The 930,000-nt window shown below is 38.1% G+C and overlaps 2 protein-coding genes and 1 pseudogene across 4 annotated transcripts; all 3 read right to left on the bottom strand.

Annotated features, from left to right (window-relative positions):
* Window positions 1-20,788: 20,788 nt before the first annotated feature.
* Window positions 20,789-649,208, bottom strand: Arhgap15 (Rho GTPase activating protein 15). 2 transcript variants are annotated; one of them, XM_052182437.1, is made up of 15 exons: window positions 649,098-649,157; window positions 648,278-648,401; window positions 617,497-617,674; window positions 569,841-569,909; window positions 557,238-557,299; window positions 545,779-545,866; window positions 508,939-509,028; window positions 329,808-329,906; window positions 328,559-328,682; window positions 274,586-274,708; window positions 245,110-245,208; window positions 216,137-216,214; window positions 148,218-148,352; window positions 74,845-74,950; window positions 20,789-21,215 (listed from the first exon to the last, which is right to left on the bottom strand). In XM_052182437.1, exons 2-15 carry the CDS (start codon window positions 648,295-648,297, stop codon window positions 21,032-21,034), a joined length of 1,455 nt encoding a protein of 484 aa, XP_052038397.1. In that variant the 5' UTR covers window positions 648,298-648,401; window positions 649,098-649,157; the 3' UTR covers window positions 20,789-21,031. The 2 variants fall into 2 exon arrangements, with proteins under 2 accessions (XP_052038397.1, XP_052038396.1); XM_052182436.1 differs by lacking the exon at window positions 648,278-648,401 and having other exon boundaries at window positions 649,098-649,208.
* Window positions 649,209-714,051: 64,843 nt separating this feature from the next.
* Kynu (kynureninase) lies at window positions 714,052-855,198 on the bottom strand. Of its 2 annotated transcripts, XM_052182434.1 has the most exons (14): window positions 855,072-855,198; window positions 846,247-846,428; window positions 823,793-823,913; window positions 812,667-812,749; window positions 801,287-801,348; window positions 800,198-800,269; window positions 799,015-799,089; window positions 797,076-797,222; window positions 769,492-769,590; window positions 768,343-768,416; window positions 727,666-727,718; window positions 725,800-725,885; window positions 718,488-718,718; window positions 714,052-717,095 (listed from the first exon to the last, which is right to left on the bottom strand). In XM_052182434.1, exons 2-14 carry the CDS (start codon window positions 846,413-846,415, stop codon window positions 716,973-716,975), a joined length of 1,395 nt encoding a protein of 464 aa, XP_052038394.1. In that variant the 5' UTR covers window positions 846,416-846,428; window positions 855,072-855,198; the 3' UTR covers window positions 714,052-716,972. The 2 variants fall into 2 exon arrangements, with proteins under 2 accessions (XP_052038394.1, XP_052038395.1); XM_052182435.1 differs by lacking the exon at window positions 846,247-846,428.
* Window positions 855,199-860,403: 5,205 nt separating this feature from the next.
* On the bottom strand, window positions 860,404-860,933 carry LOC127684064 (60S ribosomal protein L21-like; annotated as a pseudogene).
* Window positions 860,934-930,000: the final 69,067 nt, after the last annotated feature.

Genomic DNA, 930,000 nt, shown 5'->3' with positions numbered 1-930,000 from the left:
AACAGCTAGAAGCTCTTAAAGAGGAAACACAAACATCCCTTTAAAAAATTACAGGAAAACACAACCAAACAGGTGAAGGAATTGAGCAGAACCATCCAGGATCTAAAACTGGAAATAGAACCAATAAAGAAATCATAAAGGGAGACAACCCTGGAGATAGAAAACCTAGGACAGAGATCAGGAGCCATAGGTGCAAGAATCACCAACAGAATACAAGAGATGGAAGAGAGAATCTCAGGTGCAGAAGATACCATAGAAAACATTGACACAACAATCAATGAAAATGCAAAATGGAAAAAGCCCCGAACTTAAAACATACAGGAAATGCAGGACAACATGAGAAGACCAAACCTAAGAATAATAGACATAGAAGAGAGCAAAGATTCCCAACTTAAGGGCCAGCAAATATTTTCAACAAAATTATAGAAGAAAACTTCCCTAACCTAAAGAAAGATATGTTCATGAACATAAGAGAAGCCTACAGAACTCTAAATAGATTGGACCAGAAAAGAAATTCCTCCTGTCACATTACAGTCAAAACACCAAATGCACAAAACAAAGAAAGAATATTAAAAGCAGTAAGGGAAAAAAAGTCAAGTAGCATATAAAGGCAGACCTATCAGAATTACACCAGACTTCTCACCAGAGGCCATGAAAGCTAGAAGATCCTGGGCAGATCTCATACAGACCCTAAGAGAACTCAAATGTCATCCTGTGCCACTTTACCCAGCAAAACTCCCAATTACCATAGATGGAGAAACCAAGATATTCCATGAAAAAAAACCAAATTTACATAATATCTTTCCACAAATCCAGCCCTACAAAAGATAATAGATGGAAATCTCCAATACAAGGAGGGAAACTATATCCTAGAAAAAGCAAGAAAGTAATCTTTCAACAAATCCAAAAGAAGATAGACACATAAACATAATTCCATCTCTAAAAACAAAAATAACAGGAAGCAACACTCACTATTCCTTATATATCTTAACATCAATGAACTCAATTCCCCAATAAAAAGCCATAGACTAACAAACTGTATATGTAAACAGGACCCAAAATTTTGCTCCATACAGGAAATGCACCTCAGTATCAAAGACAGATACTACCTCAGAGTAAAGGGCTGGAAAACAATTTTCCAAGCAAATGGTCTCAAGAAAAAAGCTAGAGTAGCCATTCTAATATCGAATAAAATCGACTTTCAACCAAAAGTTATCAAAAAAAGTATCCAAGATACAATCTGCAGACCACATGAAGCTCAAGAAGAAGGAAGGCCAAAACAGGATTGCTTTGGTCCTTCTTAGAAGGGGGGAAAATACTCAAGGGATGAAATACAGAGAAAAAGTGCAGAGCAGAGGCTGAAGGAAAGGCCATCCAGAGATTGCCCCACCTGGGGATCCATCCCATATACAGACACACCAAACCTGAAAGCTATTGCAGATGCTGGGAAATGCTTGCTGACAGGAGCCAGTCTCCTGAAAGTCTCTGCAAGAGCCTGACAAATACAGAGGCTGATGCTCTGAGGCCACCATTGGACTGAGCATTGGGTCCTAGATGGAGGAGTTGGAGAAGGAGCTGAGGGAGTTTGCAGCCCCAAGAAGGGAGCAAGAGAAACAACCAGCCAGACCTCCGATCCCCGAGCTCCTGGGGACTAGACCACCAACCAAATAGTACACAATGAGGGACCCATGACTCCAGCTGCATATGTGGTAGAGGATGGCCTTGTTGGATATCAGTGGGAGGAATGGCCCTTGGGCCTGAGGGGGTTTGGTGCCCCATTGTAGGGGAATGCCAGGACTGGAAGTCAGGAGTGGGTAGATGGGCAGAGGAGCACCCTCATAGAGGCAGGAGGAGGGAGGATGGGACAGGGGGTTTCTGGAGGGGAGATATGGGTAGGGAATAACATTTGAAGTGAAAAGAAAGAAAATATACAATAAAAAGAAAATAAAAAATAAAGGTTCAATGTAGCCCTTTTCTGCTAAAAAAGCAAAGCAAAACAAAACAACAAAAAACCAAGCAGATTAGTCTTTCTATATATACCTTGGCCTCTTTTTAGTCCTTGGATATTTCTTCTAATAATTATTTTCTTACCTAATTTTAATCTAGCTCTATTTTTTGCTTATCCCTTCTTTTCCCCTTCAACCCCATTTGATGTATTTGCTATACAAATATATGCTTTTTCCTTTTTTCTTTAGATATAAAAATTCATTGACAAAAGAAATCACTCTTCTACTTTATCGTATCCTGTCCAGTATCAATTGAACACAAAAATCTATTACTACGAGAGATAGCTCAACAGTTAAGAGCGTGAACTTCTTTTGTAGGGAACCTCAGTTCAGTTCCCACCACGTGTGTCTGGCAGCAAGACACTGCCTTCTGTGTCTCCAGCTTCAGGGGAACTAATACCTCTTGCTCCACGGACACTTGCAATTACATGCTCTCTCTCTCTCTCTCTCTCTCTCTCTCTCTCTCTCTCTCTCTCTCTCTCACACACACACACACACACACACACACACAGATACACCACTAAAAATAAGATAAATCTTAAAAAGCATCCATTGTCTACTTACCTTCTTTGAGCATAACTGCTCCTCATTTCCTCTAAGTTGGTGCAACAAATTAACCCTTCTGTAATATAATGCCCACTTTCTCTGCTCTTTATTTATTCATCTGATCCTAGAACACATTTTTAAAATATGGAATGCACACTTTGCTCAGAGCCAGAGAGACCAGGAAACAAATGAAATGAAGTTTTATGCAGCGTGCACTCAATTAAGACTTCCTCCAGAGACTTCCTTACAACCTGTAAAAATATTTTCCTTTATTTATTCTTACTTAGAATATCCTATCCTCCCCCAATGCTTCATTGTTGGCTGGTGACCCTACCAACCACTGGAAAAAAGAGAGCTGAGCAGAGGTCTTTCCATATCTTCCTGCTACTTGTCCTCTGACCCAGCTAGATCTATCTGTCTCATGTTCTTTGCATATTTTTCCCCCGCTTATGCTAGGTTCATGGGGACTTAAATTTTACTGTGTCTCTCTGAGTGTCATTATCTTTCTCTTTTAGTCTAGGTCTAATTGACACAAAGAATGCTGATGCATCTTTCAAAGTTGATTCCATGCTTCTTTCCTGTATTTCATGTCTCTCCTCTCCTTCAAAGATAGTTCATTAACATTTCTTTTCCTGTCTCTACTTCCTACTTATTTTTGTCTTACTTACTATCCTAGATCTGACCTAGACTCTTTCCATTGCAAGAGTACTTGCCATGACATAGACACATGAGATTTCCTGAGGGCTCTGCCAACCTTTCTGGTTATTTTCTAGGAATTTGCAATAGTCCCTCCTTCTTTTTTCCTCATTGAAATGTTGGCATGATTACCGTACTAGTCCTAGACCACATTTTCTTGTTTTGACATACACATTGTTTTCAAGATTTTCCCCTTGCTCTTTCTTCCATATTTTCCTCCGGACTCTCCTGAAATTCATGGACTCATTTTTTTTTAATCAATTGTTATTGCATACAAATATCAATGTATTTGCATATATATGTATTCCCTAAATATAACCTGTGGGTCCACATGTTACTTCTATATCTTCTCATGGTTGATTGGCAATGGAAGCCAATGGCCATGCTCTTGGCCCGGCAAGACTACCTCTCCTGTTCTCCACTTTGCTCACTTGTTGTAGTTCTCTGGTTAAGGTTGAAGCCTGGTAGCTTTGGCATGTTCATTGATCTGTATCATTTCCCCTGCTTCTTCCTCCTGCTCCACAAACTAACTGGGTCCCATGAATTTATGTCATAGCTATGTGCTTATATTTTTCTCTCTGTTTTGACTTCTCCCATGAGGCACATATGTACTGCTTACTCAGTGCACATTGTTTTCAACATTTTCCCCTTGCTCTTTCTTCCATATTTTCCTCCGGACTCTCCTGAAATTCATGGACTCATTTTTTTTTAATCAATTGTTATTGCATACAAATATCAATGTATTTGCATATATATGTATTCCCTAAATATAACCTGTGGGTCCACATGTTACTTCTATATCTTCTCATGGTTGATTGGCAATGGAAGCCAATGGCCATGCTCTTGGCCCGGCAAGACTACCTCTCCTGTTCTCCACTTTGCTCACTTGTTGTAGTTCTCTGGTTAAGGTTGAAGCCTGGTAGCTTTGGCATGTTCATTGATCTGTATCATTTCCCCTGCTTCTTCCTCCTGCTCCACAAACTAACTGGGTCCCATGAATTTATGTCATAGCTATGTGCTTATATTTTTCTCTCTGTTTTGACTTCTCCCATGAGGCACATATGTACTGCTTACTCAGTGCCCTGTAGGGGATGTGTTAAACATCAAATCGACTCCAAGTTAAAGTGTTTACAACAGTAGGACACCATCATTTTCTGCCTCCATAAGCCATCTTCTCTTTCAATTTCTTCCATATCACTAAATGCCACTACCATCTGACATCTTAGACCAAGAAGCTGAAGGAGCACCTTGATTTATACCCCATCATTGACCCAGATCAACCAAGGCGTTGTTTCACTCTTCTCCATTTATTTCCATCCCCATTGCTTTCCTTCTTGCTCTTGCCACCGTTATCTCTGACTTTCATGGTGTCTTGACCGAGAGTGAGTGAGTCCTCTTTGCTCTTTGGGTTGCCTTTGCATGAAAGGCTCACTCCCAGCAGTGTCACATTGCCCCTTTCACGATTGTTGCGAGAATTCCCATTCGAAAGCACATACTCCCTAGAGAGGTCCCCTGACTACCCTTCCTGAAGCAGTTGTCAAATCACCACAATTCTTGCTATCATGAAGTGATGTCTTCATTTTGTTAGGGAATAACATACACTGAAACTATCTTGTTTATTTGTTCAATAATTTATCCACCCAAGTAGGTTCTGAGATGTTTGAAGGCAGTGATCTTTTCTGACTTAATCTTGTCTGTATCCTCACTTTGCAAAAACACTGCAGTATGCAATTAAGGCTCACAGTAGATATAGGTTGACCAACTGGCTGACTGACTGGCTACCTGATTGACACAATGAATGGATTATAATAAGGCCACTGAGGATGTGATAGGTACAAGGAAAGTCCCTTAGAGAGTTCAAGAAACAGAAGTAATTCTAGATTGGTGTATGCATGTCTAGAGAAGTCTGCTGAAAAGTATTACCCTAATGTTGTTCCTGTTTAAATTAGACTTTGCTTAAATTTAATTAGAAAATTGGATTTAAGGAGAGCAAACAGCAGGCTGGAATAAAAAAAAACCCAAAAAACAAAAGCAAAATATAAGTTTCAGAATCACACATAGAATATCTATGAACAAAGGCAGAAAATTATTCTAGCATGTGTACTAGTTATGTGAGCTACTCATATTGTAAAAACCTGAAACATATATTTTCGGAATTATCCATGCCATGTTCACCATTGTCCTTACTTCTGAGGTATGAAGGGAAAGAAGATGAGGCAAAGAACAAAGGACACTTGCTTTCTATCTGCAAAGTTTCACTTTTTGTTCAAGAGTCTAAAATAGATCTGACAGAGTGCCAACACTTTACAGTCTGGTGGATTGATCTATGTTCAATATATTTTTAAATGATTTCTGTACTTTAAACATTAAAAATCTAAAGTAAAGACTACTATGTGGTCTTAGTACACTTTAAGGTCTTGATTCATAAAATAGGATGTCTTTATATTGAAATCAGGAGTTAACTAATTCAATTTGGCATCTGTCTTTGTGTTTCTTGGGTGGGCTTCCTTCTGCCTGACGTCTGTTTTTTAGGGTCAGACTTCAGTGGTGTGGAATGTGGAAACTGGAAGGAAAACATCTGTGTATAAACTTCAATGTCTCTCCACTGTTCTTCTAGGGTTGCTCTCTGCCCCTATCCCTACATAAATGTGACAAAAAATGTCATTTATTGAGGAACATGCCACATGTGTACCTGTTTGCTACTTGGTTTGCTACTGAAGTCATCACTAACTCTTTAAGGTGGCTTTTACAATCCCCAAGTTATAGGTGAGAACATTCAGATTTGGAAGTGAACTATACTTGATTACACAGCTTGTGAATGCCAGCAGCAGTTGTCAAAGCTATGTTTATTTAACCCCAGTGCTGGAAGATCTTGTATTATATGACTTTATCTATTATACTTTGACTTCAAAGTGCATCTTTAACCTCTAGATTTCTCATTTCAGCCTTTTGATTTCTAAGAGGCTTCCCTTTCACCCAAATATTTTGTTAGTAAAAGCCATATTTAAGTCAAGATAATTTCAATTATAAGAACCTCATAGTCAGAGGCTTTGATGTTTAGCACTGTTCTGAAGGTCTGATGAGTACAAAGTAGTTGATTACTATTATTATTGATTATTTTTGTGTGTAATTTCTTTAAAACAGATTTATTTTTAGTTGCATGTATTTGTATGTTTATGAGCACATGAGTGTAAGTATGCAGAGTTTAGAGGCATTAGATCTCCCTAGGGCTGTAGTTAGTTGATATGCAAAAGAAAGATTCGCGAAATATTTTCAAGGGGGGATTATCTCATTGTGTGTTTAAAAAGACAATATGGGGCTGCCTTTTCTTTTTCTAGAATTCCAATATCAAATAGCATAGTCATTAGTCATAGAAATTGCTTGTCTTAATAACAGTTTCAGGCTTGGTAGTGATATATAGAGCAATAGTTAATAATGGGTAGCCTTCCCCCACAAAACAAAAACCTTAATACATTCTCTCATCTCAGTTGGACCATTTTGCAATTCTGTTCAGATATTCTTGTCCCCACTTTACAAATTAACACAATGAGCCTTAGAACATAGGGATACTCCTTTAAGGATCTGGAAGTCTCACAGGGCATTCTCTGGACCCAAATCTGGTGCTATTTAACAGTGGTTCAAAATTTCTCTATTGCTCAAAACACCAGAGTTTTAAAGAAACTTGATATGTCACCAAGGGTGACTTTGATCCTCTTGCTTCTATCTCTGAAATGCTGGGACTACAAGCATATGCCATCACATTGTAAGGCATAGCTTCCTTTACCTTTTCTCCTTCCATTCTCTTTGATCCTTTATACTTCTCTTCTTTTCCCTTTTCTTTCCTTCCTTCTTCTCTTTTCTTTCCTTTTTCTCTTCCCTTATGCCCCCACCACACAGCATTGGATCCCTGTGTTGTTAGAGTTCAACCAGGGGCTTTGTGTGCATATTAAGCAAGCAAGGGCTCTACCACCATGCTACTTCTCCATTCCAAGGCCTCATTTTTTTCCTTCAAAGGTTTCATCACAGAAAAAAAAAGATATATATCTATATCTATATCTTTTTTTTCTATGTAAGAAACCTGTAAGAAGATACATGTAGCTGTTTCTCTTTTAGTCTTCCTACCTGGTGTTGCCAGAATAACTTTGCTGAAATGTTTTGGCTCCCATTACCCCCCTGCCTAAAACTTCAGAGGTCCCCCACTGCCTACAGGATCAAGTCCAACTCTCTTGCTTGGCATTTAGGGCTTCCAAAATTTGGCCCTTACCTACCTTTTCATGTGTGAAATTCTACTGTGAAGTTGGCATGCAAACTGGGTGTCTAAGCCAAAGTATATGTCTGGTGCTCTGTGCTTTTGCTAGCTAGAAAATTTGTCACATTAAGGGCATTCTTGTTTTTCTCAGTTCCACCATTTAAAAGATGATCCCTAAAAGATGCATAGTGATTGGACTTTTGGACTCGTCATGACCAAGCTGGTCCTACTTCCCAAGCATACCTTGACATTCATGTCTTTGCTCCTTCATAGCCTGGAAATTCGTAGGCCCTTGCTCTTGTCTCGCCCTGTGTCTGTGCCTTCCGTTCTTATTGTTGGCTTTGCTTCAACACACCCTTGTGTCTTGGAGCCTCTCCTGGCTTCTCTATGCCCCTGTTTAACATGATCTCATTTGAAATTCTTTAGAGTGTCTTGTCTGTATCAATTACCATATATAGTCTTAAATTATCACTTACATATTTTTTAAAATTATACTTGTATTTTTTTCTAATTATGAAAGTAACAAATGGTAAAAGCAAAAACTTGGGGATATGCCAGGAACAATGGGAGAAAATTAATTACCAATAATCTCACAACCCAAGGATAACCACTGATAATATTTTTGTTCTGTGTATACATACATATTGCAGTATATAAACAATAATGGCATAATATTGTACCTATAATTTTATAACCTGGTTTTCCTCTTAGCAGATTCTTCTTGTTGATGAGACTGTATATAACAGGTCCCCTAAATCCTCTGTAATATTTCATCACTGGCTTTATTATCAAACCTCTATCACTAAGAGATTTGCTACTTTCCCATTTAAACAATGTTTCAGCAAGTATACTTTAGATAACTTTTCAATTTTGAAGGGCTAGAAATATTAAAAGGTACATATAAAAAAAAACAAAAAAAAACCAAAAAAACCAAAACAACAACAACAAAAAAAAAACCTGTTTCCTAGCTCTTTTTCCTTGGAAAATGATGTAGTCTTCCAAAGATGACAGTACCTCATCTTCCAAATAAAACCTCATGTCAGAGTATCACTGCAAAATGGCAACAAAGTAGCTGGAAGCAGATGTAAAGTCTTGTGGTTTTTGCTTTTATGCCCAATATTGCTTCACCCAGGACTAGATTGTAAGTTCTTATGTAAAGCACTTCGCCTGATGGAGTTCCTGTTTGCATTGCGTGGTTGTCCTCATTTGTCATAAAGAAGCAACTGTTAACAGATATTTATCAATAATTTTCCCAGTGATGCCCAATTTTCACTGCACATTGCTGTATGAGACATAACTCTTGCCAACATGCCTATGCAAATCTCAAGCTTTTCTTGCAATATTGTTTTAAGACTTTTTCTTGTGCAAGAACACTTTTGGTGTTCATCTGCATTTGCTGTTATTCCAGCCCTAATCTTAGTCCCATTTCTTTGGTCTTTACATTCACCTATGTTGACTGACACTTTGTGTTTGTTTGTGTGTCTATCTATCTATCTATCTATCTATCTATCTATCTATCTATCTATCTATTTATTTAAATTGTAAGGGATTGGGCTATGGTCTACACTAACTTTAGGTCATGTTATGTGATGCCACTTCTAGGACAGTAATTAGTGGCACCACAGAACATATCTCTGGCTCTGTTAGCCAGTTTAGAAGCCAGCTTCACAGTGGAATTTCACACATGCAAATGAGCCGTTGTGGCTCCTGTCATGAAAATTCATGGAATAGTGACTAGTTCAATGTGGATGACCTGTCAATTTGGCAGCCAATCATTTAGTTAAACATTCAAATTACTGGCCAGTGACTCAGTCAAAAACCTAGTCTTCCTGCTTCTTTTTGGGTTCCATGTAATCCTATTAAAAGCAGTGCCATTGCTTTTGATGTGTGGCAGCTAATAGCTTAAAAGTACCATGCAGGACTGGGCCACATAAACTGGGCCACTGTTTACATGTGGGCATTGTGAGAATGGCCGATGTGCATATCTATTGGTTTTGTTCTTGAGATACTCAATGTCTTTGTTGAATAACGTTCAAAATGTCTTAATTTCATAGGCACCTCTGTGTCTTAGTCTAAATGGTCATTTCTCTCAGGGTGAGTTCTCATTTCCTTACATGAGCTAATTGATTTTGTTAGATCTACCTTTTAATCCCTTGGGTACACCTGTGCTATCCAGAAGTGGGACAGAAACCTTTTTAGACTACTAAGGGCTTGGTAAAAACGAGGATGGTATTGAGAGTGAATGGTCTGAGATGTAAATTGGGCATAAGATAGTAGTTTAGGTAAGTGTAGATGCACGTCTAGACCTCTGATTACTAACGGCACACTTCTCTGGAAACACTGAATGTAGCATATGGGTTCTGAAAGTCTTGGTGCCTCCCAAAATGCAGTGGGACAGAGGGCCGCCATGATCTCTAGGGAATCGGTCGGCTCTGCGTGTGAGGGCAAGGCAGGGGTGGAAACTCAGACACAGAAGAGGTACTGAGTGGGAGAAAGAGCAAGAATAAAGGCTTGCAACCCCAGGGCTGGGGCAGAGCCTGAGACACAAAGTCAGTATGGGTGTAGATCTTCAGGGTCTTATAATCATCTAATACTACTCACAGGGTGGTTTTATGGAATACTTAAGTATGCTCAAAATTCTGAGTCCTGCTAACAAAATAAAACTCAGCTTGTTAGAGACAGTCTATCTCTATACCTTCAGCATATACCTGAAGGATCTACACACAAGATTTGGAGAGTATATAAGAATAAATATTTCATCTTAAAGGCAAGAAAACTAATTTTTGAAAGATATAGTATGTAAAGAAATGGCCCATAAATACATGGACCTTTATACATATAGGAAAAATTGATAGAATACTTGTGGTAAAGACTTCTTAAAGGTAACATTATGTCCTTTGCTTTCCAAGATGCCTCTGTGTGGTCACCAGTGTTCATTCTCATAACTGCTATACTCCTTTCATTGGATAGGACAGAAACTGTCCTATGTAGTGCAAACCTGAAAACTTGAGACACATATATTGAGAGTTACCTGAAATCAGGAAAACACAGCAAAACAATGAGGCCTGGAAACTCAACTTTCCAGCTTTGATCGTCTGGTGAATCCATTGGACACTTGGATCCATATAGCCTAACACATTACAAATATAGTATTTTTCTATTCCCTAAAGTGAAATGTATCATTGAAAACAGTTATCATGAAATAGAATAAAATAACGCAATCATGAAGATTTAGAAGTATAGGGGAATGTGCAGATGAGCACTAGTCCTGCTTATGTTAAGGATAAAGGCCTGACCTAGAGAACCTACCATTCCAGTCTTCCCCATCCCGAAACTGTGGAAATGCATGACACAACCTAACAAGTAATTTCCTCCCAGTGCCTTGGTTTTTAAAACTTTTTCTAACAAAGGGAAATGCAGTATTGAACAAAATGTCTAGTCTATAATATGTATAATTTAGGTAGAATGGATTGCTATTAGCAACCATGAGTTTAGCACATTCTCTTCTCAAAGTATGTTTCAAAAGTTTAGAATTACAAATAATATTTGCCAGAAGGCACTTCTATAAGGCAATGCTAAGTTTTCTAGTTGCTGATGGCCAGAGAAACCTGCTTTGAAGAAATATGGCAGATGGACTGCCCTGCTTCCTGGACCATTGTAAAGAACCCAAGGTAAGAGTAGGCTATGTGTGCATCAGAAAGGGTATGTACACATTCATCTACAAGTGATTTATACATGTGTACATATTTATACATATATGCATATATGTATGTATAACCAATATATTTATTTAATCATGAAACACTTATAAAATGAATTAGGTCTTTGGCATATTTAAACATTTCTCATTTACAATTTGCTTTTTTAAAAAAATTATTTAGTCATGTGAGATTTCAGCATATTCAGTATTTTTTTTAATAATAAACATGTCTAGTCAAAGAAGGCATTAATGAAGCAATTCCCCAAATAAAACAGCCCATGATATCTGAGTTACAGCAGAGAGAGTGTGGTCTTTGTAGTTTAATCAAGATCACAAGACTTGTTTTGAGCGTCTGTCATCTTTAATTTTACGGCACTTCATTTCAGAGTAGGACTGCCAGGGTCACATGCAATTAAAACACAGGCAAGATTTGTCTTGTGAAATCTTAACATAAAAAGTAATGTGTTACTCCATTTTAACTTTTCCACTGAACTCTGTGAACTCACTAATTACTTTTCCCCCCTCTTGTCACCTTTTTGATATGACATGTATTTTATAGAGGAGATAGAAGTTTGGATTTTTTTCATATCGTGCATATGATTGAGGATAACAAAATTAAACCAGAGGGAAAAAAGGAGTGTGTTTCTCAGAAATACATTTTTTAGTAATATCTGAGTACTCCAGCTTCAATTACAAAGAACCTCATGATCAAATTCTAGGAAATAACTGTTAATCTGCTTAACTAGGGCAGGTAGGAGTGTAATAACAGACCAGCGATTTTATAGAGGCCAGGATCCTGAACTGGGGCGTCCTCTCTCTGGAGTGCCAGCAAAGACTCTTTTATGTGATTGGCTGTGGAAGGCATTAACAGGCAGCAGCAGCATGGAGATTGGGAGTGCGAGGAGGCTGTTGCTTTACAGTGATCAGTAAATTGCATAGACCCTTATTAACCTTATTGATAAGGAGCTTAGGGAAGTCCCATTCAGGCCTCGGTACAGTGTTTTTTGTTCTCTTGTCTGTCTCTGTGTGCAATCTCAGCCACTTTGTAGGAAAGCCTTTCTGGGCACCACAAAATTCAGTGTGAGTAGCTGAGCCTCTAAGAGCAAGAAATAGCACCGGAGCAGGAGACTCGGGCCTATTTAACTGGGCAAGGACACCTGGAGAATGTTTGAAAAATTTGTGCTTAAAGAGTCTTTTATATTGCTCCTCTTTCAATGCAGCTGGAGACTGCGGGGATCAGGGGATTATTTTTGATACCTGTCGAAAAGAGTTATGTCTACACTGATTTTCCATCCCTCACCACTAATTAACCTCATTGTATACAGGAAGCAGTCTATTTAATACCTGCATTCTTTCTGTAATGCCAAGTAAAATGAAATCCAGTGTGAAATCTGGTTAGCGTTTGCCTTTTTGAAGTCATTTTAGAGTTTCCAGTTTTAGTGACTGTGACCTTAGAACTGATAGCTAGGAAAATGGTGAGTGCAAACCAATTTTGGTTTCCGTAGTGTCCTGAGCCTCCGGGGCTTGAAAGCTGCCTTCACCTGGCAGCCTGAAGGGCGGGGGCGTCTGCACCCCGGGTCCCTGTCCTGTGGCTTCTTCTGGGGCTCAGTCCTTTCGGGCCACTCAGTTCCACTAGTGCTCTATCCTCTGCAGCTGAACATAGCTGTCCTTTTCCTTTCTTCGGAATGCTTGAATTTAACAGATGGACACTTCCTAGTAAACTTCACAGCAGCCAAGCAGAGATGCTGAAGGGCAGGAAGGGTAGGATGGATGCTCTATGAAATTTTGTTGGTGGAGTGTTTAAAGGGAGAGTCGGGAGGCAGGGTCTAGAAAGAAAGAGCAGAAATTAAACTGTGTAAAATGTCACCAAATGATGTGGAAAAATCCACACGTCTGCAAGCATGCCGCACAATATGGACTTAGAACGCATTTGCTGGTGATGTGAGAACGGATGGGACAGTGGTTACATCCCTGCTCTGAAACTTGTATGTCAAGGAAACTTGTCAGCTCGAACAGCGCCAGAGGAAAGGGAGGATTTCCAGGTCAAGGCTCCATGTTTCGCAGTGAGCCTGGATATTTGATAGGTTGGTTGGAAAGCCCTCACTCTCTAGTATTCAGATAATGTGGGAGTCAGTTGTGTGAAAGTTCAGGGAAGTGGTGGAAGATGTCGCTAGGTGTCATAGATCCCGGGATGCTTCCTGAATGCGAGCATCTGCTGTCAGACTTGTAGGAATCAGGCTGGCAAGGAGTCTGCTGCCTCCACTGTACGGAAGAAGCATTTCTTGGGGACTCAGACTTCAAGAGACATAGATGAAGGGGATTTTCTTTGACGGTCCTTTTTTATTTAGGGCTAGGAATCAACATAAATACCAGTGATTTGGCTGCACCAAAGACATCAGACACTACATTTATCTTGATAGGAAACACGATGGTGGATTATGCTCATCTGCTTATGTTCTTGGTGTTCGCCTTGGTTCATTTATCTAACAAGTGTGCACTTAGCACACACCATGGGCATGGCGTTGACTGTCTCCCTGGCTGCTTTATATACACTCTCCACACTGAATAAGGAGTGTTCTGCAGAAAGAAGCTTAAGAATTTTGTGGACACTGTTGCCTTAAGTACAAACTAGCAAAAACCCAAAAATCCAAAACAAAACAAAACAAAACCCAAAAACCAGATGCCCGTTTATAAGAGGTGTGTGGTTTATAAGAGGTGTGTGTGTGTGTGTGTGTGTGTGTATGTGTGTGTGCATGTGTGTGTGTGTGTGTGCATGTGTGTGTGTGTGTGTGTGTGTGTCTTACCTTCTGTTAGGTCTCTGATCAGAATACAAGACATTTTCATTGTGACAACACCGCTATAGCAAATTGTCATCTCCCTATTCAAAAGGTTCCCTGTATTTTCACCACTCGGATGCTTCTGGATCACTGTACAGCAGCGTGTCCTGATGCCTGCCTCTTTTTCCATTATATTTAAGAGGAAGACTGCTGGGGAACCATTTTTTTCATCTTCCACCAGCTCCTATAGAGTTAGATCTAATTTCAGTACAATGTTGCATAGCATGGTATGATGCATGACAGCTGGCCACTGACAGATACAATCCACCCAGGTTAATAAAGTGTCACATAGGGTCAGAGCCACCTGAACCATGTGCTGTGTAAAGCCACGGGTAAAGAGTTGTTCTTAAAAAAAAAAAAGAGTTGTTCTTACCTGTTTATCTCACAGTGAAGTGAATAGGTAAAAGAAGTATTACCTGGCTACTAAAACCCTAAGAGCCAAATCTTTAAGGAGGTTTAGTCACCTATTTACAGCAGTGGGAACATTCTACCTTCTTTGGGAAACAAACATAATGTTCTCTCTGTTCTTTTATGAAAGTTAAGATGGAAGTAAAGCTTTCATGTGTGTTTGCAAGAGAGCAAGAAGCACCCCCTCCCCATACCAAAATTTAATATAAATACTTGGGGGTGTTTATGAGCTTACACTGTTTTTCAATGACAGCCCCTGAATTACCTTGTGGTATGCTTGTGCATTAGTCACCTTTCAAATTGCTGTGAAACAATGCCTGATAAAGCGACTTGTGGGAGGACAGGTATAAGCCTTTCCTCCATAAGTCCCATACGAGCTCACAGTTAGAGAGTACGGGGCTTCGTGGTAAGGAAAGCAGGTAAACCATCATCACATCTGAGTGCGTCAGGCCACAGAAACTGGTGCTCAGTTCAGGTACTCTCCTTCCTGTTTTTATTCAGTCCAAGATCCCAGCCCAGACAGTCCACACCCCAGATTCAACCCTCCCATTGAGGGATTAGCCATCCCAAGTAGTGCAGGGTCCCTCGGAGCCATACTATTTGGATATGAATAATGCCCTGGCAAGTTACTAATTACATTAACTTGGTAACACGGTTGTTTTTTTCTTTTTCTGCTTATGTTTCTTTAAGAATGAACTGGGGACAGCAAATGTGTTTGCATAAAGACATTTGTGAAGAGTCAATAAAGCAACATATGCAAAGATCATCTTTGATAAAGAACTTGTGTTTTGTATACGTTAGTCAGCCGGGCCAGTCTTTCTAGGTCTGTTTTCCTTCGTCGTCCTGCATGGAGCAAGAGAAGCAATATTGGCTCAAGAGAGAAGAGTGATATGTGCTGATGTGGTGGGCTGCAAATGACCATGCGACCTTCGGGGGTCATTCTGCTAGCACACACGGTCTTCTAGTCCTTGGCCATACCTTGGTTCAAACACATTAAAGCAATGACTGTTAGATGACAAATTATTGGCAGGACATTAGAATTAACGATGGCCCCAGCCCAGCAAGTCATCCAGAAATGGACCTGCTTATAGAAATTTGGTCCAAGCAGAACTGGTGCTTTTCACTTAGCAATGGTAGCAAAGGCATGTGGGTAAAGTCTCCACAAGGGCAGCCAGTGGAGCTCTGGACCAACTTCTCTGCTGGTGTGAATCCAGATTGCACTAATAGTGCTATGGCAACAATCTTCCGACCGCAGTTTCTCCCTGCATCAAGTTCTACTTCCTTTCATCACAACTCTATACAGTTGCCTTCTTGAGGAAAGATCAAGGGTATACGCATTTTTCATTAGAGCTGTGATAGGCCCTTCAAGGCTTTTTAAAGTTTAGTCCCCAACCTTCTTTCCATCGTCTTCAGATTATAAAGTTATTTACCATTAAATTATGGGCCTGCCATCTACATCCTTAAATGACAATCAGTGATATGTGCATTACCCTCTTTAGCTTTTACCACATCATGCCATTACATAATAAGATGTTTATATATATATATATATATATATATATATATATATATATATTGCATTTAATAGATCACAAAACAGAATTCCAAACGGACTAAGTAATCTGCTCAGAAATGGAACAGTAAGTTCAGTGTATTTTACTGTTTGTGTCCTTTCTTCTTGCTTTGGCTCTCCCTTGTCTCTAAAACTTACTCTAAAGACTGCCATTTTCTGGGGAGCAAGCTTCACAACTTGGAAGGCTTAACACTGAGGCCACAAAAGAGACTTGATCATCGGGCAGAGTCTGCTCAGATGTGTTTTATTTGGTCGCTTATATCGTGTCTTTAAAAAAAAATCAGATTTCATAGAAGATTCTCAATTCTTGCTTGCTCTGTAAGATCTGAAGGTCTGGAAGCACTGCTCACATTCCCACATAAGCAATGTCAGCTCCAGCTGACTGGACGCCTGCCTGCCTTTTGGCCAGGCAGGGAGCTTGAGTTCTCCCCAGCTGTTACCACTTCACAGTGCTGGCTGTCTGCTTCTCTTTACTCCTGGCCCCACTCAGCCCTTGGCTTAAAGGAACACACACACACACACACACACACACGCACGCACACGCACACGCACATGCACGCACGCATACACACATGCATGCATACACACATGCACATATGCACGCATACACACATACATGCACACACATGCACACACACATGCTCGCATGCACACACATGCATGCACACACACATGAACACACACAAATGACACTCACAAATACACACACACATACACACACACACACACACACACACAGAGAGAGAGAGAGAGAGAGAGAGGGGAACTTATCTACTGCTAACGATAAGATGAAGCATTTTAAAGTTATTTTTTAAAAATTATAATAGAATTACAGCATTTCTTCTTCTTCCCTGACTCACCCACAAACTCCCTCAGGTACCCCTCCTAGTTCTTTTTAAAGTACATGGTGAAAAATTTTTTATTAATCTTGATATATATATATATATATATATATATATATATATATATATATACATATACATATACACACATATCTAAATACAACCTGTTTAGTTTGTATAGTCTTACTTGAATATATATATTTTTCAGAGCTGACCAGATGACGCATTCTAATTGAAGAAACAAAATTTGAAGAATGTCTTTCTTTTTTTTATATGCAGATTTGAATTCCCTAGGAGAGAGTTGATATTACTTTGGAATTTTTTTTCTCATTTTTGACAACAGAGCAATTTGACCCAGAACTTTTAGTGACGGTCCTTTTGGATGAAAAATTTTTGCAGGGCCTTTTAATTAGGAATTGACAAGGTGATTAACTTATAATTCACAAAAATAAATGTGGGAGAGAGAAGTGCAGGTCAATTTCTAGCTGTGTTAAGCTGTAAGGACAGCACTGTTGGCAAGTGACTGCTTCTTTCTAACAGCTTTTCTAATTTTTCTTAATTGGATCCTTTGTTTTCTAATTGGATAGGGTGAACCATCATAAGGCTTTCAATTACGAGCTGTGGCATGATGATCCTGTCATATGGTACATGCTAAGCAAAGCCAGACTCTGAACATGTCAAACGGAATACCCATCTTTCCCATGAAGAGGGGGGGATCTCTTACGAGCTGGGTGGATAAAGCCAGATGAAATGGGTATTCTAACTGGTTTGCTTTTCCCAGGGAGGCAGCTTTGGACTTGCATTCCTACTTGGTTGATGATAATGTCTTATCATTGTATTAAAGTGCCTCTGAGAATGCAAGATTATTATTGCAGTGGTAGGAAATGTTAAAAAAATAATATAGACACATGATCCATGTATACGCAGAGCCCTAGCCCCTGTAAGAGAACAGGAGTCTTCTCAAAGGGGTTTTTATCTCTTGACCACTAGGATGTTTAGAGATTCTTTGCCCAAGTTGTTCTGTGGATCTCTTATTTACTAACTCACAGTGGACTGCCTTTTTCTACAAGAAAAGATCTGAATGTTTTGGCCCATATCTAACCTCAACGGCTTTCTGTAGTTCTGTCTTCCAAAATCAACAGGCAGATAGATATACTTCCATCTCTAATTACTGATTTTCTCAATATTCTCTGGGGGGCATTAGGTCTTCCCCAATCCTGGTGCAGGTCATTCCTCATTCCTGCTGGGTGTACCTCCTGTATTTTTTCCTGGTTTAGTAAATCCCATTGATTAGTTAAGATTCGATAGAACTTCTCAAGGTTATCTCAACAGTGCAGCCCAATCTGACTTCCCCAGGCACAGATTGTTTCTTATGCTTTGTTAGCATTTCTGTAACTGGCTCTGCTGATCTCTTTGAGCATTTCTATGTGCAGGTGTTGAATCCTGTGGTGATCATGATTATCTGTTGGCAAATGTTTGTGATCTTGTACTGGATAGTAATTAATCCTTGGGCATTTGTCTTCCTTTCCTACAAAGGGAAGTAATACATAATATGTGCTTTATATGACAACCACATCAATTAGTCCCTAGAACATGGCCTAGCTCTGACCAGGTGGGTAAGAAGCCCTCACTACCTGTCCTGGTATGTATGTATGTATGTATGTATGTATGTATGTACGTATGTACGTATGTATGTATGTATGTTTGTATTTGTCGTTGTTTTAATGGAGAATATTGCCAAGTTTTGTAAAATCTCCTAGTGCTTTAATGCAGAAATGGCTTTGACACTCAGGACAGTGATTCTAGACATTATGCCTTTCTGAAATGCTGTAACCTTTCTACGCTTTTAGAGTGAGCAAGTGAGATCCTGTGATGGACATGTTGGCTCGGTACCTTGGAAAGGTCTCTCTCTAGAGAGGAAACACATTCTCTGATGCAGTGCCCTTAGTAGGAAGGAACAGGACACAGCTGGGGTCTGGATCAGGCTAAATCCCATCTGATTGGAAATCAAGAAGCTGGTGCATTTGAAGATTATGAATCTGGAAAGCAGCAGAGAGAAGGGGATGCGGGTCTTTGCTCAAAGCAGGTAGTGCCATTTCTCTTTGGCTTTCTCTCTGGCTGAAGCTTCCAGAATATGGATTCTTTAAAGATGGATTCATGAAGACACAGTGTTTTAATACTGGAAGTTCTAACCCTGTTTTTCTCATTTCAAAAGGAGAAATAATTAACATCTTGGAAAGGGTTTCACTGAGACTGCTATAGCATTAAGGAAGCCTAAAAATGAACACCAGAAACCCATGTTTCATGTATCTATGTGTTTATTGAAAGACAGAAGTTTTGCATGTAAGAAGCTTTTCCAGTTTAGCCATTCTGCTTCCCTCTTACTGATGACTTTAGATCATGGTATTCTGTTTCTTGTGACTTCCCTTGTCTTTGTGTTATGCAAAACATCCCACTTGGTGAAACCACATTGGACAATCCACTGTGGCTGCTTCAAAGTTCTTGGCTATGAGCTCATGTATAGGTACTTTTACTAAGATAAATACATTCAAGAGGAACAAGCACAATGGGTCCTTTCTCGGGCAAGCATCCCCAGGCATCGCTATGGATACTGGGACTTCATGAGCATCTGGCTATCTCTTAAGTAGACTTTCTTATCTCTGAATGCCCCACCCATGCTACAGCCTGTGCCTATGAGCTCATCACTGTTCTGAGTATCTCCTCCTGAATCCATGCTTTGCACCACATTATTTACATGCTTTTTTAAAAATTTTATGGACAAAGTCATAACTAGACTTACTTATCACACTAGATTAGTTTTATTCATTCCGCATGAGTTTATTAAAAAGTTCCCAAACAAAATTTTACATTTTAACAGTAGAACTCTTTTATAAAATGGCATGAGATGTGGTCAGCTAGTACATACTTTTCAAAAGACAGCAATATTTGATATATTCTAGACAGCTATTCCTTTGTTCATCCAACACAATTGAAGGTAACCTTCGAATGGATAAAACAATATGAGTCTAGTAAAGAAATCCTTAGGCCATACTGATACAAGCATTTAAAAATAGCTCTTTCTAGATGGAGCTAGTGTAACTCATCAATAAAACATCCTTAAAAACATAATAAAAATCCCACATAAAATGACATTTTTTTGGAAAGATACATGGTTTGTTGAAGAACCAAAATGGAATATAAATGTAATCCCTGTATAAAATAAAGATTAATCCATTTAATTTATAAAATGGTATGTTTGTGGAACCAAATAATATTTTTTCTCTCTCTCTCTCTCTCTCTCTCTCTCTCTCTCTCTCTCTCTCTCTCACACACACACACACACACAGAATGGCCTAACAACAAATTTCTTCTATCCTTTTGTTCTTCAGAAAAGTTGCCACTCAATGTGTTGTATTTGCCAAGTTCACCTGTCATGGAGGATCATTGGATTGCACTTTTGAAAGGTGAAACAACTCTATTTTGATTGAGAGCATAGATACCTTCTTCTGCTTGCGCTCTCTCCGTGGACGCTTGGGCATGTGGGACCTCGTTGGTGAGTTGCTGCATATGGATCTTGAGATGGCACATGTGTGTGCTCTCACTCATCCTTACCCACAATTTCTCTACACACTCACACAGCTGCACCTTCGCCACAATATAACTGGCAAGGAGCACTAGAAGAGCTGTCTTTTCTTTTCTTTTTTGGGGGGTGGGGTGGGGCTTGAGACAGGGTTTCTCTGTATAGCCCTGGCTGTCCTGGAACTCAGTCTGTAGACCAGGCTGGCCTTGCACTCAGAAATTCGTCTGCCTCTGCCTCTCAAGTGCTGGGATTAAAGGCGTGCGCCACCACTGACCAGCGAAGAGCTATGTCTTAATGCTACCTTGTGTACATTATTTAAGAATGTGAGACACTTATGATGTATTTATAGAATGCTAAAAAAAAAAAAAAAAACCAAACAACTCCCAAGGGGTTAATGTAGAACACATATAGGAAAATATTGTCATTTATTTTATTCGAATGTTTGGAATTTAAATACAAAATCTTCACTAAGTTTTCACAAAATGAAGCATCTGTCGCTTGGAAGGAAAAAATATTTCAGAAATATGTTTACAGAAATGTAAAAATATTAGGCATCAAGACAGATGTGAACACACTCAGTAGCTCGTCTTGCTGTCAGTCTTCCTCTGAGCTGAAGATCTTATCATACTCAGTCAGCATGAACTCTGCTATCTGGTTTTGGTATACCATGTGTACTGCTACATTCCCCGACTCATTTTCCGCTCTCAGAAGGGTGGGTCCGAATACAATCCCCAAGCTTTGTGTGGACATGAGGTTCTGGGAGGCTTTGGCCACTATCCTAGGGAGAAGGAAAAGAAACAAAGAAAAGATGCCATTAGTGTTTAATGTGAAACTGTGGCAAGCTCTAGTTCCAGGAAAAAGAGAAAAAACAAAGAACTGTTGTCACATTGTTCCCAAGCCCTTCATGAATTTCTGAATGGAAGCAGGCTGTGTCCACCTGAAAACACTATTGTGTCCCCCCTGAAATCCTCATTACAAATGCCTATCGTGCATATTTCATAAATAGGAATATGTATATGTTAAACAGCAAAATTCTTGTGGAATCAACACGATGTAGCCTTGGTGTGCTTATGATCAACAGACTATATAGGTGACATGTTCACGGGCTATCTTAGGATCCAAAATAATAATAGAATGTGTATGTGTGATTAGTAATGGAAGACAGACATCAGGACTGGGAACAAGTGAGATTTTACTGAGTAGAGTAAGGGGGGTACTCCTGGCAGAAGCTAGCTGGATATGTCTTGTAGAGGAGGTAGGCTCTGTGACATTTAGGTATACGTCAAAATTCTGTTTCTCTGTTCAGTTAGATGGGTGATTTTTCTCATGTTTTAATAAAATGAAGAATCAGGTAGCCTTTCTACACAGAAAGACTTCTTATGAGGTTTGAGAGATACCTACTCACGTGAGGATTATATAAAAAGCTGGATTACTTTTTGTATATAAAAATGTTGTATTAAAGGAATGCCTTACAGGGCCCAAAAGAACTTTTCAAACAAAACTAAACTTTCTTGACACTTAACATGGTTGATACTTTCTAGTTTCAAAATTCTGGAGTACCAAGTTTCAAAAATGGTAAGGAAATAAGGCAGCACATGAAAGGCAGGTGCTAAGAAATGGTGTTGTAGACTTCCCAACAACCTGACCCAAGAGCAGTGTGAGTGAAGCTATTTGTTGGCCTCAGTGCTCAGTGTGGGATTTTGTTGAGCTGTTTAGACCTTGGCGGCTGTCTTGTTTGTCCAGTGCTTGGCGACACAGTTCAATGTCAGAGGAGGCACAAGACTATTTACTTTCGTTACTTTTCAGATGGAATTTTTGAAGCCCCATGCTCTGGCTTGAATCTGAGCACAGCCCAGGTAAATGAAGTGTTGTCAGCAGACCATACATGACTTACATTGTCCAAACAACAATGATCAGTTATTATTTTAAATGAATCTTAATGGCTATTTAATCCTCATAATAACCCGACAAAGCTGATTCTGCTGTTAGCTCTGTTGGGCAGCTGAAATGGCTAAGGCCCTATGTGCATAGGGACGGAGGCTGGTATGCCGGTTGTGTGGTCCTCACTCTTAAGGAGACACAATCTGTGAGTATCTGTTAACACCCTTCTACCAACCTATCACTCCTGTGCCCCTTATGTGATTATTGAATCTGCTGCAAGAAGCTCTGAATTTCCAACTTTCACTGTATAATGGCGATTGTCAGTTTGGTTATAGCGCATTTATTGTGGGCAAAATGACTGCAATTTTGAGAGAAGAATCCAAGACATCCTGCTTTACATTTTTCTTTTTCTCCTGCTTTAAGTGGAGAACATTTGTACCTGTGAGTATTGTTGGCATGGCTACATTTCTGGAAGGGAGTCTCATATTTTTAGAGTATCAGTGAGTTACCAGAGATGTCAAATTTAAGGTTTCCTTTGAAAATAAAAAGGGCTATGTCGCTTTGATGCTTCACTTTTCAAAAGGCTGTGTAGTGATATGAGCCTCCTCTCCCCACATCTGGCAAGTGAGCCAGGCCTTAGTTCCCTGCGGCACGGCAGCTTACCTCAGTTTGATATGTGTCTGAACCTCTTCTTGGCAAGCGTGCTAGAAAAGTCATTAGTAAGACTTATTTTAAGGTAAAAAGGGTTTTATCTTTTGCTTTTAAATGGGTTCCTTTATGATACCAACTCTAATGACTCCAAGACAAGAGAAGTTGCCAAAGACAAAAATGGAAAAAAACAAAACATCATAAGTAATTGAGTGTTCAGCAGGCAAAAGCTGCTGTAACTTTACCCATCGACAGTAAGTGTCTCAGCTGCAAAGGTTTACCCAGAAGAGACCAGTGCTCTTTGGTCATAGGCTATGGGGAAGGCAGACTGCCTGTGATGGTAAATGGCCTGGTAATGGCATCTGGGTATTGCAGGATCACTAGGGATTGTGATCCTGAAAGAATCTGAAAGAGGAGTGTCCTGATGTATACATGGGCCGAGGGATGAAGCTACAGTTTCCAGTCTACACTCTCCTCATTGCTGCTGGACAAAAATAATGGACAGGAGAGTTGAGATTAGTTGGGAGCTCAAACTGAGTTGACACCCTTAAAAAGTAAGGCCAGAAGTCAAGGCATATCCAAGGTTTGGGAAGTGCAGGGGATAATCATGATTTCCAGGAAGTGATGGGTTAACTTATCCATTGTCAGAGAAGCACAGCCTTCATCCACAAAACACTGCTAGGGGGATGTAGCCCTAAGGAGAAAAGGCTGGACTGGTGCTAGAGACTTGTTGGTACCCCAAGCGTCATAGGCTATTTATTTATTTATTTATTTATTTATCAGATCTCAGGACAATACGAAATCCAGGGGTACTCACTGAGTTTACATAGACTGGAGAGTATAAGATAGGGAAGCAGGTCCAGGTCTTTCCACCTCAGCTGCTGGGGTCCAGTGGCTCCCCTAATGGATTACTTCTAGTACACAGGCTCCTACCCTAGTGTTCTAATGCTCAGCTTTTGCCTTTATGCATATATGAATGCAAAACATTCATCTCATCCCAAACCTGTATTCTTCAGGCCTATTCTCCACAAATTTCCTGTCTGATTTTGATAATGCTAACTGACGAGAGCTTTAAAGTGATCTGGTTCAGTGGAAACCCTTGAGAATAAGACAGCTTTATATTTTTATCATGTCTGGATTAGTGCAGATTACATTTTGATAGCTGTGCCTTAAATTAAGAAAATCAAGTCACTTGCTATGCCTTCTAGAAAAACAAGATGTAGTTAAGAGATAAGAAAATATGGATGGGTATTATATGGAAAATGCACTAATTAGCTTATTTACCATTATTAAATGCACACTGTCTAAGTGTGAGATGTGTACAGTGTTTATTTTATGAATATCAATGAAGCAGTAGTTGATATGTTGAAAACCCAATCTTAGAAATAATGCTGGGGCTGAACACCAATATGTGCTGACAAATTAATCAAATGATTCATGCTAACAGACAAATACAGGCTCACACTAAATTTTAAATTAGATTGCACCCCGTTTCGTAGACTGTAGGGGCAGACACTTCTAGCAAAAAAGGCTTGGACATTAGGGGCGCTTAGTGTGATTGTAAACTTTGCTATTCAAATGTAAACCCAGTCATCTCTTCCTTGCTAGACTCCTGAACAGTCACGCACACAGAAAATCAGTCACCATTTCCAAAATGTACAGAAAAAATATCTATATCATGTCATAATAGCATTTCTTCTAGTCTCCTGGGTAACCAGATGGACATTACAGCTCAGAGCCTGTCTAGTGAAGCCCATGTAAGAATAGAGCCCCCCCCCACACACACACACAATAACAAGTCTGTATGTACTCGGTGTAACCTAGTCTACACAGAGGAAAACCATAAAGGCGGTAAGAGGTTCTTCCACTGGAACGCAGGCCATAGTTGGCAATACCTTCCAGGAAGCTCTGACTGAAGTGAGTTCTGTGAAACATCATTTCTTTCCCAGGTTTCATAGAAATGGTGCCCCAGATACATTTTGAAGAGGATTGTGGTTTGTAAAATTTAATACATGGAACTGTTATGAAGATTCTGAAAAGACGGCTGAGAAAATGGCCTCGCTTATGCTCAGCTTGTGTCCTTTCTAACTTCAATGATGTGCCTGGATTTATTACCTCTGTTGCATTGATATATACAGACAGGGAAACTCTGCCCTAGTGTGCTCTGCTAAGGGCCTTGTCTGCAATTCTGAAAATGTACTGGGTTTTACCAGCCTGTGTTTTCTCTGGGTTCACAGCCTCTGCTGCCAGCCTAGAGGGAGGTGAGACATGGCTGTTTCTGGGCAGTTTCTCTCCTTAGGTGGACATAGTCATCATCCTTAAAGACTCCACTGGCAGTGTTGCAAAGTTTGAGCTGTAATTTAACCTGTTTACAGAAAAAAAATGATGGAAGACACTCATCCTTTATTACAAGACAAAAACAAAATTGCAGAGAAGAAATAAGAAACATGAGAAGATATATGAATAGAAAACATCAGAACAAAGACATGGCTTAGAGATTAATGTATGCTCAACATTAGTGATTAGGTGGGTAATTAGGAAGGTATAGAAAACATTTAGCTCTTCTATCATATTTTGGAATTCCCCTGATTATTATTAATATTTTGATATTTGGATATTCCAAATATCCAATAGGTGTCTATTTGCTATTAATTTATTCCCAAGAAATCCTAACACCAAAGCTAAAGCAGCATGAAGAGTTCAAAATTAACCTGATGATCAGCTCTTCTTCAGAAAGACTGAATAGACACTGCTTTGTCCAATGTAGCCTAATAAAGATGCACTTATGATTTTATTACTGGGTTCTGAGATAGAAATTAATATGTATTCATTGTAGGAACAACATTTATAACACTGAATTAAAGAAAAAGTTAATAAAATCGTGGAATGGGTCAGAATTATTGTTTTAGAGGAGCAGAGAAGCAGCAGCTCATAGCACGATAGGAAAAAAAAATGGGACTGCCATTCCTACTCCTTGTTGGGTGCAGAAGGAAGGAACCATGACCCATCCATTGGTAGATTATTAAAGAAGCAATCTGTGCCACAATGCTACAGACATTAGACCCCAAGACAGCAAAACAAAATAAAGCAACAAAAACAAAACAAAACACAAAACCCACCAATCACCCAAGAAGCCAACCAAACCCAGAAGCTCACAGGAAAGCCTTATATTTGATAGGCTTTAAAAAAAGATGAGCAGAATCTGAGCTAACTGAATGACATGTCTTGGTTGCATACAACTGTAGCCAATTGACTCAAGATAAAAGCGGGACTTGGTAGAAGACTAAAAGTTACTATGGAATTAAGAAAAGCAACATGCTTAATAGTAGCACAGATTCTAGCAGATAGCCGGCTGGTGGGCCTAAACTTTAAAAAAATTTATGTTATCATGTATGTATGCATGCATGCATGCATGCATGCATGTATGTATGTATGTTGTGTGTGTGTGTGTGAGTGTGTGTGTTTGAGTGAGAAAACAACCTGCAGAAGTTGCTTTCTTTTACTTCAAACATATCAGTCTTGAGGATCAAACTCAGGTCATCAGGCTTGGCCACTTACCGTCCTGAAAATTTTGTTTTAAGTTTGTGTTTTGCTGTTACCATGGTGATGTGTGAAGGCCACAGAAAGCCACATAACTTCCCATTGGACAAGTTTCCAGTTCTGGAGGTGTACTGTTGTGCGCTCCTCTTCCTGTCTGAGGAACTTCCAGAGGGTGTTACTGGATTAGGGGAGAGGGTGGTGATGAACGGATCCCTGCCGTCAAGTCACACACCTGGTTTGCTAAATACGTCTCAGCCACTGCGTGTGAAATGTTAGTTGTAATTTTGATCACTTAGTGAAGAGAGGCTGTTAGAAATAGAATCAGTCTTCAATATGCTCAACTTATGTTTCTTATGTGTTGTGACTATTTTGAGGGGATGCATGCTGACCATATGCTTGCCTTCCCTCAGTTTGCACAAGCTATTTTGCTGCCTCCCTTGGCCTTTTATAAGACTGGGGAATTTGCAAAGCTCCCACCTTCTCTCTTAAAGTCATAGAGCATGTCAGAAGAATGCTCAAATGTTATGAGGGCCGGAGCATCAGTGTGTTCTAGAGTGATGATTCACAACTGATCCAGCCATGGCCATATGTCAATCTGGAAATCAATTGGCTTAAACTAATTGTAGTCTTCAATTTTATATCTAGATACTATATCATTATTAGTTTCCAAAAATCAGCTCATGACTAGCATCTCAAGTGGGAATTATTGCTATATTCTGACATTTTTTTGCTTTTAAATAATCTTTAAAGCCATGCATGTATAATTTTTTTCAAAGCACATTATAGGAAAAAACCCAATATGGCAATTGCCTATTGATAGGTAACATAGCCTGCTTTTTTTTTCATTTATTGAGCTACTTTGCATTAATTTCAATTCAGAAGATTGAAACACTTTCAATTATTCACTTGCCTCATAGTTTTATTGATCAGACATTACAGAGATAGTCTAAAGCACCTTTAAAATAATATTCAAATTGTCTAATAGGATGTCAGGAAAGCAAATTTAAAAGTGAATAGCCATGAGCTTCAATTAACGGCATATTTCTAGTTATGTATTTTGAAAGATATCAACAATGATAAATAAAACAGGCTGTCGGAGCCACAGCCCTGCCGCTCTAAGTGGCAGAAGGGAATACCGGCGATGCTGTCGCTGAACGCCTTCTCCGTGCTAATCACAATGCCTCAAGTATGCCAGGTATTTCAAAGCATATTTAAAAAGAAGCATTAATTTTTTCTTTAATTATATAGGAATGCATTCTATTAGAGAAAATGTGAAAATTTTATGATTACAATTCTTTGTGCGTATGCATATGTGCTTGCAATGTGTGCACGTGTGTGACTACAGTTATGTGTGTGCTACAGTGTGCATGTGGAAGTTGGTCCTCATCCTTCCCTGTATTTGAGAAAGGGAAGCTGGCTATTTGCCTTTTTGAATTTAAAGCTGGCTGCCCTGGGGGCATCTGGGCAATCTGTCTCTGTTTCCCAGCTCACCACAGGAGCATTTGAGTTCTAGATACCCACACTGTAACACCTGGGTTTACATGGGCACTGGGGATTTGAACTTAGGACCTTATATTTGTGCAGCAAATACTTCACCTATTGAGCTGTCTCACTCACCCATAACCTTAATTTAAAAAAAAATATAAAAAATTAAAATATTTTAATAGTCAAAAAGCAGGTGTATTTCTTAATAACCTATTATGTACTGGGTACTATTCTGAATGTTGAAATAGTTGTGGTGAGTAAAACCCAGTAGGAGCTCACACAACCAGTCCTCCATATCCACAGATTTTGTATCTGGTGATCTAGCCATTCTCAGATGGAAAACATTTATGTTTGGGTTGAAAGCATATAGAGTTTTTCCTGTACATCGACCATAAACAATGTGCTGTAATGACTATTTCCATAGCATACAAATTACATTTGGTATAAAAACAATATAAAATAATTTGAAGTATATGGGAGGATGTGCATAGGTTGTGTGCAAATATTGGACTATTTTGTAAGACCTCAACATCCACAGACTCTGGTGGTATACCAAAACTAATCCTCTATGAAAACTGAATGGTGAGTAGAATCTTGAGGTGGGGGGAGGGGCAAGAGACAGCCTAGTGCACATTACTCAATAGATAATGTGATTTCAATCATGAAATGCTTTACAAGAAAACCAAGAAAGGAAGAGGGATAGTCCTTGAACTGACCCTTAGCGCTTGCAAAATCTCAGTGACCTAAAAATCTATCCTCAGAGATTCATTCTTCCATCCCACGGGCAGGAACTGGTGGCTGCCATTTTCAAACACTACTCAGATCATTTCAAGTAGCAGCGAGTGGGGAGACATGTTTTCTTTAGCAGACAGGGTGCTGTCCTGTGGGAGGGAAAGAAGATTCCAGGAACGCCATAGCACGTTCAGTGCTGCAGGAGGAAGCCGTGTTGGCAGTTTGGGAGTAGAGAAATGTACAGTGGGGCTAATGGGCTGGAGAGCCAGGCTGTGGAGGCAGGAGGTACTCCAGAGGGACTTGGAGAGTGTTAGTAATGGTAAAGATTTTAGTTCGAAGGGTAATAGGGAGTCTGTTCTTAGGTTTTGAAAAAAAGAGAGGCATTGTCAGTACTTAGAGAATACACATGAGTATATATGTAATTGTTGCATGTATTTGAAGAAAGACTCTTTCTATCGTTCTGAATTCAGCATTTCTCATGCCTAACATGAACAATTGCTATGCCTTAGATGTGTAATGCATATTGTTTCATCATTACCTCATATGGTTAAAAATGGGTGTACACTAAGGATTGAGTACATGTAAAATTAGTAAATAACAACACAATCTTACCATGTACTCTTTCTTAAAATTTTGGAGTTATTTCCACAGGAAGTGGCTTTCATTTTGAGCAGGTGAACTCACCTCACCCCCACCAGCTTGCCACCCAATGCACTGGAGCTGTCTGCAGAAAGTTGCATGACTGGGCGAAGCGGGGAAAGCAAAGGTGCAGGCAGCCCCTATGCACACAGAACAGCCCCCTATCACACCTTAAGATCTCAGTGCGATTAAGATCGCAGTGCGCTGCTGGTGGGAACCCTACCCTCGATAGGAGGGTTCCAGGGATCTCCCTTACTGCTCATGAGGGCAACTTCGAAAGGCATATGAACCACAGAACACCAAGATCTACTCCTAAAAATCTGAGGCAAGAAGTTTGGGGCGACCCTTGACAAACAAATGTCTCAAACAAGTTCTCAGGTGGTACACGTCCACGCCAGGAGAGAAAGCATTCATCTCATGGTGACCGGTGAGAGGGCCTTGCTAAGTCATCATTACCTGGTATATTATTTAAAATGTAATCACTGTAGCTGAAAAATTGGCTGCTATTTTCTGTTCCCTCAACTTTAGATCCTTTAGTGTGAGCAGTGGCAAAGGAATCAACAAATGTGAATGACCTTGTGCATTTTCTCCTCTGTGACTATTTCTTGCCGTCTTTTTTATTGGCACAGCATAATTTTAGATTTGTTTATTTAGTCCATTTCATTTATTTGTATTAAAATTAGTGTATAACCCTTAAAATGTGCTAACAAAAAGCAACTAGGAATAACAAGTAAAGCCTTCCTCTGTTTTCTAATGAAACACCTTCGTTGTAGCTATGATTAACCCATGGGTGTAGCTTCTGGGTAGGTAGTCTTCTAATGACCCACGATTTACCTACCATTATATATGACAGTATTTATATATGGTACTTGTAAAAATAATGAAATAGTAAGATTCAAACGTTCTAGAATTTCCTTCCCCCCCTTTACTCTATATCACAGGCACCTTTCTAATTCAGAACCCATAAAAATTCTACATTCTTTTTATAAAAAAAAGTAATTTCATTTCAGAGCATGGAAATTCAGGTTGTTTTATTGTTTTCGATCATAGACAAAGCTGCAACATTGAGCCTTTTCCATGCAGATTTCTGAGATCTTATGTATTGAGAAGATATATTTTTTATCATTTTTGTTACACATATAGTTCCTGACTTTTTGTTTATTGATTTTGTTTTCTTTGATGTTTCTGTGGTCACACATGGAGGTATCTCTTCAGCAGTTTCTACCATTGTTATTATAAAATTCAGCCATATAAAGAGATGAGATACAGATCATCAGCCTTGTCTTAAGTTTTTAAAAATTATGTCACTTTATTTTAGCATGCTCCCTAATTTATCTTGATCTAGTTTAGTTTGGAAATGTGACGACAATATAAATTTATCCTTCGGGAAAAGGATGCCAGATAATTATTGAATAATCCATTCGCTACCAAATGATTTGTGACACTTTTTTTTGTGTTTATTTTTCGTACTCACAGCAGCACATACCTGTGTATAGAGCTCTATTGTGATCTATCTAGATATTTTGAACCATTACTTGGCTATTTAAACCACTGTCATGTTATTAGCTGTGCCCCTCCTCTCAATCTTCTTTTCTTCCTAACTGAAAGCAAGCTTCTAGGTGAACTTTCAGATGAGGGAACTAAGCTCAGGGAAGACTGAATACTTCGATCAAAGGCACGGAGGAAAAGTGGTAGAACTGATGGTAAGATGCAGGTCTCTACTACTCTGGAATATAGACACTTCCTGTACAAATGACTAAGGGCCCGTCTTTTTGAGATACGAGATCTTTTGAACAATGAGGCCTGAGGAACCCTTGAAGGAGGGTAGCAGACAGTTGAAATGAGTAAGCAATTCAGAAGGTTGTCCTGGGTGACATGTTTTCAATTTTTCAGACTCTCCTAATTTACATTCAAGGGCATAACTACCCAAAGGAGAAGGGCAGGAAGATGGAAGAAAGATGAAACTCGTATGAACAGCCTTCTCTCCTGAGTCAGAGATTTTTAAACTTCGAATAGCCGCCATCTCTCACTTCACCTGGAAGTGTAATGACAGCATGTCCGCTCTGCTTTCCTTAAGACACCTTCCCTCAAACTTCAGGATGATTTCAGTCATCTTTACTCGAGCCTCCCTGGAGGAACAGAAGCTTGCCCCACTGCCAGTGACTGATAATTCCAAGATCCCACTTTAGAGTTAGAGGAAACATCTAGAAAATGTATCATACATTTGGAATATTTTCAGGAAGCAAATGTTCATAAGAGTGCCATTATTCTCTACATGAGTGTCTCAGTTAGGGTTTCTATTGTGGTGAGGAAATACCACAACCCAAAAGAAAGTTGGGGAGAAAAAGGCTTATTCTGCCTTTTCTTCCATATTGCTGTTCATCACCTAAGGAAGTCTGGATACAAACTCAAACAGGACAGGATCCTGGAGGCAGGAGCAGATGAAGAGGCCATGTAGGGGTACTGCTTGCTGGCTTGCTTCTCCTGGCTTGCTTGGCCTGTTTTCTTATAGAACCTAAGACCACCAGCAGAGGGACAGAGAATACCACCCACATTCGGCTGCCTCCCCACCCACCCCCCAATCACTAATTGGGAAAATGCCTTACGGCTGGATCTCACGGAAGCAGTTCCATAACTGAGGTTCCTTCCTCTCTGATGACTTTAGCTTGTGTCAAGTCGACACAGAAATTAGTGAGCACAGAGTTTTTCAAACGAACCTGTTGAAATGCTTGTATGTGCTAGTCACATTTTATATGGACACGGATCAGCATTAATTAAGCCCACAGAATAATGCACCTCATTTAAAAGACATTAGTGGAAAACACGGGTTTTAAATATTTACTCTGCGATGTTTGAAAAGCCTAGGAGGAATGTTGCCAGTGTGTAGTAAGAATTTGTTAACCTCACGTTTTTTCCTTATTGTGTAAGTGAGGGAGCTACTTCCCTTCCCACTAAGGGCACCTACACAAGATCTTAGCAGTCTATGTTTGGCACAGGTATCTCCTTGTTTCAGAGTTCCTTTGAGTAGTTGATAATCAGTTGCAATTTGAGTATTATCATTCTTCATTCCATATTTTAGTATTTTCTAAGTGAAAATAATGTTTAATCCTTTCTATGGTGACTGGACTTTAATAGGAACCTGTAAGTTATTGGGTATCAGGATGTCATCAAAATAATACACTCCTGAAAAATAAGGTCATAGGACCTAAACTATGGTTTGAAACACAGAACATGAAAGGAAGCCATGATGGTAAGAAAGCAAGCAGCCAGGATATGGGGAAAAGAGGGTGTGGCCTTTCCTTTGTATGAAGAATTTGTGATGTGAAAATGAAATGGCTGGTTCAAAACAGTCATGGATTCTTATCAATATGCATATAGTGCAATCAAGTAGAAATAAAAATCACAAAATTCTAACCCCTTAGAATTTTATGTCTTTTATGATCTAATATAGACTTCCCTGATAAATCCAGGAAAGGTATCAGGAGCACCCATCAAGTTATTAAATATTTCATGCATAAAAGGCCCACATTCCCCATCAAAAGAAATGTTTAGCAGGATGTTTGAGATTTCTGTACTAGATGACAGATTTAGTGACCTTTGAAGAATGGTTTGTGCTCCTGAATTAATGTCCAAAGAATAGACATTCTTGAGAAGTTGGAGTATTACTTGAGATGAGGAAGGGTAATATAGACTAAGATTTTTGCCCAGCATGCCTTGCACTTCTTGCTATTCTCTAGGATTTAGCAGAATCCATGGAGTCCATGGAGGTTGATACACTGGAAAACCAGAGAAAATGCTTTTGATTTCAGCAATCCTGGTATATGACTAGCAAAGAACAGTGCCTATGAGTAGCATAATTGATAGGCAGAGAGATGAGCCAGGCTACACTCTTCTACTAGGTCCTCAGATGGATTTTCTGAGCAGGGAAGGGAGAGCTGAGACATCAGTGAGGTCTAGGATAGTAACAGTCCTGACTTCTTCATAGCTTTCTTGCCTGGGTATTAAGGGTGCTAGAAGTATTGGAGATAAGACACAGTCACATTCCATTCTTTCAGAAATACCCAGTGATTATAGCATGATTCTATTCTATCTGATGTCTGGTATATCAGGCATAGCTACATTGAAATTGCTATGTAATATATCTAGGTAAATGTGGCCCAAGACAGTTTCACACTCTACTGCATTGCATTAAATCTGGAATTGGAAGTTGGGGATGGTACTTGAATACTGCTGAGGTTAAAAAGCTAGATACTTTCTTCCTTGCTAACCTGCCTTGTTGGAATAATGTAGAGATCTTAAACACCAGGATGACCTATTTTGCCATAGACCAAGATTTGTGTTTGAATTAGAGTAATAGGTACTCAATAAATATTTGTTTAAATATTATATAAATAATATGAACAGATGCTCTCCTTGGGTACCCAAATGCACACATCCACTCAGAATAGAAACAAATCCAGAAAAATCTAGAAGGCAGTCATCATTCATTTGGAAGAATGGGATCTGAAGTAAAAATTACATTTAGTTATAGTATACAAGGTATATTCTTTTTTTTTTGAAGATTTATTTATTTATTCTATGTAAGTACACTGTAGCTGTCTTCAGACACCCCAGAAGAGGGCATCAAATCTCATTACAGATGGTTGTGAGCCACCATGTGGTTGCTGGGAATTGAACTCAGGACCTCTGGAAGAGCAGTCAGTGCTCTTAACTGCTGAGCCATCTCTCCAGCCCCTACAAGGTATATTCTTGAACAACCAAATTTTATACCTATCATACATACTGAAAAAATAAGAACATGGAAGTAGAAACAGAGACTGCTATTTTTTTAAAAAAAACTTAGGCATTCATATTTTTATTATGTGTGAGCCTGCATGTATGTACATCTCATGCGTGCTTGGTGCTTGTGGAGGCCAGAAGAGGGTATTGGATTCTTGTAAATGGAGTTATAGGCAGTTCTCAGCCACCATGTTGGTGCTCAGATCTGAGCAACTACAAGAGCAGCAAGCACTCTTCACCACCAAGCCATCTCTCTCTCGGGCCTCAAGGGCTAGAATATCTTTTGACCATGACAAGAGGTTGAAATTATGCTGGGTGGGACTTTGTAGTCTGAGAGTCAGCCCATCTTCCTTCTGTGACTAATCCTGTTGTCATATCCTTCCTTCCTCAGCAAATAGATGACAACTATACCTTGCACATTATACTCTCTATTACATACTCCCTCTGGGTAACATAGCTTGTGATTGCTAGCTCCAGGTGTAGTCTAAGAAGGCTAATAATACAAGCTAACTCTAACCCTAACCCTAACCCTAACCCTAACCCTAACCCTAACCCTAACCCTAACCCTAACCCTAACCCTAACCCTAACCCTAACCCTAACCCTAACCCTAGCTCTAACCCTAACCCTAACCCTAACCCTAACCCTAACCCTAACCCTAACCCTACCCTAATAGGCACTAACCTGCTGTTTAGGTATAGTTCTGACTGTTAATGGCTGGGGTAGAAATTCTAGTCTGGTCAATAGGATTTTGGACTTGTCATGAATGAGGGAGTGGGTCACAACACTGGGGAAATCACCATGTTCAAAAGGAGGCAATGGATGAGGGATAAAAGGACCCTAGGGGGCATGGCGGAGGGGTGAGATGGTGGGGGAGCGCAGGCTAGGCTTCAGCTGTTCAGTCTGTGGCCCATCCTTCTAAAGCTTCCATTTCCAAGGTTTCCTTAGTAAGAGGCTCTGGTCATCCCGAGGGAGATGTTTATCAAATATACATAATGGATTGGCATAGAGCAAATGGTGAACTGAGCGTGGCCTGTGATGAGCTGCTGTCTGTTCATACCTACTCTGAGAAGTAGGTTTGTCTCCAAGAAGTGGTTCTCAACATTTTTACCACTACAACCCTTAATATAGTTCCTCATGTTGCCTTGACCCCCAACCACAAAATTATCTTATTGCTACTTTATACCTAGACTTTTGCCACTATTATTGCAAATAGTAATGTTAATATCTGATATGCAGGATATGATATGTGCAAGGGCCATTTGACTCCCGAAGGGGTTGTGATCCGCAGGTTGAGAACCTCTGGTCTTCAAGGAAAGCTCTCTATACTCAGTCAGTAGATCAGCTGTATAGTGATTTCAGCCCAAAGATTCTTAGAAGTAGCCTTTGAAAAGTGCATGGATGCAATGAATATATAAAGGACAAACTGTTTTGGATATAGGAAGGACTGTGGTAGCCAGGGGTTCCAGAGCCTCTATAGGTTGTCTGGGCTTTGTTGAGCCCAAGTCACAGTTTGAATTTTATCTCTTTCCTACTCTGTTCTACTCTTTTTCCATTGGCAGTAATAGATAGATATTGGCATGTTTAATAGCCCTTGTGATGATCACCATGAGCTCTCTAGGGAATCAGAGATATTCCAATATAAAGGAAACTTGTGAAAGAAAAGACATGAACATTCAAATCCACTTCCACACTGTATTCTTATTTTATAATGAGTAAAAGCGACACAAGCATGGTATTGCTATAAAGAGATTTGTAGTTTGCAAACATGTTCAGGTCACTATAGAGAACACATTCTCAATCCAGTTTGTCTGTTAGCGTAGTCTACGGGCCATTCAAAAGCATGTTAGTGTCTGGGGCTCATCCCTAGCAATTCTGTTGCAAGTGGTCTGTCGTGAGCCTGATGCTTTTTAAAAGCTCTTAGTATGACTGTCATGTGCCTGGGGCTCGGGGGTGGGCAGAGTCATTGCTGAGGGAAAAGCAATAATATAATCTGGATGCAGAATCCACACCGCTCGTTCTCCAAGTGCTAAGCATGTGAGAGAAACATTTTAGCAGTTTTCGGAGCCTCAGACTCCACTTCAAAAGGGAAGGTAACGGCAAACATGACACCATGAAAAATGTTTGCAGGTTAAAATTTAAACCTTCGTGGAATTCCTCGGAAATGGCTAGAAATGTTGCTCCCGTCTTGCATTTGCTTCTGTGGACTGTTCTGTAACAAGGAAAAGGAGACCGGGTCTCCCGAGGAGAGCTTTGACACAGGATCAAGATCTAGATACAGGCCTCTGAATGTCTGAAAATTCTCCCAGAAAAGGTTATGTGTAGCCCCCTTGGATCACGGGCTTTTTGGTTAAATGATATACCCGAGAGTGACACAGCTAATGAAAGAAAACCCAGATATAACTCCTACCATCCCTTCTGCTTTAAGAACTATTATTCATGCTGTTTTCATTTGTGTGCATAGTTCTTATCTCAGTCTTGTCCATTAGTTGTAAAATATAATAGGGATAAAATGGATTTTGAATTTTAAAACACGTTGTAATTATAATGTTGCTACGATTATTAAACGTTAAAATAATGACTCTAGTCCCATTAGAGCTAAGTCATTTGATTTGTGCTCTTTCAGTAAGGGTGAAACTCTGTAGGTAACATAAGCTACTTTTAAGATGACATGATCTGAGCATAAATTAAACAATGTGACATGAAGGCTGGAACAAACTGAGCGAGCTCCAAGGGAACCGTGCTTGTGAATTTGGAACAGCATAGTGCACTGTTGCCTTCTGCTGCTCTGTCTTGAGTATACTGTCTTAGTGTGGCATCATAATGGAGACTAGAGTGGAGAGATGGAAGGAGAAATAAAACCATGGAGATCAGCATCATGGGATTGCAAGCAGTCATTCATAAGTTTTCTTACGGCCTGGCAAGAATTTCATACTTATTGGATGATAGGACCTTTAAGTGTTCCTTGCTTGCCAAGAGACAAATATTCTAGAAGCTGAGTATTTACAGGAAGAGGTATCTGTTCTTTAGATTGGAGGCTAAGGGAGTGTGTGCACTGCCCTTGTGCAAGTATGCTTTTGACTTCCCATTTCCAGACTTTTGGGTAAGCTCTCTTGACAGCTTTCTGATTTCTTTAACACAGAAAATCTTTAATCAGCCTAGATATGTTAAAATGTGATTTTTTTTTTTTACAGTGCATTGACCTGAGTGGTGTACTTGAGTTGAAATGTGTATTTTTTCCCCCTCAAACGCTGACTTGTAGGGAAGAAAAAAAATCAGATATTCTATGATATACTTTGCCTTAGTGACAAGATGTTTTGGAGGAAATCACCCAAGCTTGAAATAAAATCTTTATTGAAAGTAATTCTACATTCATGCCAGTCAGATACATTGTCGGATTAGAGCAGATCTCCCAGGGGGAAAACAACAGTATAGGCACCAGGCAGAGTTGGTTATTTGGATCTCCTGTCATTTCTGAACTTTCTGACAATGGCTGGAGCATTCACAACCACTAAAACTCTGTTTTCATCTTTATTTTGAGGGAAAGTTAATATGCTTTACCTTAACTATGCCAAATGTACTGGAAAATAACCCAGAAATAAGATCTACCCCGCCTACTGAATAGTATGTATGTGGAGGGAACATTTAGCTGTGTATTTTAAGGAAACAAACACAAGCAGAAAATGACTGAAAGATGTTGGGATTATTTTTGGGCTTGAACTTTGAGATCTCCTTGGCGAAGCTTCCCGCGTGCGGCTCTCTAGCTACCTTGTGCACAGAACCAGAGGCCACAAGTGGCTGTCACTGAGAGCGGCCTCCAAATGGCAGAACAGCCTTTATTTTTCCAATTAGAATAAGTCAGATATAAATATTATTTGGTGTCCAAAAAACGGCACAGGTGTGCCAGGTAACATTTATTTCTACATAGAAATGAGTAACAGCTTATATGTCTCTTTTGAAAAGGTTACAGAATTGCACATTTTTATTGGATAGAATTGATACCCAAAGCCAGAAAATACACATGATTTAAAATTATAATTATATTCTGATTTGTTTCAAAGCTAATACCTTGTTGTGGTTGCAGAAGGAAGGAAAAGGCACACCTCCAGTGGGTGGTGGAGAATAAGCACGTTGATTTGAAAATTTGCATCTTAATTTAATAGCTCTCCTTGCTTGTGTGTATAAAACTGGCTTCTTTCATGTCACCAGTGAACAGATAAAAGGGAGGGAATTTGGTTTCAAATTAACTCAAGTTTAAGGATGTAAAAGATAAGTTTACATTGTGTGGTGGCAAGTCACAGCATAGCCCATTGGATGAGATCTTGTCACAGACCAAATAACATGATCTGAGATCATAATTCACACCTTTGAAATTCATTGATTACTTTACATTTGAAAGCTTTGTTTTTAAGTTAACAAAGATCACAGATATCCTCTAATAGGTGAGCAGATGAAAAATATAATATATTTATGCAATAGAATATAAGTCAGTGGCAAGAAGAAATGAGTTCTGGAAGCTCATAAACCCTTGGGGAATTTGTGATGCTTCTGCCAAGTGAAAGAGGCAATGATCTCAGTATGAGATTGTATTAGTTTGTTTTCTATTGCTAAGATAAATGCTAGGACTACAAAGATGCTCGAGGAGGAAAGGGTTTATTTGGTTTACATAACCCAGGTCACACTCCATCACTGAGGGAAGGTAGGGCAAGAACTCAGGGCAGGGACTGTAGCAAAGAACATGGCAGACTGACTGTTCACCATGACTTGCTCAGCCCACTTTCTTATACACTCCAGGAGCACCTGCCCAGATGTGGCACCACACCCATTGACTTGAGATTTCCCACATCAACTATTAGTTAAGAAAATGACCAACCATCTTGCTTGTCCCCAGGCCAATTTGATGGAGGTATTTTCTCAATTGAGGTTACCTCTTTGCATATGACTCTAGTTTTGTGAGTCTGAGAAAAAGCCAACCAGAATGCTGATGCTCTGTAAAATCCAAAATTATGGAGGAAGAAAAGATGAATAATCAACTAGAACTTCAGTTAAAGGAGAGAATAGTTGGGAAATCAGGATGTTCTAAGGGAAGTGAAAGTATTCTGTATGAAACTAGGGTGGAGCTTATATGCCATTATCCATTTGCCAAACTCCATAGACAGAGTGAATTCTGAAGTGAATTATGGACTGTAGTTGACATTGGTCCAATGTTTGCCCCAGCAGCTATAATATGATGCCCATAATGGGAACAGGAGAAACTATTCCAGTGTGTGACCCAGACAGAATGTGAGTGTATGGGGACACTCTATACTAAATGCTCAATTTCTTCACAAAACTAAATCTGTTCAGAAAAATAAAATGTTATCTTTTAGAAAGAAAAAAAGAAGATGGTCTTGAAATCAAATTACATCCATCTGGGTTCAGAAGGTGCTTGCCTGCTTGCCTAACTTTATGTCACACTTGAGCCATTTAACCCTACCTCACTGCGGTGTCTGTGGCCACACCTATGCTCGGCTCCATGTCCCAAACCATGTTTAAGCATGCCTCTAGGAGGGAGTATTTAGAAATTGTATTCTGAACATTTTGTTATTTGCTTTCTTGGCATTTAAACATTCAGATTGTATTACATTGTTGTTGACATGTTTTATTTTTATCTCCATTCCATGCACATATGTTTTATCTTTCTTGATGAGCTTATTTATGTGCCGTGTTACCTTCAGCTTCCTGCCTAGATTCGGGTGCAGGAAAAAGTTGGGGCACTCCATACCTTATTGCTGTTAGAGCGTTTGCTTTATGTGTGCAGGGGGAGGTTTTTCTCCAGCTCTGTGCTACCTTGGCTCAAGCAGAAATGAACTGGAACGAACCAAATATCTTTTTCTATGTAGAAGAACAAAGCCAGCCACAAATAAGCTTTTTATATTTCTCTCGTTTGCTGAGAAAGACAAGTCCAGTGAGGTGAGCTGTTGGGTTCTTGTCATGCTATTCACTTTTGTCTGCCTCTTTTTGTCTTCTATTTTTCAGTCTTTCTGAAAACACAGTACTGTGCATAACTGGAGAATATGCTTTGGATGTGCAACAATATAACATAACATTTAGGGAAATTTTTTGAGGGAAAAGGGAACTTGGTAAGTGTAAAATATCACCCTTGGATACCTCATTCTCAAAATTTTTATGAGTAAGTATAAAATTACTTTAAGGTTCAAGTGTCATTTATAGAATGTAGGTTTGTTTCCAAATGACTTGGTTTCTTATCGAAGGTGTTAAAATAGTATAAAAGAGGACTGTCTAGGTTCAAAAGGTGAATGGTTACACATCAAATGAGAACGCACCAAAGAGAGTCTCAAATGATCCATTTCAGACCTATGGGTCTGAGCAGCGATTCCGGAGAGCAGCTAACCCAGAACGTGGAAAAACACAGGGAGGAAGCGAGGCTTAGACTCATCAGCGTGGGCCGCTGAAGTGGGAGACCTGCTTCACAAGAACACAGAAAGCTTGGGATTTTTTTCTCTCCTGTCTTCATGTTTTGTTACCAGAATGGCCATGGGCATTCATTTGACCGCCTCAGCCGCAGCTTCCTATTTTGCAATATAAGTCAGCTGGCTTAGGAGACTTCTTATTTCTTTGTGCTAGAAATTTGGTTTTCAACAAATCAAAACAGCGTTTTTTTTTTTTTTTTCCCTCTCCAAACTTGAAAGTAGTTTGTAAGGAAGCCAGACAAGCTTAGAAACACACTGTAGGCATAACTATCTATTGCAAAAGAAGTTAAACTTGCAAAAGTTTCTTGCATACACGTGTACAATATAAATGTTTATTTATGCATAATTCACTATATGGAGTAAAATATGTACTCATTTTTTAAAATAAAGAATGAAATAGTAAACCAGAGACTGGGGATTACAAGAGAATAACAGACAGGAACCTCCTGTTGTCTTGGAAACAGCTTATTCTTTAGAGTGCTTAGCAATGAATGACTTTGGCTGAACTGGCCTGCTCCAGCAGAGGTTGACCCCTGGGTGTGTACCATCTGCCTCAGGGTGACTGCTTGATCTCTGGGCAAGGACTCTGAGGTTGAAACCACCGAGTGTAAAGGAGAAATGATCAACCAACAATGTCTAATATGGGCTTGAAAGTGGGAAAAGGTGGTCTATGCACTAGAGCCATGCTATTTACTGCAAAAGCAATTTTGAAATGAAATGATACATCTACAGGAGCAAATTATATCTCACAGGTGGTCAGGAATCTTGGAACTTGAGAGGCAACCTACTGGGGCTGGTGGGGTATTGACTCATGTTAACCTAAACGGACCGTTACCTTTCCACGAAGAAGGAAAAATTATCGACGGATAGAAGTACCAAAGTAGGCAAATATTTAGGCATTCCTAAACATATTCATGAAATATGAGGAGCAGTTCATGTTCATAAATATTTGAAGTAGAATTTTAGGATATTTACAAACATGGTGTATCTCATGGATCCTTTCAGATTAGCCCTGGCTTCTTTTGACAAAACTGTGACATCTTTGAAACGTGTAATTTTGAAGCCCTGTTTCCAGGAGATGAACGTTTCCTCCCAATGTATTTTTTTTTCACTTTTTATTTATCACGCCTCTTTCTGGTCCTACATGCATATGGGGGAACACACTGTTGAAAGGACAAATGGTCTTTCTGTGGTTAAAACAAAGTGCTGGGGCTTTGTGCATAAAGTACTTGCCACACAAGCATGACGACCAAAGTTTGCCTCTCCAGAACCACATAAAGCCAATGTGGTCCTGTGGAGCTGTAAAACCAGCAAGCCTAAGGGAGATGGGAGATGGAGAGAGAAGAACCACTAGACAGGCTCTGGCCAGCTAATCTGGCATAGACTGTGATGAGTAACAGATTCTGCCTCAAAACAGGACAGAAAGGACTGACTTCTAAAGTTCTCCTCTTCTTCATGTACACTATGGTGCATACACCCGTAGGCACACATGCACGCATGCCCACACGCATGCACGCACAGAGACTTGATCCTCTAATATCAGCTACTAAGTGATGATTTTACTACAATTTGATTACAGATAGAGGAGAGATGTGGTCAGTAGGGTCTCTATTTTGTGCTTACACTTTATCTTGTGTGGAGCCTCGCTGCAGTGCCTGACGTGGAAGGATTACTAATATCACAACACTCCTGATTTATAGCAGCTCAATTAGGTTAAACAGCTTGACTCATTTCAGTTGGATAAGAAAAACCCGTGTTGAATCTGAATCCTCGCTATGCAGTGAACACAAACTCATGCTCATTATTACTTATGGGACTTTTCTTTATGGATGAAGTGTTTCTCAGCCAAGTAGCAGTAGTCACCCAGCTGATGACCATAAGGAAAGGCAAACACTGTCAGTAGAATAACATCCTTAGCCAAGTGTTTATGTTGGATACATATACAATACAGAACTGTTCCTAACTAATGAAACAGAGTGGCCTCCCTAAGTCTCTCCCTTTGTATTATTTCTTGCCACCCATGTGTTGAGTGAAATTTTCTCAGGACCCAAGCCCCATACAACTGGCAAGTTCTGCTTCATTGCAAGCTGGATTTATTCTTTCTGTGTCCAAGTGAACATCATACATCAAGTATCTGTGAGGTAGCTCCGAGTACAATTGTGACACAACTGTTAATGGATCGCTTCCAGGGATGATTAACTCATGTAGAGAATATTTTAAACAACGAAACGATCAGGATTAGTAAATATTTTAAAACATTATTCATAGTTTTTTTGGGGGGGTGGTTATATCCACCCAAATCTATGGGTTCATTGTATTCCTAAAAAACACTTTTTTATTTCATAAATCATCTCCCACTATAGGCAATGACACACCTAATTTTTTCTACTGAGCACTTTACTTTCTTTTATCTCTACTCCATCTTGGGTTGGTTTAGCTTTTCTTTAACCTGCAATCTGGAATTTCCTTCTCTGGTGGCTGAAAGAATGTTGTTAGACCTTTTAAGTGTGTTCTTGATTCATTCAATACCAAGCTAAAGAAAAAATTCTGTTCAGACACTGGGACAGGGGACTGGGTCTAGAAGCCAAATTCTTTTACCTGTGCTCAAAGCCTACTTGCAGTCTCTTCTTGCTATTCTTTCCTTCTTCGTCTCTTCGTTTCAAGCCATATACCCCTTGTCTCTGTACCCTGAGCTCCAAGTCAGTCTGTCCCTCTCCTTTTCCCAGTCTCAGCTCACTTAACCCCTGCCTGGGTCAGAGCCCCAGGCCCCTGGCTTTCCTGGCAGGAGAATAAAGGCAACTGGCAGTGGGAAAGTCTGTGGAGGAGAATAGGAGCATCGCAGTGGTTCTGGCTCTGCTGCCTGAGAACTGCCTCTGTCAGGGACCAGCATGGGCTTCCCACACTTGCTACATGGACAGATGTTTTCAATTATTTTCCCTGACAAGCCTTCAGGCCAGGTTCCTTTCTGATTGGCTGTCTCTGGACTCAGAGGAGAATAAAGGAAACTGAGGCTAGGACACCAAACCCCTCCGTCATCACTGTAATCATGTTTCCCCGCGGCAACCGGTTGAGTTGGACACTTCTCCCAGCACTGGAACCTTTTTGTAAACAGAGACTCGATTTCCTTTGAAACCTTTCTTTCATTCTGGTTTTAAGTTTTCTGCCAATAGTTCTTCTGTCATTACAAGGGAGCGAGACATTTGTCATTTCTTAACCAATTCTTCCCTTTTGTTGTTCTTCCAGAATGTTGAGTACACATACCAGAAGACAGCAGGATGTGTAACTTAGAGGAATGGAACTTGAAAGTATTGGACTCCTAGACTTGTCTGTACATAATCTGCAAAAACAACCTACGTATGATCTGGGAAGGAGCCCATTGGCCAATGTTTCCACTCACTGAAACAGCGAGATTCCCTCCCTGAAGTCAGCAACCACTTTCCAGATCAGATTTGCATGAATCGTTTTGCCAGGGCCACATGAGACACTGCTCTGGCACTGCTGGAAGGCTTTGCCATCTATTTCCACAGTAGCATACACAAGTACAATAATGGTTGTACTAGCCATGATTCCCTTTTGTATTGTTGACTTTGATGTGGCTATGACCAAAGTACATGAACGAACAACTTAATGAAAGAGGGGTTAATTCTGATTCACGATTGCAGAGGGTTCAGTCTATGGTCATTTGGCTGACTCCATGATCTATGGGAGAATATCACAGTGGTGGGTGTCTATGGATGAGGAGATAAACAGGAGGTGGTGATGAGGAGATTACACCAGGGAAGAGGCTAAGTATAATATGTAGGAACACTTCTCCCCAACAAAGTTGGGCCCCAGCCCCCAAAGTTTCCTCTTGAAATTACTTCTTGATATTGGGATGGAAATCAAGCATTTGACACACAGGGCTCATTCTATAGAAGAGCCAGAACATCCTAATTGCCTTCCTTTCTCTATATTGCTTTCCTTCCTTTCATAAGGAGGTCCTGCGATCAATTTTTCTTTCCCCGACAATGCCATGACAACATTTGCAATAGGGAGGGCCTGAGATGTGACTTTCAGAGAGACCTCACATAGGTCTTTCCTCTACACTTTCTTACTCAGTGGGTGCTTTGCTATGTTTGGTACCATTTGGCCTTACTTCTACTGCCTCTCTGAAACGTCCTAAGTTCATTTTTACTTCCCATTTTTGAAAAAAATGTCATATATCTGGTTAGAAAGAAATGTTTTCAAGATGCTCCAATGTTTCTACACATTATATACTTTGATGTTCTGAAATTTATTTTGTGTGTGATCCTTGCTCTTGTACCCAAACTGCCTTGTTTCAGCTGCCATTTTAAAAACAACAGCAGCAGACATGCAAGGCTCTGTGAGACAGATTAAAATGTATAGCATTAGTTACTAAAGACCCACGTCTCCATCTTATTTCGAAAAAATGTGTCCTTGACTTTCAATCTTAATTCTTTATTTTAAGCCTACTGATAGAATATTATAGATGTTAATTCATCCTTTTCAAAAAAGGCACATGAGGGTTAAAACATATGTTTCCTTCTTCACTCTGAAAAAAAAGAATCATTCCAATCTTTTTGGGGGATCACATATAGCTCGCTGAAGCTAAAAAGCATCAGAGTTGGCATGACTTCAGTTATCACCGAGTCGTGAAGATCAAGCCAAATTTTGGAAGTAAATGGTTGAACACTTTAAAAATAAAAGACATTAAAATGCTCTTTCTGAATGTACTCAGTAAGAGGCTTTAAAATATTTTCTTTAGGTCAGTTTTATTTTGCTTGCTTCTTGGTAAAAATTTTAACAAAATCTAATTGTTCTTACTGACAATGTCTGCTGATGCCCCAGCCAGGGCCCAAGTGTTTATTAGCAGCCAGAGAGGTTTGCACTGTATTTGTCCAGGGGCTACTACTCCTGGTCAAGGCTCATGATTTGCTTTGGTCCTTTTATAATTTTGTTATTGTTTGGTTTAAGAATTTGGGATGGGACAAATATGGAGAAGGGGATGAGTGAGAAGATGTTGAAACACTATCTCAGGAATGCGGTACGTTGATTGTAGCTGCTAAATCCTTGCCTGTCCTTTTTCTTCTATTAAATCATTTATAACCATGATATTTTGAAAACTGAGAAGGATTATTTTAGTATCGGAGAAGCAACAAGCAGTTGAAGTCAGTGTTCAAATACAAAACTACAGCCCTCAAACAGAAAGCTGAGTGGCTTCTGCCCCTTATCATTTCCTGACCGGTTTCCTTTTACAGCATTAAATAGCTTTGCATTACTGACAGGCTGGGGCCCCCATTTATCTTGTAACAAGACAGGAACTGCCGGTGTGACTTGGGACTAGATCAATTGACAGACCTGGCAGATAGTTGACCTCGTGCTTGTTATCACCACAACACTGTTTCAAGATGTAAATTTCTGAAATGGTATCAATGGCCTGGTGGGAAAATTGCTTCTTACTCTACAGTTCTTTCACGAGTCTGGACGATGCAATTTCAGGACCCCGAGTTCCCAGTGAAATCCTCCAGTCGAATATTTCAGCTGAGGACTATTGTACATGTACAGAACTCAAAGGGAGTTGCTTCTCTGCTGAGATTCCATCCAATTTGCCACCGGATGTCAGGAGGTAGATTTTGACCTATCTGTGCTTACTAATGTGTAGTCAAACTGTGGTACTCAGGTGGAGGCACACACACAGGAATAGGTCAGTAAGACTATCAGTAGATAGGTTTAGGTGTATTAATCTGATGTAAAATTATGCTCAAGTTATAGATAAAAGGGTAGCAAGATTCTTTCCAGCTTCTGGCTATTACAAATAGGGCTGCTATGAACATAGTGGAGCATGTGTCCTTATTGCATGCTGAAGAATCCTCTGGATATATGCCCAGTAGTGGTATAACAGGGTCCTCAGGAAGTGACATGCCCAGTTTTCTGAGGAACCGCCAGACTGATTTCCAAAGTGGTTGCACCATCTTGCAATCCCACCAGCAGTGGAGGAGTGTTCCTCTTTCTCCACATCCTCACCAACACCTGCTGTCTCCTGAGTTTTTGACCTTAGCCATTCTGACTGGTGTGAGGTGAAATCTCAGGGTTGTTTTGATTTGCATTTCCCTAATGATTAATGATGTTGAACATTTCTTAAGGCGTTTCTCAGCTCTCCAAAGTTCTTCATGTGAAAATTCTTTGTTTAGCTCTGTACCCCACTTTTTAATGGGGTTATTTGGATCTCTGGGTTCTACTTTCTTCAGTTCTTTGTATATATTAGATATTAGCCCTCTGTTGGATTTAGGGTTGGTGAAGATTCTTTCCCAGTCTGTTGGTTGACGTTTTGTCCTTTTGACGGTGTCCTTTGCCTTACAGAAACTTTGTAGTTTTATGAGGTCCCATTTGTTAATTCTTGATCTTAGAGCATAAGCTATTGGTGTTCTATTCAGAACCTAGATGTCCTTCAACGGAGGAATGGATACAAAAAATGTGGTATATTTACACAATGGAGTACTATTCAGCCATTAGAAACAATGAATTCATGAAATTCTTAGACAAATGGATGGAGCTGGAGAACATCATACTAAGTGAGGTAACCCAGTCTCAAAAGATCAATCATGGTATGCACTCACTGATAAGTGGATATTAGCCTAGAAACTTTGAATACCCAGGACATAATCCACACATTAAATGATGTCCAAAAAGAATGGAGGAGTGGCCCCTGGTTCTGGAAAGACTCAGTGCAAGAGTATAGGGGAATTCCAGAACAGGGAAGTGGGAAGGGGTAGATGGAAGAATAGGGGGACAGAAGAGGGCTTATGGGACTTGTGGGGAGTGGGGACCCAAAAAAGGGGAAATCATTTGCAATGTAAATAAAAAATATAAATAAATAAAAATAAAAATGAAAAAAAAGGGTAACAAGAAAAATGTTATTTTAATAGCTGACAGCAAGATTCCATTTAGGGGGTGAGAGTTATCTCCTTTTCTTTCTTGCTCAGCAAAACATTTTGATTGACATTTTGGTTGCGAAAAGATAATCGTTAGAACAGAGAGACGAGAACCAACATTTCTATATAAAATAGACCTCTGATGGCTGTGTGCTAAGAGATTATAATCTGAGATTAGAATACAGGCTGAGTGTCACGGTGACTTTAGAGGCCGAGTGGAAATGCTACTGTAATCCCGAGAGGAGGAAGAAGGAAAGGGGACTCTCAGCACCAGACATGCCTACTGTGCCCCTCCACAGTGGAAATTATCTTCTGGACTGGATGCTGGGTCAGCTTCCCATGCATGTGATGTTTTGGTAAAGTTCCGGCAGCGCTTTGGCCAGGAACGAAATACTGGAAAACAAGGCAGAGGAACTGGGATGCTCCTGTACGAAGGCATGGGTAGTTGGCAGCCAAGCAGCTCCAGGAATGGCTATGGGAAACCATTGACCATTACCTCAGAGATGCTGAATGCCTGATTGCGAAAGAGTAGAAGGATAGTCAAATTTACTTTATTTTTAAGGGAATGATGACATAGATTGATAGAAAGACAGCTCCCAGGGTTTTCAGTGCTGCATCTTGTCAGCCTCGGGTATGCTTGGGGAGGAATCCTGTTAGGCCACTGATCCCAAGATGCAGCGAATGTGATCTCTCTGTACTCTGTGCACATGAGTGGAGCTTCTGCCACGACTTTGCCTTCCCTTTCTCCATCAGGATCAGAATCTAGCCTTGGGTACCAGTTGGATTGCTGGAGAGCTTGAGTCACACAGGAAAGTTTTGCTAGCTCCTTTTCAGAAGTGATGGTCTTTTTCTGTCCTTTCAAGTATTCTGAAGAGGCTCTCGCTGCCCATCCCCCCACACAGAGCACACAGAGCCTTCTGAGATTCGGAACGCTTACAGGTGGGTTTGCTTACCTTCATGTGTGTCAATCTATCCATTTCTTTCTGAGTTTACAAGGTGAAATCCTAGTTCCTTAAAACAACATGCATTCTTCTTCACCTGACAGCAGACTTACTTTCTGGTAACATTGATTTAGTATTCTCCATGATCATTAGACAAAACATTCCGTTTACTCCCATTGAGTAGACCTGGCCACAATCTTCTATAGATCTTATTTTGGGGTACATGTGGTGGGGTGAATGGATTTGAACTAAAGAATGGGCCTGACGACCCTCTTTATCGGCACTTAATCTTCAGAATTAAGAATATTGTTGAATAGAAGAGGTTTCTTCAGTGGGAATGAAGGGTAGATAAAAGAGCATAATGGGGTAAATATGATAAAAAATGCAATATATAAAAATACCTTATTAGAAATTGTCAAAGAATAAACAAAAACATATCGATACAGATATGAAAAATCAGAATAAAACTGAATTTACGTTCTTCACAAAGCAAAACATGTGATTTGCATTGAGTTAGCAATTTAGATCACGAATTAAAAAGGCATAAAACCAAAGCACATTGCTGAGTTTACTCAGAAATCATTTTTTTTCATCATCCAAAGTAATTCTTAAAGGGTTGTAACCATAAAAATTTGACTTTCCAAAGCAAACAGTAAGTGATATCCAATACCTTCCTCGATGACAGCACTCTGCTCATCTGTAAGAACTTTAGATTTTGGCTGCTAGTGAGTACTATGTGGCCAAAGCAACACAGAACCTTGAGCTAAGAGGATATCATGTGGACAATGTTGTTTATTTTTCAGGATTCTGGTTCTGAAAACAGTAGTGTAGTAACATGTATATTGCAAAGAAAGACAAGTCATGAGAGCAGAGACTATTGCCCCTTTCACACAGTTGTCTAGTCAGAAGACTGCAGGTCATTAAACAACCACTCTGAAGGTCCTTTCAGATTCTCACTGATTCACAGTGTAATTTAGAACTGCCAAGCAAATTTCTCTTATGTTCTTCTTAGAAACGCACATACAGCCTGCTACTTAAGACTGATGACGGGTTTAGGACATCACCAAGCATGCATCCTCCATGTTCTACCATTTTCATTTCATGTTGCTTTCTTCCCAGTGAACAGCAGTGACTTTACAGTCACAAGGTCACAACTCTGGTTCTGGAGTTTTGAAAATATCCGTTATGAAGACTTGTTTAAGAAATCTAAGTAAAGATATCAAATTTGTGGTTGAATACTAAGAGCTAGGGAAAGCCAAGTAGAAAGAGAGTGCAGAGAGGCTCCTGACAGGTGGCAGAGGCCCTTTCGGCTGATTGCACTTACCCAGCTCTCTGTTTCCCTTGTAAAATAGCTGACCAATGCCCACAACACAGTCGATGTTCCCAGCTAGTTAATGACTCTCAACTGTGCACATCTGTTCCCACTAGAGGGAGGTCCCAGGAGAGAGTCCCAAACAAGTTTATGCCATTTGTACTTATTATTGTAATTATGTAATTTAATTATCTATTATGTAAGTCGGTGGAATATGGGAGTCAGAAAGGCAGAAAGCTGCTTCAGAAACACTTTCTTTGGAGAGAAGATAAATTCTGTTTTATTTGAACTACTAAGGATTTTCTCTGTGGATCGAGTTAGGTATGGCTGAACTTGCAAAGGTCTTTTTGTCTCCCTCCAAACCCATCACGGTTGATATTACTTGATCTTTTCCGTCTTCCTATCCACGTGCCCTTTGTTCCATTTCGTGTCAGTAGCATCTAGTTATCATCTCCTAAGGACTTCCCAGTGCAAGGCACACTGTAAAATGATTGCTTGTATTATTTCATTTGAAATACATGATAATAACTATCAAGTTTTGAAATTTTACATTATGTGCTTGGTACTATGCTGAGCACATTATGGATATATTTTCCAGTCAGTCCTCACAATACACCTATTTTTATGTAAAAATGCAAGGGGTAGAAGGAATGAGAGCTTGGTGTATCCTCATAACTAAGAAGTAAAACTTCTGACATTTGGAGCTGCACTACTTTATTCTGAAGCCTTATCTCCTATTACTGAACTACGCTGTATCCAGCAATGTTTATGGACTGTCCACAGTAGTTTTGTGTCTCAGCAGAGTTCAATGTGGGTTTTACTACAAGTGTTCTTTCCTGCCATATGTGTGTAAGAGCACATAATTAGATGGATATTACAGTTTTCTTTTTTTTGATAAAACAGTGTCAGCTTGCTAGAATATTGAAGATATAGGCAACTTTCCCTAACTATACATACCAGTGCTCCTTAATGAGAATTAGCCTCTACTTACCACTATTGATTGGACAATTATTTCCATCAAAGAGAGACAAATTGTTGGGGGCGGGAATCATAGCAATGTTTCATAATAGTATGCTGGTAGGGTTTTTTTCCTTGACATCTAGTCATTATCCTTCTTCCTTATAATGAGATCTTGTTTGGGAGAAATCATGTCCTTCCCACTCCCAGTCTTGAGTGAAGTTAACCCAGGGTGGGCCTGTGTTCCAAACACAGCTAAGGAGAGCTGTGCTTTCTTTTGCTATAGGGAATGGATCAATAGCAAACAAGACATGAACAAGGAACACAAGCCAGGCCAAGGAGAATGATTCCTGGAAGTTTCTTTTCCTACAGTAAAAAAGCAGTTAATGTGCCCCCAAGGATATGAAGCTGACAGTATACAATCCTGGCACAGCATGTTGTTGCCATGAAAAGAAAAGATTTCTAGGTCAAAAAAGCAAGTTAACCCAGTGGTGAAGAGAGCCAAGCGATGGAAAGAGAAGTCTTGTCCATACCCTTCCTCATTGGCTCTATTGCTCAGAGTTCTATCTCATCATGAAACTTTCATTTCTATAGCTTAGTAGATTTTTCTCTTTTGCCTAAACAGCTTGATTTGGACTCTTGGTCATTTGGAGCCAGTCTCATATATGGAAGTCTAGATATGATTTCATATGGTACGTAATGTAACTGAATATTGATCTAGAACGGTAGCCTGTAATTATGTAGAGAAGGAAAGAAAACCACATCTAAGAAAAGCAAAGAAAAGTTGTGCACAGCAGCCTCTGTATCTCAGTACTAGTGGATATTTTGGCTTCAGTGCTTCATAGCTTTACATTGTTCTTTATGTTAAAAAAAAAGATTCCCTAATCTGCTAAATAAAAGGACTTGATTAAAAGAGAGGACACGTAGCATTTAACATTTCAGGATCTGTGTTCCTTAGGAGTCTTCAGATAAAGTCAGAACATTCAGAGGGAATGCCACCCACGATGTTTTTTAAATGAATTTTAAAAATCAAGACTTCTTCAAGGAATATTTCTTCCTGTTCTTTTGCAAAACACACACTCTTGTATACAGACATTCACACAAGAAGAGAAATTCATTCAGGTACAATCTAACTTGCCATCAAGAACTACTCAAATAGGACCTTTATCATCTGCACAGCACATCCCAAAATCTCTTTGTAAAATAAATCAAATTACATGAGTTAATTGGTTCCAGGCAGCATCGGCAACTGCAGGTGGAGATGGAATAACAGGGTGTTTATTAATGAAGAAACTATTAATCAAAATTGACAATACCAATTTCTGTTTGTTGTGTTCGAAATATTCTTGCAGTGGTTGTAGATACATTTATTGAAATTTTAAATATAGCTTTGAAAAGAGGCTGTGTTAGCACATGGGAATTTTAACTGAGGATTTGGGCCACTGATGTTGTAATGGTGAAAAGATACTCCTAAATGCAATTTGACAAGCAATGCCAAAGATGCCAGTGGTAATTAATTAGTACTTAATTGAGACCACAGAACAACAGGACAGAGGAATCAGTACTCAGTGCCATTTTCCCCTCAGGCCCCAACTCATGAGGGTCAGCAGTGTGGTTGCAAGCTGAAGGCCAGTCAGTAGATTGGAAGAACACATTGACACAGGACATTTCGTGATGGATTTCCCTCCCTTTGCTGCTGCCTGTGGCTATCACTGATGAGAAGAGGACTGTGATTGTCTGAGGGAAATTTATTGCTCAGGCACATCTAAACTGAGGCAGGCACTACCCTCACATCCGGGACTACAAGGGAAACTTCAGGAAGATTCAAGCTCAAATGTTAGTGAGCACAAAGGTCAACTGACATAAATGCACATGGATTGAAAATGGAGAAAATTTTACATTTTTCTGTCTTTGTATGGCTAAATTTGAAGGTTTTTTTTTTTTAAAGTAAATTCCTATATAAATCAACAAATTTCTATAGACTTTCTGGTAAAAAAAATGTAGGTGAGTATGAATTTGTTAAGGTACCTTTCTCTCTGAAAAAGCAGATCATAGATATTATAATAGTAGTTTGGACTTAAATACATGAGAGACTTCTCCGTGTTCAATCTTAAATGTCTTCCTTGCTCCCCAGGTCTTCCCCAAGGCAAAGCTCTCCACTTTGTCTTCAGAGGTGTGACCACACAGTCTCCACAGGGGAAGCTCCTGCTCATCAGCTGAGAAAATGAAGACATTGAAGTGATTTCCTCTAATACCGGAGCGAATTAACAGACAGTTTCTGACTGAAAGTCATGGTGGCTTGTCTGGCAAATGTGACTTAGAGAACAGTTCTGTTAAAACTGTCTCTTGCAAAAAAATGAATTGTGGCAGTTTTAATTTTTTTTTAAAGCTTAGATTTGAAGTCAGAAACTGAAAGCTAAGCTCACTGACATAACTGGGGATTGGAATCTCAATTCCTGAGTACTGAGTACTGAGTACTGAGCCTTATATCACTTTGAGGGGCCCCCACTCTCCAAAATCGGCTCAGATAAGTTCCAGGTGCTACATAGACATCTGGAGAAAGCCTCTTCAGGGTTCTGCTTTATGTGGTCCCACAGTTAGCAAAGCAGATACGGAACCTGTCTGCATTCCTAGAAAGTGCTCCGCTCTGACCCTTCCGAGGTCCTTGAAAGCCTATCTCCGACAATGGCGTTTGCCGTGGAGCTGCAGCAATCCGGGACCATCCATAAAATGTCCTCATTCCCTGTTCCTAACTCACCTACTTCCCCTAGCTCATTTGATGAGTTAAGTCTGTTCCCAGGAGTCGACAGTCTCCTCAACCTCATTTCTCCTTTACAACTAGAAGACTGCCAGATAAAAGCTTGCTTTATTACGGTTGGTATCCTTGTGGTATGCCCCAAGGAATCAGCGGGCCCTTCCATTGGGAAGCATGGTTGAGCCCGGTGAAAGCAACAAGCAGACACACCACATGAGGAGCTCAGAATCAGGAAAGCAACAACAACAACAACAACCAAGGTTGGGAGAGCTTGTCCTCATTGTCTTGATATTAAGTTAGGAAGAAAATAAGGTCTTTCACTATCAGTCATTTGTCATCTCTTTGCAACCCCACTGCTGTTTGACATGAAGTCATTTCCAAACTAAGATATTTGCATTGTTTTCTGAGCAGTTTCCCCCTTTCTTTCATGCCATTGAAAGCTCATGTCTTTGTGAGCTGACCTAAGCATTCCCCAGATTTTAACAGTGATCACCTGTATTGTTGATTCAGATCTTTCCAAGCCCCCCAACTTAACAAGCATAGTCCTTTGATTGATGAGAGTTATATGTGAAGCTGTGAGCTATTTAATACGCAAATGCATAGCATTCAGTGCATATCTACTGTCTATAAACTCAGCAAACCTATCTGAATAAACCTAAGATCCACATGGATTTTTAAATTTATTTATTAATTTGATTTATGCTTCTACATTATTAAGTAAAAGAATTAATTTTTTATTTTTGAGACAGGGTTTCTCTGTGTAGCCCTGGTTGTCCTGGAACCCACTCTGTAGAGCAGGCTGGCCTCGAACTCAGAAATCTGCCTGCCTCTGCCTCCCAAGTGCTAAGATTAAAGGCGTGTGCCACCACTGCCTGGCAAAGGAATGAATTATATTTAAAATATATTCATTGTACAAGCATTAAAATATATTTAAAGCAGGAAAGAAAACAAGAGTGAGGGAAACCAGGGTTGAAGAGCCAAATGGATGTCATAAAGATCCTTGTATAGAATTTACGGAGTCCCAAGTAGAGCTATGGCCATCAAATCTAACTATGTTGTAGAAAGGGGATCCAGGGAAGAAATTACTTTTGCTGGAAACCAAAGACATAAAAAAAAAAAAAAACCAAAAAAAAACCTTCCAAACAAACAAACAAACAAACAAACCTTTAACTGTATTTAATGACCTCGAGTGATCAGTCAGCTAGAATTGAAATGGTTTCCTACTTGTCTACTTTCATTTACTTCCCATAGCTGTTGTGACCTCAGAGGGTCTGCAGCATTGTTAGATGACACGGGGAAGTCCTAGGTTTATTCATCTCTGAAATCAGAAGATTAGACAGCTTCCGTTCTACCGGGGAAAACCTAGACCCCATTTCTGACCCAAAATGAGAATAGAGTTCAGTTGTGGCTCCCATGGTGACTTTACCCCTGCTTGCCTATTATGGATGTCTCTCCACTCCCAGATGTCTGCAAGAATCTTAGCACATGGCACTGGTTTTTAAAAGAGGCGTTCTCTTCCTCCCTCTTCCTCTGGCCTAGGTGTTGATTGGACCGAAATTCCTCAGAACCAAAACCAAAACCAAGTTCTTCCCAAGCTCCTCAGATGAAAGTCTTTCCAGACGCGCCTGTGACGCCGTCCTACTAATTCCTGATTTTTTAAACTCGACAGTTAACATTTTTAAAAATAGATACCATACTTTGGTGTAGTAACGTGCAAAATGTAAATGCAAATTATAATAGATTAGCATTAGGTTAAGTCAGGCAATGGGAACGTCTCTTTTTAGTTTAGGGCAGGAAGTCACATCTGTATTTTGAAGTTCATTTCTCCCACACTGCTCTTTCGTGGCGACTTTCACGATGATGCCAGCGGTTCTCTCGAGGTTTGATTACTCATTCTCAGAAGACACTCCTTGATCTGCTTGGCCGTGTTATCTTCTTGGAGACTCAGGACAGTCAGTTTGAAATGCTGAAGACAAGGGACTAGCACGTATCTGTTTCTAAGCACAGTGCATTTCCTTTCATAATTCTTCCCATGCACACTGTGAAAGACATGCAGCTATTGATAGATCCTGAGCCCTTTTAAACCCAGAGCTCTAGGGACAGCAAAGAACTACAGAAGGAGTGACTTGAACCAAACAGGGGAAAGATGAAACAGATTCCTCACCTTGGACACACTAGGTTAATGCTGTTCTAAACTTTGGGTACAGTGCCAATCACGTTGCCAACAATATGGCTTTCTGTCTTAAGGGAGCTCTCTGTTACCAGGTAGCCTTTGGCTTCTTTGGACAGCCCGCGTTATCTCTGGGCTGACTTCTCCACTCATTTGCTTATCCTCTTCTTCTGGAACTCATGTGTTAACTGCATGTTTCTTTTTGGGTTACACCCACATTCAAAACACATACCCATTTTCGGTCCTTCTTGCTGTCACAGAACTTCCTACACTTAAACTTTTTCCATGGAAATCTTCCATGGCTAGCCAAGAGAGTGTGGCCATTTTGATTTAAAGCCATTTCTAAGTCATTATTCCATCTGGTTTTTAATTAGCATCTGCAAGAGCTGTGCTTTGTGGTGACCTGTCTTAGTTTATAACTTTATTGGGGGGAAGGGGGACGAGACATGTCCCATTCACTTCGAGATTGCCTTGTGGAGTTCTCTGAAAATTTCATTCAGCTCAACATTTATTGATAGTCTACTGTGTCACGGTGTTGGACCATAGTTTGGCATTCAAGGGATATGCAATGCGCACTTAGACCATAAAAGTCATGGAAAACAAGTTGTTTCGAGCAACATGGGTGCAATATCCAGTGACGAAAAGCTTGGGAAAAAGAGTAGGGTGGGTCAGCAATAGTGTGAAGGCGAGCGTAGCCAGCCAGTGAAAGTTTCTCTAAGCCCTTTCCACTTGATGAAAGTCAAAGTCAAGCGAAGCTGACCCAGGAAATAATGACCAAGGATCATCAAGGAGGGTGTGGTTGATTTCTGCTTCCTGTACTGCTTAATAATCTTCCTAAAAGCATTCTCAGGAACGAATGACCTTGGTTAGGGTGATTCATTTCCACTTTCTGAACTCTAGCGTCTAAAACCTCTGTTTGTTTTCCTGCTGTTTTTCTTGGGTAGGCTGTAGTTTAGCAGAGCAACAGTAATGAACAACCCTTCTCTAAAGTTATTTTTGTTTGGGTGTGTGAACAGCAGGGCATCTCATGTGTAAGAATCCATTCCACCCTTTCTCCACTGACACATGCATGCATGTATTCAGGTTTTTACTGGCACATCAAGGAAAAAAACTTGAGTGTAGGTTAAAGTCTGTGTAACTAAGATCATAGTTCTGTGGCTTTGACTGCACTTCCCAGTGCCAGGATTCCACAAATAAATAATAAAAAAAAATTAATGATTTTTAAAGCATTTGGAAACTCTTGAGTTGAAAGGTGGGGTGTAAGTGCAGTGCCTTATTATGAAAGTGATAGCTCTTACATTACGTGCTACTAATGGAGGTGCAGTAATGGAGAGGGAGCACTTAGGGCTAGAGACCTGCTCCCTGAAGGCGGGTGGGGCTCACGCAGGCCTGTGGTAATGTTTACTGTACGTGGAGAACTTCCTTCCAGGCTGGCAGGTGTGAGAAAGGTTATACCGATGCTTATTTCCCTAAACCTTGGACGACATCACTGTTTTTACTGATGGACTGAGTATAACTGAAAATTTAATAACACTGAAGACTTAGAAACAGAAATTTGGTTCTGGGCTCAAATAAGCACACATGTGGCACAGAGCATGTCAGGAACCTGGAGAAGCAGATCCCCTATGTACCCACAGGTCCCCTCTGTGTACCTGATAAAGGCCCAACTCCCAGTATCTCAGACTACAGCTGCAAGTGGGTTAGGGCAGTAAAATGTTAAAATGAGGCTGCTAAGTGTGGCTCTAACTATAAGACTATGTCTTTACCTGAGCACACAGAGAGATAATAGGGACACACAGACACAAAAGACAGACCACAAGATCATCAGGAAGCTAGAAAAAGGTTGTCTGTAAGCCATGGAGAGTTGCCATAGAAGAAAGTCTGTTGTAAGCTGTACTGCCTGTGGTGTCTGTTGTGGCAGGGCTGTGGGATACAGTCTATTTGGACCTTGAACTCAATACTGAACCCAAGAGTACACTGTAGAACACAATACTTTTCATTCTGTGTGATCTAAGTGCTTTCTCAACTAAGCTCATAACTTTAATTATAAAGTGAATATAACCTGTATCAAATTATGAATGCGTTTACATATTGAATGGAGACAAGAAAAATAAGCACCAGATTCAGACTGCATAGGCACTTGAAGGTAGAGTAAAAAAATCTGGTTTCCTTGACCACATTGTCATAATATGCATACATAACAGTTTATTGAATCCAGGCTGTGTAGACAACCAGAAGAGGTCTGGCTCCACACTGTCACAATGCATGCCCACAACAAAGACTCAGGGAGAACAGTCCCTTTCATTCGATCTCTCCAAGTATTACGAACATGAGAGCTGAAAATCTTACGTCTTTCTGAAGTTTATCTATGTATCCATGCATAAGTTATTAACTGGGCTCCCTGGGCTCTGCTGATGAAAATATTAATATATTCAAATCTCATTCCGGCTACTGCAAAACACGGTACATCAGATAAATGCATTAATATCATCCGTAGACAAAAGACTCCAGTATTATTTTTCAAGGTTTTCTCTTGTTCCTGGGACTCCTGCTGAAGCCTTGGTGATATATAGCCTAATAAGGTAAAATGGCCATCAGGTGCCGAAGTACTGGGTTGACTGTATCTATAAAACTCTGTTTATTGTACTTGAAATACAACACTCTTTTATGTGAATTACGTGCCGAGTACTGGTCAGAGTGTTCAAGGCAGAAATGGTTTCTTTTGAGTTTCTTAGACATTTTACCTGGTGAGAATGAGCTGCCCTGAATCCAGATAGTATTACCCAGTGGCAGATGTTGGTCCTGGAGAAGGCCTTACCTGCATGAGCGGCCTCTTCAGGCACAGTGAAGCCTCCATTGAATTGGGAATCAGAGCTTTGCGGAGCCCTGTGGAATGGCTGGAGGAGTTCGGTGGCGAGAGGGCTTATACTGGGTACTTAACCCTTGAGATCGCCACTCTACAATTCTAGAGGCAACTTGGCTATTTATAATGACCAGGATCTACCCTATACAGCTTTGCCTTTTTGCTATTGGCTGCATTTAAGGTCTTTTTTATCAATGACAACAAGCTAAGTGGGTGGTCTTCTACCTCTTTTCTAGCTGTAGGAAGAAAAATAGTGACATAATTTTTCACAGCCTGAAATAATTGTGGACGTACAGATACTGGTTGGGCTGGCTATGAATTATTAGTGGAAAAGTGGGTCTCAGAAGTACGTTACATGTGAAATATTTTTCGTCACTTGAACATGTGCCGTCCAGAGCTGGCCCTGTTCTAGCCGTCACAGGGAACAAACATTTCACATTCCCAGATGCTCCCAATTTGGTGCGGTTTGGAGTGTAATTTAGATCAAACGTCTCCATGTAAATGAGTCAGGGTTTCTTAATTAGGTGCCTCTAAAGCAAAACCTTGGACCACATCAGTAGGTGTGGGTGTGGTGCCCACAATACTGGAATCTTTCCTGTATCATTCGAATAGAGGCTCCCCCCACCCTTGGTTGTTTTTTTCAGGCAAAGTAATAAATCTGCAGATGGCACAGACAGAGAGACGCGGCTTCAGAAGAGCTGTCTGAAAACACCGCTTCTTTGGCAAATGCCTTAAAGTAGGTCATTCTGCTGTGATTTAGCTTTTTCTTTAGATTTGATTGCCAGCTTTTTGTTCCCATTACAAGTAGGGTGCTTTCCAGTCCGCAGACTTGTTCTTACTTTTCCAACTGGTGTTTGTTTACTAGCATTTTCAGATCTTCATAGAAAATGGCCAATATCCTGTCACAGGGCTAATCATGCACTTGACCACAGAGCGAAATGTATCCTGGTGATAATCTGGGGATGCTGAAATATTAAATGCCTCAAACGCCCAGTCTTCCCACAGCAAAACTGCCTTGATTTATATGGGTAGGTTTGCTGAAATAATTGCCCCATCTTTTATACATGTGGAAAGAAGGGGTGACAGGGTGTAAATGGGAAACTTTCACAGGCTATAGAGTTGTTTGTATAGATATTCAGGTTATATGCTTCTGTACTTGTCATTGTTTGTGTTTTTTATAGGGGGGGAAATCACCAGGTCCCATTTCCCTATCAAGGCTTTGGGATTTACATGCAGAGCTCCTGGTGGCATTAATGAGTTACCTGCATAAATTCCCTGGCAATCGATGGCCACATAGACCTTTTTTGGTTCCTATTAATTATTCTTCACAAAACCTTGACACCGACATTAAATGAAGCCTTAAAAAATCTTGATGAAGGTCTTAAGGTATCTTTTACTGTTCAGATATTAGCATTGCAAACCCATGTCTAGAGCATTATTCATTTCGTGGTACCACAGGGAGGGAGGGGTTGAGATGAGTTGCCAAGAGCATAGGGCGTGCAGAGAGAACCTTCTGCCTTTAACCCTTCATTGCTTGAGGTCTAGTTTTGCCAGAACCAAGTTATGGTGCTCAAAGTGTGACAATTAGGAAAATAACAGTTAAAATCCAATTAAATAAATGAAATATGTTGTTTTCTCCAGATTGCTGTTGAATATGGTGTCTTCTCCAAGGCCAAGCTTTGTCTTGGCAAATTGTTGATGTTTTCAGGTGAATTCCAAAATGTCAATTAAAAAAGACACAAAGTGGGTGTTGGAGAGGAGGTACATTTTATATTCTTGGCTAGGTATGTTGCAAGAGTGGCTTTTAAGTGTGCATGTAAGGGACAGCCTAAGAAAAATGGCTCAACATACCACATTCGCTCATTTCCTGTAACTTTTCTTCGCTTAGATGGAACATAGAAAGTTCTGATTAAGCAAATGTTCTGGTTAAAAACACTTATCATCATATGCGGATTAGCAGTAATCAAATAGCACAATTAATACTAAAATTACAAGGACACAGAATTAGCATCCTTTGATAATTCACAAGGAACTTTTGCATCTTCAAGCTCTCATTAAGCGCTGGAGTTATCTCTGTGGCGAGAGTGTGGTTATTAGATAAACGGATGACTATTAGAAGTTTCTGACTGGTGAAATGGCCGCTAATTGAAATGTGTTTGGATCCTTTCGGGCTAGAGTTATTTATTGAATAATGCTATTGGATGATGCTCCTCAAGTCTGGGTAAGGCTGCTCATTCTGATTTTGCTGTGTACTTTCTCATTTGCCTGTTTGCTCCTTAGTGGACCTTGCTGTGCTTGATCCTAGGTTGCACTGAATTCGTTCCTTCTTGGCTGATTCCGAAGGTTCTTGAGGGAGGCATTCACCTTTGTGCTTTGAAACACTTACTCCAAAACATGTTTATCTCGGTTTGTCAAGCCTCCCTTTACCTACCTGGCTAGAATGTTTTATCAAATCACTTTATGGCCCTGTCCTCTGACAGTTACACAGGATATACAACTGTGAAGAAAAGATTCCCACTCTTGAGGAGCAAAGATGTCTTATACCAGGCAGAGTAGAGCTGTCTATGTTTTCGAGAGGATCCCAGAGCAAGTATGTGTGCAAAGTCCAACGCAAATTGTTCATGCTTCTGAGGTTTTTTTTTAATTGTTATTTGTTTTGTTTGTTTGCTTGTTTTGGTTTTTGGGGGAGACATTCATATCTACTTCTAATTTTCATAGAGGTAGTTTTAGTTATAGATATTGTAATATCTTTTACTATAGAAAGGAAACCAATGCTACAAGGAGATATACTGTCCAAAGTGACAGGGTAGGAGAAACTGGATGAAAACTCAGGTGTTCCTGACCTCAGTCCAGTCCTTTGTCTTTTCAAAGGCCCTGGAGTCAGTTCTTGTTGCTTTTCTTAAACCCTTACCCCGTTAGATTGGTAGCTATGCAAAAGTGCATCCCTAGATCTATAAGTTTATGATACTTTATCTTCTCTGCTCTCTTTATCTGATGATGAACCACAAAATAGATGCTTTGTAACACAGATTCATTGAGAATATTGCATTGTTTGTATAGGCACCTATCACACTAGCTTTAGATAGCTGATATTTTAAATGATTTATATATAACATCCATTATCATATATGTAACTGACAAGTGATAGCATTTCATAGCTATAAGGATAAAGCAAATGTGAGGATATATGGATATTTAAAATTTATCTTTCCTAGTTTACAGCAGTTTGCAGTGTGTCTAAATGGAGTGAATCACATTCTTCCCTTTATGTATCTGTGTTTCTTCTCAAATATCAGTAGCTTCTATCATTAAAAAGTCACAAAATATGCAGATATTACTTAAAAAACCACTTAGGAAATAACTAAAGAACACAATTGTCAATCCCATCAACAATTAGGATCCTTAATAGCACATCTATGCTTGGTCATAAAAGCCTCTTAGGCTGTGTTTGCCTCCAATAAGCTTAAAAAAAATGGCCTGTTCACTTACTGTTACTTAGCAACTCTGGAATCTTTCCCCTTCCTTAACTGACCACAGGTTGATCAAGCTTTGAGGATCTGTGATCCTGTAGCCTGTCTTCCTTTGCTTCATTCGAAAGCCCCACAGTGCTGGTCCTTAGGTATCGTAACATGCCTATCGCTGGCTCCCCTTGTGGTATGACCAGTGCCTGAGGAACGTAAACATTGTTCTGGTCAGGTATGTGTCTCTCACTTGTGAAATAGATTCAGAGGCCAAATTCATCCTTCTCTTCCCTAGCTATCAAACCATTGTGGAGTGAAGTTTAGATCACATTTCAAATTTGGATTTTCCAAGTTTTTGCTTCACTCAGTTCCAAGGACAAAATGAAGCAAATTGTATAGCTCTGGATGTCAAACTGTGCTTTAAAGATCACACTCTCCTTGCCAAACTCTCCTTTGCTACAGAGAATTTCTTTTCCTTCCTGCAGAACTTGGTTTCTGAAAGTTTGGTCACCGGTCTAGCAACACGTTCCCCTAGAAAGCTACTTATAGAGATTTCTCAGGCTCCATGCTAGACCCGCTGAACCAGAATCCATAGTTTTCAAATCAAATCCTTCAGGTGACTTACTTTACAACAACTTACTTTAAAGATGCTCGTGGCAGAAGTTCAGGCCACAGGAGCCTTCTGGTTTCTACCTAGCATCTTTGGCATATTCTCTATCCTCAACCATCTCAATCCAGTCTTTCTGCTCTCTACTCTAGTCCTTCAAAGCCTGTTTGCTGAGTCTTGTGAGTTAGTTGCAGGGCACTACTGCCGAGCCAATAGAGGGCACTCTTCAAACCAATTAGTCATCACCATTAAGCCCATCTGATGGATCCTGGGCTGAGAGGTGAGCTCTTTGGACAGGATGCAGGATGGCGGCCCCTCAACACTTGTGGTCTTTAAGGTTCCTGTGGTGCCCTTTGTGGAAGGAGAGATTGTTAACCTCGGTGTCCTGGCTGACTTCCAATCTGTGTAATTGCATACGGCCTACCTAAGTCAGCTCTGTAGTTTCAATTAGGTAAAGCATTGTTCACTTCTTGTATTAAACTGATGCGCTGTGTGGCTGCAGACTGCTAATTAGTTTTGTTTTTCAAGTGGCTGAGTGATGAACAGGATACCCCCCTCTGGTCATCTCTTTCCCCATTCCGTTTTCTCTACGAGTGCATGCATCTTCTGTACTAATGCTTTTGGGGTTAAAGTGCATTGGGATCAGAAATTACTAGATATGACAAGAATTACTACTTTAGTTTCCTTTGGCAGCCTTCTGCCCATAGCTTATTACAGGGTGAGAATTCCTATGCAAAAATATGCTAAGGGATGGAGAAGATAGGCCTATGGGAAAAAGGGCAACTGAAGGATAAACTCCCTTGAAGATCTGGACCAAGATCCTATGATTGCCAGGGAAGTACCAATTGCCTTAGGGACTTGATGCTCTAGGAGTTGCCTATTTTCACTATGATGGCCACAGAAGATGAGGTTAGAGAGATCAGAATATGCACTTTATTTCTTCTTTTCTCCCAGTTAGAAAAACTTCTCAAGTCATGAAGTAAAACGCCTCACTATTTTCTTGGGAACTGCTTGACCCTAACCAGGAGGGACAGAGAATGGGAGCCCTCTTTGATGGCCGGAGGCTCAGCATTAGGGAAATACGTCTCCACATCAGAGAAGGAAAGTGGAGGACGGTGGATACACTGGAAGTCAACAGGGCCGGCGTGTGTTCTCATGAGAGAAAAGATGCCTCAGAGAGGAAAATGGCTTCTCTGACACTTGTGTGTGTGTGTGTGTGTGTGTGTGTCCGTCCAAATGAAAGCACTTCACATTTAGCTAAGGTATTCCCCTTTTCATCTCTTTTCACTACGTGAACAAATTGATTGTAATTTGATACCCAAGAACAGAGCGCACATTTTAAAATGTCCTTTAGGGCAGCTTCTTTTATTTTTTCATATCTCAACACTATGAGAAACGAATGAAAATCAATGAATGAAATAAACAAATGAGTGAACAAAACTGATAAACGGACGGTGTGGCAAGGTTGCATGGCTAGCAGTTCAGGAAGAGCAGTACATGAGAAGGTGTTTAGTTAGTGCCTGGCTACCAGCATGCTTTGCTCTCTCTGCAGAGGTTCTTGTTGTACCTCAGTGTTTTACCTGTGTTAATAACACTGAGAGAAAATGTAAAAAGCCAGGACTTAGTCATTGTGATGGACAGAACGACCGAATGCCTGCTAAAGTTCAACTGCAAATTGCAGTCAGAAGAGAGGAGCCAGAACATAGTATCTAAGAATGTCATTCTGGGATGAGAACATTTCCAGACATGGGCAGGGACATCAGTACCACAGACGAACAAAGGTCCTTACATGCAAGACACTTACTGCTTTCCTCATGAAACTGTTTCCAGCCCAGCACTGACACTTGTTTAGCATATACACTTGATACCAAATGCATGTTTGTTTCGTGAATACATGGGCAGATGAATAACGTGGGCAATAGTTCTTAGACATGGAAGAGTGCTTCTATAGTGAAGGACAAGGGGAAGAATTTGAGGCTAATGTTAATGATACAAGCGGGGGAGACGGTAAAAGAAAGGCATGTTGGGAAAAACAACTCAGTTACAAAGAGTGTAGGCAGACTTAGGAGAGGACAAGAAATCACGAGAAGAGAGATCTGAAAGTCTCTGCAGATCTTGTGAGCTATGCTTCTGAATTTCCTTTGCATGTTAGCAAAAGGATCTGGATAAATATTACAGACCTCCCAAATATCATTGAGCTGAAGAGAAAATAGTCTTTAAAATTCATTTTACTCTTTTGAGAAGCTAGGAATAGAACCTAGACTCTTGCACGCTAGCAAGTTATGTCCTCTAACCCCCAAATTCCAATCCAAAATTGGAGTTTACTGCCAGGCAGAGGATTCCAAAACCATTTTCCCAGTGGCCTGACCTGGGCCTTTGTCCCCAGAGGCTCTCATTCAGCTTAAGTCCACAAAGTCTTAGTTGTAAAGTGCTTCAAAACCAAGCATGGGTCCAGCCTGCTACTGGACATAGGCCAGCTCTTATTTATGGCTGAGATTTCCTCCTGTCTAGTGCTACACTCTAGTTACTTTTCAGCCTAGACTTTATAGCCCTGAGATCTGAAATCTCATATACAGAATCTGTACTTTTTTCTTGCATGAAAATAAGGAGTGGGGGAGGAGGGGGAAGAAGGGAAGGAGGGGAAGGAAGGGGGGAGAAGGGGAGGAGGAGAGGGAGGGAAGGGGAGGGGGAGGGGGGAAGAGGGGAAGGAGGGGAAAGAGGGGAGGGGAAGGGGGGAATGGAAGGGGAGGGGGAAGGAGGAGGAAGAGAAGGAGAAGAAGAGGAGGAGGAAGAGGAGGAGGAGGAAGAGGAGGAGGAGGAAAACAACAGCATGGAAATTAGCAGTTACCCCATCTTAACTATTCCTGGATGTCCCCCTGCAGCTCTAACTTCTTCTTTCCCCTCTGCATTCTGGGTACTGCTACTGGACTTGTCAGCACCTGGTCAGTGCTTCCTGTTGAGTGGGCTACCAGTGGACTCTATGTTCCTCACAATTATCCACAAGCCCCACAAATGCTTCACAATTAAAAAATAGATATTAACAGGTATATATTAGCAGAAAAGGAAGCTACTTCAAAAATTTTAGTTTCCCAATGTGTGTGTGTGTGGGGGGGGGGGGGGTAAAGGACTCCTGTCCTTATGAATGGTTTTGCTGCTTTTCATCTTCTGGTCCTGGGCTATTCTTTTTTTCATGCTGTAACATGGATCAAGAATGTGTGGGAGCCGATATGATTTAATGAAACAATATACAAATGTCAAGAATACTTTCATGTCTTGTGTACAGACCATAATAAATTACTTGGAAGAAATGTTTTGCTTTTCCTCTCAGGCAACAACCCCACAGTTTACGGTGAGCTTCACCGATAAGAAGTAGCTACAGAATATGTTAAAAAGCAACCCACTTTAATTTGGAATTAAATGGCTGAGGATGTCATCCAAATTCAAAAGATAGAAACCTGAAGAAGACATGATCGCACAGAAGGCAGTGAGGTACTAGAGTTGTCTTGGGATTCTTATGGGCAAAGGGGGGAAAAACAAATTCAGTAAGAATGAAAATGAATTAAAGGTGAACCAAAGAAATTGGCAGCTGTCTGGACTTGCCAGCCAGGGAGGCCATGGTGTCAGATACACGTGACAGTTCCAGAGACAAGGCAACACTCCCCAAACAGCTCTCTGGAAGGGCTTGCCAGGAAGCCAGATGCCACTTCTGGAAGACTGTCTTCTGTGGCTGGGCATCTGGGTTCAGTGCTTTCCATTTAAAGTGTAGAAAGGTGGCAGCAAGTAGCAGCCCTGTCACTGCCCCTTCCAAAAAGTGCTATTTGTAAGTGTGAGAAAAGCGCAGAAGCATCAGTGGGTTTTGACACTTGTTTTCAAAGACACCGTTGAAGGATGCAGCGCTTCCCTGATTTTTAGATAGAAACGGCATATTAAAGAGAAAGGGGGGAGGACTAGTAGGAAGATTATCACGGTCCTGCAGAGGCTCCTGTAACCATCCAGGGCTTCTTATGCCTTAGGATGCATTAGGAGGAGTTTATTTGAGTGACTGGGATGATGTGTGGTGTGCAGTCAGGGGAACTGACTGAAGAGCATTGTCTCTCCAGGTTATTTCTCTGGCACACTCTCTTCTATGTTGCCTTCTTCCCTGGAAACACAGTTGAGTATTGGTGTTGGCAGGAGAGCATGACATGCTCCAGCATTTTGGGAACCAGGTGACTTGATTTCTGGCTGATTTCTTTCTCCACTTTGTAGTATGCTGTCTCTGATCCACAGAGCAGACAATCCCATCTCTTTATCCTCAAAAAGGGAAAGGAGCTTTGCGACCACACGTTGTCATTCTTTCATTCAGGCCTTTGCTTTTATTCTTATTCTATCTCCTCTAAATCCCTCTCCCCTCTCTTCTTCCTCCTATTCCTCTGTCTCCCTCTCCTTTCTCTACCTGATACTTAATATTTGAAGAGAGCATGGAGTTGCTTGGAACTGAAATAAATATTGGACAGAGAAGTTGATTGATCTGACAGGAGTTGGGATTGATAAAAGTTCTCTCTCTCTCTCTCTCTCTCTCTCTCTCGAGAGAGAGAGAGAGAGAGAGAGAGAGAGACGTTGGAACCCTGAGTGCTAAGAGAGATGCCTCTGGCAAGTCCCTCCATTCAGGGCTCCAGGAACTTTGTGGAAGAAGAGGTAGAAAGAATAGAGGAGCCAGAGGAAGACACCGAGTCCTTCTAGACACAATAGGACTGGCACACATAAGAACATTCAGAGACAGACAGGCAGCGTGCACAAGACCTGCCTGGGTCTGTGACAGGTGGGGTCCTGGAGCTGAAAGGAGACATGGACACAAGTCCCCATCCATAGCAATTGATAAACACAAATGAAAATTTGGTTTACTCCAAGCGAGTCTTGCTGGGAAGCAATCCACTCAAGGATAGGCCACATGCCCAGAAATAGACACAGAACAAACTCAACAGCATCTTTGGAGAGTCTCATGTGGCTGAAGTATTAATATTGTCTTCTCTGTGGTTAGAAGAGGGCTGCTCTTCATTATGATAGGGATAGTAAGACACTTGACAAGAACAACTTACTTTAACGTGAGTCATTCCTTAACCTTAGTATCCTGTCTTAGATACCTAATTCCTCTTAGACTTCGGTACTGATCCAGTTCTCGGTTTAGTCCTGCCTATGCAGTCCTTATGCTTTCCCTCCATTCTGTGAGCCTGTCCACAACTGTCTGGAAATTCAAACTCCTTAACAATACTAGGGTTTTCGTGACAGTTTGTATTGTCTACAACATTCTGAGTTCATATTCTTTCATTGGTATTTATGATCCTTAACTTTCTTTATTCTGGAGGACATTTTGCTTCACACTGTTGTTCTCCATACCCTGCTTACATAGGGTGTATAGATATACAGTTTGTCACTTGTGCTCATGAGCTCTGTATTGGAGGTATCAAATATCTTCTAATTAAAAGAGTTTAATTTTTTTTTTACATCTGTACTGAACATGTACAGAATATCCTACTTTCCATTATTTCTTAAATAGTAGTAAATAGCAATTACCTTCATATTGTTGCATTAGTTGTTATGAATAATCCAGAGATGATTTAAACCCCTATATAGAAGGGTACCATAAGTTATGTACCAATACTATCCAATTTTTTGCAAGAAACTTGACAATCATTAGCTTTTACATGTTGTCTATTAAATGGATACACTTAAAGCTAGCCTGTGTTGTATAGCCTAAAGGTACTCTTTGGGGGTCTCTAAGCTAACTTTTTTCTTGGTGTTTCATGCCTTGAACCTTGAATTCAGTGGTCAAATGCATTTTCTTCTGTAACAAATTAGGTATTAAGTACTCGAATGTTGTTCAACTTGTGACTATTTAGTTCTTGCTATTGTAGAATACATTTCCAGGAAATATATAAATAGGTATGTGTTTCAATAAAATCTTACTGGCAAAAACAGGAAGCAGGCTAGATTTGTTCTAAGCTTGAGAATTTGTTAATCCACTATTTCCTGTAAGTCATGGAATTAAACATATACTCATTTAAACTTTTATACAGGAGGTAGAAGATAGGGTTTTTCAATTAATAAACAACTAATAGTTTCTTTAACACATTTTAAACATGATTAAAAGGAGCATTCAAGGTATTGTTTTCTTCTCAATGTTCTATGCTTCTAAGGGCTGAGATTGGGACTGTAACTTTCCTTCTAATCTAAGTTCCAAATACCTAGTTCTTTCCATTAGGATAAAGCCAAGAATCTTGATGAAGAAGAAAATGGCTAAAAACATCTATGTCTCAGAGGCAAATATTCCCATGGTGTGAACCTTGATCAACAGCAGAAGACAAGATGTATAGGAGAGTAACCATTGTAGTTTACTGCTCTGCTTTCTCTTTATTCAGACATAAATCTAAAGATCAACAGTCATTATTTTACTCTTGCCTCTAATATTTATCTTCAAAGCCTTCTCCTAGAATAAGGGCACAACACAGGAAGGATCCCTGTACCGTGGTCCCCAGTTCACAATCTTATAAATGCTGTGCCAAGATGTCTCCTACGTAGATGACATTTTATAATCCCTATGGGGAGACAGAAATCATTGCTTCACCTCACAATCCAAGTAATTATTCTTAACTACCAGGCCAGCTTCTCCATCAGGAGTCCAGTGGAGGAGCTTTTGGCCCAGTGAAGTACATTAGCTCTTCCAAGTAAGTAAAGAGTAACATTTCACCCATGCAGGCAAAGAAAGCATTACGCTTCCAGCCTATTCCAAACAACTTGCTACCTTTGTCCCTGAAGAAAAGAAGAGAAAGAGAGAAAGAGAGAAAGAGAGAGAGAGAGAGAGAGAGAGAGAGAGAGAGAGAGAGAGAGAGAGAGAGAGAGAGAGAGAGAGAGATGGAGGGAGGGAGGGAGGGAGGGATGAAGGAGGAAGGAAGGGAGAGAGGGAAAGGGAGAGAATAACAATTTGTACGCATTTGTCATTTTCCAGTAAAAATATCCATAGCCTGCAAATCTTTGGGTATCAGGTGTTGTGGTTGGGTGGAGGACCAAAGCGTACAGAACAAGAGTGCAGTGCCAGAAGGGAGCATAGAAAAACACACCGTGCTCCAAAGCACAGCAGATCTGAGCAGCCCAAGGCCTGGATGGGCACAAAGGAGGCACTACTGTTCACTCCCGAGGAACAGAGGGAGGACAGAAGGAGCTCTCCTGCGTTTTGAAGTTCATGGTTGACCATATCTAACCCCCTGTATATCCGAAATGCCCATGGTGCCATTTTAAAGACGGTGGACACAGTGCTTCCTCGCCATGGTTTCTGTACACAACCTTTCCTGTTCTAGGCCATCGTTTAAGTCGGCTCAGACGTGCTTTTGCAGAATATTTTATTTAATATCCATGAAGACCACAGAGGCTTTAAATATCAGCCCACTCTCATAAAGTAGCCGCAGCTCAACAGGCTCTCCTTTTCACACGGCGTTCAACTGGCGTGCTTCCACAAGATCTGCCCGTTCACTCAGAACATTTTTTTTTCACCTTGAAATTCCATGAACAGCTGAGCAATTTTCTTAGAGTAGGTGCAAAGGGGAAGATCTTTTTAAACTCCAGTTTTATCTCTTTTATAATGTACAATTTTATAGTGTTCACTTGCACCTAAAAGTCACCAGCAAGTATATTCTGGTAGGATATTTTCAAACATGCTTGAATTCACTCTTTCTTTCTTTCTTTCTTTCTTCCTTCCTTCCTTCCTTCCTTCCTTCCTTCCTTCCTTCCTTCCTTCCTTCCTTCCTTCCTTCCTTCCTCTCTTTCTTTCTTTCTTTCTTTCTTTCTTTCTTTCTTTCTTTCTTTCTTTCTTTCTTTCTTTCTTTCTTTTCTTTCTTTCTTTCTTTCTTTCTTTCCTCTCTCCCTCTTCCCTCCCTCCCTTCCTCTCTCTCTCTCTCTCTCTCTCTCTCTCTCTCTCTCTGGCTTGATATTGAACCCAGAGCTTTATGTCTGAGCCTCTAATTCTGCAAGTTATTGTTAAAGGCTACCCATTTCTAAGAGATTTTTACTTTCCCTGAATAATTTATCTATAAGTGGGAATTAAATATTCTTTTGCACTCTCCCCCAAAAGTTTCTGAGATGTTTTTGTTTGTCTAAGTGTAAGCCACAAATTAAATCTGGCTGTTTTTAATATTTTCTGACCCTGAAGCCTGTTTTCTTTGTTCTCCTAAGATTTGGTCCAATTCCTTCCAGTCCTGAACTCCAACTACAGCCATTAATATGGCTTCATGAACTTCTTTCCTCTTATCGCTGCCAGCTGAGACTCAGTTGTTAGATGACTCTTCTACACAACGACCTTCATGGGTTGCATACACATTAGTGATTGCACGTCTTTTTTTCACTTCCTTTAATTGGCCCATGTCTGCCAACAACTACTTACTAGACAATAGGCCATTTTTTTTATACCCTTTTCCCCATTAGCTTTATCTTTAGTCATCTGTGATATATTTTACAGAGAGCACTTGGGCCTTACATGGTGATTCAGAAGGTATCACAGGACCTTCCTGACCCAAGCTCGGTAATGTTAATTCACGGAAGTAGCCATTAGTAAATGTTTAGACTCATAGTATTTTTTAGATGACTGTCTATTCTGAGTGCTCTCTCCCCATCTCTGATGATAGGAATTGGCCCCAATTTTAAGATCTTTAGATGAAGAATCCACATATATTTTGCTTCTCTCATCTTTGTATCCTAGAAGTATGTGGTTCTCCACAGGCAGAAGCCTGAGGCTGTAGCAGCATACTGTGAAAGCTGTTTCTGATATTGTTTAGGAAGCCATCCTTCCCTCTATTTTGAGAGGAGAGGAGAGAGAGAGAGAGAGAGAGAGAGAGAGAGAGAGAGAGAGAGAGAGAGAGAGAGAGAGAGAGAGAGAGAGATTTGACCTTGAGTCAATTCAGAATGAGGACTTTAGCCCCTGATGTTCTATAGCCTAAATAGTCATTAAATAAGAACATGCTTAGTATAATTGCATCCCTGTAAAGGTTCTGGCTTTTATGGGATGATTTCCCTCCACCCTGTGGTCCAGCTGTGTTGAGGCAAACTTTTGCAGTTGGAAGCTTCTCTGCTTTGAGGGCAGAGTTCAATTCACAGCTCTGGAAACTCTAGTTTTTCTATGTTGACTGTAGAAGTATGGGCTTTAAGTGAAATTTGGAAAATCATATTTTATCCCTCTCACTAAACTTTGATACACACACGTATTTTATAATAAACACTGCCCATGAAGAACTACCAAATGTACCCAGAATAAGGAAAAGTCTAAGGATTCTTTCAAACATGGCTATATTAAAATTCTAGTTAAACAAACTTTCTATTTAGTCCTCTCAAGCCTTGATGACATGCCACAACTGGCTGTTCATCAAAAACATAGAAAATACTTAATAAGATATGATTGTATATTAACATTTATGCATAATTGAGCTTAGTTTATAAATTGGTGCTGGATGGGATATGGCCACACCACCCAAGAAAGGTTGGTGGCTGATAAATAACACATTTTTTTCTCATCCAAAATGAAAAAAATCGCAAAATGTGAATGCTTTGAAGTAACACAATAATCTTATCTAAAATTCTTAAAAGTTTAAAATTTCTATTTCCAGCTTTATTGAACTAAAAAGCTCCAACTATGTTAGAAAGCCCATTTAGATATCAGAAATATGCTTATTTATATAGGAACTGCATGCCTGTCCATAAAGAATCCTGATCCTAGCTACATAGATTCTGTGTTTCTGAAGGACATTAGTCAATTCCTAGTATCTTTATTTTATTCATTTTTTTAAAATTTCAACTCTTCATTTTCTTCTTTTTCTTTCAGTTGAAAAAAGAGAGAGAAATAATCGAGATCAAGTAATAGATATTTCTCAAGAGCTCTAAGACCCGGTATGGTATTTCTTAGTATTAAACAATGTAATTTTTGATTTGTCTTTTGACTTTTTTCCACTCAGAATTAGTAGGAACAATAGCTTTAAACTGCAACTTGAAAACCCCTTTTCTGTTGGGTAAAAATCTTGAGAGGAAAATAACATATCAGAAATAATTAGTCTTGCATTAGACATTCCATGTATGTTTATGATACATTCTATATATCATTTAATTCTCATAACTACCAGGTATGGTATATTATTTAATCTAGCTGTTGATGTCTGAGGCCATACGTGAAACAGTGTATAAACCGAGGATTTGTCTCTAAGCCTTTCTTTTCTGTTCATTTAGAGATCTCCCATTGTATTCTGCATTCTAACACTAAAGGATGCTCGGAACTTTGAGAGAACAATGGACACGATGCATTAGGCCCTTCTGTGTTCTCTAATGCAGTGACTACTTTGGGGATCTATGTCCTAACTACCCTTGGAGAGTATCATTGAAGTGGTAAAATGGATCTGTTCAGTAAAGAAGAGGGCAATGCATGGGTTGTAAATAGATGCAGAATAATATGTTCAGGGCTATGTGCTATAGTACTAGACGCAACGTACACATACGTTTGCATGTGCTTAGAAACAGGTCTGAAAGGCTCCATAAAAGAGCATTAACTACTGCTCAGCAAGCTAAGAATGAGTGGGAGGTGCCTTTCACTCCTTAATGTATATTCATCACTGCTCCTTACGCATGTATTTTGTGTGCAGTTGAATGTCTTACATTCACAATTAAATATAATCAAATGGATTAGTTGAATATTTTTTTTTTTATTCATCCTAAATAGTGACACGGGCGATTAAGCAACTTTAATCTCACACAGCAAAGCCTGCCGCTTTGGTTCACTGTTCTGTGAGCAGGACACTGATGCGATGATGCATGTGGAGTGAGGACTCAGATGTCTCTGAGTGTGTCATACCATGCCGTGTTAAAGGTGTCAACAGAAAGCAACAACTGTTATTTTCAGATGCAACAAGGCCAGCCGGAATGGGGCGCTCAAACTTCTACTGTGCTTCTACTGTTCTCCTACCACCTTTGCCCATCTGTGTATGCGACACTTTCATTTCTCACCTTGCCTAAGAAGAAACTCAAAGTGGCACGCCTGGTTTCTCCTTCCTTTCCACATCATATGACAAACACCAGCCCACCCAACCTGACCCGTTTGTATGATTTCTAGACTCATTTCTCTCTAACGTGGTAGTTCTCAAACTTCCCGATGCTGCGCACTCTTTAATCCACTTCCTCATATCCTGGTGACCCCCCCCCCCCCCACACACACACACCATACAATTATTTTCATCACTACTCCATAACTAACTCTGCTACTGTTATGGATTGTAATGTCAATATCTGTGTTTTCCAATGGGCTTGGTTGATCCCTGTGAAAGGGTCATTTGTCTTTACACTCCCCCCCAGGGGTCGAGACCTAGGAGCTGAGAACCACCCCTCTAAAGTCGTCTTCAGGGTGCCAAACTACTCAGATTCTAGCAAGCAGCATGTCTGCCTTTGCATTTGTAGTTTCTTCTCCATTCAGGAAATCATAGCAATCTTTTTTTTTTTTTAATTATTCCGTTCGTTTACATCTCAAATGATATCCTACTTCCCCGGTTACCACCTCCACTCCCCCATCCCATGATATCCCTCTTCCCAGTTACCCCTCCACCAACCCCCATCTCACATCGGCCCTCCCCCTCCCTTTTGCCCGTATGAGAGTGCTCCCCCACCCACCCACACTCTCCCGCCCCACCACTCCAGCATCCTTTAACCTCAGTTTAGCCTCTTCGGTGGCTCCTCCTTGTATTTGCGATAGAATGTAGAACTTTTTCAACCCACAAGGACCTATGGGATAGGATTTCAGTTCCCGGGCACACCTTCCTTACTCAGTCAATGCTAGCCTTTTTTGTCTGATTTCTGCTTTTCATGAATATCAAGATAATTTGGGCCTCTGGATGTTTATTTTGCCATTTTCCTGGGATTCTCCTCCCCAGCTGATATCATGAATACTGCCTTATCAAAGTGAAATTCAGAGATGTATGTCATGTCTGTTTGGTCTTTGGATTCGGTATATGGTGGAACTGCGGTTTAACACCTGTCTGAATCATTTCATGCTTATACCATGATTTTAGATAGCAATGTTGACATGGCCCATAATGGGCCCTGGTAATACTTCTAAAAGTCAGTTAGCAAACATTTTCACGTTAAAAATTGGAGAACCTTTGTCTCAGAAACATAAATGGTCTTCATTTAGGTAACATTTATAATGCAACATACTCAAAAACTCATATCACTTACTTGGTTAGATGTCCGAAGAGGATTTTCATGGTGTCATGATTTGGTGGAGGGAGACTTTTTACCAGAGACTTCATAGTTTCAATTTTTGCATTGCTGTCTTGTTTTTCTGAAACAAAATTGAAAAGAAAGATTAGAAAAGGCAGAGATTTCACAGGCAGAAGAGAAGGTTTCTGAGGAGAATTTTTCAACTGTAACCTAACAACTAATGTTACTGATCGTTAGTTCCTATCTTACTTGTGGAGGGCATTTGTTTTGACTCTAGATTAGACCATGATCACATCAAAAGAGCAACAGTGTGACTGTTGCAATCTTTTTGTTGAGATTAGATATTAATTTGCCTTTCGTATATTTCCTTTTGCAAGGCATGAGGGTGAATAATGCCTTCCAAGATTCCCATGTCTTTTAATTCTTGAAAAGAAAGTCATTGAAGGTGTGCTCAAGTTAGGAACCGACTCTCTGGCGGACTGTGTAATCTCTGGTCCACAGGTGGTTCTGGAGGATGAGAGTTAGGTAAATGACAGTGAGACAGGGACAGGCTATCTGAGGTGGGAGAAGCTTCTCAAGCAGTTTCCCAAGGCTGGAGAAGACAAGGACACAGCCCTTGAAGGAAACGGAGACCTCAATACCTCATGTTTAGTGGGGCTGATGACAGATTTCTAACCTTCATAATCATAAGAGAGCAAGTTCATGCTCTTTGATATCACATGTTGGCAGAGGGACATACAGTGTGATAATTATAAATGCCCTGTAGTTATTGTAGCTATTCCATGGTTGTTTTGATTCTCTGGCAAATATTTTTAAAGGAGCAAAAAATATATATTTTTAATATTTTTCTATGCTTTTTACCCTCCTATATTTTGTTTCTACCAATACCACAAGGGCATTCCAAATCCATCAAAAGTCAGGAAGCATAATGCCAGCTAACTTACTTTTAAAGTAGTTTTAAAGTAGGTAGTTGTTTAAAACTGCATATCCCATAGACTGCTTCATTAATGCTCTTCCTGTGGTGCATGGACAACGAATTTAGCCCCTTGGTACAAGTGGATGCACTTTGAGCAGATGGTCCTTCCCCTATAAAGGAGTGGATATCTATCTACCCCTCTTCATCACTTCCTTCAGGCTGAGTTTGGCATCTCCCTTGCCACTACATTCTCTTTCACTTCCAACATCATCTCCTTGGAATGCCACAGAATTCTTAGCTTGATGGGAAAGTGGTACATGAGATGGACATCACACTGTGCTCATTTTTCTTCTCCCTTAGTATGATAATACCACTGTGACCAGGAAGGTAATTTGGTTGGTCAAAGGGGTCCTCCTTGCAAACCTCCTCCGCAGCAGGGATGGCCACATGAACAAGTCTGGCCAATGAGAGCTCAAGTTATGTAGCTCAGCGAGATTATGTGGTGGTTTCATTTTGAGGCCTTTTAGCCTCTCCTCTTTCCACTTCTTAGAATGCAGATTGGAGGTTGTACTAGGAGAGAGCTGGAGACTGAGGCTGTCAACGTGGACCATGCGTTTGAAGCAGTGGTTCGGTAGAGCAGCGAGACTTGGGTTTCTTTGACTTAAGAAAATAATCCCTTGTGTCCTAACGTCTTTGCAGATGGGTCACTGATACTAAGGCCAAACAGTTCCTATTAAGATGTCCTTTCAAAAGCCTAATACATAATCTCCTGTTAATAGATACACGGATTTTATATAGTAGGCTAGGAAAGAGCTGGTTTAGAAGCTGGCAGGTTTCTTAATGCAATGTTGCAAAAGAAGCATTTTATAAGGCATTATAAGAGAATGTCCTGCTGAAGACAGTATTTGGCTAAAGTGGAGTGAAGGCAGTCTTCCCAGTAGTACTCGGCTTGGAACCTCTACTTTTCCCTCTTAAAACCACAAAGGTCTATAAATAATGCCTCCCACAGTCAAAGCTTTCAGAACTGCAATTCTTAGAAGAGTTCCAACAGAATACTGCTTGGACCACACTGCACATACAGAAACAAAGGGGAAAAGAAAGAGAAAAAACCCAGTCCCCACATCTCTTGCTGGAGGGAACCCTCTGCCAATTGGAGTTGTAGGAAACAGGTGGTTCACAGAGCCCCGTGTGGATATGAAATTTCACACAATTGAACTCAAGAAAGATGGCGAAGAAGTTGGTCCTAGATGCCTAGACAAAACTAGCTAGGCCTCTGGATGCCTTGGAGTTTGTATTGTATCGTCACATGCAATGATGCATAAGGTATGCCCATTGCACTAATGCCTTTCAACTTCTGCATCCACTTGCATTTTCCATTGATGCAGAGTGACTTCTATACTGGCAAGTAATAGATTAAATGAAGGAGAAATGAATTAGTGAGTGAAAGATGTGCATGGGTTAGAATGCATGGGTGTTACGTTTAAATTCTGTAAAAGATTCTTAGTAGCTGTCCTGGCTAGTTCTGGGTCAACTTGAGACAAGCTAGAGTCAACAGAGAGGAGGGAGTGTCCATTGAGAGAACACCTTCATAGGATTACCTATGGGCAAGCCTGTAATTCGTTTTCTTTATTAGTGATTGATGGATGAGGGCCCAGCCCATTGTGAATGATACCATCCCTGGGCTGGTGGCCCTGAGTTCTATGAGAACACAAGCTACACAAGCCATGAGGAACAAGCCAGTAAGCAGAATCCCCTCGGGGCCTCTACATCAGCTCCTGCCTCCAGGTTCCTGTCTGGTTTCAGTTCCTGCTCTGACTTTCCTGGATGATTAACTGTGATGTCATAAGTCAAGTGAACATTTTCTTCTCCATTTGGCTTTCACCATTGTGTTTCATTACAGCCAAACTAACCTTCACTAGGATGTTATCTATGGCCATGGATACATTTCCTTTTCACTTTGACTAGCATCTTAAAGGGGGGTTTATGGAATAAAACATGGTATTCAACATACTTTTCCTAAAGACTAGTGAAATGATGTTCTCTATAAATGCTTACCTTCCACTGAAATACTTCTGAGGCCCATTCAGGGTTCAGTTCACCCACTTAGAGCACATAGCAACTATCTGCTTTTAGTAACCATTAAAATGTAGTTACTATTTTTAAGTATGAGTTTGTATGTGTGTGTGTCTCTCTGTGTGTGTGCGCACACACAAACTGGAGGAGTCACAAACTTGGATAGTTACATAGATATTTGTGGCTAAGTTATGCTGGATACAGAAGACTGAATGAATGGCACCATACCCTGAACAAAAATCTTTCAAAGGGTTGCAAAAGAGCAATGCTTTCCCATTTAAATCAACAGTACATAAACCTTTCATGAAATGTAAATAAGGTAAACATGTCTAAGTGGGGAAGCGTCTACAAACACAAGTGATACACTAAAATCAAAAGCACCTCTTTTATGTCTGATTTAGGGTGTGTCACATAAGGATCTGGGAGTACCATCCACAGGCCTGGAGTGGTTCCTGTGCTAAGACCATAACTCAGCTTATTAAGAGAGCCAGAGGGCTCAAGACACCACAAGAAGACCTACAGAGTCAACTAACCAGCGTCCTTGGGGGCTCACAGACACTGAACCTCCAACCAAAGAGCATGCAGGGTCCTGATCTAGACCCCTGTACACATCTGAAGCAGATGCGCAGCTTGGTCGTCATGTGGGTCTCCTAACAATTGGAGTGGGCACTGTCTCTGACTCTGACTCCTGCCACTGAGGTCCCTTCCCCTAAATGGACTGCCTGGTAAGGCCACAGTGGGAGAGGATGTGTTTTGTCGTGGTGGGACCAGATTTCCCAGGGCAGATGTGCTTCCCTTTCCCTGGAGAGAAGGGGAGGAGTCAATGGGAGGAGGGATCTGTAAGGGTGGGACTGGGCAGAGAGAAGGAAATGGGCCTGTGTTAGGGATGTAAAGTAAATAAAACATAAATTTTGAAAAATTGAGGAGACTGGTTGGTGTCATGGATTTTTTTCTTTTTTCTTTTTTTTTTCATTGTGCATAAAAAGGAGTTTTATTCTATGAACTTCCATTTGACAGAAAATCAACAATCATTCCAGTCTGTATACAGCAGACTAGAATGGATAATTATAGACTCCAGAAAATCTTCCAACCAAAAAAAGCACAGAACCAGATGGTTTCAGTGCAGAATTCTATCAGACCTTCAAAGAAGACCTAACACCAATACTCTTCAAACTATTCCACAAAATAGAAACAGAAGGAACACTACCCAACTTCTTCTACGAAGCCACAATTACGCTGATACCAAAACCACACAAAGATTCAACAAAGAAAGAGAACTTCAGACCAATTTCCCTTATGAACATCAATACAAAAATACTCAATAAAACTCTTGCCAACCGAATCCAAGAACACATCAAAACGATCATTCACCATGATCAAGTAGGCTTCATCCCAGGGATGCAGGGATGGTTCAATGTACGGAAATCCATCAATGCAATCCACTACATAAACAAACTCAAAGGAAAAAACCACATAGTCATTTCATTGGATGCTGAAAAAGCATTTGACAAAATTCAGCATCCTTTCATGCTTAAAGTCTTGGAAAGAACAGGAATTTGAGGCCCATACCTAAACATAGTAAAAGCAACATACAGCAAACTGGTAGCCAGCATCAAACTAAATGGAGAGAAACTTGAAGCAATCCCACTAAAATCAGGGACTAGACAGGGCTGCCCCCTTTCTCCTTATCTTTTCAATATTGTACTTGAGGTACTAGCTCAGGCAATTCGACAACATAAGGAGGTCAAAGGGATACAAATTGGAAAGGAAGAAGTCAAACTATCACTATTTGCAGATGATATGATAGTATACTTAAGTGACCCAAAAAACTCCACCAGAGAACTCCTACAGCTGATAAACAACTTCAGCAAAGTGGCAGGTTATAAAATCAACTCAAGCAAATCAGTAGCCTTCCCTATACTCAAAGGATAAGCAGGTTGAGAAAGAAATTAGGGAAATGACCCCCTTCACAATAGCCACAAACAATGTAAAGTATCTTGGTGTGACTCTGACCAAACAAGTGAAAGATCTGTATGACAAGAACTTCAAGACTCTGATGAAGGAAATGGAAGACCTCAGAAAATGGAAAAATCTGCCATGCTCGAGGATTGGCAGGATTAATATAGTTAAAATGGCCATCTTGCCAAAAGCAATATACGGACTTTTTCTTTTAACGTTAAGATCAGAGAAAGTAAAGAAACATTTCCTTCAGGGAGAGCTGAAGTCCACTTAGCTGCACTGTAGACTAAGAGTACAAACTCTTTTCGGAGATAACGAGCTGTACTTTTCTCCTTCACCTGCACTGAATTCTGCTTTCATTCTAGTGCCACTGAGTTTTAGACCTACTCTGTGTTCCTAATCATCATGATTTAAGTCCCTCCTATTCAGCTAGTGCTTCTAGTCTCCCAACTTCGAACCTTCTTCCACTGCACACAAGACATTTCTGCACTAGTTTTTGCCATCCAACACAGATTCTAAACAATTTTCATCTCTTGACCCACTGTCCCCCTTCTTCTTAAACCCCAACAAGCTAGAGTTGTAAACCAGCTTCTTCAAATACAATTCTATGCTACTCGGAGAAGTAATACCTCTTTTATGATGTGAAATAGACTTTAATGTTATGATAAGAACGTAGCTTTATGTTCACCCTGGTAGTGGTTCTTAGGGCACATTTTTTTTTCAAAATGTGGTTTATCTTGCATTTATCTTCAAGAACTGTCACTACTAAAACACATTTACAACCAAATTCTTTATAGAAAAGAGATAAGATAAGGTTATATGATGATGGAAAGAGTTTGGCACAGTGAAGAATCATGGGTGGGCTGACCTCCAGTCACTTTTCTGGCCTTATCATCCCTGGTTTTATTTTTCTTAACTTATTTATAAGTGTGTATTAAGTCACATTTCAAAATACATTCTGTTATGTTATCTAGGTCGGTGGATAGAAAAGTCTTGATTCTTCCCGTACACAATGCACAGAAGCCTTATTTATCTGATTGTCTATAATTCTTAAAAGATAGCTGTGTCGCTGTATGTTAAAGAGGCCACAGCTGTTCTTCTGACATGTACTCTGGAACGTTAACATATTTCGTACGAAAGCAAGGTAGCCACTGTACGTCAGGCTGTCCTTACAATATACATAACGGTTTTAGTTATGTTATGCTTTTTATGTAGTGGCCATGTTAGAATGTGGTAAGAGGCTGTCCTTGTTTGTAGTAATGGGTATCATTGAGGAACATCCCTTCTGTATCAGAGCATCCTATTTGTGGATACTCTGTATCCTATTGTAAATAATACAGACATTTACATTTACAATCCATTTTTCACCCATGAAGTTAAGGTGAAGATGGGAAATTACCCGAGCTGTAACAATTGCTTGTTTGATATTTAAAATAACATACATTTACATGAGAAAGAGACACGTGAGGGGGCGTTTCAAAGCTCACAGACTTCAAACTCACCCTATAAATAAGAAGAGTGGTTTGTCCCTGAGGATACTGACAGAAGTGCTTAGAATTTCTCCTTTGTTTTAGGGTGATAGGTAAATTGCTTAAACTGGAAGCTACTTAGTATTTACTTTAAGACATAGCAAAAATGAATAGACCGTGGGACTTCTATTGAAGCAAGTGTTCTACATGTTCACATATACTGATTGCTCACTGAGTTATCTTCATGTGGACAAGTGTTTTTAGATTGTTATCAGCTATGACACAGAGGTGCTTATCCATTAGTATTGTTTCTAAAAATTATTTTTCCTTATATGCTATCCTTTAATAATTTCTTAAAAAGCAGAAACAAGTCACAGAATATGATAGTTCTGGTCTTATGTAACAGGTCAGCTGTCAAAGCTTCTTTGTTTAAAATTTGTAAATAGAGTTTGTATAGGCAGAAGCACCATTGCATCAGAAACAAGGCATGATCAGGGTCCTGAAGTTGATCTGCAGCTGAAAAATTTCGCTTTAGTGAGATTCTATGTTCCTTACAGAGTCCTCTAGAACCCAGAAAAGTAGTGTCTTATAGTCAATTCAAAGGGAGGCACATTCTCAATGTCTGTAGATGCCTGGCAAGTTTAGTTTTAAGTACCAAGAAGCTGTGTTAAACAATTCAACTCAAACGGAATCCATGTTACATGTGGGATTGGTTCCTTCTTTAGTGGGGGGGGGGAGGCTCCTAAAACTAGATTTGGTCATCTGATTTCTACAGATCACACAGATGTCCTTTTACAGTTTCACCTAAGAAATGTCAGTGCTTTATCCATTTTTTAAAATTTAAACAATGCCAACAATTCTCTCTTCATAGTTAGTCAGTGTTAATATGGAGAATACTCTAGCCAGTGCGTTGCCAAGAGCCCATGGATTCTTCACATGGGAAAAGCCGCTTGGTGGTTGTTTTCTAGAGGCTGTGTCTGCTCCAGATGCAGGAGGAGGTAATTAATTAGAGCAATATCAAGCAAAACTGACCAGGTAAAAGTTGTGACATTGAAAACACAACTTTTCCCTTACTTAAGTATAAAAGATTGCATTTCTATGGTCTATGGGGTGCTTCAGTGATCACCAAATATCACAGTAGTGGAAATCAGCATGCTATTAAAACATTACAAAGAAGCATCTTAACTTCTTCATCTGCCCCTTTATTTCCTCTCTTCAGCAGTCCAGAGTCAGAAATTGTTAAGTAAATTTATCATTTAAATAATTTATGGTTGATTAAGCATATATGTATACATACAAATAAAGGAAGCAGTACTTAGCAGGGTGAGTGTGTGGCCCATAGATAATACAAATCTACTCTGTCTTTGTTAATTTTTGATCTAGAGATCCAGCAAAGCATAAAACATGTCATGACAGAGTTTAAATATAAGACATATTATAACACAGGCACCAATGAAGTCTATATCTTTCTTCTTACTCAAGGGATTATCCAAGACACTAGAAATAAAAAAAAAAAATTTTTTTTTGAGGTGTTGATTTGCTTGGCAAAAAAATTCAAAGTAATTCAGAACTTCACAAACCAATGAGATGAAATTCCATTTATTTTATTTTGGAAGGTCTTCAGAATTACCATGATTAATTACTTTTATGTATCCTTGCATACATTCATGGAAAGTACAAATATTGTCTTTTCTTGTTACTGCAATTGTATTTGTTTTTTCTGGGAGTTCTGGTATCCTGACCTCACATGGGGAGGAAGTCTGGAAAACACTGACTTTTAAGACTGTAACTTTTAAAGAGAGTTATTACTTGGGGGGCAACCTATTTTAGGATGATTATGATTTCTAAAATTCAGCAACCTAAAACTGACACACACGTGTGCTTGTGTGCATACATGCATGCATGAGAAGGCCAGAAGACACTATCTGGAATCATTGGGGTGCCGGTAACTGTTTTGAGAGGAGGTCTCTCCCTGACCTGGGGCTTGCGGGTGTGGGTAGGCAGGCTGATCAGTGGACCCCAGATCTCCATCATCTCCATCTCTGCCTCTGTGGTGTTTGAAGTGTGCCCTAGCAGGCTTGGCTTTTCACTTTGTGTGCTGAGCATTGGACTCAGGTCCTTGTAGTTCACTGAGTAAGCGGGATCTTAACCCAAACTTGCTTTCCTCATTTTGCAGCAATGCCTCCGTTTATCTGGATCGGAGGGGTGGGGGCAGGGTTGCTGTCTGACATGCCATTAGCAGGTTTTATAGGCAGAGCAGAATTCTACTGTCCTTTCTTTGTCTTCAAAGTTATTTGGGAGTAGCATGGTAGTCAAATACATTTCCATAACTTACAAACGACACAAATTTATTCTTCGGTGTTAATCTGTCCTGAGGGGGGGGAAAACCCAGCTCACTAGCTTATTTCTTTGGAATTGAGTTCTATGAAATTTTTCTTTAAATTGTGTTTATTTATGCATATCTGGTTTTATAAGTATTTTTAGAAGTCTTACCATTGTGAGTCATTTGACATGTTTCTCATTGTAAGCCAGTAATAGATACCAAATACTTCAGCAGCTGTTTATATTAATTCTTTTTGTACATTTTCATGAGAGTAGAAATACTCCTTTGTGAGGTTTGAGTGTTTCACACAAGTCTCCTAACGTTCTGGTTCTAGCTGTCAGTAGACATCAAATTTACACAAGGCTTAAAATCTCACACGAGAACAATGGCTTGCATCTGACAATTAAAGAAACCGTAATCTAAGAAAACACTTTTCTCCATTTGGATCTTAAAGATGATTTTTGGGAAAGGGACATTACATTTTATCTAGAGCCCTTGTGAGACACAAAAGGCCTCTGAAGTCGAGAGAACGTTTCTTCTGGAAGCTCCCGTGTCAGTTTGTTTGACCTGGACAAAATAGCAACACATAGAGCAGGGGAAGAGTCCTCAATGAAACAGACAGCAAAATCCTTTAAGAAATGGGTTACAAACTCAGTTTATCATCCAGCTTCCTACTCCCTCCAAATTGGACAATCAGGAAATAGGAAAAACAGGCAACACGTGGCAACTTTAGTCAGCATTTCTGAGCCAGAGATGATAAACACCTCTGCCTGGCCCCAGCATTTATCAGGCCTGAGATATTATTACCACATAGAGTCACAGCATGGTTACTGTTATCATCAGAAAAAAAGCGCCAGCTAATCTTAATGGTTTGTAAAGCCGTTACCTGCACTGGTCTGACATTTATCATGATCATTTTACCACATGGGTCCTACATAGCAAAGGTCCTTTATCTGGAAGGGACATCACTATGAATTATTATTTGCAGCTAGGTAGAAAATTGTATGTTGTAGATACCTTTTTTCATTATAAATCACACAGTCACAGCCCACCATTTCACCCAGAAAGCTGCTGAGCCCAGGGTTTTCACCATAGTTTGCTTTTCTTTCCTCTTCTCTCTCTTTATAGTTTCTCAAAAAAAAAAAAAAACCCACACAAAAAAAACAAAAAACAAACAAACAAACAAAAAACAAACAAACAAAAAAAACCAATAAAAAACCGAAAACAACAACAAAACCATGACCCTCTCTTTTTATTAAAATCTTAAACATCATGTTTATGGTAACATTGTGTAGTAACCATATATCTAGATTCAATTAATGATCACAGGCATTTCTGGAACATTATGTAAATAAAAACTACACAGACATTTTGTGTGTGTAGTACTTCACTGTGACAGGTAGTCGAGTGCCTGCTTGCTTTGCATGGTCCTTCTCTCTTGGAACTGCCAGATAAGCCTCTGTCCTAAACCTTATCAATAGAACTCTTGTTGGTAGATCACACAAAACTTCATAGGCCCTATCTGAAATAACTACTTATGGCATTTCTTACCCCAAATTCTTTGATTGAAAAAAATGGGTTCTCACAGGGAGTAAAATAGTTTGGAACCTTGAAAGACTCTGTCTGGTTTAGTAGGTTAGAATGCAGTTGAAGATTCTTCTAAACATTTTGTGGAGAAAGATGCTTAGATTCCATCTCAAACTACCAATGTCCTAATGAAATGCATGGACACAGAATGTGGAAGAAATTAGACATAAAAGGTCTGATGCTTTTGAACCGCAGGACTGAATCAGTAAAGTAATGACATTAATCTAACAATGGAAAACTTCAGTGCACAGCCCAAGTTGTTTACCATGGGGAAAAACAAACAAACCCTCTCTTTTAAAAAGATTGAGGCAACTAATCTTCTGAAAGAGATATTTATATATTTCCTTCTTTCTCAAGTGTCCCATTAGGAATAAACAAGCCAGAAATTCTGTACTTTTATAATGAAGAGGGAGGAGCCTTCTTTGCCATTTTGCATTTAGGAAGAAATGTGCAAGAAGAATGTGACAATTTAAGCAAATCAAGATTGTTTCAAATGGATCACAAACGGGACTTGCTGGGGTATTTTATACCAGCCTGTGAAGCAAGCAGTAAATTTGAAAGGAGGATTTTCTCAATGGCCTAGTTCTATGTGCTTCCCCATTTCTTTGTGTGTTTAAAAGAGGGTTGGATATGGTGTTTAATATTGCGATGGCTCTTTTGTAAATGAGTTCTGGAGAGAGATTCACACATGAAGGAGAGCTGGTGTGCTGTGCTGGCAGCAGCTGGTGGGTACAAATGAACCACCCAGATTCAGAGTCTGGATTGAGAAAAAAAAAATCATCCCAATGGGTCGAAAACTGTCATTCTCCTTATATTATTTTTATTTATTAGTTATTCTAAATGTGTGTAGTCATCAATAGTAGAGCCTGCTCCCTTTGAAGAAGCCGAATCTTCACTTTTAAAGGCTGAAACAATAGCGACTTCACTGGAGGGCATCATTTTTAGGAACCTGCATCACTTTGCCTGTACTGTCACACGGGTCCCTCCCTGGTCCTAGAATCAAATAGATATTATTTCAGATTTCCTCCAGAGTAATCTGTTTCCGTTTCTGAGACCAGCTGAGAGATATACTTTGCTGAATTTGAGGTCCAGGAGAGGCAGCCAACTTGTGAAGCCAGCCTGTACTCCGGTTGCTCACAATCAGCTGCCCATAGTTTGGTTCAATCTTCTAAAATTTCATTGTAAAATGGTGGCCTAATACTCCACAACATATTGCTTTGCAACTTAATGAAAGACTAGGAAGCAACCAACACTCTCCCCTTTATTCCTTTATATGTCAGGATGGTGCTTTTGTTTGAATTTACCACCATCTTGCAGTTGGAGCACACATATACCCCCACAACCCCTGCAACCTGGGAGCGTTTACAATAATTAGTGAGGGGCTTTGCTGCTTGGAATCTCCCCCCTTTCTGGGGAGCTGGGTGGATTGTTGAGTGCTAATGAAAGTCAGAGACTTCTAGCAGTGGAGGAGCCAGGCACCGCTCTGCAGACTGTGAGCTTCCCACTGTGCGGCAGTGCACGCTTCCCGCTGTTATGTTTACCATAGTTTTAATGTCTGTAAAAAAAATTCCTGATGCAACCGAATTATGCTGTGCCCTTTTGTTTATACAAAGCTGCCCTTCCTGGCCACTCGCTGCCCCTGTTTTAACAGATTCGGGTTGTGGCTGCCCCTATCTGGAACAGAAATTGCCCTCCTCAGTTTTGTGGTCATCTTACCACTTCAGTTCTCACAAGAGCCCAGTTGATTTGTAGCCTGCCTTGCAAAGTCTATACAGAAGTTTTGGAGGAACACACACACACACACACACACACACACACACACACACACAGTCTGCTTTTGAGGCACCTAGTACAGCCATCCTCCTCTTCCGCTGTGCTGAAATTTTATCCTAGGTAGTGCTAATGCATCAAACTAAGTCATCTGGTGTTGGCAACTGTAGTTTAAGATGCAAATGGTTCTGGTGAAATGCTCTGTGTCTTTAAAGAATCCTCTCAAAAGCACCCAAACTCACTGCAAACTAAGTGATGTGCTTTAAGCTGAAAAAATTAGAGACCACTGGAGTTGTCCTTGCCTTAAAAAAAGGTTATCTCAAAGACGGTCATTCCCTTATATTGTAAATCGAATTCACCAAGTGTGATGTACAAGGAAGTTTTTTAATGAGGATCCATATAACTTTTTTAATCTGTTCTTTCCCAAGACTCAAAAGGAGGATGCACCCCTTTGCATTAGATGGTGAGGATGTGGGATTCATGGCAAAATAACAGCACTGGAGAAAGTTTAACTTTAATGTATCAAACTCCAGGTGCCAGAGTTTGAGGGAAATAACCAATAATAGCCATTTTTAACATATTTGATGGGACTGATTATGCAATGTGCAACTCTAAATGGCTTATAGCACACTGTAGCATGGTTCCATCCCATTGGCTACAGTGGGGTGCAGGCAGATGGATGACAGTGACAGGGAGTGAAGTGCTTTTGCTTAGCCGTGCGTTAAGATGCCATCCAGAAGCTCTGTGCACTGCAGACACTTCATTAGGATGCCAGGATAATGGTAAACTACCACTCAGAGTGACACCCCATTTCCCGCTTACTGAGCGCTCCAACCTCGGCAGATGTCAACAATCTCGCAGCGCTGCGGAGCAGACCTAACTTTCCAGCCACTTTGACTCCAATTTTTCCCTTCTAACAGGGCCATACATTATGTGCAATATGTAACGGCAAACACCTCACCGACAACAAAACCTGTCCAGCTCATTAGAGCTGAATGCTGTCCTGAGTGGTCTTCACTCTCGAAGAGGAGGGGTTGGGAACTGGGGCGAGCATTCGTCCGTTTGCCGCCTCACCTCTAGAATTCTTGCAGTAATCCAATTTGCTGCTGATGAGCTCAGTGCTAACTGTGTGGTGAGCTCTGATTATAAAGGGTTACATTTTCCGATCAGGAGAGAGGTGACTATTTCTTTTAATTAGTCCCCATTCCAATGGAGTGTGGTTTTAGAATTCTTTTGTTAAAAATTTAGACCCACTTTCAGTTTGGTTCTTACTTGTCTGCCAAGAAAAGGCGGAGTGAAGCATCTGGGTGGTATTTCCTCTGCAATGTATAACTTGAGGCCATTCACACAGCTCCTTTCCAGGGATGCAAGCCAAGAGGAACTTTTTTTTATGATGTAAATCCCACTTTTTTTTTTAATAAAGAACTAAGGTGTGTTTTAGATGAGTGAAAGGAAAAAAATAACTTCCAAATGGAAAAATAAAAGTCTGAAAGCCATCATTATAATTAAGTAACAGATTCACATTTTGTGATCCAAAGTATCCTCTTAGAAGCTCAAAGGGGCTAAAATGGCTACAGTGTAGCATGCTTGCCCTCAAGGGCATCAGCCGTTCTAGGTAAAGGAACATTGTGAAGGAGAAGCTGCAGCACAGGCCGCAGCTGAGAATTTGAATGTCAACGTTCCCCCCTCGGTAAGGAACTGACACAAAGGGTGACTTTTGGTTTGAAATGGCACCTGGCTGGCACACCTAAACCTCCTCCTGGGACTTGCCACTCATGATGCTCAGAAACAAACTTGGCCTCTCGAAGTAAGTCAAACAGAGACTGCCAGTCAGTACAGTAATAGAACTTAAGACCAGTTTATGGGAAGACCTTCGAGATCTGGGAAGTGTTGGTGTTGGGACGCCACTGACTGGTTCAGTAAAGAGCCCACCCTCCAGAATGCAGGCAGAAGCTTCCCAACCCCCTTCAACTGTCTTATCATATAGACCTAAAGCTTCAGAAGTATGCTAATCAGAAGGAATATTTATGTAATCTCTTCTTCATTCAGGTAACAGTATTTGTTGTTATATTTTTTTCTCTCATCCCTTCCACATCTACTGTTTTCCCTTTGAACTACAGAGAGGTTTTTGGTTTACCTGGGGTAATTCAGAGACAGCAATATCCATGAAATACTCATGAGACTGTAGGAGGTAGATGGAGAGCTTACAGCTTGTTAATAGCACACATCACCACAGATATTGTCCTTCATAAGATGCATAGGGTGAAAACTGGGTGGAGACTCACAAATTATCAGTTTTGTTATCAATTTTTGGAATTCAAAGGATGCAAGCGCTTCACCTTTTAGAGTGCCAGACCATGGAGGGCTTAGTGGGATCCTTTGAGAATTGTGAGAACCAGGACTACGACTCTATCGTTTGAGTTACCAGGACAAAGGCATAGACTGGTATGGAAGCAGAAGGTTAAAGGGTTAAAGGAAGCATACATAAAGTGCTGGATCCATTTCTGCCTTTTGAGATGAACAGAAAGTCTTCATCACATTTGAAAAAAACAAACAAACAGTAGTTCAGGTAAAAGGAGAGTGTCCAGAGACGTCTAGAAGTTTCATAACGACCACAAGACCATTAGGCAATTCAGTATCCATTGGATTTTATGAATGTGATGCATTACTCACAGATATAAGAGAGGAATGAATGTGGTATAACAAAAGATACTGGAAGCTGAGGAAGGACCCAGAGTCAAGTAAAATTCAATTCCATTGAAGGCCACATTGTTACTATAGAAAAATTAAGTCAGTGATGTGGACCTCAAAGTGGAGGTTTCCCTAGAACGTGGAAACAAACAGCAATGAAGAAGACATGTTGGATATCAGATAGCTATAGATTTATATGTATACAAATGCTCTGGAAACATTATAACATTTGAAAGATTAATAGAAATCTAAGTGTCATGATCAAAGATGAATTAAAGACAATGCCCATGAATAAGGGGGAAAATAACACCCTTTGTCAGTATTTGTCAGTATTTGTCAGAAAGATTCCTACATAGTATAACTTCATGATAACTTCATAGATAAACTATTGAGAAAATATTTTGGTAAAACTTTTAAATGATGAGTGTAAAGTGTTTTCTTACAAGCATTGAACTCAAAACTAAGTAAATAAATTCATAGGCTTTCCTAAGACTTTTCTCACCAAATCCAACAAAACAAAACAAAATGAAACACCAATAAAAACATCATAAGAAACCAAAGCAATATCTAATGAGTTCAGAAGAGAAATTTTGTATATTCCGAATTATCTACTACGTACTCCAAGTTATCATTTGTTAGCTAAGTCATTAGAAGGACATTCTCATCTATGCAAGATGGATAATAGCACATCTCTCTTGAAAGTGAACTTGAAACTTATTTGTCTGCCCACGGGAGGGTCTGAATTTATATCTCAAGAATAGACACCTTACAGTGAAAACTGAGCATCTACTTAGTTTGGATCCCAAACCCAGGATACCCTTTGCATTGCTGCTCTTTGGCTTCTGTTTTGTTCATGGTTCCAGGAATGCTTGGCAGTTTCCACAAAATAACTGAGGTGAAGGTGCTGAAGATGGACAGCACTCTTTCAAAACAACGACCAGTGATGTTCATTCTGGAGTTTAGTAGCAAACTTCTACTGAGACATCGTGCTGCAAAGAGTATGCATCTGCTTTCTCTTCCTGTGGTAAGGCAGAACTGCACAGAGAGCAGCTTGCTGACATCTAATGCTAAGAATTCCTAGTAAGCGTGCATTCCTATAACAATTGTTTTGAAGAAATATAGTGAAAGAGAAGTTAAAGTAAGAAAGGGGAAAAGATGACGAAACAGAAGGCATTATATAGAATTTTGTATATCACATAGAATTTAAAATTATGAATGTTTATCCCTAACTCAAGTATAGTGTGAATAGGTCAGAAGGAAATATCTCTAAATCAGCATAACATTTGGAGTCATTTTTCTACTCTTTGTGTTTTAAGTAGACTTTAAGTTAATTTTAATTGCTTTTTAGAATCTGTAAAAAAAATCAATTGAATATGTGTTTGTGAAATAGTTTAGCTACAATACAATTATAGCTCGTCCAAACAAATAAGTAGAAAGCTTGGTAAGAAAAACACCCATATACTAGTTGGGATAAATAATAAGTATTTTTAAATTTTCAAAGTATTTCCTTATTTTTGTGCCAGTATGGGTTTATGACAATAAAATTAAGGCAATATGAGAATTTTTGAGTATTTCATTTTGTAGAAAAGTAAACTCCTTACTCAGCTCAAATTAGTGTTAGAAAAATCACATGGCTTTTTTCTAAGGCATTCCTTTAGGTATTGGTGGTGCTGCTGATGTTTTGGTGACTGTGTTCTAGAATCAAGTAGAATGTGCCTCCCCCCCCCCTCCTGGTTGAATATAATGGATGAAGAGACTTTTGTCAGGCAAGTGCAGAAAGCAGGAAACCCAGAGGACTGTATGTTTGCCATCTGAAGGAGTAAGGACCCTGCACTATGTTGTGCAAACATACATTCTAGTTTTATATTCTAATTCCCAGTTCTTCCTGCATCATCTCGGTTTTCAGGGTGGTCTATTGTCTCCTGGACTGTACCTTAGAATAGGGAAATATGAAACACACAAGCCCTGTACACACAACACCACTGAACAGAAGCAAAGCTGTTGGTATATTGCCAAGTTGAAAGAAAATAGGCAGCTGCTTTCTCGTTTGCAAGCACACAATTCACCACAATCCACCCTTGATTTCTCTTCTCTTTGGAAAACATACCTATTAAGGTTCTTTTTTACTTGAAAAATTAAAAATGAGGTAGTTATTCAACTAACGTACATACTTAAACTTCAATTTTCCTCAGTTTTCTGAACACGATAGAGACCCAATTAGTATTCGCTGATCAAATTAGCCAGGTAATTAATTCATGTCGTTGTTTAGTGGATCTCACACACAAGACACGTGTGTGAACAGAGAAATGCTGTAGTAACCAGTAGCCAGCTCTTACACACACTAAGCAGAGATACAAGGATCTGAAAGTCAAATCTTAGAATGTAGAAGTTGCTGGATGGGCAATAAATATTTGATTAAATGTTGGTCAAAATTGATGTTTATTTTGCATGGGGCACAAGTTTTCTGGGCTAGGGCCCCACTATCGCCGAAATGCTTAAGGGAGCCCCCTGTTGGCTAACTGTAGAAATACATTCTGAGTCTTCACTTGATGGCCATGTGGCTAAAAGGGATTTGGAACAGAAGCAGCATGAGCTCTCACATTTGGTGAACGTAAGCTCTTAAGAACTTTTCTGCTTTTCAAAAATAGCTGAAAATTTTATGTGTTAGACGGTGTAAAAAAGACAATACCAATTTCCAACGAGTAGTTGTAAATGTAAGTAATTCCGAAATGTTCTAAGCAGAAGAGAACCAAGTAGTAACTTAGAACATATGACAATGGGATATTTTAAAAAAGAGCAAAGTGATCACTGCGGTGACATTTTGCAAAGGCTCTTCTCCTAAAGCTAATTTTTGGCTGAAGCAAGAAAGAAAATAAAATTATGTTTTTTTCTTTTTTCCTTTTTTTTTTTTTTTTTTTTTTTTTTTTTTTTTTTTAAAGATAATCCAACCACAGCCCTCTTCTCTGCTAGATATATTCCAGGAGTTCAGGGAAAAAAAATGGTAAAGGGATGCAAATGTTTTCCCTTTCCAGCAACATATTTTTCAGAAAAAGTAAACACTGGTTCCTCAGGGAGATTCAACGTGAAGACTGTTTATACCATCATTTGAATAGGACGAGACCTGGCCTTTGACTTGAACCACTACCAAATTTCAGACTGTGAGGAAATTGTTCTACATTTCCTGACAAATTGAGTTAAGCAGACATTAAGTGGGCTTTAAGAAAACAAATGGCCATCTTTATCACAGGTGGACACTGATGGCTTAATGGGGCCTGGGCTGATTGTATCACTTCTAATGGCTTGCCGGGAAGCATTAGGGTTTTTGCATAAAGAACTGGCATTGCGAAGCCGGCTAACACAGACCTGTCAAGCGCTCTGTATCCCTTTGTGCACGGAAGCAGATGTTTGTATGTATACTATGAACTGGCATTAGAGCAAGCGACAGATGCCTGTCTGAATGCCAGGTCTGTGAATCTTTACAGCAGGAGCATGTTCCGAGGAGGTGCAGCCCTGCCCTCCGTCATAGGTAATTCCCAGCGAGACTTGCTAAATCCCGGCTCCGTTTTCATTATTTGGCTTTCCGAGCAACTGGATGAATGTGTCTATCCTGAAAATGCAAGATGAGAGCCCCACTGAATTCTTGCAGATTTGCAAATAGCTCAGCTGTGTTTTGAACTTGGACTTTGCAGGCAGAGCTTTTGCACTGCAATCTCAACCGACTTACTCAGAGGAGCGGGTGGCATTACAGCTCTCTAATTAAAACTTACTTCAGTGTTTCTCTGCCAGGCTCCCCCCCCCCCCACTCCCCCTATATCTCGCTAGATTCCCACCCCAGCTCTCAAGGAAATACGATTTGAGTTCAGAGGTTTTCTGATTCTGTAACGTTCAAAACTTACACTCCGGTTGTCTGTCAACAATAGAAACAGGTAGCATGCCGTCCGCTAAACAAACACCGTGCCCCCTCACTTTTATTTGACATTTTATTTGGCTGTGACAAATGAGCAGCAGTTGGATTATAACATAATTTGTCTTGTCTTTATTACCAGCACAAAGGACACCATTCATTAATTATTCTGCCGTTGCAGCTTAACACTGACTGGAAAGGTCCCTCTTCGGACAGATGGCGGGGCCGATGTTATTTATATCAATCAGCCAAAATCCTCAACAAGGATTACTGTTCCTGGGACTACAATGATTTATTTCTTTTTACCTCACCCTCCCTCAACCCCTTCTGCTTTCAGAAATTTCTCTATAAAAACGAAATTTGATGGGAATCTTAAAGCAAAGCCATATTTAACCTGTTAGCTTGCAAAACAACATGCATGCTACATCAGTTTAACTGCGTGACATTAGCTGCATATTTTTGAAACTGCTCGGGGTTTTTGATCTTTCATTCCACAGTAAAAGATTAAGGGAAGGTCTCAGGGCAGCAAGTTCAGAAGTTTGCCTCTTGTGTGACACTGTATTGCAGTGGCCCACGGGACCCTACAACCCTAATAAGGATATTGAGCTGTCAAGACTTTTTTTTTTTTGTCTCTGTTGAGATGAGTTGATCCACCCCATTTCTGACCATCCAGACTACAGACTTTCTATAAGATCAGCTGAGGTTTTTGGGCCAATATAAAGATAATACCTAAAACAAGCAAAAAAGGCAGAAAAACTGTTATCCTGTTGGAACTGGGGTCAAGCTGAAGAAGGGGAAGGATGTCCTTTGATTTCTCTTCAGTGGACACCTTGGTGTCACCCAGAGGGGGTAGTTGGGGGCAGGAGGGACGGGTTTACCTTGCTTGTTTGGGGTTGATAATTATTCTGCTGAATACGATCACATGTTAATAAGAGGCCGGACTGAATGCAGAGGTGTGGCATTCTTCTACCTATTTTTCTATAGTGTTTCTTAGATGTGAGGGCTTCTGAAAATCTTTTGGGAGGGGCATGTGTGCAGGAGCATAAGGACTGAGGAGGCTGACCCATGGAAAGTTCTTTTCAAAGTTCTTGATGAATATAATAAAGAAAACAATGCCAAAAGTTTATTTTTTTGTCTTCAGAAATTATTGGTATAACCTTGCTCTTTGGATTAGTTTGCAAATATTAAAAGTCCCATCAAGACAAATATCAGCAACATGCAAATACCCTTGCAGGTTGTGATTAAGATTTTAAATGTATCCTTTTGCTTTTAGTTAATGAAAAACAAAGTCTTAGAGGATCTAAGTTGTAATTTATTAAACATGAAAGGCTCCTTGATGAAATATAGAAATGAGATATATTTTGCATTTCAAAGATTTAAGCTGACAACTTACTTGCATGCAAATAAGAGCAAGATTTGTAAAAATATTTGAAAAGAAATTATTCCTGAATGTACTTATTACAATAATGTGGCATGTAGATAAGAGAAACACACGGCATTAAAAGACATTCATTTCTCCAAAGTCTTAAAATTAGCTTCTTCCTGCCATTGTGAATTAATGTTCTTCTTCAGGAATGCGGCATATTAAAGAACTGAACAGAATTAGTAATAAATTTGTTAATTACAAATTTAAGCAACACAACTGTGTTGTTTTCCCAATATGTTTTTTTTCAAAAGCAGAATTGCTAATGCATTTTAATCATTTATGTATAAACATTTGAGGATAAAATATTCTGAAGTTTATCAATTTCAAGAGCTGTTTATTTGCTAGCAAAATAGGCTGTGTTATACAACATATATCTTATCATTTCTGCTCATCAAATCCCCATTTGCTGAATGCAAATTTCCCTGGTCTAAGTGCTCTTGCACCTCAATTTAAATGAATAATAGGATTGACTCTATTAAAATCAGTTTAAGGTTGCCATGGGTGACATATCAGTAGGGTTAAAATGAGAAACAGAGGTCATGGAATCAGTCCTTACAACCTGTTTTTTATCACAACGAACCACGTGTAAAATTAGACGAAGGCTTAAATAACAATATGTCACTTAGGCGGTACTTAGTTTGGAGGTCTTCTTTAAAAAAAAATCTTTAAAAGAAAATCACAGAGTATTTCCAATAAAATAAATGTAAGAAATTACACTGTCATCCATAAACCTAGGAATGTATTCAGTTACCATTGCACTGAAAATGAAGAAGTAAGTTTTTATATTGTTATCCAACACCGACAGATTATAGATTTATAGAAATAATAGAACTTGCCCCAGAAGAAGTAGCTATTATTGCAGCAATCCCCCCTTACAGAGATCCAACTAGGTACTATTATGAAATTGACATAGGATTTTGGAAGGACATTTAAACCCTTTACTTGAGAAAATTGTATGCCCCGCCCCAACTGACAGGGTTTAGGGGATTATTGACAGAGTGATCAGCAAATACCACAATACCAGGATAGAGCTAGGTAGGGATTCAGAGTGGCATATGGATTACAAAAGTTCAGGCCCTGGAGAGAGCGTGAGTAAGTGACTAGGCATGCTAGGATATACAAATGTATGTATGTACATGCATATAAATACATATGCGCATATGTAGGTTCACATGCATATAAGCATGTCCATGGGTATATGTAATTGTGGTTCTGATTCTTGATTATTTATAAAGTCAAGCCCATTTCTTATACTTACAGTCACATTCTTAATGCTGATTTTATATTATTTATAATTCTCATTTGGATTTCACAGAATCACATTTTTGTTACAAGTGTCATATTTCCTATCTTTTTTTAAAACTTGAAGTAAAAAAGGGAAAAAAATCTTATTTGCTAAGGTTACAGTGTTAGTTTAATTTCCATAGAAGCGGTAGAATATTTTGAAGTGAGTAACATTTACCAAGTCATTAGTTTTATGCAAACTAGGAAGGAAGATGAAAGAAAAAATTATCAATTATTTATAGATTGTTAAAATGTATCTTAGTGCACTGCTACTGTATAGAAATGACAATTAGCCAAACTTACCTTCTTTAATTAATAATGCATACATTATGCTCTTTGGGCAGCTAATCACCAGCTCTACAAATTTGTTTGACACTGTTGAAGATACCTATCACATGAGTTAAAAAAGGAACAATGCTTTGCCAGCTGCAGCCAACTCTCAGCCTTCTAGAAAATGCTTAAAATGCTGTAGCAGTTTCAGGGAGCGAAATGGCGGTCCTTCAGCTCCTTGACACAGTGAAGATGGCCCCAACCTACACAGTGCTGTCTGCCATGGCTTCTTCATCAGAGAACACTCACTAGCATTGAATTTGCTTCTAGTGGAAACTCTTATTCTCTATATCCTGTATCTGTTTTCACAATTTTAGGGTGAATAGTTATTTTGGGAAAACTTGTTATTTACTAGATGCATTTACCCCATTTTCTGAACCAAAACAGAAACCTATGATTGGGTACAAGGACAGTTTCTGAATCCTGAACTCTCATGGATAAATTTATGTGAATGGTCACTGTGCTCACCACAAAAAATTCTGATCAAACCTGTGATGGCAGGATTGTGTTGTCATGTGCCTGTCGAAATGTACTTTAAATAAAACAGTAAAATAAAAAGGAAAAAGTGTAAAAGTATAATGTAACAACTGCCAGGATGGTTTGGGGGAAAGGGTACTGATAGTCTAAATTTGACCCACATGGCAGAAGGAGCAGACTTTCTCCTGTAAGTAGTCCTTTAAATCCCACATGTGTGCCATGCTGTAGCAGGCATTCACACACACACACACACACACACATTATCAGAAGAATCTATATTAAGTTTAGAGATGAACAGGAAAAGTCCAGAAGAACTGTAAAAACTGCCTATATTTTCCGTTTTTGAAGATCACAAACCCAGTTTTTCATTCTGTTGATAAATCTGAAGGTGATGGCAGCTACTGGGAATCCTGTAAAAGTTGCATACACACTACTAAATAAATGTGAAGAAAGGGGCATCTTAGTTATCAGAAGCCACTAAAACATAGGGTCATAGTCAGCTGTATTCTTGAGTGGTCAACAGTCCAGCTGACACTGGGGCCAGGTAGCCAGTTGGCTGTCATTGATTTCATATGAGAGTCACACACAACACACACACACACACACACACACACACACACACACACACACACACACACCACCAGCACCACCACCACCACCACCACCATGAGGTAGCAGCTTGTGGCGTTTGGAAGGAGGAATGAGCCTGGTGCTGCTTCCTCCCATATGGTGTCTCACAGGCACCACTTCCCATTTGCTCCCTGAAAAGGTGTGCCTTTTCAGGGGATAATGCCAAGCCTTCTTTGTGCTATGGTGTCTTTGCATTGAAAGGTGATGTGTCTGGCACGTTTGGCAGGCTGCTGCGAAGAGGTTTAGAATTTTCCACTGACTTTGGCTATAATTGAACAGAATAATATCGTACCTGACCAAAACTGGGGATGTGAGTTTAGGATTGGGGTTGGGAAGCAAAGAGGGAAATTTTTTTTTATTGATATCACTCATTACTGTACTTTGCAAAAAAAAAAATATTTATTTTGTTGCTTTAAAAAATTTTATACTGACAAGAAAATCTGGCACCTATGCAGGCTTATCACTGTGAGTAAATTCTGAATGAGAGCTTTGACATGTGGGTTTAGTAAAAGTAGAACATATCTTTCTCTTCAACCCCTCCTCTCTTTAAATGAAATGCAAAATAAGAGGCAGAGTAAGTGGGAGGGGCGGAGGAGGCTGAGAGAAGAGGCAGTTCTGCTCGAGAACGGAAGGAAAAGCTACGTTTGCCTCATGAATGTGGGGTGGGGGTGGGGGGCTCTCCCACCCACCCTTTAGGAAGCTCGGATTCTGTTAGTCTTTTGTGAAAGATTGCTCTCGTTTATCCAACTCTTGCCACATGGCTTAGTATCATAACCACCAGAGTTCCTAGAGATTGCAGAATCCGCTTTGTGTCTATGGAAATAGCAAGCTGGAATTCAGGCTATAATTACTGTGACTTTTCCACATTATCGTATAAAAGTGCTGTGCTTACTGATGTTGGTCATCCTTCAACTCTGTTTCGCCTTGCTTACTTGTTAAGATGTAGGATGTATCCTGGTTATTTGGTCCCACCTAGATATGTGTGTGGATTTCCCATGTTTTGTTATATAAGCAATAATTTATTTGCAATAATTTATGGAAATTCTTGGAATTATAAATATTAAGTCAATGCAAAAAGATTTAACTACCCCTCCATGGCAAATTGTCTTTAAACACTAGCATTTTCTTTCTTTCTTTCTTTCTTTCTTTCTTTCTTTCTTTCGCTTTTTTCTTTTTAATCATTTACTTGTAGACCAGAAACACTTGCATGCTCTTGCCCCTGGCCTTCTGTGAGAATGTTAGTTAGCAATGCTCATAAAAACTCAATTCATCAATGTGAACATAATTTGCTATGAACAGAAAGCTCACAAAAGGGTGAATTTGTCAGATAGACAGGTGGCCTGAGATCTCTCCCTGATACTGAATGATATGAATAATAGATTCTGGTAAATGTATGCCAAGACTTGAGCTGTAAACACAGCTGCCTCCGTTCCCTTCCAGAAAAACAGCTTCGAGGACGAAAGCGCAGGAACCGTGCTCCCACCTGAGGACCAAAGCTTGCACACACACACACACACACACACACACACACACACACACACACATACACACACGCACACACACACACACACACCACAGAGGCACACATACACATACAGTAATTCAAGAAATTAAAAAACCCTCCATTTTAAAAAAAGATACAGAGTAATCTTCATGCTTTTCTCTTCTATGATAAAGATTTTAAAAGCAGAGGAAAACAGAAGAAAACAGAAAGAAAATAGATGTTCTTAGTGGTTCATTATTCAACGAGTCCCACATTATTCAAGAGTCTCATTTTATAAAACACACAAATCAATGGTGCTAATAAACTTTGCAATATTGTAACTCCTATTTTATAATGACCAAAACCAAGAGCCCAGGTTGACTCCACAGAAGCACCGTGCTTAAAACCACTCTTGTGATTCATGGCTATTTGTCTTATGGGTTATTAAGTATTTATCAAGGTTCAAATGTAATGTAGTCTTTTCTCCAATTTACTCTAAACTTTAAAAATCTGTTTTGCAAATTGTTTTCCAGGTAATGCACAAATCTATTCAGGAGTGGATGATCAGGATACTAGAAAATTCTAGTTGAGTGGAACATATGTTTTAAAAATCTTTATAGAAACTAATGTACAAGAGAAAAAATGATGGTTATACATTTATTTTAATACAGTACATAAAAACACAAGTAAAACAAATATTTATGGTTGCAGGCAAACTACAAATTAGGAGAAAGTTAAATATAGCTAAGTATGAAAATAACTTAATATCAGGAAAAATTTTAAGTGTAAGTCATATAATCAAAATTACAAATTGTCAAACAAGCATGTGGATTGTACTGGCTAGTTTTGTGTGTCGACTTAACACAGGCTGGAGTTATCACAGAGAAAGGAGTTTCAGTTGGGGAAGTGCCTCCATGAGATCCAACTGTGAGGCATTTTCTCAATTAGTGATCAAGTGGTGAGGGCCCCTTGTAGGTGGTACCACCTTTGGGCTGGTGTTCTTGGGTTCTATAAGACAGTAGGCTGATCAAGCCAGGGGAAGCAAGCCAGTAAGGAACATCCCTCCATGGCTTCTGCATCAGCTCCTGCTTCCTGTCCTGCTTGAGTTCCAGTCCTGACTTGCTTTAGTGATGAACTGCAATGTGGAAGTGTAAGCTCAATAAACCCTTTCCTCCCCAACTTGCTTCTTGGTCATGATGTTTGTGCAGGAATAGAAACCCTGACTAAGACAATGGAATTTGGGGGAACAACAATCTCTTTGAGCTCACCAGAACAGGCTAGATTACAGCTCGGTGGAGGAGCACTTGCTTCGCATGCGCAGTACCCCACCTTCTCCATTTTTCGAATGGAAAAAAAGCATCAGAATCACAGAGCCACAAAAATGGAATCCTGACATTTTTGGAGTTGGAAGAGATCTTAGAAATCATTGTGTTATATTCTTTAATGTTATGGATGAAAAAGCTGTGACGCAAGGGGTTGAATATAGTCAATGACGGACTACAGCAAAAATGGATTTAGAAACTAGGGTGCCTCAAGGCTAGTGCTGTTTGAAAGGAGGCATCTATGAGGGAGGAAGAGAGGAGGAGGGGAGGAAATTGCTGGAAATCCTAGAGTCACCTACCATTCACTAACACTTGACTTCAGAAGGAGGATGGATACATTCTCTGAGGATAGGTTTTTTTCCCTCCCCCCATTCCCACCCCACTGCAAGAAGATTCCTAAAACTACTCTCTGGAAGTCATTTTTCCTTTCCAAAATGAGCAGGAGCGAAGTTTGGCCCAATAGGAAGGGCGTTGTCCTGTTTGGGAGTGATCATGGAGGCCAACGTATTCTTTGGATTGTTTTGGTTTTCGTGCGTCCACCTTGCCCATCCTTTCCTTTGTCTGGTGACTTTGTGTCTTTTTATTAGGTTTGATCAGTCCTACATTTGTGTTTTTCCTGCAAACCTGGTTCTTTCAATTCATTTCATTTCAATTTAATTCAAATGGTTCTTCAATTTTGCAACAAAAAGCAAAAATCATATCCAAAGCCAAGAATAATGCCATATCCAGTCACTTTGCTATGAAAGGAGAAGGTTCCAAAGGGTTTTCTTTCAGGTAGCTAATAAAACCTTATTTTTATCTGTCTTTGATTATTCTTTATTTCTTTCTTAGCTTAGTGTTTTATACATGGTAATTACTCATCCAGACTGTTCAGCATAAAAAGCCAGAAATGAAGCCAATTCCTTAAGTCTCTTAATATTCCCTGACTTATGGCCCTGGTATCTATAAAGGTTATTCAATATTGTCTAGCCAAATCCAGCCCATCAAATATATAACCCTTCACCAAATTTTTTAATCGAGCATAGAGAATGTTCTGGATATGACACGTGGTGAAAACGGGTAAGCAGGGTTTGTTTGTTTCTTAGATATACCAAGTAGAAGCAGGCGGGTATTGTGACTTGCAGGGTTGGAAGGTAGAGCACAGTAAGGAAGTGCAAATTTCCGTGAACATTTGAGCAAGAAAAACATTGCATATGGCTGGGGGAATCTAGAGCAGTTTTGAGAAAATGAGGCTGGGCCTTCAGGAACACAGGGGTTTGCTTCTTCAGTGAAAGGATATATCAGCCATGGGTTTTAAAACTTAATTTGCACAACACCAGAAACTCTGATGATGATGAGATGTATAAACTCCCTATTTTACCTCGTCCATGATATGCTTAACTAGCTGGTAATCTATGCAAATATTAGGATGACATTCACAAAATGAATGATGTGACTATTGGCTGAATTAGATGTCTGTACATGTGCTACTTTTGTAATCACCCAAAGCACTATGGTGATACTCTCTTAATACAATCTTATTTGAGATATACAAAAAGTTAATTTGTTTTAGTCAATATTTCTTCAATTTTGCAACTAAAAGCAAAATGATCTTCAGTGCCAAGAATGAGGCTACATTGAATCAATTTGCAATGTAAGAAAGGGTTCCAAGGAGTCTTCTTTCAGGTAATTAATAAAGTATGAATACTCAGAAACCAGCAAAATGTGTCCCTAGAAGCAAATCTCCACTGATATAAAAAAAAACTGGAAAGTAGACTCTAACTTCTAACCACTGAGTCAAAGTAAGTTCTCAACAGAATTTTTCAGCACAAAGCTTAAGGCTTCTTCACCACTACATTATAGACAGTGTACACAGCAACATCTAACTTCAAGCCATTCTATATAAATTGTCACTTAGCCTTCTGATATATCATGAACTTAGTATGTTTTCCATGAGTAGAAAGATCTCAAAGAAAATACTGTGTAGAAAGGAAGGCATGTAATGAACACCAGAAGAGTAACTGAGTATTCATAAGATTGCTTTTCCACTAATTTCGCCCAATGAATTCCTTTTGAGCCATAAAAACAACTCTTAGCTGATTCCACATATATATATATGGAATATATGTATATACTGTAATTATATATGTATATATACAGGTAACATGATTATACATATACACATACACATATATTTATCTGTTGACTAAATGGAAGAGGGGGTATTAAGAAACCTTAATATTTAAAGCTAATTTTCTAGGTTCCATCTCTTTATATCATATCATATCTATCTATCTATCTATCTATCTATCTATCTATCTATCTATCTATCTATCTATCTATCTATCCATCCATCCATCCATCTATCTATCTATCTATCTATCTATCTATCTATCTATCTATCTATCTATCTATCTATCTATGTCATTTACCTACCTATCTACCTTCTATCTATCTCTTTACCATCTCTGTCATTTATCTACCATTACATATCTAAATTCTTTCCCTTTTGCTTTAAGAGGTAAGAATCATTCCTGCTTCAAGTGGTCCCTAAATTATGGAAAAAGAGATACTGAGGAGTTTATCAGATATAAGTATAATACAAAATAAAATTCTGTGTGTTTGTACTCTAGACTTGAATTTTACTCTATTCAACACTACCTGCTGAATTTACCAAGACCAGGTCCTGTGCTCTTAAGTCCTTCAGTTACTGAAGGTGGTTGAAGTCATGGAATTTGGGGTAGAGCTGTTGAAGGGGAGCGTAACTGCACTTACAAGGATTTATGATATTGGTATCTCTTGGTTCCACCTCTTGGTTAATTTAGAAGGTCAGATGGCAAAATAGAAGGGACCCTGAAGTGTGATTCCTCAGTCTTGTCAGTCTTCAAATCTAGATGTCATTATCTAGCATGGTCCAATTTTTATACAAAATATGATTTGTGCCATAATTTAAATATCTTCACCCAAAAAGGAGCGCAATTGTATTGGACATACAGAGAAGATGCTGACCTTGCATGAGGATGTGAGGGTTGGGGAGTAGAAAAGTTAGCACCAAACAATGGTGCTGGCAGTAAGGTTAGGGGCAGAAGTAAGGTTTGCTTGAGACTCAGGGAAAAAAAAAACAACTCCCTTTTTCATATGAGCCTGATTCCTAGAATTTTCTTGAATACTTTCTATGGCACCCCATAGACTCACCAGAGGCTCAGTTCTTCCCTGGTGTGCAAAGTCTGACCCAGCCTTCAGGAAAGATGGCTACTTACAGTGCCTTGTGTATGTGAGCTGGGCAGTGTGGCAGGCTTACTGCTCATCTTAACCCCCATTCTCTTTGGTCTTTAGATCTGTGCTCACACTATGACTAGATTATTGTCTCTTTTTCTGTCTATATATATGGGCAATTTCATGTTCTCAAGTTTTCATCTTCATTAAAACAATGGTTTGTCTGGGTTATAAAATGAAGCTGCTGCGAGTTGAGTGTTTGTATCCCCTACAAAACTCTTACATCGAAGTGTACATATTACCAAGGTGAGATGTGATCTCTTGGAGAAAAATTATTTTGAGGTATGGCCTTATCAGCATGATGGGGTTTGAGTTCCTATGTGGGGAAAAATACATCCCAAGAACTGCTTTTTCCTTTCTGCTATATGAGGATGCTGGAAATGTTCCCATCTATGAACTATGGTACCAGTCCTGAATCTATCACTTTGGAGAACAGATATTAAACCTGCTCTTAGTTGTGGAACCTGAAGAATTAAGCTTGCATTGTTTTGTTACAGTAGTCTGACAGTACTAAGACAATAACCAAATTTTGGATTCCTCCTATATTTCTCTTGGGTATATATATCACATTAAGGACAGAAATCCAGTGGTGATAAAGCCCTGTTCAAAAGAACATATGACTTCTGACCATAGAACCAGAGAATTGAATTTCATGCTTAGTTTTCTTAATTGCTAAGGGTCTGACCTTAGACAAACCTCATGACCTCTCCATGTTTTGGTTTTCTTATTTGTAAGGTTGGTTTTGGTGGCTCATACAGTGTTATTTAAAGTCTACTGACCACACAGAAGAAGCCCACGAGAGTAGTTTGAAGTTAGTTTAGTGCTGAATTAGTTATGGCTTTTGCCTTCATAACATTTTCCTATATGGATGTACACATTTCTACACTTATTATTACTTTTTTTTTGGCAATGTGGTAAGTTTAGCTCACTCATTCATTCAGGTGGTCAGCTCTTGTAATTTGGTATGAGTTCCAGATTATGTTCCTCTTATCCAGTTCTGTCCTGGTAGAAGCTGATTTAAGCCCAACTGGGAGCCCAAATACAGACTCCTAAGACAGTAGAGAAATACTATCTCAGTTTTTCTTATTATACTCATGGAAAGAATACTAGGTCCTGCTTCTTAGGGTTGTTCTGAATTTCAGGCTGACACCATCAGTGGGTTTGTTGAATTACAGTTGGCACATCACAAATGCTGAATGCTGCTAGGTGTGTTGAATTGAAATGTCAAGGTCTACATTCAGGTATCTAAGGTGCTTAAACTTTCAACTTGGTTACTAATTCCAAAAGCAAAATTAAAATTCTGATTTTTTAATAGAGGGAAGAATATTGCTTTTACATTATGTTTTATTTGCATATGAACTTCATTATTTCCTCTGTGGAGTGCTACTGGGAACCAAATTTTGTGCTATTAACTTCAAGGATAATGTTTCCTGTATCATTATTTTTATGGGAGAATTCCTATAGCACTTCATTGGCATTGGCTATGTATTCAGATCCAATTGGAAAGTTGGGACATACACAATAGCCTTGCTGGAAGGGTCTTAAAGGGCAGTTATAGCAAAACTCTTAACTTGTTTAAGATAAAAATAACTAACAAAGGAAGAAACAGGTTTGAGATTCAGTGTCAACATTACCATGTGTTCTGCGGGCAAAGGAAGAGTCACCTGCAGGTTAATTGTGTCTGCAAAAAGGACACAGTTTAGGACCTGGGGCTTTAAAAGGAATGCTGGTCTCTCATTTGTCTTTTCAACTGGGTCCATGAACATTAAAGCCACCATCAACAATGTCATCTTGAATAGGAAGGAGTAGAAACTCATACAGGGCTTGCACCAGGGAGACTCTACTTACAGATGAGCAATTCATTAGTCATGCAGAACTGAAAGTGACTGCCAAACGTTGCACTGCATGCTGGGAACAATGAAGTGACAGCAAACAAAAAGAGAATAGAATGGAGGCAGTGGTGAGGCTGCTGTATTGGTTCACTGTCAAGATGTAGTTAAACCTGAATATCTAGTATTTTCCTAGCTATGGCTTTTAAACATATATTTTATTGAGTTTATAAATGGTATTCCCTGTCTTCCATCTGAGAATTGCTAAATCTATGTAACGTGCCTAGAATACTTGCTTTTTTAAAACACATTTTTCTTGTTTGAATCATTTTCATTATTTAGTATAGTAAGTTATGAAAAATGAAATTTCTTCAAGATTAAGTAAGCAAACTTCTGTGAAATATCTTTTTCACAGTGGCTATCATCTGTAAACTTATTTTCTCAATAAGCTTTGCATTTCGCTACTCTTCATTATTTTTTGCTACTCCTCTACACACATCTGACATTCACAAAACATTCATTCATTACTCTGTACAAAACTATACTCTAATTTCCTCCAATTAATATATATGGGAGGCAGGAAAGTAGATTCCTATGGTGCCCTGATTCCCTAGAACCTATAAATGCATCACCTATTTGAAAAGGGTAGATGTTGAAAAGGTAACTAAATGAAAATTTTTTAGATAAAGAAATTGCCTAGGATTATGTGGTTGAGTTCAGTTAAATTACAAGTGTCCTCAAAAGCAGAGCATGTTTCTTTGTTGTGGTCAGTGGAAGAAACGCATATAGGGATATATCAAATGCAGCCTTGATGACTCTAAAAATGAAAGAGAGGGGTTGCGCTGGTTATTTTCATGTCAACTTGACATAAGCTACAATCATTTGTGTGGAGGAATTTTCAAATAAGACAAGGTCTCCACAAGATTAGGCTACAGGCAATCCTAAGGCATTTTCTTACACAATAATTGATGGGGCAGGATCCAGTCCACTATGAATAGGACTATCCCTGGGCTGGTCATTCTGAGTTGTATAAGAAAGCAGACTGAGTAAGTAACGAAGAGCAAGCCAGTAAGCAGTACCCCTCCATAGCCTCTGCATCAGCTCCTACCTTTCTAATTGCCTGTCCTGATTTCCTTTGATGATGAATTGAGATATGGAAGAGTAAGCAAAATAAAACCTTTTGTCTTCAAGTTGCTTTTGGCCATTGTGTTTTATCACAGCAATACAAACCAGAGGTTACAAGCTAAGGAATGGGGGAGCCTCGATTCTTCCTTAGAGCTTTTAGAAGGGAGCACAGCCTCATCAGAACTTGGGTGTTCACCCAGTAAGACTTCTTAGCTGCAGGATCGAAAGACAGGAAGTCAGTAAGCTTGTGGAAATTTTAAAGTGGCAGTATAAACTAATAGAATGTGGCATGAAGTGCAATTCGGGCATAGAACAGTGTCACTTGCTTGCCTTTTACGCAAGCTTCTATTGTGACTTCTATTCCTTGTATAGAGTCAGCAGTTAGGAAGAGAGCTCTGTCAAGAGACATACATGGTGAGGCCAATCTTTTCTTTCTGTGACAATCCAATCCTTGTTTTTGAATTTGTTATATTTTTAGTAAAAGAAAGATAACCCTTGTGGCAGAGCATGGAGATTTGTATAGGTGTATCTAAAGAAGTAATTTAAAAATAGTTTCTCTCAAATATTCACAAGTTGTACATTTTACAGTTGGCTCTAGTTCTGATGATTTCTTACATGGCCATTTTTGCCACCTTTCAATCATTAACCTGATTGAACTAACATTATTAATGTCTCAGTATTTAGATTTATTTTCCGATTCTCAGAAAGCTGCTCAGAAAAACAGAACTTTGACATCTGCTTGAAAGTAATATGATTAAACCCGATGCCTCTCTAGAGTGCCTGGGACTTCAGAGTTAGAGATTTATACTGAGAAAAAAGGAGAAGGAAGGGGAAAATATACTTACATAGATATTTTAAAACAGACACACTATACTTCTGCAGAAAGAAGAAGTTGAAAAGAGCCAACATGGGGACCTTGAGACCCACATTCCAGTCTCTAGACTTTGTCATTGTTGTATAGCATAAGAATACTTGACTGGACTCAGACCTTGTATATCATTTTAATGCAAAGAGCATATACAGACCCACACTTCCACATTAGTGATATTGTGAGGATAAACTCAACATTTCGAGTATTGGCCTGTATTGTCTGTTGCTAGTTAGTGTCCTCCTTCTGTAAGCCTATCCGCCTGTGTCTTCCAAATCTTTCAAGGAAAAGTTTGAGATAAAAATAATTTTCATTTCTCCTTGCAGTCCCCCTCAACCTGTGACAGGCAGGTGAGCTAGCTCCAAGAGTGTGGGAACATGAGAACTGGCCCTCACCTCAGCTGAGCTGGCCCTGATCTCTCTCTCTCTCTCTCTCTCTCTCTCTCTCTCTCTCTCTCTCTCTCTCTCTCTGTGTGTGTGTGTGTGTGTGTGTGTGTGTGAGAGCTGGCCCATTCCTTCATCTTCAGTGTGTTTCTATGACCCTGGAACAGATGTTCCACTTTGCATCTCTGGCAGGCACGTGAGTCGTCCCTGCCCCTTGTCTTCTGTGTGGCGGTGTGTGCACGGGACAGGTGCCCTCTTTTCCCTGCCCCTTGTTGCCTTTGACAGGCAGGAGAGCCGGCCCTAAGTTGTGAGTGGGGAGAGCTTCCCCACATCTCACTGGCTGCAGCACTTGGGAACACAGGCCCTGTACCTAGCCAGAGGAGCACAACAGAGCTGGCCCTGGGTGGCATAGGCATGGGGATGAGAGAGTTGGCCCTGTCCATCATCCTAGCAAAGTAGAAGAGCTGGCCCTCATGGCATGGGTACAGGGGTGTTGGACAGCTGACCAACTGAGCCTCCACTTTGGCCCAGATCTAAGGCTCAGAGTTGGCCCACCCCAATATCTACCCCATCTATGAGTGTCTTGGACATCTGAGAGGAGTCCTGGTGAGGATTCAATATTGATAGTGTAGCAGAAGGCAAAGGTCTTGAGCCAGCCTAAAGATTCATTGCAAGGAGCATTAGCAAATAAAACTATTTGTGCAAAGGGTACACTGTGTGACACACTGGGATGCACTGCAGCTTTCACAAGGAGATTTTGCAGTTGTTGCCTATTTATTTATTTTTACTTTTGTTTTCTTTTGTAGGGGGAGGTTGCAAGGATGAAGGGCAGACATGAAGAGATGGAAGAGATGAGTGTGATGAGGTGCAGAGGTTAAATTTGTAAATCATCACTAAAAAGTTAAAAAATAATTTCACTAAACTGAATGCCAGAGAAATGAGCACATGATAGAAACTAGCTGTGAAGAGATAGAAATTCTAGAATAGGACCACAAAAAGCTCCTGGATTTACTGAAAGTCCCTATCACTGACTATAAACAAATAAATCAGAGATGTTAAAAAATTGAATACTAATTTTATAGTCGCATAAACTCATGTCTGACTACGAAGGACAGATGTTTCCTTTTTGTGTCCTGTGGCCTCTAAAAGTGTGGGTGGGAGGGGACCAGGCTGCATGAGCCTCTATCATGGCTGTCTCTGGGGAACCATAGAAATGATGTTATTCAAGAATCTTTTAGAAATGGAACCAAGAGCTATCTGATGGCCAGGGCACAGGACAGATACGATTTCTACCCATCAGAGTGTTATACCTAGTGTAGGACAAAGCCTAAAACAGGTTTTCTGATATTTGCTTTCCTGAAAGCATTTTTTTAAAAAAATAAAGATTACTCTGATGACTTGTTATGTACCTGTATAGTGCAATGATAAGCAATGTCTTCCTTACTTTCTTATTTCTGTGAAGAAACACTATGACCAAGGCAACTCATAAAATAGTTCAGAGAGGGAGTCCATGACCATCATGGCAGGAGCATGGCAGCAGAAAGGCATGTCCTGGAGCAGAAGCAGGGAGCTTTCTTCTTGAGGCAACCAAGAGGCAGACAGAAGAACAGAACAGAGCCCAGTGTGGCCCTTTGAAACCTCAATGTCCACCCACAGTTACACCCGTCCTCCAGGGCCAGATTTCCTAATCCTTCCAAAACAGTTCCACCAATTGGGATTTACATAGACATCTAAACACGGCCCATTTAAAGGCTGTGAGCCTTTGGGGATCATTCTCATTAAAGCTACCACATCCACAATGAAATTAACCAATAAGCCCATTACAGCTCATATTGTGCCTTAGATCCTCAGTAATAGGAAATCTGATGTTTTCCTTATTTCTGAGGTTTGCTTTGTTTTGGTTTTCCTGATAGCTATCTTGTGCTAAGTGAAGTTACATGATATCCAGGAAAATAAATGAGCACAGACTGGACAGAATCCATCTGGATAAATTGCATATGGCTTGGGAGTAGTGAGAATTTTAAAGGTAAGATGTGAGAGTTTAAAGGGTCCATGTGGACTCTAGGTAGCCAAACAACTGGGCGGGTGACACTGCCAGTTGTCTAGTCTATGTGTATTTTTTTCTTCTACTTTCTAAAGGAAATTCTGGCTTAGTGTTCAGAGGTTAATAGACTTTGAGGCTCGATTTAGAACTTAGGCTTGATTATTCTAAGTATTTTTCTTGGCTATATTAAGAAATGAGCATACAATATAATTTAGGTTAATTTGGCTCTACCTGTCAGCAGATTAGATAAAGGAAAGACAATCCTGTGGTTGTTTCCTACAAGGTGGGTCATCAACACTAGGGGAAGCCGGTAGACAGAGTGGGCACAGGAATCTGGTGTTTACTTTTGGGTTCCTGAATTCTCATACTATCTTTGGATTCCTGGATACTAAGACCAATGAACTCCCTTCCTTCAACCTCTGAACTGATCTCCGTCAAATAGATAAATAGAATCCAATTCATACAGTATTTGATATTGACATAGAGACATTTGCAAGTCACTCAGCAATTTTTAGGAGACAGTAAATAGGGTATCATATGTGGACATAATTCTTAAGCATACAGCATTTTCAGACAAACATATTCCAGAAATTCACTCTATCTATTATTGCTATACATGTTTTATCTGAATCCCAGAGATAAAAACAAACTTTCCTGAAAATTGAGTTGTAACAATTAAATTTGCTGGTATACATTGTAGTGGCTAGTCCTGGTTGTCAACTTGACTATATCTGGAATGAACTACAATCCAGAATTGGAAGCTCACCTGTGATCCTAATCTGGAGGCTGGGAGATACAACTTTCTGGCCTGGATCTCAGCATGGAGATCTTGAGGCATAGTGGCTATGAATTCCAGAAGATTAAGACAAGGAGATCTCTGAGTTCAAGGTCATCAGGGATGAAGCAAGTCCCAGATCCAGGTGTGGTGGCACACACCTTTAATCTGGGCCACACCTTCTGCAGGAGACCTACATAAGGACATTGGAAGAAGGAAGATTCGTTCTCTCCTTCTCCTGCTTGCCTTATGGGACTAAGCAACTGCTAGATCTTTGGACTTCCATTCACAGCTGCTGCTGATCATTGTTGGGGAGTTAGACTACAGACTAACAGCCCATCAACAAATCCCCTTACTATATAGAGACTACCCATATGTTCTGTGACTCTAGAGAACCCTCACTAATACACATATACAAATCCAGGTATGAAGTATATGTTCAATAATACTTACCATTATTTTAACAGCAAGAAGAAAAACTATTTAAGGTCATTAGTGACAATTTCTGGATTGAAGACAATATAAGTATAATTGAGTACTCTAATAATGAACCCTTAAGGCTATAGTTGCAAATGAACCTAATGAAAAGGGAGGGAGTAGGCAATCAGAAGAACTGGTGGGCTATACAGGTTTTCTTTCCAGCAAACATTGGAAAGGAGAAAAGTTAAATCCTTATGATTATGTCAAAAGACCTAATTACTGCAGGTACAGAGACCCATTGCTCTAAGAGATGATTGATAGGAGGAAACAAAAGAGTTTAAAGACTGAATGAAACAAATTGCAGTGTGAACTGCATCACACAGATAGAACAACAGAAGAGTTACCTTTAAAATAAGGTACCCATTGCTAGCTCTATGAAATTTCTAATTATACTTTGAAGTGTTACAGGGAACATTGGCTTGATTGTGACTTTGCTATGAAAAAACATGATAAAATAAAGCATTAGATAAATTAGATTGATATCAGCTTGAATGTCTGATATACTCCTGGGAGAAGCCTTACCATTACATAAAGTCATTCTTTGGCTTGAAATGTTAACCCGTTCTTATCTAAGCAAAATATTTAGTACACCTTGAAAATATCAAACCATGTTTCCTAGTTCAGACAAACAGCTTTAAAAAATCTTTTCTTAACAATTTTTTTTGAAAAAAATTGTTATTAGTGATTTAAGGATGATGTATTCTCCATTCCCCAACACATGAGTGGTCCACACACATGCTCACAGATGAGAGACTGAGAATTAGACTCTAACTTGGACAAAAGCACCTTTGATCTGGGATCTTATGTAAACATCCTCCCATACAAGAAATGAACAGCAACTACAGCCCACATTTTTCTGATTTGTCCAATGTGAAAGTCAGAAAAAGAGGTCTTTATTGCCAAGTTTAAGTTCGGGACTGGCCTAGTTAAGTTTTGTAACTAGGAGAATGGCTCTGATTTAGCCGGCCAGGGGAGACCATAGCTTTGCCACCATGGATGTCTTTGGAAATAATTCACATTCAGGAGAACAGGCTCTTAGAAAGTACTTTCAGTTACCTGCCCCCAGAGTGAAGTTCAAAGAAAAGGATTAAAATGTTCTCAGTCAAGATCTCTGGGCTGTGGTGTTTTCTACCACTGGAGAGTTGCTTGATTTCGAACATTATCACCTACAGGAATGGGAAGCAGTCATTTCCTTACCTAGGCAGTCCTTTAATCTTGGAACAGGAGGCCTAGAAAGCTATTTTCACAGAAGGCTCTCCTTGCTTTTAAAAACGCAATCAAATTGGTTCCAGTGGAGTGGGATATAAGGAAGGACACCTCTTCTACTTCTACAGAAGTAATTGGACCAGCCTAATTAGATTGCCCAAGTGTTTCGATACCATGGTGATGGGCATGTTATAAATACTGTATGTAGCTGAACTGGGCACATCTCTTGCAAGAATAATAGCCATGTAGCTAGCTCTGATAGGGCAGGGGGATGCAAGCCACGTACATTCCTACATTCCATATTTATTGATAGTTATTTATGTTGACACTTTCAGCCATTTGTGGTGTGTTTTTATTCCGGGGCTGTGGGTAGTGTGGTCAAAGAAGACTTCTGCAAAGACATCATCTTGTATGCAAGATGCATCATTGTGGATTCTGCACAATAACTAAGAAAGTTCTTTCAACCTATAAACAACTGCCATCTCGAAATCAAGCAGCACTTAATCAGGTCAGAGTTAGAGTGTGCTTAAACGAGATCTGTAAAACCACACACGGCATAGAGGCTAATGGTCTTTTGATCCTAGAAGACAACCAAAGGATATTCACTAGTTGAAATCAATCCAGAAAATGGCCATCCAGAAGGCTGAGCTTCCCACACCTTTTTTTCTATCTCACTCATCAAGCTGTGGTAACTTTAATGACAATGGCTTGAGTCAAACTGCTCATTTGTAGGAAGCAACTGAGTCATGTTTTCACTGTGCAAACTTAATATTTCTAAACTTCATGGTAAAATAAAAGAAGAATTTGTTGTCTTTCCTACTATCAGAATTACCTAGCATGGTCCTTTAGGGCTACAAATGCTTGCGATGCTTCCGTTAGCTGGATAAGATCCCAACCTTAAAGATGAGAGCACTGAAGAACTCAGATTTTGTCACTTCCCATGAATGTTCACCACTGTGAAACACAGCTCACATTTCAATGTAATTTTATCTGGTTTCAAGGGCTAACCTTTTTCAGTAAATACAGTGTTTACACCTTCATTAAAAACTGTTGCCTTAAGAAAATAGATTAACCATGAGCTTATCAGAATTCACAGTTTGACGTTTGATTGTAATTTGATTTGTTCATTTACATTTGGGAAAGCATGACAGGATATCATCACAGCACACGTGTGGTGGTTAGAGTCCAGATTTAGAATAAAAGATTCTGTGTTTAAGACTGATAGACGGCCTGAAGGAAGATGTATCCACTGGAGCAACAATGCATAGCTGTTATGGATGCAACCAATTGATTTTTAGTTGATTCTAAGGCCTGCTCCATTCGAGGGAGTTCATACCTTGAATATATCGGGTATATTCAAGCCCATGGCTATAGAAACATAGGCCCTATTTGCTAAGTGGTAATGTTGTCAAATTTGCCTTTTAAATATTTATTTCAATACTCTTAGATTAGAATTAATCTCTAACTTGGTTAGAGAAGCTTCTTTTAGCATATGGAAGCAATTAATCCAGAGACTAATAATTGATCAAAGAGCCGAGAACAACTGACTTGAATGTTTTATTCCATACCAATATGGAATAAAAGCCTATATCATAAGGCTTGGTGAATATGGTGGCTGAAAGAACATAGGAACTGAAGGACAGGAATAAGGATGATGAATTGCTGTCTTTTGGATATAACATGGCTGAATATTCATGGCTGCACAGCAACTGTAGCTACCTACACAAGAACTACACAAGATGGAGGCATTGATATTCTATCATAGACTCCAGAGAAGACCTAAGGCCCCAACCCTATACAACGAGCTATAGGTGTTTAAAATCTGCTGGTGGGAGAGAGAGAGAGAGAGAGAGAGAGAGAGAGAGATTTTTCTTTAGTGATGTGTCCAGTGGTAAGTTGCTCATGCTTCAGTAAATAACCCTATGTCCATGCTCATGTGGGGAAATCCTTGCTAAACCTGGTGGATCATAAAGAAAAGACATGAAGTAGAGTGAAGAACTTGTTAAGAAAAGAAAGGGGCTCAGATGGAGTGGGAAGAACATTATACCTAATACTTCATATTAGGGAACACAGATACTTTATATATATATATGAAAATTTCAAAGAATAAATAAAAGCACTTTAAAAGAATAAAAATGTTTCATTAAGAGTTCAAGGCCACCCTGGTCTACAGAGTGACTTTCAGGACAACCAGGGCTACACAGAGAAACCCTGTCTCGAAAAACCAAAAAAAAAAAAAAAAAAAAAAAAAAAATAAGAAAGAAAAGAAAAGAATGACAATGTGAGTTGCAATCTATTGAAACAAGGTGGGTGTTACTATTATAATAATAATATAATTATAATATAAAATATTATAATAATATATTTATAATATAAAATATATAATAGATTATAATAGTATAAAATATTATATATAATAATATAACAATATTATATATAATAATATAACACTATATATTTATTATTCTCAGAGTGGCTGTCAAATAAAGAAAGAGAAATAAAGGCTTGAAAATACCTGATAGGTGTATATATGCTTATTTTATCATAATTTCTATTAAAAAAGGATTTTAAGACTCAATTGATTTTACTTTTAAAGGACTGTTTCACTCATTGGGAAACTCATGAGTATGAATCCATTTTGCCAGTGTGTCTAAACCAGTGCTGGGTCTGGCCACAGAACATTCTGCAGAACCTTCCAGAATCTTTTTGCTTCTCTCAAATCCTTTAAAGTAATGCTTCAAAGTAATGCAATGTTACTGCAGATGACTGTAGGGTTAAAATCATGCATGTACTGATGTACAACGATAATATCTGGACACCTGCTTTTTGAAATATAAAGGGTTTGCCTAACTCGTTAATTTTAATTTACTCAATGATACCAGAATCCAACAGAATCTCCAAGCCATTCTATTTTCCTATTGATGTTTATTTTCCTTTATTCTATACTGTTAACTAAACAGTCAAATTCCACAATTTCTGCTTTCTAAGTGTTCCTTAAATGATGAGTAACTTGTTACCCACCTCTCTAGCCCATTCTTCCTTGTGTAGGCTTCGCATTGCCCAAGTGTACACATTGGACTACAAATGCAATGCCACCCTGAACTTGTTTAAATTCTCATTAGATTTTGATTGCCCTCAGGATAAAAGTCGAATTTGATAGTAAAGCATAGAAAATTAATATCTGGCAAACAGCCATATAAATCTGTTTTCTTTTTATGGGAAGAAAATAATAATCCCTAGAACTATTTCTCATGCCTGATCCTGGCACAATCAGAGGTATCAAAACAGATACTGTATCCATCGGTTTTTCTCAATTTTCTTCTCTCAAAATATCTGACACAGACAACCTATGAACAAAATGGTTTATTTTAGTGCATGGTTTGAGAATAAGCCGTCCATCATGGAAGGGAAGGTCTGGATCGGGAGTGTGAGGCAGCTGGTCACAGAGTATCTGCTGTCAGGAAGCAGAGAGATAGATGCTGGTGTTGAGTCTGTGCTCTTCCTGCTTCCCTTGTTTCATGGCTTTAAAGGTTTATTTTATTTGTGTGTGTGTGTGTGTGTGTGTGTGTGTGTGTGGTGTGGTGTGGTGAAAGTGTGAAGTCAGGAAGGACTGCTGTAAAACCATCTTTTGGACATGACAGGGCCATTGCCCCAATGATCTCATCGTAACTGCAGCTGCCCAGACAGGACCTCACATGCCAAGCAAGTCGACACTTCAGAGTGGAGTCTGTGGGACACATGATGCCCCATTACCAGCTGAAGAGGCGTTGGGAGATGGTGGCAGCTGGTCGGGGGGAGTCATTTCCTCTGCTATGTGGCTCCTGGTAGGATGCCCATGCTCCAGTGGATGCCCTCCTACCCTGGACACTAATTGGTCCCAGTGGGAGTATGTTCAAAAAAAAAAAGGTATAGAGTGGAGAAGGGGAGGCTCTGGAAAGTGTTGGAGTTGGAGAGGGAGGACATCATCAAAACACGCTGTACATAGTTTTGAAACTTTGAGAAAATGCAATATTATAAAAATTGATAAATGTATTCAAGAAAGTGTACCTACTACATAAAGACATGTAAGCTTTCCCAGATGACATAGGAATGTATGCCCACTGTGGCAAAGGCAGCTATGCAACTAGTTAATGTTGAAGATAGTAGGTCAAGCTTTGGGGTTGTTGAAAGTACGGCTTTTATTTGAAACTTATATAATAGGTACATTAGATAGCTTATCTAACTGTTACTGTGGAGATAAGAGAAACGATGCTAAGAATTTGAGTTCATCGCCCATATTACCAAAAACTTTACAAATACACAAGCTATTGTAGTACAGTTGGTGTTTGTCAAGGACCTTAAAGTTTGCTTCCCTCAAAATATTTGCCAGGGCTCCAGGCCTTGACAACACTGATTAGGGCAAGATAAGACAAAAGTCTTGATTCATCAAGGACCTGAAAGGCCTTTTAACGCATTTTACTGTAAAACTGCAGACAGAGCTTTAGTACCTAAAGAGATGGTTACAGGTTTCCTAGTTCAACAATTGCATTTTTAGGTTAGTGAGTGGCAAAATGTGAGGTTTGAGGGGGACACACAGTTCTTGCATGTGGCAGAGCCAACCACAGTACACACACAAATAACAAAGTAAAACGCCGTATGTGATGAAGACACACGAAACCTGCACAGATCTATGCCAGTTTGCCTCTCTGTCAGATTCCTTAACGGAAGAACAGTTTTACAGTTATTCCAGACATAAATTTGTTTCTGATAAAAAATGTCTGCCCACTAGTTTACTGAAGAACTGGAAAGAAGAGAAGAAACCTCTCCAGAAATATAGAGCTAACAGTGAAACACTAGTCTGTAATCTTTGGAGAACTATTAATCATCTGGAGTGACAGTTTTGCCCGAACGATTACTCTCCACTTAACGTGGGCAACGCTCGAAGTGTAATCTCTTAAAAGGTGAGGGTGTCTTGTTGCTGTTATTCATGCTAGTATCAGAATGGGCACAAAACAGTTCCAGTCACCTGAAGCAGGCAGTTCATAGGCCGCCCAATTAGCATTTCACAGAATCAGCATGCTTGCTGTCCCCATTTCCTTAGAGTAAGGACATACATTTTGTTCTGCACCTTATTGGGTGATTGTGGGAAACAGACTACATCTGCCGGAAAGCAAACATTGTTTCTTCTCTCCAGATGTCTGCTTTTTCTCCCAGAAGTTGGAGAGCATTGGACAAGCAATAACAGATGATGAACACATGCGTAACTACAAATGGGCAAGCTGATTGTTTTCAAAATTGGTATAAACATTTGCTCTCGGGTTGAGATTTAGCTCACAGCAAATCCTTACATTTGTGTTATAGACGCCAAACTTTAAAAAAAAAATGTTTATAATGAAAGTGCTGACAATGTGAAAATTCAGTTATGGTCAGGAAAGCAGTTCTGTTTAAAAATGCCATTTTGCACTTCCACATCGACTTCCTAACCACCGACGGAGATGTCAGTTTCTCTCGTCTCCTTTCCCATTCCAAGGGGCCCACCGACAATTGTGTTGAAATGAACAAGCAAACTGAACTTCATCCTTCTGCCCCTTCAATAAGTTACAACTAGAGTTTAGAGCCACGTGCTGGTTTGCTTGACTGGTTTGGTGGGTGGTGATGATGGTGGTAGTGGTAGTTGTGACTGAGACCAGAAGAGGATTAAGTTCATTGCACAATACAAAGAGAATTTGCTTTCATGCAGCCTTTGTTAAAAAGAAAGGGCAGCAATTATTAAGAAATACTTTCCACCCCGTGATCTTGACTATGTCAAAACATAGTGACTACATTGACTAAGGGTATTAAATAAGGTCAGAAGAATCCCTTGACCTATTAATAAATGACTTGGTGGGACAGAAAATGTTGTTTTCACCCTAGTGTTGGCATGACAGTGACCTGAGCAGGCTGACTCAGCTCTTCATATATCTTATGCTAACAGAGCAATGTCTGGTCTCTTACAAGGATGGATTGCAAAGACTGTCTTATTGCTCACTTAAAGAACTATAGCAAGAATAAAAATAAATAAGAGATGACAGTAGAGAAAGATGTGGACAAGGTATTTTATGAGCAAAATATTTACTTTTGGAAACTGGATAGAAATCAAGGAGTTTTATGCAATCATAGACTATCCTGGGAACCTCTGCAGTAGCACTACATCAAATCAACAATTTCAACTTGGAAATTTGAAATAATTTTTTGCAATGTATATTCTCATATATTTACAGGGTAGCTGAACTATTTTTACAATATAGAAGTCTGAAAGAAAAGCACACCACAAATCTATGCCAAAGACACAAAATACATTACACAAAGCATCTCATGCCCAGATATAACATGTGGGCTTCAGGTTCTGACAGGAGAAACTAGATGGGAGACTTTCATGCTTGACATAAAAAAACCTACTAGATCACTTTCAAAGAACCATGAAGTCTCCTGAATGGAGAACTTTTTTTTTTTTTTTTTTCTGAGATGGGGTCTCACTGTGTAGTTCTGACTAGTCTGAGACTTGTCCTGTGTACCTTGTACCAAAAATATCCACCTTCCTCTGCTTCTCAAGGGCTGGCATTTATAGGTATGTTATCACCAAATCCAGCATTTTTGTTAAGTAAATGTAAAAGAAAAATAGGCTTTTCACACATAAGCTTTTCTTAATCCTGCAATTAAACTATTAGGAAATGGCCTTTAAATTTCAACATTTAGATTTTTTTCTGCATGAGTCTATAAATTATTAGGAAACTTTCTGAACTCTACAGATGTTTCACAATAACTCTTAAGTAAGGCATACAAGAAGCTCAAATGAAGAAAGCAAGAGACGGGAAGCCATCTATGGAGTGGGGCAAAATGTAGACTTTTGGTTTTGTCCATTTGTTACAAAGCCTCAGATACTGTAAAAGTCTAGCCTTATGCAGATCTAGAAGACTGTTTAATAATATAAGCAGGGAACCTTGCAGTTTAATTAAATATGCAGGGGACTGTGTAGGTTTTGGAGCACCAACCCTCTGAGTGGAGGGATATTTTGAGGATTAATGCATAGTCTTCTTGGGCTGTAGATTCATGTAACTATTTTGAAAACAGCCACATGCGTGCACGTACACACACACACACACACACACACATACACACAAGTAATCAAGAGGGGTGTGTGCATGAAAATACGGGATCCTGTAAACCTTGGGTGGCTATGCTTGATATTACCAGTTATTTGGCAACTTTATTAAAAGTTAACATGCTAAGATATGATGTTCATTAGCAAACTGAGATAAAAGAGTTCTGACGGACAGAATAAGAGCAGAATTAAAGATGAATTGTTTTCCCCAAATGAGCTCTCTCTGGCTTGTCCTCTTGCAGTTATGGGCTGGAGGGCTGGAAGGCCTTCTTTGTTTATAACTCAGTGATTCACATACAGGCAACACTGCAGCACCACATAAAATAACCATAATAATTTGATGTAATTGGAGAAAAATGTGGGGTTTTTTTTTTGTGTTTGTTTTGATTTTTCAGAAGGAACCTAACAACTGGGACTTTAGTGTGTCCCTCCTGCTACCCCTCAGTCAGCACCCCAATGGGAGAGGGTTGTAAGTATACCATCAGCAGAAGGTCACTGTCTGTCTCTTAAAAACTCTTTGGTGATCTCCTCACTAGCCATGCTCAACGGATTGCTTTAAACGAAGAAGCCAGTTTTCCCATCTAGTCCTGTGGAAGCTAATCTACTCTTTTACACTAAGGCAACGGCACATCTACACGCTCAGGTGTCCACCACATGGATTATATACGCTGTGCATACTCCAGTTATTCGAATCTGGGTGAGTGTGGCTGGTTAGCAAGCTAGCATTGTTTGTTTGTTTGTTTGTTTGACCTTGTGGTTTTTCTCTTAACATTCCTGAAGGTGAATTCAAATACCATGTTTTCTTTTTACAGATTGAATCTGGTTTTGAAATTTTAAGAAGTCGTTCAACAAATTCTGACATCCAAGATACAATGCTTTATTTGGGGGCGCGTGGGGAGTGGAGAGAAGACCAAGAGAGTAGGTGGGAGAAAATGAACTCAGAAGGAGGAAGCTGATTACCTTTTATCTTATGCCAATCTCTTTCCTTTTCCCTTTCTAGTCAAAGTCAAAGGAATCTAATTTGGATTGACCAATAATTGTGTGAATATGAAACTTCAGTGTGTGGCTAGCGTGTCTATTACATTATGCTGCCCTGCAGTAGACACACAGGTTTCAGATTCCCCTGCGATGCAGCGGGTGAATGTCGTCTTCCTCCAGTCTCCCGGACAGACAACACAATGCGTAGTTAGCTGTCATATACAGACCTGAAAAATTGTTCCCAGCGTATATAAATCCCAGACCAGGCATTACACAACTAGAGTTTAAAATGTCACATGTAAATCATCCAGAGTTAAGCTGCTTAGGAAACACAAACCATTCTCTAAGGACATATGAGACCAGAACTTCAGAAGATGCTGTCTCACTGTGGGATGGCAGAAAACAGCGGCTCGCAGACCACCCTGGTGTGTAGTAATCAACAATGCAGTGGCCCACTTTATAAAGGCGTCAGACAGTCTGTAAGCAAAAAGGCACGGCCTCCAACTGAGACTGGCCCTGCTAATAAGTGGCTTCAAGAAAAAAAAGGAAGAAGAAAGCCAGCTTTTAGCATATGCAACAGGTCGTATCATGGGACTTCTTTTTTCCTGTTGCCAACTACCTTCTTTCACACAGAATAACTCCATCAAGAGCCTTGTCCCCAACACAGGGAGCCCTACAGTGTTCTTACCCTGCTTCTCTTATAGCCCATTCCTTTGCTGGGCTATGAAGCCTCTGAGAGCAGCACTGGGGACTGTTTGTCTTGTGTCGCCTTCCCCTTTGATGCTTTCTTAAGAAGTTATTCAAAACAAAGTCAGTACAAGTTGCTGGGTCCCAGCACTGATCTTAGCTCCCTCAGACATGTTGGGCAAATTGTTTTTTCTTCAGTGTCCTCAAGAACAAATGGGAACAGTGGAGCTTTAAACATTTTTGCAACAGTTTAGCATGAGAGACTCGGTATTTGAGAGACCCAATGTCGGGGGTGTAGCTGAATGGTAGAAGATTTGTCTGTCACAATCGAGACTCTGGATTTAGTTCCAAGCACCACAAGGAAGAAGAGACAGAACATGCTTTTCAGAGAGGGTATGCTTGTGCCTATCAGGGGTTTGGGTATTTGTTTCACTAAAAGCTGAGTTTTCTGAAGAATATAATTATTACTTAAAACACAACAGTAGAGTTCAATCTGTTTTACTCTTTCAGACAGATTCTATAGTTTTATGCCAAAATCATTTAAAAGAATTTTGTTTACTTGGATGGCTTATATAATGCAGCCAGAGACGAAATGGACCAAAGCAGTTACTCCAGGAAGTACGAAGACATTTCAGTTTTCTTATACTTTCTGACATTGCATCAGCAAAATTCTTCAGCACAGGCTCTACCTGCTGTGATAAGTACAGAGACTCAAGCACATTTTATCAATAGGGCAACTTGTACAAACTGGGTACATAAACAGAAAATAATAATGTTGAAGGAAGTATAATTAATTAATTCAAGCTTAAGATAAGATCACTGGATCCTGCTGACCCTACATGTTAATCAGTTGATTGATTAATTGCTACAATCATAATAATTATATGGTACACATGTAAGTATACTTAATGATAGTATAGACTTAGAGTTAAAAGTTCTTTTCAATCTGCATATCTTTTTTCTCTTGAATCAAAAGAGTTGGTTGCAGTTTCTGTAACAATGTCTTTTAGCTTATAGAGCTGGAAATGTTATCTCAAAATTGGATACCAATTTCTTTCCTTCATCCTTGGATATTTTCTGTGATTACTTAATATTCTAATAAAAATTAATAACTACACCCCAGTGAAATAAGAATGCTCCATTATATGTACTTGACAAACTACAACAGCCTTCTATAGATACACTCACTGCATGAAGGGTAGCACTTAGCATCTAGCAGAGGTTCTGGCAGCATATTGTTCTCCATCCTGAGTTTTGGATATGTGACTAATAGAGTTGCTATTAAACCACAAGATTAAAGTATGTACTGTAGTAGGATGGCAGTTTATTAATATTTTCATACTCTGGCACTTAAGGACTGAGTCTCACATAGCTTTAATATGAATTGTGATTTACATATGGACAAATTCACTTTTAGGCTTTTCTAACCCCTTGACAAACATACTGCTCTGCTATGAAGCTATAGATAGTACAGCATCCTAAATTTTCCCAAAGACATTGTACTGATAACATTCAGCTTCTGATTACTCAACATCATCATAGTTGCAGTGTCAGCTGTGTGATGTTGGAGTGACTTTGTAGAGCTGAGAAGTATGGCTTAGTGGCTACTCTAGGCTTGGGGCACATCTGAGTTGGTACTTGAGTCTATCGTGTATAGCCTCAGAAGCAAGGAGTTGTCTCTGGCCTTCTCCTGCCTTTTTCCTTCCTCCCTATGCTCATTAACAAAGAAAGTCATACAGTATCCTTTTTCTCATGTTGTGTTTCCCAATGCCGACCACAAAACCTAGAACTAGTCTTCATTTTCTTCCTTCTCTCTTTGAGATCCTGATGTGTTGTCTGTCTTTCTCTGTGTCAGGAGACAGAGAAGGATCTGAACCAGGAGGTCTTATCAGGCTCCCTCCTGCCTGTTAGCTTCTCATTCCAATCTCTATGTGGATATCCGGTTCATATTGAACCTAATCATAAAGGTAAACAATTCTCTCTTGGATTGTGTCTTCATGTCTGAAGGCTTAAATTGGCACATATAATGTTGCTTAAATGTATTTGTTATGCTTTTCACCTGTTAACATGTCTTTTATTTAGGTGTGTTGTAACAGTCATTAAGTAGATGGAGAAAAAGACATGTCATTTGTACTTCTAGCACTGTCTAGATTTTGTTTATCGGAGCAATAAGCGGGGAGGGAAACCTGGCTGACAGATGACTTATGTTTGGTTCTATATAGTCTGATGTTTGGAAAGCATCTCATTTCATAGTTTATAGACTTCTGCAAAGAACATTTCTTTCTTTTTGGTCATCCAGTTTCAAAACCTCACCTAAATTTCTCTTTCATCATGTTTTCCAAATTATGCTAAACCATCATAACTTTTATTTTCTATTATGTTTACATACTTATCTATTTTTGTATTTACTTAATTTTGCATATATATTTAAAACTTTTTATATAGTGTAGTTTTCAAAGTTACGAAAGATTTTAAGGTTTGTGAACAGATTAGCCACCATTTGGAAACAAGAGGATTCTTAAACTTTTGCATGTAGATAATCCAGAGAGCTTGAACTAACACGGATCCCTGAGCTCTGTTTCTACAGACTGTCTTTCTGAAGGTATGACATTAGATGCTAGGATACTTGAGTGTAATAAGATCACAGATAATTCGGATGCTTGCAGTCTTGTATTTTGACTCACATCTGAATATCTTGTTCCAGCATATATTCAGAGAACATAATATACATTTTTCAGTTGCTTTGGGAAGCTGTGTATGTATCCTGTGAAGCAAATGCACAGATAGAACACAGGGCAATAAAGTCACTTATGGTGACGGAATTTAGAATCATCTTGGAAACAAAACTTAGGGCATATCTGTGAAGAACTCTCTAGATTGGGCTATTTGAGGTTGAAATACTCAGTCTGAATGCAGGAGGTACTGTTTCATGGGCTGAGGTCCACATAAGAAGGAAAAGGACAAATAAACACAACGTGTATATCTCTATACCTGACTGCAGATGCAGTGTGACTAGCCTCTTCATGCTCCTAAAGCCAGGATTTTTCCATCATGGTGATCTATACCCATGACTCATGAGCCCAGATAACCCTTTTCTTCTTTAAGCTGCTTTTGTTGGCTATTTTGCCTCAACAGTATGCAAAGTAACGATACTTCAATCATTTCTACATAATAGCCAAGGGGAGTGCTTGTTGGGCTTGCATGTTTCCCTTACCCCATTAAACTATCATGTCAGTTACCATTTAAGCTTATTTTCTTGAAAAGATAGTTTTCAATTTTTGACCACTTTCCTAAAAAATCTATAATAGGATTTTTATTGTGTATTGGATAAGATTTAAACCATCTATACTATTAAAATCTCTGTAACTCATTAGTTAATTTGTTGGTCAGATATTTACTTTTTTCTATGGAGTGACTTCTGTTAGGCAGCAGGACAGAGAATCTAATTAGGTAATTTCAGGGTGTGCCTACTTGGAATTTATAATGCTGGATTAACTGTATCTGTTCTCCCTCATCTCCTACTGTTTATCTCCAAAACTCTTTGCTTCATCCAACCAGATACCACCCTTTCCCTTAAGCTGTATTTGTCTCAGGGTGGGGTCTCATGGTCATTCTCTGGCTGATATCCCAAGTGCCACATACCCTGCTGCCTCCTTTATGAAGCAAGTCCTGATCTAACATGTCTCTTCTGTGGAACATTTATTGTCTTCATTGCCCACTGTCCAGTTGGATCACATTAAGTCATTATTTGTTCAGTGAGGGACTGTATCACTCACTTTTCAGTACTTCCCTCAAAATACACATCCCTTGGCTTGAAGCAAGATGGCATGGCGTCCATCTATCTTAAAAGAAAGAGGTTCACTCTTCCTATGTACCCTCATCAAGAACTAGGAAGAAAACGAATGACTTTCTGAGCTAACGACACAATATAATCACCCAAGGCTTTACTCCTTTTTTAGTAAAAGTATTGGATCTTATTTCAAATGCAATGAACGACAATAAAATCTATCATTTTTAGTTTCATGAATCTGTTTCTATAGAAGTGTTCCAAATCAGACTACTTTGGAAGCTGCTAGAATGACTGCTTATAAGATTACTCCTATCACTGTATACTTTTAAAAAGTATTCTTAATGGTCATTAAGATATTATTCCTCAGAAATGCACAGATCATAATGAAGGAAAAACAGAAGAAAAACCTAAATCTTATATACTTATTCACAGACATATATAAATATATGTATGTGTGTGTCCATATCTATATCTAGTAATGGATTTGTATTTGCTATGGTTTATATATGTACTCCAAAGCTCATGTCTTAGGCACTGAATCCCTGATGAAAGTGTTGAGAGGTAAGACTTTTAGATATATTCTTTAGGTTAGGCCACGAGAGCTCTGCCTTCATGAAAGAATTAATGCCATTATCCTAGCGATGGGATCCATTTTCCCTGCCATATTCTCTCCTTTACTCTTCTTTCTTCTTCATGTCTTCTCTTTTCCTGTCCACTGTTTTCCACCCATGTGTATATTATTATGTCTTTTCACATGCAACCTTAGGTCCTACAGCAGGATGCCCTTGTTGATGAAGGACCTTTGACTTTACAATTCCCAGTCTTCAAGACATACAGTTCTGATTCTTTACATATTACCCAGCCCTAGTTTGCTACAGTAGGACAAAACAGGCTCCCATGGTGCTGTAATGCTACATTAAGCTTATGCTTTCTCTTAATAACTAGTGGTTTTTTGCCTTGTGATGTAATGGTTCAGAAGAATAATTTAACAATTGTATTATATGAATCGGCCATGGTTCAGTCTTCTGTGGGGTTTATTTTTATTGCTTTGTTGTTGTTGTTGTTTTTGCAATGTGAAATATCAAATTCAGGACCTGTGCATGCTAGAAAAGCATTCCATTACTGAACTACCCACAGTCACCTGTTCTAAAGTTCATATGAATTCACTCTATATTTTCATGGTTATAAACAGTATTTCAAGGAGCCTGTTTGTACACATTCTCATGCAGCTCTCAAAATACTTCCTAAGCTGTTTCTAGATATGTGCTTGCTATTACAATAGTGTGTGTGTTTTAAGGCTTTTGGCAGACACACTCAGATGTGCATATCTGCATGTGCATGCTCACAAACTTACGTGCGTGCGTGCACACACACACACACACACACACACAGAGAGAGAGAGAGAGAGAGAGAGAGAGAGAGAGAGAGTTCTCCGAGAATTTCTAAGACCAGTAGTACCAATGATCTGTGAGAATCTGCATTCAGTATACATACTCATGTATATAGATACAATATATGTGGAAATTTTGTCCTTTGTTAAGGATGTTAAATTTACTGGCTATCTTCCTTGAACATTTTCAGACACATTAGAGGCAAGAAGACATTAAAATAATTATTCTCCTGAAGAAACTTTGATTAGATGTATCATAAAAGCTAAGAAAACCTGAGGCAGGAGAACACTATTTTTTGTTGTTTCTTATTTTTAGTATGATACCTTATTCTAGCCATCTGTTGACTAAATCACTGGTTCCAAATAGTGTCATTTAAAATGGATGACAAATTTTTACCAACTCTTAGTTGTGAATATCAGAATGTTGAGGACAGGACTCTCCTGCAGTTCTCTTACAGTAAACGATGTAGCTCAATAGGTGTGCAGGCTCATCTTTTTTTCTTTCTGTCATCTAGTTTGCTGTTTTTCTTTTCTTAGTCTCCCATCCCTCGGCATTCATGATCAGAACACACCTTGCTTAGCAAACATTTAAAACTAGTGCCGTACTCCATTGGGTAGTCCCAACTTCACTGAAAGGATGCTCATGAGTACGGTTGATCAAAGCAAATAGAAGAGGCCTCTGGGCTCCTTTGCAGGAGGGGCTGTTCCTTGGTGGAAACAGAAGGTCCCTGACGGTGCTTTCGGCACCACACCGTGCAAGGATACTTGCTTTGATCTGTCCAGGACACTGAAGGGAGCTATGGGCGTGCACGGACCCAGTGCCATTTGCACAAGGAACATCAACAAGAGAGCAGGGCAGAGGGGATTTGGTGGCAGATGGCGCGGTCTACAGGAAATGTCCATCCAGCTTTGTTCAGTCTATCCTCTGAAACAATTCTAGAATAAACACTTAGGGTCATAATTTATAAGTATATCAGTGCCAGTAAATCAGAATCCTGTAAACAGTCATGTTTATTATATTCTTCTTGCTTAATATTCATGACAGTAATTTATTTTTATGGTACAGTTTCACTGTCCTCTGTACCAGGGCTCTGCATTTAAGCCTGGCAGGTTGAACTAGCAGGAGTTCAGGTAACCCTTTGAAGGCTGCACAAGTTCACTACCCAGCTAAAATGAAAACAAATTGATTGCTTCAATCCACTACACTGACATATAGAAAATGTAGGGTCCATTCTCTATAAGGCCCATTGATAAAACAGAGCTCCTAAAGACAGATGAACATTTGGAGAGAGCTAAGTAGTTAGTTCTTAAATTTATTGTCAACAAAAGCAATGGAATTAAGCAGAGTTTCCACCTCTCCCATGCCCTTGCCCCTAGTTCTTCTGTTTATCCACATGGATACTACAACATTGTTGCTACTAATTACCAGGGTTTGTTCCGGTAGGAATTACATGAATCAACCTCCACAAAGGACTTTTATATTCATCTTGTGTTGTATACTGACTTTTATATTCATCTTGTGTTGGAGTCATGAACAAGAGTGAGTTATGGTTCTTGCCCCAAGAGAATCTTAAGTCAGATTTAGAGATGGAAAACAGGGCTTTGGATCTAAGTCACTGGTGGAGTGTGAAGCCTGGTCCAGTTCACAGAACACAAAGAGAATCAGATTAAAAACTGTACTGCACTGCTCCTTAAGTAGACTTGAGGCAGGTTATACATGGTTTCTCACATAAAATCTCAATAGGAAGCCAGGAGTGGCAATGCATAGCTCTAATCCCAACCAGAACTAGAAAGGCAAAGGCATGAGTTAAATTTCTAGACCAGTCTAGGATACAAAGTAAGATGCCCTCTTAAACAAACAAACAAACAAACAAACAAACACACACACAAACACACACACACACACACACACACACACACACACACACACAAGTAAACCAAACAGAAAGGAAACTAACAAATAGAAAAACAAAAAAATCAATAGAGAAAATTCATAAAACATCATCAGAAGAGAAAGCCATAGACATATAAACCTAGAAAACATTTAAAAAATTTTTTACATGTCTCAATTAAGAATACTGCAATCTGTGTGCTTTTCTGTATTATTTTGTTTTGTATTCACAAATGCTTCAAAATTTAAGAAGTGTATTGTGCCAGCTGGTTTTTATGTCAACTTGATACAGGCTAGAGTCATTGGAGAGGCGGGAGACTTAGTTGAGAAAAATGCCCATAATAAGATTAGGTTGTAGGCAATATAAAGAATTTTGTTTGTTAGTGATAGCTGTGGAAAGGTATGACTTATTATAGGTGGTGACACTCCTGGGCTGATAGTACTGGCTTCTATAAGAAAGCAGACTGAGCAAGCCAGTAATCAGCACCCTTCCTTGCCACTACATCAGCTTCTGCCTCCAAGTTTGTGCCTTGGTAGAGTTTCTGTTCTGACCATATATGTATATGTATATGTGTATGTGTATGTGTATGTGTATGTGTATGTGTATGTGTATATGTATATATATATATATATATATATATATATATATGATGTGTGTGTGTGTGTGTGTGTGTGTATTTGATATGAAGGATAAATGCTGTAGTTTTCTCTTCCTACCAATATATAATGCAAGTTGTCGGAAATACCTTTTTTTATTTCTTATCCACTTTTAGGGTTGTAACGAGGGCATGGTTCCTCATTTTGATTTATACTTTAATCATTTACAATGCAAGGAGGATCTTACTGCTAGCCCGGTTGTTGTTTTCTCCTGATGCATTTTGCACAAAATAGGTGTTCTTAGCCAACATTCCTAAAAGATAAATTAAATGTTCCTTACAAATACATTTGCATGCCCTTCCACCTTCTCCATCTGTTAGGGGTGTTTGAATCTCACTGGTGCTTTATTTTATTTTTAAAAGTTTTCCCAGCAACCTAGGCCCAGGAATGAAAACCTGTAATGTTGCCTTGGAGACCAAAGGCAATAAAAATAATTGTTGAATTTCATTTGAATAGCGAAGACAGAAACAAAGAACAAGGTTCTGAGATTATGTGTGTGATCAAGAAAGTCAGTCATGTTTACGTGATCTCATCTCCTCAGAGTTCTAAATAGTACACTCTTTATCTGGAGCACATTGGATTCTATCTGTTAATGCATTTTACAATGGACAATTCTTATCAGTTTCTTCTATTCTTTGGGTTTTACCTTGTGTGATCTATGAATATTGTTGCTTTTACAAAAAATCTGCATTTTACAATGCAAATTGTGGTTATCATTGTAATGGATTCCCATCTTACCTTGATTAATATACCAAGGGAGAATGATGATTTGGCCCACACAAGCATTGCATTCTTCTCAAATCTAACAAAGCAAATTGTCTGGTACTCTGATGTGCTGTTGGAAGATCCTGGCAGTACACAAGGCCTCTTTATGATTGACCTATTGCAGTCATCAACAGCCTCCCTCTGGGCCTTCGTGCAGAAGAGATCCCCCACTTGGTGAAGATTTTGTACTTGGTGGACCCATAGAGAAATCTGCTTGGAAAGCTGAACATGAGAATCCTCTATGATCAAGTTGAGGCTAAGATCTTCGAAAGAATACTTTGAGAAGGTCATCACAAGGGCTTTTTGTGTCTGATAGGCACCTGCAGCTTCTTGTGTCAGAAGAACAGCCACAGCTGCAATCCTTTTAACACTTTAGTATGACTTTAGAATGAAAACTAATCAGGCTGATATTTATAAATATTGCTTTTGTAAGTTTTACTTTTATAATATCTGCCAAACTGAGCTTCAGTATCTTTACTAAGGACATCTTGATAGGTAGTGAGCCCACCCAACGCCTGGTCCTCCCATCTCATTGCATGTTTACAAAATATAACAGAAGTGATCTTTGCTTTATATTAACTTGAATCTACGTCTACACCGAGGAAGTACAGCACTGAATGCTCTGATCAATTTGACATAAGCTAGAGTGGTTTGGAAAGAGGGATTCTCAATTGAGAAAATGCCAACACAAGATGTGCTTGGAGGTAAGTCTGTAGTGCATCTTATTGATTAATGATTGATATGGAAGACCCTTGATCATTGTGGATAGTGCTACCTTTAGTCTACTGATGCTAGAGTGTATGAGAAAGAAGACTGGAAAAGCCATGAGGAGCAAGACAGTAAGAACAACTTCTCTATGACCTCTGTTTCAGTTTCTACCACCAGATTCTTCCTCTGTTTGAGTTCCTGCCCTGAACATCCCTCAGAGATGTACTTTGATGTGTAACTGTGAGACACACTGTAAACCCTTTCCTCCTCAAGTTGCTTATGGTCATAGTGTTTTATCATAGCAGCAGAAGCACCAAGACTGTGTCTGTGTGTATTCCCTGATACTTGTATAATTGCAAAGAAGCTATCCTGTATCCAGGGATTATATTTTGAAGTTGTTTTCATCTAGTGTTTGCTATCAAATATATTACATAAAATTAATCATTTTAAAATATTTTAATTTTCATGTCAACAGAGCTCCATTGCTAAAAATTCCAAGGAACATTTGAGCTGCTAGTCACAGTCTTTTTGTGGTAGGGGTTTGCTTTGTTGTTGGTAACTGCTGACTATGTTGAATGGTGTCTGCAGAAGACTGCAGTGGCTATGGCGAGTTGTTAAAGAGCAATGGAGTTTCTTGCATCAACTGTATCTATTTTCAATGAAAGACCTATTTGCCTTGTTAGGTCTTGTTTGATATTACTTTATCCATGGCAGAACTTTTAAAATTAGAGTCAGATTTCTAAGACCCTGTTAATGATTTTTAAAAACCCATTTATGTAATAGTCTAAATTATGTATTATCTTCATAATACTGTTTGTGGCATCTTTGACATATTTTATCTCAAGACGGAATATTGGTCACACAAGAGAAGTCACTCCTAGGCCATTGATGCTTACTCATGAAGTCCAGCAATGCAGGCATACCTTGAGGTTCCACCTCTAATCCTCTGTCTCTTGTTATTTTCATTATAGAGCTATTTCAACCAATGCCTGCCTTTCAAAGTCATCATGAGAGTAGAAACTGACTTTTCCCAATCTATAATTGGTATCATTTTCATCATCTCCCCTGAAATGCAAATGTTCTTCATTGCATTTAGCATGATAGATTCTTTCTAAAGGGCTTTCAATGTGCTTTGCCCAATTCCATCAGGATAATCACCATCTGTGAGCACTCTACCCATTATCAAATGTGCTTTTAAAATAATGAGACCTGAAAATCAAGATTATTGCCTCACCCAGTGGCTGGAGGCACTGGGTGTTAGCAGGCAAGAAATCAACCTTACTCTCATTTTCATCTCTAGCGCATTCCTTAGGTGAGTATGAGATAGTTATTGAACAATCACACTAGGAAAGTTTTTTTCCCTGAGTAATAGACCTCAACAATGAAGTTAGAAGACTCTGCAGTTTTTAATGTAAATAGATGTGCTCTTATCCTGGCTTTTATTTTTCTATCCATAGAACAAAAGCCAACTGGACACCATAATTCTCTAAAGTTCTAGGATTTTTAGAATGAGAAATGAGCATCAACTTAAACTTAAAAAAATTACATTAGACTGTGATAAGAGAGTCTGTCCATTGAAGCCAGGAATTGACTTCTCTTTAGCTATGAAAAATGTTAGGCATTTACTTACGTTATAAAGCTGTTTTACCTACACTGAAAATCTTCTGATCAGTATAGATAACTTCATTCACTATTGTAGCTACTACTTCTGGCAAAGTTTCTGGGGTTTTCTATACCTGCATTTCCTTTTTGCTTTGAACTTTATGTCATGAGATGGCATCTTTTCTTAAGTCTCATGAACCAGCCACTCCCAGCTTCAAGCTTTGCCCTCAGCCTTCCCATCTTCTTTAAAATAAAAAATAGACTTGACCTAAGAAATTGTTTTAACTGGCTGATCTCTTATCTAAACTGCAGAAAAGGTTCTCTACACCAGCAGTAAGGCAATTCTGCTGTCTTAGCTTTCTAATTTTTAGTTACATCCACAACTCAGATCACTGTTTGGCACAAAAGCCTTGTTTCTAGCCTGTCAGTGCTTTTACCATGCCTTCCTTACCGAGATTAATCATTTTTAGGTTTTGATTGACAGTCAGAGATTTGAAACTCTTCTTTTTTACTTGAGTTCATAGAGGTCTAATTTCAATGTTTTTATAGCTCAGGAAATAGGGATGTCCAAGGAGGGAGAGCAAGATAGGCAATGGCTATTCACTGTTGCAGACATAGCACAAATGATTCTAATGAAATCCAGCATCTTATGTGGATGTGGTTCATGGTGTCTGCGATGAATTACAATTAAATTGTATGAGATCACTAATGACATGATGTGCCACAAAAGGCTTCATAGCATAAAGACTCAAGTTGAGCACAGGGTAGTGTAAAATCAAGTCAACAACAGACTTTTATGAGACGAGGTTGCCACAAATCTTTGGTTAAAAAGCACAATACCAGCCTCATGTGCTGGCGTGCATCTGCAACCTCAGCTGTAGAATTGGGGAAGGGAGTTCTAGGATCAGTGAGAAACTGTCTCAGAAAACTAATAAACAACAATATACAAAGACACTTTGACATTGATTTCTAGATTCCACATGCACACAGAATCATACAGAAGTGTACATAGCCACACTAGCAGGTATACACAACAACAACAACAACACACACAATCTAATGTGAAAATAAAATTAACTATGCCTGTATTTCTAAATTCTAAAATTACTCCAGAAATTTAGAGTCCTTTATTTTGGTATGCTGGGATCCCTATTTTCCGCAATCATCCTTACTGGAACAGTATTTGAAATTCTTGAAATGTGAATTGTTATCCCTAAAAGCCCCATTCTTCCAAATGCTCGTATAATTTATATCATGCAGTCTTGAAGCTGTCAATAGTGGCAGGGAGGTTGAGCGATATTGTCTAAAGACTTTATAGTTTAGGATATGACTTTGGCTCCAGTTCTAATTGTTAGAAACTCAGGTGAGATTAGTCTTATGTATACACAGAACTTAAGACAAACTCTCCTCTTGGCTTCATTTTTTGGCAGGTCATGCTTAGAAGAAAAAGAAAAAGTTACAGGGTTGGGCAAACATCTCTGCCCGTAAACAATATTAGAAAACACGAGTGCAAGTGACGCCTGGGACTGTACAATTCAATTTCAGAAAACAATAACAGAATTAAGTATATAAATAAAGAACTAATTAAATCTTGTGTTGCAGTAGGAGGAGGCTATTGTCAGAATAAAGGAGGAAACCATCTTATGCTAACAAATTTGCACACCTAAAACATTTTGTTGGAGTAGGATTTCTAGTATAGAGTTAATGCTTGTGTTGTCCTGAACTTGCATTCAAGGACAAGTTTAAGAAGCTCAAGTACTCAGAGGACATCTTTGGAAAAGAAGTCAGGTATAGATAGAGCGATCATGAGCACAGAAGGGGGCAGTCTGTACCAGAGCTCAACAGTGGTGGGGCCCTCATTATGCCTCATTTTGCCCTTCTTAACTCCAAGTCTGTGAGAATTAAAATTTATGTTTTTTTTTTTTACAAGCCTCAGATTCTTATGGAAGCTCCAGCTAAGACTAATTCCAAACTTTGGAAGGTCAGACTTGAAGGAGTGTGATGTTGGTGATGGAAGCTCAGGAAACACTGATTCATGGGAAATTCCTGAAAGAACGGAGGAAAAGTGAGGAGACAAGAGAGCTGTACTTTAGTGGTATTGTTGAGGGTCTTTGGGAGAAAGGCTCTGCTGGGTGCCTGATGTCCAGCAATGTGTGCTTTCTAGTTAGGTTCTAGTTGTCCTCTTTGTCTTTATTCATGCTTTTTGATTAGCTCACACTACTCTATATTTAATGAGGGAATCATATTTCAGAAGTCAGTCCCCAACACCATAGACAACACTTTCTGAGTGCTTTCCTGGTCTGATATCCAATTTCTTTACATTTCTCTGTCTCCTCTGAAAACAGTTGTCACAGTACAACCCAAAGGAATAGAAAAATCCCAATGACTATTTCAGTGAGAAAGTGAACCCTTCATAGGTGTTGCTTAGAAATTCAGAGAATAATGTACGCAAAATGTCAAAGAATAATGTTACCATTGTGTGGAAGAGCCAGGGGTCTGAAGAAAGACCTCGAAAGATCAAGCTTTCATCTGTTGGGTAGATAGTCTCCACCTGCAACTAGCAGGACAGATGGCACTAATTATGTCTGCCCATCCGTTACTTGGCAGAGGAATGGAACTGAGATCTGAAAGGGTGAACCTTTCACATGCTGGACACTCAAGGTGAGAAGCAAAATAGCAAGGGGGCAAGAGCTGATTGTCTGGTTAGACAGTAATCATGAGCTCAGGCCTTGGGCATTTGACCTTTGAGAATTGCAATTTTGAAAAATAAAGGTGTTGCTGAAACCATGATGGTAGAAAAAGGGAGGAGGGAGCCACACATTTAAACTGAAAAATTACAATTAGTGAATGGAAAAATCCACACAGATATACCATACCTGAAAAGTTCTCCTTCCACTTACCAGAGACATTTAGAAACCCAAAACACCTTCTGAGGACACACACAAAGAAAAGAAGATAAATTTTTTACTTGGAGATGAATTGCTTTGGAGTTGTCAGTTTTGGTGCCTAACCATATTGTATACCATGGGCTTGCTAATGTCTAACAGAAGCAAGGCTGAACCCATTAGGAAAAGCTGAGGTAGGCTATGGATTATGAAAAAGCATGTGAGCTCTGCAGTAAAAGAACACATTTTTATTTATCTGTTGGTTCTTCAGAATAAAACACAGACTTATATACCTATAAGCCAAAGAAACTGGAATTCACCAGGTTGTGAGCAAGAAAATGTCTTATATTATCTTAGACATGTCTTGTACTTTGTGAATTCTAGAAACAAAATATTAAAGAAGAATGAAGTTAGTTATATGCATCACTTGATACAGCTGTACCAGAAAAGAGATGAGTAAGTAGACAGGAAGGTCTCCTAAGATTATACTAGCTAAATGGTAGTTTGATTATAGGTTGACATAATAATATTAGCTAATATTGACTGAACACTGTGTGCCAGAAACTGTAAAAAGAGAGGTAATACAATTAGCATTTTACCAATGTATTTGAAAAATCTCCATTAAAAAACCATTTTTTCTGGCCATTTTGCCTAAAGCACTATACAGATTCAATGCAATACCCATCAAAATCCCAACTCAATTCTTCACAGAGTTAGAAAGAGCAATTATCAAATTCATCTGGAACAACAAAAAACCCAGGATAGCTAAAACTATTCTCAGCAACAAAAGAAAATCTGGGGGAATCAGTATCCCTGACCTCAAGCAATACTACAGAGCAATAGTGTTAAAAACTGCATGGTATTGGTACAGTGACAGGCAGGAGGATCAATGGAACAGGATTGAAGATCCAGAAATGAACCCACACACCTATGGCCACTTGATCCTCGACAAAGAGGCTGAAAGCATCCAATGGAAAAAAGATAGCCTTTTCAACAAATGGTGCTGGTTCAACTGGAGGTCAGCATGCAGAAGAATGCGAATTGATCCATCCTTGTCTCCTTGTACTAAGCTCAAATCCAAATGGATCAAGGACCTCCACATAAAGCCAGACACTCTGAAGCTAATAGAAAAGAAACTGGGGAAGACCCTTGAGGACATCGGTACAGGGAGAAAGTTTCTGAACAGAACACCAATAGCGTATGCTCTAAGAGCAAGAATTGACAAATGGGACCTCATAAGGTTACAGAGTTTCTGTAAGGCAAAAGACACCATCAAGAGGACAGATCGGCAACCAACAAATTGGGAAAAGATCTTCACCAATCCTACATCAGATAGAGGGCTAATATCCAATATATATAAAGAACTCAAGAAGTTAGACTCCAGAAAACCGAACAACCGTATTAAAAAATGGGGTACAGAGTTAAACAAAGAATTCTCACCTGAAGAACTTTGGATGGCGGAGAAGCATCTTAAAAAATGCTCAACTTCATTAGTCATTAGGGAAATGCAAATCAAAACAACCCTAAGATTTCATCTTACACCAGTCAGAATGGCTAAGATTAAAAATTCAGGAGACAGCAGGTGTTGGAGAGGGTGCGGAGAAAGAGGAACACTCCTCCACTGCTGGTGGGGTTGCAAATTGGTACAACCACTCTGGAAAGCAGTCTGGCGGTTCCTCCGAAAACTGGGCACCTCACTTCCAAAAGATCCTGCTATACCACTCCTGGGCATATACCCAGAGGATTCCCCACCATGTAATAAGGATACATGCTCTACTATGTTCATAGCAGCCCTATTTATAATTGCCAGATGCTGGAAAGAACCCAGGTATCCCTCAACAGAAGAGTGGATGCAAAAAATGTGGTATATCTACACAATGGAGTACTATTCAGCCATTAGAAACAATGAATTCATGAAATTCTTAGGCAAATGGATGGAGCTAGAGAACATCATACTAAGTGAGGTAACCCAGACTCAAAAGGTGAATCATGGTATGCACTCACTAATAAGTGGTTATTAACCTAGAAAACTGGAATACCCAAAACATAATCCACACATCAAATGAGATACAAGAAGAAAGCAGGAGTGGTCCCTGGTTCTGGAAAGACTCAGTGAAACAGTATTTGGCAAAACCAGAACGAGGAACTGGGAAGGGGTGGGAGGGAGGACAGGGGAAGAGAAGGGGGCTTACGGGACTTTCGGGGAGTGGGGGGAGGCTAGAAAAGGGGAATCATTTGAAATGTAAATAAATTATATCGAATAAAAAAAAAAGAACAGAAAAAAAACACCATTTTTCCATCAGTTTTAATATATGTGAAATCAGAGGCCTGAAGAAATAAGATCTTTTTCAAAGTTTTAAAGCAAGTACAGTTTCCAGCTTAAAGCAAGCACAGTAGTACAATGTGTGTTGCAGTTGAGGCATTTCAAGACTTGGCTGAAAGGGGACACCTGAGCAGCAATGTGGGGCAGTGAGTCTCAGACAATGACGAGTCAAATTCAATGTGCTTTCGATATTTGAAGGAAAGCATTGGCTCAAAGGGCTGTCATGTGATGGAAGAGGCAGAAAAATGTCAACAGACAGCTTATGTGAAAGCAGGACACGGAGGGCTTTGAATCTCTCATGAGGATTTTAGCTTTTCCGCAGAATAAAATGAAAGCAGTTCCAGTAATTTGTCTGTTTTTATAATGGATGGGTTGAGGAAAATGTTGCTGGACAAGTGAGAGAGGGTGTCCTCCTGGTGATGGGAACACACCAGTGTTGGTGGTGGTGGAGGAAGATGTTGTGGAAGGTCTGCGGTGGTGGCTATCATCCAGGGTGAACTGAAGCGTGTGAAATGAGGCTGGATGGAACCAAAGGCCACAGTATCTTCAACTTCATCATGGTCTACTGAGGCCGTGAAAACCAGCCACCTGAGTCCGTCATTAGAGGAATTGGTGAAGTTGGCCATTTTCCACTGAGTACTAAGAAGAAACTCTGGGTCTTATTGTGCATTTTGGTAGCGTGTCTGCCCAGTGAGGGCAGAGATGCTGAGGAGACTTGGTCGTGAAGGCTTCCATGCTGATCGCTCAGCGTGAAAACAATTATTGCTTTGAGAAAGTCACTTCAAGGATGTGGAAGAGGACAAATAAAGATTTTTAAGGAAAAGCAAAAGACAAGCACTACACTTTCTGAGGGAGTTGATGTCTTACTACTCAGCTAATTTCATAGTCAAGGTCTGAATTTAATTCTGAATCACCTTCTAGTTTTACTTATAAAGGACTTCCATTAAGTCAAATTAAGTAGATTGAAGTCTGGCTGTTTATTATCTAGTACTAAACCATTCGTACAAAGAGACACCTGTACAAGCCATTTGGCTCTGGTCAACTATAATTTTTACAATTTAATTATGAATATAATTAGGATGAGTTAAGAGACAGGCCATAAAATTTCCACTGTGCTTATATACAACAGCACATAATAGATAATAGCACATGCACCACACACACACACACACACACACACACACACACACAGAGAGAGAGAGAGAGAGAGAGAGAGAGAGAGAGAGAGAGAGAGAGAGAGGGAACACACCTGAAGCCTATATTTGCTTTCAGTGGAATTTTTCACAGGCATCTGTAAAGTTTATCTTTACTTAATTCAAAACTTTCTTGAAACTCCGTTGACAGAAGATATTTTTATCCTGTATCATTTTCATGTCTTTGATTTCTTTATAGTGACTCTTTAGAACATTCTTCTGCTTTCTCTGGCTCTAAAGTGTTTTGTTACATCATATACTCATGTCTAGCTGCCACTTTAGTCAACTGCTCTCCAAGCTCCGCTTCTTTCTCCCAAGGAATGTAATCACAAAGTTGATGATGCATTAGAAATAGCTTGACCACAGGGCAAGAAAAAGTCAAGAAAGGAAAATATTTGCAAATATACTTGACTGGTTTTTCTCCCCAATTACCTATTCAAAATACACTTTATCAGCAAAATGACATCGTGACCATCCATGGCAAAGCCATGGTTACATGTAATGGGTACTTTCGGCTATAGGATAATGTCTTAAATCATTTTTATGTGAGGATGGTGGCATTGACACGGTTACAGGTATATATATGAATTGTGTTTAAGGAATACACATGGGGTATTCCTTAAGGTATATTCTACCTTTGGTGTTTGATTGACTGGAATCTAACACTGTTTAATCTTATGAGTGACATTTCTTACAGTTCATTTAAAATAACTCGATGGTTAATGTTTACAAATATGAGGCATGAGGGTGCATTGTTGTTGAATGATCATATGAGTGTTGGAGCCTGGATTGTTATGTACCATCATTTCTATCTCATTTTATTGCTGAACTGCCTAACTGATAAGTGACACCTAAATATACATATACTTACATACATATACATTCATGTACAAAAAGAAAGCAATATACCATGATATAAGAAGAAGAATATTTATATGTATGCACATATGATTTACTTAGAAAAACTGAAAATGGAGACAAAGGGATGACCCAGAACTATAGATTTCTTTTTTGCTATTAGTATTTATTTATTTAAACAATCTGGTAGTATTTGGTAATATAGAATGACTTCAAATTTGCCATTCTCCTGCCTCATCTTCCCAAGTTTGGAGTTATAAAAAACACCTCATGCTCAGCAGCATAAGGTCCATTTAATTAAGAGGTTAGCATTGATTTCATTTCATGCTGCAGAATACATCTGGGATATTGATAGGAGTGGGAAAAAAGTTACTAATTTTACATGCAAATGGCAACTTTGAGAAGGTGAAAGCCATCAAATTTACTAGTGCAAACTCATATGACATCATGTAAAAGAGCTGAAATGAAGATGGCCACCAATGGAATGACCAGGTTCAGTCCAGCCCAGTCTCACAAATAGTAGTAGTATACTCTATAGGTAAATGCACGGCTGACCTCTCTTGCTTACTGATAATTGTGTAGTTTTACTTCTATCTCAGTTCTGATTATTCAATTTGTAAAAAGGCAGAGGAAGTATATGGATTAATGAGTTAATGCTAGCATATGCTACTTTTTAAAAATGTAGTAGGAGCTACTTTTATAAATTAAGGGAGGGAAAATATGTTACTGTAAACAGTGACCCCTCAACTATGCCTATGTCTTAATTTAGGGGGCCTTTGAGTATGTTACGTTATATAGCCAAAGGAACTTTGCAGAAATGTGACAGCTGAGCCTCATCTGATCATGAACCTCCTCAGAAGTAGAAGACGGATGCTGGGACATGTTTCAGGGGTCGAACGGGAAGGCTGCCGTGTGCTGGGCTATGGCTTCTCCGTTAGCCACTGTTAGATGGTAAGGTGAGCAAAGGGGGCACTATTCCCAAAGTTGCCTCTTGAGGCTGGAGAAGGCATAGAGATGGATTTCTCGTGGGATTTACAGAAAGGAATACAACACTGCCAACACTTTGATTTTAGTCTAGTGGGAGCTAGCTTAGACTTTTGTCCTGTTGGACATTAAGATGATATATAGTGTAACCTTAAGTTTCTCCATTTGAAAGAACAGGTTATGGCAGAAGGAAGAGACCAGTGTTTGTGTAATGAGGAAGTCAGGGGATTTAGCTTAAAGAGCAGAAAGCAGTTTCCAGAGGAGCACTCACAGAAGTACTGAAAACAGCCATTCCAGTGTGCACCATGATGACAGGAGCCTCTACATGCAAGGGGAGAAAGACTGTGAATAAAGTGTTGCCTCACAAACAGGAAGCATGGTGTTTTGATTCCTAGAATCCATGTTAAGGAGAGAAACAAAAGACATGGTGGCATATATGTACTCCTGGAGGTCGCAGGATGACAGGTGAAGATGAGGGGTCCCTTGAAGTCTCTAGGTTTACAAGGTAAGATCTATGCCCAAGGAGAGACCCTTTTCAGACAAAAGGGGAGGCACCTGAGGTATGGCACCAGAGGTTTTCCTCTAACCTTTACACATGTGTTATATACAAAAAAATACCCACATTCTTGTGAAAGAAATGGAGGAATGGCGGGAGGAAGGACGGAAGGGAAAGATGGAAGGAGGGAGGGAAGAATGAATGAATGAGGGCAAGCATGAATTTTGCAGGCCAGTTGTTAGAACTAGACAAACCATCCTGAGTGAGAAAACCCAGACCCTTGAAAGACATGCATGGTGTGTACAACACACTGATAAGTGAGTGTTCCCCACAAAGTACAGGATAACCATGCCCCAACCCACAGACCCAAAGAAACTAGCTAATAAGGAGAGTCCAAGGGAGGAAGCATGAATCTCACTTAGAAGGAGAAATAAAATAGACTTCACAGGTGAAGGGAGAGAGGGAACTGGGTGGGAGAGGGGTGAGGACAGAAATGTGGATGGGGAGCAGTTGTAGGGAGAGACATTGCAGGAGAGGACTAGGGAGGGAATAGAAATCAGTGGGGGCATCTCTGGGACTTGTCTGACACCTGGGCTAGGGGAGGTTCTGGGGAGTCTATACCTCAGACTCCTACCTGTCTGGGAACATGGAGACTGAAATAGCTACTTCCTGTACCCAGGCAAGACTTACAGTGAAGGGAGGGGACATCAACCCACCCACAAAACCTTCCACCCAATTTTTGTTTTATATACAAAATGGCCAGGGATGAAGACAGAGCAGAGATTGAGGGAACTGCCAACCAATGACTGGCCTAACTCCAGGCCCATTTCATGAGAAAGAGCCAACTGCTGACACTATTAATGACACTCTGCTATGCTTCCAGACAAGAGCTTAGCATAGCTGTCTTCTAAGAGGCTTCATCCAAGGGCAGATGGAACTGGATGCAGAGACCTACAGCCAAACATCAGGCAGAGTTCGGGGAGTCTTGGTGAAGAGTGGAAGATAGGATTGAGTTAGCCAGTTAGTCAAAGACACCACAAGATCTACAGAGTCAAATAACCTGGGCCCTTGGGGGCTCAAAGAGACTGAACCAAACAAAGAGTGTGGGGGCTGGACCTAGGCCCACTGCACATTTGTAACAGATGTGCAGCTTGGTCTTAGTGTGGGTCCCCTAACAAGTGGAGTAGGGACTGTCTCTGAGTCTGTTGCCTTCTGTTCTTTCCCCTTCCCCTACCTGAACTGACTGGTGACTGGCTGGGCTTTAGTGGGAGAGGATGTGCTTTGTCCTTCTGTGACTTGATATTTCAAGTCAGGCAGGTTAAGCAAATGGGATTTCCCCTTCTCTGAAGAGAAAGGGAGAGGGTAATGACAGGATTTCTGAGGGTGGAAATGGGAAAAAGTGGGCGGGCTGCATCCAGGATCTTTTTTTTTTTTTTTTTTTAATTAGTTATCAACTTTCCTAATGCTGTGACCTCTTAATACAGTTCCCTGTGTTGTGTTGAAATCTATTTTCTTTTTTTTTTTTATTTTTTTTATTCGATATAATTTATTTACATTTCAAATGATTTCCCCTTTTCTAGCCCCCCCACTCCCCGAAAGTCTCGTAAGCCCCCTTCTCTTCCCCTGTCCTCCCTCCCACCCAAGATTTACTTATTTATTTTATATATATGAGTACACCTTTGCTCTCTGCAGACACACCAGAAGAGGGCATCAGATCCCATTACAGATGGTTGTGAGCCACCATGTGGTTACTGGGAACTGAAATCAGGACCTCTGGAAGAGCAGTTGGTGATTTTAACTGTTGAGCCATCTCTCCAGCTCGCATCCAGGATCTTATGTGAATAAATAATTAATGAAATGAGAGAGAGAAAGAGAGACAGAGACAGAGACAGAGACACAGAGAGACAGAGAGACAGAGACACAGAGAAACAGACACATAGACACACAGACACACAGACACACACACAGAGAGAGAGAAAGAGAGAGAGAGAGAGAGAGAGAGAGAGAGGAGGGAGCAGGCCAAAGAAATGATTTAAAAATCTTAGTAATTGTTTTCTAAAAAAAGATAGAAAGGGATTCAGATCAGGTGAGAGGGGAGGTGGGAGGATCTCATAGGCGTTGGAAGAAGGTGATACACTGGATGAAAATATCAATCTTCAATAAAAGATTTTAAAATATTAAAAATACAAAATAAAGAACATTGAAAACTCAAATTTCATTGTTTTCCAAGAATAATTACAAACTCCAAGAAAAACTGAAAATACCTACCTAAGAGAACAATTATCTAACGGCATAGAGAGTAAAATATGCCCCTTCATTTAAGCAATTTTGAAGAATAACAATGAGTACTGTATTTTATTAACTGAAGAATTTTCTTTGAAAAGTGAATGAACTGTGAAAGAGAAGGCCAAAGGAGACATCTTAGTACAGCCACCACGAAAGGCAGCTAGCCATGCTCTGAGCACTGAAGTCCTAGTGTAAATATTGCATATTAGTTTTCTAACTGGACAAATCTCTGTGCTTATAGCAGCATATAAAATTTAAAAAAACGCACAATTGCTCCTGAGAAAGACGAGAGATAAAGAAGAACGTACCGACCTTATAAAGGGCAGCTATCAAATTCTGCTCAGTGTTAGTGAAACAATAAATATGTTTTAAGCATACTATTTAAACATGGATATAATGAGAGTAATGTGGAATGAGCCAACGTTTTACAATACACAAGAATAGTATCGTGGTTGATATATTTGTAATATTATAAAGAACTAGGAAAATAACTATTAAAAGATATTTTTAAAAAAACTACTGACAAGGATAATAATTCTTCTCATGAGCAAGCCTCTAGTCATATCTGAACATTTTTTTCCTAGAATAAATGATTCTTTCGGGCTTTTTGATTTTTTTTGTTTGTGCCTGTGTGTTATAATATGATGGAAAAAATGGAAAAGAGAATGCTAATAAAATTAAACTTGAAATAGTGCTCACAAGAAAAAATAAAATGATTTTTAATGTGTTTAAATAAATTCTAAATAAAGATGGACCAGAAATCGGTTGTAGAAATAAGAGAATAAGGTTTTAAAAATATGCCCAGAGAAGATGGTATTTAAAATATTGATAGCTTTACTGCCAAGTAAGAAATATTGAAAGATTGTGTACTCTTAGAAAGTTCTATTTTTATATCTAACTTAAAATTCCAATATTTAAACTTCTGACCTCTCACTTAATTCTGAATCCCCTTAATGTTTGAGACAGGGTTTCCCTATCCTGCCCTTACTGGCCTGAAACTCTCAATGTAGACCAGGCTGGCTTCAAACTCTTCAAATGCTGCCTTCCAATACTGGGATTAAAGACATGCACCATCACAACCAGATGATTCCAAAACCACTTTTAAAAAGCAGAAGAATTAGAATTCTGAAGGATGTTTTAAGAAATACAGATTTTACATAGGCTAATGTAATAAACATACATTTGTTGAGAGCTAGTTTTCTCACAAAACTAGTGTGAAGAATAGTTAGTACACAGGTATTAGAGTTTGGAATTGAGTGCTAAGTCTAGTTTTTAAGCTATGCAAACTCAAGACTCCTGTTATTTTTGTACTGAACACCTAATATGCTTATTGTAAGAAAAATGCTATTTTATTTAGTTCTCTTAGAACCTGTATGAGTTTGAAATTATTTTTCATGTGATTTTTTTCTACTTCATTATTAGGCCCACTGTTAGTCTGCCGATTCGGTGAGAGCATGTCAGAAAGGACAAGGAGTTCATCTCTTCTCCTTTACTTTTGCAAGATTGCTAAGGAAAACCAGACACTAATACAGGGAAAGGGCACTCCATATTGTCTTTTCTCTTTTGGGTCTGTATTTATCAGAATTTAAAGATGACAGTAAAGATAAACAGTGTATTTCCCAGGATTTAGGTCTATTGGAAAGATCCACAACACCCTCTAGCATCTGACACATGATCACACCTCCTCCCCTGAAATTCTATGGTGACATTTGTCTAACAGGGTCACAGTTGCAGGACAAATAGTACCTTTTGTACGAGCTATTTATTTCCAGGAAATCAAGTCTTTGCGGAAGGTGGGTTAAATTTCCGTGAGAAAATGTGCTGCTAATTCAATTATTCTGACCTCAGGTACAGAATTTCTGTCAATAGTTGGGACCTTTAAATTCTGAAATATAAAGCCAAATTCAGGGACTTTTGTTGCCCATTGTATCAGACAGGGGTTCACCATAGCATTTGCAAGTTCTTGTGAAAAGAAATTACATTAAATTGGTCCAAATGAAACTCTTTAAAAATGTAAGTGATTTCTGTTCACTCTTCCCGGAATATGCGAAAATGAATTTAAAACATTTAATGAGAAATAAAAGGACTCAAATAGTGCAAGCAGGCAGGTCAATTGTTTCCACTAGGAATATCATTCCTTGCTCCTTGCAAAGCATTCTGGTAGGATGTAAAATTCCATTTGGTCTATTCACTTTGGGATTTTTCCATGAAAACACATCTCTCAGCTAGGGGCCAAATAAAAATGTTAAGCCTTCACAAACTGGGTTTACTAGTAGTGAAAGAGAAAATAGAAATAGCGTTATGACAACATGAACTGTGGCGTTGATGGGATTGGTGTTTTGTTCATGCGGAGCCAAATAGCAGAAACCATTTTTAAGCATTTCCACTAGCACACAGTAAATAATTTGATGCAAAGAACTGATTAAACAAAAGATGAAAGATCTGAAATCATAGGGAGGGGAATCAGAAATTAGTTCTTCCAGGAAGCCCTTAGCTCCTCCAGAGTGGAAGGGCAAAGACAGGAGGGTCTGAGCCACAAGATGGAAACTGGACTAGAGTGGTCCTGTCTTCCAAAGCACCATGCCCAACAGCACCCCCTGAGGCAGTTAAGTAGGTAGTACCAAGGGACAAAAGACAAACTGTTAAGGGCACTGTACTTTGTCTCCTTCCTTGTTATGGTTTGTGTGTAAAATGCCCTTTGACATCATGTGCTTGAATACATGGTACACATCCATCCATCCATCCATCCATCCATCCATCCATCCATCCATCCGTGTATCTATGTATCTATTTATATATCTATGTATCTAGTATGTATGTATGCATGCATCTATCTATCTATCTATCTATCTATCTATCTATCTATCTATCTATCTATCTATCTATCTATCCATCTATCTATCTATCTTCTATCTAATCTTTCTGTATGTGTCATTATGACTGTGCATGGTAAATGTAAAATCAGACGACAACATGGAGGATTCAGTTGTCTCCTACCACCTTATGGGTTCCAGGGATCAAATGCAAGTCCGTAGGCTTGGTAATAAGCAACTTTACCTTCTGAACTGCCTCACAGTCCCTAGGGCTTCTTTTATCAGGCGTGCTCTGCCTTATGTCTCAGTCACTTTCTAAAGGTCCCACCTCTCAGGAGTTTCAACATACCAATTCAATGAGGGATGCTCTAGCTCTTCATTTTCTGATTGCTTTCTCAACACACATCACCTGGAAAGCTACTGCAAGCGTGTGTACAACACCTTGAAGTTTTAAATGGACTTTATTAAACATTCTCCTCTTCATTTGCCCATTACCTATTTTATAACTGTGTGCAGAAGATCTCTCTAAGCCATCCCCATGAGCCTGCTGCCTGTCTCCTCTTTGCTGTTCAGTTCTAATCATGCCTGTATTGCTGAAACTAGGTCCAGTTCAGGTTTAAGTCTAAAATATCTTAGAAATCATCACATTTGTTGTAGGGATTCAATGGACACATACCCCTATGAGCTCTACGGGCCTGCCTTCCATATGCTTAGCCTATGGGGATGACTCATTAATATCTTTGGAATCATGTGAACTAAAGGAAATAGGAAGCTTCATTGGTGGGTATCTTATATAATGTTCCTCTACTCAGCAGATATGCAAGTATGTTTCTAGATGAGAAAAGTGTCACCTAAAAGTATAGACATCACAATGTGACATGCATATTACTAAGTACATACAATAAAGAAAGGAATCTGCACAGAAGTCTTTACAACTTCCCAGCTTGCTCTCGCAGTGCATCTCTTGCCAGGAGAGGTGTACGCCTATGTGCATGTGTGCACTAAGTCAGAGCATCAGACTGGGCTGAGTGAGAGGCATGCTTACTTACAATTTCTTTACTATTCCTTGTAAGTTGGAGGTTAGAGAACCTGAGAACTATAAATCATTGCTCTCCAGAGGGATAAAAACTCTAGGCTTACCCTCACCCCCAAACAGGAATACTCTTATGTCCTTAAACAATAGCCAGACAAGAAGACAATCTCAAATTGTGAGTAGGCTAAAGGAGAGTCTGGGAGGGAAACCCTTGTCTTCATCCTATCGATTTCATTTCATAAAGCTTTAAAAGAGTGTGAAGATTTTTCCCAGTGAAAAACAAGAATGAAAAGACTTATTGGAGGGCTTTTCTCCAGCATTGGCCCTCAAGTCCTCACTGCTACTACTGGGAACCCTTCACACACAGCATCCAAGATCAGACCTCCTAAGTGGAACGTTTTTCCTTAGAGATTTTTCTTGTCGGGACTTTAATTAAGCTCCTGCCAGGCTTGCAAGGTTTTTAATTTTACCTTTCTTTTTTCTTTCTTTGTCTGTCCTTCTTATATCAGCCTGCTTGCCAGGAGATGTTTCCAAGCTGTCACAATTATACGAAATGCATCCGATGATATTAAATCTAGCGATAATCAAGAGTTTGTTTTCCCGACTCTCTACAGCAAAAGTTTTCTTACAGGAAGCGATTTCGTCCGTCCGTTCGTTAGTTCATTCATTCATTCATTCATTCATTCATTCATTCGTTTGTTCATGCCATGAGAAAATAATACATCAGATACAGAACCTTCACGGAGTTGTGTAACTCCTTCTGTAATGTACCCATTAAGAGAAACCTGCTGACACTTAACCTTATATGCTACTCAGAAGCCAACTGTGGAGAGTTTCTGCTGTTGGTGAGGGAACAAACGAGGGAGCCAAGAGAGATGGGACTGATGATTTAACACATATTTAATGAAACACAATATTTAATATATTTAAGTTCCCTTGCAAGATCTCTTTGTCTGCAAACAGTGCAATTCTGAAAATATAAAGGCAGGGACTGGGAGTACACACGATGACCCTATAAAGCAGATTGCGAGAGAAGCTATTTTCATTTGAGAAAGCTTAAATTTGGTGGCCTTAAATAGATCTCTCTCTCTTTCTCTCTTTTTCTCTCTCTCTCTCTCTTTTTCTGGCCTGAATAATTTTGGTTTTAAAGCTCAGATAATATTGCAGGGCGAGGAATAAAACAAGCCACCCGAATGACAAAATCCTAAGGATGCAGATCCGATCATGGTGCATATTCTGTTCTCTGTGGTCATGATCAGTATTGATGTCATTATTGTTGGTAATTTCACCACACCCGGCTTCTTTATGGGGTATACTTACTGATCGCCTCCACAAAGCGCTCAAAGAAACTGTAAGGGAAGAGCGGTTCAGACAGCTCCCGGAAAAACATCTTCAGTGCTCCGGTGACGACGTGGATGTCCTCCCACTGGCTGTCATCCAAATTCAGCTTCTCTTCTGGGAAAACACGAGGAGAAATGGAACAACTGGTTTTAATGAAACAATTACAAGACACTAATTATTATGTTAATGTTTGCCTACTATCATCAGCAACCGTTAACAGCCTTCTGCACCTAGAGGTTTGGTGCTGTGCGTGGATTTTTTTTCTTTCCGTTTTCTGTAGGAAGGGAACATTTTCAATGGAATACCATCTGTAGGAATGCAGCTCACAAAAAAAAAAAAAAAAAAAAGGGACACAAAGAGACAGTACCATTGACACAGTATGTCAGATGCGGTTATTCCCATAATGCATCAGTATGAAAATTAGCATCACAGCGCAACATGATTCAAAGCTATTTGGTTTTGAGGCCGAGGGGCTAAGAGTTGCCAGCGATGGCTGGCTCAAGGGACCAGCCTGAAGGCCTTGCCGAGCCAACAGGAGACATATGCTAAACATGGCAATAGAAAACAAGTTATTGCTTTACATGTGTTAGCCTTGCTACATACAAGGGAATAATGGCTAACACTTTTATTTTTCTTTCTCTCTCAGTCTCTTTCTCTCTCGGTTTGTCCTTCTCTTTCTCTCTTTTCTCCTGAATGTAAAGTCAGCAAGGAATAGAATATGGAGGAGAAAGGAAATTAATCCCTTCTTACTGCTTCAGAAATATTTTTCTTCAGTTTTCATCTCAGGGAGAAAAATGTGCCCAGCAACAATATTAGACAGACCCCTGTTGGCCTAGGCAGGCTATGCAAAGCTGCCAAAATGATAACATGCTGAAGACAAACCACAAATGCTAACCAACTCTTCGGAAGGAACAAAAACATTTGCTCGGGAAGTCTGAGTGAGTTGCCACAGCGACACAGTAAAGAACTTAGACGCCAGGGAGGATGCTCAGTCGTGAGCGAGTGTGCCAGGTGAGCCTCACCATCCTTCGGCTATCAGTAGGGAAATCTGAGAGCGTTCTCATCCACACAAGGGATGCCTGTTGTCTAGAAGTGACATCTTTACATTTAATTAAGAGGAAGCAAGATACTATGGCATTTCTGCCCATCTATAGGATAAGCTACCTAGACACGATTTTTTTTTTTTTTTGATGCTGGACTTAAAGAAGCACAAAGTTATCGGTTACAATATAGAGTTAGCCGAAAATCCAGGAATCCTTGGAAGAGTTTATAGGTATTTGGCTAACTGGAATTTTTCTCTGTTTTGATGCTGTCTGAGCTCACAGTCACATGACCCACAGTGTGAGCTCTATGAGTGCTAGGAGCATTTTGCACCCAAGTGGGGGTGGGGGGGGAGAAGTAAGAAAAGCTGAGAACTGTCACCATAGGGATTCTCTGCAGGAGCTGTTTTGCTAATAGTGTTCATATCCTTTTAAAAATATTAGCCCACATCACTATCAGATCTGGTTTTATTTTCCTAACAGACTATTATTTTCAGTGTTTGTAAGTTAAGTTCCTGCTCAGTAGTACGTTTGTAAAAGGGGGGGGGGGGGTTGAGGTGGACCTGTTTATGTCACAGGGCTCTCTCTGTCTTCCTTTCAGTCATGACTCGAAACCTCACTCATAACACACTCATATGACTCCCAACAAAATCATCAGCGGAGACCTTCTCCCTGGCCCGCAATCATTTTGATTGATTGTACTTCAACAATTAGTCTTTTCTTTGGCTTCACACTATTGAAATAGGCCGACAGCATCTTAGCAGGCCAGCTTTAAACAGTCAACTGTTAACAATAGCATCAAAAAGGGAGACCTGATGGGGTTTACTGTCACTTTAAAGAACGAGGTTTTCACATTGTTGAAATCTGTCAGATATTTTGAAATGTCCCTCTCCCTATGGCGCCACACCCCCTGCGTGCCCTTATAATAAAATTGGTTTTACTCCTGATTAAATCATTTTCTCCCTACCCACTACCATACTTCTCATAATGGACCTGTGCGCTCTACAGCTGGTGTTCTTCCCATGGTACCAATTCTTACTTTATCTTTTAAGCACTTTGCTGCTAAGATCTCATGCAGAGTGCTTATGTTTTGTTAAGAGCTTCATTCTTAGAGAAATAGTTTAACACATGTTCTAAAAATGTTGTACAACTTATTGCTTAAAACACATTTAGAAAATGTATCAGTACTGTAGCTTTGGCACTGAACTTTAAGCTGAAACCTAAACATACACACGCATGCAGGCAAACACAAACACACAACTCCAAAACTTTATTACAAAAGCAAATGGCACAGTGGTGAGGGTGGTCAGCCGATTAGAGACTGCTAAAGAAAACAGTTCAGAGAGTCAAAAGAAACATTTTCATATTGAGCAAAAAGTCAACAAGAGTAATAACTACTACTCAACCAGAGGAAAATGGCATTAATGTCACTTTTGAATAGTAATTTTAGTGGCTGTGTAAAGGGAGCACAGAGAAGGAAATATATCAGTTGATTATGTCTGCTTAAAAGCTATGCCATTCCTAATTTGTGTCAATGGCACAAAAATTCTTAGCTATTGGTTGTAGTCATCATTTAAAGAAAAAGTAGTTATACATTGTAACCTTTGACAAGTAGCTCAAATAAAGAATATGGCAAGAGTTGACAGTAGTCATCTGAAATATGCGAGCTAATCTTTATATCCAGCATTTCATAATCAACAGGTCCCTTGTAATCCGGAGGATCTCATGGTGGGAATATCAAAGCTGTGTTGATCCATTTAAACATACAATTATGCACAAATAATATGCTCCAAATCATAAAATCACAAAATCAGCCTGTTCTCAAGGAAAAAGAAAATGATGATATCATAACTCAACATTTTCTTTGTGTTGACAGATATCATTCAAATACATTTGAATTATTTTTGGAGTTTCCTAACTGGACTTTTCCATTTTCCAAGAATCCAAAGTTTCTCAAGAGTGGCATACCATGGCATTTGGGGAAAGAGAATCTTCCTTATAGGGATATCCTTTGCACTCTGAGATGCATAGGTAGTATGTCTGTCTGTTACCCAATACCAACTGATACCAGTTATATCTCCTAGGGCTGACTATATAAAACGTTTTCAAACATTTCCAAATAACTTCTGGGGCTGCAAACTCTTTTGTGTTGATAGGACTCTTTGGAGACTGGAGGCTCTAAGAGTCAATAAACACCCTTCTACAAACAATGTTTATGAAAATTAATTTATGTGGAAAGGGATCCAGAAAGGTGTGTGTGTGTGTGTGTGTGTGTGTGTGTGTGTGCAAATGTGAACACATACTATGGCATGTGTTTGGAAGTCAGAAGACCACTTTTGGGAATTGGTTCTTTCCCTCTACTGTATGTCCGGGCAATCAAACTCTGGTCATCAGGATTGTAGGGCAAGCACACACTGAAACATCTTGTCAGCTTTGTAATTCTTAACTACTTACAAGATCAAAACCTTTTATAGAACAAAATTCATAGAACTATATGCAAGGTACTTGTTACAAAAATGGTAACTGAAAATTATGTAGCATGTAACTACAGGACATTGCTCTATGTATTTTGCAATTATATCTAATGTAAATCTCCAGTAAGACAAGGAAGTAGACGTTGTTGTTGGAATGATATCCATATCTAGATAAAAGTGGTGGTAGAAGCTTAAGGAATTTTCTTAAGAGTGACAGGTAGTTAAACTGAGATAAGAACCTAATTCATTTCCACTACATTTAAATCACTATGCTTGCAAGTGTAAAGTGCTAATAGATGGTCATTACTTCAAGAATGGGGATTTACAGGTGGGCAGTGGTGGCACCTTTAGTCTCAGCACTTGGGAGGCAGAGGCAGGTGGATTTCTGAGTTTGAGGGTAGCCTGGTCTACAAAGTGAGTTCCAGGACAGCCAGGGCTACACAGAGAAACCCTGTCTTGAACAAACAAACAAACAAACAAGAATGGGGAAGGAATAGGGATAAAAAGAGTTACTTTTTATCCCTAAGTGTCTTAACTGAGACCACACATTTATCTATAAACTTATTCCAATATTTAGTAATTCCCCATTTATCGAGCAGCTAATTCTTATATGAGCAGATATAAAACAAACGAAAACTGCACTGGGAAACAGGAGAGAAGGAAGAGATTATAAGATGAGGCATCAAAGAAAAATGATAGAATAGGAAAAAATTATATGTAACACCTTTTATTAGGCCTGATTCACCACTGATACATTTTATATCTATTCATTTATTTGTGAGGTGAAGATGATTCTAGGGACAGATGCTGCTATCATTGAAAAAAATGTATACAACATTTGGAAGTTATAAAGAAACAAACTTCCAATATATAGCTATGAAGGTAAAGGTAAACATAGACTTAAAAGACCAAAAACATAATGGATCAAGGCACTGGAAACACAGAGTGAACATTGCTTTTTTTTTTTTTTTTTTTTTTAATTTTTTTTATTCGATATAATTTATTTACATTTCAAATGATTTCCCCTTTTCTAGCCCCCCCCCACTCCCCGAAAGTCCCGTAAGCCCCCTTCTCTTCCCCTGTCCTCCCACCCACCCCTTCCCACTTCCCCGTTCTGGTTTTGCTGAATACTGTTTCACTGAGTCTTTCCAGAACCAGGGGCCACTCCTCCTTTCTTCTTGTACCTCATTTGATGTGTGGATTATGTTTTGGGTATTCCAGTTTTCTAGGTTAATATCCACTTATTAGTGAGTGCATACCATGATTCACCTTTTGAGTCTGGGTTACCTCACTGAGTATGATATTCTCTAGCTCCATCCATTTGCCTAAGAATTTCATGAATTCGTTGTTTCTAATGGCTGAATAGTACTCCATTGTGTAGATATACCACATTTTTTGTATCCACTCTTCTGTTGAGGGATACCTGGGTTCTTTCCAACATCTGGCAATTATAAATAGGGCTGCTATGAACATAGTAGAACATGTATCCTTATTACATGGTGGGGAGTCTTCTGGGTATATGCCCAGGAGTGGTATAGCAGGATCTTCTGGAAGTGAGGTGCCCAGTTTTCGGAGGAACCGCCAGACTGATTTCCAGAGTGGTTGTACCAATTTGCAACCCCACCAGCAGTGGAGGAGTGTTCCTCTTTCTCCACACCCTCTCCAACACCTGCTGTCTCCTGAATTTTTAATCTTAGCCATTCTGACTGGTGTAAGATGAAATCTTAGTGTTGTTTTGATTTGCATTTCCCTAATGACTAATGAAGTTGAGCATTTTTTAAGATGCTTCTCCGCCATCCGAAGTTCTTCAGGTGAGAATTCTTTGTTTAACTCTGTACCCCATTTTTAATAGGGTTGTTTGGTTTTCTGGAGTCTAACTTCTTGAGTTCTTTATATATATTGGATATTAGCCCTCTATCTGATATAGGATTGGTGAAGATCTTTTCCCAATTTGTTGGTTGCCGATCTGTCCTCTTGATGGTGTCCTTTGCCTTACAGAAACTCTGTAACCTTATGAGGTCCCATTTGTCAATTCTTGCTCTTAGAGCATACGCTATTTGTTAACTATACTAACTGGTATAGATAAATTAGTTTAATACTGTGTTCCTTACCAGACAGGGTCAACAATAACTTTTCCCACTGGACTCTATTTCTAGGAAAAAGTCTGGCTGATTCAAGGTACCTCATAATCCTTATACTCAAAAATCTGCCCTGGACTCTTTTGGCCCTCTAATTAAGTTATATTAAATACAGATAGGTCAATGGCTTCAAAGCATTTAGGTGTAATTAAGGTAGATTAGCCCAAAAATCTATGAGACTTTCATTATGTATATATATACACACACACTCTCACACACACAAACACACACACACATACTCACATACACACAAGTATAAATGCACATATATGTAGATATTATAAGTGTAATTAACATAGGTTAAACTAAAAACTATGGGACTTTCTTTACATACACACACACACACACACACAATGTTTTATACAAACAAGGCTATCTTATCTTGAAATATCTTTTGGTGAAGGAGTCTTAGTATATTATATGGTTTTAGAAAAAATTATCTGTGCATGAAAAAATGTATTTGAAAGAGAAAAATCAACCATCATTTGTAAGAAAATTAAGGAGAAGTTTTCTTACAAAGAAGTCTTTGATGGCTACAGAACGGCAATGGTAGCTTTCAAAGAAGCAGGAACATTTAAGTTACCCTGAGAGTTTAATGCCTAGTTTCTTGGTTCATATGTACACACACACACACACACACACACACACACACACACACACACACACACACACACTTCTATAGATAAATGGGAGAAGGTGCTTTTTCAGGTCTGAGTGTAACTAAGTTGTTTTTACCTAATGTTGGTTAAAATGTGGCTGTGGATAACTAGAATTATCCACAGAATAGTATTGATGCAAGTAGAAAGGAACAACTTTTGGATATTTAAAAATCAAATGCTCTCTCTCTTTTTTTTTTTTACCTTTTACTTTTTAATGTTTTCCATGACATTTTCAAAAGCTTGTTCCAACTTTTACTTTACTACTTCAATAGAAAAGGAGGAAAAGACAACCCCAGTTTGGGACAGAATAGCTCTGATTTCATTATTGCAACGACAAGAACAGATCACACTGTGAACTTGCCATCCAGGATGCAGCGTCTGCTCCCAGGGCCGAGGACCATGGCACAGTCACATTGCTCTTGGAAAGGCCTGCTGAGTGCATGGATGTCACATCGTAAATGGCAGAGATGCCAGAGAGGATGAATCACTATATAATCTTTGACTATAAAATAAAACTGAAAGGTTAGATATTAGAGTAGATAAGATGGCACCATTTGTCTATAAATAAATATTTCTCTTTAGGCCATTGTGTCTAAAGGACAGGATCAAAAGGAAGTCAGTTGAGTCACTCATGTGGTTGAGCCTGTCTTGTTATCTCCGTGGAGTGACAGTTCTATCTAAATTATGATGGGTTAGGCAAGGATGGAAGTTCTCATACCTGTGGTAACAAACGCTATGCCAAAGTATTGCCTTCCTATGTTGTCCTAGTAGAAGCCCCTTTATATCACACACACTGGTTATAGCCTGGGGCTTCACTGAGGACATTATCTTAGAAATCTAGGCCAGTTGGCCAGTTAATTTGCTTGTTCACTTAATTTTTATTAAGCAAACAGGGACTGAGCACAGACTGGATAGCAGTCGCTGTGCTATGTGATTTAGAAAGCTGCAGCTGGCAGACTTCCTTATGCTCCTCAAAGGAGAGGGCTTTACCAGGTGCCCAAAAACATGGCTACAGTGTATCCTGACCAAGTTCTCAAAGTTTGCATCTTCTGCCTATCGCCTGCATCAGACTCTGCTGACCTTGACAATCAGTACGAGAAACCCAATCGATAAATGTACATTCACCAAATGAACATGATGCTAACTACTCTCTGATTCTTCAAACATATTCATTTTCATATTTAGGGCTTCATCCTTATATTCTATAATATGACAATTTGGAGATAAGTCTCTTAAAAAAGGTAATTGAAAATATAAGGTCTCATGGACTCCAAACAGTATGACAATCCAACAGGAGTAGTGGCCTTACACTAAGAGACTAAATCTCATGGAGGGGAAGACCAGGAGGCACTTTCTAAGGATGCCAGGATTCCAGAGCAAGTGGATATCTATATACCTATACCTACACCTACAGCTATATCTATATCATCTATATCTATAACTATTATCTATATCTATCATCTATCTATCTATCTATCTATCTATCTATCTATCTATCTATCTATCTATCTATCTATCTATCTCAAACACCAAGGATAGATGCTTTGGAAGACAACAGCTTGGTACTATTCAGAGTTCCCATTTCCAGTGCTTTGAGGTAAATTACTGTGGTTTAAGTCACCTAGCCCATGGAAAATTTGAGGCCAAAGCTAAGCAATGTAACAACTGAAGGTTTTGCATGGTAAAAGACAATGTCATGTTCCTAGATTACATTCTCAAACAAGGGCTATTTTGCATTCGTGTAATGTAGGATAATGCCACTTAGATCATTCCAGATGGATGATCACTTATATTTTAAGAAATACTTTGAATCCATAAATCTAAATTGTTTGCCTATTCTGGCTCAGCCTAACTGCAAATATGGAGGATACACCTTGTGGCTGCAAAGAATAAAGTACAGTCATCATTTTCTTCCTCAGCTGCTTTTCTACAAAATGAATTCAGTAGAGCAGGAGTACATTGCTGTCCCTAAAGGCTGACTGTTCAGTAGTAAAGAACATTTAAAATTATGTGGGAAAATCTACCCAGTCAATCCAATTGTCCATGGCCATGGTGCCTATCAAAAAAGAATAAGGTAGTTTATGAACTTTTGTTTTGCTAACACTCAAAGAGTTATCATTGCAAATTGCTAGACGTTTTATTTTTGAAGGCTGTTGCACCCACAATAGGTGCTTCTGCAACCCAGTGTGCTGAGCCAATTCCATACAGCCTTTCTGAAGTAGGAAAGAAGAAGGAAGGAAGAGGTAATAGGTGCTTCCTAAGATGCTAAAACTTCAAAAAGCAAAGGAGATAGTCCTGCAGTTTCCAGTGGGATATTCTTGCAGGCCATGTTGATTTATTTCTACATACTTTATAATGCTTCGATGCCTTTGAAAGTCGTCTGATACGCCCAAGCCATGCCCCCAATGTCACAGTATAATAAGAACTGTCTTAGATCATCTCTTTGAGGGAGGCAGAGATGTCTTCTGCCACATCATGTGCTGGAAGCAAGCTGATAATATGAACATTTTTTTCTTTCTCTTTGGGTTTCATTTGGATGCAGTAGTAACGCAGCAGATAGGTGCAGACAAAGCTAGGATGCAAGCACCATAGATGGTAGGCATCACAAGTGTGCCACGACTGTGCATTTTCAGTTTATAGTGGGATAGCATAAAACACCCTCCCACCACCATCACTCCATGCATAGTGCCACCATATAAAAAGTGGTGACTGATATCACGCTTCTTTCTAGGCATCTAGATAGACTTCTCTGGGCTTCTGAGAAGTACTTACTGGTCCTACACAGATTCTGACAACACAACCAAAAAATATACTGTTTTTTCTTTAAGCTAAGTCATAAAAACTGATGTAATTTTTTGGAGCCAGTGTGTGCTTCTTGAATGCCTTTATTTAGGGCTTTCAACTCTGCCCTTATTTCCATTCAGTCAAAGGCCTTTTGTACTCTACAGACATTATACACAATGCTTCATTTTATGTGACTGTCTTCTCCAAATAGATCCAAAATTTGCTTGAATTCCATGGATGATTTCACATATTACAGCCTCCAAAGGGTAGAGAACCAGTAGGGTAAGATGTAACAGTCATCTGAAAGAGCTTGCTTCATGTTGGCTTTAAATGACACCACTGCTATTCGTTCTGTCCAGTTCGTGTTGCATTATTTATTATCAGCCTAAGGGGTCAGTTCCTATAAATGGCTATGCACAGATAATCTTTTGTTATGTGTGCACACAGGGATGTTACTTAACATTGAGATTTTGTCTCTTGTCATATGAGAACTCCTAAGTTTATATGAGTTAAGTAAGGCTCTATATGTAATGAACCAGTATAGTTATCAAACAGTTTACTTGTGTATTATTCACTTTGCCAGTGGCAAATGTTTCCAGACTCTAATAAAACTTCTGGCTTTCTTTGTTTTCCTTGCTATAATGTTGGACCGTGTTTGGTGAGAAATGGGAACATGGAATAGAATAGGGTCTTGCTTTAGAAGTTAACTTGTTAATTTAAAAGTTAGTCCAGAAATATTCCTTCAATAAAGTAGAGGAGGTAAACAAAATTGGTAGATTTAAATATTGCCACAATCACTTATTCAAAACATTTATCTCCAGATAAAATGTATGACAGTTATTAAGTAAGGAAAACAATTATTTTTAAATAATACTGATAAGTTCATTTCTTAAGAGTAGTTAAGTGAATTTTCTACTTCATATTACAAGGATGGTAAGAACTCCACAGATACAAAAATATTTGTGAGACTCACAATATTCATGACAACTTGTATATCAGAGAGGGTAGCATGGTTCCTGCATCACTGTTTTTAGAAGCCACAAAATAATAATACTATCATAATAATGTATTAATAGAATAGAATAGTGAAATAGATTCTTTAATGGATGAGAATTCTCTCAAAGAGTAATTGTTTTGGTTATAATAGATAAGACGTTTGAGTGTGTTTGTTTTTTAACCTTTAGTTTGCGTCCTAAATTTGAGAGCTGTTGGTAACCTCACTTTCAAGGATGTGAGCACAACATTGCTCAGTTGCTCTTTTGTAACTTAAAAAAATGGTAACTCAGTCACGTGATTTACAAGGTTATTTTCAAAAGATTAGTGCAAATGAACTAAAAATCTAGTTAAGATTATCAAAGCACTTGATAATGTGGTATTAGAAAATACATAATTTTTAAAAAGAAATTGTGCAATATTGTCATTTAAACTATTATTTTGTTTTGAAATATTTCATGTATTGAAACAGTGTTGATTGATGATATATGTAGGAGTACACACCAGTATCCGGGCTGCTCTTCTCCTAGCTATCTAGTTTACACTCCCAGAGAAAAATTATACTATGAACTTTCTGAGATTCCTTCAAAGACAGTTCCTGCACTCAGGCAGTATTACCTTCTATCTACATTTTAAAAGAAACAAAATGTACATTTTTCTGTACTTTGATTTTTTTTTCACTAGGTATATCTTAGAGATCACTTAAAACTAATAGTAGCTCTCTGTGTATGTCTGTCTGTCGTTCTCTGTGTATTTATCTACACATTCATCCTTTTAGAAATATAATGATTCATTAGCTAGTCACATTTTATCATTATTGTATAAATAAATTGCACTTAGATAATTTATATATGTGCCAGTATATACCCATGTAGGTAGAGCAAACACCTAAATGATAAATTCCTGTTCAAGTTTCTATGTGTGTTTAAATTTTAACAAGTATTTCCCAATTGCTATTGTAGTTGTTGAGCTAATTTGTTTACATCACAATGCTTGAAACCCTGTGGATCATTGGAATATGTGTAATTGCTGCCTATCATTCCTCTGATGTCCATAACAAGGTGTACATGTGAAGAGATAGTTGAAAATGTATAATAACAACTAACTACAACAAAATATCAATGGAGATGTTGAGTAATAAAGCATATAAACCTTCTTAAACATCAGAACAGATAACCATAAGAGTATCTTTTTTAAAATTTTGTGTATAATTTTTATTATTAAGAAACTTGAAAAGAAAAAAATGGACCCTAAAATTAAATAGGCCCAAATCTACATATATCAGTGAACTTCTATACACTTAGATTAATCATTTGAGACAGAAGCTGTGAAGCATCACATGAGATTTTTACAATTTCACTATCAAATAATGTATTTATCTACCACCCAAAACTAAAATCCATGCCAGAATTAGAACAGGAAAACCACTATAATACTATACCCTTTTAATAATTTATGTTCATTACCTATGTGTCTGTATATATGTATATGCATATATATGAAATTTTCAGTTTCATTGTTCAGTCTTCTCTTGTCTGATAATTAGGTTGATTCTAAGTCTTTACTATAGTGAAAACAACTGAAATTGACATGCGTCGGCATAGTTCTATGGTATGATGTGGAGCCTTCTGTGTATATTCCTAGGAATTAAATTGCTGGGTCCTCTGTTCTTTTTAATTTTTTTTTGATAATTCCCCTGATTTCCACAATGGCCATTTAATTGCTACTCCCCACAACAGTAAGGATCCTATTCTATACACAAGTTTTCAAACATTTCTTATCAGATTTGTTGCTTTCTCACTGGGGTAAGGTGATAAATTAAAATCATTCAGCAGCTTGCATATAATTAATAGTCATTTAATATAGAATAGCAATAGTTACAAATTATAGAAACCATTCCCTTAGCAGGAATTTTTCTTTTTTTTGAGAAATAAGAAACAATAAAGAAAGAAGGAAGGAACAAAACATACTTAGTATGTTGGAAGTGAAAACATTATTTTCCATTGTAGATCAATATGTGATTTATTAAGTAATTTAGAAACACCTAGTAAGTGTCAGGTGTCCTACTAAATGCAAGAAATATGTATAATAGAAAATGGAGACTGAAAATCGTAACAATGTATTCCATTATCTCTTGTAGTAACTAGAATTTTCTGATGTCTGTTAGTGTTTCTATTAAAACTCTATAGTGCTGTTTCTGTAAAAAAAAGGTTACTCCTTTAGTTTTATATTTGCTTCATTATTACAAATTTATGCTCTGTTAGTTGCTTAGTAAATATTTTTTTAAAGACCATGATGATGGTGATAACGACTGAGGAAACTCTCAAGTAAAAGGGTCATCCATTGTGTTTGTCTTTGTGTGTGTGTGTGTGTGTGTGTGTTTGTAAAAGCATCAACTGCAATGGTCTCAAGACATCACTTGGCACTAAGACGTCTTTGTAGGCAGCACAGACAGGTTGGCACATATAAACATGTCTTGTTCAAACAGAAGAGCATACTTAACCTAAGTTCACCACCACGCGCTCTGATGCTGCAAAGCCGAGGAAGTCAGAGGAGAAAGCTAATTTCAACACGCACACTGATGGTAGAGAATACCTGGAGTCGGTGGAGGAAGCTAACTTCAGCATGCACCCTCTGATGTAGAAGAACACAGGAAGTCATGCATATGGATGTTAGAGAGCACAGGAGGTCATGGAGGAGACTTTATGTCAAATGCAGGATGGCACAGGCTTTTGTGACTACGAGGAGTTCTAGCTTTTTTTCTCTTTCAGCCTAAACAAATCTGTGCCTGACTGCTTAGCTCTCGTGCTTATAGTTACGAAGCCATTCGTGGTGTACTCTAAGGAAATAGATTCCTTTCTAATTTAGACTTATTTCAGTTTTCATCATAACAGTTTTAATCATAGCATGATAATTCCACCGTTTGCCACAAGTATAACTACTGATATGAACCAAAGGATCTTATCTATGTCTGCCTTTAAAACTTTCTCATTTCTGAAAGAAATTCATTCTGATTAATTTTTCTATCTCTGGAGTTACATGCATTCTTATTATTAGTTTGGAATATATCTTTTTGCCATTGTTCTCCAACCTTAATTTAACCTCATTTGATAGTAATACTATTCCAGTGAAAACAGATGTGTATACTCATTGACCACAATGCATCATCCTTTGCATCAAGTTCACTTTTCATGGCATTTAACCAGTACCAAAGACGCAAGCAGGTCATTCATCCACATATTCATTCTTCAATCAAAATATTGAATTTAATCAGCTAGAAGATGATGGGCAAGCTTCATCTGAGTGATGACCAGAGGAGATTTTGCACAGGAAGTTTTATATTATAATTGTTTCAAAGATGATAATTAGGTGGATGAAGGGGAGGACATGGGCTGGGAGAAAGGACAGGCATTATATATATAATGCTCAAATATATAACAATATATAATGTATAATGTCATATATAATAATATAACAACTACATGTGTTATGCTAATTGTTATGTATAGCAATTATATATGCACATATATGAATGTAATAATGAGTAATAAAAATGAAGCTGAATTTAGAAGAGAAAAGGGGAGAGTAGATGGGAGTGTTTGGAAGGAAGAAAAAGGGGGGAGATGATGTAATTCCATTATATTCTTAAAAAGAAAATTCAAAAGTTCTGAAAAATCCTGGTTGAGCATAGCAAGGGAGGCATGTTTTAACAGGACGTTTAGTGGCAGTGTGGGATGGGGCAGAGAGACCGCATGACGGAAGAGACATAACAGGCAAATGGCGAAGGGGAGAGACTGCTGCGAATAGCAACTGGGGAAAATTAGTGCTTTAGGTTATAAGAGAGGAAAGCACAGGTGTCTTCCTGAAGCTATTAAATATGAGAGGAAAGGTCTGGAAAACTGATGGCTAGCCTGAACAAAGGTCTAAAATTCAGAGACTGTTACTGGATTTAATGTAAGTTCAGGGAAGGAAAAATATTTCCTCTTCTAGAAGTTTATAAAGACCCGCTGGCAGTTTGAAAATGAGAACCCATTTGGATTATCTGACCAATGATAAGACTTCAATGGTGTTTTAGTATCATGGGCTACTTTACTGTCTCGACAAAGGGGAATTACAATTAATTGGATTATGTTGGTTTCCACATGCTGATTGCATGAGCAAAAGTATAAAAGTGGAACTCTTGCTAACAGGTCATATCTACCATCAACTATGGGATTTGCTCTTTTACTTACCAATAAGATTAATTTCTTCCTTACAGTCTTCCAATTTGAAGTCATTTTAATTATAGAGTTTAGAAAATTCAAAGAGAAAAGCAAACCTACTTTCAATGTGTTATTAATGATTGACCTCATTTTTATTTCATTTTTATGATGAAGGGGAAATAAATTGATGGTTTGTTTATTGTTGAGAAGATTTTTACTTACTTAAGATCCTTTTGCAATCTTTTCTCAATCTCAATTTAATTAAAACCATTTCTTACTGGATTTGCATGAAGTGCTGAACCCAGAGCTGCTTCTTTGTATAAAGAGGTGAACGGTCACCAAAATGTTATTTTCTTTTTCCCGTGAACTTATTATGTAGAGAAGGAGTCAGATCCACAAACTGTAAACATCATTATGCCAGAGTGGTGTGTTCCAGTAAAGATATGAACTGTTCTTCTTCAAGCATTTTGGTCCCTGGCACATCCATCATGTTCTGTGCACATGAACTTATAGGAAGCATAGATGTGAATTTGGATTATTAAAACAAAACAGAAAAGAAAGAAAGAAGTTGAGAGGGATGGTGGAGGTCCTGGGAGGAGCTAGGAGAATATGTGATCCAAGCACATTTCATGCACGGATGAAATTCTCAAAAACTAATAGAAATATTATATTGATAAAACAGAGGAATGGATTAAGTTGTCATAATTCATTTAGCCCCTTTTAAAGAATTACGAAAAACTTTAAAGTATTGGTACTTTCAATAAACCAAAACTTTACATGCTTTTCCATCAACAACAAAAAGATGTGAACTTCTCAAAAAGAATAATAATTAGGTACTTCTCAAGAATTATTCCAAGTGTATCTTTATGTTATTAATGTTATACTTATATTCATATATGTTTTATGAATTAAAAGGAAACATAGGTCCAATGATTAAATAACTTGACCAGTTTCATTCAAGCATTCAATAGTAAAAAGTCCAGGCAGCCTGGCTCCTTTTGTGTTATTGCTTTAGCATATCTTTCAAAAATCGTATTTAAATTAAATTGTAATTCTAATATACACTTAAAAAAATAAATTCTTTGAGATACAAGAAAGCCACAAGGGCTTCCCATTTTGGATTGGACATCATGACTAAACATCATGACTAAAACCAATCTGGAGAGCAAATAATTTATTTATGTATTTATTTATTATATGTTTATTTATGTGTTTAGTTATGTATGTATATATATATATATATGTTTTATTTACTGACTTGATTGCTTACTTATTTACACTTCTACATCACTGCTTTTTTTTTTTAAAGATATCAGGGCAGGGACTCAAGCAGAATAGGAATCTGGAGGCAGTAGGTGATGCAGAAGCCATGGAGGGCTTCTGTTTACTGGCTTAGTCCTCATGAGTAACTGCTTTCTTATAGAGTGTGCATCCTGTGCAAGAGTGGTACCCACAATGGCTGAATCCTTCCCCAAATAATCATTAATTAGGAAAATTCCTTATAGGTTGGCCTATCTCAGTTGAGGTTCCCTCCTCTCAGATGACTCTAGCTTGTGTCTAGTTGACATAACTAGTTGACTAGTCAGCACCATGGCATTGTAAAAGAGCACCCTTTCTCCCATTTTGCTTTCTACTTGCCCTTTTGGATTCCATGTGATCATGCAAAATGACCCAGCCAAGGTGGTGGTACCTTGTTGTTTGACTTCCAAACTTTAGTCCTGAGCCAATATATTTCTGCTCATTTGAATCTATCTAGTCTATGGTATTATGTTATAGAAGTACAACACAGAAAAAGACATTTAGACCCTTTACTAGTTTGACCACCAGCAAGCATATTTTTCCTGCTACTGACAGATAAAATGTCCTTTGTTCAAAGACTCTCATGATGTATATGCCTTTGATAGACTGAGATGGGTTAAGAAACATATACTAAACCTGAGTTATTAAGATGTGGTCTGGCATCAATATAGATGTTTCATGTAAGATATTATTTAAATTGAAAATTTTAAAGTTTTTCACCAATTTTACTGAGTCTGGAATCTCTGTGGTGTAATGGTGGGTTCTGGTGCAACAGTCCTCTGGGCAATTTGGATGCACATCACAGTCAGAGAACTACTGATGTCAGATTGTTAAAAATCATGAGGACTTAGCTTGTTGGAGGTCAGTGAAAGCCTCACATATAACCAGTGGCTATAGAGTCTCTTCAGGAATAAGGAGGACCTCAAAACTTTAGAGAAGCAGCACCAATCAGTCTGTATATTATGGAGATAAGTTTATTTGAAATATAAGAACATAGTTGAGAGCAGAGGTCTGAGTCCTTCTGATTTCAAACTGGTGTGGCAAAGGGCAGAAGCTGTCAGGTCAAACTGTGTTGTGTGTAGCCAGAAGAGTGCTGCTGTGCTGACACAGTCATACAAGGTATGTGGGAATGATCACCCACATTTAGTTATTTGCTTTGGGTCTTTGATGCTAGGGATAATGATTTTAGTTCGGAGGCCACAATACAATTTTTTATGTGATGGTTGCAAGTAGACTTAAGACAAGTTAAGTCTGAAGCCCAAGGACTACAATCTGGATAGATGAATCTGAGGATAATCATGGAAGTGATAGCTACACTGGAACAGCAGAGCAGTAATGATGTCAAGGATGCTAACAACCTGAGATCATGAGCATCTAGCCTAGGCCATTGTTGGTGCTTGGCACATTATATTTGAGAGTCCTTAGAAACCAAGAAAAATATTCTTTATTTGAAGAGTTTAAAAGTACAGAGACAATATCTTCTTCATAATACCCAAAGAAGTATAAGAGCTAGTTTTTAACAACGTTCTGTCTCATTTCTAAAGTAGTTTGTAAAACTACCCAAGCCACATTAGGAAACGAGTCATGGAAATGCAGAAAGAAAGAAAGAAAGAAGAGAGAGAGAGAGAGAGAGAGAGAGAGAGAGAGAGAGAGAGAGAGAGAGAGAGAAAGAAAGAAAGAAAGAAAGAAAGAAAGAAAGAAAGAAAGAGAGAAAGAGAGGATATCACTCTCCTTTATGTCCTGTTAATTAGAACATAGTTATTCTATTTTAGGTTTATTTTTTAGTTTTTAAAATTAGCTTACAATGTGACTGCCCAAACATGGACAGGGGCAAAGTGTGCACCAATGTACATGCCATGGGAAAAAGCCCACAAAGCTTCCAATTTGTAAAGTGCTGTAGGCAACTGAGGAAAGCTCGGGGCAGGAATGGTAGTCGTCCCCTGAGAAGAGCACACCATTGTTTGTCTAGTGTTAAGTCATACATACAAGTAACATTATAGAGACTGAATTGGTTGTATTTAGAAATAACAGTTTATATTCATATATGTATGCAAAAATATTAAATGAAAAAGGGCATGAATTTGTAGGAAAGCAGAGAAGAGTATATGAGAAAAGGTTTGGAGGGCAGAAAGGCAAGGAAGAAATATTGTAATTATATTAAAATCTCAAAACTTTAAAAAAGTAAAAAAAATGTAAATACATATATATATATATAAATTCCAAAGTAAATGAATAATATAAATAAAATAAGAAATTGCTTACAGAGTAATATATTTTCAAATGGGATCTCATACATATCTCATTTTGGTTGAATCTCTCCTTCCAAAATTACTCTTTAAAGCTTATAAACAAACTTCAAGAGAGTAAAACATAAAAGGAACAGTAAGCAGTGGGGATTACTGTATTAACAATGCATCTACAAAGCTCAGAGTCTAGACAATTCAGGCTGCTAATCAGGTCAGTGCTGTCTACCGGCCACTGATTCTGTTTCTAACAAAGTGATGCTTGTCTTAACAACAGACTTGTCTGAGATTAGTGCCATTTGTGCTTGAGAACTGCTAACCCAAGCTCTTCAGTGTATAGAAATGAGCCACATTGACTAAGGTCTTAGGAAAAAAAAATCATCTGAAGTTGAAACAAATAGATAGGTGTTTCCTAGGCCCAGTGGTGAGTCTGACAGTGCAGTTCAACAGTAGTTGCTACCAAATTGCAAAACAGTTGGTCAAAGAGAGAAACCTATTAGATCTTTAACCTTCTGCTTTAGCTCAAGAGTTGGAAGAAGGTAGTGCTAAACTATGAGTCTTGGTTAAAGGCATAAAATAATCCTAGAAATAAAATATTTTAATTTTCTGAAAATCTAGGTTACAGTTCTTTTAATGAACAGAGCTATTTTAAGTGGCAGAACAGCCGTACATTAATTTGAATGTGTGATAAGGCACAGTACATATCATTTACAGATTGCATTTACATTCTGAACACACCTTTGCCATATATTTTTAACAATAAGCCCTCCAGACATTCATTTCATGGCCACAACCCAAGTACACAGAGCTTGAGCAATACTCCCTTTAAACCCAATGCTGCATCCAAGCAAAAACTAGCCTAAAATTAGTCTTTGACTCTCAGTCATTCTTGACTATGCTGCCCTATGCTGTCCTAACAATTCATTTTCCTCTTGTTTCACTTTTTGTTTTTGCTTGATACATAATAATTACACTCATGAAGTACTTGGATGTGAGACTATTAACCCCTCAAAACCTAAAGGAAATTTTTACCTTGTCCAAATCCTGTCTATGACCGTTCAGGTTGCTTTCTATAATTCACCCTGATATCTTTTTGGTAAATGGATGCATTCACTGCCTATGGGGGCAACTTTTGAAAATTAAAGCTCAGCAATCAAGCAATCATGACACTCTTAGATTGTCCTTCATTATTTGCTGTCTTTCAGACGCTTCTCATGGACCTAATTGGGAGACTTTCTACAAGAAGGTCTGAATCATGAAACACATTCAATACAAGTACAGTGTCTGGATACAGAACAGGGTAGAGACTGGAGAATGGATGTTGGGTAGTAAGAAGATGGGGTACTCTAAACAATCCAAAATAATGTCAGTTGAAATCTGGAAGCCTAGCGGTGAAGAATGGTATTCTAGATCCTCAAAACAGCATCGTTTGGTTTGGAATCTTGAAGAGCATCTCAGAGTAGGTGGGGTAGGGGGCAAAAATCATTGGGTTGAGTTTATCCTTCGCATCTTTAACCCCAAAAAGAAACACATGCATGTGCATTTATTTCTAATTATTGACATAAGCCCAGCTGCTCTCAATGTTAAAGGAACATTAAACTCACACAACATGGAAATCTCTACTTAGAATGCTTCCTTCTTCCTGAGCATGCCTTGTTGTGCCCAGATGCTGCATGCAGTTATTGCACCATTTAAAAGGTTGATGTACAAAAATAAAGAGGTGATAGGAAAATCAGAGTGAGGATGGAGCCAACAGAGCTGTCCCTCTTCCTAGATTTCATTACACGTTAATCTCCATAATATCTAGGCACAACAAAACAAATTACAGATTAAAGGGAAGATAATTTGACTGTGGATTGCTGGATTTGGCGGTGGGGGGTGTGTGGAGAAGGAAAGCTACACATGTAAAGATACACTAGACAGATACAGCCCAAACAGAATATTGAAATTGTGTAGTTTATGTAAAACTTAAAATAAATAGATTTACACTTCCCTTTAGATCCAGAAATACATGGAAAGTTGCAAAGCCCACAACAAAGCAATTGACAAGAAAGATAGCATCTGCTTTTCTGTCTATTCAAGCTGAAGTTTTTCATTTGGAATGCAAGCATTGCTTCCCAAGTTAACATAATTAACTCATGACAGTCCTGAAGCATCATAATATAAGATGCAGATGGAAATTCAAAGCTGTAGAAATGTCAGTCCCGTGAGTCAGGATTATCACGGTTTTTCTGTTTTGTTTTGTTATGTTTTTTGTTTTTGTTTTTTATAAAAAAGTGAACAAACCATCATGCTAATTAAAACAGGTGTTTTTTTTTATTTCAAACCCCTGTGCATGATATGTAATCACAAGCAGGGTTATTTATTTATTAGTCTGCTGTGAAACGTGCATCTTAGAAAAAAAAAGAGATCTGTGAAAACAACAAAGTAAGAAGATGAAAAGAGCGACACTCAGCATCGCTTTCTGACACAATAGAGGACCAGTCGCTCAATTAGTTAGTAATTTCCATGTGACTACTTGACAGAATCTACTAATTGTTAATCTTCCACTAACTATTGCTTTACATAATTAATTATATTCAAATATAAACAACAAAGACATGTTGGCCAGTTGCCCTTTTGAGATTTTTTTCCCCCTGCAAAGTGCTTCTGCTTACAGACAATATTTCTAGGAAGAAAAGATATTAACCTCACAGGAGTACACACATTAAAAAAAATCAGCAGACTCTGTCCTTTACCTTGCTTATAAAGTAAACCCTGTAACTGTTCCATTCCACGAGGACAGCATAACAACCAAAACAGAAAACCCCCAAGCTACTGTCTGGTCACACAGATCTATTTTTGAAACCTTCCCTAACGGCCCGAGTCCTTTGAGTTGGGTCTTTCATATTAATTGAGAATTGCATAAAGTGCAGAGTAACCCATCTAGAGGTCAAGCACCATTCATCATTAGTTGAAGTGACATTTTCAACCCTTCATTTTGCAGCTGGAGAGAAAGGAGAGGGAAAGGTATTCTTTAAAAGGGGGGGGAAACAGACCAGAGAGCACACAATCCTTGCTCTATCCACCGAGGAGAACACAAGGTGCCTCTCTGTCAGCGCCAGCGTGATAACGTTCTTAAAGCTGGTGATGAAGTCATTCTTTTCTAACCTTGGAGTCACTAAGCACAAGGCAGCTGCATTCCTCCACTTAGGAGTTCTGCTGGAGACCAGCAGTAACCATTTTAGATGTAAATGAAGCCCTTCAGTGGGGTGGAGAACATAGTTCTGTGAGCTGAAATGATGATTTATATCCAAATCCTGTTTTGTTTGCGAGACACTGCAACTTGTTAACAAGGCTCTCCTTGTTCTAGTGGCATCCTCCAGGCAGAAAAGAAATTCTGGGAAGCTGGGTATGGCCACTTTTGAAACTGCAAAACAGCGTTCCAAGAGTGCATGGCAAATTTACTGGTCAAGTTAGGACCTCTGCCTTTCACAATAAAAGATTTATCTCTCTTGTCTCTTGTCTCTTGTCTCTTCTCTTTTTTTCTTCTCCCTTCTCCCTTCCCCCTTTCCCCTTTCCCCTTCTCCCCTTCTCCCTTTCTCTCTCTCTCTCTCTCTCTCTCTCTCTCTCTCTCTCTCTCTCTCTCTCTCTCTCTCTCTCTCCTTTGTGAGACACTTAATTTTCTCTGAAACTCGGGTCACAACAGGAAATGAGAGTAATTAAAATGAAAAAGAAATCTAAAACAAAAGTCCAGATAGTTGGTATTTAAAAGAGCACAGAGCTCTTGATAATTGATGCATAGATGTTTGTGAACTCCTAATATGTGTCTGGATCCCAAGTTATCAGAGGTATTTACTCTAGGAAGGAAAATTTCTTTGGCAAGGGTTCTGAGGTCAAAGATAAGTGTTATAAAATCCACCAGGGATAGAGTAGAGTCTGGCTCTTTCTGCCAAGTAATCCTCACAAGCAGGTTTTTCTTTGAAGTGTCCACTCAGATCCTTTGCTACCTGAGACAGAAGAATTTTGGTGCTTAATTTCTTGGCAAATTAGAACAGTCAAGTCAAATGAATATATGGTAATTATTTCTCATATCTAGAAAATAATTTGGCAGATTTGGCCAAAATCTCAGAAGAAATTCATCTTACATAGTCCTTGAGAAGTAGTTAAGTCACACGTAAATCATGTATATAGTTATACTTTTACAGAGATATTTCAAAACTGAAAACATTTAGTATTTCCATGTATAGTAACTTTATAATGTCATTTAGCCACCATGTTTGGGCAGGATTCTGTCCGTGTGGAGAGGCAGAGAAGGTGTAGAAAGACACATGCCCTAGGTGGGTAAGGTCCTTCAGATTTTCATCTGCGGCAGAGCCTACAGGGAGTGGTCCAAATTTAGGCTTGACCCTGGGAAATGTGTATAGTTTTAACTTGATCAAAATCATATAAGATTTCCAGTATCAAAAATTACTTTGATTAAAGGCAGTGGTGGTGCACGCCTTTAATTCCCGCACTTGTGAGGCAGAGGCAGGCGGATTTCTGAGTTCGAGGCCACCCTGGTCTACACAGTGAGTTCCAGAATTCCAGGACAGCCAAGGCTACACAGAGAAACCCTGTCTGGAAAATGACAACAACAACAAAAATTACTTTACAAAATAGGCTATAAGTTTGTGTATAGATATTTTTACAAATTATATATATATAATATGTATATATATATATATATATATAGGAGTGAGTTCACATGTAGTGGTTCAAAAAGAGATTGTCATAAATTGTTGATGTCCTTTCCACTTCATTTTTAATTACTCCAATATGGGCTGTGTGCACAGAGAGATCAAATGAAGGTGTTGAAGAGATAATTAGCTAGATGTTTTAAAAAATTATTTTTATCAATTACCAAACAAATTGGAGCCAATACAATCATGGAATGTACCAGGGAAAAGGTCAAAGAAAATATAATCATGGCCCATACTGAGGTAGACAGTCACAGATAACACACCCTTACAGTCAGCATCTTACTAAATAGTCTCACCAATCTGGAAAAGTTCATCTTAGTTTCCTCTTCATTTAATAGAACAATAAATAAAGGGTCAAGGCAATAGCTACACCAATATAAACAGGTCAGCCAATATTTAAGCCAGGGTTTTGAATAAAACACTGTTTGGTGTCACTGGTACAGTTCTTGCTACAGCTTTAAATCGGCTTTTCATTATCCTGTGTAAACTTATCTATGTTAAACTGGGAAGAAAAGTATCTAATTACAAAAACACAATAAGGTATTTTCAAAACCAAAACACAGTCACTTGCAGGATTCAGAAAGCACACTTTTCAGAGAGGTCTTAAAATAGACTCCTTATGACTGACCAGCCCCACCCTCTTACCTTGTAAGTCAAATGCCACTTACTAAAACAACCTGGAATTACTTCCAGGTAGTGGACCTTTGCATCGCCATTATCTGAAGAACTACAAGCTTGGGGGTTTTATTGTTGTTGATCTTGTTGTTTGGTTTGTTTGTTTTTCTAAAACTGGCTGATTTCCAACCCTGAGTGTCCACCCTTTATCATGAGGTATGATGAATGCTCCTTGCAGGGAGATCTGTGAGTCTTTACTTCCAGTTATACTTTTAAGTTCTAATTATGTGTTGGTCTCAGGGGAAAAAACCCAGGTGCCTGAATGATATTTCTCACGGATGAGTTCAGCCATAGTGCCACAGTGGACAGAGCAAGAAGAAGCAGAGAGCCAGAACTTTTCTGCCTTCATTGTTAGACTGACTTGCTAGGAAATAGTGGGCATTAGTTAAAGAAAATGTGAGAGGAAGAGCAAGCTGAGAAAAAGTCAAAATATTCCACTATGAAAGAAATAGATTGCTCCAGTGTTTTCTACACTGAAGAGCTGCAAAGCATAGACCACGATGAAGAAAGCTCATGGGCTCCAGGAGCTTGTGGCACATTCCAGAGAGATAAAGCTATCTAGTCATCACTATGTGGTCGCACCAAATTCTACGCAAACTCTGTTGAGTTTTGTAGGGCCTATAACAAACACATTGCAGAATTAAATACTGGAACTTCACCTTCAAGAAGAATTTATCAGGGATTTCTCAATAACTAGCTAGATATAATACTTTTCTCTAAAAGGGCACTCTATAGTTTTTTAAATAGTGAGGATCAAACATTTAAATTTTGCAATGGCACGGTGTCTTATAGAGACAATACAGGTGCATCATAAACTCCAGAATCCTGAGGCAAAAAGACTTCTCTGAAGGGATTTGCAATAAATGGTGGCTTCTCTACTTGAAGAATAACATCCTGAACACATATACAATGGCTTGTTATAAACAACATTTTGAAACTAGGTACTACCAGCATCTTGCAAGAGTCTATGGTGGAGGCTCCAGAAACTTCCAACCCTGCATTCTAAAATAAAAATTTCAAGGAAAGGAACAGAAACAAGGGAAACAAGCAGGCTTCAAGAGTCACCCCAACCCCCATTTCCACCCACCCCTAAAATCACCTCCAGCAGCTAAGCCTGAGTGTGTGGCTGTCCTCAGTCCACCCTTAAATGCTGTCTTAGAACCATGCAGCCACGACTCAGAGATTATTTTGTAGTCTAATGGATCTCATTGTCAGGAAATGGTTTTTGATATTCGGCCAAATTCAAGATTTCCAGAAACAAGTTTTATTTGCGCATTTCCCTCCTTTAATATTTATGGCTAATGCTGATATTTCATTTATGGGCTTCTTTTTTAAAGCTTCAAATGGGCAAATGATAAAAAAAAAAAGTGTTTTTTTTTTTTAACTTAGAATTTCTTTTCTTCTTCTTCTTTTCCCTCCCTAAGTGTAATAAAGTTAACTGTTAATATGGAGGACTACTTTGCCAGTGAGATTATGATACATCTTTACAAGAAGTGCAGATAGGTGGCAACATTTGAGGAGTGGAAGTTCACCAGATAACCCAAGTCTGTATGCAGACTACTTCAACTTCAACAGCTTTAAGATTCTTTGTGTTGTCATCATTCACTGGTAACTGGGGACTTTTTACAGCCTTTCAAACCTTAGAGTCCTTTCACTCATTAGATGCCTAAAAGGGACAGAAGGCCTTAAAATGTGCTTCCGATTTCCCTAGTTGAAAAAGATACATAGACAGAGGGGGGAAAAGTCAAACAACAATACAAAAAAGCATTAATGCAAAGAACAGTGGGGTCTCTCCCTAATTTGACTTTCTCTACAGGTGGCCTGCAGCTGCGTCCAAACAGGTTACCCTGTTGCCTTCCCATGAGCACAACAACAAAGTGCTATCTGTATTCACAAGAATACATTTAGTGCCATAGACTGATTCAGGTCTAAAAATAAGAAAAAAGCGTTTTTTTTCCCTGCATAGCCCGAGGTGACTCCGTGCAGCAGCAGAAGACAGTAGCACTCTTGTCTTCCTGGCTGTGTCTGAGCATAAAGGAATCGAGGCTTACTTCACATGACTCGAGGAGGCCCAGGGCCAGCAAGAGTTGATTCATTCTGTTTACATCCGTGTGGGCGCTCTGACAGCCAACAGCCGCCAAGCAGGCAAAATCAATAAGGAATATTCTGTTTTCAATCGACTTCAAGGTAAAGTGTACAGCTATGTCTCTGAGACTGAGGTGCCTATTTGAACAAGCCTTCTACCATGCTGGGCAACACAAGACAGAAACATACACACACAAAATTAAGAGTACACCTGTTTAGTTACGATTAAAAATAATCAACTGGGCTGACCTCACAAAACTTTTAAGAGATATGTGTCCTGTCTGAGTAGATTTCTTTTTCAAGAGAGATGACAAAGAGAGAGAAAACAAGGGTATGTGAGGTCTTTGTCCTGTTCGGGTAACACTTCCCCCACTCGTCACCCTCTCCTCCTTTCTGTCTCTGTGCAGGCAAGCTCCCAACCTTAAAATTAGTTCCACTTTCCTTCCCACTGCCAGGCAGGTCACCTATGAGGTTAGTTTGAATCTTACCAACCCAAAGACTGGGACTCTCTACTTCTCTTCTAAATCCAGTTCTGATAATTGATTTTAGTTGTCCGATTGACATTCAAACAATCTTCTTTTTAAAACTTTTTTTGATAGCTCTGACTCTTCCTGTCCAGTCAGAAATCTAACCAGTTTTTTTTTGTTCTTTTTTTTTTTTTTTTTTTTTTTTTGGTAACATGGACATGACAACCATTAGCAAAACTTTTCTCTGCATTCAGTACCCAGATGGTTCCAATTTATTTCCTTGTTTCTCTTCAAACCCACACCTATATTGTTTTATGAAGATATATGATTTAAGAATACATAGTAATAGCATACTTTTGCTGATGCATGCCAAAAGGAGAGGCCAGCTGATTTTCCTTTTGAATCCAATAAAGAGGGAAAGAAGAATGGATTTAATAATGTCGAACGAATGCCTCTCTGTTTTATGTTATAGGACAAAACCCCTTGAAATGGATCTCTCACAAGGTAAGGTAAGTATTCAGCGGTCAACATTCATTGATAAGCAGGCACATAACTGGGGCAGGGGCAAGGTTTACAAGTCATTCTCAGAAAAAGGTGTAAAGAATTGATGCTGGGTGGTGGTGGCACATGCCTTTAATCCCAGCACTCTGGGAGGCAGAGGCAGGCAGATTTCTGAGTTCAAGGCCAGCCTGGTCTAGTCTACAGAGTGAGTTCCAGAACAGCCAGGGCTATACAAAGAAACCCGTCTCAAAAAATCCAAAAAACCAAAAAAAAAAAAAAAAAAAAAAAAAGATTTGAACAGTTAAGGAATGGAAACAAATGAAAGTTAAGGTACATAATAATTTTCTTATTTTAGGTGGGACACATAACAGAACACAGTTTGAAGGTTGGCCTTTAATAATTAGAAGAGAAACTAAGTCCATACAGAAGTTAAGCATGAGATAGGCTTTTTTGAAGGTAGTTATATTCTTATGACTGTGTATGTTTCTTTTCATCTACGGTGCTTTGGAGGAGCTCATGGTCCCACACATGAAAGTCAGAGGTCTTTTTCTGAGCTATGTTCTAAGCCTTCATGACTGGACTATAGAGGGTAGATGTTTACTAGTAGAAAAAAGCTTGAAGTCTCTCACCACTCTACCAGGGAAATCATAGTCTCTAGTTCTAGATGCCTGAGTCCTGCGGGTAAGCAGTCTTTCTTTACCTTTCTGAAATTGTCATTTACTTGGTTTTTAAGCAATAATTGTTTTAAAGTCTATAAATATTAACTATCATAGAGAAGTAGAATTTACCAGTTTTATTTATTCTCTCTTACTATGACTACTTGTTATATTTGATGAATTTTAACTCCAAATAAAAGAAAAAAGAGTATCCTAAGCATATGAAACATCTGGCTGTTTATGAAGACCCGTGGAGGCCATATAATGTGAATTCTCTATTAGGAAAACCCTACAGCTTTTGCTTCCATGAAACATATACACACATACATATATAACAATTTTATGAAAATAGATCATATTTTAAATAAGACAAGTAGACCATTCATATAGTTGACATATGTTATAGTTTTACCATATTTCTTTAATTCTAAAAATATCATGTTTTAATAAAAGGGGAATATAATACAATGAAATATAATTATAAATTTATGCTACTAAATCTTTGCTCAAGATCAGCTGTCACTTTATCAACATCATCTAAAATACTACGGTAGTTAGTGCTATTATAGACAAGAACTTTAAAGCCCAGTGTTGATAATTATATTTTATGGGACTACAAGATGCTTCAAGGCAGTGACCAGTTTCATTATGGTAGTTAAACGAGATGAGGTTTATAAAAGCAATTTAAAATACTTAAAGGACTACCTGAAGAGGTAGTCTCACTTCAGTAGTCATTTTAGAAGTAGGTGCTTGACAAACATTGGTTGGATGATTAAGTATTGGCTCTGGCCTGAACATGTAGTGCAAACAGGAAGGCCTACTGCATTCCTGAATACTCCACTGGTTGGGAGATGCCTGGGATTCCATGTGAGAGTTCCACTTGTGGAAGAAAGACAGTGTACGGTTGTGTGACTCAAAGATAATAGAAACCATTGAAGATGGAGATTTTCCACTTGGTCCTGGGCATGGAATCAAGATCTAAGTTTAACATGGTGATATTTAAAAATGCATAACATGCAAAAGTCTGTAATCGTTCTGTTTCTCAGCTAGTGAAAATAGAAGCCTACAGCACGGTACGTGTCAATTGCGGAGATATAGCCAAATCAGGCCGACAAGGGAAATTTTAAGTAAATAACTTCACCCATGTGTTTAGCACCATCCACTTCTCCATGCCAAAACCCTTCATGTTTCTGTCTCCAGCAACTTCTCTTGCAACCTGTGCCTGCCGCACTAACTATCGGAAGCGTTGATGAGGAGGGCATTGGAATTGCTTTCCTGGTGGTGTTTCAGGGGGGCCTTTGGAATCCCACAATATGTGACTGCAACAGTTTCAGTTAGAAATATATGCAAGGAAAAACACCTGAATCCTAAGCAAATAGTTTAGCCATTTAAAATCCACAGAGGCAGATACACAAAATAGCAAAGCAAAGGCTGAACAACACTAATGCGATGGTTCTTGTCACCCAGTTGCCATGGAAAGAGGCTAAGGCCAGTGAGACTGAGCATGGATGATGAATTTCAGCAGCGTGGAGATACAGGATTTTTAAAATTTGGGAGGAAAGTGTCATTTTTCATTGTTATGTTGTGTTTTCCTGAGAGGTATTGTTTTCTGGTTTAGCACTGTAGTTTTCTTACTGTGTCTTTTACCATATATTTCAGAAGGAAGATTTCTTCTATTATAGTTATCACAGAAATAATTTTTCCATTCTGTGAAAAGTTCAGATAAGTAATGTTTCATGTCCTGTCGAGTACTAATAGGAGTCTACAGGTGTATACTCTAGGCTGGAGAAAAGCTCTTTAAGCAGTGGGTTGTCTAGGCACAACAACACTATCCAGATGTTTTTATTTATTGTGGTAGTTTTCAATATCCCAGGAGAAAGTGTATAAAAGTTTGATATTGGGTAAGTGGACAAATAAAATAAATGATCAACTGCATGGGCAACGTTGATTCTAGAAGACAGAATGTACCCTTTTGCCATTAGTGTTCTGTCTTTTAGAACAGACTTATTCTTCTGTTTCTTCCTTCCCTTTCCTTCCTTCCTTCCTTCCTTCCTTCCTTCCTCCCTCCCTCCCTCCCTCCCTCCCTCCCTCCCTCCCTCTCTCTCTCTCTCTCTCTCTCTCTTTCTTTCTTTCTTTCTTTCTTTCTTTCTTTCTTTCTTTCTTTCTTTCTTTCTTTCTCTCTCTCTTTCTTTCTCTCTCCCTCCCTCCCTTCCCCTTCTGTTTCTTTCTTTCTTTCTTTCTTTCTTTCTTTCTTTCTTTCTTTCTTTCTTTCTTTCTTTCTTTCTTTCTTTCTTCCTCTCTCTCTCTCTCTCTCTCTCTCTCTCTCTCTCTCTCTCTCTCTCTCTCTCTTCCTTCTTTCTTTCTGCTTTTTTGAGACAGGGTTTCTCTGTGTAGCCCTGGCTGTCCTAGAACTCACTCTGTAGACCAGGCTGGCTTGAACTCAGAAATCCACCTGCCTCTGCCTCCCAAGTGCTGGGATTACAGGCGTGCGCCACCACTGCTTGACTATCCTTCTGTTCCTTTACTCAGGGTCCCTTCATAATCTTGAGCAATATGTGGCTCCTTGTTGCTTTGAGCATGCTTTTGTTATTGTTTTTGCTGTTGTTTTGGTGTTGTTCCTCCTCTTCTTCCTCCTCCTCCTCCTCCTCTCTTGTCCTCCTTGGCCTTTTCCTTTTTTTCCTTTTCTTTTCATTTCTTTTTTTCTCTTTCTTCTTTTGTCCAAGTAGTCCAGACTGGCCTTGAACTTGTATGCCTTCCCCATCTTCCCGAGTGCCAGGATTACAGATGTGTGCCACCAAAAGTACCAAGTTACTTACATCCTGAAAACCTAAGAATGCTTTCATTTAAAGGGTGGACACTCATTGCTGATTAGGCAGGCTGTGCTATAAAGGACAGACTGTGGCAGGACAAATCCCATAGATGGCCTGCTCAGACTCTCTTCCTAACCTACATGGCCCATCACAGTGGTCTTGTCATTTTAATGGACTTTCAAGGATTGCAATCTAAAGTTTTTCTTCCTCTAAAAGTTACCAGTCTTGAAGATGTTAACTTTAAGCATCGCTCAACCATTTTGTATATTGTTTTTGAGTAATAATTGGTCTTTACCTCGGCGTGTACTTTATGCCCCAGAGATCCATCCCATCCTTTGTTGGTTTAGGGTTTCTTGGACTGGATTTTTCCACTAGTTTAGGTACCCGTTCCTAGGGTTCCCTTTCTGCAGCACTAGTATTCATTTTAGGACAATGTCCTTATCATATCTTCTATGGTCTCAATGTGTCTTCAAAACCTCATATATAAGAAATGTTATCCTCAAGGCTATGGTTCTGAGCAGCAGAATCTCTGGGCATATTTACATCATGAACTCAGCATCCTCATGAGTAGATATGCCCAGAAGAGGCTTGTAAGAACAAGTGAAGGAGAAGCCCATGGAAGTCAGAGAGAAACGAATTTCTAGTGAACTTTGGGAAGGTTCTACCTAGAATTCTTAGGCTGTGTTGTAGATAATGAAGTTCTTAGTGGAGAGTGAGCTCATGATCACTTACAAAGGTTTTAGAGCTATAATATCACACTTACAAGTGGGTAGCTCTAAAGCAATTAAGAATTATTTAAAAAATATTCCTGGAACTTTAGAAATGTTTTCAATAAAGACTTCTGCAAAACAAACAGATAAATATCAAATCATTAGGTTTCAAACATGCATGAATTGTTAATTAGTAGAGACTCCATTGTATGGAGGATAAAACAGACTCTTCTAAAGCATTCAGTTAATGAATCTTAAATGATATTTCTTTTAGGTACAGTCTAAAACAAACACTAGTTTATAGAGAAATACATGTGAATAACTTACCTTCACAGGTTATCATTTTTGTTTTATATAAACAGTAGTTTCAGAAATAGTATTTTTCCAATAAATTGTGAATTTAGAACCAATTTTATGTATCAGTCCCACAGGGATAATACCATCCCTCCAGTAATATTTTAAAAGCAGAAGACAAGGTATGCCTCTTAATAAGTACCACATTTAAAATTGAGGTGTCTCTTCTCAGACTTGTCTGTCTCCATCAATTCTGGTTTTGCTGGATTGTTTGACATTCACTGAAAGCTTTCATATTCTTTGAAAAGTAAAAACTAATAAAGCATCATGCATGCTTCTAGCTTTAGCAGAAAGCTTTGCTTCACACAGTCAGAGATCATAGGGGTTGAGTGGGCTTTGATCTCCTGTTGTAAAGTAGGCCGTTCTCTTCATGCCTGCTGAACCAGAAGGGATTTTTATAGGGCTGTGAGTTCAAACCTGAACAAAGCTGCACTTTCATTCTGTCAGTTCCAGAGAAGCAAAATGGTGCTTTCACCTCTGCAGTACTCCTGTAGAGCCGCCTGGCACAGGCCAGTCAGTAAATCATCTGCCTTGGAAGGATGGGGACTTGAGTTTGATCACAGTCCTGCCCCATGCACACAAAGACAACACAAGAGCTGAGAATGGTAGTGTCTGAGTACAATCCCAGGGCTGGGGAACTAGGTTGGAGTGAGGCAGAAGATCTCTGGGGCTCTGTGATGAGTCAGTCTATCCTGATTAGTGCATTCCAATCCAACAGGAGACACTCAAATGAGATGGATAGTGTGTCTGAGGAGGACATTTGAGGTTGTCCTCCAGCCTCAGCATACATGTGCACACATGCATATCCTGGCACTCATAAAGATGCACATACAAATGTGCACACACACAATACTTCTTTATGTAAAGATAATATCTGGAAGCCTCAAGCTAATTATCAATTTCAGTGACAAAGTGAGGCTCACTACTTCCCATCTTTATTCTTTTCAGTTTCAGATATTCTTTTATGAATCAGCTTTGTGAAGAAGAGAAAGGCATATAGGAAAAAAGCATCCTAGAGGACTTGGGAGAAGACAGTGTCAAAGGAGTAGTATGGGAAAAGTACTAGTAAGCCTAATTTCTCCTTATTCATACCATTGTCTGGTGTTGGCTTAACAGTTGCACAAGCCTTTGCTCATGCAAACATTTGACTAGCTTTCATTCTGCATCCACTGGGTTTCAGGCATTGCTTAGACATCGAAAGTGGAAAATACAGTACAGTATCTATTTTAGGAGTTGGGTTATTTTAAAGAGATAGGAACCAGCCATCACGCACAATAGCAAATGAGCATGAGAAGACTAATTCCTCAGGAGCATTAATTAATTTAGAAAGACAATTTGAGTGGAAACACGTTTCGCAGTTGGCCTTCGATGGTAGAGAAATGAAGATGATACTTGTTTGGTATAAAGCATTTTGGACCCGGTCTACCACTGCTGTCTTGATTTTATAAGCTTTAGGAATAGCTGAAGACCTGGTGCCAGTAAAGCTAAAAAATTTTTTTTTACTATCTGGTCAACTCAGCTGCCCTGACAGCAATTGATTTGCTGAATGTCAAATCTGTCCACTCTGGAATTTAATGGGTTTTAATAAGGTTGGAGATGGGATAAATCTAAATAATGTTTGAGTAAGTATTTACCAATTTACTTTTTATATTTTGCTTGAATGGAAGAAATTTATATCTCCAAACACAGATTTGCATTATGAGCATGAAATAGCAGTGCCATTCATTTTGTAGACTCTAATGTCAGCCCAGGGGATCTGAAGGTAGAGTTGACACACACCATTGTGTGCTAACATAGTTGTGTCTTTCCTACAAACTGAACAACATAGCAGGGGGGTGATTATAGATGTAACTTTGACACTGCTGACATTTGTCACCTTGTGTCATAACCTTAACAAGAGTTAAGTGTATTTATGGACGGCGCCTGTCCTTATCGTTCAAGTCCAACCTAGAAATCTGACATGCGTGGGCTTCTGTAACATTTGCTCCATCAGCAATCAGCCCGTCAGATCTTCCTTGAGAGGTAAATATTATCTGTCATGTTCCATAGGGGAAGACATTAAGTAGTGCTATGACATGGGCTTTGATAATTTCCTCCTTATTTCCCTTTGTTTTAGAGGTTACTTACATCAGAAAGAAAATAGGCTGTGAATTTCTCTTTGTCCTTCATCAATCAAAGCTGATCAATTATAAGACCAGCAAAACTGGATCACAACTCCAAGCTCCATGCTCATATTACACTCATATTATTACTAAAAGCCACATCTATATTCCAAAGCAGGATACTATAACCCCTTTGTCATTTTCCAATAAAAAGACCATACCAAATAGGCCGAGCACACCGTAATTAGCAGCTGGCAGAGAAAGCTGTAAATCTGTATGAGTTCTGAACGATTTGCTTACATTGTTGCTTTGTTGACAAATGATGCTGTACATGTTAATGTTCCTGAAATGTCCCCATTGCACCTGACGTGCCAATAAATGCCAGCCAGCTGTATGAATTATGGAAATAAGATTTTTGTTTATGAAGGTATTCCAGACATTTATTTTATAGCATTCCTCTCGACAGATTTAATGTCTGGAGTTGCATTGAGAAGATATTTGCTACCTGACATAATGGATAATGAAAACTTTAAAGGCCCTGTTTTCTCCTTCTAATGATGAGATGAATAAATCCGTACACACACACACACACACACACATTCATGCATGTGTGCACATGCACCTGCACACACATGCATGTGCACACACACACACACACACACACCATGGGCTTTAACACTTACCTTCTAATTTTATAACTTTCTCCTAATTTGTGAATATCATCTGCAAAATAATTTCTGCCAAAGACTTAAGTAATGCATCCGTTTCCAGTTAAGACTATTAGGAGCTGATGTTTAGAATTATAGCCTCATAATTTTCTCCTTCCAATCATCCTTTAGTGTGTATGTGGATGACATATAAATACCTCCTATGGATTATACTATTGCTCATTTATTCATTTATTACTTTATTGTGGGTCTGAAAGAGCTTTATTGTGGATCTTTCTTTCATGTGAGTTCCAGGAGTTCTTAAGAAGTCATTAATAGTTTTATCTCAATACACTTCAAAATAATACAAGGCTGAGGATCCCCCAGACTGTAACTCATTGCTCAATGCTCCACTCAAAGGCTCTTATGTATAGAGACTTCATTAATTCATATTATTAAAGAGCACTCACAAGAGACAAAACTGATCTGGTTTTACAAATATATAATAATCACTGGTTCTGAATCCTATAAACACAACAATAAAAGAAACTTGGCCATAGTCATACAAAATCTTTCCTTCCTGCACCAGAATGAATTAATAGTTCTTATATGTGAATGACAATCTTCTCATGATTAGTCTTTAAACTGTTTGCGTGAGAGGGTCACTATCACATTTTAGTTTACTCTACCCAAGGTCACAGGTAAGTTAAAAAAAATATGAGAAGGGGTTTAATCTATAGTTTTGAGTTGATATTCATTGCTGAGGAATGTACAGAATCACTGCCTAACCAGCTGATCATGTGGGTACCCGAAGAGCATTTGCATTTGCGAAGCAGCTTGTGTTTTAAGAAAGAAGCCAATAAGTAGAAGAAGCTAACTAGCCCTCTGTGGGTGATTGCTAATGTAATTTTTATCTGAACAAAGTTGTTTAGTTGATTTTCTTCATATAGGTCAATGTGATTTGTAGGTATAAATGTTTGCTATCCTTCCGCACCTCTTAGAGATCACCATGCTCTCTAAACTGTCAAGCAGCAGTGAGGGGAAAGGGGGCCTCTTTTATGGAACTTTGAACAATGGGGCCTATGGGATGATTAACATATAAATAGGGAGGAGAGTCAAATCATCTTTGTGACCAAAGGCAATTCCCTTCAAATGCTTCTTTCCCCACAAAGAATCCAGATGGCAAAAATGATGCTTAAGTAAATGCTGGCTATGGCTCAATTCTTCTCCTTCACATTGGCTGCAACAGAAACAATACTCGCATGTACTTATTAACCATTTCACAGGTTATGTGTGAAAAGTAACTTATCTGTCCATGGCCCTTTTGTGTTCAAAGAGTTAAGTGTCTGGTTCTTGGAACATTGCTTCATTCTGTGTTTGCTTGGAGGATTAAGGGTAAGGTACTGCAGAAGAGAAACTTAGGAAGACCTGGAATCTGTCTTTCTCCCCAATATACCTGCACCACAGGCAACGTGGGCTCCATACTCTCTCCTGCTTCTTCTTCTTCTTTTTTTTTTTCTGTGCATGGAATTCATTGAAGCTAATGGGAAGGAAATTACAGTCGTCTCACAGGTCTCCTAACTATAGGTTTTTGTGTGGGTAAATTTAACTTGTCAAGGTTTCTTACAAAATGGCACTGGAGAAGTCCAACAGTCAACTAAAAATAGCAGAAAAAGCTAAAAGTATTCAGTTCCCCCATTTCAGTTAAATAGAACCAGATACATCCTAGGCAACCATCAGAGTTAGAGATTTTACAAAATGATACCATAAGCTCTTCCTGAGTTGTAAAGTTAAACACAATAAAAGTAATAAATATCTGGGAAAATTAGGATACCTCACTTATGTGAAACTACTTAAAAATGAATTGCTCATAAGCAAAATTTCTTGTGCATTCCACAAGAATGTTCTAGGATTGACAGAAAAAAAGTAAGAAGGGGAACTACTCAGCGACCGAACTCTTTATTTAGATTGTTCATATCTTCTATAAAATATCAAACTTAGTGACATTTGAGAAAGGATTACAAACTATACTTCTCAACTCAGGGAATGTAGCAGAGGAGTTCTTTTAAACAATAGTCCCCTCCAAAATACAACAATAACAAATTTCACAGCAGCAACATTTGCATATGCTAATGATGACAATACCAGCTACCATCTCTGTTTTTTGAGGTACAACGTTAAGAACTGGACATTGCTAACATAACCTTTTAGTAGAGGAAGCAGAGCACCGAGTTGTTTGAATCCATTTAAAGATGAGCTAGCATAGCAGCATAGCCCCTTAAAATGAAACGGTCTGATTGTCACTACCTAATCTGAGACATTAATGAATTTCCTCAGGAGACTTAATTGAGAAACAGAAAGTAAAGTGTAGTGAATTTATGTAATGGGTTTTCTGAGTAGAGGAAGCTGACAGGGAAAGATCAGGAGCAAACAAGCAAATAACAAGACAGCTGGGGACAGGGAATTAGACAGGTGATCACCTAATATGTTCCTTTGGAATTTGTGAGTCTGTGTGTGTGTGTGTGTGTGTGTGTGTGTGTGTGCTTATGTGTATGTGCACATATGTGAGTATGTGTGCATGTACACTCATGTGGAGGACAGAGGACCAATTCTCAATTTTATTCTACCTTGTTTTGATACAGGATCTTCCTAAGAACCTGGATTTCATCAATTCAGCCAGGTTGACCTGACAGAAACACCCAAGATCCTCCAGATTGATTCTTTCTTTCCTTTTTTGAGTGATAGTGTTTGAACTCAAATCTTAATTTTCTGATTGAGCTATCTCTCCAGCCCGAATAATAATTTATAAGTTCCTGCATACACATGACATCTTAAATTCAAATAATTACCATAAGGGAAACAAAGTCCTGGATTAGTTGACTAATTGTTGTGACAAATAGCACCGGCAAGAGCATGCAAAGAATGCGAATGACCAGTCTTCAGATGACACCGTCATGTCTAATGAACACTGAAGCAAGAGAGCAAAGGAAGCAGCAAGCCCAGTGTTTGCCTCTACATGGGTGTGCACAGTTGTACAAACCTGGTGTGTGTATGTTTAAAAAAATTTAAAAGGGCAACCAACATACTCAAGAAGCCTATTCTTGACCCCCAAAGACAGATTGTTTAAGAAAATGAACTGCTGAGTAATAAGAAACACTTCGACTTAATATTCAATTAATCCTGGCTCTGCTATGTACTAGGCGTCTGTCCTCAAATCAAATAACGTTACTAGGATTTCATTTCTTCATTGACACAAAGACATAATACCGTGTATCTGAGGTCACTGAGATGTTTTACTGTACAAAGATGCTTTCTGTGCAAACCTGATGTCTGGAGTTCCACCCTCAGAATCCAGAATTCAGAAGAAGAAAACTGACATCCAAAAGTTGTTCCTTGACCTTTACATGACCTTCACACACACACACACACACACACACACACACACACACACACTCAAACACACATTCACTCACACACAAATAATAAATATAAATATAGATCTAAAACCTCAAAGAAGCTAAAAAATCTTAAGAAACCGTATTTACTCTGTGCTATATCTAAAGAATTCGATAATACATCTGAGACTTACTATATCATTCCTGGTTTAAAAAAAGTCTCCATGATATGATATTTTATGTATCCATGATATATGTATGTCTCCATGATATGATATTTAAGATACATGTGGGACAATGGAAAGGCAGAAGCCAGATGTGACTCTAAACTACTCAGCTTAGAAATATGAGAATACTAAGCTTCTACATTATCTGTAGGCAGCTGAGCGACTGACTGCAAAGAAAGTCATCCCTCTAACTAGAGATCACATTTCCTCCTCATACCAGTGACTGGTGCCCAAGGTGGTTTGTTCATTTACTATTTATTTGGGGTTTCTCTATTTAGGCACCATTTCTTTATTCATTTTGTTCTTTTTTAAAAGGCAATAAATATTAGACTTTAATATGTTTAAAGATGAGAATTAAGGAACAAAAATGCGAATTTAATAATACTTCTTTGGAAGTGAGGAGCAAACTCCGCAAGTTTCTTTTGGGGGTGAGTCGAGAAAGGTCAAAAGCCAAGGTTCTAGGGCAGTCAAGTAATGAAGCTTCAGCGGGAGGCACAGGTGTGGAGAACCAGCAGATGGACATTAAAAGCCCACCATTCTTTTCAGTTTACACATAAAAGAAAATAAAAGGTTGTATCAGATAGTTGGGGAGCATAAAGGATAATACATATACATTAAAGAGCATAGGAGACTTGCCAAAACCCAAAAGCAATGAAAGGAGAGGGGCTAGAACAGTTTGGAGACTCATAGCTTAACACATTACAGATGATGTTTCCTTCTTGCAGGATTTCTGATGGATACACCCGTGATATGCACAAGTCAATTGACCTTCCTTGAAATCTGTACGTTTTCTTTCAGCCTTGAAAGCAAGTCGGGCTGTAGTGCGTGTGTTATTTTTTTTCCCCTGAATGAAATGTTGACTTTAATTTTAGAAAAGAGTAGGTAACTGGAGAGCATCAGAACTTGGAATGGCAACGAAGGCTTCTTGAGAATATGGGAAAGTAGAGAAAGGTGGATGAAGGATGCAGGGATGTTACAATTGGGGCCTCAGGTGTTTGATGCAATGGGCACTAAAACATAACCTGAAGCATCACAAGAGGGAAATTTTACATAATAAAATTTCTCTCAGGTGGAAAATTGGCAAAAGTTCTGTGGTAAGCTTCTCCGAAAGGGGACTGCAGGCAGAAGTCCTCCAGGACAAGCTGAGTTAATAAGCTGCCTCCTGACGAGACCTAGTCCAGTCAGGAGAAAGACTTTGAGGTGCTGGACAGGATCACATAGCTGAGGTGAAGACACGTGGAGGCTTTGCTTCACTAAGCTAGATGGGCTGGAAAGATGGCCCAGCACACTGACTGCTCTTCCAGAGGTCCTGAGTTCAATTCCTAGCAACCACGTGGTGGCTCACAACCATTTGTAATGGGATCTGGTACTCCCTTTTGGTGTGTCAGAAGACAGCTACAGTGCACTCATATACATTAAATAAATCATATTTTAAAAGAAGATAAATATTTATATTCATCCAATTAAGTAGCAAATTACCGGTTTGCTGTTAAGGTCAAATGTCAGGTGTAACTATAGCATAAAGTTTTTCTACTAGTTCCTGTGCCTTTACAGAAGGACTGGCATTTTAGAATTAAATGAAAGGAGAGAGACAAAAGAAAGTTATGCCTTTAGTCTCTGTTTGGAAGGGATATTGTCATCTGATGTGAGAAATATTTGGAAAAGTATGATATGGTTGCTTTCCTTAAATTAATTCACTGTTTTCTTCCACAAACATTAGAATTTGATGCAGACCTTAGAAGTTTCCAAGAACTCAGATCTCATATTGTTTTCTCTGATAAGCTAGCATGTTTGAAGACGAACCCAACACAATAGACACCATGAATAAGGGAACTACAATAATGCAAAACTAAAATGCTTCATTTTCCATAATACAAAAATAATAGACTCCCACCAAAAAGTCATGTGTACTGTAAAATACTATGGAGTGTGCTTTAAAACAAGAGGGAAATCTAGGACCAGAAGTAAAAGACCAGAAACACAAGGTGAAAGTGATTTTCTTGATAGAATTGTAGTTTTCAAAGTGATATCTGATTTAAGTAGAATCCCTGGATCTAGTCATAGCTCTGTGAATGGCGTCCTATAAGCTTTCAGAAACCCCACAGAGGCAATGATAGCAAAAATCACTTTATTTTCTTTCCTCTTGATCTTACTCTAAGAAGATAGTTAAACAGAAAGCTAACTGAATGAGAGAGGGCCAGAAATCATTAAATTCCATTAGTGCTGAAGGGAAGAAGAAAGGCTAAGGGAGGAGAAGAGAGGGAGAAAAAGAGGAAGAGAATGAGAGAGAGGAAAGGGGAAGGAAGAAAAGAAAGAGTGAGAGGAAGAAAGGAGGATTGGAGAGAGGGGAGAGAAGGGAAGAAAGAGGAAATGAGAGAGAGAGAGAGAGAGAGAGAGAGAATACTAGCCTTCAATCAAAGATTAGTACTCATCAAAGGCATAACTAAGCAATTTCAGAATCAGCATGGGATCACTGGTTATACCCCAGTAGAAAGGAAGGTGGGCATATGTCAGAAGATGAATTATCAAGAAGACAGACCACTGTGGTTCAACAGCTAGTATCTGTAGTTTAAAAGATATCATTTTACATATAGTATCAGAAAAGATATTTTGAAAAGAATTGAATGTCTTAAAATTAATGTAAAGTTACTAAACTGTGCTCATAGAGGCTCACAGAGACTGAACTGACAGTGAGGGAGCACGCATGGGACTGACCTAGGCCTTCTGAATATTTGCTACAGTTCTATAGCTTGCTCCTCACGTGGGATTCCAAACACTGGGAGCAGAGGCTGTCTCTTACTCTGTTTCCTGTGTTTGGGACTATCTCCTCCTACTGGGTTGCCTCATTGAGCCTTAAAGGGAGAGGAGGTACCAAGCCTTATTGAAACTTGATATGGAGTGGTTAGTTGCTGTTCATAGGAGGGCTGCTCTTTTATGGTATTTCGAGAGGGAATTGGAGGAGAGGAGGGAGGGAAAACTGCTGTCAGGAGATCGACACACACACACACACACACACACACACACACGTATATATTTAGTGAAAAGTAGGTCAATAGAAAGTAGGAAATGAATGGAATAGAAAACACTCTAACGTAAAAGTAGAGTCAAACTACAAAGTACATGGTTGAAAGCACAGAATGCTATACAAAATACCAGAAAGTATGTGAAAAGATAACCAGAAATTAGAGATAAAAACATATCAGCACAATTAATGTTCATTGGTGATGTTGCCTACAGTATAGAAGGCAAATGGACTGAGTCCTTCTGTAGAAGGAAGAGAGAAGACTGAACAGAAGCAAGAGGAGAGACATGGCCGGAGAAAGGCTATTGGAAATAGGTTAAATCTGTAGTCTAAAGGTGCACATGTGGTTTCAGGACATACTTATGCATATTACCTGCTTTCACACAGATACACTGAAATTTAAGGATAAGGAAAAAGCCAGAGCTTCCAAGGCCAGACAGGTAGATCACTTAAAGGAGGACAAAGAGTGGTCCCAGATACATTACAACATATAGTGCCAGAAGTTATGTGAATATCAGAAAAATTAAATTCTCCCTTTTCCTCACTTTCTCTGTTATTTGTTGATTATGAAACCATGCACACACAATCTGAAACACTGAGAAGTCACTCATGATCTCTGTTCTAATGAAAACATATTGTCTTGAAAAGAAGCTGGTTGGAAATTAACATACAGAAAACTAATGGTAAGCCCCTTTGAATAGAGAAATGTTGACCAAGTTTACTGTACTTGTGATCTGAAAGCAAGCTCAATATTACAATACCAACATTTATTTTAAGGTCAGTGGTTTACGGGGTATATGTTTCTTTGTCTTTTTATAACACAAACAGACATCGGTATAAGGTAGTATTTTCTAAGAAAAAAGTTCCTATATCAAACCCTATTTTATCTTTTTCTAAGTCTGTTATCTGCCTACCACTCTACACAAAGGGCCATCAGGAGTGCAGGGTGCTTGTAAATGTAGAAGTATGTGCTCATCTATAGAATGTTAACATAATATATATTTTCTGTATATATGTTTATATTATTTGTATTTTTATAAGAAGTCTTCAACATTTTTATTAATCATTTTATTTAATTACATTTCAAATGATATCTCTCTTCCCAGTTACCTCTACACAAAGTCTTCAATATTTTAACATAAAAAAATCAAACTATTCTTCTAAGCCATAAATGCAGCTCCATAGTTTTGATGTGTGATATTTTCTATTTATTCAATACATAATTAAAAGAAAACTCTCAGCGAGCTAAGACTAAGCTAAGACCTGATTTTGGTTGTCCAAGAAACTTGGAACTCCCTCTGAGACTTTCTTTGTATTGGTCAAAATTTGAAAAGGACTTTTCAAATCTTGAGAGGATATCTTAATAATCATCTAATACATCTGTTATCTATCAGTATCTTTATCAGCATTGAAAATCGAAGAGTCTCCAACTATTCTCATGACTAAAAGTAAATACTGATACTGGGATATTTATAAGAAATTTCAAAAATTGAACAGAAGGAAATTGGGGCTGCTTAGAATTAAAAACTTCTTCTGCCAGTGACTGTTTTTTTTTTTTTTTATTTTATTTTTTTTTGACTTTCAAATATTTTATTCCACTCTTTTTTCTTTTTTTTATTTAATATAATTTTTTTATTTACATTTCAAATGATTTCCCCTTTTCTAGCCCCCCACTCCCCGAAAGTCCCATAAGCCCCTTTCTCTTCCCCTGTCCTCCCACCCACCCCTTCCCACTTCCCCGTTCTGGTTTTGCCGAATACTGCTTCACTGAGTCTTTCCAGAACCAGGGGCCACTCCTCCTTTCTTCTTGTACCTCATTTGATGTGTGGATTATGTTTTGGGTATTCCAGTTTTCTAGGTTAATATCCACTTATTAGTGAGTGCATACCATGATTCACCTTTTGAGTCTGGGTTACCTCACTTAGTATGATGTTCTCTAGCTCCATCCATTTGCCTAAGAATTTCATGAATTCATTGTTTCTAATGGCTGAATAGTACTCCATTGTGTAAATATACCATATCTGCCAGTGACTTTTGATGTAAGCGTATTTATCCATCGAATTTCTCAGGAATGTAGACTTTTAAGAGTGAAGTGTATGGCATTGTTTATTTGCATTCACACAGAGTGCTTCACCGAACTATTGTTTGAATTTAATCAGCTTCTACAGCTTTGTGGTATGTGTAGCATGATCCAGTTTTCAATCATCTAGTCATCCAGATTATTTTGGAGGAACATTGCTATTATTGTAGAATTTTGTGTTTGCTAGGATGCTCATGTGAACAATTATGCAGTTCTGGGGTTCTAGAGCCAAGGGGGCCTTGACCTCTGCTGACTCTCCGGCCCGCACTGCACATGTGTAGCCAGTTCTACCACGGCTGTTTTGGATTTTCGCCCTTAGGCCTTTTCAGCGTCTTATGTCAACATACTGTGTCTCTCTACTAGATAAAAATACATGGATGATGATTCTTCACTCGTTTTATATTTTTAAAACTCTGTCAGCTAGAGAATATAAATTAAAATATTTAAATTTAAAAATTGTAAAAATTTAAATTTATCTAGAAAACTTTTACTTAATTTGGGGGAAAAAAAAGCCCTAGTTGAAATTGTTGGAAATTATAGGAGAAACTGAGTTTTGTTAAGAAGCAAAATACTTGAAACTAGTAGCATATGTTTAACTGTAAATTAATAAACACTATTTTATGGTAACTAGTTACAATTTATCTGTCTATCCATCTATTATCTATCTGTCTATCTACCAACCTAACCACCTACCTACCTATCACCTAGCTGTCTGTCCATTCATCTACCTACCCTACCTACCCTATCAGCTATCTAGCTCCCACTTTGGAAAACCCCTTATTTATTCAGAACTATTTCTATAAAAGTCTCTCTAGTTAGCCTTTGCCCACAAAAAGTATTCCAGCCTGTTGGAGGTCTTAATTTTTCATTGTTAAGCCATCTTAGACAAAGTGTTCAGCACTTTCCATCAAGCAGATCCACGCTGTATACCTTCTCGACCCCTCCCTTCTATACTAGTCTTCATGATGAATGTAAACATTTTAAGTAAGCTGACTTTCTGTACAAGTAGTAGGTCATAAAAGTGTGCGAAATTACTACTGGGAAGAAACAAATTAAACAAATCAAAATGAGTCTGATGAATAGCTTTGGCCCTCCTCGAGTGGATGAACCAGTGCTTCTGAGGGAGTAATCCATTCCATGGAAAAATTAAGTAATATGAAACATATGGATTTATTTAATTTTTCATTCTTCTTCCAAAAGAAGACAATTAAAGTTATATGATCAACTCTTCGATGTTGGTACGTGATGTTTATGTCACTAGCTACTCATTCCCTGACAGGCTCTGTCAGCATCCCCTTTTCTTGAAATGCCTCTTAGCATTTGAGCCTTGACTTGCTCTTGTGGCCCTGGCAATATCATGAGGATGGTGGAGCTCAAAAGGGAACCATCAAAGTAATGATCTTGCAGTGACAGAACCAGCACAGACTCCATCTTCCTTTCCACAGGAGTGCTCCGCATACCATGAGGAGAGAACTGGGGCTCAAGCCTGTGCGGTTCTCAACGGAATGGGAGGAAAAACACTTTCGAGATTTACCTTTTGCTAAAAGAACTGCCGAGTTGGTATTAAACACGAAAATATTTCACAGTATTGTTCCTTCCTCATTCTCAAGTGAGCTGGCAAGAAATGCACGCTGAATTGTTTTAAAGGAGATATTTGGGCGAAGAGCTGAACCTTAGACACATTGACTTTGCTTTCCACAAAGTATCCAAAATTGCTTGATATATGTAGGAAATAGTTTGTCTCCAAACAAACTGTTTTTCAGTTTGTTTACCTCTCCAACCCACATAAGTGTTTCTGAAGGAGAGAAAAGACTTTCTAAATTGTCCCTTTGGCTAAACTCCTGGGTTGCCACTGTGTGTTGAGACAATGCGTGTATAAAAGTGACAGGGTTTGCTCTGCCCACCTCTTCCTTCTGTTAAGAATCTCTTGCAGAATGTCAGCTGGAGTAGTATTTACCAAAACCCCTCCTCATTGGGCCACTGAGAGAGCAGAGTAATTCCAATAATCAAAAGCACGGAGCCTGCATCTAGTTTGGAAGTGAAACCATGGGCAATTTTCAAAAGCGGTGCCCTCAATTTTTGATGAACTGTCACACAAACAGGAATTACCACAATTCAGAAATCACATCCACTAGTAGACAGAGATCCGCATCTGTGGGTGATTTCTTCCTCCCCAGTCCCGTCAGTTTTCTTCCTACCCTCCTAATGAAAACACACCCTTTTGCCTCATGCTTCCAATTTAGTACGATCATACCTCTTACCGGCGGTTGCCTTGCAGGACACCATCTGTCAAGTGCAGAGACACAAGGTATGGGGGTTTAAAATGTAATGTCTTATAATGGAGCAGACATGTGCGTCTTATATCACTTCCAATATTAAACTCAAAATGCGACTGCTCAGCATGCAGAAGAAAATCTCGTAAACACTTGAAATAAAGGTGAACTAAATGACACGTATCATTTTTCAGTCTTTAGATGTAATGTCTTCAGGAAAAGAAACTGCCCTGTTCCTTCCTTCTCAAATCTCCTCCCACCGATGAACTAAACCAACAGCGAGGAAAGCCCTAATCCTGGGGAGGTTTTCCAGAGCTGTCTTTGGGAAGCTGAAGTTGAGCTCTGCCTGAGATCTAGAATGTGAAGCTGGGAGCCGCTGAGAAAAGAAAGGGGCCAGAGAACACCATTCCTGGAGCCGGCGCGGCTTACTCCAGGAACAGCTTGAATTCTTTTTAATTTGTTCTTTTTATTTATTGTTTTTACAATGGCTCCTGTAAAACCCACATACCTATCACATATCTTCACAAATTCCTTTGCCAGGTTTATCAGAGTCAGAGCTGAGAGGCCATCTTTTTCCCTTAGGGAATTCAGGATTTAAAGAGGGAAAGATGGAGACAGGCAAGTGTAAGCAAATGACTAGATGATGTTAAATTCTTTGACAAGAGCACAGATGGAACCAGGGAGGACTAGAAGAGAAAGCAAGCCGTGATCTGTGTGTGACAGATTCAAGGTTCTCCTTGGAGAGGGGACAGCATTTAAGCCTGATTTGGAAGGCTGAGCAATAACTTTGCAGGTCTTTTCCGGGCTTCGTGTAAAAATAGATCCCAGGAGGACCTGGGGCATGGGCACCTCTACTAATGGGACAGTGTGCACTGGCAGGCAGAACAGTTGCTGGTCTGATACATTCAGACTTCCTCAAGTGAGTTTGAAAAAAATCGTGACTTTCCTAAGGTTCCAGGTTTCGGGGATAGGGATCACTACGCTCCTGTATCCTTTGCTTTTTTGTACAATTTGCTTGAAAAATTGGCTGTATTCAAGAATACCCGTGCTTGGATCTAACTGCTAACTCTGTATTCAGTCAAGTAACTTGCCTCACTGTTCCTAATGCCTTCCCCTGAAGCCAGGATGATGACAGTACCTGCTTGACAAGATGATTTTGATGGTCAATTATACAGTTGATCCAAACTTAGTACTGTTCAGGGCCCACAAGTCTTCAAAAAATATTAGCGATTTTAGCTATATTATTAAATGCGCTTTATGTGACAACTATTGTTTTGTAGTTTCATTGTAACTGTGCACTATCAACAAGTCTTACAGAGGTAGGTAGGACAGGCATATTGATTTCTTCTTATCATACTTATATTTGCTTTAGGTGTGAAGCACTTCATGCCAGCTGTTGACTGAAAATTGTTGGGTGTTGTAAGTTTCTGGAGACTATGGTGATCTCCAGAGAAATTCATCTGCCTTGCCACTAATTTGCAGATAACTTTTAGTTAAGTTTTGCCTTTGTTTATTTTCTCTGTTGAAGCAGGTTGATCTCTGACCAAATTGACTTATTGAACAGTGAATCAAGACAACTTCTTTCACTTCTCTAACTTTAGTCCCTTAATTAAATTAAATTAAATTCATATGAAGTAGAATCAAAACTGATAGTGGGGGCATGGGCAGTGACATAGCGGTAGCAGCAGCAGTAGAGGTGCACACCTTTAATCCCAGCCCTTGGGAGATTATAGGCAGGCAGATCAGTGTGAATTTGGGCCCAGCCTGATCTGGCCTTCAAAGTTAGTTCAAGGGCAACCAGGGCTACATAGAGAAACCTGTCTCCAAAACCAAAACCCAAACTAAATCAAAACAAAACAAAACAAAAATCTCCCAACTAAGCAACCAATCAACCAACCAACCAAAAAAAGCCAACAACAACAACAACAACATCCAACCAAACAGAAACAAGCAAAAACACCCATACATTTCATTTTAAACTCACTTAAAAGTATGTCATCAACATTTTTTATGACAAGGAATGAAATTTTGTCCTTGTAAGCCTTAACATATTAATATTGCCTTCCCTAGCTGAAAATTTGACTAATTTGACTACTTTATTATAGGTGGGATGTCTTTGGAAAATTATTCTGAAAATGGGTGTAAGTTTGAGCACTCCTTTTATTCTTTCTGGTCCAGTTCTCCTTGTATTAAAGGTGTGCCTTTCTGGGAGTGCTGGGTGACGTTAACAGTACAAACTATGCCCATGGGTTGGAGAATCACAGTGACCTATGTACAAACTGGGAATACTCAGCCATCCATCACACACTAAATACTATTGATATTTACTGATGTTTTCTAAAATAAGAAAAACGTTGTGGTCAAATTCCTATAGATTCATATCTGCCAAAATAGTTACCGCAATTTTGAGATAACTATATGTCTCCTCTGACAAACTTGTGTTTGCATTACAGCCCAATACAATAATAAACAGTAATTATAACATATACCTTTTGATTACCCACCTTTGAGAAGCAGAGACACTTAGATGCTTACTCTTGCATTTTAAATGCTCCCCTGAATCTTCAAATATGTAATTATGCCTAATTATGTAATACATTGTATTTGAATACAAAATCATAGTATAGCTTTTCCATCATAGTCACCTTGCACCATTGGTCTTATTATGCTGTGCCATTTTGAGTATTTGTGATTAAACAGTATAAATGGAACAAGTTTTGCACGCTCAGCCTCTTAAAAACTACTTTAAAGAGATTTACTATCAATGTATATTTTCTGTTCAGCTGGAAAAATAAGTTTGTAGTGTGTATTATAAAATGTTAAATATTAATACTATTTAAAGTTAATGGCATGACAAAGAAAATGGCTAATAATATATTATACAATTAAGTGCTTATCATATTAGCTCATCTATTAACAAAATAAAATAGATTCAAACAGGAGGGTTCTGATTTGTAGCTTTTAAGGAAGGGTTGCCCATGTGTAAAAGCTAAATTATTTATTCAATTTTTAAACAGCTGGATACATCAGTTTGCAATTATTTGCACTGTATTTGAATGCTTTGTTATGTGTCTCTGATATAACAAAAAAGAGCAAACACTTATTTTTTATAGAAAAGTTCATTTTTTTCCTAAAAAAAATCTTAGGAAAAACAAACCAAATTACTGACCAAAAGCTGATGTCTCTTTATGTCCATAACATCACAGAGGAGGTTGGACAAGCCAGCACTTATCTGGACTCTACTGTTCAGTTGCTGAATTGTATCTGTCATCTATATTTCAGCTACATAATTTTACCTCATTATTCTGACTCTTCAACATTTATCATCTCTGTCCAAGGTTAAGTCTTTTCTATTTCATGCTCTCTGTTGTAATTCTCTGTATCTTGGTCTATAGATGCACTTATACTATCAAATGCTTTGCATAAATATTGGTTGCCTAAAAGTGTTAACATATCTTTTTTTCTAAAATAACTCAAATATTACATAATAATATAATGTTTAGGACATAGTAAATTCCACACTTGTGTTTCTGACCAAGTTAGCCAATTTAACTAAGACGTAAGTATTCCCTTCCTAAACAAACGGATTATAGTAAGGTATGTGTATATCAAACCCTCAAGCAATTTTACTGCATGTTTAAAATCAAAAGTTCCCAACCCCTTCAGAATTCGTTTACATAGTGACATCTTAGCATTTAAAAAAAACCTGCATGTGAAAGAATTTCTTGAGTGATGCTCCATCCCTCTTCTATTCATTAATCACTACTGTGGTCTCAATATACTGAGAGGCCAGTTGTGGAGAACATCTTCTTGCTGGGATACTGTATTCCTTTGGATAAGCATCACCCTTTCTATCCTTCTTCTGTGCCTAGATAGGTTGGGACCTCAGTCTCTAGGTGTGAGGGCACCTGGTAAAGGCAATCAACTTGGTCAGAGTGGATGTTTCTGGGATTGACTAATGAACCCATTTGGCTAATAAAGTCAAGGGCTGTGGGAAAAGAGATTATGGGTAGAAAAGAAGCAGGGACTTTGATGCAGAGCAGTAGGTGGTGATTTTGTGATCCTGTAAAATTGAGAACAGAGTCAACATGGAGATGAGAGGAGGTGCGAAACAGAAACAGAGCTACCATCCCCTTGGTGCCTTTCGCACTGGAGAGGTTAGTTGTGCTTGAAGTTGATAATTTCCTGACATTTCCAGGCACAGAAACAAAAGCATGCCTTTTGTTGTTGTTGTTTAAGCTGATTTCCTTTGTGTCCCATGCAATATTCCTAAGTCTTCACACAAATATCTCACTTACTTCTTTATCTCTCTAGTAGTGCTGATTTTTTTAGCTATAGAATTCTTTAAATTAAAAGACCCAATACACACATTAAAAAGTCAACATTTCTTTAATATTCTCCACTGAAGTTTAGTATGTCTAGGCGAAGAATATGTTGAACGCCACCGGTTATCAAAGTACATCCGCTTATATCCAAAGCAAGTGAAGATAATATATGAAAAAACTTCTCTAAGACTGTGACTTCATGTGTTTTTCTATCATCGATGATTTTAGAAAATTCTCTATTTAGAAAGTTTAGTTGTAGTGCTAGTTCAAGAACCTTATGGACAGAAAACTGAGACTGGTGGTTAGTACCTAAAATCATTAGGGGGCAAGGGATTTTTTTCCCCTATGGGAAATTATTTTGAAATTTTTATGCCAATGAGAATGAAGTAAATATGTGATTTGCATAATGAATGGGACTCGACCAAAATAGTCTAGTTATACCTAATGCCAAAGATTTCTGTTAGTGGTAGAACAGACTTGGCTCGGGTGCAATGATTAAGTAAGATATGACTTCCTCTTCCAACTACTTGCTAAAATCAGGGCTTTTTGTTTTTCCCTTAAACTTCTCAGTACTTCTGAACTCTTCATTCTTTGCGGTAACACCCTCACCTCTTCTGACTCTTCTAAAATATTTGTTTTGGGTTTTTTTTTTTTTTTTTTTTTTTTTTTTGCACTGTCTTTCCTTGATGGATTACCGATTGGTCTGTGTGCTGTCCTGCCTGATAAGAAGACATATGTTTATGTTTTCACAAGGTACAGGCTGTCCATGGCTTCTGCATTACAGAGTTAGTTTTTAATTGATTCACGATTGTTAAACGGGGGAAAAAACTATATACCATGTACACTGTGACTTGCTAAAACTTGTTTTGGTTCTCTTCGGAGGAAATTAATTCCTGTGTCAAATACCCTAAGTCAATCATTGAACTCTTTTTTACTTAATTATCACAACACTTTAGTACCCTTCTGAACAGTCGCTAAAACACACATCTTTGATAGAAAAGGTGAAAGTGTTTGCCTTTCTTGCTTGAGCCAAATGAACTGGTTCTAATTGTGTCAGGCTCAGTGGAACACTGGTGGGGAATCACGCGGAAGAGGACAGACTCCTTTTAGTGGCTCAAAGCACCCACCTACTCGGCCATCAAATCGGGTTAGTCCACGGCGTATTTTAAATGAAGTTAAATAAGAGATAGAGTCTGGTGTTACCAAACAGTGCTTTTTATAATGTCACTTGAATATGTATATGCTCAGTGACCTAAGTAAGTTTTAATCCCACCTCCTCCAGTTTAAATTATCTATAAAAATAATTCAGGCCATTTCATTGTCGGAATAACACACTCCATCTAGCAAAGGCTAAATCATCTATTTCAGTCTTCGCTTCCCTTTTCTTTCCTCTTGCCCCCCAAATAAAACTATTCATATGGAAAGCAAATCCCAAGCACTAATAGAACAGCATCATCTCTTATTTACTTCACAAAACAGAATACAATATGGGTTGCTGTGAAATACAAATGAACTGTAATCCTCATCAGGTTTGGAAATAATGGATTCAGGCTAACATTTCCAGAAGAAATATGAAGGCAGTATTCTAAATTTCCTATTCTTTCCCAAATGAGTTTGCACAAAATGTGTCGCTAAGAAGAGTAATGTGCCCATCACATAGTGAAATTTCCCACTTGCAAAATGAAAACGAAAAGTCTGCATTTCAGGATGGCATATTTAAACACATGCACCATGCTGCTTGTACAGTAGGGAAAAGAAAGCTCCCCCTACCGGAGCATAAAAAGCATCATCTCCTTCCTGCACCCCGTGGCTCCCTCATATGCAAGAACGCATAGAAACCTATAGTCTCCCCCTTCTCAGCACCCTGCTTCTCTCAGCAAACATTACGTTTTTCTTTATTTCAGTTAATTAGAGGACTGCTGGACACTTCGCTATTGACCAGTCCCAGCTGTGCTTAGTTGAAATGGACATGGTTGTAAAAACCGCAGCTCAATGGAGAAATTTCAAGAAGAAATAAAAGTAATATTTAAAGGATATTTGTACATGTATATCATATGGTTTTCACCATACTAAAGTATATGCACACTCAGGGAGAGAAAAAAGCCAGCATGTGAGGATTTTTGACTAATGAAGTGAAAATCTGTGAGTTACATGTAGAAATGAAGAAAGGGCCCTGTGACTTGTAGATTGGTATTAATGGTTGGATATCCTCATTTATTGGCAACTCTCACAGGCATAATCAATTTCTAAATGCACTTGTTTTATCCAGAAAGCAAGGCATTTATAAAGAAAAGTATTCTAAGAAAACATTCTAAAGAATTTCTAAGCTTTGAGAGTTGAAATGATTACTAGCTACAGAAATAAAAACAACAACAACAACAACACATTTAAAAGACAAGAATTTCTATCAGTTCTAATAAGATGCAGACACAGTCCAGGGCAACATCAGAGATCTTCCCTATATTTTTTTCATACTCTTAGGTTCTTGACATGAAATAAAAAGGTCACTCCTACTCATTATAATAGGGAAGCGGGAGATGGCCATGTGAGCAAGGCTTCCATTACTGTCCACCGTTGTCAAGACAAGTCTCCCACTTGCCCTCCCTTTCTCTTTTGAAAGAATTCCTGGGGATTTGGATACATTTGCAGTTAGGCAGCAACTTAGACATTTCCACGTTTCCTCTTGGTGAGGAAAATGACCAGCTTCTAAGGTGTCATTAGATCCTGACATTTTGAATTTCTTGGTCCATCCCTCTGTCTAAGAGAGCCCAGGAACTGGCTGTGCGTAGTGCTGATTAGCTTCTCAGGAGGATGAGGCTCTTCTGGTATGTGCAACCGCAGAGGTGGGCGCCAGGCACACGCCCTGTACTGCTTTCTTATACCCTTCAATGGGTTTAAATGCAATCACTTTCAGATTCAGGTGTTTTTGTTGCAGCCGTAGTTTAGAAAGCTCCATGGTTAAATTCTCCCATGCTTATAAGCATTTTGAGAGAGTAATATCTAGTATAATCACTTCCTAAAAATAATCTGACTTCCTTATCATCTGAATCTTGATTCTCTTAGACAAAAAAGTATTAGAATGAATTTTTTTTTTGAAATGATTGAAGTGGATTTCAGGATGGGGTGCCGATGATAAGGATTTATCACTTATTTCCAAGAATTAAAACTGGGTTACCTTTTACAAAGAGGGTGTACCTCTAAACCCACTGCACTAGGTATGTTGGAACCCATAAAATTTCCAATTACTGTTTCAGAATTTATTGTGCACATATGGAAAATAATACTTGTTAAACAGAAAGGGGTTTGTGCCTTGTGCTGTCAATACTGTGAAGGATGGGGTGATTATAAAGCAAATTAACAATACTTTTAAATGTGCATTCACTTATCTTTCCAATTAAATCCTTGTTAAACAACCGCACAGACAGTAATGGTGCTTCTGCAAAGCACTGATCAAGACAGTTTTATTGTAATTTTTACTCTGTAACAATTAATCAAGTAGGCATTTTCTTCATTATTAAATTATTTAGTTAATAAATATTCTCAATAGGCTAACATATTTGGAGTTTCATGTTATTTTTGATTTTTCTACAGTGGAACATATTTGGGATACTTCCATTCTCTAACAGAGGGACCATTAGGAAATGTGATTTTATAAATTCCTTTTCCCTAGAAGAATAAACAAAGGAGAAAAGTCCTTGAAACTTTAAGCCACTTAAAAATGCACTTCAACTGTTCTATAAAGGATGGGAACACATTGCTCTTAGCAGATAAGGAAGGAGAAGTTTTGCTTTAAGGCATCTTTCTGTTGGAGTAAGCATGAAAATGAACATTAGCAAATTTTAGTAGCAGCTGTGGCAGACTCTTGTGACAATTGCATTGTGGCCAGCCTTTTGTCATCCAAATGGCAAATATTTGACCATTGTTTCTGCCACAAACACAGGTGATGTAAGTGGAGAAACCTATAAAAAGATAACTAGAAATACCTATATTCTAAATACCCGGCTACATTGTTTGCAGGTGTGAGCTCATATAGACAGGAAAGTCCCACTGCATTTGAAGTGCCCTAAAGGTTCTCTGTGACCTTTTGCCTTTTGGTTATAGTTTGTTGAGTGTCAAGTTTTTAAGATGCAGGGATTTTTAGATTACTAGATTAGCAGTAAGGGTGATGCTAGCAGAAATCACACTCAGAAATAGATTCCAAGTGAGCTGTTTTCATCCAGAAGCAAGAATCAATAGCCACACAAAAAACAGATACAGTTTGAGGTCCAGAAACAAAATTTCAGGAAAGATGACTAGCTGTGATTTGAAGTGAGTTAGTTTTATCTGGCCAAAATAGCTTTTATGACAACCTCAAGTTTTCACCATGGACCTTATTACATGTGGTCCCTGACTATATGCTTCCTAGAAATAGGAGAGGACATGATTTATTTTATTCAGCCAGGAAGAGGATTATTGTTCTAGTTTCAGTCCTGTTGCTGAACAAATACTCTGACAAAAAAGCAGCTTTAGAGCCAAAAGGGTTTTTTTGGCCTACAGTTTCAGGTCACAATCAATCATTGAGGGAAATCAAGGAAGGAATTTAAAGGGTGATCTACTTATTCTTTCATACAGCATTTCCTAATACCAAGAACTCATACTTCATAACCGAAGACATGTGGGAACCACAGAAGGTGTGGCTTACTGGGCAGAAGGCAGCTTGTTCTTCAGAAGCTTTCTCATCCAGTTAGTACCAGTTGCCTAGGGAATGGTGACGCCCACAGTGTTCTGGTCCTCTGACACCAATGACAACTAAGAGAAACATGTATGGTAGGGTCTTGCTCTCAGGCTCATTTGATCTAGGTAATTCCTCAACTAATAGTCTCTTCCCAGAGGATTGTAGGTTGGGTAAAGTTGATTGTTCCAGCCAGGATAATCACCTTGGACATTTTGAACAGACTGTTGTGAATATGGGAGGAATCTGTTTATACTAATATAGTACAGGGGACAAGAACAAAGGAGAAGGAAAGGAAAACTAAAACTGGATATGTGCAGTATGAGGATGGGCAAAGTGAGCTTTTATTTACTGGAACTCCTTAAGTACCTGTCAAAGGGGGTGATAAAACACCCAATTTCAGGGACCCCACTAATTAGTTTTACATAAATCTATTTGTTCTTTTCCCTTAAAGCAGAGGAAGGCTTAGTGACTTGTGCATCACCCCTCCTCCAAGGAGCTCAATGATAGGAGAACATAATAGAGAATGAGCTTTCTCTTAAAATTGTCTGTTGTGTTGTTCAGACCTTAGTTCCTATCCTTTTTGGAGTCCTGTATCTTGCAATTTTGACAAATATTCAGATTATGTATGAAAATCAACACTGATGACAACAACAACGATGATGACAACAACAACAACAACAACAACTACTACTACTACTACTCTGACCCTGCAACTGTTAGTTTTCATTTCTTAAACAGCTTTGGAGAGGAGAGATGTATTTTTTTTCTATAGGACACTTTTGTTAGGAAATGTTACCAAAATAATGGGTACCTAGAAGAGAGATGATGTGTAAATACATGCTCATCTTTAAAGATGTAAGTACTGGCAACAGGATTTTGTGTGTGAAAACAAAAGGAAGATATTCAAAACTCAGGATGCCAGGATTAGTTAACAGGAGCAATCCAACTCAACTCAGTTGCTGCTTAGCCAACTAACTCATCATTCCTAGTATTTGTGGAGGTCATGTGTGTGATGGATATTCCTGGCTGTCAAACTTGACTACAGTTAGATAAACTTCAATCCAGAAATGGAGGACACACTCATGATCCAGATCTTGAGGCTGGAACACACACACACACACACACACACACACACACACACACACACACACACACACTTTTGATTCGGTCATTGAGGCATGGTGGCCATGAAAAGCTTAGGACCAGGCAAGGTAGTATACACTTCTAATCTCAAGAGACAAGAGGCAAGCACATCTCTGAGTTCAAGGCCAGCCTGGGACAGAGCAACTTCCAAGTTAAAGAAAGCTTAGGTCCAGGTGTGGCGGCATACACCTTTAATCTGGGCCACACCTACTGCTGGAGCCCTAAAAATGAACAATGGACAAAGGAAAGGTTGGTTCTTCTTTTCTTGGTTGCATTTACTTGCCAGCACATCTGTTGGAATCTACTTCTTCAGGATTTCAGCTTATACAGAAGACCAGGGACTGAGCAGCTACTAGACTCTTGGACTTCCCATTCATTGCTGCTCATTGTTTGGTTAGTTTGGACTGCAAAGTGTGAGCCATTCCAATAAATTACCTTGAGATATAGAGACATTTCATAAGCCAAGGCTCTACTTCTGATATGTCAATCATTAATCACATGCAGTGTTGATAGATAGTTACTTATCTCTCTTTAAGGTGTTAGGGACATAGAGGATTGAAAGATACAGGGTATATTGCTTTTACTATGTTTAGATATGGTCCATGAATTCCTGTCCTTTCCAAGACTTTTAGCATGAAAGGATACTGAATTTTGTCAAATGCTTTTTCAGCATCTAATTAAATGATCATGTGGTTTTTTCTTTGAGTTTGCTTATGTAGTGGATAGCATTTATGGATTTCCTTATATTGAACCATACCTGCATCCCTGGGATGAAGCCTACTTGGTCATGGTAGATGATCGTTTTGATGTGTTCTTGGATTTGGTGGGCAAGAATTTTATTTAGTATTTTTGCATCGATATTCATAAGGGAAATTGGCCTGAAATTCTCTTTCTTAGTTGGATCTTTGTGTGGTTTTGGTATCAGCGTAACAGTGGCTTCGAAGAAGGAGTTGGGTAGTGTTCCTTCTGGAAAAGTTTGAAGAGTATTGGTGTTAAATCTTCTTTGAAGGTCTGATAGAATTCTGCACTGCAACCATCTGGTCCTGTGCTTTTCTTGGTCGGAAGCCTATTTCTTTAGGGGATTAATATTTCCCTTCTATTTCTTTAGGGGTTATGGGTCTGTTTAGATGGTCTATTTGATCCTGGTTTAATTTTGGTAATTGGTATCTGTCTAAGAAAATGTCCATTTCCTCCAGATTCTCCAGTTGTGTTGAGTACAGGTTTTTGTAGTAGGATCTGATGATTTTTTGAATTTCCTCGGTTTCTGTTGTAATATCTCCATTTTCATTTCTAATTTTGTTAATTTGGATACCGATAGTCAACATCAAACTAAATGGAGAGAAACTTGAAGCAATCCCACTAAAATCAGGGACTAGACAAGGCTGCCCTCTCTCTCCATATCTTTTCAATATAGTTCTTGAAGTCCTAGCTAGAGCAATTAGACAACATAAGGAAGTCAAAGGGATACAAATTGGAAAGGAAGAAGTCAAACTATCACTATTTGCAGATGATATGATAGTATACTTAAGTGACCCTAAAAACTCTACTAGAGAACTCCTACAGCTGATAAACAACTTCAGCAAAGTGGCTGGCTACAAAATCAACACAAGCAAATCAGTAGCCTTTATTTATTTAAAGGACAAGCAGATTGAGAAAGAAATTAGAGAAATTACTCCTTCCACAATAGCTATAAACATCATAAAGTATCTTGGGGTGACTCTAACCAAACAAGTGAAAGACCTATATGACAAGAACTTCAGATCTCTGAAGAAGGAAATCGAAGAAGATCTCAGAAAATGGAAAAATCTTCCATGCTTGTGGATTGGCAGGATTAATATAGTTAAAATGGCCATCTTGCCAAAAGCGATCTACAGATTCAATGCTATCCCCATAAAAATCCCAACCCAATTCTTCATAGAGCTAGAAAGAGCAATTCTCAAATTCATCTGGAATAACAAAAAACCCAGAATAGCTAAAACTATCCTCAACAGTAAAAGAACTTCAGGGGGATTCAGTATCCCAGACTTTAAACTCTACTACAGAGCAATAGTGATAAAAACTGCATGGTATTGGTACAATGTCAGGCAAGCAGATCAATGGAATAGGATTGAAGACCCAGAAATGAACCCACACACCTATGGTCACTTGATCTTTGACAAAGGAGCTGAAAGCATCCAGTGGACAAAAGATAGTCTTTTCAACAAATGGTGCTGGTTCAATTGGAGGTCAGCATGCAGAAGAATGCGAATTGATCCATTCTCATCTCCTTGTACCAAGCTCAACTCCATATGGATCAAGGGCCTCCACATAAAGCCAGACACACTGAAACTAATAGAAAATAAACTGTGGAAGGCCCTTGAGGACATGGGCACAGGGGAAAAGTTCCTGAATAGAACACCAATAGCTTATGCTCTAAGATCTAGAATTGACAAATGGGACCTCATAAAACTACAAAGTGTCTGTAAGGCAAAGGACACTGTCAAAAGAACAAAATGTCAACCAACAGATTGGGAAAGGATCCTCAACAACCCTAAATCCGACAGAGGGCTAATATCTAATATATACAAAGAACTCAAGAAGGTAGAACCCAGAGAACCAAATAACCTTATTAAAAATGGGGTACAGAGCTAAACAAAGAATTTTTACATGAAGAACTTCAGAAGGCTGAGAAACACCTTAAGAAATGTTCAACATCATTAATCATTAGGGAAATGCAAATCAAAACTACCTTGAGATTTCACCTCACACCAGTCAGAATGGCTAGGGTCAAAAACTCAGGAGACAGCAGGTGTTGGCGAGGGTGTGGAGAAAGAGGAACACTCCTCCACTGCTGGTGGGATTGCAAGATGGTGCAACCACTTTGGCAATCAGTCTGGTGGTTCCTCAGAAAACTGGGCATGACACTTCCTGAGGACCCTGTTATTCCACTCCTGGGCATATACCCAGAGGATTCTTCAGCATCCAATAAGGACACATGCTCCACTATGTTCATAGCAGTCCTATTTGTAGTAGCCAGAAGCTGGAAAGAAACCAGGTATCCTTCAATGGAGAAATGGATACAAAAATGTGGTATATTTACACAATAGAGTACTGTTCAGCCATTAGAAACAATGAATTCATGAAATTCTTAGACAAATGGATGGAGCTGGAGAGCATCATACTAAGTGAGGTAACCCAGTCTCAAAAGATCAATCATGGTATGCACTCACTGATAAGTGGATATTAGCCTAGAAACTTTGAGTACCCAAGACATAATCCACATATTAAATGATGTCCAAAAAGAATGGAGGAGTGGGAAGGGGTAGATGGAGGAACAGGGGGAGGGAAGAGGGCTTATGGGACTTGAGGGGAGTGGGGACCCAGCAAAGGGGAAATCATTTGAAATGTAAATAAAAATATATCAATAAAAAAGAAAGATACAGGGTTATTCAATTTTCATTTATATTTTTTTAATTCATGTAATAATTATGTAACTTTAAAGACTCTGGGGGGAAAACAGAAGCAGAAGATACTTTTTTTTTTTTTTGGTGGAGATATCAGAAATGGAACCAGTGAGATCACCTGATAATCATGTGATATAAAGTTTGTTTGAATGCACAAATCATTCTTTTGTAACAAGAACATTTTATTTAGTGAATGCAAAACATGTCTGTGCTTAGGGCATGGATATGCATCAACATTTTACCCCTGATGAACTCACAGGTAGCTAGAGACTGTTTACTGCAACATTTCAAATAGGTTTTTCTCTTATAAAGGATCCTATTAGCTACATACCAGGGAATCACATTATAATGATAAGAAATAGGCTTTGAATGTTTGATGTTCAAAAGAAAAAAATAACTTTGGGTCTATGATATATTGAATATAGCAATGTGTGTTTTACAATAAGTTTTAAATGGTTCATTTGTGGTCCTTGTTGTATATAGACTTTGTAGCCTCAGTAAGGTTCTTTAAGCTTATGACACATAGTTTTCTTGTATGAACAATGAGAATTAGAGGACAATGAGAGTTTGGCTTTCAGAACTGCCATCTAGCATATTCTCAATTAAAGGCTGGCTATCCTTGGCAGTGAACTAATTCTGATAATGTTTTTATTTTTTTATTTTTTAAAAAGATTTATTTATTGTTATATGCAAGTAAACTGTAGCTGTCTTTAGACACACCAGAAGAGGGCGTCAGATCTTGTTACAAATGGTTGTAAGCCACCATGTTGTTGCTGGAATTTGAACTCAGGACCTTCGGGAGGGCATTCAGTTCTCTTAACCACTGACCTATTTCACCAGCCCCTAATAATGTTTTTAAATATCATTCAATCTTGTGTAGTACTAGAGAAGCACAAGGCAAGATATCTTCCCCTTTCATTTATTTCAGAATCTATAATACTGGAAAAGAACTGTAGTAATGAAATCCGTCAGTGATTTTAATCAGTAGCAGCATATACGCTACCTTCATAGCATTTTTAATTTATGCAATAATTCAGTTTATAAGTGATACTGCATCAGCTATCCAAGAGAAAGGTTCTGTGACATGGAAAATGGGTTCACAAAAAATTAGTTGATGATCTAGTTCTGTTTCTCCTACATTTCAAACAGTGTATATCTCATGGCTAGATAAGGTTTGTTTCCCTGGAAAGCTAACGTGAAGTCAGCCAGAGGGTGTGGTGGACTTTCCCAGACATAGTTATGAATGCTACCTTTTCCAAATAGGTATTTATAGTTCCAACCTGAGTTTAAATGGGAGTGTCCACGAGTGACTCCCAAATCTTTATTTTTAGAAAATTCCATCACTTGATTCTTCTAGCAGAAACTCAAAGATACCCCACACACTTATTTTCTTTTCCTGGGGATCATAACTTTTGTGTCTACTCCTCCCAGTTCTGCTGTTTTCTCCTAGCCAAAAGAATGTGAAAAAAGAGATGGAACATGTGCTTTCTGATTACAACACCCAGGCTTCTACTTTCTGTCTTGCTACTAATCTTTTTCTACCATGCTTTTTTGATGACTCAAGATACCATTTTGGGATTGGCCTATTGGTCCACACAGCCTCAGGCCAGAAGCCACTGATAAACTGAGGCCTTCAGTCCAACAAGCCACCAGAAACTCAATCTTGCCAAGGACCATGTGAACCCATCCACAGGCAAGCTGCCAGATGAGAATCTACTCCTGGCTGACACCTTGACTATAGAGCATTCAGTGAAACTGTGCCCAGACTTCTGACCCACAGAAACCAGGAGATAATCAATTTGTATTCGTTTAAGCAGCAGACCTGGCAGTGGTCTTGTCAGCAGTGCATTTCTGCTTGAAGTCAGAATGGAGAGAAGAGTGCTGTGCAGTGTAATGAGAATGGAAGGAAGCTTGGTATGTTTTTTCTAGCAAGCTTTTAAGAACTGTTTATTAATTATCATGGTAGTTTTGGTGTGATGATGATGATAATAATGATGATGATGATGATGATGATGTTGTTGTTTATACATTTCCTAGGGGGTTCTTGAAGGTTGGCAGTTACATAACTCTAATTTAATGTCTGGATGCAGTAGCCAAATATACATGGAAAACCTGAACTGAATTCCATTGTAAAATTTCCACAGACTTCACCTATATCCCTGTAACACAAATTCATTGATAGAAGGAAATTAAATTTCTGTTTTATGCCTAGAGGTTCTGAACCCCACTCATTAGGCTAATAATGAGATAAAACTTCTATATCAAGTATCTCTAAAAGTTTCCTATATTTGTTTTCTCTTTCTAGAAAAGTAATCTATCATCACAGAAAATTGCATCATATAGATGACAGAACCACATTTGATTATTAATATTTATAAAATAGTATTGCTAATGAAACTAGTTTTCATTTTATCTAACTTCTTGTCATCATAATTTAGTAAATAGTAATTATCAGTTGATCGACTCGGTTTTAAATTTGCTCACATTTTTTATTATTATCCCCATTGTGAAAATAAAGAATCTGAGATTCAAAGAGATTAGAAGAGATCCTCAAAGACATACAGAAGAGGTCAGAATTAAGACAAAAAGGAAGATCCTTGGATTATTATCTGGTGTGCCTTTCCCACTTGATTGCTTCTGTCTTTAATTGCTCCAATTATTACTTTAGGTCAGTTTTTATTGTCTGTTTTGTAGTAAATTATATAAGATAGTATAACCCACAGTAGTGATATGATTTTGCTTTAAGTCTAGTGGCCAGAATTTTTATACCTTAAACATGGAAAGGACACCTAAGATTGTGATTGGAATATATATGATAACGTGCAAAAAACTAGAAACTACAGTTTATTGTTTTGGCTTCTGTGTTCAGAAATATGAAGAGTTTATTGTTTTGTCTCTTTCTTGGGAATACATTATGTTGCCAATCCATGTTTTTAAGCAGCAACAAAATGACATGAGTTTCATCATCAATAGCCTTTGAGCTCTCAGACTCAATGTTGCTGAAAAAAAAATCTGGTCTAGGGAAGTTTTTAAAGCCCTGAACGTTGTTAGAGTTTGTTGATTTTGTGATCAAGTGATCCTTCCAGGTTAAGGGAAAATAAATCATTGTTAAAATATAATCTGATCACATAGAGGCCAAAACGGTGCACTTAAAAAAGCTACATCCCCCACACGCACTTCTCCACCCCAATGCCAAAACCCCTACAAAACAACAGAACAAAGAAAGAAACAAACAAACCCACATTACACAAGATTATAAAGCACATATCTCGGTTTGTTTTATTAAACGTTGTGCTTGGCAATGACTATGAAGTAGGTTTAAGGAAATACTCATCTTAAAAATTAGAAGAGATCAATGTAAACTCGCTTAATAGAAAAATGAATGGACGTAACACGAGGACTATTTTATAAGAACAGAACTAGAAGTTTTAAAGTCCTATTTAAAATCCTTTTTTTTTCTTTCATCCAGTTGCTTACTTCCAGATGAAACTGCCAGTTATCTATTTTCTTTCCCACGTTTCCTTTCCTTTATTTGATTTTTATGCTACAAATATCTGTGATGCAGAGGGACAGCTTGGGCATTGCTTTAAGGTGCATGGCTGCAGAAAACTAACTCAGGTATAATTGCTAACGCAAAATTGTTTTTCTAACAGATATTTCCAGTTTGCTTGACCTATTATTAGTCATTTTAAAGTAAGCAAAGCCACCACTTGCCAGCTTCCAATATGTCTTCTTGTGCCAATACAATATTTGTGAGTAAATATAGAAATATAGGGAAAGTACAAGACTACAGCAAAGAAACAAAATGATAAAAGAAAAAAGTCCTCTTCCACTAAAAACAGTAAACACCCATGTGCATGTGCTTGTGGATTTATGTAATGCATATATTTTATTCATCTGTAGTGAAAATGTGAACATGGTGTCTCTTAATGTGCATTTCTAACTGTGGAAATCAATTCTAAAATCCTGGTAAGAAGTTTTTCCCTCCAATTTATGGTCAACACTTCAGGGGAAATATTTTACTATATCAAGAAGCACTGGTCCTGAAAATGCCATCATTTCTCTATGGCTGAGAGATGAGTTAGCCCATTTGCTCAGGGATTTGGGAAGCTTCATATATGGTATTATCCAGAAAGGGTGGTGAACTCTCTTTTTTCTTACATAAAGAGTGAACCCAGAAGACATATAAGTAATACAATGAAAGTCACAGCTAGGCTGGATTTTGGGAAATACATCTAGACAGCAGTTGAAACAGAGGGCTGATGTGTGGATGTCTGGTGGGATTTCCAAGACCCACTGTCAGAAGTCCTTAAGACAGTCACAGAGCATCCTCTGTGCTGAAGCCTGCTTTCTGCATATGTGCACCCATGCTGGAAAGCCATCAGGAGGTCACAGATCATGCAGAAGAATCAACACAATGACACAGGCTGATGACAGGTTGACATCTAAGGTCATGCACCAGTTTTCTTTGGGGATGCCTATATAGACCAGAAGAGTTGCATCAGCAAAAATGTCACTGAAAGCTGTCACCAAATTCAACAAACAAGGCAGAACACTCCTCACTAATGCACCAATAGCCGAGTAAGTCAAGAATCTGTGATGCCTCTCTGCAAGGTTGCAAAGTGCTTCTTGATCTAGGCATAGAATCATAAACCCTATAGAGATTGGAGATGTTGGGAATCTTCATTCCTGTCTTGTTTTCTCAAATATCCCCACTCCTAAATAGGTTTAGCCAAACTGAATAGCAGTACAAATAACCAATGTTGAGAAAGAGAATAAAAACCGGGATGTACAAATGTCTGCACAGCACGAAAAGACACTTCTGGTTTTCAAGGAAGGGTACAATAGTCAGTGCATAGGGAATGTAGTTTCTTGACAGTGTTTAACAGCATAGACTCAAGTCAGAGACATCTGAGATCTAGTCTTAGCTCCTTAGCTTTGGTATTCTTAGGGAATTTTTTTTAAAACAACTGAGTTTCAGGTTCTTCACTGAAAATAACAAGCTTGATAATTGTACCTATATGCACTATGAGGTTCAAGAAAAGATTAAATTAAATTATATATGCAGGGAATTCAGTGGATCGCCTGACATATTAAATCGTGAAAATAGCAGCTACCTATACAATAAAATTATTATCAGCATTACTAATTTTAATAAGGAAATGTTTTCCAAAAGTGATCACTCTGAATTTAACTTGTGTGTCATCTGATCTGGAAGTATAATAAGGGTATCTAATTCTTTCTGGTTTAGTGAGTCAAACAGAAAACCAAAACAAATTGAATCATTCAACTGGTGTATTTAGAATTGCTGATGATTAGAGCATTCAAGAAAGTCAGCGAAACACAGAAATTGCAATTCAACTGTTCTTGAAAATCTCCAAAATCAGTTTTCATTTGTGTAGTCTAATAGTGGGTAAGGCTTATTCATTTTTTTAAAAAAATGTATATTTAGAACCTTTTAAAAAAGAAGCATAATGTTAGTTGAACACAGAGGAGATGAAAGATGCTAATAGAAGGAGGGTGCACCAAATTCATTTATGTCTCATATTAAATTACAAAATGAATGTATGATGTTTACATAGCTCTGCATAATTCTCATGGAAACTTCATGCTGTTGGTATTTTATTTCATCACACATTCACATGCACAAAAGAGAACATGCAAGTGCCACTCCCCAAGTCGCATGCACCAATTCTTTTCTCTGTTAGTAGCACTGTTAGAAGAACCCTGGCTAGGATGATGAATTAGATATGGTGTTAGTGTCGAGATTGTTGGACTAATTTAGAGAATTAATTCAAATAATACTCTCATCATCGAATTTTGAATAGGGGGTAGGGGTATATATATATATACATATATATATGTATATACATATACATAATACATATTTACACACACATATATACATATATACATTTGCCTCCATTTATTGTGTGTGTGACCTAGTATCACATAAGAGGGTGCTGGATCCCCTTGATAGTTTTGTGCCATAGTCGCTAGAGATTGAGTATAGAGTCTCTTCAAGAGCAACAAGCACTTTTAACCAGTGAGCGTCTCTCTGGGTTCTCATCATATAAGGCAAAACACTCTAGAAGACAAGTTGGCAGAGTCAACAGTATCAAAGGTCCCAGTGTAGCCTCATTTGTGCTGACTGTTGAATCCTTACCATGCTGTAAAACAGGAAAGCTGTTTGCTGACAATTTATACCACCAGATATCAACTCAGGCCTCTGCCCAGCTTTACACTGTCAACATTCAGGGAAACAGGAGCACTTACAGAATCTCGGAGGAAGCTAAAGTTTGGATTGTAAAAGATGAGATGGATAGATTTCATATTTTCATTGCAGATTGTTTTTTTTTCCTTTTTCAAACTGCTGAGCATATTTTTTTAAGGCAGGAAATGCAGCTAGTGTTTGTTTCTAACATGGCTTCTGTTTTGAGATTTCTTCTTTGTAGGAGAAATGTGTTGCCCAGCTGTCTAGAATCCCAAGAAGGATATGGTTCCAGCATGAGCTATCTTACAAGAATTACTTTAGCTGCTTATAAACAGAATAAAAATGAGGCTGGGATGTTTCATCTAATTTTTACCCACAGAAGGGACACTGTTGCTTAGACCAATGGGACCAATATGAAGAAATGATGGAAGTGATGTAGAATTTAGTTCTCTACTTTGCCTAGTTAAATTAGTCAATAGGCAGAGCCCTTAAAGATTCTCTGAAACAAACATTATGGGGCAGTAGCCAAAAGAACTAGTTGATACATAAAAGAGTTTTTTCACCTGAACTTATAGAGAAACAGTTTAATGCTTACCAGTTTTAGTATGTCTAACTTGCAGCATTCAGACATGTGCATACACCATTCTCTCTCTCTCTCTCTCTCTCACTCTCTCTCTGTTTCACACACACACACACACACACACACACACACACACACACACACACACACGCATGCACACACATAGAAAAAGGTATACACTGGCATGCAGAGAGAGAGAAACAAAAATATATACATACATGAATACCTATAATTCGTGCTTATTTCACAGTTATTAATATAGAGAGGCCTCAAGATGAGCACTAATTCATGAAAAGAGCAACAACTAAATAGGCTAAAAATTGGCCCAGATCTGAGTCCAGTGTAGTGAATGGCTCAAGCTCCAATAAGATCCAATGCCTTGGTTTCAGTGGGCACAAGCACGCACATCTACACACCCACACCTCAGCTCACAATTAGGAACAATAGATTTATCATTTTTACAAAAGTAAGAAAGATTTGAATCCAACCTTGCATAGAGATTTGTGGAAAAAGAGGTGCTTCAATCCCTTCATCCTATTTTTTGAGACTGGATTTTTCAGGTTTTCATGTTTCTTGGTATAAAATATCTGTCTCTCACTTGATTACATTCTCTTTAAAAACAGGATTAAATCAGTGGGATCATATATGGGATTTTTGATGGTAAATGATGCATCTGAATATACTATTGCAAATTCAACTTTTGAGGATGAGGAGAACACAGAGGACAAGACAGAAGGCTTCCCACAGGAAGATACTTATAATATGGGCCTTGAAAAATAAGAAAATAACAATGGCCATTTCCCAGGAGACTTGGATGTACAGAATGAGAATAAGACAGGAAGACATTGAAAGTAAAAAGAAAACATATAAACCCTGAAAACCAGCAGCATGCGAATGTGCGCGGACAGCCTAAGAATGCATTGGGGACTGGGGTGTGTAGTCAGTAGTGCTCCAGCACATGTGAACATGTGGGAGCCAGAGTCCAATGTCTAGCACAGTAGAAGCAAAAGACACAATTGCAAACAAAAGCAGCATAAGGGAGAACCAGAGGACCTGGTACTAGCTGGAAGCAAGCTATGAAACCGACATCACGAGGAATTGTAAGTTTTTCTGAAGACACCACTAACTATTTTTAATTTCGAGGAAAAACTAAAAGAATATCACATATGTCGTCTAATTTTATTCTTTAAAATATTTTTAATTCTTATTTTTGTATCTTATACGTGTGTGGGTGTTCAACTCTTAGTATGTGCACCATGTGTGTGTTGGTCCCCAGGAATGCTAAAGAAGAGTGTTGGATTCCTGGAAACCCGGTTACAAGCAGTTGCGAATCTCCTAATGTGGATGTTGGAAACTGAATCTGGGTCCTCAGGAAGTGAGTGTAACTGTTAACTTGTCTCACCAGCCCCATTTGATTCCATTCTGTTCTCACAAAGTTTTCCAAAGCACTCCACTCCATCCCACTACTTTTGAAAAGAAGGATAGAAACAGAGAGAAAAAGAAAGATGCGTAAGCATATACTTATAAAGTATAAGAATCTACTTTAAATAAGACGTCAAGGACAGAACGTCTGAAGGATGGCTGGCCTATGCCACTTTTTGTCTGTTTTTTTAAACGTTATCCTAAGATATTTAGGTGCCTCACTTTTGCCTTTTTTATTTTCTTATTTTTATTTCTCCACTAATACACTTTCTAAGTGTAGCTTCATGCTTTTAGAAAAGTTGAGCAGTAAGTACAGTTACCGTGAACTGCCGTGTGAAGTAACATCGGCACAACTGTTGAGCCAGTGTTGATATATTATTTTTGAGTGCCGTTCATTGTTTGTGTTAGCCTTCACTCTGGGCATTGCATTTTTATTTTTTGGTTTTGGCAATATCTAATAATATGTATGTGCAACGCTTCTGATACACAAATTAAACTGCTTTTAAATTCTGTGCTTACTCATATCTTCTTTCTCCATTTTTTTTTTTTGTTATCACCAATCTTTCATTGTCTGTATAGTTTTCCTGGAGTACTGTATAGTTTTCTGTATGGTTTTTTTGGGGGATGGGGCTCATTTATTCAGCATTGTGCATTTAAAGCCCCCCTGATTGTATTCATGGCTTAATAGGTGGTTTCTGTTTATCACAGTAATATTCCATTACGTAGATTCACCACATTTTAAATTCATTCACCTAATGAGCGATAATGCATTGCCCTCAAGTTTTTATCCATCTCGCTTTGGGGCTAGAACCCAGGGTACACTGTGCATGCTAGGTACATTGTACATTTCTCTGACATCCAATCCTCAAGTTACATCCCAACCTTATCTTCAAATTTCACCAATTATGAATAAAGTGGTAAGTATTTGTGTGCAGAGATTTGTATGGGAATAAGAGGCAGTGCGGGAGGCTGTATCAGAGGGTAAGAACCCATTCATTTATATAAAAGTATACCACCATGTCTTCCAAAATGAAGTGCCATTATATTTTACTAAACGGGTTATCTCATTTTTAGATTTATATTTCTCCAATAACATACACATCTTTCAGGTTTCTAAAAATCTCTTAGGGTTTTCATCATTTGTTTATTGTTTCCTTCATTAATACATATCAAGTACCCATTATATGCTAGTTACAGGTTTTCAAAGCTGGGCTATTTTTCTTTATTTTATCCTTCTCTTTTTAATTTTTTACTTTGTTTATTCTACTCATATTTTATTTAATACAGGCTATTAGGTCTACTATATATTCTACGTATCTCCAGGAAAACTGATAATTATTTTTATCTAATGAAAACTTTGTAATTTCTTAATTTCTGCACTTTTTTATTCCTGCCCCCAAATCATTTACTGCTGTCTGATCATGGCAGACAGCAGAATCTGTGCACTGCTAAAGATAGTCCTCCTGAAAAAAAAATGTCTGAAGAAAAGAAATCACTTACCTTGATTGACGATAAATCTTAACTTCTGTATTGTTGCAAGATTGCCGCTAACTCGATAAATTCCATCAACATCTAGGCCTAAAACCAAAATAGCATATTTTACATTAGCACATTGTAGAACTCAGAAGGGAAACAATCAGGGAGTGAATACCACATGACTGCTGAATACCCCATCTCCACAGAGAAGACGTTTCTATAACCTCAAATAAAGTAGTGTTCAAAAGTTTGATCCTCAATTTTTAATCATAGGTTGCTGAGACAATGGCATCAAATATGTTTCATTAAAGCAATAACAATAATAAACCCCTTGGCATCACATGGCCTATTACCATTATTCCCAAGACAAGCAAGAAATAGAGTAGAAAGGAAATGAACTCATGTGCGCGGGCATGTGCGTGCGTGTGTGTGTGTGTGTGTGTGTGTGTGTGTGCGCGCGTGTGCGTGTGTGTGTGTGTGTGTGTGTGTGTATGTGTGTCTCTGTGTGCGTGTGCATATGCGTGTGCATGTGCGTGTATGTACGCATGCGTGCGTGTGTGTGTGCATGTGCATGTGCGTGTGTGTGTGTGTGTGTGTGTGTGTGTGTGAGACTGCCCTTGTTTGGAGAGATAAAATAATTAGGCATTTGAAAATTGTTTTCTTCTTTTGTTCTCCTTTTGGTGATCTCTTCTATGCCCCACCCTTCTCCTCTCTTCATTCCTAATGGTGGCCCATCCTCTGTTGTGATCATGGGCACGTGCATGTGTTAACCTCATATTTGACCTACAGAGTAAAATGTTATTGTACATATGGCTAGTTTTTAGCACCTTCACATAAGTTATTGCATCACAAAAGAAAAATACAGGAAAACCTGGCCTATTGGTATGTTAGTTTCAGATAGTTTTGGAACCAGTTATCAAAATAACTTATCTTGGCCAGGAACTTGGATAATACTCATTTGGCTTTTGACACATTTGCTTATCATGTCTAATTACTTTTATGACCAAGTCTGAAGGATAATCAAGAAATGAGAAATATAAAGACATACTTATTAATGTACTATTATTATCTCCAATAAACGTTGATGTTATAATTTTTGTGTTAGGAGTCCATGTACTTTCCTGTCTCTAGGTTTTCAGAAAAGGTGAGGTGAGATTTCTGGCCAAGGGCATGGACCATTTTCCTAGCACCTTCTCCCGGGAGGTGGTGTTAAATCATTGTTAATCATTGTGATTCATGATAATAAATGTTAAATAAATTGGAGAAAATTCATGCTACTTTGTAATAAGGACTTTGCAAAGATCTTTAATGGCACGAAATGAGTTCTTTCTCTACTTTGTCGTTTCTATACTTTACACATTTTAAATTAGGACATTTGTGTTGTGTAATACATTTCTTCAGTAGATTACAAGAGAGTGGCTTAATTTATGCTACTAGTATTGGTGACACACTGCAGAGAAAACATTGCCTATAGTCTGAACCCTTCTATGTGATGAACTACAGAAACTAGCGGCAACAGCAATAGTGTAAAAATGTTATTTATCAAATGCATTAATTGTTTTGAGTTTTGAGCTCCAGAGTAAGCTAATGAGCAGTACATTACTGAGACACTTTCCCTTCCAGAGTACATTTTTATAAATATCCAAGAGTTTTTTTTTTTTTTTCAATGTATAAACTGCCTCTGTTGATGTAAGGGGAACCTATTGTCTTTGTACAGAGTACAATACATTTCTGACATATTCAATGTGACAATCATTACAGTTAAAACCTTTCTAATATTTGATTTCTGCTTTTACTACAGGATCCAATTGTCCTCATAATTATGCTTTTAAGCTCAGAATGTTAAAAGCTTGATTTAGAATGATTTATTGACCAAATTCAACTAAATTTTCCAATTGTTTAATTAAACAGTTCTTGGCATTTTGTATTAATCTGAAAACCTTTAAATAATTTGATATGTTCTTAAAATTATTAAAATTTGTTTTTAAAAAGTAATAAAATTTGTACATTGTAGTATATTCTTTTCAAAAATTTTCTTTTCTGAACATATAAACAACTGCAGTTACTAGTTTTGAATTATCTGAAGTCATTATCAGTGGTCCCATAGTGTCTATAGAACAAAGTTCAGGATAACAATTTGGGGGGTGTTTAAAAATGGTTGGGATTTAGATGTAGCCAAATATCATTCATAACTAAGGGTTATGAGTAATCTTACCTGTCTACCAATATAAAATTTGACTGAAGAGTGTCCTAGCTTTTCTATAAATTATACATTTTTTTAAAGAAATTCAGAGGAAAATATTTTTCAGAAAAGAGAAACATCAGTGAACTATGTGGACTTGTGTTCTCCAAATGAGAGGTTTCAGTGTACATTAAAAGAATCATAATCATATTAGTTGAAAGAATTATTGAAGATAAAAATCTAGTAGAAATAAATACATTCATTTGGTATTTATTTGCTTTGCTAATAACCTAATGTCAGAGATGTCAAAGATAAATGAAAACAAATTCCAACAAAATTTTATATGAGTTATGACTTTCCTTAAGCCTCATTTTTAATATGAATATCTTTAAAATACAACATAAAATGAAATACATTTTACCTATTGTCTAAGATTCATAATATTACATCTTAGATGTGTTTGAAGTGTATGTTGTCTTGGGCTGCAGAGTAAATTTCAACCTCTGAAACTCTTCAGAGTCCCAAGCTTTTGAAAGTTGAAGTGGCAGCCTTGGTATTTTGGAAATTTCTGCAGAAATGTTTCTTTTAATTTTTTAATTATTATATATTACATAGGAACAATTGAAATGCACTGTAGTGCTTAAAGAAAGCAGCCTTATCCTAAATGAATGATCCATTTTCTCTTGGGATCAAAGCAGGGTGTGTTGGTGATAGAGATGGAGAGGGTAACTCAGACCTGTGCCACTTCTGCGGTTGGGTGACTGAGTCACAGCTGAGAAACTGTTTGTGGCTTCAGCAAGAAACCAGAGAGTGAGGGGGAGTGAAGGGAAACGTATTCGATGTAGTATGAATGTAATGACACAGTTCTGAGCCCCTGAGATTAAGAGATATGAATGTCATCTATCTTGCAAATAATAACAATCTCTGACCTCAGTGGCTCCTCCTTTGAATGGGTTCTACCCCATTGCTATTATACTTTTAAAGTTTTGTAAGTAGAGAGAAAAATGACAAAGTGCATATTAGAAAGCAGATCATTTCATTAAAAATAATCTGGAATCTATCAGTGAAGTTCAGTAATTATAAATTATCTAGGCACAGACGATGTTGATTACCTCTCTCTCGAATGGCTCACAGAAAGGCAACCTTGAAATCCTGGGAGCATTATCTGAATTGGAGTTATTCACGTGTCAGTCCCTTTTTACTCTAAGAACTTTGAAAGTTTTGCCAAACCAAACCAATGTAAATTGGTGGCTTTGGACATCCTTTTCATGACCGCATTATCCTTGCTGGACTGGGAACTACTCATTTTGGAAATAAAGTTAGACTTGGTCTGAGTTTTAAATGAGTGGTGTCTTCAAGGGGCCCACACCGTGCTTTGGTGAAGTTTGAGACAAATTACTCTCAGAGTGAGCTCTTTTCAGTCAATACCAGGAGTGGGTGCTGCCAGAGGGTTTTGTGTGCTGTGCTAGGAATACATTGGGAACACGATGAGACCAAGTCATTGTTGCACTTTTGTTTAAAACAAGCCAGACTGGAATGAAGAGGATTACAAAGATTTCTCAGAAGAGAATCACATTCTCTGAAGTATCCTTTGCTTACTCAACAGCTGACATTTTATGTTTCAGAACAGTGCTTATTACTATTGGTGGAAGTCACCGGCTGTTGCTGGAGGGGATTTAAAAATGTTGTTCCCTCATTTTTCTCCCGAAGAAGCCTAATCCTGGGTAGACTTAGTTCAGCCACAGTGCTGGCAAGGTCCTGAGAAGGAAGGGCTGAATTTCCTTTAGTCTTACGTAAGAGCCATGTGTGGCAAGGTCGACCACACAGCAAGGACAGAGGAGCAACGCTCATCCCCATTGTTACTCTTGCTAGGCTTTGCGTTTAAGAATGGTTTTTGATTCATGAATGTTTCTGAATGGTACCTTGTAAAAATTATCTCATCACAATGGCTGTTGTTTTGCTTCATAACTGATGACATGAATGCTTGTTTCAGTTTCATAACGCTTTTTACTTTCTCTGAGATCAAGTGGATGATTTTGCAGAAACTGCCTTCCCCTCTCAAGGATTTATTTTAAATTATCATTGAATTGAGCACCATAATCTCTCTAAGAAACGCACTACACCTGGGCCTTTCTAACTAATGTCGTTTTGTTCTATTGCTTAGGGCCTGTGTTTATCTACTCTCTCTTTCCACTGCTTCCTTATTACACTAAGGATTAAACCCAGATCAAACCATTGCACATGGTAGACCAGAACTCTGTGGCTAAACCATGCCCTTAGCTCCTCGTACTCTGTACATAGAGTTTCTTAATGATGGCTGTTATTCAAGCATCTGGCTGGTCCTGTGATTAAAAACAGAATTAACTAAACAGTGGGCATGTGCACTGTTGTACAGGGTGTACATCTATCTGAAAATCTGGAATCTGGAATGCACCAAAACCAGAAATTCAACTTTGAGTTTCAGATGAATCCATAGGTGGAGTTCCATACCACATATGCATCCACCCTCAGACCACAAGTATAGGGAAATGCAGATCAAAACAACCCTGAGATTTCACCGTACACCAGTCAGAATGGCTAAGGTCAAAAACTCAGGAGACAGCAGGTATTGGCGAGGATGTGGAGAAAGAGGAACACTCCTCCACTGCTGGTGGGGCTGTAAGATGGTACAACCACTGTGGAAATCAGTCTGGAGGTTCCTCAGAAAACTGGACATGAGACTTCCAGAGGACCCTGCTATATCTCTCCTGGGCATATACCCAAAGGATTCCCCGGCATGCAATAAAGACACATGCTCCATTATGTTCATAGCAGCCTTATTTATAATATCTAGAAGCTGGAAAGAACCCAGATGCCCCTCAAAGGAGGAATGGATACTGTGGTATATTTACACAATGGAATACTACTCAGCAATTAGAAACAATGAATTCACAAAATTTTTAGGCAAATGGTTTGATCTGGAAAATATCATCCTAAGTGAGGTAACCCAATCACAAAAGAATACACATGGAATGCAATCTCTGATAAGTGGATATTAATTAGCCCAGAAGTTCTGAATACCCAAGGCACAAATTGTATAACAAATGACTCCCATGAAGAAGTATGAAGAGGGTCCTGATCCTGGAAAGGATTGATCTAGCATGAGAAGGGAATATAAAGACAGAGAAAAAGGAGGGAGGTGATTGGAAAAGGGATGGAGAGAAGAAGGTTTATGGGACATATGGGGAGGGGGATCCAGGAAAGGGGAAATCATTTGTAATGTAAACAAAGAATATAGAAAATAAAAATATTAAAAAAAAACATAACTATGTTCCAAGTGCAGAGTTGGGTCCCTTCCTCATGATATCTATCGACTATGGGATCACTTCTCAAGCTTTCCATTAGCACTACCCATTACTAAACTGTCCCTGCAACCCAGTACTAGGAAATACAAACATTTAATATGCATCCAAAAATATTTGTTTATTAATCTTCATCATATTTGCTGTCATGCACATTGCTGACTCCGAATGAGCACTATCCTATTGCGGCAGCTGAGAAGACAGGTGCTAGCTAACCTTGTGCCAGAGTTAAAATATGTTAAAAAAGAAAGAAAGAAAAGGACAAAATCCACAGCGGTAAGCATGTTATACTTTGGGTTTGTTACCAATGTGGCACTGTACCACTTAAGTCTTAACTTGTCTGTATGGTATACAAACATCAAAGGGTAAGAGGTAAGAGGGATCATGGTTACTTATCTAGTTTTAATATTATCAGGTATTTTGTATGGGGATAAAAGATTTTTTAAAAATCTATTGTATCACACATTGCTTTCCACATTCTTTATATATGTGGGGTATTGGGAATTTTACAAGTAGAAGAGAAACTTGTAACTTTCTATGAAAAATAGAAGCCATCCTCCTTCACATGTGAGAAGCTACTGTCATCTACTGTGAGACAGTGTCTCCTATGTTTGTTTTTGATTCTTGCCAAATACCTCACCAATTTCTCATAATGAAAGACACTTATCCACGATGCTGAACTTCAGCATCGTAGATAGCAGTGCAACAAGCTCCAGTCTTGACATCCATTTCCTGTGCTACATAATAGATCGTGATTGCTTTTGCATATAACCTCCACAATGCAGCTCATGTTCCAACTTTGACTACTGGGCCAACTTCCTTTAAAATCATCCCTTTTAACTTAGGGATTACTAAATGGTAGGTGAATCGGGGAAAAGATGATGGAAAATGTTCCAATCTGACCAATGTGGTGTAGATTGAAGCCATTTGTATGCCATATTTAATATCTGGGTGAAATGAAATGATAGCCAAAGGATGATATCCCACGTGTACTACTCGTATTTTATATGCTTGCTTGTATATATCTTTCTAACTCAGCAAAGCATTTGAGGTTGTAGGATAGTATTCGTGACTATAATTTACAGAATTATACCAATCAGGAAGCCATTCCAATATATCTCTCAAGGTAAAATATTTCAGGAAGATCCTGAGTTTGACCATGAAATATCAGGCAGAATGTTGTGATCAGAATAAAGTTGACAGACTGAAATGATTTCTGGAGAACAAAAAAACATGGCCTATCGTCTAACCAATCATCTTTGGTCAGTTTTAGTATATTTCTTGCTTTCAGACCCGTCTCAGTCTTGGAGGTAAGCATTGGCCACCGACTCTGGTTATCATTAAGGGAGCATTGTTATCTTCAAGGAAACTTTCACATAGCTGGAAGATGCTGACACTGGAGGTTGCATTCAGTTCAGCTCATGCTATTTTCTACATTGCCTCCTGTCTTTCCCAGCTCTTCTGTAGAGTTTTATTTATTTATTTATTACTGTGATCATGCTAAAATTAATACATCATTCTTTTGGTATTGGGACTTGCTTAATGAGTTGCATTAAAATAAATAGGAAAAGCAGAAGCAACGGGCCTATTTGGGTCTGCTGCTGTTATCTGGTAGTTTGCTGGCACATACACTAGGGAAACCTGAGGTTTAGAGGCAGTAGGCTGTCCCAGTAGAGTCAAGAGAGAAACAAAGTTTCACGTGGACACCATTATTAAGGAAACCTAAAGTCTGGAAAGAAGTAATCTGTACTCTTTCTTTGAACAGTTTTTCCTTTAATATTTTAGCAACAGACTCTTTCATAAATTAAAGACATACAATAAAAGGCTGACCAAGACAAACATGAAGAAAACCCTAAAAATGGCTCCTTTTGTGATGAAGTCATGACACTTATATAAAGTCTAGTCTCTGGTCCCATCATGCTCGAAATAGATATTGATGTAAAATTCATATATTTGTTGTCATTCTTTCAATCCCTCCACTCCTATTTTCCTTTAAACATCTAAACAAAGTGACCTCATTGTTTTCCATTGGGCTTCTTTTTTAAAACATTGGCAGGGATGATTGAGATTCAGGAATGTGGGAAAATGGATTCCCAAACCACGTCCCTCCCCTTTCATTCTGAACTGTAATTTTTGGCTTGGCTTGACTCACAGTCATCACATTTCAGCCTGAATCTCTCCGTAAAGTGATCTTTCTTAAACATTTCTCTCACTCATCAAGGGATCAGAAGCAAAGCCATGCTAGCCTTTCAGCAAAACACTTATGGGGGGCTCTTATGGAGAAGTCACAAGAGCTAAATTTCATCCAAAATTGTTTGAAAAAGCGCACGTATTCAGTGCCTTGCGGTCCTCTGTGAATCTTGTCATCTGTATGGCGTGAGGTCCTGCAGCTATTTTAATCTGTTTTTGTTTGCAATCCATTTGGTGTCCACCCAAGGAAATGCAGGTGATTCTAATTAACTTACTGCTAAAGATGTTGGGGAAAAAAAACAAAACAAACAAACAAAAAAAAACCTTAGTCCTGTTGCACAGAATTATACACTTAAAACCTGTCTTCAATTATTTATAGTACATTATTAATGAAGATGACTGTATGCATATATTTACTACCTGATTCACTGCTGTTCACTTTTTTTTTGTTAAAAACAAAAAACAAAACAAAGCAAAGCCAATGAGGTTTATGAAACAAGAAAAAGCCACACACGTACACAAACACACAGACACAATACAGACCCTAGGAATGTTTGCCAACTTTTATTTAACAAGAGTAGCAACTTAAAAATAACATTATTTTTACTTTGTGCAACATAGTTTAATATCTGAAATAACCCTGTTCCAATAAAAACCTATTGAAATACTCTCAGGCCTAACTTTGCCCTGAAGGTAAAAGTGATTAATTGAAAGATTTTGGCAGATCTCCGCTCACCACCAGGGCAGTTTAATTTAGAACACATTCAACCATTTCTCAGTGTCTCTGTGCTGGTGGGGCATGACTTTTGATCTTCTCTGGGGAGGCGCCTGTAACTCAGAGCTTTAGGCTAGCCACTTCCTGGAGGGTTTTCATGGTCACTACTGCAGAGCATTCAGGTGAGAGATGGCTCTGCTGTGCTAGAATCTCTTCCCTAGAGTAGTAAAGAGCATTCTAGGAACAAAAGGACATTCCTACAAATCTGATGGGGTACATCAACCATCAACTCAAGCACGCTGACATCACAGGCAAGATGATTCTTTTCAGTCTGATGCTCTTGGACTTCTGAGACTTTCAAGCACCGTTAGACACTTCCCCAGTGAAGATAAAGCTCCTGCCCACAGTAGTGGCCTTTGGTCCTTTGAGTCTTGGAAGACAGAAGCATGATTACTTTTTTTGAGACTACAGGAGAATCTACACTTTCTATTTTGTAAGTATTTCGGCTAAACAGAAAAAAGAGATTTGGATACATTCCTCTGTTTTGGCCCAGTGGAACAATGTGAGCTGTGGTTGCATGGAAGGATTGACAAGCCAAAATATATAGGAAAGGATACCCTTGAGTTGGTGAACTCCAGTTCTCTATGGAATGTGACAAATATTGATTAAGCACTCACTGCATAGAAATAGATATTAGAGATTTGGTACAGAACACAGTATACACAAGGTGTGTGTGTGTGTGTGTGTACATTTTTCCAAACTGTAGCCTGAGCCTGAGTCTCATAGTGTTGAGCTTTATGTAAGCATTCCTTCCTTCATTCATTTTCAGTACTAGGGTTTGAAACTAAGGCCATGTGAATGCTAGGCAAGCCTATCTCCAAATGACATCAGCTTTTAATTTTTTTTCCTTTACTGTATACTCTGAGACAGGGTCGCATTAGACTGTCCAGATTGGTCTTGAACTCACTACAACTGAGGTAGAACTTACAGTTCTGGGTACCTGGGACTGCAAGTGTGTGCCATATAGCATGTTTCTTTGAAATCCTCTATATGTGTTTGAGAGGTGGCTAATCATTTAAGAGTAATTGCTGCTTTCCTAGAGGACAGGAGTTTAGTTCTTAGCACTCCCATCAGGTAACCCACAACCACCTGTAACTCTAACTTTGGGGGAATCTGACACCTTCTTCTGGCCTCTGTAGATGCTCATACAACCATAGCGCACAGTCATAGAGACACACATGCATACATAAGTGAAAACGGAAATTAGTATAAAAATACATCATGCATAAACAAATATTTTAATATATATAGGTATATATACACATTTCTTTCTGAACAAATCATAATTTATTACTTTAAGACTATTGCATCCTTTGTATTTTACTTTTATAAATATTGTGAGTTGGTTTTTTTTAAATATATAAGTTTGATTTTTTGTGCAAGTTATATATATACCATATATGTGTGTCTAGTGTCTTCAGAGGCCAGTAGAAAATATCACCTGGGGATCCATCCCATAAACAGTTACCAAAACCAGGCGCTATTGTGGATGCCAACAAGTGCTTGTTGACAGGGGCCTGATATAGCTGTCTCCTGAGAGGGTCTGATAGAGCCTGACAAATACAGAGGTGGATACTCGCAGCCAAACATTGGACTGAGCACAGGGTCCCCAATGGAGGAGCTAGAGAAAGGACCCAAGGAGCAGAAGGGATTTGCAGCCCCATAGGGGCACAATAATATGAACCAACCAGTACCCCAGAGCTCCCAGGGACTAAACCACCAACCAAAGAATACACATGGAAGGACCCATGGCTCCAGCTGCATATGTAGCAGAGGATGGCCTAGTTGGACGTCAATGAGAGGAGAGGCCCTTGGTCCTGTGAACGCTCGATGATTCCCAAGTGTAGGGGAATACAGGACAGGGAAGTGGGATTAGGCAGGTTGGTGAGCAGGGGAAGGGGAGACAGGATAGGGGGTTTTCTGAGGGGAAACAAGGGAAGGGGATAACATTTGAAATGTAAATAAAGAAAATATCTAATGAAAAAGGGAAATAAAAGAGAGAGAAAGCATCAGATCCCCTGTAACTAGAGATACAAGCCACATGGGTGCTGGAACTCTAACCCAAGTTCTCTGAAGAGCAGTCAGTGCTCTTAACCATCAAGCCTCCTCTCCAGTTCCAGTCCCATGTATTATAAGCTTTGATTTCTGCAGATCTATATAAAAATCTTTGTACCATCAATATGCCAATTGCCTTTGTGCTCTGTTGTGTATCTCTAACTTAGCTGAGATATGTCATAAACCCAGGAAGTCAGATTAAAATCCTTAATAGGACACACATCAGGAATCCAAAATTTTAACTTATTGATTAACTATTCAACCATTAGGTTCATTATGGAAAGGCTTAAAAATACAAATACAACATATCTGGGACAGAGATAAAAAAGACAGAATTTTTTTCCTTAACCTAGAAACTCTTAACTCTCCATGAGTGATCAATATCATTCACGTTCATGATTGTAGAAGTCCAATAAAAAGCACTGGTTTGCTTTATTAATTGCTAAAATCAGAAAAAACTTCTTTCAATGATCTAGCAGAGAGACTTTTAGTTTCATTCCTGAGTGCATAAGGGTTGTTAATAATGTAGCAAAGAATCGCACACCCTCTGGCTACTCAGAGCACATACATACATGTGCTTAGAAAAAGAACATGCTAAAACCAATTGTTCCCTTGTACAAACTCACAGAATGCTAGTGAGATGTGAACCAGATTTCCTGTTTCTGAGAGACTTTTCATCACATAGGTGAACATCGAAATGCATGTGTATACGTGCATTCTCAAATACATTCAAAGAAGGTATGCAAAGTATAATGTTTTAGATATATTTATACTCATTAACACAAGATTTACGGAGTGCTTAATCATATATGTAATTTTCAGTGGTGGGAAACAAAATTTCACATATATTTCATGAAAGTTTAAAAAATAGTATAATTTCCCCATTTCCTGAAGGACTGACATACTCTGAGGCGATATCTGAAAGTAGAAACTAAAGACCACAATTTTGAAAACTTAAATTATATATACTAAGCCCCCACAGTAAGTCTTAAGATCAATTATGGAGGACTTGCTTATATTTTCAGAATTATGAGGAATCAATTCTTTCTTAAAATATGTATTTCAGAAAGGAATTCTTATGTGTAAAATTCTGCAATAAGAAATAATGTTCTCTTGTGTTGAAATCATCCTTCTGTGAGAAAACTCTGAGTGACGGGCAGAAAAACAGAGTAAGAGTGGTTAACTGGTGTGATATGAGAGATGACAGTAGACAGTAAGAGATGAGGGTAATAAACTGAGGCTGAAACGGCAAGAATATTGGTGGGCCATAGTGACTTTAAAATAATAAAATAGAATGATTTTGACTTTACAAATATATCTTTATATGGGTTCCTTACTATTTTCTTATAAAGAAGTAAGTGTTCTTAATATATGTATAAATTTGGGGAGAGAAGCATATTTTTGGGATGACTAAATGCAGTTAATTTTTAATCATAATTTGTTGTTATCATCATTTTTTTTTTGTTCCAGAATGAATTGTAAAAGGATCATCTACTGCTCTGCAGGCACAACTTGCACAGTGCTAGATCTCTGACCCAGAGTGAATGGTCTACACTGAGTCCTAAATCCTCCTTGGCATACACAGGGCCTCTACACATTTACGTGTGGCTAAGTAATGCCTCATTCTCTTGGCATCAATAGAACCTGAAATCAAGGCCTCTCTTCCTTCTCTCTTGGACAGCACAGAATACAGTTGACAACTCTCATTGTGGTATGCTCTTGAACCTTACCCACATGTAAAGCTGTCTACATAGGGATCACTGGCTATACCTGATTCCTCTCTTCTTCCTATGGGCCTATAGTCTTTGTGAGGTATTGTGAAAACAATACCTCAACCTAAATGCAGACATAACTGCCTTGAACAAGGGCTGACTCATGAAGTCAGAGAGAATTCCAACCTGTTTTTCACTTTTCAAACAAATCTTAGTCAAGGCTCTTGGGCCATAAACCAAATGAATTTCCATTAAATCACTGGCCAGAGTATCAAAAGGAAGGATTGACCTTTCTTCAACCGACTTCAGAGCAAAGCGCTCTGCAAGCAGAACTCCTTGGAAGGAGGAGAGTTCTAAGCTTGGGAACACCATATGCTTTAGAAGTATCTGTGTGTCTCTCTCTTTCCTCTTTGACTTATCAAAACAAACAACAAACTTTCCTTTTTGGTGCTTGAAATATTGTAAGAGGAGAAAAGAATGTTTCTCTTTAAAAAAAAAAGACTGAAAGCTTTTAAAAACATCTGTGCTCAAGGTAATAATGGTATCTGTACCTTCTGTATACATGTTATTCTTGAGGTTGGTTTGCAAGAATATTAGAGGTCAATGAAGAACACAAGGGGACATCACAGAGTCAAGGGTCCACCCAGCAAAGAGAAAGGAGGAAGGAGCCAAATGCACTCTTCTATTTTGGGTCCCCTATTCTGCTCTTGTGATAAGTCTCACTGATACGTGCATAGCATAGTTATCTGCTCATGGTTTCAGGGCGTTTTAAACTCTACCACCTGCCAGTGTTCATTCTAAAATCTTGTTCTTAAAACTGAACTGAAGCCATATTATTCAACCAGTGAAGTATCATCCTCATCCTGTCAACAAGAACCATGATACTGCAGGATTGTATTCTGAAAAGGCCAGTTGTCATTCTATGTGACAGGTGACTTCTCGACACCTACTTCTTGTCAAAGACTTTGAAAATAAGCTAATAGTTCTGTGTGGCCTCTAATAATATTTTCTGAGTAGAAACAGTGTGACTGTTTTGCTTTTCTTTCAATTTTTGGTAATGGAGTATGTGAGAGTTGATTTAAAATTATGGAATTTAAATGATTCTTTTACTGACCTCTCTATATAAAAATTGCTGATTTATCCTCAAACTTTAAATGTAATATCTGTTAAATATTCATATTCAACATATTTAGGTCTGTAAAAACAGGAGAAATATGGTTCATGTCTTTTATATTAATCTGTGTGCCTATTTCAGAGTTTCTCCTCATTGTTTATAAACACAGTGCTCAATTTGATTTTGCTGGCTCTTCAGGAGCTTACAGTTGACCTGAAGAGCTCTGTTCTCTGAAGTGTAGTTGATGCTTAGTATTAGTTTACCTTCTTTTCTGCTTTCTTTTTCATATATAAACTCAACTGGTTTACCTGGGAAAACAAACCATTTTATCTGCTGCCTCCTACAAAAAGGCAGCAGAATAAAAGCTGTACTGGTGGGAAAAGAATTTGAATGGAAAATATGGACATACATGTATCAGTCCAGGGATTAAACGATAAATATTATATGTAAGGAAATACTATAAGACGGTTTTACTGTGCTAGCTTTTTCTAAAACTTTATTCCAAATCAGTCTTGGATTATGTGTGAAAAGTAAGAGCCTTCTACTATAACAGGTGCTGGCAGGAAACTCCCATTAAAGCTATTGAAGTTATGCCTGTAAAGTCTTGGCATCTAAAAACATTCTCTCATAAGAATGCATTATGCATCAGACTTTTCTCACTAGAAAAACAATGTGAGACTGTGACTACTTAACAATATTCCCAGTCACTATTTTGTTAACACTATCCTCTGGTGATGACATCTTTGCTGGCCTTGTGTTATATATGAAGCGTGTATCAGCTTTCATTTCAACACTGTGAACATCCATTGTCTTCTGTGTAGACAATAGAGACATTGGTCTACCATCTGTTTGTCCTATTTAGAGTATAAACGTGAAAATATTTTTTCCATTGCCATCTATGGTTTACATGAATGTATCCGCATTCTGAAGATTGACTCTTTGCATGAAACCTAAAAGATATTTACAAAATTTTTAGTGTATAGGTGAAAACAGAGTCTATTAAGTACTTGGCAATAATCAATGTAAGCTTGGCTCACACACACCTTGGAAAGCACCAATGTCATATCTGATACATTTTTCTTTATAAATATTCTATGTTCATATGACCATTTCTTTAAAGTCTAATGATGTGATTCTTTCAACGTAAACACCATTACCTTAACCAAGTAAGGCTTCTTTCTCTGTTCCATCTCAAGTTACCAGATTACTAAATACACAACCCATATATTCTTTTGCATGTTGAACATAAGTAAAGAAAATTTCCTACTTTATCTTATAAATTAATTATTTATAAATAATTTTACTTAAATACAAGAGTTAACCTGGATTCAATAAATTAAGTGCTAAATAATATGTCACAGTAAATGCTAGAAAAAGGAAAAACCCACTGAATGGAATTAAGAGCCTGTGTGACCCAAATGCACTGCATAGAGCTACCTTTTCATTTACCTTACAATGTTAAATGTGATCAAATATTTCTACTTGTATTTTATTATATAAATAATTTTATTTCTTTTACAGTTGAGTAGATGGCTTTATACTAATCTTTAACCATGCTTTTAAGCTAAGTTGTACATATGGTTTTTTTTATATATTCATAAGTATATATTTAGCAACAAGTCCTCATTGAGGGTAATAAAGCTACTTATAAGGCAGAGAACTCATATGCATGTATGATCATGTGCACTACCACCAGCTCAGGTAATGTGTCCAAGCCTGAGAAAGCCTTTGTTTCAGGGCAACAACAAAGCAGTACAGCTCTCTGCTGCCTTGTCTACTCTTCACTGCACGGCTCTTTGCTGTATCCTTAGCTTCCCCTCCTACAGTGAGGAAACATTGCTTTGGACTATTTTACTGCCAACACATTTTTACTTTGTATGAAGAAATGAAGCAAGGGACTGGTTTCATTAGAAGGAGAGGTAAACAGAACATTAATTAAATTTGCTGATGATACTAAATTGGGAGGAACTGTGGACATCTGTGAGGACAAAGGAATCATACAAATGGACTTAAGGAGTTTAGAAATACGAGCAGGAAATAATAAAATGAGATTCGGTCTTAAATAATGCAGGCTAATACATTTGGGAAAAGATAATCAGAAACATGGCTATTCCGTGGATGGTAGAGGCCTGGAAAGTGGCAATGGTGAGAGAGACCTAGTGGGTGATAATAGGAAAAATTATGCACAAACTTACAGGGAAGTAGTGACTATGCCTGGGGGTTTATGTATAAAAAGGCATAGTCCCCTTCTTAGGACACTGGTATGTTCACAAGCATTAAACATCAAATTTGCCTTAGTTGTTGAATCCCTCAAGACTGTGGGAGAATTTAACACCCATTACTGCAAGGATTGCTTTTTTATAGTAAAAATGACAAAAGTTTGCTTTGTGGAAGACCTGTATTAGACATCAGAGTTTTTGTTTTATGTCTGTGTTTTTCTACTATGGACTATTGCTACTATAGGACTATGTACGTAGTGACAGTCTTGACACTGTAGAAAACATAAATCCTTTATTTCACTCTAGAAGTAGCTTCATTACCTCTGGTTAGTATGACTTCACACAGTGTTCTGAGTCACTGTGTCTTGTAACAGTCAGTGAATCGTTAGTTTACAGGGAATGATTCTCTAAGGGTGGATGTTGAGAGAGAAATTTTGGATAGTATCCAACTCTTCATCCAGTTATTCATCCATTATGAAATGAGCCTCCTTCTCCTACTGGATATGGAATGCTAAGTACCATTATAAAGTTATAAACACGACAGTGATGCTCAAGACTCATGTTCTAGATGGAAGCATCCAATGAAAGCAGCTTTGGCAATCTCAGGCAATTAGGCCTATGTTAGAAAAAGCAATGCCGTTCTTAGCATGGTGAATGAAAAGTGGTCCTGAAAAGGTTGGAGAATGAGTCAGAACATTTTCTTTGGAAAAGGTCACTCTTGTGTTGTTTATGAGGGAATCAATATGAACATTACAAATGGACAGTTTGGCATACATTTTCTAGGGGGAGAAAACAGCACATGGCAGAAAAAAAGGCTCTTGGAGGCAAGGGTTTTGTTGGTATTCCTAGAACACAGGAAGCAGTTTATGAGAATTTGGAGATGGACAGCAGGCAGGGATCATGTGCTTATGCTTTCAACGGGGACAATCACTGTGGAGTTTTGTTTATCCTGATGAGGAAGAAGAATCATTCAAGAATTCTAAGAAGGGATAGCATAATCTGATCCCTATTTAAGAGGGATTATTTTGACAGCTTTGAGAAGACTGGCCTGAGAGGAAAAGAGAACATAGGCAATCGCCTCATCAGGATATTTGCCTCCAGAGGAATTGCAGAGGCACAATGAAAGGCCAGAGAGCATAGAGTAGAAACACAGTCAAAAGAGAGTAAGAAAAGAGATCACGTGTATGGCAAGAGAAGGAAATGCCAATATCCAGTTTGTTTCTTTTTAGATCAGTAGGGCAAATAAAGTGTGATGCCATTGACAGAGTTAAGGAGTAAAAGGGAGGGGACATGGCTGAAAATGATAACCTTGGGCTGAAAAACTGGAGTTTGTGATGCCAAAGAGAGATTCCAGAAGCACTGCCTCTGGGATGCTGGTCAGAGGGGAAAGCACAGTGTGAAGAGTTACCCACATGTGGGAACCCTGCCACCTGTCCATGATGATGAGAATAAGAGAGATCTCCCACTGAGAGTGAACTGGATGAGCCAACAGCGACAAGTGTCAGAGCTGAAAGGTGAATCCAGAGGAAGTGCACTGTTCTTATGCTAACACGCTCTGTCTAAAACAAGGGATTTTAATATTAGATTATGTCATTTCAAATGCAGGGCCAAATGCTTACCCACAAAATAAAAAAGATCTTACACCATTGATCACAGCGCTGTCTGTTAGGTAGTGTATGGCTTTCCAGGTAACTCAAAAGTTCATTTTCTCCAAAATGCCAAAAATTCAAAACAGAATTAGAAACTAAACATTTTTAGAATACAATAACAGTTCTTAATCATACATTACAATTTCAACTTTAATGACTTTTTTTTTTTTCATCAGCAGAGTTTAGATTTCGTTCTGGATGAAGTAAATTTGAAGAAAATGAAATCCAAATCTATGTCAGAAATTAGGATTTTGACATCCTCTCTTTTTATTTCTGTATTCAGCATATATTTCTTTTTAAAATACTTATTCTTGTTTTGTGCGTATATGTATGTGCCTACATATATGTCTGTATACTACCTGTGTGCATGTACTCTTAGAGTCAACAAGAGTGCTGAACCCCTTGGAGCTAGAGCTATAGGCAGACGTGTGTTGCCTGACTTGGGTACTAGGAAGTATATCTGGGTCCTTGGCAGCAGCAGCAAATGTTTTTAAGTGCTGAGCCTTCTCCATGACACTTGATCAAGCATTGCTAATTTCAAATTTCCAGTCTCTTTTAAGTCAAAAAGTTTCATTAATTCAAAATTTCCTGAGAGGTGTATGAAAACTAGCACTAACTAGGTTAAGAAATACAGAACAGCACTAACATTGCATTCCAACTTGAAATTGAAGAAAAAAAATACTAGGCTCATTTTTCTGTGTGGTTATAGGAACTGAGCCTATGTCTGACTGTCATTAGGCATGATGGTTACACATCATAGTCAATTACCTGAAAAATCAGTAGGCTAGTGATGATGTAACGATGGTACATTATTCAACTAATGGGAATGAGTAAAGAATGGTTGCTGGGTTGTTCACTTAAATAGAATATATCCAAATTGAAGGATCCGAAATCTTTAAGGTAAGCTGTTTTCATTTGCCTAATGTAGCTGGGTCCTGATGGAAAGACAGCACCCCACTGAACCATTGATATGGTCTACAAATTGTCTTACTTAAATATTTCACAAAACAGGATACAACTCACACTATCCTTTTATATATCCTGTAGCTTCCTCCATCCAGCAACTCTTGGCTATACGTTGCTTTCCAATTTGAGCATCACAGGACATTGAGTCTAGCTCATCCCTACCATTTATTGGGAGCTTTTCATCATCAGGAACTGTGTCAGGAGTAGATGTACATGTGAAGGAACACACCATGCACTGACCTAGGTAGATGCAAAGCATCTACACCCAGTCATTCAAATTTTTGTTTTTTTTTCTTTAAACAAAAAAACAGAACAAAGCAAATGTTTTCTGCCTGCACATCTATAGTCTTCAGAAACCTCAAGAGCTCTCCAAACATTATCATTTAAAGAGCTATTTTGGTTTTAGTTTGTTTTCCTTCTCGAAGTGTCTTGCCCTTGATTTTTTTTTTCTTGCTTGATTGTTTTTCTTTTTCTGAACTGAAAATAGGAAGTGGTCTGAAAAGTATAAAATTAGGTGAAAAGATTAAACTAGAAGAGATTATTTTTAACCTAAGAAAAAACTTACTAACTTCATAGTCTGCTAAACTATAAAATAACGTTCCAAAGAATTTAAAGGAATCAAGGAATCATTGAGACATTAATCTTTGGGGGAGACAGGAAAATTATAACAAAGTACAGCATTAAAGGAATTATACAATATCAAAGGAAAGTATCTAATGTTCAATGCTTCAGGCTAGTGCAAAACTGTTACCCAGAATATGTGTATATTATTGCTATATGTGTGTATATTGATGTGTCTGTTGGACATAATTTATTTACAAATTGGAGAGATTATTAATAAATTATTATAAATTATTGCAAATGGGAATCAGAAAGATCATCTTTTCCTACTAATTTTAAAGGGAATATTAGTCACAGGGAAACTCAAAAATTATAAATTTTAGTTTTATTCAATGCTTCCCAAATCAACTTAAGACTTCACAATTTTAATATGTTAAGCCCAAGGATTGTCTAAGTAGAATTTATATATTCTTCTTCTAGCAGAAACAAAAGTTTTTTTTTTCCCAAAGCATAGTGACAGTGTTGTGAGTTTTTATATTTTTTTAATGAGTCAGTTTTCATCATGTAATAAGAATTAAAAACAGAAGACAACAAAAACCCTGTAAGGTCATGTTGTTTTTCTGATTCCCAGGACAACAAATATCTGAAAATTTTTGACTGTCTTATAATAATTATGTTTGTTCCTGATTATTGAAAACCTGAAAGTGTTCCAAACAAATATAATCTCTTTTTCAAATTTTGTAAACATTTGTTTCCAGGCGAAAAAATCCTGCCAGCTCCCAGCTCGACTACTTTTAATGGTTGAACTATTAACTTCAGAATATAGGTCCTTATAATAGAAACTCCCAGACCAAGAATTTACTTTATAAAATGACACCACTATAAGACATTTTAGAGTATTGCATCTTGATATGCTGATTCTATTTAAACCCTCCATCTGTAATAAAAGGCTAATTGTTCAGGGCCTTAATTTTGGCTTCAAACCAAGTGACTCCAGTGGAAAGTATTTTAAAATCCTAAATTCCAGAATGGGGATTAAGAGTTGTGGTAAATGTTAGAAATTAGACCCACGCTTTATCTGGGAAGAGACACTGTTCCTTTGCAGTCTGAACTCAAAGTGTGGGAATATCTGCAGCCGATGGGCTGTGAGCAGAGGCACACTGCTGTGTTCCTTACCAAGCTTCTCTGGTAACTGAACTGCATGTCCACTCTCATGTTAACTTCTGCAATGCTTAAGCTCCTTTTGATAACAAGATGGTTATATGTTGCTAAGTGGAGATAAACTTAATTAAGTGCCACTAATAAGTAGAGCAAATTAATTAATAACAGCGTTGTACGCAGAAATTGTGAAGATCCAAGACATACTGCTTATTGCAAGATGGAACTATCCGTCATTTCAAAGCAAGGACAAATTTCTCTGAGACAGAAAAGCAAGTTTCGGGGAACTTGCTAGGTATGAAAAAACCTTGTGCTCCGCCCTTTCAGAACTCACAGACCTACCACATCCACAAGTTCTTTTGTCTTTGCAAAACCTACCCCCACCCGCAACTGCAACTCCCCCACCTTGCCATCTCTGATTTCTTTCTATTGTCCTTCCTGGTTTCTCTTTTATACTCTTACTGGTTCTTTCCTGTTTACTCTGTTTGGGTTGTCTTCCCTCTTAGCCCTCAGTGTGGCTTTCTTACAGACACAGAGGCCCCAGCCTGACTGCCAGAGAGAGCCAGCTCCAGCTTGGATCTAGCACAACAGTGCTGTCAGGAAGGTGGCTGTCTCTGTGGTTGCATTAAAACAAAAACAAAACACCAAGACGCAAAAAGAAAAAAAGAAAAGAAAAAAAAAAGAAAAAAATTACTGGTCTTAATTTTAACTCAGAAAGAAAAGCTAAGTTAATTTGCAGCATACTCTCATGAGCCTCATTGAGGATCCTGCGCATTGAAGTGCATGCGGACACTCAGCTCTAGACATAAAAGTGAGGAAAAAACCAAACCAAAACAAACAAACAACAAACACCAACATAGCTTACTCCCTTAGGGACATTTTTTTTTTGTCAAGTCCACAAATATTCTCGAGAGACAAAGAAAAACTGCTTATCTTGTTCTCTAGATTTGTTTAAAGCATGTAATTTTTATCAGTTTGTTTTTGTTTTTATTACTGGTTTTTTTCACTCACTGCTTATAAAACTAGGAAGCAGAAGTCTCTCGGGAAGAGGATGGAATCATAAAAGTTTGCAAGACTCTTGTCAGAAACCAAGCAGTACAAATTGCACATTTTTCATAGATGGATCAGCCTTTAGTGCATGTCTGGATCTAGCTATCATAGATTATTTCAAAGTAGAAAAGAATGAGAATAAAGTTAGCAGGGCTGGGAGAAGACTTGTCTAGTTATGGCAATACAATCTGCACTTTAGGGGCCCGGATTTCAAGCAATGGGAAATAACAATGTCAAGTTTTATTTTTTTTACCAAAGTACTCAGTAGGATCTCAGTGGACCGAAGGGTTCACTGAGTAAAGTAGCAGAATATTAACAAGGACAAGCTTCATATAGCTCCGCAGAATATTTAGATCATCATTTCTGTTGCTTATCCAATAATTTTTTGCACATGTGTACCCTAAGTAATATGCACAGCAATATGTTTACGGCAAATTCTCATCTACTTGTCTCTGTTCCACACTGTGAAGTTTTCTAAGTCATATAAGTATCCTCATGTTTCTCATGGTATCCTGGTACTAGCAAATATGAACACATAAAACTTCAAGTTAAAGTGACAGTCTCTCAAATTTCATATAATCACAAGGAATTAAAAAACAGTTAAGGTACAATAATAACTTTACCCATTCTTTTTTTTCAACTTGTTATAGTCTACCCTAAGATAACTAATTGTTCAAAGTAAACATTCCACTCGGACCACAAAAGGAATCCATTATACAAACATATAATTCACAGTCATTTTTAGTGGGTTGTAAACAGTTTGGAATGAGTATAAAATGGGACAAAAATCAAAGTGAGCATTTTGAAATGAAAAAGTGTTTGCTACAAAAGGTCAGTCCCTTTGCTTGGCAAACTATGTAGAAAAGCCTGGGAAAATGCTGATCACACAAGCAATGGGGGGATTTTAGAGCCAACAGCCTCCTTGTTTCTTTAAACAGACATCGGAACCTATAACTGGATCCTGTCAAACAAGTGACAGCAAAAAAAAATATAACAGCTGCCACGAAGTCCAGTTGAGAGATAAAGCTTTTGAGGCTAAAGACCTTCTCAGAAGTGGACTAAAGGTCTTTCTTAAATCTTTAAGCAATGTTATGGATCCCAGGGTATCTTCTGGGCAGTAAGTCAAGTATGCAACTTGTGTTTCATTCCTGTCATAGCATTTTTGTGTTTGAGGGAAAAAATACAGAAAGGGCAACCTTCTTGTTGATTAGCAACTGCTGAAACATTCGGAAAACCAGCTTGTATCTCAAATTATCAAATGTGGGAGATGTGGGAATCACATACACAGGACCCCCCCTACACACACACACACACACACACACACACACACAAACACACATAAACACACATACACACACATACACACACACACACACACACACACACACACACACACACAGTATGGTAGTACTGCTGAGATGGCTCATAGGGTAAGACTGTGTGCTTCCAAGCCTGGGCACTTGAGTTAGACCCCAGGGTAGCACATAAGAGAGGAGAGAACTGATTCTTGCAAGTTGAATTCTCTTTTCTGCACCCATGCTATGCTCTGGCATGCACACTAAGGAATACACAGACATAGGCACACATACACTGAATAAAACAACTTTTTAAAAAAAAAATTGTGGTAAAGAAGCACACAATGTCAAGTAAGTCTTTCAAGCAAAATTTTTTCAGTAGTGTCAAGTATATTCAGATTGTTGTGTTACAGATCTCTTGGTATCCTCTTAGCATGCTGAGCTGTTGGTACCAGAAGTGTAATCTTAAAGGAACAATGAGCTATCACATCATGTTATGAACAGTGAATGCCAATCCTATTATATAATTTTAAAATTCAGTTTTATTCCCTTACACTCAACATCCCTTCACATTAAAAGTTGTGGAAAGATTAGGAATTTCTATCTGAACTTAGTAAAAGCAGTATATAGCAAACAAGTAGCCAGCATCAATCTAAATGGAACGAAACTTGAAACAATCCCACTAAAATCAGGGACTAGACAAAGCTTCCTGGTCTCTGCCTATCTATTCAATATAGTACTTGAAGTTCTACCTAGAGCAATTAGACAACAAAAGGAGATCAAAGGGATACAAATGCGAGAGGAAGAAGTCAAAATATCACTATTTGCAGATGATATGAAAGTACACTTAAGTGACCACAAAATGCAAAGTGGCTGGATATAAAATTAACTCAAACAAATCAGTAGCCTTCTTCTACTCTAAGGATAAATAAACTGATAAAGAAATTAGGGAAATGGTACTCATTACAATAGTCACAAATAATATCACAATGTAATCTCCACCAAAATTCCAACTCAATTCCTCCTAGAGTTAGAGCAATTTGCCAACTTTTGTTATTCATTTGGAATAACAACAACAACAACAAAAAACCAGGATGGTGAAAAGTATTCTCAACAATAAAAGAACTTCTAGGGGAATCCCCATCCCTGACCTCAAGCTACAGAGCAATAGTGATAAAAACTATGTGGTATTGGTACAGAGATTCACAGGAAGAACAATGGAATAGAACTGAAGACCTAGAAATGAACCCACATGTTGTGGTCAGCCATCAAAGCACCCAATTACCTAGTAGAATTAAAACACTTAAAGTTCATAGTTAATCAATCAGAATTATGTATCAATAAAATCACACAATTTACAAGATGCCAATACAATAATTGCAGAGCCAATTGATAATGATACAAGCTTTATCCATTTATTCTAACCTTATGATATCATAACTTTGACTGGTTCAAATGACACTCGTTCATGTCTGCCTCCATTTTTCCTTCTTCTCTTCCTGTCTGAGAAGCTCTCTGTTTCTGCAACTCTTAGTGCAGCCTCGCTTTTCCTTTCCAATCACAGACCTCCTCTGCACTAATGTAATTGGACAGGGAAAATCCTGCAACACCCACACACCTATGGTTACATGATATTTGACAATGAAGTTAAAACCATACAGTGGAAAAAAGACAGCATTTTCAACAAATGGTGCTGGTTCAACTGGTGGTTAGCATGTAGAAGAATGCAAATTGACCCATTTTTATCTCCTTTTACAAAGCTCAAGTCCAAGTGGATCAAGAACCTCCACATAAAACCAGATACACTGAAACTTATAGAAGAGAAAGTAGGAAAGAGCTTTTAATACATAGGCACAGGAAAAATTTTCCTGAACAGAACACCAATGGCTTATGCTCTAAGATCAACAATAAACAAATGGGACCTCATAAAATTGCAAAGCTTCTGTAAGACAAAGGACACTGTCAATAGGACAGAACAGCAACCAACAGATTAGGAAAAGATCTTTACCAATCCTATATCGAATAGAGGGCTAATATCCAATATGTACAAAGAACTCAAGAAGTTAGACTCAAGAATCAAATCCAATTAAAAACGGGGTATAGAGCTAAACAAAGAATTTTCAACTTAGGAATATCGAATGGCCAAGAAGCACCTAAAGAAATGTTCAACATCCCTTAGTCATCAGGGAAATGCAAATCAAAACAACCCTGAGATTCCACCTCACACCAGTCAGAACGGTTAAGATGAAAACTCAGGGGACAGCAGATGCTGATGAGGATGTGGAGAAAGGGGAACACTCCTCCATTGCTGGATTGCAAACTGGTACAATCACTCTGGAAATCAGTTTGGTGGTTCATCAGAAAATTTGACATAGTATTGCCTGAGGACTCAGCTATACAACTCCTGGTATATACAATACCCAAATATTCTACAATGTGTAACCAGGACATATGCTCCACTATGTTCATAGCAGCCTTATTTATAACAGCAGTAAACTAGAAAGAACCCAGATGTCCTTCAAAAGAGAAATGGATACAGAAAATTTGGTACATTTACACAATGGAATACTACACAGCTATTAAAAACAATTCATGAAATTCTTAGGCAAATGGATGGAACTAGAAAATATCATCCTGAGAAAAGTAACCCCAATCACAATAGAATACACATGGTATGTGTTCACTGATAAGTAGATATTAGCCCCAAAGCTCGGAATACCCAAGATACAATTCACAGACCACAAGAAGCTCAAGAAGAAGGAAGACCAAAGTGTGGGTGCTTCAGTCCTTCAGTCCTTCAGTCCTCAATGGAGTTAGAGAAAGGACTGAAGGAGCTGAAGCTTCAACCCCTTAGGAAGAACAAAATATCAACCAGCCAGAGCTCCCAGGGTCTAAGCCACCAACCAAGGAGTGCACATGGAGGGACCCATGGCTCCATCTGTGTATGTAGCAGAGGATGGCCTTGTCAGGCCTCAATGGGAGAAGAGACCCTTGGTCCTGTGATGGCTCCATGCCCAATGTAGGGGAATTTGAGGACAGGGAGGTTGGAGTGTGTGGGTGGGTGGGGACATACCTTCATGGAAGCAGGTGATGTGATAGGGGGGTTTCCTGGAGTGGGTGGGAATCAGTAAAGGGGATAACGTTTGAAATGTAAGTAAATAAATAATGCAAAAATAAAGAAATGTACTTGATATACAAAAACATATTTTGGGTAAAATTATGTTCATCAATTTAGTATATTTTATCTCTCTATAAAAGAAGTCTCTGGTACAGTGTATCTTTTTTTTTTTTTTCTATTTAAGCCTGACTTTCCAGGTATCACCTATGGCTGGCTCATTCTCTTATTATGGTCACACAGTGGGTCAGTGGGTCAGTGGGTCAAGATAATAGCTTTGTGAATAGAAAAAAAATTAAACTTACCTTGGTCCTGTGAGGACATGAAAGCAGACAACCATGTGTTTATGATTCACGGGTTGACAGACCACTATAAAGCATATATCTTTCTTTGTTTTTCTGTTTTTTTTATGGTTTTCTGTCTTGTTATATCATTTCTTTCCTCCCAAAGCACTTAGCACAGTTTGTGCTTTGTCCACATGTTTAGTGTCTATTTCTTCTACAGTATTGGTTACTGTACAATACACTGTACTGAACAATACACATCTAGTGACTGTTTCTTCATTCATCAATATCCAACATATCTCTGTGAGAAGAAACTCAAGTTGAGAAAGTCATTGGTCTGTTAGGGTATCCCACAGAGAGTCTTCAACTATGAAAGTAAGACAGAGAGAGGCAGCTGCAATCTGCAAAAATCAGTGTGATCCTTTGTGCAGAAGTTTATTTAAAGCTTCATAGACAATGTCAAAAATGGTTGAACCTGCCATATTCCAAATGGCTGGGGAGGACAGCATGGTTTAGGGTAACATGGTTTAGGGAATTCAACTGAGACCAATGACTGTACCAAATAAGTCATTTTCCAGTTGGTTTACGAAGTTCTCTTAAAACCATTTTTTCTAAGTTATGTACAAACGTGGGAAATTTAAATGTAACTCATGTCACTTAACTGAAAGTGAATGAAGAATACACTTCTTGCTAGTCACTGGGTAAAACTTTTGGGGAGACCTCAGGTGCCTAAATTTGGTTTGTTGAGATTCAAGCAGCAAGGAAACTGGGAGAAGGAGGCTGAAACAATGCTGAGACTGTTTGCCCTGCTAAGCTTCAGTTCTTATATATATCAAATATGTAAGAAGCATTTAAAAAGCACAACTTGAGTTTTATAGATACCTTAAAGAAAAGAATCACAAAGAGAAAATGAGGAAGGAGCCAAACCCTTTTTATAACAGCCGGTGTGCCCATACCATGAGCACAGAGGCAATTTACCCAGGACTGGGAGAGTGAACACAGCTTTCATTAAAAGGGTCTTTCCTAGAATAAACCCATAGCATTTCCCATGACTGTGCAGTTGAGATTTTTGGCTGGAGGAGCATCTGGCCATTAGAAGGAGCACTTCAGACATGCTGAGCCCCAGCCATGTTGAGATACTTGGCGCTTTCCTTGGCTACTTCCTAGTACCAACTTTGCATCAGATGCCACCAGAAGCCTGCATGAATATTGGATTTAGATTCACATAAATCATTTCTGTCCTGAGGTTCAATATGCCAAAATTTAGTAAAAACTACACTTCAAGTAAACAGAATTGGTGGATAAATGTAAGAATATTAATCCAACAAAACGATCATAAAACATGTAATCAAGAGTACACACTTATAAATCTTGCACTGATGTGAGACCTTTATCTTGTACCTATGATGGTTTATTGAACATATCCATGGAGTTCCTTTAAGTTAGCACTGTTAAAGTGCTTTGAATTGCCAGTTGATTTGCAGAATTATAAAGTGTCTTTGAGTTTCATTAGAATGCTCAGGAATTATTTTAATAATCATATGTGCGATTAGCAGCTGTTTAGTGCTGGATCTACAAATTCATTTTGAGAGTAAACATTGGGACAATAAAATATAATGCTGTCATGATTGCCCCTGTCAGCAGAAACATCGTCTTACTTTATTAAAAATCACCATGAAAATGCCAGGCGCAGATACAATTCCTATTTATAGACACTTTCTATTCTATGATATTATGGTATCTGTGCATTGCAAAGCTACATTTAGCAGGGATTTTCATTTTGCCTTAGGTAGGCTCACAAATCAGGAGACATAAGCTCTTCTTCCTGTGTGCATACATCTTACTATATAACGGCTTCCCCCGATGGCCTATTTGGATTTTTGATCTAATATAATAATGTTCATACCGTTGGTACTCAGTATTTAAAAGTGAATGAAGATTTCTTGGAAATCATGATAGTTTAGCTATTGGAAATGATAACAGTATTCTCACTGATCCGTTTTGGCTCTAAGTATTTATTAAATAATATTTACTCCTAAGATAGGTAACTATAAATTAAATGAAATTGCAACATGCAATAAAAACACATTTCTCTCTAAATTCCAATCAGCTTCATTCCTCCTAGACACTTCTGGTGCTTATTCTACAGCAACTGTTTCCTGCTCTCCGGCCCCTCAGCACTTCTCCTTGTTGTTGATGTGCTTTTCTGACAGTCACTATCTTTATCTGGGTCCCTACCCACCCCTTCCCCTCTTGTTATTCTTTCATTCCCTACTGATACGGGAATAATAGGATCCCAAGGCTGTCCTTACTGTATAATTAAAGTATGAATTTCTAGGAGTTAGAAATTGCATGCCGTTTTTATTATGCTTCTATAATAAAGCCAGGTAACACTGAGAGAATTAAAATGGCCTTTTTGGAGCAGAGCACTTGAATATCCTCCCCCCTCTTTTGGTTGTATTGTTTCAAGAAATAGGTGTTGAAAATAAGAATAGGTTCAGCTATTCCTTTCCTCTGCAAACACCTCTATCTTTCACTTGATATATATTCCCCTAGATCCTGAAAATATGTTGTAAACTTGTAACAGATGGTGATGAAGCTTCACATTTTTTATTTAATACATTTTTTTTTAAGATTCTGCATTTACAGTGTGTATCTTCCAGGAAAAATGACCTTGAATGAATGAAGTCATAGTTCGAAGGAAAAACACTCCACAGATAAACTAGCCTAGAAATGATGAGTCAATTGGGGTTTGTTTTGTTCTCTTCAGTGAGATGAAATAATTTCAGATGAAAAACAGAATGTTGAAACAGAAGAGTCAAAGGTCATCTTAACACTGGAGGTGTATCTGCTAATTGTTCCAGGAAACCCACTTAGCTGTAATCTGTACTGAACAGAACCATGTGGAAGATGGCGTATCGCTATCTGTAAGTAGAAACGCTGTTTACTTCACTTGGGTGATGCTGGGGGCTTACCAAAAAATTGTTCTGGCACGTCTACCAGCATGAATGTGAGAGGGTTCTAACACTGCGAGTGCTGATATTTTATGAATGTTTTACCACTGGCTTGGAAACAAGAAGTTTGCAATTGATTCAACAGTATGTCAGACAGACAAAATATTAAACGAAAAAAAAAACATGGAACATTAGTGAAAATTGCTAATGTCCCCATTGTAAAAACAAACTAAAGTTAATAAGAAACCTGATCCTCCTAACCGATTAACAAAAGTCAAGTTTTAATTGCATGGCTTCCCAGAGAAAGCAAGTGGTTCCCTGAACTTGAGCCCTAGCTGTTCGGAGGACTCAGCAACACTGCACATTCAGTCACCCACCTCTTTTTTCAACAGCTTCAATGCATTGCTTTACAAACCATGGAACTGTGGAATGTTCTCGTTCACACACTGTGTGCAGATGAGAGCCAAAAATTTGATCTGCAAATGAAACAAAGATGAGCTTCATTAAAATCCAAGCCTGCGTTGTTCTTTAATTTGATTCTACTTCCATAGCCAATACTGAGATCTTCATCTTGCAGAGAAATTGACGTTTGCTTTAATATCAAAGTGTCTATGGTGGGTGTATAAAGATTGTGTGTCCCTTCTTTGTGGAATAGATCCTGATCTCTGGGTAAGAAAAATAACATGGTCCTTGATTAGGCGTGGGTAAAGAGTGAATTATAGTCTCTAAGGGACCGAACTCTATTGTCTCTGAAATATTGTGGAGGAGCTGAGGTGGATCCTATGAAATAATTAAGCTTATCACATCTGGAATCCTGCATGGTTTAGAAGTTTATCAGCAGTTATCAAGAAGACAGTTTGTCCAGTATATTTAAGGCATTCATTCTGCAGGAATATTTGATATTAGAATATTGATGGTAGAGAATAGCAATGGAAGTACTATACAGTATTTCTTTAGTGTTTCTCTTGTCTTGAATGCCCACCCTCATGTCAGATTTAAATATCACCTTTTGGCAAGTTCAGCTCAGAACTTTCCTGTGTCACCTTCATTAGACTCCCAGCATAGCAGTTTCTCTGGTTGTTCAACAGATACAGCAGAAAACAAAGCTCATGTTCAAAATGGCCCAGCATCATCAAAGCAAACAAAGTTAAACCGAATTTAAGACATATATTAAAGTGATTTAAAATGTTTTTATTTGTTGGAGCTATGACATACGTGAGTTTCTACAAGAGGGTAGTAGAGATAATAGTCCTCAGACTCATTTTTTGAAGATCCATTTGTTTCAGAGGTCATTTCTATGAACTAATGCTGGACTGGGCTCTGAGATCTCAGCTCTCCCCTTTCATTTAAAATAAGACATGATTTTTTTGAGCAGCATTTTTGCATTTATGATTATGAAGATTGTGGCTTGGATTTAAACTGTCTTCTGAAGATTCACTCATTGAAAGTGCCAGCTGGGGGTAGTACTGAGAGGTGATTGGACCATAAGGGCTCTGAGCTGATCAAAGGATGAATTCATTAACAGATACTTCTTCCCACAGTATTTTCCAGCCACCTCTCAAAGATCAGTGCCACTCAACTCCATTGTCTGTACCAATATCTCTGTTTTATTTGGGGATGGGGCTTATCTCCACTTGACATGTTAGACCTATGTTGATGATGTAGTTTGTTTAACTTGTTTAGAATTCAAATCCAGAAGGGCCAGGGTCATACAGTTACTATGTGTCTCCAAGACTCACACAATGTTTATATATAATGGAAGTTCAACTAAATTGTTTTGAATTGTCAGTAGGGGTATTGTTAAAAAAAGAAATTTACACATACAGATATGAAGAGAAAATATATTATGCCGCTAAGTGACAAGGTATTTTGAAAATAAAGAAACTGAGATCTCAAAGAAGCTGGATTTACATCTATTACCTAGGAAAATGTATTGGGGTGTGCTAGTAAAAACATCATGGAGGGAATCAAGTTAGCCTAATGTACTATTAATAACACACTCTGATGTGGAAACATGTGTTTATATAAGAGACAGGAAGAAGATAAAGTCAAAACCCAGATAGTATAAAGAAATGGCAAACAATTGTATATGCTTTGAACACTTGATGAGGTAGCAAAGATTTGTTCCAAACGGTAAGCATCCCTGTAATAAAGAATGACATAAATATTACCTAAGAAAAATTGCCTGGGACTTCAGATTAAATATTTTACACTGGCTAGAGGTCACAGTGAGGAAACATTACTACAACATATAAACCTATTAGTAGACTTTGTAATTTACGCCCATTGCACAAATGTTGATTGACTTCTATCTGCACAACAACAAAGCAGGCACTTAGGCAGTTTACACTGTAAATATACATACTGGGATTTCTTTAATATTGTAAGGTTGATACAGCAAGTATCGTGAAAGGTGTTGAGTGGTAAGAATGATGCCCTCCAGAATATGTATATGTCTTTTCATACTTGAAAGAGAAAGAAATAGTGGGAGGGGGAGAGACAGAGAGACAGAGAATTACTTTGGATGGAAGTCATTTAAGGAAAGTAGATGCTGTCATGAAGTGGGTGCTAAATTTCTCCTTTCTTTTCTTTTCTTTCTTTTCTTTTCTTTTCCTTTCTTTTCTTTCTTTCCATCCTTCCTTCTTTTCTTTTTCTTTTTCTTTTTCTTTTTCTTTTTCTTTTTCTTTTTCTTTTTCTTTTTCTTTTCCTTTTCCTTTCCTTTCCTTTCCTTTCCTTTCCTTTCCTTTCCTTTCCTTTTCTTTTCTTTTCTTTTCTTTTCTTTTCTTTTCTTTTCTTTTCTTTTCTTTTCTTTTCTTTTCTTTTCTTTTCTTTTCTTTTTTGAGATGAGGTTTCTCTGTATAGCCCTGGCTGTCCTGGAACTCAATCTGTAGACCAAGCTGTCCTCAAACTCAGAAATCTGCCTGCCTCTGCCTTCCAAGTGCTGGGATCGAGTAGAAAGCTAAGAAAGGGAAGCAAGAGGCATTTGGAGAGATGGAGGATAGCATATGCCAACACTTGAGAGAATGACAATCTGACCAGGGTGTTTCATTCAGTAAAAATTCAGAGCTTATTTGAAATCTTGATGAACTAAGATTGTAAAGGAAATGAATATTGTAATATGATGTATCCTATATTTTGTCAACTAGGCTCAGTTATTTGACAGATACTAATGATCTCCTACAAATAAGTGATTCTTTTATTAGTTCCTTTTTTGTTCCTAGAATTTACTCAGGCTGGCCACATAGCCCAAACCTAAGAAAAATTCCTCTGATCCAAATAGTGGAAGTAGAGAAGAACTTCTAGAAAATTTCCTTTGATCTCTACACAGTAAAAGAAACATGCAGACATCTACACACATACATATTTATGTGCACACAAAATCACAGTATTTCAACAGAAATGTTATAGAATTCATAAGATATAACCCAAGATTATTCTTGACTGAAGTCTACATCCTGCACTTTTGGATGATGGGATGGTCTGGACAAGCAACATAGGAAAGTGACTTGGGGTGTGTCCAGAGACTTTCCTTTCCACTCTTATGAAAAGACTGTCAAGAAAGAGATATTTTCTCTTCCTCTTCCCACTTGAAACATCACTTGTGATTGCACTTAGATCAATTTGGACATTCATGTCACTATGAGGCAAGCTATAAAACAATGGCTAACATGCTTTACAAAAGAAGTCAATGGAACATGTTATATACCAACCATGAGATCCTTCTCTAGATTTCTTATACACCAATATTTTAAACAGGATTGTGCACTACTTGCAGGCAAAGGCATCCTAACTAATATGGAATAACATTAGCAGGTTGCTTGACTTTTTTATAGTGAAGTGTGTATTATAACCATAATTGTACTTTATCTATGGTTAGATCATGCTTATACCTATGGCAGGTCTATTTGATAGTTTATAAAGAGCATGGAGGCACAGAGGATGGGTTGAGTAGACACCCATGTCTTGCTAAAGAGGCAATACAGAGTCTAGGAAAGATGTGAATACCAAAGTCAGAATAACGGTGTAGATTTTGTTTCATTCTTGGTTTTCATCTAACTTCTTTTTTTTTGAGTATTTAATATTTTTTTATATTTTATTAATTAATTTTATTTTTTAAATTTTTTTATTCGATATAATTTATTTACATTTCAAATGATTTCCCCTTTTCTAGCCCCCCACTCCCCGAAAGTCCCGTAAGCCCCCTTCTCTCCCCCTGTCCTCCCACCCACCCCTTCCCACTTCCCCAGTTCTGGTTTTGCCGAATACTGCTTCACTGAGTCTTTCCAGAACAAGGGGCCACTCCTCCTTTCTTCTTGTACCTCATTTGATGTGTGGATTATGTTTTGGGTATTCCAGTTTTCTAGGTTAATATCCACTTATTAGTGAGTGCATACCATGATTCACGTTTTGAGTCTGGGTTACCTCACTTAGTATGATGTTCTCTAGCTCCATCCATTTGCCTAAGAATTTCATGAATTCATTGTTTCTAATGGCTGAATAGTACTTCATTGTGTATATATACCACATTTTTTGCATCCACTCTTCTGTTGAGGGATACCTGGGTTCTTTCCAGCATCTGGCAATTATAAATAGGGCTGCTATGAACATAGTAGAGCATGTATCCTTATTACATGGTGGGGAATCCTCTGGGTATATGCCCAGGAGTGGTATGGCAGGATCTTCTGGAAGTGAGGTGCCCAGTTTTCAGAACTTCATCTAACTTCTATTTGAAGTTAGAGTGTGACTTTATATTGCCTACCCTGTGACCATAAAATTCCATTTGTTAGAGTACATGGCAGTTATGTCTCCTCATAGTCCCTGACCCTGGGCTTGGTCTGCAGGCGGCTTGGTGTATGTGATGTGATGCGAACAGGAATCTATCAGTTCCAGATGAAAATCTCAGTGAGTACTGCAATCTTCCATTCAGCTTTTCTTTTCTCTGGTGTTCCTCAAAGGAAATCTTCCCTGGCTAGCTACTGTTCTGTCATCCTCTATTCTAGAATAAACATGTATATCCAGAACTCAACCCAATGTTTAGAAGTTCAACAGGACTGCATATAAAGCAGGCCTGCCCAGCCAGACCTGTTCTAAGTCACACATGATACACCCTCACTGTACACAATTATATTATTTACTGCAAAGTTCTGTTTGTTATTCAGCAATAGCTCACTGATTCAACTTCAACTGGAGTTCAGGTTTATAGTGAAATATGGTTTAACTTGTGCTGTCAGATGAAAAGGACAAGAAGTAGCTTGAGACTAGAGAGAAAAGTATAAAACAAGATATTAGCCACAAATAAGGAAGGATATGCTGAGTTTTAATTCGGTATATGTATAAATCCCAAAGGAAGTTATTTATACCTTAATGTTTATTCTTGTTATACCTTATAAAATACTATGGCCTTTCTTATTCTGTGTTTCTAATTCAATCCAACTCATTTCAGTAAATATCAGTGGACACCTAGCATACACTGAATAGTATAGAGGATGCAAAGTTTCATTCATTCATCACTCATTCATTCATCATTTATTGACTATTACATCCCAGATAGTAGAGAGCCTGGAAGTGGAAGTGTCTATAGCTTAATGCACACTTCCTACAAGACTTTCACAGTAGTCCCACTAAAATATACAATTACAATATTAAAATATACAATTAAAATATTAGAATAAACAATCATGGTGTTTAAATATATGAGCCAATGGGAGGTGAGATCCTCATTCAATTCATCATAACATGTAATAATAACAATTTGAAAGAGATCTTGAACTTGGGGGGGTGTTGGACAGGGAGAAGGGAAGAATGATAGCGAGGCAAACGTATGAAGTTCCAAAAAAAATAATAATACTATTAAGAGAGAAGATATCTTATGTTAACGTGGGTTTTTTGAACTGCCAGACACCAGAACTTGCCAACGTAGTTCTTTCTGGAGTTCCATTTGCTTTTCTGCTCATGTGTTAACTGTGGTCCATGGCTCTAGGTTGCTGCCCCGCACTGTAGTAGCTCCCACTGACTATAAGTTGCTTTTCCCTATTGAAAAGTTGAAAAATATAAGGTGAAATGTTATGACTTGGGCCCATCTGCATATTCTACATTTTTAACTTGCTAATCAAACTTCATTGCATTGATGGGGATGCTATTAGGATACTAATTTTACTGAAAGACAAAAAAAAAATGAAGTCATAGATACTAAATTGTTGTTCTTGGTCACAAAGATTAAGCTATGAGCAACAAAAGATGAAAATGAACCAGAAGTTAAGAGACTCCTGACCCACTGAGTATGGGAAGCAGATATAGTTGCATCCTGTTGGATGTAACAAAATTCAACAGGAAATGGCAACCTCCCCCTTTCCCAGTTTTTGTTGTTGTTGTTGTTGTTGTTGTTGTTCAGAAAGCCTGAGAAGTGGGAAAGCAGATAGGAACTTGAAAGTGATGGAGACAAACATGAGAAGCTGTCTTTGGCTTCTGACAACTTTTAAGATATGGGTGATTGTAAAGAAATGTCATCTTAGGATAGTCATAACAATGGAAATCGAATGGTATGGTGAAGTCTTGGGAAGAAGATGAAGAAGAGATGAGTTAGATAGACAAGGATGTAGGACATGGTGTTTGGCTTGGGGTAGATAGCAAAATCAACTCCAGGGTATTTTTGATTGCTGAGTGGCTCAGGATGTACACTACTAGGTAGACATATGAGAGTGGAGGAAGTGTACTATTGCCACTTACAGAGGCATCCAGAAAAATGGGTATCCCATAAAAAAATCTATGCTTCTTCCTATAATGCCCTAGGCCATAAAACAAAACAAAGCAAAATGACCTCCCCAGACCTAAATATTTTAAATTTCAGTAGAAAGTGTTTGAGTTCAGTAGTTATTAGATCAATTAATGTTTTTCATATTACTTGTGTCCTTCTTAAAATTTATGGTCTTTGCTCATGAATGCATTGCTCTGGAGTGAAGGATCTCAGATCCCACATGATCCATCAGGGTCTAAGGCTGTCTTATGAATCAAAATGGGGCCTTCTTCAAGAAATTTAAAATGCAGATATAGAGAGATTGATAATAGTAACATCTTTATAGATTTGAACTATGAAGTTGCCTAGAGTTAAATGCTGAGGTTTTCACAGCCTCTTATGAGCTGGCTGTATGGGATGAATATGTGAATGGAGCAATTCTACTTGTGTAAGAAATTGGCAAAATGGAACATATGCACAAAAGCTATCCACAGCAACTATACCTTTCCCATGGCACTGAGACTTCCCAAGTCCTAAATTACAAAGGTTCCCCTCTACTCATCTTGATAGCATTTCTTCAAGTTGTTTTCTGTATGCTACTATTGTGATTGTGACTAAAGCACGGGCATAGCACTTCCCAGGAGATTGCAAAAAGAACACACAATTACAACATAAAGGTCCAAGATCAGCAAAATGGCTCCGTGGGATCTCTACCTCTCCAGAGGGTACAGGTCAGGAAGCAGATTGTACACATCAAATCTCTCTGAAAGGATATATAGAAGAATTAGGGCAAAAGTGAAGAGCAGCGTGGAATGAGAACTATGAAACTATGCAAGAGTTCATGTTCCTAGGTTCAGTCACACCCCACAAAATCCATATCCCTGAATTAGGCAGTTAAGTAATCAGAATATTTTCATAATCTTACATATTTGGGCTGTCCAATATCTATGAATTTGCAACTGAATATAATCTTCAGCAGGGCATTGGACTTCAACATAAGTTATGAATCAGTCATCTCAGAGGACTCGGAAATCTTATCAAAGAAAGAATATCATATAGATTGATGAAAAATAATATTATCAAAGCTAAGAATAAATTTAGAATTACCTCCCATCTGCAGATCTGCCCAAGTCCAGAGTTCAACATTCCAAGGAGAACCTTTACATTACAGAAAAGTGTTTGACTTTCTGCCTTAAAATAGTGTAGACAAGGGAGAGGGAAAGAGGAGAAATCTTCTTTTCTTGGCAAGCTTACATGACCAGCTTTGCCCCTAAACTCCGTGCTCGTTGCCTGGCACACCATTAAGGATCATTTCTGCTTTCCTCCTCCTTATGGATATTCAAAAATGGGAGCCTTCCCAGAACCCCGAGTTCCTAACTCCCCACCTACATCCCCATCTGTGGGCTCACTGCTAATCTTTTCTTCCTGTCTTAACAACTTTTGTTTTGTATTTAGAAAAGGCCTCTTGCCTGAGGTGTCAATATTTTTGGAATCCTCTGCAAACGTCTCTGGCCTTGGCAAGTGTGATCATTATATCTCCAGCCTACTGCTGTAGCGTTTATACCAAGGGTGGCAGGCAACACATTGTTTGGAGAAAATCCATTTTCTGTGATTTTTCATTGAAAGCATCTTTTGGTGAGAAAAATAAATAGAACTTCCACATGACTGCATTTATAAATCATGTTGTTTACATAATGAATTAGAGTTAAACTTGAGAATGGTGGGTTTTAATCTTTAAGCTCTCAAATTTTTGACCGATTTAGTTAGTTCATCATCATAACCAGGTTAAGTCCCCCAGTCTACAAATTAGCTTCATTCTCCCTCCCTTCTGCTGTATATTTTTTGACAAATTATGGGAAGAACACCCAGTAATGGGTTCTTTGTCAGCTAGATTCCAAATGAATCAAAACTACGAGGGAGAACTACTCAATACATGCAGTTAAATGTTCAAATAATGTGACAGTGTTACCATCATTTACCTAGAAGACAGTCTGCGCACACTTTTCAAAATGATGTTCTGTTTTCAGGAGGGCAAGCCACTAAAACACAGAGGATGACACATTGTGAAGAGTGGAGAGGGAGGCAGAAAGTAGGAACTACAGGCTGGACTGCCTAGCTCAGAAGCTAAGCAGACGATGATCATTGAACTGGAGTGTATTTATTGAGGTGATCAGTTCCCCACATTTGAGAAACCTACAACACCGTGTTTATATTAGGAAAGCAGATGCTTATCCAAGAAACTGAGGAGTAGAGATGGAAGGAACACAACGAATATAGTCTAAGGGATTAGACTTAGAGGTGCTTTGAGATCAAATGCTCAAGGCATCATGAACCATGAAACTAGAGAAATACCATGTTTATACACAAGCAGCAATGATAACCCTAGTGTAGAAATGCCAAATTTCAATTACATTAGCTTCAGTGAAGGATGCTTCAGTGACTGAGATCATGCAATACAATATATACAAGGAGAGAAAGCATGTAGCCCTCTTTGCTTTCAAAGAAGGTCACATTCACTTGAATTTTTCTCCAGAATGTTACGCACAAGCAGATATTTTTTTTAATTTATTGATATATTTATTTACATTTCAAATGATATTTTTTAATATACTGTCATAAGAGAGATGAAGGGGATAGTGCAATATACAGATAATATCCTTATCATGTAATCTTAGCAGTTTAAATGAATTCTTTATTTTAATTTCTTTCTATTTTTTATTTTTGAGATTATAATAATATTTAATACATTTTTCTCTTGTCTTTTTTTCCCTTTAAACCCATGTACCCCTTCTGGATACTTTTCAAACCCATGGCCTCTTTCTTTATTAACTGTAATTACATACATAGATGTGTGTGTATACACATACATCTTTCTAAATATAACCTCTGGAGTTGTATAACATTCCTTGTATGTGTGTTTTCTGGGCTAACCACTTGGTATTAGATAACCAGTTGGTATGTTCTTTCCTGGAGAATACTGCTCCCCTCACTCTGAGTCTTCCTCAGTTGCCTGTAGTTCTTCATGTAGTAGGGATCACTGTGGACTTTCCTCTACATACTTTGACATGTCTATGTATCACCATTGTTCAGCTCATGCTTAGGCAGCCACTGTTCACTTTTTTATATTTCTCTTATCACAGTTCTTGCCATTGCTTCATGTTATTCTCTTCAAACACAATATAACAATACACACATCACTCTGAACAGCCTCTAAACTTTACTGAGATGGTATGGAAAGTAGGTGAGCCTGGACTTTATGTCTGTATGGAATACAGATGTCTATCTAGTGCTGAAATATGAGTGTTCTATCGCATATCTCTTTAGTGCTTCAGAAAGTGTTTAACTTTCTTGCAAACTTTATGGCTTTGATTAAAAGTATAAGGAACTGCATTTTGGTCTACAAATAAAAAATATTAAGATGATTTTCTGCTGAACCTCTAGTATATAGTGAACCTCCAATTGTCTTATGACTTTTGGCATGAGAGACAAGTACAAGAAAAAAATGGATGTTTCCAAGTTTTCAGTATTTTAAACTGTAAATAGGCAGGCATTTCCAAAGGCTATGTATATACCTTGCATCTGCTAGTTCAGTCATATTGTTCATTCATGTCCATTTTAGTCTGCTAAACCTCATAGCTCTACAGTCTATGGCAGACAATAACAGTATCCACTGTGGAAGGATTGACCTGTAGATTTGCCTAGACAGTGTGGTGGTCTCCACTCTGGTGTATAGACTGTGAGGATGAAGATTTCATTGAAGATGGACAGATGTTGTGCCCGTAGCATTCTCTGACAGGAGCAGAGCAAGGGTGTATTTTGATGAAAGCTAGCTGCCACACTGATGGAAATGCAGTGTTCTTCCCTGTAGCTTGTACAGTTTTTGCTTTCCCTTTTTAGGCTTCTAGGAGTGTCTACTTCCCACAGATCTGTGGTGAGTGTCCTTGTATGAGGTCTCTGTTCATTTCAGCGTGCATGGAATCACTCCCCAACTGTGCTTTTTTATTATTGGTGAAATGAGATCTTCCAAGAATGTTCAGAAGCCAAAAAGGAATTAGTATCTCCAACTTACCAACCCAATAGGACAGTGAGCATGGAATTCTGTTTTTTTTTTTTTATTTTAACAACAACTTTGACTCATACTCTGTGCTTGTACCAAACTGTTCCCCCTTCACACACATATCCTGAATCACAATAGAAGAGAGAATGATAAAATAATTTTCATATATCATTTCACCCATTCAAAGTATTTATCCAAAATTTTTTCAGTGTCTTTCAGAAACAGTAAAAGGGCTATATAATTAAACAGCACACATACATACATACATACATACATACATACATACATACATGCATACATACATATGTATTATACATATGTGTGTGTTTATAGAAAGGAAAATATAAGCACATTAATACATAATATGACATCAGAAACAGATAAGCAACAGTAGAACTGGTGGTACATCCAAGGGAGACATCTCTGAATGAATGTCTTTTGAGAGAACTGAGCAATGTAAACATACAGGGAAATAGAAAACACACAGGGCTTCTAGGGAAAGCTATGGCTTAGAGGGTTGGCTGGCTGGCATGGGGTGGCTAGGAAGTGGGACAGCACCCAGGAAATTGAAAAGATGGGCCAAACTGCTGGAGGCCATGGTAAGTAGAAACACGTAGGTCATCAGAGGACACTAAACCTAACTTTGAATATGATTTTATACTAAGGAATTGGAGATGGTTGAGTAGGGGGTGAATGGTATTATTTACATCTCTAAATGATTCTTTGGAGCAGTTGCAGTGCAGAGATTAAATTTAAGAGGGTCAAGCAGAGAAGCAGAGAGGCCAGGCAGGGGGCTGGTGAAATATTCCCCCAGGGAAAGGATGGAACTTGGATAAGGATGGTAATAACGGAAGTGACTAAAAGTGGTTTAATTTAGAATATATTTTTAGGCAGGATTTGCTGATGGAAGTGAAAGAGACAAAGTTAGAGTGGAGGGTGACTCCAGCTGGCACATGGCTGTGGTATTTCCTGAAATAGAGAACACGTGGGAGCCAGGGAATCAAGGGTTGCTCTGGATAAATTTGAGATGTCTACCAAGCACCCAGGAAGATGTCAAATAGACATTTGAATATGCAAGTCTGGAGTGTGAGGCTGACGTTTTAAGTTTGGAGAATATCAACTTACCGATCGAATTAGAAGTCACAGGGATGGAATATTTCAGCCCCAGAATATTTAAACAGTATCAAATTGTTGGAGAATAAGAAGAATAGAGAAAAGTTGGTCAAGAAATGATGATGAGGAGAAGAGCAAGACTCTCCAAAGAGATGCCCACTGACCTGAGTTCCTAGTCTCATCCTAGGCAATAGGTACCCAGGATGGACAGAGATGGATAAGATGGTGTCTGAGTTCACAGACCATAGTCTAGAAGGATGATATGAAAACATGACAGAAGTTGGAATTAATGAGAGGGAGGAATTCAAGGGCAGTTACACAGTCTTGGCTACTTTCAGCTGAAAGTGTAAGAGATTCAGTTTAATAAGTAATAGGTAATAGAGACTTTTCATAGTAGGAAAAGATAAGTTCAGCCTCCTCTTCCTCTTGTTCTTATGTTTGCATTACATTATAATACTTAGAATACTTCCAGTCACCAATTGAATGCACTAATGAATGAAAGATAAAAGTGAAAAAGAAAAAATATTTTATAAAAGTAAGTGTTGTAAATCCAAAGGCAGGACAATGTCAGTTGACACTGGGGGAAATAAACCGCAGTTCACTTCATGAGTTTTAGATGATTGATATGAACAGATATTTGTTCAGCAAAGAGTGTTTCCTGGAAGCAGGAATCAACAATATTTTTTACTTTTCATTTGCTCATCTTATCCTTAGAATTATAGATACAGTCAACAATAGAAAGAAAATTATTTATAAAATTCAAGTATGTCAAACTTTGTTATCTTCTCCAATATTTGCTTGACAAATCTTTATACAATTTCAGTAGATATTTCACAGAATTTGCTTGCTCACTTTCAAACCGTAGAATAATTCACCTCCAATTAAAATTATCATCGAGTATCATGCTCTTTAACTAGAAAGGAATGCTTTATTGAGGGTAGAGACTACTGTGAAATAAATAACTTTATTAATAATTATTATACATTGGAAATAAATAAAATTTAAATTTTATTTATAAATTATAAATAATTGCAATTATGAGGAGATAATCTGATACATAAAATTTGGGCAAATTAAGTGAACTTACTCTAAATAATTTATTTTTTCAGGCCAACTATTAGAGACTAAAGATGAAAACATTATCCAGCGATTAAGAATCAAAAGATTTGTTTTGGTTGAGGAAAGCACAGACAGTTTAACTCCAGAATTAAGCAAACTCTAGGTACGAAGGCTGTATTCTCTCTAATATCAGCATAGATTTGTTAGAATCCCAAGTGGTAAAGACTTCAATTTATTTGCATGAATGTAGAGTTCAGTAAGAAAAGACTCAAAATCAGTAGGAGTAAAACTGCTTAATGATTTCAAATATTGCTTGTAATGTATTAATATAACAGGTTTGAATATCTATAATGGAGTCTCTTTCATTTGGGTCTTAAGGGTGTTCTTCAAGCCACTAAGGCTGAACACTGGGCATGTGCTGAAGTACGTAAGAGGAAAGCACTTTAGGTTGAAAGCACTTTCTCTCTCAGCCCCGGGTTAAAAGCTATTTTAGGATTCTGTTAAAGGCATTCTTTAGTCGTCAGCTTTGGCTTAGAAGTGGCTTTGATGAGAAGTGCTTTGAGGCAGGTAAAGGATTTTATAATAAACCATATTAAGAGCCTGAGAGTCATGTGGCTCTTTGGAGCATTGGGTAGCTTGGTGGGGTGAGTGTAAGCTGTGCTTAGAAATTTGCATTCTTAGTAGGATGTTTGAAGCAATGTGGCTCACTAGTTATTCTGTGTAAATAAATAGAAATCCAGTTTCAGCAATGTAATTAAAGAGAAGAGATTATGATTCCAAATTAAAAGGCCAGAATGCACAGATTCTGAAAATAAGTTGTCATTTTTGAGGTTTCTAGTGTAATACTGTTTCCCAATTTTCAGCTCTGACTGCTGAAAGGGTCAATTCAAAGGCATTTCTAAAACACCTAATCTACCCAAAATTTACCCACAAAACATAGTGACTAGGCGTCCTATGGCGAGAGGCCATTTTGTATCTTGCACATTTTCTGGGTCAAGGCTGCTCTTCAGAAACAGGCAACAGGATTTCTTATTGGGATGTGAAAATGCTATAGAAATGGAATGGAGATCTCAGTTGGAAATGTCTATTGAACAGGCAGAGTGATGTCTACAACCCTTTATGTTTTCCCATAAGAGTTGATTTTAGCTGAAGTACTGTTTGTGAACTTGCTGAGGTCAATGAGAGTTCTAAGAGAGGGCAAAGGATACATGTATTACAGCTATATCCAGGGGCTAGGAATGAATTTTGTTAAGGAAACAGCTTCAGACACAAAGGAATGAGCAGTTTTTTCACCTTGTGAGAGTCAAAACCTCAGAGTCATGCTTTAGGTCTTTGAAAACCATCTACACCTGCATAGGCAAAGAGCACAGAACAGTCTTCTCGCATCGTCTGTTGAGTATAGGAGCAGGAAGAGGAACTAAGCATGGTCCCCTGGAAGCTTTTGTAAGCATAGTTGCTCTTGACAGGGAAACAGTACAACTTTCAAGACTGATGTTAGTCCAATTGCAGTGATATGCTTTCTTTGGGCAGTGCATGGAGAACAGTGTCTAAAAGAGAAAACAAAACAAAAACAAAAACGAAAGGCAGGAGAGCTATATCATATGCCCTATTTAGGCACCGTACTCCAGCACTCCTATTAAGAACTGGGGAATTTTGTTTCTACAGGAGACAGCCATTCATACAGTTCTGTTAGGATTTTATAAAAATCAAACACATCTAGAACACATCACTTAATGCAAACAGTTCAACAATGCCTCTTTCCAATGTCTTCCCATCAGCCTTCTAGTGGAGATGATTGTGTTGGCTATGCATATGAAACTGCTGACTTTGGATAATCTCTGTAGCAAGACTGAAGAGGTTGACTTCGCAGAAGGGAGGCACAACTTTCTCATCTTTGTGACCCCAATATTTACATATTGCTTGGTGCATGATAGGTCCTCAGTAAATCTTTTAAAGTGAATACAATGCTTACTCTTAAAATTATTATTAAACTAATAAAATTTATTTTAAAATATATTACTCAGTACTGACATTTTTTAAGTCATTAAAATAATTTATAATAGTTAAACGACTCAAATATATGGGATATCTTCTGAAACTAAAAGTAATATGTGCTCAACCAGTTTTTAAAATCTATTTGGAACATTAAAAATGATAGAAGTAGAAAAAAATCTTTTATAAAGTCCTCTATGAGAGGAAATTGTGACAAGTTTCCGATTAGACAGAAACCATTTCATCTCAAAGGGGGAATATACAGTGTAACTGTGGCTTCATAGAATGAATTGGGTAGTGTTCCTTCTTTTTCTATTTTGTGGAATAGTTTGAATAGCATTAGCATTAGGTCTTCTTTGAAGGTCTGATAGAATTCTGCACTAAAACCATCTGGTCCTGGGTTATTTTTGGTTGGGAGCCTTTTATTGACTGCTTCTATTTCTTTATGGGTTATGGGGCTGTTTAGATGGTTTATCTGATGCCGATTTAATTTTGGTATTTGATATCTGTCTGGAAAATTCTACATTTCATCCAGATTTTCCAGTTGTGTTGAGTGTATAGACTTTTGTAGTAGTATTTCATGATTTTTTTCAATTTCCTCAGTTTCTGTTGTTATGTCTCCATTTTCATTTCTAATTTTGTTAATTTGGATTCTGTCTAGGTTCCCTCTGGTTAGTCTGGCTAAGAGTTTACCTATCTTGTTGATTTTCTCAAAGAACCAGCTCCTGTTTTTTGTTGATTCTTTGTATAGTTCTTTTTGTTTCTACTTGGTTCGTTTCATCCCTGAGTTTGATTATTTTCTGCCTTCTACTTCTCGTGGGTGTATTTGCTTCTTTTTGTTGTAGAGCTTTTAAGTGTGCTGTTGAGCTGCTAGTGTATGCTCTCCAGTTTCTTGTTGGAGGTACTCAGAGCTATGAGTTTTCCCCTTAGCACTGCTTTCATTATGTCCCATAACTTTGAGTATGTTGTGCCTTCATTTTCATTAAATTGTTAAGTCTTTAATTTCTTTCTATAGTTCTTCCTTTACCAAGTTATCATTGAATGGGGCATTTGCAGCTTCCATATGTATATGGGTTTTCTCTTGTTTTTGTTGCTATTGAAGACCAACCTTAGTCCACGGTGGTGGTGTTCTGATAGAACACATGGTATTATTTTAGTCTTTTTGTATCTGTTGAAGCCTGTTTTGTGACCAATTATTTGGCTAACTTTGGTGAAGGTACCTTGAAGTACTGAGTAGAAGGTATATTCTTTTGTTTTAGGATGAAATGTTCTATAGATATCTATTAAATCCATTTGCTCCATAACTTTTGTTAGTTTCATTGTGTCTCTGTTTAGTTTCTGTTCCCATGATCTGCCCATTGATGAGAGTGGGGTGTTGAAGTGACCTACTATCATTGTGTGAGGTACAATGTGAGCTTTGAGCTTTAGTAAAGTTTCTTTTATGAATGTGGGTGCCCTTGCATTTGGAGCATAGATGTTCAGAATTGAGAGTTCTTCTTGGTAGATTTTTCCTTTGATGAGTTTGAAGTGTCCTTCCTTATCCTCTTTCATGACTTTTGGTTGAAAGTTGCTTTTATTCGGTATTAGAATGGCTACTCCAGCTTGTTTCTTGAGATCATTTTCTTGGAAAATTGTTTTCCAGCCCCTTACTCTGAGGTAGTGACTGTCTTTGACACTGAGGTGCATTTCTTGTATGCAGCAAAATGCTGGATCCTGTTTACATATCCAGTCTGTTATTCTATGTCTTTTTATTGGGTAACTGATATTAAGAGAGATTAAGGAAAAGTAATTGTTGCTTCCTGTTATTTTTGTTTTTAGAGGTGGAATTATGTTTGTATGGCTCTCTTCTTTTGCGTTTGTTGAAAGAAGGTTTTTTTCTTGCTTTTTCTAGGGTGTAGTTTCCCTCCTTGTGTTGGTATTTTCCATCTATTATCCTTTGTAGGGCTGGATTTGTGGAAAGATACTGTGTAAATTTGGTTTTGTCATGGAATGTCTTGGTTTCTCCATCTATGTTAGTTGAAAGTTTTTCTGTGTATGCCTGGGCTGGCATTTGTGTTCTCTTAGGGTGTGTATGAAATCTGTCCATGATCTTCTGACTTTTTGAATCTCTGGTGAGAAGTCTGATGTAAATCTGTTAGGTCTGCCTTTATGTGTTTCTTGACATTTTTCCCTTACTGCTTTTAATATTCTTTTTCTTTTGTTTTGTTTTGTGTATTTGTTGTTTTGCTTACTATGTGACAGACAGAGTTTCTTCTCTGGTGAGGTCTATTTGGAGTTCTGTAGGCTTTTTATGTTTGTGGGCAGCTCTTTCTTTAGGTTAGGGAAGGTTTCTTCTGTAATATTGTTGAAGATATTTACTGGTCCTTTAATTTGGGAGTTTTGTTCTCTTCTATTCCTTTTATCCTTAAGTTTGGTCTTCTCATTGTATCCTGGATTTTCTAGATATTTTGTGTTAGGAGATTTTTGCATTTTGAACTTTACATTTTATTTGACTGTTGTAGCAATATTTTCGATGGTTTCTTCTGCATCTGAGATTCTCTTTTCTATCTCTTGTATTCTGCTGGTGATGTTTGCATCTATGTCTCCTGATCTCTTTCCTAGGTTTTCTATCTCCAGGTTTGTCTCCCTTTGTGATTTCTTTATTGTTCTATTTCTATTTTTAGACCCTGGATGGTTTTGTTCAATTTCTTCACCTGTTTGGTTGTGTTTTTCTGTAATTCTTTAAGGGATTTTTGTGTTTCCTTTTTAAGGTTACCTATGTTCTCCTGTATTTCTTTAAGGGAGGTATTTATGTACTTTAAAAAATCTTCTAACATCATCATTAGATGTGATGTTAAATAAGAGTCTTACTTTTCTAGTGTTTTGGGGTATCCAGGGCTCACTAGGCTATAATGATGCCAAGTAGCCTTGGTTTCTGTTGTTTATTCTCATGCCCTTGCCTCTTGCTATCTGGTTATCTCTTGTATTAGCTGGTCTTGCTGTCTCTGACTGTGTCTTGTCCCTCCTGAAAGCCATTGTGTCTGTACTCCTGGGAGACCAGTTCTCCCTGGGAGGTATTTGAATATGAAGAGCTGTGGTACAGGGTCAGCTCCAGGGTTCAGATGGAAACTGGAATGATCCTGTCCCCAGCTGTTCCTTGGTTCCTGTGTCCTGATGGCTCTGGGCAGGTCCCTCTTGGGCCAGGAATTTGAAGAGAAGTGGTGGTCTTACCTGTGCTCACAGGTGAGTCAACACTCCTGGGAGGCCAGTTCTCTCCTGACAGTATTTGGTTATGGAGTTCTGTGGTTGATTATTATTTTTTAATGAATAGAAAAACTTCACAAATACACTTTTCATACAAATTGCTCAGCTTAGAGTGGTCCAAAGATATACAATGAGCCACTGCTGTCTTCAAATCCTCATCATTTTATCCCAATCAATCTCTGTGTCCTCCAGGCTTTCCTGAAATTATGTAGTTTGAATGCCTCCAAAGTACTAATATGTCAACTCAGAGACTCAGCCCAAAAACCATAGAATAAAGGAAGCATTAATCTTGCCCCTATTTTCTGCTTGAAATTTCCCCCAAATTTTTTACCTGAATGATTCTTAAAGTATCTGGCATTTGATATATCACACCTTTTTTTTTTTTGCACATTTTTCTTTCTTGCTCACATTTTGGAACCATGATGGAAGTGTATACCTTCTAGTAATAAAATGTTTCATTGTATATATGTCACTGGACAATAATAAATGACAATCAAAACTCAAACATGCCCATGCATTCCTTGACTGAACATAGAGCTTTGTACATAGATGTTGAAGACACTGACTTAATTAGTCCAGTGTCACAGAGCTTGTACCAAGTTCAATCTATTTTGACAAATGTAGAGTGTTTTCTTTATGATCAGGAGGATGCTATACACTGGTAAGATGAGAGTTAGAAATACAGCACACAATTAGCAATCAGTATTTGTTACCACAATTGCTCTTTAAAAAATGTCAACAATCCTAAGAGATTTTATTAGGAATGTGTGAAGACAGATAATTTCATCACCTTGCCCAAATTTACAAAACATGTAAGCAGTGAAGACAAAACTAGACTTCAAATCTATTTTAAAATTCAGTAGCACCGCAGTTCATAATGCTGTTTTCCTCAATAAATAGAAGAGGATTGTCCTCTGACTAGTAGAGCAAGAGTCTTGGCTAACCTGTATTTCACCATTACCTAGCACCATATCAGTTCTCACACTCAAAAAGAGAAATCCATGTTTAAATATGTAATTATTTCAAGTGTCTCTAATACTGCAAAACTAAGTATAACCTTTGTGAATAAGTATCACTGTCATTCAAGAAAGAATTGAATGTTTTCTTAGATGTTATTTGAGTTGGGTCTCAAGTCTGGTTAGAATGGGGCCAGTAGACTAAGGCCTTTTCCAATGGAGGCTACTTATGGCCTTGAGAGGGGATGCCTGATTAACCAGTAGAGATTCTTAATTTCAAGTCTCAGATGAGTGCCAAAGTTTCATGTCTGTACATGAATTTGAAGGCCAATGGTCATGTCTATAGTAGCTTCCTGGAGACTCACATCTGGGCCACCAATGGAGGCATCATCTGGGATTTTGATAAACTTTACACTGTAGCTACTGATAGTGAGAATTGATAAATGTCTTTGACTATAACATGGAAAGTCTACTTTTGAAACGTTATTTGTCTTGAAAATAGCACTAAATGAGCTCCTGTCAAACCTTTTACATAATATTGAAGTTTATGCTAATTAGTTTCTAAAATACAAAATTGGAACATTCTTAAAGCCTCAGTGCATTTGGAATGTGGACATCCTTAGTATTTTGCTCTTCACAGAACAATGTATGAGGCAGTTCAGGGGTAATGGCTTTTCTGGCATTTAGCTTATTTGGAATTTTAAGATATGAAGATAACTTTGGACATTATTTTCAGACCATCTACTTTGTTATTTCCCAGCCTCTAGTCATGTGATAAATTCCTTCATTGTGAGGTTAACTAAGGCCAGGCCTCTTCCCACTCTATCTTTTCTTTCTCTCCTATGAATTTGAGTTATAAGTTCAAAGGGACATGTTACAACTGATATATTCTGGTTAATGGTCTTCCCATGTGTTTTACTTGGATGACATCTCTAAAATTCCCTTCCTGTCTAATGTGGTTAGATAAGAAAATCATTAAAGTATTGGAGCTCAACAAGCTTTGAAAGTTATTGGAATTTATCTTTTGCTCTGTTTTCAGGGGCATCAATCTCCTATGGAAACAACAGTCCTGGTGGGAGGTTCTTATGAAAGATGACTGTGTACACATGGCACCATAACAAAAGAATAATCCAACAGTTATGTGACTTTCAGAAAGGTGTCAAGCTAGGCAGTTTTAAGATTTTTGTCCCGCTGTAGAGATAATAATTTGGGCAAAATTCAATAAGTAAATAGAATGAAGATTATACTTCTAAATAAAGTTTAAGAATTAAATACATGTCCTATTTTCTCGCACAGATTGACCAAAACATTCACGGTTTATTTTGTTTCCTAAGTTAGAACATAATTTATGTTTGGTTTTCTTGCATGTATAAGCTTATGGATAATTCTCTTCTAATATTATTGCCCAAACTATTTGAAAGTCTTGTTTAAAACTAAGCAAATAACTGCTGCAAAACTGGGAATATGCTAATGAGCACAGTGATTTAGATTTTATCTAAAAATAGTAAAATGAGCTTGCTATATGTTATTCAACTTCTCAGTTCCTCAGCCAACCCAAGTGGTTTCTCAGTTAGCCTATGATGTCCACATAACATTTTAATGGAATATCAAGGCTAAAATAGCAGAGATATTTGAAGATAGAGCATAGTTAATTCAGAAAATTGTGCAAAAAATGCCTGGACTTGGAAAAAGTATAAGTTATAGAAGGCTTGTATTATAAACAGATATTTCTTATAAACTTTTAATATTTCTGAATTCTTTTCTTTACTGGGTTTTCCCCCCAGCTACTATTAAATTGTGAAAATATATCCAGTAGAACTTGCTTTTTTTTTTTAAAGGGATAGTTAATTTTAGGAGGAAGAAAAAGTTTTCTTATTCCTCTTCCACATTATTTTTCTCCTTTTTTGAAAAAAAATATTTAGAATATACTTTTAAATAATGAAAACAATAGTAACATTTCCCAAGGGAATAAGGAAGACAGGATGAGACTATGTTTGAATTATCCGTGATAAGACACTTGGGGGCTCTAGTTTTTATGAGTTGAAAAAACGAGATATACATGGCACTCCAACTCTTCTATTATGACAGTTTATGCTTCCGACACAGGTTATTTAACTCAGTGGCCTGGGAAATTGAGACAATTACCACCTTCTGGAATGCTACTTAACCTAAACATTCCCTATAGACTAGAAACCCACTGTATAAAATATAAGTCAGTTTATGCAGAATTATTTCTTCTTTAGGCTCCTGAATTTTTTTTTTAACTTAGAATTTAGACAAAGATTGTCTAAAAGTAAGTAGAGAAGAACAAGAAAGAAAAAAAAAACATTTCCCACAGTACTGGAGTCTGTTCCTAAGAGTTCATATGTCCTATGCCTGTGTTCATTTTAATCATGCACTCTTTCAGCTGTTATCAATTTAAAACCAATGAAACTCCCACACCGAGTCCATTTGAGCAGTCAATTTTAATATCTCCAGGCATATGTAGTTATTCTGAATGGGCTGCAAAAGCAGAGCTAACAAGTTAAGCTCTAACCATAAGTCGGCACAGGCTGGTAAAGCGTACATCAAGCACAGACAGTTAGTCAATACTCCAGTGTGAAAACCCAGCTAGCATCTTTAAGGAGAGCAATAGATTCATAATATGTTCGGCAGGCTGCTTTGCATTTCTCTCTTGATGGCTTAGAGTTCAGCAGTGTCTGTCATCAGCAGGGTGGCTTTCAAGCACCCACAGAAACACTTTCAAGGGAAAGCTGGTTACTTTTGTGATCATTAGGAAATGTTCTTAAAAATGAGAATAAAGGCTGAAGGAATGTGCCTTTTGTGACTAAAAATCTAGAAAGTGTCTTAAATGGTTGCTTTTTATAGGAAAATAGACATATGTTCTGGGTCTCTGAACACGACCTCTACTTCAAATATTATGTCACTGTCAGGCCATGTGTCTCAATGTTGTGTTTGGAAAACATGGCTGCCAGACATACCTCTGTTCTCTCCCAGGAATGACTGCAAGTCAGGATCTGCCTCCCGCAGACAGAAGAAGACCATGAAGGCGGAGCATTCAAACAAGATCAAGGCAGTCACCACTTCCATCAAACCATTTCTGACTTTTGGGCTATGGAGCCCTGGGGGAGGGAGTGAAGGGTGTTTATGACATTTAGCTGCTTTCCCAGAACTCTTTTATGTACTTTTATCTTCAAAAAGAAAGAACATATTAAAGAGACATAACTGAGGAGGAGCAATACTACATAAAGTTTATGTTTTCCGATCTGTTGCCCCCAGAAAATGCTTTGATAAAACGTACTTGGAACAACACAGATCCTTTCAAAGAAAATCTGAGAGATATACCTCTCCATATTATGGTTTGGCTGGCATGGCGAGATAGCTAATTGTGATTATTCAAATTCTTATCAAACCTATTGCCTTTCTCCCACAAACAAAAGTAAAAATTCAGGGAAGAGGTTTTTCCCTTTTCTTTTCTTTTCTTTTCTTTTTCTTCCTCTTTTTTTCTTTCTTTCTTCCTTCCTTTCTTTCTTTCTTCCTTTCTTTCTTTCTTTCTTTCTTTCTTTCTTTCTTTCTTTCTTTCTTTCTTTCTTTCTTTCTTTCTAATTAATCTGTGATTGGAGATGTTCTCTTAGTGAATGGATTTTATAGGAGCTTGTTGATTTATTTTCTCTTCAAGGCTGGTTAACAACATGTTGCTCAGGCTAGTCTTGAGCTCCTGGGCTGAAATGAGTCTCCCATAAAAGCCTCCCATAACAGCTTCAGAGACCAAGAGCAAACTCCACTACCCCTGGCCTGAGGGTGGTTAATTTTAAATCACTGAAAATGTAGCAATATATATCTATCTTACATATATATCTGATATAAGTTCTTTATTTTTATTTTGGAAATTTATGGGGTATTGGTGATGTATTGTAGATATGGTGATTTATTATAGATATGAATTTGGGGGGGGTGTTTGTAAGCCAAACTGTCAGTGACAGTAAAAGATACTGAGAACACTCCCTTAATCTTAGGATATGTCAAGATGAAATGTTGCCATCAATACTTCTTTGCTTGTAGCAGTCTAGCACATCTGCTGAACATTGTCCCTGATGGGATACTTGCTGTGAGAGCTCTGGTGTGGAGGATTCTTAGAAACACACTCAATATATACATGCTGTAGATTCTTAAATCCTGCTTTCAAAAGGCATAAGGAACAGGTAGATCCCAATTCTTATAAACATGGTAAGTCCATCTGTATATCTTGCTGCATATAAAATCTTTATTTCTAGAGTTGTTCATTATATAGATCAGAATAAGACCATGCTTCAATCTCCTGGAATTATCTATTCCATAGCAAAATAAAATCAGCAATTAACACTTTGTATGAAGAAGAGAATTATAAAGCTGATAGGAGAGAAACTCAGTATCTACAACTGGTTTTGGATATCCCCTTCCCCCCCCCCCCCCCCCGCCCAGGTCCATAGAAGCCATGGGAAGCTAGTAACAGTAATGGTATTCTGAACACTGACTGGCCATATGTTTCAGAGAGGAAAGATTTAGGACATGATGAGAGGCATGAAATATTCATGAACTACCTGTCTGGAGGGCAGCAGCCTTCTGACACCTGCAAGAAATTTCATATCAGCCTAATTTTTGGTCTTCTGAAACTAGTCAAGAACATGCTTTGGACAGTGTTAACCCAGTTGGGTTGTAGAATGATGGGTTGTTCTAATTATGAGCACAAACACATACACACATTCATACATATAACACACAATATATATACACATCACACACATATACACACATACTTTGAGTCAGTGTACAGTGTACACTTAAAACATGACATACATTTACAACATGAACCAAGCATACCACTACCCACTACTGTGTCCTTTTTTGATCATAATTTTCAACTTCTTTTATTTTCAAAATTTATTGCTTTTTATTTTATATGTGGGGGTGTTTTGCCTACACATATGTATGTGTGTCATAAGTATGAAATTCATTTGGAGAATAGAAGAAGGTGCAAGATCACCTGGAACTGCAGTTCCAGATGGCTGTTAGCCACCGTGTAGCTGCTGGGCTGGTTGAACCTGGTTCCTTTAGAGGAACACCCAGAGTCCTTAACTACTGAGACATCTCTTCAGCCTTTCTATTTCTTACTTAGCAGAAATCTGGCACATGGAAGACGCAAATACAATATTTCTAATTGCTACTAGAATTTTATTGACCCTATAGAATATATGTAAAAATTTTAGATATAATACCAATGTGTTCTGTCAGAGCATGAGACTTAGGGATCATTAGCAACGAGCCAGATGCCACTTTTGTCTAATATTTTCCATCCATTTTTGGCAAAACCCATTTATATAGGGTTAGCCCATGGATTTAGAGGGATGATGATGATGATAATATGTGTATTTGTGTGTATAACATGTATATATATTATACGTATATACATATGCTTTTATATATTATATAAATGAATATGTAAAACGATATAATATATATGTCTTTATAACATACGTACACATACTATATAATATTCTCAAATAAAATTACATTCTGAATAATATTTGTAAGAAAGATCTTTTTGCATAAGAAAATAAATGCTTGAAAAAACAACCAAATCAATTTGTTCTACTGGCTTGTCTTTGTTCTCTAACTAGATATTTCCCTTCTGGATCTCATTTTCTTTCATTGTACCAAATTTGATCTGTTTTTAATATCTCATAAGACCTTTATCATTTCCTCCCTGGCTAACAGGCTGTTAAAGACACAGGCTACCCAGGTGCATGGTTTCCAGCATTTCTCCATCTCTCATGGTGATTAGCATTGTATTATTGAACAAGAGCTAGATATGTGGTACTCTATTACCAATACATTTACTCCTAAGAGCCTTTAAATAACAGAAACTGCCCAGGACCTATTAATGCAAAGGGACCAGGAAGCTTGTAGGCCAAGATAAAGAAGCTTAAGGTTGGCTATTAATTTTGGCTAATATTAAATCATGACATAGCTCACATGTAAGGATCACAGTTCAATTATGAGCCATAAAGAAGTTTGACGAAAAGAAGATTTATAAGATATTTTTAAGCACATTAGTGCATATTGTGGAAGCAGTGAGAGTGCTTCATGCCCAAGTAACGACAGACCCACGCCCTAGTGTATAAATCCAAATACAATTATTCTCAGCCTAACAGTGAGACATGGCAAAGCTGAGCATGTCTCTGCTCAAAGCTGTATGGCACGGATGCTCAGATAAATATCTTCTTAAAGTAACAGCATGACAATGAGGTCATTCTGTCATCCATAAGTTCTGAAAAATATATAAAAATACTTTAACTCTCTTCTTCTAGTATTTATAAACACAGTGCAGAAGCATAGGACTGATGCTCCCTATTTACCGTGTGGCCGGTGGATATTTCTTTACTTCTCAATATAAATAACATATTTCACGAAAGTACTATGGTTTTTCAAAGACATTTTCATCTTTGACAGAATCTTAAAAATTATTGTGCTTGGGTAATTACTTAAATATACCTGAAGTTTTCTAACATGATGCAAGTGAATATAGTTGGGAAAGAAACAATCACGTCAACTTATAAATAAAGATTATGAACTAAAGAGAACCAACAGGATTAACCCAGGTCTCAGCACACTTTTCTTGAAGTGTGTTCAGTATTTTTGCCTTCCTAAGAGATTAGTCAGACATTTGAGCAAAGTGATTGATTTGATAGAAATACAATGAATAAATAAACATAGAATGGAATGGATGACCCCAAGAATGAAAGACAATATTTTAAAATTAAAAATCAAAACCCCAAAGCAACAGAAAAAAATTGTGGTTTATGTCTTGGTATAAGTTAAGGGAAAAACATACCCATGTGCATAGTTGTAATCCAGTATACAGGAACAAACTGAGTGCTAGCGCTGCTCCTGTCTAGAGCAGAGTGAGCAGGGAAGTTTTGCTCTTATCATGTGGGACAGAATGAGACATACAGAAAGGAGAGAGACAGAGACAGAGACAGAGACAGAGAACTAGAGAAATAACTATTGCCAAACTTATAAAGGCTGAGGGACAAAGCTGAGAATTCTTTAAGAACAGGAGAAAAATTAAGATTGGAAAAACAATTTATTCCAATCATCTAGTAGGACACAAAAAAGAACTCATAGAGGAGTAGGTCGCACTTGGCGGGAATGTGTCAACATACAAAGGAAAGAGCATTTGAGAATTGAAAGAAACCATTATCCTTGGGATTAAGTGCTGAGCAGCATAAATTAGATGAATGTTGCCACCTGTATACACTATTTTGTTTATAAACCTTCAACACAGAGCATCAACATAGGATTTTATTTTGAGAAAGGTAAAAGCAAAAAGTTATAAAAGTGGAACATTTAATTCTGTCTTATCTAAGCAGTGAAATTTTATACCCAACTGAACTACTGGTACAGCATGTGGGCATCAACTGAAGCATGGCGCTTAGTAATAAAGCTTGCATAGTATGAACAAAGCTCTGCATTTATTCCCAAGCAACACACACACACACACACACACACACACACACACACACACACCACAACCAATCCAAACAAACAAATTCAAAACCTTGCCCTAGTTGGGTTGGTGGAGTTTGAGTTCTTTTCAAAGCAAAGAAGCAATCAAACAAAACCAAATAAGGATAGATGCATTGAAGATGTTTTTTAGACTCTCAAGTTCTCATGTATTCTAAATGAGTTAGTGATCCCTGTTTCATAGTAACAAGAAGGATTAGAATCAGAGGGAGTAGTCATGAGGTTTCCAGGAGAGCAACTACAGCACAGAACACTTAGAGACCATCGAATGGTAATGAGTCTGGAACAAACCATTCCAAGATGAGGATCCTTTATGAATTTACAAGACATATAGAGAAAAGAAAGCAAGGGTGGTAGAATAGAACAGAAAGACAAGTAAGAAAGCATTTAATGAGGTAAGACACAAGATGGCAAGACAAAAAAGCAGAGAACTCTTGTGGGACGTATCTGCACAAAAAATGTCACAATAATATAAGATTGATTATAACTGGTGAAACTTAACCTTGGGAAGGAAGGACATTATCCATTGTGGAACCCATCAGTCATGCACTGTTTAAGAACTTAAGAATGATAAAGACATCGCACCACAGCACTAAAGACACAAAATATAGTGAGAGACTAGCCACTACTGAAGAGTTGAAAGATATTGGCAATATAGTCTGTACTATACTAGTCTCACAACAATGGCAGAGATATGGAGCCCAGCTCCAGAATGCCTGTGCATAGAAACCAGTGTGGTATCCCTTTAAGAGCAAAGTGGTAGCCGAGTTAGAAACACGGCTTAGTAACCCACATTCTGAGTTCCCTCTGCTATCTTTAAATCTTTAAATAGATTCATATACTAATAATTAAACATAGAGGTAGTATGGTATTAATTTCACTTAGATTCTATCCATAGTAAGATGAATAGAACTATTTTCTAAGCACATAGTTCCATTATTTGTATACCAGGATATATTAGTTGTTCCTAAATGAAACAACAAAAGCCTAAACACCAAGCAATTGTTACCTTTTCTAAATGCTGTAAACCCAACTATTTCCTATTCATGGACATCAATACTATTATTTGAAAGAGTACAATAGAGTAGCTTGGGTGGAACTAAGGAGCTATTCAATTCCATAAATGAGTTGCAGTCATGTACAAACACATGCTCTGCCCTAACATGTACCTCTCACTCACAATCTAAGTGTCAAACCGAATCATGTTGTGTGTCCAGTAAGAAAGTCACTGTAGTAAATTCATACCTCTGAAAACGGCTCCTTTTCTCTTAATGTGAATACATTTGGGCAATTTCAAATGTTATCTGGTTGCTTGCCATTTTATATTTGCTCCCAGTATATTTCCTCAAGAACTATGTTATAATATTGTAAAATGCAGCCCCATCAAGTCACCTTCCAGACAGAGATTTTGGCCTATGAACTCAGATCATGGCTCAAAACCATACATTTTGCGTAAAGGGCTTGTGACTATATGTGCTCTGTGGATACCATACTGAGTGCCACAGTCTATAAGGCACTGGCTTTTCCGTCCTCGCACCAAGGGTTGGCTAATTTCAGAGCTCACTCCCCTCCACCTTCGGAAACAAAAAATGTAAGAAAGAAAACACTGAAAAATGGCAAAGGTCCTGAGCAATCTACACCAAGTTTGGAGAACCACAAAAGCATCGTTCACCTAACTCAAGCCTGGAGGCTGCTGTTCACATCTAGAGAGTCAGTATAAAGAACACGATACAAAAAACACTTTTAAATGAACTGCAGCTTCATTTATAAAGATCATTCACACTCCTTCTAAATACTCTTCTCTTTGAAAGAGGTTTTTTTTTAAAAAAAAAAACGTGAAATTAACTTTTTAACTATTCATCATTTATTCTACATAAGTTTTCTCAAGTGATTGAAATCTTTAATTTTACTTTCCTTCCTAACTCTTCACCTAAACTATGATAAGAAATTGTGCTGAAGCACCGAATACTTTTAAACTTTGCTTTAATGACATTTATCCAGATTGAAAAAAAAATAACTAAGTCAAAGTCTCTGGGAAAAATTCATAGATAAAATTGAAACAAGCCAGGAAGTGACTCCATTTGCATAACTTGATCTGTATTTGGGGAAAAAAAGATGCTGCTGAAGAGAACAATGGAAGCTTATCAAATCAGAATTACACATAGATTTTCCATAGCTCTGCTAATGAATACTGACTCATTGGTGAGTTATGGCAAAGATGCAGTTGAACTCTAGATAAGAAAGCAGGCAAGCATCAGTTAGGATGACTGCCTTAGGATTAGCTGCAGCCCTCAACCCGTTCTAGAGGGCGCTGGCGAGGCTAATTGGCTCACCTGATTGGAGTCAGATCTGGTTGATCAGATCATGCCGCTAAACTGAGATGCTTGTTTTACTGCAGTTGCAAAAAAATTTTAAGCTTGTGAAAAGTTGGCATTGTGTGGATTGCTAATGTATATTCTATATATCTTAAGTAGGCTGATAATTTGCATCACCTATAGGTAGAACTGGATGAAGGATACTCAATGAAGTTGATTAGGCAGTGTTCTAAATGCCCTCTCCAGATATGTATAAATATTCTCATTTAACATATGACAAAGATGAGGTTCAGGAAATTTACTACTTCTACAGTATTAATGGAATTAACTGGTAGATACAATGCTCGAATATTTGAAACTGTCTTTCTAGTCTTAGTAGCATAGTTTAGGATTTTTTTTCTCTGTCTGAGATATCTTTGCAGGGTCATCTCTGTATCTTGAGTCATACTAAATTGTCATCCTTAGAGGTCTCTGACTTTCTTCCTAGCATCCTCTAAGACTCTGGTTTCAGTGACTAGACACAAGTATTTAAATTAGGAAACACATGACAGTAAAAGGGGGGGTACTGATATTACTTATGCTAGGACAACAAACATGAGCAGAACAGGCCCATGAGAGCATGCTGTCATTCTCTGAGGCCATCCCCAAGGACCTCACGTCTCCACCCCCGATGCAGAGGCCAAGTCCCCTGAGGCTAACTCTGGATATTTCTTTCCTCTATAATCTCACACCACCATCTTTATTTACTCAAGGGTCATTTTTCTGAACAACTATATTTTCCTCCATTCCAGAACAAGTTTCGAAAACAACAGTATCTGGTACCTTTAATGATTCCCTTTTCTTGCAAAGTTTTCAGAGAAGGTCTTCGGGAGATGAACTTCTTCAGTCTGCTCTTCACACGGTTCTTGTCACTTGTATCAGAAGCACTGTGATGCAGTCGGAACACTGGGGATTCAAAACAAATCAGAGTTTTGTTTTATTTTGTTTGGGGGGTGGTACATTTCTGTTTATGATTACTAATTTGTACAAGAACAAATGGGAGACAGAAGTAGCAGGATGACTGCTGGGATGACTTCCAGGGTCCTGCTGTCTAGGTAGGGCAAAGGAGTAAAATTTCTCTATCCAGAAGCATGGTACTATTATTACCCAATGTGCAAATGGAACACGGCTAGCCACAACTCATTACTATGTCTACTTCCTTATGTTAAACATAGAAAACATTCCTCTAGATAATTCTACTTCCTTGTATCCAGAAGCAAAATTAGAATCAAAGAAAAATAATCCAAACTGGAGGAGTTCTTTAGCTTTGTTAATTTCAGTGAATGTTGATTACATATTATTTCTACGTAAGGTGATATTTTGGAAGTTTTACATGCTCAAATACTTTTGTTACTCTTATTTTTATATTAACTCATATGATTACTTTTTCCCCCAGTCATTTCTTATTCAAATTTGTAAAATTTTCTTTCAGAATTTCCATGTTCTCCTACGCCTCTGCCTTCAGATCTTAGTTCTATTTTCAGTTAAGTGAGTGTCAAATTCAGTCCTGGACAAAAGCCTCTGAACACATTCTGATCATTGCACTCCATACTAAGGACTGTGACTTCAGTAACCAATGTAGCTCATACACTCCGGGCTTTCATTGAGCCTATTTTCCAGCCATATTCCCGGGCTGTTATTATTAATTACTGATGGTAATTTGATGTGACTGTGGGAAAGCTCTGTTACCACTGATTTGACACAATTATATACAGAACTGAGAATAATGTTTGTCATTGAAAAAGATCCTAATACTTAATTGCCTCTGAGTTTTCCATGATCTGTTTTAGGCCAGGTAAGTGCTGCTGTTATGGCTAGGAGAGGTTTTATATACGCTGTGAAGGACATTGAGCTGTTTCCCAATCCCCTACCCAATATTTTGCCAGCACCCCTTCCTCAAAGCATGGTCATCAAAATTACTTCTAGACATAGCCAATGTGCCTTTGGAGCGAAATTGTTACTAACTGACAATCAATTATTACCTAAACCAATTGGGTCCATTATATGTTTATGTGGGACATCTTTGCATTTCCGTTTCTTGTCTCACCCCAAATCCCTGCAAATCCCATGATAGAATGTCAAAAAATTTAAGGCTAGGAAAGGTATTTTTTTTTTTTTTTACCATTGCTGAACTCACAAGCATGATGTGATTAGAAAATTCATTTCAAATCAACACACACACACACACACACAGACACACATACACACATACTCTCACACACACTACAACTGCTGCATTATGAAAATAATTATGTAGTGAGTTATATCCTTTTGGAACCCCCTAGGTATTCCTGAGAGACTATTCTTAATTAGAGAGATATATATGTATATTATATTGTTTTCAATACCACCATCTGGCTCCACATGTGAGAAATGTCTGTAAGGTGTATTGGATTGTAAGGGAAATGGAAACAGGGTTCTAAATGTTTTTATCTTCTTTCCTTCTTACACATCCTAACAGTATCATGGGTAGGATTACACAGTTTTTAACAGAGAAAAACTCCAAAGGTCCTTGTAATGGTGACCTTCCTGAGTGTCTGCTTCCATTTCCTGAAGCAATAAATACTCATCCTTAGACAGCAAGTCAGACTGCAAGGCCGTTACCATCATTGCTTTGCTCATTTTGTTCTGAGGGGAGTTATGAAGACATTGAGTTCAGTCGATGATGGTAATATATGGTATACTTTTTATTAACCAAATAACTTGAAAGAAGGTGCTATAAATACAAAATAAAACTGTAAGAAATGCCTGGCCACGAAGACAGGTCCTTCACTGGACCCTGCAAACAGCAGTAAAAAAGCCTCTGAATATTGTGGCTTACAAATCTGATGTTAACAGCCAAACTTATAAAACAGTTTATGCTTTTCTGTTGTCAAGGGAGAAGAACTTGCCAAATTGTTCATTTTAAGTAAATACAACATAAGCAATTAAGGCAGGCAAAGTTTAAACACATGCCTGTGATAATCAGGACAGCTCGCTTCTGATCTCACTACTGATTCCCCAGAACAGTGTTCCTTTCCTTTTCCCACAGTACCCAGTGACCCCACACATACTTTTAGAAACTTGTAATCACACAGTGCAAATAAAAGGACACTTTACTGGAAAATACACAGTGCGGTACAATAATCCATCATTTATGAAAAATAGAATTCAGCCTTTTCTTTTTCCTCAGAGATTTAACTACTTTTTGAGGGTGAAACTTCCTGCAGTTTGAAGATTTATGTTAAGCCAATGAACAGTTTTTTTTTTCCGTTCCCATTTAAACATTTTATTTGAAAATGAAAAGAGCTGAAAGAGATATGGTTTGAATTCTAAAGCACTTAATCTGATTTACAGATGGGAACAGGAATTTCTCTTAATTCTATGTCGTGTCACCTCCGTGTGCGTTAGTTAGCTTGGTTGTACTAGATCTCCAGGGTTCTGGAATTGATGCACGTTGGCTTTCTGCTTTCCTCCTATTTTTTCCACTGATGGTGACATCTCCTTTGAAGCTCAAATAGAATATTCTTTTTGAAATATCAAGAATCTTAAAGAAAATAAAAACAGTATGTAATATAAGTCTCTGCACATAGAAGCAAATAGCACTACCTTTAAACGTGATTCAGAGCCAGTTCAGAGATTTAATTGGTGCTAAGGCAGAGAGTCTCTAGGATCCTGGGCTTTGGAAGGTGTTGAGAGAGTGGCTTTCTCAAGTGATCTTCACTTAAGAGCATTATGTGTGACAGTAGCCATTAGCTCAATGCATGTCTTCTACCCAGGCCAGGCGTTCGTAAGTTCACTGGTACCTCGTGTACATTTTTTCCCACAGTAGAGTAGGAATAGATAGAAGGGCCACACAGTGTGGATGACGGTCATCTATGACCATTCTATTGAGTGTATGGGAACCACAAAAGAAAACCCCAAATCTTCCAGAATCTAACAGTTTGGATAATATAATCCAGGATCGTGTATCTGCCAGAACTTTGCTTGCTTGGGACTTATTTTGAAATATTTCCTTTTCCTGCCAAACTGCTGTTCTCGCAGTATTCCCATGTCACAATTACATGTTTTCATTGTTATTTTTTTTTATATTTGGAAATTCTAGGAGAGTTAAGGCTTCAGAAATGTCACTAAAAGAGAGAAGAGCTGTAACCCTTCAGAAACTTGGTTTTGAACAGCATTTGATGCTACTCTCTCACATTTTACTAATTTGGTGTAAAGCAATCTCAGGTATGGCTAAAGACTTCTGTTAGCAGCCAGGAGTCCCCTAGCACTTTAGTTTCCATTCAGCAGGACAGGACAACAGGGCAAAATTGGCAGGAGAGCCAAGTGCAGTCAGCTTGGCACCCTCTGATATCCACAGGCAGAGATCCAGAAAAAAATGCTAGAGTAAGGTGAAGCCAAGCCTTTATCCTCAGAGGCCCTGAGGTACTTCCCAAGCCATCCCAAGGGCTGCATGACTAGTGTTGTGTTATCTCAATGGGTTTTCCAACACAACTTCCTTGTATTTGGGATTATTCTGTATTGATATGTTCCTAAACTTCTTAAGAGCACATTACTCAAAACTGATAGAAAAGAAAAAGAAAGCCCATTAAGCTTCTTTTCAGCATTTGCCTGTTTCTGCACAGGGAATACACACTATGTATGTGTATAGGATGGTGCTGGAATGGACACTGTCTTGTCCTCTCCAGCAGGTGGTTTTAGAGCACCCACTGTTGTATGTTATGTATGCTAGAGTGGACAAAAGGAGAAGGTTTAGATTTACTATACCGTTGGTCATGTAATATCTCCTCTTCCCACATATTCAATGTAAATATAATCTATAATTTAAGCCCCCAAAATATAGTCTAAGAAACAGAGTTTTTGAAACTTTAAGTGACTCATTCAAAGTAGAAATAATGATTAAATCTGGAAATAATTAGAGGAGTTAATGCAGGGAGTTTGAACAGCAGTACTTCATTTTAACCACTTAAGTCCCACTTAGACATTGTAAAAATCCAAGACAGGCAATTGATTCATAATGGAAGAGTTTGCATACATCATATATTCAGTGCCCTTTTATAGAGAAGTAAGAATTCATATACTGAAATTGTTTACCTTTAGAATACATTTTCTAGCTAAATAGTCAAGTATGAACCCACTTTTAAAATCTCAGTGTTATTAAAGAGCTAGGACTACTATAATTCAACCATATGTAAATTCCATGGGTACTTTTTCCAGTAATATGCATATCCATGTCTTCCTCCTCTAATGAGTTCATAGTCTGCAAATTACTTAGTGATGCAATATGTAGCCTTCCTTCCATGAGAGATTTATCAAGTTTCTTTTCATGACTTAGAGTGTAAAAGGATATTTGTACCACTGGTTGAATTTATACTTCACTTCCAGAAGAACAAAAAGAAAGAAGAGAAAATACAGTTCAATAGCATCCATCTATTAGATATGTAGAGAAACACAACTTAGTTTTCCCCACAAATAGGATCAGCAGCAGTATAAGATATGGGTCAGCTCATTAAAACATTCTTCTATCAACTAGATATTTTATCTTGACTCCTCATGAACTGACGTGGTGCCAGTAAACTATTCTGAACACAACTTTGATAAATTTGCTAATAGAGTATGTGGTTCCTGAGCTAAAGCAGTGGCTGATTTTGAAATTTCAATCATGGGGAAGATAGAGATAGAGAGAGGAAGGGGGAGGGAGGGTAGGGGAGAGAGAGTGAGAAGGGGGAGGGAGGGAGGGATGGAGAGAGAGAGAGAGAGAGAGAGAGAGAGAGAGAGAGAGAGAGAGAGAGAGAGAGAGAGAGAGAACCCATTAACCCAAACAAAAAGCACCTTGCAGTAGAAACCTGCTTTCTGTGAGCAAAAGTGGTATATTATAGGCAAGAGAGGACTTAAGGGACTTTCGGGGAGTGGGGCGCCAGAAAAGGGGAAATCATTTGAAATGTAAATAAAGAATATATCGAATAAAAAAAAAAAAGAATGGATACTCTCTCCATGATGGAAAACAGGCATTGCCAAATGAAACAAAAAGAGCCTGATAGGTTATGTGAACTTGGCTCCCTAAAGAGTGAATAATCTAGACTATGAACTGAGAGCAGAGAAGAGTTCTAGGAAATTATCATCTAGGCTCTTGTGAGAAAGTAACAAGTGATGCAAAATAAAATAAAATTTGTGATGAAAGTTATTGTTTATTTTAAGGCCAATATGACGCAGACCCCAGCACACTGCTGAATGGGGCGGTATTTAATCTGCTCTCAGCATGCCTATATATGTGAGAGCCAACAGAACTTAGTGTGAGCACACATTAGCTTCCACACTCCTGAAAATGTATAGAGATTGGCTTTTTTAAAACAGGTGTGGGGCAGTGTGACAGGATTATACAGCTTTCCTTTAGTTCTCAGAATTCCTGTCCTTGCAAATGCTACAAACGTCTTTAGAAAAGTTAGAGACACAGATTTTCAAACATGAATTCATTTTTCAAACTCAATTTTATGTTTTTCTCCATTAATTAATGTATTTATTCACTTTACATACCTATTGCAGCACCCCTGTCCATCCAATCTTCCCCTAGCAAAGTACCTTCCCTACCCTTACCCTTTTTCGAGAAGTGTGAGCCCTCCCTGGGTACCAACCCACTGTGGCACATCAAGTCACTATAGGACTGGACACATCTTCCACTGAGGCCATATGAGGCAGCAAGAAGGCAACAGAGTCAAGGGCAGTCCCCCAAAACACACACCAACATACACCAACACACACACACACACACACACACAAAAACTCCAGTTGTGGGAGCCTGACATGAAGACCAAGCTGCACATCTGCCACATGTGTGCAGGTTGGGGGCCTGAGTTCAGCCCATATATGCTCTTTTGTTAGTGGTTCAATCTCTGGGAACCACCAAGGACGCAGGTTAGTTGACTCTGTTGGTTTTCCTGTAGAGTTCTTATCCTCTTCTTTGTTCCCCAATCCTTCACCTAACTCTACCACAAGACTCCCTGAGCTCTGTCTGATTTGGGGTTGTGGGTCTCTGCATGCATTTCAGTCAGCTGTTGGTGGAGCCTCTAAGAGAACTGTTATGTTAGGCTTCTGTTTACAAACATCACAGAGTATCATTAACAGTATCAGGGATTTGTGCTTGCCCATGAGATGGTTCTCAAGTTGGACCTATCCTTGGTTGGCTATTCCCTCATTCTCTGCTCCATCTTTGTTCCTGCACTTCTTGTAAGCAGGACAAATTTTGGGTAAAAGGCTTTGTGGGTGGGTTCGTATCGTTATCCCTCCACTACAAGTCCTACCTGGTTATAGGAGGTGGGTACTTCGGGTTCCATATCTCCCACTGCTAGAAATCTCCGCTAGAGTAACCCTCACAGACTTACTCGAGCCCTCCCAATCCCAGGTCTCTGGCACATCCTAGGGCACACCCCCCCAACTGCACCAGCCGTGGATTTCCATTCGTGATTCAAGCATCCTCCCGTGGGTTCTCCTTGTTATTTAACTTCTTTGAGTCTGTGGATTGTAGTGGACATCCTGTACTTTATGGCTAATATCCACTTATAAGTGAGTACATATCATGCATTTCCTTTTGGTGCCAGTTTACCTCATTCAGGATGATATTTTCTAGTTCTATTAATCTGTCTGCCAATTTCCTTGTTTTTAAATAGATGTCCTTGTTTGTGATACATAAGTAATGCCCTATTGTGTAAATGAACCATATCTTCTTATCTATGTTTTAGTTGAAGGACATCAGAGTTTTTCTAGGTTCTGGCTTTTACAATTAAGATGGCTATTAACATAACAAAGTAAGTGTCCTTGTGGTATGGCAAAGTATCTTTTGGGTATATGCCTAGGAGTGATATAGTGGGTCTTGAGTTAGAACTATTCCCAATTCCCTGAGAGTCTGCCAGATTGGTTTCCAGAGTAGTTGTTCAATTTGCACTCTCACCAGCAATGGAGGAGTGTTCCCTTTGTACCACATCCTCGCCAGCATGAGCTGTCATCAAGTATCTGAGCCAGAACAGAAACACGCGCGCACACACACACACACACCATCACCATCACCATCATCACCACTACCCTGATGTATCACAAGCATGGTGTGAGAAATGTCTTCAAAATAATCATTAGATGAAATACTTTATGTATTTAAATTACACAAAAATTATGGGGCTGATGAGTATGCTTTATGGGTAAGTAGCTTACCACAGAAACATTAACACACGAGTTTGCATCTCTAGTACCACATATTAACAACTATACAAGGCACACCGAAAAGTGAATAAAAGAAAAATGTGTAAGATATGGTAGATAATAATATATATTTATGATACATACATACATATTTAGATGAAGACATAGGTATATGTATTGTTTTATATATAGACATAGACAGACATAGACGTAGACGTAGACGTAGACATAGACATAGACATAGATATAGTATTGAGGCACTTATAACTATCTTAATTTCAAATTTGGGTAGCCATTCTGGTTATCCTAGTATATTTATTGCTAATAATGACCAATGTTTTTGGAGTACCTTTTATATGCCAAGGTATTTTTCTAAGCAAGGTATGTCATATTTAAACATTATAACCTTCCAACGTGGTACATTTTATCCTGTTAATTGTTCATTCTTCTTGTAGAAATCTGAAGTTCTGAGAGTTACAACATGTAACAGGTGAGGAACAGAGCCAGAATATAGAAATGCTTGAGTCATGAAATAGTGCCCTGTCTTCATTTTCCAGCATGTTACTCAATGTCTAAAGGACATAAAAATGTTATTATTTCCCCTTTTGCCTTTATTCAGTACTTTCAATACAACATTTTCAATACTCCACTTTAAAGGAACAGTTAGTTATAGATCCCAGAGCAGGGTGGTGTGTATTCCTGCAGGCCAGTGGATGGCCTTAGGTGAGATGACTCACTCATGGGACAGTAAAGGAACTGATAGATGGCTGATCTCGGCTCTGCCAATATTCACCATCGAGGATGGCACATGGCCGTGTAATCACTCAGACACTGGAAGCAGCATGTTGCAGAAAGGCTCCACACTCACAGGAGAAGCACTTATTATTCTCCCAGCAGCTGTATGGAGCAAGACAATACTGAATACCAAAGAGGAGATGTAGATAAAGACTGGGACTCCTTAAAAGCAAGAGTGGCTAGCAATCTAACCTGATTTCACAGATCTATTCCACATGTTACTCAAGGTTTTCCCAAGACTGGCAAATTTACACACCTAACTTACAATGTCGGGGGGGGGGGAACAGACTCCCCACTACAACCTCTCTATTCTTCTCTAACTCTTGCAGGACATCCCAAATTTCTCTGTGTCCAATCACAGAGATGTGATTTATTTCATTTGTGATTACTTTGCAGGAGGAGTATTTGAGTTAGGGAGTGCACTTAATGGGAAAGACCATAAGAGCTATAATAGTTTCTTCCCAATTGTTGGCATTATTCCTTAAGACAACAACAACAACCGATGGCTGTGACCTCTTCTCTCTCTTTTAAATACTGTAACATTTCAACATGTCACATAACATGGGATGTTATTTAAACCATGCAGGAATTCTTTTGCATCTCTATGTCTTTCTTTGTTAAGTGAGGTTGACAGTATCAGTAACAGACTGCTGTGCAAGGGAAATGTCCTGCTATATGCGAAGTAAAATATCAGGACGAGAAGTGTATGCTAAGCATTCCATCTACGCTGGCTGTTGTTACTCTTAAGGTCTGGGTATGTATTCTAAGCAGTCAGCACTGTGACCATAATCGGCACTAAGCACCACAGGTGTAAACGCCCCTCCTCAATCTGCAGTCAAGCACTGAACATTCTCAGCCTTTCTGAGCATTCACTATCTATCTAATATCATTAGAGCTTACTCTTGGCTGCTACATATCTATGTACACACACACACACACACACACACACACACACACACATATATATGCCCATGTATTTTATGTACATAAATGTTTGTTTGTATACATTTAAAAGGAATTGTTCTTTACCACCCAATTAAAGGAAAATCTTGTATGTAAGTCCCTGAGTTACCTGTGATTAATAACTACCAGGTAGACTGTATTTCAAGACTTCGAGCATGTGTTAAAACGATTGGGTTTTGAAGCACTATCTGTTAAAGACTTTCTGAACTGTGACAGTGAATATTGACAGTGCTTGTCAGACTAAACCACTATTGATTGGCTCACATCATGTGTATAGCAAAACCAATTTCTTTCAAGTGCTTCTTTCTAACCAAAATACATTACTGCAGCCTTCCTCTCTGTTTATTATAACACCCAAGCTCATCGGATGGAGCACATCCAGCTAAAGGCTTTCCCGACAAGCTAGGCAGCAGACACAGCATAGAGAAGTGAATGTTCTTAGCAATCCAAATACTCATGCATTGCAAGTTGCTATTCGTTTTGAAAATATTGATTCCGCGCAGTCTTTGTTTTCATTTTACAATCCTCCTGAATAGGGAACAATCATAGACTAAGAGTGCTTTGCTGTTATTTACTGCCCTGTGGCTCTCAGGGTTTCTCCTACTGAAAGAAACTATTCCAAGCATTGTGTATATGTTAAACTTGTGGGAAAGAACGTGTTTATGTTTGGAAGTCTCTGCTCTGCTGATAAACACACATGACCCTAAACACCCAAATATGAGTATGTGCACAAGTGCATGGGCGCACACACACACACACACACACACACACACACACACACACAGAGAGAGAGAGAGAGAGAGAGAGAGAGAGAGAGAGAGATAGGTATGTATCTTTCCCCAAAGTTTAGGAATTTTTTTTCTTCACTGAGTGAATTAGGCCAACTTTGGGCATGTGCTACATATTGTACAGTTTTACAGTGAACTTGAATTTGCATTGTGCCTCTTCTCCCAGGAGAGAACATTTCTTGTGGAAACAATACTGTGCTGTAGCAAAATGCAGTTCTCATAATACCCATGTGAACGGGAAGAATTCCATCTCTCTTTTTATTTTTTTCCTTTACTAGAAAATAGGATCATTAAAATATCCCCAAATGACCTATCCACAAGCAGGGTCTGATGCCAGCATGTCTTTGTGGAGTATACAAGGAGTGACTCTAACCCAAAGACCTTTCCGTATCAGCTTTACCAGGTAAGCAATGGCTAGCGAAACCAAGCCGGCCGTCCCTAAGTTTCTAGGATAATTCTCAGAATATTCTCCAAATTGCTGTCCCTGTTTGACTTACCTCTGATGATGAAAACAGCATAGACTTTCACTAACCCTGCAAACACTCGATTTAATCTGTTCGTGGCTGCTGACAGCTTTCCCCTAGCCGAATGTGCCTAGAGATTACAGAAAACACACACGCCCCTAGAAGGCCGACACACTCTACTCTAAAATCATCTTTCAAAGCCCCTTCTTGGAAAGCCACCGAGTTCCCAGCCGGGTTTGCACATCCTGGATGGGATCTGGGCTGAGATAAGAATTCTTTATGTCTTGCCTGCAGCTCCAGACCATGCTGTAGGGCAATGGCCGCTCTGCCCTGGTTTCTTCACCCTTCCAGGTGGCCTTCTCACCCCCACATTCCTGAGCGCTGAGGCCGGCGCCTGGCCTGGGCTCGCACTCTTGGCTGGCTCAGTGGGCCTGTGCAGTGACTGTAAGCGTGGCAACCTCCCTTGTCTGCTTGGTGATATCAGGGATGGGAAAATGTCAGGCCAGACACAGCCTCTCAGAAAGAAGTGTTTGGGGGACAGAACCTTCTATTATTTGAAGAATTATTTTGACATAAGCGTCAAGCTATTTGCTCCAAAATGTGCGTGCAAAGCACTGTTGTTCACCCCCACAGGAAGTGTATTGAAAAATGCATGCGAAGGGTGCGCCGAGCATTTCTGAGGACACAGTGTGTAGTCTACGGCTAAGTGATCAGGGATAGCAGCGGAGTTTGTCCTTACAAATGCTGACAGACAGCTGCAGTTTGCAGCTGGCAGGGAGCTTATGCTCGCTGAACAAAGATCTAGCTGGAGCCCGGTGAATACTTGGCTGTAGCGCAGTAATCATAATTCATAACATACATTTCTAAAGGAGAATTCAAAACCTAAGAAAAAAAGCCCAGAAAGACTCCTGTCATTTTGTCGCTTGCTGTGGTCCGGATGTGTGTTGTTTTGGGGATGTTTTGAAACCCCTCAGGGTCCTGCTGAGAGAGCTGGGTCACCAGGCCTGTCATAAGCTAAACTGCTTTCCGCTTCCCTACCAACCTTTCAGATTCTCCAAGCAAAGCGTTACACCAAATACTCTATTCCTTTCCCCAAAAAGATTCAATTGTAATAAAATTTCCTCTCTCTCTCTGTCTCTCTCTCTCTCTGTCTCTCTGTCTCTGTCTCTCTCTCAAACTTCTCTTCTCTCCCTCTCTCCCACCCTCTTTCTTTCTTTGAGTTTTGAAAACATCAGAAAACATTCATTATTTTGGGCACAGTTCAGGTTGGTGTCTCAGAAACATGAAATATTAAATCTGGCAAAAAAATAATAAAAATAAATTTAAAAAAAAGGAAAAGAACAAAGTGTCAGTGTCCCCAGTTTGGGGGATGAGGAAAGACTCAATTGTGAAGTCACTTGCCCAAGGCAACAAAGGAAGAAACAGAGCAAAGCTGGAATCCAAACTTCTTAACCATCATTTCTGGTTTCTTTGTCAGCACCTCCTTTTGCCTCTTTAATCCCAGATTGACTTTATTAGAAAAATTGTTCTTAAATCCAGAAGAATGTTCAACGGAGCCTTTTCGGCTGCTTGAGGCGCCCACTGCTGGCCCAGGGCTTCCAGTGACTAGAATTTCACTCCAAATGCAATAATTGCCATCAATTGTTTTATTCTATGTATTCACAATTGGAGAGTTTTGAATATAATATGGAAATATATTGAAATTTATATGCATAATTATGCATAATAATATAAAAAAATACATGCCCAAGGGGGGGAAATTACAGTAGCCTTCCTTTGACATGCAGCAATGCTAAGTGTTTGGCTGTGATTCTTTTCTCTAACTTTTTGGTAACCTGAAATCTGCAATAGATTATTCTTATTATTTGGGGTTTTCAGCCTTCCCTTTCCCTGGGGGACAGAGAGCTGTGTTGCTGAATGCCAGGACACCCCTCCAGATGCAGATGTCACCGAGCAGAGCTGTGCTGGATATCCTTTCCATGTGTTTCTGTCTAAGCTGGGAGGGAAGAGAGGGGATTGAGCTATGGATGGGGAAACGCGCCGTGCCAAGTTCCAACCCCTCGGAAACTCCAGCTTTTGGACTAGAGCAGGCTGTGGATCGTGGTCCATTACAAGCTTGTTCACTCTTGACAAAATGAAACTTATGGTCTCGAGGAAGAAAAAATCATCTTCTTGAGACATTAAGTGCCTCTTATATAAAATAACGCAGTGATGGCTCAAGACCCGAGGAGTTGGAAATGTGCAGATTGAATGACCTTTAAAATACACATAGGTTTAAAACCAAAGGAAAAGTGCACTTAAGAAGAAAGTATTTTGACTTATTTCTGAAATATGGTTGGAAAGATTAAGCAAACTTAAAACGAGGCTGCACCACATTCTCATCATCTTGACTTAAATATCTACTTTAAATAACAACAGATGTAGTCATCAGTGTTGATCGCAAACTCGGACATTATGAATGGTGACAAGGACAGGGTGAGTCTTGGACAATCGTGAGAACTACTGTTATTGTTAGCCCTTAATCCCTCAAACTCTCAAAGCAGAGGCAAAAGAGTGCAAGAGATATAACCTGGCAGGGTCCCACTCCCCACCCCTGGTTATTGTAGCAGTGAGGAACACCCTTCAAGAAATATCTGCCTCAGTTAGCCAACAAAGAACAAGTTTAGGTGTTTGCACTCTATGTGCAGATGAAAATAAAAAGCCACCTGTGAGAGAATCAGTCCCAATCAGACACACAGGTGCTGCCTCATACCGCTGCAATGAAAGCAGGGGGCAGGGCTGGGCACCATGGGTGGCCCTTGCAAAGGAAAATGAAGTTAATTGCTCTATTATGAGGCAATGGTCAGCTGTGAATTGTTCTAGGTCACCTGGCAGTTTGGCAGAAATGTTTCTTTTGCCAGTTGAAATGATCTGCCACTTGGAATACTTTTGTAGTGGAGGCAGAAGATGGAGAGGGTTTCTCATGCTGCAGTTCAAAGCTTAATGGCTCTACCTCCCATCAAGCCTGGAATATGGTTCATGCTTATTGAAAAAACACCCTGGTCTTGATGTGTAGAAGGGAGCACTTAGCCCTTTGTTTTGAGATCTGACTTTTTATTCTGGTTCTGCTACCAGGGCAGTGCATGGGCCCGTGTCCCTGGATTCCAGTGTTTTCATCAGCATAGTGGGGAGATCTCTATTCTGTGCTTCAATGAATGAATATGCTCCTTCCATGATAACATTGTTTTACAGTGCACATAAGGAGATCAGTGCCATATCCTATTCCTTCGTTCATCATCATCAACATCCAGCTTGCCACGGAAGCTATGCTACAAGACTGAAATGGGAATGGTCTTTGGGTTTCAGAGACTGATAACCAAACATCATCTAAAGTGTCTGAACCAAAAGAGGACATGGGGGAGTTTATGAAATCCAGAATCAGTACATAGAGCTTGAATTAAGCATATCGTTAACAATTATTAGTAAAAGTTGGTGTCTATATTGTATAAAGAGAGCTCTGGGGATGGTTTCTGAGACAGAGCGTATCTTTAATACATTGCATATCCAAATCTCCAACTGCCAATTGAGAATTTCTTGCAACTCTTACATAGAACTAATGTATATCACTGAAGTGGATACTCTAGGTGAATGCATGCCAAACATGAATGCATGCCGTGTCAACTCTTACTTCTGCTAAGAAAAATTTAAAAACACAGAAGGCTTTAAAGTTTATATTTTATAATAAATCTTATGTCTGTTTAGTCAGAAATGGCATGCTACCTGCTCTGATACCTATGGCATCCATGTGACCTTATATAGTGACACATGACATTGACATTATAGTCAAGATACTTTCATGCCTTATAGTTGTCTTAGGGTGCAAAGACTTGCATGCTTTAGTCACAGTAACTAAAACATCTTTTACAATTGAAATACTTTGGGAAAATTTTTTTTAGGGGGAATCACTGGATAAAATGTTTGCCACACAAGCATAAAAACTAGAGTTTGGATCCCCAGAGACAACAGATTCAGTAGCGCACATTTGTGGTACTAGCATGCATTCAGCAAAAAGGGAAGTAGAAGCAGAAAAATGTCTAGGAGCTTATGAGACAGCTGGCCTGGAAAGTGGTGGTGAAGAGAAGAGACCTGCCTCAAACAAGAATGGAAGCAAGGTCTGGCACCTGAGGTTGTCCTCTGGCCTCCACACTATAAGCAGTACAAATATGTCCACAATCACATACCTGTAAACACACACACACACACAGACACACACACACACACACACACACACACACACACACACCATATACATTTAAAAGGAAATGGGGACTAGAGAAATGTCTCTTGGGGATCAGGGGAGAGAGCTACTGTGGCAGAGTACTGAAGTTTGGTTTCCAGCATACTAGTCAGGTGGTTTACAACCACTTGCAAGTACAGCCCCAGGTATCCAAGGCCATTTTCTAGCCTCAGCATGAACTCTCTCTTATGTGTATGTATATGCATTCATATGTAATGAAATAAAATGAATATTTAAAATATAAAAATAAGGTTGAGCTTATTCTTAAAAATGACCCTTAATTCTTGATAAATGCAGATAAACATGAGTTCTGGGGTGCTCTGTAGTTTGGGGGAGCTGGATAGTAGGTAGACTGGGGGATGATGAGCTAGGTTCATGGGTAGAAGAAGACACATTTGCTTTGCAACTGCCTTAAGTGGAGGCATATTCAAAACCTTCCAGCTTGATTAGTTCTGAACAGCAGACTAAAAGGGGCATCTTAAATCCTGTTTCTGTACCCATAGATGGAGTTGGCTAGAGAACTCGCTTCTACATTGAACATATTGACTCTCTTGCTCTTCCCTGAGCATATCCTGCCTGTATGCTCTGTGCCTGCTGCCCACTCTAACCATGTGATCATTCATTAGCCACAGAGCCAGGGCTCACACTCCCTCTGGTCCCAATCCAAGCATCGTTTCTCGTAGGAACCCTCTCTACTTATAACTATGAGTTTCACTCACACTGGCCAGATACTCTTCCTTCCCCTTCTTTTATTTTTCAGTGTTAAATACAATCTAGTCAATATGTATTGTACTTACTAAGATCTCTTTTCCCAAATGCTAAAATTGTAGTTGCACCAAGAGACAGTTTTGTCCATTTTGCATTATTATTTTCTGACTTGCTGGGGATCCAGATCAAGGCCTTGCATGGGCTAAGAAGGTACTCCCTAATTACAGTTTATTTTTTAATTTTATCTTTATTTTATCTTTATTTTTATTTTATTTTATTTTATTTTATTTTATTTTATTTTATTTTATTTTATTTTTTGAGGCAGGGTTTCTTTGTGTAGCTCTGACTGTCCTGGAACTCACTCTGTAGACTAGGTTGTCCTCAGATGCAGAACTCCTCCTATCTCTGCCTCCCAAGTGCTGGTATTAAAGGCATGTGTTACCACTGCCCAGCTACAGTTTCATACTTAGGGAGTATTACTTTAGTGTTACAAAAGATTTGGGCAGATAAGTGGAGAGTGCACAGTGAATGAATTGGAGAATATTCTGAATTCCATTTTTTTTTTTAGAAAAATAAAACCTCTTTATTCATTTTAAAAATACCTTAATATTTATGGATAAAATTATTTTCTAAGAATATAGATGTCACTTGATAGTTCATATGGAGAAAATGATGATTAATAATTATGGCTAGGTGACAGTATGAGTTTATATCCACAAACTGTCTGAGAAAAAGACAAACTCCTCTCAAAACCTTCACTTTAAGTCTGGAACATCTAGAAGTAGTTGTTCTACCCATTCCTTATTTGCATATGCATAGATATGAATACAAAATAATTTTATCTTTTATCTTATGTATAGAATAATAGAATTTAATTCTTAAAAATTAAATTAAATACATAAAGGATGTTTACATCTACAAAGATATCGGTAAATCATTCCAGAAGATAAGAAGTTGAACCGAGATTGATGCAAAAATCATACAGTTTTTTGACAAATGTTTATATGTACAAATATTCTAATGAGTATAAATGGAACTCTCTCTATCATTAATAGGTTAAAGAAGGAGAAATACAGAAGGTAAGAGAGACAGAAATTAATACTTAGAGCAGCTTGGTTTGTGGCAGAAGTTACAGAACCCCAAGACAACCAGTGCCCATAGGAAATATGGTGTGAACCTCATAAATAATTTAAAATGTCCTAGTGGCCACATTAAAAAAGTTTAATAAAAACAGTTGGAATTAATTTTAATATTATATTTTCTTTAATTTGTTCTATTTTCTTGCATAGCCAATTTCAAAATGTTGAGATATTTCACAGTCTTTTTCTCTTGTACTAAAGTTTTAAAGTCAGGAAGGTGTTTTATACCTACTGCATATTTTCGTTTACCCTTGAGCTATATAGCAAGTGCCCAACAGTTATATGGTGGTGGGGGCATAGACAGTGTAGTGTAAAGCCAGGCTGTGGTAGTTAACCTCCTTTCCAGTTTGACTGGATTTGGAAATGCCAAGCAACCACTCCATTGACCTGTGTGTGAGGGTGTTTTGAGTGGTTTAACTGAGGAGATAAGATTCCTCTTGAATGTGGACAATACTATCCTAAAGATGGGAGACATGATTTGAACAAAAAGGAAAAACAAAACAAAAACAAAACAAAAAGCAACAATTTAAAAAAGAGTAGGTAAACTGAGAGTCACTATTTATCTTTTTCTACTCTACGATCATGGGTGCAATGTGACCAGCTGTCTCCTGCTCCTGCCTTACTGCCTTACTGCCATGATTGACTGTAAGCCTTTTTAAACCATGAGCCAAAATAAACCTTGCCTTTTAAAGTTGCTTTTATGAGACATCTTGTCACAGTAATGAGAAAAAAAATAACACACAGTTTCTGGGTGTCATGTCATAAAAAGAACTGGCTCCAGGAACCATGGGGGAGTCGTGCTGCAGAACACGGAAGCCTAAATCAGCTCAGGGGAAGACTTATAAGCCTCAGAATATGTACTCTTCAATTCTAGTTGAACATCCAGTTAGTACAGCAGGCCATACAAGCTGCACTTTACTTTTCTATAATCATCAAGCTCTTGAGTTGAATATGTTTGTTTACAAATATTCTCTCCTATAGCATGCCACCCTTAAACCTTTATAGATGGTCACTCTCTGAAATGGTTATTTGTAATTGCTGATTTGACATAATGTAGAATCATCTGGGAATAATGTCTCAATGAGGGCTTCTTTGGATCAGGTTTAACTATGGACATGTCTATAGGAGATTGTCTTAGTCATGTCAATTGTTGTGGCAAGACCTAGCCTAAAAGTGAATGACACTACTCATATGTTTATGTTAAAGATAGTACAGAAAATGAAAAAGTGAGCTGAACTCAAGAAAGTATGCATTCATTCTCAACCTACTCTTGACACTGGATATGACCAGCTGCTTCAAGATCCTGTTGTCTTGCCTTCTCTGGAGTGAGAGAGTATGTAACCTGAAAATGTAAGCCAAATGAGCACTTCTCTTCCAAGTTGTTTTTAGACAGAGTATTTTATCAAGTAACAGAAATGAGACCAGGATATTATCTACAAATGAGAGAGCAAATGTCCAAACTAAATATTTTTAGGGATTCTGGCAAATATGATCTCTTTGTACCCAGACCACTTTCTGATGTCAAGATGATAATGTTTATTCTACCATCTTTACTATTAAACAACAGTTCATTTATAAGAACCCACAACAAAGTGACAATAGTGTTCATAAAGTATATTGAGATAGTTGGAGCAGAATAGAGAAGAAAGTCTCCAGTCCTGCTTGGCCATGTAATGGACAATGTGATACCATTCCTGGTTCCTACTCCTGACAGAGAACCAAGAGGGCATGGGCCTTCATGAGTGTGGATGGTTGATGTAGGCATAAGGCTTGTTCTTAAATAATGTACATATTTTCATGTTCTTGCTCTCTCTGCCAAGTTTAATGACTCCATGATAATCAGAGACAGCAGGAGTCCAGGAGAAAAGGGTGTGGCTAATGTCTTAGCAAAAATGGTAAATACTGGGACCTTCAGAACAGTCTTTAAGGCTGTGGGAAAGAACTCTGAAAACATGAATTCAAGAATATATAATTTCTCAACTATGCAAAATATAGGAATGCAATATAAATTGTATAAAGAGTTTCACAGACCTAAACAGAGGTAACTGCACTGTGAACCAGCTTGTCAGAAAAATACAAAGGCAGGCAGATACAAAGGCATGCAGATTTCTGAGTTCAAGATCAATCTGGAACCAAACCTAGGTTGGGCCCAGGCATAGTGGAAATGGTAATCTCAGCACTGGATCCCACCCATACATCTTCATTGTCTCTGCTTACAGAAGCAGGCAGATCTCTGAATTCATTTGTAAAGTTAAAAAAAAATGCTTGCTGTGTTTTTCTAAGAATCAAAAGGATGGGATTATGGGATGCTGATTCTTCGGATAATCAAAAGGGAACCTGGGATAATGAACTAATATGTAAATAAAAGACTGGGATTTTGGTCTGTAAGAGATGAGGTACCCAGAGAGTTTTTTAGAATTGCTAGAGAAAGCTGCCTTGATCAAAGGGCTGTCTGAAAACTGTCTTGAGCAGAAGGCTATCAGCTTGTAACCCACAATTTGGCTTTGAGTTGTTCTTTTGCTGCTCCTAGACACCTCTTCATCAGGAGCCCTCCCCAAGATTAGGCTGGTCCTTGGCAAGAAAGAGCATGCATCCTGTTCTGTATTCCCCAAATCCTAACTGTTCTGGGGAGGCACATACTCAGACAGAGTGAATATATTTCCTTGGATTGATTTGGGGGTTAACTTAACTTCTTAATGCTTTTTTCTACTTAACTGACTTGACTTGACTTCAGAATGATTTGTACATACTAGTGACTCTGCTTGAATACCATTTCCCCAATACTCATCTAAACCTAAATCCAGAAATATATACAATTCTCTCTCTGTCTCTCTCTGTCTCTGTCTGTCTGTCTGTCTGTCTGTCTCTCTCTCTCTCTCTCTCTCTCTCTCTTACACACACACACATACACTGAGCTCTTTCTCACACACACAAACCCACGCAGAGCAAGAGAGGCCCATGCCATAGGAGGTGAACTATATTGTATTATAATCCATAAGACTTACTCTTATAAACATTGATAAAACTGAACATAAGCAAGACAGAATTTAGGAATGCCATCTGGTAGTTGAATGCAAATGGCCGTACCTATTTCTCAGAAATTTGTGACACTGTGGGACCAGTTCTCAAAACCAAAGCCAAGCTTTTGTTTACAAAGGAATTTCAGTTTTAGCAATGTTTTCCAAATGATTTGTTTTATATACTTTTTATAAAAAATAATAATCAGAGGCAATTTAAAATATTTATGCTTACATCTCCAAAGAAAAATAATTAATATGGAGTACCACTCTAATTTTAAATATGAACAATTCTTAAATAGAATGAGAAAGACAGAAATTTTGGTAGAGAAATGAAAAATAAAACATGTTCCTATTCCCTTTGAAATGTTCAGTGTGTATATAATTAAAATGTAAACTATGAAGTAGTTGACATGATGAGGTAACACATAAGCAGTCAAAGCAACACAAGGCAGATTGACTACTCCCTTCAATCTCAATTTCCAGCTTTAGAAAGCAAAGGTCTAATCAACATGAACTTGAATCACAACATACACAAAGTATCCTTAAAAAGCAGGTATTTACAATGACAAACTAGGATTTTAATGACAAAGACAGATGAACTGAGCTCATATCTATGCAATACAAGAAGGAAACAATGGTTATACAGTGCAAATAATTTTTCTGTAATATGACAGCATAATGACTTAAGTGCCGAATATCGTCATTATGGTTCTGAACCTCGTGTACATGAGCAATAAAGACTCGGTGCAACTATTGTATAATTCATATCTTCTTTATGAAAATCTTGTTCTTCTTTAAAAATAGTTGCATCTATAGGATCTGTGAGCCTGTAAGATCTGTAAGGCTAATTTAATTATAGTGTCTGAGTTGTCTATAATGCATAAGTACCCTTAGGGAGTTTTCTAACCTGGGGTGTGTTAAGGGAGGACAAAATTCAGGATACTTAGGTATATTTCACCAAATATCAGTCTGGTGAAGATCACTGTGTTGTGATATTGACACTATTTTGTCATATTATTGTACTGACAACCCCCAAGCAGTCATACAAAGAGACAATCACATTACTTTTGTGATCTAATGCATTTTAATTTTTTTTGAAAAAGAACAAACACTTGAAATTCTGACAAGTATTTAAAATATTCACCACATGTATAGTTAGAAGTTTAACATTTTCTTCTACTCATTTTAGACACTGCAGAGAGTCATCACTCCAAGTACATGAAAAAGAAACCACACAGGAGAACTGAACAATTTGACTGGCTTTGTTTCAAGTTTTTGGGTCTGTACTTGGGTTAGAAATCTTCCCTATCTTGTGTTAGACTATGAAGGAAAACAAAACTTGTGAATGCAGTTACCAGTAGATATTTTCAGCCCATTGAACTGTTTACTACTTAGCCCTTTAAGAAGAGAATCTGAGAAACATGAAGAATTAGAACTGTTAGTACCCACCCCCCAATACTTGTAAGGGAGCAGCTGTGCCCGATTCTTAGAGTAATAGCAAAACCACACCAATTTCATTCATTTCTGTGTTTGGAGTGTGATGAGAAGAACATTTTGCCATTACTGATTCTGGAAATGCAACAAATTTAACAGTTGCCTCATCTACCTGCTAAACTGGTCTTCCTTACTCAAAATATGGTCTTGTAGGGCGGCATCAACCATCTGGCATCAGAGAATGCAAGCCTAACAAAGAAACTTCTTGGATGTGGAAAAGAAATGGGACAGACGAGCCCCCTCTAGGGTATCTGCAAGATGAAAATTACTTCCATTTGCAAATGCGAGCACAAAAGAGAAGATGGGAATAGCCAAACAAGGATCCTCTTAGTTACCTGTTTTGCACCTGACTATGTCCAGCATATAAGTATATGGCCAGTATTTAAGGATTAGAAGAATTAAACTAGAAGACTAAGTCTGTCATGTAGAATGCTTGAAACACAAAGTCTGCATGGGTGCCCAAATATATATGCTGGATTTATACAGCTAGCTTTTTTCTTCATAAGCAAGAATTGAAATACACACACACACACACACACACACACACACACACACACACAGGCACATGTGCACACATGAACATACACACAAACAACCCAAGCTGTCTTTTCCATGAATTTTGGGAAATTGCATAGTTTTGACTGAAAAAAAAAATAAAAACCTTGGCTTGATTTTCACATTAAAAAAAAAAAAAGGAGATGGAAAAAATAAGGCTGTGCCCATAAAAGCCAATTGTTTCCAAACCACATTGTATTGTTTGGCCCAAATAATTTATCCTTCTATATGGGAGAAGGGAACTGTAACAGCCCGAAAGCACAATAGCCAATCAAAATAAGAGTTCTGTTCTCAAAAACCTTCTCAGCATGTAAGGATTTGCTGAGCTCCAGCTTTACCCATACCCACACTCCCCAACTAGCAAGACAAAAGCAAGCTACAGAGAAACTAGCAAAACATTTGGAATGAAAAAAAAAAACTAAATTAAATTCTTGGTTTCCATATTAAATCATCACTCTTTAAGGACCTGGTTTATTGACTCACAAACTCTGTGGAATCTGGTAGGTTCCTGAGACAGACCTGAAGTTCCTATCCTTTGAAAGAAGCTGCGGTTTCTTTCTTCTCCATGGGATAAAACTGTAGAAATGGGATTCGAACTTACGAAAATGTCATACAAGTATATATATCTGCTATATACAGATTGAGGAAGAAAGCAAATTTTGAATCTCACTGCAGTTAATAAAACAAAAGGTGGCCTTCTGTTCATTTTTATGGATTGTTACATCAAAAAGAGAAAATTTTTAAAGCTTATAATTTTAACCCTTGATTAGCGTTTAAAAGAGAATTCTATTTTTAAACATTTTATGGTCCAGCAATGTGGCTCAGTGTATAAAGGTGCTTGCTACCTAGCCTAAGGTCTCAAGTTCAAATCCCAGAATTAATATGGCGGAGGGAGAGATAGAACCAATTTCCTGCAAGTTGCTCTCTGACCTTCACATGCACACCATGACATATACAGCCACACACACATAACTAAATGTAAGGTGTGTGTGTGTGTGTGTGTGTGTGTGTGGTGTGTCTTAGTTAGGGTTTTACTGCTATGAACAGACACCATGACCAAGGCAAGTCTTTTTTTTTTTCCTATCCTCTGGTTTCTCTTCATGTCTTATAAAGGAAGATGTTTAATTGGGGCTGGCTTGCAGGTTCAGAGGTTCAGTCTGATATTATCAAGGTAGGAACATGGCAGCATCCAGGCAGGCATGGTACAGGAGGAGCTGAGAGTCCTACACCTTCATTTGAAGGCTGCTAGCTGAATACTGGATTCCAGGCAGCTAGGATGAGGGTCTTAAAGCCCATACCCACAGTGACACACCTAATCCAACAGGGCCATACCTCCAAACAGTGCCTGTCTTTGGGCCAAGCATATACAAACAATCACAATGTGTGTATGGGGGTGGTGGGTTGTAATAGTCTACATGTAACAAACAGCATTTTGATTTTTAAGCTTGGAAAGTATAACACCTTTTTGTCCCCTGCTAGAATAAATACAAATGGGGCTTTGGAAACACTGTAGCAGTCATACCATGAAACCACACATATGCACATTATACATGCTATATACTGTCACAGATTCATGTGTGCATCACTTGAAAGGCAAAAGCCCCCAAATAACCATTCATTCAAGGACTGCAGTATTCTTATTACCCACATTTTTGTTTTGGTGTGATTCACTAGTCTAGGTAAATGTGATAGAGTTTAGTCCACCTCGGGAGTCCCACCTGTAGAAAGCAAAAAACGACTGACACATGCCTCCTTGCTTCCATTCTCCTTGCCCTCCCCACTCTGTCCTTTTCAGCATGCGTATCTAGTTAGTTTTCCATAAGGCTTATTATAAAATACTGAGGCGTATTTTAAAACTATTAAACAGCAAAACACAAAACAAAACAAAACAAAACAAAACAAAACAAAACAGCTGAGGAGATTATGAAGGAAGAAAGTAAGGATGAGGAATGGAAGATAGCAATGGGTAGAAGGCAGACACATTAGTGTAAAACAATTTCATATAACTAAGGGAACAATATCAAGAGAATATTTTTAACACTTAAAATAAAAACCTGTTATAATAAATGTTTTCTTATGAAAGGGGCCTATCACAATATGAGGCAATAAAGTTGATATAGAAATCTCAAGTAGAGCAGTAGATTCCAGTACCCTGACTCGCTGTGAAGAAGACAGAAATAGCGAAGGCACAGCCTATAATAGCAATCTCTGGATATGCCATCACGCTACAACACAAACGTTTTGAGATGTTTTGACTATCAGCAAGTAAAGAGGCAGAACTGGGCTTGGTGACATCATTTCCACTGGAACAGAAGTTGTCTTGACTAGAAATTGTCATAGAAATTTGTCATTTATATTTAGAAATATAAATAACTTGTCTGGCAGGAGTAAGCATAGTTTTTCCAAGATGACATCAATATACAGAGTTGGTTTATTTATTTATGTGTTCTTTTTGAGGCTCTGTTTGCCTTGTTCATAAAATATTCTTTTAGGTTATGCTATTAAATGTCATCAATCATTAATACAATTTGTTCTTGCTCACATTTAGATATCCATAACATCATCGTATTTCATTCTATTCTTTAATTCTATCAAGTTATATCTCCTGAATTATTATTAAAATAAATAAGACCGAACAAATAAATCATCATGGACCTTGATTCTCTTAAATATCAACTTAATAAACTCGGTAGATTGGTTTATTCTGGCAAGAGTAAGCAGGGGCTTTTCTAAGAAAATAGCTCATATTTCCAAAACTCTAGAAGTTCTACTTGGTCTGTCCTCTGTCATAAGCACCACCAAATAAAAAGTACTTTCACAGTCTTGATTAAAGTACAAACACAACTATATTGCCCACAATCAAATTTATAAACATCAAATTACTTTTTAATCTTTTAAAGAGGGTAAGAAATGGCTAATTATTTTACTATTGGAGACATCTTCAAGAAAAGGAGAATGAAGTCTATGAATGTCTGATAGACTTGCTGTGGAGGAGAACAAAACCTCAGTTTCAGCCCAGCCACTTAACAGCTGTCTGATACTAGGCAAGTAGCTATGCTGTGATGGTTTTTTAATGTGTCATCCTAGGTAGGCTAAACTACAGACTCTAGTCATTCAATCAAACATTAATGTAGGTGATGCTGTGAAGGGACTGTTAGAGGAAATAAATGTCTCTAATCAGCTGACTTAAAATTAATCAGCAGAGATTATGTTATGGTCAGCCAGACAAGCTCTTTCAGGAGTTAGCAGTTCTGTGAGCTCAGAGATTCCAGCAATTCTTGCCGCTAAATCCAGGCTGTGGCTGACCTTCCTTTTCTAACAAGGAGATTCAGCCATGGTTTGTGACTTCCTGCTAGCGGCCATCTTCCCTTTCTGACTACCTATACGGTGTTCTGCAGGTATGCTTAGTGAGTCTGAATGGTTGTGTAAACCAATCCCCTTTGACATTATCTGCTGGTCTGCCAGACCTTCTCTCTATTCATCTGCCTCAGTTAGGGCTTCTAGGTTTGTTGTGACAAAATTCCACAAGAAGAAGCAACTTGGAGAAAAGTGTTCACATCATCTTATAACTCCCAGGTCATACTCTGTCACCAAAGAACTCAAAGGCAGGAACCTGGGGCAGGAACTGGAGCAGAAGCCATGGAAGAACATTACAGATAGGCTTGGACTTCATAGCAAGCCCAGTTTGCATTAAAAAATATAATTCAAGACCACCTACCTGGGGTTAGTATGACCTACATTGAGCAGGCCCTACCACATCAATCACCAATCAAGAAAATACCTCACAGGCTTACCCACAGAACAAATCTGGTGGGAGCATTTTCTCAACAGAGGTTCCTTCTTCCCAGAATGCTTTTAGTCAGTACAACATTCCTCTAATATTCTTCTGTTCAACCATTAATCCACTTATTTTCCCAGCCTCTTGCTAAGAGTGATGTGGCTTTTCTATTGAGCCCTCCACATCATCGGAACTAATTTTGCATGTTTTAAAAACATATAAAATAAGAAGTTGTTTATGTATACCTCCTTTACCAGTCCATCTGCAGTGTGTGTGGCTTGGGCTTTAGGGCTAATACTCCTTGGAGTACTGTTTCGGCAAAAATTGCTCATAAGGGTTATTTTCTGTACAGTCAGGAATACAAAACAGTGAAACACACTGGGAATAGGTGATGTCTTAGATATTTGCAAAAGAAATGGTGTATGAAATCTACTTCTTGGCAACTCCCTTAAAAATCCATGAGCTCTTTATGAGAAAGACAAACTTCAATCATAGAAACAAAAAAATTAATAAAAATACAAACAACATAAGATGTTCTTTGCAGAATGGAGCTGACCTGACAATTCCAGTTCATACACTATGCTACAAAGAGCTTTACAAACCACATGTACCACTGACTCCCTCCATTTAAATGGTGACCCTCATCGTAGCTAGTGTTAGAACTTATGTGCTTAAAATAATGTAAAAAGCAAGACACTCCAAAAGGGGTTGTAAATACCATCAGCTTCAGAAGCACAATTAACTAGTATCTTTATTTTGGCAAATAGTTAATTCTTTCATTGTAGGCAAGCTTACTGTGGGTCATGCTGAAGAAAACAAGACTGTGAAAAATACTTGTTTATGAGCCAAATTTTCTAATAAATGTATTATTTTTCTTGTGTGTTTTATTCCTTTAGCTTACTTCTTTTTACTAGCAGGATGAAAGCAGTATTTATCAAACTGTAGCAAAATTAATTTAATCTAGGCTTTATATTATTCTTATAAAATTTAAGCAGTAAAGGGAAAAATTCACACACACACACACACACACACACACATCTGCTCCCTGTAGCTCCGAAGAGATCTTGAATTTGGGATACGATGATTATTAACACTATGGGATGCCTCAAGTGAAAGATACTATTAAAACATTAGCCACACATGAAGAAAATCTTTTCTTGAGATAAAAGGAAGGGAGTCTGAGGGGTCTGTTGTCTGTGAAGCTGACCCAAGTGTGCTGTTACACTGCCCTGAGCATGTCTTCCTTCTCTTCAGCCTGACATGACACTGAGCCACTGGGGCCATTCCTGCTTTGTTCTTCTGACTCCAAACATCTTTAAAAATGGTAATGTTTTGGTTCTCCACCCATTTTCTATTTTATACAAGAAAGATATGCATATAAGTTAAAAAAAGAATTGCATATATCAGATGAAAGTTTAAGGTGAAATCTTTCTAAGAATATTTATCACTTTTGGGATAAAATCCAGCTGAGAGAAAAAATATTGAAGAGAATATTTTTTAGTTTTTTGTTAATGTTATGTTAGCTAAGTTAGCACATGAAGGGAAGCACAATTTGTAGTTCGCATAAGAGATCTGGCTAGTGCAAAATACAGATTCTAATCTAACATTATTTGTATGGTTTGTCTTTCAAGCCTTTGTGTCTTAGACACAAAATTGTTCATTCATCCTTGAATATTTACTTTTAAACATACCATTCATCCTTTTAAACTGCATAAGATGTATGAAATAAGTGAATAGACCTAGTAAAAATATCTATGTTGTAATTATATGTCACAGACTGGGGAAACTCTGGTAAGAAAACTACTGTGAGCTGGATTGGGTTTCAGCTCTCAGGAGAGAACCAAGCAGTCCCTACTAGGGCATAGTGGATCTTTGTGGAGTTATCTTTGTAACAAAACGGTTGTCCATCTTTTGCAACCATGTTATATTTCAGTATTCTTTTGAGTTTGAAGTCAAAGATATCTTATGGAAGTATTAGAAGACAGGATCAATACAAGGTCTTTGAGAACTCTATTAGAGCTGGAACATGTTGAAATTGTTGTTTGGTACATCTCCTTGGCATTTTTCTTTCATAACATTTATCCATTACTTATTTATCATACATTCAAAGAGCCCTAACTTGGTGCAAGGTTTCATATTACCAAGCATACCAGCTCCCACGTCTATAATCTGTGCAAAGCTTGCTTCATTTTCTCTCTTCCCTCCATTACAATATGCCACACTCACTGATATGCAATTTGTCATTTCCTACCCACATATCACAGACCTCTTGGTGTTTGTTTTAAACAAATTGCCACGATAGAAGTTAGATAATTTCAAATTACTCTGTAAAATCAGATTTTATCTCAGACTTTTCCAAATCAATTTCTAAAATTAAAATATAACAAAGTTTGAAGAGTACAACTATCTTAGGGTGCTCAGTCTACAATTCTGTTTCTAAGCAGCTTCATAGAAAGATGCTATCTATAATAGAGATAAATATTAATGTATTATGATACTTGTACCCATGCTTTTTATACACATTATTATGATACAATGAATTATAATCATTGATAAGACTTTGTGAAAAATGTAGTATTTTACATTAAAAATTACTCTCAAATTGACATACCATTAATTATTTCATGCTTATGTTCAGAGAAGTCATTGGGAAGGATAGAGGAAAAACTATATAGTAAGTGATAAATCATAAATATACATTCTTTTTTAAAGCCAGCTCCATTCTTTATCATCTTTCTAATGCATAGATATCTTGAGTCTTGAGCATGGACTGGACGATGGTAGAGGCAAGGCTTTGAACGTGGGGTCATCTCCAAAATTGGCAACAACACAGCAGCCTTCCTCTTGCCAGGGCCTCACTGAGCACTCACTCCAAGGCTTTGCACTGTGCCTTTCTTGAAGTTCTCAAGACTTCATCTGACACCCCTCACTGAGCAAGGAAACAATCTTTAGGACTGTTATAGCCTTCTCTAACCTGGGTCAGTGACAATCTGAGAAACTACTACACATAAAAATATAAATGATGTACCTGAGTACTAAAATCACAACTCTTGCCCTATCAAAAAATAATTGGACACAATGGTTTTCAATAAAATAGTGAATAAATAAATAGAGAAATAAGTGAAGAATGAATGAATAAATACAAATAAGTGAGTGAGTGAGTAAATAAATAAATAAATAAATAAATAAATAAATGTGTGTTTAACCTAACAGGCAAACTTTTACGAGGTCAGGTATACCCAGCTTTACTAATCACCTCTTATCTAAAACTGCTTTCACACAATTGTTCCTCTTTACCAAACTCAGTCACTATGAGATACTAAAGAAACAGCACTATGGCTTCAAAGCACAAGGAAATTAGAGGAAGTCATTAAGGAGAAAGGAATCTATTTCCCTCACTCTGACACTGTTCACGCAACTGATATCTATCTGGTGTTCTTAATCAAGTCCCCAGAACTGCTAACCGGTGGCTCGGGGGATGTACTTTCAACTGTCAGGGCATGCAGACTTCTTTCTGGTCTGCATGATCACTAGGCTTTCCATGGGAACCCGCCCACCCCCTGTGGCTCCCTGGACACATAGTTGGTACTATTCAAATGATCGTGGAGCTGGTCTGGGAACTCTATTCCTTGAGTTGGCGAGGCAGGGTTGAAGCTCTTCTCACAGGTGAATTGAAGCTCACATTCACCAATTATGAGACTTTACTGCAGGTGTAGACAGCACTCTCAGCTGCTGTGTATTTTAGTTCTGCATGTGTTTAAAGATTTTTGTCATGTTATTTGTGTGCTTTGAAATGGTATAAAAATGACCTGTTCTTCAGAAGACTGACGTCATCCACTCATTAATGCATTTTTGTACTTGTAATTATTTGAGGCTTTTTTTTTTTTTTTTTTGGTACATGTTCAGTTATTCTATTCTTTCTGAATTGTTTTGGTTCTTTTCCAAACAATCAGAAAAAGAATACTTTCATAGTTTGGTTGAAATTTGATCTTATTCATATCTAATTTTCACTTAATGGTTTGTTTTATGTTCTTTTAACTTAGATTTTTCAGAGTTGTTTTAATTTAATCCTTAGTGACATTATTTATTGTGCAAGAAAACATTTCTTAATTCAGTGATAAAATTTTTAGCTGAATGTATTTTTTGTTAAATTATCATCCTCACTTAAGAGTTTTGACTTCCTTAATTCTATTTAACCATTTAAAAAGGTATTCCTTTTGTAAGGCTGGAGAGATGGCTCAGCATGTAAGACCCCTTACTACTGCTCTCCCAGGGGATCCAGCACCCACATGGTGTGGGACAGCTGTCTGTAGCTACAGTTCCAGGGGTTCTGACATCTTCTTCTGACCTCTGTGGGCACCAGGCCAGCATGTGGTACAAAGACATACTTACATTCAGGCAAAACAGCCATCACATAAAAAAAGGATAAATTAAACATTTTAAAATTATATATATATATATATATATATATATATATATATATATATATATACACACACACACACACAAACATTTGAGTTAAATACAGCAGTCTTTAACTTTCTTTTTCCATATTAAATTTAACGTGCTATATTTGTGCCTCTGAATATTTATTTAATTGCATACTATTATTCTCACATTTATTTTATAAGTTTGTAATAAAAGAAAATACTTGAAAGAAATCTTATTTTAATGGATAAGTTACCTGGAATACTTTATTTATTTGTTTGTTTGTTTGTTATTTTTTTAAGTTTTACTACATTTGATTCAGGTTTGGATCTAGGATTAAAAATATTGTTAGTTTAATATAGCTGATAATTCCTTATTTTGTAATCTGTGTGATATTTAAAAATAAAATGTAGACTTTATATTAATTATATAAATGTTAATAATATATTAATTGTTAATACACAATTATTGGAAAATTCTTTTTTAATCTTTGAATATTAATCTTAGAGTAAATTTCATATTTTGGTAAAGATATTTATTCACATATAAATTTCAGAATAGGATTTTTTAAATGAAAATTTTTAATTATTTGTGAACCAAAGGTGAGAATTTTCTAAAAATAGTAGTAGCTAAGTAGCAAACTTCTAATAAACTTCTATAAAACATTATCTTACCAATTTCAAAACTCAAATTACATCTTAATTTTTTTGTTTTTACTGTTTTACTCACCATCTGTTAAATCAATAAATGGTAAAGTTTAATTTTGTTATTATATATTTATTTCATAATCAACTTTTCTTGACATTTGTTCTTTTTCCATCTGCCAATATGGCCTTGAAACTTTATTTTTATGTGCTATACGCACACACACGCACACACACACATATGTTTATATATACTCATGGCAGTTATCTCTTTTTTAAAACACACATATAAAATCATTCAACTATATGATTAATTACAAATAACAATGAATAAAACTAGAAGCCAAAAGAAAAGTAAATGTATGAAGTCTAAAGATTAGTGTGTATTTTGAGATAAATTCTTTAATTGAGACTCTAGAACCAAGTATATGACTTCTCTTTTCTGAAAATGAGAATAAATATAGTGTTTGAACAATTGAATGAAGACATATGCTGCATATTTCAAACTACTCACAGTAATATTCTTTTTTCTTTTTTTTCACAGTAATATTCTATATTTTATTTAAATTTTTTTAATATATAAGGTCTGATCAAAATTGCTTACCATATTGGAAGAAAAACTTTTTCTTTATGGATTTTATTTTGCCATATTTTTTGTTACCATGTTGGGTAATGGGTTGTTCTGGTGCTGCTATATGTTTAAGTGTTAAATTTAGTTACCTGAGATCACCAGATCTTGAAGGGGCTTAAGAAGGGGAGAGCCTCAAATATGCCAGCCTTTGTTGTATAAATCTTCACTGTCAAATTATCCCAGATTGGTTAATAAAGATGCCTACAGCTTTGGCTAGACAGAAGAAATGGTGTGGAGGGAAATTCCTGGGTTTGGGCTCTCAGGCAGAGATGAGGAGAGGAAGAGAAGAAGGGGTACTTGGACTGTGAGCATGTGGACATGTGAATCTGCCTGTTGGAATAGAAGAGTCCAGGCAGACTTGGCAAGTGATGTCTCAGGATTATGGATAGAAAGTAGACAAATATCATAGAGTATTGATATCTGCCAAGCTCTAGTGCTTTCAAAGCTTATTATAAATATAAAAGTTTATGTCTTTTATTTGGGAACTAAATGTTCTCAAATGGGGTAGAAACCCCGAAATATTTACCCAAACAATATTGTTTATTGTTTCCAAACTTTGTCAACATATTACAAAATGGAAAAATTAATATATATGTATATATATACACACATATTTAATTTGTAATATTCTTAAACATTTTCTGTAATTTCTAATTAATTTGTCACCATATTGGTTATATTTGTATCATCTTCTTTCTTTAAGATTTTTAAGGCTAACCAATTCTTGCTTTCTGTAATTGTCTCTGTCTGCAACAAAAAGAACAGTCCTTGATGAGGGTAAGAGCTACAAGTATCAGTGGATGTTAGAATATGTAACACAATTGTGGAAAGCACCCTTGGGGACTATACTGCCTTGAGGAAGCTGTAGTAGTGGGTTTTCCTATAGGTCCCATGGCCTCACAGCCACTGCTAATAGTTAAGATTTTTAGCCTCAGGCATGAATCTCTAACTTTTGAAAAAGCCATAAATCAAAATAGATAGCTGTTGCTTGTCACCAGTATCTAAGTACCACGATGGCACTTTTGGGGTTATCTTGTCGTGCTAGACATATAGGCATAGCCTTGCTAGCTTATAGGCATAATAGTTGGATAGGACTATTAATTGCTTTTTCCACCGGATGCTCGTGTGGCACCTTCCAGTGTGCAAGCAAGTCTTCAGGAAGGAGGTTTATGATTCAGATCCAGATTGTATGGCAGTCTTCAGTAATAATCCAGAGAACGACTGTCCTCTAAGTCTCAGGTAATGTCAAACATCATGAAAAAGGGGGGCAAGCAATTATAAGAGTAAGAAGACCAAGAAGTCTGCTGCAGGGTTGTATCTTCTATGTAGGACAGGGAAGTTATACCCATAAGATGTCAACAAGGTTGCTAGAACAATACCACCAGTTGACACGCCAATGAAAGGAAAGCCACATGGTTCCTTATCCTTGTACAAAGAGTGACAAATAATGCCACCCCACCGAGAAAGGAAGAATTAGTCTTCCTCAGTGATGAGCCCTCTAATTGGTTATCTAATACCGAGCAGTTAGTCTTTTTTGTTTGTTTGTTTGTTTGTTTTATTTTAATTTTTTTTATTCGATATATTTTTTATTTACATTTCAAATGATTTCCCCTTTTCTAGACCCCCCACTCCCCGAAAGTCCCATCAGCCCCCTTCCCTCCCACTGTTTTCCCACCCAACCCTTCTCACTTCCCTGTTCTGGTTTTGCCCTATACTGCTTCACTGAGTCTTTCCAGAACAAGGGGCCACTCCTCCATTCTTCTTGTACCTCATTTGATGTGTGGATTATGTTTTGGGTATTCCAGTTTTCCAGGCTAACATCCACTTATTAGTGAGTGCATACCATGATTCATCTTTTGAGTCTGGGTTACCTCACTTAGTATGATGTTCTCCAGCTCCATCCATTTGCCTAAGAATTTCATGAATTCATTGTTTCTAATGGCTGAATAGTACTCCATTGTGTATATATACCACATTTTTTGCATCCACTCTTCTGTTGAGGGATATCTGGATTCTTCCCAGCATGTAATAAGGATACATGTTCCACTATGTTCATAGCAGCCCTATTTATAACTGCAGTTAGTCTTAAAAACCATGTATATAGCAAACAACACAAAGTAGACCCAGCAGGTTGCCGGTCAGGATCCCTTCCAAGCCAAGTAATGCACAAGACAGGTTGATTTAAATATCAGAGACAGATACTATCTGCATAGCTTTCCAAATTTTGCAAAAGTAACAGTATCTGTGTTTCTACGCTGGTTTACTACGCGCTTAGTACAGCTGAATAAAACTGAAGACTAAGTCCTTTCTAGACAATCCAGTTAAAGCACCAGCTGTCTTCTATACTTCTGATTGAAGAGCAGGTATCAATTACTAGCAAATAAGAGTCCTTGAGCTTTTCAATGACAGTGATTACACAGGAAGCCTACTGAGACATCCTTTCCACCTAACTTTGAAAAGATCAATTTGCTTCCTTTTCTTTTCTTTACTCCCCATGAAAATGCTAATAAATAATCCCCTTTAAGCTAAATTCCTGCTGTTTCATAGAACCTTCTAATATTTTATTTCTGGAGCTCAGTACCCAAAATACAGCAACCTACAATGGTGCTAGTGAGCTGGGTTTTCTGCTCCCCCGTGAAAGCTATATATGAAGCATGTACAAAGAGAAGCCAGTTCATCCAGTCAGATTTGTGATTAAGAGCTTTGCTCTAGAAACATGGGATGTGATGTGATCTCCACAGTCTTTCTTCTGATTGGCTAAATTGTTTAAACTTAGTATACTACTACATTTATGGAAAGCACATTTTCAATTGGGAATAAAGACTTTGTAGATGGAAAAAATGAATCAGGGTTGATATATAACACATCTCGAGAAGTTCAGCTTTTAGCAAGGCACTCAATAGACTTCGTTTGAAAAATCCCAAGATCATTTTTGAAAGTATGGGAATTTATGGTTATCTTAGTCATTCATCTTTCTGGTACCTTTTTGTTAAGCTAATAATGAGTTCTTATCAAAATAATTTCACTAATGCTGTTATATTATTAACCTTTATAGTGTCATACCTCCTTAAATTATTTAATCTACTTCATCCTTCTAAAAATCTATGTAATGTAGGCACTATTGACATTTTTTAAAAAAAATAATTATAAAACAGAGACTAAGTGAGATTAAAGGAGTGGATGGGAGAGGTGTTATACTACCTCTGAGGTATTTCCTCAGCCTCGCCCCCCAATGCAGGATGAGGTAGTAGATTTCGTATGTGATGTTCAATGGTATCAAATATGAACCTAGCATCCTTGTATGACGTTGGCACATTAATGTCACTTCAGTGTTTTGGTTATATCTAATCAGTAAAAATGAGGCAATATCATACCTTATATAATAATTAACTGGATTAAAAGAGCAAGTCCTTTAGTGTGAGGATTGTTGCCGAGAGCTGCTCTGGAAGATACGACAACTTTGTTCTAACAATACTGTTCACAATGTGACACAGCCATAATCCATTAATGAGAATCAAAGAATCCTGTTCATGTCACACAGTGAGTCAATGGGAATGGATACAGAAAATGTGGTATATTTACACAATGGAATACTATTCAGCAATTAAAAACAATGAATTCATGAAATTCTTAGGTAAATAGTTGGAACTGGAAAATATCATCGTAAATGAGGTAACCCAATCACAAAAGAACACACATGGTATGCACTCACTGATAAGTGGATATTAGCCCAGAAACTCAGAACACCCAAGACACAATTCACATATCAAATGATGTCCAAGAAGAAGGAGGGAGTGGCCCCTGGTCCTGGAAAGGCTAGATGCAGCATTGTAGGGGAATACCAGGACAGGCAAGTGGGAGGGGGTCAATTGGAGAATAGTGGGAGGGAAGGCTTAAGAGACTTTCAGGAAGGGGGTAACCAGGAAAGGGGAAATAATTTGAAATATAAATAAAGAATATATCTAATAAAAAGAATGAAAATACTTAAGCTTGTCTCACATTCTATCTTAGTGTCCCAGAATTTTCTGATACTAATCATTTACTATTAACTTATAAATTGTATAAAGACACGATAAACAGTTAGAAGTAGAACAATGAAATAAACAGAACTTTATGAGGGTTTCAACTTCCTCATTTGTACAGTTCTCTCCACTCTCTGCCTGATCAGATGAGATCGCACATTTAAAGTTGCTGGAGAATTGAGAAAAATAAATCTGACTGGGACATCATTGGAGACTATTCCTATAAGGGCGCGTGCACCTCATCACACAGCATGGTACAACACATGCATCTTTTACATACTTATCTCTAAACTGTTTATTTGCCACATCGACAGGCAGCTGGTGGAACAAATAGGAAACCGTGGGAAGCACATTCATTTTTAAAGTGTTAATTCACCCAATCCAAGAGACAGTAATGTGCTCCCATCCGTTAAGATCCCCTTGAATGTTTTGGACTGGAGGACCATAATTTAAATGCAATGCGTTATCCAACCTGGAAGGTATTCCACATCCTAAATATTTAATTGATTTCTCCATCAGGGGAAGATGAGCCCACACAATAGGCAGATCCTATCTTTAAGTGTCCGATTAATAGTGTCTCTAATTTAGGGTAATTTAGGAGTTTACAACTTATAAAATGGCTATGTCTTCCGCATTCTCCCCAAAGTACCAGGAGGATTGTGCCTGGATTAATTGCAAACAGCAGACAACCCTCTGTGTATAATGAAAACTCAAGAGTCAGCATCATCAGCCGTGCACTTAAGGTTTGGGATCTTATCTGAATATTTTTCACAACAGGCTTCACTTCCAATGGAAAGTTAAGTAGCGGAGAAGGAAAGTTGTAATTGTCGAATCTGCCTATTTAAAAAAAAAAAGTTTAGCAAGTCAAGTTCATTCCTGCTGAGTTTTATTTAGTTGGGTCTTAGCTAACTGAGTGCGGAAGATAAATCAAGCTACTTGCAGATTTTCCTAATGGTGCAAAGTTTGGCACCCTGAGGACTGGGGAGCCTTCTATTCCTACACTTGTAAAGAAGAAAAGTAGAGCAAGACTGTGGGTGGTGGGTGGCTGTGAATCCATCCATGTGAGTGATTTATTACCTTATATTCCACTCAGTCATTTCCATATAAGTGCAGAAGTACCAGAAGCTTCTGGTCACTCTCTGTTGAAGAAACGATCAGGGAAAACCTTAACCATCTCCCAGAAACCAGTGCCATAGAAATCAGTAGTAGTTGACAAGTTTACTATGAAGTAGTAAAATATGAGTTTATAAATGTAAAAATAACATTCAACTTTACCTACATGTGTTTACTTCTGATTTTGTGAAGTTAGACCAATTTCACCTTTTTTAGAGAAAGAAGAAACAGATGTTTCTACTGCACAGCTTCAGTTTGGGACTTGAAATAAGAAAATAAACTAATAAATAAAACTGGCAGTGTATCAGGTGTATAATGTTTAGTATTGAATGTATCATAGGATATAATTTCTGATGTGTTTTCTGTCGTCCTGAAGAAGTACTTTGAAGACAGCTTAATTTTTGTTCAAATATAAATTAGAATCAATTTTCTGGGGAGAAATAATCAGTATAGCTCCTGTTCTCTACAACAAAGAAATTACATTTGTAGACATATTCTAGAAATCTAAATCCCCCAATACTCCTTTGAGCAAGTCCGAGGAGGTTTGAAGACTGACGGTTTTGTACTTCCTTATTCCCATGGGCGTGTGCGCGATCATCTTTGCTGAGATTTGTCCCCATCCCTGCTGAATTAATATGCATTTTAGTTAACTAATCTTGAAACAACAGGAATAAAGTTTATCCCAGGTCTTTTATACCTCAGAGAACAAAACAAATACTACAAATCTTTAGAGAGAAAGGATATACAAAAGGGCTTGAGGTGAAATTTCAAAGCAAATACTGTTTAAACGATGTGCAAATTACCTCAGAGCTTGGGCATGCTTTATGAAAGGGGATTAGCCCACTGGAATAAAAACCAAGTTTAAACTGATGGGTTTCAAAGTCAAAGATGAGAAGTAGTTACCAGGCAAGGAAGGAGGAAAGCAACAATAATTTAGAGAAGTGATTTGGCTTAATTTTTCCCCTGAATGGATTTGCCTTAGATTGTCACAAATTACTGTTGCTAACTGCAGTATAAAGAATGCATTTATGCTTTAATTTTTCTACAAACTTGGCATTTAATAAATGGGTAACTTCCTGCTTGTCATATTATAAAGATAGCCAGAGACTCTTGAGCAATGAAAACTACCATAGCTGGAAGGGCCAACTTTGAAAAGTTTTGAGAGGGAAAACATTTTCTTTTTAGATTCTAAGTTACCAGCAAACACAGACATTCAAGTGCTCCAGTCTGTTCCTTCAGCGGCAGTTTAATAGCTTCTTCGAAGAATATGAAAATGATGACTTTTAAATCACCACAAACATCATTTTTATAAGGTAGTGTGTGTGGGGGGGTAGTATGAGTATGAATAAGTTATGAGGATCATAACTTAGTATGCGTGAGTTAGCACAAAGGGATGATGGTTTTGGTAATAAAACTTATCTTGACCATGGGACTGGAGCTGAAGATACTTGTGAATGAATGTTTGTTTCAATGTATATCCCACATACAGATAAGTATTCTGAGTGTGATAGGCATGAGCGTGAGAACGCACAACTCCAGAGATGTATGGTATCATCATTGAGAGGCCTATCGTCAAATGGCCCCTAATGTAAATAGTTTGAAGGCATTGCTGAAAATCCTTTGGTGGAGAACTTTGAAGTTCTCATGACTATGTGTCTTTAATTTAAAGACAGATAAAAGAATAACCATCTGATAGCATAACTATAATAAACACCCTTCTTTGAGAAAGGGCTACTTTCAGAGATCTTGAACCCTAGTTACTTGGAAAGACAGGAAAAGAATACTTAAAAAAAAAAGATTATTATATGAGTTTACTGACCTGCCGTTTTAGAAGGCAAAGGAAAATTTCAACGTTTCCACTCATGCATGATTAATATCTAATTCTCATTGACTAACATTTTGGATTTTTCCCAGTGAAAATGAGTTAAATGGAATTCTTTACATTCACAGTCAACTCTTCCCATAGAAATCAGCTACACTCAATTTAAAAATAAGGCATGAGAGCGCAACACACTAGGAAAAAAAAACAATATTAAGTATTCTCTGTATGAGTTGAAGCTAAATATGTGAAGCTATCCAGGCAGTACGGCCTGCCTTCTGACTGCACAGTGAGATTTTAAGAGACTTGATCCTTAGGAATAACTTTTTAGTAAAATTCATTGAGAAAGTATTTGTCATTTTGGTCTCAGTTCCTAGATTTATACACCTGCGATGATGTTTCACTCTGATATGATTTCTATCAGTTTTTCTAGAGACGATATTATTTGCTACTAGAAGGCTGAAGCAGAGACCATTCTAAGTTTGTCCACCATTTATGGGAACTCAAGTATGAGCCTATTTTTGCAACTTTTCCAAACAACTTGAATTAAGTGTAGTCTCTTGGGCCTTGATTGTTTTGGCAGGAATCACTGAAATGCTAATTAGCCAGTTTGAGGTGCGAATACAGCATCTGAACTGTGAGTCATCCCAGATAAGATATCTAACCTGAAAAGTAGACGGGAAGTGAATTACAGTACTCAGAAACAATATAAAAATTAAGTGACATAATCTAAGGAATCAAATGTCATTATTCTTGTCCTTGGAGAAGTGAATTACCTATCAGAATTTGCCTTCTTAGTATAGGGGTCCTGTCAAAGACGAACAGAATTTCAGATACATTCTGCAGGTGGAGTTAGTGGAATATCTGGAAATTAGTAGAATTTTTCACGCAATTGATTATAAGTTTGGTTTATTATTTATTTATTTTGGTGAGTTTAGTTAAGTTTTAGAAATGTATTTGTGTTATTGCTGTTGTCCTGGCCATTTCTGGGTTCTGGATAGCGTGTTGTCTACAATGCAAGCAAATGTGCACAGGAAGTATATAGTTCTTCATCTTACAGCAATTTGTGTGTGATCACAAATTCGAAGAGAGTGATGAGATTAAATGAATATTTGCCGTCCCAAACCATAAACTGTCAGGAAATGACTGACCCAATAACCCTACGGAGGGGAGATTTGACCATGCTTCAAAGTGGTTTTGGCTGTGGTTTTCTGCAAACTGATTTGGGGAGTTATTTTTGTGTGACATAGTAAAGTATTTATAAAACTTTAATATGCATTTAGCTTATATCCTAAAATGCACTATCCTGGGGCTGGTGGATGACTGAGTTTGTGGCTTTTCCTGTGAACGAGAGATTAGTTCCCAGAACCTACATCAGATGACTCACAACTACCTGATAAACCAGCTCCATGGGATCTGATGTCCTTGTCTGGATTTCTAGGGCACCCACATACACATACAGATAATACACATACACATACACACACGTACACAAACAAAAATCATAAAATAACGCTTTTTAAAGAAATGCCATCTCTGCTTATTGAGAGTTTGGGTTAGGTTGGGATTTGTGTATCTAATCTTTCTTATGAACCAGCTCCCAAATGGTATGCTTGCTACTGCTCCCTTGACTATGTTTTATGTAGCAAGACTGTAGTAAATTCTAAAATCCAGTGGTTAGACACAAGCTCTGCTGGACTTTCCATTTATATTTTTGAAGGCACAGAAGAAATGGAATTTTTGGAACTGTCAAGAATCCTTCCAATATGTTTCAGGAAAACTTGCCACTTCAGAAAGCCTTGGAGTCTGTCTCTGTTCCCACTGCTAGCTTGGGCCTGCAGCATCTGTCACGGATCTGCTGTAATATGTTTTTACCCCTACCCTTTCTTTCATTGTTTTCTACTATCTGCATGACCTTAAGCAATGTTAACATATTCTGCCTACATTGTAGCTCACTGTGAAGCTCCCATCTCTTTCTGTAGGAAGTTCACAGTGCAAGCCCTTGGCCAAACAGTTCATACTTCCTTGCCAGTCTGAGTTCTAGTTGTTTGCCCAAAGTTTGTACTCTGTAAGTTCATAAATTTCTAAAGCCCTGGTTTTTGGCTCTTAGATTCATATTCTAATAGGTACTCAAACCATTTTGCCATCATTCTTTCTTGTACATTTAAAAGGCTCCTACAGTTTCACAGCATCATTAAGTTTGAGGACCCTTTGTCTTCCCTTTTCTGACAACCTTCTTTGACTTGCTACTTTTATATAGAGGATGGCTTTCAAATGTTTGTTTTCTGAATATAAACCATTTTCCAGAAATGACTAATAGGAGGACCAAGAGCATTGCTGTGCATCCATAAATGGTACTCTCTTTGGGACGCCTTAGTTATTTGCTCATTCATATATCCACTTTGATGTGAACATGGATGATTCTGTGTTTCAGACTGTTTTCTAAACCAGGATGGGAAGAGGTATGCTTCACAAGGTCATGGTGTATTTCCCCTAGGCACTCACCATCTAGTGGATCAGCATGAGTTAAGTGAATGACCAATCCCTTGGTCAGATAGAATTAATACCTCACTTAGAAAGAATGGTATCTCGGATACAAGGCACATGGTGGCTAACTAGGCATGTTTGTCAGCTCATCAACAGAATCGACTTTTCAAATATAAGGCCTTTAGAGACTTTCACTTTACCCTTTATAAGCTAATAAATGCCCATATGTTTGAATGGCATTGCTCTCTACAGCACATCAAATCCCTTAAGAAAAGAGAAAATAAAATATGTATTATGTCCTAAGCTAACCAAATAATAAAAATGTTAAAATTAAATCCTTGACAGATTTTGTATTTGCTTATCCTGCATTTATTCTAGGGCAAAATGTACAGGGTGATAACTAACACTATGACATTTCAAAAAAAATCATATGGAAACACACCATTGTAGATGCTTCCTAAAATGAACATTTATTAAAAATAATTTAAATGGAAATTATCTATACTAGGGCAACAATGCCTTTACTAAACACTATAGGATAACAAATACATAACCCAGTGCTATGAATTGGTTTCGTGTATTGGAGTTGTTGGCAAGGAGGTTCCATAGACTCCCAAATAGCCTACTGTCTATGCTCTTGGTTATTCTCTAGAACTTGACAGCAAGACCCTATTGCTGAAGATACCACACATATGAAACCAAGCTGGTACTGACCTGGAAACTTTAGGCCCACTACATAAGCCTTCATAGTACTAAAAGATACTAAGCATGCTGCCAGAGGAGAAACAGAATCAATAGTATTAACCAGCTGTGAATTCTACAGCAATGGATGGGCTCGCAAAACATAACCACTTATATGTAATAGTGGCATGAATATCATGAGAATAACCAGCCACTTTCTTTTTAGAGTTAGGGCCCCTCCATAAGTCAAAATCCATATTTAACCATGTTATCAAAGCTAAGAACCTGTGTTATAAATTCCTGGGGGAGAACTTGTAGCTATTACTCTGTTAAATTGACATGACACTATAGTCTTAATGATTAATCATTAGTACCCTTGACCAAAGAAGCTTCTTTGTGCAATATAAAGCAATTAACACAGGGACTCACAACTAGTCAAGGTGCAGATAAACCACCAACCAAAGACTATTCATGGAGGGAACCATGGATCCAGCTGCATATGTAGCAGAAGATGACCTTATCCGGCATCAATGGGAGGGGAGGCTCTTGGTCCTGTGAAGACTCGATGCCCCAGCATAGAGGAATGCTAGGGCAGTGAGGCAGGAGTTGGTGAGCAAGTGAGGGAGCACCCTCATAGGTGCAGAGGGAGGAGGGATGGGATAGGGGATTTCATGGGGGAAATCAGGAAAAGGGATAACTTATAAAATGTAAATAAATAAAATAAAAAATATTAAAAAAGAAAAATTAAGAAGAAAAGAGAAACAATCACTTTAACTAATTAGAAAAAAAGAGAGAGGCCATGGAACATTTAACTCTAAACAACCTCCTCCGAAGGCACCATGGTGATTGTGGAGGAAGGAAAATGTAAGAGCTACAGTTGGTGGGTGATTACAAGGAAATAGTGTTTTCTGGACATTGTAGGGCAGTGGCACATAGGAAGTCACAGCAGTGGAGACAGCATACCTATAACCTGCTGAAGCTCCAGTGTGTCAAATCAAAGTCCAGCATGGCGTGGAGAAGAAGTCTCAAAGTCCTACCCTTTCTTCCTAAGGAACTTTTGGCACCTGAGGGCCAGTGAGAGAAGGAGAGTAAATTTTCTTTAAAAATAAAGCCCCTGGTGGGTTAGCTATTCTCTAGTAAAAACAATAAATCCAAGAATATATGGAAGTGGATATGATCAAAATACATTGCAGGAAATTATCAAAGAGCTAATAAAAACAAGGAAAGTAAGTATATTTTTGTTCTTAGCTCTAAATATAGAAACTGATGGATTTAGAGTCGAGAAAATATGAAGACTTTACTCAAAATTCACTCACAGAAATCATTATATCAAGTATTCATATAATAATATAAAGTTTACAAATACCTTAGATATACTTAATCCCCGATTTTATGAAAATTCCCATCATGCCCAAATTTTCCTTTTATGTTATTTAATAATTACCTCAAACTATTGATTGCATTTAGGTAGCAATTCAATTTTAGTGCATCACATAGTTGTGCATTTTGGGTTCAGAATGGTGCTCAAGTACATAAAGAGGAAAAGCCAATGTATTAGCAACTGTCCCAGTTAGCAATAATTGGCAATTTGACACACCCCAGAGTCATTTGGGAAGGGAGCCATAATTGAAATGCTACTGAGATCAGACTGATCCATAAGCAAGTATGTTGATGTATTTGTTGTTAATTGATGAAGGGTTTCCATCCCACTGTGTGTGCTCCATTCCCTGGTCTAGTAATCTTCACATGTACAAGGAAGCTAGGTAAGCATGAACTGAGAGTGAGCCGTCAAGCAATGGTACTCCAGTTCCTGTTACAAGTTCCTGCTTGAGTCCCTATCCTGATTTTCCTCAATGATGGACTATGACCCAGAAATATAAGCCAAATAAATTCCTTTCACATTTATCAAGCAAAATAGAACAAAACAAAAGTACTCAAAACATTTGACTCTTTTATCAACCTCTTATGCAATCCCATCTAGCTTTTAAAAGAAAGTGATAAGGGCCAGAATTTCTGTAACTCCTATTTCAATTTATGTAAACAAATTGACTTTGCCGAAATTATCTTCTCAGTTTTCAAATTCATTGAAACTATTACCTTTCCTTCATTGGAAAATACATTTTTTAAAAATTTTATTTACTCACATATAATGTTGACAGTTTGAAATCAGTGCACACAAAAAGAGTCTCAAGAATGGGTATGAACCATTGCAAGTCTTTAAAACAAAAAGGATATTAAAATGGAATATTGAGAGATTTGCCCTGAGGTAAGTTGTAAAGGATGTTTTCTCAGTAGGGAGAAGAAAAGGTAGACTTAAGGTGATATCAGCACGCTGAGCTGAGAATCACAGTCATTAGTTCATTTCCCTGGAAAACAAATTGAGCTTCATTGATAGGGTTGGGGGGGCTTTGATAAGACAGAGATAATAAAAGAACTGTTTATAAAGGTACTGTGGAATTGTATCTTTCTATTTGATTAGTTTGGAAATGTTTGAAAATGGATACAGGACATTGGTATAAGAGAAGGAGGAGAGATTTTGCTTTTACTCTTTGATCTTGGTTTGGTGTTTGAGAGAGTGTTATGTCTGATAACAGGATGGTTTTTTGTTTCTGTTTCTTTGTTTGTTTGAACAAACAAGAACCTTGAACATAATATGTAACAGAGAATGGCCTTGGATCCTCTAGCATGCATTTCCTAGGCTAGGATTATAAGTGTGTGTTACCTGTAAGAATACCTAAAACAAATTCTTAATATGCATTTCCTGATAGTCACAACATCTCAGGTTTTGTCTTTGTTTTTAAGTCAATCAATTTTGTATACAAATAGAATATATCTATTTTCAGCAAGAGAGTTAAAAAATGGGAATGTTTCCTTTAGTTATCATTTAAACATTCAAATTATCCATGAACCATTTCTCTAGAAAAATAGAGCTGTTTAATAGTATAGATCACAATTTTTAAAATAAATTTTGAGTGGTACATTTGTTATTTTCAGTTTATCATCATATGGTTAGGTGAGAGTGGTACCTGATTTTCCTTAAAGGATGTGGAATATACTACAAATAACAAGAAAGAAACTTATTTTCTAAAACAAATAAAACCAAAACTAAACAAAACCGCTAAAGATTCTGTGTTTATAATTTATACTTTTCTAAGCATATGGGGGAACACATTTGGATACCTGACAAAATGACTTAAAAAGAAAGGTACATTCTTTTAGGCTTTTAAAGAATTACAGTACAAGCTTCCATGGTCTAGAAACAAAGTGAGTAGGTGGACCGCATGAATCTTGAGTGCTCTAGGAAGAGTAAGTTATCATTTGCATCCAAAACAGTGTTTGCTTGACACAGAAAACAGAATGTAAGAAAGCTTCAAATACCGTGCTTAGAAAGGCCACTTTAAAATTAGTTGACAATAATGAGTGACTATTCTAGGCTTAACGTGGTAATAAACTGTTATCATGTGCCAATTCTCAGTCATAGAGTCAGAAGGATAAAACTTTTAGAAGCATTCAGAGAGGATGAGTTTCTTTTGTTTATAATCACAACAGTGTACTGATGTTGAGGAAATATTGCCAAAGAATAGAGCAAGGAGCCCTCTGGATTGGACCTATTATTGAAAGAAAATTGCCACTTGACCTAATGAAATCAGAAATTGATTAACTGGAGTTCATCTCAGGAGAAATATGGTCACAGTGTTACGGTCAGGGTCAGGAGGAAGATGGGTGATCTAGCAATGGTGTACTTGTAGGGTTACATGGACTTGAGAATAGCTCATGCTTCCAGATGCATGGCCCAGGGTGACTAAAAGCCAGAGGGTAAGATCAGCTCCTCAGATAGGAAAGAAGAGATTAATCAGAACTTGCTTTGCTTGGCTCATAACTAAGTCCATGTATCTAATGATTCATAGGGAACTAAATATTTTGAAGAAATTACAATCTATGGGTCCCACAAAAGTTGAGTCTTTCTGCTAGCTACCCTGAAGACTCATAGAAGAATAGTGAAGGTCACAGAGGTTCCTGGTGTAGTCAAGTATGTATCTAATCTTTTGGTTTCCTCTTTTGAATTTAAACAGTAGCCTTAATAGCATTTTTAATGAACATTTTTGAATCATCTAAATTATTTTCCAGCAAAGAACTTCTTAGTTTATGAAAAATGAACAATGATAAAATAGTCTTTATATAACTGAAGTTATTGATTGTTTAGATTTTTGTTCAACATTTTCCTCCAGTGGTATTGAATAAAAAGGTTGCCAGAAGTGACTGTACTGGCTGGTTTCGTGTGTCAACTTGACACAGGCTGGAGTTATCACAGAGAAAGGAGCTTCAGTTGGGGAAGTGCCTCCATGAGATCCAGCTGTGGGGCATTTTCTCAATTAGTGATCAAGTGGTGAGGACCCCTTGGGGGTGGTTCCACCTTTGGGCTGGTGCTCTTGGGTTCTATAAGAGAGCAGGGTAAACAAGCCAGGGGAAGCAAGCCAGTAATAAACATCCCTCCATGGCCTCTGCCTCAGCTCCTGCTTCCTGATCTGCTGGAGTTCCAGTCCTAACTTCCTATAGTGATGAACTGCAACGTGGAAGTGTAAGCTCAATAAACCCTTTCCACCCCAATTTGCTTCTTGGTCCTGATGTTTGTGCAGGAATAGAAACCCTGACTAAGACAAATTGATACCAGGAGTGAAGTATTCCTGTGACAACCTGACCATGTTTGGGGGAGGACTGTGGAAGGACTTTGGAACTTTGAGCTAGAAAAGCTGTGGAAAGTTCTGTAGGAGCTTGGAAGACAATGTTAAGAACAGTGCAGAAGATGGAGGCCTGGCTTGTGAAATTTCAGAGGGAAGATTAAAGACTCTTACAGTGGGCATGTTTTGATTGTGAAGATTCTGTGGTTTTGGTTAGCTGGGGCTGAAGAATCTGCTGTGATTAACAAGATACCAGAACCACTAAAGCAAACCTTTGTGTTACTGGGACTATTGATGCTGGTTAGCTGGAGCTAAGAAATTAGCAGTGATTAAGAAGAGACCAGCATCACTGAGGTGAAATCTTTTTGGAAGTGTTTTCTGAGAGCACAGAGAGTATGTTCCAGAGATAGTCACAGTTGTATTTTGTGCTGTGGCTGGATTTGGTACTGTGTAAGAGTCACCCAGCTGGTACTGGTTTTGAAGGCATGAAGGGGTCATGAAGAGCAGCTGAGGCTCTTGGCACAGTGAGAGGCCACGGAAGGCCATTGGTGAAGGTGCAGCCTCAGTTGCAATTGATGGCCCAGGACTTGAAGGTGTCATGCATAGGAGCAGAGGCTTGTCACCCTGATGAGAGCCTATGAGAGGCTATTGGTGAAGCCTAATGACAGTGGAAGATACCAGCGTTTTGGAGATGCCAGTACCATGTGATGACCACCAAGAACAGCAGCAGCAGTGGAGTACAGGCAGCTGGAGCCTAGAAGACAAGCTGTGTGCTACAAAGGGCAGAGCTGAAGAAGTGACCCAAGCCCTTGGAGGAGCCCAGAAGATCGTGAGTTGGATCCCAGACATTGAACTATTGGAGTTTGAGTTTTGCTTTTGGTTGTGACTGTGCCCTGATATGTTTCCCTCTTGAAGGAAGAAAGTATTTTAGTGGAGGCCACAGTTGAGAGACTTTGAATTTTTAAAAGACTTTGAATTTTAAAGATATTGGATATTTTAAGGTGATTGAACTTTTAATATGTAAAGACTGTGGGACTTTTAAAGTAATTTAGATCTTGGAGATGAATAAGAAAGTAAGGGTTGAGGCTTAGTAACGATGTGTTTGTGTGTCAAGTTGACAAGGGGTCAATTGTACTGGCTAGTTTCGTGTGTTAACTTGACACAGGCTGGAGTTATCACAGAGAAAGGAGTTTCAGTTGGGGAAGTGTCTCCATGAGAACCAGCTGTGGGGCATTTTCTCAATTTGTGATCAAGTGGTGAGGGCCCCTTGGGGGTGGTACCATCTTTGGGCTGGTGCTCTTGGGTTCTATAAGAGAGCAGGCTAAGCAAGCCAGGGGAAGCAAGCCAGTAAGAAACATCCCTCCATGGCCTCTGCATCAGCTCCTGCTTCCTGACCTGCTTGAGTTCCAGCCCTGACTTCCTTTAGTGATGAACTGCAACATGGAAGTGTAAGCTCAATAAACCCTTTCCACCCCAATTTGCTTCTTGGTCATGATGTTTGTGCAGGAATAGAAACCCTGACTAAGACAGTGACATAATTTCTTTTTCGGGGGGAGATGGGATGCTAAGGTGAACAACCAAAGTACTTTAATAGAAAGGCTTTGTCCTTCCAACCTTCTAATGACTTGATCACCCATAGTTAACTATGCAAATAATGTAAGTTTTCTTTTTTCAGTAAAATATTTTTTGTATTTACTAGATTTGATTTGTCTTCTTAACTAGATCTTCGCAAGTTTAATATCATTTTCTATTTTTTTTTTTTGCAGATGGCTTATTCATCTTATTATTTTTGATCATTGCCAGGGTTACACCGTTTCATATGAAATTCATGATAAGAAATTTTTATGGTATATATTTTATAAAGCTCCAGAATAGGCTTCTTGATATGTTTCAACAACTGTAAATTACATGTTTGTCAGAGAAATTAATATGAGTTTTTAGTTTTGGATTAATAACAAACATAATTTTCTTAAATATATACTTACCAATAAAGGCGATTAGGGTTATTAAGGATAAAAAAATACTGGCTTATGGGCACAAGTATAAAAACAATGAGTTATTAAGATTGTATTTTAAAGGTCTTAATATAAATCAGAAAGGAAATTAGGTCTTTTAAAAAAAAGTTTTCATGTTGCAGTTTGAAAATGTGAACATTCTTTTATTGAATTGCAGAAATACCTAATATTTAACTTTGTTTGTATCACTGTTTAATAGAAAGCATTAAAATACAAACAAAAAGATGAAAAAGATAGTATCATAATCAATTATATATTTAGCACCTAGATCCAGTAAGTTAATTGTTGGGACAATACCAGACTTACTTTACCAGGAATGTGGTGGTTTGATAAGAAGGGCCTACCATAGACTCACGCGCTTGAATGCTCCACCTTAGTGATTGGCACTATTAAGAGGTGTGGCCTTGTTGGAGTAGCTGTGATCCTGTGTGATACATGGTTTTACTCAGCTGCCTTCAGATTAAGATGTAGTAGAACTTTCAGCTTGGTCTCCAGAAACATGTCTGCCTGCACACTGCCACAGCCTGCATGGTGGTAATTAACTAAATCCCTGGAACTATACGCCAGTCCTGATTAAGATCAACTGTTCTTCCTAAGAGTTGCCTTGGTCATGGTATCTCTTCACTGCAAAGGAAACCCTAAGGAAGAAACTCCATTTTCTTGCCTTGCTGGAGTCTCACTTTCTTATTCGCTGCAAAACCTTTCACCCCTCTGTTCCGTACTGGTCATTCTGCTTTAGAGGTGCTGGCTCACATTCCTGCCACTTCAGGGATTGTTCAGGGTTTAAGATGTCTAGCCAGAACCATTCTGAGAACTCCATTGCTTCGTTGGGGTGGTAGGCATGAAGGAGTAGGAAACAAGCTGTATGGAAATATTATTGGGAATTCCCAGTTTTCAAGGCGAGAGGTATGGCAAAGTCAGAATAAACTGTTCTTTAAAAATAACACTCTATGTGGCCATGGAAGGTCCATCGTGCTTTGTGCTTTGTGCATGATTTTCTTAGGAAAATGTTTTAGAATCTAAGCAACCAGTTTATTATGAGGTCATACTTTTAGCTGTTGCTGTTGAGAACTACACTTATTTAGATTATTGCAAAACATCACTGCTTATCTCTCACTCTCGTTTGAACTTGGCAGGAGAATGATTATTGCACAGCACACTAAGGGTTTACAGAATTTCAACTTTTAGCATTGTATTAGGACCTCCTTCAAGATCTCTAGTCTTATCTTCATTCCTATAATCTCATTATGGTGTATGAGTCATCATTCAGGATTTAAAATTGAGAGAAACACATCAAAATAGTTTTAAAAATTTGCCAAAATTTATTTTTTGTAACTTATTAAAATATCTAAGGGGGAAATGCATTTTCTTTTAGTTCTCTTACCATGCGACTTTTAAATTGTGCTATTTTTAAGTGTGTACGTTTATAAGGTTGAAAGTGTTTTCCATAAAAATGTATCCTTCGGACTTGTAGTTTTGTAGTTTAGCATTTTTATAGCCTCAAGAGAGATTACAGCAGAAGGACCACATTTTCTACGGAATTGTCTGTCTTTCTGTCTTTATTTGAAAGCAAAGAGGTGAATTAGAGAATTTTATGTACATTTTAGTGGTATTTGTTAGGAAACAACATTCGTATTCAATGGCTGTGAATAATGGAATAAACCCGAGCTTTGTTTGAAGCGCTTGCTGGATGCTGAAGCTTTCCATTAACCAGGACTTCTTAATGATGTGCTCTTCTGGGCATTAGGTAATCAAGGGCATCTCCTGGCTCCCTTCTACTGGGTCCTGATATGCTGCTCCCAAGAATGCCCTGGCTGCCATTTTCACCTGGTGAGGAGCCAGGGGAAGGACCAGCTGCTCACATTTAGACTTTTGCAGCTATGACTCCCGTCTCCAATTCTGGCTGCTCTCCTGTATTTCCTGTACCCTTAGGGAGGAGGACGCAGACTATGTGTGCCCTGCTCCAGCCTTCCATCAGACACCACCCTTGGCTCATACCCTTCTTGGTGCCATCTGCTTGGAGACATAGAGGATAATAAAAGAGCTCCTATTTATTGAGTGCCTGCTGTGAACTAAGTATTTACATCTCTAATTTCAAATTTTCACATGATCCTAGAAGGATGTTATCGGACCCATTTTTATAGATCTGGAAAGGAACACTTGGAAAAAGTTAAAAAAGCTCTCCAAAGTAATCCGATGCCATGATTATATTTGGGCCTTTCCTCTCTTCCATCAGTGGGAGATACTTTCGCTTTCCTTGGAGAAATCTGTGAGCACTATGTTTGATTGACTCTTCCCTTTCCATAGCAGCCCTCCCTAGAGACCTGACCTCCCACTCTCATCCCAGGCTGCTGTCCTGAATTTCTCACAGTGATTTGGCCCTTGCATTGAATTTTCTGGCTTCTTGTCTGTTAGACTCCACTGATATCTTAAAATATCCGATTAGTGCTTGATAGCCTTGGCAGGTTGGAATCATATTTTTTAAAGGAAAGTATATTTTAACACAACTTTTTGAATTCACTCATTGGGAAAACATATTTTTCCCATGTTAAACGGAAAAAAACTGGACAAAGACATGACCACCTGTTAGCTGCTAATGATGTTCACATGCCTTTTTAAAAAAGTAATTCTGGCTTTATCTGCTTACAATCTTGGCGACAAAACTCGTGGGAACATCAAGGGCACAGGAAGCCAAAGGCAGCAAACAGACAATACAGTTTGTGACTGGACTACTAATAAGGAAGAAGTTACTGCGAATCTGACTCCACATAATTACTTAATCCCCAGACAGTGATGACTTAAAACAATATATGATTTAAGAATCTTAATCTTTGGGCGTTCTAATCTAAGGACTAGTTCAGAAAGGTTTCAAACATGGGAGTTCTTACTTGAAAAAAAGTTTTAAAAAATCAAATATAAATATGCTAGTAACTACTTCAAACCCATGGTCTAATTTAATATTGTGTGGATATGTCTCTCACTATGGCTTCCAAGTGAAATTAATATAAGCGTGCAATTGGATAGAATTTGGCCTAAAGAGTGACTAACTGTGCCCTACCTTGAAAGAAGTCTTACAACTATAGAAAATCAAGAAGATACAGAAAAAGAACATTTTGAAAATTAGGATTAGTATTAAATACTAAACAGCCCTTTCAATAGTAAAAGCTATCTGAAAGTATCTGGATCTCGGTTTAAGTTCACAGATGTGTAGGGATTTTATTTTCACTTCTTAGCAAATGACCACCCAGGTCCAAGTTTGAAGCAGATTAACTTTCATTTGTTCTCTTAACGGCAGCGTATCGTTACAAGAGCAGGCTGTAAAAGCAGATTGCTTGAGTTTGACATGTGTCTCTTAAATGTCATACACACTTTTGATGCTTTGGCTTCCACCGTTAAAATCTAGGGTTAAAAATGGCAGCAATCTCTTTGGATTGATGAGACTACCCAGTCTGTATGAGTACTTGGAACAGTACCTAGGCAACAGTACCTGTAAAATGCTGTCTTAGGCTAGTGCTGTTTTAACTTAAAAGTCATTGTGCAATTAAGGAGATTTTTTGCTTGAATAAATACCTGCCTGCCGTGTTTGCTATCTTTACATAAAAATGACTTTTCGCTCATAGTAAATAATACTCTTTTCCAGGGTACGAAAATTAACTACAGAGAAAGACTGAGTCTTCTTTTCATAGAATTTTTTTTCCTAAGAAACACTCTAACACTTTTAATGTAATTACTGTTCAACGCAGGATCTGTTGGCCTCAGTTTCTCAAACGTGCTTTTGCAATTTTTTCCCCCGACTGCTTCACAGTTTAAAATCATGTCAAGTTCTCTTCCACAGCTGCAATTAAATCTCAGATTTCAGATCCTGTAATCACTGCATCACAAACTCTTTGAGTGTTTACTATAAAATATTTACATAATTAACATTAAGCATAGATTCACAACTGAATCCTAACTCTGTAATGCTATGTTAGATATGTTACTTATACCTTATCCCAGGTTCAACGAAAGGCAGAAACTTAAGAATTAAAGGAAAATATCATTGAACTTAAGTTTACTCCAAGTAATATCCTTTAAAAAGGCACAGATGAGTCTTCACCAACACCCCATGTACTTTGTGGCATAGGCAGTTACAACCATTTTATAAAAAAAGATTTATTATTTATTAAATGTAAGTATACTGTAACTGTCTTCAGACACACCAGAATAAGGAGTTGGATCTCATTAAGGATAGTTGTGACCCACCATGTGGTTGCTGAGATTTGAACATAGAACCTTTGGAAGAGCAGTCAGTGAGTGCTCTTAACCACTGAGCCATCTCACCAGTCCCAATTATAACCTTCTTAAACAGCAGTATTAATCAGAAGATTTGCTGAATCAGTCTCTGGTAGTTGGAGAAATCTATGGCAGAAGTCTCTTGGTGGGATTACAAGATGGTACAACCACTCTGGATATCAATCTGGTGGTTCTTCAAAAAACTGGGCATGACACTTCCAGAGAACCCTGTATACTACTCCTGGGCATATACACAGAGGCTTCCCCGGCATGCAATAAGGACACATGCTCCACTATGTTCATAGCAGCCTTATTTATAATAGCCAGAAGCTGGAAAGAGCCCAGATGTCCCTCAATGGAGGAATGGATACAGAAAATGTGGTATATTTACACAATGGAATACTACTCAGCAATTAAAAACAATGAATTCATGAAATTTTTAGGCAAATGGTTGGAACTGGAAAATATCATCCTAAATGAGGTATCCCAATCACAAAAGAATACACATGGAATGCTCTTACTGATAAGTGGATATTAATTAGTCCAGAAGCTCTGAATACTCAAGACACAACTAGCATATCAAATGATTCCCAAGAAGAAGGAAGGAGAAGGCCCTGGTCCTGGAAAGGCTTAATCCAGCATTGTAGGGGAGTACCAGGACAGAGAAATGGGAGGGGAGTGATTGGGGAATGGGTAGAGAGAAGAGGGCTTATGTGACATATGGAGAGGGGGGAACCAGGAAAGGGGAAAGCATTTGGAATGTAAACAAAGAATATAGAAATTAAAAAAAAAAGATCTCAATTCAGTGTCTCCTGTAGCCTTTAGAATGATGGGTCCTAATCATTCATCTTTGAAAGATATGTTGCCATGCATACACAATGACATCCACATCTTTTCTAACGACCCATATATGTTATAAACAAATATATTCATTTACCGTACATTTTTATTGATACCACATGTATTGGTGTTTCTTTAACTTACTGACTTGTTCTGAAGTTTCAAAAGCAAGGATATAACTATATTCTCATTTAGAACAAAAATGGCTAAAAATACCTAGGTGGGAGGTTCAAGGAAGATTCTATACATTTTAAGACAGAATTAACTGATATGAAATATATCTACATGTCCTTTCAGAAGTCTACTGTTAGGTTTTATTGTGTGGATTACATGTGACATGTTCTAATAACCCTTTTTTGTTGAAAAAGAAGCAGGCTGGCTAAAAAAACGTAAGTTTTGAAGACCTTAATGTAAGCATTATAAGTTATTGTTACTTCTGATCAATTGTTTTGAAAATAGAATTGTAACTCTGATATTCACTGTAACTCTGATAACTGCCTCATTCAGCTCTCAGGTTTCCTATCAACCCTGAAATGTATATTTCTAAATTTCACTGGTATTCTGGAAGTGTGGACCGGTGCGCAGGCTGTTGGCTTAGTTGGGCCAACTGTGGTGGTCACTCTAGTCTTTTAATGTATGAAAATCAAATGGTCAGCATGCCAGGTGCTTGACATTTACCACTCTCAAAATCAATCACCAATCTGAACTCTGTGGCGACTACTCAGAGATTCAGAGGTTTGCTGTAAGCAGAGACCATGACCTTGGAACAATTATTTTCTCAAAAGACATTACCAACAACGATGTGAGCAGAATGCCCAGACTGCCCTCCAGTGCATGAATCCCTAGGTAGGAAATGGCTACGAATCTTCCAGAGTAGCCTGGCTTTGGCTTAAATCTCATTTTAATACATTTATATTTCATAAGCTCTGCATTTAGACAGAGGTAAGAGGGGTAAGTCAAAGAAAACACTCACTGAAGGACTTCCTGTGCTCTGGTTTCTGTTCTTTTCTATCCATGTGGCAGTGACTCAGCAGCTCAGAACTTGATGAACTCTTCAAATTGAACAACTCCAGGGACCTGCAACTTGGATTCTTTGGCTAGAAATAATAGAGAGGACCTTTTACTAGGAGGAAAGAATACGCTAGTTTTATTTTTTTGTTGTTGTTTTTGTTTTTGTCTTATCTTGATGCTAAATTTAACTGAACTTTTGAGTAAGTTAATTGTTTGTGTGTGTGTGTAATGTCCTCTATGCTAAGCACAATATTTATACTGATTCATGCATCCAAATAGTGCTTACCAAATGCTATGAATTATTCAAAGAACTGCACATATATCAACTCAGTTAATCCTCTCAGGAATTCAGCAGTGCCCACACATAGGCAACATTACTAGTACTGAGAAAACAGACAAGGCAAAGACATAGAAGGAGAAAAAAACATCTTTCCCAAACTATGCATCAAGTAAATACAAACGATGTTTAAATAAAGTTTTTCTGGCCTTACATGCTATATTTAAAAGCAATAATACATGTGTTTGTTGTCTATATTTTGGGGATTCTGTTGATAGTATGGAAAGACAATTTTTATTTGTACAGTTTGATCTAATGGAGGGTTTTAAATACATTATTCTGTTTTAGAGCATATTAAAAGCTCTCAAGAATATTTTTTCATTATATATGTATATAAGTGAAATAAAGTTAAGTCAATAAAAAATAGTTTTAATTTGAGCCTTTAAAACATGTACTCTGAATGTATACTTTAAGCTAGTTTCTTAAAGTTCAAGGTATCTAATTTTCATGAGAAGATCATTCTAGCTTAGCTGGAAAATAATATAATTAAGTATAAATGACTTTTACTTGTGGTATTATAACAGTAACTATGGTCATAAATATAAAGATGTTTAATTTTCAGGATAAGATACATTAGATACTACAACAAACAGAAAATGTGGTTTTCAACCTCCTGAGTGTTCTCTACAATCTCCAGACAAAGGGTTCGATGCGTGATTCTAGAGTAAGAACACTGCTTTTTTTCAAAGAGAGAGATGAAATGACATCTACCTCACAAATCTGTCAGGAAGAAAAGTTTTCTATTAAGCTTAAAATAGCTCGTATCTCTCAGCCATAGGATCCATTTACACATGTGAATCTTATATGCCTGAACAGTATGATTTAAATGACTACATTTTAATTAATTAATCTAACAGCCCAAACAAATACATACCAGTCTGTCAATTGCATTTTTGATAGCTTGGAACCAATCCAATATGAGGAAGTCAATATCTGACTGTAGAAGGAACTCATTTCCTGATACTGTTGTGATCTGAGAGGGAAAATTGACAGGTAAGAAGACCATGTTAGATATATTTCTTACATTAATAATATCACTTTCAAGAAGAAGTTTATCACATGGACATATTTTGTTGTATTCCAGTAATTGTCTTTCTGGGAACTAAGAAGACTGTGGTCATTTTGAACTCCTCTCTATAAACTGGGATTTTTTTTCATGCCATATTAAATACATGATTCTTTTAATAATAGAAAGATTAACTCAGAGCAAGGTTAAACCTGAGTTCCTCTAATTTCAAAAGAATGAAGACAGGAAGTTGAAGGGTGCAGGCAATACACACACGTAAGTTAAAAGCCAACAGCAAATGCACTTGGGTACGTTGGAATTCTTTCTGTGCATTCTGTTGGCTCTTTCCTGTTTGTCTTTTTCAAATCTAATAGTATTTCTATATTTGATTTCCTTTTATGGAGGGCTCCAAAACAGATTTTTACCAAAGAGACTAAAGCATACTTTTGCAAAAGGTCATTTGGACGAATAACATTTGGCTGGTTCTGCCTTCCTATAGTAAAGCTCTATAGGAAAGTCATAAAGGACCAATTTCTTCAGAAGGGGAGTTTGTTAGAACAAAGGTCATTTGCATATTTGAACCTTAGCTAGAAAGTATCAAATCAACATCAGTTTCCAGCCTCCCAGGGCTGTTAAGTAGCATAGCTAATCATTTTCATCACAGTGTATCTTTCCCTCAGAAATGAGAGCAGATATGAACATATAGAAATACCGAAAGCAGTACTCTAGATTTCCCACACAAAGGGCTCCTTAGAGGGAAATGTGGTTAGAGTGGGTATGGGTATGCTTTGTGCATGAGGCCATCATTTGGACTGTGAAGATTTTTCCCTTTGTATCATTGTCATTTTTTTCAACAACAGGACAGATGTTTCTCAGCAACTGTCACACATCAAGCCAGACTACAGAATTTTATATATCTGGCGTTTGAAGAAGCTGAGTAGGATCCAGTCACCCAGGCTCCTGCACTCTAATAGATGAATGGTGAAATGTGGGACAAGTTCGGAAACATCACAAATCACACTTCAGGCCGGTTTTATCATTCTGTCAGTCATGGGACAGTGATAACCCCAAATGGCTTTCTCTGCAGGTTCATTTTTATGGCAACATTTAACAACAGTATCTTGAATTTTTTTTAAAGTATAAATAGGTTATAATTTCAATTCATGTAGATGAGTATATTAAATTGTTGTTTGAATATTTAATACGGTACATGTTCATGTGTTGGCTGTTTGGTCTAAAGATTTTGATACTCTTGGATCAGTAACAGTGACAAATAATGAGCAATACAATACATATTAATATTTATCAGGATAATTTCTATGGTTATATTGACTCACTTACTTCAATATGGTAACCCGAAGTATATATAAGATGAAGATGCTTTAGATGTTACAAATGGCCTATATTTTCTAGATTTACTATCAATGCTATCTGAATTCACATAGACTGACATTTTGTTCCAGAAATTTATGATATTGCTCTTGGGATTTTTAAAGAAATCTTTGTTTGCACACATACATTCACATATATGTATTTATTACTTATTTTCAGAAGCCTGTAGAGATACTGGCAATACTACTCAGAACTGCCAAGCCCACATTCTTAGGGGATACGAGTTCCAGTGTCTACTCTAGTTCCTTCTTCAGTAAATAGAAGTGGTCACATTTTAAGAAGGAAAAAGCTAACTAAAGGGTACACATGGAGGGACCCATGGCTCCAGCAGGGGATGGCCTTTTTGGACATCAGTAGAGGAGAGGCCCTTGGCCTTGGGAAGGACTCGATACCCCAGTGTAGAGGAATGTGAGGGTGGGGGAATGTGGGAGTGGGTGGGTGGGTAGTAGAACACCGTCATAGAAGCAGGCAGAGGGAGTATGGGATAGCGGTTTCAGGAGGGGAAACGGAAGGCGATAACATTTGAAATATAAATAAATAAAACATCCAATAAAAAAGATGGGAAAACTTGAGAGTAATAGAATTAATTGCCCACCCTGAACTCTGACAGATTTCTGGAACTAGTTACTCTTTTCTCTCCTTTCGAACTCAAATGGCATGCAAAGTTTGAGATTGCTAAAAATAGCCATTTATCCATGAAAAAAAAAAAGGCCAGCATAATATTTTTCTAATTATCTAAATGCCATTGAAATGCTCCTCACTTATATAAAATCTCAAATATTTACCTTTTAAAGTATTGACTCAGAAGTTACAACCTAAAAACATAAGGTCACTTGTAACTAACACAAGAAATCCAGTAGTGCCCTCAACTCTTACCTTAATTCTAAATTTAAATGTTTTGATTATGAATATTTTATACATATTACAATTTGTTATTATACATAAAAAGAAATAACTTTCTGAAGTACAAAGTACAGCATACTATAATACTTCATGCCAGTATAAATAAAACACTATTAAAATTATAAAGGGAACACCATTTGAAAGGAAGAGAAAAAATATAATTAGATTTACTATATTCTAAAGGTTTACAAAAGAACCAGCATAGTTCAGTTTTTGCCCTAGTAAATTCAAACTGTGGTAAATAGTTTCCACCACTGCCTTGACTGTTTTGATGCTAGTTGCACACTTCAGAATAGGCTTTTTTCTGCTCACATAGCCAAACATAAGCTGTATTTTAAAAGTTTCGTTGTCTAAATATATTACTGCATTAATCATCCATGAACAGTGCTATATAAATTCACTCTGGGAAGCTCGAATCAGGAGACGTGCGAATGCCGCTCCTCCGAATCGCCCTAGCAGAGGCGTCCTGTTCATACCTTCGTCTGTGCCTTCCCAGTAATCTTTGGAGTTCCTAGGCAGCAGCAGTGTGGAGAAGGCTGCTGCTGCTCTCTGCAGTTTAAATGCATCCACTTCTTAATTACAGGCAGTAATGGACTTTGCTCTGTTCTATCCCAGACTCACGCAGAAAAGTACTTTTCGAATCCCCGCCCGGTAAAGTGCATTTAGTTCAGCCTTTCAAGCTACATTTTTGTATTCGTGCCTCTTTAGAATCTCTGATAAGTGGATTGTGAATCATATTTGCTTACTGAGCAACTGAATTTTTAACACGGGCCGTGGTGGTGGCAGCGGAGGACATCGGTAAACATGTTAACTTTTACTAAATCTTTTGATTGAATAAGACATGATGCCAGTCTACACATAATAAGAAACAAACAGGGGTCTTCTGGTAAGCCATGCAATGTGCCCCTTCTTCATGTGTTATTTGACAGACGCGAGTTCAAGGCAATGAAGACAAAACTTACAGAAAATAAAACAGGTTGTTGTAAAAATCTGCTGGCCTTCATTCTGCTTAGAATTCCACCTTCATCTTACAACTAATGAAATCCTGCATCTCTACCAGACATTATGTAGTGTGTGTGTGTGTGTGTGTGTGTGTGTGTGTGTGTATGCATGCCATGGGTTAATATCAAGTCAGGAAATCAGCATTTGGAAAGTCCACTAGCACGGTTGATAGCCATCCTCTTTAAATACTTGTCTGGAGAAGCTTAATTTAGTTTTCTTGGGTGTGTATGTACAAACAGCATTTGTTCATTAAAATAGTAAGTGAGGAGGGGGAAGAGGGCGATAGTGTCTGAAAGGTGCCACCACTGCCCCTTGAATGCCTCAGTGGCTTCGATCGAAGGGCAGGCCCATCTCAATTCCACTTTGCAATAGATTTATGTCAAAAAATGATATAAGCAGTACATTGACCAGTAAGCAGAGCAGGTGTGTTTCTGGGGAAGCCATTTGACAATAGTTTCCCATGGGCTTGGCCCATTGGCCGGTGTCTTCATGGCCTCTTTAAAGAGGATGTTTTGATAAACTTCATACTCCAGAGATAGGAGACGTGATGGAACACATTTTTTTTTTTTTAAAAAAAAGAGAATTGAATATTGTTAACTGACAATATCCTCAAAAGTAATGGTTTATTTTTAAAGAGTTGTCTTTGGACCTTTTGCTGATATTCATTCTGATGTTCCCAAGTATCACCTCCAGCAATAAGGCAGTATTAGGCTTTAATTTGGATGAAAAATATACTATATATGACATTTATAGCAATAAAAGATTTCTGTGGTTTTATTGATTAGCATAGAAATGAACTCTTTTTAAATCATTACTCTTTCTGATTATCAGATATATATTTATTGTGCAGAATGGGAAAATTAAAAATAACAAAAATAAAATTGAAATTGTTCAGAGCTACAGAGATTAAGCACTGTACACATTTGAATTTAGCCATTACCTGTCTTTTGTTAATAGTAGCTAAATAAACATGATAAGTACCAATGGGTTCATTGATGTACCAGAGAACTATATTTAATAGTTTATTAATTATAAATATTAACAACTTTTTTCCAGTTGAACATGCAAACATGTGTGGGGCAGTTAGTAAAGATCCAGGAGTGTTACTTTGCTCCCCTTTCTCTGGAGCATCACCATTTCAGTTGCAGCATGAATGCTATTGATAATTCCACATCTATGGTATGTTTATAGTTGATTGCACATCTAATAATAATCAAGGACTGAAGAATTATCAATAAAGTACAAGGGACACCACTTGAAGTTAGTATGACCCTCACCCTTAACTGGAAATATGTTTGCCTACATGGATCTAATATATATAAAGATAAATAACCATAGTGAAATGACTTATTCGAGGTTCCAGTGTGGGTAGCACAGACCATGCTCATAACAAGGAGGGAGTGACTACTGAGGCTACACTCACATCTTAGAATTCTGGGTAACTGCTAGCCTTCGTAGGTTATTTTAAAAGGTTGATTGTATCTAAACTTCCGGGTATTAAGGGTATGGACACTACACTGGTTATGCAAAGTGAATCCAGTTTTAATGATCTCAAAGAACTTAGTAAATATCTCTAGTGCAGCTTCTCTACACCCATGGTAAAGTAATTTTGCAGATGAGGAAAATGTTGATGCTATTCTATCAAATTGGCATTACTTCAAGTGATAGAACTAAAAGATTACAAAGACCTTGATTTCTAGCTCAATAGTTGAAAGCACACAGTTATATCCAATGGAAAAGTACATGTGTCTACAGAAAAGGCCCATGATGATTTCACTTCAGTTACAAAAGTTAGAAGAATGATCCTAGAGAAACACTTTCACTTGCTCACTTCTATGTTGAAGAACGAGTGTTAAAAACATTAACAACCTCCATATCCTGATATTTATCTCTTTTTGCTCTTCTTTCTGTAAACAACTACTCCTTTGCTATGAAAAAAATATATTTAAGGCCAATTTGAGGCATTCAGAAATTTCAAACCATAGAAACAACTAAAAAACCCTGCAACTGAATGCTTGTCACTTACATTTTGCTTAGAATTAGCATTTGACAAAGAACCTAAAATGATATTCCATCTTAAGTATGCTGAAATTATGCATAGGAAATGTATAATAAAATATGCCAAATGACCAAGGAGCCTCAAGGCATATTAAATGGTATGGCTATAGCATTTCTAGAAACAAGTAAGAGGAAGGAAATGCGATTACTATTACATTTGGAGATACTTTGGACTTCATGGTATCATTTCACTTGAATCAAATTAAGTAGAAATAAAAAGTATGTCAAAATATACTACATTTATTTGAAGTGAACATGAATTATTTTGTGATATTAATTTTGGACATATCTTTATTTAATCTTCTGTGAATAAAATATAGATGTATATTTTGACTATGTCATAATGAGATAGTAAGGCCTAAAATTGAAGTAATAAAGGTCATGAAGAATAACAATCCAGATTAAGGCTGTTTTTATCTTGTGTCATCCTCTTTGCTATTGATGATCAAATGCAGATTGTTGTTATAGTGCAGTTCTTGGGTCTCTAAGGCATTTTTAACCACTGAAGAGATTTTCTTATCAAGTCTGCCAGTCTCAAGTTCAGTCTCCTTGAGTAACTCCTTACAGTTTTTTTTTTTTTAACTTTTCAGAGCAAAGCTTACATTAACTAAAGATGAAACATCAGCCAGAAGTGAACAATTTTTTGGGTGTCTTTCCAGAATGTTCCTTGTTAAAGTATTTTGTGATTTTGTGAGAAAGTATCTATCTTGTGCTCCCAGTGTTGCTAGATGTTAAGTAAATATATGCTGATAACCAAAAAAAAAAAATGTTGCTTTGGTAACTCTCTTATTAAAATGCATTTGTAACCCCCATCTGTCATGAAAGGTTAAAACCTTTGTTTGCTTTGGAGAGCAGTCTTATCCAGGGTTACCCGAGCAAACAATGACAGCAGTCTTCAGAAGTTGTGTGAGGAACAAGCCACGAGGGACTCACTTTTGTTTTAATTGGCACACACAAACACTTTTCTGGTCTGTCAAGAAGATCAAGCTCATATGCATGGAGGGTGTTATATCCTCACATTGGGGAGCAGTAAAGCTCCCTTTATTTAAGTAATTTAAATGATAGACTGCAAAAACTTTGCAAGTCAGAGAAATGTTTTATACTTTCTTAGGGAATATTTGTTTTAAGGGATGGAAAATGTTCTACATATCTAAAAGATGTTGAACTCCATGTTATAATTGCCCTGGTTCCTTCTGACGTCATGAACTGTTCCTACTTCCTCACCCTCTAACTAAGCCTAGCCATCCTGCATTTCCACCCCCCCCCCCCCGTCAACAAATGTGTATTCATTAGTTTCCAGATGTTTATTGAATATGTTTTCAATGCATTGGGGTGATTGATTTGCATACACATTTATTGGAAACCTCAGTGGTGTCATCATAGCAACATAACCTGCCCATGTAAGCAATTTCTTATTTAATGAAAAGTAAACAAATGTTGATCTACACACTCCACAGATCTCAGGAGCATTCTGAAATACAAGGTTTAAGGGCAGCCTTTCAAGAAACAATGCTTTTTAATTGAAATTGAGCTGTACTTTTGACACTTAAATAATTTGGTCCATGAATTCTTACATCCGAGGTTTGTTCTGCATAATGAAGTTGGCCCTGTAGTGCACACTCATACCCATGTCCCCTGTCAAGTGTTTATTAGCAATATATTTAAACTCCATAGACATCTCTCTCTCTCTCTCTCTCTTTCTCTGTCTCTCTGTCTCTCTCTCACACACACACACATACACACACACAAGCAAACAAAAATCATCTTCATTATGTATCTGTGTTGGAGTGTTCTAAGTATTGAGAAATAGTCCCTGTAATAGTCATAAAAGAATACTGCCCAACTGATTAGAGGCCAGTTCAGCAGTTCCCACAGTTGTTTCCCTGAGTTGCAGTCACCTATGATGTTTATATGAACAGATAACTGCAGAGTGATGGAACAAAGCTGATGGTGTATCACGTTATCTGCATAGTTCACTGGTTCTTGATGCTTGGGAAGAGTATTCATCGTGACATACATGAACAGTTCCAGGATGTGTATCCCCGAGTCCCACTAGCCTGCTGTTCTTGTCTTCTTACACCCTGTGCTACATTCGCAAAATTTTTTCCATTAAGTCATCCAGTCACTTGACAATTGGGCACCTGGTGTCTCCATCATTGTCAAAGTGAAATGACTTATTACTTGTTTTTATTCAATTAAGTCTCAATGTAAAGATTTATTTTTTAAATTAAAAAAACCCAGTGAAGTGGAAACTACCTGCTTGTATGAGCGTGACCCTAGTGAGGACTTGACTCCAAGTATTAGAGATGGGGCCTGAAATGGCTAATTTTTTTAGCCATGCTAGGCTTCTAGTGGTGGGACTGGGTTGTATTTGATTGAGTTGTTGGCAGAGGGAGATTTCTAAATGACCCTGGTTGATGCTAGGGCAAAAGATCATTCCCTAAAAACTGACAATGGGGCTCAATTGCCGAGGAAAACATCCATATAGCTAATTAAACTTAGAGAAGTTGAGTTGATACCTGAACAGAGCCTTTCATCACGATGTCCTAGTTCTTTGGTACGAGTAGGCCCTCTACAGGCTATAGAAAGAGAAACTTTAACACCAAACCAGCCACAAAAAATCCTTAACTGATAGTCTGTCCTGCCTGCAAGACGTGCTGTGACAATGGTGGTGCAATACTTGTGGGAGTGGCCAAAGTTTGGTTTATTTGACACCCACACTAAAAGAGGGAGCTTATGCTAGACCCTGCCTGGGCGGCAGGAGCTAGATAGTGGATAGCCCAGAAATCCAGGGTGGGTAGAAACAAACACAACTGGAGAAAAAAAATAATGAAATGATTGCCAATGATATTCTAGTATACTCATAGATTGGTGCCTTGTCTAGTGTTATCAGAGAGGCTTCCTCTAGCAGCTGATCATAGCAAATGCAGAAAAACATACACCCAGACAGACATTATTGGAGTCGAAATTGGAGGTTTCCATTGGGTCCTGCCTTTAAGATATCTGGAACCCAAGGGAAGAGGGGGAGGAAAGATTATAAGGCATGGTAGATGCCAGGAGAACAGGGTCTACTGAATTAACTAATCATGGCTCACGTGGGCTCACAGAGACCAAAGCAGCAAGCAATAGTGAGATGAGGTGTTATTCTTTTGCCTACTCTTGGGACTCTTTTCCTCCTTTTGGGTTGTCATGTTAGCCTCAATATGAGGGCTTTTGCCTCATCTTGTTCTTGTTTTGTTCTGTTTGGCTGTCATTTCTTGGAGGCCTTCTGCTTTCTGAAGAAGAAACAGAGTAAGTGGATCTGGGGGTGACAGAGGGAACAGAGAGGAGTTGGGGTGGGGAATGACTGTAGTCAGGATGTATTTTTTGAGAGTAGAATATACTTTTAATAAAAATCATTCAACCAATCAATCAATAAAATTATCTTAAAAGAATAAAAGCACATTTCCCATGTTAAATTTACACTTATACTCATGTACATTTTGAATCCATCTGTAAGTATATGCTTATTTTACCATAAACAGCATTTATACCCTTGTGAAAATTTGTGCTAGTATAACTGTTTAAAGGTTACCCTTGCTCAATGACTTTAATCATATCCATCCCAGTCCACACTGAACAACCACAGGAAAGTGATCTGAGCAATTTGAAGCTATAATTCTATTGTGTGTGTGCCATTCGGAAGCTTGTCCCAGGTATGACTATACAATAAGAGTTTTTTATTTGGGGGTGCCATCCCCAGTGTTCTCTGGCTCATTCCGCTCCACGATTCCTGCTCCCTAGTTTCCCTTCACACTTCTAGAACTCAGACATATAGAAATCATGGGTTTCCTAGTTGTCCTATAATAATTTTCATCTCTTTCCTTAGACAAGATAGTTCTTGCTGCCAGAACCCCCTCTGACTTTCTCTATCATCTCATCCAAATCAATTTAGGTCTTACACTTTCAATAAAGGCTTTTCTAATAGCCCCCCCCCCCCAGACCTCCACATGATCGGTTTCCCATTTGTCACAGCCCAGTTTAAACAAAAATCTCTGTTGTAGTTCCTGTGGGTCTTTCCACTCTCTTCTTATGCTCTAATCATTGACAAAGTCATTGGCAATGTCTTTATGTGTGGCTCAACAACTCACACATACAGAAGCTTTTCTGCTGTTGGTTATGGCATGATAAATTTAGTCCATCTTCTATTAGAAAAAAATCCTGAAAGGTACACAAATGTTTCATAAACTCATACATTGTAGGTAAGGTAACTTTGATATCTATTGCTGACACTTTAGTGGAGTAGAATAGGAAACCACCCAGAGTGGTCATTAGAGGAATGGGTTTTCCCACCAACCAACATATTCTAGTCTTCTGAAAATAGGACTATAAATTTGGAGGAGGCAAGAGAACGAAGAGTTGTTTGAATTTCAGTGTTTGCCTTTGTATTCCAAAGCTACCCATTTGTTGGGTAGGAATAATCTATGCTGTTTCTTCTAGCCATCCTACCCCGTGTCTGGAAATTTCTACCTGTGAGTTGTATAAGAAAATGGGCATAATTTCAAGATTTTGGTGTTAATTCTAAAGTTAACAGGTCAGTTCTGCAGAGAACCACAATGCTGTAGAATGTTCATTACTGGTTCCTATTGAGTGAAATATTAAAAAGTAGAATTGGCACATTCCCACCCTTGTGCATCTACCCCAGTGGCCTGGCTGGCCATGCACTGGAGACCAATGGCTGACCTGGTTTTATCTCACAGAGATTCACTGGCCTAGAGCTCCTGAAAACTTCTTCACCCAGCTTGCTAGGTTCCAAATGGTGGGTTACTGCCAAGCCAGTTCCTTGCTTCAATCCCCCAAAGCCTTTGTGGAGCACCTGATGCAAACCCATGGTTTGCTGCTAAAGCTTTCTTTCTTAAACCCAAATGAGCCATCATATGAAGGAAAATGCAATACAAACTTAGCTCAGAAACAATGGTAACTCAATCTCTGGACACAACAGCTAAAACCTAATCTTATAAGTCTTATTAAAATCTGATCCCTCCAGTGGCAGATCCTTGTAGATCCACCATGATACTAGGAAAGTATAGCAGCTATATTTTCCCCCTCTGTTGTCCTGGTCCCAAAACAAAGTCTCCCTCTTCTGCTTCCTCTCTTTCTCTGTCCATCCTAGAAGTCCTGTCTACTTGCCCAGAGATTGGCTCCTTTATTCTTTAGGGTATTGGTTCATAAGAACAGCACCAGGCACATCCACAACAGGCACTGGTACCATTATTAAACAAGGAAACTTTACTGGGAGATGGTACTGTTTATGCTACTAACACTTCTATGTAGATACATTAGCTAGTTTTTAGATATGGTTACTTAAGCAAATATAAGAATTGTCACTCATACAGGTCTCTTGCTAGTAAGTGCTGAGGTTGTGCAATAGGAATAAAAGATGCTCCCATATGTAAGTATTTCTGTGCCATTGTAACATACTTGGCATTGATTTTGAGTGTTTATAAAACATTCAAGAGTTGTTCCGTGTCTACTTACATTAATGAGAACACCTGTTAGCTTTAGTGCCATACAGACTTATTTGCATCAGATTCAGGTTTTCCCATACTGTTCATCACTTTTTGAAACAATTAGATGCTTATAGAGAAATACAGCTCAGGGAAAAACAGCAGCTTGAATGCCTTCCGGCTCGAGACAATTCAACTCCAGGTTTCAGCGAAACCCAAAAATCTGCTGAATTATAATACTGCTACTTAGAAATGAATGTAGGTGTACTTGATATTTTCTATGCTGAGAGAACAGAAGATACATACAAAAATCTGTGCCTTAATCTTCAAGTAAAATCACAGTCAGCTACAGTAGTTTCAAGACAAAGATGGCACCAAGGAAGGGTCTATCGAAAGAAACACTCTCATGGTCCTAGGGGCCTCCTACAAGAGTGCTGATCCGTGCCAATCTTCCAAAGCATGCACGGTGGAAGTATGTGCAGATGCTGGTGCCTCTCATGTCATCTCCAGCCCTTCTCTGTGAAGGCTTTCACTGTGTGAACAGAGCTCAGAGGAACAAAGTTGCTTGGGCTTCCAGGCTCCTGGTCACCCTGCCCCAAATGTACCAACAGAGATAATACGCACCATTCTTGACAGAAAGTCAGTGCATTTATCTTATTCATTTCCTAGAGTAGAAAATCACAACTTCTGTAGGTCCCCCCCCCCCCCACAATGACACTTCTGTCTATTACTTCACAGGGATGTTTCAGAGTCTGTGAATTTAAATATTTTCAGTTATTGAAGAGAGCACCCATACAGTTCATTCATTTGCAGCCTCTATTATCATCATTACATTTGAGAGGTGCAATGTTTACATCAAAATGACTCACTTGGTGATATATTCTAAAGATAAATGTGAATTTGTGATCTACAAAAGTGTGATTTATAACTATTTTCTCAGACACAAACAGAATACCTCGATGCTGTCTAGTAAACACAGATTATCCAAGGCACATGTGGATGGTTCCCCATGACTAATGGCACTATTTCCCTGGGAATGAGGGAAGGCAGAGTGTGGATATCACAAGAAATAACAGTTTACTTCCTCCTCTGCAGTCTGGCTGTGTGCTTTGGGCAGATGAAGCAAGATTATATAAAGAACTAAGGATCAACTGGTGACATTTATGTCTGGAATCCTGGCTACATAATTCAAGAAGCAGGTTAAAACTTTGCTTCTGATTTCTGATCATTTTGATGCTGTACTGAATCAAGAGGAAATGATGTAGTTTTTAGAATTCTTTATTAACTAGCATTGTCATTCAATTAAGGGTGATAGATTAACTATTTGTTTAGTCAGTATGCACATAAATAAAAGGGGATTTCTCTTTTTTCATTAATTATAAGTTTAAATAAATTAAATAAATTTATATTTATACTGAAAGTGCACAAATGATGTGACTTGGCCTATGGGAGAATACCTGTTTATTTAAAGTAATTAGCATTAAATCAAACATAAAGTCATGTATGGTGGCGTAACATAATTCTGGTCTTGGAAGAAAGAGTAAAGAGATTTTTTTGCAAATTCTAGCCTACTTGGGGACACAGAATGAGGAATTTTTTTAAAACACACAAACACATTTCTAAAATTATAGTTTGGTGGTAGAGATCTATATCCCACTTAATCACATATATAATATATGTGCATATATATTTGATATATATGATTATGATGATGATACAGAGAGAAAAAATGCCTGGAAAAAGTTACCCATGACTGTATTAGAGAGCAGAATGTATCAACTGAGCCAGTAGCGAGCTGATAATGGGATATCTAGCAGGACCTATCACTCTATGCTATAATAAATGTGTGGCTACCAGAAACCTAAACACATTTATTCCATGATTCAAAGGGGTGCTTGTATTGGAAATAATAGTTTGTATAAACTATTATTTCCTGACTGTACTCCTGACGGTACCACTAGAAGAGTATGTATGTACTTCACTATCTGAAATGTTATCTTGAAGCCAACAACTAACACTTTAAAATGCCTCTGAACAGCTTACCTAATCAAAAAGGTATAAGCCAGATCTATTTTCACATATGTTGGGACAGATACTTCACTAAGTTGTCCCTCATAACACAGGGAGTCACTGATCTTGAGATGTCAACTAGACACCTGCTGTGGGTCCAATCTAGAAACCAAAGCACACTGGAAAAACTGAGCAGTAGTCTTTGTTCTCAGGAAGCAAGTCTAGGGAGGCAGGGGGAACCACTGACTCATAGTTAAGATAGAAACCCAAGGACTCTTATGGAAATCATCAGTTTCTCTGCTAGGATACTGGAGTGCTCAGAGTAAAACATCAGAAGGGAATCTTAAAACCTCAGAGGAGATTAAATAGAAGAAAAGAGGGGGTTGGTATAGGCGTGCTGCAGGAACATCAGATCTGGACACTGTCAGGAAAGGTATAGATCCCCAGGACACTGAAAGGCTGCTTTGCAATACCCACATGGCCTTGCTTCGCTTCAAAAGAAGTTAACGTAGCATCCCCTTATAAGCTGTACTTCTCCTTAAGCATACATTTTTTCTTTTAAGATTTAGTTTTAATATGTGTATGTGCATATGTCTGCTCTGCACATGTGAGCACAGTCTCTGCCAAGGAAAGATGAAGGTACTGAATCCTAGTGAAGCTGGAGCTGCAGGTGGTGAGGAGTCACTGTGTGTGTGGGGAACTTAACTCAGCTCCTTTAGAAAAGCAGCAAGTACTCTTTTTTTTAATTCAATATATTTTTTATTTACATTTCAAATGATTTCTCCTTTTCTAGACCCCCCAGTCCCCAAAAGTGCCACCAGCCCCCTTCACGCCCCCTGTTTTTCCACCCAACCCTTCTCACTTCCCTGTTCTGGTTTTGCCCTATACTGCTTCACTGAGTCTTTCCAGAACAAGGGGCCACTCCTCCTTTCTTCTTGTACCTTATTTGATGTGTGGATTATGTTTTGGGTATTCCAGTTTTCTAGGTTAATATCCACTTATTAGTGAGTGCATACCATGATTCATCTTTTGAGACTGGGTTACCTCACTTAGCATGATGTTCTCCAGCTCCATCCATTTGCCTAAGAAGTTCATGAATTCATTGTTTCTAATGGCTGAATAGTACTTCATTGTGTAGATATACCACATTTTTTGCATCCACTCTTCTGTTAAGGGATACCTGGGTTCTTTCCAGCTTCTGGCAATTATAAATAGGGCTGCTATGAACATAGAGGAACATGTATCCTTTTTACATGCTGGGGAATCTTCTGGGTATATGCCCAGGAGTGGTATAGCAGGATCTTCTGAAAGTGAGGTGCCCAGTTTTCGGAGGAACCGCCAGACTGATTTCCAGAGTGGTTGTACCAATTTGCAACCCCACCAGCAGGGGAGGAGTGTTCCTCTTTCTCCACATCCTTGCTAACATCTGCTGTCTCTTGAATTTTTAATCTTAGCCATTCTGATTGGTGTAAGGCGAAATCTCAGGGTTGTTTTGATTTGCATTTCCCTAATGACTAGTGAAGTTGAGCATTTTTTAAGATGCTTCTCCGCCATCCAAAGTTCTTCAGGTGAAAATTCTTTGTTTAACTCTGTACTCCATTTTTTAATAGGGTTATTTAGTTTTCTGGAGTGTAACTTCTTGAGTTCTTTATATATCTTGGATATTAGCCCTCTATCTGATGTAGTGTTGGTGAAGATCATTTCCAAGTTCTAGCCATTTTCCCACAAATTTCATAATTCATTTTTGTTTGTAGATGACATTTTTGTTTATAGATGAATAAAATTCCATTGAATAAATGTAACATTTTCATCATCCACTAATCAGCTAATGGACATATAAGATGATTCTATGTCATTGTTACCATACAAACAGAATAAACATGGGTGTACAAGGGTCTCTTACTAGGAAATTAGTTTTGCCAAACATTAATTTTAAACTGACATATATGTGTGTGTATGTATATGTATATGAGCTATATATCTATATAGCTATATCTATCAATCTATCTTCATCTATCTATCTATCTATCTATCTATCTATCTATCTATCTATCTATCTATGTCAGTCCTATTTACTTTTCTTCTAGGTTAGGTTTTTCCCCATATTTACTGCTTTAAACCCCTGCATGTTACTAGGCTGACTTCCTTGATGCTGGCTGTAATGTCATAACTCACTTTCTGTATCCACTCTTTGCTTTAATCACAAATAGATACTTTGTAACTTGTCTGTAACAAGTTATAAAAAAATTCCTTGCTTTTATTCTCCTTATTAATTATAATTATTTTGAGCCTGTGCTTTTACATTTGTACCTATAGTTTAAAGAAGTCAATTACAATGAATTCACAAAATTTTTAGGCAAATGGTTTGATCTGGAAAATATCATTCTAAGTGAGGTAACCCAATCACAAAAGAATACACATGGAATGCAATCTCTGATAAGTGGATATTAATTAGCCCAGAAGCTCTGAATACCCAAGGCACAAATCGCATAACAAATGACTCCCATGAAGAAGTATGGAGAGGGTCCTGATCCTGGAAAGGATTGATCTAGCATTGGAGGGGAATATAAGAACAGAGAAAAAGGAGGGAGGTGATTGGAGAATGGGTGGAGAGAAGAAGGTTTATGGGACATATGGGGAGGGGGGATCTGGGAAAGAGGAAATCATTTGGAATGTAAACAAATAATATAGAAAATAAAAATATATAAACAAGAAGCCAATTAATACCAACTTCACAGGACCATCAAGGGGGTTACAGGAAGTACAATCTAGGACAAAGAATACAATGCTATTTGACACAAAGTAAAGACAAATAATATTATTGTTAATACTTTTGCTATAGTTACTTGACTAATTGATACACTATTTGTCACCTTGATTATACTAAATTTTCCCCATAATTCTGAAAACGCCATAGGCATCGCCTATTTGGGAAAGACTGAGAAATCTCTAGGGATTATCTAAAAACCTTTTCCCCTGGTTGTCTATTCTTACTCCACCATCCAGCGACTCCCCACTGTTATGCTTGTTTTGAATTTCATCCAGCACTAAGATAGTTTAAGATCCTGATGATGAGCCTGTGTCCTTGTGCTTGGCTGAACACCTGGAGTACTCCAGGCCTCAGTTAAGGACTGTAGTATAAATGAAAGCTCAACTGCCCTTAGGTTAATATGGTATAATTGTGGTACCAGCTAACAGAAGGACTTGCAACTTAGGAAGCATTTGACTTGTTAGACCAGAAGAAAGTATTGACTGTCTCCTGAGATGACACAGCACTAACCCTCCTCACAGAGTCGGGAGAAGAGACATTTTTGCACAGCTACTTCTCTGACTGTCAACCCAACACTCTGTTTGGAGATGTGCCAACCTCTCTCTCTATCTTTCTGAAAAGATGATATATCACTTCTGGGATGGACAGTGCTTCTTCCATGGATGCCAGAGTTTCCCAAAGCTTTCAATTGGTGCCTGTTTCTTTCCTTTATGCAAAGCTGAGGAGCCTTGTTTTTCAGCCTCTGACTTTTAAAATGATTGATATTTGAATTAAGACGATTCCGTCATCCCTTTCATGATCTCCAGCTGATTGCATTGAGCATTCATTTGGCGAATTGTATGGAGTCTTACTAAGCTCAGCTTCTTGCAGTAGCCTAGTCTGGCTTCTTGGTTTGTCAGCACTCATTTTGTGGCTTATCTAACTGACTCAGCTGGGATAGAAGGTTTTGCTAGCCACACCATTAAAAACTGGGCCCAACAGTCTCCTCTGCCTCCTCAATAAAAATTGACCCTTTTCCATATACTAGTACGTTAAACCACCATCAACTGCCTCAGACATCTAAATCATGTCACACATAATCAGATAACAACGTATGGATACATTTGGGTTGTATCTCAGTTGATGTAGCACCTGTCTGATATTCAGGAAGTCTATAGAATCTTGATGTGTGGTGTGTTGCATAGTATCATAATACTTTAAGAGCAGGAATTTTAGAAGTTCAAGGTCATATTCAGCTGCAATAGTAAGTCAAGGCGATCCTCAGATTTTTTAAAGATAGAATAATTAATGCATACTTCTGAGGCATTGTAGTTATTGGATTATCTGGAAATAGCCATGTTACTATAGTAAATGACTACTCAACTGTATTTTAAATCCCTGTTGGGTTGGCAAGATAGCTCAGCAGATAAAGAAGATTGCCAAGACTGACATCCTGAGTTTGTTTCCTGGAATCCACATAGTGGAACAAACAAAGCAATTCCCACAAGTTGTCCTCTGACTTCTATGTGCATGCCCACACAATACACAAACAAATAAATAAATACTGTAAAAGAAAAAAATCTTAGTTATTTCTGGTTATAATGAAGTCCTCAAACAGCCTATGTTCTCTGGTCTTAGAGTTCTGTATTTTGCCCAGCAGACCTGCTGCTTTCCAGAGGTACCTGCTCAAACATTCCCAATGTGCCTTTATCAAACTGTGGTATTCTGACAGCAAGATCAGGTCAGTTTCATTTTTATTAACTGGATAACTCCCAATGACAAGCTAATCTAACTTGATTGAATGATATCTAAAGATATCGATGAAGAAATGTACTCCTAATTTGCGAGCCTCACTTTAAACTAGTGTGACATTTATCATTCTCTAGAGTCCTAGGGATTAAGACTTTAAGCAGTGCATTTTTCTGATGAGAACATTTTTCTATTATGAGAACCAACACTGAGTTTGTAATCTACTACCCTTGATGAATGGCTTATAGCATTGGGTCTAGAGTTTACTGAGTTTCTTCCACAATTTTCTTTAAAAGTTTGAGATTTAATTAGATTAGGTTTATATGCAGCTTGTGAAATTTGCCTAAAAGCAGATGGAGAAGGCTCTAAGAGAAAATTTTATTCCAAAGTTAAAGGAGCCACTGGCCTGGAGGCATAATCTGGTTTTCAGACAGCTTTGGCCATGATCCATGGTAAGAAATATATTTATGTTGCCAACTAGTATCCTCGTCCTGGTTTCTCTTTGTCTTTCTCATACCCTTTCCTTCTCTCTTATACACATTCACACACACACACACACACACACACACACACACTCACACACACATCAACAGACACACACACACACACTCACACCCACCCACCCCCCCACACACGCACGCACCTACCTATTCCCTAGTTTTTCTTTTTTCCATCCAATCATATTTTTATATAGTACCCAATATTTTTACTATGTGTATATTTGTGCATTTATATAATTGTAAAAAACTATTAAAATAGAATTCCCCTTACCAAAGGAAACATGGTCTGGTATTTTCTATTTTTCTGTGTTCTTTCCTTATTTTATTTCATTAAAACAATGCTGGCTTTAACTTGTCAAACTGGTTTCAGGAACCATTGAACAGTCCTGAATGCAATCTGATGCACACGTATTGTAGAGGTATACACACTTCCAGTAGAGATGTAAACACTTCCTCTAGAGATGCAATATTGAAACCCTGTTCCTTTACAATATCTGTCTCTGTCTATGACTGTATCTCTCACTGGGTTTATAAGATGCTTCTAAAAGTTTCCATGCATGAAATAAAAGTTGTATATTTGAACCCACAGAACATCTCCTGTAACTCTTTTGACTCTTAGGGACAGGTGATCAATAACCTTGCTAGTGGGGGAGTTTTCACTGATAAGCAATTTCCTGCCACTTGAACGCATAATTAGGGTGTGCTTCTTCAGAATCTGGCTTACATCCTGGATTTTCTAAATATACTTTAAAGTAAAGTATATATGAAAAAAGAAAGACTTGGGATAATGTGCTGTTTGGAATATATTTGAGATACTGCACCAAGATGGAAGAGGGACAAACCAAAGGAGGTAAAAGCCTGGCAAGCTATCAGAGGCAGCGATGGCAACTATTGGTTTTTAAGCCCCTTGAATTGAAACAATGAGTGAGTACACTCCATATTGCATCCTGTAGCCACTCTACACAAGGTCTGGGAGTAGTTATTAGCATGTGTCTGCTCGATGGGAGGGAGAAAGCTAAACATTTTAAATGTTATGGACTCTCCTTCTCAAGTTCCCATTAATGCAAATATAGTACATATGGTTTAAGTCCCAAGGGTCTTGTAGGACAGAAATCACAGATGTGGAATAAACACTATCTGAGAACATGACTTCACAGACTTCTGGCAATCAGCAGATGCCCTGATGCTCCATGGTGCCAGCGAGATACCTGGTATGCAGTCCTGACCCACAAATGGTAGTTTGAAAGTCTTCTTGGTGAACTTTGGATGAATTTTCACCTACATTTCCCCCTCCCTCTCTCCCTCACCATTCCTCCCTCCCTCCTTCTCTTCTTTTCTATATCTACAGAAAACTGCTTTCTTTTCTTTCCCTGGTACTGGAATTAAAAACGTGCACCCCCAGCCTTGCCCACATCAAAGTTTTAAAAGAACAATTCAACTATGATAACTAAGAAATATAGCAAAACTTTCTAGCATGGTGCACTAGCCTCACCTCAGAACTTTGCCCCCAAGTTTAGTGGTCCTATTGTAATAGAATTCAGGTGATTAAAATGGCAGAATTAAGTAAAATAAAGCCACTGTATCACAGGCATATGGAAAAATTTTCCCAACTCATCTGATTTTCTCTGCTATGCACCACAAGACTGTAATTCAGGGGTCACAGCACCCTGAGATCGTCTTATTTCCCCAACTGTCCATCTCTTTTTGTTTATGTGTATTACAGTTGCATAAAGTTCTCTGGTTCAAAAATAAGTAAACAAATACGTTAAACGTCTTGTATTTAGTCGGTTATTCGCTACATTCCAAACTGTCATTATAGTTGAGAAACTTTGAATACTTCCCTTACATTTTGATGAACTACATTTTCCCACATGTCCCATAACTGAGACTTCAGCATCCATATGCTGACCTGAACTTAAAACTTATATTGGCAGTATTGCCAATTGCTATGTACTGTGATTCTAGTAGTGCTAAGAAATCTCTTTGGTGACAAACTAATTTCCTAAACCTTCTGTCTAAGGTTTGGAATTTTTTCTATCATATTATTTTTTAGATGAAACCTTTTAAACAACTAAATGTCTGGACAATAATTTTCTGTAATTATTTGTTCAGATATTCACATACATTGACTTTACCAAGAAACTAAATTAAAAAGAAAAATTCTTAATTATGTATGCACATCAACATTAAAATATAGAAAAGTATCACTGATAAGTGGATATTAATTAGCCCAGAAGCTCTGAATTCTCAAGGCACAATTAGCATATCAAATGATACCCAAGAAGAGGGAAAGAGAGGGCCCTGGTTCTGAAAAGAGTTGATCCTGCATTGTAGGGGAGTACCAGGACAGGGAAATGGGAAGGGGGTGATTAGGAAAGGGCAGAGGGAAGAGGGCTTATGAAACCAATGGGGAGGGAGGAACTGGGAAAGGGGAAAGCATTCGGAATGTAAACAAAGAATATAGAAAATAAAAAAAAAAAGAATCATTTGTGGTGAAGATAAAAATAATATAGAAAAGTCATAAAAATAGGAATTAATGCATAGCTAATCATACTACTCAAATATTATCTTGTTCATTTCTAGATGTATTAAGGGACATGTTATCTTTACATATTATATTCTATATATGTGTCCATATATTACATATTTGTATAAATTTATGTATGTTTCACATGGGTCAAGTTAAAACATGACGTTTTAAAAATTTTTGAACCTTATATCGTGAAGGTTCTTTTGTCGCACAGTCCTAAAGCATCAGTTCCTCACTTCTGTGCCTCTGTGCCATTCTTTTATAGGGATGTTCCAGAGCACACTGTTCCTCAATATTCTTCATCATAAATTTGTTTCTACCTTTCTGTCATAAAGAATGAGGGACACTAACTGGTTTGAGACCCTTGACATATATACAGCAGAGGACGCCTGAACTGACCTCAGTAGAAGATGTGTCTAGAGACTCCAGGGAGTGAGGAGCTCTGGGGGTGGGGGGTGGAGAGTGGAGACATCCTCTTGGAGATGGGAGGAATGGGACAAGGAATCGTGGGAGGGGTGGACCGGGAAGTGGGTAACGACCGGACTGTATAAAAATAAAAGTAATAATAAACAAAAATAATAATGAGGCACACCAAATTAACATAGTTTAAAAAAGCTTTCTGATTTGTTTATCTTATAAGTAATTCTTACAAATGGAACTGCTGGGATGAAACCTAAAATTTGGAAAGGCTAATGAAACCCAACATTAATTATTTTCTATGGAAGTTATCCAAAGTTGTCTTAGCTCACCAAAATTTAAAAGTGAGATGTTTTTGCTTCACAATTCCCAAGTGTAGTAATGTTAAATAATTCATTAACTGTAAGGAAACTGTTGTGTTAGCTTTGTATTTCTTTTTATAATTAGTCACTTAGATGTTTTATCTTTTTGGATGCTGTTACTAGCATTTTTTAAATTTTATAATTTTGGTGTGACTAATTTTTATTAGATTCAAGAACTTTGCAAGCCTACCAAACCTTAAGAAAATTACTATATATGGTATCACAATTTTGAATGGCATTCTTTGAAACTATATTTTATCATGTTATTTTTATTTTATATTATGACAACTCAACTGTTGCTGTTTTTTACTTTTTTGTCTATATATATTAATTTTTATTAATTTCTTTTTTAACTATTACATTATGATTTATTTTCATTTTACATATTTCTACTGATGTGTGTGTATGTGAGAGAGAGACAGTGACAGAGACACAGAGAGACAGAGAGACAGAGACAGAAAGACAGATGGAGAAAGAAAGATATACATTTTACCTATTTAGTGCCACTGTATATCTTTTCTCTTACCACTGACTTGTGATTTCTATATTACTGTCTATATGAATCTGTTTTTGACATTTATTTATTTGTTTATTTTGTGTATAATTGGGTGACAATTTGTAAATTTGACAGGACACAGTCTGTCCCTCTACCAACTGGACTCTGATGTTCAAATTCAAGTTGCCATGTATAGTGACAACCATCTTTGCCCTCTGAGCCATCTTGCTGGTTCAGATGTCATTTTTATTGAAGGCCTTTTAGCTTGTTTTACAATATCTCTTGGGCTCACCTTTTGACTGGTGAAATTTCTACTTTATTCCCTGCCTCATTTTTTTTTGTTTTTTTTTGTTTGTTTGTTGTTTGTTTGTTTTTAAGAGAGGGTCTCACTATAAAGCTCTTACATTTTGACCAATCCTTCTGCTTCAGCTTCACAAATGCTGGGATGCCGGGATTTTAGAGTATGCATCATAGCCTACTAACTTTTATTCTTCATTTTTATTGTTTTTCTCTTAGGGAGTTTTCCCTTGTTATTCAGGTGTAATATTTATTTAGTTTTCTTGACTATAAATCTTTCCAATAAAATTTGAATATTTTTTCTTTGTTTTCCTTATGCAGAATATTGACTAGAATTGAGGAGCTTCTATAGTAATTTGAGAATAAAATTTTTACAAATAGCAGTATACTTCTTCACACACAAAGCATGTATACTAAGGTATAATGCTTTTCTCATACCACATAGTAGTAGTTTATCATTTAATTCATACGGACATAAGTAGTTCTAGTTATCTTTAATATGGAGGCAGGGGAGAAAACTTGAAACCAGTATGCATTTTAGAACAAAAGAACAATTAGGACCCCAAAGAATGAAAAGCTCACAACAAGAAAATGGAAGTTTTTCAACGACACGATCTAGTAGAGGTATAACTATCATTTGCAGTTGACCCCAAGGGGCCCAGGATTCCTTTCCCCTATGCTTCTGTCTTGGGGACCATGGAAAGTGTTTCTCAGAGGCACAGTCTATATGCATCTGGAGCTATCAAGTGAAACTAAAAGTGCTTAGTTCCCAACTGTACAGGTTGTTAGATCAGTGCTCACATACCCCATATGTACTGGTTTGAGTATTTTGTTGTAAAGACCAGAAAGGCAAAGCTGCCTTCAACACGACACTGTGACTACTTTTATCCAGGATCATGTTGTTTCTTTTCTCCAAAATTGTGCTCCTCAGGTTTCTATAAATTCTTAATTTTCAGTCATCGTGTAACGTAGTATCTCTTGGATAGATGTAACATCCAACTCTGAAAGTTTTGGAGTATGTCTTTAATTTCTCTTTTGCCCTGATAATGTCTAGCTGAGATTGATGCACAACAATTTCTAATATAATGGAAGGCAGTACAATGAAACTTTTAACACAGAGGTTCTACGGTACTTCTGAGCCTGTCACTCACAAGCATGCATCTCTGTACATCAGAGCACTCTCATCTACTCAGACACGAGGAAGCCGGGACAGCACGAGTCAGGACTGTCAGCAAACTCCTTGACGGAAGAACTTTCGGCTCTATCTGTGCAATATTCCCAACGCCTTCTATGAGTACAGAACACAGTAAGAACCAAGATTAGGAAGAAATGCAAACCCAGGGATCTCAGCTCATTTCTTGGCCATGTTTTTTCTCTTAGAGTATTCTAGATTTAAACATTAGAAATGTATATTACTATCTTGCAATCCCACCAGCAGTGGAGGATTGCAAGATAGTAATATATGGGACTTATGGGGAGGGGGGAAACCGGGAAAGGGAAAATCATTTGGAATGTAAACAAAGAATATAAAAAATAAAAAATGTTCATAGCAGCCCTATTTATAATTGCCAGATGCTGGAAAGAACCCAGGTATCCCTCAACAGAAGAGTGGATACAAAAAATGTGGTATATCTACACAATGGAGTACTATTCAGCCATTAGAAACAATGAATTAATGAAATTCTTAGGCAAATGGATGGAGCTAGAGAACATCATACTAAGTGAGGTAACCCAGACTCAAAAGGTGAATCATGGTATGCACTCACTAATAAGTGGTTATTAACCTAGAAAACTGGAATACCCAAAACATAATCCACACATCAAATGAGATACAAGGAGAAAGGAGGACTGGCCTCACCTAAGTGAGGTAACCCAGACTCAAAAGGTGAATCATGGTATGCACTCACTAATAAGTGGTTATTAACCTAGAAAACTGGAATACCCAAAACATAATCCACACATCAAATGAGATACAAGGAGAAAGGAGGACTGGCCCCTGGTTCTGGAGAGACTCAGTGAAACAGTATTCGGCAAAACCAGAACAGGGAAGTGGGAAGGGGTGGGTGGGAGGACAGGGAAAGAGAAGGGGACTTAAGGGACTTTCGGGGAGTGGGGGGCTAGAAAAGGGGAAATCATTTGAAATGTAAATAAATTATATCGAATAAAAAAAACGAAATGTATATTACTTAGTTATTTTTCTTATGGTTATAAGAAAATCTATTTTAAAATTACTTAAAGTTCTGTGATTAAAGTCAAGCAAGAGTCTTTTATGGCTTCCCCTTGAACTAACATATTTAATAAATTTCCAACTACCATTTTTATTCCCTTATCATTTTAGGACAGGATGAGACTGACTCACCTCTTTAAAAAGGGCTTCCTAACTGGACTCTATACTTCCTTTCTTAACATTTTTATCCAATTTTATTCAGAGCAATGACAAAAATATATTAATAAGATCATGGGCATTCATAATATTGGTTATATAGCTGAAGTAAATTAAATCAATATGTTGAAGGGATACACTCCCAAGAATATTGAACATTCTTCATAGCCAAGTTATAGAGTAAAACTAAGCCTGTAAATTGGATAATGGACAAAGATTTATATAGAGACATATATACATATGAATGAACATATATACACATATAATATGTATATGCATAAATAAATATGTACACAAAAATACAATACACATATGCATCTATTTATATACATTTTATATTATACATTTATATAACATACATTTACACTATATTTTATATGTCCATATGTATGTATTTTGTACATGTGTTTAGATATTTATAATCATGGAGTAGTATTCTGTAATTAAAAGCATATTCTGTTCTTTACATCAACCTGAATGAACCTGAAGGATATTAAGTTAATGAACCCAGATTTTGAAGTTGCATAATTGAACTAATATGGGCAATATACTATTGATTTCACAGACACCAAAATTAGAAACTACTAGTGTCTGTGGAACAAGGAAGATATTAGCCAAAACATACATCTAACATCATTGCTAGATGGAGAGGCCTTACCTCACCCTTTTGTTCTCTTAGCCATTTTGGCTCTTTCCAGACTTGATTTTTCTTAGAACATTTAATTGAAATAATATGTACTTTTTGCTTAGTTTATTGTGCCTGTTGTCTGCCAATATGTAAACTGCATTATTTCAGAATTTTTAATAGTATTTACTGTTGTATCTCTAGTTCTCAGAATAGAAATATCTCAACAAATATTTATCTAATGACAGGCATCCCTTTCCTTTCATGAAGAATGAAAACATGAATACACCGTGTATTGTTAATAAATCTATAAAATAATGGTAAAGAAATATGTCACCAAAGAGCAGTCTAAATGATAAGTGTAATAGGAATAGTCCCCATAGCTATTAAGGGAGGGTCTTTGACCTCCTAACTTTGGTTGGAAGCTATATATTGACTCCACTTCTCCACACAACCGCTAACCTTATTGCCTGCAGACACAATGGCATTTCTAAAGTCTAATAAATTCAGGATTAAAGGCTGTCATTCTTAAAATAAGAACTGTAAAGAAACTTTGCAAATAAGCAATTTTTGAAGTTTTCTACATAATGTATCCCTTCCTCTTGTATCATTACTTTTATCATCATTGTGCTTGGAATTATCATCACCATAAGAATCACTCTCATGAACAAAACCTTATCCTTAAAGCAGTGAGTTAACATGAATCTTCTTTAGATTTTGCTTAAATAAAACCTTCTCTGATCATCCTACTTAAATTTCTAGTCTATTTTTCTGCTTAATTTTTTGGTAACTAGGACGACTTCTGATATACAGCAGTTTTTACTCTATTTTATTCTTTAGCCTATTCCTAAATTCTAGTTATATTCTATATTCTTATATTATAGTTAGAATATAAATCCCACAAGAGTAAAGTGTGGTCTGTGATTAACTCTTGAGTCTTACCATATATTTTAAGACTCAGAATAAACTGCCTGACACAAAGTAGTAGTTGCTCACTAAAGATTAATCAAACAAATGCTCTTATATTTCCAATACATATTACATGCTCTCTTTCTTCTGAACAGGAATCTCGATCAACATTATATAAGAAAACACTGACATACAGTGGACATCTTATATACATAGGCACATGCATACTCCTATTAGCAAGTGGATGAATTAAGCATGTATTATACAGTAGCTTCATTTGTGACTACATTCACAACTCTGTATCAGCAGCAGAGAAATACAACCCAATTCTTGAAACTAATCAAACAACAATAGAATTAGATTTTCATGTTACAAAGATCCTTTTATTTCTTTAGAGAATTCATCATGGCATGTACATAATAGATTAAAATTTAAGTACTATTAAATTTTGGTATTTTAAATATTACTTTTCAGAATTATGTGGTCCCATACTTGTTTCAATGTAATTTTGGTAGTATTTAAATTATCCACATATTAATTTCATTTCTTTTATTATAATTTTAAAACTATAAAATGAAATAATTTGAATTTCTTGTTCTACAATAGGGCAAGAGTATGTGGAAAGTCCTCTCTTTTATAATGGAGATATGTAGGTGAATAATCACAAGTCTTTCGAAAGCTTATTCTTGGACATAGGGATAATCTTAAGCCAAGAAACATTAACACAGAACTCAATACATTCAATTAAATACTTGGTTAAGCCAGTTAAAGGACCATTGGAGATATTCCCATATTAGAGTTAACACTTCTAATATGACTGTCTCCATTTCTGCTCCTGACATAAATTAATAAGACTCTATTTGGTTTAAAAAAAATTCTCTCATTAGTGTCCCATCAAAAATAGCACCATGTGCCTCATTAAATTTAATGAGGTTGTTGCTGTTGTTGTTGTTGTTGTTCCAGGGGTAGGTGTGGGTGTGTGATATATGTGTCAATGTGTTAGACTTGTATCTTCAACGAACAGGCTTTAACAGGCAAGCCTGTCTCAGAAGCTAAAGTTGCTTTCGAGTAAGCTATTTCTAGAACGTGGTGGCTCCCTACTGGGGTAGGTAACAAGGTAATACATACCTTTTATTTTGTCTCAAAAGGCAAAAGATGTTAAAACTAGATATGTTTTATTTCACTTAGTCATAATTAAATAATAAGACTGGTGTTATATATTTTATATATAAATTAACAAATTACACACACACACACACACACACACACACACATTCAAGATGGAAAAAGTATTTTCCTATTATATCCCAAATATCTTTTGAGCAGAAACCTCAAAGTCGTGAAAGGACTGGACTCAGGTTAACACTTCCACACTGACCAACATACAGTTTTCTTCTCTGAAAGGTCTAATGTTATTTCTTTGCTCTATTGCTTAAGATTTCTGTTTTGAAGATCATGAACAAAACGTTTCTAACCCATTCAAAATGGCAAAAAAATGTGAGAAAAATTAGCATAACGGGGTGAAAGTTCTAGGGAATGGGATGCTGAGAGAGCTTAAACAACTGTCAATTTGAAGAAGTGGTCAAATAACCCTTTTAAAAAATTCTCTCATATAATAGATCCAGACTACTACCTCCCTCCCACCATTCCTCCCAGCCCCAACCATCTCCTGTCTCCCCTATATCCACTGCTCCTCCATTTTCCTTCAGAAACAGCAGAGCTCCTAGTGATGCCAAGCAAATGTGGCATAACAAAATGCAATAAGACAAGACACACACACACACACACAAAACCTCATATCAAGGTTGGACTAGGGGTCCCAAGAGCAGGCAAAAGAGACAAAGACACTCCTATCCCCACTGTTCGGAGTCCAATAAATAAATAAATAAATAAAACCTCCATGCTACACAACTACAAAATATATGTAGAAGACTTAGCAAAGACCCATACAGCTCCATGATTGACACTCATGTCTCGGTGATCCCCTATCATCCCTGTGTAGTTGATTCTGTGGGTTGTGATAGGATAAAATAACATATGCTCTTAAAAATAGACTAGGTACATCCTACTTACAGTTTTAGAGACTTTTAATAGCCCTGTCCAGTTTTGTCAGACAGGAAACCAATAGAAGCGGAGATGCTGAATAGGCAAGGGCAGGAACTGCCCACATACAGTGGTATGGCAAGTATGAGTGCTATGAGGAAACAAGAAGGAAGAGGGAAAGGAGGGAAGAGGAAAGAGAGGGACAGAGATGTGAGTCTGTGCGTGTGTGTGTGTGTGTGTGTGTGTGTGTGTGCGCACGTGTTTGTACATGCCCACTTGGGGGACGTGTAGTGAGACTTTTGAAGGAGAAACTGATAGATTCCTTTAGAATAAGAATTTGGGTTGACTGCACAGAATAAGCAGAGAAGACGTGAGACTCTGGCTCTCGTGTCCTATGAAAATATTAGGAAAAGAAAAAAATTAACGTCAGTAACAGGACTCATCGAGAACCAGAAATCAGAAAGAAAATAGCATGAGAACAAGAATATTTCCAGTTAACGTGAAAAGATTGCATGTGATTTTTGTTAAGCTCAGAAAAAAAATATGGAAGCTTAGACCATTTTAAGAAGGGTAAGCTAATGAACAGAAATCATTAAAAAAAAAGATAATTTAGCAGGAAAAGTCATTTTCAGTCCTACAAAAGGCAATTACTAATTAATGATTGCTATAATGGTGATTATTTCAGAAGTACACACTTGAAGATAGCAAGGATTGGAAGAGGGATAATGGCATAGGAAAACAGAGGACCTGAGAAAACCCTGAGAGCAAAGTTCGTGATGATAATATCGGAGAGCTTTAGTCTAAATGGCAGGCTGAAGACAGGCAGCCAGGCAACCACAGCAGAGAGGAGGAGCAGAATCAGAATCTTGACTCATTAAGTCAATGAAAATTTCCCAAAACTCCATCAAGTATGTATGGAAGCTGTCTAGCTGTCTAGTTAGAATCAAATAGTTTCCCAAACAGAGGAAACAATAAAGAACTCTGCAAGACCACTTTTAGCCTGAAAGTAAATACAAAATAATGTCCTGGAAGTACCAAACACATTGGCCTTAACGTTTTGAGTTGGTTACATTTCCTCATTTATAAATATAGTTTTCAAGGTTGGATTGATGAACAGCAACAACAAAAATCAGCAACTCTGAGACAAAACTAAATGCAGAACGAGGTTGGAAGTGAAGGATATAAATTCATGCTAATGAAGTGTTATATAAATCTTGCAGTTTCCATATCAGGAAAACAAAAGAAGTTCTATCATGAAAAGAAGTAAATCGTGAGCCAAATATTTCTATTTTTTCACCAAAACAATTTTCTTCCTTCTTGGAAGACAGCTCGGCTGTCTTGCTTATTTATGTGTGAGAGACAGCCAATACTTTAGTAACTCTTTAATATTCTGCTGAAAAATCTTCAATTATTCGCCTCATCTAGGACCTGAATAGCCAGGATTCAGATAAACCAGAGGAAAGGAAGTAAAGAAGGAAGACACACAAACTATTACCTCACCGATAATACACTCAATGACTTGCCATATGGAGAAATAAACTTTGTGCCAACACTAAAAATTGGGATTTGTGTTCTATGGCAGCTACTGCTATATAAGAGCAGTCTGCCTTGCGAAAAACTTCTTGCTTTCAGAAATTACAATGGTGTCTGATTGCATAGCTATAAGTACATAAAGCAAAATTAATCAGTAATATATGTATATATCTGAAAACTCTTCGTATATCATACTAACACATACAGTAGGAACATATCCACACACAACTCAAACAAGAAGATTTCACACATGAAAAGCTTAATTGTGCATTAGGAGACAGGCCACAAAGAATATATCAATATATATTCTTGAAAGTCACATTTCTTAAAGATGGTGCTCTACAATTCGAAATTAAAAGTCAATGCCAGAGATGTTGGCACATGTCCTTAATCTGAGCACAAGAGAAGCAGTGGATAGTGGATTTATGAAGTTGAGACCAGACAGGGCTACATAATGATATTTTTCTCTTTGTCTCCCTACCTGCCACCACTGCAACATGAACAGCAACAACAAAACCAGACGTTAAAAGAATAATCTATTCCCTTGGAAGTAGTAACACATATATACAAAAGAATAAAAAGAATACAAATGAAAGAATAAAAAATAACCCAAATTATAAATTCTTAAGAGTGGGCATTGGGTGACAAAACCTTCAGCAATGGGATCAAGATGCAAACAGTAAGAAAACTTCCTGTGGTAAGCTCATTCATGCAAGACAATAGACATAAGGAAAAAATTTCACATTGACCCTTATCATTATACAGGTGAAATGTTGAAATAAAATAGAATCAAAAATATTCAAGGTTCTAACACACAAAGATTTCCCTGACATACTGAGGGAGGCCAGAGCTTACAGGTTGAAACTCCCCAAGTCGCCAGGTTGCAGATGTGTGCAGCTCAACGCTTGAGCACTTGCTTACCATGCATGAGATGCTCAGTTTGTACCCTAGCATTGTAAGATTAAAGTGTTTCAGGTGACTTAGAACAGAGTGTACATATTCATACATATCCTTGCAGATCACCAGATTTTATAGCTAAAAGAAAAAAGTCCTTTGGAACTCCAAGAATGAGATATAGTTAGTTGTTAGAGGACAAAATCAGTTGCTGTTACACATCTGCACATAGCCATGTCCCAAATCAGTGCGTGGAAACAGAAACATGACCTCAGCATTTGTACCCAATCAAAGAGTTGAATAGCACTGTTAAGGACGGGATTTTTGTAAAAAAAAAAAAAAAAGTAAGATAATCTTTGGGCTGATATTCTCTGAGAGCTGTACAAAAGGAAATAAAGTCCACTGAATGTGGCAGTATAAAATGTTTCTAATAAATGTACCTATCTCATATATAGCATATATATGTTATGGTGCTGAAGAACTGTCAGATTTATGAGCATCTCTGTGAGGATAACTCATTTTAATAAGAGATACAAACAGAAGCAGAGACATGACAAACTTATTAAGACTGCAAAGTAAAGAAAGTAGAGGCAGAAGGGACCTGGCTCATGGTTGGTCCATGTTTTTCTATAGAGGGAGTTACTTTTTGAGGTCAAGCTTACAGATGTGTTTTTAAAATCAATTCTTCCTTTGCATATTAAGTTGACACTAAATTCACTGCCAAGTTGTTTGTACTTGTCTTGGGTTAAGTATCTACCTACTTATTTGTCCAAATGTAGGTATCTGTCTGTAAGTGGGGGCATATAGAATATGGAGGTTTGCATATATGCTCTATGCAATGCGTGTGTGCTGGAGAGAAGATATTGGGGTGCTCTGTTTTGTTATTCCCTCCTTTATGTCACTGAGACCAGGCCTCTGACAGAACCTGGAGCTAGGCTGGTGGCCAACAAGGGGTAGCAGCAACTTTCCTGACTCCCTACCACAATGGTATTAAATTCCCTGTCCAACATTTTTAAAAGTTTATTTTAAATATCCGTGCGCATGTGTCTAAGTGTGGATTTGATTCTTGAGATCAACTGGAACTGGAATTACAAATGTTTACGAGTCAGTATATGCCACATGACAGGGAAGTTTGTTTGCTGATTAATGAATAACATTCATTTCCATATTTAAGCTAAGTGAAGACTATTGTGTGAGATATTACACAGAATCAAATTTAATGGAAGACACCTATGCATCATGTGACATTTATTCTAAACTTAAGAGTATGACATATTTAAGTGATAGTGTGTTCCTAATGACAAGACAGATTAGTTGAAATGAAAGAACAAATGTTTGAGTCAATGACTGGCCCGCTCTATTTTCTCCCAGGGTGCATTCACATACATGTGTGTTCTTCTTTCCACCTTCCAGACTTTGCTCTTCTTTTAGTTTCTGTCCCCCTCATCACCCACTCTTTTTCGGCTCCCATGTCTTTTTCTTCCTGTGTCTCCATTGCTGCCCGTGTGTGATCTTGTGTGTGATATCTTAGGTTTCCTTCTGCCCTGAATGGTCAGAACCATCAATGAATCCCAGCCTCTACTGACTCCAGCTAAGATCGGCAACCATGTTGGCTCTGGGTCTGCTTCTTTTCAAGACTTTAACAACTTAATACATTGAATAGAATGGCTTCAGCATGCCTCCCAACAGCTTTAAAACCATAGGAATATTAGACTTACAAGGGTTTTCTATTAAGTTGTGGATATTTCTGTGCGATATTACATAATTAAGTTCTATAATATAGCTGTCTCCCTTCTTCAACCTCTACATTCAAGTCTTATTTATATAAGCATCACTTTGCAACTCCAAAGTGAGCCTATCTGTAGTTTTTTCTTTGGTTTAAAATTATTAAATGTAATTTATGTTGGCTAGACTGAGGGCAGAAATTCAACACCAAATATAAGTAGTTTATAGTATAATTATTTTATGAACGTGGTAAAATTATGTAAGAATTTATGAACACATGCTCTCACATACTAGACACGTCCTAAAACTCATGTTTACTTTCCAGTTGTATTTATATTGCTCATAATACATGCAATCTACTTCTGAGCATAGTATTTCCTGAAATATGTATTACTCAATTTTTAAAAGTTTATTAAATTTATTATCTAAATTTATTTAGAGTGGTTTCCCTTTTGTTTCTTGGTTAATAACAACATGCACATACTTAAAAGTTATAATTCCTGTGTGTTTCTCTGTAATTCTTGAAACTTGGCTGTCAATAGACTAGCTTTAAGTTAACACTTGGACAAGTGTTTGAAAATCAAAAGTAATCACAACCAACCAATGGACTGAGCACAGGGTCCCCAGTGAAGGAGCTAGAGAAAGGATCCAAGGAGCTGAAGGGGTTTGCAGTCCCATAGGAGGAACAACAATATGAACCAACCAGTATCTCCAAAGCTTCCAGGGGCTAAACCACCAACTAAGGAGTACACATGGAGGGACCCACGGCTCCAGGCACATATGTAGCAGAAGATGGCATTGTCAGGCATCAATGAGAAGAGAGGCCCTTGGTCCTGTGAAGGCTCAGTGCCCCAGTGTAGAGGAATACCAGGACAGGGAAGAGTCAGTGGGTTGGTGAGCAGGGGGAGGGGGATGGGATAGGAGGTTTTTCAGAGGGAAAACCAGGAAAAGGGATAACATTTGAAATGTAAATAAAGTGCCTAACTTTTTTAAAAAAGAAAGGAAAATCAAAAGTAATGTGGGAAATGACCTGAAAGTGAGGCATGAGAAGCAGAAGTACCTGGTGGAGCACACTCTTCAGGGAAGATGGAGTTTGTTCAATGGGACATTGAAAGGCTATGTCCTGGCTAGGTCTCCAACTTGACTAAGGAATGCTAAGAACAAAATAATGACGATTTGGTGGGAAAAACCATAGTTCAAACAAAATAACTCGCAAGATCGATCAATATTTCTTTGTTGCTATCTAGCTAAAATTGAATAGCTTTGCAACTTATGTTGTTTGGATTTTTTTAAATGGATTTTGAGGCTCCTTTTCTATCTTTATGAAATTAGATTTAATATTTGTAATTATGTCAACACAATTGAATAACATTGGAAGACAGGCATTCTTTTGCAGAAAAGAAAGTACCCAAGAAGTCTGGCCTCCAGAAATCCCTCAGCCAGAAGACAGTCAAAACATAGAAGAACAGAATATTTTCACTGAGGTCCCCAAACAGCCTTCAATTAAAAGACACAATCGGCTGATGTTTCTCACTCGATGCCAGGAATCTTTGTGCAGTGTTTCTGGGGTTTTTCCTTCCATCATTCCAACAGGAGGCTCTGCTTCTATGATGCTGTAATTGTTTAGTAGCTGCTGGGGGCACGCTGTGAATAGTTGCCCCGTTGTGTCTGCATCGTTGGGACATGCACACAAACCAAAAAGGAATGGATACTTTTACGTTCAGAATATTCTCACCCAGCCCATTCCATCTTCCAAACTAAAATTAGCCTTGATTCGTTATCCTGGGGAAACCACACATTTTTAAAACATCAGAGTTTTTAAAGTTCCCAAGAGTGGTAATTCTTTTGTTTTCCCTGTCACTAAGAATCCTTTTCCTTTTGTGAACTCTAAAGAAGCTAAAATACCAGTACCTAGCTGTTTTCTGTTTCCAGCTCTAGCTAGATCTGAAATAAAACAACAGAATTTCTGTATATCTGTTTCATCCTACGTGGCCCAAGGAATTGCTCAGTCCTTTTGTTGGGGCCTATTAAACATATCCTGCATTTCTCATACCATTGTAATAATATTATATGGCAGGCAAAAATATAAAGATAAATGATAATTTGCCAAAAAGATGAAAAAAAACCCTGAGGTGTTACCTATCAAAAGTTCTCCTTCTGTCTCTGATGCAGCACAGATTGCGATCGTGACAGTAAATCTGGTGCTATTGTTAATGCCATGGCACTTGGGTTTTTGGCTTGCTTTAGTCCAATCTGTGACATGCTTGTGAATATCTTTCTTCTGTTCTGTCTGTATGGCATATGGATTTCTGGGATACAACGTCAGACCTATCCACATAACAAGTGTTCCGAGCACCTTATCATTTTAAAAAGCCAATTACTCAAAAAGACAAATGTGAAATGTTTCACATTTAATGATGAGCAAATCTGCAAAACAAATGCAATTTTGCTCGTTCTAAAAAGTTTAGTTTAACTGTAAATATTGCAATGGAGTCTTGTGTGACACACACCACCGATAGTGAAGAGCTTATTTGATACATATTGTATATCATCACTGTCAATTACATCTGCACAGGACAGAAAACGAGGGTGGTGTGAGTAATTAGAAATAAAGAAAATAGAATATTCTAAACTACAAGGCTCGGGAATCACTGTAAAAATGTCACTGCTAACATTGAACACTCTAAAAAAATATTTTGAAAGTCTCACCCAAAAAACTGAAAACTGCATATGTCTGCAGAGGTAAAGGTCACTCATGAAACACTCAACAACAAAAAATACCAATTCATTTTTTTAGAAATATTTGTCAATATGTAAAGAATGTTTTGTACATAAGTTCTCAGTTACTCTTGAATCAGTGGCTGTATGTAATATTCCCACATGGAATGATGTCCTATCAGATACTTTAAAACAAAGATTTAGAGAAAGATTTTTTTGGGGGACAGCTTGAGTGTTTAGATCTTATGCATGGGAAGCAAAACAAACGAAAATACAATAACAATGGTTTTGCAACTGATTTTTCATTTAAACTTTTATATTTCATTATGATAGAGACAATAACTAAGCATTTCATCAGTAGCTATTTTATCGTACCTAAGCAAAACAAAGATGAGAATAATCATGAAAATCAGAAATAATTCTACTCTCCGATGTCCTGTCTAGGTTATGTAAATACAGATCACATTTACGTAATCGAGCTCCATTTTGTGTGCATACACATTTTTCCTACTGTCTAAAACCGGGAATGCTAGTAACAGAATATTATATGACATGAGAAATGGGATGCACCGGGCACTAATAAGTCTAGGAAAAAACCTAATCCTGATATTTATCATCTAGAAAGTGGAATGGAATTAGCAGGCTTGGATTGTTGGGATATGATAAAGTTCACTCTGTTCTTGGGCCCCTTTTCTACATTGAAATATAATAAAAATAAAATAAATAAATAAATAAATAAATAAATAAATAAATAAAAGAAGGTAGTTAGCTGTCACAAGGCACACACAGAAAAGTCCACTATAATGTTTCTCTATTAGAAGTTTAGACTAAACCATATCCTACAATTCTCTGTGGCACTTTCCATGTCAACTATTTATTATATAGTATGTCATTTAGGTAAGAAGAGCTAAGCATCTAGTCTACACAGCTTTTAAAAAGGAGATACAGTAAATTCTAATATTGTTAACAGTAATTAGCTAAAATAATGCGTCTATGGTAGGTTCATTTCTTATGGATACAAGTATTTTATTTTTACTGCACTGATGGTTGAACCATCATGCTTGTGTAATCTAGGCAAGCATTCTACCCTTGATCTGGATCCATGTTCTTTCAAATATTATTGAATCTTTCCCAGGTAGACCTTAAACTTACTACGTTGCCTTTAAATTTGCGATCTTCTGGCTCAGCCTCTGACTTGTTCCCAATACAGATGTATACCAACAGTCCCAGATGCACGTACATGTTAATTTGAAGTGAATTAATAACGAAAGCCAATAATTTACCATGTGACCTCAGAGTATATAGAGATCTGCCTGGAAGCTTTGATGAAAAATCACAGGTCCTATGTAGCAAACAACTGAGTAATCATGCATTTGTTACAGCTAAGTAAATAGATTGTTACCTTCTCTTAAAGTAAAATAACCTAAGGTATGAGGTCTAAAGAAACTCTATCTAGCTTTTCTTCCCTTCAGTGCCAATCAATATGCTATATTAATCCATTTCACAAAGCAGAAATCCCATGAAAGGTGATGTATTATGTAACTCACCTGAATTTGTACAGTTATATTTGGTTTTTAACAGTTGGGTCCTAAACGGTAACACTGAAATCCTACTCTCAGACATGCATCTCAGTATTCATATTAATGTCTTCAGCCAAAGAAAAATTTCACAGGGGAAAATGATGCTTACAGTGCTTTGTCAAGAAGGTACAACCCCCAGAAATACAAGGCAAGTTCATGGCAAAGGACACATCCCATGGAGGATCTGAACAGATCCCTCTACTGAAGTCAGGTGGCACCAGATCTTAGTTGACTGATCTACTGCAGAATTCTATAGTTCCAGTGACTGACAACCAATGGGTAAAGATCACATTTTGAGTCTGGAAGAGAGGATAAAAGCTCGTTCCTCTGCAGGACTCATATGTGAAAGTGGAAAAGATTCAGGTGCAGTCAAGTTCAAGTGTAGTGAGTTGGCCTAATGCTGCTTATATTCTACTTCCCCAATGAGCATTCTGTCACTCAGGTAATCTCATGTGGACCTCCTCCCCACTTTAACTGGTCAATAAAGGCTATAGCCTATGACTGGATGGTGGAGGGGAGAGGTGGAACTGGAGATTTGAGAGGGGGATAGGTAGAGAAGGGGAGGAGAGTGAGAATGGAGGAGAGAGGACAGAGGAAGAGGGGTTGAAGCCTCCATAGACCAGAACCACATGACGGGGACAAAAGAATCTATCGTGATAGATTTGCTCAGTCAAGGCATATAGCATATAATTACAATAACTGGATTGTGTGTCTTTTATATGGACTTAATTATGGTTGGACATCCAGAAACATTGAAGCTTTTTGAAGGCATGTTCTTCCTAAATCTCTAGGCAACCCGAAGTCAGATGGTCTGGGCTGGTAGTATATTCATCTTCTTGATCATCTGCTCTCCTAACCCTGTCAAATGTCAGCATGCTCAACTGTAAAAGTCGGGTGACACCTATTTCACAGAGATGCTGAGAAAGAGTATGTGGGGGAAAATCTTGTAAACCACAAAGTTCTCCACAAATTCACCACAGGGCCTCTCCCCGACTCACTGACTTTATAGTTCCAGCAGCAGTAGTAGAATTGCTGTTTTACTCTGCTTATCTTACAAGATGCAAAGTATTAAACATCTAAGGAAACAGAAGGGTCTTACATCCAGATTTTGAAGACATATACCAGGCTGCCGAGAAGGGCTTTCCCAGCCTTTCATGTATTGAAGGCTATCCAAAACGCTTTCTCAGAGATTGTACCGGCTTCGTTTTCTGAAAGAATTGTCTAATGGGTCTGGGAGTGATGATGTAAACCTAACTATAGCAGCTGCAGGCTTCTAAAGTCAGTTTCCATAATGTGAGTGCTGTGTAAAATGCTGCTTGGGCAGTACCTGCTCCCATAAAGTGTCGGGTGGCCATTTGGAAAGAGAAAAAGGAAGGAACCAGATCAACATTTTATAAGTGGCTTGCTTTTTTTTTTTTTTTTTTTTTTTTTTTTTTTGCACCTGTTATTCTGCAATTTCTTTCATTTATATTTCAAAACACTGCAGTTGGGATCTCCTTGCCAACCTGAGATGGCATAAGCCTGAATAACAGAACAAAATGTGAGAAGGTCCTTCTGTCTTTAACGCCTGTTCACCAGTGAATCAGCCTCCAATTAATCTGTTTCTTCAGTAGGAGTTTAATAAAGTCAAGCACACACATGTTCAGACTTGCTTAGTAGTGAAGTTGTGTTAACATTTTCTGTCTAGCCAGGTCAAAAAATTCCATGTAATTGGATACCAGAAACCACTTTGAGAAGTTTCAGGATTATTCCATTTATCATCTGTGATAGGGATGTTTAAAACTGGAATGGAACCGGAATGAGAAGGGCCCTCCTTATCAAATGTTGTAAAGGGAGAAAGTGCATCCTGTCCAACCTTCACATGAAATTCAGTATATTCCCTTAGTTGTTTCCTATTTGTTTACTAACCAGAAAATTCAGGACCATTCACCCATACCTATTTCACTGTGTGAGCGATGATCAGAACTGGTCATTTGCATTCGGTCATGTAGTGTTCTTTTTGGAAGACACTCTAAAGCAGTTGTCTGTGCCTGTAAACTGTGTGTGCCTCAGTGTGTTCTGGAGGGAACCACCAATAGTGCAGATGGGAATGCAGGTTGGATGCATTCATGACTAGCAGATAACAACACTCAGAACTCAAAGCTTCCAAGACAGGAGCCAGCCTGCTTCGTTTAAACAGCTATAGTGGTGGCAAAATCCTAGGGCAACTCAATTTCTAAGAGTTTCTAAGGGACTCTTAACCTGCAGCTGAAATATACATTAACTTTGCATAAATTACAAAACAGAATCCATTTTTCCAGAACCTCTTACTATCTACCTTGAAGTCTAGTTGCTGATGCTGAAGGATCTGAAATCCAATTCTCGATTTTGCATTTGCTATGTGAGATTGACTCACAGAGAGGCAATCTCATAGGACTGTGAAACTCTTCAAGGGCAGATTTTCTAAGAAATCACTACCCAGTGGAAAAGGCAGACATCTCAAGGCAGAAGGAGTTAATAATGTTTCCTCATATCCTGTTTTCAGATATCATTTGAGTGCACAGTAGAGCAATTGATCACATTCCTTTCTTTGAAGACATTTGAATCAATGAATTGAAACTATGACTATTTATACACATTTCAAATAAATGGATGGGAACTCTATATTCCAAATGAAGAGGAAACATTATTAGAGAGGCCTGCATGTCAAGGAAATTTAGAATTAGTGAAAATGAACAAGAACCATGACATTTTAGCTCTAATTTCCATTAAAGCATCGGAGAGATCATCTTGCTTAAAGTGCTAGATTTTATTACTTGGTATCTAGGAAAAAATAAGGAAAAACAAAGACTGAGTAAATTGTTCTGGGGCCATGATGTATTTCTTCTTTTCATTGCTAATATATAGAGTTATAAGATACCCATGTCTTCAACATTTTCATTATTTGTGTATTGTCTACTCCTTTGGAATGTACAGATTTAAGCAATTTTAATAAGTGACTCAAAATAATCTTTAAAGTGAGTGCCTAATGGTTAGTAACCAGAAAATTAGGTAGAATTTGTACCACTATAGAAAATTAATGTTGACTGTTTATTTGTGTATATAATAATGTCATCATCATTTATAGTGACCATAATGAGTTTCTAAATCAGTACTTGTCACAGTGTTTTATTCATTGATAAAACAATGAATAAAGAGTCTGTTTCTATCTCTCCACCTATAGAAGGTCTGCAGGGAGACAATGTCTGATGGTCTTCATTGCTGTACAAAACCAGCATGGAGAACAAGAACTCTCTCTTTAAAGAGCCGCCATGGACAGTCAAGAATTCTCCTTCCTTGTTCTCCAATGTTGGGTCTCATCGTCTTAGCTGCCCAACTGATAAGAAATGCAATGAGTCATTTATATAAGCTTTCCAGACTTCAAAGACCCACACACAGGAAACTATTACAGTCACACGGCTAATGCTGGTCAGTATGCTCCTGGGATGCAGAATAGCCAGGTGTTCCTTCTCTCCCAAACTTACTGTCATTTGGGCCACAGTGAACATCTAGAAAACCATCACACAACCCTGCAAATGGAGTGTATCCCAGGATATTTTTTCCTATTTTAGAGCAGCTTGAGGTTCATGAAATGATTTGGGAAACTTGATATACTGAGGTTGGTTAAAGCCAAAAAAAAAAAAAAAAAAAAAAAAATCAAATACTCTGTTCTCCCACACAGCATTAACTAGTTTCTTCCAGCCATCTCTGTGGCCCTCTTCAGCAGGGCGCCCACCACCTCTGCCAACCTGTAAGCACTGATGCTGTCCCTGCACCAAGATGGACTTCAACTCGCCCTCTTTGATGTACTAGCTAAAATGCAGGCCTGCCCAGAAGGAGCCCTCAGTTTCAGTTTAATCAAACAACTATCTCTCTACCACAGAAGCCAATGATGGTGCAGCTGTTTATTGTTTTTCTCTTCCTCTTAATCAGGGCTGAGTAAATATGCTCATCACAACAGGAGCTAGGCAATTGTATTTCATCGAAAGTGTTAGTCCCTCAGAGAAGAATCTTTGGTTTGTGATCAAAATGTAAGGTAATACAAAAGCTGATCAGCTCTAATGGATAGTGATGAGGACAGGTAGTTTCACAATGTCAGTGGATGAACTATAAGTGGAGCACAGAACTCCTTAACAGCTTTTCTTTTCTTGTTCAGATTTTGACTAGAACCACATGCATGTTCCAGTACGCCCTCACTCAGTCTATTACACTCTGGAACCTCTTTCCTCCTTCTCTCCTTGCTAAAACAATCAGTGCTACCACATACTGTCAGGAGAGAGTGAAACGTTGGTTGACCATAGCTGACAAGGACCTCTATTTCCTCCTTTCTGAGAAAATATCCTCTAGCATCCTCATTAATTCCATCCATCCCAAGTACCTTTTGAGTCATTAAATAAATTATGCTCTATCTTGCCTCACAGCCTTTGAATGTGATGCTTTTTCTCTCTACAATCTCTTAGACTCTCTTGGGCATTTTCAGTCCTTCTCCCGTTCTGAATTAAAAGGTCTATTCTTCAGAAGAGCCTTTATGGACTTCCCTGAGTGGATATCGCTTCAAAAAAAAAGTCAGTATTATTTGAGTACCTGTCTTTAAATATAGTTTAAAAATGTCAATTTCAGTCATAAACTTAGATAGATGGAGCTTTCAATTCTAAGTCAGTGTTGGAGTATGTGTGTGTGTGTCTAAATTTAGTGCTTAGTCTTCAAATATCTTTTATATCATTTCCTGTGGATATCTACTCAATTAGTCAGAATTAAGATGAAATGGTGGGTCTGAAGTGATGTCTCAGTGGTGAAAACCAGTGGTTGCTCTTGCAGAGGACCTGTGTTCCATCCCCCAATTCTACATGATGCCTCACAACCACCTGTAAATCCAGTCCCAGGGGACCAGGAGTCCCCTTTTGGCCTCCAGAGGATAACAGGTAGGCATATGATATGGTAGAGAGACATACATGCAGACAAAACACTGCTAAGGAAAATCAAGAGAAAACTTCATTAAATGATATACCATATCTGTATTTGTTTCTCAATTATAAACTCCTTGCCGATAGTTATAATTTAAGATATTAGTGTATTTTTCGAATATGAGGTCTTGGTGCTTTAAATTGTTTTTCGTGTTTGGTTTTGATGACAAACTATGATGTTGGATCATGATCAAACCTTTATACTTTGCTCACAATGTCTTTTTCTCTCCACCCTCTGTGTATGAGAATTTATGACAAATCTCACAATTTATTTCTTAAGAATATGATCTAGTTCAGGATCCTGTGATACTTTATCTTCTCCTGATCATGATGTGCAACAAAGACATCAAAAAAATACTTTACAGCATCATCTAGGACTTATTAGCTCTTAGTTTAGTAAGCATTTCACATGTGAAATAAATGTCAAACTGAAGTGTACTCGATAATTCTTCAGAATTCACAGGTATTCAATATGATAAAGAGATGCTTTGTCTGAAACTTATCTCTTACTGTCTGAGACACCTGAGACACTCATTTCATATTTTATTTTTGCTTTTTTTCAGTAGGCAGAAGATAGTACTGGCTATTCAAGTCATCATTCAGGATAATAGAGGCGGGCACAGTTTATCATAATCACTGCTTAAAGTACAGCGGACGTTGTTGAACCACAGAGGATACAAGGCACACATGTTATACAGAGTTAAGGTTGCTTTAGAACTGTGTCTGAACCACAAATGATTATTCTGGTGAGACCTTCAATACCTTTTCATGTGACCATGATTTATGGTATAGCATCTGTTCTTTACAATCTTTTTATTCTTCCAAAGTTCTGATAAGGACTAGGGTTACTTGATTCTTACATTCTTGTCTTGCATGTCACTAGCCCTTGAGTCACCTTGGGTATCTCCCACGCTTCACAGACTAGCATATTTATATCTGCTTTCATTTCTATGAGTCTGTTAGTTTATGCAAAATGTTAATGAGGTTGCAGCAAAGTTGTAGGGAAGTTAAATGTTTGTCACAATGGATGAGCAAAGAAATCTATTTGAAAGCTCTAATTAAGTTGTCACTGTATGGATTGTGTGCCTATTTAGTGATCACTGTATGTGCATCAATAATTAATAGCCTTGTTTTAGAAAAGAAGAGGTCTTAAGAAAGTGCTTGATAATTTTTGCTGTCTTGTAATAAGAGAAACAGTTTGGACATGATCTTGTCAGGTTCCTCCCTCTGGCACATGAGAATGCCAATATCAACAAAAGATAGTAGGAAGAAGTTCTTGCAATGGCCACATTCACTGGGCTGTTCTTGTAGTAAAGCTAGCCTTCCAAAGGTAGTGATAGGAAGTATTTCTTTGTGCCCCCCCACCCGCCTGTAACAATCCAACTAGAAAGTAAGTCCTGTGACAGATAAAACCTTCAGTAGTTTTGCTTCAAATATCACCTTATTTTTCTTACCTTTCAATTAAGAAAAAATTAAAATTATCTGGAGTACTTTCCACAAAGGGTACATTATAGTGGCATTGCATTCTTCTCTGCAATACTAAATACCTGTCTGATTATGAGAGAAGTCTCATGTCTTGGAGGGAATAAAATATAGTTTTGGAAATTTCAACCTTTAAATGATAGAATTTATAATAATATGAGTCACATAATCTACATAAAAGGGGGAGAATGTTGATCTTGACCATTCAGATCTTTTATGACATTGATGCCCACTTTTTTTCCTTTGTTAGTTTCACAAATTCTAAACAAACAGCAAGATCTGTTTGTTACTTTGAGACATATAGAGAGCTATAGAATGAAACGTACTTTAAATAAACTTTTAAAAAATACAATATATTCTGTAAACACACACACACACACACACACACACACACACAATGTGTTTGTAAAATCATATATTTCCTTTTCCTTCTTTTTCCCCCTTCCTTCCTCTACTGTACTTTTAAACGTGGTTTGACTCAGTGAAAATTTATGTTATATTCCTCTTAAGTAAACATCTGCAATGAGCTGCTTTTGAAGGGAAGTTATTCTCTTTGAATATTTTGAATAGAAAGCTATTTACAACCAGTATTGTTTGTCTTCTACAAGAGGACTGTAGGTGTAAAGAACATGGAAAATGACAAGGTGTGCATTCTGGGAATACGCTTATGTCTTGCACTTATACTTCTCATTGCATACTCTTATATTCTGAACTGGACTTGGCATTTGATAGCATGCATACTGTTTAAAACTACCTACCAAGGAAACATCTGTTGACAAATGTGTATTATAAAATAATTCATCTATAAAACATAACTTCAGTGTATAAACTTTTACATATAGTTTACAAACTTTACCTAAAACATTGTCACCATTATTGGAACATGGACACTTTATAAAATTCCATGTGATCCCAGATAGTAAAACTTTGTGGAAAAAGTATTATTGTGTTCCTCAGCACATGTCTCACAAGAGCTTCATAGCATCCTGCATAAGACTTACTTTCAAAACTCACCACTGAGAGTCTGATTAGTTTCTGTGTTGCAGTTACCGTATTCACTTGTTAACTCTTTTGGAAGATGGAGGACCTCTGTTTGCCCCCTAGGAATCTTGTGGATAGCTAAAGTGTTGGTTTCAAATAATACATTCTCTTTTGTGACCTTAAGTCCCAAAGAATAACCTTTCCCAGCTTCCAATGACAACATGATAAATGTCTTGAATGTATAGTAATTATTTTTTGAAATGTGAATTAAAGCAATGTTTGCTCGTGATTTCTTTTTAAAAGAAAAAGGAGTTGTATCCAGTCTCTGCTAATCACTGTGCTAGGCAAAACCTGGGCTTTCTTTGGCTACTCCAAATTCCCCTTCTCAGGAAAAGAGTCCCTTGTGCTTCCAAGTGGGAAGGGAATTCTGGAACCTTTGACGCCCAAGGCAACAGTGGCTGAGGGTCATGTGGCTAGGGCAGGAAAGGAGGCTGGCTGCAGGGTATGATTTTCTTTTGTAACTTTATAATTAGGAGTCAATTGAGTTAAGTGCTTGCTTAATAATCGGCCTCTAGACTTAAGGCAGGCTCCCGAAAATCAAGGAAATAAAACCCGGTATTGTGCTGCATAGCATGTTTTCGAACTGGGTAAAAATCAGATCTCGGCTCCCATAATGGCATAAATGTTTCTCCGGGGTTGCATCTAACAAAAGTATCACATTGGCATGAATCAACGACAGGAATATATTTCACTACAGTTAATTATCCAGAGTTATCCCAAGAAACTAGGTTTTATTTTGTAATCTTTGAGGAAATCTGCTGTTGCAACCCCAAATCCGTTTCTCAGCCAGGTGATTATCAACTACATTTTTGTACAGGAGAGAATTAATACCACATACAGGCTAAGCGGCTTTAAGGCAAAGAGGCCTGGACCTGTAATAACTTTTGTGTAGGGTATTGATTGAGAGTGCGCGCTGGAGTGCGCAGTCCTGGGGTTTCCAGGGGCTGTCTAAGCTCTGTCTACCTTTTATAGTCTCTCCGACTTCTACCTCTGCTGCGAACTCTCACATTAACTCTCCACAGGAGAGCCCAGGTAACTCTGCAGTGCAGCTGCCACAGACTGAGCAAAACCCTAGGTCAAAAGCGGACCCCACCATGAAATCTGATTTTCAAGCCAGCCGCAATCAATACAGCTTTAAAATTTGATAACAAGGAACGTTGGCAGAAAATAACCACGACTGTAAAGTGAAAGGCGAGGACATTTTCTCCCAAGTTCACAGACTTGTTCTTTCTCCTCAGGTTGCTTCTTTGGTGGGCATGTTTAGTTGAATGCGTATGCTTAGGCACACCCGGGGTGTGGCTGGAGGAGGGGGCCTTGCCATGGGTTTCCCTGTAAGGGCTTTTGTTGAAATGAGTAGGTGCACTTGGCGGAGTGTAGGGGTAAATGGGAATAGGAGGAAAGGGGGAGGGGGAGGAGAATAGCCTGCTCTATGAATTTATTCAAGAGCGTTTCAATCTGCGTGCACATCTTCATCACTTCAGTGATAATTAAATCTCAGCATCGCAGGTGATGTCCTCATGCAGTGTCTTTTTCTAGTTCCCACTGGGCCAATGAAGCAGGCCTCCCCGTGAGGCCTGTTAGCACAGATCAGGTGGTAATGTAGAGGGACAGATGAGCTTTTGCTGACAGATGGCAAGATGACCTGGAAAACCTGCCCCCTCTTCTAGGATCAGGCAGCAGCTGACAGGTATTATTTCATAAAATAACGTCTAAAAGGAATCGCCGGGGCCTTCGCATTAATCTGAGGCTGCAACCAGCCATGTAACGTTCATGTCAGAACAAATCTGTCTCTATGCAGGAGAGGGAAAGTGGTTTTTGATGAAGTTGTTCATAAATTTTAATATAATATGCCTGATGGTGTCAGATATAGTCTCATATCTCTTTTATATTTAAAGGGTCTAGTGAAACACAGAAATATTCAATCTTCAACAAGCTACTTTTAAATAAGTTAAAAGTTAACCAAGGGTACGGTACCTTACTGTCTGCATGTCTCTGTTGTATTTTCAATAAAGAACTGGTCCATTGGAGCTCCTTGTTTTTAGATGAAAATGGTATCAGTCCTATGGAAACCTTTTGCCAGAGGTTCAGAACAAAAGGCATGGAGCTATTGCAAAGTTGCTATGGGAAACTTGCATTCTGGAGAGAAGAAACTTGCCCAAACCCACAAGGAAATGACAGCAAGCCCCCGCCTTCTACATACATAAATAATATTTCACACTACTGACTAGTTGGCAGAGATAACCCCTTCATTAAATGAGCTCTCCAGGCACCTGACATTTGAAGGCTTCAGCCCAAATGAATACGTGGGGAATTCTACCACCTGGATGGATTTTGGCTTTGTCTGCCCCATGCACATCTCAGGAAAGAGTGGCATGGAGACATTCAAACCTGAGTCTGCCTGTGCAATTACACAGGAAATGGCTTCTTAGAAGAAGCAGTATTTTAGCAACTAACTTCTAAGTCTAACCAGGACAAACGCTGACACCTTTCTGTTTACAGGATTTTCCTGCAACAGGAAGAAACATGTATCGTGAGTGGCAACATTCTCTCTAATGCGGACCTTTTTATGGTGTAAGATTAGCTCTTCAAGTACCCCGAGGATCATCACTCAGTGAATTCATGAACATAACAGACGTACAAGTAACCTGGAGAGCATGTTTTACACAGACAGAACCATCTCCACACCTCATAATCACATTTTCACCTGCCCATCTGCTGCAGACCTGGGCTTATTAGTAAATGCACCAGACATTGGAGCTTGCCACTTTTGTCTCTTAAACACACATACTGAGCATGCTCTGTAAAGATGAATGATGCTTTAGGAGCAGAAACAGCAGAACATCCCAAGATATGCCTTTTAAAAACTGAATGCATTCAGTTATGGGTGAAAAATATTTTATCATCTACCTACATTATTTAAATTTATTTGGGGGCTTATAAGAGAATTATATCATTTGTCTATTTCTTTTTCTCCCCTGTAGTCCCTTGCTCTCCTTCAAATTTGCTGCTATTTTTTATTTAATTGTTTTGTGGTTATATATATTCATATGTATACATAACTGTATGTGTGCGTGTTCCTAAATAAATTCTAGATCTCATTTAGGTGAAAATATTGTTGAGATTTCCTAAGTCTTTGTTCTTTGTTACATAGAGAAGATGCTATCTCACTGCAGAAATCCTCGTCTTCTGCCTCTTATTCTGTCCTCTCTTTTGTCATATCCCTAAGCTTAGGCGTAAGAGTTGTAAGGGTAGATATGTAAGCTGGGACAAGTACCTCATTGGACATTGTGACCAATAGCATCTTCAAAAAGGCTTTCTCTTGCAATATATGGTGACCACTATAGAAATCCATAACTGGCCAAAAGAAAACAAACCTATTATTCCTTTATACTTTTTCTTCTCAAACATGATTTTCAAGCAAGTTGATTTTCCTGTCCTTTAGGCTAAACCAAGGTGTGCTTTCTCCTATCTTTCAATGGTCATTGAAAGCATGTACTTGTTTGGCTACAGAACAAACTCTAACATTTAAAAAGAAACCTCTCATTTTTATATATGGCTTATTTAACTACAGCAAATTTTAAATAGAACATGGTTATATTGGAGTTGTTATTTAACAATTCATTCACATCTCTACATACTTAGAGGAAACCTGTGGCTATTTCTGTATACTTTATAATATTCTTCCTAATGATATGCAGGTGGTCTGTAAGCGCTATGTTGGTGGCCAAATTGTAATACAGGTTGGAATACAGCTCAAGTGGTATTCATACACACTTCCTTTGTTCATCAGTAATGTTAATTATACATCCTGCATGTTTTAAGGGAGCCACTCCTTTTTAAATGTTTGGATGTAAACTGGACTAAGGGAATGATTAGCATTACATATGCACATTAAGGAATCTCAGTAAACAGTAGAGAGTAGTCTTAATGCGGTCTAGAGATTTAGTACTGTGTGCTACCATCAAAAACATCAGTGTTAAAGAAATCATCTCCTCTATGATATCAGCCACATTAAGAGTAAAGCCAGGAAAGGTTAGAGCCTTATACACCAAGAGAACACACATATTGTAGCTCAAAATAAAAATTATCCTTGCTTGGTTAGTTCTTGTCATTGGGTTCAGAATTCTGTCTTCATCAAAAGAGTACAGTGGGCATTTTAAAGCTACTCTGACAGATTTGTGTCTGAGAGTTCGGAAGTTCTTGTTATTGACAGAACTCTTACTGTAATTCCACTCCCAGTGTAGGAAAACATGGCAATACATATTGAATACATTCCAATAATTGGTAATTCGTTGTGCACTTTAGTAAGAGATTTGCTAATACTAATGTCTAAAAACAACCTTTCCAACATTTATAGGAAAAACTTTTAAAACATATACCTTCACTTAAAACATTGTCTATTACTTATATAAAATATCTTAGTATCAGTAACTATGGAGTAGCCCTATGCTAAGAGTAATTGTCAGGTTGGTAGAAAGCACTTCCAGTAACTGTGTGTGAGTTGACGCTTCCTGACCAATATATTTTCCCTGTCTTCACTGCTTGTACATATAACTGATACTTTCATTCATTGTAAATAACTGCACATGTCAACTTGAAGTGGTCCTGCATCAAGGAACTGCTTCTCTTATCTTCTGTGGTCAGAAAACATGTGCCTTTCCTCTGTGAGCTCCACTCCCTTCCGGTGACTGATATGAAAACCTAAGATTGGTAGATTTTGGGAGCAGTCATCAATTTTATGTGTGAATTTATAAGATTCTTCTCCCCAGGTAAAATGAAATGGTTTCCTAGGGCTTCTATCAAATGCTCGACACTATTGACATTTGGAGAAATGAAATAAAATCTCTTTCGCAAAGGGATGTCTTATTCAATTTTCCAAAGAATTGATATTAGGGGAAAGTTTTCTTTTGTGAAGTGTGTTGAACCATCTTTTTTCTGTAATGGGATGTGTTCTATCTAGACAAGGTTTGGTTCACTTCTTCTTAGAGACAGAGACAGAAATAGATGCCCTTTCATGTCTTTGATTGTGAATTTACTTACAAATACATCCAGATGACAGCCTTCAACAGAAGAGCTCTTCAAATGTGGGTAATTCCTGATCGAGGCCAAGAAAAGAGAAACTATTTGGGAATATCCAAAGCTCTTCAAATTTTCCTTCTGCAGGTGGGCTATAGTCCCCATTATGTTCCTAGCAACGTGTTTTTTCCTCAGCTCTAAAACACATAGGCCTTTTTGCCTGAGTTAAATTTGTTTCCTTAGCTGGTAAAGCTTTTCCTTTCCATATGGTCAGGATAGCTAATTTAGTTGTCTCTGAGGTGGCCAACATTATAGTGTGGTATCATAGAATGTAAAAATAAAAGAAGGTATGAAAACCTTATTCTAAAAATGAAACGAAAACAGATGGGACATACGTTTCTAACGTATTTAATTTGCATCGTCTTTTTCTCCTTTTAAAGTTCTTGTGGACCAATCTTGCAAAAAGGCAAAACAAACCCTAAACACTCCAACTTCTTGCCAGCAAGCTGACAGGCTGATCTTTTTATCTCCATCAACTACACACACACACACACACACACACACACACACACCATAAATCAACGAAAAGAAATTCCTACAGGCGTGTGCTTAAATATTCTGGATTTTGTTGTTGTTGTTGTTGTTGTTGTTGTTGCTGCTGTTTTAATAAAATTCTGAAGTGTATTTCCTACATTGTTTTTCATGCAGAGGGACAGCCAGCCTAAGGAGAAGCTGCCACTTGCCTGACCGGGTCTTTCAAGTGTGGCTCCTCAGAAGCATGGAAGGATATCTGAAGTTTAATATTCTCTCCAAAACTGCCTCATTTTAGTAGTTATAAAGATTTCATTATTGACTCTAAGACCTCCAGAATTCTTACCTCATCAGATTTTCCCATTGTAATTGGCTTAATAACTCATCATGTGATATCCTTGTTTCACTAGTGACGTGTGAGCATGACATGGTCCATTTGATATCAATGCAAGTAACTTAGCAAGCAAAAAAAAATGGGGTAAAACTAAATTTTATTCAGTGCTTTTTTTCTGGACCACTGAGTTTTACTTATTTTATCTCTACACTTGTATGAATCAACTTTTTTTAAAAATTATATCACATCAACTAGTTGTAGAACCCCTTTAGAATTAACTGTGAAGTATGTGGCTCACCATAAATCTATGGGAAATGTGATTTGGTATGTATTTTTGATGTTTGGCAAAACTACCTGTAAGAAAATATTTTCAATATGAGTTGGCATGTTACAAGGTTACAGTAACATAATAATGTAGTGGAGAGGTTCAAATATAGTTCTTTTGATATTAAAATATTCTAATGTTAGTTGCATGAATAACTTCAAAATGCTTTTGTTAGTAGCTTGCTCTAATTTTAACAAGGAGTTTTGAAATGAAAGTATTGCCATCTTGCACTTATTGAAGTGAGCTAAGAAAATCTTGAATAAAAGAATCTATTGTCTTTACGTTTCAAGAAGAAACAGAAATATTAATACAAGGAACAGTGACAAGCATAAAATATTACAGGAAGAAAATGTTGGAGATATCTTAGGCAAACACTCCAGTAGTCTGACTTAAAACCTTTCCCTCAAATGTGGTCTGCTGTTTTTCTCTTGGATTAATCAAACTTTTAAAAAATCATTATTGATTACTGGTATAGGGCATTGTGGGTTGGTAAAGGGTCTTTACAAGCTGGGGAAAGAAAGCTCAGAGTATAAAGTACTTGCTAAAAAAGCATAAGGAACTGAGGTTGAAGCCCAAGCATGGAAAGAAAAAGCTGGTCTACAGGACCATCCTCATGCCAGAGTGTGGAGAAAGAAGGACCCCTGGAGCATGCTGGCCAGCCCAGACGCTAGGCTCGGTGAGAGCATTTAAAGAGATATAGCTGTCTCCTGAGAGGCTTTGCCAGAGCCTGACAAATACAGATGCAGATGCTCATAGCCAACCATTGGACTGAGCACAGGGTACCCAATGGAGGAGTTAGAGAAATGACTGAAGGAGCTGAAGGGGTTTACAACCCCATAGAAGGAACAACAGTATCAACCAACCAGACTCCCCAGAGCTCCCAGGGACTAAACCACTAACCAAAGAGTACACATGGAGTGACTCATGGCTCCAGCTGCATATGTAGCAGAGGATGGCCTTGTTGGACATCAATGGGAGGAGTAGCTCTTTGGGCCTGAGGGGATTTGATGCTCCAGTGTAGGGGAATATCAGGATGGGAAAGCGAGGTGTGGGGAGGGATGGATGGGTGGGTGGCTGGGGGAAAATCTTCATAGAAGCAGGGGGAGGGATAATGGGATGGGGATTTTTGGAGAGGAACCTGGAAAGGGAATAGCATTTGAGATATAAATAAAGAAAATATTTGATAAAAAATGAAAAGAGATAAAGTGGAGTGTGATAGTGGAAGACAAGTGTCCTCAGGCACTCAGCTCGGATGTACATAAATGGTGGTGCACACATGTGCAAGTGCAATACATCCACCATCAGCACCACCGATGACAACAAAATACGAGCTTTTTTAGTGTCCTTTGTAACCCTGTACAGGCCTATTTAACACAATTTGGAAAAAGATATCATTGGTGCCACCAATACCAGATCATTCTCTTTCTCATGGTGTTTGATAGCTTAGCCTAGTTTTTCATTCATCCAGCTGAGATATTTGCCAACCAAATCCTACTTAATTCATTAAGGAACTAGTTGTGAAGGTTTTACCTGACACATTTAAGCACATGCTTGTTGCTGAGTGACTTGCATTGGAAGCTACCTTTCTGGGGAAACTGTGAGACAAGAGAGCATGTGAATGGTGCTGTGGAATAGGAGATAGAAGAGCAATCACAAGGACACTTCCAACCCTGCATGGTCCTCTGCAGGGATAAAAGCTGTCATTCTTCTCTTTGCAAGCCAGTGGTAAGTATGGGGAAGAGTCTGTTCTTAAATGATACTGTGGATTGACTTATCCCTTCCTTACAAAGACACATTCGATTCCTCAACTGAGAATGTGGCTTTATTTGAAAATCCTTTGTGGAAGTAATCAAGTTAAGATAAGGCAGTGTAGGGTGCCTTAGTGCAGCTATTGTTTTATCACAAGGGGGCAATTTGGACGAGCAGAGACACCCAGAGGAAAGATGATAGAAAACCCCATATTGTGGCTCGTGACACTGGTGGCCAGAGTTTGACTTTTACAGCTGCAGAAGTCAAGGCTCAGGTTTCTAGACTCTATATTGAATTAGATGGAAATATTTGGGGTGCAGAAGAAATACAACTCTGGAGATGCCCTGATTTGAGACTTTTAGCTTCTAAATGTAATAAATGAAGTTATTATTTTGGTAATTTGTCACAAGAGTCTTAAGAATGATTGGAGTTAATGAAAAGGTACAGTGAGACTGATAAAGGAGACAGAAGGAGAAGTTCAAGACAACTTTTTCACTGAGATCCAAAGTAGCATGAGTGTTTTGGAAAAAAAAAATATACACAAAAAGGGAGAAATGAATAAGTACAAATCTCCTGATTTACTGTTTGTTAATGACATATTTGTACTTCTCTATTTTTATTATTGTTAATGTTATGACTATGATTATTATCATTATTATTGTTTATGTTTTCTATTCCTAACCTTTCAGATTACCCTATGAGGCTAAAAAATCAATTTCTAGGAAAGTCCTGCACAGAGTAACATAGCTAGGGGATACATTGATGGATTTCAATTCCTTTCAGGATAAATTGTGAACCACAAGGATGGTCATAGTCTACAAGAGAGTCTGTAAATCACTGTGTAAACACCCAGGAACTGCTCACCCAAAGTCAAGAACCAGTCAAGCAGTACCAGCTGTAAAAATGGAAGTGTGCAGGAAGTAGAGGATTCCTCTAACATCTGTTGAGGCCATTAAAAATGAAAACTAAATCCAAACTGGCAATATAAGAGATTTATTTTTCTACATTAACCCTGACAGCCACTGCCAAATTTTTTTCAATCTTTGCCACACAAGTACCTTTCAAGGGGCATAAGAATCAGAGCCAACTGCAAAGCAGCAATACGTGGGAAAAAAAATCAGGATTAAAACAATTTAATACTGATGGCAAGCATCCAATAAGATGAGGGTATAGAAGGGAATATGAGAAGTCAAAGCTGGCGGGAACACATCAACATTCCCCAGGAAAATATAATCATCTGGGGAGAATATAAATCTGAAGTGCACCTTAAAACTTCTGCAGAGCCAAGAGCCCTGGTAGGCATCTCGCACACTAAAAAGCTCAGAAGTTGTATGAAAACGTCTCTATTTACGAGATAGACTAGTTTGAAATAAATGCAAACTATCTCAAGTGATGTTGAAGAGTTTTCATACTAGAAGGAGCATGATGACTCCACACCACTCACACAAGGAGATGCTGATCTCCTGAGGCTCAGGAGGTCTTTGTTTTGTCATGTGTGTTACTCAGAGACGCTGCTTTCCCAAAGTGTTCAGAGCCTCACTGTGTATCAGACAATGTCTTAACATTTTCTGTCTCTTCTTCAATCCTCCACTCTCCAAATTAGTTTGACAACCCCTGAGAAAGTTCCTATCTGAGTATCATGAGTTCCCCCCACCCCCGCATTGGTCACTAGTAACTGAAGAGAGTTTGTAGATGAAAGAGTATTTACTTTGAGTTCATTTCATGAATGTAAAATTTTTTTAAACTGAAGGAACATATAACAGATATGAATCTGGCCAACTACCACTTGTTTAGTGTGAGTATCACAATTTTCATAATTTCTAGGAACTATACAGTTATTATTATGCCATATTGTTACTTTGAGGTGATTAAGTGAGGGGCCAATAATAAACAGTACTAACATATCAGAGGAATATATTGGTGCTCAGTATTAATCTATATAGTCTATTTTGTTTATAATATAAGACATTTTCAAATTTTCAATTACGTTAACCTATTTGGATTGTTTTTGTTTTGTGTTTTTTGTTTTTTTCCAAGACAGGGTTTCTCTGTATAGCCCTGGCTGTTCTGGAACTCACTCTGTAGACTAGGCTGGCCTCAAACTCAGAGATCCGCCTGCCTCTGCCTCCCAAGTGCTGGGATTAAAAGCGTGCACCACCACTGCCCAGCTATATTAACCTATTTGAGAGACATAACCCTGGGTCTGATGCATTCATACCTTTTTTTATTGTTTTTTCTATATGGTCCCTCACTACTACTGAATGAGTTACTGAATGGGCAGTTTTGTTCTCCTTCTTCTATTACACTGAATATTTTTGGGGATCTAAAATGTGCATTCAGCACAATAAATTTCTGTTTATTAGATATTGAATAAAAATCTATTTAAAATTTGCCTATTTGTATTGGCTTATTTCAGTTTAATTTTTAATTTTTTATATATTAATTTTATTTTATCTCTATATACATGTTTTATGTGCAGAAGAAAGTGCCAGATCCCTTGGAATGGGTTAGCAAGAATCACAATTTGAGCCATCTCTCCAGCCCCCCTGTCTTTTTTCTTTGGAAAAAAAATCACCATATTTTTCCACTTAAGCATTTTCATGTCTATTTAATCTAAAGAATCAAATCTTAATATATAATATTTCTTCATTTTAACTTGCTATTACAATTTTTATTATTTGTACTTTTCTAGAGTTGATAATATATTTTCATATAAGGCAAATAAAGAATAAATATTCAAACTAGTTAAATTGAATTATTATTCAAGACACATGCAAAAAGTAAAGAGAATCATGCAAACTATGCCACTTTGAACCATTTTATACAGTGTCTGGAAAGTCTACGGTGACAGCTAGTAGGTATCACTTAATCACGAATCCAACTCTAGCAGTGATTAGAAAGGACAAAGTATGTGTCTAGAGAAATTGCTACTTCTATTTGAACATGCAGTGAGTGTTCTGCCCTCCCTTTTGCAATGAGATATGGACACAAGGCAGTACTCATTTATTCTTTTACAAAAACATGCAAATTTTAAATTCTAAAATGTCAATAGTTGTGCCTAACCTCACAAAATTTGAAATCTCCGTTCTATTAAAAAGCAAAATAAAAACAAAAGAGGACTCAGTAACTCCCCAGTTCCAAGCTTCTATGTGTACCATCAAGTAGTAAATCGTGTCCCTGTTCCCTTCAGTATTTACAGTTTATCAACTTACACACTGGACATTTATCTAGTGTTTCTCCCACATAGTCAACTTTCAATACTTCCCAGATTGATTATTCAATCTGTGGAAATAACTCAAGTCCTTGATTTCTCCATTTCTCTCATGCCTCTGACTTTGGGGGCACTTATTTTCTCTTTAGAATCTTTGCTACAGGGTAGCAGTGGAAAGGAAAAAGATAAAACACATCCATCAATGTTTCTACTTCTAGCAGAACTGGTAGAGAATGGTCTATAATAAGACATTGAAAAGCTAGCTAAAATGATACTTTTAAGTGAGTCAAAGTTTTCATTGATTTTTGTTTTGAGACTACATCTCTCTTTTCCTTAAGGCATTAAGTAAGAGATTATAAACTGTGTGTTCAGGAGGAGGATTCAGAACAGGAAGGCTAATGGGTTTGGTCCCATGCGTTTCCATTCTAGATCCATAACTGGGAATTGACTGAGACATGCCAGGAGGTGTAACATGGACACATAATAGCAAATAAGAGATTCTGCTTGTGGGCGGCATCTGAACTTGAGCTTCCTCCACAGAGGATCAAAACTTCACCTTCAAGCCAGAAAACTTTCCTGATGCTCTCCTTACTTGCAACACAAAATATTTCAGAAACTTCACAGGAAATTCTTTGCCATAACCAAAAGATTGAAAGGTAGTGTTGTCGTTTGGCTATCCGGCCCTTAAGAACATGCAAGTGATCTAAAGAAGAAGAGAAGGAGGCTTATGAAGAATGGAAGGGTATGTTTCATAAAATTAAAAATTCAGCATCTCAAAATATTCAGTCAAAGCTAAGATATAGCTTACTGTTTTTAAAGCTCAAAAGAATACACAGAATTGGGAGACTGATAGAAGAAATAGGGAGCAAGTCACATACCGAGTACAAAATTTACAACTTGTAGTATTGGTGTATTTCCTATGGCCTATTCTTTATAAATAGCACAATTAGCATAGGACTTTCCTGATTCTTTGTGTCTACCCTCCCTAGCACATGCTCATTTGCATAATGTATTCTATTCATTCTAAGTCTGAGCACCTATACAAATTCTGGGAACTTGAAGTCAATGAAAGCAAATGGCCTTAGTTTATGGTCCAGAAAAACCTCATGCTCAGGATCATGAGTTGGAAAGTTTTCTTCATGTCATCGATCTCTCTAAGTCAAATAACAGAGAAGGCAGGTCACAGGCACTGATCTATAGATGAAACCTGACTGACACAGACAATGGTCAGCAAAGGTTGCCATCCACAGGCTGCTCAAAAATACTGTTCATGTAGTCAATGTTAACACAATACAAGGAATGGAAGATTTTTCTTTTATTTTCAAAATTTATTCAGTTTTCTTGTTCTTTCAGATGAATAAGAAGTTCTCTTGTTTTTATTTTCTGCTTTACACATTCTATCTCGTTTACAATGCTCCCATGTAAGCACGGTGTATGGTATCTGTTTGTAGTCTTAACTTAGGAATGTGGGGAAGGAGGATCATATCAGCTCCCAAGTTTGAAATCAGCCTAGGCAACATAGCAAGGCCCATGACAAAAAACAAAATAGAAGTTTCAGCTCAATCTCCTGTAGTTAGATTATTCAAAAATGTCACAGGATAAGTTAAAATAAATAAATGGTATTAAATGGTATTAAAGAGGAATATCTGCCGTTACAAGCAGGTGTCATCCTAAACATCAGTTCTGATTAAAACCAATGAAGTGCAACAGATGAAGGCAGACTACAAAATATTCAGGAACACATACAGCTGTGTTAGATGTATTATCCACTCACATCTTGTTCTTTCATATTAACGAGTCCGTTCTCATTTACTGTTCCCTTCTTAATCTTTTCTCTTCCCCAAAGCATGCCTACCTTCAAACACCCATTGCCAGGATGGGCAAAATAACGTTTGCAGCAGCTGAGTTTTTAGTTGGCATTGCCCTGTTGCTAGTTTCCCATATGAACTCTTTGGTATTGTAGTACTGATATGAGTTTGCAGGGGAAACAGTCACCCAAGGCTGCGTTATCAATGGGTCAGTCTGCTTTCTGTACTTTAAAAACTCGTGCAGAGTCTGTTCCTTCATTAGTAAACTGCATCTCGCACATTCACAGAGCAGGCTACGATTTCATTATTAAATCACTGGGGCTTTCACAGAGGCTGTGTCTTCAACCATACCACCATCAGAAACTCCCCCACTGTTATTCTAACACCTAGTGAGCCACATAGCTCCCCCTTATATCCCATACATGTGAGAGTATATTTTTCTTAGTTCTCAAGTGCTTGGCAGAACTGATTCCCAAGGTGCTTAGGCTGTGTTGTTCTCAGTTTTCATCACCAATCAGATTACTTACTTTCAGGCCATAAAAGTCACAGAAAAGAATTTGGGATATTTATATTTAATAGGACTCTGGGGGGATGGCAGGATGAGAATTGAAGAGTGTAGGAGAGAACATGTCTATAGATTAGCAGGTAGAGACGATTGATTTCTGGAGAATCCTAACAGTATTATACAGTAATGTGTAATAAGAACACTATAATAGACCTTAAGCAATTCAGCAAGCACTTGTTTTTAAGAGCACATTATGCAGGGTATCAGTGTTTATCTAATCAGAAAAGAACTCTGTATATGATTAAGGTCCATGCCTATAACCAATACATCAAAAAATTTTGTTGTATCCTCGTGTTTGCTTGTTGCTTTGCTTTATAAATCCAGATATGCTGGTGGTTTCTACGTATTCAGGAGCATGCGGAATCTATTCCTTTTCTCTCTATTCTGATGAATTACTTTAGCCCACATCTAACATGGGAAAACTGTGTCAAGTGAAAAAGTCATGATACCTGTCCTGGAAGAGTAATTTGAATGATGGGGGTAGTGTGATTCTTTCAAGAAGGACCATGCCAAAATTGTAGATTTTCCTAGCATTGATATGTAAAAACTACTCTTTTTGCCCAAAGAAGAGTCAGAATGGGACCACCTCTGCCTAGGATCAGAGAATGGGACAACTGTGGGAAGAAGGAATGGGAAGTTGGCAAGAAGGGTTTTCTACCCCTCAGCTCTAGGGGAAAAGGATCCCATAATTCACCCACAGCTCAATTACGTTCTTTTTATTTTTTAGCCTAAGATGATGTTCCCTTGAGGAAATGTGCTCTTTCTTATGGAGTGGAATGTATCTCACCCATTGAAATGGTGTTCGTTCACTGGCTTTGCAATATTCTCTGCCAACTGTTTGGGAGGTAACAGTTTCATGCCTACTTCCATGTGAGTAGCGGAAGAGTTTTAGTGTGCGTAGCACTTAGGATCTACTAGTATGGGTCTATTTCTAAGTGGTAATCATAAATCTAATAATAGTTTAAACTCAGTAAAACTGTTTTGCATCTTTGTTAGATCCCAAGACTCCTTCAACCCTGAGAATTTTTTTTTATTCATGAAAAACTCAAGTCTAATTGTATTTGCTCTTCCTTCTGGAGACATAGTAGAACTATATTATGTTAATCTAAACATGAAAAATCATCTTTAACTTCATGGAAGGACACCTTAATCTAGGCACCATCTGTTTTTTCTAGTCCTTTTTTAATACCGTGTTCAAATGGGGTGTGGTTCTCTGAGCCTTTCCTAGGATAGCAATAATCATACTTGCTGTTTTTAGTATGCATCGAATGTTACTGTGCATGGCTCTGTCATCCAGTGATGTGAGACAATGCATGCAAGCATTAAGCACATGGGTTATTGAAACATCAGTCCTAGATTAAGTCCTGTTTCTGCCACTAAATTCAGTGTTCTGTAACTGTAGGTAAATTATGCCAACTCTCTGTGGCTTATTGGTTGTGCTTTATCACCTATATTGCTCCTCATCTATAAAATAGAGGTGATAGCAGTGCTTGTCAAGTAAGACCTGAGGACTGGTGGCTAAGTGTAAAAAAGGGTCTGTGAAAAGATGGGTGTAATGTCATCTATCTGTAATCATACTAATCAGGGAGATTGCTATATGGATCAAACTGAATCCAGGTCCATGTATTTCATATTTAGGTGAGATGGCAGATAGATACAAGGCTGGGGAGATGAATAGATGGTTTGGTAGGTAGATTGATAGATAGAGACATAATCTCTGTATCTGTATTATATATCATATAATTGTGTATATATGGGTCTACTTCTAAGTGCTAATTAAAGCTCTCATAATAGTTTAAATTCAGTAGAATCTGTTTTTCACATCCAAAGATTTCTTCAACTTTTTCATGATTCTTACTCAAAACCAGCTCAAGCCTATCTGTCTATTGATCAATCAATAGAGGATAGGAAGAATACACTGGCTTGGCATCTCATAAAACTCATGGTTGTTAAAGAATACACATCCTCGCCAACACCTGCTGTCTCCTGAGTTTTTATTCTTAGCCATTCTGACTGGTGTGAAATGAAATCTCAGGGTTGTTTTGATTTGCATTTCCCTAATGACTAATGATGTTGAACGTTTCTTAAGGTGCTTCTCAGCCATTCGAAATTCTTCAGGTGAAAATGTGTTATATTTACACAATGGAATACAATTCATTAATTGTATTCAGCAATTAAAAACAATGAATTCATGAAATTCTTAGGCAAATGACTGGAACTAGAAAATATCATCCTAAGTGAGGTAACCCATTCACAAAAGAACATACACGGAATTCAGTAGCTCTGAATACCCAAGACACAATTCACATATCAAATCATTCGCAAGAAGAAGGAAGGAGAGGGTCCTGGTCCTGGAAAGACTTGATGCTGCATTGTAGGGGAATATCAGGACAGAGAAGTGGGAGGGGGTTGATTGGGGAATGGGTGGAGGGAAGAGGGCTTATGGGACTTATGGGGATGGGGGAACCGGGAAAGGGGAAATCATTTGGAATGTAAACAAAGAACATAGAAAATAAAAAAGAATACACAAAAATTTCTTTCTTCACTATTTCACTATAAAAAGGCCCTAATCAATTGATAATCAATGTTACATGTCTTTCAGATATATTTTTTGTAAATAATACTTGGAATATTGTGCTTATCCAATAACATAATTTGTAAGAGGCCCATCTAGCATACATGTTAAGTTTCTGTAATGACAAACAACAATGAAAAACAAGAAATAACATTGAAATAGGTGACAACAACAAGAAGAAATAACATTGAAATAGGTCACAACAACCTCATCCCACAAATTTAATAGGAGATATCTTTGTAGCAAGCTAGATAAAGATACTCAAAAGAGCAATTAATGATAACGAAAAAAGATCTATTGCATTGTATACCAAGTTAAATTGAAAAAAGTAATCCTTGAACTTTTAATGTGGAAAAATGGAAAAAGGAAAGAGTAAATGTGAGACAAGGCTTAAAGAACATTATTATAATCCTGCATAGTCAAGAGATTGAAAATATCATAAGTTCAAGGCCCACATGTAAGACCCTCTCTCAAAGTAAAAAGTACAATAATAACAAAAACAATAACAATAGCAGCAATAGGGCTGGAGGTACAGTACAGTGGTAGAGAGAGAGCCTATCTAGGATGGGAGACTTAGGTTATGGTCCTAATAATAGCAAAATACAGATAAACAGGCTGATACTTTCAAATAAATTAACAGAAATAATATGTTTACATGATATATAAAAATAAATATAACTTAAAAATAACTTTAAAGTCAATGTATCTGCTATTTGTGCTTGATTTGACCTACATCTAGAAAAATTCTCATTAGAGTTAAAGATTCTCATTATGGTGAGATGACTATAAAAGACTTTTAGAAAGACATAGATGTTATCTCATAAAATACATGACACTTAGGTCAAATTATTGGAAAGGTTCTACAAATAATTATGACTAATATGAGTTTTCATAGGTGCTATTGAAGTAAACTAAAGAGATGAAAATTAAGATGTAGTTTGCAAGAATACTAGGTGATTAAGTAAGACAATAATGTATAAAATTCAAAATTTGAAGTTAGTATTAATGAAAAACCAAGAACTAAACCTATCAGGAGAAAATCGATATCTTTACTGGAGTCTATTTGTGGCTTAGCATCTGTATTGTTACTGCTTAGGATTTAAGTTGCTTATCTTTTAGTTACTGCTTAGCTTAGTGTAAAGTGATGAAGTTCTTTACACTAAGAATAGTTTGTTCAAAACACCTTTTCTATTTGCTGACTTCCTTTCCCTGATGACAGTTGTGATGCCTCATTGGAAATGAGACTTGGTTTGAGACCCTGACAGGTGATTTGGAATCTAATCCAACATTAACATTTGTCAGTTGAATCCTGGGGAAATTATATAATTTCTTTGAAATTGAATTTCTAGGTACAAAATTATAAAAATGTAATATGGATGATGATACCTAGCATAGACTTGGGAAAGACTGTGTTATGCATACAGTATTCAGGCAGCAGATCTTGGTCTAGAATTCCTTCAGTATAACCCAATAGGGTTAAAAAGCTGAGTGGCATATTGTTTTAACATAGCTTAGATAGACATAGTATATGATGTCTCTTAATCAAAGGCCCACATTACTAACTTCTCAGTTAGATTTGCCATTATATTGGAAATTTAATGTTGGTTTGACCAAACTGGTTTGTTTAAAATCTGCATTGTATGACCTTATTAAAATGAGTAGTTTTAAATAAACTGATGATTTTCAAGTATTACTTTTTTTTGTAATTAAAACACACAAAAACACTTAAGTTGCTAGGTCAGGCTACTTTTAGTTTTTGTTAGAAAATTAAGATATAAAATTTACATGAATTTCCATTTTACAGAAAAATTGGCATAATATTTATGATATTTACAGTCTCTCTCTGAGATGCTCCATAGTTCATAAAACTGCAATTTAGGATAAGAAGAGATAAAATCTGATAGTGAATACTATTTGTAGAGCCGAAGTGTCACTGAATTAGATTATGTAAATGAACTGAACAATATACTATGAACACAGTTATGTTTTCTTATATGGTATGTAAATGTGCAAATTGCATTTGATTTAGAACCAAATTCTGCCATTTTTAGAATTAACTACCACTGGCGTTCATCTTACCATGAATGTGTGGGCAGTTTTCATTGTTTTGGGGGATGTGCTAGCTGTGTGTTATGTCATTTATGTCGTAAAAATTAATTCAATATCCAGACACATTTATTTTATTCATTGCCTAATACTATCTGTTTGTTGAACTATTTATTAATCACAACTCATAACCATTACAAGGTTGTAGTTATCTCAAAAGTTAAATCAAACTGGACACTATCAGAAGGCAAGGTGTTTTCTAACTCAGTTACAAAGAGCAAAATTAGATCCTACTTACTCCTAAGTAGTTTGACAAACTCTTTTGCCTATAGAGACCTTTTCTATAGATGATTCCAGGTTTCTTTCTATCATTTAACCATCATTATTAATAATATGCAACCCTGAGAGGATGTTGTCCACAGCGCTGCCCTGATTTCTATCAGAGCTGTCCTTCCAGCCAGACCTGGCGTTGTTACTTCTTCACCTTCATTGGCCTATGGGTCCTACTAATCACAAGGAAATTCCAATTTTCTTAGCAAACTCCACACTGATTTCAAACTTCAGGGTCTGATCCTGATCCCACTGAAGTTATTACTCATGTACAAGGTGGAATGGTGTCTCTGAAACCTGCTGTCCTTTCATTTCAATCAGGGCCATGTTTGAAAGTTTCTTGATGCTCACTGAACTGCTGTTTGATATCCAGGTACATTGTTACGATTTTTATATTGCCCTAAAATTCATTTAGTACATATTTGTTTTAATTCTATTATTTTTCCACAAGGGTTTTCTTGAAAAAGATGCATCTAGTTTAAACCCATAAAAGCATAGAAAAACTCAAAGATGAATAGTATTAGCATATACATACTCACAAAAACCAGTTCCTTTAGAATTACATACCTCTAAAGTTCTAAATATATATATTGAGGGAATGTTTTATGCTTTAGTTACTTGCTTTCAATTTGCCCTTTCTCACCATGTGTCTATAAATTTTCTATAGTCTTTTTACTTTGCAATATTACTTTCTAATTTTTTTATTTAGTTAAGCCCTATAATGTGGCCATAAAGAAAGATGGCAAATTGCAGTACAGTGAATCCAGACCTATTTTTAGATATCCAAATTAACATGGTTTGTGACAAACATACTGTGTTTTATTTTATAAACCCCGCTAATAATACATGAAGCATGAATTACAGATATGAAGGCGCATTAAAAAGCAACAACAAAATAATACATGTCTGAGAAAAGTGAAGTGAACTGGAGGTTGCAAAAAGGAATCTATAAAGAAAAGACATGGAGAAAATGAAAAATCCAGAAAGATAAATTAATGTCTGCCCAAAGGCAATGAATGCCATTTAGTAATAAATATCCTGGAAATAAAAAAGGAGCCAATTAGTATAAACAAGAGAATGCAGAAATAATCAGGAATAAGAAAGAGTAATACACAAGGCGGGTTCCATAAAATTCTGACTGGGAGGATTATAAAATGAAACCAAGAGAGGAGAGAACACGAAGGAAGAGAAGCTGGCAAACAAAAAAGGGAGCTGTAATGATGATGAAGATAAAGAAGACAAGACTTTCCCAGGGCAGCGAGGCCAGGAGGTCTTGCCCTTGCAGGGATGGAAATGATAATTTTCTGACAGCCAATATGGAGGAACTGATAAAACAAAACGAACTTTTTCTGTCCTCAGTTTCCACCAAGAGTGGATAGGGTAAATGGGCAGACACGGCCATTCATTTCGCCGAGAAGACATGCAGAAGGAAATTAAAATTGTTATGGCGTGCTCTTGGTCACATTTCATTTTATTTTAAACAAAAGACAATACTAACAAATACGATGTTTAGAGTTGACAGAAAGTATCAGGAATGTGCCACTTAGTTGAAGAAAATGAACAGCCTTTGCAAATTATATTTCATAGAAATCCAGTAAACAGCAGGCCAGCAGAGTTAAACCAAAACAAAGAAATATTGTACCTTGCATTTCAGAAGATATGTTATGATATAATTGATATATTTTTTTCAACTAAAATTTTAAAAATAGGTTTCTGGGGCTTGAGGTATGATTTGAAGGAGTGGGTTCTGTTCTCAGCACCCATATGTAGCTTTCAGACATGTGTAACTCCACTTCCATGGGACCCAATGTCCTCTCTGACCTCCATGGACACCAGACAGGCATGTGCTATGCATATGGACATGTAAGCAAAACACAGTCATTTAAAATAAAAACAAATAAATTACAAATACTTTTATTAGTTAGATGTTAAGTGTTAAAAAGAGTACTGTATATTTATGGTATATGATTTCACATGATTTATGGAAATGATTTCTGTTAGCATTGAAGAAAATATAATAAACTGGAATGTAAGGATTTTATGTTTTTAGCACTTATTTGAAAACAATTAAAAATCAAAATAATTTGCTCACACTCACCATGTTACTGGAATATACGATATTTTTGTCTTTAGTATTGATATCTTTAACCTCAAAGCAAAACTGAATTATTTTTCTTATGAAGCCTTTAACAAAACTGCAAATTACTTCTTGGGAGTTTGTGATTATGATTTTTACTATACAAATATAAAAGAACTGAACTGAGACAAAATTCATAAATAACTAAATACTTGTAAGATAGAAGAGGCTTCAAACAGTTTGAAACAAAAATATTCATATCTTATCTAAATAAGAGTTTATGCCTTATTAGATAAATTATTTACAATTAATTTGCAATTAGATAAGTCATTTACAATAGTTTAATATAAAAATAATTATGAAAAATTGATTTACTCTGAATATATAAAAAATCTTTTGTTTGAAAATATTCCATATTAAACAATGTAAGGACACAGATTTAAACTCCTGTCAGTAACTTTCTGATTTTTATCACCAATATTGCAGATAATCAACTTGACCAATTAACTCCACTGCTTTAGGCCAATGCAAGCCAGCACTTAATGGCAAGGACACACAGGCTGCACACACTGAGAGAGTCAGTAACCAGAGTAGGAAAGAGGTTACCTTATTGCTATCTCTTTTTTTTTCTTTTTTTAAATTGAGTATCTTCTTTTTTATTGATATATTTTTTATTTATATTTCAAATGATTTCCCCTTTTCTGGGTCCCCACTCCCCGCAAGTCCCATAAGCCCTCTTCCCTCCCCCTGTTCCTCCATCTATCCCTTCCCGCTTCCCTGTTCTGGAATTCCCCTATACTCTTGCACTGAGTCTTTCCAGAACCAGGGGCCACTCCTCCATTCTTTTTGGACATCGTTTTATATGTGGATTATGTCTTGGGTATTCAAAGTTTCTAGACTAATATCCATTTATCAGTCAGTGCATACTATGATTGATCTTTTGAGCTGGGTTACTTCACTTAGTATGATGTTCTCCAGCTCCATCCATTTGTCTAAGTATTTCATGAATTCATTATTTCTAATGGCTGAATAGTACTCCATTATGTAAATATACCACATTTTTTGTATCCATTCCTCCATTGATGGACACCTGGGTTCTTTCCAGCTTCTGGCTACTACAAATAGGGCTGCTATGAACATAGTGGAGCATGTGTCCTTATTGCATGGTGAAGAATCCTCTGGATATATGCCCAGGAGTGGTATGACAGGGTCCTCAGGAAGTGTCATGCTCAGTTTTCTGAGGAACCTCCAGACTGATTTCCAAAGTGGTTGCACCATCTTGCAATCCCACCAGCAGTGGAGGAGTGTTCCTCTTTCTCCACATCCTCGCCAACACCTGCTGTCTCCTGAGTTTTTAACCTTAGCCATTCTGACTGGTGTGAAGTGAAATCTCAGGGTTGTTTTGATTTGCATTTCCCTAATGATTAGTGATGTTGAACATTTCTTAAGGTGTTTCTCAGCCCTCCTTCATGTGAAAATTCTTTGTTTAGCTTCGTACCCCACTTTTTAATGGGGTTATTTGGTTCTCTGGGTTCTACTCTTTTAAGAAATGGCCCAGTGTAGCCAGGCGGTGGTGGCACACGTCTGTAATCCCAGCACTCTGGGAGGCAGAGGCAGGCGGATTTCTGAGTTCGAGGCCGGCCTGGTCTACAGAGTGAGTTCCAGGACATCCAGGGCAACACGGAGAAACCCTGTCTTGAAAAAACAAAATTCAAAAAAAAAAAAAAGAAAAGAAAGAAAGAAAGAAAAAGAAAAAGAAAAGAAATTGCCCAGGGACCTAATATCCTTCCTTAAGCCATATCTTTTAAAATCCTGTTACTTCACATTAGCACTAACTAGCTACTGAAGTTTATCCCTTTAAATCATGGGTTTGGGTAGAATATTTAAGAACCAATCACAGCAAATTGTAATGCATCCTATAGGAAACCAGATAGAAATGTGTCTACCCTATAATTAATAGAGTAGATAAAAACACTACCATAGAAAGGGTTCTGAAAAAAATGGGAAATATATGGGATCATTTGAAAAGCATTTGAGATTATATCAAGTTGCACATTAAAAGATGACCAAAAGTTACACTGATAGAAAATGTTGAGTAAATTTAACCATCATCAGACAAACTTTCTTCTACATGGTAAACAATATAGAAACCGACAACTAGACAATGTTCACAGAATGAGAGAGTAGCGACACTTAGTCTTAAATCGGATGAGAGCATCAAAGCCTTCCCCTTCAGGGCTCAAAAACTATTCATAGTAAGAGGCAGAAGACACTAAGGAAAAAATGTTTTCCAGACACAACAGGACTGATGTACATAAGACCTCAAAGAGACTAGGGTTGTATGAATAGGGACTGAACAGATTCAAACCAGATAGAATCAAGCACTGAAATGGGGAAGGAGACGATGGTTCCCATTCCCAACCATGAAGCTACCTCCAATTAAAACAATCCTGAAAGGAAAGATTAGGTTCTCTAAGAGAGTCTTACTGGGCATCCAAATCACACTTAAGTGCAGGCACCATGCCCAGCTGTAGATGTCAAGACAAAACAAACTCACACAACATAATGTTAGAGATATGCTTGTCTCATATTTCTTCATTTGGGCATTCTTTTTTACCTTATTGGTCCTTTGTATGTAACAGTTTCTGATTTTGAGGTTTTGTGGGTTTCATGTATATGTGTTGGGGTGGTGTGTGTGTGTGTGTGTGTGTGTGTGTGTGTGTGTGTGTGTGTGAGAGAGAGAGAGAGAGAGAGAGAGAGAGAGAGAGAGAGAGAGAGAGAGATTCTTGTGCTATTTCTTTTTAGTTTTAGTTTTTTTATTTTGTCTTAAGCTTGTTTGTCTTTTATTTGCTTATTAACTTTTTGGAGAGGGACAGAGAGAGACAGAGATAGATAGATAGATAGATAGATAGATAGATAGATAGATAGATAGATAGAAGCAAGAAGCATGGTTGAAGGGTGGGGAGGTAGGGAGTAGGGTATCAGGGACAGGAAAATGTTATCATAATATATTGTATAAAATACCTTCATTTTTAGTATAAATATTTAAAAAGCAGAATAAAGAACTTTTTAACACAAGGAACTGGAAAACCAAAATTAGGGTGGGACTGCATCTATTCAGTTCCTTACTTAGGCCTAATACTCATGTTCTATTAATGATCCTTAAAACATTTGATCATTAAAGCAAAAACAAAAGCAAGAATTGTGATTGTGACTCCCCAAAGTAACTTACTCAAAGGTGAGTATGCTCATTTGGTTTTGCATAGCAGACAACACAGAGAGGTCATATTGTTGGAATGCTATTTGACATTCCCAACATTAATCTGTCATGTCTTTAAGGCTTTCTTGATAGTTTTGATTGGATTGAGATATGCTTAGTATGTTCGTAAAGCTAGACTTGTCACACAGCTAGCAGGATGCTTTCAGTGAGAGTTCCCTACAGTGGAAACCAATTCAGAATGTGGACAGCACCATCCATCCCAATGGAGTTCAAGGGGAAAATGAAGAAAGGCATCTAGATCAAACATTTTCTCTCTCTGATCCCTGGCCTTCAGGAGGTGAACTGCTCTGCACTACAAGCCATCAACTAACAGACACTTTCCATTCCTTAAGATTTTTTTCCTCAAGTATTTGTCACAATGACAATACTGCAGCCAAAATTTTGTCACCATATTGAGAAGTGAATGGCCCTTTAAGTTAGAGGCCTAAGGATAGTCCTTCAGTCATAGGAGGTATACAGGGCTGTATAGCCAGTTTTCTTGACTCATGGTATAAGATCCCTGCATCTCACACAGTTTTATCAGAATTTATCATAAGATACCACTGAGATATATCTCAGTGCATCTGAGCAAATGAAGATGCTGTGAACCTCCAATGCTCTGAGCTAAATACATTATTTTTTTAATGTAAGTAGAGGGTGCCTAGTATTCAGGGAAAAGATGCTTAATACAAAGTATTCTGGAAAAAGAAGTACTATCCAAGAACTCTTCAAAGCCCTGGAGATTTGGCTGCAAGAAGTTCCAGTTTCAAAATCCAGTGATGTTTTGTTGTTAGATTGTATTGTTTTGGACCTCTGGGGATTGAATATAGAACCTGTGTGTGTGCAAGCACTTGGGGATTGAGTCATAATGCCATTCCCTCTATCATATTTCTGTGTGATTTCATATATAGATATATAGATGTAGATGTAGATGTAGATGTAGATAGAGATAGAGACAGACAGACAGATAGATAGGTATAGGTATAGAGATACACAATACTTCTATATTCCAGTAATATATTATACATATCTGTCTGTCTATCTCTGTCTATCTATCTATCTATCTATCTATCTATCTATCTATCTATCTATCTATCTATCATCTATCCATCTATCTATATGTATAGATAGATACATCTTTACATCTATACATCTATCTATACATTTGTATGTATAGATAGGTAGATAGGTAGGAAGATAGATATAGACAGATAAAAGTGCAAAATAAAAGGAAGGGACAGTGCCAAATCATGAGGACAATGTGCATGTGTGCTTAAAGTATGGATTGAATGACTTTGTCAACTTCTAGATAGAGAGATTTGCAAAGCACCAACACAAATTTAACAAACATTTGCTTGGCCTTTTAAAAATTTCAGTGCTTTACTTTACCATACATATTTAGGATATTTTGGTTAAATCTTTTCCTTTCCATGAACAAAACCTCTATAATTTCAAACTAGAAAAAATTCCAAACCTGGAAAATGGGAAGTGGGAACAAAGTTTCCATCCACAAGCAGAAGCTATGTGTGATTGACAGCTGGTGGGCAGTCCTCTCTCCTGCAGAGAATGCTAGAACGTTGCTTTCTGACCCAGGATCACAAGAGCAGTAGCACATTACCACAAAAGAACACCCAAATGCTTCCTTTTTATACTTTCTCTCTCTTTTTTTTTCTGGTAAAATTAGGTGTATATTTCAAAGCCAAGCTTTTTGATACTGTACTGTGTAGATTGTCTTAGCTTTTCTACAGTTTTTCTCACTGTAATTTGACACTTATTTAATCTTATATATTATTACTAGCACATAAAGAAAATGTTATATTTTCATTTACTATATTTTAAAAGTCCTACAGAGTATTTAATAAGCATTTCTTCAATAACAAAAAGGAGAAATGTTTCCTGTCCTAATGAGAGAGTGTAAAATAACAGAGTAAAACTATGAGGGTATTTTTATTTTTTTTTTTTTGCTACACAATAAGTATTATGGTGGCCATTCACCTAAAACATGTTATCTCTTTATCCTTAGGTAAGCAAGTGAACATTAATTTCTTTTGCTAAGGATTCCTCTGTGGTTTTTAGCTCTTTGGTCCAGTTGAAGCACACATTTTACCATGACTTGCATGGACATTATTGATCACGTTGTGAAGCTCTCTGCATTCTAGCAATCAAAAGGAATAAGTAATACCTGCTGATTATTTTGTTAAGAACCATGAAATTTGAGGCAAAAGTTAACGCAACTTCTCCCAGTCCACATGTCTATATTAAAACTCACTCATTTCAACTTAATCTCACCCATAATTGTTATTTCATTTATTTAGCAAATATGGAGGTACTTGTGGCTAGTTGAGACCTAACTGAAGATTTTAGAATTACTATGTGCTGAAGAAGGGATGCAAGATCTACGTGCAGAAGAAGCCATCATTTTGGTGAATGTGAAGAAGGTGATTCAAAAGTACTGACAAATGACTAAACCAAAGGAACTCTAGGAGAAGGCTGGGTATTATGAAGAATATTACAATGACATAGCTATTCAGAAAATATAATAAAATTTTGATTATAAACAGAGATGAGTAGTAATGACAGCTGCTATAGTGTTGTGATAGTAAATGACTAAGTGATCCCTTTAAGGAAAGCTTAGGTGAGTAAGTAAAAGATGATGAGAGGAAGAAGAAATTTAAAACCAGAGAAACAAAAAGAGCTGTTTGAGAAAATCAAAGAGCAGTATATCCAGAGCAAAGTCCAAAGAGGGTGCAGGGTGAGAATAAGCTGGAGAATTTGCAGGGACTGCGTGATATGCTAAGAGGATATGCTAGAAACTCATTCAAAGTAGAATTAAAACTGACATACAGCTTCAAATAGGCGAATAGTTTCATTTCATTTACATATTTAAATGGTCGTTCTGGCTGCTGTCTAAGAGTGTATGCCTAAGGACTGGAAGAGAAGTGTGGGAACTGAGAAAGACTCCTGCAGTACCACAGAAGGAAGGCATGGGAATCCGGGCAGTGCTGCGAAGTTGAGAAAGACGAAAGCTGACCCATTCAAGTTACTTTGATGTGGGCCTTAGATATATCATAGAGATTAAAACAGCCAGTTATTTGGGTGGAAAATAAGAAGTAGGATACAATATTTCAATGCAGAGTTATCTGATTAACATGCTTTAGATAAACAAATAGCAATATCAAAAGACAATCTCTGTAATAGGTCTGATGGTCTATGGACAAGACCAGATTCAGTGATTTGAACCGAGATGTTATGTGGATGACTTCTAATCATTCTCAAAAATAAAAACTTCTAGAGTGCTATAGATATTAAGGCAATAGGACTTATGATTAAGCCCTAAGAAACTCCACAAATAATAACCAGAGAAGAGAGACATCTTGAAGATATGGGGAAAATCATTAAGAGGAGAGTGCAGAGTACCCCAGAACAAAGTGATCAAATATGGTACTGCTTTTTCTCACACAGCAGTGTGGCCTTGAGTTCAGAAAGGAAAGTAATCTAACCCATTAACTGAGTTCATGGTCCAGTAGAAGGGGCAGGGAAAATACTCACTTTGATATATAAATGTGACAATTAAGGGGATTGTGAGAGCACAAAAGGAAGACCCAGGCTTGGAGATGAGGATGTGCGATCAGAAATGACTTTTATTGATGGTGACGATAAGAGAGGGTTTGGTAGGAAAGAAATTAGGAAATATGGCCAGATGGGATAACATTTCTCATAAACAGAAAATCTAGATTAAAAACAAAAGAAATTCCAGGGTAGACAGAACTTAGATTCAATTATATAAAGAGTTAGAGATAAAAAAGGGGCCTGATCATGGAGAACTTTGGAAAATCAAAAAGAGATTGAACTTTATTTCCTAAAAGTTATGCAGTTATAAAGACGTTATTGCAAGCAGGCAAGAAAAACACTATTTGTGCTTTAGAATGATCTCCTTGGCAGTCAGCCCCAGGACAAATGCTTACAGTTGATTGAGATTATCTGAGTAGTCTTTAAGAACTTCTAATGAAAATCCAGTCCAAGGAATGGTAGGCATCTTAAGTAAGAAGGCAATTAAAATATATTACAATTGAAGACTTTTAAAACTCTGTGTGCTTTAATAGGTCTTAGTAAAGATGGACACTATTTGTAATTAAGATAGAGGGTAAATTTATGCCAGGAAATAGAGCTTCTTAATTTGGAATTTGGTCAGCAAAAAACTGGTAAATAATTTCTGACAGATGGCAACACAGAATCTTCCATGACCATTAACATCAAGATCTCTGCTTTATGCTCTATCCAAGAGCTACAACTTCTGACAATGTCATCGTTTCCAATTCTATAATAGGTCATTTGCCATCAGAGCATCATTCCCCTTTTTGGAAAGCAGAGGTCTCTTTTAATTAATAATGTTTGTGATAATGTTGATGGTTAAGACTATACTTACTTGGAAGCTTTATATGTTACACCATAATTGGCATACACCACTCTGGTGTTTAATCGGCGACACATCAAAGAGCAGAAGATTCACTAGAGCTCAGAAACCACTTCTAAGAGCTTTGATGAGCTAGATTTCCTGTTCAGCCTCAAATTTTTTTTTTTTTTTGCTTGCTTGCTTTTTAGCTCACTTCTGCTACTCACTGGTCTCTATTAATTGTGAATATAGCTCTTTATAATGCAGGATCTTTTTTATTGCCCTCATGTATGGAGCTTATCATTTCATTATCCTGATACATGGGACATACCCAGAGTTCTATATTTAGAAATTGTTTTCTTTGTGCTTCACTTCAAATGAACAAACATCACAAATTTTATATCAGAATATGCCATAAAATTTCAAAAAATACTTCCAGTGTCTAAATGGATGTTCACCCTTTTAAGTAGGCTTGAGTTCTGATGAATTGCTTTTTGGTAATTAGTCATAGGATGTCTGAAGACATCATGTGCTTTGTGCTATTTATTTCTCCTCAATTATATTTACCTCTGACACTTGTTTGTTGTTGTTGTTTTTAGCTTTGTATTGCTAGAGACAGTTCTGTGGTGATTGAAATGCTAAAAATCACTACATATGTGCTATTATTATGTATTTAAAGAAACTGATCTCCAGAGACATAGAAACACTATTATGTTTCTATAATGGAAGAGCTGAGAACACAACTTAGAACTTTTTTGAGTGTGTTGTCTTTGTTTAAAATCTCAAATGGAAGATGTGTCTCTTTCATTGAAGGTAATTGTCTTTAGCTCTTGATGAAATATCGTATATGTCTCATTGGTTTTAAATTGTTATAGAAAAATAATTTATGTTAACAACAGTGTGATTTTACAACATTTTGCATCATCGCAAGTAATCTTATTTGGGAATGAAAATTATATTAAACCAAACATTTAAAGATTTCTGAAACTATATGAAAATGTTCCTCACTAAAAATATTAGATAACTGTGCATGATATAATGTATCATTTTAGGTTAGGGAATGAAGGGTAAAGTACTTTCTAATCTTGTTTTATAGTACTATTCGTAACAAATTCATGAATAATGGATGTAAATGTCATTATTATTAAGGACATATTTATTCCAATAAGAGGTAATAAAAAACTCAAAATTATACTATGTCTATACTATAGTATAGATATAATCCATATCTTAAGTTTCTTTCCTCTGTATCCTTTACAGTACTAACCTCTGCACATCTGAGACTAGATTGGTTTCTTGAATGTAGGATGAGGCTATGAAATGCTCATGCTTTTCTTTAGTACTTTAGATCAATTTCTGAAGAAAACAGTATTATCAGGGAAGGATCTTCTAAGGAGTGTTAGAAGTTACTCAAATGAATTTGGAAAGAGGCCAATAAAAAAGAGAAATTAGGATGATTTTCTTGAAAATAAATAAAGATAAAATAATTACTTCCTCAAGAGAGACAGTAGAAAAAGATGGTGGTGTGAGGAGCTAATATAGAGTTCAGGTTACCCCATTGCACCCAAAGCATAACAGAGAGCACTGTGCCCACCTGGGAACTGTGAATGCTGAGGCAGGATTGGTGACAGCTAGAAGTCTACTTAAGCCAATGGATTTCAACTGGAGTATGCCTAAGAATGATTTACATAGGAAGAATGTTGCCTAAGAGAATGAGGAATCATGAAAATTCAGTAGAGAAAATGAAGAAATTTTGTAACACCCGCTGAGAACATTAACAACTCAAAGGAAAAAAAAAGAAAAAGTAAGAAAGAAAAGGAAAGGAAAAACCTCTGTGGTTCAGCACAAATCATACACAATCAACCAGCTTTGATTCTTGTGTGAGATTAGTATATAGGCAAGATATGATAAGTCAATGTAGCCCTAATGAATCATATTGACATTGTATACTTATTTTGTTTTATATTAGTACCCTATTATACTAGATATATATGCATTTTATCAGTTAGGGTATTTGTTGTTGTTGTTTTACATTAAACAGATGGCTCTTACTGTCCCTTTTATTATAAATGATTAGAATTTGGCTATCCACTCAATATTTTTATTTTGTCTTTCTAGTTTATAATGTCTGTGTTGATAATGAACCCATCCACACATAGAAAAACATACATATATGTGCCTAAGTATTATATATAGAAAATTAATTAATCATTTAATATTTTAAAACAAGAGAAACATATGTAGGTATAGATAGAACGCTACATAGCTATACATTTCCTTATGGAAGGCAAACATGCATATTTACAGGCATTTATGGGATATTTCTTTCTACAACATTCGGCTCTGCAAGAAAAATAAAATGTCTTTTCTATAAATGCTACTTTCTTGCATTTCCCCCCACTCAATGTATTTCTCTTCAATAACAAAAGTACAGTTCGTTTTTAAATGCATTTTTGCATAATGTCACATTAAATGTGGCTTTTAATTATTGGTTTTGATGATTTTTGAAGATTTTTGTATTTAGATGGCATACACATTTTCAATCATGTCTTAATTACTTTTAAAAATGCTGCACTGGCTTAGGGACAAGACAGATAACTTGTTAAGCATTTGAAATTTCTGAGCTGTTTTCTCAGTTCTGGCAGTCACTACCCAAGTCCAGATTGTAACCTCCTTTCTGCCTCCAAAGCCTGCCTTGGCTCCGTGTCCAGCGAGGGATTATGGATTTAGCAAGGAAGGTAAGTGTGACTACAAGCATTGGCTCACCATCTGCTCCCCAGCAGAGCGTGGGCCAACCTGCATCGCCTGCAGCAAGACCAGGGCAGTGTTCTCCAGCCAGCCCTTTCCAACCTGGCTCAAGGCGCACTGAACATTCAGTCAGATGATTAGGTCTAAGTAGTCCATATGTAACAGAATATTTTTCCTAAATACCAAAATGAAAACAAAATGAATGCCATTTTTTTTCATTCTCCTTACTCGATACATCAAGTTTTACACAAATAAATACTCTCTTAAGGTTTATGCAAATGATAGAAAAATAAAACTATGCATTATTTAGCAGTTCTTCCTATTTCAAGATCTAACAGACTTTATTCTCAGCATGTTTTTCCCTAGTTTATGCTGGCCTTCTTTTCTGATTCGACTTTTTAATTCATCTTTTTAAATTATTCCTTTTTAAATCATTATCTTATGTGTCTTCATAGATTTTAATGTATTAATCTATTATTAATTTTACTATACTCAACTTAATCTTAAGTTGTTTAAAGCTCTTTTAAGGGTAAACACTTGCCCATGCTTTAAAAATAGCTTGTACTTTAATATTTTGTGTATTTGATCCCGTAGCCTCATTCAAGCCTGTCACATAAATTATAATTTTATTGTGGCATTTTGTACGTGGGATATTCAAGTATCAAACAAGAAGATTAACCTTTGGGTTCAAGAACCAAGATTATTTTTCAATTCATAAGAAGATTTTTTTTTTTAGTCACCGATATTAACACATTTATTTCTTTTTGAATTTATTTTGTTTCAGGTCAAGAGCTTAAAAAATAATTTCCATAAATACCAGAAGAGCATACAGTTTCTTCCTTCTTTATTCCTGTTGCTGATTTGAGTCCAGAGTGAACCTGAAAATAAGCTAAAGAAACACCTCACCCTTTCTACTTAAACTGTTGTCTGCCTGACTGCAGAATGCACACAGAAAACAATGTGAAACTGTATAACCCATAATACAGTATATTAAATTACAACATTGGTCAGTAATGGAAACTTATTCCCAGATATGAATTATTTACAGCCCATTTAAGTAATCCATATTCAGGTGTGGCAGTGAAAAAAAAAGTGCAACATAAATCTTTAATGCTGACCGGTTGAGAGAGCAGAGCTGAGGATTACAGACATTTTGAAGGGAAAAAAAAGAAAGAAAGAAAAAAGCGAAACCTAAACGAATTGATATAGCCTATTCAGTGGCTTACTGCACCAGCATGCTAATAAATTGACGGATGGCATGTCAGGGGTGGGAGGCAAAACCCCAGCATTTCTAATAAGGTGGGATCTGACATCACACTACCAAAATAAGGAGTTCTCAACCTGGCTGATACAGGAAACGCCTGTACCTCTTTTGTCTATGAGATTGTTGAAAGCGTCATTTTGTAACATCAAAAATCCATGAGGAATTTACTAAAAACAACTCGGTAACTGCATTAGTAATGTAAATGGTCCATGTAGAAGGTGATACAAAGCAGGGAGATGATCCTGAAAGAACTGGTTCTTTATCTTTTGTATGGAATTGTAGCCAGTGCCATATTTGGGGGAAAGGCTGATCAAAGAAAGGCCTTTAACCTTGTTTTAGGTTTCTGTAGCACATAGACTAGGAAATACACACTAAGTTAAAGATAGTGAAGTCCATGGGGGTATTTTATAGTATTTTTTGTACCTATTATGGAAGTTGTTAACTATTTCAAACTGAAGTATAAAAGATTATGCATGGTGGGGAGGATTTCACTTGCAATTTCTTTTGTTTCCTGGAGCAGTACCTATATTAATTCATCTTATAAAGATCATTGCTCAAGAACTAAATTTTGCATATATTAGAAAGCAGAATTAGCATTGCACTGTGTACAACATCCAGCACTAACTTCTCTCCAAGCAACCATTAAAGGTCATGTTTTGACGACTGAATGGCGTGTCTGCACCTTGGTCCTCTGGAGAGGCATTCCCCAGGTACATGCTAAAGGTTATTAAATTACCTTCCGAGCGACACTATCTCTTTGGATGAAAATAATTACAGGCTTTTAGAGGCATCAGAATGCTTTCTTTCTTTCCTTCTTTCCTTTTTTTTTTTCTTAATAAGATGAAGATGCAGTACCTAATGACCATTTTTGTGTGTGAGTCATATAGCCTGTCAGCGGTGACAGGACAAATGAGCGTAATGGCCTAGCTTAAAGGGGAAAGGTTCATTTTAAATAGTGACAAATAATATTTAAATGGCATTGTTGGAGACCCATCATGCTTGTAAAATGTAGTTTGTATCTCTTCTTCATCCTTTAATTTCATCACTGTCAAATGGCATTAGCTGCTAACATACAACATCAGGTGCAGATATAATTTTTAACTGTTAAACATGCCGCTAACCAAACAAAATATATCATGATTTTTTTACAGGATTTTTTCAATATCTGTAATTCATTAAATAATTATATATATATATATATATATATATACAGATATATAATTTCATTGTAGAAGACACCTTTGCTTGATGAAGAGAATAGTTTTAAACTACAATGACAAGCATTGTTTTGCTCTCCAGATAAAAAACAGATATGATTTAGCTTTTAGACTAACTACACAGCACACCTTGGGAATGCCTTGGAAGATAACCAGCTGCAGAGATTTGGTCATGTATATCCAGTACATATTTGAAGAGAACATTGAAAATGAAGACTCTCTCTCTTTTTATTAAAGCAAATGCATAACTTCAAACACATAATAGTGTTGTGAATAGAACTCACAAGCGAGATCTGCCTACTCTTTGCCTAGGTTCAGAAGTTCTAATAAAGACATAAAAATAAATCAGTGCTGAGATGTCTTGTGCAGAGAACTGTACTTGTGACTTCCAACTTTTATAGAGAGCCTTTGAATTCTTGAATATTTTTACATAGTTTCATCACATTTATTACTACTTTATTTTCAGATCACTTAAGCCAAAACTGGAGACAGTTTAGGTACCTTTGAGTTGTTAAAAATTATAGCCAATTTTCTGAAAAATTATACCAGCTAAAAACACAACATTAAATATTTACCCTGTTGGATGTTAAAAAACGCTTACAATGAAAAATGTTCACATATTGACTATTCAAAATGGCCTGCACTTTGAAATGGTGAAATGGAAGGGATTGCAGATGTACAAGAATAAATATAAAAACAAATGAGTTGACTTGAAGTGTTGCCGGCTTTCATAAACATGCTTCTGCAATAACATGTGACATTAATATTTAATTACAAAAGCACTGCTGCAAAATCTTTGAAATTAATGTTTTGCAAAATTAACATTCAGTGCACAGAAGCAAAGTCGTTCCAGGCGCGACTGTGATTAACAATGCCATTCACTTTACATATTATATTAATATATTATTCAAGCTACGAATTAACACCTCCTAATTTAAATAAGGTGCTACATATCATGATGAGCTAAAATGCTTTTCTTAAAATGGCCCGTCTGATTTTAAGCAATCTGTGTTTATCATTTAATATTTTGTTATTGAATACTGTTCTCCGTAAAACTCCCTCCACTTTAATTTCAAGCAGAGACCTCATTAAACTGGTGTGTTTCGTTTCTGGGATTGCTAAGCCATTTGAACCATATTTTGTTTGCTTGCAACGAGTAGCACTGAAATGCTGTGTGTGAGTCTACTCTGGGCAGCCATGCTTTTGCTTTGAAGGTTCTGGAGAGATCCTTTCAAGTACGTGCTTTCTGCTTTCAGTAAGACACTTGTTTGCACAAATGTGGCCACTGTCATTGTGCCTTGCACCGGATTTCCGGGTGCTCACGCAGCCTACAGTGAACACGGTTCTGAAGCTGCGCTTCCCACGTTGTTGGTTTACTGACTCACATGGAGCACCTGTTTGCTAGGTGAAGTGTGAGGTTGCATGGGAATAGCACTACCTCATCCTTCTAGTCTATGCATTAGCGTGACTGTCATTCTTGCTCTCACCCCATTAATCGGAAGCAGCCCGGAGGGCCACGGCTGCTTTGCTTAGGTCTGTGCATCTGAGAGCTTCTTGATTTAAGGAGAACAGTTGAGGAGATGAAATCACAACACAGGAAATGCCACTTCAAAGCCCCCAATGCTCGTTCCATTATGGCAACTTTGAGGCCCCAGATTTCAACAACAATTTGGTTCTGGGCATATTTGAACTGAAAACTACTACTGGCAGGCTCCAAAAAATACTGAGCACCAAAAAATCAATTATTAAGATACCTCAGGATAAATTTAGTGTATTCTAAAACAGTGTTTCTTTTATTGTAGAGGTGCTTAGCTTCCAGTCATCAATCAATGCATGATATGATGAAACTGGTATGCAATTTCATCACTTTAGTACCCCAGACTTAGCAAAAAAGAGCCTTATTCATCGATTTCAGATCAAGGTCCATGGGCTATATTTCTAGTCATCTCTCCCATACTGTGTAATCCCAACTCAGATTTATTTATGTAGCAAAATGGTTATCTGTTTTTTAAATCATCAAAACGTTGCTAGAAGGATCTATAATGAACATTTGGCCTAAACAGAATATGTGAGGACAGTAAGACATTCACCTATGCCCCTTTGCTGTAAATACACGATTCTATTTTTCCAATGCAATATATATATATATATATACATATATACCAACAAACTCCAAAAAGTTTCTCTTAAAGAAGTGGGCTTATTTTAGTCCTGACCTTTGATACCAATAATTTCTTGCTCATGTATCTTCTAATCTGAAGATAATATTGCCTCAGCTATCTTTCTTTGTCTGTAGTCAAGACTGGCCTTGAACTCAGCATGTAGGCTTTTGATGCAATCTAGTTGTCTTAACCTCCAGAGTACTAGGATTCTATGTTTTTACCACATTACCTGGTACTTTTTCAAATTTTTTGGTTGAAAGTAGGTTGTTTTCATAAGTATATTCTAATTATGGCTGCCCCTCCCTCAACTCTTTTCAGATCTTCCCCACTTCCCACTTAGAAAACAATTAGGCATACATCCTACCATTGAGTTATATTTCCAGCAACATGTATCTCTTATAAAAATGGTCTTTTAGAGTTATTTTTATTCAAATAATATTTAATGTTATTTAATTTAAATATTGAATTAAAAATATTTAAATGTTTGAGTGTTTGGCCTGTATGTATTTATGTGCACCTCATGTGTTTGATGACAAGAGAAGTTAGAGGGTTGAATTCCTTGTAACTTGAGTTATGAGATACCTATGAACCACTACATGAGTGCCAGTAATGGAACCAGGACCTCTGCAAGACCAACAAGCACTCTTAATTGTTAAAACACCTTTCTAGTCATCCTCTACCTTTAGTTTTTAAAGAATGCTATATTAAATTATTTCATAATTTTTTTAGAATTTCATTAAGATACATTTTGGAATAATGGTTTCGACACTCAGAATTATTTAGTGTACTTTCAAAGATTATTTGTTCATAACTCAAAATCACACTATTTCCAACTGAGTGATATTTTGGTTAATCAATTATCAGATTAAAAGAATGTAAAGTTAGAATTGCTAAAATAACTTGAGGGGGGTGTAATAATCAATCTTTATGCTTTGCATGAAAACAGTTCCTGAGGAAACGCCGTCAGTATCATTTGTCTTGAGAATGGGTTCTGTGGTGAACATTCCAAGTAGAAAGGCAGAATCTGCCTTGGTATTTGTCCTTTAAACTTTCAAATGAGCCAAGAAATCTTCCTTTAGAACTTTTCACCACCTTTTATTTTCATAGTCTCCATTGAATTACAGCACTGAAATTTTTCTCCAATGGATTAGCTATAGGTAATTTTTCCATATAGTATACAGACACCAGAAGCCATGTTTTATATAGTTTTTCTATAGATATAGTTTTTCTAAAGCAACAAACAAACAAATAAGAAAAAGCAAAGTCTTGCTAATGGTTGATTAATGGAATGACCCACCCTCACCAGTATTTAAAGTTTTGGAGACAGTCCTATTGTACCAATGGGTATTTTATTTAAATCTGCCCTGGAGATCTACTAAATACTTTTTTTAAAATATTTTTTTTTCTAGAGAGCTGGAGAGATGGTTCTGCAGTTAAGATAGCATGCTGCTTCTCAGAGGACTGAGTTTAATTCCCAGCTCCTACATGATGTTGCTCCCAACTGCCTGGAGATCCAGCTCTAGGGGCTGCATCGACCTCTTCTGGTCTCCATGGATACTGGACTCACATGTACATGCTTGTACACTGAGACATGCATCTATACATAAATAAAAGTGAAAACACTCTAGAAAAATAATTTTCCATTAGTATTTTTAAGAATATGTATTGATTTATTTAAACAGTAGTAGTTGTCCCAAAGAAACCCCATCATATAGATATTTCACAACCTATAATTTCTTTGGAACACATGAGGTATGGAATTCACCATATGTGTTAAGATATTCTATGCCAGAACAATGACTGAAAACATTTCTTAGAAAATTACATAATAAAATGTGAGTAAAGGTATAAAAGGAATTTTATATTGATCATTGGAAGATGGGCATAATTGAGGTTATTCAGGAAGAAAGCATCTCATTCCTTGTAAATATGTCAGTTTCTAGCAATTTAGTCCAAGGTAATGACTAGGAAGACATATTTGTGTGTGTGTGTGTGTGTGTGTGTGTGTGTGTGTGTGTGTGTGTGAATAGTAAGTGCTATAGATAGTGGCTGACCCTAAAAACACTCTTATAATGCCCCATATGATAACTTATATTTTAGATAAAAATATTATAAATGAGACTATGTTATTTCCAGGAATAAATGCCACGCTCTGCAATGGAAGTGAACAATCTCTGATTTCTAACTCCAAGCCATAGCACAGGAAAGCTCCAGGGTACTAGAGTGCTTCACTTTCTGAATACCAATTAGCAATTAGCTCAATTTTATTGATGTAGACACAAGATTGAAAAACGGGGAAATCTTCTGATATTAATCCTCCTGCCCAAATTTGGTTAATAATAAGCTATGCAATTATGAGTGTGCAGTTTGGAGTCACTGTCATAGTCATGCCCAATACTGGCTCCCCAGGTTAGAATACCATTCTTTTTAAGACCCATGGACCTACAGACCTGCAAATATCAAAACCTGGGGTAAGATAAATTTTGTTCAGTTGACCATTTTGCTTAACAGGATGGAAGTTAGTTGATGTTTCATCAAGAAATTCACCATGGGCATTTTTGTTCTCTCCTTTCTGTTCTCTGCTTCACCCTTTTCTAACCAACCTTCTTCCCCCATTTCCTATCTTTGAGGTCCTCAGACAAATGGTGGAAAATCCCTGATTACAGTCAAATATCCAATGGGACATTTAAAAATCCCTTAAAATACATGCCTTATTAGTGGCATGCTTCATGGCTATTTTTCAGACCAAATCCCTGTGTACCAGGCAATTATGTCCTCAGAACAACATCTACACAACTGACAGCCTTGCATGTGTGAAGGGCTTCATGTTCATGTAGATAATTTATGCAGTTCTTACGGACAAAAATGCCTTCTGTGTAGTTTTTGCACTTTAAAACTTCTAATCTCAAAGCAATACTGTCCTGATAGTATCAAATTTCTTCTCATGGAGACATACATGTACTTCTGAGTACAATATGAACTGAAAAATCTTCAGAATGGCTTTGTGGAATTCAGCCCTATCATGATATTTTTAATGAATACCGATAAGATTCAGAGAGAGGGTTGAAATGGAGAGCAAATGTTAAGTTCTTCTTCTTCCTTGAGGCCATCTTACCACAAAGTATGTAATTTTATAAGGAGAAATGAATAGTAACATGAAATAATAAATTAGTATCACCATAGTAATTTTAGTATGGTTTTCATACAAAACCAATTTTAACCCACTTTCAAGGATAACTAGATTTTCTTTTTGAAGAAAAACATTGTTTTTTTTGCTCATTAGAATGGGAAGTTCCTCAGTAAAATCTATAAAACTTACAGAATCTGGGAGAAAAGGTCCCTGATTGTTTCAGTGGTGTCACACAGAGAAGGCACACATTTTCACATCACTGTCAAAGACATGCTTTTTAACAAATGTTGAAATTTAACTTATTATAGCAACCAAGATGGAAATTCATTAAAAATGGGGTTCATTATTGAAGTGAAAATCACTAAATCTGTATTACTTGTACAAGTAAAATATGTTTTCATATACCTATGGTCATTTTAAAGTCATAAACAAACTAAGGAAAACAATAAAAATTGAGAAAGCTAGTGCAAGTGCTGTTATTATTAGCACTAGTATACAATCTATAATAAGTGTTCATTTTCAGAAGTTGCTTCAAAAAATCAGCCATAATTTAATAACACAAAGTTTATGCTGAGTGGTGAGCTCCTATAGAATGCAAGAGATGTTAGCATCTGATAAGCTTTATAAATATCCTTTCAAGAATCAAGACACTAAGAAAGCATACAAGATACTAAGAAAGCAGAAAAATTGAGGCCTAGAAATGCAACAGATTTTCTCAACAACACACAGTAATTTGCTTAGCTAAGGCTGAAATTTGCATTATTTGAGTCCAGAATCATTTGCTGCTGTCTTGTACTTGACCTCTGGATGTTGTTGTGGACATAGGAAAGGCAATGATCCTGCACATAAGGTAATCATGTCATTATGCCAATGTAAGTGATATTTAATATGCATCAAGGTATTTACATAAAGGTCTGGTTCTCTAAGTAAATAGAAATGTCAAAGAACAAGAAGGGGAGAAGTGGGAGGCAGGGTGGAGGGGGAGGCAGGAGGAAGGTGAAATGCACCATTTGCCCTCTACAGTCCTTAAAGGAGACATGTAACAGTGAAGGAGATCTGCTCTTGCTTCAAGCATAAATAACAGAAACGCTTTGGAAAATTGTTTTCAAACTAAGACTAAATGGCAACATCGTTTTCCACCTTTTGGAGTAAAAGGAAATTAATAAAGCCTTAGACGTACATGTCTCTAAAGGAACTGGTCAAAAATCAAAGCTAGGGAAGAGAAGACAGGAAGTAAACACTCATTGGAGATAGGTGGGCTCTTGTGCCTCATAAACAGACTTTGATGGATTGATCGTGTTCCAGCAACAGTTGAGGCTTTCAGCATATCCCCCCTCTGCCATCGATCTGATCTAAGTTTCTGAGGAGTTCAGAATGACCACTTTCATTGGCTGGATTTCCTAAGTGTTGACTGGGTGCACAGATAAACAGGTGTTTCTCAAGTTTCTTCTGAGTAACTTACAGAAATGTCAAGCAAATGAAATTGCTCTGCATAGTGGGCAAAGTCCTCGTTGACCCTTTTCACCAGCCTCTCCCCTTCAAAAGTCAAATACTTCAAAAAGTCAGAATACTTGGAAAAGTCATCAGAGTCATTCCATGGTGTGTGCATGAATAATTACTTCACCCCTCCCAGGAGCCTCATTTCTTTTGCATGGAAACATGCAAATGGTTTTATAGCTTTATGACCTTATGCCATAATTTTTTAAAAAAAGTTATTCTCTCACTTTTCTAGCTTGAGAATTTTAAATAATTTCTTTTCTTAAATCCCCATGTAAACATTATAGGAGGAAGCAATTCTTACAAAAGTACATACTAGATACAGTGTTTTCTTCTTTACTTTTCTCAGTTCTGCATTTAGAATACAAAACAGAAAAGAATCTGGAGCTTCCGGTATTTTCTAAAAGGTCAAAATTAAAAAGATAGTAAAGGAAAAGAAAAACCTGTCAATATCAAAAACTTAAAAATAATAATTTACAATGACCCAATTTAGAATTCCCTAGAAATAAGATGGAGTAAGAGACGTTATGCACACAAACTGGCCCCTGTGATACACTTCTCATTTTCATAGACACGGAAGCATACACAGGCATTTTACCACTTTTAGAAATCTGAATGACTTCTTAGTATTAACTATAATGAGACATATCAAAAAATTACTCTAGTCTATGACTTCAGGGGTAAGAAAGTGCCAACTTAACATTGTTTGATTTTTGTTTCATTAACATTTAGGAATAATAGTCTTTTGAACTCGTAAATAATCGAGTACATTTTTTTAGTTTGGAAATTCCTCAGCAAGTTACAGCATAAGAAAATGACAAAGATCCACTCAAAACATGATGTGGCTATCACAGTAGAACAGTGTTCCAGAGAAATAGTGTACATTGGACGACTGTCAGAATTTGCATAACTTACTCTGCATGAATTAACTATGAAACATAAAATTCGACTTTGACTTAAATACACATGGAATTCTCCAGGCATTACATTTTTCTAGGCATTGCAATAATGACATCACAGTAATGGCTAAGTCATCCACAAAACCAGAAAAACATGGCAAAGACCCATGACCATCATGTCTTGGTGCATGGGTCAAGAAATGTACTGTTAGGAAATAAAACAAAAACAAGATCGTGGGACCAATCAAATTAGGCCAATGTACAACAGTACGCTTAGGAATCTTTGAGATGGACACTTGTCATTGGAGTTCACAGTGACCACTCCGATACATCAGGTAGATGGACTGGGCTCGTGAGAGAAAAATTCAGAGATGTTGGGTTCTCTAAGGTTACTAACTGTCCAGTAAATGAGAGTCTGATATTTAACATCTGTCCTATTGATTTTTATTATTTATCTTCTGATCCAATTTTCAAGTGGTGCCAAAAAAAATATCACTAAGTCAAAAGGACTTGGTGGGGGTATCTTTGTTTCTCTCCCAAAGCCTAAAAGTTATACTCAACTGCAGCACAAAGAGTAAAGAGGTTGTTATTCATATTAACTACATTTACATTCCTAACGCAACATCCAGAGAGCTAATAGTGGGGTTATTAACATAACAAACGTAAATGTTCTATATAAATAATACTGTTTCAGGCCAGCAACCGCTCATCTGACAGCATTTAGGCACAGGCTCAACATCTGTTTATGAACACTTTGCCTAATGATATCATCAGATATCATTAAGTGCGGCAGAATACAGCATAGAGGCAGGTGCAGCTGCCTTCACAACCCATCACAGAGAAAGAAAAGAGCTGCGTTCCCCATCCGAAAACCCATCATTAGGACAATTTTCTTCGACAAACCAGCCCTGTGATTTCAATCTGTATATCACCTGTAATTGTAGTTTTTAGCAAGAAGCTGATTCTATACATTTAGCGACGAATCACGTTGATGGTCTGAATACTGGAAACACATTTGTGGTACCAGCTGCGGCAGCTTTTTTTAGAGCCTGTGTTAACAAAATACTGCTAACAAGGCAAGGCTTCGAGTGTGGCTTTGTTTCTCTTTCTTGTTCATAGTGTTTAGATGTGCATAATTATGGAAATTAGCAATTGATTGCTTCTCAATAATAATTGATTACTGGTCACTGAACTCTGCTGCAGCAGTTTCCTGGAGGTGAGGAGAAGAGATAAGTGAATTCCTTCCAGTTCCAGCCTGACAGAGAGAAAGACCAAAAGAACTCTCGATTGTACATCAGTTTCCATGATAAACAGACCAAAGGGATAATAGAATATCCCAGAATCTAGTTTGCCCTGAAGCAAATTGTAGAGATCATAGGAAGCCTGCAGAATTCTCCCTGTGGACCATGTAAGAAACATACATCATTTTTATATATGTCAGTCGGTCTTTGATTTGAAAATATTTCTACCCATTTAATTTATCTCTTTCGGCCAGTTTTCTTAAATTGTACAATTTAAGGGTTATATGAAAAAAATGAATACCAATTTTCTACACCTCTCAAATTGAAACAAACTGACAAAATAATGTGAAGACTCTTTTTTGCAAAGGGGTATAAATTCAGAAGCCTATCATGTCAGACAGACACCGAGCACTTCAAAATGACTGTCCTCGTTTTGATCTGCTGTATATCCATCAGCATTTTGGTCAGTGCCGACTGACTTGTTCAGTACAGCATACTGCACTGTGCCTTGCCGCAGTTCACATTTAAAGGAAAACGCACGTATTTCTTGGCTTACTCGGTACTATCAATTTGAACACAACATATCCAATTCAAATTTGCTGCAGTACATGGAAGCCTCGCAGACAATAAAGCAACCGAGCTGTTTGTTACATGGGAAACACCGTGACTCATGGTGTTTCGAAGACGTGAAGATCAGTAAGGAAGTCGGCAGCGACGACGACAGAAAAAGCTCTTTATCTGAGAAGAGTAAATTGTTAAATGATGCCTTCCCGTGTGTGTGTGTGTGTGTGTGTGGTGTGAATTTACACAAGACACGGCTGCATTGTGACAATCAACTTTACAACCCGATTCATGAAAAAAATGCAGCGTGGCTAAGTCAGTATGCTTGATTTCAATAGTGTTTTTATCCCAAAATGGGTAACAGATTGTACAATCATGACTCAAAAAAATACATGCACAAGTTATAAGAATTAGGCAACAGTTTGAGAATAACGCTGAAATCCTTCTCTCTGCCCATAGAAGGATTTCTCACATAACGAGCAGGTGCAGTTTCCAGAGACCTCTGTCCCTGAGATGGCCAAACCCAGTGTTCGTTGCTTCCCCGGCAGCAACACAAGATAATACGGTGATAAAACTCTTCACTAGAGATGAAAATGCCACATTGCATGTCTGTATAATTCTAATCTGTTTGCACCGTCCATTAACAAAAATTTATAGCCCTGTCTTCCCAGCTCCTCTCTACGTTAACATTTCTGCACTGAATAATATGATTTTGAAATTTTGCACTACTTCATAACCAAAACCTTAAAAAAAATAAAATTTAGGCACTGCGGTGAGTCTGTGCACACACGACATTATGTTTGTGCCAAAAGCATTTAAAAAAATACAGACAGATCCTCTGCAATATATCTTTGGGTTTATTATCAGCATGACATTTTAATGCCTATTATTAAAATTGTATTTTAGGGGTTGGGGTGGGGTTCAGGTGGATGAGTACTTCGGAATATTAGAAGAAGTTGCACATAAAATGATTTTGGTAACCTAGGGATGTCCTTGACACATGTTGGCACTGCAGAGTGTATCTGCTTAAAGAGACATATGGCTTCAGTGGCAGAAGTCAGAATTTGAAGGGTATTAGGAAAACCATGTGGAGAGAGCTTGAACTGATGCTGGTCTCCCTCTCCCTCCACATCCCCCAAAACCCCACACAGTAAACACACTGACTGAACGATACTTTCCAGCTCTGGGGGCGCTTTAAAAGTCACATTAATAGGAAATGAGGTTTAAAATGAAACTGCTTGCTAATAATGCTGGGAGACTTTAATGTACGAAGGTTTTTGTTTTTGTTTTTGTTTTTGTTTTTTATAAAAGGTAAATTATCCTGGGTAGAAAAGCAGCTGCTGTGCTTGGGTGTTGCTGAATCCTGCATTGCTGAAATCAGGGAGCCTTTCTGAGAAAATCAGGTATCAACTCCGTTTTCTGTGCATCTCTCAGATCTTTTTCTAATTAGTCTCAGCAAACGGTACCGGCCACTCCGCAGCTCTTGGGATTTACCTGTTCATCTGCTTACTGTTAGCTCCCCCACCCTTTACTTAGGGGTTAACCTCTCAGAACCAACCTAGTAGATGGTCTCTATTCCTGTTCTCATGACCCTCATAAAAGAGGGCTACTTACACACCCCAGTCTGCAGGAGGTCCTCAACACTTCTCTGGGATATCTAATGAACTGTAAATATCTGAGACCCCATCATAGTTTCTATGAAGTACCATTTTATCGTAAAGACAAATGAAATGTCTTACATGGTGTTCATGGTGTTCTAGTCTGGAAAGAGTGGGATTGTCTCCCACAAAAGAAAATTAGCTTTGTGCGTCTTCTACCCTTTACTATGCTGCTGCCTAATTTTTTCCTTAAGAAAATAGTTTTATAGCTCACAACTTTTAAAAAAAAATGAGACCAATCCCCATAATGTTAAAATGTGCCAGGTCCCTTACACACAAATGTTAATGGGGAGACAACTTCTAACAAGTTTCCATATTTTCTAAATACAATGGTAATATTTAGCTTCAAAAGAAACAATTCCAAAGCATCTCTGCTAATTTTGAGTCAGGTTAAGATGTCACTCACTCTCAAGGCAGCATCAGAGACATAACCTTCTCTTTGTGACTTAATTCCAGTAGAGATGTGGTGAGAGAGTGGGGAAAGATGCTATCAGAAGGAACTCAGAGGGAGTGCTTTTGCAAACCTGTGTATATCAAAGACTCCTGCCACCCCACCCCCCAAAGCCTGAGTGGCAATCTGTTTTTATGTAAGTTTGTTTTTATATGTAATGGGGAACACTGATATTTAAATTTGCATGAACTACTTTCCATAATGAATTAAAAGTACATAGCTAAACTTGATTTGCAGCTAATCAATTTTGGCAGACAACAAAAAGTCAAAAACTGTTTTTGTTTTTCAAGTGAACAACTTCTGTCAAAGGCAAATAAAGAGTTTCAGAGAAGATAACTTAGTAGGAATGTCCAGGGTCAGGGTAATAACAGGAACGGGTGCTGAAAAGCGCCTCGATTGTAATGTTCTAAAATATTGGGTAAATTCTTATCTTTCCCATTAAAATTACCCTGTCACTTGAGAGTATTTATTTTCATTATTTATAAATATTTCTAGCAAAGCTTGAAAATTCACCAAATTGCAGGTCAAAAGTAACTCAAACAATTTTTTTTTCCGAGACAGGGTTTCTCTGTGTAGCCCTGGCTGTCCTGGATCTCACTCTGTAGACCAGGCTGGCTTCAGACTCAGAAATCCACCTGCCTCTGCCTCCCAAGTGCTGGGATTAAAGGCGTACGCCACCACTGCCCGGCTAAACAATTCTCAAATTAACAAATAATGTGTTCCTACCCCCACTTCACTTTTCTTCCAGGGCTAACTTCGCATGGTTGCTATTCTACAGAAACTCTTCAAAGATGACTTACATCCCAGTACCGGTCTAAACCTCCAAATGTGTGCATCGATGGTCTTAGGAATCCAGCCTCTACCAGTTTTCTGATCTTTCTTTGCTGATCTTTCTCTGACATTTTCTGGTCGCGCTACTTCTTGCTAAACAGTCCTCAAGAGTAGCTGCTTTATCCGTCTCAGAACTGATGGCTCCCTTTTAATACAGTTCCTTAGGCTCTCTTAGGTCTTATCCTTCCTCCAGATGACCTCAGGGCTTCATTTGTGCATGAGGAACTCCTATTCATGCAGCAAAACTTGATTTGATATGACTTTCCCCATCAACATTTTACAAGTGTGTGCTCTTCGCCATTATTTCCATGGTATCAGAAGTCTTATCACACTGCCAATCATACTGTTTCCATTCCACGAGTATTTGCCAAGCTTCCACTAAGTTGATGAAACTGTAGCTCCATAGAGCAGTAGCAAGCTCTGAGTTTGACTCAGGAATTTTAAGATAGCTTGTGTTGCATGCTAGATAGTGAGGGTTCACTCCCAAGACAAAACCAACCAAACAACAACAACAAAAAACTTTCTCATCTAATGGAATCGATCCTCAGATTACCAAACTGAAAAAAACAGTGTTTACAAATGTGTATCATTTACTATATAATTTCTCTAGGTAAACTTAATTTCAAAGGAAAAAGATTAAAACAAGAAAGGAAAATATATGTCACTGGAGATAATATTGCTAATGTTGTAGATGGGTACCAGTTCACTGAAAGATGTTTTAAGCATCATTTACAGACCACATCTTTACATTGGCTCTTACACAGTTGCCTTGAGGATTATCCCTCTGAGCTTTTCACTTCCTTGTCTCACCTACAACTGAGCATAGAGCCCAAGGTAAGAAGTGAAGAGATGGAGTCTAGGATTGTAATGGAATACTTATATGCAAACTTAAAGGCTATAGTCAGGATGATATGATTTTCTTGGTACTGTATTGTTCAACATTATACCATGTGGGGCTTGTAGCCGTTAAATGCAACCACAACGCTGGTCATCGTGTGTCTACTGGAATGCCCTCTGAGAAGTCAAACCACTCTATTGCCATGCATAAAGGAATAATCACAGCACATTCTCATTAAAATCCTTTTATCAAAACTTTATGAACAGAAAACTAAATCATCTCTCATGTTGAAAGCATTTTATTATTAAACATTGTATTGTTAAATGAACATTATTTCCTTCCAATGACTGTCCAGTACTGCATTTCTAGACATTAAACCTTCTCAAACAAGTGTACTTTATTATAATATAACACTTTGATTTCCATTAAAAATTCAGCAAGTGTTTATTGATGTCTGTAGTATGGTTTTGGGGTTTCACAAATTTCCACATTAACACAATTGTCTTTGCTACCATTATTGACAAAGCAATTCTGCACTGGAAAGGACAGAGCACACAGTGAGTCTCTCAGATTTGGAAGCAAGAGCACTGAGCTAGCTGAATTCTGTCATAACATATGCATTGGACAGAACCCATGGGATGAATTTCCACTTATTTTAAACTGGGAAAACTATTTTTGATATTGAAAACCTCATCAAGCTAAAAGCAATTTACATTTTAGTTTTTGATACTTTATCCAAATCTAACCTTTGCATAATTATAATAATTGTTCTTGTAACCTTGATATAATTTAGATCCCCCAATTTTATTAAATAAATAGAAGGAAGACAAATATGTAGTATGTTTTTGCTGAGAAGTCAGGAAGAAACATTCTATATGCTGTTATTTAGGATTAGTGCAGAATAAGCAAGATATTTTTGAAACGTAAATGCATGAGGACAGCCAATCCACAAAGGACACAGGAGGATGTATGATTTGAAGTGGAAACAGAGTATGTTTAACTTAGAAAAATTCAGAAAATATATTAGCTATGTGTTTGTAGGTGTTATTTGTGGTAGACAGAATGTCATGAGTTGTCTACCTTTATTTACATATATATGTGTGAGTATGTGTGTGTGTGTGTGTGTGTGTGTGTGTGAGAGAGAGAGAGAGAGAGAGAGAGAGAGAGAGAGAGTGAGAGAGAGAGAATATATGATATATGTGAAATGTGGATGAGTGTCTCTGTGGTGTTGGCATAAGTAGGCGATGGTGTGTGTGTGTGTGTGTGTGTGTGTGTGTGTGTGTGAGGGTCAAAGGACAACTTCTGAAAGCCAGTTCTCTCCTTACAGCATTTGGAACCTGAAGAAAAAATTGAAGTCACCAGCCTTGGTGGCCACTACCTTTACCCAATGTACCATCTTTTGGGCCCACCAAAATTTTCTGAAAGTCTGCTTGTTTTGTTGATAGCATCCAGTGACAGTATTTCTGATGTTTCTTTATCCATAGTGAACAGTGTAAAAAGTATTAAGTACAAAATTCTATGTAAGTTGTATTTAATAAGTACCTATTATCCATGGCTTTTTACAAGACAGTAAGTTGAAAGGAAAGCATGGGGGTTCTCCCTCCCTCAGTGAACTCCCATAGAAAGGTGTAAGGGTAAAGAAGTCGTGATTAATGTAGGGTGTAGCACAACTATGGAGGCAGAACTCATAGACACTTCTGTGTTGCAATAAGGGCTCTTCTGTGTTGGAATAAAAAACAAATATGCAATGGAAAACATAGCATCAAAGATGAATGCTGTAAAAACAACCAACACATTCTGCATGAAGAAATGAATGATGAACAAACACTAGAGCATCCTGACTCCTTATTGCACCAGATTCTAGTTTGTATAATCACAGCTTTTCATTGAATGTTTAGCATTGCTCAGTAAGATGTTTGAAAGTCAGAAAAAGTTATTTTTTTTAACAAATGGCTTCTTCAAGTGCCCCCCACGCCTCTAGCACGTGAATGTCCTATGAATAGAGGGAGTCCCTTGCCATCAGAGAGCTTTTAGAAATCCCAGTCTATAACTATATGATTTATAACTTATGTCATGAGACAGGTCTAATCATTCTTTTAAAAAAAATTAAAAAAGAAAATATGTACCAATAAAATAGGGGGAACGTATAAGCTGTAATAGATGAGTACTGAAACATAGAAAACTGTCAAAAATCTTTTCCCAATTCTATACTAATAAGTCCCATATGCATTAAACATCTAGATTACCCCATCCATTCGGCTAAAAATGCCAGAAATGTTCACTTAAAATTCAGCTCCTTTTGACCTTCATTTCTATTCCTCCTTCCTCATTGCTTTCCTCTTGCCATGACTGTTATACTTTTGGTTTCTTACTCTGCAAGGCTTCCAATCTGACTTGGTTTCATTTTCTCCTGCAGCTTAATTTCAATATTTAATATTAATTTCAAATATTATTTCAATGACCAACATCCAAGTGTAGACAATCCATTAGCCAAATAGAACACTCTTCCCTATCTGAGTGTAAGAAATTTCTTACTTTGTTAACAGCTTGTTAGAATATCTTTGATTGTGCTATATATTGTTTTTTATGTGAGTTTTTTTTTAAATAATCATCATTTAATGAAAGAGGACTGCCTTTGGGTAAGTTAGTGCCTTGGTTAGTTTTCTGTCAATTTAACAAAAATTTGAGTTATCTAGAAGTGCAGAATCTCATTTGAGAAAACATTCCTTTGTCTGCCTGGTCTGTAGAAAATCTATAGGGCATTTTCTTGATGAATGGTTTGATTGGAGGGCTTAGCACACTGTGGGTGGTGCCACCACTGACAGGTGGTCCTGGGTGGTATAAGCCACAGGAAGCTACAGGAAACAAGCCAGTAGCACTGTTTCTTCATGACTTTTGCTTTAGTTTCTGCCTCAAGTTCCTGTCATGATTTCCCTTCATGTTGGACTACAAACTGAAATAAATTCTTCTCCCCAAGTTGCTTTTGGTCATGGTGTTTTATCACAGCAATAGAAACCAAGAAAATGAGTTTCAGATGTTTAAAACTCAGTGTGAGTTGCTGACAGATAATCAAAGTTGAGGACCCCAAATCTTCTTTAGGGAGTTTCGTGTCGCAAGTAAGGAACAGAATAATCTTCAATAACCAAAACAAACAAGCAAAGAAACCAAATTAGAAATATGGTACTGAATACCAGTAAGCTAAATTCTAAAGTCTGTCATGTCTTCATGGCTTTATATATAATATCAGATAATTCAGTCATGATAATCAGTAATGAAACCATAGGCAGCAAAATCTATCAAGATAGAACGTAAGATAATCTGTATGGAATGAACAGAGGTCTGGCATTCATATGCATGATGAAGAAAAAGCTTTGACGAATGGCTTTGATGGTCCTGCATCCTAAAAGTATAACTATAGACTTCTCGCAAGGTCCTCAGAATGGTCAGGAGCATTGGTCTTCAGAGAAACAGCAAATGAAGATAAAGAAATCACATGTGTAGGATTAGACTCACCTCCCAGCATTCTTCTCCTTTTTTCCTATCCATACTATGTTACACTCAGAGACAACACAAACAAAATCCCAGTCCTTGCCCATTCCTCAATGAAATAAGTAATGCGACACGCAAGAGTCCTATTTCTTAGAACCAAGACTGACATGTACCAGGCATTTCATTAATTTTTATGAAAAAAATGTATCATTACCCTCATCCCAGAGCATATTATCTCAAATCCCTTGCTTAGTTGGCTTCTACTTCATGTTTGTTCTGATTTAGATTGACACTGTGGACTGAAGTTTTGCTTTGGAACCCAAGACTTCCATCAACAACAAAGTGAAGGGATACTATTAGTTCTGGTCTTATTTTTTTTAAATGTGAGAATGAGAAAGGTTGAACAGCGGGTAAAGGTCAGCTGTCAGGTAACTGAAGAAGAATTTGAGTTAGGTAGTCTGATTTTATTCATTGGTGTACAGGTTTTGTGTACTTTTTTTTCCTTAGGTAAACACTTGGGTCGGTATTCATTACTTGATATAAAATTGTGATCTTAGATTAAAGAAGCCAGCAGATTCACAAGCAAGTATTAACTGAAAAGTATAAGCCTGTACTTATTTTGTTATTTAACTAAATTTAACACCAAAGTAGTTGTATAAAGCTTTCTTTCGTTCCCTGATTCTCTTTATGTAACCACACATTAGTGGCAATTGTTGGAGATGTCTATATCTTTCACTCACAAGTGTTTCAATACCAGAGTTTGCTCTTTGACAATTTTATTTGAAACACAAAGGATCACTGAATTTACTCCAGTTAAAGGATTAAATACACCAAGCACTTTCCACATAAGTTACACATGTTCTCAGTGTTATTAAGTGTGAAAAGTAATATTATTCATTTCATGGTAGAATGTTGCAGTTTTTAACCAGTATGCACAGGATGGGCCTTCACTAGTTCAAATCTTTTTGCCTCTGATGCATTGGTCAAGTTAATTCTCAGAATGCTTCCATGCCCTGTCTGTAAAGAATACCCTATCTCGTGGGAGGATATGTGAGCTACAACATTCTAAACTTAAGAATCATGCTCAATTCACACCAAGCAGCCAATACATCCATTATTTTTGATAGACACTTGCAGGTACATTTGGGAAGGAGCAAAAGAAAGGACTGATGCCTAGGGGAATTCACAGTGTAGGATGTCTGACAATACCACATTAAGGCAAAAGCCCTTGGGATTTAGAAGTCAGAGAATTACTAAATAATTTCCAGCTGAGCAATTAATTCAATGTTGTTTTTTTTCTCCACTAGTTAATTATCATAGGTTACTGGCACATTCCTTCCAGTGTTTTGGGTAGGATTTAGATAACACACCTTTTACTACATCTATTTTCTTCTTTCTCTTTTCCTTTTAGTGTTTGATTTTTTCCAGTCCTTGATGAATTTAGTTGGCCTGATGTTACTTTGAACATTGATGTTTTGATCCTGAGAGTATGAGGATCTAAGAGAACTCTAGAAGGAGTTACCTAAATTACATTAAGTTCCAAAACAATTTCCAGACTCCCTAATACAATGCAGAATCTGAGACAGGCAAAAGTCTCAAATCCTAAAAGCAATGAAAAAATTGACATAATTTCTACATGTAGCATATAGAGAATTACTTTGAAAAGGAGCAAACAAACAAAATCTTTTCACATACAGTGCTGCCATATCCAAATCATATAGTGGCTTCCCATTGTGCCATGGATAAGTAGTAAGACTTGAAGTAAATCTGGTGTACTTGAATCTCACCTCTCTGGCCCCAGTTCCTATGTAGTCTGTGTCCTTTACTCCCTACAATATGTTGGCCCATTGCCAGCTCCTCAAAGGAATCCTCTTCACGCAGTGCTTTTGCACAGGGAAGAGAAAATAATTTCTAGTCCTTCCCTCAGTACTTTCTTCAACTTCACATACTACTGGAACAAATTTTCCCTCCACCCTACCTGAGCAAACCAAGCAGTTACATGTTGTTCTGGTTGACATAAAAATTCGTTCTGCCTGTGCTGAGTATCCCTTATGCATCCTCCCTCTTCTTCTAAACACCTTGGCAATAGTAATGTTTTCTATGTTGTTGCAGTTTTAGTGGCTCGTGCGAGGCCTGGCATGTTCTATGTTGCTAATAAAAGTCATTGAACAAAGGAAATAAAACTAAATATTCTAAAAGAAAACAAATACAATTAATTGGCTAGCAGGCAGTTTTCTATGTGTGTTATTTGGGCTTTTCCTCATTTTGACAAACTCCCAAGAGAATAACTTAAAAGTGGGAAAGATTGATTATGGCTTATGGTGGCATGAGGTTTGGTCCCTGTCATGGTGGATCTTTGGTGGGACAGATGATCCTGCCAAGAAAGACAGTGTATAGCAGACAGAGGTGGTCACTGCACGGCCTCTGGGACTTAGAGACAGACAGGACTGGAAGATGGTCAAGACTCCATCAAGGCATGCATCATTTGTACCCTTCCTCTCTCAAATGCCATCCTATTAGGAATCCATTAAAAACTTAATGCAATCTGAGGTGGGCACCTTCAGGACTGAGTCACAGCTCAGTGATTGCATTCACTAGATGGCGACCTAGATCTGACCACTCTACCTGTGATGTTTGCTCAGGATGTAGAATAGTGATTTAAAGCCCCTCATCTCTGTGTTCAGACTGTTTTCTCAAGGCTTTTAGGATGGACTTAGGTCTGAGAAAGAACTAGAGATGTGGAGAGTGAGCCACAGGGTAGTTCCCTAGGGCTTTTCTTACCCATAACCCTACTACTCAAGCACAGCCATATCCTCCAGATGCTTTTCACAGTACTGTCTCCAGAATCCACAATCAAAACACTTACAGACTATGACTCATTTGAAAATCAATAGTGGAAGGCAGTCATGGAATGGCCAGGTCATTTTCACTATCAAAGTTAAGGAAAAATTGCCCTTGGTAAACTATTCAATAGGACATAATTGTTCTATTCAAAGTCTAGTTCTAAGCTGCAGGCAAGCTCCAAGAAAATCAGAATTCACAGGTTTATGTTAGGCTTGGTGACTTAGGCCTCCAGTTTGAGGTCTTAAGGAGACTTAACCAGGAACATAATACTCATGCATTTATAGGCTGTTCCTCAAAATTGAAAAATGTGCTTGGAATGCAGCTCAATGGTACTATTGCTTAGTAGGACAAAAAAGGATTGTTCCCCTTTATTTATAAGGAAAATAGAAATAAGTGGTGGTGCTGGGTTGGGGAGGGAGGAGGAAGGGGTAGAAGGAGAGAAAGAAGACAGGAGGCAACGTTGACAAGACAGAGATCTGAGTTTTCTGTTCCGGTCTCTCTGTCATCCTCCTCTATCTTTCTTCATAGAAGACTCTTGACTTGAATGCACCAACTAAGAAAATAGCCAAATTCATGACATAACACAGAACTCCCCCATAGCTTTCTCCACCATTTCCTCCCCTCAGTCTCTTTTTCTAAGTATATCCATTTTCCCTTTATGTCTTGTCTTGTTGGTGTGCTTCCTTTTTATCTCTCTCTTAACTGAGAAATCACTTTAATTTCTTCATGAATCAGCTCAACTGATGAACCCTTACAGTCTACATGTACAGTACTTTGTGATTTTGTAGCACAGTAAAATATAGACCCGATAGTAATGAGTATGTTGGGTTCTGTCCATCCTTTTAGACATACTGACTTTTCTGGCAGATTCAGCCATGGTCTTACCTCCTAGATAGGAGCTCAAAAAATAAATTGCTCCTGGGGAAGAGGGAAAGTATTGTCACTTTGAACAGTTCTTTGTCATTTAGACATTTAATATTTACTATTTCAACTCACTGTGACACTCTGTAAGGTATGTGTCATATGAAAATCTCTGGATTCCAATCAAAATTATGCCTAGAGACCAATAACGACAAACACCCTTCAGCTGGGGACAGAGTTGAGTCAAGCTTTCTGATCACCACTGAAAGCAGTTTCTCACTTCTATTTAGAATAATATTTTTACCCATATAGGAATTATTCAAGAGGCGTTGTATCCCTTACAGAATATATTAGGGATGCTAAGAACTTTTTAAATTTAGAAACTTGAAGAATAAGGGAAGAGAATGATTTTTCTCACTGTAATGGTAACAAAGGGCTACGGCCACTATAGGTCAAGGCCAGCATTTCTCAAAGTATGCTCCAAGAGTCACAGATCCCTTGAGAACTTGAACAAAAAATGCTTAGGGTTAGATCCGTTTGGGAACACTACATTCCAGGCTTTGCACAGAGCCTTGTACTGCATTGTGGTATGTTAAATTCCCTGAGAGAATTTTCAGGAAAGAAATCTATGTATCTTTATTTAGCTTAACATTTCCTGAACTTGTTTGATGGTAAGCCTTATGAACATGATAAGACCTCGCTGTGGACAAAGCCAGCCTTGATTCCTGCATTCTCACTCTCATGTTTGCTTTTCTTTTAATAAAAATTTTATTGGTGATTTTATTTAGTTAGGTTTCAAATGTTATCCCCCTTCTTGGGTTGCCCTCTGAAAACCCCTATTTCAGCCTCCATCCCACTTCTAGGAGGGGTGCTTCCCTGTTCACTGTCCACCATCCACCCACTCATGCCACACCACCCTAGTATCCCCCTATGTCGGGGCATTGAGCCTTCACAGGACCAAGGACCTCTCCTCCCACCGATGCCTGACAAGGCCATCCTCTGCTACATATGCATCTGGTGTCATGCCACCTGGCAGGAACTTGACATGTTGACCAATGTGAAGTTCCTCTCCCAGCCTTTGAGCAGGACCTACTATGTTAGCCATAATCCCCTCCACCTAGGGTGGAGTGCTCAGACCAAGGTGAAGCCTATTGTTCTTCAAGGACCTGCAGTTTCCTGAGAAACACTAGCCACCCGTGGAACAACTGAACGGGGTTCTGCTGAGAAGCTTCCAGCCTTTGGGGAAGGGTTTTCCCCTGCCTATATAGTTGGAGTTCTTCATTAAACTTTGAAGACCTTGAATAGCAGGTGTTATCTTTGTCTCTGTCTCTTTTTTTTGCTGCCCCAAACATCCCCAGCTTCCCTTCCTGATAACCTGTTTGATGTAACTGCAGGCAGTTACAGCCATGATTTGCTCCATGTGTATTGGTTGGTGGTTTAGTCCCTGCGATCTCTGTGTGATCTGCTTGGTTGATATTGTTGTTCTTCCCTATGGGGTTGCAAACTCCTTCAGTTCCTTCAGTCCTTTCTCTAACTCCTCCATTGGGGTCCACATGCTTAGTCCAATGGTTGGCTGTGAGCATCTGCTTCTTAATGACAACGTGTACATGCAAGGTCTGAAGCTAAAGCAATAATTTGGAGCAATTTTATTTAAAAATGACTTTTTACCTTGAAATTCCATAACAATAGATGCATCTTTGTTGCTGAGAGAGAAGTAAATAACTGCTTAGTTTTACCCTTTTGTGTAGTGATTGAGGATGATGCAAATACATAACTCCTTTATAATAGGTTGTATAATAGAAAAAAACTCATGTTGCTCATTTTGGACAGCACAGTTTCTTTGCTACATTATTTATGTTATTCTTTCACCGTTGTCACCGCAGCCTAGCTGCAGGCAACACTAGCATCTCTAATGGCTTGAATCTTACGTTCACTTTTGAGCTTGCTAGTCAATGGTTTCCAGTTACAAGGTTGATTTTAATACACACACATGCATACACTACCAAGAAGTCTAAGCTAAAAATTCATAAATAGCTTACTTATCAAGCAAACTTTGTTAGAGTGGGCATATATGGAAAAGTCATGGTTAGCATCTACTGATAGATAGCTTTGTGTCCCAGGTCAGGTTAAATCCAGAAAATAGTTAGCATGTATTAGCCCTATCACTAGAAAACTCTATGATCAGAATAAATACCTTTCCACGTAGATGAGTAGAATTTCCCATATCTGAGATAAATTAGAATTTAATTTTTAAGAGGGAAGCCTTGCTTTTGTCTGCTTCAGAAAACAAAATATGGCCTCCACGATCATCAATTGCTAGGTGGATACTGAGTGCTCCCCTCCACCCCACCCACCCGACCCCCACCCCCCTCTTTGATTGTGTGTGTACCGAATGTGTAACCGGAAGCTGCACCTGGGGTCCTGCTGGTTCTGCTGTGCGGCGTGGCAGCCTGAACACTTAGGTTGTCACCTTAAAACAAACTGTCGCACATTTTTCTTCGCACATTTGAAACTCAACTTATCAACCTTAACAAGTGTTGTTATCAAAAGAATTTCGGTGCCTTTTGTTCTTTTTCCCCTCTCCAAGTAAATTACACTTTTAGGATTTATTAGGACAAGAAACAATTTTTGAATAGCAGGTCAAAACTCTCCACGGAAAAATTCTCATTACTTTCTAGCCCGAAGCAGTATTTACAACCCAATGTATCCATCTTTTTCCTGTTTCTTCTATATCTATATTTCCTGAATCTTGTTTCTGGGCCTAATGCTATAACAGGGAAGCAGTTTGTTCAAAGCAACACTCTTATTTTTGCTCTTAGCCAGTGCTATACAAACCCTGATCAATTATTGAAGTGGAAGCCCAGAAGTAACACAGCCATTACTGCAGCAGGCGGATAAAAATGAAACACTTTTAGCTACAATATATTTACCTTTGAGTTTCAGCAAACAAACCTATAAGTTTAGCCACCAAGTCTTTGTACTGTGTTTGATGTTCTGTTTTTTGTTTTTTTGTTTTTTTTTTTTTCGGCCACCTTAAAAGTCTTGCTCTTCATAAAGACCCACTGTGAAAATGTTAGCATCTTTTGAAAGCTGATGTTCATTCAGAAGGTCTGGTAGCCTGGACAGGAAAGGAATTCTGTGCCTACAAACACACGGATTCCTAAGAAGTTCATCTATGCCCTGTGTTCATAGGGTAATAGCACCACAAAGAGTCTGTGATGATGTTTCAAATTGCAAGCAGTATCACTGGGGAAAGTATTCATTAAAGCGTTTCAGAAAAGTCAAATTAGAGGTGGGGAAAATTTCTCCTAAGGAGCAACCGTTAATCACATTGGGTTTCTTCCTCCCCATGCTTTTCCCATTATTCACAAAGGATTGCCAAAGATGTTGTATTTTTATTTTTTAAATTGTTCCCTTATTTAATTATACAGAATATATTTTTTTCAGGTTGCCAGGACAGGCAGTAAATACGTATTCATCCTCTGATGATGTTAACTGCATCTGCAGCCTCAATAGAACGGAGTCTCTCTCTCTCTCTCTCTCTCTCTCTCTCTCTCTCTCTCTCTCTCTCTCTCCACTTTAAGTGTCTGTTCTGAGATTTAAGGAGTAAATGATAGTGAAGATAACTGGAAATGTTCCAAGGTTTTTATATGCACTTTGTAGTTGAAACAAAAATTACTAGTTAGATTCCAGAACTAATAATATTTGACATTTATTCTTATCATTGCCTCGAGGAGTTTGGGTGCAGAGTCCCAAGAAGTTTCTCAAGAGTACCTTAAGGCACTGCCAGAAACTGGTGTGAAGATTTTGAATCTGCAGAACATGCCTAGCCAAGCAAACACAGGACATTTACATAGCGTCAAAGGTGAGCACACTATCTTAAATTAAGTACGCTCATGAATTCATAAGAACACTACCAAAGCCACTTCAAGCACTGTAGTATGTGACTAGAAAAGGCATGAATAAAAAAGCCATATGAATGTGGACGCTTTCATAATTTAGAGTAGTTTATCTTCATGTCTTATTATGAAGTGATGTTCATCTTTCCCCCTCCTGGGTTGGTCCATTTGTGAATAGGACTATTAAATACAACGCACAACATAAAATACCTCAAGAGAAATGTATGACAGATGATCTTATCCAACAGTTTCTTTAAAAATATGAGGACATTTGTATCTCTGGTTTTATGAAAACCAGCTATATCTCTGCATCAGGACAAACACTCTTTATAGAATTCTCAGCTGCCATTAGCTGTAGGCAACAATATTACATTATTATAATTTCAACTCCCATCCCTTATTTCAAAGAGAAGAAATAATACATTTGCATACACAGTCCCTACAACATGTATTTCTTTGTTTGCCCTGATATTGTTGTGTACGATTGAACAAGAGGGTGAGGAGGCCACGATTTTATCTATAAATGTAAAAATTGACTGAAAGAGAGATGAACCCATTATTGACTCAAATGTCTGCACTATTATTTGGTGGGACTCATGTCAGATAGCTCTTGGATGGTAGTTTCTATAACAGAAAACATGATTTGAAAGGGGCAGACGGATTCTCTAGAAATATGGGATTTGTGAGACCTCTCTTCACTGAGCATGGCTCTGTACAGTGCAAACAGGCTGGCAAATTTATGGAGTGTGAAACTTGCAACAATGACTCATTATTTAAACCTGAGGTCAGGATTAAGAAATATTATTAACTGTTGCTCTGTTGCTAAAATATCGCCCTTTCACCCCCAGAGCCAAGCCTTTCTAAGTATCAGCACATATCAGACTTTGCCATATACTTCCTAAAAGCATTTGTTGTAATTTCAGCAATATTCCTTTTAGAAACCTGAGTATGGTTACTGAAGGGAGAGGCAGCTATATAATCTATGCCTGAATATTCAATGAAGTTTTCACTGTATTCCCATTTATGTGTCCTATTATTAAATGATAACTGCAAACCATTTTGAGTGACTACGATAAATTGTGCTTACTTTGATTATGATAAGACAAAGAATTTCCATATCTCCAGTATTACTCTGACAGTCTAGTTGAGAAGACAGAAACAAATGAGTAGCTCTCTATATACATTGCAAAACTGATACTTAGTCCATGATGTACTTCAAACCTTTGAAAATGTTGGGTTTGGGGGTTTGTTTGCTTGTTTGTTTTTGTTGTTGTTGTTTGTTTTCACAAAGAGGAATTTAAATGAAGAGCTCAGCAAGGGCTCTTAAAGGCAGTTAGTTACAATGGCCCCAAGAACACCACTTAATGAAACATATTGCTAAAGTGTAGTTTCCTAAGGGGGTATATCTGTGTTTAGTGTATGTTCTAATGATGAAGAGGACAACAGCAGTTTTTGTGTGGGTTCCTGGCAGGCAAACCTCCTCATGATTCATTCCATCAACTTGTTTTGCAGCAGGTAGGATTTCTGTCCTTTCAAAGCCAAAGCAATGGTTTATGATCAATGAAGAGGTTTGTATTTAAGAAACAATGTAAAGACGGGCTGGTCTGAGGCCCCCAGCACATACATAGCAGAGGAGTGCCTAGTCTGACCTCAGTGGGAGAAGATGTGCCTAACCCTCGAGAGACTTGTAATCCCCAGGGAAGGGGATGCCTCTGTGTGTGTGTGTGTGTGTGTGTGTGTGTGTGTGTGTGTAACACCTGCTCAGAGGTAAGGAGGAGGGGGAATGGGATGAGGAACCGTGGGAGCAGGGACCTGGGGGGGGCAATGGCTGGAATGTAAATAAATATAATTAATAATAATAATAATAATAATATGAAGATGAAGATGAAGAAGAGGAAACTGTAATAAGACAAACAACTTACAGTGTAAACCAAGGAAGAAATTTCTGTAGGGAGAAAGTGATACTACTTTGGCAATAGTTACGTGAAATGTCCTGAGGGAAATCCAAACACATAAATGCAGTGTGGTCTACATATGCTAATGTGAAATGAGCACTTTGCTATGAATATCCAATTTATCTGGGTACATTGACAGCTACCAAACATATGACTTTAGAAATGGGAAATTACAACTCGTCATATATCATATATATATAATGTATAATTAATTTAATATATTATTTAATATATTATTATATTATTTAATGTATATTTATCATATATATATTTGCCTTAAGGAATATTCTAATAGATCACTGATGGAAAACTGAAGCCTTGAGGGAAAACTGAATTAGAAAAAGTCATAATTCTATTTGGATAATATATTGAAGCTGCACAACCACAGTAGCAATCTTCTACATGTGCTACCTCAGAATGCTGGGACACGATTTGCCATCTTTCACTGCCCTTCCACAATGTCCCCAGGAGCCTGAAAAAGACTGATTTTATTCAACAGTAAAGTGACAGGGACTTAAGAATCATGGATACTTATGAAACACTTACAAACGTAACACTACTCACTATGGGTATCTCACGGCTTTGTATTATACATGAGGATTCTGCTTCTATTATACAATGCGGTGCCGTTTGTTGAAATGTTTCACGAAAATGGGTGTAAAGTTATATCTAAAGAACCTGTGGCAGATACACTGAAATACTAGCCTTATAGCATAAAATATTTACTTTGTAGACCCTGTAGCCCAGTTCTTGCATAGGTATTTCTCTTTTATATTTTGACAATTAGATACTAAACTCTGAATTTTAATGTCAATTTTCTTTTAAAGTCTCTGATATTACTCCTAACTACCAGGTTAATTCTTTAAGATATCCTCATTTACAACTTTTAATAGAATGGCTTTTTAACTTAAGGGAAGTTTTATAATTAAAAATCTGAGTTTGTGATCCTGCTAGAATAAATATTAGATTTTTTTGTGTGTGAATAATCTGTGGAAATTATACACTCACACTCACACACACATATGTAACGTATAATTGTGTGTGTAAAACATGCCATGTTGCATATCCATTGTTTTTCTATAATGGTGTAACTGATAGTGATTAGTAGCTTGGAGGAAGTGTGCCCCTGGTGATGGGAGGATTGAAGTTTCAGATGCTCAAGGTAGGCCCAGTAGGTCTGCCAATGCCTTCTGTCAATCCAGATGTAGAAATCTTGGGCCCTTTCCAGCACCATGTCTGCTTGTGATACCAACATCCTACCATGTTAACAATGAACTGTATGACACACACATATACACACACATATGTGCAAGGACATGTATGTGCGTGTATGTCTTTGTGTGTTTATGTCTGTGTCTGTCTGAGTATGTGTGTGTGCATGTGTCTGTGTCTATGTGTGTCTGTGTGTATCTGTGTATCTGTGTGTGTTCATGTGTCTTTGTGTGTGTCTCTGTGTCTATGTGTATGTAGGTATCTGTGTGTGTGAGTGTATGGGTGTGTCTATGTGTGTGGGTGTGTGTCTGTGTCTGTGTCTGTGTGTGTTTGTGTGTGAATGACTGTGGAGATTAGAATAGTAAATGACTTTAATTTAGGATCTTAAGATTTTTTTAAGGCTCTGTGGTATTCCCCTAAGTTCTCATGGTTTGGGGAAGCTCCTCAAACTATATATATTTATTTTGTTTAGTTCACAGCATATATATTTTGCTAGTCTAAAGTCAATGTAAGCTTTTTCTGCTGTATCCTAACTCTTCAAAAGAGAGAACAGAATTAAAGGAGACCTACACTCCCTACTCTCAATAACATCCTTAATTAGGAAAGCACACTTTCCAATATATTGTTTACAATACACATACACATAGAATACACATTCTATTCAGTATTGTTTTAAAATGCAAACAATTTCATAATCATTGCTTAAAATGTGAGTTGCACTGGGGTAAGAACAGATATTAGAGAGTGGGTATCTCTGAGCATCTTCCTGTTGTCTTAGTTGGGGTTTTATTGCTGTGAAGAGATACCATGACCACTGTAACTCTGACAAAGAAAAGAATTTAACTTGGGCTGGATCACAATTCAGAAGTTTAGTCCATTCTCAAAATGGTGGAAAGCATGACATCATACAGACATGATGCTGGAGAAGTAACTTAGAGTTCTACATCCAGAAAGAGACACAGTGGAACTACTTGAGTGTCTGAAACCTCAAAGCCCACCCCCAGGTATATACTTCCTCCAACAAGGACAGACCTCTTAATAACGCCACTGTGCATGAGCCCATGGGAGCCATTTTCATCTAAACCACACCTATCATACCTTGCCTAAACAAAATAAACTGCTTAAACACTGGAGAAGTCAAGCCTATATAATCAGAAATCAGGAGAAATATTGGCACATATATGTAGAAACACATTGATAAGTTGCTTTCTTTCCATATCATATGAAGAAAATCATAGTTAGAAAATTTCATTCAGGAAAAGGCCATCCAGAGACTGATCCACCTAGGGATCCATCCCATCTGCAGACACCAAATGCAGACCCTATTGCTGGTGCCAAGAAGCACAGCCTACCAATATAGATGCAGATGCTGGCAGTCAACCATAGAACTGATCATGTGGACCCCAATGGAGAAGTTTGGTGAGGGACTGTAGGAGCCGAAGGAGTTTACAACCCCAGGGGGGAGGAGATGGGATAGGGGGTTTGCAGAGGGGAAACTGGGAAAGGATATATATATATATATATATATATATATATATATATATATATATAAACTTTCCATTCAGAAATAATAGTGGAATAAAATGGCTGATTAAATGCCAAAAGGAGTGATTTAAAGTAATTAAATGAATAAGTTTTAATTGCTTGAGAGGGACACACGTTAAAAAAAAAAAGACTTAGCCTAGATTATAAAGGTACAGATTCTCATTGAGATAGAATCAGAAGTTTAGCTTATGTAACAGTCTCCAATTCCTTCTCAATCATGCATCATCCACACAGGCAGATGTGGGTTTGAGTTTCAGTCATAAGATTTAGGGAAATTTGTTTGAGCACTCTAAACTTCCATGTCTTTATTTATTTTTTTTAATTATTCGATATATTTTTATTTATATTTCAAATGATTTCCCCTTTTCTAGCCCCCCACTCCCCAAAAGTCCCACAAGCCCCCTTTTCTCCCCCTGTACTCCCACCCACCCCTTCCCACTTCCCAGTTCTGGTTTTGCAGAATACTGCTTCACTGAGTCTTTCCAGAACAAGGGGCCACTCCTCCTTTCTTCTTGTACCTCATTTGATGTGTGGATTATGTTTTGGGTATTCCAGTTTTCCAGGTTAATATCCACTTATTAGTGAGTGCATACCATGATTCACCTTTTGAGTCTGGGTTACCTCACTTAGTATGAAGTTCTCTAGCTCCATCCATTTGCTTAAGAATTTCATGAATTCATTGTTTCTAATGGCTGAATAGTACTCCATTGTGTAGATATACCACATTTTTTGCATCCACTCTTCTGTTGAGGGATACCTGGGTTCTTTCTAGCATCTGGCAATTATAAATAGGGCTGCTATGAACATAGTAGAGCATGTATCCTTATTACATGGTGTGGAATCCTCTGGGTATATGCCCAGGAGAGGTATAGCAAGATCTTCTGGAAGTGAGGTGCCCAGTTTTTGGAGGAACCGCCAGACTGATTTCCAGAGTGGTTGTACCAATTTGCAACCCCACCAACAGTGAAGGAGTGTTCCTCTTTCTCCACATCCTCTCCAACACCTGCTGTCTCCTGAATTTTTAATCTTAGCCAGTCTGAGCAAATCAGTGGCCTTCCTATACTCAAAGGATAAGCAGACTGAGAAAGAAATTAGGGAAATGACCCCCTTCACAATAGCCACAAACAGTATAAAGTATCTTGGGGTGACTCTTACCAGACATGTGAAAGATCTGTATGACAAGAACTTCAAGACTCTGAAGAAGGAAATGGAAGAAGACCTCAAAAAATGGGAAAACCTCCAATGCTCATGGATCGGTAGAATCAATATAGTTAAAATGGCCATTTTGCAAAAAGCAATATACAAATTCAATGCAATACCCATCAAAATCCCAACTCATTTCTTCACAGAGTTAGAAAGAGCAATTATCAAATTCATCTGGAATAACAAAAAACCCAGGATAGCTAAAACTATTCTCAGCAACAAAAGAAATTCTGGGGGAATCAGTATCCCTGACCTCAAGCAATACTACAGAGCAATAGTGTTAAAAACTGCATGGTATTGGTACAGTGACAGGCAGGCAGATCAATGGAACAGGATTGAAGATCCAGAAATGAACCCACACACCTATGGCCACTTGATCCTTGACAAAGGGGCTGAAAACATCCAATGGAAAAAAGATAGCCTTTTCAATAAATGGTGCTGGTTCAACTGGAGGTCAGCATGCAGAAGAATGCGAATTGATCCATCCTTGTCTCCTTGTACTAAGCTCAAATCCAAATGGATCAAGGACCTCCACATAAAGCCAGACACTCTGAAGCTAATAGAAAAGAAACTGGGGAAGACCCTTGAGGACATCGGTACAGGGAAAAAGTTTCTGAACAGAACACCAATAGCGTATGCTCTAAGAGCAAGAATTGACAAATGGGACCTCATAAAATTACAAAGTTTCTGTAAGGCAAAGAACACCATCAAGAGGACAAATCGGCAACCAACAAATTGGGAAAAGATCTTCACCAATCCTACATCAGATAGAGGGCTAATATCCAATATATATAAAGAACTCAAGAAGTTAGACTCCAGAAAACCAAACAACCCTATTAAAAAATGGGGTACAGAGTTAAACAAAGAATTCTCAACTGTAGAACTTCGGATGGCGGAGAAGCATCTTAAAAAATGCTCAACTTCATTAGTCATTAGGGAAATGCAAATCAAAACAACCCTGAGATTTCGTCTTTATTTTTTTTTTTATAAATGGGCTTTAAAATCTACTATAGATGTTGATCAAAGACTACAAGTAAATTTTTTTTTGTATTGCTTGCACATGGGGCCACTAGAAAGGCCATAACAAAAACATTAGATGAGAAATGGACTTCGAAAAAGTATAAAGTGCCATAAAAATCAAGAGGATTCATTGAAACATTTCCCAAAGCCATTTTCATTGGTTAATTTTCTCTCTTGCCTTTCTTGACTTCTATGAAATATAATAAATATTCGTGGAATCTTAAGGCCACCCTGAAATAAGAAAGCTTGCTAATAGACGACTACATCATAAAGTTAGTATTTGAAGCAAGGGTATTGTTGATGTAGGGTCATAAGCATAGACGGTGGATATTTCAGGAAGTCCAGCACAAATGGTACACAAAGGCTTCGAGACCATCATTCTCACTAACGATTATTTGGGGCATTTAATAAATGAAAAATGAAGCAGAGTTTCACTCAGTAGAAGTATAGATGGAAGCCAATTATTTAATTCATGGAAGAATATTCAACACAAAGGTACTGTTCATTACAGATAGAGACTTCATGTAAAATGGCAATCCCATGGTAGGCTTTTTGGAACCTATACAAGAAACAAATGACTTAATATCTCTAGATAATTATTTTATCTTGTAAGCACAAAAGTTTCAATTCATATTTTATATCTTCAGAAGAAAAAAACCACAACCAAGATAAATACCAGTTTTCCTCCTAGATTTCAAGCCTTTTCTGTTTGATAATCATTGTAAGCAAGGTGACAAGCCAGGACTCTGGGAATATTTATTGGCTTGCAAAAGAAGAAATCTGACAAACAATATACTTAATCACTTTCCATTTATCATCATCAACCAGTGACAGGTTATAAAAACAATTGTACTAAAATGTGTTTTGTTGGAGATGAGGCTCTAGAGTATTAAACAAAAAAGGGATTTATATTTGAGTAAATAAAATTCTGCTGGAACCAGAAAATGAAGAGTATTTGAAGAAATTCTCGGAACTATGGTGACTGATTATTCTTCATTTATAACATCTGTTTCAAGCTGTCTTAAACATAAGGTCTAAGAAATCTTGGATAAAGACAGTATCTAGCTAGAGAGATACACTAACTTTTAAATTAACTACATAGAAAGCACATTTTCGAAACTGCTGAGGTAAACTGAAGAGGGTATATGTTTAGCTGGCTTTCCTCTTTGATAGTTAGGTCTCTGAAGCATGAAGGGAAAAAAGGGAATTTATAAGAAATAATAAAGCCTTGAGTTTCACTAGTAAGTGTTCTCTAACCACGACTTCTGACCCATGCTGAACATGCCAGAGGATGGATCTCATTTTGAATATTCATTATAATCATGTTTCTTAAAAAAAAAGAAAACATTTAATGTCACACAGAAACAAAAGCTCTTCACGGGCCACAGCCTAGTCACTTAGGTTTACCACGGAGTGATGAAAATTCATCAGAGTGTCAAGAGATCTGTACTTACCAAGTTTGATGAAGAAAATCTGACAAATACAGTTTAAGATAAGTGGCATTTCTTCCCTAATTGTTTTCATATGGATGAATGAGAATGGAAGGCCCTGGTACTTTGATGCAATGCTAAATTGCTTAAAAATTCATATTTACACAATGGCCAGCATGCAAACTGAATTTAAGATTATGGCTTCAAAACAGATATGCTGCTTTCCCTAGGCGAAGTGTACACATTTAGGTTCAGGTTCAGCAAAAGAAGTACCACTGATGCTTAAACCTGAAATAACAAACTGAGGCTTACTTGCCTTGCCCCTCTTCACTGAAATGCAATGCAAATAAAAATTAGGTTATGACGCAATAAGGATTATTTTCCATAGAGAATAGAGCAGACATTCTGTGTTGGTAGCAGGACATCAAAGACACACATGAATCATTTTAGCAGGTAATTCGCCAAGGAATTATGTAAGCATTAAAAGCAACCTATGGGCAATATCTAGTAGATAAAAAAAAATGTGTCACAATTCCAAGAAAGAAGAAAATACTCTAGGAACAGAAAGATATATTAACTTTGGTAGCAATTATTCCCAATATATGTTATTTCATATATATATATATACATATATATGTATATATATATGTATGTATATCTCCCAATATTATATTTATTAACATAAATAATATAGGTTATTTTACTATAAGTATGCTTCTTCCTACAGTTGTAGGTAAGGGCTTGTAACCATGTGCAGAGCATCCTTAATGTTCTTTTAAAACAAAAGGCTGCAGCTAAACTAACGTTGGTAAGTGTAGACTGAGGTTTGAGCCTCAGGCAGGTCTCAGAGCCAGCTTCGAACCCACTGCTGTCTATTCCTTCATATTTATATTTCTTCACATAGTTTCTCCAAAGGCAAAACTGTTAACTTCTTCAGTTTGAAATTCAAGCACTCACATTGTCCAGGTGCTGTTGTATCTATGCAAAAACCACGTAGCTTTGCCAGAGAAACCTATGATCACTTGTGATAACTCAGTTGTTAGCATAGTCACTGTGACATGACAATGTAGATTAAGTTTGGTTTTAAATGTCTTAACTTTGGTATTAAGGCTTTCAAAGGCAAGCTCGCTCACTACTTCCAAAACCAGAGGATGCTGCAACTGTGCCCACAAACAAGTTGCTCCCTAGGTACCTATGTTTCCTGGTAACACTGTTGGAGAAAGTTGCAGAATGTTAAGGGGTGTGTGTCACTGCAAGCTTGAGTTTGAGAGATTTTTAGCCTTGTGTCTACTTCCTGTTCGTTTTCTGTTTCTTTGCTAAAAATGCAATATAACAAGCCAACATCTTGTTCCTGGTGGCCATGCCTACCAAACCGTGATGCACAATTTCTTTAATTTACTGCGTGTGATTTAACTGGGAGCCAAGAGGAGCCCTTCTTCCCTTAAATTGCTGCTCAATCTTTGTATTTTGTTACAGGAGTGAAGAAGTCACTAATATATTTCCTTTATCTTATGTCTTACTCTCAGGAAGTAGCCACGTGAACAAAGGAAAGAAAATGTTACCACTCTAAGAGAGTTTCCTCCTTTAGTCTTTTCGAGTACTTTAGCCCAGTCTCTGGGTCCTTGCCCAATGCTGCACTTGTGGAGTCTGGATTACCAATCTTCTCACTGTGGCTATTTCTAAGACACCAGTCTACAATGTGTCCCAATCTGGAAGAAAGCTTTTCAGACCCATGACTGTCCTGTTCCACCCTCTTTTCACCATTATCTGCTGGAAAGCAGGACCTTGGTAGAGGGGAATGATATAGTCGAATGGGTGATGGGCTGCCCAATACATCAGGTTTTGCTTTTGTTTCTTACCCACAGCATCACCTCCCTCCTCCGACCTGTTTCTACCCATCAAGGCAGACATAGGAACAAAACCAGAAGAGATGCTCAATATATACTGTCAAAATATAAAGCACAGTTATTAGGCCACCTATGGCAATGCATTTCTGAGAAAAATCTATACTTGATAAGTAGAAATGTTTATTTTGTATTTCCTGCAACCACAAGGGGCTTTAGTCTATGAAAAGTAACACCTAAGGAATGCTCTTCCTAGACTCAGTTATCCAGCAATACTCAGTACATAAAGAGTGTTTCTGACATAGCCTTTTCCTCCTCTTTGCAACGCTTGATTTCCCTGTTATATATTTAGCTACCCACCTGTATTTATTATTTTTTGTTTACAGAAAACTGTAAGTGCCCAAAACACATAAAAGGACATATAAAGATGAGATTTTATATCCCAATTACAATTGAAATATCTTGGGCAAGTGACAAAGCATGCAGAAAGATAGGAATATTTTTGTGGCACAGATTGAAAGATGAGACTTTTGCAAATGAAAATACAAGAGGAGTATAAGGGGAAGAGCATGTGGCTTGGGAAAGAGATAATTTAAAAACATACTACATTATTTAAAATATAAATTAACAGCATTAAATCAGATAAAGGTGTGACCCAATATAGGATTTTTTTGTCAGATACGCAATAAAGAATTAAAAAGCCAAAGGGAAAAAAACAGAGCAACTAATCAGACAACATTGTAGCATTATAAAAATCCATTATAATAATTAATAAGCAAACTGTTGGCTAGAAAGACAAGAGGCAGATTGTTAGGTTGAGGACCATGGCCGGATGATGGGACTGGGAGTGAGTTTCTATTTTCAATCCCTCAGAAGAGAAATGAATGCATTGGAGATTAAATTTTTTCTCATTTACAGTTGAGGCCCAACACTAGAAAATATTGTGTAGCAGTCTCAAGCATTGAAAAAGTGACTGCTGAGCATCATTGTGGAGAAGATACCACAGTAGCTACTCAGGGAAACACTGTTTCCATGTATTGAATCTCACTCAACTGTACAGTTTGTGACTCAATCCTCTTAGTTATCTAGCAAGGTTGACTTTAATCATCTCATTTTTGGTTAAGAGAAGATTCCCTCAGGAATAGAATAACAGTGAAAAGTTAAATATTTGTGAGGGGGGCTTGCTGCCTAGCTAAAAAATGTTTTAAAGCATGGGAAGAGACTCCTTCAGCTCCTTGGGTCCTCCCAGAGCTCCCAGGTGCCAAAACCATCAACCAAAGAGTACACATGAAGTTACCCATGGCCCCAGACACATAGGCAGCAGAGGATGGTCTTGTTAGATACCAAAGGGAGGAGAGGCCCTTGGTCCTGGAAAGACTTGATGCTGTAGTGTAGAGGAATACCAGGATAGGGAAGCAGGGGAGGGTTGACTGGGGGAAGGGGAGATGGCTTATGAGATTTTCGGGGTAGGAGGGAACCAGGAAAGGGAGCAACATTTGAAATGTAAATAAAGAATATATCTATTAATTTAAAAAAAGATCAGGAAGAGAACCTTGTGTCGGCTATTTGAAAAACAGGGCTTTTTATCTTGACATTAGAGCTCTGATTGAGAAGGTATAGATAAATTTCTGTATTTAGCTTCTAGTTGCAAGGACCACTATGCTAAGACAATGCCCTGTTGTTTGAGCCTTAAATGAACATTGAATTACATCAACTCTAGAAAGAGATTTTCTACACAGTTGGACCAGTCATATTCTTTATAGGAGAAGATGCTTTGGGCATTAATGTGACATGCACTGAAGATGTTGATAATAGCTACTACTATGATTTTTTTCCCTTTGTGAATGCTTTTTAAACCTCCCCATATTGCTAGTTGTCACAGTGCTTTACATTCTGATGCCACGCTTTTCCCAGTTGCTGCCAGCTGTGACACAAGGCTGTCAGTGTGGTAGTGCCGTCTCTCCTTCACACAGTTTATCCTATACATTGGCACCTGGATCCTCCTACACAATCATCCAGAACAAAAACTTAGTTTCTCAAGGCAGCAAACATTTTTTAGTTTTTGAAATAAAACACCATAATACAGTTAGTTGCTAGTCATCTTTCTAACTGTGAGTTCCAGGTATGCTCAGACTTGTAAATAAGGCTTCCTATGCTTCACCCTGAGGCCTGCCATTTGCTCCTTGACTTCGCCAACACCATGTTATCTGCTTGTCAAAAGTGCCCTCTGTTCTTCTGCTCCTGCTATTGAAGATATCTTTAACTCACGAAGAATTGATTTTATGCATTGTAGGTGCCCGTATTTGATCCCTTTCTCTGTTGCAAATCCTGTGTGTCTAGAAGATATGCTATGCCATTTACCTCACTTCTCTAGACTTAGTGTATCCCAGTGGCTGACAGCAAGCTCTCAGTTAGCATTCTTGATGAGGATACATGCTCAGATATGGTGCATATATTACATCGGTATATGGTGAAAATTATTTACTCATCTCCTCACCTTTTGGCAGTTCTACATTTGGACTCTAGTTCGTTAATCAAGCTAGGAGGAAAGTACGACAATTGCCCTCAGACATTACACTGTTTGAAAAAGTTTCAGACCAAAACAAAACAAACAAAAACAAAAACAAAAAAAAATCTGATGTTGCTAAGCAGACAAAAATGTATTTATTTTTTTAGAGGCGAAGGCCATTTCAGAATGTAAATATAACAGGCCATTGTCCAGGTTAAAGATGTTGCAAAGAGCAGCTAAAATTATCCTGTAACTCGTTTTCTGGTTTGTAGAAACTAGCATGCGGGCATTGTTTTCTACATCTGAAGTAGTACATGGGGAACTGAGTCCCACCCCTGTCAACATAGCAAATGTTCTGCCCTCTCCTAATTTCAAAAAGACCTCCTGAGTCTTAAGTATAGCTGCGTTTGGGAGCCACATGTGTGGCTATGTAAGCTGCTGTTATTAGAACACTATCATAATTCTAAGACAGATGACATATTAGTAAAACTGGTCTAAGATTGCAAGAGAATTAGATTTTTACGAGGAATGCTATCTAATTCTTTTTTCAGTGTCTTATAAATAAAATTCTAAATATAGGACTATGAGGTTATATGTCTAGAAAGCTATTTCAGAATACAGGTAAGAATTGCAATGGTGACTATCAAGTAATAGCATCTGAAAGCTATATAAATGGTTTCCCTTTATTTATTTAAGTCTGATATATATACTTTTTCAAAAAATATTGTCAGCAATGTAATGCAGGCTCCAACAAGACCTATTCGCCTGTCACCCTCTCTGAAAGATCAAGTAACCTCCCTCAAACATATACATGCATATGTGCATGTGAACAAATATAATGCATATGGTGGGTTTATAGTAAAATGACCTAGATTTCTCACATTAGAGGAAAGAGGCTATTATGGTTGGATGCATTGGAGGTGTTAGGATTTCTATTAAATATTGATTCCTTTTAATCTGAGGTCAATGAATGAAACCACCTTGTACTGTAATGTCAGTCATCACCAAAACTTTAAAAAAAAAATATCCTCTATACAAATGGGAAACACACAACTGCAAGATCATTAACCTTTTTTTTTTCATTAAACTCTACCTTAAGAATAGCATTGGCCATCTAAAACTGTTCTCAGGAAAATTTAAGCTTCCTGAGACATGTCTCACCTTTTAAAACCACCAGGAAGTTCTAGTTACCCCTGAGTATCTTAAGAAACTGCAAATAACAACAGATCTCACTTGAATTCTGGACCAGTATCTTTTTCTGGATCTCGAGCCCGAGGGGATTCTGTGGACAGTGTCCCTCTGCCTCTGCCTCTGCATATAGCCAAGGGCTTGGGTGCTTGTAATCTCTGTTTTCTCTCACCAGAGATGCTACCATCCCACACTTAGTCAAGGTGCAGGGAGAAAACTGTCTCTTTTGATAAGAGTTAATTGTAAAGGTGAGTTATCTGGGATCCTCCTTCCTAGCTTTAAATGTCATCCAGCATATTTGGATGAGAAATGTATTTTTTAATTAAAAATAAAATAAAATTCACGTATGTTGAAATATTATAAAAGATTGGTTTCCTCCTTAGCAGAATGTAGTCTCTGGCAGAAATATGGTTTCAGGTGTGGGTGTAGGAGGGAACCGAACTTGGATGCTGCAGGATTTTTATCTTCCTGGGGTGGGCTGCCAGTTAAATTTCTGCAAATAGCAATGTCATAAGCATGGTTTGAAAGAAAAGACCGTGTGCTTTCTGAGTAGCAATTGAAAGAAAAACAACAAAATTACAAAAAGTGTGCATATGAAAAAAAAACACTCTTGTTCCTTATCCACTTTAAGTCTTACAACATAAAAAGGCATTAAAAAATATGCAGTGTGCAATAAGTCTTAAAAATCAGAGCAAAACAGCATGAATCTTGAAGTGTGCCTGCCTGGTGAACTCTGCTATCTGGTACTAAGATATAAAGGTTAATTAAAGAGACGACAAGTTCTCTCCTTCCCTAATGTGGCTGAGGAAGATGCACCAGCAAAGCCACGGAGAGAGCTCAACAGCAATTAGAGAGACTCAAAAAAACAGACACACAAAATGGAACCTTTGGCAAACCTGAAGAGCGACTGCACCTCAGCATCTGTCATTATGTTACAAACATCTAAAAACCTTACGTTTCTGATTTTTCCTTTCATCGTCTATCAGCCTACCCTCCCCCTCCCCCAGGCACACACTCCTCTACAATATGGGTTTCCTGCCGACTGCTAAGCGAACGAACAGGTACTGCAAAGGGGCATTGTCCAAGGCCAGAGAGGGGAACCGGCCATATGGAGATCACCCACCCAGGCCAATGATAAGAGTTAAAGAAACTCAAGGTCTGCGGGAAGCAGTTTCTGTGTTAAGAAATTCAGATAAAAGGAGAGCAGGTGTGTGATTGTCTTCGAATAAAGTTTCTGTCACTATTTACTGCCTTGTCCTTAAGGAAATAATCCTCTTGAGGGCTGCATCAATGGCGCTATGGTGATTTTTTATACTTCTTAGTTTAGTGAAAGTCAGTCTCTCTCCTCACCTCCCTCCCTCCCTCCCTCCTTTCCTTCTCCATGTCCCTCCATCTCTCTCTCCCCCTCTCTCTCCCTCCTTCTCTCTCTCTCTCTCTCTCTCTCTCTCTCTCTCTCTGTCTCTCTCTGTCTCTGTCTCACACACACACACACACACACACACACACACACACACACACACACACACACACAAATACACACATACACCCACCTCTTTTCAACTCTCCTGAGTCATCTTTAACATATAGTTAGGAATTACTCCAGTCCCTTGAACATTCTAGCCTCTTTTCCTGTGATTTAGAACATCGTACTACAGTAAATTGCTGCGACTAGTAAGAACATTCTGACTTGATCAGTGCAACTGTGGTGTAAAGTGTGACAGACAGAATTCTAAACTAAGAGGACAGCCTTGTGCTCACGAATCACTCGTGAGAGATAAGTAGGAGATTAAGTGCATTTAAATGAAGACATCAGAGATATATTTGTATTTAGACGATATTACTAATTTGTTAACTATGACAAATTCACGCAGAAACGCTTTTTGTTGGAAACTGAATTTCTCATGTAATAATTAGCTGTGGAATATTACCCCAAACAGGTGTCTGTAGCCTGTCAAAGTCAGAACAGGTGATTTAGAATTAGCGTATTAAAAGAACTGTGAATTAGCGAAGCAAAAACGTGTTAATTTCTTGTTCCATCTGTTAATATGAATTCACTGCCAAATATTTTACTTTGTAGAACTGTGCTGGGATTGGCAAGAATATACACTATAAAAAAAAGTTTAAAGGCCTGAATGTTTAAAAATCATGACATACGTTACTGCAAAAATAACTTCTACATTTTTTGAGCATGCGTTTTTTTTTCTTTTTTATCTTTGAAAAAAATAACTGCAGAGATTGCCATATAATATAGAAAGTTAACTAGAGAAAACATACGATCAAATGTTAGGCCTGGGAGAGAATGTTTTTCAAACGTGCTTGAGTATAAATGAAGAGTGACCCATCAGTTCTGATGCATCTGAGATCGACCCTGATTGCTGGGAGATGGAGAGGAAAAACACACCGCCAAGCACCTCTGAGTCCACAACATCCTCTCGTACTGAAGCCCATTATAGACTCATCATATTTTTTCTGAATACATAATCCTACGATTGTGGTACAATTTGGGTGACTATACCACAATTTCTGTATAACTCCTTAACCTATTGTCCACAAATTTGGCTTTGTTTCTTCCTCAAATGTTCCTAGTATGGATAAAATCAAAAGGTCTTTACCTCCATAAGCATGCGGATGGTTGAGTCAGAAATGGGTGGAGGGAGGGGCTTGGCATTGAAGTCTAACTGTTCTTGATGCGCATTACCATTCATTCTGGTAAGATATGTGGCCTCAACTGGGAACATTTTCATCCCGAAAGCCTTAAGAAAATCTGGGGCTCATGAACTGCAAAACCCATTTACCATCTTTGCATCACTTTTCTTTGCAGACAGTTCTAAGGGAGAAGGAAGGAATTTGAAGTGAATTGGATATGTGAGCTTAGACATATGTTAAGAGTACAGTTAACTTGAGTTACTTTTTTCATGCTGCTGAGTTGGGTCCTGAATGAGGCAGTTTTGTAACTTAAACAGATTTCACTAATTTTCCTGCCTTGCACATTTAAAAAACAAACCATACTCTCCCATATTGCTGTTTGGGTTTTCACAGAACTGAGCGTGCACACTCAATTACTATAAGCACGTTAAGTAAAGCTTAAAGACACGCAGCAAGTTCTTAACTGCAGACGACAGGGTAGGTGCTGCCTTTCCTCTCTAGTTTGATGTCACATCCAAGAGATTAATCCTCTCATGAATCATCCATAATGACTAGAATAATTTGGGAAGCTGAATGAAAAAAATTCAAATTATTTATATCAGGAGTGCATAAGAATATGAATGGTAGGCTACACAAATACAAGCCATGCTTGCAGAAGCTATGAACAAGAAAAGGATAGGCAAAATAGAAATATCACATAGTTTGTATTTCTAAGATTAGTCACTCTTTTGACACACCATGTCCTAGATATTTTATAGTATGTGACCCTATCACTGCTTATAAGACAGCTAAGAAAACTGTTGTTTTCAACAAGTAAGGAGAAAAATAATATTTTATTGAGTGGATCACATAGAAGTCTCTAAATGTTGACATATGACACTCACATAATGCAAAATTCATAATAATTTATATAAAATATCCATAATATTTAAATATAGCCAGTGATTTATGTGTCCTACTTCAAACAAAGAGACTGAGAGTGAGTTTTATAACCCATCCTAGACATGATCTCAGACAAAAGACAATATTCCCTTTACCCCTATACATAAGAAACACAGTGCTATTGTAGAAAAATCATTGATGAAATAGTTCCAAACTTCTATATTATTAGCTTAAAAATTCATATAAGCCACATAACACATAAAACATTTTATGGAGTGTCAGATTGTGCAGTTCATCCAAGGCTTAGTTGACTTATTTGGAAAGACATTTTTGGTATGTAAATAAAAATGCAAGGAGAAGAACCTGTCGGAAAGTAAATAGAGTATGTAAATTAAATAAAAGGTAAGGAAGCTACACTTTTTATATAAATAACTGTGTTAACAGAGCTTTGTGCATATTACAATATATTCAGATGCATAGCTTTTGCAAAAATAAATTCATTGCTTCCCTCCAAAGAACGGATTAAAACAATTTATTTTATAAAATTTGGATAGATAGGATAAGAAATGTAATAGCCATCCATGGAAAATAAATATAAAAATTATTCAAGCTCCATCTACTTTATGTTAGTAATGAGATGCACTTCATTCAAATTCCTTTCAATTGAAACAGTGCTGAGGAAGCAAAACACATGATTCTGGAGGAAATGATTTCTAATCTTCATGATAACATACCGATATAATACAATTATTTACAATTGACTAAGAGTTAATTTCAATAGTATAACATCTTTCTTGCAAAAATGTCAGCTTTTATTGATGAAACAAACTAAGAATAAAACATTTTTACTTGTGGTATCACAGCGCTGTTTTTCATTCTGTTAACCAAAACAACATAGTAATACTGTAAACAGAAAATAACATCAGACTGCTTGTGTTTGCAGGATTTTATCAAGAACCATAAGCAATGAAATGAAGTACGTTAGGTTTAATTTTGGAAAATACTTTGTTCTTTTAGACCATAGCCACACTGCAATCAAAGAAGAAGGGATTGTTTTTCAGATTGGGCTAATTGTCTGTTACGCCTAGAAAAATACATAATCGATATTATAAAATAATTGATTTAATGTATTCAAGTTGAATGATAATAATTATTGCACAACAGACAAATATAGCTATTGTTGCTAACATGTTCGATGTTAGCCATCTATATAACCATTCACACAAAGGTACTAGTTTATATATACAACTCAAAATGATGCAAATATTTGCAAGAATTTCAGGTGTTGTGTCTAGAGGCGTAGAAGTCAGGAATGCTGCTACCCCACATGGACCACAGGACATCTTCTACTGCAAAGAACTATCCTCTCCAAAATACTCTGTGCCCTGGATTGATGAACCATGATAATTGCCCAGAGATTTTATTAGTTTTATTCTTATTAAATCAAAGCCACAAGATATTTAACCATCATGAAAGCCTTAGCTGTCAACATGGATGCATTAAGTCACTATTTTGTTTCTTGTTTTGGGAATCAAAGTCAAGGTCTCATGGGTCCATGGCAAGTGTTTTACCCTGAGCTATATCCCCAGATGTATTTAATATTGTTTATTTTAATGTTGTGTTTTCATTTTTGGATAGGCATAATTTGTGTGAATATTATTTATTTTATCAGCTTTTAATTTATTTGTATTTTATACTTTCATACACAAGCACTGGATTTACATAATTTCTACTGCGTTCTTGAAGGCTGCTTAAGCAACAGAAGCTTTTTGGCAATACTACAAAGAGAAGTAAATGGTGGCCACTGGGGGAAAATTCATGAAAATTTTTGCCTTTTTTTTTTTGCCTTTTAAAAAAGCATTATTTTCTTTTTAGATATTCTATCTATTAGCAAGGTTAGAGGCAAATCAAGTTTCACTCATAGTCAAATCACCAGTCTTTATAATTTCTTTGTATTTATACTTTTCTGTTCATTTGTCTTCTTACATATATAAGATATGAATAAATTATTCAACTAACTGATGATGAACTCTGTTTCCCTAGGTAGTTCGTTGGCTAGTGTCATGGAACGGTGAAATGTCCTTAATTTTAGACTCAGTAGACACATGCATCTTCTGACTTAGAGTTACCTAGTGATTTCTCAGCTCATTTTTGTTCTTGATGATAAGTCAACAGGCATATGTTTTTTTTATTTAAAAAATTATATGCTAACTTTAAAAACATAACCTGACAATGTCAGTATAAACATTTATAATTATAATATTTATTATAGAACTTCCATATTCTATATAATCATATATATATATTGTATTACATTTTCTTAGTCCTATTAACAGAATACAATTATCCTTGTTTTACAGTCTACTTTTTCTTTAAACAGGGAAGTATGGAGAAAGCCCATCTCTTACTTAGTCCCTTGCCTGCTGTCATGCAGTCAATTGGAGACAGCACCATAGCATCATCACAGATCTCTCTACCAGAGAATTCTTGCCTGTTTTCACTTGCTTTGTTAGTCCAAAATATCGTGGAAAATATATAGCTTAATAGTGTGAAGTAAAATTCTAAGATAGAAGCTGTTTTCATTCTCTTTTGTGGCTATTTTTATTGACTCTACTGAGTGTTCATGAATTTCGTTCCCATTCTGTCTCTTCCTCCACCTCTACCCCTCCTGTACCAACTAAGAAGCTAGAGGAGTCAAAATATTTTATCAATTTCTCACAGTTGCATTTCTATATGTTATGTTGCTCCAGAACTGCTTATGTATGCCTACTGCACAAAGTATTAGAACTGTATATGTAGGTTCATGTTCAGAAAAAGGCTAAAATTGACTCAGCCTTTTCCACAAACAGGAAAATCTATTGGCAAGCTTAGTGATAGTTCAATTTATTTGGAACTGATAACAAAAACGGAAAGCACCTTGAAGATATCTGTTGTTCTGAAACACCGCGATAGCTGCTTTAGCCTTCTTATCAAGAGTCATCAAGGTGTGATTCTTCCCAACTGAAAGTCATTCATAGGAAAACCAGACTTTAAAAAAATGTAGATATTTGAGATTATTTTTTTTAAATAAAGATACTTTTCCTTCTTCTCCTTTCAAACTAACAACACTCTCCTACCACCGCCTATATTCAAGCCAATCTTCCTTTTCCTAATTCATGATATATAAAAAAGGATTTTCATGAGGATATATCAACTGTTGATGCTTCATTTGCGCATTGAACCCATATTTTCCTCCATTTTTAGTAAGCTTTAGCACTTAAAATTTTCCCAGAATTTCCAAGTGAAATGCACGTTATTTTCTTTTTTTGTTAGATATATTCTTTATTAACATTTCAAATGTTGCCCCCTTTCCTGGTTTCCCCCTCTCCTGAAAATCCCATAAGCCATCTCCCCTTCCCCAATCAACCCTCCCTTGCTTCCCTGTCCTGGTATTTCGCTACACTAAAGCATCAAGTTTTTCCAGTACCAAGGGACTCTCCTCCCTTCGGTGTCTCACAAGGCCATCCTCTGCTGCCTATGCGTTCGGAGCAATGGGTTACTCCATGTGTACTCTTTGGTTCATGGTTTTGTCCTTGGAAGTTCTAGGAGTACTGGGAGATTCATATTGTTGTTCCTCCTGTGGCACTGCAAACCCCTTCAGCTCCTTGGACCCTTTCTCTGGCTCCTCCATTTGGGGACCCTGTGCTTAGTTCAATGGCTGATTGAGAGTGTCCCCCTCTGTATTTCTCATGCACTAGCAGAATCTCCAAGGTGACAGCTATATCCAGTCAGCAAGCACTTGTGGGCATCAATAATAGTGTCTGGGTCTTGTAACTGAATATGGGATGGATCCCTGGATGGGGTAGTCTCTGGATGGTCTTTCCCTCAGACTCTGCTCCACCCTTTGTCTCTGTATCTCCTTCTGTGGGTGTTTTGTTCCCCTTTTTACAAAGGACCCAAGAATCCATACTTTGTTCTTCATCCTTCTTGGGCATCATTTGATATTTGAAATGTGTCTTGGGTATTCCAAGCTTCTGGGCTAATATCCACTTAGTGAGTTCATACCATGTGTGTTCTTTTGTGATTTGAGTTACCTCACTCAGGATGATTATATACACAATGGAGTGCTATTCAGCCATTAAAAACAATGAATTCATGAAATTCTTAGACAAATGGATGGAACTGGAAAATATCAATCTGAAATGTCCATTATTAAGTGGAAAATGTCTAGAGGTATGGTAGATGAATATAATACATCGTTTCCACAAAACCCTAGAGAGATCTCCTGTCTTCACAGTACACAGGACCTGTAGTTTGATGCCTATCCCTCATGGAGTCAGAGAAAAGACCCTGAACATGAAAAGATGCCAAATGCATTTAGAATGAGTTCACCAAGAAGTACACTAACCTGAACAGACCTGAAGCAACTAAATGACTCCTAAAGAATCACAAATTTATAATATGTTATTATTGCTTTCCTGAGATTGAGGCTCTCTTGCTGGCCTTAAGGAAAGCAATAAGCCGAAGACTCCAGGCCTTTATATACAACTGCAGGGAATTTCAGGGAATTTCAATCATTCAGAGAATACTTAGGACCAGAGAGAGAGATGTAGCTGACCTCCCATCACATTGTTTGAAACATCAAAGAGTTCTCAGTGAGGGACCCAACTGCTTGGAGCCTGGACTCCTAGCCCCTGATCCCCGAGATGATGGGTGTGAGTCATTTTGTTGGTGTCAGGTTTGTGTGGTTTGGTATAACGCAATAGGAAGCTAATATAGGGCATAATCAGAAAGTTAGTGAGATATTATTCCTAGTCACAGTGATAAATCCTTGACCCTATTAAGATGGCAGTAAAGTAGTCATATTTGTCTAGAGTATCTACTCCTAAGTAGTAGCAATGAGCAATAACTTCAGGTGTTTGCAAAGCACTAAGTCAGATATTATGTACCTTGAAAGAGAATTTATGTCTTATTTGCTTTGTTCTCCATAATTATCTCATGCATAATATCTGAAACTATGCTGATTGTTATTGATTGACTGATTGATTGATTTATATACTATTAACATAGTTTCATAGATAATATATTCAAAAGCATGAACTCATTGAATGCACTTATAAGCAAACAGTAAATGTCAAAGACGATTCAAATGCAGATGTCACCTGACCTCAAGCCCATGCATGATCTGAGCACTTTGATATGGTACTTCATTAACAATAAAAAGGCTTCTGTCCCATTCCATCTAAGATGAACATTGGCATAGTAACCATGGCTGGCCACAAAACTTCAGAAGGATTCTCTATGTCTTCCTTGTGTTCTTTTTGTAAAGACATGAAAGCACTGACTTACTAAAATCTAGCATTTTTTACTTGGCTAGAAGCAATGCATCCTTATATAAGAGATCCACAGTGTGCCCAATATTTCTGAGGCTGTTCCAGCAGAATTGAATGAAATGATGATGAAACAGGTGTTTAAAAAATTGTTTTTCCAAAAAAATTAAAAACAAATCTTAGTTAAAAATTTAATTTAGACAAATTGGGTTTTTTATAATAAAATAAACTTATGTAGAGAGTTTCTTAAAAAGAGTGTCAACTGGTTTTATTTGATTGGCATTCTCTTGGCACTAAATGATATTTATATATTTTAAATTACCCTTAATTTGTTTATAACAGTTGCTCAAATTCCATTTGTATAGAAGGACCATTTTCCCCTGAAGTGCTAACATTCAACTACTTCCTTCATATTAGGGGATTATTTTTTTTTTTTACTGAATACATTGACAATTGAAAGACTATAAAAAGAATATTAGTGTGTCTCAAATTTGTTACAACCAAACATTTTATATATTTTCTCACCATTATGTTTTTAATTTATAATTTAAAAACAATACGATCTTTGGAAAGATATAAATGATATATTATATGCCAAGTTTTTGACCCCCCAAATTGGAAATTTCATGTGATTCAAACAATATAAAATATATTCCTGAAGTAGTCAAAGCCATAATAACCACTGCTTTAAGGGCATAACACAGTCTACTTGAATGAGTAACGGCTATAAGCTGGGAATAAGATAATTGTAGCATCCTGTGAATGTCCATATTTAGACATATATTATACATGTTTATAATGTAAGACCATTATATTTATCCTTGAGTATGGTAAACATTATATTTATCCTACACAATTTAAAATGCTTAGATTATTACACCAAAAGAGTTAATTCAGGGCTAAGGTCATGATTTATGCAATTAGGTCTTTTCGTTGATAAAAGGGATATTTTATGAGAATGCAGGACTGTCTTGAGTTGAGCTGCCTCTTGGGGAAGGGTTGAAATTTCACTTCATAAGAGAATTTAGAGTTGGGCAGTGGTGGCGCACACCTTTAATCCCAGCATTTGGGTGGCAGAGGCAGGAGGATTTCTGAATTCGAGGCCAGCCTAGTCTACAGAGTGAGTTCCAGGACAGCCAGGGCTACACAGAGAAACCCTGTCTTGAAACCAAGAGAGAGAGAGAGAGAGAGAGAGAGAGAGAGAGAGAGAGAGAGAGAGAGAGAATTTAGAGTTATCTGCAAACTCAGAATTTCTAATTTTCTTACTCTGACAGGTAATATTTGTCAGAAAAGATTATAAAGTAGAACTAGTTTTCAAGTTCCACATTTTCTGTGTTAAATAAGTAATTTCACCAGAAATACAGATTTTTCAGCCCAGAATTTCACACCACATTGGACTGAAAATTTTCGAAAAGGATATAAAGTGTCTGAATTATTTTTAGTCAGAGCAAGAAGTATTATTTATACCTAGCTATCATTTTTTCTGTTAAAGTTTAACAAAAAAATAACTTGGAGAATAAAGTAAAATTGGAATGCACGTGGCATTAGATGGTTGTCAGCCACAGTAACCTTCAGAGACAGCAGTGGTGTGGTTAGATCATGGTACTGAGACTTGAAAGTAAATTACATAGAAGGAAGAAAGAGATTAATGGATATGAAACATTAAAAACTCTACATGCACCTGACATTTATTGTAGTTGATCATTTTATCTAATAGGTGGAGAAAAAGTTATTTATCTATTTAGAAGGTTCAAAGACCAAAGTTAGCAAGATCAAAAACCCATTTAATGTCTTTCTTCCAGTACCTAGCAAAGTTTAAAGTTAAGCAGACATATTTTAGATGTAGAAGTTCTCAAATACTCAAAGCCAAATAGTCTGTTTGACACATGATTAATTAGCCAAATAGGATCATATTTACATCTAAAATCTTTAAGAATTATTATACATATTTTTATGTACATACCTACTTACCAACACAGATGTATATGGATATAATGACATATTTGCATATATATTCATATAAATAGATACATTACCTATATAATCTAAAAATTCACTGGAGCAAAAATGTATGAATTCCAAATCATGTTAAATTCAGATTTACCAACATTTGTTACGGTATTATTTTGATTTTAAAAGTGTCCTGACATTCACTACAAGGATAGAGAAATTAGAAAGACTCAATGGGGCACTAGGGTATCTTATCCACACACCAAATGATTTTTGTTACAAACAGAAGTGATTTTTATATACACTGCTGCTGTCTTTATTAATATTATTGTCACCTTTAATGAATGAAAATAGTAAAATAAAACAATCTCTCTTATTATATCTTCAAAACATTGAGGAATCATTGTAAAGATAAAGAGGATCATAAAGACCTATGATGTAGGAAACAAGTTGTGAAAAGTTGTACCAGTTCAACGTGTCTGCTCATGGGTATATATAATTGCAGTTATTACACTTGATGCATCAGGGATGTCTCATTAATATTCTATCCTTAAAAACATATCCATTTAGAATTTTGTTAAATTTTGTTAAAGTAGCCTTAGTGTTCACATGAGGATGTCACTCTGGGACCGAGATACAGTCAAACATATGGACATGTGTAAGGTATTCATCACGTAGTTATTAATCAATACAATGGTACTGTTGATGCATTGATTGACTTGGTAATTCTCTGCTAGAGATAAGTCACCAAATATCTTATATGTAACACACCCAAGACCACTGTAATAACTTTTCTAAACTATATAACTTCTTCATGTCTGAGATCTAGCCAAAGGAACATAATGGTACCAGATAACTTCTATTTCTATAAAAAGACACCGAGAAGCTCTCTGACCTTGCTGGATGGGCTTCTTGCATCTGTCAGGTGTGAGCAATTGAGATGTCAGGAGCAAGCAAATCCACAGATGCAAAAGATTCCTTGTCACTGCCTAGGCTCTAGAGATCTGCTTGTCTTAAAACTTCCAGTTGGTCATATTTGTAAGGCGAGGGCTAAAGCAATGTTTTGTTGAGCCATTATACTAACACATACATTGAAGATATTCTATGGATGACAAAATGAATACTGAAGGGATAACTTCAACTCATGTTTAAAATGGTTTGATGAGTGTCAATGTACAGTTACATAAGGTAAGGTTTTATTAAATAATCATGTATCCCTAAGGTCACATATGGTTCTTTTCTGCTTCATTTTAATCTTTTATTGTGTTACCTCATTGTTCAAGAGACATTCTACATACGTAGCTTATGCATGCACAAAAAAACTTTGCAGGTTCTGCATAGATCCTGGGATAATACTCTTTCTATTTTTAAACCCTGATTGTCTGCCCCAAAGCAGTTCCAGGTCCATATGAATAGGTTATGCAATTTGTTTATACATTTTAATAATCTGTTCTTTATAATCCCAAATATTTCATTAACTAATGCTATTACATGCAATAGTACAAGTAAAGAAGTACCTTGTTAATGCATTTGCAAGGATTTTATAGATTTTCATTGCTGTAGAAAGAATAAAGAAGACTTTCTTGATTAATTTTTGCCTGAAGCATAATAACCATTCTGCTTATCCTCCCTATTATTTAAATGACTTCCCAATATGATTCCTTCCCAGTGTCACATGAATATTTCGCAGAAAAGGAAACTACTGGACCTATTTTGAGTCCCTGAAAAATTTTAAACACAACTTTTAGTGCTCAGTTTTACACTTCTACAGAAAACACTTGAACTGCTTAAATAAGAACACTTTGGATCTTAATTAAAATACTTAGATAAATTTAAAGGAAGTAATTTCCTCAGCATGGAAAACAGTAGGAAGAGAAAAAAAATGGTCTACAGAGAGGCACAAGGATTTAAAGAGCAGATGAGGAACTCTTCAGACAACTGGAGAAATTCAATGTAGGAGTCAATTATATCCCACACCACAATAACCAACAAAGGTTACTCAGTAGTAAAACACAAGGTAACTCATGCTTACAATAAGATATCTTCAATGGCATTATATTAAATAATAGACATAGTCACATAAGGACATGTGTTACACATATAGTAGGCTTCCACACAAAGGCTATATACTATCTCTTGATATTTAAAGAAGAAAACTCCTATCATTAAAAGAGTATAACTCAAATGAAAATTTAAGATTGGAGAGGCTTTCTTGATAGTACTATACCTGTAAAAATTATTTTGGCATTCTGCTTTTAATTATTAAAGTATGCATTTGTTCAAGTGTTTCTCATGATAATAAACTGACTAAGTAAAATTTCATAATTTTGAAATTTTTATTTGAAGATCCTAAAAGAGCACTAAAAACAAATTGGCTCTTAGTCCTCATCATATCAACCTCAAGCATGAATCTTTCTTCTTGTTCTGGTGATGCACACAGTGCAAGAAGCGACCCACAGCTAGAAGTATGACTATTCTACTAGAGCAACAATGTTGCAAGGAATAATTTAGAGTCCATCTGCTATATCCCTTAAAGCTTCATGATGTACCCTAAGTTCATGACCCCAAACTACCACATAAAACCTTGCATTGATTAATTACCAACCTGCAAAATACCAGCAGATATATTTGTTGGAAGGTTACATAAGTTATTCTATCACAACTAACAGAGTATTTGATGTATTATTCAGTATCAATGTTATTTTGATCATTTAATATGCTATAATATATTTTGTTTTCTTCCTAGGGTCATATTCACATATGCAATTATCATATATGTGAAGAGACTCAAGCCATGCCTGTGGGCGTTATTAGCCCATTTATTTTCAGATTAAACCTTTACCTAAATGTAAGATAAGACTGACATTAATAAGAGCAGTCCGTTGGCATGGATTGGCTGAAGTGAGATTCAAATTGGTATAATGAGTTTAAGTTTGAAAAGTACCAACATGTCTTAGAAAATAATTATTAGGAATTTTATGGCATTAAGTTTTTCATCCCTGTGAATGAGGCTCCGTGGAGCTGTCGTAATCATCTTGTAGTGCTACAAGTGGAAATTCTCAAAGATGATACTGTAATGATAAGGTAAATCAAAGTGCTATCAATGCCATGGGGTATTAAGGAGATGATAAATAGCTCCTTTATTACAGAGTTAACTAGGGATTATAGTCATTTGAGATATAATCCTAACATTACCTTTTTACTACGTCTGCAATATAGGGAGTCATAGCAGACAGCACAGGACCAGTATCTGTTTAACAATGCACTGGCCAGTGCAGTCCTGAAAAGCTAGATGGGATCACAACAGTTTCCCCCTTATCACATGCCAAGCAAATATGTGCCAGGGAATAGGAAGACAACCAAGAAACCCCCACAGGAAAGAATTATTCTTGTAAGTCAGAAAAATATAAATAATTAAAACATGTGGTCTTTAAAGCAGTATGTCTTGATTTATTGTTACTACTGATATAATGAAACACCATAACCAAAAGCAAGTTGGGGAGGAAAGAAAGGGTTTATCCAACTTGTGCTTCCACATCAGATCTTCATCAGAGGAGTCAGGACAGGAACTCAAAAAGAAAAGAAAGAAGAGAGAGAGAGAGAGAGAGAGAGAGAGAGAGAGAGAGAGAGAGAGAGAGAGAGAGAGAGAGAGAGAGAGAGAGAGAGAGAAAGAAAGAAAGAAAGAAAGAAAGAAAGAAAGAAAGAAAGAAAGAAAGAAAGAAAGAAAGAAAGAAAGAAAGAAAGAAAGAAAGAAAGAAAGAAAGAAAGAAAGAAAGCTGATGGAGAGGCTATGAAGCAGTGCGGCTTACTGCCTGCTGCTCAGTGTGGCTTACTCAGCCTGCATTCTAGCAGAACCCCAGGCCACCAGCCCAGGGGCAATACCACCCATAATGGGCTAGGCCCTCCCCCATATGTCCCTAATTCAAAAAAAAATGCCCTTCTGGCTTGCCAATAGCCTGGTCTTAAGGAGGTATTTTCTCAATAGAGGCTCCCTCCTCTCTGATAACTCTTGGCATAAATCTAGGCAGTATACAAAGTAAGAATGTGGAGGAATGGCCTAAACAATAGGTAAGGTATAAATGACAGTTATTCCTAGGAAACTGGGACTAAGTTAGGACGGCTTACCATATTTTGGCTCTGCTGAAAATCTCATAGTCAAAGGCGGCTACATAGAGAATTTAAAATTTGGCGTTCTGCAGAGTTTAGTCTCTTGGTGTAAACAAAGAGTGATGCGTTCTACACAAGAGAGCAGAGGCAGGAGACTAACATAGCAGTTCACAGGCACCTACATTACAGCTGCTAAAGATTTAGAGAGATCTCAAAAGAAGAGCCTATATAACACTCTACAGACTCTAGAGGACTGCCCAAGTTTGAAGCACTCTCCATGACATGATAGCATCTGACTTGGCCAGCAACTCAATTACTTCTCAATTCTGTACTCTGTACACTTGTTGGAGCTCCTCTAGTAATACTTGGATTAAGTTCTCTCATTTGCTATTGTTACCTGTCAACATTATTGCTATTACAATAACCATAACAACAATTTTATTTAGGCCGGCTTATTTGTTTACTCTTCCTAAAGACTCCTCCAGAAGAGAACTAAATATAACATTTTCTTTTGCATTTTGGACACTAGCTTTTTGATGTAATTATTTGATGTAATTTTTCCAAAAGAGGAAAAACCAGGATGTAATGTAAGTGCAAAATGAATATTCTATTAAAATTAAGACGCTGAGACTGCCAACATATAGATTAAAAGTCTTTGGGATTTATATGGGTTTTCAGTAAAGCATAGCTCTTTATTCTCGGGCTTCTAGAAGACTATATAGCTCAGACTGCTTCTGCTTACACTGACAGTCTTGGGGTAAGAGTGCAGAAAGCAGCTGGATTCAGTGGAGCTATGACATGGAAAAGCCACCTCTCAGTAGTCATTTACCTTCTGCACTGCCCACTAAGAAAGCTGTTTTCTGTCTTGTGAATTCAGGTGTCAGATGGATCTGAAAGCAAGACCTGCCCTTGCAGCTCTTGCCTGGATCACTCCTTGTCAATTTATGATGTCAGCAGCCACAATGTAGGTTAAAAACAGCCGCAGTGTCACTAGAAGGGCTTTGTGATTGAAAAAGAGGAGTCAGTGTCAGAGGTGGCTCTGTAGAGGACTGGAAATTCGCTTCTTGTCCTTCAGGATCTTTTCCCTTGCTTTGAAAACAACAGTGAGGTATTCTTTACAAGAGCAACCAGAGACCAGAAGTGATGTAAGCACTAAGGATGGTCAATTGTTCTAAATATAGGTAGTTTCATGGAAGGGTAAAGGCTTGTATGGAATCATAAAAATGATGAGACACTTTCAGGCTTTAGGAAAATAGCAATTGTTTGGAAATTCCTCCTCAAACTTTGTTCCCAGAGCCCAGCATGCATTTCCTGTAAGTACAAGACTAGTTCTGCAGATAAACACTAATATTGCAGTAAATCATGAAGTGCCAGACCCTACCAGATGGTTAGATAGAATTAAAAATATATGCAAAAATAGGTTCTAAAGTAAGATGTATAATGATCTAACTCTTACCAATTCCGAGATTTGCCTGCTATCACCGCCTTGGATGACAGATCCTGTTTTTATCTACCGTGAGCCTGATTTCTGCCACCCTTCCCTGTAAAACTCTGTATGTTTCCTTCTCCCAAGTTCCTGTCCATTTATACTAAGTCTCTCAACCTTCATGCACCCCATGATACAACATATGTACTACCTATAGCCCGATGTCAAATTCTGTCTTTTGTCTTTTAATTTAGACTCTCCATTCTAACTAGGTTAGATCACTTTGCACCTCATGGTAGAGTCAGTATTCTTGGAGAACAGGCACTCTTAAGTCTGTTCCTCTCTGAGACCACAGGATACAGAAGGGTGGAAAGTGTCCTACAGAGAAGAGAAAGTAGACTACCTGTGCTCTTCAGGGTAGGGACGATTCACACATGTGTACAAACTGTGTAACTTAAACCAAGTAAGATGTTTCTTTCACTCAGGAAGTAATTGTTGCCCTCTTTCTTTTCAAACAACATTTTCTGTCTTTTATGAGGAATAAGATAGTATGATAGACCTCTAGAGACTAATTAGGATTCAATTCATTTTTACTGGGTATTTGCTCACCCTGCACCTCATTTCCCCATTTTTAGATATAAAACTGCCTTGACCCTAACAGTAACAATTAACTAAGCTAGTATATCCAGTATATAGTTGAGATTTACTGGCTACTCTTTTACTATGATTAAATTAATTTTCATTAGCTCAATTTCAATTAAGATTTCCTTTGGTTTCTCTCCAAGTAGATATTTTCTGTTTGAAAGCAGAGTATGGGTGCAGTCTGAAAAGTATCAATTCAGGGTCCAGAAATTCAGGCCGTGTGTTAGGAGAAGTGGCCCTTCCAATTCTTGCCCAGTTTAGTAGTTCAGAGTTCTCCTGGCTCACCACTGATATTTTTTAGTCTTAGAATTCTTTGGGAAATACCCAACAACTGTCTACCTAGTTTATAAACTCCACAGTCCGTGATGCATTTGCTAGGAGCTGCTGACCACTGGAGAAGCCTTTCTCCTTTATCTGCTACTGCTTTTTAAGAATGAGTTCTTGAAAGTCAAACTTAAGCTGAAGTGATGAGCGAGTGTCACTGCAGTCCAATGACAACACTGTGCACTGTGCTTTGATCAGTCTGACATAGATGAGCATAGTGACCCAAGAGACATGTGTCAAAGATGCTTGTTCTATCAAAAGATAAATTTCTAGTTTTCTGATCTACGGTCAACAAAAATATAAGCCCAACAATCAGTTACTTTCACGCTGGTGTTGACATGAGTGGATAAAATTTCTGTCCTGTTTGAGCTATTACTTTTATGATTGATTTGTTATATATAGCAACTAATGTTATCCTGGCTTATATACTATCCACTGTGACACAGGAGAGGAATGTATACATCTTACCAAAAGCTAAATATTGATCTATAAAAGCTCAGTTTCAGAAGCACCAAGAAATTCATGCACTAATATTTTTTTTCAATTGGAGTACTTATTCCTGTAAAATTATGTTAATTTCGAAAATAGCTTGTTGACCTCGTTCACATGTTTATGTGTTGGGTTCGCGGGGGGGTTGACCATTGTAGAAGGTTGTCTCGGGATCTTTAGGGTTTATATTAAGGAAGTTTCAGTTGTTAAAACAGGAAAACTTGAGGTAGGTGATAATTTATCACAATGAACACTCAAGAGATACTTTGGGGAAAAACATTTTAGCAAATTACAATGGAGTGAAGCTTTCAGAAGTTTCATGAATTTGTATTAAATATGTTCTTCTGCATATTAATCTGAACAGATTACTTACTTTTCTTTTATCTCTGTTTTTAAGTATATATATTTTTCAAACTGAATAGGCAACAACAAAATGTGTTACTCAGAGCTTTTTATGTTAAGTACCCATCACTATAACATCAAAACTTAAATTTGAATATAAATGAAGCATTATCAAATTATCTTTTCAGTACTTAATGTTTTGAACAGAAATGCTATTTATATTTCATTTCCAGAACATCCAGCCTTAAGTCCCATAATCTGAAAATGGCTCAGCCTCTGCCTTTCACTGAATTAACAAAGCCATGGTTTAAAGTTTTGAAATCATTATTATTGTACTCTGTGACAAAATAGATATAACATAAATTTTTAGTTGTGCAAAATAGTTATGTTTTAGCCTAGCCTATATCAAGTGGGCATCTAAACATTCATAAGCCTCAAAAGGAGAATATGTAAGATATGCTCATGATACATATTAATATGTAACAGTAGCAAAACTAGCTATGAAACTTCTTAAAACATAAATGATTTCAAATCATTTCTCTTGTTATGAGAATGAAGTACCTTAATCACTTAATATTTTGGGACTATATCAGGCACTTAATAAAGAGCCAATAAGAGTATTTGCCCTTGTGAAAATGATTTCTTCCTCTTTTTGAGAGCTTTACTCGATGAATAAGTAGCTCTGTGGATGAGTATTGTATCATGAAGCTTCTACACCATCATATAGGGCCACCACCTTGATTAAGTAAATGGTGTCCAAAAGAATGTTAACACTGTCATGTCCCCAAGCACATACCAAAGAGTCTGGTAAAAAACACTAGTCATTCGAAATACTAAGGGTGTTACTTTGAAGTAAGTTTTAGAAAAGTGAATTCTAAGATAATTTAAAACCTACATTTATGCATGATAGGCTAAGTGAAATATAAATGGTAACAAAGGGTTTGCAGAAAAATGGTTAAAGCTAGCAATTCTGGTGCTGTTGGATTAATATTTTGGTTTAGTAATGTTATCACTTAAAACTAATGGGGTCAATATATATTTCTAGAAACAATCAACAAAATAGCTCCTAAATTATATTTATGCTTCCTAGCACTGCTAAAATTAATGGTCTTATAAAATTCCTATTATAAGAATACATTTTCAAGTACTACAAAATCTGTCATAAATTATTTTGCATAAATAATTATTTTTTAAAAAATCAATGACTATTTTAAAGTTTTAGAGTTAAAAAGAAGACTTTTTATAAAGTTGCTTTGGGAATGATTTATGAAAAAATTACCATTCTTTCTATCATAATAATTTTAAAGGGACTGCCTTTTCTATTAAAATTTTTTAATTTAATTTTACAGGCTGTTACTCTATAAATAGAACAATCCATTTTAAATGGACAAGGTGAAGGATATAAATGACATTATTAGGGTTGCTACTAACAAGTTTTGAACTATGCATATTTACACATAAATAAAGCCAAACCAAAGAGAATACAAATCAAGAGTAAATGAAGATTAGAGTGGCATGCCTATTATTTTCTTAGTATAAGGTGTAAATGGATCAGAATAATTGAGGAATACTGGAATCATCTTGTATTGTACATGAACTTATATTGGGAAATAATTGAACTTTAAAGGTCAATAGCATTACCTTATGAAATTTCTTAAAATTACCTTAATATTTTCATTTTATAATATTATACATTATGAGTTAGATATTAAAGCTCACCTCAAATGTCAGATGAAATTGACCCATCAATACAAAGCACAAGCAACTGTATTCAAACAATAGAATGTTCTTTTAAAGCACAAAAGCCCAATACTATTTCCACTCATCACTGATTTTGAATGGCAACAGTGTAGCCTTCAGCAAACACTGCCAAGGGTCAGAGGGATTTTGGAGAAACAGTTGTAAATACTTTTATTCTTAAAATTTACAATATGTTGTGACTACCTAACCTAACTTACTGGTTAAATTTGAGTACAAACTTAAAGATAGGAGAATTCTTTGTCAATTAATCATTTGTTTATTTATTTACTTATTCATTTGTTTGTTTTGGCTTGGGGTTTTGGTTTCTCAAGATAGTGTTTCTCTGTGTAGCCCTGGCTATCCTAGAACTCACTTTGTAGAATAGGTTGGCCTCAAGCTCAGAGATCTGCTTGCTTCTTCCTCCTAAATGCTGGAATTAAAAGTTTGCACCACGATTGCTAGGCTAAGCATTACTATTTTGTGTGATAGTCTCAGCTCTAGTGTAAGTAGTGAGAAGGAAGGTAGGAAATAAATTGCATAGACCTGGAAGGATAAAGGTCAGATCTAGTCAACTGAAATTCAAATCAGCATGCCTCAAATTAATATGCTACTCACTCAGTGCTACTTGTACTGATAACAAAAGAGGTCAAATGGGAGGAGCAGAGGGCCCTTGCTGGATAGTCTGATGTGTTACAGAATACCCTCTCTAGTTTATTATTGAGATTTTTCTTTTAGAACTCTTTAGATCTTAATAAAATACCATGAAAAATAATTTACTTTCCTGATGTAACAGTTATTATTAAAAATCACAACTATTATTAAAATCACGATTTTCATATATTATATATTAATTAAAAATAAATGTATAGCTATATATTGTGCTACAGACTTATAATCTGAGTACTTACACAGGGGTGAGGGTTTCAGGTCAGCCTGGGCAACAAAAAAGGTTCAAGGCTGGTCTGTGCTTAATAGTGAGCTGTTTTTTTAAAAAGTACTAATTATAATAATAAAAAATAATAAAATGATATAATAAATAAACCTGATTGAATAAACACATAAGGTTCTGGTATATGTGAATATATGTAATATTTCCATATACATTTTAAATTTCAGGAGTACAGGCAGAGGAGTGTCTTCTATATTTTTATTTTCATTGTTTATTTATTCCAACAAACACTAAAATACTAACTTTGAAACTGTAACTCTCTAGCGTGTTTTGATGAGTAAATTGATCTTAGTTTACTTTTATCAAAAAAAAAAATGTCAAAGCAGGGGAAAATCAGTAAGGTCTGCTTGGCCAGAAATTCTTTATTCCAACTGTTGCTACATTATAACCACTCACCACTTTCTGTAATTGGACTTTGGGTAGTGTAGGGAGAGGAACTGATACTGAAATCTGGTTCTCTAATTGGTTCTTGATGTGTCGGTAAAGATGGTGGAAGCCAGTTGCTAGGAGAAAAGAAAGGTGGGACTTGAGGGTCCTAGAAGGAAGAAAAGGGACAGGGAAGATGTGAGATCTTTGCAGCTGGCCAGGCTTTGGAAGGAGAATCACGAACAACCATGTAAGGTCTCGGGGCACCTAGGTTGGCAGGAGCTAGCTGTTAGTTAATAAGATTAGGACAGGGAATTCTTCACCCAGCCATTGTATTATCTGGCTAGTTTTAAAATAATAAAACTCTAGTGTTTTCCATCCATGGAACTAAGGAGGACAATAGGACAAAGAGAGCAGTACGGGCAGTTGATGTTGGCTTGGCAAAGCTAGCTGAAAGAGACCGGTGCAGTGCAGACAGCAGCTCCCAGATTTCCCAGGATGGTAGATGCTTGCAATCTAACTGGAGCTAGGGGGAACCAGGAGAGGTCAGAGTGCAGGCCACCGTGGCACTGGGCAAGGAGCAAGCGTGTTTTTGAAATTGCATGCAACAGGGTAGTCTAGCCAACGTTCCTTTCAAGCCACAAGAGAATTCTCAGATTTCATCCTCTAACTTCCATCTCCTGCATCCTTCTAACATCCTCTCTGCTTCCTTATCCTTCCAACCACGGACTTTCAGACAAACCTTACTCACTCCTTGCCAATACCCACATTCTTTGCCACTCCACCTGCCAGCACTCATGGTACTTTAATCGCCTCTCTGCTAAACGGTTTCTCCCATTTCTAAATACCCCACTGAAGTTTTAATCTAACTCGGGTAACTTTGGGTCAAATTATCTGAATTTTGTGATTACCCAGAAAGGGTACACTTTCCATTGCTCAGATTCAAAGACTCCACTACACTGTATCTTTGTAATTACACATTACTTACTGTGACCTGGGGAATATGGCAAGGAACAGGGGCTGAAACAGAACTCTTCATCCTCTATATATGTAAAATCGAGGGATTTCATGGGAGGATCCAGATTACAGGTTTCTCTTGAAAGTCTAAAATAACTGGTAACATTGTCTCATGTTGTGCGTGTTTCAGTGTGCTACACAAGGCTAGCCATTTCTGATATTTTTTTTACACACAGAGAAATTCCAGTGGTGAATATTACTACTTCCTATTTTTCACTAATTACTTAATCTGCTTTATTCCTTTGCCTTACCATCAGCATCTCAGTGTGTGTTTTTCACTTTAGTATTTCTGACTCCAGCTGCACTGTTTGTCTCTTAGTCCTTAGTGTGTCAACTTCTTTTCCTAAACCTCTGTCACTCTCCTATCACCATCTTCTTTCCCCTCCGTTGTACCTCAGTGATAGCATCAGGGAAAGTCACAAAGCTGTGGCTGAGCTGACTTGCTGCCTTCATCTGATTTGAACTTGTCTGCCAATCAGCACATATATTATAATATTATGACTTGGTTAATTATTCAAATTGGTTCCTCCTCGAAGGAAGTAACACTAAATCTTTATGCCTGTAGCTCCAATACTTGAAAGTTATCTGAGAATGTCGTAGAATCTGTCCCGTTAGCCTTCCATTCAAATTTCTTATAATGACAATTTATACAATCAGATGGTTGAGATATTTTGTGTCATGTGGAAAAATGAAAACAAGCCAAGTTTACTGAATATGAGATAATTTTTATTTCATCCTTCTTTATATTGTTATTATTTGTTTGACTTTCCATTATGGAAATCCGTGTGTGGATCACTGAGTGACAATAGGCAGGGTAGGCAGTGAGAACAATGCCCCTGTGGTAGGACAACACTAGATTAAAAAACAAACGGGTTGTGTGTACATCTTAGAACAGGCATGAGTCTACACACGTAGCCTGCTGCAATGCCTGGGCATAATTGGGTGGCATCAGAGGGAAGGAGCTTTGATGAGCTGCAGCCTGTGCCCTTTCCAACCAGGGTTTCTATCCTCATAAACTGCTTTCTTGTGTACTGCCTCCCACAAAGATTTGAAATTCATCAAACAGACAAAGTGTATATTTAATACTCACATGAGGGAATACAGAATGCCTTCCAATACATCAAACTCCTAAACCTTTTACATCCTTCATTTTTAAGCTACATGGATTTTGATTTGTACAATTTTAAAAATATTCTGAAGCCTAGTCAATCTAACAGTAAAAAGCACTGTTGCACAGTAAGAAATCAAGAAATACAATTCAGCAAACCTGGTATAGTTGCTCCCTGGGGAAGCTTTGTTCCAATTCGGTTTGTCATAGCCCAGATCCATCATGTCACGCAAGCCTAACTTACTACCAGTGTCTTTCATTTTTCCCCCTTTTTGGCACACTCCAACTATTTTCTGTTAAACTAGTGCTGTCACAAGAAAACATATAAAATGTTCTTTTGCAAACACTCCGTTTGGCTCTCTCCTGAGCCCTCTCACCAGAGCTTTGGGTTTCTCTCACTGTCTTCATGGGGGGGTGGGTGAATGCTGGCAGATCCCTGCCCCTCGCTCACCATCAGTGGTGACAAGCTTGATGCTGCTTCACTCAAGGTGGAGAGAAATAAGACTAAAACAGATTTTTGTTCCTTGAATCTAGACGATCCCCTCACGCAACAACAAAGGCTTATGTTCAAAGATGATTAGCTTAAAGGCATTTCAGAGGTTTCTGATTGTAGCCACAGTTGGGTGTCTTGCTACTGGGTGAAATATGTATTCCCCCGAGAACAAAGGCAGCAGCAATCCTCTTCTGCTGAGATGGCACCTTTAATAATTCCATGTATTTATCAGTATTTGTGTCAAGATCTTAGGGATTTTGCCCTTCAGGTGAAAGTAAGAGAAGAGGGAGTGGATAGGGTCTTAAACAGTCCTCTAAGGTGCAGTGGGAGGAAAATGTCCCAAGGTATGTGAGGGCATGAGAAGAAAATATTCCTTTGGATGAAAATGTACACAGCACAGAAGAATACCTCCAAGGCTTCTGAAGGGAAGAATGAGTAGCCCGTAGGTTATTCAGAACGCCCCAAAGATAAGATACTGCTCAAGAAATTGTGCAGCGCCTAGTTTTCAAGTTTGAATCAAATATATCTAAGGAGTAGTGTCTTTTAAAAAGTTAAAGCTGGAGAAAGGTAAACTTATTTTCTTTTCAAATGAAATCTCCAAGCTCTGCATGTGCGGTTGCCATGGAATCTTCCTGCGTAGCCATTCTGCATATTGTGAACGTGATTCCAGAGGAGACGTGTTCAGTCTGCATTAGGAGGTGTGGAATGTGCACAGCATACAACTGAGTGTGCATACATAAAAGTGGCACTCTCTCAGTGACCTGTTGCCTAGAATGACACCTTCTGTCACCATCTGAGGGTGATTGATGCATAACTGAATCATGTGGCACTTTTTCCCCATGTGGATCGCACTGTGCCTGGTTCTTTGTGCCTCTCATAAAATGCAAAGAGCCTTCACACTATGTGTGCAAGGGTGTGTGAGCTCAAGAAGCAGCAGCAGGGAAAACTGGAAACTCAAGCACTTATGTTTTCAAGTTGAAACTTTCCATACAACTTCTTGCTTATAAAAATCAGGGAGTCACTTGATTAGAATGCGTCCTCTACCTGTCACAGAAGGTAGTCTCAAAAGTCAACAAATTCTGTTGCTCACTGTTACTGGGTAGTCACATAGAGACTAGAAGCCTGTTGGAATCTCTCCTATTGTCTACTGTTTTGGTAATGAACTTTCAAGACACATCTTGGGATGCTAGTCATTTTCAGAGAGAGACTTGTGTCCCGAAACATGATTTCAAATTCACAAGAGTTAAAGGAAGAAAGTCTGGACATAAGTTACTGTAACAGATTTCTGCCTGTACTTTATTGACTTCAAAAGCAGACTGCCTTCCTAGTGACTTCCCAGTGACTGATTTATTGTCACTAGATAATTTATATAGTAACATTGGGTTTAAAAAATGTCTATAGAATCTTACATGACCAGACAAGCACCAGTGATATAAACTTACGTTAGGTGGGTTATGTCTAAAATTATAATAGTACATACTTGTTTAGTTTACTCTTCCAACTCAAAACACTTAGAGAAGTGGAGAAATAGGCATAGGTCAGTGAAAGAACATGAGTTTCATATGACCCAGGTGTGGGGTGGTCAATCCCTAGGATTAGTCAAAGTAAAAAGGATATGAAAGTAAATAAACCAATTAGATCAAGACATTTTCCTGTAGACTTTGATGGCTGCTTGGCTATTGAGATTTCTTTTTGTTGCGCCCCCCATTTTCTTCTAAAAATCATGCAATGTTTATATAATTAAAAAAATCAAAGAAAGAACAACATTTTAATCCTCTAGGTACTCATTTCATGTATGCACACATGTAGGCACTCACATTGGGCAACAAATACAAGCAGATTTTACATTCTGATTATGCTACACTTAGATAGTGGAAGGTCAACAAAGGCAAATAAAAAGTTGTCATATCTGTACCTCTGTCATGTATCCTTTGCATGTATATAAGACGGGAATGAGGATTTGCTCAAAACTTGATATAGCATAACAAGGTCTACTTAAAAGAACCCTGGACTGGAATTGAGAGCATCTGATCGCCAGCATTTCATTTGCAATTGATCCTGTTTGTGATGAGGAAGACAGTCATTCATTTCCATGGGACTTCTTTCACCATTAAGCATGTAATGTTCCCCCTTTTCACAAAGGGTACTACTGTGCAGATTAAATGTTATACTGCATATGAAAACACTATGAATTCAAATACACCAAGAAAGTGTAAATGAGAAGGATTAAATCATAGCACTGAAATTTTACTCAAAAAAGTTATGGGTTATTTGGAGTAGACATTGTTTTCCTTCATAATTTTGTGCATCATGAATTTTCATTTCAAATTGCAGAGGAATTTTAAGTTTTTGCTAAAGTCAACATTTAAAAATATTGTGTGGATGTAAAATTATTTCATCTACACTTAAAGGGTATATAATGGTTGATGTTTCAGTTTTCATGTGTAACGTACGTCTTGTTCAAACACACCAAAGATAGAGTTTTATTAGGACTGGCAGAGATGATACCAACATGCATTCATGGACTGATTCCATCTGTATGGAATATGTAGATCTCACTCTAAATATAGCTCTGCAATCTTCTGTAATGCCTGAGCTCAAATCTGAAGTTCAATAAACTGATACTATATTAACATGAATTTAGTTACACAATTTAAAGAAATGTGCATTCCCACAAAATATTAGACATCTAGTTCAAAAAGTGAATGTGTGTAGGTCCACTGCTGTCCTGGCAGAATTCAGTAGCCATGATGCTGTAATGTTTTATCAATATAGTCTCCTCTTTCAGTGTTTAGCTATTTATCATCAAACCAATTAACTACCTCATGTAGGTGAGATAAATAGTAAAAAGTAATTTCTACAGCCAGAATAAACAAAAAAGTTCAATATTCTGACTTTTCTACCTTAAAGCTAACATGGATTTTTGACCTCATACTTTGAATATTTAAGGGTCAAAGTCTTAATCAGGTTTGGAGATATTTCTTTTATTTGAAAAAATACTTTTAGGGTACACTGAAAACATTATTTAATTAGTTGTGTTCCCAAAGCTCTTTAATTTTCCCAAATAATATTGTGTTTAGAAATAAGATTCCCAAATGGAGAAGAAGCCTCGTTTTAACTTTTTGTAAGTAAATTTTATGCACATTTGCATGTGCTTAATTTTATTTGCATCAGTCTTTTGTACGTCCTTCACAAGATTGCTCTGTGACGTATGAAGCAAGTTTATTTTTAACTAATATATTTTTCTAGTTGCCATAGGACAGTTCCTACATAGAAGTCACTGACAAACAATAGGGATTCTCATTACAGATCTCCTGTTGCTTCAACAGAGTTCAACAGTTAAATACATTGGTAAATTTTTCCACCAAATTAATACTTGGTTTGCATTTGAAAAATCAGATTTGACAAAAACATTGGCTGCCTTTGGCTCTCATGACCATTAGTGTCTTGGGACAAAGCTCTCAGGCCATGTAGATATGCCTGGTCCAAAAATTCTTCTGTGATCACTCCTATCTCTTGTCTTCTACTTCCCCTCTGATCCAACGTGTTGAGCACTGTGTATTTGAATGCTGCATACTTCTTTTATTAAAAATTAAAAAAAATTAAAAGTTCAGAAGAAAGACATGGCTTGGGGTTACCTTGGAGAGTTTAACATGAAGAGGAGTCAAAGAGCACAAATTGCCAGTAAACCACCACAAAATAAATAACAGACTGTCAGATGAAAGGGTTAGACTGGCAACAGAAAATGGGCATTCTCTGCGCTAAAGGCCTAGTCAAGGCCATGGGAATAAATGTGCTCTCAGATAGAACTCAGCAAGAAGAATAAAAGACCAATCACAAGGGAACATTAACAACTTGGATGCACCAAGACAAAGAAGACTGAACATTTGAGAGAAGATGATAGAGCATGTCTTGGTATTGGTTCATATTTGCTGAGATTTAACTTATGCATGCTACATTTGTAAAGACATAAAGCTAACACTACAAAGGTTGGCTACTACTATGCATGAGCAGTGTGCCCCTGTGCATTTGGGTCAGCTGTGGTGTAGATGCCATTTTGCCCATTGTTCAAATCCTGGCTTGTAACCAAAGTTACATCAGACACATAGTCAAAAGAACTCTAAAGTACTGTGGGAAGAGCAGAACATCTGATAGGCTGGTACAAGGACTGAGACATGTCTATTGTTATGTAAAACGAACTCTAGGTTTCAAAACTCAGTTTAGTTTTTTTGGGGGGGTTGTTTTTTGTTTTTTGCTTTTCCTACAACTTTTGAATACGGATTGGTCACATCTATTTTAAAGATACTGCTTTAGTTTTAAAAGGTTGGGAGAGAGTTCTTAATCGCCACTTGAATCTTAACTTTTTCCACTTTGGCAGTTTGTATACTGAGGAGTACGGTGAGAACAGAACAGTGTGAAATTATTGATCTCTTGCCTTGTGAAGTTTCACGAGTCTTTGCAAAAAAAAAATTTACAAGTTTGCTTCAGGGCAAAATTTGATCATTTTAGACAGGGATTGGATATTTCGCCTTGAAAAATGTTAGCAAAAAAACCTCCTGGGGGAGAAATCACAAATTGTCAAACCATTTGGGCATAGAAAGTCATCAACTTTCTGTGGTGAGTGGCAATTTATACTCTATGCTTAGCTTTCATGGAAAGCAATGACAAATTTGGAATCAATACACCTAAATGATATGCTCCAACAGGAACTGATTGTGTTCTGTTTTTGTTTTTTCTGGATTGTATTGGGACTGATGACAATGCAATCCCAGCAGAGATTGGCAGGGGGCAGCACTGCAGGCATTGTAAATAGGGATGTGGAACCAGGCTTGGAGGGGACTTTGCAACAGCTTGCCTGGGTAGAAAGAGGACAGCTTTTTGAAGACTGACCAAGGTCTAAATACAGTTCCTGCCAGTGTTCACTTATGTGACATCTGGGAAGTCGCTAAAACCACCTGAGTTCCATTGTATTGGGCTGAAATGAGGGAATTAATATATATCCAATAATGACAGAAAAGAATAGATAAGTGTGTAGCTTGAGTATGGATAACCTCTATTATTCCTTGACAGTTTTATATCAATATTATCAAACCATTAGGGAGTCTTCCATAGTTATATAGATTAAAGTCTGTAAATCATTTTGATGATATCAAACTTTACATAAATCCTGAGCAATAGAATACCTACAAATTCATGTCTCAGTGTGGAAGGACTAGGAACACAATTTTAAGAGCTAACTCTCAAGAAAGTTCCTAAAAGTAAAACCTTCTGAAAGAATAAACTCTTTTATCTACTAGATGGTAACCTTATTGGATTGCATGTATAACAAGTTCCTTTAGTTTGGGAGTGAAGAAGTTACATAAGCTTATGAATACTGGATTCATAGAAGACTTAAAAATATTTTTGGCTAGGTAACACTTTTGCATAGTTCAGCAATCAAAAAGCATATAAAAAGGAATAAAGTGAGAAGTTTTTCCCTTCTCTTTATCTCAATAGTGGGATTTTTAAAAATGGAAAGGAACATATTTTCAGCTCATCACTGACTGCTAGGGGTGTCTGTGGTGTTTGCTGTGCAGCTACTTTTTTTTTTTTTTTGTAAAGGATCTCAGTATATGTTGACTACTGGCCTCTTTGTTACCACAGTCAGGCACCACCATTCCCACTGGCCAGTGCAAGAGAATCTGCTTCTTCATGTCAGCGTCAAGACGTTGGGTTCTCAGACCTGTGCCCTTCAGGTCCATATGAACTGAGGAAGAGCCACACAGCTTAGCACATTTTCTATCGGTTCAACTGCTGAAGTCTAGATGAATTACCTTAAATCTTTATGTGCAGATCTCCATTTTTAAGCCAATATTTTTTTTAACACAAAAGAATCCTAAGTGTTATTCCTTGTCCCACTACTGAGTTGGTTGCTGATGTTCTTGAATTTTGCCTTGCTGCTTAGAGCTTCACTCATTAAACACCAGACCTCTGTCTTTCTAGTGTAAGATAGCCTAGTGATATGGTTATCATTCTTGCAAGATGATCTGTCTTCATTTTATGCCTGATTTTAACCAGTTACTAACTCTATGGTTATTCTAATTTGTTTTCTGTTGCTTGTTGCAGGGATAAAAAAAACTAACTTGGAGAAGAAAAGCCTTATTTCATCTGATACTTCTAGGTCACAATCCATCTCTGAGGTAAAGCAACAGGAGGATGAGGACAGAACCAGTGAAGAAATCATGGAGGAATGATGCTTACTGGATCTGTCTCTACCTCATGCTCATCTGGCTTTCTTACATCGTCTGACCTCACTTCCTAAGATGGGAGTGCTATGCACTGTAGACTGGACTCTCCTGAACCAATCATCAATCAAGACAGTCTCTCACTGACAAAGGCACAAGCCAAACTGATAGGCAGTTCTGCAATCGAGGTTTCCTGTTTCCAGGTGACTCTAGTCTCTGCCAAGCTGCTAATAAAAAACTAACCAGAAGAACTGGCTTAGTCAGATAACTAGAAGTCTTAGGTATGACAGGAGAGGTGTTATGGGGTTAAACCCATAAATGTAACTAAAATACATCTAACTTAAGCATAACTATCTAAGTGACTCTACTACTTTTTCTTTAATTTTGAAATATATTTGTAACCTTCTAGTCACACACACACACATACACACACACACACACACACAGAGAGAGAGAGAGAGAGAGAGAGAGAGAGAGAGAGAGAGAGAGAGAGAGAGATAGTTTTGTGATTTCCATTTGTGGTGGTTTGAATATACTCCGCCCAGAGAGTAACACTATTAGGAGGTGTGACCTTATTGTTGTATGTGTAGTCTTGTTGGAGAAAAAGTGTCACTTTAGGGTGGGCCATAAGCCCTTCCTCCTAACCACAGGGGAGCCGGTCTTCTCTTAGTGGCTTTTAGATGAAGATGTAGAACTCTCAGTTCCTCCTGCACCATGCCGACCTGAACCATGCTCCTACCTTGATAACAGACAGAACCTATGAACCTGTAAACCAGCCCCAATTAGATGTTGTCACCCAACCAATGGTCAGAAGCTGATGACCCTCTGTGGTTGAATTAGAGGAAAGCTGGAAGAAGCTGAGGAGGAGGGAGACCCTGTAGGAGAATGAGCAGTCTCATTTAACCTGGATCCCGGAGATCTCTCAGATACTAGAACACCAACCAGGCAGCATACACCAGCTGATGTGAGGCCCCCAACACATATATAGCAGAGGACTGCCAGGGTCTGGTCACAGAATATGCACCTAAGCCTCACAAGACTGAAGGGCCCAGGAAGTTTAGAGGTCTGGTGGGGTGGGGGTTGGGGGTGGGAACATCATTGTGGAGACAGTGGGGCAGGGAGGAGGTATGGGATGTAAAACAGTTGGAAGGTGGACTAGGAAGGAAATAAAATATGGAGTTAAAAAGAAAGAAAGAAAGGAAGGAAGGAAGGAAGGAAGGAAGGAAGGAAGAAAGAAAGAAAGAAAGAAAGAAAGAAAGAAAGAAAGAAAGAAAGAAAGAAAGAAAGAAAGAAAGAAAGAAAGAATTTCCTTGCTTGAGACATGGTGTCTCAGCAGTAAGATCCTAAGACACCATCTCTTTATATTTAACGAAAAGCATGCTACCCAATGTGCTGCCTGCTGTTCTACATTTTATCTTATCTGACTGATAAGCACGGAGTAGGAGGGGCTGCAGTCTTTAAGAATATACTGCTACTTCAAGATCAACATCCTCTCTCCTTAAAACTCATTAAATACTTGATTAAAACCTTAAAACTCGGGTTATTTTAGCATAATGTTGGCATCTCTCTTGGCTGTGGATGTTTCAAAAGAAGGCATCATAAGTAGCTAACACTTTGGGGGTGGGGTGGTAAATGAAGCCTTTAATACTATGAAAAGCCATGTCACTGCTAAGGAAAAAGAAATTATTTTTCTCTTGTCCAAGTGCATGTCCATCTCTATCCACTGTTGTAACTTCTACCAAGGTTGTAATGCTCTGCTGGCAGTATGACATCCAGGGCATGGCCTGAATCGATGGGTGGCAAGTCCTATAGACTTTTACCTTCTCCTTGTTTCTGCATGTGACAAACAGACCTACTGATGAGTTAACTAAGTTTCCTTTTCCTCTACTGATGCACCCTTCCGTCTTTCTCCTTCCCCTGTTTCTCCGCAATCATGACTGGGGGCAGCCTGAGCAAGTCTGGCATTAGTCTGTTAGGAAAGCCACGTCTCCCCTTTTCCCTTTAGTACAAGAATTATAAGGAAAATAAGAAATCTTAGCTTTTTAAAGTGAGCCCATTAATATGAAAACCAGATTCAGACGATTTCAATAGCCCCATTTCAGCTTTCAAAGGAGTCTTTGATTTTTTTTTAACTTGTGAAGATTTACAGATTGACTTCATTTCTAGGCTGGGTGAAATGTGAGGTCACCTCAGGCCGGTCTGAATTACTGGGAACAGTCTCAAACCCCATGATGTCCCCAACTGTGGCTACTCCCCAAACTCTCTGGTGGATGCAGACTCACTTCCTTCTGAGACAAACTACACCCATCACCATCTGTAAAGGCTTCCATAGCATTGAACAAAGGCACAACCCTGGGCTTTAAGCATCAGTTACAACTATCAAAACACGCATGCTTTTCAAACCAAATTCTACAGCTAAAACCCATGCATGCAGGAGCTAGGTAAAGTCCAATAAAATGACTGAAAAATAAACCCAACCAAAGCTCTGAAAGAAATATATTTTAACTCTATAACTAACAATGAGAATTCCAGGAGAATAACAGAGGGTTCTGTGATCAAAATATGTAAAAAAAGAATTATTACTCGAAGGCAATTTACAAATAAAGCACTTGACAAGCTTTAGGACAGAGTGAATAAAGACTGTACTCCCATTTTCTCACCCTCCCATGCCTAAGACGATCTACATGGAGCATTTCAGTTTTCAGCGAGCGGAAGGCCCTTGTACCTCTTGTTTAAAGATGGGCAGGTCAGTCTGAACAATGTGGTGCATTCAAAGCAGGACTCAACTTGAACAGAGACATGCAGCATCTGAGAATGAACTCTAAGCTGAGTAAGTATCTCCACTGTACTTCTTGGCAGAACTTGGGACTGAGTATACCCTCAGTATTTGGCACAGATCACAGTCTTTAATGTAGGCCTGGCTCGTTTCTTGACAAATGCTATGATCACATAGGATCAGGACAAAAAACACTGTACTGTTCAGGAAATTCAGGACTCACATGCCATTCCCGTCATCAGAGGAAGTACTCGAAGATCTTTTCTCTAAGCACGACTACTTGAAGATGAGAAGGGTTTCACAGGATAAATTAAAACCCACCAAATTGGCACTTCAGCTGAATGAAGAGGAAAAAACCCAGAAGGGTGGACTGTCCATAAAAAAAGACAACACTTCATTCTCTGCTAGAAATAATAACATCCTTTACATGTCCCCTGTCTCTATGAGGAGATTTAAGTGCTTTATCTAATTAATCCTCCCAGCTTCCCAGAGAGGCAGATAGGGGGCAGATATTATGATCTGTATTCAGCAATGGTAGAAATTAAAGTGCCTGATTAAGTGACTTAGAAAGGAGACAGCATTTGCACTTGAATAAGTACACTCTGGATTCTATGCTATTTTACTGGAAATAATACCCATAATACAGCTTGAATCTGCCTTGTTCTAATCCATCCTATGTAAAATGTAGACAAAGAAACAATAGCGAAGACGCAACCATTTCAGTGTGGCCACACACAAAAAACATAACACTGGTAGGTTAAGAAAGAGATTGTGAAACTTACAGTGAATTCTGGCATCGAAACAATGAATTTTACTTTTAAAAAAATCTGCAAGAAAATTCCCCATACTTTGAAATTGCCACAGTAGTCCTTTTAAAGCATGATATGCATTTTTAAAATAGTAGTATATGCATTGCTTCAGAAACTCCACCTGAGGGACCAGGTGCCAGAAGTCAGGGGAAAAGCACAATTGACCTAAACAGTTACCTACTCAAAACCTTTTCTTTGTGGGCAGAGTCATGTCTGAACTGAATACTCCAAGGAATGACAACCCTCTACCCTCTGAACCAAAGAATCTCTCTTTCTTTTTTAATGTTTCTATTTAATGTGTGGAGCAGTCAGGTAAGTAGTTCATCCCAGTTAGCCGTGCCTGCAGCAGACCTTCTTGGGAAGGCTCTGTTCATTTCCAAGAGGTATCTGCTGAAATTTCACAGGTCTCTGTGTACTACCTGGTCTAGATATTACAAATATGCAGCCCCAAGGGACATGAGTTAATCCACAGGAAGGCATTTAGGAAGAAGGTGTTCTTGAGAATGTGCTGAGGAAGTAAAAAACTCTAAATGTCTTTATGTTGGCACACTCCTTCTATATGTATGCAAGATAATGTTTTAATTAATAACAAGTACGTGTTTTTAGAAACACTTCTGTGTCATCATAGTTACTGTTAGAGACTGTACCCAAGGTTCATCTAAGCAAGCTGAAACCCAGCTCCAATGAGTTTATTCTGATGGCCTTTCAGACCTGTTTCTACAAACCACCTCATCATTCCGAGATGAACACATCCTTTACAAGATGCTAGATACACATAAATCCAGCCCTTAAACTTCCAGAGAGGATAGAAAACCAATTAATATGTTCCTTAAAATAATTTTTTCCCTCAAACAACGTGGATCGACATAGGCAGAAAAAAGACTCCCTGGAGAAGCTGTCATGACAGAAAAACAAGGGCAGAACTCAGAGGCTGGGTGTTTAAAGTAAAAAATTGAGCTCCATCTTCCCCTGGACCTAGAAAAGAATCCTTATTGTAATATCTAGCTCCATATGGCCACATTCAAAGTCTGTGTATGACAAGTTGTATGGTAAGACAAATCATACTATGAGGTTTTGAAAACATTTCCACAGATGAGTAGTTTAAGATTAAAAAAGTTCTGACTATCCAAATAATCAAGTAGACAGCACATCCCTGTGACAAGAGAAGGCTTGATACAGCAAATACAGAGGCATGGAAGGTATACGTTGTATTGGCATATGGTATGTGAGTTCTTTATTCTAGCCATTTCATATTTCTGTCTCAAACATAAGCAATCCTCTCTAAGCAAAGGATACCCACTGAAACTGGTCATGTTTTCTTATGGAGAGGGTGAACAAAAAAGGAAAATCAAACTCCTACTCTCTCCCCTATTTGCAGACCAAATGGCAGAGGGAGAATGCACTTCCATGTGTAAGGTTCCCTGGACACACTGGAAGGGAAGGGAAGAAATGTTCAGGAGGTTGAAAGACACGGACCCAGTTAACTCCAAGATCAAAACAAAAACTCCAATCACAGCATGTTGAAGTCCTGTCCTGTTCTTCCTCCCTGCCCTGTGCTCCCAGAAATAAGACCCAGCCCCAAAATATATTTACAAATACCTTGGCCATATAGCCAGGCTCTTCTCTGCCTTGATAAAACTTAAAATATCCAATTTATTCTAGCCCACGTTTTGCCAAATAACTGGTTTTCCGTGCTCATCAGGTACCATGTATCCACCTTGTCACATCTTCCCTGGGGAAAATTCTGCCTGGCCTTCTCCCAGAATCCTCTCTTCTGGATGTACTACCTCTATTATATCCTAGGCCATAGGTCATTAGCTCTTTAACTGACAGGTGATGAATCCACATAGTACACATGAAAGTCTCTCAAAAACCACCACCACAACAAGACAAAGGAAGAAACTGTGAAGAACACTATGAACTATGCAGTATCCAAGCCAGAAGAATGCTAAGATGGTGTGGTGACTGAGACCCTAGTGACAGAATTTCTAAGCAGTCTACAAGTACTGATCTGTCTGTTGTGTGTAAGATTCAGAATTAAATCTAAGAGAGTAAACATAATGCAGAGAATTACCATGAAAGGGAGATATTCAAGCATTAAAGTACCTTCAAGTAAAGTAGTAACTGTGGACTTAGCTCCCAAAGATACAAAATATGATTATAACAATAAATAACAATAATACATGGGCCTATGAAAGGAGGGCAGAAAAATGCTAAATGTTAAGCCAAAATTAAGTTTATTAATACTAAATGCATAAAGCATTTAGAGGCAGTGTTAAATAAATTGTTTGTAACATAAAGTTTGGTAGTAGGGAGACTTCTGTGGCTTTAAAACTTAGATTTATAGAGAGAAATGTATAGAACACCACAAGGGACCCAAAGTTTTGTAAACACTTTTCTTATTTTCATCTCCATGGCCCTTAAGATTCTGGTGGGCAATTAGGGGGTGGATTCTAAGACTGGATTGCTCTGTGTACCAGTGCTGTCCTGAAACTTGCTTTGTAGACAAGGTTGCCCTTGAACCCCCAGAGATCTTTCTGCCTTTACCTCCTGAGTGCTATGAATAAAGGTGTGTGCTGTTAGGATTCTGTCTAAGCTCCACCCCACAGTTACCTGGCAACAGCCAGGTAGACCTGACCTACTATCAAAGGGAATGCTCAACACCCCCCCTCTCTCTTATATATCTTATTGCCTCACTCTCAGCTTCTCTCTTGCCCCCTTTTGGATTTCTCCCCACCTCCCCATCTCTCCAAGTGGTCATGGCCGGTCTCTGCTTCTCTACTCTCTCCTTCTCTCTGCCTTTTTCTGCCTCCACTACCCCCTTAACTCCCATCCTGTGTCCTGAATAAACTCTATTCTATACTATACCATAGTGTGTCTGGTCCCTGGCACCCCCTATAGGCACCCCCTTCTCCCACACCGCCATAGAATATAGTCTTATACCTCTTTCCCTTTTTATGATCACGACATGTGCCACCATGCCCTGTTCAATTCCCACCTTTATAACAAGGAATAGATGTGGAAAGTTTGCTCTGAGAAGTATTTGTGATACAAAAAAAAAATGCATGGGAGAGGGTTCCAGCATAGCTTCAAAGACTGTGTGAATAAGGACTTTCCAAATGTACAAGTGGGCACTTCTTAGATGCTCTCATTGGAACAGATATTCTGCCTAAATTCTCTGATGTAGTTTTTCCTTGCAATCACTATAAGGTCATACTGTCTACACAAGACCAGAATTGAGAAAAGTTCACTTTAGCCACAAGCAAATTGTTTGTGGAAGGATTCATAAAGGGTGGGTGCATGTTGACTGAGAAGAAAAGAAATAAGATGGCACCACAGAAAGGGTAGTGTATCAGCCTTGGGATAGCAGACCAATAACTGAGCAGTATGGTTAGAGGTCAGTTATCCCAGAGGCGAGTATTAGCATCTAAGGTGGATGTCACAAGTATGTTGATGTATCAACATATCTGACCCAGGCAGCCATTAAACCCCAAGAAGGAACCTTGTATAAATGGTTCTCAGCAGTGACTTTGTCTTCTGTCTGTAGATGGATGTCTCAAGAGAAAGATGTTTGCTTTCAGAAAAACGTGTTCTCTTGATCTTGTGAAATAAGTAGGAGTAATTAAATAATAAACTGGCCTGATTTTCATATTTACAAACTGAACTAAGCAGGGAAATACATCCATCTCATCAAATGATAATTTTGTTTAAATGATGATTTGAAAAGTTATTTTTTAAAATTACTTCTTTCAGTTTTGTTTTTTAACTCCACCTCACCATCGCCAGGATGAGCAATGTGGTGTACACATTCATAATGTGCGACCCATTTGTTGCCAATCAATATTGTTTCTCGGAGCAACAGTTCAGTGATGGAGTGAGCAGCCTACCCCGTGCCCCCAACCTTTTCGCCTTTTGAAAAGAAATCAGGGGCTGCTCAGTGCCCAATATGTGACAGGAACTGCCTGGAGGAACTCAGTATTTCTCCTGAGCTGACTCCTGCCCAAGAGATGTGGCCCCTTCATTTCTGGGTGGCTTCTGTTTTTGTTTATATGTGGGTTTTCACCAAACAGAAGAGTTTATTCTTTGTTTTGTTTTTTGATTCAGGGATTTTTACTGAGAGTGTTGACTTAATCCATTGTGATACATTTTGGTATACATTGTTAAATTCTCAAAGCCTGTTAGGCAAGGTGTCCTGGGGAAATCAAAATTTATTATTGTCATTATGAAACTCTGAAATTAAGACCACCTTGCAAAACAACCGAATTGTTATAAACGTGGTGTGTCGTCTGGTTACCCAATCAATTGGCCAGTAACAGGAGACAGCTATTAGTCTGTGCTGTGTGAATCTAACTTCCTCCTCTTAATGTGATGGAATTAATTCACACAACCTGATAACAAGGCTATTACAATGCGAACAATGGTTTAAAAGTGGCTTGCGTGGAACAGCCAGGCACCATTGAACATTTCAGATCAAAGGTCTATTGAACAGAAAGAACAAATAGAATCAATTTCTTGAACTGTCTCTGCATTTCCAAAACTTGCAACATTATACCACAGAATGTGACTTAATGAAGTACAGATGAGAAGACCAGAGCGAAGCTAGTTTTAATGTAACAATGAAAATTAATGGAGGACTTTGGACTTTTTTCCCCTCTATGGAAACAAACTAGTTATTAAAGACAGCTTTGTTCTCCTAAAATTCTAGACTTTAAAGCCAGCCAGGACATAGATAGTTCACTTAGGCACAGATAACAAGGCGTCGAGTCATACATTTGCTACTTTTTATCTGGGCTCGAAGGCTGCGTGAGGCATAATTTATTTATGTTTAAGCCACAGTGTATTTAATGAGGTAAAGTGACCTAACCTACCTCACAAAAGTAATGGAGGATGCATGGGCATTTTGCTTTAAAAACCCTGAAATGAATAGTTAAATAATGACCACAATTAAGTGGATTCTGACTGAAAAAAAGATTATACATTATTTCAGGTATCTCAGCCTAATTACCATTGGTTTTGGACACAAAAAGCAGATATAAGGATACCAGTGCAGTGTTATTTCAAGTAGGCGTATTCAAAAATAACACAGGGTCTGCAGCCACAGTTAGATTGATTAAAGGGCTGGAGATGTAGCTCCTTAGCACAGTGGCTTGTCCAACATGCCCAAAAACTTGCACTGTCCCTAACACTGCAGTAAAGTATGTGATTATGAAGGAGAATGATGTGAACAATTTGTTTTTCTTAATCTTTAATTTAAAGCAGTCTATTAAGAACTCCTGCAAGAATAATGAAATGACACATTGTCAAAATCCTGGACAAAGTGCTTCAACACATACAATATGTACCATCTACACAGATAGTGTTATCTTTGCATTGTTAAATATAAAATCACAAAGCAAAAGAGTACAAAAAATTCTGCTTTATATGGCTAAATATAAATTTAGAAGAAAAAACAAGCTATTAAAAGTAAAATTCAGAACTGGCTTGCTGAAAAATACATATTTCATACTTCTGAAACATTCATGAAAACATGGAAAAATCACGTTACACCACGACTTGAGATCGTGGAAATAGATGGGCAATCTTCTTGACTATTGATAACTGCGGCTTGACATGGTCATCAGGGCCTAGGCAAATAAAGCATGTTCCTAGCCCAAGACATCAGGAGAAGGCAGGGATGTTAAGACCACTTCCTTCCCAATCACAAGAGTCTTGGGGTTTGTGAGACAGGTGAGTAGGCTACACCCAGAGTTAAACACATCCAAAGCAATGTTAAATATGGTTCAATTGTAATGCTCATTGGTACCTGTAAACCCCAATGTGTTTCATCGATGGGACTGACTCCATTATTTTCCTTTTTAAATAAGCTAAAATGTTGGAGATGGAGGCAGTTTGAGTCCCAGGCCTTTGTCAGACCTTTCTCTAGTCCCCTAGCTGCCTTGAGGAATGTGAGTCAAGCCAGACTGCTCTCCTGCAGACGCAGACATTTCAACAGTCACAGATGACTGAAGGAAGCCTCATGGCGACCACAGCTGGTTGCTGCCAAAGCATGGCTCCTAAAGGCAAAACCCCCAAACCCTAGCAGCACTTCTTTCAAACAGATCCTACTGGACTTATTGCTTTCTGAGTCTCCTTCCAATTTAGATGCCCTTGGAAACATCCCCAGCCAGGCTGGAGGGCAAAGACTACCCCTGACAGCTTAGCAAAGAGCCTGTGGTGCCTGGTGTGTAAGAGACAGCACCACCATGGGAACGACCACAGTGCATCGTGTAGATGAAACACCGTGTTTATAAACACTCCATCCTTAGCTATATAAATTGGCCAGGGCTGGCCAAGCAACAGCCTTCTGTACCATTCCCCTATGCTAGTACTGAAACACTACGCTCCCACCCACAAACGTTTTCCTCAAATTGTGTTTTCTTGCCCGAGTTTTGATTTCTTCAGTATTGGTAGAACAGGCTGATCTTGTAACATGAAGGGCAGAGGTGGTGTCGCCAGCAGAGGCCGAGGCCACAGCAGCAGTAGAATACATGGCAAAGTAACAGGAATTACATCACCTCAGAGTGGCAGCAGTCACAATGGCAACAGCCAAGAGCTTGCTACAGAGTTCCCTAGACAGAGCTTAAAGGCCAAGGGGCAGTAACCCAATCTGCTTCAGGGAGCCACAGATTGGCCACACCCTAGGTCAGAGAGTTCTTCGCCAGTCATTTTAAGGCTAAGGGCTCCAGTACCTGAGGCTCGCCTGAGAGGTGTAGCTCTAGGGTGTACTGTATGCAACAGCTTGTGGCTGTTTTCTGCTGGGACTCAGTACTGTAAGCAACTGTGGATTGTAAAAGCTATGAAAGTGTCAGCCCTGGAAGAGTTTCTTCTTCAGGATTCCTATCTGGGTAGAACAAAAAGATCCATCTACTTACTGCCCTGTTCTACCTCTCTGCTCCTGCATCCCATGGTTATGAGCATAACAGGTTCCTTGTTACAGAAAACTTTACCACCATCACCAACCACCCCTTCTTGATGCATAAAAGTGAAAACAAAATGATTGGAGATTTAAAAGAAATAGTTCTTTCTTTTAAAAAATTGCAGATTTAATTCATCCCCACATTAAAGTAAAAATGGAACTACAGACTACGTAAAACTCGTTAAACATTGGTTTGTGAGCTAAAACTGTTTTCTTTCAAGTGGAACATAGAATATGAAAAGATATTAACACGGAAATTCTTCCCTCACCATTAATATGGAATTAAAATTGTAAAATGAAAGCACACATGTTAAACCTGCAAGAAATATTATATAACAAGTTAGATATTATAAAAAAGGATTTTTACACTTTTTAAGAAAGAATTCCTTGAAGAACTTCTTGAAGAGATAAAGATGATTTATTGGAGGAAATGGGGTCTTGAGGAATCTACTTAGGCTGGCTTCTCAGTGAAACACAGCTTGGGAGATACATGGTCAGAATAGGAACACTGATTTCTGAAGGTCCGAAACTAATGAGAACAGAGTTGAAAGGACAGAGTCCAAACCAAATCCAGCTATTACTAGATCTCTGATCTTTATGAGGGCCAGAAAGGGCAAAAATAACACTGCAGAAAATTATATTAACAACAGAGGAAAAAATAGAAATCTCGTGTTCAGAAGACAAAGACAAAACTTCCAGTATCAAAACGGGTAGAGGTAGGCTGAAGTAACACCACAGTGGGGATACTACAAGGATGGAGGAGGGGTAGGGTACCATAGAAAAACTTAAGCCAGCCACAGCTTGGCTATCGCTGTCTTGAACTCTCAGCCCCTGTGATTATCAGCACAACCTTCATACGACTGGGCCATTCCACTTTCTATCACCCATGGAAGAGGAGATCATAAGGACCAACTTCCAGTCCTGCACTCAAATATCTATAGGCAGTTAATGGCTCTCAATGAAACAGATGTTTACTTCAGTTGTACAGCCATCACCAAGGTGCTCACACTTCTGAAAATAATCCTTCACCCATGCTCCATTAACAACTGAAATGAAAATCCTTGTCTAACCAAGCAGGAAAGACAGAGATAGAGACAGAGAGAAAGGAAGGAAGAATAGGAGGAGGAGAGGGAGGAGAGAGAAAGAGAGAGACAGAAAGAGAGGGAGAGAAATAGGAAATAGTTGTAGAAAGAAAATAGACTAGTGGAGTGAGGACCAATGCCATTAAAGATATGGACAAAAATCTCATAATGAAACCCATTATATACAACTAGTCAAATATGCATATAATAATAAAAATTAAAAATATTGAAAAACAAACAAATAAGGGAAGACTTTTATAAGGCATTAGATTTCCTGAGGATGAAAATCTAAACTTTAGGTGACTGTCACTGATGTCAACATTAATGAAGGTAAATGTTTTCAATTTTGTTGAATATATGTTTAAAAATTTTGAATGTGACTAGTATATTAATAGCAAGCTACTGTAATTTTTAAAATATTTTCAAAGTACAACTACAAAGCATCACATAAAAAGATCAAAGTCAAATTACTATATTAATGGTTTAAATATACCAAGCAATATTAACGTAAATTTAAAAATAAAAATCAATCAGGAGATTTGAATTTCCAATGAAATATAATTACATTAAATTATAACACAATAATAATACAAAAGAATAATTAAATCAATACGGGTGCTATATCAAAGAAATCAGCATCTCTGAAATATATTTCTTTAAAAAGGAGATAATGCATAATTAAAATAGGCATCATAAAACCACACAGACGCAATGCCTTTGCCACCAAATGATACAGTGATTATCACTTCCTGGTAGACCAAAATGAATTAGGGATGATTAAATATCATCATTAATCAAAAGGCTAATGCTAAAACACACTGACATTTTTTCCAAAAGCAGCAACAAAGGTGAAGGAGCCTTCTGTTTCTAAGACAATTAATACTTTATGGAGTAAGTATCTCCAGCCTCAGTAGGAGCAAATGATGATGGAGCAACTTAGGAATTTGTGCGAAAATTGAGTTAAATATTATGTCATATAGAGAAGTCTCAGCTTTCACGAAGTGTGGTCTATACAGAGAGGAGTTTTACTCAGCCATAAAGAAGAATGAAATTATGCCACTTATACATATGTTACCTTAGTAAATCCTCAATTTCTACATGCATCACATTATCTCAATAGAATGGAGACATATCATTAAGTTCGGGCCAGGAGAGCTGGACATGCAAATCAAAGTATCTCTACTTGCTTCAAGAAATCTAAAGCAAACAATCCAAACAAGGCCTGGGTCGTAGCTATGAGAATAAAAGAAGTTCTAACTTTTTAATAGTTCTTTGACACATACTCATTTTAAAGGGCAGACACAAGGAACTGTGTTTTTGTTGTATTTGATTTTTTTTAAGTCAGTGTTACAAGTTGATGCTAATTCAACAAATGCCATTTTTTCTAACTTGCTCTTTTTGTTTTTTGTTGTTTTGTTTTTCAAGACAAGAGTTTCTCTCTGTAGCCTTCACTCTACTGGAACTCACTCTGTAGACCAGGCTGGCCTCGAACTCATGAGATCTACTTGCCTCTGCCTCCCTAGTGCTGGGATTAAAAGTGTGTGCTACAGCTGTCCAGCTTCATAGTTTTTCCTAATCTTTATTTTAATTTTTGTGTCTTCTACATTCTTTGACAGCATAGGATCCATTGTTTACTGTTGCTTGGTAGCCCAATGTCTATTCAAGTACCTGTAGATTTCATAAGTACTTTTTTTATACAGAATACTAATTAACAAACTTCAAATTTCATTATTCTTCTATTTTACAGATCATTTATAAAATTATATTTTCTAACTCCTTACATCTATAATTTTTTAAATACACACACATAGAAACACACACACACATACATACTAGGTTTTAACCCGATTCTGTTAAACGTCATTGAAGGAAAAGAACTTTTGTTGTGTGAGGTACAAAGCATTTATTTTAACTTCTATATTCTAAGATACAACTATGTTACACATCTGTTGGTTATTTCTTTCCTACTTAGGTCTCATTTGTTTTTGTTGTTGAGAATATCCATCAGATTAGCTGCTTGGCCAAATTTTTCTGCCTTTGCTTTGAAGGTGTAGATTTTTCAAGTGCCAGAATCATGTGCTAAAATACTTCTCAGGAGTGGTAGCTAATTGCCACTTGGTTTACTGGGATTGTTTGAGGGCCATTTTGTTTGCTTGCTTTAAACCAATATGGTCTATGTAAGAAAAACAGGGGTTTCAAATAACAAAAAGAAATGGTAAACGACACAAAACTGAACTTTGCCATGCCAACTGCATACAGAGTTGATTTACAGTCATTTCCACTGACACTAGGTAGTTCATTTGCTGAAATCTGTAGCTGGTTTGTTTTTCTTGTAACAAACTTTTTCACCAAAAAATGTGGCATTTTATGTATTTAGATGGCTTTATTCACAGCAAATTTTGTTGATTTTGCTGTGGAACAATTTACACTGATGACTGTCATTCTATTCTTTGAAACACATCTAATATTATCTCATCATGTGTATACATATACATGCACATACATATACATCATAAACACATATACATATATAGAAATGTATAGGTTTTGAAATCTAGGGGATAATTATTACAACGGGGTCCCTCACAGTTGACTCACTCTACCAAGAGTTTAATTGAGTCCAACCATATTCATCACTATATTTATATACTGTGTAGTTTTAAGACATCTTGTAAATGTCTACAAATTGAATATAATGTATTTGAGGGTGGACCACATATACTCACTTGTTATTAGAAAACTGAACAAGCCCCAAATATCAGCCAAATAGTAAATTAAAACACTTAAAAATCTTGCTTCATTTTGTGTTTGTCTCTGAAAGGAAATATTTTACCTTGAATATGCTGATCTTTAGTTCTTATCTTTTACACATCTGCCTTTGAATTTAATCATTAATCCAAAATTTCCACATCTTAAACACTTCTGAACTAATTCTAAAATAGTTATAAACTGGAATGCAGGTTGATATTTTATTGAATAATGTGAACTTTAGTTCCATATTCAAGTGTTTAATCAAAGAATGTTAGTGATTCCTTTAAATTAGCCATTATATCAGCAGCAATGAAAAGAAATAACAAACTGTGAAAAATGAGCTTCTATCTTAATAATATCAACACCTAACAAAATGTCCTTTAATTTAGATGTTGCAGATAATTTGAATGTCTACTTGTGCCAAGACTATTGAAGGTTCTGTGATTATTCTTGATGAAAACCAGGAGCTCTTTCGGCACTGGCTTTGTATATTATGGTGGGCAGCTGGGTCATCGGCTAATGTGTCTCTGCTATACTAGCTATGACTCAGTACCATGAAATATAGACAGACACGACATATAGGTCGGTTCTGAGTCTGGGCTTTAAAGACCCATTTGGTTTTGTTACGTTAGTGCCAACTAGTTTTTTCCATTGGTATGGTTCCAGAATGTAGATATTATAACTAACCAAGATCAGAAGACACACATACACACACACACACACACTCACAAACACACACACACACACCCTAGACTACACAAAAGTCTGTTTTGGTTAACTCAAGGGTCACATGCTGAAATGTGCCAAAGAAAAACTTTAATAATACTTGGTCTGTGTATTTCTCTGTTTTGATTGTCTTCTTCAATTTATTATATTGATTTCATTTATTCAGAAACATGAATTGGGGTTACATATCCAATATTAACTGTATGATTCACAATAGTAGGAAAATTACTATTATGATGTTGCAACAAAAATAATGTGATGGTTGGGGTGTCACCCCAACATGAGGAGCTAGATTAAGGGATGACAGCGGTAAGAAGGTTGTAAACTCCTGAGCTAGTTTTTGATGAACTCAATTATTCCATTCCTTTTTTTCTCATCACTCCTTGCTACCAAATTGAACCTGCTATAAATCCAGAAATATAAACTCATGGTAGTTTTAGAATTTAATTTAGCTGAAGAACTTGAAATAAATTTTAGATCCCAGACAAAACAAGCCTGAAATTTTAACATGAATATTTTAGGTTTAATTTTTTAGAAAGGGAAAGGAGAAAACTCCAAAGAGAAACAAATAAATTTAACCTCTATACTTACATAATTTGGGGGGGTGGGAAGGAAACCTAACAATACATTAAAATAGACGTGTTTATGAATTACATCTCCACTTTACATAAATACCTGATCTGGGAAAAATCTCCTACAATTTTTAAAATAAATAATAGTGGCAATTTTCAGATATACCTTTTTTTTTTTTAAAAAAATCAACAATTGTTGCAATATTAAATTGCAGAGTTACATGGCCTGTAAGGTCATTTTCAAATTTTGAAAAACAAACATGAAAATACCGTTTGTCATGAAAATATGAGAAGTTTAATTTTCTCAGGCCATTTGCAAGCTTTCCCATCAACTACACAGAAATCAAATTTCTTTTCTTTTCCCTGGAAAGTCCTGAAATGCCAAAACTTTGGGGGCAATGTTTAGATTTTCCAACTGTTATTTCCATCTTCTTTTATTTCTTACAGTGCAGTTTGTGGGTTAGAACCTCTAAAGTTGTTGGCTTAACAATGATCTGTGACAACCCGAGATTCTGTTAGTCCACGTTATTTTTAAAAATAGCAAGATGTGCAGTTTTCTCTTGTTTTCCAAGAGGCCAAGAAAGATGCTATCTTGAAGATGCTGAACGCTGTGTTCCCTGAGCCCTCTCTGTCATTCTGTTCCCCTAGAACTTTCCAAGCCAGATTATGTTGCTTCCACCTAATGCTGCAAACATTTTGAGTGCAAGCCCAATGCGATTCTGAGACTTGGGTATGATTCCTCATAACCTGGCGTCCTTCCTGGAAGTTAACTTTGTTAGGCAGTTATTTCTATAAACATACTGAGGAACAGAAAACCTACATGACCAGATGAAGTCTACTACCTGCCTTTTCTCTACAGCCCTGCAATATGGAATCTGGCAATTCCTTGGGGGGGGGGGGGTCCCAAGATCTCTTTAAAGGGTTAAATCCTATTTCCAGAACTTCCATTACCTCTCATAAGTATTAAACCTTTGGATTATATTTGTAAATGCATAATTTGGATCAGTCGGGTGTTTATTCTGTTATGAATGAGTTCAGAGTTTGCAGGCTTAAAACAACCACTTATTTGATTAAAGTCATACATCTCAGTCTTACTCAGATATTCTCAAGAAGTTACATGACTGAAACAAGCCTCTTTTGCTAGGTGCACAGTATATATTACCCAATGGGAGCATTTCCGGAGGCCGTTGATAGAGACATCTTCCACCAATGAACATCTTTAGCATATCCAGACTGTTGTTGTACTTGTACTTTGACTCATAGAACATGAGTCAAAAAGTTCAAAGATAACTTAGAGTATAATATCTATAGGTTTTGTGATAGGTTACACTAAAAGTTTCATATACACACATTTTAAAAGCTTATGAGATGTTGGAAGAAGACTTTCTTTTCTGCATCAAAGGAATCTCAGGAATTGAAAGATACACTCTGGCTCATCACTGGATCAGAATCAATAGTAAGTAGTTATTCATATTTCCAATAGACTATGTAGCTTTAGATTCCTATTATTTGCAAATCCACTAAATGAAGAGTTACATGGTGATCCCAAGGTAGAAATAAAACTTTTGGAATTTGGGACAACAGTTCTGGACAACCTAAGTCTTATATGTAAGTGAATCAAATTTCCCTTGTCCCCTTCACATGTGTGTCTAGGGATGTTTCCTACGCTTGGCTATATGGTCTCATGGATGGTCTTGAAGTCCTCTGATGAAGAATGAAAAGTCATGGGTAGCCCCTGTCATCAGCCTGCCCTAGGATGATGACTTAAGGCAGTGGTGAGCAGAAATGCTACTACACATCATTCAAGCAAACAACCTAATGTTGGGTAGACAGAGGGAGGAATATACGGTAAGGAATGGCTTTATATGGTAATCAGAGGCCTGAGAAGGAACAATGTAGAAAGAAGATTGGAGACAATGAAGTCTGGAAAACATTAGTGGGATCATGAGAGTCAGCAAGAACATGCATGTTTTATGTCTCCTGTTAATGGTCATAATTTTCCCAGAGATCACACTCTTGAACCAGATGATATGAATCTTCGGTGTTCTCCATCTTCTAGCCTTAGCCAGTTAGATCTTATAAAATAAACCCATGAAGGAGGTAGTCACAGGGTCAGGCATGACACTGTACTGACCTAACACCAATACTTCCTCCCAACAAAGCCAATATAGCTTTGCTTACTGAATAGCCTTTCATCAGAAGAGACAACCATTTAGAATGTCAGAACAACAAACAGGTTCTGGATAACAGATTGAACCCCTTCTGCTCTTGGGATCTTGGTTCAGTCTTCCTGGACTAGAAATAAACTCTCATTATTGGTTTGCATTTTCTGATTGGTGCCTATGCCTGTTCCATTGTTTCTGATTTTTATGGATATAAAACTAATAACACGGGGCTATTAGCTCTGTTAAAGGTACTTGACTGCATCAAAGCAAAGACATAAAGGAAATGAAACCCAGAACACCTAGCTCTAGGGCACACTGTTCTTCTTAAGTGCCTCATCATTCCGGAACAATTAACCTTGCAATGGTATGGCGTCTTAAAATGTGTCTGAAATATAGTGGTATCTTATAATAAGAAACTCTGACATAATTGCAACTCAAGTACAGTGCACTCGCTGAGCTGCTCTACAACATAGTTGTCTAAGAACCAACGTACACAAAAGAATATCCACCATAGCACACATCTGTAACATTTAAGCTTCTTAAGTTTTTAAACCTGGCCTCTGCTGGATTATACATCATTACTTTTAGGACAGGAAGAGGTGTGCTTCTAAAGGTATCAGTAATTCTGCATTTAACTTAAAACAATTGTCAATGGCTGGTAGCTATGCATGCTGAAGATACAGGATAATAATATAGAAAATGGCTGGTATATTCATGGGGAAAGCTGGCCTTTCTAACCATACCATAGCACTCTTGCTGTATGCCAACAGCATGGATGGTTCTGGCATGCAGGTGACTCAAGGAGCTACCTCTTGTATCCTGTAGGCCTGGCAAGTCCAATGCACTATAAGCTGCATCAAATGAAGTCTGGAAGTGTCAAGAAAACCAAGCCTGAAGCTAATAGAAAAGAAAAGAAACTGGGGAAGGCCCTTGAGGACATTGGTACAGGGGGAAAGTTCCTGAACAGAACACCAATAGCTTATGCTCTAAGATCAAGAATTGACAAATGGGACCTCATAAAATTACAAAGTTTCTGTAAGGCAAAGGACACCATCAAAAGGGCAAATCGGCAACCAACAAATTGGGAAAAGATCTTCACCAACCCTACATCAGATAGAGGGATAATATCCAATATATATAAAGAACTCAAGAAGTTAGACTCCAGAAAAACCAAATAACCCTATTAAAAAATGGAGTACAGAGTTAAACAAAGAATTTTCACCTGAAGAACTTCGGATGGCGGAAAAGCATCTTAAAAAATGCTCAACTTCATTAGTCATTAGGGAAATGCAAATCAAAACAACCCTGAGATTTCACCTTACACCAATCAGAATGGCTAAGATTAAAAATTCAGGAGACAGCAGATGTTGGCGAGGATGTGGAGAAAGAGGAACACTCCTCCACTGCTGGTGGGGTTGCAAATTGGTACAACCACTCTGGAAATCAGTCTGGAGGTTCCTCAGAAAACTGGGCACCTCACTTCCAGAAGATCCTGCTATACCACTCCTGGGCATATATCCAGAAGATTCCCCAGCATGTAATAAGGATACATGTTCCACTATGTTCATAGCAGCCCTATTTATAATTGCCAGAAGCTGGAAAGAACCCAGGTATCCCTCAACAGAAGAGTGGATGCAAAAAATGTGGTATATATACACAATGGAGTACTATTCAGCCATTAGAAACAATGAATTCATGAAATTCTTAGGCAAATGGATGGAGCTAGAGAACATCATACTAAGTGAGGTAACCCAGACTCAAAAATGAATCATGGTATGCACTCACTAATAAGTGGATATTAACCTAGAAAACTGGAATACCCAAAACATAATCCACACATCAAATGAGGTACAAGAAGAACGGAGGAATGACCCCTTGTTCTGGAAAGACTCAGTGAAGCAGTATAAGGCAAAACCAGAACAGGGAAGTAGGAAGGGATGGATGGGAGAACAGAGGGAGGGAAGGGGGCTGATGGGACTTTCTGGGAGTGGGGGTCTAGAAAAGGGGAAATCATTTGAAATGTAAATAAAAAATTTATCGAATAAAAAAAGAAAGAAAGAAAACCAAGCCACACAGTCTTTGGACATGAAAAATACCACAGCAGGAGAACAGAACAGACCACACAATCATGAGAATGGATGAGAAAAATCCAGAATCCTTTGGAATGAAATTGACAATGATGATCAAATACAGCCTCATACACGGGTGCAGGAAATGGGTGAATTGTTTTCCCTAAAATGTTTTCCTAGCTCTTCTATAGACAAAAGGGCAGTCGTATGTCTAAAACTCCAGATATATGGACAATCGAATGCTCGTAGGAGTTGCTGCTCTCCAGTTATGCTTCTCACCACACCTGGGTCTGCATTCACGTCAACCTTCCTCAGATAGCTTACGTCTCACCTCAAGCTGCATCATATTCCTTTTGCTTTCTGCCGTGGACATTCATGGACTCTAAGAAAACAATACCCAGAGAAGCACACTTGCCACACATATGACCAGAAAGTTGAAAAGAACTAAAGACATCATTCTGGAGACAGCCCTAAACCCAAGGCTCAGAGGCTGATAAAAAAATATTTTGGTTTAATCACCTTTTGGAATTTAGGGTAGAAAACTTAGGTAAGTATCATATTGCCCTAGGACCAACTTTATTAGTACTTTGTATATGTTGGTTCTCCCCTGCCCACGATGTTTCATTCTTGCTGATTCTTAAAATCTGTTTTCTGGGATCTGTTCAACAATAAACTCATGGCAGACCTAGTTAGAGTTTCTCAGACTTTGTGGCAGAGAACCCAACTGAAGTCAAAGTCATCCATGAAAAACTTTGTGTTTAAAGAGAATTTTAAACAACTTCTTAAGAAAAAAAAATGAACATTGTTTCACTGAGATATGGCTGTCAGCATTACAGTTTTGCATAAAGCAACACATTACCAAACACCCCTCTATGCACTAACATCTAGCAATTGCACACTAAAGTGCTTAGGGTTACAGTATATGAATAATCTTCCTGAGTAAGCAGGAATAGGCTGGTAAGAACCTAAAAAAGCTGTTATTGAGACAAACAATAGAAAGTTTTGACTAATACTTTCAAATAGAAAGTATGGGTACTCTGACCATAGCTTTACTGTGTCAATAATGGAGCCTTTACAAATGACCATACAACTGTATTCAAGCCTATTGGGGAGATAGTTCTACTTTAACATGTACACGTGTGTACGAAAGAGATAGCAATGTAACTGACACATAGCTCTTACTGTCTGGACAGTGTTTTGTTTACATCATCTTCCCGAGGAGAATGTGGGGAGAAGGGGGACGAGGGCATAGAAAGGGACTTTAGCATTCTTCCAGGGAAGATGGGACATGATTTTCCATAAGCCAAATTAAATGTTTTGAAGAAGGAAATATTTTCAGTATCAGAAGTAACTAGTAACAGAGGTAATGGCAAATGTATATACATAGAACCAAAGCCTTCCAGAGAATTTTAAAATAAAATCCAAATGTCTCTCTTTAAAAATAGTCACTTGCAACTTTTATGGTAAAGAATAACATTCATTCAATATTATAATTCTCCTAGTGTAGTGCAGTGTCTCTTTGTAGGCAGGCGACTTTTACTAAATCATAAGGCAGTTTAATGGCAAGGAAACGTCCACTGGAACGTGGACATTAACTATTAAATACAATCTCTGAGAATTCAAGGAACTCCAGCCTCCCTCCTGGGGCAATTTTAACTCATTATATGTTATGTTCTTCAAAGACTTTTGATCTACATAAATAACTATTCTCAGGTTCAGATTTTACCACGTACAATGAGCATATGATGTTAGGACTACATACAATAAAAATCCTACGATTTTAGAAAGTTTTACAATAGTCCAGGGCACAAAGCCACCCCGATGTTTGAGAGAACGAGTGGGTAGGTACCCTGCCACGAGGTTCTTAACAGGTAACATAATCTAAATATTTGTCATTTAATTTCTAAGGCCTCCTCAGTTATATTAGATTATAGGTTTCTGAATCATGAAATCCTATTTCTTTATAGAACCCTTCAGTGACGAGATAGAATCTCAAGTTTTATGAATTGCTGTTCATTTTTCTTTTTGATATTATAAATTGTATTATTTCCAAAAGCAGGCTCAGTGAATGATAACTTAAGAAAATTCATGCTTAGTTCCAAATGAGGGATTACAGCATCTCACATATATTCTTATTTACACAAAATAACATATCTTTAGATTCAATAAATCTTCCTAATATTTGAGTACATATTTATTTGCCAACAGAACTGAATGTCAATAAAATTTGTCAGTCAACAACAGCCAAGAGTAACTTCCTTAGATAAGCCTTGTAAAATACACATTCACAGTAAAGCCAAAAATATATAATTATCTCACTACTCCGTGAGACTTTCATTCTACCAAGGCAGAGGGAACAAGGACAGTCATCAAGTGAATGACATCTAAACCTAACTGTTCACACTTTCAGTTTTTACCACTCAGAGCCTTGTCTTGCATAGCCTCACACAAGACCCAGTCAAATGGAATTAGCAGTCCGTGCTGAACTGCCAATCGGCCACCAGATGGCAGCAACGCTTTTATGAATAATGCAGCAGTCTTTGCTGCCCATCTAAGAGTTCCAGTGTTAATAATAGAACAATCCTTACTTTAGTAAAAGGACAAATTTGTCTGCAAGGAAGCCAGCCACTTTCTCATGCCATTAATTATATTTCACGGGACACATTTGTTTTCTAGCACGTGGGCCTCCAAATATTTATTTTTATGCAGATTAAACATTAAATTGCTACTGAGTTTAATTTGATACTGCGCTGAAAACTGCCGGGGCTTGTTCCTCCCTTTCAGATGGACAGTGACATCTGTGATTGTGTATGTTCCAGAGTGCCTTTCAAAGAAGAAAGGTTTCACATATTTTCTAACACCTCATCAGCACATCCTACAGATCCTACAACTGTACCTTCTAACCTCTCTGCCATGATTTAAGTTCAAATCCATCATAGATAACCGGGCATCAGAAGTCTATCTTTAGCTTGGTCATGGGTATGGGACTCTTGAAAATTAAGCATTGTTTAAATAACAGATAAAAGACAACAGAATTACCAAGTCTACCGAAGGTAATAGAGGAAGTTCGGTGTCAGTAGATCAAACTCATTGGAGGCACTTTTGCAGCATGTTAACTCTGTCATTGTAAACAACGTGGGTTGAATATACACCCTGCAATTAGTTAGAAACCCTATACTCATACTGGGGATGAAATGCTTCATAAAATTGTGAGTGTATTTGTGTGTGGTGTGGTACGTGTGTGTGTGTGTGTGTGTGTGTGTGTGTGCATGTGTGTGTTTACATGGTTTATATGTGTCTGAGTTAAGTTTATACTGCTGTGATATAAATCATGAGACCATGACCAAAAGCAACCTGTGAGGAAAGAGTTAATTTGTTTGCTAGGTCAAAGTCTGTCATTGTGGGTCATGGTAGGAAACTGAGGCAGGAAACAGGTGGGACCTAAAGCAAGAGACCATGAAGGAACTCTGCTGACTGGATAATTCTTTCATGGCTTGCTCGGCCTGCTTTTTTGTGCCATCCAGAACTACCTGCCCAGGGGTGGCACCATTTTCAGTAACCTTGGCCCTGCTGCTTCAATCATTGATCAAGAAAATGCCCCTCTCCAAGACTTGCCTACAGGCTTTCAGACTGGGGGATTTTCTCAAGTAAGGTTCTTCTTTCAAGATAACTCCAGAGTGTGTCAAATTGGCAAAGTGAAACAGAACAAAACACAACCAAAAATACAAAGAAACACGAAGACAATGTGCCTTGTGAATACTTGCAGGGAAACCAAAGGTAGGTGTTTGGAGTTTTGCTCTGTCAATCTCCACCTCATTCCCTTGAAACACCGCCTTCCACTGGAGCTAGAGCTAATCTGAGCCAGAAAACCCTAAAATGCTCTTGCTTCTGCCTCCTGCAGTGATGCGTGCAGACCAAGGCACACAGTGCCGCCCACAGCTTTTTACGTGGTGTAGGAGAATTAAAATCAGGTTTTTATACCTGCATAGCAAGTGCCCTTCTCCCCTCGCCCCAGAGCCATCTTCCTAGATTCTGTATCCTCAACTTTCAAAAATTGCGATTATAATTTAATCACAGCACTTCTCCTGTTTCCTTCCTCCCTCCAACCCCCCCCCCCCATACAACCCTTTTCATGCTCTTTCTAATTCATGGTCTCTTTTATAGCTGATTGATACTGATGCATTTGCATGTACATATGTGTTTCTAAGCTACATCTCTACCTTTAAATCTATACTTTCTAGTAAGTTTTTTAGTACTGTTTCACTCATATGTTGAAGTATTCTGTATAGATTCCACACAAGGCTTCTCTCGTGAGTGCTGGCATTAGTTTGCATCATAAACTATTTGTTTTCTTGACTTCAATTCAAGCCTTGGTTTACAATGACTGCTTTGTTATTTTCTTATCCTGCTTTAAGCATTGCTCTGAGGTTTTAGAGTTTTTCTCACCACTGCCCAGAATTTTCCTCTTTCTTGTGGCTAGTGGTATTTAAACACTCTGTGCTTTTTTGTGTGTGTGTGTGGTGTGTGTGCGTGCACACTCATGTTTGTGTGCTTGTGTCTGTATGTGTTTGTGTGCTTATGTTTGTATGTGCATATTTGTGTTTCTCTTTCTATATCTCACTGTATGTCTGTGTGTATTGTGTACTTGTATTGTGACTATGTGTATGTGTGCTTGTGTGAGAGTGTGTGGGTTTTTTGCCCTTAAATACAGCCTTGTTATCTTATGTTTCTAAAAACGGAATGGCACTGGCTGTTTATCTGAAGGTGATTTTGTGCCCTCCTAAGGTACTCGATTTGATTTCACTCTGCCATCCTCACAGACAGGCTGTAAACTGAGTTACCATTTATTGGCTCCATATATTATATATCAGCTTTAGGGATTAAAGCATTTCTCTTTCTGGAATACATCTGTTTGCTATTAAAAAGGAAAGAAAACCAGATTCAGCATGAAGTAAACATGGCTACTTTGTTTTTCAAATACAAACTAAGAATTCTGAAACAGATATGCAAAAGAGAGCCCTTAGTTGGAATGTTGTCATGCCAGAATCAAAGTCATGTTTTCTGTACTGTATACAAGATGAAAATCACAAGGAGAAAAAGTCAGGTACTTGATCATTTCACTCCAGTTCCTTGGAATCTTCCCTGAGGTCCAGGATTAGTTTGCTCAGATTATTGTGTATAAGTTTTGTTACCTAGTACCTGGAAGCCTCACTTTGGTTATGTAGACACTACGAGGAAACTGCAGTGAGCCAGAGACACCCATGGATAGCCTAGAGACCAGGATGCTTGTTCTACAAATGTATGAAGAAATAAAGTTTTGTAAGAGGTGGGGGTCCCTGCATGAGGCCAAGAAATGGAGGGCAGCTTGCTGCAGGTAGCCTGAGGTCAGACTGAAGCTCAGACTGTACAAGTAAAAGTCTCTTATCTCCATTCCACAACCCAGCTATTCCAGAGGCTGAAGGGACCAAAGCAGTGGCTTCGTAGCCCTTTGGCCACATCCATCTATTCTTCTGTAAAAATGCACGTGACATCAAGGTCATTCCTTTAGTTCAAAAGTTTGATCTAATTTTATGTGATTTAGGAAACTTCACATCTTACTTCTTTGAACCGATTTGGCTCTAAAATCTATCGATATGGTCAGTGTGGTGGCTGCTGCCTTGCAGTTCCACTTTGTTTTGACCCTTGTGTGACAGATATAATGCCAGGACAGTAGCAGTGCCTTTAGGAGCTTTCGATAGTGAGTGAAACGTGCAAAGGAATATATTCCCTAGTCTAAGATTTATAATCTGGAGCCTCACAGGATCACTCAGGTGGGATAAATTTGATAATCTTTTCTCTAGCAACATATTTGATTTTTGTATGTTAGTTCCAAGAATTTAGGTTATTAGTCAGAGCTAATGCAATTTAAATTTCATCAAAATTGGAATACATCATTTTCTCCTGGTTTTCAGAATCTTTCCTTTCACAGCCAGTGTTGTATATGTATGTATGTGTGTGTGTGGGGGGATGGGGGTGTCTGTGTGTTTATGTATGTTAAAGCTCTAATTCCAAAAGTGAGTGTCTCCTAGTATAATCACACTGACATGTTGAGGCCAGGATTCATAAAATAGCCATATTGTTTCCTTCCAATCAAGAAAAAGTATTTCTTTGATACCTGTAGAAAGAAATCAGAAAGTATCCCTTGTCTCTCTTTTATTTGGAACATTGTTTCTTTTTTTTTTTTTTAAAGATTTTTTATTAGATATTCTTTATTTGGGACATTGTTTCTTTTTTTAAAAAGATTTTTTATTAGATATTCTTTATTTACATTTCAAATGATTTCCTTGATCCCCCTCCCCAAAAGCCCCATAAGCCCTCTTCCCTTCCCCTGTTCCCCAATCCACCCCTTCCCACTTCCCTGTCCTGGTATTCCCCTACACTGCTGCACTGAGCCTTTCCACGACCAGGGGCCTCTCCTTCCTTCTTCTTGGGCATCATTTGATAAGTGAATTGTATCTTGGGTATTCCAAGCTTCTAGGCTAATATGCACTTATCAGTGAGTGCATACCATGTGTGTTCTTTTGTGATTGGGTCACCTCACTTAGGATGACATTCTCCAGTTCCATCCACTTGCCTAAGAATTTCATGAATTCTTTGTTTTTAAGAGCTGAGTATTGATTGTGGAGTATTCCGTAGTGTAAATATCCACATTTTCTGTATCAATTCCTCCATTGAGGGACATCTGGGTTCTTTCCAGCTTCTGGCTATTAAAAAATAGGGCTGCTATAAACATAGTGGAGCATGTGTCCTTATTACATGGGGGGGAATCCTCTGGGTATATGCCCAGGAGTGGTATAGCAGGATCCTCTGGTAGTATTATGCCTAGTTTTCTGAGGAACCAACAGATTGATTTTCATAGTGGTTGTACCAGTTTGCAACCCCACCATGGATCAAGGACCTCCACATAAAACCAGACACACTGAAACTTATAGAAAAAAAACTTGAGAAAAGTCTTGAGCACATGGGCACAGAGGAAAAGTTCCTGAACAGAACACCAATAGCTCATGCTCTAAGATCAAGAATTGACAAATGGGACTTCATAATATTACAGCTTCTGTAAGGCAAAGGACACTGTCAAAAGGACAAAATGGCAATCAACAAATTGGGAAAAGATCTTTACCAACCCTACATCCAATGGAGGGCTAATATCCAAGATATACAAAGAACTCAAGAAGGTAGACTCCAGAGAGCCAAATAACTCCACTAAAAATGGGGCACAGAGCTAAACAAAGAATTTTCACCTGAAGAATAATGAATCGCTGAGAAGTACCTAAAGAAATGTTCAGCATCCTTAGTCATCGGGGAAATGCAAATCAAAACAACCCTGAGATTTCACTTCACACCAGTCAGAATGGCTAAGATCAAAAACTCAGGAGAAAACAGGTGCTGGTGAGGGTGTGGAAAAAGAGGGGCATCGTTTCTGAACTTATCTCTGAAAGTTACAGTTCAGAGCTCAGAAGAAAATACTAGGGGAATATGCTATTGTTGACATGTTATCTTGCATGCACCATTCATTAGTTTATCCTAACTTGATATTGCAGCAATGGTACTTTCATAAAGGACTGGATACTAAAATCTAAACAGTGCATAATTACACATATGCTTTGAACAATATAGGAAAATATCTTTCATTTGGCCTATAAGATCTTCAGCAACCAATGACCATGCATAAAAGTCAGAGCTCTCTAAAATCAGTCACATTTTCCTAATACGCATCCCCTTCATGGGATTCTCCTGAAATTCACAACTGCAATTTCATGAAAAATGTTAGGAGATTATTTGGTTATGGAACCAAGAAATAATGATGACCATCAGTATTTGTACTCAAGCTACTCCTTTGTAGCTGGTTTAAAATATGTTGAAGGATCTCTTCACTTTTAACACAAGGGGGGCTATCAGGTAGGAGAGGGGCTCTTATCTAATCCTTTCTCAGTGTGATACGCAAGTCTGAGAGAGTCTTCATCTCCAGTCTCTGAAAACATCAACTGAAAACCTCCAGGTCGCTAGACTCATTTGTTACTCCACTCTGTCTCTGCAGGATGGATGCATACCTAGTAGACACATGAAATGCTTCAGGGCAAATCATGGAGTAAACAAGAGCTGTATTGGCTGTTGATGTTTCTTTTTACCCTGGCTTATGTTGTTTGACTCCATGTCTTTTAAGACACGGTGAGTTATTGTGCCAACTGAAACCAGTCTTACCTCAAATTAATGCATTTATAAATGTGAAGAATCCCCCTCTGCATTTAGTTTAACTATTTGCATTGTAAAATGAAAGGGGAAATTGGTAAATGCTCAGATTTATTCTAAACTGCCCCCTCTTGACACAAGAAATGTATAAAAGCAAAATACCAGTACTTTTCCTTTTGGCTTAAAGTAGCATTTTCCAGGATATTATTAAATTATCACCACATTAATAAACTTAAGTAGTACTAAACTATGTGAGGCTAAGACATGTCAGATCAGGACAAGCAATCAAATTATTTTTAGTTATAATGCATATCCATGGAAAATATTACACAAATATATTTATTGTACAGTATAGCCAGAGGAGTTTACCCAGAGTCAGAGAAGTAACAAGTAATTAAATGCTAAACCTACTTCAGCTTGATTTTCCTTACATGGAACTGTGTCTCTCTCTGCAGACGTGTTTTCATATTAAAGAAACAATGTCAAATCCCAGACATTTGAGCACAATCTTTATATTCATAACATGGGATTAAAGTGGACTTTCATCTCCTATGTCATCTCTATGTTCCCTGTCTTACAGAGAGGCAACTGACATAGTTCTACTCATTATTTATTAGCTGACAGAATTATACAACTTGATATATGTAATCTGTAGAAATCCAATACATTCAATAGCCAATTTTTAATAAAAATTGTTCATAAGACACTAAGTCTTAGGAAAAGATGTATTCAAGAGTACAGAGGAGTTAATATCTTAGCTATTCAGTTAATATCTTTCTCCCTACTGAGAAAAGAATTCAGGAAACAAATTGTTATCTTGCAACACAAGGCTTATGTTGCAGATAAAATTCCCAAATTGTTTTCTTTGTTATTTCTTATGCTAAATGTATTCCAGTCTAGCCTTAGCAGCAACAATCTGATCAGGTAGACCTTAACCAGTCTCTTAGCACAGTAGCTGACATATTTTCTAGTCATATCTAAAACTGCTTTACAGGATAGAAAATATTATTGTGTGATAACTTAATGGAATAGAAATAATTACAGTGTTTTGCTGTCAGTTTTGTTTTTGTTTTTGCTTGGTTTTTGAGACAAGGTCTCTATGAAGCTCTGGATGTCCTTGAACTTGCTATATAGACCACACTGGCTTCAAACTCAGAGCTCAGCTGCCTCTGCCTCACAAGTGCTTGGATTAAAAATATGAGCAGCCAAGCCTAGCATCTTCTCCTTTTTAACAAGTGGGAGACTCTAAGTATGTTGGTGTTGTATCCTCTGTTTGATAGCATGTCATGAATTGCCTACCCTAGACTTCCAACAACTTTATTTGTGACTCCCAAACTCAAAGGAACACAACCTAAGTGAGATTTCCCTTTCTACTTTGTAACAAGAGCATTCTTAAAACTTTCCCCCAATTCTTTGTTCCTGGAACTGATTTTGCAACTATGTTATCAGTTAAACTTCCTGACACAAGGCAGTGTAAATGCATAATATGGCCAGTGAGAAGAGAGAGCAGCAGCACCTGTTGTGGTTAGATGCTGCCCGGAGACTCCTGCTATCCTTTAGTGGGATTTTACTTAGTTATTATAACTATCTCTCCGTAAATGACATTTGGGATTATTTAAGATTATGTTGTAATCTTTTTAATCCTTAGCGATTTAAATTTCAGGCTAAACACCACAGAGCAAACCAGCACTTAGCAGAAATGTTTAAAACATGTGATTTGAACAAAAAGTCTTTTTGTCCAGGCTCTCCCTGATGAAGACCTAGTGTTGTTTTTAGTTAACTAAGAAAATGTGTCCAAAGTAAATGCTTTTTCAAATTATATCACGTTTGTGATGGTCTAGGATATCACCCTTTCTGCAGAATTAAACAAATGTTGGAGCAATGGACAGTCACTAATCCACTTCAGAATTTCTATGACCCTTTCATAAGTGCAAAGCTTCGTGTGTGTGTGTGTGTGTGTGTGTGTGTCGGTGTGTGAATGCTCACTACATTTCCTAAAATCAAGTAATTCAGTATAAATGTACACCTATTTATTTTAGTTAAAGTTATATTTATACACATTTTGATATCTGTGATTACATGTCATAGGCAATGTTTTACAGAAAAGAACAGCAGTTTTTAAAATGTTACTTTCACTTAAATAATGCCTATAAGGCAAAATCAGTACAAAGATTCTGGCTCCAATGTAGGCAAAGATTCCTAGTCTCAGAAAGTGAATATCATTTTGATTCACCAAGAGTTATTACATACTAAAGCTAGAATTTGTCGTATGATATTGATATATATTACTTGAAGAAGACTGAATCCACATTGAGTTTTATTTATGAAAAATCTTGAATTTTGTTAAATACAGAAAATGAAGAAGTCAGATGTCTAAATAGTATAAACACTGAAAAAAAATTCCATTTTTCTGGATCAAAAATGTGTTTCTAGCCTATCTCAGGCATTCAAAAATTTTTGTTTGTTTTCCTGTTCATTTCAAGTTTGACTTCTTTATAGACATCATAATTATGTGGTATATAATTGCCAATCCATCATCTTTTTAAAGACAGATTTCAAATTTTAAATTATTTCTAATTTTGCTCTTCTTTGATTCATCTGGAACTAAAAATCTCAATAGTCATTTGCTATCTGTAATCTATAATTCATAAGCTGAGATTGAATATCAAACCCAATTCAAACTTGGAATCCTAAAACTATTTTTGATGTGGTACCTCAGCTGAAGTTAGAAGGGTCTTTTTCAGGAAGGAAGAAATGTTTCATTATTCAGTAGGTAATGAAACCCTTACACACACTCAAACAACCACCCCTGCCTTAACACCATGTTTTTGAGATATAATCATGTTTATTCTGATCATTTGAGACTTAGCCCAGCTAATGTATCTAATCAAATATTGATGCACATCATCTGGACTTAGTTGTCTGGAAAATTCTTCGCAATGCTCTTTTTGATAACAGAACTATAAAAGTAACTTACGTAATTCTGCTCAAACAGGGGACTGTTCCAGTCTACTCTGTGGCTACATATGCTCATGACAAATCACATGATTCATCCAAAACGAATTAACAGGAAGTTATCCAAGAATTTTCTTTTAACTTTATTGTTCACAATATCTTTATAATAAATCTTTTAATTCTATATATAAAGCTGTCAAGAATGAATCATCTATCAATTTATCTATCTGCATATATACCAACCTACAAATCAACTGCGTAAATATTGAAGGTTCAAGGCCCCATCAATTGTCCAAATGATATTGCAAACAAAAATTGATGAGAAATTTGGAAACAGTGAAAATAGACTTCCAAGTCATTGGAAGAAACTAAATTCAGAAACATAAATATCAATCAAGTGGAAGTTATGAAAATTTGAGCACTAAACATATTTTCAAAAGCCAAGGATGACATACATCATCATTTGTCCATCATACCAAGTTGACGGTAGTCTTTTTGATCTTGTTGAAACTTTTTAGAAATAAATGGAGAATGGCTGGCCTCACAAACCTATGGTAGGTTCTATTGTACAAACAATCATGTTCCTTAAACTGAACCTAATCTCTTTCTTTTACAGCTTTATTAATCAGGGGAACCCACAACACATGTGAGTGGACAACATCATGTCCTAGCTCAGTGGTTCTTAAGCTTCCTAATGCTGTGACCCTTTAATACAGGTCATCACGATGTAGGGACCCCCAAACCGTACATTTATTTTCATTGGTACTTTATAACTATAGTTTTGCTCTACTATTATGAATTGTATTGTAAATATGTTTCAACCTATAGGCTGAGACGTCTATAGGCTGAGAAAGAAATACTATTATAGATTGTCAGAGACTCGGACTCTGATCCTTGCATGCTATTCCTGGACTTAGAATAACACTAAGAGAAGGAAACTGAAGGAGAGGGATTATACTGGTCCTTACCGTCTCACTCGCAAACAAAGCCAATTTTATTATTTATATCTTGGTTTTCTAAGTTCTACATTCTCTACCATTTGGCTTGAGATCACTGCTGTCTACGTGCGCCTTCCTGCCTGCCTGCCTCCTTCCTTCCTCTTTCTTTTTTAAAATTTTATTTTTAGTTGACAGACGATAATTATATCTAGCCTTTCACTTAATTTTTGGTTTTAAAACATCTCTATATTTAAGTACTTTAAAACTAGAAACAGAAAGCTAATTTCTTTGAGGACATGTGTGTGTGTGTTGTTTTTCTTTTTAAATCTGAATAGGCCCAAATTGTTTTAATATACATGAGTGACTTCCCGAAGAAAGTAGCACATACTAGACATATTGGAAGTGAACAGTTGTTTTCCTCATGAGTAGAAGTGGTAAAGGCCATTCAATTTGCTGCTGTAAGTCCTAATACTTAGTTCATCAATGTATTTTATTATATAATATTGACGTTGACTTAAAGAATAGAATTTTACCGAAAATATTTAATATTAGTAAGTATGTATTAATCTATTCCCTTCATTCCTTAAACAGAATAATTCTAAAACACAAAAAAATTATTTGACTTCAAAATGTAAATATTATGTATCGCCTAAAATGGAAAAAGCAGATCAAACTTATAGTCTAAAATAATTGCTCTCTAAAAAGTCATGTTAAATCATGACTTGGTAACATCACATGATTTCAGTCTTTCAAGGATTTTGTGGTTTTTTTTTTTTAAAAACATTCAATGGATTATGCTTATAAGTACTGATTAATCATAGCAATTTTTATTCTAAAAGTGAAAATCTTCAATATAAAAGGATCTGATTTAAAATTTATTATTAATTAAACTCATGCTTTGACAGCCTCTTACATGTCTCTAACGCGTTCTGATTACTCGCCCACCTCCCTTTCATAGCTTCCTGCCATCCCCGTGAATCTCCCCTACTCCCTCTTCATCCTTCCATACACTGGTAAATGTAGTTAATGATGAGAAGGCACGGGGTGGCAATGAATGAGAAGAACTTATAATTAGCGGATCTTAATTTGTATATGTTTGAAAGTACTGCATTAAATCTATTTAAGTGAAACATTCCAGGTTGGCGCCCCAGCTATCAAATACATTGCAAAATTCAATGATGTTGTTTGTTGTTGTTTAGATGGTAACCAGTCATCTGGGGAAAACATAAAAGAAAGCCATGATTCCACAAGACAGAAGAGCCAGAGTCTGTCTTTCGTAATGACCTTCAGACAAGGAATTCCTACATGTGAATGCATCACAGGAAGGCTCAGATTTAGAGGGAAAGGGAGGAAACTGAGCACAAGTGGCATCCTTACCTGAAAGACACTCTTTCTGCTTGATTTCTCTTTGGCCCATTCTATATGTGCGCCACACAAATCCACGGTTTCTGCATTATTCTTGGCTTTCTGTAAACAGAAACGAAATAAGAAAAAAGATTACACAATACTGAAGAAGCAGGTCAGAGAAAAAAAAACTGAGGTTGAGGTTATACATATCTCCGACCTAGCTTTACACACGTTTCATTTATTATAGAAAATAAGAAGAATCAATACTTAAAGCAATGATTGGGCATAATGTTAAAGAGACAAAATGGCAAACATCTCCTTTTCTGTCCTGAATAATAATGTTGGTCAGTGAAGGCCATGAAAAATAACTTGTTAGACCTAAAGGTAAAAGCAACACTTGGAAATTCATACTGGAATGGGGTAAGTTCTAGTTCTAGTTTTGTGACTTCAGCAATGTTACTTATAAACTAGCTACATCATCTTGAGTTTGAAACAAATGGATTCAATTAATATCGTCTTTTCCAATGTTTGTAGTTTTGTATGTTAAAAAGTTCAGATTGTGCCATTAAGTGGCAACAATGAAAAATTCATACATCTATGACCTTAGCACTCACAAGGAAGAAATAGGCTGATTGCTGTGAGTGGAGTTTGGTCTACATAGTGAGTTACTGTCTTCAAATAAAAATAAAAAAGTGGTATAGCAGGGTCCTCTGGAGGTGTCATGCCCAGTTTTTTGAGGAACCACCAGACTGATTTCCAGAGTGGTTGTACCATCTTTCAATCCCACCAGCAGTGAAGGAGTGTTCAACTTTCTCCACATCCTCGCCAACACCTGCTGTATCCTGAGTTTTTAATCTTAGTCATTCTGACTGGTGTAAGGTGAAATCTCAGGGCATGCAATAAGGACACATGCTCCACTATGTTCATAGCAGCCTTATTTATAATAGCCAGAAGCTAGAAAGAACCCAGATGTCCCTCAATGGAGGAATGGATACAGAAAATGTGGTATATTTACACAATGGAATACTACTCAGCAATTAAAAACAATAAATTCATGCAATTCTTAGGCAAATGTTTGGAACTGGAAAATATCATCCTAAGTGAGGTAACTCATTCGCACATGGAATGCAGTTACTGATAAGTGGATATTAACCCAGAAGCTATGAATACCCAAGACACAACTCACATATCAAATCATTTCTAAGAAGAAGGAAGGAGAGGACCCTGGTCCTGGAAGGGCTTGATACAGCATTGTAGCGGAGTACCAGGACAGAGAAGTGGAAGGGAGTTGATTGGGGAACGACCAGAGGGAAGAGGGCTTATGGGACTTATGGGGAGCGGGGAGCTGGGAAAGGGAAAATCATTTGGAATGTAAACAAAGAATATAGAAAATAATAAAAAAACTCATAAAAAAGAATAAAAAAGTGAAAGAAAGAAAGAAGAAAGGAAGGAAGGAAACAGGAAGAAAGAAAGAAAGAGATAAAGAAAGAGAGAGAAAGAGATAGAGAAAGAAGGAAGGAAGAGGAAGGAAGGAAGGAAGGAAAGAAAGACCCACATTTTATACTTTAGACATGTATATGAGTAAATTTTGTGTAATAACGTAAATCTATTAAGTTTATTTGTTAAGTAGATCACAGCATTTGCTTCCTTTTATACAAAGTACATAAGAAATGAAAGTCAATTCTTTTCAGTAAATCCCAATAACCAGCTAATACAAAGGTTAATTAGAGTTGCCTAAGAATTTCATTTGACTCATAGTGAATAACATATACACAAGTTTAAATTTGCACATCTTCTGGTATTAAAGAAAAGGGAAATTTGGGAGATTTACTATTTGCCAAGGAAGTACTATGTAGAGAGATGTTTTACAACAGTTTACATATGCTCTGAGCTACTCTGGGATTCTTTACTAAGAAATTTAATAATTTCGTCACTTTCTCCCTACAAAACATCCTGAACATTTAGGATAGAAATGAGATATTTTAGGCAGCTTTCAATGTCAGTAACTTTAAGTTAAAACTTAAAATTAGATGTGTAAAACTCTTAAAAGATACAGTCTGTCCATAATTGTAGCCTCACAACCAGTATGTCCTATTGTATTGGGCTTTAAAAAAAATCCAATTTAGGAGTAACAAGAAGATTTTGTTTCATTTTGTTTTTATCCTTATGTTATCAAATAGGATATGTTTGTCTTTCAGCAGCTAAAGACTAAGGTGCGTTTGTGTGTGTGTCTATATGTGAGTATGTGAGTGTGTATATGTGTGTGCATTATTTTGTGAGTTCTGAGTATGAGTTTGTGTGAAAGAGTGTATTGCGAGTGCGTGCGTGCGTGTGTGTGTGTGTGTGTGTGTGTGTGTGTGTGTGTGAGAGAGAGAGAGAGAGAGAGAGAGAGAGAGAGAGAGAGAGAGAGAGAGAGAAATTTTCCTGGAGGAAAAATTCACCGGGTTGGATAGCAGACCACAGACAGCATGCCCTTTACTTGTGTTCAGTAGGAACTCTGTGGGAAATCCTTTAAAATCAGCCATGCCCCTTAAAATGATTGCAATCAGTGTGTTCCACAGGTTCATTCTACATTGACATCCAGGCTATCACTACTGTGGATCTCATGAAGAAATACCAACAACAAGCTGCTTCCTGTAGAGTTTGTTAAATTATATCATATTCAGAATCAACAATAAGCATTAAGAGAATAAAACTAAAGGGCTTTATTTCCCCCATGTAATACAATATGGCGGGAGAAGTTGTAGCAGAATTTTGTTGTATAAGAAGCATTTTGCATACATCAAGCATTTTCTTAGCTAGCCTCTCCCTATGGCTACACCATCAGTTAATCCTTGCAATAGTATGAGGCAGTTATTATCATTACTACTATGTTAAAGGTTATAAGGTCAGCAGGTCAGAATGATTCTGGCCTGCTGACGTTTCCCAAGGCAAACGACCTAAAGGGGGCTGAATTTGTTGTATTCCATGGGTTTGAGCGTTGTTCTTCAATGTACTCCTATGCACCTCTTGTATTCCTGGTGTCTGCGGCAAAACAGGGCAGAAGATCCTGCAGAACTGGAGCTATACATGGATCTGAAGCACCTTTCGGTGGCTAATAATTGAACTCTGGTTCTTTGGAAGATCAACAAATGCGCTTGCATCTCTCCGGCCCCAAGGGTCAGAATTTAAATACACTTGGAGTCACTACCTTGGTGTAGTGCTGGGCATCAAACCTGTGGCTTTGCTTGTGCATAGACCGGTGCTCTACCACAGAGATGTGTCCACGACTCTCAAAGTCTGTTCTTTACCACTGTACAGCCCTGGACATTGGATTTGACGTCTGAATGATACTCAAGATAAAACACTTCCAGATTTGTGGGAAATCATGGCTTTTTCATTAGATGGCAGGGCAGTCATTGGTCTTGTTTTCATCCCCTCCACTGAACTGATGCCATTGGAGATCCTTCATACATTCACTGTCTTTCTTTCCAATACCAACAATGCCTCCCAATCTTCACACAGTGGTCCTTTACATTAGCTCCCTGCTAAAGGCACCGTGTCACCAGGGAACCTGTTTCCCAGCACTCCTGATAACCTCTACCCTAATTCTTACTTAAATTCACTTCTACCTAAAAATAACACATATATTTTTTATGTACTGACTGTCTTTGTTTCTATCACTAGAACTGAGCTTCCTTACCTTGGGGCATGCTTGCTTTTTCCTTCACTGTTTTTCCTGATGGATGGAACAGTGCCTGGCACACAGTTGCTTTTCAATGAAAATTTACTGAATTCCCAAGTGAAGAGAAAGAGCAACATGTGACTTATGTTCCTGCTTTGCAAGGGGGTCTTGAGCATCTTGAATTTTTTAGTTTTACATGAATTAAGATTTCTAAATTTTCTAACAGTAAGGCAGCCATTTGTGATTTGGGAAAATGATTACAATAGTTCAATGAATACATGCAAACCAAGTCTGAATTTTACAGACTTATTCTAAACCATTCATTGTGCAGCTTCTCTAATGATGTGACATCCATTCTCCATCCTGAAACTCTAGGGTTATGGGATGTGTTCACTGTTGCTTTCAGAATTTCATTGCTAGAGCTGGGTATATGGATCCCTGAATCAATAGCATACATAAGGTGCTGGGTTCAATCCCCAGTAACATGTGCGCGCACACACACACACACACACACACACACACACACACACACACATGCACACACACATGCATGCACACACACGCACGCATACACACATGCATGCACACACACATACACACATGCATGCATGCACACACACACACACATACACACACACACACACATACATGCATGCATGCACACACATGCACACCAGGACGGTTGGCAGAAGCAGAGATAGTGACAGAAATTTCCATATTAGGAAGACTTGAAGACTACCTCGTTATATAGAGAGCCTCTATGATGTTGAAACAGGGGAGCTAAATGGGTAAAGAGTAACACATACTTCCATATTTTTTATGTCATTTAGCTATGCTAGTCTCAGGACATCATCAGCATCATAAACTAAACCCCATGGCTGTGGCTCATGATTGTCCCAATCCAAATTCCTGTCACTCCCAATCACCTGGCTGTGCTCCTCCTGTCTGTTGACTTGCCTTCCCTGACTTTGCCCATCTTGTGTCCTGTACTCCTTGTGGTCCCACTCTTCCACTTCCTCTCTAATCTATGACTTCACTGTGCTTTTCATAGCTTGCTCTGACTCTGTGTTCTGTTTGTCTCCTTCCTGTTCTTGACATTCTTTTTTTTTTGAAAAGCATGTTATTTTATTGAAAAAAGGAAGTAAAAATAGAAGATTTAGGGGGAAGATATTTCTGATAAAATAGAAATATATAGAAAAACACATTAAAATTGACAATTTTCATAGAAAATTCAAGAGTAAAGTGGGAGACATAAAAACTTTGCTAAATTAATTGAAAAATGAAATAGAAACGTTTTATAATAGAATTGAAGATTTACATGGAAAATATTTCTGATAAAATTGTAGAAAATGTAGAAAACATGTTTTGTTTTGTTTTTAGTTTATGGTAGAGTTCTTTTTTAATTTTTATTTATTTATTTATTTATTTTCTGTATTATTTGTTTACATTCCAAATGATTTTCCCTTTCCCAGTTCCCTCCCTCCCCATAAGTCCCATAAGCCCTCTTCCCTCTGTTCCCCAATCAACCCCCTCCTCTTCTCTGTTCTGGTACTCCCCTACAATGCTGGATCAAACCTTTCAAGAACCAGGGACCTCTCCTTCCTTCTTAGGACTCATTTGATATGTGAATTGTGTCTTGGGTATTCAAGAGCATCTGAACTAATATCCACTTACCAGTGACTACATTCCATATGTGTTCTTTTGTGATTGGGTTACCTCAATTAGGATGATATTTTCCAGTTCCAACCATTTACCTAAGAATTGCATGAATTCATTGTTTTTAATTGCTGAGTAGTATTCCATTGTGTATATATACCACATTTTCTGTATCCATTCCTCCATTGAAGGACATCAGGGTTCTTTCCAGCTTCTGGCTTTTATAAATAAGGCTGCTATTAACATAGTGGAGCATGTGTCCTTATTGCATGCGGGAGAATCCTCTGGGTATATGCCCAGGAGTGATATAGTAGGGTCCTCCAGAAGTGTGCCCAGTTTTCTGAGGACCCTCCAGACTGATTTCCAGAGTGTTTGTACCAGCTTTTAATCCCACCAGCAGTGGAGCAGTGTTCTTCTTTCTCCACATCCTCGCCACCACATGCTGTCTCCTTAGTTTTTAATCTTAGCCATTCTGACTGGTGTGAGGTGAAATCTCAGGGTTGTTTTGATTTGCATTTCCCTAATGACTAATGAGGTTGAACATTTCTTAAGGTGCTTCTCTTGACATTCTTTCTGATATTTTGAAACAGTTTTGGTGTAACCTTCTAGTCCCCTAAGACTCTCCTGGTTTGACTTCTTTCCGTGTGTGGGTCCATGTTCTCTATTCAACAGGCACTTCAACCACTCCATCACTGCCTCAGACTGGCCCTCTGCTCACTATCTGGATAGTCATTTTCTGGAAGAACAGTCCTGACGTACAATCAGGAATGTGTCCACAGGTAGTGTATGTCCTTTCCAATGGTCCATTGGCTTTAGTCAGCAATGTTTTCTGTATCTACTTAGAATTTTCTTTTCTGTCTTGTGACAGATAGTTACAAACATGACAGTATGTTCAACCTTTCCAACTCTGCTCCTAACTCCCATCCTTTCCTAGGAACAAAAAAATGCTTTACACTAAATTCTTCTTTATCTTTTGCAATACCATTGTGAAGCTAATACTAGTCATTTCAACGTGTACATGAAGAAACTCTCACAAGAAGTGGCCAAGTATCTCACATAAGGTCACACATTTAGCAAGTGCCTACACTGAGATATTAGTTCACTTTTATCCAGCTCCATGCATTAAGGTCTCAGCAACACAGTACACAGCCTCACCTTCATAGCCATTCTTTCTTCCTAATAGTCTACTGGTTCAAAACAATGTACCTAATTTATATTTTAAGTAATTGTTAGCATTTTCATATTCATCATCTATCCATAAAATTCAAGGTCTGGCTCTGTGAACTGGTTCTACCTGCCTGAAGCCTCATTCCTTGGTATGAGAGTGGCCTGTATATAAGTCAAAAGACAACTGAAATACAGTTGTCATGCAGGACACTGACAACTCTTAGCCCCTGGCCTCATTCAGCTCAGAGCAAGAGACAAACCTACTTAATTGTTTCCCTCCCTAACTCCTGATTCCATCTATAGAATTCAGACCCTGTTTGTCCCTTTGCTCCTACTTATACTCCCTCTTTCCCTCTATACCTTCAGACATGAAAAACAATAAAGAAATGCTGTTTTAAATGATCAACTCGAAAACTTCACTCTTAGCCATCCCTATCTCTTGTCCTCTATTTCCAGAACAACAAAGTTCCTGCTGTTCTTGCATCACTTTCCTCTTGACCTACTAGCCTGGATTTTGTTCCCTTTTCTGATTAGTCTAAATCAGAACTTGACAGTATTTTAACTGTCAAGATCAACATGAATCACCAAATACCAAGAGTCTGTTGCTTGAACCATTAGAACTTATAATGTTCAGTTCGGCTGCCATCTTCCAAGACATGTTCTTGTTCCTCAAGGGTACAGACATGTTTTTTCCATGCCTTTGTCTGTTATATGGCTCCTTGGTTTTTCACCTGTTTCTTGTTCTCCCCAGATTCTCAATAATCTAGGGTTAACTTCTAAGTAATTTTGGATTCCTTTCCTTAGTTCCCACTATTTCCCATTCAACAATATATTGTGCACTTTAGTCTTGCCCCTAATCTGGCCCTGTCACCTATAAATGCTGACTTCTTAATTGATTCTTGTGCTCTACCTCATCCAGGGTCCAACTATTCTTTAGGCTATGGAGAATTATAACATGGCATAGGGATCTCAGGGTGAATTCCTTCTTCTCAGACCCCTCTACTAGGTTCCCTACTGCTTGACCTATTAAATTATCTCTTTACCAGTCCTCCTAAAGTTTTCTTCCCTCCTTCAAACACCTCCCTGGTCATTCAGAGCCAGTGTTCAAAAGACATGATTCCCAAACTAGCCTTGCTGATTCCCTCTTGTGGCTACAATCCTTTGAAAACTTTTCCTTTCTTTTACCTTAATTCTTCTAGCTCTTTCTTCTGTGGACAGTGAAAAGCCTCCCCTATTCATTTCCAGCATGTTGGGGAGTTTCTTGATCTTCAAACATCACATTATTTCATTTGTGGAGTCTCTTCTCTATAAAATAATGTCCAACTTTCTCAATAAGTTGTATAGGCCCTATTTCCCAATTGACTGTTCCTCTAGATCTATTTGCTTTTCTTTTCCATGTGATCTATACCCATGGGAGTTTTCAAAATGAAACATGTGTTTGTAGCCTTTAAACTACTTAAATCATGTATGAGCTAGATGGATGGGTACAACAGAAAATACCTAGATTCTGTCCAGTACCTAAATCACTACAAATAATGAGCACATCTTAAGAAAAATTATTGATGAAAGAATAAACAGTCAGACACTCAGTAGACACTATCTTATGGCAGAGCTAGAGCAAATAATAATAACAAAATAAGAACATTCTAGCTTGCTTTCTGTTGCTTTAATAAATACTGACCAAAAGCAGCTTGAGGTGGAAAGGGCTTATTTCAGTTCATTATCCAGGGAACCTAAGGCAGGAACCTAGAAACAAGAACCAAGACAGAGACCAGAGTGGAACACTGCCTTGCTGCTGTCTGTTTATTCTAGTACCTTTCTTATACAGCCCAGACCCACCTGCCCAGGGAGCTATACCCCCATGGACTTGTGTGTCTGGGTTTGTGTCATATCAAAACCAAACCAAACAAACCAAACTATGGTTATGTGATGAATTTTAATTTGTCCCAGAAAACTGATTATTTGAGTAATATTAAAATATCAAGGATGCTTCAGGATGAAAACACTATGGTAAGGAGAAGGAGGATCATGTGAATAATAGTTCTAGACTATACCTTGTTTAGTTTAGAAGAGACACAGACTGAAAGGACAATTATGGGTGCTCAAAAACAGGAATACCTCAGTGTCAAAGTGCTAAGCATCATTAAGCAGCTCAGAAAAAGTAGAGTGTATTTGGAGAAGAATGAAGATTTGATTCAGGAAGTTTGAAATTAAAAAAAACCTTTAATAGAAAATGTATTTCTGATTCTACAGCATTGAAACACAAGCAAGAGTCAGTTAATGAACTACATGAATGAGAGAGTACACCATAATAAAAACAAAGTTCATAAACTGACTAACTATGAATTTATATCTAGGGATATAGATGTTATGTCTTTTGTGGGTGTGTCTTAGTTTGGGTTTCTATTGCTGTGAAGAGACACCGTGATCATGGCAATTCTTGTAAAACAAAATGAAATGTTTAATTTATGCTCGCTTACAGTTTCAGAGGTTTTGTCCATTTCTGTCATGATGAGAAAATGGCATCAAGCAGGAAGACATAGCACTGAGTAAGTATCCTAGATTTCTACATTTTGATCCATGGGCAGCAGAAGGTGACTGCATCACACTGGGTATAGCTTGAGCATAGGAGACCCACAGTGACACCCTTCCTCCAATAAGTTCACACCTACTCCAAGAAGGCCTCCTAACAATGCCAGTCCCTATGGGACCAGCATTTAAACACATGAGTCTGTAGGGGCATTTCTATTTAAACTACCACAGCTGGTAAACTTAGAAATGACTGGGGTTTTTTAAATTATTTTGAGAGCTCTATTGAAGACATACAGGCTTCTTTGTTGGAGCGATGTAAAGTCATTAAAAATTGATCCAAGGCCTTAGCCACTTCAAAGTCTTATTATTCTCTTAGTCCATCTTCATCATTTCTCAATAATCGCTGACAGAGTATTCTCTATTTTATTTGTCTTAGATTAAGCCTTTGGGTTTAGTTTTCTATTTTATGGGCTATTTGGGGAACATAGTTTTTGGTGTGTATTAGAAAGTATCTCAGGCCGGACAGTCTTTTGCTTTACAGTCTTTTCTATGATAGACATTGGGCACATATTTGCCAGGTCATTGGACCCCTTCTCCTCTCCGTTTCAATCCTAGATGTGTTTTTAAACAAGATAAAGCTCAGAGTTTCTGAAGTAGGTTATGAGCTACCATTTTTTATTTTGGATTAATTGCTGTTTTGGAATATGGACTGAGATTGTCCTTACAATTTTGAAACACAGAACACAAAATTGGTTTAGAGGAATTAAGTTTAACCACATAACTTGCTTTGATTCTGGAAAATCGTTCATGGAGGAGGACTAAACTCACTTATCAATTCTCATCTGGGAAAAATGATTTAGGAAGGAGTACAGAGTTTATACCTGATCTCATTAATATCTAAAGTATGGCCTCTGTCAACAAAGAAAAGGAGACTTTGATTATAACATGTGGGTTTTCTGTATATGAATATAAATGATGTTAATAATAACTGAAATTGCTACAGAGTGAAATTTCTCAGTACGTTATAGAACAAATCAAACTGGCTTCTCAGAAAAGTAAACCTTCATTGACAATTGTAGTGTTAAAATTTTTTAAAGGAAACCATGATTTCTCCTTTAAAAGAAATAGACTTCGACGCATTTCTTTTTTTTTATTCGCTATATTTTTTATTTACATTTCAAATGATTTCCCCTTTTCTAGACCCCCACTCCCAGAAAGTCCCATCAGCCCCCTTCCCTCCCCCTATTTTCCCACCCACCCTTTCCCACTTCCCTCTTCTGGTTTTGCCCTATACTGCTTCACTGAGTCTTTCCAGAACAAGGGGCCACTCCTCCGTTCTTCTTGTACCTCATTTAATGTGTGGATTATGTTTTGGGCATTCCAGTTTTCTAGGTTAATATCCACTTCAACGTATTTCTTTTTTTTTTTTTTTTTTTTTTTTTTGTCTTTTTTTTTTATTTGATATAATTTATTTACATTTCAAATGATTTCCCCTTTTCTAGCCCCCCCCACTCCCCGAAAGTCCCGTAAGCCCCCTTCTCTTCCCCTGTCCTCCCTCCCACCCCTTCCCAGTTCCCCGTTCTGGTTTTGCCAAATACTGTTTCACTGAGTCTTTCCAGAACCAGGGACCACTCCTGCTTTCTTCTTGTATCTCATTTGATGTGTGGATTATGTTTTGGGTATTCCAGTTTTCTAGGTTAATAACCACTTATTAGTGAGTGCATACCATGATTCACCTTTTGAGTCTGGGTTACCTCACTTAGTATGATGTTCTCTAGCTCCATCCATTTGCCTAAGAATTTCATGAATTCATTGTTTCTAATGGCTGAATAGTACTCCATTGTGTAGATATACCACATTTTTTGTATCCACTCTTCTGTTGAGGGATACCTGGGTTCTTTCCAGCATCTGGCAATTATAAATAGGGCTGCTATGAACATAGTAGAGCATGTATCCTTATTACATGGTGGGGAATCCTCTGGGTATATGCCCAGGAGTGGTATAGCAGGATCTTCTGGAAGTGAGGTGCCCAGTTTTCGGAGGAACCGCCAGACTGCTTTCCAGAGTGGTTGTACCAATTTGCAACCCCACCAGCAGTGGAGGAGTGTTCCTCTTTCTCCGCACCCTCTCCAACACCTGCTGTCTCCTGAATTTTTAATCTTAGCCATTCTGACTGGTGTAAGATGAAATCTTAGGGTTGTTTTGATTTGCATTTCCCTAATGACTAATGAAGTGGAGCATTTTTTAAGATGCTTCTCCGCCATCCGAAGTTCTTCAGGTGAGAATTCTTTGTTTAACTCTGTACCCCATTTTTTAATAGGGTTGTTCGGTTTTCTGGAGTCTAACTTCTTGAGTTCTTTATATATATTGGATATTAGCCCTCTATCTGATGTAGGATTGGTGAAGATCTTTTCCCAATTTGTTGGTTGCCGATCTGTCCTCTTGACGGTGTCCTTTGCCTTACAGAAACTCTGTAACCTTATGAGGTCCCATTTGTCAATTCTTGCTCTTAGAGCATACGCCATTGGTGTTCTGTTCAGAAACTTTCTCCCTGTACCGATGTCCTCAAGGGTCTTCCCCAGTTTCTTTTCTATTAGCTTCAGAGTGTCTGGCTTTATGTGGAGGTCCTTGATCCATTTGGATTTGAGCTTAGTACAAGGAGACAAGGATGGGTCAATTCGCATTCTTCTGCATGCTGACCTCCAGTTGAACCAGCACCATTTGTTGAAAAGGCTATCTTTTTTCCATTGGATGTTTTCAGCCTCTTTGTCGAGGATCAAGTGGCCATAGGTGTGTGGGTTCATTTCTGGATCTTCAATCCTGTTCCATTGATCCTCCTGCCTGTCACTGTACCAATACCATGCAGTTTTTAACACTATTGCTCTGTAGTATTGCTTGAGGTCAGGGATACTGATTCCCCCAGATTTTCTTTTGTTGCTGAGAATAGTTTTAGCTATCCTGGGTTTTTTGTTGTTCCAGATGAATTTGATAATTGCTCTTTCTAACTCTGTGAAGAATTGAGTTGGGATTTTGATGGGTATTGCATTGAATCTGTATAGTGCTTTAGGCAAAATGGCCATTTTAACTATATTGATTCTACCGATCCATGAGCATGGGAGGTTTTCCCATTTTTTGAGGTCTTCTTCCATTTCCTTCTTCAGAGTCTTGAAGTTCTTGCCATACAGATCTTTCGCATGTTTGGTAAGAGTCACCCCAAGATACTTTATACTGTTTGTGGCTATTGTGAAGGGGGTCATTTCCCTAATTTCTTTCTCAGCCTGCTTATCCTTTGAGTATAGGAAGGCCACTGATTTGCTTGAGTTGATTTTGTAACCTGCCACTTTGCTGAAGTTGTTTATCAGCTGTAGGAGCTCTCTAGTGGAGTTCTTTGGGTCACTTAGGTAGACGATCATGTCGTCTGCAAATAATGATAGTTTGACTTCCTCCTTTCCAATTTGTATCCCTTTGACCTCCTTATGTTGTCGAATTGCCCGAGCTAGTACCTCAAGTACAATATTGAAAAGATAAGGAGAAAGGGGGCAGCCTTGTCTGGTCCCTGATTTCAGTGGGATTGCTTCAAGTTTCTCTCCGTTTAGTTTGATGCTGGCTACCGGTTTGCTGTATATTGCTTTTACTATGTTTAGGTATGGGCCTTGAATTCCTGTTCTCTCCAAGACTTTAAGCATGAAAGGATGCTGAATTTTGTCAAATGCTTTTTCAGCATCCAATGAAATGACCATATGATTTTGTTCTTTGAGTTTGTTTATGTAGTGGATTGTATTGATGGATTTCCGTATATTGAACCAACCCTGCATTCCCGGGATAAAGCCTACTTGATCATGGTGGATGATCGTTTTGATGTGTTCTTGGATTCGGTTGGCAAGAATTTTGTTGAGTATTTTTGCATCGATGTTCATAAGGGAAATTGGTCTGAAGTTCTCTTTCTTTGTTGGATCTTTGTGTGGCTTTGGTATCAGCGTAATTGTGGCTTCGTAGAAGGAATTGGGTAGTGTTCCTTCTGTTTCTATTTTGTGGAATAGTTTGAAGAGTATTGGTGTTAACTCTTCTTTGAAGGTCTGGTAGAATTCTGCACTGAAACCATCTGGTCCTGTGCTTTTTTTGGTTGGAAGACTTTCTATGACTCCTTCTATTTCTTTAGGCTTTATGGGACTGTTTAGATGGTCTAGTTGGTCCTGATTTAATTTTGGTATTTGGTATCTGTCAAGGAAATTGTCCATTTCCTCCAGATTCTCCAGTTGTGTTGAGTACAGGCTCTTGTAGTAGGATCTGATGATTTTTTGGATTTCCTCAGTTTCCGTTGTTATGTCTCCCTTTTCATTTCTAAGTTTGTTAATTTGGATACTTTCTCTGTGCCCTTTGGTCAGTCTGGCTAAGGGTTTATCTATCTTGTTGATTTTCTCAAAGAACCAGCTCCTAGTTTTGTTGATTTTTTGTATGGTTCTCTTTGTTTCTACTTGATTGATTTCGGCCCTGAGTTTGATGATTTCCTGCCTTCTACTCCTCCTGGGTGAAATAGCTTCTTTTTGTTCTAGGGCTTTCAGGTGTGTCATTAAGTTGGTAATGTATGCTCTCTCCATTTTCTTTTTGGAGGCACTCAGGGCTATGAGTTTTCCTCTTAGCACTGCTTTCATTGTGTCCCATAGATTTGGGTATGTTGTGTTTTCATTTTCATTGTGTTCTAAAAAGTCTTTAATTTCTTTCTTTATTTCTTCCTTGACCAAGGTGTCATTGAGTAGAGTATTGTTCAATCTCCACGTGTTTGTGGGTTTTCTGTTGTTTCTGTTGCTATTGAAGACCACTTTTATTCCATAGTGATCAGATAGGAGGCATGGGATTAGTTCTATCTTTTTATATTTGTTGAGGTCTGTCTTGTGACCAATTATATGGTCGATTTTGGAGAAGGTACCATGAGGTGCTGAAAAAAAGGTATATTCTTTTGTTTTAGGATAGAATGTTCTATATATATCAGTTAAATCTAATTGGTCCAAAGCTTCAATTAGTTTCATTGTGTCCTTGTTTAGTTTCTGTTTTCCTGATCGGTCCATTGAGGAAAGTGCAGTGTTGAAGTCACCAACAATTATTGTGTTAGGTGCAATGTGTGCTTTGAGTTTTAATAAAGTTTCTTTTATGAAAGAGGGTGCCCTTGCATTTGGAGCATAGATGTTCAGGATTGAGAGTTCTTCTTGTTGTATTTTTCCTTTGACCAGCAAGAAGTGTCCCTCAGAGTCTCTTTTGATGACTTTGGGTTGAAAGTCAATTTTATCTGATATTAAAATGGCTACTCCAGCTTGTTTCCTGAGACCATTTGCTTGTAAAATTGTCTTCCAGCCTTTTACTCTAAGGTAGTGTTTGTCTTTGACCCTTAGGTGTGTTTCCTGTAAGCAGCAAAATGTAGGGTCCTGTTTACGTATCCAGTCAGTTAGTCTGTGTCTTTTTATTGGGGCATTGAGTCCATTGATGTTAAGAGATATTAAGGAATAGTGATTGTTACTTCCTATCATTTTTGACGTTATTTTTTAAATTTGATTGCTTAACTTATTTGGGTTTGATGAAAGGTTACTATCTTGCTTTTTTCAGGGTGGAGTTTCCCTCCTTGTATTGGTGTTGTCCTCCTATTATCCTTTTTAGGGCTGGGTTTGTGGATAGATATTGGGTGAACTTGGTTTTGTCGTGAAATATCTTAGTTTCTCCATCTATGGTGATTGAGAGTTTTGCTGGATATAGTAGTTTTGGTTGGCATTTGTGTTCTCTTAGAGTCTGCATGAGATCTGCCCAGGACCTTCTAGCCTTCATAGTCTCAGGTGAAAAGTCTGCTGTGATTCTGATAGGTCTTCCTTTATATGTTACTTGGCCTTTTTCTCTTACTGCCTTTAGTATTCTTTCTTTGTTTAGAACATTTGGTGTTTTGATTATTATGTGACGGGAAGTATTTCTGTTCTGGTCCAGTCTGTTTGGAGTTCTGTAGGCTTCTTGTATATTCATGGGCATCTCTCTCTTTAGGTTAGGGAAGTTTTCTTCCATAATTTTATTGAAGATATTTGCTGGCCCTTTAAGTTGTAAATCTTCACTCTCATCTATGCCTATAATCCTTAGGTTTGGTCTTCTCATTGTGTCCTGGATTTCCTGGATATTTTGGGTTACAAGCTTTTTGCACTTTGCATTTTCTTTAACTGTTGAGTCCATGGTTTCTATGGAATCTTCAGCATCTGAGATTCTTTCTTCTATCTCTTGTATTCTGTTGTTGATATTTGCATCTCTGTCCCCTGATTTCTTCCCAAGGCTTTCTATCTCCAAAGTTGTCTCCCTTTGAGTTTTCTTAGTTGTTTCTACTTCTGATTTTAGATCCTGGATGGTTTTGCTTAGCTCCTTCCCTTGCATGTTTGTGTTTTCCTGTAATTCTTTAAGAGATTTTTGTGTTTCCTCTTTCATGAGCTCAGCCTGTTGACCAAAGTTCTCCTGTATTTCTTTAAGAGATTTTTGTGTTTCGTCTTTCATGACCTCAGCCTGTTGAGCAAAGTTCTCCTGTATTTCTTTAAGTGTTTTTTGCATTTCCTCCTTGTTGGCTTTTGTATTCTCCTGGATTTCTTTCAATGATTTTTGTGTTTCCCTTGCAAGGGCTTCTAACTTTTGATCCATTTTCTCCTCAATGACCTTCATGTGTTCCTGTACCAGCATCATGACCAGTGATTTTAAATCCAAATCTTGTTTTACTGGTGTGATGGGGTATCCAGGACTTGCTGGTAGAGGAGAATTTGGTTCAGATGTTGCCATATTGCCTTGATTTCTGTTAGTGACGTTTCTGCGTTTGCCTTTTGCCATCTAGCTCTCACTGGTGTTACTTGGTCTTGTCAGTGCTGGACTCACCAGTGCAAGCTGCCCCTTCCCCGTTGGCCTCTGGTGCACAGCTTACACTCTGCACTGCCTGTAGACAGGGTGCTGTTTTCCAGGCTGTTCAGATCCCAAAGCAGGCACCTGAAGGCTCCCGCTGGGGCCCGCAGGATTTATCGGAGCACACCGACTTTTCCCAGCTGGCCGCCCGGAAGCCCCCACTAGCCTCTTGAGGGACCTGGAGATGTGGCGGCCACCCAGGCTGATCTGAAGCGGAGAGATTTGAGCTGGGGGCTTCTGCCTGAGGCCTTGCCCCAGATTGTGTCTGTGGACCAGGTGGAACCCGTGTGCACCCCCAGGGAGCTCCGAAGGTGAATGTTGCTGTGACCTCCCCTGTGCTCCGCTCACTCCGCTGGGCAGCCGATTTCCCCAACCGGGCTGGCGCACACTAGGTTAGCCTTGTCGCCTGGGCCCTGAGTCCAGGCAAACGCCTGGGAGGCCAAGGTCCGAGCAAAGTTCCCCTAGGGCTATGTCTGTTATTTGGGTCCGCCAGGTGACCCGGATGGCGGGCGTGCGCGTCTGCGCTCCGCGAAAGCACCGGGAGAGTCTGTTGTGCTAATAACCTCCTGGGCTGGTTGACACACAGATGGCCCACCAAGCCGCCCAGTTCTTGGGGTCAGTCCTGTGCCTTTTGGGGCCTAGACCCCCGTTTTGTTAGCCTCAGGCTACGCTTGTTAGCAGTCTCTGCCCTCCCGAGCACTCTGGCTCCTGTAGGCAAAATGGCGGCGCGTGCACCGGCCGGGGCAAAAAAAAAAACTCCTGGCTGGGTTGGCGCCCCGATGGCCACTCGAACAGCCCAGGGCCTGGGTGCAGGCCAACGCCCGTCTGGCTCAGACCCCTGCGGTGTTGGGCCTAGGATTATGTTTGTGTACCTCAGTCTGACTGATCTCTGGAGCCCGGGATCAAGATGGCGGTGAGTCTCTCCTGACTGGCGGGCAGCCGAGTTCTGAAGTGGCTTCCGTGCAGCGAAAGGCTCCGCAGAACCGCAGTTGCTTGCCGCCCGGCTGGTCAGCGAAGGTCAGTGGTCGTGGGCGCAGGGCCTAACTGGACCCTGTGTCGCCTTGGTTCCACTGCTGATGGCCCTTCAGCTGGAGCAGCCACTGCTACCGCCGCCGCCGCCGCCGCCGCCCAAGAAAGTACTCTTCAACGTATTTCTTAATCAAAACCTTTGTAGAATGACTCTTTTAGCTTCTCCATAGATTACTTGAACTTGCTGATTTTCATAGTTATATTACCTCTAAAGCTAAGGGGACTTTCCCAAAGTTGATTCCATTCACTTCCACTGGCTGTCACTTTAGGTGATCAACCTTGAGTCATATGAAGGCGCTCACAGAGGACTTTCTTAGAAGTCCAGCTCTTCCCACCCACATGGTCAAAGTGTGGGTATATTCTTAGCTCCTTTTCTTCTTTGAGTGTAGCTAAAATGCCATTCCTACAGGAACTGGAATCAAGCCTTCTGAGGAACTGTAAATAGTGGAGATGGAATTTATGTGGGTCAAGCAACTAAAGACTTTGAGTCATGTATTTAACCCAAGGGGAATCAGGAATCTCAGAAGAAATAGGATGAAATGTTATTTTTTCCTTTGTACTCTGTTCCTCAAGTTTCTCCCTGTGTTTGACAGAAAGGCAATCTGCCCAGCACACTTGCCCAGTGAGCCATCCTGCCTTCTTGGACTGTGCAATGGTAGTCAGTATGGTGATCAGCCCACCTTGACACTTCCTATCTTGTCTGTCTCCTGTGTTTGTCCCTTCTCCCTCTGTCTTGGACCTTCCAAATAATTCATGGTGCCTCAACATTCATTATGAAAGGCATACAGATAGATCTGTGATAACTGGCATTGCTTTTGTTGTGGCCCTATTAACACAATGTTGTAGTTGAGATAATCAAAATCTACCCATCAAATAAAATGTGAACCAAGTATCTGTAGCCTAGGTCATCTAACACAAAAGCTTTACATTTCTCCTATATGATATACCACTTCTCAGCAACTTCTGGTTCACAAGTGGCTTTTGAAAGTCTAGATACATCTATTGTACAGTGTTTTTTTCCTTATATACTGTAGGGAAAATATTCATTTTATTCTAGAGGCACACAAGCTGGGAAACATGCATTATGCTGACCAAAGTGATAAAATACAAAGTCAAGTTTCATAATTAAAGCAGTTTTCTGAGACAGCCTAAGGTGAGGTTTATTGAGGGATGGCAAACTATTATTCATTTATAATGCTTCCTATCAATTTAATTGATTTTGTAGTTATTAAAAATTATGTAAGATACAGAATTTATTGTGGTTAATGGCCAAATCTTAAGAAAATGATGTCTAGTAAACTCAGCTTCATTTACAGTAATATTGATCATTGGGGTTTTTTTCTCACAAAATTTATGTTAAGAATACAATGGAACCTACTTTCCTCTTTTTTCTTTCTTTATCCCTGTCATCTCCAGATTTTCAACTGTAACCTTTTGCTTGTTATTAAATGTGTGATAAGTCTACATGATGGTGTACTCTGTAGCCCAGTTAGATAATTGTCCTGACTGCAGGAACTCGATTGTGAGATTCAAATACTTGACAGAGACTCAAGATGCCATTGCTAGGCTATGGTGCTGAGGTCTACTGGTGACTTTCCATTCTTTGGTGTCTTAAGTCACGCTACAAAGATAAAATTATTCTGTGTTCATTTTGCACAGATACTCAATAATTCATGCATAGTGTTTTCATTTAAATTGCTTTCCTCTTTGTGCTCACTCAGATATTTTACCTCTATAGGTTTATCTGGCAGTTGAGCTCACACTGCAGTGAATCACAATTAGATCTGGTGCTATGTAATTAATACAAAACACATTTTTCACATTGAAAGTAAACAATATTAAAGAGAGTAAACAATTTATATGAAGCCTTTTACATTTTTCTTTTTATTTTTATGTATTGTTTTGTTGTCTTCAAGAATCCAGCTGAACAGGTGGTTTGAGAAAGTTAATAGTTTATTGATTATCTTCAAAAACTTCTGTAATTAGAAGTAAATGTATTAAAGATATGTATCTCACAGAAATGTGGAGTAGAATGGGTGTTATCTGGTGTCTCAAAGGAACTAGTCAATTTTTAGTAAGTATTCCAATTCAAAACACTAATCCCCACTGACAAGGAGATTTAAAAATTAGATCTGTAGATGGTCATGGTAAAAACATATCCTGTGTATTCCTCAATTTCAGCCTATCTCCTAAATAATCAAGCTTGCTGAAAGACAGCAGGGAATGTTATAGTAAATATCTGAATCCACCTCCAGGTATAGATAACATTACATATTCCTTTAAGATGGATGGAGCTGGAGAACATCATACTAAGTGAGGTAACCCAGACTCAAAAGATGAATCATGGTATGCACTCACTAATAAGTGGATATTAACCTAGAAAACTGGAACACCCAAAACATAATCCACACATCAAATGAGGTACAAGAAGAACGGAGGAGTGGCCCCTTGTTCTGGAAAGACTCAGTGAAGCAGTATAGAACAAAATCAGAACAGGGAAGTGGGAAGGGTTGGGTGGGAAAACAGGGGGAGGGAAGGGGACTGATGGGACTTTCGGGGAGTGGGGGTCCAGAAAAGGGGAAGTCATTTGAAATGTAAATAAATATATCAATAAATTAAAAAAAAGAGAGGGCTCAGCTATTAAGAGCACTGGCTGCTCCTCAAGAGGTCCAAGGTTCAATTCGCAGCACCCACATAACAGTTCAAAACTGTCTGTAACTACAGCTTTAAGAGATCCAATATCCTCACACAGACATTAATGCAGACATAGCATGAAAACACATAAAATAAAACTAAATAAAAATAAATAAATAAGTAAGTAAAAAGAGTCCATCTATTGAGCATGCATTCCTCAGGAAGGCAGGTCAACCATCATCTGAGCTAAAGAGGCAGGAGGAATACTTATCCCCTAAGGTAACACCAGATTCTTTTCTTTCATTAGATTCTCACCTTCCATCATTAGTTTCCATAGCCACCATGAGGGTCTATTGGGACTCAGAAAGGCATATAGCCTCTGCCTCTTCTGCTGTCTTCCTTTAAGAAGCCTGCAGCATCTAAGTCTGCTTTCTGAGGTACTCTGGGTTTCCTGGCTGTTCTCTGATGCTCTCCCATCCCTCTCCATCATGTAGCTGTCCTCCATGCCAACTTGATGGCCCAGCTTTCTGTCTTTCACTCTTCCTCTAATCTCTCTCTCCATTTTCCAGCAGTTGTAGAAATTTTTCAGCTTGCTTATCATGGGGATTTCTTTGAAAGAATAAAACAATTATCTTCAGGCTTCCTTTTAAATCTGTTCTTAAATTTTATTATCATTGATACTAAGAACGCCAAGAAATAAGCCAAGTTTCCCCAGTAACGTGTTACAACTCGCTGTAATCTCCAATGACACACAGGCAGGCAATACAACAGACATGAAGTTTGAGACAGCAAATTTCCTTCTCTGTCTTGGCTTTGGAGTTCTCCCCTGCAGATCCATTGAGTTTTGTAGAACTTAGAGTTACAATGTTAGTTGCACTTTAAGAAAAAAATAAAAAAGGTTTTTGCACTGCTAGGGAGCCTGGTGCATGTTAGACGAGTGCTTACTTCTAATCCATACCACGAGCCCTAATTTTGAGTGTTGAGAGCTAGGACCTCATTGGTCCACACAGTCTCTTCATTTTGAAATAATTACTGAAAGTGCAGGAATTTGCATTTTAGAAATGTAAATGATTTTCCCCCTAGATTCTATCTATCCCTGGCCCAGAGAATTCTAGTCAAGGCCCTCCACACTGTCAACCTCAGCCCAGAAATATAGCAAATGTACTTAAAAATTTCCTGACCTTCTTTGACTCAGTGCTCCCTGGTCCTAGCAATAGCCTATATCTCCCATAAAGAAAAAGTTTTAGATCCTCCTTTCCTTCCTCCTCCAGAAACAATTATCCTAGTCTGTGAGCAATCTATAAACTGTCAGCTGTCTGGAAAGAGAGCTACTGCTTCTTTTTTAGTTTTAGTTATTGTTTGTTTTGTTTTTATTAGATTGCATTTGTTCTGTGTAAAAACAAAGAAACGCCAAAAGGAGAAAGTAAGTTCTTTGGGTTTCTTGTACAACATAACAATGATACTTAATGATCTATTCAATATGTGGATACTTACTAAGTAGGCTAATAAATACTTAATATGTGAGTGCTGTAGAATATGCTATAAATGTTCCTACCATGAGTAAAGTAGATCACTCATGGAATGTGTATATCAAGCATTACCTTCAGCCTAAATACATAATTACAGGTTAAGTTGGAGAATTAGGAGGTAATGGCTGGTAGAGCACTTGACTCTCTTGCATGAGAGCCTGAAACTGATTTACAGCCAAAACCCACAAAAACAGCCCCCACCCCCCAAAAAATAAAACACCAGAAGATAAATTTATAGTTGTTATTCATGATTAAAATGTTGAATGTGACCTGAGAGTTCTTTATGATCCAGTTCTGTAAGTGGAGACACCACTCCTTCAGGGCCTGTGTCTGTGCTTTCTGAACCAATTTAAAACTAGTGGCCACTGATCAAGCTTAACTCTAAGAACTCTTTGTTTTGTTTTGTTTTTTTAAATTAAAGGCTGCTGGAACATAGATGGAAAGTTATTAAATTCCTTATTTTTGATAAAAAACAGAAATATGAGGAAAAATTAATTACAAGTTTCATTTATTTAATATCCATGGCAGGGCTAGAATAGGGGCTCAGAGGTCAGGTTCAGTTCCTATCTCCAAAGTAGAGCCACCCACTTTAGGAGATCCAGTGTCTTCTTCCAGCCACCTTGAGCATCAGGAATGAATGATGCATCGCATACATATGGGAAAAACACTCATGTACACAAAATAAAAATAAATGTTTTTAAAGAGAATAAAATATCCATTCCATCAAAAAAAGTTGCGCAGCAGAACCAGACAGACCTTTAAATATGGAAGCCTTGTATTAGACTTCAGAAAATTTCAAGGGCATAAATACTCCTGAAAATATGCTCTAGCAATTGTGTTTTAAATGACATTAAGTTTTCTGAATAGTATGTGGGAATTAAACCAGAAACTATCTCACCTACCTAATTGAAGAAGGAGACCCCCCTGGCCTGATCTTCCTGGATGTGGAGAGAAGAGAAATTAATTCAGACAATCACAAGTCTCCCGTGTAAAGGCACTGAGCAGGCTTTCTGGATCTGCAGCTTGTGCTGGCAGATGAGCTCCCTTTCTTGTACCAGTGTGCTCATTGTTCATGGACTAGTGGTCCTGCCGTTCTCTCACTGGAAGGAATAGAACACTGGCCATCCTGCCAAAGGTCAAAGAGAGGTGAGAACATCAAAGCCAGGGAGAGATGGCCTGAGGTTGACTGAAGGTTCAGTGATGATAAACAGTAATTGAGCAATCTTCTTTCTCAATAGAGAACGGCCTTTTTGCTCTCATCTGCTGGAACAGCTTTAGGACATGTCTGTAAGATCCTTTAAGTTCTATAGTTCTACCCTCATAGAGGCAAGGGGAGGGAGGATGAGATGGGGGCTTCAGGGAAGGGAGGAACTGGGGAAGGGGGGTGGGAACTGGGAAAAGGGATGACATTTGAAATGTAAAAAAAGGAAATATCAAAAAAAACCCCCACAAAACAGTTCTACAGTTCTTTACAACTAAGAATATAGGAAAAAAACTGAGTTCGTCAAACGTCCTGATTCACACTAAGGCTTTAGGTTTTTTTGTTGTTGTTATTGTTGTTGTTGTTGTTGTTTTTTCTCCCAACATAATATTTTTCCTGACTATTTTGGAATTTAACACAATGCATCCTGATCATACTCACTTCCCAGTCCTCCCAAGTCTATGCCTCCCAGCTTTGACCTCGCCAAATTTATTTTGTCAAACTCCCAATGCCAAGCCCCTTAAAGAGACCTGAGTCCTTTTCTACCCACACACCCGCAACCCCAGAAACCATCAATAGTGGAGAGCTAAAACTTCAGCATCCTTACCATAATTTTTAAGACTTCACTTGGATGGATTCTTGCCTAGGCTGTTACTTTTTGGGTGGTGATGGGGGTGGAGGTGGCAGTGTTGGTAAGGGTCATCAGAAAAACTTTCTATGACTCTCTTTCTCAACTGACTTATGTCTTATTCTGGACATTGGGTATGAAGAGTTCTCCTTGCTGCAGGGTGAAATCATGTCCTTGCATGACTAGTCTTCTCTAACTAGATTTCTAATCAGGTCATTGACTTCCAAGTCCAGAAACCAGCTGAAGCTTGTAGGATGCAATCCCAAAGTGGAAATGTTCCTAGATGTTTTGCAGAGGCTCCACAGATCCCAGATTCCACCACACTTACTCTCCCTGGAAGCCTTGATCAAAATGATTAAGCCAGTCTAAACTGCATTGAACAAGGGGAAGAAAAGGCAATCAATAGTTTCATGAAATAATTCAATTAATGAATTTTATTCCCATAGTTCACCATTCCTTAGTCTCTTATAACTACATAAGCTATTTTCTCCTACAATGCTGGGCTCAAAATCTCATTTATCTTTCCAAAGCAAGTTCATTGTCACTTCTTCTGAATACACTTAGAAGTTTCACTATCTCAAAGCAATCACATTCTCCATAACACTAGCCCAAGTCACTGCCATGTGCTTTAAGGCAACTCAATGTCCAGTTTTACAATGTAAATCAATTTATGAGCAATTTTCTTTGCATTTGTTTTTAGATTCAAGAGAAAGGTTTTGATATCTCTTTTTCTTTTAAAATGTATTTTTAGTCAATTGTTTCAGAATGTCATACAATGAATTTTGATGATATTCATGCTTCTCAGATGCACTTCACTTTCCTACGAGATTCAATTTTATGTTCTTTCTATGGCTTTGTCTCTGTGCCTGTCTCTGCCTTTTTTCTCTGTTTCTCTCTATATATCTCGATCACTCTCTCAATCTCAGTTTCTTATCTCTCTTTCTCTCTCTTCCTATTAAGTCCAATTTGTGCTGCCTAGATACTCTCAGGTGTGGTTCTTGCTTTGGATCACTGACCTACCAGGGGGTCACACCCTAATGAAAACTGCTAACTCTCCTAGCGTCTATCAATTGACAATAGCTCCCATTCTAGAGGCAAGATGTTTTGGGAGTCTGACTTGAGCTTGCTCGGGTCTTGTGCAATGCTGTCATAATCACTGTGAGTTCCTGTGTGCCGCTGACCTTTGGTGTCCAAAAATCAGCATATTTTGCTATCCACCATCTCTGACCCTCACAATCTTTCATTTACCATTGACAGTGGTCCTGAAGCCTTGGGGGATGGGACTTTTCTATGATGAGGGTTGAGAAATGGACTGAGCAACAGATAGAGTGATAAGTTGTTAGGAGTCTTTCACATACTATGTCCTATTAGTAGAATAATAGTAGGTTAGCCCCAAGGTCATGGCATGTCTGTCCTCAAGGTCTTAGCCCTGGTACCTATGCAAGGAATGAGTTTCATCATTTGAAGCTGGCCGTAGGTCCAATCAGAAAATCTTTGGTCATTTCCATAACATCTGTGCATTAGTGGACATGTCTGGACAGGCAGATCATTATCTTACCTCACTCAGAAGATTCACAGCTGGGTAGGACTGATGATTAATTTTTCTTCCAGTACAATGCATTACACTTTCCATGACTATCAAAGATAAATAGTGGGGATGAAGCTCCTGGGTCTGTTTTTACTTGATTTCTCCATGTGTTATAAATTTGTGTTATGAATGAGGGGCTTCAAACAATAGGGTCTTATTCTCAAGTTCTGGAGGGTAACAAAAAGCAATGGAAATGCCAGCAATGTTTGTCTTTCCTGAGACCCCCATTGACCATCAACTCAAAAAAAGAACCTGTTTCTGATTCTGGGTTTTTTTATTCGCTAGCATGTAGTATATAGTTGGGATCTTGCGCCCTGCCCCATTTTAAAGTAACTCAATTTAAACTATTTTATATGTGTATATGTATATATTTAAGGGAATTTCTACAATAGTACATTTTCATACAATGTCAAGAGGCCTTTAGTATCAGTTACCCCCTCTCCATATGCCTTCTTCTATCCTGCTGTTTCACCCTCACCCTATTTAATCCTTCTGGTTTTACTATCCTTCTTGCCCCCCACCCCCCCCATATATCACTCTGCCTCTCTTCTCTTGAAAGACTTTCCAATCTGCTTACTAGTTTCCTAACATCTATGAAACACAAATATCTAAAGATTCAAAGATAGCAGCCATATACGAGAGAAAAAAACACATGGTCTGCTTTTTATGGTTTAGGTCACCACACTCAGAATGATTGTTCTTTCTCAATAGCTGAATAATATTGCATTGTGTAAAAGGAGCCCATTTTCATTATGCATTCATAAGTTGATGGACATCTAGGCTATTTCCATTTCCTGGCTATTATGATTAGAACAGCAATGAACATAGATGAACAGTTATCTCTCTGTAGCAAGATTAGGAGCCCTTTTGTGTACATGCACAAGAAGTGGTATTGCTAATCATGTTATATATCTATTTTCAGCTTTTGAGGAGTCTCTACACCAATTTCCCCAGTGGCTGCAGATTGTCTGCACTCTCATGAGCCATGACAAATAAATGTTCTTCTCATATCCATGCAAGCATTTGTTGTTTTGTATTTTTGTTTGTCTGTGTGCTTTTGGGTCTTAAACATTCTGATTGGGTTAAGATAACCTCTAAAGGTAGTTTTAATTTGTGGAGGTGATCAAGCCTCTGTTAGGAAAGGAACCTGAGGGTAGTTCAGACAGATGCCCTTATGGCAAGGATCTGTGAGGATATTCATACAGAATCTCTTGGCCTTTCCTGGGAAATGCTGGGTTCTCTTTAGGTTTACATTTGCATGATTAGATTTGAAATTAGAAGTCTTTACTTTCACGTTGTCTATGACAAACATTTCCCCAGAATAAAAAAAAACCACAACAAACAAAAACAAAAAACAAAAAAAACAAAAAAGGAAAAGAGACCTTCGAGTGTGATTTATTCTTGTTTGTCTCTGAGGATCGTGGGAGTGGAATAGATCATTACTCCTCTGTTTGTTGATTATGGCGATGTGGTTGAGTCAACACAAGGCCCTGGGTCTGGGTATATCAGCTCATGTCAAGATGTTCTCATGTGATGGGATCTTAGTTCTGACAACAATTTGTTCATCAATCTATTCCAAACAGCAGTTAGTTGATTATCAAAAAGTTGGAAAGGTCTTACTGGATTATTGGTTCCAAGACTTGGTGGGAACATTCATAGGTGAGCAGAGCAAGGATGAGGAACTGATGCAGGCTACTAATTTGCTGAGAGCTCTGGACATTAGAATAATTGGATCTCCTGATTAGGATATGGGGAGACTGTGAGTGTCAATAATTAAATCTGCATTTTCCCCATATAGTATGTCACCTCTCTATATTGTAACTACAACTGCTGCCAGCCATGGTCACTAGGTTATGTACCAATGTGCTAGGTTAGAAATTACCTGCTTGCTGAAGTTATGATATAGTTTATGGGTTAGCAGGAAACTGCAGACATTGAGAAGTAAGGGGAAAAGTACAGACTGCACATTATTGTTAAATGTAGGGAACTCTTAAAAGTGACTGTATACAATAAAATGAGAAAATGAATGGAAAACCTTTTCAGCTGTGAAAAGAATAGGTGTAAAAAGTATGATGGCCTGAGTTGGTCAAAGTCTCCTTTGCCTATTCCATACATTGTCTCTTGGATTCAGAACCCTGCCAAGGCTAGTCCCTGGCAAATTTGCATTTCTTAGATGGCTAAAAATGTTAAACACGTTAAAAGTATGTTTCTTACCCATTGATGTTTCATCCCTGGAATACTCTCTGTTGACTTCCTTGTCCCAATGTAATTGGATTTAGTTTTTTGGCTTTGTTTTGTTTTTTCTTCTTTTGTTCTTTGTATATTTTAGATATTAATCCTGTATCAGATATATGGCTTGAAAAATTGTTTCCCATTCTGTAGGCTGTCTGTGCATTTGGACAATGGTATCATTTGCTGTAGAAAGATTTTAATTTTCATGAGTACCATTTGCCAGTTGTTGCTCTTAATTCCTATGCTTCTTAGCAATTATTCAAAAGTTATTTCCTGAGCTGTAAGTTCAAGTGTATTCTTAATTTCTCCCTTATGAGATTCAAGGCACCGGGTTTCATGCTGAGGTTTTTGATAGACAAAACTTGTCATTTTGTGTAGGGTGAGAGGTAAGGATCTAATATCATTCTTCTATACTCAGGCATCCAGTTCAACCAGCACCATTTGTTGAACATGCAATCTTTTCTCGAGTGTGTAGTTCTCTAGTTTGGCTCTTTGGGAAAAACAAAGGAAAGAAAGAAAAAAGGAAAATGAAAAGAAAAAAGGAAAAGGGGGTTGTAGATGTGCTTGGTTTTCTGTGGGTCATCAGGTCATCCATCGATCAATGTCTCTGTTTTCATGTCAAGTGTTATGCTGTTTTTCTTTCTATAACTCTTCAGTATAACTTAAATCAGGAGTGGTTAAACCTCTATTAGTTCTGTTATTGTTTAGGATTGTATTGGCTATTCTGTAGATTTTTTTTATTTTATTATATGAGTGTTTCTACATAAAATTTGAGATTTTTCAATTTATGTAAATAATTGTATTCGATTTTTATTGGGTTAAATCTGTTAGATGGCTTTTGGTAGGATGCCTATCTCAAAATATTACTCATATAAATCCTTGAGTATAGGAGGTTCTTCTATATTCTTTTGACTATTTTATACAAGTCTTTCACATCCTGGGTTAGACTGATTTCAAGATATATATGTATATTTTTAGGGTATGGCAAATAGGATTGTTTTATATATTCTTGGTGTACTTGTACTATGTATATAGAAAGATTGCTGACTTTATTCTGCTATATTAATGTGTTTATTTGCTATTTAAGTTTTTGGAGTGTTTAACTCTTTTATGTGTAGAATCATATCATTTTCCTTTTGTGGTACATGCTGATAAAATATGTTGAAAAAGCAGAGGCAGAAAGATCATGAGTTCATCCTCCTCCTTCCATCTCCCAACTTTCTTTTCTTTTCTACTCTTTTTAATAATTAGGATAGAATTTAGAACCTTGAACAAGCTTTGTACCCCAGGAAGGCTTCAATTTGGGATCCTCTTGACTCTGACTCTCAGGGAAATCACACTGTAGTCCTGAGCACCCAGCATGGCCCTGTCAGTTTTGCACTTTTCAGAACATTTGGCACAGTGAGGCAAAGTTGGGCTTGCAGAGTAGTACTTGTAGAGTGATCAAATAGTGGGGTATGTAGAATGAGGATTACCTTCTAGGTTATCCTCTTTGAGAAAGGACCACATGTACCAAACTGTCTTAGTCAGTTTTCTGTTAAGAAGAGACAATGACCATGGCATCTCTTATAAAGGTAAGTATTTAATGGGGTCTTGTTTTCAGTTTCAGAGATTTAGTCCCTTGTCAGGTCAAGGAGCACAGCAGGCAGACATTGCAGGAAGGAAGTTGGGGAGAGACTGGCCCAGCTCGGTTTTCTGAAATCCCAAAGTACACCCTGAGAGATATACTTCCTTTAACAAGGCCATACCTCCTAATCCCGCTCAAGTAGCAGCACTCCCTAATTACTGATTATTCAGATATATGATCCTTTGGGGTCCATTCCTAGTCAAATCACCACACAACCCTATGGTTCTAAAGTACAACTTTTTAAACTATCAAGCAAATGATTATTGGTGTGGTGGTTTGAAAGAAAATAGCCTCCAAAGGCCCATAGGGAGTGTGGCTTTTAAGAAATGCAGCTTTGTTGAAGAAAGTGTGTCACTGGAGGTGGGCTCTGAGATCTCAGATGGTCAAGCAGGCCTGTTGTCTGCTGATCGGGATGCAGGACTCTAGGCTACCACACCAGCATCATATCTGCCTTGTGGCACCATGCTTCCAACCATTATGATGACAGACTGAACCTCTGAAACTGTAAGCCAGCCCAAACTAAATGTTTTCCTTTATATGAGTTGCAGTGGTCATGGTGTCTCCTCAAAGCAATAGAATACTGACTGAGACAGTAGTGGGAGTCATGAGCAATTCGGCTACTTTTGCTTTTGAATGTGTGATGAGAAAAACATTATTTCAAAATGAAATTGCAGAGATAATGTTTCTGGCAACACCTGCCTGTGCTGTGTCACAGGTCTTCACCTCAAGCTTGCTTGTTCTGAGTTTGCAGCATGTTTGAGCGCTCAGCAATACACATGCACTCACACCCCTAGACCCAGCAAAAGCTCCCTGAGGGTACTCAGCTGATATCTGAGGCTGGTGGCCTCACAGGACATACTAAGGACTCTGCCCTCACAGAAGCACAAGAGGAAGTTTATGAAAAAACTGAATATTCATACTTTCCTTCCATTTCTCGGGTCAGTATAAAATGAATGTGCCCCTGGACTGTATAGTTTGCACAGGGCTTGATTTTCATAAAACCCAACTTTGATTTGCTTGTTTGAATTTCATTTAAAAAAAATCACCAAATGTAATTTTGGCTATAAGATTGTGATAAAATTTCTTACCTATTTCCAAAATGTCTCTAAATGGTACTCTTGTTATTTTGAACTACCTATTTATACAAACTGGCATTCTCAGAACTGATAATTATAAAATCAAAACATCAGTCACGTCTGACAAAAATGCTCTAGGTCTTACAGTATCAAGTGCTCAGCCAAGATTTAGTTCTTTATGTTCAAAATACCAAATACATACATCTTATTATGCAAATTTGCTTCCATTTTAATAAACAGTAAAATTATATGCATACCAAAGAATTGTGATAAAATAAATTTCTCTGATTTATTATCAGTGAATTTTTGATTTGTTTGCTCATTTTATATTCCTGTATACCTGGTCTGGAGCTGGCTTTCTTACACGTATAGCACAGTCATAGTTTATTCTAATAGGCTTATTTATGGGTCTGTCATTTCTACCATATCACAGCAGTGTGAGAGCAAGAGTCATATATTATTCATTTGGATTTCTCTTTGATTAAAATGATCATGTGATGCCTGGTAGAACTTATTGATTATTCATAGAATAAATAAGTGAGTGGGGTCGCTACACTTAAAAAAGTTGTTCTTCATTTTGTCTCTTGTTTTCATTATTTCTGGAGTAACCAGAAGAAGTCCTATTCAGAAATCCTTACCTGAGGAGGGGATCATAAAGATCCTCTTCTCTCTATCAGCTCTAGGCATTTCATGGTTGCTAAGTGAGGGAGTCAAATTCATCAGTGGTGTAGCCATTGGTACATAGCCCTTGTTTAAGTTAATGACCCCTGACCATACTCCTATAGACAACCCCAATTGAGTACAGTTGCTCACATACAAAGAAGGACTAAAGTGGGAGGGGGACTTGTTGGTGCTCTTACATACTGTAAGTGGTTCAATGGGAGAGAGAAAGGGTAAGAAAACCTGATGGTGGGATTGTGAGCAAAGTACACTATAGAGATGTGAAACAGGGAAAGAATAACCAAGCTTGTAGGAATCCTCTTTACAAGGCTGTCCATCCATGGGACTTGATTAATCAAGCACGTGCATCTCTAATGTCCCATGAACACAGTCAGGTGTTTCCCCATATAGCAAACAGGAACTCTAAAGTCACAAAATGCAGCAAGTACCTGAGTGCTAACTTGGAAATGAGCTAAAAGCGTCCAATTGAAATTGTCCAGGAACAACATTCTATAACTACACCAGAAAAATACAGTATGTTTTAGTCAAGGTCTCGGAGGAAAACCCAACTGGCAGCAGGGGCTGAGACAATACCAGAGAGTGCCCCTACTTGGAAGCAAAGATTTTGCTCTTGCATGGAGGGTGACCTATGCCCCTAGGAGAATCTTTTCCCTCTTGTTTGGGTCCCACTATAAGTTCAGCTCCTTACAGACCGCTCACGCCTGTCACACTCCTTGTCAGTATACATTTGTTTAAAAAAAAAAAAGCCATTTAGTTTATTTTGTGATACAGATGCCTGGATTATATACCAATATCACATTTTATAGCTATGTCTCCACAGCACATGGACAAGCTCACAGCCTCCCCTTGAGGCTTATTTTATCCTGTATTTCAATGGGATAAAGAAGTTCACTTATGTCGCAGCGTATTCCACCCATTCTTAGTCATTGTTCATGGTCCTCGCTTCCCGCTTCCCGAGGTTTTCTGCCTGCCACTCCCTATATGCAGAAATGACAACCATCTCTCAAGGCCCAATTCAAGTCCTTCACAGATGTTAGCACTCCTTCCTTTAAACCTTGAAGAAAAAAAAATAGAAGAGAAAGAAGCAAACACAAAAACAAACATCTCTTCTGTTTCCTGTTTCATCTCATTGTTATTGGCACAGATTTGCTAAGGCAAAGTCTCTATCTTGATTATATCTCTGTGCCTTATATGCAGCCTTAACGAGCAAGCTGTTCATTGTGGGATTTCAATACATATTCTGATGAAGCCTTTTCCCACCAAGGCTGATATAAATAGCACAAACCTGATTAACTGACTGCATACTCACATTCAAGTGAAGTAGATTATAATGAGTCGAAATGTTATGTGGATCAACTCTCTCACCAAAAACAAGGAAAACGGTTAGATTAAGAAAATATCTTTTAAAAATTACTTCAGAACTGAAAGTCTGAAATGACAGAGGGAAGGTTATGATAAAGTTTTTATTTGGGTGTGTGAGGTAGAACTCTAAGACAGGAAAACTGAGTATTAAAACAATATATCTTCATGGCCTTCTGAGGTCATTCAATTACACTACACATTTGAGTTTTGTTTTACCACACAGTTTAATAGAACAAGGCCCTTCCCCAGAACTTATGAAAGGATAAGCAAGAACCAGTATTGAGACTATAATGGATTGTATATGCTTGGCCCAGGGAGCGGCACTATTAGGAGGTATGGCCTTGTAGGAGTAGGTGTGTCCTGTATGGGTATGGGCTTTAATACCCTCATGTTAGCTGCCTTGAAGACGGTCTTCTACTAGCAGCCTTCAGATGAAGATGTAGAACTCTCATCTCTCCCTGCACCATGCCTGCCTGGATGCTGCCATTCTCCTGCATTGGTGATAATGGATTGAACCTCTGAACCTGTAAGCCAGCCCCAATTAAATGTCCTTATAAGAGTTGTCTTGGTCATGGTGTCTGTTTACAGCAGTAAAACCTGAACTAAGAGAGAAACTGCTCTCTCTCTCTCTCTCTCTCTCTCTCTCTCTCTCTCTCTCTCTCTCTCTCTCTCTTTGTCTGTCTCTTTCTCCTCTCCCCCTCTCTCCATCTCCCCCCTTTCTCTGATTCCCAGACCACAAAAACACACTGTAGGGTAGACTACAATGTTGAAAGGGTGGAAAAAACATGGTCTCTGAGGAGTTAGTGTTTCTGTGGTCCCTCCATTACACAGATACAACCTGAGACTATAAGATAAGGAGTCCCTGTCTCATACTCTTTTTGAAAATGCTTCAGCATGTTGGACACATTTACCCCAGGCCACAGGGAACCTCCCATGATCATATTTCAATCTTATTGATTAGTGAACAGTCATAGTAATGACATTTAGGAGCCACAGCAACAGAAGTGAGAGGCAGCAGAAAGACATAACACACTGTAGGCATGAGCAACTGCTGTTAAATCACAAGACAGGCCAGAAAACCACTGTTCCTCCTGGTTTTACCAAAGTCTAAAATATCATACCTGCAGGAAACAAGTAGCTCTGCCTGCTGATGGAATAATTAAAAAACAAACTCCTAGAAGTGAGAACTATCTTATTTAAAATTATGGAAAAATGCTTTACACACAGGGAGACAGAAATAAAGAACTAAAAGACACACATGAAAAGTATTCTGAACTCAGCTCAAGAGGGGGGAAGAAGGAGAAGAGGAAAGAAGAAGGAGGAGGAGGAGGAGAAGGAGGAGGAGAAGGAGGAGGAGAAGGAGGAGGAGAAGGAGGAGGAGAAGGAGGAGGAGGAAGAAGAAAAAGAGGAGAAGGAGGAGGAGGAGAAAGAGGAGGAGAAGGAGAAGGAGAGGAGGAGGAGGAAGTAGAATTTGGAGACTACAGTAAGATGGTTTAGCTGAAACTTAGACTGAAAATGACAGACTATAAAATGGGCTACATCTAAAAACAAGACTTCTAGACTATGTTCCAGACTATAGTAAGTACAGTATTTACCACTGACCACCTGCTCCAGCATCCACCACTGATCATGGATTTTATTCACAACTCTAGAATGTGCAGCAACCACTACTGGCCATGCTCTCCTCTGAGGTGAGGTGAATATGCAGGAACCAGGATGCAGGTAGAAAGCAGATGGCTCCTTTCTCTGTAGAGACTGATTTCCATTCTATATTGTTTGCCACTTAGGTGGTCAGATGGTGGCAGTTTATAGGGTCCTTCTGTTATGAAATGCTGACAGTAGGTGACCAGTTACTGTTTGATCTTCTTTCTCAAAACCCTGAAGTAGATAGAAGTCCTCTGCTTACTTTTTCAAGTTACTGAGAATCCAAAGCAAGGTGATCTTGTGCATATTTCAGGATAAACATGTGACTAGAATATTGCAATAGAATTGAAATGTTCGTATGAGAACCTTAAACCCTTGTAATGGTAGAGAAGCTGGACTTGGGGATGAGATCTCCTCAGAAGTGCAAAGCTTTAGTATTCTGCTCATTACCTGTGGGACTACAACAGTGAGATGGAACCCACACAGGAAGGGTGTCCTCACTGAACAGTGGATCTACCAGCGCCAACCAGTCCAGACTCTAAAATCAAGAGAGCTTAGCATTTGTTTTTTAAGATGTGCCACCAGTGTGGTGCTGTTTCAACAGTCCTAAGTGGAAAAGACAGATGGAAACTGAAACTACTTCAGTGAGAAAAGATCTTGCCAAATGTGGACTGTGGGATCCACCAGAGCATTCTGTGAGGTGACCCATAAAACAGCAGTAGTGAATCCTCACACTGACAAAGATGGCGTCTGGAAATGCTCATGGGCATCCAGAAAGGTGCATGAGGCCCAGGTGGACAGCTGCTTTATTATTTTGTTACATAGTTTTTGTCTTTAAGAAAGTCTTGCATAACAGTAATTATTTTTAAGTTTATACCCTCTTTCTAGGCAGACTTGGTACAGGTCTTTAATACCAACACTCAGGAGGCAGAGCCAGATTGTTTTCTGTAAATTCAAGACAACCTGGTCTACATAGAAAGATGGTCCAGACCTGCAAGGATTAAGCAGTGAGTCTCTCTCTCTCTCTCTCTCTCTCTCTCTCTCTCTCTCTCTCATATATTCTCTATTCTATAAATGCATTAAACAATTTATATAAAATTAATGTGGTACGATAATGTCTTAACTGTACTGCGGCTTTCTATATTTTGCACCAAACAAAACATTTTAATATTTTAATTATCTTTTGAAGATTTATTTACTTCTAATTTATACATATGAATCTTTTGCCTGCATGTATGTGTATCACATGTGTGGCTGGTGTCAGTGAAGACCAGGGACATCAAAGTCTCTGAAATTAGAATTACAGATGGTAGTGAGTTGTCCTGTGGCTACTGGGAATTGAACCTGAGTCCTGGGAGAGATGAGACAATATTCCTAAGCACTGAGCCATTCTCAGCTCCAAATATGTACATACATTATGATGGCTCTGAAAGACTATAGCACAACGTATTCTTTAGAGCATGTATGGCAGCTTCTCCTGGCCCAGTGGAGAAGAGGACAGGTTTTGGGTTTTTTTTTTTTTTTTTTTTTTTTTAACTCAGAAGAAGAGAGAACACTGGGACTCAGCTAAGGGGTGTGAGGGAAATTCAGAAACTTGAACATAAATCCTTTCCAGAATAAAACCACAGCATCTTTAATCAAGGCCTGGCAACCATTGTATCATTTCTCTGAGGCTCTAGTTGGTAAATGCAGCCATCCCACTAGGCCTTTAATACTTGGTTAGAAATGAATCCAAGAAGTTGACTAGCAAGACAATTCATGCGGTACAAACACAGATCTGTAATTCTCTTCCCCATTACCACAGAACAGTTAGCCCCTACCCAGAATTCGCTTTGAAGACAATGCGTGCTTGGAAGAAACTAGGCACACTGAAAACGCGGCCAGAAGTAATAAATAAGGACTGCCAAAAAAAAAAAAAAAGTCAATGAATTTCTTCTACAAATCAAATCCATTGTCAGTTTGTGACAATTCTGAAGGTTGAATTGGAGGCATGCAATTAGTGAGCTGGCCTGCATGGTTTGTCAGCAGTAGAAAAGTGGGTTTTCTTTCACCTTTGTATAATTAAACAGTTGAGAGGATTGTATCTCCTGGTATGAGGAGATTAAAAATAATAAAGTAAATGCTTTAGTATGGTATTAATCCCTCCCATTATTCCTACATTCCCATGTGACACAGCTCCTGCAGGATTCTTCTCCCTCAGCAGGACAAAGATCATCTTCTTAGCAGTCAAGCCCAGCCAGGCTGGCATCTTCCCATTTCTTACCTTCCCTGTAGAACTCATTCAAAGAGAAGACAAAGGCTCGGCAAGGGGCTGTTTGTGCCCAGCCCTATGTGGTGTTTTATGTTTCCTCAAATATTATTTCAACCTTATTGTAGACAAAAATTAAAAGCAAAACAAAGCCCTAAAACAAATTTCTGAAGCAATTTAAAAATCCTAAGGACTGGGATATTTTTAATTTATTCCTAATTAGTTTGTAGGTTGGACCTTATTGAGACGCCAAAATCAGTAAGCCACTTGCAGACAAAGGCGATTTCAATTATGAGCAGCAAGCCAAATGTGATCCTTTGTTCTTACTCAATTTCGCTCCTTTAAAAGACATTTCTTAGCCATAGGTCCTATTTTATATTAAACGAGGAGTGTACAGCAAACATGACAAGTAAGTGTGGAGCCAAGAACTTTTTATTAGTTTATCACCTGTCAAATATAAACTTGTTCGTTATGGTTCCCTCCTGCCGGGGCACCACTTTTCCTACCATCTATCAGACCAATGGACTAAGGCATGTTAGTTCTTTATGGTCTGGAGTCCTCCCTGATCATGGCTGACAGACAGTCTACCGACCCTTTCTTGCACCTCATGGTAGATGTCATATTTGGGCAGCCGGGCTTTTCTGTCTAGGTTTCACCAGCGAGTAACTCCAAACTGCTCCTGCTATAGATGCCAATCTCTATGGCCTGTGATGCTTTCCTTCAGGTATAATAAAGCGATCCTGCAAATCTCACTTCGCAATAACCACAAGATACAGAAATCACATTAAGCTTATTAGGTGTAGTCATAAGAAGTATTCAGAAAGGTTAGCTGGATATAGTGAATGTCGTAGTTAGAATAAGATAAAAAAAATCGCTTCATGAGCTGAGAGTGTTTTCTCATTGGTAACACCCTATATTAAGGTGCCACTTATGAGCAGTTTATTATTATTTATTAATGTGTGAGGCACTTTATAGAACACAAGATAGCAACTTAAATCCATGTATTAAAGATGCACATACATGGTTTAATACGATTTACGTCTTACAATATTCTTTAAAGCAGCCTCCCATAGTCTCATCCGTTAAACGTTTATTACTAATGCATTTTATAACATGCTTTATAATGCATTATTTGGGAAAGTAGCAGCATTTAGTGATTATTTCATAAATAAACGTAAAGCACTTATAAATGGCACCTTAATTTAGAGTGTTACCTTCACATTACCAGAACACTGCTCACTATCCATCTCATTCGGAAATCTTCTCTAAATGCAGTGCTTAATAAAACAGACACTACGTTCTATTTTCCCTCCATCTGATTAAAAGGTTACTGAGTCATTTCTTCCATCCGCTTTGAGATAGATGTTGGTAGCTCAGGGGCTTTGGTCTTCAGTCTGAGGAAACCACACATTCGCTTCAAGGCTATTTCGGAAAAGACGGTAGCAAAACAGAGAACAACCTACCATGTTAGAAAGAGCTTGCTGCTTGGAGTCTTTGTAAAATTCAATTTTTCGACCAGAAAGGACGATCCAGGAAGTAGACCAGTTTTTCCTTAGGGGAGAAACAGACGAACGCATCATGAGTAGAAAGAACATCGAGAAGTCATGTCAGGGACTTTGTAGTGAATGCAGACTACTTTTTAATGAAATTTTCTAGATATCTACTTAAATCTGGTAAGTGGTAAAACGAATTCTGATAATAATAAAAAAAATACTGTAACATTAAAAATCCGTGACCCATAAATAAAATTTTCTCAGCTTGTAAATTTCCCTTGATACTCTTTAACTAATCAATGTCCAGGTTTTGGATATCCACAACTGTGCCCCTTCCCAGGACAGAAGCTATAAGGTAAGTGTGAGAGGCCACCCCATCTCTCAGAATTGCACATCTCAGAATCTGAAAGACTGACCAGATTCCCCTTCATTCTTTAAATCCAAACGCTCTTGATACACACCAGCAATCAAGGAATTACAAGGGGAAGAGTGGCAGGCTTCCCCCTGCTTGCTCCTGTTTCCCAAGTGCCAAGGATTAAAAGAACCAACTCTAGACATATTCTTTCATATTATCTCCTCTGGAGTACAATTTAACAATATACTTTCATGAAATTTTAAAAATTTATATATAACTTTTGCCTAGGAATCCTTATTTCTACACATTTAAATTTATCTTAAATGGGTTCCAGGTTTCCAAGGCTCTGGCCATTAATGTGAATGACACATTACTTGGTAATTCTGATGCTAAAGTACGAAACAAACAGACAGAGCCAGACCTCAAGATACTATTGTATATGGGAAGAATGACCCCCGTGTTTAAGGATGCTAAGGTGGGAAGATTTCAGTGTTATCCACAATATGTACTTTACTCCGTGCCATGCAATTTACCCAGGACCTTTTTCACCCAGCTCTGATTATTAATTCCATCCATCAGGAGTCCAAATATCACTTCCCTCAAAGTACATCTATGACAAGTCAGATGATGAATGAAAGAAAAATCTTCAAATTTTTCCACTTTCATTCTCTTCATTAAAATACAACCCTCCAGGCAAAGAGATCATTTCAACATCATTCGGATATTCACAGAGCCTAGCACAGAGACCTGGAGAATCTAGGAACTAAATGGACGTTTATTTAACCAATGAGCACTTGGGCTAGGACAACAGTCTCTGTGTAGCCATAGTTAAACAAGGTTGTGAGAGCTTTTTCCTTCCCTTTGTATTTCTTAGTCCTTCAACTGAACACACAATTGCTTCTGTAGTTAACATGTATATCAGTGTGGGGAAAGGCTTCTTTCATAGGTGGAAAAACTATCAATAAGATTGACATGCACAAGTTTCTACTCAATAAATTATTGTTACAATTTTCTCAAGTTGAACTTTTATTTAAACATAAATGTATTGATTTTACAAAAAGTGATAGAGAAAAGGTTTCCAAAAAGCCAACATTCAGATAAATAGAAAACCATACAAAAGATGCCAATGTGACCTATCCTCATGTTCCCAAATGCCCAAGATTTTGTGTGATTTCTTTGGACTTTTCCTTTAGAATCTAGAGCTTTCATTACAAAGTCAGTTTTGCTTTGATATGGCTAATGATGCCGAAAAAATGAAAATAAAAATGGGGTTGCTCGTGCTTTCCTGAAGTTGTTCTTTTTAAGAAGTTTTATTTATGTTTAGTTTATGTGTATTCGTGTTATGCCAGGATGCAGATGCATATGCCTTGTGCCTGCAGAGCCAGGAGAGGGTGTCAGAACTGGAGAAAAGTATAGTGTGAGCAACCACATTGTTGTTGTTAACCAAACATGGTCCTCTGGAAAAGCAGACAGTGCTCCTAAGCACTGAGCAATCTCTTCAGACCCTTGAAGCTTTCTTTTTCTCTTCCCTCCTGCTCTCTCTCCCTCCTGCTCTCTCTCCCCACCGTCCCTCCTTCCCTCCCTTCCTTCCTTCCTTCCTTCCTTCCTTCCTTCCTTCCTTCCTTCCTTCCTTCCTTCCTTCTTTCTTTCTTTCTTTCTTTCTTTCTTTCTTTCTTTCTTTCTTTCTTTCTTTCTTTCTTTCTTTCTTTCTTTCTTTCTTCCTTCTTCCTAGACTTATTTATTTAATATATGTGAGTATACTGTTGTTTCCTTCAGACAAAAAAAAGGGGGGGGCATCAGATCCCTCTACATATGGTTGTAAGCCACCATATAGTTGCTGGGAATTGAACTCAGGACCTCTGGGGAAGCAGTCAGTGCTCTTAACCACTGAGCTATCTCTCCAGCCCCTCCTGAGGCTTTCCAAATCATACACTAGTTAAAAACGAAAGAAAGAACAGATTAAACAAACATGCAAGAAAACACATTCAGAATTTCATTATATGTGACACCACACCGTCAGACCCATTTTTCTCTAGATGTGTGTCTTCCATCTTCAGTCAGTGTCTCAATCAAATCATTAAATGTCAGGGAAACCTATTATTTTATGTCCAGATTAGCACACATTTGTTTTTGCAGATACCGGCCGTATTAGGGAGAATTGAATCAGTAGTAACCTTCCCTTGATGCAGTGTCAGATGACTCCATAAGGAAGAGTGAGAAGTATTAGTGAACTAGGTCTACTGGTCAAGACTAGTCATCTTTGTCACATGACCGTCTGTGATCAGAGGCAAGGCACCCTCACACGTGAGAGGCATAACCCACCTGTTATGCCTCTCACTACAATTTCTATCTTCTGGCAGGCTGCTCGTACACCGTATTTGCTTCCTATCTATAGAAGTTCCTAGAGAAATGGTTCTGGTTTGAATCTTTTTCAGATGTTGATCATTTATAGAACTTGCTGAAAAAACACTTCTATTCTTTCAACTTCTAACTGGAGCGGGTTAGGCAGGAAATCCATAAATTTCGGTTACGTCATCCTTCTGTTGTAGGACTTTCAATGTATCCCTGCTAGGTAAACTAGAAGGACAAGCACCAGTGCCTAAGGACAAAGATCTGGGAAGCTTAGTCAGGTGACCACCTGCAATACTTATGTCTGCTGCTGTGATAGATTGGCTTTGTCAGTCTCAACATCATTTTTATTGTATCAGAATGAAGAGGAAAGCTGAATCCTTCAGCTTGAAAATCATTTCATATAAAAAGAAATGATAAAAGGCAGTAGAAGCCTGTAAGATCCCTTTTCACTTCAATTTCTCTCATGGTATCTTTAAAAAATATCAGTGACATAATTACTTTGAGCAATTAGTAAAAGTTTATTAGTCTAGCTAAAGTTTACACTTTTAGAACCAAAATAACAGATCTACTAACATCCCCATATACTCATAGAGAAAAGTCTCAGAGTTTATTAACCTACTTAAGACCTACTTAAGACCACATGAGAATTTAAGGTCAAGTGAAATTTACCTGAAAATAGACCCTGTCATATGTGTAATCTATGTCCTTATGCTGTATTTTTAACAAGATTTAAACATTGCCAACTTGACTGAGTATATCATCAATGTTGGCAAGATAATCTTGGCTGACTTTAATTTATTAAAAACCGTTCATAGTTTGTGAGAACAATTTATCTATTTGGGCTTTCTTACTATGTTTCCATATTCTTTGGAAGAGCATTAATCATCTCACCAACCTCCAACTAGATAGTTGAGACTATTCTCTCTTGACTCCATGTCAATACTAGAAGCTATTTTATTGCTTTGGTCTGTGCTTGGTACACAGAATGCCAACTGGTATTTCACATGCATCCTGTATTCTAACAATTTAGCCAATAATATTACCACACACTCTATGCCACACAATTCTAAAGCAGACTAGCAAAATAACTATAGTAAAATAACTATAATAGTAAGTAAAAGATAAAAGTAAAGTAAGACAGACCTCAAGGATTTGTATCACTGACTCTAGAAGACTGAAGATGAGAACGAATCCATTCCTCTAAGTAGCTCTTTGTAGTGAATGAGGTGTCAGTATAACTGAGGAGAAAAATGAACCTTACTGAGACTGTGTCCTACCTAAGGGCACACAGTCACACAGGAAAGATTTAGGGATTTACCCCCGAAGCCCACTCCCATTGTGAAGGATCAGCTGTCTCTGGAACAGAACCATGCACCTTCCTCTTATGCATACTCCATGGCGAGCCTCAGGCAGGAGTTAGAAGGAGAGAACAGGCTCTTAGAAAAGCACTTGACCTCTTTCTTCCAGAAGCAGAGCTGCCTGTATTGGTGATTCCAGCTTCTGTGCCACCTTCTGCAGACCAAGTGTGTTCCTACACCAATGTGGAGCAGCTAAAATGTCATAATAACACTGGGGCATTGGGAACAGTTTTAACCCTTCCACGAGTCCTTCCTTTGTCCTTCCTTCCTCCCTCTCTCCCTCCCTCCCTCCCTCCCTCCCTCCTTCCCTCCCTCCCTCCCTCCCTCCCTTCTTTCCTTCCTTTCTTCCTTCCTTCATTCCCCCATCCCTCTCTCCCTCCCTCCCTCCCTTCCTTCATTCCTTTTTTCACAAGAGGACAAAATTTAAGCTATGAGAAAACATGTAGCTTAGGAAATCAGGAGTCAGTAACCCCTGGAATGAGCAGGTCCCCACCCAGACTTCCAGGAAGTCAATGAAGAATCAAGCTGGTCTTTCAGTGCCCAAGATAGATCCATGGACAAGAAATAAAAACATGTTTCACATTTTGACAAAGCCATCTGATAGGATGAAAGGTTCTGACTATAATTTCAAAGCCAGACCTCAATTCGTATCAGAACAAGGGATTTTGATATAGTCAATTGCCAAGGTATTTTAGGCAAGTAGAGTACTTCACATAACTTACTAAAAGCAAGTTGTGAGTTGTAAGGGGGAAGAAATGGAAGAAGGTAAAACCAAGCAAAACCAAAAGAAGAAAAGTCCAGAGAGCAGCTTGACATTCTACCAAATGGACACCGGATGGCAGCACAAAATAACAGCAGCGTATACCTGCTTGGCTGGGGGATGGAAATGACCCTTGAAATAGTCACTGGTGTCTAAGGTTCTAGGGCCTCCAACATACTCATTTCTCTTCACATCACAGCTTTGTGTCCTGTCCTCTGCCCCATGTTCTTTACATATACACAAAAAGGCAACAAACCCAGAACAACTTATTTTAAGATGACTTCATCAGTTTCTGACTCGCTTTGGCTCACTTGACTCTGGTACCTGGATTCCTTACTGTGGAGTTGATTTGATTCCGGCACATCCATGTGGCTCTGAATGATTTGCCATAAAACCCTCTAGACAAAAAACCCTTAGACCAGCCACTTTGAGAACTTCTGTCTCCTCTCTTATATTTTAAGCTTCTATAATGTACTAAGAAGGTGAACCAATGAGAGAGTAGGTGTAAAATACACATTTTATTTAGTCTTGCAAGAAGAGGAAAGGAGAATTGGAGGGGCAGAAAGAGAGACAGAGATAGAAAGAAACAGAGAAAGATAGAAAGAGACAGGCTAGGTTTGTGTTGTTTTATTGACACTCTGAGCAGAAAGTGTCAAAGGCATTAAGAATAGCTTTAACCCTTCCTTCTTTCTTTCCTTCCCTCCCTCTCTCCTTTCCTCCCTCTCTCCCTCCTTCCTTCCTTCCTTCCTTTTCTTCTTTGCACAAGAGGATAAAAATCAAGCTCTAAGAAAACATGTAGCTTAAGAAGTTATTAGGTTCACATTGGAAAACACCTTGTATATAATAAGAAAGAAAGAAAGAAAGAAAGAAAGAAAGAAAGAAAGAAAGAAAGAAAGAAAGAAAGAAAGAAAAAAAGAAAGAAAGAAAGATACTGATGATATCAGCACACAGGTGCACACGGGCACACACATACAATCACAGTCTAAGCAACCTGAGTCTATGAGGAATGCTGGCACCAGTAAACATGAACACTGTAACTGTTTTCGGGTTTGTTTTCATGCTTGTTTTCCATCCATATTCACACAAGTATTTCTGTGCCCTTCAGAAGGGGAGAGCAACGTGAGATCTAAATGTGAGGAGATGTACAGAGTCACAGAGGGACCAAAAAGGAAGCACGTGCATGCTGAAACGTGTGAGATGTTGCGCTAACATAAGCCCATGGGCAGGTGCCTTTTGTAAAACTAAGCTCTAGGGACCAGAAAAACAAAACGTAACAATAGAACAGAACTACCACCACCCCCTAAAAAAATATTAGTAAGTCCTCATGGGGCTGGAGAGAAGCCAGGGATCCTTACAGCTTTGAGTATGAAATTCCCCAAATAAAAAGGTTCCTGAGATTCATCAGAAAAGCTAAAGCATAATTTCAAGGTTCATAATTAAAAATTAAAGTTGAATGCCGAATGAATTCTGCTTTCAAGCCTGTCAGTATATCACAAGGGAAATGTGTATAACCTCATTTCAAAATAAGGCTAAGTTTGGGGCCCTTTATGACTGTAAGATCAAGCCAACAACTTCTCCCTCCTGCCACCTCATCCTATTCACATGAGCAATGCTTTTTCTTTCCTTATGGAAAAATACAGCACATGACAGAAACCGCGACAAATAAATAAGGTAGGAAAGACGAGATCAAAGTTAGGAGCAATATCAGATGTATATGACACAGCCTGGCTTTATACAGAGAAAACTTTGCTGAAGTTCCAAAAGTGGTATTTATTAAATGGCAGTTGGAACTCTTGCGATCAAGGGTGGCAAGAAGTAGAAGAACAGCTCCGGCTTCTTGGTCTCCCACTAGAAAGTCTCAGATGCCAGGGAAGCAAGAGGCTCCCAGGATCCAACAGGGATGACTTTAGCTGAAATACCCAGCAAAGTGGAGATAGAACCTGTAGAGACCACCTCCAGTAGATAGGCATAGCCACCAGCTGAGGGGTGGGGCCACCCACCCATCTCAAAGGTTTTAAGCCAGAAATGTTACTGTCCAAAGAAAAGACATGGACAAAAAATGGAACAGAATGTGATGGAAAGGCTATCCAGAGACTGCCCCACCTAGGGATCCATCCTGTCTGCCAACACCAAACCCAGATACTATTTTTTGATGGCAAGAAGTGCTTGCTTACAGGAGCCTGGTATGGCTGGTACCTGAGAGAGTCTACCAATATCTGACTAATACTGATGCAGATACTCACAGCCAACTATCAGACTGAGCCCTGGGACCCCAATGGAAGAGCTAGGGGAAGGACTGAAGGAGCTAAAGTGGATTTTAGCCCCATAGGAAGAACAATATTAATAAATCAGGCCACCCAGAGCTAAATCACTAACCGAAAGGTATACATGGAGGGAGCCATGGCACCAGATACATATATAGCAGAGGATGGCCTTATCTGACTTCAGTGGGAAGAGAGGCCCTTGGTTCTGCTGTGGCTTGATTCCCCAATGTAGTGGGGTGATAGCGCAGTGAAGAGAGAGTCGGTGAGTGGGTGAAGGAGCACCCTCATAGAGGCAAAGGGGAGGGCAGAGAGAGGGGTGAGATGAGGGGTTTGTAGAGAGGTAATGAGGAAGGGGATATCATTTGAAATGTAAACAAATAAAATTATTAATAATAATATCAATATTAATAATAATAGAAATAGAAAGAAGAGGGAGAAGGAAAAGGAAGGAGAAGGAGGAGGAGGAGAAAAAGGAGAAGGAGGAGAAGGAGAAGGACAAAGAGAAGGAGAAGAAGGAGAAAAGGAAAGGCAAAGATGAAGAAGAAAAGAAGAAGAAGAAGAAGAAGAAGAAGAAGAAGAAGAAGAAGAAGAAGAAGAAGAAGAAGAAGAAGAAGAAGAAGAAGAAGAAGAAGAAAACATCTATGTTTTAAGCAGACTCTGGAGGAAGGAGCAGTTAAGAAGACAATGGTTTTTACATTTGAAAAACAGGAAATCACCATGAAGTCTGTAACCTAATATGACTTAAGTACTGCTACTATCACAATCAACCATGTACTTGACAGAATAATCATTTATTAATACTGCTTATTAGCTCATTAAATTTTATTAAAATGATATAAGATCCTTGATAAATGGGAGACAGTCCGTAGAAAAATCTCAAACAAGCAATACAAATTATAGTAACTAGGTGACATCATTTAATAATTAATAAGTTATTCGTGGAATAAAACTGCCATAACTTTTCAAGGTTTTGACCAAACTGACCCTTTTGTTGCTGATGATTAAAATACAGACTTTGGGCAAGCAATAGCAATAGGTAGTAAGAGAAGCAGGGTCCTTTTCCTTAATATGTGAATGTAGGACAGGGTACACATGGATGCTTACATTCATGTGTATGGTGTAACATGTGCTCACATTTGTGTGTGTGTGTGTGTGTGTGTGTGTGAGAGAGAGAGAGAGAGAGAGAGAGAGAGAGAGAGAGAGAGAGAGAGAGAGAGAGAATGGGTTACCTCCTCTTGTGTGCACTGGCATGGAGGCCAGAAGGGGATGTTAATTGTCTTATATAGCTCTCTATTTTGTTGTAACTAGGCAGACATGCAAGGAGCTCCTCATATACATCTGCTTCTATCTTTGCAACCCTTTTCCCGTGGGATGTCAGAATTGGAACTCAGGTTCCAGTGCAGGAAAGAATGTTACCTGTTGTGTTACTTCCCCAGCTGGTAACATTCTTTAGCAGCCACGCAATTTGGAAAGGTCATCTCAGCTTAGAATTAAACTTCAGAAGATAATTTCAAAAGACAATAATTATGATGAGTAGTACAGTTATAATACTTTTAGCAAAAAAAATTGACTTGAGTTAAAGTTCAATTAAAATGAGAGTTAAAAATTGTTTGCCATATCGTCACACATGAACAGGGAAGAATAGCGAGTATGTAAAATGGTGACTAGTACATTTCACATGTTCAACTTGAATGTATCAGTATTAAATGCAAAAACAAACTCCAGAAATTTAGAGAAGATATTTATAATATCTAACTAACAATTATCTTTATAATATATTGTAACATATTATGCATTTCCTCAAACAATATGGAGAAAATACACAATAAATGTGAATAAGCAATTCTTGAGAAGCAGAGTTTGAGTGACTCTAGATGAATAATTAGAGCTACACCCAACTGTAATACCAGCTAAATGGGAATGAAAACATCATTGAGGGAATATGCCTTGGCCAGATATTTGACAACATTAAATGTAGACTGCTGGATGGGATTGTAAAGAAAAGGAATCCCTTCAGCAATGCAGAATAAACTTGTGTGAGATGCTGCAGTCCTTCAGGAGAGAGTGGCAGTGGAACATAACAGATGCTCCAGGAATCTTAACTGGGAAGTGAACTTCCCAGGGAGAGCATCTAACTAGGTCCACAGAAACAATCATGGGTGATTTCTTGCTATATTTTAGGTTTTGGAAGAGTTAGAGATAACTTAGAGGAGTTTGTGTCTGGGAGATTTGTGAAAATAAAATTTGGTAGAGATACATAGTAGCAAGTGGGCAACACCCCTGGAAAGAAATGGTCTTTGGTTGTGGCACTACAACACACATCTGTGTCCTAATACGGAATGAACATGGCAAGAAAGACGAGGTTTTGAATACAAAGCTGTTAATGCAATATAGAACACGTCAATACACACATTATTACAAACAATTATTTTGTTGATTTGTCCTGAATACCGTACACAAAAGGAAATAAGTGTCTAGATAGGGGATTTGAGGACCAATTAGAGCACGAATACACAGGAGATTGACATTGGAGTAGAAGAGAATATGAAGAAAAACCACCCAGGGGTCATGCCCACGATGATAATATTTCAGGGCTGCAACTGAAGGATATCATCAATTCATTTCAGTGCACCTGAGGATTCTAAAGCAAGAACTAAAATTTCCAGGGACCATTCAATGAAACATTCTGAGGAACACATGGCATGCACACTGAATGAGAAACCAACAACACAGGATACAGACCAATGCAGAAGCGTCTACAAATTAAGCTTCAATCAAACAAGTTCAGCATGTTTTTATGCCAACAAAAAACACACAGTAGTACATACACTGAAAGAACGTGCACCGTGTTCCTGGAATAGGCAGGGAAAGGTGCTACTTTGTCTCAGCATGCTTCAGATCCCTCCCTTCTAGGATGGCTAATGGAGTACAGATGGAGGGGGTCAGAGAGCCACCATGGGAGGCAGTCAACTTGTTTTGATGACCTTCCTGTTTTCTGTGAGGCTGGAGGGTAACACTGATCAGTATTACCATTTCTGCCCACCCCAAACCCAATGAAGAGTGTATTCATCTGGAATATCTTGAATGAGCTTAGGTGTGGGAGCTCAGGTGGTTGGTCAGGTAAGAATGGGTCTTGGTTTACTCATCTTGACTGTGGTACTGCTCCACCCTCCACATGCCTGAGTTGGTGACTGTGGGATGTCATCTATGGAAGAGAAAGGCTCAGAAGCTGAGCTGCCCAGTCAATTATTCTCACCTGTTGCTCTGTGAAAACTTGCCTGAGGCTTCTCTGGAGACAGAGAAGGTCAAGCTGCTATGCATTTGATCTTTGAGAAAGGTTGACTGCTGGGATACTGACAAGAAAGTTTTTGGGAAGATTCTAGCACTATTTACTATTTAGTACTAGAATAATAGCTATTGTGATCACTGGAATTATGAGTGACATTTTCATTTTCCTTCTTTGAAATAAATATAGACACTGTCCATGATAGTCATGAAGCCAAAGCATATTTTCTCTAATGTGAGCCAGAACATCTTTCTAGTAACATATTGTGTAATTCGATTACGTATTGTTCCATTGTGTAGCTAATTAGAATATTTATTCTACTTAGTTATAATAGCAATACACTCACAAGGAAATGTGTTTTACTTTCAGTACTTCCATGCACCTTAATTACTTGCATATTCCATACTATAAATCTAAATATACAATATATTTGATGTATTAGCAAACATTCTATAACAGACATGACTATTTTAAATCCCCCATCTAAACAACATAGCCAGTATCTTCCTTGACCCAATGACCAACTTGTTCTTTTTATTTTGAACATCTCTGTTGTTCCTGCCCCTCACCCCAGAGAGCTTTTTTAAATCATTTTAAAATTTCCCTCACCATACTCTGTTCATGATTTTCTTTTCATTTTTTTCTAAATGATTTTATTTTGAACTACAAATATGGTTCAAATTTTCCATCCTTAAAAAAAAAAAAAAGCTTCGCGGGCTATTGCATGAAGATCTTTATATGCTGCAAATGAATTCATTCAACAACCCAATCTGTTGATCCAGAAATCATGTTTCCCTTTTTATGTTTTAAAGATTTCTAGTCCTAAGAAGACAAGACATCAACCAGTTTTACATTCTGGGCAACACTATAGAATGCAGTGTCTTTCTTTGAAAAGTATAATTATTTTACCAATAAGGGTGTCAACAATGGTAACAGAAGGGACTGCTCTAGTTAGGGCTGGATGGCCTTGCTTCTCAGACAAAAGCACTGACACAAGCTGAGGAGGTGGGAGACTGTGTAGTTATGTAACATAGAGTTGAAGAACTTTCATTACCTTAGTTTCTTTCCTCCATCTGCAATTTTGGCTTTTTGAAGATACCCTTCTTTTTCAACCATCTGCAAGAAGAATTTGTATGTTAAAACGGTGACAAACCATTATGCATTTCAGTATGAATGAACCCAAGCTTTCTAAGCAACAGTTCTTGCAATGATGGAAGCTTCCAGTCACAGAGCTTTATTAATAATGCATACAAGACTTATGGGAAGTGCATACCAGATCAAAGTCTTTACAAGCTTTACATATCAAACGATAGATTGGGAAGATGTATGTGAATGGATCATTTGATAGTGATACAGCACCATTCGCTCCCCCTTACGTGTCAGGAAGTCACTTGCTTAAAACATTGACTTCAATGATAAAACAAAGAGAAATGCAAACCCTTCCTAAATCTTACCAGGAAAGCTTTTCCTTGGCACCCTCTCCATACACCTGCCAAGGCCAGGAAGAAGGAAATGGAACAAGAAGCGGAGCCTGATGACTTATGGGGAGACATTACAATGGCAACATTTTGTGCATTTTGGACAGTTAGCCAGAGACAACGTAGCCACTCTCTTATTGCCATCTGAGCTATCTAACAGCTTTCCTTTGCCTGATTGTACTGTTGGCTTTCACCCTCACAGAGTTTCAAACTCCCTAAAGGGCAAGGAACAATCTACTATAATACAACAGAGGTGTTCAGTAAGTTCCAAGCAAAATACACACAAATGCGGATCATAGTATCTTGATTCCCAGTGAAGTCAATATAGTGGTTTCAGTTTAATGCTGGTGGTCTATTTGTGCCCTCGTGGCTTCCTGGTTACCCTATTCTAGTTCTTGGCATGTTCTACCTTTAAAGGAGGAGCACGCTTTCCTCGTGTTCCATGTCTAACAGCTGAGGGCCATATTTCCTCATTGCCAATGGTGTGTTGTCCATATCCCCAACCATAATATACCATCCATTATATCTTCCCCTCAAAAATTCTTATATATACAAAACACAAGCCATATGGCTTTTGTCTGATGGTCTTTCCATCATTTGTTGGGCTGTCTTTGAGACACCCCACACCCAATTTCCACTCCATTGTTTCCTTGTCCCTCTGCTAACACCCTCAGATAACATAATGGCTGGATTGCTTACTACACCTGTGCTCTGAGCCCATTGAAGGCCAAGGATTGTCCCTTTCATATGCTGTGGGAACCCAGAGTCACACTAATTGTATGAACAAATACATACACGAAGGGACACATGAATGCTATTTAAACAGAGAATAATAAAAGTCAAAACTATTCTCTGGTTAAAGGAAAAGGCACTTTGGGGCAGTGAGTTGTCCCACAGACTAACATGGTGGCAAGTAAAGAATTGCCCCTTGTAAGATTTGCTCTGCTATAAATGATGCAGATGTGATCCTTCCCTGGCTCCTGTATTGTTTTATTCCTAATGCATTGGAAAGTACTTATCTTTCAAATTACATTTGCTAAATGCATTTGTAATGATTAAACTGTAGGATATTATTAGGATAATGACAATGGTGGCAAAATATGTTTTCCATGTAGGTTTAGAAGATGTCTCTTCCTTCAGTATGATTGCCACAAGTCTCAGTTTCAAGGCTGATCTTTAGAACTATGGGGTTCATAGTGTTATTACACAGTGTTAGGTTTAGTTTCAGCTCTCCATGGACTGAGTCCACTTCCTTATTCTATGTATATTGTCCCTGCCTTGGGAACCAAAGAATTTTGTTACCCTATAACATGCCTTCCAACCCACATAAAGAAGACCCTAAAACTAACTTTGCAGCATTCTCTGCTTTTAATTCACTAAGTACCACCCTGAACAGTAGTTGTATTTATCTCAATATATGGTGTGCATACACACTTACAATCTAAATGTGTGCCGGGTGTGCTTGAGATTTAAAGCCATGTCTTACCTCTCTCCTTTCCCTCTCCCACTCCCTCTCCATCTACCTCTCCTTTCCCTCCTCCCCATCTCTCCCTCCCCCCACACCCAGTCTTATACATGTGCCTATTTCCTCCAGGATCAGCTGTTCCTCTCTATACTATGTTTCTCTTTCATAATTAATGCATACATATATTCCCTCAGCAAATTTTCAATTAATCACACTCCATTCTCTCAAATATCAGCCACTATGCATGCACAAGAGTTGAAAGATTAACAAGACAGGTCTGATCTTTCAGTTTAACCCCTAGGGGCACACATTAAGACATCCCTTCTTTTTAGTAGACTGATTCAACTCTTCTACACCTCGGAGACTCTGCTCAGTCTTCACACTGGACCAATAAATCCTAATTGATTTCTTGCACTAAACAGTCTGCCATGTTCAGGTGCCACAATGACAAGAAAGGCTTCCAAAAGGTAAACTTAATTACGTGAATATTTACAGGATTACCATCTCACACCTGAATTTCTTAGTGTTCTACATACCAGGAAGCAGTCATTCTGAGAGGCTCAGGCTGGGTGAAAGGAGGCATTAGTGTAAACAGAAGATTACTATGTATTGCACATCTGGGTTTATATGTGATACCTTATTAATTGTTTTCTTAGTCCTGTGGTCTGGAAAAAGAATGATCAGTAAATTTCATTTTATAATTTAGACATCAGGTTGTCTAGTCTTTAGTGATTTACACAGTTATATATAGGCTTTAAATTTAAGTTTAGATTCCTCCCATGCCAGATTGTAGGCCAAACTGAAATTCATTAAAGGAATAGAAGCAACCTAACCATGTAGACTTAAAGAAATATCAGCCAGTCTTTAGATGCTAAATGTGGCTTTTGGAGCTATTTTTTTTTCAGTGTCGGCTAGAATCCCTATTTAACATTGTGTGGCAGGAAAGATCAGCAATTTGTCCAGGCTGGATGCCAGCCAGTCTGCCAGCACTGAGGAAGTGCGTCCGGAGCATCCTGTGTGCTGAGACACAGCAGAGGAGAGTGGATGGCACTGGAATTTCAAGATAATACCTGTTTATAAACCTAGGTTGGACACGCAGACAGGCAGAAGAGAAGAAAGCTTTTGATTAACGGCCACAAGTGTAGTAAACATGAGCCTATAATCTCTCGTGCAGACATTTGCAGCTTTTTTATTTTATTTTATTTTATTTTATTTTATTTTATTTTATTTTTTTAGTGTGAACGTCTCATGTTAGCAGATACCAATGACCATAATATGTTTCATTGATCTATAGTGGTCCACTGGACAGTGTTGCTAAAATAAAGTGAAATAAATTTGACTGAAATGTTCACCCAATTTTGTTGACAATTTGGCTTTCAGCTGTATAGCTCTTTTGCTTTGTGTGGATATTTGCTCTGCTGATGTGTTGAAATTTTTATTCCCTCTCCTTGGTTCTTCATCTGCTTTTATTGACAACCACCGAAGTCATATTTAGCTTTGTAACTTGTCTGCTAAAGAAAGTCAATGACTTAAGTAGTGAGAGTCAGAATATCCGCCCACCCTTGTATTCTTTGAGGAAGCACTGGAGAGTCTCTATAAACACCGATGCTGTTGGCAATTAGGATTTCTTTTTTCTCAAATAAATCTGAGACAAACCTCAATGTGAAACTTGGATGGCCCTATTGAAAGAGGACTCACTATGTGAATCATAGGTATGGCTGACCTGTCTTCTAAGGGAGGTTCCTGTAACCAAGACCCTGGACCACTGTAAATTTCAAACAGACTTGACATTCCTATTCAATAGGAAAGTAAGTACTAAGGGTTTCATAGCTCACGGTACTTTGTTGATAATCTTGTTTGTTGATTTCTATCAAGAAACATGAAATGAAGCTACCTTGTCTCACATCATTCTATACCCTTCAATGTTCCTCTTTCCTTCTGTAATTCCTGTTCACTTTTCTCCTCTATTTAGAGACACTTTTTGTCTTCTTTCTCTGCGTGTGCTTTCTTTCTCTTGACATTATTCTCAGTTTACCTCGTGATGCTAATCTTGATGGCTAACTTGAACTGGATTTAGGAATGACTGTGAGACTGCTCATGGACACCTCTGGGTCCATGTTTTTTGTTTTGTTTTGTTTTGAATGTGTAGGCATGTCTTATGACATTAAAACATTAATTCAGACTTTAATACACTATTGGACAGTGCTGGGACTGTGGAAGGCAGTGCCTGGGGTAAGGAAGTAGCGCAATGGCAGGGAGCAAGAAAAGACCTAACACAGGGTGGAAAGGAGTGGGGGGTGGGGAGGATAATGGTGAGGGGGTGGAGAAGTTCTTGGAGACTGTGTTTTGCTTGCCTCCCCCTTGCGACTGTTCTCATCCTTCTTCTGGACCTCTATGAAGTGAAGAACATCTCTACTCCATATCCTTGCTGCCTCTGAGGCCCAGCATCTGACACTTGTCCGTTTGTAAATGTGACATAAATGAAGTGTTCTCTGGCATATTTTCTCAGATTGTTTTTGGATTGTTGTTATTGTTGACTTTTTTGTTTTTTGTTTTGTTTTGTTTTTTGATCATGACTACAACTGAGTCAAAAGATATATACTCACATTCACAAACACATACACAAATCTACATACACTCAAACACACACACACAAACATACACACACACACAAACACACCAAAAGTAAGCAAAAATATGAAGACATGAAGTGCATTTTGTACTGGACAACTGTTCTTGAGTATGAAGCCTACCTTGGGGTGTGGCTGATATCACACTGTCACTTCATGGACAGAAACTGGGTTTCCCTTTCTGGACAATTATGAAGCATAAAAGTTCCTTGGTTAATGCTGTTCCCACTTCCCTGCCTCTGGGTTGAAATTTTGATGGTGTGAACTGGAGCAAGTCTAGTGTATGCTGTCACTGTCTCTGAATTCATACACACATCAGCCCTGTTTTCTCTGGGAAACACAGTTTCCTTAAAGTTATCCACTATTTCTGGCTTTTACAATGTTTCCACCTTTTTTTCTGTATTGTTTTGTATTTTTGTTGGCTTTTCTGATTGGACATAGGGGTCACTCCATAGGAGTAAGCTCATGTCTCTTCCTGTAAACTTAGGCAAGAATCTTATTTGTTCCTGTGATAAAATATGATGAATGAGGCAATATATGGTAAGAAGAGTTTGGCTTATGGTTCCAGAATTAGAGGCAATAATGGTATGGAGGCATGGCAGTGGGTGGTACAGTGGAAAGCAAGAGATCTTCTATCACAAACACAAAGCAGAGAGAACAAACACGAAGTGGGTGAGGTCATAATCTCTCAACCTCTGCCTCCGAGGTTGGACCATCTCCCCAAACAGAACCATCAACTAGGGCCAAGTGTTCAAATATCTCATCCTATGCAGCCATTCTCATACAAACCACCACAGGAACTCATGACCTAAAGTAAACCTACCATTATTAGTTTGCTAAATAGATAAATGTCTTCTATCTACATTTATTTTATATCTGTAGATAGTGAAGATCTCATTTCTCAGCAGAGAAGTGCCTTTTTGCAGAGAACAGTTAATAAGACTGAGCAAACTGCAGAAGAAAACAGTTCTGTGGCAGGCTTAGTCATCAATGAGACATATTTCACACATCTGTTCCAACGATGCTCAGGAAATGTTGTGTAAGAGGGGGCAAAAAGACTCAAGAGGACTTGGGCAAAACAGTGTCTTCTAAACATTACAGAATCATTGCACCTATGAACTTATCAGAGCTGTGGTTGCCTGTGTAAGACCTAGGCAAGATCAAACCAGATAACATTATTGCATGGAAGAAAGGAGGGGCATAGAGCTTCTACCCCTACCAGAAACTAATTGGCTGTTGATTGTTGTCAAGGGAGGAAGAAGCCATTTTCTTAGGAGTGTAGTGCATGGTAGGTTGACCATGCTCCACTGGCTCTATACCTATGCATAAGGGTAGCAATAATTGAATTTGGTGAATTATAAATGAGAGAGCGAGGGGGGAGGGAGAGACAGAGACATAGAGAGAAAGAGGACAAAGAGAGACAGACAGAGAGATAGAGATAGACAGAGAGAGAACACGATGTGAAGGAACCCATGAGAGTTTTTCTGAAGATGCTTTCAGAGGATGTGCTTACCTCATGTAAATCTGTAACCTCAGCACTTGCAGAAACAGGCAGGAAGAGCAACCCACCCATTCATTGGTTTGCCCAGTGAGTTGCAGATAAGCCAGGGCTGCTTCATTGTGAGATGTTGACTCAAAGAAGCAAAAGGCACCCAGCCAATTACCCAAAAGGAAAACAAACTCCCAAACTCTTGAGAAACCATCTGGCTTCGTGGTCTGGCTTTGATGATACTTACTGTCACAGATCTCTTGAACTCTTTAGCTCATGTGTGGAGTATACCTTCATATGGATTCCCTCTCCTCTTGTCTTAGGCGGCTGTGGGATCATGTCTCACTTTAGGTTTACACTTGTAGCCCTCTCCCCCTTATTAAACCACTGTGTATTTCAAGGGAAATGCTATCCTTGTGTTGTTGCTTTCTTTACCACTAACTCATCAAAAGATCATTTTGAAAATGACATTAGAGCATTTTGTGTTTAAGATTTCCTGTGAACTTTCATCCTGAGCCTTTCATGCTGAGGCCAGTAAGTCTCATTCACTCGCTACCAAGAACTCCAGTTTCTGTTTAGGAGATGGGTTTAGGAAAGATCTCTGTGGATCTGGAAAACTCCCATCAGTCTTCCAAAGGCTTTTCTTAGAATTCAGCTCTCAATATGTTTCTGTTTCTCTGTCTTTGCTTTCACTGTTACTTGTTTTTTCAACCATCATTGAAGTTTGTGGAGTGTGGCCTTCCTCCTTCTGGCTGTCAGAGCGTCTTATTATTATAATTCATCTCTGTTATAATTTAATTTCACTCTGTGAAGAGAGAGTTGTTCAATTCTAATAGTCTTTGTTGATGTGGGTGTACATGTTTCCCTACTCTAGAATTAAACGAATTATAAGTGGGGACATGGCTCAAGGATACCATTTAACTAGAAAGACTCTAATTCCAGGGATTCTCCAATTCTTCCCATCACCTGAAGCTTCTTTTTCTGGGGAGTGTGCCCTCTGCTCAGGCATGGTAGCTCTTCTGATCATCACATGCTAGTCCGTAAGGAAGTTTCCTTTGTCTTTCTCATACAGAGGGTCTGTAATCTTGGTTGTCTGCTGGTCTGAATCCCTCTATGTACTCCAGACTGGTATTGAACTTGCAGACTTTCTCCTTCTGCCTTCCAAGTGTTTGTATTACCAGGCATGTTCCAACATGCCTGCCTCATCATGGCATTCTTGAAATTTTTCAAATATAGTTGAAATAAACCTGTTCTACCAATAACCTGAATGTGTGGTCTTTTCTTGAAAATTTCTTTTTCTTTTTCCCATTCTTTGTTTCCACAGTTCTACTTATGCTACAAATCTTATTTTAAATGACACTTTTAAAAAGTTCTTGTATGACGACTCCCTGGTCTAAGTCTCTCCTCTTCTACAGACACTGGTGTTGAACAAAGCCTTTTTCTGGTTCTGAATGCTTCTGCTCACCCACAGGTCTTCCTCCAGGAAAGGCCATGACTTGTTAATCTCATCAGATTCCCATAGCCTCACTCTCCTCCTGAATGGCCTTGGCCTAGACAAATACATTAATGAATAAGCAGACTCCTGCTTAAGGAAATGAAATACTTAATTTGAAATAGTTTCTACAATAAAATGATTCAGCTACATAACTTATTATTATCTTTAACTTTTGAGATGATACTGTTTACCAAACCTTAGCAAAATGACATTTTGAAAGATTAAAGAGGTTTTTATCTTTTTCAACTTAAAGAAACCCCAGCTAGTCAATAGAATTAGTCCTATAAAATGACTACTCCTTTTTCTTTAAAATAAGGAAGTACAATATCTTCATAATACATTTCATTTTCAAAGCCCCCACAAGTATTAATTAGTTCACAAAATGATATCGTGCTTTAAAAGGTAACACCTGTGACTTAAGTTTATCTGCAAAAGCCTGATTTGCTCCGAGCCAGGACAACTTCCTGAGCTCTGCCCTCCAAATCCTCCTTGCTCAGGAGGAGGCAGATAATTCTCTAAAACCCACCACAGGCTTTTGACTCCTGCAAGGTTATTCATAGACATGTCTTACAAAGTTTCAATGAAAATAAAGACCATAAACATTTAACATGCTGTAATCAGGGTTATTTTTCTTGAATCTTTGTTTAGGGGGAAAGTGCCTTGAAACTAATTGGGTCACATGCACAGTAGTAATGTGGAATATATTAATAGAAGATCAAGAAACAAATGCGCAAAGTGTATCAGAGTTCTGTGTTAGGATGTTTCATGTTTAAAGTCACTGCTTTATAGCTGTGTTAAGCAATCACAGACTTCCCTGCTCTGATCCTAGCTTCCTTCACTGAAGCCTTGTGATATGCATCTGTGTGGCATTAATGCTATATTTCTTCCTTAACTGGGGCCACTGTGAGCATTTTTAGACTCCAATTAGGAATACTTCGAAGGTAGCTGTCAAAATACATGTGTTGTTCTTTTAATTACTCCTGTTGATCACAATCAGCTCTATTATAAGGGAACTGTAAAAAATAATACATTGTTCCCCAAAGGAAAAATGTACTCATTGGCGCATTGGCAATGACAGTTTTCAAGTACAACATTTCATTTCAAGTACAACATTTTACTCCAAAATGGGGCAGACCTAATAGATAATTTGAAAAGCTGTAACCAGAACTGTAGTCTCAATGATTCTTAAAAATATTTAAGGGAATTCTTTGAATAGGAGGTAAAAGAAGTGAACCTTTTTATATTACATCCAATGTTTTGAAAATAAATAACCATGAGAATTCAGATGTTAAAGACATAAACATAAATAATAATATCGACTCAAGGAATTTAACTAATTGCTCCAAATTATTCTGGTAAATTGTTTCAGACATGATAGAGTGTCCTGATAGATGCTGACAACAGGACACTGTGGACGACTTGGCTGTTGTTCAGAGGTAGGGAGGAAATGAGAGAGAGATGGGGAGCAGATAGAGAGACAGGAAGAGATGGAGTAGATAGGGAGACAGGGAGAGATGGAGGAGACAGGGAGACAGGGAGAGATGGAGGAGACAGGGAGACAGGGAGAGATGGAGGAGACAGGGAGAGATGGAGGAGACAGGGAGAGATGGAGGAGACAGGGAGACAGGGAGAAATGGAGGAGATAGGGAGGCAGGGGGAGATACAAAAAAAAACCCAAGTTCTGGGACAGACTCTGCAGGTAAATGAAGAGTTTGAGTTCATCAGATTTAAAACAAACTTTGCGTCTTCTAGATAATATCTTCATGAATGGTAATGGATAGCTTAAAATGTGTAGATTTTCTTTTTGAAAATCTTCCTGGTTCTTTCATTGTTATTCTTCATGCCAGTCTACTCTCCAGATGGGAGTTTACATAACTGATGGCATTTCTGCCTTTAACATAAAAGTTTGAATCCAATAGACGTCATAGAGGAAATGTTGAATGTTCCTGGTGCTTAGAAGACAGAGTAAGTTAAGTGTGAGCTCAGAGAGAGGATGCAGGGGAGACCGCATCAGTACCAGGAAGCAATTAGTTGATATTTTTAAAAGTTGGTGGAAGTAGTGGCTATGTGTATCTGTGTGTATGTGGAGACGGGGGAAGATAATCTCTGTAGAGAGACTACAAATTAGAATTTTCCTTTAAAATGAATGCTTTTCTTTGCTTTATTATTTCTTCTCAATGTCACTTTCCAAAGTAACACGTTTTCTTTCCCCCCTTTTAAATTGAAACTGCAAAGAAGACAGTTTACCACTTGTTAGTTAATAAAAATAAAACTTTAATATTATGAAGATAAATTTAAGAAGAATATCTCTGAGTATCCTAATAGTTTATCTAAGCTTAGGTTATGCTTGATATGTAGGCGTGGCTAAGAAATGGAGAATTGGATGGTAGTTATTAATTAAATTTGAAAATAATCATGATTAAAATCCTTAACATCCACAATTCATACTTATATTGAATGTGAAAATTTGTGATGCTTTAATGTATTACTCAAACTAAATTTCACGGATATTCGTATATGTATATATGTGCATATTTGTACATGTATATATATATTATATGTATACATGGATATTTATTTGGATATGTTTATTTTCTTACTTGTTGTGCTCTTACAATGTACTGAATTCTATATTAAGTCCTAATAGTGAAATAGTAAGTCATACATAACCCTCTGCCTGTAAGTTATAACTCAGTTTAGGAGAAATAGGGAACTAAGCAATTTCACTGCTATTTATCTGGAAAAAGAGACAAATCCAAGTTGCTCATGGAAAGCAGACAAGCCAAGGGCAAACTACTTCAAATCTTAGCAATCATGGAAATCGTTCCCTTAAAAAATGTAAAATTAAGGACTAATAATGTTGACAGAGCGTGGTGGCATATGCCATTGTTTCTAGCACTTGGGTGGCTGAGACAAGTGGATCTCTTTGAGTTTGAGAATTCCAGGACAGCTAAGGCTACACAGAGAAACTCTTGTCTTGGAAAACCCCCACAAAACTGATAATCTTGCAAAACAACTGTAAATATATTTAAGTATTGAAAATATTGAGCTTCACTTGAATAACAAGTATTTATTTATTAATATTTTCAACCAACATTTTATAAACCCTTAATATCTGTGCTATACGAATTGGTAAACATGCCTTTCCAGAACAAACAATAATGTCAAAAGTAATATATGTGGAAGCAGGACATAACATAGTGAGCACAAGTCACGGACCCTCACTTCCAGGCATTTACAGTGTAGCCGTGGAACAAGTCTATTACCCATGAAATAAGAGTAGCCAGCGTAGCAATAGTTGAACATATGATAGGATGAAAGCACCATAATTACTAGAGAAAACTCAAGTTCCTTCAGGCTAAAAGCCATGTCTCTATCATACTTCTATTACTGGCTTGAGGGTGTGTATTTGGAAGTAGATAATATATAGCATAAATCAAGACCCTGGAAACGTGCTATAAACTTGATGTTATAGGTGAAAGGAAGCCAGATTGTTTGGATAAGGAAAATGACATACTGAAAATACTGCTTTAAAGTAGGTTGCTCTTGAGTTACTGCCCAAGTTACCCTTATATGATCTGTGAGAAAGACATAAAGGAGTATTAGAGGTAGCATTTCAAAGTCAAGGTGATGATGTGTGTGGTCACATGACTGACAATGTGAGGCTAGTCTATAAGATGGCTGGCTAGGTTCGGGCTGAAGAGATGTCTCAGTTCTTTATATTGCTCACCTATATATGTGCACATAGACTCTCACATATGTATACGTTAGCATGTGTGTATGCACACACACATACACACACACAGCTGTACGTAAATGGTGGTAAGGAAAGGAAACATCAAAAGAAAAGACACTTGAAATCTAGAGAAATTTGTTGCAACTGGAGCTGGCCTGATGAGGAGAGAAGCAGTTCAGGGAGGTAGTGACGATGGATACATTTAGTATATTTTACTTCTTGCTTTTAGTGATAAAAGAAAGAACAAATGAGTAATTAGTACTTGAACATTTATGATAATAGTGACATGTTGCTCATCTTATAACCAAAGTCATTTTCTTTGCACTATGCCATATACTCAAAGGATACCTACAGCCTTCCCCCATGATCAAGAGCCATCATGAGAAGCACAGAAATAGAATAGGTGGAGTCCAGAAGACAGATTGTATCCCAAATGTAGAACTCGGGTGGAATGTGTTGGCAGCAAGTGCCTTTACCCAATGAGCAGTCTCATCAACCCAAAAGTCAACTGAGAAAGTGATATAAGAATAATATCAGGTAAATGAAGCAGTATTAGTTAAATATAATGGTCACAAAGGAATTACAGTTTACTGGAAAGATCATGAACAACGCTTAAAGGAGGAACCAGTTTTGTTGGAGCAGAATAATCCAGAAGAAGGAGTTGGTATTAATGAGGCAACTGGATCTTTAGACTTGGGAACTTCAGTTTGCTTTCTAATTTCAACCCTGGGGAGAATAGCAGTCATTGAGAGTTTTGAGTTAAGGAGTCATATTGTAGGCTGATGGATACAAAGTGGACATTTTCACCTCCATCACAACTTCACAGGACATAGGAAGTGATTAGCTTATGAGTGCCGACCCTTTATGGATGGCATTTCATGAAAAGAGACATCTCTGGAGGTTTAAAGAGCTGGCACATAGAAAAATTAAAGAAGAAGGAGGAAGGGGTCCTGTTCCAGGCCATTAAGTTCCTGGAATAGAGCAGAGAGGTTTTGTGTAAATACAGATTTAACTGGGTGAGGGCAAGATACATATATTTAAATTTCTTATCCTAAATACAAGTTTTATAGTATTTGATACAAAATACTTATATCCAAGATTTCTTACAGAAGTGAATCCCATCAATAAATGTGTTAGTGAGCTTGACAGTACGTCAGTCAGCCATCCAGATATGATCCAGTTCTGAGTGACAGGTTGTTGTAACCTTTGACTGTTACTGACCTAGACACTAACAAAATATACTTAAATTCTGTACTCCCACATTGTCTGTTAATTATGTGTGCAGTTTCAAGTCACTGTGTTTAGGCAACTTTTTGCAGTAGTAGATCCAAGAGTACAAGACTATAGTAAAATTCGTCACTTACTGGATGTTCTAGTGCTGGAATGACATCTTTCAACACATGCTGTGAATGATTCCTTCTGTGCCGGGAAATCTGCAAACACATTGACATTTGATACTATTACGTTGCTTTTCTTTACGAATTGGAAAATCATTTTAATGAGTACAATTTAGTCAATATGCAAATGAAAATGAACATATTAAAATGCAATCAAATAATGATAATAGCATATATGTAACATGAATAATGTATTAGATGCTAATTAATCTGAATAAAATTTATATTCCAAGATGGCTGGCTGCAAAAATAGTTATGTACTCTTCTAAACCTTGGATTTTGACTTATCAAGTAATGAGATCAGAATTACATTATTGGACATCACCAGACAGACCTTTACACATGCTTTAACCAAATTATATGATGTAAGTGCCACTACATGACCTTGAAGGCTAGAACACAAAATGATATGCGTATTTCATTCCCTGTTGGAACTCTTAGCTTGGACAATAGTCTCAATATTATGAGGAAGCTTAGATCATTCCATATAATGTGTCCACAAGGAGAGGCTTGACCATTTTGTGGTTGATAGATGAGTGAGGGTCTACAAAGCAGCTTCAACTACCAATAACATGAATATTAAACTTCCAGAGGACTGATTCACCCAGCCATGGATAGACCTCCACCTTCAAACTTCCAAGCCATTCTGGAGAAGAGACAAGCTGAGCTTGTGCTTTATTCAGACAAACATTTTTCTTTTGTTACCAGCCTCAAAGCATAATAAAATAAATATTTTACATCTTTGTATTTCAGCATCTTAAAATGCAGTAACTGGGAAAAATATTTCATGCGAAAACATGATGTATTGCTTATGCTGTCAGCCCATAATTCTCTCGATATGTGTTGTTATTCTCACATCTTCCTTTATTGTTCAGATGCCATTAAATATACAAAAGTCGCATGACACATTGCCTTTGAGCAAAGGAGAGTGAAAGTTATTGTTCTTTCTCCAGAAGAAGCATCATGAGCAAATTACACCATTAAAGAAGAGAGGGGGAACTTATGATTTAATATGCATGACAGATTAAAGGATTTCATTAGATTACCTCATATTTTACATGAAAGATAAAGGGAGAAAAAGAAAGAAGTGAATGAAAGAAATAAAGTAGGTCTCAGTACTTCAATTAGATATGAAAAAGGTATGTTTAACAGACTGAAGAAATTAGATCAATGTCTATGAAGATTTTGAGGTAATTGTATTAACATAGAAACTGGAAGCTGGGTCTAAAATTCTATACAATTCTAGAACCCCATATTTATTCCACAAAAAATAAATTATAGACAAAGCAAACTTTGTGACAGTTCTAGCTACTGCCCAACTGGTGTCTGGATGGAAGGATGGACCAAAATGCCCAGGGAAGCACATCTAGAAAGCAGACTCAGATGTCATAAAATACTGGGCATGAAGCATTCTCCCAGGCAGAGAAGCCAGAAGTGGTGTCTACCACAACAAAGGTCTTACAGGAACTGCCCAGCAGGATATAGCTTACTATTTTTTCTGCTACCTGGTTCTGACCCCACCATTATCTGTTAAACGTGGCAGATAAAGTGAAGCAGTTAACCTGAATTTCAAGTTTAAACTCAAGCTCTTCAGGGAGACTGTGTCTTCATGGAAAAAAATTATCACCAAAGATTGTGGAAATAGAGCTTGATGTACTTGAAGTTGTAGTGATTTATCTTCGTTTTCAATGGGACTGGATCTGTCATTAAGTAAGAGACACATATCTGGCCTAATTAGTAATGTGTTATCCAGGAAGAATCAACTGTGGATCAGGGAAGAACAAACCTCTAAGGAATGGGTGGGGCCTTTGGCCTCTAGCGTAAGGGTTAAGGGGTCGACTGGAAAAGCATTGCTGTTGCCCACCTGCTTGACTTTTTGTTGGTAGGCTTTTTGAGAGATTTATATCCTTCCGTTGTGGCCACTGTGGGCTGCCATTAGAATCCCAGCTTCTGGGACCTTCCAAGGTGAGCTTGAAGATCAGTAGCTCTCCAGGACTGCTCCAGGTCACCAGCACTAGAGTGGGACTGGAGGGACATCTGAGCTCTCAGCCTGTCAAGTGTGCAGACAGTCACTGCTGGAGGAGCTAGGCCCTACCATGTCAGCCAATCTAATCAGTGTTGGTTGAAATTGATTAGGGGACATGGATTGACATGGAGACTGGGGACATGGATTGAGGTGGAGATTAGGGGACATGGATTGACATGGAGACTGGGGGCATGGATTGAGGTGGAGACTAGGGGACATGGATTGACATGGAGACTGGGGGCATGGATTGAGGTGGAGATTAGGGGACGTGGATTGAGGAGAAGTCTTTTTTAGTTAGGTACATGAATATGCTTCTAAGTGTAGAAAAATATGTACAAAATAAGAGAGGTAAGGAAAGAAGATATTATACTTTGAACCTGTACTTAATTATCTGATGGTTAGAGATTACCATTTGACTAATTAGGCTAATGGAATGTGAGGAGAAAAAATATAAATCAATGTTCAGAGCTATTACACAACCAGACTTTGTCCTAAATTCTCTGTGTCTTTGACACTGGTTAAGTCTCATCATCGAATTAATCTATGTGGAAGGAAGACTCAGGATCCTGGATCATCAAGAGGAAGTAACTACCAAGGTTCACCAAGTTTACTTTCATTAGCTATTCAATTTAAAATTTGGGAGGAGGAATAGTTTTATATTTAGAGAAAATTTCAGAGTTTCCTGTAGAAAACAGCTTTCTCTTGCATAAGTGAGAAATAAATTCCTATTTTTTGGAACCCTCAGATGGTTTAGAGAATTTGAAAGCTGGCATTCCTTCAAAAGTATAGCCACAGTAGACACTAAAATGATGTGAAGATGCAAGACCTTATGTGTAAGCATGCTAAGAGCAAACGTAGTCAATGATAGGAATTCCAAAAGCTTCAGCTTCACAGCGGCTATCCACAACTCCGCAGTGAGAAGCAATTTTTGGGTATTTAGTCCTTGAAATAATTAGAAAGTCTTTCACGATGCCTTACATTTAGAATTATATCTCTGAAGTACTTGCTATACTGTACTGTATTATACCATACTATACTGTACTGTACCATACTATACTATTCTATACTGTACTATACTGTACTGTACTATAGTACTGCACTGTACCATACTGTACTATACTGTGCTATGCTGTACTATACTATACTGTACTGTACCATGCTATACTATACTGTACTGTACTATACTATACAATTCAATTCTATACTATACTATTCTATGCTATGCTATACTATACTATACTATACTATACTATACTATACTATACTATACTATACTATACTATACTATACTATACTTGCAGCCACACTTACATGTAAGAATGGAAAGTTCCTGAATGATAGAAACTTTCATTATTTTTTTATTTCCTTAAAACCCAATTGTATTTCTAGCTTGGGGGTAAAAGTCAATTACTTGGAAAATAAAACACCTCAGTGTTAGAGATAAAAGTACCCAGTAAATTGCAAAGGTAATATATGGGACCTGGTCAGTGCTGTCATTTTCTGTCCTCTTTTGTTCCATCATTAGTAGATTGTGGTCAGGAGAGTGGCTCATCGTCCCTAAATACTGCCTGTTACTCAGGTACCTCTAAGGCAGGCATCCAATTCTGCTTTTTTCCCCATTGTTAACAGTAGTGGTAAGTCTGTTATAGTTCTGACAGTTTAACTCAAATTATTCTTATTTAAGTCTTAAGGTTTGGTAGAAAGCTTATCATATCAAAGCCATTTAGTAGTGTAGTAATCTATTTTACTTTAAAATAAAACTGTTAGAATTAAACAAAATAATATAGGAAGTAAATATGGAAAACCTCATATAGTAAGCCAAAGATTAAAATCATAAATAAATGTTAATGAGAGAAAATGAGAGAAATGACCATTTCTGAAGACATACTTGCTTTTCTCTTGAAATGGACCACTGTATTCATGATCTAGCCAAACCAAATTTAAATTGCAAAATGATGAAATGATAACATCTTATGGAATGCCAACTTGCCAGGTACTATTGAAGATTTTAATATGAATCTGCTAAGGAATATATTCCTTAGCAGATTCTATACTATACTATACTATACTATACTATACTATACTATACTATACTATACTATACTATACTATACTATACTTGCAACCATGCTTACATGTAAGCATGGCTTATATATATATCAGTTTGTAGACTCATGATGAGCTGAAAAGTTGAGCCCTTTAAGTGTACAGAGAAAAATGATTTTAAGGTAGACATATAAGAGATAATCAAACTTGTAAATTTTCATGCCTTTAACAGGCAAGATAGAATCAGTTTCAAATCTTTTATAAATCATTTTAACACTTCTTTGGGGGAAGTAATACTCCTGATCATTCCAAAGTCAATAAGCTCCTGATCTGTCATGTTCAACCTAGTTATGAGGGTGTTGAAAATAGAGAACCTCATCACTCATCCTTGCTGCAACAGTCGTCCCAGGAAAACAAAGAAACATGTCATACCAAACCACACTAGCCTGACCCAGAATTAGGGTTTTGAAAGTTCTTTGTCCTTAATGGCTTAATTGCTACCTATAAATATCAGGAGAACTTAGGATACATCAGACTCTCTTCCTATGACATACTTAATTGAAATAATAAATGCAATGAAAACTTGGGTTCAACTAAACTTCTCATAAAAGAAGCTTAGAAGAAACAAGACTCCAAAATTGTATTACAAAGAATAAACAATTTCATATACTTTTATGTACATTTATGAGTGAAGAATTATTGTCTTGTTTGGTAAGTTGTCTTGGGATATCCCTTATACATGACAGTTTAAGACAGATATCCTTATGGTCATTTAGTGTTGTCAGAACTTAATGTTTGGTATATAATTTCAGTAGGTTCTGAGTAGGTCATTAAAATACACTTGTTTCTGTTACTAAATGTTTCTATTCTGAGTACAGCAAAAAGAGTAATTTATTTAGACCATGGGAGTTACGATCAACCAGTTTCACACACATATGCTTTGTCTGAAGTCATTTATGCCATGTCTCAGGACCGGCCTGTTCTGATTATTTTCTAAATAGTTGATAAATTTGAGAACTTGAATATTAATGAAATGAAGCTAAATCAATACAACTTTCTTTTGGCAAGTTATTTTTCCCACAGAATTATGAAAGCTTGACCTCTGTGGGAGGCACTCTTATCCTATATGCTTCTCTTTGGTTCTATGTGGTCTTCAGCCTAAGGGAACATATACGTATGCTGACCATATAGAAGAGGGCATAGGCATATTTATTTTGTTAGGTTTTTTAAATAATATTTCTGAATTATGAAGTGTTTTCAATATCATCTTACAATCCTACTTGGAAATAATCTTGAACTTTGATATGGATTTATTTTCAAGACTCTGAGCAAATAAAATCCTGACAATTCAGTTTCTCTGGCCTGTTTATTTATTTTTTTAATGTGTCTTTTAGTTTATTGGATTTTTTGTTTTGTTTTTTGTTTGGGGGGTTGTTTTTTGTTTGTTTTATTAGATTATTTTATTTATTTACATTCCAAAACTTGCCACTTTTCCTGATCCCACCTCCCTGAGTTCTTCACCCTCATCCCCCACTGAGAGGTGCTTCTCCACCCACCCACCCACCCACCCACCAAATTCCATCTCACTTCCACCTTCCCTCTCTTTGCCCTGGGTCATCAACATTTTACAGAATTAAGCACATCCTTTCCCACTGAGGCCATACCAGGAAGTACTCTACTACACATGTTCCCAGGGCCATGAACCATCCCATGTATGCTCCTTGGTTTTTGGATTAGTCTCTGGGAGCTATGAAGGATCCGGGTTAGTTGACACTGTTGTTCTTCCTATGGGGTTGAAATCTCCTTCAGCTCCTTCAGTCTTTCCTCTAACTCTTCTATATTGGTTCCTGACTTCAGTCCAATGGTTGGCTGTAAGTGTCTGCATCTGTCTAAGTCAGTTGCTGGTAGATCCTCTTAGGGGTCAGCATACCAGGCTGTTGTCTGCACACAAAATATAGCCTCAGTAATAGTGTCAGGATTTGGTGTGGGCACATGGAATGAATCCCAAGCTGGGCTGGTCACTGGATGGCCTTTCTTTCTGTCTCTGCTCCATTAGACAGGGTCAATTCTGGGATAAAAAATTTTGAAGATGAGTGGTTGGGTGGACCTCGGCCTCAACCAGGTGATGTCTTTTGACTGGAGGTGGTATCTTCAGGTTCTATCTCCAAACTATTGGGCATTTCTGCTAATATCATCCCCATTAAGTTCTGGTAGGCTCTCACATGACATGTCTCTGGAACTTTCTAGAGGTTCTCCTGCCCTCTAACCCCACTGGTGCATATTTTGATTCTCTGGCCTGTTTATTAAGAATATCATCTTAGTTTCTGTGGAAGTGACATGATTATGTCTTAAGCGCTTTTTATCTCTGTACCATACCTGTTTAAACAGTGAAATTGTGATAATGAATGTTTTAATTGATGATAACCTTTCATTTAAGGAAGGAAAAAATGCTGTCATGTTTCATCTTTCTCTTTGTGAACAAACTATTTACTCAATGATGGTGCTTTCCTATTGGATGGCCTATAAATGGGAATGATTTGTAGTAGGTTCCATTGAAAAGCATTTGAAATGCAAGTGTCTGGTGGCTTGGATTCTCTTAAAATCGGTATCAGATTAATCTATATGACTAAACAATTCTAGATCAAAGCTGCATTTTTCCATCATGATCACCGCACAGCCCTCTCTTCTTTCTGCAGCTTTGTAACTGTGAAAGGTTAAGTGGAAACACGAAGTACCCAGAATGCATAAAGCAAGCTTCCTTCAAACACCCTCTCTTTTCTTATTAGAATAGGCACTCTAATTGTCTTTCAGATCTTCAGCTTCCAAGTGGAATTTAAAATTTACTTTTTCAAAGATTCTTCATTTTTCTTTCATTTATTTTTCATTTTTAAGAATCTATTTAAAACACATGAAGCTGATGAGTGGGATTAGTCTGTGATATATTGCATACTGTAAAAATAACAGAATTTGGGCACATTATTTCCCCTGTGTGGGAGGGTCTACCATAAAAGTTATACATAAACATGAAACATTCCACACAGCTCTGATTTTAACTAGATTACCATTTTTGATGAAAGTTTATATCTTGTGGCTTAGACTTGAAATAAAATCACTTGAAAAGCATTAGTACGTTCCAAGGTTTTCACAGACATGTGCGTTTTCTGAGGCATACCTCCCATTAGCAACCTCCCTGGATACGTGGATGAAAAGCAGAAATAAATCTGTGGTTAAGTTTAGTCTTTATCTTCACAGTTTCTCAAGAAAATTTTTTTGGTGTATCCCAAGTCTTATATTCAAATTTTCATGTATTTTGCCAAATTCAATTTCTTAAAGCTATCACAATCAGAAATTGAAGAATGTTAGTGGATTCTGTTGGAGATGTGTGGATGTGGCTAATATTTTTAGTACTTTCAACAATTTAGTTGTTTACAAATAATAAATACAGCCTAAATGATGACTACTTTTATAGCACATGGATGTGTCACCCAGCTTTGTAGAAAAAAAAGGCTAAGATGGCGGAATTGAACCCTCTCGTGCTCTGAATGTGTTGTAACTCTGTGGACACCGAAAGCTTATCCAGTACTTAGAAGTTTTCTGCAATGACATAAATAAATCTTTCAGTAGTCTCAATAGTAGGCAATCACATAAGTGATGAAAGATCAACTTATTTGACTTCATACCTTATTAGTGGATGATAGATGCATAGCTTAGCATATATATTTTCCTTTCCCATTCTGACCACAGTACTATTGAAATTTCATAGTGGGCATTCATAACCAAATCTGTTCCCCACACATGATATTTGACTGCTCCTTAATCCTCTTTTTATTGTATAATATGAATCAGAAATATGACACTGCTTCTTATGTCTTTCATCCCCTGGGAAAAATTAAAGGGATCCTTGAGACATGCTACAGCTAAATGTAACCATAATTTCCTGACCCCCAAATAGCCAAAGAGTGGCACCTCTGGGATGGTTTCAAATGCTTGATACCTTTCCTTGCTTTAATCCCAAACATATGTTTTCCTTCAAACAGGAAATCAGACTATCTACTGATCTTATTTAAATACAAATTAATTGTGCACAGTGATACCTATTGGCTTGCTTCAGATCAATATAATTCCCTTTAGCCTCTCTTGGGGGTCGTTTTCAGTATAATGCTTTTCTCCAATTTTCTCAAAATGAGAGGCACCATTTCAGTGAAGCTTGATATAACACAGTTTCCATCTCTTCATAGACTGAAAGAATCATCAGAACCAATGAATGAAGATGTCTATATTTCATTAATGTAAAGTATATTCATGCCTTGCATTCTTTATTTATATTTTATCTCCTGAGAAGCACCTAAACTCTGCTAAGGATTCCATTTTACATATATTTTCAATCTCACTTTCTCCTAAATATTTTAAATTTTCCACTGATAGAGAATCATAGCACATGTTTTGGGGCAAAAGTATAAACTTTAAGTTCAGACATATAATGTATATTGATCAGATGAGAGTAATTGCTGCATCCATTATCTTGAATATTTCTCACATCGGTGTGGAACGTTCAATTTTCTCTTGTTTGCTATTTTGATATATGCACATAATAATTGGCAATGCCAAGAAAGTGCTACAGAATCTCAGAAGCAACTTCTATCCAAAGTAACATATATCCTATCCGACTACACCTTTCTTCTTACTAACCACTCTCTCCCTTTATATCTGTTAAAGCTAACTATTCTCTTTGTAAGATGGACTTTTTAGATTCTGCGTGTGTAGTGTTCAGCCTTCTGTTTCTATGATGAAACACCTGTGATAATTAACTTAGGAAGTTTGTTATGGGTCAGGGCTTTGGAATTTTCAGTCCATTATCACTTGCCTTCAATGCATTAGACATTGCTCTAAGGTGGTGAGCTAGCACATCCTGTTGGAAGCACATGGCAAAACAGAACTACTGTTTACTGGGAAGGAAACAAGAGAGAAATGGAGCAGACCATGATCCCACAGTGAGAACAGCCCTAGTGGCATAAGGATTTCCCAGAGTGCTCTCTACCTAAAATCCTACAGCACCATCTAATAATACTGCCCTTGGGCAAAGGCCTGTAATATATTTTATTCCATTTGTGACACTATTAATGTCAGAGCAGTATTTATTGAAGTCACACATATGACTCTTACTATTAGCAAGTAAAATAACTCACTCTCTCCTCCCCTTTACTCTTGATATCAGAGATATTCACCAATAGAGACACAAGGAAAGAGCTCAAAGAGTAGATTATGAAACCATAGATGCATATTCTAGAATGGTTGAGCAAAATTTACATTTTCTGACAAGTGAAAGCTAGGCAATATTTTAAATAAAACAATAGAAGCTAACACAAAAAATACTCAAAGTTATTTCATAAACACCTCATAAAGTGTAAAATACAATATAAATGACAATTGCTGAGGATCAGAAGGTTTATGATGCTCTAGTTGTGTTTACTGAAATGAAACCCAGCATTGCTAAATCCCTGTTTTGCTATTTTGTGCAGACCCATCCTACATCTGATTTCATGATATCTAACTGCCTGAAATTCCTGACAAATTAAATCAGGCTCAGTTTCAATTTTTGAAAATTCTTTCACTTTCCAGAAGGGCCCAGGTTAAAAAACCAAGGTTTCTTTTTTACTACTGCAAGCTTATTTTGATCACTGACAAAGAAACCCTTTTCATTTTAGAATGCTGTGATGCATTATGTATAACATTTAATCTGTGGTGTGTAACATTCGACAGAGATACCTACCTGCTGTCTGCCTTCTATATTCTCCCGATCTTGATCTTCTTTTTTTGCATAGATCTCTATTTTTTAATTCAAACGTAGATATGTACTTAGTGAAAGTGGTCTGCCTGTATTGAGAGTCATTTTTACAAATGTTGTGGAAGGTAAAGATTTAAATAACTGCAACACTCTTTGGAGAATTAAGACTTTCTGCCAAGAGTTCAAAATAAGCACATTGAATGAATAGCTTCAGCATCTTTAGTCAATAGTTAATAATTGCACCTTGCCAGATTGCTTTCTTCACCTATTCCTTGAGGTTCTTAGAGACCCCCAAACTCACCTTCTGCTGCTGAAAAAAAATATTTCATTTTGAAGGTTAATCCGACTCAGCAGGATTGAAGGATGGCACTTTTCCTTGGTTGTAAGTATGTTGGCTCAGGCCAGACAGCTGTTAGGACATTCTCCTCTGGGAATCGTGCCCTCAACACCCTCCATTGATGCACATACATGGTCTACTGGCTGCTGACTTTCATGCCCATCTGCTCAGATGGCCTGGTGCCCACTCACAAGTTGGCTGGATCCTTGCCCTTAGTGTGTAGGTGCCAGGCAATGATGGGTTTAGATGGGCAGCCTGCATAATACTACAAGTGACAATTTTTTCTTTCCCTCTGTATAATATCTATCCTCTGTGCCTTCCGTGAAAGAGAAACTTGTGTTTCTCCACCCCCTGACCATACCCATGGATGCATGCAGTCTTGTACATGTAGATGAACATGTGTATTCAACTTGTCACCAACATTAAGATGAGAGAATTAAGGGGACAATTCCCCAAGATCCAAGTGACAAGTTCCAACAACGAAATGGGTTGGATTGTGAAAATTCTGAGCACCTGGAGTCTGTCAGAAGATATTTAGCAAGGGTGTAAGTACAGCAGGCTGGTAGATAGCAGGATACCAGGACATGGCTAAAGCTGCAGCAGTGTGCTATTGTGGTTCCAGCACATGTCATTCGGCTTGCATTGAAAATCAAGCAGAAAGAACAGGGTTAATAGGAACACAATTTTTATGTTCAGTGGAGCCAAGGGTGGATGCTTTGATAGTCAGACCTCCAAAATGACCCTAACAAAAAGAACAAGAAACAAAAATAGCATCATTCCTTCTAAGCTACAGCAAACCCACGAAGAGGAATAGATTGGCACAGGAGGTTGCGACTTTAATGATCCAAAGCATATGAATGCTTGTTAGCAGACAGCAGACAGACATAAGTAAGAACAACAGTAATGACAGCATCTGCAGCCTGGCCTATGGCACGAAAACCAATCAGGCAGCAGTGGAGAGAAGTGCCTGAAGGTATGTTAAAGCCCTGCTTTCCTTGTGTGTTTATTTAAGGGTGATTGAATTCAGGGTGTTGTCAGTCTGCCTTGGAGAATGGTTATCCAATGTGTAGGCATGATCTTTCTCTCTGAATATGGTCTGTTGAGTCAGTTAGTTATGTGTGACTACTTGATCTGTCCTAGCCTTTATAGACTGCCAAAATCGTCCAGTCCCAGTTCCAAAGGAACGAGGCCTAAAAACTTTTGGCTCCAAAATCAAATTAGGCTTCTCTACTTCCTTAGCCAGAAATGCATAAATACCCGATGGCCAAAACCAAAGAATTTGACATTGTGGAATGGATAGAGCTGTCATCTACCACTAAAGTGTGGAAATATCTACTGTTTGAAGTCAAGACTAGTTCAACATCTTCAGTAATCAGAACAGACTTCTTGGGACACCTTTCTGGGGTATTCTGGCATTGGGCTAGGAATGTTTCTGGCATGCTGCCGATTTCAGATATGAAAAAAGTAAGAACATACGGTTTTTAGAAGAAAATCTGCCATTTTTCCTTGCCCAAAAAAGTCATAAAAGCAGAACATTTACATATTAAAAGTAGGTTCCTTATTCCATGTTCAGGTCACTACCAGTTGCTTAGATGCATTGAAAGAGCATAAGTCAGGAGGATTCAAAGGAAATGATCATGTGAATAATATTCTGATTAGTTTTCATTTGAGATTATCTCAGGAATTTCCAGTGAAAAGTAGAAAAAATTCAGGATAAAGACCTAAAACTCCTTCATCTGGCTACTGTGCTGTGAGTTAACCATCAGAGTTCCCCAAGCAATCTGTTCTCAGGTGCCCTGTCAAGAGGGCCCCAAGCTAAGAAGCTAGTTTTACACTTCTTGGAGAACTTAACACACAATTTTGCAGTGCTATGAGACCGATTTTTTTCAATGTGTCATTGAACCAACCATGAGCATTAGCTTTGGCCCAAGATGCATTACCAGAAATGTGTTCCTAATTCCTTTCAAACTATGAGCGAGCTGAATTTCTGGCCTCTTCCAGATGAATTTTCTTCATTTCTTATAGAATATTCGACATCCTTTTTGACTGAACTAAGGTCAAATTTGCAAAAGTAATCCTTTACTGATAGTAAATGAAGCAAGCTCCTGAGTTTATGTGGATGGCCTGGGATCTAGGTTCATCTCTAGAAAGAAAAAGTGAGTAGATATCCAGCCACTGCTATAGAAAGATACAGATGCAGAACTGTGTGCAAGGCAGGACTACGTTAACACATATTACATGCATCTACTGTTACAAGACATGAGGTATTTATAATTATAATTATACATTATGTAACAAACAGAATATACTATTGTAATCGTATATTAGTATAATTATATGCCAATATAATTTAATTATGTATTAATATAATTATTATTGTGTAATATATTATTGTGTATATTGTATCTATGCATGTACTCACTCAAGAGCACACATGGAATACAGAGTATTGGTATTAATATTGGTATGTATTCTTCAATATCTTCTCTGCTGTATTTTTTGAGGCCTAGAACTTGCTGTTTTGGCTAGACCAACCCACATGCAAAGTTCTTGGATCTGGTTGTCAATGGGTAGCACTGGTGTTATAGGTGCGTGCTACCTTTTTATGTGGATTCTGGGAATCAGCACCTATGTGCTTATGGAGCAAGCATGTTTGTACACCATGCCATCTCCCTAGGTGATAAATCTAAGGGATGTGGAGCTGGGGTGTAATGTTTATAAAGGCCCACTGGCTTTTGCTTATCATATTCATTTTATTAAAGAATACATGTTATGCCTTTAATGACTTTTAGGACTGTATTTATTCCCTCTTGAAGTAGTAACTGAAAAAATATTGGCTGCCTTCCACAGGTAGATAATCTATAATTATTTTGTAACTAATCAAGCATCTCTTGTCTGTCATCACTATATTCTACTTAACTATCTTTGACTATTATAGAAGATGAACTAATATTGGCTTTGAAAGCCCAGAACATACATAGACAAAATTTATGCATGCTCTTTGTTAAATCTACTCAGCACAGCACAGTGGATTTTACTGGGTGAATCCTAGCACAGGATTATGATTGTCAATATCTTTTGTACTCTAGATCTTATAAAAGAAAACAAAAATACTGTCAAAATTAGTTTACAATCAACTTGCAGAAGTTGGCAAAATCTCTTCTACTCATTATAATCCTATTGAAGCTGAAGAAGAAAGGGAAAAAAATCTTCATTAATAGAAAATCTTAGAAATAAATTGTGAGTAAATGTAAGCAATGAATCAAATTTTTTAATTTTCTAGTACTTTTAATCTATTTTTAATAGATATATCCTTTATTTACATTTCAAATGATAAATGTATTACCTTTTCCAGCTTGGTGTGTGTCTATTTATATTCTAAGCACATAGGAAAATGAAGCAGGAGAATTTTGATGTTGAGGCATGCTTCACTATACAGTAAGACAGAATTCTAAACATAAATAAAGATGCTAGAAAGAATCCATGAGAGAGGTTAGGGGGAAAAGCCTCCTGGAGGGAGCAGGGCGTAGAATGTGTGACATAGAAATAGAGATGTATAATGTGAGTGGAGAGGATTAACCAAGTCCATCAAGTACAGTGGTGGGGGGATGGAGAGAATAAGATGGAAAGGAGGATGGAGAGAAGAAGAGGTGGAGAGGAAGATGGAGAGAAGAAGAGATGGTGGACAAAAATGGAGTAACAAAAATCTTATAAAAGCACTCTTGTGGGGACTTACCATCTTAATTTTCTTTTGCTCTGACAAGATAAATTACTTTGACGAAAGCAATTGAAAGGGTAGATGGGTTATGTCAGTTTATAGTTCCAAGCTGTAGGGTATTGTCTGTGGGGACATCACAGCAACAGAGCATAGTCACGTTCAGATCAGCAAGAGGGGGGGAGCTGGATGCTCGCATGTTCTCTGCCTTCTCCCTGTATGCAGTCCAGGATCCTAGCCAGAGAATGGTAAACCCACAGCAAGTGGGATTCTCACCTAAATGTAAGAAAGATAATTCCCCAGAAACATGTCCACAGACACATCTTCCAGATGATTGTACATGTTCTTAAGTTGACAATTAACACAAATCATCATGACTACTATATTCTAAATCTACTAAAAATAAAATTAAAGGTATTTATCCACTAGCATGGGAGATAACAATCTTCTCAGAAGCCAACAACTATTAAGTGGAAGTCCATGTACCCGGTGCTGAGTTACATCCCTACAAGTTGTTGCTAAGATAGACAGACTCCCGTTTTCCCCCAAATAATGCATTCTCTTGTTATATACAAGAATGATAATGCAAAACAACTGATGAAGACATCACACATTGGGTTGCAGGACATGGATGGAGAAGAATTTTCCCCTTTGCTGGCTTGCTTACACTGTGCCAGAACTTACTATAGAAGCTTCTGGAAGAATGAATTCACCCCCAGTCCTACAGAGCTGGAGATACTATGATCTACAATAACCATCCACACTGGAAGAGAAGGGTCCCATTGGCACAATAGTAGCAAAAACTGTTATAGGGTAAAGGACAGTTTTCAGATTGGATTGGCAGCCCACTCCAGAGAAGTTAGCACATGGTGGAGAATGTAAACACGGTATAGAGCTTATAGTTGGGGGATGTCATAGAGCTTAGGAGAAATTTGATATTTTTGTATCAAATTAGACAATGTGTCAAACTACCTTCCACAGACATCTGCTTTTAGCTATAGGTTAGTGTTGTTCTCAACATCTGCAGAAAAGCTATTTTTTGAGTGGGCAGCATTATTACAGAGATTCAATCATGTTCAGAGTGCTGGAAATAAGCAACTAACTATGGAGTGTGGAGTATGGAGTGTCATAGCAATTGATTGGTTGTGCAGGTTTCCTACGAATTCTCATGCAGCCAGCCATAAGGAAATTTAGTGGATCTCACATGTGCATACTCACATACACACACATGTACACACACATACACACATATAAACATACATACACACATACACACACATACATGTAACCCATACTTATACACATACATAGTAGGAATGGAGCTAATTGGGGGAAAAAGGCTGTTACCAGAGAGGAAAGATGAAAAAAAGAGGATGAAATGGACAAATACTACCATAAATCCATGTACGAAATTACTAAAGAATCACAAAGAGAGAAAGTGGCTATAAAGAAATAAATACAACAAAAATTAACATCCTTCTAAAACACCATAAAATGAAAATTATTATCAAAAGTAAACATGACTGAGGTATTTTTGGATGATTAAAAATGAAAAGGTATATGGATGTATTATAATGACTAAGATGAGAAGATGCAACCTGCATTTGAAACTGTGGAGAAAGGAATATTAATGACAGAAAAGAAAAGTCAGAAAACGAAACAGAAGAATTCTGATGAATGCACTTGCTCAATTTCCTGACAGACCCTCCAAGAAGCTCATCACTTTGCAGTACCTGGCACCCAGATAATGAGGGTATTACTGCCAGTAACAGCCATCATGCAGAAGGAACAAACTCCCAGACACTATAACCCATTACACAAACCCATGCAATCACAACATTAAATCAGAAGCAACTTAGAGTCTAGACTCAAAATTACCTATTAATGCAGAGGAAAGAGGGGCATATGTGATTGAGAAGTGAACTAAAATCTTCTTCCTAATAATCAATGGGACCTCCAGCATCTATTATCAATCTTATTGCAGAAATTCAGAGGCAAAGATGTATTTCATCATCTGTAAGGCGAGAGGACTCTTCTTTAGCACTCTGAATAGCTCCAAGTTCTTACATGTACTGAATATACAAGTGAAAGGGGGATTTTATCATGTAAAAGTTCTATAGAATAGACACATACTGGATGATGATGATAGCACACTCATTTTATCCCAGCACTTGGGAGGCAGAGACAGGCAGATCTCTGGGTTTGAGGCCAGAATGGTCTATAGAACAAATTTCAGGACAGCCAGTTTTACACAGGCAATCCCTGTTTGGAAACAAACAAAGAAAGAAACAGCAACAAAAATAAAAAAACAAACAAAAAAAAAACAAAAAAAAAAATGAAAAGCTTATTAGGGAAAAGTGAATAAAGTCCCCACTCTAGAGAGTTCTATCAACATTTTAATCACCTTCTTTAAAATGTCAACTAATAGTAACTGATTAACAAAAACTAATTGGTTATTAAGTACTAGCTAGTCATTGTAGTTATAACTAGTTATTGTAGTCATATAGTAGTACTATAACTAGTTATATATGTATAATACATTGTTCTGAGTGATAAAATAACAACTGGTTTTTATAAGAAGATATAAAGATATGTATGTGTAGGTGACTTGGTAGAAGACTACTTATAAGCAGAAATAGTAAAAATAAAATAAACAAGATTAAAAATAAAAAACCCAAAATTTTCAGAATATTTCCAAAAGAGAAGGAAGATAAGATTAATAGAAACACCAAAGTGTGGTAAGTAAGAGTGGTGTTAGGAGGTTACATATTTCAAATCAATAGAATTTCTAGAGGAAGACAATGCAATGAAACCCAGAACTAAAGGAAACACATTTCATTATTAAAGTAAACGTTCATCATTCTGGACAGTGAGTGGAAAGACTGGGAAATATGGACCTGTTTGTTATTACTGCAAGAAATGTTGTTATTTCTCTTAGTATAGAGTCCACAGGAATATTTTCATGTTTATGTTTCTCAGAGATATCTAGAAAGAAAAAGAGAAATCCCTTTTACCTGTCACCTACTTAAAACTTTCTTATTTTTCAAAGGAAGGGAAGATGCCAAAATAATATTAATTTTTTAGAAAGAAAAAGAAAAACAACCTCCACTAATGCTCCCCTAAGATGAATAAAGATGAGTGAATTCTGACGCATTTAATTCCCCATTGGGTCTTCACCACAGTGCTGGAGTTGGTCATTAGCGCTCCCTGCCTGTGCTATCAGTAAATGATCAAAGTGTTTGTTTGGGGAGAAATCTGTCATAGAGCATAATGACTCCCAAATTGTGATGCTGGGCATTTAGAGTAGACTCCTCTGTGTTCATTTAGGAGGCATTTTAAGGCAAAATTGGATGATAAGTTATAGGACCAATTGGGAACTTTTTCCCCCCCGGAAAGCAAATAACACAGAATGGCACCAATATTAGTTTGTGGACTCACATTCAAAGGCAGTATCGAAGCATTCCCAGAACAAGTAGGGGAGGGGCTCATGAAGTTCCACCCTCAGCCTGCAGCTATTGGCAACTGATATCTGCTGGGGGAGGGGGTTGGGTTTCTTTAAGCATGTGTCTATTATACTTTAGTAGATGATGCTGAACCCATCCATACACGTGCAGGCATCCATCAGTGAGCTTAATGCGGTCTTCATAAAGTGAGAGAGAGCGTGTGAAGGTGTGAGCGTAAAGTGAACACTTTAGGGCAGGAATTGGAAGGGGAAAATGGGGAGGCAATCTTATCAAAATGCATTATATGCCTGTATGAAAGTCTCATACAAACAAAAAGTATGCCAAAGTGGCAAGCAAACCAACCAAACAATCAAATAAAATTGGTGCCTGAATTGGCACTTATTTTGGAATTAAAATAAGTCATGAGAAATTTTTAGGCATAAACAGGTAGGGAACAAGTCTAGCTCCCAATGGTTTAATTTATATGTTACAGAAGAAATTCTTATGTGAATAAATTTTATAATTTTGTCTTAAAATAAAAACTTCATACTTAAATCTTAAGACAACAACAAAAGTATAATGCTCCTTTAAAATAAAAATTTTCACATCGCAGGCGTTCTAAGTTGGAGTTTTTATAAAAAAGAGAATTTGTCATTTTAATCATAAAGATTACTTTGTATTTATGACATACTCTCAGATTTCTCTGTGGCTTTAGGACGGATTTAATTTTCCTCAGTCACTGTGAAGGACCCAGCCTCCTCTTCCACAATGAAAAGGAAAATAACTGACGCTACTTTTGAAGCGATGGTCAGAAGCTCACCCGGAAACTTTGTAATGATATTTGTGTGGCACCTGAGAAGCCCTTACAATTTCTTTTTTTTCTATATTCTTTGTTTACATTCCAAATGCTTTCCCCTTTCCCAGTTTCTCCCTCCCCATATGTCCCAGAAGTCCCCTTCTCTCCACCCATTCTCCAATAACCCCCTCCATTTTCTCTGTCCTGGAAATGTGGTATATTTACCCAATGGAATACTACTCAGCAATTAAAAACAATGAATTCATGAAATTTTTAGTCAAATGATTGGAACTAGAAAATATCATCCTAAGTGAGGTAACCCAATCACAAAAGAATACACATGGAATGCCCTTACAATTTCTTTGGGAGAGTATGGAACATTTTACCTTGGGATGCGGGGCACCATGCAGACAGCAATGGAGAAGGTAATTTAGAACCTGAGGTGGAAATGAAAAGGAAGGAGAGGGGGCCTGGTAGGATTTACTGGGACTAATGAATTCGAGTTCAGGAAAATTAAAAGGAAACTGACTATAACTTTTACGTAAACCTAGTAAATGAAACCTTTTCTTTTACCTCTGTGAAGTTTCAGTTTAGGGAAAATGGCTTTCATGGGAGTTTTGAGAGCTCTCCAATGTTGCTGACGTAGAATAAATAGATTTCCTACAGCAGCGATTAATAATGGGCAGATGGAATACTCAGTGTAGGAGATGAGAAACATTCTGACCAGAAAAGGAGGCAGACTCCTAGGGAGGTGGTCTCTAGCTTTTTGGGACATCCTGACAAATCTGAAAAAAAGCGCGCCTAAAAGCAATTGTCACTCACACTGCCATGGCTAAAATGTTTGGCTAGAATCCACTTGATGCTCATAGAACCTCAAGGGAGCCGGCTACATGGCAGAAAATGTCCCATGTGATTCCCACCTGTTTGTTCCCTCATCTTAGACTTAAAACTGGAATAGAATCAAGAAATTCAGAGGACATGTCCAAAGTACATGGATGTTAACTTATATGTAAGAGGTTAAAAGTGACAGGGCAATGAAAATATTGACAGGGATAAGATTAAAATAAAGTAGAAGAAGCTTATTTTTATTTATGTTAGAAGCCATATTCACATCATCCTCCTTGCAAACAAAATTGCCAGCAGACTATCTAGTGCATAACAGTTGTGGGAATAATGCCAAATTTAATAAGAAAGTATTAATACAAACATTTCATTTTAAAAATGGTTTCATAGACAGTGTTTATTTCACAAAAGCAATAGCAATGCGCACATAAAGGAAATCATTGGGTCTTTTGGTACACAAGAGAACTCAGCTGCAGTTGAAAGATCATGTTGTTGGGTAGTTTTTATGGGCCAAAGATTTTCACTAAGATTCATGAATAGCAAGCAAGATTTCTATTATAGAAAGTTACATTTTTCGTGGCTACATGTAATAATACATCATCTGGTTAACAAAATCAACATTTTCCATAGGTACCATTGATTTCTAAATAGAGAGTTAAGTATATGAAGTATGTCAACATTAGTAGCTGGTTTTTCCAATCCCATGATGTTCCACAATATCCAGGGGGCACTCAAAGGGGAAGCGTTGCTCCTTTCCTGAACAGGGAGGTCTTCTATCGAAGAGAAAATAGTCTAGTCTCCTTCAGATAAATTCCACCAGAGACAAATGCTATGTCCTCTAGTTAGACAGCAATACACTAAGTCAGATCATCCCATTGTTTACCCCTCTACGGGCTCTGCAGTGCTGTCCAATTTTTTTGAGGTCATTTCATAAAGTAAGACTTTTGCTTCCTGCTAAAGGCACTTGTCCTTCAGACTTTTGCCTTACCAAGAATCTTGCCTTCTCTTCAGTGCAGGCAACCCTTCACCCTGTCGAATGCTATTCTCTGTAATTCAGCTCACAGGATATACTTCAAAATGTAGGCATGCGGAGCAACAAGCTGCCTCTGCGATCATGTCAGTTCAGGTTACATGTTTCTGTTCTTTCTTCCTAGGACTTGGGCGGCTGGGATGCTGACCTCCGCAGCTGCGCCATCCGCCGCGGGCGATGAGCCGTGAGAGAAAGAGCCGTGCAGAGCACGGACAATCACAACAGAGGAACTTCGGGTTTGCCGAAGTTTACATCCCTGCCTTACTCCTGCCTGGCTACTTGACTTATAAAGATTGCCCTTTAAGGTGGTTTCAACTTTAAACTTCAATTTGAGGACAGTGGGGTTTTTATTTTTTCCACTTTTGGTTAACTGTATTTCCAGTAAATAAACTTATAAGATGCCAGTGTTTCACCTTTCGCTTTAAACAAGTAGAAACTAGGAAAATCTCAACCAAAAAGCCCTGGAGAGTGAGCTCTTTTTAAACAGCATTACTTAGTTGTCCCATTCTCACACTCTGGCTGGAGTTATGTGACCATTTCATCGTTAGACACTTTTAATTCCCTGGGTGTGTTCTTCATGACGGTTTTATCGTTTACGCACTTTAATATATATATATTTATTTTTTTTTTCTTTTCCATCGACAATGAGTTCAAAGAAAGACAGTGCGCTGGGTGCTGTCCTGTGAAATACTCCATCCCATTTTCCCTGTTAATCCTTGCTCAGTTTACACAGAAGAACCCAGCCTTAAACCAGAAGGACAGTTTAGATATCAGCAATTCCAGTAACATCATCATGATGACTGGTAATCATTGCCTGGCACATATGGCTCATAGTATAGGTAAAGGATACACCTGGAAATACTCAGCAGCATAACTGCCTGCTCTTGCCTTTGCCCACTTGGTCTCTGATGGCCAGTCTTCAACAGTAAGTTTCTAGCTCAGCTCCAGAGCCTGCCAGAGAAGGAAGTATTTGGCCAGACTTTCTGTTCCAATATCTTGGGAAGATAAAGCTCCAAGAGGCTTCATCTGTTTTCGAGTTAGAGGCTATCTGACTGACGATACTGCTCAAAATTTAAAATATCCAGTGATTATCCTGTTTTCTTAATCTGGCTCTAATGTTAAAGCTGACCTCCCATCCTTATCAGATTGCTTCCCTTATGGAAGAGAGAAGTTGGTGGATGGATGATCTCCTCTGGTGACCTGCTTTTTCTCTTTCTAAAAAGCAGGCTATACAAGCAGGCTCCTGACAAGGAGCCATCTGCTTGCTGCGAGCCCCCCTACATATGCACAGACCTTTTTCTTCTTATGTGACACCATCTACCCAAAATGTTGGGGACTTGGCCCTTATCAGCTGTTTGGTCCAAGTGGTAGGAAAGACTGTTCCAGCCATTTCAGAGTGTTCTCCACCCTCTAACATTTGTCTTTCCAGATGCAGTGTCCATACTTAATTAACGGAGAGTGGTATCCCATAGTCTCCTGGAAATCTCATAACATCATTTCTAAGAGATGAATCTAAGTCTGTAATAACTCAATCTGTTACCATCCTCTTTCCTATCCTTCTTTTGCCATCCCTTCATTCCTTTGCCACCTTTAAATTTCATCTCTCCTTCCCCTTCATTTCTATTCTTTGTGTACCTATTGTCACCGAGTTCGTCTCTCCACTTTACCACCACTATCTGTAACACACACACACACACACACACACACACACACACCATATAACATTGAGGAATCTCTGCTGAAGAAAAAAACTACCCACAAAGCAGCTGAAAGAGTCAGATGCAGATATTTACACCCAAGCAATGGACAGAAGCTGCTGACCCCTGTGGTGGAATTAGGAGAGATCTGGAAGAAGTTGAGGAGGAGGGTGACCCTGTGGGAGGATCTGCAGTCTCAACTAACCTCTCAGACACTGAGCCACCAAACAGGCAACATGCATCATCAGCTGATATGAAGCCCCCAACACATATACAGCAGAGGACTGCCGGGTCTGGATTCAGTCAGAGAAGATGCAACTAACCCTCAATAGCCTTGGGGTCCCAGGGAGTGGAGAGGTCTGGTGGGTTGGGGTCGGGGGTAGGGACATCCTCATGGAGATGGGGGAGGAGGTGTGGGATGTGGAACAGCAGAGGGTGGACCAGGAGGGGGATAAAGTCTGGATTGAAAATAAAGATGAAAGAAAAAATTTTTTAAAAAAGAAAAATAAATGTGTAAGCTTCCTAGATACAGATGAACTGTGACTAGATATTTTTTCTCTTCAAAACATTAATATTTAATAATATCTCATTAGTATAATTTTATAAAGCACTTGTAAACATTTTTATCTATATTTTTGAAAGACATAAAAGGAGCTAGAGATAGGTGTTGGTAGGCAAAATGACTTCCTCTGTATGGTGCTATTGGTTTTATAGACTGAGTTTTAAAGTAAAAGCTGGCCACTGAGGGGACTTTTGCTTTGTCTGTTTACCTCATTTTGTTTGCTTTGCTTATTTAAGCCTGAACCATCAGGCCCAAGGAAAAGAACAGGCCAGTTTGGGTTTGGCATCTCGAATGAGTGCAGAGACCTGTATTACTAAATCTGCCCAGTTGATTTTTCTCACCCATTGAACTTGACAAGCTCTGGAATAAAGAATGATGAGACTTTCCCAGGGTGCACGGGGTGGGGGGGGTGTTGGCCTACTGTGTGCTCCAACAAGAGAGAAGAGCACCTTGTTAGTTAAGCCTTCATCTCAGATTTTGGTGTTGCTTTCTGGAGATTCCAAAATTAGTGCCAAAATAAATAAATGGGTAATCTCAGAGGATGGAAAGAACTGCTTAGGTCTAGGTTGCAATTATTATATTATATTATGTTATTCATATAATCACTAAAAAATAAAATAAGCAGTGCACCTTAATAGCAGAAAAATTCAACCTGTGCTATAAAAAGATCAGCCTACATATTGTCTGCAGGTTTGTAGCCATTGTAAAATTCCACTTATAAATTACAGCTGCAATTACTAAAAACACATGACATTGTATTATTTTTGACTATATTTGAATTCTATAATATTGGAGTACTTATTTCAGTAATTATTAAACATTTATTTAGAAAACATATTTGAGATAAACCTAAGATTTAAATGAATACTTTTAAACTGATCAATAATTAATCAATTTAATATTTTAATACCTTAGAAATAAGTTAACAACTGATTTAATGTCTCGATGGTTCATGAATGTATAAAATTAAACACCACACTATGTCTGTTTATAAAAGAAATAGATATTGTTCTGATATTATTTGTGAGAATAATACATAGCTGCTGCCTTCAGGAATGGAGTCTTTATGAGCATTAGATAGACACGCACAGTATGGTATGATATATTTTATCATCTCCCAAAACATCTTTTCCTGTGTCCTCTGTAGCAGTTAGCATTTCAGTATAGAAGGTTCTCAAATATTTATAACAGTACATTACACTCTTAAAAAGTTTAAACTCCTTAAAGACATTGTTAATGTAAGCCAGAGCAATTATTATTTATCAGAAGGACCTAAAGTTGAGTTATTTTAATAATATGTAAGTACCAATTAATTTAAACACAACAATAAGAAACACGTTGCCTATTAGTATGTTTCTTCAATGAAAATGACTTGTTTGAGAAAGAATTCTCTGACCGAGAAATGGTTTATGGTTTTGAAAATGCCTTCCATGTGTACCATAAAAGGAAAGGAAAGGGAAAAGGTTCCTCAATGCAGAAATCTGCACCTAAACCACTGTGACAGTACATGATGTGACATCATGGAGCCTCTGTGGTACCTCACCCTACACCCAGATGCTCATGTGCATAAAAAGGTCAAGGCACAGCTTACAAATACTATGAAAATAAGGTTAACCTTATGGACCTGAGAAGCTGAGGAGCCTCCACCCCTCCTTGACTTGTCCCTGACAACTACTGATGTGCGTGGGAGATACTGAGAGATAGTGTGGATTGCCAGCAGATGAATGATCAAAACAGTAGACAATGGGAAGTAAGATGTAGAAAATGCCCCAAACTCTTTCTTTGTCACCAAAACTTCTCTGGTTGTTGTATACTGTCTCTCCAGAAACTTCGGTTTTAGTGATAATAGCCTTTCTTAATGTAAGAGAATTGTTCTGCTGGGTCCTGCTCAAATCAGTCCTTAGAACCACTAACTTGATGAACAATTGATGCAGGTTTGGCCCATCACCAAAATACAACTAAGTAGAGACCTTGGCTATAATTCTTTCAGTTCAACTCTATTTTGGATGTGTGTGTGTGTGTGTGTGTGTGTGTGTGTGTGTGTGCATGTATAAAAGACAATGTGTACTGTAAGCTCTATTAGCAGAAGAATGAAGAATGCCTTGGTAAAGGACAACGATGCCATTTCACAATGGCAGATAGAAGAAAGAGGCAGAGTCTGGAGTATTTCTATATCCCATTAAGTAGCTTATTTCATTTTCTAAGTACTCCAAAACACAACTCACATGAACATGCTCCTTTAAACTTAACACACCTTTATTACCCACAAAAGTGACTCTATAAAAGCTTCTAAAGCTAGTATGTAAACATAATACAATTTCCATTTTCCATTCAAGGAACACCAGCCCTTAGAACTTGTCCCTAGGTTAAGAGGTAGCTGAAGCAGGCTGATGTGGAATGAAATAAAACCCTAACCCCAATTCTCAAGCCCAGTTAATCCTTTAGGAGATATGATATCTGCTTTCTAACCTCATGAACAAACCACCTAAAAAGAAAATCTTCTCATCTGAAATTAAGTGGTGCCACTTAAGAATACAGATCACAACTATGTAAGTTAAATAAACATTTAATAGTATGTTATCAACAATATCTAAACAGGTAAGTATATAAGCTGCTCATTTATTTCTCTATTGTTTATTTCAAAATTGGAGTATATGTGTAAAAATAAAGATGTCTAATATATAAAATGTGTATATAAATTTTCTACATTTTCTGTATTTTGGTACTGATGTTCCACTATTTGATGTTAAATGATAGAGTAGCCATGAGAAATGATATTTCCTTTTGCTGTCACGGAAGGATTTTAACTAGCTGCCTGAAGCTGAAAATTAAGATATATAATGATTAATTTATTATCAGTTTGTCTTCTACATATGACTAACAATGTGAATCATATAACCTGCTAATAAATTAATTTTATTTTGTTGTTGAATAATTTTCTTAATTGTTTTTTGAACATTACAAGGGAGATTTCGAAGGAAAACATTATACATATAAATGGTAAAAAGAAAAGTTTCATAAATGGTTGCCTATTTAACATTTACAATATAAAATCTTTTTTTCTTTTTTATCATTGAGGAATTTTTTATTAGATATATTCTTTATTTACATTTCAAATGTTGTCCCCTTTCCTGGTTTTCCTCTCCCCTGAAAATCCCATAAGCCATCTCGACTTCCCCAATCAACCCTCCCCTACTTCCCTGTCCTGGTATTCCTGTACACTAAGGCATCAAGTCTTTCCAGGACCAAGGGCCTCTCCTCCCTTCAGTGTCTAACGAGACCATCCTCTGCTGCGTATGTGTCTTGAGCATGTGTACTCTTGTGTACTCTTTGGTTGATGGTTTTGTCCCTAGAATCTCTGGGAGTACTGGGTGACTCATATTGTTGTTCCTCCTATGGCTCTCTACAAACCACTTTTTCTCCTTGGGTCCTTTCTCCAGTTCCTCCATTGGGGACCCTGTGCTCAGTTCGATGGCTGGCTGAGAGTGTCCCCTCTGTATTTGTCATGCACTAGCAGAGCTGCCCAGGTGAAAGCTATAGCTAGCTCCAGTCAGCAAGCATTTGTGGGCATCAGTAATAGAGTCTGGGTTTTGTAACTATATGAGATGGATCCCTGGGTGGAGTAGTCTCTGGATGGTCTTTCCCTCAGACTCTGATCCACCCTTTGTCTCTGTATCTCCTTCTGTGGGTATTTTGTTCCCCTTTTTACAAGGGACTAAAGTATCCAAACTTTGTTCTTCCTTCTTCTTGGGCATCATTTAATATGTGAATTGTGTCTTGGGTATTCCAATCATATAGGCTAATATCCACTTACCAGTGAGTGCATACCATGTGTGCTCTTTTGTGATTGGGTTACCTCACTCAGGATGATATTTTCCAGTTCCATCCATTTGTCTAAGAATTTCATGAATTCATTGTTTTTAATGGCTGAATAGTACTCCATTGTGTATATATACCACATTTTCTGTATCCATTCCTCCTTGAGAAACATCTGGGTTCTTTCCAGCGTCTGGCTATTATAAACAGGGCTGCTATGAACATAGTGGAGCAGGTGTCCTTATTACATGCTGGGGAATCCTCTGGCTATATGCCCAGGGGTGGTAGAGCAGGGTCTTCCAGTGATATTATGCCCAATTTTCTGAGGATCTGCCAAATTGATTTCCAGAGTGGTTGTACCAGCTTGTAATCCCACCAGCAGTGGAGGAGTGTTCCTCTTTCTCCACAACCTCTCCAGTGCCTGCTGTTTCCTGAGTTTTTTATCTTAGCCATTCTGACCAGTGTGAGGTTAAATCTCCAACAGCTGAAAAACAACTTCAGTAACATGGCTGGATATAATATTAAATCAAACAAATCAGTAGCCTTCCTATACTCAAGGAATAAATAGGCTGAGAATGAAATTAGGAAAATGACACTCTTCAAAATAGTCACAAACAATATAAAGTATCTTGGTGTGACTCTAACCAAACAAGTGAAAGATCTGTATGACAAGAACTTCTAGTCTATGAAGAAAGAAATAGAATAAGACCCCAGAAGATGGAAAGATCTCCCATGTTCTTGGATGGCAGGATTAATATAGTAAAAATGGCCATCTTGCCAAAAGCAATATGCAAATTCAATGCAATCCCATCAAAATCCCAACTCAATTCTTCAGTTAGAAAGAGCAATTCTCAAATTCATCTGGAATAACAAAAAACCCAGGATAGCACAAAATATTGTCAACAGTAAATGAACTTATGGGGGAATCAGTATCCCAGACCTCAAGCAGTACTACAGAGACTGCATGGTATTTGTACAGTGACAGGCAGGTAGATCAATGGAATAGAATTGAAGACCCAGAAATGAACCCACATACCTATGGTCACTTGATCTTTGACAAAGGAGCTAAATCCATTCAGTGGAAAGAAAAGATAGCCTTTTCAACACATGGTGCTGTCTCAACTAGCAGCTAGCATGAAGAAGAATGCAAATCAGATCCATTCTTATCTCCTTGTACTAAGCTCAAGCCTAAGTGGATCAAGGACCTCCACATAAAACCAGACACACTGAAACTAACAGAAAAGAAACTAGGGAAGACCCTTGAGGACATGGGCACAGGGGAAAAGTTCCTGAACAGAACGCTAATAGCCTATGTCCTAAAATCAAAAATTGACAAATGGGACCTCATAAAATTCAGAGTTTTTGTAAGGCAAAGGACATTGTCAATAGAACAAAATGGCAACCAACAAATTGGGAAAAGATCTTTACCAACCCTATATCCAACAGAGGGCTAATATCCAAGATATACAAAGAACTCAAGAAGTTAGACTCCAGAGAACCAAATAACCCTATTAAAAAATAGGGTACAGAACTAAACAAAGAATTTTCACCTGAGGAATATCAAATGGCTGAGAAGCACCTAAAGAAATGTTCAAAGTCCTTGGTCATCAGGGAAATGCAAATCAAATATAAAATCTTTATCAACAATTATATAACCATATCAACAGTTGTCATTGAAGAACCTTTCAAAATTAAAGAACTTAATCAAGCCTAACAGAGAGATTATTTCCTTGAAGTTTGTCAATATTTAAATTTTTCCAAGATAAATATATAGCTTACATAATGTATCATCAAATTTCCATTTCTTTTAGCTATTGCATTTTTAACAGTTACCTTATTTCTGCATTAGTTTATTCAAGTTGATAACTATGTTTTATGCCCTATGACTTGGATTTGGTACTTTCTTTCCATTAAACAAACATCTGGCAACAAAGTAGAATTTTCAAGGTCATCATCACAACAAGGCCTTGAGGAAATTAGCAGTTTGCAGTCATTAGAAACCCTCCCTGGAAATACTACACTAATTCCTAATTCAAGGAAGAAGCCTTAAGAGTAATAGTATAGTGGCTCCTGAGGACTCAAGAGCATTATTTATCCAGAATGTGGTTGAGAATGAAAGCATCTGGTACCCTGTCCTCCCCTCCACTCTGCCAGGCAGACGCCTGCTCCATTTCCAGGAGTCATCAGAGCTACCATTTCTTCATGTGTTTGCCTCCTACGGGAAGAAACACCAATGGACGCAGATCATTATCAGAAGAGTGTCTGCCAACCACAGGTCTTAAAAGGCTATCAGGGCATTTTCCTTCCCAGCCTTCTTTCTTCCAGTCTCCTCCCTGAATATTGGCCAATTAACTTCTGCCAATTGCTTCCTGTCCCCAAACTTAGCATTTGATCTGTGGTGGGCCTTAACTTAGTATGTGGTTAATACATTTTCAAATGAGCCTTCTGTGAATATTTTAATAGGACTGAACACTGTTAATCTGTGTGCTCTCCCTCACTTCTTCCACTCAGGTCAGACTGGAGGCTTCCCAAGACTCTCAGTTCATTGGTTCAGAGGCCCTTGAGATTCATTACAAAGCTAATGACACATAAAAACTCAGGCTTCATAGTTTCCTAACCCTCTGTGGCTTTCTATGTGTGGATGCACAGTCCACCACTACAGAGTCCACTTTCAAAATTTATATCCGTGGGTTCCTAGGGAAAATTCATAACTTAAAATAGGAAACAGGCTTATAATCTGGGTATGGAAAGTCTGCTATGGCATTACTTGTTAGCAAGGGAATGGATAACATTAATACATCTAATTGATACCTAAAGTGATCTTTTCCCACTTGATCAATTACAAAATACTGTTAATATTGTTTCAGGACATACTGTGTTTGTATAAGGACTTCATTATAAAGCCATTATTCTATTTTTTTCCAGGAGGAGATGGGAAAATGAAAGAACCATCAAGTAGCTGTGTTGTCCCTGTGGAGATGAGGACAGACGACAATGATTCTTCTGTGTCAGTTCTTTTAACAAGTACACCTCAGATGAAAACTTCAAAGCACTACAAAATTTCTATGATTCAAGTGGATTTATAACTAACTTTTAGCTCATAGGGAAAGGTAGTACAATTTTAAAAATTGCATTAAAAATACTCTATGAGCAAGTAGGGTCTCTCTGAATGATCTGGAAAACAGACACAGTAGATTTAGAGTTCTTTATAAAGACAAAAATGTGAGAACACATCATGCTAAAAATCATTTCTTAAGCTATTTTGTATATATCTTTTATTTTTAATTAAAGGTCATTGTTTGCTAATGATGCAGAGGAGAGATGTTGGAATCCTGAACTCTCAAAGGTAGTGATCAAAGACTTTTCATTCAGCTTTTTTTTTAGTATTATTATTAAGCTGCTAATTTGTTGGAGGTGATCATTAGCATTTTAATGTGAAGCAAAAGCTTCGGGACAAGAACTTCTGGTTGAAGATCAAGATGAGAGAAACTGGTTCAGTTATGGCCTTAATAATTGTAACTGTGGGGAGCCTGGCAGAGCCAGTTTTATGAATTAATATAATATAGAGTCCACCAGGTACAAATGGAAAGTACGAACAAAGGAGAATTGCAAACAGGGACTACACAGGGACTGTGCAGATAGGAGGGAATTGTTTGACAAATGCAGGTTGATTCAGAGTGGGCACTGGTACAGTACCGCAATCTCATCTTCCAATAGGAGGCTGCATATCTGAGGGCCAAATGGGTAGGGAATTCAGCCCTGGAGAATAGAACTGGGAAAGACCTTTTGGAAAGCAACTAATTTTACATATTCCATTATCCTATAATGTTCCTTGTGGGGTTTTCTTCGCTTTAAGTGGATTAAATCAAACATACAGTTGATGTTTTTGTGTGCTTTGCTCTTGAGGTATAACAACTCCCATACAGAAGTCATAAACAACTTCGTCTAGAGTCTATTACCCATCTACCAAGGACACAATATGGTACTAACCTTTTCTGCTTAACAGAATTTATCATTTTGTTGTGGACCCAACTGTAGGTGAAAAAATGGTTTGAAAATATCCATTCAATTTTCTTCAGACAAGATGAGAGGATATTGCTTTGTGCCTTATCTCTGGAATCTGAGGGTAGCTTGTTTTACCTCTGCTTTGACTTATGTTCTTTGATTCTATCTTTGAACATTCATTTGCATATTGTAACTAGGTGCCATTTTTTTCCAGTCAGTTTGGACATACTCTCTTCCTGTGATATTGCAATGAGAAACAGAGTTTCTCGAACAAGAATTGGTATTTTCTATGGAAAAGTTAGAAGTTTTGAGTTTTCCTGGAACAAGAGAGGAAAAAATAAGGTTTGAAACATTAGGTACTTCTAATGTTATTATAACATACAACAAACATGTATATATCAAAGCACACACATGCATATAGACAGACACTGCTACAAATCCATAAACATTCACTTTTCTGGAACTACATTGTGTCTTATTGGGAATTTTGGCTGTTACTGTGGCACCAATTACTGAATGATGGTGGCTGACATCTAAGCGTACCCCAAGGGATATATACTTAAGACCTGCATCTCCAACCTCACACACTTGATGGTCGTCTTGTAACTATCACGTTGATATATTCCTGAAAGCTCATGAACACTAGACATCTTAGTTGGCGGTTCCCTATCATGCTCTGTTCTTGCCAGCTCAGTGATGAGGACAAGTATCAGTCCTTTTTCTTTGCTATTGTCACATTTAAAAGCCCTCTCCTTGTTTCTACTGATAGTCAATCTAGTTGTTTTTGTCACCTTTCATGATCATATTTTTATTTTGTTTCCATCTATCTCTCCACCACTAACAAAGGACAACCTACCATGATTTATTATGCAGAAACTGGGATGGAGTAGCTTACAGTCCCATAACTTTTCAACGTTTTTCCTAACTCTTATTTTACTCAGAGAGGGACTTAATTGGTGTAGAATTTTTCAGTTGTATCGAATTGTGCAGGTTCAGCTTGTGCACAGGTTTATCCCCTCTGCATGTTTTTTTTTTTCCTGCACTTTCCTGAAAAACTAAATACTAAAAGTACAGCAGCCACCTGCTGGTCATGGAAGCAATAGAAAAAGAGCCACATTCTGAAGATGGTAAGCAGAAAGAGGGGAAAGGCCTGTCTCTGAAAATTTTTATTCTGACACTAAATTGATTAAGAAAAATCTGCCCATATATTACCGACACATACACAGCACAATTCATATACCACCAGCATCTTACTTTACTTACTTAATCCTTTACATTTGCTTTTCCAATACATAGAACTAAATGCAAACGTCAGTGATTATAAAAGATAATGCGACTATATCTAGATAGAGTTTAGTATCTAGACAGGTAGATGAATTTCCTGGCACCAGGTATACCTTGTCTGGTGTTTTGAGCTCTAACTCTAGCTCGATTCCTGACAGGATAGTCACAGTCCCTGCTGGTCCCTGGCTGTCTTACTCTACTGCCTGTACCTTATGATTCCCATTGTGTTGTTTCTTGAGTGCTCCTGTCTTTTAATGGACAACTGTGCGAGGTTAAAGAACAACAGAATTCTGACTCTTTCATGATGCAATCCCTGTGCATCAGAGGGACTTTTGCTAGTTTGGGTCACTTTACTCCGAACAGGCTGTGGAAGATGTGAACCACCCATATTTGCCTCAGTTGCCATGCAAGTGTCTCCACTATTCATAAAGAAAAGCAGGCATGAGCTTAGTTTCTTTGCTTTTTCTGTGTGTTAATCCCACAGATGCAAGGAGGAAGACCACTGACCCAAATCATGGCCAAATTAATTAAAGCAAGCTTTATTTGTCCACACAGGCCATCTCTCCATCGGATGGGGTTCAAAAGCTCAACATGGGACGTGGGAAAGATGTCGGGTTTTACAACTCAGGAGTATGGAGTTTCCAAATGAAGGATTTGGCAGGCAAATAGGTGGAGTTACAGAAGCAGAACATAACCATAACAAGTTGGTCATAACAGCCTTGACACACAAAGGCATGCTTACAAAATGGTCATAACAAGATGGGCATAACTTTTTAAAACAAAGGCATGGTATGGTTACCATTTATTCGCAGTCCAGAACCATTTGTAGTTAAGATTAAGGTAGGGCATAGCCCAATCCTTGAGAAACATTTAATCAAAAACAGGAATGAGTCTAATTTGTCTTTACTATAAGATGGTTCCTTTCTTTTATTAAATTGCAACTGGATTCTTCTCTCTCATACATTACATTCTGACCACAGGTCCTCCCTTCCCAGTCTTCCCCCACCTCCTCTCCCTTCCAGATCTAACTCCTCCTCCATTTCTTTCAGAAAAGAGCAGGTCTTTAAAACCACAACCAAACACAACAACACAGGATACCATAAGACAAAGCAAAAGCCCTCATATTAGGGATGGACAAGGCAATCCAATGGGAGGAAAAAGAGTCCCAAGAGCAGGCAAAAGAGCCAGAGACACAACACCTTCCATTATTAGGAGTCTCATTAGAACACCAATCTAAGAGCCATAGCATATACCCAGTATCTGGTGCAGGCACTTTCAATTGAGTGGGTGCTTTATACTATAAAAATATAAACTCCTAGGCAAGAGTCAGAAAGTGGAAATATTTTCAAAGACAGAAAGAACATAAAAGCTATGAATAATGCATATCATTAAGAAGGGGAATGTTTGTTATCAGAGTTCAGACAAAAGAACTGACATAGAACTGAGCATAGGAGGCTAAGTTTTAATTGGGTCTTAAAGTACATTTCAGTAAATATAAACTCAGTAATGCTCCTGATCTTACTTGTTTCCTCCAGGGTTAACCTAAGAAGTATGCAGCACAGAGTTCCAGCTTTGGTATTAGACACTCTTATGGTTGCCTCTCACCCCCATTGTCAACTGCTTCTGTGAGGGGTTAAGGACCTCTTTTGTTATAACAGCAGTTTCAAACACAGGATGGACGATTTCAGTAGTTATGCATTTATATTAGTGTATTGCAAGAGCTACCCGAGCCATGGCAAAAGATAGAAACCAAAAGGCATTATTAAAATAACAACATATTTCAGCCCTGAGTAAGCATCCAAGCTAAAATCAAGAAGAAGCTGAATAAACACAGAAGATGGTTTGGGTCAGGATAGATCCAAACATAAACAGACATTCTCAACCTATTTGCTGCTTTTGTCTTGTTTGGTTTTGGTAACTTAGAGACCTGCTCTTTTCTGAAGGAAATGGAGGAGGGGTTGGGTCTGGAAGAGAGGGGAGGTGGGTGAAAACTAGGAGAAGTGGAGGGACAGGAAACATGCTCAGAATGTGTTGTATGGGAAAGAAGAACCCAGTTTCAGTTTAAGAAAGGAAAGCCATCTTTTAGAAAAGACAAACCAAGCTCATCCCTAACGGTCATGATAAAATAGCAGGGTTGTTCATGAAGCAGCTTAAAAAGACACTGTAGATGGACAGCTTAGTCATATTGGTGATTTAATAAAAATTGAAGATGGTCTCATATTAGACTTTTTATACACACATCATGTTATTTCACCTTTATTCTTCTGCAGATGATAGATATCTTTATATTTGCCTTTCTGAGAACCTAGAAGACCCTGTCACGAGTTCAAACTCACATGATTAGTAAGAAGCAATGCCAGGATTTTCTCCAGGTCTGGCCAGCTTCCTAATCGAAGGATAAATCATATTTACTGTTGGGGTGGAAAAGCACATTGTAAGGGCATGAATCACATCTGGCCTTACAACCCCTAGGATATCTTAGCCTTCAAGAACTGAAATGTGACTGACCAAAACTTTGAACATGTGCTTTGTACTAGACTGAAAGGGTCACTGGCCACTGACAACTTTGAGAGAACCAAGACTAGCCACTTCTTCCTCAACTAAATCTTTGTATTTTCATTGCTGATTTATTGCCATAGGCACAATAATTACTGTCTCCAGGTATCAGCAAAGGACAAAGGTTCCAGAAATTTTATTTATGTAAATGATTAATATATGAAAAAAACTGTGCCTTCCTCTTTCAAAGACTTATTCTTATATAGAAGCAGGAACTTGGAGGGTGTCTTGATTTGACTTATGGTACAGTTTCGGATGCCCTCAGTGATCAAGTTAAAGCTGAACTCGAGATATGAAAATCAGAATTGCTGGCTCAAATGCCCACTGGGCAGCATCATCACTGGGGGATCTGTTATGAGCTTGAGAGGCACCGGCTAATATGATGGGACAACAGCTACTTAGCTTCAGTAGGTTCTTGACTGTCCTTTGGGGAGTCAGCTTATAACAGAAGAAATATAAATGCTTGTACAGGTTTTCATAGGTCAGTCCCGGTGTTAAAATGTCAGTGCAGTTAAAAAGACAGAAGGAAAAAGAGTGCAATGAAGCTACTGAGCACAATTCCAACTGTAAGCCCAGCTGTCCTGTGAGGCCTCCGATCTGTGCTACTGCATAGGGTTTTTTCCTCTTTCCTCCTGTGACACTACTGTTCCATTTCCATACAGGCGTCTATTGGATAAAACACAGGCTGCTGAAAAAGAAGTTTTAGTTCTGAGGAGCTAAGTTGAGATCGTATTTGTAGAGTTCGTGTTCCTGTGTGTTTCCATTTCTCATGGGCTGTCACGAGCTCTTGAAAGGGAGCTAAAAATTCAGGCAAAGTTTAGAAAACTTCAAGTTAAGATTAATTAGTCAAGATGTATGATAAATGGTAAGGGATTAGATACCTACTCAAAACTAAGCTGGCTTAATTTTGTATAAAATACTGTGCATAACATCTCCTTGCTGGCTTCTGACGGCCTGGTGTGCTTGTTCTGATAAGAGTTCTAAGTCACCACATGTTGTCTGGCATCTAAAGCAGCTTTTCATCGGTTTTTCAGAATAATTTTTTACAAAACAAGTGAAATTTAAACCATAGATAACCTAGAGTAAACAGAGTATTTATAGCTTGGTGACAAGACAACACCCTTTCCTTAGACAACACAGTTACTTTTTTAGTGTTGTCTAAGAGGCAGCAAGATGTTTGTTAATTTACAGTAATGTAAGAGTCTAAAATTGAAATTAAACCCAAAGGGGAAAATCTGAGTAAGAAAATTCATCTTTAGCTATAAAGAAAGATTGTTTTTATACTGTCACCGAAATGTGGTAGAGACTACATTTCCAAATTTATGAGTAGCAACTGTCAGCGTCTGAGTTCCCATGTGGAAAGACAATTGGCATGCTTTGAAGTTCTTCTGCATGTTGTCCTCACTTGGGGACTAGCAGGCAATGGAATGGCTGAAGGTATTCAAGGCAGTGATCAGGGCTGAGTAGGTCACACAGCCATCAAGAAAGCTCTACACTGCTGGGCGGTGGTGGGGCACGCCTGTAATCCCAGCACTCTGAGAGGCAGAGGCAGGCGGATTTCTGAGTTCGAGGCCAGCCTGGTCTACAGAGTGAGTTCCAGGACGGCCAGGGCTATACAGAGAAACCCTGTCTCCAAAAAACAAAAACAAACAAACAAACAAACAAAAAAGAAAGCTCTACACCTCCAGCTAAGCATTCCACATTCAAGCATGCTTAACAAAATAAAACAACCAAACCCACTTCAACTGAATATAAAAATATGTGGGGACTCAATTGGGTCAGTGGCATGATCACTTGTTTGTGTTTTGTTTTTATTGGTATTTTATGTATTTACATTTCAAATGGTATCCCCTTTCCTGGTTTCCTCTCTGAATACCCGCCATCCCATCCTTCCTCCCTGGCTTCTATCACTTGTTTGTAACCTATCATTGAACATGGTGGACAGAAAGCCAAGTAGGTTTGTGGTGAGACCAACAATAAGCAAATCTATACATGGTCGAAGAAAGCAGTTTCCAGACTTACAGGTATAGGATGGTGATATTTGGGAAGTGTGGGCCATCTAAGGCTGGCCCCAAGTACACATTTTGGGGATTTAGAGTTAGACAAGGGAGCATGACTGAAGGAAAGCTCAACTTTACAGGTAAAAGGTGAGAAAGAGAACTCCACTTCACACACCTACAATGTTTCTCATCCATTTTCATAGCTAGGCAGCTTTTTACTTATGCCCTGTGAGAGAAACAAAAAACTTATAATGCCTCAGTAATGCCATTTTGTGTATGATTAGGTGATCAAGAAGATCCAAAAAGCACCCTTCCTCAGGCAGTAGGATTAAGTGACTAGATAATTTTTAATACCCCAGTGACACTGTATCTTGGCTCTAGCATGTCTAAGCAGTTTAAATAAATGGCTCATCTAAATGTTCTATTTCCTCCCTTCCTGATGGTTGGAATGTGCCTCAAGACAGTCCCTCAGTCACTTACCCCGTGGTTTGGGCTTTCCTTCATGACTAATGTCACTTTGGATCTAGAGTAAGCACAAGATTGGTGGCACATTTTAAGGGCCAGGATGGCTTGTTCATATTATATAGACAAGAAAACCCTAATGGTAGGGGCTGCTTTGTTAGGCTTATAAATTACAGAGTACAAGCTGCAATCACTCCCGCACAGCTCCATAAATCACGAGAACCTGAAGGCTAATGCTCAACTGAATCTCAAAGCCAAGAACAAAGTAAACATTTTTGAAGAAAGCAAGAATGCAACAGCTCTGATTCCTCTGTAAATGCCTCATTTAGGTCTGCATTCAGTTTACTGAAATCAAGGACAAAGATCAGATAAACAAATGCATTAATATGTAATTTTAGTCATAAGTTATTATTTTAACATCAATTAAGCTTATCATTAATTTGATATACACAGGAAGGGTTGAGATCAGCAGTGGATAGGAAAGGACCCACACACTTAAGCAGAGAACAATGGCAGTTTCTTATGTCATCAAAATTTTCCTCCATTAACGTGTACGTGTCCACCAAGGGACACACAGGGGAGGTGTTGAACTATGCGGAGAGAGCTTAAAATCAGGTGGGCTCCCACAATTATGTTTTGAAAAGGAAAAAGATTTTTGCTTGGTATTTACAGTCACAAAAAGACATTCTACATGAAGTTAAAGGATAATTCTTGGTTCCCCAGCCATTTTCAATCATTGTGCATATGTGACCCCAACAATAGCACAAAGACAGTCACCATGAATAGATAGGTGAGCCCTAGTACTCCAGGATTAGGGGGCCCCCTCATTCCCATGGCAAGTAACCTGCAAGGAGACAGAAACACTCTTTGCTTTGTACCCCTGCCTCCAAAGCAGTTTCTGACATTAGCAGTAAGTGCTAAGCTCTGTCTGTGGCATGGGTAAACAAAAAATGGATGTGTGGGTGAAAGCAGTTGGCCTGTTCTGCTTTCTATTTGGGGGCCAGACAAAGGGATACACAGCTTGAGTTGACACAGTGATCACTGGTAAAAAAAAAAAAAAAGAAATTATTTATGTAGAGATGGTGAGTTTTAGTTATAGATGAGAACTGTAAGAATGTCAGAGTATTTATTACTCTGTGTAGAAGTTCTAAGAGGTCTCTCTCTCTCTCTTTCTGTCTCTCTCTGTGTCTCTCTCTGTGTACGTGCCTGTCTGTCTCAGTAGCACAAAAGTTAAGGATAGTACACCAGGAATTTAAATTTCTTTCCTGCCTATTTGGTCATGTGCTATTGACATTAACACTGTCAATAATTCATGGTAAAAGAGGAAGCTGCCGTGAAAGGTTGCACATTGTTGGGCGGTGATCGATGGGTGAGACCACAGCGTGTGATGTATTGTCAAGTATTAGCCAGTTTCGCTTTCCTGTGGATTCACAGAATTGCGGTACTTACACTTGGTTTGTCTGACCCAAGCTGGGCTTATTTCTTCATTAACCTTGAACGGCTGTTAGAGACTGTGCCTTCAACAGATTGTAAGAAGAAAACACCAACTCTGGCCATTTAATCTGTGTGATCTGGCAGTGGGCCTGGAGGTTTTGGCCTCTTGTTTTGATGTTAGTTTATATTAAACAAAACTGTCACTTTGTTTTCCTGTCTTCCTATATTGGGTCACTTAGTGCTACATGATATGATCCAGGACTCTTCAATGCAAGAAGACACATGTCTCTTCTCATTGCATGTGCAAGACAGTAGGTTTCTTTCACCCTGTGGGAAGGAAAGCAGGTCAGGTGACCAAAGGTGACAGCGGGAAGTGCAACTATCACTCCTCTTACCAGAGATACTATACAAGCATAAGGCTTAGACACAGTGTGGTTACTGACATTGCAGCATAGAAAAACATTCTAAGTACTTTTGGTTCTGATGCTCTGGGAAGCCCTTACATAAAGACAAGCCTGCCATTTCCGAACACCATCAAACACAGTATAAGATGAGCATTTTAGAATCCTGGGAAAAATCAAGCTGCTTATTGAAGTACCTTCTAATTTACAGTGATTTGACTTCTTTGGTTCGGGGTGAAGATGCACTGGAACTTAATTCTTGTTGGAGCTTCTGGGTGACCTCTGGATGTTGAAAGGCTGATTTTGTGTCAGTGTGTGTTATTTTAGCCTAGTGCCAGTACTCACACTAATTTTAATACTTTATTGATAGGCAGTCCATGTCAGCCACTGTCTTGTTTCTCATGTCTTTTGCATAGAGACAAATGCATCAGATTGAATGTGAACATAGTGACCACCAGGGAAAAATCATGGGGCTGAGTCTCTGAAAACCAGAAAAGGACTCAATGTTGCTCTGCCGTATTCATAATGAGAAAGATGGAAGACAAGGAGGGCTGGGGGAGTCAGGGACAGGAGAGGATAATGAGATTCTGAGTTCCCTCCCAGTTTTCCTCTTTTCCCAAAGAGCCTGTCCTTCTTTCCAGGGCCTTGCGTCTTTTTGATATTAACACACCAGTAAACTTGCTTGACATATGACAAACACATGTCATTCCAACCCAAATCACCATCGCTTCCCCTAACAAACTCCTTGTCAGAGCATTGGAAGTAAGCAGGATCCACAAAACCCCCGTCACCTGGAAGACGCACCATGGGAGACTGCACGTAACTGAGGCAGCGTCTTGTCTGCCACAGAGCCACCAGGCTGTACATTTGCTAATTAGTTGCAACCAGCATTAATGTACAAAATAATGCCTTGGCCTTCCGTGCTGCTGCTGGAGATGGTTCTGCTTATCAGTTTTTAATATGCTCTTTGAAAACTGACACGTACTTTACCAACATCGCTTTAGGAACATAGGGATTCAAAGGCTGGAGAAAATACTTTCATGCTTCCCAACACAAACCTGAGAGGATAATTAAACAGATGGCAACAATAAACTGAATCTGAACACATCAGGGAGCGAAGTCCCTTATTAAAAGCCTTGCAAACTGAAAAGAGGGAATAGGAAAAAAAAAGTAAAATCCAAACCAACCTCAGGGGAATTATTTTCACCATCAACAGCTTTCTATCATCGGTGACCTCACACGCAGAGGCTAATCAACCATTTAAGGATGGATTTACTACCACCCAGGAGAGGGCACCTGAAGGTCTATGTGCTCACTCCACTCCCTCAGAGCAGGAGCAGGAAGGCAGAGTCTGTGAGACTCTCAGACAGCTCCTCAAGACTTCCTTGAAAGACATCAGCATTAGACACACACTTCAGAGCTCTGAGCCTTCCAATGCCCCCTGACATGTTCAGTTCCTCACACACACACACACACACACACACACACACACACACACACACAGGGCAAGTCAGGGTACTAATCCTTTTCTTATACTAGAGGCCAAAATCTACGTATTAAAAATTTCTGTGATGATTCATATACTGAAAATATTTTTGGATTGATTTTTGGTGACAGAATGATGCCCAATTTATTGTACCCTTAAAAATAATTAGAATTCCACTTATTTTTAGAACCTAACATTGGCAGTACCTACTGGGCTGACCCAACAAAAGATTGTTAAGCTGATATTGGTTTTTCCTGCCTGTAATTATATGTAAATAATTATTTTCCAGAAATACACAAATTAGTATATATTATACAAATATGTATTGCTTACTTGTGTGCTATTTCTTTATATATATAATATATATTATATATAATATGCAGACATAGAACTCTGTATGCATTCACATAAGCTGTAAGCCTATACTCAGACATGCGTAGCCTACTTCATATAAGAAAAGATCTAGCAATTACATAGATTTGGACAAATATCTATGAGCTATTATATATTCAAAGGTGGTATTATTGCATTATGCCCAGCTCCTATAACCTGGGGGGTCAATTGAGTTACTCTTTCTGCTCTCTGCATTCTGCCAGACATGACAAACTGTATGAACTTCACCTATGAACCAAAAATGGTTCTGTTTCAGTAAGTAAAGGACTCCTCTACACCTTGTTTTAAGGTAACCTTGCCTGTAATCATGGTCTATTAAAAGGTAGTTTTTGAAAAGTGAGGCAAACATTGAAACTGGAAAAGACACACACAGGCAAACTTGAATTCCTTAGCAAAACCCATTCCTTCCCTTGTATTTCACCTCTCTAATCATTGCAAGTTACCTTCGGAGCGTGCCACAAAACTCTCTTGCTTATCCTGACTGCGCTCGGGGTTGTTTTGAGGCTAGAGTACTATATAAATAAAAGACGACGCCCTGCAGATAACCGAGTGGAAAAGCATAGTTGCTGGCACTTGGAATATTAGGTAACCTCTTTTAATCAGAATGTACAATTTTAGATTACTGACTATGAACATCTTGGGACCCGAGATTTTGATTCATCAGGAATTCTCCTTTATGTCTCACTAGGATGTAAAAATCAGACCTCTGCTCTCACACAGATCTGTCGCCTCCTCACCGAGCTACCGCTTTTACCTGTGATCTCCAGTACTGCTCTGCCCCCTTGTGCTGCTGCGGTGAACTCAGCAGCGAACAGTGTGCCTTCCTCCTCCCGAATGAACTACAGAAAAGCCCACTGTCACTTCTCACTTTTCTGGCAAGTTCAAGGTCGGTGTCTAGCTATTTTCAGCTCATCTCTTCTTGATCCATGCAGAGAAATGACAAGGTAACGTGATTCGGGGTCAGCTGTATTACAGGAACCGTTACATAAATGGAGAACGTGAAAATCAATCCTAGCTGACAGTGACTTGGGGATAATCAGCGCTCACTGTCTGCCTCTGTCAGCTCGCCTGCATCAAACACCGTGTGACTTCTGTCAGGTCTTTTTAATAAAACTATATTCTCACTTTCAGCAACCTAAATAAACGTTGTGCTGGAGTTGACTCTTTCTGGGCTAGTTTAGCCCTATAGATTCGTAAATCTTTCTAATGCTTCCTCAGAAAGCTACATACGTGACACCTGTTTGTTCATGACCCGGGATGAAAGTATTGCTACCATAACTGCCGCACTGAGTGATGGGGCTGAGCATCTCTGTGCACTGCTGTATCCTGTGAAATTAAACCAGTGCTTGTCTCAGCATCACTTCCCCAGCCCTCCACAGGGCTACCTCCTCCCTCATCTTTCTGGGTACCTGAAGCCTCATCTATCGGGGACAGGCGTCTCCCAGCATTTTTGGGTGTTCATTGCAATTGTCCTTATCGATGCCTTTAAAAACAAAACAAAACAAAACAAAAAACAAAACCAAAAAAAAAAAAAAAAAAAAAAAAACCTGGGACATTGCTCCTAACACAGAATCAAGGATGAAGTGCCTAACAAGATGTTTCACACGGGTGGCATTCCGCTGAACAGCACCTTGAATGTCAGTTTCAGGAGGGAGCATCTCTATCCCACCTACCTTGTGCTCCCAGGAAACTGAAGCAGGCGGTCCTCCATTGAAGTACAATTTACCATAATATTAGTTGTCAGTAAATTCAAAGACGGAACTACTAAAGCTATAAAATGGATTAGAAGCAATTTAAAAAAGAATTAGCAAACTAGACTAAGAGTATACTGTCAACAAACAAATGTTCCATCATAGGACTGTAATTTGGAATTTTAATTACCCCTCTGCTCTGTAACAAAACAATGTCTGAACTGGCAGCGATTCGAATCTCTCACAGGTCATTGAGCATTCTAGTTAATTACTCTATGAATAGCCTGTTTTTCTCCCCTCTGGAAACACGTTTCTAATGGCAGTCAAGGTCTGACAAATGTGTCATCTACATAATTAGCTAGGAAGCAACACAAAACATTAAACATGCTTTGTGCCGACAACTATCAAAACATTTCATTTGTTGTCAATTATTCATTACTTTGTAGGTTCTGAAGGGGTTGTTATTATGGAAATAAGTCCAGATGCTAACAAGGTTAGAGTTTTGGATTCAAATTAGTAATCAGAGGACTAACTTTTAAAAAAATGTATCTCGTGTACATTCTGCACCGTGTTCAATCAGTAGGAGATTATAAACAAATTTAGCTCTCTGCTCAAGTTAAAAGGAAAACGGTGCTTGCCACATCTGTGAACTCCAGAGCCCTGGCTCATCCTTTGAAGTATGGGCTCTTTAATATCACCATAAACTTACCCCACCTTTTGGGAACCCCAATTTGTACTTGGTAAATAGAGTTAAAAGATTTCCCAGCACGAAATGGCACAGGGTGGCAGAGGCAAGGACGGAAATCTCTGTTGGGATTTGAATCTTCTCTGAGGCACATTCTAAAAAAGTAGAAATTCTGACTAACTTTTTCATCTACTCTGTGGTGTGACTGCCAACAACTGGATACCAGCTACCTCGAGTAACCTGGGAGTTCCTGTTTCTTGCCCCTGTTTTGTTTTCTTTTAACTCGCTGTGTCTGGAATGTTACTTCATGTAGAATTTTAATATCGTACAGAAAGCTGAATACCATCTCAGAAGCCAGAGCTGCTAACGTTTACAGACGGTACAAAAAGATTCTTCAACAGAATTGACCTCTCAGCGGCAAAGAAAATTGCAGTGGAAGACACATTATTGTGTTGTCGTATCAGAGCTTTGGATCTGAGGAGAGTCTCACTCCACTGTCCTCCAGCTTTTCCTTATAAACCAAAATGGCTTACAAATGTCATCTACAATAGTCCAATAAAGATTACGAACAAGGCACTGTCCTTTCGCTGATGAGATAAGAAAGATTCAACAGCAAAATGCAGCACTGAACAGTTCATAAGGCTTGTTCTCAAATCAGAAAAACAGAATTCAAGTTTCATGTGTGTGTGTGTGTGTGTGTGTGTGTGTGTGGTGTTTAAATTTTCATTGAAATGACCAGTTTGTTTTCTACATCATGTTTGATCAGATGCCTGTGTTACAGAGCTAGAAAGAAATGAAAGAAAACAAATTCTATCAGGGAAATCAGGAAGACCTGTTATCTTCAGGGGTGTGCAGAATATGTCAGGAAATAATTCTACTCTGTGCACTGAGAATGCCCAGCTAATAAAAAACAGATCAGCCATTCACTAAGAGAAAATAATTGTCTCTATCTATGTTTTTTCCGAAACAAACGGCAGTCACATCTTACATTAAATGGGACACGTTAAAATAGGCTCTAATAATCTTTATGCAAAAGGAAACTAATCCATTTTCAGATCATACAATCCACGGCAATAAAAGGAAAGCATCAAACTAAAAACAATTTTAGAAATGGCTGCAGACTCTCATTTAATTAACATGCAACAGATCATATATTTATGAGGAAGTCAAAATATTTAGGAAGTCTATAATCCCGTCAGCCTTAATGTGGTATAAAAACAACAAATAAATGCAAAGTGTTACTGTTACACATGCCTGCCTGATCAATGGTTTTCACATATTGATCTATAAATGGAGTTGACAGTCTGTGTTGCCTGCACATTTTCCAAGCAGGCTCTATTTTTGCACAAAACCAATACGGGCAATTACCTTTGTTTGAGATGCCAAGTCTTATCAATTCAATGTGATTTAGTGTCATTTTAATTAAATATCAGGATCCACTTCAGGACAATTTAGACAAACAAAGCCTCAAACCTGACTATAAGCTTGATGTGAAGTAAATATGGACATGCCCTACAATCTCATAATATTTCTCAAAAAGTCTGCTAAACAGAAGGCTTATATTTTTAGTACTGATTTTTATGTCTGCCTTTTTGGCTAGCCACAACTTTGGCAAGCATCCTATAATGACAGAAGTAAGAAACAAAAGAAAATTGTTTCCTCTCTTTTTCCTGATAATACATGGAAATGGGGGATGGGAACAGAGTGCTAACTGTGGAAAGAGGAGTCTCGTATGCTAACGCTTAGGGATGGCTCGACCTAAGTCCTCATCTAAACGCCACTGAAAACATATTTCTCTGTTCATGATGGCCGTGAATGTAGTAATGCCCTTCTGTGGGCTTGCAGGATGGAAATGGTGAATATTCATGACTGTCGCTGCTGAAGACACCAGCATTAAACACTGAAATAGCTCCAGCCTGCAGATCCTGTGTTTGCAGCTCCCTGACTTGGGCTGTTTAAACTGTTCATTAATATCTATTTTAAACTGTCTGTCTAGTAGACTGGAGCATCCCTACAATAAACAGGCATGGAAGCACTTTGAACCTTTTCCGCCCTTAGACAGACAACTTTATTTGCCCCACATTTTGCCCTTGCTGCCTGTTTTTCTAGATAGGGTGTGTTCTGGAAAAGAAGTGCCTTCCTTCAGAGACCTCCCTGTTCATCTCAGAATGGGAAAACAGGCCACTGCAGAGACCAGGGAGCTTTCTTCCCATTCAAATGGAGCTCTCTAGATTTCTTTCATGGAGAAGCGAATGTCTTGCAAACTGTAGTATCCTGTGACACCAAATAGTCCTTCCTCTCGAACAGTCCCCCGAATATCAAATCAACCTCTTGAAAGTTTGGAAATGATTATTTGATATTTAGAGAGAACAACACACACTGATATAGTTCTAACGTCAGGTGGGATATCTGTGTAGCTGAAATGTATCCCTGAAACATTTAAGTCAACAAAATTCCTAAACTCACAACCAAACCCACCTCTGCTTGTGTTACATGGGGTTGGAAATGTGGCATTAGCATTTCAGAATACATTTAACTTTCAGAATCTTACAAAACTTACCAACAATATAGAATACAGTTTAAATACAGTCATATAAAAATACTGTACTTCTACAAATCCAATTATGAATTAATAATGTATTGATTTTACCTGAAAATATTAAAAATAATAATGAAATCACTGTGAGTATCAGACAGACTATGTTATTAATTAGTCTAGAAGTTTAAAATGAGACTTTCTGGAAAACAGATATTACAAACAAGACATTTTATTAAGCAGGACACAATATGCCTCGTAGGTGCGGCCTCCAAGAACCTACTGTTTCATTCGTGGAGATGCCATGGTTGTGTTTCCCTTCGAACAAACTATCTGTGTAAACATGTGTGCGCATTCTTAGGGTCCACCCTATCCCGCTTCCAAATGCAAACTCTCCCCCTTGACCTCACACTGTTGTCACCCGACTTCTGAAGAGCTATGCAGATAACTCTAACGGGCTTGTTTGAATAAATATGCCAAAATACTTTACATTCTGTCAGTATCTAGTCAGAAAATTGTGCATGGAAAAAAAGATGAAAAGAACTGAGACAGAAAGAAAATTAGTGGCATGGCAAGCTTTCAATACAGAGTCCCTGAGCCAAGCTTTCTCCGTGAAATGACATATCCTCACCAAAATACCCCCTTTTATATAATTATGCACTGGGTACACATAACCAGAAGTAACTTTTATTTTTGTTCCTTATCGAGGAATCCATATTGCTCAGACTAAGAATGCGGAAACAAAAGCTGGGATAATTATAGCTAATTTAACTTTGGAAAACTCTTATTCTCTAGCAGTCCAGCATACAACCCCCCAAACTAAAGTTATGTAACAAGGTAATACCAACAATGAGAAACTGCATGATAAAATCCTGCCCAAAAGTGAAAAATGCTAATTTTGTCTCATTTAGCAGCTGGATACAGAAATGCTCATTAGTTTTAAGAGGGTTAATCCTTTTAACTTTTGCATATTGATATGCCAATTATGCCTAATTGTACAAGAGGCATCAGTCAAGGTAATAGTGCATAAACACATGAAAGTTATTAAGTACATCCCAACATGTAATAAAGTAGGTGTTAATTGGTAGCTGAGTTCTGCGGGCTATTGAGGTGGATAATTCATTGAGAGATGGATCACTTGTAATTTCTCTCCATAATTCCTTTTGCAGTCTCACGCTGTGATGTTTTCATGCTTGTCAAAAACAACTGCGGCATAGTGCCTTTTGTTAAACACCGCCAATAAAATATGTTAGGCATCATTAAATATACTTAACTTTTAAACTTTTTCAAAGGTACGGTTCTTATGGTTGGTACATATAGAGTCCAATAATTGACTCTAACCACCGTCTTAGGTTCAGAGCTGAGAAGCAGCTTAGCTGTTTTTAAAGTGAAGGCAGCTAACAGTGTTGTGCCTCCCAGCAGACAATTGTTGTAAATGAGAAAGTCAATAAAGGAAAATGCTTTTCTCAGGAGTTACCTTATCTAAGGATGTATTTCTCACTCTCCCTGTATCAACACTGGCTTTCTCACATTAAACCTGCCTATAACACCTGAAAAAGAACTGATTAAATTCGTGTTTCTCTCAAACCCCTGAGATCGCTGTGGCTTAATTTTGCACTTCAAATTCAAGTGAAAAAAATGGAAAATAAATACAATTGGTAACATTCTACTCAGTGAGTTTACCTGATTTAATAGCTCGGTTAGGGAGCTGAATAGTTTCTAGGCGCCTGTGATATTAATAGAACACTCAATTAATAGCCCACATGCTTCTGCAGGCTTACTGAGACTCCCAGTCTGTCCCTTATTTCTCAAGCTTCCTCTCGCTGTGACAAACAAAATAGATCTGGGGTCCAAAAGAGTGGCTAACATTGCATAAATAATTTTGTAACATTCTATGGCCTCAGCTGCAAGTTACCACCATTATGGTAGAAAATTAACCAGAGGAGACCCATCGCAATCAGTGAGTTTAGTGGCTCAGGATGCGTGCAGGGCCAGGGACACAATTGGCAGTAGAGTTCATCTCTAACTATTTTATTTCAAATCTTTCTAATGACACATTATCGAAACAAAATGGCTTCCTCTCCAAACCTTAAATAGCCACACCATTTCAACCATTTGAGCCTTTGCAGAACAAACCACAATTTTCATTCTTGTATAGTATTGGGAGATATGAAGAAAAAGATTTTTTTCACACTTTGAAGTTGTTGATTCCCCCCCCCCCAATTCATTCTTAGCTAATTTTAGCCTCTGGCTTTTCAAAGTGATGTACTGTATTTGGAAGTACGAACACCGCATGCTAGCATAACCTCATTATTTTTATGACACTGAAGCATGGTAGCAGAGGCCCTTAAAATGAGTCAAAGGTGCTCTTCAGCCTGGCTCCACATCCCCTTTATCACTCTGGATTAGGCCCAGCTCCGCTCTTGTAACTGGGGATATTATTATAACTATAAGTAGGCAAGATAAAATCTGTTACAACACAGTTTTCTCGTGCACATTAGGTAAACAAACAAAACAAAGCTAATTAGCTGCATTTAAAAAAACTAAAATCTGTCTGCTAAGAGACTGGTGCATGTTTGGGGCATTTGACTTACAGGTTCAGTGACCTTCGCAGCATCGGTGAGGATCATGGATTTAGTTTGGCTCTGCCTGTCTTGGTGGCTGTTGGCGGTTTTGATTCTCATTTGCACAGCTCCAGTAGCTTGGTGGGCAGAATTCAGTGTTTCCAAAGAGTTGTCAGAGTTTGTGGATGTCTGCACACTGTAGCTTGTCCTGATGAAATTCAAAACACTGTATTATTATAGATAAAGATATATATATTAAGGTACTATTAGTCATTAAGGTACTAAAGTTCAAGAGTCTGCACCTTTCTCAGGAGGAAATGAGACAGTTACTACTTTGTGTTCATCGGTAACATCTCTGCCCTCCATCCCTATGGATGACAGATGTTTATAAGTATCACAGCTCCTGTCCATGTAATCCCTAGTTCTATTTGAAGCTTCCATATCGGGTCTGGGGTGATAGGCAAAACCGCTAAGATCACCTACTGCTCTTGAATAAGAACTATCTCAGCACCTACTGTAGATAGCTCACAGCCTTGCCAATTACTCCAGACCCATGTGATCCAACAACCTCTTCCAGCTTCTGTGGGCACTCTGTTCATGTGCCCCACACCTACACACACACACACACACACACACACACACATTTAAAATAATATCCTTTTAAATTGTATTATTGTGTTTTATGTATGAACATTTACCTGTTCTGTCTGTGTAACATGTGCATACTGTGCCATGGAGACCAGAAGAAGATAAAATAGCCTGGAACTGGACTTAAAGATGGTTGATAGCTTGCCATGGGTGAAGAAATCACTAGCTTTCTTTACTTGCTAGCTTGGGAATCAAATTCCTATCAACTGAAAGAGCAGCCAATGCTCTTAACTGCTGTGCTATCTTTCTAGACCCCGAAAGATAAAAGGAAGAAAGAGAAATTTCTATATGATAATGGCAACTCTTTACCATTAACATACAGGCTTTTCATATACAACCTTGCTAGTTTTGTATGTGTGTGTGTTCAAAAGCTGTATCAACCACAAGTAGAATGAGTGTCAGAGCAAAACAAACTGATCTCCTTGATCACCATTCACAATATCCATGGAGAATTTAAAATTACTCTGTCTACTGAAACTGGCCTTCTAAACTCTGTTAGATTAACTGAATATAATGTTTAAGAAGAATATAATGAAAAGGAAAAACACTGTTTACTTATTTGAGCTATATATTGCATTTATTTGTGATACATATTCAATAGAAAGAGTTGAACTTAGGCTCATCCAGTATAGAAACACTATCCACAAGCGGCTGTGAGGGAACTGAAATGGACTCCTAGCATCTGAGGAAGAATGATCTTCAGCTGCACCCTTTAGAGTCCCCTCTCCTCCCCCCCTGCACTGCACTCCATGTGAGCACATCCTCTATTTCTATATAGTGTTTCTCTGTGTAGCTTTGGTTGTCCTGAAACTCACTCTGTAGGCCAGGCTGGCATTGAACTCACAAGAGATCTGCCTGCCTCTGCCATTGAGTACTGGGATCAAAGGCTTCTGTTACCACCCATCACTAGCCAGTGATGTCTAATTCTAAGAGAACATTGTTGATGCAAACAAAACTTCCCAGCTGCTAATTGTAAAGCTTTTCTTATTCTGGTCATTGCATTGGGCATATGGATATGGTGTTGGGTAAAGGGAAGACTAGTCCAATTTCAGCAGGAAATAAGACCCAAAAGAACAGGAGTCTTACATTAGAGGAATCAAGAGTACTGATATCTAGACTTAAAAATGGATTGGCCTCATTATAGAGATCGAGAAAAATATGCACTAGATATGTAGCAAAGAAAAAATGGGTCTTTTGTTTCTTTTTGTTGAGGTCGTTTGTGTTTTGTTTTGGGACAGGGGTCTTGTATGTCTTAGGTTTCCCTTACACTCACTAACTACATAGGATAACCCTGACCTTAGTACCCAAACCTCCTGCATGGACCTTGAGTGCTAGATCTAAAAACAGGATTTTTTTTTATATGAAAAGAGTATTATTTCACAACAAATGGGAATTAGAAAATTATGACAGCTTAGAGATGTTTATCAAGATGTGTTTATTCACTGCATGGTAGTCAATGTTCACAACAGTTCCTTTTCTGATTCTCTGGAACTCCTGTGAAGTAGACATCTAATCCAATTTTTCTAGAGAAGAGAAATGATGCTCAATGACGCTAAGGGTACCCAATGTGTACCTGATTCCAAGGAAAAGCAAAACCAAAGGGCAAATTCTATGCAATGAAAATGAAGTATTTGTGTCAGAGGTGGGGTAACTCAGCTGTTAAGGGCAGGTTTCTAAGGACCCAAGTCCCATTCACACCAGTAATATCTGGATGCTCACAGCAGCTATTAATTCCATATATAGGGGGTCCAAAACCTCTGTTCTCCAAGGATTATTGCACTTGTATGCACCATCTACAGACACATGCATATACATACTTAAACATGTGCAAATGGAACAATCTATTCATGAACACTAAGATGAAAAGTCAAAAACTCAGTCTGTCAAATGAATGACACCAGTCCAAAGGGGGGGAAAATGGCACAACTGGAAGCATACTAAATGGTTGAGTTTCACACATCTGGAATTCCAGCAGTCAGGAAGCTGATGCAGGAGGGTGATGAGTTCCGGGTTAGCCTGGGCTATATAACAAGAACAGGTCTCAGAAAGAAAAGAACACTCACTCTACTATGTTATTTCTACAGTGTTTTTAAAAAGTAAAAGCCAACATGGGAAAGAAACAGAAACTGCAATTGCTTAAGGAGGAAGAAGACAGAAGGGCAAGAATTTTTTAATCCAAATAGGAGGAAATGTGGGAGTGAAATGGCTATTTAACACATTGATTAAATGCAGTGAGGGTTCCATGCCCACCTAATAATATTGATACCTAGTGTACTCCAAATAACTAAACTCAATCGTACTTCAGGTATAATATGTGAAGGCATTTATAGGAAACTTGTTCAAAGAATTCCTTAGCCATGTTTGTTTAATTGTTTGCTTTATTGATTCTTTGTGAGTTTCGCATCGTGCACCTCGGTCCGGTTCATCTCCCATCCCTTCATATCTGCCCTTTGCTGGTGCAACCTCCCTCCCCCCAAAACACAGACACACACACACACACACACACACACACACACACACACACACACACACACACACAAAAGCAAAGTATAGAAAACATCTCATCCTGGAAGCTAGAGTAAGTCATACTATGCCATGCTTTTTTGTTTGTTTGCCTTGTTCTTTTTAATGAGCATATCTAAATGTGTTATAAAACTTACTTAATTGAGTATGAAAGAGCTCTTTCAATGGATATAAAGTAAAAATTAAGGTAATAATTACATTTGACCTTCCTCTAGAAAGGTCTTTCATTTTTAAATGAAGCTCTCTCTGAGTGCATTCAAGATTTGACATTCTACATTATTCAACAGATTCAATTCTAAGTGTTGGAAATTTGTCTTATTACTGGAGGAGTCATTCATGGTGAAGCCTTGATCCTCTGACTGAGATGACCCTGTATTTTCAGACCCCTGGCATGTGCGTTTGTGGGACATGTTGCTTTTCTACATCTGTACAACCTTTGGCTTCAAATAAAAATTTGTGTTCTTATCCTCATTTTTTAAGCTGATCCCTGAATCACTCAGTGATGTACTACTGCCAAAATGCAGTGTTACTTACAAAACTTCTTATCTGGGTTCTCTGATTACTTACTTGGGGACAACCTGCCTATTTCAGAGTATTCTTTCAGCTGTATGACTCTTCGTGCCCATTGTCCTGAGGTTTGCTCTTTTTCTTTCCCCTAACCATTGCTTTCTTTTTCCTCTAGCCCCACCTTGTTAGTAGCTCACTACCCCATGAGTCCTGTCTTTCCTCACCTTTCCTTGTATTATAGTCCACCCTGTCTATAAGGATTATATGCCATATATTCAGCTGGGTTCCTGAAACTAGACACCCAGTAGTGACCCACCATGCTTACCATGCTGCCCTCTGTGTGTATATATTTCTGATATAAATATCTTGTAAGTCAGGCACATTAAGAGATTACAGTTATAACATTGTAACAGGAGCTATGCCAAATATGGTTTCTTTATCCTAAAAATGTGCTATTTCTATATTTCTTCTAGTGACAAGGCAGGAAGATATTTGCCCAAGTGACATCATGCAGTTTTTGAATGAGGTAGGACTCTTAATAGGATTAAGCACCACATAAGGATTGCACAAAGACAAGTAAAATCAAGTATAAGATGTTGAAGATTGGATCTAATTACTGGGAGGGTTACCAAGCCAATAGAGATTGGGTATCATACACAACTTAGATGCCACACATAAGGACAATTCATGTTCTTGGGAGTCAGAAATGACAACTTTCAATTTCACCATGTTCTTAGAGCAGCATATAAGTAATCAAACTTAAGATTTTTTAATTTAGGAAACTTCTGGTTTAATACATTTAGAACAAGATGGACTACAGTTAATTGAAAACGTGGGAAGCTTGGGAGCTTCGATTAGATTTTATTTTGCTATGTTATTCACTTTGTACCATTGTGCAGCTCAATTTTCATCAATGTGAGTCAAACTAGAGTCACTTGAGAAGAGCAAACCTCTACTGGAACTTTCTCCTTATGATCCATCCTTTGGGAAGGCTGTGGAGCAATTTCTTCATTAACAATCAATGAGAAGAGGCCCAGTACACTGTGGGCAGCACCATCCCTAGGCACATGATCCTAGTGATGTAAGAAATCCCACTGAGCAAGCAATGGAGAGCAAACTAGGAAGCCGTGTTTAATACTTGGTCTTTGCTTCTTTTCTTGCCCCCTGCATTAGTCTTTTTCTTGGCCTCCTTGGATAACAGACTATATATAAACTTCAAGTCAAATCATTATTTTCTTCCTTAAGTTGTGGTATTTTATCACAGGAACAAAGAAAAACAATAGAAAAACTACTTTTTAATTGTTCTTTCATTTCTGGCTATTTTCAAGTTTCTAATTTTGTAGAATAATACAGCATTCTAAAAATGGTTTTGTTTTGTTGTTTCTTTTTTTAATGTCACAATGTCTGTTTTTTTTTTTTTTTTTTAAAAGACGGGAGTGATGGCTCAGTTGGTTAAGAGCCTGACATACAAACACAAAATTCTCATTCCCCATACACAAACACAAAAGCTGGGCATAGTTGGAGATCTGGGAGGAAGATACAGAGAGATCCCTAGAGTTTGTGGAAAGCCAAACTAGCTGAATCATGGAGCTCCAAAATTAGCTTCTGTCTCAAGCAGTGACGTGAGGAGTGATAGAGAAAATCATTTCATATCAAGCTTCCTCACTCTTTCATGCACACATGTACATTCATCAATTCCCTCATGTATACCTCCACATATGCACAAAACCACACATGCACATCACACGCATAAAAGATTTCTGTCTGCTGGAAAACCTTTATTCCTTCAAGGTTCACTGAGATTCTCCCAGGAGGTAGGAAGCAACTTAGATATGAGGGATTGCTCTTATATCAAATGCCCCACAGTTCTCTAAGGATAACAGAGGAACATGCTAATCATTATATTATGTAATATACTAAATGAGACTGTACCAGGTTGGGAGATCAGTGCTATTAGACTGAGGAAGAGGAGCTAGCAGATGCAGAAGGCAATTCTGCAAGAAAAGATCAGAGTGCTGTGCTAGGTTGGGCAACCTGGGCAAATCAGGCAAGGTTTTAGAGTGCACACAGTCTTGCAAACATTTAGAATTTATATAAGATAGCTATCAATGCTTGCATGAAGGGGAAATAAAGTGAGAGGAAAGAGAAAAAAACTGAAGGGACGCTATGACTGATGTCATAAGGAAAGAGGTATTTGACTTCTAAGTGAACTTGTGTGTATTGCTTGCCTGTCTTCTGGTTAAGGCATGAGTTGAGGACACTTGACAAAGCCATACCAAGCTGGTATTGTAAACCCTCCAAAAGAAGGTGTGAGAGAGGAGACTTCCCTTGGCATCAGTTATACCCATCCTCTACAGAGGGATTGAGAATAGAGCAGAACCTCCTGTTTACAGAGGAAGGTGCACAAAAGGCTGGAGACAGAATGCAGAGTAGTCAAATGCAATTGGGGATAAAAATCTGTAGTTGTGGTCAGTACAGAAGTGGCAGCAACTACGGATAATGTAGAACTGTCTCTAGATCATATTTTCCCAGGTGTAATTTGATCTTACTTACAGACCTTTCTTCATCTTCCTTCCCTTACTTCATCCTTACAGATATCTATCCCACTGCCACATACCCACAGTTGTCTTTATAATTTGGCTGTTAAAGTCCCTATTTTGTCTCTCACTTAGACCTTGAGTCATCTACACAAGTAGGACTTCTTGAAGTTTCCATGATCTGTCTGTCATTCCTGATCTTCTTAAAACACCCATTTTCACAGCAAACTACATAGATGAATTTATTGTAACTAAACCAGTGGACATTATGAAAGATTAGCCAGGTGTCTTGATAATTATCAAAGAAGCATTTGCCCAAATATCAAAGTAAAATCTTTGCATGAGGCAGAAGAATGTTGATCAGGTCATACTACATATCGTCTTAACGAAGCTCCATGGAGACGCTATCACGGCTGTACATTAGTGCTGCATCCTGGAAAATGCCTCCTAGGCTTATCCAAGTGATGTCCCAATCTTCATGAAATATATTTCTTGATACCAAACCATATCGCAAACCATGCTCAGTCTTAACTCACACTTGGGCGTTCCTACTGACTTGGAACCTAGTACCCGAGAATGGTTAGACTTCCATATGCACTGTGTGCATTTTGGGTCATCTTCAGAAAGGACATGAAGAGATCTGTGTCTCAACACATAATTACAAGATTATTCTCAGGCATTTTAAATGCCCTTCAATTGTGCTACCCATGTCTCAACCTCACAAACCCTTGGTTGTATAAATTTTGTAATGCTGGTGTTGCTTGTTTCTGATGTGTATGACTTAGGAACCTCAGGCATGTTGCTAATACTAGTTATAGCAGCTCTGCATTCCTGCTTAGATTCATCATGGCTTATTTTCAGCTATGTCTTTCACTTAAATCATCATATTTTTATTACATCCGAGAAAACATTGATGCTTTCTACAGGAGGTACTCAATAATGATAAACATCTAACAAAGATATGGAAGAACAAGACAATTTTGCGCGTGCCTGGGATAGCTACTAATTTTATAAATTTCTCCTCCAAATCCCAAATTCCTAATATGTAAATTTAAGTGGAAATCAGTCCCTTAAGCCTGGTTTTACTAGTCCTCTAGACTTCCTCATTTTGTATGTACTAAGAGAAAGCGTGGGTATCTTGTGGTATCACTCAAGTTCCACTTTGAATCCTGTTTTAAAAACAGGAAGCAGCAATGAGGAAACACTTCATAAGAGCCACACAAATGCTGCCTTTGCTTCTCAGACTCGATTCTGTGGGGCTCTGAGCTCTGACTTCACCTCTCACCCTGCTACAGCCCAACAAGGAGAGGATGTGATGTGTAATCATAAATCCCATAGCTGTCCTGCCAATTATTTTTTATGCACTGTTAATTATGTGGAAGCTCAACAGCACGCCCTTTTGAGTTTGGAAATGGAGTTTTGACATCTCTTTCATAACAGCAGCATTAAAAAGAAGAGTCTATTAAGATATCTTTGAGCCATGGAAAAGTGAAGCGGTCCCATGACCATGCAGTCTCTGTGTTGGGGGACTCAGCATAAGCACATTGCTTTTCTTCTACCCAAGTTGCCATGGGTAGTTCAAAGTCAACCCCAGCAGCATAGGAGCCTGTGTCCCTAAACACACATGGTGTCATTGTAGACTCCAGAGTTGGTAGAGAGTGAGTCTGAGAACCTAAGAGAACAAAGATTCCAAAGTAAATCTGTCAGAGAAGAGGAAATTAAAATGATCGCCATGCAGTCACATTAGGCACCTCATATTTACCATTGAATCATATCATATTATATCATCATACCATATCATATCATATATATCATTAGTTGTATCATATGTATCATTATATCATATCATGTCATGCCTTATCATATATATCACTAGGTCCATCATATATATCATCACATCATATCATATATAGCATTCAGTACAATTATGTATATGCACAGGAATATCATATAAATTCTCCTAATCAATTAATATGGGTTCCTGTGGGTTCTAGAAAATAAGAGAGAGAAGAAGGACTTCTTGGATGTATAAATTAAAAACAAATATGGAAAGAAGTTAATGTTAGTGTATGTAGCTTACCAATACATCATCGGGAAAACATCTGGCAAAGCTTTTTTTTAAGAATATGTGTAATTTGTCTTTAGCATGGTTTGTGAAGACCAGAGCACTGTATGTCACAGCAAGTCAGAGGCACAAAGAAGCAAGCAAGGCTTTTTATACTTTATGCGGCCAGAATTAAAGTGCTCCTCTAGATTCATATAGATTTCCAAAAATGAACCAAACACCATATTTCCATTCCATTTCAGAATAACCCTTATGTTTCCTTCTTATTGCAAAAAATGAACATCTCCCTTGAGAACAAGATTGCTTCGGGCAGTTTATATATGAACATACACAAATATGAACCTTTTCATGTGACACTGGCTACCACAGGGAGCTTTCTGAGGACAACTATTTCAGAACCAGTTATCACAAGAACTCTCAGAGAATTCCTATTTTCTGAGAGTCAGCCTAGATTCTCCTTGTGTAGCAGATGAGCTATGTGGTCACCCCCAACTCACAAACGTGAGATCCTTTCTGCCTTCAAATTTAGGAAGCCTCTATGCAGTCAGACCCTGTTCCTGTCTCTGCTTGTAGGGGACACACTGACTATCCAGGTTTGTTAAGGGTTTGTGGCTACTCCACAGACAAGCATTATTCTTGAGAAAAATTCATTTCAATCCCCTGGAAAGATCTTATGTTGATCTGTGGTAGAACAAAGTCTGTTTGTTCCCCTGTGGAAATGACTTGTGGCTGTGGTAGCTCTAGTAATATGTGGCACAACCTTCGTGTCATGCTTTCCTGACAGGTCAGTAATTAACTTGCATTGCAATTGTTTGCCGTTTCTACCACAGCAGCCATTTACCAAAATAACATTTTAATTTCAGTTTCCTCCCAGATTACATTTCTTTTCTTTTTTTTTTCTCCCAATGGCTTCTACGTCTCTATTAAGTCTCATTTCCCCAGACCACTTCCATAAGCTGAGAGGATGCAATAAAACCCAGTTTCAAAAATGTCAAATATAATGAGAAAGGAAGATCACAGTAAAGGAATTTGATCATAGCCAGCCCATTGGGTAACATTGCCTTTGACAAGGCAGGTGTTACATACAGGAGATGTATTAATAAGACTTTACATTTATTTAACCAATATCAGGGAATCCAGGAGCAGGCTTCACATACTGAAAATGGCTGACAGGTCAGCTCCTTAGGAAAATTGTAATATTACTATAATTATCCTTGCATGAGCCCATCCTAAGTGGAGATAGTTCGTTAAAAAATCAAACTAAAACAATATCAATAAACAAATAAACAAACCAACAACAAAAAAACAGAATAGATTTAAAATCTGTATGGTAGGCATTTCTGACATTCATTAACTGTAGGTTATTGGCTCCCCCATATCTCACAGGCACATTAGAAACATTCTCAGGGAAACAAAGCAGCCAGTTTTTAGTCCAATGTATAATGTATCTTCAGCCAGAGAAACGGGCTTGTTTTGTCTCACAGGTTCTACAGCAGTTAGCAAGGATCCCACAGTAGAGTTAGGCATAGCATGTCTATCATGGTGTCTGATAAGTTGCAATAGAGAAGGAACTGGGAAAACTGTCAAGGTAAAGGTGCCATTATGGCTGGTGTTGCTGATAAATACTATGTCACTGGATAAGAGATAATCAGAGCCTCACAGGCTGAGATCACCACATTCAAAAAAGAAAGACACTTACATCCACATTCTTGAAGAGAGTGGGTGTCTAGGAGGAAAAGTTAAGCAGAGAAAGGCCCATAGGACTGACTTAGGTGAATTGTGCAAGTGCTTTCAGTGAACTAGAACTTGTCTTATAGAACTTGAAGACACTTGGTTATATGTTTAAGGTCATTTTGCTTGTCAAAATATGTGGTCTGGGCCAGTGAGACAGCTCAGTTGTCCAAAGCTCTTTCCTGCACAAGCCTGTGTTCTAATCTTGATACCCAAAACCATGACAAACTCATAACTCAGTCCAAATTATCTTTTGACCACCAATATGTGGCACAGCACATGCCTAAACCCTACACTACACTACACACACACACACACACACACAGAGAGAGAGAGAGAGAGAGAGAGAGAGAGAGAGAGAGAGAGAGAGAGAGAGAGAGAGAGATACACACATACCCCATTGAGAAGCACAAATATGAACACAAATTTCTTCATCTATTTATATATCTTATTATCATGATAAGAGAACCATATGACATAAGAAAACAATCCAAGATTTTAGAAAGCACAGTTTGGACATCTGAGTACTTGTTTAATGTTTCTAGGCATCAAACATAAACAAAGCAAGGTAAGATGTGACAAGAAAGTCAACGTTTTTGGGGATAAAGGTCACACATACAATTGCATTGAACTGATAACACAGGAAATGGGATTCCTGGAACTTCTCATTTCTCCTGATGCTTAGACTGGTGGGAAAGACAGGGCCGAGAAAGTTACTTTTTAGGACAGGAAGAAGTCCTATGGAGTACCAGTCCTTAGATACAGACAAGAACTACATAAAATGTAATTGAGGTAATCTTTGGTCTGTTTTCTTGTGAACTTTGACTTGAAAAGTTGAGGACTTTCAGCTAAGGGAAATGATGATTATTATAAGGAGTGACAGAAAGCATTTCATAAAGAGAACTATCAGCAGAGTTGCCCTACAGCCACAGTGCTCAAAAATGCTGGCAAAACAAACAGAATCTAGACATTGCCAGGGCCAGGCATGTGTGCTGATCTTTGCTGGAAGAGTATCCAAGGGTATCTATTTCCTGGGATTTCCTTGTTCTAAGGTGATTTATGCCCTAAAGGGATTTGACACTATGGCAAAGTTCTCTATCAAGCTGGTTAAGTCTAGCTATTGATAGCAGTTGTGCCAGACTTTATCTCTGTCTTTCCCTGGGCAGGGGTCAAATATGCAGAAGTTGCATATTGCACAATTAGTGTTCATTGGTAATTAACAGTGATCAGTAATGTCAATACAGCTGGCATTTGTTTCACCTAGAAAATTTGTTATTGTGTCCATTATTCATTCCATAATGCTGATGTGTCCAATGTCTGGATTGATTGGATTGAATTGTGGTGCCAATAGGGTCTATCTGGGGGGTGGAGACATTGTGACATTCCTCCGTTGTGAAGGATGATGGCCTTATGGCTGCATCATTAAAGGTTTCTGGAGTTGTTTTTAAAAATATTTTTTAAACATGGCTATCTCTCTTTTTTATGAGCATGTAGCATGTTAAAAAGAGCTGTAAAGGCATGTTTGCATGTGTGATCATGTCTGTGTTTGTGTCACTAATTCAATTACTTTTTATAAGCTGAACACTTTTGAGCAATCATAACTAAGCACCACACTAGGGTACCCGAGATTCACCCAGAGCTCTCTTACCTCACTGCAACAATATGTTTCTTTCTTTCTTATTTTACTTATTTTTTCCCATTGTGTTGTATCTTTCTTCCACTGCTGAGTAGTAATTCTTTACAGATCTTGATCCAATCCATTTCTATTGTATACATTTTCTACTGGGGTTAGCCTTTCATTCCTTTAAGGCTATCATTCTATTAACAGGATCTTTATCTTTTAATATTTTTAATACACTCTTTCTTCTTTCTTTACGTTTTATTTTCCTGTATGAATATATAGCTGCAAATATTTATGTGCACCAAGCATGTACCCTGTGCCCATGGAGGCTATAAGAAAGTATCATCTCCTGGAACTGGAGTTACAGGTACGAGTAGGCATATGAATGCTAGGAACCAAATATCATGTCCTCTGTAAGAGCAGTGAGCGTCATAGTTGCTTAGCCATCCCTCCAGGTCCTCTTCTCCTACGCACCACCTTTTCCCAAAATATATGCTAGTCACTCCATATTTTACTTTAAATACTTTGTTATTTAAATGTTTTAAAACTGTGATTTAACTTGGAATAATTTTGTGTTTGGTATGAGATAGGATGAAATTCTTGCCCTATGGATAACTAACTCATACACGTATATGCTTATGGCCTTGACTTTTGTATCATCTCTAATGTTCACAAAATAAAACAGGACCATGAGTTAGCAAGCCATCTAAACAGACAGTTTCTAAAGAGCTCTCCTAGCTGCAGCTGGTGACAAATGAATATAAACTGTCAAGTGCCAACATTATACAAATATCTACCTGGTCACAGTCAGGGTAAACAATGGTACCTGAAGAAACAAGCCCTGGTTAGCTAACGGGAATTAAAAACAGCCAACGATAATCTCAGAGGGACAATGCAGAAGCTATCTGCCAGGTAGCTCATTAGAGAACAGCAGACATCTCCATCTTGGGCAGTGTTTGATGACTGGAAGTGTTGACCTCAGTACTTATAAGTGAATAAGGTAACAATTGACCAGGTTACCACTAGAGGAAGCTATGGTCAGAGACAACTCAAAACCCAATGAAGAAGAAGTAGTCTAATGAATGCCTGGACTTGGAACTAAGGTGGAAATGAATTTGATATCCAAGACCAGTTGTTTTTGCAAGTGCAGAATCCAATTTCTCTGCAATTGAAGGTTAGTTGTGATTTATCCTAGGAGTTAGAAAGGAAAACTAGGCAAGTACAATTGAAAATGAGCACTTGATTGTTACAGAGAAGTGGGGAGGGAAATTATAAGGCAATAGTCTTCTGTGATCTGTGTCTATAGCTTATTAGGAGCACAATCTTAGCTGGATCTTCCACAGTCACTCCCAGGAAGACTGACAAGGGGATTCAGAAACCACATTCACCTATCACCCATCAGGTCTCAGATGTTCCTGGTTTAAATTACTTTTTAAAGGTTTATATAGATTCTTTTATGTTTGAGTGTGTGTGTGTGTGTGTGTGTGTTATTTGCATATGGCCAGTGCAGGCAGAGCCCAGAAGAAGGGATGTGATCTGGAGGTGGAATTACAGGTAGCTGTGAGCTCTACAACATGGATGTAGGGCCGCAAGTCCTCTTGACTGCTGAGCATCTCCAGCCTCTGTTATAAATGTTGTATACATTATTTTTATGCTAAAATTATTACTATATTATCACTGGCTGCACCCTGTTCTTGTTTTAGCCTGTAGTTGTTTTATGGGAAGGAAATTTCTCTTTAGAACATGCAGATGTTGGAAGAGTGTATTGGGAGGAGAGAAGGCTGTGCTAAGAGTCAGTAGATGTATGAAAACAATGTTTCAATATGAGAGTTAGGTACTAAAAACAAACTTCCAACACAAATACTGCTGGAAATTAGTTCTTTCAGATCGGAGATAAACTCAGACTTCGCATACCCCAGAATCATCCGAGTCTACTGTGAAGCCTTCAGTTCAGTTCAGTTTAGTTCAGTTCAGTTCAGTTCAGAGAACTCTGTTACTCTTGGTTGTTTCCTTCTACCATGAATTTGGGAAGCATGAATGTACCAGCAAGTTAAACACTTGCAAAAGAACTCTCCTTGTAAAAGGGCAGAGGAAGGTTCATCTTGCAAAAGTTCTTTCTAGAGGCCAAGAAGAGTAAAATGAGGAAAAAACATTGGCCAGTCCACAGTATTTAAATTGAACTTTTAAAATTGAGTTTTCCTCCTCCATCTTTGAAAGTCCCCCATATCCCATATTCATTGCATATCTTGGGATGTACCCAGCTTTATCTGGGTTGAGCAACTGAAGGTCCTCATATTTTTACCTTTAGCATCTTTAGTCCCTTCCATTGGTTTGTCAATTGCCTTAATTCAGGTATTTGGGGAAAGTGGCTCCTCCATCTAAGCCAATGTAGTTTTTCTTTTATTTTCAGAATCCCTTGAACCTCCCCTCAGCCAGAAAATGGAGGTAATGAGGGCTAGTAATCTACCCGTAACAGAGCTCCAATTCACTCAACAATGTGGAAATCTTTATTAGTTTGTCCAAGTTTCTGTTTTAATTTGGAGAATTCATAACATTTAAAGTTTGAAAAGTACATATAAGTAACACTGTATGGACTGAGCACCCCCTCATATGTATGTATATATATATATATATATTTATATATATATATGTATATATGCGTGCATGTATATATGTATATGTATGTGTGTATGCATTCATTAACATTTTTGAAAAAATGGGCTATGAATTTGAAGGAGATTGGGAGGAAATGTTGGCAGGAGAAAAGGGAAAAGAAATGTGTTATAATTACTATCTCAAAAATAAAATAATAAAATATGCTGGTACAGGGATTTATTTTAAATGTTTGGGTAATACTTTATTTCCTGTGTGACTTTACTTGCTTGTCTTCTTTGCTATGATCCTTCTGAGATGCAGATAATATCATCTGTTAATAGACAGTTTATGTGATGAAATGACTATGCATCCATACCCTGCTGTATTGCCCACAATGTCCCCTGGGAGGTCTGTGCATGTATGTTTGTGTGTGCTCTCCAGGTCCCCCTCCCCCTCTATCTCCCTTTCCCTCTCCCCTTCCCTTCCCTCCCTCTCTCCTTCTCTCATGTTCTACACCGCCCCCCCCCGTGTGTGTGTGTGTGTGTGTGTGTGTGTGTGCTAGTTCAGACACACACATTGCATCAGTGTTTAGATGTTGCTACTATAACTACCCTCACATGAGCCATGAAAGAGTTTCATATCTTCTAGAACAGTACATCTACACACATGTAGGTATGAGGTGATGCCCTAAAATATAGAGTCTATATCATCTGATTTAAAATGTCAATTGAAAAATATAGCCTCTATTACTCAGTTCAGTTAAACTTTTGAAGTCATATTTTAATGATTTTTTAAATGTTTTGGAGAGAGTTGGCAGCAGAAGAAAATTTATTCTTTCTAGTTAAGAAAATGAACCCAGTCATGAAATCTAGACAGACAAAACAAACTTAAATGAAAAGCTATATATAAATGGATGGTTTCTCAAAGGATAATTCAATGTTTTAACCAATCTCTAAAGATTTTTAAGATGTCTTAAGTGTACATAAGTTAGTTAGTGACTCTTGTTCCTTCTGTGACACCTGCTCCTGCTTTCATAGGAACAGCTATAAATTAACAAGAGGTGGAAAAGGCAGCCAGTCAGCCAACCAGATTCAGCCCACAGACATATGGTGTTGGGCCTGAACAATGTTTTAAAATGTTTGGAATCAATTTCCAATTGAAAATGAGAGCTGATGTTTATTTTTTAAAGCGATAATTTAAAAAAAAATGGACAGGAAAAAAAAAAAACCTTACATATCTTCACTTGAAAAAAATCATTAGCATTGGCAAAGTAATCCAGATTGCCTGACGGCAGTCAGCTGGATAAGAGCTCCTTTTCCGCCCCTTAGAGAGGATACATGTCCCTGTGAGTCCCCGTTTCTCTCTGAGCAACACTTGCTTGTATGGGCTGCTGGTGTCACGGTGTTTTTAATGAAGACACCTGACATCAGTATACAATAGAAACATCCCTCGTCTGCTGTGCATTGAGCAGAGTTGAGGCTGCACATTAAGCCTCCATATGTTTTTATATTCTACTTTGTAAATTCAGGCAGGTAACTTAGACTTGGGGTGTGGTGTTTGCAGGACAGCCTCAGAAGAAGATTTTGTCAGACATTACTTCTCACAGTCTTCTCAGTGTGATTCCTGTCATACAGTAAGAGTGTGTTGTGCTCTTTGACATTGCAAAGTGATTTCCCCCTTTCTCCCTTCTCTTGCTCTGGCCTCTTTTTGCTGTTCCTACTATATTCAGACAGATGTTTGTGTTCTGATTTTTTTCTGTTCTTCATTTAAGATGTGTCTAATCTGCCCAATTAACTGTGGGTTCCTCAAAGGCAGACAGTGTGGCCAATGCTACTGTGTACAATGTTGTTTTACAGATGCTTGAAGCCTGTCTCCAATTCTGTGTCCCCAATTCTACCAGCACCATGGGCATGTCCAAACTCAGGTTTGTGTGCAGAGCCATATTGGGAGTCATACCAATTGGTAGGAACTTGCACATTACCCAAGGACAATCCCTGGCTTCAGGCAGGAATCAGGGAAGTAGGTTACAGCAGGAATTTTTATCCTAGGGTGGAGAAGTTGAGAGTTAAGGTTAAGCTCATTGTTCCTCCAGGTCTATGAAGTCTTGAATTAAGCAAGTGACCCACACAGCTGCCTGAGCAGTCGAGACAAAGACCTCCAGAAGAAGCTAGACAACTTCCGCCAGAACTCAGCCCAGAGTCTGGGGGGAAGGGCTTGCCCAAATTGTTAAAAGGTCTGACCGCCAGTAAAGTTCAGGCCTCTATCAGTAAAATATTGTCCTGGCCCTTCTTTCTTTTCGCCCCTTCCCCATCTATCCCTCAGCTTCTGTTCCAGCAACCTAGTTCGTAATAGCTGCAGGCAGCTATGGAATACAACAGGTTTGCTATTGTGTTTTAAATGGTTGTGATTCCTGATAGGCGCAGAGTATCTTTGCATTATTTTGTTTTGCCTCTGCTTCCCACTTACAAGAGCCGAATGCACCCAAGACTGTGTAACTGAGTGAAAGGAATCCAGAACAGTTACTTAGTCTTACTGTCTCCACATCTATGCAGTTATTTGAACATCTGCCACACAGACTTGTATCCAGGCTTCTTATGCCCCACTAGTACATGCCCACCCCATTGCTAATCCCACTTCCTGAAGGCAGACTTAGAACTTATTGCTAAGCAGCCACAAGAACTTCTGGTTCTCCATGGACAGAATCCCAGCTGCTGCCCGTTGTTACCTTAGCTCTTGGGTCCCCTAATTAAACATAGGGCTCTCATCGGTGCCCTGTATTGGCCTATGCCATTTCACAATAGGATTGGTACCTAATGTGGATAATAGAACACTGAGGTAGTTTACCCAGGGAAGAATTGAAAAAAAATCAAAGCAAACTTGTCAAAAACGATAAATTGTAGCTCACAATTTCCTTTCTCACTTGTTTTTTCTCAGACACATTGCTGTGGCTTCATCATAGCTGCCCCAGGTCATGCATTTTAACACCTGGACAAAATTTAGATATGAACTAATAGCTTGTAAAGAGAATTATATACCTTTCGCTCTCCCATATCTTGATTTTTCTATGCTCACTCTAATTTCAGTTCCAAGGATCAGTGACTGGCTACTACATTTTTGCAAAATAAGAGTCCTTTAAAAATTAAATTATATTTCTAACAAAACACTGTTTTGAGTTTTCTGCAGTAACAGTCCTCTATCAACCAAAGACAAGCAAAAGAGGAATTAAGCATCTTTCCTTCTCCCTATACAATCAGTCTGTCCTCCCACATATGGCTGTATGATGGAAATGAAACCAACAGCAAGGAATTGCTCAGGATGAATTTCACAAACTTATAACAAGACTTAGAATTCAAGTAGAACAAAAAGTATGCAACTCTTATCTTTAGATACAACAAACACAAAAATACTCTTATCTTTAGATTAAAGAGAACCCAAAGAGAGCTGCAGATTCAAGTAATAATCTAATGACTACTGCTGCTGTCACGGACACATCCAACTTTAAATTTCTGTTCTATACCATACAATAGGCACATTTTAAACATACGTTATTTTCATTATGTTTTTGGCTTTTTGAGGAAGTTTCTTATTTTACAGAAGAGGAAACAGTCTCAGAATGATTAAGTAACTCAAACATTATAGTTTTGAAATGGAGGTTTGAAATGTGTGTGTGTGTGTGTGTGTTTGTGTTTGTGTACGTGTGCTTCTGTTTGCATATGTGGGGTTGTTTTATACACATCTACATGTACTTGTATGTGTATGTGTGTGTATGTGTACATGTGCTTCTGTGTGTATATGTGGGGGTGTTTCATACACATTTATGTATGTACATGTATGCATGTATGTGCACATGTGCTTCTGTGTGTATATGTGGGGTGTTTCATACACATGTACATATGTACATGTACAGGGGTACGTGTGTGTGTGTGTACATGTGCTTCTGTGTGTATATGTGGGGTGTTTCATACACATGTACATATGTACATGTGGAGTGTGTGTGTGTGTGTGTGTGTGTGTGTGTGTGTAGAAATATGTGTTTTCATGTTTATCCAGGCTGTTTCTTGAATCACTGCCATTTCTTTTTAGAAGGAAAATGCCCCATGGTAAAATTGAGGGAACAAACTTAGCAAAGCTAACACCACAGATCTAATCCTTGTGGAAACCAGGAAGCGAAAAGGCATGTGTAATATGGGACTGAGCCAGGGAGTGTTCACAGTGACATGGTTTCTTGAAGCAGGCCAGGCTGCTAAGGATCCCGCCACATCCCACAGTGTCGTTAGCTGAGGACAAAGACTCCAGAAGATGACTTGGGGTAACATTCAAGATCTAAAACCAATCACAAAAGAATGCACATGTTATGCACTCACTGATAAGTGGATGTTAGCCCAAAAGCTCAAAACAAACAAGTTACAATTCACAGACCACAGGAAGCTCAAGAAGAAGGAGAATTTAAGTGAGGGTGCTATGGTTCCTCTGAGAAAGGGAACAAAATACTTACAGGAGCAATGAAGTTGACAAAGTGTGGAGCAGAGACTGAAGTAAAGGCCACCCAGAGACTTCCCTACCTGGGGATTCATCCTATAGTCACCAAACCCAGACACTATGACAAGATGTGCATACCAAAAGGAGCATGCCATGGTTGTCTTTGGAGGAGCCCTGCCAGAGCCTTACACATACAGAGGCAGATGCTAGAAGCCAACCATTGGACTGGGTATGGGGTCCCCAATGTAGGAGCTGGAGTGTGGTACAGAGGAGCTAAAGGGGTTTACAGCCCCATGGGAAGAACAATGATGTCGACCACCCAGATGTCCCAGGACTCCCAGGAACTAAACCATCAACCAAGGGGTACACATAGTTTCAGCCAAAAAACGTGGCAGAGGAAGGGCATCAGTGGGAAGAAAGGTCCTTGGTCAGGTGAAGGCTCAATAGATGCCCCAACAAAGGGAAATGGAGAGGGGAGTGGGAGTGGGTCGGGTGGAGGGGCATATACATGGAGGCAGGGGGCGGGAGGAGGGGTTGGGGGTTTTGGGGGAGGGAAAAGTTTTACCATTTGGCGTGTAAATGAAGATTATATTCAATAAAATAATTAGAAAAAAAAGATCTAAACTGTAGCAGTAAATCACAGATGTAGTTTACAAATTCCTTGTAGACCATTTGAATGAGTCTTATGAGTGTTATTCAGCCCTCTATTTCAAAATTGAATAATATAAACATACAATGGATACAAAGATATCAGTAGATTGCTTTTTTGTCGTCGTTCACACTAAATCTTTGAAATCCATGCCAGCTCTAATTCAAGAATTCTACAGTTAGCTGTGGCTGGTTGCTGTCATATGTGGCCTTGGGATTGAAAATCTGAGACTAGGCACAGAGTCCAGATGATCAGAGGGAAATGAATAGAGAGAGACACCGGTGTAAGAGAACCTCCCATTTCACAGCTGCACTAAGCTGTGCAGCGCATGGAGAGCAATTAGCAGGTTCACAGAGATTGAGAAACAGCTTTAGCCAAGAAAGAATTTTTGGAGGATTCTGGACCCTATGGAATGGTATCATGGCATAGTTTGTAACCCCAGCACTTAGGAGAGAAAGAACTATGAATGATTAGTTCGGCTTAGCCTAACCATCTTTTTAAAAAACCCTATTAACAAAATAAACAGAAAAGAAAGAAAAGTCAGAATTGCTTAATTGAATTGCGCCACTGGAATAAGTTGGAAACCATCACACAGAATAATGTAGAGGCCACGGGCTTCACATTACCCAGAACTACCCACACACTATTATCCAACTACCAACTATCTCCATATTTTGGAATACTTGACTGTTCAACCTCTGATACGTTATATTTAAAAAGCAACTAGCAACATGTTTATATCTGGATACCAGATATTATTTAGATCAATTTTAAAAACTTCAATAATCACACTTTATCTTGAGGACTGTTCAGTGCCTCTTTAAGTTTCTTGAGAATCAAGGGCTGCTGCTATATAATTTCAGGAGAACCATAATACTCTATGCAATGAGTATTTCTTTCTTTCTTGCATCTGCTTCCTGTAGGAAGACCATTAAGGTGGTATACTCTAGAAACAAGTTGCATGGTTTTGCAGTGTACCAAGTGGAAAGGTGAATGTGGGCTGTACTGCTCCATTTCTAGTCCTTCAAATATGAACATGAAGATAAAGCACAAAGATCCAAGCGCAGAGATGGAAGTCTCCCTGAACTGAAAACATATTCCCTGGCCATTCTCCCTTTCACAGGGCTTCACCAGACAAGGCCTTGTTCGTTAACTGTAAGGCAATAACTAGCTAGCAACATTGAAAAAGTAAAGCTCTTACACGCTATTAGGAGATTAATCTATAGTAAACATAAAATATTCTATCAGAAATACTGTTTGTGAAAAGGCTTAAAATTTATATGGTAAAAGTTTGGAGTATTATAAGCGTTTTCAAGAAGTTTTACGTTCTGATTCTTAAAAGTTCCGTCAAATACAATCCATAACCTGCAGCCTGACACAGATGATGAGGTACCAATAACCAGTTACTCGGTGATATTCATTGTAAATATATTCATAAATTCCCTTCTATATTTTTCTAATTTTTTAGAATCAGAAAGAAGTTCCACATCTTTAGAAATCTTTTCCTACTTTTATAGCCCATGGTCAACTTCTGTAGTGTTCACTCTTTCCCTAGGAAAATAGTGTTCGATACTTACTATAAGCAGATGCCCTTGCAGGTTTTAAGTAGGTGTCAATCAAAAGACATGGAAGGTGCATTGAAAATACACAGTGAATAGATGAAAAATAAAAGCAAGGGCAGAACACTGAGGCCCACTAAAAGCCGCAAGAGGGGACCAAATGAAGTATGAAGTATTGTAGTAATATTTAGGAGAGAACTGCCTTGTCTATGTCTTCAGAATGTCACATGAGCTACTCCTTGGGAAAGCCAGGGAGAACAGTTTAAGCCTTTTGCAGTGATGGCAATAGAAGTACAGAGTTCAAGAGAAAACATAGATCAGATTGTCTTCCACTTTGCTCTAATTCCCTCCTACAAAGGGTAGATGTATCAGCCAAAATTCAAGTAAGAAATCAATATTTTATGAATGTTAATACATGGATACAGTCAAAAATAGATTCATTTAAACATTAACAATGATTTGTAAAGCAGTGTGTTTTAAAGTATAATAGAAGGGGGTTATTTATTACATATTATTTTTTCTATATATTTGCTCTTCAGCAATGTCATTAAGTTTAGTAAGATATGGTTTCCTCAAAATGTAGCTAATAATAAACTATACCAAAAAAATTTTCATTTTTAGGCCAAAAGTCCTACCCAAAGGAAAGCAGAACTCCCTAAACTTTTCAATTCTGTGAGTTAAGAAAAATATACACAAATAAGCATTGCCCCGTGATTAGAGAGTATGGTGGCTTGAATGTCAATGGGCTCCAAAGGCTCGGATATTTCAATGCTTGTCACCTTCCAGACTCCCACCCTCCCCAACCCCACCCCCCACCCTCCACCCCGTTGATAGAAGTGTTTGGGGGAGAACTAGGAGGTTCTGCCTTGTAAGAGGAGGTGTGTCTCTCGGGGCACTTTGAGGTTTTAAAAGCCCTTCCCAGTTCTAGTTAATTCTGTCTGTCTCTCACACTCTGGCTCTCTGCCTCCCGCCTATCATCTCATCATCTCAACATGCAAAGGCTCAGCTACTCAGCTACTCTCCAAGCACAAGGGCTGCCTGCCTCTCTCCCTGACTAGTACTCTGCCATGATGGTCATGAGCTCGCTCTTGGAAACTAGAAGCGCATCCAATTATATATTCCTTATATTATTAGATATTTTCTCTTTTGGCATTTCAAATGTTTTCCCTTTCTAGGTCTCCTCTTCAGAAACTCCCTATCCCATCCCCCCTCCCCCTGCCTCTGTGAGGGTACTCCTCACCCACCCACCCACTTTCCATCTTCCCACACTGGCATTGCCCTACACTGAGGCATCGAACACCCTCAGGACTCTCCTCCCACTGATGTCCAATAAGGCCATCCTCTGCCACACATGCAGCCGGGGCCATGCATCCCTCCATGTGCATGCTTTGGTTGGTGGTCCAGTCCCCAGGAGCTCAAGGGGTCTGGCTGGTTGACACTGTTGTTCCCCCATGGGGCTGCAAAACCCCTCAGCTCCTTCAGTCCCTTCTCCAACTTCTCTATTGGGGACCCCCATGCTCAGTCCAATGGTTGGCTGCGAGTATCCACCTCTGTATTTGTCAGGCTCTGGTAGAGCCTCTCAGATGACAGCCATATCAGGCTACCATTAGCAAGGACTTCCCGGAATCCACAATAAGGTCTAGCAACTGTATATGGGATCAAACCCCAGGTGGGGCAGTCTCTAGATGGCCTTTCCTTCAATCTGCTCCACACTTTGTCTCCCTAATTCCTCCTGTGAATATTTTGTTCTCCCTTCTAAGAAGCACTGAAGTATCCACACTTTGCTCTTCCTTCTTCTTGGGCTTCATATGGTCTGTGAGCTGCATCTTGGGCATTTCAAACTTTTGGGCTAATATCCACTTATCAGAGAGTGTATGCCAAGTGTGTTCTTTTGTGACTCAGTTACTTCACTCAGGATAATTTCAAGTTCCATCCATTTGCCAGTGAATTTCAAGAAGACATTGTTTTTAATAGCTGAGAATTACTCACTTTTCCTTTGCTGGTGGGATTGCAAGCTGGTACAACCATTCTGGAAATCAGTTTGGAAGTTCCTCAGAAAATTGGACATAGTACTACTAGAGGACCAGCCATACCACTCCTGGGCTTATACCCAGAAGATGCTCCAACATGTAATAAGGACACATGTTCCACTATGTTCATAGCAGTCCTATTTATAATAGCCAGAAGCTGGAAACAGCCCAGTTGTCCCTCAACAGAGGAATGGATACAGAAAATGTGGTATATTTACACAATGGAGTACTACTCAGCTATTAAATGCTTTATTTTATAAGTTGCTTTTGGAATATAAGTTGCTCTTTAGGAATCAAACTGCAAGAATGAATTGATTGATATGGTTTTAAACTTCATGGCATCGCATATTTTAGTGTATTCATTTCTCAGAGGTTTGGGTAGGAAAACTATTGTACCAACAAACACAATTCTAAAAAAAAAATGTCTAAGCAAAAAGGGACATTTTTAGGAGAGCCATCATTGAAACATAAACAGTATGAGGGAAGCTCTGTCTATAGTTCCCAGGATTTCCTTATAGTTCAAGGAGAAGAATGAGTAGAGGAAAGAGAAGGAAGAAGGAGTGGAACTGAGCAGAATTCTAGGTTGCTCCAGATAGACAGAGAGGTGGTGCAGTAATTATGGATGATAAAATGAGAAGAGTAGCCTGGGTTGGGGGGCGGAGGCAGTGTTTAAGTGACTACTTTGGTATTGGGTTTGAAAGATCTCTCTCTCTCTCTGCACACACACACACACACACAGACACACACACACACACACACAAACACACAGTGTGTGTGGAGAGAGAGAGAGAGAGAGAGAGAGAGAGAGAGAGAGAGAGAGAGAGAGAGAGAGAGAGAGAGAGAGAGTCACTTCTACTGGAGTGTAGAGGTCTCGAGCTCAATGGACAACTTTCTGAGGTTGCTTCTCACTTTCCACCTTGGTTTTATAAGGTGGAGTTTCTCTGTCTCTGCCTCACTGTGTACTTCAGGCTAGCTGGCCCGCAGGCTTCTGGGCGGTTCTCCTGTTTCAACCTCACTAAGATTACAGACCCATGTGTTACTACATCCTGTTTTTGACATGGGTTCTGGGTGGTTAGAATTTAAATGTTCAGACTTTTTAGCAAGCTTTTCAACCATTGATCTCTTATAGCTAACTCACAGGACTGTTTTGATATAGTTATTTTGGCTTGTCATGAACATTGATGGAGAGATGATGGGTAGTAAATTGCATTTACAGTTTTAGTGCTATGAGCAAGGGCTTTGTCTTTAGATCTAATTAGTATATAGATAGGATTTAAAGTCACAGAACTAAAGATCACTTAGGAAGAAACACCTAGTACAAAACTAAGATCACATCCTAAGACTGATCTAGATGATTTTAATGTTTAGAGATCTGAATGGTGGGGTAAAGTCCATAAAATACACACAGAATAATCATCTACCCAATTAGAAGGAAAACTTATCAGGACCCTGGGAAATCAAAGGAGAGGTTAGTAAAGGACAAGAGGGGTCTACAACAGAAATTTGTGCAGTATTTGCAGTATTGCAGTGTGTGCCATGTATGCAGTGTGTGTAGTATGTTTAGTGTGTGTGCAGTATGTGCAGTGTGTTCAGTATGTGCAATGTGTGCAGTGTGCAGTATGTGCAATGTGTTTAGTATGAGCAATATGTATAGAGTGCAGTGTGTGTAGTATGTGCAGTATGTACAGTATGTGCAGTGTGTACAGTATTACAGTATGTCTAGTGTCTTCAATGTGTATAATATGTGCCATGTGTGCAGTATTGCTGTATGCAGTATGTACAGTGTGTGTAGCGTCTATAGAGTGTGCAGTGTCTGCAGTATGTGCAGCTAAGAGACTGGATAAAATGAAAGTACAATGGTCACTGTATGTGGCAAGTGAAGAGCTTTGGGGCTCTATCTGTAGTATGCATTTTAATGATTATCAGAACTAGGTTTATGCACATAAATTTGTTTGTATTATATTCTTATGTTTGTATGTCTCTTCACTATTGAAAGTTTCCATTGTCTGCAACACATATCTAATATTTTGTTTCACCAATAAGGTTCAATACTTTACAGGATATAATTTTGAAGTTCAGATTAGTTATAGACTTTAATTCAATTGAGCTACTGTCTATTAAAATAAAAAATAACCTACTTAATAATATATGATTGTATCTGGATGAGATAACTAGCCTTGACAAAATAGGAATCTCCTTGGGGATGGGTTTCTGGGAATGTTTATGTGGTGGTATCTTGAGTATCTTCAACCTGAGATGGGAAACGTCATCTTAGTTGTTGGGGGAACATTACTGGTCAGAAGATCTTGGGCTACCTACATACGATGGTGACTGTGCTCACTACTAAAGAGCACATTTGCATTCATTTCATTCATCTGCTCGCTGATTCCTTTTTGTAACACAGTGTTACTTGCTGTCTCAAGCTCCGGGCACCATGACTTCCCCTACAATGATTGTATCATTGAGCCCTGAGCTGGAATAAACCTTTTCCCTCTAAGTTACTTTCCTCAGAATATTTCATCATAGCAATAGGGATAAGGACACTGAGAATGGTGGTGCATGGGTGTACTCCCAGCACATGTGAGGATGAGGTAAGAGGACTGGCATACAGTAGAGGCCAGCCTGGCCTGTATAAGGGATTGGAGTCCGGCGTGGCCTACACAAAACTTCGAGGCCTGCCTTGGCTATGTGGTAAAACCATGTCTAAGAATATTTTTTTAAAAAATAAAAACCTACAATTGTATTGTGTTATCAACTAGGGCCGTTTTTAAATAAAATGTTCCATCTGGTTTTTGGCACCTGGAAGTACTCACTGTCATCAGATGAGCTTCCAACTGTTTCAGGGAAGACAGAAACTAGGAAGCATGAATTCCCTCAACTTCCTCTCCTCATTTCATCTTATCTATATCCAATTCATCTACATTCAAACTCATTAAAGCCTGCTTCCTTCTGTTTAAGGTTATTTATCTACTTGAGCTAGTGATTACACCCATCTGTCTCTGGCTCCTTTGAGACCTGCTGGGTTTCTGGATGTATTGTTTTATTTGCATTCTTTCTCCTCTTCCTTTGAGCATTACAGTGCAGTCTCCCTCTCTCCAGTCTTTGGAAATGTTTGCTTCATGGATGCTGCACTATCCCTGGTTTCTTACTTTCTTTAAGATCTCAAGCGAAGGCTTGAGTGTCACTAGTTTTTGTTTCTTTGTTTTAATTACACAGTCCAGAACAAGCCTCACCCTTACAGTGATAACAGATATGACTTTTTAAAACAAATGCAGTCTCATTCATAATAAAAAAGATAGCACATATAACTTGATCAAGATACAATTTTGACAATTTATGAATCCTGAAAAGCAGTAGCAGGCAGTGTGTCTGCTGATATCCCTCTGACTGCAGAAGCTGAAGCAGCCAGAGGCGTTCTCTCTGCAGTTTACCTTGTCACTCTCCTGAAGTTTGGATAGAAGCCCCAAAAGTTAAAAGGACATGAACAATAGTTTAGAGTCACTATCAAAATCACCCCATTTATCTTACATACGTGTTTCTAATAATTCATTCTATATGGAATAATCGCACAAAAAACCTCATTCTACAGAAAATTGAAAATAATGACCACTATGTCTCTTATAAGAAAATCATGATTTAATATGATATGCCCATATTGACTATTATGCTATTGTAAAATGGAGTATTAGGTGATTTATTTTCCTCTTGAAAAATGATCCCTGTGGCTGGAGATATGGCTCAGAGGTTAAGAGTATGCACAGCTCTTCCAGAGGTCCTGAGTTCAATTCCCAGCAACCACATGGTGGCTCACAAAAATAATCCCTATATCATTGATAAATTAAAAAAAATGAATGTTGGAGAAGTGTGTGAAGTTATGCCTCAAAGTCAACACACTCATATGAATATATATAAATATATGCTTTTTACAGGAAGAACTCAAGGAGTATAAATCTGTATGAAAATGTCTGGGTACGGTCACGGCGAATGATGTAGGCCGAAAGGCCAATGTGAGCAGGGTTTTCTCTGAAAATCTTCTCTGATGTACAATCGTCTCAATAAGTCACCTAATGAGTTCCATGAAAAGGAAAATATTTTTAAAGCGCACCTAGAGACCCTGGGTGCCTGGGGAAGGAAGTTAGGAGTGTGCCTTGTCACTAAGTTCAGCATGTCTGCAAATTCCAAGGAGTACAACACTCAACAGCAATAAAAATTGAAGAAGCAGACTGACGCTCACACGTGGAAACCCACTAGCTGCCAGTGTGGAGTCTTCAGCAGGGACACAGGGACACTGCTACTCACAGCTGATGTCAGCTCCGAGCTGCTGTGCTCGGCAGGTGGATGCCAGGGGCATGCCTGGTGCATTCCGCAATGGTCCAGCCAATCCCTCTGCCCTCCCTTCCACTGCATCACTCTTCAGCAGACCTGCACCCCTCTTTCCTGCTTTGAGGTCCTCTGCCCTTGACTGGGTTTGCAACGTTTGGTACATTAATTTCCTTCTCTTTAGAAACCCACCATAACCCCACCTCACAATTTCCCTGAATTATCTAATAGGAAAGATCAAATGGTGTATTTATTAGTCACAAAGTTTTTCTAGTTTCTGTGGCCTGGCAAACAGCAATAACAGCAAAATTTTGAATGGGTTTCCAAGTCCAGAATGAACATGCTCTGTACCATTTTTGTGGTAATTAATATGCTTAATTTGCATTGTAATAAGATAACCTTTTTGAACACTGGCTGTTCTTGCAGAAGACCTGGGTTCTATTGCTAGGATTCACATGACAGATCACAACTGTGTGTAACTTCAGTTCCTGGGGATCTGGTACCCTCTTTTGGCCTCTGCAGCATGGCTGTCACATGATGTGCAGACAGACACACAGGCAAATACTCTTCTACACATAAAATATAGAAGCAAGGCCTACAAAGTGAGCTCCAAAACAGCCAGAAAAAAAATTAAATAAAAATATAGAAGCAAGACAAACCTTTCAAAATATAATAACTTTTGTCCTAGATTATAAACCTCACAATGTTCAAAGGACATTTGCATAAATGGCTGTTGAAAATATGTTCATTCCTGTTTTCTGGAAACTCTTATGTTATTCAGAACCTCTCTTTAATGTATTTCTGTCTAATTACACCTTAGGAGAAGTTGGGAGTAATACTTCCAAATGCAACCATTTTTGACACTGAAGTGAGATCCTGTGGTTTTGAGAAGCACAGTAACTCCCCTTGGAAAGTGCTTCATTTCCTAATTCAGCAGAAATTTCTGTCTGAGAAAGTCCAGGTGTTCCAGATGTAGATTCATTTGGGTGAGATAGGACCTGAGTCTAAATTCCAGGGCTCTTGTGTCTCATCCAAGTGAATGAAGTCAGACACAAACTTTAGGTCTTACGGTGGTGATAGGAACACTATTCTTTTGCCATCAAGTATGCAGAAAGGATAAAACACTAGCTTGAATCTCTGCTGTTGAGTCAATGAGAATTTCTGCAGACTATAGAAGGCATGAAAAATCTAATCCTGAGAGCCTCAAGGGATATCCTAGATCCAGCTATTCCTGACCTTGTGTTCTGTGGAGTGGTTGTGAGACAAGCCCTATCAGGCTACCCCTGCTAGCTTTGCACCATCAGCAACAAAACAATTTTGTCTGCTATCAGGTAAGTGTCATAATAGAGTTAGGGTAAGTTCATTTCCTACTCTTGTCATATAACATGTGTTTCACATTATAAAATTATGATATCCAAGCAGTTCATCTCAGAGCCTTAAAGACTGACACACACACACAGACACACACACAGACACACACACACAGACACACACACTCAGACACACACACAGACACACACACACACACACACACACACACACACACACACACATCTTTAGTCAAGGCAGATGGTTCAGTAGGGTTTAGATTCCCCTGCCCTGCTTCCACAGTAAAAACTCAGAGACTGTGGCCTGGTCTTGTAATCTCAGTGCTGGAAAGGCAGGGATAGGAGGGAGGCTGGAGTTTTCTGGACATCCAATCTACCTTAATAAGTGAGCTACATGGTCACTGAGGTATATGATTGAGAGGGATTAAGGAGGACATGTAACTTCTGGCCTATACATAAACACAAACAGGAGTGAACATGCAGACATACATGTATGTGCACCTTCACACACACACTTACAGGTACATATATACCATACCCATCCACTCACAAAAATCTGCATCTACATTATGCCAAGAATTCTGTGTACAAAAACACAAAAGTTTTCTGAAGCTACAATACAGAGGCTCCTCACTAGTGTGAAAAGAGTTGTGTGCTTGTGTAGGAATCATTGACAGAGATGAGTACACCTCTGAGATAGATCCTTGTTAGACACTCTTAGAAATTCTCTCTCTAGAGATCACAGATTGTCCTGTGGGGTAGCAAGACACTCTGTTCAGGACACACACACAGACACACACACAGACACACACACACAGACACAACTGGTTATCATGCACAATATCCTTAAACAAGTTTGGAAAATTTCAACATTTAAGTGGTCATTTGGATGCTGTCATCTGTGAGACCATATTAGAGCCATGCTGGGGGAGCAGAGAAGTCCTGGCAAGGACATCAAGACATGTGGCCTTCCTTTAAAGCACATGGCTGCTTGCCTTAGAGTCCCTCTGTTCTGTATCATGAGATAAGTAAACTGTTGGATTCTAGGTCAGACACGGAGTGGGGTGCCCATGACAGAGGTTAGCAAAGTTAGCTTAGCAAAGACCTTTCTCCTTTCTGATTATGTCTGGCCCCATGTAAAAAGCCTCGTGCTCTTTTACCAGTTTGAAAATAAAATTCTCTGCCTTGTTTCATTTCACTAAAATGTGCCTTGCTATTCAACATGCACAAAGGCAGAATGATCTGGAATAACTCATTTGCAATCAAGTCCCTTAAGATTTGGTCTGAATAGTCCAGAGTCCGTGCACCATTGTTTTGCAAAACGGGTCTGAAGTCATCAGTTTGTGTATCTTCACTTGCTGCTTTGTCTACATCCCTCCCAAACTGTCTTAATGTGTCCTTCATTTCATACATACTCCATAAAACATGACATCAACAGTATCTGCGAAAACAATTATTACAAATAATTTGATTTTCGATCACATTAAGTATTTTAAACCTTAATTGTCTTTTCCATACTTCAGATGTTTGCCTGAACATTCATTTTTTGCTAGTGTGTGGGTTCTATCACCTCTATTCATGTGCTGTTCTTTTTATAATACAATGAAATCAGCAGTAACACATCAACAAAAATTATCTGAAGAATACAGCTCAGGATGCGAAGTCTCAGCAGCACAATATTGAAGACAGATTTAAATACTGCTTTCCATAGTGAGGAAACACAACAAATTGAAACTCTAATCAGAATATCAAAGCAAGTATATATTACCAAGATCTTCTGACATGCTAACAATAAAAAGTATTGGATACCACGTCTCTAATCTCTGTTTTTCCATAATCATTTTAACAGTCAACAAGTAGCTAGCTTTGGTGTGGACAATTGAAGAGAACTTGAAATGCATCATTCCATGAATATGTCAGCCTGCTGAATAATTTCCTTCAAAACTGACTATGTCAAAAATATGTATAAATGTCTTTCAATAGAGCACAATAAAAGAAAAGAGATTGTTACCACTTATCGACCCTGTAACCATTTTTAATAACCCCCCCAATATCTGCATCATAGAATACGCTTCCTTATTCACCAGCACGATAAAATAATGTTAGGGATAAGGAGAATCATATCTTATGCTTTTATTAAATTTTTACAAAACACTCCAGTTAGATTTGTTTAGCTATTTGTCTCAGATTAGCAACATTTTGATGATATCTGTACCTACGTTAGAATGCCCAGAGACATTGGCAAAATGTCAGTTGCTGAGAAAAGTTCTTTCTGGTTTACAGTGAACCAATCCTTTTCATTCCAAAGCTTGATTATTTCAGAGCAGTTCAAAATACAGTTACCTTGAGGAGCAAAAGGATGTCTCAAGTGAGCCCTTTTCCCAAAAACAACCGCTAGTGAAATAAGGTAAAACTTTTGTTTTCAACATAAATGTCTATTTATAAATTAAAAAATTGGCCTCATGTTATCTAATTCAACATAAACATGTTAGGGGAAACAGTTGTGAAAAAGCTTATCTTTTCATGTAATACGATATTCTTGCTTCTTAGTGGCTATTTTATCAGGCTTTGTTTGAGAACCTTCTTATAGCTCTTTACATAATGCCTGAGAGTGAATGTTTTCACACTGAAATTTAAGAGGCCCTTGCCTATTGTTATTTATAGTGGCCCTTTTTTCTTTCATTATCTGAATTTCAGATAATGCGAGTTTTAAAGTAGCTATCAGTTAAAGGTGCATGGTCTCATGTATTTTACGAACAGTTACTTATAAAAGCACTTTCAATCTAAAACTTTCCTATACTCAGTCTTTAACATTTTAGTCTAAGACCATAAACAAAGATACTAGCATAATATTTCCATTAAGGAACTATGAATTTGTCAGTTGCAGTTATGAAACAAAATACACTTTTCTTCACTGAAGGAAAGAAGCTGATGTTCGGTTGACAGGTAAGAGCAGTACATTCTGTAGAAATGATTATGCATTCATACCAGCAATACGTTCAAGCAGTTAACACACAACACAAACTTAAGGTTACATACCTTTTCTCCATGATGACTTGCTATTACAACTGCCATCAACTCCTTTCACTGACTCTTTCAATCAAACGGAAAGGAGTAAGGTCACGTGTCCTAAGGGGAGGCCTGTTCTAGTTGCTGCTTAATTTCAGTACTTAAGAAAAAAAAAGGCGGGGGCAAAGGGTGAGCAGAGACTTTAAAAAACAACCCACTTCCTGGGTACATGCAGTTAACCACATTATTCCCCTTAGAGTTTGTCTTGCACAGTCAGTCAACAATGTCATTATTTATCAATGTTATAGTCAGTTTTCAAGTGTCATATATTTATATGGGGTGCATCAAGTTTAACCTAAAGGAGAAAATGTGATTAAAATCTTTAACCGCTGAGTTGGGTTGGGTCAGGGGAGGAACTGGCAGTCAAGAAGAGTGCAAAGTTCCTCTTTCTCTGTCTTCTAGTGAGGACTTAAAACAGTCTCTCCTGGGTTAGCTCATGCACGTTCACGCCATCAAGAAGTACGCATATCTATTGGGAAACCAAGACCTCAGTGCTAACACAGTACTGGTGCTTGCCACACTTGTAGGTAGACATTCAAGAGCCTACTTGATTGTTACAGATGCATCAGAACTTTACAGCACAAAGCCCGGAGCCAGCAGGTGCCCCGGGAGAGTTGCTCAGAGTACCTGCTGTTGCAGGGAATGTGAATGAAGTTTCACCCTTGAGTTTCCCAAGCTGTTTTGAAATGCTGTGAAGAACCCTTGCACAAAGTACACAATCTTTTGGTTTAACATAAAGAAACTGACAGAATAAACTGCCCAAGGGCTGGCCTTTGGGCAAGTGCCTGTCCCTCTGATGACAGGCTTCAGCTCGTCACAGGATCAGCCTTCATATAAGCATCTACACTGAGCTATGGTGCTCAGAAAGTCTGCCCCTTGGTTACCAGGCTTAGGAAGGTTTTGAGATTTGCAAGATATCACAAAAGAAGATCAGCAAAGGTTTTGTGGGTGGGTGGGTGTCCTTATCCCTCTACTTGGAGTCCCGTCTAGCACAGAAGCATCAGAACTTTAGAGCACAAAGCCTGGAGCCAGCAGGTGCCCCGGGAGAGTTGCTCACTTTAGGTTACATAACCCCAACTGTTAGGAGTCACCTTCTTAGACTGCCTGAAGCCTCCCGATGCCAGGTCTCTAGCACATCCTAAAGCCCCCATCAGGCCAATTTCTCTTCACTCTCCCTGCTCTCCCTACACTTGATCTTCCTACATACCAATCCCCATCCCCTCTCCCATCCATTTCCCTCCTTCCCCCACCCCTAATGACTATTTTACTTTCCCTTCTAAGTGAGATTTAAGCATCCTTCCTTGGGCCCTTTTTGTTATTTAGCTTCTTTGGGTCTGTTGGATTGTACGATGGGTATCCTATACATTAAGGCTAATGTCCAGGTATAAGTGAGTATATACCATGCATGTCATTTTGGATCTGGATTAACTTACTCAGAATGTTTTCTAATCCCATCTATTTGTCTACAAATTTCAAGATGTCCTTACTTTTAATAGCTGAGTGGTATTCCATTGTATAAATGAGACACACTTTCTTTATCCATTCATCAATTGAGGGGCACCTGCATTGTTTCCCGTTTCTGGCTATTATGAATACAACTGCTATGAACATAGTGGAGCGAGTGTCTTTGTGGTATGATGGAGTATCTTTTTGAGTAAATGCCCAGGAGTGGTATAGCTGGGTCTTGAGGTAAAACTATTCCCAATTTCTCTGAGAAGCTGTCAAATTGATTTCCAGAGTGGTTGTACAAGTTTGCAATCCCACCAGCAATGGAGGAGTGTTCTCCTTTTTCCACATCCTAGCCTGTATGTCATATCTCCTGAGTTTTTGATCTTAGCTATTCTAAAGTGGAATCTCCAAGTTATTATTTTTTTTTTTTTGGTTTTTTGGATTTGTTTTTTTTTAAGACAGGATTTCTCCGTATAGCTCTGGCTGTCCTGGACCTCAGTCTGTAGACCAGGCTGGCCCCGAACTCAGAAATCTGCCTGCCTCTTCCTCCCAGAGTGCTGGGATTACAGGCGTGTGCCACCGCCACACTTCTCCAAGTTATTTTGATTTGCTTTTCTCTAATGACTGAAAAATTACTGACATTACTTTAAGCGCTTCTTGGCCATTAGAGATTCCTTTACTGAGAATTCTCTGTTTAGCTCTTTACCCCCATTTTTAATAGGGTTATTTGGTTTGTTGATGTCTAACTTCCTGATTTCATTATATATTTTGGATATTAGTCCTCTGTTGGATACAGGGTTGTTAAAGATCTTTTCCCAATCTGTAGGCTGCTGTTTTGTCCTATCGACAGTGTCCTTTACCTTACAGAAGGTTTCAGCTTCATAATGTCCCACTTATTGTTGATCTTAGTGCCTTTGGCATTCTGCTCAGGAAGTTGTCTTCTGTACCGGTGAGTTCAAGGCTATTCCCCACTTTCTCCTTTGTTAGATTTAGTGCTTCTGGTTTTATGGTGAGGTTTTTGATCCACTTGGGCTTGAGTTTTATACATGGATCTATTTGCATTCTTCTATATGCAGACATTCAGTTAGACTAGCATTATTTGTTAATGATGCTTTCTTTTCCCATTGTATGCTTTTGTCTATTTTGTCAGAAAAAGAAAAAGAAAAAAAAAGAAAGAAAACTCAGGTGTCTCTAGGTGTCTGGTTTAATTTCTGGGTTTTTTATTGGATTCTATTGACATGCCTATCTTTTTCTACATCAATACCATGCAGTTTTTATTAATATTGCTCTGTAGGAGCAGAGACTGAGAGAATGGCCAAACAATAGCTGGCCCACCTTGGGATGCATCATATGGACAAGAACCAATCCCTGACACTATTAGTGATACTATGTTATGCTTGCAGACAGGAGCCTAGCATAACTGTCCTCTGAGAGACTCTACCCAGCAGATAACCAAAAAAAACAAACTTTAGATGGAGCTCAGAAGTCTTATGGAAGAATTGGGAAGGACTGAGGAACCTGGAGAGGAGGGATTAGGACTCTACTAGAAAAACAACAGAGTCAAGTAACTTGGACACTTGAGGGCTTCCAGAGACTGAACCACCAACTAAGGAGCATATACGGGTTAGACCTAGGCCCCCTGAACATATCAATATGTGTATAATTGGTCTTCGTGTGGGTATTCAGACAACTAGAGCAGGGGCTGTCCCTGAATCCATCGTCTACCTGTGTATCCTGCTCTGGACTAACTTGTCTGGCCTCAGTGGAAGAGGATGTGTCTAGTCCTACAGTGACTTTAGTGTGTGGTAGGTTGGTACCCAGGGGTACTCTCCAATTTCCCAGAAGAGAAGGGGAAGATGGTTGTAGAGAGAGGCTGTGTGAGGGGACAGACTGGAAGAAGAGGGGACTGTGATTGCGATGTAAAGTGAATAAACAAATACATTAATGGGAAAAAGAAACAGAATTGTTTCCTTCGGAATGTGTGAGAAAATAAAACACAATATCTCCTCATCAGATTAATTGGATGACAGCTCTGTGGAATGCAGTTAGGGACTGCCTTACAATCTCATTCAACTCACTGTCCAATGTCCTTCCTAAATGGATCTCCTAAGATATATGGGTCCTCAGGATCTTTGCAAAGTGTTCACTCTTGGTGTCTGGGAGAAAGCTCAAAGAATGATAATAGACTGGAGGAAAGGTGAGTCCAGGCACCAATTTTACACCTGTTGCTTAACCTTGGCCAAGCCCTTACTTTCCCGAAAACTCAGTTAGTTAGCTGCATAGTGGAGCACAGAGATATGAAAATTCTCCTTTAAGGAGCATAATAAGTAGATTTTACTAATCTGCGCATCTTTAAAAACTGTATGTCTCTTAGTTACTGGTTGATTGCTAGGAAGAGACATCATGAACAAGGGAACTCTTGCAAGAAAAAGAATTAATTGAGGGCTTGCTTGAAGTTTCAGAGGGTCAGTCCATTGTCGGCATGGCAGGAAACAGACAAGCATGACATAGGTGCAATAGCTGAGATGTTTATGTCTCAATCACAGTCACCAGTAGCAGCAAGCAGCAAACAGTGGGGGAAAAGATGGAGGGAGGGAGAGAGCGGAAAGGGAGAGGGAGAAAGGGAGGGGGAGAGAGAGAGTGAGAAGGGAGGGGGAGAGGGAGAGTGAGAAGGGAGAGAGAGAGGGAGGGGGAAGAAGAGAGGGAAAGGACAGGAGACTGGGCCTAGATCATGTATTTGAACTTCACCCACACTGATCAACACACCCATCCGACAAGGTCATACCTCCTAATCTCTCTCAAACAGTTCTACCAACTATTCAAACATCTGAGCCTATGGAGTCATGAAGCACGCCAGTAATCCAAGACAGCTGGTTTTAAGCCTTGGTAAATACTGCTTGGACCTAGAAATCAAAGGTGAGCAGTATAAACTGGGTGTCTCTTTAAGAAAACATATGGATACAATGCATTGCATGTAGCCACGGTGCATTTTCCTTTCATGGGGCTTTGTTTTGCTCTGCTCTATGAGGAGCAACGGATACTCATCATGATTAAGGCTCTAGGTCCTATGGTGTCACTCAGTAGACAGGATCATTCATTCACAGAGGGGGTACTTAATGAGTTTTTCAGTGAGCCACATCTTAGGCTACACAGTTTATGTCCCTTGTGTCCCTGGCTTCCATCTTCACAACTGCTCCATGAGTCAGACACTATTATGATACTGTTTTTACACAGAAGGAAAAAATTAGATTAATTTATGAGCCAAATCAGTCTAGAGGAGACAGAAGTCAAACTCTGAGGCTTTCCTTGGGGTTCTTACTCTCACTGAACAGTCCGTCTTGGCTCCACTCACTCCACAGCATAGCTCTGTAAGTGAGTGATAATGAATGTTGAAGTCCCACTTCTGGTATTTTGTTTATGCTCTCTGTTGACAGGGATGGTAGACTTTGAAGTTAGGAGTCTCCCATCCACCCTTTCCCACTTCCCTGTTCTGGTTTTGCCCTATACTGCTACACTGAGTCTTTCCAGAACCAGGTCACTCCTCCGTTCTTCTTGTATATCAATTGATGTGTGGATTATGTTTTGGGTATTCCAATTTTCTAGGCTAATATCCACTTATTAGTGAGTGCATACCATGAGTAATCTTTTGAGACTGGGTTACCTCACTTAGTATGATGTTCTCCAGCTCCATCCATTTGTCTAAGAATTTCATGAATTCATTGTTTCTAATGACTGAATAGTACTCCATTGTGTATATATACCACATTTTTTTTTTGCATCCATTCTTCCGTTGAGGGATACCTGGGTTCTTTCCAGCTTCTGGCTATTATAAATAGGGCTGCTATGAACATAGTGGAGTACGTATCCTTATTACCTGCTGGGGAATCCTCTAGGTATATGCCCAGGAGTGGTATAGCAGGATCCTCTGGAAGTGACAGTTTTTATCATTATTGCTCTGTAGTATTGCTTGAGGTCTGGGATACTGATTCCCCCAGAAGTTGTTTTACTGTTGAGAATAGTTTTAGTTATCCTGGGTTTTTTGTTATTCAAGATGAATTTGAGAATTACTCTTTCTAACTCTGTGAAGAACTGAGTTGGGATTTTGATGGAGATTACATTGAATCTGTATATTGTTTTTGGCAAGATGGCCATTTTAACTATATTAATCCTGCCAATCCACAAACATGGAAGATTTTTCCATTTTCTGAGGACATGGGAACAGGGCGATAGTTCCTGAACAGAACACCAATAGCTTATGCTCTAAGATCAAGAATTGACAAATGGGACCTCATAAAATTACAAAGTTTCTGTAAGGCAAAGGATGCTATCAAAAGGACAAACCAGCAACCAACAAATTGGGAAAAGATCTTCATCAACCCTACATCCAACAGAGGGCTAATATCCAATATATACAAAGAACTCAAGAAGTTAGACTCCAGAGAACCAAATAACCCTATTAAAATGGGGTACAGAGCTAAACAATGAATTTTCAAAGAACTTCGAATGGCTGAAAAGCACCTTAAGAAATGTTCAACATCATTAGTCATTAGGGAAATGCAAATCAAAACAACCCTGAAATTTCACCTTACACCAGTAAGAATGGCTAAGATTAAAAACTCAGGAGACAGCAGGTGGTGGCGAGGATGTGGAGAAAGAGGAACACTACTGGTGGGAATGCAAGTTAGTACAACCACTTTGGAAATCAGTCTGGCGGTTCCTCAGAAAACTGGGCACGACACTTTAGGAGGACCCTGCTATACCACTCCTGGGCATATACCTAGAGGATTCTCCGGCATGCAATAAGGACACATGCTCCATTATGTTCATAGCAGCCTTATTTATAATAGCCAGAAGCTGGAAAGAACCCAGATGTCCCTCAATGGAGGAATGGATACAGAAAATGTGGTATATTTACACAATGGAATACTACTCATCAAATAAAAACAATGAATTCATGAAATTCTTGGGCAAATGGTTGGAATTAGAAAATATCATCCTAAGTGAGGTAACTCGTTCACAAAAGAACACACGTGGAATGCAGTCACTGATAAGTGGATATTAGCCCAGAAGCTCTGAATACCGAAGACACAACTCACATATCAAATCATTCCCAAGAAGAAGGAAGGAGAGGACCCTGGTCCTGGAAAGGCTTGATGCAGCATTGTAGGGGATTGCCAGGAGAGAGAAGTGGGAGGGGAGTGATTGGGGAATGGGCGGGAAGAGGGCTTATGGGCTTATGGAGACGGGGAAACTGGGAAAGGAAAAATCATTTGGAATGTAAACAAAGAATATAGAAAATAATTTTAAAAAGGAAAAAAAGAAATATAATATCTAAAGTATTTGAGTTCATTTTGGAATAAAAGCAAAAAGTCAGCTGACTTGCTTTGTGAGATATTAACATGCTACAAAATCATAGCATTAAAAGTAATATGTGGAGAGAAGAAGGTTTATGGGACATATGGGGAGGGGGGACTGGGAAAGGGGAAATCATTTGGAATGTAAACAAAGAATATAGAAAATAAAAATATTTAATAAAAAAGTAAATATTAAAAATGGACATAGTGCTTTGGACCACATTCTCAGCACTTAGGAGTTAGAGGCAAGGAAAACTGGGAGTTAAAGTCTGGCTTTGGCTGCATACTGAGTTTGAGGCCAGTCTGAGTTGCATGAGACCCTCTTTCAAAGAACAATCAATCAATCAATCAACCAATCAATCAATATTTTAATGCCTAAATCAATATTGTTACTATATTACAACATTGTATGTGATAATTAGTATAAACAAACTACTTGTAAAATAAGATATCACTAATCAGATATAAAAGTATAGATATGAATGTGTCTGATCCCACCCTAAACCACATTGCTATGATAACTCACCCATACTTGGAAAAAAACCTGTGCTTGAAGAAAATTCTTACTCTGATACAGTGAAGTAAATAAACCCACTTTACTTTCTTAAAAGCTATCATTTCAGTTACAGGTATAGTATGGACATATATTATAGAAAAAGAAAAGCCTGGTAGAAAATTATATATTAGAAAGCCCTCTAGGCAGGCTAATTTGGATAAAAAGCAATAAAGTCAGATGAGATATTCATGAAAATAGATGATCTAATATCTAACCAGTGCATGAAGAAAAGTGTGGTGTCTACAGTAATCACAGCAAAAACAAGTTAGCACATTCCACCAAAAGGTTAAAGGTCTGACCGTGAATGTGTAGAAGATGAAATGTGCCCATATTGCTGCCTAAGAACATGCCATTGTAATAAGTGATTTAACAAAAATAACACGATAGAATACACCCCAGCAGTTTGCTGCCGTGCCCTATGGTGTCTGTAGTGGCTATTTCTGGTTTCAACTTGACTATATCTGGAATGAACTACAATCTAGAATTGGAAGGCTCACCTATGATCCTAATCTGGAGGCTCAGATATATAAGTTTCTGACCTGGATCTTGGCATGAAGATCTTGAAACATAGTGGCTATGAATTTCAGAAGATTAAGACAAGGAGATCTCTGAGTTCAAGATCATCTGGGATTAAAGGCATGAGGGCACACACCTTTAATCTGGGCCACACCCTCTGCTGGAGACCCACACGCCTGTAACCTGGGCCACACCCTCTGTTGGAGACCTACATACAGTCTTTAATCTGGGCTATACCCTCTGCTGGAGATATATAAGGACATTGGAAGAAGGAAGATTTACTCTTCCTTGCCTCCTTGCCTCGTGAGACTGAGCAACTGCTAGATCCTTGGACTTCCATCCAAGCCGCTGCTGACCATTGTTGGGGAGTTGGACTATAGACTGTAAGTCATTGACAAATCCCCTAACTATATAAAGACTATCCATACGTTCTGTGACTCTAAAGAACCCAAATTAATACAGTGTCCATAGCAATATAGAAAATTCCTCCTGTGTCACAGGTTAACTGATCTGGACCTTGGCATTTGTCCCTCAGGTAATATTTACCTGTGCTGCACCTGTGTTTGCAGGGAAGAGGAAGTTGTTTCTGGGTCCTCTGGATGGTGGTTGTGAGTTGAACACTAATGAACACAGAGAAGAGGAGAGGGACTCAGCTGAGGAGCATTGAGAGAGTATATAGGAAAGACACGGAGCAGTGGCTTCCATTGGAGGATGGTGGTGACCTTGGCATTCACCACCTGCATGACATACAGCCTGAAGGTTCACCTCTGGGTTTACTGATGCTATGGATAATAAAAAAAAAAATGTGTCTTTCCAAATTTCTGATGTTGGAAACATAACCCCTGTGAGTGGCGTTTGGAGTTATAGTTTGAGTAAGCACTTTAATTATAGGAAACTTCTGAGAGTAGCTCACCTCTTCTACCATGTGAGGTCATAACCAGAAGGCAGCATCTGTGGGGAATGGTCCTCGCCAGATGCTGATCTTGGTCTTCCCAGTTTGTTTTCTTCAAAGCTGCTGAGTTTATGCCAAACAGACAAGAATAATGATATATTATATTCTAGCTTAAAAAGAAACAAATCACTGGGATGTGTTTTAGATATTAAGCATTAATAAAGAGACATCACAAAAGGGTTGATGGTGAGGAATCGCATTATTTCCTGGATGAGAGATATCAAAGTCCTTGGTGAAGACAGGAAAGCAGCTTCCTTGGTGGTGGGACAGAGCTGTTCCTGGCTGGGAGGTATAGTCTGACATTATTGAGAAACTGCCTGGAGTTCTATGAGACCCAGTCAGGTACTGAAGGATGGACCACTCTATCACAATTACTCACAGCAGAGATGACTGGGACATGGACCAAACTGGAGCATCAAGAGAAAGCAACAGTTACGTTATGGAAGAAGCTGGAAAACAGACTGACCTGTATTTTTTGTCTTGAGCAGCAAAGGATACATTAAATGTAGGTGAGAGAGAAATGGCTTCAGAAGAGCGGGGTGGGTGCCCTGAAGCACTGAGGCTTCACCTAGTGCCACTGACCTCTGAGAATAATGGTATCTCTCCAGTATCTCTCTGGAAGTCAGTAACATTTAGTTGTGTGACTGGATATGGAAGCTTAGAGTGGTCAAAGAAAAGAGAAAGGGTCAAGATAGGTCCCAGGGCTCAATGTAAAGATTACAAAAGGAAAAAAAAAACACAACAGCAAAAGAGACAGATTTTACTTTAAGGAAGAGAAGGAGGAGCTCAAATTGCCTTTAGATACAGAATGGTGAAGGTCACTGTGGCTTTTGCTTTTTTAAACTTGGAAAAGAACATGTTAATACAGAAATTGAGGATTGACAAGAACAAGGAAGTGATGATACTTGGGAAAGAAAACAGAGGGAATTGTGTCAAATGTCCTCAGACAGGGGAGAGGTTCCTGTTTGGAATTAGGTAGTAGGGCAAGCCTTAGCTTGGGCTGGGAGTATGAGAAATCTCAGCAGCAGAGATCCAGCATGAGTTCCAGGACAAGATGAGGAAACACAGAGATTCTTCTTGTCTAGAGCCTGTCTAGAACTTCTCTTCTGATTGTTGCAGCACAGGAAAATAGTAAGGAGAACTAGGATTCCAGAAAATGAGACGAAGATTTAGAGGTTTTCAGAAAGACGGGGCAGGAGAACAGCATAGCAATGTGAGATTCTGAACTGTCAGGAGCATCAAGGCCAAGCTGTGTCCTGGAACTTGGATACAGGGTCTTGCAGAGTTGTTCATAAAGGCCTAGGAAGCTCCTTTGAGTACCATAGTAGTACTTGGGAATTCTGTGTAGTTTTAAGTACTGATGTTTGAAAAAAGTGTGTGTATGTGATGAAATTTTGATTTCTCATACAAGAGTGGATAGCAAATATCAGAATCAGTTATTGATAGGAAGAAAAATGTAACCATTTTCACAAACAAGGGTTATGCTCTTATGGGGGAAAGAAATTGGACGTACCCAGTCTCTCATTCATTCAACACACAAAGAACTTGCTTTGATTTATAGAGGTCACCAAGACCCAGGGATATGATTTCTTAGATGTCACTAATGTTGTTGTTGAGGTAAACACATGAATCATTAATATATCCAATAGTAGACCAAGCTAAGCCAAAGCCACACACAGCAAGTGTGCGGGGCTCCTTGAAGAGAAATATGAATTGGCTACTGACTCCTTAAGGTGGAAGAGAAGCTTTGTTTCTCAAGGCTGACATCAAAGCTAGGTTCATTTCAATGACTCAGTGAACAGAGGACTGTCGTTGCTATGACACAAAACAGGCAACCTTCTGAAGCAGTGACTCCAAGGACAGGAAGCCTCATTGTCAGCTTCAAGTTTAGACATCGATAATTAACGGTAATGAGAGGAAAGCGGAACAGACCAAGGTAGGGAAGTGTGACATTTCTGATAAGACAACACATGAGGCAGGACCTGGAACCTCTCGGGTGTATAACGGAGAGCTGAGATCCAGAGGAAAAGCAGAAGCAAAGTTGAGTTTGCTTAGGAGTCTGAGTTATGACTATGTGTTATAAAGCAAAGAACAAGCAGGTATCACATAGAGTCTGAGACGCCAAGGGGACAAGAGGGTTTTATAGTAGAAGTTACTAAGCTGGGAAGAGGCGACTTAATGATAAGAGCGTGCAACTGTGCCTTGCTTCGTCCGCTCACCGCCATCAAAGCCAGGCAACTGCACCTTGATACATTGTATTCATCTTGCATGTTTGAGTTTTATATCAAGAAAGGCTCTACTCATGTAATTTATTTAAATGTTTACAAAGTAAAATTCTTCAGAGGCAGCACTGGGCTCAGCATGGCTTCTTGGGCCTCAGGTCATACACACCAGCCATGTCTCTAAAACCTTGGGTCTGGCCTTCTAGGCCCCGGGGCGCCATTTTGAGAATTCTAAATATTTCACTCTCGGATCAGAGAAGCAGAAGCAGCAAGAGGTGTATTTATGAGACGACGCTCTGTAAGTCAGCGGCAACGCAAGCTGTGGTGAAAACTTCCTGTTGCAGCAACACTGCCTCCTGAGATGATGATGGCCTCTGCCTGCACAGGCAAAGCTGTTAAAGCGCACAGTCAAGCCACCTCTGAAATGAAGCCGCCTCTCAGAGTGAGAGGGTCCATGGAAATCACCAGCTAACTGAGCCAAGTTGAAGGAATCGCAATCCCCGGGCCAGAGCGCTTCAAATCAGGGAGCCATTGCTGCCTGGAATCCGGACCATAGAGTATCTACAACTGCAACAAAAGAGGAACTTAAAATAGACAAAAACAGGAAAGCTTCTGATCTTCAGGCAGAGCAAAAGTTGAAGAGAAACTGAAAATGAATTCATGCTGAGGTGCTAAAATTACAATCACTGCTCTCATATCTGAAACCCCAAGGTAGAATTCGACGTTAACCGGCTTTCAGGGCAGGGAAACCTTTCTGCCCTTTTTGAGAAGCAAGTGAGACGTTTCCACAGGGCATCAAACACTTTACTCAAACTAAAGTGCTCAGCCGTCTGCCCCAACCCCAGCACTAGTAGGTGTTAGTCCAATGTAAAAATGCACTCTTCTCAAGAAACTGTCAATCTTTCCCAAGGTCTATAGTAAAACAAACAAAAAACAAAAACAAAAGCAACAAAAATTCCCAAACAAATGCTCCCTCCCCCCAAGAAAACAAACCAAAACCAAAACAAACCAAAACCAAAACAAACAAAACAAACACTAATCCTGCAAGGAATAGATTCTTAGAGTAGATATCAAACAAAGTCTGGGTTTTGGTAGGAAGCACAAAAAGGACTGACCGTCTTGCTTTGGGGGCCTCTGAGGTCTGTCTTCCTGACCAAGAGCTCTGAGACAGAATCTTTCCCCTAGCACTGGGGACATTTTTTCCTCATGGCTTACAAAATAGTAAGTTTCCAAGTGATTTCCTCCTGCAGTCTTTGTTTTGGTTTGCCCTCCCCAGTCCCTGTCTCCTCCCTGCTTCTGCCTCCTGCCTCCAGCACACCGCTGCACCCCCACCCTACCCCCACCCCATCTACTTTCTTCTCCTGTAGATTCCACTTTATTTCTGACTGTTAAAAACAGAAAAGTCAGCTTGCATTCCCACCAGCAGTGGAGGAGTGTTCCTGTTTCTCCATATCCTTGCTAACACCTGCTGTCTCCTGAGTTTTTAATCTTAGCCATTCTGACTGGTGTGAGGTGAAATCTCAGGGTTGTTTTGAATAACATTTCTCTAATGACTATGTTGAACATTTCTTAAGGTGCTTCTCAGCCATTCAAAGTTCTTCAGGTGAAAATTCTTTGTTTAGCTCTGTACCCTGATTTTTAATATGGTTATTTGATTCTCTGGAGTCTAACTTCTTGAGTTTTTTGTATATATTGGATATTAGCCCTCTGTGTGATGGTTCCGCAGAAAACTGGGCATGACACTTCTGGAGGACCCTGCTATACCTCTCCTGGGCATATACCCAGAGGATTCCCCAGCATGTAATAAGGATACATGCTCCACTATGTTCATAGCAGCCTTATTTATAATAGCCAGAAGCTGGAAAGAACCCAGATGTCCCTCAGTGAAGGAATGGATACAGAAAATGTGTATATTTACACAATGGAATACTACTCAGCAATTAAAAACAACAAATTCATGAAATTCTAAGGCAAATGGTTGGAAATGGAAAATATCATCCTAAGTGAGGTAACTCATTCACAAAAGAACACACATGGAATGCAGTCACTGATAAGTGGATATTAGCCCAGAAGCTCTTAATACCCAAGATACAACTTATATATCAAATCATTCCCAAGAAGAAGGAAGGAGAGGGCCCTGGTCCTGGAAAGGCTTGATGCAGCATTGTAGGGGATTACCAGGACAGAGAAGTGGGAGGGGGTTGATGGGGAATGGGCAGAGGGATGAGGGCTTATGGGACTTATGGGGAGGGGGGATCCAGGAAAGGGAAAATCATATGGAATGTAAACAAATAATATAGAAAATAAAATAAAAAAAAACAGAAAAATCTGTAAAGCATTTGCTTTCCCCATTCTTCCACTGATAGACACCTACCCTTCATCCATTCTCTAGCTACCATGACTAGAGCAGCAACAACCATGGATCTGAGAAGAGTGCTATACTATGACAACACAGCCTTTATGTCTGTGTCCAACAGTGCTATAGCCAGGACTATGGTTTTAGTTCCTCAGGCAACCTACACACAGGTTCCCAAAGCAGATGCACTAGTTTACACTCGCATCAAATGTAAACCTTTCCATTCTCCAAACACTCCCAGGCATTTACAGTCATTTGAGTTCCTAATGTTGACCTTCCAAGTCGGAATGAGATAGACTCTTTTTTTTTTATTCGATATATTCTTTATTTACATTTCAAGTGATTTTCCCTTTCCTGGATCCCCCCCCCAAAATCCCATAAGCCCTCTTCCCTCCTAGAGGTAGACTCTTAAAGTTCCTTTGATCTACATTTCCCCGATGACTGAGAATGTTGAAGTCTTTGTGAAATGTCAATTAGCCATTTGTATTTTTCATTTTGATAGCTCTGTTTAGCTCTACAGTCCATTTTTAACATACTTTTAAGTTAATTCTCTGAGAATTTTGATCTGTATTTATACTGACTCCTCTGGCTAACTCCTTCTACACCACTTTGACTCACTTTGTCTTCTCTCCTTTCTCTGTACCAATCAAACCCAACTTTTGCTGTTCATAACTTCATGAGTCTGCCATCATCACCACTGATGATCACTAACAGGGGCCACACCCCCCAAGAGTTTAACTGTGAGCACTTGAATTTTGTTGCTTACCTCGGAGTTTTGATGTTCTCAGTGGGTTTTTCCTTCACCAGGTTATATAGTCTGAGAAAAACCCATTTAACTATTTTCTTATCTGGTGCCCCTTCTTCCTTCCTCCCTTCTTTCCTCCTTCCCTCCTTCTCTCATTCATTCTCTTGTGGATTGCTCTAGCTAGGATTTTCAATAAAACAGAGAACAGAAGTGACAGAGATATAGAGGGTGATTGCCTAATTGTTTGATTGGGTAAATAAAGATGGCAGCAGCTAATAACTAGGGAAGGATAGGTGGGTTTTCTAGGTACCAGCAGCAAGTGGAGGAGACAATGTAGAAAAGAGGTTTTTAAGCCAGGCTGTGCAGTAGAGAAGAGAGATTGATTTTATGTAGGCCTGGGGGCTATTAGAGCCGGTGGTGGCCTCTGCCACCAGAAGAATTCCAACATAGAATAGCTGATGAGTTTCAGGCAATAGATTCCAAGCTCAGCAACTGTGACATCTGGATGATTTTAAATATTAAGGTTGTCTTGTGTTTTCCATAGGAGGCTAATCAGGTGGGCAAGAGAGAGGGCATAACCTCTGGGCAGTCAGTTGACTGAGCCAACTGCCCCTGGGGCAGTTGTTTGGTGGAACTCAAGCAGTAGCTCCAGGTTTTCGGGAAGGGGGTGGGGGGAGGAACTGCTGTTCTCAGAATATAGCTGGGATCTCAGGAGAGCAGTAGCTAGTCTTGGGAGCTAAGTGAGTTCAGGTGGTCGTTCAAGGCTGGTGGCACTAACTGAGAGAGGTTGAAAGACCATGGGTGGAGCTCTTGAGAAAGAGATAGCATGGATCATAAAATTATATGTAACACAGAGAAAGCATCTTTATGTTTTAGAGAAGCATCTTTAGACTCTCCATGTTGAGTTCTCAGGCAGGAATGATGCACACATTCTTCCTATTTTTTTTTATTCGATATAATTTATTTACATTTCAAATGATTTCCCCTTTTCTAGCCCCCCACTCGCCGAAAGTCCCATAAGCCCCCTTCTCTTCCCCTGTCCTCCCACCCACCCCTTCCCACTTCCACGTTCTGGTTTTGCCGAATACTGCTTCACTGAGTCTTTCCAGAACAAGGGGCCGCTCCTCCTTTCTTCTTGTACCTCATTTGATATGTGGATTATGTTTTGGGTATTCCAGTTTTCTAGGTTAATATCCACTTATTAGTGAGTGCATACCATGATTCACCTTTTGAGTCTGGGTTACCTCACTTAGTATGATGTTCTCTAGCTCCATCCATTTGCCTAAGAATTTCATGAATTCATTGTTTCTAATGGCTGAATAGTACTCCATTCTGTAGATATACCACATTTTTTGCATCCACTCTTCTGTTGAGGGATACCTGGGTTCTTTCCAGCATCTGGCAATTATAAATAGGGCTGCTATGAGCATAGTAGAGCATGTATCCTTATTACATGGTGGGGAATCCTCTGGGTATATGCCCAGGAGTGGTATAGCAGGATCTTCTGGAAGTGAGGTGCCCAGTTTTCGGAGGAACCGCCAGACTGATTTTCAGAGTGGTTGTACCAATTTGCAACCCCACCAGCAGTGGAGGAGTGTTTCTCTTTCTCCACACCCTCTCCAACACCTGCTGTCTCCTGAATTTTTAATCTTAGCCATTCTGACTGGTGTAAGATGAAATCTCAGGGTTGTTTTGATTTGTATTTCCCTAATGACTAATGAAGTTGAGCATTTTTTAAGATGCTTCTCAGCCATCCGAAGTTCTTCTGGTGAGAATTCTTTGATTAACTCTGTACCCCATTTTTTAATAGGGTTGTTTGGTTTTCTGGAGTCTAACTTCTTGAGTTCTTTATATATATTGGATATTAGCCCTATATCTGATGTAGGATTGGTGAAGATCTTTTCCCAATTTGTTGGTTGCCGATTTGTCCTCTTGATGGTGTCCTTTGCCTTACAGAAACTTTGTAATTTTATGAGGTCCCATTTGTCAATTCTTGCTCTTAGAGCATACGCTATTGGTGTTCTGTTCAGAAACTTTCTCCCTGTACCGATGTCCTCAAGGGTCTTCCCCAGTTTCTTTTCTATTAGCTTCAGAGTGTCTGGCTTTATGTGGAGGTCCTTGATCCATTTGGATTTGAGCTTAGTACAAGGAGACAAGGATGGATCAATTCGCATTCTTCTGCATGCTGACCTCCAGTTGAACCAGCACCATTTGTTGAAAAGGCTATCTTTTTTCCATTGGATGTTTTCAGCCTCTTTGTCGAGGATCAAGTGGCCATAGGTGTGTGGGTTCATTTCTGGATCTTCAATCCCATTCTTCCTATTTTTAAGATACATTCCATCTATATGTCCCTTGTTGACAGCTTTTCCTTTTGTCATCAAAATGCCTGTCATTTATTATGCAATTTTCAAAATCAATATAAATTAATTTCAGGTACCTCTTGAACATATACTAAGATATTTCTACCAGAGAACAGCATACATGGTGGGCAATATTGTGATATCCTGCAGTTTGGTTTTTAAAACAATATGTAATGAAAGTCTTTTTTGCATTACATTTTATACGCTAAGCCGAAACTCTCTTTCACACAGGAGTTCTTTACCTTTTATAAGTAAAGTTTGAATTATTAATTCAATATTTGAGGTTATAATTTCTATCTAGTATGTTTAACACAGAAACACAACAGAAAAATATCTGGTGTGTTAGGTTCAAATGTAATCTCAAGATCTCTGTGAAAGAACAAAATTATGGAGCTAGAGAGACTTGATTGGGAATGAGGAAAGCATTTGGAATGTAAACAAAGAATATAGAAAATAAAAAAAAGAAAGAAAGAAAATACAGGGAAATGAGAAGAAAAATAAACCCTATCCTCTCATTTGGGGGGGAAGAGAGAGAGAGAGAGAGAGAGAGAGAGAGAGAGAGAGAGAGAGAGAGAGAGAGAGTTGATTTCCTCCTCCAGGATTCATTCCAGGCCTACCCTGCCTGAAGGAACCCAAGTTTCTCCTATGCTAGGTCCATCCCCCTTACCTAGTCAAATCCTTAAAACAATGGGCTAGCTGCTCCCTTTATGAATCCTTAATTAAGAAAAGCTTAATTAACCCTGTAGGCGTCTCTGCTTGTAACCCAATCTTAAGGAGGCAGTTTTGCCTCCTTTCAGATGACTCTAGCTTGTATGAAGTTGACATAAAACTAGATAACCTGAATACAAAAATTAAAACAAACAGGAATGGAAGACACAGAGAATCTAGGACATCATGAAAAGCCAAATGTTTGAATTATAGACACAGATGAGGGAGAAGGACAAAGACCAGATCTTCAACAAGATTATAGAAGACAACTTTCTCAAACCAAGGAAAGTCACACCAATACAGATTCCAAAAACACAGAGAATACCAAATCTCAGAAAAGAAAACCCCCATGGCACGTCATAGTTAAAACTTCAAGCACAAAGAAAAAAAGAATGTATCATGAAAGCTGCAAGAGAAAGAATACAGTCATATAAAATGGAAAAACCGTAAGAATTAGAGTTGATTTCTCAATAAAATCTTTGAAAGTCATAGGATCCAAGGCAATGCATTCCATGTCCTAAAATACCACAAGGGCAATCACAGACTAATAAAATGTAGCAAAACTACCCACCATGAATTAAGAAGAAAGAAAAACATTTCACAGTATAAAAAACCTAAAAAAATTGCAGTCAACTAACTAAGCTTAAAGAAAACACAAGAAGCAATATTTGAGGCCGAATAAAGAAATGAGGGTGACAGAGAGATTGTAGATAGAAATACAAAGACATTATCATTAAAACAGTATCACTTAGAATACAACACAGAAAAAAACACACATAAAGACCAAACGTATCACACAAATTTCAATAATAACTTTAGATACCAATGGTCTCAATTCTCCAATCAAAAGACACAGACTAACCAATATCTGTTGTCTACAAGAAATATAAATTAGTGGATTTTATAGATAGGCACCACCATAGAATCAAAGAATAGGAAAAATGCATTAAAACACACACACACACACACACACAAAACCAAAGCCAAGCAAACAAACAAAAGAACAGGAAATAATTGCTATACTAATATGTGACAGACTTCAAATTAAAATTAATCAGAAGATATAAATACAGATACTTCTAAACAAGGGATGAGATAACCAAGAACATATTACTACTGTAAATATATATACACCAAATTCCTATGTTTTCAATTTTCATAAAAAATCTACTGCTGAATTTAAAGGCTTAACCTAACATCTCATTAATTATATGTTATTTCAAGATACTACTTTCTCCAATAAACACACCAGCAGCATTAAAAAAATAAATAAATAAAACCCAAAACAACCAAAAACCAAAGCAAAGCAAAACACAAACAAACAAAAAGCCAGAAAAAAAAGAAACACCAGAATTGATTGATCAATGTACATTGAAACGTGGTACACAAACACCACGGAATATTATTCGCTCTATAGAAAAGACAATCTTGAATTTTTCAGGTAACTTTTCATGGTACTTGAGAAGATCATACCGAGTGAGTAATCCAGAGCCAGAAATACAAATATTACAATTTCTTTCTCTTTTGAGGCAACTAGCTTCAAATCATTAGATGTGAGTACATATCCCAGAAAAAACACAGAAATAAGGAAAGAGGAGAGAGCCCATTGCCAGAGTAGGAGACTGCGTAAGCAATCAAAATGGAAATAGGAGGTTACAAATAATGTGACTGAGAAAATGGGGAATATGTGGCAGACGCCCTAATGAGAGAGGGCTAGAGAGATAGCTGCAGAAGATATAGAAAGGAGGGTAAAATAGCAGTAAAGATTACTGAAAAAGTCCTAAGAAATCACACTAACTACCTCAAAAAAAAAAAATAAAGCCTCCAGTACACTAAGTCTGTACATAAATGTACATATATAATTTAAATAAAATTCTCTCATCTGAACTGACTATGCTCTCTTCAAGAGCAAGAGATCATCTAACAAAACCCCACATCAGGCACGAAAAGCCCTCCTTGGAATTAGTGATCCACGTTTTCCAAGAGACTCCAAAAGCATTACAGGTTATTTTTACTGCCTTTGGATGTCCCCCACCAGAGGTAAAAGGTAAGTCCCTATTGCTGAAAGAATCACACACTTCAGCAACAGGCTCCAGGATGCCCTGAGCTAGAACTGACTGGAATGTCTCATCCCGGAAGGACTAGCTTTCATTGCCTCAAATGTGCCAGGAACGTTTCTAAAGGAGAGCTGATAAATTGATTATGAATGACCCACATAATCAGATATATTTGAACGCTTAGTCATCAGGGAGTGTCACCACTTAAAATGATTAGGAGCCTTGTTAAAGGAAATAGGTCATTTCGGATGGGCTTTGAGGTTTCAGAAGCCCAGGTTGGAACCCCTGTCTCCCTTGTTTGTTGATCAGATGTAGAACTCTCAGCTTCTCTCAACTCTCTCCAGCACTGTCTGTCTGCATGCTGCCATGCTTCCTACAATGATGATAATATATTAAACCTCTGACACTGCTAGCAAGTCCCAGTTAAATGCTTTTCATTTACAGAGGCTTCCATAATCCTGGTGTCTCTTTACAGCACTAGAGCAGTAACCAAGGATGCAGGGAAGTAGCCACAATCCTACCCAACTTTGATGTCTATGAACCACAACAACAATCAGTATGGCTGATTACCTGGAAATACATGATTACCACGGCAATAACCCTAAGAGTACAAGTATATCTTAGATATCACCAACAGCTTTCTTATTGGACTTAAGATATGCACAATAAGAGGAAAATGATTCCTAGTACAGGAAACCTGGCCAACTACCAAGGGCTAGTGAAGTCATGAATTTTGGAGAAGAACCTATGACTGCCATTTCACTAACTTATCATATTCCCTTACTACACTCTAAATATTTGTCTTTATACCCCAAGAAATGTATAGTCCTCAGCCTAATTAAGAAAACTTATCTTTGAATCAGACACAGAACATTACAGAAAACCTTGGCAGACCAAAATGCAGAGATGAGGGGCTCAGCCTCGAGAAGTACATCTACAAAATGATCCTGGCTCTAAGGCTCAGGGAACGTTTTGGAACAGAGGAAGGGAAGATTATAAAAAACAGAGGAACAGGAAGTCTGCTGTGAGACTGTTTCTAAAGAGGATTGGGGAAAGCCTGGGAGACCTTAACCATTGTGGTGGCTTGGATATGCTTGACCCAGGGAATGGCACTACTAGGAGGTGTTGGAGGAATTGTGTCACTGTGGGGGATGGACAATGAGACCCTCATCCTAACCGTGTGGGAGCCAGTCTTCTCCCAGAAGCCTTCAGATAAAGATGTAGAGCTCTCAGCTCCTCCTGCACCATGCCTGCCTGGATGTTGTCATGCTCCCACCTTGATGATAACAGACTGAACCTCTGAACCTAGAAGTCAGCCCCCAATTAAACATTGTCTCTATGAGAGTTACCTTGGTCTTGGAGTCTGTTCATAGCAGTAAAACCCTAAGCCCACCATACACAGTGAACTACAGGCAACCAAGCAATGGTGAAAGGATGAAAAAAATGTCTTCCCAGTAGAGCACACCAATCATTTATACAATGTGAAATGATCATCCCTGTAAGAATATGTAAAAGTCACATGATACTGTCTGAGCAGATTATACTCATGTATTTTGCAATGTGTATGTGCATAAATATATATATATATATATATATATATATATATATATATATATATATATATATATATATATATATATGAATATATGTAACAGGAATTAATTAAGAACAGAGGTTCTGAAATTGAAAGAGAGAAGGGATGGAGAGAAGGAATTTGGAAGGAAGAAAGAAAAGCAAGAAATTACATTATAATCTCAAAAAATAAAAACAAATATTTACCAATTAATGTATTTATTTATTCTCTTTAAATATTGATCACAACATCCCTTTCCTCCCAATCCTTTCAAACAGCCCATTTTCCACTTCTATTCTCTTCTGAGATGGGGGACCCCACTGCTGGGTACCAACTCACACTGGGTAGTCAAGTCATTATAGGACTAGGCACATCTTCTCCCACTGAAGCCAGATAAGGTTAGGGAAACTGGATCCGCAGGCAGGCAACAGAGTCAGAGACAGCTTCCCCTACCCCCTGCCCTGCCTCCCTCTCCAGTTATTGTGGGAACCATATGAAGGCCAAGCTGCACATCTGTACATATGTAGGGTAGTTCAGTCTCAGAAAACCTACAAGGGTCCAGGTCACTCAACTCTGTTGGTCTTTTTGTGGATTTCCTATCCCCTCTGGTCCCTCCCGCTGATGTTTCCACAAGACTCCCTGAGCTCCATCTAATGCTTGACTTCATCCGTTTTGGTCAGCTGCTGCATGTATCTTCTCAGAGGACAATTATCCTAGGCTCCTCTCTGTAAGCATAACAGAGTATCATTACTAGTGCCAGGGAATGGTTCTTGCCTATGGGATGGGTCTCAAGTTGGGCCTGTCATTGTTTGGCCATTCTCTTGGTCTCTGCTCCATCTTTGTCTCTGTGCTTATTGTAGACAGGACAAATTTGGGATTGGAGTTTTTGTGAGATGGTTGGTGTCCTGATCCCTCAACTGAGAGTCCTCCCTGGCTCTAGGAGAGTGCCACTTCAGGCCATATAATCCACAACTAGGACTCTCAGCAGAATCACCCTCATAGACTTTCTGGAGCCTCCTTCATCCCAGGCTTTTCCTAAAGATGCCCCTCCAACCACTGCTAATATCTGCGCTCTGTGCCTCAATCTCTCTCTCTCTCTCTCTCTCTCTCTCTCTCTCTCTCTCTCTCTCTCTCTCTCTCTCTCTCTCTCTCTCTCTCTCTCTCTCCTCTCTCCCTACATATGATTTCAACCCTCCATTCCATTCCTTTTCCCATCTCCTCTCCTACCCAGGTTGCCCCCCATCCATTTCCAATGACTACTTCATTTCCCATTCTTTGTTGGTGGTACTGCAAATTTTTACAACCACTCTGGAAATCAATTTGGCAGTTTCATAGAAAATTGGGAATAGTTCTACCTCAAGGCACAGCTGTACAACTCCTAGACATATATCCAAAGGATGCTCTACCATACAAGAGGGACACTTGCTCAACTATGCTCATAGCAGCTTTATTTGTAATAGCCAGAAACAAGAAATAGTCTATATATGCCCCAATTAAAGAATAGATAAAGTGTCGTTTGCTTACACAATGGAATGCTACTCATCTGTTAAAACAAGGACACCATGAAATTTGCTGGCAAATGGATGGAAATAGAAAATATCCTGAGTGAGGTAACCCAGAGCCAAAAGGACATGCATGGTATATACACTTGTAAGTGGATATGAGCCATAAGTACAGGCTATTCACACTACAACCCACAGATATAAAGATGCGGGAGAACAAGGAGGGTCCAAGGGAGGATGCTTGAATCTCACTCAGATGGGAAAATAACAGAAATAATTTAAAAGAGAGACATGTTTCTCTGAAAGAAGTGAGAATGACTAGGACATGGGGAAAATATCTGTATCAACTCCAAACTGCTAGGCTTGTGAAATATCATGCTGCCTTTCTTCTCTAGAGTGATGACGATGATGATGATGCAGATAAGGAAAAATGGATTGATAAAACGTTAAATCCATTTTCTCTGTGTGTTATATGTTCCTACATGTATACCACGTTGGAGGGCAGGTGAGTACAAGCGGGTGACGTGTGTGTGCCTTCATGCTTGGCTTTTGCTCCGGTGCCAGAGATCTGAACTCAGGTCTCCAGACGTATGGGGCAGGCATACTGACTGAACCATCTCTCTTGCCCTTTTCATCACATTTAAAATATTCATGATGAAGATATCATGAAATAGTCTCCCCCAAACTATGTCTTAGTCAATCCACTGCGCATCTACACATATGTAATCAAGGCAAGATGTAACTGTTTGCTTTAGCTCAAATGACTCAGCTAAGCAGATTTTTATGATTACGAAGAAGAAGGATTCTGAGCCATCATATTTTGGACTTGAGGAAAGGCCCACGAAGATTCAGAATGGTAGAATGCCACATGCACCCTAAGGGAAATGGTTTTAACCTTCACATTGTAGTGCTAACAATCCTGTCTTCCTGTCTGTAAGTCAGAAGCCTCAGTGGCGTCGCTCTGGGACAGCTTTTTGTGGACAACAGCCTTGGGGGACATAGTGTCTTACTGGGCAGCAGAGGAGACATTTCTTCATCTCTCAGGAGAATAAAGTTTCTGCCGCCCACTCTATTAGAGGTTTGAGTGGCCGCTTTAGCTTCATACACTATTACAGGTTTGCAATTTCAAGTTTCTCAACTGCTCACAGAAATTCACTGTAAGATCAGTTTTTTTAGGTCCCTATTCCTGGTGTCTTCAGGAGAGTAGGGAACAAGGGAAGAAGAAGTGAGCATAAGGTGCTTTCTCTGGGGACTTTGACCAACAGACTTCTTTTGTTGTTGTTGTTTATTTCTTTTTTATTGTTTATTTTTATTCGATATATTTTTTATTTATATTTCAAATGATTTCCCCTTTTCTGGCCCCCCATTCCCCGAAAGTCACATAAGCCCCTATCCCTCCCCCTGTTTTCCCACCCACCACTTCCCACTTCCCTGTTCTGGTTTTGCCCTATACTGCTACACTGAGTCTGTGCAGAACCAGGGGCCACTCCTCCACTCTTCTTGTACCTCATTTGATGTGTGGATTATGTTTTGGGTATTCCAGCTTTCTAGGTTAATATCCACTTACTAGTGAGTGCATACCATGATTGATCTTTTGAGACTGGGTTACCTCACTTAGTATGATGTTCTCCAACTCCATCCATTTGCCTAAGAATTTCATGAATTCATTGTTTCTAATGGCTGAATAGTACTCCATTGTGTGTATATACCACATTTTTGGCATCCACTCTACTGTTGAGGGATACCTGGGTTCTTTCCAACTTCTGGCAATTATAAATAGGGCTGCTATGAACATAGTGGAACATGTGTCCTTATTACATGCTGGGGAATCCTCTGGGTATATGACCAGGAGTGGTATAGCAGAATCTTCTGGAAGTGAGGTGCCCAGTTTTCGGAGGAACCGCCAGACTGATTTCCAGAGTTGTTATACCAATTTGCAAGCCCACCAGCAGTGGAGGAGTGTTCCTCTTTCTCCACATCCTCGCCAATACCTGCTGTCTCCTGAATTTTTAATCTTAGCCATTCTGACTGGTGTAAGGTGAAATCTCAGGGGACCAATAGACTTCTTAACCCGAGTTAAACCTCAGACTCTGATCCTTGGCTTTCCCAGTCCTTTCGGTCTGGGTCTGAACCTTGCTCATTTGTTCATTTCATCAGTAATCCTTTCTCTTTCGTTTCTGCCTTGGGTCACTATGTTCTGATACTGTTTTGTTTCCTGATGACACCTGGGTACCTAGATACCAGGCAACTCTGATGTTTATCAGTGAAAGGTGTGTTTGTGGGAAAGTACAAAAGGTTCAGAGATGGTTCCATTTCTAAAAAACATTCCTACTTGAGTTCATCACTAACAAGCTGAATAAAATGTGCATGTTGCTGTGACCCTGGGTTTGAATGACTTATTTGCTTCTCGTTGGTAGGAAATGGGTAACAGTAGTTTGACTGAACTGGAGTTTTTCAGGGTTTGCTCTACCATTTCCTTCTTTCCCGGGATTTTATTTTTTTTTCTCCCTCCCTCTCTCTCTCTCTTCTTTATTTTGATGTGCAAGGCCAGCTAAGTCCTCCATGCATTTCTGGAAAACTAAAACTCCATATCTAAGCCTGTTGAACCTCTTGTCACACAAGCATTTGAAAGAATGATACTTAAGGGAAATAGAAAATGACACTTTCCCCTCATCTTTTGAAGACGGAATGATCCAACCCCCTTCAATTCTACCAAGAGATTCCCAGCTCATTTTCCCTAGCATGAGCTTTAAAGTGTAAAAAAAAAAAAAAAAAAAAAAAAAAAAAAACTCATCAAACATCTTTCCCTCTGAGACAATGTCATCAGAGTTCAAAGGATTCCTCAGCCCTGCAAACTGCTGGCTTGTTCCAGCGATAAGGGCTTGGCTTTCATTTTACGTTTGATTCCAAGAAAATCAAATCTGTTTTTATGTACACTATGACTATAACTAAATCAGGAAATTAGGAGAAATAATCTATTTTTTGCAGCCAGCTTGGGGGGCGGGGGAGGGTGCTTCTTTTCTTCATCTTGCCTTGCTGCCTCTTTAGCTCGGTCATATTTCACTCTCTGGCAGGCTTGAATATTCAAAATGAAAACATACTTTTGCCTCCATGTAATGAAGAAAACCACTGCAGCTCTGGGAAATAACACTGTCTCCCTTCTGTCATGAGCTCTCTTCAAACCTTCGCTGGCTACGAAATGGAGAGCAAGCCTTACTTGTTTGTACAATTCTCCTTAAATCTTGTCGAAACTGCTACACCCAAACGAGCAGAATTTACACACACTGAAATTCGAGTGCCACTGACCCACTGAATTAGAATTCTGTGGACTCACTATTTTAAGAAGAGATCCTTGGATCAGCAGTTTTCATACCAGCTTATGTGACTCCATTAGCTACACGAGGCTCTGTTGGAGAATTCTTGTTCAGTGATGAGGCAGAGAACCATGGTCGGAGCACTGGAGGGCACAGCTACTCACAACCTGGTCTGGTGGGTGGCAGGAAGGGTGCTAAGAGGGACTAAAAATGTTGTCTTTGCAATCACCAAGTTCATGGTCATTACACAGTAGCTGTGGCACTTCTGCATGTCCCCAAGGTCCAGGACTTCTCAGATACTCAAGTCTGAATCTTGAAATTGAAAGCAAATGTCGATTTTGAAGTAAACTAAGGCTAAAGGACAACTTTAAGCCTGGAAATATAAACATTCACAAAGCTGATGAGCTGACAATAATTTCAAATTGTATCAAAGACTTTCTAGACGCTTAACTTCAAATATCTTATTTTCATATTTAGAAGCATTTATTCTGTGAGCCTCTTAATGAAATATTAGCTATAAGGAAGAAACTTGACTCTTCCCCTCTCTAACCTGCCTCCCTTCCTTGATACATTATATTAAAAACCCTCAGTAAGTGACAGGCAAGACCACACAGGGAAGGCAGTGTAGAGACAACAGCGGGAGTTACTTCTGCTGTGAAGTCCCTCACTGTCCTGCCTTTCACTCTGCTGCACAGAATCTGACGTTTGTAACATTGTAAAACAATATTTAAAAATACAAAAGGAAAGTTAAATCTAAAATCACTACATGGTTCTGGAATCTACCAGAATGTGCACCTAGGTGTCCTAGGGTGGCCACACCATTGCAGTCTATTTTATAGGAAGGGTATCATCAGTAAACAGCTACAGATGATGTATAAAGGTCAAGCTGCTCTTTTGTGAGGTATTTTCAGGTCTCCCTCCCAGCCTCCTTATCATAGATTAATTACACTGACAGGATTATTTCACAGGGTTCCTATAATTTGCTTTCAGCAAATATTCCTAGGGAACTCGCTGCCATACCTTATCTGAGCTTCTATCTTTGTAATGGTGGCTTTTATTTGCTCTCAGGAGGCCTGCACACTCACAGGGGTTCCTTGGGCGGCTCCACACCTCTCTACCCTGCATTTCTTCTGGCCAGTGTCCAGAGGCTGCACTGATAATAACTCTCCCCACTGTGTGAGTCTCAGGATGTCTCTTCTTTTTCTTCCTCCTCTTTTTCCTCTTCTTCCTCCTCCTTCTCCTCTTCCTCTTCTTTCCCTATTTATTCCACAGTCTCCATCACTTCAACTATGCTTCTACGTCTTTATTTCACCTTTTCAATCTGCTTGGACAGCTTGTCCTCAGCCCCTTTCAGCCCATGTGAAATGTATAGATCAGCCCCAGTTTTGAGTTGCTCAAATAGTATAATGACTTAAAGCTCAATTTTAGAAGAACAAAGGACACTGAAGAACAGCAGCTCGGATTACTTCAAGGACCCTTAGTGGCTATCAACTGTGCACAGAACATATGCTCAAGAAAGACACATAAGTCTGGTCCAGTTATTCGCCAATGAAGGTAAGATTCTACTTCTTGACTTCGGATGGCGGAGAAGCATCTTAAAAAATGCTCAACTTCATTAGTCATTAGGGAAATGCAAATGAAAACAACCCTGAGATTTCACCTTACACCAGTCAGAATGGCTAAGATTAAAAATTCAGGAGACAGTAGATGTTGGTGAGGATGTGGAGAAAGAGGAACACTCCTCCACTGCTGGTGGGGTTGCAAATTGGTACAACCACTCTGGAAATCAGTCTGGAGGTTCCTCAGAAAACTGGGCACCTCACTTCCAGAAGATCCTGCTATACCACTCCTGGGCATATACCCAGAAGATTCCCCAGCATGTAATAAGGATACATGCTCTACTATGTTCATAGCAGCCCTATTTATAATTGCCAGATGCTGGAAAGAACCAAGGTATCCCTCAACAGAAGAGTGGATGCAAAAAATGTGGTATATCTACACAATGGAGTACTATTCAGCCATTAGAAACAATGAATTCATGAAATTCTTAGGCAAATGAATGGAGCTGGAGAACATCATACTAAGTGAGGTAACCCAGACTCAAAAGATGAATCATGGTATGCACTCACTAATAAGTAGATATTAACCTGGAAAACTGGAATACCCAAAACATAATCCACACATCAAATGAGGTACAAGAAGAACGGAGGAGTGGCCCCTTGTTCTGGAAAGACTCAGTGAAGCAGTATTCAGCAAAACCAGAACGGGGAAGTGGGAAGGGTTGGGTGGGAAAACAGGGGGAGGGAAGGGGGCTGATGGGACTTTTGGGGAGTGGGGGGTCTAGAAAAGGGGAAATCATTTGAAATGTAAATAAAAAATATATCAAATTAAAACAAAACAAAACAAAACAAAAGATTCTACTTCTTGGACAAAAGAAAACCCAAAGTCCCAGTGGCTTCAAAATATGCATAAGGGTTTTTTATGTAAAGAGAAATATAAACTTGGGCTATGGATAACATTGACAGAGTGATTTTGGGACTCAGAAAAGCAAAGATCTAGTTAGCTAGGAAACTTTATCTTGTCCCTCAGGGTGTCAAAATTGTGACCATGACCCTGCCTTCGTGTCTGAGCTCCTCACCAAATGCCAGGTACATAAGCAAAAGAACTCTTCCAAATGCCCCATGATGACAATTTTGCTTTTGGAGTCCCAAAATGTGTCATTTTAAGATAATCCCATCGACAGCTCAAAAGAAAACACAGATCTTGTTATAAAAGGAGGTTGGATAATGATGAGGTCACTGTCTGGGAGTACCCAGAATAAAATATTAGGTAAGGGTTAACCTTCCTAATGCATTAATGAACTTACATTCCTCTTAAATAATGCAATTGTTTTACTTTACAGATCAGAAAATCTACAAATATTACACAAAATCTTTTGTCAACCACAGACCAGTAAAACTTGTATAATTAAAGAGAACCTAAGTCTGCTTGCTTAGTGTATGGAAATTTACTCATATAGATAGATATGTGTATGTATTGATATATTTGTATGAAGTCTCACACTTACACACACACACACACACACACACACACACACACACACACACACACACAGTGAGCGTAAAGTGAAGTCAAGTGCTTCATTCGAGGTGGGTGTGACTCAAGGCTGTTCCAGACACTAGACCCTCATCGTTGACCATGGTGTGTGCCAATCCATGTTGACAAGCCTTTCTAGTACATAAATTATTGGTACCTTCATGGTGCCACCTTATAATTCAGGGACTTGGCCCCATAGTTACATTTGAGACCACGGAGCTGATATCTGGTGAGAAAGTCTACATGTGAAGTCATACCAGAGTTCTTCAGAATAGGGAGCTGCAGGCAGGTGTCGCCACGGTGCGGGCCTCCTGCCCTAACTCCAAGCTCTGTCTACTCTCCTCTCTTAAACTTAACTGTATAGCTTTATGGATTATCTGCAGCCTCCAAACCCTCCCTCTGTTTCATTGATTTCTTGATTCCTAGAACAAAATCCTTCAAAGATAAGAAAGATCGGATGCAAACGTTAATGCATCAGGGAAATCGAGGAATGATACCCATCGGGAGACTAACGAAATGTCCCAGCAGCTAAGTCTGCATATCCACCAGAACAGACAAGCTCCGTTCAGTTTTCTTTGTGATTTGGCGCCACCATGTGGCCGATACAGGAGTCAGCGTAAATACTAATGGGGACTTTTCTGGGGTTTTGCCTAACTGAAATGTCCTATGTTGAGGAAGCAGTTCTCAAAAGCCTCAGCCATGTGGCTCTGCAGATGACTGGCTCCTAGATCGGCTAGATCGGCCAAATATGGTGATGTTTGAGTGGCAAAAGCACAAGAATTGAAAAGGTAGATACTAACCTAGCAACGGTGTAGGTGTGAAGATTGTCCGAGCAGCTGACCGTGCTCCAGACTCGCTGAAGGGACACAGACAAGACCGTGCTCTTTTGAAGTCACTCTTCTTGCATCATATGGTCCCCCAATTAAGGGCACTTTAAGTTGAGTGATCACAGGTTAAACAAATGTTTCCAGGATGAAAAAAAATAATAGTTTTCAAGTTTTAAGACGAATTAGTGACCATGAACGGACATGCATGTTGTTTGTCTGCTAATGTTTACATGTGTAATTTCATTAACTCATGTGTAAGATCAAAGCTATACCTCAACGGCTTTGAAATTGTCCCCAGTTGTGGTTGTTACTTGCTCCCCAGTGCTGTGACATTCAGGGATGTGGTCTGGGGGAAGGATTGAGAGTGAGAGGGTAAGGCCACCAACTCTCATCTTACAGGCCACTGGAGAGGATTGTAACTTAGTCGGTGGGACTTGATTGAAAACAGTGGTTTGTTGGGGACATGGCCTTTGCGACTTTTGCCTCTGTGGGCACTTTCAAGAATTGGGTATTTGGGCATTGACTGCCCAAGGATCTGTCTTCTTGAGATCTCATTTAAATCACCCCTCCATCCAGCTTGTCCTGGGGCCGTCCATGGCAGACATGCGCGCAGAGGTATGTTCCCCTCAAGAAAGAGACGTTTTCAAGGGAGGTTGGGTTAAGTATTGGAGATCTTGAACAGTGTCCGAGAAAGCAAAATGGAAACTGAACAGCAAGGACAGAGCCAGGGTCACCTGTTCTCCAAGCTGCATAAGAAGCTGGCGTTTGAATGAGGTGAGCCAGGTCCAGCTGAGAGAATGTGATATGTGGGCAAATAGAATTGTGCTTGAGCTCAGTTTGTTTGGCAGCTTTTGTTTAGTAACACGGTTTGAATGAGTTCACTTTGTCTTTTGTCCAAGGTTCTGAAAACCTTGGAGTGGATTTCGAAAATAAAAGGAGGGTGAAGCGTTGATTTTCTAGGTCGGTGATGGCCTCTTATGCATTCAGGCAGAGAGAGGTCAAAATATTTTGATATATTTTTGCCAAGGGCCTCTTCAGTTGTATTCTGGCCCCATCAGTTTCTGCCAATGCCTAACCTGGGGCAGGGGTGTTTCTTTGTACAGAAAGAAGCTTAGCAAAGAAACATTGACAAATCAAAAATTGAGTCCCAGGGAACGGAATCAAGAACCCTGGAATCAATTAGCTTGGTGGATGGAGCAAATTCAACCCCCAAATGAAAGATGCACCAAACAAATCTCTCCTTAACTTAGTCCAGAGTCTCCTTAACTTAGATCAGCAGAAGTCGAAGTGGAATTAATCACGAGACTCTCTTTGAAAATGACAGAGACTGGACATCCATGGATTAGAGAGACAGCCAGCACCTCCCAAGCTCTGAGATGCTTCATCCACAGTGAGGTGTGATGCCTTACAGAAATACTGACTAATGTTCTCGTATTAGGTCATAAACTAATTTTACTAGCTTTCCTTTACTGAGGAAAGAAAGCCTGACCTCGCCAGTATGCTCATATAATTGGCTCGCATGTTCTTCATAATCACGGTGTCTACTGTCACTTGTAAGATGCCTGCCCTCACACCTGTGCTCTTCTGTGGAACCTGAGTACCTCTCTCATTTTCATTTATTCCAGAGTCTAGCTCCTTTGCACCACACTCCCCTTTGTAGCATGGTCCTGAACCCTTAACAACATTGCTAGAAGAAAGATGGTTTAATATTCAAGGAGTGAATGTGCTTTAGGCCTCGATCTGTCGGCAGCAGGTACATTGGATCCGTTTATGATGTTTCGAATGCCAGATCCATTTTTGCTTTTAGCATTTGCTTCTTGTTTGAGTCATTAGCTGGCTCAAAGACAAGGGGAGCTTGTACACCTTGGAGAGTGTTATCATGTTCTCAGCTTGATGTAAATGTCAGAGAAGAGAGAAATCTGATGTTCTCTACTGATGGAATGATGCATTGTTATTACATGATACTGAAACCGCATTTCTTTTCTTTGGCAGAGCTGGGGAGTGAAGCCAGGACCTTGCGCTTGCTGGGCAAGCATTGTGCTACTGATCTACCACCAGGGCCAAGTATTTCATCTTCAACAAAATAATTATGTCATTTGTTTGTTGTATGAAGTCAATACTTAACACTCTTCTAGCAGTCATTGGGAAAAGTGCAACCCAGTCTCTAGTTCAGACTTAGGTCACAGTGTCACAGGCTCCGAACAGTCCTGGAGATAATATATTTTAGCCACTAGAGTTTCTTTTCTTCCCCCTCTCCCCAGCAAATTATCACACCATAAGTTTCCATTTTCCCCAGTGTCGTTTCTGCTGTAATAATGGCTTGAGGATTTCAATCCTGTGATGTTATTGTGACTTCAAAGCCTTGAAACTGCAATTGAATGAGGCAGTTCATCTGTCATTATTCAAATATGAAGCAATTATGATGAAATAAAGATAAAATTCCATTGAGAAATACTCCAATCAATTTTCACTCATATTTAAGCAGAAACATAAAACAATGTGTAGAAGAGTAAGTTTAGGTAATAAAATTCAAGAATAAAAAGCACAAATTACAGATCTATAACTGGGGCCTAGTGATGGCTTCAGGGCATGTAAATAAAAGATGTCACCAATATTGAGTGCAAGTTTGTTTGCTTCATAAAGATAAAACAAACAAAACCCTCCACACAGAACAGAATCTACTCGTACCTGGCCCAGCAGTGCTCAAACTTGGTTCCCACTTGAAGTGGCTTACATGTTGCCCACACACTGAATGCCAGCTCGCCAAGAGACACTGCGAGGAACTCACTTGATTGCCCGTCTTCTCGGTAAGGAGAATGCAACATTAAAAGTTGAATTTTCCGTGCTGGCCGAGAGCTTTACGTCTCCTCGTTTATGTCAGCTCACTGTTTTATAACTTTTTATCCCTTAGAGTAAACTTGACCACTTTCTCCTTGATCTGCATCTCAATTATCATTTAAATTAATTCAGTTGATCCAAAATGCCAACCAATAGAGCACTAAAGCTCAGAAAGAGGAGAGTAATGTATGACATCATGACATGTCTCCCGAGGCTCTGCCAGTGCCTGACAAATACAAAAGTTAATGGTCACGGCCAACCAATGAACTGACCACAGTGTCTCCAATGGAGGGGCTAGACAAAGGACTCAAGGAGCTGAGGGGGTTTGCAGCCCCACAGGAGGAACAACAGGAACCAACCAGTACTCCCAGAGCTCCCAGGGTATAAACCATCAACCAAAGAGTACACATGGAGAGACCCATGGCTCCAGCCACATATGTAGCAGAGGATGGCCTTTTTAGACATCAATGAGAGGAAAGGCCATTGGTCCTGTGAAGGCTCAATAATGCCCCAGTGTAGGCGAATGCTAGGAAAGCGAAGCAGGAGTGGGTGGGTTGGTGAACTGGGAGTGGCGGGTGGGGGCGGAGAGGAGAGGGATGGGATGGGGATTTTTGGAGGGGAAACGAGGAACGAATTTGAAATGTAAACAAAGCAAATATCTAATAAAAAGAATTTGAAATGTAAATAAAGGAAATATCTCAAAAAATATGGAATGCTTTTTTTTAAAAAAAAAAAAAAGGAATTTCATATGACTTATATGCACTATTCTTCTATTTATTTTGCACAGGTTTATCACAGACATTTCTCATTAATCGCGTTGCTTTCTCATGATAGCCAAGCTTGGGTAAGCACAACGCCGTGCTTTAGTTACGATGCTTTATTATTTGTTTCTATTTTCTTTACATAAATCATTTCAAATATAGAAAGAGCCGTTTTGAAGGTGTGATTCAGCTATCTGAGCTTTGCCACTCTGGAAGGACGACGTTGGGGTTGAGTGAGTTTGCGCTCGCAGGTGCACAGATGCTCTAGGAATGCCATGCCCGTGACTGTTCTCTGTGCATCACTTAGTCGGTGGGGACCCCCACACATGAGCGAAGGTGAAAGCAGGGTGCAAAATCACTCACCAGAAAGATCTCTTTAGCCAGTGAGGGCTTAGGGGAGGTGTGAAGAACGGCTGAATAACCAGAGGGTGCTTCCTAGTGTGAGCAGGACATGGTTAGCGCGACCAAACAAGAGCCGGTCTTGTTAAGCCTTGCTGAAGGACAAACAGAAGGAGTGGGTGGTAAAGTAGGAAGCTTCAGAGGGCATCAGAGCAGCCATGTCCTCTACCCCCAGTTTCCTGGAAATGAGCATAGTTGCCAAAGGGAACACACTGAACCTAATTGTCTTTTAAAGATGCTTCTGGTACTGTAGGGAAGGAACCTAAAGGACAGAGGATCACCTGAAACGAGATGCACAAGATACGCGATTGCCCATCCAAGTCGTTCCAAGAGCTCCGTGCTCTGCTGCTGCGTGAGCCGTGAGCCGGCTCATCAGCTCTTCTCTGTACTGAACTGAGCTAGAGTTCGAACAACGCGGGTGGAGAAAAATGAGTCAACTTTTGTCTATGTGAGATTAAAACACCAATGCAATGTAATAATTGGTTGACGGGTTCTTGAAGGGAGGGTCCCATTAGCAGGGAGTTATACATACGGTGTGATAGATGGCGGATAGACAATGGGGTGCAAACTGAAAGAATGGCAAAGATCGACAAGCTTCGTTTAAGGTGTGGAGAAGACAGTGCATTCAGTTTAATTAATTAATTAATTAATTGTTCTCTTTTTTAATTTATTTTTATTGGATATTTTATTAATTTACATTTCCCCTCCGGAAGCCCATATCCCATCCCCAGCCCCCTGTTTCTATGAGGATGCTCCCCACCAAACCACCCCCTCCCATCTCACTGCCCTAGCATTCCCCTACATTGGGGCATCGAGCCTTCACAGGATCAAGGGCCTCTCCTTCCATTGATGCCCAAAAAGACCATCCTCTGCTACATATGCAGCTGGAGCCATGGGTCTCTCCATGTGTGCTCTTTTTTCTTTCTTTCTTTCTTTTTTTTTAAAGATTTATTATTATATGTAAGTACACTGTAGCTGTCTTCAGACACACCAGAAGAGGGCTCAGCTCTCGTTACAGATGGTTGTGAGCCACCATGTGGTTGCTGGGATTTGAACTCAGGACCTTCAGAAGAGCAGTCAATGCTCTTAACCGCTGAGCCATCTCTCCAGACCCCATGTGTGCTCTTTGGTTGGTGGTTTAATCCCTGGGAGCTCTGGGGACATGTGGAGAATGGTATGGAAGCGAAACTCCTCTGAGGTATGTGCAGGAGGAGGTGAGCAGCATCCCAGATCAGGTCCGAAGACTTCCTGAGAGACAGGTGTTTGAAGGCGCACACATTAAAAGTAGGATGTGGTGCTCTGAAATCAGTGCACATTTTAATTTTCCAATATCTTTGCTACAGAATGAGGATATTACCCCTAATTCAACTCGGAGGAAGCTCCAGGCACTTTGTTAAAGGGACCTACTCAAAATACACAGCAGAGCGTAAGAAATAATTTTAATAATGAGTGCCTCGCTGTACTCCATGATCAAGGGGAGGACTCCTTTTATTAGCAAAATCAGACACATTAGGCTCCAAAGTCTGTCCTGGCACTGATCTTTTTTTTTTTTCTTTTGACAATCCCTTTAGCTTCTTTACTCTTACAACAACAGTAAAAGATGGTGGCAATATGGCCTCTCTCTCTACGTTTACTGAAAGGGTTGAATGACAATGTGGTCTTATGGCCTGGTGAATTGAAGAGCTAGTGTCTGATGCTAGATGGAACCAAAAATTGTCCATTGTGGGGTGGAATGAAGATCAATCAACACATCCATTTTAAAGGTTTTATTTTTCTCCCTCTATAGAATACCACTTGTGTGGGAGTACTCAATGCCACAAACCCGTTTGTTTGCCACATTAGCATAAAAGTAATTTTGTTAATGCTCATTTCATGTATAGCGTGACCTTGGATGTCTCCCAGAAGCCACAAACGATGCAAACACATGCCCTGGCTTCAAAGGGTCTAGCAATATGAGTCCTATAAGGGTGGAGCAGAAACTAACGATAGGAGGCTATTTGTGAGCATGAGAGATGTCTTTTAAGGGATGGGGAAACGAATGGTGGACCACCTCTCCGTGAGGATGTGCGTGTGGCAGCTTAGAATGATCACTGCTCTCCTGTTTGCCTGAAGCACTTAGGGTGTAAGATTCCTTCTTTATTAAGCCATTGATCATACAGAAAGGGGTTAAGAGCCAGCCATGTACTGCTACAGCCTGCCTTTGGATTTCAACTCCATCAGTATCTGAAGCTTACTCCAGGACACATCGCTTATGCTTTGGAACTCTGGCTGTGAAGGGAGATTTCTATTACCTGTCACACAGCATTGGTTTCCGGTGTAAAGGATGATGCCCCTTACACAGTTTCTGACCTACAACGAAACTCAACAAGACAGCGGTGGGTGTGCTAAATAAAAATAAGCTCTCTGCTGCACACAAATTTTTATAAACATTAAATTAAGGGTTCACAATGTAGTCATAGGTTAGATAATATCTGGTGGTTAAAACAAGATATTACATAGTATTGCATAGTATTGTTTCCAGATAATTTTGGGAAAATATGATTACTCCTAAGAAAATGATCCAAACGACAATGATTTTTATTTATTTATTTGTTTTCATTTTCACGATCTGACAATGCTTTTTAAATAAAGGGTTCTGTCAGATGCTATGTACAGACATGGGATCCAATCAACTCTTTAAGATCCAGAAGGCCAAAGGGCAACCAGTATCTTGGGAAGAAAACTTGGGAAGTGTTACTTTCTTATGTGTATCTTTTCTTTTTAATTGTCTCAAAGCTTTAGATACAAATCACAACAGTGACAAATCTGGGCTTGCCAGCTCACACACTCAGTCTCAGCACTGGCAAGGCTGACGTTCAGGATCAGACACAATGAGATTACGCTTCAAAAAGAGTTTAGGAGAATTAAAATAATATTAATATAAAATATTGTCTACTAGTAAACTGCATGGTTATTGTTTTAAATACCTGATGTTTCTTTAGTGCATTAGAATATTAGGTCAGGCCTGTACTTATACCAAACAATGTACAATTACAGTATTGTCTGAACTTGGGATCAGAACTAAAATTTTAGTTTAAGTTTACATCAGTATTATAGCATTTGTTGATGTTCTATTTTACATATTAAATTAGTACATTTTTATAATAATTATGGAAGTACCCAGAAAATCTTTGTGACAATATATTTAATAAGTTAAATGAGTTTTTAAAGTCTGTGACTATACTTCAAAATATTTAAAGGAGGTTCCTAAATAGGTTCGTATTTTGTGAAAATAAAACTAAGTATACAGGCCAAATGTTATTTTTAAAGGTTTGCAAAAAAAAGATGGTAAATTGGACAATTTGTGTCTCTTACATAATATGCATGCATATAGGTCTGCATAAATATTTACCCACAGATATATACATATACATATACACACATATAGATACATATATACATTTTCTATCCCTTTAAAAGTATAAACAGAAAGAAGAGCATCTGGCTAAAGGTCATGGACTGTCGCTAAATTGAGTGGATGACAACTGGTTTCCCAGAAGAGGTCTTAACACCATTAGAAGTTTATCTGCAAGCTGCTGGGACAGTCTATCAAGAATGCTAATTCCTTCCCAGAAGGAGGTAGTGATTTAGTAGCTCTGTCTTGGGCCAGGTTAAGGGCAATTTGCCTCATTCCCACATCTTTAATTATTAAAACTTCCAGACTTACACAAGAAATTGTATGCATTCTTTCTAATTTTAGTGGTTATTAAGGAACTAACTCTTTTCCTTAAGAACCGAAAAGCCACTTTGAATTACCCCAAATCTTCTACAGGTACACTCACAAAGACGTCAAAAATTCCTTACTCTCGATGAGCACTACATAGAGATTTCTATGGCTGTGTCATACACTTTGAATGTATATATATATATATATATATATATATATATATATATATATATATATATATATATATATATATGGTGAATAAGTTGTAATGCTTCTATATGAAATGTGGACTTGTGATGACATAGTAGAAAAGACATGTTCATAGGTACCAGACTCCCGAGACTAAAGTCAAAGCCATCAGAAAGCCCCAGGGAGAGGACAAGTAGCAAGGCCATTGTGTCTGTTTCCAGGTCGTTGGATCTAAGATCTCACAAAGCCTATGCATACATTGTGTCATGATTGAGATAGGAATCTATTCCACCTTCATTGCCTTATAAACCTTTCATCTCATTTTCCTGGACACAGTCCTTTGCCTTTGACCTTACTGCCTGCCTCCACCTCCAGAATGTTTTAAAACATCACTTCCTCCAAGCATGGAGTGCTGAGGTTTGGTTTCTGAGCCCTGCCAGTGATTTTTTTTGAGCCTGTCTTGAAGTCATGGCCACCTCCCCAAGAGTTTATTGTGAAGAAGAGGTAGGCATCCCCACATAAAAGACCTCATTTGAAACACATAGTGAAGGACCATCTCACAGAGTTCTTTGTGAGTTTGACTCCAAACTGCTATACCTACCTTTAAGTTGTTCCACAGCTCTCTGCAGGCAAATCTTTATTATCAACGAACTCCAGAACAAATGTGGATGTAAGGTAGCAGCTTACCTTCCAAACAAAAGCCTGACTTTGATGAGTGATGGGGAATGAGGGATAGAAATGAAGGATTTCATGTGGAAAGCAATCTAATATTCTACAAGGCAGCTAAGATAACAAAAGGACTCTCCAGGAGGTAAGTCATGGGTAATACCATGAGCCTCAAAGTGGCCCATATTTTAGCTGCAGAATGTTCAAGTATGTTGCTTTTCTAAGCAGTAGAGACTTGGCAGGAATATTTAAGAGACCTTGATATATCTTGCCCAGATTATCCAATGAGCCAAACTTAATATCTAAAGACCTTTAAAAACTGAGAACTTTCCCATCTATAGCCAGAGTCTTTGGAGCAATGATCTTCCAAAAATAATGCTGTTGCAGCTGAAGACTGTAAAGATGGCAGGAGAAAGGTGTTTGGAAAGTCTTTGGAACCTGAAGAAGTCCAGAAAGGCAATTCTTTCTAGAAATGAAGCTCTCAGTACTCAAGAGACCTGTTGGGCTATCATTTTCTTTTTTCATATTTTTATTGGTTATTTTATTTATTTACATTTCAAATGTTAGCCCCCTTCTCACTTTCCCCTCCACAATCTCTTTATCCCACACCTCCACTCCCTGCCTCTATGAGGGTGCTCCCCTACCCACCCACCCACTCCTGCCTCAGCACTCTAGCATTCCCTTACACTGAGGCATCAAGCCTTCAGAGAACCAAGGTGCTCTACTCCCATTGATGCTAGATAAGGCCATCCTCTGCTCCATATCCAGCTGAAGCCATGGATCCCACCATGTGTACTCTTTGGTTGGTAGTTTAGTCCCTGGGAGCTCTGAGGAATCTGGTTGGTTGCTATTGTTGTTCTTCCTATGGGGTTGCAAACCCCTTCAGCTCCTTCAGTCCTTAGCCAGCTCTTCCATTGGGGACTCCATGCTCAGTACAATGGTTGGATGCATACATCCATATCTTTATTGGTCAGGCTCTGGCAGAGCCTCTCAGGGACAGCTATACCAGGAAGGCCAATACTTTAAACTGGAAAGAGCTGGAGAAGATGTAAGGTTGATGGAGTAGGTGGTGAGCTGTTAGCAGAAGCTAGTAACAGCCATGAAAGAGGAGAAAATCTGTAAGAAAGGAGCAGATGGATGCTCTCAGGAAAGTTCTGTTCCAGAGGGTGAGGGAGAGAGAGATTGCTAGCATTTTTCCTCCTCCTTTCTATTTCTTATGGTGATTTTAAGATTCTTCCACATCTCTGACTCAGGCAGGACATTAAAATGCGTTCCAAGTGCCTGTTGTCACCATTGGTGGAGAGATTTAAATAAGGACTTGACAAGCAAGCTTGTTAAGGAAAGGTGCTAATGACCCCATGCAAAACACGGTGAAGAACAAATGGTCCTCAGCCATTAAACAGGTGACTGTGTGTGTGTGTGTATTTGTGTGTTTGTGTGTGTGTGTGCATGTGTGCATGTGCACACCCAAGTGCACACTCATGTGTATGCACCAGTGCACATGTATGTGTGTACCTATAGTGCTCAGAGGTCGATGTTGAGTGTCTTCTTCATTTTTATACACCTGATGCTTTATGACAGGTTCTTTCCCTGTACCACAGTCACACTGATATTGGTTAACCAAAAGATCCCAGGAATTAACTTCTCTACCCTTTTCCAGAGTGAGGATTTACAGTCACGTGTCACCACCCTTAGCTTTTTATATGGTGCTGGTAAAACAAAACCAGACAGTTTTTCCATTCTTCTGAAGTAAATACTTTCATGACTGAACAACTCCCCAGCCTGGAGTGATTGTTTAAAAGTAGTTATTCTCATTAGTATAGGAAATGGTGGGCTACTAATAACGTTATTATTTCATTATTAATTATGCGATGTTTAAATTTTATCAGTTTTGATAAATTAAGCAATAGTCCAGTGACTGTTGGTGAGTTACTATTATAGCACTCTTGAATTAGGGCTTAGTTATGGGAGAGGGATTTTGTGTTTTAATGGTGTCTAAATGTATTCCTTGTTGTTGTTGTCTGGATTAAAGATTTATGTAGAAAAAAGTTACTATCACCCCTAATTTCTCATCTAAACATCATTTGTAAAAGTTACTGATCTAATGGGGAAAAATCAATTAAAAGGATAAAAAAAAAATCTGTCCTCTGTATCTCCTGCGATAAAGAACTGTTGACTTAGCTGAGACAGGGCAGCAGAACTGTCTCCCATTCCCAGTGGTCTGGAGAGGTGAGCATAGTGGTACAAATCTGAAATTGCAGTATGCTGGTGTTATTTACTGTGTTCTGTTCAGAGTCAGCACGCTTCTATGCTGTGATGGAGACTGGCATGTGACAGGGTTCTTATTTACTGCTTGACAGCCAATGGCTTGTTCTTTCTCTTGGTGGTAAATATCTGACATTGCGAATGAGTGTTTAGTGCTCTCTCGGGAACTGTCCTATTTTCTGTCAGAAAAGAAGCGGGTTTTATGAAGACACGGAAGCAGCTCAATAAGATAATGACTAAAAGAGCTGCTTTCAGTGTTGTCACTTCTACCAAGAGCCATGACAGAGTTACTGAGAACTGTGGGACCTCACAAAAGCATGGAGTGGAGAGTAATAAAAAAGAAAAAGAACATCAGAAGAACGTGAAGGGAGCTGATGCTTGGTTATTAAAGTGTTTACTTCAGAAGAATGGAAAAACTGAATGTTTTTTTTATTAGCTAGTCTGTATGACCCTTAACTCCAGTATCTCGAAGAGGGAAGAGGTATCAGCAGGAATCTCTAGGTCTCAGTGAGCCCAGGCACACTGGGTATCATTCCCACTGGGTAGTGGGAATAATGAAGACCAACATCACTTTTCTTTTTAATACATTTGGTTCAGGCAGTTCTCATACATTATTGTAAAACAGCACATTGTGTTTGGTTCCAGGAGCAGCATCTACAGTGCATCCTGGTAAATACTATGATCTCATTCACTGTGCTGTCATCCAGGGTGACGTCATTCAGTGTGGCATGGGCTTGCTCTTGAAAGGCATCAAGACATTGGAGAGGAGTTTGTATCCATCTTGTTACATTCACCCTATGCCCTCAGCTCATTAAGAAGTCTTTCTGGGTCACACACACACACAGTTTACCTTCTTCTTTTAATGATTTTGGTCTATATAGAGAGTATTTGCCAGTGGAAAACTACTGTATGGACAGTTTCCTTATACTTGGATGGCACTGCTTCATCCCCGGCTCATTCATTGCTTCCCTGAAAGACTTCCTGTCAAGCTGAGCCATCTGAAGATTTCCAGAAAAGGAGTAGCCTTCTTCATACACCCTCGGCTGGGATAAAAACTCTCCTCTTACCTGAATAAAGCTTAGTAAACACAAGTTTATTCAATGCACTCTGATTTAGATGTAACGATACTGATGTATATTTCCAGATATCCTTCTCTTCTACCAGAAATAATTTTTTACTTTATTTTCATATTTTTGTATTGGATGTAGAGAATCATAACATGTTCGAAATTGTAAACATAGTATTTTTAGTAATGGGCTAATTATATTAATGTTTCCTACTTATGCTTCACAATGAGTCCCACATAAGACATTTTTGAAAATGCTTGCCCAAACTTTATTTTCCGTGACTATATTTACATTCCACTCCTTTTAGGGAGTCAGTGTCAGCAGTGTACCTGACCACACTTCTGTACTCTGTCTCACCAGATTCATCAAGCAATGGAGTCCACTTCTACATCGCTGGCTCTGGACAACATCTTGGGCTTGTCCTGAGCAAAGTGCAGATATGTGTGTAGGGCCAACTGGATATTTAGCCTGCCATCAAAATCGAATGGAACCTTAGAACACACCCTAATCTGTGATATAAGCATAGATGAACCAAGTAGCTGATATCCATCAAATTTCAGACCCAAAGTATAATCAGCAAGTAAAATAAATTCCTTTATCTCTTGCACTAAATGTTGGAGTTGTCCTTGATGCAAAAAAAAAAAAAAGGAAATACCTATTTAAGTGAAATGTCCAAAGATGCATTTGTTGTATTGGTAAAATGAAAACAAACGTGGACAACTTTTCTTGGTTATGTATGGGGACCTTAAACCATATTTGCTGAATGTCCTCACAGTGGATGCTGGGCATTTAAAGAAAGAATCAGAGACAGCATTCGTTCCCATTGTTTGGAGTCCCACAAGAACACCAAGACACATCACCATCATGTGTATGAAGAGGAACTAGCTCAGAACCATCCTTCTACTGGGTTCCCTGGTCCGGCCTTGATGTGAGGGTTTGTGCTAGTCTTATTCTATCTTGTTAGTCTATGTTTAGTGGATATCCCTATGAGTCCTGCTATTTTATTTGAAGGGAAAGGAAAGAGGGGAGGGAAGGTGAGAGGAGGGCTTGGAAGAATAGATGGAGGGGAAACTGACAACTGGTGATAGCTGGGTCCCACCCTCCTTACGCCTGAAAAAGCAAGTTTGAGACAGTGCCAAAGAGGTTATTTTCAGTTAGTACCAATGTTCTGCTTCTGCTGTTGGCCTGAAACCAGCATTCATGGAATCATCATTCCAAGCCAACAACATGAGACAAATGAAAATCTTGAAGCTAGATTGGAAGCAAAGTACCTGCTTCAGGGGTACTTCGAATTGTTCTAGATAAACAACAGAATTGCAAATAAAGTCCTGGGGAAATTGGTGGCAGAACATTGCTGGTTTGATTGCTATGTCAAAAAAGGGAGGACATTTGCTTCTGATTAGGAACAAGCCTGGGTGAAGAAAGCATCCCAAACCGATGTTAGAACAGAGGAAGAGGAACAGCAGTGGGAAGTCCCAGGGAGATGGAGAGGCTCAGTAACTGCCCATTCCTACAGCCTGATTTTTCTTATGGGTAGTTGTTGGCAGAAAAGATTTGCATATTGCAGACAAGTAGGTTGGTTGCATAATTTACGATGTGTAAATAGTGTTATAATAAATACTGATATGCAAGTGTTTCCCTGATATATTGACTAGAGGTCTGCTAAGTAAATACTCAGAAGTAGCTTCCCTTTCCTTTGTGGTTTCTAGATTTATATAACTACCTAAAGTCATGTATGCATGCATGGCATCAAAGCAGATATAAAGGTGCTCAGGGAATTGGGGGACGATCAGGAGGGGATTGACGGACAGGTAGAGAGAGGCATGGAGTTGTGTTTTCAAAATGCATTTTCTTTTACAAAAATAGCTGTATGTAACACGGGAACATGAACAATAAATATATGTTAACACAGAGAAGACATTTGAATATGAGCACTTCTCCTTGACAGAAATCAAGATCTTGGCAAAGGCAGATGAAAGTTAATAGTATTGCATGGTTCTTTAAGAGTGGATCTCAGGTGTAGTATCCAGCAAGAAAGATGTCTAGATGAGAAAGGGGGCAACTTTGCAAAGTTACTCAAGGACAAATGCAAAATTAAGAAATGTTTCTCTCTAGATATTATTATTTTATTTATGCCCCCCATGCTACCTAGTCTTGGAGAAGAACAGCAAATAGTCATAGAAATAAGTTTTAATCACTTACCACAATCTAGATTTCTAAACTGACCTAGATGTAACTATTCACTCAGTCTTCATATCAGCCCCCAAAGGCAGATGTCATTGTATCTTTTTTACTTAGAAGACAAAATCAATTAACAAATAAAAATTCCATTTATTTTCATACATTGGTAAGTGACAAAATGGATGATTAAACCCAAGAGCCTAACTTTTGAGATGACACAATTAATGACTAAACTAGACTCTCAATTCACTTAAAGATTCTGAATCTAGTTGTGTTTAAACATCAGAATTTTTCTGAGTTTACAGAGAATCACAGTAGTAAAATATTTAACATTCTCAATGAAATCAGAGCAGCCTCACTTAAAGATATTAGCTTATATTATACATATAGTTAAGGATATGAATATAAAGCCCATAGTAAGCATAATAAAACAATAATCAACTTCATAGAAGTCCACACCATGTACATTTGAGCCAGGCTGTATTTTATAAAATGTAATATTTCTATTATTTGAGAATTTCATAGATGAAAACAATGCATTTGATCATATTAATCTCCTAACAAGTCAGATTCACACCACCCATTCCATGTCCCAATCTTGTGTTCTCTTCTTTTAAATTTTTATATGGACTGAGTGTATGTTGTGCTGTCCAGAAGCTCATGGGTGTGGAGCCATCTCCTAGTGCATGGTTGACCTACTAGGAACCAGTCCTATAAAGAATCCCGAGTTTCCCTCTCTCAGAAGTTAACAGCTATCAGTAGCTCTTTAGGTGTGGATGGAGCCTTGTGAGCTCATGCCCATGTATCTTAGTCACTATTCTATTGCTGTGAAGAGAGTCTGTAATTTAGGCAACTTATTTAAAAAAGCACTTATTTTAGGCTTACTTAGAACTCTAGCGGGTAAGTCAACAACCATCATGGCGGGGGAAGAATGCCCAAGAACAGGAAAGCTTGTCATGGGAACAGAAGCTAAGAGCTTGTATCTGATCCATGAGCATATTGGAGAGAGGGATGGATAGATAGATAGATAGATAGATAGATAGATAGATAGATAGATAGATAGATGATAGATGATAGATAGATGATAGATAGATGATAGATAGATGATAGATAGATAGATAGATAGATGATAGATAGATGATAGATAGATAGATAGATAGATAGATAGATAGATAGATGATAGATAAATAGAGATAGATAGAAGGAAAGACAGGAAGAAAGGGAGAGAGGAAGATGGAGAGGGAGAGACAAAGAGAGACAAAGAGAGACAGGGAGAGACAGAGACAGAGAGATATTGACCAACAAGGACATATTTCCTAATCTTTCACCAAAACTCTTCCAGCTTGGAACCAAACACTCAAATATACGAGCCTATGAGGACCACTCTCATTCAACACCCCCCCACAGCCCCCACCACTGAAGTGTTGACTAGTTTGATCTTGTGTAGATATTATGCAGATGCTATGAGTTCATGAGTACAGTGGTCCTGTCATGTTCTTTCTTCAATCTTCCATGACCTCTTCGGCCTGTATCTTTGTTGCCCTTCATCCTTGATGAATGCTGAACCTGACGAAGGGGGTGAGGTGATAATAGAAATATCCCATTAGTGACCCGAGCTCTCCATAAACAGTTACCCTCTACACTTTGATCAGTCTCTGTTTTCTGTATTAACCACCATCACTGAACAAGGGAACATCTCTGAAGGGGTTTCACAGCAGCAGTAAGCTACATGTATAGAGATAACAATAAAGAGACAAGTTTGATACGATGTCAATTTAACAAAAATCATAGTACCTTCACCTATAGAGTATTTGACCTCTCCGGCCGTGAGTTCTTGTCCACATATATATGATATTAGACAATGAGTAAGCCTTAAATTCAATCAGACAGCAGTTGCTTACCCCCATAGCCATCCTGATATCCTTGTACTCATGGACTTGTCTTGCCATGCCAGTTATTAAAGTTCATGACACTTTTTATGACTTCTCCCTCATAGCAGCCTACAATGCACCTTCTGGTACTTCACAATCTAGTTAGCAAGGAGGAAGCTTCCTTGTTAGTACTAACTTGACTTCTCCATGTTCTGAAAGCAGGCTCTAGTGAGCAACCGAGACCAACAGAAATGGCTTATGTTGTTTTGGGGGTTTCTAAGACACCTCTGAGTAGCGACTCAACTGACATGCTAACTTTTTATACTATAATTTAGGGGGTGGGTGTTCAAACATTCTAAAACAAAATTGAGGAAGTGTTAAAAATGTAAAATGAAAATATTTGCATGCTCTTATTAAAGTGAAATTGTTTTATATATCAATGGAAAGAATAGTCGTAAATATTAAAGGAGAAGCAGCTCACATGTGTATAAACTTACTATAATTTGGGAACCCAAGAGAATGAAATATTACTATATGATTGCATTATTGATAATCCCTTAACTAAGTTTTCATTTTAGGGGCTAGTATCCTTTTTATAAAAGACTAGAGAGTATATTACTTAGGCATTGTGGGTAATGAAGTCTGTCATACTATGGAATTCTGGTTTGAGAGTATGGAAGATACCATAGGCAGTATATGGATAAATGAGCATGGCTTAATTCCAATGAATAATAAAGAATGAATCATGGAAGCTTTTTACAGTCTTGTGAGTAATTATTTGAACATGTGGAAACATTATTGGATTGGGAATATGGTTCAATTGTAGATTGGTACATGAGACACTCTGAGTCAGTCACTGGTCTAAAAGAAATACTCTTCCATTGATGCTAAGCATGAACAGATGATATATTAAGATATTAAAATATTAAGATATATTAAGATAAGATTCAGAGTTTGCTGAACCTATTGTAATGAATTTTAGTTAAACAGTCAGTGTAGAGCCAAGTAGGGAAGAATTTCTCTCCCCTCTAGAAAAGAATATATTAAATATTGAAAGATCAAGCAAATGGCTTGGTTGATGGTTACTTCTGACTTTTCTGGTATTACTCTCTAAGTTTTTATATGTTAGCTACAAAAACTCATCTGATGCCTTTTTTTTCCTTTTTATTTTTATTAGATATATTCAATAGCGTATACTCTAAGAGCAAGAATTGACAAATGGGACCTCATAAGGTTACAGAGTTTCTGTAAGGCAAAGGACACCATCAAGAGGACAGATCGGCAACCAACAAATTGGGAAAAAATCTTCACCAACCCTACATCAGATAGAGGGCTAATATCCAATATATATAAAGAACTCAAGAAGTTAGACTCCAGAAAACCGAACAACCCTATTAAAAAATGGGGTACAGAGTTAAACAAAGAATTCTCACCTGAAGAACTTCGGATGGCAGAGAAGCATCTTAAAAAATGCTCAACTTCATTAGTCATTAGGGAAATGCAAATCAAAACAACCCTAAGATTTCATCTTACACCAGTCAGAATGGCTAAGATTAAAAATTCAGGAGACAGAAGGTGTTAGAGAGGGTGTGGAGAAAGAGGAACACTCCTCCACTGCTGGTGGGGTTGCAAAGTGGTACAACCACTCTGGAAATCAGTCTGGCGGTTCCTCCGAAAACTGGGCATCTCACTTCCAGAAGATCCTGCTATACCACTCCTGGGCATATACCCAGAAGACTCCCCACCATGTAATAAGGATACATGCTCTACTATGTTCATAGCAGCCCTATTTATAATTGCCAGATGCTGGAAAGAACCCAGGTATCTGATGCCTTTTAAAACCACATGTATGAACCGATATCTTTGGATTGGAAAGGTTAAATGTAGAAGCTGCACATTTCTTTAACATAAACCTTGGGGTTATGGTATGCCATTTCTGCTGTGTTGCTTTGATCAGTGCAGGATAAGGGTTCAGGAACCCTTCTGCATAGGAAGGAACTACATGGAGAGCCCTAATCACTTGCCAGCTTGATTCATTAGGGAATATAGTTGGAGTCTGGTTCACAAACACTTAATATTTCTGCTTTAAAATCGTGGATCAGAAAGCAATGATAGTAAAATCAGAGAAAATAGGAATCCACTAGTGCAGCACAGACAAGGCTTTTTATAGATCAAATGAAGGCATGTCTGAGTGGGTGAAGCAAAAACAGGCAAAAAAAAAAAAGGCATTATGTATGCCACTCATAGATTTAAGCTCTCAAGGAAGCAAAAGAACCCTGGGACAATTTCAAAATGTTGCTAGGGAATACATTTAAGTACCAGGGCCTCATTTAAGAAGTAGGGTGAGAAAACATTTATTGAGAGGCATAAGACAATCTAAACCTCTCTCCCAACTCTGAATGATAGAACTTTAAATTAGACTATTGATGAGACTTTGGCAAATGGACACTCAGACTTCTCACCTAAAATATAGATGCTGACAAAGTCAGTAGCGCTATCTGTAGTTTTGTTCGTGGACGATTCTCCTCTCCTATTGCCAGCTCTTGAACTTACAGAACACTCCAACAATGATATCAGGGTCCTATCATTACTCACATCTGTCTAGCTGTAAGCTCTCTCGGGACCAAAAACATCACAGTCAACGGTGGCCAACTGGCAAATGTTTAGAAACCAGTAATCTTAGTATGCTTTGAAAAGATCATTGGTTGATTATTTTTTCTGTACAAAAAAATGTGACAGTAAAAAATGAAATAGTAATAAATGAAGTGATACTTTATAAAACACATAATAATGTTTAACACAGGAAGAATATGCCCTCAGCTTTATTTTGTTCAAAGAAGCAGCTATAGATAATGCATTTATTTGCTTTATCTATTTTTTGATAGTTCTCTTTAGTTTATAGAATCACCAGAAAAATAAATCAATCCCTGGTTTATAGTGTTTGCCAACTTCCATGCCTCTACTCTTACTGATTTCAAGCTACTGAAGTAACATTAATGGATGCAGAATTTGGGGAAAATATGCTATTGAACGATATGTTCTAGTCAGATAAAATGGGTGTAGGTGGTCTCTAAAGAACCTTTGTAAGGAAAATGAGGAGCTCTGAAGTTACAGGTATTCATAATTATTCTTTATGGAAGTGTTGAAGGGATCGGTGATAGAATGCTTACCTAGCATATGCAAGACACTGGGCTCTGCTCATCACTGAAGGCAAAGCATTTGATCAGACATAATTACCGATTCAGAAGTCACCAAGTAACATGGAAGAGATTAGGAGATGTCCACCTTAACACTACAGTACAGAAACAAAAGTATGATTGATATTAGATTACTGTATAGTTTTTTTATACACCATCAGTTATAATATTCTTGTTTTATGCATATGTATAATTCTATTTAAGTTATGCTTGAGATATCATAAAATGATTAAACCAGGGTACAGAAAACATACTGCAAGGTTAATTCATATTATCTCTTTCTATATATTTTGCCTCTAATTATGAATTCTTAGCCTCTGACAGCCATATGGCTGCTCTACAGACCATAAACACAATATTCTAAATGTTATAGAATTGAGCTGCATGACACAGAATCTTATAATCTAAATAGTTTTTGTTTTACTGCAGTTTCTTTGAGTTTTATATAAGTGGCTAAAAGTATTAAGTGTGTTTCACTATATTTAGAAGTAGGATTTTATGATGTGGATGTAACAGATTCTAATTATCCATCCCTTGAAATACATGCTGTTGCCCTTATTTTGTCTGATATAAGCAGGGCTGCTATGTGTATTTGTAAATATTTTTGTATTAACATGGGTTTTCATTTCTCTGGCATAAATCCTCAAGAGGACAGTTAGGAACTGCATATCCAAACATGTTTTGATTTCAGAAATTTCCAAAGTACTTTACAGATTTTTTTTTATTCATCGTCATTTTCTACTGTAGTCATCGGTGTGTGGAAAATACACTTGTCTGCATTGTCAAAAACATTTGATAGAATTGTTTTTAATTATATTATTTTTATCATATGCACTGTGGGATCGTGAAAGGCAGCCTGTTTTCTGGTTGAGCTAGGTTTAAACCCCAGTGAGCCACCAGATAATTCTGGAAGGGATGAAAGATCAGGCTCTCAGACACTAGGCTCCTGGCCCAAGGCCCCAGCTCCATAATTCTGTGGCCATCAGTCATGGAGGGCAACACCCCTAGTATTCTGCCTGTAATCCACTCCCACAGTTACGTGGCAACATCCAGGTGTGCTTTTCCCTACAATTACCTGGGAATAACCTGGTAGGCCCGGAGACCATAGAAGGGGCTGCTTATCCCCTCCTCTTTCTCTTGCACACTTACTCTTTCCTCTCTCTTGCCCTTTTGCTCTCCCTCGCTCCGCAGTCCCTTCCCCCTTCTCTCCACATGGCCATGGCGGGCTCTGTTTCTCTACAGTAAACACTGTAAACCATGGACTGCCTCCTCTCATCTGGATCCACCATGCTGGAGTATTAGAGCAGGTCTTCCTCTGAAGAGCCGTGTCTAGACTCCCGCAGGAAACCTCTGCACTTCCAGACACAGTTTCCATCAAGCTAAGCCACCCACCGAGCAAACCAAGGACTCTCAATCCCGCAGGAAGCAGCCGAACATTCCTTTCCCTCTTTACCCTTCGGCCTGACCCCGTGGGCCCCCATCCCATTCCCAATTCTTCTGCGACATCCAACAGCATCTGTCCAGGACTGAGAGCCTGTTGTCCCCAGCCTCTATGTGGCCTGGGGACCCTGAGCCTGACTCCAGCAGGTTCCTAGGGACCTCAGTCTGCTCTTCCCCACCCCTGGAGGAGGGTCCTGTGGCTTCTCACAGCCTGATGCCTGCCTGATTCCTGATGGCAGCGTGGGGAGTACACAGACAAAATCCCCGGTGTCCACCTCACTCAGTGGCCAGAGCTCTGGCCAGACTCGGGCCACCATTTTAACCCACAGCGCATGTCTCTCCCATCACTGCTCAGATCTGCCCCACTTCCTTACAAACTCAACTTTGTTTCCTTTTTTGTTTTCTTGTTTTTCTATTCACCCACCAAGTCCAACATACGCTTCCCAAATGCTCCTATTGGGCCATTCAATGAGTCATAGTCAACATACTTGGACAACACTCAAAGAAAACTGATGCTCCCTGCCCCAGAAGCTGTCAATGGCAAATAGCTCATCATCCAGGAGTAAGATTTCATGTTTTCCTGCCCTCTCCATGCTGGGGTTTGGTATGTCTTGAGTTCCAGAGAGATTGTGCATGTTGTCATAACTGCTGTGAGTTCATAGGACATAACTGCCAAGTTGTGTCCAGATGATGCCATTTACCTATCTTCATTCCTCTCTGCCACAAATGAGGTGCAGGTACACGTGTGGGCTCATCTGTGGATCCTCAGTTCTTTTTCATGGATCAATGTTCCCATGAGGGTGTCACGTAATTACTACCACAACTTAGTAGTAGCAGTTGAAATCTGGGATGGTGATGACTTCAGAAGATTTTTGTTTTCATTCAGGGACATTTTGGCTATCCTGGGTTGGTTTTGGTCACACAAAAAATTTATGATTAATTTTTCAACATCTGTAAAGAACTGGGTTAAGATTTTGATGGGGATTACATTGAATCTATATGTTCCTTTTGGTAGGATGACCATTTTCACAATATTAATCAAACTAGTCCATGAGCATGAGTCCCTCCATATTCTGGAATCCTTTTCAATTTTTTAATGACTTAAAAGTTCTACAGTATGAGTCTTTTACTACCTTGTTTAAGTTTATTCAAAGGCACTTTAAAAGTCTATTTTGAATAACATTGCTTTCCTGACTTCTTTCTCAATGTGTTTGTCTTTTGTTTATAGGAAGAGTACTGATATTTATCTGTTAATTTTTTACTTTTCTGCTGTATTTGTTAACTGTTGGAATTTTCTGCTGTTACTTTTCTGAATGTATTTGTTAACTGTTGGAATTTTCTGCTGGCATCTTTACCGTCTTTGATGTAAAGAGTTGTGTCATCTCCAAAAAGAGATCCTTTGCCTCCTTCCATTTCTGTTTGTATTCCTTTATCTCTTTCACATATCTCATTGTTTAAGCTAAGAATTCAAGGACTGAACAAGTCAGAAGAGTGAGAGTGGAACTCCTTGTCTTCTTCCTGATTTTAGTGTAAATGCTGTGAGTCTTTCTACACCTGGGATGATGTTTGATGTGGGCTTGCTGTACATTAACTTTATAATGTTGAGATATTATGTTCCTATTCTTTTCAGGATTTTTTTTATCATAAAAAGCCTTTGGAGTTTGTCAAGGTCCTTTTCTGGGACTTAGGATGATCATAGGATGATCACATGGTTCCTAACCTTGAATCTGTTTCTGAGGTAAACTGTGCTTATTGACTTACTTATTCTGAATCATCCTACATCTGTGGGGTGAAGCTAATTTTATCATGCTGTATAATTTTTGAGGTAGTCTTTAATTAGTTTTCATGTATTCCACTGAGATATTTTGCTTCTATATTCATCAAAGATATTGGCCTGTATTTTTCTCTTTTAAGGGCAATGTCTTTGTCTGGTTTTGGTATCAGGGTAATATTGGCTTCATTTCAATAAAAATTGAAAATCTTGCTTCCCTTTTTATTTTGTACAATATTTCGAGGAGCATTAGTATTTGTTCTTCTATGGAAGTGTGAGAGAATTCTGTACTATAGCCAAACTTTTTCAGTTAAGAGATTGTTGTTTTGGTTTTTTTGTTTGTTTTTTTTTAGTTGATTTGCTTTGGTTTAGAGACAGGATTTCTCTGTCCTGGCTGCCCTGGAAATAGCTGTGTAGATTAAGATGTCCTAGAACTCAGAGAAATCAGTCTGCCTCTACCTCCCAAGATCTAGGATTAAAGGCATAGGCCACTTTCTCTTTGCTTAGTTGGGAATATTTTAATTACTTATTCTATCTTATTCAATAATGTGTGGGTGTATTTAAAGTATTTATTTTGTCTTGAATTAAATTTGGTATATTGAATATTCCTAGGAATTCATGCCTTTTTCTTTTTTTTTTTTTTAGATTTTCCTGTTTGCTAGAATATAGATTTCTAAATTTGGATTCTCTGAATTTCTTCAGCATTCATTGTAATGTCTCCCTTTTCATCTCTAATTTTTACTAATTAGGATCCTCTCTTAGGATCCAACTCCTATTGGATCCTTAGGATCCAGATAATTCAACTTCTTAAAGCCAGTTTTCTTCTGTCACCATGTGGGTCCAGGGCCAAATTCTAGTCATCAGACTTGGGTTATCAAGCTAGTCCTCACTTACTGAGCCATCGCATTAGACCACTAGTGAATATTTCTAAAGCACTGTATTCAAGATTATATAATATCTAATAAATTTAATATTTAATTCCTAAAGTTTACAGTTAAAAGTAATTTTCTGTTTACTATGTAACAATGTTGGAATTTATTAAGGAATGTTTTAAATAAAGATTTAGGCCCAGAGATTAAGAAAGGGTGAAAGACATGTAAGAAAGAAAATGATGGCATAAAACAGAATTCTTAAGAGAGCTACTGACATGTGTTTTTGCTATGACAACTGTTTCAAAACGGGAACAAAAATCCATACTGTTCATCCTGGTGATGCTCCCTTCTAATTTCTTTCTTCCTTTTTCACTCTTTCTCATTTTCTAATTTTCTTTCTTTAAGGAATAAACTATTACTATGATTTTAAACTCTTATAAAGAACTAATTACAACATGAATCAGGTGAGTGGGGTACTCTACATTTTCCTTTATTATCTAATTTCTCTATTTAATTTGACCAGCAATTTCTTTAAGTGTTACATTATCTTGTAATGGTGATGGGATTAGCCTATGTCCACTGGTAAACTTTATTCCTTCCATTATTTCATATGTACATACTTACTAAATTTTTACTTCTCATAGACTTACGCTCTCTCGGTAGAGTTTGCGTTTTTCAAAATTAGATTGATGTACTTAATCACATAAGTAGATCTCATTGTGGTTCTTTAAATGTATTGATAAAATCTGTTCTTCTATATGTTCTTGCTCTCACCCCTATCCTCTCTTTCTTTTTGGTTGCCAGCCTAGACTTTGTGCTGCAACTGCATTGGAGTAGTCAGGCCTTGCTGCCACAGGATAGATGGGCTCTGCTGGTGTCTTATCGCCCTGGTTGATGTTGACTGTGTTTTTACACTGGTGCTTAGGCATCTGAGCTTGGAATGATTATGGGTCTAGGTGCTGATTTCTGAGTTTGTCTTTGTTGCATGAATGATTTGTTCCTTGCTTTCTGTTTCCTCTTTGGCCTTCTTGGCAGCTGCAGCACAAGAAAATGACCTGAAAACCAACATTGTAAAGAAGAAATATTTTTAAATCCCTTAAAGAAATCAAGGAAAAGACAAACAAGCCTACAAATAAAAAAAAAAAAAAAGCAAATAAGTGAAGGAAACTGTTCAAGACCTGAAAATCAAAATAGAAGCAATAAAGAAAAGACAAACTCAGGGAATTCTGGGAAATGGAAAATCTAGGCAAATGAAAGGCAACCACAGGTGCAACCATCACCAACAGAATACTAGGAATGGAAGAAAAAATCTCAGGGGTGAAGATGATAGAAGAAATAGATTTACTGGTCAAATAAAATGATAAATCTAAAAAGTTCCTGATACAAAACATCCAGGAAATCATCAACATCATAAAAATACCAAACCTAAGAATAATAGGAATGAAAAAAGATTTCCAGTTTAAAGATCCAGAAAATATTTTCTACAAAATCATAGAAAAAATTTCCCTAACTTAAAAGTGATGATTATAAATGTAAAAGAAGCTTACAGAATATCAAATATATTGGTCCAGGAAAGGAAGTCTCCACCACCACATAATATTCAAAACACTAAATGCAAAGAAAAAAGAAAAACTATTAAAGATGCAAGGGAAAACGGCCAAGTAGCATATAAAGGCAGACCTATCAGAATTACACCTTACCCCTCCAAAGAAACACTAAAAGCCAGAGGGCTTGTAGAGATGTCTGACAGACTCTTAAAAGACCACAGACTCCATCCAAGTCTACTATACCCAGCAAAAGTTTCAATCACCATAGATTGAAAAAGCAAGATGTTCCATGATAGAAACAAATTTAAACAATATTTATCTGCTAATACAACCCCTATAGAAGGTACTACCTAGCTATTGTGGTTGTGGCAATTTATTAATAAATTGATAAAACATAGTTTTATATTTTTAATCTTGAGGTTCATTTGGGAAGTTCCCTTTTTAACAGAAAAATAAAAGATAACTCAACATGATAGATGAAATTTTCAAAATCATTGATAATAGTTAATGATTTCATTTTTAAATATCAACATATAGTTTCAACTTTATATATATATTTAATATATATAATTTATATATTTAAATATTTATAAAAATTATATATAATTTATAAATTATTATACATATATAAGTTATATATAAATTATTAATTGATATATATAGGCTTAAGGTTTCCAACATGTTACTCTGATTAGTAGTTAATTGTATATATATATATGTGTTTGAGTTTGTGAGGGCAGGTGTGTATCTCCCAAGGCATTCTTTGTCTATTGTTGTGGCTTTTTTAAAAAATCTTTTTCAGTTACCTTGCCCCTGAGTATTGCATGCATTTAGCAGGAGGTCTTGAAGCATAGAGTTGGCCCATGTGTGGAGGAGCAGGTGTCTATTTATACAACAGCATTTCTCTCCGCTCACTCAGCCTGGGCTGCAGTATGTTGTCTAGCTTCTCCACAAATCTTCCTTGTGCGTTTACAATAATAAAAATTCAATTTTTTTGCCCACATGTTTAAAATGTTTTGAAGCTGCCATTCACTAACAGCCTTAGTTTAGTTACACACAAACTGTTTGAATGCCATCCGAACTTCTGAAGTTACAGCTTTTTCCCTAATTATGAGCCATACATTATTGTCTATATCATCTGTTGAATAAACAGCTTTTGTGCCTGCCAAAAGAATATCTGGAGGTGTTCTTATTTACATTGTATTTTGAAAACACAAACAAAAACACAAACATGTCTTACTGTATGTTATAATTAATAAAACTGCCATCACCAAGACATTACCCGACTTTCCCTTATTTAGCATCGTCTTTTAAAATAGAGTTTGTATTTGGAAAAAAAAAACTGTATTCTACAGATATTGATCAGATAAATAAACATTCAATACCAATTTTATCTTAAGGACTAGAGATGTGGTGACACACTTAAACTTTAGGCTTCTGTTGCTATTAAACCGAAATCAGAGCACTCCTGCTGCCACATACCGAAGCAGTGTTAGCTTTCATCAGAAGAAATGTTAGCACGGCTGTTAAGGAGCCTCTGACAATTCGTTATTAGTTTGAAACCTGTTGTACTGGCTTCATTCCTTTCACAAATGAGATTTCCATTTTCAAAAATCCAATTTAAAATTCATATCCTAGGTGTTCCACACTGTTTGAAATAATGCATACCAATAAAACGTTTTCCATAATTAGGCAGGATTAACAAAGGATTTAAATATTAGATAGTAAAATTATACTTAAAGCAACCATATTTCATTTTAGGTTATTCATAAGTTTCAGCTTCTACCTTTCATCCATCTTGACTGCACTGTGTCATACTATTGTTGTTCTCTTTCATTTTTATATCAAAGGACTCCATGTTGATGGCTAACAGCTGCACGTAACTGATAATATTAATAAGGTGTGACAGGTATTACTTAACTAATGTCTTGTATGGACCCAGACATTAACCTTATGAAGCAGTCCTAGTATTATTCAATTTTCCAAGCAGGAAAATGAAGGTGAATTGCAAACGTAACTTGGACGTGGTGTGCATGCCGTTTGAACTTTGTGTTTTGCTTTCATGACTGTAGGCTTAATCTTTATAGAGTATTCCTCTACGCTGTTTTACTCCATCAAAACCTGTGGTCTTCTGCTTCTCACACACCTTCCTTTTGAATCTGGCTATCAGCAAGATGACTGCTTTTAACTATTTCTTTTGTTTCTGTTACAATTCAGAGCCCTATTACTTCTTTGGTTTGTACTGTGAAGCGGGGTGAATCTCACTGGAAACCTGTGCTGGGTTAAGTTTTATGTCCACTTGACACAAGCTAGAGTCTTCAAAGAGGAGAGAGCCTTAGTTAAGAAAATGTCTCTATAAGATCTAACTGTAGGCGAGCCAATAGGACAGTTTCTTAATTAGTGACAGGTGGGAGAGAGCCCAGTTCAGTATGACTGGTGCTAACCTTGGGCTGGTGAGTTCTGTAGGGAAGTTTCCAGGTTCTTGGCCTGCTTGAGTTCTTTCTCTGACTTTGATGATTCAACAGTGATATGGAAGTGTAGGCCAAGTAAACTCTTGTTTCTCCACGTTGATTTGGTCATGGTGTTTCCTCACAAGAGTAACCCTAAGACCATCATCCAGGCAGGCCAGAACTTGCAATCCCCCTGCTTCTGCTTCTAAACTGCAGGTGTTACAGGGATGTTCCCACATCCTGGTTTCTTGTTCTAAAATTATTTTAAGTAATTTTAATAGATGCATGTGGTTTGTTTGGATCAAATCTACCACAATTTCCTTCCTCCAATTATTCTCCTATCTCAACCCCCATTTTTCCACCCAACATGTCTAGCAGTCTCTCATTTTATTTGATACCTGTTGACTTTCCTTAGCGCAGCCTGTATGTGCATTGTGAAGTACAATCTATTAGAGCAATGTTAGTCTCTCAGGGTCATGAAGAAAACTCACTCTCTCTCTTCTAGTAGCCCTCAGTTGCCAATAGCTCCTTAGCTACAAGTGGGAGTTCATGTTGGCATTTTGGCTGTACTGATCTTGTGCAAGATTTATATGTGTAGTTCCCACTACTAAGTTTATGTATGCAGATATACATATGTTGTTGGGAAAGAACAGAAATGGGATATAGATCCAGAGTCTCTGGTCACCTGCTCCCAGATGGCCTGCTCCCTCTTTTGCTGATGAACAGCTGCTAGCACTGGATTTGTCTTCATGCTAATGTTGGTAACTTCATGACCACCCTCCAAGTTTTAGTTTTGAAGTAAGCCAGAGGGGTGCAAAGCAGGACTGGAACTTTGTAAGATCTTACTTGTCAGTAAATGCCTTAGGCACCTTCATAGTAACTGTTAGCTTTGCTGATGATAGGAATGTTTTCACAATTACTTTTGTATGCTCCATGTGGATGCATGTGTGCATAAATATGAGTCCCACAGTTCTTACTTTCCACCCTGTGGGTTCTGGAATTTGAACTCTTGTCCTCAGGCTGGGCACCAAGGGCCTTTTCCCATGAGCTACCTCCTTATCTCTCATCATAGAATTTTAAACTGAAAATCTTTTTTATTATTGACCTTTCAACTTGACCATTGAATCAAACTGCTTTCATTTTTTGAGACATTTTCTTAACTTTGTATTCCAAAATTTCCTTGGGTTCTTTTTTTTTTTTAATAATTTTTTATATTGCATTCTTAATTTTCAAGCTCCCTCCATGTTTTCTCTGTGCATATTAATTTTAGATTCTTTATTTTTTCTGTGCTTCCTCTTGACTGTTTTCATTGAACTATTTTCAGTTTGTTCCTTGGAACTGGTCCTGCATTTTAAATACCACAACTGATGATCTGTTGATACTCTTATGTCCATTTGTTTTTTAAAGCAGAACTCACGGAGATAAGTATTTATATAGGAATATATTTCAATTGAACTGAGATTTTTCCTGAGAAAAGTGTATATTCACCTCCTGGGTGGCGAAAGGTGACTGTCAACCTGAATATGCATTAATTCTCAAGATCCAAGGGGGAAACAGGGGAAATTTTGATCATTTAGAATGCAAAACCTTCCTTGAATCCCCTCCCTTTTTTTTCAGCCGAAACCTTCATCTCTCTTCAGTGACACTGAAGTCCCTGAACCCAGAAACTAAACAAGTTCCTTTTCTCTGGACAACATACTCCTGTCACTTCAAGTATTTTGGCTGCACCAACTGGAGAAAGGGATCTGGGCCCTGTCTGCTAATTCCAGCTTTTCAACCATCTGTCTCCCATTGTGCCTGCAGTCTGGCCTTCCAAAATGACAGTCTACATTCAGAATAATTCAAACCTAAACTTGTCAATGGTTCTTTGACTTGAATCAGGTTTCCACCATAAGCAGTTTCATTGTTTCACCCTTCTTCAGTGCTGATTTCATCTTTCCCAGCTTTGAGTACTTGATCTCCACCCTACCACGTGGTTCCCACCATTAGGAGAGAGGGCCTTTCTGTGTTTGTTTCCTGTTCTTATTTACTCCATATGATTTTCCATGAATTAGATGACCAGTATGTCATATTTCTTGGTGATGCAAATCATTATTCTTCCAAAATTCTTCTCTCCTTAGGTGATTATAAATTACCAATTTCACCAGAGAAATTATTTTAAAACACTGGGTTTCCTATTGCTTTACTTCAGTTTTACTTTGGTAGAGGTGAGTTTATGTGTTGAATATGTAGTGACACAGATTCCACATATTAAAGTACACAGACGTGCCTGCATAAATCAGACTGAACATGCCAGACTTGGCTGTACCGACAGTCATTCAAAGGTCACATTTCTTAATATTTGAAAGTAGCATTGCTTCAAACATCCTGAGTATTGTCGAGATAAAGAAATGAAAGAAAGATAACAAATAGAGTTTATAAAACTATACACAATACATTTATGTGAAAGAAGTTACTATGGTCTTCAATATAACCAATGCATGGTTATAAAGTTGCAATATTATTTAGCATTCAGTGAAAAATGAGACATTTGGAGTGATTTACCAGTTTCAAGCAGTCTGGATCTGTTGTTGTTACCTAAAAAAAGACTGTCTATAATTCTTTCTCTCTGTGTGTGTTCTTTTTATTCCCTCTTAATTGCCATTTTTCCCCAGACCAGCTGTAGCATCTATGTCCTGACTTTGATCCAACTGCTTACTTTAACCCACAGAAAATGTGTCCATAGACACAGGCATCACTACAATGCCTCAACTCTTGACAAGCTGGCTTTTTAACATGATGGAATGTGGGGAGGTCATTGGAGTAATGCTTCTGCACATGAGGAAAGAGGATGTCAAGACCTTTTCATAACAAATATTGGCACAAAAATACATTTCTTTTTTCACCTAAATATGATACTGAAATTTCACTTGAGGCCAAAGAAGGACTGAAATGTCAGGTCATTTGCCTTTTTCTCAGAGACTTGCATTAAAACAGTCTCATTTTTAAAACTATTTTACATTAAGATTTCATTGTAATTCTAACTATGTGTGCATTGGATCTGGCAAATGCTTGTGAGCATAGGTGCCCATTGAGTTCCGATGCATTGAATTCCCTGGTGCTGGATAAGCTCTCTGACATGTGTGCCAGATCCTGAACTCAGATATCCCAAAAGTAATCCACTTTCTTAACTGCTGCGCTGTCCCTTCAGTTCTCATTTTGCATAATGTAATTGAGTCCTCTTAACTTTACTTGTAGGGAGTCTCCAAAGGAGGGGCAATATTTCACCAGGTAGTACATTAGATGTCCGTGACTGTTAGAAACTTTGCTTTCTAACTGAAAGACAATAAATTAAACTCATACACTCAGAGAACTGGAAGTTATCTAAGGTGGGTTTTCTAAATGTTGATTTCTGAAGTCTTCTGTTGACTCGGGTCTGGACCACACTCAATCTCAGGTGTTGATATCAGTTCTGCTTTTGATAGCTCACCTTCACCCACTGATGCAGAGTAATGTGCCACACAGATAGTCACATCCATACTTTCTCCTTCAGAATCAAGGGAGATGGACCTCCTCATTATGAGACAAGGATGTTTCTGGACATTTTAATGCCACATAGTCATGAATACTTAAAGAAAGTTTAGCCACTGTCATTGTCAATAGTCTCATAACTGGTACCAATCTTTGCCTGTTAGCTACTCCATTTACAGCCATGGCTGAGTCATTAATCCTTTTGTCCCCAACCCTCACTGTAAGGACCTTGCTTGTTCTTCTGCCTATTTAACTTTGTAAAGCAGAAAATAAATTCTGTTAAACTGTCAGTGCTAAGGAGACAATATAACTCCATAATCCCTTGCATTCAGATGACTCCACAATTTGACTCATGCCTATAGAACCACTGGGGAATGTGGCAGGACTCCAGACCACAGTAGGCTTCAGACCTTAACACTACTGACACCATGGGAGAAGTACTATCAGGCTTTTAACAAAGACTTAATCCATTAAAGTTCATGGTTCTGTGAAATCCCTTTGCTTTTTGACTTCTCTGATTATGCTTCTGGTTAACAATTCTTGTTAACTGAGGAGTATAAATGCAGGATGTGTTTTGTTGTGTTTAAAAACTCATCCTGAGTAAGACTGGTGACTGGTGTTCGATCCCAAAGACCCAGTGTAATTGCTAGCTAGCTAATACAGACTTTCTATTGGTGTGACCATGTTTCTGAGTGGTCTTCTCTGTTGGATACCTCATAACAATGGTAGATTGTAAGACTGGCCAAGGTAACTGAGCCAGTAGGAGCCACTGAATGTTATTAGTAACTCAAGGAATATGTAAGGTAAGAGTGAGAAACTGAATCTCCTGATAATTTCTAAGGAGCCTAACACAGAGAATTTAGTTTTCTTATCCATATACTTTAGTAAACTTATACAGAAGACTTTAACATGTCAGTGACTCTGGAAAAATTGACAGAAGCAAATTAGATGAAAAGGATTTAATCAGTTCTTAAAACTAGAATTCAGAAAGCTCCCCTACTCCTCCCATTGGGACTTTCTGAAGCTCCCTCTGCTGTTCTCCCATCAACTCGCCTGTGCCATGAGTCCAATCAAGTCTTCTTCTCCTGCCTTTCTTAGTACTCTTCCTTTAGTACCCTATTGGCCCACACAGCATGCTTCTGTGACTCTCCAGTTGCCATGGAAAAACCCCTTAAGTATCTCTGTTCAAGTTTCTATCGATCCTTCCATTTTTTTGACTCAAAAACAAAAGCAAAACAAAAACAAAAACAAAACGCAGTGATTCTGTCTCTTCTTGATCTAGTTACTGCCCCCGGGTTGAAAACAACTCTCCTTGGCACTTCCCTCTCAAAATTCCCCAAGGTTACCCTTGGCATTCTCCTGTGAACTTCTAGCCACTGCAGGAAAACTTGGGAATCTTATCAGTCATCACTGCTAATCTTGGTCCTGGCTCCCAAGCTCCAAGGATCCCTTCAGCTGCTGGAGTAGGCCAATAGAATTATATTCAAGCTACACATAGGTTAAAATCTCCTATCAAAGATAGGTATAACCTAAGTGCAGACACTCACAACCAACTTCAAACTAAGCAGTAGAATGTCAGGAGCACTAGTCTCCCAGTTACTTGCATCAGTGGCTTTCCCTAGTCATAGAAAGAGATTCCATAACCCCTTTCTCATAACCTTAACTCTAAAGTCCGGAACATGTGGTCAAAACTGCTAATTACTGCTGCTTGCTATGGCTGGACCATGATTCCTTTACTCAGTTGCATCTTCCCCAGCTTTCTGTTTTTTATGTTTTCCTTCACTGTCTAAGTTTGGGTGTCCTGAAACTTGATATGTAGACCAAGGTGGCCTTAAAATCAGAAATGCACCTGCCTCGACCGAATGCTGAGATTAAAGGTGTGTGCCATCACACCTGGCTCTTAGCTTTTCTTTAATTCCTTTTACTTTTCTTTGATTCCCCTTTTCTTTCCTTTAATTCATTTTCACAAGTTGAAGTTTAGCTGGGTGAGGTCTTAGGCTAAAGTGAACACTCCCTTTATTCCAGTTCTTGATGTATTTATCTCCTTGAACACAGAATTTATCTCCATTCCTCTTTTTGGTTTCTTCTTTTCTATTTATCCATTTTGTGTTTTTACTAGGTTATTTTGATCTTCCATTGCCAACACAATTAATCAAAAACTTTTCACTGCAGCCTCGGACAAACATTTTGGACAAGGATAAAAAGCCAAATTATTAGTCAAAGTATCACAAGACCATTCTCTAAAACATATACTAGCATTTTTATACCGTGAACCTCTTGATCTAGACTCCCACAGTTCAAATAACCCTCAGCACCACCATATTCCTTCTAGGATGTCCCATGAAGTGTCACTTAAAGAGCTCAGGTGCTTTTCTATTACAAAATCTCATAATCCACATTACTCTAAACAAAAGCACAGTCAGACTATCACAGCAGTATCCCACTCCTGGTACCAATTTCTGTCTTAGGATTTTATTGCTTTCAAGAGATCATCACCAAGGAAATTCTTATAAAAGAAAACATTTAATGGGTGGCACTTTCTTTCAGTTTCAGAAGTTTAGAAGTTTCAGTTTCAGAAGTCTATTATCATCATGACAGGAAAGTATGGCAGTAGTGCTGGAGGAGTTACCTCCTCTGCATTTTGATCGGAAGGCAGCAGAAGACTGCATGCCACACTGAACGTAGTTTAAGCATAGGAGACCTTAAAGCCTACTCCCACAGTGAAAATGCCCTACCTACTCCAATAAGGCGACAGGAAGAGAACAAAAGGAAAACAGCCAATTTTAAACTTTGTCTAGCGCATGCATTAAAATCGGTATGGGACTACAGGTGTAGCAGTGCATTCACCTGAAGTAATAAGTCTGTAAAGCCAATGGGACTTGCCTGACCTGCAGAGTAGGACTCTATTGCAAGAATCCAAGTGCTGGGTATAGCTAGAGGTGAAGATGTGTTCAGTATTGACAAGGTCCTGGGTTTGAACTCCAGCACTAGAGTTGGGGGAGTTAGAGTAAATTAACTGTTTCTATGCAAATCAAACAATAAAACACATACAACATACAGGTATACACATAGTCTACTAACAGCTTGTCTCATTGCTCTGACTTGATACCTGACAAGAAGCAACTTAAGGCATGAAGGATGTAGAGAGTAGCAATTTCCAGAAAGTTCCTTACTCAAAGCCCTAGGTCCCAATGGTCTTATGTCTGTCAGAAAAACCCTGGATCCAAAAGGTTCTATAATCTTGTAAAACCTGGAAACCAGGTATATAAACCATTTAACCTTTGGGTGATAAAATGATAAGATACACTTTAATCCAAAATAGAGAAACAAGAAGAATAAATAAATCTCCCAAATTAGAAAGGATGTAGACAGGGGGTAGATGATGACTCCCTGAATGCAAGACTCCACTGCTAAGTGAGTATGAAAGAGTTAGATTTTTAAATAAAAATTCACAATGGACCTAACAATTGAACATCTGTGCAGTGTCAACTATCAGTGAACATTTATAAAAGGTATCACAGGATACAACTGTACATAAGAAGCCTTCAGGACTGTGCTGCACTCTGACTTTTCACTGCCCTAATACAGAGAATAAAACTTTTCAGAAAACATTAAACAAGTCATAAATAAATGAAAATAACTGTTGTGTTCTTGAGTAGGAAGGATCAATGCTGAAATGAGCTAATTCTTCTAAAACTGAACTAAATTTTAATTGCCACTCAATTGAAATCCCAGCGGGAGGTTTTATAGAGCACAATACATTTATTCTAAATTCATTTGGATATATTCTAAATTTATAAGTAAAATTAAAGAGGCCCATGATACCCAAGGCAATCTTTTAATAAAAAGAAGATGAGAGATTTCATCAAGCAGATGTCAGGTCCTACTACATTGTTGTCATTAAGGCAGTTTAGAATTGATGAAAGAAAACAGAAATCAGTCAAAAGGAGACAGAAAAGGTAACATACAGCCCTTCTCTTTCTCTTTCCACAGATTTTACACACACACACACACACACACACACACACACACACACAAGAAATGGAATTATAAAAGAAGAAAAATTATTGTTTACATAATAATCTCTATGAGAAAGGTATAAAAATTACTGTTTGAAAATGCCTAGAAAAATATTCTCAGATGTATTAAAACTTAAAAAGTTGATTTATAAATTGTCTCTAAATGTTTGCAAAACATTGCCAGAATAGAATATTATATAGCAATGATAATCAAAACAAATAGGTGAATCTCAAAAAACAAATATTGATGAAAAGCATCTGAGCAGATTCAGTGCTATTGCATTTAAATACAACTATTATACAGTAAAATTAATTCATTTTCATGGGCACAAATAACTGTAAAACTCTTGAAAACGAAAAACCATTTATAAAAATGACTTCAAGAGAGAGCAAAAGGAACAGGATTGTAATATTTCATTTCATTGTGGGCTGTGAGAATTTCAACCATAGTTTCTGCTTACAATTTGATAAAATGTTAGTATGATTACCACATACTAACATTTTAATGTAATCTTACAATCATGTTCATAATCACCTTACTCAACCATGCACATTATAAAATAAAGAATGTCCCAGGACACTTCAGACTAAGTTCTCAGCACAAAGGAGATTTATTTTGTCCCATAGGACAAAAGACAAGCAATAAGAGACAAAGACCAGAGATACAGGATGAGGCAGAAGGTAAAGGAAGAAGGGGGTTGAGGAAAAGAAATGCTTGTCCTGGAGGGACAAAGAACTGCACATGAACAGAGAGGAGACAGGCATGGCCCATAGGCAAATGGAAGTTTATAAAGGGAAATCGGGAAACTTGTGTTAGGATGAGTTGGTTTGTTTAGTGGTTCACCTCAAAAGGAAGAAGTAGCTAAATAAAGGAATAGACCTTGGTGAATAGCTTTCAGAATGTAATATAACAGTTTAGCAAAACGGAGGGGATGGGGGAAAGGCAAGGCCTGCTAGAGCCTTAAGTCTTCCAATTCATAGTGCCAACTCTCTAGTTATCTTTTACCCTTCAACTTGACAACCCAGACTTATCTGAATTTCATTTGGGATATTACTTTCAGCAGATTGGCCTGTGGGCATGTTTATGGGCATTAACTTGATTGTTAATTGATATAGGAGGCCCAGTCCTTGTGAGTCATGTCATCCCTGGGTAAATGGGCCTGGGATCTCTGTAAGAGAAATAGCTGAACAGAAGCCTGCAAACAAGCTAGTAAGGAGAGTGCCTCCATGGTTTCTGCTTAAAACTCCTCTCCTGCTGGAGTTCCTGCCCTGACTTCCTTTAACAATGGACCCTATAAGGTAAAATAAACCACTTCATCTCTAAGTCAGTTTTGGTTACGGCATTTGTCTTGGTAAAGGTTTCTATTGCTGTGATAAAACATTATGACCAAAAGCAACTTGGAAAGAAATGGCTTGTTTCACATTATAGCCTGGGAGTCATCATTTAAGGAAGGTGGGACAGAAAACTGGAGGCAGAGACTAAAACAGAAGCCATGGAGGAATGTTTACTGACTGTTTCTTCATAGCTTTCTTAGACTGCCTTATAGCACCCAGGCCCACCTATCAAGAGGTAGCATCAGCCCAAGTGAGCTGGGCTCTCCCACAGCAATCATTGATTTAGAACATATACCACAATCTTGCTTCACAGGCCCATCTGGTGGCTGCATTTTCTCAGTAAAGGTTCCCTCTTCCCAAATGAGTCTAGCCTATGTCAAGATGAAGGAACACTAGTCAGAATGACATTTAGCCCAACAACAGAGAGCCAGCTAGGGCATCATTAAGAGGTGCTATTAATTATAATTAAGTATTTATTTTATTTTTCCATGATTAATGGCTGAGCTCCAGGGTACTATGTTCCTTGAAGTTAGAAACCGTGTCCTTTTTGTAGACCACTGAGAGACCCAAAAACAATCACACATAGGAATCCATTTAAGGGTGAGGTTCGAGATCATGATAGCCACTCCATTAATGAAGGTAAAATAAAGCAGTGGAAAGCTTTGCTACATTAATAAAGATATGCATGGAACACTTGGAACTGATATGCTAGGTAAACAAGAGTGTTGTGTATGTTCCCAGGTATTGCCACAGTCTCTATCTTATTATTCATTGCATCAAAGAATCTGTCTGCCAGACAGTGGTGGCACACACCTTTGATCCCAGCACTTGGGAGGCAGAGGCAGGCAGATTTCTGAGTTCGAGGCCAGCCTGGTCTATAGAGTGAGTTCCAGGACAGTCAGGACTACACAGAGAAACCCAGTTTCGAAAACTGGAGGTGGAGGGAAGAGTCTGTCTGACTGAGAGTGCTTTATTCAAGTTAATCAAATCATTATAATTTGCTCTTTATACATGCAAATTTAGAACACTTTGCCAATAAATGCACACCAGTATTGGCATCAAAAACCAATGACTGGGGATGGCTTGGTGGATGAAGTGGTTGCTGCACAAACACAACGACTGTGTTCAGATCTCAGTAGACTTAAAAATCTATGTGCAGCAGTGTATAGCTGGAACCCAGCACTCATCAGTGTGCAGAGACAGAGACACTCTGAAGACTCACTGGCCAGCCTCACTACCTGAAGGAGTGAGTTCCAGGATTGGGGAGAAATCCTGTATCAAAATAGGAGGAGGAAGGGCTGGAGAGATGTTTCAAAGGAAAAGAGCATTGACTATTCTTCTAAAGGACCTGGCTTCGAACCCTAGTATCCACACAGAAGCTCTGTAATTCTAGTCCCAAGTGATCTGATGCCATCTTCTAGCTTCTATAGACAAGGCATGACATGACAGACAAACATGTAGGCAAAATACACATACAGATAACAATAAATACATAAAAACTGGAACAGTGATTGACCTCTGGCCTCACATGGGGATGCAGGTCCAAATAACTTCAACATTTATGCATTGTCACTTACATCATGGGTATACACACACACACACATACACACACACACACACACACACACACACACAGAGTAGTGAGGGTAGGCAGGAGAGAAGTGGGTGGAGGGAGGGAGAGAGAGAGAGAGAGAGAGAGAGAGAGAGAGAGAGAGAGAGAGATTGTAACAACTTAAAAAGTCTGTTTTCTTTTTCTGGAATTAGATGAAACATCATAATATCAAAGATATTTCAGATGACTCAATTACAAGTATTAAAATAAAACTGTTTTGGTATCAAAATTAAAGCAATGCTTCCAATATCTATACAAGAAGTCCACATATATTGTAATGTTGTCAGTTCAGTCACAAATTAAAGAGAAAATGTTTCAGTGACCATGGAATGTGACAGGTGATCAAGACTGTCATCTATAGTTGGAGTCATGACAAGTGTGACTTCCTAGTCCACAGGACACCACATTCCCCAGCGACATAGATATGAAAACTTGTACCAGGTTTTATGTAAGTTTTTATAATTATCATCATTTCTATGCAATCAGTTTCTGGATACTTTTTAATGACTAAAACTCCAGCACGTTTCAGTGAGATTTACTTGAGTTACTCTAGAAAGGATGGCTAGTTTCTTTCTGTAGAGTCAAGTATGGAAGTGAGCAGTCTGATGAACTTATAAACATCATGGAAAGAATTATAGAGAGGAACAGGCGCCACACGGATGCCATCTGGTTCTCGCTTGTCACACTGGAGAGAGAAAAATAAAATAAAAATAAAAATAAAGCAACTATCTTAGCAATGTCCACACATAGAAATTCTACTTTCTTGACAAAATCCCATATAGATCATGACTTCCCTCAAACTTAATACATGAGCAACTTTTTTTTGTCTTTGTTAGTAAAACTCTACATTTCCATTAACCTGAACTATTCCCTTAGTTATGACATTAGCAGTGGGTTCCCAAGTGAATATACAAACTATGTTTCTGAAGTCACTGGGAGTTGTCTTTGAAAGTCGGAAAGTCTGCGAAGCTTTCCAGAGGACAAGCCACAGGTTGGATGGAACCCTGGCTCACACTGAGATTTTAAGAGCTTTAGAAACCACCCTTCATTAATTCTATAATCCCTGACCATGGAGATAGGAGTTGCCTATATGTCCCAAGGACTGCTGGTGGGACTGGAAGTAGGATCATCACATAATTTAACTACCTAGTTATCACCATGGTCAACTTTTAAGAAATATCCATTGTAGCTATCAATGAATATAGTCTACATATGCTATCCCTTTTAATTCCTATAATGACTCTTTAAAGTGTTATTACACAAAAAGCACAGATGAAACACCTCAGGACAAAGGTGTGTGGATGGATTTCCTCAGAGCACAGAAGTTGGGAGGGGCCCGGCTTGGTTCACAGTGTCCGTATTGTAACATGAGTCCTGAGGCAGGGTGACCTTTCTAAAGCTGTGAGTACTCCTGAGTGGAGTACAGCCCAGCCTGTATGCCTCTGCCCTTCAAACTTTAACATATATCATTTCTCCTCAAGAGGCTGATAAGCCTACATAAACTTATCATATACAGACATACAATACAGGCTTTAAACTACAGTAAGCATTCTTTGTCTTAGTCCCATTCCTGAGAAATGTCACCACATTGTTTTTGGTTGAACTGATAAAAATGAGTAATTTAGTTTAACCAACCATAAATTATACCATATATATATGTGTGTGTGTGTGTGTGTGTGTGTGCATGTGTATGTGTATATGTATATGTATATGACATGATATGTATATATGCTTTTTATATCATATATTTTTTAAAAGCCAAACTAATGAAAGCACTGTCTTCTGAGTCTGATGAAATATATCCCTGCTTACCTATTAAAAAACTACAATCAATAACACAAGATTATTTTTCAAAAGCAACACTTGCTATTTATTTCCTTTGATCAGAAATGACAGAGGGCTCTTGTGGCTATCCATCAGGGCTGGTGCTGAGTGTTAAGTTGATGTTTGACTTACCCTGACTAGTTGACTAGAAGGATATGCAATAAAGGATAAGTTTAGTAACCTAAGATTCATCCCAACCTGGAGACCCAAGAGAAACCATAGTGAAATGCGAGACATAAACTTATATACATACAACGACTCCTCTTTTTTCTAGTTCCTTAAAGACGCTTTTCTTGGGAATGGAAAAGGTCAGCGTTAACTGGCAGCCTCGCTCCTCTACTCTGGATGGGGTGATTATCTTCACAACTGGCCCATTGTTTGCTGCGTTGTCTTTGCTGTGGTAATGCTTGAGCATGTATTCCAGATAACCTGTCAGCAGAATGGATTTTCTCCTCAGCGCAGTCATAGTTGCTTGCTGAAAGACCTGAGAATCACAATCAGATTAGCAGCAGCTACTGGTTTACAGAGAAACAAACTTAAACATAAATCACACATAAGAAAGGACATTCTCATCTTTAATCAAGTAAAAAAAAATCACAGTTTAGAAAATACTTCCTCTAGTAAAACATGTTATCTTTAAACTGTTTCATCATTAAATAGCAAAAGTAGTTTTCTTGTGTGACTGTTCTTTAAACAATTTGCACGAAAATAAAATTTTGCTTTGGAGTACTCAACAGATGTCTGTAGTTTGGTCCACAGAAAGTTCTAAACAAGACAAATACTTGTGTAAAAGTTCATTTCTGGTATTGTTCATAATGTCTTGCTGAACACTACATTTTTCCAACTCAGTAGCTTTTGGGTGTTTGTTTGTTTGTTTGTTTGTTGAAAGGCAGGGCTTTTCTGTATAGCCCTGGTTGTCCTGTAACTAACTCACTTTGTAGGCCAGGATGGGCTCAACTCAGAGATCTACCTGCATCGGCCTTCTGAGTGCTGGGATTAATGGTGTGTGCCACCACCACCTGGCTTGTTATTTTTTGTTTGTTTGTTTGTTTGCTTGCTTGCTTGCTTGCTTTAATTTAAGTTATAAAGCTGATTTTCTCAGGGAAGTTAATAATGTTTCATAAATATTATTGTGACTGAGGAATTTAGTCACCCTCTCTTCCACCTTACCTTGCAAAACTGTAGCACTTGTATAAAATATTGACAGGCCTATCCCAGCGAGTGACAAGGGTCTACGGTATTTAGTGTGGTAACGTTAAGGGCCAGAATAGACTTGCTTCTCTGTCTTGTTTAAAAATTGTATCCTCTATATAAGAACTAGAGGTCATGTTAACAGCATGATATATATGGCGTGCCATTTAATGTCCTTTGCTAAAACACACGCTAAAATATCAAGAACAAATATGGTGATGTCATTTAGTGGTGTCTGGATTTTATCAAGACATGAGACAAGATTCAAGATTCATGAGAAGGCATTTTAATAAGAATTGGCACAGTAAACAAAAATTTCTCTGGAAATAGTGTATAAGGGTTAGATTTGCTGAAAGTTCAGACTATCTCAGTCAGTTAAGGTCCGGCTGCAGGCAGAGGCTAGAGTCTGTTCTAGCTCTAGTGCATGTGGTTGTGAAGTTGCTGAAGTACTGTTTGAAGAGAATAGATGCATCTGCTTTAGGCAGATAGCTGCAGGCAGAGGCAGGGCCAGGTGTCTTTGGTGAGGCCTGGGTACCAGATCACCAACTTCAGGATGTTGGATTCAAACTCCTGGGAGTTTCATTCTCTTGTGCAAAACAAGATGCTGGTGACCCAGAGCCCACAAGGCTTCAGATTAGTATTCTCCTTGAATGGCTGAAACAGATTGGCAAGGCATGTCTAGTAAAGTTTGAAACAAAGACCCCGAGATGCATTAGCACAAGTTTCTCCTTGGAGATTATAATATTCTTAAAATACTTTCTTTAGTAAAAAATTCTATAATAATGTGTGCTTCAACTACCAGTCCCCAAACATGCACATAGGATACTGTGTAAAACAAGAGTTGCCCTTTTCCATCTGCTTCTAGGAGTCTTTTAAGTACCCAAACTCTCGACAACCAAGTTCAGAAAATATAATAGCTTTGGACTTTCATGTAATGTTGGCACATAATCTCATACACTATAATATGCAAGGATCCTACTTAATAGTAAATAATACAGCACAACTGCTGCGTAACTACTTGGAAACACAGTATCATCTGGGCATAGTGATAAAAATAAAGCAAAACAAAACTGTACAAGGAAAATGTTTTCCATTGGGTGTAGACTGTTAATGGAGACTGTTTGCACACTGAGGGCAAAGTGTCGACTTTTAGTAATTCATTTGTATCCGCATGTGATGAAGATATTGGAGGTTGGTATTAACATTTCTAGTGTGCTTAAAAAATGAGGCACTTGCTTTTTACTGATTTCTTTTATAATTAAAGTATCATTGTCTTCCATGTCAGTCAGTTTTATTTTTTATATTACAAAACAGCTACTCCTTCACAGAAAAATGAATATGAAGTTATTTTTCACTTCATAGATACAACAAAGGTGGCTATCAACTTTTTATTCACATTTCCTGTTGACTGTGCCCAGATATTGGACAAGAAGCAACATAAGGAAAGGAACGCTTATGCTTACTGACAGTTTAAATAGAGTTCTGCATCTAGTCACACTGTGTCCACATTCAAGAACAGGGTAGACAGAGAGTAGATGCACACCTTCAAATTCCAAGGCCCACCCTATGACCCACTTCCTCTGGCAGAACTCCACCTCCTTTCCAAGACCATTTCACCAGCTGGGGACCAGACCTGCATATCTGGGCTGAGCTTTTCCAGATGGCCTCACAGAGTAGAAGAGTCTGTTCCAGAGACCCACACGGAACTATTAAGACAACTAGAGAGACTCTTAGTACTGGAATGTTTGCTGAAAGTACCAGGGGCTTGCTCATCAGCAGGAAAAACAAACAAACAAACAAACAAACAAACAAAACCAAATAAAACCAAAAACAAAGAATGGTTAATAGAAATCAGATGAGAAATATAACAAATGTCAATTTCCCTGCTGCTCTTTTTAAATTTCATTCTTTCAATAATCAATGTGTGTGTGTGTGTGTGTGTGTGTGTGTGTGTGTTTAATTTATAGGAAGTAAATACCACAATTTTTAATTCTTATAGGTTTTAACAGAATTCCTGTCAGGCATCTCTACTTGCTTAATTTTGTTGTTACCGTGTAAAATAAACACAAGGCTAGGAAGGTTACACCCTCAAGTTAGAGGAATTGCACCCAAGGTAGGAAGGTTAGACCCTTGTAGCCGAATTTTCCCACAATTAATTTAAATATTGAAGAAACAAGAGGCGGGTGACTGGGCAGTGGACAAGGGAGACAGAGCTAAGCTTTTCAGGGACAGACAGAGACAGGGAGAGAAGAGGAAAGAGGAGGAAGATGGAGAGAAAGGAGGAAGATCCAGATTCTGCATGGTTTAAATCCCCACAGGGAGCTATGAATACCATAAGAGGACAGAATGACTGCGATAACTTGTCTAATCCAGGTGGGCAGCTTGTATCATTATCAATTGGCTCTGAAATTATTGTGTGGCCATCTTGTGAATTGAGAATTTATTGATATATAAATCTGGCTGATTAATTATAAGCTTCTAGAGTTTTGATTTACTGGATTAAGGGGATTTGTGACAATTAGCTGCAGTGGGAGAGATGGCTGAGAAGGTATGGGCGACTCTGAAGCAGGTGAACTGGAGCAAGGAAGACCACCGAATGGGACTAGCCTAGAGGCAGAGAGACTGCCCTCAGAGAGTAGCTGGGTTTAGTGCGGGATGGTGTAGATCTTTTTAATATTTTCTACAACAAACACTCTCACTAGGAAGGTTACATACTTCTTAGTCATTAAACAAGGCAAGCATGTAGTGCGTAGTTTTCCATTATCTGATTTCTTTTTTCTTAAATTCTTTTTTCTTTTCTTTACTTCCCCTTTTCTCTTCCCTTCATTCTCTTTTTTCTTTCTTTCTTTCTTTCTTTCTTTCTTTCTTTCTTTCTTTCTTTCTTTCTTTCTTTCTTTCTTTCTTTCTTTCTTTTTCTCATCCTTAATTTCTTCTTAGCCATCCATCCATCCCTCCATCCATCCATCCATCCATCCATCCATCCATCCATTCATCTGTTTACTCATTCATTCATTCATTCATTCATTCAGAGACAGTGCCTTAGTGGCCTAGAACTCACAGATATCTACCAGTCTCTGCCTCTGCCTTCTGAATGATGGTGTATAAAATGTGAGCCACCATGCCTTATCTGGCTTCTCTTAAAATTGAGACTCTCAAACTTGAGTCTCCGTGCCTTGTGAAGGAACCCATTGCTTTTTGTCCTTGCTACTGTCTTGACCTTCATCACGATGCAACCAACATGAAAATTAAGCTTGTGTTTTTGAACAGTTTTTTTTAATAGTGTATAGCTTTATAAATATTATATGTTGAGCAGAGGTAGAAATTGTGTACTCTTTGCTATATAAAAAAAACGTGAACATAAAATAGAAAATACATAAAAATTCCAATTGGGCTGTCAGAGAACTGAAGAAACTTCTGAAAATCTCTGCTCTAGACCTCCTCATTACCAAAATGGTGCACACACACACACACACACACACACACACACATACACACACACATGAGCTGTTCTGCTCATTTGAAGTCATGTTTAATGTCTAGTGCGGTATGGAATTGGTTCCTTCCCAGGCTCATTCTGCTCCGGCTCAGCACAGTGTATTTTAAATGGCTCTGTGAAGGACTGCCACCCAGCAGGAAAGGAAGCGACCATTGGAAGGTTGGAAGCTGATGATAGGAACTACTTTTACTGACATCAGTTGAGCCGAGGTAGTTGTAAACAACGCCTGTATTAATACAAGTTCAAAGGTACTGGGTGGAGGCATCCGTGCCGTGGTTCACACGGGAGGGTCAAAGGGCAACACTGGATTCTGTCTGCTCCTTCCACCTTTATCCCGTGGGTTTTCTGGTTTGTGCAGGAATTATTTACTTGCTGACCCAACTTCCTGGCCCTGAGCAGGTGATATTTTTAAGTATAGAAGCCTCCAGTTGTTTTTCAAGTTTATAGGATAGTTTGGTTTTTTTTTTTTTTCAAGTAGATAAGACAAACTGGTTAAATCATTTATCTCTCTCATTTAAATATTGGTCATTTTTTAGAAAGGTGAGCCCCTATCTTCTCTCTTCTTATTCCTTTTGTCCTTTATCCTCTGTTCTCCCAGTTTGCCCTCCCCATTCCCTTTTCCCCAGACTACTCAGCCTTTCTCACTTTCCACCCACTCCCTCACATTCCCTTCCCTGGGACATTTTTCTTTATTTTTTCTATTGCATGGCTTTGCCCCAGCAACAAACACAACATGTAAACAAATGCTTCCCAGTACTTCTAACCATGGCTCAGAAATAGGAGTTAGGATAACAGAGGAAAGTATGCCTTATTTAGTAATTTCAGATCTTTGCATATTAAAAATACGGAAGAAAATTTTTCAGATCGACTTTAGCCAATACAAGGCTTGAGTCGTGTGTTTAACAACAATAAACAAAGAAGGGTCTGTCTTTTGGGGGAGGGACATCAGATAAGGGGACTTGAGAAAAGGGGACTTGAGAGAGGAAAGGGAGGGAGGAAAGTAACATAACTTTATTTTAGTTAAAATCTACGGAAGGTAAAATTAGAAGGAAAACAATGGTCATTTGGTCAGAACAATGAATGAATAGCTACAATGGACCCAAGAAGCTGCTAACAATCAGTGCCCTGTGTTGGGGGGGAAGGGAGGGTCTGCTGAGGTTCTTTTGGTAGGTTTGCATTCAGGTCTTAAAGGGGAAACTATGAGTCAGCCCTCAGAGTCTGAGACCGAGCAAAGTTGATGTGGGTGTCTCTAATCCAGCATGGCAGGATAAAGAAGACTTTTGACTTCCTTCTGTGTACAAAGTTTGCTAAAATGAGATGGTGTGATCCCACAGGCTGCGATCACCCCACTTCAAAGGTAGAGACAACTGAGTTGGAGGTCATCCAGTCTTGAAGGGAAAAAAAATGGGAAATTTCTGAATGTATGGATAAGGTAAATCAGAAGATATGAGCTAAATGATGGCCTGCCCTAGGGCCCAAGTGTGTGTCTTGGTTGCTTTCATACTAAGCTCTTCTGTTAAAAGTTGTAAACTGAGATGATATTTGCTGTTTTAAAATCATTAAGCTCAACATTTCTCCCTATGGATACTAGCTATTAAACGTTACTAGAAAACTATTAAATAACAATACATAAAGTACTGAACAGACTTTTCCTCAAAAAAATTAAAAAGTGGTATCCTGGCTGCAAAATAATCTCATTTTGTCTATTTTTCTTCAAAAACAAAAAAGAGTTCAAAAAAGTGAAAACAGCACATGCTCCATCTAGTGGTCAAACTGAGGCGGTGCTTGCTAACCTACGATGCCTTAAGAAAGGCAATTGACACTATCTAGTGGTGAAGGTGTACAAAAGCAAAAACTTGATGATGCCATCCGGTGGCCAGAATGAGGAACTGCTGTGTTTAGGATTTAGAAGAGAGATTCTTTAGAATCACCCCTTTCCAACTCAAATCCTGCACAAAACAATTTCCTAAAATATCATGAATTAGATGATTTTTAGAAGACATTAAGGAAACAAATTCAAATCTTATTTGACTAGGAGATGTAAAACATTTGTTTAAAGTGGTATAGCTACTTTTAAAGTATATTTTAGTGAATGTATTCATTTCATGTGTATCAATATTAAGTGTATAACTTTGGAAATGTATTTTGGCTTTATGTGTGTGGGCATTTTGTTGGCAGTGCTTACTTATCGCATGTGTGCCTGGTGCCAATGGAGGCCAGAAAAGGACGTTGGATTCTCTGGGACTGGAGTTCAGAACACTGTGTGCTGCCACGTTGTTTCTGGGAACCAACTTAGTCCTCTAGAAGAGCAGCCAGTGTTCTAAACCCATGAGCAACCTCTCTTCCCAAAATTATATAATTTTAGTTACTTGATAAGTAATAATAATATATAGCATATTTACTTGAAGCAATTTAGAATATCACTAAATGTGTCCTTCACTCTAATTCTCCAAGGTTATCCTACAACCTTAGTCTCCTGTTGGGTTTTATGGGACACTTTTGTCATTACTTGACTTGTAGAACTAGTAGTGTGACAGGATTTCTAGAAGTCCTAAATACCAGCTATGAGAGTGAATTAATTTAGAATGGAATACATGCTTATTTGGTTTATGGAAAAATCAGCTTTGACTCAGTCAAGTCCATGCACATCTCAGTAGACCAGTAGCACACGTGTCTTCCACTTGAGGTCTGTATAACAAATACAGAAAATACAAGGCCACAGTCACAGTGACAGCCCCAACAGGAAATGCTGCCTATTTTCCATCACATCTGCTTACTCGGGATCTTTCTGATCAGCAGAAACCTTTTAGGACCAGTCACAGCTGGGTGACGTACGTAGAACAGGAGCTGTCAAGGCAGAAGAAGGTAGGTCTCTTACCTCTAAACTGGCATGCAAGGAGCAGACCAACAAAATGGGAGGGTTGGAAATTCGGAATCCATTGGCCCCAGGGATTAGTTGTAGTTCTGAAAAATTAATATGATGCCATTATTTAGAGCACACTTTTAAAGGGGGCATTTAATTATAAAAACATCAATATTGAAAGTGTAAGATAAGACTTAAGACCTTTTTCCTCCTAGGTTGCGTTCCTAAACTGTGTAAAAGAAATATCCGAAAGAGGGAAAATTCTGACATGTTTCTAATCCAGTGACCATTTCCATGACTTGATTTCAATGCTGTCAGCTGACTTGACACTAGAAACCTTACATAGAATATAAACATGGTCTGAACCCTCCACTCCATCTTCCTGGTTCCAGGCCAGTATTTCCTTTATACACTATGCTTTAAAAACTTGGAGGAGTGTCATGTCAAGTATATGGACCCAGGAAGGTGGTTTTAGCTGTAGAATTTTTATTAGGTCACATGGCTTTCTTAGAAAATATGGGAACAGAAAGATCTACCTGTGTGAGGTAAGTTAGAAAATAAAGGGTAGCAGGTATTCCCTGAATGTGTCTGAATAAATTGAACTAAAGTAGCTTAAACCTAACAACATTAGGGTGACTGGAAGTTAACTTAAAGCAGAACATGTTAAATAGCATGAGTCTGCAAATTTATCAAACCTAGGGGTTGTTGAAGTAAGACCAGCAGGCAATGTCCAATCTACTACCTGGTTTCAAATAGTTGTCTTTTAAATAAAAGCTTATTAGACAATGGTCTCAGTGACTTCAATGTGCCTCCATGTCTGCTTTAGTGATATAATACAGAACTGAGCAGAACAGCTTAAAATACTTCCTGTCTCCTGTATCACAGCAAGAAGGTCAGTTCTGTTCGTGACCTAACCAAATCCCCTCATGAATGGTAGCAAATAAGCAAGCAAACAAGCAAACAAACAAAGCTCAGATAATTGAAGTGACCAGACTGGCACAACAGTTAATGTTAGCAGGTAAGTTAGCAGCCTGGCTATAGTACAGGCTTCTGATCTGACTAGGATTGTCCCTCAGGCCTCTTGCTACCTGGCTGCTGTCAATTTAAAGAGTACCTAAGTCAAGGATGCATGCTCAGACACTGAGTTTAGGTTTAACTTGAAAATATTCATCTCATGGTGCCTCCTGTGTTCTAAAAGGCTGAAGTATCAGCACAGGAAAAAAAAAAGAGCTCCAACGAGACCCTAGGGCATGATGGGAGCTTCCTTACTACTGTTGGTGTACACCCTTGTAGATGTCCATCACCTCTTTGGTATAATATGGCAAACGCCACAGCAAGGGAATATTTAGAACAAGGAATACATGTAAACATTTGTTTGAAGCACTGTAGTGTGCCCTTGAGTTTGTAGTTTTGAATTTAACTTATTCTTAAACCAAACATTAACAACTTTTAAGCCACCATTATTCACATTAGGTATAAGGAACAGACCGAACAATGTCTGGCCTGATCCCAAAACTATTAAGCAGCAAAGTGGGACTGACGCTTACTTTGCTCTGGCTCTGGTCTCCATCACCAAGTTGGCCCTTGCCTTCACTGCTTGTGTTCTGGCCATTCAGACTCAGGAATCTGACCAAGCTCTGAGCCACAGGCTAGATTTCCTTTCCTTTAATCCCTCTTCAAAGGGCTGAAATGCAAAATCATGCTAAATCTATAAACACTTAGCCTTACATACTGAAATGTCATTTCTTATTTTGGAAACCACAGTGACATTTTCAAAGTGCATCCTCCATGGGGCATGTCTATTGCATGGAATACAAAGGCAATTGAAAATCAGAAGGAAATGAAAACAGAATAGCATGTGATAAACTTGAATATACTTACTGTTATCCATGTTGAATCTTGTACTGAGTTCATGGCCGAACCATCCCACTAACCTAAATATAAGATAGCAGTAGGCAATTGGTCTTCAATACTACTGAAGATAATTTAGGAATTTGTGACAAGAATATTATAATAAATTGTGGTGTAAGTTACCAAATACTTTAGCATATAAATATGACACAATAGAATGAAAACTATCAAAATTAAGAAAAAAATCAAGTTCTCATATTATTTTGGTGCAATTAAATATAGTTACAATTAATATTTTTCTAAGCAATGATTGAGTTTATTTTACAAATGAGTTAAAAATATCAGTGGTGGTTTCATTTTTAAATGCCAAAATGAAGGTTAAAGGTCAATGTTACCAACTATCCCGTGATATTTTACAACAAAACCCTAGAGATTTGGTCTAGCAAGACTGGATCACGTGATAAGAGTATTTGAATAATTTCCTAAAAGTAATTCATTCCTTTGTTTTGCACTTAGTTTTCATTAAATGGTATTTTAATGAGCAAGAAAGAAAATATAGACTACATAGGAAAAATTACGTGTCTTTGTTAGAAGCAAATCATGGCAAAACAATTTAGAGTAATCAATCAATCATCAATCAATCAATCAATCAATCAGACCTTGAGAAAAGCAGAATGTTCCCAAGCATGAGTTTTTTTCTATTTTCAGTAATTTAAAAATAATCTTCTTTTTTAATATAAGCAAAAGAAAAATTTAAAAGTAATATGCAGTAGGTTCACAGAGTCCTGTATCAAAAAGATAGATTAATTACAGAGGAAATGACAAAGAGTGAAAGAAGTTGCTATTTTTGATGGATTTTTCTTTTTTTTATTAGATATTTCCTTTATTTACATTTCAAGTGCTATCTGATTTCCTTGTTTCCCCTCAAAAAAAACCCTCCCCCTGCTCACCAACCCTCCAACTCCCTCTTCCCTGTCCTGGCATTCGCCTATACTGGGGCATCGAGTCTTCACAGGACCATGGGCCTCTCATCTCCTTGATGGCCGACCAGACCATCCTCTGTTACATATGTGCCTGGAGCCATGTGTCCCTCTATGTGTACTCTTTGGTTGGTGGTTAAGTCCCTGGGAGCTCCTGGGAACACTGGCTGGTTCATATTGTTATTCCTCCTATGGGGCTCCAAATCTCTTCAGCTTCTTGGGTCCTTTCTCTAGCTCCTCCATTGGGGACCCTGGGCACAACCCAATGGTTGGCTGAGAGCATCCCCCTCTGTATTTGTCAGGCACTAGCAGGGCCTCATCAGGAGTGTTTTTTTTTTTGTTTGTTTGTTTGTTTTTCAAAGAGAAGAATACTAAGATGTTCCAAGAGCCTTGCTTCCCTGAACAGGGAACAAATCTGATCAAAGAGGAGATGCAAATGTACCTCCTCCTATTCAGCAAAACAAACAACACATCTTAGTCTCACAAATAAAAATGTCAAGTAAGAGAAGAATTATGGTACATTGAAGGTCCTGAATTGATGGCATGATGGAAACTATAGAATGCCTACTTGTGCCAAGCATTGGAAGAAAGGCAAGTGGTGAATTTAGATGTTGGGGGATGTGGATTTAGTAGTTGAGGCATGTACATTGCAAGCACTTAAGCCTCTCTGGACAATATGACAATCTGAATGGCACCTCAACAACATGAGAGGATCTACATGAAGTTCTCAAAAAGAGCAGCAAGCCTGTGCACATGGAAATGTGTGCATAGAAGTCACAAGCCACCAGGAGCTGCCACAAAGACCATGGAAAGGTAGAGCACGGAATAAATAAATGCAGTGAAACATTGTTGTGAACAGTATTCAATAGGATATGCAAACACCACAGGCAAATGTAGGAAAGGGATACATGCAGTGCTGTACAGCACATTCTACAAGCAAAACGCAAAACAACAACAACAAAAACCCTGCCATGAAGGAGTGTGACCAGCCCCATGCCCAGAGGAGATTCTGGGACTGCAGCAGCTGCCAGCAAGGTGTACGGAGAGCTCCTGGACTTTTATCAGTCATCGTGGGTATTGGGGTGGTCATTTTGGTGTCAGTAAGTACTGTTTTGAGTCAAATCTGTTCCTATAAGAAACTCTTTTAAAAAAAAGAGAGAGAAGAAAAAAGAAAAATCCAGATTTTCTAAAGTGGGTATCCGTGAGGAAGCTAAATTTAGGGGTCATTTCAGAACGTTTCTCTGACAATACATTAAACTGACTTTCCCAAATGGACACACAGGGCTGGGACATGGATCTGAGCATATGAGGGCAATCCTTATATGACAGTCAATATGTATTATGTGCTGGATATCACACAGTATTCTGAATGCTTTTAATACTCTTTTATTATCTGTATAAACACTCTTTGTGGCAGGTTCTCTCATGCCTAATTTTCTGGAGATAACAGCAAACAAGTTGTTTCAAAGTCAGTGAGCAAATTGACGAACCCAGGAGTGTAGCTGCAGAAGCACACACCCCCACAATGTGTTCAGCACGGGGTAAATATGGACATCACGTTCACTCGAGTCTGCAGTCTCACTGATCCAAAGATCACTTGTACTTTAAGTGGTTGAACTTCAAACACATGGGAAACGTAGACTTCAGGAATGAAAGTTGATAAAGATGCTTCTGAGGAGTTGCAGAGCCAGCAGGAACTTAAGAGTCCATGTGAAGTGGACAGAGCTGGGAAGCAGCATAGCCCCCAAAATGAAGGGTCATGAGGACAAAGTGGAGCACGAGTGGGACGTGGCCACCAAGAATGACAGTGTGGGGGCGTGGCCACCGAGAATGAGAGACACTTAGAAGGTATTGCCCATGAGGATTTTGGAACCTCATTAGGGAGTTAGAACATTAGCCAAGCGGTTACAGGGAACTCTTGATTATTGCTTTCAAAATTTATCTAAAACAAGATTAGTCCAACTTGGAAAACATTGAAACCGAAGAAAAGCATGAAGCTAAGAAGCTATCCTAACTATGTTCTTGTTGATATTTGGAATGTATCGGTCCATCTTTATATTATGCACAAACAATTCCACCCCAAATAATCTCATACTTCATAAAATAATTACACTTTATATAATTGTATTATGATGTATTTTATTACAGTAAATGTGATTATCATTAAAGCATAAACACCAAAAACAAAACAGCAATTATAAACTCAAATTATTAAGAATCATTTTATTCTTTGTATATATACATATATATTTACATATATGTGCATACATTTATGTGACATCCTTTTGAAACTTACAACAATTTCATTAAAAATCTCAGAAGAATAATTAGGAAAAAAATAAGAAAAAAGAAACTCTTGTTAGTAATCCCAATGAAAACTCTTGTGTTTTACAAAGTTGACTCTGGTGCAGATATAACTCTTGTTTATTGAGTTTTCCATCCCTGATGTGAATAGACATGTGTGCACATTCATGTTTGTGTGTGTGTGTGTGTGTGTGTGTGCACGTGCGCGCATGCATGCGTGCATGTGTCTTTGTGTGTGTGTGTGTGTGTGTGCGCGTGTTTTCTTCCTAGGAAAAATGTCACATATGACATACATCTTGGAAATATAATAATGAAAATGACTGTGTGGGATTAAGTTTGAAAAGAAAACAGGTCCCATGAAAGAGGTAACGAAAGATTTGGAAGGAACCTGAGAAAGTCAGGATGGACAAAGAGAACAGAACAGAGGAATCAGCAGGGTGGACATGCCAGGGAAGTATGAGATATTATGCGACTTACAGACAACGTGGTAATTATCATCTGCCCTAAAGATGAAAATTTTTATCATCACCCTGAGATTTTAAGAAAGAAAAAATAAAAGAACATTTGAGAATTTTAAAAATCGGATTATTTCAGCAGTATTTTACTGAATAAAGGTTAATTTGAATCTTTATATTGAAAAAATGCAATGACATCTGAGAGTCACGCTCACACTAACTTGCATATTAGAAGGTTAGGGTATAAGGACTTCAGGAAGGAAAGGAAGTCAGAGCAAAGGGTGATGGGTGGTTAGACAGAAAGAAGAAGAGATGTGCTAAAAACATCATTATTCAATGAATGGAAATAACGGAATTTTTAAAATAATCTTTAAATAAAATTATAAGATTCTTAATACTCTAGTTTAAAATCTTGAACAGAAAAAGTGTGTTAAAATGTTCCTTTAAAGGAACATACTACAGAAGACAAATTAAACAACACTGAATAAATTCCAGACACATCTATCAAAGAAATAAATGCCAATGTGTCCAGAGAGCATCTTGAAAGAAAACAGGATTTGATTGTGTCACAAAGCAAGCAGACTCGCTCAAAATGAGTGATTCAGAAATACATAGAAATGAAAGGAGAAAAATTATAGATAGAAGTTTAAAAATCAAGATGCTACCTTCATGGCTAACAAGATAGAATTCTTACTGAAATGATTAAATAATAAAAATGATATTTTCTAATATTAGTGGTGACTTTGCAGACAAAACAGTAAAAATTTCTGAACATTGTTGCACACCTTTAATCCTAGCACTCAGAAGGCAGAGAAAAGATGGATTTCTGTGATTTCAAGGCCAGCCTGTTCTATATAGAGAGATCCTGGCTCAAAGGACAAATTTTTTTTTTATTTTCTAGACAGATGCAAAATTATTGACACAGAAGACACAGCAGAATCTATATGGAAAGACAGAAATACTGCGACAGTAATATGTTACTAACTTTTCTACTTCCATAAAAAATAAATTGTGAAAAAAAATTACAGAAGTCAATCTAACCAACACAGTATAATGACACAGTCTGGGATAATTATTGATTTTGAAAATCTGTGAAGATCTTCATTATCACAAAACGTGGATATTGCCAAAATGAATATATTCTATGATCTAATACAATCAGAAATTAATACAAAGAGCAAGAATGGAAAAGGTTGTTGCTACCCAGCAAATGAGAAGAAAAGTTGTACCAATTACATTAAGAAGAGAGACGGAAATAAATTGAATTGAGAGATTCCTGGTCACACTGCTTAAATACCATGCGGAAAATAAAACAGCAGTTACAGCCAGTGAAAGAAACACTGAAGTGAATACTCTGGAAACGTCAGTGAACACACCTGTATACACAAGTCAAAGTCAGCAGTGGTCAGGAGACTGTGCTTCCTTAGGAAAATGCAAGACAATGAAGTAGAGAAATGTAAAACCTCATGTGGAGAGCGAATCACAAAGAAGGAAAACTTAGCTTATCATGATGCAGAGGTTACTTAAAGCATTTTAAAACCTAAATAAAATCAACACTTTTCTAAAAGAATGTGATTCATTCAACTCAATTTCAGAAAAGAAAATTATAAACTGAAAGACCTTATTGAACTTGAAACATAAAAACTTAAAGCCATAAAAGAAAATCTCTCTCATTACTGTTTTGGGGTAGATGAATCTCAAAATTGTTTATTCCCATACACCAAAAATTATTCAATGAAAGTATTTAAAAAATACTATTTGTTAAAGCAATATAATACCAATATAAAGGCTGAGGGTGCACTCCGAGAGGTATATACCTTGAGACAGTCCAAGTCACCTAGCCTGCCTTTAAGTCACAGACCATCAGAGTGAATTTACATGCTTCGAAAAGCAGCAAGCATGTAGTGACCTTCTGGTGAGTCATCGACTGGTATGGTCCTGTAGGATTCCTGTCTGGGGTGTGGAGAGAGTTCCATGGGGCCCAATATTCTCCTGTCCAAGGCAAATAGCAAGAAGTTGCCTGCCCATCTAGTTCCAGTTGGTTGGTTGGAGAGTTTTGCTCTCAGTTTCTCTACAAAAGTGCGTCTTCCTATTTTGTTGGAAAGTTTTGTCTTCCTGTTTTGTTGGAAAGTTTTGTCTGTCTGTGTTTTCTGATGTGTGTGCAAGTTTTCTTGCAAACAGGTAGAAATGGTAGAAAGAAATGGGTTGGATGCTGCTGCTGTCTCTGCTACCATGAACTACAAACTACCAGCCACCACCACTGCCTTAGCTGCTTTAATGTCCGAGATTCAGAATTTATCACTGAGCTCTCTCTGGTCTCTAGATGTGGGTTAGCAGGAGTTCAGATGGCTATTAGGTATGGATAACACTAAAGTTGTTTTATGGTTTTTGCTTTATTAGAAAGCTGTCTCTAGACTTGGATTATGGTTTTCCCTTCTCTAGACTCAAACATATGTAAAAGTTTCCTGTCTCCTGCATCAGTCAAGCCAGTTGACACTGTGACAGGGAGAAAACAGCAAATCAGAAGTTTATGTGAACATTCAATACCTCAAGATTTATACACTTACTGTACTGCATAGTGGTTAAAAATCGGTAAAGTCTATGAAAAAGTTAACTTAAAACTTGTAACACTGGGTGTTAATAATTAAAAATCTATACATAGATAATCTTAGAAGAATCATGAATCATGATTCCACTTTGAGATATAAACAGCCTATTCTAATTTTTTGCCCCATCAGGATGGACGCAGTCACATGGGAGGTCTCCATTTTTGCTAAGGTTGAAGAGGGTGGATATTTATGACATTTCTGCCATCTTAATTAAAAGATGAGTACTTGTTGTGGGCATACCAAAGAGGCATCAAGTCTACAAGATATTTTGAATTAGGATTAAGTTTTATATGATAATTTCTGTCCTATCCTGAAAACAAAGTTTATGGAAGATAGGATTTAGAAACAATACTTCTTTAATGATAATGTATTAAAGCTTCACCACCATGCCTTCATATGCAAGAATGTGCCTTGCACTGGCAGCCAAACTTTGTGACAGTCACCCAGATGCTAAAGATGTGTTGTGAAAGATGAATGGCAGGACCAGAGCTCCTAAAGAGAGCCCAGAAGCAATGGTGGGCCCCAGCAGCATTGGAGCACTGGTGCAAAGTGAATGTTACCTGAAGGGCCAGTCACAGTCAACTGGAGCAGGCTAGGACCTACAAGGCAGGCCTTGCATGTGCTGCCAATGGTGCAACCAAAGAGGTGATCCAAGCCCCTCAGAAAAGCCTAAAAGATTGGATCCTAGTTACTGAGCTTTGAATTGATTGCACTCTTAAAGCTTGGTTTCTGCCTTTTGCAAATTGTGGTTGTATCCTGTATCTTTCCCTCTTGAAGTACAAAAGGTACTTTAATTTTGATATGGCAGGAGCTCACAGATGAGAGATTTGAAATGTTTTAAAGAAGAAATTTCAAAGTTTAATAAAAAATTGAATAAAAATAACTGAACATTTTTAGCAACAGCTTTTAAAATACTTAAATTTGTATGGCTATGGGGCATTGGAGTTTATAAGTGTTTTATTAATATATGTCTTAAAAATAAACAAACATAAAGGTTAAAAATTAGGGCCATATCTATGAGGCCAACTACTTCACCAGAAATGGGAATGTCACTATCTTATTACGATGTAGCAAGACAATGACCTAAAGAGTCTGGCAAAGGGCTTGAAGCAGCTTCTCAATCTATGGGTCACAACCCTTTTGAGGTCAAAAGACTTTTTCTACAGGGTTAGCCTAGGACCGCCTGCATGCCAGATGTTTGCATTCTGATTCATAATAGTGGTAAAATTTTAGTTGTGAAATAGGCATGGGGGTGGTTTTATGGTTGGGTGTCACCACAACATGAGGAACTGATTTGAAGGAGTAAAGCATTAGGAAGAATGAGAAGCACTGGTTGACAGAATGTCTCTCCTTTCCTAAAGTCTATTCATCTTTAAGTGTGTGTGTCTAGCCTCCTTGTCATTATTAACTTTGTTACGCTTAAGCTATTTTGATAAAGTGAGTCATATAAGAAACTGTTATATTCTGTAAATGGTAGCTATAAAAGGATCAGGAAAAGTTCACAGGCTCTTTGTGGGCTGTATTTATGACTAAAAGTTTTATTTTGATACTAAAGGAGCAGCAATTCAGAAACTATTATTATTTTCAAAGCTCAAGCTTATAGAGATGAAGCTATAAATTCCTAATCTTATTAAAAAAACTATTAACTTAATGTAAACTGTTAAAGATAATTAAGGGTTGCAAGCTAATGGTCAATCATCTTATAAATAATCAAATTGTTTAATGTGTTAGAACTATACAATTTAGTCATTACATTAAGTACTAATGTAATTAATTAAAGGAAAAAGTTTTGTTTAACCTCTATATGCATTTTTACTATTAAACTTAAAAGTAAGTAACTAAAAATCAAGAAAAGTTTGTTTAGCTCAGATACACTTCATAGATAATCATCCTCAAACTTTCCAGAGATCTGATGAGTGTGCCATTTAAAATGTCTAATGGAAAACCGTTACTGCTCCTAGCAGCGATACTGAGGTCTCCAAAGATGACAGATAAGCAAGACACTTGAGAGTTGATTGCACCCCTTTGCCTAAAAGAAGTTAGGTCAGTCCCCTACCACCCTGCTCTATTCCTCCCCAACAGTAAAGTTTGTGTCTTCAGGGTACGGCAGCCAAAGATGGATGCTGTCCAGATGCCTCTTCCCCCAATGTCATGGACATTGCAGGAGCCTGTGATGATGACCTTCTATGCAATGGACTAGGCTCTCTCACGTGATACATAGGCCACTTGAATTGTATATTTCCACTATGATTTATTGCTCTCAGATTTCTGGTATCGATGCCTTGACAGCAGCAAACAGGTTCTTCCCCAAGGCTGCAGCCGCCTTGTTAGAGCATTTTATATGTAAAATTTAGGCCTTACATTTTTTAGAGCCGCTATGTCTTGTGCTGAAAAAAAAACAGACAGGTTTGCCTTCCTAACAGTCTTCATATTAAAAAAATAACAGGTTTCAGGTGCAAGTTTACACTAATGAAACACGCTTTGTAATGACTGTTCTCAGAAGTAACTAGTTGTGTCTCTGGCAAATGATTAGATGGAAAGAAAATGGTTGAACTCTTATGCAAGATTTCAGGATCTAAGAAAATGTCCTAGGATATGAAAGTCTCTAAGCTCTGTTGGTCTAAGAAAGTGTTCTAAGGCAGATAAAGGACTGAGACTATGAAAGCTTAAGAAAAGTTCTGAGAGTCACAGAAAAGGATATAAGGGGTATAAATTACCCCTCATAAAGTTGTAAGTTGTAAAGTTTTAATGAGGTGGATTAAGACATGTGACAATGGTAAATGTGTCATAATTCTTCCCCCACCTATGCTATTGTTACAGCAAGATTTCAGAAGTTCAAAGTTTTAACATTGATCAATGGAGTTCTGATACGCTGGTTGAGCACTAATAGCTAGTATCAGTCACAAGATCAAGATCTTAAATTCTTTGCTTTGTTTTCTAAGTAAGGACTTAAAGGTGTTTTAGATCTGCCCAATGTAAGCAGAGAAGTTATTATATGAGTTTAAGAGAAAATTGTTTTTTCTATATAAACCATTAGGGATCATTAGATATAATCAGGCCATACTCAAAAAGGGGGGCATGAAATGAAATAAATAAATGATCCCTAGTCTCAGTTCTGGCCTCCTCCTGGATAGCTCCTATGATATCCATCATCTTAGGGCGCTTGGTCAATCTGTTTCTGTTATTACTGTTGGTTCTTGCATCAATGAATTGACTAGATGATAACATTGTTTTGGGTATCATTAAACTGATGCTTGTAAGGTTCCAACATAAACAGGTACCCATTGCAGAGTCAAGGATTTGACTCAGCATACAACTCAAGGAGGTACTATAAGACCCAACAGGAAAAATATACCTTGCAGGTTAAGAATTCTGTCTGCAGTTCAGAATAAGTTCCCTTTTGGCCTATATTTGTTTTACCAATCTGCACCAGATGTGATTGATCACATCTGGGCAGGAGGTAAATAGGCAGGAAATGTGTCAGGATGTATATGTTTGCCTTAATTGGACGTCATGGGAAAATGTAGTGAATTTGCCATTGTAAACCCCTGAGAAATGTGACTTGAGCCATTTTCTGAAAAGCCAGAGATGAGAGTCCATTAACTTGGTAAGTATTTATTTAAAACTTGCTTCAAATTTGCCTTTAACCTGTAGTAGTGTTCTTATTCTTGAGTAGTGGAATTACATATGAACTTTGCAGAGAAGCACATTAAAGCTTCCAATGGAATTGCCAGTGTTCACAGATGAAAATTTAATGGAAGGAGGTGAATTATTACTACATTTAAGTTATGCAATTTTGCACTTGATAAGAAAAAATTGACAATATAATAGTCTCATATGTAATTGCTAAAAAAGTAAAAACTTAAATACAAACATGCATTAGTACACAAATATATTAACAAGAAACATTTAATGACTACATTTATAAACAACTGCAAAAGAATGGAATTAGTAATTAATATCAGGAAGAAACAAATTATCCTCAAGGTTATGTATAAATTTAATGAGTCCCATAAAAATGCGAACAAGCTTGTTTTTATTTATGAGAAGTGAAACTGACTCAAATGTCACATGGAAAATAAATAATTTCATTTGATGCTGAAAAAGCATTTGACAAAATTCAGCATCCTTTCATACTTAAAGTCTTGGAAAGAACAGGAATTCAGGCCCATACCTAAACATAGTAAAAGCAATATGCAGCAAAGGTAGCCAGCATCAAACTAAATGGAGAGAAACTTGAAGCAATCCCATTAAATCAGGGATTAGACAGGGCTGTCCCCTTTCTCCTTATCTTTTCAATATTGTACTTGAGGCACTAGCTCGGGCAATTAGACAACATAAGGAGGTCAAAGGAATACAAATTGGAAAGGAAGAAGTCAAACTATCATTATTTGCAGATGATATGATAGTCTACCTAAGCGAACCAAAAAACTCCACTAGAGAACTCCTACAGCTGATAAACAACTTCAGCAAAGTGGCTGGTTATAAAATCAACTCAAGCAAATCAGTAGCCTTCCTATACTCAAAGGATAAGCAGACTGACAAAGAAATTAGGGAAATGACACCCTTCACAATAGCCACAAACAGTATAAAGTACCTTGGGGTGACTCTTACCAAACATGTGAAAGATCTGTATGACAAGAACTTCAAGACTCTGAAGAAGGAAATGGAAGAAAAGACCTCAAAAAATGGAAAAACCTCCCATGCTCATGGATCGGCAGGATTAATATAGTTAAAATGGCCATTTTGCCAAAAGCAATATACAAATTCAACGCAATACCCACCAAAATCCCAACTCAATTCTTCATAGAGTTAGAAAGAGCAATTCTCAAATTCATCTGGAATAACCAAAAACCCAGGATAGCTAAAACTATTCTCAACAACAAAAGAAATTCTGGGGGAATCAGTATCCCTGACTTCAAACAATACTACCGAGCAATAGTGTTAAAAACAGTATGGTATTGGTACAGTGACAGGCAGGCGGATCAATGGAACAGGATTGAAGATACAGAAATGAACCCACACACCTATGGCCACTTGATCCTTGACAAAGGGGTTGAAAACATCCAATGGAAAAAAGATAGCCTTTTCAACAAATTGTGCTGGTTCAACTGGAGGTCAGCATGCTGAAGAATGCAAATTGAACCATCCTTGTCTCCTTGTACTAAGCTCAACTCCAAATGGATCAAGGACCTCCACATAAAGCCAGACACTCTGAAGTTAATAGAAAAGAAACTGTGGAAGACCCTTGAGGACATTGGTACAGGGGGAAAGTTCCTGAACAGAACACCAATAGCTTATGCTCTAAGATCAAGAATTGACAAATGGGACCTCATAAAATTACAAAGTTTCTGTAAAGCAAAGGATACCATCAAAAGGACAAATAGGCAACCAACAAATTGGGAAAAGATCTTCACCAACCCTACATCAGATAGAGGGCTAATATTCAATATATATGAAGAAATCAAGAAGTTAGACCCAAGAAAACCAAATAACCCTATTAAAAAATGGGGTACAAAGTTAAAGAATTCTTACCTGAAGAATTTCGGATGGCAGAGAAACATCTTAAAAAATGCTCAACTTCATTAGTCATCAGGAAAATACAAATCAAAACAACCCTGAGATTTCACCTTACACCAGTCAGAATGGTTAAGATTAAAAACTCAGGAGACAGCAGGTGTTGGAGAGGATGTGGAGAAAGAGGAACCCTCCTCCACTCCTTTTGGGGTTGCAAATTGGTACAACCACTCAGGAAATCAGTCTGGCAGTTCCTCAGAAAACTGGGCATGTCACTTCTGAAAGATCCTGCTATACCGCTCCTGGGCATATACCCAGAGCATTCCCCAGCATGTAATAAGGATATATGCTCCACTATGTTCATAGCAGCCCTATTTATAATAGCCAGAAGTGGGAAAGAACCCAGGTATCCCTCAACAGAAGAATGGATGCAAAAAATGTGTTATATAGACACAATGGAGTACTATTCAGCCATTAGAAACAATGAATTCATGAAATTCTAGGCAAATGGATGGAGCTGGAGAACATCATACTAAGTGAGGTAACCCAGACTCAAAAGATTAATCATGGTATGCACTCACTAATAAGTGGATATTAGCCTGGAAAACTGGAATACCCAAAACATAAATCACACATTAAATGACGTACAAGAAGAACGGAGGAGTGGCCCCTTGTTCTGGAAAGACTCAGTGTAGTTGTATAAGGCAAATCCAGAACAGGGAAGTGGGAAGGGGTGGGTGGGAGAACAGGGGGAGGGAAGGAGGCTTATGTGACTTTCGGGGAGTGGGGGACCAGAAAAGGGGACATCATTTGAAATGTAAATAAAATATATCAAATAAAAAGAAAGTAAATAAATAAAACAAAACAAAAAATTCTTTCTGAAAAAAGATATGGGTACAGGGAATATTCCTGGAAGAATTTTCCTGTCTGTGAATGTTCAAATCAAAACAATATGAACCATGTCAACAAGTCACTAGATACATAATTAATTATGCAATGAAACTAAGAATCTTGAGATTGTTTCTGTGGAATGACAAACTAAAAAAAAAGAGAAAGATTATTTAAGTAACAATCTAGATAATCATTATCAATTTATATCACAAAGAATTCATTAATTTTTAAAACAATTATTTATTTTATATATGTAAGCATTTTGTCTGCACACATGTCTGTCTACCACATGCAGCTAGTGCCTGCAGAGACCAGAAGATGGCACAGGATTCCCTGTGGCTGGGGTTTCAGAAAGTTCTTAGACATCATGTGGTTGCCCAACTCATGATCCCAAGATCCTTTAGGAGAGTAGCAAGTGCTCTTAACCACTGAGCAACCTTTCTAGTCCCTAGCTAATCTTAATATGTATCTAGATACAGTGTTCAACATAGGGGAAGAAGGAAATGATGGCATTCGTGACAATATGATAGAAATGGCAGTCATTATATTAAGTGGGAAAAAACAGGCACAGAAAGACAACCATGATGCCACTGATGTGAGATGGAATAATCTGATTTCAAGCATATTAAGAGTAGAATGCAAAACAACCCTGAGATTTCACCTTACACCAGTCAGAATGGCTAAGATTAAAAACTCAGGAGACAGCAGGTATTGGCGAGGATGTGGAGAAAGAGGAACACTCCTCCACTGCTGGTGGGGTTGCAAATTGGTACAACCACTCTGGAAATAAGTCTGGCGGTTCCTCCGAAAACTGGGCACCTCACTTCCAGAAGATCCTGCTATACCACTCCTGGACATATACCCAAAAGATTCCCCAGCATGTAATAAGGATACATGTTTCACTATGTTCATAGCAGCCCTATTTATAATTGCCAGAAGTTGGAAAGAACCCAGGTATCCCTCAACAGAAGAGTGGATGCAAAAAATGTGGCATATATACACAATGGAGTACTATTCAGCCATTAGAAACAATGAATTCATGAAATTCTTAGGCAAATGGATGGAGCTGGAGAACATCATACTAAGTGAGGTAACCCAGACTCAAAAGATGAATCATGGTATGCACTCACTAATAAGTGGATATTAACCTAGAAAACTGGAATACCCAAAACATAATCCACACATCAAATGAGGTACAAGAAGAACAGAGGAGTGTTCTGTTCTGAAAAGACTCAGTGAAGCAGTGTAGAGCAAAATCAGAACAGGGAAGTGGGAAGGGCTGGGTGGGAAAACAGGTGGAGGGAAGGGGACTGATGGGACTTTCAGGGAGTGGGGGGTCCAGAAAAGGGGAAATCATTTGAAATGCAAATAAATATATCAATAAAAAAAAGAGTACAATGGCAATTACCAGAGTTTGGAAAAAGCAAAAGGAAAAAGAGGAGGAAATTTGATCAATTGGTAATAAGTTGATATTAGACAGGACTAAGTAATTCTGGTGTGACACTGTATCCTAGGTTGATCATACATTACAATTCAGCAATTCAGCCTTTCTCAAGACGGCAGAAAGTGGGTATAAATGGTTTTGCCACAAAAGATGATAGCTGTATGAGACAAAGATAGCAAACCAGTGTTTAAAGTGTACATGTGCATCAAATCTTTGTGTTATCTTAGTATTTGCAATTGTTATGCTTTTATGCATTGGTCACATTTAACTTCATCTCTAGAAAATCATAACACAAAATAATTCAGTGAGAATTGGCAGAGGGTGGCAGGCATTCCACACCTGGAGACCTAGCTCTGGGAAGTAGAGACAGGTAAACCAAACTCAGAGGCAGGCTCAGATGCTTGGAGAGTTTCAAGTCACCAGTGCTATAGGTGAAGGTCTTGTCTCAGAAAAAAATCAAAAGACTAAAAATGAGAAAAGGAGAGCAGAGAGAAAAAAGTCTGGAAAGGACAAGTGTATAAAAAGGTCAGTGTTATTAAAAAAGTTGTCTTAAGTGTCAAAACATCAGCCTTTTACTTCGTATTCATCATGCTAATTATAGTTATGAGACATCTTATTTCAGCTCTCAATTAAGAAAAGTGAAATGTTTAATTATGCCCTCTATTGGTATAAATAAATAAAAATAATAATTCCCACCTCTTATGTTAGAAGTATTATTTGATGTGCACCAGTGGAAATCAAAGCAATAATTGCTATAAAAGTTATAAGTACTTATACTATTGATGTGGCAAATTCACATCTTAGATTTTTTTTTTTTTGGAAAAACATAGTTTGAAAAAAATCTTTTCTTCAACATCTTTGCAGTAACTGTTCAAGACTGTAAGAAACACTACTTTAATTGGAAAGCTGGTTTTTACAAATTATTAGAAAATCTACACAATAAACTATTGTGCCATTATTACATAAAAAGTGAATGGCAAAGAGATGGATGTGCTAATTAACAATGACTACAAAGTTACGCAAAACCAAGAGAGGTGGAGGATACCACATAGTGTTAAAGAATTACGTGTTCCTTTGTTTTTGTTTCCTCTCCAGCTAGAATATCTAGTCTTGACCCTAGAGACTTGACTATGTAGGTCAAGGTAATGTGTGAGTTGTTATGGGTCATAAATTTCAATGCATGAAGGACAACTGAATCACCTTGGGGTGGGAAGGGGGCTCTCCTGGGAAAGGCAAGCAAAAAGATGGGTGTATTTTAGAAGAAGAGGAAGAAGGAAAAGCTATCAGAAAGTAGCAGGAAACCATGAAAGAGGCACAGCTTTACAATAGAGATTTTCCCAAGCAGAGCACTCTTTGCTGTCAAACTCACATCTGCGCCCACCATTGATAATGTAATCTGCAAACAATTAAGACATTTGCAAAAATTTACTCAATATTTTTAAGATTTGCTTTTATTTTAACTTTTAAAATCTTTATTGAAACTGGAGCCCAGTGAAAAGTATACTTATCAAAATATTTATTATTTTCATTATATTGATTGACTTTTCATAGTAAATGTGTGGACTTGTATGCCACAGTGCCTTGTATAGTTCAGAAGAAAACTTGAAGAATTCATCTTTCTTCTCCCATGTAGGTCCCAGCGATTGAACTCAGTTCAGTAGGTTTGGTAACATGCACCGTTATCCACTGAGTACCCTCACTAGGCTTCAGAATGTTTATTCTTTTTTTGTATATTAGAATAAAAATGAGAGCCTGAAGTGTAATGTGGATATTACAGACATTTCATGTAACTATCTGAATGACATTAAAAAAGAAAAGTGGAAGAAGAAATATAATTCAGTTATTTCCATAAATGGCCAAGTCAGTCCTGATGAGTACATGGCTACTAGTTTGAAAACAATTAAGAACTGACTGAATGATAGAGTTAGCACACTTAAAAGGCATAACATAATAGGAGACTTTTCTTTTAATGATTTATAAAATCCATGCCCAGACAAATGGAATTCTTACATAGCTAAGAATTTGCTACCTAATCTACACGATGCTCATATTTACCTCAGCCCCACATCAAACATTTGATTAAAGAAAATATTTTAATAAAAGCTTGTTTTTTTTTAAAAAAACTAGAATTAATTATTATTAGAGTAATAGATTAAATGATAGTTCTTGTGAAATGTTAAGGAAAATGTAAAAGAGATAAAATGTATTGATTAATGAAGAAAATAGATAAAGTTTTAGGAAAATCATGAAGTTGGAGCTACATTTATTTGAAAAGAATGATTTATTAAGTAGAATAGTTACAAATGTCTTTTACAGCTACTTATCAAGATAGTCTATGAGCCCTTATGCATATAATGATACCAAATTTACCTCTTGAAAAACCTGACTCTTGAGACATAGTGGTGGGAAAATATAATAACATGCTTCTTCATTTCATTTTTGATGGGATTGAAACAAAAATTGGAAGCAATATTTCAATCTTTTCTTATTCAGCAGCTTTCTTTCATTTTAGTATAATCACTAAAGAACAGAATACTTGTCATCTCTGTATGTGGGATAGTATTAAAGATTGAAGAGAAGATGTTACAATGGTTTCGGTTTATGTTTAACAGGAGCATCAAACACCTACTACTCTACATAGTATCACAAAAGAAATGATAACTTGCCTTGAGTATACACAATGACACATTCATAACAGAAATATGAACAAAAGATACCAAGGGGGAAAATGTGTTCTTCTTTACAGACAAACTCAGAGCTGATTTTAAACTATAATCAAAAGAAAATAAATTATAGTACTACACACCAGAACCTTTGGGATACATAGAATATTGGCCTAAGATGAAAGACTATAGCTGTAAGTGTTCAGATCAAAGAATCAGAGAGATGGCTCATAAGAAACCTAGCAATGCATCTCAAAACTATAGGGAAACAAGACAAAATTAAACTTAAATTCAGCTGATAGCAAGAAATAACAACTATCAGAACAGCAATTAATGAAATCAAGACTAAAAGAACAATAAATATCAATCAAATAGCTGTTTCTTTGAAAAAAACCTTACAATGGTAGACAAACCAAACAATCAGAAAACTGGTATTTAATAAAATCAGAGATGACAGAAGATGCCCACTCTCTCCACTCTGATTCATCATACTGCTCAAGCTTAGCTCAAGCAGTAAAAAAAAAATGCAAGAAAGAAAAAGGTTCTAAAGGAAAGTTTCAAACCATATCTATTTGTAGGGAATGTGATTCTACACTTAAATGACCAGGAACCATCAGAAAATGTTTAAATCTCATAAGCACATTCAGAAAGGTACAGGTTGTAAAATGGGCAAAATAAATAAATGTTGACACACATATATATGTCAACCATGAGCTTGCTGATATGAAAGTTAGTAAAATTATGTTGTTCAAAAACATCTTTGGAAACATCTGCAGGTAGAGCTAACCTAAGATATAAAAGATTTGTATGAGAAAGGCATTAAGACACTGAAAAGGAAATTGCAAAAGGCAGTTGTTGATGGCATAATTAACTAGTATCATAAAATGGCTATGTTAGCAAGATAGTCTACTACTTCAATGGTGTCTTCATCAAAATTGCAATGAAAATTTTCACAGAACTAGAAAGAATCCAATATACATTTGAAAATACGAGAGCATGGATAGCCAAAGCAATCCTAAGAAGAGAAAACATTGCAAGGTGTATCACATTGCTTAACTTCAAAGTATACTATACACCCATAGTGACAAGGACAGCATACTGCTGGCACAAAAATAGACGTTTAGACCAATAAAATAAAGTAGATGGTTCAGAAATAATCCCACGCCTAAAGTTCACCAAGTAAATTTAAAAATCACACTGAAAAATAGAGAACTTATTAAATAAATGGTATTGGCAAAACTGTATGCCCACTTGGAGAAAAAGAAAATTAGATTTATGAATTTCAGGCTACACGAAACTCAATCCAAAATGGATCAAAGACTTAAATTTAAAACTCCAAAAAGTGAAATTTCTGGGGAAAGGCAGAGAAAATATTCCAGATCCAGTTATAGACCAGAACTTTCTGAATGAATCCCCAGAGGCACAGCAAGTATCTCCAATAGTTTACAAGAAGATCACAACAAATTCAAAAGATTTTGTACATTAAACTATCTACCAAGTGGGCAGTCTACAGAATGAGAGAAATCATTGCCAGCTGTGCTTCAGAGAAAAACCTACCATCTAGAATATATTTTTAACCTGCAATATGTAATGGATAATCACAGAAATCTGCTAATAAATAATTGGTCTAGTATTCTAAACAGACAGATCTTGAAAGAAAAATCCAAAAGACCAGTTAGTATTCTTAATTATCTAGGTAATGCAAATGAAAACTTCTTTTAAGTGCCATATCACTCAATTCAAAGAGGCTATCGTCAAGAAGACAAATGGCAAATGGGAGCATATGCTAGTGAGGATGTGGGGAAGAGAAACATGATTGGTGGGGGTGTAAACCAGTGCAGCCACTGTTAAAAGCATCCTGGAAGGTTCTCAAACAACTATAAATAGAACTATTATAGAATATAGAAATATAACTTCTGGGTATTTCTCCAAAGAACTCTATACCCTACCATAGAGATAGTTGAAGATGTATCTGCTTGCTATTTTATATATAATAGAAAAGCTATCAAATCTCTTCATTTGTCCATTTAAAGATGATCAGAAAATGAAAATATGACATCCACAAGCAATGGAATATTATTAAAAGTGAAAACCTAAAATTGTGAAATATTCAAGACAGTGCATAGAACTGACAATATTGTAATAAGTGATGTAACTCAGGTTCTGAAAGACACATGCTGAATGTTCTCTCTCACATGCCCACCTGACCTTCCAATTTTTGTGTATGTGTATATATATATATGAGAGGGATTGGGGTAAGGAGATTACAATAGGGCCCATGAGAGAAGAGAAAGTGGGCTTGAAGGACAAATGTATATGTGCTGGTTAGTTTAAGGTCAACTTGACACAAACTAGAGTCAGGTGGGAAGATGGAACCTCAGTGGAGAAAATATCCCTACAGATTAGCCTGTGAGCAGGCTAGTTAAACAATGTTCCTCATGGTTTCAGCTCCAGTTCCTGCCTCCAAGCTGTTGCCCCGACTTTCTTCCCTGGCGGGCTGTGATTGGGACATGTGAACTAAAATGAACCTTTTCCTTCCCATGTTGCTTTTGGTCATAATGTTTTATCACAGCAATAGAAACCCTAAATGAGAAAGAATTGGTTTCAGGCCATGGGGTAATTCTGGGACAGACTTGATCGTGTGTCTTGAGAAGGTACCTTAGGGTTTTTGTTGCTGTGATTGAACACCATAACCAAAATGCAAGTTGGGAACAAAAAGATTTATTTTGCATACATTGCTGTATTACTGTTCATCATCAAAGGAACTTGGGGTAGGCACTTAAATAGGTCAGGAAGCTGAGGGCAGTAGCTCATGCTGAGGACATGGAGAAGTGCTGCTCACTGACATGTTCCCTATGGCTTGCCATGGCTGCTTTCTTATGGAACCCAGGACCAACAGCCCACAGAAGGCACTAGCCACAATGTGCTGGATCCCCCCTATCAATCACTAACCAAAACGTATCTAACAGATCAGTCTACAACCTGATCTCATAGTAGGCATTTTTTTATTTGAGGTTCCCTCCTCTCAGATGACTTGAGCTTGGGTCAAATTGACATTCCAGCACAGGATAATTGTGAAAGGACTTTGGACCTTAGGGGTAGAAAAACAACTAACTCAGTGTAAAAACTTGTTGAGTTATAAGAATTTCTGAGAGGTAAGCAGAAGAACGAAGCCTAGCTTGAAAAGTCTCAGAGCAAAGTAAAGATGCTTCCATGGCTGTTGATGTGATATTTTAAGTGAAGGGTTTGTGGTTCAGTTCATCTGGCATTGAAGAATCAGCCCTAATTAACATGAGACCAGCATCACAGAAATGAAACCTTTGTTTTACCAGGCCACGGAGGCTGACTGGCTGGATCTGAGTGGTGGTGGACAACGTGCCAGCATCACTGGAGGGTTCTTTTTCCTGTCACATCATCCTTAGTCGGCTAGTTTGTGTCAAAATGGAGAGGCCCAGCTGTGTGGCAGGACATGCCTATAATTCCAACACTGAGAGTCTGAGGCAGAATGATCATGAGTTCAAGCCATAAAGCAGAGCAAATTTGAGGCCAGACATGATACTCTCTCAGAAAACAAAACAAAACAAAAACAAAAACAAACAAAAACAAAAATAGGGTAAATGGTGACATTTGAATTAGTAAATTTGAGTGAGCAGTCTGACTCATATGCCCTAAGCTTTTACAAATGGATGTAGGACTGTTCAAAGGGTTTTAGAGATTTTAAAAATCAACAAAATATAATTAGTTAAAAAATATTCATATATTCCAAATATATCACACAGAGCCTTGCAGAGTCCATCAATTAGAATTAGGAAAAAAGAATTGAAGTATAGAGAAGTCTTGGTATACACTTTAAAAAATCAATAGACATAAAGCCAAAAAAGTAAAATCACCATTATTTTAGCAATTAAATACCAATACAACATATTGACCAATAATTCCTTAAAACTGACTTGAAGAATAACAATTAAAATAAACCTCACAGTATTTTGAGTGGTCATTCAAGATTTTTTTTCCCGTAAAAAATTAACAACTAAACAGGGACTGGCTTTCTTCCAATGCCAGGGTTAAAGAACTTGGAGGAAATTAAAGATGTTTGAAGGAGGTCAGTAAATTATTTGAACATCATGCATTGACAAAAAGGAAAATGTGGCCACAGCTGGTAAGGGTATTTCTGAGGCACAACCACGTGCAGTAGAAACATATTAAGAGTGTTCAAATGTGGAGGTAGAAATGACAAAGTGAAATCAAAACTGGACTTACTGTTTGTACCCACACAGGATGGCAGAGGTCAGAATTATTTCTATCATGTCTTTGCTGAATGCTAGATTTGATATTGGATTCTGGAATCCTACCATGGCCATCATAATGGTACAGAAATCACCTTAAACCACTGTGCCATTATTTCAGCCCCATCATTGATCTCTTTAAGAAAACATTAGTGCCTGAATCCTCAGACCAAAAATTGGACAAAATAATATAAATATCTAATTTAGTAAATTAAGATCATTTATACTTCTTATTTTCTTTGTCCCCAAACCTCTCTGGGACCAAGCAAAGCAATCATTCACACTTTTAGCTTATGTGAAACTCAGTTGCTCTTGGAACAAAGTCCAAAATATGATAGAGTCAGATCCCAAACTTTATAAGGAATAAACCTCATGAAAAATTATATTCATAATGCCTTTTAAACTTATATCTTATGAGTATAAATTCAAATTTATGTTTTGTGGTTTTCATAACTTCTTCTTACATGTCCTCCCCTCACAACTTAAAGCTAAATACAATTTTCTTACTGCTTTCACGACTTTTAAAATATATTGACTTGAAAAAAGTGGTATAGTGTTGAGAAAACAAAACAAAAACAAGAGAAAACCACGATGTGATACACCATAATTATTTATTCCTAAATGAAATAAAATTTGTAAAAGCAATTGGAGATATGTTGAAATGTCTGTCAATCTGCATTTTTGTAGCTTAAATACAAATATATTAACATGCATACATACATGCATGCATGCATACATACATACATACATACATACATACATAATCCACATAGGCATAAATCAAGTTTCATGGAGTCAGAAGTTTCACAAAGGCTGCTTTGTTTGAATAATAATAAGAGACATATTGACTGAAAAAACTTTTATGTGTTCTTATATTTATAGAAAATGGTTGGCAGCTTGACCTAATATTTACATACAAAGAGAATGCTGCATTTATTGCAGGCTATTCATAACAACCAATATACACATAACTGAGATGCCCGTTTGTGAATAAATGTACTAAGAGGCAAACATACACAATAGAATGGCCTCAGCCACATAAAAAATGCCGTCATTGGTGGTAACATTGGAGAATGCTACACAAAATGACAAATCATAGAAAGTATCACCTGACTTCACTTATATGTACTGCAGAAATGAGTAGACTAGAGTTCTACTATAGACAAAGGGGCAGAAAAGCCACTCAATGCAAGGTTTCAGTGTTTTGCAGGAGTGTAAGTTATAATCACTGGCAAAAAAAATGTGTTGGCTATTTCAAGAAAGGCGAGAGAGTCCCTTTGAATGACCACTGTAATCATCATTGGCAGCAAGTCCACTGGCTAGCTAAGTCTGCTTCTGCACTGGCATCATTTTCAAACCCTCTTCCTTAAAGGATGCAGCCAAGAGTAAGCCAACAACAGCAAACACTTTGATGGCAAAGAGAAGAGATAGATATCTTTCAGGAACTTGATATCTGTCTTTGACCAGGCATACTAGGTTAAGTATGGGAACACTCTCTTTGCCTTCAGTGTTCTTGCAAACCCCACAGCTTTTACCCAGACCCTGAACCAGGATTGCAGTTCTAGAGGCTACTGCAAAAGACAGGATCAGGCTAATGCCATCTCCCAATCCTGAACTCCAAGTTTTTCAGACATTTTGTTCACCATAACCACCCATTATTTGTTCTTTTTCCTGAGGAAGATATGTTTATTTTTGAATTGTTCATGGAAGCTTCTATCCACAGGGAAGCTTAGATCCGAAGCTGGCACACTTCATGACCTCCCTCTTTGAATTATTATCATCCGCAGGCTGGTCACCGGGCCAGCTTCCGAGAAGGACTTTAAAGTCCACCCCTTAACTTCTTTCATACTATTCCCAAGGATACAATTTGGTGATCATTCTAACATGCAGTGTTTTCCACCAAAATTGGCAACTGATCCAAATCTTTAGAACAAAGTCCTTTAGAACAAAGGACTGAGAAATCCAGTGGCCTTTATCTGTTTCCATTCATTCTCAGCTCATCCAACCTACGAAGACCATCCTTTCTTTCTCACAATGCCCAAGCTCTGCTCCTATCTCACAGTCTTGGATAAAGTTTTTCCTCTGCTTGCAAGTCAAAAGAACTTCATCCACACTTTTATTCTTCAGTCCTCATGATGGGTTTTATAAAGGCCCTTTTAAAACTATACATACTAAAGTTCCCACAAAATGTGTGTCCATAAATCTCTTTAATATTTTTAACATACACTCTACAATTTGTAAATTTCTAACATACCTGAAATTTTTCTATATTATGTGGATAGTCTGTTCTCTGGCAGAATCACAAGTTTGATGGAAATAAGCAAGACTGATTATTTGTTGGTACATTTCGTATGACTTACATTTTGCTTGGCATGCAGTAGATATATAAAAATATTTTTAATGTAGACAACCTTTATTTTAAAATCATAAATTAACATTCTTGTTTTGATGTTCAGTGTCCATAACTCCTATCCACAAACAATTGGAGATAATTAGATCATCATCATGGATTATTCTAAGATCTCATCATGTGTCATCAGCCATAGTGTTTCTTGCAAGATCTCCTGAACATGTTTTAGACACACAGTCCAATTTGGATGAACAAATGCAAATAACCTCACTTAGAATATACTAGAATTCTGTCTTCTGGCATGCAATACTTCTTGGGTAACATTTGAGTCTGCTTTGGTAGGTACATATATCATGTGCTCATGTTCTTTGGCCACAGTGTCAAAGCAGGACTTTGCTTTGCTAAAGCAACAGGGAGAGTGAGGACAAACATAGAGGAAACATTCTTTCGTTACATTTCAAGTAGACAATGTGATGTGTCTCAGCATTAACAGAAGTTCAGGCACAGGAAGAGGTCAGTTCACTTAGAGGGATAAGGAAAAGCAAGAAAGGTCTAAATCCAGTCACTAGCTTATCAGCCTATTGGCAAAAAAGTGAAAGTGTGGTTGTGTGACAGAAACATACTCTGGCTTTAGGGTCTGAACACAAAGAAGATTCTTCCTGAGGAGACGCCACATAGCATTTTGATTCTGCTTCTGGTACTAGCAACCTTCTCCCTAAGGAGCCTTGGTATTAGACTCGGTATGGCCAGGCATTGTCTTCATCAATTTCTTCTGTTTGAAATTATTCACCTCCTCATTATTTCTGTGCTCAGCTCTAGGTCAGCTGTTTAACACTTCTCTGCAAAGCACTTTGACAAGTTAGTGCTGAGCTCGACTCATCTGCTTCCTCTCCTGTGCCCCTCTGTGTATAAATACAGATGATTTACTTAGGTCTATCACATGTCCAATTACTTCTTCAAGTCTCCATATGCAAGAGACTGATTCAAATGTGGTCAGTGAGCTAGTAATATGATAAGCACATTCATAAAACATCTTCTAAATTGATTAAATTTTAATGAAAATTATTGTTTACTGATGTTTTAGATTATTATGTTGTTCTTAAGAGCTTAGTAAATATATTGGAATTAAACATCATTTGTAAAATGACTTTGAATTTCTTTTTTCGAATGTACTTTTTGAAGTGTCTCATTATCTTGAAATTTTGCTTTGTAATCCTTTGTAATATTATTGATGTGCTGAGTATAAGAACAGAAAAAAAAGACATCTCAGCCTGGGACTTTAGAAAGTACTCAAATTTTGGGCATCAGTGTTAAGCCAGACTCATGAAGGATTTATGTAGATAGCTTTCACAGATATATTTGATCTTTTTTAGAAGCATATGGAAATGCATATTTAATTTGTCAGCATTTTGCAAATCACACCCCTTCAGAATAATTTGCAGAGTATAAATGTCTCCATATGCTAAACTCGGGTTTGACTATTATGGTGGGAGTAAAGAAAGAGCGAGCCATACGTTAATTTTTGGGGGCACTCTGCATTATGAAGAATTTAAGAGTGTAATACACCTTACTCAAACCACTCAGAATTAAGAAGTCTTGATTTACAATCAATTTTTCAATCACATTGAATGGACTGCAATGAAATCCTAGTAGGACCACAAACCCCTTACTTGAAAAAAAGAAAAATGTGTCATATGCTGTTTGCTGCCTAAATTGCTGTGTTAAGTCTTTTGAAACACTAACCAAAGCTGATTGAAACAAAATGATATGCAAATCAAACCATCTCTGTATAGTCATAAGAATGGCAGGTAAATGTGTAGTTTCAACCCAAACAAATTCCTTATTCTGACAAAACAAACAGGCAAAGAGGAACTAGACCCTGTAGGTCAGCCATTTCTTTCCAGAACTATATTGAGATAGTCTTGAACATACGAGGATGTCATGGGTATGTGAGTGATAAGGCAATTTTCCAAGCTGCCTACACACCAGGTGTGTGTATCCTCACAGCACACTTCTACCCCAGCTCTTTTGGCAATCCTACAAAGCTGGAGAATGCATGCAATTTCTAGATAATGCTGTATAAAATTTTAAGAATAAACTCTGCAGATTTCAAAGGTCACTTTCTGTACAGAACTTGAAATAATTAATAGAGAATGCTGAAGCTCTTTGACAAGTTCTACGTTTTAAGTCTGAAAGGTTCATTGACCTATATGCCTTCTGAGACCCTAGACTGTAGTATTAGAGGATAAAATAAAATTCGAAGTTTCAAAAGACTTCATCATTCCCAAATTAATGATTATGTCATCATTACCAGTGAAGACTGATATCTTCACTGATGTCTTAGCAAGAAGGGCCTTAAGGATCTTATAATGTGGATAATTACTATTTGGCTTCCTTTAACAGTTGGTATTATTTATTTCCTGAGTAGAAAGAAAACAAGATGATTAACCAAATTTATTTTTAATTGTGATCACACCTCAGTACAAATAAGTTATTTTTATGGTAACACCTTAAATTTACCATATGGGAAAGTTATTTGAAAATTTCACACAATAAGCACTGATGGGGCTGGGGAAAAGGTTAAGTGAGTAAAGTTCTTGCTGCACAAGAATAATAGGCTAAGTTCAGAAAGTGAACACACATGAAAACCTGATGTGTTAGTAAGTGGAAAACAGCGGCTGGTACTGGAAACCCAGTTCACTACTCAGAGCTCATGAAATCATGGCTACTGCAGGAGAATCTACAACCACTAATCCACTAAACTCATGTAATCTCTAACAACAATCTATTTGTCATCATAGCTACATATCAGTGTAGTTTTCACCTGTCATCAAGGAAACCTTTCTTGCAACATATGGAGACCATAATAGAAAACTACAATCAATTGAAATGAAGCATTATGGACTTCAAACCCAAAGGGCACATCTACACACAGACTGATCCTGCACCTAAAGTTTAGGGAACATTGTGGGAAATGGAAAGATTATAAGAGTCAGATTAATGGGTTTGCTGAGAGATAGTTTCCTAGTAATGTCTTCAGCTACAGCTATGAAATCTCATCAGGGTGATTATCCAGACATGAGTTGAACAAGGACAATACCAATGGACATGACGAAGCGGATGAAGGAAAGCCCACAGGCCTCAACCATCCAAAAATAAATATAGGCAACTGAATAAATGGCTCACAGGAGAAATGTGGTCTTCCTCACACTTGCATACTAACTGGTTGTCCATTGCCAAATATTCAGCACTAAAAACATGTATACAAATAACATTCTATGGACTGGACAGGTCCATACACATACACACACACACACACACACACACACACACACACACACACACACACCAGCATTGATTGAGAAGGGGAAGTAGACACAACTGCTAACGACTTACCATGAATAAATTTTCATTTGATACATGCGGAGAATGGCAAAATCAGTTTTCTTCACTGGAGTATCTCTGGGTATAATAACCACACACTCATGTAAGCCACATGTCCAGAAATAGTCAACACAAAATGTGATCTATATTATTTTTTGTGCACTTCTTTTGTGTTTTGGTTTCTATTTTCATTTTTTTGGTCTTTAAGTTTTTGCTTTTATTTATGCATTCTTTTTGAAAGAGGAAGAGAGAGGGGGAGAAAGGGGAAAGAAAGAGGGAAAGAGAGAGAGAGAACAAGCAGGTAGGGAGTTAATGAGATGGGGTGCAACTTGGTGGAGTTGGAGGAAAGAAAAGAATAAAAAATAAGGTGAAGAACAATGGAGGAAAGCACCAAATACTGACTGATCTCTGCTTTTTTGGGTGAACTCAGCCCTTTCCTCCCCCTCCCCACCAAACACACACACACACACACACACACACACACACACACACACACACATACACACAGAGAAAGATATACTTACATGCAACACACACACACAGAGAAAGATATAATTACATGCAACACACACACACACACACACACCTTGCCAATTGATCAAAATACCAATTTCACAGTGGTTGACCATAAACCTTAATAATTTATAAATGAAAACAGAGTAAGTTGTATTTCGTGATTGCATAAATGAATTTTCCGAAAGAGAATTGTCTGCTTTCCCACCCCAAACACTTAACAACTTGAGGACTAAGTCTGAATACAGGTGTAACTAACTTGTTCAGCATGGCTTCAGGACTGAGAGCTTAAAATAATCCTGATTGTACTATAATTTATTGCTTATAATTTGTGAAATATTATAGAATGGGGATAAAGGGCAATCTGATGATACTAAGGCAGGTTTAAAATGTTAAGCCAATAACATTTCCAGGAAAGTACCAGGGAATGGAATAAAAATAAAGCAGTTCCTTGAAATAACCTTAAGAAATGCCATTTAAGCAATTCCTTCTTTTTATACCTCCTTATGGATGGAATTTGTGGAGTGAATCTCTCTTTTAGACAACTATTTTAGGTTTCCAAGTAAAAGAATAAAGGTAATCACTTAGTTAATATTGCATTCCATTTGACAGAGTAATTGCAGCTATAAGTCCTTCTTCTCCTGGCCTGAGCTTACACTAAGAAACCCTGACTTAGTCACATGCATTTTCATTTCTATGACAAAATCAGCCAGTAATTATAAATTGTATTGGGACATAGATTCTAATTTACAGTTGTCAGTCATTTAAATCAATTATATGATTGTTTAAGTGGCACCTTCCCAAATGAGTTGCAGCATTTTTTAAAAATCCCAGCAGAAAGAATTTTTATTTTCTTGAGGACTTTTCAAAATAGTCACATAAAACACCAGCACTTGAGAAGTTGAGGCAGAAGGACCACAAATTCAGCACCAGCCTAGACTATAGAGGAAGGACGTTTTATATTTAAAAAGAGGTTTTAGTAACAATCTCCAGATCAATACAATTCCCATTAAAAATCCAACACAATTCTTTGATCTTGAAAGTAGTGTTCAGCTTCATGTGGAAACACAAAAAGCACAGCATAAATAAAAAACAATCTTAAATAATAAAAGAACTGCAGGAGGCATTACCATCCCTGATTTCAAGTTGTACTAATGAGCTATAACAATAAAAACAGCATTGAATGGGCACAAAAGCTCACACATCAATTAATGGAGTTGAATTGAAGATGCAGATGTGCACACACTTGATTTATTTTAATAAAGAAGCTAGAACTACACTCTGGAAAAAAAGATAGCATATTCAGCAACTAGCATTATTCAAACTGAGTGGATTAAATAGATAGACACTTATTATCCCATTCAAAACTCAACTACAAATGGCTCTAGATCTCAACGTGAAACCAGATACCCTGAACCCAGGAGAAGAGAAAGTAGAATACTCTGCTTTTGAACTCACTGGCACATGAGATGCCTTTCTGAAGAGAATACTGATAGGATAGTGACTAAGATTAACAATTAATAAATGAGACCTCATCAATCTGAAAATTTCTGCTTTTAGATTAAGTGGGCAGCAGGCTGAATGGGAAAAGATTTTTACCAAGTACGCATATAATAGTGGGTTAATATCCAAGACATATAAAGAACTTAAGAAGAACTAGATATTAGAAAAACACCCAAACAATACAATTAAAGATGGGGTACAGACCTAAATAGAGAATTCTTGATATAGGAAACTCAAATGGCGGAGAAACACTTAAAGAAAAATTTAATATCCTTAGTTTTCAGAGAAAAGAGAAATGCAAACCAAAAATGCTTTAAGATTTCATCTTACACCAGTCAGAATGGCTAATATCAATAAAACAAGTGACACCCTTGCTTGCAAGTATGTGGAAAAAGAGACCACTTATTCTATCCTAGGTGGATGGAGGGAAAGGACTGGGTGGGAGAGGAGATAGGGAGGGGAGTAGGGAGTGGGGTGGATTAAGTGTAGGGAGAGTAAGAGAGAGAACAGAAATCAGTGGGAGTTAGATAGGGGGCAATCCCTAGGATGTGCCAGAGACCTGGGATGGGGGCCATCCCCAGAGTGTTTATGGGGGCCACTCTAGCTGAAACTCTTAGCAGTGAAAATAAGGATCCTGACGTGACCACTTCCTGCAGCCAGGCAGGCCTCCCAGTGTAGAGATAGGGACAGCAACCAATGCCCCAAAATGTCCTGCCTACAAGATATGCAGGAATGAAATAAAAGCAAAGAGAGACAGAGGGAGTGACCAACCAATGACTTGTCCCATGGGCAAGATCCAATCCCTGAAATTATTAATATTCTGTTATGCTTGCAGAGAAGCATAATATAATTATTCCCTGTGAGGCTCCACCCAGCTCCACCCAGCAACCAGTGGAAATAGATGCAGAGACTCAGCCAAATATTAAAGGGAACTCGGGGAGTCTTAGGGAAGAGTTGGGGGAAGGACTGAGGGACCCTAAAAGGACAGAGACTCCACAGGAAGACCAACAGAGTCAACTAACCTTGGGGACTCCCAGAGAGTGAACTACCAACCAAAGAGGAAGCACAGGCTGGACCTAGGCCTCCTGCACATACTTAGAAGATGTGCAACTTGGTCTTCATGTAAGTTTTCCAACTGGAGCAGGGGTTGTCCTTGAATTGAGCAGTTACCTGTGTGCCTGAGGATCCCAATCTACTAATGGGCCACCTTGTCTGGCCTCAGTGAGGGAGAATTAGCTCAGTCATGCAGTGAGTGTATGGGTGTACTGAGGGAATAGTGGGAAGGCAGTGTTGAAGGATGGGAAGGGTGATACCCAGAGGGGGACTCCTCCTTCTCAAAGAGGAAGGGGGGAAAGAATTGGGGGAGAATCTGCATGTGAGGGTCCTGGGATGAGGGGGGCTGATATTGGGATATAAAGTGAATAAACAATTTTTTAAAGGGGGAACAAAAAGAAAACACTCATTGCTGGTAGAAATGTAGAGTGACTTTTGAAGCCAGTGAGCAAGTTTTTCAGGAAGATGAGAATCTATCCACCTCAAAGCCCAGCCAAATACCACTCTTGGGAGTATTACCCAAAGTGCTACCACAAAGACACTTGTTCGGCCATGTCGATTTCTACTTTATTTATAAAAGCCAAAAATTGGAAACAACCCAGATGGCCCCCAATAGAAAAATACATAAAGAAAGTGTGGTACATGTACACAATGGAATATTACTCATCTGGAAAAATAAATGAAATTATGAAATTCACAGATTAGTGGATAGAACTTGGCTCTTCTCCTGTGTGTTTGTTTAGTACTATTCTAACATATTTGTTTTGTTTTATCTTATTGCATTTTATTTTATTATAATTCAACTTCTTTTATGAGTATTCCTTATGAACCTGTTAGTTTTCTAATTAGACTAGAAAGGGGTTAGATCCAGATTGAAGTGGGAATTGAGAAGGAATTGGGAGTAGAGTGAGGAGAAACTGAATTCAGGATATAATGAATGGGAAAAAATCTATTTTTATTAAGAGAGGGTAAAGGATTTTTGCACAAAATATTTACAAGTTATATTTATGTATCATTTTGACCTGCTCACTATTATTCAACTCACATGACAAAGCATGGAGAACTTAGATGGACATTCAGTAGAATAAGATACATAGTGCGCCTTGTCATATTTAATTATTGATTTGGAAATATAAGTTTATACATAGCTACACATTCACAACATACATATTTAAGGATACAGCAGAATTCCTCGTCATTTGAAAACAGAGAAATGTTCTTTGAAATAAATTTTATTTATAATCGAGAAAATACTTATTAAAGCATTGCCTTAAAATGTTAAGCCAAAAGGCTAGAAACATGGCTCAGCAGTTAAGAGTATGGGCTGCTCTTGCAGAGGACTGAAGTTTAGTTCCCAGCACCCACACAGCAGCTTACAACAATCTATAGTTCCAGTTCCAGGTGATGTGACACCATCTTTTGGCCTCTACAGGTACTAGACACTCTGCTGCAAAAACAAATGCTCGTACACATAAAGCAAAAATAAATAAGTAAAAAATGATTTGAGGTTGAAATAATAAAAGATTTAAATTTATAATCTGATAAATTTGAAATTAAAATGATTACATTTGTTATTTACTTTTATACATACAGGTGGTTTTCATGCATGTAGTCTGTGTGCCACATGCATGCCTGGTGACGTCAAGCCAGAATACTGTGAGAGATTGTGTTAGAGACAAATGTGAAGCACTGTGTGTGTGCTAGGACTCTAATCCTGAACCTCTGCATCAGTAGCCTGTGCTCCTTTGCTGCAGAGTTATTTCTCCAGCCATATGATACAATTTTCAAAAAAAAAAAAGAGACAGTATGTCCGGTGCTTATTTTGGATTTGCTTTTTGAGGCAAAGTTATGGTGGTAAAATATAATCCTGTTCATATAGGGTATAACTTCTCCAAAATCTTGGAGATGTTTTTAACAGTTTGTTTTTCTCTAAAATCTTTAACATTTCAGCCATTTGATTTAAAATTCTTGTCAGAGTTCTTCAGCTATCTATGCTAAAAATTCTAACTATGGGATATCATTCCCTATCATGAATCAACAGTTTTTCAACTTCGCTTTCACTGTGAACTCTCTGGAAATATCTTACTTTATAATGAAAGTTCATTATACTTCTGCGATATCAACTCTTATTTATAATGTGAGACTGCACAAAGTAATTGATAGAATTGGATGTCAATTTAATAAATGAAGGCTTTTCAAGTAGGAACTAATTTTTAAGTGGATGGTTGACACATAAACATTCTTTCTGGTAGGAAAATCTTTGTTACTCTGTATTGTATTGGACACCGGATAATGCTTAGATAATGTGCAACTCTCAAGATTTGAAATTTAATGACAATAATTACTAGCAATGAAATTTTTCTTAAACAAATGTGTGGTTAAAATTATTACCATTGTTGAGTTACTTCTAGACAAGCACTTTTCTCTGCAATCCATAGAATCCTTGTTCTAAGAGTATTTATACAAGGAGGCATTATGCAGGAGAGACAGATGAGATCACTAAGAAACTCAAACAAAGTTTACATTTTAGATACAGCTTGGAACATGCTCCTATATGTATGTGGATATGGAAAATATTAAACACACAGAACAAATTTGCATAAGCTTATCTTGGCAAATATCACTTGTTTACTTGTATGAAACATGGTATAAGCTTATAATTGTTAATGTCTTTTGGTGAGACATTTTTATGCACATGTTTATTCTGTATTGGACTTCCCTGAGAATTAGTTTATGTGCATAATAAGGGGCAAAACAACATTAACATGTGCTTGAGATCTGAAATTTGTTTTAGCCACTCACTAAAGTTTGCCAGAGTCTTTTTAAGTTGCACACGACTTGTAACAATAACTAGGACTAAAGCTCTTCATAGGGTTTTCAGAATGTCACCTCTATTTTACAATTTCAATCAGAGGACTTTAAGTGTTTCAAAAAATGGGTTTGTATGAATAAAAATTAGAAAATTTTTATCAAAATCATCAATAGGCATCATTCTTGGCCACTTAAAATGTCCACAAACTATCACCAATGGAAGTGAACAGTTACACAATGGGAGCATTTGACAACATGCTGAACCCATTGCAAGGGGGCAGCAACAACATTGAGTGCCATGGTCTCACTGAATAACGTTAAAATTGTGAACAGAAATTGTCTTTATGCACATCCGATCCACTGCAATTCTCAAAGCAGAGTATCCATTTTTATTAAAGCAGGTTGGAGCTGAATATTGAATTACAGCCTAAGGAGACCTGCAGAAAATAATATCTCACATATTGAAGTTTTTAAATCAAAGGGACAAACATGATGCTGGACCACATGAAATACAATGGTTGACATTTATAAAGCCAACACAAAGTCAAGGTCTTTTGAGTGCTGTTTGTCAAATATTGTGTTGGCTAAGCCTTTGAATGTTTACTTAGAAAGACATATATACTATGTTGACATATATTAAATGAAGTTATACCACTTGGAGTGACAATGCTTCCCCCTTAGAAGTAGCTAGACCACATTTTTGGGCAGGGGAATTCAAGAGACTTTCCAAACAATTTTGGCTATAGCTTCTGTCCTAAGTTTCCTTTCAGAACTTGAAGGTAAGATGCATTGCTGAAGACACAGTACCTCAGACACAGTACTTAAAGGACTGAGGTGGGAATGGACCTAGACACCCCCCACATGAGTACTAACCATCATAGTAGCTAAAATTCCTATGTACACTACCAGGCAGGGAAGCAAGAAAAAGTCCTAGCCACTCATAAAGCCTATGAACTAAAACAATGAGCAAAATAGCAAGATATCCTAAAAGGCATCATATTGATACTTATATTTTGGGAGTAATCGGCATTCATCTACACAGATTCATCTTCCCACTCAATGGGAAGGGAAATCATAATCGATGCTGTAAACTTAGCCAACTACTGGCAGCTCATCAGGTCATGAATCAGAAGATAATGTGCAACTGGCACTGTCTTAAACCAATATAATTCTTAGTGGCAGTCTAGATATTTATCCTTCTTAAACCTTCAGAAAAGTGTAAATCTTCACCTCTTGTGAAAGAAGCTTCTCTTTGTGGTAGACATAGATTGTTATAGGAAGTCAAAATTGATCAAAATGGAAAGACTGAGAGTTGGGAGACAAACACCAATTTGATGCATCACCATCAGAGCAAGATGTGTGTAATGTCAACCCCAATGACCTGCCCACGTGGATGGTGGAGGAAGATCTCACAAGATCCCATGGATCCTTAGATAGGAGATGGAATTAATAGTTGCTGAGAGAGGGAGAATCAATCTTCTCTTGGGGCAAACCCCTGATAGGTTATCCAATCCTTGGTGGTCAACCCAAAACACATACATATGAGCAACACTAAGTGTACTCAGCAAGTTATGTTTATATAACATACATGTATTATGTAGCAATCATGTTAGAAGAAGAGATTATGAGCTTGAAAAGAAATAGGGAGACATGGGAAGTCTTGTAGAAATAACGGAAGGGGTGGCAGTCATGTAAATACAATGCTTACATTTGAAATTCTCAAAGACTTTAAATTAAAATATAGTCCCATATTTAGGGTGGTTGTTAACTTTGTAGACTGAACATCAGTCCATCATAAGTATCTGTTGAAGGATTCTGAATATGTAATTTATTCCTAGCTAGTCATAATATATCATAATTATTAAGTGTGGGCTAGGTCAAAATTGCAGGGGGAGAAGGTTTTGATGAACAAGAAGGTGAGATTGCTTGAGCTCTGATCTTTGCAGAGTAGATTGCTTAGGCCCTGTAATCATCTCCTCCTCCACACAAAAAGACCTTAGAAATTTCTCATGTAATTAGCTATAGATAACATACGATAAGCGCCTTCTAACAGCAACAAATGAGAAAAATTCTTGGTATAGATATGATGAATCAGTTTAGTAGAGACATTACATCAAAAATATTCCAAAATTATATACCAAATACTAACTTTTTAGAATGTACTTCATTTCCCTGGATTTATTCCACACCAGATGGACCACCAGTTTCTGCATGACTGTTCTTCCCACATTTATAATGAACATCTAAAATTTACCTGAAATTCACCATACACCTGAAATTACCCTACCTTTACTCCTACCCACATTCTGTTCTTTATCTCTTTGAAAGCATTCATTATCAGACTGCTGTAATGTACATAGCCCTGTGATTTAAAGAGGAGTGTGTGTGTGTGTGTGTTGTGTGTGTGTGTGTGTGAAAATATTTGTTAAAAGAATGACAATGATTTATTTGAAATAACATCTTTGACCACTAGATGTCAGCCTTTTCAAGCAACAAAGCTGACTTTGCCAGTTGTGTCATGATAGCCTTTAGATTCTTGCATTTGAATTGAGGTTGTTCATTTGATAATGAATAATTTAACAAAAACAACAAAAGCCAACTCTCTCTGCAGTTCTATGAAAATATAGAAGGTATAAGAATTAGAAGTTTTATTAGACACAATTAAACAACTGAAACCTCAGAACTAATAATGGAAATATAATTATTAATTGGTAATAGAATTAGCATGGATACTCTGAAATTCAATTTATATGTGATATCTCTGTGATAATTGTTATTCACAAGAAAACATCCTTTCATTTCAAAATAGCTTTACTAAGCACAACTACTGTGTTATGGAACCCGTCTAATTGAGTGTCGTATTTTGACATTTTCAATCTTCCTCTACCATTTTCCCAGGGATGCTCTTTGATTTGCAGATGTACAAAGAAGGAAAACACACTGCAGAGCACAACGTGAAACTTCCAGCAAGGCAAAGCACTAAGCTTCTCATCACAAACAAGAAGAGACCATCAGGCTCTTGTGCAAGTCTGCAACATCCCCCGCCTACAGAGCTCTAAGTCCCTAACACAAATTAACACAGGAGCCTGGGTTTGGAGGAGGGAATTAAGCCTAGAAACGGGAAGCCCTGGAGTTAGTCATTTTGACATCACATTGAGAGAAGCTTTAAGAACGGGAAGAAGTGAACAACAAACAGAAAAGCAAAAGCCAGTCTTCTGTAATGTAGCTTGGCTGGCTAAGCCTGATTTAAACCCATGCACATGCCAGGCTGACTAGCCAAAAAGCAGTACATCAAAATATAATCTTTCTAAAGCATTGAATCAGGACTTATACAAATACAAAATAAGCATTGATAAAAAGAACTCCCTTTTCAGTATAGTTGACACACCTGTCATAAGTGAGGCGCTCAGTGGTTGAGGTAGAGAATACTCTGATTTCCAAACCAGCCTGGGCTGCACAATCTGCCTTGAAAATCTAAGGAAGGAAGAAAGGAAGGAAGGAAGGAAGGAAGGAAGGAAGGAAGGAAGGAAGGACAGAAGGAAGGAAGGAAGTACAGAGGAAGGAAGGAAGGACAGAAGGAAGGAAGGAAGGACAGAAGGAAGGAAGGAACAAAGGAAGGAAGGGACGAAGGAACGAAGGAAGGAAGGAAGGAAGGAAGGAAGGAAGGAAGGGGAAGAAGAAAGGAAAGAGAAGGAAGTAAGAGAGGAGTAAGGGGAGTAAGGAGTAAACAATAAGGTCAGTGGGAGGGAGAATTTAGGGAATAGAAATTTAGTCAATCCTTCAAATGTCCACTGAAACAGGTAACGGCCAAGAATGATTTGATGTCCTAGAAGGTCAGAAACCATAAACTTTCAGGTTACCATTTGTGCTTGAGAAAAATACTTTCAATTCGGAAAAATGCTACATGTTCCCTGAGAGTCAGCTCCACACCCATGGAGAGAATGAGAAAGAGAGAAAGGGAGAATGTATTGACAGTTTTAGAAATGTCACCCAACGTTAGTCTTCCTAAAGTTTTGAATATTTTTATGTAACTTTATATGAATTGGTGGGCATATAGCAAAATTAAGGGGCAACATTTAGTGCCTTGGGATATATAAAATCATTTTTTCCTCAGAAAACGTGTGTATGTAATAGAGGCTGGCATTATTTCCTTTAGGGGAAGTACATTGAACAGGCGGGAATAATTGCATACCAACCAGAGACTGTGATTTATCGATTCCACAGAATGAAGCACAGATAAGCACATTCAGCCCTTCCTGTTCCTCATGTGCTGCAAGAGTAAACAAGTGCAGCACTCCTCTGCTGGCAGGTCAGAGCTTAACTCCTGGCATGGCCTGAAGCATCCATAAATTACTTTCTCCTCTGTCCATCTATAACCAGGTTGCCCTTCGACATGATATCACATTGCAGATCTTCTATCCCGATTTAAATAATGAAGAATGAGAAATGGCTGAGATAGTTACTCATAACACAAGTTTAAAAAATCTTGTATATTGTCTACAACTCATCTATGTGAAATGGTAACATTTGTTATATGTGTGTTGTGCATATGCATGTGTGTGTTATATATGTGTGTTGTATGTGTCTGCATGTTTCTATGCATGTGTTTGGGTATATGCCATGGTGCACATGTAGGGAGTTCAGAGGACAACCTTGGATATCTACCTTCATGTTCTATTTTGTTGTTCACTGTGACATATGCCAGGCATGTGGGCTGGCTTCCAAACTTCTGGAGATTTTCTGTTTGCACTTAAAGCTACACTACAGGCAGTGTGATATTATAATGTGTATGCAACCACATATGGATTGTTTGGATTCTGGGAATACAAAGGTTGATCTTCATGTTTGGGCAATTGCTTTATCCACTGAGCTATCTTCCTGGCCAGGAAGCATGAGGACCTGTGTTCAGATCCCTAGCATCTATGTAAAAAGTTGGCAATGATAGTGAACAGCTGCAGTCCTAGATTTGAAAGACAAAGACAAGAGCATCGTGGGAACTTGCTCTCTACCTAGCCTTGCTAGCTCAGTGATCTCCAGGTTCACTAAGAGAACTTGTCTCAAAATACAAGGTGGAAAGCAACAGAAGAGGAGACCCAAAATCATTATCTGGTCTTCATAATAAGGTATACTTATGCATGGAAGCACCACCACACACATAATATACACATTTCTACACACACACACACACACACACACCAAAAACATTACTTAAAATATATTCCTTTTTCTCTTAATATATGCTATACATTCTTCTCTGAAGATTTGGGGTATACAGAACTCTTTAGAATACTGACAGCAATACATTCAAGGAAAATACATACCTGACTAAGTAATTGTCCAAAGAAAAAGCACCTTTTAATTTTAGAAGCCTGAAATCTTGAAGAGACTTCAGACATGATTCAGTAACATACAGAAAATGATCTTAAATTTCTAGGATTAATATGCCGAGAATTGCAGAAATGGGAGGTGATCCAAGGTCTAGTAATTTAGATGTAATTTCTTTAAAGGTTAAATCATTGAGCCAGTGGTTAAGGGACACGGAAAAACTAACCAGTGGTACTGTGTCATGGAGTGGCATTCTCTGCGACCTCACTGAACACATTCCAGAACAAACACAAATAAGACACAGAACGATATTTTTTAAATCTCCACACCAGATAAAAATAAAAGGCACACAAGTTCCCTCGTCAAGTAAAAATGCATAAATGTGTTGGTGTATTACATTTGTATTTACACTTATTCTAATATATGAAGAGATGTATGAAGAAGCCAGTATTATTTTTGCATAGCCAGTCCATTGTTCAATGTTCAGTTTCTTCAGATTTCATATATAATTAAGTCTTGCAGGATAGAATATATTCCTTACAAGCTAGCTTGTGTCACTGACAGCTTTAAAGGTAGATGTAATTTAAATAACAATACACTTAGGCCTTTCTTAGGCACAGTCTGCTTGTCTTCCATTTATATTGATGAGGAATAAGAAACTTTCTAATGTATAATTTTTTTTCAATGATGTTTTCCTTATCCCCAAGCTAGAATTAAAAGGAGAAGGGAAGGAAGTTCGGGTATCCAAATAAAGATGTGACAAATCCCCATGCTTCAAAGCAGAAGGCAGAAGAGAAAGGAGTAGGAAAACAGACAGCAAGAAAAAGAACTGCTGCCTCTTCTCACCCTATGGGGCTGAGGGTAGGACCACAGTGCTACCTACTCCCAGTCTTACCCAGCGTCAATAACGTAAAACAAACAACCTCAAAACAAGTCTGTTAGGAGTAAAAATGGCGGCCATGGCTTCTGGTAGCCTTGTGCCAGGCCTTTGCCCTTTCATACCCCCACACACCCTTGCCTTACCTCCATCATTCTAAAGAGACTCCACATCCAAAAGGTCTAAGCGGCTTGAGCAATTTAACTTACATCTTATTTTGTTCAGGTCCCTCTTTCAGTGAATGTCCCCGTGTTCCTCTTACCTACATCGCTAGATCTCCTACAGATGGGTGTTAAATGACAGGGGTCACAACAAGGAGGAAAGTGGCCGGATAAAGGGGTCCAGCCCTGCAGTGTCTTCTGGCTTCATCTGTCCCTCAGCCTCACTGAGCCAAAATCACTAGTGGAGAAGATGGCTGTGATGGGGAGGGGCCTAGTCTTGGGGTGAAATCGCTAAGTCACTGCTCCTTGTTGTACAAGGACTTTGTTTCCCACTCACTGGCTTGAGAGGATTTTTCATGAAGTTGAGCTGTCCACTGACATCTTGAAACTGCTTCTCTTGTTTCCCACTTCTACAAAATTAGCTCCTCCTTTATTATTCCCACAGATTTTTCCTCCCTCCTCTCATCCTTCCCTCCTTCCCTTCCTCCCTTCCTCTTCTTTGCTGAGGCTAAGGGTGGATAGTGTATATGTTTCAAATCAATCCCAATTACTTCTGGATTTGAGAAACATAAAAATGGCTCCTTAGCTTAGATGGTGTGTGTGGTTCAACCTAGCTTCCCCCTAGGTAATTTATTGACATCTAGGGTCAATTGTCTCTTCTCCTTCTGATTCATGGGCCTTCTCTCTTCTCGCTCCTCGGTTAAAGGACAGGTGGGACTGTCTTGGTGGCTTTCTTGGGTAGCTTGTGGCTAGTTGTTGGTCCTAAAGGTCCAAAGCCAATGTCACCTAGGATGGCAGCACCACCACCCCTCCTGCCAACTTTCTTAGGTTTCTTGCAGCAAAGGGTCAAGGTACCTGAGACCCTTCACCATCTCCAACAACCCCAACATGGCCTTCATGTTTCTCTGCTTTCTGGTTCTTTCACTTTTCTCTCTTCAGTTTGGGTTTAGATATTGAGCCCTAGAATTGGACAGCCAGTTGTTCATGTACTGCTTGAAGCTGCTTGTTTAGTTATGCCAGGCAATGAGCCCTTCCCTTCCTCCTTCAACTCTTTCTGCTCTTTTTTTTCCCTCCATTAGACCAGAGGAGGAACAGCTCCTAGTCTACTGCCCTTACTCTGAAGATGAACTGGACAACTCAGCTCAAAGCAATAGGAACTTGGTAAAGGCCCTGGTTCCTTGGAATTGGGCAACTTAAACAACCTGTGACTTTCATGCCATGGCCACAACATTGTGGCTATTGTTGGGAGACTGACTGAACTTACAGAAATTGGCAAGTCTAAGCAGCACATTTAAAAATACAAATTTCTGGAGGGCTTTTGCATTATACCATTGTCTCTCCATGGTTGCAAGGAACTCATTTTGCATTGAAGGTTTCTTTTTTGATTAAATTTCTTATTCAGCCAATTGAAATCTTTAGAAAGCAATTATTTCTGAGAAAGCACAGCACCGTTAATGGAGTGGTAAAGTAATTATAATCGCATCCAGATCCTGTTCATGAGCAATTTTAGGAATGTTTAACATCCTAGGAATACACACCAATTCATTCATGACAGAATAAAAGCTTGGAGATAATACTCACACAGGCTTGATACTATGAGCATGTTTCTCGTGGACAAAGGCACCAGCCAGACCACCGGCTCCTGAATTTAAATACTGGAAAAGAGGTGAAATTCTATGGGTTTACTTGAATATATGAGGAAAATATGAACACCATTTTTATTTCACTTTTTTAAAATAAACCCGTAACTTTTGATCATTTAAAAACTTGTGATTATTTAAGATTCTGGAGAAAAACAGAATATTGGGTCCTACTGTTAAAAGAAAACCAAATGAGAAATGTTACTAAGTTGAGGATATGTGGTTATGTTGTTTCCACCTAATTTTATTTAGATTATTGAGAGGGCAGAGTCAGGTTCTGGAGAGCCTTTCACATATTCTCATTTGTAGGACAGCTAACTAGCACCGGTGCTAGTACAGAGAAGAAGCAAGAGACTGGCATCTAAAAGTGACCAGTGACTCGTTAAAATACTAACATGTACCCCTTGGGGAGTCATAAATTGCTCAAAATACATGTATGTGATGCATGAAGTTGAATATAGAACTATATTTACCACAGAATATACATGGAATGCTCAAAACAAAAAACGACCCCAAAGCTGCAGTCCTTCTAGAATAGGGCCATTTGAACTAAGTGGTTTTTGCTCTTCCACACTTAGAACCTGAACCTTTGCTACTACACAGCTCTTATTTGGCTGTTCATCATGTAGCTGCGTTTTCTTGCCTCAAGTTCTTTCTAGTACACTCCAGAGGTGTCCGTGGAATGCCCAGTATCACTAGTATGTAGCAGCTAAACTAAGTTTTAACAGATTTCAAAGCTTTTGCTCAAATAGTCTATGCCAAAGATTACTAGTTCATATATGTAGAAATATTGTAACTTAGTTTTTATTTCCATAAACACTAAGGCATCAATCAATATGAATTAAGCTCTAAATATAAGTCTTACTCTATATTTATTTTCATAGTAGCCTAGACATTTGATGAATCAATTTTCTACAGTTGTAGGAATAATATAATGAGTTATTTTTCATGCTACTCTATCATATGACCTTACTAGTTACTCAAGATGAAAACATGGCATTGACAGAAATAGAATGTAAGCTGTGGACCAAGCATTTTCTTTCTATTAAAACCAATGTGAAATAAAAGGCTGTCAGACATTGCTTCCTACCTTGTAGGAACACCAGCAGGCAAAGTCAACACCCCAGTCATGTAAGTGGAGTTCGACATTTCCAACGGCATGTGCTAGGTCAAAGCCAACAAAACAGCCCTAGGGAAGAAGATTCGAGGTTTCTATTTGTTTACTGATTAGGGCACGAGCCTTGAGCCTAGTGCAATCTGTTGAACAGTAACATATTCTGATACCCCAGTTCACAACATTTGACCCATAAATCCTTCAACCCTTTAGGCAGCCCTCGAGACAAAAGCCATCTTCACAGAACCACTTCCTTCTTCATATGCTGACATTTTCAATTGTCTGGAAATGCAGATAGGGATGAAACTTCAGGTCCAGCAGGAGAAACAAAGTCAGCACTCCCGAATTGGACTCTTCTGATGACACTCACTTCAGAGTTCACGGGAGTTTGTGGGAGACAGAAGGGATCTGCTGAAATTCTACTTATGAATATTGTAACAGCATAGTGGCAGGTCCCTGTGCACAACAGATTCAGAATCCCAAGGACACCCAGGCTACAGAGCCAAAGATGCCTGTCCAACCTTCTGCAATACAACGCCATGTAGCACCGATTAGAAACAGAAGGATCTAAGATCTTTACCTTTCAACTCAGTGCATCTGTGCTTGAAATCACCTGTAAGCCTTCCTTTTCCCACGATACCTCTGTCACTTGCCTTCCACTTACGCTCACGTGTTTCATGCTGGCCTTGCTCTCGTCTGTCTGCTGCTCAGCTGGTCTTAGACTGTTGTTTATTTTGTTCCACCCAGTTTATTCTAAGCCATTTCACTCTAGTCTAGTCTGGTCTACTCCATTCTTTTATGCTCCCACATTTTATATACTCCTCCCCCTTGCCCCATGGCTTTTCTTCTTATTCTCATTCGCAGGCCCCATTTCTTTTCCTTCTTAATTATAATATTCCATGGATGTAACATCTCTAAACTCTGTAGGTCCTACCTAGATCTCCACTCGCCCCTCCTAGCTATTTAACCTACCTTCATTTCTGTCCTTCAAAGTCAATCTAATACTTAGTCCTTCTACTTATTTACCCTACTCTAACTCCCTTTTCTAACCATTTTAATTAAAATCTCAGTATACTACACTCTCTACTTTGTTGCTTGTCTTGTAATAGTCTTTGAAGCCTATGCTAGTGTGTAAATTATATAGTGGTAATACCAAACAAGTCTTCTTCCCAGTTAATGTCCTACGGAGGGAATTATACAGAGTTTATACCACGTATCTGGAGCTCCAGGCGTGATAAATTATTTTCTGTATCATGCAATCTACACTTCCTCATCCAAATCCCACCTGAACGTACAAGTCCTCCAGCCCAAAGAATACAACTGATTAAAATTCAATCAAGCAAAGAAGTCTCACCAAACACACATTTATCAATGCACTCGTTAAAGGAACATGAACAAGACAACATCATCTCCCTCAAAAAGCATTACTCCTGCATCTAGTATGAGTGAGAGAGAGGAGCTCCTAGACAGACAACTTAAAATAGGGATCATAAGCATGTTCAAAGACACAGATAGGCAAACACAATAAGGAAAGGGATAGATGATATGAAAGAAGAATTAAAAAAAAAAAAGACAGAATATTGAAGAAAACCCAACGTGATATTCAAGTAATAGTAAGTAAAATAAAATAGTAAGTAAAGTAAGAGAAAAATAACTAAAATAAAAATTTAACAATGTCTCAGCAATAGGACGGACCAGTAAGAGGAGAAAACACTGAGCTTGAAGACGAGGAGGAAGGACTAGAGGAACCCAACAAAAACAATGAGGAAATGGTATTAGTGGGGATTTCAAGAAGTATGACACCCCTCACAAAAGACCAACTTACAGATGTAGGCATAGGAGCAGGAAAAGAAACTTATTTTCTAAAGAGTCAGGATAGAAAAATTAGCAGAGTTCAGAGAAAGAGATGCCTATCCAGAATGATCAGACCAGTAAGAACTTGCTCTAATCATATTCTCATCAGAACATTACACATATAGGGGAAAGGAAGCACACTAAAAGCAGCAAAGGAGAAACACCAAGTCACATGTAAAGGCCATCAGAATCACAGTTTTCAACTGGAAGTCTAAAGGCTAGAAAGTCTTGGAATGCTGTATTTTAAGATCTGAAAGATAACACTTGCCAATCCAAGGTACTATATACAGTGAAGCTAACGACCATAATTCAAGAAAAAATAGGAACTTTTGTGGTATAAATAGTAAATAAATTTATGGTCACTAGGCCATCTCTATGGAAAATACCTAAAGAAATTCTAGAGACATAAAAGAAACAACCATGAGAGAATGATACTAAGCAATCGAGGGAAGAAGGAAAAAAAAATACCTACCAAATTAACAGAATGGCAGGAATCAATACCCAGCTCTCAATAACCCTGAATGTTAATGGCCTCAGTTCCCCAATCTGCAAACACAGCCTAATAGATTGTATCAAACAGTGTGTCATATATTTGTTGACTCCAAAAGGATACACTGAGTCACCAAATTACTACCGTAGAATGAAAGAATGGCAATCTATCCTAAACAAATGACTCTACCAACAAATACAGTGTGCTATTATGATATCTGGCAAATATAATTTAAACCTAACAAAGTGAGAAAAGATAAAGACAACAACTTCTTACTTGTTAATGGAGCAATCAACCAAGAGGGAATTACTATTCTAAACATATATGCCCTGGAAACTGGCAGTTTCATAAAATGAGTACTATCAGAGATAAAGTCACATATTAACTCCAACACAATAGTCGATATGACTTAAATACCCTACTTTCTCCAATTGACAGGTCATTCCTCACAAAAATTAGGTAAATAATAAATAAATAAGGGAATATTTTAATTAAATGAAATCAAAGATGAAATGAACTTAACAGGTATTTACACAACATGCCATATGAACACTGCATTATACACATTATATATTAAGATATAAATCAAGTATAATAAATAGAAGAAATTTTACATAATTTCTCATATTCCTTCTGACTACAATGTATTAGGACTACAGCAACAAGAAAAACTCTAGACCCCACACAAACTTATGGATATTAAATGATATACTATTTAACATTGAGTGAGCCCTTGGAGAAATCAAGGAAAAAATAAAACCATTACTAGAACTGAATCAAATGAGACCAAAACCTGTTTGAATTGGTTGAAGCTCTACATGCTTACATAAAGAAGTCAAGTGTTTTGCAGTTGTCATTGTTGTTGTTTGTGTTTTTAAAATCCTGTGTCTTAAAAAAAGAACATAATGTTGGGCTGATGAAGGAAATCTGGAAGAGTTTTAGAGAAGGAAATCTGATTAAATATATTTAAAAATAAAAAACAAAAATGCAAATGAAATGAAGTAAATTAAACACAAAAAGAAAGAAAGTGAGATCTCGAATAAGTAAAACAGTATATTCACGAAATGTTCTGGAAAAATATATAAAGAAACCTCCATAAAACAGAGGAATAGAAGTCATTATGATCAGGGCAGAAATTTGTGAAGTGGAAAACAAAATAAATAATACAAAGAATCAACAATGTGAAGAGAAGGTTCTTTGAAAAGATAGCCAGGACTAACAAGGCCTTAGTCAAATCAACTGAAGAGGAGAGAGAAAAGACCCAAATCAATAAAATTAGCAACAGAAGGGGAGTCATCACAACAGTTGCCGAGGAAATTCAAAACTTACCAGGCCATATCTTGAAAGCTATTTTAGTGAGTTGAAAAAAATCAAGAAGTCTGTAAATTTCTACATGGAAATGAATTTCCAAAGGTAAACCAAGATGAGATAAAGTTTTAAACAGATAAATAACATGCTGTGAGGGTGATAAATCAACAAACAAACAACAAACGAGAAAAGAACAAAGAAAACCTCAAAGAAAAACAATCCAGAAACCTCAAAGTTCTCCCTCAAGGAAGCTGTGAGCCCAGTGGTCTTCAGTTGGACACGTTTTCCAAAGTTGAATTAATAAAAACATCAAACATAAATAGGGGAAATCATAGTTTCTCTCCAAATATTTCCTCTTTCATTCAGTCTGTTTCCCATTTTCTCCTGAACATATAATTTAATATATATGTTATTATATATATCAAGCTCCTCTCTGTTGGGTAGGGACCTGGGCCTTGAGGGAAATCTGCATTGTACTTTTGACAGACCCTCCCTCAGTAAGTATCCCTGCTCCTGTCCTTTTCTTCCACTGCATCTAAGACTTGCCCTGGGTATTTACACATTGAACATTTGCATGTGATGTGTGGACACTGGGTGATCAGCTCTTATGCTTGCTTTCCAACTGAGCCAATGAAATTCCTCCCATCCCTAGAATGAGTGTATCTTGCTGGCCTTCCCTCTCAATTGGATGTATAATATGGAGTTCTGATAGACAGTCAACAGTAAAACACAGAATTAGGTATTGGAGGGAAAAAGCCAAATTCTAAAAAATTAACAAATCTAAATCCAGAAATAAACCAAATGCTTGTAACTGAATCTTCGGGGGCGGGGGGAACTAGATAGTTAACCTTGAACCAAATGCTTCAGAAACAAAATACAAATAGAATCCAAACTGAACTGTATCTTTCAATTATCATCTTAAAATGAACCCATAGATCATCCATCAATGCAAGGAAAGTCCAACCTCTAGAAAGAACTCTCCTCCCAATGGGATGATGTTGGGAATGAGAGGCTCGTGCTAGTACCTGACACAGATGCAAGTCACTCCTGCAGTGACAGAACAAATGAAAACATAAACCATACCACTTTCTCAAGTACTTTCCTGGAAATATCAGGTTGTTATAAGAAAATAGAGAAAATCTCCGTCACAGGTTACAGGCATTCTAAGGCTATGGGCTGGAGGAAGCTATCGCTTTTGTTAGGACATTCCCAAAAGCTCCACCTGATAATCACAAGGATGGCAGGGCACACACGGAGGTGAACAATGAACGGCTACTAAGGAGATTGAAGACAGCGTAAGATCCTTGTGCTCCAAAACCACCACACCCAAGCTCTCCAGTCTCAGACGATCTTCTCAGTCATTATTCTCTTCAGCTTCGCAGAATTCTTAACACAGTTGTGGCTTTTGTTCTTGGAAATTCGGTTCACAAAACTATACTTATTATAATATGACTATGTCTATTATTTAGCAAAAAAAAAAACAAACTACCTGATCTGTAACATGTAACTTATTTTGTCGTTTTCTTATAATGTAGAGAGATGAATTTGTACCATTTTTCTTACCCCAAATTGAGGAAAATATATCATATAAGCAAGACTTTTCTATAGTAACACACCTTTTGAAAATGACTGGGGAGCAGTACAAGTAATCTCCAATAAGAAAACATAAAGGGCATTATAGTCTGGGCTTGCACATTCGGGGTTAAGCTTAACAGACACTCACGTCGGTTAACATGAATTGTGAACTACCCATATGACTCAACTTCCATGTGGCTAAAAACAAATTATGAAACTTACTCACATTTCTAATTAGAGGAATAATTTTTTAATAAAAGAAATTTTCAAACTCACTTTTTTGTTTGGAGTTTAACTTTCTTGGAACACCCAAAGAAAAGTCTGTACATCATTTCATGATAAATTATTCATAAAGTGTGGACTATGAGGGGGGCACCAAGTTCACCTACCAGATCCTGTTATTAATCCCCTGTGGTCACGGCTGTGGCATCTTATCAGAAAACCACTCCAGGCTCTCACCGCACATTTTATTGAATGTACAATTCGTTTGTATGGATGGTAGAAAACATAAATTATTAAAGTGGGCACTGCAGCAAGATACAAACTTGAATGAGATGGTCACGGTGTAATTTCATGGAAGAGTCGCTAGATGGCAGCATCTTAAAACAAAGCGTAAAACTGATCCCTCCCTCAGCCATTTCCAATTTCAAATGAAGTATATAACTTGAGAATCAAAGAAGAGGAAGAAGAGGAAGAAGGAGGAGGAGGAAGAAGAGGAGGAGTAGGAAAAGGAAGAGGAAAAGGAGGAGGAGGAGAAGGAGACCTCAAATCTTGTTTTCCTATTTCATACTTTTTTAAGACATAATTATTCAACTTTTTTTTAAACAAAAATTTATCATAGATGGTTATTGTGTAAGCATTTTGACATAATTACATTAGAATATAGTTGTGTTTGGCCAACACAATACTGTACTTTTTAGCCATCCTTGAATAATTCTAGTCATTTATTTCTCAAAAGCAAATCCTTCCAGTCTGCCTTTTTCCAATGAACTTTCTAAAACACAGATTCAACGAATGCCCTACTACCCCTTTCCTTTAGTATATGTTCCCCTTGACAGCCTTTCCTGCTTCATTTTGTTGAAACTGACCTCAGAGTCCCTTAAAGTTCAAGGGCTGTGAACTTCACCCTGAGATTCATATATAAAGAACATTTGGAGGTTGTGGGGGGGGGGGTCATTGGGAAGTAGTTAATATTAGCTGAAATCATAATGTGCTGTGTGGTAAAAAAGCAAAAACAGAAACAAAACATCTTTGTCCTTGCTCTGTTTTACAGGTGATGTCCTCTGCCAGGGTATAATGAACTGCAAAAAGGCAGTTCCTAAGAATCCCTGGGATTGATCTTGGATTTCTTAAACTTTAGAACCACAAGTTAAATATAACAACATTCCTTTATGAATGAGTTATGAATAGGCTATCCTATTTAGTTATGGAGATAGGAATCAATTGGGCCTGGATGCCTCAGATTATGTTCCAAAGATGGGCACCACTCCCAATGCATTCCATTATTTATACATTCTTATGCAAATCTCCAATCTTGTTGTTCTATACACTGATGCAATAAGTGACAATGTTGAATAAGCAAAGCAAAAGAATATCCAAAATCATACAACAGCCAGTAGATATTCTCTCATCTGATGTTGGATTTTCTTTATAAAATAGTTTTTATTCACACTCATCAACTTAACACTAATTCAGCTAAACTTGGGACCCCAGAAAACTTAAATGACAGCACAAAATTTGGGGTTATGACAAGCAGGTCAAGACAACCTGAACTACCCAGAGAGTGTCCTAGTAGTTCAGCTATATCCAAGTCACGAGTATCAGAACTGTCCAGAGTCCAATGGTCATTCTTCATAGCTTCGCCACTTTTGGACTCAAAGAGCTTCATGGCTTCCACAGTGCTTATATCATCTTTTCTTTTCCCAATGTCTTGGTAGTGAGATCAAAATCTAGGAGCCATTTAGGTTTGGTTTAATATTTGCCATGAGCAAGGTCTCAAGATATGTATGTTTTAAGGTGAAGTGCTCAACTTCAAATTACTTGCTATGGATGGACTTATGGCCAGTGTCATTGTGTAATATGATGTTACCACCTTGGCACACGAGTCCTGAAGTCATTGTGTGAAAAAGAAGAAGAATTAACAAAATAAAGAACCATTATAAACCATTCCTTTTGTTCCAGAGCTTGGAGAAGCAATGCTCTGTGTGGCCTTTGGAGCTCTGTCTGCAAACAGCTCAAAGCAACATGGAGCAAAAGCTCCCTGTGCCCCCTCCATATGTCTTTGAACGAGGCTGACCATGGCTAATGCAAGCAGCTAAGGAGATAGAGGCCTCTGAAAAGCCCAGTGTTGAATTGCAAATGAGGATTCATTGAGGTTTGTTCTGGATGTGGATTTACTATATGTTACTTTTTCTGAGGGCATCTTTTAAAATGGTATATTTTAGGTAAAAAATAGCAGCTCAAAATCCTCTGGATTACTCTCAGGTAAATAAGAAATACCACATGAGATTGGTTTTGTAATCCTTTTTAACGTAGCACCAACAATCTTCCTGATCAGTGGAGAGGAATGCAGAACAGGGTTAATAATACCTACAGCTCTGTCTCTTGAGAATTTGTAAAACAATATAGAGAATGAGATACCTAGAGGAGGTTAAGAATATTCTTGGTTTTTAGAAACAATGAATTCATCAAATTCTTAGGCAAAGGGATGGAGCTAGAGAACATCATACTAAGTGAGGTAACCCAGACTCAAAAGGTGAATCATGGTATGCACTCACTAATAAATGGATATTAACCTAGAAAACTGGAATACCCAAAACATAATCCACACATCAAATGAGGTACAAGAAGAAAGGAGGAGTGGCCCCTTGTTTTGGAAAGACTCAGTGAAGCAGTATTCGGCAAAACTAGAACGGGGAAGTGGGAAGGGGTGGGTGGGTGGGAGGACAGGGGAAGAGAAGGGGGCTTATGGGACTTTCGGGGAGTGAGGGGCTAGAAAAGGGGAAATCATTTGAAATGTAAATAAATTATATCGAATAAAAAATTAAAAAAAAAGAATATTCTTGGTTTTGATAATTTTGAAAGTTTGGCAATATGTTAAAATTTTACTCCTATTTGTTATTTTCCTTCTTTACTCAAGAAAGCCCTCTGAATTATGCAGAACCCAAGACAGGTGTTTACAGCAATACTTGGGACTGATATTCACCAGGTGTGTTTTGTATGCTCATAAGGATTGTAAATTCACAAATGAGGTGGACAAACAATCATTGTGCTAAGACATCTGAATTCTAACTTAGAGATGTAACCATCTGGTCTTTGTCAAAACATATAAGCGTAACTCAATCCATTGGTAAAACCAGCCTCTGAATATTCACTGAAAGGTGCTGGACCAAACTCCACTGAAGGCAAGTCTATATCCATTGCCACCAACACTGTGCTAGTCAAGTCCCTAGTCTATTTAGTTCTTTTGAGGCTAATTGTGGGTTAACGTATTATAAAACAGCTTTCAGAACAATGAAGTCTTTGAGATTCCTGCATAGCCTTCTTAACTTGGCTCAAAATCCAGATAATACTGTGTACTTAATTAGAACAATATTTTTTCAAGAAGAAAAATATGTGATGAACAATTTTGCTTTACAATACATAAGAAAGTTTCTGGGTATATTTATATGTACATGTATGCTTGTAAACATCAGGCTTGACTCTATAGAGAAATACAGACATGTGGTAGATTAGCAATAACAGGTTTGATAGGTAAGTCTAGTGCTGGGTTTTGCCATGAATCTCATAATTGGAGGTCTGCTAAATTACTAGAGAAGTAGGAGTGGAGGATGGAGGCTAATAAAGATTCTTGCCTCAGAATTAGAACATTTAATTCCCAAATTCACTCCCTTGTTGACACAGCCATCACAGATGTCATGCTAAAAACAAAAACAAAAATCATGGTCTGGCTGGGTGTGGTTGCATATGCCTTTAATTGAGGGTACGCTGTAAATTGGAAGCTAGCCTGGCACACATGGAGGTTTTAGTCAAATAGTGTTACACAGTGAAATCCTGTTATCAAAAGTAAATAAATATATAAATGAACAAGCAAATGCAAGTCCTATAAGACTAAGACAGCCTCCTATCAACCCACCATCTCTGCCAATAGTCTTAGTAAGAACTCACAAAACCTTTCCTTTTATACATGACAATTTACCAAGACTGTCATTTGACCTTTTCCTTGTTATAATTTTCTTTCAGCTCTCTTGTATGAGCAGGTATTAGTATTACTTTCTATATTAAGCCTCTTTTGTACCAAAAGTCAGTAATTCTGTGGGTCACAATTCTTTCCAAACAGTACCTAGGGCAATCTACTCTTTTGTAGTATAAGGTATAATGCTTTCAGTTACACAAACAGCTCAATGGGAACAGCAGCTCTTCAGTATTAAAACAGAAGTGAAAACAATGAGTCTTAGGAAAGGGATGTACTCTTTCTCGTGCAACTACAGAAATAATTTTTAGAAGTCAAGTTGCATTGCAAAATAACTCAGCGTGCAAGGTTTTTTTTTGTACAGAGCTCTGCTAGTCAAGGTTGTATTAGACCTTAGGCTCTTGTAAGTAATGCAGAAGATGAAAACTACAAATAATGTGCATTATAGAAAATAAATCCCCAAATCTTTTATCCCAGCAGAGATCTGCCTGATGATGAATTCTAAACACTCGCATTGAAGGTCAGTAGCCAACTGAAACCGAATGAAGGAAGCTGGGATTATATCTCAAATCGTTACCCTGAGATTGAAGTCCAATGATTTAAAAAGAAATATTTTAATGCAGAAGTGTATAGTTACTGGGTAACACTCTACTTGCTAAATTGATTCCACAGTTCCCGTTGTCCCAGATGTATCGATTGATGGTACTTAAGCAATGTATTTGCAGAGGAGACAACAGTTCCTGATAAAGTGAACATTGCTCTGTGACTTGTCTGTCCCAGAGAGCTTAATTTTAAAGATAAGAAATCCAGTAAGAAAGTGTTTTGAATTTAAAAAGAAAAGAGTTTGTCGTGAGAAGGGAATGCACAAAAATCAAAGGACTTTTTGCAGTAGACACAGTGCTTCAGTAGGTTTGATGGTGCATAATTATAATTCCAGCACTTGGGAGATTAAAGCAGGATTGGAAGTCTGAGGCTAACCTACAATATCCCAACTCAAAAAAAAATTTTTTTTTGCCTTAAAATATAAATGAGATTGGAGTGGATGCTTTAACCATCTTATTTTTATACTTTTATTTATGTGGAAGGGTAAATCTAAAAATGAAAGTTAAAGTCCTCATGAAGTAGTTAACTTGTGCAAATTAAAGCAATACAGTATGCGTATCTCATTAGAATCAAGCTGCTTTCACATATAGTACAATATTCATTATATATATTTCTTTGTACTAGCAGTTCCCATGATAAAAAATGGCCTGTTGAGAGTGTCAGGTTGTTTACCCAGTTTAGAAATAGGTGAACACAATCCCACCAAATGTTTGCTTTTGGCTGAAATCCCTAGAACACCAAATGTGGATTAGGAAACCTTACTAAGATGCAGCAGTGGCCATGCTACTATTATTGTGGGGGCCTTTCAATGTGCTATCTCTTTCATAGGAAGGTCACTTCTATTTTTTTTGACATGAATGTCTCTGTAATCTAAATTATCTTTTAAGTTTTGGTTTTTTAGAAGTGAGATTCACATAGTCAGAGACTCCTTGTAAACTGGTAAAGAAGAATTAGTACCATGGTTCTTCCCTTAATTGTGAGGAGAGACACAAAAGATAGCAAGGGTTTCAGAATTGAGAATGGATATCATCCATGATATTGGACACATTTTACACAAATGAGAACATGCATATGCATAAATTTTGTCCTGTTAGTCTGGGTTGCATCATGAGATGCATGAAATGTGTATTAGTGTATTAGTGTATTTGTTCTTTCCTTTGTCAGTATTTAATTGTCAAATGCTTTTATATCTACACAAACTGCCTAAATGAGTTCTGTAAAGAGAGTAGTTTCTCTCTGACAGTTCTCTCTAGGTTCTAAAGTCAATCTTCCAAGAAGTGAAAAGTAAATATACAGATGAAAGAATCAAGTCTCTACGATGTGTTGTGCACCCCAGATCCTGAGAAGTGTCTGGGGACTTCTTGCTGCAAATCTGTGGATGGTTTTGTATCTCTCATTCAGTCCTCCATCTGAAGGACTGAACAATTTTAATTAGAAGAAACTCTTTCAGATGCCAAAGCACTAAAAAAACGCAGGTGCATGGGATATGTAGATTGCCATCCAGAGCTATTGTTAGTAGGGCAGTTACATGAGATACCCACCAGGGTGGGTGGAAGTACAGTGTATTAAGATCTTCCTACATGAGTTAAAATTGAGTTCCTGAGGGTCTGAGAAGTTATCTCTGCATGCTTGCATTGATAAGAACCTTACCTGGAATATTCTCTATTTCCTATCCTTGAAATTTGGTAATAATCTAGTTCTCAAGGAAAGAGAAGATAAGAAATAATAATTACCTATTTTTACTTTGCCTTTCATACCTTCTGAGATTTCTTTGCCACTCCAGGATTAAGTGAATAAAAAGAGATAGTCTAGTGGAAAGAGATCTTCCATGCCAGTCATTGAAAATGCTTTGGAATCATCTGTAAGTAGACTCCAACACCAGTCTTCATTATTTGCTTAGATGGGCAGGGCAAGTGCTTCTGCAGAAACAGTTCTCTCATCTGAGCCCTGATGAAAGGTCACTAATGGGTTTTCTGAGAAGCTGTACTGGAAAGCAAGCACCCAAATCATATGTTACTGGAAGTAGCAGCTGGTACTCTCTTCTCACTTGTAAGGTACATAATTTTCCAGAGATAGACATCCATTAAAGTAATTCTTGAGGGATTTTTTTTATATCACCCTTATTTTCAAATAACTGCTGTGCAAATTTACACCTACTCTAGCATGTTTTAATTCCTGAAAAAAGACACAGAGACCTAGTGTTTTTATTAAAAATATTCGATCCTTTACTGGGCAGGTTCTGAGGTATCCCAACATGACTGGGCTGATAATGCACAGACGTGTGATCTATGACTTGCCATCTGCTCTCACACTGGCTTCTTCTGGTCCATATATTTCCTCATGGCTGCTCTCTCATCACAATCTTGTGGCGAATCCTCGTGGTACCTTCATGTGGTCTCCCATGCCTTCTCCTCCTAGTACTTCTCTCTCCCCTCTCATCTCTCTGGGGCCTTCTGACTGGCATTGGAAGTTGCACCCTATTCTCTTCTGCCCAGCTAATTGACTGATTTAGTTTTGTTTTAACCAATCAGAAGATGTTTACAAAACACTGAGACAGGTGATTCTTCAGAAAAATAACAAAGTCCAGCCTATACTCAACTCTCTGCTGGTACAGAATTCATCAATTGAATAACACAGAGACAATCTTTACTCAGTGCACAAAATCATCTTTCAACAGTCATCTCTTTAGTCTCATTGCTAAAAGGTTATCACTGAGTTTTTGTGATATGCCGATGATAAAGCCTTTAGGTAGCATGGAACCCTGGGTTCAATCCCTAGCATAAGATATGCTTGACAAACCTAGAAATGAAAATGAATGGAAAGGAGACAAGGGACACTTTTTCTATTGTTATTTAATGAGGTTTAACGTGTCTATTTTGAAGGAATACAGCAAATAAATGCTCCTTAGGGAGTAAGTCCAATGGATTCTAGAGACAGGAAAAGCAAATTAATTTAGAGGCTCTGCAGCATTCCATACTTTTCAGATGTAAACTTCTCTCACAATTTATATCACTTATACTCCCTAATTAATGATCTCCCCAATCTTTAGTGATGGGCATAGAATTCTAGGACACATGCATTCAAGACTAGAACTCCATCACTGACTACACTTGATCGAGCTCCTTTATTTATTAAATCTCTTATGTACAAAAGCAAGGAAATAGACTCAGTGGCACCATCTTCTTGTCCAATATTAGGCCTGTCTGACAAAGATCCTACAAACAAAAAATGAGTTTGAGCTTTCTAATTTGGTTATTTCAGTTGGCTTAAGTGAGAAAATAGCTTAAGGTAATTTTTCATGTTTAATTTAGTTCATTCAAATTTTAATGACCTAATGGAATAATCTTGATTTTGAAAGGGATCCCAAAATTAATGTAAGTATGCAAATCAGAATTTTGGGTAGCTAGACACTATTTGCAGTTTTTCTGAAAATGATTATACTTAAAATTCTCTTCCTCATGCAATACTGTGATCCATCAACTTGCCTGACCAACACTTTTTGTTGATTGCACACACTTCTCTATCTCCAGACCTACAATGTACTTAAAATAATTCAGTTAATAGAAAGCACAGTCTGCAGCTTGTGAATTCTGCAGAGTTAGCCATTGATACTCTACTGATATAAGCATCCTATACTTGAAAGTTAAAATAGGTGTCGAAATAATTGTAAAGCAGAACAAAAGGAAGTCAGGGATATATTTATCATGCATTCTTCCAGACACAGAGATACAAAAACTTTCATGATGAGGGTGAAGAATTTCACATGCAGGATCTCTAAAACAGTGATCATAACCTTTAACACAGTTACTTACTCATGTTGTTGTGACTTCACAGCTATCAAATTATCTTCATTGCAACTTCAAAGCTAATTGTGCTATTATAAATCATGATGTAAATAACTATGCTTTTTGATGGTCTTAGGTGACATTGTGAAACTGTTGTTAGAATCTCAAAGGGGGTTGCAAGCCACAGATTCAGAACCATTGCCCTACATTCAAGAAAGTAACATGAGTTGGCCCGGAGGAGAAATTCTTCACTTTCCTCTTGTAGGAACGGTAATCATGACTAGTAAGATCAGCTGTGGCTAAAAATGATCATCCACCATGATCAAGTAGGCTTTATCCCAGGGATGCAGGGTTGGTTCAATATACGGAAATCCATCAATGCAATCCACTACATAAACAAACTCAAAGAAAAAAACCACATGGTCATTTCATTGGATGCTGAAAAAGCATTTGACAAAATTCAGCATCCTTTCATGCTTAAAGTCTTGGAAAGAACAGGAATTCAAGGCCCATACCTAAACATAGTAAAAGCAATATACAGCAAACCGGTAGCCAGCATCAAACTAAATGGAGAGAAACTTGAAGCAATCCCACTGAAATCAGGGACTAGACAGGGCTGCCCCCTTTCTTCTTATCTTTTCAGTATTGTACTTGAGGTACTAGCTCGGGCAATTAGACAACATAAGGAGGTCAAAGGGATACAAATTGGAAAGGAAGAAGTCAAACTATAATTATTTGAAGATGACATGATAGTCTACCTAAGTGACCCAAAAACTCCACTAGAGAACTCCTACAGCTGATAAACAACTTCAGCAAAGTGGCAGGTTATAAAATCAACTCAAGCAAATCAGTAGCCTTCCTATACTCAAAGATAAGCAGGCTGAGAAAAAAATTAGGGAAATGACTCCCTTCACAATAGCCACAAACAGTATAAAGTATCTTGGGGTGACTCTTACCAAACATGTGAAAGATCTGAATGACAAGAACTTCAAGACTCTGAAGAAGGAAATAGAGGAAGACCTCAAAAAATGGAAAAACCTCCCATGCTCATGAATCGGCAGGATTAATATAGTTAAAATGGCCATTTTGCCAAAAGCAATATACAGATTCCATGCAATACCCATCAAAATCCCAACTCAATTCTTCACAGAGTTAGAAAGAGCAATTCTCAAATTCATCTGGAATAACAAAAAACCCAGGATAGCTAAAACTATTCTCAACAACAAAAGAAATTCTGGGGGAATCTGTATCCCTGACCTCAAGCAATATTACGGAGTAATAGTGTTAAAAACTGCATGGTATTGGTACAGTGACAGGCAGGAGGATCAATGGAACAGGATTGAAGACCCATAAATGAACCCACACACCTATGGCCACTTGATCCTCGACAAAGGGGCCGAAAACATCCAATGGAAAAAAGATAGCCTTTTCAACAAATGGTGCTGGTTCAACTGGAGGTCAGCATGCAGAAGAATGTGAATTGATCCATCCTTGTCTCTTTGTACTAAGCTCAACTCCAAATGTATCAAGGACCTCCATATAAAGCCAGACACTCTGAAGCTAATAGAAAAGAAACTGGGAAAGACCCTTGAGGACATCGGTACAGGGGGAAAGTTCCTGAACAGAACACCAATAGCTTATGCTCTAAGATCAAGAATTGACAAATGGGACCTCATAAAATTACAAAGTTTCTGTAAAGTAAAGGACACCATCAAAAGGACAAATCGGCAACCAACAAATTGGGAAAAGATCTTCACCAACCCTACATCAGATAGAGGGCTAATTTCCAATATATACAAAGAACTCAAGAAGTTAGACTCCAGAAAATCAAATAACCCTATTAAAAAATGGAGTACAGAGTTAAACAAAGAATTCTCACCTGAAGAGCTTTGGATGGCGGAGAAACATCTTAAAAAATGCTCAACTTCACTAGTCATCAGGGAAATGCAAATCAAAACAACTCTGAGATTTCACCTTACACCAGTCAGAATGGCTAAGATTAAAAACTCAGGAGACAGCAGATGTTGGCGAGGATGTGGAGAAAGAGGAACACTCCTCCACTGCTGGTGGGGTTGCAAATTAGTACAACCACTCTGGAAATCAGTCTGGCAGTCCCTCAGAAAACTGGACATGTCACTTCCAAAAGATCCTGCTATACCACTCCTGGGCATATACCCAGAGGATTCCCCACCATGTAATAAGGATATATGTTCCACTATGTTCATAGCAGCCCTATTTATAATAGCCAGAAGCTGGAAAGAACACAGGCATCCCTCAACAGAAGAATGGATGCAAAAAATGTGGTATATCTACACAACGGAGTACTATTCAGCCATTAGAAACAATGAATTCATGAAATTCTTTGGCAAATGGATGGAGCTGGAGAACACCATACTAAGTGAGGTAACCCAGTCTCAAAAGATCAGTCATGGTATGCACTCACTAATAAGTGGATATTAGCTTGGAAAACTGGAATATGCAAAACATAATCCACATTTCAAATGAGGTACAAGAAGAACAGAGGAGTGGCCCCTAGTTGTGAAAAGACTCAGTGTAGCAGTATAAGACAAAATCAGAACAGGGAAGTGGGAAGGGATGGGTGGGAGAACAGAGGGAGGAAAGGGGGCTTATGTGACTTTCGGGGAGTGGGGAACCAGAAAAGGGGAAATCATTTGAAATGTAAATAAAAAATATATCGAATAAAAATTTTTTTTAAAAAAGATGGGGTTTGCTTTGTAGCCCTGGCTTTTTAAACTCTCTATGTAGACCAGGCTACCCTGGAACTCAAAGAGTTTTGCCTGCTTCTTCCTTCTGAGGCCTGTAATTAAAGGTATGCAATACACACACACACACACATACACACACACACACACACACAAAGATCAGCTGTGGCTGAGTTTCAGCACCAAGGACAGCACAGAGCGTGATGTTGAGGAGTTCTAAGGTTAGAGTTGGTCCAATGCACAAATGATGTTACAAACTTTTAGTTTCTTCCCGAGATATTTGCAAATAGTAGTTTCTATTTAAAATATCATGTCTTGTAATTGTTGATAGGTAATTAAAATTCTAAGACCCACTATGTATACTAATCCAATGAAAAATCAACAAGAAGAATCTCTGGAGCAGGTTATTTACCTGTTGGTCAGGTAGGGGTCAAACCAGGGAATAAAAACAAAGGACATTTAACTGTAAGGATTCTGTCACAGGTGGGGAAAAGACTTATACTTAGTTATAAACATCTCTGTCTGCAGAATCCACACCTTGATGAGAAACCCAGAAACATTCTCCCAGAAGAAAATTTTGGAGTGATTTCTATACCAATCTTAGTAATAAAATCCCCAACCAATTTTTTTCTGTTTTTAATTATACACTAAATATGATGACACTGCATTACAATCTATACAATACTCCTTAAAGAGTCTTCTCCTATGTTTCTTCTATCACAGCCAGGTTTTAAGCTGCCTCTGGTGATGAATGCTTTCATTTCCAAGACTCCTGATGAGGCAGGAAGATAACAAACTTTAGGTCAGATAGCTGCAAGTTAAGATACAATCTTAAAAATACCAGGTTCTGGAGAGATAGTTCAGTGGCTAAGAACACTTCCTTCTCTTGCAGAGGACATGGTTTGGTTCCATCCATCAATATGGGAGCCCTATAAACATCTGAAAGGACAGTTCCAAGAGAACCAAAGTTGGCTTCTGACCTATGTAGAAACTAGACACACATCTGATTTACATGCATATGTGCAGGAAAAATATCTCTCCTCTCTCTCTGTCTTTCTCTTTCTCTCTTTCTCTCTCTCTCTCTCTCTCTCTCTCTCTCTCTCTCACACACACACACACACACACACAAGATACTAAAGGAAACTAAAAGAATGAAAAAAGATTTGTTATCGATAACTTAATGTTCTTTTTTGGTCACCATCTTCCACCTTCCCTTATGTAGACGATTTGTGGGTAAATGAACATTCTTCAACTCAACTAACGTTTAACCTGACAGTTATAAACTTGCCTATTTTAATAACTCATCTGGAAAAAGTAATTGGAGAGAAAAATGACATGCGTGACTTCTGTATTTTATTTTGTATTTTTTGTGCCAGATACTCTTAGATTTACAAAGCTTTTTATCATTATAATAGTAAATAAGTTTAAATGGATATATACATGGGTATGTACATTTTATGTTGGAATTTTTAATTTTTAGTGATAACAAAAACAAATCAGTCTTTCTTGATTAGTAAAGAGGGAAGAAAAATATACTATTAGGGGACCAACTATGAGTTCTAGACAACTAATTATAAAACTTGTATCATCTAAAACAATAAAAGGATAAAAACAAAAACATAAACAAAATCCTCTGACTATAGCGTCTCTTTCAGATGGTCCAGGAATTACCAGGTAAATGAGGTTTGATATCAGAGAAGTACTTCTCCCTCATGCCTGCAATAAAAATAGATCCACTATCACAAATCCTGATTGACAACTAAGAGGCTTGCTTTTCCCTGATCTATAATCCTAAAACAACATCTGGAGTCTAGAATACTCTTCCTCTGGGAATTAATTACTTTTATCTTATATGGTCTACTCAGTCAAGTCTTAAATAAAACAGCTGATGAAGATTTCATAGAAACAGCTCTATAACTTTAGATTCCTAGGTACTGATCTTCACCTATTTATTTTGACTTAGTAATTTCTGGATTTCAAATGGGCAGAATTAGGTGTGTGGATAATTTTCTTTGTGTAGTATTAAAATCTTCTACCATTCAAAAGACCAGAGTTAATGAGATAGTCTGTTTAAATTTTACTTTTATTTTACTGCTCTCCTTACAAAGGAGAAGACTGATGTTCTTCTAGTAATCATTTAGGTGTGGCTGAAACACTTTTATTTATCCTAATCATGCCTATACACACCTACATATATGTGTGTGAATGTGTATATGTATATAAATACACATTTTCGATTTGCTTTTCCTTGAATTCTCTTGATTAATTCAAGTCTAGATCATATGCCAGGAATTCAGTTTAAAAACAATCTTCAGTGATCATTTAAAAAACCATTTTTATTATAACAGGAGGAAAGAAGATAAGAATGATTACTTGATAGATCAAAAAATACTCTGAAGTGCATCACAATGATAGTCTTCAGGTTTTTGTAAAGATAATGATGTACTATTTCATCATGCCCACTTTTATTCCTTTCCAGTATATTTTCACCCTGGCAGGTTGGAAATTTCTTTCAAAAATTAAAATAGATCTGCCTTCTTACATAGCCAAAGCCTTGCAGTGGCTTCTGTGGGTCTCCACAGACTTCGTATAGCTTGTAAGAGGCTACTTCTGACTCTGCCTTCCTCATGCACTGTCTTATTTTTTTCTTTCTGAAGTTCGAAAATTAAATCATACTGAAACATGTCTGCTTTGCAAACCTATTAATACTTTACACTTCTGAGAATAGGCATTACTATATATCCAGCCCTGACAGAAAAGGTCATAGCAAGAAAACATCTGCTCATGTTGTGAGAAATGGCTTTGTCTCAGGTCACCCCAGCACACCATGCTGTGTTAAGTATTCCTTGTTTGAATTTTATTATTATAATACCCCTTTAAAATATTTACTGATGAGTTCAAGATGTAAATATATGCCACTTTAGTACAGAGAATACCATGGAAAAATTCTAAGATCCTCTCAAGTGAACTCTAACTTAAATTTTTCAGTAAAGGTGGGTAATGATAATAAATAATAATAAAATCATAATTTTAAACGCTTGTATACCAGGTTAATTCTTTCCCATAAGCATTCTTTTCATCATCAGTCAGGTGGGCACATACCTGGCCTGAGGCAGAAGGGCCATTAACATCATCAGACTAGGCTACAAAAAACAATTCACACGCACCTTTCCAATTCATTATCTATATGTATATACATGGAAGATAATATAAAAAGTATGTGCATTTGCATATTTAGAAATAACTATCTCATTTAATGAACATCTCAATATTATAAAATGCAATATTATAAAAGTATATCTAATATTATAAGAGATAGAAGTTTCTGTTTTACCTCATGGCCAGAGTTAATAATACACTTTGAGGTCACTTAAGAATTAAGACTGCCATCCTACTATGTATTTACTTTGTTTAACCCATCATTAAGAGGAAATTTAATAATAATCCTCATTTGCCTTGGATTTCCCAAGTAACCAATATTTACATCCTAAAGTAATACATAGGTGTGATTGCAAGTAATGTGCTCTTCGGTGCTCCTTACTCAAGATCAATGCATATATGTTTGTATGTGTGTTATGATAACCATTTTCTGAATGAAAATCAGAAAATGAAGGCTGAAAGCATCCTTATAAAATTAAAATTACACACCATAAATGCTGTAAGATAAGCAGTGTGCAGATATTGCTTTTAAAACAATGATATTTGCAATACCCGTTCATTATCAGGATGGGTTGGGGTGAGCTGGATTCAGTGACTTAATCCTTCGTAAAATTCTGTTAAAGATTTCTTTAAAGTATCTCATTCTTTACCCCATGTGATGCTTTTGGTGCTGTTCAATGAAAGAGAGCAAAGTCCTTTGCTAAGTACAGACACATTCTGATATACAGACAGATACAGGGACACATTCATAAGACAGCGTTTCCAAAGGGCACAGATCTAGAATAGACAGAAGAGAGGGAGAATGAGTAGAGTATTCAAATCTTGGATCTCTCTAGGTTAAATGAGACAAGGGAAAATGATACATTTTTGTCCCTTAATGTGACACCAATGCATTATTGAAGATAGTTTATTATTAATGAATTCAAACAGACTGCAAGTCTTGATGCTCCCATAAGCATCATTGGTATGATACAGTAGCTATTCCTGGGAGTTGACACCAACCAGTGTAGCCGAGGTCTTGGTCAAAAGCTCAGTCAATCATTTATTAGTGAACTCATGGAAGATAAAGCTTTTCAAAGAAAAATTTGGATTTATGCTAAAGAAAAATGAATAGTTCTGGTGACCATTCATTTGTGGATATTGCTTTGGTATCACTGAATTTTTACAAATTTATTTTACCATTTAGTTATTGGGTTTCTATATTTTTCCTTATCATTCAAGTGTTTGTCTATATGTGTGTCTCTGTGTGTATGTCCACGCATATGTGTGTGTGTGTGTGTGTATGTGTGTGTGTGTGTATGTGTGTGTGTGTGTGTGTGTTACATATATGTGCATATACAGTCAGAGGAATATGTCAGGTGTCCTACTAAATTCATCCCCACCTTATTTCTAGGAGACACTGTTCCTCACTACACCTGAGCTTGCCATTGTTTTATGAACGAAGATGACTGGTTCACAAGCCCCAGAAATCCTCCTGTCTCTTTCTCCTTACATTGATTGGGTTACAGAAGCACCTGTAGCTATATCCAGAATTTTAACATTGGTTCTGGGGATTTGAACTTGTATCCTTAGCTTATACAACTAGTGTTATCCAGGATCCATCTCTTCACACTCCCTTTGCTTCTCCTCTCTCCCCATGTCTTTCTATTTGCCCCCCTGAGACTCTGTGTTGGTTTGAAGAAATGGGGTCTTCCTGTATTGCCTAGGATGGCCCTAAGTTGCTGGACTAAAATCATTCTTCTGCTGCAGACTCTCAAATGTAGCTAGAACTAGAGGTATTCATCACCATGCATGGCTGAGAATTAATTCAACTTTATTAAATCTAATTGGGTTATAATTGTTATTAATATTTATTAATAATTGAAAGAGCTTATGGTTGGGCCTGTGACATAATTCACATTCGAAAATAAAAACCATTACATAAAAAGAGATGGTTTGCAGAAGTTTTTTGATCCACCATCTGCATTTACCAATCAAATATGTGAGCATCCACATATGTGTGCTACTGCAAAGTGTAAAAGAGATGAGAGGCTAGAGCAACTTATTTATTCATCTACCCGTTCAATGCATAATGATTTGATACTCGCTATTTGCCAGAAAACATATGTAAGACACTTGTTGAGGACAGAAAGCACAAAAAGTTTGCCCTGAGATTTTTGAGAAATAAATTACTAAATGATACATTAGTCTGTAGTGTAACTCATAAAGCTTCAGCCAGACTCTTCCACTCATTACAAGCTGCATAATATATTCTTCATTCATGTACATGGGAAAGACTTAGCACTTCACCTAGAAGGGACACATGAGACAGATGAACAGGACCATGCTCCATTCTCTCTTCTTGATGCCTTGAATAGCAGTATGCCTTGGGCAACCATGTGATCACTATGATATAGGAAGTGAGAGAACTCCACGTCTGTCACGCACATGTGCTTCTCCCTAGAGCTCAGCAGCCTCGGGTCACTATTGTTCTATGGTTGGCAAAGGAAAGTACTGTGTTTGGGCCTATATTTCACTGGTCTTCTGTTCACTCCACCTGCACACCTTAATATTTGGTTGAGGAATACCTAAGTAAAGGCAGACAGCGAGAGAGGAGAATGTAAAAGTGTTGTTTGATAAGATCATGTGGTGCCATGTGACTGAATATTAGCACTCAGGATGAAGAGGTGTAAATACTTGGCCTTCTTCTCTAGCATTGGGAGGAATAAAAAAAGAAAGGAAGGAAGTAAAAATGAAAGAAAGAAAGAAAAAAGAAAGTTAGAAAGAAAAAAGAAAGAAAGAAACAAACAAAGAGGGTAGATTTCTGAGTTCAAGGCCAACCTGGTCTACAGAGGGAGTTCCAGGACAGCCAGGGCTACAGAGAGAAACCCTGTCTCAATAAAAAAAAAAAAAAAAAACAAGCAAACAAACAAACAAAACAAAACAAAACAAAAAAACCGAGCTGAGCCCTAAGTCTGACAGGATAGTGAAGCACATGTGATACATGCTGGATGTCTAAGTGTTTGGACATATTAGTATTAACTATTGGTTTTTCATAGTGGTGCAAGCCAGGCCTTTCAATGGACTGCAATGGCTGAGTTGAGGGGTGGTGCTTAAATCACTGGAGATGGTGGAGGTTAAGGGTATGCGTTTATATGTTGTGAGCATAGAAAGTACGTGTTTGTAGAAACAGGTCGCAGAATAAGAAAATCAAAGAAACATGGAAATCGGAGTTCTTGAAAGATGGGCTCTTCACTAATCTGACACAATCATGTAGCTTCAAGAATAGATGAAACTATTTGCAAACTCATGTCTTCTGAATTTTCTTATCTTTCTTGTTTTCAAAGCTACTTTATTTTTCTTCATCTTGCCACCCAAGTCTCAGATTTTCCCCTTAGTATGAAAAGCACTTCTGCATCTTACACTCACCATACATATGGAAGTTTTGGTATCGATTGCTTTCATATGAATGTGATTTTTTCTTTGATACCTACTGAAAACTTAATATTCTTCCCTCCTTCAAAATTAATTATATACTACCTACCACCTAATAGAAAGCAGCCAATAGCAATAGAAAATGGGGGGAACCTTAAAAAGAAAAGCATTTCACAAAATAAAATACCCAAGGAATATAACATGTGTTTGGAAGCACGTATTTGGAAGATTCTGACTGATGAGTAATCAGGTCACTGAATAGCTGCTACCAAAATTGGCGACAGCGCTTGTTGTTGGGTGCGTAGGAAAACAGATGCTGTGAGACATGCAGCTTGGAGTGAGTGTGCACCAGATTTACATAAGTCCGTAGGAAAGGGGGTGCTGCTGATTATTCACACACAACTTATGATTCAGGGAGCCTAGGAAACAGATGTACCAGAAATGTGAAGGAGCCTTACCCTAAGTTATTTAATAACAGCCTAAGTAATGTGTATGGTAACAGGCTTTAAATAGAAAAAAGGGGGGCATGTATCTAGTCTTTTGTAAAAATAATATGGACAAGCTTTGCACTGCAATAAAGTGCCAAAATGGTCAAAGTGACTAATACTGGTAAAGTTAGGAGAATTTTAGATCTAAAGTTCTAACTTCTAAATATTGGTTTATTTACCACATTTACAAGTTATTAAATAATAATAATTGTGACTCCCCATTAGAATGGGGGCACCAGGTAGCAATTAAAGCACAAGGGTCCCTCTCCTATGAATGGGATTAGTTTGCATATTTGTGTGCATGTGTATATGTATATATGTGGGTGCACAGGTAGACAAACACCTAAATATACAAACATGGCATGCTCAGTTTGTTTAGTGTTCTTTTTATGTATATGATTGTAGGTTTGGCCACTTGGTAAAATGAACTAGAGAGCTCATCTCCAAAGAAGAATATTTTTCCTGCTCTCAGCAGTTTTTAGTTGACTGTAGTTCTTTGTCTATAGTTAGGTCCTCTGGAGATTCCTTCCCTCCATGGTAGCACATCTATTGAAAAGCAGAGAGGAAAGGAGCACGTGGTGATACAAGACGGCTCTTACACCCAAGGCACAGGGAACACTGTGTATAAAAAGACAAAAGGCTGTAAGAGCCAGATGACCAGGGAATCAGACATAAGAAAGCATCTCCTTGAGATGACCAGGAAGGTACATGCATAACACTTCAGCAATATGGATGTCGAAGAAGACCTGGAGAACTACGCACTTATATTGAAATTAATTACAAAGTGCAGCATAACTCCTTAAGCCGTCGACTTATGAGCTGTGCTTTTGCTGGCACACATGCAGTTTCTAATACTGCGCTTCATACCTGCTTTCCTACCATGTGACTTTGAAATTCTTACTTGAGGGTTTTGCAGTGTGTATTTCATAAACCAGTCACTGAGTCTCATCCCTCCATTCCCTGTCATGCCTATTCAGTTTCTGGAAACTTCCCTCTCTTTTGCCTCACTTATTCAGTCCTAACAGGGATTGTTTTAAGTCCCCCCAACCCTTACAATTGTCAATTTCTTTCTTGATTGGCACCTTTAATTTTCTCCCTGTCTCTTTCTTCAGCTTTATTTTCACTGGCCACCCAGGAGAGTTACGTAAGTCTAATTTTAAATTAGCCTAATTTTTCAACTCCAGTTGAGGAGAGCAATTGTACAGCAAGAGGGTAAACATTTGTTAAAATAAATTTGATAATGGATAAATCTAAGTCAACCATAGCCCAGTTCACTCCCATGATATCCTTCCGTTTAGATTAGAACTGCTCATTTTTCTATTCATTTGTTTGGCGGAGTGTGCCAGGAGAATTTGGCTCCACAGACATGTTAAATGAATGACAGTCTAAGGCACACTTAGAGACTGGTTTCAGCTACTTAATCCCTTATCAAGAATTAAATATAGAGCCTAGTGATCACATTTATTTTCTAAAAATTTTTTGCATTTTATTTATATTTTGAGTGTCTATATATTTTGCCTGTGTGTATTTGTCTTAGGGTTTTACTGCTATGAACAAACATCATGACCAAGGCAGCTCTTACAAGGAAAAGATTTCATTGGGGCTGGCTTACAGGTTCATAGGGTTCAGTCCATTGTCATCAAGGTGGGAACATAGCAGCATCCAGGCAGGCATGGTGCAGGAGGAGCTGAGAGCTCTCCATCTTCATCTGAGGACTGCTAGCAGAATACTGACTTCCAGGCAGCTAGGGTGAGGATCTTTAAGCCCACACGCACAGTGACATACCTACTCCAACAGGGCCACACTTCCTAATAGTGCCACTCCCTGGGCCAAGCATCTAAAACCATCACAGTATATATATATATATATATATATATATATATATATATATATATATATATATATATATATATATATATATATATATATTTCATGAAAGCCTGGTGCCTCAAAGGCTGAAAGAAGCCATTAGATCCCTGGAACTGGAGTTAGATGGTTGTGAGCTCCTGGGTGAGTGTTGGAAACCAAGCATAGGTCCTCTGCAATAGCACCAAGTACTCTTAAACATGGGGCCACCTCTCTATCTCCCTTATTTTAATTTGCAATAGAAAATAAAGCCTGTATCTGAGACATTTCCCATAATTTCATATTCATTGAGAAGAAGTAGGGAGGGACTGCTTCTTCATAGGAGAATAAGTGCAGCCATTACATACTTTAAACACCACATCCTTTATCCTAAGTACATGAGGGAGATGCTCTTTTTTTATTTTTATTTTCTTTTTTTTATTTTCTATATTCTTTGTTTACGATCCATCCGCTTTCCCCTTCCCAGTTCCCCCCTCCTCATATGTCCCATAAACCTTCTTCTCTCTACCCATTCTCCAATCACCTCCCTCCTTTTTCTGTCCTGGTACTCCCCTACAATGCTGCATCAAGCCTTTTCCGGATCAAGGCCCTCTCCTTACTTCTTCATGGGAGTCATTTGTTATGCTAATTGTTTCTTGGGTATTACAAGCTTCTGGGCTAATTAATATGATGAACTAGCATGTTTGAAACAGAAGCTCAGGGAAGTCAAATAACATGCAGGAGACCATATAACACAGCAATGACCCATGCAGTGTGAGAACCCCAGACTGTATTACTGCTAAACTCATGATCCTTCTCTGCTTTTTGTCTCATTTCTAGGAAGGTTAATGAGACATGCTTGCATACTAAAGGAACATGGTTGCTGATTACTTGCAGAACATTTTAAAACACAAGTTTTATTGGCCACCCTTTATTTTGGTGCTTAAGATTTAATATCTAAATTAAGAAGACATTATCTTTATATCTTTTGTAATGCACCACTTTCACAGTTATCCATCAAATCAGCTGGAACTTCTCGTTGGAAATTCCTAGAGACCACTGAAGATGGTGTTAAATTCCTTTTCATTAGTTCCATTCATTAGCTTCCATAACTGCATATATTAGCTAGATCTCACATATATAGTAATCCTATAACTTATTAATGTTCAGAGTAAAATTCAATTGTCACCTTTTTTTTAATACAAGCCTTGATTGCATAATCAAACAGAACTGCTACTTAGGATTTTAAATATAACTTATGGCTATTGAATTCTTCTCCAAGTTGATTTATTTCTCATAGGCCAAAAAATTTTAAAAGATTAAATCAGTTATTTATATACTTATATAAAAAGATATGATATCTTAAATCACTTATGTATATACATAGAGATATGATATACAGGTAACTTAATGTTGAATTAATAATATGCAGGGAGATAAACACTTTTGTTATAGGCTGTTTTATAAAGCTAGAAGGTTGTTAGGCATTAAATGCCATCCTTAAAGTCACTTGGGTAAAAGTCATCCTACTGGTAACTCTACATGAGCTACTAATAGAATCTATATTTCACTATCTAAAAGTACCTAGCCTAAGTAAGAGCCAGTTCACATTTAGAATGAGTTACAATACAAAATGTACTGAGTGGGATTTTTAGAAGTTCTTGCATGTCCTGTAGACCCTTAGTGTTTTAGCCTCTTTCTGCTGTCTGAGAGCCAAGTCATATATACAAATCATATATACTTATACTGGACTCTAGCAATCCACATAAAGAAGGTATTTTTAGGAATGATGTTGGACCACTGATGTCATGTAAACAAGGGATGAACTACAACAATTATAGCAGTAGTAACAATAAACTCCTAAAATTGAATACTTAGCCAGGTGATGGTGGGACACACCTTTAAATCCAGCACTTGGGAGGCAGAGGCAGGCAGATGTTTAAGTGAAGAGGCCAGTCTGGTCTACAGAAAAAGCTCCAGGGTAGCCAGGGGTATACAGGGAAGCCCTTTCTGTAAAAACAAACAAATATGTAATACTTTAAGGTACACAAAAAGTAATGCAAGTGGGTCCTGCTTGAGCAGAGTGCTTTCTGAGAAAGTACCAAGGAGAGAATAGTGGTCTACCTTTGCATGTCCGGCTTTTGTAATGGCAGGAATGTTGAACAGCTGTCCGGTATAGAAGTGCACTCCACTGAACAGGATCACTGCAATCGAGTCTCCTTCCTTCTCGATTACTTCTAGTATGTCCTCCATCCTCAAGGTCTCCTCCCCCTAAGTCAAAATCAGTGAAAGTTACACAGTATGGCAGTAATAAACATGCCACTCCATTTCCACAAATGTCTTTTCTACATAAGTCAGCAAAAGGTCATGATGCTTCACCATGCCAATGTTCCTCGGAAATCTGGCAAAAGAGTGGCAATGGGGGAGCATTTTTTTATTAAGAAATAAAAAGTAAAATGTTAAAGAAGTTTCATTTAAGTACCGTTCTGCACAAACCTCCTTGCCTCTTTCTAATTCAGCATTCAATTAATTCTTACTATTTAGAAACTTTTCAATGATTTTTCCCATTAACTTTACCCAACCAAAAAGAGCAGAGCTGGAGATTCACATTGCACTTATCAAGTTACCACTTCCAATGAGAACTCACTTATGTGCCTTCCAAAAGACTTTTGTCAAAATGGTGTTTCGATTAGTTTAGAATTAATTTTTTTCCAAGCCGATGTGCAAGATAAAAAAAAATTGAAGAAAACTGATCAAAATAAAATATCAAAACAAAGTCTAAACTCCTACCCATAACTCTTGATTGGAAATTATCAATGAAGTGAGACTCGGTCCTTGAAAAAGTAACCAGTTGTAAGAGATCCATCAAGTGAGGAGAGCCTGCTTATTGGAGAGGAGATCCAATGTACTTACAACTTCCCACGAGTCTCCTCTTGTAGTAAATATGACATAAATTTTGGACCAGTACCTGCTTAATTGCCTTAATATCATTTAGAAAATGCCTTAAAACAATACTATTTAAGTTTTCAAATTTCATCCTATTGGCTAAAGTCTGTGTGTGTGTGTGTGTGTGTGTGTGTGTGTGTGTGTGCAGCTTCTATTGGAAGAGTCCTGGTGCTTATTTACCAAATAAAAAACTCATGCTGAAATCTGTTTTATTTGAAATATACTTCTTATACATATAAGGAAAAGATCTTAATAATTACATGAAAAATTCTATTTAGGGAACTGACAAATTAAACCACTTTTAGAATTTTAATATAGTTTGACAGCTACAACTTGAAAATCAGACTAATGAGAGTATCTCAGAAACTAACCATAATTCATTTATATAAAGACTCACCATGAATCAAAGAAGATATAAGGTTTCGGTCAGATAGAGCTTTCCTCTTGTTGGCCTGAAGCTGTTTAGTAATGCAGCTTTATGTGTGTGTGTGTGTGTGTGTGTGTGTGTGTGTGTGTGTGTGTGTTCACATGTTCATGCTGTTTAGAGTGGCTCCAGAGGATAAAGTGGTGGGCATCAGTAACACTGAATCACATGTGGCAAGAGTACCTCTTATAGACGATGTAGTAATATTTTATCATAAATCCTGCATGTTGGATAGTAAATACACTGGAATCCCAACATATTGCCTTTAGAAAACTTGCTGTATTTTAAGTACAAGAAAATATTTGATGCTTTGCAAAAGGGCATGAAAAAGATAGTGCCTATACAATTTTGGAATGGTCATTAGTCTTTAATTGATTTTAATGGGAACCATGAGCTCCTACGTTGGAAATTTAAAATGGTGCACTCTATTTGACCTCTTTTGTTCACCTGCTTGACCACTATGGACTCCATTGTTATAAAAGGAAAAGTTCCATACTGTGTGTTTACTTCCTGAAAATGTAAATAAATATGCTCCCCATTCATTCTTTACTTAAATGAAAGGATCTAACAAATGCTTGTATCTCTTATGCTTTCTCAAAAGTCATATCAGAACCATGAAGATAATAAACCTTTGAGGCGAATAAATGAACACAAAATGGAAGCATAATGAGCACTTCTTTCTTTCTCAGATACCTCTCTTGGCTTTATCATCCGCATACTTTTCTCAACATCAAGTCCATGAAGTTGAATCTGTGACTCAATAGCATACTGAAAAAGAAAGAAAATGTGTTCATTAAATTAAGCCCAAAGCAGAGCAGTGCATTAAACAAAATCTCCTCTGAAAATAAATAAAACATAGCAATGAAATCATGGCACTATATTAAAACGGAAGTAGGGTGAATGGCTACCACAGAGAGGTCCTTCTTAATGTGATTGAGCAAGAATCAGGGTACTTGTTGCTTTAAAATGAAGTGTCAGGTTTCTATAAAACAAAACAAAAGTTTCATCTGTTTACAGATCTGGAAAAATTATTATTATTATTTGAGTGAACCACAAGAAATCCCTTAATCTTCATTGTGTATAGGTGTTTATATATGGGCACATTCCCTTGTGTGTCTGTATGTGTGTGTTCACATGTTCATATAGAAGCCAGTGGTCAATGCCAAGGTGCCTTCCCTAACCATCCTATACATCATTTTTGAGCCAGCATCTCTCATTGAAACTGGAACTTACGTCAAGATAGACAGACTGTCCAGTAAGCTACAAAGCATCCTCCTGTCTCTCTTGTCTCCTGTGCTAGGACAACAAGCCCACAAAACAACCCTCAGCTTTCGTTGTGAGTGGGAGCTATTATAATTTAGGTCCCTGTGCATCAAGCTTTTTACTCACTGGCCCTTCTCCCTGCATCCCCATTATATAATTGTTAATGTTTTTTTCATAAAAAGGAATCAATAAGTATTTCTAATGTACTATGACAAAGAGGTACAGATACAAGTTTATATGACAATTTAATGTTCCTAAAGGGTTAAGCAGTGGAGATTGTATTGATTTGATTTCAAAAACTAAAACAGCAACAGGAATTAATAAAACATTTATAGCCACTCTTGATTTAGGCAACGATTTGCTCAATAATTTTAAAAAGACTAATAAATCAATGTCTCCATTCAGCCCTTTCCTCATGAACACATGTTTTACTTGAACAAAAGAAATAAATCTACTATCTAGAAAAAAATACTTAAATCAAAAGCACTTGACAGATCTTTTTTTAGTCAGCTTGCTTGGAAATGACTAGCAAATAAACATTCAAGTCAGAGAAAGGATATACCCCTCTAGGAAGAGTAGAAATAACATAAATATAATTTGAAGAAATCCTTACATGATCAGAAGGGAAGGCTTTGGCTTCTAGAAGAATTTTGTGCCGCTTTGACGTAGGCTTAAAGAATGATAACTACAAGGAAGCAGAGTCATTGCGAAGTATTATTGAAGACATTCATTAATTAACCATATTAGATATCTGACAGGGCTACCTTTTCAATTAACCTAGCTTCCAGTGCATTATGAAGAGGGCGGAGATATTGGTTCATTATGTTTATCAATGGAAAACAAACTCAGAGGAAACTGTGAAGCAGATAAAACCAAATTCCAAAGCTTTATCTGAATTCTAATTGAAAATTTATCTTCTTAAGCATTTAAAAGTAATTTCTCTAGAGTGGAACTGAAGTAGCTTGCTCTATCCATGTCTTATTTACGTATCTTACATTGCCAATTTGGTTCCCTTTATGGCCTATCTCTCATGTGGTTGTTTGCTTTATGCATTTTGGTTTAGGTCCAGGTAAATACTTTTTGGTCCTGTCATGAAACTCCTATCCATTTTAGAGGTACCAGCCAGATGTAGACTACTTATGCACTTGCCATTTCATTTCTCCATTTAGTCCCTGGCCAATAAGCTTGGCCCTGCTTATAATACAGATGACCACACCTGTCAACAGGGTGTTTATCATTGGCCATGGTGCTAAATTAATTTCCACGTATTCCCTAATTGAATTCTGTGCACCTATAAGAAAGATATTGTTGTCCTCATTGTTACCAAGGGAAAAACTAATTCTCAGAGACACTAAATAACTTAGCTAGGAGTCAAAACTAAGGATGCATGAACTTTTAGGCATGATTCAAAAAGATACTCTAGAGTGTTTTCATCAAACTGTTATATTTACTTCATCTTTTTTCCCCGTGCATGAGAAAACCCCAAAGGTTCTTAACCTGTGCTATTTTTCCATGGAAGAGGCAACTCTTTCATGTTTAAGAAGGAACCAAAGATTATCGTCTATCATTTCTTGGTGAAAATAAATAACCTCGCATGCGATCTTTGAATAAGTAACCCACCAGAGGCTTCTGAATTTGAGGAAGGAACATACAGATTATGCAAATGAGAAAACTCAAAACACAGATGGGAAAGGAACCTTACCAGCAGGAGATGTAAATTAACAGTCAAAGCATTCATTAGAGCTATTTCTTTCTCATGGGCTCCTGTAAAATAATCATCAAAAAATACATCTTGCTTGAGGTTTTTCTTGGTGGTTGGAATATAGTTGGGAAAAGAGGATGGAGCTTTATTCAATCATATCAATGATTTTAGAGATAAAGGCATATTGACGAGTCATTGTGAAGAATTGAGGTGCCCCTACCAGACCGATTTACCAAATGATACCTAAACTTACAAACATGTCAACAAAGATAAAGAATTGTATTCTACATTTTATGCTATGAATAACAAAGCCAAAATAATAATCATTTCTAGGACCTGTAAACTCAGACTAATTTATCCTATTATCAGTTTGTGAAATCTTCAAAGGGTACTTTTTGTGTGTGGGTATGTTTAAAATGAATCAGGGTTAATCATATCTTTAAAGTTGGCTCTTTCTGAAGTCAAGTCAAGGTTTACTGTAGTAACAGAAGTCAACTCTGTCAAACGTATTTCACTGTTATCACAGTGAGATTGGTCATGGTTATTAGGACAAAAGAGCTGCATGGCAAAATACCAGAGCTTAAATACCTTCATGATTTACTCATAGGCAGGAAGAAAAAGACAATATAAATGTGCACTGTCTGATGAAAACACATGAAGAACTGACCATTGGACCTGCTGGCCAGTGTTTGAGAATTGGAACTAGGTGGAAGACAGCCTACTCTTGTGACTTAACAACTCAGAAGTTCTCTCAACTTCTGTGGCTCAACCTTCCAGACGTTTCTTTAAAAAACAAACAAACCAATCTAGAGCTATTTTTCTCACCAACACCGAGGAAAATATCTATCACAAAGTTCAAATAGCCATTAGAGAAAATACATAATGTTCAGGAAAATACAGTGGCCTCACATTGTTTACTCAGAAGCCTACCTGTGAGTTCCCTTTAGAAACAGAGAAGTCAATGGAATAATAAGTTTGATAAAATTCCAGGGTAGGTTTGTTTGGAGCAAGGTCATTGGAAATGAGTGTTTAACTGATTAATTCATATATTAACATAGTCATTCAAGGAGAAGCCTGTATTCTTCTTTGGCCAAAAGCAACTTGTTTTGCTAAATGGACTTCTTTATTTGTTGTACAATTCCTGAAGAAGTTGTGAGTGTTAAAAGATCTCTCTGGTCATTTTAAAGAGGAGAAGGTCTGAAATCTAGGGGCCAGAAAAACATTTTGTTTCTACATCTCTAGACATAGTAAATGGACATGAAAAGCTTGCATCACATGGGATGAATGATATATGCCTTCTCCTACACAAAAATACCTTTGAAAATATGGCATTAAAATGAATGTTATCAATATTGTTCTAGTTGTTTCTCTATACTGCAGCATAATTTTTTACTGATCCTTCTGAAATAAAACTCTGTTCTTCAAGAAGTTAGACTCCAGAAAACCAAACAACCCTATTAAAAAATGGGGTACAGAGTTAAACAAAGAATTCTCACCTGAAGAACTTCGGATGGCAGAGAAATATCTTAAAAAATGCTCAACTTCATTAGTAATCAGGGAAATGCAAATCAAAACAACCCTGAGATTTCATCTTACACCAGTTAGAATGGCTAAGATTAAAAATTCAGGAGACAGCAGGTGTTGGAGAGGATGTGGAGAAAGGAACACTCCTCCACTGCCGGTGGGGTTGCAAATTGGTACAACCTCTCTGGAAATCAGTCTGGCGGTTCCTCCGAAAACTGGGCACCTCACTTCCAGAAGATCCTGCTATACCACTCCTGGGCATATACCCAGATGATTCCCCACCATGTAATAAGGATACATGCTCTACTATGTTCATAGCAGCCCTATTTATAATTGCCAGATGCTGGAAAGAACCAAGGTATCCCTCAACAGAAGAGTGGATGCAAAAAATGTGGTATATCTACACAATGGAGTACTATTCAGCCATTAGAAACAATGAATTCATGAAATTCTTAGGCAAATGGATGGAGCTAGAGAACATCATACTAAGTGAGGTAACCCAGACTCAAAAGGTGAATCATGGTATGCACTCACTAATAAGTGGATATTAACCTAGAAAACTGGAATACCCAAAACATAATCCACACATCAAATGAGGTACAAGAAGAAAGGAGGAGTGGCCCCTTGTTCTGGAAATACTCAGTGAAGCAGTATAGGGCAAAACCAGAACGGGGAAGTGGGAAGGGGTGGGTGGGAGGACAGAGGGAGAGAAGGGGGCTTACGGGACTTTCGGAGAGTGGGGGTCTATAAAAGGGGAAATCATTTGAAATGTAAATAAAAAATATATCGAATAATAAAAAAAAAGGAAAAAAAACCCTCTGTTCTATGGTACTTTGGTTATATGATTGATTCATTCTTATTTTCCAATATTTATTGTAAAAGCCAATTATTAAGAAGTTTTGATGAAGAAAGTAAAAGAAGAAACAGAAAGAACAAAAAAGGTACACTAAGAAAGTAGAATTAGTGAAAGAAAACATTTAAAAACAATAATTGTTTTTGCTTAAGCATTGCATAAATATTAAAGGTACCATATTCTGATGAATTATGGTCTGTCACATGATACCCAATTCATTTTAGAGGGACTAAAATGTTCCTGGCATGGGCAAGTTCTGATGCTGCAAACGTGTGCTGCCCAGGCACACTGGTCTGAGTTAATCTCATGGCATTTCTCCCTCACATTCAAGGCCTTGTTCATTCTTGAGCCAATTCTTGGTCAATAGTCTTTCACTAGTTTAAGTGACTATTTATCCCCACACCATTATCCCAACTTTGACGACTGCAAATGAAATCCACCAGAGCACTTCACCAAATGCCATCCTAACCTACTACTGAGACTGTTCCAAAGACAGGGTCCATTTATTTAAGATGCAAATGTGCATATCCAGGTATGTGCAGGAGGGATGCTAGTATAAAGTCCTAAAACACTACCAGAAATGTTTACTGTGAATATAACTAAAGGCACTTAAGAGCAATTTATTATTAACATCAGAGGAATGCAAACTAAACCGATTTTTATAGTTTGTTTTCAAAGAAAAGTTTACCTAATTGACCTCATGGGTTCAAGCTGTACTTCTGAATACAAAATTGTTTTACAACATTTCAATGTTCTCTAAGAGATAAATTATTTAAGTTAAATGAATCTCTTTCAAGTAGCCTCTCCTTGTTCCCTTTCTTGTCCTAAGAGCCTTCTTTGAATTAATGAGGAAGCATCATGACCTAATATTATTCAGAGTGCAGCTTTTTTCAAAGCTTCCTGAAAGTTTAAGACTTGCAAGGCTCTTCCCCTTAGGGGACCACCTGTGATTTCCTTTGATAAATGTCATAGTTGGAGTTACTTCATCTGAGGTGGATGTTTTCTGCATGTTTATTCTTTGCATCTAAATGCAAGCACTGCATTCTTGCCTGGCAAGATAACATTTATGAAGCCATTGCCATGAGGCAAAAATTTTTAATTTTCAGAAATGTTTACATGGCCGCATCTGGAAGTCTAAAGTGAGAAAGCCGTACAATCATTACAGACTCTGGCGAGGAAGTGCACCGACACTTTGAAATCTACAACTTGTATTATTTCACAAAGCCTTCTTAGCAAATAGATGAAGAATCTATTATGCAAACTAAATCACTATAAATCTGATTTAGTGAAGGGTTTAGTTCCACAAACTAAACCCTTCACTATATCAGTATGGAAACTGATACTGAAATAGAACTGACCCAAAGTCTTACGAATAAGGAAAATTATTGCTCAGAATTACATTTGAAAATACTATTTATAAGACATTCCTGATAAAGGGAGGCATAGTTTCATAACTGATTTCCTTCTTTGTCTCTTTCATGCCAATATAATTTCAAAGTTTTGCAAGCTGAGAAAAGAAAGTCCCCAAGCTGTTCACCGTCTGGTAAAAGAGTCCACTTGGACCGTCATATCTTCTTCTTTCTACTTCATTAAGCAGATGCAAATACTACCGTGCATTTGATGTCAGGACTGTAATTAGGCAAAGCCCTAAGGAATTTTTATAGTTGCAAATTTCTATGGCCCCTTGTGAGGGTCAGTGCATGAAGAAGTCTCTAGAATAGTTGAAGTAGATCACCTGGGGATCATTGCCCCTCTTGTGGTCAACCACAACTTTCATAGGGCAAATATTACATATTATTTGGGGTTCATATTACATTTTTATAAGCTCAAATGCATGCATATAACCCTTGGTGATTTTAAGTATCCAAGGAAAGTAGAATTAATAATAATCCTAATAATATTCTCTAACACATCTATTTGTAGCATCTTGATGACATTAATTATAAAGGAAAGTTACTCCAAGTTCCGTGTGTTGTAGAATTGTTGGCTATATATAAGATGTTTTATTAAAGGGCTAGAGAGATAGCTCAGTGTTTAAAAGCACTGATTGATCTTCCAAGCATACTGAGTTCAATTCCCAGCAAACACATGGTGGCTTACAACCATCTGTAATGAGATCAGCTGTCCCCTTCTGATGTGTCTGAAAACAGCTACAGTGTACAGTGTACTCACATATATAAAATAAATAAATCTAAAAGAAGGATGCTTTATTAATGGTTTTTCTTTATACTCAAAATTGAAATCCTTTTATGTCTGAATAAATATAGCTGTTCACTGTCTCTTTCTCTTCCTGTTGATTCTAGAGCTATCACTGCCCTATTGTAATTCTTTTTTAAAGATTCTTATGCTAAACTAAAGACTATGCTTTCAAGTAACTAGACAATCTAACAATGGCTAGAATAAGACATGTTTGTCTGCTCATGACATATGTAGATAGCTTAACAATTAACGAAAACTAACTTTTTATACTTCACTGTTATTTTAATTGTTTAATGATATTTAAGTCATATCATTTGGAACCAGTTTATGTTCCTTATGGTACAATGTAAAGAAGAATAATAAAAGCTGTAATAGAGCTGCAAGCATGGCTCAATGATAGAGTGCTCATATCTTATGCAAGGTCATGGGTTCCATCTGAGGAAATACACACACACACACACATACACACACACACACACAATGAGAGAGAAAGAGAGAGAGGAGGAGGAGGAGGAAGAAGAAGAGGAGGAAGAGGAGGAGGAGGGGGAGGAGGGGGAGGAGGAGGAGAAGAAGAAGAAGAAGAAGAAGAAGAAGAAGAAGAAGAAGAAGAAGAAGAAGAAGAAGAAGAAGAAGAAGAAAAAGAAGAAGAAGAAGAAAAAGAAGAAGTAGTTAGGATCTGAGAGACAGCCAGATTTCCAAACAGGTTGTGTTTAATTATCACAATAACATTTCCTGAAATAAATCTAGTCTATCTCCCATTTCTGTCTCGCTTGTTGTTTTTGTTAGGCTTTTATTTTATTTTTGATAAAAACAAAACTCCTGTAGTTAATTCATAGCAACTTCTCTTGTCTGTCTCTGATGCTAGTAACTGAATCCAGGGCCTTTATCTTGCTATATCTTCACTCTTGTCATTAAGTTAAGATCCCAAGTTCCTGTAATAATTTCCTCTGATTTCACACATTCCATCTATGAGGGATGCTTCTTGAAACTTAGGAAATTCTAAAGGCAAATTTGCCAAGGCTAAATGAGACAACTCATAAGTCTCAGAAAGTCCCTAAAACTTACCAGATTCACAAAACCTTTCTTACCCCAAAATTAATAGACTGTAAGAATTACTAAGAAGGGCATACATTTCAACCTGTTGAGCTGCCTGCAAATTGTGCAAATAGCTCCAAGGTTTCAGCTCCAGAGTTTGGGAAGCATTGCCCCTGCTGTGGTGTGTTATCTATAATACAACTGCCTTGGTGTCACTCATACTGCTGTAAATTATACCAAAATACTCATTAAGTCATCAAATTAGACTTTTTTCTTTTTGTACATTCCCTTATTGAGCATGAGTAGACATTTGTTAATGTCATACAACATCTACTTAAGGGTAATGCTACCTAATTCTAAAGTAAAAATAAAACCAACAGTCTTACAAAGTTTTGTGCTTTCACACAAAATTTAAAAAGATAAAAATAACTATTTCTACTAATATAAGCACTGAATTTTTTTATATTAAGGAATAAAAATTTTCCTATTACATACAATTTTAGAAGTAATTAAGGGTATGGTATTTATTTAAATCATAAAAATAATCTTTGAGAATATGGCTTAAAATTCACTTTTATGAAAATTGTGTTTATATTTTTAAATAATAAACAACTTAAGAGATATTTCACTGGGCAAATTATGATGTATAGCACAAATCCATATATTTAAGTTGATAATCATGTTTTTAATGTATGATTTGAAACTTTGGGAAATTACTTACATATTTTTATTGAGTTTTATGCATACAAAGTAGATTTTTAAATATTTCAAGAATAAATATCTTTTATATGCTTTTTTACATTGGGAACTGAAACATTTCTAAATTAATTAATACAAAATTCAAATGAAAAGGTTCTAAGAAAGGAAGAAATTTCTCATATGTTTGGCTCTTTACTCCAAACATTTTATACAAAACACCTCAAACTCATCGCTCCTGCTAATGATAAAGAGGTCTGTCATCCCTAACAAGGTGTGACATAGGTGAAATCAGAAAAGAGACCATGTGACCAGATGGTTGGAACTTGTCATCTCACCTATCTACTATTTAGGCATGGGCAAGACAGTGAGCTTCAGAGAACCCAGCTCACAGGTTGAGTTGGAAAGCTGACTCAAGGGCTAAGAGCATGTATACATGTTCTTAGCATGAAAGGGTCTATGGGGCCTCTCACATGGCCCTAAGCTTCCTGACTACTGTAATCGGTTTTGTTCTTTAAAATAAGCCAGACAGAATTTGGAAAGTGTGTCTAACTCTTAGAAGAGGGTGTCAGAATTTAATCAAATGATTGTTAACATAGTTCAATGTCAGAACTGGTTTCCAGTGTTAGAGGCACATCAGAATGTGAATCACATGACACTGTATAATATATGTTAACTAGATAACATTTAACAAAGCAAAGGTCAGTTAATGTAGCATCTTCAAATTTAAAAATCTTCAGGCCTTTTTTTCTTTTACAAACAAATTGACTACCTAGTCCTTTTTATTCTCCTTATTAATAGCAGTGGAAGGTGACAGCTTTTAATATTTTTTTACCTTTATGTGACATGCTTGTATTTATTGAGCAACAAAACACTCGTACATTTAATGAGTTGCAATAGCCCTATAAACTTTTAAATAGTCAAGGTAAAATTATGTAAAGTTTATTGGCTTTATAAATAAATCTCACTAAGTGATATCATATTATGACTTCCCTGGCCTGTATATAAATAGACTAACTCCCCGTTTGAAGACGATAAATACTGAACACAAAATAACAGGGTTAGAATGTAGTTACTTTCTAAAGAAAAACCTCGTAGACACACACACACACACACACACACACACAATGTACTGCTAAGGAGACATATATTCTCATGATGAATTAATAGACACACAAATTCCCAGGTTTTCAATTATTATGTTAGTAATTTAAACAAATACAAATAGTATTCAAAAACTGAAACTTCACGACTGTTCTATGCAACAACCATTCATTCACCACCACTTACAATGCAGATTATTTCTTTTTGAGTTCCCTCTTTTATGATGCACTGGGATTTCTGACAGCTGTGTCAAAGGTGCTATTCCTAGGGAACCTCCAAGAGATCAGGGGATGCTGAGCTTGGATGCTCTTTGGTACCCTTGGTTATTGTGTTCCAAAACCCAGGTAGCCCACACAGCCTACTGCTTCTTATGAAGTCTCTTAATGCAGATCTCATTCTCTGAGCCTTTCCTGTGCTTCCCAGAAGTGGCGATTGCACATTCCTGAACTCTTTGATAGCAGCTGTACTTTTAGTCTGTGGAGGCACATTTGCTTATATCATTCTTGTCATCTTTCAGAAGGGGTGGTATTTTTAGTATGTGCTAAATATTCAGATCCCATAATATGGTCTCATTAAACCAATAGAAATTTGCACAGTAGGAACTCAATAAAATTGGAAATTAATGTTACTTTTGCTTGCAATTTTTTTGATTCAGAATTTAAAATTTTGTAATGTAGTTTACAATATAAAAGATAATCATTAAGCAAGTGATATCATTGACGGTAAGGTGATCCCAATAAGCTGTTTGGTGCGGAGGGAATAGTCCCCTGTTTGAACCTTTACATTTCAAGCACACAGTCTCCAGGTGAGTTCTAACTGCCACTAAGAGCATACTTACATTTATATGTTATGAATTAAGTGTGTCTTCTCAAGGCCATATGCTGAAGTCCTCATCCCCTGTGTTAACTAATGATTGGGGTCATGGGGCTAAGGTCTTAACACCAGTGGGTAAAAATGTAAAATTGGTTTTTGAAAGCCAGGAAGAGAGCCTGCTAGCATTTAGAACTTTAACCGTTGACCTCACAGAGAAAATGCAGGTCTTTTTAAAGCACCCCAGTCTTTGTTACGGCAGCCTGGAATGACTGATATGCATGCTGTTCCTTTTCCTGGGCCACGTTTCCCCTGCTTCCAACCCTCAGTCTTCTCTGGCACTCTGACAGAAGAGGAGCCTGGAGCAGGCTGGAGGTCATCATATGCAGGGTAAGATGGACTGGTCATTTGGATACTATGTATACAGCCTTCCACTAGCTCTCTCTTGTATTTCTATCTTCATAATACTCCCCATGTTACTGACTTGGGAATTTCCAAACCTTTGAAGGATAATTCCCGGAGTAATGTGAGGGTTGCCATTTGTCCATTTTTCCATTATTAGACTAAAATTTGGTTTATCACATATTTGTTTTTATTTATTTATACAAAAGCAATTAACAAGTGTCTTTATGAAACTCCTTCATTTATTTTGGCTTTCTATTTTATCTATTGAGAGTTTGCATATCTTTTCTAATGCCTTAGATAATTTCCGAGTGAGAGTTCAGATATTATATATTTCCATGAACATGTCTGGTACTCAGTCAACTAAAACCTTAGTTTCTGTGGTAGCCCAAGTCACAGTGATGCGTTGTGGGCTTCCTTGTGTTTTAGTGGTTGTGTGCATACTGAGTTTTGTTTTGTAGTCGGGATATAGCCAGAAATCCTTTTGTTTCCTCATTTATTTCTCACTACGGCCTTGGGATTTTCAGTAAAGGATTAGGAATTATTTTTGAATAAAAATTCCATTCCTAATATCTTAATGGTGTGCCATAGCCTTTCTGAGTGCAAGTCTTACTTCTTTACTCTAATTCTGCCTGTCCATGTAGATGAAATCTTCTAGTGTTTTTCGCAGAATCGAATGAGACAAATATAAGATAGTTTTATGATTTTTGACAAGGGGGTGAGATTTTAGAAAATATTTGGAAGCTAGAAATTTCCTTCTAAAATACATTAAATATTTTTATTTAGCATACAAAAATTTAAAAAGTATAATATACTCTAAATTTCACATAAAATTGCAGTCAATGCTGAGTATTCAAGCCAATTATATAATTTATTATTTAAAAGATCATTAATTCTATCAATGGGATACAAAATTTAATTTAGGAAGCTCAGTATGCCACAAATTAACAGCAGACTTCTTACAATTAAAGTTAAAGGGACGAATGTTTGCACCATATTGCTATTACAAAGTACCTAAGATGCATTCCCAGCACCCAAGTTGGATGGCTCACAACTACCCAGAACTCCAATTCTAGGGGATTCAAAGGCCTGTTCTGGCCTTTACAGGCACCTCGACTTATTTACACACACACACAAACACACACACACACACACTCACATACACATGAGAGAGAGAGAGAGAGAGAGAGAGAGAGAGAGAGAGAGAGAGAGACAGAGACAGAGAGAGAGACAGAGAAAGAGACAGAGACAGAGAGACAGAGACAGAGACACAGAGAGACAGAGAGAGACAGAGACAGAGACACAGAGAGAGACAGAGATTTAGTCCTGTGATGAAATACCACACTAAGGCAACTTATAAAAGAAAGGAATGAATTTGGGGCTTGCTTACAGTTTCAGACAGTGAGTGATCATTGTAAGGGGAACAAGCTACTAAATTTAGGGCAGAAGATACAGAGATAATAAATTGGTAAGGGCACCCTTCTCAAGGAAGCTGTTATCTGTGCCCAGCAATTAAACCACTGAAGGCAAACCTTAAAGTGACAAGCTGTGTGTGTCTGTGTGTGTGTGTGTGTGTGTGTGTGTGTGTGTATGTGTGTGTGTGATTTGTCTGTGAATTCAAGGGTCCCAGGTTAGGACTGGCAGCAGCTGATCCCAGAGTTAAATCTGGTGGAACCAAAGCAAAGGCAGGAGGGGCCCGAGGGTTTGCCAAAGTTCCAGGTAAAGGCAGGTAGAGCAACAATCATTGTGAAAATGATCATGGTGGCATGTAGGCATGGTGCTGAGGCAGCAACAGAAAATTTACATTCTGATTGGCAGGAAGGATTTAAAGAGAGGGGGCCTCAAAACCTCAAAGCTTTCCCCCAGTGACACACCTCTTCTAAAGTCCTCTAATAGACCATACCTCCTACTCTTTCCTAATCACTCCACTAGCTAGGAACCAAACATTCAAATAGATGAGTTTATGGGGACCATTCTCATTCTACCAAACACACACACCACACACACACACACACACACACACACACTTAAAATACTTAAACATTGTTCATTTATTTTTTAGTTAGTCAAGTTTAGGATGGAGGTGCACTATGCAGTTTTGTTGGCCCTAAACTCAGCGTCCCCGTGCCTTATCCTTGGTCCCTTTACCAAAATCCCTCTTAATTTAAATAGACCACCAAGATACCAAGATTTAAATTGAAACAATTTAGATATGTTAGCCTTATGCTAAGCATATCAATGAAAATTAATGTTTATCATGTAATGGTATTAGATTATTCATTTATATTTTCTAAAAGTTTGATTAAAATGAATGAAAGGCACTTTTTCTCATAGAAGGTGATAAGTAGGGATTTAAAGGTATATAAAAAGGTGAACATGGCTATAATCCCTAAACTTAGGAGACCAAGGCAAGTGTTCTGAGTAGCCTGGATTATAGAGGAAGATTTAATTAAAAACAAGGAGTTACCTAGCAACCTGCGTACAATTTAGTGGAGCACATTCACCTATTTGGAGGGAGGGACTGGGGCTCATCCCCAGTATCACAAAATAGAGAATTAAGTAAACAAATAATTGAAGGAACTAAAATTATTTTTATACCATATATATCCACATAAAAATCTTTGGATAATAATAATATTATGTTATTATGGATTAACTTTGAAATCAGATTGTTAGTCAATAAGACCTATTACTTTTATAGCTAATCTATAGCTTCACAGTTCTTTTGAAAAAGCATTCACTGTTTTTTGTACTTACCTACAATGTCCTTCATAAGACTTACAATGGTCTCATCCCCTGTAATCCAAGGGCGTTTCCCTACATCATGACCGTAGGCTCCCCTGAAATTGCAAAGAGACATAATAATTTCTTAATTGTATGTTGGTGATTGTGGATTGTGTGTGTGTGTGTGTGTGTGTGATTTTTTTCCTAATATTATCAGGTAAAATTCTTCTGTATATATCAACTTATTCTAGAGATTAACATGTCATCTTCAAGTCCCTCTACTGGAACATGTTCAGTAATTGATGGCCCTGTTTTGGGAGGTCAAGTTCCTTTAAAAGGTGGAGCCTAGCTCAAGGAAGTGGGCAAGTGTGTGTGTGGGGGGGTGTTGACTTTTTTAGGCCACCCCTGTGTCTTTGTTTCCTAATCTCCTCAGATATGAAACAGTCCAGGAGCAGAGAGCAACAATCACTATCAAAAATTCCCTACCCTGGTAGACTATAATCTCAAACCATGATCCAAAATCTTTCCTTCTTTAAGTTGATTCTTTGCAAGCTTTGGTCACACTGACAAGTAACTAAGACACATACCTTTGTAATGTAGTAATATTAATGTATAACATTTTAAAATTGAGAAGTGATACCTGATTATCATGTTTAAGAGTTATTTTTATTGCTTACATTTTTTCACTGTTGTTGATGGGAGATTAGACATGTGCTATTTCATGTTTTAAAAGCATTTTCCAGTCTAAGCTACTCTGTTTTTGTTTATTTTTGAAATGTTCAAGACTTTTGGAACACTCTACTTACATACTTGTAGCCAGCAAAATTATATGTACTATTGTGTTTTGGGAAGGCAAAATTTATTAATGTGATAAAGTGTATACAATGACTATACTTGTGATGATATTTTATGGAAATAATAAAATTTAGTAACTATCATAATCAGCACTATATTTTTATCTATTTTGTAGTGATTGGCCTATCATATCACAGCTCAGTACATTACTGCAGTAAATTTTATTACTGCAGTAAATTTTCTAGCAGGTTTTGGGGAGGGGCAGAAAATACAAAAGAATACTTCAGTACAAAGAAATTTCCATCATATGAGGAAGAATAATACACATGGATGAAATAATTGAATCAAATTGTTTAGAGGAGCCTTTAGAGTGCCTGTTGCCTGTTCATGTCTTCCATAACTCTGAAATGGATTGGTCTGAGTCTGACACCTTGTAGACTAGGAAATAAGGCTTCTGCACATGCTTTCTATCTACAAGAAGTCAATGTTTACCTCCACCAATTCAAATTCTCATCTGCTTGTGGTGAGCAGGGACGCCTGCATATTTGATGCCATGCTACGAAAAACACAAGCTGAATGTTCGCTAGTTGGCTTCTATCATAAAGTATGAGTCAACTTCAGGTCTCTATTGGAGGGAAACCACACTTATTAGAAGCTTACAGGGGATAGTCTTCCACCTCTGTAGAAGTAGATAAATAAGTGACAATATGTTCCTTATAGGGTTGGCCGGAAAAGTAAATGAGAGAACATATAAAGAAGATGGATGCACAATATTCCTTTGCTGACTCATCTCTTCTAATGTAAATCTAATGCTTAACTGCCTTCATCAACGTGTGGTACATAACAGGAATTTTTAAGCCAATATTTCCATTACCATATAAACTGAGATGAAGGAGAAGAACTTTCTGTGTGAATAAACATAGGCTGCTAAGAACTAGGAGGAAGGAAAGGGCAATTCAATTGCTAGTTATTATTATTCATGTTATTATTAGATAGCCTGCAGCTTGCCTCTCTGGACTCCCAATATAAATGTTAAAGACAAAAATCATTATCATTAAATGGTAGTTAAAGGCAGATACTTGGATCCTTTTTTATTTTAATCACATAGAGCTCCATGGCCTTTGCTGATAGCACAATATATCTTATTACATCTAGGTAGTAAAATTCTATGTTCTGCCTCAGAGAATTTATATCTCAGAATATTATGCCACCTACTTCTCACTCTGGTAGACACCATGGTAATAATCTTTAGGGATATGTTTCTCCCTACAAGGCTTTTGGCATCTCCCTCTCTTTAAAATATTACATACTAAGGCTACTTCCTCATTTTGTCAGCTCACTAGCCTCGGGTAGTGAAATGTATTTTAGAACATTTTATCCAAATAAACTCAAAGTAAAGTGGCCTGTCATTAGGAAGAATTGATGTAGATTGAAGTGCAGTTATAAACATATGTGTTAGAATTAAGAAAGATACGAGATTGCTTTCATTCAAAGTAGCTTAAAATAAACTTAGCACAGATGCAATCCTTTACAGATGTTGGGAAAGGAATGTGAGGAGGTAACTAATACCACAGCATTAATCACTGCAAAGAGTGGGGTGTTTTGTGAGGTGGCTACAAGCAATATTTGCTCATGAAATTAGATTTTAGGATACAACATCTAATTAGGAAGTTAATAGAAGTTTGGATTCTCTTTAAAATAGGTCCATATTTTATCCATCCTACAAAATGAGAAGAAGCCTGATTTTAGAAAGCTTTTCCAGTAAGTAAATCATAAATATTCACAGCTTTTCTTAATGAAACACAATTTTATCCATGACCCAATTGATGAATAGCTAACAATTGTTCTAAAAATCTGTATTTGTTTTTATTCATGTGCTCCCTTTTATTTAAAAGACGAAACGAACAGTTACATAAAACTGTTGTAGTGGTCTTTAGATGAAGATGCCTCTGGCCGACTTCATCACTGCACTGGCCATAAGCACAGTGCCATGTAAGTCATCCCATGTCAGTTAGGTGGAGCCTTCCTGAAGTATAAATCATCAGGACATTTCTTCTTTAACTAATCCTACTTAGGCTATCAGTCTTTTACAAAAGCCCTGTGAGAGCACAAACACAGCAGGCCTTCCTCCAAGATAGCATCAATCTAGCAGATTTGGGAATGCAGATGACTTACATACCATGGTTCTAGGTTCTGTCTTTGGGATGTAATGTATGTTTCTCAATGTAACACACATTCTTATAATTGATGGATTTTTGATGGATTATGATTATTAACTTGTTACTTTCCTTTAAATAATGTAGACTATTATTGAATATTTAAAACAAAGCATTCCCTCAGATCTTATAGATAGCCTCTCTTTTCTCACATTCCATGGGGTTGAAGAATATTATTATTTATTAATGTAGGATATTTCTTTTTCATTTTTGAGACAAGGTCTTGCCCTTTATCTAATGGTATTTTCAAACACACAGTTCTTGCTTCAATTTCCAGAGTGTTAGTATATTAGGTTTATGATAGCCATGTTCAAAATTATAGCAATTTTATTGATAATTATTATATAGCAAATTTATGATAAAAATTTTATAGCAAGTTTATGTTACAACTTTTCTATTTCAAATGTTAGAATTATATAAATAATTTCATTTGAGAGAACACATATATTAAATTAAAATATAATTTTACCTGTTAAGATCAACTTTAGAAATCTCATGAATGAAAATCAAATTACAAAATAACAGTAATAAGGATTTTAAAGCAAACACAGAGGAAAAAGCTAATAATGAAATTTGGGGTTTTGCAATCTTTGTCTTCAGTAAGTAGAAATGGTAAAGAAACAGTGTGTATGACCAGAGTCTAGATATAGTTCTACAGAAGTAGTAAGTAAAAATATAAATCATCAATTTAGCTGTATTTAAAGAAGTAGCATTTAAACCAGGGGTTGGGAATCTTCCTAATACTGCAAAAGTAGCTTGTCCATCACTTGTGACATGGGAAAAAGAAGCAGCTGGGAAATAAAGAGCAGCCTTCAGTGGGCTCTAAGTCTTTTCAGACTTTAATTTTGGAGTATTGTGAGAAAATGCATTTCTATTTTTTTTTTTTTTTTAGTATATGGTATTTTGCTATTTTAAGTTTTTTATAAAGTCTAGCACTAAAACTCTGTGTTTTGATTATTGACTTTTCTTTAGTATTAAATAATCAAACATGTTATATATTGAGTGTAAGATTGGTTACAATCAGAAGTAAGTTATGCTGTAGATAAATAGGCAGAATGTCTATATGCAAGTACAAAGAAAAGAACATGACATTTCCTACCTCGGCATCCATAGACCTATGAGATATCTCTCTTTATCAAAGTATTTTGATACTTTGAATGCTACTGTTAAGATTGTGATTTTTTTCAGTATTTGTTTTACCAATGAGACAACAAACTTTAATTTATATTAGGCTATTTAGTAAATTCAAAGTTTTTGTAGTAAAACACACACACACACACACACACACACACACACACCAAAACCTGTCAGCCATCAGTACAGGGAGCATCATGAATACAGAAAGATATTTCCTTATTCTTATTCTTAATCTTATTCTTATTCTTGGTTTTGCCTTAGTTAGAGGTCAGGCATCCCACAGGAGGTCTCGTTCCTGGTCTGGTTTCTGCTTATCTCCCTTCAGCTAAACAAGCACCCTTGCCTGGAAGCTTTGACTGATACTGAGAGGACCCCATGGGACTCACTGAGCAGGGCACCCCCTCTCTGTGCCTCATCCCACTTTCTGCTGTAAGTTCTTTAAAAGCCCCCAGAGTAACCACTGTATGCTGCACTTGTTCCTGCTCCGTAGGATCTTGACCCATTTTATACCATACTCCCAACAATTAACATGTACATAAAAGTCACCCGCTGTGTGCTGTGAATTTCATTATTTAAATTTGCTAGGCCCTACAGAAACTTTGTAATTTTATGAGGTCCCATTTGTCAATTCTTGATCTTAGATCAAAAGCTATTGGTGTTCTGTTCAGGAACTTTCCCCCTGTGTCCATGTCCTCAAGGGTCTTCCCCAGTTTCTTTTCTATTAGTTTCATTGTGTCTGGCTTTATGTGGAGGTTCTTGATCTACTTGGAGTTGAGCTTAGTACAAGGAGATAGGAATGGATCATTTCCCATTCTTCTGCATGCTGACTTCCAATTGAACCTCCAATTGAATTGTTGAAAAGGCTGTCTTTTTTTCACTCCTTTGTTTTTCAGCTCCTTTGTCAAAGATCAAGTGACCATAGGTGTGTGGGTTCATTCCTGGGTGTTGGCAAGGATGTGGAGAAAGAGGAACACTCCTCCACTGCTGGTGGGATTGCAAGCTGGTACAACCACTGTGGAAATCAGTCTGGTGGTTCCTCAGAAAACTGAGCACGACACTTCTAGAGGACCCTGCTATACCTCTCCTGGGCATATTCCCAGAGTTTTCCGCAGCATGTAATTCTTAGACAAATGGATGGAGCTAGAGAGTGAGTCTCAAAAGAACATTCTAACCCAGTCTCAAAAGAACATTCATGGTATGCACTCACTGATAAGTGGATATTAGCCTAGAAGCTTGGAATACCCAAGACACAATCCATGTATCAAATGATTGTGGGAAGCCAGTAGAGACCCTCACTTTGGCTGACAGGGTAAAGGCCCTGAGAAAAGCAAACAAGAGCCTCTCCCATGGGCATTGGTTTAGCCATTGTTTCGAGATAACTGCAGAATGGTCCTGCCTGCGTCAACACCCGCAGACTCCAGTAATTGCGGTGGAAGGAAGTCCTGAGATAACTGCGGCAGGCTCCAGCCTGTGCAAACACCTGTTGTCTCCACCGGAGGACCCTTATTTCTTCCTGCTGAAACTGCTAAGATTGCCCTTCCTTCCTTTGTCCTTGCCTTGGGGCACGTCACTCCTGAAAGCCTTAAAACCTGTGTACCCCAGAACATTAAACGAGGCCTCGACAATTGAACCCCTCTCTGCCTGGCCTCGTTCTTTCTCTCCCCCCTTTGACCCTCAGGTAGCACCCCTTCGGAACCCTGGAATAACTGACCCGCCGGACGGGTTACAAATGATGTCCAAGAAGAAGGAAGGAGTGGCCCTTGGTTCTAGAAAGACTCAGTACAGAGTGTAGGAGAATACCAGAACAGGGAAGTGGGAAGGGGTGGATGTGGGAAGAGGGGGAGGGAAGAGGGCTTATGGGAATTGCAGGGAGGGGGAAATCAAGGAAAGGGGAAATAATTTGAAATGTAAATAAAGAATATATCCAATAAAAAATAAATAAATTTGTGAGGCACCGATTCTTGGCACTCTGATTTCTGAGTGAAAATCTATCTAGGGTGAGGGGGAAAGTATCTCACTGAATTCCAAGTCCCCTCTCCTGTTTCTTACCATCTCAATGCTATTTATGGACATATTCTAATACAGGATATATAGAGACACTTTTATGCACATGTATTGCTATGCTATAGAAAAGTAACTATCCTTTCATGGGATGATGAAAATACTGGGCATGCATACAGGAGAATTTTACTGAGCTATAAGGAAAATGAAATTATGAAATTTTATAGTAAAATGATAGGTCTGGAAATCATTCTATTACACGAAATAATCCAGACTCAGGGTGAGAAATAATGCATATTCTCTATCATTTGAAACATATGTGAACACGAGGGTCAATGTATGCCGGGAAACTAGAAATGGGACTCTATAACGGATGTTTGGAAGATGGGACTGGAGTCCCATGATAAGACATGAAAGGTGAGATGAGAAGAAGCCAGGGACGGGAGGACCAAGTAGAGGGAAAGAGGAACAACAAAAATAAATTTTGTGTGGAAAATATCACATTGAAACGTATCACTTTATGTTGGAATTTTTAAAAAGGAAAAAAACATGATGTAGCTAATAGGTTTCTTTGATTGAGAATTTTCTTTTTTTAATATTTTTATTTTCTATATTCTTTGTTTACATTCCAAATGATTTCCCCTTTCCCAGATCCCCCCTCCCCATATGTCCCATAAACCTTCTTCTCTCCATCCATTCTCCAATCACCTCCCTCCTTTTTTTCTCTGTCCTTATATTCCCCTCCAATGCTAGATCAATCCTTTCCAGGATCAGGACTCTCTCCATACTTCTTCATGGGAGTCATTTGTTATGCGATTTGTGCCTTCTGTATTCAGCACTTCTGGGCTAATTAATACCCACTTATCAAAGATTGTATTCCATGTTTATTCTTTTGTGATTGGGTTACCTCACTTAGGATGATATTTTCCAGATCAAACCATTTGCCTAAAAATTTTGTGAATTCATTGTTTCTAATTGCTGAGTAGTATTCCATTGTGTAAATATACCACATTTTCTGTATCCATTCCTCCTTTGAGGGACATCTGGGTTCTTTCCAGCTTCTGACTATTATAAATAAGGTTGCTATGAACATAATGGACCATGTGTCTTTATTGCATGCCGGGGAATCCTTTAGGTATATGCCCAGGAGAGGTATAGCAGGGTCCTCCGGAAGTGTCATTGGTCAAATGAGAGAGGCATAGACCTGGCTTAAGTATCAGCCTTGAAGCAAAAGTGTTTTGAAGGATGCAGAGAGAGTAACGTTGAATCTGATAAAGCTTATCACAATACTGACAAGTCGCGGATCTACGGTCAAATGGCAAAATGGAAGATTATATGGAAACTAAAACAATAGTCAGAAATGCAACAGAAAAGACGGACAGCCTACCACGGTTTAAATGAAATCATGTTTAGATGGAAACGTGTGCACACGGAGCAAATTTTAAAAAAGAAATGGTCTAAACTTGACTTAAAGGGCTCCTTGAGGTAGGGACAAACTCAGTTTTCTACTGTGCTTCCTGGAAGTGTACAGCCAAGAATACTGCTCACTAACTCTAGCCCAGCTGTGAAGGGTCACACAGAACCTCCTGTGTTTCCCTAGGAATCACTAAAGCTATCCCTCGTGCCCTCCTCTTTAGCTAGCCACTCCATTAAGACAAGTTTTGTTTTGTCTGCTCGGAACAACCTGCTTTCTCTCCACTGTCAAAAAGTTTGCAGACCCTCTCATTATTCGGAGCTAAGTTGATAAGAAAAAAAAAAATCTTTCCAACAGAGTCTCATAGAGAAAAGGCTATGAGTGGAATTTCAAATTAAATATTTTGGGGAGAAAAAAAAAGACAAATAAAAACTGTTTTTGGATCAAAGATGTGCCGGCAAGGTGGGGCGGGGGAGGGTGGATGAGGACCGGAAGTGAAACTGCACATCTGAAACCCTGCTGCTATTTAGGACCAAGGAGGGCCACAGGGTTGACTAGGTCTCCAGGGCTGAGGGGAAAGGAAAGTAAAGGGATCAAAGCAAGAAGGGGTGGCGCTCTTTGGCTTAGAAAAGGCCTTTAATTCCGTTTTCATCGCCTTCAGTCTTAAAGCACAGTCCTGTGTGAATCATTTGTTTAATGAGCACTGGGAGGACTTAACTAAGACTCTGGGCTTTGTCTCCACTGACAAAGTAAAACATGAAAGGGAAATGCAACAATAGCCGATGCTCTGGGAGACAGGCGCTATCCTGAAACCTAATTGTAACATCTCAACAATCATCAACCAGCCCTCGGTGGTTTGAGGTGTGCTGCGGAATGAATGGAGCAGCGGGGCAGCATCTCTTAAATACCTAGAGCATAAAAATGCAAAGCCTGACTGCCTGAGTATTCAAGGGGGAAAGACACTTTCAAAAGTGCAAAATCATCCAATTTAACTCCACTCTCGAATGTTAAGGACCGAAATGAATATCAACCATTTTTATTAACTGTGACCCTCATTTATTAAACACTAAAACCTCCTAGTCCAAAATGCTTTCAAATGTGATGATGTGTATTCTGAAACTTACACATAAAAGCCACGGAGATGAAATTACAACATGCTTAATAAATTATATAAGCTTTCATCAATCTTGCATTAATGTGAGAGCTCTCGTTCTTAACCACGAACATTAAGAACTTTGCTGTGTTACCTAAGGGTGCTGGTAGTGGGCCTCCCATAGGCAGTGTGAAGTAAACACTGCTGGCGGTGGCAAGGAGCTCAGGAAAGGTCATGAAACGGAAGATTTTTATGAGTGCCAAATGGCCTGCTTCAGAATGCGTATGTAGTGACTTCATCTTTCTGAAATGTTGTTTGCTGACCTTCAAGTGGGACTCATTTCCATAACGAATTTTATTTTCATATGATCAGAGATGGGGTCTTTAAAATACTTGCGTTTACAATTCAGAAATAAGTAAAGAGATTCAAATATTTAACAAATATATCTAATTTCAGTTTTATAAATAATTTCTGTAGAAAGAGAGAAGATATATAAAAACAGATTATTTACCTAAGAACATGAAAGTAATGAAAACAAGTGTCTCTATATTGTATACGCAAGGGGAAGTGTAGAGGGTTAGAAGTGAGTCTCTGAATTCAGACAGAAGTAGTTAAGTTCTAGGATTTTTTTTAAACTGATGGGATCATTATTCACAATAAACTATTATTATTTTTTTAAAAAAAGACAAGACCTCACAGGTTCAAAAATAATGAGAATTAGATGGGAACCTTAGTTACCTTGAGTTGATGGGTATAAATCATAAGCATAAATCAAAATATCACACTCATCAAGATATGCAGCCGTCATGTATTAATGAAAAGTTTTAAATGTTTAAATAGATTTGTTTTTAATATAGTGACATCAAGAGATAAAGCATGGCAGAAAAGTCGAGCTTATAGAAGAGGAGGATTCAGGAAATGATTCTGCCTATGCTCTACCCCACAGTTACCTGGCCTACTATAAAAAAGGGCTGCTCAGCCCCTCCTCTCTCCCTTCTCTCTCTCTTTCCTCTCTCACTCTCAGCTTCTCTCTTGCCCCCCCAAAGGACACCATCAAAAGGACAAATCGGCAACCAACAAATTGGGAAAAAATCTTCACCAATCCTACATCAGATAGAGGGCTAATATCCAATATATATAAAGAACTCAAGAAGTTAGACTCCAGAAAACCAAACAACCCTATTTAAAAATGGGGTACAGAGTTAAACAAAGAATTCTCACCTGAAGAACTTCGGATGGCGGAGAAACATCTTAAAAAATGCTCAACTTCATTAGTCATTAGGGAAATGCAAATCAAAACAACCCTGAGATTTCACCTTACACCAGTCAGAATGGCTAAGATTAAAAATTCAGGAGACAACAGGTGTTGGCAAGGATGTGGAGAAAGAGGAACACTCCTCCACTGCTGGTGGGGTTGCAAATTGGTACAACCACTCTGGAAATCAGTCTGGCGGTTCCTCAGAAAACTGGGCACCTCACTTCCAGAAGATCCTGCTATACCACTCCTGGGCATATACCCAGAGGATTCCCCACCATGTAATAAGGATATATGCTCTACTATGTTCATAGCAGCCCTATTTATAATTGCCAGAAGTTGGAAAGAACCCAGGTATCCCTCAACAGAAGAGTGGATGCAAAAAATGTGGTATATATACACAATTCAGCCATTAGAAACAATGAATTCATGAAATTCTTAGGCAAGTGTATGGAGCTGGAGAACATCATACTAAGTGAGGTAACCCAGACTCAAAAGATGAATCATGGTATGCACTCACTAATAAGTGGATATTAATCTAGAAATAGGTTATCTGGAATACTTGGTATCTGGAATACCCAAACCATAATCCACATATCAAATGAGGTACAAGAAGAACGGAGGAGTGGCCCCTTGTTCTGGAAAGACTCAGTGAAGCAGTATAGAGCAAAATCAGAACAGGGAAGTGGGAAGGGTTGGGTGGGAAAACAGGGGGAGGGAAGGGGACTGATGGGACTTTGGGGGTCCAGAAAAGGGGAAATCATTTGAAATGTAAATAAATACATCAATAAACTAAAAAAAGAATGCTAAGAGTAGATGATACACACCACTCAGTACATCCATGATCATCAATGCCACCCAGCCTATTATGTTAACAAGCCTGTATTCCATATGTTTGAAGTGCTATTAGCTTAGTCATGAATTCATCACTAAACACCCAAAATCATGAGTTGTCTTCTTTACTGGTCATTAACCACGTGAGATAAAATGGCTACATTGATTTAGATGTGGGAATGGGGATCACATATTTAAATATGTTGTTTTACTCTCTCACTCTCAAAAGTTTGCCGTGTTGGACTTATTCTGATCCAGAGATTATTTCATCAAAATATTTTAGTATGGATAATTACTGTAAATAAGGTTTCCATTGGTTCTAATATGCTAGGGTGTAACTTACCCAAATCAGACACCATTTATAATTTTCCAAATTCTTCTGTCAGGTGTTACACTGTTTAACATGGTACTTACATCTTGGCCCACTTATCTAGCTCTTCCTCCAGGTATGTCCTAACCATTTTCGGCTGAAGTCCAAGGGAATTTCCCAGGAAATAGATGGCATTGTCATCCTTATTCACCAAAGACAGATCGACTGAAACAGAAGAAAATACCAAAAAAAAAGTTCTTGTTAAATTGTTAAATTAATTAATATTCTTCTAGTTGACATTGTTAATCCAGCACAATTAACATAATTAACAAGACAAAGGGTAATAAATAACTTGCAGTTACTCCCTCAGAAGCAGCAGGCTCTGAACAGTAATTAACTTTTTGTTATTTCACATGGAAGCATAACTTAAGCCCACAGAGGTGACATGGTGATCTCTCACAGTTACTGTGCTATAGAAAGAAATATAAATTAGCAGCCATTTCCAATCGTAAATAGCCAAGGGCTATAGGAAGGCTTAAAACAGTATATATGAACTATATCTAATCATGTCAGTCAACCAAAATTTAGGCAAACTGCCCTCTAAGTTAATTGATGTCATGGACATATTTAGAATTTAAACACATAGCACTATTGGAGTTACATATCTCATAATGTGTTTTCATATACACATGTATAGTACAACAAAAGATGGTCTCTACATCTTTTCCTCCTTCAGATACATCAGAACATTGCTGTGTTCTCCATCTTAGCTCTTACTTTGCCTCGACTTCAGCAAATAAACAATTTTCATGCTTAAAACCATGGAGAAAAGAACACATTGTTCATCGTGGCTATAAAGTACTAAACTTTCTCTTGTTTCTAAAAGGGAAAGGACCTAAATTCTTCAGAATATTTCACTCACATCACTGAATCTTTATATATGTTGCTAAGTTTTAGAAATGATTTTGAGGCAACCCAAACACTTCATTGGGATAAACTACTACACTTTCTTGGGAACCTGACAGAATGAAACAGCTGTTAATGTTACTTAGACATTTAAGCTGGGACTTGTTGTTGGGTGACTGGGGACAATTTGGAACTGCAGATGTAGCATGGATATTACTGGCCTTGTTTAATCAATGTGTAGTGAGAAATATGAACACAAAGCAGAAAGAATGCAAATGTTAGAAAAGCTTAGAGTGTTCCCAGAGAAGAACAGACAAAAGATGGGCCACAGGAAGTATTATAGAGATTAGCATCATTAAAAAAGAAGGCAATACAATGGGCTGAAATAATAGGGAGATGCCTTGAAGACATCTGAGCAGGCATCAGGGCTCACTGTGGCCTCATTTGGAAGACCTTCCCTTGAGAGAACACTGCTCACATTGGGTAGCCTAGGGAAGTATTTTCCCAGGATCAGCTGTCCAGGTACTCTGAAGTAATTCTAGTCCTGGTTTAAATGTGGAGGGGATGCTCAAAGGGCAGCTAATGTTCTGGCTGGGGGTGAATTTGGTATTATCCATGGGCTGCTGGTTTTGCAGGTATGGAAAATGTAAGAATTACAGTTATGTAGGCTTCCATCAGACTTTAAAATAAAACCTAGGGGGCAGGCAATGTATCAGAGAGCTGGGATCTCTGTGGGAAGTCTTTGACAGGGCAACCTTTGAAGTTAAGGACACAATGGAGACCCCAGGAAGTTAGAGATACCAGAAAAGTAGAATGTTTGAAAAGAAAAGCTCTTTGTGGACCCTGCTAAGACAGATGCTAACGGGAGTGTAGCTTGCAGGTGGTGCTGCCCACAGGGACACCAGGAGGCCACCCGCACAATATGGCACTGCTTGTCCTTAACCCAGGATGGGAAATTACAAACCCATCTTGGAAGGGCTTTGAAGAGGGGAATCTACCTCCACAGTCCAGTTGGATTCAAAATTCCAATTCTCCTGCTTCAACTTCAGAGCTAGAATTACAGATGTGCACAGCCATGTTTCCCAAGAACTGATTTTTCTTTCTTTCTTTCTTTCTTTCTTTCTTTCTTTCTTTCTTTCTTTCTTTCTTTCTTTCTTTCTTTCCTTCTTTCTTTCCTTCTTTCTTTCTTTCTTTCTTTCTTTCTTTCTTTCTTTCTTTCTTTCTTTCTTTCTTTCTTTCTTTCTTTCTTTCTTTCTTTCTTTCTTTCTTTCTTTCTTTCTTTCTTTCTTTCTTTCTTTCTTTCTTTCTTTCTTTCTTTCTTTCTTTCTTTCTTTCTTTCTTTCTTTCTTTCTTTCTTTCTTTCTTTCTTTCTTTCTTTCTTTCTTTCTTTCTTTCTTCCTTCCTTCTTTCTTTCTTCTTTCTTTCTTCTTTCTTCCTTTTTATTTTTTCTCATTTTTTTTGGATTTGGTTTTTTTTGAGACAGGATTTTTCTGTATAACCCTGGCTGTCCTGGAACTCATTCTGTAGACCAGGCTGACCTCGAATTCAGAAATCTGCTTGCCTCTGCCTCCCAGAGTGCTGGGATTACACCAAGCTTTTCTTTCTTCTTTTTTTTAATGCTCCCTCTGCTGAGTTTTGATCATATTTTGCTTTTTCCCTGTCATAGTAGAATATTCTCTCAGTACTGTTGTGTCTTAAAGGAACACAGCCTCCTCTTTTCACTTTACCAGAGTCCACTGGTGAGAGTTTGCCTTTAGTTTCAGGAGACCTTTGTTTTGAAATTTAGAACAATGTTCCAAACAGTGGAGACTTTGAAAACTCCTAGTGTTGGTACCAGGACCTGTTGCCAAGACAATGATCATCATATTCCCAGAATCCATTGGGCTTACCTTTACCTGTGACCATGTCACTATACATGTATATATAAGAGGAACACCCTCCCCCCTTTCCCCTCTTCTCTTTCCACTACCACCTTTGCCCTTTCACCTCTCAATAAACCTCATGTGGAACTGTTTGGTCTGGTGTGGTCTTTCTGGAGCTGCCACCACCCTACGATCCTAATACCTAGAGACAAACTAAATGCATCCTGCCTTATGAGACAGACTTGTGTCTTGGAGGACAGTGGTAGAATTTCAAGGTTTCTATTGGACATGTCCCTGTGTTCATGTGTTGAAGGCATTGACCCGGCTAGTGGTGCTATTGTGGAAAGTTGTGGGGACTTTAAAAGCTGGATCTTAGTTTAAGGAAGTAGTAACTGTGCCATATTTGGAGGATATACATCCTTCCAATTTCTCCCTTCCCCTTTGGCTACTTCCTGGCACCATTAGGTCAACACACTTATTTCTTCATGCTCTTATCTCATGATGGTCTACCTTCTTGTGTTCAAAAAAAGATCAAGTGGTTGACTGTGAACTGAAACCTTATACAATGTGACTGCAAAATGAATCTTCACTTCTCAGAATTTACCTTCCTCAGATATTTCATCACTGTGAGGAAAACAGTAACTTTAGGCATTAAGAAGCAACCTCTCCCGGGTATATTTGGGGACTAGGTAGAAAATTGATGTGAGAAAAGGTATGTTGTTACTGAAGCTGATGACCTGTGTATTCAGGACAAGAGTAAACAGGAAAGAGTTTGTTAAAGAATAAAGGAGTTCAGAGGACTCTGAGAGGCTTCTCAAAGCTGGTAGACCCACACAAGAGGAGGAAAAAAAAATTCCAAATGAAGGTGGCAAATTGGTTATCAAATCATGTGCTAGTGAATGTGATCCTGCTTTAAAATGAAATTATATTTGTTCCTATAATTTGACCATAAGTATTCATATGAATAACTTTTGAATTGTACAAAATAAAATAACCTTCTTCCTCAAATTGAACTAACTCCTATCCTTCTTTGTTTTTGTCCTGAAAACTGAACCCAAGGTCTTGTATGAGCCAGCCATGAACTTTACTACATACCAATACTTGGAACATGAACTTCCATTCCTTAACTCTAATTTAGTTTGCAGTCACATTGTACAAAAAAAATCATAAATGAATTTCATTTTATTTTTATCACATTGCTGCCCTTTGAACAAATTTCATCACTGAGTCATTTATTCACCTGAATGATATTTCTTGCAGGTGCCACCCTCATAATCTTATAACGTGTTCTCTCTCTTTCTCTCTCTCTCCCATTTCTTAATATTTCCAGAAAGATTTATTTCCTTGGAGAAAGAGAGCATAAAGTCTGCAATTTGAGGTGGGTTGAGACCTGAGTTGAGGAATGAATGGATCCACATTCACACATACCTTACTGTGCAAAACTTCTCAGGAACTTATTGAGAGGAACAGAATCTGTGATAGCTGTGAAGGATGTTGCATCAATATGTATCAACAAAATACTTTTATGGGCGTTCAGAGGGTCTTCATCCAGCAGCTGTATGATTCCTCAGTTCCTCATGCACATTATTGTTCATGGTCATATAAACCAAAGACAGTCTCTTTTCCTTTTGTTCTAATCCTGCTATTTGTCATAGTACAGCTACTCTTTCCATATTAAATGAGCAGAAAGGAAGGTAGGTTCAACATAGCATTCTGCCATTGCTTCTGAATAATGATATTTATGCATTTTCTAGGTGTCTAGAGGTTATTCTGCATTTATGCCAGATAGCCTTGGTTAGAACATTAGTTGCTGGGACTCAAGTCGGCTAGGGCTAATTGATTCTCATTGTCAAGACCATTGTGTTAATTGTTACTGATGTCACATCAATCATTATTAGTAATTATATTCTCTTACATTATAGTTGGAGTTCATATCTAGAACCTCCAAAATATACTTATATATTTTATATCCTCTGTGCTTTCCAGAGACAACTCTTGAGAATGTAGGTCTTGGTACACATATAATTAGAAGTTCTTAGTGCCACATCCCAAGTCTTTCACAACTCTCCAGCACACACACACACACACACACACACACACATTTTTTTGAGTTAGATTTATTCTTTTCTTCCAAAATGAAATTAGTAGTGATGTTATCAGTTGATAATGTTATTTAGGATTTTTTTTGTCTCTTGACAATTCCTTTTATTTCAATATATATTTCAATTTGATGCTCTGCAAAACCAGCAACTGTAGAAAAGATGACATTGACACACTTCTTTTGTTGGATTTAAGGATTTTCAGAACTTTTTTTGCCATTTTTACATTTTGGGTTTTATTTGTTTTCTTTTCACTCTCACTGGAATGCAGTATTGTAACCTACTTTAAAAGTGAACTGTTACTAATTCACACCATCTTAATAGATCCCTCAAAGTTGGCTAAATCACCCCTGAGGTGATTGATTTTGGACATCTGTGCATTTCTCTCTGAAGTTCTTCCTTCCATCAGAAGTCTTTTATTTTTCTCTTTCAATTGACCTCACTCTCACCAGAAGGAAGAAGTGAAGGTGATCCCTTAGTCTTTTCCTTTCGTCAATATTGCTTAAATCTACTTGGATGAATCTTAAATGGGTTCCTGATCTGGATCCCTGATGATCTGTGACCAGATTTCAGCATTTGATGCTTTTTCTTCATCAACCTCAAGCAGATAGGGCTCCAAGCAGGTCTCTTGTTCTAGACAAACTAAGGCACTGCTTTTCATGATCCAGGCTTTACTGGTCATACTACCTCAGCTGCTTTTTGTTTGTTTGTTTGTTTTTGCTTTTGTTTTTCTACCAATGTCAAATAGATACAGAGAATACATAATGTAAGAAATGTGATCATGACCTCATGAAAGTCTGTTTAAAAGAATAAAAGAAGTGTCATTGAGCACTATGTCACTCTGCAATTCTTATATGTCCTTCACTTCTTTGTCTGCCAAGCATCTACAGTATATTTTGGCTGGAACTCTTACATTGGTGTTATAAACCCTCTGGGTTCATTTACAATTTAACATTTCCAAGTTTAACATCAGGAAAAGTTTTTGTATAGGAATGTCTTACAGATGAGGGGACTTAACAGGTAAAAGTTTATTATCTCATAGAAATGAAAGCTAGAAGCCCAACATGAGATCATTGACTGGATTAATTTCTTTGCAGGCTGTGAGGAAGGAAATCTTCTAAATATCTATCCAAGGCTTGTATTTGGCTGTCTTCCCGTGCAGTCTTCATTCTATCTCCTGTAAATCTGTTTCCTGTTTTCCTCATTTTATTTCATAAGAGATTAGAAATAACTTGGAACATTTATCCACATTATTTTTTAATTTAACATACATATGAAGACCAGAGGACAACTTTCAGGAGTCAGCTTCTCCTTCTACCAAGAAAATTGACCTATCCAGGGATTGGCCTCAGGTCATCAGATGTGACACTAAGTGACTCTAGTCCCTCAGTCCCACAGACCCTCAGAATTTGTCTTCAGATGATATATTTCAACTGAGAATACTCTCCACAGAGGTTTAATTCACTTAGAACTTTTCAGGAACTGTTGAAGCACTCAACAATTTCTTTACATGATTTTATTAAGCTAAACATAAGATAAAAGTTTGAATTTATTCTAAAAGTGTCTTTGATTAGCCATGGCTACAGTTAGATTATTTGGACCATGAGGGTCTGGAAATCCATTTTATTACTTCTAAGTAACAAAACTTAATTGATAAGAATGCTGATCACTTTGGTCCTTATTCACTCCGTCATTCCCTGGATATTTTATTGAAGCACACTATGACAGAAACGTATTTGAAAGATATTATTTGGCTTTATTTATAATCTTAGCATCAAGCAATGTTTCATTCTATAGAATAGAATTTGTGTTCCAATGACCAAGCTCTATACCTGGCTTTCAGAAAAAGAACTGAGAATTTAATATCAGCCTGAGGCTATGTAAAAGGGCTCTAGCTAAAAAAAGGAACAAATAAAACAAAACAAAAGTAAAGACAACTAAAAAACAAAAAACAAGGCAAAAACAAAATAAAACAATCAAAAGTTGACTGAAGAAACTGGAAGCAGAAGAACCAGATGACTGATAATTTCAAAATTATTTTTCATGTAAGACTGAGGCAAAATAATGAAAACTATGGCTTCATCAACAAGGGATTCCTTTAAGTTATGTTTAAAGGATTAAATATTACTGGCTACAGAGGATTACGGTAACTCCTCTTTTTCATAGTAAGTGAAGCTGCCCATTGGCACTTGTAACTCTTATCTCCCATTTCTCTTGTTCTTACAGGAGGCCAGATAAATATCACTTTTTTGATGCCAAACTCCATCACATTTAAGTATGGATGGATGCATGCGAATTCCAGTCTAGGTCCAGGATAGGACCTAGTTTAAAGCAATGACCTGTATAATTACTTAAGGATTCCAAGTTAACCAAAGAAGCTAGACAGAGAAAGACAAATACTACATGTTCTTTCTTATAGATGATGAAGAAAATCCAACTTGAGAGTCTAATAGTGATGGCTAAAGGCTGAGGAACATGGGAATAAGGTGTTTGGAGGCAGATCGGGCAACAAGTACCAAAACCCAGTTAAACTGAAGAAAAAAACTTTGGTATCTCACTGCACAATGGGTGTGAGAAAAGTCTTCTAATTAAAGTTGGAATCTACCATGACTGGATAGCCTTTGGTCTCAGTGCAATGTGGAAGACTGTCTAAATTAGTGGGTCTTCTCCTTCTCTGACCTTGTCTCAGGAATTCAAAAGTCCCTACCTGAGGAATGTCATGTAGCCTTCGTTTGATTACAGGATCAACTTCTTTTCTCCTATCACCTGAGTTTCCTGAAATGCTTCCCCATGCTAAGGAGGCATGCTGGGTACCTTAATCTCCCAGCCAATGACCTTTGCCCATCCTAGATGATCTTATCCTTATTTTCCTGAAAAAATGTATAAGCCTTCAACCTAAGTAAAGTAATCTGCTTTCTAACTTTTGGTCCCATCCTGGTAAGGTCATCCATCATATGTGCTCACTAAGCTTCTAGCACCCCCCCTGGCCCCGCCCCACACTATCCCCTGCTCGACATCTCTGTTCCTACTGCCCTCATGGATTGTCAGCCTATGATCCATGAGAGTAGGGAGACCCACTGATGGGGAGAATAAAGCTAGCAGTTGTTCAGAATTTTATGAAGAATTAGGAGAAAGGAGCTTGGTGTCTTCAAACATAAAGCTCTGAAGGATCAGTATATGCTATATGCACATATTATAATTAAAATAAAACTTCAGGGTCATATTGGACATGAAATCTCATGGTTGACCTAAAATTAAAAAAACAAAACAAAACAAAAACCAACGTGTGACTTGCTTTGCTATTACTTATGTTGTTTCTAATTCTTCCATCAGAGGGGAAAAATGACAATAGAAACAAAATCAAGCCCAGCTGCAAAGTATAAAAACAAACCTTACTTTGACTTGGTACATCTATGTCAGTTCTTTCTCTTGTGAGGTAATTATTGTTAGTATTTCAGAAACTTTTCTCCACAAAGGACCACCAGACCCTTAGTTATTATTCCTTCAGCTAACATTTCACATCTGCAGCTACTGCCTCTCACGTCAGGTAGCAAAGGACAGAGCCAGACCTTCTGTTGAGGTTACTGAATCCGACAGGTGGATTTCCCAAGGGGTGTTCCTTGGAGTGACTTACGCTTTGCTAGGCTTTACTGGGTTGATTTATCTCAAAGGAAATATACCTCTTTTATCATTATAGGCATACTAATGAAGCTAAAGTTGTAATTATTTTAATATCTGTACATAGTGTTTTATTTCGTCTATATGTATGGATTTTCTATTATACTGCTTTCCACATACATGAAAATGTGTACATTATGTTTAGACCATTTACTTAGTAATATAATTTGTTCACACAAGCTTTTAATTGAAAATACATTATATATCAGCTAAAGGTATGTTATGATCAAAAGAGATATACTACTAATTTTTAAAACATGTAAGTATTTAATACTAATATATAAAATTATTTCTATACACTTACAAGGTTGCTTTTGTTATAAATGAATATGCCCCTTTCATGAAATAATGACTCTAAAAATGCCACAGAGATAAGCAATTTTTCATGTGCTTCCTAGGGTTTATAGTCCATCATGAAAAAAATAATATTACAAAAAGTGAAAAAAAATACCAGTGTGTAAGGGGAGATTCTAATACTAACACCCTGTTCCCCGGTTGGTTCTGGAGTTGCCAGTAAGAAGGTCAGGGGCTAATTGCTGGGTAGAAGTCCAGGTAGGACTTCTGGATCCCAGGAGGAAGAGGCAGACCCAGGGAAGGAGAGGGTTTTTTTTCTGCCATGCTTTAGAGGAAGAAGAAGGCAGCAATCGTGTGAGGTCTTAGGAAGAGCTGTGACCCGTGGCCTGTGACTTACGCTACAGGTGGGTGGCCAAAGATGTTTGGCAGGGGCTAGGTGGGACTAGCCACTAAGGTTAGGACAAATGAAGAGACAGAAGTACTAATTGCTAAGAATACACTTTTCCAGGTGGGAGAGAAATGTCCTCAGCAATTGTGCCAAGAAGGCAAATTATAAAGGAATTAATTCTGTGTGTGTCTTTTATCCTCAGATTCAAGGGTGTTGGGTGGAAGCTGTGGTGTAGTCACCTCCCGAAGCAAAGAAGCAAAGGCAGGTAAACAAAAGGGAACCCGGGAGGGGCTAGAAGCATGGACGATCCCAGACTAATGCATGTGAAACTACATGCAACACGTGTCTATTTAACTTTTTCCTATAGAGTGCCTCTGTGTTAAGCATTAAAAAAAATCACCTAACAATCTAGGCTAACTTTAGGAAATCTTTCACTCAACCCAGTTCACAAACATAACACAATGAAACAAATAATCCAAACTGAGATTCCTGGAGATTAATGGAATTACCAAGGTCATAGAGAGTACTTTATTTTCTACTTGATATGCCATGTAATTATAGGAATATAAGACTTGAGTAACCCTACTTAAAATGTCTTAATATTCAACAATAAAACCCCTGAGAACAAAGCCTTCTCACACTCCACGATGTAAAATGCATATTGTTCGGTATATTATAATAAATAAGTGGCTCGTGTTAGGATCCAGGAGAAAGGTTCGGCCCGGCTGTCTCAAAGTGAAAAAGACTACATTTTAACTGAGCAGATACACAGACAGAACCAACAGCAATCTCATTTTGAGCAATCCAGTAGAAGTTTCAAGAAGAAAACATGAATTAGCTTTATTATTAACGCTGGTATCTTGACTTTACATTTGCATTTATTCATGTGTCTGTCTGTGTGTCTGCCAAGTGTGTGCAGACAGATGCCAGGCATCTGCCCACAGAGGACAGAGGAAGCATCAGAGGCCCTGGTGATTGAGTTACCCAAGGTAATGAGCTGTCTGATGTGGGTGCCGGGAACCAAACTCTTGAGGTCCTCTTGAAGAGCAGCAAGTGCTCTCAATCTCTAAGCCATCTGTCTAGATGATTATCATCATCACCAACGTGTACAAAACTATGTTTTTGAAAATAAAATGTTTATATAATGTATTCGTCTGTTAGTGACTAAGCTCACTGAGTGCCTGGTGTGAACTTAGTATGTCTGAGCCACAGGCCTTCCTGTAGTCTACACATCAGCATTTAGTGTGATGAGAGGCAATTGCACTCAGTTTCAGAAGGGTAAAACAGTAAAATTTATTTCCACCCAATTGATGTTCACTATTAGAATAAATTAGCATAAAAGGCTAGTGTTCTTTAATTATTTTGCAGGATGTGTTCTTTTTAAAAAGTATCGTCCAGGTTTGACCTTTTTTTTTTTCTTCTGTGAATGAGAGAACACCACTTTGGTGCTTTGGAGATGTCAAAGTACAGAATGACACAAAAAAAGCCAAGCTGTCAAAGCTGAGGTCCTGACTTGGGGGAAAACTGCAGGTCCCAAAGCTGCTTTGACAACATTGTCTAGGGACAGATTGCTGTGATCAGCTATCTGAGCACTTTATGCTAATGTTGTGGCCTGAAGGCATGGAAGAGTGGGATGAAAGAAAATGAAATACCTCGATGAGACTTTACTCCAAAAAATACATTATTTGTTTTGAAAGAATTCATATGTGACGTGTCCTTCCCCAGATATGGTTGTAAAGATAAGACACCATTTGTGAACAGTTATGTGGGTTTTCGGTGTCATTATAGAGCAGTTTGGTTAGGAATTCTAAACTAGAATTTTCTTTTTCTTTTCTTTTCTTTTCTTTTCTTTTCTTTTCTTTTCTTTTCTTTTCTTCTCTTCTCTTTTCTTTCTCCCTCCCTCCCTCCCTTCCTCCCTCCCTCCCTCCCTCCCTCCCTCCCTCCCTTCCTTCCTTCCTTCCTTCCTTCTTTCCTTCCTTCCTTTCTTCCTTCCTTCCTGTTTTTGAGACAGGGTCTCACTATGTAGCTCTGGCTGTCCTGCAACTCCCAATGTGGACTATCCTGGCCTTTAACGTACAGAGTCAGCCTATGTCTACCAAGTGCTGCTATTTTAAGGTGTGTGCCACTATGCCTGGCTCTAAGTTAGCATTTCAATTTTCAATACACCATTGTATATAGTGTATGTTCAGTCTCACTTTGATAAAAATGGAGTGATATATAGTCAGCCACTAAAAGTCTAAAGGAAGGCTATGTTACTATTCTGGCCAGCTCCATGGTATATCTAACTCCTTCTTGGGTTTTGTTTTGTTTTGTTTTGTTTTGTTTTCTTCTGGTTGAGCTATATAGTCTTTCTCCCCTAAGGTTACCTTCCATGCCAAGAATAATAAAATTCAATAGTGAAAGTGGTAAAACTACCTCCTACGCCATAGTAACCTTTCTGTCCCAACAGAGCTTTGCATGTCAGACTGTGGCATAAAGTTTCAAGGTAATATCAATCAGATTTTGAAGCCAGGCAGTTAGATGATCACCGTGATGATCTTAAGCCTTGTCTTTGTTTTCCTTTCCTATAGAATACACAGGGAGGAGACTGCTGTGGGCAAATGAGAGTGAACTTTAGATCATTGCCATCACTTCTGCCCACTGTTGCTTGTTGGCAATAAAGATCTTCCCATATGAACACATCTTCCTTCTCACAGCCTCTTAGTTTCCTGGCTGCTGAAATGGGGCTTGTAGTGCCCTCTATCCGTGCTGGGCAGCATCCTCAGAAGCTTAAGGAAGGGGTGCAGAAAGAGAGCTTAAGGCTGGCCTAGTTTTGCCAGTATCCCATTCACCCCAGTTTCAATCTTCTGTGGAACTGCTTCGTTTTTTTTTTCTTATCCCTTGGCTCTGCAGCGAGAGGTCTCCAGAAGCTTGTGTGGTAGGAGGCTGTGGTGACCCATCTCCTTGCCTTCCAGGGGTTTCCAGGTGCCAGAGGACCACGGAGTGGACAGCAAGACTACCACACGAGGTAAAACTGGAGGCAGTCTTCATGCTCAGCATCCTGAAACAGCTTTTCACTCTGCTTAGTAATTGGTTCATGCCTGGGAGACTCCACCACACATCTTGACACAGCCATTTCCGATGACTCGGAGTCATTCCCATATCCACCTAGTGCCTGGATGACTACAGTTTCAGGAACTGTTCTACTGAACTTCTTGCTAACTTGTTTTGTTCCTTCCCTAACAACTGTCTGTAAACCTATACATATAGCTCTTTCTATTCAGGCTTCTCCCTGACTCCTCTCTCCAGGACTAGTAGGGTGACCCAGTCTGCTGGGAATCTTGACCTAGTGTTATGTGTTATCACTGGGACACAACAACTGTTTGTTTAAGACAGCTGGAAAAATACTTACATCTTTATTTTTAATTTTGTCTAAATTGAGAATTTCTTTCCATGTTTAAGGATGGGGAAAGAAAAAAGTATGGGGAGCAAGAATAGGAAAGGGGAAGAAAATAAATAAAAGATGTTCTATTCTTCAGAGCCACACAATGTTTTTACAAGTTAGCAGACATAAAATGGTTTCTGGTTGTGTTACAATCACTAGGTGAAGACGCAGATGGCCCAGCTGTGCCTTTTTCTTCCATGTTTTTATTATTCAGAGACCCTTATTACCAGGCAGAGCTGAGCATGCAATCTGAATTCATTGATATGAACTGCCTTACTGCAAAATTGTTCCAGTCTTAATAATTGTGATACTAAAGCAGCTGTCTTGTTATAACTGTTGGCAATACTGAACTACATTTCAGTAGTCTCAACTAGCACCTAGCTGGGACTTATGTGCATGTCTGTAAATCTGAGTTCACGGTCCTCTAAAAATTCAGGTCAAAACTTTAGTGCAAGATGGAGCTATCTCAGAAACAAAGCAATCTGCCAACTGGGAAGGGAAGGATTTCTTTCCTTCCATTTTCTAATACATTTAATTCTGCAGGTCAAACTTCCTAAGGAGTAGGTCTATTCCTGGTCATAAAATAAAAGAGAGTGCTAATATATTCTGCCTTAAAATGTTTTAAGATAAAGCTCATTCTTTTATATTCAGTTCGGGTATGATGAGTATTTACTTTCCTTTGAACTTTGGAACGCTTGCTTGCATTTTGTATTTAGGTAGCAGTCAGACACAACTTGACATGAAGAAGCCCATTCAGTATGACACCGAAGTCTGTGGTGTTGTGTCTAGTGGCCACTGATGATTTTGCAGAAGTGACAGTAGAGGCAAGAGTCAGCTCACCTTAACAGGCATAGGAATCCCTCACAGTTTTTCAACTTTCAAATGCATTTACAACTTAGAATGTTTTCAATTTGTGATATGCTCATTGGAATCTAACTTCTTATTAAGAGCAGTATGCAGATTAGGCTACAGTGTCAGAACTGAAAACACAACCAAACTGTAAAGGAGCTACAAAGCTTCTTTCTATTCTTGAGGAATTCACTGAATTAGAACCCCAAATCATGCATTTGTGATCTGTCAGAATTCTAGGAGAATCCTACTCCCCCTGTTCCTCTAAAGATTGTGTGAGGAAGGGATGAGGGATTGCCATTGTTGGTTTGTTTTCTGCCCATGCTATCCATTCCTTTTTCTTGTAGCTATGTATTAATCCAGCTCATGTTTCTGGGCCACATCTCCGAGGAGGAAAGCAACACAGGCACTAGCCAACCCTGCTCCCAGTTTTCTTGCCTCTAGTAGCAACAGAAGAAGGTGATACAAATCAAAGTCTCAGTTTCCTAGCAGACATACAGGAAGCTGGGCCCTGGGAATCTGGGTCCTGTGAAACCTACAGAAAAGAGGTATCTTGTGGTAGCCTTGCATCCTCATCAAGACAAAATTTAAAGCCAAAACTATCCTCTCTCAGTAGCAGGCATTTGCAGAAAAATAGGCGGAGATGGGTTTCTGAATTCATGCTGTGCACACAGATCTGGTGCTAATCTGTAAAATGGGACCCATGTATCTGACTACACAGATTTACTAACATCATAAACACCCACTAAGTGGCTTCTCTACATTACTGAATAAAAGCTATACCTGCATCTAGGCTATTGCTTAGAATGAAATGGGTGAATTTGTGTATTTCTGAGCAGATTAATACTACATCATACACAAAACCATCATATTAAGTATAGTTAAATATTATTAGATTTCTTAATATCTTGTAGAAAATTGCCTTAGTGTTTAATTATATATATATATATATATATATATATATATATATATATATATATATATATATATATATATATATATTAAAATACGACCTGCTCTGTCCCTGTTGTGTTACTTTTATGCATGTCTCTTCAGGGAGGCCCACTTAGGATTAAATAGCCTAAGGGACAGAGGATTGGGACATAAACTGGATGATACTGTCTTCTATGAATGATGGGGAAGTTCACCTATGAAGCTTAAAAGTACAGTCAGGTAAACAATACTGAGTAATGACATCACTTGGCATGGCAATGTGAATGGGGTAAATCTCACCTGGCTTCACACCTAGGTTAAGAGCTAGAGACAAATCATAGAGGAGATACAAATCAAGAGCTACTAATAGAGGAGAGTTTTGATTTATGAGGATGCAAGGTTTTGCCCACCCAAAGTCCATAAGACTTAATCTTGAAAGAGGAACAATGTTAAAACTGTGCTTCACTACCAGATTTATACTCAGAACTGATATAATCTCATGCATTTTAGAGTCTGTTAGTCTTTTATGTAGTTTGTAAATTGTAGGGTGAAAAGCTATAGAATAAAGGCTATATTTTGAGGACTTAAAATGGATTTCCCTATATTCTTGAAAATAATTTCCCCTTAGGAAAAAGTTATATGACTGTGGTTATTTGAATGGGAACTTTTGAACGGGAACAACTCACATAGTCCCACATACTTGAAAAACTTGGACCCAGATTTGTGAAACTGTTTGGGGAGGATTATGAGGTGTGGATTTGTTGGCGGAAGTTACTGTGGGTGAACTTTGAGGTTTAAAAAGACTCATGACTTCCACTGCTTCTCTCTGTATTGTAGTTTGCACATCAACATGTGAGCTCTCAGCTGTTCAATTGCTCCTCTATCATGAACTCTAACCTTCTGAAACCATAAGTTGAAGTAAATCCTTTCTTTCATAAGCTGCCTTCTTTGTGGTGCTTTACCATAGTAATAGAAATGTAACTGGGACAACTCCCAAAGGAGAAAGTAGACCTTGTCACCACACTTGGGTGAAACCCTGGACTTTTGATAAATACATTTTCACATCCAATCTTCTGTTACAATGAAGAGCAAGGCATGGAGTGTATAGTGAGGAGGATGTAATCACTGGATGGAGGATGTCATGATTAGGGCCATAAAAGTTCTTCAATAAATATCCTTCTGAACTGTTGAACTTGTTCACTATACTCATCTTTTAAGAGTTGACAAAGCCTGTCTTTAGCAGTTCATATTGTCATTGGGTGGGGGGGGGGGCATGGGCTGAATATGTTAAGACGGAAAATAAAGCTACTATAGATTCTTCTTAATTAAAAAAAATATCTATCTTACATTCACCCCAGTCTTTTTCTTAACGTGCATCCACAGTCAAAGACATCTGTCTGTCCCTTTCTCTCCCTGAGATCACTGGTTTGATTGAGAAACCGCTGTAAATTTTAGTTTCCAATCTTTTAATTACATCTGCAAAAGTATATCCCCACTATCACTCCAATAATTTTATTAAAGTTAAGCCTATTAAATAAAACCTTCCTAACTACTGGAATACAAAGCTGGATTCAGGTTCTGTGTGGCAGAAAGTGGTAAGAACTCTAATTTCACTGAATGCCTTTCTACATACATTATGCATTCCACATTTCCTTTTTCCTACCCTGTTAATAGTCCGTTTTAGATGCCTATGCTTACAGTTTCATTTCCAGAATGTTTTTCCAGTACCATGTATAGTCCTTAATCTTCAAGCCTATATTTTCAAATATTATCTAAATGTCGATAAGTCTCAAATTTGTATTTTCACTGCAAATCCAGCTGTTAGCTGTACCCTAATTCTCCTCACACTTTCCTGTATAGTCTTAGAATTGTTAGCTTGGCATGTGACTATTAAGAATGAAGATGTGAGGCTGGATAGATGGCTTTGCAATTGAGAGTCTTCACTGCTTTCACAGAGAATCTTCATTCTTAACATCTTTATCATGCAGCAAACAACAACCTGGAATTCTAGTTCCAGGTTAATGGATGCCTTCCATCCTGCAAGGGCACTTGCATGGATGTAGAGTCCCCAAACTAAATCAGCCTCACACAAACATTTAAAAAAAATCTTTTTTAAAATATAGGTGGAAAAAGACATTTTATCAGCACACATATTTTCCAGTTAGGTGGGGAAATGTTTCGTAAAGTCTGAACTCTCCTCAATGAGGAGGGCATACCCTGACCTGTCTTCCCTTTGTCCTTACATGCTTCTTATCATGGTGAAACTTAGCTGTCACCTTCCTGGCCTCCAAATCAAGGCCCCACATAGGAAAGCAGGAAAAGGCATTACTTTTTAAATAACTAATTACATGAATATTGACACTGCTATTTAACCTATCCCACATAGCTGGGCTGAGGCCGTGTCTGTTATCATTGGGTGTACTGTTTAATAAATAGTTCAAGTTTGTCCTGAAACTTAGTTCCCTTCTTCACCTCCATTACTGTTGTTTCTTTAGTCCTACTGCCCCCTACTCACACTATATACTATGCCTGCTTTTTCTTTTCTTTTCCTCCCTCCCTCTCTCTCTTTCTCTCTCTCTTTCTCTCTCTTTCACCTCCTTCCCTCCCTCATTTCTTCCTTCTTTGTTCATTTCATTTTTAATTATTACCTGCAAACCAATGTCAATCATTAATAACAGTATTAGCTCAGTATAAATATTTTCATTATGTCTATAATAATGTCTCAGAAAATGTTTATGAAGCCTATTTACTTTGAAAAATTCTACTAGAAAACTATAGAAAACTTACATCTAATAAAAAATAGAAATTAATAGGTTGTTATTGTAGTTTGTTTCCTTGAAGAACTTTTATAATTAATTTTTATGTTAGCTTACAAAATAATAGACTTCATACCAGGGTGTGGGCATTTTCCCACCTAGATTCCAGTGTTCTTTTTCCCAGTAGTTTCACCTTTGCTCTCCTCTTTGCCTACTGCTTCCCTCTGACTACTGGCCTTCCTTCCTACACACTGTCCTGTAGAGGGATTGTAATCCAGCAACATAGCTACTCTGGATGAAATACACACACACACACACACACACACACACACACCTACCTTAATCTCTCTGGCTGGAATATAGACTCATCCTCAGTACACACCTTCAATCCCAAATAATGAAGGTAAAGTTAGTTTGCAGAAGGAAACACCCATGTTTGAAAGTGATGTGTAGTTGAGAGGCAGACAGAGTGACAAGTTAAAGAAACATGACAGAATAGGATCTGTTCAACTCTCAATACAACAGAGAGAAAAGAGAGGCTATGTAAAAGAGAGAAGTGTTGAGAGAGAGGGGGGCAGTTTGACCAGTACAGTTGTACAGAGACAGGCTGAAGAGAGAACAAGCCAGAGAATGAGAAGGAGCCTGAAGATTAGAGTATATTACCAAAGTTAGAATGAGGCCAAGCAGACTAATGCAGTCAGAAGCTAAAAGAACAGCTGAGTTGACCAAGCAGCTAGAGTTCAGAAAGAGCTAGAAAGCGTGAGCTTATTCAGCAGTGAGTCTCAGAGACTGAAAACGTTGTAGGCCCAGATAAGATTATACAGAAACTAGACTTTTTCAAGGCTAGGCCTAGGTTTGCAGACCAATGCAGTAAGCCTCAGAGAGACAATTGCATCAAGTGAATAAAATATACTCTTACATAGTCCTTCTGCTGCTTTTTTTGTATCCCATTGGCCTATTTCCCCTTCCTTAAGACTCCCTCTCTCTTTTAGCTTTGAGAAAACACACACAGTTCTGAATCCACATAGAAGAGAGTATGTGGGATTGGTGCTCATCTGTTTAATATTTTGCTTAACTCAAAGGTTGTTTCCTGGGAACATGACTTTTTTTTACTTCTTATGGTTTTATATAATCACATTACATGGAGCACATTTCCCTATCCATTCCTTTGTTGGTAGATAAGAAATGCTGGCTCAGTTTTCTGGACACTGTGAAAGGCACAATAGATAAACAAAAACACATGGAAATGCAAGCATCCCAGTGGCACAGTGACTTAGGGTCCTTCGGATATATAAGAAAGAGTGGCAGAGCAGAGTAGCATGGTGGTTCTGACTTTGATTTTAAACTCCTTCCCTCTTCATTATCACAGTCCTGCATCTGCTTACATTCTTACCTGTGGCGAATGAGTTTCTCTTTCCCTGCATCCTTGCCAGTATTTGTTGTTATTTGACTTTTCCCTTTCTTTCTTTGTTTCTGTTTCTTTCTTTGTTTCTTTCTTTGTTTCTTTCTTTGTTTCTTTCTTTGTTTCTTTCTTTGTTTCTTTCTTTTCTTTCTTTGTTTCTTTCTTTGTTTCTTTCTTTGTTTCTTCTTCTTCTTCTTCTTCTTCTTCTTCTTCTTCTTCTTCTTCTTCTTCTTCTTCTTCTTCTTCTTCTTCTTCTTTTTCTTCTTCTCCTTCTTCTCCTTCTTCTCCTTCTCCTCCTCCTCCTTCTCCTTCTTCTCTTTCTTCTTCTTCGTCTTCTTCTTCTTCTTCTCTCTCTCTCTCTCTCTCTCTCTCTCTCTCTCCTCTCTTTTTCTTCTGCTTTTGTGTTTAGTTTGATATTAGCCATTATTTCTAGGCTAATATTGAATCACAAGATTATTTTCAGTTTCATAATGGCCAAGGATGTTGAACACTTTTTAAGTATCTGATCATTTGTACTTCTTCTTTCAAGAAATGTGTGTTTAGTTAACTAGCCCAGAACACATATATCATATAATAATATATTATATATTATATATTCATAGTAATTTTCAGTATATATATGTATATATATACAGATTAAAAAGCAATCTGCTTAGTAAATGTAATGTAAATGCTGTCATTCTTTTCAGATTTGGAATAAGCCATGAATACCATATGGAGCACAAAAACTCCAAATTTTAAAACCAACCCTTATAAACTCTCATAAAGTGTAATGCCTGCAGAACTGCAGACCCCAATGGCAAATTATGTTGAGAGCAACAGTAACAAGCAGGGTGTCAGAACATTAACAGACATGCAGATCAAAAGGGATGGGACCGAGAAAAAATCTAACACCTAATCTTTGACAAGGGGTGTCATATATGTGAATGCATTCGATATATATCAAATGTGTGTATGTGTATTCATAAAACATATACAAGTCATGATCTGAGAGGAGATCTGGGGCAACAGGAAGAGTCAGAATGGGGGAAGCAGTGAAAATGATGCAAAACAGCCAACTAATAAATGGAATCCCCAATTACAAAAAACAAAAATATAATTAAGGAAAGACCTACTTTACTATATAGTGCTGGACAAGTAGAATTTCTGTATGCGTTTTTGCATATGTGTAAATGCAAAATAATGCTTCATTAAATAATGCTTCAATAAATGCATCGTTCAAAGCGGAAGCCTGATCCCCCAACCTGCAGCGTGATCGACTCAAAATGCATCAAAGTAGACCCACAACTTTGAACCTGTTTGGGGAAAAGCATAGGGAAAATACTTCAAGGCAAGAACACAGGCAAGGAGTGGAGAGAAGATGGGAAAAATCTTTGGTGACTACACCTCAGATGGGGTACTACTGCCTAGGGATAAAAAGGATTGAGAAAATTGAACACCCAAACCATGGATGATTAGGTCAGCAAGTACAGTGTTTTCTTATGATTCTAAGGTACATACTATCAGAGTTGTTGAATGGTAGTATATTCGTGAAATCGCAGCTCTCAGAGGCTTGAAGACAACCGCCCGTTTGTAGCTAGACAGGGCTACAGAGTAAGATCTTGTAGACGAAACACGAAGGTCAAATTCTACCACTGAGCATCGTGTTGCCTTCATTTCTCTAAGCCTTGCTCACTTGCTTCTGCCTTTGCCTTGGTTCAGCATGCCAAGCTCTTGGTGTCGATGTTAACCATTTAGACTTGCTTCTGTGCTGCTGCTCTGTGCTCTTGGGATCTTGGGATACTGATTTTTTTTGATGCATCTATATTCTGTAAATGTAACAGCAAAGGGCTGGCACCCTCATTTGCTCCTGAGTTTGGTGCCGTTTTGCTTGTATGGGACAAACCTGAGCTGTTCCTTGCTTTCGTTCACCTACATCTACATAGAGCACCTACTAGAGTAATATCTCAGAGCAGAGCATCTTAGGTTCTTCATGATTTTCCTTATTATAGGTCTCCTATATTAGATAGACGTACAAGCACACTAAAACTCACTATTTCACAGATTTATTCTGAGAAAAGGAGTAAGATGCAGAAAATGATGAAGAAATGATGGTTGAATGAGTGAATCCTTGGAGAAAAGCACACACAGAATGAGAATTCAAGAATGGAGATGGAGTTGATACGCCTCCAGGATACTACCCTAATTGATCTAAGATAGGTGACAAAGGCCTCACCTAAGTCTGTGATTAACTAATTCTGGGACCAGACCTGAGAAACAGAATTTCTAGTAAAGTCCCAGGTCCTCCTCAGTCTGCTGTTAAGGAAACCATGCTTTGTCTTGATAAACTAAATTTTTTTACTGTCTGAAACTCTATTTTAAGAAATTCATTGAATCAATTTATTGTCCCTCTTTTTATTTCCTTTAAGAATTAGCAAAGAGGGGGCTGGTGAGATGGCTCAGCAGTTAAGAGCACCGACTGCTCTTCCAAGGGTCCTGAGTTCAATTCCCAGCAACCATTGGTGGCTCACAGCCATCCATAATGAGATCTGACGCCCTCTTCTGGTGTGTCTGAAGGCAGCTACAGTGTACTTTACATATAACAATAAATAAATCTTTAAAAAATAAAAAAAGAATTAGCAAAGAGTTAACTAAGCAAGTCTGTTGGACAGAAACTCAAAGCAGAAACTATTCTTAGGGTAACGACAATGGTATGAACTCTTAAAGGATTATATATACAATGCTGTTTTTTAAAAAGGAACATTTATTTTGAAAATTAAACTTTTAAAAATTAAAAAAATTTAAAAAAACATATGTATAAGTGCCCATATAGGCCAGAGGTCTGGAATTCCTCTACAGTTGGAATTATAGGCAGTTGCGAATTATCTGCTATGGATGCTGAGAGTTGAACTCTGATCTGGAAGACCAGTATGTGCTCCTAATCAGTGAGCAAATATCTTTCGGGTCCCAGAAATTTCTACTTGTAACACAAAGTTTAACATCTCATCTATTTTTAGGTGTACATTCTGAGGCAAGTCTATTCATCCTGTGACACCGGTGGGCTTTGCGCTCCTTTTCTTCTTTCCAGAATTTTGTCTGGTGCTAGATACAGCAGCCACACGTGAATGGATCCTCCAGGTGTCCCATTTCACAGGTGGTCGGGGGAGGGGGTGGTGGGGGCAGGTCATACAGTGTAAGCCAAGTGAGGGCATGTGACCCATTCCTATCCTGAAATAATGGAGCTAGCAGATTCTGAGTATTTGAAATTGAAGGGAAAAACAAAGGAAGTTGGACTGTAAAACTCACGTGAAACTACTCTGTAATTCATTCTAGCTGACCTTGTTGTCTTTCCATTGCTGGGAAGCAATGGAGCTCAACATAAGATGCTTTTTCTTTTTTCTTTTTTTTGTTCCTGTGCTACCTATGTTTAAAAATAGGAGTTTTCCCCAAACAGAAACGATCAGGTCACTTTGTCGTATTAGACATGCAGGTTTTCTGTACCTCTTAAACCGATGCCTTTCTTAATACCATGTAAAGATAGCTATTCCCATAAAATGCCTCCTAATACTTCCAGCCGCAGACCCATTAGCTCCCAGACAAGCACCAGGCTATCATCAATGAGATGCCACAAAATAAGAGATGCTCTAATATCACTTTGAAAAGGATTGCTTTGTGCTTTAAGTGCCGAGAACAAGCAAACGCCTCCGCGTATACTTTTCAATCAGCTGCCGTATTGTTCAGAGGAGTGGATGACAGCGTAAACACCCTGTGAGCATTATATTCAGAGAAGGATAAGAAACATAGAGAATGCGAGGCTCAGGTAGGTGGATGGGTTGGTAGGGTAGCTCGGAGGACGCGCTGTTTGCGCAGAAACAATTGTAGCAGCTCTATTCTGTAATGGAACAATGGTTGTCAAAGAATTATGACAGTCACGTGCTTTAGCAGAGATTACTAAACTGATTTATAAAACGTTTCCCAGTATTCTTACTTGAAGGCAGGTCCCGCATTTTGGGGATATAAAAACAGTCTCTAAAATGACTCAGTTTATCTTCCTCATCCAAGCGGAGAGCAACCCTCTCATCTGTTGGGTCACAATTGAGTTCAGCCGCGATGCGCCGCACTGCATCAACCGGTAGCTCTAGGGGTGAGGGCTCCATCAGAAACTGATATCTAAGAAGGAAGTAAAACGTTGAAATAATGTAGCCATCATCATTGTTTCTTTTTTTCTCTGCAGAATATCAGCCTTCTATAGAGTGCACCATTATTTTAAACTAAGATTCCCATTTTTTTTGCAACTCCAGAAACAATAGAATTACAACCAGGAGTGGTGGTGCACACCTGTAATTCAGGAACTGGAAGGGTTGAGGTCGAAAAATTACTGAGGACAGGCATAAACCTAGGATACATACTGAAACCCACTGCACCCCCAAAATCAAACCAACAGAAATTCCTGGAGATAGGGCGCCAAGAGCAAAAATCCTTACTGCTGAGCCTGAAATCCTAAATTGCAAACCTGTGTGACCCATGCGACAGAAGAAATAATATAATTCCTTGCCTTAAACCTCATCCTGAGATTTTTGTTATACATAAAATGAAGAAAATAGTAGTAACTTAGAGATGTTTGAACATCCTGTGCTCAGTGTGCTGTCACGATAGGAAAACAGAGGCAAACGTGGGTGAGTTTGAGGTCGGTCTGGATTAAGTAGAGATTTCCAGGTCAGCCAGAGATACATAGGGATGCCTTGGCTAAATAAATAAAAAGTGCTAAGTTCGCTGAAGTGTTTTCACGGTTAATATTGTTTTTTTTTTATTTTGTGTGTGTGTTGGTTTGCTTTTTTGATTTTTAATGTGTGTGGTGTATGTATGCATGCATGCATGTAAGTATGTTTATATGAATGCATGCATGCATGCATGCATGTGTTTCTGTGTTGCAAGCCGTCATGTGTGCATTTGTTGGCTGAAGATCCATGTTGGTCTTGTCCTCATACTCAGTCTTAGGTTCCTGACACAGGTGCCCTCACTGAACCTGGAGCTCAGCAATAGCCTTGGGCTTCTGCCAGTGGGTTCCGAGGATCTGTTAGTCTCCGCCCTCTCTCCTACTGGGGTCACAAATGCATATATATCACTCTGGGTGCTGGAGTTCTCAAATCGGGTTCTTATGCTTCTATAGCAAATGGTTTCCTGACTGAGCCATCTCCCTTACCCTCCTCAGTCTGTTATGTTGTAATGTTAGGATTTATTAATTTTAATTTTGTGTATATGACTTTCTGCCTGCATGTACGTGTATCAGATGTGACCACAGAGGCCAGAAGAGGGCATCGCTGGAACTGGAGTTGCTGGGTACCAAAGCCAGGTTCTATGTAAGTAAACAAGTACTTCGTCCCCGAGCGGTCTCTTCAGCCTTCATTCCATTCTATCTGAGAAAACAGACTACAAATTTATTTTCTCCTAATTCTATTTAGTTATTTTACTAAGTTGTCACAATGAAGATACTTTTTTGTTAAGTACAAACACCTAATTCTCCATGTAACCTTTTAAAACTGTGGATAACTTAAACCTTGACACTTAAACTTTAAACCTTAGTGTATATGCAAATGATGTGAAGCCAATTTCTCACTGAATGTCATCCTTCCCTCCAGATGATACCTGAGCAACTCAGCCTCCTGATCTTTCTTCAACACGTCATAGGAAGCATGATCCTGTATTGTTTTTTTCTTTTTTCTTTTTTCTTTTTTCTTCCTTTCTTTCTTTCTTTCTTTCTTTTTTGTTTTTTGGATTTGTTTTTTTTGAGACAGGGTTTCTCTGTATAGCACTGACTATCTTGGAGCTCTCTTGGAGCTCACTCTGTAGACCAGGCTGGCCTCGAACTCAGAAATCTACTTGCCTCTGCCTCCCAGAGTGCTGGGATTACAGGCGTGTGCCACCACTGCCCAGAACCTGTGTTGTTTCTTGAAACCACTTTGTTTCATAGTCATCTAGAATTCTACTGTCATGGGAAGTGAGCACAACCTTTCTGAAGGGCATTTGGAGGATTATTATCTATTTATATGATAAATTTTATTTCATTATTTAATTTAGGTCTTCTACAGGAGCAGACAGTGCTCTGAACCATTGGGCCATCTCTCTAGTCCCTGATTAATTAGTATAGTATTGTATAATGTGTATGGGGCCACCTACACGGCACAGAGCAGGTATGGACTCCAGAAGGAACCTAGTGGGAGTCAGTCTTCTCTGCACTGTGGGTCTGAGTATTGAATTTGAGTCATCAGGCTATGCAGCAATCAGCTTTACCAGTTGAACTATTGCACTGGCCTGACGCTGGAGGTTTAATCATATTTTAATCCCATTTGTTTGTCATGTCAACCATTTATATTTCCCCTACATTTTATGCTTTTGAAATTGAGTTAAAGAGATGGTAATGGTAACCACCCCTCCTTAGACTTTACTTCAATTACACATGGAAGTTCTGTTATCTTCAACTACATGCTCCTCTGCTTAAGTTTTTAAGACATACGCCTGTCACACTCCTGTCCTGCTGCTTCTGACACTGGTGGATGGGCAGGGTATAAAGCTGTGTCAATTTTTAGACAGCTTGCTTGTATGGAAAAACTGGAGCACAAATGCTATAATAAATACTGTAGATTGTTTTTAAAGACGAGAGGACAGGATAATGGGATGTAGCTGCAGTTTAGGTGATCAACCTCAACCTCTTGATTAAGAGCTAAAATTTGAAGGAAGATGATAGTATCTGAATGGTCCAAGGCAGGAGAAGACTTGGCCTGGTCAATCCCCCGTTGTGTTGAGTGAAGAAACACAGTGAGGTAGACAGGGGTAGATGTTTGTCATAGGGGACTTCTGAGACCAAGGGGCTTTGAGATTCTTGTTGAAGAGAACATGTGCTTACTTGGCACAACACAGGAGGATTTGGATCGAAGCAATGATATTATATACATTTGCATAAAATGAAAATCTCTATGTACTGTGAATAATTACAAGAATTTGACAGGGAGCCGGAACGATGACTAAGCAAGTAAATGCATTTGCTGCATAAGTCTTCCAACCTGAATTTGATTCTCAGAACCCACATAAAAAAGTACCCAAAACATAATCCACACATCAAATGAGGTACAAGAAGAAAGGAGGAGTGGCCCCTGGTTCTGGAAAGACTCAGTGAAACAGTATTCAGCAAAACCAGAACGGGGAAGTGGGAAGGGGTGGGTGGGAGGACAGGGGAAAAGAAGGGGGCTTGCGGGACTTTCGGGGAGTGGGGGGGCTAGAAAAGGGGAAATCATTTGAAATGTAAATAAATTATATCGAATAATAAAAGAAAAAAAAAACCCAAAAAAAAAAAAAAAAAAAAAGTAGACACATGTCTATAGTCCCAGCAGTGCTGGAGTATGATGGGAAGTGGAAACGGGAGAACTACCCAGAATTCCCTGGGGCAAGTAGCCTAGAGTATGAGCCTGACAGGCAGAACAAGAAACCCCATGCCTCAGCAACTTGAAAGGAGAGAACCAACTCCAAAAGTTTTCCTCTGACCTCCAGACATATACCATGGCATATAAGTTCCTACACTGACATGTGCAACACACACACACACACACACACACACACACACACACACACACACACACAATTACTAATACTAGGAATGAATAAAGTTTTAAAATGTTAAGGGATTTAAAAGAGAGAATGAGTCCATAATACATTTGATAATGAAAACGTAGACAGAATGGCAACAGATTTTCCTTAGTGTGAGAATTCAGAGTCCTACACAGGAAATATCTAGTGTCATAAGTTCTGGACATCTGGGGATGCTGCTGGTGTAGTCATCCTGGTCTGCAGTGTGAAGTGTGCGTGGTGTTTATTTTTACAGTGCACTACGCTGAATCTACAATGGGTGCTGTTCAAAACTGTCATGGAAGAGGCTTTGAAGTTGCTCTTTATCTTCTCCCCTTCCTCTTCTCTCCAACCCCAGCCAGAAGAGAGTGTTAAATGACAGCTGAGATGCTGCTGCTCGCCATATCTGATCACACCGTCACCATGTGTCTTTCTCACAAGACTGTCTATCTCTGCGAATTTTCTCACTCTATACTCTTCCTCCAAAACATGATGCTTTTATCCCAATATGTTCAGATCTTAGGAACTACTTTCCATCCTAAATCAAATGCTGTATTTTTATTCAGGTCTGTCATGCTGTCTCTGCTAACAGTAGTCTTTCTTCCTTTAGGCATCAGTAACCTTTACAAGCATACATCTGATCATAATGGATACATCCTGTCTGGTGCTATGCTTATTTAGGTGTACGTGTGGATGAAAAAGATAGAGCATGCTTACTGTGTCTGAAACTTGATTTTAAGTTGCTTGCTATTGGAGTCACTGCCAGTGTAGGAAACAGAGATGACTGTCTCTCCGTTGGCTTCACCAGTTGCCTTGCCACATTTGGTTAGATCTTGACTGAACATTTTGCCATGCATTGCTGTCTGTGAGTGATTTGTTGCAACTCTATAGAGGCAGTGGGCATAGTATTTAGCTAAGCATAACACCAAGTTCTCCCAGGAATTTGAACCAGGAGAGACATTGATTCATTCAGGTAGAAACAAGATCATGAATTTCAAAGAATCAGAGAGAAGCTCTGAAATACTGGGGCTCAAGAGCATATGGTCACAAGAGAGTCATTTTTAGTTTTACAGTAAAACCGAAACTGACAGCAAAACAGAAACAGAATTGACTACTAAAGCATGGAAATTGATTCCAACTACAAATGTCACTGAGCTGTTGGGACTGAACAGTGAAGATTCCTGACAAGTGTAGGCTGGTCCTGTGTTGAGTGTTGTAGAACCTTGCCATGCTGTGAACTCTGTGCAAAACTCCTGGAGCCTGTTGAGGGCTGTTCCTAAATATCCTGGGGAGTTCTTTGGCTTTGCTGTGAGGCTTATCCCCACCACAGACCTGTTTCAGAGACTTCTTGCCAGCTTGGTTAAAATCTATCCTATTGGTGCTGCAACGTGTTTAATTTCACATGATAGTGACACTATTGCTATAAGCAGCGTGGTTTGTGTAGTGTTTGCCCTAAATTGAGATGACAGATGAACAGAAGTAGCCAAACAGCTCAGTGAATTGTGTGACATGAAGAATAAACTGCTCCTAGAAAGGTGTGCTTCTCTCAGTCTGATCACAGGACACACAATTAGTGAAGCCATTGTAGTGAAACCCAGAGTCAAGGGTTTGCCTTATGTTTGGGATGTTAGTTGGAGAGCTTTACTGTTTCTTTGGGGACAAGTACATTCTGAGCAGGATTATTTCAATTCCTGGATTACTTCACTGTCGTGTTCCAAGGAGCCCGCTCTTATCCTCACAGGGAGTGTTTGTTAACACTACGAAGTCTTCTGAGGCCACTTTTTAACTTCGTTATCATTTCTTCAATCTGAGAAAGATTGGTGCAATACCCCCAAATGAAATTAGGAGTGTTTGCTTCAGCCTATAATCTCAGCACTAGGGAGACTGAGGCAAGAGCATCTCCTCCATTTCAACATCACCCTGAGTCATACAGTGAGTTCCAGCCTGGCTTGTACTACATAATATGACTTTGTCTTAAACAGCAGCCTCAGCCACAGCAGCAGCAGCAGCAGCAGCAGCAACAGCAACAGCAACAGCAGCAGCAACAACAACAACAACAACAATAACCCTCTAAGAAGATCTTCCTGGTTACTTATACCTATTTTAGCATACAACAAAGCAATATGAGAAAGCCATGTGTAATGGTATAGGTGAGTAAATGTAGAGACCTTCTAAATGTGAAAAAAAAGATAGTTATTCAATCACTAAGTCTACAAATGTTTATTGAGCATCTACTACACTCAGGCATATAACTCTCAAAAAGTAAAATAGTGCTTCTGACTTCATGGCAACAATGTACATCACATTGGGCATGGTAGCACATTTCTTTTATCCCACAAATCTTGCTGGGGAAGAGACTGAAGGATTATGAATCTTGACTATACACATCAAGACCCTATCCAAAAACAAACAAACAAGAAATGTGTTAATATGTTTGCATCAACATCTAGTTAATCCTTGAAATACTACTGAGGAGTTAGGGTTACTTACCTCAGAGGCCAGTGACTATGCAACAGATTCAAAAGAGGGCTCTGAGGCCAATGCAATGTTTACAGCCAACTGTGTCTGAGAGCACAGGGCAAACAGGGCCTCTCTTGCAAAGGCATATAGTCCGACCCACAGAGAAAACTCCCTGCTCAAGGGAGGAAAATCCCTGCTCAGAGGGAGAAAAACCCCTGCTCAGAGGGAGAACCCACCTGCTCACAACAGACTCTCATTTCCTTTTATTTTGTTTTCTGAGTTTTAAAAAATCAATGGCTTTCTCTGTATCTCCTTCTGTGGGTATTTTTTCCCCTTCCTACAAAGGACCCAAGGATCCATATTTTGTTCTTCTTCCTTGTTGGGCATCATTTCAGAGTCTGAGAGAAAGATCATCCAGAGACTACCCCACCCAGAGATGCATCCTATATACAGTTACAAAATCCAGACACTATTGTGGATGCCCACAAGTCCTGGCTCAGGGAAGCCAGATATAGCTGTCACCTGGGAGGCTCTCCGAGTGCATGACAAATACAGAGGTGGACACTCTCAATCAGCCATTGAACTGAGCACAGGGTCCCCATGGGGGAGCTAGAGAAAGGACCCAAGGAGCTGAAGGGGTTTGCAGTGCCATAGGAGGAACAACAATATGAGCCACCCAGTACTCCCAGAGCTCCCAGGGACAAAAACCATCAACCAAAGAGTACACATGGAGTTACCCATGGCTACAGATGCATAGGCAGCAGAAGATGGCCTTGTTGGACATCAAAGGGAGGAGAGGCCCTCTGTCCTGGAAAGACTTGATGCCTTAGTGTAGAGGAATACCAGGACAGGGAAGCAGGGGAGGTTTGATTGGGGAAGGGGAAATGGCTTATGAGATTTTCGGGGAAGGGGGAACCAGGAAAGGGGACATTTGAAATATAAATAAAGATATATCCAATAAAAAAATCAATGGCTTTCAAGTATTCTCTCTGTTTTCTCTTTTTAATTCCACATAAACTCTATACAGCAGCATGGTCTGCAGAGAATTTATTTCCTTTTAAAAACATAGGGACAGAGCATCATGATGCTGCCTTGGCTTATCTGGAGTCCACGAATCTCCCACTTCCTAAATCCTCATGTTACAGGTTCAGGCTTTTATGCCTTTATAGTAAAATCTAATCCCTTCAGTCTCAAGTGTAGCTCTTTACACTTCTGGGCTTGTTGTATTGGAGACAGGAGTAGATACAGGGGAGTCTTTCCTGAAATGGTGTTTCCTTCTGGGGTACCCCTCTGTGCACAGGGTCTGCAGGCTGCAATGATCATTCAAGGCCTTTGCCCAAAGAGAGAGAGAACTGATTAGCTCCTACTAATTGCTGCCTAATTCTGTATTCATACCACCAGCTAAGACAATTAGTGCTTTAAAACATCATTTTACGTCTTGTTTAGGCTTATCATTTGCAAGTAAATTGACATGATTTGTTTGAAAATGAAGACATTAACTTCTAGCTTATAATAACTGTCAAATTTCATATTTCATGTGTTTAGCATGGTTTAATTTTATAAGGGTAAACAAACATGTCATGTGCTGGCATGCAAGTCATCTGAACACTATTTTGTCGTTGTTATATAAAATAAAATAAAGCTCAATTTAACTTTTTAAAGGAGACTGTGGTTAGCATCATGTCACCTTCATGAGGTATTCCCATAGTAGTTTTAAATATTAATGTGTTTTGATGGGAATGGATTTTGTCCTCAAATTATACACTTGAAATTTTGACAATTACATCTTCTTGGCTTTATTGAGTAGCTACATTTTCACAGGTAAAAGGTTGTACCTATTAAAAAGCTGATCAGTTTTAATGAGAGAATAACAAATTAGAGATCTCCTCCTGATCCTACTGGTCTAAGGTCAACTGACTCAGTAAGTGACCCAGTGCTCAACAGTTAATCTTTACACAGCAAAGGGTCATTCCCACCCTGAAGTGAGGAAATTGGATACCAAGTTCAAAGTTTAGAAGCTAGTAAAAACACATTCATAAAATGCCATACTTCATTGGGGGAAGTAAAAAGTTTATATACACACGCACAAAGCATGCTCCTGTAGGGCTGTCATTGAGAGTGCAACCAGCCTAGCTGAGCATTAGAAGATCCTGAAGTTTGTTCCCACATTCCTAAAGTCTGGAACAGTAGCAAGGAAAAAAAACTGTTTACCAAATACAGGAGAGGGAGGGAGGGGTGAGAGAGAGAGAGAGAGAGAGAGAGAGAGAGAGAGAGAGAGAGAGAGAGATCTATTCTTAGGCAAAATGCTCTAGAAAATAAAAGGGGAAGAAACTCCCCTCAAGAAAATATACTTTCACTTCTCTAAATGTTAACGTGACACACAGCAGCACAGGGCAAGCATACAAACCCAGAAATCATTAAGTTCCTTTAAACATGGCTTTTCTTTACCTGGGCTTGTTCTTCCTGACCCTTGAAAACTGCATTGAGTGTCAGGCTAACCTGTGAGGACTGCAACCGCATTCGTTTTCTCTGTCCCGGATTTAGAGGTGCAGGCTTTAAGGGAGGTCATGCCGGTTGTCATGAAGATAATTTATACAGAAAGAAAACAACCAAGAAAAAAGATCCCCAAAGGACTGCACTGTATTAGTAGAGAGAAGTTCCATTTGGAAAAGAGCATGAGATGCGAATGTCCATTTGTGTGCACAGCCACACCACGGCCTCCTCTCTGCTTACCTGCTCAGATCCAGGCAGGGTCCGTCCTCAGTTTCCAGTTCCTTCTCAGGGGATGTCCGATATTTCTTAGTCCCAAACTAGCCAGACTCAAAGCACGATCAGTCTCCACCCTGTGGGAAATTTGCATGTCAACTTTAGTTCCTCCCACATTGTTGAATCAGGTTGCAAATTTCTAACCTCCAACAAAAACTAAGCAAAATGCTGCACCTCCCCCAACCTCACACCAGGTTGCCAAACATCTGGCTCTGCAGACAGCTTCTTCCAGTTCTTCCTTGTGGGTTCTAGTCCCCTGCAGAGACTTCCTTGACCTATGTGTATCTCTGCTTTGAGCACTGTGTCAGAAAGCTGAACTCCAAAATCTGCATTTATTTTCAATCTATGCTCTGAAACATCCTAAACCCAGAGACATGCCCTCTTTGAACTCTGGAAGCGTTTCTCCTGGATTTTGAGACAATGAAGCGCTGATCAATTTTGACTGCGGGGTTTTTGATTTATACTGGATACGGTTTTTATACAAAAGTTTAAAATAAACTGTGTGTGGTGGTTCCTACCACTGGCTCAAGTGCTCGGCCCTAAGGGCAGAGGACCTTGCTGCAAAAGAAAATTTAATATAGTCCATTAATTTCTCAAAGCCTAATAAGTGGAATTTTACATTTTTGAGGTCATAAATCTTGATAGTATGATAACTGCAGAAAGAAGAATTGGGACTTGGAAATCCAAATGAATGGGAGCCTGGGAAATTTCATTGATGCTAATTATTTCTTTAAATGCTGATCCTTGAGCGACATTCGGCATTCGGCTTATATTACCTCTCCTGTCCTAACCTGAGTTTGGGTCTTTCGAGAAATGCCCTATTAGGCATAAAATCTAAGACCCAAGGTTTTCGGAATAATGACTACAGTAAAGACTGCCTGGGTCTCTGCGTATTCGCTCCTGTGCCTTGTCTAAGCCCATAGCACATCGCTGTCTGAAAGGCCTTCTTCAGTCGACTCTGTCCTCACTGTAATCCTGGACAAGTCGCTGAACCGTGGCCCAGGCTCAGGCTCCTATCTTCCTCATCAACAGAAAACACATCTTCCTTACAAGACTATTGAGATAGAAAAACAACGCAAGGGAAAACCCACTGTACCGTGACACATAAATCCATTCGACACAATCTTTGTTTTCCTCAAATTACCCAGACAGAGTGTACTGTCCCCAGCTTCTAGGAGAGGACAATGGGGGTCATGAGGTTACTTGGAGATAATTTACTGACCACTGTTAAACCCACAAACTACAAAATGCTCATTTGAATAGAATCAAGAAATCTAAAGCTTTTAATATATTTATTCATTTTCTCTCATCTGTTGTCTTACGTCATTAGAATTTTGGAAAATTTGTTCTGTTCTGCAGGAAGGAACGCCGTATCTCCCTGTTGACTAGGTTTGAAAAGAAAGATAAAGACAGACAGGTCAAAGTCTGGCTGTCAGGTATTTGGTAAGTCATTGATCCATTCCTGTAGTTGACAAGGACTCTGCAGCTGAGGCCGCAGCGGGGTCTGTTCATCACCGCTATTGTTCTTTCTCCTACAGACCTTAGATTCTTATATTCTAGTTTTTCACTTTATCCCACTGCTTACATTTCATAATTAAAATTATTTTCCAGTTCCCTTAGTGTTCAGTATTAGGTAAATATCATTTTATTTAATTTTTAAAAATCATTTATGATATGCGTATGCCACTTTGGTATAGACAGTTAGAGCAGGAAAAATCTATTGCCCTGACAGGTAGTCTTGGATTTCCATCCCATTATGCAGAATCAGGGAGATTTATTTTGCTCAGAGTTGTGGAGCTATAGCTGCTCCCGGTTATGGTAATCTTGTATGTCTAGCTGGACACTAAGCAAGTCATAGCTTTGGTTATATCTTGTTATCCTAAATTATGTAAGTCTGAACTTAGAAATGTCTTCCACTAGTTTGTACCTTTATGTCATCCAATCTTTATTTATTTAATTTTTATTTAATTTTATTTTATTTTTGTGGTTTTCCCAGACAGGGTTTTTCTGAGTAGTTCTAGCTGTCCTGGAACTCACTCTGTAGACCAGGCTGGCCTCAAACTCAGAAATCCGCCTGCCTCTGCCTCCCAAGTGCTGGGATTACAGGCGTGCGACACCACTACTCTGCTCACCCAATCTTTATTTATGACATTTGACTCCTCATTTCATCAAGGGTCATTCTCTTGTGCCTATTCCTACTTCATCCATATGTGCAGCCTCTTGGTTTCACGAATACTGGGGCCTTTGGTTGGCTTTGAACACATGAGCTCCTACATTGGAGATCTTACCCTGTTATGTAATACTCTTTTTTATTTCCTGATGTATATACAATAATAACTCTCTTTCTCTCTTTCTCTCTCTCTTTTCATTCTATTATCTTCTATCTTTCTTTCTATCATCTATTTATCTATCTTTCTATCTATAATTTACTTACTTATCATTAGTCTATCATCTATCTTCTAATTCAAGATATCTTTTGTGTTATAAAAAGGTATATGTTTTCAAGTTCTAGTCTGTTCTGTGACATACAAGTTGACTTTATTATTTCACAGCATTCCTTTCTTTTCTATACATTCTTCTGCCTTTCTTGTTTGATCATCGATCTTTTAACTGGAAGTCCTACTGTGGTTTTGTAGCTACTAGGCACTTTCCATTTCTGTCTCATGAATCCATTTTTGGAACCAAAGCGTAATTTTCTCTGGCAAGGCTCGACATGGCTTCTTCCTGCCTGCTGCATTCCCCTCAGGAAAACCAACACCTTTACTGGGTTTTGCACTCACTTTCTTTCCCTTGTGCTTTTGCCTATTTACAGAAGAGAAATTTGGAAATCTTTCCCTTCCATCTTCTTGAAGTGCATTCCTTTAGGACTTGGCTAAAGCAGCTTAGTGTTTATCAGACTTTCCAGCAAGCAACCCCTGGGCTTCAAGAGACAGTATCTTGGGATACAAGAGGCCAGATATAGGGTAACAAGAGACAGGATACCTAGTTACCCCAGTATGTCATTATCTGTCTACTCAGTATACAGAGATGGCTATAGATAACATTGTCTTAATTTTCTCAGAGTCTTCACCCTTTTGATCTTACTCTATGTACTGTCTTTTCCGATTAACTGTTTATTTCACTTTTTATCAGACTTTTTAACAGAGACATAAGGAGTATTTTAGGATTAGAGTCCATGCATAGCCTGCTTGAGTAAATGGAGCCAATCCATGACTCTCAAATTATTTTTCATAGATTACGCTCGTGAGTGACATATTAACGAACTCTGTACATGTTCTAAAATATATTTTTGTTGTCCAAATGACTAAATGTTATTGTATATCACACAGGAATAATTTTATTGCCATTAATTTCTAGGTGAGATTCCACTTTCCTCTAGGTCAATGTGAAAATGAGAATTCAGGACTAGCTTTGTTGATTTTGCCTACAGGTTTATACTATTGAAGTTCACGTTACAATTGATGAGAATCTAAGAATAGGTGAACTCAACATTACTCTTCTGATGAAAGAGTTGATACGAGTGATGGCATCTGATGATAGCTGTAACAAAACTTAGAATCAAATGAGAGAGTCTCACTAAGGCATTTTCTACACTAGGTTGGTCTGGGGCATGTCTGTGGAACATTGTCTTATGTTAATTGTTACAGGAAGACTCGGACCACTGTGAGTGGAACTATTCCTTAAGCAGGGATGCTGAACTGTGTATAAGAGTAGAGAAATTGAACAGAATGTAAGCAAACAAGCCAAGATTCATGAATTTATTTCTCTTTGCTCTTGATCGAGAATATGAGGAAAGTAGCTTTTTCTAGTTCCTAACTTCACATCCACCTTGGGGAATTGTTACCTGGAATGATGACTCTATTAAACTACCCAAGTTGCTTTTGGTCAAAGTATTTTACTAGAAATGAAACTAAAACAAGACCATCTTATAATCTTTTGGACCTTTCATTTAAGTGTCCTCTTAACATCTGAGACCAATTGACACTTGCTTATAGCAGGATCTTCAAAGAGTTTGCCATACTCTACAAAAATGCCTTATTATGTAATGCTAACCCTTAAGTGGCTTATGGATCTTGAAGAAAAATGAAAAAGCAATTAAGAGAATTTTAAAGAAAGTACCTCTGTGAACAGAAGACAGTGTCAAAAACACAAGGTGCTTGAATAAACAACCCAGTAGCAGAGGTAAGCTATCTTTCTATGAATTAAACAAAGAGTCTCACAACACCCCCAGACCAAAAAGGCTGCTGCTAGTGCTACTGATTACATGATGGATCCAGATGATAACACTGTGTTGCTGAAGACACCACATGATTTGGCTGTATGACATGGAAAAATAAGATAGAGTTTCAAGCTTCCTGGCATTTATAGTGTTAGAAGCACTGTAATTGCTTACAATTACAATCTTGCTTGTTTGTGGACACTATGTGTGTGTGATACTAAGAACACATCAAGCAAGATATATCCACTGGCACAATAATGTCACAACTGCTATGAGTACCACCAACTGCTAGTCACTTGGACTTTTTCGTAGAAGGAACTCACACATGGGTATGGTACACTGGAACAAAAAAATATATGGCTACCGAAGTCACGTGTATACAACTGCTAATGTTATGTTAGATGGTTGTGACATGCCTGTATGATATCCATTTAGAGAGTTTTTGAATACCTAGCCTCTGTCATGGTGGAAAATTTTATGTGTGGAAGTATTGGTGACCAAAGCTTGTGTGTACTCTTTGCTTATTACAAAGATGCAAAGCTAATCAAATTTTTGATGTATTGTATAACCTTGTGATTATTAGGACTCATCTTCCAGATCTTAAAGAGACTAGTTTTCTACTTAAGCTGCTTCCTGGATGTGGACATAACTTGTGTCAACTTTTTTTTTTTTTTGCCATTCTACATCCTGCGTAGGCATCATTTCAATGCATATAATTAGTTTTTGTCATTTCTGGTGTTGAAGATCAAAATATGATAGGAAAGCACATCCTTACCAGTGAGGCGTAGTCTAGGCTCCATCTTCCATTTTTTCTTGTCCCTGAGTGCTTCTTGATAATCTATTTACTGCTCTCTTTTATTTAGCATCATAAATTGAAGTACATACTTAACACTTCTATCCCCATGGTCTTGATCAGAAGAAATGCTCAAATACAGGCAGGTTTCCAGGCATCCCTAGCCTAGCTGGTATAGGAAGAGACTTTGGGTCTGAATACTTGCTATGTCATACAAACAGAACAGTCATCTACTAGCTCCTTTATTTTTATTTTTATTTTATGTCATTTTTATTTCATTTTTTAACCTAAGGAAAACACTTTGCAGTCCATGTCCTTTGTTTCTTTTTTGTACATTTGGCCATGAATCCACATGGAATGGGCTCCACAGCTCAGGCTCCTTCCCGTTAATCTGCACACAGTGTGCTTCTCTGGGTGGCTCAGGCTGGCGCTTCAGCTGAACCCAGGTGCCCTCTTCTTTGGCTTCCTTTTTCTTCTGCTCATTCTCCCTCACCTGCTGCAGGAAGCTGTCTCTGCTCTTTGAGTGCTTGATGTGCTCAAACTGCACATTGATCCTCTTGGCCAGAATCTCGCCCTTAACTTGCTTATTTACAATGATGCCTAAGGCACGCTGGGTGACACTGTAGACTCTTCTGGTTTTGCCGTGGTAACAGTTATGGGGCATTCCATTTTGAACAGTGCTCATTACCTTGACATCTACACTATCATCCTTCTTGTAGATTCACATGTATGTGGCCAAAGGAACAGCTCCATGTTTCCTAAAAGGCCTAGAGAACATGTACCAGGTGCTTCTCCTCTTTTCCTTTGAGTCTGTCATTTTGGTGAGTTACTGGAAGATGGCTGTCATGGTTGAAAGCAATTAGCTCCTTTATTGTTCTATTTCATGAGGTTTGCTTCTCACATGACGATTTACATATCCTATGCTTTATTTCTTGCAAATTATGTTTATTTGTCATGTTTCTTCAACAAAATATTTGCGATTAGTCCCCTTATATGAGACCTCCAAGAAGACCTCCTGTGGATTCATTGCCCTGCGATGCAATCATTGGTTAATGTTTTTCTTATACTAATAAGTAGCTAGTCATAGTGCTGTAAATACTAAATTAATGAAATGACAAATATAGAACAAAAATATCAGTAGCAAGTTTATTCAGGAGGACTCATTTCTGGAATCTTATCTGAAATTCTTGACGAAGATCACAGAATTAGCACCCCATAGTCCTTCATCGCAAATGCAGAGCTTTGATGGTGCTATGAGCTTTTCACTGCTGGCGTGGACTACTGTAAATAACCACACAAGGGGCATGGACTACTGTAAATAACCACACAAGGGGAGATCTCTTTGTTTCCTGCTTTCAGTACATGGTAACTCAGCCACATCATTTTGAGCCTGTGAGATGGAAGAGCATCATGGTGGAACACAGTCAAAGAGTATATGATGGGAGGCACGGTGATTTGGGAGAGGGTAAACCAAGGAGCAGAGCCCTGAGAGACACTAAAGCACACACTCCCAGTGGCTTAGTCCCTCAGTCCATGTTCCACGTGAAAAAATTCCCACCTTCTGGTAATATCCAGTGACACACTCTCTTGGGTTACAGTTAAGATCTAGACCACACACTATATGGTTTTGATCAAATACTGTATGGCTTTTCCCTTCTATTCCGTTTCCACTTGTTTTTGTGTTTGTTTAATTTTCTTTCGACAGTATCCTAGCACAATTCCCAGCTTCTGTGATTTATCTAACAGTCTTTGTGATCCATATGTTAACTTTTCTTTTTTTGTTATTTTATTTATTTATGTTTTAAATATAAATGCTTTCCCTGTTTGCCATCCATGAGCCCACACACCATCTCCTCCCCCTTTCCCTCTAAAATGGTATTCCTCCATCCACTCCCACCTCACTCTTCTAGCATCTGCCTCTGTGCATCAAGCCTCCACTGGACCAAGGGTATCCCCTCTCGCTAAGGCCAGGCAAGGCAGTCCTCTGGTATATATGTAGTAGGGTGCACAGACCAACCCATGTAATATGCTCTTTGGTTGGTGGCTTAGTTGCTGGGAGCTCTAAGAGAAACAGCTGGTTCTGTTCTTCTTCTTATGAGTTTGTCATCCCCTCAGTCCTTCTCTTAACTCTTCCCTAGGGGTCCCTGAGCTCAGTCCAATGGTTGGCTGAAAGTATTTACATCTGTCTCAGTCAGGTGCTGGTAGGGCTTCTCAGAGGACAGCCATGTGAGGCTCCTGTCTGCAAGCACAACATGCCATCAGCAACTGTTGGGGGGTTACTGCCTGCAAATAGAATGGATCCCAAGTGGGGGCAATCTCTGGCTGGATTTTCTTTTAGTCTCTGCTTCCTTTTGGTCATTGCATCTCTTTTCAACAGGAACAATTCTGGGTCAAAATTTTTGAGAATAGTGGGTGGCCCCATTCCTCAATTGGCAGCCATGTCTATCTACTGGAAGTCTTCCAAGATTCCATCTCTCCACTGTTGGGCATTTCGACTAAGGTCATTCCCCACTGGGTCCCAAGACCCTCTCATATTCCTGGTGTCTGGGACTTTCTAGAGGTTTTCTCTGTCACCTACCCCACATTGATCCATATTTCTATTTATTCTCCTGGCCCTATGAGCTTCTCTCCTGTATCCCACCATACCTGATCCTGCTCTCCCTTTTTCTCCCCCTCTCCTTTCCAACCCTCACCTCTGCTTCCCATGATTATTTTGTTCCTTCTTCTATGTGGCATTGAAGCATTGACACTTGGGCCTTCCTTCTTGTTAAGCTTCATATGGTCTGTGAGTTGTGTCATGTGTATTCTGCACTTTTTGGATAATACCCACTTATCAGTGAGAACATACTATGTATGACTTTTTTGGGTCTGGGTTATCTCACCTACGAGGAGAAAATGACTCTTTGTGGAGTAGTTTTTGAAAAAGATGAGAAGTTCTTGACAAGACATGCAGGGCTCTTAGAATTTGTCCTGTGCTGAGCTCTGGGTCTCATATTGTGTCTTTATTCCCTGTGGGCAAGATGAGCTCCATTAGATTCTCGACAGCATTTGACTTTCAAACTCTCTGTCAGCCCTCTCTGCCTTTCCTTACATGTAGGTTACTTCCTCCTGTTCGTGTTATTTTCTCTATCCTTACTCTTCCAAAAAAAGAAAGAAAGAAAAAAAGGTTCAGTCTCAATTTTAACTCCAAGGTCTTCCCTTATAGAGGTGTTTTTTTCTCTCTTTATAATTCTTTTCACAATGTTTTATTTAACTGTCTTGTTTTGTTCTGAGAGAGGTTAGATATCCAGGAGCTACAAAAAGATTTATCTTCCCAGTATAGCCCAATCCTTTTTGTTATTGTTAAAGCAGAAAATCAATAAGGTTCAAGATTAGCACCAGGTGACCCAGTTTTTTCTCTTGTGAGATGACTTAGCTAACTTGGATCACTGTGTATAAAACAAATTGTTGCTGCATTTACTCCATGGTTGCAATGACTTCAATTTCTTAGGATAACACTTGATCTATGTAGTTTCTTCTCCAGGCTTATGTCTTCCTTTAGTGTTCAGACAGGAGTTGGAGTTTATTTTTTTCATGTGTATTATACGTATGCATGCATATAAGTATGTGAATGGTTCTATATATGCGTGAGGTATAGGCACCCATGGGACCAGTGGAGATCCAATTCATGTTTTAAATCTTCTTAGATGATGCTTTCCTCTCATTCTTTGAGGTATGCTCTCTTAGCCAAACCTAGAGCTCTCTGGTAAGGATTGGTAGGTTACTTAGTGAGCTAGCTCAAAGGGTTCTCTGTGTATCCTCTCAGACTGGAATCATAAGCACTTTGTCACACCCACACAAGATTTAAAGGGGGTCTTGCTGAGTCTCACACGGCTGCGTAAGGTGAAGTATGAAACAGTCCCTGCCCCTAGAGTATCACCAGGCCATTGATGCCCCTGTGATGCCCCTGTGTGCTGATAACTGCTGTTGGCCTGAAATTGATCTGCTGTCTCTTCTATCTTATTTCCAATCTCTCTTTCTGGGAAATACGCTTCCCCTATTACTCAGAGCTAATCACGTCATAATAAATAAAACAGACACGGTTCTTATGAATGAGGAAGTAAGGTGGTCAGAAGGCTGTGAAGGATGAGGAACAAACCTTTCACTTGGCCTTGATGATCATGGGAAAGGATCTAGACAACATAAGCACATAGGCCATAAAAGTGTACATGGTCCTCTATAGAAGTCGCTCATTGCCAGACTTGGCCTTGAATTGGAATTATAAGGAGACACATGTACACTCCAGTCCAGTGACTGCTGCATTGATTAGCCAGGGTGCACTCGGGGACATCAAAGATAGTTAAAGAAGTATCAAGAAGAAAAGGAGTGAATAGGAAAAGACATCTATAAAATATAAGGAAATGATAGATAGGTTCATTTTATAGGAGAAAAGCTTATATATGATCTAAAAATAAATGGTATGATGCTATGGAATTACTAAGATGAGAAAACAAAGATTAGAGAATTAAAAGATGATGTATAAGTATATAAAAACTTAGTACTTCATTTTCCTAGCTACTCGAAGGACTGAAAATGACAATGCCTACTTGCATAAATTTTAAAACTTTGTAAGAATTCATTTTTGCCTTAGTAGTCTGTTACCATTCTCTCCTTACATGAAAGTATTTACAAAAAGACTGCTGTCTGCTGTGCCCAGCTATCCGTGAAGAGCAGGCTGTGTAAAAAGTCCAAGAAAATGTGCTTTTGCTTTGTGTTTAGTTTCTATTTTAAGGAAGCAGGGGGTTAGGATAAATGATCCAGGACTCATAGAGTTTATGTAAATTTAAGAATTTCTAAAAAATTATTAGCAATGATCAAAGCCTTGATGAGGTAGCTTTAGTAAATAAAAGACTGGGTCCATGATTTCTGGTCAGGAGAGGGCAAAAAGAATTAAAAGGGAGAAAGATAACAGATGAGAAAGGAGAAGGCAAAAGAATAAGAGAGAGAAACCAAAAAGAATGAAAAAGGAAAAGGCCAAAGAATGAAAAGGGAGAGGAGAGCACTTGAACTGACAGCTTGCATCCACTCCAGGCTCCAAGTGATTATTGAATCAGTGCCACTGCTCCTATTCCCACCTTTCTCAGACCCCTCCTCATGCTGAGACTGGACCTGGGTAGGGGTGGGATCTGAGCTTTGGTACTCTTGCTTGCACAGAAAATGCTTAAGTACTGAGCCATCTGTCCTGTCCCAGAATGGAATTTACAGATTGCTCCCCAGCTTGTTTAGTTTCCCAGAAATTTCTAGTATTCAGTGGATTTCCAAGGACCACATCATCTGCCTTGGGAGAGCTCCTCCACTCATCACAATTACCAGTGACCTCTCCACAGCCAGGCTTCCACCATCTGTGTCTTTCTCCATCTGTCTTTGCAAAGCTCAGATCAATTTTTATTCCAACACTGTTTTACCTCTTTTCTTGTGATATTGCTCTATGTTCTTCCCTTGGAGCTACCAATGTAAAACATAACCTTCAGTTATATATTTGGGTCATATTTGTGCTACTCTTTGTGGAACAGTTTTCTTCTTTTCTTCTTCTTCTTCTTCTTCTTCTTCTTCTTCTTCTTCTTCTTCTTCTTCTTCTTCTTCTTCTTCTTCTTCTTCTTCTTCTTCTTCCTCTTCCTCTTCCTCTTCCTCTTCCTCTTCCTCCTCTTCCTCTTTTTCTTCTCCCTCCTCCTCCTCTTCCTCCTCCTCCTCTTTTTTTATATTTTAGTTCTTTTTTTTTCATCAATTTTATTTATTTATTTTATTTGATATATTTTTTATTTACATTTCAAATGATTTCCCCTTTTCTAGCCCCCCACTCCCTGAAAGTCCCGTAAGCCCCCTTCTCTCCCCCTGTCCTCCCACCCACCCCTTCCCACTTCCCCGTTCTGGTTTTGCCAAATACTGCTTCACTGAGTCTTTCCAGAACAAGGGGCCACTCCTCCTTTCTTCTTGTACCTCATTTGATGTGTGGATTCTGTTTTGGGTATTCCAGTTTTCTAGGTTAATATCCACTTATTAGTGAGTGCATACCATGATTCATCTTTTGAGTGTGGGTTACCTCACTTAGCATGATGTTCTCCAGCTCCATCCATTTACCTAAGAATTTCATGAATTCATTGTTTCTAATGGCTGAATAGTACTCCATTGTGTAGATATATCACATTTTTGCATCCACTCTTCTGTTGTGGGATACCTGGGTTCTTTTCAGCATCTGGCAATTATAAATAGGGCTGCTATGAACATAGTAGAACATGTATCCTTATTACATGGTGGGGAATCCTCTGGGTATATGCCCAGGAGTGGTATAGCAGGATTGAAGATCCAGAAATGAACCCACAAGATTGAAGATCCAGAAATGAACCCACACACCTATGGCCACTTGATCCTTGACAAAGAGGCTGAAAACATCCAATGGAAAAAAGATAGCCTTTTCAACAAATGGTGCTGGTTCATCTGGAGGTCAGCATGCAGAAGAATGTGAATTGATCCATCCTTGTCTCCTTGTACTAAGCTCAAATCCAAATGGATCAAGGATCTCCACATAAAGCCAGACACTCTGAAGCTAATAGAAAAGAAACTGGGGAAGACCCTTGAGGACATCGGTACAGGGAGAAAGTTTCTGAACAGAACACCAATAGCGTATGCTCTAAGAGCAAGAATTGACAAATGGGACCCCATAAAATTACAAAGTTTCTGTAAGGCAAAGGACACCATCAAGAGGACAAATCGGCAACCAACAAATTGGGAAAAGATCTTCACCAACCCTACATCAGATAGAGGGCTAATATCCAATATATATAAAGAACTCAAGAAGTTAGACTCCAGAAAACCAAACAACCCTATTAAAATGGGGTACAGAGTTAAACAAAGAATTCTCCCCTGAAGAACTTTGGATGCCGGAGAAGCATCTTAAAAAATGCTCAACTTCATTAGTCATTAGGGAAATGCAAATCAAAACAACTCTGAGATTTCACCTTACACCAGTCAGAATGGCTAAGATTAAAAACTCAGGAGACAGCAGGTGTTGGAGAGGGTGTGGAGAAAGAGGAACACTCCTCCACTGCTGGTGGGGTTGCAAATTGGTACAACCACTCTGGAAATCAGTCTGGAGGTTCCTTTGAAAACTGGGCACCTCACTTCCAGAAGATCCTCCTCTTTTAATGTTATTTGTATTCACAATTGTTTCTACTGTTTGAATGTACCCAAATTTCCTACCTTAAAACTTAACCTTCAAGAGGATGATTTTGAGTTAGGTCCTTTAGAAGGTGTGTATGCCACAGGGCCTTTGTGTGATTGCTCAAGTGAATGCTTGTATGAAGGGAGTTTCAGAGAGCAGTCTCCTCATCCATGCTGAGCTGTGAGGACACAGCAGTCTCCTCATCCATTCCAGAGGTGGTAAACAGGCATGTGTAAGCCCTTACCATACACCAATTTGCCAGCATTTTATGATTCTCAATCCCAGAGCTTTGAGAAGGATGGAATGATTCCTGGTGTTGATTGCATATTATCTGCAGCAGACTGGACTGAAATATCTCATATATATGGATTGAAGAGATTCTATATATTTGAAAGAAAAAATGAGGCCATGGAGTTGAGAGAAAGCAAGGGGGAAGGGCATATGGGAATGGTTGGAGGGAGGAAAAAATGAAGTGGAAAGATGATATAAACATTTTAATTTCAAAAAATAAAAATAATATATTTTAAAATGCCCTCAAAGGTGAAGTCAGCTCTGAGGTAGGCAACATTAGAAGGCGGACCAAAGAATGCTATTCTGTTAAGGACTCAGAAGAAGACAAAAAGTTTTGAGAGAGAAACCATTTAAGCCTATCTTACCAGGAGTTTCTAGGAAACTATATAAACAGGGGAGCATGTTACATAGCTATTTTAGTCATACTACTGAAGGAACAGACACAGGGAAACAGGGTCTCAGATCTTAGATACAAATAATAAATACAGCACTGGAAACTCGCCAAGTGGCCATATTTTTGTTATAAAGTGGCGCAAAAAGGTGGCCAAATTGTGTCTGTGACCTAGGGTTGTGAAGAAAGAGCAATGTATCTTAGGTTTTGGCAGAATAAATCTCTAAGAACTTTGAAGGGTTTGTATGACTTCCCTTCTTTGCTTACTGGAAACTGTGAGAAGAAAGAAATGAATTAAAGATGTAATTTATAGTCAAAAGGGATGCAGAACCAAAAGATTTAGAAAATGTGCAGGCTCATCAGCTGATAAATAATGAAGAGGAGTGTTCACAAGGGAGGAACAAGGGCATCAAATAAATATTTGATAAAGATATTGATATAGCTATAAGGGAGGTAGAAACTATTTATCAAGACAACTGAAGAATAATTTCCAAAGCATATTGCTGTGTTGGATAGCATCACTAACTAGAAGCCATGAAAACCAGGACCATAAGGGAAAACAAAATGGCTTTAATAAAAAGTTTAGGGATGTTGTGAGTATCTGGGCTTTGATATCTAGCTCAAGCCTTTATATCCTGTATTTGAATGCAGTGTCTGGTGAATGTCACACTTATGGCTTACATGCTCAAGAACAACTCCTTTGAAATATTAAAAGCATAAATATGGGATATATATATATATATATATATATATATATATATATATATATATATCATGAGTTCTGGGGACATAGTACTTCTACTTGATTTCAAAGGCCACTCCTAGGAGTTTTAGAAGTAGACAATGAACTGCCACACAGACAAATCATTGCTGAGAGTCCCCAAAACTTCAATCTCTCGTGGAGCTAAGGGCTCTATCCCTGCAGTGCCATCCTGGGAGAGATGAAGCAACTCAATTCCAAAGAAGAGGAATTTCAAGGAGGCTATGCCTGAGGAAAATATAGGTCAGTTCCCATTTAGCTCATTAGCAACACCATAGCTGTGCTAGTGCATACACAAGAGATAGACACTCAGATTATTCTTAAGCCCTGAGTCTTAGTTTTGTAATTAATTGGTTGATTTTATTTGGTATGCAAAGTATTTGTTCGCATTATGATATTCTCAAACAAGATTTGTTGTAGTTGACTCTCTTGCCTCTCCTCTGCCTTGCCTGTCTTCTAGCCTCCCCTCAGTGTTCAGTTCTCATGGTGGTTTGAATTAGATATGTTTCATATAGGTCTACCTACTTAAACAGTTGGTCTCCAGTTGTTGTTGGTGACTGTGGAGGAGGTGGAGCCTTGCTGAAGGCTGGTTTAAGATTTGGGAGTTTATAGTCTTATTCTACTTCCAGTTTACTTCCTTTGCTTCGTGTTTGAGGTTGAATATGTAGTGCTTAAGCTTCTGTCTTTACCTCACTTATGGGATCTCCCTCTAGAATGCTAAGCATAAATTAACTCTTTCTTCCATGAGTTCCATGAGTTGATTTTGGCCATGGTGCTTTATCACTTTATCAGAGCAACAACAACAACAAAAACTTGTAATACCGGTCATTCATGCATATATGCATATATAATATGTATACATATATATTTTTCTTTAGACATATGCTATCCCTATTTTTGCCTCATTATAGTCTCTGTTCTACTTTCAATTCTTCTATTACACATATAAAGAGTAAATGATGCAGAGAGAGAGAGGAAGAAAGAAAGAAAGAAAGAAAGAAAGAAAGAAAGAAAGAAAGAAAGAAAGAAAGAAAGAAAGAAAGAAAAAGAAAAGAGAGGGTATATAGTAAATGTTAGGATTTTCATATGAGAAAAATTACATGTTTTTCTTATCTGTCTTAGTCTAGGTTACCTCACTTAGTAAGATCCAGATCTTCCTTTTACTGTAAATTTCATAACTTTTTTTCCATTACAGGAAAATTCCATTGTGTATATATATTACATTTTCATGATCCATTTAACTCTCAATAGGCATCTAGGCTAGATTCCATATGAATGATATTGTGCACTGAGTAGCAGTAACCATGGATATAAAAGAGTCTCTGGCGTAGAATATCAAACCCTTTGGGTCCATGAGCAGGAGCACTATAGCTGAGTTAGATGACAGTTCTATTTTCAAGTTTTGGTAAAACCTCATAGTGAAGTGCCAGATTACAGTGAAATCTAGCAGCAGTGAAAAACAAGCATTTCCCACACCTTATCGGCATTTATTATCATGAGTTTTCTTGATGATAGATATTTTGACTGGGATAAGATGGAATTTCAAAGTAGTTTTAATTTATATTTCCATGATAGCTAGGGATATTAAAAACTTTTTTTAAATGCTTACTGATCATTCAACATTCTTCTTTATTTTTGATTCTTTGAAAGTTTTCCACAACTATACATATTTTGATCATATGTATATACCACTACCTCCCTTAAATTCCTTCTACTTCTCCCTAACCTGTTTCTTCCCCAACTTCCTATTCTCTTTTCTATTGTTACTGATAACTCTGAGTCTGATTCGTGCTGCCCTTATATTCATGGTTATGTGCACATGCACTTGAGTATTAAGATCGATCAGCAGTACTTCTCCAAAGTAGAGTGACTTGCACTCAGCAGCCACTGAATGCCAATAGCTTCTACACCAAGGGTGAGGCCTAAGGAAGTCTCTGTAGTCTATGGAAGAATTTTGCTGGATTGATCTTTTTTTTTTAAGATTTATTTTTATTTATTTATTATATGTAAGTACACTGTAGCTATCCTCAGACACCACAGAAGAGGGAGTCAGATCTCATTATGAGATGGTTATGAGCCACCATGTGGTTGCTGGGATTTGAACTCAGGACCTTCAGAAGAGCAGTCAGTGCTCTTAACCGCTGAGCCATCTCTCCAGCCCCTGCTGGATTGATCTTGTGTTGCTAATCACAGGTGATGCAATTTATGTTTAATAGTCATTATATCCTAAAGTTAGCATCTCACTAAGATCTCTTCCCTCCCAGCTGCCTCTTACATTCTGGTTTGCCCCCTTTCATAAAGTTCTCCAAGCCTTCTAGGGGAGGAGGTTGACACAGATAGTCCATCTGCAATGGAACCCTCATTTTTATTTAAACTGAACACTTTTATTTAAACTTTGACAAGTCTGGGTCTCTGCCTTTATGCACTGCAGAAGAAAACTTCCCAGACCCATGTTGAGAACAGCAAAAATCTGTGGCTATGTACCTAAATATATTAGACTGTAGTTTGACAGCACAGTCATTTAAGAAACCAGTACTAGGCTTCCCCCTTAGACTTACTATTTTCACAGTCATGGGTTTTACACCAGGGTTTACATAGCAAGCATGAAATTTCTCCCACAGAAAAGGCCTCATTCAATCAGAAAGTGGCTGTTAATCTCCATATATGATGCCAAAATTGCTCCAGTGTGCACATCTTGCCATCAAGCTAATGTTATATCATCCGGAGTCCATTGCTGGGTATTATCATGAATATTTTTCTCCTTAAGCAGAGAATTAGCATCTTTTGGCACTACGTAAGTAGTGAGAAGGCAGAGTTTCCTGGCCAGGTTTATGTTGATTTCTCTATCTTGCATACAAAATGAGTGGTATCTTTAGCAACAGAATATTATCATTTAGTTATAATGGCCAACCAAGAAAGATGGCAAAGGCCTGTTTTGTTTTGGCTACCTCTATAGACTCCATGGCAAGTTATTCAGAGATAGCTTATGCCAGTCACTGAGATATTTCCGATACTCATTATCTTCTTGGAGTTCACACATGAAGAGTATTTTTGGTTAAACTCCCTTAAAATTATGCATATATATAATTGTATAAAATGCATATATACATATACACATAATTGTGTATACACACACACACACACACACACACACACACACACACACACATATATATATATATATATATATATATATATATATATACTGCTGGATTTCAAAGCAGCCTATTCATATATCCTAACATCCAATCTAACCTCTTCTCCACTCTCCCAATTTCCCTTATTCCATTTAAAGCTATAATTCTGAAAACTTTTGCAAAATATACATATAACACAGGATTATTCTCTAACATTTACAAAGAACAAAAAAATTCCTCAAAACAAAACAAAACAAAAACAAAAACATGTTTCAAAGCATGAAAAACAAAAACTGGTAAAGAGTTTAAAAGTGTGCAGCATCCTTAATGATGATGGAAGTGCTGGTGAAAGTTACTTGGAGATTTCATCTAACCCTAGGCAGAATTATCAAGATCAGAAATACAAACAGCAGCAAACAATGATGTGGATGTATGAAAAACAGACCCCTTGCCTATTAGTGGGATGGGTAAACTAATTTAAATACTGTAGAAAAAAGTCTGGAGGCTTCTTTAAAAAAGAAAAGAATAGAACCGAAAATAAAAAGAAAGGAAAGGAAAGAATAAAGAAAGGAAAAGAAAAGAAAAGGAAAGAAAAGGAAAAGAAGACAGAATTACTATGTGACCTAAGTATATCACTCCTAGGCACATACTCAGAGGATTTTAAATCCTACTGCAAGGATACCTGCACATCCATGCTTATCACAGTTCAACGCAAAATAGAAAAGAACTGGAATCTACCAAGCTATCCATCAACAGATGAATGGATAAGAAAACATCTAAATAATGGAATATTACTCACCAGTGTGGGAGACCAAACTGTGGAAAACCAGACTTTCCACAACTCTCACCTTGAGAATTCACTGAACTTTAGGTTTACAACTGAACCACCCTGTCCTTCATACAAGGCCAATCATTATCTTGGCCAAACACCTGGGGTTGTCTGAGCAGAACCAGCATTCCAGAAAAGCTGCTGGATGCCACAGTCAGCATCTGCCCCAATGACCTTTTCTCTTTCTGTGCCTTTAGCATTCCCCCTCAGCCCCTCCCTACTTCCTCTTTTTTTTCTAAGCATGTAACATACTTTATTAACCTTTTGCAACCATTAGTTAATTTACACAACTAATGCCTGTTTATTGTGAAAGAAGTAAAAGAATAAAAATGCCAATGAGAGTTGAAATTAACCTAAAGACGCCATAATTTAATGAGTAAATGTAATTCTTTCTCTATTTCCTTTGATATACACATTTTTTGAACCTTGAAGTCATTTACATGTGAAGAAAATGCCTTATGGAACTGGTCCCTAGCAATGTGGTGAAAAAATTTTTTTTAATTTTTTTATTCGATATAATTTATTTACATTTCAAATGACTTCCCCTTTTCTAGCCCCCCCACTCCCCGAAAGTCCCGTAAGCCCCCTTATCTTCCCCTGTACTCCCACCCACCCCTTCCCACTTCCCCGTTCTGGTTTTGCCGAATACTGTTTCACTGAGTCTTTCCAAAACCAGGGGCCACTCCTCCTTTCTTCTTGTACCTCATTTGATGTGTGGATTATGTTTTGGGTATTCCAGTCTTCTAGGTTAATAACCACTTATTAGTGAGTGCATACCATGATTCACCTTTTGAGTCTGGGTTACCTCACTTAGTATGATGTTCTCTAGCTCCATCCATTTGCCTAAGAATTTCATGAATTCATTGTTTCTAATGGCTGAATAGTACTCCATTGTGTAGATATACCACATTTTTTGCATCCACTCTTCTGTTGAGGGATACCTGGGTTCTTTCCAGCATCTGGCAATTATAAATAGGGCTGCTATGAACATAGTAGAGCATGTATCCTTATTACATCCAATGAAATTACCATGTGGTTTTGTTCTTTGAGTTTGTTTATGTAGTGGATTGTATTGATGGATTTCCGTATATTGAACCAACCCTGCATTCCCGGGATAAAGCCTACTTGATCATGGTGGATGATCGTTTTGATGTGTTCTTGGATTCGATTGGCAAGAATTTTATTGAGTATTTTTGCATCGATGTTCATAAGGGAAATTGGTCTGATGGTCTCTTTCTTTGTTGGATCTTTGTGTGGCTTTGGTATCAGCGTAATTGTGGCTTCATAGAAGGAATTGGGTAGTGTTCCTTCTGTTTCTATTTTGTGGAATAGTTTGAAGAGTATTGGTGTTAACTCTTCTTTGAAGGTCTGGTAGAATTCTGCACTGAAAACATCTGGTCCTGTGCTTTTTTTGGTTGGAAGACTTTCTATGACTCCTACTATTTCTTTAGGCATTATGGGACTGTTTAGATGGTCTAGTTGGTCCTGATTTAATTTTGGTATTTGGTATCTGTCAAGGAAATTGTCCATTTCCTCCAGATTCTCCAGTTGTGTTGAGTACAGGCTCTTGTAGTAGGATCTGATGATTTTTTTGGATTTCCTCAGTTTCCGTTGTTATATCTCCCTTTTCATTTCTAAGTTTGTTAATTTGGATACTTTCTCTGTGCCCTTTGGTCAGTCTGGCTAAGGGTTTATCTATCTTGTTGATTTTCTCAAAGAACCAGCTCCTAGTTTTGTTGATTTTTTGTATGGTTCTCTTTGTTTCTACTTGATTGATTTCGGCCCTGAGTTTGATGATTTCCTGCCTTCTACTCCTCTTGGGTAAAATAGCTTCTTTTTGTTCTAGGGCTTTCAGGTGTGTCATTAAGCTGGTAATGTATGCTCTCTCCATTTTCTTTTTGGAGGCACTCAGGGCTATGAGTTTTCCTCTTAGCACTGCTTTCATTGTGTCCCATAGATTTGGGTATGTTATGTTTTCATTTTCATTGTGTTCTAAAAAGTCTTTAATTTCTTTCTTTATTTCTTCCTTGACCAAGGTATCATTGAGTAGAGTATTGTTCAGTTTCCACGTGTATGTGGGTTTTCTGTTGTTTCTGTTGCTATTGAAGACCACTTTTACTTTATAGTGATCAGATAGGAGGCATAGGATTAGTTCGATCTTCTTATATTTGTTGAGGTCTGTCTTGTGACCAATTTTATGGTCGATTTCGGAGAAGGTACCATGAGGTACTGAGAAAAAGGTATATTCTTTTGTTTTAGGATAGAATGTTCTATATATATCTGTTAAATCTAATTGGTCCAAAGCTTCAATTAGTTTCATTGTGTCCCTGTTTAGTTTCTGTTTTCCTGATCGGTCCATTGAGGAAAGTGCAGTGTTGAAGTCACCCACAATTATTGTGTTAGGTGCAATGTGTGCTTTGAGTTTTAATAAAGTTTCTTTTACGAAAGAGGGTGCCCTTGCATTTGGAGCATAGATGTTCAGAATTGAGAGTTCTTCTTGTTGTATTTTTCCTTTGACCAGCAAGAAGTGTTCCTCAGAGTCTCTTTTGATGACTTTGGGTTGAAAGTCAATTTTATCTGATATTAAAATGGCTACTCCAGCTTGTTTCCTGAGACCATTTGCTTGTAAAATTGTCTTCCAGCCTTTTACTCTAAGGTAGTGTTTGTCTTTGACCCTGAGGTGTGTTTCCTGTAAGCAGCAAAATGTAGGGTCCTGTTTACGTATCCAGTCTGTTAGTCTGTGTCTTTTTATTGGGGCATTAAGTCCATTGATGTTAAGAGATATTAAGGAATAGTGATTGTTACTTCCTATCATTTTTGACGTTATTTTTTAAATTTGATTGCTTACCTTCTTTTGGGTTTGATGAAAGGTTACTATCTTGCTTTTTCCAGGGTGAAGTTTCCCTCCTTGTATTGGTGTTCTCCTCCTATTATCCTTTTTAGGGCTGGGTTTGTGCATAGATATTGGGTAAACTTGGTTTTGTCATGAAATATCTTAGTTTCTCCATCTATGGTGATTGAGAGTTTTGCTGGATATAGTAGTTTTGATTGGCATTTGTGTTCTCTTAGAGTCTGCATGAGATCTGCCCAGGACCTTCTAGCCTTCATAGTCTCAGGTGAAAAGTCTGCTGTGATTCTGATAGGTCTTCCTTTATAAGTTACTTGGCCTTTTTCTCTTACTGCCTTCAATATTCTTTCTTTGTTTAGAACATTTGGTGTTTTGATTATTATGTGACGGGAAGTATTTCTGTTCTAGTCCAGTCTGTTTGGAGTTCTGTAGACTTCTTGTATATTCATGGGCATCTCTCTCTTTAGGTTAGGGAAGTTTTCTTCCATAATTTTATTGAAGATATTTGCTGGCCCTTTAAGTTGTAAATCTTCACTCTCATTTATGCCTATAATCCTTAGGTTTGGTCTTCACATTGTGTCCTGGATTTCCTGGATATTTTGGGTTACAAGCTTTTTGCATTTTGCATTTTCTTTAACTGTTGAGTCCATGGTTTCTATGGAATCTTCAGCATCTGAGATTCTTTCTTCTATCTCTTCTGTTGTTGATATTTGCATCTCTGTCCCTTGATTTCTTCCCAAGGCTTTCTATCTCCAAAGTTGTCTCCCTTTGAGTTTTCTTAGTTGTTTCTACTTCTGATTTTAGATCCTGGATGGTTTTGCTTAGATCCTTCACTTGCTTGTTTGTGCTTTCCTGTAATTCTTTAAGAGATTTTTGTGTTTCCTCTTTCATGACCTCAGCCTGTTAACCAAAGTTCTCCTGTATTTCTTTAAGTGTTTTTTGAGTTTCCTCCTTGTTGGCTTTTGTATTCTCCTGAATTTCTTTCAATGATTTTTGTGTTTCCCTTGCAAGGGCTTCTAACTTTTGATCCATTTTCTCCTGAATTTCTTTAAGTATGTCCTTCATGTGTTCCTGTACCAGCATCATGACCAGTGATTTTAAATCCAAATCTTGTTTTACTGGTGTGTTGGGGTATCCAGGACATGCTGGTAGAGGAGAATTGGGTTCAGATGTTGCCATATTGCCTTGATTTCTGTTAGTGACGTTCCTGCGTTTGCCTTTTGCCATCTAGTTCTCACTGGTGTTAGTTTGTCTTGTCAGTGCTGGACTCACCAGTGCAAGCTGCCCCTTCCCAGTTGGCCTCTGGTACACAGCTTACCCCCTGCACTGCCTGTAGACAGGGTGCTGCTGCCCAGGCTGATCAGATCCCAAAGCAGGCACCCGAAGGCTCCCGCTGGGGCCCGCTGGATTCACTGGAGCACACTGACTTCTCCCAGCTGGCCGCCCAGAAGCCCTGCTCGCCTCTTGCAGGACCTGGAGATGTGGTGCGGCCACCCAGGCTCTCCCTAATTCCTCTTATGGTGTGTTTATAACCAGACGTTCAGCTTTTCATTAAAGAGGCCTTGACAAGACACCCCTTTTTGCTTGGCCTCGCTTTTCTTTCCCTCCCGTTTCTCTTTCAGGCTGTTTCTCCTTGACTCCCCAAATAACTAGGTCCTGAGGGATCGGATATACCACTAAAGAAAAAAGAAAGAACAAAATTTACGACTAAATGGAACCGCAAAAAATGTATGCTAAGTGAGGTTACCTTGGCATAGGAACACAAATGCTGCATGCTCTCTTTCATATGTAGTTGCCAACTTAAAATCTTTTGTTTAGAATGTTTAACCTGGAGTCCTGGTGGAAGCCAGAACACAAGAAATAGGACACTTGGGGGGTAGAGATATCTTAAGGGTGAAGACATAATTAAATAAATATATGTGTGTGTGTGTGTGTGTGTGTGTGTGTGAGAGAGAGAGAGAGAGAGAGAGAGAGAGAGAGAGAGAGAGAGAGAGAGGGAGAGAGAGAGTGACTAGGGGTAGGAATTTTAAAGCATGTAGAGGGGAGGAGATAGGAAATGGGATACTGGCAGGCTTAACCAAAATGAAAAACTGAGTGGAAACCTATAATCTTCAACTCAAAAAATTAAATTATAGAGGATAATAGAGCACATCCATTGAGAATGATCTGCTGATATTTGTCTGATTATGTATCATGTTTTATTTCTCTAGCTAAGACTATGAACATTGTCTTGAATCATGGTGGTGAAGGTGAACACCCTTATCTTATTCCAGATTTTAGAGAAAACTTTCTCAGCTTTTCCCATGGTAAGATTTAATGTTTGCCTTTGTGAGCTATGGTTTTCACTTGGGAGCTTTGCTCATGCTATTTGTTTGTTTGTTTGTTTGTTTGTTTTTTGTTTGGCTGTGTTTCATTCTTAGAGCATAAGTACTTTCTATGATTGGAAGTACTAAATGTGTTTGAATTTGCACTATTACAGCTAGCATGCGTTTGCCTCATGATGGCTCATACCTTGGGTCTTACCCACATTTGATTTAAAGGATGCTGAAGACCTATTTCAAAGTTGATGTTGGGAGGGATTAAACCTTTTGGAACTATTGGGATAAAGTGAATGTACTTTATCTGGGAGAAGAAAGTGGGCACTGTGTTGTGGAGAACTGTTGAGATTTCTGAATCATGGTGCCCTCTTGCATTATGGGGTCCCCCAATGGAGGTGTTAGAGAAATGACTGAAGGGGTTTGCAACCTATAGAAAGAACAAGAATATCAACCAATCAGACTCCCCAGAGCTCCCAGGGACTAAACCACCAACCAAAATACAAAGACTAAGCATGGAGAGACCCATGACTCCAGCCGCATATGAAGCAGAGGATGGCCTTTTCAAGCATCAATGAGACAAGAGGTTCTTGGTCCTGGGAAGGGTCCTCAATGTAGGGAAATTTCAGGGCAGGGAGGCAAGAATGGGTGAGTGGGTGGGAGATCACCCTCATAGAAGCAGGGAGAGGGAGGATGGGTTATGGGGTTTCTAGAAGGGAAACCAGGAAAGGGGATAACATTTGAAATGTAAATAAATAAAATATCCAATAAAAAGGAAAAAAAGCAAATTTTACCTGGAAGATAATGGTATCAGGAGATGGAATGTTTAGGAGATTCAGTCATGGATCAATCAATGCATGAGGTTTGGAGAGCCCTTCATCCTCATTTTACTTTGTGAGTACACCTGTATGATGTCATTCCACATAGGTTTAATGTTTGTCTTCAATTCCCTGTTGCCATGTAAGGGTACAGCCTTCCCCCTCCTCTTCAGAGGATGTGGAAGCAAAGCACCATCTTTGTGCATATTTGTCATAACTTTGATCTTGGATAACTCAGACATAAACAGTGGGAAATAAATTTCTATTATTTATAAATATTCAACCCCATTTTGTCAGAGCTCCCTGAATTGACTAGTTCAGTTGTCATGCTTTCTAGATTAATTTTCACATGTACAGGAGATTTTATGTCTCTGCACTGCCTTTTAAGTAGAAGATGATCAAATATTTTATGATTTGGGTTAAAAACTTAAATTATGCTTATTGTTTCTGAATTATTTTTATTCATAAAATTTTGGTGAGAATGCAAGTCAGTAAAACCACTCTGGAAATCAGTCTGGCTGCTCCTCAGAAAACTTGGCATAACACTTCCAGAGGACCCTGCAATATCACTCCTGGGCATATACCCAGAGGATTCCCCAGCAAGCAATAAGGACACATGCTCCACTATGTTCATAGCAGCCCTATTTATAACAGCCAGAAGCTGGAAAGAACCCAGATGTCTCAATGGAGGAATGGATACAGAAAATGTGGTATATTTATACAATGGAATACTACTCAGCAATTAAAAACAATGAATTCATGGAATTCTTAGGCAAATGGTTGGATCTGGAAAATATCATCCTAAGTGAAGTAACCCTATCACAAAAGAACACACATGGAATACAGTCACTAATAAGTGAATATTAGCTCGGAAACTCTAAATACCCAAGACACAATTCACATATCAAATGACTCCCAAGAAAAAGGAAGGAGAGGTCCTGGATCCTGAAAATGCTTGTTCCAGCATTGTACGGGTGCCACACCAACTCCAGTGTCATCTGTGTGACATGACAGTATGCCATTAAGGCAGACGGGAGAAAAATGCCCCTCAGGGCTAGGCTCCCTGGAGGTCCCTGGCAGTGTGCCCACTTCTGGCCTAAGAAAAGGCCTTGATGTTATCTAAGGATATTGCGCCTCCTGGGTTATGGGTTTTGCACTGTGTCTTTCTTCTTCCTACTCTTAATTCTTTATACAGCTCGATCCCAGCCTACAAGCAGGTTAATTGATAAAGGAGAACTTGGTAGTCCGGTGGAAGGAAAAAGAGGATGTGGCGATTACGCCTACCGCTTCTAGTCCTAAACTCAATGAACTCATGTTGAACCTTAGTGAAAGAAAGTCTTGGAATGCTTTTAACAGGGTCCGTCTTTATTATTAGCCTTAGTAAAGGTAATGATAGTTTGCAACAAGAAGAAAATCAATATGAAAAAGTATACTACTACTGATGAGCTATTGCTTTATACAGGTACTTATGATAAGAAGGTAATAGATAGATAAAAACATTGAAGGTTAGAAGGTCCTATAATTTTCTTGAGATTATGGACATAGATTAACTTGAGCCAGATCACCGTGGTGTTTGCTGTCCAAGGCAGTAGAGAAGGCTCTTGTAATGTATATGTGTTCATTTTTAAAGCATTTTGACTTTTGATGATAGAATAAGGCTTTAAGCATGCAAATTGATTGGTCTGAAGGCCCAAGTTCTCCTGTTGATTATTAACACAACTTTAATAAGTAACCACAAGTTAGAATCGAACACTATATGTCTGAGGTTCATGATCATAGTTTGCTTTTGATCATAGTTCACAGAGTAAGAGTTCTTGTGGGCATCATGTCATGTCTACTTGCTGTTCTAATTAAGATGGAAATGTACCTTGTTTAGTAATTGTTTGAGTGTTTCTGGAGATGTGCCAACCTCGATCTGTTCCTCAATGCATTATAAATATGCCTGACTAATAAGTAAAGTTGCAGCAGATTCAAACCGCTCTCTGGTGTGTCTGTCTGTCATCTCGCCGAACCTGTGCCTTCCTGAATCCAAAGCCCTGATTTTCCCTCGGTCGTGACTCCCTTGGCTGGATCAGTCCGTGGCATAGGGGAATACCAGGACAGAGAAGTAGGAGGGGGTTGATAGGAGAATGGGCGGAGGGAAGAGGGCTTAGAGAACTTTTGGGGAGGGGGTAACCAGGAAAGGGAAAACCATTTGGAATGTAAACATAGAATATAGAAAAGAAAAATTATAATAAAAACAAACAAAAAACAAAGCAAAAATTCGTTATTAATTTATTATATCTACTTAAATGTATTAGGATATCACAAGGTAAAAACAAAACATATAGTAATGAAATAGGAAGGAAACAAGCTGGACATTGTCATGCACATATAGTCACAAATGCTGGGATACCTGTAGCAGAAAGATAACTTAAGACCAGGAATTCAAAGTTAGCTGATTACATAGTATGAGCTTCTCAAACATACACACAGGCAACCATTCAAGCAAGCAAATCAAACTGGACAATACTACTGAACCAAGAGCCTGTGAGTTTGTGTGTTATTTTGTCTTGATATGGAAAATGAACATGGGTCTTCACAAAAAAGAACCAGGAATAAATGAAGGATTTGAATAAATAAGTGAAAATGGAAAATCACATAAGAATGTAATCTTTGGTCTCTGAAGGATGCTAGCAGAATTCTCACTCCCAGGCAGCTAGGATGAAGGTCTTGTAGGCCACACCCAATGTGACACACCTACTCCTAAAGGGCCACACCTAGTCATGCCACTCTCTGGGCTGAGCACATACAGACCACGACAGAAGGAGAATCTTATTTTGATTCAAAGAAAGGAAAGCTCCAGCAAGAAAGCAGAGTTTTGAGGAGAGCATCATTTTCATCAAAATGCCAGACAAGGTTAGACTCAGGTTGCAGACTCGCTGCAAAGTATGGTTCACTTGTTCCTTTACCTTATCCTCATATACAGCCTGCACCTCTGCAGCCAGAGCCACCCTTATCTCAAACACTTTGTGCACTTATGCACACAGACTGAGACTTAGCCCTTTCCATCACGTGCTCACACAGAAGACACTTGGATTTTCAAATAGTCTTTGTTAAAGGTTTATTCTTTTCCACTCTGCCTCTTAGCCTAAGAGTTGAACAACGTCTTTGTCTAGGAAATGACTCACTCTTGATTGATGGGACAGATCCTAGTGTATGTTATTTCTGCTACCTCATGTGTTCTATGTCTTGATTATAGTATAATTACATCATGAAGCAATGACAGGAACACTTTTTATTCTGTTTGTGAAACTTGAGCCTATTGACATATGATTTATAGAACAGTGAACTATCTATTGTTATTCTCTTCATAACCTCCAAAACATATGAGCATACATGTAATACTCTTTTGATTAGATCAAAGGGCTAGCTCTCTTTGGAAAGCCCTAATTATTCACAGCTCCTAAGTACATCATACCTAGTAAAATACTGATTAATGGACTGAAATTATTGATTAATGTTATGAATGTCTAGAATGAATCTTAAAGCTTCCAAGAAAAGTACTTTATATTTCCCTTTGATCTATTAGAAGTCTAGGCTACATGATTAGAAAGGAGTCATTCATAACATTTTGAATTACATTGCCACAGAATTGCAAAGAGGTAGTTATGCTCTTTTAGGAATGGAGAATGCTCCAGAAGAGAGGGGATGATATACAGTATGCCATTTTGTTTTTACTTCTGTATGACAGCCACTACTACTTGAACTCACACAATGTTCTGTTCTCTACTCAGTTGCCACCTCTCCCTCTTTCAGCAGTGTATGCAGACACTGATTTTAAGGGATAAACTTTTTTTAATGATTTTACAGTTGAGTGTAGTCAGTGTGGGACAGAAGGAATAATAGATTAAACTGAACAGATGAGTGAACATAAAATGTTTCCCAGGATTTCTGGCTAGTGATGAATCCGAATTTGGAATTTGAGAATAGACACTGGAGTAGATATTTACAAAACAGTAAGTATTTGTTTTAATGATCAAGTCTTGGGAACTTCTGAACTACTCTCAATCTAAATGAATTCACAAAATTCATTTAGTAACACAAATATAACTTTCTGTTAAGAGAAAATGTTATGTGATTTATACACACCTTTGAATGGCCTCATTTCCTCAAACATTTAAAAAAATCATTTGCCTCATTAATGTAGGAATGAATGTATTCACTTTTCTTTTATTATTTTTATTAGATATATTCTTTATTTATATTTCAAATGATTTCCCCTTTCCTGCCCCCCCTGAAAATCCAAAAGTCATTCCCCCTCCCTGTTCCCCAATCAACTCTCTCCCATTTTCATGTCTTTGTATTCCCCTATACTGTGGCATTTAGCCTTTCCAGGACCAAAAGCCTCTCCTCCCTTTGATGTCCAACAAGGCCATCCTCTGCTGTCTATATGTCTGGAGCCATGTGTAACATCATGAGTACCATCTGGTTGATGTTTTTGTCCTTGGGAACTCTGGGATTACTGGGTGGCCCTTATTGTTCCTCCTATGGTGCTGCAAACCCCTTCAGCTCCTAGGGTCCTTTCTCTAGCTCTCTCATTGGGGACCCTGTGCTCAATGGCTGACTGAGAGTGTCCCCCTCTGTATTTGTCATGCAATGACAAATAAAATAGCAAAGCCTCTCAGGTGACAGCTATGCCTGGCTCCAGTCAGCAAGCACTTGTGAGCATCAATAATAGTGTCTGGGTTTTGTAACTGTATATAGGATGGGTCACTAGGTAGGGTAGTGTCTGCATGGTCTTTCCATCAGTCTCTGCTCCATACTTTGTCTCTGTATTTCCTTCTGTGGGTATTTTGTTCCCCCTTCTAAGAAGGACCAGAGTATCCATACTTTGTTCTTCCTTCTTCTTGGGCATCATGTGATATGTGAATTGTGTCTTGGGTATTCCAAGCTTCTGGGCTAATAACCACTTATCAGTGAGTGCATACAATGTGTGTTCTTTTGTGATTGGGTTATCTCACTTATTCACTTTTATGACATCTATTAGACCTTCTCTCCCCTCTTTTGTAGCTTTTTCTTCAGAAAGGAAATCGGATACAAGGTAGACATTGTGTTTTGTCATATCTGCTTCAAAATGTTTTTGAAGTGTTGGGCAATAAATGATATAGGATTTACAAGAGTGATCAGCTTGGAAGTGCCAATGTTTATAAACCATGATTATGTAGATTCAGTAGGTACCATCGTAGATTCCTCCAATACCACCCTGTCAGATGAGCAGTGCAGAAATGTAGGTCAGGTATAAAAAAGGGTCTCTATCATAGACAGACAGCAGGAGCAGGTCGCTGTGACCTTGAGGCTTCTCATTTCCCAGAACTATCTGCTCTTCTTCCATTGTATCTTACAGCTTTAGACCCCTCTAAACAGCAGGGGTCTCTTCTGAGACTTTGGTCTGGGAGGAAATGGTACAACAAATGCATCAGAGCAACCAAGAGCAGATTAGTAAATGGGAAGTGTGAATGCTTCCCTCACTCCATGTCAGACGTTGTACCAGCAGCGTACATGCATTTTCTCACTAAATACTTAGGAGAAACAAACATTGCAAGTATTATTTCTATTTAAAAAAACTGGAAGTAGATTATAATTACTTTAATAAACACTTCTTTAAAAAAAATTAAAGACAACACTTGAAAAGTGGAAGAATTAAAGTAGAAGCACTCCACATGAAGAAGCCTGAATAGTTAATACATATTATTTAAAGTGGTAGACTCCTAAAAGTTTTAAGAGTCACAGAAGGCACATTATCAGTATTTAGAGTAGTCTATATATCAATAATGTTGATTAAAGATTAAATTTTCTGATGATATTTTGAGCCAGGAAGACAGTGGAAGTATCTCTATTCACTTTTGGTCCATTATTTTGAATATTTGGATTCTGAAATAAAGTAAAGACATACTATATAATATACTAGCATTTTTTATTAGTTATCTGGTGACATCTTGTCCTTTCTTGTCATTTTCAGTTTCCTATCCTCAGTAAGGCACTGCCACACTTCCCCACTATGATGGTCTACTATAAAGAGAACACTCTGTATACAGCCAAAATAATCTCTTCTTTCAGGACTTTTATTCTTTCCAATAAAGGCTATAAACTGACCAAATAGTAAACTTATCATATTCCACACATTGACTCTAGAGCCCAAGAGAATCTGTTCCCTCAGACGGTGAGAAGAAAATTTACTCTGCTGTCCACAGAGGACCTTTGCAGCTTATGGCCCACTGACAGCTGAGGATCTTATCTAGTTGCTTGCCTCATTGCTTGCTTGTTTGGCACAACACTGCCAGCTTTCAGTTACCATAAGAGATATCTAAGATAAATACACTTATTAAAGAAAGGTTTCTTTCCTCTAATAATTTTTCTTTGTGTTTGATGCATGGCCTATTAACACTAAGGCTTTTGAGCATAGGGTGAATCAGTACATCACACTAAGAACACATGAAGGAATACAATGCGCACCAAATGATGGGCAGTAATGAAGAGGAAAGAAAAGAAAGTTCCTTTGAGGGTCAGGCTTTAATGCCTTAACTTGTTTTTAGTAGTTCTTATTATCTTGCAGCCCAGTATCACCATGGGCAATCTTTGACAGATAGGACATTGGATTGTAAAGATATATAGATAGATGTAGATGTAGATGTAGATGTAGATGTAGATGTAGATGTAGATGTAGATGTAGATGTAGATATAGATATAGATATTGGAAAAACTGCTCTCATGTGGGTGAGTTCAACATTCCCAAGGATGAGGCCAGAAAATCTGCCGTGGGGAGGGAGACAGGGGCGGAGGGGGAAAAAGAGAGAAGGCATGGGTATGGAGAGAGGGAGAGAAGAAAAGGGAAGGAGAGGACAAAATGTTTAGATTATATATGGAAGAGCTCCTGGGGGAATGGTAGCCCTACCCCTGGGCTGGAATATTTAGGGACATGGAAGCCCAGGTATGTTTCCATGTATATACATATGTACGTATGTATATACATACGTATGTATGTATGTATGTATGCATGTATGTATTATACAACTATACTTCTACATTAAGTACAACAGACATGTTGAAAATATAGCAAGTTAAAGTACTTCCAAACGTGCCAAGCTTGGATTTCTTTTGTTGAGAAATTGCTCATTTAAGTGCTCAAACACAAACATCTCAGCTGTGCTCATGTTGCCTATCTCAAGGACAGTCTTTTGAATATTGAAATATGATATCCACACCTCAGGAACTGTGATGATGATAGAGAATGCTATAGAAAACCAATCACTAGTTCACAGTGGAAAATGATTCACGCATTTGCTTTACAGACTGAAGACTTAGTGGATAACTTTATTTAAAACTTATTATTTAAGGCTTTTTCGTCTTGGAAACTCACCTTGTTCACTTTCAAATTTTTATTTTTTTCTCTGTATTCAAAGCACATTTAAATGCACCTATAGATAAAATAATAATAATCTTGCACAAAGTATTCCAAAGAAGAAAACTGCATAGAGATAGAGAGAAATCACTAGTTTGGTTTATGTAAATCTGCTCCTTTAAAAGCCAGACTTGTTGCAAATATTGTAATATTTTATAAATCTCTCATTACGGGTAGAAAATGAGTTTTACAACAGAAGAAAATGAAACACAAATGTAAAACCCCTTTCCATCCATATTCAATATAATATTTTTTCCTAAAAGAAAACAATTTACATTTAAAATGCATAAGCATTGGCTACACATGCAGAGATGCGGTGGCACCTGCTTTGCACCCTGAAGAGAGGCACTGCAATTTTTCTAATCTATATTACTATCTATTATCTTCTGCTTGCATGAAAACTATTTTAGTAACATTATTCTAAAAAATTAAATGATTATAATATAGCCCAAGCACACGTTAGATCTCAAATTCAATATCATAAATATGGCTCTCAAGCTCTACAAGAAGTTTATAAATTTAAAATATAAATTTGGTTTTCTCCTGTTTTATTTTTCCTTAGACAGCTTTTCTGTAGTATCATCACCCCTAGTACATACAGATACCAGCAGACTATCATCAAGAAACACAATTTTAAGGACACAAATTATATCTTGTTCTTTTCCTCCTGAACTCATCCCCTTTTCTACATCACAGAAATCTCTGGAAATCCCACTGTAGGACAGATCATTTTCTATGTCAGGCTGTGTTGACGAGAGCTTTTCTTATGGGAAATACCACTATACCACATCTGCCTTTCTTCTTTTGTTTTGAAAAATATTCCCCTACCTATTATGATACCTTCCCTATTTTATTTAGATTGCTGCATTTTAAATTATAATCAGAAGTCCTATTACAGAGGTCTTTTTCTAGCCTTTAGTTCAAAATATTTCATATGTTTAGATTTCACTTTTCTAATGATAGTATTTCTTTTAAATTTTTAATTGTTTGATAAATATCAGAAATTATAATATTGCAATAATTAGATTAATAACTACAAAATTAAAATGTTACTACTGTGATAGCGATTCATCAGATCTCAGGCAAGTTCTGCTCAGCTCCTGCACTAAAAGACTAGTATAGACCCTAGTCGAAGCACATGCATCACTGCTAATTGATGGCTACATTGTCTCTTCATTCTGTCTCTGTTTTAGCTAGGACTTTATTGCTATGAGAAGACATCATGACCAAGGCAACTCTTACAAACACAAGTATTTACATGGGGCTGGCTTATGATTTCAGAGGATTAGTTTTTTATCATCATGGTGGGAAGCATGGCAGCATACAGGCAGACACGGTGATGGAGGAGTCAAGAGTTCTACATCTTGATCTGAAGGCAGCTAGGAGGAGAGTGGCATTCCAAACTGGGTGGAAGATGAACACAGGAGACCTTAAAGCATGTGCCCACTGTGACACACTTTCTCCAACAAAGCCACACCTATTCCAACAAGGCCCCACCTAATAGTGCCACTCCCCATGGGCCAAGAATTCAAAACTATGAGTCTATGGAGGCCATACCTATTCAAACTACCACTATTGCATTGGTAATTTGACTCTCTGCATTGATGCTCTTATATTTGTTATAGCCATCTTTTCATCTTTATACTATACATATATAGACACATATCAAATTCTTTAGGCACATACACTTGTAAAGAAATTCGAAATTAAGGGCTTAAGCAATTTCATCTACTTATAAGATATGTTTACTGAAGTCCCTTGAGATCATTAAAATACTTTTAAATTTTTGTGTCTGTTATATTGTTCCTTTTCTTTTAGATTAATCCTATTTATAAATTCTTGCTAAGAGAAGTTAAAAATCCATAATCCAGACACTACTACAAACAGAGAATAGACAGTTTTAAAGAGCAGAACTGAAAGTTCAATTTGATTAATGAAATAAAGAACTATTAAGGCATATATGATGATTTCTAAGACCCACAAAAGGAGAGAAAATCCTATCAGATCAGAGTTTTGTGAAATATTAAAACAGAAGCATCCCTCACTAAACCCAGCTACTCTCTTCCTTGGCAGGCTGGCTTAACTCTTGGAGACTCTCTGACCCAGAGCTCCAAAATCTGTCTACCCAGCTCTCTAAGGTCCCACTGGGAGGTTGCTACCATTTCACCCCCAGGCATCAAATCTCCCACTGCCTTTTTTTGTGCACATTAGGCAAACCCACACTTAGCTGCCATACCTTTCTCTCTGGAACCCAGTCAAGCCACCTTGTGAAGGAAAACGCTACACAAACTTAGTTCAGAAACACTGGTAACTTGCTGGGTGCAACAACTAGAATCCTAATCTTATAAGCCATATTAAATCTAAATCCTCCAGTGGCAAACCCGGGTGAATCTTCCATTGAGGCTGGGTGATACTAGTAGCTACATCTTGTCCTCTCACTCTATCAGTCCAAAAGCCCCCAACTCTCCCCTGTCTACTCTCTTTTATCCAACCCGGAAGTCCCGCCTACCTACTCATTGATTGGCTCCATTGTTCATTAGGGGATGGTTCACAAGAAGTACAGGACTCTTTCCTCTTTCCAGACAGCCTCTCCTGGGAAAGCAGAATTAACATCAAAATACAAACAACACCAGGGCCATCCAAAAACAGGTCAAAGGATGGACTCTGGATATCAGTAATAGAAAGTAGTGATAAGGAGAATTGAAGATGTAGCAAAAGTCCTGCAGAAATGCAAAACTTTACTGTACATTACAAAGCACAGCAACACATTATTGGACCGTGTTATAAATAGTTGATTCAAGCCGTTTCTATGTATTCTTAATTGCATACATTACCTGGAAAATGTCTCCAGGATTTTGTTCCTTCCAAAGTTTGTTCTTGTTGAACAGTGTCCTTTTAGTGCTACATAATTTAGTATAGAGAAGCATGAAAACAGAAAAGACATGAAAGCCACAAGGTAATGGCTTCTTGCTCTATGTGATGTCAGTGTTACTATATAGACCCGTCAACATGACATGGCTGTATACATGCTTTGCTATTCAATAATTACTGTTGAAATAATAGTTATAAAATCATCTCCTATTGATTTACATAGATATACTGGTTACAGTGAGTAGCACGTTAATAGTCAGATATTCTGTCCTCTTTTCCCTTCTCACATAGGAGTGCATGCATGCACAAATACATACATCCACACAGATGCCAGATTAGCATGACCCTTCTGCACTTTCTATTAATGTCTTCTTTGGATGGCTTCTTCCTTCCTCTCAGCCCATCTGGATCCTGACCACACCTCACAAGTCACTGATCAAATGGCACCCACTTTTCAATACTGAGACCTCTTCTATAGCCTTTTATTGTTATCTGTCAATCATCACGTACAGTCAAGCAGATGTACATAGGACTTACTTAGTCAAGCTTATGATGATTTATCTATCGTTCTTCAGATGGAATCATAAAAGCAGACACCATACAGATTTGTTGTAAATGTGATTTCCTTTATACACGATTGGGCACTGCTCTTATCAGAATTCTGTCACTAGTAGGGCACCAAAAGACTGGCATTGGGAGAAATCACCATACTGGATATTGACTTCAGTTTTTTCTTGAATATCTTTCTTGAATTATAAATATACACTAATGTGTGACAGTTATGATGCTATTTTTCTGACGTAAACAGTGAACAAGGTCAAATATATTGGAAGTCATGAGAAATGAAGTGTCATAGTGCCTTCTTCATTGTCTTTAGCCTTCTCTATCTGTGCACCAGTGATTGCTTACAGCTTGCCTTTCAAGTGACTTAAGGAAATGAAATAGGTATCATTAATTTTAGACTTATTTGTTCCATACATCTTGACATTTTGAAGTATCTTGCTGAGATGTATGACATAGTTTAACATATTAAAAATAGTAGAGTCTAAAGAGCTCTTAAATGTTTCACAATTTAAACATACACACACACACACACACACACACACACACTTTTAAGCAAAATGGAGAAAGAGAGAGAAAGGGAGAGAGATACAGACAGAAAGGGAGTCTCAATGTGTTGTCTGTGCTGGCCTAGACCTCACCATACTCCTGCCTTAGCCTATAGATCATATCACTGCATCAAGAAGAAAAATGTCTCTACTAGTCTCCATACTCAGTATCTAAGAGCTTCTTAATGAAACTACCAAAGGATAGTGTAACAGAAATAAGAAGCATCCAATTAAGTCAATATTTTCTATATGCAACAGGTACCTATATGTTTATATACATGTTTGTTTCAGACATTTGTTTATATAAATTCAAATTGAAGCCAATTCTCTGTTTTAATGATGAGTTCTTGTTAGGGAGAGAAGGAGACGGATATCTTTCTAAAGAGAAATTTGTGATCTACATTTAGCTTATTGAGAGAAGAACAGAAACTCTAACAGAATCTTATACCTATGGATTGTCAATTTTCTTCAGCTCAAAAGTATCTTTCTTCCAATGTAACAAAATAGGAGGTGGCATGTTGTTACTACTTTTAACTGTACTGTACTTTAACTGTACAGCAATAGGCACAAGACTGAATCTTAATTTCCACTTTAAAAGAATAGTTAATAATATTAACTATTAACAATATTGAATTATTAAAACAGAGATGTGCCTTATGTTGTAGGACATGATGTAGTATGATCAGTGTCAAAGCTTCTAAGAAAAAAGAATAACAGAACTCATCAATAGTTGAACAGTGTGGTGCACTGTAGTGGACAGAAAAGTAAATGTTGATTTGAAATCTTCATTTTGAAGCCAGAGCTTCAGCATTTACAGAGAGAAATTATCCTGGTTTAGTATCTCTTTCAGCCGACTTTCTTAATCTATTAAATAAGGCTAACAAGCCAAAATTGTAAGTTCTAAAATTCTATATAGTGCATAAAGATTTTAGTATTATTTCCTCTTCTAAAATAATTTTGTCCTGTATATGATTTCCTTACTGAAGAGTAATGTAGATACTATATTTGAGTTTCCCAGCACTGTTTACTGAATTTTATTGATATTGTCAAGTTCTGCTGAACATCTGCTTTTGGAGTTACAATAATATGAATAATCAAACATGAACCCAGATTTCAAAGTTATAAATTTGTTTTTTCTAGCTTTGCAGACATTGACAAAAGATGTCTACTCGAGGGCCATCAGCGGTGGAACCAAGGCGACACAGGGTCCAGTTAGGCCCTGTGCCCACGACCACTGACCTTCGCTGACCAGCCGGGCGGCAAGCAGCTGCCGTTCTGCGGAGCCTTTCTCTGCACGGAAGCCACTTCAGAACTCGGCTTCCCGCCAGTCAGGAGAGACTCACCTCCATCTTGATCCCGGGCTCCAGAGATCGGTCAGACTGAGGTACACAAACATAATCCTAGGCCCAACACCGCAGGGGTCTGAGCCAGACGGGCGTTGGCCTGCACCCAGGCCCTGGGCTGTTCGAGTGGCCATCGGGGCACCAACCCAGCCAGGAGTTTTTTTTTGCCCCGGCCGGCGCACGCGCCGCCATTTTGCCTACAGGAGCCACAGTGCTCGGGAGGGCAGAGACTGCTAACAAGCGTAGCCTGAGGCTAACAAAACGGGGGTCTAGGCCCCAAAAGGCACAGGACTGACCCCAAGAACTGGGCGGCTTGGTGGGCCATCTGTGTGTCAACCCGCCCAGGAGGTTATTAGCACAACAGACTCTCCCGGTGCTTTCGGGGAGCACGGACGCGCACGCCCGCCATCCGGGTCACCTGGCGGACCCAAATAACAGTCATAGCCCTAGGGGAACTTTGCTCGGACCTTGGCCTCCCAGGCTTTTGCCTGGACTCAGGGCCCGGGCGACAAGGCTAACCTAGTGTGCGCCAGCCCGGTTGGGGAAATCGGCTGCCCAGCGGAGTGAGCAGAACACAGGGGAGGTCACAGCAACATATACCTTCGGAGCTCCCTGGGGGTGCACACGGGTTCCATCTGGCCCACAGACACAATCTGGGGCAAGGCCTCAGGCAGAAGCCCTCAGGTCAACTCTCTCCGCTTCAGATCAGCCTGGGTGGCCGCCACATCTCCAGGTCCCTCAAGAGGCTAGTGGGGGCTTCCGGGCAGCCAGCTGGGAGAAGTTGGTGTGCTCCAATAAATCCTGCGGGCCCCAGCGGGAGCCTTCAGGTGCCTGCTTCGGGATCTGAACAGCCTGGACAACAGCACCCTGTCTACAGGCAGTGCAGAGTGTAAGCTGTGCACCAGAGGCCAACGGGGAAGGGGCAGCTTGCACTGGTGAGTCCAGCACTGACAAGACCAAGTAACACCAGTGAGAGCTAGATGGCAAAAGGCAAACGCAGGAACGTCACTAACAGAAATCAAGGCAATATGGCAACATCTGAACCAAATTCTCCTCTACCAGCAAGTCCTGGATACCCATCACACCAGTAAAACAAGATTTGGATTTAAAATCACTGATCATGATGCTGGTACAGGAACACATGAAGGACATTCAGGAGAAAATGGATCAAAAGTTAGAAGCCCTTGCAAGAGAAACACAAAAATCATTGAAAGAAATCCAGGAGAATACAAAAGCCAACAAGGAGGAAATGCAAAAAACACTTAAAGAAATACAGGAGAACTTTGGTCAACAGGCTGAGGTCATGAAAGACGAAACACAAAAATCTCTTAAAGAAATACAGGAGAACTTTGGTCAACAGGCTGAGGTCATGAAAGAAAAAACACAAAAATCTCTTAAAGAATTACAGGAAAGCACAAACAAGCAAGTGAAGGAGCTAAGCAAAACCATCCAGGATCTAAAAACAGAAGTAGAAACAACTAAGAAAACTCAAAAGGAGACAACTTTGGAGATAGAAAGCCTTGGGAAGAAATCAGGGGACAGAGATGCAAATATCAACAACAGAATACAAGAAATAGAAGAAAGAATCTCAGATGCTGAAGATTCCATAGAAACCATGGACTCAACAGTTAAAGAAAATGCAAAATGCAAAAAGCTTGTAACCCAAAATATCCAGGAAATCCAGGACACAATGAGAAGACCAAACCTAAGGATTATAGGCATAGATGAGAGTGAAGATTTACAACTTAAAGGGCCAGCAAATATCTTCAATAAAATTATGGAAGAAAACTTCCCTAACCTAAAGAGAGAGATGCCCATGAATATACAAGAAGCCTACAGAACTCCAAACAGACTGGACCAGAACAGAAATACTTCCCGTCACATAATAATCAAAACACCAAATGTTCTAAACAAAGAAAGAATATTAAAGGCAGTAAGAGAAAAAGGCCAAGTAACATATAAAGGAAGACCTATCAGAATCACAGCAGACTTTTCACCTGAGACTATGAAGGCTAGAAGGTCCTGGGCAGATCTCATGCAGACTCTAAGAGAACACAAATGCCAACCAAAACTACTATATCCAGCAAAACTCTCAATCACCATAGATGGAGAAACTAAGATATTTCACGACAAAACCAAGTTCACCCAATATCTATCCACAAACCCAGCCCTAAAAAGGATAATAGGAGGACAACACCAATACAAGGAGGGAAACTTCACCCTGAAAAAAGCAAGATAGTAACCTTTCATCAAACCCAAAAGAAGTTAAGCAATCAAATTTAAAAAATAACATCAAAAATGATAGGAAGTAACAATCACTATTCCTTAATATCTCTTAACATCAATGGACTCAATGCCCCAATAAAAAGACACAGACTAACTGACTGGATACGTAAACAGGACCCTACATTTTGCTGCTTACAGGAAACACACTTCTGGGTCAAAGACAAACACTACCTTAGAGTAAAAGGCTGGAAGACAATTTTACAAGCAAATGGTCTCAGGAAACAAGCTGGAGCAGCCATTTTAATATCAGATAAAATTGACTTTCAACCCAAAGTCATCAAAAGAGACTCTGAGGGACACTTCTTGCTGGTCAAAGGAAAAATACAACAAGAAGAACTCTCAATCCTGAACATCTATGCTCCAAATGCAAGGGCACCCTCTTTCATAAAAGAAACTTTATTAAAACTCAAAGCACACATTGCACCTAACACAATAATTGTGTGTGACTTCAACACTGCACTTTCCTCAATGGACCGATCAGGAAAACAGAAACTAAACAAGGACACAATGAAACTAATTGAAGCTTTGGACCAATTAGATTTAACTGATATATATAGAACATTCTATCCTAAAACAAAAGAATATACCTTTTTCTCAGCACCTCATGGTACCTTCTCCAAAATCGACCATATAATTGGTCACAAGACAGACCTCAACAAATATAAGAAGATAGAACTAATCCCATGCCTCCTATCTGATCACTATGGAATAAAAGTGGTCTTCAATAGCAACAGAAACAACAGAAAACCCACATACACGTGGAAATTGAACAATACTCTACTCAATGATACCTTGGTCAAGGAAGAAATAAAGAAAGAAATTAAAGACTTTTTAGAACACAATGAAAATGAAAACACAACATACCCAAATCTATGGGACACAATGAAAGCAGTGCTAAGAGGAAAACTCATAGCCCTGAGTGCCTCCAAAAAGAAAATAGAGAGAGCATACATTACCAACTTAATGACACACCTGAAAGCCCTAGAACAAAAAGAAGCTATGTCACCCAGGAGGAGTAGAAGGCAGGAAATCATCAAACTCAGGGCCGAAATCAATCAAGTAGAAACAAAGAGAACCATACAAAAAATCAACAAAACCAGGAGCTGGTTCTTTGAGAAAATCAACAAGATAGATAAACCCTTAGCCAGACTGACCAAAGGGCACAGAGAAAGTATCCAAATTAACAAACTTAGAAATGAAAAGGGAGACATAACAACGGAAACTGAGGAAATCCAAAAAATCATCAGATCCTACTACAAGAGCCTGTACTCAACACAACTGGAGAATCTAGAGGAAATGGACAATTTCCTTGACAGATACCAAATACCAAAATTAAATCAGGACCAACTAGACCATCTGAACAGTCCCATAAAGCCTAAAGAAATAGAAGGAGTCATAGAAAGTCTTCCAACCAAAAAAAGCACAGGACCAGATGGTTTCAGTGCAGAATTCTACCAGACCTTCAAAGAAGAGTTAACACCAATACTCTTCAAACTATTCCACAAAATAGAAACAGAAGGAACACTACCCAATTCCTTCTATGAAGCCACAATTAGGCTGATACCAAAGCCACACAAAGATCCAACAAAGAAAGAGAACTTCAGACCAATTTCCCTTATGAACATCGATGCAAAAATACTCAATAAAATTCTTGCCAACCGAATCCAAGAACACATCAAAACGATCATCCACCATGATCAAGTAGGCTTTATCCCGGGAATGCAGGGTTGGTTCAATATACGGAAATCCATCAATACAATCCACTACATAAACAAACTCAAAGAACAAAACCACATGGTCATTTCATTGGATGCTGAAAAAGCATTTGACAAAATTCAGCATCCTTTCATGCTTAAAGTCTTGGAGAGAACAGGAATTCAAGGCCCATACCTAAACATAGTAAAAGCAATATACAGCAAACCGGTAGCCAGCATCAAACTAAACGGAGAGAAACTTGAAGCAATCCCACTGAAATCAGGGACCAGACAAGGCTGCCCCTTTCTCCTTATCTTTTCAATATTGTACTTGAGGTACTAGCTCGGGCAATTCGACAACATAAGGAGGTCAAAGGGATACAAATTGGAAAGGAGGAAGTCAAACTATCATTATTTGCAGACGACATGATCGTCTACCTAAGTGACCCAAAGAACTCCACTAGAGAGCTCCTACAGCTGATAAACAACTTCAGCAAAGTGGCACGTTACAAAATCAACTCAAGTAAATCAGTGGCCTTCCTATACTCAAAGGATAAGCAGGCTGAGAAAGAAATTAGGGAAATGACCCCCTTCACAATAGCCACAAATAGTATAAAGTATCTTGGTGTGACTCTTACCAAACATGCGAAAGATCTGTATGACAAGAACTTCAAGACTCTGAAGAAGGAAATGGAAGAAGACCTCAAAAAATGGGAAAACCTCCCATGCTCATGGATCGGTAGAATCAATATAGTTAAAATGGCCATTTTGCCTAAAGCACTATACAGATTCAATGCAATACCCATCAAAATCCCAACTCAATTCTTCACAGAGTTAGAAAGAGCAATTATCAAATTCATCTGGAACAACAAAAAACCCAGGATAGCTAAAACTATTCTCAGCACCAAAAGGAAATCTGGGGGAATCAGTATCCCTGACCTCAAGCAATACTACAGAGCAATAGTGTTAAAAACTGCATGGTATTGGTACAGTGACAGGCAGGAGGATCAATGGAACAGGATTGAAGATCCAGAAATGAACCCACACACCTATGGCCACTTGATCCTCGACAAAGAGGCTGAAAACATCCAATGGAAAAAAGATAGCCTTTTCAACAAATGGTGCTGGTTCAACTGGAGGTCAGCATGCAGAAGAATGTGAATTGATCCATCCTTGTCTCCTTGTACTAAGCTCAAATCCAAATGGATCAAGGACCTCCACATAAAGCCAGACACTCTGAAGCTAATAGAAAAGAAACTGGGGAAGACCCTTGAGGACATCAGTACAGGGAGAAAGTTTCTGAACAGAACACCAATAGCGTATGCTCTAAGAGCAAGAATTGACAAATGGGACCTCATCAGGTTACAGAGTTTCTGTAAGGCAAAGGACACCATCAAGAGGACAGATCGGCAACCAACAAATTGGGAAAAGATCTTCACCAATCCTACAGCAGATAGAGGGCTAATATCCAATATATATAAAGAACTCAAGAAGTTAGACTCCAGAAAACCGAACAACCCTATTAAAAATGGGGTACAGAGTTAAACAAAGAATTCTCCCCTGAAGAACTTCGGATGGCAGAGAAGCATCTTAAAAAATGCTCAACTTCATTAGTCATTAGGGAAATGCAAATCAAAACAACCCTAAGATTTCATCTTACACCAGTCAGAATGGCTAAGATTAAAAATTCAGGAGACAGCAGGTGTTGGAGAGGGTGCGGAGAAAGAGGAACACTCCTCCACTGCTGGTGGGGTTGCAAATTGGTACAACCACTCTGGAAAACTGTCTGGCGGTTCCTCGGAAAACTGGGCACCTCACTTCCAGAAGATCCTGCTATACCACTTCTGGGCATATACCCAGAGGATTCCCCACCATGTAATAAGGATACATGCTCTACTATGTTCATAGCAGCCCTATTTATAATTGCCAGATGCTGGGAAGAACCCAGGTATCCCTCAACAGAAGAGTGGATACAAAAAATGTGGTATATCTACACAATGGAGTACTATTCAGCCATTAGAAACAATGAATTCATGAAATTCTTAGGCAAATGGATGGAGCTAGAGAACATCATACTAAGTGAGGTAACCCAGACTCAAAAGGTGAATCATGGTATGCACTCACTAATAAGTGCTTATTAACCTAGAAAACTGGAATACCCAAAACATAATCCACACATCAAATGAGATACAAGAAGAAAGCAGGAGTGGTCCCTGGTTCTGGAAAGACTCAGTGAAACAGTATTTGGCAAAACCAGAACGGGGAACTGGGAAGGGGTGGGAGGGAGGACAAGGGAAGAGAAGGGGGCTTACGGGACTTTCGGGGAGTGGGGGGGGGCTAGAAAAGGGGAAATCATTTGAAATGTAAATAAATTATATCGATTAAAAAAAAAAGAATGAAAAAAAAAGATGTCTACTCAATATCCAGTAGGTACCCTTTTGAAAATATTGATATGTGTCTACTTATCTCCCAAGGCTGTTTGGTAGACCAGAAGATATTACACATGGTAGGCATTTCTCTTAGAGAGAGGACTACATAATTTTAAGACACAAGCAAGCTTATGCATGTTAAAAGAGTAGTGTAGTGTTTTCTACTCTATTCCATGTATCACTAAAACGTTATGTGAATATAGGGGTTGAAATCCTCAGTAGTGTTAGAAAAATACTTATTTAACAAAAAAGACTTTCTATGTTTGTACTTTTAATGTTATTTTTAATTAATAGGAAACTTGTAAATGTTCTTGGGACTTGCTGTAATATTTTGACATGTTTCTAATATAGCATGTTTAAATTAGACAAACTCACAAAATTGTCAACTGATATTCACATTCTGAGTGTGTATGGTGAAAATATTTAAAAACAATTCTTTGTGCAAGTTTGAAATAATGCCATTTAATTTTTTACTTATTTTAGTCACTTTCTATGAATCATGGCATCACTGCCTATTCCCTTACTGAAGATTTGTATCATTTGATTAACATGCACCTTTTCCCACCCACCCTTCTATCCTCGTCTCCCATGGGTATTATCTGCTTCTCTGAGATTAACTTTTTAGATTCCTGTGTAAATGAGATCATGTGGAATGATGTATCTGACAATTTTTGGTTGCTGTTTTTTTTTTAAATTTTTTTATTCGATATAATTTATTTACATTTCAAATGATTTCCCCTTTTCTAGCCCCCCCCCCCACTCCCCGAAAGTCCTGTAAGCCCCCTTCTCTTCCCCTGTCCTCCCTCCCACCCCTTCCCAGTTCCCCGTTCTGGTTTTGCCGAATACTGTTTCACTGAGTCTTTCCAGAACCAGGGACCACTCCTCCTTTCTTCTTGTATCTCATTTGATGTGTGGATTATGTTTTGGGTATTCCAGTTTTCTAGGTTAATAAGCACTTATTAGTGAGTGCATACCATGATTCACCTTTTGAGTCTGGGTTACCTCACTTAGTATGATGTTCTGTAGATCCATCCATTTGCCTAAGAATTTCATGAATTCATTGTTTCTAATGGCTGAATAGTACTCCATTGTGTAGATATACCACATTTTTTGCATCCACTCTTCTGTTGAGGGATACCTGTGTTCTTTCCAGCATCTGGCAATTATAAATAGGGCTGCTATGAACATAGTAGAACATGTATCCTTATTACATGGTGGGGAATCCTCTGGGTATATGCCCAGGAGTGGTATAGCAGGATCTTCTGGAAGTGAGGTGCCCAGTTTTCGGAGGAACCGCCAGACTGATTTCCAGAGTGGTTGTACCAATTTGCAACCCCACCAGCAGTGGAGGAGTGTTCCTCTTTCTCCACACCCTCTCCAACACCTGCTGTCTCCTGAATTTTTAATCTTAGCCATTCTGACTGGTGTAAGACGAAATCTTAGGGTTGTTTTGATTTGCATTTCCCTAATGACTAATGAAGTTGAGCATTTTTTAAGATGCTTCTCTGCCATCCGAAGTTCTTCAGGGGAGAATTCTTTGTTTAACTCTGTACCCCATTTTTTAATAGGGTTGTTCGGTTTTCTGGAGTCTAACTTCTTGAGTTCTTTATATATATTGGATATTAGCCCTCTATCTGATGTAGGATTGGTGAAGATCTTTTCCCAATTTGTTGGTTACCGATCTGTCCTCTTGATGGTGTCCTTTGCCTTACAGAAACTCTGTAACCTTATGAGGTCCCATTTGTCAATTCTTGCTCTTAGAGCATACGCTATTGGTGTTCTGTTCAGAAACTTTCTCCCTGTACCGATGTCCTCAAGGGTCTTCCCCAGTTTCTTTTCTATTAGCTTCAGAGTGTCTGGCTTTATGTGGAGGTCCTTGATCCATTTGGATTTGAGCTTAGTACAAGGAGACAAGGATGAATCAATTCGCATTCTTCTGCATGCTGACCTCGACAATTTTTAATAATACAGTATCTCCCATGTTCATTCATGTATTGCAAATAATTGGATTTATATTGTACAACCTTAACTGGATATTAGTTAACTGTAGATATATTGAATATATTTTTGGCAGTAGGTTTCATTTTGGCCTTGAGACAAGATAGCATTGTTTCAATGTCATGAGATTTCATATGCCTGATTACAGGTTGGTGGACACTACAAGCCTTTTCCTTTTTCCTTTAGTAAGAATGGAGTCTCCACTAAATTCTTGCTCCCTGACAGAATGTGTCTGTTTCAACAGGATCATGATCAGATGCAGTTATTTTAGTTTCCATTACATAACTAGTACCTTTCTGTTTCCAGCACAACATCTAGACTCTGCCACATTGGTATCCCAATTTTAGTGATAGAAAATAGTTACAATATACATAAGCTGTTAAACAATGCAACTTTCTACTATTTGTTCCTACACTGAGTAAAGAAAATAAAGAACCTATGGTTTGATAATATGGGTGAACAATGTTATCATTATCATATTGTTCTATAATAAAGATCAATAGCAAAATGGGCAAAAATATGATACCTGCCATTCAATATTTTAGTATTTGTGGAATCACAGTTTCACATTGTCACTTCCAGCCAAAGAACTCCAAAAATATCTACCAAATAGAGAAATATGTTTAGACATATAAAAAAACATAAATGTACGAACACTGATTTATAATTAGGATATTAAACACTGACACAACTGACAGCAAATGCTGTTGAGGTTGTGAAGAAACAGGGGCCATCATTAGTTGTTAGTAAGAATAAAAAAATCATAGAGCCATTATGGAAATTTATATGGAAAATTCTCAAATAACTATAAGCAAATCTGCCATATGAGCATTGTCATATGAGCGAAGGATTTACACCCTACTCCACAGATACATGCTCGAAATATTTACGGTTGCCAATTCACAATAACTAGGAAATTGAAATCACCTAGATGTCCTTTAACTGATGAATGAATAATAAAAATGTTATTCATGTACACAATGGTTATTCATCTATAACAAAAAATGAGTTCACTAAGAAAAGGTTATATTGAGTGAGATAATCCAGATGCAGAAAAACAAAGGGCTCTTATCTGTAGCTTCTATCTCCAATTCTTCAGATATATGATTATACAGTATGGTGTGACCACAGAAACAGGGAATGTATAAAACAATCATGGGTAAGGAGGGGACTTGAGAGGGATAGTGGTATTATGAAGTAGGATGATTTAATAATGGGGATGGAGCTTCAATTGGGGAGGAGAGAGAGGTCAATGCAAAAGGATGAGGGATAAGGCACATGTGACATCAAGACTGATAAAGTTTCAAAAATTATTTTATATTTGCAAAATTGATAGATAATATCTGTATATATATATGTGTGTGTGTGTGTGTGAGAGAGAGAGAGAGAGAAAGAGAGAGAGAGAGAGAGAGAGAGAGAGAGAGAGAGAGAGAGAGAGAGAGTCTTAAAAGAAAGTTAAGCCATTTAAGTTGTAAATGCTCCCAATAAAGGTCATAGAGTACAAGTTAGAAGAAACCTCCTTGTAAATAGTTAGGGTAGTCCTAGTGACTCTTAAAACAATCTAGGTTATTGATATAGTCCTTTGTTCCCTCTCAGAGATTGAGGTAGGCCTCTCTTACTGATGATACTGTATACTTAAGACATAGGACTCAGATGGTTTGGGATGGATTTGACTTGAAAGTCCCTTTCCTGTGGTCTAGCTCTCATGGTTCCAGAAAATACTATACATGTTGATAAGAGAGGGACATAATCAAATAGCGTCCACAGCTTCAACACTTGTGAATTGTAATAATTACCAGCATGACCAGATATGCATAAAGGTAGCAACACACCCATAGATTGCTGACAACTATTAGCTATTTAATCGGAGTTAAGATCTATTCAATAGGAAGGAGATCATGCTTGCGACTGGAAACTGAGTTGCTTTCCCAAATCTAGTGAGGTTATGAAATTAAAAAAAAAAAATCTGTGGTAGGAAAAACAAAAACAAAAACAAAACAAAAAAAAAAACCCACAACACAAAATCTGGGGGCTGGAGAGATGGCTCAGTGGTTGAGAGCACTGACGGCTCTTCCAGAGGTCCTGAGTTCAAATCCCAGCAACTACCTGTAATCAGATTTGTTGCCCTCTTCTGGTGTGTCCGAAGACTGCTACAGTGTGCTTATATATAATAAATAAATAAATCTTTAAAAAAAAATCTAACATTGCCAACTTGTTTGATCAGCATAATTTCTTACAATATTCTAAATCATATCTGTATATCACAGAAATGTGTAGCCATGACTCATCACCAAAGAAGCCTATTTTTATAGCAAATGGAAATCATTACAGAAAACCACAACTGGACACATGTAGAGATTAACATATTGTGGGGAACCAATCTCTACTGAATATATCTGCATCACAGATCTTGCATCTGTGGCCAAGGTCCCATTTAGGAAGAGGGTTTAGAAAGATTGCAAGAACTAGAATACCAGGAGGTCTGTTGTGAAATCTTCTATAGAAATGCATGAGTGTATATGTGTATATGTTTGTGTGTATCTCTCATCTATCTATCTATCTATCTATCTGTCTGTCTGTCTGTCTGTCTATCTATCTATATATCTATCTATAATATGTCTATAATTCTTACAACTTCTCCCATCTCCTTCTCTTCTGGATAGTTCTATGTTATCTTGACACAAACTTGGGCCATCTGGGAGGAGGGAATCTCAATTAAGAAAATACCTCCATAAGAATGAGAAGTAAACAAGTTTTAGAGTATTTTCTAAACTCATGATTGATAGGAAAGATTCAAGCCATTGTAGATGGTGCCCTGCCTGGATTGGTAGTCAAGGATTTTATAAGAAAACACGCTCAACAAGCCATGAGGGGCAAGCTAATAAGCACCACCACTTCATCTGTATCACCACCATGACATGTGTATCAGCTCCTGCCTCCAGGTCCCAGCCCAGCTTGTGTTCCTGTCCTGAGTTCCTACAGTGATGGACTAAGATGTAGAAGTATAGCCAAATAAATCCTTTCCTCCACAACTAGCTTTTGGTCATGGTGTTTCACCGTAGTGAAGATATCGTCCCACCTTCTCTCTCTTACTTACTTATTAATTTATTTATTCTATTACTGTTGTTGTTGCTATTGTTGTTATTGTTGTGGTTGTTGTTGTCGTTCTTCTTCTTCTTCTTCTTCTTCTTCTTCTTCTTCTTCTTCTTCTTCTTCTTCTTCTTCTTCTTCTTCTTCTTCTTCTTCTTCTTCTTCTTAAAGTCTCCTGAATCCAATTAGTGCTAACCATGTGTGTGTGTGTGTGTGTGTGTGTGTGTGTGTGTGTGTGTAAGGGCATACAGTGAATTAAGGACAATTTACTGCTTGCCACTTCCCCAAAGGAAAATGAGTCTCTCTTCTTCATTAGCAATCAGCAGCTAGCAGCTCTTTAGTTAGGATTGAGCCTTTAAGAACTCCCCCCCAACCCGTGTTAATTTTGACTAGCTAGATCTTGTCCAAGTAATCACAGCTGCTGTGAGTTTGTGTGTGTGTCAGATATGTGATATCTAGAGAACAGAATTTTACAGATCTCCTCTCCATCCCCTAGCTCTTGAATTCTTTGTGTCTACTCTTCTGAGACATTCTTGGAGCCTTGCTAAGAGGAAGTTGATGAAGATGTCCTCTAGGGTTGACCACTTACCTCCAATTATTCTCACCAATTTGAACAGTTATTATCTCTGCATTAACTACTGTTCATGGGAAAAGAAACTGGCACTTCCTCTCCTAAGGTGAGAGAGGCACAGATCTATGGACACAAGCATAAAAAGTAAGAAGAGGGCTAGTGTCATGTCTCAATAGATAAAAGCACTTGCTGCTTTTGCAGGGGACCTGAATTCAGTTTACAGCATCCACATATTGGCTTATAATCATCCATGATTGCAGTTCCAGGACGTTCAACACACTCTTCTGGTCTGTGTAGGTTTCAGGTACATTAACAGTGTGCATAGAAACATGTAGAGAAAACACTTAGATACATAAAATAAAACAAAAATATTTTTATTTAATTGGGGGTGGTGGTGACAACATTTAGTAAACACTGAAAGTCAATTTTCCCTTTGGGCCTATGATTTCAGTAATGAAGTTTTGACCAGACTTTAGTACCATGCGTGAAGCCCCTTATTTTGGTCAGGTTCAAATGCAATAGGAAGTATTTAGTTACCCAAGTAACTACCATGCCATTACTGTGCCAATGGGTACATCTTACCAACTGGTTGGTACCATAACATGCAACAGTCCAGCACTAAGAAAAACTAATAATGTCTTTTCTTCTACAACCTACATAGCAGTTTCCAGCACCATGAAGCAAGGGAGAGAATTTCCTGGTTCATTGAGATTGGCTTCTCAGTGTACTTAGCGGAAAGTGGGTAGTATCTTGAGCAGAATAGTCTTAGCATCTAATTGTAATAGTAAATTAAGACTAACAAAAATATGAAACATTGTTTTATAGACTTCTAGTGCCTTTGTACCAAATAAGGTTTTAGGGCAGTATCTTGATCCTAGCTCTGTGATTCTCATTATATAACCCATTTCTTTTGGTGGCAATATTGTCTACCCATTCAGGCTATTCCTTGTTAAATTTTATACTTCTTTTAAAAGTCCACTTACCAGCAAGTGGACTTTTATAAGGCTTCTTCAAACACTCACAGTTTAGTTAATCTACTCCTTAAACACTGCCTTTTAAATTAAAAAAAGATAAAAATTGTGTGCCAATATATAACAAGTCTGATGAACTGTAGTAGTTATGTGGGAGTATTAGGAAACAGAAGTTGAATTTTGATGCTGAACAGAAAGAAAATGTTAGAAAGTGATTGTGTATAACAGGAAGTCCAGCACAGCAAAATAAAGAACTCCAAAAGAATTACCAAAGGCTACTAAGAATTTATCTGTGATTAATACAGAAAAGCCTAAACAGAAAAATCCATTTAAAAATGTAAAATCTTTAACAGAAAATATTTGAGCAATTGCTAATATATAAATAAGAAAATTGATATTGGTTAATAGCTATTGTGGACAACTACATTTTATCCTATCTTAGAACCTAAGAGTAGAACAGGTTTTTGTTTTTGTTTTTGTTTTTTTTAATATTTATTTACTCAACTGAAACATTTTAAGTCCTATTCATTGAAATGACAATACTAAATAATCAGTGTATTTTAAGTGACTTCACAGGAATTTCATTTGATAGAGGGGCTTTGGGCCTTGCAAATTTGTATCATCCAGGCAGTCAAAATGTGGAGGAAGACTAGTCTGATAATTGCTTCAGTCTTTCATTGTTGTTTAGGCGCTAGCTAAATTTACCCATAAAACATGGATAGCTATTAGAACTCTTGTCAAGAAACTCAAATACAGTATTATTAGTAAGTTCAGGTCACTCAGTCCAAGAATACCAATCATCACCACACACACACACACACACACACACACACACACACACACAGAGAGAGAGAGAGAGAGAGAGAGAGAGAGAGAGAGAGAGAGAGAGAGAGAGAGAGGGAGAGGGAGAGAGAGAGAGGGAAGGAGAGAGAGGGAGAGAGAGAGAGAGAGAGAGAGAGAGAGAGAGAGAGAGAGAGAGAGAGAGAGAGAATGATCGAAAAGGAACTAAACAGACATTAGCAATATATTACACTTAATTGTGCTTGAATTACAAATTGCATTACAGTCTTTGTGAGTCTGCTACTTGAAGCTCACACACCCCAGCTCTAGCCCTTGGGATAATTAATGATGACATTTTTCCTATAGCTTGTTGCTAATACGTCTATTGCCTGTGATGTCTCACTAAGATAAATGCCTTAGCCAATTGAAAATCAAAGTGTTTTCCATCAGAAGCAGCCTGTGACAATGCAATGGAGACAAAGCTCAACATGACTTTATGAATGGTAAAATTTCCATCCCCAGAAAATAACAGTGGATGTCATTGTTAGTATTGATTTCTAGCCATACAAGAAGAACAATGTCAACAATATTGATTCTTTCAGTCACATCCTCTGTGGATAAAAGAGTATCTATTTCCTGCTAAAACTGAATGTGATACAGCATCATGGTTTAGATTTTAAGTTTACTTTGGCACATTGGACATTGCTTTTAGGTAGGGGTGGGGGAAAGAAATGTTAATGATTTGTACCAAGTACAGTTGGTGATGGTAGCATGCAATTTCACTTAGGATTAAAATAAACTGAAATTTAGGGGCAAGTGCCATATAATGCAACAGCTTTCCATAGAATGTCTGCCATTATTTCTCCCCATATACAAGAGAAGTAAGGTTAGTTCAAAAGAATTAAATAGCTTGAACTGTGTTGAAAACAAGAATAAGTAATAAAACAGAAAGTTTTATATTTACAATACACATGAGTTCGATTGTAGCAACCGTGGTTGTTACAGCACAGAAGGGAGACTCTGATAGCACTGCCATAAAATATCAATGTGACCTTGTTTATTTTTACTTTTAATTTGTCACTGAGGAACTTAACAGGAAAAAAAGAAACCTTACATGTGGTAAACATATTTTCCCCCAGGAGTGTGGGCCCTTTTCTAGAGATGGTTATATCTTTTCTAAAAGTATGCAATGGTTTGTATGAACTCAAACAGGAAATGCTCTAGCAAATTGTCAGTGAGCTTGGACAGATAACTGAGTCATCTTTGTAGGTAAAGCCAGTCTTGTCTGATTTTAGTTCTGATACTTTCCTGGCGTTCTCTTGTGCCCTGTAGCTCATGTCTTAGTAATCTTCAGACATCCTGCCCTCCACTCCACACAGAAACCTCTGGAGCTCACCTGGAGTGCTTTATCCTCAGACTTCACATGCTGCCTGAGGTGGTCTTGTCCTGACTCATTTCCCAGCATGTGTAGTCCCTTTGTTCTGTGTTAAGTCTAAAGTTCTTCTCATTGGAATCTCACCCTCGATTGCTGAAGTAGATCTGTGCTTCCGGCCCATCTAATACTCTCAGAAATGATTCAGTTTCCATGGTTAGCTGTTTTGTTATGTTTTGTTTTTATTATTATTACTTGTTCTTTGTGGGGTGGCCTTGATTTGAAACTTCTTCCCTCTGCTTCCTGAATACTGGAAATCTAGACATGCACCATCGAGCTCAGCATGATTAAATTTATAGATGTGTGTTTCTAAAAAGTCAGAAATATCATCTTTCTTTTCCAGACCTATGTGTATGAGACAGTATATTCTAAATACAAAATTTTAACTGCATTGATTGCTGAAGTCAACCATTTCTTTAGTACATTAAATCCTCCCTACATGTGGTCCTGTAAAGACCTTCCCTATCATTTTTAACATTAGTTCATTATATTTAAAAATATACAAATACTTTCATCAGGTTCCTGTAGATTAAGGGAACTAACAAAGATTAAGTGAAGACATCTGTCATCACAAGGTTTCTTTAAAATACATCTCTAAATACAAACCTATAGATTAGTGCAGCTCTCGGGCCTTATCAGGTAAATGGTTAACACAGAGGCTCCTAACTGGTCAAAGTGCAGAGAGTCTGTGGAGTCAGCAGCCCTAACTAGGGATATGTTTTTTCCCTTTCTCTTTCCCCAAAGCTTAGGGGAATTGTGGAAGACGTAGTAGAAAGACTGGGCTACCTAGAGATGCAAAACAGTATCTTCTGGTATTTTCTGGTCATGGCATGATTGATGTACTAACAAACTCCCAGCAGCAAGCAGCTCTGCAAGCGTACATACATACAGCTTTGTTCACATGGTCAGAACGTTGCTGTTTGTTTATTGGAATTAGTGTACTATTTTCAAAGGGTCTATCCAAACACAAGATTTATCATTTTCTTTATGTATTGTCATTCACTCATTTTAGTTACATTGTAGTGAACCTTTTTTCCCCTAGAATTTCTGGCACTTTCCTAGATTTTTCACTCTTTAGATATACTGGAAATTATTCTCCCTGTGAGGAGACCAAGCTGGGAAGTTCCATTGCTCACAATGTACACAGTGACTATAGGGATCACATACCATTGCAGCCACTTCCTAGCCTGAAAATTTCCTTGCCCATTTCTTTAACAAAACAGAAATCCACAGTGATATTTTATTTTCACTTGTTTATTTCTGTAGCCCTATGTTAGCTTCTGCAGACAGGCTCTTATTTCAATTTTAAAAATATGTATTTTTAAAGTGGCTAGAAATTAAACCCATATTTAGCACATGTGGTATCCAGGGTTCAATGCTGAGTACCCAGAAAGAAAATAAAATGCATATTTACTTAAGTGACAAGTAAATAACAGGCAATTGAAACAATTGTGAAACAATTGTTAATGATGTTGCATAGCATAATCCACCTTTGTATGATGCCAAGAAATTATGCATTTACTGAAACCATGAAAACTAGGTGGAAAAATAAATTCAGAGCTGCAATAATCCTGTTCTTTTGGCAAGTGCTTGAGTTACAGTTATTATTGCTCTGGTGAACACCGTGACCAAAGCAACTTGGGGACCAGAAGGTTTATTTGGCAAACACTTTCAGATCACAGTCATCAAGGAACCCAAGACAAGAGCTCAAATAGAGCAGGCATCCAGTGGCAGGAATTGATGCAAAGACCATAGAGGGGTGCTGAGTACTATTGTGGTTGGTCTGATAACAGAACCCCCACTTACCTCTATTCTTTTTTTTTTATTCGATATAATTTATTTACATTTCAAATGATTTCCCTTTTCTAGCCCCCCCACTCCCCGAAAGTCCCGTAAGCCCCCTTCTCTTCCCCTGTCCTCCCACACACCCCTTCCCACTTCCCGTTCTGGTTTTGCCGAATACTGTTTCAGAGTCTTTCCAGAACCAGGGGCCACTCCTCCTTTCTTCTTGTACCTCATTTGATGTGTGGATTATGTTTTGGGTATTCCAGTTTTCTAGGTTAATATCCACTTATTAGTGAGTGCATACCATGATTCACCTTTTGAGTCTGGGTTACCTCACTTAGTATGATATTCTCTAGCTCCATCCATTTGCCTAAGAATTTCATGAATTCATTGTTTCTAATGGCTGAATAGTACTCCATTGTGTAGATATACCACATTTTTTTGCATCCACTCTTCTGTTGAGGGATACCTGGGTTCTTTCCAGCATCTGGCAATTATAAATAGGGCTGCTATGAACATAGTAGAGCATGTATCCTTATTACATGGTGGGGAGTCTTCTGGGTATATGCCCAGGAGTGGTATAGCAGGATCTTCTGGAAGTGAGGTGCCCAGTTTTCGGAGGAACCGCTAGACTGCTTTCCAGAGTGGTTGTACCAATTTGCAACCCCACCAGCAGTGGAGGAATGTTCCTCTTTCTCCACACCCTCTCCAACACCTGCTGTCTCCTGAATTTTTAATCTTAGCCATTCTGACTGGTGTAAGATGAAATCTTAGGGTTGTTTTGATTTGCATTTCCCTAATGACTAATGAAGTTGAGCATTTTTTAAGATTCTTCTCCGCCATCCGAAGTTCTTCAGGTGAGAATTCTTTGTTTAACTCTGTACCCCATTTTTAATAGGGTTGTTCGGTTTTCTGGAGTCTAACTTCTTGAGTTCTTTATATATATTGGATATCAGCCCTCTATCTGATGTAGGATTGGTGAAGATCTTTTCCCAATTTGTTGGTTGCCGATTTGTCCTCTTGATGGTGTCCTTTGCCTTACAGAAACTTTGTAATTTTATGAGGTCCCATTTGTCAATTCTTGCTCTTAGAGCATATGCTATTGGTGTTCTGTTCAGAAACTTTCTCCCTGTACCGATGTCCTCAAGGGTCTTCCCCAGTTTCTTTTCTATTAGCTTCAGAGTGTCTGGCTTTATGTGGAGGTCCTTGATCCATTTGGATTTGAGCTTAGTACAAGGAGACAAGGATGGATCAATTCGCATTCTTCTGCATGCTGACCTCCAGTTGAACCAGCACCATTTGTTGAAAAGGCTATCTTTTTTCCATTGGATGTTTTCAGCCTCTTTGTTGAGGACCAAGTGGCCATAGGTGTGTGGGTTCATTTCTGGATCTTCAATCCTGTTCCATTGATCCTCCTGCCTGTCACTGTACCAATACCATGCAGTTTTTAACACTATTGCTCTGTAGTATTGTTTGAGGTCAGGGATACTGATTCCCCCAGATTTTCTTTTGTTGCTGAGAATAGTTTTAGCTATCCTGGGTTTTTTGTTGTTCCAGATGAATTTGATAATTGCTCTTTCTAACTCTGTGAAGAATTGAGTTGGGATTTTGATGGGTATTGCATTGAATCTGTATAGTGCTTTAGGCAAAATGGCCATTTTAACTATATTGATTTTACCGATCCATGAGCATGGGAGGTTTTCCCATTTTTTGAGGTCTTCTTCCATTTCCTTCTTCAGAGTCTTGAAGTTCTTGTCATACAGATCTTTCACAAGTTTGGTAAGAGTCACCCCAAGATACTTTATACTGTTTGTGGCTATTGTGAAGGGGGTCATTTCCCTAATTTCTTTCTCAGCCTGCTTATCCTTTGAGTATAGGAAGGCCACTGATTTGCTTGAGTTGATTTTATATCCTGCCACTTTGCTGAAGTTGTTTATCAGCTGTAGGAGCTCTCTAGTGGAGTTCTTTGGGTCACTTAGGTAGACGATCATGTCGTCTGCAAATAATGATAGTTTGACTTCTTCCTTTCCAATTTGTATCCCTTTGACCTCCTTATGTTGTCGAATTGCCCGAGCTAGTACCTCAAGTACAATATTGAAAAGATAAGTAGAAAGGGGGCAGCCTTGTCTGGTCCCTGATTTCAGTGGGATTGCTTCAAGTTTCTCTCCATTTAGTTTGATGCTGGCTACTAGTTTGCTGTATATTGCTTTTACTATGTTTAGGTATGGGCCTTGAATTCCTGTTCTCTCCAAGACTTTAAGCATGAAAGGATGCTGAATTTTGTCAAATGCTTTTTCAGCATCCAATGAAATGACCATGTGGATTTGTTCTTTGAGTTTGTTTATGTAGTGGATTGTATTGATGGATTTCCGTATATTGAACCAACCCTGCAATCCCGGGATAAAGCCTACTTGATCATGGTGGATGATCGTTTTGATGTGTTCTTGGATTCGGTTGGCAAGAATTTTATTGAGTATTTTTGCATCGATGTTCATAAGGGAAATTGGTCTGAAGTTCTCTTTCTTTGTTGGATCTTTGTGTGGCTTTGGTATCAGTGTAATTGTGGCTTCGTAGAAGGAATTGGGTAGTGTTCCTTCTGTTTCTATTTTGTGGAATAGTTTGAAGAGTATTGGTGTTAACTCTTCTTTGAAGGTCTGGTAGAATACTGCACTGAAGCCATCTGGTCCTGTGCTTTTTTTTGTTGGAAGACTTTCTATGACTCCTTCTATTTCTTTAGGCATTATGGGACTGTTTAGATGGTCTAGTTGGTCCTGATTTAATTTTGGTATTTGGTATCTGTCAAGGAAATTGTCCATTTCCTCCAGATTCTCCAGTTGTGTTGAGTACAGGCTCTTGTAGTAGGTAGCCATTTTAATATCAGATAAAATTGACTTTCAACCCAAAGTCATCAAAAGAGACTCTGAGGGACACTTCTTGCTGGTCAAAGGAAAAATACAAAAAGAAGAACTGTCAATCCTGAACATCTATGCCCCAAATGCAAGGGCACCCTCTTTTGTAAAAGAAACTTTATTAAAACTAATAGCACACATTGCACCTAACAAAATAATTGTGGGTGACTTCAACACTGCACTTTCCTCAATGGACCGATCAGGAAAACAGAAACTAAACACGGACACAATGAAACTAATTGAAGTTTTGGACCAATTAGATTTAACATATATATATAGAACATTCTATCCTAAAACAAAAGAATATACCTTTTTCTCAGCACCTCATGGTACCTTCTCCAAAATCGACCATATAATTGGTCACAAGACAGACCTCAACAAATATAAGAAGATAGAACTAATCCCATGCCTCCTATCTGATCACTATGGAGTAAAAGTGGTCTTCAATAGCAACAGAAACAACAGAAAACCCACATACACGTGGAAACTGAACAATACTCTACTCAATGATACCTTGGTCAAGGAAGAAATAAAGAAAGAAATTAAAGACTTTTTAGAACACAATGAAAATGAAAACACAACATACCCAAATCTATGGGACACAATGAAAGCAGTGCTAAGAGGAAAACTCATAGCCCTGAGTGCCTCCAAAAAGAAAATGGAGAGAGCATACATTACCAGCTTAATGACACACCTGAAAGCCCTAGAACAAAAAGAAGCTATCGCCCAGGAGGAGTAGAAGGCAGGAAATCATCAAACTCAGGGCCAAAATCAATCAAGTAGAAACAAAGAGAACCATACAAAAAATCAACAAAACCAGGAGCTGGTTCTTTGATAAAATCAACAAGATAGATAAACCCTTAGCCAGACTGACCAAAGGGCACAGAGAAAGTATCCAAATTAACAAACTTAGAAATGAAAAGGGAGATATAACAACGGAAACTGAGGAAATCCAAAAAATCATCAGATCCTACCTCTATTCTTTTGAGTAACTAACTGTATCCCATTTTAACCAGTGGTTTCAAATATGGGGGCAAGATTTACATAACAAAGGCTGGTGGTAACAATCAGATCTTAGGATTCAAATTTAGCATTTGTATACACAGCACCAGACCAGCCTGCAAGAGAATACTGGCTTGATTCCTGTGGCCTGCTCAGCCTGTTATTCTTGTGGAAGTCAGGACCACTAGGCAAGAGATGATATCACCCACAGTAGACTAGGTCCTCTCCCATCAATCACTTACAAAATGCCTCACAGGACAAATCTTATGGGGAATTTTTTGAGGTTCCCTCCTCTTAGATGACTTTAGCTTGTGTCAAGTGGATTTAGAACTATTGGCCCTGCAAGGTTAGGTCCCTCCCTCTGCTGACACATGGTAGGTGGTCTTTCCTTGAATGAGAAAGCAGGAGGCTTAGGTAGACCTATTTCTTTTCTTTAGGATGGATTAAACTACATGAAACTGTTGTTTTACTGAAATGTGTGTTCTTGTTGAAAAAATGATAGAGAAGTTGATTCTTAGAAAAAAAGAGAGGGAGATTTGTGGAGACAAGACTCAGGGCTGGGGCAGTGGTAGGTTTCTTCTGGCCAAAGGGAAGCAGAGCTAACATTTGTAAGGCATATTGTCAATTCCAGTACATCACTGTTAAAGAAGCCACACATATAAGTCTCAGTTGGTTAGCTTAAAAAAAAAGCCATAATTATTTGATATAGGAAAAAAATCATCTTGAGTGAGGGAACTGGGTCGCAAAATAGCAAATATAGTCTGTATTTGCTTATATGACAGTATTAGTCTTTCAGCCTTTGTTAGGCACACTACAATACATATAACCACAGAAGTTAGCTATATAGTAAGGGATTAATGAGGAGGGAAGAAGCTCCGGAGGAATGGGAAATAGAATACTTCATCATAGGTGGACTACAGGGTTGGGGGATTAGAATTAAAGGGTTAAATGGAGAGGGAGAGGAAAGAGGAGGATTAGGGAGGGAACACAGGGAAGGATAACTAAGACCAAGGGCCATTTGAGGAAATCTTATAGAAACCAACTATATAGTGAAAGCTTCTTAAAATTTATCCATCTATGAAAGAAATCTAAATGGAATCACCAAATAATGGGGTGGACAAATCTCCAACAAGACATCTCTTGCCACCAAGGGAAACCTCTTGTTCCAGGAGTGGGTTATTCCTTATCAAGGTGTTGGATAAAAAGCCTCACGGAGCCCCTAAACTATTCAGGAAATTGCCAAAGTTATGGTTTGCTGTCCACAAATTGATGGTAAAGCCGTATTACTGAAGACAACACTTACATATCTCATCAAACATGGAAAAGTCACACTGGTGCTTCAGTAGAGTCTTTACCTACTGACTAGTGTTCATCTGAAAAGTACTCTTGCTCATTACCAGAGGAGAAAGGTAAGCACCAGCACAGCTTCACAGCCTGTGATCTACAACTGTGATGGTCCTTGGTACACTAGGGCAATAATGGCATTAAGGTTGTGGGAGTAACCAATCACTATAAAAATCAGATCAAAGGCTAACTGCGTAAGAAGATAGCCATGCATGGCACCCCTTGGGTAGCCACGACTTGGAGACTTATTAGGCTGGGAATCTAGGGGAAAACAAAATACTATTATTGCTCTGCTAGAGTAACACAGCAATAAAACGGCTCCACACGATCTTCTGCTATACTCATAAACCAGTGACTCACAAAGTCATCACTGGCAATTTGGGAAATTTTTTTGTCCCATAATACTTTGTTTGGACTTTATTTTCCCCTTATTGGTCTTTTGCTTATATATTATGGCTTCTGATTTTGTGTTTTTATGTTTTATGTTTGTTTGGGTAAATGTGTGTTTCTCCTTGTGTATGTATGTTTTTTTCTAATGTCTTTTTTCCTTTTTTTTTTTCTGTTTGTTTTGCTTCTTCTGGTTTGTTTTCATTGGCCTGCCTGTGAACAGGTCAGTTCAGAAACATTGGAAAATTCCACAGACCCCTTCCCTCCTGGAAGAGAAAGGTCATAAAGAACATAGATACCTGGTCCTCTCCAGGAGGGCGGTGCTAATTACATTCCTCAGACTACAGGGAGGAGGCACTGACCACATGTCACCTGGTAGAGGAGGCCCAGACCTCTTAAACACAATCCACAGTCGTTGGCTACCTACCTCTTTCCCTAAAGACCAATCAGTTTAAAAGTCACACTGTTCTGCCAATCACATTGGGCCTAATGGCTGCTGCCTTGAGAACTGTATAAAGGCTCCTCAGATGGGTTGTGAGGGGTTGTTCTCTCTCTCTCTCCATGTGCAGAGTGACCCCCAGCATGAATGATCAATAAAATGTCTCTTGCTTTTGCATCAATCCTGTCTTTGAGTTGTTCACTCGGGGGTCTCTGGTAAGTTAAGGCTTGCCAGAGGCTTATACTTGTTTTGTTTCTTTCTTTTCTTTTTTCTTATTTATTTTATTTTCTTTTTAGCACTTGTTTTCTAAAGAGAGAGAAAAAGAAGGTGTGGCATTGAATGGTGGGGAGGTGTCAGAATGATCTGGGAGCAGCTGGCTGAAGGAAAATAATGATCAGAATGTATTGCTTGAAAAAATTATTTAAAAATAAAACAACCCAAATAACCATTACTTTTCAAGCATTTTGTAATCAATGAAATTTTGGTTTTTTCTTTTTTAGAAGTTGTGATTTATTCACAATGCTATGGAGTAGAACTTAGGACAGAAACTCACCTGACTGCTTTGTTTGGTTTTTGATACCATCTTACTCTGTAGACTAGACCAGTCGCAGCCTCATACAATCAGTGTGTCTCAGCCTGTTGAGTGCTGACATTCTACATGTGATGCACCTGCCTGCCTCCTAATTCACATTTGTGACAGGTAGTAAGATGGGGATGATGTTTTCCACTGCTCATCTGCTCACTTCCACTGACTTTTTGTTCACAGCCACAGCTGTGGAGGGATTAATGGGAGGCTGGGGCCAGGGGTGGCAAGCCAGTCAGCTCCATGCTGCTAATAGTTACAGAAAGAAGCAGAAGGTTAAAACCACTAGTGTTGATTGAATATTCCTCAGCTACTATGAAGTGTGCACTCAGTTCTGTCAACTCTGCAAAGCAGCACTTTGAATCACAGGTGAAACTGGTCATGGTGATGCACACCTGTAATTCCATATTTCCTGAGGCAGGCTAATCCAAGGTTTGAAGTCAGCTTGGACTTCATAACAAAACTCTGCTTGAAAAATCTAACCAAATGAATGCAAAAGCCAACCAACCAATCAAGAGGCACACAGTTCAGTAAAGGGATATGACAAGAACATCAAACTAGGAGCAAACCTCTGAGCATCACTTAGAATTATCACTTTTATTTTGTTAGAAATATGTTTAAATTTGTCTTCAACTGCTCTCAAAAATCATCACATTTGCTCTATGAAGACTGTAGAACTGTCCACAGGAACAGTAAGCACTGTTCCCAACAAAATTATGCAAGTAATTATCTACTCAGATTAGAAATTAGTTTTACATAGTTTTGAACTTGTAAGAGTACAAAGGACTTTTTATCTACCCTCGTCCCTAAGAGTTTTTTGAATACTTCTTGGAAAAATGTAATTAGGATAAATTATTCCTCTGCTCTCTGAACTTTGCTGAGAAATTCTCAAATTACCCTGAGTATAGGAAGTGACTCTTGAGGGCTGGATGCCCTGTTTCTTCACTTTCAATTTTCACTATTTATTTAAACCAGGAAAACCAAGAAGTTTCAGATCAGAACTTCATGCCCACTTTGCCCAGTATAGGGGAAAGAAAGTCCCTTACTCTTGCATAATTGCAGATACAGTGCCCAAAGTAGGGCATGTAACTTATGTCTTATAAAATATTTGTAATTAAAAATATATTGAAGGCTAGAGAGTATACCAGAGAAACATTATGATCTGCAGCCATGCCTGTCAAGGCTGGACACCTGAGCTACTACGATATAGAACTGAAAGGATGGTTTTGGCATCTTTACAATTGACATCAACTACTGTGATCACACAGATTTAGCAGTGATCTGTACCGATTATTTGGGTAGCTTTAGAAGCAAAATCTTCTAAGCTTCAGTGATTTGTGGTACACATCCATAAATCCACCTATTTATTTTCATTTTCATGGCATTTATATCCTGGAGAAATATGCACTTATTTCCTTTACAATGAAAACTACTTTAACCCATTCATAAGTAAATTCGCAATAAAAACATTTGTTGCTAAAAGATATATATTATTGGTTACCAGACAATAACTTAGATACTCCTCTCAAGGTTTTTCCAGGATTATGAGGTTGATTCATGATAAAGAAATTCACATATATCCCTGAATAAAATATGAAACAGGATGCTCAGATTAGGAATTTTATCCTGAAGGATTTGTTTGTAATTAATTCTCCAAAACATCAAATCTAGGGAGCATAAGACCATGGCTTCAATGGGCTCTGGATCAACTGAAGAAAGCATCACCAAACTGTTTAGATTTGAGCCACAATATACTTTTTTATTACTGCTTCCATTGCTTTATTGTGCCCTCGTATCTACCTTGGTCTGGTATGCCACAAATAAAACACTTTGAAGAACCCACTTAACAAATTTCTGTGAGAATATCCAAGCATTATATACTGAAACACATGATAATATCATAAAGTTATTTAATTTGTTTCTTTCTGTTCTTTGCCAGCTGTTGGTACATTTTTATAAGATTTTTAAAACTTGTATAATTTTTTGTATATTATGATTTGAAATTACATAATTACATTTCTTCCTTCCACTATCTCCCTCCAGACCCTTCCATATATCCCTCCTGTTTCTCTTTCAAGTTAATAACCTCTTTTTTCACTCATTGTTATTGTATGCAGATATGTCTATACATATTTTTCTAAATATAACCTGTTCATTCTGTATAATATTGGTTGTATATATGTTTTCAGGGCTAATCATTTGGCACTAGACAACTAATTGGTGAGCTTCTCCCTGAAGAAGGCCATCTCTCCTACCCATATCTTTCCCCAGTACATTGTGAGGCCTCATGTTTTTTTTTTTAGCCATCCAGACTTCGATGTGTTCATTGGCATTGGCTTTGTTCAGTAGTCATGTTGGTGAGACTTGGTGAGTGTTGCTTCTGACAATACTAGCAGAAACAATCTCACTGCAACTCCCTGATCCTCTGGCTTTTATTTTTTTAAAAAAATTGTACTAAATAGGGTTTTAAACCCTGGGACTATTTCAAAAATTGTCAAATATTGAAATAAATACACACATTAATACTCCTGTCAACAACCAAAGCTTTTTGTATTGAAATATAACTTTTTTATGAATATATATTTTATATATGTGTATGTGAGTATGTGAGACTGTGTGTGTGTATGCATGTGTGAATGTGTTTATCTGTGTGCAAATGAGTGTGAGTGTATGTGAGCATAAGTATGTGTGAGTATATGTGTGTATGCGCAATCTATATAATTACACTAACATGCCACTATGTCCTAGTGTCCTAAAAATAATTTTTCTTAAAAGAAAATGGTTCCTACAAGGGAAATTGTTTCCAGTTTCATGTTTGAGTTTTTCTTGTTGAATATGTTTTCAAAAAGAATTCTATCAGAAATAATATCTATGGTCTCCATTTTTTTTTTATTGAAATTCCTTGGGAACAGTTCAACTAAGTCACCTTTGAATTACTGTGTTAGGGAAGGGCTTTTTTTTTGCTGCACTGGCATTTCCTGCTTATTTGTCCTGAGTCCTGAAGGCAAAAGTGCATTAAGCTGCTTTGAACAGGACAAGCAAGAAGAGTGTGCACCCTACAAACATCTCTCTACTTGGAATTCTTAGGGTTCTTTTAATTTTGCTTGAGTGTACATTTACCCTTTGATCACAGACTCTTTCAGGAAAAAAAAAAAGACATCACATTTTACAGTGTCCATATCAGAAATCTACAAAGAAAGCAACAAGATTCAATTGTTGATTTAATCTAATTAAATGCCCATGTATCCTAAAAACTATGAAGAGGAAGTCTTTATCTATGTCATTTTATGTGTACATCTTGGGCAAGTAGCTCTCATTTTAAATGATTTCAAATATGGGGCTGAACTGATCAATGGATATTTAGTGACAGATTTCTGTGTTCTCAGTGGAGCGCACAATGAATTACAACAGGGCAGAACAAAGCTTTGAAATCCACTCTCATCCTCCTTCCACAGACAGCATTTCTCTGCATGTTTATACCCGTCTCCTGAAAACTGACTTTTGCTTCAAAGGTTCTTTCTAAACATCGTTTCAAATAATAATTTAACACTGTGCCATTTCTTATGAATTGAAAGTAAAACATTTAGTTTTTGAAAAGCATTCATGTCTTTAAACATATTAAGGTCTGTATGTAAACTGTGATGTTATATAATATAATTAAAGGTTTTAATATTGTTGCTAAGTAACTATTAAAATCTCAGGTAAAAGTTAGTGATGAATATAATACACATTTTTTGAAGAAGAAGAAGAGATGAGTTATCACCATCTTGCCAAGCAGGCCTGATATTAATGGGTTCAAATAGCCCTCCTGCCTTAGCCATGTGAATAGCCGGCATCACAGCATCAGCCATGTCACTGGGATGTACAATGTGTAATTTGATTCTAATTATTTATCAAATGATCATTTAGCAATGCTGTTATGGTGGAACAGCTAGATTGCTTTGTGATTCTAACCACTCATTCCTTTCTTAGTTGTCTTTGTTCGCCGATGCTGTATGTTTACATGGTGTACTGGCTAGTTTCGGGTGTCAACTTGACATAGGCTGGAGTTATCACAGAGAAAGGAGTTTCAGTTGAGGAAGTGCCTCCATGAGATCCAGTTGTGGGGCATTTTCTCAATTAGTGATCAGGTAGAGAGGGCCCCTTGTGGATGGTACCACCTTTGGACTGGTGCTCTTGGGTCCTATAAGAGAGCAGGCTGAGCAAGCCAGGGGAACCAAGCCAGTAAGGAACATCCCTCCATGGCCTCTGCATCAGCTCCTGCTTCCTGACCTGCTTGAGTTCCAGTCCTGACTTCCTTTAGTGATGAACTGCAATGTGGAAGTGTAAGCTCAATAAACCCTTTCCTCCCCAACTTGCTTCTTGGTCATGATGTTTGTGCAGGAATAGAAACCCTGACTAAGACAAATTGGTACCAGTGTAGTGGGGTATTCCTGTGACACCCTGACCGTGTTTTAGGGAGGACTGTGGAAGGACTTTGGAACTTTGAGCTAGAAAAGCCATTAGAATATTAAGAGCTTGGTGGAAAGTTCTGTAGGAGCTTGGAAGACAATGTTAAGAACAGTGCAAAAGATGGAGTCCTGGCATGTGAAATTTCAGAGGGAAGAATAAAGACTCTTACAGTGGCCATGTTTTGATTGTGAAGATTCTGTGGTTTTGGTTAGATGGGGCTGAATAATCAGCTGTGAGTAACAAGATACCAGAACCACTAAAGCAAACCTTTGTGTTACTGGTTTGATGCTGGTTAGCTGGAACTAAGAAATTAGCGGTGATTAAGAAGAGACCAGCATCACTGAGATGAAATCTTCTTGGGAGTGTTTTCTGATAGTACAGAGAGTGTGTTCCAGAGATAGCCACAGTTGTGTTTTGTGCTGTGGCTGGACTTCGTACTGTGTAAGAGTCACCCAGATGGTACTGGTTTTGAAGGCATGAAGGGGTCATGAAGAGCAGCTGAGGCTCTTGGCACAGTGAGAGGCCATGGAAGGCCGTTGGTGAAGGTGCAGCCTCAGTTGCAATTGATGGCCCAGGACTTGAAGGGGTCGTGCATAGGAGCAGAGGCTTGTCGCCCTGATGAGAGCCTATGAAAGGCTATTGGCGAAGCCTAATTACAGTGGAAGATAGCAGCGTTTTGGAGATGCCAGTACCATGTGATGACCACCAAGAACAGCAGCAGCAGTGGAGTACAGGCAGCTGGAGCCTAGAAGACAAGCTGTGTGCTACAAAGGGCAGAGCTGAAGAAGTGACTCAAGCCCTTGGAGGAGCCCAGAAGATTGTGAGTGGGATCCCAGACATTGAACCATTGGAGTTTGAGTTTTGATTTTGGTTGTGACTGTGCCCTGATATGTTTCCCTCTTGAAGGAAGAAAGTATTTTAGTGGAGCCCACAGTTGAGAGACTTTGAAGTTTTAAAAGACTTTGAATTTTAAAGATATTGGACATTTTATGGTGATTGAACTTTTAATATGTAAAGATTGTAGGACTTTTAAAGTAACTTAGATCTTGGGGATGAATAAGAAAGTAAAGGTTGAGGCTTAATAGTGATGTGTTTGTGTGTCAAGTTGACAAGGGGTCAATTGTACTGGCTAGTTTCGTGTGTCAACTTGACACAGGCTGGAGTTATCACAGAGAAAGGACTTTCAGTTGGAGAAGTGCCTCCATGAAATCCAGTTGTGGGGTATTTTCTCAATTAGTGATCAAGTGGGGAGGGCCCCTTGTGGGTGGTACCACCTTTGGGATGGTGCTCTTGGGTTCTATAAGAGAGCATGCTGAGCAAGCTAGGGGAAGCAAGCCAGTAAGAAACATCCCTCCATGGCCTCTGCATCAGCTCCTGCTTCCTGACCTGCTTGAGTTCCAGTCCTGACTTCCTGTGGAACTGCAATGTGGAAGTGTAAGCTCAATAAACCCTTTCCTTCCCAACTTGCTTCTTGGTCATGATGTTTGTGCAGGAATAGAAACCCTAACTAAGACACATGGCTATTATAGAGTTAAAACTGTGTTTACTAAATAGGCAACCTAAGACTCTGGACATCCACAGAGTAGCTTATGATCACTGCCACTCTAGTTCTGTTTCAAAGGGATCCAGTGTTTACTTCTGGACTATGAAGGAACTTGTCCTCACATGTTCACTCTGAGTGTGTGTGTGTGTGTGTGTCTGTGTGTGTGTGTGTGTGTGTGTGTGTCTGTGTGTGTGTACATATGATTATATATACTATTAAAGTAAATCATATAAATACTATCATAAAGCTCAATAAATATATAAATAGGAAAGGCAAAATGCTCCCAAATAGATCAAATAGATATGACTATGTTTTGAACTCACAAACAAATTTGTATTAGTGTAGAGATGTCATTTATAAGTGTGCCCAAAGAAAGCTCTATATGTTCATTTAATTTTTTTAATTGGGAAATGTCCATCAATTCATTTGTCTATGTTTTATTTGACTTTTTAAAATGAAATTTTAAAGGATTTTTCTATAATAATTAATATTCATAGACTGTAAAGATATTGAAAATCGAAACACACAAAAGCTTGATATATAACTGCATTAAAATTTTTTCCACAAAGTAAGTTCTATCTGTAGATGGCAAACATTTTTCTTGTATTCTGGTGTTCATAATCTTTAAAACTTCTACTAATCTCTGTGTTTTATTATTCTGATATCATTTCTTAGCCCTAGAATGTGTTACTTTGTAGTAGAAATGATGGCTTTAAGGTATGAAAGTAGTTGACACTTTTACAAATATTTGTTCTTAGATTAAAAATGATTCCACTGTAAAAGGCTCCTGCAATGATGCATTGAACAGAATCGAAGGTGCTAGCTAGAGAAATGGTTTCATCTGTTTTACCTGAATCAACATGTAGGAGTGGCCATGGTGGATTATGCTTCTGCTGTGACATTTGAATCATTTCTATTGCTTTCACCTTATCCTTTTAGTAACTCCAAGAGTTAGTATGTGTGTTAATAATATCTACTCTGGGCTTGGTTTGAGTTATTAGATAATAAAAGAAGTGAGGGGAAAATGACAAACCATGGGTGGATTCCTGTAATAGTTCATGCATTGTGTTGCAGACTTGATATATATCTTTTCAAATAGCAATCCATTTAGCTATCTCTATGAGCAAACTTTCAGGTGTTATATTCTACAGAGAAGAGATTTAATATCAAAATAAAGTAATTTGTCCAAAATTTCATAGTTAAGTAACACAACTGGAATTTGAAATTAGATTAATGGACACAAAATCAGCACAGTTTTAGGATGATAAATATATTGTCATTTTTATATTTTTGCTTAAATTCTGTAATAATTATGTTACTTGAGAGTTTGTGCATATGGCTCACAGATTTTGATTACTCTCTTCCCTGTATGTTCTTTTATGTTTTTCCTAACTCCATCAGTATTCTCTTGACTCATTCCTTTACCAGATTCATGACGTTTAATTTTGTGTTGTTGCCCTTTTGGTCTAACTGGGGCCATTTGTGTGACCACAAGGTTAGAATTTCCCATCGAGGGTGATGGAGTCATCTGTGGATACCAACAAAAGGCCATACTTCCCCTTTCCCCTGAATCTAACAGTAGCAAATGCATTAGTAGTGAGAGTAGAGTTCTAGGATCATTTTCAATACATGCTTGGCTTTTGGTGACCTTGCTCTTATGCAGTCATCTCTAGCTATGCATTGCAATGGCTATGTCTCACCCCAAAGATTGTGTTTCCCAGCCCCATCCTTATCTTCTGGCTGTTTTTTCCCCCCACTCCCTTTAATGCAATATTCCCAACCTTGAAGGGATCTTGTTTATGGCTAAGCACATATCAATCAACCATTCTTAGCACTTTCTATAGCCATGGATCTCTTCATTGGCCATTCTTCATTTGAAAGAGTGTCTTCTCTGATTAAAGGTGAGAGTAATGCTTGTCAAATGGTATGAGCAAATATTAGAGAGCAGCTTAATGTTATATCAACTTACTAAAAAATGAAATGATATTTAATTTCCCTGTAGAGTCTGTGATCTTCCTGGCCATAGACTTTAACCAGGTTTACAGTATCAGGCACAAATTTCCTTCTTTAGAGTGGGTCTCCAATCCTGTCAGAGAGCAGTTGGATAACCCTATAATAGCACCATGTAGGGAGCAGGGAAAGCCCAGAGTAAGGCAGGTCTTGAATGAATAGGTATGTAGACATGAGCTGGTTATGCCAAGCACCCCAGATCCTTAGACCGAGGCAATGAAGGAAAAGCCTTTATTCTAACAGTGAGACACAAATGGAAATGGCAAAGTCTTCTCTATTAGTCCACCTGTGAATGTTAATAGTGTGGTTAGTAGATGTCTACCACAGTGTTCTCTTCAAGAAAGTTGGAAGACTGCAAACTGCTCACCAACCCAGATTTCTTATATGGTGATTAGTTGAATCTGACCCCTGATCCAGGTGCATACCATGAACCCTGCCTCATTTAATATCTGTGAATAATAACTTTCTTCTTGAACAGCTGTATTCAATAACCTAACCTCTCTGTTCAACTCTATGTATAATAAATATGGTGAATTTCCAGGTTGCAGTGTTGGTTTTTTTCCTAGTAAGTTCCCAGTCCACTAACCACAACCTTCTCTATGTGTTTGTCTTTTCTTTATTCTCTGCCACTTCTTATAGTTCTGTCCCTGGAGTCATGCTGGTAGCTTCGATAGTGACAGATTTATGCACATGAATATGTATTTTTAGATTTAACTATTTAATGTGTGTGGATGAGTATCTGCCCATATGTAAGTACATTGTATGTGTACCTGGTGTGCTTGATACCAGAAAAGAGTGTTAAGTCCCTAGAATTGGAATAACAAGTAGTTATAATTCACCAGATAGGTGCTGGGAATTGAACCCAGATCCTCTGCAAGAATAATATATTCTCTTAACCATTGACCCAAAACTCCAGGTAAGTGAGCACATCTTACCTGACAGAGTTGGTTTTGTAGTTCATAGTATTCAGAGCTAGACAGAACTCTTGATGTCTTTTTTCTGTCAGCAGTACTTATATCACCTTCTGGAACTATGAAATCTAGTCAGTAAAGAGGAATCTTCCAGTTTAGTTGCAGCTTGTCTGTCTATATCATGCACTGAAGGCATGTGGTGTCTTCAGAAATAGTCTTTTTCTAGTTCTGGTGAACAATCAAGACAAAGAGCAAAAGCCTGAATTATTTTGGGGGATATTTAGGTCCTGTGGCAAACACCTCATAAGAAGATATCCCACTTCTAACACTGACATATCAAAGGTGGATTTATTAGACTAGCTTAAGACTATGGCTAGGTTTGTTTAAAATGGCTACCTTTTAAAGAACCAAATAAGAATCCAATAGCTGGCCAATCCACAGGGCCAAATGTGTCAATTGGCCTTTGGTGTACATTAGAATCCCAAAGAAGTAGGTTATTACACAAGTGAAGTAATATCTCAGCAGCAGGATAGAACTTTCCAGAGGGGGAGGGGTAGGCAGGTAAGTAAAAAGGAAAGGCTTCTTTCTTTTGTGTTCTTTTACAAGTGGCTGCCACCAGAACGTGTGTCTGGTATTTATTAAATCTATGTTGTCTATCAGGACTCAAGATAAAGTAAAGAATCTAAACAAAATAAGTAACAAAAATTAGAAAATAAGCCATAGATGAAGGAAACATGAAAGACTATAAAATAAATGATCAATCTTCAAATTATAGAAAATTTTTCTATCAAGTTATCTATTTTCTATAAGAAACACATATTAGTTTTAAAGACAGGCACACCATAATATTAATGAGTGGATATAGTACTCAAATCAAATGGGACCAGGAGGCAGACATTATCATATACCTATATTCTATATCTATATCATTATCCTAATATCCTGAAAAAGTAGACATTAATTTAAAAATATGAAGATATAAAGAATGAGACTTCATTCTAATGAAAAGCACAGTTAATCAAGGAGGCATTAGTATCCTAAATATATGTGCACCAGACTCTGGTGCCCCTATCTTTATAAAAAAGTATACTAGTGAAATTGAAGACATGAATCCACATCAACCTAATAAGAGTAGATGATTTTAAAAACCTATTCTGCAACCTGGACAAACATTATCAGAGAAACATCAGAATTAAATTATTTTACATCAAAAGGATATAATAGGTGGGTACAAAATATTCAGCCTGAACACCAGAGAATGCACAATCTACTTACGGAAACACAAAGGTTTAAAAAAAAAAAAACACAGACCATACATGGGGAAACAAAGCAAATCTTAACAAATTCAGAAAGATAGAACTAATTCTATTTATCCTATATAACTATAATGTAACAAAATCTAAAATCAGCAGCAAATATCTGGTACATACACAAACTCAGGAACATAAAACAATGCATTATCAAATGATAAATGAGTCAAAGAAGAAACAAGAAATAAAAATGCTCATGGAACTAAATGAAAATCAAAACAGCACTGAAAAACTCTAAGACACATTGGAAGTAGTCTCATGAGGGGAATTTATAGTTCTATATGTCTTCATTAAAAATTCAGAGCACAGCTAAATGATTTAATGTTGCATCATCAAAAATCTGGAAAAACAAGAAGAAACCAAACTCAAATGGAGCAGATGGCAAAAAATAATAAAAATCAGAGCAGAATTAATAAATATAGAAAGAAAGAAAATACAAAGAATCAATGAATCTAAGAGATGGTTCTTTGAGAGGATAATCAAGACCAAGAGATCCTGGTCCTAACTAACCAAAAGAAAGGACCTGCATTAACAGAAATTACTCATATAAACACCACCAAATTTGAACCAAGCATTCAACAACTTACACTGACCCATAACAAAACAAGGGAATCATACAACTAAAAACAGTCTGGACTCAGATTCACAACAGAATTCTACCAGACTTTCAAAAAAGATCCAGAGGCAATGCTTCATAAACTTTAAAAAAAATGTTATCAGAAGGAGCATTTCAAGACATATTCTATGAAGCCAGTATCACTCTAGCAACAAAACCAGGTAAATATACAACAAAAACTAAACCCATAGCATCCCTTATGTACATACATTTTTAAATACTCAATAAAGTACTTGCAAACTGAACACATATATTAAAATAGCTATCTGCAACAACTGAGTTTGCTTTATTTAGGAGAGGCAGGGGTGGCTCAACACATGTAAGTCAATAAATATTATAAAACATATAAATGGACTTAAAGGAAAAAAGTACATGATCATCTCAATAGATCTAGAAAAAGACTTTACAACTTCCAAGATGCTTCATGACAAAAATTCTAGAAAGTCTAACTAACAGTAGTTCTCAACCTTCCTAATGCTGCAACCTTTAATACAATTCCACATGCTGTGGTAAGCTCCAACCATAAAATAATTTTATAGCTTCTTCATAACTGTAATTTTTCTCTGTTAAGAATCTTAATGTAATATACGACTGCTAAAGATTTGCAACCCACAGATTACAAACCACTGAACTAGAGAAATCATCTCTTAGTATCATGAACCAATATATGAGAAATCAAGAGGCAGACTCATTTAAGATGGTGGTGGCCACTGGTGCCCTTGGTACTGAGGAGGTGCTCCAAAGGTGACAGGGAGACCCATGGAAACTTCAAGGGGAGATGCAGTCATGAAGGATGAGTCTACAGAGTAAGCCAATCTCTGGAACAGCTATCAAAGAGAAGGTTTTATGGGAAATGGCTTTTAAAACGTCACCTCATGAAACTGGAGAAAAAGAAATGGCAGAGCAGAGCCAAGATAAGCAAAACTAAAGACATGACAATGATGGGCAAATATACTATCCAGTTCCACTTTCACCCAGGCTCTGAGCAACAAGATATTCATGATGAAGAATGGTTCGTTTTCCAAATTAAGCCTCCTAAAATGATCTCTGTGGTCTTTGCTACTATGGTATAGCATGTTGGTGTCCTTGTCCATGTTGATATCTATGATACATGTTGACTTCAGGGAACTTGTTGAAGTGTGTTGTCCATGCTGCTGCCTGAAACAATGTGGAAGTTCATGATCTGTGCAGTCTCCAGCAAGGAAGGTTCCTTTATAGTGGGACCAATCCCTGAAGACTCATAACTGAGAAGAGAAACACTGAAGGTTTCTGGGACAACCACTGTAAATAGAAACAGTCTATAAAGGAAGCTATTGAAGAGAATCCATTAAAGTTGTGACAAAGATGCAGAAGTGAAATTCTTCAGTTGATGGCTTCTGACAGGGGAATGGGGAAGGACTCAGATATCTTTTAGGGGCTGGCAACTGGGAGGGAGTTGACCATGCTCCAATGAGTATATGGGCAGCACAAGTTCTGGAAGGAGTGGGAAGAAAGAAAATAAGATTGGGGTGCATTGTATGAAAATCCCAAATAATCAATAGGAATATTATATTGGAGAAAAAATAAAGAGGAATAAATGAGAGAACTAATCAAAAATAATTCCAGAGTAAACACCAATTTAAATAGAAAAATAAAAAAGTAACCCCACTGAAATCAAGAAGGAGACAGGGGTGTTATCCCATCATACTTGAAGCACTAGCTAGAGCAATAAGCAACATTGTAGGGGATAACCAGGACAGAGAATTTGGAGGGGGGTGATTGGGGAATGGGCAGAGGGAAGAGGGCTTATGTGACTTATGGGTTGGGGGGTAACCGGGAAAGGGTAAATCATTTGGAATGTAAACAAAGAATATAGAAAAATAAATAAATTAATTAACCAGTTTAAAAAAAGATTGTTACAGAGCAATTGTAATGAAAACAATATGAAAGTGATACAGAAGCAGGCAGGAGGACCAGTTGAACAAAACTGAAGGCATAAATTTGAGTATGCATAACAGTAGCCATATACATTCATCACATGCCAACAACATACACAGGAGAGAAAGTCTTCAAAAAATGATGGTAAGCAAACTGATATCAACACACAGAAGAATAAAATTAACCCATTTATTGCTTTGCATGGACCTAACTACAAATGGATCAAAGAACTTAATAGGAAACCTGAAACACTGAATATGGAAGAAAATGTATGCAACGCCCCATAAGCGAAATCTCTGAGACAGGAATTCCTGATTGGGAAGCCATTCATTCAGGAGTTTAGGGCAAGAATTGATAGCTGTGACCTCATAAGACTAAAAAGTATTTGCTTAGTTAATGAAACATTTATTCAATTGAAGAAGAAGCCTATAGAATGGCAAAGTATCTTGGCCATTTATACATCTAAGAGGATTAATATCCCAGATATATATTGAAGTCAGAAAACAAAAAGTGAAGAAAACAAATGATCTACTAAAAATGTGTAGGGCCTAAGGATTTCATGAATTCATTGTTTTTAATAGGGCTCCAATTGTGGAGTGTGCTCTGTGGTTTTTAAGTACCTTGTCAGCAGGCTTGGGCATCCCAGTGGCAAGGCAGACATAGCCAGGCACGGGCTGTGAATCAGAACAGAATTATCCAAAGAATAGGCAAAAAATGGCTAATGAACATCTCAAAAATACTTGTTACCTATGGAAATTAGGGAAATACAAGTCAAAACTACATTGAGATTTCTTTGTATCCTAATCAGATTGACAAAGATTAAAAATGTAAAAGCTGGCAATAGTAGAGAGGGATGTGGGAAAATGGAACATTTATCCACTTTTTGGTGAGATTATAAATGGATACAGTCACTCCACAAAGCAGTACAAGTTACACCCAAAAGGTGAAAAATAAATATACCACACAGCTCAGCTAAGTCGCTCCTTGACATGTGAGCAAAGGACTTTGTATTCTCCTCACAGACACTGGCTTAGCCATGCCTACTGCCATTTGGTTCACAATAACTAGGAACTGGAAACAACCTAAGTGTTCCACAACTGCAGACTGAATAATGAAATTGTGCTACATCTGCATAATGTAATAGTATTCATCTGTAAAGAAAAAAATGCAATCATGAAGTTTTCAGGAGAATGGATAGACCTAGAAAAGAGCATATTAAATGGTGTAACCATGACACATAAAGAGAAATACTGCATATTTTCTCTTCTGCATTTCCTAACTCCAAATCTCCACATCTGAATTTATAACCTGGAGAAACTACAGATGTCAAAAGAGTAAAATGGGACTGTAGTTGAGGGAATTAATGGAAAGAATATCAGGGTACAAGTCAGCCGATTTGGGAAGTGAGAAAAATGGGCCAGAGACTTAGAAAACAGTAGAAAGATTAATTCAGAAGAGGTAGGGGTATAAAATAATAGTAAGCAGTGTCTGAAAAAATCTCATAAAAAATAGAATATTATATCTATCTAAAATTAGATTTAAATGAAATTTTTAAAAAAATTAAATGAAATTTTCTTATCTGGGCTGATAATGCCATCCCTAGAATTACAGTGAATTGAGAATTTCCCATTTCTTTGGAGACTCAGTTGTGTCATGTGATGATTTTTCTGGAAACTCTTATGAGAGGATGTTTTTGCTGAAGCACACACGTAGGAAGATAGTTTTCTGAGAACAGATATGTGGTGTTTTTCTGGAAGCTGCCTGGAAAGGTGGCATGTGATGTTTTGCTAGAGCGGATGCTGCGGGAACATGTGATGTTTGGAAAGGATATAAATATAACCCAACAGACAGTGAATGATGCTGCTGCGTGGTATTGATTGACCTTGCCACTCTGATGATCACTGTCATGGCTTCACAGAAGCAACCATAACAACTTCTGGTTGTGTTCTGGCATGGTTTCTTCTGGATTGAACTGCTACTGCTGATTTATGAATGTTGTTTGCAAGTGGATCAAACTACGACTGCTGATTCATGTGAACAGAACTACTGACATGCTGACAACACAGATTGGATT

This window comes from Apodemus sylvaticus, chromosome 5 (genome assembly GCF_947179515.1).
Source record: "Apodemus sylvaticus chromosome 5, mApoSyl1.1, whole genome shotgun sequence".
NCBI lineage: Eukaryota > Metazoa > Chordata > Mammalia > Rodentia > Muridae > Apodemus > Apodemus sylvaticus.
This window is presented reverse-complemented; position numbering and strand designations above follow the sequence as displayed.

What these genes read in the sequence shown, in the direction of transcription:
- Arhgap15 (XM_052182437.1), bottom strand. Translation starts at nt 648,297, where the DNA reads ATGTCTCTGGGCATTCTAAC. An exon ending in AAAATGCAATTGACAGACTG is followed by an intron (nt 328,683 to 329,807) that starts GTATGTATTTGT and finishes TATTATTTCTAG; the next exon opens with CCAAAGAATCCAAGTTGCAG. An exon ending in CTCTTCGGACATCTAACCAA is followed by an intron (nt 21,216 to 74,844) that starts GTAAGTGATATG and finishes CCTTCTCCCTAG; the next exon opens with GATAGTGGCCAAAGCCTCCC.
- Kynu (XM_052182434.1), bottom strand. Translation starts at nt 846,415, where the DNA reads ATGGAGCCCTCACCCCTAGAGCTACCGGTTGATGCAGTGCGGCGCATC. An exon ending in AAGATTCAACATGGATAACA is followed by an intron (nt 725,886 to 727,665) that starts GTAAGTATATTC and finishes TTAATTTTTCAG; the next exon opens with AACTACAACTAATCCCTGGG. An exon ending in CCTTGCATGCCAGTTTAGAG is followed by an intron (nt 718,719 to 725,799) that starts GTAAGAGACCTA and finishes TGTGATTCTCAG; the next exon opens with GTCTTTCAGCAAGCAACTAT.